Source organism: Zootoca vivipara, chromosome 10 (assembly GCF_963506605.1).
Source record: "Zootoca vivipara chromosome 10, rZooViv1.1, whole genome shotgun sequence".
Taxonomy (NCBI): Eukaryota; Metazoa; Chordata; class Lepidosauria; order Squamata; family Lacertidae; genus Zootoca; species Zootoca vivipara.
In genome coordinates, this window is record NC_083285.1 from 20,444,738 (window position 1) to 21,598,170 (window position 1,153,433).

The 1,153,433-nt window shown below is 42.1% G+C and overlaps 10 protein-coding genes across 17 annotated transcripts; 4 read left to right on the forward strand and 6 right to left on the reverse strand.

Moving 5' to 3' along the window:
* Positions 1 to 7,056: 7,056 nt before the first annotated feature.
* Positions 7,057 to 21,951, forward strand: BMT2 (base methyltransferase of 25S rRNA 2 homolog). The gene is made up of 5 exons (XM_035127556.2): positions 7,057 to 7,321; positions 15,700 to 15,841; positions 16,717 to 16,881; positions 18,005 to 18,119; positions 21,321 to 21,951. The coding sequence occupies exons 1-5, from the start codon at positions 7,171 to 7,173 to the stop codon at positions 21,948 to 21,950; spliced, it is 1,203 nt and encodes a 400-aa protein (XP_034983447.1). The 5' UTR covers positions 7,057 to 7,170; the 3' UTR covers position 21,951.
* Positions 21,952 to 28,442: 6,491 nt separating this feature from the next.
* TMEM168 (transmembrane protein 168) lies at positions 28,443 to 41,904 on the forward strand. The gene is made up of 4 exons (XM_035127553.2): positions 28,443 to 29,580; positions 30,709 to 30,851; positions 32,190 to 32,464; positions 38,293 to 41,904. The coding sequence occupies exons 1-4, from the start codon at positions 28,444 to 28,446 to the stop codon at positions 38,838 to 38,840; spliced, it is 2,103 nt and encodes a 700-aa protein (XP_034983444.1). The 5' UTR covers position 28,443; the 3' UTR covers positions 38,841 to 41,904.
* Positions 41,905 to 51,383: 9,479 nt separating this feature from the next.
* LOC118091113 (uncharacterized) lies at positions 51,384 to 73,506 on the reverse strand. Of its 2 annotated transcripts, XM_060279593.1 has the most exons (11): positions 73,243 to 73,506; positions 70,670 to 70,759; positions 69,918 to 70,025; positions 67,408 to 67,492; positions 65,435 to 65,496; positions 62,825 to 63,007; positions 61,362 to 61,444; positions 58,502 to 58,578; positions 57,018 to 57,155; positions 56,084 to 56,116; positions 51,384 to 53,341 (listed from the first exon to the last, which is right to left on the reverse strand). In XM_060279593.1, exons 1-11 carry the CDS (start codon positions 73,468 to 73,470, stop codon positions 53,277 to 53,279), a joined length of 1,152 nt encoding a protein of 383 aa, XP_060135576.1. In that variant the 5' UTR covers positions 73,471 to 73,506; the 3' UTR covers positions 51,384 to 53,276. The 2 variants fall into 2 exon arrangements, with proteins under 2 accessions (XP_060135576.1, XP_060135577.1); XM_060279594.1 differs by lacking the exon at positions 57,018 to 57,155.
* A 3,224-nt stretch (positions 73,507 to 76,730) lies between these two features.
* LSMEM1 (leucine rich single-pass membrane protein 1) lies at positions 76,731 to 93,712 on the reverse strand. Its single transcript, XM_060279425.1, has 5 exons — positions 91,784 to 93,712; positions 91,580 to 91,602; positions 85,296 to 85,424; positions 80,922 to 81,062; positions 76,731 to 79,877 (listed from the first exon to the last, which is right to left on the reverse strand). Exons 1-5 carry the CDS (start codon positions 91,840 to 91,842, stop codon positions 79,705 to 79,707), a joined length of 525 nt encoding a protein of 174 aa, XP_060135408.1. The 5' UTR covers positions 91,843 to 93,712; the 3' UTR covers positions 76,731 to 79,704.
* Positions 93,713 to 95,482: 1,770 nt separating this feature from the next.
* Positions 95,483 to 107,298, reverse strand: IFRD1 (interferon related developmental regulator 1). Its single transcript, XM_035128039.2, has 12 exons — positions 107,107 to 107,298; positions 105,177 to 105,281; positions 104,375 to 104,456; positions 103,288 to 103,412; positions 102,931 to 103,088; positions 102,057 to 102,107; positions 101,780 to 101,958; positions 101,565 to 101,673; positions 99,518 to 99,652; positions 98,712 to 98,840; positions 98,339 to 98,434; positions 95,483 to 96,245 (listed from the first exon to the last, which is right to left on the reverse strand). The coding sequence occupies exons 1-12, from the start codon at positions 107,153 to 107,155 to the stop codon at positions 96,156 to 96,158; spliced, it is 1,308 nt and encodes a 435-aa protein (XP_034983930.2). The 5' UTR covers positions 107,156 to 107,298; the 3' UTR covers positions 95,483 to 96,155.
* A 38,968-nt stretch (positions 107,299 to 146,266) lies between these two features.
* ZNF277 (zinc finger protein 277) lies at positions 146,267 to 197,974 on the reverse strand. The gene is made up of 12 exons (XM_035128020.2): positions 197,834 to 197,974; positions 181,877 to 182,078; positions 178,068 to 178,156; positions 176,705 to 176,787; positions 174,059 to 174,150; positions 171,191 to 171,301; positions 168,720 to 168,852; positions 164,627 to 164,694; positions 162,084 to 162,180; positions 161,176 to 161,218; positions 158,325 to 158,499; positions 146,267 to 157,068 (listed from the first exon to the last, which is right to left on the reverse strand). The coding sequence occupies exons 1-12, from the start codon at positions 197,874 to 197,876 to the stop codon at positions 156,876 to 156,878; spliced, it is 1,329 nt and encodes a 442-aa protein (XP_034983911.2). The 5' UTR covers positions 197,877 to 197,974; the 3' UTR covers positions 146,267 to 156,875.
* Positions 197,975 to 198,211: 237 nt separating this feature from the next.
* On the forward strand, positions 198,212 to 443,305 carry DOCK4 (dedicator of cytokinesis 4). Of its 2 annotated transcripts, XM_035128338.2 has the most exons (53): positions 198,212 to 198,491; positions 284,782 to 284,865; positions 286,149 to 286,189; positions 287,336 to 287,391; positions 289,454 to 289,550; positions 291,821 to 291,969; positions 295,954 to 296,038; positions 296,561 to 296,712; positions 321,389 to 321,470; positions 322,847 to 322,907; positions 328,198 to 328,330; positions 332,299 to 332,387; positions 344,388 to 344,513; positions 351,364 to 351,488; positions 351,975 to 352,137; positions 354,583 to 354,689; positions 355,971 to 356,127; positions 357,082 to 357,179; positions 357,297 to 357,380; positions 357,472 to 357,572; positions 359,500 to 359,581; positions 362,121 to 362,291; positions 362,906 to 363,098; positions 364,264 to 364,391; positions 364,975 to 365,109; positions 370,835 to 370,933; positions 372,903 to 372,997; positions 376,356 to 376,431; positions 377,681 to 377,781; positions 378,737 to 378,795; positions 382,784 to 382,932; positions 387,927 to 388,012; positions 397,798 to 397,893; positions 404,554 to 404,614; positions 409,549 to 409,642; positions 413,240 to 413,388; positions 415,539 to 415,625; positions 416,756 to 416,860; positions 422,147 to 422,288; positions 423,785 to 423,951; positions 425,965 to 426,051; positions 427,641 to 427,817; positions 428,713 to 428,796; positions 429,913 to 430,032; positions 430,345 to 430,466; positions 431,442 to 431,562; positions 433,771 to 433,852; positions 434,042 to 434,151; positions 435,070 to 435,237; positions 437,451 to 437,523; positions 438,147 to 438,260; positions 439,317 to 439,378; positions 440,569 to 443,305. In XM_035128338.2, exons 1-53 carry the CDS (start codon positions 198,455 to 198,457, stop codon positions 440,992 to 440,994), a joined length of 6,048 nt encoding a protein of 2,015 aa, XP_034984229.2. In that variant the 5' UTR covers positions 198,212 to 198,454; the 3' UTR covers positions 440,995 to 443,305. The 2 variants fall into 2 exon arrangements, with proteins under 2 accessions (XP_034984229.2, XP_034984230.2); XM_035128339.2 differs by lacking the exon at positions 435,070 to 435,237.
* An 8,491-nt stretch (positions 443,306 to 451,796) lies between these two features.
* Positions 451,797 to 914,206, forward strand: IMMP2L (inner mitochondrial membrane peptidase subunit 2). Of its 5 annotated transcripts, none has more exons than XM_035127413.2 (6): positions 451,910 to 452,060; positions 462,242 to 462,379; positions 473,313 to 473,416; positions 738,707 to 738,772; positions 813,394 to 813,496; positions 912,373 to 914,206. In XM_035127413.2, the coding sequence occupies exons 2-6, from the start codon at positions 462,245 to 462,247 to the stop codon at positions 912,490 to 912,492; spliced, it is 528 nt and encodes a 175-aa protein (XP_034983304.1). In that variant the 5' UTR covers positions 451,910 to 452,060; positions 462,242 to 462,244; the 3' UTR covers positions 912,493 to 914,206. The 5 variants fall into 5 exon arrangements, with proteins under 5 accessions (XP_060135578.1, XP_060135579.1, XP_034983304.1 ...); XM_035127412.2 differs by lacking the exon at positions 451,910 to 452,060 and adding an exon at positions 452,216 to 452,291; XM_035127414.2 differs by lacking the exon at positions 451,910 to 452,060 and adding an exon at positions 452,439 to 453,078.
* Positions 600,230 to 646,868, reverse strand: LRRN3 (leucine rich repeat neuronal 3). The gene is made up of 2 exons (XM_035127411.2): positions 646,491 to 646,868; positions 600,230 to 604,176 (listed from the first exon to the last, which is right to left on the reverse strand). Exon 2 carries the CDS (start codon positions 603,822 to 603,824, stop codon positions 601,698 to 601,700), a length of 2,127 nt encoding a protein of 708 aa, XP_034983302.1. The 5' UTR covers positions 603,825 to 604,176; positions 646,491 to 646,868; the 3' UTR covers positions 600,230 to 601,697.
* Positions 914,207 to 1,064,732: 150,526 nt separating the features above from the next.
* LOC132592750 (general transcription factor II-I repeat domain-containing protein 2-like) lies at positions 1,064,733 to 1,067,690 on the reverse strand. Of its 2 annotated transcripts, XM_060279597.1 has the most exons (3): positions 1,067,328 to 1,067,690; positions 1,066,930 to 1,067,033; positions 1,064,733 to 1,066,618 (listed from the first exon to the last, which is right to left on the reverse strand). In XM_060279597.1, the coding sequence occupies exon 3, from the start codon at positions 1,066,610 to 1,066,612 to the stop codon at positions 1,064,798 to 1,064,800; it is 1,815 nt and encodes a 604-aa protein (XP_060135580.1). In that variant the 5' UTR covers positions 1,066,613 to 1,066,618; positions 1,066,930 to 1,067,033; positions 1,067,328 to 1,067,690; the 3' UTR covers positions 1,064,733 to 1,064,797. The 2 variants fall into 2 exon arrangements, with proteins under 2 accessions (XP_060135580.1, XP_060135581.1); XM_060279598.1 differs by lacking the exon at positions 1,067,328 to 1,067,690 and having other exon boundaries at positions 1,066,930 to 1,067,265.
* Between the last annotated feature and the right edge of the window lie 85,743 nt (positions 1,067,691 to 1,153,433).

The window sequence follows — 1,153,433 nt, forward strand, 5'->3', positions numbered from 1 at the left end:
TGAGCAATCCTAGAACCACACAAGTACATAAATGGCCGATAAAGTAACTTGCAAGGATTTCAGAACAGAATGCAAGATTACTACAGATTTCTAGGCACCAAAGTGAAATGAACAGAGTAGTTCAATGAATGAATCAATAATTCAAGACTGCTTCCTCCAGACACTTCCAGTGACATCACTGGAGTGAGTATAGAGTACACAGTTTGAACCAGTGAGGCGACAACAGAATAAGGAATTGCACAGACAACCAATATGGGGAACAAAGGAAGCACCTTCAGCTCCGCAGCCGCGAAACCGTGATGCTAGTTCAACTCTGACAATAGCGTGACCACTTTTCCAGCTTAGCATAAAGAAGGAAGCTTTCTGCAATGAAAGCAGTCTTGCAAACCAAGTGGAAAGCTGCTTGCTTTTTTTAAAAAAAAGACAGCAGCTGTGTTCACTAGTGCTAAGGGGAGAAAAGTGCAAGCCCTTTGGGAGAAAACACATTGAAAATATAATGGCAGAATGATTGTAATGACTATAATCATTATGAACACCATCATTATCCGGTAGGTTAAGGCAGACACAATATTTTAAGAGCAGTCATGAGGTTCTTCACCCATAGCATTAACTTGTTTTTGCCTTGCATTACAGATGGACATTCCAGCAAGTCAAGTGCTGAATCGGCACTCAGCTCTACACCTCAGTGCATCTTCAGAGCTGACTGATAGCTCTCAGCAATCTCCATGTGCTTCACTCTGCCATGCTTTTCCAAACTGCAGATTTCTCTACACACACACCTATCTTAACCACTTCCCTTTCACTGGGATGGCCTGTGGAGGAGAAAATGAATTCTTTCCTATCACATGGCACCCCCAAAACGGCACTTGTGGGTGCTATGATACCTTCAGACACATGCCCCTTGGTGCCCCACAAAGCCCCTGCCCTCCCCTCTTGGTTCTGAGAATCACCAGTTTTTCCTTCTTTGAAGTGGGTATTTTGTGATGCCCACAAAATGTTGGGGGTCCCTGCCATAGCCTCTCCCAAGGATTCCAGATATGATCTCTGTACATTTGCCAGCCATTAAAAAGATAAAGGTAAAGGACCCCGCTATTCTGGGCCATTGGCTAGCAAACTGCTTAACAAAAGAGACGAAAAGTCCAGCAGTCAGAACAATACCTAAGTGTTTTGTTACGTTACAATCTCTCTCTCTCAGTCTGTCTCCTACTCCACCCTAACATTTTTTATATATTCTCTTAACATTTGCTACTTCATACTAAGGCTGCAGTCCTAATCCTACTTACCTGGGAGTAAGCCTCACAAAATATAATGGGACTTAATTCTGAGTAGATATGGGGTTAGGGTTGTGCTGAAAAGAATGTCTTAAAGGTACACAGTTGGGAAAATACAGTATAGATATATGCATAATGTAGTGCTAGTTTATTAAATTAAAAGATGCCTGCTTCTTGGGAGAAAAGCAATGACAAACCTAGACAGCATCTTAAAAAGCAGAGACACCACCTTGCCTACAAAGGTCCGTATAGTTAAAGCTATGGTTTTCCCAGTAGTGATGTATGGAAGTGAGAGCTGGACCATAAAGAAGGCTGATCGACGAAGAATTGATGCTTTTGAATTATGGTGCTGGAGGAGACTCTTGAGAGTCCCATGGACTGCAAGAAGATCAAACCTATCCATTCTGAAGGAAATCAGCCCTGAGCGCTCACTGGAAGGACAGATCGTGAAGCTGAGGCTCCAATACTTTGGCCACCTCATGAGAAGAGAAGAATGCTTGGAAAAGACCCTGATGTTGAGAAAGATGGAGGGCACTAGGAGAAGGGGACGACAGAGGACGAGATGGTTGGACAGTGTTCTCAAAGCTACGAACATGAGTTTGACCAAACTGCGGGAGGCAGTGCAAGACAGGAGTGCCTGGCGTGCTCTGGTCATGGGGTCACGAAGAGTCGGACACGACTAAACGACTAAACAACAAAGTGCTAGTTTGTATTATGCAGGTTCTTTGCATGCTGTTTCGGTAGCCTTTGTTTTCTTGGGTCTTGCCCTGGCTTCAGTAGACACAAATATTCCAATTTTTAAAAATTTATGATATCACCAGCCTCTTTAGATTAGCCCAACTAACATCTCCTCCTCTCTCCTGTCATTTCCTGACATCAGTGTACTGTCCTCAGCACAATGCACATGAACTGACTAGTAAGCAAGATTATAGATAGCAAGTGCTGACAAAATCATGAATCCATGCAAAAGACACAGGCCATTCTGAGTGACATCAAGACAGGAGAGCACTTGGACTGACTGGCTGTTTTGACAACATTTGCTAAAGAAGAAAAGAAAGAAAGAAAGAAAGAAAGAAAGAAAGAAAGAAAGAAAGAAAGAAAGAAAGAAAGAAAGAAAGAAAGAAAGAAAGAAAGAAAGAAACTCATATGCCATCAAAGAGGTTGACACAAAAGAAACAGCTTGAAAATCAGTAATAGCTCATGGCAGACAGGAACTGTAAGAAGAAAGGGAAGGGGGGAAATAGTCAACAAGACACAGGGGTCATTGCTGAGGGCTGGATAAGTCCTGGTAAACACTTAGCAAATGCTTTGATTATTATCCCATGGAGGCAATTCAGAAGCCTACTACACTGGTATATTCATACTGACTGCAGTGGGGGGGCCTTAAACATATACACCCAGAGAATCTAGCTATTGCTGTGAATGACTCAGCAAAAGATTTCAACAGGGAGACTTGGTAAAATAAATGAAAACATGATATGAGTAGGGACACTGTATATAAAATCCTTAAGATCCGTTTGTGAGCATGAAGTGTGAGGAATTAAATATATGAATCCATGTGGATGTGGGTGGGAGGACAACAAAAAGAAACGGCTGGGTGCCTGAATTCAAAACACAGGGCTAGCACACAGAGAGCCCCAGCAGTAGAATATTAAATTCACAAAATAAACAGCACAGTGAAGCATCAGGAATATAGGCTGTTAAACCTTTTTATCCCACTCAGCTGCACACAGCAGCTAACCTCTTTCTACCCTCTCTTGCAATGAGCAGACCACACACTGTTAAGTAAGTTTAAAATGCTTTACTTACAGATTCAAGGTCTCAGTCATGCATTGTTCCATGCAACAGCAAGGAAGCAAAATGCTCTTCAGTAGAAAATACAGCTAGATAGCTTCAGACATGTGCTCAAAGCTCTGAACTAGCTTAGACACATCTATCTTTGTTGGCTACATGACGCAGAGAGAAAGAAAGGAAGGAAGAGGAAGGAAGCTCCACTTCCTCTCTGGAAAAGAGAGGGTGTGACTTAACTGAGCCTGTAATATGGGAATCTTTTAGCATTATTTAATGGTCAGCATACCAGAAAAGGCTCCACATTTCTGTACAGCAGAATGCTGTGGAAGGTACAGAACAGAGACAGGGTGCAGAGAGGATAGGATGGATGGGGGATAATGTAGCAGTAATTACGTCATTCTTTCCTTGAGCCACCTATTCTACCAACTTATGTTTAAGTCATATATGGATGAATATAACAAAGATTAAGGTAAAAGAAAAGAAAAGCTCACATTTTGATTCTGCAGTTTTCTTAGCAGATCGTTTTCAGGTTCACCCCACCATCTAATTATCTGGTTTTCAGCACCAGCCCACCAATTGGGTAAAGGGATTATTTGACACAGGTGTCATGTTTGAGAGGATTGCTGTATAGGGTACCTAGTGGCTTGAGTACAGTGGCTGTACTACATAGGCTACATCAAGAAAGCACATTTCAGGCCTTTCTAGCCTTGCCTTGTTTAACATAATGATAAGGGGAAACAATGCATCAGGCGAGCACAGCAGGAGTAAGTATGAATGCATTTTTTTTACTCACTTTTGGGCCTTCTTTGAGTTTTCCTGTGTGGCTTACAGTAATCAGCCACACAAATTGACATAAATCAGGATTAAAATGTGGAACCTGAATCACAAATGAAAATTGTACTTAAAAGCCTGGGTGCATAAAATGGGTCTTGCTCCATGCTGAAAAAGTAGAAGAGCAGGTTGCGGGTTTGTGGATAGGTGCGGTGCCTGGGGGGGAAAACCCCTAGTCCTTGTCCGCTTGCCTGTTGGTAGGTAAGTCACAAAGGGCCTCTGAAGAGCATGTACCTCATTGTTTAGGGAGGTTTATGTGGGTAGAGGTGCTTTAAATAAGAGGAAAGGATGAGAACCAAAACACATAGGCCCTATATTCAGTTCCTTACTGCTGAACACAGTAGTAAGGAAAAAGCTCACTTAGTGTGGGTGTCTTCTCATCAGTCCACTGTCAGTCAACCTTGCTTTATCTGCCATTAATAGTGTTTTCAACTGGCTGGGGTACATCCTTATTCTATGCACTGTGTTTCACAAGACTGTTTCTGTCTTGCCTTTTATCTTGTTTGTTGTTAGCTGCTTTGGCACCATTGTGTGGAAAGGTGGCTTATTGTTCTTGATAAGACAGAGTTGTTGTTAGTCCTGAACGGGCATCTGTAAGTGCCTAGATGTGATTCCGTTAGCTTCCTTCCTTATCCAGTACAATATACCCTCAAGACAGGCCTGGTTTCGAAGGAGTAACCTGAAGTTTGTCTCCCAGAAACCATCCAAGCATCTTGGATGAATATAATATTTTAACGTCTCCTTGTTCCTGTTGTGCTTAGTACCAGTATATCATTTTAGCATGATGGAGAATATTAAGAAGTACTTGCAGCTCCCTACAGCTTTAAGAACAGATGTTTGAAACATAATTTCTGTGGTGCACCCAGCCTTTGGATTGAATCAAGACAAAGGCTGCAATCCTAGACATGTTCACCGGTAAGTAAGCTCCATTTAACTGAGTGGGACTTGTCTCTGAGTAAATGTGCAGAGGATTGCACTGTTACACAAGGCCCATTTAAAAAAACTTGGAAAAGTTAGTAATGACTTAGGTCTCATTTATTTTACTGGGAACTAAATGCAATTTACAGTGCAATTCTTTGTCTGTTCAGGAGTAACTTGTTGAGTTTAATGGAAATTACTTCCTCGTAAGCATACCTACCCTGTTTCTCCTAAAATAAGACATACCCATAAAATAAGCCATAGCAGAATTTCTAAGCATTTGCGCAATATAAGCCATACCCCGAATATAAGACATAGTTATAGGCGCAGTTCTGGAGGGCCCCAAGGAAGAGGCAAGGCTGGACGCGTAATTAAAAAATAAGACATCCCCTGAAAATAAGCCACTGTGGTTTTTTTCTATAGGAAAAATAAATATAAGACGGTGTCTTATTTTTGGAAAAACACGGTAGGATGGCAGACTTAGTCTGGCTCCCACCTATTTGCTTAAAATTAATAATGCTTGTGTTGCGTTAGACATGCCAAAAGAACATAGGTGAAATCATAGCATTGTGTAGTTGGAAGGCACCCCAAGGATCATCTAGTCCAACCCCCTTGGAATAAGGACTAAAACCAAGAAGTTACCTTTGATAACTTCAAAATATGCAATTGAAAGTGACTCTGCATGCAGATCCTTATATATGCACATATACACAAACGTGTGTGTGTGTGTGTGTGTGTGTGTGTGTGTGCTTCTGTATATGACTGCTTCAGTTAACCAAAACTACCACCAAGAAATAATGACCTTTTAAACTTTTTGTCAGCTCTCCTGACAGAAAAGGGATAATAACCCTAGATAAGTAGAAGGTTGGGGTGGTTGGCACATAGGGTTGAGAACTTTTCAAATAACCACTGCAGCTGCTCCTTTAAGGATATCCTGATGTGCAGACATTAGCAGGCTATAATGTTATGATCTGGCTTCATCTGCTGATGTCTGTACATCAAACTGCTCTTAAAGTCATAGGAGCAGGCCAGCTCTGTTATCTTTCTGATTATCTAACAACTCTTCAAGTTCAGAATAAAATATGAGACTTATTTTATATTTGAACTGTAGTTTCAATTTTTCACTGTGACCCCATATCACAATTCTGTTTATGACATTTTAGTATTGGTTTCCCATCCTATGAGCAACACAGCATTTGTTTTGCAACTTTTTATAAAAAAAAGTCTATGTAGTTTCTCTCATAAAAAAAGCTACATGCTTGGAGTTAAATATGAAATAGTACGGTACTGGCTAAAGATAGACAGGTAGAGGGAATTTGGCACGAGAGGTTGATTTGATGCATACACTGCAATATATGAATAGGAGTTGAACACTTAGTTCTTCCTTGAAAGGCCCACAACCCGCTTCAAAGAGTGCACACAAAACTTAACCCTTTGGTGAAATCAAGACTTTGTAGATCAGTATAAGTTTTAGCAGCTCAGATGAAAACCAACAGCTGCTACTATGCTGCCAAAAGGCCTGGCATCAGAACTTGGGAGCTGTCCTGGGCTCCCCAGCACCTTAAAAGATTTGGAGCTACTACTTTTTGAGTTGCCCCAAGTGCTCTGGACGAATGCCCACATTCAGAGGTTGGCGGGGGTTGAAATGGGCATTTAGGAAATGTGGACAGGTTGAATAATGCTATACACGAGTGCGGAAAGTGGAGGCTCCTTCAAATGATAAAAAAAACTGGCTAATCCGTATAAAATCAAGAGTGAACGAATGTAAAATGAAAACCAAAATTTTGAGCAAAAATTTGAAATTTGAAAACCAAAATTTTGCGCAAAAATATTTTGAGTGGCTGGGGAAACTCAGCCAGATGGACGGGGTGTTGTTGTTGTTGTTGTTGTCGTTGTTGTGTTGGGAGTAGGAGGTAGATCTTCATGTCACTTGGACCGCATGGGTGGTTTATAATCCAGTTCTGAGAACCTGCCTCCCCTTTACGCTTAGGCGTCGTCGTTGGTGCATTTGCTTGCTGCCTATAGCTGCCCGTAGCAGAAGCGCCAGAGGCATTCCAAGGGCTAATGACTACATTTCCCATCAAGCCACGGGGAGCAGGGTGGGGTGGGAGAAAACAACGACCAAGCATCCGGAAACGGCGGCGCTTCCGGCGGCTGCGCCTCAGAAAAAAGAAAGGCGCGAGACTACACTTCCCAACAAGCCACGGGAGACGAGCAGGGCCACGTGACCTTCGCCAGACTTTTAATTCCGCCTGCCTGGCTTGCCGTGAGGCGCAGAAGAGTCCGGCGACGGCCGCCGCCCCCTTTCCGCGGAGGGAGCGAGGCGGAGCGCAGGCGCCCTGTTGCCGCTACCACCGCTATGGAGCCGGAGCTCGGCCCCCCCTCGGGCGCCTCAGCCTCCTTCCCGTGCCCTCCGCCGCCCCGGGAGCAGGAGCGGAAGCTGCAGCAGGAGAAGCTCTCCGGGGTGGTGAAGAGCGTCCACCGGCGGCTGCGCAAGAAGTACCGCGAAGGTAAGGTGGGAGAAGCCCCGCCGGGTCTCTGCCCCTCTTCCCGCGGAGCCACGGGACCGAGCGGAGGAAGCGGGGGGGGGTCCCATCCGCACGGAGGCCCCTCGGTCGCCGGGGAAAGCAAGGCCTTGGCCGAGGCCTGGCGGGGAAGCTGAGCCCGGGCCCCACCCCCTTTCCCCGCCTGCCCTATAGGCCTCTGGCCCCCCGGGCGAGGAGCAGGGCAGGAGGGCGGCTGTGTGGGACTGGGGTCCCGGGCCTGTGAGGGGAGAGGGCGGCCCCCTTGGGGCCTCCTTTCATTCAAGAAACGGTTGTTGTTACCATCTTCATCGTTGTGCCAAAATGGGATCCTTGCTTGCTTTCCACTCCCCCCCCGTCTCCCCCCAACATATCAAGAGTGCAAAGGGGCCACAGGGATGGTGATAAGCGGTTGCCCGCAAAGGTTTAAGAGGGCGTGACACAAAACATACACAGTAGCCTGTATAATTCTGAGTATTATTGGCATGAATCTAGAGTTTCAAGCCTCTTTATTTCAGCTACCTGCTGGGAGCACCGTGGCAGAGATGGGTTTGGGGAGGGGAGGGGAAAGGCCACGAAGCGATGTGTTCTTCTGTGATCATGGTCCCAGGGCTTTGCAGTGTTTCCACAGTCCCCGTTTTGAATGCTGCCATTTTGTTCCAGAATGTTGTGAAGCTGTACAGCATAATGGGTGTTGCCTTTACTTGGGGGGTATTCCAGCTTTGCTGCTCCACATTATTTTCCTGATTTTGCTTGGCAAGTCCAGGAAGCTAATGATGTGATGAGTTTCCCAAGGGAGTTGGGGGAAATGCTACCATATTCTTTTCCTGGCTTTGTGTGCAGTGAAAAGGATGAGGGCCTTTTCTGGACTCCCATGTTTTAAGGCCTATGAGGTATGAAGTTACTTGGCTGCAATTGGAGAGGGACGAATCTGGAATCTTGACTACTGGGAATTTTGAAGCTATCCATTTCGGTATTCCACTTGTTAAACGGACTCTTGCATACATCTGTATTTCTTAGGCATCTCACCTTGCAAGGCTTCTCTATCTCCAGCCTTCATCCTGTTGGTACATTGCATCCTTTAGAAAAACATTCAGTCCAGAATGTATGTTGAGATTGGCAAATATGACAACAGCTAGTTTAACTTTTCGTGGACTTCCACGAAATCATGTCAATAGTAATCCTAGTAACCAGTCCCCCACCCCTCTTCTTGGCAATATGAAAATTCCAGGCAAGGAACAAATACAGACCTCTTCTTCCAGCTCTTGTCATCACTTTGCATGTCACATATCCAATATCTAATATATGAGTTTACTGAGAGAGAAACGAGGCCTAGTGTAAGCTGTTTGCTGAAGTGCACAGAGTGCAATAGAAGTGACATACTCAGGCCCTAGATACAAGGTTTACTGGCCATGGGCCGGATCACTCCCATGGAGATCATCCGTAGGCCGGACTGGCGCAGCATGATGCCAAACGCCGAAAGTTTAACGTGTGCAGAAGCAGTTTTTGGCGTCTGAACATGCACAGACGCAATTTCTGGCGCCACTCGCCGAGTTGCTGCACTGCGCTGGTTTAGCACACCAGGGGGGGGGGACTAGTTGAGCGGGCGGCTCGGTTCAGGGGTGGCTCGTGGGCCAGTAAAACAGTCTTCGTGAGCCGCATCTGGCCCATGGGCCACACGTTGCCGACCCCTGGTTTTTGGGCTCTTATCCAAGGGCAACTGAATAAATCTCATCAAGGGGTCAGCTAAAACAATCTTGCATGCTATCAAATAGGTTTAACAAACTTGCAAAACAAGCTATCTGATAAGGGTATTTGATAACATGCAAGATTGTTTTAGCTCATCCTCTTGAGATTTATTCAGCTGCCCTTTGAAAAGTCTTTACAACTCAAAACTTTGTGTTGTTTCTTGCACACCTTATCTTCTTTCATTGTCTTGTATTCTAATTTGTCTGGCATCTTTTGGGTGACTAGGGATAATATGTGTGGGGTGTTTTTTGTTTGCATTTCGGGGGAATCCGTAACATAATCTGTAAACTGTGGTTAGGCAAACTAGGGCCCGGGAGCCGGAGCTGGCCCAATCGGCTTCTACGGTAAATCCAGCCCGCGGACGGTCCGGGAATCAGCGCGTTTTTACATGAGTAGAATTATTTAAAATGCGTATCTGGGTTATTTGTGGGACCTGCCTGGTGTTTTTACCTGAGTACAATGTGTGCTTCTATTTAAAATGCATCTCTGGGTTATTTGTGGGACATAGGAATTCGTTCATTTTCCCACCAAAAATATAGTCTGGCCTCCCACAAGTTCTGAGGGACAGTGGACCGGCCCCCTGTTGAAAAAGTTTGCTGACCCCTGCTGTAAGCAAACAGGAGCCCTTAATATATGTAGTGTGATTAATGTCTTAAGCACAAGTGTAACCTAACTTGTCAGCTAAAATTCATGCATCTGTTATATGCTTTGTACTATAGCTATATTTATAGCATAAGTTTTCTTATACTAGTAAGATGTTTTAGTTTTAGTAAGATGTATCTGTACCACATCCGTAGAAAAGACATGTTGTATTTGTACTATGGGAAATTCTGCTGAAAGAAAAAGGATTATAAGGCAGCCTTGGTTTTGAGAGATGGCCTTAACCATTCTGCTAGTATTATTATTATTTTGTTTAGATTTATATACCACCCTTCATCTAAAGATCAGAAGGGTTCACAAGATCCCATTGTGTGTGGGATCTAACATAATAATGAAATGGCATCCTGGTGCATTTCGTTACCTCTTTGGTAGATGCAGTCCTGGAATTTTAATGCTGACCCTTAAATAAAAGTCTTGTTTGAATGTGGTACAGATATCCCAAGTCCTCTATACAAGTCAAAGAGGAGGAAATGTAAATTTCATACTGAGTAGCTAGTTTGACTAAAATGTTCATAACCATTTTATGCGATGCAGAACAATTCTGGTAATTAAGCTTTTTGTGTGTCCTCATTCACAACTGAAGGAAGCAAATGTACGTGTAGCTGCACTGTGACCCTTGCCCCCCCTGGGTTGTATCTTCCTGTTGCCCATCTAAAAATTTAGGCAGGGACCTATCTCACTTGCCATGTATAGTGCAATGGTACCATGTATATTGATGCTACACAACAATAATTTTACTTGTTTATTATCATCAGCTATTTAAATACTGTAAGGTATGAGCCATTTCCTTGATGGCAATTACTTCCTCCCAGAGGTTTCAAGATTATCCTGTGGACTTGGCTTGATTACCTTAATAACTGCTGTGCATGAAGGAAATGCCATTCCTGATATGGTAGTTTCTACATATGTTGTGGCATGTTCTTGTCATCGTTCCTTCTAGATTGTCTGTGACCTCTTCTAGCCGAAATCTTGGCACACAAGGAGCAAAGTGGGTGTACGGTAGCATTTCCAGTTAAACCGCTTCACTTGCAGTATTTTGAATGAAATAAATGTACAGTACAGTGGTACCTCAGTTTAAATACACAATTGGTTCTGGGAGTCTGTACTTAACCTGAAGCGTACTTAGCCTGAAGCAAACTTTCCCATTGAAAGTAATGGAAAGTGAATTCATCCATTCCAGACGATCTGCAAAGTACTTAACCTGAAGCGTACTTAACCTGAAACAAACTTTCCCATTGAAAGTAATGGAAAGTGGATTGATCTGTTCCAGACGGATCCGCGGAGTAATCAACCTGAAGCGTACTTAACCCGAAGTATGAGTGTAATTGGTTCTGGAAGTCCGTACTTAACCTGAAGCGTACTTAACCTGAAGCAAACTTTCCCATTGAAAGTAATGGAAGGTGGATTAATCCGTTCCAGACGGGTCCGCGGAGTACTTAAACTGAAAGTACTCAAATTGAGGTGTACTTAAACCGAGGTATGACTGTAATCTTGTGGTATTTCAGGGTTTTCTTGCAGAAGATCAAAGAAAGCAAGTACTTGAAACCAGTCCATTGCTGCTAGTATATCTCTTAAGTATATCCACTCTTCTTTAGAGCTCAAGGATCAGCAATTGCTAATGGGCTCCCATATGCTTCATCATATTTTCTCTTTTATGGTTTTATTTGTAAAATGCCTAATAAAGGTTTGATAAGTGAAGTGCTTCATCATAGAAAACTGGTGGGAGAACCTATATCTAAGAGATTCCATTGTTGCATATGCTGACCGGGCTCGACTCTGCTAGCCTGAGGCAGAACTAAGAAATGGAAATTTTCAGCCCGTAGTTGCTGAAGGTAGGACCTTCTTGTAATGGAAAGATTTAAGGAGTAAAACTACAGATCTGCCTTTAATTTACAGTACTAGTTTGCATAATAGGTGCAAAAAAGCAATAGACAAAGTACATTTACTGTTGCCTCCTTGGAGTAAAAATGCATGCATCAGAAGAAAACAAGCATTTTATATACACATAAAACCCATCAGTTGTCTCCATTTAAGCAAATGGGATGAGTATACAGTATAGTTTTCACAGAGGCTTAAGTTTCAATTTTCCATAGTGTCAGCTGTGTCTTGAAGTTAATAAGCTGGTGTAGGTTTTCCAAAGAATATACTGTGAAGAAGCCATTTTAATGGATGTGCTCCTTCTGTTACTTTGAAAGACGGTAGTAAAAGGAAATGTTGGTGATCCAACTTTGCACCCTAATCCTTAGTATATGTGGCACTTTCTGGCGTTACCGCGATTACATTGGAGTTGTGGCAGTGTTACATGTTTGGTGTTTTCCAGGCATACTGCTGAAAAGTTTTCCCCATCCTAATACAGTAGAAGCATTACCACTGTTGAATCTTGAATGAAGAAACTTTGATTCTTGTAGAAGACTTTCTTTTCTTGAAATGTACAGTGCTTGTAGCCCTGATTTATGGATAAGATACAGTTTTCAAACACAGGCATGAATGAGAACCAATATAGTTGTGCTGGGGTATGCACATTTTAGCATGATTTCGTCACCATTTAGTTTCACTTGCCACACCAGCACTATTCCTCCCCAAGTGCTCTGTTATGAGGACTTGGAGGGTGAGAAGGATCTTTGTATCTTAGTTTAGCCATTGAAACTTATAAATATTCTCACAGCTTTGTCCTTTCTCCAAATGTTGAGAGGTGAAGGGCACCTCCCAAGATTTCTGCATCAGAATTTAGGGAACTTTGTTGTTTAGTCGTGTCCGACGCTTCGTGACCCCATGGACCAGGGCACTCCTGTCTTCTTTAGGGAACTAGGATCTCAGTAATAACTTGTATGGGGAGATGTGATTACTAAATGAGGGGGTGGTTGTCCTCTGTAGTCACTCCTAATGATTGGCTTTATGGACCTTTTAGGTTGACAGCTTACTTAATACGCAAGTTACAAGTTCAACACTTAACAAAACTGAGTTCTGCACAAGTCTTTCTTCAAAGTTTTGCCTTGTTTTATCAGTTCACATCTACATTGAATTGGATGTGCTTCGGCTGTGTAGTAAGGTTGTTATGGACTGTTAATATGTGACCCACATGTAAAACATATTCAGCCAAATATTGAAGTAAAAATAGTTGAACAGTTTTTCCAATACTGTAGTCAAAATTAGTTGAACTGAAATATTTGGTTTGGAGGATATATATGTAATAAGGTGCACAGTTTAATTGGAATGTGAGATCCAAAGCTTTTTAGTTGGAATCTTTTAAGTATATTTAGATGTGACAGTTCAATGGCATACGGTTTCCTTAAGTTATTTATATTGTAGGGGGGGGGGAATGAATGTACAGTACTGTATGCAGGTGGGGGGGAGGGAAAGGAGTATGAGTGTCCAGTCACTGCTTTTGAACTGTGCCACTGTTCTCTACCAATATACAGATGTGAGTCAAGCAATATACATCTGTATATTGGTAGAGAACACCTTGCTGTATTTTTATGAAATGCAATCTATACATATTACAATAAACAAAAATACATGAATACGGTTCCAAGCTACCTAATGTCTTTGCCTGATATCCATTGAACATATACTGTATTTGGGACACCAGATCTGAGCCTAACCTGGTCCCTAGGCTTGCTATGAGGTTTTCCAGTGGGGGTGGGGACTTGATTGGTCAATCTTTCACTTATTCACACAGTATCAGATGCCTCTCCACAGAATGCCCCAACACTCAAAGGTGTCTGCATGCACAGAAGTCTTTGACGCTTTGCATCCTTTCATTATCTTGAAGCTTTTTCCTGACATACTCATTATACTAATGAAAATATGAATAACTTTGTAATTCAAAGCAATCTAAGCTACCTGTCAACTTAGCTCTCCTTTAACCATTATGTCATCCTGATATGTGTACATGATTTATTAACTATATTAAGGTGGGGGCACAGATACAATGGTGGGCCTTCATGCTCCGGCACCAGGGGGCGGAGAGCAGGCGGGGGCGGGGCGCATCCCAGGGGTGTGGGTACCCGTCTTTAGGGGTGGGGTACCCAGCACGGGCGGGGGGCAGCCGCGATGGCACCCCACCGGGATCGTGCTGCCAATGGCGGGGTGCTCCCCCCGCACTCCTATTCCTCTGCCAGCGCACAGATATAAAGGACGAATCGCTGCACAGATTATGAGAGATTTAATCTTACTTCACAGAGATGGGGACATCCGTGTGGCCTTCCAGTTGGTTATAGCTCCTGAGGCATTTGTGTATAACTAGATACATGTGTATTATTTATTTCTATTATTTACTAAATTTGTATAGCACCCCTTCATCCATAGATCTCAGGGTGATCCACAACATAAAAATACGAGATAAAAACACACAAAACAAAAACAAACCAATAGCCAACCCACTCCAGTTCACAGTAATACCATGATGAGATTGCAGCTGCATGCCAATCCCAGGTTGTTTACATGAAGGAAGCTGTAATTTGAAGTATCCAAGTAGTGAATAACAGCTGTTTAAAATAATTATTAGGAAGTTGTACGCAACGTTGCTTCCTAGTCTTTTCTTACGTGTTTCATAAAATATTTTTGAATTCAAATTTTGCTTTTGAAGGAGCATAGTGAGCCAGAGGGTAAAATCTATTAGCACCCATTTTGTTTTCATTTATGGCATGCTGATAATTTTCAGTTATCTACAAAAGAGCTTTTTGGGTGTGTACAAGGAAGTTCATTCCAAGTAGTAGTAGTAGTAGTAACAATAATAATAATTTATAATAATGATAATTAACAATCTGGTAGTAGATTTTTGAGCATTCAGTCTAATTACCTTTTGAATACTTGGCTTACATGAGTATTTTGGCATTGTCTGGATCAACCTTTCAAGTAACCTACCCCGGTGCCCCTGAAGGGTGAACAAAATGATGCTGTACCTACTGTGAGGAACAGGTTAAGGGAGTATGAGCAAAAAACATTGGGTAATAGCTGAGAGTTGGGAAAATAGGCTTTCCCTGCCAATATACTACAGAGTGGTAGCTTTCATTTGGTGCAACACTGAATTAGTTACTGGTTGTGAACTGGACAGAGAGAGCATCAGTCGGTTATTTAGAAGAGATTATACAGCTTTCCAGTGTTTGTTACGTCAGCATAGTTTAGAAGGTTCAGGAAATGGTGGTTAGAGTAAATTCAATCTTGGATGGTAAACAGTTTGTCTTATTAGTAATCTGATATTGTAGTTTGTCTGCTGAGCCAGAAAAACAAGCAAAATTTTCCATTAGGGTAGTGAAGGCCCTTCATGGGACCTGGAAGAGGGGAGGGAAAGGAGGAATGATTTTTATCCCTGGATCTCTTCGCTGCAGCAGAATCAATGTTTGTGTGGCTTCTCCAGCATGAGCTTCAAAGGGAAATAGGATAGCAAAGGAATAGGTTATTGTGCACAGTAAACAAGGGAGAAAACCAGAAGTGTTGTAATCTAGTCATATGAGTAACTTCCTTAACGAAGTCAAACTAAATATGCTAGGTATATATTTTCAACAAAACTGTTTCAAAAACATTGTAGGCAAGGCTCTTGAGCTACTTTTGAAATTATATTTTGCAATGGTGTGGTGATTATAATCCAATTTTCTGTTCTGAATAATGTAGTCCTTTCTGTGTGGGTACTTGGGAGACGGGGCAATATATATCGCTCTTGCTCCTTAGGGCTTTTTCCTTTCCAATTCAACAAACTTTCATGCAATGGGTTTGAGAGAAATATTTCATACCTTTTTTTTCTATATGACTGAAGATCCAAACTGTATTTTTATACCCAAACAGAAAACGAAGCTGCTAGTTGGTTTCTGTTATTTCTGTTTATTAAGTTTCCACAATTAGGTATCTCTCTTCCCCTTCTTGCAATGCTTCCACAATAAGCTGAACTCTGGGTTTTGATGAACAATGAACACTTGTCCATTATTCTCACCCCATCTCTCTTTTTTGTGCGTTTTTAGTGGGGGACTTTGATAAAATCTGGCGTGAACATTGTGAAGATGAAGAAACCCTCTGTGAATACGCGGAGGCAATGAAAAATCTGGCAGATAATCATTGGGCTAAAACCTGTGAAGGAGAGGGTCGCATTGAATGGTGCTGCAGGTAAGTGACCTAATGCAAACTATTGAGAATGTGGTTTTTGGTCATAAACTTGCAGGATTTCTACAGGAGAACAGATTACAAAAATACATTTCCACAGAATACATATATTTCTGTATATAATTGCTTTCAGGGTTCTGTTTTCGTTTTCTTTATATTTGTAACATTCTTTGTATTTAACAAATAATGACTGGAAAATGTGTTCCTATCAAATGTATACAAATGGAGACATTCTTTCCCAACCCCAAGTTTTGATGTTTTCTGCTGCCAAGCTTTGTTTTCAAACCACATGCCTAGTACTAAATCGATGGATTAAGACTGCATCACTAGACAGGTGGAGATTAAAAGGGATCTTAGTTGTTTGTTCCAGTTTTTAGAATAGATTTACCCAGTAATACAGGAATGTGCACACCCACCTGTAGTGTAGAACTGGCAGTTCCTTGGACTCTACCTATGCAGTCACAAATGAAAGCACTTAATTTTCAGAATTAACAGTTTTAGTTGCTTATTCTGGTTGAAATGGGGTGCAGGATACAGCTGAAAGGAAGCCCTGCAGAGATATAAACACCAGCTTGGTGTGGAAAACACTGCTACCGGTAATAAGACAAAAGATTCAGAAGAAGAAAGAAGGAAAGAAATTGTAATTGCTTGTGATCCTGAATAAACTGCATGGTCTTGAACTATATCATATTACTTTAATTAACATTTGGTGCAAACCCATTTGTTTAATTTTATGTGTACGATCACTTCAAATCATTCTACCTAGATAAGGAATAATTCTATTCTGTTCTTTGAAAAATATAGATAAGAAAATGCCTTTAGAAAATGATAATGAAAACTATTTTGAGTTGCCTTTCCCCCTCTTTTCCCCCCTCAAGTGTGTCACGGGAATATTTTCAAAATGGTGGAAAACGAAAAGCACTGGAAAAAGATGAGAAAAGAGCAGTTCTTGCTACTCAAAGTATTCAAACCATGAGTATTCACCCAGCTTCCAAAATAGAAGATTCTTCTGAAAATTCAAATCACAGTTCTATAATGGATGAGTAAGTGTTATCAGAGGGCAGGTGTGGTGGTGGAAGTTCATTTGTGTGTGTTTTGTGAATTTAGCATGCTTGACTAAGTAGGCATTTTAAAGTCCTATTTTACTAAAGGGGGTTATGTATGATCTAATGTTGCTGTTAAGATCAGTGGGACTTTAAAAAGCTTAAAGGTAAAGGACCCCTGACAGTTACGGTAAGTCCAGTCGCGAACGACTCTGGGGTTGCGGTGCTCATCTCACTTTACTGGCCGAGGGAGCTGACGTTTGTCCGCAGACAGCTTCCGGGTCATGTGAGCAGCATGACTAAACTGCTTCTGGCGAACCAGAGCAGCACACGGAAACACCGCTTACCTTTCGCTGGAGCGGTACCTATTTATTTACTAGCACTGCGTGCTTTCGAACTGCTAGGTTGGCAGGAGCTGGGACAGAGCAATGGGAGCTCATCTTGTCGCGGGGATTCGAACCGCCGACCTTCTGATCGGCAAGCCCTAGGCTCTGTGGTTTAACCTACAGCGCCACCTGCGTCCCTTTGGTCTAATCGTGCCAAACAAGAACTGTATTGCCAAACAACACCAGAGGAAGCCTGAAGTGTATTGTCTAAACAATAGAAACTTAATTTATTTTAAAAATTGTCGGAGTTTTGCCATGACTAAAGTTATAAGCAAAGTTCAGTAGAAACAGGAAACCTCTATATTCCCAAGAGACCACAGGTCCTATTTATCTTTCAATAAATGAATTTATTATTATTTTACTTTTTGGGCCCATACGTAGTCTCCTTCCCTCCCCCCCAAAAAAGAAAAAAACCATTTAGAAATGGGTTCAGAACAAGGGCCTCCTTTCCTCTTTCAATAGCTGAAGCACATTGAAGTACAGTTTGGAGGGGACTAGGAAGAGGGTTAGTAATTGCATATGTGGGGAGTTGTGGGTTTATAGAGATAGACAAGGTTTCTTGGGAAATGCCTTGGCTTATTTCCAACCAAGTATGACCAGGACATATCACCATTCACCAGTTATATAACTGCAGCTATATGTTTCCTGTTCTAAAAGATTGCAATGCAAATTCTAAAAGATTCACACATTTTATTTATTTAAAGGTTATTTCACAATTTGAATTCCCTTCCATTTAGATTGCTACATCCTTCAGGAAAGATCAGATTACTTGATGTTGGCAGCTGTTTTAATCCATTTTTGAAGTTTGAAGAATTTTTGACGGTTGGCATTGACATTGTCCCAGCTGTTGAGGTATGAAACATTTGTCAGTACAGATAATCAAGAGTAGATTATTAAATCCTTAACATGCAAAAAATTATTCAGTTGGTTACTAGCAGCGTGCACTTGGCTTGTACCCAGCTAAGCCACACTCAAAGCAGACCCATTGACTGAAGTCCATTGATTTCAGTGGCTCTAATCGTGACTTTAGTCAGATACAGTCATATATGGGTTTGTTTAACCATTCTATCCACAAACCAGTGTGTCATAAAAAGTAAAACTTTTAATGGAACAGTGCAATCCATTAAAGGTAGCAGTTTTGCCATTGGATTTTTCACTAAGAACATGATTTATCCAAAGTTGAGCACTGCCTGAACCCCTTGATTATATGCTGTAAAATTCAGGTAAAATCAGTGGGGGAAATGTCAAAGCATATTTTACTTCCTGAATTGTTTTAAAACCAATGTTTTCTTTGAAAGACAGCTGCCAGGGTGTTCTTCATTTTTGTGTGTATTTATTCATGCATTTAATAATCACTATGAATTTTGCAATATTCCTTTAAATTCCATAGTTCAGTGTTACATCAAAAGTATAATTTCATTCCTTTGTGCTTCAAAATTAGGACTGCAGTGGTTAGACAACTTAATTGAAGAGAGAAAAAAGCACCTCCGATCATCCAACAGATTTCTTGTTAAAAAAAATTTGTAATATTTAGTATTGGTGCAAATGCCTAGAAAAACAGCAGATGGCAAGCACCATCTTATGTCATTTCCACTTTCTCTCTTCCATAGAAGGGAATGTCTCTTATAAAATGATACCCGCTATGGAACAAGTACATTGTCTAAGAACAAACTATGCTGTTTGCTTAATTGGAAAAAAAAAGCTTTACACATATGCCTGTTTAATTTATCAGTTAATTGACATCTGTAACACCCTATACAGGGGGTTGCCCTTGCACAATACAGAAATTGTGATTAGGGCATAATACCGTGTTTCCCACATTTTAAGACACCGTCTTATTGCTTTTTTCCCTCAAAAAACCACAGGGTGGCTTATTTTTGGTGGCATGTCTTATTTTTTTTTACGTTATTACAGTTTTTACAGCACCTTAAGGTCTTCTTGGCCGGGCCAGGCTGCTGGCTCGGGGCACTGCTGGGCACTGCGCGCCATGCTGCTGGGCTGTCTGAGCGCTGCTGGGCGCTTTGAGCAGCTGGGCGCTCCGCGCGCTCCAGCAGCCGTTTCCAGGCGGCGGGACGGCGACGGCGAGGCCGCTGGCTCTGGCGCTGAGCTCCGGGGCTGCTCGGCGCTCCGCGCGCTCCAGCAGCCGTTTCCGGGCGGCGGAGCGGCGGCGGCCGGGTGGAGGCGAGGCCGCTGGCTCTGGCCCTCAGCTCCGGGGCTGCTGGGCGTTCCGCGCGCTCCAGCAGCCATTTCCGGGTGGCGGGGCGGCGGCGGCTGGATGGAGCTGAGGCCGCTTGCTCTGGCGCTCGGCTCCGGGGCTGCTGGGCGCTCCGTGCGCTCCAGCAGCCGTTTCCGGGCGGCGGGACGGCGGCGGCTGGATGGAGCTGAGGCCGCTTGCTCTGGCGCTCGGCTCCGGGGCTGCTGGGCGCTCCGCGCGCTCCAGCAGCTGTTTCCGGGCGGCGGGACGGCGGCGGCCGGATGGAGGCGAGGCCGCTGGCTCTGGCGCTCGGCTCCGGGGCTGCTGGGCGCTCCGCGCGCTCCAGCAGCCATTTCCGGGTGGCGGGGCGGCGGCGGCTGGATGGAGCTGAGGCCGCTTGCTCTGGCGCTCGGCTCCGGGGCTGCTGGGCGCTCCGTGCGCTCCAGCAGCCGTTTCCGGGCGGCGGGACGGCGGCGGCTGGATGGAGCTGAGGCCGCTTGCTCTGGCGCTCGGCTCCGGGGCTGCTGGGCGCTCCGCGCGCTCCAGCAGCTGTTTCCGGGTGGCGGGACGGCGGCGGCCGGATGGAGGCGAGGCCGCTGGCTCTGGCGCTCGGCTCCGGGGCTGCTGGGCGCTCCGCGCGCTCCAGCAGCCGGTTCCGGGCGGTGGAACAGCAGGCCTCCTCGGCCAGGCAGAGGCAGGGCCGCTGGCTCCGGTGCTCCTGGGTGCTCCAAGCTGCTGGGCTAGAAACTAGAAACTGGGCTAGAAGCAACAGAGGCCCGGCCGCTGGCTCAGCTCTCCGCCCGCGCTGCTGCAGGCATGGAGATACACTATGTCTTATTTTCGGGGTATGGCTTATCTTTCGCAAATGCTTAAAATTGCTGCCCTGGCTTACTTTATGACTACGTATTAAAAAGGGGGAAACACGGTACTACTGCTAGAGTGCTGACTGGCACTTTTGGTACGTAGTCTCATGAGACTTCTCTCTTGGAGGATGGGCAGTGGCTGCCTATATGTTACTGGGCCCGATTTAAGGTGCTCTTCTTGACATAGAAAGCCATGAACAACTTGGAAGCAAGGTATCTGGGAGAACACTTCTGCTGATACCAACCTACCTGGGCCTTGAGATCAGTGGAGGAGGTTCTGCTTGTTGTGTCTCCCCTTTTCCCCCCTCCACCCCCTGGTGAGTGTTGCTTAACTGCTGGGTATGCAAGGTAGAGCCTTCTTGGTAATGATAAAACTTATCTTTCTCTAGTGGGGCAGACAGTTACACCGTTGAAACTTCACCAGCTATAATACCTTTTTATTCACCCAGGATGATGGTGGTGGCTAACTGCTGTGATCTGTGGGGTTGTTGTTGTTTTTTTATGCTGTCCACCTCAGTGGGCTTTGTGATGGTTGGCTGCTACAGAATTGTTTGTTATATCTACTTCAATTTCTTAGATTCTGTTTTTGTTCTGGAAAATGCTTTGTGATTCTTTTTCTTGATGAAAAGTGCTCTACAACTGTTTAGATTAAAATACTGAAGCGCAAAAGGTTTATCTGTTCAGGGTGTAGCCATGCTTCAAATGTGTACAGTCATACCTCGGGTTACAGATGCTTCAGGTTGCGTCTTTTCAGGTTGCGTCCCACGCCGAACCCAGAAGTACCCGAATGGGTTACTTCCAGGTTTCTACGTAGAAGCTCTAAATTGCACTTTGCGCATGTGCAGAATCGCAACCCACGTGTGCACAGACGCGGCGCTGCGGGTTGCAAACGTGCCTCCTGCAAGGATCACATTCGCAACCCGAGCATCTACTGTAGTTTTAATGTACCTGACTTGCACCATCCAAGTATATAGCTGCATTTGTTTCTTTCCGCAGAGTGTCTATAAATGTGACTTCTTGAACCTTCAGATTCAGCAGCCTCTTCAGCTTGCACAAGATGCCATAGATGCTTTTTTGAAACAGCTAAAAAATCCTATTGATTCCCTGCCTGGAGAATTGTTCCACATTGTGGTCTTCTCCCTCCTCCTATCTTACTTCCCTTCACCTTATCAACGATGGATATGTTGCAAAAAGGCCCACGAGCTTCTTGTATTAAACGGATTGCTACTTATTATCACTCCTGACTCTTCCCATCAGAATCGCCACGCTATGATGATGAAAAGCTGGAAAATTGCTATAGAATCCTTGGGCTTTAAACGTTTCAAGTACTCAAAATTTTCTCATATGCACCTGATGGCATTTAGGAAGATCTCACTTAAAACAACAAGTGACTTGGTGAGTAGGAACTACCCAGGGATGTTGTACATCCCCCAGGATTTCAATAGTATAGAAGAAGAGGAATTTTCTAATAACTCCTGCTACATCCGATCAGATGCAGAAGATGAACAACTGGCATACAGCTTTGTGGAGCTTCCAGATGCTCCTTATGACTCTGACTCTGGGGAAAGCCAGACCAGCTCTATTCCGTTTTATGAGCTAGAAGATCCTATATTGCTTCTAAGTTAATGTAACAATTAAAATATGCTGTGAAGTTCAAACTCCCTTTACTGTAAAACTAATTTTGCTATACTGACATCTGCTCTGCACATGAAAGCATTTACAAAAAGGAAATTCGAAAGATTTTTGGGAGCCATCACTTTTTTCTACTTATGAATTTTAAATTTTATTCTTGTATTGAAAAGTTGAAGTGCATGTTTTATGCAGAATGGCTCGTGTCCATAGCATAAAAAGGGTTTACTTTAATATTTGTACCGGTAAAATACTCCGGAAAGGTACAATTCCCCTCCACCCTCCAGTGCTGTGAACTGTGATTTTGCAAATATGCTAGTGTTTCTTGGTGTGATATTTTTAAATCTCAAGATATGATTTTTGAGGTTCATGCTAGCATTTCTTAGAGGTTTGCACAGAACGTTAGAGTATGCACTGTTAGTGTTTGACTTGAACAAAAAACGGACCTAGAACAAAGTTTGGGTTGAGTCAATCTTGATAGGGTAAAATGAAAATATCTGCAGATTGGTTTTACTTGTCTTTAATACTGCAATTAGAACATTTCAGCAAGAGATTAGATTCTCATGTCCCTGGTGCTGTTGGAATGATATGTAACACACACATATATAATGGTAGATTTAAAATACGGGATTATTATTATTTTTGTTAACTTGCCAGGTACAATATCCTTGCCATTTTTAAATTACACTAACGTCACCCACACTACAGTTTTTCCTAGTATTTTGTGTTACAAAGTATTTTGCATTGAAGTAGTTCAGTACAAAGCTGCATAATAATCCCTTCCAGAAGTCTCTGATGCATGAAATCAGCAAAGTATTGAATTGAGCCTCATTATAATCCTACATATTTTTATTAATGTAATTTGTTTGTAAGTTTTTCCCGCAGCTATGAATGAAAACAAATAAAGGCACTCTAATGTTTTGGAGGGCTAGATGACTAATCTGCATAATAAATCTTCTTTAAAAAATTCTGAAGTTCGCAAGCTAAGAAACTGGTTTCTTTGGTGGCAGAGAGAAAAATGAAGTATAACTTTTTTCACAAATCTAATCCTGGGTGGAACTGTTTCCTTTTAAGCAAAATCTGTTTTATTAACTGCACCAACATTTTTTAAACTGCACCAGAATTTTTGGACTCCTATAGCTAGCTTCCATATCAGATTAAAGGCATTTGTATTCACATGCCTGAATGTGGCTTCAAGCTGATACAAGTTGAAATATATAAACCAACAGCCAAAAGACCCAATAGTTTCTGTAGTTTCATGAAATGAAAATCAATAAAATATATTTAAAAATAAATAAAATGGCAGTTTTAATAAACGTTGGCCTGGTGTTAAGCAGTCAGCAGCCATTTCAGGAGTGCCACTACACAGCTTGAAAGCGATTTTTGTGTGATTAAAAATGTGTACAAGTTTTACACTCCCACCAAAACGTCGCACTAATGTTTCACAAAACTGACATCTCAACTTGCTTTTTGCATACTGCTAAGAAGTTTTTATACACAACTTGCATACAGTGTGGTGTTGCTTTGTAAACATGTTTTTTTACCTCTTGCATGTAACATTAAAAAAAAACTGAATGTTCAGATTTGACTGCAAGTAACCATAAGAAATTTATGTTTAAAAGAAAACCTGATTAATTGTAAGGTTTCTTCTTACTTTCTGAAAAGGGCAGTGTGATCCCTCTGAAGGCTTTGTGGTACAGCCTCAGGCCCAGATTTGGCCGGCCACTCACTCACTTAATCCCACAGGCAAAAGTAGGGTATGGGGGGCTGCATCTGTGACAACGGGGGGATTGCTCGTCATCCTGCTTGTCATAACTGCTATCTTGCAGAGTGGAGTTGACACTCAAACATCATTCCCCAGTTAGTTTGATTATCCATTGAACAAGAATAGTTGCTGCATAGGCAAGTAGAGGTTTCCTACATCTAATGCTAAATGTTCCTTTTCATTTATTTAAAAGCTTCCTAGGGTGGTTTTTGTGTGTTGGGAGTAGGTAAAGATGCCATGCTGGTGCTACCTTTTCTCTCATTCCAAATATTTACTTCTCAAATGTGCAAGATGTGCAGTTTAATATTAGCAGAAAGTCCCTAGGACTTCCTAAGCATAGGTGCATTTCTGTTAGTGCATGTTAATGTTTTCTCATTCATTCAGATCCTGAAATTCAAGTCATGACGTATGACTTGTGAAATGGTTTAAAACTTTTAATGATAGAAGTTGGCCAGTAATATCTGATGGCTTCGTGAAAGTGTTGTGGATCCTTCAGTAGAGGAATAACTTTATTATTTTCCCAATTGCCCTAATGTGAACAAATCTTTTGGAGCAATTAACTGCTCCCAAGTAATATTTGCAGGCACATTTTATTTTAAACGGACTTGTTACTGGAATCTCACTAGAAATACAGAGAAAGCTGTGTAAATCTGGGGAGTTTTGGGGTTAACAATAATAAAGAAATCCAGGTCAATGCAAGGAAGAATGTGTAGCACAAAAAAATCACATTTGTGTTTTCATTTCATTTAAGTTTTTTTTGTGAACATATTAAAAGAAGGTATGCAAACAGCTTTTGAGTATTGCTTGGTGTGTGCTATATTGCCCAGTTTGCTCTTGGCTACGGTATGTATGAGGACACTACTGCAATGATTAACTGCAAATGATTAACTGCAAAGTATACAGTGTGAGTGTAGCATTTTATCACAAACCATAATAATTGTACTGTATACTTATACCAGATTTTATACATAATCTTCAGAAATGTTTTAGAGGTATTCAGAACTGGGGAAAAGGGCTTACTTCATCAATCCAATAATGCCTTGCTCTGGTCCCACCAATTTATTTTTAATATACCTGATTTAAATAATATTTAAACATCAAATGTAGGAAACTTTATAATTTTTAGTTTATAATTAAAATAACAACATGGATATTACCCATATCAATCAGCGATTAAGGCTTACCCACTTCTAATATATTTTGGTTCATATATAGCAGATAAAAATACTTGGCACTCTTTGTGCATTCATTTATTTCCGAAAAAAGTAGTAGAACATATGAATTCATCACTGACGCTTACCATTGAGTTTGCATTCCTATATACAGTGAATTGTTTAGAATGAAATATTCTGAGAATTGTTTTAACTTGTCACTTTCACAATCTTAATCATTCCTTTTTAAAGGTTGCAATTACTAGCCTGTAACTTGTGCAACTTAAATAGCAACAACATATATCAAACAACAAAGCGACTTCAGGCACCAATTTTACTAAAGCCCTTTGGTCTTTGATGCCCTTTAAGGCCGCTATCACTTTGCAAAGGTATAGAATTAAATAGAGGTGTTCTTTAGATATCTCACCTATTTAAGACAAATACTGTTTGCACCCAATGTAAATTAAAAATAATCCTTTCCAAAATTGGTTGAGTTCTTAAGCATTTATACTGCCTATGCCCAGAATGGCCCATTGTTAGATGGAGCAGAAAACTTGTTCTGGAGGGAGAGCTGTTAAGATAGAATGTGTGCACATGTGATGCATACAATAGCATGCTAACGTTTTGGTCGGCTGGAACATGCCACAGATTATTTCGTTTGGATTGTGTGAGCGGTGGCCTGCTGTCCAGCAGTGTGTGCAGACAAAGTGGCCCAAGGCTCTTGGTACTCATTTAAGTTACATTCAAGCAATATCCACCCTTGGCTTCAAAATGTCTTGGGCCAGCCTGCCACCTATATAGTCTCTAGATCAGGGTTTCCCAGACTCGGGTCTCCAGCCGCTCCCAGACTACAATTCTCATCCCTATCCAGCAGGACCAGTGGTCCTGGATGATGGGAACTGTAGTGCGAAATCGGGTGGAGATCCCAGTTTGGGAAAACGTTTCTCCAGATGAACTGGGGTGTACCTGCCTTAAGGAGCCCTTCTATCCCTTTGACGGCACGACGGCAACCTTCAGAGCTTTGCAGCACCTCAGCAAGTTGGAAGCCACTCTGCCCATGCCCAGAGGCCAACGACGTTACCGAAAGCCCCTTTTTGATCAGGTTGGGTACCGTGCTAGGGGGAGCCACTCCGCCCGCTGCCAGCACAGGACAACGACGCTTCCCTTTGCAGCGGGAGACGCCTGTGAAAAAGCACACACTGCCCCCAATGCAATCTTCTCGAGGGGCTTGTAAGCGACATCTGCTAAAAGGGTCCCATAAAGGCGGGTGGGGAAGCGACGCCGCTCAGCTCAGAAACTGCTGCTGCTCTGGCGCCCGAGATTCCTTCTCCGTCCGCAGCAGCAGCAGCCTGCCTTGCCCGCCCGAACGCCCTCCGGACGCGTCGCCTTTTTGAGCCCTCGCGCTCCCCGTAACCGCGGCAGGCAGGGGAGGAAGCGTCAAAATGGCGGCGGGAGGAGAACTTTTCGGAGTGAGCGCCGGCTGGTGAGTAAGCTGTGAAGGGCCAGCCGGGGAGGGGTGGGGGAGCTTGGGCAAAAGACAAGAGGCTTCGGCCTCCCCTCCCTCTCACTTTGATGGGGTGGGGGTGAGGGGCTCCCCTCAGAAGTGAGCGGCGCCTTTGCCCAGCCTCGGCTACAAGTGGCGGTTGGGCAGGTGGGGGGGGGCGTTCTTCTCTTCCCCCCGGCCGTTTGCTGAAAGGAAGGCGCTCCCCTTGTCTGTCTGTCCAGTCCGGGCCTTGCGATAGTAGGTTTCTCCCCCCCAAGGTCCGCCCCCCAAGCGGTTCCTGAACTAGCGCAGACTTTTGGAAAGAGGCCTGTAGGAAGGGAAGGGAAAGAAAGTTTGGTGAATGGGGAGGGAGGGACTCGCCTTGAGCTAATCAGACGCGCCCAGGTTGCCCTCCATCGCAGCGCACCTGGCTCGACGTCACTTTTTTCTTTTACTCAGGAAGGAAGTTTCCCCCTCTTCTTTTCAAGTTTGAAGCAGGGGCTCTTCTCCCGGTCTTTTAGAACGCAAGAAGCAACAATAGCGAAGCTCCCTCTAGGAAAATTTCAAAAATCGAGCTTTCGAAGTCTTCGGAATTTTTCTCTCAGGTTCCGTGTTCAACGAAGGGAGAGGAATGAGGGGCGGGAAGCGTGTTTGGCATGATATGAAAACTCCAAGGCAGGCATAGGCAAACTTCGGCCCTCCAGATTTTTTGGACTACAATTCCCATAATCCCTGACCACTGGTCCTGTTAGTTATGGGTGATGGGAGTTGTAGGCCAAAACATCTGCAGGACCAAAGTTTGCCTCTGCCCGCCAAGGTGTGCACTTTTAACAGTAAAGGAGGAGTTATGCAGATTTACATTATTTACCTTTAAAATAAATAAATCTGTTGCCCAGTTGAGTTCTGAGTGATCCACGCATTTAAAAATACAAAGGGAAACAAAAGGGGAAATTGATATCTTACCACAAAGGTGAGTCCAGCATCTTCATGATACTGCTTTCACTGCATGCTGAACATGCACCTTTTTGAAGTTAAGAGATATTGTATGGTGAGACCACCTCTTTAGCTGAAAGCATATGGTTGTGTTCAATTTGGAATGGTTTTGCTTATTTTTATTGTGATGGTTTTGTTTGTTTTTATAACAAACAAAAGTATATTGTATATGTTGCACTCAGCATTAAAATTAGGTGTAAAACATTAAAAGTCCATCAGACTGGAAGAGGCTTCAGTTTCTGGCAAAAGACATGTTGGTTCTTTCAGACCAACTTGGCTGTTCAACTTTATATTCCTGTAATGTTTAAAACATGGATTTTTGTAGATTCAGAATCTAAAGTAGGTGCCACTTGTGAGCACATATTTTTGAACAAGATTTACATATGATCTGCATTACTGTTCATGTATCATACCGAAATTAGAATACAGTGGAACCTCGGTTTATGAACACCTCGGTTTACAAATTTTCGGTTTACGAACGCCGCGGACCCATCTGGAACGGATTAATTCACTTTCCATTACTTTCAATGGGAAAGTTCGCTTCAGTTTATGAACACTTCAGTTTATGAACAGACTTTGGGAACCAATTACACCCTTGCTTCGGGTTAAGTACACTTCAGGTTGAGTACTCCGCGGACCCGTCTAGAACGGATTAATCCACTTTCCATTACTTTCAATGGGAAAGTTCGCTTCAGTTTATGAACGCTTCAGTTTAAGTACTCCGCGGACCATCTGGAACAGATTAATCTACTTTCCATTACTTTCAATGGGAAAGTTCGCTTCAGTTTATGAACGCTTCAGTTTATGAACAGACTTCCGGAACCAATTGTGTTCATAAACCGAGGTACCACTGTATTAAGTATTTGAATGCTGATAATAACTATATTAGCATGCCTATTTACTTTATCTGTAAACTTTTTTAAAATGTGTAACTTGAAGTGAATGTGGTTTTTTTCTTTTTCTTTCAGTACATCAGTAATCCCTGGCAGTTATTGATGAAACAACGCTACAGGAGGCTGCTTTTGCTTCGCATTTATTGGAGAAAATTCAAACAGTTATTTCCTGTGAACTGGATGCAGTCACTACGAGTCAGCTTACATGTGTAGATCATTGCGTTACTGTGTTAGCCACTGTCTCTATGCAGCAATGACAAGACTAGACGAGGCAAACCGAGAAGTGAACATGCACTCATCTGTTCGGTATCTGGGCTATTTAGCCAGAATTAATTTATTGGTTGCAATATGTATGGGCCTTTATGTCAGGTGGGAGCAGACAGCAGATGCATTAATACTTGTAATTTTTATCCTGGGACTTTTTGTTCTTGGAATTGCCAGTATACTTTATTACTATTTTTCAATGGAAGCAGCAAGTTTAAGTCTCTCTAATCTTTGGTTTGGATTTTTACTTGGCCTTCTCTGTTTTCTTGATAATAATTCTTTTAAAAATGATGTGAAAGAAGCAGCAACTAAATATTTGCTGCTGTCTTCCATAATCATAAGAATATTGTTTGCTTTCGTGCAGAGGATATGTGGCTGTATTCATCATCGACCTACTTTGCTGACAACAGTTGAATTTCTTGAGCTGGTTGGATTTGCAATTGCCAGCACAACCATGCTGGTCAAAAAATCCATGAGTATTATCTTGCTGGTGGTGGCTTTGGCAATGCTGATTATTGATTTACGGATGAAGTCTTTCCTGGCGATTCCAAATTTGGTAATCTTTGGAGTCCTTTCCTCTTGGTTATTTTTTCCATCCCTACTCATACCAACGAACCCATTCGCCTTGGGATGCTTTTTCAGCTGTCTAATAACGGATCCTCTTCTTGACATTTACTTCAGTGGACTTTCAGTTACAGAACGTTGGAAACCCTATTTGTATCGTGGTAGAGTATGCCGGAGGTTTTCAGTCATTTTTGTTGGCCTTATCGAACTTATTTATTTCATTCTTTCAGCCCTGAAATTAGGCGATTTGGATGTCTGGTATTTTGTGATACCTGGCTTTTCCATTTTTGGAATTTTCTGGATGGTCTGCCACATCATTTTTCTTATAACCCTCTGGGGATTTCATACAAAATTAAATGACTGCCACAAAATATATTATACACACAGGACAGAGAACAACAGCCTTGACAGAGTTATGGCATCGAAAGGAATGCGCCATTTTTGTTTAATTTCAGAGCAACTTGTATTTTTTAGCCTTCTTTCAACAGCAGTTTTGGGTACTGTATGTTGGCAGGTATGTTATAATGGTTTTACATTCTCTTCTGTTGCTCTTAGAATGGGGGGGGGAGGGGATTTTGTATCAAAATTCATGGCATGTAGCAAGTTACTGCATCAAATGTGTAGTAGAATACCCTGAACATACCGGTACCAAACAAGCAACCCAATCAGTTGGGTGGAATATAAATAATACAATTACTATTATTATTATTATTATCATCATTATTATTTTGTTCCACAGTGGCTTATATGAACTGCAAAATGTGGCCAGTTTACAGCAATGGAATGAAGACACCAGATGATGTTACTTATGCTGAACATAAAATAAATGGCAATTTGTATGATAGTTTGGAAGCTAGTTTTATTTTAGAATACATACACAAGAGCCCTTCATTTTTCCATACAGAAATTAATTGCAGCCTTGGTGGGGGAAGCTAATTATGTTCATTCTTAACTATCCCACAATAAGTTTGCAATGCTACCATTTTTTGCTACCATGAATATTTCATTTTAGAACTACTGGAAAGGTGGCATGTAAATTTTCTAATAAGCAACAATAAATTAATATATTTTGCTATTTTCAAGGCTGTTTTCATGTTTCCTCATGCAATCCATTACAGTGGAACCTCGGTTTATGAACACCTCAGTTTACGAATTTTCGGTTTACGAACGCCGCAGACCCATCTGGAACGGATTAATCCACTTTCCATTACTTTCAATGGGAAAGTTCACTTCAGTTTATGAACGCTTCAGTTTAAGTACTCCGCGGACCGTCTGGAACAGATTAATCCACTTTCCATTACTTTCAATGGGAAAGTTCGCTTCAGTTTATGAACGCTTCAGTTGATGAACAGACTTCCGGAACCAATTGTGTTCATAAACCGAGGTACCACTGTATATACTTCTACACAGTAATCTTGTTAGCACTGCAGTTTGTAGTAGCTGTCAAGTTTTCCCTTTTCTCGCAATGAAGCCTATTTAGCATAAGGGAATTTCCCTTAAAATAAGGGAGAACTTGACAGCTATGGTTTGTATACTGAACTATTTACAGTAGGGTTGCTGAGGAAAATCTGTGAATTAGTTTTTTTCATTTATATGTGCTAATTGCTATAATATATATAATGACTGTATCTTTTTATTTTAGAAATTCAATGGAATCTTCATGAGTGTGTTTCTGATTGTCTTGCCACTAGAATCCATGGCTCATGGGCTATTTCATGAACTGGGCAACTGTTTGGGAGGAACATGTGTTGGCTATGCAGTTGTGATTCCTACCAATTTCTGCAGGTATTATGCCTTACAAGTCAACAGTTAATGCAGACATGTTATTAGGTGAAGTTATTAGACCAACTTCAATCTCTCTCTCACCAACTAAATACTAATTTGTTGACTTAGATTTTGATTACCCCCCCCCAGCCGTCTTTTGTCCTAATGGTACTCTGAAAAGTTAAATATATTGACTTAGCTCCTCAGGTACCCTCTGTGAAAAGAAGGGATTTAAATCCACTGGAGGGTCCACTGGTGGAATGAATTTTTACAAGTAACCCCATCATGTTCTGGAAGTTCACCCAACCCTCTAGAGCAAATATTCAGAGTGCATAGGAGCAGATTTCCAGAGGGCATAGGGAAAGCATAGGGTTCCCCATGCTCGCTGGCAGGCGTATCCTGTCAGTATAGTTAGGGGCCAAGCCGCTATGTGTGTGGATGTAATGATTTGTCTGCCTTTCCTCAACATTTGTTAATAAGAAAGTACACTAAACATTATGAGAACAAAGAGAGAGGGTTTTTTATAGGGGAGGAAGAAGAGTAATTGGTGTAACGCATTGGTGTAACGCATTTGTAAGGGAGACAGAAGGATAAAGCTGCATCCATCTGTGTATGCTATGCTGTGCTACCTCATCTTTGTGGAATGGGGGTTGCTGTTGGAGTGAACATGGGGAAGAAGAGCATGGGTAAAGCTCATCATGGTTGTGGAGCACAGAGTGGGTGATCACCTCCCGAACTCTGTTTATAAGACAAGTTAAGCTAGTTATGAATTTACCATACAGATAATTAAATTGGTAGGTAATAGAGGATTATTTTCCACCTAAATGAGAACTGTTTAAGTCAGGCATCCCCAAACTGCGGCCCTCCAGATGTTTTGGCCTACAACTCCCATGATCCCTAGCTAACAGGACCAGTGGTCGGGAAAGATGGGAATTGTAGTCCAAAACATCTGGAGGGCCACAGTTTGGGGATGCCTGGTTTAAGTAGTACAGATCTTCTCAGTGATTTAGAGACCTGTTTTAAGACACTTGTAACTGAACATTCTAAATCTGGCATCCCCAAACTGCGGCCCTCCAGATGTGTTGGCCTACAATTCCCATGATCCCTAGCTAACAGACCAGTGGTCAGGGATAATGGGAATTGTAGTCCAAAACATCTGGGGGGGGGCAAAGTTTGGAGATGCTTGTTCTAAATTAAACTAAGTAAGTCCGCAAAGTGGTGAGGTGGTTCAAAGTTCAGATGTGGGTAGTGAACAACGTAACACAGAAGTAACTTCCATTATTGCAACATAAGGACTACCTCCCTTAATGACAAAAGCTAATTTCTCCTTTTTTCTTCTCTCCCCTCTGCTTCTTCTAGTCCTGATGGCCAACCAACACTGCTTCCACCTGAGCATGTACAAGAGCTAAATTTGAGATCCACTGGCATGCTTAATGCCATCCAAAGGTTCTTTGCATATCATATGATAGAGACTTACGGCTGTGACTATTCAACAAGTGGAATTTCTTTTGACACCCTTCATTCTAAGTTAAAATCTTTTCTTGAACTTCGGACCCCTGACGGACCCAGACATGATACCTATGTGTTATATTATAGTGGCCATTCTCACAGCACTGGAGAATGGGCGCTTGCAGGTATTCTACATTTGAAGCTTTTCATAATCCTGATTTCTTTCTCTTTAAGAACATTTAAGTCTTAAGATTAGATACTTGATATTTATGAAATTAATAATCCATTTGAATCATAAATACTACGAGTAGGTCAAAGGGAGAGGGAGTAGAAAAGGGTTTTAAAATCTCATTTGTGCATTTGATTTTTAAAGTGTTAGAAATTTTCATATGCAGTCTTAACTAATTATTACACCTTTTGAAAAGTTGCTGTGGAAGCTGCATATTCATTCAAAACACCACAATATTTTGAATTTTGAACATATTCGTTTCTTAGAAGAGTTTCCAGACTACAAAACCAGCACAAACAGCTTTGAGTGAGATGTTATTTGCTCTTCTTTCATGTTGTATCATTTCTAGGTTTCCCCCAGTTTTATACTATTCCACCTTTGCAGATGCATTAATAGAAATGGGACTGCAGTAGTATAACTGAAGAATCTAAGCTAGTGCCTGTTATACAATAGTCAAAACTGGAAATTGCAAAGGAGTGCAAGATTATTGCCTCAATTTCAGTTAGTTGTAGCTGACTAAAAGCACTCCATGCTGCTGCTATTATCTGAGGCGGCTTAACACGAAGTCCAGATAAGTTATAATCAAAATGTCAAGAGAAAGTGATAACGGAGGAACAGGAAGAAGTTCCGTGACAGTCATATGCGAAGCTTGTATTTAGGCACTTCACAAAATTTGCATTAAAGAAAAGATGACATAATCAGAAGAAGGAAAGGGGCACTAGTGACAGATTGATTTTGACCAGTTTACTAAGCTCTCACAGTGAAAACCATAGCATACAGTCTATTCCTGCTTTTTGAATACAACCAGAATTCGGAACTGAAGAGTGGCTGATATTGTAAGTGCCATTTTTATCAATCCTTGATGTCCTGTGCTAGGTAGAACATGCAGCCATTAATGGTATATATCCTGCATGATAGGGGAGGTAAGAGGATTTCTGCTCATGTCCAGTTCTTTGGATTTAAGACAGTGTATCGAATCTCCTACGTCTGGAGAAGAGTTGGTGAGAATGAAAATCTAAACATCCAGTTAGTATTCAAATACGAAAAAGATCCTCTGAGGAATAACACTGTGTAGCAGATCAGCATAAACTTGAGGACATCTTTAAGGAAGGTTTAATGTATTGGACTTGTCTAATGATGTTATTTCATTGTTGGAGGCTTGGTAGTTTAACAGTGGTGTGTAAAATAAACTGCTAAGTAGTCATAAATAAACCATGAGCAGCAAAACAGCTTGGAAAGTTGAGTTCACTGACTGAATGCAGAGTCAAGGTTTGGGCAATAAAGCTTTGTCTCTATTACTGGAACTGCTTGCTTAACTGCTACCTCTCCAATGTGCATGTATAATAATATATTCTGTTTAGAATTACAGCACTTGTATGGAGCAAATAGAGAAAGCAGGAAGTGGCTATATTGTGTTAAGAGAAGTATGTGGACAGTTTGTTTTATTTAAAGGTTCTGATCACAGCACATGATTTAGGGGGGGGATGTATGTGCTTTTCAAGTAGTGTTTCCTTACTTAGACCCAGAAACTTTACTGAATAGAATCAGCAGTGCTATTTCAGGATTTTGAAACTATTGGAGAGGCCCCAGAACATCTCTATTTTAGCAATATTACTCGATAGCATGCACAAAGAAAGGGAGATTTGCCATTTATTTTGTTCATTACAAATGAATTACTGGAATCCTTGTTGTTGTTGTTTTTTAAAAAATAATAATATTACCAGTAAATATTTTCTTGGTTTACAAAAGTACATGCATTGTTTCTTAAACGTTGTTTTGTGGTAGCACTTTGTGAATTAATTAATTAAATAAGAAAATTCAACTGGAAGCTGACCATTTTTCTAGACTAGAGTCAGAGTTTTGTTTTGTTTTTCTTCTTTTATCACAGCTCCTAAAAGAACTGATAAAAGCCCTAGAGCAACATCTCTCCTAATTAAAAGTCAGCTGCTCCCATGAGTGGCACTTCTGCTACTTAAGAGTTAGGGTGGCTGCTCCAGTTACTTCTGGTTATATCATGCTGCCCCCTTCATGGATCAATGCCTTGTCGTGGCGAAGGGGCTTGAATAACTCAGAGAAGCTATGAGCTATGCCATGCAGGGCCACCCAAGATGGACAGGTCATAGTGGAGAGTTTTGACTAAACATGATCCACCTGGAGAAGGAACTGGCAAGCCACTCCAGTATCCCTGCCAAGAAAACTCCATGGACAAAGACAACAGGCATATAAAAGTTATGACGCTGGAAGATGAGCCCCTCAGGTCGGAAGGCGTCCAACATGCTACTGAGGAAGAGCGGAGGACAAGTACAAGTAGATTCAGAGCTGATGAAGCGGCTGGGCCAAAGCCGAAAGGACGCTCAGTTGCGGATATGCCTGGAAGCGAAAGGAAAGTCCGATGCTGTAAAGAAAAATATTGCATAGGAACCTGGAATGTAAGAACCATGAGTGGAGGTAAGCTGGATGTGGTCAAAAATGAGATGACAAGAATAAATATAGACATCCTGGGCATCAGTGAACTAAAATGGAAGGGAATGGGCGAATTCAGTTCGGGTGACTATCGTATCTACTACTGTGGGCAAGAATCCCGTAGTAGAAATGGAGTGGCCCTCATAGTCAACAAAAGAGTGGCAAAAGCTGTAATGGGATGCAATCTCAAAAATGACAGAATGATCTCGATACGAATCCAAGGCAGACCTTTTAACATCACAGTAATCCAAGTTTATGCACCAACTACCGGTGCTGAAGAAAGTGAAATTGACCAATTCTATGAAGACCTACAACACCTTCTAGAAATGACACCAAAGAAGGATGTTCTTCTCATTACAGGGGATTGGAATGCTAAAGTAGGGAATCAAGAGATAAAAGGAACAACTGGCAAGTTTGGCCTTGGAGTTCAAAATGAAGCAGGGCAAAGGCTAATAGAGTTCTGTCAAGAGAACAAGCTGGTCATCACAAACACTCTCTTCCAACAACACAAGAGACGACTCTACACATGGATATCACCAAATGGGCAGCATCGAAATCAGATTGATTATATTCTCTGCAGCCAAAGGAGAAGCTCTATACAATCAGCAAAAACAAGACCTGGAGCTGACTGTAACTCAGATCATCAGCTTCTTATAGCAAAATTCCAGCTTAAACTGAAGAAAGTAGGAAAAACCACTGGGCCAGTAAGATACAATCTGAATCAAATCCCTTATGAATACACAGTGGAAGTGAGGAACAGGTTTAAGGATTTAGATTTGGTGGACAGAGTGCCTGAAGAACTATGGATGGAGGCTCGTAACATTATACAGGAGGCAGCAACGAAAACCATCCCAAGGAAAAGGAAATGCAAGAAAGCAAAATGGCTGTCCAACGAGGCCTTACAAATAGCGGAGGAGAGGAGGCAAGCAAAATGCAAGGGAGATAGGGAAAGATACAGGAAACTGAATGCAGATTTCCAAAAAACAGCAAGGAGAGACAAGAGGGTCTTCTTAAATGAGCAATGCAAAGAAATAGAGGAAAACAATAGAATGGGGAAAACCAGAGATCTGTTCAAGAAAATTGGAGATATGAAAGGAACATTTCGTACAAAGATTACCATAATCAAGGACAAAAGTGGTAAGGACCTAACAGAAGCAGAAGACATCAAGAAGAGGTGGCAAGAATACACAGAGGAATTATACCAGAAAGACATGGAGGTTTCGTACACCTCAGGTAGTGTGGTTGCTGACCTTGAGCCAGACATCTTGGAGAGTGAAGTCAAATGGGCCTTAGAAAGCACTGCTAATAACAAGGCCAGTGGAAGTGATGATATTCCAGCTGAACTATTTAAAATTTTAAAAGATGATGCTGTTAAGGTGCTACACCCAATATGCCAGCAAGTTTGGAAAACTCAGCAATGGCCAGAGGATTGGAGAAGATCAGTCTACATCCCAATTCCAAAGAAGGGCAGTGCCAAAGAATGCTCCAACTACCGCACAATTGCGCTCATTTCACACGCTAGTAAGGTTATGCTTAAAATTCTACAAGGCAGGCTTAGGCAGTATGTGGACCGAGAACTCCCAGAAGTGCAAGCTGGATTTCAAAAGGGCAGAGGAACCAGAGACCAAATAGCAAACATGCGCTGGATTATGGAGAAAGCTAGAGAGTTCCAGAAAAACGTCTACTTCTGCTTCATTGACTATGCAAAAGCCTTTGACTGTGTCGACCACAGCAAACTATGGCAAGTTCTTAAAGAAATGGGAGTGCCTAATCACCTCATCTGTCTCCTGAGAAATCTCTATGTGGGACAAGAAGCTACAGTTAGAACTGGATATGGAACAACTGAGTGGTTCAAAATTGGGAAAGGAGTACGACAAGGTTGTATATTGTCTCCCTGCTTATTTAACTTATATGCAGAATTCATCATGCGAAAGGCTGGACTAGATGAATCCCAAGCCGGAATTAAGATTGCCGGAAGAAATATCAACAACCTCAGATATGCAGATGACACAACCTTGATGGCAGAAAGCGAGGAGGAATTAAAGAACCTTTTAATGAGGGTGAAAGAGGAGAGCGCAAATTATGGTCTGAAGCTCAACATCAAAAAAACCAAGATCATGGCCACTGGTCCCATCACCTCCTGGCAAATAGAAGGGGAAGAAATGGAGGCAGTGAGAGATTTTACCTTCTTGGGCTCCTTGATCACTGCAGATGGTGACAGCAGTCACGAAATTAAAAGACGCCTGCTTCTTGGGAGAAAAGCAATGACAAACCTAGACAGCATCATAAAAAGCAGAGACATCACCTTGCCGACAAAGGTCCGTATAGTTAAAGCTATGGTTTTCCCAGTAGTGATGTATGGAAGTGAGAGCTGGACCATAAAGAAGGCTGATCACCGAAGAATTGATGCTTTTGAATTATGGTGCTGGAGGAGACTCTTGAGAGTCCCATGGACTGCTAGAAGATCAAACCTATCCATTCTTAAAGAAATCAGCCCTGAGTGCTCCCTGGAAGGACAGATCGTGAAGCTGAGGCTCCAATACTTTGGCCACCTCATGAGAAGAGAAGAATCCTTGGAAAAGACCCTGATGTTGGGAAAGATTGAGGGCACTAGGAGAAGAGGACGTCAGAGGACAAGATGGTTGGACAGTGTTCTCGAAGCTACCAACATGAGTTTGACCAAACTGCGGGAGGCAGTGGAAGACAGGAGTGCCTGGCGTGCTATGGTCCATGGGGTCACGAAGAGTCGGACACGACTAAACGACTAAACAACAATATCATGCTGCTTCTTTTAGGATCAAAATGGAAATTCCTAGCAAGGGCATGGAAATCTAGTCATGCCGAAGGCATCTTGCTCATTTTAGATGCATGGACTTTTAGTAAAGGGTCACAGTTTTTAGACATTTGCAAGGGATTAAAAAGCTAAGCAGAAGTGAGTTTTTAAGTGGTTCCTGAATGCCTTTACTAAGTTAGTGCCAAAAGCATTAACTTCTCAGCTATGATCAGAATTAACCATAGGTGCAAGGACTGGAGGAATATTTTCAGTTTCTGGTGCCAAACAGGTAATTATTCTTTTAATTATTATTTTTGTCACAGGTGATAGCTTGTGTCCTCTATTCACTAGCATTCACAGCTTCAATCCAACGTTTATGGCACCCTTTTCATATGCATTCAGTCTAGAAATTGATCTGAATATGAGAACATTGTGGAAATTCAATGCGTTCTGCAAGTATTTTACATCCTAACCTGCTGTGTTTGAAGCTAAGTTCCCATGTGAATGCTTCATTTTCAGTAACAATTATATTTCTGGTTTTCCCACAGGTGGTGATGCATTACGGCTCGACACACTTATAGAATGGTGGAGAGAAAAGAATGGCTCTTTTTGTTCACGACTTATTATACTGTTGGACTGTGAGAACTCTCAGCCGTGGGTTAAAGAAGTAAGAAAAGTCAGCGACCAGTATGTTGCAGTTCAAGGAGCAGAACTGGCCAAAGTGGTAGACACAGAAGAGTCAGACCTCCCACACCTTGGTGATTTTACTAGAGAATGGGTTGAATACAACTGCAATCCTGACAACGACATCAGCTGGTTTGAAAAAGGGCGTACCGTGAAAGCCATGTATGGCGTGTCAAAGCGGTGGAGTGACTACACATTGCACTTGCCAAGTGAAAGTGATGTTGCCAAACACTGGATGATATATTTCCCACGCATCACTTACCCACTGATTCATCTGGCAAACTGGTTCTGTGGTCTTAATATCTTTTGGGTTTGCAAAGCTTGCTTTAGGTGTTTGAAAAGATTTAAGATGAATTGGTTTCTTCCCACAGTTTTGGACACAGGACAAGGCTTCAAACTCGTCAGATCTTAATTTAAGAACCAAAGATGATAAGAACTGGGAACTCATAGAACTTGAAAATATGACTGATTTTTAACAGTTTACTGTTTGAAGAAACTTTGCTACTTTTGTAGCTGTATTCCCTTTGCTCACTGTCCCGAGCAACTAAAGTTTTTGGAAAGGGTTTAGAAACCTCATTAGAAAACAAAAAGCAGCAAAAGTGTTAATTGTTACTGAGCTGAATCTGAATTCCATGAAAGTTATGAAACATGACCATGTCCTTGAGAGACAGGTTTGTCTGCACACTTGCACAAATTTATTTAAATTAGCACGGTTTCCATGCTTTTTACTGTTAAATTCCTGATGTGTTCTCAGCACACCACTTGACACTCATATGTAAAAGGAAGTAATTATGATTATATGTTGCTTTGATAAGTTTCAGGCTTCCTGAAATAACAATGAACTGAAATTAAAACAAAGCAAAGAACCATGTCAGGAAACTAGTAGCAGTCCAGGAATGCTTAAGTGAATGTAAGTTTGATAGCTTTTTTATTGGAATTCCATGTACTTAGGAAAGCAGCCTTACAAGATGCATATATGGAAACAACTTTCATTGATGTCAGCAGTATTCTTCAGATGGCAAGGCATAAGGTTGGACCCAAATTTTAGCCATCCACGAGCAGAAAAACTCCTTCCATCGGTGGAAGGCTTTTGATCCAGTTCAGAAGCTGTTCTCTCCAATAGATCATGGTATTACAGATTTAGAATTCCTTCCAATGCTCTGGCACAGGTTTTTGGAGGAAGCAAAGGGCTACAGGAAAAGAGGAAGCTCAGCAAAAATATTCCCCACTTTCTACCAGTGGAACACTCCCTGTGGAACTCCACTTCTGCTGCAATAAGCAGTAGCAAAATCTGGATCCAAGCCATCATGTTTCATCTTGGATACCATAGTTAATATCTTCATCAGAGTATGTAATGGCCTCAATTAAAAATGATACAAAGATAGGTAGGACCTTGAATTCAGTATTGTTGAATTCAACAAAGTTGACGTATCAAACCAGCTTTGTTGTCATATTAATCAGGTGGTAACGATCTCCTGAAATATATTTCTCTCCTCAAACTGAAGCACATTATCTTACTTTTATGTAAGGGAACACAAACGGCTGTTTGTGGAAAAGAATATATGTTCTTGCCTCCTTGAGGCTTCAAAATCTTTTTAAATTGAAAAACTGGAAGGGGTTGAAAAAGGTGCTCATAATGAGAGAGATATTATCAGTACTGTAACTGCCTTTTGAATATTTCCATCTGTTGGATTTTGGCTCATTCTATTCATTTAAACAAAAGCTATCATCCACAAATAGTTTTATCACTTCACTAGAACTGCCAGATCTTAAAACTAAAATCACTGTAAACTAGTATCACACACCCACACGTTTACTTTCAATGCGGAAGTTCAAGTGTCAAGTTTCTCTGTCATTTGTAAAATTATATCAAAACTGCTTCATGAAAGAACGCATACTGAGACACACAATGCCTTGAAAGCACATTTGAAACACATGTTCCACTTCGAAGAATTATAGGCCGCCATAGTTACAATTATAGGCCGCCTCAGAGAGTTACGATTTCAAGCAACCATTAACAAAGTACAGTGCCCAGAATCTTTGAGGGGGGAAATGTGCTTCAAATGTGCTTTAAAGGTATAGCGTATATGCAGCCCAAGGCAAGGATGGTAGTGGGTATGTATAAATGTGACTACACATCCAAATTCTTACATTTACTTTTTTTAAGGAAAGTTTTATTATTTTAGCTACCTGTCAAGCACTGCAAAATAAGTATTCACTATTTAACGCATTAAGAGCAATTCACATATCCCGGCAATTTGCCATAGAACATTTGCTGAAAACAGCCATTTAATATTTCTGTACTAAACAAACCTTTCTCTCACATAGATCATGGTATTACAGATTCCGGAATTTATTGCTGGCAAATTCTTCTCTTGCATAGCCTATCCCCAATGGCAGTAATAACCTGCAGGTACCTATGTTCCTAAGCTAGATGTTTGCACAGAGAGATGATGAAGAGATGTTGGTGAGATCAACTGTAGGTTTGTCCGGCACGAATATCAGGGCCCCCTTCTCCCATGACTATTATACTGGGATGGAAGTATGATCAAAAGTCAGGGAGTGCTGTTTATTCCAAAATGAAATGAAACGTGTGCACAGTTAGCTCAGGGATGTCAGAAATTGAGGCAAAGGAAGACATTGAACAAGTTGAATGATGTTTATTAGACATGTAAACAGGCCCAAATGAATTCAAGGATAATATTCCTACCTTGACAAAGTGTTACTGGGTTTCTCTTTTCAAGTACAGGTTCAACCGAAATGTCATATTTGATTCCAGATTAATAGTTTCCAACAACCTACATCACATTATGCTGAATGGAGTGAATAAACTAGAATGTAAATGATTTACTGACACCCAACATTTTGTGTGATTCTTTTGATATTGTTTGAGAATGACATGGTTCTGTGCAGAGATTAGCTTGGCTCTTTACATTTCATTTTGCCTCCTTTTTATACTTCACATTTCCTAGAATGTGCAAATGTTCATGTCTCCAAATAGTTTTCATCTAATTGAAAAGCAGATAAGTGATCTTGGCAAAAGGAGTAAGCCATTTCCTTTCTCATACAATTGCACTTTCATCTGTTCTAATTTCTTTAGCAATGCTTTGAAACTTTCTCAACATTGAAAATGAAACATTTCTGTTGGATACATTGTGCTTCCTTTGGATTAAAAAATGCTAATCTGACTAACATTGAGCTAAACCAGAGTGTTAAAGGAGTTTATTGGCAGCAAATGGATAACATTACTCTTATTTTTTTCCCATTGATACCACTCAGTTTTTTTTATTGAATTTGTTCTATAAAGGGATCGTTTAAATATATGTGGCTTTTTTGTATGCTCCTTTTAAAATTTTGATTTCTCAAGTTCTACATTCAGTTATCTTTTCAGGTATTCAGTTTCATGGCCTTTTTGTTTGTTTTATTATTTGTTATATTCAAAATAAAAACCACAATAAGATTGACTGAAAGTAACATTCATGAATGACCTGACCTTTATTTTCTACCTGGGAATGAGACAGCTAGACAAAAGACTGGTTTGCACTTACTGCTAAAACCGTGATTTTGCATTACAGGTATGTGCTTGACTGATCCTGCTAGCTAGGGATGATGGGATTTGTAGTCCAAAAACAGCTGGAGACCCAAGTTTAGGAAACCCTGCCTAGTTTATGGTTTGCTAGCATTTAGTTTCACTTTCAATGAATCCTAGTTTGTTTGTAGACTGGTTTAAAATAAGCACAGGCTAATTAAACAAGCAAGCTTTGTTTGAAGTTGGTTTGCTTAGAAATTGACCAGAGTTAAGTTCTAAATCACACAATCCCTGGTTTGTATATGACAAGCCAGGATCCTTTGAAAATGAAACTAAATCCTAGTACACAGGATGGGGGACCCCATGCGAATCTCATTTCAGCAGGTGTAGGTGAAAATGTTGATATACCACCCTTCCTGATTAAATTCCACGGCAACTTACAAAAATGGCAAAACAATATATTCAAATCACAAATGTGGAAATCCACGATAGAAAAAGTATCAAATGAAGGTATCACTAAAATCAGCAGAAGCATACTTAAATCATTAAGTATTTAAGAGATGCCAAAACAGGTTGCTGCCTCTCATACGTGATATTTAGTGCATTAGGCGCTCAGCGCTTCAGACGTCACGCCTTAAGATCTACTGTTCTTTCATATTATTAGCATGTTTTCATAGAAAGAAAACCCATGTGACCAGTTAGAAGTAGTGCTTAAAAGATTGCTTCCATTTATTTCAAGCAACATCTTTAAGCAGAGATAAAGTTATGCATGCAGTCCATAATACAGCTCTGCATCACACACGGCAATGCTGTGGCAGCCATGCATTCAACACTCTTGCTCCAAACCTTAAAGGGGTAGCCATCATTCTGTATGGTTCCCCAACACGGTGTTATACTAGCTGCACCTTGGAGCAAGGACAGTTTGTCAGCTGGGGCCAATTGACCGTAGTCTATGAAAATAATACTATGCTTAAGATCCATCAGCTTAGTTTACTCAAGTTTAGTGAAATAAGCTGCATTTTCTTCCAATAGCATTGTCTTTCCTCTGCAACTGTTTTGATAGCCTAATAATAAAAAAGGACCCTGTATGATTTGTCTTAAGTGGATATTAAGACATGCTGCAGTACTTGGACTACTCAGGTTTGTTTGTTCTTTGTGGAAATAGTAACCTGCTTGCATTACAGCCACAAGATGCAAAGGCTGCTTGAAAGCTTCTGTAATCTGTACAGTATTCCGGTGAAACTATATTGATTGCATGGGGTAAAGGAATCTTTGCTTAGAAGTCTGTAACTATCATTTGATAGTTAATATACTAGTTTTCCAAGACACCTAAAACCTCTGCACCTTCAGTATTCATTCATTAGTTAAAGGTATATTTACATATTTTAAGGGGCAGGGGCTTGTCAGAATTAGGGCAGCTCCATGTGTGCAGGGGTATTTAACCCTTATCTCCACTTGGCAGTCCTGATAAAAATCACCCTATACCCACACTATTGACTTTAGTAGTAGTAGTAGTAACAACAACAGTAAATTTATTATTTATACCCTGCCCATCTTCTTGGGTTTCCCCAGCCACTCTGGGCGGCTCCCAACAAAATATTAAAAACACAATAAAAGATCAAACATTAAAAAGTTCCCTAAACAGGGCTGCTTTCAGGCGTCTTCTAAAAATCTGATTGTCGTTTTCCCTTGACATCTGATGGGAGGGCGTTCCACAAGAAGGCCCTCTGCCTGGTTCCCTGTAGCTTTGCTTCTCGCAGTGAGGGAACCGCCAGAAGGCCCTCGGCGCTGGACCTCAGTGTCCGGGCAGAACGATGGGGGTGGAGACGTTCCTTCAGGTATACTGGGCTGAGGGCCCAGTAATGCCCCTGAGGCAAGAGTGGTGGGACCTTTTCTTTTTTTTTCTTTGTTAAGAGCATTTCCCCCTTGGGGGCTGCATGCCAGGAGTGGGCATGCCAGAGCAGAAAGTGGACAATGCATCCTCTGTGAGGAGTAACAAGTAACCAAAGGGTTAACTGTGTACTGTCCACCTGACCACTGAGGAAGATATCATGTTACAGAATGTACTGGAAGTGTTTCTTTGTGTATCAGTTGGTTTCGTTTTTGCCTGGGAGACGGTCGCAAGATGTCGGCGCTCTCACCAGGAAGTTTGTTGTTTTCTCTGTAAAATAAACTTCAGTAGTTATTAGAACACCTTGGACTCTGTGTGTTCTTAAGAGGCTTTTTATACAACGGCTATACAAGTTTCCGCTGTGTGTGAGAAGAAGAAGACTCTGCTGTATGTTTTACTGCCAGCCCGGGTCTACGGAGCAGAGGCGCTAGAGAAAGCGTGCCGGGCGGTTTTTAGTGGCTCCTAATTGAGTCATAAATAACTCAAAGGAGTCCTATATTCGTCACATCCTCTTCTTTCAGCCACCTTATATTAGCCACCTCCCACATTATATTAGGCCAAGGGCTACATCAGGCCTAGGCAAACTCAGCCCTCCAGATGTTTTGGGATTACAACTCCCATCATCCCTGACCACTGGTCCTGTTAGCTAGGGATGGTGGGAGTTGTAGTACCAAAACATCTGGAGGGCCGAGTTTGCCTATGCCTGGGCTACCTGTTGCTCCCCCCTGCCTTAGTGAAGGGAAGCCTGCTTGCGGCATGTGATTAACTTGTTCTAGTGTTCAACACTCTGCATTTTATGGAGCTCCTCTTACCGGTAGCAGGCATTCATCAGATTGCATTGTTAGCCACTTTTCTTAAATGGGATGCCTCATTCATATTTAAGGTGTTGGGAGACTCTGATCTAAACAGGAAAAAGCAGGTCTGTTGTGCTGTTGCAAGTGCCTCCTTCCATTTGGATGTTATTTAGACATAAATATTGCTCTGTGGTAATACATTTTTGCAGTTAGCACATTTCTATTTAAACATTTGAGGTGAAGAAGTATGGGTATGGTAGGAAATAGTTAATGTAAGCTATTTCTTGTGGCATAGTCCTAAAGCAGCCTGTCATTTCTCAGTGTTTCATATGCACATCCTTTGCATAATGCCTTGTGAAAAGTACCACAGCATAAACAGCATGCTAATGTGCCAAGAAATGTCTTCTGAAAGAATTTAATTGGAAAAATGTTTCTACTAGAAGCAATAAGCCAGCTGTTGATTAGGAACCAAATTCTCTTGGCAACATTAGTGGGATTTTGCAACACAAACTTTATTCAGCCATGATCATATTCACTGCGTGCACAATGAACAGAATTAAACCTGCATATTTGGGATATTATGTTCCCATGAATAGTCCAACATAAACAACTTGGGAAGTTAAATAATTTCAATGAACACATCTTTGTTCAACACATTCAATCATCTTTGACAACCCCCCTCCCCCAAACTGAAAACACTTGAATGCCGTGTGTTGAACAGTCAGTAACAAACAAACAAAAAGTGTGGAGGCTCAAGAGAGAGCCAACTGAAAATGCAATAAATTGTTTTTAAAGTGGAGAGTTTCTGAATTTCAGATGCAAATATTCAGACAAGTGAAACCTGTGGCTACTACAGTTTGCACTCTTAGGACCTATTGTGGGCCAGACCTTTATTTAAAAATTCTAAAGAGATTTAGGTGGGGTTGACTGCCAAATCTAGGTCTGAACAGGGAATATTAGTAGTAAAAGAAGAAAAAATGCTGATCTTGTTTTGAGTATACAAGAACAGGAAGTCAGGTACTGTACTGCAGTGTGTAGCATAGCTGCCAAGTTATCCCTTTTTTTAAGGGAAATTCCCTTATGCTGAATAGGCTTCCTCGCGAGAAAAGAGAAAACTTGGCAGCTATGGTGTGTAGCAGTGTGAGGGGACAAAGAAACCCATTGTGATGCACAAAAACATGCATTTCCCAGGTTTTTAAGTCAAGGATCAGAAAATGTTTCCCTGAATTCACTTGCAGATTGGCTGAAAATGAATATGATGAAATGGCTGGGAGGTGATGAGCAAAGGGCCATTGTTAAAATTCTACTAAGTTACTAGTGTTGTTGACTCATTCAAATCTCTCCTTAGTGTGTTTTTATTCAGCAAACTTAACTCCCTTTCAGTGATGATCCTAACCCTGATCAGTGTCCCCAAATACTGTCACTAGATGATCATTTATCAGACACAAAATAGATCATTCCTAGATTGTGCCTACCATGGTTATACAGTTTTTAAAAAATAAAGTTGTGCAGTGTCATGAAGCGTCTTTTCTTTTAGAAAAATATCCTTATGCTGGAATTGCTATGTGGATAATAAATGGCAGCTCTTTTGAGCAGAATAGCTTCTGCAGAGGCTTATTTTCTGCACCCCTTAAATTTGATGCTGGTAATTTGAAGTGACTGGCTCTCACCCTTGCACCATCTACCGCCTATGCATTTAAACTGCACACATTACTGTTTTGTGTCTGACAACGTACAGAGCATCTTGGCTGTGCACTGAAACGAGGGGGGACGTCTTATAGATCAAGGCTTCTCGGGCAGCCATGTGGCTTGTCATTTGATGCTCAAAATCTAATCTAATATATAAATATTGGCTGAGTGAAGCCCCATAGTTTTATCGGGATGTTTAACTTTTGCTGCAATCAATGGAACTTCCAACTTTAGTTTTGGCTACATCGTGCCCAATAACCGTACTTTAAAATATCGCCATGGGGCTAAATAGGCAATAAATTGATGGATAAGCTACAGGTTGATTTTGATTACCCAGGGTGACCTGGGGCTGTCAAGCCATCCAGCAGGAAGAAAAGGCAGGCATCATAAAGGATAACCCAAGAATACGCCAAGACCTACCCAAATGTGGCTGCAGCTTCCCAGGAGAAGACTGGTGATCCAGACACCATTTGACTCTTCTTTGTGCCTGAAGCCCCACACCCAGCATTGCTGCCTCCACTCCACAGCTGTTGCATGAAGTATTCGACCCTTCATAAGTGGCTTTCCAGTAGTTACAATTTAAGTATTTTTAAAACGCAGTGGTTGAATAATAATAATAATAATAATAATAATAATAATAATAATAATAAATCATTTATACCCCGCCCATCTGGCTGCGTTTCCCCAGCCACTCTGGGCGGCTTCCAACAGAAAAATAAAATACAGTAATCTATTAAACATTAAAAGCCTCCCTGAACATGTCTTCTAAAAATCTGGTAGCTGTTTTTCTCTTTGACATCTGATGGGAGGGCGTTCCAGAGGGCAGGCGCCACTACCGAGAAGGCCCTCTGCCTGGTTCTCCCAACAATGAGGGAACCGCCAGAAAGCCCTCGGCGCTGGACCTCAGTGTCTGGGCAGAACAATGGGGGTGAAGACGCTCCTTTAGGTATACTGGACCAAGGCCATTTTTACATCTACCTGCACATTATGATTACCTGGAACCTGGTGTCAGCAGCACTTCTCTCAGTGCCCACAAGATTTAAATTAACTTCGCAGCACCAGCCTTCAGCAATATGCCATCTTTATTCCCCCCAGAATGCCTCTGGGTGCCGTGTGAAGCAGAGAGGCGTTTTTACGAAATGAACACAGTGGCTGCCTGAAACATCACCTGGTAAGTTGGAGGGGTGATGGAGGACAGCAGGGAGTAGTGGGGTGCTGTGGGGGGTGGGAAGTGTGGTATAAAGGGAGGAGGGCAGGGAAGTGAAAGGAGATGTATGCATGATGGTCTTTTGAGAGAAAAGGCATGCATAGGTGTGTGGCTGGTGACTCACTACTGAATTACTGTACTTCCGTTCTTTAGAATTTCAGGACTTCAACAATTTCAGGAACATCTGCCTTCGAAGAAATCAAGGCAAGGGACATGGCACAGATACAGTGATGGAAGCCCCCCCCCCGGGGGAAATATTCGTGCCAACAATCTCAAAAATGGGTCACAGATTCCCTTGACATGATGCAAAGTAAATGCAGCTAACCGTAATAAAATGTTGCATCAGCAAGGCTGCTTTAAGGAAATGGAAGCATCCCAGCTTCTCCATCCATAATTTAATGCAGCTTCTTCCTATTCTGCTACTAGAAGCACGCATGACGCCATGGCACCTCTAAATCAGTACGACTGGTCTTTTTCAGAATGCCAACCCCAAAGCCCCCGCTGCTATTAAAATGCAGCACAACATACATTTACAGGCCAGTCCTACATATGTCTAGTCAGCAGACAGTCTCCTTGAATTCCAAAAGGCTTGCTTCTGGTAAATAGGGACATATAGGATTGCACTGCTGGTGGGACTGCCTTGCTGGTGCTATCCTGTGACGGGGCCTTTTCAGTGGTTGTCCCTCATCTGTGGTATGCCTTCCCTAATGAGGTGCATGTGTCTCCATCTTTAACTTTCAGGAGGAATTCAAGAATGCACCTGTTTGCCCAGGCATTTGGTGAATGAGGAATAAATTTCCTGGCAACCCTGACATCACAGACTGAAATATGTGGGTTCCATAGTCATTGCTCTTAGAATGTTTTTAACTGTAACTCTTTAATGTGGCTATATCTGCCCCCATCTGCAGGATGTAAATTCAATCAATCAACAACGTTCCTTAAGTTGTTGCAAGTATTTTGCTAAGACCAACTGTGAAGGCCTAATGTCATGAACTGTTGCATTTTGCTTGCATTGAAATGCCTATCTTTCTAGCTTTGTTTAGATGGGCTGTTTGCATGTTATATGGGGTGCATAGTTTCACCTGTCTGTCCATCGGGAGTTATGGGTTTAACCCACTATACCCTGAGGCTCAGATATCATGACAGTAAAATTCCTTTGCATAGGTGATGACACATTCCGTATCTGAGGGCAGAGGAGTTAAAAGTTCCCAGTCACCTTGAACCTGTAACATGAGGAGAGGAGCTTATGATTAACAGGCGAGACCACATCAAGAAGTAGCCATTCTCCCAAGATTCTTTGGGGGAAGCCACACTGTTTAAGGTGCCATGCCACTGCTTTGAACATTTAGTGCAGATGGAGCCTGAGATTGTAGGACCACTAGCCCAACCTTTCTATTATATAAATTAGCTCCAGTAAATAGCTTCAGGTACACCTGAATTAGCCCTTATCAGTGCATGGAAAGGGGATTCATGTATTTAAGCAGCATTGGAAATATTACCTTTACACATCCGCTCATTGACAGCTACAAAACAAAAAGATCAAGGCACACTGTATTTTAAGTACCTGAAGCAGTACATTTCTGCCAGCAGATGGCAAGGAACATACCTACCATATAGAAGCATTTCAGATTCTCAGCTGATACGCATAAGGGCAGATAAAATTCACATTTCAATCCTTTTAATAAATCCCAAGTATTCATACTTCTGCTTTGGTTCTCACCTGACTTCTTGAAACATGTTTTCCCCCATTTTATTGAATTAATCTTCCAAAATGATTTCTAAAATTCACATTATGATACATCTGTTCTGCCACCTAAAAGATAATTTAGTTCCCTGAGTGCGGTAGGGAAAAGAAAATAATGAAATCTTGGTCATTCTTATTAACTTTGCCTTTTGCTTATGAGTCCTTCAGATCCCTGATCAAGATGAACTTGCTGTATTAAGATTGGAGCATGACTACATAAGGGTTCAGCACCAGGAAACAAACTGAATCACGAAGACGCACACTGGCATATATTAGCAGTAAAGCTGAAAGCTATTTACCTTGCACATCACTTTCTACTTTTTCTTTGATAAAATGTTTCCAGTAAACTCTGAGCTGATACTCAAAAGCAACCGCAGGAGGAAGGGGCAGATTATTAAGGGATCCCTTACAAATTAAATTTGGAAGCTATTGTTTATAATGTTGTAGCTCAAAAGGAGCATGTACAAATGCAAGGTGCACATGGACCCACATAAATGATGAGCCAGACAGCAGTATTTGTGCTAAAGATGGACAATAATTATTTTAAATAACAATTAGGATCTAGGAAGGGTAAAGGCATTAATTAATTAATGTGCAGGGTCCTATGAATCTGTTATGGCTTGGTCTCACCCACAAATGCGAGATGACTCTGGCTGTTAATTATTTCAGATTTATTGCTAAAACAACAAACTAGGACGGAGCTCCTCTACTCATCCCCAGAAGATGGAGCTGCCCAGACTGAGCTCCTCCCTCTTCCACAGCACAGAAGCCCCCACCTTCTTTTCCAGTATCTTTCACCTGTGTCTCTGTCTCAGCCTCTTTTGAGATCCTAGGAGATGAGGGAGAGAATGCTTCCTGCATTCCAATGTCACTCTGGCCCTGTCCTTTGTCTCCCCTTTGTTCAGAGCTCAGATTACAGCTGCTCTCCCCCTCCTCTCTGCCTTCCGCTCTTAACTGTTCTCTCTCTCTATGCCTGTTTCTTCTTCTCCTGTCAGCATCTGAGCTTCGCTGACAGAATCTGAAGCATACGAAAATCAAACCCCACCCATAGGTGCTAACTCCCTGGGGCCCTGAGCACCTACAAATTTCAGTGCCAGGGCCATGCACCCTGTGGCACCCATGGCCCCAGCCACCCAGTCGCAGGGCCAGGTTCGCACTCCTGACCACATCTCTATTTTTTGCCCCAGAGTAGTTAACTTTTCATTCCTAGTCCTTCTGGCTTGCACAATAAGTGTGCTAAATGTGTAGAGCTGACAGGGTCCTATATTCTTTGTTCTGCATTACTGGTAAGGTAAAGGTAAAGGGACCCCTGACCATTAGGTCCAGTCGTGACCGACTCTGGGGTTGCGCGCTCATCTCGCATTATTGGCCGAGGGAGCCGGCGTATAGCTTCCAGGTCATGTGGCCAGCATGACAAAGCCGCTTCTGGCAAACCAGAGCAGCACATGGAAACGCCGTTTACCTTCCCGCTGTAGCGGTTCCTATTTATCTACTTGCATTTTGATGTGCTTTCAAACTGCTAGGTTGGCAGGAGCTGGGACCAAGCAACGGGAGCTCACCCCGTCACAGGGATTCGAACTGCCGACCTTCTGATCAGCAAGCCCTAGGCTCAGTGGTTTAACCACAGCGCCACCTGGGTCCCGCATTACAGGTATATTTTCCTTTTACTACCGGTAGGAAGATCCTAAGCTTGGTCTCATACCGTATTTGTTCCTGTGTAAGTGTATGGTATATAAATATTGGTGTGTGTCCAATATTCAGGAACAAACTCTATATTTTCTGAGTGACAGCTCAGAAATCATTAAGTGTCATGCGAACTGCACAGCACAGGTCTCTCTAGATATAGAGGCACGTTTTAGGAGAACTGCGCAAATAGGACATCTTTCTCACTAGTGGATGGATTTAATCCCTTTCACAGTCAGTGAAGCTTTGTAGGCATGCCAGTGCCTGAAAACACTGCTGCACTGGGCCACCTGAGTAGTTTACATTGGCATTAACAACTAAATTATCCCCATTCATGTTCAAATTACCTTTTACAGCCTAATCTTATGTACGTTCACATATAAGTCCTATTGTTGAGACAGGCAAATCTGCAGCTCTTCTACGGAGCAGGCCTGTTTTTTGTTTCCAAATATATTTATTGATTTTATAACACTGAAAAACACATAAAACACAAAGATACAAAAAATCACATAAAGCACAAAAAGAAAAAATACCAAAACAAAATACAAAAAGGAAAAAGAAACCATAATATCCTATCATTGTTGACTTCCTCCTGTCCTTTCTAACTGCGTTCCATTGTATATCATCCTCAGTAATTTCTATATCATACTTCAATCCTCTTATTTTTCTCTTAACAAACATAATTCAATCCTTTTCATATCACCTTAACAAACATTTCATTTCTTATTTAACACTTATATCTACAGGCCTGTTATTGCTTTGGAAGCCTCGCAGATTGTCGCCAATCCAAACGGCTATTGCTTAAACTAGCTTGTTGGCTGAGCGGATCTACAGGAGCATTTATTCCCTGAGATGTCATCGTGAGATGTCAAAAACATTGGTGCTGATCTGTGCTAACTAGAAGACCGTATGAAAGGGATGTCATCCATTCAAGGAACAAGATGTAGTTAAACAGCAAAACAACAATAATTGACCATAATTTCCCAAGCAAGAAAGAAACAAGTCTGCAAACATCAGAAGTCTCAGCCCTGCGTTTCCATGCAATGCTTTACTTCAAATCATGAATAATGGATACCATTCTTTCTGTGTCTCACTGCTTCGCACAACGTAAAAAGATGTGCATTATGCAAATATAATATCTTAAAATGGTCTCCTGTCAAATACATATTGTTTTCTGTTTCTCTTTTTAATGTAATTGACAAAACACTTGATAGTACTGATTATGCCTCCCCTTGTAAACAAGTTATTTTATGGGTATAAGCAGCTGTGTTTATGCCTCTATGAATTTCTGACTTCAATATGAAGTTGTCATTGCACTGTGAAAGAGCACTGCACAAAATCCTAAGCATGCCACACACCAGCTGGCAAATAAATAAAAAAATAAATCCTTTCACTAATAAAGACAGGGAAAATATAGTCAATATTGGTATACTCCAAAGCAGCATCAAAAAGTTTTATTGGTTTTGCTCTTTTAGACTTTATGTACCAAGAGGTTCGTGCGAAATTTATGGCATGATTCAATCACCTTGGCTAAAGCAGGGCAAGGCATATTCACATTAGCAAAATCCAAGAGGTGTATTCAAGACTAGAACTGCACTACTATTTTTGGTAATAAACAGAAAGACCGAGAAACAGTTATTATGCTCATAGGCATAATAACCCAGCCTAGAAAGTTTTCAAGCCTGAAAAAACTTTGTTCCACTTGCTTTCATGTTATGCTATTTAGACAGAATATTGTTTTGAAATTTTTGTTAGATGCCTTTTGGGTGCGTCAAGGGGACAAAAAGTGAGGTGTGTGTGGTACCACTAAGAGTACAGGTATTTCCCTTCCTGTTCAGAATCAATTTTATGCAGAGTGTTCTGAATTGATATAAATGAGTAATGTTATAGCACTGCATAATGTGGTCAATGGGCAAGTTCAAGTCACTCACGCTTATTTTGAAAAGTCTTATGGGCCCTCTCCAGTTATAATATCAAGCTGTGTTTTCTCTTTAGGACTTGAAGATGAATCATGCCTCATCCCCCATAACAGTGTAAATGCACAATGCAAATAGATTTGGGGCCGGCGTAGGTTTTGTCATGCCACCCACAAACAAGTGAGGATCCTGAGAGCCGCACCAAGGAGGTACAATACAAACACACTTAGCATATGCATATATTAAATAAAGCCCTTTACTAAGGAACGGAATACATTTTAAAGAATGCCAGTTTTAAAATATAGCATATTTTAAGCTCCACTGCCAAAAACATCACTTGATACTTTGCCACGTGTACTAGGCCACCATGATCCTGTTGAAAGCTGTTTTCTTCTTCATGCCTCCCAGCCTGTAAATGAACTTGTTCTTTTTGCCACAGTTTTCTTTAAATTTTCACTGCCTAAGGAAGAGGGAGAGGAGGGGTTACTGTATTCAGCATTCTCTCTTCTGTATTTTTGCATTAGTTTAACCATCACCAATTTTCAAATGGACTCCAGCCTAATTTAAATAATATCTCTTATAAACAAAAAGTCATTGTTTAGGGAAAGTAAGACTACAGCAGCGTCCTTAACTAAGAAACTACCGTGGTGAATTGTGCAGCGGAAACATCCAAACCACTCTCAATGATCTGGTTGTTCCCCTATTGTGTGTGTGAGCTACGTAGTCTGATTCACTCCTTGTTTACTAGAAGAGTACTTCACAGTAGCCATGGTGAATCTATCAAGTTTATCTGTTTCTCATTTTTCAATCTCAAGTTCAGTTCTCCTCAACAATTTTGGGTTGCTGTTGTTTTTACAAATCCTCATGAAAATTCATCAGCACTTTAGTGTGAATTTCTTTTTATACAAACATTTGTACGCAGTTTTGCCTAATACACATGCTTTTTCTAAAACACCTTTCCTTACTATAATCCATTTTTGTAGGTTATTTGCACCTATAAGTGTGTTTCAATGCAAACATAACCCTAGTATATGCATTTTCATACAAAGTATCACATTTTATTTCCTTCACAAACTATCATAAGATAAAACATATGGATAAACTGAACACATAAGACTTAAAACAGCTAAGGGATACACATTATTTGGCACTGCAAAATTCAAAAAGGTGCAACTTTTGTAGGAAATGTTTCAGTTTGCATATTGCTTGGGAAAGTGCAAACTATGTAGGTTCACCTTTAAATGCAAACTAAATTGAATTTCTCCCCCATACCTAGATCATGGTAAGTCCAACTTTCAGTTGTCAGTCGATAGGGTTGCAGAATAGAGAGCAAAGGCATTGAAAGGAGCAGTATCTTTGGAACATGGTGGGAGGAAAAAGCTTTGTGGTACTCATTGCAGGATCCATTGCATGATTCTTAAGAAGCAAACTTAATGCTCTTTGAATGTCACATGAAGGTGGAGGGTGGACCTCCTGACTATCCTATGGAAGGTTACTGGCCCAAGGAAGCTGCTCCATGCAGAGAAAGGGCTCCTATACCATTGCTAGGGACGTGGTGAGCCTGGGCATAATAATCTAGGCAATACACTCCGTAGCCCCTCTACTGATCATGCTTCTAGGAAGTCATACTTGTGCACTATAAGAAATACTCCCAGGCAGATTAGGATCCTGGGGCCAATAGTGCATCTAATCTTGACCCAAGGGTGTTCAGCAAACATCAGCCTTGTGTCATTCCTTATCGCTAGGTGAAGGTGGTGTTTATTTAGATCTGTAGCATTTATTTTTCTGCGCTACCATTGCAGGGTGCGACTGCAGCCTCTGTATGGTGGTTGACTTGAGAGTTACCTGTCTCTAAGTATTCCTTCCAAGGAATAATCCAGGCCCAGTAAACTATAGAAAACTAAGATGCCTTATTAATTGAAATGGCCAGGGCCTAAAGAAGCTCAGAAGACAGCAGGGGGTTTCAAGTTTCCAAGAATTGCTAGCCATATGGCACTGCATCTCACAGGTAGTACTCTGGCAAATGGCAGGCATGCTGCATTGGGGGGTGGGGGGTGGGAAGAGATAGTACAGTTGCTTGGCGAAAGGATTCCTGCCATGTGCTGAGGTTGCACTGCATTCCCCACAATGTACAAAGTGCACCATACTCTCAGGTTTCATTTCTGCAGCTTCTGTTTTTAAGGCCTTCAAATGCAACCTTTTTGAGATGGTTTATAGAAAAACAATAATCATGGTAAGAAAAACTAATTACCAGATTTCTGTGTAGCTGACAAATGTGAGTCTTTCTTCACTGAGAACACCAATACAGTAGTCAGGCACAGTAATAAAAAAGGGGGGGCAAATGATATGATTTAGTGGTACCTCGGTTTACAAACACAATTGGTTCCAGAAGTCTGATCTTAACCTGAAGTATACTTAACCTGAAGCGAACTTTCCCATTGAAAGTAATGGAAAGTGGATTAATCCGTTCCAGACGGTCCGTGGAGTACTTAAACTGAAGCGTACTTAACCTGAAGCGAACGTTTCCCATTTAAAGTAATGGAAAGTGGATTAATCCGTTCCAGACGGGTCCACGGAGTACTTAAACTGAAAATACTCAAACCGAGGCGTACTTTAAGCGAGGTATGACTGTATTAGGACAGCATTGTATAAATCCAGTGTAGTCTTCGGAACTCTGCAGACATCATTCTTATTGTGCATTCATGATGATTTCTGCTCGTGCTGCTATCAGGGAAGTCACATGTGATTCTACTTTAAATACTGTTTGCACCTGCAGAGGTTGTGGGCTTTTACACAGCTTCATTTCTAATCAGCTTCCTGCCTGAAATCCTGTAATATTTTATACCACCGGTCTGCAGAAGCCAGTTGATTTATTTTGTGGCAGGATGATTATATTACTACAGACTGATCTAAGAGAAAGGTAGAGTATGGCAGCAGGGGGAACCACACAACTCACAAGCCAATATGGCTTTAAATAAATGTGGCTCCAGCTGCTTGTAACATAGATTCCTGCCAGGGGATAAGATGGATTACATTGCCTATATTATAATATACAAAGCAGATCATGTTTCCAAGTTTTCTTTCTGAAGCTTCTGTTGAAGCTTCCAGGGCTTGATGAGCACTTTAATATTTTGAGAGTGTTTATATAAAAACAATTCTGGTACAAATTCTAACAATATGAAAAAATAAAATAAATGATTACCAGATGCTGATGATAAACTGGAGCGACTCTTCCCTGAGAGCACCAATCCAGTATTCAGGCATAATAATAATAATACAGAAAAGCAAGTGTTAGGATGCATTTAAAAAGCAACTGCACACATAACAGCAAATATTATCAATGTGTTTTATAAATATGCAGTGTAGTATTTGGGTTATTTTGTGACTGTTTAAGGAAATTACTGCGGACTTCTCTTTTCACAGGTTTTAATATAGCATATATTGTTTTCAGGACTTTATTCCTATTCTTCAACTTCCTTGAATCACCCTCACATAGCAGAAGGCCTGTCTATAAGGGTGGAAGGGGGAATGTGGGGGTGTTGCATGCAACACTGTTTCTTGAGCATTGAATCATATGAGTTGGAAGAGATTATGCAGGAGTATGCAGCTGCCCTTACAGGGATCGAACCTGCAGGCTTGGTATTATAAGCACCACGCTCTAAACCAACTGAGCTATTTTCATAGAATCATAGAGTTTTGTTCTGCCACAGTTTATCCTCCATCCAAAACATTGTCCTGCTGCCTGCTGTGATAAAATTATATAATTTACACCGTTCACAAAATTAATAATGTGAATTATGTGGCCATTGCCTTATTCCACCCCATTCATTTTTAGGGGAATGGGTGGGGTGGGGTGGGGTGGGGGAGAAACCTAACCCATTACATATCAATCGTGGACTCAAAGCAACAACAGTGAATAGCAATTGTATTCACTGGACTGATAAGCAAACATCAGCAATTTCTACCCCTGTTTTCATCAAAATACTCAGACATCTCTAGGTACATGCATATGTTTGTGTGTGCAAGATTCAGTCTGTGCAAATGCAAGCACCTTAACAATCACAACTACATTGCCAAGCTTGAAGCAAGAAAGCGTCCTATTATTTCTTATGTTGAAGTATCTATTTAGTTTTTACCAGTAATTCCTGTGACTGATGCCATGCTTTGCCGTGAGTACATCTTTCGCCTTAATAAGGAAATGTTGTCGGAATACACTGTCAGAGAGCCACATTTAAATGGTCTCCTCAGGTTTTGTTCTTTGTTTTTGTTAATGGCTAATTCAAAAACATGAGAAATTATGTTATGCAATATATATATATATATATTATAAGAAAAGGTTTTTCTGAATTAAAGGATTAAAACGAACTGTAAAACAAAAACAGTCACGAAATACTTAGCTAAGGCAGAACAGAAATCAGAATGTAAGTTAAAGTAAACAAGTTTCATAGTACCGTATGTACAGCTTTCACTGCTAGAACAGTAGTCACTTTAAGAATGCTGCTGACTTGAGGAGGCATATTTTTCTACGTAATAAAACCCAATTTAAGGTGCACGTAGCACAGTCGTGTGTCGTATCCAACACTGCTGTTCCACTTCTCCAAAATATTTATTCTTATGCAGTGAAACTTCTCCCTCCTTTCGCCTGCAGTCCCACACCATCCAATTCTGCTGATGAAGGCTGGGGGGACCCTCCAGATCAATTTCAGGGGCATGAGGGGAGACGAGAAGAAGTCCTGTTGCTCAAGTAGAATACTGCTTTCACAGCACCGAAGACAACCTTTAGTCTTTCCAGTAAAAGATGGGGAGCACTCAGGAACAACAAAAGCAAAAACTGGCATGAGGGTTCATCTTTCCCATAAACCGTGCTTAAAAAAAATTCCCCCCTAGGATCTGCTTGAGATGGGTTGAAAATTACTGAGCTCACTGGTGACAAAACGGTGGTGCAGTGGCAGAGCCTGCGACAAAATGGTGGCAGATAAAGGCAGCAGACATCATGTTATGTTGCTATTACTGGATTCTTTGCCACGGTGTTTTCCTTGTGGCAGGGACTTCCATTGCTCAGCTTTCCGTAAATTAAATACAGATGTTTGTTCTAAAATACTGCATTTCAGCCTCCCCATTTTGAGGAGAATTTACTGATCCAGAGGATCTAGGCATGCTTTTAAAAACGTGCGTTTTCCTTCCAACCCTAGCATGACTCTCAAAGTATTTCTACTCATCTCCTGCAATTTCTTCTCCAATCCTATTTTTCTAAGCCTACAGGGGTGTCTCACCTGGTGGCAGCAATAGCCTCCTGGCAGAAGCATCACTGCCACATACAGGGGAGGGGAGGGGAGGGGAAAGGCGGCAGGTGAGGTTGGGGCTTCTTGATGCACCAATGGAGCTACTCTGCTGTCTCCACCAGAGCAGCCATGCAGCCATGGCCTTGCCCTCTCCCTCTTAGTAAAGTAGCAATGGCACTGCTGCCAGGAGGACATAGCTGAAACTCACCCCACTGAGGGAGGTGCTCCTGCAGGCTTCTATAACCAAAGGACATTTTCGAGGAATCCAACTAACTCAAAGGCAAAGCAAAGCGGGCATTTGTAGCATAATCATTTTAAGTACATTTACTGGCTCTTACAGTTGGAGAGGAATCTAGCTCCATCGAACAGGTCTATTTCAGTTACGGTGTGAAAAACATTTAGAGACCAGAGGTATCTACAAATAAATAAAAAAATCATCAGAAGATAAGGAACCTGGTTTTGTTAACATTTATGCATAGTAATATATTTATGAACTATTACCTTCATTTCATGGTTTATTCAACATCACAAAACGTAAGAACAAAGGAAACTGCTTTAGATGTAAGGACAAAGGAAACAGGCCATTGGCCGAGATTACCGGTAATACAGTCTACAATGGCTGAATGAAGCTCTCTGGGGTTTCAAGCATGAGTATAATTCCCTCGGGCTGCAATCCTGTGCCCGATTTACCTGCGAGTAAAGTCCCATTGAACTCCTTCAGACTTACTTCTGAATAGAAATGTCTAAGATCGCTCTGCTAATGTATAATTTTAGAAGCCTTTCTGCCCAGATGTAGTTTTTTTTAAAGTCAATGTATGTCTAGGGTAGGGATGCAGGTGACGTTGTGGTCTAAACCACTGAGCCTTGGGCTTGCCAATCAGGAGGTCTGTGGTTCAAACCCCCGCGACAGGGTGAGCTCCCGATGCTAGGTCCCAGCTCCTGCCAACCTACCGTGTTTCTCCTAAAATAAGACACGTCTTATATTCATTTTTCCTATAAAAAACCACATCGTGGCTTATTTTCGGGGGATGTATTATTTTTTAATTAAGCATGGTACAGCATTGTTACCTTAACTATGGTACGGGGCTTTCTTGCGCCGCCCGCTGAGCCCACTACTGGGTCCCTGGGCTTGACGCGGCATGGCGCGGCTGGGGCTGGGGCTGCTGCCGGCTGCTGCGTCTTCGCGTGTCGCCCGCTGAGCCCACTGCTGGGTCCCGGGGCTTGACGCGGTGCGGCGCGGCGTTGCTGGGGCTGCTGCCGGCTCCTGCCGGCTGCTGCGGCTTCGCGCACCACCCGCTGCCGGGTCCTGGGGCCCGTTCAGTCGGAGCTCGGCGCATCGCTGTGCTGGGGCTCCCGCTGGGCTGGGGCTCGGCGCGGCGCGCGCTGCTGTGTTTGCCAGCTCCCGCTGGGTCGGGTAGGTACCGGTACCCCCAACATGTCTTATTTTGGGGGGATGTCTTATATTTTTTTGCCTTTAAAAGATCGTGCCATGGCTTATTTTAGAGGCACGTCTTATTTTAGGAGAAACACGGTAGCAGTTCGAAAGCATGAAAGAGCAAGTAGATAAATAGGTAGCGCTCCGGTGGGAAGGTTTTTGTGCGCTGCTCTGGTTTCATCAGAAGCGGCTTAGCCATGCTGGCCACATGACCCGGAAAAACTGTCTGCGGACAAACGCCAGCTTCCTCGGCCTGTAAAGCGAGATGAGCAGCGCAACCCCAGAGTCGTCTGCGACTGGACCTAACGGTCAGGGGTCCCTTTATGTCTAGGGTGGATTGATTTAAATAATCAAAAAAGGCATCTGAAATCATTAATCAATTTTTAAAAAGATCTACAGGTAGTTACTTATTTAAATATTTCCTAAAATGAAGTACACGCTAGTTGCTTAAGGTAACCACATTTTTTGATAGCTGGAGTACTAACTGAGCAAACTGCAGCAATCAGTTAATGCCCAGGCATCAAATAGGATTAAAAAGTCAATAAAATAGATTGGAGGATAACAGCTGTGGTGATGTGCCTCACAATTCTTTCTTGAAAACAGCATTTCAAAAGAAGAGGAGGAGAAGGAGGAGGAGGAGGAGGAGGAGGAGGAGGAGGAGGAGGAGGAGGAGGAGGAGGAGGAGGAGGAGGAGTTTGGATTTGAAATCCTGCTTTATCACTACCCCAAGGAGTCTCAAAGTGGCTAACAATCTCATTTCCCTTCCTCCCCACAACAAACACTCTGTGAGGTGAGTGAGGCTGAGAGACTTCAAAGAAGTGTGACTAGCCCAGCAGTTGCATGTGGAGGAGCAGGGACGTGAACCCAGTTCACCAGATTACGAGTCTACTGCTCTTAACCACTACACCACACTGGCTCTCCAGCTCCCCCCAAAAGAGGGCTATTCATTCATTTTTATGAAGGTTATATATAAAAGGTCAGATTTAATTTTCAAACATGCTTTTTTAAAAAAGAAAAAAAAGAATATTATAGCAGATATTTTAAAAATCCAAATTACATGTTAATAAATAATGATGATGATAATGTGTCTGTGTATTATTCATTCCCTAATCAATTGTATATGTTATTTAAGAGTACATTCACCCTGTGCATTTCTGGTAGTGAAGGAATGATTCTGCAGTTGATTCATTCTGACCCAATATCACTGTGGATGCACACACTTAATGCACTTCACATGAGTATGTTGTGAAATCCTGGAATTGTTCTTTGAAAATCAAACTACACATTACACAGAAATAAACATGATGTAAATACACAAACACACACCAATCATCCTTTGTGTATAGCAAGAAAAGCCACTTCAGGAGAGGGCAATTGGGAATCCATTGCTACTTCCTCACTCCAAATTATCTCTCAAGTTATTTGAAAATCCCATGTCAGTGGGGATGAATGCTGCCAGGAAAGGGATTTGGAATGGAGAATGGTTAAATATATCCCAGCAGCACTTCAAGTTACCCATTCCCCAGATGGCTTTTCCTGGTTGTTGTTGTTTTAAATTCCCCTGAAGGAGAAATCCAGCTTCTCAGCGAAGTACAGTGCTGCTGCAACTACAGTGGAAGATACGAACTGAAATGGAATAAGTGCAAAGAGATTACTTCGCTACTTCAAGCCCTTTTCAAAAGCACAGCGTCCCCTCCAATAGTTTGCATTTGCTATCATGCAATTTTATACTGCATGCAGCAGCTGCTTGCGTTCCTACTCACTTATCATAGAATGAAGAAATTTTGGGACTATAAAAATCTTCCACATCAAAGAAATTCCTACTTTCCCAGGAAATATTAGATGCCTATTGGGATACAAAAACAATTAAATAATCTTCAGAGACAGATACCAGTGTGTTCAGAAAAATCAGTACTACTAGACATTGGAATATAAGGGTTGATTAAGAGCACATGTAGGATTTCTAAAAGGTGCAATGCTGTAAATTGACTTATTTATTTAGAATCTGGATAACTCAGAATTTGATACTGGAATAGAGGATCTTGGTTTTTGTTTTCATTGCCAGGGATGAAAATTAGCGGAAAGACTATTTTAGGCTGTGCCTATAGCAGATCACTTGGTCCTTTCTTAGTATTGCAATGCCAGCACTACTAGCCATTCTACAGATAGGCAGTTATGCAAACACAATGGAGGCTTTCCTTCAAGGATGTAACATATAGAGTCATTTAAAAGTGGGGATGTATCTACTGTAGCGCTAGATACAGAGGATAATGCTTTCGTAAAGAATATAAAAATGCTGTTCAAACTGTGTCATCATGGGGAAAACCTTGCATTCAACTTTCCTACGTCATAGAATAACATTGAACTTAAAAAGCATGCAAGTGGGTGGCTGGTGTCACACTTCCTTAAGAATTTCAGAGTTAATCAGAACAGAAACACTAGAAATGTAATCATATCTGTAGATGTCAAGAGATGGCTTCTTTAATGATCGTGTGAAGCACTGAAACCCTGAAAAGAAACATGAGGGGGTTCCAATGCGTAGATTTCACAGCCACTGTCTTATTAATATTACACACAGAGAGAAAAGATTTTCAATATCTGACAAGGAAACAGAACCAGGCTACATAACATTCTATCCACAGTAAATACAGTTTTCACATGATAACCTGAATGTATTAAAATGCTGCTGCTGGCTATAGCCTTTCTAGTCACATAGGTGATTAGCCTGCCATGCCACGGTAATCATACACAATCACAAACAGTGCTTGTTTCTTTACCCTCAATGAGGAGCTGTGTGGTGAAGAACATGAAATTAATAGATATGGAAACAAGAGGTGTGCACCGAGCACGACTCCCACTCAACATTCTGAAAAAAAACAGCCTGAGACAGTAGAAACCAATTTTTGAGTCTCCAATTTGGCTCAGGGTCACAAAACAAATCCCAATTCAGAAAAACAAAGCGTTGCAGCCCTCCAATTCACTATTATAATTATTATTTTAATATGATTACAACTTCCCCAGCTTATTGACAGTAATGAGTGTGAGATCTATAGCTGAATAGCCCCTAGCAAGTAGCTAAAGTCTGTCAAATTACATACTAATAGGTCCAGTGTTTGTTGTTTTGTGCTAGACCTTTTCCAGAATTGGATAAAATCTGGTAGCCCCTTCAGAGGCAATTATGAGGCAAACCAATGAAAACCATAAGTTCCAGGACAATGCCATTTACCTTTTCATGATCTTTATTTTTCTTCGGAGGAGGCAGTTTCCCAAGGGAGTTTAAAATAGCTCCCCTTAAGATCATAGTGCAAATATGAGATGAATTCAGCTTGAAACTAAAGTTCAAATCAGTAAGGGCTCTCATTTTTTCTTTTGCTGAGCTCCATGCAAGAGCTCTGATACAGTACACATCCTAGGAAATAAAAAGTATAGCAGTCAGCATAAACTGAAAAAATGTGTTTTGTCTAAATCACGGCTTAAATCCACAGGTAGCTTTAACTACCAGGTTCAAATCCCCACTCACGGATGGAGCTCACCTTAGGAAAGTCAAGCTCAGTATTGAGTGGCAGCAGCTCTCTAGGTTTTCAGGGGGAATGCCCAGCTCTACCTGGGATTCAACCTGGGATCTTCAGCATATTACTACTGCCCCTCACCAGAAGTCACTACTTTTCAGCTCCTAACTTACTTCAAAGGCTTCCCACAAAGATGAAATGGGTGAAGGAACTGCGTAGATCACAGACAGGCTACAAGGGTAGCATAACTCCAAACTGTACAGTTTGAAACAGCTTACAATAAAACAATGATATACAGTGGTACCTCGGTTTATGAACACAATTGGTTCCGGAAGTCTGTTCATAAACTGAAGCGTTCATAAACTGAAGCGAACTTTCCCATTGAAAGTAATGGAAAGTGGATTAATCCATTCCAGACGGGTCTGCGGAGTACTCAACCTGAAGCGTACTTAACCCGAAGCATGGGTGTAATTGGTTCCGGAAGTCTGTTCATAAACTGAAGCATTCATAAACTGAAGCGAACTTTCCCATTGAAAGTAATGGAAAGTGAATTAATCCGTTCCAGATGGGTCCACAGCGTTCGTAAACCAAAAATTCGTAAACCGAGGTTCCACTGTATATATAAGTTCTACAAACACAAATCACACAATGATTAAGCTATGAAATAAACAGAGAAAACAGCTGAACTAGTCTACTTTAAAGGAACACTTCAATGAAAGTCACAAGAGAACAGCAGCCTTCCACCAGCACCAGGCACAGTAGGAAGACATACTTAGAAAAGATGTTTCCTAGGCATCCCACAGCCATTATGCTTCTCTACACTCCTCACCTCCAAATAGAGAAGGAAACAGAGAAGAACCTCTGCCACTGATTTAAGGTGAAAAGCAGGTCCAATATTTTCGATAGCCACAACCCAACCAACTTAAGAGCTTTAGAGGTTAAAACTAGCACTTTGCAATCAGAAACTAACAGAGAGCCAGTGTAGATGCAAATTGTGGCGAGATCATGACTGAAGCCACACCATTGCATTTTAAACCTTTCTCAAACTGTGGTCTGTGAGCTCCACTCCAGATGACCCACCAAGAATATCAAGACTTGGTCCTGGCATTGGATTGACTTTTTGCAATGATAAGAGGTAGAGAATGCTTTGACAAGGGGCAAATCATCACACAGGGCAAAGAGGCTCCAGTCTTTATTGATTTCTGTAATATGGTGCTGGTGCAGACTGCTACTTTTTCCTTTTAAAAATCACCAGCATCTTGGCCTCAGGTCTATGGCGAAGCCAGCATGGGGGATTATTCATCCATTGTACTAAAAAGGCAAGACTACGGTTATTAAAATATGAATTATGTATGTGTTTTGATTAGTAGAACACCCAAAAATATATTAAGTAGTTCACCAAGAGCCTCAGGAATTTCCAAGTGGTCTGCAGGGTGGGAGAGGAGTTTGGGAACCACAGATTTAGGAAGTATTATTAATCCAGTGTAAGCACTGTACATGTTTTTACATTGTTATACATCTTGCTGTTAGATTTCTGAGAACAGGGCAATTCATGTGGATTAAGGCAACTCCCCGCCAGAATCCTGAAGATAATAAAGGAGTGTTAACTCCTGTGTGCCTCTGTGTGAAAAGAAACAAAAGAAGGTTTAGATTTGACTAAGGACTAAGACAGACAGAGAAACATACACAGAGAAATAGGAGTTTGTAATTCCTTTATAAGCTAACAGCATCAGGAGATTCAGAGCTGCTTCTCTCTGGAGATCAGATGAAGGGTGGTAGATTTGGTTGGCTGATATGAATGTTAAAGATGTACCTTCTCCTATACCCAACCTGTATATCTGTAAATAAACTAAAACATTACAAAACACTGTAAGCATCTAGTGTCCTTCTTCCAAAGGAAACCAAATTCAGCTACTGTACGTGCTGAGCCCTGGAATTTTTCATCACTCAAGAGAAACAGGGAGAGTGCAACAATATGTTTGTGCTCAAGTAACAGCAAGTTCTACTAGATTCATAGACATAGTACTGTATAGCAAATGTTTACCGCATCAGCTTGTGTTTATAAAATCAGTTTTATGGTGCAGCAGTGTAATTTTTATCAAATCATGAAATGGCTTTGTGCAACTGAGGCCTTGGACATGGATGCTTGCTTCAACTCTTCATGAGTCTGCAAAGAAATTCGTGTATTTATTTGGGCTTACCTCTTACTGACAAATCTAGAAAATATGGCACAATTTTCCCGAATAAAAATCTTAAAATTCTACAAGAGTATAAAATGTACATACAGCAAATCCTATAGTTACATGAACCACAGCATTACTACTCACAGGATTCCTGGGGTCTAAATCCACAGCTCTTGTAGCATCACATATTGCTTTTTTGATTTTGCCTAGAAACAGAGCAGAGAGAGTTTCTTCTATGATTATCAACCACCACAAAATATTATATCAACTTGCTGCTTTTCATTAGTGCACATACAGGCTTGGTTTGCACATCACATTAAATTATAATGAAAAACAAACTATGGTTTAGTATGAATGCACTATGTACTTGGGCATGCTGGTGAAAAGTTCTTGCTTCCCTCCTCCTCTGCTCCTGCTAAGCTGCCACATCTGAACCTGGTTCAAGGTTTGTTTCTCTCCAAACAAGCCATAAGCAGTAAGCCAAGAACCAACCTTAGTTACCACTAGTAGTTTGTTTGGAAAGAAATAAACCATGAACCCACAGGGAGGAGCAGAGAGTGAACTTCTTGGCAGCACGCACAAGAATCCTGTACATTTGCATTAAATTATGGTTTGTTTTTAACTACTGTTTAATGTAGCGTGTGAAATGGGCCACAGCCTTACTAGTATAACTCAGCATGAAGGCCAACTGATAACTTTAGCAAGTAACCAATCTTATCACTGCAAACTACATTTTGTTAATAAACCCAAAGACAAGGCTACCTGTAGGGCCAGAAAATGTTGAGTTGCCATTCAACTGGTTGGCACGTAGAGTGGATCCTCGGGTTACGTTACCTTTGGGTAACGTAACTCTCAGGTTGGGAACACGGCAAACCCGGAAGTGTATACTTCCGGGTTTCGCCGCATGTGCATGTGCAGAAGCACTCTGTGCACATGCGCAGAAGCGCTCTATCGCGCTGCGTGTGTGCACGCAGAAGCAGCGCCTCATGTTGCAGACTTTTCAGGGTATGTAAGGACCCCCAGAACGAATTAAGTTCATATCCAGAGGGTCCACTGTAATGCTAAAATCAATGGTTTAGTGCTATGTAAACAAGCTGGAACAAGCCCAAGCAAAACCTTTGTCTCACCTACTCCCCTTCCACTATCATCCTCCTGCAAATTTTAGAGACTCGTCTCAACTATGCTTGGAACACTAAAGGATAGCCTAACAACCATGCAAGTACACGAGGAAGACTGAAGCGAGAAATTCCATGGAGCTGCCTTTTAAAAGCAATGAAGCCAATGCCAAACTATAAAGGACCTTATTTGTAGGGAAATGGAATGAAACAAAGTCATATACAGAGAGTCTTCCAATTAAATAAAAAAGTCAATCTAACTTATCTAGTTACATTCTACCTACTTGCATAGAATCTAGTTTTCAGAGCATGTGCAGAGCTCCCTGTGGAAAAGAAAATCTGAGAGAATCTTTAGACTTTTTAGTTAAATGGTTTCAAAGAGACACAAGGGTGAAAGTGAAGCCTCATTTTAAAGGGAATTCAAGATCTGTAAAATATGGCATCTTAACAGAGCTGGATTGTTTTCGGACTAATTGCAAAACAGGCTTCATCTCTGAAGTAAGTGGTTGAAATAGCCAGGTAGAGGTTTCTTTTAGAGAGAGAGGGTTCCCACCTCCTTAATGATTCTGAACTTACATTACAAAAATATCAGCCGGTTGAGGATTGATTTGAATTGATTCAGTGCACAGGTGTCAAATCCCAGACACACTAGGAACACTGACCATTCACATCAGAATACAGGATGCATCACAGCAAGATACAGAACATGTATGCAACTCTGTGAAGATCTTCAGATGAATATATACAGCCCAGGGGAAGTAGGGGGTCACAGTTGGTGTGATCCCAATCCGCACACTACCTGTTGATAAATTCACCGAATTTAGAAGAACATCTGCCTTTGGCACGTAAGACAGACTCATAACACTGTAGAATCCAAACTCAGATCTTATCACGCTGTTCCATGGTGATGCCAAGGCGGGCAGAATATATTTCAATTTGACTTATTACTTTTCCTACACAAGCATGCTTATTGAGCTTGGCTACAGAAGCAATATGTCTTACCGCATTTTACATATGCATAAGCTCTCCTCGCAAACGCAGGTGTCTGGTAGTAGGAGCCTGTAACGCAGCCAACATGACAGACACGCTGGAGAAAAGAGGATACTCTTGTGAGCTGCAATATTATTATATTTAATACAGCCCTGCAATGTGATCTACACAGCTATGCCACATAAACACTGCCATTGTGAATCTAATGGAACTCTTGAGCCATTCACATTAGCTCCATTGCTCTTTTATTTATTTCAAATTACTGGTCTTATTTACCTCAGCGGGGTTCTATGAGATTACTCCCCAGACTGTTCAGACTCCTACGGGGAAGATTTATGTCATCATTCCAGTGCAGTGTTTCCCATAATTGTACTGAGTTTAAAAAACATTAGAACCCAAGGGGCTAGACAAGGAACTATAACATTAGCAGCATGCCTCATATAAATCAATTTATTCCCTTGCAGAGAAAAAGGAACGAAGACAGAATTTAATGAGATTGTATGGGAACTACAAAGGCACTAACAACACTTATAATAACTTACGTTTAATCTGAAGTATAAATAGATCACAGAAATAAAATTTGAAGGCAAAACAATACACACTCTCCTTTTTCCATACCTAAAAGTGCAATGTTAGATGCAGAAGCATGTCTGAGAGTATGTTAAGTTCAACAGTAGTTACCTAGGTGTTCCGCTTAACGCAATGGGACTTACTCCCAGATAAGTATGAACAGGACTACAGCCTTTGGACAACAAGGGAGTTAAAGGGGTGCTAAAGGAGGAAAATGAGATTGCAGAGAAGCTGAATTAATTCTTTGCATCTGTCTTGACTAAAGAAGATGTACGGCAGATCCCTGAGCAGGTCTGAAGAACTGAGGCAGGTGAAAAAATGAAGTTTTCGGTATCACTGACAAATTCAATATAAACAAATGATCACATCCAGCTGTTATCCATCCAAGAGTTCTTAAAGAACTCACATGTGAAATCGCTGATCTTCTAACAAAATATTTAATTCATTCTGATTACTTCCCTTTGTACCTGAGAACTGGAGGGTGGCCAATGTAGCACCATTTTTATTTTATTTTTAAAAGGATCTTGTGGGGGAACAGCTGCCGTTCATGGTGAAGCTTCCCCCATGACTGCATCTCTAGAAAAGGATTAACTTGTTGAGTTTCCACCATACAGCTGGAAAAGGCACAATAATTCCCCCCCAATGCCACCCCTAAACCAAAGCCTAGGCTGCCATCATGCATCTGACTATTTGGGAACAAGCCCCATTAAACACAAAGAGACCTACTTCTAAGTGGGCATGTATACCATTGTACTGTGAGTTAATTATGAAATGAATTCTTAATGAAAGCCTGGACTTTGGCACAGCAGGAAAGATGCCTATGCTTTTTGCAAAGTTTACACATTTGGCTTTTTGAGGGAAGAGGATTTCTAAACATCCACCCACACTTATTGTGTAATATCTGCAGAAGATAACTTCTAGTGACTACCTGATCTCAGATTAAGATGCATTTTGGTTGCTAGAGGGACAGGGAAGGCAAACTATCATGGCCTGGAAAATAAGACAGAAGCAGGAAAAGGGCACTAAAGGGGAGGAGAAAACAACAAGGATTTCTATTGCCTGGTGCTCACTTATCAATCACAGCTCTCACTTCACTCATTGGCTAGAAACAGGTGGGAGTAGCCAGGATGGCTCATTTCACAGAAATTGCTTAGAAGGGTATCTGCACATTTTGCTGCACAACTTTCTTTCTAGGACAGCTAGACACTTACTTTAAAAAAAGCCAAAAAACTATGGGGCCCCAATAAAGCCCCAATGCCTACATAATGTCTAATCAATGTACTAAATAACATTATCAATACTACTTAAGTGACTACAGCAGTGGTTCTCAAACTTTTTTTTCTCTGCACCATGCTTTCAAAATAAAAATTTGCTCACACAATGGTCTTAAATTGTGTTTTGTTGCATTACAAGTTGTATTCTATGGAATTCAAATCGCAATATGATAAAATATATAATAAATAAAAGAAGCAATAAAGAAAGATACAATTACAATTCATATAGTTTCTAGCATAGCACATTACAATTGCTACAGCAAGCAGATACAATTAAGCAATTTGCCAAGACTCTGAGCAATTTTCGATTTGTCAGCGGGGGAAAAAGTTTGGGAATAACTACGGCATAAAATATCCTAACATTTTGAGAAATTAGTTCTTGCTAAGCGTCGCCAATGCCAAAATACTTATTTAGGTGTTATTTCTCATGTGATATACAGTAATTGTTAAATGTTACCACAACACTACCTTGTTAACCTAATTCCTCCTAATCATGGGGTGAATAGTATACTATTTAAAAATTATGTACATGAACAATGCATCTAAAAATGCATTCCTTTGATTCATTAAACTTCTCTAAATGTAACAATCAAATGAAAACAATATGTTTCTCTCCCTACGATACAGAACCGCTGTACAAATTGTACACATAATACAAATGTTATGGAAGTTCCATACCTTGGGGACATTTGCAGCTTCTATTGCATTAGTAAACGCTTCGAAAGCATCACGGTGCAAATCTAATTTTTGGAGAGCAACTCCTAGATGATAATAGGTTTCAAACACCTAAAATATAAGAACCAGGATAGCACATTACAGTATTTATAATATTTTAGTACTGGTATGATTAAAACAGCACCAGAAGCTCAAAATAACGAGTAATACCCACTATAAGAAGATTTTGTGCTATGAAATAAGAATGCAACCAGGACTATTGGGACTAATAATCAAGCATAACTATTCCCCCAATGTTTAAAAGACAATATAGATTACAGAGGCACACACACCCATTTACACGGGGGTTACATTTCAAGGTGGTGAACGTTTCATGTTGGTGAAATCACATATAATTGAAACCCATTGAAAAAGCCTGCAAACACCATTCTGTTCCACCCCACCCCCACCCGTTCCATACTTTTAGTGATGCTTCAGTGACATCCTTATGACGTTTCCAGGTCACTTCCAGGTTCATCGCAATGCACATACATATACATGGTTGCTCACATATTGGAGCGCATGTAAGCTGGGGGCTGCCTGGATACCGTAAAAACCAAACAACCGCCATAACAGCCATAGGAAGCTTGGGCACCATACTAATTATACAAATATCAATCAAAAACCAACCCATGCTTTGCAGCCAAACCCACAAGTGTGTGCTTAATAGTGTGTGCTTGGTCCTATTTTTGCTTTAAATGCTAAACTGAAATTACCAGCCGTATACAGCTATGACCAGGAACATATTCTGCAGGAAACTTCATTGTGTTCATGCAAGATAGCAGCTTTCTATAGTTTTCAATTGCCTGAAAACAAAATAAAAATACAATAAGGACCTAAAGCTGGGGTGAAAATGTCCAACTTCTTCTGCAAGTAACAAAAATTCTGTTTCAAAAACAAAAAGCAGGTCAGAGCAGTTGCAATTTTTTGTTTACCAAAAAATTGTTGCAAGATTCATACGAATGAAATATAATTGTGTGTATATTTGTGTATATGTATGCATATGTATACACACAACAGTGTGTATTTGTATCCAATATGACTCGTGTATAAAGCACTCATTTAAAAACAGTACTACTGTATTAAGAAAGGAAAGGAAAATCACAATAGGCATTCCATTTCTCTCAAGCTCTGCCACACCACTGTGTCAAAGGAAGAAAACAAATGACTGTAATCCTAGAAGGAATGCAAAAGTTTAGTGTCTCCAAATGGTGTGGTGGTTAGTGTTGAATTAGGACCTGGAGACCAGGGTTCGAATCCCTGCGCAGCCATGAAGCTCACTGGTGGTGACCTTGGGCCAGTCACAATCTCTCAGCCTAACCAACCTCAAAGGGTTGTTGTAGGGGTTAAATGAGATGGGGGAGAAGCATGTACGCTGCTTTGAGCTTGCTGGGAGAGAAAAGTGTGGCACAACTGTGGCAAAACCCGAGCAGGGGGGAAATACCCCCCCCCCCGTCCTAAGGCAGAGAAAAAGAAACCATTTGCCCTTCCCTGGTTAACAGCAGCCTGCCGATTTTCACTTGATAGGAACAACTGCCACCTCTCCTTCTAAACCAGGGGTTCCCAACAAAATTTTCTCGAGGACCCCTCATCGAGCCGCTATTGTGACAAGGACCCCCATTAATTCCTAACCCTAAAATTAAAAAGTGAGAGCCAAATTAAGAGTCTTTTTATATTTTATATTTATATGTTTTTTTACAGTTCTTCCTCTTCATCTGTAGGCCTTTGTCGTTTTAACGAACCACTTTTTAACCAACGGTCCATTTTTAACTACACAAACTGTAGCTTCCGCAAAAAACAACGCTTTGTTTACAAACACTACTGTTTTGCAAAGAGGCAGCGCGCGGCAGGGAGGAGGGAGGGGAATGGAGAAGACAGGGTACCTGCGCAGTAGCGCACAAATGAAGCCGACGCGTGCAAAGCATCTTGGGGAGGTGAGCGTTAGTAGAATGCGCGCGCTGCCTCTTTGCAAAACAGTAGTGTTTGTAAATCGCCACCTAATGGCATACAGCAGAACTACTGCCTCTATCTAATTCTAGTTTTGCGCTAGACTCTGCTCATGCAGGAAGTGGTCAAAACAAAAAATCTGTTATCATACGAAATATATTTAATATATTTTTTATTCTAATAGCATCTTGCGGACCCCTCTGGCATAGCTCGCGGACCCCTGGGGGTCCCCGGACCACCTGTTGGGAACCACTGTTCTAAACTAAGGCTTGTTGGGTGTGTGCCTTTGGTAGCGAGATGCCAAACCAGCTGACCTTCTGAGTGAGGACATCTTCCCTGCTGTGAGAAAGCAGCGAGAAGATTCACCTCTCAGAATAACCCACTTTTCCTTAGGACGTCTGTTTTCATCATTTTAGGATTTAGGAGTTATGCGACCTCTGGGCCATCTGAAGACTTGCCCTCTATAGGGTTTTTTTTTTAAAAAAAATGTTTAACATTTTATTGTTTTTTTGTAAGCTGCCCAGAGTGGCTGGGCAACCCAGTCAGATGGGTGAGGTAAGAAGAAGAAGAAGAAGAAGAAGAAGAAGAAGAAGAAGAAGAAGAAGAAGAAGAAGAAGAAGAAGAAGAAGAAGAAGAAGAAGAAGAAGAAGAAGAAGAAGAAGAAGAAGAAGAAGAAGAAGAAGAAGAAGAAGAAGAAGAAGAAGAAGATTTAAAACAGTTCACAACAGAAATAGGTAAAAACAAAATATGTATTCTTACTTATGCCCTTTTAAAATGTGGGGTGTGGGTTTTTGAGCGGGGGAGCGGGTCATTGGGTTGCTGTTTTTATTTTGGTTATGTATTTTGTGGTTTTATATTTTGATTTTATTCTGCGAGCTACCCTGAGACCTCCGGGTATAGGGCAGTATATACAAAACTCAATAAATAATAATAATAAATAAATGATAAAGATTAGGACGTCCCTATTTAAAATAGAGAAATGACGTGTGGAACCCTACGTCACACACAAACGAATGTGCAGCTCATCCAACATGGAAACGGGTGAAACGTCTTCACGCGGGTCAAGCCAGATGATTAAATCCGAAACATGAATCCCCCCCCCGAAGTTTTCCACAGCCGGATTCGACCATAGCTGCCAAGTTTTCCCTTTTCTCGCGAGGAAGCCTATTCAGCATAAGGGAATTTCCCTTAAAAAAAGGGAGAACTTGGCAGCTATGGATTCGACCCGTGGAGCTCGAAGGATTCACCACGCGCAGCTTTGAGAGGCGCGCCATTACGCGCGCTCTCGCGCAACCCGGGCAGCCGCCCTAGCGAGCCGGGAGGAGGCAGAGGCGCCCGTTACCTCCCGCCAGCGCTTGGCCCGCTCACAGCCTATGGCCGAGTGCAGATACGTGCGCGCTTCCGTCTGGACGCGCCCAACTTTGCAGACGAGCTTGGAGACGGCGGCTTCGAGCTCGGCCTCGTCCTCCGCCCCGGCGCTCTTGGCGAAGGCGGACTTCGTGCCGGTCGAGGGAGGCGCCGGGCTCCCGCCTTGCCTCCGGCCCTGCAGAGAGAGGCGACTTTGCTCCATTGCGGTGGCCGAGGCGCGTGAAACAGGCGAGCCCAGCGCGGCGCGGTCGCCATGGCAGCCTCCCCCCCCCACGCGCTTCGGAGCCGCAGCCATGGAAACGGGCGGGAAAGGGGCCGGAGTAACGCACGGCACCCCAGCCCCCCACTTTCTGTCTGGGGTTCCTGTTTGATTTTTTGGGGGGGCGTTTTGCACCGTCAGAAATGGACAGAACCATATAAAAATCCTCATGGCGTCTCCACCAGACGTTTGCATTCAGTAGGGAGAGTTGGGCCGCTTGGCAGACAATGCAATTTTTTTAAATTAAAACAATGGGGATAGTTTCGCCTTTGCGGCAACGCAGATGGACGTGTTTTGTACGTGGGGAAATCTCCCGTGCAACTCTGCCTGCTTCCGACGTCACTGTTGCCGCCGTCGGGGCAGACGAGTTGGGCACAGCTACGCCTCTGGGAGGGGGAAACGAGCAGACGTAACGCATTAATATTCTTTTAATTTCTGCCGCCCATCTGACTGCGTCTCTTCCAACTTTTCTGTGCCTTACTTCTGAGTAAATGCGCCAAAGGCCACGCTGCTCCGCGGTGGATGATCATTCCATGTACGAATGGCAAAGTTGTCTCTCGAGGACCGCGACTGCAGAGTTACCAATGAAGAGGCCGGAGGAATTCATTTAATTCAAATTATCCTTTTTCTGAAACAATGAGAAACCTTTTAAGTGACGTTTTTGCCTTTGCGTCGCACGGCAGGATTAGGAATAATTCACTCTTGCAATAAGGTACGGTACCACTGTAACTGATTTTAATCGATACATACTAAATTGTTATTCCAACTACAGTACCTTTATTCAGACTGCCCTTCATAATAAAGGTGATTCCCCCCCACCCCATTTCTCTGCTGATGGCAGATTTCCGCCACCTAGTGGATGCTCTCCACTGGAATTCCGTGCAAACACTGGGTTTTCTGCAGACCTGTTCAGCATTCATTCTGATTTATGCAGCGGTTGACTGTTTACATATCACTCTGCAGCCATTGCGCTTTCGCCACTGGGTTTTGAAGCTGTGCATGCACAATATTAGCCACAAGCCACAGCTAGCCTGTAATTTCTGGAGAAATACTGCTGCTAGACAAGTTTCCCCTATAATCAGCCTCTAAATTAATAACTTAAGTCCCATTCACTTAACAAATTGAGGTGCATACATTTGAAACAGGTGTTGTGCATTATATGCAGAAGACAGCTTCAAGAATAGGAGGTTCGGGGGGGAGAGGGTTGCACGGTTAAGAAAACCAAATCCCACCCCTTCTCTGATGTGTACAAAACATGCAGGTGTGACTTGAAACACATCAAAAGAAAGAGATCTGCATTTTAAGGTGCTACTGTGTACATAGCAGTGGTCTGAACGTTAGTTCTCATTTGTTTACCACAGGCATAGGCAAAATCTGGCCCTCCAGATGTTTGGGACTACAATTCCCATCATTCCTAGCTACGGTAACAGGACCAGTGGTCCAGTGGGAATTGTGGTCCCAAACATCTGGAGGGCCAGAGTTTGCCTATGCCTGGTTTACCAGGTGGTATGACAATGAGCATTCATCCTGATTTACTTACGAGGAGTTTACACATCTTCTCAATTCTCATCTGTTCATCCCACATGTTTCAATGGATTTCCCCATCACTTTCCAAACTGCAAAGAGTCCAGTTCGTGGTTTTTTTTGTTTTTGTTTTTTAATTTGTTGCACATAAGTCCCTCCCCTCAAACCTTGACAGTTCAGGCACCCATTCAGTTTTCTGGAGACCAGCTGGTAAATGTCCTCATGTGACTCTGTCCTCATGAATTGCTAATTTTACCCTTCAAAATATATGGCACTGGGAGGCATTTATTTTCTGATTTCTGATTATTTTTTTCATAGATGGATATACTTTGATGCAAAGTATTCCCATGGTGGCTAACTACTTAAAACGTTAAAGTATAAAACAACACATGAGACAAAACAAAAGTAAAATAAGCAGTAGATTTTAAAATTGCAGCTTATATTACTTGCTTACATGCGTTTTAGTAAGAAAAGCAGCATGCATGCTCTTCATTTTGTACAATACAATCCTATGCATGTTCACCCAGAAATAAGTCTGAAGCCAATAGAACTTACTCCCTAGCAAAAGTGCATACAATTGAAGGCTTAAATATGGCTATATTCTGTATCCTATATACTACAGCTCAATAAAAACAATCGAACTGTACAATTAGTTTCAAATACTTAAGGGGCTCCTGGTCTGTTGCTTCTTGAAAAGCAACCATCAACAAACACAACATAACAATTTGGTTTTGAAACAGGATATAGTCCAAAGCTGCTGCTTATTATATGGCAGCTGCTGTTCAAATTTTTTATACACAAGCAAAAGGGGGGGGAACAGTTCCATTGGGCATTGTCAAGCTTCTTTATATGCCTAAAGTAGCTCCTTGGATTCCACCCAATGTTAACATTTATAAACTATGCATCTCAATTAAAAAAAAAATCACATGTGAAAACGTCCAAATGTTTGTGTCCTTGCTTTTAAATAACTCATGACCACCAGGGGTCCTTCTTCCCTTAATAGTGCGCAATACAATATATTCAGCAATATTGCCTCACATTACAGGACAGTTTGCCACCAGAAAATAAGGCTTTGCATAGGGGTTTTGCTTTTGTTTTGCTTTTAACAGAAACTAGATACAGGACATTCACAACCTTCAGACACCAAGTTGACAGCAAAACGCTTACAATGTTATGCATTTTAAAATGGGTGGCCTGTCCCGTTTTGTCACTTGAGACAAAACAAGAAGGTGCTTTCCCTTCCCTGCCACCATCTCTTGCCACCCCCTCATTACGGGGGTCACAGGTCTGTGGCTTCCAGGTTCCTGCAAAAGGTCTGCAAGATTTCGTCAGAAGCTGCAATAGCTTTTCCTTGCTTCTTTGGTGGGTGGCACCCAGGGCGGCGGCAGAGAAGTAAGGAGAAGCAGTGGCAAGATCTCATGAGAACTCTGTGATATCTCGTGATATCTTACCAGATGAGCCGCCACCGCATTTCACTTCTCCGGTGGTGGCAGAGGTGGGCTGAGCGCCCTTGTGGCGCCACCCCATGGAATTCTGCCACCCGAGGCATCTGCCTCAATCTGCCTGATTGGTGGGACGTGCTATGGTCCATTGGCGTGCTATGGTCCATGGGGTCACGAAGAGTCGGACACGACTAAACGACTAAACAACAACAACAACAACCTATCAGTGACCCTGTATTTGCTCAGTCCTGCACCTCAACTTGGCAAGGTATTCATTGACTTTTATTTACAAATTGCTTTTCTGGATCAGATTCTGCCCATGTAAAAGCATGCTGTAGGGAGAGAAGAGAAACATCCAGCTGTCTGGTGAATGTGTTTGGCGTTCTTTGCAACAGTTATACAGTACTGTCTGAACTAACAGCCCTGGAAGCATTGAGATTCTTGCCCACACCCATCAACGCACATAAATATTTTTAGGTTGGGGTCCTGTTGTTTCTTTTATGGCACACTATACTCCAGATTGTAGGTGCTGTTCTCTAGATGGCTATTTTTTTACAGCTGATAGTCAGCTGCTCTTTGTAGAGTTGATTGTTCCATACAGGGTGTACCAGTTGGTTTTTCAGCAGTGGGCACTAACGATCAAATACAATCAATCTCCTGATAGCTGGGTATTGCTCTCCAGCTTTTGAAATGACATACCCATCAGAACTGAGGAAAGGGAGCAAAGAGTATTCTTTCATCACAAGAAAATTAACTCCTGTAGTTCTGCCGCAGAAACCATTTATCCCCACTTGGACAAGGATAGAGAGCTTGTAACAATATGAAAATTCTTACAGTAGGAAATTGGACAAGATGACCTTCGGATTCATTTTGGTTCTTCAGTGCAGTGGTTATGTGATGTAATTTGCTCTCTTTTCGGCATAATCCCAAACTATTATGTGATATAGTTTTCTCTCTTTTCGGCATAATCCCAAACTTCAGCTGATTCAATAGCTGCTATAAATCCTAATGAAAATGTTTTCTACTTTAAGCTTATTAATGGTGCCTTGTCACTTTGCTGGTAAGCTATATTCCTCAGCCTGGATAAAAGTGGAGTGAAGGGTTGCTAAGGAGAGGATACAAGTGGGAAACAAAAGAAACCATAATTATTGATAAATGTTGAATGTGCCTTTCCACTCATCTGCAACATAAATTGACTGCATGGATGTGAGTCTCATTCCTTTGGAACAAGCTCATTGCAATTCAGGACATTAAATCAGTACATCGTGAAGTGCATTGCAAACAGTGGCAAACCAGTCTAGAAGACAGCAAATAGTCAGGAAATGCAATTATATAAATCCATTCCTGAACTGAAAACGCTGGAGCTGGTTCTGATAAGCAAATGTAGTTGTTTACGATTCATCTCTGTATGTGAATCCTTTGTTATAAAGCTCGAACTGGCTGCAGACTGTAAACTGCTTGGATGTTTTTCCTCCCCTTTTGGCAGGAAGCGCTAACTGTAATCATGCCAGAGCTGGACTCTTAGCTAAGCACCTGATTTTTACAACGTTGAGTTGTCACGATTTCAGAAATACAGTACTGTATTTGATTCAGTACCATCTGACAATGACTTTTGCTTTCTTTGGGATTGCATTTTCATAAATCATAGTTATACAAGAGGTGAGCATGGCAGGTACCGTAAACCTCTTAATCCATAGAGATATTCCCATAGTCTATACATGCCTGGTTGTCACTCATTTTGTGTAGTGTTAGTATACCCGTAGTGCAACCTGGGGAGTCCCTGATTGCTGGCATGCAAACATAAAAAGCAAACACACACAAGAAGAACACTTCTGCATTTCTGGAAAATTACCACAAGAGCCATGCACAAAAAGAGTCAATAGTGTCAATGAGGGCCAAGGTACATGTTACAATAAACAAGATTTTTATAAAATAAAAGTGCTTAAAGTCTCCACTTTCATTTTGAAGAAAAAGCAGGCACAGGGCTTCAATCTGGAACATGCTCTGAACCCAGAATGGGGACTGTTATGTATTCAGTGATCTGTGTTCGCCTGAGCTTGAGTCTGGACTAAGGATTCTGAGCTGCTGTGTTCTGATTCGATGCATGATGTCCAATCTCAGAACATTTCAGGATTTGGGCCTCTGCCATTGGCCCCTGAACTCTGAGTCGTGATTTGCAGCTTGGGAGTTTATACAGCCAATCACGTTGGCCCAGGCTTTCAGAAATGTATATAAGCAGTTGCTTTGCCTCTGTTTCCCAGTTATGTAGTTCAATAAAGGTTCTTGCTGTTATCACTGTCTCTTGCCTTGTGGGAACCCACATACACTTCATTGGGATATGCAATTGTTTCCTGCCAAAAGATCCTCACACACTGCTATTTACTCCCAAATGCTGTTTACTACAAGAAGCACATCTAGCATGCAATAACAGCTGGGAGGGACTTTCAAAAGTATCTACCCGGTGCTATGTCTGAGATCAAGCAGCCTTCATTGAACAGATTAATCACTATAGATAGAACTTTCATATCACTAGATGTCATATCAAACAATGCTTTTCAACAGAGACGATTCGCACATTTGGCTGAGAATCTTGAAAGTTTTGAGAAAGCATGTGATGTATACACATGTGTGAAACCAGCCAAACATTTGCACTCATGCAAATGAAGGCTTGCCTTAATTGTATAATAATAATAATAATAATAATAATAATAATAATAATAATAAACCTAAAGTGTGCTTTGCAAAGGAGTAAATCCCATCTACCTTCACTTGCAAATTTTATAACACAAGACAAAGCAGGCACTTTATGATGTGCCACTATAAACATATGCAACCTTAGAGAAAGCAGATGCTAATTTTTATGTTTACAGTGAACAAGAAACAGGAACCACAATACAGGATGTTTCACCATCTGCAAATGTGGGATCTAGATGCATCACCTCAAAATCAGACGTATTTTAACTAAGCTCATCCATATAACTAAGGAATGAACAAGAACCTAGAAACTGCATTGCACCAATGCACCGTAGTTCTAGAAACAAATGCTTAGCAGGCTTTTTAAAGTTCACTCTTAAGAGTTATGGAGCCTACAGAATTATTAATAAAAAGCTTTGTTGCACAGAGGTCAGGAATTAGGTAAGTATACTGAGTGGATTTTATTGCAAAAATGGCACACTCTCCTGTTCCTTCCAGCTGCTCAGAATTCCCTTAGTCAATAGCCTGGATCCCTTGCTTGATTTGTGCTGAAGTTTCCTATACTCCCCATCCATTCTGTCTGATTAAGGTATTGCAAAATCATGTCGTTTAATTCCTTAAGGTCATCAATGCTCTTCTTTTCTACCACTAATTTTCTTGACACTTCATCCATCTTGTCTCCAGTGTGAACTATGGAAGGAAAGGCAATGTTTAAACCAGCACTCAGATTGTCAGATTGAATATGGTTCATAATACAGAAAATTGCATAATCAGGAAATCGCACCCTTCTACTCAGCGGGGTGAAGCAACCTGCTTCCAGCCACAATGAGTTGAGGCATAGATGAAGGCTGAAATTAATATATGAATGGTGAAGCAAGGTTTTAAGAACATTTAAGTTTACAAGACTGCTGCAAAGTTAACTGCTTAAGAGTGGGGGCCAGCAGCAAATATACATTTTTATCATAAAATCATGAGTAATAGTTTTTTTGGCATCCACACAAGCCCTGATGCACCAAACCAAATACTGCGTTCTTCCGCATTTATTTGGTGTTCATCTCTGCCTTCCTGGAGTAACATTTCAGCAGTTCTCCATATTAAATGACTTTTTAAAAAACCCCACAATATTATACATTTTATTATATCATTTGATTTATAATTTCAAAACATTGCCTTTGTATTACCATTTGTGACAATCATAATTCCCAAATTCCTCTCAGTTCCTCCCTTTTCATATGCAGCCCACCTCAAACAAACTTCCAGCCAAAATCACACCAACTGTACACATTTACACGCCCACATACTCCCTTCTCATTCTTTCGCATGCCTATCCTAGGAAAGTGCAAAGGAGAGAGAGAAGGGGTTGGAGAGGAACAGGAGAATCAATTAGCATTTCTAAAACACCATATGAAGGGAGATCGAATTGCATTACCCAAGTCTCTTAATATAAACCACCTGTTCCCTCCCTGCCAGTTGCAAAACAAGGCAATGTTGACTGGATGGTGGGTTTTAGATTTCCATTCACATAAGATCAGCTATTCACACAGCTTTATACTAAAATACTTTTTATTGCCACTGTGAGCATAGTTCATTCATTCATTCCTCTATTCATTTATCCATTGTGCCACATATCAAAGATGAGAGCATGCTACAAAATATACAGAATCTAGGCTATTAAATTCCAGCCTATCCTCCCCTTGCAATCGATATTGTAAGAACTAAGGCATGCTTACTTACCTATTAAGATTATTACAAAAGAAACTAGTGCCAAGCTGACAATTAAAGTAATGATCAATGTGACAAAGAACCAGCTTTGGCATCTCATGCCGTTTTGAATTGTCAAACACCTCTGACTGTGTAAGTTCTCTTCCCAGACTGCTGTAAAACAAAGACAAAATTCTAAGACGAAAACATGCAATGGCCTTTGAGAATAAACATAGCAAGTTGGCTCTGGTTTTAAGAAGACAATAATGGGAAATGCTAATAATTTCTGAACTGGAGCCATGTAAAGTGGTACCTCTGGTTAAGAACTTAATTTGTTCCGGTCCATTCTTAACCTGAAACTGTTCTTAACCTGAGGCACCACTTTAGCTAATGGGGCCTCCCACTGCCGCAGCCGTGTGATTTCTGTTCTCATCCTGAAGCAAAGTTCTTAACCCGAGGTACTATTTCTGGGTTAGCAGAGTCTATAACCTGAAGCGTTTGTAACCTGAAGTGTCTGTAACCCGAGGTACCACTGTATTCCCCTGCTAAGTAATGCACCATCATCATATCATCCAAAAAACTCTTAATAAGCAATAACTCACTTAAAAGGTGACTTAAAACACATCACGTGATTACTCAATAGACTGTTACTTCAGATGTGTCCATGTGTGTGATTGGCCCATGTGGGGAGCCAACCAATCCAAATAACTTTATTGTACTAGCCATTGGCCATGACAAATCTGAATCAAAAATAAATACAAGCAAAAGGGGTGCTAGGCAACAAATAATAGTCTTCTCTATTTAGGTCTCTGTGTCTCCCTTACAGTTCACTGCTAAATTGTCCAGACTCACAGGCTTCTTCAAACTCAGCTCTCCAGATGTTTTTGGCATACAACTCCCATGATCCCTAGCTAGCAGGACCAGTGGTGAGGGATGATGGGAACTGTAGTCTCAAAACATCTGGAGGGCTGAGTTTGAGGAAGCCTGGTCCAGAGCAAATCTGGCCCTGGATTGACTCCAGGTTGGTCACCGGACAGGAAAAGCTATAAAAGGCTGCTTGTTTGGGGTCCTTGCCTGAGTGACAACAATTTCTGACTCTGCTGTTTTCTTGTGCCTTCCTTTGACTCTAACTTCTTGGCTCACTCTTGACTGGACGTGAGGCACAGAGAAAATTGTGATGACATAATAAGTAGCTGACTTTTAACAACCTCCTAGGACAGGTGTGGGGAACCTTTGACCTTCCAGTTGTTAATGAACTACAATTCCCAACAGCCCCAACAAACATGGCTAAGCATGGAAGGAAATCTGGTGGGTCAAAGTTTCCCCACAACTGCCCTGGTTCTTTGCTGCTAGGCATGAACAGAACCATTTTTAAAGTATCTGTCGCAGAAAGCCCTCAGAGAATCAACAGAGAGGACTAGCATAAATCCCTACTTGAAGAGTTGGCTGTACTGTACTTGGACAATTTTTGAGAGCAAACCTAATTTTTCTAACACAAATCTTCCTGCCCGAGCAGAAACCAAAGTTTGCAGACTTTTAATAGTTGTCTCCCGCTTCCGCCCGTTTCCTCCATTTCATAACAAACCTATTATGTGTTAAGTTTATTGAGTTCCATCACAATGGAGGCAGCTTCCCAGTCACAGGAATGAAATGTGGAGTACCCCTAGGGTGGGCTTTCAAACACAGTAAGCTATCTTTAACAAATGTCTTTTGTCCGCTCTGCTTAATGGGCAGTCCTTAGAAAGTGAGCTGGCCAAGAGAATTAGATTAAAGTATTGTAAGCCATCCGTGAGCAAGAAACTCTGCCAAGCTGCTAACAGTGTGGCGCTTCTGTGTTCTTGGCCAAAACAGAAATGTAGCCTTGCTTCTCTACCAAGGCTAAACTGAAGGCACCTATTTCAGAAGCTCATTTAAAATAGTTCCAGGCTTGCTGCATTATATATCGCATATATATATTGAGATGCAACATAAATAAATGACCCCCTGATAACGCATTTTAGCATATAAATATGGCGGGGAGCCAATGTGGTGTAGTGGTTAGCATGCCGGACTAAGACCTGGGAGATCAGGGTTCAAATCAGCCACTAAGCTTCACTGGGTGACCTGGGGCCAATAACCATCTTCTTAGCCTCATAGGGTTGTTGTGAGGATAAAAATGAAGAGGAAGAAAGCAGTGTATGCCACCTTGGACTCCTCGGAGGAAAAGCGGGATATAAATGTAATAAACAAAACAAAATAATGTAGAAGTTTCAGTTTTCATATTTATCTTACAATATACAAAGGCATTGCATTAATTGGGGCATTAAAAAATCTCATAAAATCATTACTTGAAAACATTTTTTTAAAAAAAATAAATCCGAAGGATGTTTGCAATTTAGAAAGCCGATCACAGATTCCTGCGGAAAAACAGCTGGCAGCCATAAAGAGGGCATCTGTCTGAATTTTAGAGCGCAAGAGCACACATCTCCAAGGCTGCATTCCCAAACCGCATGCTGGAGGGCAGCCCACTGAAGTCAAAAGAAGGGAAAGCAGTCCTTTAAAAACTCAAAGCCTGCATTGATCTGCAAACTCTAGTGCTAAGATGAATTCACCGTACTGGAAGCCCATAGTAACCCTTAAGAGCACTGAGTGGCACCACATAATATGGGTTATCAGGACACACACACCCCTCTCTCTCATGTTTTATAATATTGTTATAAGTTTCTGGCTGTGATACCTGTATAATCCTAGCAAATGTTAAAAGCCAATCAAGCCAGGCTAGCTTCCTGGTGAGGTAACAGCCTGGAACAAAAGAAAGGGAATGGGCCATTAAGACAACAAAGGAAAGCGGGCTCCGTGCCAGATGAAAAATGGGTGGGGCCCCTCCTCCAGCTCTTAGAGAGTTAGAAGGACAAAGCCGGTGTTTGGAGGGGAAAGTTGGTTGTGATGCGACCTAGAGGCAAAAGCTGCAGGCTGGCAAAGGGCACCACACTGAGGGACCCAAGACACTTAGAGATAGTCCTGACACGCCTGTCCATTTGATCAGAAACAAACTATTCTGCAGCACACATTTTACTGATAACTTTCAGACAAATTGTATATAGGCACGCTTTCTAAGTCAAGGACAAGCCACAGGATTCTGTATCTGTTCCAGCATCAAAATGTGGAATGTTGCCAAGAGACAATAACTTCCAAAGAACTTTCAGAACACTGCAAGGGAGCTGAGCACAGAGAGCTAAAAATAATATTTGTTACCATGTGTACAGTAGAGACAAATACACATGAGAATAAAATTAGGGTGGAGCAACTGAAAAACGATTATCTGATGTAGTGGGGAATTTATCTGTCTTGTCAAGAGAATATCATGGTCAACAACCCCTGCTGAAGAAATGATGACCCCAGAAAGGATTGCATTTCTTCCTCTTCAAAACAAGGAGAGGGAAGCAGTGGTCCTTCAGATGCGGTTGGTTGGATTTCAGCTCTCATCAGTTCCACCAATGGTGAAATATGAGATCTATCAAATAAATAAATATGTTTTAAATGTATTGATTTGGGAGCAAGCACAGTGGGACTGACTTCTCTAGGAACATGCGTGGGATTATGCTGCACATGCAGCTAATTAATTCAGCGGGGAAATATACGGCAGCTAAAAAGTTCTAGAGAAAGAAAGAGGTACACATTGAAAGCAGCTAATGGATGAAGCACATTCTTCATAGCCTGAAAAGCAGTGAAAAAGTGGGCAATTAACAATTTCTTTAACACCCTCAACATTTTGTTCTATTTATTAAAAAAAAAACCCAAGCCTGTTTTATTTTCAGAGCAACTCAAAGCAGCTTAGTAGAATGCAATCACTACCAGTTCAGTGTTTATTCATAAACCAGTGATATTATCATATAACAGAAAAATCAAAGGAAACAGAAGACAGAGTCTCGGTACCGTTCTTTAACTGTTGTGCGGAACGGATTTTTTTTGGCCACTGCAGTTTTTATTACCCCCTGGAGCACTTTGGCACGACAAATGGCAGCTGCCAAAATTCACTCTTTGGAAGAAAATATATATTACCACTAAGCCTCATCTTCAAAGAAAATAATAGTTTTGCACAGTTGTGTAAATGAACCTATAGTCATATATTTTGAACTTTTATCTTTAAGACGTGCACAGAAGACAGATAGATTTAAGCTACGTCTCTCACACAAACCACCCTGCCAACCTGTTGTGAATGCCAACTTGTTAATTTAACCTTGCAAGGTGCTGACTCAAGTTGGAGTCTACATTGACTACCCATGGTTTAGATGCACAGTTAACATCTGGTCTCTTCTTACTAAACCACCCTGAGAACACATTTATCTAGACAAATAAGCCACGAAACGAGTAGCGTTAATCTGATATCCCGAAAGGTGGTTGACAAATGGTCTGCAGCATACATACCAGCGTGCCGATATCGATCTGCACAAAGATTTTGTTCATTTAGGTTGTTCAAAGAATCAACTGCATAAAGTTTCCTTTCTTTATGAAAGTTTTGCAAGTCACTTTCCACGGAAGAACTCTCCATCACACCTATGAAGAAGAAGAGAGTTTGGACTTGATATCCTGCCTTTCACTCCCATTAAGGAGTCTCAAAGCAGCTAACAATCTCCTTTCCCTTCCTCCCCCACAACAAACACTCTGTGAGGTGAGTGAGGCTGAGAGACTTCAGAGAAGTGTGACTAGCCCAAGGTCACCCAGCAGCTGCATATGGAAGAGCGGGGAAGCGAACCCGGTTCACCAGATTACGAGTCCACCGCTCTTAACCACTACACCATGTTGGCTTCTTTTTTTAATGAAACTTGGCAACATGTCTCTAATCAATATATTTGCTCTTCTAGGCAGCAAACACCTATGATGGCAATCTCCAAATAGGAAGCTGTTGTTGTTGGTGATGATGATATTTAAATCTAACGTAAGGGCGTTTTTATCACTGAGGTTTTCCGTATGACCTTGATGGCTGCTGGTATGGAGTTTAGTACCTCCTCTCCTATGTCACCTGCACAAAGGCTCAGTAAATATGCCCTCAAAAATCCAGAATGCACGAGGCACTGTTTGCTTTTCCTGCTCAGCTCCTGTTTGCATTGACTCAGCTTCTCCTACTTTGAACACACATGCTTACACTTTATTGGTTGCTAAGACCTCCCCCACCACTCTGAACAAAGGAGAGGTGCCAAGAACTACTCTCTGGGAGCCATCATGGTGATTGTGGCTGACACAAGCTCCTTTCCTCCCATTCATGGGGCAGCAAATGGGGAGACATGAAAAGTCTCGCAGGGCCTCATCTGAAGAACGTGGAATGAAGAAGACATGTAACCTTACAGCAGAAACGGAGGAAAATACTGACGGGTGCAAAGTAGCCCTGTAGCCAAGGCACACCATCTCCCTAGACTTGTGTTTTGCCACCGCCTCCCCACCACTGGATTTGTTGTAGTGGTAAAATTAGATTTTTAATATGTTACAGGGGCAATTTAATAATAGGATACTCTGAAAAATTCGGTGAATAAGGCGGGGAAAGTGCACAGGATAAACATCATCTGGAAGAGACAACCCCAAGTCTGGCTCATGCAAGACTTTCCATAAGAATGGATTTTTCATTATCACAACCACCCTATACTTACTTAACTGATCCTGACCACCCCCCTCCAAGCCCCCTCCAAGCCATGACCCTTGACAAGTTTGTATTGTATTGTATTATATTGTATTGTATTGTATTGTATTGTATTGTATTGTATTGTATTGTATTGTATTGTATTGTATTGTATTGTATTGTATTGTATTGTATTGTATTGTTTTATGGGCTAGAATTAAGACTCCACCCCTTGAATTTTCCTTTGTTCTGCTTTCCAGGTTCAGTTTCATTCTTAACGCAGCTGGCGATGAGGAAGCATGTTTGCAGGGCCGTCTTAAGCGGGTCGGGCGCCCTGGCGCCGTGGTGCGCAGATCGCTCTGGCGCCCCCGCCCTGCCCCGTTTCTTCCCGCGGCTGGTGGGCGGGCACAGCGTGGTTTCCGCACGGCTTCGCCGTGCAGCGCCCCCCCTGCCGACCCGGCGCCCCCCAGCCTACCCCTAGAGCCGGCCCTGCATGTTTGTATGCCTGCAGTGAATAGTAAGAGTTTGTTTATTCTGCAGTTATTAAGATGGGTAGAGCAGGACTGGGTGCTTATTGCTAAAGTGTGAGATAAAGAGATAACTGAAAGCAATCTGAAAAAAAACTACGGTACACTGATTTACCCTTTACTCACTTAAAGCACACTCTATACGCACAATCAGAATGGCTATTTTTTCTTCTTTTTCTTGTGTACCCAATGGCAAAGAATAAAAAAACATGGCTGTGTGCACTCTACAGTTAACTGGCTGGTCGCTCAGGCCTAATTTCTGATTTTCCCCAATGTGTGAAGCTCAGTATGAGGCTTTTTCAGAGTTTTTTGGGCAGAAAAATCAATGCAGCAACCAGTTTTAAAGAATCCATTTTCTTTCCACAATTGGTTTCCAGTTTTTTTTTTTAGTTAGTACTTTGTATAACAACCACTTAAAAATGATTTGACTGTCCAACAGGAAGGAAAATCTGAAGGTCAGAAACAAGATTAGATTGAATTTTGGAGAAAACGAACTCCACGCAAGTCTTTAACTTTGCAAACAGCTTAACTATTTTCTTTGTTTTTTTACCTTTCAGAATCACCTTGTATTGTTAACATCCTTTTTTCTTACAAAACAAAAAATATGCCAGTCATTCAATGCCTGGTGCTAAAGCTCTGTTAACCTACACAATGGACTGTGTAAATATGAATTTTACTCTGCATGGAAGAGAAAGAGTGAGGGGAAAGATCATGACCTTTCCCTCCCCCTGGCCTTTCCACATCCTCTCCCACAAGTTAGTAGAGGGGGGAATTGGTTGGGACCATGTGCCTCCCCACCACACACAAAATGCTGCACCTAGAAATGTGGTCATCCCACCCAACAAGGAAATTTGGCTACAGGGCTGCTGCAAAGGAAGTTCTCAAACATTGTGAGAAGTTTCTTGTTTCCAACCTGTTCTGATGCAGTGTGCAAATGTCTGCTCGGCTTCACCTTTTACCCTTTTGGCAAGCTGAATGACATTAAAGATATCTGGCCAACTTTCTTCCCTGTGCCTTGGTTTCTGTGCCACAAGTCTCCCGAGTCATCTTTTCTTCAGTATTGACTGTAAGGGGCCCTTATGCTTTTATCTCAAACTGAAAAATTAGACTGCTTCTTAGCAACGTAGAAGTATTATTCACTTCTGCTGCTGAAGTATATCACTGTACCTCAGTCTACCTAAGTGAGGTGTTGGAGCAGGAGGGAGCAGCTCCACAACTTATTTCCTCGCAGGTTTGGCGGCTGCATCTCCTGGGTCTCTATTTGCCCGTCTTCCGTACGCCAAATAAATAAGCCTTTCTCAGTGGAAACAGAGGAAGAAATAGGTTCCATTGGCAGGGCTAAGGCTTAAACCGTCACTTGTATTTGGAAAAAGTCCAAAATCCAGTAATTATGACCAACCAAAATGTCATACAACAAGCTACTGGGTCCAGAAGAACTCTCCATCAGGCGAGATGTCCTACTTACACTGTTGGAGGCAGTAAGCCTCTGAATGCCAGTTGCTGTGAACAAGGCCAGCCCAAGACATTTGGACCTTTGAGGCAAACCACAAAATGGCAGCCTCCTCCCTGCTAGGGAAGAAGAGGAGAGTAAAGTTCTACATTGGGAACGGGGGGGGGGAAATAAAGATCCACATTGGGATCTGCTGCCCCTCTGGATTCTGCCGCCCAAGGCCTTGTCTCATGGGTGGGCCAACCCTGGCTGTGAATCACAACTGGGGAAAGTGCTTTTGAATTCAGCTCCAGCTTGCTGCCTTCCTATAGGCATCTAGTTGACCACTGTCAGAAGAAAATGTTGGACTAGATGGGCCATTGGAGTGCTCTTGCAGGTTCGTCTTACGAATTTCAAGCAAAGTGGGGAAAAGCTGGCTTGGTATTACAGCCATAATAGGTTGGTTAATTCCCCTCCCCCCTTGTATAATAGTTTTATAGACGTGGCTATGGGGGATGTGGTCATAGGGGCTGTCATGAAAATGTTTGTACATCAGAAAGTTCCACTGTACAACTGGTGTACATTTGAACTGCCATATATAAGCTCTATGGTGGGTAGAACGTCTGTAGGATGGCATAATTTTTCCATGCAGCATGTAGTTCAACTATGGCGCTTGCTCCCACAGGAAGCTGGGATGACCTCAAACGTTAGTTAAAGTTAAAGGGAGCCCTGACCATTAGGTCCAGTCATGACCGACTCTGGGATTGAGGCTCTCATCTCATGTTATTGGCCGAGGGAGCCGGTGTACAACTTCCAGGTCATGTGGCCAGCATGACAAAGCCACTTCTGGCGAACCAGAGCAGCACACGGAAAGCCGTTCACCTTCCCGCTTGGAGCGGTACCTATTTATCTACTTGCACTTTGACATGCTTTCGAACTGCTAGGTTGGCAGGAGCTGGGACCGAGCAACGGGAGCTCACCCCGTCGCAGGGATTTGAACCGCCGACCTTCTGATCGGCAAGCCCTAGGCTCTGTGGTTTAACCCACAGCGCCACCTGTGTCCTCTCGACCTCAAACGTAGATGGCTTTAAATAGAGGGTTAGACAAATTTGTGGAAGACAAAGCTATCAAGGGCTACTGGCCATGACCTCCACTGTCAGAGGCAGCTACCTTTCCACAAGGGCCATATGTTATATTGTTGCCTAAATCCAGCATCGCCTGAGCTCTGTGAGTGTGGCTTTCTCCCAATTGAAGTGCAGAGTGTTTGAAGACCGGGGTATTCGCAGGGAAACCAAAATGCTTATTTACAAAGCTATTGTACTACCAACCTTACTATATGCTTGTGAAACATGGGCCCCTTATAAACACCATCTCCAACTCCTCAAAAGATTCCATCAATGGTGTCTTCGAAAAATTTTACACATCACTTGGGAAGACAGGTGAACTAATATCAGTGTACTGGAAGAAGCAAAGAACACCAGTGTTGAAGCAATGATTCTTCAACATCAACTTCTTTGGACTGGTCATGTTGTGCGGATGCCTGATGATCGTCTTCCAAAGCAACTACTCTATTCCGAACTGAAAAATGGAAAGCGTAATGCTGGTGGTCAACAAAAGAGGTTTAAAGACTGTCTCAAGGCAAATCTTTAAAAATGTAGTATAAACACTGACAACTGGGAAACACTGGCCTGCGAGCACTCCAGTTGGAGAACAGCGTTTATCAAAGGTGTCATGGGCTTTGAAGAAACACGATCTCAGGACGCAAGGGAGAAATGTGCTAAGAGGAAGGCACGCTTGGCAAATCCACACTGTGATTAACTCCTGCCTGGAAACCAATGTCCCCACTGTGGAAGGACGTGTGGATCCAGAATTGGCCTCCACAGTCACTTACGGACCCATTGTTAAAATCGTGTTTATGGAAGACAATCTTACTCGGCTACGAGTGATTGCCAAAGAAGAAGAAGAAGCAGCATCTGAGTATCAGTTTCTGGGAAACTGGGCAGGTGAGTAGAATACTGTTGCACTCATTTCCAGGTATACGGTTGGCCACTGTGAGAACAGGATACTGGGCTAGATGCTGAGCCATTGGCCTGATCTAGCAGGCTCATTTTATGTTATCTCTTACTCATACTTCATCTCTTATGCACAGCATTGCAGTGTTGAAATGAGCTGGTTGGCTGTGTACTAACAGCCAATCCTGAGGCACAAATATGAAAGATGAAATCCCCAAGTGACAGCTGCATCAACTTTCATCACATCTACCTGCACCATTCTGCATGCTTACTTGCTGTCAATCTCTCTTAGAACCGAGCGTCAGGGTAGTATATATTCAAATGCAAGGAAGCTAAGCAAAAAGTTCCCATTAGTAAAGAGATGGAGGAAAAAATACTGAAAAGTGATTAAAAAAATAAGATTTGCAGAACCTTTCTTTCTTTCTGAACTAGTGAGGACTGCAAGGAGAGCTCTGGTTGCAACGAACATGCCCATTCTGATCGAAAATATGTTATATATGCAACACTGAGTTCAGGACAGAGGGATTATTGCTCCCATGGGAAACTGTGACACAGGGAAGGGAGCTATATCAAACACAGCCATATAATGATTCATTATTTCTATTTTTGGTTTCCCTCAACAAAGGACCAGACACGGTGCTTTAACCCAAGTTGCACAGAATTCTAAAGGTTCACCACCAGTATTCATAGCGCTTTTTGAAATCCCTGAGGGAGATGTTTTCTCAGCGTTTCCTGTTAGAGAACCAACAAGCAAGAACGATGGAAGAGTCTTCTAATTAGCTCTGCTCTAGTCAATGTAATTTGTTTTGTCTGACTGGTTTTAAGTATACTTTCAAAAAGCCAGCTGTCCTGCTATGCACTTAAGTCTAATGAAAAATTAAAACCAAGAAGTTGCATGTGATTTGTGTTTTCTTTCCCTTGAGTGTGGCTGGAAGCAGAAGCTAACAGCATGAGCACTCAAAACTCAGCCCTTCTTAACATGGTAACGATAACATTTCGTGCATTTGAGTGAGTTGGTGTCAGTATTGATTTGGTCTTTGACTCATCACTTGTTCTCCCCGCCCCCCGCCCCCCGTTTAATTTATTTAGGATGAAGAGAGAAGTTAGCAGAAAAGGTAACTGTAGTTAACCAAAGATCTGAAAATAAATCCAGCTAACCAAAGAATAAATAACAGTATTAGCAGATTTAAAACCATAAAAGCTGAAGGTTACTTACATCTTCAACCATGTCCAGAATTCTCCAGAGTCTAATTCTAAATCATTTCAGAAGAATTCCGGTATTTCATTCAAGTAGAAAACATACTGTATACCATTCCTCTTGTCCTTTGGAACGCTATTGGAGTGTCTCAACTAAACCCACAAGCTTAGCTCTGAAACACAGTGTGCTTTCCATCTATATTTAGTCTTCATTTGAGCCAAGTTGTCAGGTTTCAAATACTTCGTTAGAAGACAGTATAATTTTTAAACACACTTATAGAGAAAAATATAGACAGGGTAAAGTTTATAACATTCATGAATAGATATGAGCCCACCACGTCAATAAAATATGCTGGCGATGTGCAATGTTGTTCTCTGGTATATAAAAGTTGCAAACATGTATATATTTCACTATCCACTGGAGAGAACTGAACGTCTCAAGAGTTGAAGCTGATACAGCTGGCTTTCCAATCTAGTGGCACCATACCCTCCTGGGTAGACTGAGGCAGGAGCCTCATTGTTAGGGTAGACCAGGCACCCCCAAACTGCGGCCCTCCAGATGTTTTGGCCTACAATTCCCATGATCCCTAGCTAACAGGACCAGTGGTCGGGGATGATGGGAATTGTAGTCCAAAACATCTGGAGGGCTGAAGTTTGGGGATGCCTGGGGTAGACAAAACCCATTCAACTTAGCCAAGGCTTTTAACTGAATTATGGTCCTGCAATCTCTCCACTGGTTTCCTTGTCTGCTGTCACATTGATCTTACCCTAAGTCTTCTTTATTTATTTAGTATCCTAAAATATTTATAGGATGCTTTCCTGAACAAAAAAAAGCAGCTTACATAGAGGGGTTGCTAACCTTTTTGGGCCGGTGGGCAAATTTGCAGACTGCAAAAACTGTGCCTGGTGCCAAACACACACAACTACAAGTGCAGGTCACAACCTATACTATTGACTACAATAGAATGCTTCCTTTAAGTCTAATTTCAGTGGAGGGAGGGGACTGTGCAGATGCCCTCTGGCTTACAACAATTAAAAATATTAAGTATTTTCTTAAATTAAAAGATCAGTATTATTAAAACATAAAACAAACTCACCAAAACAGACTCAGAACTTGAGTAACAATGCTATTACAGCTGCCATCCAGGTTAGCAGGACAAAAATTACTCAGTCTACCAAGTTTGCTCTCTCTCTCTTTTTACTATTTAAAAATAGATATAGCATTACAAAGTTCTGGTTGTTTAATTGACAGATACTCTGGGCACTTTTAATAGGAAAGTGACTCAACTATTTAAAATAAATGGAGTACAGTACCGGCCAGTTGCCAGTAGTCAATTTTCTCAGTGTGTATGCAGATTCGTTTGTTGTCATTTCGTATTCGTATTTACATAGAATTAATATTTGCAGGTAAATAAAATCGCATTGGTTTGTTTTACTTCCAGCAAGGAGGCTCAGGAGCAAGATACCTGAAGTGTCACATATTTTGAGGGCTTGCTCTTGGATGCAGCTGGTAAGGAAAACCTCATTTTAAAGATAAATATATCTTTATGCTGCATTGAGAGAAGTTACCACAGAAAATATGACTGACATTAGGGCAGTTTGTGAGATAAAGGGAGGAAAACCCACCAAGTCAATGAGATAGGGTTTGAAATGTGAAGTGCTGGGAAATGATTTAAGAGTTGAAAAAATGTTTAAAATAACTTTTTCTAAAAAAAAAAACCCAAAGCTTTTCTTTTAGGAATTCTAGGTGCCGAAATCCCAAGGGATCAGAAAAGGCTAATTATGTATGCAACCACATACATTATTGGCCCAGATATGGAAAGAAGATAAAAGTCCCCACCAGAGAAGAATGATGGATTATGCCAAAATGGCTAAAATGACTGGAAGAGTCAGAAATCAGCAAGACCAGAAATTTAATAAGGAATGGGGAACATTTATAATTTATCTTTAAAACCATTGTAAATAACGCTTGCAGTTTAACGGTGACTTTTGGACGTAATGGAGAGGTAAAAGATTTGGATCAGGCATAGGCAAACTTGGCCCTCCAAAGAATCTCCTGGACTTCCCTCCTCCCCTTTGTGGGTCCTGTTGTTAAATCATTTCCTCCTGCATCTTTTATGATAATCCAAATCAGGCACAGGCAAACTCGGCCCTCCAGATGTTTTGGGACTACAACTCCCACCATCCCTAGCTAACAGGACCAGTGGTTGGGGATGATGGGAGTTTTGGTCCCAAAACATCTGGAGGGCCGAGTTTGCCTGTGCCTGATTTGGATTATCATAAAAGATGCAGGAGGAAATGATTTAACAACAGGACCCACAAAGGGGAGGAGGGAAGTCCAGGAGATTCTTTGGAATGTTGTTTTTATGTTTATAGACTGTTGCCTTGGTGATATGATCTTGTGTTGGTTGCAGTAGTCATTGTATCACCACCCTGTTCATTGTTTTATTGATAAGATGGTATGGCAGCCTGACAATCTGATTTAGCCAGTGGAACCAAAGATACGATTGCCTTCTAGCCCACTCCACTGGTTATGTCCAAAATGATCTCCTTTACTCTGCAATTCTTGATCCTTTGGAATAAAGCCAATACCAACTTGTCCATTTCATCCAGTGACCATCTTGGTACATACCGAGCAATGTATTACATTATTAGTATATTTGTCCCCACTTGTTGAGATTGACTTGAACTATGATTGGATAGGGATTGTCACAGCTTCTGAATCCTGTCCATTCAAGCAGTCAATTTGACCAAGTTGCACCTCATCCAGGAAGGAGGAATACAGAATGAAACTGATCTATGGAAGGCACAAGCCAGGGTGGTGGAAATCATCATGCCCTGAAGTCACACTCACCTGTCCTCACTTTCATTTAACATATAACATATAACTGATTCATCAACCATTAGAACATTTTGCTAAGCTTTGGCTTAGGTAGAGCTAGGGTGATGAGAGTTCAAAAAATATTGAGAGCAACATACAGTATTGGCAACCGCTATTCTAGAAGACCATGTGGCATTTCATGAACTTTGGTGTATCACATTGAATTCTCTCCTGGGTAAGGACAGTCCTTCCAGCATTCGTTTAGCTAAGGGAATTAGTTCAATACACTTTGCAGAGTTAACTCGGACACGGGTGGCGCTGTGGGTTAAGCCACAGAGCCTAGGGCTTGGCGATCAGAAGGTCTGTGGTTCGAATCCCCGCGACGTGGTGAGCTCCCATTGCTTGGTCCCAGCTCCTGCCCACCTAGCAGTTCGAAAGCACGTCCAAGTGCAAGTAGATAAATAGGTACTGCTCCGGCGGGAAGGTAAACGGTGTTTCCGTGTGATGCTGTTTCGCCAGAAGCAGCTTAGTTATGCTGGCCACATGACCTGGAAGCTGTATGCCGGCTCCCTCGGCCTATAGAGCGAGATGAGCGCTGCAACCCCAGAGTCGGTCACGACTGGACCTAATGGTCAGTGGTCCCTTTACCTTTCCTCGTTAACTTATAAGGTAGGTGGCAACCAAGAAGAGGGCCTTTTCTGGGTGGCAACTGAACACGAATCTCTACCCAGAACAGTTTGGTTTTCTCCCCCTTTTCCTTTCTGGCAACAAGCAATAATTATTTTTGGCTGAACGTCTGGAGGCGAAAGATTAAGAACATGTAGTTTTCATTTTGTCTGCTGTTTTACTCCTGACATTTACCTGACTTGGGGATTTATAAGCTAATAATATCTAGATATCATCTACACATGTGGATCACCGAAGACAGCAGTGCCAGCACCGTTATTAATATTTACAGAGCAGTCCTACTGATAGCTCACTCAATTTTACAATTAGTGTCAAAAGTGCTACTTCGCTTTAAACAGTTGTAACCCCTTTATTGCCGGTATATAATTTCCACGCAACACTCTTTCACGCAATTTCATTTCAGACAGACGCTTTGTGTAAAACAGCTTTCAGATATAAATAGCTTTTATTATCCAAGTTTCAGTATACGAGGCGTAACATTTCTCGAAAGATTTCATGTGCTACTTCACTGTAAAGGCTGTGAGCCAAGCTAGAGGGGTCCATGGCATGTAGACAGAGGTCACTGCCACCGCCAGGATGTTTCATTTTAAAACACGAGTCTATAAAATAGCTTGTTCAGAGGCACGCTTAACCTTACAGATATTAGAATTTCTCTCCAATCTTATTAGATTGCTAAAAACAATGAAGCTTGAAACAAACCAATCCTCAGCGCCATTTAGCCAAGTGGTGTTAAGAATTATGCCAGATTCATGAGCTATCTTACTCGCCAATAAAGTGCTACAAAAGCCACCTCTCTCCCCCTCATCAGATTACATTCTAATCTACAATACAGAGCCATCTAGGGAGCTAATATACAACATTGTTCTACAGATGGACAAGAAGATACCTAAGAGGTACATAGCTTTTAAAAGTCTCATTTCACTTTGAACAGCACAATTAATCACACTAAACAGGAATTCAATTTAACGGAACGAAGTCGAAGGTCTTCAGAAGAGCTTGCTCTAGAACACTTCGCCCACATCGGCCCTTTTATCACGGCACTTGTTTCGAGCCTTTGTCCGGGCTTTGAATGCTGCAGAGTTGTACAAATGCTATAAAAACACCAGAGAAATGGAATCAATGTTAACATTCCTTCTGACAACGTTTTGGGGTTATGCATTCATTTTGCACAGACACACCCCAGTGTATCTGACAACAGTCAATGTGTAAAAATTAGAAAGATTTGTTAAATCTTGTGCACTGCCAGCTGACCGTTGGATAGTTCTGCATCACCGAGTTCTAAATATTTCAAGTGGTGCTCTTAGCATTAAAGATTAAAATTAAAACCACAATACTTGGTTGACGCAATTGTTGCACAAGATATCGCACGTCTGGAAGAAAATTCTGCAATCCGAATGATTGCTAAGCAACCATGCCAACACAGCTGGGAGTCTCAGATTTATTATAACTGTTTCTGTTTGATTTTCTACCATACAAATGTATCACTAAGAACCTGGTCAGAGAGCTAATCATAACACTGATCATCCTGGTCACCGTGAAAGCCTATATGCATAGCAACTGTTGCCAGCAGCTGCCTTTTCCACCACTCCCTAACAGCACATTATGAAGGCTGCGTACACAAGTTGTGTATCGAGAGAAATGGAATTCTAAGGGAAGGTTTACATACTCTGTGAACGTCTCCGCAAAACGTTCCTCAAGGACATCCCTGGAGAGAAATGGAGTTGCTAAGAGTTCACAGTTCAGAGATGCTCTGCCTGCAAAGGGACACTTATGTGGAGTCAAAGCTGACCACATAAATGAAGTCCCCATGTGAATGTCTATCAACAACTGAAACAACCCCCCCCCCCGTGAGACCCTGCTTGAGGGTTAACCCTTCTCATTCCAGCTTCAATCCCCCACACGGCATTTAGGCTTTTTAAAAGCTGCCATTGGCTCTGAGGCTTTTTAAAACCCTAAATGTTACATCAGGGTAGGGACAAACTGGGAGGAAGCCCTGTGGAGCAGAGGTTCCCCAATCCAAGACAGCATGTATTTTTTGCGGATCCCTCCGCCATGTGCTACTTTTATGATTCTGGGGACGGACTGCTGTTTATTTTTACACCAACCACTTTTTAAAAAGAATTATTTAAACTTATGAACTTCGTAAATTTGGTAAGTTGCAATATAGTGCTTTCCATAGCCATAAGGTTAACTAGAAATGAATTATTTAACACACAATTGGAAGGTGTAGGTTTCAGGTGCGTGGGTGGCTGAAGTGCATGAGCAGAGAGCCCTCAATAATATGGTCTATGTATACTTGGTATCATCTCTTCTCTGCCATCACCCCAGTTCTCCGTTATGCCACCTGTACATCCAAACACAGAAAGCCATTCACAGTTGCTATCTACACCTGTGAAACCACCAGCTTCTCTTACAGACTAGAGCAGGCATCCCCAAACTGTGGCCCTCCAGATGTTTTGGCCTACAACTCCCATGATCCCTAGCTAAGAGGACCAGTGGTCAGGGATGATGGGAATTGTAGTCCAAAACATCTGGAGGGCCGAAGTTTGGGGATGCCTGGACCAGAGGGCTGCAACACCTTCTAAAAGAGCAGGCTGTTGGCCCAAAGAGTCACCAAGGAACAGATCAAGTTCTTTAAAGTTATTTCTATCAACATAAAGTCAAAAAGCAAAGGAGGGTGGCCAGGCTTTTTAGTAGTACAGCACTGCATATTTGGGGAAATTATTTGGGGGGGGGGGACAGCTACTCCAACTCTATCTGTACTGCTTTCCCCTCTTCTTTTCACCTAATTACAATGTCTGCCATGATGGAGAAACCCCAAGCCCAGGATTAGGCAGTGCTGAGCCACATGCTCAAGTTGTGCTACTGAAAGCTCTCGGAAGGTAGAAGAAGACCAAGCAAGACTCAGTTCCAGTTAGATCAGGGTTTCCCAAACTTGGGTCTCCAGTTGGACTACAGTTCCCACCACCCCTGACCACTGGGGTCCTGACAGTTAGGGATGATGGGAGTTGTAGTCCAAAAACAGCTGGAGATTCAAGTCTGGGAAACCCCTGAGTGAGATGCTTTCGTCAGGAGACAAACTGCTGTGTGCCCCAGGGCAAGTGACAAAATCGCAAAGCAGAAACCGCACCAAATTTAAAAACCAAACCAAGTAAATCAGCTTAACAGAATGTGAGTAACTTACCCTTTCAAAACGGGGTACCTTCATGGATTTAAGAGTTGCCTCATCAAGCATCAGTGGCGGGCCGAGTTCAAAGACATTCCGGAGAAGCTCATTGGACTGGATAGAACATTAAGTCATTAGAGTTGAGCAAATGTTGCACCTTCATGTTCAACCATTGCTTGTGACATATCGGCTATCAAGAGCTGCTAAATGTGATTGTAGTACTATTTTTGTTTTCTTTCCATGGCTAAAAATCTAGGAGGGTCCTACTCAAGTAGAGATGAGGTAGCATCATAAAGCAATTTCTGGTTCTCTTACCCCAGTTTGTGTTTTTAAAGTAGTTTAAAAAGCACTAAGTACCACTGCCATTCTATTGAAAGTTTTTTAAGTTTACCTGCAAATGGTATTGCATCCCCGATCCTAAGATTTCCTTGAAAGTATCGTATGTTTGTTTTTTCGCCCAGCAGTCAATGTACATGCGCTCAGGTCCAAATTTGACTGTCTCTGTAGGGAAGTCATGCTCCTGTCAAAATAAACAAGCAGTCATCTTAGGAAAGTGTGGTTTTAAAAATGCAACTTACAGCTCAATGCACCCTAGCTGCCACTGCAAACTAAGATAGTACATTGCTCGACTCTATTGTAAAAATCATGCTAAGTTCATGACTTATTCTCAAGTGGAGGTAGCTGAGCCAGACTCCAATGTATGCCTCCCAAATACTGCTGCAGGCCTTGGATTCTCGATCATTTGCTCTCATTTTAAACATCAGATTAAAATATAACAACTAAAAACATATCCTGCGAAACAATTCTTGGACATAGTTGCTATCTCAATGTACTGGGTTCCCCCCCCCTTTAATGAAAGCAAATCAGGAATTTTTCATGACTCAAGATTCAGCTTTGAGTACTGGTTAGTCCTCTGACAGCAGTTTGCTCTTTAGACAAAGCCAGTATCTCTAGTGAAAGACCTGAAGTTTCAAAAGCACCCTGCCCCAAAATGATATTCACTAAGCAAAAGTGGCCTCCATGGATCCTGTCATTATTACTAAAAACAAGAGATCAGGTACAATATATTCAGCAGGTGTATCTTAGCACTGAGCAACGTCCCTTATACTAAAAAGAACAAGCTTTTCAAAGCACTTGCTTTTCAAAGATGGAAGTCTTAACCAGTAACATTTTATACATTTGCTCATTCTTCTTTACCTCTACAGCTCGCAAGACATCTCTGAAGACAGACCGCTGTTTCCTTTTGTCCACTTTAGCACGGTGCTTGTTCCCATCTGTAGCTAGAGCCTTCAGTTTCTGTGTTAGAAGCTCCATATCTTCATAAAAGAAATCCTAGTCAGATGGGGAGGGGGAATAACGTTATTTGTGGGAGTTGAACTTCTTGAATATTTTGCAAACTTTATTTCACATTTCAGTTAGAATGGCTCAACTGTCATACAAATCTTCATCAAATGGAGAGATCAAGTTTTAACAATACTAAAAGCCAGGCGCTCTGAGAGGTTGCAGAGTAAAATAGCCCTCCCTTTAAGGGCAAAATGTATTCTGAAGTCTACATTTGCTCCTTCTAGCCATCACCCTGAAATTTAGAAGGGGCAGATTATTCTTTGTCCTAACTGGAAACTGTAAATTCACCTGATGATTATTGTGCATGCTTGGTTTTGTTGTTTTAAATTGTTTTGTTGCTACAACCTGCCTTGGGGCATTCTGGTGAAGTGTGAGAAATCAATATATTATTATTATTATTATTATTATTAAGGTAATAAAGTGTCTTAGTGTGATAGATCATATGACTCCACAGTGTTTTAGTTCAGTGTAGCCATCATTTCACTGCTCTGATGTGAGTAGCTTCAAGTAAGTAGATGCTGAAATGGCTCTGCATTTCAGAACTCTGGTTTAACAGGTCTCCACTCTCCATTCATGACTACTAAAACTGAGTCAGCTATTGGTTCCACCTTTTACCTCCCACATTGTTTATATATGTCTTTCAGTAGCAACACTGAATATCTTATGTTTCCTTCTCATCTGACTACACCTGTCTGCCCAAGTTGTTTATCACATGATCCTTTATAATGTCTTCATTGGCTGTTCGTATGAGTGGAAAAATTTATTAGGGATAGCTCAATCATTGAAACAATGAGTAGGCTGAGTGACTGTTTTTGGCATTGTGTAGGAGCCCATGTTAATGAGGTCAAACAGATGCCATTAACCCAAGTCATGTGCAGCAATAAGAGCTTAAAGTTTTGAACGTTCGTTTAGATATTGTACAATGGACTAGCTGTCTTGACTAATCTACAGTTATTCTTTTTTCTACCATCCTAGGTCACCTAGAGTTTTTCTAGCTACCTTACCAAGACAGGTACATAGTTAACTTGAGACTTTTTTCTTCAGTAATGTTAAAGAAAACAGTAAAGATATTAATGAAGCCACTTTAAAATATGATAAAGCAAATTATGGAAGTCTGAAACAATAATGAACCAAGATTGTATCAGTTGCCCATATGCGACCAGGTTCAATTCAAGATTTTGGTATTTAAAGAAACTTGTAGTCATTGTAGGCTGTCTGGCCTCATGCTGTTGCTTTGTTTTTATTAACTGGATTGTTTAAATATATTTTTTTCTCATTGTATTTTTATGTACTGGTGGAAACCACCCTGGAATGATGCATTCCCATACAAATGGTATCTCATGTAAGTTTATGATTATGGAAGTGATGTGTTCTCTCTCCCCCCCCCCTCTCACACACACTGAACTGAAACACTGCGGAGTCACACAATCTATTGCACTCAAGGGACACAGTAAGACATAACACAGAGCATGACTTCAGCTACTCAGAAATTGGATCCTGATTTTTGCAGGTGTTTGATTAGTTGCTACTGAAATATTACATTTGTGCCAGATTCTAATACAATGCTACCTCGGTTTAAGTAAACAATTGGTTCCGGATGTCTGTACTTAACCTGAAGCACACTTAATCTTAAGCGAACTTTCCCATTGAAAGTAATGGAAAGTGGATTAATTCGTTCCAGGCGGGTCCGCAGAGTACTTAAACTGAAAGTACTCAAACTGAAGCGTACCTAAACCGAGGTATGACTGTAAGAACTATGTATGATCAAATGTTATTCATATGCAGAAAGCCATTATTTTTCCATCAGAATACACAAAACGCCCAAGATATAGCATAAAAGCTATTCACAAAAACAGGCTCTCCCCATCTCTTTCGCTGCAGAATCATTCTCTGAACTTACCCCATCTGTTTCTCTTGCTAGTTCAAATAGAAGAGCCAAAGATTCCCCAGCGGCAATCCTCATGTTGACATCGTCACAGGATAACAGGATGGGAAATTTATGCAAATGCCTAGGAAATTTGGGAGCATGTTATTGATCTGCGTTATTGCACACAAAGCCATACTTGATTTAACCTGCACTTCTGGGTATGGTTTCCAAGGGAACATAATACGCACATTTCAAGTTTCTTCTTCACTTCATTCATTGGGCAGATGGTTAACAGAAGCGTCCATGCCAAGAGAGTGCTGATGTGAAGAACCGTATTCTGGGTACTGGAAATGCTATCTGAATTCCTCTCCTTCTGATAGGATTTCGTGAAGATATTTTCCAGGCATTCCATGGTTGTATACAATTCCTAGTTTAAGAAACAGACCAAGACCGTTTAATTCACTGTTTGATCTGGACTGGTTAATTCATTGCTAAATAATACCGTTCATAAAAATGTTTGCTTACTGTGATATCATCAGTGGCAATAAAGCAACAGACTCCTAAGCAGGTGGCACACTAGAAAAAAGAAGCAGAAATTAATGCTTTTAACTTTACTGCTACATTTTGTGCTCACAGACCAACAGACCTAAAATGAGCGAGGCTGTTCTAATTAAAAGTGGTTTAAATCATGTAACATGCTTCTGTCCTTGTCTTCAGACAAGACAACAAAGCATCCTTTAACAGATCAGTCAACCACACACTTTGCAAGTGGTTTCATACAAAAACAAGGATGTTTATAGTTTTGTCACTGTCTTGGCGAGATGTCAATGTTTAAGGAAGCACGTTACAGGAAAACACCACTCCCAGCTCCCTAGTGGTCTCTCCTTCCTGAATGGCTAGCTCTAATACTCCCAAGGGACATTTACCCACCAAACCTTCAAGAAATATTCTGAGTTACAATTGCTGTTTTTAATCGCCATGCACAGGGGTCACCAATGTGGTGCTTGCAAGCAAAATCTACACCCACAGACGCTTCCTTCTCCCTGGCGATATCAAGCTTGAAAGAAACATTTTAGAAGAGGTTGCTTGGTGTGTGGGTGCAGGTCGCAGGTGTGGGTGGGTGGGTGTGCATGGTGCCCACAACTGCCTCTCCATCGTGTGGAAGTTCCCATGGGCCCAAAACGGTTGCCATGCACTGTCGCCAGCAAGCCTACCATGGAGAGTAAGCGTGACACACAGGCATTGCCTGACGGTTCAAGTTATAAGCCTTGATGCCAAGACACCAAATGACCAGGAAAATATTTTAAGGTCCTCAGGCTCCAACACATACATCACTGCAATATGGGATACAAGGCATCCACTTGCACTTCTTCATCCCAAGCACCAACTTTTTACTTACCGCTTGCCTTGCTTGTACACTTGCTGACGCATCACAGAGAATCTTCTTCAGAATCGGCGCAAGGGTCTTATATATTTCCTCACTTTCAATTCCTGACCCCAGCTGCACACAAAGCAGGCAAGCCAGCCCTGCTGCTGCACGCTGCTCATCGGTCTTGCCTAAACACAGAAAGCCAGTCGTGACTTGGTAGAACTAAATGCGAGAGCAATTAAACCTGACAATGACAAACTTAGTTGGTCACTAAGGTGCTACTGGAAGGATTTTTTTTTTTATTTTGTTTCGACTACAGCAGACCAACACGGCTACCTACCTGTAAACAGAATAATGCTATTTTATAGGAAGAGAGATGCACATTACCTTTCTTTATACAGCGTTCGATGCTATCTGTTAGCGTCATTCTCCTTTCCAGGATGAACTCGTACAGTATTTTTGAAGACAGGGCATTTTTAAGACCTTCAAGAGCTGACTGCCTTGTCTTCGCACTATTGGGGAGTTCATGGTAAAATGTCAGTTGAAAGCTCTGTGCTGCAAATTTCAATCTGGTTGTGTTACGCATGCTTTAGATTCCACCTCTACCTCCTTCCCAAAAGGCGGAACAACATTTAAGGCTAAGATTTGCAAAGTCAGTATTTGAAAAACTGCTTATCAGAGCTTCCCATACTGGCACTCAACCTCAGCTGTGGCAGACACCACATTCCCCCAATTTCTCATTCTGCAATCCTTAATGTATCAATGCCAAGGAAACACTGCTCATAAAATGTTTTCTCTTCGCAGCTCTTTTCCTTTTCTAGGCATAGGAACAGACTCTTAATCCAACATCTTTAGGAAGAGAGCATTTGATGAAATGGTAACTGGAGGAAAGTAGATATGGCAGGGAATGAGACTCAAGTTTAAATTGAATAAATTCCCAGTGTCATTAGAGAATGACAAAGTGCTTGCTTGAAGTAGTGGTGAGCTGAGAAATCATGGCAGGCAAGAACATTGAAAAATGATGTTGTGGGTGGAACAAGCTGAAAAAGTCATTTCCCCTATTAACACCTGCTATTCCCAAATTAAGACATGATGAAGATTGACTTATACTTAAAGCAGTAGCTATCCCAAATGTTTAACTCATAGGATTTGCTGCCAAGCTAAGATACAACTGCCTGAACAAATCTAAATTATTATTATTTATTAAATTTCTATACTACCCTTCATCTGAGGATCACAGGGCTGGGTTACAATATTATAAAGCTTCCATGATCTCATGGGAAAGCTCTAGCCCACAATTTGTAAAATCTTTTAAGCCAGCCTTCTAAACCAGGTGTCTTCCAGATGTTGCTAGACTCTTAATTACCCACCAACCCCAGACAGTGCTCAAGGATGACGGGACAGGATCCCAAAACATCCGGAGAACAAACATCCAGATGGCCAATTTAGTTTTTACTTCTCAGACCCCCCATACCTCTTGTCCAACGTAAGGTCAATTAATCCCTTCAGCTTGTACTCCAAGTCTTCTTGTGTTGCTTCCTCATCAACTTCAGGCCCTACACGTATGTGACAAGACAATACGATTACAATTATTAAATCTAGCCGCACAGAATGAGTTTTCAGAGTCTTGTGGAAATTATACATATCTGATTTAACCCCTGTAAGTTCTCCTCCACTTCTGCCTGGCCAGCCAAGCCTTCAGTGGAGGATCTGCTCTGTGTGTTTCTGGTCTGACCCCGTAATAAATCAATTCATTCATTCATACTTGATCTGCTCTGTGTCCCACTGCTGGGCAATAGTGGAGTTGGCAGGTAGATGGGACTGGACCTCCACTGTGGCAGCCAGGTTTAGGAACTGGCCCCATTACTAAAGGTGTTTTGATGCCATTTGTGGAGGGGGAGAATAATTTGGACAAATAACCTCCCTGGAGTTTCTACTTGTATACTCTTTTGGAAAGGGGGCTTTGTGAGTACCCAACGCAACTATTACCATGTAGTAAGCAAAACTTTGCTTCACTCAATGACTGGTCTACTCCAGATAATAATGTGAACGTATAACAAAAATACATTAAATATAAATTCTTTGACTTGCCTTAGTTTCATAAAAGAGCTACAAATTAGACCCCCCGTAAGTTATCTTGAGTGTTAGGTGCTTTTAAATAAAGTAGCATTTCGAAATAAAATATACCACATTCAATCCAAACCAAACTCTTTCCAAATGTAATAAACATTTCATGTCTGCAGTAGTTTCCTAATAAGACACAAAGGTTAACATACCATCCTCAGTGATGCTGGAAGGATCACTGAAGCCACTGCAGTGGCTCATAGTTTCAATTGATGCATCTTCATCACTAAATGACTGCATATTTCTGTGCTGGGCACCTAGGAAAAGCATTTGGAGCAGTCCACATTAACACAGGGTAATATTCTGGAATGTCTACCCTATCAAGACTAATATACTGTCAATTTTCTATTTCTAAACCCTAGAAGTAGGGCTCCACTGCGGACAGAATTATGTGTTGGGGAGGAAGACCAACTGACAGCTATATCTCAAAGACAAATTATTTCAACAAGCCACAGTTCTGTCTTGCTGTATATGGTGGCAGCCTGTTTTAAAACTATTCTGCTATCGCCTATTCTTAACTGCCTGAATTCTTTTAACCTCCCAATATCTGCACATTAAACAAACATTCCTCTGCTGTCAACCATTTGCAACATGCTGCGAGGCAGCATTTCTCTGGCCAAAGAACAGCCTTGTTGGCACAGAAGTAAGCTTTTACTAAAACAAAATGGGAGGCATGCAGTACAACGCACAGCAAGTATACAAATGTGGCAGGAGCAGTTTAAAAACTACCCTATTATGCATGTTGCATTTCTAGATTTCATCCAACTTCATTTGTAGGCCCAAACACAACTATTACTATGGGACACCACTAAAAAACCACTATATATATATAAAGTTATCAAGCCACATCATCAAACTCAGGTAGAATAAACAGAAAGCATCAGAATTCTTAACTGTTGGGGCAGGGGGGTCAAGCAATATCTAGCCAATTTCACTGGGTTAGAACTGCTGTATACTTACCACACAGGCCTTACATGTTAATTTTACCAACAACACATAATTACATCACTGAGGTTGCATAAATGTCTAGTGACTAATCGTCTTCCAAGACGCCTAGTTCTCATCTTTTTCTTTTGAGCAATGAGCAACACCTTGCTGCTTTTATACCTATTAGATGATACCTGTCACAGCCTTGCAGGTATTTTCAGATTACCAGGAGAACCAGAGAGTTTATTTCTGTGTATAATTTAAATGGAACCCAAGATTGAAATATATCACTGCATATCAAACACAGCTAAAAAAATCGATTTGAGCAGCAAGTTGTATTATTATTAATCTGTGCCTTTACAATTTATATTGCATTTTGAATCTTTTCCCACCAAGCACGCAATATGGGTCCGATTGCTCAATCTTTGTGAGCATTTGTTTAGGATAGAGACCTGAAGGAACATAGCCACATAGTTTTATTGCTTCATCACAAATTATAAAGCTGTCCATAGCAAAGGAGACTTGTCCTTCCATTAAAAACCTTTCAGTGTCCACAAATACATTTACAGAAGTTGTCCTCTGCCTCGATTTCATCTTGGCCCAATATACGTGAAGGAGCATCTCATTCAGCCTTCTGGCGGATCCCTCACTGTGAGAAGTGAGGTTACAGGGAACCAAGCAGAAGTTCTTCTCGATAGTGGCACCCTCCCTGTGGATCACCCTCCCATCAGATGTCAAGGAAATAAGCATCTATCTGACTTTTAGATGTCATCTGAAGGTAGCCCTGTATCGGGAAGCTGTTAATGTTTGATATTTTACTATGTTATATGTGCTGGAAACCGCCCAGAGAGGCTGGCGAGAAGAGAAGGGTATAAATAATAAATTTATTAATAATTATTATTATTAGTAGTAAATCTGTCTGTGCTTGGCTACCCAGACCATAAATACATGACCTTTCAAACACATGTATTTGGAGAGGATCCCTAACCTGGCAGAGAGAGAGAGGACCTGAAATACAGGACAATACAGGACAGGTGGCAACCTTAACAGAGAACAAGAAACTCGCTTCCCGACACCAGTGGGCGAAAGCTAAGCAGGGAACTACAGCCCCCAGCACGCCCCGCGGCGGGGGCGCATGCGCGCCGGCTCCCTCACCTGACGTTCCGCGCGGGTTACCCCCTCCCCGCCGCTTGGACTTGGGCATGGCAGCGGCCTTGTCGCGGCGACGGCTACGTGCGCGGCTCCTTCCCGGTGCTCCCTCGCTGGGGTTCTCGTCGGCCTGGCTTTTGTTCTTCCCCCTCGCCCGGGCGGCGCTGACAATCAGCCGATGGAAGAGCAGGAGCGCTTTTTATTATAGAAACGTCTCTGTGAGGCCGGCTTCCCGGACCGAGGCAGCGGATGCGATTGAGGAAAGCAGGCGATAGGCAAAGCTGTAGCAGCGGCAGAAATCCCCGTGGATGCCCGTGAACGGAATCGATACATGTTTCCCCTCTCAGACGCCAAGGAACTAAAGGCGGAGGGCTGACGCTGACGTGGCTTTTATAGGGAACTCGGAGGAGGCGGAGGCGGTGTAGTGACGTTACAGGGGCGTGGTTTCGAAACTACCAATGGCAGCCGCAGGTTTCCGTGACGTACAAGAGAGGAGCCGCGCATTGACCTCTGGGGCGTGTGGTTTTTCCCCCTAAGCGTCCCTTTCTCTCGAAGTTCCGTGGTCGTTTACAAGGGCGGTGCCTCTCGCAGCTGCCGTTTCATTTTTTCCCCTTTCAGACATAAGGGCTCGTTCCAGGCCCCCGTGGCGTGCTGGGAACTGTAGTCTGTACCGTTTCCGAGGCCATTGCGGTACACGGCGGTCTCACGTCGGTCGCCTTGCCTCCGTCGTTGTCCTCAGATAACCTCCTGGTACTTCACTGTTCCAGACAGAAACGGAGGCGAAGGTTATTCGCTTGCACAGCCCTCGGGCGGAGGGTCGGGATGCATGAAATGATATCAGCTCCCCCTTAGCCATGGAAACTAAGCCTAAAGAGCACTTTAAATATATTTTAACACAGTGACAGTGATTTTTATTATTATTGTTATTTTAAGTATATATACTGCCCTATGCCCGCCGCAGGTCACAGGATAAAATCACAATATAAAACCACAAAATACATAATCAAAATAAAAACAAGAACAACCCAATAACTCTCCACAAATAATCAGAGAGGGAAAACAAAATTTAAAACACACATACACAATATTTGTAATAAAACATATAAAGATAAGACTTGAAGAAATCACACCCTAAGTAGACTGGTAGTAATTACATAGTTAAAAAGGTAAGGTAAAGGGGCCCCTGACCATCAGGTCCAATCGTGTCCGACTCTGGGGTTGCGGCGCTCATCTCGTTCTATAGGCCGAGGGAGCCGGCGTTTGTCTGCAGACAGCTTCCGGGTCATGTGGCCAGCATGACAAAGCTGCTTCTGGCGAACCAGAGCAGCACATGGAAACGCTGTTTACCTTCCCGCCGGAGCGGTCCCTATTTATCTACTTGCACTTTGATGTGCTTTCGAACTGCTAGGTTGGCAGGAGCTGGGACCGAGCAACGGGAGCTCACCCCGTTGCAGGGATTCGAACCGCCGACCTTCTGATCAGCAAGCCCTAGACTCTGTGGATTAACCCACAGCGCCACCTGGGTCCCCAATTACATAGTTACCAGCATACATAAAGGTAAAGGTAAAGGGACCCCTGACCATTAGGTCCAGTCGTGACCGACTCTGGGGTTGCGCGCTCATCTCGCATTACTGGCCGAGGGAGCCAGCATATAGCTTTCCAGGTCATGTGGCCAGCATGACAAAGCCGCTTCTGGTGAACCAGAGCAGCACACGGAAACGTCGTTTACCTTCCCGCTGTAGCGGTTCCTACTTATCTACTTGCACTTAGACGTGCTTTCGAAGTGCTAGGTTGGCAGGAGCTGGGACCAAGCAACGGGACCTCACCCTGTCACAGGGATTTGAACCGCCGACCTTCTGATCAGCAAGCCCTAGGCTCAGTGGTTTAACCCACAGCGCCACCTGGTTCCCTACCAGCATAATACTCTCCAACGTTTCTCCAATGAAAATAGGGATATCCTCTTCAATAATAATAATAATAATAATAATAATAATAATAATATAATACAGTCACTCTGGGCGGCTTCCAACATATATAAACATAAAATGAAGCAATAAACTTTTTTTAAAAAAACAAACACCTTATAGACTACTTCCTTCAGATGTCTTTCTAAAGGTTGTATAGTTATCTCCCATGAAAATAGGGATGTCCTAAGGAATAGCGGGGAATTCCAGGATCAAATCAGAAACTGGGACAGCTTCTGTAAATCCAGGACTGTCCCTGGGAAAGAGGGACACTTGGAGGGTCTGCAGAAGACACATACTTTATATATTTGATTTTTCTGATCGTTAGGATTTGGACGTTGATACCCTTACACATGTTTATTCAGAAATAACTTTGTAATCTTATCTCCACTTACCTAGGAGTAAACCCCACTGAATTACTTATGAGTGAACATTAGGATTGCACAGTATGTCCCACTGAGTTTAATAAGAGTTTACTTTCTTTTCTGTTTACCAGATTGGAGTGCAAATTTAAATGAAAATGCCTACAACAAGAAGAGTACAGTGGGGGACATTTTTAGTACAGATTATTTTATTATGGCACAGCTTTTTGTAGGCACCTGTCTACCAAAGTACATAAGAGTTATGCTGAATCAGAGCAAGGGTCTATTTAGTCCAGCCTACATAGATCTGGGAATCTGGAGAGCCTCCCTCCTTGTCCGTCAGACAACTACGGTAGTATTAAAGGGTTACCTGCCTCTGAATACTCAGTCAATTCCTTTGAAGAACCTCAAATTCTAGTGTTGTGAGAGCAGGAGAGAATTTTCTGTCTAATTTATCTAAACCACATACAATACTATAATCTCTACCAAATCCTGCCCCCTGCCCGGTTGCCTTAATTATGGCTGGTTGATATTAAACTAAAACCAACCAACCAAGTCGATTATTTCTGTCCCTTGTAGTTCTTGTAGACTGTAGTTTACAAAAGCGTATGCCAGCATATATTCATTTGTTTCTAACAACTTTTAAAGCAATTTAAATTGTGCAATCTGATGCACAATTACATAGAATAGGATTAAATCCCATTGAACAGAGTGGGACTTAGTTCTGAGTAAAAATGCATAGAATGCATTGTCAATTACTAAATAAAATAATATTACATCACATTTGCCCAGACACTATATAGCACTGAAGGCTTTAGCTGATGGTCAGCAGAGAGTAGTTTTCCCACATGACCTCACTTTCCATTTGTAGTAGTTGTATCCGTGGAAGCTGCTAAAAATAGAATATATTTCTATGTCATAAACAATTTCTCTGGTTACATAGGTTTAGGCTGATTAATAGATACACGTGGTAAGAGGCTGAGATCATTATGACTAATCTGTTGTGTATAATTACTTAGGTCATACATTTCACAATATGATGACAAGAGCTTAGAAACAATTACATGTACAAACTCTCTCTGTGTGTCACTCCCTTCGAAGTCAACTATGAACATTCCTTACATTAGGTTTTTTCCTATGTAATTATTGATCTGAGCTTGATCCAAACTCTGACAACCACCTATGAAATCTGGATACTACTGATATTCAGTTCCAAAAACCAACATCCTGTCGAAATCCATGTTTCCTGGGGAAATTGTCTATCCAAATTGTAAACGGGACCTTGGCTTTCGGATGGAGACAGAACAGTTTTCTTGTTTGATGTTAATATTTCAGCATAGATGGGTGTCCTGTCTATAACCAAGGTACGGTTCACCCCCTTGCTGAACAGCATTACCTTAATCTGTGTATGTATGGCAGTATACTAAATATTTAAACCTTTGGAAGGAATTTCACATCGTCTCTCTTCTATAGCAGCTGGGAGCCAGGACATTGTCCGTACGTATTTAATTAATTAATTAATTAATTATTTATACCCCGCCCATCTGGATGGATTTCCCCAGCCACTCTGGGTGGCTTCCAACTGAATATTAAAAACAGAACAGCATCAAACATTAAAAACTTCCCTAAACAGGGCCGCCTTCAGTTGTCTTCTAAAAGTAAAATAGTTGCTTATTGCCTTGACATCTGCTGGGAGGGCGTTCCACAGGGCGGGTGCCACTACCGTGAAGGCCCTCTGTCTGGTTCCCTGTAACCTCATTTCTCGCAATGAGGGAACTGCCAGAAGGCCCTTGGTGCTGGACCTCAGTGTCCGGGCAGAACGATGGGGGTGGAGACACTCCTTCAGGTATACTGGAGTGAGGCCATTTAGGGCTTTAAAGGTCAGCACCAACACTTTGAATTGTGCTCCACACCTGCCTGCCTCCTGTCCCCCCAAAACAGTACTTCTGTCTTGTCAGGATTCAACCTCAATCTGTTAGCTGCCATCCATCCTCCAACCGCCTCCAGGCATCCACACAGGACCTTCACCGCCTTCACTGGTTCTGATACTGATGAACACCCAGCCCAAACCCCCTGATGATCTCTCCCAGTGGCTTCATATAGATATTAAAAAGCATGGGGGAGAGAACGGAACCCTGAGGCACCCCACAAGTGAGTGCCCAGGGGTCTGAACACTCATCCCCCAACACCACTTTCAGAACACGGCCCAGAAGGAAGGAGCGGAACCACTGTATGACAGTGCCCCCAGCTCCCAGCCCCTCTAGACGGTCCAGAAGGATGTTATAGTTGATGATGTCAAAGGCCGCTGAGAGATCCAGCAGAACTAGGAAACAGCTCTCACCTTTGTCCCTAGCTCACTGGAGGCATATTAGGCATCAGCTTAATATACAGTATATGTCTTCTCAGGGCTATGGTATAGGATCTAACCTTTTAGAAAACATACAGATTCAGGGCTAGTCTGAATTGCAATTGAATTTGCTTCTGTTTGGTTCAGTGCCAAGGCCACAAGTATTTGCCTTCTGCTCCTCAATTTGGATCGCATACAGTGGCCAAAACCAACTACAGTAGCTTGCTCTGAATCAACAACTAGGATGTCTCAAAAGATGCCTTGCTGTGGTTTTTGCTTCATGTTCCCCTTTCAGTTCAGATTTTCACAGCTGCACGAAATATGGAGGTATAAAAGAATCTTTTAAAATCAAATTGTGTGGTGAGCACTGGAAGAACACCTTCTCCTTCTGCCCTTTTAAAGTTATAATAACTAAAAGAATGGAATTTGTTCAGTTAAAGCAGGGACAATGGCCGGAATGAGTGAAAACAATCGGCGTGAAGACAATTGGCAAATATTGGCGTGGGATGAGGCAGAAAACTGCACAGCACAGAAATTCCATCTGATTGAGGGACATGGGTGTGTGTTTGTGCAGTGTTTTATTACACAGCATCAGAGCTTTCTCTTGCTCTAGGTTTTTTTTGGGTGTGGCATTAGAACACCATTGTAGTGACTACTAGGGACTGACTCAGAGCTTTAATTATAGCAGTTGCAGGAAGTTGGACATGAAAGGGGTATTCTAGGCAAGGTGTAGTTCTATTAATCTATGTACAGTCATACCTCGGTTTAAGTACACTTCGGTTTGAGTACAGTAGTTTCAATTTAAGTACTCCGCAGACCTGTCTGGAATGGATTAATCCACTTTCCATTACTTTCAATGGGAAAGTTCACTTCAGGTTAAGTACGCTTCAGGTTAAGTAGACTTCCGGAACCAATTGTTCCAAGGTACCACTGTAATATACTTTCTGGCAGCAGCATTCCACTCCAGAGCTATGGTAAAGATCAAATTCCAAAGCTCTTTTCGTTAGTCACCTGGAGAACTGGCTGTTTGATGTTTGGCTGTGTGCATATTAAGAGACAAGGATTGTCAACTGTTATATACACACATGTTATTTAGAGGATACCCTATGAGAAAAAAGTTACCTAGGCAATTTGCAAAATAAAAACAAAGTTTAAAAAATTCAATAAAAATACAAGATGCAACACAGCATTAAAATAACACCAAACATGATTTTTGAAAATATATCAGTAGAGCTACAATTAAAAGGTACAACATGAATTAAAAGGCTTGGGAAAATGAAAAAAGTATTTACCAGGTGCCAAAAAGCCTTTAATATACGGTAGGTGTAAAGTGGGCCTCTCTTGGGGTACCACCAGTGTTCGAAACTCCCATTGTTGTAGGTGCATTTTGCAACAGGAAATTTCATTCATGCAAGCAGTTTCTGAGCTCTGGGCGCAGTACTGAGCCTAAGATTTCAGATTAAAATTGCACAGTAGAAGGAAAGGAGGGCCCTTTTCTGCCTCCCCACTTTCCAGCCACTCTCTGTAGACTAGAGAAGGCACCGTCATAAGAATATTAGAATGGCAGGCAGGGGAAGTATGGATTTGAGTTCTTTTGCAGTCCTCAGATGAGGACTAGACCATGTGAAAAATGAACATAAGATTTTAGCTGCAGTTCATTCATTTTCACCTTTGTATTCTTGTTATAAAAAAGGCACGCCCAGGCACTCCCATAACCTAGGTTTATGGTGCCATTTAGCTCCTAGCTTTCATATTTCAGTTTCTAGCACTGAGTACCACCACTGAAAAATGACCCTTTCACCACCACGGGGAACTCAAAGAAGATCTCAAGGTCTGGGTAGGTAATCGAGGGAAGAGATTATTGTTCAAGCACTAAGGTCACAAATCATGAAGTGCAATTGGAAGCACTGTGGAATAAATGAATGATAAATTAATGAATCTGTAAAATCAGTACATTTTTAATTCTGTAACTCTAGTAATGCCCTATAGCCAGACCCACAATGATAGTGTTATTTGTGCCTTGGCATGGTCTAGCATTCATATATGTGTACAGACAGCTACATAAAGAAACAGAACTTCTGAACACAACCTAAGGATTTGCATTCTTATGTATCCTTATTTGATACTGTCTTTACTTAACTGTTTGACTGATTTAATTGCTCTATTTTTAAAAATCACTTTGATTTATTTATTTTTAAACAATCTGTAGGAACGTTTATAATATACTTTAGTTCAGGGCCGTCTCAAGCATGTCGGGTGCCCTGGCGCCGTGGTGCGGAGATCGCTCCGGCGCCCCCGCCCCACTCCTTGCCACGGCTGGTGGGCAGCATGGTTTTCGCGCAGCTCTTTCGCATGGCGCCCCCTACCGGGCCAACACCGTGGCGCCCCACGCCACCCAGACTACCCCTAGAGCCGGCCCTGGTTTAGTTGCAGAGTCAAACGTTTCCTTACTGAGGTCTGCACAGCAGCAAAACGGCTTGCTGACTCGTTAGTTTTCCTTAGTTGTCAATCCCTTTTATCCCTCTTTCAAAAACAATACACATGAATCTGTGTTATAATAAAACAAACTAGTTTACTGTCAGATTCATACTTGGGTTACAAAATAAACTATATGTTGCATATTAGTGAGTCTTAACAACTCCTTCATAGCATCTATCAGCAGCAGCAGCTTAACTGTTCAACAGACTAAAACAAACTGACACAGAGATGACAGTTGGTCCTTCTTGGAATGTTGGAGTTGTCTGACACATCCCACACAATCAAGCAGTACATAAATTGCATACAAATAAAAACACGAAGCCCCATTGAACTCAGGGGGTTCAATGTAAATTTGCAGACAAGTAGGCTTTTGAACACTAGATTTTTCTTTATAAATTGGAGACTTGATCAGAGTACATCATAAAAGATATTCAGTATGTGGGGATAGACACCTTCCTTTTAAAGACAGAGGGCACTTCCTTATTTAGATTGCTGCATAAACATATATTTCTAATAGCTTTTGTAAGCAGGTGAAAGCACAATTGACTGAGCAGCATGAGCACAGTTGAATCACCCTGAGTTACAGCAGGCAATTAGCAATTTGTGCCGAACACTAATAGAGGCTCGCACACTGAGCAACATTGAATTCTGGGAGTTGTTAGCTCTGCAATCAGCATTCCAAAACAGTGAGGCATTTATTTATTTATTTAAAGCATTTAAATCCTGTTCCTCAGCAAAAAAAAACGTCTTCCGGAGAAGTTTACAGACCGAACTGACTAACTAGGCTCCCTTGGAGATTCACTGCCAATCAGTGTAGATCAGGGAAGGAGAAACTGTAGCCTTCCAGATGTTGTTGGATGTCTGCACCAGCACACTGTGAGTTCACCTTTAAATAGTTAAGTGTAGCTATTGTTTAAAGTGATATTTAAATCCAGGCCACTGAACCCAGTAATCACGCTATGGGTACAGGAAATGATTCCTATGCTTTTTAGCCTTTTTGCAAGATGAGGAGCATGGTCTGTGTTTTAACCCTGCAGCAACTTTGGGCTCCACCCTGGCTAGGCATGCCAACTCTAGGGGACAGAAGTGTCATCAGCCCCCTCAATATTCCTTAGCAGGGGGCTCGGCCCTCCTCCCCTCATATTGAGGGGAGGGGGGAGGCCGAATCACCAATCTGAGCTCTGCGTAGCATCAAAGGCAGGCTCCTCCTGAGCGCAAGAGAGGAGCAGCCATGGCCATTGAAGCTGCATGGCTCTGGGCAAAGCCTCTTCGAGAGTGTGACATCACAGGTGCACAATGCGCATCACGTGCATGATGTCACATGTGTATCACTGAGCCCCACAAATCTTCGGCCCAAGGCAGCGCCTGTGATTCTGCTTAAACCCTCTGGAGCACGGGTGTCAAACACAAGGCCCGGGGGCCAAATCCGGCCCGCCAGACCTCGTCATGTGGCCCGCCGAGCGCCTCAGCCAGCAGGACCCAGCAGTGGGACCTTGCTGCTGAAGCGCTGCGCCAACAAAGCGCCGACAAACAGCTGGGGCCGGGGAAATGCTTTTTGCCCCTGGGTCCCTTCGCGCTCTTTTCTGGCGCTGAATCAAGGCGGCAACCCCCCCTTCCCTTTCTTTCTTCCTCTCTCTCATTCTTATTCTTTCTTTCCCTCTCCTTCCTTCCTTCTTTATCTCTGTCTTCTCTCCCTCTTTCTTTTTCTTTCCTTCTTTATTCCTTCTTTCCTACTCTTCTTTCTCTCACCTCTTTCCTTCCTCTCTCCCTCCTGCTCCCTCTTTCCTTCCTTCCTTCCTTCCTTCCTTCCTTCCTTCCTTCCTTCCTTCCTTCCTTCCGTCCTTCCGTCCTTCCCAACTTTCTTCCTCTCCCTCATTCTTATTCTTTCTTTCCCTCTACTTCCTTCCTTCTTTCTCCCTTTCCGTCTTCTCTCCCTCTTTCTTTTTCTTTCCTTCTTTATTCTCTTCCTTATTTCCTACTCTTCTTTCTCTCCCCTCTTTCCTTCCTTCCTCCCCTCCCCTCCCCTCCCTCTCCCTCTCCTCAGAAACATAGGATGCTGCTTTATACTTCTGGCCCTTAAACCCTGGAACCAGGAGAGCAGCTTCAGTGAGTCAACCTCAGCCAGTCCCTTTGGTGAAGGGTGGTGGCTCACTGGCAGAACATCTGTCCTGCATGCAGAAGGACCCCAGCATCTCCAGGTACTAGTAGCTCTGCAAAGGTCCTGCATGAAACCCTAGCGAGCCTCCACCACCCAGTGCAGTTACCAAAAATCATTTTTCAATAAATTGTACAATAATTGTGCATTTGAATATCTACTTGCCATTATTCTGACTATGTTTCTGCTTTCAGAGCTAGTTATTACTTACATTATTTCAAAAAACAGTAATAATTGAATGCAGTGTCAATAATTTATGATAATAAAGAGTGGACACATAGTCCTACAGATACAACCGGCCCTTTGAGGGTGACCAAACTGCTGATGCGGCCCCCGATGAATTTGAGTTTGACACCCCTGCTCTGGAGCTTCCTGGGTTCTCATCCCCTGGTTAGGAGGTTTTTCAGTTCATGAGTTAGTTCCTGAAAATCTTTAAGCATTTGATAATGAGTTCAACTGCTGTATGAAGCACTATTCCCTTCAACATTAATGTAGAGGGCAATTTCCACCCTTACCAGGAATAACGACTTTGGGTCATGCTACCATTTCTCTGTTAGTAAATAAGTTCAGGTAAAACTGAGGAACAGCCAAGCAAACTTCTTAAATGTAACTTCAAATGCAGTTAAATTGAGAATCCGCTACTGCATGTGGTGCCATTTGTTGCATGGAAATAGAAAACAAACAAGCACACACATTTTATTATTATATATTCATTTTCTATCTTACATTTCTATCCCAATTTCTCCCCTCATGGAAGCCAAGATGACATACTTGTGGTTCCTGCACCCATCAGTGCTCTAACCAGACCCAGACCTGTTTAGTTTTGGCAAGGTAGTGGCAACCTGTGCCATCCTTTAAACAATATCCCGAAACCAGATATTATTCATTCATTTACCCTGTTTCTCATATTTTAAGACATACCCATAAAATAAGCCATAGCAGGATTTTTAAGCATTCAAGGAATATAAGCCATACCCCGAAAATAAGACATAGTGATAGGCGCAGCAGCAATGCCGGCCGCGGCAGGAGGAGGAGGAAAAAAATAAGACACCCCCTGAAAATAAGCCATAGTGGTTTTTTTTGAGGAAAAAATAAATATAAGACGTGTCTTATAATATGAAAAACACGGTATTTATCTCTATACTGCTTTATATTTTTAAGAAAAATCTCAAAGCGGTTTACAGCATATTAAATCAATAAAACATAAATAAAACAATCTGAAGAAACTCAAATATAGAGCCTACAGTCAAAGCAACATAACAGAAAACTAAAATATTATCTTAAAGATTTCTAAATAAAACATTACAAAGGAGGTCAACTGCAGAATACAGTGGTACCTTGGGTTACAGACGCTTCGGGTTATGCGTCTTCAGGTTGTGTACCGTGGGAAATCCGGAAGTACTGGAAAGGGTCACTTCTGGATTTCGCCGCTTGAGCATGCGCAGAAGCGCCAAATCGCGTCACACGCATGTGCAGAAGCGGCGCTGCAGGATAGGAACACTGCGGGTTGCAGACTTCCCTCTGTCACGGATTACGTCCGCAACCCGAGGTTCCACTGTACTTATTTATCATAGTAGGGCTGGTGAGTGTGGGCCCTGCCCCCTAGGCCAGGTGGAAAGGGCCTTGCAGGGAGCGGCCTACATGCCCCACAGCCGGGCGATGTTCCTCCGGCCTCATGAGGAGCCTCTTCAGTGGGGCAGGTGAGTGTGGGCCTCACCCCCTAGGCCAGGTGGAAAGGGCCTTGCAGGGAGCGGCCTACATGCCCCACAGCCGGGCGATGTTCCTCCGGCCTCATGAGGAGCCTCTTCAGTGGGGCAGGCGAGTGTGGGCCCTGCCCCCTAGGCCAGGTAGAAAGGGCCTTGCAGGGAGCGGCCTTCATGCCCCACAGCCGGGTGATGTTCCTCCGGCCTCATGAGGAGCCTCTTCAGTGGGGCAGGCGAGTGTGGGCCCTGCCCCCTAGGCCAGGTGGAAAGGGCCTTGCAGGGAGCGGCCTACATGCCCCACAGCCGGGCGATTATCACTAGGCCCCTTGCTAAGTTCATATTGAAATGTAGCTGATGGTGTATACCCTCAGCAAGTAGAGTAGTTTAGGTTTTATAGGAACACAGGGCTGTAGCTAGGGGGTGGCAAGGAAGGCCCCCGCTGGGGGCGCAGGCAGGGGGGGCGCAAAATCGGCTTTAAAAATGTCCATAAATATGTTTATAAATAATAATATTGATTATTGCCTTAAAAGAATTGAATGGGTAGTGGGGGTGGGGGTTGAAGAGAGGCAGAAAGAAGAGCTAATTTGTCTGTGGCTAGGGGGCACAATCTGGACGGTTCTGCCAGGGGTGCAAATCACCCAGCTATGGCGCTGCTCAGATGCCCCCTTTTTCTATTTTTTTGTTGGGACAGGTTACAAAGGCAGGAACCGTATGGTTTGACTACTTCCTACAACTTCCTCTCAGCTGACCATCTCCAGAGTGCAATTCTCTTTCTCCAACATTGTCTCCATGGAAGGTAGCAAGTGGGTTTTCTGCATAGTTATCCACAACCGGGATCCTTGGATCTGAAGGGGTTAGGTCACTTAATAATGAAAAAATAATAATACATTGGTCTTCCATTCAAACAAAGCCCAAAGGAAAATTCAGATGACTATGTTTAAAAATGTGTAGGGAGCCTGTGACGATCAATGCTCAACCAGGAAGGGTGAACTGATCACCCTTTTCTTAACCCTGGGTTGTTCTTCCACCTTTCATGTTGACATCATCTGATTCTGATTCTAATATTCTCCTAGCCCCTTCCTCACATTCTGCAGTGTTACCGTAGAAACAGCAAGAAACAACTTTGCATCATCGCTATTCCGTTACCCACTTCTTACCGGACGCTCGATCAGTAAGCAGTGCGAGGAGTGCTCTCAGCTTAGCCTATTTGTGTTATTTCAGCATTCCTATCAACATGGCAGGTAGGAAATTGTGCCATCGTGATGTTCACATGTTCCGCTACATTGTCCCATGAAGCAGACAGAGAAGCCAGCTGAGAAGTTAAAGTTTTATAACTGGGGAATGGATGAAATCATTGGACAACTTACATACAAGTGGATGCTGTGCTACCAAAAGAAAAGGGAGAAAGGGGGATTCCCTTAAAAAGCTACCCCAGTTAGTCAAGGTACCAGTACTCCCCATGGGGATTAGATAAGACATGACTAAGGCCCATTCAATGGCCTTCAATGGGACTTAGTCTTGAATATATCTTTCACGAGATGTCCCAATGGGACACAGGTGGCGCTGTGGGTTAAACCACTGAGCCTAGGGCTTGCCTATCGGAAGGTTGGCGGTTCGAATCCCCACGACGGGGTGAACTCCCGTTGCTTGGTCCCTGCTCCTGCCAACCTAGCAGTTTGAAAGCACATTAAAGTGCAGGTAGATAAATAGGTACCGCTCCGGCAGGAAGGTAAACGGCATTTCCATGCGCTGCTCTGGTTCGCCAGAAGAAGCTTAGTCATGCTGGCCACATGACCCGGAAGCTATACACCGGCTCCCTCAGCCAGTAAAGTGAGATGAGCGCTGCAACCCCAGAGTCTTCTGTGACTGGACCTAATGGTCAGGGGGTCCCTTTACCTTTACCTTTAGATGTGCCAATAAAGTCTGAGGCTCCTTCAAAATCACATATTTATTTTCGGTACTACTGTCAATCTACATTGCATTTTGTAGAATAATGTACATTGCACTTGTCCAAGCAGCTTACAAACCAAGATTTTCCAGGGAGCAACAACACAAAACATCAGTTTGGGAGGAAAAGCAGTAGATAAATAAGCAAATATCCATAAATGATCCACATTGATCCAGAACCAAAAGCAGTTTGGTTAGATTCTGCTCTCACGTGAGTGCCTAAAATAGCAATTGTTCTTTAGATGAATGATGGTCTTTGTTTCTGTTGTAACCCCTAACCTGCCAAATTATAGAAACAGGTAAGCTTAATAGGTGTAAGATTTAGCCAGTGCCTGTGACTTCACTAGGTATCCAGATTAACCCGGTCAAATTTTGGGGGTACTAACCAGGGGAGGGGTGTATCATAGGGCTTGTTGTGACTCAAACTTGTCATAACTTCAGTTACTCTTCTCCTAATGGACGTCTTTTCTATCCTGGCACCTTCAGTTAAGGCCAACTGCCCATCACTCTGTACATCACTTTTGCATCATAACATTCTCTGGCCAGTTAGAATCTTGGAGGTCACTGTGGTGACAGCAGGGAACAGGTTCACATGACCCCAGCTCCAGGGGCTCCCATTATGGATGCTGACTTGAATTAACACTGAGTGCGGGTGCATTTGAGGGCCCCGGGGGGGGGGGTCACCCTCATGTTTTCCCTGAAAAGAAGGGGAATAGCAGAGCATCTTGAAAGACAGAATCTGTTGTGGCAACAGGCAGCAGCAGGGCAGGGCGATTCATCCATGGAAGAGAGAGGGAGAAGATGAGGGAAATATTCTTTCTCAATGGGATCAAAAGCACCTGGATACCAGGGCATTACAGAATAGCAGGAAGATGGTCAAGGCAGCAAAAGAAGGCCAACCATTAGGATCTTCCACAACCCTTTTCAAAGATCCCGTAATTTAGAACCTCCAGCAACAGGAGCTAGGGAAAAGACATCTCTCCTTGCCACTGCGCTGGGACTTTGCAATGGCCACAGCTATGAATCAATTATATAGACCACCTCACCTCCAGCTAGTCCAGATGCAAGCCTCCTGGGCTTGGACCCATCCACTCAGCCTCCTTCCAGGACGGGGTGGGCCTTTATCATCATGGAACCTTAGCTCCCATTCCACTGGAACAGAGGAACCCAACTGTCCAGATTGGGAGCCCTGTCTCTATGCCATCAGCCACAAACAAGGGAATGTTTCTGTTTCTTCCAGCAGGTAGAACCCCAAACTACCCTAGAACCTACTCCAGCCTCTGGGTACTTTCCAGCCTCGCAAGGTCTGTGCTCATCATTCACTTTCTTTCTCATGGGGCTCTGGGTCTTTCTCTATCTCATCAGGGGATTAGCCTAGCATCAGTAGCTATCAAGCCTAGTACCATTTCCACATGGCTCTGCATTGTGGTTATGCGTTAAGTATCTCCTTGTGGAATGAAGTGAGTTCCAATATCTTGATGCTGTTCTCCCAATCGATGGTGCAACCACATTTAGTATACTGTATAGTGCACAGTCCTGGCCTCTCTACCTCAAAACAGGTCTTTGAAACCTGGAAAAGGTGGAGAAAAGTAATCAATGTCCTCTCTCGTACAGGAGTGGTTGCAAACAGAAATGAACAAGATTCAGGCCTCTTTGCAGAGAATATATTTTTATGCATCTCTGGCTGTATCACAGCAGGCAAAATACTATGTACAGAATTGGAACAGTTCTCCAGGGTCTCAGGATTGCAAGTTACTTTTAAGAAAGCAGAGGTAATGTTTTTCACACACCAACCTATCCAACAGACTTTTATAGCAATATTGAAGATTCCAATAGCCAGGAAAAGTTTTAGATATCTGGGGATACGAATTAACCAAAATTTGAACAAGTTTTATCAGTTTAATTATAGTGTGCTTCGGAAAGCTCTAAATAAGGATATAATACATTGGAATAAATTAAGACTCATTCTGGACAAACCAGTTGCAGTTAAAATATAACTATTGTACCTCCATTTCTTTTCTTCCAGACTTGGGTGAACGCGTGAGATGAAGAAAGACCCTGGAACCTATCCCCGAGTGTTTCAGAAAAAGCCAGCCTGCCTGTGGGAAGGAAGATAGGGGAGACCTGGCCATAAAAGGGATAGGCATACCTAACCGCCCCAAAAAAGAACCCCCCATAGAGAAAATTATACAAGGCCAAAAATGAAGCCAAAAGGGTGGAGAAAGGGGGGACCCGAGGGAACAAAATAACCCTTGAGGAAAGGCCTAAAAACACTCCAAAAGCTTATTTTGGCCGGTGCCCCCTCCCTACCCCCTCCCTGCCCGAAGCCATCAGCCCGATTTGGGTGGAGGCTGGCACCCCTCTCCCTGCCCACCCATGTGGATTACCCCAAGCCGTTAGCAGGACCATCTGGCTCGCATCCACATGCGTGGGCAACCACCCTCCCCACCCACTGGAGACCCCTGCCCAACATTGCTGGTAGGGGTCCCACCCTACCTGACCCGCCACATTTGGCCCCCCTCCATATTGCCAGACACCTCCACCCACACCCCATCCAACCCCAGCCCATCAGGGGATTAAATACAATACATATGAAGCCTCCAGAGAATATGAAACATCAAGTCAGGGGATGAGAGGTTCCCTCCATTGACCAAGGTGAGTCTGTGCCCTCTCAGTAAACCTCTCAGCTTTGGCACAGAGGGAAAGGTCTTGTCCAGCCAAAGAGTGTTACCAGTGCAGCAAAGTTGGACGTTATAAGAGATTTTGCCCACAAGCCAACAATGCTAACCCAAAGAATTCAAAGAGGTGGCAAAAAATTATTCCCAAACGCCCGCAAGAGCATCCTCTGAGGGGGAAGGCACCTCAATGACAGACTAATAATTCTTACCAACCAAGAGGGAAGTGGGTGCCTTTGCCGCCTTTCTTCCACCTCCAAAACCTTCTGGCAATGAAATAGGAGAATACTGACAACTAAATAGGAATCCCATCCCCTCAGAACTCCTGTGTCCTGTCTTAACTCTCTCTGCCACTGACCTCATGGGCAAAATACACATGGCCATGTTTTCTACCTTGAGTGAAAGCCATCTAAACCCAAGTAAAACTTGCTAGAGGTAAAGCAGGAGCACCCAGAGATACCTTGGGAATTGGAGGAGGCAGTGCCCCCTTGGTTATGGGGTACCACTCAGTGGCATAGCTAGAGGGGTGTGGGAAGGAGGGGTTGCCCCAGGCAGCTCTGGGCCTGCAGTGCTGGTAGGCACTCGGGGGGATGTGGTGGCTCAAGTGCCCTGCAGGCCCAGTGCTGATTGATAAGGGGGGGGTGAGAAGGTGTTTTGTTTCATTTTTACAGTCCTCCTGATTTTTACTGCATTCTAAAATATTACCAAATGGATATGCCCACCCTGAATCCATGTTCGGTGCCTCCATCATCTGAGAAGGAACAGTCAAGAAACCTAGCCAGAGATGTCTCCCTTTTCTCCATCCCAACACAGCACACATCTTTTGAGGACTGCAGTTTGATCAGTGAGTTGCACAAATCCATATTTCCAGGTGCTGACATCTTAAAAGGGATGGTAGCCAGACCAGTTTGGGGCCTGAAAAGCATATCTCTGGTGACTTGTAGGGCTTGAGCTGTGGTTTGTTGGGGACGAGCTGTGGTTTGGTGGGTAAAACCTTCTTCACCGTTTCCATCGCATCTGCAGAAAACAGCAGCAGGAGACTCTTCCAGGTGGTTCGCAATTTAGCGGAACCACCTGCTCCATCCGGGCCCGGTACGGGCCACATGATCTTCTGCAATGAATTTGCAAAGTTTTTTGCAGATAAAGTCGCTCAGATTCGGGAAGAGGTAGACTCCACCGTGGGAGCAGGGCCGGGGCGGGGGAGTGCTAGAGTCCTGTCTAGTCAAGTTGTGTGGGATCAATTTCAATCTGTTACCTCTGAGGATGTGGACAGGCTGCTTGGACGAGTGAAACCAACCACCTGTCTCCTTGATCCTTGCCCATCCTGGCTTATAAAAGCTAGCCGGGAAGGGCTGGGCGATGGGCTTCGCGGGTTGGTGAATGCTTCTGTCCATGAGGGAGCCTTCCCAGACCCGCTGAAAGAGGCGGTTATTAAACCGCTTCTTAAAAAACCATCTTTAGATCCGGCCAATATGGCCAACTATCGCCCAGTCTCAAATCTTCCATTCTTGGGCAAGGTGATTGAGCGAGTGGTTGCTGAACAACTCCAGGCACGCCTGGAAGAAGCGGACCATTTGGATCCCTTCCAGTCAGGATTCAGACCTCATCATGGGACTGAAACTGCCTTGGTCGCACTGGTTGATGATCTCCGGCGGGCTAGGGACAAAGGTGAGAGCTGTTTCCTTGTTCTGCTGGATCTCTCAGTGGCTTTTGACACCATCGACCATAACATCCTTCTGGACCGTCTAGAGCAGTGGTCCTCAACCCCCGGGCCACGGACCGGTACTGGTCCGTGGATCAATTGGTACCGGGCCGCCCAAGGAACATTTAAATACAATTAAATTAAAATTATTAAATCAAAACAATCTAAATAAAATATAAACAATCAACGTCCCCCCCTCAGCGGGCTGCGGTAAAATTATCAAATGTTGACTGGTCCACGGCGATAAAAAGGTTGGGGAGCACTGGTCTAGAGGGCTTGGGAGCTGGGGGCACTGTCATACAGTGGTTCCGCTCCTTCCTCCTGGGCCGTGTTCAGAAATTGGTGGTGGGGGATGAGTGTTCAGACCCCTGGGCTCTCACTTGTGGGGTGACTCAGGGTTCTGTCCTCTCCCCCATGCTTTTTAACATCTATATGCAGCCGCTGGGAGAGATCATCAGGGGGTTTGGGCTGGGTGTCCATCAGTATGCTGATGATACCCAGCTCTACCTCTCTTTTAAATCAGAACCAGTGAAGGCGGTGAAGGTCCTGTGTGAGTGCTTGGAGGCGGTTGGAGGATGGATGGCGGCTAACAGATTGAGATTGAATCCTGACAAGACAGAAGTACTGTTTGTGGGGGACAGGAGGCGGGCGGGTGTGGAGGACTCCCTGGTACTGAATGGGGTAACTGTGCCCCTGAAAGACCAGGTGCGCAGCCAATTCTGTGTCCAGGGCAGCTGTTTATCAGCTCCATCTGGTACGCAGGCTGAGTCCCTACCTGCCCTCTGACTGTCTCTCCAGAGTGGTGCATGCTCTAGTTATCTCTCACTTGGACTACTTCAATGCGCTCTACGTGGGGCTACCTTTGAAGGTGACCCGGAAACTACAACTAACCCAGAATGCGGCAGCTAGACTGGTGACTGGGAGTGGCCGCCGAGACCACATAACACTGGTCCTGAAAGACCTACATTGGCTCCCAGTAAGTTTCCAAGCACAATTCAAAGTGTTGGTGCTGACTTTTAAAGCCCTAAACGGCCTCGGTCCAGTATACCTGAAAGAGCGTCTCCACCCCCATCGTTCTGCCCGGACACTGAGGTCCAGCGCCGAGGGCCTTCTGGCGGTTCCCTCGCTACGAGAAGCCAAGTTACAGGGAACCAGGCAGAGGGCCTTCTCGGTAGTGGCACCCACCCTGTGGAATGCCCTCCCACTAGAGGTCAAAGAGAACAACAATTACCAGACCTTTAGAAGGCATCTCAAGGCAGCCCTGTTTAGGGAAGCTTTTAATGTTTGATGGATTTCTGTATTTTAGTGTTTTGTTGGAAGCCGCCCAGATGGGCGGGGTATAAATAATAAATTATTATTATTATTATTATTATTATTATTATTATTATTAAACATACTTTTTGCATCCAGAAGGGTTTCCAGGGTCAATCTCCTAGCAGAGCTTGACAGATGCACTTCCAGTTTGTGAAACCCTGGAGACAATTATAGTGGAAACACATTGGTGTCCTGGTTTTGGAAGATCTTTATCTCTCCCTGCCTTGTGGGCAGACTTTGACAGGTCCTGCCCATCTGTCAAAGTTGGCCCGCAGGGGCTTGAGAAGAGAAGAGAAGAGAAGAGAAGAGAAGAGAAGAGAAGAGAAGAGAAGAGAAGAGATGAGAAGAACCAAACAAGCCAGACCTCCCTGCACATCAGCTGATGAATGGCAGGACTTGGTGTGTTTAGTCCTCTTTCTGTAGAGTTTGGCCAGGTCCCACAGGGAACTTTCTCATGGATGCCAAGCAGGAAGGATTGAACTCTTCACCCATCAGCTGAGTCCTGTTCTCCACAGGGCACAGCAGGTGTCAGGTGTGGGGCAAGTGGGCCCGGTTTGGGCAAAATAACCTTGCTGGCCAAACATTTTCCATGCACTGGAGGTTCCCTTGTGTAGGCATTGCTGAGCCAGGCAGGCCCTGCAGATTTCCACCATTGTTTGTTAATCAGGTTAAATGTTAGCAGGGTTATTGTAAATGCAACAGTGTAAAGTATTATAGATGCAGCAGGAGAGGAGAAATATGAAGATGTGGGGACATTAGAATACGCAGTCACAATGGATAAAGAAATAGAACCATAGAAGGGGGAAGGGAAGTCAAGGATTGAATGTATGGTTATATTCAATGAAATGTAAAACACTCTAATGAAAAAGGATAAATACAGTTATAAAAGGGGGGAATTGAAAGGCTTGTATTGTACCCCCCCAAAAAATATCCTGAAGCAATTGATGCCATTTTAGTGAAAATTGAACCGGGAACTGAATAACCTTCCCTTTGAGGATAGGCATTCAGGGTTTCTCGTTGTTAAAGACAATTGTTGCTTCCATTCCTTTCTGAAGGGCTTTTGCAGAAGACCATCCTGGTTGGTTGCATCTAACATACTTAGGAATATATTTTGAGCAGACGTTTGAGTTTTATGTCCCAGTTTGAGGAGAAGGCCGAAAAGATACCTTGTCATCATGTCCTTATAGGTGTTTCCAAGACGGAGTGGTGGCTCTGTGGGTTTTTACCGGGACTGGGACTCTTGCAGGAGAGGTGTTGGAAGCCAACTGACGGAATTCTGGCTGGGAAATGACCATCTTCATCTACTGACTTCCTTGGGTAAATAGCACGCCTTCTTCACTCAGGTCCTCCAGCTCTGACCACAATTTTCTATTTCACCACCATCTCCCAGGTCCTCTCCTTGTGAAGGTGGGAGACCCAAGTGTGGTGTGTGATGGTTAGAGTGTTGTACTAGACCCAGAGAGGCCTGGGTTCAAATCCCATGGTGAGAGAGTGGTGCAAGAGACACCTGATGCACATGTGAGAAGCTTCCTGCCGGATTGTGACTGTGTCTAGGTCTCCTTCCATAGCCACCCTCTGCCCACCTCTAAGGAGGAAGTGGAATCATAGTGCTGGGGAGAAGCAGCAGGCGGCGTGACTCCCCCCAGACTTGGAGAGGATGGTTTTATGTGTGACACCCTTTTAAATACCATTCTAACCTTATTAGTCATAGTGTGTGTGTGTGTGTGTGTGTGTGTGTGTGCTGCTTTGGGATCTGCACCCCAAGGTGTTGCTACAAACCTTTTTTTTTTTTACTGCAAAGGATAATAGACCTTGGGTGACTCTATTGCACCCCCTGGCAATGTCATCAGGAGTGTAACATGGTCCAGCTTCACCCTCCCTCCCTTACAGTTAGCAGTGACTAAAGTAGCCTCTCTGGCCATTATATAGGTGACGCTGTAGCAGAGGAAAAATTAGGTCAACAGTTTCCTTTGTCTTGATGGTGTGTAGCCAGAATCTCTGGCTTTTCCCCTCTGTTGCCTTACAAATTTGGAACAGAGGGATTGGCACATATGTGCAAACTTGGTCTGACTTTGACTGGAGTTTGTTCTCTTCCTCACAGGCGATTCACTTTCTTACCATAACAACATGCCTTTTTCAACCAAGGACAAACAGCCGGAGCCCAAGAACCAGAAATGTGCAGAGGTGTATAAGGAGTCTGGTGGTACAACGACCAACACCTCTACAATGTCAAGGGGATGGGGACCCACACCTCCTTTGCTGATGGGTGAACTGGGAAAGTGGTCAAGAGTACCACAATTCCTACAAGCCCTCAGAAATAAAATTCAGGAGCCTCTCCCTCCCCGACTCAGTGTTTTCATTTTATCTGGAGGCTCCTTATGTATTTCATCCCCTGTTGGGCTGGGGCTGGAGGTTTTACTTCAGAATGCTTTTTTAAGGCCTTTCCTTGAGGGTTATTTTGTTCCCTCAGATGTCTCGGGTGCCCCCTTTCTCTTTTCGGCTTCCTTTTTGGCCCAATCCTGTCCCTGCTGATTGCACTCTTGTTCACCCTGACCTTGCGCCACCCCCTGCCCCTGTGCCACCCCCAATTCAAGATGCACCCTCAGGCAGAACATCCCCATTTCAGACTCACTCATTTGTTTGGTCTCAGCATCCTGAGGACCCTGGGAGCAGAGGGAGGACCACCCAACATGGCTCCTTTGGGTATCCCCTGGACGGGAGGATCTGAGCAGAAGCTTTGCTAATCTGGAGAAAGTGAAAATAAAACAAAACAGACCTCTACTCTGAGGGATGGAGATGAATCAGGACAGGGCAAAGATATCACTGCTTTAGTAGCTTCCTTTTTACCCAAAATGTTTCCCAACAAACCATCCTTTCAGGAAACAAACAGGGCGAAGCAGAATAGATAAGTGCACAGGATCACAGTGTGACCTTATGACCTTTGACAGCTTCACCCTTGTCCTTTTAATTATCCCATTGACTTGAAATGTTTTAAACTGTGATGCCAATAAAGGTATTTGATTTGATTTGATTTGATTTGAATCAGGGCTGTAGCTGGGGTGGGGTGGAGTGAGAAATACCCTCACCATGGGTGCAGGCGAGGGGGAGGAGCACAAAATGGGCAAAAATATGTCCATAAATAAAAATATCCCCATATCAGACTCATATAATAGACCCCATATCATTGCCTCATAAGAAAAGGTTTTAAATAGAGGGTCTTTATATGATTTGGGGGGGGGGATTTGGAGGAGATGCGGAAAGAAGAGCTAATTTGTCCGTGGCTAGGGGGCACAGTCTGGACAGTTCTGCCAGGGACACAATATCACCTAGCTATGGCTACGCGGGAACATGCTGGTTGTCAGGTGATCTGTTGCTTGAACAAAACACGAAGCACTAAAGCCACGCACTGTTCTGACTGGAACGCAACCTTAATCCAAGAGTTAAGCATAAAGATCTTACCTCGCTTTTACTAGTAGCGGCTGCTCGGATGGTCATTGCTCAACAATGGAAATTACATGGTTCAAGAATGTCCAGGATATAGCTCTGTCTGAATGTCTTGCACAACACAGAAGAGCAGTGAGAGGTGAAATGAAGAAATATCAGTTTGAGGAACTGTGGGTTTTTGTTTAACTTTCCCCTCTATATTAATAAGGACTCAAAATTCTTAGACCCTCCCAATAGCTAAATCTCACTTTGGAGAGGCTATATTGGCCCGTACAAAACTGGTAATGACTCTTCTAAGGTCATTGAATCATTTGCTGTGATTGTCTGACTTTGTACTAGAAAGTATTTAATCTGTGCCTGTAACTGGATTCTGTTACGTATGTTTACTCCGAGTTCTAATTTGTTTATTTGAAACAGATTTTGAACTATCGAACCATGGTTGCGTCCAAAATATTTTCCTAGAACTCAAAATGAAATATATTTATCGGATTCCATAAAATTGTCCCAGCACCATGGGCGTAGGCAGGGGGGGCAGGAGGGGGCAGCTGCCCCCCCCTAGAAGCAAAAATAATAATGTATTTTACAGACCATAACCAGTACTTTTCCCCTCCAAAAACTGAAGTGGAAAAGGCTTTGCTTTAGCAAGAGCAGCTAAGTCTCCGCTTGCTGGGGGGGGGGGCACAGCAGTAACAAAAACACATCAAATAAATAAAGCAAAGTGGCTACCAGTAGTTAAGCAGTTAAGACAATGGAGCATATATCCCCAGGCAAGATTTGATAGCTGACCATTTCACCCTATTGTTCTTAAGTGGGACTTGTTAATGAGCATTCAGGAGCATTAAGAGTTCTATTGGCGATTTAATGAGGGTGCAGACTCAGAGGATTCAATTTGACTAAGGTGGCTCTGCAAGGCTAAAAGGAAGTGAATAAGAAAGGGGGGGGCTGTAGCTTTGACAGACACAGTGATGTTTATAAAAAGCATTGGTGTTCCAGTCTGCCCCTCCTCCTGCATCTGTATACTGTAAATCAGGGGTGGCCACCTCCCAAGAGACTCTGATCTACTCAGAGTTTAAAACTGGGGGTGATCTACCCCCTTTTGGGGGGTTCAGGTCAAAGCTGTTGAGTTTTTTTTAAAGGAAGGGAAGCCCTGTTTTTTGGGGTTTAGGTCAAACTTGTTGAGCTTCTTTTAGGAGGGAGGGAGGCCCATTTTTGTTTAGGGCTTCAGGTCATAGGTCAATTTTTTAGAGGGAGGAGGAAAATTTTGGGTGAGCTTTTTTTAGGGGTGCCAGTGACCTACCAGTGATCTACCACAGACATCCAGTGATCTACTGGTAGATCACAATCTACCTGTTGGACGTGCCTGCTGTAAATCAAGCAGAGAGAAAGCTGCTTACAAGGCTCCTGTACATGCAGAGTTCCAGCATCACAGCGTCACCCAGAGGCACCCACAAATATGAGTTATCCCTCTCTCTATTTCTTCCTTCCTTCCCTCCCTCTTCCATCCTTAATAAAATACGGGGGGGGGGCAGATAAGCCCCACATAGAAAGCCCATCAACATGGGGGGATGACTCTTTCAAATACGGTATTTACCAGTAATTGGGGGGGGGGAGAGGCACCTAGGCCTCTAGGAGTTGGCTGCTATGCCTAGGAGTAGGACATTTCAAGAAAGCAGAATGATGCATATGGTATGGTAATATATCAATAGAATCGTAGAATTGTAGTCGGAAGGGACCACAAGGGTCATCTAGTCCAACCCGCTGTAATGCAGGATTTTTTTCCTAAGGTGGGGCTTGAACCATGGTTGAAATATTATGCTGATATGCAGCAACGCCTCGGAGCTGTCGTAGCTGCGGCCATGCCTTGCCCCGCCCTCGCCCGCCCTTCCACCCCCTCTCGCCTGCCCGACCCTCCTGTCCTCTTGCTGCAGAGTTCCAGCATCACAGCGTCATCCAGAGACACCCACAAATATGAGTTATCTCTCTCTTTCTTCCTTCCTTCCCTCCCTCTTCCATCCTTAATAAAATACGGGGGGGCAGATAAGCCCCACATAGAAAGCCCATCAACATGGGGGGATGACTCTTTCAAATACGGTATTTACCAGTAATTGGGAGGGCACCTAGGCCTCTAGGAGTTGGATGCTATGCCTAGGAGTAGGACAATTCAAGAAAGCAGAATGATGCATATGTATGGTAATATATCAATAGAATCATAGAATTGTAGTCGGAAGGGACCACAAGGGTCATCTAGTCCAACCCCCTGCAATGCAGGATTTTTTTCCTAAGGTGGGGCTTGAACCATGGTTGAAATATTATGCTGATATGCAGCAACGCCTCGGAGCCGTCGTGGCTGCGGCCGTGTCTTGCCTCGCCCTCGCCCGCCCTGCCACCCCCTCTCGCCTGCCCGACCCTCCCGTCCTCTCCAGCCAAGCAGGGTAGCCGCCAACGCTACCAGCCCCAGAAGCACAAGGTGGCCGCTGCTGCCACCGCCACGATGTCATCAGGCCCGTTGGTCCTTTAGCCCCGCCCACTTTGTGGCCCCTCCCCTTCTGTGCCTTGGCCCCGCCCCTGAACGACCATGGCTTGCCCCCCCCTAGTTTTGATCCTGGCTACGCCCCTGCCCAGCACTGTGTCAGTTCTTGTCCTCCCTCAGTGTCTGCTTCTGTCAATGTTTGTCCAGTGACAGCAAACCCTTTCCCAGCTCATGCAACCATGAATTGGCCCCCTAGATCACCGCTGCTGATGTGAAAGTGGGGAGCGAAAAGAAGAGAAAGAACACGATTTCAAGAATTAATGTCTCTCACTGCAAGGAATGAGTGCAGATCTTTAGATTTATTAAATGGATTGAAATATGGATTTTATCTGCCATGTGACAATGCCGTGATATGTTTCAGTTGAGAATCTGAAATGCTGCTATATGTGATGTCTATGTTTCTTGCCATCTACTGGCAGAAATGCACTCCTTCGTGCCCTTAAAATATGTGCTACAATATTTTTTCTGTGGCATGGAAACATTTCTAAAGATGTTAGAGTCAAAGCAAAGCAACCAAACCAATTTATATTTTAAGAAGCAATGCAACAAAATAAGATGCTGAATTTCTGCACTGTTGGCTCTAGATTTTACCCGGCTGATGTCTAGAGTTGAGATTTCCATTACCTTTTAAATGCATGCACCCTCTTCCCTTGCACTGATAAGGGCTAAATCAAATGTAACTGCAGCTGTTTACTGGAGCTTATTTATATTACAAAAAAAGCTGGGCTAGTGGTCTCTTCCCAGTTGATTCTCCAAATTCACTGTAAAGCATTAAAATAATCAAATATTATGCTTAGCCAGTGACTTAAAAGCCACTACAGCTCATAAAAGCAGAGATGATGGTGTTCCTGTAGTTTTTGTTTCTGTGCTCATTTGGAAATCAGATGTAGATCTGATAAAATACACCCCACTCCTCTGTAAACTGCAAGAGCATAGTCCCTACTCGGAGCTCAAAGTAGATTCAACAAGCAAACCTGAAGGCTGCCCACCTTACAGGATCCTGTGGAGGCTAGAGTTGTGAAGCTCCGCCCCCCAAAAAACCCAGAAAAATGGGGGGGGTTTCTCATTATTTATTATTCGTTTCTTTTTGTTTTGTTTTGTATTATTTGTTTCCAAAAAAAAAAACCAACCAAAAAAACAACAACCTGGGGAAAGAAACTTGGGAAAATGCGGAAAGCCACTCCCCACATTTTTTTTCCTGATTTCCCCTAGGGCCTTCACATCTCTAGTGTAGGCAGAATGGTCAATACAGCTCAGTCCTCCAGCGTCTTGCTGCTGCCCCCCCCCCCAAAAAACCTGTTGGTTGAGAAGGGCACTTCCTACTGGTAGAGCCCGTAGCACTCAGTTCTGAAAGCTTTATGCTAGTTAATGCTATTGACAAAGACAATTTTGCTATATGCATGTCCCTCGCTATTCCTACCCTGTTGCCAAAGACTAGTCAAGGGAGATTTTCCGTTCAGACTCCCCCTTTTGCCAGATGGCATTTGCTAGACTGATGGAAGGGTACAGCAATTACCTTTTTGCACACCCGAACTGTTCAGAATTGCCACATTCACTGTGTGTTTCTATATTGCCTATTCAGAAGTAAGCCCCGTTGAGTCCAATGGAACTTTTCCCCAGGTTAGTGGGTATATAGGCAGTGATCCTATACCCACTTACCTGGCAGTAAGTCCCACTGAACTCAATTCTATTTGGGTTGCTGCAATTTGAGCACCACCAAGAAGCCACTCTCAGCTCACCATCTTCATCAATAAAATTATATCCTAGCATTACCTTCATCACCAGCAACAGCAACACATGCCTATCTTAGCTTTCCTCCAAGGAGAGGTGGGCATACATGGTTTTTCCTGTTCCCCATTTTGTCCTCACAACCCTATGTAAAGTATGTTTGGCTGTGAGGTTGTGACTGGCCGAACATCAGCCAGTGAGCTTCATGACTGAGTGGGGAATTGAACATTGGCTTCCAGCTACTAGTTCAAGACTCTGATCACTACACCACACCAATGAACAATGGATAGCTCAGTTGGCTAGAGCATAGTGCTGACAACCCCAAGGTTGTAGGTTCTTTTTTAATATCTTTTTATTTATTTTTTAAATATCTTTATTGTCATTGTCCCCTTGCGGGAACAACGAAATTACTCGGTTGCTACATCCACTCCGATAAGGCATTCCGCATAATCCAAAATTACAAAAACCTAATTAAAAACAGTAAATATAATACAAAATAACAAGTAAAATAAGATGACTTCAAAGTCCAGGCTTTCCATTTAAGGCCAAAATTGCTCTAGAGAAGAAACTGTTCCTGAGACGGCTCGTTCTTGCCTGCATAGTTCTATATCTCCGTCCCGATGGCAGGAGCTGAAAGAAATGGTGACCAGGGTGCGTTGGATCTCTTGATATATCTAGTGCTTTTCTATGGCACCTGGTGGTGTAAATTTGTTCTAAGGTGGTGAGTGAGCAGCCAATAATGCTCTCTGCTGTTTTAATAATTCTACACAGCCCTGCTCTGTCCTGGGAAGTACAGCTTCCGTACCACACACATAAGCCATACGTGAGCACGCTCTGTATGGCACAGTGATAGAAGGCAAGCTGCAGCTTTTGTGGAAGATGGTTTTTCCTTACAATTCTCAAAAAATACAGTCTCTGATGCGCCTTCTTCACAAGCCCCCTTGTATTAACACTCCAGGACAGATCCTCCTGTAACTCAATGCCTAGAAATCTAAACGTTGTTACCCTCTCCACACCAATTCCGTCAATCAAAAGTGGCTGGACCTCGTTCTTCTGTCTCCTAAAGTCCACCACAAGCTCCTTAGTTTTCTTTGTATTTATGAGCAAGTTCTTGACTCTGCACCACTCTGTCAGCTGCTCCACCTCATCTCTATACTCAGTTTCACCCTCCTTATCAGAGATGAGCCCGATCACGGTTGTGTCATCTGCAAATTTGACGACCCTATTTCTAGGGTGGGCAGCGACACAATCATACGTATAAAGAGTATAAAGGAGTATAAGCACGCATCCTTGTGGTGTTCCTGTGTTAGTCCTAAGCATGTTAGACATATAAGGGCATGTTAGACATATAAGGTTCTGCCCGGACACTGAGGTCCAGTACCGAGGGCCTTCTGGCGGTTCCCTCGTTGCGAGAAGCCAAGTTGCAGGGAACCAGGCAGAGGGCCTTCTCGGTGGTGGCACCTGCCCTGTGGAATGCCCTCCCATCCCATCAGATGTCAAAGAGAAAAACAGCTACCAGATTTTTAGAAGACATCTGAAGGCAGCCCTGTTTAGGGAGGCTTTTAATGTTTAATAGATTATTTTATTTCATTTTTCTGTTGGAAGCCACCCAGAGTGGCTGGGGAAACCCAGCCAGATGGGCGGGGTATAAATAATAAATTATTATTATTATTATTATTATTAGGCACCTGGAAAGAAATTTTGCCAGATACCGAAGCTATCTAGGCTTCTATTTATGCCAGGCTATTTATGCCAGGAATGCTATCCATCCTTTTCATTGGTCTTAACAAAGTATTTGCAACAACTTTGGGAATTTAGCAGCACAATCCTAAGCATATTTACCAGAAGTAAACCTCATTAAACTCAAGGGGACTAATTGCCTTCTGAGTAGACATATATAGGACTGCACTGTAAATGTATGCAGTGCTGCATTTTAATAGCAACTGAGAAAGGGCTTTGGGGGTTGGAATTCTGAAAACGGCTGTTCATATCGATTTACAGGTGCAGGGGGTTTGTGTCTGGGGTGGTGCATGCTTTTAGTAGTGGAATATGAAGATGCCACATTAAATTATGAATGTAAAAGTTAGGCTTTTGTTTCCACTTCCTTAAAATCAGGCAGACTGGCTGATACGGCGTTTTTATTATGGTTAGCTGCATTTATTTTGCATCATGTCAACATACATCAAGGGAATCGGTGACCCATTTTTTGAAGGGAAGGAGAGACTCTTCATGTTTTCCCAGGGGTCCTCCCTCTCTGCATCTGTGCCACATTGCTTGCCTCGCTTGCCTTGATTTCTTAGAAGGGAGATGCTCCTGAAGCCTTTGAAGTTCTGAAATTCTAAAGGGCTGAAGGAGTTCAGCAGTTCAGCATAACTCATACATCTACGCACAACTTTTTTCTCAAACGACCATCAGCCATAGACACCCTTTCCCTTCCCTTCCCTCTTCATCACCCACCAACTCCTCTCCTCCAGCACCCAACTGCTGCCTGCTGCACTCCCTAAACCATACCCTCTAACATTTCTCTGATGATGATGATTCCCCACCCATCTGACTGGGTCGCCGCAGACACTCTGGGCGGCTTCCAACATATATAAGAACATAATAAAACATTAAACATTTTTTAAAAAACTTCCCTATAGAGGGCTGCCTTCGGATGTCTTCTAAAGGTTGTATAGTACCCATTGCAGAATGAAACAAAGAGGCAGCAAGGCAAAGCTTTTTATTCTGGCAATTAATATACAATAAATGCTGGAAAGCTTTGAGAATGCCGAATGAATTCTCAGGATGAGTTTCTTTTCAGATGATATTCAAGGGGGGAGTAAATAGGTAACTAGTATGAGAGAATAAAGCGTCAACAATACAGTCAACTAAACATAAGTTTCATTTGCATTCAGCCTTCAAAATGTGGTTTCAAAATGCAAAAACAGCAACAGTGATCAGCATAAGCCCCTGCAGGAAAAGACCTAAGTCATATCCTATATACAAAACCCCACACAAGAACGAGCAGTGGACTGCCCTGAGCTGGGCTGCAGTGCATGCATAAGCAAATCAAGTTTGTCTTTAAATTATGGAAGCTGGGGTGGGAGGATGACTGTCATGTTTCATTCACATCCAGGGCAGCAAATGATCATAAGTCAAGTCTTTGCCCTGTTTGCCCCTTGAGTGCAAGACTGAAAACCAGGCATTTGTCACTGAATCCAATGGAGCTTACTCCTAGGTAACTGTGTAAAGACTGCTTTATACCGCAATCCTAAGCATTTTTACTCAGAAGTCCCACTGAGTTCATTAGAACTTGCTTCCTGGTATGTGCCCGATCATTCCCACAGTTTCAGCAGCAGCAGCAACAATCTTGGCACTGAGGAGAGCCTTTCCTGTGGTAACACTCATTGGTCAGTATGCAGATGACACCCAGCTCTACCTCTCTTTTAAATCAGGACCAGTGAAGGCAGTGAATGTCCTGTGTGAGTGTCGGAGGCGGTTGGAGGATGGATGGCAGCTAACAGATTGAGGTTGAATCATGACAAGACAGAAGTACTGTTTTGGGGGGTCAGGCGGGTATGGGGGACTCTCTGGTCCTGAATGGGGTGATGGTGCCCCTGAAGGTCCAAAGCACAGCCTGGGAGTCATTTTGGACTCACAGCTGTCCATGGAGCTGCACGTTAATTCTGTGTCCAGGGCAGCTGTCTATCAGCTCCATCTGGTACGCAGGCTGAGACCCTACCTGCCTGCAGACTGTCTAGCCAGAGTGGTGCATGCTCTGGTTATCTCCCGCTTGGACTACTGCAATGCGCTCTACGTGGGGCTACCTTTGAAGGTGACCCAGAAACTGCTTATTAATCCAGAATGCGGCAGCTAGACTGGTGACTGAGAGTGGCCGCCGGGACCACATAACACTGGTCCTGAGATCCGCATTGGCTCCCAGTATGTTTCCAAGCACATTTCTAAGCAGGGCCGGCTCTAAGGCAAGGCTGGGTGGCGCAATGCACCAGGGCGCCGGCCTGCCAGACAGCTGTGCTGCGAAACGAGCTGGGGGGGGGGGCGCCAGAGGGATATTCGCACCATGGCATCAGGGCGCCAGATACGCTTAAGACGACCCTGTTTCTAAGTGTTGGTGCTGACCTTTAAAGCCCTAAATGGCCTCGGTCCTGTATACCTGAAGGAGCGTCTCCACTCCTATCGTTCAGCCCGGATACTGAGATCTAGCGTTGAGGGCCTTCTGGCAGTTCCCTCATTACGAGAAGTGAGATTACAGGGAACCAGACAGAAGGCCTTCTTGGTAGTGACGCCCGCCCTGTGGAATGCCCTCCCATCAGATGTCAAGGAAATGAGCAGCTATCCTATTTTTAGAAGACATCTGAAGGCAGCCCTGTTTAGGGAAGTTTTTAATATTTAATGCCACATTGTTTTTAACACTGGATTGGGAACCACCCAGAGTGGCTGGGAAAACTCAGCCAGATGGGTGGGGAATTAATAATAATAATAATAATAATAATAATAATAATAATAATTTACCATGTCTGCCTTCCTAACATAAGAGAAAGAGGACCGAAAGGAAATGCAAAGAATCAATAAAAATATTACATTAAAAAACACTTTGTTTTCAAATAATATATTGCCTACTTTTTATGCTCTTTAAAAACAAATGTGCTGAGCTGCATGTGTGCCCACGCATGCAAACAAGCATGGTGTGTGTGTGTGCTGAACTGAGTCTTTGACCTAGGTGAAAGAAAGCCTAGTTTTGCCCCCGAGTTTGTGTGCAAATGTTCAAGGACAGTGGGCTTTCCTACTCTGCCATTCTCCAGGCTGTGCAGCATGGAGTCGTCGCTTATAAAGAGGCAAGCGGTCAAGCAATGCAAGTTCTGCTTAGCCCAAATGGAATGTGTTGAAAGATGGCAACAACAGAGAGAGAGAGAGAGAGAGCATTTGTGGCAACAAGCTCAATGAGGGATAGACACACCTGCTCAAGGCAGACAGAGAGGAGACAGATAGGGCACTGGCGGAGAAAAGAGACCTTTCGGGGCCAGATTCTTGTGAACGGCAATCGGGTGATAACAAGTCAATCGAGTACGTTCATTATGTAAATGGAAAAATCCATCTCGGCAGAAAAAAAGGGCAGCCTTCTGAATAACGGTGATTTTTTTTAAAAAAACAATCCTGATGCAGGAGTCCTGGGTAGATTATGGGGAAAGGCCAGGGGGTGAGCTGAGGTGGGGGAGATAGGGAAGCAACTTCCATAAATGGTTCCTTAACACACAGCTAAGCTTTAATCTCTCTCCTTGATTCCCATTACTGTATTATAATTGTCTTAGAGGCCAAGGCGTGATGAGAAAGCCCTGAGGAGGGTCGATGTTTATCAGGAGGAAATGGCAGGCAGAGGCCTTAAATGCATACAGGACGTTTCAGGTCCAGTGGATCGTCATGAATAATTGAATAACTTCAGGAGCACCAACTTGTTATAATGGTGGCTGCCGTCAGGATGCTTTCATCTAGACGCATTATTCCTTGCGTAACCCACTGGCGCTCTCTCCTAAAGTATTCTAGAAGGAGGATATCCCTACACATATTTTTGTGAGACACCCGAAGCAGGAAGCAGCCACCATTATGGGCAGTTAGCCCATTGTAAGGAAGGGGGATTACTGTGCTGTGGTATAGCTTCTCTGCAAGGCCCTGAAGCATAGGTGCCAATTCTATGGGGCCCTGGTTCCTTTGCTCCCCCTTAAAATATTTAGGGGGGTCACATCCTCCCAATATTTTCTGCAAGTTGGCGTCTCCCTCCCTCACTCCCTTGGGTAGCCACCTCCTCTCCAGCTGGGCACTGCCCTCTTTTCCTGGCTTGCCTTCCTACTTTCGGTGCCATTTCCAAGCATGTCTGAGCCAGGGCACCTGCTGAAGGGAAGCGGGCAGGCAGGCAGCCAGGCAGGAAGGAGAGACAGGTCGGTAGGAGAGGCAAGCAGGAAGCGGTGGGGTTGGAAACGGGTGGCAGACGAGTTGTAGAAACTTATTGCATGTGTATGGGGGGTGGGTGAGAAGAGAGCAGGAAGGGGAGGCCTGCATGTACGGCAGGGGAAGGTGCGTTCCACATAAGTGTGTGTGTGTGTGGGGAAGTATGGGGGGAACACCACCAATATTTTGTTAAAGTTGGCACCTATGCCCTTAAGAATTGGTTAGTAGTAAAAGCTTTCTGGGAGATGATATACAATGAAATGGAAAAAAAACCCCCACACATTTAAAATAACTTTTGTTAAAAAACCAGAAGCTTTTTTTTTGTTAGGAATTACAGGTACTGACATCCCAAAAGACCAGAAAAGACTTTTAATGTATGGAACAGCACGCACCCAGATGCTACTAGCCCAGAGATGGAAAGAAGACAAAGTCCCTACCAGAGAAGAATGGCAAACCAAGCTGATGGACTATGCCAAAATAGCAAAGCTGACTGGATAACTCAGGAACCAAGAGGACAAAAACTTTACAAAAGAATGGGGAAAATTTATAAGTTATTTAAGAGACCACATAATTGAGTTTGGAAGAAGATGCAGTTTTAAATGTTTAAAATGAGACTCCCAGGGAGGGGGTGGGGGGAGGTCCTGGGATTCAGAGGAATCTCTGTATATTGATTTTTTAAAATAATTTTGTATTGTAAAATCAGATAAAAATGATTTCAAAAGAAAAAGAAAAAAAGAATGGGTTGGTAGTGAGGAATCTCTTATTCCCATTTTTCTCGTTCATTTCCTGATTCCCACATTGTTGGTTGCCAACCGCTTTCACCCAGCCTTCTTGAGGTGCAACTTTCCTCGTTCCTGGTGATGTGTCAGGCATTAACTTTCCCCATTTCCCACGAACTTTTCAATAACGTCTTATCAGCTGATAAACCAGCACCAACATTCCGATCTTGGCAGCGTCACATCCATGAAGGTTTCAGCACCTTGGCTGTTCCATTTATTAAGAAGGGGTCTTGTTCCATTTTTTTCATATGCGCCACTCCTAGCACTTCTCAAGCAAGGCATTTCAAATCTTTATTCGATGCATAAACGTTCTCCAGTCGCGGCGTGTTGTGTTGTTTTTAATTTGCACATTAGGCCATTAATATTTAATTGCTATATCCCTCCATTTCAGCACTAAGGAAGTGCAATCGTTTTTCAAGGTAAAGCCTTTTTTCCTCTCCCTAATTTGGTATGTTTTGTCAGAAGGAAGGAAGGAAGGAAGGAAGGAAGGAAAGAAGGAAGGAAGGAAGGAAGGAAGCTGTGTGAGGTATTACATGAGTAGTTTATAATGTAATAGGCCAACAGGGGGCAGTACTACTCTGCTCTCTGCTTCTCTTGAACACTGCATGAACCATTTTCTACTCCACGCTTGTCGCATAGAATGAGAGGCAGAAAATAGTTTGAGGGTGTCCGCTGCTAGAAAAATTTCAGATGACAAGGGGCAAAAGCTTTTGATTTCAATAAGCTCTTTGGCACCTGGTAGCTGCTTGAGTTTTTGCTGGGAGAGAAAAGCAGCATACAAATGGACTGACTGAGGGAACAATAGGCAGAGGGGCTGTTGACTTTCTCCAGGCAGCAGATGGAGGAACAACTAACAGAAGCTGGCTTTGATTGGTGATGGTGAGGGGACTTTGGCGCTGTGGGTTTATCTTTCCTGTGTGCCTCTCGATTTCCCTCGAAGGGTGTACAGTACACGATCCCATCTTTGCATGGTAGGGCAAAAAGTGGATGGAACTGAACCTTTGTACTAATGCAATATTGTGTGTAGTGCTCAGGGCCGGCCCAAGACATGTTGGCACCTGAGGCGAATGACAAAATGGCGTCCGTCCCCCCAAGGAAGAAGGGGTGAGTGAAGATCCACATTGGAAACAGGGGGGCGGGGATAAAGTTATCCCCACTCAGAGAAGTGAGGCGCACATAAGAATGGCATGCAACCACATGATCTCATGTATAGCGAGGAAGCAGGAAGCAGCCTGGGCAGTGGAAAATGTTGCAGTTCTCGAGCATCACTCCTTAGTGAAAGGAGATCTGTTAAGCTACCAGCTGGCCTGGGTTGAGCAGAAGTTCCTAGCGGCCTGTAAAAATATATATGAAAGAGTGAAACTTACTATGACATAAGTTTTAGTGCTAGAAACGTGATGCTATAGTTAGTCTTTAAAGTGCCATCATGACTTGATGTTCTTTTTGCTGCAACAGTGCTATTTTTCTAGAAAAAGAGGTGTCAGAAATCACCATGAACGCCTCCTTTGTTCTCTTATAAGGGCAATGGCGCTCACCTGAGAGGTGCCAGAACTGAGTTCCGGCTGAAAAAAAGCCCTGCTAATACTGTATAGCTTTAGGAATGCCCCAAAATGAAATAATAAATTTCGAGGTTGAGCCTTCTATTTTTATTGCCACTGTTCATTTCACTTGAATTTGTATTTATATATATATATATATTAAAAAGGATGTCTTCTTACTGCCTGGCTTGTTATATGTTGTTTTATGTCGCCATTTGCTCCAGACTGGAAGAAGCAGGGGATATAAAACTATTAAATGAATGAATGGCTACCCCTTTGTCACATGTCATCTGCAAACCAATGGTGCATTTGCTGGCACAAGGTACTACAGGTGCACAAGTATAGCATGGCAGTGGGGAACTAGTTCTGCTGCACACCTAAATCTCCTCCTGGAAACAGTGGGTTGTAAAATGCACAAACCTTCTTTCCGATCGACTAAGCCACTATTTGGTGGTGATAAACCACTGAAGAAACCACTACTGGCTGTAAGAGCAATGTACTGTCATCAGAAACGCTCCACTCAAATCAGCAGAGCGACATCTATCTATTTATCTTAGCTAATAATGCAACCAACTGCTATGTATTAAAATGCTGGCAATGATATGGAGCTGAGCAATTTCCCTGGCTATAATTCAAGGAGTAATCACACTGCATTTTCACCCCTGATGATCAAATCACACACAAGTCAACTGATTTGTCTCTGTGGGTGACTTATAATAGATTGTTTTTCTAAAGCTATCTAATTATTATGAAACGTTTTTATATTTTATACTTGATTGCCTCTGCCAAACCACTTTGGTTTTGTCTGCCTATGCCTGCCTAGTAGGCATATGTTGAACCAGTGGGAATAGGCTGCGTGTAATATTTTTCTTGGAATGGCAAAAGGTGTGTGTAGTGGGGAGTTGTCCACTGTGACACAAAGTGTCACAGAAGATGATGCGAAACTCTGAATACTTAAGTGGATATTTAAGGCCCTCTCTTATTCACCAATGCTTGGATATACAAGACTGAACTAGGATTGATTCCAACATAAGAGGCATTCTGATCAGTCACCTAAGTTCCTAGCAGATATACATGCCAAGATTCGCCTCTCAAGATTTGACACCAATCAGGGATGCCTGAGCTATAGCAATGCTGGCACCCTAGTTCTTCAATGGGGCCCACTGGTGCTGATGCCTGTTCTGAGACCCTGCCTTACCAAGTGGCAGTGGTGGTCAGTCGGCAATGACACGTTTGCCCTAGAGCAGGCATGTCAAACCTGCGGCCCTCCAGATGTTTTGGCCTACAACTCCCATGATCCCTAGCTAGCAGGACCAGTGGTTGGGGACATAGCTGCCAAGTTCTTCCTTTTTTTAAGGGAAATTCCCTTATGCTGAATAGGCTTCCTCGCGAGAAAAGGGAAAACTTGGCAGCTATGGTTGGGGAAGATGGGAATTGTAGTCCAAAACATCTGGAGGGCCGCAGGTTTGACATGCCTGCCCTAGAGCAACACCAGTCCTTTTTGTTGCCACGCTGCACTGGGATTGGCTTAGTGCAGGCACCCCCAAATTGCGGCCCTCCAGATGTTTTGGCCTACAACTCTCATGATCCCTAGCTAACAGGACCAGTGGTCAGGGATGATGGGAATTGTAGTCCAAAACATCTGGAGGGCTGAAATTTGGGGATGCCTGGCTTAGTGTGTTGTGTGAATGAGGCCAGAGACCCATGATCTTGAGCAGGTGCACTTATGGGAAGTGCTTATTGTTTTGCACATCAGTGCCCAGTGCCAAGCCAAGGTGTCCACACCCTTTTCAAATTATACCCACCCCAGCATCGTTTTTGCATTTGATCAGACATCCCGATTCATTTCTTAAAAATAGATAAATATTGTCTCGCTCCCTAGGCTCCCATTGCAGCCAGCAGAGAATTTAATTCAATCTCATGTGTATCAGCCACCTGATGGGGGTTTCGGAGGCTTCTGCAGCACTCTCCAGCTGTGATTCTATTTTATTAAAAAGAAAGGGGGGGAAGGAGAGATTGGGCTCATCTTTACTGGGAAATTAACTTTTAATGGCAGCATGCTTTCCAATTACATCTTGCTTTCCTGTGAGAGCAGGTGATGACATGAGTTATTTCTGATGCTCAGTAAATCGTTAGCAAGTTTGGCCTTCCCACCCAGATGCCTCCATCCTGCACAAGGCACAGTGGGATAACTCCCCAAAGACTGAGCAAGGAGCATCAGTGCTCTGGCTTTGTATACCTTTTCCAGACCTTGAGGCCCAGAACATTCCTTCTAGCAGATGGCAAACTGCAAACACAGCCAAAATACATTGCAAACATCAGCAACAAGGAAGAGACACAGAGAGTATGATTTTCTAACAAAGCACAATGTCAATAATAAGGCAAATTACCAAAAGGCCCTAAATCCTTTCCCTGAGTACGCTTGCCACAATTTCATTTCATTTCGTATAACTTTTTAATTAATTAAGAAAAAATTCAGCAATTGAAAACAATGTAGAAAAGAGGAACTGTTTGAAATTATACAATACAGAAATAATAAATATAGGAAAAAAAATTACAGAAAAGACCATCCAGGCCAGCATTATCAGAGGTCATTATCAGAGGTCACATTCTAGCCAGGCAGAAACACTCGAGGGTGTGAAGCAAGGCTGGTGAGCAGGGCTGGATTCAGGTTTGATGAGGCCCTAAGCTACTGAAGGTAATGGGGCCCTTTATGTCCGGCTGTCCTTTGAAAACAACAAATTGTCGCCGTTTTTTGTGTTGAATATACTGTATGCTATATGGTAATTTACGGACCTAATAGGTATCCAAAGCCATTTGCACATAACAAAATATGTATTTGATCAAAGAAATTGTTGAACTGAAATACAACTAAGAAGAAGTATATTAATAGTGAAATACAATTAAGAAGAGGTATATTAATAGTGAAATAATTATTAAGCTCTAACTTAAAATGATGTAGGTTTTATTTTGTTTGTTTTTTCATCTTATATTGTGGAAATGTACATTCAGGTTTTTCCCCTTTATATTTTTTTGGGGCCCCCAATAGAGTGGGGCCCTAAGCTACAGCTTGTTTAGCTTATACGTAATTCCGGCACTGCTGATGAGGGGTGGGGCTTAGCGGGGAGGGGAGGGGTTGTTCTGTGGGCAAGATAGAGGGGGCTATTTTTTAGGCCAGCCTATCCAGACATGTGGAATCATAGAATTGTCGAGTTGCAAGGGGCCCTGAGGATCATCTAGTCCAACCTCCTGCAATGCAGGAAAATGCAGTTGTGTGAATGCTGACATGTATTTAAATCTGGCTTTTACCCTTTTTTAAAAAAACAACAACAACACCATTTTAAATGGTCATTTTAACTGCTTTTTTGCTGATAATTTTGTTGTTTTATTCTTTTTGCAAACCGCTTTGGGTTTTATTACAATCAAGCAGTGTATAAATCTTGGGAGGTAAATATAAAATAAAATAAAATAAAATAAAATAAAATAAAATAAAATAAATAAATAAATAAATAAATAAATAAATAATACAGTGGTACCTCGGTTTAAGTACACAATTGGTTCCAGAAGTCTGTACTTAACTTGAAGCGTACTTAACCTGAAGCGAACGTTCCCATTGAAAGTAATGGAAAGTGGATTAATCTGTTCCAGACGGGTCCACGGAGTACTTAAACTGAAAGTACTCAAACCGAGGCGTACTTAAACCGAGGTATGACTGTAATGCTTCCTACAACATAGGAGGTAAATCTACCACCCCCTCCTTCCCTGCTGGCCCTGGGAGTGAGTGAACAAGCATTGCTGCATGGTGGCTGTTGCAACAGGACACTTCTGCGTGCTGCTTATATACCCATCTTTCCCCTTCTCATGGTTCTGTTGAATTCAGTCCAGCTAACTGAAAGTAAGCGGGGATAGAATTCATAGCCCCAATTCATCAATGAATCTGGTTGGGGAATCCTCAAAAGCAAGGACTGCAGCTGAAGCTGTCCTGCCATTCTTTCCCCGGGGGGGGGGGGGAGAGAGAGAGAGAGAGAGAGAGAGAGAGAGAGAGAGAGAGAGAGAGAGAGAGAGAGAGAGAGAGAGAGAGAACACAATGTTCAAAGAGAAAACCTTGAAAAGAAGTAAATGGTAAAGCCAGACTTGAAAGGGAAGTGCAAGAGGAAACAAGGAGCTGGCAGGGAGCCTCGTTCCAATAGAAGAGTCTAACAAACAGCTCTCCAGTTTGTTCCTCTTTCCCGGTTGTTTTCCTAAGCAGCTTTCAGGCTCTGGAACAGTGCTCCGAGTGCCGTAACAGGACCTGTTGAAGTGGCCCAGCAATCCACTGGTTGCGTAATTGAAGTTTTTTTCTTTCTTTTTAAATGCGTGCATTTTTATGCTTGGTCTGAGGTATACAGTCTATAATTGTAATGATTGTTAACACAAGTGCAAAAGAAACCTTTTCTACTTACATGAAACTATTGTGCCTCATCCAATTTTAGGTTGTTGATAACACACTACATTCGTGTTTTCTGTGTTTCACTGGTCATTCCCCACCCCCCACCCCCACCCCCAGACCTGGTTTATGGAGATTTCTCCCCCATTAAAAATGCAATTACAGCACCAGTCTGTTCAGTTTGGACATACAAAGCACTATTGGGTAGCTGTGTCTTTTAATTAGAAGCTTCCTTCTTTTGGCTTCTGCCCTAGAATTACTTCTTGTTCAATATGGCATCGGCCAAGCTGGGAAAACAGACTCTTTAATTGTCCCTTCATTATTCAGTTCCTTTTTCCCCACTGTAGGAGAGCGGGGAAAGGCGGGCTTTAATCACTGGTGTCATCTTCTCAATTAATAAGCCTATTGTCTTGAGTTTTCTGAAGTTTAGCTTACTCAGAAAACGATTGGGTTGGAGGAACATGTTCACTCCTCCAGACACTTTTTAATAAATATCCTTTTGCATTGAGCATTCTTAGGTGAACCATCAACAAAGGAGAATGGAGGAGGGAACTTATATATTCAGTTAACTTATTTCCTCCATTGAACGAACTTCTGTTCTTGGGCCATCTGGCTGCAGATGCACCTGTGAGATTAATAACACACCAGCTCTGCCATGTGTACAGTCACTGTTAGCTTAGTAGTTGAGTCTAATTTGATGCCAACTGTGTCTGGGCAAGATGTTAAGAGAGTCATCTGGATGAATAGGTAGGTGGTCTTTGTTATTTACAATTGGATTCAGGCAGTGAGGAAAGTGACAGGACACCGTGACCTGCGCACAGCAGTGTGCCCCATGGCACTCTCATGTGGAAGAGTGAAGTATGCCCTTAAAGGGTATCTTTGTGCACACACACATGTACACAGTACAGCTGCATATACAGGGTGCCAATTCTTTCCCCATAAACAGGAGTGCGGCTTTTCCAAAACAATCAATGAAGCCATGCTCCCCATACTGGTTTTGCCTCTGTCATCAGTCTCCTGTTTTCAGCAGCCAAGAGTAGACCTTGGCTACAGCTCATAGTTAGCGGGTGGGACGCTTAACCATGAGCATGGGCTCTGACAACACACTAGGCCAAACCTTCATTTACCTTAGTGTGGCGTGCAATAAAAAAGACTGGGGAGGAGCTAAGTGGCTGTGTGCTCTTTGCAAGGCCCTATTAAGCCACAACTACCATAGGAGCCAACTCCTAGGGGTCGGGGTCCCTTCAGCCCCACCAATAAAAGATTTGAGGGGCCCCCCATTGATGGACATTACCATTCAAATGGTGCGTGTGCACCGCTTTATGAGATCCATTACACAGAGAGGAGTTTCCCTCTCTCCCTCCCCCAATATTTTGAGTTGGCTCCCCTGACAACTACCATGCCATATGGATCGGCATGGCCAAACTTGGCCCTCCAGCTGTTTTGGGAACAATTCCCATCATCCCTGACCACTGGTCCTGTTAGCTAGGGATGATGGGAGTTGTAGTCCCGAAACAGCTGGAGGGCAAAGTTTAGCCACGCCTGGATTAGCCAAATGTGTATTACTTCATCTACTTAAAATGAGACCCTCCCCTTTCCTATGGTAATGGTGTGCTGCTTCACTTGCTTCAACAGGTGGTAAGTCTGCATGGGATAAGCTCCTGCTCATTCTGCTGAGTGAGGCCCTCAAGTGTCGGCATGGCTGGGCCACCTGCCAAGAGTCCACACCCTAGCATGGGACCTACTGAGAAGAATATTCTGGACTCGCGGCAGTGAGGAGGTAGATTCAATGAGGGAAGGGGCTTTGAAGGATGAGGTGCCCATGGGCCCTGCAAAGCACGGAGCTAACACACTGGCCCAAAGTGCACCACTTCAACTCAACCAGGACCAACCACCATTTTGTTTTCCTCTCCCAGGAGGCAGCGGTAAGACAGCCAGGCCTCACCCCACAGAAAGGACCAATTGCCAGTTGGGCATATAGTTTTCCAGAACCATTTCCTACAGTGGCATTAGTGCCGGGATTGCCTTATTTTCCCTCCTGCTTCCTTCCTTGACCCTTTCCCTTTTGCATCATGTCTATTCATTGTAAGCGATGAATATAAATGAGTGCATTGGCAGAAAGGCTATATATAAATGCAACCAAAAAGCGTCAAAATGCCTACAATTAAATACTCATTAGCTTCTGTGAACTAGGCAGATTTGAAATAATTATTTTAAACAATATGGCCTGTTTTTGCTTTAATATATATATAAAAAACAAATTTACATTTAATTCAGGTGTTAAGATGTTTTTGCTGCAGCAAAAGAGATGCTCATATATGTCTATTACCCAGGCATTGCTGTTTGCATCCAAACCAGAAAGGGGGAGGTGATGAATAGCTGGAACAATTTAGCTCTTGTTGAAATAGGAATGTTCTAATTCCTATTTCAACAGCAATTTTTTTTTATGTTATAGCCATATTTATTCCTCTTCACCTGGGATTTTTACCTGAGGAAAATGGCAAAAAGTCCCATTGATTTCCATGGAAACAAGCTCAGAAACTCTCTATTTATGTAAATGGTCTCTAATGTTCATATTTACTCTTAAGCACAAATATAAAATAGTCCTCTGGTACCAGCTCTTTCATAATCTATTCTCTCCCTCAGCCCTTTGATGATCACCTTTACTTAGCAACAGTGCAATCCTATACATGTTTACTCAGCTCCAGGTAAGTGTGTATAGGATTTCAGCTTCGGGAAGAATGCCTGTCAAAAAGTAGGCAATGCATTAAATATCATCTCTTGGTTCACAACCATTTATAGCTTGCCCCTTGAACAGTTGCACTTAAATTTGGTACTCTTTTAGTTTGCCACTCTTGGAAGCAAAATAGCAGTGCCTGTCAAGGCACCCCTTTTAATTTCTTCTTTCACGTCTGCAGCATTTGACTTAGCCAAAGCATCACCTCCCTCTGTATGGCTTCTTCGAGGGGGTGGCTTCTGTTACGTGTATTAAATGTAGGAAACCTGTGGCACTAAGCCTGTTTTCAAACTAGGTGATTTTCTGTTACTTGTCACAGGTGCCAACAACCATTTTTAAAGAGGAACAAATGTGAACATCTGTGACAAATTGAAGCACTTTTAAAATGTTTATTTCTGCCCGGCTGGCAAAGAGTTAACCCACCTCCAGCCTGACTGGCATAGAACTCTGATGGGGGCGGGACTGTGCCCGGTTTTAAAAAAGGAGGGAGAGTCGGTTTGGTGAGTTAGGAGGGAGAGGGAGGAAGGTGTGGTGTGGTGTTATGTGGTGGCTTGTATGAAGACAGTTAAGAGGCTAGGACAACTTAAAGTTAAATGTTTGACTGAGTTTATTTTGTACAACTGGAACAAAGCTAATTAATAAATGACACGTTAAAGAATCACTTATGTTTTTAACACAATAAAAATTCATCTCTGTTTTTTTTGCCAACAAGAGGTCCGTCTGTATTTTTCCAGCGAGGTACCAGGACTCACAGCCGTGGTGACTCAAGAGAGGGCAAAACTCACCTCAGGCAGGGAGGTAGTGGTTTGTGTCCTGTAGTTACACGGAGGAGGCTTAGAAGGGTAACCTGAGGTGCCAAGAAGTTGCCAGAGTGCATAGGGCAAACTTCTACAGTGGGGAAATCCAACTGAGGGAGACCCTTTACTGGAGGCAAGAGGTTATTCCTGGGGGACAGCCTAGAGTTTCTTAAGGTACCAGGCCACGCAAGCTGGAAGGCTCTCCTTACTTAGAAACCCATTAGGAAAAGGGGTTTATTTTTGAGGCGGCAGGAGAAGAGGGTGGGTGTTTTCCCCTCTGGATTCCTGTGTCGCAGTGATAGTAAGGTAGAGTGGGACCAGGGTCGTCACATCCCCCAAAGGTTGCCTGAAGTTCATTCACCAGGAAATAATGACTTGGTGACAGGCAGTTGCGCTACAATTTCTTTATAACTGCTCAGTAATTACTCACTGGGTTTGTGGAAGTTGCCATCAATTTGTCATGAGCCTCAGGCCACAATGGTACACATATCTGCACAGGCAGACGTAAGTCAGCAGGTCTCTGCACAGCCACAATGATGGAACCAGAGGCATTTTCATGACAAGATTAAGGATTAACCAATGCTTTCCTGGTGTGTGTGTGTGTGTGTGTGTGTGTGTGTCGCAAGCTGCACCAAGAAATCACAAATGTTCACAATGAAGTGTTCAAGTTGACCAAATTGTGTAACGCTCCTTGCTTTGCATAATTCTGATAGCAACCCCCCCCACTCACAGCTCTCTCTCTCTTGCACTCAAGTGAGCTCGTCATGAACACATCAAACTACAGGCAACTCCCAATTTATGCGGGGTTTACATTCCAAGGCACCACGTGTTTAAGTGCAATCACTTAATGGTATTTGAAATACCATTGAAAAAGCCTGCAAACATCCTATTCCACTCTTCTTGCCCTGTCCCTTCTTTGTGACATTTTTGGGTCCTCCCCCAAGGAGTAACAGCATCCTTCCCTACTCAGCAGTAGCAAGACCACGAACCGCTGTGCTCAGTTTCAGGTACCACTATTCAAAAGGGAAATGTTATAAAAAGAATGACAAATGAACACACAATGAAACAATGCTGTGTCCTCCTTGGGGGGAGAAGATGGGCCTATTTAGGTAGCAGGTATCCCCTGCTGCATAAATATGTGTTTTTATGATGCAAATAATAAACCAACTTCAACTGGAAAATAAGCTCAGGTTCTGAAGTGGGACAGCCCATTTGCTAATTCATGGAGGAAAACTGTCCGGCACAATACTAGACCTCTGCCATTATTTTGGGAACACCTTCTAAGAATTAGAGGAGAGCAAAATCTCAAGATGCCTTCATTAGTATGACACACTTTGGGTGGCCTTTACTAATTTCTGTACTGATGTTTCAGCAGAGTATCTTCAATTACAATATTGTAATTGTATTTGAAGAGTCACTCTGAAGGCAGTTGAAACCATGTAGTCTAAATGGATAGTCATGTACTACTGTGTATCTCGTTGCTCTGAATTTCTAGCTCTCATACTTGTTTCTTTTTGCTCAAGGATACTCAGCAATGGTTGATTTGTCAAGATAACTTGTTCCAATTTGTGGCGATCACAGATGACTAATATCTTGTTTTCACACCTGCCCGCTTATATCAACCACATCTCTACATATGAATTCTCACCTTAAGCTTTTGTGTCATCTTTCCTGCTTTAAAGGTCAACGATCCCACCAAAGCTGGGGTCTTTTACTTTTTTCTTTAGAGCTCGTTAGCATGGTTGCAATTTCTTTTCCTTGCAAAACAAACCCAGTGCAGTAAAAAAAGTTGTGTGCTCAGAACTGTCCCTATGCTAATTTATATGGTTAAACTAAAACGGTTTGAGAACTTGTTGACATTTTCCATATAACCATCAATGACACCTTGTGATGACGTTCCTACTTTCTTTATCAGTCATATCATTTCAATTAGGGAAGAGGAACTTGTGGACTTCCAGGTGTTCTCAGACTGACCCCTGGCCATTCTGTTTGGGGTGGATGGGAGTTGCAGTCCAACATCTGGAAAGCTACAGGTAAGCCACCCTGACATAGATTATATAGGCTTCTGATCATGCTTCTTCTGGGGTAATTTGTCTACCTTTGCTCCCCACCCTGCACTCAGCTCTCACCTGTGACTCCTAGAAGCCGTCAGCATGTGACAGCAGCCACACCCTGGGGACAGCTTTGGTTGACTCCCTAAACCAGTTGAGGGTAGCCAATGGGCTCAGGACTGCAATACCTCAAGGGCTGCCTCTTTTCATATGAACCTACCTGCACCCTGAGATCATCTTCTGAGGCCCTCCTTCGTGTGCCTCCTCCTCGAGAGGTCCAGAGGGTGGCAATACGAGAATGGGCCTACTCTGCAGTGGCTCCCCACATGTGGAATGCTCTCCCCCAGGGCATTCATTATACACCTTTAGGCGCCAGGCAAAAACACTCCTTTTTAACCAGGCCTTTGATCTGTTTGACATCCTATACCCTTCTAAAATGTGGCTGATCTGTTTGGTCTGTTTGACATCCTATACCCTTCTAAAATGTGGCTGATCTGTTTGATCTGTTTGACATCCTATACCCTTCTAAAATGTGGGGATGTTATTGGGTTGTTGTTTTTATTCTGATTATATATCTTGTGATCTTTTCTGCGAATTGCCCTGAGGCCTCTGGGTATAAGGCGGTATATAATAATAATAATAATAATAATAATAATAATAATAATAATAATAATAATCCCTTGTTGAGTTAGGGTCTTCCATGCGAAGATGGGCTCAGGTGAATTGAGCAGACAATGCCAATGGACAAAAGGACAGTTTTGATTTTAAAACCCTCCGCAATCACGATGTGACTGCAGCATGGCAACAAGTAACATCTCTGCTCTTGTGTGATGCGTTCACTGAATTTTATTGCATTCATTTCCTTCATGGTGCATTTTTCCCCCCAAAACTCTCTAAGTTTTTCACTATATTATTCTAGTTTTTACTCCCTCCAGCATGCTACTAGATTAGTATCCATAAGCAATAAAATACCATTTTCCAGTACGTCCAAGGAATGGATTTGTCAGCTCTGCCTAGGCAACCTGGCTCCTGCACAAACATGAGATACCATACCTAAGGCAACGGGGGGGACGGGGGACGGACGGACATGCTGTAGCTTTCCAATTCTCATTTTTAAGCTTGATATTGAAGTAATATCTAAGTCCTTTCATGTACAAACAGCTTTCTTGAAAACTAGCTGCATATGGTTCAAACACAAAATGGCAAAGTCACCTTGGGTTTACTACTTCCAGCATCCACACAGAATGATTATATCATTACTTTCTGCTGCCATGTTAAGAACCATTTATTCATTTATAGTACTTATATCCCACTCTAGAGCGCCCAAACGTTCTTACAGCAACTTACTGCTAGGGTGGCCACCTATTAACAAAAATATTTCCACAATTTTTTTAAAAAAGTGTAGCACAGGAACAGATGGTACATGATGATGACAGCATTATTCAGGTGGCAGTTTTTTGCTATTGTGCTTGGTCACCACCTCATAGACAGCAGCTCCTACCAAAGGCAGAGAGGGCTGAGTAGCTGGAACTCATTCAGCCTGTGATAAAGGCAAATCTTCCCTTCCAGCGCTGGACTGAAAGGTAGGTGGCAGTGCTTGTGTTAGTGGTAAAGAAGCAAGTCCTAGCTCCTGCTTCTACCTCCACCAAGCTTCTGTTTATTGGCTTACCTCACCAAAAAGCCTCTCTCTCCCTGCCTGCTTTATGGTGGGATTTTGTAACTACTCAGTGGTAGAACTGTAGCAGAATATCATTTTGCAGATTTCCCAAAATTTGATGTTTGTGGACTCCGCCGTGCATTAAAGGCAATGTCCTCCTCTTTCACGTGGCATGGGATCAACTACACATTTCCCAGTTACAGTATCGTAAAGAATACTAATCTCATGCCTGGCAGATAAAACAGAAGAATAACAATCTAGAAATAATTTCACGGACTGGAGGAGGAAAGAAGTCTGCACCTTGAGTTACCATAATGTACTCAACATGCATAGAAAAAACAACAAAAACCAGTGCCTGTCTCCCTTGGGAGGTGGTGACCTTCCCTTCCTTGGAGGTTTTTTTTGGGGGCAGAAGTTGGATGGCCATCTGTCTTGGATGCTTTAGCTGAGATTGCTGCATTGCAGGGGGTGGACTAGATGGCCCTCGGTGTCCCCTCCCACCCTACAATTCTATGATTCCATGAAACAAAAGATAACGGAGAATGAAAACATTGAAGCATCAAATGCACCAGCTCAGTAACAGACCACTGTTTGCAATTTCACTGGAACATAAGAAAGCTATACCTTATACTAGGGTCAGCCTACTTGTCCATTTTGCAGAGAGCTGTCTACTTTGACTGGCAACAGCTCTCCAGGGTTTCAGGTTCAGATTATTCCCAAAACCTGCTATCTGCTGTTTTAAAAGTATTAAAAAAGAACCCTGGAGATGTCAGGGGCTGAGCATGGAACTTCTGCATGCAAAGGATGTGCTCTGCTGCCACTGAGCTTTGATCCCATCCCCCTGAGTATAGATAGCACTGAAGAGTTGGTGTTTTTTAAAATAATATAAAAAAGTATTGTTCCTTTCTTTGAAGTCTTCGCTTTTCTCTGAAGTTGGCTTCCTCTTTTCCTGCAGTACAGTATATAAAACCATCTCTTGCTGCAAAAGGCATTCACCATTCATTCATTTTGAAGCATTCCTTAATTCTGTCTCATGTTATCTGTGTTCCAGAGAATCCCTCCTAAACCACCCCCAACAAAAACAAAACAAAGACCCTGGCATGTTTCTTTAGTTGTGGACATGCAATGTGGGGGTAGCCATAAATTAATTTGCTTAAGGTTTTGTCTTGCATATTTCTAAGATACAGTTTGTTACAGAGGTTTATCTGTGTGCTTATCCATCCTGTATTTTTAGCTGTTGGTTTGACACAGTAAGACCTTAAAAACAAGTGTAATACCAACAAAATAACACATCAACCAACTAAAAACAAATATACAGCCAAGCAATAATATGAATGCCACAAGAATACAGGAAATCAGAAGCATTCTATTTTTGCCCAATTCAAAATCATATCAAAGCATCAATGTCTTGGCAATGCTTCTCAAAAAGAAGAACAGAAAGGGAACTTTGCAGAGAAGCCTGGAGCTACCACTGAAAAGGCCCTATTCTATGTCTCCGCCCATTGCACCTTAGGCAGCAGAAGAGCATCTCCCCTGCTGGATACCTGAGTATTTGGGTATGTTGCTAGACTCATGGAAGAATTCTGATCCAATTTTTATTTTTACCATTTTTTTAAAATTAAATGAAAATTTTACAGATCCAGAACACCCCATGAGCCTCTCACTAACTCTACAAGAACATCCTCTAACCCGTTTTCTTAAAATTCATAATCTCTGGAGCACAAGATGTGACGGGGCAACATCATTGAATCCATAGGAAGCTTCTGGTCCTGGCTAATTTCTTTGCACTGTCTGCTATGAACAGAAGTGGTTCTCTGTGTTTCTGTTACCTAATCCTTTTAACAAGAGATACCAAAGATAGAACTTTCTGCACACAAACCCTGAACTATTGAGCCAAGTGTTGAAGCCAAGAGTAAATTGAGCAAGACTTAGCTGCTCCTCTACACCAGGTGAAAGTGTGAGTTATACACATATCTAGTCCTAATCCCACTCCAGTCATGAAATCACTGGCTGAATTTGCACAAACCACTCTCTGTTTGCCAAATCTGGCTAGGTGGCGATTGACCTTCCTAGTAGGAATGGAAAAGGTCTTTAAAAATAAACAAGGCAGGGAATTTGGAGCCTTGCAGACTAAAGCTAGGTGGCGTATGTGTTTTACCCAAACGTGGGTATCTTTGCCAATAAGATAAATAAGTTGTGGCAAATCTAGGCCTTTAGGGAATTGGATGAGGTCCACTTGGCTGGCGTCTAAAGCTGCTTGGGCAACAGTAAACTTGCAAACTGTGTTATTTACCCTAAGCAGAACTGTAACAAATGCCAACTCACTCTGCTCCAGTTCTCACTTCTGTAACAAATATTGTCTCCCTCTTCAGTTTGGTCCCCCTCAATGTAAGCTACGTAAGAACCTAAAAAAACCTCCTGGATCAGGCCAGTAGTCAGGTAGCCCAGCATCCTGTTCTCACAGCAGCCAATCAGATACCTAAGGGAAGCACTTGAGTGCAAGACCACTCTCCCCTCCTGCAAATTCCAGCAACTCATATTCAGAAGCACGCTGCCTCCGACAGTGGAGGCAGAACATAGTCAAGAGGGTTAGTTCATGTTCTTAATGTTTCTTAAATTACTGGTCTCTGGCCACCTTTGCCTCCTTCCTTGCTTATTTTCTCCCAACCTTTTCTTTTCAGTTCTAACCTCTACCCAGCCACCATTTCCCAATCCCAACCCCTTGACTTGGAACTCTTCCCAGTGATTTTTTTAGCTTCCTTCCACTCTGGCCTCTCACTGGTCCAGATCAAGTTCTCCTCTCATTGCTACAAGAAGCCTATGCATATATACATGGCTAAGATCAGATTCGTGTTACCGCATCACTGGCCTTTCCTGAATGATGCTGCGTCCAATAAGCAGCAAAGGGAAGAAGCGAAAAGGAAGTAGTTCACATACCACTGTGTTAACCTATGACCTGGCCCTAAGAGCATTCCAGAGTAGAAATTAGCCTCAACATGAATATTTCACTCTATTATCTCCTGTATTCGCTTTAAACAAGAGATTTGATCTGAATGGAGGAAGCTGAAATCCTGTTCTGCTAATCAGACTCTAAACATCACGACCCATATACATAAGGGGCTAGGTTGTCTCCTGTTTACAGCAGTAAAACAGCAGGCATAAAAGTTGCTTGATTGGAGATGTTCCGCTGAAAAAGCATCTATACCAATAAACATGACAGTATGTTTCTACCAGCTAAACTAATTCTGTATCTAGCGCTATAGCTGCAATCCTAAATGGTTTCTGAAAAGCAAGCCTAACTGATTGCAGATCAGCTCAGTAAACGTGCATTGTCTTGTATGTGACTAAAACACAGCCTAAGAACATAGGGTTAGTTTCTAATTTATTTTTTGAGCTTCTCACGCAGAATGGGTCTATTACAGCCTCTGAAGGTTACCAAATCACCTTTTGCTTTGCGAGGAAACTGCGTATTCAGAAAGATGCTTCACTTAATTATCAGGGTTCTCCATTATTTCTCTCCTCACAAAGAAGTTGATTTAACACACTCGTCCGTTTCAGAGCCTCTATGTTAGAAATATCCTCGCTGATGACAGGCACGTCCTCTTTCTGTTTCCCAGCTGACAATTCATCCTCGCTGTCCGAGAGCGTACAGAGAAGGGTATCGTTTTCATAGGTAGGAAAATAATACCTAGAAAGAACAGTGAAGAACAACGTCACACCTTGTCAGTGAAAAGTCCCCTTTACATACATGCTTTTAACTTGTGACATTGGTCCTGCTTCCACACGGCATTACCTTACCGTTTGCATATCCCAGCTGACAAAGCATGCATATGAATATTGCAGCCATCTAGGTGGGTGCCAATCGCATGGGAAAGAGAGGCAATTTGAGACCTCCCACATGAGTGCAATATTTAAACACGTTTCCTAATACTGCTCCCCACACTGCTAGGGAAGCAGCCCCAATATTTGGATGGGCAAGCATACATGCACAGTATGTTTTCTTCCATATAAATCAACACATTTACTTATTAGAAATCTTAGCAGGAGTTTATGGGCTGCTTAAGGTAATAATACTGTAAATTATTTCTAAACACCTTACCTTTCTATTTGATTTATCCCGCTTGGAGTAATGATCTGGTCCCATCCAACTCACTGCACTGTGAGTTCTGTGTGCAGGGCAGGAGTTGGGTCCATTACTCACAGCCGAAGTGAAAATGTAAATTTGTGGTTGAGGGCAGCTCACTTTCAAACTTTATTTATCCATAGCCTGGTAAAAGTCATGCACTCACCAATGGGCATATTGCATTCCTTGTATTATACCACTTAGGTAATATCCATGTTTCAGCCAAGCAAAGCGGACATTGCAGTCTGTTCTATCGCCCTTTTACTCTTAAGCTATGTGGCTATCAGATACTATGCATAACACTTATTAAGTCTTTGGAAAAGACAAAGCAGGCCCATATGGTACAGCAAGGGCAGAGAATGCGGAGTCTACGTCTCATTTACAAGACACTAAACTGGTTCTCATGAAACAGTATGTCAAACTATGACTTAATGAGACTTTGCAGGCTCCAGGAGAGGAGCTCCCAGTCCTCTCCCCAGTACTTTTTACTGATGTGTTGAGCTTAGCCAAGGTTTGGCTTAGAGTGTTTATGGTTAAGCTGTCTCTTCACTAATTACAACCTGTAACCAAGGTTTGCTCTTGGCTACAGATCATGGTTAGTAAGAACTTAACCTCAAGTCTGGGTTCAAAGGACACACTAAGCCAAAGCTTGTTTTTCTCAGGGCAGTAAAAAAGATCTGGGGTGCAGCAAAGTGGCTGTAAGCTCCTTTTGGGGTGTGTGTGTGCACATTCATATGGACTCTGTAAGCTACGGTTTGGCTTATTGTGCCGTGCAAACCAGGTCACTATCATGCACTGGAGAAAAACGAAAACACTCTTACTGTGGCTGATCCCACATGGATCTGGCTGGCAGAAGTGTTATATGTCTGGTCTCTTCCATATGATTTACCAACTCCCTCTTCGGTTGGAATTTCTCCTGGCAACTGTAGCATCGACACTGATGGACCTCTCTTCTGATGAAGTTCAACAATTTCACTTGCTGATAGAAATTCAAACCTAGCAGAGAAAAGTTTTTTTGTTTTTTTTTAAGGTGCAGGGGGAAAGGGGGACTGGAAGACGCAAGCAGTGAAGGTAACCATTTTGGCCCATTTTTTTTTATAAAAAAAATCCAAATTAGGATAATACTTTCATTAAGCCAACCAATAGCTAACAACCTTTTGAGTTCTTTAGAAGTCTTCATTGGGCTAGGTGGTAAACAGAATATTGAGGGGGTTAGTGGGAGCGAGGAGAAAGCATTTTTTTGGCTTATGTTCGACCCATGGAGTATGTGTCTACTTGCAGTCTTAAGATGGAACAGGAAAGGAGGTATCTAAATCTTTTCTGTGGTTTTCCCCAATACTCCAGAGCTGATTTGGGGAGGAAGCACACGTGAGAGGAAGCATAGGCTGCTTTGTTGCACAAGAGTAAATCCTTGCACTAACAGAACAAGAGCAATACATACTGTCCTCAATCTGCTTACTACAGTGATTTTTTTTAGTACCACTACCGTGTTTCTCATATTTTAAGGCATCCCCAAAAAATAAGCCATGACAGGATTTCTAAGGGTTGGTGAAAAATAAGACATACCCCGAAAATAAGCCATGTCGTGTAGCCCCGACCGAGCGAGAGGCGAAGGCGCGGGACCCAGCAGGAGCTCCCTGCCTGCTTCCCCGAGCCGTCGCGCATCGGGGGACAGAGCCGAAGATCGGCGGGCGCTCCTTGCTGGGCTTGACAAGCCCGGCAAACAGCGCCCGCCGATCTTCGGACCTGTGCTGTGTGACAGGCAGGGGTGGGGGGAAGCGGAGATCGTTCTCCGCTCTCCCCCCACCCCCGCCTGTCACCAAAGATCGGCGGGCGCTCCTTGCTGGGCTTGACAAGCCCGGCAAACAGCGCCCGCCGATCTTCGGACCTGTCCTGTGTGACAGGCGGGGGTGGGGGGGGGGAAGCGGAGATCGTTCTCCGCTCTCCCCCCACCCCCGCCTGTCACCAAAGATCGGCGGGCGCTGTTTGCTGGGCTTGACAAGCCCGGCAAACAGCGCCCGCCGATCTTCGGACCTGTCCTGTGTGACAGGCGGGGGTGGGGGGGGAAGCGGAGATCGTTCTCCGCTCTCCCCCCACCCCCGCCTGTCACCGAAGATCGGCGGGCGCTGTTTGCTGGGCTTGACAAGCCCGGCAAACAGCGCCCGCCGATCTTCGGACCTGTCCTGTGTGACAGGCGGGGGTGGGGGGGAAGCGGAGATCGTTCTCCGCTCTCCCCCCACCCCCGCCTGTCACCAAAGATCGGCGGGCGCTCCTAGCTGGGCTTGACAAGCCCGGCAAACAGCGCCCGCCGATCTTCGGACCTGTCCTGTGTGACAGGCGGGGGTGGGGGGGAAGCGGAGATCGTGCTCCACTCTCCCCCCACCCCCGCCTGTCACCAAAGATCAGCGGGCGCTGTTTGCTGGGCTTGACAAGCCCGGCAAACAGCGCCCGCCGACCTGTGCTGTGTGACAGGCGGGGGTGGGGGAGAAGCGGAGATCGTTCTCCGCTCTCCCCCCATCCCCGCCTGTCACCGAAGATCGGCGGGCGCTCCTAGCTGGGCTTGACAAGCCCGGCAAACAGCGCCCGCCGACCTGTGCTGTGTGACAGGCGGGGGTGGGGGAGAAGCGGAGATCGTTCTCCGCTCTCCCCCCATCCCCGCCTGTCACCGAAGATCGGCCGGCGCTGTTTGCTGGGCTTGACAAGCCCGGCAAACAGCGCCCGCCGATCTTCGGACCTGTCCTGTGTGACAGGCGGGGGTGGGGGGGGAAGCGGAGATCGTGCTACGCTCTCCCCCCACCCCCGCCTGTCACCAAAGGTCGGCGGGCGCTGTTTGCTGGGCTTGACAAGCCCGGCAAACAGCGCCCGCCGACCTGTGCTGTGTGACAGGCGGGGGTGGGGGAGAAGCGGAGATCGTTCTCCGCTCTCCCCCCATCCCCGCCTGTCACCGAAGATCGGCGGGCGCTGTTTGCTGGGCTTGACAAGCCCGGCAAACAGCGCCCGCCGACCTGTGCTGTGTGACAGGCGGGGGTGGGGGAGAAGCGGAGATCGTTCTCCGCTCTCCCCCCATCCCCGCCTGTCACCGAAGATCGGCGGGCGCTGTTTGCTGGGCTTGACAAGCCCGGCAAACAGCGCCCGCCGACCTGTGCTGTGTGACAGGCGGGGGTGGGGGAGAAGCGGAGATCGTTCTCCGCTCTCCCCCCATCCCCGCCTGTCACCGAAGATCGGCGGGCGCTCCTAGCTGGGCTTGACAAGCCCGGCAAACAGCGCCCGCCGACCTGTGCTGTGTGACAGGCGGGGGTGGGGGGGAAGCGGAGATCGTTCTCCGCTCTCCGCCCACCCCCGCCTGTCACCGAAGATCGGCGGGCGCTGTTTGCTGGGCTTGACAAGCCCGGCAAACAGCGCCCGCGTGCACTTTATTAAAAAATAAGACATCCCTCAAAAATAAGCCATGTCGTGTTTTTTTGAAGAAAAAATTAATATAAGACATGACTTATAATATGAGAAACACGGTATATATATCTCATGCTACCTTTTTACACTCAGGAAAGGTCAGAACTGCCAAAACTGAAACATTTGGGAGTAACATAGGTTGACTTCTGGTCCTGCACTTCTAAGAAGACACATTTCCAGCAGCGGTAGAGGTCCCCAATACAGTATATGCTTTTTACTCACCATGCTGAGCCTTAATGTTTAGCAGGTCGAATCCATGAGCTTCCTGGAATTTGGGAAGAGCAAAAAGGGCTTCTAATTGTGAATAATTAAAAATATTTCAAATTGAAAACACCTGAAGTTTATAAAAAACAGGCACACCTTAGCAAGTATGCTGTGATTACAGGCTACGGACTACTGCTGTATGATTGCTGAAAATTCTTCACGCTACTATTGTTAGGACGTGACAAGCAGCATCACAGGAAATCAAACTACCGTTCCACCTAGCAGAGGGCTATTTTACTCCGCATGGTATTTGCCAAGCATGCTCCTTGGAATTTGTTAACTGTGAACACCAGGGATTGAAACTCAAGCTTTCAGTACTCAGCGTGCATGTTCTATTAAGAGAGACCTAAGTAGGATATAGGTCTCTCAAGTGGATTATTGAAATGCTAACCTTTACAAGTGGGGCCCTGCAACAAAATGCTGCAGTGTGCCATGCTTCTGTTCAGGGTACAAGTGACTCTAACCCACACCCACCCACCCCACCAGCCAGCCAGTATTCTGTGCCCATTGAGCTTCTTCAGTCCCCACTGGGTTGTTTCTTATTTTCTTCTTCATTTTGGGTTTTATCAGAGATGCCTGGACAAATTGTACCCAGTCCCAGCTGCATTAAAATCTTTTATTTATTTACTACACCTGCCAATAATAACATAGCATGAGTACAAGAAGACTCAAATCAGTATGATGATGGCGATGGTGATTCTAATCTTTCCTTATTATAAATGCCAAGTTTTAAACTCTGCTAAAAGGTGGCCAAAGTATTCCCTCTGCTGAAACTAATACAGAGCAGCCTTCCCCAATATGGTGGTCTTCAGATATTTTGGACTCCAAAGCAAGATCTAATAGAGAAAGTGGAACATGCCTCTTACCTCCATGTGAGCATAGAGCTTTTCTGTAGTGTCGGTTTGCTTTTCACAGAAAAGGCACACTGCACAAACCGGATGTTCTTCCCAGCCGGACCAGTCTCTGCAAAAAAAAAGCAGTGCAAAAAGCCAGCTGAAGTTGTGATTGGCAAAGGTTTTTTTGAAAGATATGGAGATGCTACAGACACGGGACCCAATTCTGCTTCAGCTTATCCAACATGAAAGTAAACGGGAATCAACTTCACAGAATATCGTGCAGCTATGTCAATGCAAAGTAATACCCTTTTCTGCGGAAACCGGAACAGAGTTGAAACGGGACCTAAGCCTATTTCACAAGAGTCTTCACCACCTGCAAGGCAGCCATGATATTCCATTCCCCCACCCCAGTTTTCACCCCATAGCTCTTGACCATTCCATAGTCACTAAGCAAACTCAGTCCTCCTTGGGTGAGTTTTGAGGTGGGTTTTTTTTTTAAGCTTTTCATGTTTTCATGTAAATATTATTTGAACTTCTGCAAACCTTGGGACTCTCTGTTTCTCACTGGCCTTCCTTTGGCTGCATAGCTTTTGGCACTCAGCATCTGACTCTGCTCTAATGGGGAGTTATAGCATAGGCTAGCTATAAGAATGCATGTAATACTGGCAGAAATCAACCCTTTGAACTAAATGAAATGTCCTTTGGAATAATAATAATAATAATAATAATAATAATAATAATAATAATAATAATATATTTATACCCCACCCATCTGGCTGGGTTTTCCCAGCCACTCTGGGTGGCTTCGAACGGCATATTAAAATACAATAATCTATAGGTGAAACCCAGAAAATTAGAATATCGTCGAAAGGTGCATTCATTTCAGTAACACAACTTAAAAGGTGAAACCAATATATGAGATAGATGCATGACATGCAAAGCAAGATATGTCAAACCTTTATTTGTTGTAATTGTTATTTGTCGTTAGGCGGGTCAATTATAAATGGAATGTAATTAATGAAATGTAATAGCATGAAATATAATAGCAATGTTTATTTTTGTATTATTGTAACTACTGTATACTGCGTATAAGACTACTTTTTAACCCAGGAAAATCTTCTCAAAAGTTGGGGGTCGTCTTATACGCCGGGTCGTATTTCTTATACGGCGAGTATATCCCAAACTCTATATTTTAACTGGAAAAGTTGGGGGTCGTCTTATACGCCCAGTCATCTTATACGCCGGAATATACGGTATATGTTTTATTACTGTGGAATTTCCAAAAGAAACCATTTGTAAAAATAAAAAATAAAAAGTTGCATTACTGAAATAAATGCACTTTGACGATATTCTACTTTTCCGAGTTTCACTGTATTAAACATTAAAAGCTTCCCTAAACAGGGCTGCCTTCAGATGTCTTCTAAAACTCTGGTAGTTGTTTTTCTCTTGGACATCTGATGGGAGGGCGTTCCACAGGGCGGGTGCCACTACTGAGAAGGCCTTACCATCTCCACCCAAGGTAACAGAATTTCACAGCCCTTTCACATCAGGCTGTCATGGCCCCCCTTTGCTAATCTGTGGCCGGGCATCTCTTCTATAAATCTAACAAGAACAGGCAACATTCTTTCTCCTAGTTTTGCAGACATGACTAACGCTTATTTTTTGATAAGGCAAATCTCGGTGGTGGCGCCTGCCCTGTGGAACGCCCTCCCATCAGATGTCAAAGAGAAAAACAGCTACCAGATTTTTAGAAGACATCTGAAGGCAGCCCTGTTTGGGGAGGCTTTTAATGTTTAATAGATTATTTTATTTCATTTTTCTGTTGTAAGCCGCCCAGAGTGGCTGGGGAAACCCGGCCAGATGGGCGGGGTATAAATAATAAATTATTATTATTATTATATTGTTATTATTACTTTTAAGGAACAAATGCAAGGTAAAAAAATACTTCAATGCAGGGCGGTTTTCTTCCAGTGCAGTTGGACAATGTCATCTCTATAGTAATAAAAACTATTAGCTAGTGGGCATGCTCCGAAATAACAGCTAGAAAGGGAATTGTATTTTATTCCCATTGGCTCAGTTTCACCTCCTCTTAACCCCCATTTCCTCTCCAACCCCAACCCTAAATTTCTGAGAACTTTAAATGAGGGAATAAAAAACTGCTGCAAAATTTTTGTAGTGCACTGGGGCCTAGCTTTTCTGTGCTATCTCCCCTTTGCTTTGTTTTCTGACTCTCATGGGGGTTATGAGAGAATTGGGTAAATATGGTGGGCTCTGCTTCTTTAGAAGGGTAGTCCATACAGTGTATTGCAATGCCCTAACTGGAAACGACATACATTAAAATGCAAAATTATTTTAAGTGGGGTGGGAATATATAGCATGTTGAACTGTATCTTCTATGGCTCTGCAGCGCCTCGTGGTTGCTATAAAACACTATAAAACACTGGAAATCCAATTCATCAACATTCTCGGCCATACCTACATTGTCCTTGAATGCCACTTTTTTTTACAACATAATGTTGCCAAGCCCGCAGAGCAGATTTCCCACCACTCTAAACTTTAAATACAACTCTTACTCTTCCTGGTTGTCCAACAATTCTCTGTCATCTTCGGACTGAACCTCTTCCCAGGTCTTGCCAAATTCCTGGAGGGGAAAGAAAAATGCACAGAGCAAACATGAATCCATGAGACCTCAGCAAGAGTCAATGCTCCAAGTCTTAGTCTTAGACAGTGGATGCAAATAATTCAAAATGAGGCTACTCAAGGTCATTTACAACTGAAATAAAAACAGCTTAAAACACAGAAAAGAAAGCAATAATTAAAAAACAAACATTAATAGAACTTATGTATGTATCTATATGGGTATATGAGATCTGTTAAAATATACAGATCATCACACCACTCCTCTCCTTAAAAAGTCAGTTCCCAAAACCAGTTGGAATAAGTTTTCACTTGCATGTCTTACATTTTTACATTTCCAGTAAAGCATTTGCTTCCTTGTATTAGCTTTTGCTTCCTTGTTAGAGTTAAGAGATTGTTGTTTTATTATGGAAAAATGTACTATAGGTATTAATTATATTAATTAATTATTGTTAGCCTGCCACAAAAACCTAAACTGGCTGGTTTGGTAGTATAAATTATGTTTATTTTGTTTTTAAAACGGTTATATTTTGTGTAATTTTGCACACCACCTTGAAGGATCAACTGTCCCCCAAGATAAAAAAATTCCTTCAGTAGCACCTTAAAGACCAACTAGGTTTTTATTTTGGTATGAGCTTTCGTGTGCATGCACACTTCTTCAGATACACTACTACCTACCTGTAACTGTCCCCCAAGAGGTAGTGTATATATTAGGTAATACATAAATACAATAAATATTTAACATATATATATATATATATATATATATATATATATATATATATATATATATATCTCATCTTGATGATTTCTAGGGCCAAAACGCAGCCAAATTGACAGAATTATGTCTGTGCCACCTTTAACATTGTTTGAGCACATAGCCTGACACAAAATCTCATATTGGGCTGGATTCTGACTCTTTGTCAAGATGTGACCCTGGGTAAGTTGGAGTGCCACAGATACGACCCACTTTTATTTTATATCATTTTCTGGCAATGCATGTTTTTTCTGGGGGTAGGGAAGACAGAAGGGCTATTATGTTTGAAGGAGCTACAACACTGAAGAGTAAGGGGAAATGTTTAAAATAATAGTAAAGCACCATCTAGCTACTCTAATGCCAAGTGTATTACAGTCATACCTTGGTTTAAGCATGCCTCGGTTCGAGTATTTTCAGTTTAAGTACTCCGCGGACCTAACGGATTAATCCACTTTCCATTACTTTCAATGGGAAAGTTTGCTTCAGGTTAAGTACGCTTCAGTTTAAGTACTCCACGGACCGTCTGGAACGGATTAATCCACTTTCCATAGCTTTCAATGGGAAAGTTTGCTTCAGGTTAAGTACGCTTCAGGTTAAGTACAGACTTCCGGAACCAATTGTGTTTGTAAACCGAGGTACCACTGTATTAGCTAGATGCTTAGATCAGGAGTAGCCTAGAGGCATTTTATTTTAAAGGGCTTTCGCCTTATTCACACAACGTTATAGGTCCTTCAGACACAGTGTTAGCGATTACTACTTCTAGGTATGTTGGCATGTCCTACCCTTATTCCTTATTAAATAATAACACAGAAAAGTCATGGAGACAAGAGATTAAAATGGCGTCTGACAAATCTACGATGATTCTATTGCAATATTTTATAGCAAATGAAAACACACACACAAACACAAAACGACCAGTCCCATAGCTCCATCAAAGCTGCTACACCTTGTCAGGTAAACGGCGCACAGACATACATTTGTTAGAACAGCCTGTAACAAGATGTCATTACAGATTAGGGAATTTGGATCCTGTAATTAATTCAGAGATGCTACTCTCGAGGGTAAACTCTCCAAGTGCGGCAGCCAGATTAATTAACGTTACCGGGATAGTGAGATAACTACCTCACATTAACACCCCTCTCACCACACATCCCCTTCCTAGTACCATGTGCCTTCCCATGAAAGTGGTCATGTCGAGCATATTAGTGGCAAGCTTTTTAATGAAAAGCTCATAAATGGGGGTGGTAAGGGGGTAGTAGAGGAAGAGTTCTCTTCCCTAACCACTTACGGTATAATGGTATCAAGTGGGAACTCGGGTGGCGCTGTGGTCTAAACCACTGAGCCTCTTGGACTTGCTGATCGGAAGGTCAGTGGTTCGAATCCCCGCGATGGGGGGAGCTCCTGTTGCTCTGTCCCAGTTCCTGCCAACCTAGCAGTTTGAAAGCACGCCAGTGCAAGCAGTGCAGCAGAAAAGTAAATAGGGTTTCCGTGCGCTCTGGTTTCTGTCATGGTGTTCTGTTGCACCAAAAGCTGTTAAGTCATGCTGGCCACATGACCCGGAAAGCTGTCTGTGGGCAAACACTGGCTCCCTTGGCCTGAAAGCAAGATGAGCACCGCAACCCCATAGTTGCCTTTGAGTGGACTTAACCATCTAGGGGTCCTTTACCTTTCTTTAGCTTTTTACCTAATGGTATCAAGTGATCCCAAGTTTAGAATAGACAAAAGCTTTAGGCTACATCAGGTTTTAAGTAATTTCCAGCTATACCAAAAGCAACGGGAATTTTACCTCTTCCAACAAGTTCATTGTAGGAGAATTACAGAAGCAAACTGCCCAATGGTTTGGGCTTGCTCTCCACTACTGGAATTAAAAGTTTTTATTAGCAGACCATTTCATTATCTGCATAGGCATACAGGCACTCATGTAGTATAGCAGAAGGGTGAGCCCAAGGGCCAGGCAGTCGCCTCATTCCCCCATGCTCATTTTACCTCTTGTTATGTCATGTGGTTGGTGGGGTTACACAAGCTCCTGTGTCCTGGCATATTGCAAACATACCTAAACTTTGTGAATAGCCCCTCAGACAGGCTTAAAGCAAGCCAGGCCAGTTAAACTTGTAAATTTGTAAACTGCCCTGTGGTCTTCCAATGAATGGCAAAATATAAATCTAATGAACAACAACAACAATAAACTGTGACACAGAAAACTGCTTTAGAGTAACTAGCACACAGGATCTCCTAGCCATAACGCACAAATAATCCCATTAAATGAAATTCTAGAACACCGGCAATACTAGAAAAATTATTACTGCTACGGTATTACAGTAACTCTTGAGTTTTATACAATATTTACTGCCCAATAAAAACACTCTTATAAGGCAATAGCATTACATTTCTGTCTTCTTAGAAAAATCAAACATGGTTTTGAAGAGCTGGTTCATGACCTCCAAATGCTTCAGGGTGTGCAATAATGAACGAGAGAGGCTACACATCTGTCATTTCAATTATATCAGTCCACATTCAGTTAAAGAGAAAGGGAAAGCTTTAATAGTGGCTGGGAAACTGATTCAGCCTTAGTGAAATGCCAGTGAGATACCAGATATCAGAATGTTAGCACTGCAGTATAACACCTCCAATGCCTTGGGACCAAAGAACTTAAACATGCCCATTCACCTTGGCTGAAAGAGGCATTTCCGTTTCTTGGCCACAATGAAATGCTAGTTTTGTCACTTGGTCTTGCAGAACATGGCCAAAGAACAAGCAAGAGCAACAGTTACCTCACCATTCCACATTTTACCAGCTTCTCCGAAAGAATATAATGAAAGACTTGGTCAAAAACCTTACTGAAATCAAGATATACTATACTATGTCTGCAGCATTTCCCTGTCCCACCAAGCTTTTAACTTTATGAGAGAGAGAGAGAAAGAGTGAGAGAGATATTTGTCTGGTATAACTTGTTTTTGAGAAACCCATGCTGGGTTTTAGTAATCACAGCACCCTTTTTCAAGTGCTTATCTGTTTAATTATCTGTTCTAGAACCCTTCCTGGTACCATTGTCAAGCTCCCCAGCCGGCAAAGCAATTGCATCCCATTGATTTAAAACTGGTGAGACTTAAACCTGATTCAGTTTGATGGCATCATTCATACAATTTGCAAATCAGGCTGCAATTTCAGCAATTTTCTTAGAAGGCAGGAAGTCCCAGTGAACTAAAAAAATGAGTTGACACATAGAGGATTGCACTGTCAGTCAAATAAGAGTTGCATATACATCAACTTACCAGATAATTAATGATATAAAACCGGTCGTATTCTCTATTTTTGGCATTGATTCTGCGATGCTGCTTCTTTCTCATGTGATCCTTGAGCGTGTTCTTATCTCGAAAGGTTTTTTCACAGTACAAACACTGCAAGCTAAGATTAAAAACAAACAAATGAAATTACAAACTGGTGCTAGGGACATTACTATAAGGAACCAGCCAGTTACTTCAAATAACTATGATGACAGCAGCTTACTTTGAGAAAGCATGCTTAGATAAATTTAAAGAGAGAAAGACACAGACACAGACACACACACACACTATTCAGGCAGTTTGAGGTTTTTAGGAGCATATGCTGAATTAGAAGACTTAAGGCATGTGTTAACGCTGTTTCAGCAGCTGTTTCAATGTAAACTGCTTCATAATCTTGGAGCACCCTGCAAGAGCTGGCATAGCTCAGTTGGTAGAGCATGAAACTCAATCTCAGGGTCATGGGTTCGAGCCTCACCTTGGACAAAAAATACCTGCATTGCAGAGGGATGGATTAGAAGACCCTTCTAACAACAATTCTACGATTCTATGATTACTTGAAGCCACAATGGGAGTGCACTTTCAAAAAGAGTCACATCACCCTACGTCAGCTGATTGACAGGTAGGTGACCCCACCCATTTTTAAAATTTGTCCCTGGAGGGGGAGAGCAGATATAGAATTGGTTCAACAGAGAAAAAACATTAATCCTTTATGTTAAAGGAACCACCACTGCCAACTGATGTAGTGTAAATATGTAAAATAAAATCATTTTTTGGGGAATTATCTGTGGTTTGGGCTTGTAGAATTTATATGACTGCTGATTTATTGGTATAACTGAGCTCCCCCCCCACATGTTTACCATAACTTTTATATACAATACTGACCCGGCCACGCGTTCCTGTGGTTCTTTCCTGTGGTTCCCCCCCCCTGTCCCGATCCATGACGTATCCTGCCCCTCCTCCATCCACCCCGGCTCATCCCTGTGTTTCGGTAGGATACCCTTTCCTTTGTTGTCCCTGGGGAGTGTTGGCCCCTCCCCCATGTATCTCCATACCTTGGCCCCCACCCTTGGAGAAGGAACTGTTAGGTTCTGGGTTTTATTTCCCAGTATTTACTTTTGTCTGAGCCCTCGGGGAGTGGCCTGGATTGTTGTGTCAAAATTTCAGGACGATCGGTCAAGCGGTTACAGAGAACATAGCGGCCAACAATTTCAAGATTTTTACATTTTTATATATATAGATTTTCTGTATTGTATCCTTGTACAGTATTTGGCACTGGAATAAAGAAGTTCTGCAGCCATGGAGGCAAAGAATATTAAAAAAACATACCACTAAATTTATGCAATAACAAACAAACAAAATATTTCAAAGCATAAACCACTGCAAGCACAACAGGCAGAGCTACTGAGCTTTAGCTGTTGGCATCACTTGGTACTGGATGAAAATGCCCTTCAACACAGAAAACATGGATTGAATATTATTTAAAAGATTGCTTATTGCAATAGTGTTACAGTGTGGAAGAACCTTAGTAAGTCATGCTACATTATATAATGCTGATTGATCAGATTCCCTTATATCTCATTCTGCTGCCTGAGCAAGAATCACAAGGACCCTTTGTGTGGCTGCATGATTCACAGATCAATGTAACTGAACTGAATTGAAGAACATTTTAACATGTTAGTATATTGCATTGGTAAGTAAAAATACTGCCCTCTTTCCAACCATCACACACACACACACACACACACACACACACACACACACATTTCCTGCCTTCAGATGCCCAGATTGGTCAGGTATTGCATTTAGAGACCATCTCCAACTTTTACTGTTACTTCATCCATAGAACTATTAAACAATATTACTTATTCAATTCCCAGGCTCCCTTTTATAAGCTCTTAAAAATCCATTTTCTACCAACTGAGTCAGTTGCTTCTGAATACTCAAGGACCTATACATCAAGCTCTTTTTTCCATAAACACAATTCGGAGATAATCGAGCGGCTCCTTACTATTGATTTAATTCTAAACTTTAAAATAAAAAAATGCAAGAAGCAGGTTGCCATCCTCCCCACCTCCTTTCCAGTAGTGATGTGGATGTACAATGGGTTGTTTTTATTTAGTGAATTTTCTGTGGTACTGTAAGGGGAAATTCAGATTAATGTTAAGGAAAGTATGGTTTGGGCTAAGCATTTTGATGAAGACAAAACCATGTTTGTAAAAAACTGCACTGGTTCCACAATGAACGCATATCTGGAAGCATCCTAAATCGTTGTATAAGTGAAACCACTGCTCTTTCCAACCCTGATATATAAAAGCTATGGGACCTGGGCTCTAAGAGGAATGGTCTCTAGGTGAAGATAATGATGTGAAGAGTCCCCAAAGCAAACAGAGTCCCTCGTGTCCACTAACTTATACAATTATCATATCCAGTCTTTCCATAAACTTGGCTATTTAGCGTACCTGTCTAGTTTCTTCTGTAGAAGTTCCAAAAACTCCTCACAGTGTACAATGTTATCTGGCAGCCCAACATTGAATGCATGATCATTTGCCATGTGATTGAGGAGGTCTGATCTAAAAAAGGAAAAATTCAAGCAGAGCATTAGTTCCTTTAACATACTTTTACGGTAGCTTCAAAACATGGCTTGGTGGGTTGTGGGGGGAAGAAAGAGGCTGGTGCTATGGTTTAAGGAGCATCACTAAAAATAAATGTCCTTTCTCCCCTTTGTTAGTGTGCCTCTTTTCCCTGCAGAGGCCAACATGGAGAGAGGAAGAAAGCCCGAAGAGTCTTTCTGAAGCTGCTCTCTGTACTCGGAACACTTAAAATAGTATAAAACCGCAACTAAGTAACGGCACTGTTTCTTTTTTGCGGCTAGACAAATTATTTCCACTTAACTGAAGAAAATGTGGATTTCACCCCTATAAAACCAACACTGAATAAGTTACAGCACTATGTGCAGCTTTCCCAGCAGCGAAAGCAGTTGTGTGTAACTAAATGGGAAAATTTACATCTCAGATTTATCGCCACCTCACTGCAGCATTTCACAACCTGACCTGCCTGCTTGAAACCAAAAAGAATGGCTAATTTTAACCAATACTCTAATTACTCACCGGGGGCACCATTTGAGTAGATTTCAGTAGAAATGGGAGAATATATTAATGCTTTGCAGAGCCCAGGGGCACCTCTGCAAACTGGATAAACTGAACATGGCTTCCCTCCCAAACTATTCTATTGGCTACAACAAAACGATCCTTTCAGGCCTAATACCAGGGTTGGGAAAGGGATCCTGCAGACACCCAAGAAGGCTTCTATGGGCATGTGCCTGTCGGTCCACCTTGGTGCCTCCTGAATGGTAGCAACTCAAGACAAACCCACACACCTTTTTTAAAAAAGGAAAGAACCTTGGCATGCAAAACAAGTACATAAATCAAATTCATTGTTTAGAACCAGGTAGGTGATAAGAAAGAGCCAATGCAACACTATAAGAGAATATTCCCACCACTAAAAAGTGTGATGGGCTTGGTTTGCACACAGTTAACTATGTTTTAAGGATGAATGTGCAGCGTGCTGGTGCCCAGGGCTAAAACCATGGGCACAAATCTTGGTTACAGATTGTGGTTTATTTTGAGAGAGAAGCCACAAACCCAGGTTCAGACATAATACCAAGTCAAACCATGGGCCATGTGTCCAAGATTTTAGCCCAGTGTACTGCACAACACCTTGACAGTATAGTTAAGCCTAACTGTGGTTTAAAGGGATGTGCAAAGCAGGCCACTGAGATCCACTAATTCATAGATCCAGAAGTGTGCATGCACACGAAAGCTCATACCAAAATAAAAACTTAGTTGGTCTTTAAGGTGCTACTGAAGTAATTTTTTAATAGATCCACTATCCTATATAATAAAGTCCCTGTGTCTCTGCATCCAGTCCCTGTGTCCGTGCTAATGCGCATGTGCCCCACGGACACAGGGACTGGACGAAGAGGCGGGACGTACACACGCGCTCTCTCTCTCCCCCCCCCAACCCTCTGCCTCCCGTTCCCCTGCGGCGGCGGACCAACATGGCGGCATCGGGCTCCGGGGCCGCGGCCCGTGGCGGCAGTGGGAGCCGGACTGGGTTCCCGCCGCTGTGGCCCCGGAGCCCGATGCCGCCATCTTGGTCCGCCTCCTCCTCCTCCTGACAACCCTACCTGGTCCGTGGGAGGAGCGGCGGGGCCGCGGCCTTCCCTCCCTCTCTGCACTCGGCCGCGGGACACGACGGGACAGCGCTTTGTTTAATTGCGTTCCCGGCGGGCCCTGCGGCCGAGCGCAGAAAGGGAGGGAAGGCTGCGGCCCCGTCGCACCTCTAGCGCCCGTTTTCTTAATGGGCTGAATGAGACTAGTTCATACATAACAACTCTGGTCCAACAACCATGATATGTCAGACTGAAAGTGAGCCGCGTGCCCGTGTCAACTAATGACATAGTCAACTAGAATGCCAGTCAACTACAGTCATGCCTCGGTTTAAGTACGCCTCGGTTTGGGTACTTTCAGTTTAAGTACTCCACGGACCTGTCTGGAATGCATTAATCTACTTTCCATTACTTTCAATGGGAAAGTTCGCTTCAGATTAAGTACGCTTCAGTTTAAGTACTCCACGGACCGTCTGGAATGGATTAATCTACTTTCCATTACTTTCAATGGGAAAGTACGCTTCAGGTTAAGTACAGACTTCCGGAACTAATTGTGTACTTAAACCGAGGTACCACTGTAATGACTTTGATTCAGGACAGGCGAAGCAAAGGAATTCTTTACGCTTCTTCTTTTATGGATTTCGCTGTACATGGTGTGATGATGGCCAATGGCTCACAAGGCTTCGAAGGGGGATGAAGTCATGGAACAATAGATCTATCAATAGCCATTAGTCATGATGGCTAAATCCTTGCTCCAAAGCATTGTGCCTTAGCTCAGTGACGGGGAACCTGTGCCTCCCCCAAGTTGCTCATGGACTCCAAAACCCATCAGCCCCAGTCAGCATGGCCAATCATCAGGGATGAGAGAGGCTGTGGCCTTCCAGATGTGGCTGGACTACAAAATCTCCACCACTGCCTTAGCTAGTTGATGGGCATGTGTGAAATGGGATGTTGGACTGTATGGACGCTTTGGTCTTTCCTCCAGCACTTTTCTTACACTGGGCTACCTGTAGGCAACTCTAACATCTTGCCAGCTATAAAATGCTGCTACAGCTCTATCAGTACCAAACCCTTATGGTGACATTTCCATTTCCCCCATTTGCATAGGTTTGGGATGTTCATGAGGATGAAAACACGTAGTCAAACGTTCATCGCTAACCTGTTACCAGTGAACTCTTTATCACAGAACATGCATGCACCGTGAAAGTCGGTGTCATTTCTCTCTCGCTGCTGTTGCTCCAGATTCTCTCTCTGTTGAACAGGGGGGGGGGGGGAACACATGCAATCACATTCGTTTTTGGAAATAGCTTCATTGTAAATTATTCCTAGCAGTTTTCCATTGTCTCTCATTATCAGCTAATGAGCAACACAGGCACTTGATTCATTTGAAAACATGGTTTTCTCGCCGACGATTAGGTTCAAATGTTCACACAGCATGAAGGAAGAATAACAGGCTAAACAGAAAGACCTGAAGGCTGGTCTAATCCAGTGCAGTTCAAATGAAAACTGGAGAAAATGTATTTGCACCTCCCAAAATGAGAATTTGGATGACACAAGGATTGATGGAATCAGGCTGCATAACGAAAATATTTTAGCCTCGATAAATCAATATGATCATCAATGGCTCCTTGATGTATAGGTGCACCCATGTGAATAAAAGGAGCAGGTTTTTTTTACCTTAAATAATATAGGTTTAAGCCTTAAACTAAAGCAAAACAATTTAACATACTGTATATTCCTAACAGGTCTCCTAGAACACTTAATATTTTTTTTTGTATCTATTTCTAGGAATGTTCTCCTCCAATTTAAATAAAAGCTGCATTTTACTGCTGAGTGTTCATAGTGTGAAGCTGCATATTGCTTCAGGCAAGAGAACTGAGTTAAGAGAGTCTAGGTGTATATTTTCCACGAGAGAGCTTGAAGCAAGCAATCATTTATATTTTACACAAGTAACGGAAGACCCAGAGTGAGGAAACTGGAACTTGAAGATACTTAGGTTTCTCCTCACCGCACAGGAGATATAAAGAACTCAAGATTAAAAATGTAGAACTAAAAGCCCTCGACACATTCTACATCACCGGGAGAAAACAGTTGTTTGGTGCCCCAGTGCTATGAAACTGAGCAAGTCAGCTCTTTTTTTAAAAAATAGATCCCTGTTTCTTCACCCTCACACCCCTGTAAGCACCTCGGCAGAGGAACAGGCAGCTTAATTGAGAGCCAGTGTGGTGTAGTGGTTAAGAGCGGTAGACTCGTAATCTGGTGAACCGGGTTCGCGTCCCCGCTCCTCCACATGCAGCTGCTGGGTGACCTTGGGCTAGTCACACTTCTCTGAAGTCTCTCAGCCCCATTCACTTCACAGACTGTTTGTTGTGGGGGAGGAAGGGAAAGGAGAATGTTAGCCGCTTTGAGACTCCTTCGGGTAGTGATAAAGCGGGATATCAAATCCAAACTCTTCTTCTCAATAATAATAATAATAGGCCAGTGACTAAAGATTACATAAGCCGTAATCAGCAACACCTAAAGGGCACTGCATTGGCTACCCCTCTATGGTAAGCTTGAGTTGTTCTGGCAATTGGTTTATTTTTGAGGCAATTAGACAACCTGCTAGAACTACTTTGCAGGTTGAGCTTACCTATGCATGCCTGCTTCTCGGCAGCTGCAAAAAGTGGTGGATTCGGTATGTGTGAAAGAACACCCCCCCATGCAGCTTTCACATCTCCAAAACAACTTAACGAGAAGAAAGTTTCACCGCGGAGGTGCCATTTTAGGGCTTGCTTTATGCAAAATCCACAGCAAGGTTTTAAAGGCCTGCTTTTGAACTGTCACTGAACAGTGCCTCCCCTTCAGCTGTTGAGTCATTAAGCGATAAGATGGCAAGAGCCCTAGAAACTCAAGAGATATATGCATGTGTGAATCAGTTCAAAGCGAGCAAAAAGAGCAGGACCTTTATCTAGCTGCTGCCCCCCCTTTCAAGAGGTTCCTATTTATTTTGCTTCTTCTGATGTTGGAATAGCTCTGCAAATAAGAAGCCATGGCTGATAAACACACTCAGCTGCCTCTGGGAATGCTCAGCTGGTGGATTTCTATAATTCCTTTGTTGAAGGAAGACCAGACATTTATAGATAACAGGGTCACTAAGTAGGGTTGGGCAGTGCTCTGCAGAGATCAGAATCCCAGGTGAAGAATCTTTACTATTGTGGACAAACATATGACATACACTTTGTATTCAAAACCACAGCCTTGGATTCTTTTGAGTCAATTTTCAGCACACCTTTAAACATACCCTCCAACATTTCTCCAATAAAAATAGGGAAGTCCCATTCCATTTATTAATTATTATTATTATTATTATTATTATTATTATTATTATTATTATACCCTGTCCATCTGACTGGGTTGCCCCGGCATTCTGGGCAGCTTCCAACATACATAAAAACATAATAAAACATTAAACATTGAAAAAACTTCCCTATACAGGGTTGTCTACAGATGGCTCCGGGCTCGCGTAACTCCATACCCTCCAACATTGATCCAATGAAAATAGAGACGTCCTAAAAAAAGTGGGACATTCCGGGATCAAATCAGAAACTGGGATGGCTTCTCTAAATCAGGGACTGTCCCTGGAAAATAGGGACACTTCTGCTTTAAAGAAGTATGTCCTACTAAGCTTACTGGAACTGTTAAGTTAACTGTTGAGGATCGACTTCATTATTACTGAAAGAGGAAACCTGGGAATTAAATTAAATCCTCATTTTTTGTGCAGTTCATATCATGCTTCAGGATGGTCACATGCAAACCACCTTACCAGTCTTTGTTGCTGGAGTTTCTCCCTCAGTGTTCTGTCTTCAGGCAAAGCATCACATAAAAGGAAGTAATTGTCTTGTTCCTCTGTTAAAAGATTACAGATCAAATGTCAGGAGAACACTTAGGTCGATACATTGAGCTTTTTAATGTAATACAGGTTTGAGTTATATTAAGTCACTGAGAGAGGGAGAAAGATGCAAGTGGTAATTCTATCCATTTAAGACAAAATGTTCTTTCTAAGGGGTCTGTTCAGAAATTTCCTAGTCATGTTGGCAGTTGTGCTTCAGCCAGAAGCAAATCCATGAATATAAAGCGAAGCCCACCAGGGAATGCCATTAGATTTTACTGGACAAGGATAATCAGTCCCAGGTCTCGTGTCTGGCTGCATTCAAATGTCACAATAAACCATAGTGTAATAAAATCCCTCCCAATTACTACTCCATGAAGAAATCTGAAGGTTTCCATTTCATTTTATTAGCCACAGATTAGCACTACTTTCAATCCTTACCCGTGATCAATATTAGCTATAGTTTGTTAAACAAGCCAGCTTCAGAACCCATGGTTTACTGTCACATCCAAATGCAGCCTCTGCATATTTCATACATTAAGGGAATAACACTGCCTGGTACGGAAAGAATTCTCCAAAAGAAAAGAAAAGAAATCTGCATTCTGACTTTGTACTCAGAACAGGCTGAACTGGTCTTCTCACCCCAATCTTCCAGGCACACAGGTATAGGAACCAGAATCAGTTTAAAATGCCTGAAGCCCTTGTTATGCCTCTTTTTCTTTAGACTCTCCATTTTCTACAGCTGAACTGCATTCTACAACTGCCAAGATTTCTCTCTCCTTCTTTTAAATGAATACCTGATGGTAGGCCAGAAGCAGGGTGCCGAACTGATTGTGTCTCATAGCAGTTATTTAGAGGTTTATAATTTTATTTGACAGTCAGAGCTACTATAGCCACCCTTATAAACCTCTAATCAGTGAAATGGAGCACTTCAGAAACATTATAACTGGTATGGGAGTACCTATAATATTAAGGCAGAGGGCTCCTTCCCTAGCATTCTATCATAATCATCCTTTGTTTGGCCCGAAGTATAGATGATGATGATGTATGCAAGATGTACAAAAATCAACACAGGCATTGCCCACAAGCTTATAGTCCAAGATATAATGCTGGACACTCACTCTTTGTATTTTAAAGTGAATCAAATAATCTGTTGAACTCAAGCTCACAAACAAGAGGGCTTCAGCACCTGATATAGTTCAGCAAAAAGTGTCCCAACAAAATTGGTGGTCCAATGGCAGATTGTGGGGAATTTTGCAAACCAGGCCTGTGCAGGTTACATTAACAACACACTCACCTAAAGTTGCTTCAGAATTTGTTCTTATCACACAACAGAAGTCTGTAATGGGCTGCTCTGAGAATCTTTTCTTCCAGTAAAATGCATATCTTTAAAAAAAAAACAAAGGGGGGGGGAAAGCAAAAATGCAAACAGCTATGTTACAAAACATTTCCCAAACTGTTGTTCGTTTCATTACACTCTTAATATGCAATTCTTGTTGCAGCATTTGGATACCCGAGCCACTCATTGCTACCAGTCTTTTGTAGAGGTCGTTTTTCAAATAAGGCGACATTTCTATTTAGCCAGAACAATCTTCCCAGTACAGATAAGTTGGAAATTGGATATCCATTACCAGGTAATTTAAAATGTTCAGCTTGTATGAAGAAACCAGACACAATGACTAGTGTTTGATTTAAAAAAAATGAAAAACATGGCAAGCTTACGGTGCTGAATAAGCTAACTTTTTATACGGATTTTATTTGCCCTAGATTCTTTTCATCTTATTACTTGGCTTTAAAACCTGATACTTACCAAAACATAAATGGGTGCTTTGTGCATGCTTGGTCATAAGTCTCTAGAAAAATGTATACAGTACTGCATGAATACTGAGACCTGCTTAGTAGTTTAATTATCCAGCTTGACAGTAAAATACATTATTCCATCCAAGCAAATATCAAGAAGCTCAGTGCCCTGGTACCATGTGCTGCCATATGGCATTCCCATGAGAGAAGGAAACTTCTGGATTTGAAAACACTAGAGCCATAATTTGGCAAGAAAAACAAATTGTCCTCGTGGGATGGGATGAATTGCAACATAGGCATAGAAAGCTGACAGAGAACTTGAACACTGCAGTGCCAATAGTCCTACATATTGACCATGTATACTTTTAAAGAAGCAAATAGCCGTTTGTTGGTATCACATTTCCCGGTTTCTTGCATTGGCTTTCAAGTCCCTGTTACACCCTAACAAAAGTTATTGCTTTCAGCTGTTTTCCTTGCTCATCAATCAAGTGTCTTAATGAACCAAAATTGTGTAGCTCAATAGTGGGCACAGGTGTTGAGGGAAGGGTCTAAGAGGCAGGTAGGGACCGGATCTCAAAGAGTTGCTGGCTTCAATTATTTCCAGGTGCAATACAGACACTAATGTTTGCAAGCATAAAAACGTCCATGGAAATAGTTCACTTTACATGATATAAAGTTGTGAGCATTGATCTGCATGTCCGAGGTTCTCTCAGGAGCCAGAAATTGAATAAGAGCTGCCTGGTTCTGCTGCGTAATCACTAAAGACAAAAGTAGCATAAAGATTTCCCTCTGCACTGATGCTGTGTGGCTGAGAATCCATCTGAGAAGCTTCACAAATCCCTTTGCCTCTGATAACTGGTGATGTAGTGAGGCTGTGCTGGTCTTCAAATACCACCAAAGCATTTGGGATTGCAGCTGTGTACTTGCAGAGGTGGTGGTGGAGCAAATATTTTCTTTGCTCATATGCAAGCCTGATCCCGACTTGTTCAGCAAACCATGGCTATAACAAACCATGGCTTAGTGTTCCATCCAAACTACCAATTTTACCTGTGGAGAACATTTTGCAGCTCTGGACTGGATCCTGGATTCTCCACCCATGGGGGACCATTTTGACAGGTGGGACGCATTTTTTTCTCTGTGGTTTGTAGTGTGGTTTGAATTCATGTCACATTGCAAATGAAGGTCCTAACACTGCTTGAAGTCAATGCAGACCAGTGCCAACTTTAAACCCTATTTTCTTCCAATGGAAACTTTATGGTGCATCCAAACTCAGCAGGTTTGAAGTCGCCACTGACAAGCAGTGACAGCAAACCTCATTTGAGAGTCTTCAAAGGCATTCCTGCTTTGCTCACTGGCTGCTGCACCTCTACCCAATGTTGTAAGTGGTCTTGGGGGAATTTGGGACCTGTGCCAAACCTAGTTAGGATCCCAGAGCCCAGAGGCTCCCTAACCTGACCTATATGCTTGTTCATGACACCCAGGTATACCTCTCCACTTCAGAGTTCTCTCCTTCCATCCAATCCTGCATGTCTCTACCTGCTTGTTTGATACTGTTCTCATCACCATCTCAGACTCAACATGTCCAAGATGAAGCTGCTTCTCCCCGCCCCCAAGTCTTTCTTTTGATCCTCCCCAGATTTGCCAACAGCACCACCACTCACACAGACTCCACTTTTTCATCAGTTCTTCTCTCATTTGTTTGCCACATTCAATCAGTTGCCTTATATATACAGTACTGAAGTGTAATGAACCAGGTCATGGCAACTCACCTGGATGTTGATATGTGGACAGCATTTATTTATAGGGGGACAGATGATCACTCGGTTCCACTCACAAGTATCCTACCTTATGCAACGGGGAGTTTATGCATTTTAGTTTTCTTTGACCCATTTTTACAGTGGAAAAATTGATCCCATTCATTTTTGGTGCATATCAGTTGTCTCAAATCTGGCCTACTGATATATGCATGGTAAAAACTGAGTGCAGAAAAGGTATTGATCTTTGCCATCTGAAGCCAGACACACATAGCAGCTTTGCAAATACCAAAGTGGAAAGAAGACAGCAACAAAAAGAACATATGTACAGACTGGAATGTGTGCCATGTGAAATTGCTAAGCAACAGCATTTAATGTTTTGAATAAGGCTTGTCAATTAGATAAAACACGTGCACCTTGCAAAGCACATATTGATGAGGAGAAGGTATATTGGTTTATTTCACATAGGCTGTAGATCAGGGATGGGTAACCTGTGGCCCCAGTCAGTACAGCTATTGGTATAGGAACTTCTAGAACTTTAGTAATTAGAATATGCAAATAGCACTGAGGCCAATGCATTTATAGAAGGGCGTGGTCATCACATGTCAACTGCAACATGTACTGTAATACTTTTTAAGGGAAGGAAGTTCAAGTGAGTTATCAGGATCTAGAGTTTACCATTGAAAGACAACAAAAAGGACATTTCAGCGGTGGATTCACCATGCCTTTCTCACTGCCTGTCTATTTTATTGCATGGGTTTCCTCTTCCATAAAGAAAGTGATCTATACTTGTATGAATCAGTTCATAGAGACGGATAGACAAGTTTTGACAGGCTTACAAGAAACAGCAACTGATCTGCAGAACTTAACATAAAGGGCCGAGCTCCAAAAGAATAAAAGGAAGCAGTTTGGTCAATGCAAAGATCTGCCTCCCTTAAGGTTCTCAACTCTCATTCCAGTCCCCCAAAGGCTGGTGCATCTGTTTATGTGCCATGATCAGGGCTACTTTTGCAGAATGATTTACTCCCAATTTTTGAAGTTTGGGATTCCTTTGCACAGACACATTCACATTCCAGCCTTGTTTCTACAGTCCCTGGGTCAAGCTCTCTCATCCAAGGCTCAGTTTCTTACATTAACGTCTAGCAAAATTGCCTTTTATTTATATACAAAAATGTATCTATCCTGCTTCATCATAAAACATTGATTAAATGATTATTTAATTTCTATACTGCTTAATCTACAGTACTAAACATGTATCTAAATGGTGTACAAAAAAACAGGAGCAACAACAGACTACTTAAACAAAATACACACAGTTGCATTAATACAAAGTTACTAATATATATAAATCAATATAAATTCATTTTCCTTCAGACACACATACCCTTTCAGCCTCCCTTTCACTGTTTTTTGGGGGGAATCTCTCTGTTTTCTTTTGCATAACTGGGAACTTTATCCTATGTTTTGGTTGTCTCAGTATATACCAGTTCTAGTTTTCTGGACATTTTCTATCCTAGGTTGTCTAATCAAATTTTAAGCAAGAACTACATACCTCCGAAAATCTGCTACCAGCCTGACATCTGCAATGACAAGCTTGTGCTCTATAATCATGTGCTTCAGAAGTTGGTTTTGTTCTGATACAGGAGAATATTCTTCACAGAATATACAAGGCACAGATGGAGAACCTTCTACAGCAGAAATGCCACCTGGACTTTCTGGCAGAGAAAGTGGCTCCAAAATGTAGTCTTCGTGGTCTAAAGAGAAATAATAATAATAATAAATTACAAAGACATTATATTAGTCTATCTCAGTGTCAAAAGCAATCTTTTTTTAAAAAAAGTCAACAAACAGACTTGTGTGCACTATATATGATGGAATGAAAAAGAATGGAAATATGTTTCTTTATTAAATTTCTATCCTGCCCTTGCTCCCAAATGAGCCAAGGGTGGCAATGAACTTCCTGTGTGGCTGGTCTTGCATTAAAGACTTCTTGCATATTACTTTCTTACAGTGTTAGGTGCAGAGCGTGGGAGAGAAACCATTTCTGGCCAGCTTGGAGTTTGTAATAAACGTGACATCAGCCCAGGCTGGTATGTAGACCTCATACATGTAAAATTTCCAGTTCACTTCAATGGAGGGTAAATACAGACCTACAGGGCATACCTAACCATGTCCACTCAGAAATAAGTCCTACTAAATCCCATGGGGCTTTGTTGTTGTTGTTTAGTCGTTTAGTCTCCAATCCTCTGGCCACTGCTGAGTTTTCCAAACTTGCTGGCATATTGAGTGTAGCACCTTAACAGCATCATCTTTTAAAATTTTAAATAGTTCAGCTGGAATGTCATCACTTCCACTAGCCTTGTTATTAGCAGTGCTCTCTAGGGGCCATTTGACTTCACTCTCCAGGATGTCTGGCTCAAGGTCAGCAACCACACTACCTGGGGTGTATGAGACATCCATATCTTTTTGGTACTGTATAATTCCTCTGTGTATTCTTGCCACCTCTTCTTGATGTCTCCTGCTTCTGTTAGGTCCTTACCACTTTTGTCCTTTATTATGGTAATCTTTGCACAAAATGTTCCTTTCATATCTCCCACATAAATGGGATTAAGCTTGTAGCCTTACTGCAAAGTGCACACAACTATCTGAAAAGCCAGTCTTCTGCAACATCCTAGTGGCAAGAATCATTTCACAGGAAAAACTTACAGTCTGCTTACCCAATGATCAAATGCTAAACCTTTGGCTACAAGTCAAATGTAAAGTAAGTTCTACATGGACAGTTTCCGCTGCTCCCGTTAGGAACAGCCAGATCAGGAGTTGCATCTTTAATGTCCCCAAAGATTAATGAACAAATTTCAAGATAGGATTTGACCACATACAGTAAAAATACTTCCCTGATTGCAAATGAGTGGCTGCATTCTTGCATGTGCCTTTTATATTGCAGCTGTCCTTTTATATTGGTTATTGACACCTCGCAGAGCACTACAGAAGGGTCACAGCTTAGTAGCAGAGCTCATGCAACACATCATAAATTCAATCTGTGGCAGGGGTTGACAACCTGTTTGGAGATGAGGGCACATCTCATATTTTGCGAGTGTGCTGGAGGCACCAGTCACCAAATGGCTGCCTTGGAAAGGGCATGACATAACACAAAATTAGAGCAACAACCATTTCCGACAACCAGGGGAAGCCAACTATGTCCGGCTGGCCTTGGCTATGGAGATCACACATGCGTGTACGTATACTGATGCTTCTGATGCCTAATAGCAGGGAGCATTTCAGAAAATATATACAAGGCAGCCACACCGTTTTCATTTCACAGAAATCGCTTAGGAACCTGCACATTTTACTCCATAACCTTTCTAGGAGAGCTAGAGGCTTGATTTTTTTTCAAATGGCAGGTCAGTCTGGTGTACCTGCCCAGGAGCCCCACTAGATCAGGGCAACCCCTGACCTATGGCATGTCCAGATAGGGGTGAAAAATAATCTTGCCTAAACTCCCCAAAAGCCACTCTCAGAGAGTGTAGACCAGGCATCCCCAAACTTCGGCCCTCCAGATGTTTTGGACTACAATTCCCATCATCCCTGACCACCGGTCCTGTTAGTTAGGGATCATGGGAGTTGTAGTCCAAAATATCTTGAGGGCCACAGTTTGGGGATGCCTGGTGTAGACAATGCTGAGCTATTTGAACCAAAAGTAAGAGTTGGTATGAGATAACTCCTTATGTTCCACTTTGCCCTGGGATCCCAAAGCAAAATGACCAATGGGAGAATGGGGAAAGGGAGGATATGCATCTTGCAGCACAGATAATGGACCTGAAGCTCTTAGGCTTTCTTGAGGCTCTTGGTCAGAGTTCATGTGGGTTACAAGCACGAGGAAAATGCAGAAAGAGAGAAAGGAATGGCAACAAGGGAGTGTCCCCATTTACCTTTTACTCTGGAATGAGGCCTCCAACAAATTATTCCCCCCTGCCACGCAGCCCTCAACGGAAAAAGGGTCACACACTCCAGTGCAGGGGTCAGCAACTTTTTTCAGCCGTGGGTCGGTCCACAGTCCCTCAGACCATGTTGTGGGCCGGACTTTTTTTTGGGGGGGGGAATGAACGAATTCCTATGCCCCACAAATAACCCAGAGATGCATTTTAAATAAAAGGACACATTCCACTCATGTAAAAACACGCTGATTCCCGGACTGTCCGTGGGCCGGATTGAGAAGGCGATTGGGCCGCATCCGGCCCACGGGCCTGAGGTTGCCTACCCCTGCTCCAGTGCTACAAGGAAATGTGCATACAGTACTTGTAGATAAGGACAGACTAGGCTTCTTCTTCCTGACAAAACTTGGAAGGTACACTTCCTGCATACTTGTCTCACTAGCATAACCTATGAACAGCAGTCTGGAAGCAGGAAAGTTACTTGCAGTTCAAGCCCAACCATGTTCACTCAGAAGCAAGTCCTGCTGAATTTAATAGAACTTACTCCCAGGTAAGTGGAGTTAGGATTAAAAGGGTAAAGGTAAAGCTGATGATAAAATTGACAAGAGCATCGCTGAAGAACTCTCTTTAGTCTTAACGAGGCAAGAGACACTATACCTGCAATCGTCAACGATACTGGAATTTATAGACTTGCGTGTCTGCATGATAACATTTGTGGCACAAGTCTTTAAGAGCAGGGCATATAGATATGGACATTGATGGGCCTGTCAGCTCATTGTGTAGAAATACAACTGTACCCAAACAAAATAAGAACATCTGCTGGAATGTTAAGTGTCTTTCTAATTAAATTCAGCAGTTGAATGAATCAATTCATTAGCAACAAGTCTGGTTTATTATCTCATTAATACAGCTGGCTAATACGAGATTAGTTGAAAAACTTGACAACAATCCCAAAACAAGAAGGGATGCAGCAACAACAAAAACATACAGCCAAGAAAGCAAGGTAGAACAATGAGGTGGGGTTTTCAAACAAAATAAAAATCCTTAAATAATACCTAAAAAGAAAATAGAACAGTATGCCTGCTACATAAATAAAGTTTTAACTAAAGAGACGTTACATAGTATTTATCTTGTGATCTCTGCTGCTTCGAATACTATGCACTAGATATAAAATTGCATGAGATGCAGACACAAGCCTTAAACAAGATATGAAATATTAGCAATTCAGTCTAGGTGATATCTATCATTATATTCTGAGATATCACCCTAAGAAGTTGCAGGACAACACTTTTAGGCACAGCTTTGAATTAGGGTTGCCATCATGAGGTCAGAGTACTTTGTAAATCATTTTCTCTAGTCCAAAGGCTTCATACAACATGAAAAAGAACAAGTACAATTACAGCACTTCTAAGCTACCATATAACTGTGTCTGTTTATATTGTATTTTTGCAATGTAGTGGGCATTACTGGACAGGTTGGGACCAATTAATTTGTGCCAAGGTAGCATGAAATGTCTAAACAGCCATCTGCTGGTCTACATATTGGGGTAAAGCCCAGAAAACCAATATGTGATGTGGCTATGTGCACTGAGTCCAACACAAAGAGGTTTCATAGTCCTTACCCACTGAAAGTGAAGGGGGAAAATTTATGTATTTCAGAGTTACACATGTTATATTCTACATGCATTGACACCTGACATTATGAACAACTCTACCTAATGTGGGCACAGCTCTTACAACCAGGATAGAGAAGATCCTAGTTCCTACAATCAAACTGTTCAGCACCTGGGCAATAGGGCTAGGACAGAAGTAAATTTCACATTTTTTGGTGCAATGTCATGAACTTGGATTTCCTAGGTATGAAAATAGTCTCCTATATCTAAGCTGACCAGCATAAAAGATGCAACCAGCTTTCTGACTAAAAGATGAGGGAAAGCTTATCTGTTGAATAAAATTCATGAACGTTTTGTGAAATGCTTTAGATCTTCCTAATAAACTGAATTAGCATTTTGTTCAAGTTCATGGGAGTCATTTGTCTGTTACTTCACTCATTAACATGCTATTACTGCTGCATGGGAATTAGCCAGAGCAACCATGTGCTCCAAGACAGCACATCTCACAGATCAATCAGCCTCAGTATTCAGCAGTGATCTACTGAATGCAAATTTAATACTTCAAAAAGGCTACTCCGTCCTGCAGCTAAACTGGGTCAATTTTACACAAGCCATGTATCGATCTTCTCAGACCTTCGCTGCTACCCGAATACAAGGCTTCACTGCATAAATGCATCCAACAGTGTAGGAAGAGCAGAAAGTTACCAAAATCTTGTAATCCAAGTTTACTTCAAACAGGTACTGCAGGAATCCAAGCCTGACGGAAATACAACTGGATTTAACTGCAACATTGAAGAGTTTTGTTCAGCGCGGAAGTTTTTAGATGCTGCAGTTTCACCAGCATTAACAAGTGTTGCTATGGGTACCAGAGTGGAGGCGTCGGAATATAAGTGAATGGAAGAAATAGGAAACAGCTGAACAAAAATCTTCAACAGTTGGAGGGGAACAGCCCAAATTGGGCCAGGCTTTTAAAAAGAAGACATCTTTCCTTCTCTTATTAGTGAGTGAGTCCATGTGACTATATAGGTCCTTTCTAAAAGAACAATGGAGTAATATACTACTCCATATAAGATATACTTGCACCCAGGGATCATTCTGGTAGATCTTGAAAACAAGAACATTTTTTTTAAAAAATAATAACTTTCCCAGCAATGGTGCACAGAATGCTATATTTGTTTTAGAAATGCTATTGATTTTATCTGTTTTAATCTGTGTTTTAATGATGATGGTTTTATGTATACCGTAATTGTTTTCTAATTGACTTTTAGCTGTATTTCATCTTTAGTTTTATTTGTATACTGCTGGGAGAGCTCTATGATCAAGCAATTTATAAATCATTTAAAATAAATATGAACATCATGGGGGTAGCATATTATTCCCCGTGTGAACACCCAATATTCATTGCCCTGCAGAAAAATATTGTCTTTGTCTCACTACAGGGAAAATGGACTAGTCCTGTTTTGTCATTAATATCTTCTTCAGCTACATCCTGTTATTAGAAATCCTTCAGTACATGGACTGCAGATGGATTAGAGAGAGTTGTGTCTTAGTTCGCTGGAGGCAGCAGGTTTGGAAATATATGAAGAGTTGCCACAGAGAAAGAGAAAATACCAACAGCCACTGGATAAAACTGGTTTCAAGACCCTGCCCCACGTCATGGTTTCTCAGCTTCACCCCAACAAGGCACTGTCTCAGCTTTAGAACACCAGATGTGAAACACAAAGCGCTAACAAAATAAAAACCAGAGCATACTTTCTAATATAACTGATAAATACAGTCGTACCTAGGATCCCAAACACCATGTGAATCGAACGTTTTGGCTCCCGAATGCTGCAAACCCAGAAGTGAGTGTTCCAGTTGGCAAATGATCTTTGGAACCTGAACGTCTGACGGGGCTTCCGATTGGCTGCAGAGCTTCCTGCTGGGCCTTGGTTTCCGAACGTTTTGGAAGTCGAAAGGACTTCCAGAACGGATTCCGTTCGACTTCCGAGGTACCAGTGTGCTGTGGTACAACACATTCTTCCCACATATATTCCAGGGTTGTTGTTTTTAATTATAAAAGGGGAATGCCTACTTCCGATTCCAACGTACGCACCTCAAGCCATGGGTTGTGAAAGTTTTGAAATAAAGGAATACAGCAACTGCCTTATACAACGGGAAGCTAGTTTAGTACTTTCCACACTCCTCGGCAGCAGTTCTCCAGTGATTTAGACAGGGTCTCTCCCAGCCCTGCCTGGAGATGCCAGCGATGGAAGGCATCTAGTGTACGTGCTCTATCATTGAGCTACAGTGATGTAAATTACCAATCCAGATCAAAACTGCCACAAACTGTTTGGTTAAAAGGCGGGGCCTGCTCCAAAAAATGGCAAGGCTGGGCCTTCACAGATCAGCAGAGGGTGCATCATCTTGACAGCGATATTATTTTTGCTTTCAAGAGGATCTGATGCAGGCCAAGATCATCACTTTGCATACTCCACTTCTTCCAGGTTAGGAGGGCGACTGAGGGTCCTCTGCCAAAGAGCTCCCATCAGTAGCAAGACACCAGAATTTATAAAAGAGGGAAATCTTGTTTTTCCGATACTAAGTGGATGGATACCACCAAAAAACGTTCTATATTCATGTATTCGGACGCTGGTTAAGCTGCAACTGAACCACTAGCTCAAGGAAACATCTGTAGCTCCATCTTTTTTTATTCCCCCCTCCTTTTCCCTTATTCAGTTGATAAAAAGAGGGTGAGACCTGGTTAGAAAATGCTCTTATTTATGGCTTCCAAATCAAAAACTATTTCCCCCCTGGGTAATGGCCAATTCTGGAACAAAAGCTCCTTACAACTCTTTCTAAGTATTCCTTTTTCTAGTTCCGAAAGCTCCCAAGTTATTAGCATCTTACATTTCTTCCTTTCTGGTCACAAAACCATGGTGCCAAACATGGAACACAAACATATCCATGGCCAACAGCACAAACCTAGTACCGGTACCTAAGCTGATTAACCCTGAAAATCATACTATTTTAGTTACAACAACCGTTTGCATTAACAAAGGAGGGTGTTATAGGAGGCCACTTGAGTGTGTTACACACAATATGGATATACATCCCATTATATTATTTACCACATAGGTCTCCTTGAAAACCTCACTTTCTGATTTATCGTAGGTTCTCTCTGGAGGGCAGAGATGGTGCACCAACTCTGTTTCTCAAAGCAAACGTTAAACACAGAATAAGACAGTGTGGTCTTTCTGCACGAGTGGCTGTCTCAATTGAAGCAGCATAGATCCTGTTTAATTCTGTGTCACTGAAGCTTTGAATAAAGCCGACTATTTTATTGGCATGCTATTATGCTTCCTTCATTCCAATCTTGAGTGCCTTTGTTTCATAGTGGCAATTCTAGCAACCTGGCCCTTTAGTTCCAATGCTCACAACAGTAGTTTCTACTTCATTAGGAAACAAGATTGGTAGCGGCTTCAAGTCTTGCATCTCATTCTCAAACTCAGCTCTTTTGGCAAGCTTCAGTAAAATTTTAGAAGCACAAAAGATTTTTTCCCTCCGCTAGTGAAAATATCTCTATGCAATATGTTCCAGGAGATTTTGAAAACAAATGCATCATATATTATCTGAATGAAGCCAGTAAACCTGGGATATCTGTTTCAAAATAAATAAATTCAATATTTGGCTTTGAGCTCATTTCCATTTAAGTTTCACGTGTATTTTTGTATATCACACCCCCTTTATACAGTGCACAACAGACAGAACAACTAATACAGTGGTACCTCGCAAGACGAATGCCCTGCCAGACGAATTTGCCAGACGATCTGATGGTGACTCGCAAGACAATTTTTTTTTGCGAAAAATTCGTCTTGGGAATCGCAGTTTCCCATAGGAATGCATTGAAATTTAATTAATGCGTTCCTATGGGCAAAAAAAAAAAGAAATTTCAATGCATTCCTATAGGAAACTGCGATTCGCAAGACAAATTTTTCGCAAAACAAATTGACTCGCAGAATTAAATTCGTCTTGCGAGGCACCACTGTAGTTTGCCACAGGTCAACCCAGAAATCTGCAACCTTTGGGGCGCACGGGTATATTTGGAAATCTATGAAATTTCCTTGGGTGGGGACAACAAAACACCCATCTCACCAAAATTATAGATTCCTCCCCCCTCTCAGACAAACAAACCTAGAACACCTCACCCAAAACAAAAAAAACATAGGGAGGCAAACCCCTTGCAAAGAAAGAAAGAAAGAAAGAAAGAGAGAGAGAGAGAGAGAGAGAAAGAAAGAAAGAAAGGGAAAAGCCCAACTCTTAATTCCTTCTCCACACTGGGCACCCCAGGATTAAACCAGGGCAATCACTGTTGACTCTATAAATTTTTGGACCTCAATATTGTCAGTTCCATGGAGCAACATCAAAGGAAAAATCTTTCCCTAGACCAGGGGTGTCAAACTCAAATTCATCGGGGGCCGCATCAGCAGTTTGGTCACCCTCAAAGGGCCGGTTGTGTCTGTAGGACTATGTGTCCACTCTTTATTATCATAAATTATTGTCACTGCATTCAATTATTACTGATTTTTGTAATAATGTAAGCTCATTCCCGCCCCCACGCGGATCACATTCCTGCGTCGTGGTGTGTGTGTGGGAGGGGATGTAAACGAGGGAAATTTGAACAAAAGGTGGGGATCGGCGGCTTCCGGGGGGGGGGGGGCTCAACTAAACTTTCGGCAGGAAGGAGAAAGCCACTGCTGGGATTAAAAACCTGCAGGTGGAAAGAGGGCTTCCCTCTCCTGCCCTGCGCACACCCAAACCCCGCTAGGCAGGATGCCACACGCTGCAACCCACCCCATGCTTTGGAGAGGGGCAGGAACATGCGGTGCAGCGCCAACTCCCTGCTTTGCTTTTGCATCCTCCCTCCTCAGCGCCAGAGTCCCTTCCCCTCGCACTGAGGGAGGGCAGCGGATTTCCCGAGGAGGAAGGCGGCGGCAGCCCCAGCGGACATGCATCTTCGCCTCAGAGCTGCTCTTCCCCCCACCCGCGCTGTTGTCGTCTTCGCCGCCGCCTCTCCCTACCGGGACTGCAGGCAGAGGAGGCTTGAAAACCCCCCCCAAAATTTTTCCCCTCCCACCTACTCAAACCGCGAGGCGACTCCATCTGGAGCCCTACATCACGAGGGGCTGAGAGGAGGCGGCGGCAGAGCGGGAAGAGCAGGAACCCGTGCCGCCGCCGCCTCCTCCCTCCCGGCCGCCCCCCGGGGAGCAGCTCCGCTGGAACTGAGAAGCCAAAGGGCGGCTCGGGGGTGGGGGGCAGAGCAAAAGCCAGGCACCCTCCCGAGTGTCTATGAGGAGGAAACGGGGCAAGAGGGAAGAGAAACCCGGCTCCATCAAGAGAGCGACTGTTGTGCTTCGCCTACTTCCCCCTCAGGCTCACTCCGCGTCCCTTTCGCCCGCTCGCTCGCCCACCTCCCGGATGCAGCCGAGGAGAGGAAGGGAAGCGGCGGGCGGCGGCTCCCTAGTGCCGCCTCACTCGCTCTCGGAGACAACAGCATAGCCCGCCAAAAAAAAATCCAGCGCTGCTCCGTCCCGGCACCAACTTTGCCGGCGGCGCCTGTAGGGCTTTCCTACCTCCTCGGCGGGCTTCCTCCTCCTCCTCCTGCATCTCACTTCCCCGTCTGGCCGCTGTGCCACCGCCTCCCTCAGCCTCATTCGAAATTGAAATTCCCTGGCCAAGGCCGTCAGCGCGGCTCCAGCGCCCCGGCCTCCGCCTGCAGCCCCGCCCCCGGTTTTGAACCTCGGCCAATCGCAGGCTCCAGAACTACTCTCAGTGGTTATTGTCGGCGGCGGCGGCTACGCGGGCCACATGACGAGGTCTGGCGGGCCGGATTAGGCCCCCGGGCCTTGTGTTTGACACCCTTGCTAGACTATGTCAGTTCAGACTGCTGCTAGGGGTTTTTGTTTTAATGCTGCAGTGCTTGGGTGTGGCAATAGGGAATTCTGCCTTTCCACCCACCTCTATATGCCCCCCAATCAATTCATCCATCCTCCAGCATTGTGATGTTTGTGTGTGTGATGCTTGTGATGCTCACTTTTATTTTTAAAGAATAGCCTAGGGGCTTTATTTTATGTTCTATCTCTGTGCTGTGGTGCTTATCAACAAGATCAGAGATAAAAGATCTCTCTGGATACCCTTTAGAAAGGATCTCTGAAGAGCAGGGAGAGTTTTATCTCCTGATCCAGAGATGTCCCAGAAGATGTATAAAAACCTTTGAATCAGTTTATAAAATGGGTTTTAGGTTAGCACTCTCCCAAAAGTGATTTGTTCTGCAGTGAGACCACCAGCAGATCTCATCTATACCCCATTTCCTGGCCTTTCCCCAGATAGCCCTAGATAGCCAATGCATTCATATTCTCATATTTCGCAAATGCTTAAATACAGGCAATTTGGCAGGTTATAGTTAAATCTACTTTTCCATTACCAATCTGCCTGGTAAAAAGGGAGTGGGTGAGAGGAAAGAGACATATCTTTGCTTTAAACATGAAAGTTTAATTCATTGCTATTCTAGTAAAAAAAAACCTCCTCAAGGCAATTGTAAAACAATAATAATAATAAAAATTGTTGTATGAGAGTCATTCAGGAATTCCCATAAGCTCCTTGAATGTCACATGTGTTTAGGCAAGCACCCCTTCAGTGCTAGCACTCCCAGTGCGGCTTATAGTAATATTAAAGCAATCAAAATAGAAACAATAATACCAACACTACAATACGAGAGAAAAACAGTAAAAAAACAAAACAACTAACCAGCAGCGAAATTAAAAATCAGCACAAGCCATATTTAAGGGCCAAACCAGATGAGCATTCATGCAATTAGCATTTGTGTAAATGACTTTCTAAAAGCCAAACAGCAGCTCCTGCTCCAGATTGGGACAATAGTTTGTGGGGTGGGGTGTGTGCGACACACACACACACACACACTCTATAGTCTTGCTCCAGATTTTACCTCTCATGCCTGCTATCTACATTGGGGGGGAAATATTTCAGATCATCAGATGCAAGGGGCAGGAAGTCCCTGTGCCTTACCCACAGCAGTCTGGAACAGGGCTCCCCTGCACCTATTTTTTTAAAAGGCCCCAATTCTACAGATATCATCTTGTTTACTACTGCCCTTAAAGAACCTGGGTTGTCTCCTGGGTGCCGAAAAACACTAGATTTTCAGGCAAGCCTTCCGGGAGAGCATTCCGGAAACAGGGCACAACAGCTGAAATGCTGCTTTGTCTAGTGTCACTCGAGGACCCTTCAAAGGCGCTAGAAAAGGCTGTCTGAAGATGACCTCAGTGTGCAAGAAGGTTGATGTAGGAGAAGCACCAGCCAAGGACCAAGCCATATAAGGCATTAAAGGAGCGGTGGGGCATCTTCCACAGCTTGAGGGCTACATTCCTGAATAAGATGAATTCATAAAATCATATGAGTTTAAGGGGCCACAAGGAACATCTAGTCCAACCCCCTGCAATGCAGGTATCTTTCACCCAACGTGGAGCTGGAATCCATAACCCTGAGATTAAGAGTCTCGTGCTCTACCAACTGAGCTCTCTCTCCCTTCTGAGCATCACTTTGCATAGCTGCCAAGTTATCCCTTTTTTTAAGGGATTTTCCCTTATGCTGAATAGGCTTCCTCGCGAGAAAAGGGGAAACTTGGCAGCTATGCAGTTTGCCAGAGCTGAGTCAGAGGTAGGTTAGCAAAACAATAAATCAACTGAGGCCAGTGAAGTTAATTATTTATTCAAGGGAACAAACCACTACTCTGGCCTAGTGGTCTCATCAACTTTCTGGGAGGTCTTGTCCCAATGAAGCAGCTGCGAGGACTTGAAGGTCCCCGCCTTCCTAGTGCCCACTAGGACTCCTCATCTTCAGAGTCTTTCTCAAGCAGCCTCAGGTTGTATCGGCACACAATCGTTTCATTTCTCTGCGTGTTCTAGGAGACCAGGGGGGAGGCAAGCTGGTCGCAGCAGAAGGGGGAGACTTGCCAGCTTCTGCCTCGGAGTCTGAACTGTGCTCTGCCGCAGCCTCTTCCTTCTCACTAAACCCTGTTGCCACTTTTGCCTCTGACACCTCCGCCTCCCGGTCTGCTCCTTCTCCTTCTGACCACTCATGCTCAACCCACTACCAGTTGGCTGGCTCTGAGCTTTCTCCCCCTGGGGATTCCCTGGCTGGTGCCTTCCACCAGTGCTCTGCACCCATCCAGTCCATGACATCTTCTGAGGGCTACATGCCAGTAGTGACAGAACCAGCCACAGAAGTGGACAGCGCAGTGGTTGCAAGTTTTCAAGTTTTACCTTTGCACGTCTCGGTACCTACTCACATATACGCCCCTAATCTCCACCCAGGCAGGCAAATAACATTATCCGAGTTCAGTAACACATTCCAATCAGGTAAAAACATGGTGGGTGTGGAGCAAGCAAATGATAGGGAGCAAGGAGTGGATATGGCCAAGGGAGAATCCAGGGGGACAGACAGTGAGGCCTCAAGTGCTGAATTCGTTCCCTAGGCCTGAGGTTCCCTACCCCTGCTTTAAGGATAGGCATGAGCCCTTTGAATTGTACTCTGAAAGGGATCCTCAGCCAGCGCAGCTGTTTTAGACCCAACAAGATACACTTCCCTAAAATTACCCCTGCTTAAATAATAAGGTTTAATTGTGTTGAAATATACCATACACCATTCCTATATTAAAATTGTAATCCGATAATCTTAACCCAGGAAAAGCATAGGCATACATAGTCTTGTGTTATTTGATGCTAAAAAACACAAGTTTTTTGTTTACACTCTGCCAAGAATCAATATATGAAGCGGACTGCTCGACTTCCCTAGAAAGGGCATTCTGTGCTTGTGGTGCCACCACCTACGTGACCCCAAATCATGTATTGTGGAATGGGATTTATCAAAAAGAAGGGGGAAAATACCACTACAATATGAAATGGTATGTAGTGGGGCAGGGGTTCTCAGGTAATCAGTAGGTATGATCGTTACCTCCAGACTATATTCCTGTTGTATCTGGGGCTATGTATCTTGGTGGCACATGTACACTTTCAATACTACTTCCCTGTAGCAGGGCTTAAGTTTTTTTAAAAATAAAATAAAATGGCACTTCTAACTATGCTACAACAAAGGTGATGTCTTATTATTTGGTAGTTACTTCTAAATTCTAGATAATTGTTAGAAAAGCAGGAGCAGGGACAAACACTAATAATTAATGGGTGTTGTTGTGCAAGTCAAATATAATGGACATAAAACCCAAGTAGAGATGTTTGAAACCCATGTATAAGATATTATATAGGAAATGATTGGGTGCAGGAAGCTTGTTTTCCTCCCCATTTGTTGGATACTAGACGCTCTTGCTTCCAACCATCCATAACACTTAGTACAGTTATCAGATAATAACTTTAAAACGTTTTACTTGTATGATAAAGATGTATTCGTATGATTTTAATTCAGTATAATTAACATCTACTATTTTAAGAAACCCAATTTTGGTAGTGATAATAACTGGAGCTTGGAATTTAATTAGAAAAGCTATTTCAGACATAATCACTTCTGCTTGTAATCATTACCCTTCTAACGGAACTGCACTAAAAGAATGTGCCTAAAACACCTGCTAAGGTTTTTTAGTAGGGAAGATATTGTTTTTACTTCTAAAGACAATTTCGAAAAGTCACAAGCCCGGAAACATCCTAAATTGCAATGTTAGCTGGAAGCACAGCCAAGACCAGATATTCCTAAGGGTCCTTTATGGCAGGGGAACAAGAAGGCTTTGGAATCTGAGAGCTTTCAATGAGTTTACTCCGGCCTTAACACAGCTGATAATACTGCTGAAGTATGAAATGGATCAACACCTGGGCCCCTCTCTTTTGCCAACCTGGCTTTTCCAGTTGTTTTGTACAACTCCCATCAGTCCCGGTCAGTATGTGCTTGACATACACTACACTTATCTTCACAACAAACGATGGTGAGATGCAAGATGTGTATAAGGAGATGGAAAGTATGAAAGAGAATGATAGCTTGCCTGAAGCCACTTAGTGAGTTCATGGCTGAGACAAGGTTTGAACTGATGACTTCCTGTCACCACTAAATCAGCTCTAAGACAAGTTAGGGTTAGAATGTCAAAAGCCACTCAGTGAACTTAATAGCAGAATGGGGATTTGAATCCAGATTTCTCTGATCGAAGGCATGTCACCATCCATTTAATTATCACACTGACTCATTAAACATCAGATGACATTCCACTGGCATAACCACTGGCATAAACAGATAACATAAATATGCTGTAAATTAGAAGTTTCCCCCTCCAAAAAAATATACCGTATAGAGTGGCATAGAAATAATTCAAACAAACCCTTTTTTGTGTTCACCTGTGATAGAACTGAGCTGCTGTAACATAGTGCTGTTGTTTACAAGCAGGTTGTTTTCTTCTGCTTCCCTACCACATTGCCAGATTGATTACAATCAGACACAGGAGCAGGATTCCCCGGAAGCACAGTGGGAAAGGGAAGCAAGATCTAGAGATTACAGTCATACCTCGGTTTAAGTACACCTCGGTTTGAGTATTTTCAGTTTAAGTACTCCGCGGACCTGTCTGGAACGGATTAATCCACTTTCCATTACTTTCAGTGGGAAAGTTCGCTTCAGGTTAAGTATGCTTCAGGTTAAGTATGGACTTCCAGAACCAATTACACTCATACCTTGGGTTAAGTACGCTTCAGTTTAAGTACTCCATGGACCGTCTAGAACGGATTAATCCACTTTCCATTACTTTCAATGGGAAAGTTCGCTTCAGGTTAAGTACGCTTCAGGTTAAGTACAGACTTCCGGAACCAATTGTGTTTGTAAACCGAGGTACCACTGTACTAGGAGAACAAGTGCCCTGAAAAGAAGAGAGATGGGACACAAAAAGGCAAAAACTGCTTTTCAAGGAATGAAAATCAAAGCACACTGAAATGTTGCTCCTCAAGGATCTGTGGGCATACTGAAGTCTTGCAGTTTGTTCCAGTTCTTTCCTTATGACTTTCATTACAGAATGGGATTTCATCTTCCTGAGGCATGGCCTTTTATAAAAATCTGCAGGAATGTGCAACAGTGCATAAGCACTTGGGAGACCAACTGACCATATCAGGAATGCATACTTATGATTCAGTAACACCAAATTTTGTCATCCAGGACAACTTTTACCCATCCTCCTGTACTTCAAGAATCTGAAGCATGTGCCACTGCAAGCTAAACCAATTTCTGACAAAGGTGCCATATGTTTGTAGAAAACACTTGCTCATCCTGGAATTGTTTCCAGCCATTTCCCTTTACTTCAACTCATGCACATACCATTCCAACGTCACATCTTCATTGATTTTAGAAAACAGGCATGTGCCTTTCAAGGATGGAATGCAAGTGCAAGCTAAGTAAAATACACGGCAAAAAGAAATAACATTCATCACCTTTCTGTTTCAACAGCTTGGGCATAGCGTCCCAAAATACACCTGACAGTCCAAGTTTATTCGGAAGACTGATAGCATTCAACAGGGTTTTCTCCCAAGCATTCAGGAAACTGCAGCTTGACAACACAGTCCTTTGCGAACTGACTCCCAAACACTTCACACTCTGATTGGTGGAGCTTACTCCAAGTGCGTGCAGCCTGAATCCCTCTGCAGTGGCAGAGACTAGCCACAGTTCTGATTTACCTGTCTTTATAGGGTTCAGAAATATATTTGGGTGAAAAGCTACCGTATATAGAAAGAGCCCGCTCTCTGTGGCGATCTAGCTTGCCAACAGCTCCATGCTGGGCAAAATATTCCTGCATTGGAGGGGGTTGGACTAGATGACCCTCGTGACCCCTCCAACTCTACGATTCTAATGAACCACGGAAACGGCTCAAGTGTCACGACGGCACACAGCATATGAAGCAGCCACCAGCTGTAACGTGGTCGCCGGAACTCACCGCTCTTCCTCGCCCGCTCCGCCGAGCCTTGGGGAGTTGCCATGGCCACGGTCTGCAGCTGAGAGGATATCGCGCGGCGTGGCTACGCAGGCACGCGGGGGATTCCACCGGGCTGGGCCAATGGGAGAGGACGAAGCGCCCCTCGTCGTCGACGCCGCCGTCGCAAGGGATGTCGGGAGCGCCGGGCCCCGTCTTTTGTTTTGGCCGCGGGCTCTGCCCGAGAATCCACGGCGCGGAACGGGAGGCGTGGCTTTCCGGAAAGACTACACTTCCCATCATGCAGTTGAAAATTCATGGCGGGGCGGGGGGTTGAGAAAGAGGAGAGCGAGAGGGGAAGGCGGGGCAAGGGGGCGGGGCTGGCGGCGGCTGTCCCAGAGCGCGAGCTGCGCTCCGTCAATCAGAACAATGACTTCTCCGCGGTCGCCTGAGGAGCGGAGCTGAGGCGCACACAAGCGAGCGGGAGCGCTGGCCGCCGGGGAAAGGGGGCTCGCCGCTTGGCGGTCGCTGCTGTTGCTGCTTCTGCTGCTTCTGTTGCTCTGAGGCGGAGGGGAGCCGCGGCTGCTGCTGCTCCTGTTCTTGTTTGGCCAAGAGGGACCGAGAGCCGCCTTCACTCTTTGGAGCATGTGGATTCCCACCGAGCACGAGAAATACGGAGTGGGTGAGTGAGGAGAGCTCCCCTCAAGAGACCTCCTTTGGCGCCCTTCGGATTGTCCTCGCTTTGCCCTCCCCGGGTCTTGCTTGCAGCTCCGAAGGGGGCGAGTCGGGAGAGGAGAAGGCGAGGCACCCATCCTTCGCACCCACTGTGCACCCTTTTGCTCCCTCCAACCTTGATCTTGGCAATTCGTGCATCGCTCTGTTTACTTTCCAGTCGGATGCTGCTGTTTGGTGCAAGCGAAGGACCATCATTGCATGAGATCCATTCCCTTCCCGTTCCTCATCCTCAACATATCACACACACAGAGAGACACACCACACAGGGGAAAAAAGTGTCTTTTTGTGGTTTTGAAAATGTGGAGCAAAGGGGGCGGGGAAGGATTGGATATCTATCTTATTATTAAAAAATAATAATTGGCGACCATTGCTGGTAAGAAGAGTAAGTGGCTTCTTTAAAGAGTCTGCATGCAACGCGATATCCAAACAATGTATCCAATTAAGCAAGCAACATCGTTAAAAAACAACAACGGGGGGGGGGGGTTCCTCAGTCTTCTCGGCGTCCTGGATAAAAAAGAAAAAGCAGACTAAGCAGCTCTCGATTGTGCGAAAATGTGTATTTTGGCATAGGATTTAAAGACAGGCTAAAACTGCTGCCATCTTTCGTGTAGATTGCGAGAGGCACCAGTGCGCGACTGAATGTGATGTGGTGTGTGTGTTGGGGTTGGCCGAGGAGTGTTTTTGTTTTAATCTGGATAGTAACCTACTTCCAGTAGTGGTGTTTTTGTTCTCGGGTTTAATGGAGTACAAAAGTGTTTGGATTGCCCAAGGAAACAGACAGGGTGGTGTATTGTCAGTTAGGGAACTTGCGATCCTGTTGGAGGAGGAAAGGCTGCTTCCATCCTCTCTACAAAAGGTGAACAACAAAGGACGTTAGATGTTGACTGATGAATGTGGAATTTCGCATCTTTCCCTTCACCCCGCCTCCCAACAGCGGCATGTAGGTTTTCTTCTGATTTTCCTCTCTCCTTACACACACACACACACACACACACACACACACACACACACACACACACACTCTTGCCTCAGTTGACTATTTAAAGCTGGCATTTTCTCTCTCCTTCCAGTCACTTACACCAGATTCTTCTGATACTACTTGGGGCTATTAATTTCAGCCAGACATATAGAAAGCTTTCCCTTTTAAAAGAAAACAAATGTTAAGCCTGTGATAGTAATTATTTCGTACATTGTGCCTCATTTTAAATTTACTTTCTAAATGATGTGAACATCAAGGATATCTTCCCTGCTATGGGTTTTGGATAGCAGTTGCCAATGGGCGATGGGGTTATTTTGCCCACCTCTGCTTTGGAGATGAGATTGCAGGGTCTCTTCAGCTTCAGACAAAGTGATGAAGAATTGCTTATTGTTTTGTTTCGTAGTTGCTGACTAGTTCGCCCCAATAGCAGCTGCTTTGATTGGCTTTACAGGTGAAGGGCATGGCAAGAATGTTGCTCGCTCTGATCTTGAGGGTATGCCTGCATGCTGAATTGCCGATGTAACGAAAAATGCAGCTGGAATGCAAAAACTTTCTGTATATATGTGTGTGTGAGATCTCTCTGTATTTAACCATTAGCACGGGAGCCAGGACGCATGCCATGCAACTGCTCCATTTGGAAATGATCCCAGATGCTGCTCTCTGACCCAAATGTTAAATTATACAGATCATTGATGGTATTTATTTTCTTGACTTCTTTATGTACCCAGTCACAGCTGGGCTGCTGGATATTGATTAGCCCTCCCATTGATCTTTGAGGGGGAAATACACACACTGAGCTATGCACATGGATTGAAAAGCCACTTTGGTATTTCCTGGAATGGCATGTGGGATATTATTGGTCAAGTATTTCAAGCTATAACATTTGCTTGCTTTTTTTTAAACACTTTGAAAGGGTCCCCCTCAACTGAAACAGACTTTCCATACACAAAGAACAATCTGACTGCTGCAGTTTGTTATTTCATGGGAAGGAACACACACACACACAACCTGAATTCCCAACCTAGAGTTGCTGGACCGTAACATTTTCCTTGAAAGATGTCTCTCCCTAGCGAACCTCATATTGTGCTCTGGTTGTCTGCTTCCTCTCTGTCGAAGTGGAAAAGGTGTGACAGTGTGGCTAAGCTATTATTCTTGTGATCTCAGGGGAAATACAACATGCCCTTTCCTGAAGAGAAAAAAACCAAACCCTTTGAACATGCCCTTTCCTGATCTAAATATTTGGTTCTGTTTCTTGAATTGCTTTCAGCATATGCCACTGTGCTACACGGATACACGTGCTGGCTTATGAATGGCTTCAATGTTGAGTCAGTGATCGCTTTGGTGTATTGCCTGAACATTTGCCAGAAAGAGGCCTTAGGCACCTCTTCATTAGCGCAGTTAGTCACCAGACAGGCGACTGGCTTTGCTTTCACCTTAAAATGAATTGCTGTTGAAGCATAAGAATCCTGAGATGTGGTGTGTGATGGGAAGTAGTTAACTCCCTTATTACATGCAAACATAAGAGCTGTATTTTATAAATATGGGTTCATGATTTTCAGTAGGCTTTTGCTGCCTGCTTGGTGTACAGCCTGATACTCTGCATATTTGCTCAGAGGTAATGTCCTCCTGAGCGCAGACTTCTTCCCAAATACTTTAGTAAGCATTAGACAGCAGCTTCCAAGATGGAGTTCCTCTAGACTTTATGGAATTTAGCTTCATAATAAGAGTGCATATGGCAGCCATGGAGCCTGGCTTAAATATGTGTTTAAGTAAATCTGCCTAGGATTACAGCCCTAATACTATATATATTCATACCGAAGCCCCAGTGTGTTCAATGGGTCTTAATTCCAAAAAAGCACGTATACAGATTCAGCCTTAGGTTGCAATCCTAAACTCATTCACTAGGAGTAAATTCCTTTGAACACACCTATGAGTAAAAATATGATTCCTCTATTACTGTGTATGTAACTATGAGCCCTCCCCCTGCCCAATTTATGACCAATTTGTTTTCAGTCCAGCTTTCTCCCAGGCAAATAAGAATTGTAGTTAAGTTTGTTATTCTACGCACACTTACTTGCAGATGAGCAACGTTGACCATAAACATGCGTTCAGTTTGGCTATTAGTCTGCTAAAGCTCCAAGCTAAAACCATAGCATTTTTTATCCTAACAATTTGACTACAATAATGTACTGAGTCTTTTTAAGGTTCCTGCAGCCCAGTTAGAGCTTACATTCATTCATAATGTGAAGGGATAGAGGATTCTCCCATAATACCCTGTAGTGGAAAGGGCCTGTGCATCCTAAGGAGGACCTAATAGGTGATAACAAACTGAAACAGGGAAGCTTTTAATGTTTAACAGACCATTGTATTTTAATATTTTGTTGGAAGCCACCCAGAGTGGCTGGGGAAACCCGGCCAGATGGGTGGGGTATAAATAATCTATTATTATTATTATTATTATTATTATTATTATTTATTAATTACATCAAACACCATCATTTGAATTTTGCATGTCCAAGGGGGCTAACGCTATAGGGTTGTTGCCCTTTAGAGTATGTATTGAGCTTAATCCTGTCCCCCCATGATTCTGCTCAGTGTGTCTGGTATGGAACTCAGCTCATGAAATATGTCCATACAATTAATCTGGAAGCTGTAATTTTTGTGTGAGATACTTAGTTCTCCTTCAGCTCACACCAATCTCAATTCATTTCTTGAATATATCAGCAAACTGAAAGTTGACATGAGTTCAGAGACTCATTGGTAATTTGACTCTAAACAGGTTCTCCTAAAGTCTACTTATTAATCTAATTTTAACATGGAACATGGCCACTGAACATTTTGTAGAGTTGTTTTGTAAGTCATGGCTTTTAGCTGAACGTCGACTAGCCAAACACCAGGTGAAACAAGTGTGGAATGTGTTCTTCTTGAAATTGACAGTGGAGGCACCTGGTTGTACCTGGGGAAGAATTTGGAGCTGGCCAATGTGAAATCAATGTCATTTAAATTTACTTTCCTCATTGTTTGATTAGTTCAATGGGTTGGTCTCTTTTACCAGAGGTGAGGTAGCTAAGATAATGGCCTGGGGCCTCATTTAATAATTTTGGTTTTGATTTTAAGCATCATAGGCACAGACGATGGGGAAAGCTGGATTTTGTTGTGGAAGCAGAAGGCGAAACCTTGGCTGGCTGGATATAGCCTATGAGCTGTTCAGCCTATGAGCTGTGCATGGCCTTCTCTTAGATTAGAGGATTAAGTTGTTATCTATTAAAAGTGATGAGAGACTCATCTGTCTCTGCTTATTTTGCCAAATGGAAGTGATATCTCCCAAATTCCCTTGCACTTCAGCTGATCCAGAATTTAGCTTCATGTTTTAATGCACTGAAATTTAAATACAGCTGGCCATGTTACTTATTCAGTATAGAAATCCTAGTTATTGAAGAATCTCAAGAAAAAGTACCCATAGCCACAGGTCGGCTGGGTCACTTGTTTTGCTCATTATGGAAGAGGAAAACTATGGGAAAGACAATTGCAAAGGAGAGAACCTTCCCATCATAGGATGTTTACACCTCATTCTTTTTCTAAACAGGCTCTTTTCCTGACTTGTCTGTTTACTCAGACCCTGTCTTTGAAAGTGCAAATTGAGAGACTCTTGATAAATTTTTTGCTGTTGTGCTGTTATTTTCTTGATTTTCGAAGTGTAATCTTTTGCCAGTAGTGATCATTTCTGGTGCTCTCAAAACCTGACAGTTCCATGTTACTTCCTTGGTGGCTTTAAGCAAAACAAAGTACAGTGGTGCCTCAACTTACAAATTTAATCTGTTCCGAAGGCACCTTTGTAAGTCGAAAAATTCGTAAGTTGAAAAACGCCATTGGAAATGCGATTTCCCATAGGAATGCAGTGAAAACAAAAAAATTCGTAAGTCAAAGCAACCCTATCTAAAAATTCGTAAGTCGAAAAATCCCTATCTAAAACCGCCACGGTTTTTTTTCCGGATGTCGAGACATTCGTAAGCGCGCGGCCATTACCCCCACTCATAAGTCGTAATTCGTAAGTTGAGGTACCACTGTTTGCAGTTTTACTTGCAAATACGTACAGTTAAAATCGTCTGACACCAACAAAAATATATAGATATGATGATATGGATAGAAGTTATTCCAATGGCGGGGGAAATTGTTCTGTATCAAACTCTCCATTGGTTCATATTGTCCAGGTTCCCAACTGGGAAGTCATGTAACATGTGTGCAAAGTATTTAAAGTTTTCAATGAAACTTCTAGTGAGATTGTAAAAAAAAAAAAAGGAAGTTATTCCAGTGGAAGGAAGAAGGTTTATACATCTTCTGGTGTTATTGCAATTCAGGTAAAAAGTACCATATAAAAAGTGACTAACATCTTTTCCCTCTGTTGATGGTGAAATCATATACTGAAAATATGCAAGATAGTTTATTTATAGGAAGGAAAGTGCACATGGAACCAAATTTGATATAAAATCTGATCTCCTCAAGAAATTGAGCAGTATTATACGAAGTAATGAAAAAATATGACCCTGACAATATGATAGCATAGCACATGTAACATGAACTGTTCAGTTTTATTACATTATGCAAATGAGTCTTAATATCTGATAAAACCTTTATGATTGGGGGAAGGCAGGCAGCATTGCAATAAGGGCAGTCCTGTGTTTTTAAAATGGATACTCAGGACTTAACAGAAGAGTTAATTTGCAGGGTTTTAACAGGTTGTGTTACACAAAGTCACTATGCATTAAGGTGATCATTATTATAGTGAGCAGTTCTGTTCCTGCCCTCTGCTGCTGTTCATGGCTCAGGAGTGAAAGCACCGTCAGGGGCTCCCATTTTGCTTCTTTCATTTTTTTGTAACAGTTATGCAGCCCATAAGTCAGTTAATTACATCAAATTTGCTTTAGGCTTGGAAGGTTGGCAGATCAAGTAGCATCTATTCCATGTGTGAAGATTTATAAAACCATATAGAACAACCATTTCTTTTCACTAGAACATAGCTTGGAGTCCTCAAATCTCAATGTTGAACAGGAACATACATAATTTAAGTTTTTAATTTAAGAGTCAGAAGTTGAAGCAATGCCCAGGGTAACATTTCAGCATTGAACATTTGCATGCAACATTTTTTTTATTCAGAGAGTTGATGTCATGGACTGACTGGATGCAGAGGAATGGTGGGAGGCACACCTGCTGGGAAACCCCCAAGGCAACCCCCAGGAGAAGAAGACCAGTGCCAGGGGATTGGTGGTGGGATGACAACGAGTGGTCAGAGGGAAGAGGCTGTGCAAGAGAGAAGTCCAGAATCTGAAGCCGAAACAGGAGAGGAGGGAGGCAGAGAGGAGGGTGGCTGGTGAAGAGGCATGGGTGTCTCCCCTTCCTGCTGAGACCAGTTCCCCTCCCCACCCCCGGTCTCCCAGAACCAGAAGCAGTATGAAGAGGGTGGAGCAAATACAGATGCATTTACAAAGTCTCAGATTGCTTGGGAAGGACTCGAGGGATGAGGAAAACTGTGGGGACCTTCAGTTCTCACAGCTATCTCATTGGTGTAATACCAGGAAAAGTTGCTGTGCTCACTAGCCCTGGCCTCCTGCGCCACGTGTTTCTTTGAATAAAGAGTTAACTTCACTAACACTGTGAGTTATTGCTGACCTTCATCTGGCACCCAACCCTGACCGTCACCATGTGGACCTCTGCATTATCAATTGGACAGAATCATTTTCTGTGAGGGGCCATCCGTGTAGTTTATACAGTAATTTAATCCTGAAAATATGCTTCTTTTTCATGTTGTTTTAATTAGCCATCTTATCACAAGAAGCAACTTATCTAGCATCTTTTCCTCCATAAAGCTGGTTCATACATTCATGGGGTGCTACTTGGTGTCTCCTCACTTGGTGACTTGCAGATGAATGCATGAACACCTTCACTGAAAAGCTTGCTCCTTCTCTAGAGTTGATATTGTTAAGCAAGTCAGCAAGGGGACATAACAGAGGGAAGGAAGGAATGGGTGACACAAGGGATGTTGTTGTTGTTTAGTCGTTTAGTCGTGTCCGACTCTTCGTGACCCCATGACCAGAGCACGCCAGGCACTCCTGTCTTGCACTGCCTCCCGCAGTTTGGTCAAACTCATGTTCGTAGCTTCGAGAACACTGTCCAACCATCTCGTCCTCTGTCGTCCCCTTCTCCTAGTGCCCTCAATCTTTCCCAACATCAGGGTCTTTTCCAAGGATTCTTCTCTTCTCATGAGGTGGCCAAAGTATTGGAGCCTCAGCTTCACGATCTGTCCTTCCAGGGAGCACTCAGGGCTGATTTCCTTAAGAATGGATAGGTTTGATCTTCTTGCAGTCCATGGGACTCTCAAGAGTCTCCTCCAGCACCATAATTCACAAGGGATACGTGGAGCTAATAAATGCAGATGCATGCCACAAGGTATCTTATCAACCTTCTGTGAGATTTCACTGAGCCCAAACAGAAACAAAACTCTCACCCAGAGATGATATAGGCTTGTCCGCATGTTACACTGAACACAGGTCTGTACACGTGTACAGGTGTTTGTATGAAAGAGTGTATGCCTGTTTATTTTTACAGTTCAGCTCAGGTGGTGGCCTCTTGGTAGCTCCACCACCCTTGCAAGCATGGGAGATTATGGCCTGGGAGAGGGCTTCCAAAATGTGGCACTTACATTAGACATGTGTCATTTATCTTCATGTCATTTGCTGAAGATTCATTTCTTTACCATGCCCATTGACTATTTAAATTTCTGTGATACCACCTCTACAGTCTGATGTATATCCCTCAGTTAAATTGTTCTGTTGGATTTTAATAGTGTATGCTTATATGGCTATAATCTGCACTGGGACCTTGTGGTGAAGGGCAGAGAAGTGGGGAGGGTCTCCTAAATAAATAAATAAATAAATGAGTGTGTTTCGTACAGAGGCGGTACACTTGTTTAACATTACATATTAACTCTATTGAGCGCACATCTGAACTACTTGTGCACATATATACTCATTGGATTAAATCCCTTACAGGAAGAACTTATTCCCATGTACCATAGTAGCACGATGGCAAGGAGTTGATTGAAATATTCTGCTCTGCTTGTGTGGCAGACAGTTATAGTTGCCTGATTTAAAGTTTGTTCAGTGCACCAACACTAAAACGTTTGCCCTTGGTGGGTGTTGGCATGAAAGACCAAAGAATCTTTAATCACTGAAACAGTTGAGCACACTTTCAATTTACATACGATGTAAAAGCTACAGGGCAGTGTTCTTTTCTCAGTATTTCACTGTCTCATTAGAAAGAGTTTCCTATTGAAGGTATACTGGGTGCATATACCTTCAGTGTAGCAAGAGGATAGAATCCAGGAAACAAAATACCTCAAGGTAGAATGTCAATGTTCCTTTTTTTTAACCTGTCTTTATATTACTCAGTCAGGTATAATTACTGTTTGTTCAGAGTTGCCACTTTAAATTAGCGTGCGTATCCCTGACCTGCTACTATCTTCTTTGTCAACTGTATCACTAGCACAGCACTTCTGTTTGTGGAATGTAGAAATATGTGGTTATGCCATATTCCTTCAGAACTGAATTTGCAAAAGGTGATGAACCAGCGATGAATATAGCACTTATGATAATCTTTCATAGGTGGACCAATGTGGCTTTAGTTTGTTCCCAAAAAGTTGAACAGCCTTTTTCCATATGTAGAAAATGGACACTTGACATTTCAGCATGAACTATATTCCACTTTATTTACTGTACATGCTGTTATTTTCTTCTGGTTTGTGCAGAGGACAGTACAAGCATTAAATCATACTGTATATCCCACCCTTCAAAGCCACTTAGTGGTAGTGTTCCCAGGACATATTATGCAAGGCGATTGTGTGGCGCTTCTCCAAATAGGAAAAACAAACAAACAAACATATAACATCCATGCTTAACTTGTGCCCTGTTGCATGCAGTGTTAGAAACTGAGATGTGAAAGCTAGGAGCTAAAAGGCACCTTAAACCTAGGTTATGGGCGCAACAACAGAATGTCTAGGTGCACTTCTTATAACAAGCATACAAAGTTGATAATGAATGTACTGCTGCTAAAATTCATGTTCATTTTTCACATGGTCTATTCCTTCCCCTGCCCACTACCCTAATATTATTAAGAGGGTCTCTTCTTCAGTCTTCAGATAGTAGCTGGAAGTGGGGAGGCAGTCCTCCTTTCCTTTCACTCTGCAGTTTTAATCTGAAATCTTAGGCGCAATACTTTGCCCACAACTCAGAAACTTCTTGTGCTAATGAAAGTCCCTGTTGCAAAAATGCGCATAGAACAATGGGAGTTTTGAACACTGGTTGCATGCTTACCTAATGCATTGTTTACAATAATGGTCATTTGTTGTATAGAACTTGTGGCCTGGCCACATAAATTCAAAGGTCCTCTTGAAGGGAGAAATCACATATTGATTGTCTCAAACTACTTAGCCCCTCTTCCTAAAACAGCATTCTGTGTCCTGCTCTTGCACAAGTCATGGCTAAAACCGGTCTTTGTTTGACTTCAGAAAGCTATGCCATGCAAACACTCAGTGGGGCCTGAGACAAGTCTGGGTGGTGCATTCCTCTGATGATAATGATGATGATGATATATACCCTGCCCATCTGGCTTACAACATATCTAAGACTTCCCTAAACAGACTGTTTCTAGTTTCCAGGCTGAGTGAGGTAGCTACCAAAGGCAGCAGAAACTGGGGTGTGGGGACGGACGCACACAGTCAAGGTGAGGTGCTGGAGGACAGAGCAGGGTTGGCCTTTATAATAATAATAATTTATTATTTATACCCTGCCCATCTGGCTGGGTTTCCCCAGCCACTCTGGGCAGCTTCCAACAGAAAATTAAAACACAATAATCTATTAAACATTAAAAGCCTCCTCTTTGACATCTGTTGGGAGGGCATTCCACAGGGCAGGCGCCACCACCAAGAAGGCCCTCTGCCTAGTTCTCTGCAACTTGGCATCTCACAACGAGGGAACCGCCAGAAGGCCCTCGGTGCTGGACCTCAGTGTCCGGGCAGAATGATGGAGGTGGAGACGCTCCACCTCCTTTCCCACACTCCACACCACCCAATTGTCCTGCCTTCAAATTCAGTGGAAGCTGCTGTCCAGTCTGCAGTGTAGAAGTAAGATTTAGCTGCTAGTCCAGTCAGCTACTATACTGTATGTGGACCGGGGGTGGAGGAGGGGGCCTCAGGCCGAAAAGTGTCTTGGGCTAGCCATGCCCACACCACTTTTTGTTGGAAGTATTGCAGACTGCCCACAGCAGGAGAAGGAGAGAAACTGAGTCAATGCATTGAGGTGGGGATGGGGAGAACAAGCCATAATATTGTTCTCAAATCTCCCAAACCTGCTTCCCACCCAAGGGAAGGAACTGCCCATGTCCTAATAGTAGTCTGCATGGTGGTGGTTGTTTTTAAAACACTTCACCTTTTAAGTGACTAATTTCAGAAAGTCTAATTGTTGTGTGAGAGCAGAGAAGTGGTTGGAAACACTCCTAAATTGTTTCTTGCGTGGCTTAGTGGATATTTGGATGTAGAAAGCTGGAGATGCAGGGTATCATTGGGAATTATCCCTGTGACACAGCCTATAATTTGCCCTTCTCCCCCCCCCCCCAAACAAACAGATGCAAGAGTCCATCTTTAGTCTTTCACTGTCTTATGGTAGTCAAGAGTTATTTGCAGATGTGTTGGTAAAGATCATGGTCATGACTCACTGTTGCAATGCCCTCCCTCCCTCTTTCTTATTCCTTGACAACACAAAACAATTTCCCCCACCAAACTCAACTCTTTATGGATGGGTTGATATTTGCTTCATAGAAGGCAACTTTTGTTTTCTTACTTGAAAAGAAGGCTGTGTACAACATTGCTGGCTTAAACACACAGCTAGGTTATTCTTGTTCTCAATTTGGATTGAAGTTGGTTTGGGGAAAATGCATCAATATTTCATATGAAATATGGATAGTAGTTAATGTCATGTGTACACTGCTTCCCAAACCAGTATTCGGAGTGCATTGAATGCAGAGTAATTTGGAGTGTTTACACAAAGTCTAAGATATTATCATTGATTAAGACCTGGGGAAATATGACAGTTGTGCTCATAAAATTAGAAGAAAAGGCAAGACCTCTTAAATGAAGCATACTTGTGGCAGTTTGTCTTTGTGAAAGATAAATAATGACAACTAATGCTGTACTGCTGTTCTTACAATTTCAGAATTCTCTTAGGTGACAGTAGTAAACCTAGGTTTCTGGGAGCAAGTTTCATTTACAATAATGGGACTTATTTCCAGTGGAAGCTGGTCCCCTGGGGCGAATGGAATACTGCTCCACCAACCTCAACCTGCCATCACCTGCCTTCCTTTCTACTAACAGCAGCAGGTGACCCTGGCTGTCTGCTTTCTCCTTCTCACTCTGCTGTTGCCTATTGTAAAACTCAGCAGGGAAGAGGTTGGGGACAAAAGTACAATTAGTTGCCCCTGCCTGTCTTTGTGACTCTGACTCTGCTTGCTGTTGATCTCCCTACTTTCTGCCTTGATACTCCCAATGGCCACCAGACCCTGCTGCTTGCTTCTGAGAAAATACACAATCAGATAAGAAAGTTTGATTAGATGGTGGTGGCAAGGGAGAGACCAACTTTTATCCCTGGATAATTTCAAATGTGGCATAGTTAAATGTGAAAGTAATTTTAGTGGTGCAGCAATAAAACTGCTAGCCTATTTGCAAAGCTTAGCAGGGTCCTCGATGGTTCCAGATTGGACAGAATGTTGAGATTCCTGCATTGCAGGGGGTTGGACTAGATAACCCTGGTCCAAAATCATAGAATTGTAGAGTTGGAAGGCACCCCAAAGTTCATCTAGTTCAATCCTCTGCAATGCAGGAATCTCAACACACGGTCCTCCATCCAATTTGAAACCATTCCAGACCCTGCTTTTACTTTGCAAGTGTGCTGGCGGTTTTATTGCTCCACCACTAGCCATTGCCATGCAACTTTCAATCTCTAAAGGGTATCTAATAGAATGCCTTTAATGCATGCTTACTTTAGAGGTGGTCCCAATACATACGGTAGTAGTGCACTATGGTATTGGCTTGGTTACCTCCTCTTGATTTTAAAGTGGCCAGTACTAAGCATGCTTATGAATGAAATTAAGAATGCAGTTGGAGATGTGACTTGGCTTGAAAAAAAGATTACCGATGTTACCGTATGCATTCTGAAATAGAAAACTTCAGGAGAGAAGGTCCATGCAAAACCAACTCAAGGAAACCACGTGTCAGACTGAAGGAGGAGAACGACATTATAGGAAAGATCTTGATATACATTTGATTTAAAATGCTACTGGCAGCACACAGTATTTCTTGCATTCTTTCATTACTGTGAATATGCCAATCCCCAATTTTTTCTTATTGTCATTTTTGCTGTTGCATTTTCGATGTGTAGTCACTTTCTATTGAATTTGTCTAATGAGCCATACCCAGGACGATTGACTGCCATATGAAAGCGCTATTACCTTTCCCATTAATGTAGAGGGAAGTTTCCACTCTTGCCAGCAATAATAACTTTCGGTCATTCTGTTCCCTCTCTATTAGTAAACAAGTTACAGTTAGAAGCGGCATAACAGTCAACTTTTAAAATATTATTTCAAAATGCAATTAAATTGAGAATCCACTATTGCATACATTTGTTGTATGGAAACAGAAATTCAAAATAGTGTCGCTACGATTTGAAAAACAGCCTCCCAAGGAATAAGTCAGGCATCCCCAAACTTCGGCCCTCCAGATGTTTTGGACTACAATTCCCATCTTCCCAACCACTGGTCCTGTTAGCTAGAAATCATGGGAGTTGTAGGCCAAAACATCTGGAGGGCCGCAGTTTGGGGATGCCTGGAATAAGTGATTCTGCCCTCTGTGGTGCAGCTAGGTAACTTCATACCTTTGACTCGACTTAATGACCTTCCAGGGTAGTGGTCTTCAGACGATCACGTGTAGTACTTCTGTCATGCATTGCACAATTTAAATTTATTTTCACTCCACTGTCCCTACCACTGTTCTATGGAGCATGCTTGTTTTCTCCTGCTCTGGAGGGTAGGACCTGAACAAATGGCTTCAAGTTACAAGAAAGGAGATTCCGACTAAACATCAGAAGTAAGAACTGTTCGACAGTGGAACAGACTCTCTTGGAAGGTAGTGGACTCTCCTTCCTTTGAGGTTTATAAGCAGAGGTTGGATGGCCACCTGCCATGGATGCTTAAGTTGAGATTTCTGGATTTCTAGGGGTTGGACTAGACACTTATATGATTCTATATTGTGTGTGAATGCTAAAACTCCTGTTCATATCTGTTTGGAGCCACCTTGGTATCAAAGTTATAAAAATAGAAAGAGAGAGTGGTAACTATCTGCCTTCAACTGCGTACATTAAATGGCAGGTAACAACTGGGTATTTTTTGTGTGGGAAATAAGACTTTCTCATTGGGCTAGAACCATGTTCGACTTTATTTTTGGCTTACCGACCACTTGAGCTTAACAGAGTCCCAAAGTTGTTGTTCAGAGAGCTTTCTGGAAGCTTATAGAGTTGGCAGCCAGCTTTATTTAGAAAACAGAAAAGTGAGAGAGAATGAGAATGTGCCACTAATATTTTAAATAACATAACAAAAGGCCTTTGTAGGCAATGCAATAGAAAATGAGAACTTGTGTTATTTTGGATTGTGTATGGCATCATTATAGCAAAAGCTCACTTTAAAAGTGTGGTGTTGCCTGGGGATCCAGTCTGGGTTGCCTGTTTAATTGCTCATGTGTTTATTTCTCCCTTTCTATTTGTTTTGAAGGCTGATACTGTATGAGTTAACATAGCTGTTAAGTAAGTTAAATAACCACAATACAGCTGTGTATGTTAGAGGAGGTAATAATGGCCTCAGCAATGATTGAATTCAAGCCATTCAGTTGCTGTCCAAACATTCTGGCAGCTTAGCTACTTGACCACCTGCTTATGTTTTTTCTCTTCTGCTTTCAATTGCAGGCACAACCAGGCTTTCTCCCCCCCTTCCCAAAATAGGTTGTTGTGTGTAGAAGTTGCATGTGCCTTCCATTTCCTCAGGAGGTACTTTGGATACAAGCCTGTATATTATTATTTTTTCGTACCATCAATGTCATTGTTCAGTGTTTCTCAAAGGCTGTGACACTCCACAATGGTGTGGCAGGAGAGGATGGCAAGTGTGATGGGAAGTTCCAAGGACAAAGAAACATTTCAGTGTAGTGTAGTATGGTATAGTTGTATAGTGTAGTATTGTATAGGATCAAAATAACTTTTTTTGGATATACAGCCAGAAAGAGTAGTCCCACATCTCTTCAAGAGCATGTTCTTCACTACACATTGTTGTGAACCGGGATTTTCAACTTTGACAAATATGAGCGATCGGAAAAGAGAGGGTTCTTTGTTTTGATGAGGAGATGAGAATTTGTGTAGTGAACCCCTGGCCTACCTGATGGCTAGCCAGTATGTCAAGTCCAAAGTTCAAAGACCAGTGGTCAATCCACGCAAGCAAAGTCCAAAGGTCAGGAAATACAGTCTGGGATCAACCCACATAGGCCAGGTCTGAAGTCCAGCAGTCAGAATACAGTCCAGAGTCAATCCTGAAGCACAGTCTCGTAGAGGTCCAGGAGCATCCAAGCCAAGATCCATCAACATGGGCAGCTGAGCAGGCACAACACTTCAGCTCTGCTGCCCATTTTTTTTACTTTGCCTGCTGATGGCAGCATCTGGGCTTGACAAGGCATGTGACCCCACAAGCCCCACCTGGCCAGCTAGGGAGCTGGGCTGTGGGCCCTTGCCTGCCTCAGCTTCCTAGAGCACCTCCTGCTGCTCCCTACGCCTCAGAGCTCACTGAGTTTGTGGACACAGAGGCCCTTCTGGCTCTGGTGATTGGTCCTGTTGCTCTGAGACAGGTACCTGTAGGCTGTGAAAGTGACTAAGGACTTGGCCTACTGGGGAAGATAAATTCATCAGCCACTGGGTGAGCTAATATCAATGTGCTACACACACACACACACACACACCAGTCACCAAGATCTCAATGGCAAAAATAGTTTTTTAAAAAACTTGTCAGTTTTAATCTTACTTTTCAGGAACCATGTTACAGAGCTTTTAATGGCATTGGAATACAAAATCATACTTGCGATTTAAAATAATACATTGACACAATTTTTAAAAAGAAAGAAAATGTAGGTCTATGTTAATTAAGAATTAATGAAGGAAGTTTGGCGTCAAATTTCTGTTTGCAATGCTTACGACATATCTCTTGTGCTGAGTACAGTTCCATATATTCGTTAAATACCGTCTCTCTGACATGGAGGGTGAAGGAAAACAAGTTAACTGTAAGGAAATCCCTTCAACAATAAGCAGCAGGCACTGGTGTAGAACTAATGCACAATTTTATCAATTGATCTGGCTCACAGGAATTAAAGGTTGCAACTGGCTCTCAGTATATCCTAGGGAAGTCAACAAACTCAGACAGCCAGAAAGATACCCTAATCCTAAGCCTGCTGTCATAATCCTTTGGATATTGAAGGATAGATGAAAATAGATGTGGAATAGTGTCATTCAGTACATTAAAGAACTCTGCTATGGTGAAATGTTTGAAAGATTTCTTGAATACTGAATTGTCAAGTTCAGGAAATCACCCACAAGCTCTCCTACATACATAATTTACCAGACATGTTAATAAACAATAGTCTTTCCTAAACTGCAAATGTTTCATTGAATTACCCAAGTATTTACAGTAATAGCTAAGCAATCAGTTCATATAGTGCTACTTGATGTCTGGCTCTACCAAATAATGTCATACATGACAGTATGGCCAGTGTGTATTGCTGTATGCACAGACTGCATGAGAGAAGTGTTTTCTGTCCTTGTGCACCAAAGGAACTGGAGTAAAAAGTCATATTCAGCATTACCTGTCACTTCTGTTTCCACTTGGTGTACTACCTTATTCACATTGTGTGAATTATTCCCCTTGTGTACCTTATTCAATCTTGCACCTTGCCTTGATTGTATGTGCTATGTCATGCCTCCCTTTTTTATAGATTTTATGGCTCACCAAGAGGCTAAAATTTTGAATTTGGGTCAGATACCTTCTGGATCAGATCTGGCCTCTCTGCCTCAAGGGGAATGACAACCCACAGTCTCCAATATGTGACAGAAATACTGTACTTTTTATTGCCTTGAGGTTCCTGCCGAGACTGTAACAATATTCAATACAGTTCTTTCAAGAAATAAAATAACTATAGAGCTTTTGTAAAGATTACCGAGATAATATATGTCTTATCACTTTGAACATATGTAATGCATTATGGAACCATGCGAAGCCTATTGCGGATAGTTAAAGCATTCATGTCGGTATTCTACGAAAGAGTCTCTGTATGTTTTAGAGGTTGAGGGCATGTTCTAGGCTGGGTGGGGACCTTCTTTTGTCCAAAGGACACCTTCCCTCTGAGAGCTGCATTCCACGAATAGGGAGTGTCATAAGGAAAAAGGGGTGGAGCAACAAATGCGCCTCCATATTTTGCACAATAGGCTATATTCCCACCACATTAATTTTGGAGGTTTCTACCCTGAACAACCTGCCCAGCTGCATCTCTCCATTCACACAAGCAAGAGGCACTGTGACAATTCAAGGACATATGCCAGGCAAAAGTACTTGAAGGATGCTGAGCTGGGCCAGTGATGAGTTGTGGCCTGGGGGAGTTGCGAGGTTGAGACAGAGAGATCTGGAGGATGCCATTCAAGCCCAAGATTCCATACCTCTGTACTAAGCTGTGCTTTCACGATGAGCTTCTCTGTCACCCAACATGAACAGAATGTACATCCTGGAACTTATCCCATATGTCTCAGCAGCTGTATGTGCCCGAAGATCATTGGTAGCAGTGGACCAGTGGATATTTCACTCTTACTGACAAATGCCTGGCAACTTTGCAAGGAAGTCCAGAGTTTCCAGAGCACAGTTGGAAAAACCACAATTTTTGCATGAATAGTTATCCTGCGTTTACGTGTAGTGGCAGTGAATTGTAAACAATGAGGTTAGAAGGAAATGCAATGCAGAAAAGCACTACTTTCAACCCTCCTCCACATGAAATCATGTGTCTATAGCAGGCACCCCCAAACTGCGGCCCTCCAGATGTTTTGGCCTACAACTCCCATGATCCCTAGCTAACAGGACCAGTGGTCAGGGAAGATGGGAACTGTAGTCCAAAACATCTGGAGGGCCGAAGTTTGGGGGTGCCTGGTCTATAGGACTATAATACTGTACTTCATGCATCTGATGGGGTGAACTGAAGTCCACAAAAGTGCAGGCCAGGGTTAGCTGATGTTTTGTTTTTTCAGATGTTACTGCGTTACACCTTCCATCATCCCTGACCATTGGCCACACTGGCTGGGGCAATGGGATGAGGCATGTTGGCTACCCCGGCTTATGCCACAGTACAGGGTTGCCATATTTCAAAAAGTGAAAATCCGGAAAGAAAAGTTGTTGAGCTGTTGTTGTTTTTTAGTTGTTGACTTGTTGAGCTATTTTTAAGGAAATTCGCATCTACACGTCCAACTTGGGTTGCCATGCGTCCGTATTCTTTCCAGAGATTTAAGTGATTTCTGTCTGGTCACTGTTACAGAAGGCTGAATCCCAGCTAAGTCCAGGAAATTCCGGACGTATGGCAACCCTACCATAATACAGTAAATGAGCTATTCAATAAGGTGCCAGAAGACTGTTATTTTTGATCCCAAAGACTAACACAGCTACCCCTTTGGAACCGTCACAATTTTAAGAGTGTGTTATACATGGTTACGTTCTTATTTGCATCCTTCAAAACGCTGGGTGATGTGAGTGTTGTTACTTCCAAGCTATTCATATAAAAACCTCAGCCACTTGCAATCTCTTGAAACTACAGCACATGCACACACAGATACAGGGCAAATATCAGAATGTGGTTCTCCAACTTGCCATCTGAAATGTCCATCGGATGCCCAGGAACTTGGGCAGGTAAACTGCCTTTAAGATGAGAACTTAAAATGCTTGCAGCAACCTCTGTCTCTTAATTGTGGTTCCCACTGAAGGAACACTACAAACTGCCACATCCACCACCTGTACTTCTAGTTATAAGCTGCCAATATCCCATAGATTTCACCTAGCCTTTTATCTGTCTGCTCCAGATTTTTGCAAGTGGGCAGTAGCAGGAACCTTGCGTAAATCATTGCTGCTTGGGCTGGAACTCAAGAAACAGTTTAATCTGCAGTTAATTCAACATTTTGTATCCTATATGAAAATCTGTTTACATATCTTGACTTTCTATTGTTTTGATATTGTTTTATACAATAAACCATGGTTCTTGCTGATTTATTAGAAATTAAACCAGAGACCCTCTGCATATAAAGCATAAACTCTGCTGCCAAGCAATGGCCTCTCCTCTGAAAATATTTTTGTTGTTTTTCTAAACCCCAACAACTTGAGTTACATGATTCCATACCACCTTCCCATATCACATGTCGAATTTGCGGATGGAAGTGTATTGAAAAGTAAAACGTTCTCCAAATTAACGAAACCCACAACTTGACTCTGCCCCATGCCATTGCTTTTAACCAAGCGTGAACCCTTTTGGTGAGGCATGCTTTATATCAAAACTGGCATGTAAATTGACCTTCCTAAACAGTGAATATGTGCTGCTCCATTTTCCAGCTTCTGCAGCATTTGACCTAATGTTGCGGTGCAAGTTTTGTATAGCATCAAAAGCCTGGAGCTTTCTTTTCCACAGGGCATTTTGTTTCAGGTGGTGAATAAATTATAACTTGGAAAGTTTGCTAAAGAAGTCTGCTGCAAAAAGATTGCTTTCATTACAGTTTCTTGAAAAGATACAGGAGTACATTTCGGGGTGAGAATATTATCGCTAATTATCTTCCTCCATCTTGTCAAATATTTCAGGTACAACCAAGGTTAATGTTTTGTGTGCCATTATTTTTGAGCCAATTATTCCTTGGGAAAGAATAGCTCTTGCTTAAGGCTCTGGAAATTTACTTTGCTATGCTGATTTAACTAGGATGTGGAAATGTCACAAAATGAACTATTGATATTGTTTAAGTAGTCCTGATGGAAAAGTCTCCGTTCACAAGCTGTTCTGCCCAGGGGAGTGTAACGTCCATTTATGAATAAATCATTGCACATTGACACCTTTTATTGTGTGCTACTGAATAGCAAATTTTACTGTGGATTTTTTTTAAAAAAAAAGTTGTATCAAGCCATTTTTTGTTTATACCTCTCAAGTTTGCAACTAAACACTAATTTCAAAAAGGTCACTTAATGTACTGATCCCCTGTATATTGAGCCCCAATATCTATATAGAAATTAGTCTGTTAATTAAATTGTTGGCCTTTGGTCAGATATGTTACTAGGGCAAAACACTACACACATATGCATCTCTCAGGTGGTTCTTGCGCCAAATGAAAAAGATCCAGTTTGCTTTCTTTCTGTTAATGAAAGACAGCCTTTTGTGAAGAGTTGTTGCTGTTCAAAACTGCAAGGTGTAAAGTGCTGCTTAGCTAAGAGGCTTTAGGTGGTCCAAAGCATAAAATAGAAACCATTCAGGTGATGCGGAATGAATGAATGGAGTTTAAAGTCAGATCCTCTTATGGCCTTGATCACTGCATATAATTGCATGGGCGTAGGCAGGGGGGCAGGAAAAGCAAAAGGCTGAGGGGCGCAGGCGAGGCAGCCCCAGGCTCCCGCTCTCGGCGCGAAGCTCCAGAGGCGCGCAGGGAGCGTAAGCACGCCTCTGGAGCTTCGCGCCGGGAGCGGGAGCCTGGGGCCACCTCCTCGGAAGACCGGGGAGGCACGGAGGAGGCAGCCACAGGCTCGTGTTCCCCGCGCACCTCTGGGGCTTCGCGCCGGGAGCGGGAGCCTGGGGCCGCCTCCTTGGAAGACTGGGGAGGCGCAGGCAACGTAGCCCTGCCCACATTCCCACTGTGGCCCCTCCCCTCCCCTCCCACCCCTTGCCCCCGCCCCTTGCCCCCCTAATTTTTATCCTGGGTACGCCCCTGTATAATTGGCTGGTTTATGTGAAAAAGTGTGTTTTTCCAACCAACAATCGTTCTTGGGGTGATGGTGGTAGTGCTAAAGATGCATGTTACTTACTTGAGAGGCTTCACTAGAGTTGACATAGTTGAAATTCGGGTGGATCTGATTGCATGCAATCGCAGAGCTTTGAATCAGAAGACCTCAAAGGAAGAGGAGGCTAAATGAGCCATTTGTATATATACCATAGTATAGTGTTCAACTATAGTTCAACTTTTGTCACCCAGTGAGTTTCATGGCTGAGTGATGATTTGAACCTTGGTCTCATAGGACTTAGTCCGGTAATCCAAGTTCTAATCACAGCACCACACCTGTCACGGATTAGATTAGATTAGATTAGATATATGAGTTTCTAACACTGCTCAGTAGAAGAGCAACATGCAGAATGCCCCAAGTTCAATCCCTAGCATCTCCAAGTTGGGCTGGGAGAAAGAACCCTGCCTGGAATCCTGGAGAGCTTCTGCTAGTCAGTGTGAGCCAAACTGATCTAGACTGCCCCAGTGGTCTGACACAGATAAAATGGGGTAGGGGGGGGAAGACAGATTGATGAGGCAAGGTAAGAGATAATTGTGGCACTTAACTGAACGATGACATTTTAAAGCTATATGTAGATGACAGATTTAAGGAGGAAGGCCCTGGAGCAGTGGTGGACCATCTCCTTTGGAAGCAGAAGGTCCCAGGTTCCATCCCTGGCATTTCCAGGTAGGGAACGTCCCCTGGCTGAAACTCTAGACAGCCGATGGCTAATCCGTGTTAACCACATTGTTAAACTGATGGACCAGCCCTCTCTGTGAAGCAGCTTCCTAGATACATATTGATACTTTATTTTAAAAGAATAACTCTATCTTACAGTGTAAGCAATGCCTCTCTTCCTGTCAGCAACATACATACAATGCTGCTGTGATATGTTACGTAGCCCGCGGGGAATGAAGCGCTCAACAAGATGAAGCACGCTCTTTGTCTCCAACACAGGAGCTCTAATACACATCAGCTGTGCTAGAAATCTTCCCTTTGTGGATGTATTCAGCCTGTGCCAATATCCCCGTGAGGTATGAGGGAGCCTTTATCTTTTTTTTTTTTAGCGGTGGGGGGAGGGGAAAATAAATACCAGCCTTTTTGCCTCTCTGCAGATCCATCGCTAGAAAAGCCTTTGTCTTCACCATTAAAATAGAGAAGTTTCCCCCCCCCCCATATGGGGTTTAACGTTGTCACCTTTGAACTTGATTGGTAGATTACAGATAAGGATTGGCATATAATGGTAATTGCCTTCCTCCTTGATCTTTCAGCCTGTATAAAAGGGTGTCTTTTGCAGTGGTGAAATCGTACGTGTAGAAATGCAACACCTTTTAGGTTAGCACGTACTGCTTCTTGAATTAAGTGTAGAATTAATCTTCTGTCTATATACTTAACAGGATATTTATTTTGGCTATTTATATCCTGCCAGCCCACCCCAAAAGCTCAGGAAACTGGGGTTAGGATTATAGTTGAATAGAAACTATCCATTTTAAGCAGAACTATTGGCAAACTTATTATTGCCATACCAGCTTAACCCTGTCTGCCAAAACAAAGAGAGCTGTGCAACTTTTCTATAAGCAGCTCATTTCCAGTAGCTCTGCAGGGAAACATACCCTAATGTTTGAGGGGGAAATGACCAAAGAATTTTTCTCTCAGAGATGTGAAATCAAGGCAGGTGGGGGGAAGAAACCATTTCTCTCCCTCCACTGTGGTCATTTTTTGAGCAGGGGGGTGCTCACACCTCTAGTCTCTCTGCCCCACGCTAGTCAGTAAGGGCTCCCTGAGACTGCTTTGGTTTTACGCTGGGAGTCATTATGGGGACACAGCGAAAGCCACATTTGCATCCCTTGTCCTTCCTGCCAGGGCCGGCTCTAAGGTAAGGCTGGGTGGAGCAGGGCGCCAGGGGGGCGCCGCGCGGCTGTGCCTGCTGCAGCGGCGCTGCGCGCTGTGCCCACCAGACAGCCGTGGTGGGAAATGGGGCATGGGGGGGCGTGGAGCGACCTTTGCACCACGGCGCCCGGGCGCCCGATATGCTTAAGACGGCCCTGCTTCCTGCTCCACCATAGCAGGAAGCAGGTGGAGGTTGTAGGAATACAGGGAGCTGCCTTTTACTGAGTTAGCCCATTGGCCCATCTCTCTCAGTATTGCCCATACTGATTGGCTGCAGCTCTCCAGAAGGAACATTCTTATACCCCACCCTCCCCAGTCAAAACCGGGCTCAGGGCGGCTAACACCAATAAAATTACAATAAAACATAAAAAGCCATTAATTAAAATACAGATTAAAATACAATATTAAAATTTAAAATGCAGCCTCATTTTAAGTAGTCCATAAATCCAAGCCATGAGGAAGGAAAAAGGAAAACAGAGGGGTCAGACTAAGTCCAACCCAAAGGCCAGGCGGAACAGCTCTGTCTTGCAGGCCCTGCGGACAGATGACAAATCCCGCAGGGCCCTGGTCTCCTGTGAAAGAGCGTTCCACCAAGGTGGGGCCAATACTGAAAAGACCCTGGCCCTAGTAGAGGCCAATCTTGCCACCTTATGGCTTGGGATCTCCAGAATATTGTTGTTTGTTGACCTTAAGGTCCTCCGCGGGGCATACCAGGAGAGGCGGTCCCGTAGGTACGAGGGTCCCAAGCCGCATAGGGCTTTAAAGGTCAAAACCAGCACCTTAAACCTGATCCTGTACTCCACCGGGAGACAGTGCAGCTGTGGAGATCGAATCTGAAATAAGGTGCATAGAAATCAGATGCTCTGTTATAGAGGCCCTTCCTCTATAGCAAAGTTTTCTATACTTGGATCTCCAGCTGTTTTTGGACTACAACTCCCATTATCCCTATCTACCAGGACCAGTGGTCAGGGATGATGGGAATTGTAAATAGCTGGAGATCCAAGTTTGGATTGCCCTTGTGGTCTCTTCCAACTCTATGATTCTATTATTCTATTCTATGATTCAAGTTTGGGAAACACTATAGGATGAAGGAGTTGTCAATTCACTTGTGTTTATATGATTAGAACTGCGACAATGTGTGTGTGTGTGTGTGTGTGTGTGTGTGTGGAGTTTTACATTCATTTTGTGAGGTGACAGTCTTTTAATAGAACCATGGTCAAGTGTTTGTTAAACAGTGATATTCTCATTCTTTCTACATCTCCAGTGTTTGTTAAACAGCGATGTTCTCCTTCTCATTCTTTCTCTTTCTCTTATAACGCGTCTGCCCCCCACCCCCAGCTGTTTGTGTGTGATCTGATCTAGGTTTATACAGCTATATCCAGGGAAGATCCTCCTTCAGGTGCATGGCTAGGGGAGGTTAGAAGGATGTTGGGCACAAATAAATGGTCTTGGCTGGTAAGAGGGAGGTGTTTTGCTCTTGGTGACAGTTGTGTGTTTAATGTAATATAGATCTGGCCTTAAGTGAATTTAGAAAATCGCTTCAGTAGCTGATCACAAACCACTGAGGTTTCTGTATAGGTCCGTGTTATATGATATGAATCTCAGTATGTACTTTTTAAAAAAAACATGTTGTAGTTGTGGGTGGGGTTTCATTTTTTGGGTGGGGGTTATTTACCTCTGCTTTCCCCCCTGCTCAAACAAGTCACCAAAATACATAAATAGTGCATATTGTATTCCCAACCACACAATAATTTTACGTATTCAATATTTGCATTCAGTGGGATGCTAATAGAAGTCTGGTTCAACTCTGGGTCTTTATGAAGTTCATATAAGTCCATCTTCCTCTACAGAACTAGTTTCCTCTATAGGGGAAAAAAAATCAGTCGGATTCCAGCTTGAGTTGTTGCCAAGCCTGAGTCCTCCCACTCGTTTTTGTGGTAAAGTGCAATTACCTCACTTTGGAAGCTCAACCTGCAAAAATGCTTCCACCTAAATTGCAGACACTTTCCTGTGTTACTGTCAAGCCATCTGCACAGTTTCCCTTTTGCTTAAATGAATGGATTTACAACACAGCTTGCTTTAGAAGCCAGTGCATGCCAGGCTTAATGGATGGGGTATTGGGGATAGGGTTGACCGTGGGCCAAGTGGTGCCTAGGCGAGGTGTGTCTACAGTACTTTTTCTACCTTAAACTTGATTGCATTCGTAACCCATTTCTCCCAGCGCATGAGCTGAGGCAGATAATGAAGCTAAGCAGGTCTGGGAGACCACTTGGGAACCTCATGTGCTCCATCTTGCATTCCATAATAATAGAAGAAGAGCAGGATATAAATGTCCTAAATATATAACCTTGTTTCTTCCTGATCTCATGATGTTTGAGGGATAAAAAACCAATAAATCACTTATGCCTTTGTTGAATGCTGTAAATTTCCTTAGGAACAATAATAAAAACACAATGCAGTTCAGTTTCAAGGTGACCAGCTTTAGAAATGAATATGAATTGCTTACATGATTTTATTCCACTTATTGAATAGGATAGTTTAGGTAACCCATGAACCTGGCACCTTTGCTAGCTTGTGAGTCAACTTTGGGCTATTGCTTCTAAATTTGGTCTTGATCTTAGTATGTGGAAAGGGGTGTTGCAAATATTTAACAAACCCTATTTTTGTCTGTGAAATGTTGGGTAGTAATTGCATGCAGAGCCGAAACAGCTTCCTGTGGGCACTTTAAAAATGCATAGCACCATAGGTGTGGACCATTGTTCTGGACCCAGTAACCAGCTTCCTTCTCCCTCAAAGAAGCTTGCTACAGAAGAGCAGCGTGCTTCTCTACTTACCCTTGGACATGATCTGCAGGAAACAAAGCCATTAAAATATGTAAATAACTTTAACACAATACTCAGTCTTTAATATCTAGAAAGGCATGAAAGATGGCTATTCGTTTGTTTTTAATGTTGCTTTGGGCTTTGCAGGCACATTACAGTGAGAGTGATGTTTCCTTGTATTGGCATTTAATAACAAAAGTACCCATTCAATGTTTTGCAATAATTAGGTACAGCACATTTCAATTTTGGGATAAACTGCAAAGTAATATAATGGCCCACTTACTTTATTAGTATTTTTTTCTGGAAACTGGTGACACACACAAACAGCAGAACAGCTATGCAATTATGGATCCTAATGTTTTTCAGCCAATTTGGAAATTAATAATGTAATGGAAGGTTTGGAGTGAAATATCTTACTGAGTTCTAAGTAAGAAATGGTGGCTGTTATCTAATGATCCCATGGAGAGGACCTCTGTTAGAGAGACATGCAGACTTCTATTAGTTATTTGCCATAGAAAGGGAGTATCTAATGATCAGACAAAGAATGCAGTACAAGCCAGCCATGGGTAGAAGAGACATTTACTTCATCTCTTTGAGAAACAGGATTCTGATCAGGCCTATTTTAAGGGAGCTCCAGTGTGGCTCATGGCAGCTGGGTCACAAAAAGTACTAATCCATCTTCAGGGCTAGGAAGCTGATGTTGTTAGGACAAGGATGAAGAACCTCAGACCAGACACCAGGTGTGGCTTCTTAAAGCCTCTCTATCTTGCCCTGGGGACTGTCTATTACTTTGCACCCTCCTTCAGCCCAAACACTGAGGTCCATCTCCGAGGGCCTTCTGGCATTTCCCTCATTGCGAGAAGTGAGGTTACAGGGAACCAGACAGAGGGCCTTTTCGGTAGTGGCACCTGCCCTGTGGAACACCCTCCCATCAGATGTCAAGGAAATAAACAACTATTTGACTTTTAGAAGACATCTGAAGGCAGCCCTCTATTGGGAAGTTTTCAATGTGTGATGTTTTACTGTGGTTCTATAGATTGCTGGAAGCCACCCAGTCACATGAGCGGCATATAAGTAATAAATAACAACAACAAGAACAACAACAACAAGAACAACAACAGTAAAGTTATTGAAGTCTTTGCCTGGCTGGGATGTGCTATTGAATTCTGATAATGCCTGGATGGAGGATGGAGTGTGTGAGTGTGTATAGACATTAGCCTTCTGTAGAAAGGTAAAAATTAACATACATTGCTGTCTTCACTTTTGCCTCTGGCCCCACCCTCCACTGGCATGTAGCCCCCAGAAAGCTGGCAAAAACAGAATGCAGCCCTCTGGCTGAAAAAAAGTTCCCCACCTCTTTGGGGGGAGGGGGGAGAGTGACTTTCTAATTGTTGCTACTGTACTTCAGAAGTTTGATTTCCAAGAATGAGTTATGGCTACATTAAGGATCGATCTGATTGTTATCAGAAGGCAATCCCAGTTCTCCATTCTGCCAGACCTTCTGCAGCCATTCATTCATGATTTACAGTGTCGTAAAACTGCAGGAGAGGAGGGAATTCACATAGACAAAAAAGGTATGGCTTTAGGAAAGGACAGAGATTTCCTGAAGGTTCTTTCCCTCACATGTACCTGATTTTTTTCCTCGCTCCTGGCCTGCAAGTGTAGGCATAACCTCACACCCCACTTTATGGCAAAATAGTCACCCATAAATCCATGTGTGAGCTTATAATTTTCCTTGTATTATTCATGTAAAACATCTATAGCCCACCTCTACTGGCTTACATGGCAGCTTACAACAGACAAATTAAAACGAGTTGATCACCAAATATGTTGCCTTGGATCCAAATACCAATTTGCCCAAATTGAAGCTTCTTGGGTTTTCCTTGAGGGAGTACCGTACTTTCAAATTTCCCTTTTGCCCTCTGCAATTGCAGCTTTGGGGGAATTGAGAGTGGGGAACAAAAATTCCTCCTTCCACTAAGATAGATATTTGGACCAAAGCCACTACTATTGCAATTAAACCACGCTAGAATAGAAATAAACCAGCACGAAGAGCAGCCTCTCCAAAAGATGCCACTAACAAATCAAAAAAACAAAACAGTGTACCTTTTAGAACTTACCCCCATAGCAATCCTTTTGTGCTTCAGAAACCTCTGGGTTTGTAACTTCTTCCATTTTCAGATGCGAGTGATATCTCTGTGGAACGTTTGAATTGTGTTCTGGTCAGGGGGAAAAAGCAATGCATTGCTGGTTGATGGATTAACACAAACAGCTGTTAGTATGCGGAGGGGGGGGAACCTTCTACTCTGTCAAACAGCTACGAAAAGCAAGATTTGAACGAAAGCAGCCCCTTGTATGACAGTCGCTACTTGCATCCTCAAGCATATGATGAAAGCAAGTATCTCTTAAATGCTTGTCTAAAACAGACAGCTAACCATTTAGATCACCAAGCAAATGACATGCTGGAATTGGAAGTAGGCTGTTCTCGCCTGCTTACATTTCTGTATTTTTAAACTGCAGCAATCCTTTGAAAACTTTGTACAATCTTAGGTTTGTTGCTAGAAAGTTTGCTGGCCACAATAAATGGTCACAATACTCCAGCCACAGTACCTGATGATAATGGGTAGCTTCCTGTGTTGCTAACATTATAGGAAAGCTTTCATTTGGTAGAGGAAATATGGGTGCTGCTTAAACAAGGATTTCAGCAACTACCTGAAATTCAGGCTTCAAATGGGAGGAATTATTTGTCCTTGTGTTTTTAAGCCTCATGTTGGTAATAAAACTTCTTATGAAAGTTTCACCCGGGCTGCAGGTACCTCTCTCTCTCTCTTTGATTGTTCATTGCTGTTTTAATTAAGGCAACTGTAGTTCACATTAATTACTTTTCAATGATCAGAATTAGGGTCAAATTATGTGTGCTGATTAGATTTACTATAAATGCTGGCAGCAAATGTAGAAAACAGACTGTTAACATTTGCACTACTATAGGAACTGTCAGAATCACCATCTGAATTCTTACAGCAAATTGTCTACAAAACCAAGCCCATATAGTATGAGATTCAAAAATATTAACAACTGTAACTGATTTGTAGCACTCTGCATAGAATTATAGAGTTGGAAATGGGTCACAAGGGTCATGTATTCCAACCCCCTGAATTGCAGAAATCCTTTGCCCAGCGTGGGGCTCGAACCCACAACCCTGAGATTAAGAGTCTCATGGCCTACCGACTGAGCTGGGTTATTACCAAATGGAAGGGTTGCAGCTTAGGTGCTGAGCTAAAGTTTAAGGTTTTGTCCCTGGTAGGGCTGAGAGATGGAACAATGGTCTGATTTGATGTAAGTCAGCTCCCTATGTTCTGAAGTGCCAAAGGACCAGCAGCAGGACCTGCCGCCAAAGGTACCAATCAATCTTCAGGGCTAGGAAGCAACATCTGCTGCACCAACTGGCTCACCCAGATCTGAGCAGCAAGAAAATAGCTTTTAAACACATAGGATTCTAACCTTAGGCAATTCCTGCAATGCTGTGCTGCTTATCTTAATGGAAGATGCCCATCCTATATTTCACTAAGGGGAGCAAGTTTTAAATCTTCTACTGTATTTAATAATAATAATAATAATAATAATAATAATAATAATAATAATAATAATTTCAATCCAGTGTAGAGAAAGGAAGAAAGGCATGAAATATTCAGAATCTTATTAGCCAGGTAGCATAGCTGGTAGCTTTTCTTCACTCTCTAGTATGGGTAAATTCATTACTAGGGACCTGAACTTGAACAAAAGAGCTGAAATTTTGTTTTTAAATAGTAGCACAGGGATATAAAAGCATGTGCTTAATAACAAATAATTGAAGTGTTGCTTTTAAGTCTTTTCAGAGTGTCTCAAAAGTGATAACTAGCAATTACTTTTAATAGCATTTTGTAGTACACACACACACACTTCATGTCTATTGAAACCTAATTAACAGAGGCTTCATGTGATCTTCAAAAGATGTAGTGTTAAGTAGTGCTTTAAACATGTTCAGTTGCTAGCAATCTGCTGTGACTCTTGCACACATGTACATGTAATATTTTTTATGAAGAAATGTGCTTATATTTTATTTCATTCCACATTGCGTCTTGGCTGGTGGTTTAAGAAAAGCATAGTTGTTTGGCAGTTCTGAAATGTTGTTGGTATTTTTACGCAACATAGCTGAGCCAAGCACTTCTTGGCAGAATCAATTACGTGTAACTTGATTTGAGTGACCGAAATAAAGGGTAAGGAAATGTTTCTGGACTACAAATACTGGATGTTGAGTAATCAGAGGAAGCTTTCATAATAAAGAGAAGTTCTGATTTGAAGTTGGCTGGGGGGGTTTTTTGGCCTCAAATTGTGTAAGAATTTCAGCTTGATGATGTGGAATGTGATGATGTCTTTCACTCTTCTGAGAAGAAGAAAAAAATCTGAATAGAAAAAAAAAGGGAGATGGCGTGGATTGGGCTATTTGAGTTTGTGCCCATTTGAGCTATACATTTCACTTTTCCGACATGCCTCATGCGTACCCTCATAAGCATCAGGAGATGTGTTGGCACAGAGTGTGTTGATGCTGCAGGGCAGAGCAGTTTAAATCGCCAAGCTGTCGTGCTGGAGGGGGTTTGGATGAGGTGGAGATGTTCTCCCTCCCAGACCTGCCTGGTTCCTCTGACTCCCAGCTTTGCAGGAGGGAGCTCCTTCATTCAGGAACACTCTTAACATGCCTGCTCAAATGGTAGGTGGGTGACAGCCAATCCTCCAAGGGGGAGGAATTCAGGGGAGAGGCAATCTAATGGATCCTTAGCAGGCCCTGCTGCCATCATGTTACAGCAACAGGCTCATTGTGGGCCAGTCTGGGAGCTGATGCAGTGAAACAGCATCTTTCCCATGTCTTCCCATCTTCCACTCTGGCCTGTGTTGACTATGCTTCCCCACTGCCAGCCCAGGGATTTGGCTTACCCTCTAAATGGGTGGAATGAGCACACATCCATATATCACAAAATAGTGATTAAAACTTTTACCCGAGTCTGTATGTATTTTAAAATTTAACATCAACCCACCAAGTATTAAAAACAAGCACAAACATAAAGTGAGTGCAATCCACAATTAAAACACGTCACCCCAAACAACCCAGGCGGTAAAAGGAGCATCGAAGAACCAAAGAGTAGAGAGGCAGAGCTGACAATACACACATACATAAAGCAACAACAAAAGCAAAGACTTGTTTAAAAAGAAATGTGTTCAAGGGCAGTGGAACATAAATGGAGTGGAACGTAACACAACTTCTTGGGGCAGGGAGTTCCCCTTAAGGGGTGATGCAGCAGAGAAAACCAGGATGGAGCCCAATATATTTTGTTGCCTGAGGCAAAGGCAAGATGATGCTCCACCTGCGCCCTTTGCTGTATGTTCAGTGGACCAGCAGACAGTGTTTGAAGTTTACCAGGCGTATTTTGTACCTGGCGATTGGTCACTTACAACCAAATGAAGATGCACAGGTGCCATCTGGAGATGCATGCCTGGGGAATCCTTGGACCTTGACTGTTTTCACACACTAGTAGCACATTCAGCAGAATTCTATCTGTTCTGGTTTATCTGCACAATCAATATGAATTTCAGGAACCAAATTGTCATATTGAAAAATACGACGTTCTAGCTGTCCAGCCCGAAATGGGCAACTAGGCATTCTGTTTTGGTGACTGTAACTCTGGTTTAAGAAGCCATTCTAACATGGATGGCAGGTGCCCCTTACTACAGCACTGGTGATGGGATAGCATATGGTTGCCATACATCTTGAATTTCCTGGACATATCCGGAATACTTCAGTTGGAAGCAGTGTCCGGGCAAAAATTGAAAAAATGTCTGGGAAAATCAAGACTTCTGGCAACCCATGTCGGCAGTGTTTTTGGCAATTTTTCTTAAAAATAGCTCAAAAACTTCCTCCTCCTCCTCCCTCCAAATTTGCCAAAAAAGTTCAACTTTTCAGTCTGGATTTTCGGTGATTGAAATATGGCAACCCTAGGATAGCATCCTCCATTGCTCCTGGGACAGCAAGCAAGCTTGAGGGTGGCACAGGTCAAGCCACATGGGACACCCAGCTCTGCCCACCATCAAAGGGAAATGGCAGGGCTGCTCAGGTGGGTCCTCAGTTGTGCAGAGGAGTCTGCTTGAGTTCAAGCAAATATGAGTGGAAGCCCCCTGCAGACCTCCCCTATGCAGCACGGGGAATGTTGGGGGACTGAGGGAGGAGTGTGCAATGTGCTGGAAGGATACAAAGCTACACGCAGTGCAAAGTGTATGGAATTTTTATGCAAATTTGTGCCGTCCTTTGTGAGTGGGGTGGTTGGCCAAGTCTGCATGCAGTGCACTGGGTGCAAAAAATCCTGACAGCGGCAACCCTGTGTGTGGTTGCTGCTGGCATCCTTCAGCTTTTATTGGTAGAACTCTGCTTATATGGGAGGGAGAGGCCTGTCGTTCTTTTGGTTGTGACTTCAATTCTGGCACGTAAATACGGCTGCAGGGATGTGGCGAATGCCATCCAGATAGAGAGATATTCCAGCTATATGGCTATTCAGATTAGTGTATAATTTCAGATAATCCGAGATGCACGCACAAGTTGTTCTATGGATCTGTAGTAAGTCTCTCTCTCTCTTTCTGTCTGTCTGTCTGTCTGTCTGTCTCTCTCTCCCTCTCTCTCCCTCTTTCTCTCTGTGTAAAGTGCCGATGACAGTTTCTCCAGTTTGTAAATGTTGGCAATCCCTGCTTTCTCACTGTAGCTTCTGAAACTGAATCAACCGCTCTAGATGAGGTTTTACCAGAACTGGGTAGAAGTATGCTGTGACTTCTCACATTTTGCATTGACAACGTGTCGTTTTCCTGCAAACTGACACTGATTCATGTTTTATTTGCTGGAATGCCAATGTCTGCATTGCAGTGATTGTTCTATGCATTTTAAAATCGCTTTCCTGCAATTCATGAAAATTAATAAGACAAAACAAAACCGAACATTTCTAGCCTCAAGGTTATAAAGCAATTTAAAACCTGAAGTTACTAGTTCTGATCATATAATCTGAGATAGGAGGAGTAGGAGAATTGTGCTTTGTGGAAAATGACATTTGCAACTACCAGTCCCTATTTCCATGCCTCTGTCTATATCCCATAAGTCTCCTGTCCAAATGAGCACCCAACTTCCTTCCTTTTTAAAAAATCAGTTTTATTAAAGGTTTTCAACATATACAATAAAAAACCAAACCAAACAGATTTGATATAAGCAAACAATACAAAGAGAAAAGGAGAAAAACAGCAAGAAAGCATATTACATATATTTATTGCCCTCTATCATTATTCTATCTTAATCTTCAATTCACATACAGTTGTACCTTGGAAGTCGAACAGAATTCCGGAAGTCCGTTTGACTTCCAAAACGTTCGGAAACCAAAGCACGGCTTCTGATTGGCTGCAGGAAGAAGTTCCTGCAGCCAATCGGAAGCTGCAGAAGCCCCGTTGGACGTTCTGGTTCAAAAAGTAGTTCGCAAACTGGAACAGTCACTTTGGCGTTCAGGAGCCAAAACATTTGAGAACAAAGCTGTTTGAAAACCAAGGTACGGCTGTACAGAGATATGAGTCTTCCCAGCTCTCACCTGGGATAGCTTCCACCTTTCTCAGCCTCTAACCCTGAGGAGAAAACACTCTAATCTGTCTCCCACACAGGTCCCTCCTTCTTCTGTCCATCTTCTCTCTTTATATTTATATTTGGTCCCAAATATAAATCATCTTGCTTTATTTAGAATGAAAGATTATACTATTTTCTTTCCGGTGAACTATTTGTTTTTAAGTGATTTCATAGTAGTATGGAATTAAAAATGGAAGTCAACCTGCTCTTGTGCATGCCAAACTAATTAACGAGGCCTTTAACAGGAGATGCTTTGCCGTTATTTTTGGAGAGGAGCCCAGAGAGTTACAACTGTGTTAATGTTATTTTTATATTGTTTCAAATACTTCTCTTGGCAATTGCAATCCCGGTTGCAATCTCAACCAATATACGACATGGCTGACCAGAGGGTTTTTTTAGATGAAGGGATGCATTCTTTTGAAGAAGAAAAAATGATGTGAACCAACCATACTAAGTTATAGATGTGATCTATAGTGTTGTTTCTTTCAAGATTGTTGAAGGTTGATGAGACAGTATGTAGTGTAATTTATTTTGTCTACCTGTAGTCGAGTGTATGTGTGTTTTCCTAAATATTTTTGGTTCTTCCTCCTAAACATATTAATCACTTTAACGACATTGTAGTACAATCCTATGCATATATTTGAAAGTACCGTAATGCCCACTGTATTCAATGAGACTTACTCCCTTGTAAGTTTATCTAGGGCTTGCAATTTTTGGCACAAAAAACAGGTAACGTAGGTTGGATCATTTTAGCAGACCTTGCTAGGCTATTTTCTCCACTGGTTGAGAATGTAACTGTAAGGATACAATAGTAGAAACATATTGAATGGATGACCTTCAGATGCACATAGTCATTCCAGGAAATGAAGGTTTGCCATTGACACCAGCCATTCAGTTTTTGGACATCAAATGAATTTGGTTTCAGGCAACATAGTTTTCTCATCTGATAATAGCAACTATAACTGCAGAAGCTTCCAACAGCTGAACTGTCGCTGATCAGTTTTCCACATCAAGCTGACAGTCATTTACATCTGACCTACTTTGCACCGGTTCTATATGAAGGTGGTGATCAATACTATGCAAAACTATATCACTCTTTATGTTTGTTTGGCTTAATGGGCAACACAGTCACTGTACACAGTAAAAAGGAGATACATGTAAAAATGGAGGGGGCAAGTTGAAAGATTAAGAATGCAATAGGAAGGGTAGGCAAAGGACTGTTAGTAGCTCAATGGCAGTTGAGGACTTGCAAGATCTTTTTTCTCCTCCAATGAGCACATGCTGTGCCAGAATACGGAGATTTATCATGCCAGCGGTCCATTTTGGGTTGTACCCTTCCCCCCCCCCCATAAGTGATGGATGGACACACACATTCTTTGATGAATCCTAACCATGTGTGAGAAGATGCATGAATGAAATGTTAGAAGCCAAGTTATGGAGTCAAAATTGATTGAATCCTGACTAAGTTAGCTGTACTTTGTTGCTGCTGAAATCCATGAGGCCATTTAGTCAGGACTTAAGCCCTACAGGTTTCAATGGGAACCAAGTGCAACAAACTTAGTCTAGATCCAACCCAATAAATCCATACCTCTTGTCTCTGTTATAAGTGCATATAGTATAGTTGTTATAATACAAGTTAATTAACATTCAGACAAAAGCCCAACTCCCAATTTTTCACCTCTTCTTCTTCTTCTTCTTCTTCTTCTTCTTCTTCTTCTTCTTCTTCTTCTTCTTCTTCTTCTTCTGTTATATTGGAAACAGTTCTTTTTCAAACAACTGATTCCTTTTCTCTCTTCTTAAAGGGTTTCTTCCCCGCAACCTCAGTTTTAATCCATTCAAGTTACAAGCATGGACCTAAACCGCATAATCTCATCCATATGCTGATCTGATTCCTTAGTTTACTTCTTGGTCTCCTGAATGTATCTCTTCTTCTCTGCCCCACTTTGAAGTTTAAAAATGCTAAATGCAGTCAAGAGCAGTACAATTTTGAGCGACTACAAGAAAAGAGCAAAGCATTTATATAGATATTTTGCAATTGGTACTCCCTAGACCGGTGGTTCCCTATTTGGGGTCCACATAACACCCCTAGGGGGCCTGTGGTAACATTCACATAACAAATACTACTACAGAGATATCAAAGTAGGGGGTCCATGGCTTGGCTTTTGAAAAACTGGGGGTCCTCAGTACTTAGCTAATTAGGAAAGACAGTTCTAAGCGACTCACTTTTTCTGCTAATCACCCCTGGAATGCCACCCAGGCCGGAATTTTTCCTGACCCCTCCTTACCAAAGGAACCAGAAATGTCCGTGCATTATAGTCGTACCTTGTTTTGCGACTCGGATCTGTTCCGGAGCCCCAGCCACCAGCCAAAAAGGACACAGGTCAAAGAGCACACGTGAAATGCATGCGCAAGCGGCAAACCTGGAAGTAACCCATCCTGGTACTTCTGGGTTTGCCGCGGACGTTTGCTGGAATGGACGCTAGACGAGGCGGACGTTCGCGGAGGTATTGCTGTAGTTGATTGTGCCTACCAGCTGGACCTAAGCTCACTTGTAGTGTTAATACATCACTTCTTCTTTTAATTGCATAATCATTGTTAATTCAGTCACTACAACAGATCGATGACAATGAGCTATGAAGTACATGACTTCTAGTGAGCTGCAAGCACATGGAGTGTACTAGCTTATTCAATTAGCATTTTATTGAAAGGAAGAGGAATCAGTTGGCCTAAAGAATTAATTGCAGACTTGAAGTGTAAATGTGTGTGAAAGAGAATGAGAGGGACCATATAAGGGCAACTTGTTTACAAATGCCTATAAGGCAAGCTCCTGCTCTGGTAGCCTGTGAGCCACAGAAGGCTAGGATGATAGGAAGATGCAGGCGCATATATTGCCAAGAGCACTCTCCAGGCGATTATTTCATTTCATTTACTATTACGTTTATATCCCACCTTTCAAAGGTGCATGCATAGTTCTCCCCCCTCCCCATCTTATCCTCACCACAACCCATAGCTGCCAAGTATCCCGTTTTTCACGGGAAAACCCCGTCCAGACATGCGTAGAAGCGACTTCCGGTGCCGCGCCGCTGTTGATCCCGGATTTTTCAATCCAGGAGTTGGAGGGTATGCCACAACCCTGTGAAGTAGGTTAGACTGAGTAAGAGAGACTACCCTCATGGCTTCATGGCTGCTAAGGGGATTCAAACCCTAGTCTCCCAGGTTTTGGTCCATCACTGCAATTGCTAGACCATAGTGGATCTCGTTTTATATTTATATATACAGGTTGTAATGCAATGCATATCATGCAGGGGGAGTGTGTCCCTGTTAATTCTGCTTGATTGCTCAGTGACTTTTGATATCTTCGACAGGGACATTCTTTGGGGGCTTGCCCACATTTCTCTATGTGCCCAGTGCCCAATGCCTCTAAAACTGTCCAGAGACCCTTCTGTATGTGCCTCTCCACAAGAGATTCTGACGGTGGCAACATGAGAATGAGGCTTTCCAGTGGCTGCTCCTTGCTTGTGGAATGCTCTCTCCAGGGAGGCACACCTGGCACCATCTCCATCTATTCTTAGGCACCAGGCAAAGCATTTCCTTTTTACCTGGGCTTTCGGCCCTTAATTTGAATGTTGGCAGGTACAGTGGTACCTTGGTATTCGAATGGATTGGCTCCCGAAAAAACTGGCTCCCGAACGCAGCAAACCCGGAAGTGGGTGTTCTGGTTTGTGAATGTTTTTCGGAAGCTGAATGTCCAATGCAGCTTCCAATTGAGTGCAGGAAGTTCCTGCAGCCAATCGGAAGCTGCGCCTTGGTTTTCGAAAGGTTTCGGGAGTCGAACGGACTCCCGGAATGGATTAAGTTCGAGAACCAAGGTACCACTGTGTTTGTGGCTTCTTTGAGTGAGACAGTAGGCTTTTAACGGTTGTGTTTGTTATATTTGGTTTTAGTGTTTATACTAATCTTGTTAAGTTGCTTTGGGTCACTTTTGTGAGGAAAGCAACTAAATAATAATGATGGCAATGGCAACAATGCTCTACTTTTAAAAGCCTGATACAAGGCAAGAAAGAGATATATCATTAAAAAAATTAGCGTGTTTAATTTACACCCACCCCATCCCCTCTGATTGTCAGTTTGGCTCATCTTGCTCGGAGAGTAGTTGCTTCTTCTTCAAAGAGTTCTCCGTGCCTCTGTCTTAGAATATCTTACTATGTTGTTGCAGTTTATCCCAGGTGCATCTCAGGAGAAGAGGCTATGATTAATTGTTTTTATGTAGACAACATAAAAGTCTGAAGCACGCTTCACAGGTTTTCGGTTGATGTGATTAAGAGCAAACTGTAATTAGGGCTCCAGCGTCTGGGAGCTTGATCCGAGGCAAGTTAATTTGTAAGTGAATCCTAGGGCGTTCAGCAGGGCTTACTCCCAAGGCAGCCCGTGCAGGATTGCAACCTTAGTCAAATGATCAATTAGGTTAATTGACTGAAAACCCTTTGATCAATTAAAAAGGTGATCTCAATTACTTGAGCAGAGGGTGATGTGAATTTTAAAATAAATTATTTTAATACACCAATGTAAACCAGAAGTGGTAGGCACTATCTTAGGGGTGGTGCTTGAAATTAGCCAGGCGCATGTTGCACCTGGCTGTCAACCACTTGTGACCAGGTGAAGATGCCTGGACGCCAGGACAGTATCTGACATCTCCACCATCTGGCTGGCTGTCCCACAACAGCGTTTGTTTGTTTTTTGCTGCCGTGTTATGGCGTGAGTCAGATCTTAGCTGGAGCTGACAATAGACACAATTTATTTTCAGCTTTGTAAACTTGTAAACTTGTCCCTGGCCAAAAGGGAACGTGCACCTCTTACATATTTTAAAAGGTTTCCTACCCTTGGAGTAAACCATAGCTATGATTGACCACAGTTCAGGGTTTGGATGTAACATTAAACTGTGGTTAACTGCAAATGGAAGCGAAAGCTTCCAATCTCTTTGCTGTCATATTGGAGAGAAGGGTGTATGTGCATGAGGTGTTGCGCATCGATGACCCGTCACCCGTGCTGGAGTAAATAAGACACAAGGGCACGTGATTTAGGTTAATGGGTAAATAAAGGCCACAACTTTATTGGTAAGTGGTACTGGCTTAGGCATTGGACAGGAACTCAACACGTGACTCCACCCTACCGGTGTGGAGACACTTAAAGGTTAACGAACAGTGGGAGGAGCATGTTGATGCAAATACAACTGGAAGCTTCCCCTGATATCACTGGGGGTCGTGCCATGGCCCTAACCGAAGTAGGGCATCGGACGGGATCCATGACCACCGGATCCCCTTAACGGGATACCCCTAGGAGGTAGGTGATGGCCTTAACCTGACCTCTGACACACAACACAGATACATCACATATTGAATAATCCAGTGCCTAACTGCCAATACCAAAAGTTGTGATGAATTGCTATGAGGTAGGCGAAAAAACCAAGAGGCCGGTGCCAATTTGCCAAATGGATAAAAAACTCCTACCACGCCCCTTGGGCAACCAAGGTGACCAACCGAAGTCCACAGCAAGGTCAAAGAAAAGCCAGGCCTAAAGGGAGGGAGAGCGGGTGATCCGATGAGGGCAGGAATGCAAAGAGAAAAATCTCCCACTGCCACAGCCATTTAAACGGAACTGGACTCCGCCCCCCCCCATGAGCCCTGTTGGCTGGCAGAGGGGTATGATGCGGCGGTGGGGAGGGGCTGGTGCAGGGGGCTGACCACGCCCCCTGAAGACGCAGGAGGTGGGCTCCGTGCGCAATCCCTCCCCTCTGGAAGGGTGGAGAGTCCTTGTTAAATCACCTTAGTTTTGTTACTGTTTTGTCTGAATGCCATCACAGTGGTAGAGTTTCTATTGCTTTCAGTTCCACCACATGTTCAGAAAAACATGATGTTTGCCTGCAATGTAATAGACATGAAATTGCTGTGGTTCTAACCATTACAAATTGCTAGTAGGAATCGCTCAGTAAAATAAAGTTACCCTGAACCAGCCTTAAAAGTCATCTCTTTCTTGTTTCCATGGGTATCTGTTAGTCATGAAGGCAAAGGCATGCTTGTTTACATGAAAGCCCATGCTATATAATAAAGTACTGTGAAATACATCTTGCACTGAAAGGTGCTTTAGAGATGATTTTGATGGTGGGAAATGGTCCAAGGCTATCAGTTGCATAAGCTTTTGAACATGAAGATAAGGTACATTTAGCCTAAATGTATAAGAGAGGGAGTCAAATTCATGTTTGGAAATGCTCTTGGGGATTTCATGATCCGAGTGCTATTCTAAATTCAAGTGGTGAGGGAAATGGAAGCTCTGTATTACACTGCTTTTGAACATAATAAAAAAATTATTGTGCTGAATATTCTGCTGTTTATGCTCATGGACAAGGGTGCTGTGTTTTTCTTGGGCCCAGTGTCTTATAATTCCAGCTGCCCCTGACATCCATGGAAGTCAATAAGAGCCCAAAGTGCTTGGCACTTTGGATCTTTTGAGCTTGGAGAAAACTTCTGTGCCATGATGATAATTGAACCATTGGATCAAGAGCTTGGTCCAGTTGTAAAAAGTCACAGCCACCTCCCTCCCCACACCAATAAATGCAAGCTTCATACAGTGGTACCTCGGTTTATGAACACAATTGGTTCCGGAAGTCTGTTCATAAACTGAAGCATTCATAAACTGAAGCGAACTTTCCCATTGAAAGTAATGGAAAGTGGATTAATCTGTTCCAGGCGGTCCGCGGAGTACTTAAACTGAAGCGTTCATAAACTGAAGCGAACTTTCCCATTGAAAGTAATGGAAAGTGGATTAATCCGTTCCAGACGGGTCCACGGCGTTCGTAAACCGAAAATTCGTAAACCGAGGAGTTCATAAACCGAGGTTCCACTGTATATCGAACAACTGCGGTCAAGTAGCTTTCTGAAGCTTCTCAATTTAGCAGTCTGTTTAACATTCACTGCCCGTTCTGTCTCTGAATTTCTCATGCAGACAGAGATGGTTGTGCACCGAGCAAACTGTAGTGAAGCAATGTGATAATGGCAGTAGTTGCTTTAAAGAGTGGTATGGCAGCGTAGCAAGCAAAGTACTTACTCCCTGTCTGTTGCTATGTGGGTGGAATATCTACATGGCTGGGCAATCACTGCTCTTTTTTCTCTCCCCTCCCCCTGCAACACCTCCCCTCTCCCAGACTTGGAAAACATACCTCTATCAGATTGATGTACAGTACATAAAAGCAATATTGTAAACTCTATTCCCTTGTAAGGTTTTTAACAGTCAAGAATAAAGCTTTCTGTGCTACTGCTTTCTACATGACGCAGGGCAAAATTCAGGAAGTCACCGAAACACATTGCATTTGCTATCTCCTTTGCTGCAAAACTCTTTTTGTTCTTGGAAACCTGGAGTTTAGGCATTGAAATCCCCAAGTGCTCCATTAAACCCAGCAAAACAAGTCTTTGATCATTGTCTTTGACCATATTGGGTAAATAATATAAATGAGCAGAGTTTTCTGTGTGTTTGTCTGTAGCTCCACAAGAGCCAGGGGGCTAAGAACCAAGGACAGTAGTGCAGAAGATGCCTTGAGGTCTGTGAGGACTTAAGCACCACCCTCTGAATCTAGGAATCATCACTTTTCTAGCTCTCGGTGTTGTTGAAGGGTAGAAAGGCAAATTTTAAGCAAGAACAGGCATATCCTCTCAATTCCATTTGATAGTCGATATTCCTTGATGCCAGAGTGGTTCTGCGGAACCATACTCCTTCCTGCCCCATTAATATGTCTATCCAAGGTGGAGGTAAGCTTTCAAGAAGCTTTCATCCTGTTCCCCGCCCCCACTCCTCTTTCTTGATTAGGAAAAACTCTGATTGGGATTAGAGCGGGGGAAGAGATTTGGGGCACAACTAGTTTTGTGGTGGATTGTCTCCTGGAAAAGAGACAAAGTGGGATAGGGTTCAGGACAGAACTAAGGTAGGATTAGGTGCTTGAGAGGCAGGGCAGGAAGCTGGAAGGCAAAGTTCGAAACTGGAATTTGGAATGGATGGCTGGGAAAGGCTCACAGAAGAGCTAGTGGGAAGCAAAGAAGCTTAGGACACCACTGAGGATAAGTGATAAAATTCCCTCCCTCTCCCATGTTTGTTTGGGATACTGGCAGTCCGTCTGGGAAAGTGGTGTTGGAGAAGAAAAGCCCCCTTTCAGTTTCATACCTGGCAGCTAGTTTTTAAACTTTCCCAGGGTCTTTAGACAGAGACTGGGATCCTTGCTGTAGGCTGAACACTTCTCTTGCACACTGGGGTGCATGTGATCCAATGCACAGGGGGAGAGAGAGACAGAGAGATTATGGGATTTCCAAATAACCAAATACCCACACAGTGCTATTTTTATAGGAAAAGAGGTGCTGGAATCACCACAAATGCCTCTCTGGTTCTCTTATAATGACATTGGCACCCAAAGGAGAGATGCCGGAATTTAGTTCTGGTGAGTTCTAGTTGAAAAGAAAAGTTCTGTGTGTGTACTAGATATCGTGGTAGCACCTTACCCCATCAAGGGTCAAATGTGAAAAGGAGTATGGGTCCCTGGATGAGTGCTAAAGCATTTGACTGCTTTTGGCTGTGACCTGTTTCCATACTGAAAACAGGACAGTGTTCAGTGCTGCTCATTTTGCTCATCCCCCTATTGACTCATTTTTATACATGTTTGGCTTTTTCATTCAATAAAACCAGGCATTCTCCCTGCCCTTCTTTTTAGACGTAGAATAGACTTTGCCACTTGCATTGAAAACTTGCAGTTGCATGTTTATTAGCAGCAGATAAGGCATAATTATCTACTCATATTCATTTTTTCTGCATAATGGATTTCTAACTCAATAGTGGTGGGATTTTTAAGCATGCAGAATCCTTATAATGAGTTTAACTAAAGCTCAGTATACTAAGATGAGTATGCATACCAGTGTGATAAACGGCCCAAGCCAAACATCTTTAAACCATTTGAAGATGGAGGAACTGAAAATGAAGTCTGCCTCTTCTTGCCTGCCTATTGTTTGAACCCTTTGGCTAGATGCTCTTGAGTAGCCCCACCCATTGCAGAATGGACCCCAGGTCTGCTTAGACTTGTCTTGGATGATCTGGATGATTTCCCCCCTTGTGTCTGATCCTGCAAGGACTATTGGTTCTGCCTTGGATCCTAATAAGGATGCAATGTGTTTTTGGAAACTGAAATACCAAAGGGTAGGAAGAGGCATCTGTGCATTTATTTTATTTTATTTTATTGAAATAATTTTAATTTGATTTTACAAGTAAAAAGTTATCACATTATCAAATACATAACCATATGTAGAGATTTCTCTTAATCCCTTGACTTCCCAACTTTCCCTCCATGGGTCCTGTTGTGAACATTTTCACCTGCATATTATTACCTAATTCATAATTTGTATCTTTCCATATTATCCAATGTATTTGTTACATTAAAGGTAAAGGTAAAGGGACCCCTGACCATTAGGTCCAGTCGTGACCGACTCTGGGGTTGCGCGCTCATCTCGCATTATTGGCCGAGGGAGCCGGCGTATAGCTTCCAGGTCATGTGGCCAGCATGACAAAGCCGCTTCTGGCAAACCAGAGCAGCACACGGAAACGCCGTTTACCTTTCCGCTGTAGCGGTTCCTATTTATCTACTTGCATTTTGACTTGCTTTCGAACTGCTAGGTTGGCAGGAGCTGGGACCGAGCAACGGGAACTCACCCCGTCACAGGGATTCAAACCGCTGACCTTCTGATCAGCAAGCCCTAGGCTTGGTGGTTTCACCCACAGCGCCACCTGGGTCCCATTTGTTACATTACAATTGTTGTTAAAATCCACTTTTAATATTACTGTACATTTTTAAATTGTAAGAATATAGATGCAATGGAGGATTTGCTTGGTGAGGATGGTTTGCAGGGTATGTCTTTGGTTAGTACAGAAGGTCTCTGAAGGGACAACATTGTGGGATTGTTTGCACATTGCCTAGGCCAGATATGGGAGATCTGTAACTCTCCAGCTATTGTTGGATTTCCACACAAAGCAGAGGTAGCTGGTGTTGACCCATAAGGGGGGGACACCCCAAATCTGCATTAGCGCTTTATTAGGCCAGCCAAAATATCACAGAAAAGTGTGCAAGTATTCAAGTTCTCCAAACAATGTCAGGAAATGGGTGTTAGGAACAGCATTTGGGGATGTAGACTCCTTCCCTTTATCAGTGGAACTGTTTGGGTTGATGGAAGCATGTGTTGCCCTTAAGCCATATTAATAGCAGCCACAATACTCGTTTGTTTCTCTTTCACACCTATTGGGAAACCTAATGAGCTACTAAAGTGAATTTAGGATGTTCAGGAATCTCAGTACCCAATTCTATGAGGCTCAGTTCACAGGAGGCCAGAAATGTGCCTTTTCCACTAGCCTGTCTTGGGTTATTTATGTATCTGCCTGGGCTTGACTGGTGAACTGATCATCAGAGAAGACTCCCTCCAGCACAGATAAGCATACAGTGGTCAGTGATGTTTCTTGACTTCAAGTGCAGAGATCACCAGTGCATTACAGACACATTTAATCTAAGCTGACAAAAACAGACTGTGGTTTGCAAAAGACCAGTTCTCGGTGGCATGAATCTTTTCCTTGTGTTTGCACAGATAATGGGGTTCATTCAAAACCAATCATCTCTCCAGTGTTTAGGAGGTCCTTTTATTTCACAGATTATGGCTGTGTTTGTGACACATCAAGAACGAGCATTGTGTTGTCTTCCTTCAGTTAGCAGGAGGGGTAACAATCTATCCAAATGTCCTGCCATATTAGAGTAGCTCAGTTGTTGTTTTTCCTTGCTCAGAGTTATAGACACCAGTAATAGGACTCAGACTTGTTTCCCGGGTTAACTGTAGATTTTGCTTAGCATTTCCCACGAGAAGTATATGTGAGCATCAGCTAAGACAGTGCAACTGTTGGCAGCCTTAGGATCGTGATGGTGCATTATTTTATACTTCATTACCATAAGCAGTATATTTTCCCACCTCCACCCCACAATTTGAGCTAGAAGAATTTGCAGTGAATATGTAGCTTCTATAGTAGCCTTGAAATAAAAACAATCCTAGAAAGGCAGGATTTCTGAAACTTTCCTGACATAAATGGGTTTTTGTGTGGCAATAATGCTGCATGCACAAAGACTTTTTATGAAGAATGAAACCTAATTCCCTATATTATGAAGTTTGCCTGAAATCACATCCTTTATAGCAGAACAAATATGGAGCTTCCTTAGTGGTGTGCACAAGACATTTTTTTAAGATGTATGTTTACTTGGATTTTAACTACAGTGGTACCTCTACTTACAGATGCGATCCATTCCGGGGTGCCGTTTGCACCCCGAAAAGTCTGTAAGTAGAGTGCTGCTTCTGTGCGTGGGCGTGACACAATAGAGTGTTCCTGCACATGCGCAAAGCATGTGTTGCCGCGTTTGCAACACAAAAAGCTGCAACATGAACCTAACGCAACTAGAGGTATGACTGTATTAGCCTTTTTGAACTGCAGGGGCAGTTTAAAGTTGGCAACCATAGCTTTCTACATTGTAGAGAAATGTCTGCTTTGAATTAACATTTGATGACAAGGGTGGGCCTTGGAGCAAGCCCCAAAGAAATCTTCTGCTTCCTTGGCTTGCTTGTTCCCTATACAATTCACTGCTTGCTCACTTTGTGCGTAAAACGTGTGGTGGTTCATGCTGCAATGATGGGTAAGAATCGGGAATGCTTGCAGTGCTCAGAAAGTCACAGGCAAAATGTGTGAGAAAGTGTGTAGCCATAAAAATCCTGCAGATGTTTAGCATGGCACACATTGTCTCCGGATTGTTGCTGACTAAAAATTATGAGTGCCCATAGCAAAGCTAATCTATCTTGGGGCTAATTCAAGTTTTCATTGGCTAGCAAGTGCACAATTAGGCCATATGAGCAATGCAACGTGCAAGGCGAGAATACTGGAGATGAGCAGATGGGGATCACACACCACTTCCCAGCTGAGGGTTGCCAATTTGTGGCATTGTGAGTTCCTTCCTGGTACATTATGCTGCCCATGTGAGCAGACCACTTAGTTTATCCTTTAAATATACACGTCAGTCACTGAACAGCACAATGCCAGTTCACTTCCACAGCCTCTCTCTGCTGTAAGCCAGCTAGTCTCCCAGTGAAGAAAAGCGGGAAAATCTAAATTGTCCTGGACAGCACCTGTGTGGAAATCTAGCTATGCCACAGGGTGCAGTGTGTACAGAATCCTAAAACAGCTATCCGTGGATGAAGGGTGGATCAGTATAGGGTCAACACTCCTTTAGATATGGGCTGTAGGAATCTGATGTGCTGTACAATTCTAAGACAGTATGGTTTCATGTTTATGCAAACCACCTAAAATAACTGGATTTGCATAGCTTCAAATTGTCATATTAACATAAATTTCTGCCAGATCAGCAGATTATTTGAAAGGCAAGCATTATAATTGAATTATTCAGTCTCTCCTTTTGGATCCAAATGGCAACAGTAGGCTAAACTATGTGCACATGCAAAGTTTTGCTTGCTTCCTTATTGAGTGGACATTGCTTTTGTTTTTCCAGAACTTTCCTGAATTAAAATGTGTGCCAGAAACTGGGGAGGGGGAAAGTATGAGCATGTGAACTTCTTACGTTGGCTGTGGGGACATTACTTACTATGCAGAAATCTTGCTCTGGCAGAAGTCTAAGGCACCCCTTGCAGGAGAGTGAAGCAATATCTGATCTAGAGGCAGTGCCATGTGTGTTTCAGCTCAATATCCTCATGAATCTCCTCCCTTGTCTAACTCTGTGCAAAATTCAGGGTTATGAGGGCGATGCAGCCTTCAAATAACTACAGAGTAGCTGGATCACATGTTGTTTATTGCCTGTTGTGAGGGAATGGGTAATGTCTGAATGGACCTTCCTGACTTTAGATAGGGCTTGGGGTTTTCACAAAATCACAGAATTGCAGAGCTGGAAGGGACCTCAAGGATCATCTCGTCTAGCCCTCTGCAATGCAGAAATCTTTCACCCGAAGTGGGGCTCAAACCCACAACCCTGCTCTACCAACTGAGCTAGTTTTGTTTTTCAGCAAAGGCAATGATTGCTGATCACGAGAATATTCCCCTCCCTCAAGTTAATAAGATGGCAAGCAAGTTAAATGCTTTTGTAATGAATTTAACAACAATTCTGTACCTTATTAGCTTCTTCTTATATGTTTACAGCTTGTTTAACTACCGTAGATGGGTCACGTTGGATATGTATTCAGAAAATATCCAAATCTAGGATTTGATCTCATGGGCCTGTATTTGGAGGAGGAAAATAAATCTGTGGTATACGTGCTAGATTCAATTGCCAGAATTCCTCCCTTGAAAGTACAGAAAACCCCAGGCATCCTTTCTACCTTTTCAGAACTCCTTCTGAAGCATTTTGTTTCTTTTCATTCACTGTGTGACTTTCCCGTAACAGTCCCTCTTTTCATCTGCTGCTTCTAGCTGTTGTGGCTGCTGTGTAAAATGGCTTCTGGGAGCTGCTTTGGAGGGTCTTGGCCGGGAACCCAGCTAAATGCGTGAGGAGTTGGTTAGGTTTTGGGTGAACATGCAGAACATTGGCAAATTTGTGAACATCACTTGGGATTCAGGAAGGGTGGCAACAATTCCTCATACAGTTATTGTGAAAAGGAAGGGGCTTGCCAAGAGGTCCAAGTTATGATAGATAACTAAATGAAGGATTGCTACTAAGTTGATCAATTCTCATGGGGTTTTTTTGTGTATGTGTGGTGGTGGTGAGAGATAAATAAACTGTCCTAACTTTATATCTTAACTATGTGAAGGAATATCTTAAGTCAGTAGAGCATACAACCCTACCCTGGGCTAAAGATTCCTGTGTTGCAGGGGGTTGGACTGAACGATCCTTGTGGCCCTTTCCAACTTTACAATTCTATGATTCGCAAGGTTCTCCAAACATAGGGCAACATCTATTCTAACGATTTATGTAGTAAGTTGCTTAATGACACATGTTTGTTTGCTGTGTGAATTAAAAATGAAAATAGTTATGTTCTCACATTGTACCTTGTCAAATCCTTTTAGTTGTATCTTTTGTTCATATTGCAAGTTGAATGGAGAAGGAGGTCTCATTTTTCATTCCTGGCCAGGTGACAGAAACTTTCAATTCCATTCTTTCCTGAAAGGAGACAGAAGAGGAAAAAAAATATGTGTTGTACTCAGGTCTGTGCTTTGCCTTCACAGTGTGCTGACACTTGGTAAAAAATGAATGCAGCTGTACTAAAGTAGCGTCTAAAGGGTACTTGAGGTCATAAAAGAGCCCTGGGCCATATCGTAGCTAGTCATTTGGAGGACAGCAAACATGCTGGATTGTGTTTTACTGATACACAACAGAATTTCAGCCAGGACACTTCCATCACCACCTGAGATAGAGATTGTGAAGCTCTGTGCTAAGGAAGCAAAGTGGAATTCAGGCTGGGTGCAGGGTGGGGTTCAGGCTGGGCACCAAGCAGACTGAGTCAAGCCTGGGTATAGGATGGTTAAAAGCAGAGGACCCCCCAAGTATGAGCTTTCCAAGTCTGAGGATGGCAGTGTCACATCCTCTGCCTTGGGGAGACACTGGTCTTTTGCAGGCTCCTCGGGTAGCAATTCTTGTGGGTTGTGCCCTGCATGCCTTTCCCCCTTTTGCTTTGAACTCTTAACTCCTGGTGCCTGCCAGATTTCTTTTTTTATGCAAGTAATCCAAAGAGTTTTGTTTGAAATACTCAACATGAGAGAGAGGAAAGTTTAGAACCTATGCAAGGTTGTAGAAAGCCTTAAAGTATTTGGCTCCTATTCTGCATTTGGGCTTCCTATAGGCATCTGGAGGAGACTCTTGAGAGTCCCATGGACTGCAAGAAGATCAAACCTATCCATTCTTAAGGAAATCAGCCCTGAGTGCTCCCTGGAAGGACAGATCGTGAAGCTGAGGCTCCAATACTTTGGCCACCTCATGAGAAGAGAAGAATCCTTGGAAAAGACCCTGATGTTGGGAAAGATTGAGGGCACTAGGAGAAGGGGACGTCAGAGGACAAGATGGTTGGACAGTGTTCTCGAAGCTACGAACATGAGTTTGACCAAACTGCGGGAGGCAGTGCAAGACAGGAGTGCCTGGCGTGCTATGGTCCATGGGGTCACGAAGAGTCGGACACGACTAAACGACTAAACAACAACAACATAGGCATCTGTGAAAACAGGGTGTTCAGCTAGGTGGCTCTGAGTCTTCTCCAGCAAGGTTCTTACTTGGGAATTTCCTCATCTCTTCCCAGTTTCCTTTCTGCTTACACTTCTTACCATGTAGTTGCACTTTGCTTGACTATATATCCCTCCTACCTAACCAATGTCGGGCTATCACTCCTCCTGCTTTTCTTCTACAAGATTGCAGAGAGGGAAGAGGAAACATTGGGCTACAAATAGCACGGGAAGGGAACTGAGGAGATTAGCTAAGTTCCAGTGCTGTAAATAGAAAACATTCATTGCATTATGAAGCTTACTATAAATAGCAGGTATGAAAATTTTTGGTAGTATTTATGGGCTTATATTGTGCTTTTCCTTAGGTGGTAGGAGTTAGCATGCATGCAGGAAAACAAAGCATTTGAAATTCTGAGCTGTCAGCTGGTTCTTCTCCTCTTGGGTGGTGATGGTTGTGGGCCTCAGCAGTGCTATCCAAACTATTTCATTTACCGGTATTACATGAGAAGCACCACTAGCTGTGCAGGGGAATTCCAGTTTAAAGCAGACTGTAGAAATCCTCCTCTTTGCATGATGCCTTATGGTCACAACAGTGCTTCACTTGTGCAGAAGAGACTATTTTCAAATTTACGTTTTTGGTGCAGACAAACATTAATCCTTTCCAGAGCAGCATCTATAGAGGTAAAATATCTCTTTAGCACCCTAGCAGTCCTTTGAACTTTGCATCTTACATAAAGCTCAGTAATAGAACAGAGGTCATTCTGAGTGTAAGAATGTCTACCTCCTCCAGAGATGAAGATAGATTTGGAGGCGGAGGAAAGGAAGTTAAAATGAGATATTGAAATAATATTATTCGGATTCTGATGAGGCATTACAGTGCTTGCCTTCTGCATCTGTGAGTGTGACATCACTACTATTAATACTTACCATATGTAGATATATTGGGGAATGCTTCTGTAATCAGGTAAAAAGAGGAGAGGGAGGGAGGAGGAAAGAAAGAAAGGGAAAGAGAAGCTGTCTACATAGGAATGTTTGCTGCAGGGTACACTATTGGAACACTGGTATTTCTAACACAAATTGTATCACGTGCTGCTAGCACTGAAATTAGGGGGGAAAGGCAGGGGACTTTCCCCAAATACCCCCATCTGTGCTATTCAAATAGGGAACTGCTGAGACTAAACACACGTCTGCAGTGTGCAGCACTAGAAACCGGGCTTTCTGTGTTGTAGTTCCAGTCCTCCGAAATCAGTCACCAGCTGGAAATTAGAGAAGTTCCTAGCTTCTCGATATTTAGGTGGTTATTGAAGATACTTTTGTTATTAAAAAGCCCCCCCCCCCAAAGTATGACCTTGTCGTTTTATGGAATATTAATTGTAGAATTGTAGAAATGATTTTGCTGCTTTAAATTTAACGCGCCTGCAACCTATTGTGTGCTACGTTATTTTTTGTCTAATTGGCAACTGCTTCGGTAGCTTCTGGCTCCGGAGCGGTTTATAAACCTGCTCATAAATAGCAAATCATGAGAGACGCACTCTCCCTCCAGTTTAAGAACACAAAAGAGCTCTGCTAGATGAGGCCAAATGCCTTTCTAGTCCAGCACCTAGGAAGCTGGACAGCTCAGTTGGTAGAGCTTGGGACTCTTGCTCTCAGGGTCGTGGGTTCAAGCCCCACGTTGGGTGAAATATTGTTTAATTGCAGGGGATTGGACTGGATGATCCTTGCAGCCCTTTCCAACTCTACTATTCTATGATTCGTAGCCCACAATCAGGATATAATTGCAATGTTAATCTTCCACAGTTGCTTCTCAGAATCACGTTATCTCTGTTCCTCAAGAGAGTGTGGTGCCACACCACCTCTTAACTCCCCAGCCTGCTAAAAATAGCAGTTAAGAAGGCCATCACAAAAGGTGAGAGGACCTGTAATTAAAACACTGGGTATTGCCCTGAAAGGAATTTTAATCTGAACAGCTTCAGACAACCTATTTGTTGAGCATTCGGTCTGATTTTTTTTTTGCAGAGAGACCAGATGACACTGGCTATTTAATTGTTTGTATGGAGGCTATAAGACATTGTACCAAAGCAAGTTTTATCCCACACTTTCCAGTTCATTTTCTTGCCACTTTCCTTATTGCAAAAAGTCCAATCTTTGGAGAAGGTAGATTGGTTGTGCGAAACTTCCCAATCAACCACAGTTGTGCAACCTGAATTTTCTGCTTTGTGATTTTTGTAAATAAACAGCAATGTATCATAGTGAAAGATTTTGTTGTATTCATTACTTGCATTGGCCTTCTTTCTTCCACTATGCTTTCCAACGTTTTTCACTTGCATGACAACATACTGTCTAAAGGTCATGCCTCACTCAGATGAGCTACCCTTTTGCTGATGGGATTTGAGTATGACCCGTGAGAGAACTGCAATCCAACACTCCACTTCTCTACCCTGTGCTGCTTTGTCCAGTGTGTGATAAAACTTGCTGGGGAGAACACATCATCGAATCCTTTATTAATCTAAAATAGGTTCAAGACTGAAGTTTGAGATTTTGACTTGTAGAAAATCAAGTTATCCGATGTGGGTCAAGAGCAGAAAGGTAATGGATGCGTTCAGGTATACTGATGGCTTTGTATGAAGAATAAAAGGCTATTAAACATAGTTAACTTCTTAGAGGGAGGCTTCCTCCCTGTCGCCAGAACTAAACACTGCAGGGGTAATGTCCAGAACAGTTTAGTATGTGGATTGCTGCCATCATGGGAATAGTTTGTATGCCACTTGAGCACCAGGAACATCAGGCGGAGATACTTTACATGATGGTGAGTATGAATGTTGGTAGTCGAGTAGGCCACTGTAAATAATAGAATCACAGAATCATAGAGTTGGAAGGTACCCCCAAGGGTCATCTAGTCCAACCCCCTGCAATGCAGGAATCTCAGCTAAAGCATCCATGACAGATGGCCATCCAACCTCTGCTCAAAAACCTCCGGGGAGGGAGAGCCCACAACCTCCCGAGAGATACCATTCCACTGTCCAAAAGTCCTTACTGTCAGAAAGTTCTTTCTGATGTTTTGTCAGAATCTCATTTATTGAAGCCATTGGTTTGAATCCTAGCCTGTAGTTATGACAAAAAACAACAACACATGGCACGTGAAGACTGAGTTGCGACTGGGCTGAGTTTTAAAGGTTTTTGTGTAGTCCGGCAAGGCCAAAATTGTCAGTTTTTTGAAATCTCAAACTCCCATAACTCAAAAATGGGATGAGATGAAAAATTAAAATCTTAGATTTAAAATTAGTTTTGATCATTCAACAAGCATACAAAATGTTAAGAAAATTGGATGATGTGAGGTAAAAATGTTGGATCGCTTGATATGGAATTACCCAAATGAATAAATGAGCGGGCGACTTAGTTTTAAATTAAACTCTTCTTTCCGTATGTACGGTAGTAATTTTTTTGGGGGTAGTGAAATTAACATGGAAAAGTTCAAATGGGCCTAATTATCATAGGATGAGATGACATTAGTACCTATAGATGAACTGTTTCTATATGGCCAGTATACATACATGCTGGCAATCCAGAAAACTGGAGCCACACTTCTCATTTTAATTGATAAAATAGCAGTACTACAGGTGCAGACGGGAATGGGGTGGGAAGCAGTTAATTTCAGATGAATAGTGCTACAGTTCAGAAAAGGGTGTCTCTGTTCATCCTTAAGTGCCTGAGTAGAATTACCGTAGTTGTCCATGTTTCAGATACCTTGCATGTGCTCTCTCTGTCAGATGAAAACAGAGTTGGCTAGGTAGCTTATTCACAAAAGATTCTGAAAACTAATAAGATCTGGCAGGCAGCCGCTAATTTGCATAGTTTTATTGACACAATATGCATAAAAATTGAATGAATGTTGTGGGCCCAAGGCCATTATTAGGGACGCCGTTCTTGATATTTCCAGTGCAAGACTAAAGGTGGCAGTTGTTAAGATGTTTTGGAAACGGTAATTGAACTGCCTATACACACTCTTTTAGCAGAGCAAATGCTTTCCCAGGTATGTACATGTGAGGGGCAAGGGATATCGCGAAGCCCCTCCCCTCCTGAGTTCCAGCCCAGACCCGAGCGAGGCTGAAAAGAAGGAAAGCTCCAGCTCAAGTGGGGAAACAGGAAGTGGGTTCCAAGGCTCTGGCAGGGAAAGAGAGCCATCGTCCCAGGTGGGACAGGAAGGGGAAAGGAAGGGGGGCAGGCCAGTCCCCCCAACTCCGGAACTTCGCAAAAGGCGTCGGGGGAAGAGGATGGGTCTCCCCAAGTTATTATGCTGGCGCAAAACGCGCCAAAAGCCACTGGGAGGTTCTGATTCAAGCTAAACAGATGGGTCTTTGTAAATAGCACTGCCATTAGCACTGTAAATACTCAGCACCAATAAAACCATAAAATGCAGAGCTGTGTAGAGTCGTTACTCTGAAGTAGCCTTCTCCAGCCACCGTGACAGTACATTTTGCTAAAAGTGAACTTTTAAAAACACACATTAATGTTGCACGAAATTCACATATTGCAGCCTGCCTCCGTATCAGTGGAATTACAGGGGTGTGAAATTCTTAATGTTTTATTCAGTATCATTTTCTTTCTCCTAGGGTTGCCATATTTCCGAAAGTAAAAACCAGGACACCCCCCCCCCCAGGTTGTTGAACTTATTTTTAACCAAGCGCTGCCTTTTGGAAATCCCCCCCGGATGTCAATTCTGACTTTGACATCCCGGTAATGTCCGGGAAAATCCAGACGAATGGCAGTCCTAGTTTCTCCACACGAACCACGTATATCTATCTTCTAGTTCTGGCATGTCTGGCAATGTGACAATTCTGTATTCCCAGTTAAGTCTCGTTTTTTCTTGCACCCATGGTGGACAAAGTTCTGCTCAAACTAAGTGTTCAGAGGAGAGAGAAAAACATAACGAGGGAGGATTTTGCTGGTTGACCTCACAATTATGTAAATGATTCCCTATGGAGGTTTACTGAAGTCTGAGCCTGAGCATCTTCTGCAAAGTAAGAACTGGTTGTTAGATTCAATCTGCTATACAAAAGGTGCTTTAAATTGCTCTAAATGATATGCAACAACTACACATATGCAGCTGCATGCGTGGTGAACTGAGTGTTGTTTTCCCTATTAGCACACCTAATCAACAAAGCAGGCAGGCAGGAATGCAAAAGAAAATGTACTGATGTGCCTAGTGAGGTGCTATGCTTAAAACAAATCATCACGTAATGAGAGCTGCCATATGGAGCAAATTTAAGTGGATATTCCCCCTTCCTCACTTATCATCACAATCCTATATATTATTAGCTTTTTGTTGCAGGTCCCACCTGTAATTCATGTTCATAAACTCCCTCAAAATTCCTCTACACACTCTCAGCAATCTTTAAAACAACCCTGAAAGGTAGGGCACATGGTTTTGTCAATGATGAATGGAGGGCATGAGGCGCGAGAGAGTCACTTACCCAAGGTTACCGAGTAGGTTCACAGCTAATCTGAGAACTGAACCCAACTCATAGCTCATGCATGTAACCATCATGCTAAATCAGGTATCCTAGGTTACTGTCAGTCAGTCTGCCCCTGACTGTACCTTTTTTAGGGACTTGAAAGCAAACCCACACCTCTCTCTCCATGCTTATCATCATTCCAACCAGTGGAAGCAAGCAGAAATGTAGCATCACGGGTATTTTACTTATTGATTCTTTTAAATGTATCTTGTAAGGTATGTTTTCCCTCCCACCTTTTTAGCAAGACTCTCAGTGGCTGAGGATAAAAGTTTGTTGCAAATAAAATGTCAAGCTTTCAGTGAAACAGTGTAGTAAGACATCCTGGCAGGAGGACCAGGTATACACAGTTATCCACATAACACTGGGCTAACATACATTTGGGTTTTATGCACTCCGCCCATCGCTGATTCAGCAAGACGTTTGCAAAGCAAAATGAAGCAAGATCTTCCAGCTTTCATTTCTCCAGTCTTTATTCTCCTTGTGGTTTGAGGAAGTTGTTGATCATTTTTGACGGCTACAGGAAACATGTTCTGTGCACACTTCCTCTTGTTGTACTGGATCATGGGTAGAAAATGCATGCTTGAAAAAAAGAAAAAAAGAAAAAAAGGTGGGTGGGTGGGCGGGAGACTCCAGGAAATGTAACCCAGATAGAGACTGCGAGGAAGAGAGCATAGCCTGTTCTAAGGAAGATAGTGATTACTGTTGGCATAATCTATTCAACCAGTGGCACTTCACATGTTGGCTGCTGTTGGGTTCATGTTGACATTTGTGGGTATTGCCCAAATGGTATGATATGAGGTAGAGCTGTGTCTCAGTGGTAGAATATGTGCTTTGTATGCAGAAGGTTGCAACTTCAATCCCTGGTGTTTCCAGGTAGGGCTGGAGAAAACCCTTCTCTGAAATCCTGGAAAGCCAACCAAGACCAGGGGTTTGAAACCTGCGGCATCTCCAGATGTTGTTGGACTACAAATCCCATCATTCTTCCAAACCGTTAGCTATGAGTGCAGGCAGTGCTGAGCCAGGCTGTCCAATAGTCTCTGTATAAGGTAGCTTTGCACAATCCTATGTCTAGTCTGGCCATATGTTCCGGATTGTAACAACATCCCCACCCCACCCCCTCTGATGGGAAATAAATGTTGGCTGGACATAGGTTGCAGTTTGGATGTGTATTAAACCAGTCACAAAATCTGTTCGGAGGGGGCAGTCCATTTGTGTTGCCTTTAAATGGGGTGGGGGGTGGGGAGAGGAGATGTGACTTGAGCTGAAGTTTGACTTGAATCTGCCTTTGTTCTGTCTGGAAAGGCACCTTCTCATTACCAACCAATCTATTCCCGCATTGGGTGAAAGATTCCTGCCTTGCAGAGGGGTTGCAGGAGGATGAACCTCACGGTCCCTTCCAGTTCTATGATTCTCCGATACGTATCTGTCACATATCTGGGAAACTCAGTCCTCTTTTACCAATTGCTATCAGAGAAGCCATTCTTTGCTTATTGCATACTCTGCTGCATTAGATAAGGGAGGGTGGTTATATCTTCATGGATCCCAAGAAGAATTGGGGGTGGAAGCATTTGCTTCTCCATTCTGATCCAGTAGTGAAACCATCACCAACCTGGTGCTCTCCAGATTCTTTGGGCTGCAGCTGCCATCAGCCCTCAACAGCACATGCAAAAGATAGGCAGAACTATTGTTTTCTGAAACCCTGGGCAGAGATAGTCCGATAGTCCATGGTATGGTAACCTCTAGGCTGGATTACTGCAGTGCATTCTGTGTGGAGCTGCCCTGTTGGGCTTTGTCCAAAAACTCCAGCTGCTGCAGAAGGCAGCAGCTTGCTGATGTGGGTAGATAGCTGACAACATGACACCATTGTTAAAACATCTGCACTGGCTACCCATCTGCTGCCGAGCCAGTTTCAAAGTTCATGATTCTAGTCCGGACTTGTAGCGTGCTCTTCTAACAGAGATTCAGCAGGCGTATTTAGGATTCATTTTTAAAAGTTTGCTGAAAACTTCTCAATGCTGCCAGGCTTACGCAGACAATTATTACTATTTATTTCACCACTTCGTTAGCCAACCTGTGATTTTGGGTTTTATGTGGTTTTCATTGCACATATATATTTGTTGTACACTGTGCTACTTTAAAAAAAAATGGAATTCTAGTGTATAAGTATTTTTTTAAATTAAAGTAAATTTTGGTGCTTGAAATGGATTGGCTGGTAATAACGCCTTCGGGTGCTGTGGTTGGGGATTTCAAAACTTTAAACTTGGGTTGCTTAAGGGTTATTGAACATAAATACTCCTTACAACTACAACTAAAATTATGCACTTTGTATTTTTGAATTTGAATTAAATTATGCTGCATGGTTTCGTGTGTGTGTGTGTGAGAGAGAGAGAGAGAGAGAGAGACAGACAGACAGACAGACAGACAGACAGACAGACAGACAGACAGACAGAAAGGTAGAAAGGTGACAGACCTTTAAAAAATGAATGGCTTAGCTGCATCTGTAAACATTTTTAGCAAATTGATTGACCTCACATTTTCTTTTATCTTGGCAAGTATCTTCTAGATGATAGGAGGAAAATATTTTGGCTTAACAAATCTAAATCACTTTAATACTGATAACCTTAAAAAGGAACTCTTAAGTGTTTTGCTTGGCAGTATCTACTTTACAGTCTTAATTTTACTTCCACCCCCCCTTTTTTATTTCTGTTCTCTGTTTTCTTTTTTTAAAGCTAGATTAGCTGCGTTTTTAAATCAGATATATAGCCTATTGTAATAACACACTTAATGATTCTTTCCAGCATTAGACAGTTCATTCACGTTGGGTGTTTTATTTTTTCAGATGAGTGGAACTTTAAAAAGTCTCTGCCAGTTTGAATGTTTGCCGAGTTATGAGTAACTTGAGGGTTTGTTTTTGTTTCTTGGAAGTGCAGCTTAAAGTCAAGAGACATCCTGTAGCTGTACTTTCAAAGATGCTGATGTTTAGAAATTGCTCTGGTAATTTTATTGGTTTGCAAGTGAGCAGAGAAATCTTTCTCATTATTTCCTACAAAAGAATTTGGGATCCATCTGTTCTACACTTGGTACAACAACTACTTAACTTTGTAGTTTCCAGGAAAGTTATTTATGAAAAGATCAGTTAACACTAAGGCTGTTGCCCAATTAAACATCATTGATTTAATAATGTAGTTAATTGGTTTATTAATTAGTTACATCTGCAAACATCAGGCTCTATTTTAGAATAAATGCAGAGCCTGCCACCTGTAGTTTTTGTATTTGTATTTAAAGTAATCTCTTACCACCCCAATCTGCTGCCTCAGGAACTTGGAGACAATTTAAAATAAATCTGTTAATACAGAGGTAGCCAGTTGGGTGCACTCCAAATGCTGTTGGACTACAACTCCCATCAATCTTGTCTCAGCATTGGCAACAGTCAGGGATGATGGAAATTATAGTCACAACAACTGGAGAGTTGTTTAACTGATTTTCTAAAGACCCCAAATCCTAGAAAATATATCTTTCCAAATCATAGTACATACGACATTTTCAAATTTTTCTATTAGGTTCTGAGACTTACTAGAAACAAATAAACAAATTATATTGAAATCACAAAAAATTGTCTCCTAAAAATGGATAATGTATGCTGGGTATCAGGATGACAATGAGTCACAGTGATAGTTGGGTTTACAAACACACCCCTCCTCTGTTGACGCAGCTTTCTAAATTTTCACTTTAGATTTTAACTACAGTGTAGTGCTTTCTCCAAAACCATGAATTGTGGTTAATCTTAAGTATGACTTGTTGAAGCAAGTCAGCTTCATAACTTCAGTGGTTTGAGCTTGGCTTGTTTCAAAGAAACTATTGTTAAGGTCAACTACAGTTCTGGGGGGGGGGGGGTCAGGGAAAACAACAAGCTGAAGTTAATATAAACGGGAAGTCTAAGCATCCCAACTCCTCTCATGGTCGTGCTAGAGCAGTGATGGCGAACCTATGACACGCGTGTCAGAAGTGACACGCAGAGCCCTCACTGCTGGCACGTGCCCCATCGGCCCATTCACGCTGTTGTTGTTGTCCCCCCCCCCATTTGTTCTCCCTCTCCTCCTACAGCTTGTCTCCACTACAGCTTGTCTCCGCTGTTAAAACCCGGATCCTTTTTTGTTGTTGTTGCTGCTGCTGGTAGCCAGAGATTGGTTTTTTAACCCTTTCTGTGCTGTTTTTCTGGCGCTTTGGAAGACTATGATTGGGTGTAACAGCGTTCATTTTTAACCTGTTCTGTGCTGGGGTTTTTTGGCGCTTTGGCAGACTATGTCGGTGCTGCGTGTTAGTTCCAGCGAAGGTATTATTTGTCATTTATTTCTGTTCTCTTCCCCCCCCCCAAAAGTGCAGCAGCTTTGGGGCATCCCCCCCCCCAAAGCAAAGCAACTTTTGCACCACCCAAAAAAAACCTCCCAAACTTTGGTCAGCAGCTCCCCCAAAAAGCTCAACAACTCTGGGCACTTTGTGATAAAATAAGGGGTTTTTGGTTTGGTTTGGTTAAATAATTAGTTTTTGGTTTATTAAATACAGTTATATATTACAATTATACATTTTTGTTATTTAAACTATAAATACCACAAAATTGTGGTTTTTTTCTCGAAGTGACACACCACCCGAGTTATGCTCGGTTTTTTGGCGAATTTTGACACACCAAACTCAAAAGGTTGCCCATCACTGTGCTAGAGAAAGAGAAGGGAATGGGATTTGTGTGAGCTTGAGGCTGATGTGGTTTGTTCCTGTGATGATAAACCATGGTTTATTGTGATATCTGAATGTAGACCCTGCAGTTGTGAGCTTGGCCATTAAATGGAATCCGACTTGTGTTAGTGAGAAGGCGCTCATTTGCTTTTGTACAGATGGGGTGTACTGTACATGCCCATTTCTCTATTCTTTTGTCCCAATTTCCCAACTATCTAGTTTATGTTAAAACAAATTTTCAAACTCAGTTTTTCAACACCCACCATAGCGTGTTGAATAAGAAGTGAATAAGAGTGAATAAGAAGCTTCAATACAAAAGGCCGGGATCCTGTAACTTGCACACTAAGTGAGAAGATACAGGTGTAGCAACTTTGAAGAAAGAGAGGAAGATGGGAGAAACTCCAAACTTAAGATGGAATGTTGCTTTGCTATGTTATTGTGAAATTGTTTTCGTAGTGTTTGTTTGAAATGCGTATCTGTTTCTTTCTTGTAAGCTGCTTTGAGCGTGATATCTCTCTCTCTCTCTCTCTCTCTCTCTCTCTCTCTCTCTCTCTCTCTTTCTCTCTCTCTCTCTCTCTGTGTGTGTGTGTGTGTAAAATTGGAATACAAATAAAATGAATAAATGAAGCCAAGATTCTAATATTCAGTTACTCTTAAGAAATGGGAGTGGCCTGAAGATTTATAGACTATCTTTCAGTCGTAATGGCTCCTGAGGCAGGTTACAAAAAGCAATTCAGTTATAAAAAGGTTCACTTACTGTGGCTAAATACTAGCAGCAGCAGAATGATAAAAAGATGAACCAAATAAAGTAATCAGCAAAAAATAACTTGCTAACTCCTATTACTGAAGCAAGTGGCTATAGGGGGGAAAGGGGAGGGATTGCCAAGGAACATAGGCTGCCATGAAGAAAGCCCAGCCTGCTAATTCCTGGTTGAGGACAGCCCAGTGCCCACAACTGGAGCCTGTTCTGAGGCAACTGGGGATGAGAGACCCTTACGCAATGTGTGCCTGCCTTTCGCCGTAGAGCCGCCATCTGACTCCAATGATAATTAGGCTCTCTTGGTTCTTAGAGGAGTTTCATGCATGGCCTATTGAAGTCTTATCTCCTCCTGCTCACTCCTAGCAGACATGAGGGCAACTCTACTCTCTGCCGAGGCTATACCACACTGAACGTTTTCCTGCTGCTTAGCAGTCTGAAACCAGCTAATCCAGCACTTTCATTTCCCAGCCTCTGTGTCTTTTGACCTTTTCTCCGCAGGTCTTGCTGCCAGAATTGTCTATCAGGCTGTGCGTGGGAAAGGTGAGCCGAACGCAAAGCATCCTGCTGAATGAAAAGACTGGGAAGGATCGGCGGAGGCTGCCTCACTTCCAGCTGCCATTCTCCCCAGCGTTTTTTTGCTTTCAAAGCTGGGAACAGCAGGCTGTCAAGCAGCCTTCCTCCACATAAATTCCAATATTTGAGAGAAGGAGAGGCAGGCTAGAAAAAGGGGAAAGCAATTTGGCAACATCTGTTTGAAAAGCACGAGCCAGATTCATATTTGTGCTCCTGCGAATGTCATCACCGGCGGAGCAAAACAGAGCAGCAACCTGATGACAGGAGGATAGACAGAACAAGATCTCGCTCCCATGCGACAGATGTGCATCTCGCTGAGCTAAACCAGCCTGTGATGTTCACGGGGTATTTCTGCAATCTGATACATGCAAACCCAAACAGGAGATTTAAAGCCTGAACTGACTTAATAAGGCTGCTACTGTTGCGGGAAGAGAAACAGTTTCTAGAAAAGTGTGTGTGTGTGTGTGTGTGTGTGTGTGTGTTTGTGTGTGTTTTAAAAAATAGACACGTGCTTTCCTCGCTTCTAAAGCCAGTGATAGAATCTAGTAGCTCCTTGGTTGTTGCAAATGAATCACGATGGATAGATTGCATTGTTCTACCACTGTGCGATCCACTTGTTGAAAAGGGCTGCTTCCCTATCTCACCCCCTTAATGAGCTCTGTTACCATGGCAACACCCACTGGCAAACAGGGAGATTACAGTACCACTGTTGTCCGGCCTATAACGTTTCTCTGCTCCTCTTGGCACACTGACCTAGAATATTGTTCTGCATCCTAGCACAGGGTTTCCTTTTAATTTTCTCCTTCTGGTAAACCCCGGAAAGATGCGAGAGTTGATTGCTTAGTGCATTGTGGATAAGAGAAATTCCTTATCATTAGCTTTCAGGCAAGTACTGTATGGTTAACTTCTTTGAAAGGGCACCGTGTTCATGGTTTTTGACTACTGCTTTGTTTCACCAGCCAGTTGTGCACAGGTGTGGCTGTTTTTTGTTCTCTATGGTCAGATTAGGTACTTTTTTCCATTTATGACTTCGTTCAATTATTAATAGCATCAAGCCAGCGTGTTTCTGTTACTTTCCACTTGGCTCTTGTATCTGAGTTAGCTGTGCTGGGAAGTCAGAGGTCAGCTTGCATAAAAACACTCCACACATTAGCGGTCTACTCGTGTGGGCAGTACAAGTGCACAAAGGAAGCTTACGCAAGGTTATCTGTACCCTTCCATAAACAAGGCAATTGCAACTGATTACGCCCCCCCCCCCCGGGACATGAGTGGTGCTGTGGGTTCAACCACAGAGCCTAGGGCTTGCCGATCAGAAGGTCGGTGGTTCGAATCCCCGCGACAGGGTGAGCTCCCGTTGCTCGGTCCCAGCTCCTGCTAACCTAGCAGTTCGAAAGCATGTCAAAGTGCAAGTAGATAAATAGGTACTGTACCACTACAGCGGGAAGGTAAACGACATTTCCGTGTGCTGCACTGGTTCGCCTGAAGCGGCTTTGTCATGCTGGCCACATGACCTGGAAGCTGTACGCCGGCTCCCTCGGCCAATAACGCGAGATCAGTGCCGCAACCCCAGAGCCGGTCACAACTGGACCTAATGGTCAGGGATCCATTTACCTTTTATTCCCCCCCCACACACTCATAGAAGGGTGAATAGGACCTTCTGTGAGTTTTTCGCTTCCTTGTATGCTGCTCATAAGAGCTCAGGAAGCTAGCTTATACTGAGGCAGACAATTGGCCCATCTATCTCAGCCTCTGTCCCCTGAATGACCGTGGATCTCTGTGGTTTCAGGCAGAAATCACCCTCAGGCCTTCTTGGAGATGAACCAGTGACTTTATGAATACAAAGCATGTGGTCAACCACATCCATTGTCTTCAGAGAACCAACCCCCTCTCTGTTTCAGCGTTCCTTGTTTATTTAAGGACTCATTCAGATATCTGGATAAAGAAGCCCAGGTTCGCTTTCTTGTATGGTTCTGCCAAAAATTATTCACTGTCACGGTAGTCTCTGTGTGGCTGTCATAATAGTATGAAAGCCTTCCTCTCTATATCAGCTGCTGCATTTGGTGAAGACGTATCAGGTGTTACGCCAGCCTACGGAAGTAATTTTTGGCAGCTTCCATAGGGCAGATTGTTTAAATCAGCTCTCCAGAGTTCAGTGTAGTGTATGAACAGTCAGGAACGAGTAGATTGATCATTCCCCCATAGATGTTCATCGGGGTGCCAATAAAATATTGGGGTGGTCACATGACACGGCACACACACCCCATTTGAATGGCAATGCCCATCAACTTTTTGGGGGTCCAGCATGCTCAAATATTTTAGGGGGGGACTGAAGGGACTTCGGCCCCTGGGAGACAGCTCCTATGGTGTTCATTATCTTTGTGTTTGAATGTTCTTTGTCTGGGATCAAATAGGAGACTGCAACCCTAGCTTTGGGGAGGGTCACGAAGACCATACTTTGTCAGTTCAGATGTAAGAGCAAATGATTTCAATGTAAGTGGAAGTAACTTGTTAAATTGATGTGCATTGTGGGAGGGAGCACATGAGTGCATCTCATACTAGTTCAGTGTTGTATGTGATTTGTTGTATGTGATGGATTTTCCTGAAGGCAGGCATTAGCTGAAGTTCCTCTTTGTGGTTCTCCTTTTAGACTGACTCTGTCTATTGTGTGATGGATGGCACCTACCTACGTTCTATATTCTGTGTTTTCCCCTTTCCAAAAATATTTAAAATGCAGCTGGCTTTCTGAATTCAGTTATTTTGACCTTGCTTATGATCATTCATAAGTGACAGGCTTGACCTAGATAGGCAACGAAGTTTGCTATCCTTCTGCACAAGAGAGAAACCTGAAGCTTTTCAAAGGTGTAACAACCCACCCACCCCCCGCCTTCTAAAATTAAGCTCTATGAATAAAGAAATACTCCTTACTCTTTGGAAATACTAAATTAAATGCTCTTTAGATATAAGAACTGAAAGCATAATGTGTGTGAACTGACTCAAAAAGAACTGAATAATAGCTAAGAACGTGATATTCTGTGAAGGTGATCTTTTGAGAAGAAAATCCATATGAGAATAAATGTTTCTGTGCTATGTAAAATTCTTTGCTTTTTAATTCACTGAATTTAATAGGGCATAATTTCTACACTTGGAATTAGAAACCATGTGCTATTCTGTACAATGTACTTCTATATTAGCCAAGAGTTGTTGGTGGGAGCCATGGAGCAGCCTTAGGTTTTGCACTGAAGACAGCTACCGGTACTTCGCTGCCAAAATGTCACCTTCCACCTCTATGCAATTTCCACCATCAGAAAGTGCCTGCGAAAATCTCTTCAACAAGTGTAAATAGGGCATGACCTTCAGAGTCAAAAGGACTCCCCATCTTGGAAGCCTCTGGAGTAAGTTTACACTTGTATCTCTTACTTTTGATTCTGTTAATAATAATCTCCCACTTCTAGAGTGTTGGCTTCCTCCTCAAATCGAAGTTTGGGCCAAGTTAGGAGGGGGGAAAATACTAACTTTTCTAGCAAGGTGATTTGCATGACATTAACCATCATTCTTTGCTTACTGTCAAAATTCTTTAAGCTTGCAGTGACCTACTTAAGGGTCTTATGACAAGATTAAAAATGCCAGGGAATTTCATGCAGCAAAGTGTGCTTGCTTTTTAAGCATTCCTTATGTATATTTTTCACTTTTGTTTCTATGGAGATAATGGCCAGAATTTTGCAAGCTTGTGAGTAACTCTTCTAAGCAATTTCCTCTCTCTCTGGGCTCCTCAAAAGAGAAGTTGGTTTTTAGTGGATTTGTGTGTTTTTTCATTTAACATGCTTGCATGAAGAATTTTCAGGAGCAGACTCACTTTGGCTGTAATTCCAGCTTGTCAGCGTTAGTTATAAACACCTATTTTCAGGGGCTAAGTCATTTTTTTTATTAAAGATTTTCTTGAGTTACAAAAATATGTGAAACATCTCTTGTAACATCTTTACAAATCAGTTTCATTTGTTGAGACATTGGGAAGAAAAGGGGGAATACCTATTTGCTTAGACCCACAGCTAGGCAACCTCCCTTTTGTCATGGGCTGTTTCTCTCAAATTCCGGCTAACTCACCAGTGGTGGCACTGTGGGTTAAACCACAGAGCCTAGGGCTTGCCAATCAGTGGGTCGTTGGTTCGAATCCCCGCGACGGGGTGAGCTCCCATTGCTCAGTCCCTGCTCCTGCCAACCTAGCAGTTCGAAAGCACATCAAAAGTGCAAGTAGATAAATAGATACCGCTACAGCAGGAAGGTAAACGGCGTTTCCGTGTGCTGTTCTGGTTCACCAGAAGCGGCTTAGTCATGCTGACCACATGACCTGGAAGCTGTACGCCGGCTCCCTCGGCCAATAATGCGAGATGAGCGCCACAAACCCAGAGTCGGCCACGAATGGACCTAATGGTCAGGGGTCCCTTTACCTTTTACACCAGTGCATTAGGAGCCTTTAGTGGCTTATAAAACTTGTAAATGTTCTTTGCAATTGCAAAATAACAATGGAAATGAAGTGGATCAAGAGTAGTATACCTCTGAGACACATGTTCATGTTCAAGCCTTGACCTCCACTACATGATTAAAATGTAATCATATATTTACATGAGTGTCGATAATATTAAATGGGTAACTAGCATATTCAGTGAGCTAAGCTGTCTTATTTAATCATTAAATAGAAATCTAATTTCATTGAATATGTGTTATCCGTTTAATATTATGGACACTCATATAAATGAAATACATTGTATAGATATTGATTCCCTTTGATAATGGCTGCATTGAATGTAACACTAAATTATGTGTTGTTAACATGTTAATAAGTTTTGGGCTTGTGAGCAATCCCTTCCCCTTCTCTAGCATAATCATAACATGGGGGGTAGGAATTAACTAAGCTAAATTGTCAACTAACACTTAATATATTGCAACCATAACTGGATAAACTGTGGTTAGGGCAGGGGTTCTCAACATGGAGTTCTCCAAATGGTGCTGGATTCCAACTCCCATCAGCCCCAGCCAGCATATCCATTGGGTTTAGGAAAAATGGGAGTTGTAGTGCAACAACAACTAGAAAACCATGCTTTATGAAGTAATCTTTCCCCCCTAAACTAGGGGTAGCTAGCTTTTTGGGGGGCAGAGGGCCACATGAACTATGGGCCTAAACGATGGTTAAGGTTAACGACAATTCTGGGTTCAGACATAATAGTAAAACACAGATAATTACCTTATTGGGCAAGAGCATGTGTGATGATCACAGAACTTGGAGACTCACTATGAAGTATGAAAACGTATCTTTTCATACTTCCTATAACTTTTATTCTCAGGAGATCAGAATGATGCTGTGTCTTGATTTTATTAGGCAAAGATGCTTTGTTTACAAATTGTAGCTATTGTGGTCCTTCTACATAGGACAACTGCAAGAAAACTGGAAAACCATAGACAAATAACCCAAAATGTGACTGGGGAAACTTTTGTATATTGCAGAATGGAGAAAATGTGCAGGATCACTAAACATACTCAGGTAATTTCTGTATTCTGGTTAGACATTGAAGAAGTTGCTTGGTTATTTAACAAACACATGCATAACAACTACTAAGTCAAATGTCTGAGTTGCCCCTTGGTCAAGTTCTCTAGGAGTTTGGTGCTTAAGGCTGGTATCTGTGGCTGTGATTTGGGATTTTAAAAGAACTAGAAATGGAGCAGTTTCAGCAAAGCAAAATACTGCAGGGGTGTGTTTTGTACCTTCAGCTGTCAGAGCTCAACAATAGGGGCTATGTAGTTCAAGTGATGATTTGAGGGTGACTTCGCTTGTCCCCATGTGGATGCTAACACAGCAGCCACGTCCTTTGTATAGCTGAGATTAAATTGATCCAAAGATCTGCAGGAATGCAGCCTAGCATTCAATACCATTTTTTATACCTAATTTGACTAGTCTCCATGTGCCAGATGTTGCATTCTTCCCTTACATAGCTAGTAATCCTACCAAGTTCTAACGGTGGTAAATCTGATCTGCATGAAATCTTGAGATCTCCATAAAGCTTCATGAAATTTGGACAAGCGCTAAGTTTGAAAGAACAGCAGGTTTTAGTTGACAAAGCTGTTGGCTGTTTTTTAAAGCAGTTCTTTGTGACCCACAAAGGATCAGAAGTGTTTTCTAAAATGTAGTAAACTATCGCCTTTCCCTTTCTCTGTTTTCAAGCAGCCCCGTACAACTCAACGTATGGGGATGCTTGGGGTGTCGAATCAGTCAGAGGCAATGCTCTTGGATCATTTTGCCTTTGGCTCATGGGACATGATGCAGATAAATGATGGGTCTTCTCATGTGTTTAAATAGCCTTCCACCCTCTACCTGGCACAACACCAGTGGTAAAACAGCAGGCTTGGTTGGAGCTTTGAAAGGACGGTGGAAAACTCCACCTGTTCTCCTTTGGGGTTCCTAATGCCTGAAAATCCTTCCCATTCAAATTCCACTTCAAAATCCACATTTTCTACAAAAACCACTTACTTAAACTCCCTTTACTTAATCCCTGTGATTGGCCATTAAGTTTAGTGAATGTTGCTCACATTCGTCTGCTAGCTTCCCTTATCTCAAATATCTGGTGACTGCAAGCTCTTTGAGTGCCTCCCCATCACCACCAGCACCACCTTGGGTGTCACAGTGCTGTCAGGCTCCTTCCGCTTCAATCCTCTTCTGATCCTGGGAGACAGTGGAGCATGAGAGGTTGCAGGAGGAGGACGTATGGAAGCCCTTCATTTTACACCAGCCTGACCTATTACCCTACACAGAACCTGCCCATGTTGAAATACACCTTCTCTGCAATTATTTAAAGGTGCAGGAGCTTTATCCACTGTTGCAGATTATTGCCTTGTTTCTCACCGTTGATGGCCAGCTGTTTGCAAGAACCTTCTGAGATGAATCTAAAAGTTTTGGTCTCTGGTGTTGCTGTTCCAACAGGATGTGTGCAGGTGCACCAACGGTGGCATAAGTGACCGAGTTTATACCTGTGTGGCGAATGTGAAAGAATAGCCTATGAATCACTTGTAAATGTGAACATTTTAGAAGAAAGTCCTCCGGGTGCCTGAAGACTCTAGAGGGGAGATGGCCAGTTGAGCTGGCAACATTTCAACTGCAGAATTGGATCTCTCGAGCTGATAGCTGGACCCTTCTTTTTATTTCATTACTACAAGTTTTGCACCAGTGCACAGTGATTGTGCTGGCTTCATTGGCATCACATCAGTGTAAAGGAGAATAATTTGATCTTCTTTGTCTTCTTCCTCCTCCTGCTGTGAGTCTAGAAATGCCATTTCTTCTCTGCTCTCTGTTTTAACTATCATGTCTCTGTTTTTCTGGGAGGGGGGGATCTTTTGGCACCGTTTTCATGCTAGTGCCAATGTCGGTGGTCTTCTAAGTAAGCTAAGAGCCTGTTATCTTGAGTAGAGGTAGAGAGTTCACATAAACAAATATTCAGCTTCTTCACTAGCAGATAAAGAGAAGTCTCTTATTATGGTAAGGACAGAGTTGAAGTGTCAGCAATGCTATTTCCTAGCAGAGAGCTGTATGAGTTGTTTCCTGTGTCTAATGCAGTTGGAACAGAAGGCTGCAGACGTTGCAACGTACATTTGAATAGGATTAGCTGAAATTGGCATACTTGGAGATCTTCTGTACTTTTTCAAATGCAGGTCTAAATGTATGTTGATTTCCCTACTTACTGTACATTCATATAAACATGATGTACATAGCTTAGAAGGTACAGTATGTTTCAGTCCACTGATCTTTGCTTTTCAATACTCCTTCCACCAGCAGTTAACACATATGCCTTAAGAGATTAGGCAGGATTATGCTGGCTATATAATAGCACCTCTCTCTTTGTCTCCGCCACCACAAGCATGGAAGCCACCCAATAAGCACAATTATCACATCTGTTTGTTGGGACTAATGAATTGCAATGGCTGTCCAGAGAATGACAGCAGGCTGACCTTTTGGATAATCCTAATGAAATGGGAAGTGGTTCTTTTCTTCTTCTTAACACTGAAATAGTATGCACACGAAAGCTCATACCAAAATATAAACTTAGTTGGTCTTTAAGGTGCTACTGAAGGAATTTTTTTTATTTTACTGAAATAGTAAATATGGTAAAATATTTGAAATACTGTGTAAAGGTTAATTTTCAACGAGGGATGCTATTCCTCCTTCCTCTTTTTTATTTATTTTGGCGTTGTTCGTGTACGTTCTGCAGTCTCAGTTAGCATTCCCCCCCCCTATGTATTACACCAAATATATTATTTAATTGAGAAAGCAATAGGGGAACCGACAATTTACAGCATCAACTGACCAGTATTGTGCTAGTTAATGGCTCTTGAGAGTATGTCTGCATATTCTCTCCCACTTTTATTTAATGGGGTGAAGTATTTGATCCTATTATTTAAATGATTTCTCTGGGATTGAAGCTGGAAAACCAAAACGAGGGAATTCGGATTACAATTTTGCTGTTGTTTAGGTTCACTTTTTAATGGCGTTGACTGAGGGCCAATACATATGACAATTGTGCTGCACTCCCTATTTGAGCAGATCTCAATACATACCATACATTTAAAAGGCACCCACCACACATTTAAAGATTCATGTGCTCTAAATGTGCATTGAATGCACTTTAAATTTATAGAGTGGGTCTCTCTCTTTGTCTTTTCCCTCTTGTGGTGATTTAGTCATCTGCGTGATTCATCATCAGCCTAGAAAGGCTGCTGCCAGCCTTTCTCAATTGTGATATGTGAACATGAGGAACTGGTTAGTCACCAGCACACTTGAATTATTGCAGGAAAATATAAGATTACATTGTTGCTGCAGGCGTAAGACTGCGTGAAACTCTTGCCGTTCATGCCGGTCTGTGGATCCCAGATACATCGAAGGGCATGTGAGACCTACAGTACACTGGGTGGTCATAGAATCATAGTCATACAACTGTAGAGTTGGAAGGGACCACAAAGATCATTTAGTCCATGGGTAGACAAACTAGGGCCCGGGCGCTGGGGCCGACCCAATCGCCTTCTAAATCCGGCCCGCAGACGGTCCGGGAATCAGCGTGTTTTTACAGGAGTAGAATGTGTCCTTTTATTTAAAATGCACCTCTGGGTTATTTGTGTGGCCTGCCTGGTGTTTTTACATGAGTAGAATGTGTGCTTTTATTTAAAATGCATCTCTGGGTTATTTGTATGGCATAGGAATTCGTTCATTATTTTCCCCGAAATATACGGTAGTCCGGCCCTCCACAAGGTCTGAGGGACAATGGACCGGCCCCCAACTTAAAAAGTTTGTTGACCCCTGTTTTTAGATCAACCCCCTGCAATGAAGGAATTTATCTTGCCCAACGTGGGGCTCAAACCCATGACCCTGAGATTAAGAGTCTCACGCTCTAGCTACTGAGCTATCACAGTGTGCAAGGTTATCCATGCACTTTCTAAATTTTTCTTTCTTACAAAAAGGACTAAAGTATCATTGGGTTGTGCATAACCCAATATATGTGCATAACCCTAGCAATGCATATTAATTGTGTGTGTGCATTCTCACATACACACGTGTGATGTCCTACCATGTAAGTGAGAGATTCCTAGGTGGGGAAATGTGCATTTCGGGTGCATGGTTGTTGTTGTTTTTTTAAAACCACTTTAAATATCATCAGAGGTGTTTTGCACTCCAGTATGGGAGCATGCAGCAGTCAAAACATTTATAAACATATACTTTTTTTAAAAAAAAATGGCATCAAGAAAATTGTGGATCATGGCGCTGTGGGTTAAACCACAGAGTCTAGGGCTTGCTGATCAGAAGGTCAGCGGTTCGAATCCCTGCAACGGGGTGAGCTCCCATTGCTTGGTCCCAGCTCCTGCCCACCTAGCAGTTCGAAAGCACATCAAGGTGCAAGTAGATAAATAGGGACCACTCCGGCGGGAAGGTAAACTGCGTTTCCGTGCGCTGCTCTGGTTCGCCAGAAGCAGCTTTGTCATGCTGGCCACATGACCTGGAAGCTGTCTGCGGACAAACGCCGGCTCCCTCGGCCTATAGAGCGAGATGAGCGCCGCAACCCCAGAGTCGGACACAACTGGACCTGATGGTCAGGGGCCCCTTTACCTTTACCTTATAGTGGTGCTAACTCTTTGTAAAGGCAACATTTGTGGGTTCATAGTGGATGACTCTTTTTTGAAACAAAACAAAACACTGTCCATAAAACTCATATAACAGCCACCCTGTGGAACGCCAGGTTTCAAAGAGAAAAACATCTATCAGACTTTTAGAAGACATCTGAAGGAAGCCCTGTTTAGGGAAGCTTTTAATGTTTAATAGATTATTGTATTTTAATATCTTTCTGGAAGCTGCCCAGAGTGGCTGGGGAAACCCACCCAGATGAGCGGGGTATAAATTAATAATAATAATAATAATAATAATAATAATAATAATAATAAGTGCTGCTTACCTACATAAGGTGTCAGAATTGCCATATGCACAGATGATATCAGCAATCTCTGAAAACTCTCAGTCTTTGTTTTATTGGAGGAGAAATAACTTGATGCATATGGGAGAAAAATGTAGCCACCGTATATTTTAGACAAACTGTTCCTTTGACAATGCTGCAGGGAGAATGGAAATGGGCTTCACTTGAAAAGCTTGCCCTCTTCCTACAAACCAGGGGAAGTTTGGAACTTAAAAATGCAAAGGGCTGGTGTATGTGTTTTCAAAGAGATAAGCCTAAAATAGCTAGCGGTTGAGATTAAAGTGAACAAAATGCAACAACAGGCAAAGCTGGAAAAATATTGTCACTCAGAGGTGTACGAAGTGCTGATTTCTGGCCATTAGTATTCCAGTGAGACATTGCCAAGTCCAAAATGAAACCCTGCCCTTCAAACGGAAGAGATAAGAAAAACAGTCAAGTAAGTTGGATGGCTGTTTCCTTTCCTTTTTTAAAAAAACAGAGGATATAAGGTCATTTGAGCGACAATGTATGATACAAAGTTTTTGTTTTGCCCAAAGTGCGTAATGTATAGTGTTTTCACCCTACCTTACAGGGCTGTTTCTGAGGCACATTTGAGTTCCTTGGATTGAATGGGTAGGATACAAACATAACAAAATGAATATTGTGCTTCTATCTCAAAGCATCATACATGCTCACATACTCTGAGGAATAGTTTACAATGTCTATAGTGGTAAGTTGAATCTTGCGGAGATGGAAAAGGTTCAGAAAAGGGCAACCAAAATGATCAGGGGTTGGAGCAACCCTCATATAGGGACAGGTTACAACACTTGGGGGCTTTTCAGTTGAGAAAAAATTGTAGGAGGGGACGTGATATAGGTATATAAAATGGTGTATCGTGTGAAGAAAGCTGATACAGAAGTTTTTCTCCTTCATAATACTAGAACTCATGAACATTCAGCGAAGCTGAGTGCTGAAACCAAAGAAAGGACTTCTTCACATTGTGCATAGTTAAACCATGCACCCATAAGATATTCATAGACGTTAAGGCCATCCAGGGCTACAATTCATGGAAAAATGTGTTCTCCCTTCCCTGTCAAAGGCTGTACACCAGGGGTGTCAAACTCAAATTCATCGGGGGCCGCATTAGCAGTTTGGTCACCCTCAAAGGGCCGGTTGTATCTGTAGGACGTGGAGTGGACGTGGAGTGTGTTCAAGATAAAGATTGAGAACCGGCTGAGGCGCACCGTTGCCGCCATTTCTCATCCTTATCCCCCCCCCTTGTGAATGAACCCCCTTGAACCCGAAGAAATGGGGCCTGGCACACGCGCACACACACACACCAGCAGCTTTGGGGAAGGGGGAAGAAAGAAAAGGGGTTTCCCTTTTTTACCTTGCATAGGCGGTGAAGGCAGTCTCCATGCCGCTGCCGCTTCCTTCCCGCTCTTGACCACTCAGCGGGAAGGAAGGGGCGGCACCCAGAGGAGCCCGCAGCTTCTGATTGGCTGCAGGAGATTCCTTCCCACTGAGCAGCGGCGGCCTCAGAGGAGGATCGCCTCCCGCATTGTCCTCCTTCCCCAGCCCGGGCCCAGAGACGGCCCTGCAGGCGGCAGCGGGCGGGCTGGCCAGCGCTGCTCAGCGGGAAGGAAGGGGAGGCGCCGACCCTGGCTACACGGGCCACATGACGAGGTCTGGCGGGCCGGATTTGGCCCGCGGGCCTTGTGTTTGACACCCGTGCTGTACACCCTCCAGAGGGCCACAGGATTCCCTCATCCCACACACTAATTCTGATATATGGCCCTATTCGGCATGAGTGCCAAAATGCATGCTTCACGGCTGCATTTTTCTGTTGAAACTTTGGTTTCTTATAAACTTTGTCCTGGTGTGTTTGGCGCAGACTACGTGGAGATGAGACTTCAGATTTATTTGTCATTTTTCTAGTCTGTATAAAGCAGTGTTTCCTCTTTCCAAAATTAGTATGTGTGAATATACAGATTCCCTTAGACAAGGGGAACTTGAAAACAATCTAAATATATCCCTTGAGTGAGTCTTTGCCTTGGAAATGACGCAACACCGAAGACTCCTGCTCTCAAGCTTTTCAGCAGCATCCCAGCATTTAGTTTTGTTCCTCTCCATACTCGTGCAGCTAATCCATCCCCACAGTGGGGAAGGGGGTCAGCAGACTGTTCACACTAGAATTATCTTCTCAGATTTTTTGTGGTAGTTATGTAGATACTTAAAGCAAACAAAGATATTACCCTCCTAGGGATGCAGTGTTAATACAATGTGCAAACTATTGGATAATCTTCTAGGAACAGGTAAAAGGATATTAGCAATGTCCGGCATATGCCTGCTTCTTCTGCTAAAGTTCCGAAAGACTCATTTGGGCAAGCTGTGTAATGAATCCTGCTGTTTTTGATGGAACTGATCCCAGGAAGACTTTCTCATTGATGAGCTTCATCAACATGCCTACAGGCTCCAGAGCCTTCTTGATTGTTGAGGCCTGCAAGGGAAGTTGTTATTATCCCGACTGGTAGAACAAATATAAAACACGACATTTGCCTTTCACAGTCTCAGCGGGACAAAATGCTGAGTTAATCAGCAGCCTTTAAGAGTGAAACTGAAGAGAGGGCCCCCCCCCGCCCGCTTTTTAAACAAAGTACGGTAATATGCCAGCTAGGGTGAGAACTGTGATTAGCAAAATTTCACACTTTGGGAAGCTGAAGCATTGTTGCAGCATGTCTGATGACTCCAACTTGCAGCTATTGCTTTGGGATAGCAATAGATGCTGGAACAGATGTAAAATGAAATTTGGGGCTTAATGCCACTTCACACATTATAATATTCTTACAGCTCATAATTCCTGTCTAGGAATACCTGGTTTTAGGCTGTGTACACATTATTAGCTTTAAACACAGCTACGTAGGTTGTCCTCTCTCTCCCCCCTCCCACCCCACATGTGGATCAAAGCTGTTCTGGGGAAAGATGCATCAAAATGTTGTATTTCATAAGAAATGACAGGATAGATGTGAACTGTGGTTAAGTAATTTGTTGACCGCGTCCCAAAACAGCAGTGGAGGCATGCTGGTTGCAGAGTAAATGGGAGTGTGTGCACGGCCTTAGATGCAGAGTTGGGGTGTGGATAGCTTTGAAGGTAAAAGGACCCCAGGGCGGTTAAGTCCGGTCAAAGGTGACTATGGGGTTGGGGCGCTCATCTCACTTTCAGGCCGAGGGAGCCAGCGTTTCACCACAGACAGCTTTCCAGGTCATGTGGCCAGCATGACTAAACCGCTTCTGGCACAACGGAGCACTGTGATGGAAACCAGAGCGCACGGGAACACCGTTTATCTTCCCGCTGCAGTGGTACCTATTTATTTACTTGCACTGGCGTGCTTTCAAACTGCTAGGTTGGCAGGACTGCTAGGTTGACAGAGCAACGGGAGCTCACTCTGTCGCAGGGATTCAAAACGCCGACCAGATCGGCAAGTCCAAGAGGCTCAGTGGTTTAGACCACAGTGCCACCTGCTTTGAAGGAGACATTATCTGAGAAGAAAAAGAGGTTCTAGAACTAACTGTATCATGATGACTCTGAGTCTAGTTTCTCTGCAGGTTGAGATATCTTTTTTGCACAAATACTGAGGGTAGTTTTTAACACCTTCCTTTGATCAAAGGAAAGGGAGAATGTACAAGTGAGGCAGGTTTTTGTGTGGTGGTGGACCTGGTGACAGCACACTGCATCTTTGAGCAGCTATTGAGGTTCGCAGAGCCCTGACAGGGACCAGTCCTGCACTAACACGCCACCCAACTCTGAGCTAATATTTTAGATATCCCACAATGTCCTGGAAAGATGCCACCTCAGAGGCATTATGGGAAATTTAAATGGAGAGGACCTACCAAAGGCTACCTACTGAGGGGGTTCCCTCAAACCAGAAGCAGTCCTAGCATGTATGTTGGGTATGGAAGCGGTATAAACTAATTACACTCCTGAAACTTGTTAAATGATACATAAACTTTGCAAAAATCATGATGTATCTTCTTACCCCATTTAGGGAAAATGCTGGTTATCAACATGGTGCTATGTCCTTCCCAGGGAAGCCTGCCAAACCTTGGCTTTCCATAACTTCAGCCACCAAACTAGAACTAAACTTATTTTGCCATACATTTGGACTGTACTGTTTTGTGGTGGGTGCTTGCTTGCTTGCTTGCTGTTGGCTTTATAGTGCTTTGGGTTTTTAGTGAGGAAGTCTTATGCTCTATATTTGTAAAGGTGGTGTCTCCCCTTCACAGTAACACCCCGGCACTGTCAGCTTGATATTTACAGTCTTCATTACATATTTACAAGAAACAGCTATAGTTCAGGATTATGCGTCCAAACCCGTTAAGTCAGATTTGGGGAGTGGCTTCCTTCAATTCCTGCGCCAACAAAGTTTCATTTCCCTCCTTGTCTGGTCTGTGCTGATTTGAAAGCCCCCTCCCTTCCAGAGTCTGAGCTCCCTTCCTGGACCTCTGGGCAGTTGAAGGGCTCTGCAGCATCCCTGAGCCCTTCCTCCTTGTGGCTAATCTCTGCCTTCTCTTCTTCTTCTCTCTGTCTCTGGATGGTTGAAGGGCTCCACAGCATCCCCGAGCCCCCGCTCTGCCTCCTCTGTCACTTGCCCCTCTGAATTTTCCCTGAAAATATTTTTGTTTTGATTGTCTTACTGTTGTTTTATTCATTGACCGTTAGCTGCTATGGGTTGCTTTGGCAAGAGAAACCGGATATAAAGTCCGAAAATAAATGTCAGTAACGAAAGCGCCTATTCTCCATTTTTTTCACCTTTCTGCACAGTCTCCCTTTTCTGTTGCTGTCAGTTAGAGGCTAATAGCAAAAACCCACACATAAACAAATTTATTTATTTATTTATTTGGGAAATGAATGTGACCTGTTGCTGATGTATTACTGCCGAGGAATTGGCCCAATTCCTGTGTTCACTGTTTACTTCTCCAGAGAGAATTTCTGCCTCCATTTTCTCATTTACTTTACCAGTGGTTTAGCTTTACAACATGCACCCATTCCAACCATTGTTTAGAGCAGGGTTCAGCATACTGTTTCAGCAGGGGGCCGGTCCACTGTCCCTCAGACCTTTGGGGGGCCGGACTATATTTTGGAAAAATAATAATGAATGAATTCCTATGCCCCACAAATAACCCAGAGATGCATTTTACATAAAAGCACACATTCTACTCATGTGAAAACACGCTGATTCCCGAACCGTCTATGGCTCGGATTTAGAAGACGATTGGGCTGGATCCGGCCCCTGGGCTTTAGTTTGCCTACCCATGGTTTAGAGTTACCAGACTTCCCATCCAAATGAGGTTTAGCTGCCGGTTTGCACAAAATGCATCCTTTGTAGCCCTTCAACACCCCCCACTCATTTGCGTAAGGGTATTCCTTTCAGAGTATGCAGATTTATTGCCTAGCAGTGTCCAGGTGACAAAAACGAACTAGGCTAAGTGATCTGCCGCTTTCCTATTTTTGGAAAAGAAATAAATACATTTTCATTGCTCAGAGATGAAGCAGAGTAGCCGTAAGCTGCAGCCTTCTGAATTTCCATGCCTGGTACTGTTTTATTGACAGTGTTTATCTATCTAGTTATCTATATTATCTATCTATCTATCTATCTATCATCTATCTATCTGCTTATTTGAGCTAGAAGTTTTCATTGCATTTATTATGTCTCTTGGAAAGTTATATTCTGTCAGATTCTTGGCTAATGATCTTGCTGAATTAACGAAATGAAAAGGAATGGGCAGAGAAAATGGGTTTGTCTCAGCTGGGATTGGAGAGGAGGGAAAGAGAGAATGTGCTGCGTCTACCACTGTACTCATCTTGATGGATAGTTAGTGTTGAATGGAGGGTGAAGATCTGTCAGCTTCTCAGGCAAGTAAAAGACACATTTAGAAATAACAACACACAAACACATATACAGTAGATGGATATACCTATATATTTCTGACAGTTGAGGTAACGTTTTTCAGCCTGGGAGTTTTCTAGTGAATAAACTCTTGAGTTTAAAAAAGAAAAGAAAAAAACAGGTGGAGAATTTCTGTTGCTTTTTAAAATGTCCATTTGGAGCCAAATCCTGGAAACCTTTGTCAAAGCTTTAGCACAGAGGCAACTAGCAGGGCTTGTAAACCTGGTTGTATAATGTTTGCTTGTTTGTTCATTATTAAATTCGCATGCTGCTTTTCATCCTTGGAGGCAGGAGCAGAACCACTGAAGCCCAATGCTGCCACCGTTACCCCAACGCCAAACTCCTTCCAGGATACCATGGCCAATGGTATCGAAAATGGCCAAGAGGTCAAGAAGAACAAGCAGATTTGCACTCCCTCAATCTGGTCTCCCAACAAATATCATCAGCCAGGGTGACCAAGGAAGTTTTGGTGCCACGACCAAGCCTGAAACTAGTTGTACCTTGGTAGTTGAATGCCTTAGTTCAACTACTTCAACTAAGTCGAACAAATCAGCTCCTGAACGCCACAAACCCGGAACTGAGTGTTCAGGTTTGCAAACATTTTTTGGAAGCCAAATGTCCGATGCGGCTTCCGCAGCTTCCAATTGGCTGCAGGAGCTCCTGCAGCCAATCAGAAGCCGCACCTTGGTTTTCGAACCATTTCAGGAGTTGAACGGACTCCTGGAATGGATTAAATTCGAGAACCAAGGTACACTGTAATGGATGCAGATTTTCAGGCATGCCTACCTGAATCTGGATTGCCAGCACCCTCTTGAGAACCTTTCTCAGATAGGGGTTATAAAATAATTTTAGTGTAAACTAATTTTTAGTGTGGCCCCAATGTTGCCAATAGCTATAATAAGTGAGTGCTTTTGTGCAGCTCATAATTTGTACTTGAATTACTAAAGAGAGGCTTCCATTGTGTCAGTTTGATAATTGTTCCACCCCATTTTTTTAACCAAAAAACAGTATAATTCCATTATACTGCTTTCCTTGCCCAGTCGTGGATTCTCTGGATAGCCGTGGGCAATTTATTCTATCTTCTTCTCATTTCCTAGTCTGTAAAATGGAATTATTTAATGACCTACCTCACAGAGGTGTTGTGAGGTGGAATGAGAAAGTTGCTTTACAGAATGCTGTACTCTTAAAAGCAAGGTAGGAATCAATAATATAAGATTGTGATTGCCCAGTTATGTCGCAAAAAGCAGACATGATAGGAAATCAATAAGGACTATCCTGATGCTGTAGTATTAAGTGAAATTTAGAGCTGAAATGAATATTGGCAACAGTGTGAAAGTTTGCACAATTTTCATTTTGATGCATCCAGATTTTTGCCTTTTAAAGATTTTGAAATTCTAAATGTAAAATTTGAATTTTCAGTCACAACTTATTATCTTGAAAATCAAATCGTCTCTTTACTACTTTGATTTTTTCAGGTGTCAACCATTGCCCCCCCCCAAACCTAAGTAGCATTGCTTGCCATCCATCTCATACTAAATAATGTTCTATTTCAATGAAGTGCAACGTTTCTATACTTCTTTTTTTAAAGGTTCTCTGGTCAGCGCAGGTCACATATTAAATATTGCCAAAAACAATTAGATTTCAAATGGCAGTATGAAGCATTTGGTCAATATCTGACAGCTGGTCAATGCACAGAAGTCAATTTTAGAAGGGTTTTTTCTTGGGGGGGGGAACAAACTAGTTTGCTTTCAATTACTCTATAAAGGAAATTTGGTGCCTGAAAAAAATAAAGAAATGGGAGTTGTGCTTTTCATGGGTAAAATGTCGAACCAATCCCCACCACCCAAAAGATGCTCAGAAGGAGGTTCCGGTTTCCGCCTGCAGGAATGGCGGACCTGTTTTCCATCTCTCTGACCTTCGTAAGGAATTTGGCGGTTGCTAGGGGAGTAAATGGCAACCCCCTACCCTCTCCGGGGGTTACGGAGAGGGGCCGCTGGCCCGCGATGCCCCCAGACCCACTCCGACTGTTTTTGGAGTGGGGGGAGCTTGGGCTGAGCACTTACGAGGGCCAGGACTCCCGGACGCTAATCTGCATGGCGGGGATTTCCATGGTTAAAGAAGATAATTAGGCTTAAATCTATGGACATACTTCAGAAGGAGGGGAAGAAGCGCTGTTTACTGCTGAGAAATTTATGCTGCTGATGAAGAGGAGTCAAAGATTGTACTGCATCTGGAAGAAGGATTGATGGGGACGGAGCGATAAGGGAAGTGAGTTTTTATTTTTTTTTCTTCATATTGTTGCCTCGTACCTTCCCGGACGCGATGTCCTGGCTTGTTTGGAGTGAAAGAGAAGCAAAAGACTGTGTGAGTTGAACTTTATAACTGTTGTTACTGAGCATATTTTTTAAAGATGTGGAGTTGCCGATGAGAAAAGCCCCCCCCCCTAGTCGGACGGAAGGAGTTCTGGACGCGTTCGGAGGATTTATGAGCTGTGACGCACTTTAAATTGGAGCAGCGACCTGAAGCTAAGTTCAGCTATAGGGCAAGGAGATCCATTAATTTACCAAGAGTTTATGGTTTGATGTTTGGGTCTCCTGCCTGGAAAAGCTGTAAATTCTATAATGATCGTAAATCTTCATGGCTATGAGAGAAAACGAAAGTGATTTGAGCTTTTTAAGATGGCGCTACTTCGAGCTGCTTCGACGCAACAGGGAGCTCCATTAAGAAGATTTATGGGGAGGCTGGACTGATTAACTCACACAGGAGAAAGAACATCTGTGAAACTTTGTTTGATATTTATCTCAGCAGCTGGGAAACAATCGGATGAAAGTGGAAAACATCTATGTGACTGTAAGGGGAAGATCTGGATTATTATGAACTTGGAGGACGATTTGAACTTTAGAAAAAAGACGGCAGTGGACAGTTGCGAGGAATTCCCAATTTCTTGAAGCATGGGAACCCAAATAAAAAATTCTTTAGATGATTTGGCATAACATTCGGTTTGATTGATATATATATGTGTATAATTTGAAATATTGAATGTGATATAATTGGTTTTAATTGGAAAATTAATAAAAATATTTTTTTTTTAAAAAAAGATGCTCAGAAGGCAACATATGTCACGTCAGATTTACATTGCAGTATTGTAATGCACACACAGTGCGATCGTTGTCGTCTTGCTGCAATGAAAGGCAGTTAAACCTTAGAAAGATTATGAATGCTGAGGAAAGCGTCATTAACTTTTATTATATCCAGAAGCTAGCAGGCATTTGAGTCTTCAACTTTGTTCTATTATGAAGGAAGGAAACGTGAGCCCTGTTAACTTGGACATTTGCTATGGGGCTTTCACAATGCATATGAGATTTATCAGCTGGGCTCATGCTGTTTAATGAGAACAGACTTCTGCAGCTATCCTCTTCATTGATAGAATACTATAGCACTCTGTGACAAAGGTATTAGGTGTTAGGCTTATGCTACTTCGCATGGATTTGTTAATTTGCGTGCGTGATGGGGTAGTATTTTCAGGTCGGGCAAGACTTTATTGCTCTCTGTGCGTGCGTGAATATATACTTGAAATAGCACTCACTTTTTCGAAGTGGTATTAAACAGACCTGGGCACCCTGATTGTTCCAGCTGTCTGCTGTATGGTGTGTAATTAAAGGGTCATTCTTTTTTATATTACTCTGAAATAAACTCCATAATTAGATCATTGTGCAAGTGAAGTTTAAGTGCCTCATTTCTCATTGGGGAACAATAAAATAAATCCAATTGCCGTTAATGTTCTCTCGCCCCTCACAAACATACCTCTTAAATAAATTACACTATTGACCAATATTTAGTGGGTTGTTTTTTTTATAAAAAAAATTCTTCGCTCTCCATCTTGTTCTCTCTGCCTACCCACAACCCATTTTAAAATGAGACAGAAATGTTTTCATGTACTGTAATTAAATCTATGGCTGTTTGAGAATAATTCTTTTGGAGATTCATGAGCACTCCTTCATTGTGCCAAGTTGGACAGAACCTTTGCTTGCTTCCTGCTGTTCTACCTATAAGAACGGAGTATATAAATCTGAAATATGAAGCACTTCCATTGTGAACATCATCTATTGTGAGCTGTGTGTAAATGCATGTGGATTTGGTATTTCCATCCAAAGTTGTGTCTCCAGATTAAGTCAGGGTTAAGACAGGCTCATAGGAAACTGTCAGGAACCAGGAGTGCTGCAAGGGAACCCTTCCTTATTGGGTACCAATAAATATAATTAGTATAGCATTTGTAGAAGCCTGTCTTCCCTCCCATAAATCCTGGTGTAATTGGTATTGAGCTAGCCATTATTTGTAGTTGCCATTGAACCTTGCATCGTCTGGCAAGCCGTACCTTTCTCCCAAGCTCACAATTTATGCTCTCACCTCGACAGCTTCTGGAAAGCTTCCCACTGCTTGAAAAGTGCAGTAGAAATCAGGTTATCTAGGATAAGGATCCATGCGGTTCTGGGTGTCTTGTTTGCCAGGAGGCTGGCTGTGCTTGCCTCTGGAGAGCTGCCAACTGGATTTGTGGATATCTGGTCTACTTTCACAGTTGCCTGATGCCACCTTTGCTTTCTGCTATGTACGTCTGCCTTCTTATGAGTAATTCTGCCAGATACATGGGCTTAGCTGTATCGAAACTGACCTTGGCACGAGGCCTCTCTTAGAATTCTATCTGTATTTTGCAGCAAAGCTCATGAATGTGCTGGATCAAATAACGAGACTCTTATTTCATTCCTTGTTCTATCACTCTTGACAGGGTGCCTCTTTCTGCAGGCTTTTGTCGCCTGTGTTTCGGGAAGTTTTGTAGCTTTCTTCCACCCCATTTTTGTGTTAAACCTTTCTGGACCATAGCATTTATCCCCTTTTAACTTAGTGGGTTACATACAATATAAATGGAGTTTAATCTTCTTCCCTTTTTCTCATACATGTTCATGTACCATCAGGAGACCTACGGCTCAATCTTAAGCATGGCCACTCAGAAAGAAGTACCATTGTGTTCAACGGGACTTACTCCCAAGTAAATAGATATAGGATTGCAGCCCATGAGATAATATCAGATAATCTAGAGCAGGCATCCCCAAACTGCGGCCCTCCAGATGTTTTGGCCTACAACTCCCATGATCCCTAGCTAACAGGACCAGTGGTCGGGGAAGATGGGAATTGTAGTCCAAAACATCTGGAGGGCCGAAGTTTGGGGATGCCTGATCTAGAGTAAAACTTGCATCGTCAACAAATACATGGCACTCCATTAAATGTGACAACATGTTGGTCTACTGCATCCCAGTACTAGGGCTGCCGTATGTCCGGATTTTCCCAGACATTACCAGGACTTAAAAGGCGGAATTGAGGTCTGGGAGGAATTTCCGAAAGGTGGTCCTTTGGGGCTTTCCTTCTTGAAATATGGCAACCCTACCCAGTACAGATGTTCAGGATTAGTCTTGACAGATGGACAGGGTCATTCACAGCAGTAGAAGCAAGAATAAAATTGGAAGTATTTTTGAAGCATGCAACAGTGTCCAGCAGTATTTGCAAATCCAAACACTAACAGAAGGTTGGATGGGGAGGGAGAAGGGAAGAATAGTAAGTTTCTCAGCCAGGGGTGACCTCTGCCCACATCTGGCATAATTCCAGCTTGAATCAACATAAAGCTCTGTGTGAGTAGTTTTGATTTATCTGCTTTAAAAACAAAACAAAAACATAAAAACCCAAATCGTCTTCATGTTGTATGAAGCCATAGGGCACTATGGATAGAGATAAAATGGGTTACTTGCTTAGCAACAAGTTGGCTTTTTTATATAAGCAAAGAGAAGAAGTGGATCCCAAAACGTTCAGCGCTTGTTTATATAATAAAAATGTACGGAAGGGTAAATGTAGCTAATTATGTTCCAACTGCTCACTTTCTTAATTTTTTTTATTAAAAAAATCAGACTGCACTCTCAAAGGGAGGGGCAAAGCCCAGAGTTTGTATTTCCTTCTTATTGCACTATTGCAACATTAGAATACATGAAGGAATTTTAGTAATGATAAATTAAATTGATAGCACAATCCTTTACATGTCTATTCAGGAGTGACACCCATTGATTCCTATGGGACTTGTTCTCGGGTAAGCATAAATAGGATTGCAGCTTAAGTTAGCAAACAAGTGCATTTATTTAGTTAGTTAGTTCCCCCCATGCTTCCTCCTGAAAGGTAGCTCAGGGCAGTGAACATAAAATAACACAATTAATCACAACACATTTAAACAATCAATCAAAACCTCTTTCAGATTGCAGCGGTTAATGCCTTTATAGAATTATAGAATTGGAGAGTTGGTAGGGACCACAAGAATCATTTAGTCCAACCCCCTGCGATGCCCAATGTGGGACTCGAATCCATGACCCTGAGATTAGGAGCCTTATGCTCGACCAACTGAGCTATTCAGCAAGAGCAGCTATGCTCCAAAGGCCTGGATAAACATTGTTAACAAATACACATGCATATCTCACGGTCATTACAAAGTTAACAAACTTGCAATCCCCCAAGTGTAAGACCAAAGGAATCTTCTGATCTTCTGGGATGCATTATATCCCAGCCCTGTTTAGGGAAGTCTTTAATGACTGATGTTTTAATGTTGTTTTAATCTTTTGTTGAAAGCCGTCCAGAGTAGCTGGGGAAACCCAGCCAGATGGGCGGGGTAGAAATAATAATAATAATAATAAGTTGTTGTTGTTGTTCTTGTGAGGTTTGTAAGTGTGAACAGGTATTCTGCAACTCAAAAATAATGGGATTTTACTTTGCTGTTTCACTCCTTCTAAAGCAGAAGTGAGGAAGTTGTGGCCCTGGCCTAGTTTCAAAACCCTGTCCATTTCACAAACTCAATCCACTTTACCCTGGTTCCTCACACTTTTCCATCATGCAGTCCTGACAGGTTAACCATGTGGGAATGTGGTCCTGTTCTAGAGGGACATGTGCAGAGCTATGATGAACTGTTTATGTTAGAAGCCTGTGCTGGTATTAACATCTGTCATGTTTGCTGCCACTGAGGACAAACCCCTAAGTGAAAGATACAAATGTCTATTTGGTCATTAATAGTGCCACATGCTTTGACTCCCCTATTTGTTCTGTTCATCAGGAGCATATAAAGTACAGTAAGCCCACAACTTACGCACATCCAGCTTTACATGCTTGGCAAATAAAAATTAAAAAATAAATAAAAAGGGGGCGGGTATCGGGGGGGGGGAATGCGCTGGCAATTGCACCCGCTATGGAACCCAACGTGTTTTGACTTTACGTGATTTTGGCATTAGATGCGATTCCTGGAATGTAACCCCCCACAAAGGTTGCAGGTTTACTATGCTGAATATGACTAGGATAGCTCAGCTGGTAAAGCATTAGACTCTTGAGCTCAAGGTTGTGGGTTCAAGTCCCACAATGGGCAAAAAAAATTCCTGCATTGCAGGGGGTTGGACTAGATGACTCTCAGGGGTCCCTTCCAAATCAACAACCCTACAATTTCTATGAACCAGTTCACCCCACCTGAGTGTATCTAAATTCAGTGGGGTGAGAGAGTGAACCTTGCCCACTCACAGAATATGAGACATGAAATAAGCCTATTTCTACATGTGGACATTCCTCTTCACGAGCTCTGCCAACTGTGAAATAAAAATATAAAATAATGGATTGATCTCATTGGTAGGGCCTATGACTGACTCCAGTGCCCCACGGAATGTAGAATGTAGAATTCTGGGCCTGCTTAGGTTGTTTCTTCTAAGTTTAAGAACACATGAGATTATTCCTCCGGATCTCTTAGCAACTTTACTGTTTCCGTACTATTATCGTGAACAATTAAGTGGACGGAATGCATGGAATGCATACTGAATTCATGCTGAACCCTTGAATCCCTTTGTTTTTCAAATAGTCATAATCATAATAGGCTATTGTGTTGACAGTTCTGTGTTAATAACTGCACAACTATTGGAGTTATGAAGGGTACAAAGGACAATCCCAAATGTTCCTAAAATAGGCCAGTTTCGATTGTAATATTAAATGACTGGGAAGAGATTTATGGAAGGCAAATTTCCCTTCCTCTCTGCTGCCCAGCGTGCTTGTTCTCACATTGTCCAGAACAGCCCTCTGACCCACACTCACGGGAGAAGTTTCTGAATAGGTAACTTCCCTTCTGTAAACTTCCTTCCGTTCACTTACCATAGACCCCAAGCCCCTGTATTTTTCCAGTTTGACACTGAAGAGTGAGTCCTTAAACAAACCTTCCCCTCTGCTACCACCACTGCTGTGGAAATTTGAAATGGTGCCCCTTTTTGTCATGGTTTCATATGCACTGTACGGATTGCCATTATCCATAACGAGACACATAACAACGACAATCGTTTTAATACAGGCAATGCCTAGGAAAGTTTGCTTCCAGCCGTGCTAAGTTTCTGCTGAGACGGTTCTTGCTTCTGCTGAGACTGGATGATTTCCGTCTTTAGAAAGGCTATTTTGTAAAGATAGTTGTTTTGTACTGCTCACAACCGGGAGGCTGAAGAGGAAGTGTCTTCAGGATTACTGTTCAAGGGTGCCATTGACCTTGTGCGCTGCCCTCCTTCCTCCCCTCCTTCCTATTGTGGGACTTAACTCACAAGCAGTGTCTTTGAGAGAGCAGCTGGAACTTTAAAGGCAATTTGTCATGTAGCTGGGACTCGAAAGATCATTGCAGTTCCTTGATTGGGCTGATAAGTAATTCTCCGTGCACATCTGCAATTCCACAGCTGCTTCCTCCTTACTGGAGTCTTGCTTTCTCAGCAAGTCTGATGGATTTCCTTTCATTCTTGTTGCACCCATAGTTTTGTCTGTTGAGCTTCTTAACAGTGATTTCAGTTGTGAGATTATGGAGGAGAGCAAAGGTTTTGGCCCAAATTGAAATTTCTTTACCAGTATTACTATACCCACCAGTTAACAACAAAAAGGATAAATGGATTAACAGTGTCTAACATATTTGTCTTTTCCCTTCTCCACCCACACATTTGGTTTTGCCCACATTTTAGAAAACAAAACGAAAGTGCAGGTAAAGTCCCTTTGAAGCATTCATGTAAAAAGGGGGCCATAGAGATTCCTTTCTTCTCAGAGCATGTACCTGATCTTTTGCAGGGAACTTAAATGCTCTAGCAGTCCCTTTCAGCATTTGTACTCCTCATCTTAGGAATGATCCTGTAAAGTCACTCTCTCCTACTTTTTTTTAGTTTAGCCTTTACAAAGTGCTACCAGTATGAGACTCGTAAGATTGCTACAATCACAGATAAACCCCATGCTAGTCCATTAAAAATAGGGCTGCCATACATCCAGGACTTTCCGGACATATCCCGGATTCGTTCTCCGAAAAAAACATCCAGGAAGATTTTTTCAGAAATTCGTTAAAATGTCCGGGAAAATCTGGGTGCATGGCAGCCCATATTGAAAGTGTGTATGTATGTATGTGTGTATATATATATATATATATATATATATATATATATATATATATATATTGGTGAATTTCCTTTTTTAAAAAGCTCAAAAACTTAGTGTTTGGGGGGAGATTTTGCAAAAGAAAAAAACCCCCAAAAACCTTGACCAAGGAAAGTGGATCAGAATAAAAATTAACACAGAAATTAGCAAGGCTAATTGCAACCATGAGTTTGGTCATCCTAAAATATTGTGGCAATTGAGATCGTTAGTGGGGGTGCAAGGAGAAAAAAAACCCCTTTTCACAAAAAACCTGATTTCTATACCTTTTCTCACCTGAAAACCAGCAAACAAACCCTCAAAAGAGAAATACAAAATAAAACACATTCCTTCTCATATTCAATATGTCTTGTCATTATCTAATTGCTACAGGTTTTATCTAGATTTAAAATAAAAGCACCATTAAGTATCCAAGCACAGTGCTAGATTTTACCATGAATTTGTCTGCATATTTCTGAAGCTCTTTTCACAGTGATATGAAGAGTCTTTTTTTCTTACACTAGAAACTGCTTATGTTTCTGTTACTTATTGTTAAGGGAACTCCTTTTTCTTTTATTGGGTAAAAGTAAGGGGGGGGGAGCTCTTGCCATCTACCCACTAAAACCATAATCTCATATTTTTAGTACCGGTAGATACATCCATGGGTGTAGCTAGGATTTTTGTTAGGGACGGGGCAGACCTTTTGTATGGGGAGGCAGAACCTCAGTTAGCTATGTATTTTTTATTTATTTTTATAGAAGGGGGCAGCTGCCCCTCCCTGCCCCCCTGGCTGTGCCCATGAATACATCTTATATCACTGTGTGTTTTAGAAAAATTAGTTCATTAATGCCCATGCTTTTCGTTACAGTGAAAGCTTAATGGCAAACATGTGGCTTGTTAAATATATATATATGTTTAATTGGAATTTAATATCTCTTTCAGTAATTGCAAGTTTTCGAGGAGCAGTCCCCCATGGCTTATCACTGGAGATTGGAGATACTGTTCAAATACTGGAGAAATGTGATGGTAAGTGTTGACATTAGTACAGGACTGTTTGGTGGGAAGGTTGTCCAAGGTCATTTCACCTCATTACACTGAGGCAGGATCAGTGTGTTTGCTCTAGATAAGTGCCTATTTAATGGGGGGACAAACCAACTTTAATCTTTGATGAGAAAAGGCAACAGAGTTTGGACATGCCTTTGTAACAGGAAATCACTTGCAAAATTAATTGTTTCTAACCTAAAATATATCAGAATTAGTCCAGTCACCCAGATATTGTGGAAAAAGCAACCGCGGTCAGTGGGGAAATAATTATTATATGTACAGTAGGCATTTTCAGTAGCCATGAAAGCAAAATCTAGACACTGAAGTCTGCTCCAAATTATAAACAAGTATATTATAAACAAGTGCATTGTCAGTCACCTTCTGTAGAGGTAAGAAAAATAACACCAAAATCTTTGGGTGAAGCATCTAGTACCACTCATGTGATACTGGATGCTAAAATGTATTATTCAAAAAATGTGTGCTTGTTGGGGGAAAAGGTGTAGCTTTAGAAATGCCACGAGCAGTGCTATTTTTCTAGAAAAAGGATGCTGGACATCACAGTGAACTAGAGCTGCCATATGCCTGGAACTTCCTGGACATAGACGGAATTCAAGCAGCCATAAACAGTGTCTGGGTGAAAAACACTGCAGTCTGGGAAAATCCCATTAAAAACCCATTAAAAAAGCTCGAGAACTTTGCCAAAAGCCGGATTTTCACTTTTTGAAACACTTTTTGAAACCACGAACACTTTCCTTGTTCTCTTATAATGACAATGGCTCCCACCTGAAAAGTGCTGAAACTGAATTCCTGTGAGTTCTGGCTGAATAAAAGCCCTGGCCACAAGACTCTAGAGTTCTTTTCTCTCTTGATTTAATGGGTTAAATTTCTGTCCGTTAGACAAAGAAAATATAAATGCATACCCTCTGCTATGTTTCAGATTCTCCTTTTCATACCAGTGCTGAAAGGATATCTATTTATTTATGTGCTGTTGTTTACAATTCTTTGATTTTTTTTTATGGGTGTTAGTTTGTGCTAGTTAAAAACGTGTGGGGTGTGTGTGTGGAAACTTCAATTGTGAACGTTTTTCTTTCTGCACAAGACCCACCCATTAAAGACTATGAGATTTGCGTCATGTGTCACTGCTGATACAATAGCACGCTATGAATCCATCTGCCACTTTTTATTATTGTAGATGACATATGTCAGAGAGTTTTTCAGATAAAATGTAAGTTTACGTATCTATTATTATTATTATTTTTCTACAGGCTGGTACAGAGGATTTGCCTTAAAAAACCCCAACCTCAAGGTAAAACCACTTTTGTTGCTCACCTGAAATGCATGTAAAATCACGCTGAAATACTCATACGAATTATAAAGCTGCCACACAAAAACCAAGCTATTTGGCATAACCAAGTAGCAGTATCGTTTAAGGCATAAAAAGGTGGCTGTAGCCTGTGGTAGCCTGATGATAGTAGCAGTAGTAGTAGAAGAATGTGTGTGTGTGTGTGTGTGTGTACCCACACCCACACACCCACACCTGTGTATACCTGAAGGAGCATCTCCACCCCCATCGTTCTGCCCAGACACTGAGGTCCAGCTCTGAGGGCCTTCTGGCAGGTCCCTCACTGCGAGAAGTGAGGTTACAGGGAACCAGGCAGAGGGCCTTTTCGGTAGTGGCACCCGCCCTGTGGAACGCCCTACCATCAGATGTCAAGGAAATAAACAACTACCTGACTTTTAGAACACATCTGAAGGCAGCCCTGTTTGGTGAAGTTTTTAATGTTTGATATTTTATCGTGTTTTTATTGTGTTTTTAATATTCTGTTGAGAGCACCCAGATGGGCAGGGTATAAATAAATTATTGTTATTATTATTGTTATTATTATTATTAGGTTTGGAGAACGAGGAGGGAACAAAGGCTCTGAAGGGATAGGATCTGTCTCACATGAAGTAGTTTATCAGGAGGAAGTGGAATTGCAGATAATTAATTCAGCAGCATAGCTACTTACCAGCCACTGTGAGTAGTTTAGGGACACATCCCTGTTCTCACAGTTATTCTCTATTAAACAACCTTCCTAACACACACACACTCTGAAATGGCAGTGAGGGACAACGGTGGCAGATGCGAAGAGATGAGCAATGTTACAGTGATAGCAGGCGCTTCTCAACCACTGCCCCTGATTCGTAAGCGGACCTGTGAATTTTTCTGACACCTCAGTCCTCACTCTTTACCTGAGTTGCCGGGACCCAACGATAATGCTCTCTTGGACCATTTGAATACAGAAAGTTCTACTGCACTGTATTGCCTTCCAACAAGTTTTGCAAGTATAATGCAAACGTCTTCCATAGTATGGACTCAGTTTTTCTCTTCAATAATGCATTCATGCCAGTTTCCTCCCTCTCCCTGTCTTTGGTTGTCTGTGGCACTTATTTAGCTCCTTTTCTCTTCCAGGGTATCTTCCCATCCAGCTATATTCACCTGAAAAATGCCTGTGTTAAGAACAAAGGGTAGGTGGAGATTTTGGGGTTCTGGGATTTTGGCAAAGGCTATAAAGCAGCAGTGGGGAAAGCTGTTGCAAGAATTGTGTTGAAAAGGGATAAATCTTTCAAAGTGAAGCCCATGGCACCTTAAAGGCCTGGTGTAGATGGGTGGGAAATTGGGAGTGCCCTATGTGTTTGCGTAGTAACCGTCCTTTTTAACTACGTTGCAGCATCACCTTTATTTAAACTAGCCATGCAATCAGAGATATGGGTTTGAAAACTGGGTTAGAGTAACTACGATTAGGGAAAAGAGCAGGGCAAGTGTAATTTTGCACCACAGTTACCGTATTTTCCCATGTATAAGATGAGGTTTTTAAAATTATAAAATAATGTTAAAAATGGGGGGTCATCTTATACATGGATAGTGCAGAGGGGGGACAGGCAATTGGTTGCAGCCATGAGCAGGAGATTGTCAGTGGTGATTGGGTGGGTGATTGGTGGCTGTGGCAAGGGCTGCTGTTGATTGGCTGCCGCTGTGGCAATTGGGCAACCGATTGGTAGTTTTGGCGACGCGTGCGATTGGCAGTGTCAGTCAGGCGGCTGAGCGATTTTCGCCAGTCCCCCCCCCCCAGCTTAAGAACTCTTGGCAATCCCCCCCTTTTCTTTATTTGAAGTTCCAGAAATAGTGGGCGTCTTATACACAGGGGCGTGTTATACACGGGAAAATGCGGTAGTTTCCAAAATGAAAGGAAGGCAGAATTTCACATGAATGATGCAAAGGAGTCTGCAACCTGTTGAGGCACTGTTGGTCTCTTAACCATGATTAGGAGTCATGGTTTAATGATTAATCTTTAAACTGTTACGGGACGACTCTTTTATTTCCTTGCACCAGATGTAATGGAGCTTATTTTGGAGTGCAAATATTATTGGTGGTTAACAATATCAGTCACTGAGAGACTCCAGGTGTCATTTTGACTGTGCATTCATATGATTTGTGCTCGTGATGGTATCATAGCTGCCAAGTTATCCCTTTTTTAAAGGGATTTTCCCTTATGCTGAATAGGCTTCCTCGCGAGAAAAGGGAAAACTTGGCAGCTATGGATGGTATCGGTGTGGTTCTGCATAATCTTCTGTTTTTGGTCCTGCAAAAATGTTCAGGCCAGATATACTGTTTCGTTTCCAATCAGTGCATATCCCATGTCTTCCTACTGAAATCCGATAGTGTTTCTAACCACAAATGTTATGGTTATTTATTTATTTTGACAACTTAAATACCAATTATATTTAAGCACAACTGTAAGCGGTTTGCAACATAGATTAAAACGTTTAAATAATGAGCAAATGTAAAAAAAAAAAATTCCACAAAACGCAACCAACAACTAAATACAACAACTTCTTTACTATCCACAACAAACATGACACATAAAAACCAGCTACAAAATAGCACAGGAAATTCATAGGAAACATAGTAAAGTATTATCTAAGCACCAGAAAGTAACATATTACAAATGCCAAGACTGAACACTATAAATTCCACCCTTTTAGGTAACATGGTTGATGTGGTTTTAGACCTACTTTAGTTGCAATATACTGCAACAGTATCCCTCTAGATGTCAATAAGACAATAACACTGGGGAACCATCACAGAACAACTAATAAAGTAGAATTATGTGTGGATGGTCCAGAATCAATCAATCATTAAAGCACTATTAATACATCAGTGACCCAATCCAGAATACACCTGCAAAAAACAAAACCATTCTGGAAGAATAACAATAATTAAAAATTCTTAGCAGATCCTGCATACTGGAAAGACTCTTGGTTATGATATGTTTCCACACTGTGGTGTTGACCAAGCAGAATGCTTGATGGTCCATTGCAATGATACTTTGCTGCAGAATTATCACAGTTCAGTTTGTTAGAGTCAGTTTCTCGGTCTCCATTAATGTTCAAAAGTTCCTGGGAATTATAAGCGGAAGGAAACTGCATCCAGATTTGATCATCCCAACCTGGTTTTGTGATCTTAAACTGCTTAGTAAAAGTAATGCCATTTTAATGCTGGATATTGTATTTCTTTTGATGGCAACAGGCAGTTTGAAATGGTTGTTCCCACAGAAGATTCGGTTATCACAGAGATGACGTCAACTTTAAGAGACTGGGGAACGATGTGGAAACAACTTTATGTGGTAAATGCACCATGTGCCTATTCTGGAAACAATTTTAGGGATAATGCGTATTTTTCTAAAGCAATAAAGTAGTTTTATTTTATTTTTTCCAAAAAACAAATCTAAGTATTTTTAAAAATGGTATACCAGTTATTTCATAAAGAATGTTAAAAGTCCTGTGTGTCGTCAGTGAGGTCAGCTTTGACAATGTTGGGGTGGGACAGGGAAAGAGGGTACCTGGATGAAGTTCTCTGATTTCCCCCAAGCTGATGATTGCTGCTGCCAGGCAAAGTGTGGAGATAATCTGTTGGGTTCTCCATTCATAGTCATAGTTCAGCAACCGGAATTGTAAACATAATACTAGTGTGAGAATTTAGCTGTGGGTACCATGCAAATCACACCCTTTTATGTACATAATGCTTCTTCCATAAGGAGACTTTTGCATGACAGCTGCTTTCTTGCATATAGCCCAATGCTTGTTCCATAAGGTGGCCTAACTGTGTATAAGTTGCCTCCGTACAAATTGCCCTCGTGGTTTAAAGCAGACACACACACACTCACCCAAAATTGAACATGGAAATGTCTGTTTCAGCTGAATATGTAGGTAGCTAAATTTTCAGCTGAATATGTAGGTAGCTAAATGTAGGATTAATTTTAGAAGTGAAGGTGAAGACTAGATAACAAAATGTTAGAAGTAAACCTGATCTTTTTTTTTAAGTATCTTGCATGTTTGCACTTTGAATTGAGATAAAGCAGATGTTTTTTTACAAAGAAAGAAACCTGCTTTGATGCACAAAAGTAGCAGAAAGACTGACCTTGACAATAACAGCCTTAAACAGTACTTGCACAAAGCTAATCTAACAGATTTAAAGTGAAATCCAATGTACTACCAACATTAAAATGACACAGTGCCATGGATGACTTTAAAATATTCATTCCAATCCATATGAGAGTCCTTAGACTATAATCCTTCTGTTCAGTAAAGTTTGTTGGAATGACTAAAGACCGTTTCAGACATTTGCCTTGCTTCCTGATAACAGCCAATAAGCAGCTGAAGGTATGGGATCATTGTGTGTCCTCACTGTACATAGAAAAATACCACAGGGTGTAGTGCAGAGAATGGGAACCATCCAATTTTCATCATCCTTATTCATGCTATAAATGGTAGAAGGAGGGTAGTAAGCGGGCAACTGGCACTTTGGGGTCAAGTGCCTTTCTCTCCATGATGGTAGACATAAATGTGGACACGACCAAGCCAAGCCATTGCTGAGACAGGAGTGCGAACATGCTGGGAATGTGGGCTTGGAGCCACAGCAACCATCCAACAGCTTGACCTCAACCCCCCCCCCCAATAACAAAACTTTTATATGTCAAGATAAGGAGGCAAATTGGGAGTACGGAGGAGTTTGTGGGGTAGGGATCAATCCTATTACAAGACTATACTTTTACGCAGTTACAGATCAAGATATACTTCTTCTTTGGCGATCACTCGTAGCCGAGTAAGATTGTCTTCCATAAACACGATTTTAACAAGTGTATGTTAAACACAGTAAGTGACTGTGGAGGCCAATTCTGGATCCACACGTCCTTTCACAGTGGGGACATTGATTTCCAGGCGAGAGTTGATCACGGTGTGGATTTGCTAAGCGTGCCTTCCTCTTAGCATGTTTCTCCCTTGCATCTTGAGATCGAGCTTCTTCAAAGCCCATGACACCTTTGGTAAAGGCTGTTGTCAGTGTTTATACTACATTTTAAAGATTTGCCTTGAGACAGTCTTTAAACCTCTTTTGTTGACCACCAGCATTACGCTTTCCATTTTTAAGTTCGGAATAGAGTAGTTGCTTTGGAAGACGATCATCAGGCATCCGCATAACATGACCAATCCAACGAAGTTGATGTTGAAGAATCATTGCTTCAACACTGGTGATCTTTGCTTCTTCCAGTACACTGATATTAGTTCGCCTGTCTTCCCAAGACCTTGGACCCCGAAGGCCGCAAACCCGGAAGTGAGTGTTCCGGTTTGCAAACGTTCTTTGGAAGCCAAACGTCCGACAGGGTTTCCGATTGGCTGCAGGAGCTTCCTGCAGCCAATCAGAAGCTGTGCTTTGGTTTCCGAACGTTTTGGAAGTTGAACAGACTTCTAGAATGGATTCCGTTTGACTTCCAAGGTATGACTGTATATATACGTTTCTGCAAACCGAAGAACAGAATACCCTAGAGAAGCAAAGGTGTTCTTTGTTTTATTTCTCTGTACCAAAGCCTAAGAATTTGGTTATATATATATTTGACAGAGAAATGAAGGGGATCTCTTTCACCGACTATGGCATATAATGAATGAAATCCTAGACCTACGACGGCAGGTACTCGTCGGCCATCTCACCCATGATAGGATGAAGGACGTCAAACGGCACATCACTGCTCGCTTGGACTGGGGCAATGAGTGAGTAAGAGATGATATATAAAACCAATTGCGTTTTCCTCCATTCATTGCATTTATTTATTACAAGGCAATTAAAAGAAAGCAACATGAAGAGCAGGCAGCTTTTACACAGGAAGATTTAAAGAGGAGGGGGGGGGGTCCATCACCATGACTGATGCTCGTGAAAAATGTATGTCCTTTTAGCTACCTTGGGAAAAGAAACGGTCAGTCTCCGGGAAGCCTCTTGTTTAAGTGAAAGGCGTGTCTGCACACAAGAGAAAATCTCTCATCCTGCCCTCTCCCACCTGCAGCTTTATGCCTTTCATCTCATCTCCACCCCTGACAACAGTGGCTTTTCTGCCGTGGAAAACAGAAGATGGGAAACAGTCACCCTTGACTGGAACTTCACTCAAGGGTTTTTCTTTCTTTTTTGCTTCTGCTTGTTGTCCACAGTTTTGTTTATTTTTTCCAGCAATTTATACACTGCTTATTTACAGCCTTCTAAGTGGTGTACACACAACCTAACAATACAATACAATGATGATGATGATGATAATAATAATAATAATAATAAACAGTTAAACAATAAAATCAATGTTCAGTTAAAATACCTGCTGAAATAAAAGCCTTAAGTATGAAGTGCTGCCTGCTCACCTTGCTGTCATAATCCATCCAGTGCTATAGTAATCTCTGTACTGACTCTCACGTCACTGGGGAGTGCAAATATTCCATGCAACGGAGGAGAATTCCATAAGGCTTTCCCACCATTTGGTACCCACCCAGGAGGTTTTGAAAGACCTTCACAACCATCTCTGTATGTGTATTTACACACATCCCCTAGCAGCACGCAATGCCAGCAAGTGCTGGCAAGAGACACCAGTTCCCCTGGATTAATGTATGACGGGGCCTCCATAGTGGTGGTGCCCTCAAGCATTATTGTGCATTTACATTTGCAATATTAATTATTAAAGTGCAACAGAAGCTCCTGTTTCTCTTCTTCTACTGCTGACTCCAGCCCCCCCCCCAAATACCATCAAAATCAGCTCTGAAGGGTTAGATGGGCCTCTGGAGCAGATTTGGGAGGGTTTGTATGGGAGGAGATTAAACAGATCTCATTAATGCTCCTCCTTGACTGTGATGGCAAAACAGCGGAGTGTCTTGCGCCAGAATTCAGTTTCATTTGGCCATGGGCACAGCCAGATTGCTTCCTACCGTGTTTCTCATATTATAAGACACGTCTTATATTTATTTTTTCCTCAAAAAAACACACTATGGCTTATTTTCAAGGGATGTCTTATTTTTTTCCTCCTCCTCCTGCCGCGGCCAGCATTGCTGCTGCTCCTATCACTATGTCTTATTTTCGGGGTATGGCTTATATTCCTTGAATGCTTAAAAATCCTGCTATGGCTTATTTTATGGGGGTGCCTTAAAATATGAGAAACAGGGTATCTGTCCGGACAATCTCAATTTATAAATGGCAAAATAAAAATTCCACAAAGGCAGAAGGAATTCAGAAAACCTTTTGCCTTTTGCTCTCATCTGAATATTTGCTTGCAGACATACAGAAAAATCAACATGCCGTGTTAAATTTTTTATAGCAAACAAGCCTTTATGTTTCTGTGCTTGCTAAACCCGTGCCATATCAAAGCCTTTCACTTCGCTTTTACTAAATGCATAATACCGTCACCTATTTCGGAAATGAAAAATTCATACAGTTATGTGTTGACGCTGAATGTGATCTGAATGTTGCCAGGTAAGACTCCCACTGATCTTGACAGCACCTTGCAGGGTTTGAAAAAACTAACCAGCTCATCTCTATTCTAGACAGGATGCTGTAGGAAAAAATAAACACAGTGGGCTTCTCTCATCTCAAAATTATTTGGGACAATGGCAACACAGGCTGAAAGTACCCAGGCAGTTGCATTAAAGTTCAGGATTATGTTCTTGCAGGGAACTGATAGGACTAAAGTTTCTTAGACTAAAGTTTGATATTTTACTGTGTTTGATGTTTTAATTTGTTGGAAGCTGCCCAGAGTGGCTGGGGCAACCCAGTCAAATGGGAGGCATCCAGGTATATGATGATAATGATGACTATTAGAGGTGCCAATTATTGGGAACCTGTTTTGTGCTTTCTTTGCAAATGAATGGGTGCTTAAGCTGTAAAACAACTGTAAAAACAACTGGCTCATCCATTCTAAAAATTCAACAAAAAATAAAATTTAAAAAAACCAAACATACCCCTGGCTGGACCCGTTGTTTCTATGCCATTGTTGTAAGCGCATCTGTATTATCTCCCTCCTGTGTTGTCATCTATGAGAATTGCTTTACTAGGGTTTGTTGCCTTTGTCTGAGCACATAACACATAAGGGGCTTGCATTAGAATCGATCATGTACTGCAATGCATATCAACCTAGAGAGCAGGCAGAGAGTGAATAGAATATGGAATAGAATATGGGTGGCAGTAGAGAATATGTGGTCGTATTTCACAGGGGCTGAGACTGGTGCAGAGAATGGAGATAAATCCAGGTAATAAACCATGCATAGGGATGCTCCTATATGAAAGCAGAAAGTTTTGCGCAGATTTTGCCTCTTTCTAGAAGCGGTTTGCTCGCCAGTTGTTTTAGAGGCAAGGCGGCAGGCATCTGTACATGTTCCTGGGAGAGCTTTAATCTTCTAAATTAAAGGAGCTGCTTGTACAATTTGCAAATCAAAGATACTTAAGTGTTTCTGATGCATCACAAGATTAAGCAGGTGAGTTATTCAGATTTATGCCATCTGCTACCTGATTATTTCTTTCTCGGCATTTGTTGTACCAGTTGCAGAATGGAGCCTGGATAAAATAGCACATACAGGGGATTTGCAGCCTCCTTTCTCAGTGCAGCCCCTTAGACACCCTCCTGAATTGGGCCCCTCTAGGAACCTGTTCATGGAGGGCTGTAGCTGGGGAGTGATCCCCGGTGTACTGGAAGACAGAGATCTCCCCTCATGCAATAAGCACATTGTATCCAAGTTTTGGAAACAAGAGCACGGGCAGAAAAAAAGATACAGGGCAAACAGGGACTGCCTATATCCTGCAGGGTTGCAAACAGCTGATAAAGCTTTGAATCGGAATCCCACACCAAAAGCTAAAAAATGTTTCCAAAATGTATATTGTTATCATTTCCGCCCTGGCAATCATGACCTGATACCCTCCTCCCGTTACATCTTGTGCTACTTTCTTATAATAGAAGGATGGACTTGCTAAGTTGGAAGGGATCCAGAGGGTCATCTAGTTCAACCCCCTGTAATGCAGGGATTTCAACTATTTAACATCTAATGTCATTATTTGTTATCTAATGTTTTTGTTTTGACATTTGCAAACCAGTATTTTACACCCAAAATAAGTGTGCTAGATTAGAAAACAATTAAGTGTACAACTGCATGCGAATACTTTGAACATTAGGATGGGGTATTGTTTAGAGTGTTGGGGTTTTTTTTGCTGGGGCAATATTTAGTTTTGAATATGCATTTATTATCTGACTTAACGTTGCTGTATTTTGTTGTCAGACTTGGTCATTAGTTCTCAGCAAGTTGTTTAACTCTGTTGAATATTTGTTACTATGAGATGTTTTGTTAGTGCATCACTTCTACGACTACTTAAATTGTCTTAGGTCTTGTTACGGTTGCAGAATTATGTGAAACATTTTGATGTCGTGAACCACCTTGATCATGGTTTCCTGTGGGAAATCAGCATGCAAATAAATGGTGCTGGCCAACCATTAAAAGCTCTATATAAATGGGAGTAATAATAATTGTTTCTGATAATATTGCACTGGATGCATGTTTTGCAATCATGTGGAACAAAGTGCTTATCATTCATTCATTCATTCCATTTCACTTCATTTATGTACCACCTGTCTCTTTTGCAGCTGTCAATGGATAAAGAGAATAAGAGATCCTAACTATGCTTTTAGGAGGATCTAGCCAATGTCCTTTACCAACCAGACTTTCCATATTCCCTTGCAGACAACTAGGACTTGACTTGGTACCAAGAAAAGAATATGCTATGGTGGATCCAGAGGAGATCAGTATTACAGAGCTGTATAGACTGGTAAGTAAATTTCCACTTTCCTTCAGTTCTTTGAGCTTGCAATCCTATACACCAGGGATGGGGGCCAAATAGCTTCCTTAACTGACCCTCTGGAATGTTCCAACCCTACGCCCATTTCCCCAGGCCAGACCACTTTTCAGTCCTGCTTCACACCCTCCATGAGTGTTTTTGCCTGGTTGGGAGTTTTCCAACCAACTCTGATAATGCATACTTTATTGTAATGTGTTCATTGGAGTAAGGATGGGATATAAAGTAAAAAGGGAGTGAATAAACTGAACCTCACTATTTACTAGATGCAGTGATTGGCGAATAAGCTCAGCCAAAAACGTTTCGATCTCTTTCCAGTATTACCTAATGAAAAATCAGATGCGCATCACTGATGGCTGAGGTTAAAAATAAGATCTGGTGGAGAAAATTATGTTTCAGGCAACAGAACATAGCCTTATTTTCAGCATTAGTCTATGGTATGCTGAATTTTATAAAATACAAAATGGTAACCTGACTGTTGATGGCCATATGTAGATGGAGCACCGTCATCGCAAGAAAGACACGCCCGTCCCAGCAAGCAGCCACCACCTCTTCGTTCAGATGAAGAGTTTGATGTGTTCCAACTTGGGAGAAGAACTAGAGGTCATCTTCTCACTCTTTGATAGCAAAGAGAACCGACCAATCAGGTAGTTTCATTGAAGAAAGCAAGAATGTTCCTTCATGCATTCTTGTCTTCATTTGGAGAACAAAGAATTTTTGCCTTGCATGTGTTGACTCTTGGGTCTTAGGGAACCCATAAATGTAATCCCAAATTTGTATTTTAATTGTTGTTGTCTAACTTTCTGAATTGGTGTCTGAGCCACTGAATCCAGTTGGTATGTGAATATAGGTGGCTACTTTTTTTCCTTACTGGAAACGACCAGTGATGGATACATGGGGTGATCAACACATGGGTGCTCAGCTCCAAATATTAATGTGGTTCTATTTCATCTTATTTATTTAGATATTTCTGGATCACCATTTGCCATTGTTGCCTCTGGCTACTGTTGATTTGCCATCTAGTTTTCCTTTGCTGCTGCTACTTCTCCTCCCTTAATCAGTTGCATATAATTGATCCCAACAAAGTTGGGAGTTGCATGACAAGTAAGGTGTCTTTGTGATGTTGTGCAGCTCAATTAGGCTGCATAAATGTCACTACGGGCAAATGAGTGACAGCAATGATTCCAGATTAGTCATCAAGGTGATTGCGACAGGTGAACAGCTCAAAGTGAACAGGATGACATAACACATGCTAAATACCCATCAGATTTGGCCCTGATGTCACAGAGAGTTCAGTGTTGGGTTAGAGCAAGTTTGTGATAAATTGTTGTCAAGGCAAGCGGTTTTTCAGTGCTGCTGATTTTCATGAATTGCTTTCAGCACAGCCCTGCTCTGTTTCATTGAAAACAATTGGATGTCCTTCTGAAAACATTGTTAGGATTAGCCTTTATTTAGCCACATCTGAATCCACCTGCTACCAGACATCATTGGAAGAGCGGCAGCGCGATCCCGGCAGGGTGCCATCGCGGCTGCCCCCCCGCTGGTGCCCTGCCCCCAGAACGTGCCCCACCCTACCTGTTCTCCACCCCCTGGTGCCGGAGCATGAAGCTCCGCCACTGGCAGACATATCTAATCACTCAGTGATACAAAGGTTTGTGTTGATGGGGGCTGATAAATTCATTGCAAGGTGTTTGCTTTCTTATGTACGGCAAGTGCTGCTTAGTTTTATTTAAAACTTACCTTTACATTAATACATCAAAATTTGCTAGATCAGAATTCCTGGAAATAGCAAAATTAAAAAATTCCTTCCAGTAGCACCTTAGGGACCAACTAAGTTTGCCATTGGTATGAGCTTTCGTGTGCATGCACACTTCTTCAGATACACAAAAGCTCATACCAATGACAAACTTAGCTGGTCTCTAAGGTGCTACTGGAAGGAATTTTTTAATTTTGTTTCGACCACGGCAGACCAACATGGCTACCTACCTGTAACTAGAACCTGGAATAGCTAGCTAACTGAAGTGACTGTTTTCCAGACACTATAAAAACCTGTGAAAATGGCTCTTTCCTTCCTGCCAAGCTATACTTTTCAAAGGTGAAAATATGTAACACCATTAAATGTGATGAAGAGAGAAGAAAAGAGACCACATTATATGACACAGAGGTTATTTTCATAGTGCATGGCAGCCTATGCTGGCTGGGACTGTTGTGCAAAGCTACTGAGGGACACCAGGTTGGGGAAAGCTCGTGTTGGGAAATCCATAATTCCTGCCAAGCTCTGCTTCCTCTGCATTAAAAGCCATTAGTGGAATTTACGCTGCATTACAGCCACTACCTGCTGAGATTCTCCCCCCCAACCCACCCCCAGATTTGTTTATAATGGATATGTGCTTGTGTGATTTTTGGAAGTAAGACAGAGCCTTTGAGTTGTAAATAAATAAATCACTGGCTGTCTGAAGACAGAATGTCCATTATTAACATATTAGACTAAGCCTCCGTCTCTTATCCATTGTTGCACTCAAAACTACTCAGGGCTTAGAACCACGAGGTCTATAAAATAGAATCAAAACCGCAGGCATGCTGCCCTAATCCGTTCTTTGTCAAAGCAATGGCAGTAAGCTTGTTCAGCTTTCTTGTTAACAACAAACTTTGCCGCTGTATCTTGCTCACTAATCATCCTCCAAACTATTGTAAGGGAATATATTTTACAATTTTTTTGGAAAAAAAATTCAGCTTCGTTATATATATATATATATATATATATATATATATATATATATATATATAAGTCACGGAATATTTGTAGGAACAAAGCCTAGGCTCCAAAAAGCTGCATGGCTGCTCCCAGTTGGATTGTTGATTATTTTCCTTTGAACAGCAGGCTCCAAGACCATAGCGCAAACTGCTTTTGAAACTCCCCTAAGCTTCAAAAGGGATTTGCTATGCAGCAGGGAGGATGCCATTTGAGAAATACAAGACATTTGCTTGGGCATGTGGAACTATTTGTGCTTTTGTTTTGAATTGTGCTCCTCTCACACACAATTTCCCTGATACATTTTTTTAACTTCTTAAAAGTGCACCCCAAATTCTGATTTACCCAACATCTTAGTTTGGTCTGGTTTTTGGAGATCTTTCAGAGTGGCTACCTGCAGCAGGGCTATGAGCTGAACCAGATGAGTTGATGTGTGCCACTGGCAATAATAATAATAATAATAATAATAATAATAATAATAATAATTTCCTGTGGAATGGTTCTGAGAATTATCTCTTTAAGAATCAGTACTTCAGACTTCACTCCTATGCCTACCCACTTCACTGGGCTGGTTGACAAATTGTGCCATCCTTGGCCTGGATATTTGAGGATACTGTGGTCTATTGTGATTAATACTTCTTAACACAAAAAGTATAAGGAGGCTGTTGAAATTTTAGCCCTCTGTTTTTAATTTTAAAAAAACTAACCTTGCTGGTAAGCGTTTTCTTTCTTTGGATAATTTGTTCTTTCAACAATCTGGAAATGCTTTATTGCATAGGCAAACTGAGGCCCGGGGCCCGGATCCGGCCCAATCACCTTCTAAATCCGGCCCGCAGGCGGTCTGGGAACCAGTGTGTTTTTACATGAGTAGAATGTGTCCTTTTATTTAAAATGCATCTCTGGGTTATTTGTGGGGCCTGTGGTGTTTTTACATGAGTACTATATAATGAGTGCTTTTATTTAAAATGCATCTCTGGGTTATTTGTGGGGCATAGGAATTGGTTCATTTTTTCCCTTCAAAATATAGTCCAGCCCCCCACAAGGTCTGAAGGACAGTGGGCCGGCCCCCTGCTGAAAAAGTTTGCTGACCCCTGCTTTATCGTTTTGAGAATTGAGGGAGGAAGCATGCAAAATTTTATTTTTTTATAAAAAGGAAAACAAACTTCACTAATATTGAAAGGAAAAGGTGGCTTAATATATGGTTTCCAAAAGAGACACGAAGCCGTCTAGCCCCAGGCTGTAGTGAAAACCTGTAATTTCATCAGACTGTATTGTGGTATGCATGGAGACACTTAGCAGCTGGGTCCCTCTGACTGCAGAAAAAGAAAGCAGAGAGAGACAGATTGTGATTCATGTGAGAACAGCAAATGGGGCTGTTGCCTTCTCCTGTTTAAAGATGCAGGCATATATCACACAGACACAATTTATGGTTTAGTCTTTGACCTACAAAAGAGGGAATGAAATACTTTCTTCTACCACTGGCACAAGTGTAATGGAGCAAATGAAACGCCTCAGCCAGGCCAGTATGTGCCAGGGAGCGGACGGAAAGCAAATCATGTGTGCAAAGAGCCAGCAAGGATGTATTGCCACGTGGGAGCCTCCCCTTATTTCTTTTTCTTTTTGCTGAAGTCACACTGTATTTACAAAATATTCAGAGAACCCTCGATTAAAGGGGGCAGTTCAAACTTTTGGCAATATTTCCTTTATTTGAGGAAGCTTGAGTACACATTGTAGATTCTTTCATTTTAAATTCTCAGGCATAAATGCTGACTGTATTAGAAGGCATTTGTGCCTATTCTCAAGTTTGATGGTGCCAGGGGCGGGGAAAGATAGCTCAAAGTGATATACTCAGTAAAGAAAAGTTTCTGAAGTTAGGAAATGTGTGTACCAAAATATTAGAAGAGAGGATTTTATGTATCACTTTGTATCACTGAGGTCCAGCGCCGAGGGCCTTCTGGCGGTTCCCTCCCTGCGAGAAGCAAAGCTACAGGGAACCAGGCAGAGGGCCTTCTCGGAAGTGGCACCCGCCCTGTGGAACACCCTCCCATCGGAGGTCAGAGAGATAAACAACTACCTGACATTTAGAAAATACATAAAGGCAGCCTTGTTTAGGGAAGTTTTTAATCTGTGATATTTGATGTATTTTAATGTTTGTTGGAAGCCGCCCAGAGTAGCAGGGGAAGCCCAGCCAGATGAGCGGGGTATAAATAAATTATTATTATTATTATTATTATTATTATTATTATTATTATTATTATACAGTGGTACCTTGGTTGTTGAACGGCTTGGCTCCCGAACAAATCAGCTCCTGAACCCCACAAACCCGAAAGTGAGTGTTCCACTTTGCAAACTTTTTTCGGAAGCTGAACATCCGATGCAGCTTCCAGTTGAGTGCAGGAAGCTCCTGCAGCTAATCAGAAGCTGTGCCTTGGTTTTCGGATGGTTCCGGGAGTTGAACGGACTCCCGGAACGAATTAAGTTCAACAGCCAAGGCACCACTATACCTGCTTCTTCTTAAAGCAACATAGAAAATGGGCCTGGAGAGATGGAGCAAGCTTGTTTTCTCCTGCTATGGAGGCTAGGACCCAAACCAATGGGTTCAAGTTACAAGAAAGGAGATTCCACGTAACACCAGAAAGAGCTTTCTGACAGCAAGAGCTGTTCAACAGACTCCCATGAGAGGTGGTGGACTCTCCTTCCTTGGAGGTTTTTAAGCATAGGTTGGCTGGCCATCTGTCATGTATGAGCTAGCTGAGATTCCTGCTTTGCGGTGGTTGGATCTGATAACCCTCAGGGTCCCTTCGAACCCTACAATTCTATGATTCTGTGTGTCTTAGGTTGGATGATTGTTTGCACTACAGCAGGAGCAGAGAGCCTGTGACCCTCCCAGTGTTGCTAGACTACAACTCCCATCAATGCTGACCATTTGCCACATGGACAGGGACTGATGGGAGGGGGAACCCAACAACATCTGAAGGATCTGAGGTTCTCCACCTGGGAGTACACATAGATGCTGCAGAAATATCATGCGGTGTAGATGGTAGCATGAATTTTGTGGTAATAGGTAGGCATTTGCCCTCAAAACACTCCTGCCATGAGGGTAGAAAGGCAGCTGCATAGGCAATTCATGAAGATGGACAATGGACCATGGACCAGTTTGGGCTGAACACTTTCTGCACGACAACCGCAAAGTAGTCCCACTCAGTACTGATGGGGGCACTGCCACTTATGCAAACCGATGCCTGCTAATTATTAAAATAAATGTCTACCTCCTTTGGTGTTAATATTCTTACTAAAGTCATTTAGCATTTAATGTAACTGCAGTGGTAATTACAATGTAGGTTTATGTGGAACATAACAGTTGCTAATTAATGAGGCTTTTTTTTACAAGAAAGAAATATTATGCTAATCTTAATAACTACTGCCAAGTCTTTATGCTCCTTAAATCTTGAACACTGCAATCATTTGTAGTGTACAAGTGAGGACCGCGAGACCACGGCTGTTTTCAAAGTCCTATTGATCATAGTGGGAAGAGAGCTAACCATGTGTTGTATGTTGCAGCTGAAATGAATGTGACCCAAATGAACTAGGACTGAATCATGTCCTAAGACAGAGATAGTTCTGCTCATTAGTTCAAATCACACATGAAGATCCAAAGGATATTACACTCTTTTAAGAATAATGGATTCTTCAGATTATCCCATTGCAGTCTGAAGGATGCAGCAATGCTTCTGTTTTTCTGTTACAGAGAGTGCTGGTTTAATTGAAATGTACATAGTTCATACCCCGCAAGTGTCCCAGAAAAACTGGGATATATTGTTTTTTATTGTGAGAGAACAGTGGTCATTTTTGGTTGTTGTGATCTCGCAGGATTTCATGATGCAACGCCCCACCCCACCCCTTTTCAGTGCCACAATTTTGTACAGTGCCATGCCCAGAAAAGATAGCACCCTGGATTTTGGCTTCAAAGTCTTGAAGGATATGCATACTGTAGTCATAAATACATACAGCCCATTGCGCTTCTGGTGGAAATTAAAAAACCTTCTGTTGTTTTAAATGTGCACCTGCAATGGTGTAGGCAAATTATGTGGTCTATGGATTTTTGTGACATTTAGTTCCAACATTTATTGGAATAGACATCTACTATAAAATCCTGTGTAGTTTTGAAATACACATATTTTCCTCAGGTAATGTAGATGTTGCCTTTAATAAATTGCCAATATATAAAACATAATCTGACACCAGAACCTATTTTACCATCTGCAATACATTGAGGTAGTTTGACCCCAGCCTTGCTTGAGGGCCCAATTACTGCGTTTCTCAGATAAGACTGATTCTTTAATCAAACCTGCATTGATTTTTTTTATCAGATCTTCAACAAATCCTGCTTATCTCTGTGCATTTTCAGAAACCCCACAAGAGGCAAAGTCAAGATTACATGGCCATGGAAAAGAATAAAAGTCATTTACTGTGGCATGACTTGGATTTAAAATTATGATTTATTATCTACAATGCATTTTTTTAGCATTGCAAGTAGTACAGTCTTTGTATACTATCAGCCTTTGCTTCTATTTCAGTTGTATACGGAGTAGAGTTGTATGGGGAGCAGAGACACACAATAAGAAAATGATGTATTCGGGGTCAATTTCTGACTGTGGTTGAGATGGAAATGGAAATTAGATTTTTTGGATGCAAATATTATTGACTAGTAGAGCTTTCATGTTAAAGCATTAAGAATAACATATACTGTAATTCTTGTCCAATTTTATTTTATTTTATTCTTTGGTAGATTTACAAAAGAAAAAGAAAATAACAACAGCACACCAATAAAGAAATTCTTAGAAAGAGGCAGGATTAGATGCAGACACACAAAAAAGACTCCTTGCACTTGGTGGTTGGTGCCTGATGAGCCTGCCAGTTGGCTGAGTTCAGTTGCAGCAAGTGGAAGCCAGAGGAGAGAAAACTGGCATAAGAATATAAATCTAGAAGCAATAACTCAGTGATGAGACCTAGGATTTTAGCTAGTAAATGAATCTGCATAGGTTGGGGTTTCCCCACCCCTCTTCCCATTGTTAATGCATTCAATGCAACAACTAGCAACCCATTAAACTATAAAGGCCTGACTTAAAAGGCTCGATGTTAGCCATTGCTTCTGGAAATTTGCTGTAGTATGGGCAAGGGGTTTCTTGCCTTTTCAAGCAAAATTTTGCTCCCAAGTACTAAAAAATAATTTATGTAATTTCTCCCAAGTAACATGAATAACTAGCTTGGAAATTCCTGGGCACTGACTGTGAAAGATGCTGCCGTGATAAGATTTTCTGCTCTATGTGTATATTCCAGGTCTGTGTCAATATGATATGAGAGTCCTATTACAGCTGACTGACTGTTCCCGGCTCCTTCAATGTCAGGTTAATCTGCTGCTCTCTGTCAACGTAAACACTGTTTCTTTCATATTTCACCTTGCCCACAAATGCACACAGATATATCATCCATATGGACACAGAACAAGATTTATTATGGCTGCATCAATACATTTTCTTCTGTCTCAAAGAACCAACTTTGTTGTTTTAATATCTGTCTCTTAATACCTTTTTCGAGCTCTTGCCACTTAAAATTGAAACTTGCTTTTTCTTCTCCTAGCTTTGTTCTTTTGTTTTGTTTTAGATTAAGCTATTCTGATGCTAACCCCCCTGTTCATAGCAGGTGAACCCCATGGGCTGAGGTATGTCAGGAAGCAGAGTCAAGGGTAGGTCAGCAATGAAAATTACAGTGTCAGTGAAGATAACTCTTTTTTTCAAAGAAGTTAAAACAAGTGCAGGCCTAGTAACCCCAACAGCTCTTCCTAGTAGGTCTTGCTCCAATGTCAAACAGTTCTTACTGCCAGAAAGTTTTTCCTTAAGTTTAGTCAGAATCTTCTTTCTTGAAACTTGGGGCCGAAGCCCAGAGCCTCGCAGTTTGGCCCCCACCCCCACTTGACCACTCAGGGAATGGCAGGTGTGGTCATCTGGCTGACATGGACCTGCTGGTTACCACAGCAACCATTCTTATTTTTAAATACGTTTTATAGTTGGAGGAGGACTGGCCCGGTGTGTGCCTGGCCACAGATGCTGATTTTATTATTATTTACTTTAAAGTACCTTACATTTTTGGAATAACAAAATGGTGCTCATTCCCAGACAAACATGTTTATAGTCAGGACAGCGGAAACCAACCTGTTTTCCCTCTGTGTCCGTGATGATGCTATAATTGATGTGAGTTGAAAGTTGAAAGTGTTTCTTTCATGCTTTTGTTGTTGTTGTTTTGCTCTAATATAGCAGGAATGTAATAGCATTTGTAAAAGCATGAAATGGTGGAGGGCAGGGAGAGAAAGAGAAATGCTAAAAGTTTGTCTCACGGTGGAAATAAGATCTCCATAAGAGCATTAATTCCAGGGTCTAAAATTACCTATCTGCACCACAAGAGGCATCCAGTTTATTCAGCACTGCTTTGAATGGAGGAGGAACAAGGAATTCCCACAGGCTGCTTAATGTTGTTTCAGTAGGCCCAAGCCCAATTGCCTGATGGCTTGGAGATCCGGGCAGGGTACTATTCCTTCAAGGAAGCAGTTCCCCAGCAAAAGTGGCACATGGGGTAAAAATGGGTCTTGGCTGAAAAATGCCAACTCCTTTCCTTGCATACTTTTCTACTCCACTTGGTAGGTAATGTTTTCTGAACTTCTGTAGGCAAACCTTTGGTGAGATACCCACACATGCATTCAGCATGATTGGTAAATAGGTTTAGAGCTGTAAATATGCTCAGAAAAACATATTTACCGGTAAGGGGGGGGGGGGAAGAAAGGCAAGTAGTTTCTTGAGCAGCAAGCTCAGTCTCACAGAATGTGTTGCTGGGGAAATGGCACTCTTTGCCGCGGTGGTAAAGAAACGGCGATCAATTTCGAAGGTGGCATTTTCTCAGCCTCAGCTCTGAAGTTTAGTTTACAGTGGAACCTCGGTTTATGAACACCTCGGTTTATGAATTTTTGGTTTATGAACGCCGCGGACCCATCTGGAACGGATTAATTCATTTTCCATTACTTTCAATGGGAAAGTTCGCTTCAGTTTATGAACGCTTCAGTTTATGAACAGACTTCCGGAACCAATTACACCCATGCTTCAGTTTATGAACGCTTCAGTTTAAGTACTCCGCGGACCCGTCTGGAACGGATTAATCCACTTTCCATTACTTTCAATGGGAAAGTTCGCTTCAGTTTATGAACACTTCAGTTTATGAACAGACTTCCGGAACCAATTCTGTTCATAAACCGAGGTACCACTGTATTAAATTTATTAATTGCTTCCCACAAGCAGTGTAAGCCCTGAAGTGATTCACAGAAATGAAGTAAAATACAGAGAATGTAATGTGTAATATGCTGCAGTCTTCCTGATTGGCCCGTGCCTAGGATTTTTTGTTTTGTTTTGTTTTTCAAATCCCTGACATTGCAGTGAGTCGCACAATTAGTGTAATGTATAGTTAGGCCACTACATGTCCTCTGCACATATAAGAGTCGTGCTGGATCAGACCAGTCTGTTCCATCATCCTGTTCTTATAGCGGCCACTCTCCATACTTGCGATTTGCAGTCCCGGAATGAGAGGGAGGGTGTGATCTTGCTATATATACATAAAGGTTTTGGGGGCCCAGAGGCACGTTGGGAATCTGAAAAAGTGTCATGAGCACAATAAAATACACGTTTCACAGAAGAAAAACTGCTGATGTTTAGGAGCTCTCCGTTTCTGAAAGAAAACACAGGGAAAATATATGCACCCCCCAAAAACGAACAATTAAAAACAGATGAAAAAAGCCCCAGACAGTACCGCACAATCCCAACACCTCAGTTAACAATCCCCACCCAAGTAACTCAAGGGGCAGTGTGCTTTGTAAGCATTGTGTGTATGTGATCGCTGTGGTGTCTACAATCACCGTATTGGGAACCCTGGATTTAAAGCAGTGTTTCCCAAAGTGGGTGATACCATCCCCTGGAGGTGGGTGATTCAGGGGTGTGGTAGTAACCTTGGGTGCAATTGAGGGGCATTGAATAAAAATAAGGGGGCAGTGGAAGTATAAAGAAGGAAGAGAAGAAAATTTTGATAAACTGCTTGCTTCATCTGTTGTGTAATGGCACTTAACCGCCAGGTTGGCTGCTCTTGTGGGATGGTGACAAACCTCCCCTGGATCCAGTGGTTGTGCTGGAGGTGAAGGGTTTCCTCCGGTTTAAAAAGGTAAAGGGACCCCTGACCATTAGGTCCAGTCGTGACCGACTCTGGGGTTGCGCGCTCATCTTGCATTATTGGCCGAGGGAGCCGCTGTACAGCTTCCAGGTCATGGGGCCAGCATGACAAAGCCGCTTCTGGCAAACCAGAGCAGCACATGGAAACACCGTTTACCTTCCCGCTGTAGCGGTTCCTATTTATCTACTTGCATTTTGACGTGCTTTCGAACTGCTAGGTTGGCAGGAGCTGGGACCAAGCAACGGGAGCTCACCCCGTCACAGGGATTCAAACCGCCAACCTTCTGATCAGCAAGCCCTAGGCTCAGTGGTTTAACCACAGCGCCACCTGGGTCCCTCAGCGCCACCTGGGTCCTCTGGTTTAGGTGAACCCTTTTCAGTTTCACCCAGGCCCAGGAAGTGGATTGCAGCTTGCCTGCCTATTTGGCCAATGGCAGGCAGGCTGCAGTGCTGGCCCCACCCCTGGGACAGTGCGGTCTGAGTTCACTCAGGTCATACTAGATTTCCGGGGATGGAGGGCAGTGCTGAGTAATGGGTTTTTTTTCCTCTTGAGAAAGGGGTGGTAGGCCAATTAAGTTTTGGAACCTTTGATCAAAGGTGGGCATGATGAACAAGCACGGATACATCTTTAAACGTCTGTGCACATGAAATCTTGCTCAGTCAGGGTTCCCATAGACATATACACAACTTAAAGATAGCTATCTGTTTGTTATTCATACTTCACATGTTTGCTGTGTAAAATGTTTAGGTGCCATCCATCAGGCCCTCTTGCCCGAGACGTAGCTGCATATGTCAGGGCTCAGCTTAATTAAACTGATTGGGGAAACTTGTTTGGAAGCTTCTGTTTTGTTTTACTAACTGCAGGTAAGCTATTTCTGGCAGCTCCTCTTGGTAGTTGTCAGCATCTGTAGTGTAAGCAGACATGATTTATAGAGCGTGAAAGAGGAGCTAGGTGGATATGCGATATTCTTTGTCTCAGCTGCTTAGTCAAAAACCTCCTGGTACTTCCTGTCTTTTCTCTCCAAACCACAAAATTGTATTCTGGTGCTTTTGTTGAACAAAAAGGGCTCATTCGTTTGGCTTTTTTTAAAATATATTTTTATTGAATAAATTTTACAAAACCAATCATCAACCAATTTAGCCAATTACATTTCTTTTTGCCTCTGAAACTTCTTGAGTTGTTATTTGGATGTTTAAAATCCCTGCTTGTTCCTCTTTTGTTTTTGGCAGATTGCTAGTTTTTATGTATTCTTCTATTTTAAAATTCTTTTCCTTTCCTTTCTTGTACAATTCTGAAAAGTATTTCACAAATGCTTCTCTTATTTCCTTCACCTTATCTGTAGTTTTTCCATTTATGTTAATTTTGTTTATAAAATTCCTTTGTTCACTTTTTTTTTCCAATTGCCACGCTAGCAGTTTTCCTGTTTTATTAGCATGTTCAAAATATTTCTCCTTCATTCTTTTTTATTTTCCAGCTAATTTCTTCATTAACTATCATGGAACATTGGATTTGTAATGTTCTAATTGCCTGTTTTACTACGGTAACTCTTTGTTTGCCTTTTTTTATACAGTGGTACCTCATGTTGCGTACGGGATCCATTCCGGAGCCCCGTACGCAACATGAGCAGTACGCAACATGAAGCGCCACATCTGCGTATGTGCATGGCACGATTCTGTGCTTCTGCGCATGATGTCATTCGTTGCGTCTGCGCATGCGCGAACTGCCGAACCCAGAAGTAACCCGTTCTGGTACTTCCGGGTTCGGCGCGTATGTATCCCGTGTTGTACGCAACCCGCAGCATTCGTAACAAGAGGTACAACTGTAATTCCTTCTCCTTTCCCATAATTTCATCTAAAATTTCTTTTTCCCTTTCAATTTTCTTTTGATTGAATTTTGTTGTATAAACAGTCCCCTCATCACCGCCTTACTTGCATCCCAGACCGCCTGTAATTTAATCTGGTCCTGGATGTTTATTTCAAAATAATCACCCATGGTCTTCCACTCATGGGTATAATACATGGACTCGCAGCTTGATTATTACCAAGAGGGGTACAAAACTGCATTAAGAATTGAGTTGTGTGATGGATCTGCAGTTTATTGGGTCTGCTGCATGCCAGCCTAGAAGGACCATGCCCATGACCTATTTACTGTTTATAGGACTGAATCCACCCCCTTTAACTTCTTTTCAAGCAAATGAATTGGCATAGTACGTATCAAAACCAGTCAAAATACCGTAAGATTTTCTTTGTTGGCTAAGAACAAAAGCCCATCTGGTCTATCAGTCAGTGTTCTGTAGTAGCCAATCAGAGGTCTATGGAAAGATCTGACAGGTAATTAGGAAGGTAACTAAAACCCAAGCATCTGAAAATCACTTATTTTTATCATGTGCTGAAATCCCAAGATACATTGTCAAAGGCTTTTTCAGCATCTATAAACATCATTGCCCCCTTCATGGATCAATGCCTTGTCTTGAATAACTCAGAGAAGCTATGAGCTATGCCATGCAGGGCCACCCAAGATGGACAGGTCATAGTGGAGAGTTTTGACTAAACGTGATCCACCTGGAGAAGGAACTGGCAAGCCACTCCAGTATCCCTGCCAAGAAAACTCCATGGACAAAGACAACAGGCATATAAAAGTTATGACGCTGGAAGATGAGCCCCTCAGGTCGGAAGGCGTCCAACATGCTACTGAGGAAGAGCGGAGGACAAGTACAAGTAGATTCAGAGCTGATGAAGCGGCTGGGCCAAAGCCGAAAGGACGCTCAGTTGCGGATATGCCTGGAAGCGAAAGGAAAGTCCGATGCTGTAAAGAAAAATATTGCATAGGAACCTGGAATGTAAGAACCATGAGTGGAGGTAAGCTGGATGTGGTCAAAAATGAGATGACAAGAATAAATATCGACATCCTGGGCATCAGTGAACTAAAATGGAAGGGAATGGGCGAATTCAGTTCGGGTGACTATCATATCTACTACTGTGGGCAAGAATCCCGTAGTAGAAATGGAGTGGCCCTCATAGTCAACAAAAGAGTGGCAAAAGCTGTAATGGGATGCAATCTCAAAAATGACAGAATGATCTCGATACGAATCCAAGGCAGACCTTTTAACATCACAGTAATCCAAGTTTATGCACCAACTACCGGTGCTGAAGAAAGTGAAATTGACCAATTCTATGAAGACCTACAACACCTTCTAGAAATGACACCAAAGAAGGATGTTCTTCTCATTACAGGGGATTGGAATGCTAAAGTAGGGAATCAAGAGATAAAAGGAACAACTGGAAAGTTTGGCCTTGGAGTTCAAAATGAAGCAGGGCAAAGGCTAATAGAGTTCTGTCAAGAGAACAAGCTGGTCATCACAAACACTCTCTTCCAACAACACAAGAGAAGACTCTACACATGGATATCACCAAATGGGCAGCATCGAAATCAGATTGATTATATTCTCTGCAGCCAAAGATGGAGAAGCTCTATACAGTCAGCAAAAACAAGACCTGGAGCTGACTGTAACTCAGATCATCAGCTTCTTATAGCAAAATTCCAGCTTAAACTGAAGAAAGTAGGAAAAACCACTGGGCCAGTAAGATACAATCTGGATCAAATCCCTTATGAATACACAGTGGAAGTGAGGAACAGGTTTAAGGATTTAGATTTGGTGGACAGAGTGCCTGAAGAACTATGGATGGAGGCTCGTAACATTATACAGGAGGCAGCAACGAAAACCATCCCAAGGAAAAGGAAATGCAAGAAAGCAAAATGGCTATCCAACGAGGCCTTACAAATAGCGGAGGAGAGGAGGCAAGCAAAATGCAAGGGAGATAGGGAAAGATACAGGAAACTGAATGCAGATTTCCAAAAAACAGCAAGGAGAGACAAGAGGGTCTTCTTAAATGAGCAATGCAAAGAAATAGAGGAAAACAATAGAATGGGGAAAACCAGAGATCTGTTCAAGAAAATTGGAGATATGAAAGGAGCATTTCGTACAAAGATTACCATAATCAAGGACAAAAGTGGTAAGGACCTAACAGAAGCAGAAGACATCAAGAAGAGGTGGCAAGAATACACAGAGGAATTATACCAGAAAGATATGGAGGTCTCGTACACCCCAGGTAGTGTGGTTGCTGACCTTGAGCCAGACATCTTGGAGAGTGAAGTCAAATGGGCCTTAGAAAGCACTGCTAATAACAAGGCCAGTGGAAGTGATGATATTCCAGCTGAACTATTTAAAATCTTAAAAGATGATGCTGTTAAGGTGCTACACCCAATATGCCAGCAAGTTTGGAAAACTCAGCAATGGCCAGAGGATTGGAGAAGATCAGTCTACATCCCAATTCCAAAGAAGGGCAGTGCCAAAGAATGCTCCAACTACCGCACAATTGCGCTCATTTCACACGCTAGCAAGGTTATGCTTAAAATTCTACAAGGCAGGCTTAGGCAGTATGTGGATCGAGAACTCCCAGGAGTGCAAGCTGGATTTCGAAAGGGCAGAGGAACCAGAGACCAAATAGCAAACATGCGCTGGATTATGGAGAAAGCTAGAGAGTTCCAGAAAAACGTCTACTTCTGCTTCATTGACTATGCAAAAGCCTTTGACTGTGTCGACCACAGCAAACTATGGCAAGTTCTTAAAGAAATGGGAGTGCCTGATCACCTCATCTGTCTCCTGAGAAATCTCTATGTGGGACAAGAAGCTACAGTTAGAACTGGATATGGAACAACTGATTGGTTCAAAATTGGGAAAGGAGTACGACAAGGTTGTATATTGTCTCCCTGCTTATTTAACTTATATGCAGAATTCATCATGCGAAAGGCTGGACTAGATGAATCCCAAGCCGGAATTAAGATTGCCGGAAGAAATATCAACAACCTCAGATATGCAGATGACACAACCTTGATGGCAGAAAGTGAGGAGGAATTAAAGAACCTTTTAATGAGGGTGAAAGAGGAGAGCGCAAAATATGGTCTGAAGCTCAACATCAAAAAAACCAAGATCATGGCCACTGGTCCCATCACCTCCTGGCAAATAGAAGGGGAAGAAATGGAGGCAGTGAGAGATTTTACTTTCTTGGGCTCCTTGATCACTGCAGATGGTGACAGCAGTCACGAAATTAAAAGACGCCTGCTTCTTGGGAGAAAAGCAATGACAAACCTAGACAGCATCTTAAAAAGCAGAGACATCACTTTGCCGACAAAGGTCCGTATAGTTAAAGCTATGGTTTTCCCAGTAGTGATATATGGAAGTGAGAGCTGGACCATAAAGAAGGCTGATCGCCGAAGAATTGATGCTTTTGAATTATGGTGCTGGAGGAGACTCTTGAGAGTCCCATGGACTGCTAGAAGATCAAACCTATCCATTCTTAAGGAAATCAGCCCTGAGTGCTCCCTGGAAGGACAGATCGTGAAGCTGAGGCTCCAATACTTTGGCCACCTCATGAGAAGAGAAGAATCCTTGGAAAAGACCTTGATGCTGGGAAAGATGGAGGGCACAAGGAGAAGGGGACGACAGAGGACAAGATGGTTGGACAGTGTTCTCAAAGCTACGAACATGAGTTTGACCAAACTGCGGGAGGCAGTGCAAGACAGGAGTGCCTGGCGTGCTATGGTCCATGGGGTCACGAAGAGTCGGACACGACTAAACGACTAAACAACAACAACAAACATCATTGCACCACATAAAATATGCTCTGGTGTGTCTGTGCTGCTCCCTGATACAAATTGTTCCTATTCAGTCTAATACACATTAATATTTCTATTGTCATTCAATCTGTACATTCCTCTTTAAAGTCAGAGAAAGTCACAATTAAAGCAATAAATTACAGAAGTTAGTCATGCAGTGCATGAAAAAAAATGTTTTCTTCTGTGTGTTGTGAACCTATTGAAATGTCATTTGATGACCCTGAGATCTACTGCTTTGAGATGGAAAATATTTTTTTCCTTTGTCCTACCTCCAGACTGTTAATTTTATGAGCTTTTATAAAGCTATGCTCCATCTTCATGACCCATAAATGTAATCTTTCTGTGGTTGAGCAACCCAAACTGCACTTCGTACTAAAAACTTAGGTACATTGGATGTGCTACTTGGATTTGTAAATGAAGTTTGGATGGATATTTGTAATAGAGAGAGAGAGAGAATAAAAATGGCAATGGGATTAATTCATTCTGGTTTTCCAGAATATAATTACTGAATTGTTGCCGGGACTGTAGGAGCTTAATTACAAATTGAAAAATAAATTGCATAAACCTGCTCACAGCAGGTTTTGTTATAAAGAGTGAATGAGGTCGAACATGATAGGGCTGGTTAGATGAAGAATTAGAGCTTCTTAAAGATGCTTCTCCGTGATACTATCCTGCAGAGCTATGTTACTCAGACAACATAGCCACACATGGATGCGGGATTGCATGGGTCTCTTGGTTCCGTGGGATTTTACTTTTGTTTTGAAACAGAGTTTAAAAATACAGGCAACAATACACACATACACGCACCAATGTGAGATTATGAAGGTTTTAGCACTGCAGCACTAGTGAACAGAGAGCTATAAATAATGCTTTGCAGTATTTTAGTATTTTTTACTCTCAATTATGTTTGCTTAGCCTGGCTGTGGGTGGTTTAGAGGAAAAGAAACCATGCTTGCTTCCAGCAACCATATTTGCAAGTGAGAAATTTCATCAGGAAAGGGTTGATATGAGAATCTTACTGCACTGAATTGTGTATTTCCTCCCTCCACAATGCACACACACTTGTTGAAGTGGCGGCTAGTGGAAACGTTTCCTGTTGCATTTTGTTGCTGTATAGATTTTCTGTACTGCTGATGCTATTCTTAAAATTATATTGTAACATTAGGCTTTATTAGGCTTCTGTAATTTTATTGCCTCCCCGAATTGTACTGTTGGTTTTTAATGTTGCATCGTGCTTCGGCTGCCTTCAGGCAGAGAGGCTGTCAATTAAATGCCTTAAATGAAAAAAAGAAGCAGCAGAAGGGGAAAAAGAGGTATTGGAAGCAAAGCAAAGATGTTACTAAATTAGACATGGACTCTGTTCAGAGGTCAAAACATCCTTGGGTAGCATAGGAGCCAACTCCTAGGGTCTGTGGGGGCTTTGGCTCCCACAATAAAATATTTGAGGGGCTGAGTCCCCACAAAGTTGATAAGCATTCCCATTAAAATGGTGCATGTGCACTGCATCATGTGATTGATTATGTGGGGCAGGGCTTACCTGGGTCCCCACAATATTTTATTCAAGTTGGCACCCCTGTTGGGTAGCCTTGTCTTCATGTTGCATCTTTGAAACATAACATGGTATCAAGAATAAACTGGAGCATAGTTGCTCACACACACGTGCACCAAAAGACACAGCTCAGAACTGGTGAAGGCTAACAGAAGCATGCATGCTTACTCTTTCTCCATGCCCACCTGGAGGGTTGAATCTCTGATCAGGCTGTGGCCACAAAGATGATCAAGTGCACTTCTGTTGTTTTCTCCTACCTTAGAACCATGAACAGGTGCTGGGTGCATGAAAGCTTGCCTCTGCTACTGGATATGGTTATCATCATCATCATCATCAACAACAAGAAGAATAATTTTAATATTTATATACCACCCATCTGCTTGGGTTGCCCCAGCCACGCTGGGCAGCTTCCAAGAAATACAAAAGCATAATAAAAACTTGCTGATACAGGGCTGCCTTCAGATGTCTTCTAAAGGTTGTGTAGTTACACATTTGCTGTGTAGGAAACACTGATGAAATGCTGGTGTTTCCCTTGGCAGTTGTAATGTATGGAGCTGCCTTCAGCAGCTACAAGTTGGCATGGAAGTCATGTTATTTCTGGAGCTGATTCTACTTCTGCGGCTTATCACAACCCCCTTAAGCTGTTCTGTTATCCAGCCATAACTCTCTCCTCAGCATTCTTTTCATCCTCTGTGTCTTGTAATTGGTGTTAATTTGGTGATGTAATCAAGGTTCACATTTGTACTTTAGCAACCCAGCGGGTCAGGGAGCAAGGCAGAACCAGTGATAAAAGACTCAAGGTTGTAACTGAAACAAATCAATCATTTTTGATAGACAGTGCTTTTCAGAGAACAATATTCATACAGAGTATTATTACGGTAGCTTTCAAAAAAAGAAAAGCAATGTAAGGGGGGGGAGATGTACTGTAGCAATGAAGTGCTTAGATAATAATGTGCAAGATTAGCAACAATCAGTCGGAGTTTAGTATTGCTTGCTCCTATCCTAACCAAAGATTTGGCCTCTCTGCAATCCACCTAATTATCAAACATAATTTCTAAGTTTTGCACTATATACTAATTTGTACGTTTTCTAACACATCTGGCTCATTTATTTGTATCCCACCTTTCCATAGTAAACCATGCTCAAGGCGGCTCACAGCAATAACAAAATGTAGCAATATGAGCAGGCATCCCCAAACTGCGGCCCTCTAGATGTTTTGGCCTACAACTCCCATGATCCTTAGCTAACAGGACCAGTGGTCAGGGATGATGGGAATTGTAGTCCAAAACATCTGGAGGGCCAAAGTTTGGGGATGCCTGAATATGAGTCATGAACAATAGAGCAATGAAAATATCTCATATTAATTAATATAGCATATAATTAAACAATCCACTGGTACAGTAATTTGTAATAAGGTCTAACAATAAACACGCCATGTCACCATAGCTGCCAAGTTATCCCGTTTTTTAAGGGATTTCCCCTTATGCTGAATAGGCTTCCTCGCGAGAAAAGGGAAAACTTGCCAGCTATGCATGTCACTCAGATAGAAGCAAAAGTAATGCATATCCACAACTAAAACTTGATGCCAGCATCAAACCTCCCCCTTCCCCGAGCGAGTAGGTGGAGTCTGCCCTTTCAAGCCAGGTGACCAAACAAGACACACATACCCTAAAATTTTGCAATAAATGGTTGCCGAGCCAGAGCAGTAGGCCACAGAAATTGTGTCCTCAGCTGGGTGAGAGTGCAAGAAGGCAGAAGAGAGCAATGAAAGGCGCCTCTGAATGAACATCCTTTATTCACCAGCATTTCCCCTCCTTTACAGCCCTTTCATTTCTTACATTCTCTGTTGAGATACAGAAGGCACTCCCTATCCACAGGTGTACCAATTCCTAGAGGCCGAGCCCCCTCAATACATGCATGACATCTCACGCATGACATTGCATGGCGTCACATATGGGCCTTGTCAATCCTCTTAAGAAGATGGCACCTCTGCCTATCCATACTTTGTTGAAATAAATGAAGATATTTTTGTTTTGACAGACTTTCCTGGCTGAATGAAAATATATTAGCCCCAGCATTGGTACTGTTTTCAAACCTGTCTTTAGGTGTCTGTTTTCAGAAGCATTTGAAAAGTAATTCCAGCCTTTTTTGTGTGTTTGTAAATCACCTTGAGAAGAAAGTAAAAAGCGACCCATAAATAAATAATAAAAATTCTATTTTCTCTGATGTTGTTATGGTTCCACAGTTGCTAAGATGCCGTTGTCATTGTCATTAGCATCTTCACACATACGATGTTTACTTTAACCCCATCAGGTTCTCAGCCCCCCAAGATGCCAGTTTCTCACATAACTACTGTTTCTGTGATCCAGCAACAGTTCCAAGCAGCTTGCCCCAAAAGACTTGTCTTTTTCCAGTATTGTCATCCATTTCAGCCCATCATCACTGCTCTCACATTTGCTGAAATTGGCTAAAATTGATGGTTCCTTAGGCCTAGGAAGGACAAGCTTAACAGTTGGTTTTGGTTTTCTCTTTAAAATGCGTGGCAAAAAAATCTCAAAACATGTTGTTTAGACAGGAGGTGCCAAGTAGATGCATCATTATTGCTTTTGCTGAGGAATAAAAGGACAGATTGTGAAGTGAGAGAGAGAAAGAGGGAAAGAGTGCTGTGCTGTCTTGCTGCTAAAACTTTAACTTTGACATGTTTTGGCCATGAACTATGAATGTTGACTTAAAGGAAATAAAAGCCAGTAAGGGATGCCATACCTATCCCACCCATCTGGTTAGTAAAGGAAACAGTGTTTGAATCATAGAATCATAAAATAGTAGTACTGGAAAGGACCACAAAGTTCATTTAGTCCAACCCCCTGCAATGCAGGAATCATTTTGCCCAAAGTTGGGCTTGAACACACACCCTGAGATTAAAAGTCTACTGACTGAGCTATCCATCTAGCTTGCTTTCTTGCTTGCTTTCTCTCTTTGTCCAACGTTCACAAAAATTGCCACAAGATCCTAGGGCTTCTTCTCCACGTGACAGGATTTCAGGCGGAGTCATTCCTAGCCTAAATTAGAGATGCCAAAGATTGAACACTGGACCACTGCTGTGTGTTCCACCACAGAGCTACACCCCTCAAAAGTTATCTGTTTGTTGTACATAATCGACTATCCCGTGTGCAGTTTCTGCTGCTGAACTGCACCACTTCAGCCTGCAAGTGAGGAATGAAATGTTCAGAAATTTCCCTTGTATAAAATGTTTCCGCACACATGCCAAAATCAGCATGGCAAGGAGATACTGTATGTTCTTGTATATCCTTCTCCCTTCCTAGTGTGCTAGTTTTTGTTTGCAAGTCATGCAGAGTCGTTTCCTCTTTTGCCCCAACAGGCCAGGGCATTCAAAAGTTGGATTTCCCACAGGCAGTCTGAAGTGGTGCAGTTCAATAACAGATAAATCACATTCTCTGTCTCTAAACTTTCTTACATTTGTGGAACTGGGAGTACATAATAATATGGGAGGTGTTCTTAGTTACTCTCCCTTTCCCACAAGTTGTGAAACTCCAGTTTAGTGGTTAAGCATACTTCTGTAGCATTCTAAGCCCTTTCTTTTCCTGATATTTGCCCAAATAGTTGAGTTTCTCATTCCACCTGTACATTGATTTGGAAGACAACTTGGAGAAAGAGAGAGAGAAGGAGTAATACTCCCTGGAAGGTGAGAGAGATGAACATGGATTTGGTGACAATAATAAGCTAGAAGTTTGTGACGGGAGATGCAACTTACTACAGTTTTCAACAAGTTTTTTTTCTTTTAAACACACTTTAAAGCAAGCTTGCTAAGTAGGTGGTAGACAATCAGCTAAATATATATTTAAGTGCATGTTTTTAATTTCAACTTGCAGAGGCCTGGGTTTTGTCAGTTGAGGGGGGTTACTGGTGACAGTCTAGAAATGTGTGAGCTGAGATATTTTTAGGAGTACTGTGGCTGATCAGAGTAGGGCTTGCATTTGAGAACGTTCAATTAATTTTACAACGCACACATGTAAATTCATAGAAACACATTCCGAAGTAGAGCGCATCATAGGCATTCACAATAACTGTTCTTGATTTTGGTGACAGAGTTGGACAGATGAACATAAAAAGGAAAGCACATCAGGCAAATATCCTAAAAAGTGGTGTTATTCTAGCCATCAGTTTTTAATCCAGGAGTGTGATTAATGCTAGCATGTCTCTCAGGGTTTACTGGTCACTATCTTTTCAGCATCTCACCCTGCAGAGCCACAAGCTAGATGGAAAATTTGCTTGTTATGTATGGATCCTCAAAGGCAATATTTACATAATCTTATTTGTTCAAAGTCCCGTTTCAAAGTGCTAGTTTTTACACTAGGCCTATTTCCTTGTACCAACTCCAAAGGAGGCCCAGAGGATCAGCGCCGTCTTAAGCGCCCTCGGCGCCATGGTGCGCCGGATCCCTCAAGCGCCCTCCCGCCCCGTTCCGGCGCCCTCCCACCCCGTTTCCCAGCGCAGCGCGGGTGCAGCAGGCGCTGCTGCGCGGCAGGCGGGCGGGCAAACGCAGCTGCGCGGCGGACCGGTCGGCCAGCGGGTTGGCGCAGCTCGCGGCGCCCTCCTGGCGGGCCGGCGCCATGGTGCCCTGTGCCACCCAGCCTGCACGTAGGGCCGGCTCTGCAGAGGATAGTAGTGACAGAACGGGCCCTCTATGGAATGCTTTCCTGTGGGAAGCCCACCAGACACCAACATGGTTGTTGTTTCTGTGTGAAGTGGCATTGCAGTAATTCCTGATTAGCGTTTATGCGAGGTGTGGGTGTGTTACTAAACTGTGTTCCCCAACAATCAGTATTTAGTGCCTTTCCTTCTGGGCCACCAGCATGTGACTGTGGATTCATGCTTTGGAGACTGAGCTCTTCCATGGTACCACCTTGGCTGCAGTGCCAACCTTGCCACCTGACAGAGTGAGATCACCCCAAGGTCCAGTCTCTCTATACCAGAGATGATTACCAGGCACCCTTGGGCAGCTGCCTGGACTCCAGCAGAGGTGGCCAATGTCTTTGGTGCCCCCATTTCATTCTTCCCTAGTGATCTGAGCAGCAACAGGGAGCTGAATCTAGCTACCGTTTTAATGCTGGTGTTGTAGCATAGTTTTGAGGAATCATGTGCTGTTTGCCCTCTCGAACCTGGAACCAGTTCTGACTCCTGGCCCTCAGACTGAGCAACATTTTCCCCATTAGAGAATCCTGCCAATCTAAGATCCTGTTCTTCTATTCCTCCCACATTCTTGCTAAAGGAATTTGGCCTGCATGCCCTGGACTAGGCGTCCTGCTTCTGATCTTTGCCTGCTGCTTAGAGAAGTTGACCCTTGCTTTTCCTGGACAGTGTTTTTCACCTCTTGGCCCCTTCAGACTGATGGTCACCTCCCCCCAAACTTGGAAACCCAACTGCTTGGGGCCTGATTTCCTGCCAGACACTGACAGTTGCCCCCTCGGCAATAGGAGAATTAAGCTGCATCCGTTTCAGCGCGCACACACACACACACACACACACACACACACAATACACAATATATACTATTAGTACTTCTATTGTGCTTGCATAGATGTTCTGGTTGCTATTTTCGTCGTTGCATATGGAAGACAGCATATGTGTGGCAGTCGCTCAGCCTTGGCAGAAGCCAAGGAAACAGCTGAGAAAGCTATAGTTAAAAAGGAATGTACGGAGTGATCTCTTATGTATGATGGGATTTGATGGTAAGATGATTGGAAGGTACAGCAAGTGAAAAAGAAAAGCCTTGTGTGGGGAGCCTGCTTTTTCTCGGTCTTAATTATTTGATCCTACTGACATTTGTTTTCTGTGGTAGTGGCTAAAATTAGATGTCGGTTTCTTAAAATTGATGCTGTTTATGGCAAAGGTGATGAACAACTGCTGGGCCACGCTAATGCGATGCAGTCTTGTGTGTGGATTGTCTCTGTTCATTTTGTTTTACAAAGTAAACTGGGGCAAGCTTCAAGCTAAAGCAGAAGAAAGGGACATCGCTCATTTCCCCCCCTTTAAAAATTGTATGTGGGTGTGTGTCTGTGTGTGCCCCCCGCCTCAACTGTTTTCGCCCTTCAAGGAAAACCTAAGGAACCTCATATCTTTTCCTATGCAGGATGTGAAGCAGATGGGGGCTTTTTTAAAGCTGAAAACAGGATGAGGGGAGGTGATTAAAACTCTCCTTCCTCACACCACTCTTGTGTGGGCTTGGCCCTGCCATGAGGCAGTGAAGCAATTGCCTCAGGTTGACATATATTGCCTCAGGTTGGCATATTGGGGGGTGAGCAGCTGCAGCCTCCCTGGCCATTCTTCCAGAGCTCCCTGATCGATCCCTTTTGTGGGAGATTGGGAACCTGTCCTACAACCACTAACCTAGCTTGCTGCCATCAGGTACAGAGAAGGATGCTAACCAATGCTGAAGTAAAATTTTGTTCCAGTACATGGAATGGTGAAAAGGGGGGATCTCCATCCTTACATGTTCCTCAGGTCGCCATTTTTTTTGGGACAGTCCCCTGCTCTTTAATTTGTAGCACCCACAGCTTCATTTTGTAAGATGTAATTTCACAGAACATCACAGGTGTTTTGGCCCTAGAATGACGTTAATGCCCCCCTCCTCTCACGCACACTATTTTGGATGAACCGTAATGTTTTTCTTACAAACTTTGTGATTATGCCCCTTCTGATTGACCTAATATCCTATATGCGCTCATAACTTCTGAAACATTAGCTCTGATGTGTTTCCCATTTGCTAATTTAATTAAAGATCTTTAAAGTGTCTTTAAAGATCACATCTGGCTTCGATTTAAAGTCAGCATTTCTTGAAACCATTGCACCATTCCCATGGAATTCTAGATTTTCACTTCAAATAAGCTTTCTTCTGCCACACAGCAAGAAGGTTTAACTTCTTTGCAGTGTCAGCTGTGAATATTGGAAACGTGTGCTGTGGAAACAGTGTCAAAAACATGTTTACTCAGATGTGTTAGATGTATTTTCTCCTTGATTTTAATATTGCCCATTATATTACATTGCTTCTTTTCTTTTGCAGTGAGAGATTTTTCTTAAAATTGAATCGGAATGGTTTGCCAAAATGTCCAGAGAAGCCAGAAAGACATTGTTCTCTTTTTGTGGTGAGTGGGTGTTTATTTTTGTCTGCATTTGGTAATTGCAAAAATAAATAAATCAAGACTTGGTTAACGGGGTTGCCTGCTTGCTGGTAGTCCAGTTGTAGAAATAAAAAGCACACTACAAAGCACAAAAGAGTGGGCATAGCTGTGCAGACTTACCATTCATTTTGTCCAGTACCCTTCCATTGGGTACCAGCAACTGTGCCAAATAGGTATGACAGCCACCTTGATAACTTGAATGTGTGTTTCTTTTCTGTATCTTACTTGTCAAATCAAATAAATCTCTTGCAACCCAGGGCTACACAAGTTCAATGGGGCTTCCTTTCTAGAAAGTAGACTTGAAACCACATTTTAAGAAGTAAACCTCATTTGATTTCTGCAGAACTTGAGAGCCAGTCCAATTTAACAGAGAGGGTTAGGGAACTGGGTTATATTGATTGCAAGATGAATATACTCATTCCAGATTTGTCGGGCAGTCCTTTACTGACTTCCGCTTACCCCATCACCAATGGCATTCCCTGTCTTCAAGGAAGTAGAACTTCACATGTTACAGCCCTTTCGATATTTCACGATACGGTTGCCATCTTGGAATACTGTGTCCAGTTCTGAGTGCCACAATTTAGGAAGTGTATTGACAAGTTGGAATGTGTGCAGAGGAGGACCACCAAGTTGATCAAGGGTCTGAAAGCCAAACCTTATGAGTAACGGTTGAGGGAGCTGGGTATCTTTAGCCTGAAAAAGAGGAGACAGAGAGGAGATACGATAGCCATCTTCAAATACCCAAAGGGCTGTGACATGGAGAATGGAGCAAGCTTATTTTCTCCTGCTCCGAAGACTAGGACCCAAACCAATGGATTCAAGTTGCAAGAAAGGAGAATCCGGTTAAACATCAGGAGGAACTTCCTGACAGCAAGAGCTGTTCCCACATGAGGTGGTGCACTCTCTTTCCTTTTTCAAGCAGAGGTGGGGTAGCCATCTGCTATGTGTGATCTTGTTGAAATTTCTGCATTGCTGTGGGTTGGACAAGATAACCCTCGCGGTCCCTACCAATTCTACAATTCTATGATAATGCATATCTGATGGATGGGACACACACTAGTTTCAAAATTCTGCATGGTACTAGCCGCAGTACAGCAATGTTTTGATATAAGTACAATATATGCCATTGATGCTTTTAGGTTTCAGTCCGAAACACACACTTGTTCCAGTAGACACAATGGGACTTATTTCTGAGCAAACATTTCTGTGAGTCAATCAAATATATTGAAGCTATCACCTCCTTGTTTCTTTATCTCCTAGACACAAGTAAACTTAGGAAAAAATATACAGTAATAACACAACAAAAATTAATAATTGTAGCCTGTTCTGATTCTCTACAGGACTTGGGAAGCAGTGAGCTCAGGAAAGACATCTACATCACTGTGCACATTATACGGATTGGTATGTACACTTGATTTCCCCAAAACCTTTACGTAAGAAGATGTTAGATAATGTGATAATTTTAGGCCACGTGTTTTCACTGTGCAATGATGGTTATCCTTACTGTCACTGCTGCTGGGCCACCACTTAGCACTTGGGATGCCTTACATTGAAATATTAATAATACTTTCAGAAAGGGTTCTTCTCATGTAGTAATGCTCAACTGTGGTTTAGGGCCATGATTCTTTAACATTATAAGAATGAGCTGCAATGAACCTTGCATATGACTGTTCCCTTCCTCACCTCTCCTCCACAGTAAAGAGATAAGAAGCTTCCACTTTCGTTTTATAGATCACCCTTAGTTTAATATGTCTTACAAGCAGTGCTTTTTTCTGGGGGGGGGGAATGCAGGAGTACACATAGCCCTAAACATTTTGTGAATCTAAGTTTGGCCTCATTGAGGGGCAGTATTTCAATATGAGTAGGAAAATGAGAGTACCCCTGAACATTTTTTAGGGGGGGGGAAGCACTGCATACAAGCCTTAGCATGTGCTTAAGTTTCAACTAACTTCAACTAACTATGGTTAGTTGAAACACAATGAACTACAATTTGAAGTTGTTTTGTTTCTACTAACCCTAGTTAGGATTTACCACAGTTAGTTGGGGCTGGAAAAACCAGTGTTAGCATTATGTGTGAGCTAGCCCAGAAACCATCTCCAAGCTACTTTAGGTCTGATCTAGATAAGCATTTTGTGGTAAAATTGAGCGTAGAGAGAGAAATTGATATATTTATTTTAGATATTTCTACAGTGGCTTTTGGTTTTAAAAGCTCTTTAAAAGCAAAATAGCACAATAAATGTAACAAACAAACAAAAAATCATCAGAAAAATGCTACATATCTGGAAGTGATGGATCCACAAGATAAATTATTTATCTAGACTAGGTTTTGGAAGTAGGAGGAGGGATAAGACACACTGATCGAACTTAACAATGGATCTCATGAAATTCCTTGGGAAATGGCCACCAAGGAGCCAGCTTTATTTGGTCTTCTGCCCACACAAAATCGTTTTCCTATGCTTCACAGATAATTTTCCTTAAGGAAAAAGGCACATTACACCATTTGCCAACTGTAATGTGTGGGAAATGTGCACATTTACAGTGGTACTTCGGGTTACAAACACTCCGGGTTACAGACTCTGCTAACCCGGAAGTAGTACCTTGGGTTAAGAACTTTACCTCAGGATGAGAACAGAAATTGTGCGGCGGCAGCACGGGAGGCCCCATTAGCTAAAGTGGTACCTCAAGTTAAGAACGGTTTCAGGTTAAGAACGGACCTCCAGAACGAATTAAGTTCGTAACCAGAGGTACCACTGTATTTTGTCTCACACATATGTAGGAAATAATTTTGTGTATGCTCGCCCTAGGAGTTCTGTGACTGAACTTACCAGTATGACATATTTTTTGCTGCCTGATACCTGGACCTTGTTTTTATTATTTTTTATTTTAAAAGCACTGGGCCATAGTATGTGATGATTTTTAAATAGCTGCCAACAGACACTGGTGAAATTCTGAGAGAGAGAGAAAAAGAGAGAGAGAGAGAGAGAGAAAAGGAGGAGGAGAAAAATGGAATCAGGCTTATTAACAGGCATGGGGAGTCTGGATCTCTCAACTCCTCCTATGCCAGCTATTGTTACCTTTCTTGTGCCTTCCTTGGTTCTTGAAATTGCCTTCCCCTCCCCCCCTGGTAACACCAGTTTGTCTTGCATATGTGGGTGTGTGCATGAATAAGAACATTTATTTCCTTCCTAGAACAGTTTATCATATGGTTAACATTATTCTAGACAAATCTGATTTAAGCCAAATACAATGTTAAGGTAGTGTAGAAGAGAAGAGTGGTTAATCTCCTTATTTAAAGAAGCTGTCATATGGATTTCACTGAGTTAACTCCAGTAATCTTCACTTATCATCCACAGTGGCTTCCTCCTCCTCCTCCTCCTCCTCCTCCTCCTCCTCCTCCTCCTCCTCCTCCTCCTCCTCCTCCCAATTTGGCATTTTATGCCTTCCATTTTGAAATACTGAATGTATCTTTATCTATTATTGACTGTGGTTGAGCATACTATAGCTGGGGCAATGCATATGTCAAAAATTGCCTGACTTTGGTGAACGATACTACTGTATTAGAGTTCCGTTATTGAACCTTGCAGATGTCATGCAATAAGGTAAATGTAAAGGGACCCCTGACCATTAGGTCCAGTCATGACCGACTCTGGGGTTGCGCGCTCATCTCGCATTATTGGCCGAGGGAGCCAGCGTATAGCTTCCAGGTCATGTGGCCAGCATGACAAAGCCGCTTCTGGCAAACCAGAGCAGCACATGGAAACGCCGTTTACCTTCCCGCTGTAGCGGTACCTATTTATCTACTTGCATTTTGATGTGCTTTCGAACTGCTAGGTTGGCAGGAGCTGGGACCAAGCAACAGCAGCTCACCCCGTCACAGGGATTCGAACCGCCAACCTTCTGATCAGCAAGCCCTAGGCTCTGTGGTTAATAAGACAGGTGCAAATACTCCAACAGGAACCCCAACTCACCAATGTGTTTCTAGCTGCTGTTATTTGTGCCACTTCTGTTCCAGTTGCATGCCCCTTCCTATACTGCTGAACTTGTGTCTACATATGTAGAAACATTAGAGAACTAGTGTGGAATAGAGGTTAGAGTGCTCAACTTCAGTCAAGGAGAAGCTGAAATGCCCATTCAGCCACAAAGCTTGCTGGGTGTCCTCTCTCTCTCTCTCTCTGCCTAATACACCTAATATAGAGTTGTTGGGAGGATAAAGGAGGGGATTATGTATGCCACCCTTTGAAAAAATGCTAGGATAAAAATAAATGTTGAATGATTAGATAGAGAATAATGAAAAAAGAGAGAGAGTCCTGGCTTCAACTCGAGGAACACTAGTGGCAGCAGTGGCAATATTTTGAATTGCCAGTAGAATAAATTCAGAGAGCCACCTTCCCAATCACAAGCTCAATTCACCATAGGTAAATTGCTGTGGAAACTCATCTGGATCCTGATATTTTGAATGCTTCAGGTTGGAGTATGATTGGGCTCCAACATTCATCAAACAACATGAATCAAATATTTAGTCTATTGAACCAGTATAAGCCAATGATTGAACCACTTACTATTCCCCCCGAAAAAACAGACTATCATGGATGCTCCGCTAGGAGAGGGCTTCAGGAAGTAAACTTGTAGAACAAAATAACCTGTTCGAATCCAAAATAACCTAGGGCAAATATCATGCATCAGCCAAGGAGCTAAGGGCTGTTCGGTTGCTTATGCGATCTGTTATTAGCCAACTTGAGAATGATTTGATCAAAAGCAGGATATAAATCTAAACAAACACACATATTTAAGATTTTAGAAATGCTGCCTATGAATGTTAAACTAAAGACTTAGTATTCTCCTCACTGCATTTTCTGTTTAAGCTGCATCTGTTCAGCCACTGATGGCTTCTGATCTTGCAAAGCCTAGAATAGACTGCTGTGTGTTTTTCATTTTACCGCAGTCAGGCCCCAGTGCAGGTTTTTAAGGGCAGGCAGCACAGCTTATTCTAACACAAAGAAGAAGTGACAGGCAGAAGAAGCAAGCAACTGTGTAGATTGTTGGGAATAATGTGCCTTTTGTCACCACATAAATTAAACATATAGCTCATGTGGATTTATGAGAGAGTGGGAGAGAGAGAGCAATCACACAAACTGTTGAAAATTTGTCAAAACAGTAGTAATCCAGATTGAAGTGCAACTTTTGTGAACACGTGGTTGAAAGTCAGTATTTGTCTCCATATGCTCTTTAACAATTGAATAGTTTTTGCTTAAACCTTCATTTGTAGTCCTGGTAATCTTTTGTTTGCCCCCTTTCTTCTTTTTATCATCATTGTCTTCCACATTCTCATGTTCCAGCTGGGGCAGAAACTTGCAGGTGCCAAGTAGGCTTCAGAAAGTCAGCTAGGCTGGTAGCGAGAACATGCAACAATAGGTAATAAGTTTAGATTCTGGCTAGCCAGGTTGAAGTAGGAAGTGGCAGCAGTGTAGCACTCTCTGTGATAAACTGTCCAGCACCATGGCTAGCTCCATGTCTGCCAGAAACTTTGCTCTGATGAAGCCCAACTCCTAGAATGAGTCAAACTATTCCTTGCCCTATGTAGCGCAGCTATGCCTCTTATTTTTCTTAGATTAAGTACAGCCGCCAGGAGAGCCCAGTTACCAGAATCACAGCATGTAGATGGTGAAAGTCTATCCCTTATCCCGCTCTCTGTGAGCTCCCTTAATATCACCACCCTCACATGACTATGATATAGCGAAAAAGTTGGTGCTAGTTGGGACTCACCCTCTCCCAGCCTTGTTATTTGGTTGGTCATGGCTAGGGGAAGAAAGAGATACATTTTGCTTCTCCGCACACTGTGATTCAAATAAAAATTGTCCCTACCCCTGCAGCTGGAGCTATTTTAACAAAACAAAACCCAAAGACATAGCTGTTTTGGGCTATGCATTAAGCATAACATTTAGTTAAACTGTCAGATGATCCTTACTAGGCTTGAAGTCCAAAGGAAGGTGCATTGACACCATAGGAGATAGGTGAGATATCTGAGCCAAACTGGGCATCCAAGTTTTGAACCTCTGGCATGGATTCCTTTACTTGGATGCCATTATGAGACAATTCTTTGGGGACTGCATTGTGAGTGCTTCTTGAATAAGACAAATGGAACTTAGAGTGCTCTGCCAACCTATGGTTTAATGACAGCAGTTTGAATATTTACCACCCTTTCAATGCAGTTGGTATTTTGGGGTGGGAAGGTTTGCCCAGCTGTAATCCAATAATGTTATTAAATTAAATAACATTAATATTAAATATTATGAGGTAGTGGGAATTATGGTAATTAAATAGACTAAGAGATATGGCAAGGAAAAGAGTATATACAAAGGAAAGCGTATCGTAAATAACAGGAAGTGTTTTTTTATTTTATTTTCCATAGTGTTGCTTTCTCCCTTTTCTCCCTTTTTCTTTTCTTTCTGCCCTTTTAAGCTCATGATATTCGAAACTTTTTTTGTTTGTTTGTGTAAAATGTTCTTTATGATTTGAAATTTTTAATGTCTATTTTTGGTTGAATATGTATGTTTTATAAAGTTAAATAAAGTTGTTAAAAAATAAATAAATTAACTGCTGATGTTGGCAGGTATATCCTCCTTCTCATGTGCACGCCTGGAAAGATGCTATTTTGTGGCTCATGCGTCTTGTTTTATGTTTTGTTTGACAGGCCGAATGGGAGCTGGTGAAAAGAAAAATGCTTGCAATGTACAGTACCGACGACCTTTTGGCTGTGCAGTCCTCAGCATAGCGGATCTGTTGGCAGGAGACACAAAAGATGATCTTATTCTGAAAGTATACATGTAAGGAAATGTAAATATGAAGTACATTAAAATAGTCCATGGGAAGAAATTGTGAGGTCAAATTTTGTAATAGAAATTTAATCTGATGTTTTCTCTCCAAAAAGGGTTTGACTTCAAGTTATATGTGCAGATCCACGTTTCATTGTACATTCAGATCAAGCCATTATAGCCTATTGCGCACAGTTATCATATAACCCTAGGTATGATACATTATCTGAGTCTTAATATCAGTCAGTTATTAATGGCTATTTTCAGCCTCAACTCCATTCTCTGACCTGATCAAGAAATCTAGCACACAGTCTATTGCAGCTAATACAATAAAGACTTCTGTGAAAATTTAAAGAACAATAACATCATGCAAAGGAGGATGTTGCCTATGAAAAGTTGCTCTCTGAGTAAAGGTGTGGATTTAAAAGATGACACAACAATCTTTTTTGCAGCAGCAGCACTTTTTGATTCATAGAATTGTAGAATTGGAAGAGCCATCTGCGACATAATAAGTCCCCACCTTACGCCTTTTGTTTTCAAACCTCTCAAATTATAAAAAGAACTAATAGGGATTTCTGAGGTAACACTAAACCTCTCTACTCTTCCCTATAGCCTTATTGTAACCCCACTATCCCTTGTGGGTTTTACAAATAAAATGAGAGTACTTTTCCAGCCCCAAACACTATTCTTCATACTGCTTCTGCTAACCGTTTATAAGTCGAAACATCAAAAAAAGAATATCCTTGACTGAGCGTATGTTCCTACACATCACTTGAAGGGCTCTCCCAATATTTTGCCCACCTGTATTGGTAGTTGACTACTTTAGTTGCTACTATATTATAATATATTTTCAAGCAAACTAACAGGATACTTAGTTGCCATGAGAATTTGATCAGGTCTAACAAGACGCACATCCAGAGTAAGAAAGCAGACCAGAACCATACTATGCGGGTTGTTGACCTCTACTACACTCCAGTCCTTGATTAGCCATTCTCTGGGCAGGTTGTTGCTAGCATTTAACCATGGAACAAGGCTCCACAGAAACACCTACCTGATGTTTGCATGCCACTTGCTACAGCTTCACATTTCACACAACTTTCTAAGCTGCTCAGTATCTGCTCTTATCTTGCTTCTTCTTCACTGACCAACAGATTATTTTCCAGCAATTTTGGACTAGCAGTTTCAACCATAAAGCAACATTATATTTTGATGCAGTGGTGACTAATTTACACACAGTCTGTCAAGGCTGGTGGCTGCAAGAAGCCAGACATTTTAACAGAGATAGTACCGGTAGCTCAGCAGCAGGGCACACAGGCTGCATGAAGAGGATCCAAGATTTAATCTTTGCTTGTCCAGCAACAGCCAGAAACGTCCCTTGGAAACTCTGGAAAGCCCATGGCCAATGCAGCAAACAGCACTGAGCAAGATGTACCAATGGGCCCTTCCAATATGCCTCCATGTCTTTATGTCCATAACATGCATATGCATTTTTCGAAAGTTACAATACAGCTTTGTCCACTTCTATAATATCACAGAATGATCACTCCAATCCCATTGGAGCTGTTTAGTAAATAAAGTGTAAGTTGTAGTTTTGACCCTGTGGTATTATTTAGTTTCTTGGAAGCAGTGAAAAGTATATTTCACTCTCCTCTGACTTTGGACTTGAAAGTGTGAAATAATATTTTGGGAAATAATATGAGGGCACAGACTGTGATGTTATCAGCTGTACTCACTGGGGACTTCTGCTACTTTCAGGGTTAGTACTTGGATTATGAATCGCCTCAGTGTCTCAAGGTCAATCTTTCACTGGACTCTTTCCCCCCATATTATAGCTGCTGGAAGCAATGGTTTTGAGAGCAATTTAGTGTGATGGAGCAATGGCAGAATAGCTTTTATTTTACTTTAATTTTCTGACAGTTCAGCTGAAAGTGTTCTCTGCTGGATTCCTCAGCAGTAGGGAGGTTGACTTGCCAATTTTGTTCTCCTTTGAGAATGGGACTGTTTATGTGTATGTTTTTAAAATGTGTTCTTTTCTTTATAGCAGGACAACACATAAAAAAAGGATCCTGGCTTCCTTTAAATAACAAATGCATCTTAAAATAATTGCTGAATTATGGGATTTGAGCATTTTGTTTCTGCTACTGCTATTGAAAATTGGTACTCATGGCTCCCTCTTTAGTGGCTTCCCATTTTGAGTGAGCCCACTTCAAATAAATTGTGTTGTGGTATAATTTTCTTTGCCCTTTAGTTCCAAACAATCTATACACAGTGGCCAGTCTCAACTATCTGTAAGTCATCTTGGGGGAAAGCCAGCTTGGGTGGTTTACCCCCTAGATGACTTGAGTAAGAGGCTCACAGTTTAGAGCTCATGATCTCTAACTGCTCAGCAGGTATTCCTAAGGTGCCATTATCTGTGCATTAGAATGTGGTATATAATTATCCATAGTGGTCCAGTGGTGGGCACTGTTGCTCATTAAAACGATGGGCACCCAGTCACCACAGGTCATGCTGTTTCATGCTACTGTTGGTAAGCCTATTGGGGTGTGCACTGACTGATGTTGGGGAGCTACTAATGTTGGAAAGAACCCATCAGATGGTACTTGGCTGGGGTGATGGTGTCAAACCTGGAGCTATCCCTAGATGCGTTACTTAGAGTTCTGTGTATATAGCACTCATTTCGAGCAATTCTTAGAAAGCTCCAGATACTGTCTAGATGTACCCCAGCTAAGGAAGGCACATATCTGATAGTTAAGACTTTACTGACCAAAAAGAAGCACTTACAGCAACTCCCAGATCCCCGATGTCAGGGACTGGCTGGACGAAGAGGAGTGGTGGGAGGCACCAGCCGGGAAACCCCCAAGGGAAACCCCAGAGGAAGAAGGCTCAGAGCCAGGGTATTGTGGTGGGACACTGAGGAGAGATTGGGAGGAGGGGGAGCTGGATTCTGATGGGGCAACAGGGTTTGGTGAGCAGGGAGAGCCTGTGACAGGCAGCAGTTCAGGCTCTGAGGCTGAAGCAGAGGAGGCTGCTGCAGACTCCAAGGACTCTCCCTCGCCTCCTGGTCTCCAAGAATGTGCAGAGTAATGAGAAGAGCAAACCAGAGCTGCACAGATGTATTTTGAGATGGCTTGGGAAGCATCCTTTTTTTAAGGAGAAGCCTTAGAAAGGGTGGAAGTCAGGGACCGTCAGTCCTGGCAACTGCTCTATAGGGGCAAGACCTGCTAGGAAGGGTTGCTAAGTTGTATGAATAAAAAAAAAACCCAATAACTTCACTGACAATTGACCTGCATCTGACTCCAGCCCCCCCCCCCCCACTTCCAGCCACTAGACAGCTGTCCCTGACAGCACTCTGTGGGTCAGTTGCAGCAACAGTGAGACCCTGCCCCCTGCCATAGCTGCCAAGTTATCCCTTTTTTACAGGGATTTTCCCTTATGCTGAATAGGCTTCCTCGCGAGAAAAGGGGAAACTTGGCAGCTATGCCCCCTGCTGGCTTCTATACCTTCCCTTGATTTGTTGCACACTCGCAACCTGAGACTTCTCCTGCATGGAGCTTGCTACTACTCTCCCTGCCTTAAGCCCCTCCTGGTTCTGGGAGACAGCGGGGCAGGGGAAGGTGGGTAGATTACTGATCTGCCTGTTGCCAGAACAGCCTTTCCTTCCGCCATATCCTGAGTGCCTTCCTCCTTCTCAGACAGCCCTGGCTGACCCTCCTTCCCCTACCTTAGCTCTAGACTTGTGGGCTGTGCCACACCCCATACATTGCTGGTCCCCTCTCCTGGGTCACTCCCCTGATCCCCTGCCTCCCTGCCCTCAATGCTCTTCAGAGCCCATAACAGATACGCATCGAAGTTGTTTCATTTCACAGTTGGTAGCGTTGGATGAGAGATACAACCCTGTCTTGGGAGATAGACCCTCTGAATTCGTTAACTAGGGAAAACATGTCTCCTATTGGAATTTTAAAACACTACTCCTTTTACAGGTGTAACACAGAGAGTGACTGGTTCCAGATCCATGAGAACATCATCAAGAAGCTCAACGCTCGTTACAACCTTACAGGATCTAATGCTGGTAAGTCATCTAGCTGATTTTCTTCTGCAAAATTTGAAGAGTCAGTATGGTGTAGCAGGTAGTATTTTAGCTTTCCACACAGCACAAAATCTGGTATCAATTCCTGCTTAACTTCTAAGCTTTCTGGATAGCCTTTTGGTCCATTCCTGAGTCCCATGATGTTTTATTGACCCCCCCCCCAAATAAATAAATAAATATGGATGGCCTTGCCATCTTAGGCTGGTCACCATCTTTCAGCAGACGCTGCCCATACATTAGCAAACAATTTTGGTTTTGCAACCATGAGGTCTGAAAATTTGCTTTTGATTTTAAAAACTGAAGACAGAGCTTTTCATAGCCCTCCATACAATTTCTGCCAGCGAGTATATAAGGTATATAAGTAGTCGTGCTAATTTAAATGCAACTAATCACAAAGAAACAGTTTAAGAAAAGAGACTCAACTAGCACCATCAATCTTATGCAATTTTGGATGTGTGTTTTCAGCATTGCCCCAGAGCATTAGCGGTCTTATCTCTGCACATGACATTCTGATGGGCTTTGTGATGACGGTGATTTGCTGCAGAGCACATTTTAATGTAAGGTGAATTTGCCATTTTAAATTCATGATGCAGCGGAACCCTGGCGACATGGGAGATTTGAAAGAGTTAATGTAATGGGAAAGTCAGCATGCTGCAGTCTTAATTAAAAAGTAGTAGGGTCATGGTGTGTGCACTGCATTTAAACTTTAGTGCGTTATATTGCCCTGGCCTAAAAGAGTACTTATTAGTCTTAATAATCCAAAAGTTATAGAGGCTGTTGTTGCATATGTTTGGCCAAGATATGTGCATTTTTTCATGCTGCTGACCTGCACATGAGTAAGCCAAGTTCAGTGAATGAGGTTTACATACTTTTACAGATACATTTAGAGATGCAGTTATTACACTAAGAAACCATGCATGTGTGTGTATTCTCCCATGAGATAAAGGAGGCTTAATTTAAGCCAGAATGTTGTCTTATCCTGGTTTATGTAGTAGCTGTAATGTTAATGAATTACAAGCTTTAATTCCACACCCAAGTGATCAATTTGGGGCTTTTTGCTAGAAATTTGAAGCGTGTGAAGGTCTGTTGTTGTTGTTGTTGTTTTAAAAAAATCATTTTGAAAAATGCTGCACCAGAGATCCACGGACAACTAATTTACAACTTATATCCCTCCTGCAAACTTCAATGAGCACATGATACAGCCCAGTGGAATTTCTGAACCAGTTTTCATTTAATTATTCCATTATGATAGTGTTTGTTATTATTAATTAATTAAATTTGTATACCACCCTTTATTCAAATATTACAACATAAAAATACAAAATGAAAATGCAGAATACATAATAAAACAAAAGCAAAAGCAAAACAAACCAATAAACCACAGAGACATTTAAAAGGTCTTAGAATGTTAATTTGCCAGACGCCTGGTTGAAGAGAAATGTTTTTGCCTGGCGCCTTAAGATAGGTAATGAAGGCGCCAGGCGAACTTCCCTGGGGAGAGCATTCCAGAAATGGAGCCACTGCAGAAAAGGCCCATTCCTGTATTGCCACCTTTCCAGGGCCGTCTTAAGCGGGTCGGGCGCCCTGGCGCTGTGGTCCGCGGATCGCTCTGACGTCCCCGCCCCGCCCCGTTTCTTCCCACGGCTGGTGGGCGGGCACAGCGCGGTTTCCGCGCAGTTTCGCCGTGTAGCGCCCCCCTGCCGACCCAGCGCCCTGGCGCCCCGTGCCACCCAGCCTACCCCTACAGCCGGCCCTGCACCTTCCAGGGGAGGCAACGAAGAAGGACCTCAGATGATGATTGCAGGGTCCTGGTTGGTTCATGGTCCTTGAGGTATTGTGATCCTGCACTGTTTATTCTGCCTTTCTTCCATGAGGGACCACAACTTTCCAGGGCTCCCAGGCAATCTTCCACCTAGCTCCAGAAGCTGCATATTTTCAGCATGAATTGCCTCCAAATGATGCCTCAGAGACAGCATTAATGTCAGAGTCCTAAATACATTTACTGGCAGTGTAAACCCCAACACAGCACGTCTTAATTCCAAGCAGATGTGTATAAGATTGTCCTGTAGGTAACATATTAGTCCATTTCCATACTGGTGTTTGTTCTTGTAGGGTGACAATATCTAAATCTTACAGACACCGTTTCTCAATTCTCTGTGTGTATGTGCATTGAGACCTTTCATTTTATTGAACAGACTTTCTCTGAACCTGTATGGTATTAAATACATAAAGGTAAAAGTAAAGGACCCCTGACAGATAAGTCCAGTCATGAACGACTCTGGGGTTGTGACGCTCATCTCGCTTTACAGGCCGAGGGAGCCGCCGTTTGTCTGCTCTGCAGACAGTTTTTCCAGGTCATGTGGCCAGCATGACCAAACTGCTTCTGGCGCAATGGAACACCAAAACCAGAGCAGCGCACAGAAACGCCGTTTACCTTCCTGCCGGAGCAGTACCTACTTACACTTTTTGGCATGCTTTAGAACTGCTAGGTTGGCAGGAGCTGGGACCGAGCAACGGGAGCTGACCCTGTCCCAAGAGGCTCAGTGGTTTAAACCACAGTGCCACTCACGTCCCTATTATATACATACCCTCACTCAAATAGTAAAAATGTGGCTACAACGTGAGCTCACAATCTGCAGCTGAGGTCTGCTGGTTGATTGTCAGCTCTTTATAGTAAATGATGTGGAAATTGCATTATAGAACTTTTGGTGCAAGGCGAAGCTGCACCATATCATCTAGAAAATGTTCTGTTCTGGTCTCTTTCCAGTGCTGTTTTTCTAGGGGAAAAAGAGGTGCTGAAATTCACCATGAACACCTCTCTTGAGGTCTTAACATGGCAATGGTGCCCACCAGCAATGGTGCCAGAACCCACCTAAGAGGAGTTATGGCTGACAAAAATCCCTGCCTCTTTCTATAGAATACATTTGTCACCATATTGATAATGCGCTTCTTCCTGCTCACATCAAGGAGGAAAGGAACTTATTTACTGCAACCTTCTTGAATTTGGCTCTCTTCCAAGTGTTTTGGACTGTAGTTCCCATTGATAAGAAGAGCCCCACTGGATCTGGGCAAAGGCCCATCTAGTCCAGCATACTATTCTCAAAGACGATTTGCCAGTTGGCTGGGCCTGAGGGCATCTGCAGTCCAAAACATGTAGCGGGCACCAAGTTAGGAAACGCTGACTTGTTAGGTCTCTGATTCAGCTTGCTCTCGAATATGCCTCTGTTTAGTTCAGAAATATACCAACAGCACTTGAAGAGTTGTGTTTTATACCCACTCTCCCTGGCACCCATACGTTAGAGTGCTTTTGTATAATTGCTTTTGCACTCTTGTGACAGGATATTAATCTGCCATTTTAATCCTTCATTACACTTCTGAGGGAAGGAGATTATGTACATTAGATTTTGATGTGTTTAAACATCAATTGTCACTGAAGGCTGCTGTTAGAAAGAAATTCAAGGCAGGAATGATGCTGAGATCTTTGTGATTCAACTTAAATACACACAGCATGGAAGCATTTCACTTTGTTCTCAATAAAAGGAAAGCCAGGGCAAATGAACTTTGGAGATTTTTTTGCTTGGTAATTATTGCTCAATTAGCTTTAATTATTACTTGACAGTAGAGGAGAAGTATTTTGAGATTTTTGATTAAAATAAAATAAAATAAAAGCTATGCACATATATCTGGTTCCTGGATGATTTTTTTTTTAGATTATTCTTTTAAAGATTTAGAAACATGGGGCCCTTAACCCCAACAAAAATGGTGATTCTATGAATAACACTATTTCTTAAGGGGTAGGAGATAGCAAAGCAAATGAAACAATAGGCATAATTTCATTGGCCATTTGCACCTTCAGTCAGTGGCTTGATTTCAACATAACACTTAACTATGATTTAGTGTTACTCATGCACTCTCCCTTCCTTGTCCTTTTTTGATGCAACCACGAGGAAGAGATAAGAAGTTTTCATTTCTGTTTTCAACTAAGTTCAGTTGCCATTATGTAAACAGTGGTATATCAAGCCAGGATCAGAAACTGTTTGTCTGGATTTGCACATAAGGACAAGCCATGGTTACCTGAAATTGGAATTCCCATGCAATGTTCATGTTTTGAAATTAATGGTCAGCTAAGGCGCACGAGTATTGACTAGAAATCAAGATACTGGAAATAATACATTTTGCTTCTCACAGCATGAGAGGGAGAGCACACTCTGATCTCCAAGATGAGCGACGCTTTGCCTCCCGGTTTATTTTGACAGCATTCAGACACAATGATAGACTGTAGCTTAGCATTACGGGAACAAGTTTGAGCTTGTTGTGAGTTTTCAGCTCCGTTCTCTTCTGACCAGAAAGTTTTGCTTACAGTGTATATATCTTCATGACTCAAATCTCAGGAAGCCATGCGCGAAAAGATGATTTTAAATACAATCATGACTTCTAAGCCAATATAATTATTGAGGTGAGCACTGACTCATGATGAGGAGTAAGTAGTTAGTCATAGCAGATGGTGATAGGACACAGCATGGTTTCCATGAGTTGGTTTTGACCTCTCACGTTTGACAAGCACTGCTTGGGGGGATTTAGGATAACTGAAAGACAAACTTCTCTGTTGTGTTGGAAACGTTTTATGGGGCCATTCTGGCAGGCTCATCTGGTTCCTTGCCCATCTTATGCACATTTAGCCGAAGCCTCAAATTTTGGAGCACAGTTACAAGAGAGGGGACAATCTGCCATCCATAATATAAAAGCCAGCTCCCAACTCCAGTGTGGCTAAGGAACAGAAACGACGGCTGGACCTTGCAGAAGAAAGGGCAAACCTATGGCGACGGAACTTGCTCCATTTCCTAAGACACCCATTGAAGTCTCTAGTACCTAGTACGGTAATTAGACTGCAGTTTGGGACACAGCTGCTGCTGGATGGTGGTGGTTGCCAGGCCCTTCCTCAGATCATGTGCTTCTAACAAGCAAGTTTAGCCCCTGATCCTTGAGCAGGGGTGGGGAACCTCATGACCAGGGAACCAGATGTGGCCCTCCACAGGCCTTTCAACTCAGCCTTCAGAACTCTCCCCAGACCATGCCTCTTACTGGTCCTGCTTTTTGCCCCAGGTGCTTTTGCTGGGCTGGAGTGTGTGCTTGTGCAATTCTTGCTTTTCTGGATTGAAGACAGAGGGGTGTGGGGGTGTAAACTAGCTTATAGATAGGTAAAATTTACTTTCATTGCTCCTCCCACTTTCGCCTCTGGTCCTGCCCACTGCTGACATGTAGCCTACTGACAATATTGCCTAGAAGGGTTCCCAGTTTTAACCCTTCCCTCCTTCCTAAATACATAAACACCTATCACTCATGCCTGAAGGTAAAAGTAGCAAGATGTCATGTTATCTTTTTCTCCCTTCCACACCTTCCATTCCTTGACTTTTCCTGCATCTTATGAGTGTGTCACTCTTCTAATTATGCATGAAGATGTGAATTTATCTTTGGTTCCTTGCTCTTTGGCCCATTATGAACTTAATGCCATGATTTTCTGTAGAATATAGCAAAGCTAAGGCATCCCCCCCCCAATTGTACATTGTAAGCTCCTCAAGGCAAGGACTTGACTTGTTACTCTGTAAAGCACCATGATGGCATTATATTATGAAATACCCGGTAATAAGAAGGAGAAGGAGAAGGAGAAGGAGAAGGAGAAGGAGAAGGAGAAGGAGAAGGAGAAGGAGAAGGAGAAGGAGAAGAAGAAGAAGAAGAAGAAGAAGAAGAAGAAGAAGAAGAAGAAGAAGAAGAAGAAGAAGATGGAGGTAAAATCTGCCCCCTCCCTGCAACCTGACATTGCATAGCTCTGCTTTGCCCAAAGGAGCCCCATTTAGTGGTGCTGGAGTGGACAACATGGTTATCTTCATCTGTTGGTGTGCTCCAACTCCCACCAACCCTGACCAACATGATTGAAGTTCATGAATAATGGACATTGTAGTCCAGCGATGTCTAGAGGGCACCACGTTGACTGCCCCTGTAAAGTGGTAATACATTTGTAGGCACATAGGTGTCTGATATCCATGCAATGTCTTCACACCCATTCTGAATATTGTAACGATGAGCACGAGTCTTGCTGCACACAAATTGCGCCGGTTCTTCTTGATCCGCACAGCTCATTTATCGGTCAGAAAATTTCCACACTTCCACCCTCATTATTTTCACTGACTGCTATGCAATGTATTGTATTTCCCCTCTCATTACTTGCACTGGCTATAATAATCTAACACAGCCAAATGTTCGAGCTGCTATGTGTTCAGCTGGATGCTCAAGCCATGATTATCTTCCTACGCCAGCTTATACTTTGTTTACATTTTAATGCTATTAAATTCTGCTAGATTGGAAAGGTGTTTCGTTATATTGTTATAGTAATCTAAACAAGAAGATAATGTTCTATTGACTAAGCTCACTTTGAACGCCCTTGCAGCAATGGCTTAAGGTAATTGACAGCTACAGTTTTATTAAAAAATTATGTTGTAATAGGACATTCAGTAGCTGCCTTGTACCAATAAACTATTGTTAGCATCTCAGGCTATCATTCATCCTGTTTCAGTGGTACCTGAATTGTGCAACTTCAAAAAAAGTAGTTCTATTATGAAGCATAAAGACTTCACGTAAAATTTGCTTGTAGAAAGCCTGGAAGGCAGTTGTAACCCTAGTTAAACTTGACACCTTTTCAGATTTCTGTGCTATACCGTGTCCTTGGCACAATATATACAGTATATATAAAATGGCTTCTCAACAATGGAGCAAACCTTGCATGAAAGTGAGTACTGGTCTCCTGTGGCTTCAGTATATTTAAAAGGTACTATAATACAGTGCCTGTCTGGTCCCAGTGGTCTTGGCATTTGCTCAGGCTTATTAACACTTTATGTTCAAATGAGCTGGCCCACACTTTCGTTTAGTAGGCTCGCAAACATGGGTCACTTCTGACTCTTTGCACTCCAAGGAATAGCAGGTTGCATCAGTATTCAGGAAAGCTTTTTCGCCAACTGGAAAGAGGGTTGCAATGCTTTTTATCAGGACCCAAATTGAGATGCTGGTACTTAACCTTTTAAAGTTGTAAATGACTTGGGACCTCAACACCTGAACAAGTAGGTGCCTATTTCCACATACGCTCCAACATTTCTCCAAAGAAAATAGGGACACCCTAAAGGTAAAGATACCTCTGACCGTTAGGTCCAGTCGCGGATGAATCTGGGGTTGCATGCTCATCTCACTTTACTGGCCGAGGGAGCCGGCGTTTGTCCGCAGACAGTTTCCGGGTCATGTGGCCAGCATGACCAAGCTGCTTCTGGTGAAACCAGAGCAGTGCACAGAAACGCTGTTTACCTTCCCGCCGGAGTGGTACCTATTTATCTACTTGTACTTTGATGTGCTTTCGAACTGCTAGGTGGGTAGGATCTGGGACCAAACAACGGGAGCTCACCCCGTCTCGGGGATTCGAACCGCCGACCTTCTGAACGGCAAGCCCTAGGCTCTGTGGTTTAGACCACAGCGCCACCCACGAGGGACACCCTAAATAAATAATAATAATAATAATAATAATAATAATAATATACCCCACCTATCTGACTGGGTTGTCACTCTGGGCGGCTTCCAACACATATAAAAACATAACAAAACATTAAGCATTTAAAAACATACCAATCTAGCCTGTGTTTTGAGATCTCCTACTGAATATTCTTCTTCAGTTGCCTACTTTTTTGGAGATACAATACTGATGCCCTGGGTTTGGAACATCATGTGATAGAAGCATGGTTAGTTGTGGCAGGACTCAGACTCTCTTCCTACTTGCAGTCATTGAATACTGGGAAAGATCCCTCTTATACTCAGCTGCATGTATGTACTGAGAGTACTGTGTGTTTGCAGGTGAGGGTGAGGACTGCAATCCACATGCACCTATGCAATGTAAATTGAAAGTGGTATTTGAGCAAGTGAAAAGGGCCTTAGTCTAAGATGCTTGACAGCTTCAAGTCCTGGGTTAAAAGCTGCTTTTGTGGTTGATATTTTCCTGCTTCCTGGGTGAAATACAATTCTCCAAAGGAAGTCTGAGGCAGATGAAAGAAGAGGTTGGAGAAATCTTTAAATGCTAATTAGATTTAAGGTCTTGAACTTTAAAGTGTTTAGGAAGAATAACAAGATTACACGGCACCAGGCAGTGCAGAATATCTTATTATTTTTAGCAGACTTCTTCTTTGAAGTAATTGTAGTCTGTAGCAAATGTGTCCTTGTCTCTTAGAAGGCAATAAAAATAAATCACCCAATTTAATAAACGTCTTAAGCAAAGTTATTTGTTAAACAGTAAAAAATAATATGGCCAGTGATTAAAAAGTCCCCCTTATATAGTTGTGTTCACATGTGCATTTACACACACACATCTGGAATGAGTTGAGAATCGAGTGATCACATCTCTAATGTTAGAGCATGTCATCTGTGGTCCCTTTTATCATGGGCAAAATACCCATGAAAATCACAATAGAAGGTATGGGGATAATGTTTCTGGACCAATAGACAGAAAAAGGTGTAGCCATGCTGAATATGTTTTGGAAAAATTGAGACTGTATAATAGGCATGGGGAGCCTCAGACCTGGAGGCCAAATGCAGTTCTCCAGGAGTCTGTCTGATGACTGGGACTTTCCTCAGGCCACACAATGCCCTCAGCCACAACAATCACCAGGCCACTACTGCATTTAGGTTTCGTATTCTGGTATTTGGAGGTGAACTACAGTACTGCTTGTGCAAACTAGTTTCTCCTGTACAGACACTACTGCAGACTACAGGAAGGGAGAGAGGCATCTGGAACATGCAAGTGGGAGGGAGTGGATGAACCCAACAGCTGAGCCATGCTTTTGTTGCTACAAATGAAGCAAGCCAATGTCTCTTTGGATTTTGCGTGCAGCATGCCAACTTCGCCTATAATATGGTTACCAGGTTTTTTAAATGAATCTGGGGACACTTTTTTTTGGAAGCTAGCAACAGGGAGTCAGTAGTGGGGATGGTGGGGCTTCCGGTCCAGCGCCAGCGCCGATCGGCAGGGTCTTTGTCTCGCTCCGAGACAGCCCGTCTTTGCTAGAGGAGGGAGGGCAGCGAGAGCAACGCTGCATCCCATAGAACCCCGGGTCGGGCGTCCTGGGGGCAAAACTGCTCGGCAGAGCCCAAAACCGGACTCCCCAACCGTCCGGCTGCCCTAGTAAGAGCGCCGGAGTGAGAAGGGTCGAAGTCGCGGGGGCCATTTTGAGCACCATCGTCGCTCTAGCGGGGAGAAGCTCCGAGCCGGAGGCGGAGAGCGCTGGATTCTTCCAAAAGAAAGAATTAGAAATTAAGACTGTAAGTAGTTCTCAAATTGGATTTTGAATATTAATCTGGACTAATTTGGATTTGGGAGAGAGGGAAATAAAACGGAAGCCACCCCCTCCCACCGGTAGTTAAGGAACAGTAAAATAAATACCCGAAGCCACGAACTGAATGTTTAAAAGGTTTCCTCAAAAGACATAAAAGGTTCTCCCCTGGATGCAGGGTAAAAGGGGAGAAGGACGATTCTCTGCAGAATGATGAAAAAGAAAGAGGAAAACCTTTTGTTTCCCCGGGAGCCGGCAGCCCAGACAACCCAGCGAGCTGACGAGGATTTATAAATGAGTTTTACTTCATTCAGACTCTCAAGAAGCTAAGAGTATATGCTTTGAAATGTTTGAATTGTGAAATGTTGGTTTGGATCTTTGTGAATCTGGAATTGGAAAATGTAACTACTTTGCTGAGACTGGGAAAATAAGCAGTGACCATTTTCCACCCCACACGATAAGCAGTGACCTTGACAAGACGGAACTATGTCAACAAAAAGCTACTCGCCTGAGTTCCAGCGGATTGTTTTGACAGCCATGTGGGAACTAAAAATAGGACTATGCCGAGATGAGATCCAACAGCAGGAACTAAAGCAGCAATTTCAGATGGTGATTGCTGAATATGATTTTTCAGATGATGAGGATATTGAAATGGAAATGGAGGAGGAAGATAGCGACAATGATAGCGATAGCAATTTGGATGATCTGGTCAATGAGGCGGACTCTGACGTGGAGCATGAAGAGAACAACGATGAGGACTGGGACAATACAACACAAAATGAAGCACACCACAAGGAAAAAGTTGATATTGCCTTACAAAAAGAGAAGAGGAGTACCCCTCCTTTGAGGAGGGAACGACAGGAACCAATGGAATTACAGATTTCCCACAAGGAGAAGGACATGAATAACTTAAGAAGGGGAGAAATTCAGGGGGGCCCTATGGATATCTGGAGGATAAAACATTGGAAAAAGGGGGTGGGATGAAGGAAAAATGGGAGTGTAATTATTAGGACGGATTATCAAGAGCAAATTAGGATTGTTGATTACGGAATTTGCTGGGTTGGGGGGAGGTAGTCGGAATCTGGGGAAGAAAGGTTATATTGGGATTTTTTAGAGTGTAAGAGTTAATTATGGGAAAAGTTAAAATAAAAGAAGTTTAGGGATTTAAAATTTTAAGAAGTCTATTGAGGGGGGAAAAATTAGGCAAGGGAAGAAAAATTGGATAATGAATTATAAGGATTAAGAGATTTAGTGAAAATGGTATTAGCTAAGTTTAAAATTTTTATGAAGAGGAAAAGTAAGTTGTTTATAGATATGGAAACTGATAAAGAGGATAGTAAAGGGAAGAAAACTGGGAAAGGGGGGAGGTAGGGGAAGCCCACAAAATATGGTTTATCAATGTAAATTTGAAAAAGATTGTTTTTATTATTGTCTTTTGTCTTTTGTCTTTTTTATTATTCTTTTTTTTTAAATCTCTTTTTTTCCCTCTTTTTTCTTTTAGTGTAGCTTTTTTCTTTTTGGATTGCTGGGTGGTTGTCTCTCTGCTTTCTGCTCCTGGAGCTCTCTGGTGGCAGGGGGGGACTCTGGGGGGGGTGGGGGAGGGGGGGACATAAACTCATCTACAAAATGGAACATCTTCAACTGCCTGCCTGCATGGGATACTCCTGTGGCAGGGGAGGACCCATGGGAGGGGGGGTGGAAAGAAGGTGGAAAATTTATCTATGAAAGTGTTTCTTTTATATATGTTTCTTTTTGTAATCTGTAAAATCAATAAAAATTATATTAAAAAAAAGTAGTGGGGATGGTGAGGCAAAAGATCCTGGGCCCAAGCACACATGCATATTGTATAATGGTGCAAAGCCCTTCTTTCGCACCCTGTGAAACATAAATGCGCAGAGTTTTTAAAAAAACGGGTAACGGCCACCCGCCCATAACGCCCTAGCCTCCCCCGATCAGTTAAAACAAAGGGGGAAGGGGGCAAGAGATCTGTACCGCCGGACGTCCCCAGTTCCCTTTCAGCAGCGGCAGTGGTAGTCAGCAGAGTTGGTGCCCGCGAGTTTGCCTCCCAAAAGTCCCCATATGATGTGTGTTGCGCACAACACATCATATGGGGACTTCTGGCAAGGAAAAATGGCAGGCGCCATGGCAGCAAGCAGCTCCTGAAGCCAGCCAGAGCCAACTGTGCTACCAAGCTGGCTCCGGGCTGCTGAGGCTGCCACTGCCACGTTTCCCGGGGACAGATTTGCAAATCTGGGGACATTCCGGGGATGGAATTTGTCCGGGGACAGATTTGCAAATCCAGGGACTGTCCCCGGGAACCGGGGACGTCTGGTAACCCTAGCTTATAATCTTTAACTGTGAAGCCCTTATTTCTGAATGGTGCCAATTTTTTTTATGGAACCTGATGATCTCTGAAGTCAGTTTGCATGGGAAAACAGATTTCCAATCTCTAGAACACTTTATGGTCCCCAAGAATTGGTCACCCTCAGTCTATAGAGTACCTGTTATTGGCCCTATGAATTTACGTGCTGCTTGTCTAGATTCTTTTGACAGATGGCCCCTGGTGCTCCTCTGGAAAAGTGAAGAGTGACTGATTCTTGACTGTTTCCTTTTCCTTTTATAGGTCTAGCTGTCTCTCTGCAGCTGCTACACGGAGACATTGAACAAATCAGGAGGGACTACACATCTATGTTTACCCATGGAGTATCGATAACAAGAAAGCTGGGCTTTTCCAATATTATCATGCCAGGTGGGTTAAAGAATCAAGATAAGAAAAACCCTATCCTAAAGTGGGAATTAAGGTTCGAGGTGGTTGAAAAGACACTTGTCAGCTGGATCAGAAAGCAGATAGATAGCTAGTGCAGCAAATTGTACAGCAGACTATATATGTTCCTATCAACCCGACTTCTGCAAAGAGGTGGGCGATAGCATTTTATACCAGCTGGTTCTTCTGAATTACCTCCAAGGGCCGCTATAGCTAAAGGGCATTGCAGCAGCTACTCCATGAGGTTACAAATGATGATAATGGAAAGTTACTTCTTTTTCCTTGGTGATTTTTTGTAATGCTTAGATTTTGCATCTTCCATGATTAAGCATGCTCACATGGAAATAAATCACACCGAAAGCAGTAGGATCTAATTCCAAGTACAGTAAATCTTTGTACTTCTGGTCCAAGCCTTTGCAAAAGTGCTGTGACTAAAGACATGATTAACTGTCTCTGTGATGGAATTTCTGAATGACTGGTAAATTATACCATGGCAAAAAGGTTTGTGTGTCTCTCTGTGTGTTTTAGGGCAAGAAAACAGACATTGGGGAAGAACAGTTTAGACTTGAGCATGTCCAGGTAGACATGATTGACAATGGAATGAGGAAAGCAGGAGTAAAGTTAGGATGATAGGAAGTGGAGAGGTTCGGGCATCAAAGCAGTTTGATTTAGGTGCTTAGGCAGCAGCTGGCTTGCTTAGACAGGAGTGTGTAGCAAGAATTTCTGGGAGCTTTAGCTCTGAGAATCAAATGGAGGGTAGCTATAAATCATCCAGTTCCAGATGCAGCAAGTATTGGCAGAGAACCACAAGTTCCTGTTGTTAGATGTTTGGGACTATTGCACAATTAATTGTTGAAAGCTAATCTCAGAGCTTTTAAACAGATAATTCTCATTTTTGCTTGGTCTGCATTTTTGCCTGGTGTACAGAAGCCAGGAAGAACCCATTTTGGATACTACATAGGTCCTTCCTCCCTTTTATTTCCTGTTCAGCTTTATGTTGATTGTGGGGGTGAAAGGCTAATCTTCTGCCACGTCCTGATTCTATCCAGAATACCATGCAGATTATTTGAAGAATCTTCTCCCCAAAGTCCATCATAAATAACTGCTTGAAGTTCAGCAGTATCCACTAGCACTCCAGCTTTCTTTACCTTTTTTTGTGTTGTTGTAGTTTGGTAATTTGAGGAAATGTCATCAAGCACCCTGGAAGCTGGTGTAACTGATGCTAATGAGTAACAGCTTTTACCGAGCACCAGGCATCCCTATTAGCTCTATTCCATCCTTTGCTAGCAGTGCATGATATAGCGGCTCTCCGCTGTGCGTTGTCACATTTTCCTCTGGCTGCTATAAATAATTTTTCTTCTTTTGACTTCCCATTGTGAGGCACAGTGATATTCTGTGCCACTATGAAAATGCACATTACAGCCGAGCAGTGTGTGGCCAGCTGCTGGTAGACTTCAGCAGCTATGTAAAAACTGCGCTACTGTAGCTGTGATGGACTTTGCTTAAAAATATAGATTTTGACATCAGCTTAGTAATTGGCTCCATTCTTTTGTGAGCCTACTGAACCACTTTTGTGAAGATACGGCACATGCTGTAAAGGATATATATATATTTATTTGAAAAGTCCGTATAGTTAAAGCTATGGTTTTCACAGTAGTGATGTATGGAAATGAGAGCTGGACCATAAAGAAGGCTGATCGCTGAAGAATTGATGCTTTTGAATTATGGTGCTGGAGGAGACTCTTAAGAGTCCCATGGACTGCAAGAAGATCAAACCTATTCATTCTTAAGGAAATCAGCCCTGAGTGCTCACTGGAAGGACAGATCCTGAAGCTCAGGCTCCAATACTTTGGCCACCTTATGTGCAGAGAAGACTCCCTGGAAAAGACCCTGATGTTGGGAAAGATGGAGGGCACAAGGAGAAGGGGATGACAGAGGACGATATGGTTGGACAGTGTTCTCGAAGCCACCAACACGAGTCTGACCAAACTGCGAGAGGCAGTGGAAGACAGGAGTGCCTGGCGTGCTCTGGTCCATGGGGTCACAAAGAGTCGGACACAACTAAACAACTAAACAACAACAAAAATCGTACCTTAATAATAATGAATTTTTGTTTTGCTAATTGTAGCCAGACACTATGGAAAATGAAAAGCATAAGGTTATCCTTCAGTGTAGGATAGACTTTGTTCCATGAATAACACACAGCTTTAATCAGATGGGATGGGCAACCCAAGGGACACAGTGGTTGGGGGGGGGTCACAAGCTACTTTAAATGAATTCAAATCTCCAGGGCCTGGTGAGCTGCACCCAATAGTACTAAAGAAGTTTGCCAATGTAATTTCAGAACCTTTGTCTATAATCTTTGAGAAGTGGAGAAAGGAAAACCCAGATAACTACCGACTGGTCAGCTTGATGTTGATACCAAGAAAGGTCCTAGAACAAATAATTAAATGGTCCATATCTGAGCACTTAGAAAAGGATGTTGTGATTACTAAGACCCAGCATGAGTTTCTCAAAAATAAGTCATGCCAGACAAATCTCATTTTTTAAATGAAGTTACAAACTTGGTGGATCAGGGGAATGCTGTGGACATAGTGTATCTTGATTTCAGTGAGGCTTTTAACAAAGTCCCCCATGATATTCTTGCCAGAGAAGCTGGTAAAATGTGAGCCTGACAAAGTAGCTGTCAGATGAATTTGTAGCTGCTTAACCTGGCTTACATGTGGCCTGGTAGTACATGTGAAAAGGATCTATGAGTACAGTGTGATGCAGCAGCAAAAAAAACTCTGACCCTATTCTAGCCTGCATCAACAGAAGTATTGTGTCCTGATCAAGAGAAGTCATAGTACTGCTCTATTCTGTCTTGGTCAGACCACACCTGGAGTACTGTGTCCAATTCTTGGCACCACAATTTAAGAAGGATATTGAGAAGCTGGAATGTGTAGTGGAGGGTGAAAGATATGATCAAGAATCTGGAAACCAAGCCTGATGAGGAATGGTTGGGTATGTTTAGCCTGGAAAAGAGGAGACTGAGAGGAGATATGATAGTCATCTTCAAATGTTGCTTTGATGTCTTGCTTGTGTGCTTCCCATCGGCATTTGGTTGTTCACTGTGGGAAACAAGTACTGGACTAAGTAGAACTTTGATCTGATCCAAAAGAGCTCTTACATTCTTAAACAGGACTATTATTCCTATATATCATGTGCATATATATTGTTTGTTGGGAAGAGGAAGAAGTGTGAAAGACTCAGCCATAGGCTGAGAATATTGTGTTGAAATCATTCTACTGTATTATGTTGAAATCACAAATCATCTGATTCTGTATGACACTTGAAAGTGTCTCAGATATCAAGCAATTAAACCTTAAAGCTTCAGATGTCAGTATTTCCCAATCATTTTCCAGCTCTATTTAGACCCATCCTAGACCCCATTGTTATAGTGGGGGGAAGCCCCCAGAAAATCCTCTTCTCCCTCAACAGCAGTAAATATTATTTTCTGCTTAGGGGCCTTTGTAATTAATCAACACTACAGAGCTCAGATGCTGGGTGTGAGCACCATCTACAGGGAAGTATTTTCATCAGATAAAAGTCTCCTTGAGGAATTAGGTTGTGTTATTTGAATCTGTTTCTGTCCTCTCTGTACTCACTGACTCTACTCTAAATCAAGAAGACAAAAAGAAGGTGTTGGATTTGTACAACTGGAATGCAGTTACAGTATTTGTTTTAAAGGGTTTACCATTATGAAATTACGGAATGCAAGAGCTGTGCCTTAGATTTTTAACTGTGTTAAGAATTTAATTTCCTGCTCTTTCAGATATTTGCTGTGCATTTGTCTTCTGTTTGTTCCCTGTGACTTAATGAGTGTACCTGTACAAATGGGGTTCGGGGAGTACTGTCTCACATTAATTTTTATTGTTGTTACACTATTCCAGTATTTATATACCGCTTTTGAACAAAATAATGTTTCTGAAACAGTTTAACCTGTTTTTTTGGGGGGGGGTTTAATGAAAATATAGAACAATTCAGGTTTTCTCCCCAAAAGGTTTTATATGTCTCAAAAGGAGCATAAATTAACCTCTTGAGGAAGAGAACATTCCACAACTTCACAGCAAGAAAAGCTAACAGAAATGCTACTCCAGAAGGGAAGGTCCCTGGAGCAGAACTGCAAAAACCTGGCAGGCTTATATGGGATAAGAGCCTTGGCTCCCGAACAAATTGGCTCCTGAACGCTGCAAACCTGGAAGCCGAACATCCGATGTGGCTTCCGATTGAGTGCAGGAAGCTCCTGCAGCCAATCGGAAGCCACACCTTGGTTTTTGAATGGTTCCAAGAGTTAAATGCAACGGAATAAGTTCGACAACCAAGGTACCACTTTACCTGTCTGATGACAAACATACAAACATTCAGCATAGGGGGCAGCCACAGATCTAATCTGTAAAGCATTATGTGTTTCAAAAAGTAACAGCAGGCACCTGTAACCTCGCCCTGCAAGGCACCTTCCTGCTACCCAGCAATAAAATTCAGCTTTCTTTCTCCTTAGTTGCTTACACTGAAAACTGCCGTATTTTCTCTTCTGCGACACATACAACAGGCAGTACAGTGGTACCTCTACTTACGAATGACTCTACTTACGAATGTTCCTACTTACGAATGGAGCTCCGTCCGCCATCTTGGATGCGGTTTAGATAGGATTTTTTCTACTTACGAATTTTTAGATAGGGTTGCTTCTACTTACGATTTTTTTCTCCCAATGCATTCCTATGGGATTCGACTTACAAATTTTTTCGACTTACAAATGTGCGTTCAGAACACATTAAATTCGTAAGTAGAGGTACCACTGTACCCTGTCTCAGCCGCTTCCCTGCCAGGCAGGTTTGCCACAAATTTCAGTAACAAGTACCCACCAGCCTTCGAGGTCATTATGCAAGCAATCAAGCTGTGCAGAAGCCCCAAGAGAGTCATCTCTTCGCTTGACGCAACCCAATATTATTCCCATAATAGTAATGTTCTTCCATTCTTGCAGTCAGGAACTTCTTGCTGATTGCAAAGTCTATAAAATTCAATTGGAAACTCCCCCCCCCTTACCAGACCAGAGTCCTTTGTCGCAAAGTTTTTCTGATTGTGTTAGCTATTGAAAAATAAGTTTAAAGCAATACAGTTAAGTAAATAGGGCTTGAACTATAACCATCCATAAAACTGTTATGAGCTGTGGGGAATGTAGCCTGTATTTCAGATGCCTCTCTCTTTCAGCTTTTTCAAGCCTTTTTCAAGTCGTCTGTGTCTGCTCTTATTAGGTATTCTATTGGGAACTCCTCCATTATATATCTACACTTGCTAATTGCCAAATGGCTTTTCTTGAATTGAGATTTGGGCTTTGTATTGGTATATGCATCTCTGGGCAAATGCATGCATGCTTTGTTTAAGATCTAGTATGACTATAACAGATTTACACGGGGAATGGATTATGAGGTTATTTCCAGCTTGAATGAGTCTTGATTGTTTTGTGTCTTTAAGCATAGTATTCCCAGTCACTTTAATATTATCTGCAGCATTAATTAAAATGCTTCCGGCTGTGGAATGATGATTCTCCCCCTTAAAATAATACATACAAAATTAGCAACCAGCTTCTAAGATACATACTGCTCTTGCCCTTTGTTCTGTTATAGAGTAATTATTGAAACACAGTTCGCTGCATAGTAGAATTTATTTTGTTCGCAGTGCCTGCCGTAATATATTTTTATGTGTTTAATAGGATTGTAACCTGGTTAAAGAAAAGTTACTGGAAAGCACATCAGCTGCTTGCATTCTCGTTCCTTCCACACTCCATCATACAAACTGCTGCATGCAGAAATAGTTGGCTTAACTAATACCTTCAGCTCCCCTCACCCATCTTTCCTCCTTTTCTTTTCTTTTTAAGATGGTGGGGGTGGGGGCTTTTTTCACCCCAAGGACCAGGTCAAGAACTGGCTCACCATCCACAAGCCATTTAGGGCAGATGGGTAGTGCTATCAGCTAGTAGGCATTGGCAGTGGGAACCTTTGAAGTTGTCCATTTGCAAAGGGCATTTGCAAATGAATGTTTCACCTTTGCGGACCAGCAAAGCTCCCTGCAAAGGAACAATATTGCTTTGCAGGAACGGTTTGATTTCAAAGCGCATCTGCAAATGGACAGCTTCCCGGGGCTCCCTGATGGACACCATCAGCAAACCCCTCTTGGCAAGGAACAATTGGGAGTGCACCTCCCACCCCCTCACTTCCAGGAGAGATGCCATCTGTATGTTCAGCTGATGTCGAAAAGAGCTCTGTGTGCATACAGACGGATGTGTGTAGTTCAGAGGGACCCTGAATGAGCCAAAGGCCTCCCTCACTTATATTGGTATTCGTAGTTTTCTCCCTGCACCAATGGAGTCCTATTGCTGCAAGAGTGTTGTTACACCAGCATGGTTTTGCCAGCTTAATGTTGTGTCTCAGCAGTACAAGGGGTTTAGGATGAGCCTCACCCTGTCCAGTGGGCATGTTCCTGAGAGGGGATCATGGTCTGATTATACGATTCTTTCAGAACGGATCCCATCTCATTATTACTATTCTCTCTCTCTCTCTCTCTCTCTCTCTCTCTCTCTCTCTCTCTCTCTCTCTCTCACACACACACACACACACACACACACACACACACACACAGTGTGATTACAGAGTAAATTTTATCTAGCACTCCTTCCTCCTGGGCTTATTACCCAATTTATTATTATTTTATTTTGCTATTTAAAGTGAAGATCAAGGCTGTGTTGTTTCTGCTTGGGTTAATCTTCAACTGTTTCTCCCCCCCCCCTCTCCTGCAGGTGAAATGAGGAATGACTTATATATCACAATAGAAAGAGGAGAGTTTGAGAAGGGAGGAAAAAGTGTGGCTAGGAATGTAGAAGTGACAATGTACATTGTGGACTGTGGTGGTCAAATCTTAAAGGTATTTTTCTTCTGCAAGCTTTCTCCTTAACCTTTCCTATTGTTTATTTTATTCTAAGTGGTAACCTTCTCAGTCAATGACAACCCCTAGATTTTATAACAATGTACAGTCCAGCTATCCAATAGAGAGAAATATGTACACTAGGTATTCATGGGGTCATAATCACAGCAATCAAGCACATAAATTGCAACTTCTAGTTAGGCCTGCACAGCTTGTGTGACCAAGCTAAACACAGCCCATGAATTATACCATGGCCTGCTGGACCTTCATAACCTTGCTTCTTTTGCAGTCCCAGGCAAGCCAAAAAATAAATAAATTAGGGAACCTTATTGAGCCTTTGCTTGAGAAGGTCAACTTGCTTGAGAAGGTCAATGAAGGGTTGGCAATGTTTCGTAGATGCTTTTGACGTCTTTTTTTTTCCAGAGTCCTTGTTAATTTTGGCTCTAAAGTAATGCCTTTAACCTGCTTTCTTTCTCTCTTCATCAGGATTTTATCTCTTTTGGCTCTGGAGAGCCACCAGCCACTGAATTTCACTCCTTTGTGCTTTACCACAACAACAGTCCCAGGTGGGCTGAGCTGCTGAAACTTCCTATTCCTGTGGATAAATTCAGGGGAGCTCATCTTCGCTTTGAATTCCGACACTGTTCCAGTAAGACCTATTCATAAGTTGTAGCGCTTTGGAGTTGCACTAGGCAGTCTCGGAGCTTTTCAAATGCTTTTCGTGCACACTGACTTAAGACAGATTTTCTACTCTTTGCAGCTTACTGGGAGAGGGAATCGCATTCGAAAACCAGCTATCCACTGGCATTAACAGCTTTGCCTTAACACTATCCTGCAGAAAGGGATGGGTTTTCTTCCATAACTATAGAGTTTATGAAACTCTTTACCAGGCTGCAGGTATTTGCAGCTGTAAAGGTTTTCCTCAATATCGGTGTCATTATTACTTGCCTTTCTGATAGTATTTGTTTTACCTAAACACTTTTCACCCCTACGAGGGTCAAATGCAAATGACAATTCTCTCAAACACAGTTCAGAAAAAAACCTGAAATGCTATAAGATAAAAGCTTCCTGCCTGCACAGACTGCTAGGGGAAATAATTGGAAGGTTCTAGAACAGGGGTGTGTTCCTCCAGATGTTGTTTAACTCCCATATTCCCCACAGGCTCCCCCAGCTTTGTTCTAAAGCAGGGGTTCCCCAGCTGTGGTCTGCAGACCACCATTGGTCCACAAGCTTTATTCAGGTGGTCCATGGCATGTCTATAAAAATACAATTAAAAATCATACAGCACCTAGCACAGCACATTACAAGCAGAAATATCATTATGTGGTCCACCACGACTTCCAGCAATTTTCAAGTGGTCTGTGTGGGGAAAAGTTTGGGAACCACTGTTCTAGAGATTTGCAAGGGTTGTGGGCTCAAATAATAGAATTATTAGGGAAGTGACATGTTTATTCCTTGAGGTAAAACAAGAGCACAGAAATAGGAGTAAGTAGGTGATTTTTTTCTAGAACATTTTGCCTTTTTTCTTTTCTTCAAAGCAATGTAAGGTGATATTGAAGGAGAGCTACAATTTACAGTTTTAGAAGTCTTTGCCTTCTCTTCTTCAGATATCGTACATTAGTATGTGTGATGAACAAAGTGGTCTGAGAATACAGCTTGTTTCTCCTTATCTCTTGCATTCTTGACTGTTGTCAAAGATCTCTGCAGGTATTAGCTAGGATCATTCAACTCTTTGAGTGACCTCAAGATCTGACTTTAGATTAGTCTCTAGTTTGGCTAGGTCTATATAGATGTCTTTCATCAACTTTTATTTAAAAAACATCACAAATAGTGATGTAAGTACGGAGTATTGCTTTTTGTTCCTAGCAAGCTGGCACTTTTAAGCACGTTTACTTGAAAGTAAGTTGTTTTGAATTTGAATGCATTTTAAATATATCCAGAATCAGGGTAAGTATTTTCAAAATAGTTGGTATAATTCCGTAATTTGGATGAGTCAAGGATTGTGCTCAGTAAAGAAAGATGAATTTGAATGGCATGTTATTAATTACTTTAGACCCGATGCTACAAGGAAGTAGCTGCCAACAGCGTTTTTGGGAATGATTCCTAACATGGCCATGAACTATTTCCTGCATAGATTTATGCCATCATGTTGGTCTAGTTCACACATCATGAAAAGCTATAGTTCGTCTTCAGCCATGGCTTAATTGTGAATGTAGCTCTCCCTGCTGCGTGGGTCCCTCTCCATCTTACAACCACCCACCCACCCACACCCTGTGCCTGTACAACTCAAACAAGCCATTGTATGGTATCACACCATCCCAACCTGGATCATGGTTTGTTTTAAAGAAACTAACCATCAGCACTAAGCCAGAAATCAAGTTCTTGGTTTATTTCTGGCTTAACACTCACATAGTTTCGGTGTGGACAACATGGCAAGCCATACTGTGGATTGTTTGAGCTGCCCAGGCACCATGCATGCTGGGAGAAAAGCTGCCTGGGGGAGCTACGCAGCAGGGGCAAGGCACATGTAAGACTGAGACAAAGTGGCTTATCACAACATGGAGATGAGGCCATTGTAAATCTCCTCCTTCACACTCCCATGCTCCTGGTAGCCTTTGTTGATCTCAGTTTTAATTGAAACATGTCCAAAAGTGTCCTGTCACATTGCTTTCTGTGTGAGTTGTGACTGTTTGCTGGATTGTGTCCTATAAGTAGTTTTGTAGGTTATGGATTCCTCACTATGGCAGAGGGCCTTCTCTGTAGTGGCACCCACCCTGTGGAGTGCCCTCCTATCAGATGTCAAGGAGATGACCTTTAGAAGACACCTGAAGGTGTCTTCCTTGTATAGAGAAGCTTTATAATGTTAAATGTTTTATTATGTTTTTATATATTGGAAGCCACCCAGAGTGGCTGGGGAAACCCAGTCAGATGAGCGGGGTGCAAATAAATTATTATTATTATTATTAATTTCATTTCCGACTTCTGGTTGTGGATGAGTGCCAAGTTATATATGCAACTCTGCTTTCGCTGAATCTATGCATTCTCATTTCCAGCCTGGAATATGGTGGATTTTTAATTTATATATGTGTTTCAGCAAAAGAAAAGGGGGAGAAGAAGTTGTTTGGTTTTTCTTTCGTCCCTCTGATGCAGGAAAATGGAAGGACACTGCCAGATGGCACTCACGAGCTCATTGTGCACAAGGTAATTTCCACTGGAAAGCAAAGAGAAATGTGATTTATTCAAGAGAAACACTCCAAATGCCTAGGGCTCCCCTTAGATTTAGGCAGATTGAATCATCTGCCAAAAGAATGCTAGGCTTGTCATTTTGCAAAATACCCTCTCATTTTATCCTTTCAAGCTTATGTTATTGGCTCTTTAAATCTTGTTATGCATTTCAATGCAGTACCTCGTACTGTGAATAATTTCCTTATTGGATACTGCTCCTGTTTTGCTAACGTGTTGCATCTAGGATGGCCAAAGTTTCTCTCTCTCTCTCTCTCTCTCTCTCACACACACACACACACACACCCCTTTATCCACACTGAAATTTCTGTGTATTTGCACGCACGAAAAAGTTCCCTGTGTATCTTCTCCCTGATAACACCGCTTGTGCTTAGCAACAGTGTGTGTGTGTGTTTCCCAGTTGGTAAGAGCGATGAAAGTTGTATGATTTTAGGCAGCTGATATGGGGTAGAGCTGAGGACACCAAGGGCTTCTCCCTCTTGTCCTGCTGTTTTTCCTCTGGGAAAACCACTCTTTTACGTTCAATCGGAGCAAACAGCAATTGGGTTTGTTCTGATTTAGAGCTAAAGAGCGGGTTTTCCCATGGGAAAGGATCGCAGCAAGGGAGAAACCACTCAGACCCATGCTTTCTAGGCAGCGAAAGTGTGTATGAGCCCCAATATGAGATAATGTAAGGCCAGAGAGAAGAAGATAGCAGTAATCAAGATGAAAGCTTACCAAGGTGTGGACTACAGGGGGCAGACAAGAAGGACCACTTGCTTGTAACTGGAAGTGAATATGGGAGACAAAGAGAAAACTCAAAGAAAATCCATCCTTTTAATAGGATGGATGGTGGTATTAGCAGATAATTAGAGACATTAGGCAGAGGGTGAAGTGAGAAGAAAGGTGCCCTATGTCTTCAGTTTATTCACTGTGAACAAAGCATTTGAGTAGAAATATCAGAGGGGCACTTTAGAGATGTGGAGTTGGGATGGAGAGAGAGATAGCAGAACTGGGTACTGAAAGTGTGTGGTATTGAAAGACACAGGATGTAATGAAATCACCTTGGGACAGCGTTTAGAGAGAATATTCTAGAGGGTTAAGAAAAGACCATGAAGGAAACCCATTGGGGAGAGGTAATTAGCACATTATGCCATTCTTCAAAGAAAAACAGTTTTATGTGACAGCTTTGTGCTACATTTTTATCTCATTTTTTATATAGCAAGTTGAAATGCAAACTTGACTTAATTGTTCCCCCAGTGTGAAGAAAATGTAAGCCTTCAGGATTCTAGTCGCTACCTCAAATTCCCCTTTTCAAAGGGGCATCTCCTTTCAAATAACCACCAAGCAGTAAAAACCACTAAGGAATCATTCTGGATAACATCTTTCCTGTGTTCGACTAAGCTTACACAGAACGGTAAAGTAACATGTTGGTTCTTAAAACAGTGTAACAGGCAGTTAATGTAACAGGTGAGGTTCTTGAAATCGGGATATGCTTTTAACATGTCGTTTTAATCTTTGCAAGATAGACACAAATGATATTGAATAAAACATTGGTTTTATCAACACACTAATAAAGGAACTTGTGGGACTATTTGAGAGCAAAGCAAAAGCTGACATAGGCTGCATGTAGTGAACAACTTTTTTAAACAACAGCAGCAGCAGCAGCAGCACACCTGGAATCAAAAAGTACTGTTAGATTTGCCTATTAATTGTTCTCTTGCTTTTTAAAAGCAATATCCTTATAATGCACATTAATTAAATGCATTAACAACTTGTTTTAGGGATAGGTAAACATCCTGGTGGGGAACAGGACAGTCACGGCTTTGGTGTGGTTATCTGTTAGGGCTAGTAATCTTGTCTGTGCATTAAGGTAGCACACCAACAGATCTACTGAAATACAGTAAGCCCACAATTTACATACATTTAACATGTGCGTGTTAATCTTTAAAGGCTTGGCAAATAAAAATAATAAATAAATAGGGGGGGGGAAGGACATCTAGGAAAAAGACTTAAGCAATCCCAGTCTCTTTTGCACCCAATGTGTTATGCGTATATGCAATTTTGGCTATGGGCATGATTACCCGAACGTAACCTCCGCATAAGTTGCAGACGTACATGGAATTTTTATTTAAAAGACAAAAGTTTGCCAGTGTGGTCATATATATGTGTGATCTATTCATAAGTATGTTTCATTAGGTTCGGTGGGATTTAGCTGATGATAAGTGCTGTTGACATCAATGACACTTTGACACACCTAACTTTTGCTGGATTGTGTCTGTTGTCTTTTCTCTCCCCTCCTCCCACATCATGTAGATAAATCACACATTTGTTGCATCTCTAGCTGTTGCTCTGTGTCTTTACTTTGTAGGAGACATGCTTGACCTTCTTAAGTGGCGAGCCCACCCAGAAAAAATTGCCAGCTGCCTCTCAAAATTGAAAGAAATTGATGGGTCAGAAATAGTAAAGGTAAAGACTCTTTTCACTGTTTGTTTTGCATTTGTAGAGAAATGTAATTTCTCCAGCAGGTTATATAATAAATAACATTCATTAAATATGTATTTCTTAAATTTCTCTTTCATCAAGTTTCTCCAAGATACACTGGACACTTTATTTGGAATTTTAGATGAAAATTCTCAAAAGTACGGCTCCCAAGTATTTGATTGTTTGGTAAGGTATATTTTATTATTCCCTACGGTCTTATTTTAATTTTGGAAGCTGACTTCCAAACACTAATAAACACCAGTGTTGTTATTCTTAGGTTCACATAATTAATTTGCTGCAGGACAGCAAGTTTCACCATTTTAAGCCAGTTATGGACACCTACATTGAAAGTCACTTTGCAGGAGCACTTGCATACAGGTAAAAGTATATACACCCACCCCATTTCTGTGATTGTGATCTGTTTTATCAGTTTACAATTTACAATTTTTAATTGTTGTAAGCTGCCATGGGACCTGCTGGTGAAGGACAGGCAGTATGTGTAACAGTAGCACAACTAACATCTAATTGACTGAAGGTAAATTAAATTAACTGATCTAAATAAAAGGGCAGTAGATCAAAATAAAAGTTCAATGAGCTGATAAATTGATTGAGAATATATACATTATATATATATATAGAGAGAGAGAGAGAGAGAGAGACTATCAGCTTGAAATCAGTTCAGTTCTACTATCTCTATTGCCACTAAATGGTTTTCTGCCTTTTGCCATAATGCTGTGTAATGATATGTGACCTTTAAAACAAACCCTAACCTTGTCCTGACACCTAGAAATACTTAATTGTAAAATGTAAGAGGAAATATTTAACTTTAAAATGTACCGTAATTGTAAAACAACCAGGAGTGGATTCTGATTTGTGGTGCGTTTTAAAACCAGTTTGCTGGTTTGGATGTTGTGGTGGTGAAACTGGCTTAACAAATCCCGGGCATCTTCACTGAAGTTGGGTGCTCAAGGACAAGAGGAGGAAAGACAAGGAGGAAGTGCAAAGATACATGGTTCATTCTGTTCCCTGGTTACAGGAAGGGAGGGTGTGAGTAGAACAGAATTTGTCCAATCAGTTTCCAGGTGGCAAATACATTTCCGGTCTCAAGTTAAGAGGCCCCAATGGGAGGATTTCCCATGGCTAGACAGTGGTATTCGTGAATGCCTTTTGGGGCAGTCCTAAGTGTGCACCTCTTGGTTAACCAGATCAAGGCTATTGCAAAAAGAAACAATTAGCAGATCAAAGGAGACAGTTGAAGGAATGCCTTCCTATTGTTCTGGGTGGGAGATACATATCTCCGTTAGACAGATACATCCTGCTTCTCTGTTGCCTTGGGGCTACACATAAATTTACCACTTAACATACACACAGTGGATACGAAGCTTAGATTGGAGTCTTATGTAAAAGGAGAACTAGTGCATTAAACTTTACAGCCCTTGATCAAAATCGGCTCCCAAGGAAGAGATATTTATATCTAAGGACACACTTTTTGTCGCAGAGTGTAAATATAACCATAGGCTTTCTGGATAGTTGCCAGTATTTCATTTGTTAAATTTCCCTTGCTAGGAATGTTTACAAATTTTCATAGCTAGCCAAACACATTGACCATAGGGACATAAGACCCTATCTTGCAATGAGTCAGATCGTTGGCTCATCTAGTTCGGTGTTGTCTACACTTAGAACAATCTTGCCTTTGCTGACTGCAGGAGGTCTTCAGGATTTCAGCCAGGAGTCTTTCCCAGCCGTATCAGGAGATGCCAGGAATAGAATCTGGGACATTCTGCATGCAATATGTATTCTCTTTCACTGACATAGAGTCCTGCATCTAAAGCAAGGTTTAGTCCTGCATCTAAAGCAAGTCCTGCCTGATCTAAAGCAAGGTTTCCAAAACTTGGGTCCCTAGCTAGCAGGACCAGTGGTTAGGGATGATGGGAATGGTAGTCCAAAAACAACTGGAGACTCAAGTTTGGGAAACTCTGCTCTCAAGACACTCCTGTGAAATGAAATTGTAAACAACAAAATCACAATTTTTTCTAAGTATCCAAAAATATAATGGGATCTTCTTTTGTATTTGCTCTTTAGTGGCAATACTTTGAGATTTCAAGCTAAGCTTGCCACCTAATTCTCATTTACCTGGGACATGGTGCCACTGTATTGAATGAAATTTAGTTTAGAGTAGATGCCTTTAGGACTGCACTATAAATTACTTACATTATTTTGATCTGTTTTAGACGTCGTGTAATCCAGTGTGTTATTTAAGTCTTTCACACTTCAGCCTGGAAATAAATTTTGTGTTATACTCTAGAGACCTCATAAAGGTGTTGAAGTGGCATGTTGATCGGATAACAGAAGTGGAAAGGCAAACACACAACCAAGAAGTATTAAAGGTAACACAGTTTGGCAGGGGAGTGTGTAATCTTGCTTGTATCTCTTTATATCAACATGAATTTATGCCAGCTGAAGTTACTGAGACTTGGAACTAAGAAAGTCTGCTTGTGCAAGGGCACTTTCCCACTTTTCCTTTTAGTGGTAGGCTCCATACATCCTCTAAATTTGTCTTTGAAGCATCAGATTCCCTCTGGAGTAACTTTTAGGAGAGGATGCAGCTGGCAGAAGGATAATGGGACCCATCCTGCTGCGAGTGTGTGCATGGAAATGCTTTGTGCGTTGGTTGGGTGGTGGTGGTTTGAAGTCAAAAGGCTGGTGTGCACATATTACTAAGCCATGGGTGAGCACTATGTGGACAGTCATTAATAACTAACCATGGCCAGTTAAACAAGCTAGCTTCATAATCCATGGTTTGAAGTTCTTTGGTTTCACAACTAAGTATTGTTTGCTGTAAACCAAGATTCCTGGTTTGTGCATAATGCTAAACCGAGATTCTACGAAACGGAAATGAAACCTGACAGAAGTCCTCCTCTTGACTGTACAGAGCAGAGTAGGCAGGCAAGTGGAGTGGATAAGCCCAACCCTTTGCTTGAGCCCATTGAAGCTCATTCGCATAGCGACAAACAATGGTTTATTGCTCTTAACATGTAAAACTAAGTACATACTCAGCTCACTCACAGAATGACTCAACCCTTTTTGGAAACCTGACATGTAGAAAGTAATAGGTAATATTGTCAGGGGACCACCAGGGGTCAGCAGGGAGCCCAGATGTTGCTGCCTCAGAGCATCGCCTGGAAGGTGGTGCCGAGGCTCTCACAGAGGAGGAGAGCTCTGGGGATGCTGACAGATCACAGCAGCAGTGGGGAAGGTTGGAAGTCATACCTGCCAAGTTCCTCTCTGAAAAATAAGGGACCGGACCGAAATTAGCATACCGGAAGTAGCGCGACGGCCATTTTGGAACTGGGTGGAGCATGCTCAGAAGTGACTTTTGATGCTGCTGTGCCCAGTTCCAAAATGGCTGCCACACCAGAAGTCGCATGGCGGCCATTTTGGAACTGGGCAGAGCAGCATCAAAAGTCGCTTCTGAGCATGCTCCGCCCAGTTCCAAAATGGCCGTCGTGCCAGTATAAACCGGGTAAACCAAAAAAATCCATTTTTTCGGCTGGGGACAGCCGGAAAAACGGGGGTTTCCCGGGGAAAACGAGAGACTTGGCAGCTATGTTGGAAGTGTTGGACCTGAGAACTGTAGAGGGAGAAGTGTTAGCTACCAGAGAACCTGCCAAACAGTTTAGTAGTTCGGGGGGGGGAGGCAATGTCCCTGCCCCTTCACCCCAGGAGCGCAGGGGGGACAAGCGTCAGGAGCAAAAGCGGAAACTGAGGGCTCCCAGGTTCTTTTGTTAGCACCAATCTAGACGGGCTCCACTTCCGGATTTTGATTCGGACTAGACAGTCATGAACTTTTTAGCTCTGTCATGTACATATGTATATACTAAAACTCTGTAAAAACCAGCTATGGAGTTTGAAGCCTCTTACTTGTGAGAAGCCAACAAGCGCCCTTACAGATATTCACGCGAATTTTTGTCCATTTGTATTTGTTTGTTTCCATGTTAATAATGCAAGCCAATTTATGGAGTTTTAGACTTAGCTAAAACCTGTGTCAGATGACCTTCAATGACTGATATACCCAAAACATGTAGCCCTCATGATTCCATCAGTGATGCAATATAATAGGAATAGAACAAGAAGAAGCTACTAAAGTCCCATAGATGTATCGATAAGAGCATAAACCAGAGCTTGATGGTGTCAATTAATTGTAGGACATAAATTTTAAAATACATGAGCAAATTGCCTAACTTTTTGTATTTGAAAACCGAAAGTAAACAATTTTGTCATTATTTCAAGGGATTTGCATTTACTTTCCTGGTGAAAAGATTGTGAATAAAAGAAAATTGCTTAATAGCTTATAGACACAAACTGTTCAGCTCAGAGGATTTTTCTAAAGGTTTCATTATGATAAAGAGATCATATAATAAGTACAAATAACATTATAAAACACTCCAGTAAAAATTTGCTCTGATGATTTAAAAAGTTTTCGGTTTTATTTATTTTTTTCAAATTACTTCATACTAGAAACAAAAAAATTAGTCACATAATGTGAAAGTACAGAACAAATTGGGCATTTGTGGGTCATTGCCTATAAGCAATTATCGGAGAAAATTCTTCATGACCATGATCCGGGGCCATAATGAAGCAGATTTTTGTCCAATAAATAATCATTCACTGAAATAACATGAGATTCTGTTCAGTGATGTGGGTGTGGGGGCTGACCCCTGGTTCCCCTCAGCTTGCTATTCCTTTTTCATATTAGTTTTTCTTCTGACTGCAAAGAGTTCTATTCCTGGTATAAACAATTCCATTGCCTTGTTTATTATTTGTTTAAACACCGACCATTCAAATGTCTCTGAAACCAAGTATTTATTTATTAATTATTAAGAACCAACAATGTAGTCTTGTATATTTCTCGTTCGACATTTGTAGGCACAAGAATATATATTTAAGTATATCATCCAGTCTCGGAAGCTGTTCTCTCTTGCTACTGGAGGGCAAAACGAGGAGGAATTCTGCTGCTGTATTCAAGAGCTTTTGATGTCTGTGCGCTTCTTCCTTTCCCAAGAAACCAAAGGGGCTAGTTCTTTATCCCAAGCCCAAGTAAGTTAACAAGTTGTTGCACCACACTGTTGCCGCTGTTTCAAGCTGCCTGGTCACAGATACGGGGGGAAAGCAGCCTTGTTCCTGATGCGACCAATTTGCTGTTTCTTGCTGCTATGACTTATAATGTGCTTCATTTTGTTACTGACATGTTGATAGCAGAAGTTGGGTTCAGACATCTGGCTGCACATTTCCCCCCTATAGCAAGCTTTTGGCCCAAGCTAGCAGAGCTATGAGATCATTTTGTTCCACACTCACTTCCAAGAATATTGTCAGTCTACCTGATTGTATTTTCTGCAAGTAGCTATGGATCTTTTAAGTACTGTTCCCCTTATTCATCTTCACCATAGCCCCATTTGCTTTCTGGTCTTCAGTTTAGAACTTCAGTTACTTAACGATAATGCAATTTGCAATATCACTCATTTTAGAAAAATAAAATAAAAGCACCACCCTCCAACCCCAAACTGAGTTCTTCTGGCAAAGGAGATGTTTTACGAAAGTTTTAACAATAGTTTAAAGTCAGATCCCATCCTCATACTCAAATTTCCCACCTGTCCCAATTTCTTTAATCTCAGGTTCATAGTGTATTTTGATTTCTCCCCTCTTTTCACTAGGCGGTCTTTCTTGTCTCCTTCCCTGCTGTGTACGCAGAGCTGCTGAAGCTATTTGAAGTGAGAGAGGTTGCAAATTTGGTGCGTGATACTCTAGGAAGCTTACCAACCATCACAAATGCAGATGAATCCCTTCAAGCTGTGAAACTCCAGTGCATTGGAAAAACAGTAGAGAGCCAACTGTACATGAACCCAGGTAGGATGGCAAGTAGTTGAAGCGGCCTCTTGCCTTTGCTGATTATCTGACTCTTGGCCTGACTGGAAAAAAGCCCTGTTTATAGGTCACTTGGTCCCATGGCCAATGTAATGTCCATTGGAGATCTTTCAAGTATTGAAAACACTATTTAATTCCTGTAATTGTTTTTTTTGGGGGGGGGCGTCTATCCCCATTTCTGCACTGTCCCTTTTCTGTCCTCCCCCACCCTCCATTCCCCTCAGTCCCAAGTGGAGGAGAATCCCTTTCCCACCCCTGCCCTGCTTTAAATAAAACTTAAAAATGCTTTCAGTTGTCTAAAGTATGCTGGTCTGGAAAAATAAAGCATGAAGTCCTGCGGTAAAGCCGAGACTCGCTGTGATCTGAAGTGTAATTAAACTCCCCTGTCTCAGGGGGTGAAAATGAACTCTTTACAATATTGCAACGTTATTTGCTATTGAGTGCGGAAAAATAGCATGGTAAGGGAAGAATTCGTAGGCTGTACAAACAGATTGTTCAAACTTCTAAGACAAAAAAAGCTTTCTGTGGTGAATAGCTTTCTGTTCTAAAGCCAGATTTACCTGCTAATCAGATTTGTATAACACCGAGGGGGGTTTTGTGTTTTCTTCTGCAGAAGTGGAGACAAGTAGTGCCATTGGGTATAGCATTCAATTTTCTGTGGCATAGCACCAGGTTGGCTCTGCAATGTAGCAGAGTTCATTTATGACTCCTGACTCTTCATTAGCTTAGACTAGATATATTATCCCCTCCTCCCAATTCAGATGTTCATAAATCTTCCTTTGGAGATACTGGCAATTGTGATGAAGCCTGATAAAGCTGAGAGAGTAAGCCCAATCTTCAAGCACAGTAGTTGGGTGTTTTTTTTTTTTTTTAAAAAAAAATGCAACACATTGGGGATGTTTTCATCCAGAAAATGTGAGCTATAGAAGGAGAGGCTGTAGGTCTTTACATAGGAAATGCTTCTTCTCGTGGGAACACTTTTAATCAAGTAATTCTGTATGTGGAAAGTGAAGTACTATAATGTGATGTTCTGCATAGTCCCATCCATTGAAAGGACAGGATGGTGAAATTGCTAAAGGATAGGAATGGAGTGGAGCTGGGATGCCACAAAAGAAGAGTGTTGACTAGTTTTCTTCTTTCCTTCCAGAGTCTCGATATATTCTACTACCGGTTGTTTTGCATCACCTCTATGTACATCTGCAGGAACAAAAGGATCTGATCACGTGTGCACACATCCTAAGCAACATCTTTTGCCTCATAAAGAAAAATAGTTCTGTAAGTAGGAGCTACATCATATGGAATTGACTTCTAACAGGAAAGGAAAAAATCAGTTGTCTGGGGGGGAAGTGAAATGATATTTGTTTAATGAATATGCCACATTGTTCTGCATGTAGTTATGATTTCTCTTGGCCATACATTTGTAAGAAGCAGTAGAAAAATTGTATTGAATTAGAGCTCAGTTAAGATTGTGTTTGATCTAGGTGAATATTGGCTTTAAAATCTTTTTTAGCTCCCCTTTTCCCCCAACCTGGTGCCATTCAGATGATGCTGGACTCCAGCCCCCATCGGCCCGAGTCAGCATGGCTGATGTTCAGACGTGATAGAAGTTTTACTTCTTTTTACTATTTCTTGTTTATTTGCTTCAGAATAGTAAGCATATCAAAGTTGGTACTTCTGCTGTCTTGGGTAAAGTATAATACAGAATGAAATATAAACCCAGAATGAAACGACAAGTCTCTCCCTTGCATAATACAAATTTAGTTTGTTAACATTTGGCTGAGAAAATAATGTATCTGCTTTTCATTAATACTGACCTAAATAGTCCATTTCTTCTTCTTTCTTTTTAAACAAACTAAAGGAAAAGTCAGTTTTGGAAGAAATAGATGTAATTGTGAACAGCCTGCTAGATGTGCTGCTCAGAACCATCTTGGAGATCACAAGCCGCCCTCAAACAGCAGGGTCCGCGACGAGGCTTCAGTTTCAAGATGTTACTGTAAGTGTTGCAGTAGAAATAACTGGATTGAATATTTGATTTATGGCTTCCCCTAATTTGTCTCAGTGTATAAAAATGGTAAGAAAAGGCTTCCAGCCCCTGTGTGTTGGGCTCATGTGTGCTTCAAAGAGAAAATGGCCATCCACTTGCACAAAGGCTTCCCATTGAATTTTAATATTGAGGAATTTGATTGGTCATGTACACCGCCACGACATCTTTTGAAATGAGTTGGAGGTTTAGAAATATTCTAACAAATAAATAATAAAATAAAATGTGAATTCCCCCTTCTCTCCCTCATCCAGCTTTAAAAATTCTTATGGCTGGCCTCAGTCCTTGTGGCTGGCCCAAAAACTAGCCCATGTTCCCTCTGTAGGATTTGCTAAACACGCGCGAGTTGGTCCTACAATGAGCATTTGAAGATCAGGTCTAGTGCGTAACATTATGAACATAAAGAGAGCCTGCTGGATTAGACAAAGGGTTCATCTAGTCTATATCCAAATACCTCCTAGAAACATATATAGAAAACATGCAAGAAACATCCCTCCTGCATTGCTTGTTCCCTGGATCTGGTACTTGGTAGCATATTTACATAAGTTTGCTATAGTAGCCTTTTGATAGACTTGTGCTTTATGAAATTGCCCAATCCTATTTTGAAAACCAACTAAGTCAGTGGCTATCATCTCATCTTGTGGCAGTTAATTCCGCAAGTTAATTCTGTGCTGTGTGAAGAAGTACTTTATTTCACTTGTGCTCAGTCCACTGTTCCATCGGTCGAAACAGGGAACTTTTTGTTCTGATCTAGTGTTGCGAAAGAAAGCACAAGTGAAATACTTCTCTTGAGTATGAGTGCCAAATCAGAAAATTCATGGTAGATGCACATCAAAAAAGCAGCACCCCAAGTGGCAAGCAGGAACGTGGGAGAGGCTGCTCAACTTTCCCACTTCTTGCTGTTATCCTGTTCCAATTGCCCCCGCCCCATCCAGAGCGGAAAAGATATGGAGCCTTACATTTTTCCTATGAAGAGAGAAAAGCAGGGTGATTAGTCAGGGCAATAGCCAATGGTGGGCCAATAGTGGAAGGGGAACGGGATTAAGCAGTCCCTTCCTCTGCTGTTTGTTTTGAAACTGGAAGCTTTCCTCACCTGCTTTTCTATTATTATTTTTAAAAAAGGAGATACACCTCTCTCCTATCTGGGTCACTTGTAAGTAAAAGACAACAACAGCCCATGTCCTATTTTGTTCAATGATATGGAGAGGTTAATGTGAGTTAGGCTGTTCAAATCCTATTTCTCAGAGAACAACACAAAAGCCACGTAAGTGAAATAATGTCAGGTTGTGCTCTGCTTTTGTCAAAATGGGAGGTATCTTACACAGTGGGAGGCACGGAAGAACTCTTAAAAGAGCAGCTGACCTATTTTTGTTCATATAGTAAAGGTTTCAGGGAAATATTTAGCACACCCATTCTTTGACATGGGGCCTTATTAGTCATGGAGCCTTGAAAAAATATTCCTGATAGAAAAAGGTTTCTAGCAATATATTCTAAATGCTACTTTGTTCTGAGTGAAATCATTTAGAGGTAATCTAATAAAAAATGTGAGAACTTTATTTTTCACTCCTCTCTATTGCCCCCCCCCAAATTGAAGTACTGTTGACAAAGTTAATATGTGACTTTCTTGCTATTGTTTATTAAATCTATATACCGCCCTTCATCCAAATACTTTAGGGCAGTTCACAACATAAGAATACAAAATGAGAGCACAAAACACATTATAAAATAAGAACAAAAACAAACCATTAAGCCCTGTCCCACAAACACAGTTAAAAGGCTGTAGAATGTTAGAATGCCAAAGATATGTAATGAAGGCACCAGGCAAGCCTCCCTGGGGAGAGCATTCCACAAACAGGGAGCCACCACAGGAAAGGCTCGTTCTCATGTTGCCACCCTCCAGGCCTCTTGTGGAGGGGGCACATGCAGAAGGGCCTCATGATGATCACAGGGTCCTTGTTGGTTCATATGGGAGACATGGCCCTTGAGGTATTGTGGTCCTGCGGCACTTAAAGCTTTATAGGTCAAAACCGGCACTTTGAATTGGGCCTGGAAACTAACTGACAGCCAGGCCAGGATCGGTGTAATATGCTCAAACCCAGTGAGTAGCAATGCCATACTTCCAGATTTTCCCAGACATTACCGGGATTTCAAAAGCGGAATTGACCGGGGGGGGGGAGTGGTGCCTTTGTCCTGGATCCTAGGCAAGTCAATAAAAAAAAATCGTGGGTTTTTTTTTGGCTCATCAACTTTCAGGGTATCCTGGTTTTTACTTTTTTAAATATGGCAGTGCTACCAGTTAGCATCCTGGCTTCTGAATTCTGCACTAACTGAAGTTTCTGAACCGTCTTCAGAGGCAGCCCCACATATAACATGTTGCAGTAACCTAGAGGCTATCAGAGCATTGACAACAGTAGTTAGGCTGTCCAGGCTTAGCTGGGCCACCAGCCTAAGCTGATGGAAGGCATTCTGCACCACTGAGGCCACCTGAGCCTCAAGCAACAGCAAAGGAGCCTGAAGGACCCCCAAGCTATATATGTTCTCCTTCAGAAAGAGAGTGCCCTCTTCAAGGGCAGGCAACCTCCATCCACCCAGTTTAGGGAAATAGCAACTAACAGTGTTTCAGTCTTATCTGGGCTGAGTTTCAGCTTGCTGGCTCTCATCCAGTCCATTACCAAGGCAAGACACTGGTCCAGCACTTGCACTACCACACCTGGCAGATGTTAGCAACAAGCTGTAGTTCTGGCAGGATGTACTGATAAGATTTCAGGATTCTTTACATTTTAGTTTTGAAAAGTCCCCCCCCCCATATTGTTGAAGGCTTGCTGAATATAAGTCCATTGACTTTTATTTAATAATTCGCATACGCAAATGTTGCTAAATAAGGCTTGTGGGATAAGTATAGCCTTAAGTTTGAGCAAGTGTTATTTTAATAGGTTTCCTTTGGAGAAAGAGGTGGCTTCCCTTTCCCCAAAGCTGTATGAAAGTATTTTTTCACACATTCTCAAAGAATAGGTTCTTGGGGGCCTTGCACCATATCGTGTAAGCCGTTGTGTGGGGAAGTTTCAAGTGCCACATCAAGCACTTAATTTTTAAGTGACTCACCGCACAGCATAAGGCAATTATATACTGTTATGTAGCAAGTTCATGCAGAACTGTACTTGCTTACGGCAACCTACTGAGCCAAATGCTCTTGAGATATTTGCGAAGAAAGACACCACCCAGTTTGAGTGTAGGTGGCAGGTTTGGTCCCCATGTGTTGTCAGGAACCCATTCTATGCTTATCAAAATGATAAATGAGCACATTTTATGACATGTAGGTGGACTTGCACGGAAATACCAGGCTCAGCTTTCCATCCCAAATTCAGAAGCTGGAGTTGCCTTGCTATAGAAACAAGCTTAAGGAAAAATGGCATTTCCATCAACCTTGACTGCAGTGTGTTTCATTAGTTCTGTGTGTCAAGGCCTTAAAGGAGTGCTCATGGTGACTTATAGCAAGCATAGGCAAACTCGGCCCTTTAGATGTTTTGGGACTACAACTCCCATCATCCCTGACCACTGGTCCTGTTAGCAAGGGATGATGGGAGTTGTGGTCCCAAAACATCTGGAGGGCCGAGTTTGCCTATGCCTTACTTATAGGGTAAACCTGTGCATGTTTACACACAAGTAAGTCCCACTATGTTCAATAGTGCTTACTCCCTGGCTGAGTATGTGTAGGACTGAAGTGCTGAAACATGTACTAAATGCAGTCTTGTCACCGAGACAAGACAAGCAAAGGGCAAATAACGCTGTGATTTCTTCCTACACGAGCTGATCTGGAATAGAAGACATGCCCATTTATGTTGTATACTGTATATGCTTAGTTGCTTCATTGGTTTTCAAGCCAAAAGATAACTAATTTGCATGTATACAGATAGAATGGAAAGAGATCTATTATCAGAGAAATAGCTTAATTCACTTAGACCAGATTTTTAACCGTATCAACTTCTTCTTCCTTCCCCATGGTGTGAGACTTGCTTCCATTTCCACATTGGTACTGGTATAGACTTCGTGGTAGCATTGTTTTGAAAGGCCGCAAATGTATAAGATATTTGCTCAACATGGAAATTGTGTTAAACAAACATAAAAAAGTAAACAGACCCCTGACCATTAAGTCCAGTCTTGAACAACTCTGGGATTGCGGCGCTCATCTCGTTTTACTGACCGAGGGAGCCGGCGATTTGTCTGCAGACAGCTTCCGGGTCATGTGGCCAGCATGACTAAGCCGCTTCTGGCAAACCAGAGCAGCGCATGGAAACGCCGTTTACCTTCCCGCTGTAGCGGTCCCTATTTATCTACTTGCACTTTGACGTGCTTTCGAACTGCTAGGTTGGCAGGAACAGGGACTTAACAACGGGACCTCACCCTGTAGCGGGGATTCAAACCGCCGACCTTCTGATCAGCAAGCCCTAGGCTCGGTGGTTTAGACCACAGCGCCACCCGCGTCCCTAACAAACATAAGCCATCCTTACTTTTGGAGTATTAACAGCAAATCCATGTTGACTGGTGGCAAAATCTATACATTATTCAAAATTCATAGTATTCAGCTCCATTTCTTTAATTCTTTACAGGTGCAGGGGCTCCACAGAATATGTGGAGGGGAGGTTTATCCTCTTGTTCTCCAGTCGTGATTTGGGCAGAAATCCATATCCACCAAATGGGAGCTTTTTATTAAGCCTTATAGCCATGCAGAATGGGGTGGGGTGGGGAGTGTTTCTTTCTGGATCGTTGCTAGGAAGGGAGGGATGAAATATCTGATGGAAATATATCTCCTCACCCCACTGCTAATTAAAGAAAGAAACCAGTGATAAAGTTGCATGTAATGCCTTGAGCGTAATGTGGCCCTCAGAAGTAAGTGCCAAAGTGCTCCCTTGGACTTCTTCTCTAATAAGTGAGTTCTGTACTGCAGGCTCAGGAAATGTGATTCAGTTGTTAAACACTGAGGAAAGAACTGCAGTGTTGGGTTTAAGATAAATCTTTGCAAAGGAGCTTTCTTTGTTGAATGCTGTTCCCAGGGAGGTTCGGCTGGCGCCTTCATTATACCCCTTTAGGCGCCAGGCAAAAAACATTCCTCTTTAACCAGGCCTTTGGCTGATTGACATCCAGTGCTCTTTTAAAATGTGTTGGGGGATTAGTGGGTTGTTCTTGTTCTTATTATGTATTTTGTGTTTTTATATTGTGGCTTTATGTTGTGAACTGCCCTAAACTAAGGCCTGCAGGTATACAAACTTAATAAATGATGATGATGATAATACTGCTTGTCCTCATACCTCCATAATCAATAGAAAACACATACAGTGGTACCTCTACTTACGAATTTAATGCGTTCCGAACACACATTTGTAAGTCAAAAAAAATTGTAAGTCGAATCCCATAGGAATGCATTGGGAGAAAAAATTCGTAAGTCGAAGCAACCCTATCTAAAAATTCGTAAGTAGAAAAAATCCTATCTAAACCGCATCCAAGATGGCGGACGGAGCTCCATTTGTAAGTAGAAACATTCGTAAGTAGAGTTATTTGTAAGTAGAGGTACCACTGTACTTTTAACAACAACAACAACAACAACAACAACAACAACAACAACAACAACAGTCTTTACTTTGTAATGCCTTTCCTTTCCTTTTAAAACCATTTCTTACAGGGAGAGTTTGTTTCATGTCTTTTGTCATTATTGCGCCAAATGACTGACAGACATTACCAGCAGCTCCTTGATAGATTCAAGACGAGGGACGAGCTGAGGGTAAGTAGCAAGGCTTGTGCTTCAGCATCTACAAATGTTCTCATCAACTTCTCCCCCTTCCAGTCTGTTCATTGTCCTGTTTGTCATTGTCCTGTACATTGTCCTGTTTTACTTATGTGACCATTGATATGCACTTGCGAGACGCAATCCAAAGCCAGTTGAATGAGCTCACTGATCCCAGTGGGAATAGAGCATGACCTGACTTTCTTAGGTTATTGTTTTAGGGTTAGTGGTGACTTGCTAATGTAAGGTTTCTCATGCATATGGATCAGTGTGATAAAGTGGATTGTCTGCCGAGCTTAGTTGTTGAAGATTTGGGTTCAAATCCTTGCTTTGCGACAAAAACACTCTGGGGATGATATAACAGTTTGCTGTTCTCCTCAGAATAGGTCCTGAGTTAGTCATGCCCATTAATTTCAGTGGGTCAATTTTGGGGTATGTGCACAGGGCAGGATGCGGGGTGGAAACCCTATTGAGGAAGCAGAAGTGCTGCTGCCAGGGCTGGTTAGGCAAATTCCACTCAATGTTATTAAAAATATTCCAAGAACAGTTTAAAACCATCACATTCTCTCAGCTAATGATTTCAGAGTTGCCAGGAACAGCATCTTTTAGCCATCAAATTCCTGGGTAAACAGGAATGTTTTTACATTCCTCCTGCAGTCAGTAATGAGGGAGACAGATGCATCTTACCAGAGCCAGCTGTGTACTATTGAAAATGCATGAATTCGTGTATATATAGAACCCAAGAACAACATGTCATGCGCTAAAAGCCTGGAAGTGCACATGGGTGGATATTATCGGAGCAGCTTCGAGCACAACTGCTACAGACTTCACCCCACCAGACCTAGAACACAGATCATTATGTCCATTATGAAGCTGTGATTTTATTACAGGCTATAATAATATTGACTTGCTGCCTCCAGGAATCAGGCTGTTTCAGTTGTTGTCATTGTGCTAGTTTGGGAGTTTCAGGCAGGGAAATTGATGTTCATGCAATAGATATACATCTCTTTGCCAGTCCATTTCTCCTCCAAAAGAACCTATCCCTAGGATACTAGATCCAGTCCAGCAGAAGACACACAGCAAAGTCTGAAGACTCACAGCTAGGGTGACACACTTCTGCACATCTTGACAGCTTCATCCCTCTTTGCAGGTTGAAGACTAGCATTAGGGTTACATCATAACAGAGCAGGAAATAGTATTGTTCATCATTAATTGTCTAAGGGATTCCTGTGACCCTCATAGAATTGTAGAGTTGAAAGGGACCACAAGAGTCATCTAGGCCGACACCCTGCAGTCTTTTGCCCAACGTGGGGCTTGACCCCACGACCCTGAGATTAAGAGTCTCATGCTGTACCAACTGAGCTATCTAGTCCCTCCTGTAGGCATTCCAGGTAGCAGTCCAAATTGCTACGGCCCCACTAGCTGACTGTGCACTTCAGCTGCTGCAGGCTATCGGAATAATTTTATTTCTCAGTAACAGAATGTGGATGATAAACATCTGAATGATACACATCCAGTTTTCAATTATGTGAGTCCCCCACCAGCAGCCAAATCCGGTAGAAATTGTTTTCACATGCAGTCTACACAGTTTATTGGTGAAAAGTAAAGCTGAAGTTTGCAAATTTCAAGAATCACATGTGTTATTATTTTGAAGGTTGAAAATGTCTGCGTGGTATAAAGATTAACTTTACATTTTATTTGTATCACAGGAGTAATGCATTATTCAGCAGCCTTTGACAATACAATCTCCTGTCTGCATCTCACTTAAAAGCACATCATTAAATCGTTTCATAATCCTTGTGAAGTTTTTTTGGAGAAAAAATAAGTGGCTGCTTTTACCCTCCCATAACCTATTAGAATCTTGTTTCCTTCTTAATTGCAAGTTTTGTAATGTCAAATGCTAAAACGATTCACTGCACATTTCCTTCTCTTACCTATGGAATATTTCCCCTCTTCTCTGCTCTAGGATTTCTTATTACAGATATTTACAGTCTTTCGAATATTAATACGGCCAGAGATGTTTCCAAAGGACTGGACAGTGATGCGTTTAGTTGCTAACAAGTAAGACTGCTTAAATATAATGGTAACAATAGAACTGGTGTTAATGGGAATAGAACTGGAAACAATACTAATAATTTAAGAACCAGTTCTGTGGCCCCTGGGAGGTCATCTCAGCGGCCAGAGAATATTGCAAAGCTCCCTCTTCACAAGCAGAGAAGGAGGTCCATCCCCAGAGACGCCTTTGTTTTGGCTCTGGGAATATCAACAGCCATCTGACCTTGAGCATGTTCAGGAGAGACTCTGAATCTGTAGAATTTAAATTCCTCCAATTCCTCCAACACACTAATGGCATGAATGGGAAAATATATAACCCACCCCAGTTCTCCCCTTCCCCCTTTCACCAACCCCCTTTCCCCCTGCCAATGCAGGACCCGTAAGGCTCTCGATTTTGTGGTTCTTTTGCCAAGGATTCTCCTTCCCTCCAGCCACATTAGGTTGCTCTGCCTGCTTGCAAACTGCATGTCTCCTGGCAGCGCATTGCAGACGAAAGACCTAAGTAATCTTTTAAGCATTTATGTGTGCACATTTGGATGGATACAAGATAAAGTTGACGACTGCAAAGTCTTACTATGCTGCTGTCTGCTAAAATAAAATGTAACAACTAGTTTTCCAGGAACACGTATGTCCTTCTATTCTTACTATTGTTCCTGTAGAAATAGGATCATTAATTTTCAGTGGCATAGGGACAAATGGTTATGAATTTAAGCTGAATGTTGGTTCTTCAAATGTTTTGGTTCCTAATGAGAAATTAAACTTTTTTTAGCCCTGTAGTTTTTCTAAGCGTATCCTTTGAATTGCTGTTTTGAGAGGCAAGTTTGTGGTGAGGAGAAGTGGCAGAGTTTCCTTCTCTCTTCAGCCAGAAAGCTTTTATGAAGGATGAGCATTATCTTGAGCTGCGGTGGGGAATGTGGTCTGATAGGGGTCTCTACTGGTCCAGTTTGTTGTTTCCTTTATAGTCTGCCGTTTCTGGTGATAGTTACCACTCAGACTTGATCCTTAACCAATGACCCTCAGGTCTGGGTTAATATTAACCACTTCTGGCTCGATCCTAACAAGCCATTAAGGTGTATAGTTCATAAGTAGTATGGAATGCCTATGGTTTTCACATTAAATAGGTCAAAGAAACGAGTATGTGTCTTAGATAGAGCAGTGGTGAAATGAAATCAAACAGGAAGACTCTGGAGAAAGGAAAGCAATTCAAAAATTGACAAACACAAAGAACAGTGAAATCTTTCCTTATTTTCTTCCGGCAGCTTACAGCTTTTGTCCCACAAAAGACTCTTGAGGCACATGGTGTGTGTGTGTGTGTGTGTGTGTGTGTGTGTATTTGCCCAGGAGTTCATTGCTAATCATGGTACTCTTTTACTGTTTGGTGTAATTTAAATTGAAAAGGAGAAAAGATGGCCATGTTGGCGGCTGTGAAGCCAGAGAACTACTGATGATTTCAAGTCAGGAACATATTGCATGCCAACAAATAGAATTCTAACATCAATGACTAGGTTGGCAAAGCGAAGTAAGCATAAGGATGATTGCAAAGAACTGGCAGCATTTGATGCAAGTTAAATCCTTCATCAGCTGAAGAGGCCCAGAATGCACAGAGAACCGTATTTAAACACACGGTACTGGAAAAACATCAATAGCCTCATTTGAAAACTTAGTCCTTGTTACTAAGCATAAAACAAGTAATCGTATGAGGTCTTTGTACCTTTTTGCGTATAATCTTACTTATTTAGAAGTAAATTATGTAGGATGCAGCCCTGTGCACAATGACACGCATGAAAGTTCTGCTAGTTTTCATGGCATTGGGTGAGTTGGAGCTTGGAGTGAGGCCTCTTAAGTGTGACAGATTCTCAGCTATGGTACACCAGCTGAGCACTGGATCGGCTAGAACGTTGTCTGCAAGACAAAAACTGCATTATTCACAACATGTTTAAACAGGATGTTTGAGTTTGTCAAGTACATTACAAACTTGGATGTTATGCATTCCTTTAAATAGGGATGGTGCAGTGTTTCTTTTTTCTAAAAAAATTTTTTTTAAGGGGTACTCTCATTTTCCTACTCATATTGAAATACTGCCCCTCCATAAGGCTAAACTTAGATTCACATAATGTTTAGGGGTAGAAAAAAGCACTGGGGTTGAGAAAACATCCAAATAAGTAATATAACTTTAGTTGCCTAACAGAATCTAGGATTTCAAAAGATAAATTATTTTATACTTACAACAACTCTGTAAGACTGATTAGGCATAGGTATGCAACTGCACTTTACTCAGAGTGGAGCCATTTAAATCAATTAACCTATCTTAGTAACGTTCATTCATTTCATTGGGTCTCCTCTGAACAAAACTTATTTGAATATCACTCAGTGAGCTTCAGGCTTCCGTGGAGATTTGAACCTGGGTTCCCCTGGTCCTCAGCCCAATACACTGACCACATTACCACATTGGCTCTCGATGATTAGTTGAATAAAATTGTGGCCAATGGTGGTTTTCACTGGTGTTTTGAAGGATGGAAGGATGTAGTCTGCATAGTTTATGGAAACTTTATTAATCCTTTTGATGGCCTATGAGCAAACAAAATGTATGGTCTTAGGGAAAGTGTTCGGGGTTTTTTTGGTTGGGAGGTTGGTTTTGTTTTTTTTAGTAGTTTCTGGATCTTAAAATCTCTGGAATAAACCAATGGGACTTTTGTTTGTCTTGTGTATTCAAAACATGAATATCCCACAGAATGTTAATAGTCTTGCTTAGGGCTGAGGGAAGAGGCAATAAGTCAGGAGGTGATTGGTGGAGAAAGGAGTCAGTCAGAAATAGATTTAAAACACTGTATCAGTAATGGAATATATTTGTGATGAGATTGGTGTCTTTTCATACATACAAAGCTCTCAGCTTTGCCAGCTATACTTCAGCCCTGATGACATTGATTGTACTTGGCAAATCTGAGCTAAGGATGATGGTTCTATATTAAAACCTACAAGTAATTAGTCCTAGATACATAAATTTTAGAAATGGACATCTCAACTTTTAGGAAAAGAAATTGGTTGTGCCAGAACAAATAAACAAAGCTAGTAATACACAAAAGTATATTAATAGCTTTTCCCCATTGCTTTCCTTCATAAATTCTGTGAGTTGAAGAGATGCATTAATCAGAATATTTCATATCTCACATCAACATAACTAGATGCAAAATACATATTCCAGTAGCTTATAGACTCCTATTTCACAAGTTATTAAGATTTTATTGTGCATCATTTATCTTATAGTCTGCAGTTGGTTTTGTTGCCTTAATAAAAGAAAATAGATCATATATATAATTTAGTCAGTATCATTACTAAAATATGTAATGTTTTCTTCTTTTTCTAGTGTTATTATTACAACAGTATTATATCTTTCGGATGCTCTTCGTAAAAACTTCTTAAATGAAAGCTTTGATTACAAGGTAAGCTAGCGATTGGCTTCCGTAATAACGATCTTTTCCTCCTAAATGTCTGTTGGTATCTTCCATTCCCCCCTGTTGTCACACTGGGCTTCCAGTGCAATGAGCTCTCCTAAATTTTATTCCCTTCCTGTAGTCTCTGGGTAAGCAATAGTACTGCCGCAGATTTAGGCTATCAATGAGTAGGGGATCGCAATCCTGTGCTGAAAGTCTTCAAGAATATGACTTTTGTAGGACTTCTATTTTAGTTCATTTGGAAGTTTTAGAATGATATGCATTTTATGTTATCGAGCTGTCTGTACCTTTTGTTAGTTATTCTAGTTTTTAAAAGAGTTTTTTAGTTTTGTTCGTGGTGGTATGTGTTGGATTTACTGAGCTGCTGGTATGTTAAAATGTGTTTCATTTGGAACCATTGATCTTAACAAACATTTTCCTTGCCAGCATCCCCCTGTCCTCAGCTTACACTAACATTTTATTTATTTATTTATATTTTTTAAAAATATGTCCCACTTACTTTTTAAATTTTTTTTTAAAAAAGCACTCATGGCAGCATACATCCCAAATCATGGTCACCATAGTGTTGCTCAGCTAGGGTTACCATATGTCCTCTTTTTCATTGGTAGAGTTGTCAAAGCGATCTATAGTTAAAAGTAGAAGTCGGCAAATGTGTCCTATTTTTTGCTCTTCAAAATATAGCAACCCTAGCTGTACTATCTCTAAATAGGAGGGAAACAACCACACTTCGTGTTTGTGGCCACCGAGACCATATAACACCGGTCCCGAAAGACCTACATTGGCTCCCAATACATTTCCAAGCACAATTCAAAGTATTGGTGATGACCTTTAAAGTCTTAAACGGCCTCGGCCCAGTATACCTGAAGGAGCGTCTGCACCTCCATTGTTCATCCTGGACACTGAGGTCCAGCTCCAACGGTCTTCTGGCAGTTCCCGCAATGTGAGAAGTGAAGTTACAGGGGACTAGGAAGAGGACCTTCTCTGTAGTGGTGCCCTCCTTGTGGAATGCCCTCCCATCAGATGTCAAGGAAATAAACAACTATCTGACTTTTAGAAGACATCTGAAGGCAGCCCTGTTTAGGGAAGTTTTTAATGTTTGATGTTTTATTGTGTTTTTAATATTATGTTGGGAGCTGCCCGGAATGGCTGGGGAAACCCAGCCAGATGGGCAGGATATGAATAATAAACTATTATTATTATTATTATTATTATTATTATTATTATTATTTACTTCCAGATATGGGATTCCTACTTTTACCTGGCTGTCATTTTTATAAACCAGTTATGCCTGCAGTTAGAGATGTTTACCCCATCCAAGAAGAAAAAGGTGTTAGAAAAGTAAGTATCACTATCACTATTGAACTAGAGGGCATCTAATATTTATGTTACTCTTTATTATGCAAAGTAAGGTAGTGGTCTTTGGGGGAAACTATCCTGTGATGTAACTTTTTTTTTAATAAAGAAAAACCCATCTTGCTGGATTTAAGATGCTTAAAAAAACACACAGACAGGGCAATGGTCACAATGGGCAATTCTTAACAGCTTATTTATTGCTGACATAACTTAGAATGCTTTCATATGCTTGAATGACCTTTGCCAGGAAAAGAAAAGGAATACTTTGGGTATTCTGTATGAACCATCCAAGCTCTTGGATTAAATCTGTTGGTCCACCCTGTTAAAGCAAGGAATGGGGCCAATGCGCAGAAGAACTACACATCAGGAATCAAAGAAAGAAGTTGTGCCTGTGAGAATAGCTATATGCATAGCTCAAATTTTTCCTCACTGTTTTGTTGCAGTGATCCCCACTGCTGAAGACACATGCTGTTTTTTAAACTGAAGCCCTCATTGCCTCTTTAGCAGTAGGAACTGTTATGGCAAGCAGGGAGAAGGAAGACATCAGTTATGACTGCTGTTTTCTTCCACATAAGCACACCCCTTGGAATTCCTGCTATCATGTCTGTGTAACCTTGTGAGAACTCTATATTAAATTGCAGCCTGATAGCTGGTCCACACTCTGAAAATAATTCCAATAAAAAACATCTAAAAGCAGTTTCAGTTAAAAACATCCCCAAAGCAATTACAGTTAAAAATATTATTCTATCCAATGATCATGAGGTTGACAGGAGCAGTATTCTTCAGGCACATATTCTACAAGTACTCAAATTCCAGGAGCAAAATGCACAGAAGTTGCCCTTATTGCAAACATGCAAAAAAGAAAAGAAAAAAAAGAGTGGTTTATGATACAGTGAAATGATCTGCCAAATAATCTTTCGTTTTTAAAAATATATCACAGATACGGCGATATGCGGGTGACAATGGGATGTGAAATCTTCAGCATGTGGCAAAATTTAGGTAAGTTTCTTGGTATTTCTTAAGATCCATATCCATATATATGTATAAAAACTAAAAACTGGAGTTGCTTTACTTAGAAAACTGTGCAAAAGTGTGACATACAGAATGTAAGCCTTACCAAATGAAGATTCAGAAGTGAAACAGATCTTATGTGTGGATCCTGAAAGCTTGCACTTGCTTCCATATCCTTAAATTTGGAGCAATACTTTTTAATACACTGTTTTGAAGGATTGTGGTAATCCAGTGACCACTAACATATGGTGAATGCTGTTCTGTGGATCACACCTTGAAGTTGATCATTCTAATCAATATATTGCTTACCAACCATCACTCCTCCTCCTCCTCCGCTCTAGACTACAAAGTCACAAGCAATGTTAGTTCCAAACACCCAAATAGCCGGATGGAGTTAGGAACTGCAGTGAGAGGCTTCCTCTGTCAGTTGCCACTCTCACTCCCTGCAAGATTGTACCATCCCAGCTCTTCTAAGAAACACATGGGTGGAAATCAAAGCTGGAGAAGGAGGAGGAATTCTATGATTCTGTGCAATTCTATGATTCTGAGATACTCCAAAGAGGCCAGTCGGCAACAGTGTGATTAGACCACCCCCCCTTCTAACACTGACAAGGAGTTTAAGCATCTCCAGCTTTGCCAAAAGATGTGGAAGATGGTTGGTTCAGAAACCTTGCTTGCAAGATGCTGAAGTCTAAAGATGCAAATGGTAATAATGAGACAATAAAATCCTGTTTGTTACAAGGCTAATTGACTTGGTGCAGCTGACAGTTTAAGAGACTAATATGCTGTAGCATTGGATAAGAATCTCTAGACTAAATAATTTATTGCAGAATAATTTCTCTCTCCCCTAAGTACTGGTATGAGAGACTGCTTACCGCGTAACAACAAGCCGGTTACCTAGATGACTTAATTGGAGTCAATAAAAGGCTACTAATCTCTAACTAATTGCCCCACTGATTAACCATCAAATTGATTAACTGATTCAGGGGGCAATCCTATGGCAAGATGTGCTGGGATGTGGGCACAGCTGGCATTAAGCTGCAAACTCTGGCTCAGCCAAATATACGCTGGCATAACTTGCCTATCCTGGCTCAGCCAGGACCAAAACTGGCCGGGTCAAGGCCGCTGGAAGTCCCCCCAAAAAGCGGTGTGCTGAGGTGTGTGTGCTGGGCCCAGAGAGCAGGGACTTAGGCTCAATTCCAAACTTGTTCAGCTGGGAACCCAGCATAGAGCAGTGTTTTAAAGGCTTGCTTTCTCTCTGCCAGGCTTAAGCAGAGCAGCAGCAACTCCTTTGATGAACAGGGTTTGGATCTGGCATAACTTTATGCAAGCGTAATTTACACTGGCTTGCTTCACACCAGCTTCTCAAGCGTAGGATTGCTTCCTACGCGATTATCTGCTCACTGTTCTTTAATAGCAACAAGGACACCTTTTTTTGAGGATATTCTGTTGTCCCATCTAAATGATTCATCTCAGTTCTGTTGATATTTGGTTAATGCACTTTGGTTACATGCTAAAGAAGCTAACCTTTAATGACTAATATTTAGCAAGGTCATTAATGAAGGACCACCTTATTTAACTCATTAATGAATTGCCTCATTTTGGATAAGGTTAATTTACCCTAACACTGAATGAATTACAATTTATTGTTGAATGAATTACAATATCAATGAATTAATGATTGTTCTAGCTAGTTGTCTTTTAGTATTTTAATTTTGGATTAAGATACACATTTTTCTGAACCTTATGAAAGGGATTAATTATTAGCTTATTCCATGTCACTACAAAATGATTTTTTTTCACTTGAATTTGATTATGAATGATAAATAGCCTTTGATTAAGGCTTATGAATTTGATTAGAAATTTTGGTAAGCAACTTATAATTAAGTAGCAAAAGGAGAAAACTGAGTGTTGGATACTTCACCTCAGTTGACTTTTTAGGATTCTTATTCTTATTGTTAAATTTATTAAGGTCCCAGAGTGAGTGACAACATTAAAACGCAACATTACAACACAATATTAAAAAAACAGTTTACAGCAACTTACCATTACAGAAATAAGTACACCTGAAGTGTCAAAAGCAGGGCAAAGAGGAGAGTCTTTGGAATTCTCCGGAAACTGTATAATGAAGGTGCCAGATACACCTCTAGGTAGGAGACGACCTGGTGCTAAGACCATTTACCTGGGAATAAGCACCGTTTTAAAGTTGTAAGACTGATGAGCTTATGTAAATAAATACGCACCTGTACTCCAGCTGCAAAATGTTTTTTAGAACAAGAAGAGAGGAGGCTGTGTCACCTGTGCTGGCCCTTGCTGGCTTGGGGGGCTTTGGCTGCCCCCCCCCAATTATCTGCTGCTCCCTGGGTTGGATTTCTGAGTCACTGTCTTTCAGCTCCAAGGTCCAGCCCTAGCTCTTATCACAGGATCCTTAGGAATGCCATCGTTTTTATTTGTGTGTTCATTATACATTGTTTGTCGTGGCATATAGTATTATATTATATTCTACTGGAACTGCCAGCGTTGTTTGGAATATAGAGAACCTCTTGTAACCTTCCCCCACCTAAAAAAAGAAGAGGTCATGTATTGATCTTCTGTATTTTGAAAACACATACATTATAGAGAACTGGAAAATACTCCCACGAGCGAATTTGCTGTCAAGTTTTGTAACGGAAAATAACAAGACTCTGAAGGGTGCCAAACCAATTATATGTGAATATAATGTGAAGGGTTATATTAAAGAAACACAATGCGTGTTGTGCGCCACAACCCATGCCTGGGTCTCTCTATCTGTTGGTGCTATTAGCAGGGATTACTTCATCTGTTTGCTGCCATATCCATGCAGATTAGAAAACATTGCTAATCTGATGTGTAATACTAGTTTGTTACCAGAGAGAACATTATGTTACTTTAGCCAACGTATTTAGGTAACTTCTTCATGGACCATCGGGCAGTTCTCAAATTAATAAAACTTCTTTAATTCTAATTAAAAAACACACACTCTTAATGGCCCTTAAGTTGTTTTGTTTTTGTTTGTAAAGGGATTCCCCCCCACCCCGAAGAAAAGCTAAGTTCCAGCTTCCTTTTCTACAGGTGAAAATTGCACTTCCATTGTTGTGCTACAAAATGGAGGGTGGGTGCACTTTTTGCCTCTACCTGGTGTTGCATATACAGTACATTCAGGTGGGTATTCACACTTGCAGCAGTCTCTGAAGGTTCAGGTACAAGAATGCCAGAGCAGTTTGTACCTCCAACACAAAAATGGCCTTTTAGAAAACATGTTCTATATGCAATCTTCGCTTGTAGTCCTGTTCGATCATTGTTTTGGGAGGATTTTTAAATTTTATTTCGTAGTCCCATTTGATTCATGGTGCATTCCAGTTAACAAGTTAGTCTGCGTGAATTGGTTTGGTGGAGACCTATTTCTTAGGAAAACACTTCAAGAAGGCCTAGCTGTTTTTCTCCACATCCCTGTCTCAAAATCTCTGTGAGACATGAGCAGTCTCATCCATGTGTACGATTAGGCCTATCTTTATCTTGCCCTTGGTTTCTTTCTCTTATATCTATTCATAAAACAATCCATGCTGAAAATGTTATTGGACAAAATGTACAGTGGTACCTCGTGTTACAAACACCTTGGGTTACAAACACTTCGGGTTACAGACTCCGCTAACCCGGAAGTAGTACCTCAGGTTAAGATAAGAACTTTACTTCAGGATGAGAACAGAAATTGTACGACGGTGGTGCGGCGGCAGTGGTGGAAGGCCCTATTAGCTAAAGTGGTACGTCAGGTTAAGAACGGTTTCAGGTTAAGAACGGACCTTCAGAACAAATTAAGTTCATAACCAGAGGTACCACTGTACTGTAGATCTTTATGACATCACATGACTCAATTCATCTTGCAGTTACAGCATTTCTGTTTTGCAGTACTTCATCCCTGAATGTAGTTCAAGTCAATCTGGCTTCGTTTTCGTTTTAGGGGAACACAAAGTCCACTTCATCCCAGCACTGATTGGCCCGTTCTTAGAAGTGACACTGATACCTCAACCGGATCTTCGAAATGTAATGATTCCTATTTTCCATGACATGATGGACTGGGAGCAAAGGCGCAGTGGCAACTTTAAACAGGTATTATTATTTTTTATTTGGGTCAACTGGTTAAGAGAAGAGAAATAATTCCCCGACCTCAATGAGTAGCCCTCACGCTATGCTATATACATTTGGATCCTGGTTTGCTTTAACTAACTCCAGTTGGAACAAACCCATTTCCTGACTTCATATATAAGGGGGTTTATTCCAAAGTGAAAACAGACATCACCCTCTCTCTCTCTTCGTGTGTGAAGAAGGGATGTTGTCAGAGATTGGACTCAAGGGGATGAGACGGAAGAGGAATCACCCACCCCCATCCCCGTTCTCCTGACCCTGCAGGAGAAGAGGAATGCAGCATTGATTATTTGAGGGGTTTGAGGAAGGTCACAGCTCAGAGATAGACGAACAGAAGAGTTGGGAAGTGTTAGAAGAAGGGCAGGGGGACACAGAGGCAGAGCAACCGGCTGACGCATTGTCACTGGGAAGTATTTCTGACCCCACTTCTCCCAGAACTTGGCGTTCGTTAAGAGTGCAGGAACAAAGGACTCGGAGACAATTGGCCATGAGTGGTCAACCTAAGGGGAGATGCTGTTGCTAGGAAGGAATGGGGAGGAGCCCAGTTGGAGGAACGCCATTGTCAGGGCTTAATGTGTTCTTTTCTCTCTCACTATTATGAATGAATATACTCATTAAAAAGGACTCTTGCTGCAACTGGGGGAGGAATAGTTTTCCTGAAGCCTTGACAGATGTTGAACCTCTGACCTTCCAGATATTGCTGAGCTGCAACTCCCATTAGCCCCAGCCAGCATGGCCACTGGTCAAGGATGGTGGGAATTGTAGTAGACCAACACAGGGGCAAGGTTAGGTGACCACCTTGGGCCGCAGGATCCACAAGGCAGCAGATCCAGCCTTCAAAGAATGCATTGCCTGTTGGCACTGCCGTGGAGCCAGTAACAACTGCGGTGCACTCCTCAGGGGCCAGATCTGGCACCTCCTTGACAGAACCCCTCTAGGGGTGAGGGGGAGACCACCAGAATGCCAGCTATTCACCAAGATGCCGCTGGCCAATGCCACCTCCACAGCGGCCTCTCATTGAACAGGAGGCGCTGCGGCTTTCCTCCCACATATAGGGAGGAAATTGTGGGGGCTGCCCTCTGGGGTCTCTGGAGGTCTGCACCACTCAGTGCTATTGAGAGCCCCCATAATGGTCTTTTGATTCCCACTTCCACTATCAGGCAGGATTGATTTGACTCCTCCCTTTGTAGATCTTCAGCTCCACCCCTTCTCAATATATTTTTTCTTATTCCCTCCCTGTTCATGATGTAGATCTTCATTTACCCCTTCTTCCTTGGTGGGGGGAGGCACTGTTTTGTGATTTGCCTCAGGTGTCAAAATGTCTTGGGCCAGTTCAGACTGGAGGTTCAGAACTTTCCCCATCCCCAGCATGGTTTTGATTACCATCTGCTCTAGGCCTGTGTAATCAGACAAACTCCTATTGTTTGATTAAGTCTATAGGCCATCCGTGTAATCTTCTTCTTCTTCTTTGGCCTGGTAAGATTGTCTTCCATAAACACGGTTTTAACAATGAGTCCATAAGTGACTGTGGAGGCCAATTCTGGATCCACATGTCCTCCCACAGTGGGGACATTGGTTTCCTGGAGGGAGTTGATCACGTTGTGGATTTGCCAAGTGTGCCTTCCTCTTAGCACATTTCTCCCTTGCGTCCTGAGTTTGAGTGTCTTCAAAGCCCAGGATAAGGCTGTGCTGCAAGGCTGTTCTGCAATTGGAGCACTCGCAGGCCAGTGTTTCCCAATTGTTGGTGTTTATACTACATTTTTTAAAAATTTGCCTTGAGACAAACTTTAAACCTCTTTTGTTGACCACCAGCATTACGCTTTCCATTTTTAAGTTCGGAATAGAATAGTTGCTTTGGAAGACGATAATCAGGCATCCGCACAACATGCTGTGAGGATATCCTGTCTCTAACCATAGCTTATACTTGTGGTATATGGGTTTATAGGGCACCTTTGAAGTAACCCTCATCCTGTGCTTTTTGCAAAGCTACTAGTGACTGAGAATCTTGGTGGCAAGATGTGGATGAGGCTGCAGTCCCTGGCTATCTTACTTTCAAGAGGTGCTCATATGTCTATTCCTATTGTTTGTTTGTTTAAAAATTTATGTACTGCTACTTCAGGAAAAAAATCATAGTTATTTACAGCAAAAGTACATAAAGCCATACAATAAAATACGACAAAAATCAACTCATCGAAAGTTAAACTCAGACATCAACTATTCTGGAAAGATGTGTTGTTCTTAATTACCTGCATAGCCCTGGTGGAACAGAAATGTTTCCATCAGGCATTTAAAATTTGGCACAGAATGCACCTAATAAAACTCTATTATCAGAATATTTCACAGGACAAGGCTGAGGACACTAAAGACTTGAGTAGAATCTACACACATATATTAAAAAAGCTGTGAAAATGTTTTTTAAAAAAAGTTTTTGAAAAACACGTTGAATTTTCATAGCTCACTGTCGCCATCTAGTGTCACATTTGTATATTGCACGTTACAACAGATTTAAAGTTACAAGTAGGTAGCCGTGTTGGTCTGGGTCGAAGTAAAATAAAAAAAATTCTTCAGTAGCACCTTAAAGACCAACTAAGTTTTTATTTTGGTATGAGCTTTCGTGTGCATGCACAAAGAAGTGTGCATGCACACGAAAGCTCATACCAAAATAAAAACTTAGTTGGTCTTTAAGGTGCTACTGAAGGAATTTTTTTATCAGATTTAAAGTGTTTTATTTGCAGCTGTGTAGCTGAGTCCTTGGTTTCTTATTGTTGTCAAATGAGCCTTGCCAACTTGAGGAATGACCAGCGATGCTCCTGCAGATGATCTCAGTGATTGAGCTAGGATATAAGGGTTCAGGTGATCCCCAAGGTTGACCCTGGGCCTAAGGTGTTCAGGTCTTTGTAAATTAATATGATAACTTTGAACATGGCTTGGTAAATGGATAGGAAACTTTCTTGTGGGGATATTGGATGACTGCAGGTGTGGGAGGTGCCGCTGTATCCAAAGGCAGTTGGCAAGTGCTGCTATCACAGGTGCACATGAGTGTTGAAGGGAAAATGGTTGGAAAACCAAAAATGCCTTGCTGCCAAGATATGATGGATTGGACAGGGCAAAGAGAAAGGGTATTTGGTTTGCTAAAAACAAGTAGCAGAGGATCAAATAGCAGCGGAAATAACTGCATTTTGAGGAGGAATTTGAAGGTGAAGGTTGCTTCGTAAATGGAGAAGTTGCGAGCATAGAGGGAAATGGTACCTAGAACAAGGTTGGCGTGATAAAAGGGAGCAGGACAGGTAGCAAATGAATGTTTAAATAGAGCAGCAATGGCAAGAAAGCGGATGAAAGCAGTGCATTGCATTTGGTGGGTAGGATTTTAGATTTGATCATCAGAAACTTGAGTCAAACCATTCATCCATCTAGTTCCTTTTAAAATGAACTTCAGTGAATGGGATGGCTGGCTGGTGCCACTCACTGCAGGTGATAACAGTAGGTGCCTGTGGCGTGTAGTCACGTTCTAGGCAGCAGTTGAAATCCTAAGGCAGTATCACTGCAGTAGGAGAAAAAACTTGAAAGAAAATGTCTGGCCTCCTATGCAATGGATAAGTAACGGCTGCATTTTCATTGCTTGAAATAACGATTGTGCGAATAGCTCCTGTTACGGGAAGTGCTTGTGCTATGGACCGAACGGGGGCGGGGGGGACGGACTATAGTAGTGAATGCAAGGTTCTATCTACTGTGATTTCTCACTAACGTGCCTCAGTATTCACGCTTCCCAAAACTTGACCCTTGTGACTTCTTTTCAAGCCGTGTCACAATCCAGTTCCTTTTTTCCCTACTTAAACAGTCTTAAAGATGCCAAGTACTAGATGTGCCATCTGCTCTTGCAGTTTGTATCCTGCTCCTCGATGTATCTTCAGACCATTTCTCTCTGTTCCCTTTCCTGCTGCTTCAAATGAAGCAAAGCCACAGCGTCTGAATTTGGGAAGTGAAGTGGCAAAATAACTGGAGAGGAGTTTGCACAGATATCTTTCGGGGGGGGGCGGCGGCGGCGAGGAGATTAAGGAATGAAAGTGGAATGCAGTGAATGCAATATAAGCAGGCTATGATAAACTGTCAGTTACTCTATCAGGGATAACAGTTTTCATATAAACAGGGTACAAGCATTCTTACTTATCTGTGCATTATTCATTATCGCGAAAGACACTAGCTATTATTCATTCCTTAATAATTCTACAGCAAGCCTTTTCTCTGGGTTTTTTGTTCACTAATTGCCTTTATTACTGTACGGGAGGCAATTTACAGATGCAATATTAACTGCACCTTGCTACATTTTCTTGATAACAAACACAGCCGTGTGTGTATTTAAGCAATGGTCCTTAGCTACCAAACTCATATTCCCCTAACTGCTCTTGTTTGCTGGGTTGAAAATTAAGAGCATCTTTCACTCCTCCAAGCAACATTGGAGGCAGGGTAGGTTTCCGTACCAGTAGATTTCTGTTTCTCACCCAGTGCTGAAAGAGGCAGGCGGGTTGTGATCCTGTTAATCTAGGGATTTAGAGAAGGGGGTGGGGGAGAAAAAAAGAGAGAGGCTTTTTTTGCTGAGATACATATAGTTGTCTTTCATTTGCAGCCTGGGGTGGAATTTCGAGATGGGGAGTTAAGTTGTCTGCTGCATTTGTTTGGCTCCATAAATAGCTGCCTTAGCAGCAGCACATGCCTGTAGTTTAAAGTCATGTTGCTCCACTTAAATTGCTGCATATGTGCCATACATGAGAAGGCTCCTGTGAGATAATTTCAGCTCTACAAAGAATGGGAACAGTGTAGGAATCTTACTTAAATGTTTAATTCTTCATATGAGGACAGTTGCGCAGGAAAAGCCCTTTGTGGAAAACAAAAACCTTTTAAATAGTTTAGCCAACAATGTATATACCCTCATTTTACATGCAGACATATGTCCCTTGCAGGTGGAAGCAAAACTGATTGACAAATTGGATAGCTTGATGTCAGAAGGCAAAGGTGACGAAACATACCGAGAGCTCTTCAATAGTATGTGAGTAATAAATGTCCAAACTCTACGGATTGTTTTGTGACGGAGTGCAACTGCAGATGCGGCTCCAGTACTGAAGGGAATGCTTTGTCTTATTGGAATCTCTTTAATTTACCTAAATGAGAGAACAAGTCTTGTCCTTGTGTCTAATTACTAAGATTGTGGGGTTTTCTGTTCGTTTTGAGAGCAAATTCTTTTCTCATTCATTTAATTGTTAAAACTGGAAGAGCTAGAAATGCTGACTATGAGCTCAAACAATATGTAGTATTTTGAAAAACAACACGTTGGAAACTATATTGGTTTCTATTCTGTCTCTGTCTCTCTTTTGCTAAATTTTCTCACATAAAAACCCTATATTAAAAGTAAATAAGTTTCCCACAGTGAATAAATATTATACTGTTATAATGTGCAATGCGGTGCTAAAATTTTTAATATTTAGTGTAAAATGTGAAGTAAATTTTTTATTTTTCTAGAGAACATGCATTGAGCTAATATAGTTTTTAATTCTATGTATAAATTAAAGAAGATGGGGCACAAACCAATTAGATTGGCATTTTTAAGCAGCATTGATTTCAGTGGAAGTGATAAGCGAATACTTGCATATTTGCCACTGAAATCATTGGCATGAAAGTGGCACAAATTTAAATGGATTATTCCCATATTTTTTGTATTTTCAAAAATAATGGTTTCATAATTCCCATCTTTTCATTTGAAATGAGTCAATGATACAATTAGAATCATGGACAGCTATGTCTTGCATCTTTTACCCACAAAATATTAGTCGGGGGGGGGGATAAAGTACTTTGAGAAAGCTTATGATGTAAAACAGAAAATTTAGCACATTTTGATGCAGCAGGTATGAAGCTTAATTTTTCATCCTGTCTCCATTTCACCAAAAACCTGTCAATTGCTACTTACCATGACTTCCAATAGTTCAAGAAAGTATGATAGAACAAACAGATGTTTTGACTCTAAATGCCAAATAGACAAGAGAGGGTTAGAAACATAGCTAATTGGATGTAATAGCTGCCATCCAAATATCTTTATAGACAGACTATTGACTGCCAAGGCAGAAATCAGCTCCGCTAATTGGGCCCTTCTCCAATGTAGGCAGAACTATTACCTTACATGCCTTGAGAATGAGGGACAGCAACTCAATTTTTGTCTCTGCACAAAAACCGTGAAATATTTAAATATCAAGATAGCTTTCAAGTCCCCAAAGATTGAACAACATCTATTATAAAAGTATCTTCTCCCCCTATCCTTTCTGATTGATTGCGAAACCACTTACAAAGAAAGAAGGATCACTTTTCCTCCTGGAACATACATCATCCCCTTTAAAGTGAATTGGCACAATGAGAACACCCGTGGCTGCTCTCTGCCTTGGTCTAGATTCTAGCTTATAGAAAGTTTACTCGTGGTTCAAATGCAATCTAGCACAACGCCCTGCCTATGTTCAAAAAGAATATTCAGCTCAGTGTGTGCCCTCACCGGTTCTATTTGAAGTTCTGAAGAGCATTGTTGATAAGCTGCAAATTGTATTTTAAGTGTGTGTTATATGAGAGTGAGAAGCAAATCAAACAGCCATACACATTTCACCTCTGTAGTATATGCAAGTAGGGTACTTTGGAATGGGAACTTACTGTGTGTCAAACCCCATTGCTAGTGTTGATATATGAGAGGATTGGTTAATGTCTGATGAGCTTGACAATTCCAATAATAATAATAATAATAATAATAATAATAATAATAATAATAATAATAATTCGCTCATCTGGCAGGGTTGCCCAAGCCACTCTGGGCATCTTCCAACAGAATATTTTTTTAAAAAAACATTTTAAACTTCCCTAAGCAGGGCTGCCTTCAGATGTCTTCTAAAAGTCAGATAGTTGCTTATCTCCTCGACATCTGTTCTACCAAGAAGGGCTCTGCCTGGTTCCCTGTAACCTCACTTCTCACAGGGAGGGAACCACCAGAAGGTCCTCGGAGCTGGACCTCAGTATCTGGGCTGACCGAAGGGGGTAGAGACGCTCCTTCAGGTATACGGGGCTGAGACCATTTAGGGCTTTAAAAGTCAGCATCAACAATTTGAATTGTGCTCGGAAACATATGAGTGTTTGCAAGCATCTGAAACTGAGACCGAAGTTGTAATATCGTTGACAAAAGGGAATTTAAGAAAAAGTCCAGGTGTCTGTGTTATGCTTTGTGTTCAAAATCATTTCATTCACCCATTATTTAAACAAAGTATTTCCATCGTGTTCCATTGGGAACCAGTGCTTGAAATTAAAGCTTCCACCCCACTTGTTTGAAAGGGGAAATCTCATTGAATGCAGTGTGTGGTATTCAACTAAGTTTTTACTCAGAGTAGAAACCACCCTTAGGGATTTGCTTCCATGTCATTATACATCAGGCATGTCCAACAGGTAGATCATGATCTACTAATAGATCACTGGACATCTGTGGTAGATCACTGGCTCCCCCCAAAGAAGCTCAGCAACTTCGGCTCCCCTAAAAAAAGCTCTACATCTTTGCCCTGAAGCCCCCAAAACAGGGCTTTCCTTCCTAAAAAAAAAGCTCAACTTTGACCTGAACCCCCTAAAACATGGATGGCTTTCCTTCCTAAAAAAAAAGCTCAACAACCTCGACCTGAACCCCCCCAAAGGGGGGTAGATCACTGCCAGTTTTTAACTCTGTGAGTAGATCGCAGTCTCTTGGAAGTTGGCCACCCCTGCTATACATGAATTGGGCTGTAAGCTGAGGTAATACTGGAAGCATGTACACTTTAGTTAAAGCTTCACAAAGTTTTAGGGCAGGTTTCCTCAACCTCGGCCCTCCAGATGTTTTGGACCTACAACTCCTATGATCCCTAGCTAGCAGGACCAGTGGTCAGGGGTGATGGGAATTGTAGTCTCAAAACATCTGGAGGGTTGAGGTTGAGGAAGCCTATTCTAGGGTAATCTTTGACTGGTTTTCACTTTTTAAAGCTTGGATCAACAGATTTAAAAAGTAGTTTCTAGTGATCCCCTTGTAAAGAGGGCACAGATAGACTTTATTATGATAATGCATTTTTTATTTTTAACTGAACTTGCCCTGCAGTTCTTGAATTATGGAACAAATCATAAAGCACATTAAAATAAATACATCCCTAGGACAATTCTGTTTAAAACATTAAGGTATTTATTGATTTCAGAAACAAATCACTCATGTCACCTTCATTTTTTAAAAAATAAAATTGTTTGGAGACCAGTGCTACTTAAAACTCGGTTATAATGAAATATCCTATCAAATTGTAGCTGTCAGTCTTCCGGCTGGTTTCAATTGGGGAGCTCTGAAAAGTCACAGATATGGCTGACTTGGAACTAAGAGGTGTACTAAAAATGGAAGAGAGAATGGTTTATGGCTCTGACTCTCCAGTTATTCTGTCTTGCTTCACTCTATCATGAAATCATGAAAATTTCAAAGCAATAATGCCCTAAGTTTTTGTTTTGTTTTTAAATCAAGTTAGAAGAACACGGCTCTTTTGAAGCATAGACTTTAACAGTTAACTTATTCCCATCAGAAACCTTTTTATGATTGAAGCATTTGTTATTTATTTCATTTATTTTTTGAGTATTGCGCCTTTATTTTCACATATAAAGCATGAAAAGTCAAGCTCTGTAGAAATTTCTACAACCTTGAAAACTGACTGGTTAAGATTTATATACAGTAAACTCTTTCCTCACCAAAATGTCTTCACTTATTAAAAGCAGAAAAGCAAGAGGCACATGACACCAAGTTCAAATGTCATAATAATTTGGTGTGCAAAATAGAAGCAAAATACCTGCTCTCAAGAGAGACTTCCGACATTTGTAAGTTCCTTTATAACAGAACACCCCAAAGAATCTTTACGGATGAACTTCCTGAACTAAATAGCTGACTGGATGCATGCTAGTTACAGTAGTTTTGGGTGCACTTTCTTTTTATATGAAGAAAAAGACAGAGATATAAAATCCGAAAAAATGGAGATTAGATGATGTTGTGGTACTTTTATTTTATTTTATTAGAGAATCACTCCTGGAAATTTGTAGCAATTTCATTAATTTTAAATCAGTCAGTGTGTTTCTCACCTTTTATTAGGCATTCCTGTGGTATTGTCTTAATACGATACTTTTTGTATGCATAGATACCAATCTTCAACATTATGATGCAATGTCTGATTCACATTAAATGAAAATTGTTGAATAAGTTGTTCATTATACAGTGGTACCTTGGTTTGCATACGTCTTGGTTTGCATACATCAAACCCAGAAGTGTGTGTCCCAGTCTACAACCTTTTTTTGGATTACAACCAATTTTTTTTGGATTACGAACAAAAATTTTTTTGAGGCCCCCATTGGTGAAAAGTCGCCTTGGGTTACAACCTGTTTTGGTTTACAAACGGACCTCCGGAATGAATTATGGTTGTAAACCCAAGTACCACTGTACTTGTAACATCTCAAGCATAGCTGTTATGGTGATAAACCACAAGAGTGACGTTTTTGATAGACAATTTTAGCCCAGGCGCTCTTATGACAATCTCAGGCATAGCAAATTTCATAGATAATTTTTCTAATATCAATGGTTTCACAGGACCTTTATAACACCTCTCCATCCTGCACACAGTGGTGTCGTTGCTTGAGGTGACACTTTTCCATGTGGCCCAGAGTCTTGCAGAAAAATGGAACTTTAGATCTAAGTAGCAGAATAATTGCAAAGTGTATTATTATTATTATTATTATTATTATTATTATTATTATTATTATTATTAAAATTTGTATACTGCCCTTCATCCACAGATCACAGGGTGGATCGCAACATAGAAATACAAAACAAGAACACCAAATACATAATAAAACAAACAAACCAATAACCCACCTATCATGAACACATAGAATGTTAATCAGCCAAAGGCCTGGTGGTAGAGAAATGTTGGCTAATCCATATCACTTTCTGAGAGATTATAGCAGCTCTCATTTTGAGATGTTTCCTCACCTCCAGCAAGTGTTTTTGAGAGGCTCTTTTGTCAGGAATGTTTGCTTTGTGCATTATCTTTGAAAGGTCAGCAAGGCAAGCGGTAAACCTGCAGAATCTCTAATCTGTCCCAATTGCCCAGTGCCAGGAACTCACACTCAAGGAAAGAGAGAGAGAATCTGCATAGACCACAGCAATTTACCCTCCCCAACTCTCAATTGGGTCCTGAATTCTGCACGCAGTACCTGAGTGCCATGGGCACAGCTGGGTGAGACCAACTCCACCATGTTCCACCACCCAGGCCTCAGGGTTACAGAGTGATTCATAATCAAATCATGGATGAGGGAGGTCTTACTCACAGCCAACTTGGCATTCAGCAACAGTAGCCATTGTTGCTTGTTAAGATTTAGCATAGATATCCCACAAACGGTCCATAAGCAAACACATTTCCTATTATTATTACTATTATGCACCCACTACAGCTGACATGGTTCCTGTCGCCTCAATCATAGAATCGTAGAATCTTAGAGTTGGAAGGGACCCCAAGGGTCATCTAGTCCAACCCCCTTCAGTGCAGGAATCTCAGCTAAAGCATCCACAACAGATGGCCATCCAACCACTACAATACAGGATATGGCACGAGGAACCGAACCACTCTTGTTTTTTCAAACTATATCTTATTTATTTAATTTTTATAAATCTGCTGGCAATCTAGCTGCAGATTAAAGAAGCACCACTCTGGGTGTTTGGAAAGCAAACAGACCTCTGGAGAAGGAACAAAGGAAGATGGAATAAAAGATTACAGTAAAGCATGCAGAAGAGTTTCAGGAGAGAACACCAGCTTAGCTGAAATACCCTTCTTCTTACCTCCTATCTAGATATTGCCCGAGGAAGCTGAGGCTTGTTTTTGAGAGGCTCTCTAGTCAGGAATGTTTGCTTTGTGCATTATCTTTGAAAGGTCTGCGATGCAAGGGGTTTGCACGAATTCTTGGTGGGTGGGAGGGAGGGAGGCAGGACCTACCCACATAATATGCTGGATACAAAAAATATAAACTGAAAGTAAGCCTGTATTTAAATTGGCTAATCCATATCACTTCTGAGAGATTATACTAGCTCTCATTTTGAGATGTTTCCTTACCTTCAGCAAGTCTTTGATATTTGGCAGGGGAGAAACCTCCAGGCGAGAGAACATTTTCCTTCGGCACAATTTCCTAATCCCCCTCAGCACTTCTACATGAATCCAGTTGGTTTTCCTGAATACGTTGAAATAGATGAAGCCCAACCTTTCGGTACCCTAATTTATGTCACTCAAGGCTATTTCAGGCTTTGTGCAGATGTGTTTCCTGGAGGTCTCCAGGCGAACCCTGTTCTGTCTCGAGGGGAAACATATGCCTCTAAACCCACAGGGATGTATGGCAGGAAGCTGGCATTGGCTCCAGCTTTCCAGGACATGGGCATCTCCCTCAAATGCTATGGAGTTGACTTTATGGCATACAGGAGTGGAACTGGCCATCACTTGATTATGGGATCAATAGCTATGTGTACGCAAGCTGAAGTGTGACCTAAAAATTATTTGGACTGTAACAAGATGAACAATGTTTTCCTTTCCACAGTGAGACATGTCGGAGCAGTATAGTTCAAGGTGTTGCATAGGATGTGCATGTGTGACTATTAGGTTGGCCATACTTTACAGGGAATAGTTCTCTATCTGTAAAGCTGCCAGAGGTATGTCCTCTATTTGAAAGGCTATCCGGGTCAAGTACAGTTCAAGTACAGTTTTGGACTACTGCAATAAGCTCTACGTGGGGCTACCTTTGAAGGTGATTTGGAAACTGCAACTAATCCAGAATATGGCAGTTAGACTGGTGACTGGGAGTGGCCACCGAGACCATATAACACTGGTCCTGAAAGACCTACATTGGCTTCCAGTACGTTTCCGAGCACTATTCAAAGTACCGGTGCTGACCTTTAAAGCCCTAAATGGCCTCGGCCCAGTATACCTGAAGGAGCATCTCCACCCCCATCTTTCAGCCCAGACACTGAGGTCCAGCTCCAAGGGCCTTCTGGTGGTTCCCTCACTGCGAGAAGTGAGGTTACAGGGAACCCAGGCAGAGGGCCTCGCATCAGATGTCAAGGAAATAAACAACCACCTGACTTTTAGAAGACATCTGAAGGAAGCCCTGCTTAGGGAAGTTTTTAATGTTTGATGTTTTATTGTGTTTTTAATATTCTGTTGGGAGCCACCCAGAGTGGCTGGGGAACCCCAGCCAGATGGGAGGGGTATAAATAATAAGTTATTATTATTATAGGCAACTGGGTAGTGTGTGTCTCATACAAAATGTGAAGGAACATAAACTTTTTTCCTCCCATCCAAGGAATACACTTCTATGCTTAGCTTTCTGTTAGCTGCAGGAAGTGGAATGATAAACTTACAGCTCAGCAGTCAAATACCTCATACACCTCCTTAGCATACTATTCTGAATTCTCCCTAAAGGACAACTTTGCCCTGTATATTTCTAGCAATTGGGCCTTTAGTGCTGTAGCTCCAGCCCTCTAGAATGAATTCCCAGCTGAAATTAGACAGGCACCTAACTACATAGTATTTAGGTGGCTATTGGATATATTTATCTTCAATAATGTATTTATTAGTTTTAGCATTCAGTCACAGCAGTAAAAGCAAAATAAAAATAAGAGCAACAGAGAGAATCAAGGTTACGGAGCTACAAAGAATAAGCCACAGAGGCATCAAAGTCCAGACCAGATTATTTCCATATCTAATGACATTTATTATTATTATTATTATTATTATTATTATTATTATTATTCAGGAAGGCTTTCCTTGAGGGGAAATTGGGCTTGGTGTTTTATCCTGCTTTTATATTGTACACTACTTCAACCATTATGCAGTTTATAAATCTGTTAAATAATTACTCATTGCGGGTCTTGGGACCAGACTTTTGAGAAATGCTAGACTGGTCCAAGCTGCCAATTGCTGACATTGTAGAGTCATTAAGCACAAAGGGTAGCCCATCATAGCTTTGGGTTATCCAAAGGCTATTTAATAGCCCTTGGGTATGTGGCAGTTGTGGGGAGCATGTCTGAAAAGTTTGCACATGGTAGCTCCCAACCCATGATGAGCCAGTCATTGCCAGAGAATTAGCATTTTTCAACGGGTGGTGGAAGTCAAATTCTACACTTGGGAGTATGTACAACTGGCTTTCCATATGCTGGTGGATGTCTCCACTGTGCACTCAGATGGTTGTGTGAATAGCTCTTAGGTATGTTTGGTTCTCCTTTCCCTAAGTTTCTGGTGTTGGTTGTAGTGCTTTGACCTAAGTAACATAAATGGGCACTTCAGTGCTGTTGCTTTTCAATGGCTTAACCACCCCCATGCCTGTTTCCCTTTCTAACACGAGTACGACAATGGAGTTTCTCACCTTCCCCCAACGTGTCCAACATCCCACTTTTACAAAATACATACTGGTACTACCAGTAACTATACAGATCCTCAGGATTCAGTCAAAGGCAGGGGAACTGGAATGGGGGAGCAACTAGTTTCACACACACAGAGAGAGAGAGAGAGAGAGAGAGAGAGAGAGAGAGAGAGAGAGAGAGCAGGAGAGGGAGGGAGAGGTCTACAAATCTACAAATGCCTAAAACACCTTAAAAAACCTAGAATCCTTGTTTATGATTTGTGGGAGGGGGACTCGTCCCTGGAGGATACCTGTGCTATTAACATCAAAACATTTCAAAGCTTCTCCCAAGGGACTTCAGCAAAAGGCATAGTTGTGATGGGGTCTTGAGCGCTTGTGGAATCACCTTTGGGCAGCTCTAGGATTCTAGGGCTCAGCCTTGGAATGTGAGAGGCAATCCTGAAGGACAAAGTCTCTGTGAGCATATGCCATGTGCCCTTCTGAGGCTTGCATGCATCTAGACTTGGGAAAAGGACTTCCGGAACAACCCCCAGCCCCTCTCATTTTTAGAAACGAAGCAAATGCTAGCCATTGCTCATTGGTATTATTGCCAGTGGTTCTATTTCTGTATTTTCTTATTATTGCTGGGCTCAGAACCTTTCAATTCTAACTGACCTGGTGCATTTGGCTAACATTTGCCACCAAGAAGCTATCAATTATTTAACAGTTAAATGAATGAGATTGAAATGCATAAATAACACCAAGCGAAAGGAAAGTGTTTGGGTTAAAAAAGAAAAAAAAATCCTCCTCAGGAAAAGGCTTTTCCTGTGGCAGTTACAATGCAGTAAATTGTGTGGGTGCAGAACTACTGTCGACTAAAGTACGGAGGGGGAAAAATCCTACATTGAGAAGATTTGAAATCTCATCGAAAGGGAAGCAGTGAGATGGGAAATGCTCTCTTCTAGGTAACAAAATCTTCAGTTTCTTTTCTTGATGTTGAAATACAGGTCTAATGAATAGCACAAAGGGGTGAGCATGCAATAAATCCCGAATCTTCTGTGTGTAAAGGTTGTGAGATGTCTAGATATATTTGGAAAATAGGATGCTCTCTCTGTGTGTGTTGTCTTGAAGTTGGCTAACCTAAAAAAAATTCAATTTGCCTTGTCAATGCTTCCTGGAGTAGAATTCCACTCTTTGGTCCTTATCCCAGGTAAGAGAATATTTGCAATTGTGCTTTGTTTGAAGGAAATAATAAAAATAATAATAAAATCTGTGAATGAGCAGATACTGCTAAGGCATTTTTGGGTACCTTTGAGTATAAATTGGTTGTTATGGAGACCGGTAAAAATAAATGCTGATATTTTGCCCTGGGTTCATTCCTTCCAGCTTGCTGAAGAAAATTGAACGCGAAACATGGAGAGAAAGTGGCGTTTCATTAATCGCCACTGTAACCCGTCTTATGGAGAGACTGCTGGACTACAGGTGAGCAATTGCTGCATGATTTATAGCAAGAAATATGCCATGGTCTGAAAGTCTGGTGCCAGCATTCCTTCGAGAAAATTATCAGTAGCTAGAATATGAAAGCACACATACAATATCAGATACCAAGTTTTCGGGAGTTCATAATTCAATGCAGGGTACAAGAGGGTAAGCCACATGTTTGATTTCCTCCCCCACCCCACCCCACCCACACAAAATTATCCTTGCCTGTTGAAAGCTTATGTGCCAGGAAGAAGAGATCTCACCACTTTCCTGACACAATAGTTTTCTATGTAAAAGGTTCTCCCACCAAAAAATAAATAAATCACAGAACATTAGTAGAATGCCATGGTTCTGCATATGTAGATCAGCTCTAAGAATGACTCTTATGCTAGTGCAAATCAGCCATAATGTTGCACTAATGTGCACCGCAGCTGTGCACTAGGTCTGATGGCATATTTCCATCAGGCATATTGCCAGTGTCAGGTTGGGTCTTAATGCACATCTTACTGCACATTAATGTACAGGATGCATTGCAACCCCTTCCTCACTTTTGACATCTGTAGGAGCTGTGGCAACAGACACAGCCAAGAATTGAGGACGAATTGTCTTAGGTTCTGCACATTTGGCATAGAGAGAGGCCATCTGTGGCCTGAAAACGTGATGGCAACTAGACAGAGCAGACGAAAGATGTAGGAGGCAGGTAGCGCTAGTCTAAATTTTTCATGTAAGCCATGGATAACTTGAATCCAAAGAAAAGAAGAGTCCACATCTGTCCAGCTTTTCCTTTGGTGATACCAGTCTTGCAGGTACAGTAGTCTGTTTAGTTTGATAGCAGTTCCAGGCATTGGTTGAGTGGTGAATATCATATTGCAGCTCACCTTTGCTTTGCATTTCTTCTTTCTATAGTTGTAATCTTTGCTGTGGCCCTGTGCAGCACATCCTTGTTGCAGATTGAGGGGTGGGGTGGGCAGGAATCAGGCTTGCTTAAGGCCCCCTCAAGGGTATATGACAGAGGCAAGAATCAAATCGCTACCCTGCACAATAACTCCTTTCTACTGCGGGGACCGAGCACAGAACCATATTTGTTGTCCTTGCTTTCAATTTCATAAGATAACCAGGTTATTAAGGATTTACAGTGTAGATACAGAAAGATGCTTGGGTATATATGGTGGGATTTATATTATTATTAAACAAACAAAGCTAGTGCATGTATATGATGCTTTACAGAAGAGGAGAGGATCAGTTCTTACCACTTAGGTCTTCCAGTTGACAAGGGGTTGAACAAACTCTTGCCCATGGACAATCTTCCATTCTTGGGCAAGGTGATTGAGCGAGTGGTTGCTGAACAACTCCAGACACGTCTGGAAGAAGGGGACCATTTGGATCCCTTCCAGTCGGGATTCAGGCCTCATCATGGGACTGAAACTGCCCTGGTCGCACTGGTTGATGATCTCCGGCGGGCTAGGGACAAAGGTGAGAGCTGTTTCCTAGTCCTGCTGGATCTCTCAGCGGCTTTTGACACCATTGACCATAACATCCTTCTGGACCATCTAGAGGGGTTGGGAGCTGGGGGCACTGTTATACAGTGGTTCCGTTCCTTCCTCCTGGGCCGTGTTCAGAAAGTGGGGGGGGGATGAGTGTTCAGACCCCTGGGCTCTCACTTGTGGGGTGCCTCAGGGTTCTGTCCTCTCCCCCTACATGCAGCCGCTGGGAGAGATCATCAGGGGGTTTGGGCTGGGTGTTCATCAGTATGCGGATGATACCCAGCTCTACCTCTCTTTCAAATCAGAACCAGTGAAGGCAGTGAAGGTCCTGTGCGATTGCCTGGAGGCGGTTGGAGGATGGATGGCAGCTAACAGATTGAGGTTGAATCCTGACAAGACAGAAGTACTGTTCGTGGGGGACAGGAGGTGGGCAGGTGTGGAGGATTCCCTGGTTCTGAATGGAGTAACTGTGCCCCTGAAGGACCAGGTGCGCAGCCTGGGAGTCATTTTGGACTCACAGCTGTCCATGGAGGCGCAGGTCAATTCTGTGTCCAGGGCAGCTGTTTATCAGCCCCATCTGGTACGCAGGCTGAGACCCTACCTGTCTGCAGACTGTCTAGCCAGAGTGGTGCATGCTCTAGTTATCTCTTGCTTGGACTACTGCAATGTGGGGCTACCTTTGAAGGTGACCCGGAAACTGCAACTAATCCAGAATGCGACAGCTAGACTGCTGACTAGGAGCGGCCACTGAGACCACATAACACTGGTCTTGAAAGACCTACATTGGCTCCCAGTACGTTTCCGAGCACAATTCAAAGTGTTGGTGCTGACCTTTAAAGCCCTAAATGGCCTTGGTCCAGTATACCTGGAGGAGCGTCTCCACCCCCATCGTTCTGCCCGGACACTGAGGTCCAGTGCCGAGGGCCTTCTGGTGGTTCCCTTGCTGCGAGAAGCCAAGTTACAGGGAACCAGGCAGAGGGCCTTCTCGGCAGTGGCACCCGCCCTGTGGAACACCCTCCCACCAGATGTCAAAGAGAAAAACAACTACCAGACTTTTAGAAGACATCTGAAGGCAGCCCTGTTCAGGGAGGCTTTTAATGTTTAATAGATTACTGTGTGTTATTTTTCTGTTGGAAGCCACCCAGAGTGGCTGGGGAAACCCAGCCAGAAGGGTGGGGTATAAATAAAAATTATTATAAATTTTTTATTATTGTTTAGTATCATAGCTCCACTAGCTTGGACAAAAAGAAAGATGATTTAGGATGGAAGCTGCAGTGTATCCTTCTAGGGCAGGGTTTCCCAAACTTGGGTCTCCAGCTGTTTTGGGGCTACAACTCCCATCATCCTTAGCTAGCAGGGCCAGTGTTCAGGGATGATAGGAATTGTAGTACAAAAGCAGTTGGAAACCCAAGTTTAGAAAACCCTGTTGTGGGGCATGGGTGGGGAATCTTTTCTCAGCCCAATGGCTGAATTCTTGTTTCAGCAACCTTACAGATGGCATGTGCCAGTGGTGGCCAGAGTCAGAAGCAAAAAGTATGCGGAGCAACAAATGATGAATTTACTTTTGTACAGTAGGTTAGACAAGCGGATTGGCAAGGCAGCTACAGCAATGGCTGAGATAATGTCATGCTAAAGACCAAGACCAAGATGAAGGTCTACTGGGCTTGTGTGTTGAGCACACTGCTTTATGAAACTTGCACTGGGCAGGAGCAACACCTCATTGCCTTCCGTATGTTCAGGGTCAGGAAGATTTTGGGTATCACATGGCAGGACAGTGTCTCAACAAAGATGTGCTCTTCAAAGCCTACATTCTCAACATGTTTACACTTCTGTCTCAGCGACATCAACGCTGGCTTGGTCATGTACACAGAGTGTAAGATGGCAGGATCCCCAAGGCTGTGCTTTACAGGGAGCTGGCTTCAGGCACCGAACCTATCAGCTGACCAACTGCGTTATAAAGATGTCTGCAGACATGACATGAAGGATGGCAACATTAGCACCACAGTGTAGGAATCCCTTGCAGATGATCACAGTGCTTGGAGACAGAGTGCCATGCATCCACATCAGTGATCAGAGGAGAAATGACTGCTGCGAGGAGTGCAGAGAGAAGAAACACCATAGTGTATCTGTAACAGTGAAACCAGACGCTTTCGTCTTCCCCCGGCTGCAATGAAACATGTCTCTACCATATTGGTCTCTACAACCACAGCAGGTGCTGAAACTCTCCAAGGGTTTGACCCCTATGGTGCACTCTTCTATTGTTTCTCAAGACAGATGAATGGCAACAACAACAGCAGCAACAACAACAACCACAAACACACACACACCCCTCATTGTCTTTTACCCTGGAATGCAAGAAACAAAGAGTTCCAGGACACATTCCAGCCAGCCAAAGCACTCATGAAAAGTGTGATTCATGGTCAGTGAGGGTTATGGCCTGTATAAAGGCAAAAAGGTAAAGGATCCCTGGGCGGTTAAGTCCAGTCAAAGGCGACTATGGGGTTGTGGCGCTCATCTTGCTTTCAGGCCGAGGGAGCAGGTGTTTGTCCACAGACAGCTTTCTGGGTCATGTGGCCAGCATGACTAAACTGCTTCTGAGGCAACGGGACACCACGACGGAAACCAGAGCGCACGGAAACGCCATTTACCACATGGGCCAGCATGACTAAACTGCTTCTGAGGCAACGGGACACCACGACGGAAACCAGAGCGCACGGAAACGCCACAATGGTGCCTGTTTATCTACTTGCACTGTTTGCTTTCGAACTGCTAGGTTGGCAAGAGCTAGGGCAGAGCAATGGGAGCCCACTCCATCGCGGGGATTCGAACCACCAACCTTCCAGTCGGCAAGCCCTAGAGGCTCAGTGGTTTAGACCACAGCACCACCCACGTCCTGTGGAAATGCATTGTGGCTAGGGAAGCATGTGTATTGGAAAAGATCCCAAGAGAGGCATGGAGAGCTGCATTTATCCCCTAAACTTGAGGTTCCCCACCTCTGCTCCACAGCAACCAATTGGCATCCCCCTGTTTCATTCAGTTCTGGACTCCTGCAGTTCTACCAGAGGAACTGCAGGAGCCCAGCTCCATCCTTTTAATTCCTTTGCTCTATTCATTGGCTATGGAGGAGCAGCCTGGAATGCTGGGAGTGCAAACACTGCCCTGGGTCACTGAGTCATCTCCTCACACTGATTGTGGAGCAGCCCAGGCTCGAAACCTGAATCTCTCGGCTGGCCAGAGCCATTGGACTCAAATAGGGAATGACTCCAAAGAATGCTCCAACTACCGCACAATTGCGCTCATTTCACACGCTAGCAAGGTTATGCTTAAAATTCTACAAGGCAGGCTTAGGCAGTATGTGGACCGAGAACTCCCAGAAGTGCAAGCTGGATTTCGAAGGGGCAGAGGAACCAGAGACCAAATAGCAAACATGCGCTGGATTATGGAGAAAGCTAGAGAGTTCCAGAAAAACGTCTACTTCTGCTTCATTGACTATGCAAAAGCCTTTGACTGTGTCGACCACAGCAAACTATGGCAAGTTCTTAAAGAAATGGGAGTGCCTGATCACCTCACCTGTCTCCTGAGAAATCTCTATGTGGGACAAGAAGCTACAGTTAGAACTGGATATGGAACAACTGATTGGTTCAAAATTGGGAAAGGAGTACGACAAGGTTGTATATTGTCTCCCTGCTTATTTAACTTATATGCAGAATTCATCATGCGAAAGGCTGGACTAGATGAATCCCAAGCCGGAATTAAGATTGCCGGAAGAAATATCAACAACCTCAGATATGCAGATGACACAACCTTGATGGCAGAAAGTGAGGAGGAATTAAAGAACCTTTTAATGAGGGTGAAAGAGGAGAGCGCAAAATATGGTCTGAAGCTCAACATCAAAAAAACCAAGATCATGGCCACTGGTCCCATCACCTCCTGGCAAATGGAAGGGGAAGAAATGGAGGCAGTGAGAGATTTTACTTTCTTGGGCTCCTTGATCACTGCAGATGGTGACAGCAGTCACGAAATTAAAAGACGCCTGCTTCTTGGGAGAAAAGCAATGACAAACCTAGACAGCATCTTAAAAAGCAGAGACATCACCTTGCCGACAAAGGTCCGTATAGTTAAAGCTATGGTTTTCCCAGTAGTGATGTATGGAAGTGAGAGCTGGACCATAAAGAAGGCTGATCTCCGAAGAATTGATGCTTTTGAATTATGGTGCTGGAGGAGACTCTTGAGAGTCCCATGGACTGCAAGAAGATCAAACCTATCCATTCTTAAGGAAATCAGCCCTGAGTGCTCCCTGGAAGGACAGATCGTGAAGCTGAGGCTCCAATACTTTGGCCACCTCATGAGAAGAGAAGAATCTTTGGAAAAGACCTTGATGTTGGGAAAGATGGAGGGCACTAGGAGAAGGGGACGACAGAGGATGAGATGGTTGGACAGTGTTCTTGAAGCTACGAACATGAGTTTGACCAAACTGCGGGAGGCAGTGGAAGACAGGAGTGCCTGGCGTGCTATGGTCCATGGGGTCACGAAGAGTCGGACACGACTAAACGACTAAACAACAACAACAGGGAATGACTCCAGGACTTCTTCTGCCAATAACTGAATTCATTTACTTTTCACATTTAGATTAGTCTCACCTGGTTGTAGTGGGAGGCTCTCAGAGGCACTCTCAAGTTTACTGCTCCACGTGCTTTAGAGCTCAAATCTGGCACTGAAAACAATTTTGGAGTGAAACCTGCAGGTTCTGGGGTTGAACACACTGGAGCTTTGGCTCACATTGATACACATACCTGCAATTGTTTGTTCTCTGTGGGTCATTGGCCCTTGATAGGGGAAAAAAACTGTCCCACGCCTGATCTATACAACAGAAGAAGGGCAGATAATCAAGGCAGAAACAGACAAGGGATGGATGTGGAATTTTTGCAGTTATTGCATTTACAGTTTAAGGTTGATTTACCCTGAACTATGCTTTGGCCCTTGGAGATCTTCTCTTGCATTAGGCTTCATAATGAGAGTACCACCTGTCATACATTCTTGAATCAAATAGTGTATTTGAGTCAGTTAATAACAGAATTTATTTTGGATACATCGTTTTATGTAACATGCATAATTAATTCTTCTTCACATGATTTGGTCTCTTTTTTTAAAACAATATTTTTTTTAATCCCTCCAGGGACTGCATGAAAATGGGTGAAGTGGATGGCAAAAAGATTGGCTGTACTGTCAGCTTGCTGGTGCGTATCTCTTTCTTTTGGGAGATCTTAACTATGCCACTTTAAGGATCTGAATGTTTAGATAAGGAGCGTGTTTTTAATAGCTTACTTTCCAAACTGGGATTTAAAAGCACGCTTTCCACTGCATAATTAATGAATTCAAAACCTATTATAGAATCATAAAGTATTCATGTTGCATTTGAATATATATTGATAAGCCTGCAAAAATACAGTCGTCCTGCCTGGTTTGGGTAGTGGGTGGGTGTCTCTAATTATATGAGCTGGCAGGTGGGAAAGAAGCCGAAGAAGTGGGATTCTTCTGAGCACATTTGCTACTTTGCTGGCAGTGAGAAAAGGAAGCAGGGATACTTCTTCCAACATCCTTGCTTCTTCTTATACAGGACAGAAACCTTTCTGGTTTTTACAATTGATAGGGAATTGCGTAACTTTTCCCAACTACAGGTGAAATAATATTTTTCAAAGGGTGATTTTCTCTCTGAGAAATGTGTGATAGAGTGGGATATATCCCCTCCTTTTTTAAAAAAACTTTCTGCATGATTTAGGGGAAGTATATTATTTCAAGTTTAGTTGGGTGATTATTTTATTTGTATGGATGTAATTGTAAGATTTTTGCCCAACCATTAATCCCTTAGGACCACAGAGTGGCTTATGATAATCAAGCACATTTGCATCCTAGCCTTCCTCAGAGGGCACCAGGTCAGAGGATATGGTTGCTGTCTCCTCTGTTAATATTTTTGTCTCACCAAAAGCAGCCAATAAAAGCGGGGGCTAAAAGATATAAAAACATTTTTCTACTTAATGCAGAATTCTGCCGACCCTTGTAATCTGCTCAGGGGCGGAAGAAGCGGTTGTGGTGGGGCTGGACCTCCCTGGGTGTCTTCACTGAGGGGGTGACATTTGGTGCGCCGCCCGCCTGCAACTCCCAAGCCTACCCTGAGCCGTCGGGAGAAGGGGGGGGAGCTGCACAGCTTTGCCAGGGGCATTCCCCCCTTCTCCCTTCGTTTTGGCAGCTGGGGGAGGCTTGGGAGTCACGGGTGGGTGGTGCGCTGAATGTCCGCCATCGGCAGCTCACTCCACTCCCAGCTGCATGGCGCTCGCATCGCTCGGTGCACCCGAATGGCTATCCAGATTCCAGCGCCTGGGAGGGTATCCTCTGTGCCCCCCCCTCGGGAGTGTACTCGCCCTGGTCAGTGCAGGAATATGCTCCGCCACTGAATCTGCTACTGCCTTGGAACTATGCAGGGAAGGAAGCTTACAACAATTAAAAATAATAATGCCATAAAATATTATTTAAAACACCACAATAAAATACATTGAATACAAGGCATTAAAATGCATTGAAAATAAAAAAGGCAGAAACCACAGAAATAAAATGGCATTTACAGCAGATACTTAGCAGGCAAAAGCCTGCCTGTGTAACAATATTTTTACCAATCAGCACAGAGCAAGAGACGAGACCCTTTGTGCTTCGTTAAAGTCAAGCCTTCCACAATACTGGGTGCACCCCTGGAAAGGTGCTATCTCTCCTTGCATATACACTTACCTGAGTAAACTCAATAAGGCTTACTTCTGAGTAGACATGTGTGATTGCTCCTCCATTAATTAATTTATTTCCTCAAACTTACACACTGCTTGGCTGTAAAACAACAACAACAACAACAACAACAACAACAACAACCTTAAAGCGGTTTACAAAAAGATGAAGCAATAAAATCAAAAATTCAAAAATTAATTCACAAATTAAAATACTAAAAGAGATTCAAATTGCCTAAAATTTCTGAGCACAGTTAATATAACAAATGTCAGCAAAACCATATCAGCCCGTACCAGGTGCACATTTCAACCTGCTAAAAGCTCCATGAAAATGGGCTGCATACCATTTGTCCACCAATGGTGGACCAGTAAACTTTGGAGCTGAGTGGGGATTTTTTTTGTCTGAGGTTCCAAATCCAGACCTACCACTGCTGCTTTACCAGTTGCGGAAATAGATGGTGGCCCCTTCCAATCTCCAAGTCATTATTTGAATCCTAATGCCCACAGAAATACATATCTTTCATCCAAAAGGAATTTCTTTGCCATGAGTATAGGAGCTGGAGTAAAGGAACTCAGTGAAGACTGTTATTGAGAAGCCCAAACTTTTGCTTTTTATATGAAGAGCCAAATAGGCTCTCAACCATTTTCTTAACAGCAAGAGCTTGTCAGGTTTAGAAAAAAATGTCACCTTGGTGACACTTTAATTGCAAGTTGTTGTTTCTTTTTTATTTATCCATGGGCTCAGGCTGCTCTATTCCTTTCATCTCTCTGCCTCGAAACCATCAATGTGGACTATACTTTACCATTCACAATACTTAATGAAAATGTCTCCAAATGCCTCAGATTAGATTCCCCTGATGTGCATGTAGGCATGGCTTTACAATCCAGCAACTTCCTTTTGAATACACCTGTGGTGAGGAGCTGAGGCTCCAATACTTTGGCCACATCATGATAAGAGAAGACTCCCTGGAAAAGACCCTGATTTTGGGAAGGATTGAGGACACAAGGGGAAGGGGACGACAGAGGACAAGGTGGTTGGACAGTGTTCTCGAAGCTACCAACATGAGTCTGACCAAACTGTGGGAGGCAGTGGAAGACAGGAGTGCCTGGTGTGCTCTGGTCCATGGGGTCACGAACGGTCGGACATGACTAAACAACTAAACAACAACAACAACATTGCACTTCACCAGAGTCCTTGACCTCTGTAGTTCTGCTTCACTCAAACATAGTGCTGCGTAGCTTCTTCCCACCAATGCTGCTTTCGATGCTTTGCATTGCTGTTTGTGTCTGACGTAGATCCTATGTGAAGGGAAATTTCTGTTAATATCACCAGATGGAGTGATAAGTCATTGATCTTTCAAAGCATTCTGTTTTGGGAGGAAGGATGAAAGAATCTGTATTTTGAATGACTACAGAGACAAGCAGCATTTAAATAACTAGGGTGGCCATATGCAAATTGCCAAAAAGGAGGAAATGTATCATTGCAAAAGAGGACACACATTTGCATGAAATTTGCAAATGCCTATTTATAGAAAAGTCTTCAAATAGAGAACTAGCAGCACACGTGGCCACTCTATTCAATACATTTTTAGTGTTCGGTAATTTAAAGACCCACACTTTGAATGTATTTTTACATCCCCCCTTCCCTTTCCTCTAGGCAAGGTGGTCCATGAAGAGTTTGCTATGGGAATTTCATATGTTATGATTTTGCCCAGACTAGCGCTATTGACTACCATGTCTAAAAAGAAAACAACTGCATTCTCTGTAATGGGATTGGACTAAATGAGTTGAGGTGCTGTGCTTTGATTCTTGCAGAGTTAGAACTAGCTGTGTCTAACATGTACCAACTCTGAGAAAATATGCTTGTTTTATCTGCGAAGGCTGGTTCATACATGCAAGCCTTTGATCCAGTTTGTACATCACATTAAACCACAGCTAAAAACAAACTCTGGCTTGTTTTCTGATTGTGTTGACAGGAGCAGGGGAGAAGTGGAATACCTTTTTAGCAATGTGCACCAGCACCCTGTACATTTACATTAAAAGATTGGTACAGTTTATTTGCCTACTGTAGAGGAATATTCATGTAAAAGCAAACTCACTGTACAAAATCTGAAAAACCCTTGACCCTATTTGAACAAATCCCTATGCTAGAAGTGGATATACCTGGTGTGGGAGTGTATCCTTTCCACAACACAGACAAGGCACATTTGCCTATTTTTATTTTTTCCAAATGTTCTTGTCTGGATATTACAGTTAGGTATAAATTCCAATATAGTGTGTCCCACTTGGGACAACTATGTGATTTGAGCCTACGATGTACAGTATGCTGCTTTCAGCCTCAAGGAACCATTATTTTTTTAATCCTTGAAAATCCAGTGTGTTCAAAGGTAGTACAAACTCATTCAAACCAGACCCATACAGATTTCGCATTCCAACTTACCTGAGACTCAGATACCGTTTTAAACTATTTGTATTCAAAATGGCAGCATCTCCAGATTAGGTGTTTAATATTGTTTCCCTGAACACCTCTTTTCTTGAGGGGTATCTGATTATTAAAATGCATGCACATTTGTTAAATGCAAAAAACCATAGAAATACATTTATTTTAAAATGTATACTCCATCAACCTAGCTTCATTGATTTCTCACAGTGACTAAGAACATAATATAAAGAGTAGTAGAAGAAGAAAAAAAGCAAGTATCAGTTTGAAATTCGCAGATAATTTTTTTAAAATGTAAGGCCCCATGTGAAATATTTTGTCACAGATTAGGAATAGGTGAATCATGATGTTTTTCCATTTTCAGATTGGAGCACTAGTGATGACTATCTTTATCTTTCTCAGTCTCTTTATTTACAACATTATACTAATATCAGTGTGTAATGAGGTACCAATTGGCAGTTATTCTGGCATTGTATGTAGTAAAAAGCACCAGGGATATGTATAGCAAATGTCCCACACTATGGATAACAGAAGCTAGATTTTACCCAGTGCACAGAGGTAAACAAACCCATGGAAAATAATTACCTATAAGAATCGATGTAGATTTCTGAAAACATACATTTTGCAGCATCATTGCACCCCATTCCCAACTCCTTACTTACGTTTTAATTCATTTTGTTACCAATATCACACATTTTCCTCTCTTTTTTTTTTTTACATTTGCCTCCCTTTTTAAAGTAACACCTTTTTTTGTTTTAAAAGACTAAAATGACTGCTTGAGATTCATCACAACATTTCACAAAAACGGTTTTTTCTTGATTGCAAAGCTTTTCTGGTATCTGATAAGGAATGGTTTTCGAGAGAGAGAGAGAAAGATCAGGCATAGGTTAAAAGGCATAGATAAATGTTGCTACCTTGTCTTTTTATAACTATCTTGCATTGCAATGTGTTTTTATTCCAGAATTTTTACAAGACAGAATTGAATAAGGAGGAGATGTATATTCGATATATACATAAACTGTATGATCTGCACCTTAAAGCGCAAAACTTTACAGGTAAATAACTCACCAAATAATCTGGGTATAAAATATGTTTTGAGACATGGAAGCAGATTAGTGGAATAAATAGGTGCAGGAATTCCTCCTGTGTCTCAAGCTGGCATCTATATTTTCTGGAAAAAGCTGGATATAGCAAGGTAGAGTCGTGTACGCCTACATGGGAACTGATCTTATCTTCTCAGATACTCCTTAAAGTTGGTGGTATCTCCAAGCCACCAATTGAAATGGCTATTTAGATTTCAATCCCTAGTTTGGATGCAAAATATGGTTTGGATGCAGAGGTAATAGCAGGAGCAAGCCCCCAGAATATTATGCTTGAGGCAGAGCAACAGATTGTGCCTGCTCTTCCTGCATCCAAGTTGAGGTACTTTGTATACAAGGTCAGTTAACTTGTGGGGCAGGGGGATTCCCACAAGCTACCCTCCCTGGCAGTAAAAAAAAATACAATATTAAATAGCCCAACAATTCTCTGCCCTTTTATGATATCCAAAGCCAGCTGCCTAGGGTGTCCTCCTCAATGGTTGGGCCTGCCTTGAGTAAGAACAACCTTTGGTTTGCTCAAACAAGGGACAAAGGAGGACCAAACAGGAGGGAACTTTTGGCACCTTCCAGCTGTAGTGTGAAGTACTGAGAATCTTGCATCTGACCACCTAAGGCACCAACCTGTAACATAAAAAGCTAACAGGACCATTAAGGCATGTGTAATAGGAGCCTCTCTGTAGGTGAGACATGTAGTCACTTGTATCTGTACTGCAGCAGGTCCTCACTTGGAAAGTGAGTAACTTCTTCCTGGCAGACTTAGCTGCCAGGTCTTCCTTTGTTTTAAATAAAAAATGGAAATGGAGTAGAAATGATCCCACTTCAGAAGTGGCTTCGTTTATCAGCATCCCTAGATATTGAGAACGTGCTCCCTGGAATCAAAGTGATTTACTTTTACCATTAAGCGTACCATCCCGGTCTGTTTCTAAGCACAATTCAAAGTGTTGGTGCTGACCTTTAAAGCCCTAAACGGCCTCAGTCCTGTATACTTGGAGGAGCGTCTCCACCCCCATTGTTTTGCCCGGACACTGAGGTCCAGCACCGAGGGCCTTCTGGCGGTTCCCTCACTGTGAGAAGTGAGGTTAAAGGGAACCAGGCAGAGGGCCTTCTAGGTAGTGGCGCCCACCCTGTGGAACACCCTCCCAGTAGATGTCAAGGCAATAAGCAACTGTTTTACTTTTAAAAGACAACTGAAGGCGGCCCTGTTTAGGGAACTTTTTAATGTTTGATGCTGTATTGCTTTTCATATTCGATTGGAAGCCACCCAGAGTGGCTGGGGAAATCTAACCAGATGGGCGGGGTATAAATAATAACGTCTTCTTCTTCTTCTTCTTCTTCTTCTTCTTCTTCTTCTTCTTCTTCTTCTTCTTCTTCTTCTTCTTCTTCTTCTAGATTATTAGTGATCTTTGTTGGAGAGAAATGATATAATTGGAATCCATAGATGCTGCTAGTTTTGCATGATTGTATCTGTGGCCAGTGTTACGTGCCAATATTTCTTGGCAAAACCCACTCCTTTTTAATGTCAAGTTTAAATCTTCCCTCGAACAGCTGGCAGCCAATGCTGCTCCTGGGTGACAATTGCAAATTGGGTTGCTAAGCATCGTGGATGTGTTTTCAAGAGACTATGTCTGCAGCTGATGCTTAAACAGCGGCAGTGCTTGACACATTTAACCTAGACTGTGCTGGTGTACTCCCTTCTGAGAACTGATATTTATCTATTTGCATTCTTTATTTCTTATAAACTTTCTGACCTTCTACCAAGAAAACATTGCTTTTCACAGCATGATTTCCACCGGTTAGGTTTCCTTAGGATTTATTTTCCTGTGGGGGGATTTGTATAATTTTCAGTTGTTTCTTTAGTATGAGTAATATTCAAAACAGAAATCTGGTGGGTTGAGAAATCTGCTGATCTGGATATCAGTGTATAGCCTGCAGTCCCCCTGAAGAGTCAGATTGAGTATATACAAGTATATACTCCAGACTGTTGGGTATCAGGGGCAGTTGTGTCTTTTGTTTCCCCCCCCCCAGTGGTGGCTTCTTATCTGTTGAACTCTATCTCCCTGGAAACCCCTGTAGCTACAGCATTATTGGTTTGTTTAAAAACAAACTCCTATGACATTTTTATTTCAACCTGTATTTTACAGGTAAAACCTGCTATGAATTAATTGGTACTACTGATTTTTAATGGGTGAAATGTGTTTTCAATTGAATGATTTTATTTACTATTGTTATCATTCTAAATTTTTGAATATTGCCATGAAAGAGAAATCGTGCTCTGAAAGATAGTTTAACTTGCTTGTTAAAAAGGTAAAGGGGCCCCTGACCATTAGGTCCAGTCGTGACCGACTCTGGGGTTGCGCGCTCATCTCACATTATTGGCCGAGGGAGCCGGCGTATAGCTTCCAGGTCATGTGGCCAGCATGACAAAGCCACTTCTGGCAAACCAGAGCAGCACATGGAAACGCCGTTTACCTTCCCGCTGTAGCGGTTCCTATTTATCTACTTGCATTTTGACGTGCTTTCGAACTGCTAGGTTGGCAGGAGCTGGAACCGAGCAACGGGAGCTCACCCCGTCACAGGGATTCGAACCGCCGACCTTCTGATCAGCAAGCCCTAGGCTCAGTGGTTTAACCACAGCGCCATCTGGGTCCCTTGTTACATCATAGCAAATGAGGGGCTTGCAGATTTCTTTTTTTCATTTTTAGTATGTTATGCCAGAGTCTGTATGGGAGATTGCTGTGGCATCTCTTCATTGCCCATGCATGTGTATGTCTCTGTATCTATATATATAGCCCTAAATACAAAATAGTTAATTAATTGGTACCGTTGAATTTATCAATATTATTCTCCGGAGGTTCCAAGATAAGGCAGCCTCGAATGATCAAGTATCTCTCTGATAACAGGGCAGCACGGTTGTCAAGAAAATGACACCACGTGGAAAGTCCACATGGAACCACATATAATTAAGGGTACCTAGCTGTTGGAGGGCTCTCTGAGAAATGCAAACTGGTGGTAGCTCCTGGCTACCTGCCCAGACATTCCAGGTGTTTTGGCCTCTCATTAAGAAGAACCTACTGATTAACATGGACAATGTGTTAAAAGCTTGCAAGATCAACGTCTCTGCAAACGGTATCCCACAATACCTTCATGTGGGCAGAACAGCAGCTGGTATCTTTGAAAGTGGCCCATAGGAAATGCAACTGTGGACTTGTTCAGTCCAGCAGTCAGTGAGCAAGATGGAGGGAAAGCTTTATCCAGATCTATTCTAGTGAATCTGCAGCAGATTTGAGGACACCCACCCACACCCCGCCAGTTGATCTGTGTGCCTCAAAGGTGAATCAGGCACCTTGGTTCTATTTATACTTCCGTTGTCCACCAGCCCTTTGCATGGATGCTCTAAGCAGGCTGACCCATGAAACTGTTACATATATTTCCTCCAGTGTGTCTGTTTTCCAGGCAAGAGCTGAAATTATCAGTTCTGCTTGCCTGTGCCATTCGTCATGAAAATATGTGCCCACTAGGATTTTCTTCCTGTTTACTTCTAACACCCAACAGAGGCTGCATACACGCTCTTGCTGTATGACGAGCTGTTGGAATGGTCGGAACGGCCGCTGAGAGAGTTTCTGAACTATCCCATGCAGACCGAGTGGCAGCGCAAAGAATACCTTCATCTCACTATCATCCAGAACTTTGACCGGGGGAAAGTAAGTGGGTTTCGTCACCACATTTTGGTGGTGGTGTTTTCTGTTTGTTTTCTTATTGAACCAAACTGATTCTTAATCAAACTGGTTTGCAGTTGATATATTTTTCACTGTTGATATATAATATATAGCACTTTTCTATACAAAGTGAGTTGTCCTTTTTTAAAAAAATTCTCATATGAAATCTGAGGTTGGAAATTGCTATGCCTCTTAAATGCCTTTTCTGCAGTTATTTAAGCAGGGGCCAGTAGTTTCATCCTGCACTAAGAAGGCTGCCTTGAACAAGGGATTGGGCTAGTTGACATCCACCATCCTTAACAGTGTTACGGTTCTACGAGAATTAATCAATTCTATAGAACATTTCAGTGCACACCTAGTTTTTAATCTCATTCAAGTGATGCAACCATATGCTTAAACCGACTTTTAAAAAATATTTATATTTTATTGAAGTGATTTCAATTAAAAGAAATAAATTGATATAGAAAAAAGAAGGAAAGGTGAGGGGAAGAAAACAACAACAAAGATACATATATTGGTGTGTGTGTGTGTGTGTGTGTGTGTGTGTGTGTGTGTGTGTGTGTGTGTGTGTATGCATATATATATATATATATATGCAAAAATGCAATATATGACGTTCCCATACATTTTTCTATAAATTGGTATAGTGTTATTATCCTAATACCTATGCAAATGTTAACAGCTTACTACATTTTGTATAAAGTCCATACAGTGGTATCTCGGTTTAAGAACAGCCCTGTTTACGAACTATTTGGTTTACGAACTCCACAAAAATGGAAGTTGTGTCCCGGTTTGCAAAATTTACCTCGGTCTAAGAATGAAATCCGAATGATGGAAAGGCATCGGTGGCAGGAGGCCTCATTGGGGAAAGCACGCCTCAGTTTAAGAATGGTTTCGATTTAAGAATGGACTTCCGGAACGGATTTAGTTCATAAACCGAGGTACCACTGTATACATATATTATCATATTTATCCAAGCAGAGTCTGCGCCTGTAAGCAGTCCATTCATAGCTTGCTTAAACCAACTGTTTGTACATTAGCAAGCATCTCAGCCAGTTTGCCTAGCTGAAAACTGGTGGGTTTTCCCCCTCCTATTCTAGGCTGATACAGGTTTAAACTTTGCGTATTCCCAATGGCATGGGTAGATTTTTGAATATATATTTGATTTAATGATCATATTTTGATTGGACATTTACTTTTTGTTGTGTCCTTTTCAAAGGAGAGCAATGCTGCTGGTTTCAAATGGCCATGGAGCCTTGGGGAGTCTGTTTCTTGATGAGCACACCCCATGTGCTATCAAGATGGTTACTAGCCACGATGGCTGTGCTCTGCCTCCACAGTTGGAGGCCGTAATACTTCTGAATGCCAGTTGCTGGAATCCACAGGAGGGGCGAAGGCTCTTGCACTTTTCCATAGGCATCTGACTGGCCACTGTGAGAGCATGATGCTCAACTTGATTGGCCATGGTTTGTTTGGAGAGAAGTGGTTTGTTTGGAGAGAAGCCTTGGTTCACACATTGCTCTGGCTTCTTTCCTTCCCGGCACAGCAGCCAGGAGTAGGGTAGGAGGAAAGCAGTTTTGTGAGTTAAACCATAGTCTATTTTAAGCTATGGTTTAATGTAGTGTGTGAACCATGCCATTGGCTGAATAGTAATTAATGTACTCACAGTTTTCTTCCACAACTAGCATTGGCAGTAATTGCGGAACTCAAGTTTAACAGACCTAGATTTTAAGAACCCTAAAAAGTTCCTATTTGAATAATAGTGCTGTGGAATTGAAACCAAAAGAGAACCTTAACCCCCCAGCACCCAAAAAAGTTCCTATTCTAGGAATGGTGCTGTGGAATTGATTCTTGACAGCTGCTGTCATGTGATTTGGGTTTATTTTGTACGACAAGTGCTCTCAGTACCTGTGAGTGCAGTTCGCCAATCCCAAAAAGGAAGAGGCTTTATAATACCATATTGTCAGTTCTCATAAGCAGCTGTTTTCTGCCTGTTGGTTAATGTTCTCTGAAAGCGCTGGTTAATGCTAGATTGTACTGCCAACTGGGACACTTGAAACTCTGTTTGAAACAACTAAAAAGCATTTAAGATCCTTCTCTTTGCCGAACATTCCTTTTTTCTTGCTTGTCTACAGTGCTGGGAGAATGGCATTATCTTATGCAGGAAGATCGCTGAGCAGTATGAAACCTATTACGACTACAGAAACCTCAGCAAGATGCGGGTAATGGAGATAGATGTATTTGGCCATTAAGAATCAGTATAAAACTGGCTTTTGTTTAGTCAGCAAGGCAGCAATTTAATTTTCCCCACTGAAACTTTCATGCTGAAACTATGATGCTCATGTTTTGTTTTGTTTTGACTTAATCTTTTTTTTACAACAGGTTCTTACAACCTAGCAATCCCTGTTCTAGAGGGCTATAGCTAGAAAGAGCGAATAAATGGAAAAGCTACATTTGTTATTCTAACATACATGTTTGCTTGGGTCAGATTGTTGCAAAAAGGGAAAGCAAAGACACTCACACTTCTATGTTATTTTAAAGCATAGTTCAAATGCTCTGTTATTTTTGTGAATTGCAGTGTATGCAATTGCAGTGTAGTCCCTGTATTATATTGAGACTGCAATCCTATATCCACTCACCTGCAGGCTTCTGAACTCAATGGGACTTATTTCGCCATAGACTTAGAATAGTACTACTAACCATTTATATACATTAATAAACTTCATCTGGGAAGCCAAACAATAGTCGCTATGCTAGTTGTGTATAAATAACATGTGGCAATGCATTTCTTTTCCCATTTCTACTAAAATCAACATTTTCAACAGCAGATTGATCAACAGACCTATTCCATATCACGCAGGGTAGGGGATTAAAATGCTACTGGCCATGCCCAAACTCTTAACTAACTTACTTAAAATCCTGGCAAAAAAACACATGAATCAGGCCAATTCAAGCCAAGACACATTGTGCCAGGTTGAGGCAGGATTGTACTTTGCATTTGCCAAGCATCATCAACTTCAATACTTTTCCTACTCTAATTTCGTTTTTAAACCACAGTACAATTCTGCCTTCCACATTGATTATATTTAGACTGATGAATCTCTGAACACTAAACCATGATCGTTAAGTAACACTTCTGTTAATTCTACAAACACTGTGCTACCCCTCATGTTCAATTTGTCCTCCTGTCAATATAATTCCAATTGTATATTGACCAAAGCAGATAAGCACAAGTTGAAAGATACATTCAAGTATCTTTATGTGGGCTGAGGAACTCTCATTTACCTTGGTTGCATTTTAGCTGTTGATATTGCTTATCTGATTTGTTTATTTTCAATCTGATCTTACTCAGGTGATGGAAGCTTCTTTGTATGATAAAATTATGGATCAACAACGTTTGGAGCCAGAGTTTTTCCGAGTTGGATTCTATGGGAAGAAGTTTCCCTTTTTCTTACGAGTGAGTATATAATGTATCTACTTATGTTGCACTAAGGCCTTAATTCATGACTGAGCTAGCTCAAAACCTTTTGCCGTCTGAAGCAGAGCACTAAATAATGCTCTTTCCCCCAGCTATAAGGTCACACACACACACCCCAGCTATAAGGCCATCGTGCTTCACCATGCAGACATAAATTCCTGATTTCATCAATACCACTGCGGCCCTCCAGATGTTTTGGCCTACAACTCCCATGATCCCTAGCTAACAGGACCAGTGGTCGGGGAAGATGGGAATTGTAGTCCAAAAGATCTGGAGGGCTGAAGTTTGGGGATGCCTGTTATAGAGAGTCAGACCATTGATCCACCTACCTCAGTACAGTATTGCCAATGGTGACTGGCAGTAGCTCTCCGAATGCTACCTGGAGATGCTGGGGACTGAATCTGGGACCTTTTGCATGCAAAACAGATGCTCTAGCACTGAGCTAAAGCCCTTCCCCAAAACATATAGGAATCAGGCTTACAGCATCTCAGACTATCTAGGAGCTTAAAGGTGTGTGACAGGGTCAACTGTGATTCATGAAGCCTCCCCATTTTAAATGAATAGGAGAGGAATACTCCCCTGTGGTCATTCAGGTCATTGGCATGAACTTCAAGATCAAAGAAGTTCCAATAACCTTTAGTTTCATTGAGGCTATGCCTTCCCTCCATTTTTCCCCTCTTTGATTCTGATATATAGCTTTAATGAGGGAAAAGTGAGCATGCAATCGCCATCCCACCTACCTACTTTATGCAGGCTGCTCTCTCAGTTCTCTCACCATATCACATATGAAAGTTGGGGGTCCCCACATTGCTGGGTGAGTGCAATGGAATATACAGACAGACACCCACCCACACACTTACTAAAAGTAACATGACACATCATATTCTCTTAGGTGTTGTCTTAGAAGTAATTTGATTTTGTTGCAGTGTTTGCCTTCTGTAGTTCCATTAGTCAGTTCATAAACAGCAACAGAGGTATTAAATAATTTGAGTTACTTGGGACGGTAAGTCAGTTAAAAGCTCAAATGTGACAAAAGAAGCATAATCCTGCATCCAGATTGCTAATGGGGCCCAGATGGTTGGAAATCATAACACTGGTTCTAGCAAGACTGCACTGCCTTTCAGTACATGACTGGGCACAATTGGATGTTCTGGGTTTGTCCTATGAAACCTTCCACGGCTCAAGGCCTCAGTACTTTCCAGAATGTCTCTCTCCAGATGAACCTGCCTTTACCCTCGGGCCATCATCAGAGGCCCTCCTCTCAGTGGCCCCTGCGGCAAAAGTGCAGAGGGTGGTGACAGGAGAGAGGAACTTGTCAGTAGTGGTCCACCAGCTGTGAACTGCTCTCTCCAGGGTAGCCTGTCTGATGCAAACATGGTCATCTTTTTGGTCCTGTGCCAAGACTTTGCTTTACCCCCTGGCATTTGGTGGTTGATGCTTTTTCTGCTGCTGAAATTTCATTGTTATTCTTTAGCTGGTTGTTTTAATGGTGGAGCATAGTGTAAGTAGGCTAGAAACTGGAGATTTTAATGCTTGGGTATTCATGCACATTTGTGTCTTATTGTACGTGTTTTCCTATGATTCCATTTTATTGATGTAAGTTGCCTTGAGACCCTTGAGGTATATGGGGCAATGAACTAACGAAAGAAGAAGAATAGTGATAAAGAGGAACAATAGTAATAATCTTGCAGAGTGATTATGTCTGCAGCAATTTACAGGGTCCCTCAAACACAGACTTTTAGATCAATGCCAATTTCTGAATCCTTTTGTAAGCCATTCCAGGAATACAAGGTTTACTCGAGGTGTGGTATTTTTATCTCCTTCAAGGAATCTTTTCGGCTCCCATAGCAACGTGAAGTGGTTCGATTGTAAATAATAAGAATTCTACATGGTCCATGCTCCTATAGTTGTCAAGTTGGTAATTGTTTGTGTCTGGTTGTTTTCAAGATAATTGTATCATCAAATCCTGGAGAACCACCATAAAGATGTATGGGGAGAAACCCAGTGAATTGCTTTGCTACGAGATTATATATATATATATATATATATATATATATATATATATATATGGAAGTGCCAAAGGCATATATTATTTACAACACACTGAACGTAGGGAAATTAAATATAGAATTAGTGAGGTTCTTGTGCAAGTGGAGCATTACTGATCTGAGATACAGGGAACTGGAGTGGAAAGAGATCTTTTAGTATCAGTAGCACAGCTATTGAGCCATTCATGAGCCTTCCAAATCCTGGCACCAGCGGTGGCTGCTGATCTGGGACAATGGCTAGAAAGGCATTAGAAAACGCTGTCACCAGCGAGTGGCAACTGAAGGAAAAGACTCTTAACAGCAGAGTCATAGGTCCATGGTAGAAGCAAGGGGATTGCTGAATTTTGTACTCCAGATGCACAGCCACTGACTACCTAGGAAAACCCATTGTGGACTTAGCACCATGTAGATATGCCCATCTCCTGCCTTTGGTGCCTCCACTGCTGCCCCATATGTTTTGTCTTTAAAGACATGGGAAGCTTCCCCCCATAACTTCAGATCACTGCTCAGTAGTGGTGATCTCTTCCTATCCTTAAAACCCAATGCACTGTCTTACTGCCAAGGAGATGAGTAACTATATTGAAGGGAGAGATTTGCCAATTGTGTTATTGAGCTAAATCTGATCATATAGTTTGCATTGTATAATTCTGATTGTATGGCTTAGCCCCCCATAGCCCTAAAATGCTTCTTAAAATGCTTTCCTTTTTTCCTCGGCGTCTGTGCACCAAAGTGGGCCAAAGTGTAATAAAAACATTCAAGAGCAAGACAGAATGCCCTGCTAAGCTATCAAGGCCGGATGACTGTCTTGTCTGATGCTAGCAGTCTGACGCAAAGAGCAGGCAAGATAGATAGGAATTCAAGCCCCCACTCGAGGCCGGGTGAGGATGCTACCGGCACAGGACCGGACACGGATCTTCCTTATATGTACTTGTGACCCCCTTGTGTGCGCACATTTACAGAGGAGGGGGAAAGGAGCCCAAGAAGTGTATAAGAAGCTTTGCAAATTTGTGTTTCTTTACTCTTGTTGTGAGCTGATCACCAAGGGTCTCTTAAATTTAAGAATTAACTTCTTTCTCTGGATTCAACCCTCGGTGTCTTGTTGACTGTCTCTGTCCCTGCCTGGGCGCAACTTAAGGACCCTTATCAGCTAATAAGGCTACACTATAAACTTTAGAACTTTAGAGTAACTTTAGAAGACATCTGAAGGCAGCCTGGTATAGGGAAGCTTTTTAATGCTTCGTGTCTTATTAGGTTTTTATATATGTGGATAATACCCAGCTCTACCTCTCTTTCAAATCAGAACCAGTGAAGGCGGTGAAGGTCCTGTGTGAGTGTCGGAGGTGGTTGGAGGATGGATGGCGGCTAACAGATTGAGGTTGAATCCTGACAAGACAGAAGTACTGTTTGTGGGGGACAGGAGATGGACAGGTGTGGAGGACTCCCTGGTCCTGAATGGGGTATCCCTGAAGGACCAGGTGCACAGCCTGGGAGTCATTTTGGACTCACAGCTGTCCATGGAGGTGCAGGTCAATTCTGTGTCCAGGGCAGCTGTTTATCAGCTCCATCTGGTATGCAGGCTGAGACGCTACCTGCCCGCAGACTGTCTCACCAGAGTGGTGCATGCTCTAGTTATCTCTTGCTTGGACTACTGCAATGTGGGGCTACCTTTGAAGGTGACCCGGAAACTGCAACTAATCCAGAATGCGGCAGCTAGACTGCTGACTGGGAGCGGCTGCCGAGACCACATAACACTGGTCTTGAAAGACCTACATTGGCTCCCAGTACATTTCCGAGCACAATTCAAAGTGTTGGTGCTGACCTTTAAAGCCCTAAATGGCCTTGGTCCAGTATACCTGAAGGAGCGTCTCCACCCCCATTGTTCTGCCCGGACACTGAGGTCCAGTACCAAGGGCCCTCTGGTGGTTCCCTTGCTGTGAGAAGCCAACTTACAGGGAACCAGGCAGAGGGCCTTCTCGGTAGTGTCACCCGCCCTGTAGAACGCCCTCCCACCAGATGTCAAAAAGAAAAACAACTACCAGACTTTTAGAAGACATCTGAAGGCAGCCCTGTTTAGGGAAGCTTTTAATGTTTGATAGATTATTGTATTTTAGTACCGTATTATGTTGGAAGCCGCCCAGAATGGCTGGTGCAACCCAGTCACATGGGCGGAGTAAAAATAAATAATTGCTGTTGTTGTTGTTTACTTTGTGCAGTTTGTTAGGGGCTTCTTTTGCACTTTGAGTAAAGGCCATGATAAAGAAAAATAAAATACATTTCCCATAAGGGATATACGGCTGGTCTGGCTTGCCTTTATAGTTAGAAACATGAACAGCAATCTACAGTGAAAACTAGATAAAATATCCATAGTGCTCTAAGAGGTTATTTTTAGTCTTGAAGCTAACCCAGATGCATTCCTACGGCTCTTTCTCCAGGGGTTTGCAATACCTACAAAACAGAGTTTCTTTGTTTTGCTTCATTTTGATGGTAAAGAGATGGAAAACAATTGAAAAGAGGAAAAGCAAGTTAGGCTTGGGAGGAGTTTGAAAATCTTGAGATTTTCTCTTGAGAAATAAGCTGCAAATGCACTGAGATCATTCAAAGAGCAATAGTCCCTTTAGGAATATATGGAGCTGCCGTATACCGAGTCAGCCCATTGGTCAGAATTGACTATACTGACTGGAAGCAGCTGTCCAGGATTTCAGACATGGAACATGCCCTGCCCTACCTGGAGATGCTGGGGGTTGAATCCTGGGACGTTCTGCATGCAAAACAGATGCTCTTCCAGTGAGTTACATCCCTTCCCCAGTTCTACAGCACCGCTGGATATTTTCATCTTTATAGATTGTTGCCGGTTCTAATGCTTCCTTTTCCAAATTATGTGTTTGGAAATAAGATCACTCTCTTCTTAAAATCATCTTTATTTTTAAGAACTGTTCTGTTATGCAATGATCACGAAGAATATCACATTGTACAAAAGGTGTGATTACATGTAATCACTAAAACTATACACAGCCTGACAAAAACGGAATGGAAGAATGGGAATTACAAAGCTTCTTGACTATGACACAGTGAAAAGGCTTCCAGTGTTTTTTATTTCTAATTTGGAGTGTGGGGGAAGAAAACACCTTTGTGAATTACTGTATCTTACTGGCTAATGGTAGCCTCTTTTTTGTTGTTGCTGTTTTCATGTAACTCACTTTGCTTTTATTCCTCCCAGAACAAAGAATTTGTTTGCCGAGGGCATGACTATGAGCGTTTGGAGGCTTTTCAACAGCGGATGCTGAACGAGTTCCCACATGCCATTGCTATGCAACATGCCAATCAGCCCGATGAAACCATCTTTCAAGCAGAAGCACAGTGTATCCACTCGGTCGACAGTACAGTATGCCTGCCTTAATGCACACAGTTTCACCTGTAGCATGATTGAAATGAATGAAATTCCTCCAAAAGCCCACTTCAGCCGTGCCAGTGCAAAGGGTGTCTTTTTCTTCTTTTTCTGACAAAAGTATGGAAACAATGAAATAACATATACTAGTAGTAAGATCAGCTAAGTTCATTATTAGCATGCATGCTCCCCGCCCCCATGGGTGTAATCAAAGGAAAACCACTGTTAGCACTGGTGAAGCTGAAATGAACATTTTTCTTTTAGTTATGATGACCATGTTGCCAAGACAGAGCAAGACAGAGAAATGAGAGAGAGGTATTTAGGAGAGCAAAACTAAGGGGGCAGCCCTCCCATGGCCCGATGGGACTAAACATGCTCAGTGGCTGCATAATTATTGTCGCGGCTACTCCCAAGTAAAGACGCTCCAGTCCGCTCTGTCTTTAAGGGTTTTATTGTGCATACTATTTACAGTGCAGAGATAACAGAAAACATGACCTCTTAGTTACTCGCAGAATCCTGCAATGGCGCCCTTCTGCTCCTGGGCCAGCATAATAGCTTGGGCACCTCGAAACGCCGCCCTCTAAACCTGCGTTTGGGTGCGTGCCTCAGTTCGGGCGCTGGAAGCGGCTGTGCTCCTTCTTTCACTTGTTGGCTAGGGCAGTGCAGGGGCTCTGATACCTCGCTGAGCCTTTCCTCCTCCATTCCGCTCCACTCCTCATTCCCCCCACCTGACCCGCTGCTACCGCTCTTGCTGGGCGAAGTGCTGGTCAGGATGACGGGGGGAGGCTCCCTGTAGGGAGTCCCCCTGACAATTATATTTTGGGGAAGGGGAATTTACCGTAATAGCATATCCTGAAAGAAGCTGTGGCAGGTTGACTAAGACGCTGGATAGAAGTACTCCACATGGCACCATTTTGTTGTCCCAGTTGTGGTGTTATATTTAAAAATCCATGGTGCCACTGTTTGTGGACCCTAACTAAGCTAGAATACTCACAGCTATGAATATCTGTTATTTTATTATGTTGCTTGTGCACTAGACTGCAAAGAATCATGGGATTCCTTTAATTCTTTATTAACAGGAAGTCACACTTGATTCCACAGATATCATTACCCATTTCATGAATCTGGTTGGGGTTTTAAACAAAAACCATGGGAACTATATTTCCTGTGCTTCCTGGTGACCACAAAACACTAGGGCTCATTGCAAACGTTTCTGTTGTGAGCATTCACCACTGTCATTAGGCAAATTTTGGACTGAAAAGAGGCTGGAAAGTGGGTGAGGGCTTGTGGTGGAAGCTTCTGATATCATAATAAGGGCTCAATGTTTATATTTTGTTTTCAAATGGCAAACACGTATCATTTGTACGGACCTTCATTTGTACAATAGAGTCCTTCCTTCTAGTGAAAAGGGTCATCTGTTTAGCTTTGCTGGTTGGAAAGTTGGCTTTGACCTTAACACCTTACACATAGACCTGCAAATCTATGCCGTGACACCAATTCCAGAAAGCCAGGAAGTGCTGCAAAGAGAAGGCATTCCAGATAACATCAAAAGTTTTTATAAAGTGAATCACATCTGGCGATTCCGATATGATAGGCCGTTCCACAAAGGGACCAAAGACAAGGACAATGAATTCAAGGTATGATGTTTCCCCAGTTCTGATTGATTTTATGCATTTTATGCACCTTTCTGGAATGAGGAGTTGGCCCCAATTCATATGACATTTAATTGCCCACGTACTTCCACAGTACATACGACAGATATGAGGCTAAACAAATATCAGAAAGATTGGTTTGTATTATGCAGCAATTGTCACCAGATAATTAATCCTGCTGTTCTGGAAGGCAGTTAGGTTTGGAGATTTATGTCTAATTGACATAGCTGCAAAAGAGAGAATAGCCTATTTAGAAACTCTGGAAAAAGTTTCAAAATATTTGGCAGGGATTCCTTGTATTTCAAGTTTATCAAAACTGTTAGTTTATTGGAAAATGTACAACCATTGATTTCATCTTTGTCTGGCTGGGGTTCCATTCGGTTTATTTCCTCCTCCTGCTCTTTCCTCTTTTTCTTTCTTTTCATTTTGGTCTGTGGATTTCTGGTTGTTATTATTATCCAATTTTCCCTGAAATTTGATGTTCCCTTTGGCAGGATGGCTTGGCGATTAGGAGAGAAGCAGTGGGGGGGACGGGACGAGGGTGACTCACAGGTTGATTGTGGATGAAAGGAGAATTTATAGTTGTAGGCTTTTTTGAAGTTAGTGTTTATGGACATCTTGCATGTGGCTTTTAAAAAACCCAGAATTGCCTTTTGAAATGCCCTCTATGTGTGTGTGTATGTGTTCAAATTCAAAGCCTCCTTGGTGTACAGAACTAATTTCCCCTCCTGAATCCTATCTAGTGTGAGATTTTTCACTCATAAAGATAAGCTTCCCATTATATTTATTGGTTTGCATCCACTACTGATGTGAAGCCAAGAATAACTTTCTATAAACTGCTTTGAGGGTTCTTTTTTGTTTACTGTTTACAGCTAAACAAAAATTTTATGAAATAAATAAATGCAGGCCAGATAACATTGGCTGAATATTTTCTCTCCCTACACATTTCTGGGGTGTGTGTGTGTGGTGGAACTATTATCAATTTATTTTTGCATTTATATTCTAACTTTACTCCAAGGAGCTTGAGGTGGTGTATATGGCTGCCCACTTCATCTCCATGTCAATCCTATGAGGAAGGTTAGGCTGAGAACTGGTGACTGGCCTAAGATTCCCCCAGTCAGCTTCATGGCCAAATGAGGATTTTGACTCCTGACCAATTTCCATGGCTGAGAGGGGATTTAACCCCTGTTTTCCCAGGCTCTAGTTCAATGCTCTTCACATTCTCCTCCTCTTAGTATAAGAAGCAAGAGCCTTGTTTTATACCCCTTTCCAATACCATGTCTCAGCATAGCTCCTGTCACCATATTTGCCTAGATAAACTTGAAAAGAGCCATGCACATTCTTCCGTTTGTCTTATGGTTGGACCTAAATTGTAGAGGGTGTTCGTTTCTCTACGTATGTCGGCTGACCTGTGGATGGGAAACTAATATGCTGTGAAGTGGCAACAAATTCAGTAAAAGGAGACCCACCCCTGAATGGGATTAATGCTGCTAATGGAAGCAGTCTGATTAATAAGAGAAAAACCCAATCCCCTGGCTAGCGGTGACAGAATTTAATGGAGCCACTGATTTACCCGCAGCCTTTGCTATTCATGCTGCACAGGTAGAAAGGAAGGGCCAAGGGGAAAATGCTACGCCACCTCCCAGGCTGGGTGCAATAGAGAGGTCTGAATCCGGCCCACTGCCATCATGTGCTGTGGTAGCAGATCAAGATCCAGCAGATCCTGTGCTGGCCCCTCTCTGTACTTCCCCAACCCATTTTGGGGGTGGGGTGGGAGGTGGGGGGGTTCTGCTGGCTGTTTCTGGAAGGGGAACCATCCGTGGTGTCTTTTGCCCAAAACTTGGGCCGCCACTTTGGAGTGCCGCTTGTGGATGGCAGCAGAGACCAGCAGATTTCGCTCCAGGCTGGGTAGAGTAGCACCTGTGCTCCACCCGCATCCACTCCAGAAAGCGGGTAAGGAATTTGGGCTGCTGTGTAATTAACGTTCCTTTGTTTCAGAGTTTGTGGGTGGAGAGAACCACACTGATCTTGGTGCAGAGCTTGCCTGGGATTTCACGTTGGTTTGAAGTGGAGAAACGTGAAGTAGTGAGTATGGATTGAATTTGCCCTCGCCACGCTCTTAAGTCATTTTGGGTACTGACCATAGTGATAGATGTATCAGTCTGTAGCCCCTCCTTTTGTATGTGTTACTTCTGTCCGGTTTCTATATTCGTATGTGATTTATTTATTATTTCAAAAATAAGTTACTTTCATCGGTATTCCTCACAGGATAAGTATTTAGATGCGTATTTTATATCAATGCAAATGCATTTTATCTAAAGGAAAATGTGCGTTAGGCACATCTGTGAGCAAATAATTATGTGACAAACATTCAAAGAGGAAAATCTGAAGAACAAGTACCATATTTTTCTGTGTATAAGACGCCCCCTATTTTTGGGGACTCAAATTTAAGAAAATGGGGGGAGGGAAGCCTCAGAGTTGTTGAGCTTTTTGGGGGGAGATTGCACAGGGTTGTTGAGCTTTTTTGGGGGTTCCCCCCAAAAAAATCGCTCACCTGCACGCGGTGCTAAATCCGCTTCTCTGTCCCCTTGCCGGCAGAAACTGAAAACGCCCACCCAATTGCCGCAACATCAGCCAATCAACACCAGCCCTTGATGCAGCATCCAATACCACGCCCAATAGCTGCTGACAGCCATGGCAGCAACCAATCAAATGTCCACCCTATGCACTATCCATGTATAAGATGACCTCCACTTTTTAGCAGAATTTTTAAAGAAAAAAAGTCTTCTACACAGAAAAGTACATTACTTTCCAGTGTGTGTATTAGTCCACTCAGTACAAATTATATTGGTTTATTTGCTGGCCAAATAAAATTATCCCTCCTATCTAGTTGACCACTCCCCTCTGGCACTGTTGTAAATTAAATTAGTTAGATAATAGCAAATAGCAAATGAAATGGTATGGTATGCGGTGTGTGTGGAGTGAACGAACTCAGTACAGAAATTATTTCTTTTCTTCCATTTATATTCCACTCCTCTTCAGCTATCAAACCCAAGATGACATAAATGTCATTCCCATCTAAGCACTGACCAGATCTGCTTAATTTCAGCAAAATAGTGGTCATATCTGCCTTGGGTACACAATGCTCTGGGACCATATCCTGGGAACTGCTAAAACTGGATAGAAGCTCATCCCATGAAAAAGACAGAGAGAGGGAGAAATAAAGAGATTGTTATATAATCATTTCTGAATGTGAATAAAAATTAACCAAGTGCATTTAACATAAATGTAAATATAGAAATCTTATAGCTATAGTCATTGCATATAAAGATTTAGTTCTAAACCACTATGACAAAGACATGGCATGTATAGTTATGACATCCCTTCCATGCCGCTTTTAGTTGAGGTGCAGGGCTAAATAAATAACACTATATAGTAGCTTTAACACCTCTTGTAAGTTTGGTCACAGTTTCCACCCGACACTCTACATATCCTCAAGCTTTCCAGAACATCACTTGGAAGTGGGGTGGTGCTTAATTTCTCTTCAGCCAGAATAGTACATCTTGCTCTTGCCTACAGCATCAGAGATGAGGTTGTCAAAGCTGTTGGCAGTTGCAAAGGAGCTGCTAAGTCCGTGTCAAATAAGCAGATGCATTGCTGTTGATGGTTTTCAGGTGGAAATGAGCCCCCTGGAGAATGCTATTGAAGTGTTGGAAAATAAAAACCAACAACTGAGGACACTGATCAGTCAGTGTCAGACTCGACAGATGCAGAACATCAACCCCCTCACAATGTGTTTGAATGGGGTCATTGATGCAGCGGTGAATGGTGGAGTCACCAGGTACCAAGAGGTATGTCATTCTTACCTAAAGTGCTGGGGGTTAAGGTGCATTCTTATTTAAAGCCCCTCTGCTCCACCTTACTTAGCTATATAATAATATTTAACTTAATCCTATCTGTCACACTAATTGAGACTGTTTAGAAATCTGATTGACTCTTTAGGCTGAGATAGCATTTATCACCTTTTTATCCAGCCCTTCTTCCCAGATACAATCCCAGTACTTGGGGACTGTATCTAGGTCAGACATCCCCAAACTTCGGCCCTCCAGACTACAATTCCCATCATCCCTGACCACTGGTCCTGTTAGCTAGGGATCATGGGAGTTTTAGACCAAAACATCTGGAGGGCCGCAGTTTGGGGAAGCCTGATTTAGGTAAACAGTCATACTCAGAGAAGTCCCATTGAAATAAATAGATACATCAGGACCATTAATTTCAATGTGCCTACTCTAAGTAAAACTCAGTTGGATGCAACCCATATGACAGTTACCAGCAATTTATTAAAACCACAAAACCTTGTGCCATAATAAATGTGTTCAATTTTAAAGGGCTGCAGGACCTTTCCTTGGTTTTGCAGACGTGCTGATTAACACGGAATGGAAACTGACACATTTTATTAAGGCAGTGTTCATCAGAGAACCTTGGTTTAAGGTGACAGGCAGCTGCTCATGCACCGTTAGATGTAAAAACGAGTGAGTCACAACACGGTAACAATAATACCTTGCAAACATGTATTACCGTGGAAATGAACTGACCGTGAACTGGTGTTGCTCTTTTGAGCCAAAATGCAGTTTAAGGAGATGGCAGGCTGCTGTCAGGAGGACTGGGTTTGGATGGAAACTCTTGTAAACACAATGTACTTTGAACTAACATGTAGACCCTGTGCTACAATTGTATTTTTCTCAGGCATTCTTTGTGAAGGAATATATCTTGAACCACCCAGAGGATGGAGAGAAGATCGCATGCTTGAGGGAACTTATGCTTGAGCAGGTAAAGGGGAACCCACCCAAGCAAGCCATGTGCTGTCTGTTGAAATTGACATGCACCCAGGAAAAAGCACAACAAGGCAACATTCTGCTTTTCAGAGGGCTCTGGGATTTGTAGAACTGATGTTCAGATGGCAATGCTAAGGGCGAGTGAGCAAGCTAAGTGTTGTTAACATCATCCCTCTGATCTTTTAAAACTGCTATTTCTCTTGTTTTCGGCAGAGCAGCCTAAACTGAAGAGTGGGTGACAGGCAGAACTTTGCCACATGACTGTCTGCATATTTTTTAATAATATGCTGCTTGAAATGTACTGTAGGAAGGATTCCATCTGGCTTAAAGCAGGGAATGAAGGGGATCAGAAACAAGGGTGGTTTTAAAAAAATATCTTAAGATTACTTTGCGGTATTAATTCTTAGTCTCCTTAAAACTGGAGATGAATTATGCAGTCTAGCAGCTATGTCTTTTGCAGTTCACTGCCCTTTAAATGTCCATATTTCCAGCGGGATTTAATTTCTTGGAATAGCTTTTGAAATGTATGCCGTATGCTTACAGCAGGCTCCAGGATCCCACAAGGATTGCTCTCTGCGTAGTGGCAAAGATCTATGCATGCAGAACTATGTTCTTCCATATCCAACAGCGAGCTGGTTTGGGCATAAGCCATAGTTTATTGTGATGGGAGCAAGTCACAGTGACTTTCTCCAGTGTAGTCATGAGAAGGAAACAGGAGTTTTTGCTTCTCTTTTTGATTAAGTACACTTTGGGATTTTATCTGAATCCAGCAATGGGTTATGAAGCTGACTTGTTTCAACATACCATAGTTAAAATTAGTCATCGTTTATGGTGGTTAATCAAACTATGCTTCATTTAAAAAATGGAAGCGGAAGCTTCCAATTTCTTCATAGCTATAAGGATGGAGAAATGAGGAGGGAGAGCTCACTGTGGTTCACTCAAGTCGCCATAAATAATATCATGGCATCTGAACTTCCTCAGCTTCATAGTTGCCTGAATGTTAGCTAATTGTTCATAGTAGCAATTTTGGAGTTACATGGTTTGAAATTGCTGTCATAGCAAAGAAACGTATGAAGACAAATAATAATCATTCTTCCTTTGTTGTGTGAAGGCCCAGATTCTGGAATTTGGCTTAGCTGTGCATGAGAAGTTTGTCCCTCAAGATATGAGACCTTTACATAAAAAACTAGTGGATCAGTTCTTTGTGATGAAATCAAGTTTGGGAATACAGGTATGTGTGATTCATGATGAAAGGCCCTTAGGTTGTACATAGTCAGTATATTTATTAAGCAACAGACAGTGACATCTTCTGGTTGTAGGATTATATTGCATCACCGTAATTTATATCTTCCTGTTACAAGGGAAAATGCATATTGTGGGAGGGCATTAAAAAAGAAAATTCTAGTTTCCTTAGTTCATAGTATTAATTCTTTTTTACAAGATACTTGCCATATATAAAAGTTGTCTTCAAAACAGCAAAGTATACTCTTTTAAAAAAAATTTCTCCTGGTCCCTAATATTTTAAATTTAAATGTATACTTAGGAATTTGCTGCATGCATCCAGGCCAGTCCAATTCACTTTCCGAACGGAAGCCCCCGCATCTCTAGAAATTCAATCCCTGTTTCTATGAGTCCAGAGGGTGCCAGAGTGATTCCCAGACGCAGGTACGTGGAAAAAGTGAAGTTCCGTGTTTCCAATATTTGTACAAGGGGACCAATTCTCACAAAAGTTGGACAATCCTGAAATAGATAAAAAAATAATAACACCAGCTGCCAAGGGAGGTTATAGTGATTCCTTCATTTAAAGGTATTCATAAAAATAAAGTTGGGCAGGCATTTGTGATGGAGGGCAGAATGCTTGAAGTAAGGGAGAAACTGTTTTAGGGCACAAATTGGATAATCCCATTAGTCTTACAGTTTTGCAACACTCTAGGACAGGGTTTCTGGCTGTTTTTGGACTACAACCCTCATTATCCTTAGCTGGCAGGACCAGTGGTCAGGGGTGATGGCAGTTGTAGTCTAAAAACAGCTGGAGACCCAAGTTTGGGAAACCCTGCTCTACGATACGGATGGGGAACCTGAAGGCTTCTCAGGTCCTCTTGGAGTCCACCAGGCTCAGGCCCAGCCAGGATTGCCAGTGGCTAGAGATTATGGGAACTGTAGTCCAACAACACCTGGAGGCCTGTAGGTTCCCTCCTTTCTCTGCTATAGGGTGAGCTGCTGTTATTGCCCCACAACATTCTCATGGTCAGTTGTGGGTTTTTTGTGGTTTTGTGTTTTTTAAAAACCACCCTAAAGAATATGTGAATCCACATTAAAATCTAATACTGACATGCGGAAAAGCAGTCTTGAGTGCTGACACATTGGCCGAGTACACACCGTACATTTAAAGCACATGGCTTCCCTCAAAGAATCATGCGAGTTGCAGTTCACCCCTCACAGAGCTGCAATTCCTAGCACCTTTAACAAACTACAGTTTCCAGGATTTTTTGGGGGGAGGTAAGATGGCTTAGTTGTATGGTGTGTGTGTGTGTGTGTGTGTGTGTGTGTGTGTGTGTGTGTGTGTGTGTGTGTGTACACTATATGACAAACTGATAAAGGATCAGAGTGGATGAAAACTTGTTTTCTTCTTTGTAACAGCCCCTTAAGTTACCCAGCGGTCAACAGATACTCTTCCTCATCATTGTCCTCTCAAGCCTCTGCAGAGGTCAGCAATATAACTGGACAGTCTGAAAGCTCCGATGAAGTTTTCAACATGCAGGTACAAAATGCTCCCTTCATCTAAAACTGGATCAGTTTATATCTTTCTGAGGACCTTTCTAGTTTGGGGAGGTTGGGGGTACTATTTTGAAGCGGTACGGAGGGAAACAAATTGGATGTGTTAGAAGTACAAATAAAAAAAATGAAATAAATCTTGCAGCATCTTCAGCTGAGGATGCTGCAAGATTTATTTCATTATTTTTATTTGTACTTCTAACACATCCAATTTGATCAGCTCAGGATTAGAAATAAAACTTGAAACGATCAATCCCCATTCCAATATTATTTATTTATTTAAAATACCCTTTTTATTTTATAATCCTGACAAACAAAGACTAATCATTCAGTAAGTGCTGGGAGGGAAAGCTCTAGCTCTGCCTTTGGCAAATCTCCAGAGAAAAGCTGTTCTTCACTTAATGGTGAAGCCCACAAGGTTCAGTCTCCAACTGCCCTTTGTCAGGCAGACTCCATATTCAAGAAGAGGATCTTAAATATATTAGCATCAAGGTTTTGTCTTACTGTACTCTCTCCATTGGGGATGGGGTGAGTGGGTGATAAGCCATGCTGCTCCATGACAACAAACTGCACAGCCGTTTAAAATATTGTCACACAGAGCGCCAGGTCTCTTTGTAGATTATTTACCCTCATATTCCACTTTTAAGAGGAGATATTCTTACAGGTTTCCTATCAGACTTCTGTGATTATGCTGAGGCAATACCTGGACAGTGTCTTGGAGCAGACAAAGGAGTGTTGAGAGCTCAGGATAGTCTAGTGATGTATTTCAACAGGATCTGTTTTTTTAAGCCATTAGTTCTTGATACAGATAAATGTATTAAGATACATGCAAAGCTGCCACATACAAGATCCATTACTTCAACATCCCTTCCCAAAACACAGTGATTTGAGAACCTTGGCTAACGATTCCTTCAAAATAGATCAGTCACAAAAGAGGTTTCCCTCTCTCCACCCTGGCGTTTTTCTTGTATGGTAAATATAGGGAGAGACATTTCAGTTTTTAGAGGCATGCTGTCCACCATTTTTTTTAAATAAATAAATAAATCTGACTCTCCAAAGTGCTTCAGAGGTCCCCACTTTGGTTCAGGGATCTCTCCCTCACTTGGGCAATCCTCAAATCTGTCTGAAGTAACCCCGTTTCAGTTCATGATTCAGAGTCCATACACAACTTTTGCACACCCCTAGTTTATGGACCCTGTAACCTAGTAGCATTTTGGTGTGCCAGCTGCATTTTTCTGGATATCTGATGTGGAAGTAGTGAACCTTCGGGTGTTTGAGTGTTGAAGCTGTGCATCACTTGTACTCAACCTGTGTACAGTATTTGGTAAATAAATTCAAATTTTTAACTAGGCCACGAGTCTCCAGTGAACTCCTTCCAAAGTAAACTAAACCCGGGTAAGGGCTGTACCCCTTGGAGAAGTGGGATGGACATAACAAAACAAAGGGATCATAGAGTTGGAAAGGACCCCGAGGGTCATCAGTTTAGCAACCAGAAATAATTTTCTATGCATAACATTCAAAAACACATTTTTAGTATTTTATTGTGGCCCAATTTGCTAGTTTTATTTAGGGTAGCAAGTGCAAGATGAGAATATTTTTTTCTGTAAATAAAATATTCTTTAAAGGTTGAGTACATTTGTTAATGTTTCTGATTGTTTGCTGCCTTTCCATGTTCCTTCCTATCACACAAAAAAGGCCCACTGTTAATCCTGACACACAAAGTTACTAGGTTTACTGTATGGTTTGTAAAGGCAATAAACGGAGCAAAAAGATGAGGTTACGGTTTTGGGGTGAGAAGTGAATTTCAGCTGCAACCACGTACATTTGGGTACATCCCTTTGAAATCTTCTCAGTAAACATGCGCAGAATTGCACACCCAATCATATATTTGCTCCAATTTATCTTTTGTTAAATAAGTCAAGCCTTGGATCCTGTATGTTGAGCCTCTCCATAGTCTACCACAGTGTTTCTCAACCAGTGTGCCTCCAGATGTTTTGGGACTACAACTCCCATCATTCCTGACCACTGGTCTTGCTAGCTAGGGATGATGGGAGTTGTAGTCCCAAAACATCTGGAGGCACACTGGTTGAGAAACACTGGTCTACCATACCATGAATCAGAGCATGTTGTTGTTCACCTGTTTATCATCATGTCACATGAGGACATTGAGATTTTGTGGCTCTTGTATTTCCAGCCAAGTCCATCTACCTCAAGCCTGAGTTCCACTCATTCAGCTTCACCTAATGTGACCAGCTCTGCTCCATCCAGTGCCAGAGGTTAGTGCTTCATTTCCTAAAGTTCCTTCCAGAAGCTTTCTGTGCACTACTAAATGATTTTAATGCAACCCATTTCTCGATCACACCATTTTGCAGTTCTGCAGTGCGAGGCAAGCCACTGTAGAGTCTCTGTCCAAACTGAAGGTCAGGAGAACTGTACTGATTCTGCAGGTTTTTCTTTTGTTCCAGGCTCGCCTCTGTTGTCTGACAAGCTTAAACATTCCAGAGAAAATTCTTGTTTGTCTCCAAGGGAGAGGCCTTGTAGTGCCATTTACCCAAATCCTGCTGAGTCTTCACAGGTAGGCATTGCTAAGGATGACTTGACAGGGCAGCCCTCTCTCAAGTGGGATTCTGCGGGGCAGAAATGGTATTGACCTACCTACCGAATTCAAACAGGTTACTTTTTGTGCATGTAAAAGATACAGTAGATCTTTTGAGCATTGTTGATCTTCCTCATCAGATGATAATGCTTAGATGTTTACTTTTAGGGTAAGTAATAATTCAGCTCCTAAATTTCTTAGCTTGATCCATTATGGCAGTTTCTTGAAGAATAGCAGAGAAGTGTTGTGAATGAAGAAAGCCCATGATTTTTGTTTTTGCTTTCTCCTTTAGTGTCACTGTTTTATTATTTGAAGCAGGGCAGACTCCTTTTCATACGAAGTTCTTGTAACATGAGGTCAAAGTACCTACCATTTTCCATTTACATGATGCTATTTAAAATTGACAGCCATTCTTTTTAACGATCACATTTACCCTTGGCATATTTCTTGAAACTTCTGTAGACCATTCCATCCCCACACCATGCTATTAACAATGTAGTTCTCATGCTGAGACTTGGAGGAACCTTGGAGCAGGTTCCCTGTGATTTGTGGAGTTTCTGCTCTGTTGGTAGAACATTATTGCCATTTCAAAGGATCTTCAGAAACGAATGTCCCTTGGGTCTTTGTAATTCATTTTCTCCGATAGGAAGCTCTTGCTTAATAGTTCCTCTGCCATTCTATAACGTGATCTCCTCTAGTCTTGTTATGACTTGCTGGTTGCCATTGTAGCTGACATTTGCTCAGCGACAGCAAACATTATTTTTGAATCAGCCTAAACTTTTCTATCATCCGCTGGAGCAGCCAGGGCAGGAAATGGGCCCCCGGAGGAATGTTCTTATGTTAAAGTGGCTTTTGGTACATGCCACAAAGAAAGAACTGTACCATTTTTGCTCCCAGCCTGCAAACCCTTGCTTTGCCAAGTGGAATGAGGCCTCTATTCCGCGCTGCATCCGAGATTCACCAAAGGAGCCTGAGGAGCACATAGGCCCAGTATCTGCTCACCCAGAGGCTTACCTGACAGGGAAGTCTCACAATCTGTCAACAACCTCAGTAGCCCCCGACAGGGTAAGTAGAAAAAAAATACCTATTTCTCATGCAAACATTATGGAGAACGACTCAAGCAGTTCCTTTTCTCTGTCACCTCTTTAAACTAAATCAAAGAGGAGAAGGATATTTTCTTGTGGTGGCCCTGTGCTATAGAACATCACCATAGCAGGGAACTCTGGGCTATCACTAGAGAGTTGGATATGGGGTGGGAGAAATGGCATACTGCTTTGTCACAGTTCACCAAGTCATTATTGGAGGCAATAGCAGTTCCCCTGTAGCCTCACATTCAGAAATACTACCCACATAATACCTACCCACATAAGAGAAAGCACTGGATATTGAGATCCAGGTGGTCATTTGCCTCAGGGGAATAAAAACAGACCTGGAAGTTTCAGTAATTCATTTCAGACCATAGAAACCTCACTAAGGGCACTTGAAAGCGGTGGCCAGACTTGGACGACAGGTCTTTCATTCTAGCTTTCTTCATGTTTAGGGTGGCTGATCAGGAATCTGCCCATTTGTATGGTTCCTTTCCATGCTGCTTGCCTTTTTCTGTACTTTCCTATGTCACAACACCAGGACAAGATCATTATTTGGTAACGACGTGCCTCGTTTTTGTAAGGGGTGAATTTAGTAAATATGGGACACAATGGTGGTACAACATGGGCTTTAGTCAAACTATTTCCATATTTTACCACCGCCACTCAGATTTCCCCATTTTTAACAAATTCACAAGCTGGCCTGTTAGACCGAGTTACCGTCACATTTGGGCGGTCTGATCGTTTCCTGTTCTGAGAATGTGGCTGTTGGCTGCGCTGTCACAACCTGTCATGCTTATTCTCCATCTTCTAATTGACGTGTCTGCATGTCGATGTTTCTAGTGATAAAGCTTTACATCCTCTTAATGTCTGCTCTAGCTTCATTGTAGTTGCCACACCTTTTCCCCTTTTCTTTCTTCGCAAGTACCCCACAATTCCCTGTTCTCATTAATGTATTGTTTGCCTTGGGTATCTGGCAGTTCTTGTCTTATTAGTTTGCTTCCACTACTTTATCAGTGACTTTGGTTCCTTGGCTGGTCCCTGTATACTCTCCTACAGAAAAGATCTGAAGTTCTTGCAAATGTTGCCTTTGCTAACCTTGATTTTGACACGTTTGCTTAACCAGTATTTAAGCTCTTGCGATGTAAATTGGAAATTACTAGTAGTTTAGCATTCACATCCAATGACCTTATGGGTGCTTTCTTCCTTTTCACTAGCTCTTTCAGGACCTACTAATGTTATTTCTATATAAACATCTAAATCTACTTTATAGTCTTCAATTTAAGTGCATACCTTCACTCAAACTTCATTTGTACATCTTTGCCTCACTTCCTATATATAATAAGTAATTGCCCTTGGAGGGAGATGTGGGAACTGCCTTGGGATTTTTTTTTATAGGTACCATTGACTAAATGATGCTACTTTATATTCTAGAAGAAACTCTGTTTTGTTGCCTTCCCAAACTTGGTCTAAATGGTTTGTCTGATGATTGTATCTGCATTATTATTAAACCATCATTTTCAAAGGAGATTGTAAAATTCATCCAGTTGACTTTTGCTAACAAGTTCTTAATGACATATAGTAATTATTATATAATATATTCTTTACTAACTGTCCTTAAGAAAATCCCAGTATCATTGGGTGGTTAGAAAAATGGTGTATTACACATGAGTCAAGTGTGGTTGTATGAATAGGATTTGCCCAGATTATATCAGATATATATTTTATTAAGTAGAGGCAGGACCCCCCCCCCAAAAAAAATAAGGAAGCTCTTTTCATATTTTTTAAGATCTCAAGAGTTTCTGCAGTTGAATTTGAATGTTATCTGAAGCATTTTAGCTTCCACTGGTTTTTAAAAAGCAAGCCTCGGGAATGCCTTATTTTGTAACTGTTCAATGCATAGGCTTTCTGCAGATTAATTATTCCTCGTTTTTCAATACATAAAGAACTGACCTTTGTTTTTCTACATGGTATTTAAATTAAATTACCTCTGTTTTTTGACTTCTATAGCTATCGTCTTAGGACTCATAATTAAAGAAAATCCATATCAAGCCATATCAACCATGCTTTAGTCTGGGTTTTTATTTAAGATAATTTCCCCCAAATTTAATTTTATATTTGCAAACATATCTGAAAATTGATTTCTAAAGGTTTAATAAAAACGCTGTCATTAAAATGTTGTGATTTTTTTAGAGAATTTTGTTCAATCACATTGGAGATGGTGCTTTGCCCCGAAGTGATCCTAATTTGTCTGGTCCTGAGAAAGGTAAGCATTTTATTTATTTTGCTGTTCATATCTCACCTTTCTATAAAATATCTGTGGTGGCTCTCACAAGAAAAAAGTAAAGCAAAGCACAATAATCAAAAGTTGTTAAGCAGAAATAATATATAATGTAGTGTTATAATATAATATAAGATATATAATGGGTGGCACCCCATTTAGTCATATTCATAGGAGACCCATTGAAGTAACGGACTCACTGTAACTTAGTCATGATTATAAGCTAATGAATTGATTTTTATTGATTTAGTAAGTATGATTTATTCAGGTACTACTTAATAGATATATACACAATTGTAATCAATTTTGCATTCAGTACTATATGTATATTGCTGTTAAATACCACAGTGGTGTTCAGTAAGACGAAATAGTGAGTCTAAATAAAATGTGAAACAATGGCTTCCTCAGTAGATTCAGACAGAAGAGAGGCCGAAACCTCTGTCCTTGAAGGATAACCCTTAACCTGGAGGCTACAGAGACTAGTTAAGTAAATTCACTCTAGGGTCTTTAATCAAGAATTTGTAGCCATCTTTTAAAAACTGGCTTCTATGTAGTTTAACTTTTGACAGCTTAGAATACCAGTGCTCATTTTTGTCATCTTTATCCAGCTGTAAACAGCACTCCCAGCAGCTGGAGCTTGGACAGCGGGAAGGAAGCCAGGAACATGTCAGAGAGTGCAAAGCTTATGTCTCCTCCTGTGCCCCCACGCCCCACGCAAACTGGTATGTGGATACATCACAACTGTTCTTTTCTAGTACCAGGCAAGGGAATGGTCTGCCACAGGCTGAATTCAGCTCAGGTTTCGTCTGAGAAACCGGGATGGGTAGGTCCAGGAGCCACATGGCTAGGAGACCCGCCATGAGAAGAGAGCAATAGATGGCTTGAAGAGGGACAAGGCAAGCAGACTGGGAAGAGGTTATTTTTCAAGGACCTGGAAGGGACTAGGAAGGTGGGAAACAGGCAGCGGGGCACAGGGATGTTGCCAGAGGGCCTGCAGGATAGTTTTTTTGGTTTTGCAATGGGTCCCATATTTCTTGCTGCTGCCTGCTCTTTTTCAACTACCTGTTTGTTCACACACACACACACACACACACACACACACACACACACACACACACAATTGTGTTGCTTATGTTGTGTTGCTATTGGAGATAGCCTGGTGCCTCCAGTCTGGAGAGAGATATTTTGAGGGGTCCCAGAGCAATGGTCCTCAGCGCAGCTGGAGAGGGGGAAATAAGAGGAAGTGTTTTCCTCCCTTCTTAGAGGGCTTTTGCAGATAAGAGAAGTCTCTAGGTTGAAAAGTTCTATCAGTGCTCTGTCTGGAGCTGAAAAGCTGAAAAGCAAGAACTGTGGGTTGCTGATTTTTATGGTAATGGAGGCGGGGGGCGGGGCGAGATCCTTTCATTGTGGAGTTGCTTCCATGGGGGTCTGAGGACAAAGCCTAGGTTTGTTTTTAAAGGAAAGTAAATGATGAATGTGGACTATTATGACTGGTCATCATAATGTTATTATCAAGCAACACTTATGCATAAATAAATACATACTATATCATTCTGTCAGTAAGATAAAAGCTGCTATAGAAAGGGAAAAAATAGCAAAAAATGAGGAAAATAAGGAAGTAAAAAACACCACCCCCACAAACGCTGTCATAATTCACCAAATTTTTATCTTAGTGTCCATGCATGTGTGTAAGCTTTGATATAATGTCTATTTGAAGCTTCATTATTATTCTCATTACAACTGAATTCTCAAATCGGTTAAATTCTCCCTTTTTTTAGCGGCATCACCTCGACACCTAACCTCAGTTTCCCCTTCTCCTGCTGGAAGATCTCCAATGAAGGTAGTGGCTAAATGGAATTTGAACTATTTTGTGTTTCTTCTTGTTTACAATACGATGCTTTTCTTTTCACCTTCAACACATATTCTGACATGCATATTGCCTTTAGAATCTTAATGTTTTGAATACCCTGCACCTGTGGGATGTGGGTGGAGCTGTAGTCTAAACCACAGAGCCTAGGGCTTGCCGGTCAGAAGGTCGGCGGTTTGAATCCTGGCGACGGGGTGAGCTCCTATTGCTCAGTCCCTGCTCCTGCCAACCTACCAGTTCGAAAGGACATCAAAGTGGAAGTAGATAAATAGGAACCGCCACAGCGGGAAGGTAAATGGCGTTTCCGTGCACTGCTCTGGTTCGCCAGAAGCAGCTTTGTCATGCTGGCCACATGTCCTGGATCAGCGCCGCAACTCCAGAGTCGTCCGTGACTGGACTTAACAGTCGGGATCCCTTTACCATATCATAAAAGCTTAGCCCTTGAAACCAGCACATTCGTGTTTCCTTTTTATTAAAACAGCTTAGAGAGGTTAGGTTATGAGGCAATAAATAAATAAAATAAGCATATAGTTTATTTATTGATATGAATAAAAAGACAGTACCAGTGTCTGTAGCAGCAAGTTGCTCCTATGCTTTCAGAAGACAGCGGCCATAAGCTGGAGTGAACATAGAACAACTTGTGTGTTTTTATTTTATACCCAATGCCTACAAATACGGTTACTTCTCTTGAAAGATTTATGCAGTGGTAATTGCTATAGAGAATTGCTTCTCCTATCTTGTATTGCCACTGCCTGTTTCTGAGATCTGAAAATTCTGGGAAGCAGATTCAGCATTACAGTCTAGAGATTTGTCAGGAAACTACTCATTTCTGGCATTAGAGGGCACAGTGCTACCATTCATTCTAGAGGCTTTTATAGTATTGCTAGTGAATGCGCATGTAGTGATAAGCAATAGCTCTCTTCAGCTTCTGGTTTTGAAGGTGCAAAATGAGAAAACTACACTGCGTTTCTGGTAGCTGCAGAATTTCAGTGCGCCGTATCACAAGGAACCCAGACCTTGTGGCGAAGGAAAAATTATCCATAATTTGGCATGTTTTCTTCAGAGAAATACTTTCCTCCTCCTCCTCCTCCTCCTCCTCCTCCACCCTCTCTCTCTTTTGGGTGGCAGTGGTGGGGGGACTAATTCCTTTTCTTTTTACCCAGGGTTCAATACAATCGTTTACTCCATCTCCTGTGGACTACCATTCCTCGGGACTCATTTCCAACTCCCCAGTCTTGTCTGGAAGTTACAGCAGTGGCATCTCCTCCCTCAGTCGATGTAGCACGTCTGAGACATCCGGCTTTGAAACTCAAGTCATGGAGCACCCAGTACCTATTTCTAACTGCAACATGTCCGAAGAGCCCGTGAGAAAAGAGAGCAAGACTCCACCACCTTACAGCGTTTATGAGCGGACACTGAGGCGCCCTGTCCCGCTACCTCACAGTCTTTCCATCCCCATCCCCACGGATCCGCCAGCTCTGCCACCCAAACCCCTGCTGGTCCGACCAAACAATCTGGAAAACAGTAGCAAGAGAACTGAACAGGTCCCTCGGCCCAGGCCTCTTCCGCGGAAAGTGTCTCAGTTATAACTTTTTAAAGAGAGGGTCATTTTTTTTTGTAATGACTTAAGTGGGAAAAACACACACACACATCTAACAAAGGCACTTTAATATTTTTCACAAATATTCTTTTCCAGTCGTTTTCTTTTTTCTTTTTTCTTTTTTTTAACTGCTTAATATTATGTTGCATATTTTTGGCAGATGAAAAGTACTAACCTAGAATGTCAGATAATTGCAAGAAAGAGGATTGAAATGATTTCGTTAATATTAGGTACAGCAGACATGAATGCATACCAGTTTGAATCTGAAGCTAATTCCCCCCCCCCAAAAAAAAATACTTTAAGCAAAACTATAATTCCCCTCCACAACTTCCTTTAACATAATTCCCTGTACTTCTTAGAGCATGCAGAATAATATGATTTAAACTTAATATATAAAACCAGGGCATGTTCCTGTAACAAGATAGTTTCATTTCTACTTTTTGTGAACATTTTGGAGACTGTTCCCTTACCATTTTTGAACCTGTTTATTAATACATGTACATGAACAAAAGTGATTATGGGTCAAGTGCTTATAATTGCATTGCAAAATCATGAGGATATTGTTGTTGCTGAGTTCATGAAACAAAACACTTTGTTTGGGGTTACTTACTTTCTTTTCGCACATTTCCACATTTTATAAAGCGTATGTATATACATTTTCATACTTTTTTGAAAAATGACATTTTCAGCACTTTGGCAATGATCTGTCAACATGGCCTACATTTTCCAATTTACTTCATAATTCCATTTAGCTGCTGTTAAAAAATTCCCATGGACAGCTGGTTGTAGAATTTTCACCTACACATTAAAAATTGTGTGTTTTCAGAGGAGGGAAGTAACTTTGAGGTGTTCTAGTATCTCAGATGACTGTGTCCTTTTCATTGTGATCTGAAATGGCCATTGTCAGCACTGTAAAATTAGTAAATGCAAAGAATGGAAAACAACTGGGTACAAAAAGTGTTCCTGAAAAATAATTGCAGCGGGCATTAACTGTGGGTGAAACATCAGAATTATAAATCAGGATTCAGGCTTTAATAGTGATTTTTTTTCTTTTTTCTTTCTTTCTCCTAATCAACCATCTTGCCCATTTGGCAGCCTTTAAGCCTCCAGACTGCATACTGCACCGTACATTGCAAAGGTGTGCCATTTAAAATCACCGCAGTATCTCTACCCAAGTGCAACTTGCAAAATTGCCTTTGGAAATCTGTCCTGACAAGCAAAGGACGCTGCTCAGAGTGGAGACACTTTGTGCAAGGTCTACACTCCCCAAAAGCACGGCACATTCCAATCTCCCCAAATGAAAGAGCTGGGCCTCCTTTCTGTTCAGTTGCTGTACATTCCACTCCCAAAACATGAGGGAGCCTCAGGAGGGTGAGGAACTGTGGTCTGAAAAAAGGAAAACGGACCCCTCAGTGAGTAAAATAGAAACACTTGTCTGCAAATAGACATTCCCGATCGCAGCCCAAGTCCCTGCAGAACATTCTGTGTTGAAGTGCCCTTACTCTTGGCGGATGACGTTCTAGGTGGCATTTCACTTGAAAGCTCCTGTAGATCCGTTCGAAATTTCGTACTCAGTTCTAGGACCACAGATTAAATCACCTTGTATAAGCAATTTTTCTATCTCTTCTCCACTCCCCATCCCATTTATGTACTATTTGCAACATCTGTTTGACAACCGACACGTATGATCTGTATTTTTCAGTCATACCGTTCAAAAGTTATCTCCCTGTTTTGTTGGGAAGTGTGTGTGTGTGTGTATGTTGATTTAACAGTTTGCTTTGTTGATAGCTTAACTCTGCAACATGGTGACCACTTTTTATATTCCCTCAACGAAACCTTCAGCAGGTATATGCTGTTAATGGTAGCTATAGAGGTTTTCTATAATAAATGTCCGAGTATTTTTGTACATAACTGGTTAATTTTAATAAGGAGTACAACTATGTGAAAAAGAAAAAACCAGACAGTTGTGTATGCAGTAAGATTGTTATAATTATGCCAAATACTTTATGTAAGGGTGGGGCACGGGGAAAAATATTTGTACATATGTGCTTTTAACAATAATTCTGCCATATTGACTCTACAACTTTGAATGTCAGAAAAATATATTAATATATGTTGAAAAATCTATGTTTAGCAAAAGTGTTTATAACTGGAAAAGGAGCATATGAATTTTAGCTTTGTACGTTGCTGATTTTGAAGTCCTGAGATTTCTTGAACTAGCTCTCGCTTATCATAACATTTTCATGTCCGCATAACCAGAATTTTGAAGCTGTTAGCTTACATATTTATGCTGTTGTTTTTTTTAAAGGAAAAGGTATTGTAATTTAAATAAAGTGTCACAAACTGGATAACAGACCTACTTTTATCCCTCTCCAACCTTATACATAGAGCTGAATCAGTGTGTTGCCTGGTCCTTCAGCATAGTCTCAATCAGTGTTATTTGCTCCTCAAGTCCGTTTTTAAAACATATTTGGCAGTAAGCAAAATTTTTACTCATGTGCACGTATTACTGACGTATGCTTGACAGCAAAACTTTTAATGTAGTTTCTGTTTACAGATGGTTATACTGGTTGCTGAAGAACCGTAAATACACAATAAAATTGATTGATCTTTATTGTACAATTTTTTTCCTGCTGAGTGCTGAGTTTGTAAATCAGTTCGCCATGGAATTAAAGTTTCATTCCTGTATTTGATCTAACTTCATTTCTGGTTTTAAAGGAGAGAGAAAATGAACAAATCTCTTTGCTGATCATTGTCTCCTTTGTCTGCCCTGCCACTGCCGACTCAACTTTATAATAGCTTTCACACATTTGCCAGGAGCTTTTAAAGAATATAATTTGATTGGCCATTAAATGCATAGTTGCTCTAGGGAACCAAAGATCTTTGTCCTAGCAGGTGTGTTTCATCGCTAGAATGCAGGCGACAGCATATCCCGCAACAGCATGTCTTTTTTATAGCAGGGAGGCATGTGCAAAAATGTCAGTATGAAAAGCAGGGGTGTTGTGGTGGGTTTCTGGTAGCAAAGTGCAGGAACTCATCATGACAGCTCTCACAGCCAGGTTCTCAAGGACAGCCCTAAAGCACCGGCAGCTTTTCGGATATTACTGGGGAGACAGACCAGTTGTGTCTCTGATTAGTCGCATGGCATGACTGCAAGAATCCTCTGCATAGTTAAACGGATAAGCTCCATTGAACTCAGTGGTGCTTTTACTACATAGGTTAATTTTGCAAAACGCGTGGAGCATTAACTATTAATTTCCATCTGTGTTTGCAGCCATTTGTAATGCAGCCCTTAGCTTTAGTTACTTTTTCTCATTTTTTAATGTGAACACTCTTGCAAAAGGAGCATTTTTCATTTAAACTAACACGAAGTATAGTCCCCATCAAGAAAAGAATGATTCAGCTTCCACTAATTATTTTTTTCCAAATCTCTGCCTTCCTCTGTGCTAATATGTCACAAACAATAGTAATACTTGAAAGACTTGTTATTGTCAAATTCAGTTGCCAGAGCAAGGGGAAGCTTTATCAATTATCCTTCTCTTTTAGCAGATAGTATCACTCCTGCTCTGTGATTCGTGCACTCTATTCTTCTTGCACAACACCACTGATGAATGGTATATAGATAGTGCTCTTGCTAATGCTGGCAAGAAGCGACAGAATTCTTCTCACATCATTTTTGTACCTTTTTTGACATTTTTGTTAAGATTTTCAAGAAGTGACTATATAGTAAACAACACCTATGTTTAACCAAGTGTCTAAAATCTGGCGAATGCTGTTACAACACATAGGACTCAGCTATACAGGTCAATTATAATGTTAAAGTGCGTTATAAAAATGTGACACTGGGGGACACTGTACTGCAGACCATGGAAATATGCATTAATAGCTACAGTATATAATTTTTTTCTTAGCGTTCTTTAAATCTGTGTAGATCCAACCCTAATGAGTGTTGCACATCAAATGTACAGGTGAAACTCGGAAAATTACAATATCGTTGAAAAGTGCATTTATTTCAGTAATGCAACTTAAAAGGTGAAACCAATATATGAGATAGATGCATGACATGCAAAGCAAGATATGTCAAGCCTTTTTTGTTGTAATTATTTGTCATTAGGCGGGTCAATTATAAATGGAATGTAATTAATGAAATGTAATAGCGATGTTTATTTTTGTATTATTGTAACTATTAGTTTTATTACTGCGGAATTTCCAAAATAAAGCATTTGTAAAAATTAAAATAAAATAATAAGTTGCATTACTGAAATAAATGCACTTTTCAAAGATATTCTAAATTTCCGAGTTTCACCTGTAGGTCTACAGTTTCACTTATAAAGGGGTTGAAGGTGATCCTTTTAAAAAACAAACAAACCAACAACTAGAAATATTAAAGGCAGCCTGCTCCTAATTTCCCTAACTTGTTCAGTTCACTACAGACCAAGCATTTTATAGTTAACAGCTTTTTAGGTGGCAAAGAAGTGTTTGAACATATTGAGTTTTGTTGTTGTTTTTTAACAAATTAAAGCTTTTGTGTTTCTGGGAAACAGTGCGGTGTCTTGCAGATTTATGTGTGCATGAGGACTTTGAAATCCATGCTGCCATGTGAGCATTTTGTAAATTTTGCTTGATTTTACCACCTCCTCTGGTTTCCCCTTATTTAGTTCCTCACAGACTGTTTACCTCTTCACCTGTGGAACACACACACACACACACACACACAAAAGGCAGAAAGGAGAGCACCTTTCATTAACCAAATAAATGAACAAACCAACTACAGAAGCCCTGCTCATATACGGCCAGTAGCAGTGGTGCAGCTAGGTAATTTTGAACTCTGGACTTAATGGTCTTGATGGGGGCTCTACGGTAGATGATCATAGAATTGTAGTGTTGGAGAGGGACCTGAGGATCATCTAGTCCAACCCCCTATGATGCAGGAATATGCAGTTGCCCCATATGGGGATCAAACTTAAAACGCTCTAACCAACTGCGCTATCCAGGCATGCTTCAGATGTAAGCACAGACAGAGGAGGCTGGCCCATTGGGGCACAGCCCTCCCACTGAAAATATCAGGCAATTAAAAAACAATCCTCAAAATGTCCATGCCACCACACTCTTTCCTGCCCTGTCCACTCTCCCCACCCCTTTTTATACTGCCTTGAATTTACAGATTCAATAGTGTCAGTCTGTCCTCTGGCCATCAGCTCTCGGACACAGCTTTACTTCTGTGTTAGGACCAGTTGAGCAGTGCAAAGCCCCCAAGCCAAAAGAGTCGGTGACTGATTGAGCAGCTGGTAGGTAAAGTCTTGTCTCCTTCTGTTGTTATGAGGCCTGTCCAGCACAGCTGCCACAACAGATGCTGGGGCATAAAAAACAGCCCTGTGGGGTAACACAGGCCTATCAGAATCAATGCATTGGTTCTGAGCATGTTCAGAGAAGCAACGGGAAGTGTTTCCTACTCTGAGAAGCTTTTTCGTTTGTTTGGTTAAGTTGGTGACCTTGCTGGACAGAGAAAGAGAAAACAAGCAAGCAAGCAACAGCAAAGCTCTTTCTGTAATAAATACCTATTTTTTAAAAACTTCATCATTTTGCTTAAAAAGAGAGAAAGAAATGGGAAATTGGGAGGAGAGGGAATGGAAGTGTTGCAACCAACTCTTTAGTAACCATTTCACTCATTAAAAGTTGCACCAGCTGCTTGGTTGGGCAAGGCCAATAAGGCAGATTTGAGCCATGTGTATTATTTCCAGAAAAGGTGTGTGGAACAAGCCCTTCCCCTAAAAGAGGATACAGCTTGAATGGAGGAAAACGCTGTAGCTGCTGTTCTGACTATGCTCTAAAATGAAAAGTTTGGCTGCTGTGACATTGAAGACATCCTAAGTTTTCACCTCATTAGGTATAACTGACATCACCTGGATTCTTGTTTGTATAGCTGCGACAACAGACTGAAAGACTGAAGTACTGAAGCAAGCTATTATTCAGACTCTCTTTTTTTAAGTGTGTTTTGAAATATATTATGTATGCAACACCACCCTCAGATTGAAAGGCTTGTATTTGAACGGTGTGTGGTGCATTCCTTACACATGCAGCTTCACAAACTATCTGGTGACTTTCAAGCATTTTTAGAGACTATCCGTGGAATGTATTAGAATATTTAGGCTTTCATTTCATTTCATATTGTTAAACGTCAACAACAACAATTAAATACCAGCCGGTTTGACTATGAGTATGCTAACTGCTATAACATCTGGAATAGTCAAATAATGAGGGGTTTTTAATATAAAAAAACAAATTAGAAGATAAATAACTGTAACTGTTAATGACTTCTGTGATACAGTTCGTGAACTATGGAAGTTTCTGTTGTCGACTTAACTATGGATTTACTATTAGGATTGGCACCAATAGTGTGCTTTTCATGTGTTCTGTTTATCCGAAAATGATTTGGGCGGGGGTGGGGTGAGGAATGATGCTATTTCGCTGCACTCTGCTGATACTGATACTGCCATGCCTCTTACTAAAAAGCAGGGTCTGAATATATATTGCATGCCCAAAGTCATGTAATCGAAGGATGCCTGCAATAGAATGCTTTGTGAACATGGCATCATAGAATACTTTCCAAGACTTTGCTTTTTAGGGGAGGGAAGACGTCTCCCTTGGAAGCCGAACACCTTGGCACTCGAACGTTTTGGCTTCTGAACTCCGCAAACCCGGAAGCGAGTGTTCCAGTTTGTGAACGTTCTTTTGGAATCCAGACATCCGGCGCAGCTTCCGATTGGCTGCAGGAGCTTCATACCACCGAGCACCACTCCATACAGAGGCCACAACATTCTGCTCTCCATTTTGATCACCCTTTTTTATTCACAATTTTTTAAACCAAACAGGACTCCAGCCAACGCTGCCAGCACTTCTATCCAAAGGTTAACAGGTAGCAGGCGTGGGGGCTGTTAATTTTTAACTTCAAGACTCCTATGCAATTTTCCAATATAGGTTGCAGGATGAGGGGGACAAAGAAAGCTATTAGTAGCAGATTCTGAAGATCATTCTGAGAACTGCATGACTTCCTTTGCAGAGAGAGCCAATATCACTCGAAAACATCTATAGTACAGTCAAACTTCCTTGGCTTTGTTGTTGAGGCCATTGATTTTGTAAACCACAACGCCTGACTGCAACACCACTCTCCCCTCTTGAGGTTGAGGTATCTAGAGACTAGTATTCAGAAGCATGCTGTCTCCAATCGTAGAGGTGGAACATAGCCAGTGCTCCCCCCCCCCTAGAAAAGTAGGAGCCGATACTCACCATGAAGCTGTTACATTAAGTGTCACGCTTTTTAACCAAAAAAAGAGAGGTGCTGGTACTCACCACAAAGTTGCTACAGTAAGTGCCACATATTTAAATTACAACAAAAAAGGTGCTGGTTCTGCGTGCCCTTGAGTATTTCGGGGGGGGGGGGGAAGCACTGAACATAGTCATCAGGGTCATAGCTGCCAAGTTATCCCTTATTTTAAGGGATTTTCCCTTATGCTGAATAGGCTTCCTCGCGAGAAAAGGGAAAACTTGGCAGCTATGATCAGGGTGAGTAGCCACTGTGCAGGGAATTTGTCCAAGTTCGTGACTTCCACTGCCTCATGTGGGAGCAAATGCCAAACACTGCCATTTACCTGGTCGTAAATAGATCTGAACTCTCCAAAAGCCCGTAATTAAGCAAACCCTCTGCATTTCCAAATGAAGCCCTATAGCCCAGAGTAAGCAAAGCAAGACAATCCCTTCCTTAGCCCCTTTTAGTCATGCTAGTAGCTCTGCTGCGTTCCTGGTTGTTGACTTTGAAATAATTATATTTGTTCCCTCAGTGCTGTTTGCTCGGAGAAATGTTTTGATTAACCAGCATTGTGTTATTGTGCTGAAAAGGAATTGTTTTATTTATGAATGCAGATAATAATGGTCCTGCATATGCTTCTGCTGCTTAGAGAGATGGTGGCGGAGGCAGAAGAAGAGAAACGGTTGCTATCGTCCTCCCCCATGGTGTGCCTGCTTTTAGGACAAATGTCCACCCAGGAAATTTTGCAGGAGTCTAATCACACTGGTGCTCTATAATTAGACAGCTTAATTGTTTTTGGATGGTTTGAGAAATGCTTTGGTTCGTCCTTTCAGAATCTCACCTAGACGCTTATTACTGTGCTTATACATCCCAATGTACCTCTTACTAATTTTCCCTGTTTGCCTCTTTCCAAACAAAGCAACCTTTTACATTTGCATTCATAAAACCACTGTACCTCCCCTGTTCTGTTTTCCTGCTGGCAATTCTAGCCCTGCTTCTATATCCCCGTTTTAACTCCAGTAATCTCTGAAATCATACCTATGCTCCTCTGACTTAATGCAGTGGGCAAACAGGTGCTCTTCATTTCCAAGTGGGGGGGGGAGCTTAACTTTTTGTAATACCCAATTTTCCCAGGCCACATTCCATTAAGTTAAGACGCTGGAATAATCAGTATAAAAACTCTGCTGCTAAACATATTGAAGCACAATGAAATGTTTCAGGCCACTTTTGAAAAGCAGATCACTGTATTTGCATATTTAACTACAGAAGACTGGAAATAAAAGAGTCTATATGGTTTTACACAACAATAGCAACTTATTTCTTATTTTTAACTGGCCTTGAGAGGGGATCTAAATGGGCAGTGAGACCCACTTGAGAGTGCAAAACCCTAGTTGTTTAGAAACCATGAATTTGAAGCACTGACCTCCCCGCAATAATCTTGGGAACCATAGTTTACCCTTCACAGAGCAACAGTTCCCACCACCCTTAAAAAACTACTGTTCCTAGGATTGTTTTTTTCAATATATGGTTTGCATGTAGCACAAGCGATTGACATTATGTGCCGGCGGTTCAAATACCCGCGACGGGGTGAGCTCCCGTTGCTCTGTCTCAGCTCCTGAAATAAACAGTAAATTGCAAGAACTCGGGCCAGGAAGAAGATGAATTTCAAGTAAGTCTTCAAAAGGTTTTATTTATGTAATGATAAGATGAATTCAAATAGGAATCAATTCCAGTATGATAATGAGGCAAATAAAAATAAATTCCAGTGAAAAAATCCCAGGACGAGGCCCTGTTTCGCCAATTCTTCATCAGCAATGTTTTAATGGTCAGAGTGTACCAAGTATGTTTGCCTCAATTATGTTTGCGACGGGGTGAGCTGCCAACCTCGCAGTTCAAAATCACGTCAAAGTGCAAGTAGATAAATAGGTACCGCTCCAGCGGGAAGGTAAACAGCGTTGCCGTGTGTTGCTCTGGTTCGCCAGAAGTGGCTTTGTCATGCTGGCCACATGACCTGGAAGCTGTACGCCGGCTCCCTCGGCCAATAACGCGAGATGAGCGCTGCAACCCCAGAGTCGGTCACGACTAGACCTAATGGTCAGGGGTCCCTTTACCTTTATTCTTGAATACTTGTTGGGGTAAAGGTCTGAAGAGCAGAGTCTGCCCTCCTCAGGCTCCCTATATGATTGAGAACTCTGAGAACATGCATAGGGGAAGCTTCCATCTTTAGAATACTTTTCCTTCCCATTCCACCCATGACCATTCTCAACTGCTAAATTTTGAGAGATTAGGAGGTGACGTTTTGCATAATACAATAACATGGCTCTGGCAGCATTGCCACGGTGACAGATGTGTTTCACAGAAAAGCAAGCTGCACATATTTTTTCTTCTTCTAACGTAAGCTGAGAAGTGGTACCAAATGTTCAACTGACAGAATGGTCAGAGGCTATTCAATTTAGGCAATATTTGTAAAAAGTGGTGTCCTGCATTTTAGCGCCTTTTATCTTTTTATTATGATGCCCTGGATGCTTGGTTTGAATGAGATCGGAAGAATTAAAAATGACCTCACAAATCACTTCTTAATCTGGTGAAGTAAGCAGAGGGTGAAAAACATGCTGTCATTTTGGTAAGTTGTAGGGACAAAAAAAAAGTAAATAAAGGAAAATAAATCACTGGTCGGTTCACACTTCATCAGCTGCCTAACAACTTGTAGCCAGTTAATTATACACCCTTAAAATACATGTATAAGGGGAAATGATTCAGAACTCTTTTAATGGGATGCAGGATAAATACGGTACATTCCTTCTAAGCATGTAACCCTTCGTGTGCTTTTGTAAAATAGGTTCTCATGACAATGGAATGGAACAAAAAACAATTGCGTGCATTCAAAAAATGCAGTAAATAGTTAACGGTACTGTAGGACATAGAGGAGCTGGAGCAAGGTGCTGGCTACAAGGATAAGTCAGGAATCCCTAATAAATACATTAGGACTGAGTGGCCCCTAGCCAAGCTCTTGTCCCCTGAGCCTTGGTCTTCTCCATCTGTAAGGTGGGCGCCATTATATCGGTCTACCTAACAGGGCTGTGGTGGAGTGTTGTCAGGAGAGGCAAGGTCTGCCACCATTTTACATCATGTTCCCAGCCAAACTCCTTGGCTCTAATCTAGAATCTAGATCATTTTCTTATTGCCTTAAATCCTAGGCGAGGCCAATGCTGTTTTAAATATTGTTTTTTAAACATTGGGACCCACCCTGGGACCTTATGGCGAAGTGGAGGTAGCAAGAAGTTAATGATAAATAATAATGGCTGAGTTCCATGCCCGCGCTTGTCTGGAGTGGCTCAGCGTGTACACAGTGGCTTTGAAAATGTGTATGGGATCGCAGCCTTATTAATGTTACCAAATTAAATTTGTATAGCGCCCTTCATCAGATTGTGTTTGTGTGAGTGCTTATTGTCACACCTCGAATTATAGCAACCAGATGAAACACCTGCTGTGCCTTTTAGGGGCTTCCTTAATGCTGCACAGCAGACGCCCATTTCCCACTACGAAGCGCTTTTCTGACTGACGAGAGAGAGGAGCTTCCGCCTATTTTGACGCGGCGCTGGCGCGGGCCATCAACACAACCTGGCGCCCACGGTGAAGCGGGACCGAGAGAGCGTCCCTGTACCAACGCTTCGCTCTCATTCGCCGCCCAGGAGGGCTAGCGAACCAACCCGAGTAGCTGGCCACGCTCTTGCCAGGAGGCTGCTGAGGTAAAGTAGCGGGGAGAGTGGGAGCGCGTGCTCTTCTTAAACCAGGTCGCGAGGCTCCTCCCCTCCGTTCGGCGAGAAGGAGGGACCGCGCGCGCGCCCTCAAACACCCACTTACGTATCCACCCCTCCTTCGCAACTCTCTCTTCCCTGCCGAAAGAGCGCACGCGCGGCTCGCCTCCTTCCCCCCCTCTCTCCGCCCCCTTGGCGTGGTGGCGTCAGCGCCGATAAGCGGTGAGTCGGGGCGGCGCAGTCGCGAGCGGCGTTTCTGTGTTGGAGAGAAACGGGAAGAAGGCGCTGGAGTTGCGGGGAGCTCTACGGGGGCCGGCGGGGCTCAGGCAGCTGAAGGCGTTTGGAAATGTGGTGGGGAGGGGCGCGAAACAGTTTCGAGTTTTCGCCGTGAAGGGAGAGAGAGAGAGAGAGCCAATTGAGGGTGGGATTATTATTGTTATTAATTTTGCGAGGGTGCTCCAGTTAGCCCCTTGTGGCGAAGTGCAGTTCCGCGGGGGCAGCCTTAAGACCTGCTGGAGCCCCCGCCCTAGGGCAGGTCGACCGCGGGGCTGTGCCTCTGAGGGGAGATTTCCTCGGTCGGAGGAGGGGAGAAACTGGGAGGACGCGACCGGTCAAAAAGGCTCTTCCTCCGGTCAGCGGAGTGAGGAGGAAAGTCTCGGGGGGGGGGGCTGCCGAGGAAGGGAGACTATGTCCTGCTTGTGGCGCTTGCTTGCCTTCATTCTGTCAAGTGGGGGGGGGGCGCTAGTCCTCATCTGGCCAAGGGTGGTTGAGGGGAACGCCGGGCTTGCAAGCAGCTGCTGCAAAGAACAGCTCCCTCCCCCCCCCCGCCTCGCCTCGAAAGGCGGCTGTGTCTGCTGTCAGGGGGAGTGCAGCAGCTTCCCTTGCCCTGAGGTAAATCAGGGAGTGAAGGGAGCTGCGGTGGATGACCCTAGTCAAGTGTTCGAAGTAAAAGGTCTACACCACTATGGCCATAATAAGCCTGTGTGCACTTGGAAGTGAACATGCATAGGTAGGTTTGACTGCGTTGCCTCCAGATCATCGGTTTAAAAATCCACCCACATGTCGCAAAGCAGCTTCTCATTCTAGGAAGGGACTTCTCGTTCTGCAGCTGGCTTGAGGGATGAAATTCCTTAGCCGGTGCACCCCCCCTTCCCCAGATATTTCACCTATATCGCTTACTTAGGACTAGTTACAGGTAGGTGGCCGTGTTGGTCTGCCATAGTCGAAACAAAATAAAAAAAATCCTTCCAGTAGCACCTTAGAGAGCAGCTAAGTTTGTCATTGGTGCGAGCTTTCGTCTGCATGCACACTTCTTCAGATACACACCCAAGTCCAGAAACACTTCTTTCTTGGTCACCTGTATGTATGAGTTCATTTGTCTTTGCTGCTCAAATGACAATAAGCACCAGAGGACCAGGAAGGAACCATTTCCTCTTAAAGAGGGGTTATATAGAGCAAACGTTTTCAGCAGGGGGCCGGTCCACTATCCCTCAGACCTTGTGGGGGGCCGGACTATATTTTTTGGGGGAAAGTGAACGAATTCCTATGACCCACAAATAACCCAGAGATGCATTTTAAATAAAAGCACACATTCTACTCATGTAAAAACACGCTGATTCCCATACTGACCGCGGGCTGGATTTAGAAGGCGATTGGGCCGGATTTGGCCCCCTGGCCTTAGTTTGCCTACCCATGATATAGAGACATAAACTGAAGATGTGTAAAGTGGAGAGCTTTTATGACCAAAACCATATTCTTCAGGAACTTTTGAGGTTCACATGTACGACTTTCTGAAACTACCCCAAGTGTAATTGTTTAATATTGGAAATTGGTGTTGGCATAGAAGAAAATAACTTGCATCACATCATCCCACATGTGCTGTTACTTAGGTTAACCCACCTGACTGGTGCAAGAAATGGGGATAATAAAATCATAGAATTGTAGAGTTGGAAAGGACAACAAGGATCATCTAGTCCAACCCCCTGCAATGCAGGGATCTTTTTGCCCAACGTGGGGCTTGAACCCACATCCCTGCTTGTGAATCTTTTCCCAGATAAGAAAAAGTTTTGCCAGTTAAACTTTCCTATGGAGAGTGTTGTCAAAGCCACCAGAGCAAGGTTAGGTACAGCAAAACAATAAGAAGAAACACTGTTACTATTTAAGTAGGCAATATTACACACTTGCATTCAATGTTACTTAATCTAAAATATTTGCCACTTCTTGGTGCATAGTCATTACCTCTGATTAAAATCACCACATACCATAAGCATGCATTAAAAGGACAGTAAACCCATTTATCCCCAAATCTTTGACAACCCTTAATTGTAGTATTGAAAAGGTATTAAAGATAACAGATCTAAGCAACACTTGAGTTCGTCTTCCATATGTAAAATTAATTGTCATGTTTCTACCCCTAATGGCCACAATTTCAGCAGCTAGATACCGGTAGTCTTAAATTCCATCATGGTCAAAAAGTTGTGGCATTTCTTCAAGATGAACTTAATTTCTGCAACCATTATTCTACTGATAGTGTTTAGATTTGGAGCCCTATTTGCAAAAATATTTCTATTTTATAGTGAAAAGGTAAATTCTCCGCACATTGTTTACATTTCCTTTACTTTGGGCTATAGATGTGTTTGTTTTATTTATGATATTTACATTTTGTGTGTGTGTGTGTGTTTTAAAACAAAATGTAGCATACTTCACAAAAGTATGCAGTTCAGCTGGACTTTAGTAGGAAACACTAATTTTAGCAGGCTGCATAAGGAATAGTTGAGCACAATAGTTGATGAATAGTTGGTGATAGCAACTTGGTGTAAGTAGGAAGCAACAGTTGAAGGCTAGGGTAGCTTTGCAAATAACCAAAAAAATACTTCCTGAGTCAAAAAGCAACTAGATGGGAGTCGTCCAATTCTCCAAATGCTGTTGCACTTCCAGTTTCCATAAGTTCTAGCCAGCATGTGACCAGTTGTAAAAGTTGAAAAGTGTTGTAGTCCAACATCTGGTCCTGCCTTAGCGAGTGAGAATGGAACTTTGGGAACCTAAAAAGGAGCAAGCAACTGGTAATCTAAAACAGGTTCATAAGTGGTAGTATGGCCCTTATGCTTTTAAATGTAAAACAACATCAACAACCCATATTTTGAGTGAGAGGCCTTAATTTCTGGACTGCATATTTAATTCTATCAAATTTTATCAAATTAACTTTTCGTTTAACAAAAAACCAAAACTTGCATCCTTGGTTGTCAAATGTGCCAGTGTTTCAGGAAAGCAGCTGTGGGAAGCAGAAGCAAACATAGCACCCGCTGATCACATACACATCCCTTAGTCCTGCATTATGATGTATCCCTTAGTACTGAGTTACAATCCCACTAAAATGGTCCTGATTCAGGCTAGATGCTTTACTTCAAAGCTGATGTCTGCTTCTGATTCATACACTTTCTGGGAAACCCAGCCAGATAGGCGTGGTATAAATAATAAATTATTCCTCCTCCTCCTCCTCCTCCTCCTCCTCCTCCTCCTCCTCCTCCTCCTCCTCCTCCTCCTCCTCTTCCTCCTTCTTTCCCCTTTTGCACAACATAAATTAACTGCTCATTTTTAAAAAGCGTATGACTGCAGAAATGGAGTGATGCCACAGAAAGGAAGATCTTGAAACAGATTCACAACCATGATTGTCTAGCAGTCCAATCCTATCCATGCCTGCTTTGAGGTTACTCCTGTTGAACTCAATAAGGCTTATTCCCCAGTAAAATAGCAACGTAACGCAGCTTATTTTGTAGAAAGCAAATATGATGCTGTACTTTTTTTGAGAACTGCATCATGAAGTTGTTAATTATTTAATACTGTACAGTATTAGGAGAAATCATTTTGGGTACTGTGTAGCTAAATGAAGGGTACCATGTTATTGCTGTAAGCTTTTGGAAGTGGATGCCACCATTTGATCAAACAAAAATCTACATATATTTACTTCTTACAGTTGAGTTGAGACAGACTTCATATTGTAAATTATCTCTGCAAAATATCTAATTATACTGCTGAATAATACTTATTCAAGCAAGATGAACTTGATTTTATAGAATGTGGAGGTCAGTAACTCAGTATACTTTTTGACTCCAGAGTGTAAACCTAAGTTTTTGGAGAAAAAAATTACTAAGATCTGGAGATTTGGGAAATGTAAACATAATTCAATCCTATTAAGGATGAGTCACTGAATTCTTTATTGCTGGTTTTTGATGGGGTGGTTCTTTATAGAAGTTCTCTACACTATAGTTCTAGAATTAATATGTGCCATATCAGTGCAACACCAAAGGATTCCTCAAATAGGTTTTCACTGTCTGGATTTAATTCAAGTTGTAATAATACACCAAAGGATCAGGCTAGGATGCTTTGAGGTTACTCTGAGAACACTGAGGGCATTTTGTGCACTTCAAAGCACTGTAGCACAGGCTCAAACACATGTGCCTCGAAGAAAAGGAATAGTAATAAAATCAGAAACAGAAAAAAACCAATTTTCCTCATGCTGTTACAAAAAAGCCTCACACAATAAAATTAAACTGAGTGACAGAACAGTCCATCTACTAGGACTTTGTAGTGAGCCATTGGATGTCACTTTGTAATGCTGATAGTTAGAGCTGAGATTTCTAACAAGACCAAAAGGAGGGGAAACCCATAAATGTGAAGTTCTGTTTGACAAAGAACCTTATATAGGCCAGGGACCCAGTGGTGCAGCTGGATAATTTAAGACCCTGGACTTAATAGCCTTACAGTGGCAAGGACTTTAGACAGCTATATGTACTACTTCAGCTGTGAAGCACACAAGCGACATTTTTTCCACCCCCACTGGCATTCCATGCTTAACAACAGCTTCTGCATATCTGATAATGTTAGTGCAAACAAAAAACAGTCTGCCAACCCTGAATAATATTAATACTTTGAGGATGTGCTTTACTCATTTTAATCTCACTTAAATCAGCACCAGTTACAGGTAGGTAGCCGTGTTGGTCTGACGTAGTCGAAACAAAATAAAAAAAATCCTTCCAGTAGCACCTTAGAGACCAGCTAAGTTTGTCATTGGTATGAGCTTTCATGTGCATGCACACTTCTTCAGATACAGATGTATCTGTATTCTTCAGATATATCGGAAGAAGTGTGCATGCACATGAAAGCTCATACCAATGACAAACTTAGTTGGTCTCTAAGGTGCTACTGGAAGGAATTTTGTTGTTGTTGTTAATTCAGCACCATTATAACAGCAGAAATAAAATGAACTTTACCAATATTCCAAACAAGTTTAGCATTTGAGTAGTTGCACACATAGCAAGTTTTAACTTAACCGTCATTTGGAACATTATGTGTGGACCAGGACAATAGCTTAAGGAACTTGACACTGGATTGTGGCCACTGAGCATTAATTTGGAGACATCCCTGTCTACATCTGAATTTGTAAAAGGGTTTCCTTAGAAACAAATGCCTTCACTGTCATGCTCAGTACAGTCATGCCTTGGTTTAAGTATGCCTCGGTTTGAGTATTTTCAGTTTAATTACTCAGTGGACCTGTCTGGAACGGATTAATCCACTTTCCATTACTTTCAATGGGAAAGTTCACTTCAGGTTAAGTACGCTTCAGTTTAAGTACTCCACGGATCGTCTGGAACGGATTAATCCACTTTCCATTACTTTCAATGGGAAAGTTCGCTTCAGGTTAAGTACGCTTCAGGTTAAGTACAGACTCCCGGAACCAATTGTGTTTGTAAACCGAGGTACCACTGTTTATGAGTATCCAATAGAATCATGTGTTTGCTTCTGTTTCTTAAAGAACCTTACATGTATGCCACAATGTTGGGAAAAGCTACAACATTCAACTGATAAACATAATTCAAGAATTTGTTGTGTTAATGCACAATAAATGGTATTAGTAGAACACACTGACATTGTCTAAAGCTTTCCCTTAGAATTTATTAGCAATTTGACATAATTTCTTGAACTGTACGCTTTATGTTTGGTAAAGGAGCCCTGACCATTAGGTGCATTCGTGACCAACTCTGGGGTTGCGGCGCTCATCTCACATTATTGGCTTCCAGGCCATGTGGTACAGCTTCCAGGCCATGTGGCCAGCATGACAAAGCCGCTTTTGGCGAACCAGAGCAGCACATGGAAACGCCGTTTACCTTCCTGCTGGAGCGGTTCCTATTTATCTACTTGCACTTTGACGTGCTTTTGAATTGCTAGGTTGGCAGGAGCTGGGACCGAGCAACAGGAGCTCACCCCATCGCAGGGATTCGAACCGCCGACCTTCTGATCGGCAAGCCCTAGGCTCTGTGGTTTAACCCACAGTGCCACCTGTGTCCCCATACGCTTTATGCTATTTTTGCAAATTCTCTCTGAAGCTGAATTGATGGGACAAATCTGGATGATCTTAAACTAGGAAACTTGTCCAGTTGATGACTCAGTAGAACATGCTTCTTCTGACAATTTTACAAAGCAATTGGAATACTTAACCCATTTCCAGTGATAAGATAATATGAACATGGTTGCAAACTGCTTTGTTTGAAATAAGCTGCTGCTTGCCATTGCCTCTTGCCTCTCCTTATGCCTATCAGGGGTCATCTCCCCACCCCACCCCAATTTGCTTTGAGGAAGGTTGCTGTGATTTTACTGCTGTTTATCTTGTAATACGTCAGTGGGTAATTTTTAAGTGCTTAGACTTGCAAATTTGTGAGTTGAGGCTTTCGGTGTATTACTTGATGAGTTTTGGCAGGCGGCTTGACAAACTGCGTCTTCTAATGTGCAAACGAGTGTAGGAAATAAAAATAAACATTTAAATGTAGAGAGGAATCTAAATAGCATCTCTGCTCCATATGTTGTAGTACCTGCTGGAGACCCATTATAGTCCCTGGACTTTTTGTACACTAACACTTCAGTCCAGATAGCGCTGTGCTCCATCTGCTGTAATCTCTAAGATGCACAGTATGGGCTTCCTTGGATTTTGACCTGTTATTTGCTGGTTCTTTTGATCTTTGCTAGGCAGGCAATTTGCCATTCTCATTCCTCACCCTTTGTTGTTGCTGCTGTAAACTACAGGACAGTGCAATTGCTTTATTTTTATTGTTTATATCTAAGGCAAATACAAATGTGTGAGCCCTAATGGTACATACAAGTAAAAGGGCATAGACCTTTTGTTGTTTTCTGTTTCTAGCTTTTCTTGCTGTATGATCTTCGCATAGTATGACTTTTTTTAAGGCAACATGGGTGGATATCAGTCTAAGAGTATAGGTTGCTGCAGAAAATTGTTCCCAATCGCAACTCCCCCCCCCAAATAGCTATTCTAAGGAGTGAACACCTGGCTTTGGTCACTGGCTCATCATTTAGGTTGGAACCCTGTTGACATAAAGCCTAAAATGACTTGCGGGGCTCTGGAGTTGCATAATTTCTCTTTCAATAACTTTGAGAAGTGAAGGTTTGAAATTAAAAAGATCAAAGAAGGCGCTTGATATTTGAATGCTTCCAAGTATTTCAGTATGCTAATATTTCAGTTTTTCATATTTTCAGTTTTGTTACCTGGATTTGAGTGGTGATGTTAAACACAGCATTTCCTTGTTTCCATCTTGTTAAGTTCAGTGTTTTTGCTTTTTAAAAAAACCCCTGGCTCCACTCAATGATCTAGTGCTTCAGAAGCATTTTCTTCTGTTCAATTTTGCATGTTAAGCAGCATATTTGTCTATTTGCACAGCAAATATTCTTTTCCATTGCAGAACAACAGAGATTACAAAACATACAGCTAATAATTCATCTGAAAGTATCTGCTATTAGACAATTGTGTAGTATTTTTTTCTGGGTAAATGGCTGCTTCATTCGTTCACAGTTGTGGTGTATTTTTCCCCCCCACAGTATAGGGGACCAGTGGCAGAGACCTGATGATGGTGTAGTATTTGCAGTAGGTGGGATGGATTGGCAGAAGGCAGATGGACATTATCATAATGCACACTCAGTGTGTATTTTCCTTTTCTTGGTTGGATGGGATTGAATCTTGGTTTAAAGATGTACAGCCATGACTGATGTGCTTACTTCTTACCTGCAGGCAAGCATTCTCACATTGCAGAATAGTGTTGTTTTACTTGCATTGCAAATGCTGTATCCCCAACTTCTGCAGACCACATTTCTGAGTCTTCCTGGACAGCTTCACACATGCAACCTAGAGCCTGGATAGCTCAGTTGGTTAGAGTGTGGTGCTGATCACGCCAAGGCTGCAGGTTCGATCCCCGTATGGGGCAGCTGCATATTCCTGCATTGCAGAGGGTTGTACTATATGATCCTCAGGGTCCCTTCCCACTCTACAGTTCTATGATTCCATGTAATCAAGTGATGATTGCCAAATATAAGACTAAGCTGTTGGGTTTTCATTGGGTAGTAGTTCATTTATCTACTATTGGATATTTACATTTATATCTCACATCTTCCTCCAAAGGAGCCATGGGAAGCAAACATGTCAATACTAAAAATATAATCTTGTAAAAGGTAAAAAACAACCTTCTAAAAAACATTCTAAAAACTCCTAAAAGCTATCACATACGTTCAAATTAATATTTTCACTGTTGCCAGGGACAGAATTTTCATTCATCAAATGCCTGTGTAAAAAAAATATCTGTAGAATTCTCCTAAAATTTAATAGTGATGGAGACTGACATACCTTTCTAGGGACGCAGATGGGAGGCCACTACTGAGAAGGCCCTTCCATCGGTGACTGCTAACTAGACATATTCCTGTGATGGAACTGCCAACAGCCCCTCTCCTACAAGTTTATCTCTAACTCCAGATGGGCAGATTTATATTCCATTATTCTAAGTTCCCAAATGAAAATAACCAAGATAACATTAATAAACAAATATAAATAATAGTTTAAAAACTGGTTGCCCATAGTCAAGCCTTTCTCAACCTTGGTTCCCCAGATGTTGCTGGACTACACCTCCCATCTTCCCTAGCTAGCAGGACCCAAGGTTAAGAAAGGCTGCAGTAGGCCAACCTTTTCCTCTGTGTGATGCTTTTTCCTGGGAAGAATGAGAAAGAAAGGGCAATAACACACATTACCTTTGCCTATTGGCTATGCTGCCTAAGACTGATGAGCTATTTCTGATTGTAATTCAGCAATATCTGGAGAGCAGCATGTTGACTGTTCCTGTTTTAAGAGTATATGAAAAACAGGCAGCCATGCAACAACAACAACAACAACAACACATATAAAAACATCACAAAACATCAAACATTAAAAGCTTTCAGATACAGGGCTGCCTTCAGATGTCTACTAAAAGTTGTGTAGTTCTTTATCTCCTTGACATCTGATGGGAGGGTGTTCCACAGGGAGAGCGCCACTGCCAAGAAAGCCCTCTGCCTGGTTCCCTGTAACCTCACTTCTCACAGTGAGGGAACTGCCATAAGGCCCTTATGCCATAAGGGAACAAATAAGGCCCTTGGAGCTGGACCTCAGGCTGAAAGATGGGGGTGGAGACGCTCCTCCAGGTATACAGGGCCGAGGCCATTTAGGGCTTTAAAGGTTAGCACCAGCACTTTGAATTGTGCTCGGAAACATACTGGGAACCAGTGTAGGTCTTTCAGGACTGGTGTTACATGGTCTCAGTGGCTGCTCCCTGTCACCAGACTAGCTGCCGCATTCTGGATTAGTTGTAGTTTTTGAGTCACCTTCAAAGTAGCTCCACACAGTATTCCAAGCAGGTGATTACCAGGGCATGTACAACTCTGGTGAGATAGTGCACAGGCAGGTAGGGTCTCAGCCAGCGTACAAGATGGAGCTGGTAGACATCTGTCTGGACACAGAATAATTGGGAATAGGTTATTACGGTAAACTCTCCAGAAACCTTCATCAGGTTAAATATTATGAAAAGCAGGGAGTGAGAGGATGAGGAAACACCCCTCCCATGCAAAGTTTATGATGAATGTTGAAGCCATATGATCTCCTCTTGTGGCCCAAAATATTGGAGATTACAGACTGATTGGGCTATGCCTAGGATTCTGGGACAAAACAACAACAAAGGCAATCCCTGTTTGCTTTTTGTTGACAAATTGTATATCATTACAACTAATGTTTTGCTTTAATGCTGTTGAAATGACTTTGTTCCAAATTCTTACTTTTACAGTGTCTCTGCTTTTCTTCCATCTTTCAGATTATGGCACAGACCCAAGGCTTTGGGCGAAGGTACATGAAAGCCTTTTTGAAAGGCTTTTTTGTTGCTGTTCCTGTGACTGTGACTTTCCTTGACAGAGTGGCTTGCATAGCAAGAGTGGAAGGAGCTTCAATGCAGGTAACAATGCAGCTGCTTTTTGCCCAGTTAATTTTCACCTGCGCAGAGGCCTCAATTATAAATTGACAATCCAGTTTCAAAAGCAGGAGAAAAGTGCAATTTTCAGCATTTTATGTAAAAGGCCTTTTCATTACAGAGAGGGCAGTTTCCACTGTATTTGGCCAGTCAGGAGTTTCTTGTGTTTGGGGAGTGCAGAACTTAGCAGGGGTTTCTCCCTGTCCCCTTTTTTTTGAGACCTATACATCTATTACTTTGAGAGGCTTAAGAAATTTAAAGTATTCTATCTGGCTAATTTAGAATTAAGAGAAGTATTAACGGTTCTGTCAATCATACCTAGGTAGAATGTGGTGTCAGCAGGAGAGTTGATAAATAGATGGCATAGGCATGCGCTGCAGCAGAAGTTGCATTGGGGAAAATGCTATGTTTGAATTGAATTGTATTTTTTTTAAATAGCCTAAGATGGATCTTGGATTTTTAAAAATAATTTTGCTTTGAAAACCAACTTTTCAAAGAGAGATGTTTCCATCACCACCTTCTTTCCTTTTGAGGGGGAAGGAGGAGAGTTTCTTCTAGAAACCTGATTCCTCCTTCTTTAATTTTTTGAAGTCCTTTATTTCATTTACACACATGGCTTGTTTTATTTGTTTCACATCATGATTTGGAACAACCACCAGCCTCTTCCTCTTGCTTTTTCACAGGTATAATAATCCTCTCTGCTTGTACTTTTTAAACTACAAGTTGTGTAACTATACTCATTGAGGAAGATGTGCAAAAAAGGATTTATGCACTTTTTTCCACAGCGGGTGGTGCTGTAGTCTAAACCACTGAGCCTTGGGCTTGCTGATTGGAAGGTCGGCGGTTCGAATCCTTGCGCCGGGGTGAACTTCCCTTGTTTGGTCCCAGCTCCTGCCAACCTAGCAGTTCGAAAGCACGTCAAAGTGCAAGTAGATAAATACAGCGGGAAGGTAAACAGCATTTTGGTGCACTGCTCTGGTTCGCCAGAAGCGGCTTAGTCATGCTGGCCACATGACCTGGAAACATTGGCTTCCTCGGCCAGTAAAGCAAGATGTGCGCCGCAACCCCAGAGTTGTTCATGACTGGACTGAACTGTCAGGGGGTCCTTTACCTTTTTTTATCCTCTTGACATAATCATTCATAATCAAACATAATCAAACAAAAATTGTTACATAAGCATAGAATTTTATTTTTGTGGTTGGACTGTTCAGGTGTATATCTTAATTTCAATATTAAAATGCTGTTGTTGTTTAGTTGTTTAGTTGTGTCCGACTCTTCTTGGCCCCATAGATCAGAGCATGCCAGGCACTCCTGTCTTCCACTGCCTCTCGCAGTTTGGTCAGACCCATGTTGGTGGCTTCGAAAACGCTGTCCAACCATCTCGTCCTCTGTCGTCCCCTTCTCCTTGTGCCCTCCATCTTTCCCAACATCAGGGTCTTTTCCAGGGAGTCTTCTTTTCTCATGAGGTGGCCAAACTATTGGAGCCTCAGCTTCAGGATCCATCCTTCCAGGGAGCACTCAGGGCTGATTTCCTTCAGAATGGATAGGTTTGATCTTCTTGCAGTCCATGGGACTCTCAAGAGTCTCCTCCAGCACCATAATTCAAAAGCATCAATTCTTTGGCGATCAGCCTTCTTTATGGTCCAGCTCTCACTTCCATACATCACTACTGGGAAAACCATAGCTTTAACCATACGGACCTTTGTCAGCAAGGTGATGTCTCTGCTTTTTAAGATGCTGTCTAGGTTTGTCATTGCTTTTCTCCCAAGAAGGAGGCGTCTTTTAATTTCGTGACTGCTGTCACCATCTGCATTGGTCATGGAACCTGAGGAAGTAAAATCTCTCACTGCTGTAAGTTTCTCAGTGCTGTAAGTTTCCTTTATTTTAACTAATGTGAATGTAATTGTGTCTGATTTTAGTTGAGGCTTCCTTATTTGAAGGCAGCCCTGTTTAGGGAAGTTTTTAATGTGTGACATTTTAATGTATTTTAATCTTTGTTGGAAGCTGCCCAGAGTGGCTGGGGAAATCCAGCCAGATGGGTGGGGTACAAATAATAAATTATTGTTATTGTTAATGTTAATTAGTATTATTATAGCGTCAGAACCTCAGGGGAGAATGCTCATTTCCTGATTATGAGACTTCTCTAGTTAAGGTAATCTTATGGTGATGGAGGGTGTGATGATGATAAGGACCAGGACTGGAGTGCCCATGCTTTTAGTCCAGCTGGGTGCAGATCTTGAAGGTTTTGTCACTGATGGCCTTTTTGAGAGGAATGTTTCTGCCTGTCCCAAATGTCCCTATACACCAGTTTTAAGTGGTGCTACGGTGAGAAATGTGCTTTGTTTCTGGATCAGCACAATTGGAGACTGAATGATCCAGCTCATATGTGACACAAAACCAAACCATGATTTCACATGAATGAGCAGGTGTGCTGGTTTCTGAACAGGAGATTATGGCTGGTGTGCTCATTCCCAGGTCCTGCAGCTGCTATGCTCTTCAGAACTAAGCTATGGTTTGACTTAATGTTACATCTGAACCTGAGTTAGGGTTAGCACCACTCCATGCATTGCAATCAAGGTTTGTTCTTGAGTTTGAAGTTTTCTGGGTGAGTGGAACTGCATAGTCACTAGGAATGCATGGCACAGCTTTTGGTGGTCTGCATCTTTTCAGACCAAATGTGATTGATCTCATGTCCAAATGCTCCTCCAAAATTTGCATATATCCATGCAGGTGACAGGTTAGCATGTCAGGGAGAAACCTAAACTAGAACCCTTCTTCCCAGTACAGGTGTACTTATGTAAACTGAAGTTAGTGCGAACTGTACAATATGTGAACTTTGAACCTGCAGTGTTACCTATGGAGTAAAATGAAAAAGAAGTTATGGGATTGAATTGATAAGGATATATTCAACATCCAACTGACAGCACTTCTGTAGGTACATGTTTTCTTTCTCTTGTTTTGCGTGAGGAAGGAAAACATGACAAATCATCTTCTTTTTCTTTATCTCACACTCCAGAGAGTGAATTATGTTGAATGTGTTTGAAAGCTATAGGATGTGATGGAAAGTGAAGTTTAGTCAGCATGACGCCTTTCACTCATCAATAACACACTTGCATCAGATATATGATTGTCTTGACTCTAAGCTTTCACCGTGCAATCCACAACGATTGGATTTGTAATAGACCTTTTAGACTCCTAGCTGGTTTTGTGCACTCATTATCCTATCTCATGCTGTGATTGAAATTAAAAGTTCTTTCAAAAAAGGAAGGAAATATGGCTTACTCTTCTCTTTTCAAATTTCTTTTTTTGTTTTTGTATTCTGAAGTCGGGTAAATGTAGTGCAGCCCTGCAATTATGGGATAATGCTGCTGTGTTAAAATAACAAACAATTTATTCCAAATCAATTAAAATACATATCATTGTTCATTTTGTGCTGATTTTGCAATTGTTCAGTGCCAGAAGCCACATAGTTAAACTTTTAAACCTGAGTGCAATTTACCTTATCGTGATCTCAGTTTTACATGAACTAGTATCTGATTAATGCACACCTTATTGTATCACGGTTGGATCATAATTTTCTAACCAGATTAATTTCTCAAATTATTACTGTTCTCTTGGAGCTAAGCCTTGATGCGCTCACCCAAAAAGTTATTAACATATTTCAATATTAGCATATTTACTTAATGACTTGAGCATATGTGAGACAGAATGCAGCTGGTGGGATAATTTATGGTAGTTGTTTGTTGCTATGGATTTTGTATCTTCTTTTTGTAAAGTTTGCGGGCTGGATCAGGGTTTCATGGAAATGAAACTTCATTGTTTGTTCCATTAATTTTTATGAGTAAGTGCAAACACCACAGTACTCTTAATGTACACTGGGAGTGGAAAGTCAGACGTCATTGCACATGCTGGGACATGCAGGAAGTACTAGCAGTGACAGAGCATTATTTATAAGTAGGGGTGCCAACTTGAATAAAATATTGGGGGCAAGTATGCCCCACTCCACATAACACGGCACACACACACCATTTGAACAGCAGTGCCCATCAACTTTGGGGGAGTCCTCTCAAATATTTTATGAGGGTGGCGACAAAGGGACTTCATCCCCTAGGAGTTGGCTCCTATGTTCATGAGTTTCAGAAGCCAAAGTTAATGTGTCTTCCCAATCAGAGACCCTTTGAATACTTGAGAGGTTTAGTTATGTTGGCTTGAGGTCACAAAACTGAAAAGTGGACCTGTCATTTGACAGGATTTTTCAACTGGTCAGTTAAGAACAAAGGAAGATAGGATGACCTAGTCCTACCTAACGTATATTATGAATATACTTAAGTTCATTTATCCTGTGAATGTCTATTGCCAACCGCAGTTATGCAGTAAAACACAATAAGCTTTACCTACTTATCAAAAATGAAAATTCAGCTTTCTATTTATAAGTATGAGGCCTATTGTGAAACACAACAAGGCACGTGAAATGAATGTGTGTGGTGGTTTCTCTGACAGCGGAACAATTCAAATGCGTGGCTTCCATTCTGAGTAATTTGAATGATTTTGCTCTCAGTATATTCCCTTTTAAAATAGCTTTTATTTTCAAAGGCCAGTACAAGTCTCATTCAGTCTCTGTTTTGCTCTGAGAATGAGGAATGATACAAATTACTGCTTGATTAATAAAGCAGTTTTGTGGGAAAAACCTAATTGGTAGGTAGGTGTGGAATAATAGTGAAACGTTGCAATTAACTGAGTGAGAACTGCATAACTATCCATCAGTTATGGATGATTTTCTTTTGCATAACAACATAATAAATAAATACCGAATTGGAGTATAAAAAGTCTGGCCAGAATTCCTCCAAATCTTGAATTTCAGCCTTGAAATGTATTGTTATCAGTCATCAGACATATCGGCCTGTCTTGGATCACTTCAGAGACTTTTAACAGTTTGTAGTCTGATATAAAGCCAACTTCTGTAGCAATGAAAACTGTCAGAAGGAGTACAGTGGTACCCCGCAAGACGAATGCCCTGCAAGATGAATTTTTTGCAAGACGAATTGACTCGTGGAACAAATTAAATTTGTCTCGCGAGGCATCACTGTAGTGAGAATTCTTCCCTCTAATTGACAGCTGCTTATGCTGATATGCTTCTAAAGTTTTCTGGAGGTTGGTAGAAAGCTATGTCTTATTCCAACCCCCAACTCAGACTGTTGTATAAAGAGAACCCTGTTACATGTTCCTTGAGGTTTGGACATGACTTGCGTTTTCTGTGGGGTACAGTGAGTATTATATTCTGCATCTTAAAGGACTTCACCCCCTGGGGAAGTTTAACTTTCCAACAGCGACCCAGATTATGATCCGTCCATTAGGACAAGTACAGGTGTTTCCCTTTCCCTGGGGGAGCCCCTGCTATCCTTTAATTACAAAAACGGGAGTATATCTCCAGTTTTGGGACTGTTCCCCCCCACATTGTCACACTTGCCTGTGAGTCCATTCTAAATCTTTCAGTAACACAAAAATATATTTAGACCTGTGATATTATGCTATGCATTTATCCTTAAGTTCATGTTATTGGAAGTTGCTTTGGGGACATGGGGCATTCCCAGCCCTGCCTTAAGGCACCAGGAATTGAATTTTGGACCTTCACAGAACAAGAGCATGTGGTCCTCCCCTGAGCTAAGGTTCTCCCCCATAGTATTGGTTTACGTAGGCATGGAAAGTCAAAAGCTTAAAGAGTAAACATTTTCATAAATCTGGCTTGAAGATTGGGTGGCTGTTTTATTTCATCATATGTTGAGTGTGAAAAAAAGGGGATCAAAGGGGACAGCTTACCACTGTCAATCAGGCAGGCAGATCCATATCGGGGGAACTCTGAAAATGCACAAAATAGCAGTACATTAGTTAGTAGGGCTGAGCTGAAATGTCCCCTTTTAACAGTTGGTGAAATTTAAGGATAAGCATTTTAGTGGGGAGGTGAATTGGGAGGGGGGCTATAGCAGTGGCGCTTCTCTCTCCTTCCAGCGGCATCACTAGCTTTCTGGCTGCCTGGGGCGGCAAACCCAAAGGCACCCCGCTGGGGGGCAGGGCATCTGTCGCGCATCATGACGCACGCATCGCCATGGCAAACCCCGCAAGCAAGCCACGGAGTGAGGCAGTCTCCCTCACATCGGGGCTTAAGTCCTCGATGGCGGCGGCCGCAGCCATCAAAAGTGTTCAGCCCCGTCCAGCCTGCTGCCCCCCGCCCAGCCTGCTGCCCGGGGCAGTACGCCCCCACCACCCCCATCTTAATACGCTACTGTCTCCTTCTCCCTGTTACAAAAAAAAAGCCCTTGGAATTATGCTATGTCACAATGCAGTCTTGTTCCAGAAGAAATGGGGGGCAGGAGATGGCAGCCACCAGCTTTAACATCTGGGGAAACTGGAAGCAAAATACACAGTTTGATCTCAGTTGGTTACAGCCGCAGGAATTGATTCAACTCAGTTTTTTATCAAGCTATAAGGAGAACACAATAACTTTGGTACATATTTGACAGAGACTCCTTTCTATTGAAAGACACAATTAAGAGTCTTGTGGCTTGTTAAAAACACATTTATTATATGTGGTTAGAAATCCTAACTGGGAAGCTGGAGCTTTTCATTTGAGCTATGTAGGTAGGAAACATGAGAAAGAAAGTCCTTTGTGTTGTATTGAACAAAGTAATTGTGCTTGTGGAATGACTTAGACTTGGGCAACAAAGCCTCCCCTCCATAGCTGCCAAGTTATCCCTTTTTTTCAGGGAAATTCCATTATGCTGAATAGGCTTCCTCGCGAGAAAAGGGAAAACTTGGCCGCTATGCTCCCCTCACACATTCCTGCTCCTCCCTCTAATATGATCTGGGTTTCTCTACAACCCTCCAGAGCAGATTTGGATGGAGTATGGCAAGAGGAGAGATGGGGAGTTCTATTGCATGAACAGAGGTAATTCAAGGGGTACAGTTACTCCATTGATACAACCCTTTGCTTTCTCTGTTTTTTTAATTTTTTAAAAAACCTGTTAATCATACACAAGATCAGCAGCATCAGAAGAAGAAGAAGCCACTACTGCAAGTGAAGAGCATAATTAAATGTGGTTTAGATTTTATGGCCTATAGCTGCTGAAATGAAAGAGAATATGAATAAACATCACTATTGACAAAATTGCATGTTACGCCTGATTACTTAATTACTCTCAGTGTGTATCGTTACATGGGAGCCATTAAAAAAAAGCCATTGTGGTACACTGGTAGTGTCTTATTAAATCAGTAAGTAATCTACTGAATATTGAAATGTTTGGTTCACTGGGTAGATCATCTCTCCCTGTATCTAGTTACAGGTAGGTAGCCGTGTTGGTCTGAGTCGAAGCAAAATAAAAAAATTCCTTCAGTAGCACCTTAAAGACCAACTAAGTTTATATTTTGGTATGAGCTTTCGTGTGCATGCACACTTCTCCCTGTATCATTCACTTGTTCCAATGATGGATGCTGCATATTAATTTGGCTACATTCCTTTTTTTATAATCTGTACAACTGATTTAGGTCTATGTATTTTATCAGACAACACCACTTGCACATCTTCTCCCTGCCCACAATCTGATCAGTTCTCCATCAAGATTTGAGATATGGAGCTGGTGCATGACCAGATGTGGTTTTTTTGGAAGGAGGGTGGTGACAGGGCCACATGATAGCTATGCTGATCTCCACTAATGCAAACTATCAGCTGTCTTAGGAAAGAGTCTTAGAAAAGAGCTCTATGGCAGGAACAACCCAGGCCTCTTGCAATGGACATTCTCACCTGTTCTGCTCCCAGATCTAATAGAGGGGGAAATTTTTCCATATGGAGAGCTTGCTCTCCTAGACAGCTAGAATCTGTGTAGACAGAATTATGAAATTGTGAACTTATAAGAATTTATACGTATAGGAACCAAGCATTTTTAAAATTCTGCCTCTATCCAGGGCACCTGATCTCATCTTAGTCATCAATTCCAGCCTGGAAAAGTACATGAATGAGGAAATGGGGGGGGGGTGACTCTTGCAGCATCAACTCTCTGTACTCCCCCCCCCACTTCCTCATCTCTACATTGCTGACCTCAGTCTGAAAAAGTGGACAGAGGGCCGCTGGGGAGCAGAAATGGATTTAGGGTAGCACAACTGTTTCCGCTGCACTGGGCACCAAGCCTAGGAGGCATTGCATGGCGTCACAACGGTGGCATTCTGAATTGAACAGAACAAGGTGAGAGACCTTGGGGGGGGGAGAGAGCTTAATTTTGGGCTTGCACACCACTGCTGAAATTTGAAAGACCAAAGTTTACCCCTGCTGGGGAAGAAACCCTGACAGACACAGGTAGCCCACAGATTGCCCAGTTATGTGTTAGTGGGTGCTACTTTTAAATCTTCTGGAATAACTCCTAATAGGTCTAATTGACAGCAGGGAATTCTATTTTGTGGGGACCTTAGATGAAACAAATGTGCCCCTTTTCTGTTGTTCGGTGTCAGACCTTGTGGACCCTTCTGTAATGTGTCCTCATTGGGTCTCATGCACTTCATGTCTTTACACACAAACCAAGCATTTTTTAAAACCCTGCCTCTGAAATTTTTGGAGATGGCTGTTTCTGTTGAGGAGGTGGGCCCTTCACCATATTGGACTCCTAACAAATACCTGACAATAACCTCTACTGCTACTTATTTCCTGCAGGCAGAGGGCCTTCTCGGTAGTGGCACCCACCCTGTGGAATGCCCTCCCACTAGAGGTCAAAGAGAACAATTACCAGACCTTTAGAAGGCATCTCAAGGCAGCCCTGTTTAGGGAAGCTTTTAATGTTTGATGGATTTCTGTATTTTAGAATTTCTGTTTTTTTGGAAGCCGCCCAGAGTGGCTGGGGGAACCCGGCCAGATGGGCGGGGTATAAATAATAAATTATTATTATTATTATTATTAAAGTTATGGAGAAAAATATCCCAGTTTGCTTCGTAGGAAGATATTTTTGTTTCTGTTTTTGAAACTCATTAATGAGCAGCAAAGTGGAATACACTTTCAGTATAGAAATGTTATTTGTTGGACTGGGAACACTTCCTTCAGATTAGGAACAGTATTTTTTAATCTCATGGTTTCCTGTATTCATTTGTTGTGTCTTATTTTTGTCATTGTCAGGGGAAAATGAAACCGCTCTTTCATTTCTTAACAAGTCATAAATCATTTGTACTATGGGGGTATTCACTATTTTCATACTGATGAGTTGTTTATGTAAGCACATAGTCTCCCCCCCTCCCCTGCATTTTGCTATGGAAGCTCACCTTCTTGCAATTGGCTTTGTGTTAGTCGTAGATCAACAGAACCGTATAGAACATTTGACACCCTTTCATATAATGGGTGTTTCAACAGCCTTTCCATTATCAATGTACTTCTTCTTTGGTGATCACTCGTAGCTGAGTAAGATTGTCTTCCATAAACACAATTTTAACAATGGGCCCGTAAGTGACTGTGGAGGCCAATTCTGGATCCACACGTCCTTCCACAGTGGGGACATTGGTTTCCAGGTGGGAGTTAATCACGGTGTGGATTTGCCAAGCGTGCCTTCCTCTTAGCACATTTCTCCCTTATGTCCTGAGATCGAGTTTCTTCAAAGCCCATGACACCTTTGGTAAAGGCTGTTCTCCAACTGGAGCGCTCGCAGGCCAGTGTTTCCCAGTTGTCAGTGTTTATACTACATTTTTAAAGATTTGTCTTGAGACAGTCTTTAAACCTCTTTTGTTGACCACCAGCATTACGCTTTCCATTTTTAAGTTCGGAATAGAGTAGTTGCTTTGGAAGACAATCATCAGGCATCCACACAACATGACCAGTCCAACGAAGTTGGTGTTGAAGAATCATTGCTTCAACAGTGGTGATATTTGCTTCTTCCAGTACACTGATAATAGTTCGCCTGTCTTCCCAAGTGATGTGTAAAAATTTTCGGAGACACCGTTGATGGAATCTTTTGAGGAGTTGGAGATGGCGTTTATAAGTGGTCCATGTTTCACAAGCATATAGTAAGGTTGGTAGTACAATAGCTTTGTAAACAAGCACTTTGGTTTCCCTGCTAATGTCCCGGTCCTCAAACAGTCTGCACTTCAATCGGGAGAAAGCCGCACTCGCAGAGCTCAGGCAATGCTGGATTTCAGCATCAATGTTGGCCCTTGTGGAAAGGTAACTGCCTATGTATGAGAAGTGGTCAACATTTTCCAACGTTACACCACTGAATTGGATTTGTGGCGCTGCAGAGGGGTTATTTTGTACTTGTTAGTGCAGCACTTTGGTTTTTTGGATGTTGAGTGATAGGCCAAGCTTTTTGCAAGCTTCTGCAAAGATATTTAGGATGGTTTGGAGGTCATCCTCTGAGCGTGTGCACACTATGTTGTCATTAGCATACTGAAGCTCTATGGCGGAAGTTACATATATCAATATACATCTCATTGCGTATTCTATTCTCTATACTTGATTTCACTTTGGTGAGCAGTAACATTCCCCGTGACCTTAAGGGTGAATTTTGTGATATTGAGAGATGTATCTGTGGCACAGAAGTTACTTCTCACCCTCCTTACTGGCAGTTCTCCCTGTGAAGCAACAAAACTCTCTTTTGTAGCTTGAGCTTATAGAGCAGCTTGGTGGGGTTGAAATAGAGTGGTAGGTTAGGAAATTCCATTTTAAAGGAATGACAAGCAGATGCATGTATAAGTTTCCTAACTGGGTTGCATCAGTAGCTCAGATGTTCTTTAAAATAAATAAACATTATCTTAAAATGCAGTCTGAGATGATGGGGGTGGTGGTGGTCCTCCTTATAGATAATATATTCCATGGACTATACATATTAATATTAGTTGATTGAATTTTGCTTTTCATACTCTCATCTCTCTCTATCTCTTTTTATCTTCTTCTCAGCCTTCTTTGAATCCTGGAGGAAGACAGGAATCTGATGTAGTTCTTTTAAACCACTGGAGTATTAGAAATTATGAAGTGCAACGTGGAGACATAGTTTCACTGGTGTAAGTAACTAAAATAAATTTCAATATATCTGTGTTTTTCTTTGGTCCATTAATGTTCTTCAGAGGTTTTCATGTGAAATGCTGTTACGCAGTTATGGCTGCAGAAAAGAACACAGCAGATTTGTTGCATGAGTAACAAATTCAGTTATTACTGTTGAATTCCAGATCTTCAAAGCGTTTATCATCATGCATTTGAAAGCGCAATGCCAGTATATGTGGCAATACATACTTGTGAATAAGAAATGCAAATGTAAGCAGCCTGCAGTGATGCAGCATTAATAATGATAATTATATGAATAATAATAAGACCACAGTGAAAGATGGTAGAAAAATATGTGGAATTGGTTGGGTTAAAGATTTAGATATGTTGCCTTCTAAGCAGATTCCTCTTAGTGTGGAACACAATACTTGATCTGCTTTGATGTAGATGTTGGCATTGATCCATTTCAGGAAGAAGTATGATGTGGAAGTCGGACCAAAATTGGTCATTCCTGAAACATTCCTGAATCAGTTGTTGACTGACTCATGGAGTGAGTAGCCATTAGGTGGCACTGTTTCTCTGTTCAATGCTTCCCTGCCATTTAGATGATGTAAACTGTGGTCCTCTTAATGCAATGTAGAAATGGAATGTCGAATTGTGCAGAACAGACACAATGACATTAAGCGAATTGATGCTACATGCTCTAATGACAAAATTTATTTTTTAGCTTTATAATCAATGCATGCTATGAGAGTTGTCTTTGGTTTTCCCCTGCTGAAAGTTGTCCACTGGTTGTTGGGAAAGGTTTATTTTTTATGTATACTGTTAGAAATTCTCATGAGTGCACAAGTAGCATTTATTGGTGGTTTCTGTATTAGCAGCTTGCTGTTGCATTTTGCAATAATGCTATTATGACTTTTTTGTGCTGATCTTTCAGCGGTAATGTTGTGAAGCTCATTCTTATTTATGTGCTTATTATATGCATAGTTGCTGCTTATGTCTGATAAGGCTCCAAAAACAGGATGCAACAAACCCACTCATAAGTAAGATTAATGTACAGATATCCATTTTCAACGACCTTGTGTTGGAGGAACTGTAATTACTTTGTGGAGGAGCAAGAAAACAAAGCACTCAGGCACAAGCACTGTTGAGGGAAAATCTGCCATCTTTGGCCTTGGTTGCCTCCTTTGACCTTCCATGTCCTTCACTGGCTACTTTGGACTTCCACGTGCTACAGAGGGTAAAGCTTTCTCCCTCCCCCTAAAAAACAACATTCAGGATTGCACGGCCAAAGTTGTCCTAGTTTTTCTTGGTTCTTTCTCCTCCTAATGTCAAGAGAAACCTCACCAGTAATGTGTATGGGAAAGGGGTAACCTTCCTTGAAAGGTTCACGGGCCCCTTGGCTCTGTAAGGGTCCGGCTTCATTTGGCAGCCTCAGACAGTTGAGGAGAAGTAGGAGGAAGGTGAAATGGTGGTGGTTGAAGACTGGTACCCAGGGATGGAGAACTGCAGTTCCTCCCCTTCTGACTCCAGGTTGCACAGAGGGGGAAGCTGATCTGCTGGTTCTCCCTGATGCAGTGCCCACATAGCTCAGAGCCTCATTTTGGAGGGAGAAGACTGCAACCAGATGGCGGGGGAAGCTGAGCAGGAGACAGAGGTGGCTGAGCTGGAGTCAGGGGGCAAGGGAGCCTTGCAAGTGAACTTGTCATACCTTGTTGTTAAAATCTAGGCAGGAGAGCCATGCTTATGGATGAGACATCTTCATTGCTTCTGTTCAGTTCTGAATCTCATGCCTTGGCTTTGGAATAATGACTAATGGAGCCTTGGTGTGCTGCTGAGCCTGTGCTGTTAATTGCCTGAATAAATCTCTCTTTCTTATGCACAAGTAAGAGCCTCTGCATGCTAAGGTGCATGGTAAGATTCTATACACTACCGTGTTTCCCAAACACTTGGTTTCAAAGGATAATTGTGGTCATGGTGGAAGTGATGCCCTAGTTGTACATCAATCAAAGGTTACAATAAAGACTATAACATTATATGAACCCTTCTGAATAAATGGAATTTTGGAAACCTGAATCTGATAATAGTTTGTTTTTATGGGATATCATTACTTAATGTTATATTTCAATAATCTTCTCCCTGCCACCTCCTCCCGAAAGATTATGATCTGCTGAGAAGTTCAACAATGTGTTGTGAATTCTTTGCGTATCTTTTTTTCCTAACTGTTATGCCCCATTTCCTGCCATTAAAAGTGGCACCTGTAGTTGTGTACAAGCACAATAAAATAATATTAAAAAATTCCTTCAGTAGCACCTTAAAGACCAACTAAGTTTTTATTTTGGTATGAGCTTTCGTGTGCATGCACACGAAAGCTCATACCAAAATAAAAACTTAGTTGGTCTTTAAGGTGCTACTGAAGGAATTTTTTTATTTTACTTCGACCCAGACCAACACGGCTACCTACCTGTAAATAAAATAATAATAGAACACAATTGAAGCAAAAACCCAGAAACAATGTAAATTAATAACTAGCACAGTCAGATTAAAATTCTATGCAGAGAAAATCAAATGGATGCAGCTTTTTGGTAGTCATAAATACTAGGCAGTGAAATGTTATTGATGGTTTGAAATAAAGCATGCAGTGTCAGTACATCCATAAATAATAGCCTCTTTAGTAAATTATTAGCTGAAAATGTTGGTGTTAAATCTGCTGCATCTGATCATTATTGTTTTTGAAATACAACTGACTGTTATCAGCAGCTGCTATTTCCAAAGACGTACAGCGCTTACTGATTGGAATTGTTGTGGTGGAATTATCCTGAATTTAACTTCCCCACCCCTCACCTGATTCTATACTACCACACTACCTAGGCACACCTTATTTTAGTTTAGGTTTGTTTGTACCTCAGGGATGGCAAACATTAATCTTTGGCTTTCAGCATACTGTAGACAAAATGAAGACATAGTAGAATTAATTAAACTGAGGGGGAAAATAATAATTTAAGAACATTGTCAAAATTGCAAGGGAACTTTGAGGAGGTATCCCAGCATAGTGTGACATGGTGGTATATTAAAAAAACCACAGTTCTGTAATGCAACAGGTATTGTAGTGTAGAAGGAATGTTTGAAATTGAGAAAGAAGCACTAGCATTATAACCAGTAAAACTAATGCAATAAATCTCATGTTTGAATGCAACCTAGGTGCCATTAAGCAAGCTTGGGTAATAAAGAACTTTTAATGGCTCAGACCAAATAGAAATAGATTATTCATTCTAAATGTTTTCTGAATGCTTTAAAGGATGTATTTGCAACACAAAATTACAAAGAAATTTTGTTTCCCTTGATATTTTCTAGTGTCTCATAGTTTGAGCCTCTTGCAACTCAACTGGTACTCAAACCAAATGTTCTCTAAAATCATTCTAGTTAATATCCATTGATAATCTTATTCATTCTGATAGTCTCAAGTAATGTCTGTTGTAATTATGCAGCACTGTCCACATCATCTAAGGTTTGTGATTAGAGTAAGTGAATCCTAAGAGCATTAAATACATCAGTAAACCTTTGGAGTGCTCTTCTGATCTATGATAAGCAGCTTTCCCAAACTAAGGAATAGAAAGGCATAGGAGACCAAAAAAGAAAAGAAAAGTTAAGAGATTTGTAGCTTGAAAGAGAACAATTTAAAAATTTAAAAACATAAATTAAGCAAATCTAAACACCCACCCTAATCCTCTCTCTCAAGAGTTTTCCAGTATTTTCTCTGCAATTGCTTTCTTCTGTGTTAAAATGATGCATATGGCTCTTTAGGAATTCTTAAAGTTGCATCAAGACGGGAAATCACCAGCATAAACATCCCATTTAGTATAGAAAAGCACAGCTGTTACTATATTTTAATTGGAATCCTTGGTGCTGCCTGACTACCAAGCGAGACACAGATTCCCCTTTACAGATACATGCATTGGCATGGTTACAATGGCTTCGCCAGCCGAATAACATGTAAGGATTTGCAACCATGCAGTTCTTCTGAATGGCCTCTTCCTGAAACCAATGAGCAGATGGCAAAACAGTTACGATACAGAAAGCAACTGTCACTCCCCTGCTGCATCCATTCTTTTCTCTTTCTCTCATAATACTAGAACTCAGGTCATCCAATTAAACTGATTGACAGAATATTCAGGACAGACAAAATGAAGTACCTCACACCATCATATAAACAATTTGCTGCCACAAGATGATGCGACGGCTACTAACACAGATGGCTTTAGAATGGGGTTTAGCAAATCCATAGATGAAACATCTGTATCAATACAGTTATATGCAACCTCCAGGCTCAGAGTTAGTATGTCCTTAAGTACCAGTTGATGGGAGGAACAATTCCCAAAATCTTGCCCTCTTGCCTCCTTGTGGCCTTCTAGAAGCATCTTTCACCACTGTGGGGAACAGGATTTTGTCTGATCCAACATCATCCCCAGATGTTCACATATTACTTATTTACATGATGGATTTCAAAACTGTCTTTCAGGATAAATTGTCCTCTGAAGGCAGTTTATGATGGTCCAAAATAAATGTAATAATTTGCACAAAAACAATGAGAAGAGCAAACAAACAAATAAAGCAATTAATCAGCAAATAAAACAACTTTAAAATTGCAATGGCAGTGGTGGATATAACATGTATGAATATATAGAACTGTAAATCATACAAGCCAACATGAATGAAAAGGTTTTTAGGGCCCTCACCCTTTGAGAATATTCTAGAGATGCAGGGCCATCACAGAAAAGGTAGTTGCTAGCCTAGCAGCCCCTACAGGTGGACCAGGAAGCAGAATCTCAAATGCTGAAATTGAGACCTTGGTGGTTCATTCAAGTTCAGGTAGTTTTTCAGGTAGTCTGGTCTTAGACCATTTAGAGTTTTACAAGTTAATGCCAGCACGTCAAATTGGACTTGGAAACAAATAGGCAGCCAGAGAAACTGGTGCAGAATCGGTGCTTTGTGATCAGGGCTGGGTGATATATTGTTCTAAGCCGGTTTGAAGTCCATATTGTGATATTTGTTTCATAATTTTTGACCTGGAAATATATCACGAATAAGGATGTGTATTTGTGTGTGTGTTATACAAAAATCACAATGCAGGAAAAAAAAAACATGAAGCCAGCCAATAGCTCTACATGGCTCCATCCTTATTTCAGACATTGTAATACAGTATATCAGTATATCACTCGGCTATGAGTGATCACCAAAGAAGAAGAATATCACAGTGTTTATCTGGTGATATCTGGTGATGTTGAAAACCAGATATTGCCCAGCCCCACTGCTCGCCTCTACATAGTTCCATCTTTATTTCAGACATTGTGGTATATTGGTATATCACTATGCTTTGCCCAGCCCTAAATGTGATCAGAATGCCTAGCTTCTACAGATGTTCTTGCTGCCACGTTTTGCAAGAATGGAAGCTTCCAAGCCATTTTTAAGGTAGACACACATAGAATCTATTAGGGTCATGTTTTTTTGGGTTTTCTTAAGTTAAGGGTTGGGTTTTTTGTCTTAATTTTGTCCTGTATAGCAAACATTTCATCACACACACACACACACAGTTGTAAGGATGCAGAATTGGGGTCCTAATTTCACATTAAAGAGTTTAGCAGCAATGCCAAGCCTTTTGAACTTGGAGGTTGTGTGGATTAATGCAAATGTGGTCCCCCCCTTTTGTTTTTTAAAGCCAGCCTTTAGTTGTCAATATCCTCTAGCAGGGAAGAACACTGTAGGAGTGCATGATCATGCATTTAAATACATTTCCACAGCATCTCGGCTGTAAGGTCATATCCAACAGCAAGTTAAAAATAGACTGTGTTGAGTGTAAAGGGGAAGTTAAGCAGACACAAACAATGCAGCAGGCCTTCTGGGTATACAGGATGCCATTATCCTTTGCTTGCTGGTATTTTATTTTCTCTCTTTGCAGTAGAGGCCACATTTCCCTTGCTACAGCTGTTATAGAGCTTGTTACAGCATAGATACTGTTTCTAATTTTATTGGTTTTCTCTAAGCAACACATGCGACATGACACAAGTAATATGTTTCCAGTGTATTGTTTTTGAAAGGCATGGCTTTGAAAAATGTGCACAGTGTATCACTGCAAGTTTACAAAGAGTACTAAACCACACAACTGAAGTCTGGGAGTTATGCACAGTTTGGCCAAATATTTATTCGACAACCAAAATCCCTTCTTATCCAGACAATATTGGGCTAGATGGTCTTCTTAAAGGTAAAGGTAAAGGGACCCCTGACTGTTAGGTCCAGTCGCGAATGACTCTGGGGTTGCGGCGCTCATCTCACTTTACTGGCCGAGGGAGCCGGCTTACAGCTTCCTGGACATGTGTCCAGCATGACTAAGCCGCTTCTGGCGAACCAGAGCAGTGCACGGAAATGTTGTTTACCTTCCTGTCGGAGCAGTACCTATTTATCTACTTGCACTTTGACATGCTTTCGAACTGCTAGGTGGCAGGAGCAGGGACGAAGCTGTCAACCTTCTGACCGGCAAGCCCTAGGCTCTGTGGTTTAGACCACAGCGCCACCCGCATCCCCTGATGGTCTTCTTAGGTGTAATATAACTTTTAATGTTCTTACATTGCTTTTTTGCTTTATTTCCCACATTCTGCCCATGTTGGATGTTGAAGGACAGTGTAAGAATACATATCTTGAAGATCAGGCAGTTTTGATATAGAGGACTACCTTTTTTTTCAAAGGTCTAGTGTCTGCTGTCTGCTTTCCATCTCCCTTTCATTTTCTGCTTAGACTTCTGTTTGGGATAAAGCAATGTTAAGTTTACAGTAGCATTAACAGTAACATTAACAATGTTAAGTTTCCCTTTAGAAAGACTTTGCATGCCAGCAAGCTGCTTAGATGCATAAATTTATAAGATTGGAACTGGGGTGTTTTAACCAGTGGCACATATTGTGTGTTCGTATCACATAATAATGAACTTAATTAATGACCCTTTCTTTAACCCTTTCAGCTATTCTCCACCAGGTGTTTCTTGGCATCTTGATTGAAACAGCTTGTATTGTGTTGAGAAAATGTTTCAAATTTAATTTGTATCTAAGCTTTTCACCTTGAACTTACCTTTAATGTAGGCATAATGCATAATGTACTATTACACTATTATACAGAGGTAACGAACACCAAGGGCATTCGCCACTCAGGGAAAAATATGTTTTGAAAATGGTGATAGAATCAATATGTAAAACTTTATGAATTGATGGAAATTGTATCTGTTCTTTCTGGTTTGGTGACAACATGGCTATGTGGACTCAGACTCTCTATGCAGAAATATATGTGAAAGCTTAAGAAGGGCAAGATTTGCTTTGCTTTCAAAGTGAGGTCTCTGTTCACTGAGTTGTGAATTTCATGGGTGTTTTTATTATTATATTTATATCTCACTCTTGCTCCCAGGTGCTCAGCATGTAGTTTCCCCATTTTGCATTCTTTCCTCACAACAACCCTGTGAAGTAGGTTAAATTGAGATATGTTGATTGGCCCAAGCTCACCCAGTGAGCTTCATGGCTGAGTGGGGATCTGGTCTTCTAACCACTATATCTCACTGGGTCAAACTTGCGTATTCATTAGTTAGTTTCCAGCACTCACAGCACACAGTTCTAATACTTAGGAATCCTAGATGATGACCATTTCATACAGTGTAGATTGCTTGCAATGGCATGAATAATAATAATAATGATAATAATAATAATAATAATAATAATAATAATAATAATAATAATAATGTATTCATATGCCGCCCATCTGACTGGATTGCCCCAGCCACTCTGGGTGGCTTCCAACAAATTAAACACATTAAGCACAGTTAAACCTCAAACATTAAAGAACTTCTCTATACAGGGTTGCCTTCAGATGTCTTCTGAAAGTCAAATAGTTGTTTGTTTCCTTGACATCTGATGGGAGGGCGTTCCACAGGGTGGGTGCGACTACCAAGAAGGCCCTCTGCCTGGTTCCCTGTAATATTCACTATAGGAATCAATGTGAAACTCATGTACAGATTAGAGCATTTGATGACAGATACACACATTCCTCTTCATGTATTTGAGAGTAGGGAAGGACCTCTGCAGTTCAAAAATAAAATAAAAAATAAGTCCACAATTTGTTGTTGTTGTTGTTGTTTAGTCGTTTAGTCGTGTCCGACTCTTCGTGACCCCATGGACCAGAGCACGCCAGGCACTCCTGTCTTGCACTGCCTCCCGCAGTTTGGTCAAACTCATGTTCGTAGCTTCGAGAACACTGTCCAACCATCTTGTCCTCTGTCGTCCCCTTCTCCTAGTGCCCTCAATCTTTCCCAACATCAGGGTCTTTTCCAAGGATTCTTCTCTTCTCATGAGGTGGCCAAAGTATTGGAGCCTCAGCTTCACGATCTGTCCTTCCAGGGAGCACTCAGGGCTGATTTCCTTAAGAATGGATAGGTTTGATCTTCTTGCAGTCCATGGGACTCTCAAGAGTCTCCTCCAGCACCATAATTCAAAAGCATCAATTCTTCGGCGATCAGCCTTCTTTATGGTCCAACTCTCACTTCCATACATCACTACTGGGAAAACCATAGCTTTAACTATACGGACCTTTGTCGGCAAGGTGATGTCTCTGCTTTTTAAGATGCTGTCTAGGTTTGTCATTGCTTTTCTCCCAAGAAGCAGGCGTCTTTTAATTTCGTGACTGCTGTCACCATCTGCAGTGATCAAGGAGCCCAAGAAAGTAAAATCTCTCACTGCCTCCATTTCTTCCCCTTCTATTTGCCAGGAGGTGATGGGACCAGTGGCCATGATCTTGGGTTTTTTTGATGTTGAGCTTCAGACCATATTTTGCGCTCTCCTCTTTCACCCTCATTAAAAGGTTCTTTAATTCCTCCTCGCTTTCTGCCATCAAGGTTGTGTCATCTGCATATCTGAGGTTGTTGATATTTCTTCCAGCAATCTTAATTCCGGCTTGGGATTCATCTAGTCCAGCCTTTCGCATGATGAATTCTGCATATAAGTTAAATAAGCAGGGAGACAATATACAACCTTGTCGTACTCCTTTCCCAATTTTGAACCAATCAGTTGTTCCATATCCAGTTCTAACTGTAGCTTCTTGTCCCACATAGAGATTTCTCAGGAGACAGATGAGGTGATCAGGCACTCCCATTTCTTTAAGAACTTGCCATAGTTTGCTGTGGTCGACACAGTCAAAGGCTTTTGCATAGTCAATGAAGCAGAAGTAGACGTTTTTCTGGAACTCTCTAGCTTTCTCCATAATCCAGCGCATGTTTGCTATTTGGTCTCTGGTTCCTCTGCCCTTTCGAAATCCAGCTTGCACTTCTGGGAGTTCTCGGTCCACATACTGCCTAAGCCTGCCTTGTAGAATTTTAAGCATAACCTTGCTAGCGTGTGAAATGAGCGCAATTGTGCGGTAGTTGCAGCATTCTTTGGCACTGCCCTTCTTTGGAATTGGGATGTAGACTGATCTTCTCCAATCCTCTGGCCATTGCTGAGTTTTCCAAACTTGCTGGCATATTGGGTGTAGCACCTTAACAGCATCATCTTTTAAAATTTTAAACAGTTCAGCTGGAATATCATCACTTCCACTGGCCTTGTTATTAGCAATGCTTTCTAAGGCCCATTTGACTTCACTCTCCAAGATGTCTGGCTCAAGGTCAGCAACCACACTACCTGAGGTGTACGAGACCTCCATATCTTTCTGGTATAATTCCACAATTACAATATACAAAGTTGATGTTTACATGGGTTTTGTGTTAATTCTTCTATGGAAGTGGTCTGTCCTTTTTTGCTACATGAAAAGCTCAATTATATGCAAAGATGCACATGTTGAAAAACATTCTGTGCTACTTATCAGCTCTCATTTTCTTTCAATGACACCATTTAGATTTAAATGCATTTGGTGTGTAAGCAGAATTTATATGCTTGGCTTAAGTATAACTCATTGAAGGGTTCCTAAATGGTACATCCTGCAATTTAATATTTATGATTCTCATAATATTGCTAAGCTGGCCTAAGGGAGTCTTGTTACCAAGCTAAAAGATATGAGGTCAGCTGCAACTGACTGTAACAGTATTTAAGCAATTAAGCCATTTGTGGAAGAATGAATTCTGCAAACAAACATCCTGTACAACAAACTATCCATTCATTGTTTCTCTCATGGCAAAGAGAATAATCCTGTGATTAAAATATTACATTAATTACATACATATGACTTGGAATTATTAATATATTGTTTAAACTAGAAAACAGATGACACAAAATTTCAGCTGTACATAAACAATGTTCAGAGAATTAATTGTTTTCTAACGAAGGCCACCTGAAGTTAATCATTCACTGCTTGAAGCAGATTACTCTGCTTATTTTTCCAAGTTCGTTGAACAAAAAGAAAAAAACTATTGCTTTTTGTTTGTATCTTAATCTATAGGTGAGACTTATTGTTCATATTCTAATGTACTTTAGCTTTATCAAAGCTTATGGAAGGAATTAAGGATCAATAAAGAGTTTCTGTAGACTGAGGTTCTTAACTGTTGTTCTCTGACACCATCACCAGATAAAGACAGAGTACGGGGAAATAAAGGACTAGGCACACAGAGATTGCTAATCCTGATTTATTTCATTTATAAAAATATATAAATACAGTATAGTAAAATCATAAAAAATAAAAAGAAGCTTAAGCGAAAGAGTTAAAACAAACATCAGTAGATCGGGGGTGGGGGCTGTACTCTTAATTGCCCACATAGGCCTGGCAGAATAGAAAAGGCATTTAAAAGTTGGTGCAGAAGGTGCCCTCTGAAACTCTGTTGGCAGGGTGCCCTACAGGACTGGGCCGGTTTCTAGAAAGATTTGGTTTTTTGTTGTTGACAAACAAGCCTAACCAACTTGGGCAACTTGCAAATAATTAGCAGAGTAGAGAAAAACAGTCAAAAAGCAAGGAGCAGCAGCAGGAGGATCCAGTGATTGACAGTGTGTCCCCTGCACCCCAAATTTGGATAGCAATTTCCATAGGGGTAACCATGTTAGCCTGTTGCAGAAAAAACAGCAGTCCTTGTAGCATAGTCTTCTTCAGCCTTGGGTCCCCACCAGCTTTGCAGTGGTTTCAGTCCTACCTGGCTGGTCACTTCCAGAGGGTAATGCTTAGGGAATGCTTTTCAACCCCGTGAAACCTTCAGTGTGGGGTTTGTCAGGGTTCGGTTTTATCTTCCATGCTGTTTAACAGCTACATGAAACCACTGAGTGGGGTCATCCAGAGATTTGGAGTACATTGTGAGCAATATGTTGAAGACACAAAGGTCTACTTCTCCTTGACACCTGCAAGAGTGGCAGTGGATATGTTGGACCATTGTCTTGCCTCGGTAATGGACTGGATGAGAGCCAACAAACTGAAGTTCAGTCCAGACAAGACTGAGACACTGTTAGTGGGTGGTTTTTTAGACGGCATGGGTGGGAGGTTGTGTCTCTGAAGTAGCAGGGATGTAGTTTGGGGATCCTTCTGTATCCATTGCTGTCACTTGAGTCTGGCCTTGGTGGCATGGAATGCCATCCTTCCACTTCATCTGGTGGCACAACTGCACCTCATCTGGACAGAGATAGCCTGTATTCTGTCGTCTATGCTCCACGTTAGATCACTGCAATGCATTATATGAGGGGCTGCCTCTGAAGATAGATTGGAAACTTAAGCTAGTGCAGAATTCTATGGCCAGATTGCTCACTGGGGCAAGCCTGATGGCACTGGCTGCCAAATAGTTTCTGACCTATAAAGCCTTAAACAGCTCAGGACCACAATACCTCAAGGACTGCCTCTCACCATATGAACCGACATGGAACCTGTTATCATCCTCTGAGGCCTTTCTTCATGTACCTCCTCCACAGGAGCTCCAGAGGGTGGCAGCATGAGAATGGGCTCTTTCTGTGGTGGCTCCTCACTTGTGGAATGCTCTCCCCAGGGAGGCACGCCTGGCACCTTTGTTAGCTTTGGCTAATGGCCTTTTGAACTTTGTCTGGGGTTGTTGTTTTTGTTTGTTATTATGGCGTGTATATTCGTGTTTTTATATTGTAAAACCCCTAGTGATATTCGGATGAAGGGTGGTATAGAACTTTAATAAATTCCCATCATCTCCTGCATAGGGATGATAAGAGTTTCATCACCAGCTATTGTTGGACTATAATGTTGGAAAAAGTAACATCGATTATGTTGTAAGCTTCTGTGGACATCAGCTGAAGTGAACTCCACATAGAGTTCTGCGATAATGAATTGTTGGCCTTAAAATCTCTTTGATATTTTCCCCCTACTGCAATCTGGGCCTTGGGAGGTGTCTGATGAAGTCAATTCCTGACACTTCTTCTGCCTTGTCCGATAAATCATTTAGCGGAAGGGATGTTCAGATCACCTCCCAGATGTATCTGTATTTTTTTTTAAAAGCAGTGATAATAATTCTGTTTGTACGAAATGTATTGTAGTAGAATGGAAAGAGAGTCGGTAATTATATGCACAGCAACTCAGCAGCATTTTCAGTTCACAAGTTTTGCTAATACAGCAAGAGATAAACCACCGAGGGAAATTTGAAGTTGAAAGGGCTCTTCATCTCACCATTTATAAAAGGCCTCCTGGAGCACTGTTCTAGAAATTTCTTTTCAATGACCATTTATATTGTAGTGCAGTACTTCCCTTGTGTACTGGGTACCAAGCTCAACAGGGCAGCACTTGGCTGCAGCCCTTGGGGTGCTACATCTTATCCCGAAGATAGTTGCACTCAAAATATGAAAGCTAGTAGTAGGCATGATGCATTTAGTAGACTTACCGTATATACTCGAGTATAAGCTGACTTTTTCAGCACATTTTTTGTGCTGAAAAAGCCCCCAATGGCTTATACTTGAGTGAGGCGGGTAGCAGCGGAGGGACGAGTGGCAAGAAAGGAGCCCTTTTTTGCCACTGGTCCCACTGCTGCTGCTGCTGCCTGCCTCCCACAAGGGCAGGCACAGGAGCGCGATTGGGAGAGGTGCTGCGCTGCACCTCTCCCAACCACAGCTCCTATCCCTGCTCTTGCGAGCGGCAGAGGCGGCAGCAGAGGGATGAATGGCAAGAAAGGAGCCCTTTTTCTGGCGGGAAGTCAACAGAACTAGAAGAAGACTGTGATAAAGTGCAATAGATACTGACAATTTTTTGATGTTTATTTGTTATGGATAACTTTGAGTTTATGTTATTATTTTTTTCTTTTTAAAGTTCAATAAAGCAATTTTAAAAAAAAGAAGAAGAAGAAAGGAGCCCTTTTTCGCCGCTGGTCCTGCCCCTGCTGCTGGCCTCTCGCAAGGGCAGGCACAGGAGTCACATTTGGGAGAGGTGCTCTTGCGAGTGGCAGAGGCGGCGGCAGAGGGACGAGTGGTGAGAAAGGAGCCTTTGCTTTGCATTGTACCACACAAATGTATTGGGGCTTTTACTATCATATGACAAAAATGATGAAAAGAAAATTACAATATAAAGTTTAAAGGACCATAAAAAGGCCTTGAGAATGAACACCTGCAAAATCTTATGTGAGAGTTTGCACAAATGGAATAAGTTTTTTTGGATTTTAGGGTCACAACACTCTTCTGCTTGGTCACATACAGCCTTTATATGAGTACAATCTGTTTTCCATTAGTGAATACCTTTCTATCCATCCCAAACTCTTCCGTAAGCTCCATCAAATGAGTTCTTCATGCCACAGAGCAAGCTAGCAAGAGCCCTTATTTTGTGTAGATATCAAAAAATATGATCAGGTGAGTGCTCAGAGCAACATTTGGTTCCTCAAGCTTGGCTTTACCTTGGTGTGGCTTGAACGTATTTGACAGTATAGTGGATGTTTATGAGCCTTGAAAAAAGCTCCCATGGGAACTTCTCATCAGTTTATGAGCCAAATCTGAACTGGCATAAATTTGAAGTTTCCCTGAAATCACCGAGGCTATGCTAAATTACTCTAGCTGATGACCTTCCCCTCAAAGTTCTCAATTCATTCTGCTGTGTAGCCTTGCTTTTTGCAGAGCATGTTACATTTCATGTAACAGTTTACTGAAATGGAAAATGTCACACACCTGTCTTTTCAGGGAATGAAAATATAGTCATTGGTGACTGTGTTGCAGAACATTCAGCATTAAACTCAGAGGAGCTCTGATCCAGAAAAATGGAAGGGGAGATCTGCATACATGGCTTCTGTTGTCATTTTCAAAATAGCAGTACTGTTTTGTGCTTCATCTCTACCTTCTGCTACTGTTCATGACAATTATGTCCTGATTATGAATATATGAGTATGAATATATATTATCCCTTGAGGGGGGTGAGAAACATTTTCTAGATAGAGGGCTTCATTCCTGTCTGGGCAGCTTTCTGGGGCCACAAGCCAGTAATGAGCAAAACCAGAGGCAAAAAGTGCTTGAACCAACAGGTGGAAAAAATGGGGGCCGTAGGCTAGTTTTTGTACTCACACATGTGCTTTCTATGCTCAACAGAAGCATCTGAGAGGAATTAGCAGAATTCAAGTGTGCATTCCAGTCAAGAAAACCATACACAAGGAGGGTAGGAAGTAGGTGTGGTGAGGGGTGTCACCTGAAGAGAATCACAAAGGCCACATAGGGAGACCTAGATCACCACATTCGGCCTCTGGTTCTAAGGTGCCCCACTTGTGCCTTACTGAATCACACTCATCATTTTCATATCTACACCTGGTTTAGTTCAGCATAATGTACCTTCCTTCTTGTGATTACTAGGAGGTCGCACTGCTGGCGACCGCACACACATCCTTGGACATCCATGCCCTGGCACAAATGTATGCACTAAATATATAAGAAATAACATGGAACCTACAAAGTGTGGAGATGTGTGCCTGGCATATATTATAGCAGCACTGGTCATCCAAATGGATTTTGGGTGAAAGCTATGTTGGGATTCTAAGGTGAGATACCCATGCAGCAGAAGTTGCCCCCAGTTTCAGTCACCACACAGGGGCAACTGAAGGTCCAAAATAATTTACTGCTGCAGAAGATCAGGCTTCAGTAATACAGTTCGTAGGCTTTGCAGATAAAGATACAGGTATATCCAAGTAGAAGGTATTTCTGTTGCTGCAGCAATCCAGACTGTAACACAAACTGCGGCTCACTGACTAACTACAGAGCCGATATGCATTGATCACTTATATTCAGTTTGAGCAGGCAAAGGGGCAAGTGGGAATGTATGGGGCGAGCTCTGCCCCTTTGAAGATGCTGTTCATGCTGGGAGCAGTTCCCAGCTAATGTGTGATCAGGGTTCATTCCATCCCTGTGTTGGAAGTGTTATGTGCAAGTAAGGCAGTCCCTTCAGAATAATGTTAGTTGCATGTTGACTGGGGAATTTATCTGGTTCATACAGCATCATTGAGGGGCCTTCACTTCCCCACTTCCCCTTTACTCATTCAGACTGAATGACTGAAGAGGGCTTAATCACAGCGTCTTTCATGTGTTTGCTGCAGAAGGAATTAAGTCTGTTTTGTGCTTCTTGAAAATATGCTAGCATAGGCGTACATCTTCTGGTATGCTTTTTCTTGTGCCAATATAACATACCAGTTAAGAGTTGGAAGGTGGATGTGTGAGAGAGAGAGCTTATTAATTCCATCAAAGTTGAGATTTTCGCTGCAATCTGTGCAACATCTTGTTTAACAAGCCACATCTTTCCAAACTCTCCTTTCATTTATTCATTGCAGATGTTTTCTAAATTTTAATATAGGTAATTTCATATTGGTATGGATTCAAAGAACTGTGAGTGGAAGTGGGTGGATGGGAATGTATTGGCTGTGTTCTATGAATAGTAGCACAAGCTGGTTGAACACCTTTTCAGCTGGTGTGCCAAAGTATTGGGGTTTTCATTACCTTTTGAGGAACGCTAAACAAAGGAAGAGCCAGACCATAGATATAAACTGAAAGGGGCTATAAAAGTTTTGCAAAAGAGCATGTACAGTGTGTTAAGTAAGAACTCTCATAAACAAAAGAGTTTGGGGTCACTGTTCTCATGCCTTACTCTTCTGATAGGTCAGAAACAGACTTTCCACAAAAGCAAAAAAAAAAAAGAGTCTTGCTGGATCAGGCCAAATGTCCATCTAGTCCAACATCCTGTTCCCTTAAATGCAACAGTACTTTCCCCACTTGTGATTGCCAGCATCTGGGGCAGGTAGAACATAGTCATCATGGTTGGTAACGGTCAATAGCCTTATCTGTCATGAGTAGATGTGCCTCTTTGCTAGCAGAAGGGCACCTATGGACCCAAGCCTATGTTTAGAATAAAGTAAACATGACTTGGGAGAATTATGGCCTCCCCAGTGTAGCAAAATTGTTTGACATGTGCTTACGGAATAGTGAAGCCAACTGTGGGAAGAATGCTAGCATCATAGTCAAGACAAGAGCCACCAGGGAATATAAAACAGCAGTATGGTTTCAGGACAGACACTTGGGACTGATCTTTCCAAGATGGGAAATAACTAGATTTGATTGAAAGAAAGAAAAACGTAGGAACAAATATTGGAGGCTAGTATCTGATTCCCAGTCCTGCCAACCGTCACATGAAATTACTAACAGCAGTAAGCCCAGGTTTCTATTTTAGAGGCTTGTGGCTCCGAGCCACTTAGCTTCATTCAAATGGGTCCCAGTAACAATAGTACCAAGGAAACAATGTACTAATTGGTTCGATGGGATTTTTCTCCTTTGTGCCATGCCAACTCTAGGGATGAGGCAACTTAAAACTGATATTCCACTGTGCCCATGCACTAGTACTATATTTCCATTTTCCTCTTTAAATCTTCCTGCAGAATTTTAGATATTTAAAGACATCCTGAAAATTATTTTTGGCTGTAATTTTCTGGCACTTCCAAGTAAGTAGGTAAGTGACTTCTCACCTTTATGCTCTTGGAATCCAGATTGCACCCAGAAAAAAATGTGTGATAGTTTTCTTTAAAAAATCATATGAAGTTCTTGCTAAGGGAACTTTTTGTTTGGTGTTCATGATACCTGGCAGCTAATAGTTTGTTTCTTCTTATTTAAGGTGCATATCCCCTACTAATAATTATACAGTTTAGACCTTCAACGGTGATTTTCAGGTTTTTCCACTCATTGATAATGGGGGAGCAGGATCAATGACAGGCAGGGCTTCGGCAAGAGTGGTTTAGTGTTGCCATATGTCTTTCAACTGTCATTGTAAATGACCAGTTTAATGAGAAATGCTTGTACTCTACATGTGTGATTTTTGCCTGTCTTGCATATACTGTAGTTCTTGTATTCAGATTATGGGATTTTGTGTGCCTTAGTAGTGGCATTAATCAACCATCTTAGAGGTAGGAATCCTAACAGTGAGTAGTCCCTAAAGACAGGATGGTGACAGAAAGAAACTTCAAAATATAAAATTAGTAGATATTACCACGCAAAGTGAGAGCATTGAACACACAAAAGAGAACACAGCATATTATGTAGCAAAACTGAGACTTCTTCATGGTTTCATTGTAAACATGACAAAATGTATAGCTGGTGTTTATGGGTATTTATGGAGAGTACTGATTTATGAGAAGGCTGATTTAAAGCAATCGTATACACATGGGATCGAGCCCCACATTGGGTGAAAGACTCCTGAATTGCAGGGGGTTGTTCTAGAGATGGCCCTTGTGGTCCCTTCCAACTTACAATTCTATGATTCTATGTCTTATCTGAAGTAATCCCCATTGAGTTCAATGGTACATACTCCCAGGTAAGTATGGATAGAATTGCAGACTTAATTCAATTAGCTGCTTGTCAAAAGAGAGAATTTTAAGGAAACCATAGGGTGCACTTATGGTATGTTTTGAAGTTGCACTATAGATTCTGCTTAAGGGATAGCACAAGTAGGTTTTACTTAAAAAAGAGCCCAGAGGATCAGAATGAGTGTTATTGAATAAGTGTTATTTCCTTGGCAATAGCATTGCCAGCATTTCTCTTGAGTGAGCATTAAGGAAAGTATAGTAGGGAGCTCTGAAATATGCGCTGTGTGAAATTACTATGAAGCTGCTTTTTTTTTTAGTGGCCTCTGTGTGTGGGCTGAGTTATGAGCTCTTCAGTGCCAGGAGCTGACTAGAAGAGTCTTATCAAACCATTTAGGGAACAGGCTGATTGTTGGGCTGGATCTGCCTAGAAAAAAGAATTTGACCTTGCTTACATTTGTGGCATAATATTGAACTTGTTATTACCACATGTTTTTGCATGGTGAAGTACCACTATTTTTCTATATAATACCTGAAGGAAGATAGAAGTCAAGCAGCAAAAAACACTTAAGTTTAAACACATTGAGCATAGTGAGGTGGTTGATAATGAAATATGGTCCTGTGGAGTGGTCATATAAGAATGGAAAATTTGAAACCAGAAAGGACAAGTGATGAGAGAAAGTTTAATGGTTTTATGCAGTGACTGATGGTATAACTTTAGGGAGGTGTCAAAGTTATGCAAGGCCGGTGTTCCATTAAGCTTGGTAATTGCTTTTAATGACAGTGCTATGTGCGGAACTTAAAACTCCTTGACAGATATTTTCCTTGGCATTGCAGTCAGATCAGCAAAAAGAGGCCATTACTTTACAGAAAAGCACACACTTTACCTTTTTACGTTATGGTGAGACTACAAATTGAAAGTCAGGTTTGCAATATGTTAAATGTCTGAACAAGTAGCTCACTGTTGAAATGAATACCGGTAGTTGCAAAATACTGGCTAAGTGGAAAGCTCAAACTCAGTAACTAAAACTTTTAAAATAGACACTGGTGTTCCTTATGGATCGGCAAGCAATTTAGTATGTACATAGGATATGTATCTGTTGTAATTTAATGGTGCGGCCAGAGGACATTCTTCTGATATTGAGATGAAGAGAGTATTAGAATTTGGAAATTAAAGGACACAATACATTAATCAAGGAAAAATTTGGGCTAAGCAGTGTTTTGACAAGGATATGTCTCCTTGGGAAGGGTTTTTCATTGCTGTTAATATATCTCCCCCCCCCCACAGGTACTGTGGAGCATTTGCATTGTGAATCAGCCTCTCCTTTTTTATTTTCAATACATTTGTAAATCAGTGTGTATGTAACCTGTTACAAGCCCTTGAGAGTGTGACCTGAAGTGTGTCTTCTAAATAAAATACAAATGAAGCCAAAACATTAGTCAGAATTCTAGCACAGACATTATTTCTCTGTTATGAATTTCCTGACTTGGTTTCTTCCCCATAAAACAGGGGAAGAACAGCACCATCCAATCTATTGTGCTGCTTAGATACGATTCCCCCTCCTACTGCTAGCATTATTTTATTCAAATTATATTCTATAGAGAATTGTGGGAAATGATGGGTTGTAGTTTGAACAGTTGTTTTCAATATCTGTTGAAATTGCCTTCTGTGCTGTTCTCAACCATATGTCCCAATATAGGATGTTGGTATCAGAAAGTGAACCATTCATCTTTTGAGTGTGACTTTTTGGCATATTGGTTAGACTACAGATGGCATCAAGCTGTCCTTAATAACAGCGTCGAAAGATCCCTGAAAGTTGTCAGAAGCTCTGGAGGTTAATTTTTGTAGAATCGATTGTTTTTGGGAGTCACCGACCATTGGGTAAAAATAAATGCTACACAATGAAATGCCTTAACACTGTTAACTACAGTAATAATACCATGGCATAGTTGCAAAGACAAACCTTCATTTAACACTACCTTTTACAATAAGTATATTTTGTATTCCTGGTCTCTTCAGAAGCTACTTGAAACACCAATGAAACCACACTTTTATTTTTGGATAATATAACTGAATACAGCTCATGGAGGTAACACACAGGAAGAGATCTTATAACCTGTTGACAAACTTAGCAGAAAGACACTGGTACTGGATAGCAGTCACCCCAATATTTACTCAGAACGTACCGTATTTTTCATGTATGAGTCGCCCCTTACTTTTGGGGATCCAAATTTAGAAAACGGGCACATGCACTATCTGTGCATAAGACGCCCCAGGATTTTAAACCTTATTTTAAAGTAAAAAGAAATCTAGTCTTATACACGGAAAAGTATGATAATTGTGAACGTTTAGGTGTATAACAGAACAATGCTACTTGTAATTAAAATTTGCCTTCATAATAGTTAACAAATGCCCCATAAATCTTGGGTTAGGAGACAGAAAATTTAAGGCACACATTTCTGGCCAATTGGAGCCCAATTTTGTGTATCCCCCCAAAGAAAACATATTAGTAGCTATTTTTACTCAGACTAACTTTGAAAGCTTATAGTTCTCTTATGTGTGTCTGGCACTTGTTTCGTTTCTTAGGTTTAATATTTCATGCAGCATGAAGAAAACAGTGACCAAAAATATGGTAAGATCTGGTCAAATGCACAGGGGACTGTTCCTTTCAGGTAACATTACAGTGATGGATCTGTGGAGTAAATTGAACCCTGTTGTTTCTTTCAGAAAAAAAGAAAGCAAAATAAGTGATCCCCCCTTTTATAAAAGGGTATAATGCAATAGGATGCTTTTACTTTCCACTGGTTGTACAGAATGATTATATAGTGAATAGAAAAGGCACTTCCATTCAAACTCAAGTTTTAATTTTTCAAAAATATAGATGGGGCATGGAGTGAGCAACTGTGTTTTAGGCCAGGCATGGCCAAACTTCATGATAATGCAAAGCTTTTTTAAAAAAATTGGAATGATTTTTTTTTAATTTAAAAAAAGAATAAGTAGACACCGTTGTAATACTGCATGCTGACTTATGAGAGTCACCTGGTTATATGTTATAAAGGAGAAGTGTTTGATGTGCTCAGTTATATAGATCTGCAAACTTTTAGCTGTGGGCTGATATCAATATTGAGCAATAAATCTACTGTTGACAAATTGCTTTCTAGGCAGACATCTTAGACTGATCGAATTAAGGGCAGGAATTGATTTCTAAAGTTAGAATCAAGATGCACTGATGTGAGATACAGTGTGTACAAAACAATAAATAAATTATAAAGCTGGGATTTGGAAAAAAATAATAATTCCTATTTACGCTTCATCTTCAAAGGTGCATAGGTCATCTGCAGTGCAGCTTGAATAATGATTAATAGGTAGATATGGAGGGGAGGGATGCAGCTGTTAAAAGTTTCAGCATAGCAGCCATTATGACATCATTCATTGGTTTTTTCCTAAACAGCATCTCATCCAAACTCCCAAACTAGTAGCCTGTGTTTTCAGGGGAAATACTGCCCCTTTTAGCCCAGACTGAACCATTTCTAGAATGGCTATTTTATTGACTATGAGCACCTGTCTCTTGCTTTATCAATGAAGGATGTAATTTATACACAGTTACATGGGAATAAGAGTCATTGAGCTCAATGGGGCTTACTGATTATTAGACATTTACAGTATAGGATTGCACTATTGACATGCTTCCAAGTAAACATGCACAGCTTTGCTTTATAAATGTTACCACCCTACTTTGTGTAACTTCTGTTCAGGATCTACTGACCCCTAATGAAATACAATTTTATTTGGGTGCATTTAAACACACACACACACACACACACACACACACACACACACACACACACACCAGGCAGTACTATTATTGATATGGAATTTCCCTCCCCCTCTCAATTTGCAATCGCTGCAAGCTGAAGACCATTTCCTGTTTGGTAACCAAAATCAAATTAGAGGATAGGAAAATAGTTTCAATGAGAGATATGGTTACATGCCCAGTACATTATGTTATGTAGACAAACAAAGTACAATTTAGACTGAATTATAGGAAGGTTGCTCACTTAGTTCTATATTGATTTTATTTAATTTTTGCTAAGGAGAAAAAGCATTTACAAAGGTATTACTTTACTACCCTTTCAGGCAATTGAAAGGGCAACAATCTGTATTCATAAAGGGATGATGTGCATCAGAGTGAACCCAAAAAAAAATCCAGAGTGAATTTAAACAGTAGCTAGCCACAAATGATGATTTCTCCCCAAATGTGTGCCACTTTGTTCTGTAAGTTTGTTCTGCGTCTCAGAACTCATGTACAGATTAAATAATAAATGTAGTGATGAGCAGGATTATCTTCAGTTTGGGACACTGCAAACTGGTGTGTTTCCCAGGGGCAGCCCCACCATTTAGTGTAAGGTGGTTGATATTGGGTGTCATATTGTATTTTTATTGCTGGGGAGGAGCTTCTGGTATTTTTTCCTTCAGGGGCCAAAATAACTTGACCAGCCTTGGATCCTGTGTGGGGAAGAAGTGGGGCAAGGATGACAATGTTCTTCCCTGCCTCAGGCAGCAAAATAGCTTGAGCCAGTCCAGATGTTGTCCTAAGGGAAGGTTTAGTCCCTTAGTTTAAAATGTTTAGTTTAATGCACTTAGTTTGCAAAGTAATATACTTTAATACACTTTATGAAAAGCAGCAAATACAATATAGTGCTTGATGCACTATTGGCTGTGATTCTATAATTTTCTTCAGGTTTTGTTCTAATTCACTAGTCCCCATTTCATTACATCTCACATACTCAACAATAAATTTTAACATAAGTGAAATTGAGCATTTTAATGTTCTTGATGTTGGCATTGCCCAGACACTTCTTATAATTGAAGTAAGAGCTGATCTTAGGATAAAACAAAGGTTTGGGTCATAATTTCACCCAAAGAGCTAGCTTCACACATAAAGGTAAAGGGGCCCCTGACCATCAAGGTCCAGTTGTGTCCGACTCTGGGGTTGCGGCGCTCATCTCGCTCTATAGGCCGAGGGAGCCGGCATTTGTCTGCAAACAGCTTCCGGGTCATGTGGCCAGCATGACAAAGCTGCTTCTGGCAAACCAGAGCAGCACACGGAAACGCCGTTTACCTTCCCGCCGGAGCGGTCCCTATTTATCTACTTGCACTTTGATGTGCTTTCGAACTGCTAGGTGGGCAGGAGCTGGGACCGAGCAACGGGAGCTCACCCCGTTGCAGGGATTCGAACCGCCGACCTTCTGATCAGCAAGCCCTAGACTCTGTGGTTTAACCCACAGCGCCACCTGGGTCCCTTCACACATAGCAGTAAGCAAAGCTATGTGTGGGTTCACTGAGCAAAGCTGCTGCATTGCTGTGACCATGGTGTGTCACTCCTGCAAAGGTTTATTATTGGGTTTACAGTTTGTGGTTTGTCTTGAGGTGACAATCCATGAGCCCACGTCCTGATGGTATGTTATGCCAAACCATGGTGTAGTCCATGGTCATGTGGCAGCAGGTGGACCAGGGGAGGAGCGCAACAGCCACAGTCTCCATAGTGTGCAAGCTAGTGCAGTGTTTTGTTCACAAGCGTGTGATAATCTTTGTTGAAAATGCAGTAGTTTCTACTTGTCAAACACCACAGATACTTGATAGCTGTTCTGGAATTACAAATTGGGTTTTTATAGGCTCCTAATGCTCATTTGTGAATGTGTTTCTCCGTCTTGCCCTACAAATATCCAGTGTGCATAGAACAATGCAAATGATGTTTTCCATAGGCTTGGGATCATGAGGTTCACAGACAGGTTGGAGATACCAGCACTGAATTGTAGGCGTGGAGTTCCTGCTGCTGGAAGGTGAAGTGCTGAATGTTTATTCCCTCTGTATTGTGATTTAATTTCTTATTTCAAACAATTCAAATGCCACTATAGCTGTATGTGGAGTATGTGGCACATAACCATGTGAAATTTTTGCCTGGTGTATTTGGCATTTCACTGTCCTTTTTTAGCACCTGAGTGACAATACTGGTATTTGTTTTCCTAGTTGGGACATTAGTCTTTGTACAGTATCTTTCACTGAGTTCTGTACCTGACATTTCCCGAATGTCATTAGACTTGGTGGAATGTTTAAACCAGAGGGAGGGAGGGTGGGATAATTGAATGTTAAGCCCTTTCAAAATGGGTATTTCTATCCCCAAAGACCTTCTTAAAGTGAATAAAAGAGTAGTTGCAGTTGCCAATTTTCTACTTGGTGACTAAATATAAGCTGCGCAAGCAGAAGTAAGACCCAGTAAACCTGGCTTGCAAAAAAAAGAGTGTAAAATTGCTACAAGCTTTAAATTCCTCATCGGGTCAGGAAGGCAGCTGTTTGAGCATATATTATCTAGAGGGCTTTCTTCCTCCTGGTTCTTGAATTTTAACTATGCCAAGAGCTGCTCTGTTTCTTGATATCATTCGCCACCATCCTTCTTCATGTGTTGTAGGCAGCCCCTCAGCATAAGATACTTATCAAGCCAGCGGAAACTGCTTAAGCTATTCTTTTGTTTGCTTTTATAAAGCATAGGAGCTCCAAATGAATCCTGAAGTTCCTGGGCTGCCTGCTTGCAAGCACTGTGCATAAGAAACTCTTATTATTGTAGGTCACTGAATTCATTTTTAAAATGCCAATTGACATCATTCCTTTAGGGAATTGTTAGTTGCAGCCTCATACCGGAGTCTAGCAGAAATGTGGAAAGGTGTTTTTTGTTTTGAAAGGATCTGAGTTCAGTGTGTAGAAGAAGTTCAGGTGGCACCTTTCCAGCATTTCAATTTACCTAAATGGACATAGCTGGTTTACTAGAGATTTCCACTGTGGCTTTCTTGTTTTAACATGCTTTGGGAAATTGGCACCATTTCTCCTAGCCTTGGCACAGAGCTTGATGACTCTAGTTGATACTTAGCTCCTGCTTTAGCAGAAATTGATACTGTAGCAGCAATAATGGCAACAGCTGCTTAGTTGAAAATGAAAATAGGAATACTAAATGCATGAAGAGAAATGACCAAAGACAAGCGATCTAGAGCCATTTGTGGAAAAGAGTGATTTCTGATTGGGAAGCCCCAGCCAACTTGTTACTCATTATATCCTCCTGACATGTTGCGTACATTTTAATATCTGTCAGGTAGTCAAGTACACTGCATTCTTAACATCATTAAGCAATACGATTTGCTTTTCACTTCATTACAGGGGAGCCCAGTTATACTGCTGCTCAAGTTAAAAATCTGGCAACTGCTTATTCCAGAGATTTAAAATAGCTACTTAAAAAACAAACCAACAAACCCTGAAGTCTCAGAACTTCAGAATCCACTTTTCAGCCTTGTCAAAAGCTTCATTTGTGTCTGGCATTCAACCATTTCAAATAATTCTTACCCTCTGCCCTCTTCTCTAAATTAGAAAATATGATGTGAGATAGAGGCTGTATATTTCATTTGCCGCTGAATGAAATGACAGGATAGTGTATCTGGATAAATGTTAATGAACAGGACTAATGTTAGAAAACCCTGCATATTATGACTATCACCTAATTCTCTTTCTGTATGACATCCAAGGAGCTTAACATTCCAGTTGATCAAGATGAATGTGAACCCTCCCCCACTCCCCAATTCTGGATTTAACCCACATACTTATTACAAATAACTGGAGAATTCTTTGGAAAACAAATGATCATATCTGATATAATATCTTATTTTATTTACCCTTCCTTTTCATGCTATGAGAAGATCACATTTATCTTCTGGAGTGTTAAGCTGTTTGAAGGCTTTTTCATGTGTTATAATGTTCTTCCTTGGCATGGATCCAGCTTGACCATCCTAAGGTTTACTGATTGAATGCCAGCTCTGACCATGTGGCATTTAAACATATTTTAATGTCCATTGGTACCATACTTCTACTTTGCTGAATATTCAAGAGAGCACTTATTTCAGTAGCTACAGGGAGCCAGCACTTGTAGTTGTTAATAGTAGCTAGTAGCTAGTAGATTAGAATGTTAACATGGGCTTTCAAAAGCCACTTTGAACCCTGCTTAGCATGTGAGCATCTGTCAAGATGTAATGCTAAATCAGCAGTAGCCTTCCAGAGGTAGTTGGACCAAATCTCATCATCCTTGGCCAACATGAACAATAGTAGCATATACAGTATTGGCTACCTATGATAGGAATTAGAACTGGTAGGCTGGTTCCTGATTTTCAGCCCATGGTTTCGTAGAGACCCAGTGTTATACCGTATATGTACTGAGCCTATGATCAACTCTCACGCTTTCACCTATGGCACTGAAGACTACAAACCATCTACTCAGATAGTATGCCAGAGACAAAGCTGAACAAAAAAACTCACTGCGATTTTTTTGAGAATAAAAAGTCTTCTTTCACATTTTGATATATTTTCTTTGAAAGTGTGTACTTGTTTCAGATGCCAATGAAATGGATCACTAAAATAGTACAATATGTTGTTTGGAATCTAGCTAGTTCCACATTTCAGGAGGTTTTGAGTTTGTGTTTCTCAAACAGCAGTTTCCCAAGCCTTGTGGAAAGACACTTTTGAAACCCAGGAGACTTTTAAAACTAGTTGGTGTTATGGCATAATTGTCTTCTGTGTGCATATTTACACACACACACATGCATATATACAAAACATAATATTTTCAGGTGTTGCCTTGTTGTCTTGAAAACGTTTGCAACTCCAAAACTACTAAATAATATTCTCATGCAAGAGATGTGAGAGCTGTTGAGTAGCCCTAGTCAGATGAAGACAAATTTTGCATTTCATATCCCTGCAGATCACCTCCTTGTTTATTTATTTCAAACTCTTCCCTTCCCTTTAATATGGAACTCAAAATGGATGGGCCCCTGTTAACCTTTCTGAAAATAATGATCTGACTGAGATCATGCTTGGCATATTCCAGCTCAGTAGGCATATTCTTTGGGAAAATTATAAGCAAATGGCAAGGATGGATTATGTCCCAAGAAGCAGTCCCTATAAGACATTTGTATGCATAGTTATGGCTGAAATGCAATTACATAAGTAAACAGTTTGGTTTCTCCAGTTCTCGCTATCATATCAGAAACAGGTTTTAGCCATACATAATTCATCTCCTCATTCCACTACATTCCACTACATAAGAGAATGAGAATTTAGGAGCACAAAACTGACTTGTAAGGAGGATTTATTAGGAAGCTCTGACTCACAATTATCTGGGAGAAGATAGTTTTGGCAAGTTAGTTTTTCTCCTGGAGGTCAGTGCTTTCTTTCCATCATTCTAAATTTATTGATAACAAAGTATATAGTTTCAAATGGCTTGCCAGGGACAAACCAGATGCCTGAATTCCGGACTGGTTTATGGCTAATTTAAAAAGGCTAATTCTTTCCCCCCTCAAACTTACAAGTGTGAATATATTTATTGTCAAAGCAGTCAATAGTTTGACAAGCTAAGTAAGTCCAGGAAAACCTAATTGGGCATTTTCCATTCCACATAGCATTAGTGCTTATTTTTAAGAGAGTCCTGGGAGTAGCTGTTAGTAAAGGTATTGATTACTACTCTGCTGTTAATAGTTGGTTGAGTAGGAGGCTAGCACTTCATAGAAGCTAAACCAAAATTTAAAGAGGTGGAAATGTTATTTTCACACATTTCTGAGAGACGTGCTATGCTGTATTCTCTCTGTGTGTATACAATTGTTTTTTTCTAAAGAGCTCACAGAAACCAAGGCTCGTGATCTTCTGTGTGTTGCTAATTCAAATGAAGAGTGCACATGAAATGTCTAGGGATTTACTCTGTATGAAATGCCTACAGAGATTTGCATCATAGTTCTGTCTAAAATAGTGTACAGTATCCACAATAATATACAGTAACTAATAATATGCATTTTTTTAAAAAAAAAACCAACAACAACTTTCCAGATATATTTGGTGCTTGGTCCCTCAGCTTTGGTATTAAAAGAAAAAAGTTTTATAATGCATCTGACTTACATCCCCCCATTTAGTTTGTTGAGTGCTAAAATATTTGTGTTTTTGCCTCTTGGTTTTTCTGAATGCTTAGGCTCAAAGATCTCATTGCAGTATATCAACAAAAGTAATAGATTGTGCCATAGAGCCTGTGATCCCACTATAGAAAGCAACCCCTATAAGAAAATAAATATTTTTAAGGGTGTGTAGTGTGCGAATCTATATATAGCTGAGATGCTACTAGTGGTAGCTTCATGGAAAATAAATACTTTCTTAAAGCAAACACTGCAGTGCTCATGCATAAACATAAATTCTGCATTAAAACCGATGATCTAATTTGAAGTATTGGGATGGCATGGTTTCATTATTACAATACAAACCTACGGTTTTGCATTGATGACACAATGCATGGTCTAGAATGCATACAGTTTGTCAGTATAAGCAAATATGCAAATATGAACAGCAGTTATATGCTCTCCAGTACTCATGTGCTCTGTGTCCTTTCTGGGGTTTAGCAGTTTGGGTTCAGCTTTCATACCAAAAAAAGCTCCACTTTAGATGGCTACTGCATTACGTTTATGAATATGGTAGTCCAGATACATTTGAATGCACTTCTTCTGCAAGGGTGTGTGTATAGAATCAGTATTGTAACCTCAAACATGGAGATATATGCAGCGCGGGGGTGCAAAGATCCACCCGGAGCCCCCCCAACCCTAGTTGTCCAGTCCCAGGTGCACAGGAGGGTGGAGCTAGCTGGCCGCTTCAGCGTCTCGCTAGCTCGGTCGCCCCTGAACTCGTGGTGCAGTGCCGCCTGCAGCAGAAGAGCCTGCCGCGGCGCTCCAACCAACGGGCGGGCTCTTCCCTAGACTCAACTCTCGGGCCCTGGACTCTCGGCCTGGCACCCCTGAGAGTCTGGTGCCTGGGTGCCCCACATTCCTAGCGCCTATGGGTAAGACAGCCCTGCATGGAGATTCAGGACTCCATTGGCTGTCTTAGGAAGAATAAATTTGTCCAATATTTATGCATGTTTGTATCTATGAATAAGTTAATAAGAACAGTGGGTTGATGCTAAACACATTTATTAAATATCTGGAGATCAAGGGAAATTTAGTGTGTGTTTTTTTTAAAAAAAGTCGTAGTCATGTAAGGGCAGAAAGTGTTTGTAGTTGGACAAAAGTTGTAATAATTGTAAAATGAACACAGTGGATCTCAATATTAAAGGAATAGAATTTTAGGTGCATAAGTGTAGTGGAATGGCCTATGAAACGCTCTGAGAATAATCGTGTTAACCTGTCCCTGACATTGTAATGAGTGAGCTGCAGACTTCCTGTGCACAGGTCTACAGCTTTTAGAGCAAGACTTGAAGTGTGCGTACGGAAGAAGGTCATGTACAATCCATTAGCAAACTTCTTCTCTCCTCAATTTTTTAAAATATAGTCTGCTTTGTCAAAATGAAGCCAGAGCAGTGGTTGAATATTGCTGATCAAAAGCTGGAATTCTGTTGACTTTTGAGATTTTTTTAAAAAAACATGCCAGCATAGCATTATGTGTTATTTCAAATTTTGATCTGGTTGTTTGTATCTTCTTTTCACATATTTCTTAGCTCTCAGGATTGTAGGTTTTTGCATTCCCAGTAATGTTGGGCATTTGCACAAGCAGTTGAGCTGTCTATATCCACTCATAGCAGCAGTTATTGGGATGTCCATGATCAGAAATAACAGGTGGAGGTGATGTAAAGATTATTACAGTCAATGTTATTTGAGGTGGGGAAGAAATCAAAACCAAAATGGGGTTGCTAATGCTTGAGATATTCTGGACATATGCAAATCATTTATTTATCTTTAAAAATCTGATAGTGCTGTAGCAAAATAAACATCAGGGCTGAAGGAAAAACTCCAGCAGCATTGAGGAATAAGAAAAGGGTGTTTATTGCTAGCAATAAAGGCTCAGTGGGATCTCTCTTCAAAAGTTGAGCAAGCCCAAAAGGGTGGGGCCTGCTAATATACATAGCGGTTATCTGTTAAAGCAATATATATGCACAAACTTCCTCCAATCTAAAGTTACAACACAATACTAATTATACCATGTATAGTTTTTCCTTCATTACCTATTCATTGAGTAAGCAAACAAAGAACTCTCTCTCTAAGCCAGGCATGTCAAACCTGCGGCCCTCCAGATGTTTTGGCCTACAACTCCCATGATCCCTAGCTAGCAGGACCAGTGGTTGGGGAAGATGGGAATTGTAGTCCAAAACATCTGGAGCCCCCCCCCCCGCACGTAGGCAGGTCTCCTTTCATATGTAGATGTGCTTACAACCTTAGGAGTAAAGCTGCTCCTAGCACAAGATAAGGCAAAGAAACAATAGACACAAGGCCTCTAGCCTGGCTAGTTAGCTGAGCTTATACAGTCTCTATGTACATCAGTGCAAGAAGCTGCAATGTAATTGTCATAATACAGACTATTATATAAATATAATAGTTGGCTCAGATACCCAAAACTAGTTGAAAGTAGGGCACTAACTGGGGTAGGAACATTGGAGGGAAATGTGAAGAGTAGTTCAGTTTTTCATAACATATTGCACATAAATGCCTATTTATGCAGGCATTTCCTAAGAATTTGCAGAGAATAAGAGCAGAGTATTATGTGAGAAATAATAGTGTGGACTAAATAAGCACCATATGAAAATCTTGCTGTGTGTGTTTAAAAAAGAGAGTGATTATTTGAGAAACTGAATCCCTGATGAATCACAACCTGCAGGGAAATGAGCAGAGCAACCTGGTTTCCTGAGTTAAGCACATCCATTGAGTTTTTATCATATCGTTTTAAGATGGCAGGGTTATATTAGTTGAGTTTGTTATGTCTGTGCACCTCATAGTATATTGAAGAACAAATGATTTTCATTTACCGTGTCACTTTCACTAGGAAAATTGGCTTTTGAGTCAGGCAGAAAAATGGCGTGCAAATGCAGATAATCAGTAATACAAAATGCCCCAAGTGTTGGCCTTAAGGGCTCAATAAGGAAGACTGGAGGGTTTGAGGTTGATGCACATGTCATGATTTATAACAGGGTCTCTGTTCACTGAGCTCACCAAGTGGCATTTGATGTTTCAAGGGGGAGGTTATGCAGTGCAAAATGTGCACCCAAAAGTGTGTTGCTTTTCTTTGACAGTCCCTTGAAAATAATACTGTCAGGTTCTGTAGAAATAAAAAGAAGCAGTCATATTCCAATATGACGGGATGGTTCCTAGCTTTTGAACAGATTTAGCCAAATTTTAATTGGAATATAGGGTATCAATTGTGATTAGCTGTAATAGCTAGGAATGGTGTTGCCAGTGCTCTTCTGGTTAGCAGTTGCAGGGGAAGAACCAAGATAGGATGGCCGTCTTCATCACACCTTGTTTTATAAACTTCCTAGGGGTGTTTGGCAGACTACTCTGGAACTTTGGTCTAAACAGTTTCTCAAATTTGGGTCTCCAGCTGTTTTTGGACTACAGTTCCCATCATCCTTGGCCACTGGTCCTGCTAGCTAGGGATGATGGGAGTTGTAGTCCCAAAACAGCTGGAGACCCAAGTTTGGGAAACCCTGGTCACAGCAAGACAGCTCTCATGTTGGTTAGTCCATAAAGCACATACAAACTAGGATTAGTTCAAACAAGACTGGTTCAGAGCATGGTTTTTGATAACGGTTTGTTAGCAAAAGTCAGGAAACCTCCCCCACCCCCACCAAGGGACACATCCCCCCAGGTGAAGTCTGTAAGGGCAGAGCTAGTGGTGGGCAGAGATGGGGAGGTGGCACATTCTATTTTCTCTCTCTTTTTCTTTCTGTCACTCCCTTTTTGCCACTTAGAAGAAATTATGCCAAAAACTGCAGGTTTCTCACACCTGGGTTAAAATTACTGGGATTTTCCACATACAAACATAACAGGAGACTCTTGGTTAGTTTAAAAGCAGAAGTAGAGCCCCCCATTCTCTGTATGACCACACTAGAGAAAAGAGGGGAGGCTGGATTGCATGAAAGGTTAGTTACAACTCTCTCATTAATTCCAGTAGAACTGACATGTGACAAGTTATGCAGGTGAGTTAGTGGGCTGGCAGAGGCAGGGTTGAGCTGCCTGCCTATCTTCTAAGCCCAGCAGAGAAACCAGATTGGCTTTCAGAAGAGGAATGTCCCTTCCTCCATGGTCAGTATAGAAATACAGCGGATCTGTTCCCCCACCTGCTGTTAACTTTTCTGGGCTTGTTTGCAAGACTGGATAAACTTGTTGTGGGCCCATCCCATTATGCGTTCTCCCCTGCTACTGCACAGGGGTGAGCCATTGTCTGAACCTGAAACATTAAATGGTGCCCTCAGTCTTTACTCACAAGCGAACTTGCCAACTGACTATCAAGGAAACTCTGAAGCAATTTGATCAAGAAGGTTGTACTTTGTATTTCTTAAGAACAGGGTCTATGCTTCATGAAAATGTGGGGCTTGAGGACAACAACAGTCTGGTTAGAACACACGTAGGTGAGGCACACAGTGACTCAGTTTGGATGTAATGCTGGCCATAAATCATGATCAGCGAAGTGAGCTTCTCCCTTTTAAGAAACAAAGGACAGAGTGGCTGGCTCAGGGTTACACATCAACAAGCTTTTGTGGTCAGTTTCTCTCAGAACCTTGGTTTTCTCATTGTGATTTATCTGGCAAGAAGCAAACCATGAATGTTGCTTCACATGTAAAGCTAAGTGAGTTGGCCAATTTTTGTTTTGCCACTATGCTAAGGGAGGAGCAAAACAGGGCCTGCTTCAGCTGCCTGCACCAGCACAGTTTGCATACAGGTTAATTTCCCCTAAAATGTGAATGAAACGATTGTGGAACATTACTTTTCAGTATAAAATCCCCCCCCCCAATTAGATTAAGACCTAGTTCAAGAACTAGTAAATGGGCACGTAAATAAAGTTGATGTTCTTGGGTCTCACTTCAGCGTAATCATTTTGAATATACTGTACAGACTTGCATGCCAATGAATATATTGTGAAATAACTGGATAGTTCATGGGGGGGATTGTTTTCCCTCTCCCTGTTTGCATTTGACACTTGGGTAATATTTGACAGATGGCATCTTCCGTTGCCTGCTTCTCATTGAATTTAGAAAATGGCTGAATGTATATTCCTTAAAAAGTTGTCACTTGCAAAAGCTTGTTTGCTTGAAGCAGCAGAAAGAAATGACAAACAAATCAAAATGTGTAGCATATGAGAGGCTATTAGATGTGTGGCTGGACAATCTCTGGCAAATAAAAAATAAAAAATGTAGACAAGTCTTTTAATTAGCCAAAAACATTTTTCCATTGAGCATGCAGAACACGTTCATCCCCTTGACGGCACCTTCATTAGAATGTTTTTCACACCCTGATATATCATGCTGTGAACCTGACACACAGCTTTGATAACACTTAATTTTGAGACAACTATTTCACCATTTTATTTGTGAGAACTGCGATTGCTGGCACTTTTGGTCTCTGTTTCGCAGTGACTGTCAAATGGTGGCAAAGAGCTTGATTTCCTATCAGGTATGTGAGATATTCATGCAATATGCCAGTGGGGCATTAGACACCCACAGTCTTATCGGCTTAACCTCACAGGACAGTTGCGAAGATAAAGGGCAGGGGTTCCTAAGAGTAGTATACAAATTTAAGAAAGAGATACAAAAATAAGGAAAAAGCTCCTGGAAAAAACAGTTTCTTTGGATTAAGTTGCAGTATTGATGAGCTGCTCAGTTCTGATCTTTTGCGTTTGGAGGGTCTCTCTGCAACTTCCCCCTCTAATATGCATATTTTTACACACAGTGTGCGGTGTTAGCACAGCAATTGCTATTTCCTATCACTTTGCTATGATGCTGCTGGTATTATGACTTTGCTTTTAATTTTCCAGAATTCCTACAACTATTCATTGTTGGGATCCAATTTATCATGCCATCTACAGAAATGCATTTCTGACCATAGCTGAAAATGTTCAGCTTGTCAAGTACTCAAACAGCCATGCTTATTACCACTAAAAGATGAGTTCTGGCTGTCTCTGACACTAGCTATTTTACACTCTCACCAGGGAAAATAGATTCCAAAGAACTGTTATGAATATATTACACAGTAAAGTGCACCAATAATAATGATGCACAATAAGAAAGAAAACCATGCAAAATATATGTCAAAGCCTCAATGAAGTTTCATGTATGTTGCATATATTTGTGCTGCAATAGTTTTTAAATGAAAGTCTTGTGCTGTGTTTAAGATTTTGAGGTTATAAACAAGAAGTGCAAATACATTTTTGTGTGCTTGAATCATGGAATGCTAGCTTATTCTATTTAATGACCAAGCAATGTACAATCAGATGCCAGTTAACACATAACATTGTAGCTAGGATATTAGTAACGTGCCTGTTTCTTGAAAATGTTAATATATTGGAGATGACAGATAATGATGCATTTACAGTATCTGCAAAACTATATGGTTTATAATATTTCAAAGCCGAAATGAATAAAAATAAAATTCTACACAACGAAATCATTGGAATGCAACCAACAAACTGCAGAAATTTGACATTGGGCAAATCAGTCCTGGCTTCAGCAAAGCAATTCAGATTGGAACATTTTACATAAAATAATGGTTGGGCTTAAATCTCAGCCAATTGCAGGAGGAGGAAAATCCAGAATTTGGATGTAGTCTTCAATAATGCCTCTTCATATTTCTTCAGTAGAAAGCTTGGGGAACAACAGATTGCTCCTGGCTGACCTTGTAATTGCCATGGAATAGCGGGAAGTATGAGAAATGCTGCAAAATTTTGTTTATAGAAACATGATAGCCCCCAATTGTATTCACGCTCCCCACTGTCAACATTTAAAAGTTGATTAGCCTGTGTGTGGACCCAGACCCATACAGTGTCTCCATAGATTATTTATTGATTTTTATATTAAAATTATTTACATCTTAAGTGTCCTCACTGTGAGTGGGGTCATTATTATGGAAAACAGAGATTGGGGGGTATAATTTATGTGTTCTACAGTTGCCGCCATAATTTCACTATCTGTTTGGAATGAATAGTTTTCATACTCATTTAATGTAAATCACCAAAACATATTTATGTGAATGTGATATTTGGATTGTATTCAAGTTAAGGATTTCTTATGTTATTAAATTTATATTTGAAAAAAATATATTTGTAATTGCCTATTTATATATTGAAATACAAGATTTTTTTTTGTGTGTGTGTGTGTGTGTGTGTGTGTGATATGGTGTTTTAATGATGTGTTGTTTGATTCCCCACTTCTGTAATGGTGTACATTTCTAGTTAGTATTTGTTGTTTGTGTAGCAGATTTGGCTGTTAAGTGGCAGAAAATTCAATAGCAGCTTTAGTATGATGGAAAACGAGTAGTTTTATAGGGGTAGTAATGGTATCTGTCACATGCAGGTGAAATAAAGCATTATGAGCAGGGTTGTTGAAAATAAGCATAAAAATCTATTCAGTAGATGAAATATTCATGCTGACTGTTCCAGGTTGGAAGCATGGTCAGTTTCAAATGACTGTGTTTCCCTCTGCATTACTCTTGAAGGTAAAGCCAGGCTACAGCTGTTTAGAATTATGTGAAGCCTGTTTTATTGGCTAAATTTATACTGAGTAAAAATTACAATTTGTGTCTTACATGAGACTTACTGTTCCATTTGCAAGGAGTGTATTCTAGCAACTAGAATGTTAAATCCAGGTGGAGACTCTTAACAAGTCTGTTCAGTTCAGACTTATTTCACTGCCTGCAGAATGGTGACTTGCCACACATAGAACTACTGATAAGAGAATGATTGTGGTGTGTTTTGCAAAATTATTAAGGGAAATTGTAATTGTAATTTTGGAAGTATTTAGGTAAAATAAACAGGGTTACAGACGCATCTTCAAGAAGATATTTCGTTTTAGACCAGAGCTTTCCAAACTTTTCAGGTTGGTTACACTTTTTAGACATGCATCATTTCATGACATAGTAATTCAGTTTTACAAGGAAACAGGAGGTAAAACTAACCCCTTTCTAGCCCAGGGAGGAGCGTGGGGAGTGTACACATGACCCACACACTGCAGCTGGCACACTAACATGTTGCGACACACACCGTGAAAGCTCTGTTTTAGGCAGTCATTCACTGCCTAAAATTTTAGTTTATGTAGTGTATTATAATACTTAATTTCAAAGCAAATCAGTCGGCCTGCTCTGAGCATGATATCACTCTTCATCTCCACAGAGATCTTTCTCTCTATTCTAAGTAAAGGTTCCCTTTTAAACTGATTCATTTTTTTAAAAGGTATGACAGCATCTGTTGATGGCTCTTCTTTTTCTCTGACAAAGTACCTTTGGTCTCCCCACCCTCACCCTCCACTCCTGGCTAGCACTTTAGTTTCCTGGCTACCTTAATTCCAGATATTGCAGATTTACAGTTTGACATTGCGCTCTCAGCAGCAGCCATCATTTCCTATTAAGACAATGCATGTCTCCCAGGATATAATATGTTTCCCCCAAATGCTGGTGCTCTTTGGCTTGATACTTAAAAAGGAGGAGCAGGAGAATATTGCCATATTCCCTTTCTAGCCCAGGGAGGAGCGTGGGGAGTGTACACATGACCCACACACTGCAGCTGGCACACTAACATGTTGCGACACACACCGTGAAAGCTCTGTTTTAGGCAGTCATTCACTGCCTAAAATTTTAGTTTATGTAGTGTATTATAATACTTAATTTCAAAGCAAATCAGTCGGCCTGCTCTGAGCATGATATCACTCTTCATCTCCACAGAGATCTTTCTCTCTATTCTAAGTAAAGGTTCCCTTTTAAACTGATTCATTTTTTAAAAAGGTATGACAGCATCTGTTGATGGCTCTTCTTTTTCTCTGACAAAGTACCTTTGGTCTCCCCACCCCCACCCTCCACTCCTGGCTAGCACTTTAGTTTCCTGGCTACCTTAATTCCAGATATTGCAGATTTACAGTTTGACATTGCGCTCTCAGCAGCAGCCATCATTTCCTATTAAGACAATGCATGTCTCCCAGGATATAATATGTTTTCCCCAAATGCTGGTGCTCTTTGGCTTGATACTTAAAAAGGAGGAGCAGGAGAATATTGCCATGCTAATAAAGAGGTTGCCTGACACCGGCCAGGAACATAGTTTATAATTATCTGCTTTTAGTTGCAGCTGGTCATGGTTGCCCATATTTCCTCTTGGAACATTTCACTATCAAATCAAATGCATTTCATGGCTGTATGTATTTGATGCTCTGTCTTGTATTTATTTGTTGCACTGTGTAGAAATACGATTTCTGTTGGGGTAGAAATGAGACTAACCTTTAGTAGCAAATGTTTCTACTCCTTGTGTGTAGAGGCACTCATGCATTAAACCCAGCCTTGCCATTGAACTTCATAATGAGCACAGACATGGGTCTTCATTTTTAATGCAACAACAGTGAACAACCTGTGTAGCGTCTGAAATAATAAGGTAGGCCACAGATTTCCCCTCCCCTGCCTTCAGTTTAGAAGTAAGAAAACAGGAAATTTGTTCTTAACAGCAGCTATGGAGATGTGATCCTATGGAATGTTATACCCTTTAACACTGCAATATTATACACATATACAATCTTATACACAAAGGGTCTTATTTAGTAGCAGTAAGACCCTTTGACCTCGTTGGGATTTGCTCGTTGGGTGCCAACTTGAATAAAATATTGGGGACAGCAGGTAAGCCTGCCCTGAATATCAATCACAAGACGCACCATTTGAATGGCAATGCCTATCAATCTTTTTTGGGGGGGCTCTGTAATATTTTTATTGGGGGACTGAAGGGACCTTGGCCCCTAGGAATTTGCTGCTCCTCAATTTCCTGAGGAGTGCTCAAAGTAGCCAACAATGACAGGATTCTGGATAAGGTCCTATTTCAAAGAACTTTAGATGGTTACTGGGGCGGGGGGGGGGGCAGGGATGACTCCCATGAGGAACTGAGAAGCACAAGGGATCTTTTGGGGTAGCAATTGGTATATACATTTTGAAAATTAAATGCACAAAAGATTGACCTACGTATGTAAAATGAGGTGGCTGTAAATTTAAAGCAAAGTCTAAGGGTTGTATCCAAATTTCATCCTGCAATGGGTCCCATTGAAATTATTTATGTCCATTAATTTACATCGATTCTGTGTAGAACTAAAGTTAGTGACAATCCCTAAGTGTCATGTCTCTTGACTTGGTGCCCCCTGCATTAAAAGTGAATTATTATTTTTTGGGCAGCCTTTGCTGCTTCTGAAGAGTGGTAAAAAAAATGTGGTAGAAGAGTTTTCTTTAAACGACTCTTAAGCTGCAGTAGAGTGACAGGCAGAACATTAACCATGACAATGACATAAATAGTATGCTTACTTTTTTTTTTTATTTCTACAGAGATCTGTTCATTCAAGATTATTCAGAGTGGAACTTGTAGCCTTAAGGGGAAACAAAATTGTATTGTTCATGTCAGTTGAAAGTTCTTTTAGAGATTTAATTACTGTATTGATAGAAGCAGTTATAAAATTACACAAATAAAAAGTCCAGCAACAGAAAGATTTAAGCAGTAAATGTGGATTACTATGTAGCAGCAATACAACATGTAGAGAAAAACAGGTTAATTCAGTTGATGCTCTTCCAAATCCTGAAAGAACCAGCTAACATCTCAGCTGAACACATTTAGGATTGTAAATGTCTCAGTTAACTATGGTTAAAGCTACACAAATTAAGTGAAAGGGAGAAGAATTTTAATTCTAAACTTTAAGTCTAAACAGGATATTACTTGAGTGTGGATCACTGTTGTCTTACTATCCCTTTCCTGGAGAGGTCACAACTGGCGCAACAGCCTAAGTTAGCTGAAAGCAGTCCAGTGCCACTGTGGACACCTGTGCTTCAAGTAGGGATGGACAAATCAATCATCTTTGGTTTCCACCAGTTTCTTGTTTTCCCAATATTAAATTCATTTCACCCCATTAGTTTACAAATATATTTAGAAAGCCTTCATGGACATTTATATGCCTTTTCATGCACAGTTCTCCAAATAGACACCTTCCCCTAATATAGATATATTTTGCCGCATTGCAAAATTTGGAGCTGTGCACATATGGAAGGATAGTTGTGTTTCAGTTCGGAAAGTGCAAATTAGGTTGAGGCATATCAAAATGTGAACTGAACAAACCCTCCATCCCTATCCTAAAGCGATAAACCTTGATCAAAGACTGCTCCCAAACTTTGAACCTCATCTTTCAGAGGGGGTACAAAACAGATTGAATTATCTGTCTGCAGTGCCTCTGTTTAATCAGGACTGAATTTATGCGGACTATGGGACCTCATAACACAAGGACCATTGGTCTGAACATTTGGGAGAACAGTTGTTCTCCCAAAGCTCCTCTCTGAATCTAATCACGTAGATAGGAGCAGAACCACACTATATCATAGTTCCTCATCTTCCAGGAGGACATTATGGTTGATTTATCAAAAACTGAAGTTCCAAGAGAATCAACAGGGCTCTACCCCCACCTTGCCAAGAAAAGATAATCCTTATATTGAAATAAAGCAGTAGAAAACTCCAGTATGATATATGTTCTATAGTAAGTATAGGAAAACTGTCATGTTAATATCCATTTGTTGGAATGAAACTTGTGTTGAAGTAGTTATAACATCATTTTATTTGATTTGACAGGCTAATCATACTCTAGTTTGTTAATAAATCAAATAGTATATCCTGATGGTTAAAGTCATTCCTTTTTTGAAATGTGATGGGTCTCTGAAATTTAAAGCAGCATGCAATGGATATTAGATGCAGCACTGACAAAATTTAGAAGCACCTGTCACTCTTTGAGCTCTAAAAATGAGAAGCTGAACGTCTAACACAATACTGAAGGAATTAAAGAATGGCAAGGCCTTGCTGGTGCACTTATTCACTACAGTCTTGTACACCTTAATCCTGTATGACTAGCAGTCACTCACTTATATAGTCTTCCGGAGCCTATCTGAATTTACAAGTGCCAGGAAAGATTAAGATTTATTTGGAAGGATTGTGGAAGAAAAGAACATTACTTCAATCATGTCTGACAGGGTGCAAGTTGGAAAATTCTGAAGTGTTTTGCAAATTCAGTGATGTGATATGTTTATGGACACATATCAAGTAATGTAGCCAGTAATGTAAATAAACAACTTATTAACTTAATTTTAAATTAAATCAACTATATTTCTGAAGCTGAAGTGCTGCTTGAATTATGGGGAGAAAGTCTGGGACCTTAATTAAATTCAAAGGTCTGCCCTTGCCTCATTCCAACTTGTGGTTTCTCCAGGGCCGTCTTAAGCGTATCTGGCACCCTGGCGCCGTGGTGCGACGGATCCCTCTGGCGCCCCCCGCCCCGTTTCCCAACGTGGCAGGCACAGCTGTGCAGCACCCCCCTGGCGACCCAGTGCCCTGGCCCCCTGCGCCACCCAGCCTGGCCGTAGGGCCGGTCCTGGGTTTCCCCATGGTCTTCTAAAACAGTAACTAAGGAAGGCGCCATTAAGGTGGTCTTGTCTGATCACCTCTTATTAGAAGAGCTGTGTGTTGAAGCCACAGCCAGTATATTGTGTCCTCCCTCAAAGAGGGCACATGTTGCGGTGAGACCTGGCAACCAAACCCTTGTGTTGTGGGTGGGTACAATTGGATAGCCACATCACCCGAATGGTAGGTCCCTTGATGCTGGGTTCGATCTGACCAATGGGCACAAGCCAAAATGGATCAAGGGACCTATATATGCCAATGCACGTGACCCCGAGCTTCCTCTCTTGGTCAGTGCATTGGAACACCGGCCCACCTCTCCCTATATTCAGGGCTTGAACGCTTGACCTTGCTATGCCGTTGTCTGTCATCTGTCGTTGGGACGGGCATGGCAGGAATTTCCCCCACTTGGCTGATTGGCTGGTGCCATTTGGGTTTTGCCTGCTGCGTAGCAAATCATCACAACTTGTAAGGTTGTGGGCAGGCTCTGGTTCAGGTGATAGGGATGGGGGAACGCTCTCACCATCCTTATGCGAAGGGGTATTCCATTAAAGCAGGGGTCCCCAGACTTACCGTGCGGCGGGCCGGTGCCCGCCGCGCCGACCGTGCGGCGGGCCGGAGGGCGGGGGAATGCGCGCCCGTGCGCATGCGCACACGCACACGGGCGGGGAAAAAATCGCCGAAAATTGCTTGTGCGCATGCGTATGGGCCTCCCCCGACCCGGAAGTGCACCAGAAATGACCTCTTCCGGGTCGGGAGAGGCCCATACGCATGCACACAAAGGATTTTCGGCGATTTTTTGCCTATTTTTTAGATCGTCGCTGCGCCGCTCGCCGTGAGAGCGGGCGGCGGCAGCGGGCGGCGGGGGTCGTCGCGGGCCGGATTGGAAGGCCGATTGGGCCGCATCCGGCTCGGGGGCCGTAGTTTGGGGACCCCTGCATTAAAGTAATCCAGAGACTCAATGGTTTGGTCAACCCTGCGAGGGGTTGTGTCTGTGCCTGAGTCCAGGGGGACATCTGGGTGGTGGACATAGCAGGTCCCTGGCTTTCCGCCATTCCAGGTGTTCACCCTATGCTGACCGGTATGATGGAGCTCTGGGTCAGCGCTACCTGCCACGGTGCAGGGAGCTAGTCGAACCAGAGCCTATGCAACCACTCACTTGCTGTAATCAATAAAGTTGTGGCCTAAATTCTGCCAAAAACCAAAACTAAAATTTGAGTCTTGTCTGAATTTATTTAAGGGGGAGGTTTAAAGGTCTGAACACGCAAAACCAAACAATGCTTACACAGTGGCAACAAGAAGCCAGTAAATAATGTAACAGAGATATAATATAGGGAGGAAGCAACTAGCATGTTTGGTTTGGGGACTTGAAACTCATACTGCATAAAACTACATACAAAATACAGTATAATATTGTCAACGCCTAAATGCAATCCTTGTGGGTCTGTGTGAAGACGGAGTTTATTTTGGGTTGAAATGTGTACTGGTGACATTTGTCCACTTCCCAATACCAAATCACATGGGTTTTTGACTGCTTTCCGGTGCTAAGATGCTCCTCGAATAAACTGGGTGCATTTTTTCCTTGAAGAAAATATACACAAAGAGAATTTAATATACAAAGGGAGGTTTTTCCCCCCCTATGAGAGATAATATTATTCCCCTTTATTCTGCGTAATATGTAGATGACTTTAGATGATGAAGTTGTGATGGAAAATTGATATGACTCTTCAACACAAAAAAATTATTTGTCCCCGTATGGACATATTAACACTATTATTTCAGCTGCGTGCTATAAATTTTCATTTCCAGGGAAATTGATCCTATTTCTCTGATAGATTCAAAATTCACATAATTTTCTTTCACAATGTAATAAATCCCAATACAACAAATCAGAATTTGCTAGATTATGTGATGCCTTGAAGAACTTTTGGCAAAACTGAAGTTGTGCTATGTTAAAATATCAGCCTTTGCCAACTCTGGTAGAATACATATGGATAGTGTTAGAAACTCAGATATATATGCTACGCATGAAATGGTTCCTTAAGCCAGGGCTACAGTCGCCAAAACGGAATGTCTAGTTGCCAATTTGGGGTCGGGCAACTTGAAAGTCATATTTTTCGGTACAACTTTTTGTTCCTGAAATTTGCTCTGATTGTGCAGATAAAATATCACAGATAGGATTCTACAGGATTTGTTGCAAGTGTGTGAAAACAGTCGAGATCCAAGGATCCCCATGCATGCACCTCCAGATGGTGGAGATGTCAGGTGTCATCCTGACACCCAGACATCTTTGCTTGGTCACAAGTGGCTGGTAGCCAGGTGTGAAATGCAGATGGGGTTAAAGTCGAAAACATTTGGAGCATACCAGGTTGACAGAGGCTACTAAATCAGTATCAAACTTTATTTCAGTCACAGACCAGCATTATATATTATGCTGATGTAGTCTACTACTTTTGGTCATTAAGAAATAATGTCCTGGAAACCCCAGAAGGCTACCTAATATTATCTGTAACACAGAGCATAATCAGACAGCCGTTTATTGCAGAGCAGCAGACCACGGAATATGCCTCTGGTGCCCAGCTATAAAATGAACTTTTTACATGTTTAAAATGTGTTCCAGTCTTTACGTCTCCCTAAATGAAGTGAAGCCAAAAGATTTTGTTGTAACTATAGGCCTGTCAGCACTTCCTTTGTACACATAAAATTAATTATGTTATCCATAAAATCCTATCAGCCATGGGAAGGAAATAATTAAATCCCAAAATGATTATTAATTTAAATAACTATTGTGATTGCCTATCAGATATGCAGCTATCTGATTTTTGAGTTGACTGATGTTGATGGGTTGACAGGAATGAAAGACTATCTTACGCCATGTAAGAATTGTTTATGGATGGATACAAACAGTAATAGGAGAAGTGTGGAGCTAATCACTGAATAACATGGTTATTGCTACAGGGAATTCTGAAGTGGTATTTATTTTTTAGCTTCTGTGTAAAGCGATGAGTATTTTATCTTACCATGTTGTAAGCCAGGCATAGGCAAACTCAGCCCTCCAGATGTTTTGGGAATATAACTCCAATCATCCCTAGCTGACAGGACCAGTGGTCAGGGATGATGGGAATTGTAGTCCCAAAACATCTGGAGGGCCGAGTTTGCCTATGCCTGTTGTAAGCATTATGACAGATATTTGACTAAGTCATGTTCTGAGTACACTTAGTCCATTCACTTTAGTGTGTCTACTCTGAGCATGACTTAGTTGGATACCACCTTATATTCCGTTTCCAACATTTGATGCATGTTTTGTTTCTAATGCAAGGTCAATCAATGGTCTCTTCTGGAATAGTGTTTAAGTCATTCTTGTGCATTAGTTTCAAACATGTATGCTGATTAATTCAAATAGCCTCCTAAACCAGTACCTTTGTACGTTACATAATCATTTCCAATAATGTTTATTAACACATCACAGACTTGTGTTAATCATATTTGTTAGGCCTATTCTTGTTATAAAATACATGGAGGTTCTTTCCAATAAATATTGGTGGGCTGTGTTACGGGATGTGTAGCACTGGACATCATGTACACAACACCATATATTTATTTAAAACTATCCCTCCTTTCTACCTGGCTGCAGACCCCCAAGGTGGCTGACAATAAGGGAAAATTAATACAGTTAATGAGTTCTAAAACTCTGGGAGAAAATGTTTCAAGATGCCCCCTCTCCTGGTGTTAGATGCCCGTTCCTCTTCCTCCTCCTCCTCCTGCTGCTGCTGCAAACCTGCTGATTTTCAGATGTTTCACTGTGAGCACTTTGGAAGGTGGGAAGAACAGCTTCCCAAAGTGTATAACCTAGCAACCACTCCCTGGGGCATATTGACCTCAACCAGGCAGCTGGAACAATCTACAACTTTGGCCTCTTCCCAGTAGTGGAGTATTGATAAGGGCTCATGGTGCACAATGTTGGAAAACTACCCCTCCCCAGAACTGCTAAAAATGTGACTGTTCTGCAGTCCGTACTCTGTTGCCCACTTCTCTTTGGGCTTAAATGTATGTCTATTCACATGCAATGCCATTTTACATTTTTGAGGGTGGTTTGACATACCAGCATGACAGTTGGATGGGGTAGTATGATGATAGGACAAGTAACATGGAAAATATTAAGAAAATTAGGGGTACAGTACGGGCGTGCTGATAAATGGATTAAATAATGATTCATGAACAAAAGTAGAGCGAGAAACACAAATGCTGAAATAAAAGCATGCAGTTGCACGGATGTGAATAGTACTAAGCAACATGATTCTTGAATAGTTCATAATTATGAGCAGTAGGAAAGGTAGCAGCCCACTAGCCATGATCTCATATCACAATGAACACTCCACTTGAGGCTTAAAGAATTAGAAGGAAAGGGTTTTTTGAACAGAATTATGTGACAGAGCATGCTATAAAATCATAAGCTTTGAAAACAGTTTTTTTAAAAAAATATCTCAGATTGGAGAGGGGAGAGACTCTTCTAACATTTAAAACCTGTTGCTATTTCCTTTTGCCCTTAACCCAAGAAAATAGTAGCACACACTGAGAACTGTTTTTCAAGCTTGTTTCTAAGGCCAGTGAAAGTTCAAGCCGTCAGAGAGGATTTAGAGAAAGGTCACCTAGTTTTCCTTAACTAGCATGAGTAGGATGTCCTGCCCTGCATTTGATTTTATAAAATACCCTTTATAGCTGTGTGGTCTGTGTACAGACATACTTGAGGTATGACTGTCTTGGGCATCCCTGTCATGCATAAAGCAGCCTACCCCCCTTTATTTGCACATTTTCATATTCCATAACCCTGACATTTATTTATATTTTTTTAATGCTGCAGATGAAAAATATGCATATGGTCTCAGAAATGGTGCCAAAACAACACCAGGCAAATTGAAGAAGAAACAACCAGTGGTAGCTTCAAAACAAATCTGGGTACAAAAATGATGTGCATATTTGGATAACATAAAATTTCACTGAGCTCATTGAAAACTAGGTTATTTTTACGAACAGTGTAGAAGCAAGCAAATATAATATGTGCATTATGTTGTTTCTATAAATGCACATGTAATTAAACTGTTATGTGATTTCCTAAAGTTAATGACATGACTTGGAGAGATGCCTGAGCTGATGGAAATGGTATAGAATAATGTGCAAAGTAATTTGATTAATAATTGATCTGAGATTAATAATTCAGATGAGATTAATTTGCATAAAATGATGCATTAATATGCAAGAGGCTAGCATTCAAGTGTAAGAAATGAGAGAGGGATTTCACACAGTCGAAATTGTTGGTCAGACATTTTGTTGTTCCTTTCACTATCCAGAAACACTGCTTACTCTTAAAAAAGACAAGAATAGTTATCTGTTGATCTCTTTTAAAGTTTAGTTTAGCTATACCAGCTAACTTGAGAAAATAACTTTCCAGTGTTTGGTTTGCACTTCCTAGTGAAACGGTCATTTATGACTTTGCCTACCAACCCTTTTCCCATTAATTGTCTGTTTTGAGAACTGCCTATCCATCTCACAAACATGCCTTGAGGTGTGTGTCATGGTGCACCTTTGTGCACTTGGCTTCGCTTACCCTTAGGCACCAATTCTTCAAGTTAAATCATAGTGCATGTTATGACCATCTGGAATGGAAGCAGTAGAGGGAGAGCCAAACAGAGCTGGTCTCTCAGCACAGCTGAGAACATGTGGACAGTGTTACAAGAATGAGAAGAGACAGGAGGAAGGCAGTAACTGCTCATTTAGCAGAACCCAACCAAAGGTCATTTTAAAAAAGCTGTGTACATCCAAGTATTTATGAAGTTTAAAGTCCCACCTCCCTGAAATAGTCATGGCTGCAACAACTCTCAGTTTTTCATAGCTTTAAATGTACACTTTACTTTTGGGAAGAAAGAAAAGGAAAAAAAATACTAAGTGTAGGACAAATGATAACACTCACAGAGGTTTTTTTTTAAAGGCTTTGATTGTCATTGCTTGGAAGGAAATGCAGGATAATGGAGTAGCCGGTTATTCTGTGTATGGCCTGAACTTCAAGGGCTGGTCAATCCTGGAGACAGAAAACTGGTCTTGACGTACTGTTGCTCTGACCAAACTTTGACATTCTTATTTTAATATCTGCACCATCCCAAAGTGCTGTTGTTAGTTGCTGCTCGTTAGTCTTAATGATTTCACAAACTGTCTCAGCCATTCAAGATCATTTTGCCAAAAAGCACCTACATAATATATACTAAAACAGAATCTGGACAGTATCCTCTTCTGCCCTACATATGCATAATTCTGTCTTCGTTAAAGTACGCTGCAGAAATTGTCATTGATTTCACCTTAGTCATAATGTCACAGACTATGCACATAAAGTTTAAGGAGCCAGAAAGTATTATATGGCAATCATGTTTTATCCCTGTATAATTGTATTTTAATGAATTGCTTTCTACTCCAAATTATTTTCTTTTGCTTGATTTACTTGACAGCATGTACAGAATAGCAGACTGAATTTGACATATGATATAGGATCTGACTACTGTGGAATTCTGAAAAATCTCTTAACATTATAATTAATTAATCAAAAGAAGTATGCTTTTTTCTACCACGTTGAGGTTTTTTTTCCTCAAGCAGTATATAAATTCTACAGAATAAAAAAGTTCGCCTAATAGACTTTTTAAAAAGTATATATTTTATTGGCTTTTTGTTTTTCCTTAATAAAATCAATTAGTAAAAGTAATAAAATACATAGCTGCAGTGGATCATAGTAATTTGTTGTGCAGTATCATGCAGTTAAAGTTACTGCAATTAGAACACAAACTAAATTGGGGAAGGAGGGAGAAAAACGGGTAGAATAGATTCTGACAACGTTCACACAAACTATTCCAAGTACAGATTCCAAACGTATGAGTGTTTGTTCTTTTTGTGATACACTTTGTTACATATTTTGTATTTTCATATTGTAATTTTAATGTTGTAAACTACCCTATGATCTTCAGACGAAGGGTGGTATATGAATCAAATGAATGAACATAGCTTGTTCATATGTTTCAAAGGTAGATAAGTCTACTGTTGTGACACCAGCTCTTTGACCAACAAGCTTTATGTGCTTCACTTTTTTCTTTTAATTAAAAAGGGGTAGACATCCAGAGGGGAAAAAACCAAACATTTGGCAACCCCAGCTGCCATTGCACTCAGTGTGTTTTGACTGTATGCAATTTTGGCTTTTTGGACTATCCCTAGAAGGTAAGCCCCATGTGAGTTGAGGCTCTCCTGTACTGCCATTCTTCTGAAGGGGGCAGGCTGAACTGATCCTTGCAACAGGGAAAAGAGCAGAAAGTCCCCATCCAGGCTTGCTATAGTCAGCCCCTGGTCATTCGACTCTTCCATAGCACAATTCCCCCCCCCCTTTACAGGGGTCCCACAACAAAGCTTCTCGTGGGAGTAGAAGTAAAGATAATATTTAACAGCCAGCCTTTCCCGAAACATCCTTGGTGACTGTAACTGATAGCAGAGAAACATAAAAAGACCCTAGAAGAGGCCCATGGCATAGGTTTTGCAGGCACGTGGTTTTGCCAGTGTGAGGTGCTTGCCAAGAGGTAAGCTTTGTGATAACCCTCCAGATTTGACCCTGCGAAATCACCTTTGTCAGTAGGCACTTTGCATTTTTATTTTGAGGCAGGAATGTGGAGGGGAAGTGCCCCAAGGGAATTTGTAGAATAAGGAATTAATATGTTGGAGTTACTTAATGTGTCGTGCAGATACCCTGCGGCTTGTGCATGTGAGCAGCCACCATGGGACTTTGGGGGGCCCTTTCATCAATAAATATTGAGGGGCTATGACCCCACCCCAACTTGGCACCTATGGTGTGGGTCACCCCTCAGGACAAAGATGAATCTGGGTAGTGCATTAATTTTTTTCACATTAACCTGGCCCCACAGTCTCAGGGGTAAATCTGCCTGCACTGCAAATAAAAGAGCTTAATTAAAACTCAACTAAAAACCCATGAGTTTTGACCAAACTGTAGGAGGCAGTGGAAGATAGGAGTGCCTGGCGTGCTCTGGTCCATGGGGTCACGAAGAGTTGGACATGACTAAACGACTAAACAACAACAACAACAAAAACCAACCACATCCTGTTTTTCTGGTATTTCACATCATGAAGCTCTGCCTATGACACCGGAAGGCCATGCCCTATAAATCTCAGGCTTTATGATATGGAAGACCTGATAGTCTTAAATAGAAACAACTAATGCATGTAATAAAAAAGTTCCCAGTATGGGGGAAAAAACACATTGCTTTATACTATTGAAGTTTTGTTTTACCATTGTACAGCCTCTAGTCATTGCTGACCTAGCCAGCAGCTAGAGGTGAATGTTGTCGTGTTCTTCAGAAGGAACAGTAAATCAACATGTTTTACATCTTGTTTTGAAACTATAAATCTGATCTCTTATCATTTTGGGGGAATATATATAGTTATGGGAATACTTCAAGCCTGCTTTTGCTTCGAGCATGGAAGAGAGGGCAAGAAGAAGGGCTATGCGACCAGACAGGACATTAGTCCTCCCACCAAGAGAAGAGGCAGACTGGTGGAAACAGCACCTGATGTCATGATCAGTAGAAGGAGCAGGAGGAGGAAGGGCTGGCAAGTAGTGAAGGTGCTGAGCCTGCCAATAAATACTGGTTAGGATTCTGCATGTGCTACTTGCCTCTGAATACCAGTTGTTGGGAATCATGAGTGAGAAACTGCTGTTGGGTTCATGGTCTTCTTGGAGGCATCTGGTTGGCCATATGAGAAAGAAGACGCTGGACTAGATAAATCTTTGGTCTGATTCTGCAGGAGTCTTATGTTATTATGAGGTATGGTAAGCCTGCACCCACGTCACCTGCTGTAGTTCAGGTAGTACAAATTCCAGCCGGATATGGATGTCAGGAGGAAGAGAAAGGTGTCAGTCTCTATAATCTTGTCACACCAGACGTTCAGCATGATTTCTCCTTTTTTTTTTTTTAAAAAAAAGCAATCTCATCTGTCAATAAGCATAACTGGCATCATCCTGTAAGTAAGTGCGTGGCATAGGCTGAAGAAAATCAATTGAGCACCTAGGGCTTATGAATCGGTGAGGAATTTGTCGGAATGCGCTCCTGGGGGGACGGCAGACCCCCAGTACCTCTGAGTGTATCCGGGAAGGCACGTCTCTGGAATGGAATTCCCCTTCACTCCAGAGTGCCTCTCTGCGACACTCCTCCTTGGAAAAGTGCACACAGTTCTTCTGGCATCTCGCAGCAAGAAGAAAGAAACATCCGTAGGTCTAATCTACGTTTTATTTACAATATATACAGAGGATCCATAAGCACGTCTGTGTTCTCCAGCTTCAGCAAAACTAGACCTCAAACATACACTGCAGAAGTGAAAGTACAATCCAATAATATTCTCAGACGGAAGAGATAAGACAGTCTTCCGTTCCCACACTCTTCTCAGACAACTCATGTGATTCACACCAATCACACTACCCTGCATCGGGTACACAACATCATAACAGAATTAGCCCCAACACCCAGTAAACAAATGGCATGGCCAGCTTAGACACTGTTGAGAGGTGGAGACACAATCTCAACTCCCTATTTGTCTGCTCTTGGTATTGTCAAAGATGCCCTACCAACTGGGGGCTCTGTGAATCTGGTCTGTAGTAGTAAGGAAATATGAACTTTTGCTAATAATACAGCATGCTAATATCTAGATTAGAGTATATATTAAGAGCTAATTTAGGGCATCAACCCTCCTGGTACAAGCACAAGCACTCCACACATGGAAAGAATTTTACGTGACTCACTGGTGGCTTCCAGCTTTCAAAATATTCCGTCCAAAAGTCCAAAAATAACTGGCTATTCCATTATCCAGCATTTACTTCCAAGCAATGACAACCCAACTCTGAATTTTTACCTCTGTGAGTTTTCTTGCATTCTGAAAATGGTACATGTTGCACATACATTCATTTATGTATCCATTTTTGGGATTTAGTTATGCCTGTTTTATGGACTCCCAAATCCTTTTGAATTAAGCAAGGCAAAACTAAATGTTCAGAAACGGCCTTTGTGACTTCAAGGTAGTGTCTTGTTTGTTTTTGCCTTAAGAGAGAAAGATGACCTTTCCTTGTTTGCCCATGTTTTGGCTGAGCTGTATGTAATAAATAATAAAATTGCACAGGAAAGGTGTCAGGAACATGACCACAGAACGCATGCCCTCAATCTGTTTTCTCCCAGGTAATCTGCTTGTTCGATTGCTAACAGACAGGTAGGGTGTGGGGGGGGGGGAGGTGATTTACCACGATGTCAAAAGCAAGGTATCAGTGAAGGTCATTGCCAGGAATTTTGCTTGGTCAGTGATCCAGGGGAATCAATCTTGAGGAAAGGGCAACCAGGCAAATTGAGACGAGAAAAGGTAAGGCACAAGGTGAATCTGTGGCTGTTGTTTTACGGTACTACCTAACAATGAGAATCTGAGAGTTGTGAATGCATCAGTAAAGTAGGGTTCTTACCAATGTAGTCAAAGCCTGATGTTCAGGTTAGGGGAAGGGCCATGGTTTAGTAAGAGAGCATAAGGTCTTGTGCAAATGTTTTGCAATTCTATCCCTTACATCTTCAGGTAGGGCTGGGAAACTTTCCTACAGGAAAGTTTCCTATCAGACAATTCTGATATCCTGGATAACTGCTTCCAGTCAATGTGGAGAATAATGAATTAGATGGACCAATTATATAACATGTATAAGGAAGTTCCTAAATCTGCAAATCCCACAAAGTGCATAATTGACAGTTTTTGTCCAGATTTCAATAATCTAGCTGCCAGCAATAGCTTGGTGAAATCGTCGCTGGGGAAGAACTATCCTTCTTCTTAACACTGGAATCTGAAACAGCACTAAATTAATCTTACGGTAGCAGAATTGGCTTTTCAAGCACACACACACACACACACACACACACACACACTAATATGAATTTTTTTTCTTGGGCTATTCGCCTTCTATCAACTCTCCCATAGTCCTCATTTTAGAGCTCCTCAATTGTCTGGCCTTGAGATGTCTGGTAATCTTTTTAAGCACTATCTTTCCAAAATCACATAAGTAAGGGATTTTTTTAAAGGGTGAAATGCCAAGCAGGCATAATCAAGCAGACATTATAATAGAAGAGGTAGCATACACAAGCTAAGAAGAGGCAAATTGGTTCACTTGGAACGAAGGATAATATTTCAGGCCTAATTGAATAAAGGTGGAAGAGTGTTTGGAAAGGAAACATCATATTTTATTCTAGTGAAGACAACGAAAAGTAAAATGGAATATAAAATGTGTAGAAAAATCCAGATACATAAGGATTTGTTTCAAACAATACAAATTTTCCCTATTCAAGCGGTTCTGGCTCTTGCCATGCTTATCTGGGAAAAAGCAAACAAACAGAATATTTACCTATGTTTTATGGACAGATGACCATAGTATTTCATTTAAATGCAGTGTAGTTTAGACCCTGAATAATACAAACTTTTTCATAAACAGAATACAAAGCAGGAAAAGGTACTATCATCAAAAGTGCAATAGAATAGGAAAACGTAATCTAAATGTATGCTACAGTAACTAATATTTTGCTAATGAAGTATAAAAAGAAATCAGCTGAAATTAAGTATAAGATCAAAACTTGAATCCAAAAATGTTATTATGTAATCATGAATTTGACAGTAAAAATCTATTTAGTCTGCATCATATGCTGGTATGTGAGGTTCACTAGACTCATTCTCCTATATGATGCGTCTAGCCTCTTGTACACATTCAATATGGGAATGCATTTTCAAGGAAGAATCAACTTGTTTTCATTGTAAAAATAAACCATTGTTTTAAAAAAGCCATTAGATTTAAAAAGCACTAAACATATTCAGAACTATCCTGTAAAATACTTCTCTGGATTCCTGATTCACCTTGAATTACAGTAATTCATTAAAAAATAAATAAACTGATTTTTTATTATTATCAAAAGGACACCGACACTTCTGTTTTAAGTTTACTGTATTATTGTCAGTTTATTGAACAGTTTGTTGTACTCTTTTCCCTTGAGAGTGGTCTGAACAGATGGGAAGCTGAGCATCACAGCAGTACCTAAAATATGAATTGCAGTTTGAAAGTCTTATTCTAGGACAAAAAATACTGCTATATAAATATGACACATAATAAAGAAATTGCATGCAGGTCTTGGAAATGAGTTTGCAAACGGAAAATAAATGTTTTCAACAGCTGTTTGAACTCATACCTCCACAGTGGAAAGCGGCTTAATTTGCATAATAATCTCTAAAGCAAAAATATTATGTTCCTTGCTGATCGAAGGAAAAAAGTTATGTTTCAATGCCAATTACTGTTTACCTCATTTTTTAATTACTATTTGGTATCTAATGAAAGAGAGTAAAACACTTGGTGTGGGAGGGAAGCTGGGGACAGCTTAGTCATTGCCTCCAGGTATTAAAAAGCATTTTTATGCTGAAGAAACTAAAGTAGCCTTCTTTTGTTTCTTTAAAAATATGTTTACATTTTTATCTGTCTTTGTTAAAGTGTTATTGCTAACCATTCAATATACAAATGCTTTCATATTGTAGAATTATCCATTCTGTCACTTTGACGTGCGCTCCCACAAACTTTAAACAGGAGTTAGGCTTCTGGAACCATTATTTGACAGTTTCCTCTAAAAGAACATAATTGCAGGTAGTAATTTACTTCAAAACAGGATAACAAAGCACATAGATAGCACATTTTCCCCACTCCTTTCACAAGAAACAAGTTTATCTTCCTTAGTTCTACAGAGAATCCCTAAAACCAATCGTTTTAGCAGTCTACTTCCAATATATGCTGGATTTACAGGGGGAAATTACCTTTAGAAGTCTTTCTACCCACCTGGGCACCAAATAATTGAAGGAGCTTCTCTTATTTATTTATATTCATTTAGAGCATCTGTACATTGTACATTCAGCTAAAAACGCTCTCAGAGTGGCTTACATATAGTCAAAACAAGATAGTCTAACTCTAATACACACAAGGGAAAAAGGACAAGGATCGGAGATGAAACTCAGGTATTGATTCAATGATTCTATAGAACAGGGAATATACAGATCAAAATAGAGCATTTGGGTTGACTTTAAAAATAATTTTACCACTACACCTTTAAGAACATCTTTGGATAAAATCAAAGGCTTCTCTAATCCAGCATCTGTTTTCCCACAGTGTCTGATGCCTATGGACAACTGCTCTCTCCTGCTGTTGTTCATCAGTTTCCATATTGAGAAGCATGCCATCTTTGATGTAGCCTGTAGCCAGATAGGCACTGAGAGTCATATCCTCCATGAATTTGTCCTTTTAACAAAACATACAAATCAAGAGACATCACAATAATCTGCTTTTCTCTCCCGCCCCCCCCCCAAAACACAGCAGCTTTCTTGTTTCTTGATTACAAGGGGAAGAGGGGAAACTATCATGTGTGGTTGTCTTATCATGGAATACACACAAGCCACTCCTAATGCTTCATTGTAACCTGAAAGCAATAGGAACACTTGTGTAGTTGCCCTTTACCTTGGCTCAATTGTTATAAACCTAGCTGCAGTTTTTAGCTCCACCATCGGAGCCCCAAGGTGGGAGGTAGTGCTGCTTCTTTCTCAACTTTATCCTGAAAACTAGCCAGTTTTCAACCAATTACTAACGGGATTTGGCCAGATAATGATGGAATACTGGCCCACAGGGCCGTCTTAAGTATATCTAGCGCCCTGGCACCGTGGTGCGATGGATCCCTCCGTTGCCCCCCCCCGCCCCGTTTCCCAGCATGGCAGGCAGGCAGGCGCAGCTGCGCGGCGGGCAGGCGCTGCCCAAGCGTGGTGCCCCCCCTGGCGGCCAGGCACCCTGACGCCCTGCACCACTCAGCCTGGCCGTAGGGCCGGTCCTGCTGTCCCAGCAGCTAGGCTGCAAGAATCAATCTGTTTCTGAGGTAGGATGGGACTACTCCATTTGATTAACAAAACTGTGTATTACACTAGATCAGGCATCCCCAAACTTCGGCCCTCCAGATTTTTTGGACTACAAGTCCCACCATCCCTGACCACTGGTCCTGTTAGCTAGGGATCATGGGAGTTGTAGGCCAAAACACCTGGAGGGCTGCAGTTTGGGGATGCTTGCACTAGATCATAAAAAGCAGGGTAAAATGGAAAATTGCTTGGGAATTTTAGATAGTAGATGGAATTCAAATGTCTGGCAGTTTGTCAGATTCATTAAGATACATGAAAAGCCCTAAGGTGGCAGCAACTAGGTGGCAATGTCTTGGTGTGCAGTAGAGGTGTTTCCCCCCTTCTGTACACTGGAATCCATTAGTTTAATGCCATTGCTCCTCAAATACTATTGCTGTCTGTAAACTTTATTTTCAGTGCAGAATTTCACACTTGTCAGATTCATGGCCTGTGTGATATTGGTGGCTGCATCAAATGATGTCAACACTTTCTTGAAATAGCCTATGTTTTGCATACTATTTTACTGCCTCCACCAACTATTTTGTGAAGGAGAAAGTCATCCATGAAGCTCTGAATTTTTGTGTTAAGTTTAGGCAATAGGTTAAACATACTAATTGTGCATATGTCTGTCCGTCTATCTATAGAGGTATGTGCATGCAGTGCTATGTTTCTAGAAAAGGAGGTGCCAGAACTCACCATGAATGCCTCCCTTGTTCTCTTATAATGGCAAAGGCACCCAACTGAGAGGTGACAGAACTGAGTTCCAGTGAGTTCCGGCAGGAAAAAACCCTGTGTACGTATATGTAAATGGGTGTATGTTTCCACTAGTCTATCCGTAGTTGATACAAGCACTGCCTATTTGCTATTGAACAGGATTCTGGATAATTTCCCTATTACAAACTTTCCCTCTATATTTTAAGAGCTCAATTCATCAGTCTAATGACACAAGTGATCAGACTGAGATTATCTGAGAGCCATACCAAGCTTGCATCCTGTTGTGTGGTAAGCAAAGTAGCTGAACCAACACAATGAGGGACATCAGTATTGCCAAGTTTGGAATGGTCTAATACTTTGTTAGGGTGCTCTAGCACAGAAATGAAACGAGATTATGTTTGGCATGATCATAGCTGCCAAGTTTTCCCTTTTCTCGCGAGGAAGCCTATTCAGCATAAGGGAAAATCCCTTTAAAAAAAGGGATAACTTGGCAGCTATGGGCATGATCAAGACTAGGAATGCTAATCAAGTTTTGATCATCTCTTTTCATTATCACTGAGTCCTCATGTCAGTGCAAGTCTGTGCAGGTGACATGTGATGATACTACGGTAATCATGTTTTGAAATGACTGGTGGCAAAACAGGATGGGGCCTTGGCACAATATATGCCCCCTTTACCATGTCTGTTTGTAGCAGGCAGGTAGGCAATAGTATCTCCAGAAAGTTGTTTTGCATTGTTTTTTTATAAATAGATATAAGTGCCAGAAAGAAATGTACATAGAGAATTGGGTGAACATAATATGATTATGAAGCCTGAGTTCCATACATATTGATTGATTGGTTCTCGTGAGGCATCCTAAAGCAATTTACACAGAACATTTGCATATATAAACAGCTCAAACATTTGCATAAATAAAAACAGCTAAAACATTTGCCTATAGACAATTACAAACCAATTTATATATAAACAATTTAAAACCACAATACACATATCAAAGGAATTCAAATCCAATACAGATACCAGCTGGGGGAAGTCTTCACTTACAAGGCTTGTTGAAAGAGGATCATCTTGAACTGGCACAGGAAAAGGTGCCTGTCTGATACATAATAGGAAAAAAATTCAAATTGTAGATGCTTATATTTAAGTGCCAACTCCAACATCAGGCCTCCTGGCAAGATATTTTCTGCCGGATGCTGTCTCCTGCAGAATGCAGTGACTACCTTCTATGTGTCCAAGTTCCAAACCATATAGGGCTTTGTATACCAGCCAATCAGCATCCAGTATAGATGTACATAACATATTTCTGATCTGAGAGTTTTAGTTGTGTAATGGTGCATGCACATAAAACCCAGCCAGATGGGCAGGGGATTAATAATAAATTTATTATTACTACTAGGATTTCCTACCTATGACCAATTGTTTTTGAGGTAACCTTGCCATCACGGCTTATCTGTCACCATATGAATTGATAGTTCTACGGGTTCCTTTTAGGTATTGGCTAGAGTCGTACCAGTGTAGGAATAATATTCAGTAGCATGTTTGATGCAGAGATCTAAATAGAGACTATTATTTGTGGCACGGCATCCCTTTTGCTTGTATTTATTTTTGGTTCAGATTTCTCTTGGCCAATGGCTAGTACAATAAAGTTATTTGGATTGGATTGGATGTTTACATGTAGACTTTTTTCCATGTAAACTTTTTAATACAGTATTGGTATCAAAATATCTGGTTGAGGTAAAATAATAGCTATTTGTGCTATATGCACAATATATTATAGCTTTTGCCTCCTGTTACCTTAATTTTGTGGTTTTCCCCTTTGTGATCATTATAGTCATTAGTAGGGATTATTCTTTAGAACTGCAAAGGTGAAGGCAACACATTTTGGAAACAACATGTTGTTGTTGTTGTTGTTTTAAAAAGCTTCCTTTCCCCTTTTTCTCTTTCTCATATCAACAAATGCCTTAACTAATCTAGTGTGAAACAGATGTTTTCTCTAGCCTCAAGTGGGCTATAGAATGAAAGAGAAATCATCCCTCTTAAAAATAAAGACATTCAAAGTTTCAAACTGCTGTATAACCCTACTTTTTCTTTCCATTATCTCTGAGTTAGAAGAACAGCTATTTCTGCTCCAGATAGCCCTGGATGACAGATGGCTACTTGGAGCAATTGTTATCAACTGATGTTAGTTTAATGCTACTAGGGATTGTCTAGGTGTTCCAAATTTAAGAATTATTACGGCATGTTTAACTTGCCAGGGACTTATTAGAGAAGTATTACTTAATGATCCTTTGGTACTTTGGACAAAGTTGATCTAGAAACATTTCCAGGAGATATAAAAAGCAGGTGCCATAATAAGAATAATTGCAATTATTTATTGACCACTAGTTGTTATGTAACTGCAAAATGTTTTGTATTGCACATATTCAGATCACACATATGTATGAAATATGTAAAATGACTTTGATAATGCTCTGATTAATCAAGAATATTGTTTTGATACTAATTGTAGGAGAACAGGTTTTATTCCACCTTTCAGACTACTGAACATTATGCCGTTCATTTCATTTTTCAGTTATATAGTATTACCATTTAGTATACAAAATATATACTACGACTAATAGTACTGTATATACTAATATACTAGTATCTTAATATAGCTTATTGCTTTTATTGCTTTTTGTGCTTTACATGGTTGTGTCATGCCACAGATAGAAATATAAGCCAGTTAATATGCAAGAGTATCGGATAACCAGCAAACTTGTTCCATGGTTGACATCTGCTTCAGATTCTGCTCTGCATAGCTGCCAAGTTCTCCCTTTTTTTAAGGGAAATTCCCTTATGCTGAATAGGCTTCCTCGCAAGAAAAAGGAAAACTTGGCAGCTATGCTGCTCTGTGAATCTGAAAAGGTGAAGGTGACACCATACTACCTCATTATGTTTTTCCATCCTGCCGAGTGATTCCATACCCTGCAGTAGTTCTTCCATTTCTAGAGACTAGCTACAGTTTTTGAATGTGACAAACAACATATATATTTAGTTCCTGGAAACCTTACATCAGATTTCACTGTTACACTTGAATCAACTACACAAGGAATGCATTCTGGTGACATGAGTAATGACTTTGCCTAGGCAGCCCTATATTTTAGGCGATCTTGGATATAACTAAATCTGGATTGCAGCAGTAAAAAAAACCATAAGCAATAAACAAGAGGCCACACGCGCGCGCGCGCACACACACACACACACGGATCAGAGGTACTTAGGATGGGGGCATAGATCTAGTAGGCTACTGGCATAAAAGAAATTACTACTTGTTTCAGATAAGATGCTATTGGCAAGGATTACCTATTCATTTGTGTGGTTCTTCTACTGCTAATGTATTGTTTTTGGAGGCTTGTTTTTAAAGGAAAGAAAATGTACTACGGACTGGGTGGTATGCTTTCTGTGAAATAGAATCTGGTGCGTGGAGCAAATCTGGTTAACTGTGTCTGTAACTTTCTAATTCTAGAAAATATTGTACTCTCCCCATGTACTAAGAAGAATGGTGAAGGGATTTAGGAAGTGCTTCTGAGAAGGTTCAGGGTCTGCATAGCTTTGAAATTGTGTTGTTCCAGAGCACCCCCAACCCTGAACCAAAAAGCCTGTTAATAGCAAAGAGAAGTACTCTACAGTACTCTTCTTCTTCTTCTTCTTCTTCTTCTTCTTCTTCTTCTTCTTCTTCTTCTTCTTCTTCTTCTTCTTCTTCTTCTTCTCCTTCTTCTTCTTGGAAAACCCTATGGTTGTTTGTTCTGATTCAGCACTAAATCATGGGTTTACCACCCTGTGTCCCAAACACATCATTTCACCTAGAGTCTAATCTTCCCTCAGTAGAATTATGGATCTGGTGCAGGACACTTAACTATTGCCTTCACCTAAACTCACATCCCCCTGGTCTAATATCCCTAGTGCTGCAAGATTATCACAAGAGTGCCTGGACTAAAATTATCTATCAAAAACTTCACTCTTGTGGCTTATCACCACAGCTACTCACTTTGGGTTTTAGTAAAGCAAACAGTCTAATTTGTCACCGCCTAAATGATATCGAACGTCAGAAAAACTTGGCCACAATAAGGAAAATTTCCCCATGGTATGACTATTTTCCACCTTCCCATTTTAACGCTCTGGCACCCTATCTGCATTATCTAGCAATTCTAAAATATAGACACAATTTTACTCTCACAAGATTGAATGTCTTGCCCTTGGCTGTACTTGAGGGATGATTCCAACAGATTCCACATGAAAAATCAGAATCCACAACAACAACAACAACAACAACAACAACAATTTATTTATACCCCGCCCATCTAGCTGGGTTTCCCCAGCCACTCTGGGCGGCTTCCAACAGAAAAATAAAATACAATAGTCTATTTGACTACTGATTCAAAACCCTAAAATGTATTTTATATAATTGACTTTTTATTTCTATTCTTTGTATATCGTATTGTTGTTTTATTACTATGGCCAATGGCTGGCGCAAATGGGTTTTCCTGGGAGAAGGCAGTGGGCAAACAGAATTGTGGATGAGCCCCTATCTCTCATATTCTGTGCTCTCTTCCTTATACTAGCCTGGCACTGGCTTCTATTTGTCAAACTTCTTCTGTTCCCCTCTTGGTTCCTCATCATCTCCATTCCCATTGGCAAACTCAGGTTTTGCTTCCAGTGAGCATAGTTACAATTTATATACATTTATTTAATAAGTTGAAGTTCTTGGCTTCCATGGTATCAGAACAGCTTACCCAATGGTTAGTGTAGACTCGGGGATTGATCTACTAACAGTCAGTTTATATGCCTCATGTTTTTCAAATTCCTATGGTTTTTTATTTTTTACAAATTGGCAAGGTTTCTCTGCATGTTCCGTAGTTTCATTTGATCTCTCATATTTTTATAGCCATGATAAATGCTTTTAAAACAGCCCATATGAATTGGAAGCAGAACTAGGAAATTGGATGACCATAATCCATACATATGTATTTGCCCTAGGGATACTTTGAAGAAGTTGACTTCTGTGAATTTTGATGTGAACTGATCTGTACCTCCCAGACTAATGTGCGGATTAGAACATAATTATCCTTTGGATTTCACATGCGCCTAAATTCCGCCATTCACTACTCAGCTCAAAAAAATGTACCCAAATCAGTTATACACTTTGTTTTTCTTGCTGTTACTGAGTAGAAAGGTCTCAGGAAGCAGATTTTTTTTTAAAGTATGGGAAGTGGAGAGGGGCCTATGTGAATGTATTTAATTAGGCTTGGGAAACATCATGTTTTAAGATTAGAATATCACTGCAAGAGAGAGTTGTGCATCTTTGGTGCTATTAAGGGACTTGTGTCACATATGCATGCAGCAGACCTTAGAATGTTTTACTGCTTGATGGGGAAACATTGGTGTCCTTTTATATCTGTGCATTGTTAGTGCTTCAAACTCCTATATTTTTAGCCTTTCAATTAGGACCCTGTAAAAGCTTTTCTATTCCTACTTTGTGGGTCTTTATGGATTTATCTATTTGCTTGAAAACTGTTCTTTGAATTAAGGTTTGCAAAACTGGATTGTTCCAAAAACAAACACAGCAGTGTGTTTGAACATCCTGTCCTTTGCTCTCTGTGAATTAACTGTGTTGATGATTTATTTCTGTTTGTTAATTGCTATATAACAGCTATTTTAATTTGGAATGCTTGTTAGTAACAGTTCAATGGTTCTCTGAGGGACACTAGATAACCTTTTGTGTCTTTCTTGGGAATTAGTAAATGCTCCTCGGAGATCTTTATTATTTTAGAATAAATAAGCCTACCATAAATACCAGGAGAGGCTAGGGATTTGGACAAAATGTTTCTGCTGTACTTTTCAACCTGAATTAACAGTAATAAAGCCTCTATTTATTCAATACGTGTGACTAATTACAAAGTTATTTATAATACATATAATATGTATAGTACTACACAGTGGTGGTTATCAAGCATTGGAGCTGGTGGGGCAGTGGGCAAGGCAACTAATGGAAGGCAGCTAGCCAGGAGTCATTGGAGGCAGAGTCAACTTTTTCTTGTTTTCTCCCCCTTCCTCCCTTGCAAAGATACTGTGGTCTGCAGCTGGGCCAATGAGTTGTGTAGCTTGAGAGTTTCAATGTAACATGTTTATACAATATAATAAGTTATTATGTCTTCCTAGCTGTTGATTCAAAGGATTTTTTGACCGTTGATATAACTTTTTCATTTACTACTTCTTTTTCAAAATCGCAGATAAAACTCTGGCAGAATAGATGCACCAAGAAATTTTTTTTGAACTATTACAAACATCTTGGATTGTGTGCTAGTCTGTGACCTTCATATTAAAATACATTTCATGTCATGTTGTTGAATGTCAAAATACCTCACATGATGTAACCCAAAGAGCGATTAAAAGCAGTTAATATCAAAGGTCCAGCAGTAGGTTTATTCATAGATTTCTGTTTCATTTACATATTATTTTTTACTAGAGGATCCTCTTGTAAAGCATAATGATGAATACTATGCAGGAAATCTTAGCTGAACAGGAAAAGAAAACAAATCTAGAAAGATTGTGTCAATACAAAACTTGATGAAAACATAATCAGCTGAAAGCTGATTTGATCCTGCAATCCCTTGAAGGAATGCAGGTATTCTTTACATAAAAAGAGAAGAATTTCTAAGGGTAGTTATGTACTGAGTAGTAACTATGTGGCGCCCAAGGATTTCTCTTAAGTTGCAGCAAGTGAACAATAATTATCTTTTATTTTATGCTGTCTCACACAAACATGGTTTGTTGTACAAAACCACATTCTTGGTAATACCTGAAACAGGCCATGTCCTCGTTTTTTCTGCTTCTCTTCTATGCCAGACAGTTACGTTTTAATTAGTGTACTAGGATATCAAACAAAGCTTTTGGAACCTCTAGTCAAAGGACGCTGTGACAGTAATGAAGGCATGGTGAAAAAGGACTTCAGATGGGTTTTTTGTTGTTGAAAAGATAGAAAGCAGCCTGTGTCAGTAGGAGTGGTACTGCTTGGTTCAGTTAAATCCATTCAGTTCACCTGTCACTAGGAAGCAACCTTATACAAAGTCTGTTTCTCCCACTATTTTCCCTACTGTTGTCTACCCTTGACCCAGCAGATCTCCAGAGTTTCAAACAAAGGTATCAACATTGCTTGCAACCAGATTCTTTTTTAAAATATTAGGGAAATTAATATCCAGCAAAATGCAAACAGGTTAGGGATAAGTAATGTTTTAAACTTGTAATGTATGGCAGAAATATAACTCTGTTCTCATCCCAGGACATAATTTAACGTTAAAGTGCCTGGAATATCTCATTTTATGCCTTGATTGAAACTTCTGCTATGACATTATAACACCACTAACCACCACCACCTTCTGCCACAATCATGCCCTCCCATTTTGGAGGGAAGGAGTTCATTCTGCCTTGAACAAGACTTCTGTACTATTTCCACATGTATATTGTACTAATCTAGGATAAAAGCATAGACTTTTAACAAGGGTGAATGCATGCTCTTGTGCATGTTAAAAAGAATAGCCATTAATAACGTTGAACTCTAAATCACATTTAAGCTCAAATCTCAAGCTCGTTTTAGATAGGTCAGACAGCTGTGACTATAATGCAGCATAATGATTGGGATGCGCAATGCCTTCTTGATTGGCTGTGATGGCTCTAAAAACATTTGCCCATCCAATCAGAGCATCTCAAAATATTTTAAATTTCTTCTGGAATGTTGGTTGCTCTATCTTCTGCCCAGGCACAAACTTTGCAAACCTGGATGAGATAGTGTGAGAATATAGCCCCTAAGCCATATAACAATGCAGGAATCTCCTTTCTGTTCAGACATGCTTGCTACAGTATCGTGATACTATGGAATGCAGCGTGAAATGCTGGCTAATGAAGCATTGCTAATAATAAGGCAATATGGTAGATAAGATTTGATAAATTGCTCTTTCTAGCAGCACTACAGCTCCACTTCCAAATAACTGCCTCATCCAATCATTTCTCTAAGCAAGTTTCCAGATTGGTGGATAAATGAAGTGTTATGTCTCTTCTCCCTTCTGTTTTCTTTTATACTCTGAGCTGGTCCTGTGAAAGGGAGATTCATTTATTGTTTAGTTGAAATGGAATGACTGCAATCCTACAAACAAATTGGGCCTCGGTTAGGTGTGCTTTGTCATAAATAATCACAGAGGAGATTGGATTTCTCTCCTTGCCAATGTACTTCAGCTGTACATTAAGCTCACAGCACATAGAAGGGACTGAATCATTGCTCACTTGAATGATCACTGAACAACTCACACCTGTCCTTGTTTTGCTGTGCTGTTACCATCTCTATTTCCCTAAAGCATATTCAGCAGAACTTTATAGCAAAAGAAACTACCCTTCCATTTTTCTAGGTTTCTTCCTTGACTCCAGTCATTTCCCCCCTTCATATAAAATTCAATGATGCATGACTCTCTGAGCATTATTCTTCAGAATTGGGGTGGGAGGGGTATCATTGCATAGACTAGTCCATAGCAGTTTCATGGTCAGGTCAACAGATAACCATATTTTATGTACAGTATTAGGTCACCTGGAAATGTGGAAGCATATATTTCCATTTGTGTTATAAGTCTTGCAAGCAGCTATGTCTTCCTTTAAAAAAGCTTGTTTTTAGTTTTGCTCTTTTTCAGATACAAACAGACTTTTATAGTCTTCAGTTCTATAGCCTTACTCACATGCATGGTGGTAGCATGAGGTGTCCAGCCAGGAAGCTTGATGTTCACCTAGTACAAGCCCTTGTGTTCTTTGTTTGTTTCAGTCATGATATAAATAAACCTAGCCATAAAGGGTTGGCTGGAGAAAGGTAACAGAGGACCACAAGGTTATACTGTATAGTGTGTATTCCACTGCTAAGCCCTATCAGCTCACACTGCTAGAAAATGGGGGAGATGATTTTTGTCTCCCCACTTCCCTTTAACCAGTTGACACAAATGTGAGGCTGGCATACTTTATTAGACCCTTCTGGATGTGTGTCAGAATAACCCACCAGTTCTGGCACGCATCCAGAAAGATCAAATCAAGCTTTGGATTTCAGTGGATCTAAGGCCTCTCCCAGGATGCCTCTGTAACACCCTGTTTTCAGCCTTCTTTCTCACAGAAAACTGCTGGTGGTACAGTGATGGTGGTAGAGCTTTCCCCTGCCATACCAGGGAGGCCTTCTTCAATGAACTTTCCTCTCTGCAGCCCCTAGCTGTCCTCTAGCTGCCTATGATTGTTCCTTAAATTAGTTGACCTTAAGTCCTATTGATTTAAATAGGATCTAAATTCAACTAAGATGTGTAACTATGACAGCTGTCACAAGTCATCGCAACTCTTGGTGAGAATACACCATAGAAACACCACGTGGTTTCTCTAAAGATAAATTCAGCAGGTTTCCCCAACCCCCACCCCTTAAAAATGTTAAATGTGAAAAGGCCACAGTGGAACCTTTCTAAATCTATGCTGTTTTGTGAAAGAGAAATTATGTTTAGTGTTTTGCCAGTGAATTTCATAATGAGTAAGGTCGAAGGGTGTACAGCATATTTAATTTCAGATGGTGACTAACACACACTGTATACAGCCTAGCCACACTTGGAGCTTCCGGACAAGGTGAGGAAATTTTCATTAGACCAGAGTGGACTGTCCTGGAGGTGAACCTCTGGAGGAACGTGACACAAAAAAAGCAGGACTGCCAGAAGCCATGCTGTGTCTCTGGAGCGTCAAAATTGGAAAACGAACAGTGCTTCCAGACCTCAGAACACACCGTTGGTCTGTGAGCACTCAGAAAAGGATGCAGTGATGACTAAGGTCCAGCATGGGTTTCTTAAAATCAAGTCAAGACAAATCTCATTTCTATTTTTGATAGACTAGGGGAATGCTTTGAATATAGCGTATCTTTGATTTCAGCAAGGCTTTTAACAAAGTCCCATATGATATTCTTGCAGAGAAGATGGTAAAATGTGGGCTGGATGAGTGAACTCTTAGGTGGATTTGTAGCTGCTTGACTGACCAAAGACTGCTCACTAATGGTTCCTTATCATCCTGAGGTGCCACAGGATTTTGTGTTCGACTCATTGTTTTTCAATATCTTTATGAATGATTTGGATGAAGGAATTGAGGAATGCTCATCCAATATGCAGTTGACACGAAACTGAGTGGAGTAGCCAATGCCACAGAAGCCAGAATCAGGATTCAAGATCACATGGACAGATTGGCAAACTGCATTGCAGGGATTGGAATAGATTGGATGGGATCCCTTCCAACTCTACAGTTCTATGATTCTATGAATATACAGGAGAGAGTGATATAATACCAGCTGGTATTGTTAATACAAGCTAATAATATTCTTGCTAGCTTCCTAAAAATTAACTATGCAGCACCGAGAAAATAAACGACTGCCTAATTTAAAAAAGAACAATGAGTTATCTGCCTCATGTTTGATGTATAACAAAGTTGGGGTGCTTATATTTTACAGTATAGCCCTTACCCGGGCATGGAAATCCTGATCAGATAACCAAAGTGAAATCATAGATTCATAAAATTGTAGAATTGGAAGGGACGACGAGGGTCATCCATTCCAATCCCCTGCAATGCAGGAATATTTTGCCCAGTGTGGGGCTCAAACACACCACCTTGATATTAAGAGTTCATGTTCTATCAACTGAGCTATCCCTGTCTTCTCCAGTTGCCCACACCTTTCAGAGGTTAGGTGAGTGGTGACCTGAGAAGAGGCCTTCTCAGTTTTGAGTCTGAGAATCTCACTCTGGCTAAGCACTTGTTTATATTGAAATAAATATTATGGATCATATAATGTCTTAAGAGTTCTGATTTCAAGAAGGGTATTCTTATTCCTGTCTCTTTATTCCTCTAAGGCTAGATGGAGGAGTAAAGACAACTGAGACATGTTTTAAGGAAAACCTAACAAAGCAGCAGAATTTAGACTTACAGAATAAATGAGAAATTACCCTGATGGCCTCTCATGATGAGATGGCATTGACAGCAATAGTGAGAAAGCAAGAGGGTTTGAGAGGGATGTTTATTTTGGAGAGTGTTGTATTCAAGAGGACAAAGAGCTATTTAAGTTGAATTTTCCCCGAGAGAGAGTCTGTGATTTCAGCTTGTCAGGAATTGACAAGTAGATTTGTAAGTCATCATCACAGAGATGATAGCTGAATCTATTACACTGACTGTGATTTTCCCAAAATAGAGTATAAAAATGAACAAAACTTTTATACGTCACTGTTGTCTCAAAACCATTATCTTTTTGACAGTTGGCCCTTTCCTAATATGTTTCTTGGCTAAAAGTTGCATCTAAATAGCTGTGCAATTGGAGTGAATTCAAGCCACTTAATTCATTCACCTAGTTCCTATCCCCTCCAACTTTTGGATGTTCATATTTAGAATTTTGATAAACACACACACACGAGTTAAACAACTTCAGATGATTTGGGGTAAAATATCTGAATCCACTGAAAGTCCCCTGACCACATTGTCAGTACAGTACAGTCATACCTTGGTTTAAGTACGCCTCGGTTTGAGTATTTTCAGTTTAAGTACTCCATGGACCTGTCTGGAACGGATTCATCCACTTTCCATTACTTTCAATTGGAAAATTCGCTTCAGGTTAAGTACGCTTCAGGTTAAGTACGGACTTCCGGAACCAATTGTGTTTGTAAACCGAGGTACCACTGTATTAAACTGGCTCCTACATAGTAATAAACTCAAAATGATTTTTTCCCTGATGTCTCATTTGAAGATATATTAATTTATTTCAGATATTTCTAAGTTGTCTTTCAAGACTATATTCTTTTTCCAAGGTGGCTAAATTTAGCAAAAAACCTACAGATTTATTAAAAACAAACATCAAAGCTTACAATTAAAATAACAACATAGCTTACAGCTCTAACCTAACAATAGCAGATAGTTTTTAAAATGTCCAAAACTATAAAAATTGAACATAGCACCAAAGAGTTAGATTCATATTTTATATGAATAACACTGTTTATCTGCTCTTCATTCAAAACAATTCCAATGAAGGAAACAATAAAACATATTCTGTAAATTGTTACAATAATAAATACCTTAGAAACTTCTACTTAAGTTGTAAAAGTAAGGATAAACAGTCATTCTTTAAGGTAAAATACAATATAACCACACAAGATGAAAAACTACCATATGGAAGTTATACCACAGGGACATGTCAATAAAAATTGATCAGTTGAGACATTTTCCTAAAGGTGCAATACTCAACACAAATTCTAAGAGGCACTGACAATTTTTATTCAGTGAAGTATTCTGGGTTGGTTTGTTTTTCTTGTAGTGTTAAGTTATAGAGAAAATTGTTTTAATATGACATTAGAATATCTAAAATATGTAATGCAGAAGAGGGCAAATGTTGGAATTGTCAAGAAGCCAAAAGTGACTTTTTCTATCGCTGTGAAGTTGTAGGAAAGCAAGTAATTCCTGGAAAGCTAATGAGATGTTTCATTCAGATAGCTTCATATCGTGTTGCTGAGTCACTAAGAACCAGTGCTGTTTTTCTAGAAGAAGTGTCAGAACTCACCATTCTCTTAGAATGGTGCTCACCTGAGAGGTACCAGAACTAACAAAAAATAAAAAAAATTCTTCCACTAGCACCTTAGAGACCAACTAAGTTTGTCATTGGTATGAGCTTTCGTGTGCATGCACACTTCTTCAGATGCACTGAAACAGAAGTCACCAGACCCTTATGTATAGTCAGAAGGTGGGGAGGGGTATTATTCAGAAGGGTGGTGGGAATGGGTGATTGGCTGATAGGAGTGGTAAACCTGTTGATGACTGTTAATGACTGCAATTGGTCTTGCAGGAAAAAGCAAGGGGTGAGATGGCTAAAGAAAGCTTTATCATGTATAATGAGATAAGAATCTTATCTTATTCTTATCTCATTATACATGATAAAGCTTTCTTTAGCCATCTCACCCCTTGCTTTTTCCTGCAAGACCAATTGCAGTTCCTTCTGCATTGGGGGCAAGTGTTGGGTGATCTGCGGGTGAAGCTGCCCACCCCCCCCACCCCGGCCATGGGAGGGTTGGGAGGATCATTACTCCCATATAACCCTCAAAATATTCCATGTGAAACGGCTCTGATGTAATGAGCAGCCTCCACCATGGCAAGCCAAACCAAAAATCTAAACTGATTGCTTTTTCAATCTTCTTGTTTAAGTAGCACTTGATCCAAGCCTAGGAACCAAGGCTAGCACACCCATGAGGCACCTTGAGGCAATAATCTCAGGTGGCAAGTCTGGGAGCAGCTGGGAAGGGCAGCAGAACTGGGCCCTGAGGCATGTGCCACTTCCTGCCTCCTGCACTTATTGCCCACTGCCATCTCCTCTGATGCCCTGCCGCCAGCTCCTCCAATGCTTCCCACCACATCCTGCTCCTCAATTGCGCCCACCTCCATGAAGAGGAGGCAGTGATAGGTGGCATCAGTGATAGGTGGCATCAGTGGGGGCCACCATTTCCTGTTTTTCCTCAAGTGGCAAAATGTCCTGGGCCAGCCCTGCTAGGAACCAGTTAGACAATAGGATGTATAGCTCTCAGCAGACTTTCCTGAACTTGGTTTTGTATAATCACCAAATCTGTATCTATTCTAGATCAACATCTGCACCGACTTGATGCAATATCATGCTCCCCCCGCCCTTTGGCTATTGCATAATACTGTTGATGCAAGCATACCCTTGCCTTTGCCTTGTGTGGAACTTACCATTATACTGCAGATGCATGCAGCACTAACGATGACCATTGCACTTCATCCAGCAGCAGATAAATACCATATTTTTCTGTGTATAAGACAATGTTTTTTGCTTTAAAATGTAAGTCAACAATTGGGGGTCATCTTATAAATGGACAGTTTACTTTCCCACTGCTGCCGTGAAGAAGCCGCTGGAACCAGTGTGCACACTTTTGAGAACAATTACCGGCTGACTGCTCGGGGATTCCCCCCCCCCATTTTTAAGCAAATGAAAAGGTTTGAGCACGTGTTTGGGGTGATTGGAGTTGCAGTTTGCCTTCTCGGTTTGCAAAAAGAAAAAGAAAAAAGTTCAACAACTTTGAGGGTGATGGCCCCCCAAAACCTCAGCAGTCCAATTGTCCGGATTTCCACTTCTAAGTATATGCCAATGCTAAAAATATTAATTTCTTAATTTGGGGTTAAAAAATAGGGGTCATTTTATACATGGGGGTGTCTTATACACAGAAAAATATGGTACTTTCTTTAGTCTCTGCATAGAAAATATATCCCTTTTCCAACTTGCAGCGACAACCTACATATGCTACACTTGCGTAAATATTATTACCACTTTGCCATACCACCTTCACTTTTTGCTGAGAAAATGACTGAAATGAACAGGAGGAAACTTAATGTTTTCCATCCAGCACAAGAATGTCCCCCCCCCCCCAGATGCATCCCTAGTCATTGACCAATGACCAGGGAAGATGGGAGTTGTACTGAAGGGCTACAGATTTTCTGCCCCTGCTGCAGTATGTGGCAGTGGTTATGATTTTTATTCCTCTTTGCTTACTACAAAAAACAAATGCTAAAGGCAAAGCAATGTGTGCTGCTTCCATATTAATAAGGGATTTCTTGAACTCTCAGCATCACATTGTGGGCTTGCTAAACTGAATAGTAGATGCTGAGAATAAGTGGGTTTGAATGTATTTGACTATGATGAAGGTATTTTAACTTGCAGCTAAATGGGCATGAATAAATAATTGTGACCACAATATTCTATTTAATGCTGCTCCCAGAGAGGGCAAATGAGCTCTGTTTCTTTAACGGTGTGCTCTTTCCCCACTGAATAACTGCGCCTTGCCATCAATTTTAAATTTTCTATCTTCAGGGAATCGTTCCCACATTAATTTATGTGCCAAAGCACACTGCATATTGTAGAACATTCTGAGGGCGGAGAAGTATTTTGGAGAGTGCTTTCAGGTCACAAGAGGCTTCTTGGGTCTTGCCATAGCTCTATGTTATTAGAATGCCCTTCTGCTTGGTAAGGAACATCAGATAAGCTTGCAAGCAATCCCAGTGTTACACTATAGGGAAGGAAAATAGTTTATTTCTGTGACCATCCTTAATAGCAAAGGAGTTTATAAGTCTCCAAGGCTCATCTCACTATTTGCTCATACAGTGGTAGCCACTGTGGGGTCCTTCCTTCCTACAGGTGTTGCTGTACTGCAACTCTCATTATCTCCAACTATTGGCCATGCTTTAGAGCAGGCTTCCTCAACCTACAATTCCCATCACCCCTGACCACTGGTCCTGCTAGTTAGGGATCATGGGAGTTGTAGGCCAAAAACATCTGGAGGACTGAGGTTGAGGAAACCTGCTTTAGAGGCTGATAACCAACTAGATCTACTGTCAGGGACTGGACACTGAGAAGTGGTGGCTGGATTCTGATGAGTGGGCACTGGCAGAAGAGGGGTTAGAGACTGGCTTGGAAGAAGGGATCAGTCAGTGAACTGGGGGAACCTGTAACAGCTGGGAGACAATGTGTCAGAGGCAGGGGAAGCTGCAGGATTGGAGACTGGTATAGAGTCAGAGGCTTCCGCATCTCCTCCTCCCCCTCCTCCTCCCCCTCCCCCTCCTCCTCCTCCTCCTCCTCCTCCTCCTCCTCCTCCTCCTCCACTGTCTTCTTGGACCACAAGAGGATTGAAGCAGGAGGAGGAGCAGAAGGTTACACACAGGCAGAGCCTGTGCCTGCTTGTGTGCAGCTTGTATAGGGGAGAGACATAAGTCAAGGTTGGGTGGGGGGCTCACTGCCTCATTGGGTGCACACCTAGAAGTAGCTGAGAGATGTAGGGCTGGTGGATTGCCATTTCCTAACTGTGATTTGCCTTAGTTGCAAGATATTTTTCTCATTGCAGTTTGGTTTTCAAAGGTCTATTATTATTCAGTGAATGAAATTTCAGCATGAATCAGTATCCTTGTATTGTGGTGATTTTACACTAAGTATGTTGCTTTGTCATTCATCGTCTGTCTTCCCCATGACTATTCTTTCAAATACATTCTTTTAAAAGCATTTCATTTTCGTGTTACTATGGAAACAAGACACCATATTGCAATCTGAGCATATGTCTCCATGTCAAGATGAGGGATGTTGGGTGTGACAGGATGATTATGAATTCAGACTCTCCAGTTTGCTCCTGGTCCACAACCCTAGATGTAGCAAAGAATAGTGTCTGAGGAAACAGAGAAAAGCCAAATCCTTTCATTAATGTCAATTGCAATCAAGTGTTTATAACTTGGGATATATTCTGCTGGTGCTTGAGTTTTGGGAAGCATCTGCAGTGTGGTTCCTTTCCATGCCTTTTTGTTAATGTGAAGATTTTGGATTTTGGATTTAATTGGTGTAACAATGCATAGAATTCATGATAAATGTAATGTGTGTCCATGTTTTTGCCACCTTGTAGCCAAAATGCGAATTCATTTTTAAATAATTATACTTAACACTTCTACAACACTTACAGGTGTTTGAAGTTAAATAAGTTATTAGATTGTTTTATTATTATTAATAATAATAATTTTATTTATACCCCGCCCTTCCCAGTCAAGACCGGGCTCAGGGTGGCTAACAACAAAAATATCAAAACAAGCATAAAAGAAACAATTCAATTAAAATACAGATTAAATACAATGTTAAAATTCAATTTTAATATTAGGAATCTACAAGTGGAACCTCATTTAAATATCTGTAGGATAAAACCTTAGGGGAGGGTAACACCGGGGTCAGACTGAGTCATTGTTTTATTGCTTATGTTTGCTTCCCCGAGCGCCTTTGGGAAGAAAGGTGGAATATCAATTTGATAAATAAAGATAAAATAAACAAACTGCTTCACATGCATTATCTATTTGTGATCCTTACAACAACCCTGAATTGTAAGCCTGTTTCATCTGCCATATTGAATGTGAGGGCAAGAGTGGCTTGTTTAAAGTCTCCTCTTGAGTTCAAGGAAGGGACTTGAGACTTTGTGATTCATAGTTCAGTCTCCTAGCCACTCTGCTAGATCTGAGTGTGCTCTCTTTCCCTACTGAGTGATCTGTGTTAGGCCGACACCTTTGTAAACAGAGGACCAGCAAAACTTTACATTGGTGGCATAGCCCCTGTGTACTCTAGAAGCTGAATTCTGTAATCATTGTGAAAGCATGAATTAACCTTCCCTTCACATCTATTTTTAAATAAGTGTGTGTGTTTACTAGTGGGGTGCTAAATGGCTTTCTATTTACTTCTGACCCATATCTCTGCCTTTTAAAAGAGTTCTTCCATACCCTGCAACATTTTTTCTGATGAAAATAGGGACATGGTATTCCAGACCCTCCAACATTTCTCCAGTGAAAATAGATAAGTCCAGTGCTATTTTTCTAGAAAAGGAGGTGGAACTCATCATGAATGCCTCCCCTTTTCTCTTATAAGGGCGATGGCACCCACCAGAGAGGTGCCAGAACTGAGTTCTGGGGAGTTCAGGCTCAAAAAAAGCCCACCGCATGGCCTATTCCATACCCTCCAACATTTCTCTGATGAAAATAGGGATGTCCTAAAGAAAAGCAGGGCAATCTGGGATCAAATCAGAAACCAGTACGGCCTCTGTAAATCTGGGACTGTCCCTGGAAAATAGCAACACTTGGAGCATCTGTTATTCCTAACTTTTACCAATAAATGCGAACTGTGAAACTTCACATGGAAGTTAATGGTTCAAGAAGGAGAACTACCATGATTTAAATGAGAACGGATGGAGCCTAAGCATGCTCTCTTGATCGCCACACCCTCTGCTGGCATAGTTTGTGATACGTACTGGCACTTGTCAGCTGCAGTAAGAAGACAACTCCTTGCTTAGGGGTGTAGATCTGTGCACTCAGGGGACCACATGAATCATCTGTGAGGCACCTGTTCACCTCTGTGGCCACAGTAGCCTTCCCCTCCACTTTACCCTTTAGAGTATCTAGGATTGCCTGCCCAGCTGCCTAGAGACACTAATGGAATGGTGTTGTGTTATGAACAGAGCATATTAGATAGATGAAAGTGGTGTGATTTCCGAACAAGTGTTTTTCAAGCAAGCTTGATTTTCTAAATAGAGAGGAGAGATTTGTGTCTTAGTAATGTAATATGTTAGAATGATGGGAAGATTTCTTTATTTTCTGAGCGGACTTTCTTTTATTAAACTGAGGGATAGACAGCAATATTTTTCTCAGAGCCCCATGCTGAATATTTGTAAGTAAACGAGTCCGTTCTGACATTAATACCATTCTTGAATTTACTTAGTGGTATAAAACCATTCTTCTGTTTATGGATATAAAGCTAAATTATATCAACGGTGGCACATTTATGTTGTGTAAATAATTTTCTCGTGTTCAGTGATGTGCATTCTTTAATGCAATATGGATTTGTGCCTGGATTCTAGAATGAGTCACCATCCAATAATGTTCAGATTTCTGAAAATGGGGGACTGCGATGTATTGAGCATCTGACAACGTGCAAGGAATGAGACGTCTTAATTTCTTCTAAAATTTAGATTTATCTCTCATTTCTCAAGTTAGAGCAGGCACCAATGCGTATAAAACCTGGGGGGGGGGGGAACGACACACCGCATGTACTGTTTTAAGCAAAATCTCCTTACCTATGGCCCCTATAGAGCAGTTGGAGGAGCCACTTTGCTTATATATATTTTTGTGGAGTTATTTTCATTTTCATTCCCATTCTTTTATTGATTTAAGAATTTAAGAAGTAAGCTTGAAGCTTGAAGGCAAATACACTAATCAGATCACTGTAAATTGTAACAGATGGGCAACTTTCATAAGAGATCAAACAAAAAGCTCTCATGTTGCTTCTGGAGAAGTTTCAGGCCCTGGGAAACCTCCAGAGGAAGAGCTTTCCAAAAATTATGAAGCAATATGTCCCTGGCCTTAGCCAGTGTGTTTGTATCACCGTACACATTTGTGACACTGCTGTGCCTGGGAACGTACTATGGCCCTTTGCAGTTCCTTTGCGCTTATTGCTCAGGTGGAACCTGATGAGGACTGCCAGGCCAGCATGTGTGATTCTTCCAAGGGCCTGTTCAATTTACAGGACCATGAGCTAATCTGGATTCTGTCCAACCTAGGATCAGAAGTTGGTAAGGATGCTTCAGTCATTCCTATAAGGCTCCATTTGTCCTAATGCCTGTTTGAGATGGTGCACTGAAAATTGTACATTTGCCTGAAAAAGGAATTCTAAGCCAACCCCAAGCCCTTGTTTTGGACTTACAGAACTAAAAGATAAGGGCTGCTTTGTATGAGGCGCTTGAGATTGTTTGATGTCTCATACCAGCTACAAAAGAATACACACACATATACATATCTCACAACTTTTTCTTTCAAAATACATGTTTATGGCAACAAAGAAAGGTTTAGAACCAGGGGTTCTTTCAGCTGGAACTCATGGGAACTCAGTTCCGGCACTTCTCAGGTGGGTGCCATTGCCATTGTAAGAGAACAAAGGAAGCGTTCAATGTGAGTTCCAGCACCTCTTTTTCTAGAAGAATATCACTGTTTTAGAACCATCCTTGTGCGTATGTGACCTTGCCCCTCTCAGCTGATAAAAACTATCAGGGAGGGGATAGCTGGCTGGGACAGGGACCTGATCAATGCCTCCTGCACCCCTATATGGATAGCCTAATTTCTGTTGTCTGTGCTCCAGTAACCTCTAGGTTAGATTACTGCAGCATGTTATACATAGGGCTGCCTCAGTCTGTGGCTCAGAACAACTTCAAGGCCCCTGTGCTCATCTTATAGTTCTTCATCTGCATATTGTAGACATGGATCAGAAGGCTCCTTCAAATAGAGGACCATCCTTTGTAAAGTTGGATGCACGGGTCAGGCACTCTAGCAAGAAACAACCCTGCAAAGACTTACGCTGACTCTGAAGAACTTAATCCTGACTCTGTGCTTTTCCTAATTAGATCATATTGGCATGGAGTTGCAATACTGTTTCTTGTCCTGCAGTTCCTTTAATTGGAGAGCATACTTCCAGAATAGTGCTTCGTGTTGGTGTTTTGAGTTCCTTTTACATTAAAGGTTTATACATGTTTACTCTGTCCCTGCTTATGCAGAAGGAAGCCCCTGCTTCCAGGATCCTGTGAACCATAGAATAATAGAATTGTGCAGTTGGAAGGATCATCTACTCCAACCCCCTGCAGTGCAGGACTATGCAGCTGTCCCATACAGAAATCGAACCTGCAACCCTGGTGTTATCAGCACGTTCTAACCAACTGGGCTGTTCAGCTGCATCATTTTAGGTTTTTGGTGGACAAAACTGCTCTTAGTTTTCAATTACAGTAGTGTATATAAAAACAATTACTGGTAAACATAGTTTTCCCCCCTGCATTGCCAGTATTATATAAATGTATATGCGAGGTTTGTTCTGCCAGTAATACACGAATTTCCAGGACACACAGGACAATTCTATATCTATTTACTGCTCCAAGAAATAATTCCTGATATAACACATTCAGTTGCCAGATATTGTGCTGCTATGATTGACATGTGTCGGAGGATGCGAAGTGCCACACAACAGGTCTAAAACTGAAGGTTACATCTACCAATTTTATATTCTACTTCATTTATGTACCTTTTTCAAAAAATAAATTCTCCTGGTCTATTGTTATTAAGAGAATGAGTATGCCCTATTGCCTATTTAGCATGCTCTACTTATGTATGTAGGTGCTTAGGCTTATGAGCCTAAGAAAGATTTTACTTAACTACAGTATATTATATTTTAGTTGGTTGGAAAAAAATATTTCAGAACTCTTTGCATGCTTGGTCTGCATTAATCCACCCACCCACCACACCCTTTAGCAATGGCACAATTTTAGAAAAACTCTCTTTAACCAAGAGCTGTAATTATAAAAGAACCATGGTTTTAAACTAAAATGAAATAAGACCTTTTACTGTACCAAATGCTCTTTATACATTTCCATTTATGCTAATGTTAGTAGCAGTGAAATCAGTTTTAATCTTTTTATTGAACTTTATTATTTAAGCTGAGATAAGCAAACAATGAAGCATAATGGAATCCTTATTAAAGAAGAAACACGATCAAATCTAGAGATTAAAGAAATATCTGCATCTTGCAGAGACTTGCAGGAACTAGATTTTATAATGCCAAGTTTTCTTTTTGTGCATGTATTCTTTTCTTTTCATGTATTGCAGTGGAAGAGAGCAATATCTTCTTTTCCCCCCAGCACTTCTTTAATAGAGAATTTCATTGTAATGATTCTCAGGAAATCATTTCTGAATTGTAAATGCTGTGCAGTTATGGGTTAAACGAAGTGCTCTATAGTCCATTAAATGACATTGCTTTAAACAATCAAATTGGTGTACTTCAAGGTATGAATGGAAGATTGTATTGGTAGTGATTTGTTCAAGATATATAATTTGACTGGTATGACACACAAATGCCTGCTCTGGGACACAGTATGGCTTTAACAACTGGGACACATCTGTGACCATCTGTGTACTTGATAGCTGCCTCCCTTCCAACTGTACTGTGCATTCTCAAAAACATTGTGGTGGTTCTTAGGTTCTTATTCATTTAATATCCTTTTTTTTTGGTAAACCTATAAAAATAGCATCCCAGCCTTTAGAAGTCATGTGCGTATTTTTAGCAGTTATGGATAATTATAGAGGTAGGTGAAGAATTCACAATGAATAATGCATTATGTGAATTTAGCTCTTTTTGTTTGTAAATTATTCATAAATCATTAATGTTTTTTGAAAAAAAATGTATTATTCATAGTTCTTCAGCTGTACTAAGAACTGCAGTGCTAACTACATTAGGAACCCCTATTAGTCTTTCTTATCTGGATTGCCTGAGTTTTGTGATTTCACCCTGACCTCTTCTTTGTAGCCTTCTAGCAATATTGTGGGGTGGACCTCAATAACTCTTGCTGTGATGATGTTGATATTTGTAGCCCACTTGGATAATGTCTGTATTACACTTCTTATTGAAATGTAATATCTTAATATCTTGAAAAATTCAGTGTTAGGGATCAGCAATCCAAACAGATTTTCCAGCAGATTTAAAACAAATATGATGATATATTGAGAACAAAGGTTAGGGACCAAATCCAGTTACCCTGATTGTATTCAGAGTTGGATGTACAAAATAATGAGTGAATATACCAAGGCATGAAAAACTATAGCCAGACTGTCTCTGTGCAGAAGAAGCTGGAGTACCAGCTTTATTTGCTGAAGAGTAATACCACGTGCCATTTGGGCATTCAAAGAAATGTTCCCCATCACATTCATTCATTCATTCATTCATTCTATACAGCCCTATACCCGAAGGTCTCAGGGCGGTTCACATAAAATATCAAATACATAAAATCAAAACTAAAACAACAACCCAATACCCCCCCCCCCCGAAAAAGAGCCAGCATTTAAAAAAGTGTATAGGATGCAAATCAAGTCAGGCAAAGGCCTGGTTAAAAAGGAACGTTTTTGCCTGGCACCTAAAGGTGTATAGTGAAGGCACCAGGTGAACTTCCCTTTGGAGAGCATTCCATAGGTGGTGAGCCACTGCAGAGAAGGCCTGTTCTCGTGTTGCCACCCTCCTGACCTCTCGAGGATGAGGCACATGAAGAAGGGCCTCAGAAGATGATCTCAGGGTCCGGGTAGGTTCATATGGGAAGAGGTGGTCCTTGAGGTATTGTGGTCCTAAGCTGTTTAAGGCTTTATAGGTCAAAACCAGCACTTTGAATTGGGTCCAGAAACTAATCAGTAGCCAGTGCAGTTGGATCAGGATTGGTGTAATATGCTCAAACCGTCTTGCTCTGGTGAGCAACCTGGCCACTGAATTTTGCACCAGCTGAAGTTTCTGAACCGTCTTCAAAGGCAGCCCTACGTATAACACATTGCAGTAATCTAACCTTGAGGTTACCAGAGCATAGACAACAGCAGTTAGCCTATCCCTGTCCAGATAGGAGCGTAGCTGGGCTACCACCCGAAGCTGATGGAAGGCACTCTGGGCCGCTGAGGTGACCTGAGCCTTAAGCGACAGCAAAGGATCCAGGAGTACCCCCAAGCTACGAACCTGCTCCTTCAGGGGCAGCGTAACCCCATCCATAGCAGGCGACCTCCCAGCCATCGGGCACACACTAACAGTGCCTCAGTCTTAACTGGACTGAGCTTCAGTTTGTTGGTTCTCATCCAGTCCATTACTGAGGCAAGACCCTGGTCCAGCACTTCCACTGCCTCACATGCAGATGTAAAGGAGAAAGAGAGCTGAGTGTCATCAGCATACTGCTGGCAACATACACCAAACATCCGGATAACACCTCCCAGGTTTCATGTAGATGTTAAACAACATGGGGGATAGAATTGAGCCCTGCAGAACCCACATTGGAGGTTCCACAGGGCTGAAAAGCACTCCCCCAAGTAAACATCCAAGTAGGACTGGAACCACCTACCGGTAGTTCGGAGAGTCGCTCCAGAAGGATACCATGGTCGATGGTATCGGAAGTCACTGAGAGGTCGAGAAGAATTAACTGGGATATGTTTCCCTTGTCTCTCTTTCGTCAGAGGTACAGGGCAACCAAGGCCGTTTCTGTGCCAAAACCACATGACTATGAACCTAATCATACAGGAATGCAGTCTCATCCAGGAAAAGCCAAGCTTCACCCCCAAATGCTGATGAACCACTTGCATAATCAGGATTGAACTTCAGTTTATGGGTCCTTTTCCAGTCACTAACTGACCCTAAGCACCAGTGTACCACCTCTAGAGCTTCACCTGAATTTGAGGGGAAAGATCCTGCTGTTACCAGGATGCTGCTGCTGCTGCAGAGCAACACCCAGGATGACCTGACTCAGTAGCTTTGTATAAATGTTGAATAGCGTATGTTACGCAGTAGAGCCCTGTGGGACACCATAGCACAGTTGCCATGTGGCAGAACAACAGTCTCAGCACCATTGTATCAAAACAGCTGTCTGGCTGGGAGTGGACTGACTAGTGAACACCAGCACCACTTTCCCTTCTGTGCTGCAAAGGACAGCAATCTGCCGCCACACTAGTAGAGACCAGGACCAAAGATCCTTGCAAGCTGTTACGGACAAACTGCACCAGGGGATGGAAAATGGAAGGAAGGCCCACATGGTGAGAATGCCCAATCCACCTTAACCTCCACCTTTCTGCAGAACAGAAGGGTCAGAGCAGTCCTAAATTGGCCAGGTTTGCTTCCACATGATTGCCCCAGATGACCTCATGACTATCCGCCCTTTTAGAAATTCCTATCAGAGTCTCCTTCACGTAAGAGGGCATGGGGCAAATTGATCTCCACTAGTGGCAGAAATGCCATTGTGTGTTCCTCATTCAGGGCAATGCTATTGATAATAACCAATAGTCTTTTGCGTTGACTTTTTCAATGAAATCCATACAATTGCCATTGGAGAGTTGGTTTGTTGCTTGTTCCACATTTAGTAACAGGATACTCAAGCCTTTGCTAGAAACAGACTTAAATCAGTGACATCATCTTACAACAGATACTCTGCCCATGGGCTACAGCTGTTGAATTTCTCCAAACAGAGGGGGATTTATTTCCAGGAGAGATGGAAATGCACTCAATATACCTTTATGCTATAGTCCAATGTCAGGCAATCTGTAATATTTTCTTTTACAACTGTTCTTGAAATTTCAACCTTAAATCTGAGGCAAGTTTGGCGGATTAGCTATAATAGTTCTAGAATATACTATGCCAACTGAACACAGCTTTAAAAGCAATAAACTATTGTTGAAGATAAAATGCAATGTTTTGTATGGTGCTTTTAAAGTATTGAATGGATTCACTAGTCCTTTGTGGGTATTTTCTTTTGCACTACTCACTTGGAACGTACACCTTTTGTTTCTGCCGAGACAAGTGAAATGTACATCTCTGATATTCAGGATTTTGGCCAGGAGTTGAATGCAGCAGATTTTTATACACCACCTTGCCCTTGACCCCTTTAAGGAGGCCCAAATGATAGTAGAATCCATCAAGAGAACATTAGTGATGGTTGCCGTTGTCAACATGTCGTGAGCTGCTGATAAAAATAGCTCTATCATTCAGAATAGTCTTGATGAAGGGAATAAATTGCACATTTTTAGTCACTCATGGAGGAGGATAATATTTTGGGTGTAAAGCCAAACTTATATTTAATGATTTTGTCCTGGTAAATATAATGTACCAATGATCAACCAGAATGTGCTTTTTCCTTTTTAATTAAGAGCCACTAAATAGGAATGGAAACGCTGAACAGAGATAGCAAAATTTACAAAATCAATCAAGAGCATGCCTCATTCCTCTTCTGTTTAATGCACATATAATTTAGAAGAAAATATCATCCATATGACGAACTGAAAAAATACTTTAGTAGACCTACTTCTCTGTAATTTCATTTGCTACTACTACTTTGCATTCTGCCTAGCATTGAAGCTGAAGGCACTTTCTTTGGAGTAGGAAAGTACATTCCTTATGTCTGCTAGTCATCTCCAGCTGGACTTAACCCTGTGAATCTTGTGCCCATTCTTGACTCTACTGACCATGGTTGGTTGGTGGAAAACAGAGCATGATCCATGGTTTGAAGATTAACAGTATTCTGGGGAGTGCGGTTTGCTTCCTCTGCATGTTAACTGGTAAGAGCAAAGAGGCTCTGATGGATGTGTTCATGGAAAACAACTGACTATAGTTTATTGCGACATGCAAAGGAACACAATATGTATCATATTGTTAGCTACAATGACAACTAAATGGTGTATGTAAGACAAAATATGCCATGAAAACTCTATAAGCATGTATGCCACAGGTTTCTATTGCTTATGTAGGGAATACGCATACATCTAATACCGCTATGTGGTGACATTTAGATAGGTAAAGGTAAAGGCACCCCTGACCATTAGGTCCAGTCGTGACCGACTCTGGGGTTGTGGCGCTCATCTCGCATTATTGGCCGAGGGAGCCGGCGTACAGCTTCCGGGTCATGTGGCCAGCATGACAAAGCTGCTTCTGGCGAACCAGAGCAACACACGGAAATGCCGTTTACCTTCCCACTGTGGCGGTACCTATTTATCTACTTCCACTTTGACGTACTTTTGAACTCCTAGGTTGGCAGGAGCTGGGACCGAGCAATGGGAGCTCACCCCGTTGCGGGGATTCGAACCGCCGACCTTCTGATTGGCAAGCCCTAGGCTCTGTGGTGTAACTCACAGCACCACCTGCATCCTGACATTTAGATATGAGTGCATTAAATTATTCTGCATATCTCAGCCTCCATTTTTGACATAATTAAGACATGCCAATATAGGCCCCTACATCGCTTGTGATATTTTTTTCTTAGAGAAGAGAGTTCACAACTTTTATTACGGGTCTGTTTATATACCTGGAATAAAAATAATCTAATAAAAACAACAACACATAGAAAGTTTATACAACAATTCTGAGCCTTGAAAGTTATTATGGGATGCTAGTACCTATATTTCATTTTATATATATGAGATCTTTTCCTCATTTATGTTTTTATTAGGTTTTGTATATATATAAAAATGCATTCACAAAATGAACAGTAAGCAATAACATACAACAAGTGTAACTTAAACCACTCGACCTTGTGCCTGTAGTATTATTTCTGTTTGTTTCAAAATGTTCCCTACATAAGTTGATGCATATTCTTTGTTTCTACCTGATTTAAACTATGATACAAAAATCTGTTGTTTAAATGAAATTATTTGAAACTCTGCTGGATGTTTCAAGAAATATCTTAGGTTCAGGGCCAATTCTCTCTCTCTCTCTCTCTCTCTCTCTCTCTCTCTCTCTCTCTCTCTCTCTCTCTCACACACACACACACACACACACACACACACACACACACACACAGTTGTAGCATTGGTGGTGGTGGTGGTGGTTGTTTCCCCATCTTTCCTATGTAGAGGATTTTACAGTAACCACCTTTTGTCATAATTGCAGAAAAGGTTCTAGGTCTCACTGGACTGTCTGGTCTGCATTTATTCTCTTCAACACTGTGGCCCTTATGAAAGGGCATGGAGTAAAAGTATATCATAAAAACTATCCATCTATCATCTGTCTATCTATCTATTTATCTATCATCATCTGCTAAATATTATGAATGTGTTAACTGACTCAGTCATAGAAAATAATGCTAGGGCATACCATATAGCTTCTTGCAAAGCAAATATCACCACCAGGTTGGTACTGGGGAATATCTTTCTGGCAACTGCATTTGTGGATAAACACAAATATAAAAGACTCCAACCAGTCCCTGGGTTTCCAGAGAAAAGGATGGACCTTTACTTTAAGTTGGGAAGGAAAGACAGATTACCGGTACGGTATGTTCCTTCTTCCAAAATCTTAGGCATAAGTAATGGGAGACTTGGGGAAAATGTTTTCATTCTAGCCCAGGGGGTCAGCAAACTTTTTCAGCAGGGGGCCGGTGAACTGTCCCTCAGACCTTGTGGAGGGCCGGACTATATTTTTTTTTGGGGGGGGGGAATGAACGAATTCTTATGCCCCACAAATAACCCAGAGATGCATTTTAAATAAAAGGACACATTCTACTCATGTAAAAACACCAGGCAGGCCCCACAAATAACCCAGAGATGCATTTTAAATAAAAGGACACATTCTACTCATGTAAAAACATGCTGATTCCCGGCATAGCTGCCAAGTTATCCCTTTTTTACAAGGATTTTCCCTTATGCTGAATAGGCTTCCTCGCGAGAAAAGGGAAAACTTGGCAGCTATGATTCCCGGACCGTCTGCGGGCCGGATTGAGAAAGCGATTGGGCCGCATCCGGCCCCCGGGCCTTAGTTTGGGAACCCCTGTTCTAGCCTGTCAGACACTGTCAGGTTTAGCTTGTGAGCAGCCCAGAACTGAGGCCTGGTTCGAACCAATGTCAGTATCAAGGGGATGAAAGACAGAAGCCAAATGATTGTCGAGTAGTCAGGAACTCTAGCCCTGCTCACCATAAATTTGAGGTCAGCTTAAATATGTATGATTGAAGCTACCTGGAAGGATAGCTGATTTGAAAGATAGATAAGCTAAAGATTATAAAGGGCCACTGCTTCTAATTGCTTGAAAATATAAAGCATTTTAGTAACTGTGATTTCACTTTAAGTGAAAGCTTATTAGCCATTAATGGAATTGGAAACCATAAAGGGCACTAGTTTCAGTTTATCATGTTATTCATGCCACAGTTGTATTTGATTCAACATGATTGCTTCTATTAATAATTATTTTTAATTGGGGTGCTAAGTGGTAATACTCTAATCCATTTCTAGCTATGTTTTGAAAAGCTATTAGTGTTTGACCAGCTGCACCGGAATATGAATGGGGATGTACATTCAAATAAACACCTCTGTTGAAAACAAAACTGTGCCAATAGATGGCATCTATGCTAAAGCAGGCATTCCATTGTCATTTAGATCAGCATTTTACATACACACCCACAGTTCCTGGTGCAGCAAGGGATACCTGTTTGAAAGAAGACAGGTAGAAACTGAGGTTAAAATGCATCTAATGCAATCCTATGCAGGTCTACTGACATAAGGTTATAGGATAGGGTGGAAGTCCTAGTGTGCTTGGCAATGTGCCTAACATGCAGACTGTCATGTGACAAAGGTATTTGAGAGCAGAAGCAGTAAAGGGGTCTAGAAATGTTGTGAAATGCTGAAAAGCTGCAGAATCATTTAGCATGCTGAATCACTGTGACTCATCTTGAGGATGACACATTCTCTGTATAAGTATTGTATGTGCTTGCAGGCAGGCTCAGCGTCTGTGTGTGGTGGAGCCTGTGCTCTGTGAAGCCTGTGCTCAGCGGAGACTCAGTAACTCTGTGTATGTTCTGAAGCTAGTTTAATCTTCTGTTCACTATGTTGTTATTTGCAAACAAGTTTCCTTTAACTCAGTAAAGCTTTGATTCTTTTACTAAAGAAGTCTCTGCATTATTAATTTACGCTGCGCATCACAGACATACTTACACATGCACCTTGGAGGAATACACCAGCAGACAGTGCTTTTTTCTGGGGGGAACGCAGGGGTGCACATACCTATAAACATTTTGTGAATCTTTGTACTTTTGTCCACTTACTGTATTTATTTTTGCCCGATTTGAACTATAAAATGGTGATTTTCTTGAGTCAAAATGAGAGTACCCCTAAACATTTTTTAAGAAAAAAAAGCATTGCCAAATGGCTCAGTCTAGGAATAGGTGGGATGTGGGTGGCACAGGAGAAGAGACAGGTTTTTTAAAGACCTAATCAAGCAGAAGTTATAGAAATGATATGAAACAGAGTTCTAAGTGCAAGAAAAAAGCAGGAGAAGAGGGGCATATAGTATAAAGAATCGAATAAAGTAGCACAGTTGAGTAAGATGGGGAAAAGCGCATCCCCCTCTCTTTACAGGATGTATGCACACTTTACAGCTGTTAATTAAGGAGAGAGGGGAACTGCCAATTGCAAAAAATAATTGTTCTGCACATCATTTTTTTGTTTTTATTTAGTATTTTTAATTAAATACATAAAATGTATAGACAATAAGATTTATGTATAGACACTATCTTGCAATTTGATACCATTTCTTAATTACATTTCTTAATTAAATTGCTACTCCAGGTAACTCAGTATCAGTAAGATAACTTTGACACAAGAGCTACGGATTTGTTCACCTGCACCTTACCAATAAGATACGGGTGATAGCTCTGCATTTTTTTTAAGGTGGAGCTATACCTATTTAGCTGCAGGTAATCAATTCTGTTTAAGCTTAGATCAGTTACATTAAGAAATCTTTCAGATTGCTGTGGGTTTTTTATTATTAAAATGTGGTCTATAGATATTTAAATAAAAAAATAATGCTAATCTTTAACTCCTCTGCAGGAGTCTGAATGTTTACATGGTTTTGCTAGGTCAAGGAAAATCATGCCATTGCATTATATTCAAATGAAGACCGAGCTATCATGTGATAATTGCAATAATAATGCAAATTAATATTGTACATCCTGCTGTAGTGCAATTTAGTGTATAATATAAATGTTCCATAAACATTTAGATCTATTAAACAATGGTTGGGGCTGGGAACAGAATCAACAATTTGGAACTTAACAATTTCTTATCCTAGAGTGTACTGTTAGGGAATTTTAAAGAACCTAGTATGTGCTCTCCTGAGAGATCTGAATAGCAGGAATCCAGGTTTATTAACATCTGAATGCATTACCTAACATGATGTGACCACAGATAACTATTATGAGATTATGAGCTCAGTAACAATAATGTTGAATGAATTGGACTAGAACAGATTTTAATATTCCGTTCTCCCTGTAATGTTCTAAATTCTCATTCTGTATATCTCTGTGAGAGGAACTTCATTCCTTTATTAAAACCTCAATATCTGCATTTGTATTTGTAATGCTGGAAACACAAAATTGAAACTTGTATGCTTGTGAGGGATATAAAGTCACATTTTAATAGAGGAGGTAAATTGCTCCTTCCAAGATTCAATAAACTGGAAGAGCATTCATTATAAATGTAATAAAAACTTATGAGTCCCATTTTATTAAAATTACTACCCCAAGTTCCTGATAGGGAGTGGGATTTCTTAGGGGAGAAGGTAGTGGCACTTTATGTATAGTAATGTGACTTATGTCTAATATGAAGTCCACAGAAGTGAGACTGGTGATTTTAACATCATTCCTTAAGGACCCTTCTAGAGTTAAAACTATCCACTGAGCTTCCTAATCATTGTTTATTGGTAAGGTAGAGAACTGGATTATTTCCTACTTCTTGAATGGTGTACCACAGGGTTTGGAGAAAAACCTAGGGGTTCCTCAGAAGCCTTTCAAACATTTCTCAGTGGACTGGTTCGAACATGACTTTGTTTTACAAGAATTAGCCTAGGTGATCCTAATGGTTGTGCATTTCCTTCCTTCAGTGTGGTTGAATGGAGGCATTAAGGAGCTTTCCCTTCCAGGTTTTGTGAACCACAGTTTGTCATGTCATCTGAACTGGATAAGATGCAGCTATTATTAACTATGGTTTGCTGAGTGTAAGTCACTCACTCACTGAGAGTCAGTGTGATAAAAGGTTTGAGGTTTGAAAGGTTTGAGCAGCCTTTCCCAACCTTGGGTTTCCAGATATTGTTAGACTTCAACTCCCATCATCCCTGGCCATCCATGGTGACTGCAGTTAATGGGAGTCGTTGTCCAACACCATCTGGGGATGCAAAGTTGGCAAAGGCTGGGTTAGAGATGAGAATAGGACCTGGAAGGCTGGGGTTCAAATTGCCACCCAGCCATGAAACTCACCAAGTAACCCTGGCCCACTCACCGTCTTGCAATGGAGAACTATGCACACCACCTTAAGCTCCCTGGACAAAAGGTGGGGTATTAATGTAATAATAAAAATAATTAATGCCAAATTTAAACCATAGTTTAAGAGAGACACTGGCTTGTTTCAACTACCCATAGTTAACATTAGCCATAATTTAGGATTCAGATGTAATGATAATCTGTGATTAATCTAAAACGGAAGTGGAAGCTTCCAGTTTCCTCCATGTGGCTATGCCAGAGGAGGAGAGAGGGAAGATTGCAATTGCAATGCTAAACCATAGCATTGTGTGCAAACCTGCCTATGAGAAAATTGCTGACAATCCCCCCCCCCAAAAAGACCACTTGTCAATCACTACCAATCTGTTGCTGTAGCATGTAGGCACACAACATTGTCTACTGTGTTCTTTTAGATCATACTGTCAGTTTACAGGAAGGGTTAAGAGAGTTGGGCAAGTTCCCACGTGAAATCAGTTCATAGTTTAGTATACAGTATGCCCTGGAATCGTATTCAGTGCACTAGTATTCTGAGGCAAGTGTCATGGGGTACAAGTCAATATTGAGAAGGTTGTCTATCAAACTGAAATGATATATAGGGTCAGTGCTATTTTTCTTTTAAAAAGAGAGAGAGGTACCAGAAGTCAGCAAGCACACTTCCTTTGTTCTCTTAGCAATAGCACCCATCTGAGTTCAGGTGAGTTCCACCTGGGGAAAAAGCCCAGTATAGAGTTATGTTGTAGATTTTCTGCAACTTGTGTTCCATACAATAAAATATACTACAATAAAACGTATTGCACAGCATCTTTGAAGGAAGAAGCATAGTTTTGATCCTTTTAGGACTCTCTATTTTCATTCATTTGCTGCCTGTGTATCACTAATTTTATTGCTGACCTTTAGGCAATTAGTATGATTTTGTTTATCAATCTTAGAACAATGTAAGGTTGTTGAATCTACTTACGAGAAAAGACCTTTTGCTTGATGGTTGTCTCCTCCCTTATGAAGTAGTACTGGATGCTATGGAAGGTATAAGACCAAGAAATGTCTCAGTAGCTTCAGGTAAGCTGCTATTTTTTTGTTGCTTTAGGAAGTATGATCACCTTAGAGACCCCTTTTGAGTTATTAATAGACCCAAGTAGTGGAAAAGAATTAATGAATAAATTTTATCTCCTATTTTCTAATCTAATGTCTAAACGTTGGAGTTTTTATGAGAAATAGGATAAGGAAGAAATTCTAGCAATAGAATGGCCTTTCATCTAGAGAAATGTGACTACCAGACTAATATCTGTCAATGGTAAAAGAGTATTTTTTTAAATGAAAGATTATATTGCAGTGTTGTTTTAAATAAGTTGTGAAGGAGTTTGATTAGCAGAGAGTAGTAAATTTTCTTTAGAAAGTATAGTGTGGCAAGTAGTATGTCTGGATATGGACTATTGCTGTTGTGTCTAAATTCTTATATTTTTAAATAGACTTATTGTGATTTGCAAAATATGAAGTTTATTGGGAAACGGGCCTTTTATGTTTTGAAATAACACTTTTTAAAATTGGTGTTCTTTTTTGGGGTGAGGGGTGTCCTTATTTGTAAATACATATATTAAAGGTAAAGGTAAAGGGACACCTGACCATTAAGTCCAGTCGCGGATGACTCTGGGGTTGCGGCACTCATATCGCTTTACTGGCCGAGGGAGCCAACGTACAGCTTCCAGGTCATGTGGCCAGCATGACTAAGCCGCTTCTGGCGAACCAGAGCAGCACACAGAAACGCTGTTTACCTTCCCGCTGGAGCAGTACCTATTTATCTATTTGCACTTTGACGTGCTTTCGAACTGCTAGGTTGGCAGGAGCAGGGACCGAGCAACAGGAGCTCACCCCATCGTGGGGATTCGAACAGCTGACCTTCTTATCGGCAAGCCCTATGCTCTGTGGTTTAGACCACAGCGCCACCTGTGTGCCTAAATACATATATTAATCCACAATAATTTACAGACGTCTTGTATTTGCTTTTCCTCGCATTTCTTTGTGTTGGTCTTAGTTTTATACTTGGCAAGTGAAAACTGTCAAGAGAAATAAATGCCGGCATCAAATCAAAGCCTGTGAAATCTGCTGTCTAATCAAATCACACCTGGCATCAATCAAATCGGCTCCAAGAGTAGCACACTCTAGTTCAACAAAGGACAGCAGAAGTGTGGATGGTGATGTGTTGCATTACAGCTGATTAGAAAGGAACAGCAAAGAGAAACCAGCTAACTTCAAGATGCATGTACTCTTTCCCTGTCTTCCTCTCATCAAAACTAGGTTTTGTTTTGCTAGGAGGTAAAGAGAGTTGTGACGCTTCTGAAGTTTTCCATTTACTCTATCTATATTTAAAGCTCCTACAACCTTGCAGACTGTATCACCTTCAGAATTCACATGTGGAACCACTTGTCTGAAGTGGACCTAAGTACAAGTTCCCTTGCTATGTAGGTTTTCTATATGTGTGTTTTTATCACAAAATTTTGAACAATAATCAATTCAAAATGACCCAGGTAGTGCAAAACGTTTGCCTGATGAGCAAATTCCAGTTAATATGTGTTAGAAAATGCTGCTGTATGGGAAAGGGGAAATAGAGCTAATATTCAGAACTCCATTTTTTTGTGTTTATATGTGATGTGGTAAATTCATTGCAATAATATTTCCCAAGTCACTTTTGCTTGGTGAATTATTATTTTTTTAAACATGCCTCTGTATGGTGACAGCTGGTATTTACCATGGCAGGAAAACTAATAGGTTCCAAGACTGTATGAACCCCAACTGCAAATTCAATTACATAAGGAAATGATTTGCTTGTTGGGTGTTAGTTAGGGTTGCCATGTTTCATCAATGTTCTCATTATCATTTAGGTTCCTGGGTCATGCAAAATATTATCTAGTGCCATACCCAAAATACTCTAGAGAGTGGATCCAAATAAGCTCTCTTATCTAGTATTATTATCACAATTCACATTCTATGCAGTGTTAAAACCGAGAAATTGGCTCTGCTCTCCCATGTATTTACCGTATATGCAAATATTCAAAACAGAAAAAAACACTTGACATTTCTTCTTCTTCTTCTTCTTCTTCTTCTTCTTCTTCTTCTTCTTCTTCTTCTTCTTCTTTTGGTTCTTCCTTACAAGACTTTTAATTTCCCTCCATTTAATGTATTTCCCACCTTTCTTTCTTTTGAACCCCAAACCAGTGTACAAATATTTCTCAGGTGATCACCCCTATGTACACTGACCAGATATAGCAAGGTGGTGTCTTCAGACCATATCCTGGAACCAAGATCCTTACCTTACATGTGACACAGCAACAGCTATTGGGGCAGTGGATGATGATGATGATGATGATGATGGACAATGAATAATATATGAGACAGTGGCAGGTATGAACCTACCTTTAAGCAGGTTTCAGGTTCATTGACACCCTGTATCATAGACTCATCCTGTTCATGTGCACAGGTCTATGAAATTATGATGGATGTTCATGACATAGTAAATTCCATTGTAACCGATGAGTTCTTTATTTAAAATGCTTGTAACTTTCTCTGGGCAGGACTAATTGCTTTCAGATGATTTCTAGTTTATCTATTATGTATTATGTATTATGATATTCCATGTTCTAAAACCTACCGGGTTATATCCAACAGTTGCATGAACAGAAGGTAATTCATTCAACCATTGGCTACAACCTATTACTTTTATAGCAGTGTTAATTAATAAACTTATAAATAAATAGGCTCATAAAAAGCCTAAATACAATGATATCCGTCCAACAATAGACATTTGTCCAATAATGAATACACAATTCAGTAACACACTACAGTGAACCAGGACAAGCTACTTAATGTTTTCTTGAAGGATAAGACCTAGATATAAATTGAGAGGAAATAAGGCATTAGAACCAGTGTAATACATATACTTTTAAAATGTTTGTGAAATATATGCAGGAAAGATACAGATCAATTGATGTGGGGTTGAGGTGTGCAACAAATAATAGATAGTGAGGAATAGAACTGAAATAACCTATAGCATTCTTTATGAATGAACACCATTAGTACAAATAGCAGATAAATGGTGTGTGTAGGTGATTGTAAGGGATGCGGGTGGCGCTGTGGGTTAAACCACTGAGCCTAGGGCTTGCCAATCAGAAGGTCGGCGGTTCAAATCCCCGCAATGGGGTGAGCTCCCGTTGCTCGGTCCCTGCTCCTGCCAACCTAGCAGTTCGAAAGCACGTCAAAGTGCAAGTAGATAAATAGGTACCGCTCTGGCGGGAAGGTAAATGGCATTTGTGTGTGCTGCTCTGGTTCGCCAGATGCGGCCTTGTCATACTGGTCACATGACCTGGAAGCTGTACGCCAGCTACCTCATCCAATAGAGTGAAATGAATGCCGCAATCCCAGAGTCGGTCACGACTGGACCTAATGGTCAGGGGTCCCTTTACCTTTACCTATGTAGGTGATTAAAAAAAAACCAAACTGCACATCTATGTTACTTTACATTAGAAGCAGAAACCTGGCTGGAAGAGAAGGAGATTGCAGAGAAGCTGATTCTCTCACTGAAAATTCCTAAAGCAAGTACAGTAGTCATGAAATAAGGCGACGTGCCCTGTTATGGATCAGTAACTGATTCAACATAAAATAGTAAAAAGTGTAACAAGTGGGGTCTTCTAAGGATATGTATTGAGATCACTGCTTTTTAACTTGTTCATGAATAACCTGTTATAGGTAGGAAGCTTTGGAATGCACTATATCCAAATACTGTACAGGGCTGGATTAAGACCTGGATTAATCTTTTAAGCATTGAAAAGATCATGGTGCGGAGCCTGTCAAAAAAAAAACAACCCATAAAATTAAAATTAAAATAAGAAATGAAGCAAAACATAGATTTATTGCAACACATGACAGGATCTAATTTTCTTCCATTATTGCAATCTATGTTAGTAGACATCACCTTGCCGACAAAGGTCCGTAAAGTTAAAGCTATGGTTTTCCCAGTAGTGATGTATGGAAGTGAGAGCTGGACCATAAAGAAGGCTGATCGCCGAAGAATTGATGCTTTTGAATTATGGTGCTGGAGGAGACTCTTGAGAGTCCCATGGACTGCAAGAAGGTCAAACCTATCCATTCTTAAGGAAATCAGCCCTGAGTGCTCACTGGAAGGACAGATCGTGAAGCTGAGGCTCCAATACTTTGGCCACCTCATGAGAAGAGAAGAATCATTGGAAAAGACCCTGATGTTGGGAAAGATTGAGGGCACTAGGAGAAGGGGACGACAGAGGACGAGCTGGTTGGAAAGTGTTCTCGAAGCTACGAACATGAGTTTGACCAAACTGAGGGAGGCAGTGCAAGACAGGAGTGCCTGGCGTGCTATGGTCCATGGGGTCACGAAGAGTCGGACATGACTAAACGACTAAACAACAACAAATGTTAGTAGAACATCCCTGGTTCAGATGGGGATGAGTAATAAAAAGAAAACAGAAAAATGGGGGGCAGTAAGAAAGTCTATCAAAGTTCTGATTTCCCCCATCATGACTATTTGGGTGCTTTTTATATATAAAAAAACCCCAACAACTATCAAATGACTTAAAAATAAATAAAAAATACTCATTTATTGTGTGTCCCTGCTTTGCTGATGCCCTAAGCATATGCTTAGTCTGCATGTTGGGTAGTCCAGCCCTGTATATACATTTAAAGAGATGGTTTTTAGTCCCTTATTTGTTATCTGCTCAGTATTTCGATCATGTTGTTCCTTTCGTTTTTGATGATGCATTCTATAGTGGACCCAAATGGATCTCTCTTTCTTTCTTTTTTACAGAGTATTTTTGAAAGATTGAGCATTTTCATGTGATGACTGGGGGCTTGAAAAGTCCCTGTGTAGCAGGGGGGAAAAACTAGTAAAAATCTGTACTTAGGGAACAGGGAGTGGGCAAGGGAGTTAGGAAAAGTGCTTCTCGAAATGTTTCTTTCTTTTTTTTTTAACTATTTTTTTTCATCATTGCTTCACACCTTCCTCTGGAACATCACAAGCAGATAGTTTTCAAGGGCCTGTCTGTCATCAAGGCAGATCCCTCATCAAAATGATTGTTTGTAGATTTCTTACGTACAGTGTCTGGCGGAAATGCAGTTTTGCAGGCTTGTTCTCCTGTCACAACATAAGAACTGAAGGTGAAGTCTTGTCACTAGGTGAAACCTAGCAGCCTGCTAGCATCATACTCCTTATAATCAGTGCTTTTTTCTGGTGGTTTATGAAATAGTAAGTAGTATATTGTAAACCACCCTGAGGCCTGCGGGTATAGGGCGGTGTGTCTGTGTGCGCGCGCACACACACACACGTGTTTTCTTTAAATAAATAAAATGTCGATAGCACCATGCTAGTTGTTCTTACTGCCTCTAAAATCCTTACAGCACATTCACTGAATATAATTTTGGCATAGAGGAGCTGCTTTTTCTGTTAAGCAAAGGTTTCCTGGCTCACAGGATCCTGCCTTGCAGATGTTTGGCACCTCTTGAAGAAGGAATAATATAATGTGCAACTAGGCATAAATTATTTACTGCTTGAGGCCTCTTTTTTCTATTTTCTTAAAATGCATGGAATGTTAAAATAAACCATATTTTTGCAGGGGTTTTTTTATATAAAAAATTAAAAATAGTATCTAATTGGTGGCAACAAATTACAGAGAAGCTCTGGAGATGGTTTTGAAAAAGCAAATCACCCACACACCCACACCCCTACCCTGGAATTGAATGACATGCCAAATAACAAAATGTTGTTGTTGTTTTATTTTAAAAAATAAGAGTACATTTAATGTTATAATTGAATTCATTACTTTTCAAACTACATTGGGGTCTTTTTCAACAAAATAATAAAATAGTTACTGTGCTATTTTGTCCCCGCCCCCTGCCCTTTATCCAGTTTTCATTCTACCGTATGGGGGAAGTTTCATTAAGTTAACATGTAACTGGTTTTAGAGAGTTGTGACTTTTGAAATTCCTTTGTATCCAAAGTATTACAAAGCACCAAGAGCTCCATCATTCTGTCTCTGTGCCTAAGGAAAGCAGGTGGGGTTGCCTTTTCCAGATAAGGGACTCCCAGTAGGGGGTGACTTGTTTGCAGGCCTCTCCAATCCTCGCACTGGCATTGAGGTGCTCCCATGTTACTAAATCCAAGAAGGTGTTGACTTATCCGAATAGCTCACTCGTGACTTCACTACGACTTGTGGTGTCCTCAAAAGTCCCCTCTGAAGTTTTTTGGCTTAGAAAAGTTGTTTAAAATTGCAGAGCTGTTGAGAATATGACTAAGAGGCCACCTTAAACCTCATCTTCGCTGCCCCTCCTTGGGCCATCTCTGACAGCAAGCTTATGCAATGCCTTCCAGAGAGCCTTGATTATTTTTCACACTATTTCTTGCAGCGCTTCAGATCCTTGCTTTCCTATTAATCAATGTTATCCCTTTGGCTAGAAGGCGCATAGCGTAAGTAGTTTAGTGACTCAGACCTGTCTGTCACTTCTTCCAGAAAAATAACTTTGCAGTATTCCACATTAGATTCCTCCCACCCCCCACCCCCGTGGCACCCCAATTGCTGAAATAGGAGCAAATGCCAAGATGTATATTTCCTACTGCAGTATCCTGGTGATGCATTTCCAGTTAGTTCAAAATCTGAATGAAGACAACAGCTTGTCTGCTAATAAAACATTGTATTTAAACTGTTCGTTCAGGATCAAAATGAGACAACATGGGATTATTATTATTATTATTATTATTATTATTATTATTTGAACTGGTCCACATTTCCCTGTTCCCAGCATCAGCCATTTTTATTCTGGTGGGTGCTATTTTCACTTTTCGAGCCCACCTCAAAAAAAGCAAAAGCTGAGACATAGTGGTCATAATATGAAAAACACAACCCTGGGGTAGTACTTGGATACCTCTAAAATATTGCTACCACTTGGTAGAGATTGGGGGCTGCTGGTGGTGGTACACAACCTTTGTGATAATTTGTTGTGGGAGTATGGGCAGTACCACATCCCGTCAGTGCAATGGGATTTCCGCTCACTCCTACCCCTGTGCATACCTCACAGCAGTAGGTTCAAGGACTTCAACAGGAATACAGCGGTACCTTGGTTCTCAAACGCCTTGCTTCTCAAACAACTTGGAACCCAAACACTGCAAACCCGGAAGTGTGTGTTCTGGTTTGCGAACTTTTTTCAAAAGCCGAACGTGCTCCGTTTTGCGTGTTACGCTGAGGTCTGTCTGTTTTTGTGGCTTTCTGTTTTGTTTTTGTGACTGTGTGGAACCCAGTTCAGCTACTGATTGATTGATTGTGTGACTATAGTACATTTTTTTAAATTATTATTGTTATTATTATTGTTATTATTATTATTTAATTAATTGACATCCAAGGATATCACACACAATCTTAAATACACATACAAAGAAAAGGTAAAACTAATAATAATAATAATAATAATAATGGCCTTAAATAATTATACTGTTAAATATTGATTTAAACTTTTACATATACATGCTCTTTTCTTATACTTTCTAACTGAACAAACATAAACCAAAGTAAAATCCAATAAACTAAACTACTGTATGTCAAAATAGACTTCCCGTCATTTCCCAATGTAAGTTACATTTACAACATTGAATGTACTTATACTTCTTACCTAACTCTTAATATATTTTCTAATACTTTCTTATATCGTACCATTTTTCCTTATTTAATAATGTTTAATTTACACAAGGGTCATTCAAACACTGCCATAGAAGTTATATCATTATTATATTTTTGTAGGTATTTCTTGAACATATCCCATTTTTGCGTGAATGATTGTTTTATATTTCCCCTTAATCTATTTGTCAATTGAGCCATTTCTGCATAGGCTAGTAATTTATTCTGCCATTCCCTTACTGTTGGTACTTTTCCCCCTTTCCAGTTCCACTGCAGTACATTGTTTAGTGCTTTCAGAACCAAGGTACCGCTGTAAAAGCACAGGAAAGAATGGTAGTAAGAATCAAATTACTTCTGGACAGTTAATTCTGCAGAAATTCCTCCCACAGATTGTGAGGCAAAACCAAACATGCTAACCACAATAACAACCATCTTAGGGGTTACGCCTAATACTACAGTCATACCTCGGTTTGAGAATGCTCTGGTTTGAGTACTTTCGGTTTAAGTACTCCATGGACCCGGAAGTGTTTACTTCTGGGTTCTGCGGTGCGCGCATGCGCAGAAGCGAGCTGCACGGTCTGTGCATGTGCAGAAGAGGCACTCGGATTAAGTACTTTTTGGGGAGCGAATGGCACCCCAGAACCAATTGAGTACTTAAACCAAGATACCACTGTATATATAAAGCATAAAAATGGCAGTGGCAGTACCATTCCTGAAAAGCTTATGAAAATAGAACTGTGTGTACCTTTGTAACAAAAGAAAATTTAGAAACTGTAATTAACAAAGCGTCCTATGTGTGGAATTTGTGTATCTTTTGTAGAAATAGATAAATAGCCCTTTCCCCTAAGTCACTAGAGCCTGAAAAATAGCCTGTACTTGGAAAATTTTGAGAAAGATAATACTCAGCAAGATTCCTATAAAAATCAACAAGGATATAACAGCCAGTGCCAAGCAGCTTACAGATCAGCACTCATAGCTACTGGCCAAATATTTAATTTAGCATGAAAATGGTGTGAAATTGTGTTTCAGAACATAAAATCTACAGGAAAATACAGTGTTATTGTTTGTTCTGACACTGAAAATTGGCCACTTTCTGTAATTTCACATAACAGTGAGATATTAAGAATTATCCATTGACATATCAACAAAGCCTGACAAGAAATGGTGTTGTAAAAATTATTTCCAATCACAGATGTATAGCAGTTGTCACCCAAAAGCAAATAAATGATAGCAATTAATTTCTGGGCAAGCAATTGGAAAAACTACAACCTTTAATCTCAGTGGATAATTATTCCAGTGCCTTTCAGGGCAGCTCAAAACTCACTCTTGGCATTAAGTTTTTAGAATGTTACAGGCAAAACCCCTGATTCTTTGTGGGCCACTGAGCTGTGGTGCACGTATGGAATTGCTCTGTCTGCAAAGGCATTTCTATTCGTTCTAGTGAATGGATCAACTCTGCATTTAGGAGGAGATCTTTGCAAGTAATTGCAATTTTACATTGTGGTAGAGTTTGCTCATGCAGACTATGCTAACTTTGGAGTACTCACAGAGCTCTGGATCAAGAGCTCTGTAAAATGTACTTTTCTTTTCTTTCCATCGGGAGAGATGTGCGTGTTTGGTAATGTGTGATAACCACGAAATGGAAGATGGAATCAGATAAGATGGAGGTGCTGTAGGTGGGTAGTTCCTGTGCCTAGGAGTTTGTGGAATTGCCTATCCTGGGTGCAGTTGCACTCCCTCTAAAGCAGTCATGGCCAAATTTGGCCCTCCAGATGTTTTGGGACTACAACTCCCATCATCCCTAGCTAACAGGACCAGTGGTCAGGGATGATGGGAATTGTAGTCCCAAAACATCTGGAGGGCAAAGTTTGGTCATGCCTGCAAATGAACAGATATGTAGTTCTGGGTTGCTTCTTGAAACACTGTTGTCACTAGAGACCTAAATAGCCGCAGTGGCTAGGAGTCTCTTTGCAAAGCTTCAGATGGCACATCAACTGCAGCCATTTCTCAACAAGCATAGCTTGTGCACGGTTACCCATGCTCCAGTAAGTTCCAAATTAAATGATTGCAATGCACTCCGTGTTGTCCAGAAACTGTCCAGAAATTGGTGCAAAAGAGGCAGCTATGGTGTTTATGGGGCAGTGGAGGAGTGGTGGCCCAAGATTTGTTAGTTGATCCCCTACAGTTGGGTTGATATGGAAGTGACAAATAATTTTTATTGTGTCTTAGAGTTATCAAGCCCATGGGCTTTTCGTGTGTGTTCAGTATATAAGGTGCATATTTGTTTGTTTGTTTGTTCATCCAAGGAAGGAATGCACATTAAATATATCTATATATTAGAAACAATTTTGTGGATTTGCCTTTCTGAAGCTGGGATTGCCAGGTCCATGGTGCCTCCCTGTGTCTGTGCCCAGTGCTAAATACAAAATGATGTTTATGGCACATTGAGAACAGTATGTGTTTGTTTGTTTGTTTGTTTGTTTGTTTGTTTGTTTGTTATAGCCAAAGCCATTGCAAAAGGTAATACATAAAATAGAATAAAAATGGAATAAAATTACATTATACCTTAATAAAAAGTTATTCAACAGTTGCACTGGTGGAAATTAGAGACATTCCTGTGTTTGTGCTTCTAAGGCTGTTTGTCTAAGTGGGTTTTTTAAATATGAAGGTTCCTATACAATACAAAATAGTATGAGGATGTCAAATTTATATTTAATAAAGGTTAGCTCTTATTATTTAAAAATGGCAGGCTTTCTTTGTGCCTTTGTTGCCAGCCTACATATAGTCAGCTTCTAGCATATAATAAACGTCAAATGTTCACCTATTGATTTGCAGCTCCATGTCATAAGACCTCAAATAATGCAGCACAACCAAAAATAGTATGACAAATTCAATCTCAAAAAGAGCCACTCTGCAGGATTTCTTCCACTTTCAAAGATTTCACCAACAGCCTTGATCCCAGACTCATTATAAATGCTATTTTGATGAATGAATCCCATGACATTTGTAAGAGGAGATATATAAGCAAAGACCATTAATTATAATTCAGACATTGTGTGTGTGGGGGGGAGGGTTGTATTGGAGAATCTTTAGGGTCACATGGATTGCCCTGAAGTCGGTGGGAGGGTTCCATTGAATTCAGTAGTTTTGTCTCCAGCTGTTTGTCTTCATGCTTATTCTTGGACTTGAATTTTCTTAATCTAAGTATCTATTCATCTGAGTATGAAAGCATTAAACAGCTCTGTTTTGGAGCCTTAATACTTACAGCAGATTTACTTATCATTAGGTTTGGATAGGCAAGGATACTTCTTCATTCAAAAACAGAAAAGCTTCCTGTTTAGCGTACAATGCAGTTTTTTTTAATGGTTGTAACCTGGGCGTCTACTGTTTTGTGACTCCCTTTTTTTTAAAGAGTGGAACACTGGTGAAAAAGAAACACTCTATAGTCTATATCTTAGTTGGTAGAGTTGGTGCTGTGGTTAAACCACTGAGCCTAGGGCTTGCTGATCAGAAGGTCGGCAGTTCGAATCCCTGTGATGGGGTGAGCTCCTGTTGCTTGGTCCCAGCTCCTGCCAACCTAGCAGTTTGAAAGCACGTCAAAGTGCAAGTAGATAAATAGGAACCGCTACAGCGGGAAGGTAAACGGCGTTTCCATGTGCTGCTCTGGTTTGCCAGAAGCGGCTTTGTCATGCTGGCCACATGACCTGGAAGCTATACGCCGGCTCCCTCGGCCAATAATGCGAGATGAGCGCGCAACCCCAGAGTCGGTCACGACTGGACCTAATGGTCAGGGGTCCCTTTACCTTTACCTTTAGAGTTGGTATACTCTTAATCTCAGGGCCATGGGTTCAAGCCGCACTTTGGGTAAAAGATTCCTGCATTGCAGGAGGTTGGACTAGATGGCCCTCGTGGTCCCCTCCAACTTAACAATTCTCTGATATCACATATCATATATGCACATGTGTTTGATATGGGGAGGAATAGGGGAGTCAGGGTTCCAAGGAAGACTTCTGTGGGCACATGTGAATCTATAGCCACCGTGTTGATGACCCTTGCCATAGACCTTCAAGGAGGTGAATAAATGGATGAGGATCAGTGCAGAGTATTGGATATGCTCAGGTCTAGATTGCCCAGTATGTGTCTCGACAAATGAAACTGATCTGTAGAAAATGTAGCTTAAAAATATATTTTAAATAAATAAATAAGATTGTCCAATATGTTTAAGGAGCAGAAAGAGTAGAAAGGTAAGAAAGATGGAAGAAGGAATTGGGCAAGGAGCAACAGGAAAGGACAAGAACAATAAAGCTGTGTGGTTAACATCTGGCCTAGCATCTTGCCTTTACCAGAGACAAATGACAAAAGTAAATCCGATTGTGTTCAGGATTTCACCCTTAATCTCACAGGCATTCAGACATGGTTCAGTGTTATGAGGAAACTAGGGTGATACTGTCGTGCTATGGTCCATGGGGTCACGAAGAGTCGGACACGACTAAACGACTAAACAACAACAAAGGGTGATACTTGGTTTAAACTAATTTTTTAAATATTCAGTCACTAAATGCATGTACATAAAGGAAAAACTAGGCTGAGAACCTCTGTGTGACTTAGGTGATTGCTCTTACATATTAATAGCATCCATGGAGGGTCTCATTAATGCTCACAGCATGGGAAATTCCTGCAGATGTCTAAAAATATCCACGCTGAGGGGGATGCTGCTTTGTATTTTGAACCTGATTGCTTAGAAAGGAAAGCCTTTTTCAAGACACAGAAAATCCCACATAAAAATGAAGTTGGATTGACAGTATATAACATATACTAATCCTTTGCAAAGTGTATTCATGAATCTGCTAGCTGTTTTGGACTTTTTCTGAGTGTTTATCCTGTATAATAGCATTATAATAGTATTTTCCATGAAAATATGGTGTTTGTGTTTGTTTGTTTTTTTAAAAAAAGAAGGTATTATATTATAAATGTGTGTTAATTATATTTTAATGGGACGGCAGTCAAGGTAGTCCTACTGTTTATAGTTGAGAACAATCCTCCTGCTCTGGGGGTTATAACAATCCTGGTAGCCAGTGGGGCCACCTTCGATCTACACAGGAAGAAACTTGCTTCCTTTTGAGAAATTGTCTTGATGCAACCTAAAGATATGTAGAGAGCTCCAATGTCAATTTGATGTAGGATATTAAAGTTAGGGATCCAGAAGTCTCACCTTTAAAAATCAGACTACATCAATCTTGTTGTGTTGCATCCTCAAGGGCAATTGTGTGCCATCATTTCAACTCATTTAAATATAACTCCAGTTTGCTTTTTTTTTATTACAAGGGTTTGGAAAGGCAGAAAGTATTTTTAAAAAGTTAATTGCAAACTGGAATGTTGAAAATCGTTGGCTTCGCTTCCTGTTTTTTCTTTTCATTCATGGGTTCCCCCTTCCATAAAAAAGATAAAGGACCCCTGGACAGTTAAGTCCAGTCAAATGGGGTGCGGCACTCATCTTGCTTCAGGCCAAGGGAGCTGGTGTTTGTCCACAGACAGCTTTCCGGATCATGTGGCCACCATGACTAAACTGCTTCTGGCGCATTGGCGCAATGGAACACTGTGACAGAAGCCAGAGTGCACCATTTACCTTCCAGCTGCAGCGGTACCTATTTATCTACTTTCACTGGTGTGCTTTTAAACTGCTAGGTTGGCAGGAGCTGGGACAGAGCAACGGGAGCTCACCCCATCACATGGATTCGAACCACTGACCTTCTGATCAGCAAGCCCAATAGGCTCAGTGGTTTAGACCACAGCACCACCTGCTTCCCTGTACTTCCCCAATGAGTGGTTGATAAATGAATTAAAGAACCATAAAGGTAGTGTTAGTACAGTGGTCATGGAGAGAGGAAAGAGGATTTCTTTTCCGGTTGACTAGTTATTGTATTATATTCCTCAAGCATTTTTTCCTAGTGATATTCAAATTGGTGAGGATTCATAAGTTCCATGTTAGGGCTGAGGAATTTAAATGATGGCTCACAATCTTCATTTCAGTTGCAACAAGTTTTGTAGTCTAACTGAAGAAAAGAATGTCAAATAATAAAGAGCTTAACAATGAACAAATTACTTTGGGAAGTAATGAGATATTTGCAATATAAATGGAGGCCTGGGCACATTGTAAGTCTTATTAAAGTCTTCTTAGGACTGATTCTGTTCCACCTAAGTTCTCAAACACATGAGAGGAGAATCAGGAGCTCTTTGCATGCTTACCGTATACAGTATACACATACACATACATACACATATGTGTATGTATAACATAAGTTAAATATCTTGTTAAATATTTACAGTAGGCCTACAGACCCGTTTTAATGCCCTCCCCTCAGCTTTATTAGTCGGTAGATACAACAAGACTCCGATTGACCAAAGGCTATGCCCCTGTGATGACAATGAGATCGAATCCATCGGGCATGTCCTTTTATATTGCCAATTATACCGTGATACGAGGAAAGAGCTGATCGAACCGCTCCTAGTGAAACAGCCCGGCCGGTCAGAGGAAGCCTACGCCAGACACCTTTTAGCTGACAAAGACATACAAACTACCAGGATTGTAGCAAAATTTTGCTACATAGCGACAAGAATAAGACACACAGTCATAACAGCAAACACCAGTGATAGATAACCTAGTTGATCTATCGTAGGATTATCACAGGAGCATCAACAGGTGGCTGAGATTCATATATTAAACTTTTATAAAAATTTAAAATATGTAACATTTTAACTGCAATTTTACTATGTAGATACCCATTCTGTGAACTGAACTGAACTGTATAATACTCTCGCTGGTCTTTGACTGTATTAAAGATTTATTATTATAACATAATTTAAATATCTTGTTAAATATTTACAGTAGGCCTACAGAAAATGCCTAATGAAGATTAGCTTTGAACTGAATAACTGAAGTGACTGGTGACTGGGAGCGGCCGCTGAGACCACATATCTTGAAGATATATATTGGCTCCCGGTACGTTTCTGAGCACAGTTCAAAGTGTTGGTGCTGACCTTTAAAGCCCTAAATGGCCTTGGTCCAGTATACCTGAAGGAGCGTCTCCACCCCCATCGTTCTGCCCGGACACTGAGGTCCAGTACCGAGGGCCTTCTGGCGGTTCCCTCGTTGCGAGAAGCCAAGTTACAGGGAACCAGGTAGAGGGCCTTCTCGGTAGTGGCGCCCGCCCTGTGGAATGCCCTCCCATCAGATGCCAAAGAGAAAAACAGCTACCAGATTTTTAGAAGACATCTGAAGGCAGCCCTGTTTAGGGAGGCTTTTAATGTTTAATAGATTAATTTATTTCATTTTTCTGTTCGAAGCCGCCCAGAGTGGCGTCCAGCCAGATGGACGGGGTATAAATAATAAATTATTATTATTATTATTATTATTATTATTATTATTATTATTATTCCTTTATATATATATATATATATATATATATATATATATATATATATATATATATATATATGTGTGTGTGTGTGTGTGTGTGTGTGTGTGTGTGTGTGTGTGTGTGTGTGTATATATATATATAGAGAGAGAGAGAGAGAGAGAGAGCCTTTTCTGGATACATAGATACGTTGTTTGTAACATCTGCTGTCAGCAACAATGACTCCTTAACAGGAAATGTTTTAATGTGCAATTTATCCATTTATTTTATTAAATGGTATTTATAATCATTATGAAAATGTATGATTGCTTAACAAAGCAAAAAACATGACATTTACTAGATTTTAGAACATGTACAGGCATCATATTAATTCAGTACAAATCTGTAATGCTTGGTTTTTTCAAGTGTCTACGTACATTAGTTAAAACATGATGCAAACCACCAGTAAGGAAATGCTTTGTTAGCTTTCTTATTAGAGGCTCAACCTTTTTTTTTTAATGTTTACCATCTAATTGAAGCCCCTTTCACCTGTTGTCCACATACCACTTCTCTGAGTAGAACCCCTTTCATGAGGATAACATGTGAATGGAGTTACAGAATGCCTTGCACGTCCATAGAAAAAAGAGAGATTCTGACCCACATGCTGTAGTCTGCTGAACTGCAAGAATGAAGAGCAAGACACACTGCTGTCCCCCTCCCTATTGCAGGACTTGCTCTCTTGACGGCAGATTCCCATGGCACATAGCAAAGCTTTGGATAACTTCACAGGTATCCTCCAAAAGAGCCCTGGGAGCCATTGTCAGCGTACTGACTGCATGCAAGGTGCCTAAATGTAACATTAGTGGGAAAGGCTGATGTCTGTCTGGTAGTGGATAAAGGTAAAGGTAAAGGGACCCCTGACCGTTAGGTCCAGTCGCGGATGACTCTGGGGTTGCGGTGCTCATCTCGCTTTACTGGCCGAGGGAGCCGGCGTACAGCTTCCAGGTCATGTGGCCAGCATGACTAAGCCGCTTCTGGTGAACCAGAACAGCACGGAAACACCATTTACCTTCCCGCCAGAGCGGTACCTATTTATCTACTTTCACTTGATGTGCTTTTGAACTGCTAGGTTGGCAGGAGCAGGGACCGAGCAATGGGAGCTCACCCCGTCGTGGGGATTCGAACCACCGACCTTCTGATCGGCAAGCCCTAGGCTCTGTGGTTTAACCCACAGCGCCACCCACATCCCTGGTAGTGGATTTTAACAAGTTGTTATGTGGATATTTTTGAGCTAGTTGTTTAGTTTAGCAGAATAAGACAAGTAAAGATCTTTGTCCCAATAAAGACTTGTTGCGCAATATGCACTGGGTAATCTTTAGTCAACTGATACTTTCTAGTATGGGCAGGAGGAACCTGTGGCCCTTGAAATGGATTTAATGTGGCCCTTTTAAGGATTTGCTGGCTGGGGCTGATGGGAGTTGGAGTCCAGTGGCATTGTTGTTGTTGTTGTTGTTGTTAATTAAATTTGTATACTGCCCTGCGGTTTAGCAGGACATGGGTGGCACTGTGGTCTAAACCACTGAGCCTCTTGGGCTTGCTGATCGTAAGGTTGGTAGTTCGAATCCATGTGATGGGTTGAGCTCCAATTGCTTTGTTCCAGCTCCTGCCAACCTAGCAATTTTAAAGCATACCAGTGCAAGTAAGTAAGTAAGTAAGTAAGTAAATAAATAAATAGGTACTGCTGTGGCAGGAAGGTAAACAGTGTTTACATGCACTCTGGCACTTCTCACAATGTTCCGTGCACTGGAAGCTGTTTAGTCATGCTGACCACATGACATAGGAAAGCTGTCTGTGGACAAACACCAGCTCCCTTGGCCTGAAAGCAGAGATGAGTGCTGTACCCCGTAGTCAAATTTGACTGGACCTAACTGTCCAGGGTCCTTTTCCTTTACCGTTACCTTACAACATAAAACATCTGGATGTTCCCCATCCCTGTTCTAGCACAACCTGCCATCGTCTCCTCTTTCATTTCTTTGCTACTGCCTATTCCTGCTTCCCCCTTCCCATTATGTGCCTAAGTGTCCTCTCTTGAATCCCAACTTCTGTATTTCTTATCTTCTCACATTTTCTATCTGAAATTAAATAAATCTTCGCATGACAAGTATACATACAGACAAGTCTTTACATCTCGAAATGCTTCGTTTGTTATTTAATGGAAGGCAAACTCCTAGTCATCGTGAGATTTCACACTCATCCTTGGTAATCTGTCTTTAGCATCCACCCATGAAATAAGTTTTCACACCTGGCATCCTGTTAAACTCCCCTTGCTGAAATCAGGTTGAGCTGCAATCAAGGGTGGGGGTGGGTGGAATGAAAACATATTCATTCCTTTTTTAATTCAGAAATATTTAAGGCCAAGTTGTATTTACACATTTTGTCCTATAACCATTTAATTCACTATGCATAGAATTCTGCTATGGCAGGTAACAACTATTTTTAACGCAGAAAGGTTGATGAACAAAAAGTGCCCAAGTGATGTCTTCTTATTAGTTTGAGCATGTTTTCTTTCAAAGCTGGTAATTTCTCTGTGTTCTTGTATGCCAAATTGTGTTTGGAATAGAGCCCCTCTGAAAAGAGAGCTTGAAAACCCACCATTATCTGTCCATTCCACTGCTTGGCTTGTAGCTCCAGGCTGCTTACTCATGTGAAAGCAAGCACATTTTACATTTAAAAGCACTTTAGCTCTTGGTTGGATAAAGTTTCTCTTGCAACCGGCAAAGTCAGAACAACCTCAAGGCCCTGCAAAAAAAAAGTGTGTTTCCTGTACTTTGGTACATAAAGAATGGAATATGTCAGTCAGTCAAAAGAGTTTTCTAAATAAATACAAATATTTTTGAAAACAAAATGATTTCCCTTCTACCTTTTTTTAATTACGGGTAGGTAGCCGTGTTGGTCTGAGTCGAAGCAAAATAAAAAAATTCCTTCAGTAGCACCTTAAAGACCAACTAAGTTTATATTTTGGTATGAGCTTTCGTGTGCATGCACACTTCTTCAGATATCTGAAGGTATCTGAAGAAGTGTGCATGCACACGAAAGCTCATACCAAAATATAAACTTAGTTGGTCTTTAAGGTGCTACTGAAGGAATTTTTTTATTTACCTTTTTTTTAACAATGACATTTCCAGTCTGGGCATTTTAGACTCCTGAATTACAGTTAGTATTTTCTAGCAACTTGCAATAAAAATATACATTTTAAGCATTTCATAGCTCGTTATTTTCTGCCAGGGCTGTTAACTCTTGTATATATAAAGGCACAGTTTACACATAGATGTTATGGTCTGTTTCATTAGGAAACAAATGGTTTGTCAATGTAGCTGCCATATTTTAAGCCCAGTGAAGTCTAATCTGCTTTCCAGTAACTGTGCTTGGGTTTCCCCCATTTCTTTGCCACAGATTGACCATTGACCATTATTGAGATCTTATGTGGGCTTTGCTGCTGATATATGGTTCTATAATGATTATTGCTCCTTGACTGAGACAGCATGGGTTCCTGTGGATCAGCGACCACCCCTAGGGATTTCCTGGCTATTATGGTTGGTGTTCCTGTTGAAGCCCTAGTTGCGCCCTGGAATGGAGTGATAAATTAGGTGGTTGACACAAACAAGCACTCCCAAGTGCCATCTTTTGCTGTACAGAGCTATGTCTGCTTGATATGCATCTGATCCTAGGGTCATGAAGTAAGTGGGAAGACAACTAGAGCCCAAGTGGAAAAAGCTCATGATGAGTCTGATTGGACAGAAGTGAGAACCCATTATGCAGGCTACTCTGTGGCAGTGATGGAGGTGAAGAAACAGTTCACCAGTGCCACCATTGCATCCTCTCAATGTCATCCAGTGAAGCTTTTCTAGGTGGTGAAATCTGACCTTGTGAAATCTGACCAAGGGGGAGATGTAGTAGAAGTTTCAAAACTCTTTGAGTATATAATATCCTGTATCTGGCATGATGCTGACTCCACAGTTAATGCAGAGTCATTAGTGGTAGTGTCTGGAGTGCTACGTATATGGTCTGCTTTTGTTGAATGGCATTCAGTTACTGGAGTTTGAACTTGTGCACAAGGTGCTTAGTTGAGTCTGACCACTTGCATATTCAATTCTTCCTCTCGTTAGCTTATTAAATCCAGCAGGGAGGAGAAGTCTATCTGGGTTGTAAATGCCTTACTGGGAGAAGGAGCAGCTCCAGCTTATTTAAAAGAAACCATCATTCAGCTATTCCTGAAGAAATCTATTGTGGAGCCCGTCATTGTTAACAATTCTAGTGGCTAACAATCCATTCCTGGATAAGGTGATTTAAAGAGTGGTATAGTTGGCCAACTCTATTCTGTCGGAGGTGGAACTAATTATCTAGTTCCATTTCAGAAAGTTTTTAGACCTGGTTTTGTCACACAAAGTGTCTTGGTTTATTTGTGGACTGGTCCTTATTGAGGAAAAAAACAACCCAAGCTGATTGCAACTCTGTTGATTCTTTCAACTCCTTAAAAGCTTTTGATGTCATCAACCATGGAATCCATCTGGATGGGCTGCCTGAGTTAGGTATAGGAAGTACCACTTGATGGTGATTCCATTCCTAATTTGACAGTTGTTTCCAGAAAGTGCTGCTTGGAGAATTCCTTAGCAGTCACATTTTGGGGTTCAAGAGGGTTCTATTTAACAATTAAAGGAAACCAGGTATTTTGTCTGAGGTGTCACCAGAATGTGGAGGACACTCTGTTTCTCATACACAGGTGCGGCTGTGACTGTCCTGAACTAGCACTTTGGCACAGTGATGGATTGGATGATGGTGAACAAACTGAGATACAATCCGTATAAAGCCGAGATACTGCTGGTAGGGGGTTCAGCCTGTTCTTTTTTTAAAAAAATATTTTTTTATTTGATTTTCAAGAATATAAACATACAACAAAATCAATTCTGAGTCCAAATATCGAGATTACACTGAATCTCCTGACTTCCCCCCATCCCTTCCATGGGTCCTATTGATCCTATTTTCAACTGCATACCTATACTTCACCAATTATTATCTTTCTAAGTTATCCATGCATTCTGTTACAAGTGTGTTTAAAATCCTGCCAATGTTTTAACCTGCTTAAAATAATCGTGTATATCCATTATAAACTTTTCTCATTCTTTTTTAAAGTTTTTGTCTTCTTGGTTCCTGAGTTTCCCAGTTAATTTTGCCATTTCGGCATAGTCCATCAACAATGTTTGCCATTCTTCTCTTGTCAGTGTTGTCTCTTATTTCCATCTCTGGGCTAGTAATGTCCATTCAGCCTATTCTTGATGGGGTCACACCCTTCCTAAAGGATCAGGTTCACAGTTTGGAGGTGCTCATTAATCCAGTCTTGCCAGCTGTGATCTTGCTTGGCTAGAGACAGCTTGACCATAGTTACCTATGTCCTAGTATTTACACTATTGCAATGTGTTATAAGTGGGGCTGCCTTTAAAAATGACAGAAATTACAGTTAATCCAGGACAGAATCCAAATACTATTTGTTGGAATCAGATAGCTTTACTATATTATGTTTGCACCTTGTCAGATGCACTGGCTTCCAGTACCCATCAGGGCCCAATGGTTTGGAGCCAGGTTCACTAAAAGACCAACTTCTCATTTATGTATCAACGTGAACCCAAATGCCTTCTTCAGAGGCTCTTCTTAGAGTACCCCTTGCTGAATGAACTGAGGTGGGTAACTCCCTAAGGAGTAACATGATTCATGGCTTGAGGGCACATATAATATAATATATTATAATGCTCTTACATGCCTCTCTTCTTCCATTGGCTTTACCCATTCTGGCAGTATATTTTCAATACCAAAGTTCAAGCCTGTCATTCAGAAATGTGTGTATTCTACTTTCCTCTCTGAAACCACTGGAACATATTACATCCATATCTACTTGAATGGGATTTTCCATTTGTAGTGGAATGTGAAAGCATATAAGTGCCTATTCACAGCCAGAAGTTCACAGGCAAGTTTATATTTCTAAAGTTGTGTGTGCTGCTTTGCATTCAGTACTGTCTTTACCAAGGTAACTGAAACATAGAAAACCTCTATAATGTTACTACTTGGTTATATACTATCTGACCCATACAGGGTTGTATCTGACTAAGTCATACACAGAGAAGACCTACTAAAATCATGACAGTCATTTCCATAGATTTCAGTGTGCCATTCTGAATTCCAGTTAGCTGACTATAACCCAGTATATACAAATAGTTGCTTCCCCCCCCCTTTAGCAGTTTAAGTGAATGTTAATGATACCGTACAACAAATATTTCTTCTCACGTGAAGAGTGAGAACTTACTTGTACAGGACATCAACTCTTACTTGAATATTTGCTGTCTTTTAGTGATTATTGGTCTTTCCATTTTGTTAATTAAAATCAGTTATATTTGTGTGTGTGTGTGGTTAAAACCTTTTAGCATTAGGAAATAACTGTAAAGTTCACTGTAGCACAGACTTCGGATTTCTACAAAGGTCATTACTTACATGTTATTGATTAGGTGAGTGTGTTTAATCACTTGCCATTAGGAGGTTACTGTGTCACCTAAATCCTATTGATTCAAATTGCGCCAGTAAGGCACTAGCAATATATCTTATTGTCTGTTGCGTCTTTCAGTAGCTTTGTGCAAAATTATACTCTTTAGCTGGAAGACGATCTAGATTAAAAGGTTTTTTTTATTTTTGCATCACTAGAAATGACAATGGAAAAGGAAAATGGATGATGGAACAATATGAATTAAGTTTCTGAGCGCCACAACTTGGTTAAACATTAAGTGTTTTACAGCCTGGGAGTTACTATTATGATTCAGTCATTTAGGTTGTTCGCATAAAGAGATTTCACTTATTCTTTTATTGGCACTGGACTTCATTAAAATACCATGGTATCTCACCATAAAAAAATGGAATGAATGACCATATTGGCTGTAGACCAGAAGTTTTAAATGGGGCCATTATTCAGCTTTGTTACACATCAGATGGGGAGGCATGAAAGGTATTGGCTGAAACACAATGTCACATGTTATCTATCTACCATAGCTGCCAAGTTTTCCCTTTTCTCGCGAGGAAGCCTATTCAGCATAAGGGAATTTCCCTTAAAAAAAGGGAGAACTTGGCAGCTATGCTATCTACCTATAGCAATGTGTCCATCGCAACTCACAATATGTTAGCAGTCATTTTGTTTAAGTTTGGTTTCCAATTAAAAACTTGTCATTAGGCTAGTAGATATTTTATTTATATATTATTAATAATCCAGATTTCTTGCCCTCCCTTCCCTATATGGTCCCATGGCAGGTTAAAACTATATAAGATTGCAATATTAAAATCAGAACGATTTAAAATAAGAAAAGGGTGTATCTCAAATGCACACCCACACCCACAGACCACACACATATATATCAGGTGTCAAAGGTCAGGGTAGAGTAATAGAATAATAGAGTCGTAGAGTTGGAAGGGACCCAAGGGTCCTCTAGTTCAACCCCCTGCAATGTAAGAATCTAAACTAAAGCATCTATGGCAGGTGGCCATCCAACTTCTGCTTAAGAACCTCCAAGGAAGGAGAGTCTACCACCTTCTGTGGAAGACTGTTCCACTGGTGAGCAGCTCTTATGTCAGAACAATTTTCCTGATGTTTAGTTGGAATCTCCTTTCTTGTAACTTGAAACTATTGATTTGAGTCCTACCCTCCAGAGCAGAACAAAATACAGGCTTGCTTCCTCTTCCATGTGACAGCCCTTGAGATATTTAAAGATGGCTGTCAATAGCTCCTCTCAGTCCCCTCTTTTCCTGGCCAAACATACCTACCGGTAGGTATGTCTATAGCAGACAACAAAAGCTTATACGGTGAAGGTGCCCAGTTTATGGGTGGAAAGTGCCATAGTTTAAGGGCTGCAACAGAACATACCTTCTCCTGGGCTACTGCTATTCAAACCTCTGAAGTCATTCTTTTTTTTTAAAATGAATAGACTGCATGTGCTTTTTCCAAGAAATGATGCAAAGAAACTAGCAGTGAAAGAGCAAGCCCACAGCTCCCCACCACCTGGCCATGACTAGTTGCTATTTTCCACACAGGTTGTTTGATCACTTAATGTCATCAAAGCCGTTTTTGAAGCTCTGGGTTTGGTACCATAGAGTAAGCCCAAAGTATGGGAGATTGCACCCAGGAAGAGACGGTAGAGAGAGCAGTTGTGTATGCCTGCTTTGCTTCCTTCCCCTATGTGATTTCATAGCCTGGGTGCTGTGAATGAACGCAAAACCCACCCAGGCAAAATGGTAAAGCCAGAGATTGTAATGATAGTGGATATCAATAATTCTGTCTCTTCTGAAGAGCATATGAAAAGTTGGAGCTGGCTTTACTTTGAAGCCGCTAGCAAGCTTGCTTTCTTCTCTAGTGATGTGCGGGTTTAAAATTCACTGACCTACCCTCAACTTTCAAAGCTGGCTCTTTTCCAAGGCTCCTGTTTACAGCGGCTGCAGGACTCTTTGCTTAGCAACATATTTAATGGGGCCACGGGGAATTTGGACTGCCATCTAAATGAGTTTAGAATGCCAAAGAGGAGGATCAGGAGTTCAGGTGGAAGAGAAATGAAAAGAAACACTTAAAATACTGGGTCATTTCAAGTAACCACCTCCTTCCTTCTGCCCTTCATAAGGAAGCAGTTTTATATGTGCTTTTAAAGTCCCCACTGAAAAGCAATAGCATTCAGGGGTTTCAAGTATTTTTAAAATGCAGCAGAATTGTAAAAGTTTCTTTGTCAAGTGTGTGTTTCTTCTTTCATCCCAGTTGTCTGCGATGGAACTACTGCAGGGAAGTGAAAGGAGTTTAGTACTTTGGTGCTGTGAAGAAAACAAAGGGGCTGGGGGATGCATATTAGGTAACAAAACGAAACAGGATATTCTATTGACTGTGGATTATTATTATTTTTGCACTTGCCTGTTTTCAGTCACACATTGATTAAACAGGGAAGAAAGTTTGTGGGGTTTTTTTTAATACCGAAGAGTAAATAATAAAATTACTTCCATTTGCATTGCTGCTTCTTAATATTCCGGATGCACATAAAAGCCTGTATGTGACCCGATTTTGTGAACCTCTGCAGTGGTTGATGCTTTGCTTGGGTGTCCAAGATCTTTTCCATATTATTGGTTGACAATTGATGGTAGTCCTGTTTACCTCTCCACATGTTTATGCTGTGTGTATAGGGGAGAACGGGACCACGGCTGCCGGCCCACACATCTGTTAAGGGGAGCCCATTTCACCACGAATATTGATTGCTGCAATCTCTCACACAGCTATGTTGATTTAGTGTGGCTTTACCCACGCATAATTCCAAACTGGAGAAAACACTGCCTGTAATCATATTGTGCATGTAAGCACCACACTGATGATTAAAGAATCAGATCACCAGACTAATGTTGTGCTGTAATAAACTGGCAAAGTGGTTGTTGCATCTGTAGATTAGCTTTTGCTAAAAATGGCATTCTGATTACTTGGAGGTATGTCTCAAGTGACTCTCTGAGCCAGATTTTTAATTAGCTCAGTTTCTAATGTGGATGTTCTTTTCTTCCTGCATAGTTTTAATCGTCTAGACTAAAATTTTGCGCTGTACCACAAATGCCAGAGAGGAAGCAATGTTTGGTGACCCAATTCACATTAAAAACCACACTGATTTTGTAACAATATTAGTTAACCTGTGTTACACAGATAAAATATATGTATATAGTTGGTCTTTGGAGTCCAGTTTCATTACAGTGTTTATTTTGAGGCATATGAGTATTTACGTATATTTATCACTTGTAACAGTGCAATCTTTACTCAGAATCAAGCCCCATTGTATTCAGTGAGTCTTGCTCCCAGATAAGTGTGCATAGTATAGAAACTCTCTTTGTGCTGTGAAGTTCTTATGTACACCAAAACCCCGCTTAGTTCATGCTGCTTATGCGGCATTGTATTGCTAAGTGTATCTCAAGGTATTCACAGCATGATAGTTTAGATAGTTTACAGATCTGGTGTTGCATCCCATGCACAGATGTAGTTTATTCATGATTGCGGTCGCTCTCCAGTTGACAGATAGATCAAGCCTTACGCAACCATTCCTTCTGAATTCCTCTCCTGCAGTCTTCCCGTAGTTGTAATGTGGCCTATCATTTGTATGGGAAACAGAAACCCCAGTCTGCACATTCAAAGTCAAGCACCAGCTCAAAGCCAAATAGAAGTGAACTGGAATTAGCAAAGCTAGCTGCAGCTGCGGAAACAGAAAGGTGCATTGGAGATAGAAAATTCTGATCCAGGAGGCCATAATATAGAGAAGTTAAATCTCTGCTCTTTAGCTTCTACCTCAGCTCACATTTCCTATCCCTCTTCTCCAGCTGTTGGCATTCTCTTCAGGTGTGAGTGAAGGGACACATCTTTGTAGGAGGCCTGGATTTGGAAGTGATCCAGAGCTGACACATCTCAATTTTTTGGTCTTCAGCAAAAGCTCTTCTCTTCAATCTCAGGAAGCCTTTCCTGCTTCTCTTGCCTAACAGCAATGACCACTGCTACTTATATAGAAGGTTACATGCATGTCCATGTGCAAAGTTATGCTTCATTCCCCATTGTGGCTTGCCTCTGATTAGACATGTATAGGCTAATCCTCCCCACAAAAAATACACCAGTTTACAAAATCTATATTTCTGCATGTGCTACAGTCAAATTAAGAAGGATACTATCAGTAGATGGCATTAACTTTTATGCAAATAACACTTCATTGTCTTACATTTCTCATGTCTTTCTCAATTAAAGCAGCAAAGGTAGGGAATATGATCTCTCCCAACCCTTTTGATTATTGAATAGACATAATGAGAAAAAATGGCTTAAGAAAAAGAGAAAGAAATGCTGTCCAGTTGTTGATTTGATTTGGGTCAATTTGTTGGGAAAGGCAGGGGGGAAATTAAATTGGTTCTGTCTCCATAGCCTTTCACATAATTTTTAGTGCAGTGGGAGGAATTATTTTCTTTGTTTTGTTCTGCATAAATCTGAAATAATTTTCTCATTAATGTAACTTCAGCAATGAACCCTCTTGCTGTGTTTGGTGAACTCTAAACAATAGTCCATCTTGTTGTTGATGGAACGTACTTTGGTTGAATGTATTTAAAACATAGACCAAACCAAAGCAGCAGGCATATACCGTAAATGATAATGGTTATGGAAATAGCCTTTTACTTACAATTGAAAATTTTATTTGTACAGATTCAGATTCTTTATATGTAGAAATGCACCTTTTGCAGTTTTGTGCAGCCTTGCTTTATTTTCAGGCAGAATTGGGTGTTTGAATAGTGTGAAATGAGTGATGGAATGCTTTTTGTTTTTGTTGTTTTTACTGAGGAAACATGACATACAGTTATCTAGGGAAGCATATCATAAAAACATATGGATCAGGCCAATGGCCCATCTGATTCAGCTTCCTTTTCTCATAGTGGCCAACCAGATGCCTATAGGAAGCCTGCAAGCAGGACCTGAGTGCAACAGCGCCTGAGCATAATAGCACTCCCCCCTCGCTCCCAGTAAACTCTAATCAGAAGCATACTTTCTTTTACAGTGGATGTACAACACAGCCATCTTGACTAGTAGACTGTGCATAATTGCATGCATGCGATGCTGGGACTTTAAATGCTATGGTGGTACCACAGCGTGAAGCCATGCAATAATTAATAAGAACATCAGATTTGGGGATCCATTCAGGACTGTCACTCTTGTCTGCTTGATGTTCTTGATGTTCCACATGTGGCTTGCACCTTGCCTTCAGGTCTTTCCATCCATTGCTGTCTCTTTTAGATACTGGCTTCTTGTCTGATTCTGATGTTAATGAATCCCTGTTCCCAAGTACTTGATGGGTATTTCTGAAAATGAAGCTAGTTCAGTGAAACAATACACTCCTGAAATGGTTGCTTATTTCCCTGTCAGACCTCTGAACACTCCTATAATTTTTTTGGCCACTTCTGAGAGATAAGCAATTTGTTCTGTAGCCACATGCATTTGCTCGTATGCACATGCATTTGCTCGTGTGTGTGTGTGTGTGTACGCGTGCACGCGCGCGCGCGCACACACACACACACAGAGAGAGAGAGAACACTGTGTTGTCTGCAATTTTTTGAATGTTTCAAACTGCATTGCCAGGAAGTATTCTCCTAGGACTCTTTTTTTTAACCCAAATAAATCAATTCTGTATAGGTATTCTTGTAAAAAAAGACCTTTCGGGTTGTTTTAGATGTGTTGCTTTGAAGAACTGTGCAACCTACCTGCACTTTTAAAACAAATATGTCAACATGTTGTGGTTCTCTTGGCACAAAGGTTTTTCCAATCTGTTCTCTGAGTTACAAAACCTTGCTGAAAACATTTTTTTCTACTTTCCCTAAGCCAATTATCAGAATTTTGTATAGTGTTCAATTTGCAAATGGCCACATCCTAGGCAGTGATTCATACATTAAATAAATACTCAGTAGCACCTCAGGGAGTAACTTCAAGATGTGTATCTGAAGAAGTGTGCATGCACACGAAAGCTCATACCAATGACAAACTTAGTTGGTCTCTAAGGTGCTGCTGGAAGGAATTCTTTTTATTTTGTTTCAAGATGTGTGTGTGAGTGTCTAGTCACTGGGAGAGGCTTCTGAAGTTGCACTGAGATGCTGGTGGAGGTTCTGTTTTGACCTTCTATGTAACATTCAACAGGATGGAGTCATGCTTCTCCCCTGTAGTGATGATGTGTGGACAGCACACATGCCTGCAACTTGTGTTTTCCCTTGATTTAGATGTGCAGGTTCCTCCTTTAAATATGCCAGACACTCAGTCCATGTACCAGCAATTATCTGTCTGGAGATGTGACAGGCTAGAAGCACAGCTTGGTGGACTGCATTCAGCAGTGAGATGGTCCAGAATAAGCACTGCAGATTTGACTGGGTTGATCTGATTCTCCAGGACCTGGAGGATGCTGGGTTGTGCTAGCTGAATCCAGTGGGGCCTGAGGGTGAATTACACAGGAACCATATACTTATACAGAATAAAAACACACCTTGCAATAAGTGCCATTAAAAAAAATGAAAATGAGACTTGTGCATGGGGAATTATTTCGCTGCCAAGCAAAAGATTGTGTGGTCTGTAATGTCCTGGCGTTGTGAAAGAGCACAGTTCTATTTCTGTTGTACAGTTTGATTAATCCCATAGGAGACTGATTGTTACTTCAGTGGCTGCTAGAAATGGTTCTTTAATTCCCAAACATATTTGCTTGACTTCCAGCTATGCAGCTCAGGCTAAAAAGCATAGTCAAGGGTTATTTTCTTATACATTTAAAGACCTTAGTGATACATATTCAACTAGATTATGTGGGTCTATGGGGCAGTCACCCAAATGAAATCTACTTCTGTCGGGTCCCCCACTCCCACCCTATTTTTGGACTGTTCTTCCATCACTGTTTGTATTTAGGAGTTTTCAGATTCCCATAAGAATGAAAGAGCCCAGAATTTGGAGCCCAGCATGATTTGATTATGGTGAATGTGAGTCAGTAGCTACTTTAGTGGGAGGCAGATGGGGCTGTTTTCCACTCTCATAAGCTGTAACATTAAAAGGGACATCAGCTAATTTCGTCTCTGGAAGAGGCCATCTGGACTCTTTTCAGCTGTACTCATGCTCTTAGGTAGTTCTTTTTTCATTCATTTTACTTAACATATTAGATTTTCTTTCCTGGTGTGGTGGGTTTTATTGTTTGCTAACCTTAAAAAGCAGACACGCTTTGAGAGCTAATGTGGCATAGTGGCCAAAGAGACAAAGCTGCAAATCTGGGAATACCCAGTTCAAGTTGCCTTTGCCATGAATTTCCAATATGGACGTAATAATGCAGCCTTAACTTACAGAGTTGCTGCAAGCGTGGTGAACCCTCAATTTGGGGACCTAATCCTGCCCCCAAGCAATCTCCCCCCACTTCTGATTTGGGTGCTAGTGGTAAAATGAAAAAAAAAAGCCCACCAGGGGAAAAAGATGCAAAATGGATGTTGCTCAAGCCACACACCCTGAATGCTGCACTCCAAGAAGACCCGTAGTTAGAAAAAGGCACTGATGCTACCCATTTCCATTAACAACTCTGGATTGAGGAGTATTCCAAGCTAGGTACCTGATGAATTGCAGAACCTTCCTTTATGCTCTATGGCCTGGAAAAGCAAGCATCAGGGTACTTTCTCAAGCTAGAAGCAGGCAAATGAGTGTTACATTTAGAGCCTTTAGATAATTCTGTCAGTCCCTTCTTGTTTTCTGCCTCAGCTTCCCTTTCTTGACACCCTCCTTCTCCACATTCCTTGCATTTTTGAAAGCCTCCTTCTCAACCTCAGTTCAAGATTCAGTTCCATTTGCATTTTCTTCCATTCCACTTGAAAATGCCACATCCCAGGCTGGATTTGCCAAGTTTTGAGCTTCATCACCTACTGCTACTGTATATGTGGCTTGAGGTCATTGTGTGGCAGCTAAATCAGATGTTTCCTTGGCAGTGTGACAAAAAGTAATTGATTAATTCTAGAATGGAGAAGACCATTTCTTTACCTTCCATGTCTTCCTTGTCTACCAGCAGTCTCCTTGTGCTTGTCACAGTCTCCAGGTGTTCTCTTCCTATTGGTTCTATGATACCAGCACCAATATATATTATAAGTTAGACTTTGGCTCTAACTTAAGATATAAAAGGTAAAGGTAAAGGGACCCCTGACCATTAGGTCCAGTCGTGACCGACTCTGGGGTTGCGCACTCATCTCGCATTATTGGCCGAGGGAGCCTGCGTATAGCTTCCAGGTCATGTGGCCAGCATGACAAAGCCGCTTCTGGCAAACCAGAGCAGCACATGGAAACGCCGTTTACCTTCCCGCTATAGCGGTTCCTATTTATCTACTTGTATTTTGATGTGCTTTCGAACTGCTAGGTTGGTAGGAGCTGGGACCAAGCAACGGGAGCTCACCCCGTCACAGGGATTCGAACCGCCGACCTTCTGATCAGCAAGCCCTAGGCTCAGTGGTTTATAACTTAAGATATAGAGGACCATAAAGCAGATGGTTGCCTCCTGGGGGTTTAGCTAGAAGGGCACTTTTGCTGCAAAGCCCTATCTCATGGCATATCTGTCTAGTAGTAAAGTACTAGAAAGGCTGGGGTTTCTGTGACATTTGGTATATTAAGTGCTTATTAGTACAGATCATGTATGGTTCACTTGCAAATCAAGGGCTCGGGAGGACTTTTAATGGAAACAGCGAGCAATCCAATCAATTTGAAAGGCTCTAATTGGTCTTTATATTTGTAGATAGTTCTGTAGAGCAAAAGCTTACACTTCCTAGGTTTTTCTCATAGCATTTACAAAGCAAGTTGTCAAAGTTTGGAAAGGGCCTTTTTGGTGTATTTTGTACTCTTCTTTCTTGAAATCAGCAGTCATATGAAGCAGAAAATTGTTGTGTGTGCTTCAGCCACATTATAAATACTTAACTGCAGTATTGCTTGGACCTACAGCTTTTTATTGCCATTTTAAAGTTTTGTTGCATTTTTATTTTATTTTATTGTTTTGTCTTATTGTACAGTAAACCACTTTGAGGTTTATTTGGGTTTTTTTACAGTCAAGCTTTTTTATAATTATGATCAAGATAATTAAACAGTCGGTGTGGGTTTCTCAAAAACAAGTCATACCAAACAAATCTTGTTTCATTTTTTTGATAAGAGTTATAAGCCTGGTGGATCAGGAGAATACTGTTAACATAGCATATCTTGATTTCAATAAGGCTTTTGACAAAATCCTCCATGATCTTGCAGAGAATCTGTTAAAATGTGGTCTGGGTGAGGTTACTATTAGATGGATTTGTAGCTTTTTAACCAAATCCAAAGAGCACTCACTAATGGCTCCTCATCATTCTGGAAAAAAGTGACAAGTGGGGTGCCACAGGGTTCTGTCGTGGGCCCATTGTTCAACGTCTTTATAAATGACTTGGATGAAGAAATTGAGGAGATGTTCATCACATTTGCAGATGGCACCAAACTAGGAGTTGCTAATACTGTAGAAGACAGAATCAGGATTCAAGATGACCTAATCAGAGCCACACAGCCTACCATGCACACTCTGAGCTAGCCCGCTATCCTCTGGTGTGGTGGGAGTACTATATCCTTTTGTCAGTGTTGAAATGATTCAGCAGCTGTCAGTCTGGTCAGCTTCTGTTCATGGAAGCAGAAGAGTGCCATATTGCCCTTTGCCTCAGGCAGCAAAATGTCTTGGGCCAACCCTGGCATTGGCAGGCAACTTTTCACACTCTGAAGTTGACTCATTGTAGCCAAAGTACAATGAAGTACAATGAACATTGGGGGTAGGGGGCTTGGTTAAACATACAGCATTAACTTTGGAGAGTATACATCAAACCAAACTGAGCGTTATAACTTGGAATGTCTCCAAACTGACAACTTCTGGCTAGAAAGAGACAGAGCAAGCCTGTTTGGCAGGAAACTGTGGGGTTTGAGAAGAGCAAAATACTAGGAGCTCAATAGCTGCTGTGCAGTTGGTTGGCATCAGTGGAAGTAATTATGTAATTAATGGAAGTTGTTAATTGTGTTGCTGGCTATCCAAATTGTATGATTTGTCAGTAAATTCATTTTACAATAAAAGAGATGAATGGATGTTGAGAAAGAAAAGATAGGGAACATAAGAGATGCTATATTATCCTGTGAACCTTGTTAGAAGTGCAAGATAACATTTGTTTCCTTTCTCAGTCTGGTTGCTTATCCTAATCCTGTGGCAGGTAGAGTTGTAAAATGAGCTGGTGAGCACCCTTAGGAACTTTTCGAGATGAGGGATGTTTTTGGAGGCCTGCCCCTCTAGCTTGTGACCTGTAAGGCTAGACATGGAATGCCTTTGGGACTGCCTGATCTCACCCACCAGGAATTGTGGGGCCCTCATCTAAGACTTGGGTCAGGAAGTGTCCATATTCATCTTAAGAGTGAGGCTTATGTAATGGACTATGATCAAACCATGTGAGGTGGCTCACCCAGGTTTGGTTGGGTCCTGGTTGCTCCCACATGATGCTTATCCTCTGCTGAGATCTGTATTGAGTAAAACGTGGTCCTAATTCAATCCCACATACTCCTGTCTTGCCTCTTATTTACCTATTCCAGGGCAAGATAGCACCTGTATGTATCATTTTTCAGGGGGGGGGGAAGAGACCTTGATCTTGTTCTGCCTACTATGTGGTTGCTTATTCTTGTTATCTTCTGTGCCTGCCTGTCAGTGGTAAAACAGAGATAAAGAAATATACCTGGGATGATCCGTAATGAGACCCTCCATAATGAGCAATGTATGGTGAATACGATGGAATTGTTGGAGGGTGTGTGAAACCTCTTAATAGTCTTACCCAGCTGCAGTTCTTTATCTCTCTTTCAGTACTGACAGACAGGCATACAAGACAGCAAGCAAGGAGATAGCAGGTAGGACCAGATCAAGCTATTTATTTACATAAGAAGGGCACAGGTGTTATCTTGCTGTTCCATAAGGGCACCTAGGATATGTCAGCTTCCGTGTTTAAATGGTGAATAAAATGTCCATACTGCACTGTCATCATCATTCCTTCTCCATTTTCATCCCTCAGAAAATATGTGTTGATCTTACCATTTTAAGATGAAAAGGCTGATAGCCAGTGTTGTCTAAGACCTTTTTGTGTTTTTTTTATAAAAAATTCTTACCTTTCTCTTCTTTTTGCAAGATAGCTCTTTAAGTAACCATGATACAAGTATTTAGATTGTAGTGCTGTGTCATAGCTTACCTGTATAAGCAGTTAGTGCACTGAACTACTAGAACAGCCTTCTCTAACCTGGCCATTGGATATGCTTGTTTGGGGCTGATGAGGGTTGTACTCCAACTCTCCGCAAGTTAGTACATAGGAGAAGAGGGAAAGCTGATGGATGTGCATATGTATACATATATTGTTCCTTTTCATACTAGTTAGCCGACTTATGAAATATGAATGGGGTTGAAGCAGTGGGTGGGGAAGCCACTGTATGGGATAATAAAATGTTGACAGTGAATACATAGGATGATCATAGAATCATACAGCTGAAGGGAGCACCACCTGCAATACAGGAATCTTTTGCCCAATGTGCGGCTCAAACCCACAACTCTGAGATTAAGAGTCCCATGCTCTACCAGCTGAGCTATACAGATGTTCTGTTACAACTTGCCTCAAGTATAAAGAGTAGTACTGTATGTAAAATTGTAAATGTTTAGGTAGTCTGCCCTGAGTCCAAATGTGTGAGAGAATGCTCCCCATATATCTAGGCAGTGGTACAGGTAGACCAGGTGGTCCTAACTGACCACCCAGAGAGCAGCTGATGGGGGGATACCAGCAAACAGGCCCTGCCGGAGCATGCCATAGCCTGTTGGGACCAATGTAGGTTAACACAGCTTGCTTGCTTTCAAAAGCATTTTATAGTCAGAGGAAAGCTAATCAGGCATTCACATGTTCATAGATGCTTTTTATTTTTACTTTTAAAACACAGTGGGTGGGTTTCAATGCTGGTGCTACTCAGAGTAGTCCAATTGATGTTTATGGGCATGACTAACTTAGGTGCTGTCTAGACAGCATCTTAAAAAGCAGAGATATCACCTTGCCAACAAAGGTCTGTATAGTTAAAGCTATGGTTTTCCCAGTAGTGATGTATGGAAGTGAGAGCTGGACCATAAAGAAGGCTGATTGCTGAATAATTGATGCTTTTGAATTATGGTGCTGGAGGAGACTCTTGAGAGTCCCATGGACTGCAAGAAGATCAAACCTATCCATTCTGAAAGAGATCAGCCCTGAGTGCTCATTGGAAGGACAGATCGTGAAGCTGAGGCTCCAATACTTTGGCCACCTCATGAGAAGAGAAGAATCCTTGGAAAAGACCCTGATGTTGGGAAAGATTGAGGACACAAGGAGAAGGGGACGACAGAGGACGAGATGGTTGGACAGTGTTCTCAAAGCTACTAACATGAGTTTAACCAAACTGTGGGTGGCAGTGGAAGACAGGAGTGCCTGGTGTGCTCTGGTCCATGGGGTCACGAAGAGTCGGACACAACTAAACGACTAAGCACCCACAACTTAGGTGCATTAATTGTAATGAGTCTCTTCTGAGTAGGACTTGTTGAAATACAACCCAATTACCCTTTTCAACAACACGGTAGTGCTCTTTCCAAGTAAATGTGTTTAACTTCAGGGCAGCCAAAGCAAACCCCATTTTATTCCAGTAGTTATGATGGTGCTGTGATTAAAGTGAGTTTAAAATGTGGAACTGCACGTGCTCACAGTATTTATTTATTTTCCAATCAGGTTTGGCAAACTTTTTGTGTGTGGAGGTGGTGGTTTGTTTTACTGTAAAGTGTCAGGGCTGTAGAAGCAGTCGTAAAGCATGTAAGGCAACATCAGGAAGAGTTATATTAAGTGAGTGCTTCACAGCTGAAGTATTTCACATGGCAGTCTAAAGTGTCCCATCCTACCATTAAGTATAAGATCTAATATTCCCTAGTTCCACAACTCTTTGGGCTTTGGGTGAAAAGCAGAAATATGGTGACAGGAAGAGAGAGTCACTTAAGCATCTGTGTATTGTAACATCCAGAAGCCACCCACATTTGGATTTGTAGGTATATACAACGTATTTTTTATTTGAATAATGACAGTAATTATAAGCCACTAAGGAGGGGATCGTCTACATTCTGTTTCTGTGTTTGGAATGAAATCCTGACATGCACAGTTATTAGACATCTATCTAGCTTGTGTTACTTCCCCTAATTTTAATTCAACCTTTTGCAAGTGGCACATTTAGGAATGATTTTTAAATGATGTTAAAATGTGGGAGAGTAAATGGGATTGCAGCTATGGTGTACAAAAGTATGGCATAATTAATATGTGATTCTTAAGCATTTTATAAAACAGGACTCTCTCTCCCAGAAGGAAAACCTACACTGTATATTCTAAATTTATCAGAAACAGAATTTTCTCATATCAGTTCAGTTCACTATTTTTAATAAAATCTTTATGGATACACAATAGCCGTTATCCATTTAAAACAATCAAGAAAAAGTGTGAGAGAGAATGTATTTATTTATGAGATTCATTTAGCTCTGCAACATAGATTTTGTGTAAGCAGAAACATTTTAATATTATATGGTTATATGTCAATAAAGGTGTTGAATTGAATTGAATGTTATATGGATCCTTACCCAAGTTAACCTAAGAACATCCATGGAAGGAAATTTTCTTATTCCTTTTCCCCAGCTGCAATCAACTATGCTCCCCAAAGGCCTGTTTTGAGGGGCCCTTCAGAATAATATGGGCACAAGGGGGTGCTGGGGAGGGATGGAAAACTTTCCACCAGCCAAACCTAGTGTTGAGTGACTTATGCTCATGCTACACCCCCATGTTCCACCCCACATTGTCCAGGAGGGCCTCCAGTCATCCAGAAAGACTTTTGGTGGGAATCCAGATGAAGTGAATGGGAAACTTTCATTCTGTGAACTTCCTTAACTTATTGCAAGAGCCATGTTACCATCATACTTGTAAGAGGCAAAGGTATGAAACCGTGTGATGCATGGAACAAATTGTCCCTAATTCTTGATAGAGGGATACTATTTCCAAATCACAAAAACTTGTATGAATGTTAAAAAGAGGGCCTTCTTAGAAGTGGCGCCCACCCTGTGGAACACCCTCCCATCAGATGTCAAGGAAATAACAAAACCCCACCTATTTAGTCCTCAACATTTCCCATGTTTTGCTTGGAGGATCTGCATGGGGCTTCTACTCGTGTTCACCTGAATGTGAGCAGAGCCTTTTACACAGTTAGAGAGCCTGATGAAGTAAGGTCCTTGACTACAAAAGGTGTTCTACGTGCATTCACGTGAACATGGGTAAAAAGCTCCCTTAAGACCTATCCCACTAAACGGGGAACGTTGTATGACTGAAGAGGTAGGGTCGTGCACATGGGGATGTTGAGGGGAGGAATTCCACATGCCCCCTTCCCCAATCCAGCTCTGCATTTTCAGGCAAGTACCTGGACACACATATAAAAGTTTGAATCTTTCAAGAAAAAACTTATCAGTTATGTGGAAGATAGCATTTTAGATCATTTGAGTAAATTATTCTGCTTTAAGGAAGACTCTGGGTGGAATTCTGCATTATAGTAAATTACACAAGGAAGCATAGGCACTGACTCCAGGGGGCTGAGGCTCTTTTTTAAAAAAGGGGGCTGCCCCCCTATTGTTGAGGCCAAAAATGGATACGGGCGTGGAATGTTGTCAGGATGTTGTGTGACGTTGCACATGCACTGTCAGGATGTCACATCAGGCCCCCTCAATGTTCTTTGGAAGATGGCACCTCTGCATCTAAGATGCATAAGAACTGCTGATTTCATCCAAGAAATAAGTTCTTATTGGCATACAGTGGTATCTTGGGATAAGAACTTAATACGTTCTGGAGGTCCATTCTTAGCCTGAAACTGTTCTTAACCTGAAGTACCACTTCAGCTAATGGGGCCTCCTGCTGTCGCCGTGCCGCCGGAGCACGATTTCTGTTCTCATCCTGAAGCAAAGTTCTTAACCTGAGGTACTATTTCTGGGTTAGCGGAGTCTGTAACCTGAAGTGTCTGTAACCCGAGGTACCACTGTACTTATGGCAAAGTGCTCTTTGCGTGTGGCTATTTTTTGCCATTGATCTCAGCTGCGTTCTTTGAAACAAATGTAATTCTAACCCCTGAGCTATATCAGTAACTGGTTTTAAATGTACTTTGTCTCATAAGACAAACATACAAGATACATGAACAAGTTCTTGCTGACCTATACAGTGCTGACTTTATAATAGGTCATATTTCAAGTACTGTGTGCTTGATAAATAGCCTGCCTCTAAGAGCTCTGTCCTCGGTGCTGAAATCTTTCGTGATGTATGGGCACGTCTGGCTGATAAATTTTAATGTCGGCATGTGTGTGATAGCGATTCATCAGGTTTGTAAAGAGTGTGTTCAGTGAAACATACTGAATTCATAAAGATACATATTTTGGATATTATAGAATTACCACTGAGACCCATACACATCCCATTTTGGCCTTTAAAGCTTCTGTGGAAATCTCTTGCAGCTTGCAAGAATGACTAAAAATGACCCATAAAGAATTTGTCACAATTTAAGATGAGCTTTTAGTAATTAATAACTTGCTTTCCAGGGGGATTAGTTGTTGTTGTGACAGCCAGTGGCAAACCGTACACAGCAGTCTCTGGATAGAAAGAGGACATATAAACAATAAGAAAGCACTGTGATTTGTATAGATCACATTCTTGGTCAATGTCTTATCCAGCATAATTAAAAGTCTAAACAGGATTTTTGGGTTGTGGAAAAATTGCCCACTTCCTAAATAGATTTTTGAAATTTAAAATGTTGAGTAAAAGTAAATTTTCAGCCTCTTAAGAAATTTGAGTTACTTAATTTTGGGCTTTGGGGCAAATTTTAGTTTTTAGTGTCCTGTCTTCAAATTATATTTTGACTCTGAAATTTCACATCTTCACATCCTAATTTGAATGAATCGTCAATCTCAAAGAGTAGGTCCTGCTTTGGAAGAATTCTTTCAATAATTCCCTTACTTTGGTTATAAATTTCTCATCATTCCATAAGGTTATTTTGGGCAAGCAATGCCTACCTGCCCTACATCTGAGGCCATACAGGTAAGTGCAAAGCTTAGTCAAAGCTTTCTTGAGCAGTTTCCAAAACACCTGAAAGCCATTTGGTTGATAGGCACCTTTGAAGCACTAAGCAGACTTACTCCCATTTGCATCAGCTGATGTGAAAGATGGGAGCACCTTACTTTAGCAGTGATGTGTTGCTTGCTAGCCCCTACTTTGAGACTCCAAAGCACCAAATCCTTGATGTCATTTATGAAGATAGGTGATTGACAGATGGCCAACCTCTCAATTTTGACCTGCAAGGCACATTTTGATAAGAATCTGGCCCATTGAGCCAAAAGGCTCCCCTCCACCAATGTAAAGCCTTGCTGAGACAGAAGGCCAGAATTGGGGACCAGTTTTTTTTTTATAACATGTCCCCTGTCTTTCTGCCATGATGAAAGATAAAAGGTAAAGGTAAAGGGACCCCTGACCATTAGGTCCAGTCGTGACCGACTCTGGGGTTGCACGCTCATCTCGTATTATTGGCCGAGGGAGCCGGCATATAGCTTCCAGGTCATGTGGCCAGCATGACAAAGCCACTTCTGGCAAACCAGAGCAGCACATGGAAATGCTGTTTACCTTCCCGCTGTAGCGGTTCCGATTTATCTACTTGCATTTTGACGTGCTTTCGAACTGCTAGGTTGGCAGGAGCTGGGACCAAGCAACGGGAGCTCACCCCGTCACAGGGATTCGAACCGCTGACCTTCTGATCAGCAAGCCCTAGGCTCAGAGGTTTAACCACAGTGCCACCTGGGTCCCTATGATGAAAGATAAGGGAGTGTATATTGGGGTCCCAGGTACTTTCCAGGCACTGACCATACTCAGAGCTATTTAAACTTCAGCAAGAGTATAGCATCATATTGTCATCAGACCAATATGCTGCTGACACCCAAACCACCTTCAGCCTTCTTGACTGAGTTGTCTGCTGATGATTCGGGAAATCTATGAGGCAGCATTGCATACTTTTAACCTATAGAGTCTCTCTTTCTGCTCTTGAATCTCAGCGACGTACCTTCTTCTAAGGACAAAACTGCTGGCATTCTACTCATCTCTATACCTTCCTGTTCAATGCCAGCTCAAGAACATTTTTTTCTGCATAACCCAAATGGTGCCCTCATCTTGTTGCACCATTCAGAAGTCAATTCCTGCCTTCATTTATCCATGTCTCCCTTATGGTGCCACCTGAAGCAGGCCACTTCACCCTGCTGTTTGTGCAGAGCTGGCCCTGTTATGTTCCCTGAATATTGGCTATTTCTGCCTTGCTTCTTCCCAGTTCTTGATATTCTTGTGAATTCTTTAGGAATTTGTTGGACATCAGATCTGACATGAACAGGCTAACAGGCTACACAATCCAGTTATTATCATTGTAACCATGTAACTTATTTCCAACTCCGGTGGTGTATATTTCCCTCAAAATTAGGGGAGACTTTAAATCACAAATCTATACTTTTGTGACTGACTCTTATTTTGGTGGTGATGGTTATTTTGGTTGCATCTGACCTGCTTTCATTTTTACAGCTCTTTATTTTTGTTGTTATTGATGATTTAATCTCTATTGTATTATTATTATTATTATTATTATTATTATTATTATTATTATTATTATTATTGGTCCTGAACACTGCAAACACATGATGAGAAAAGCAAATAAATATTTTCAATATACCAAGCTTTGACAGATACACAAATGTGAATACTCAGCCAGGCTGAGTTAGCTAGAATTCTTCACTTGATTTGAATGGAGTCGGGGTTAATCACAGAATCTAATCTGGTTGGTTTCTTTGAGACATGCATTTTGAAGGCATGATACATCTAGAGAAAAGATTCATTGATAACAATAGTTACTTCCTGAATGGTTTGCAAGAAAACCCTGATGGATCACACCAAAGTCCCATCAAAATCCAGTTTCCCATTGTGACCAACCAGCTCCCTCTGGGAATACAGGTCACAACATTCTTTTAATTTTTAATCCAAATACTCTTTCAGCGGTGTGGCCTAATTAAGTAAATGCAGATGTTCACACAGCTCATTTTGTTTCAGTTTTCTACTCAATAATAGCTAGTCTGTAAAATAGGAATGATTATGGTAATGGCTTGTATGAAAATGGATCCATGGCTTTGGGACATATAATAGTTTTAAAATATAGAGAAATGATTATAGTACTGTGATTTTGACTGGAAACTGCTGAGCGCTTCGTAGATTACAAATTAAATACTGCTCCAATAAGATTTTTTTGTTCCTTTGTTTTGTTCTTTTTAAAAACAAAACACAACACAACATAGTGGAAATTGGCCCTGGTGTTCAGCCAGTGAAACACCTTTCCTAAACATTTATGTGAATACTTCAGAAAGGGTTTTATTGTGTCCTTTATTGCAACTACACAGCCTGAAATATATTTGATGCAAGCGGTCCTGCAAGTTTGTGTGTATTTACTGGATATTAAAATGTTGGTGTTGCACAGCATGTTCCAGTCAATCCCCAAAAGAGCTTACTTAGAAAGAAAGAAGTCCAAAATATTTTGATTGTTCTCAAAAATGTATTTTTTTCCTCATAAAAAAAGTTTCACATACTCACTGGTTCTACTCTACAGAATTTGTCCAATTCATCACACCACGGGTCAATTCTAGTTCACTGCAAAAACTCGTGGCTAATGTGTGTCATATAACACAGGAGGAGGGTATTACTCAATTCCACTATTTCTACATTTAATAAAAAAAAACAAATACATAAAATTTTCTCCTCTACTTGCACTGTATAGACAGCATTGAGTGCCTCTTAGATTGTAAGAAGTCACACTATAAAGTCCTAGAAAACAATTTGGTTGGCACAGAATTCTTCGAAGACAGGTGTTTGTTTTTTAAAAAATACCACACCGGCAAATATTTGTATTTGTAACTATCACCATCTGCTAAGTCCAAGGTTTTGATTTTTGTAGAGGGATACTTTTTTTTGCTTTTTTATTGAGCACAATTATTTAGTCTTGTGCACCCCAGTTTAGCACACTAGTACAGTAACATTGGTATCTCATGACATATTAGCTGGAACGCCTATGACTGTTGCTTGGACTTCGAGCGCTGTGCTTTTCTCTTTGTTAGTATCCCAAAGACTGATTAGAGGAGGGTAAAGCTCACTGAAGGAAAAGGATTGTTTCTTCAGGTAATTCCTGAAGTAGCTGTGTCCTGCATCACAGTTCATTTCATGAGAGATGCAGCTGAAGAGAGAAACCACACAAAAGAATCCCAAAAGTATAGCAAGACAGACAAACAGTGTAGTGATGTTGCTCTTCTCATAATTTGCCATTGCCGGATCCAACCCTTTTGTTGCAATGTTGACGCACTGTTTTGCATTCTGTAACTGGACAGTGGGGATGTCCATACAAATTGTATATTCCGTGGACGGGGTTAGATGTGTAAAATTATAGATTTTTATATGGGATGGAATTCGAGTGCTTCGAGAAGCCAGAGTATTTCCATCTTTTGGGAAGGCAGTCCATCTAATGGCAGATCTCACTATTTTGGATGTTGCTTCCCAGGACAGAAGTACAGAATTAGATCGCACATCTTCAACCTTAATAGACAAAGATTTATGGTTATCCTGGGGAAAAGAACCATCCACATTAATCATAATGGATTTTAAATCTGCACCGACCAAATTAGTGGCTATGCATGTGTATAAGCCACTTTCTTTTTGTGTTATATCACTGATATCTAGCGTTCCTTCTGAATGTACATAATATTTAAGAGAAACAGTGTTGGGCAAAAGTTTATGTCCTGATGGAGTTATCCAGTACACTTCAGGCTCTGGTTCTGCTGTTGCTCTGCAATGTAAAGAAATGTAGCTGCCTGTTTCTATATTTATGCTGGAGGGAAAACTTTCTGGGGCTATCAGTGGAAGGCAGATTTCCATCATTTCTCTAAAATGAACCTTCCTCACATTCTGGCCCTGAAATTCAGGAGGATCTACACAAAATAATGATTCCGGCTCCATGAACCTAATGCTAGTTTTATTCATATTAATCCATCGGATGACGCAGTCACACCGGATTGGGTTGCTGTGTATGCTGATTTCCTTGAGATTAGGCAAAGATTCAATTGTACTACGGTACAGGGCACTGAGTGCATTACTGTTGAGCATGAGTGATTCCAGTCGGGGAAGTCGATAGAATGCATTTGGGTGTATGTATGACAGTCGGGGGTTATTCGTCGCTTCTATTTTTCTCAAGTCTGGCAAATTGTCGACTGCCAGGTTATCAATAGATATCAGTTCAGGCATGTTATTAATTCCCAATTCTTTGAGGTGTATCATATTGCTAAAATCTCCTCTTCGTATTCTGTTAATGGGGTTCTTGTTTAAATCTAAAAATTTAAGGTTAGTAGCCTTTTGAAGAGCAGTGTGGGGCACTTTTACTAATCTGTTGTCATAGAAAGAGATGCTTTCTAAATTGTCAAGGCCAGCCAAGGCATTATCTGGTATTTCTGTGAGATTTATGCCTGCTAAAACCAGGCTCCGCAGATTGATAAGGGGCTTAAAGTTCATATCTTCGATTCTGATAATTGGGTTTTCTCCAATCATAAGAATCTCCAGATTAGGAATAGCTTCAAACCACTTACTGTTGATCACTTGCAGACTATTGGAATTGAGATGAAGTCTAAGAAGATTATAAAGACCTGTGAAGGCTCCTGGTGCAATTGTGGAAAGCAGGTTGTGATTAATGTAGAGCTCTTGGAGATTGTTCAGCCCAGTGAGACATTTGTCTGGCAACTCTGTAAGTTTGTTTTCTTCCAGATACACTGAAAGAAGTTGGGGTATCTTCCGAAGTTCAATATTGGCCACTGATGATAAACTGTTCTGAGACAAATCCAAACCAGTAAGGTTTACTGGGAAGTCTGCTGGGTATTCAATTTTTTTAATGTTGTTTGCCTGTAGAAGTAGAACCTGTGTGTCAGCAGGCAACTGGGTTGGGAAAGTTGAGAGACCTACATCATTGCAGTCTACTGTAGAAGCTTCCATGTATATGGATCTTGGAGTGAACCACGATCTTATATCACATGTACATGACTGTGGGCAGTCTGCTTTTTTATCTACAGCTTGAACTAGCACAGTGATAGTTAGGCCAAGTAAAAGGTGAATTTTGAATGGCATGTCCTTCATTTTAGCTCACTGTTCCAGAAAAGTAATTGGCCCTTAAGGAGTGGACAATTACAGTTTTTTAAGTTCAATAGGAGTTGGTCATTTGAGAAGACAAACACTTGCATTTGTCAAATGACGCATGCTGCAGAAGCATAACAACCCTCTCTTTCTTGGAAATATGTGGCTCCTTTGCAGTCACTTTGTCCAGTTAAGAGAGGCATATTTGGGGAACAATAAATATTGAGTTGTATTTGAAAAATGTGGTCCACCCAGGAGGTCATCAGAAAAACAGAACAATCATATAGTAGTGTTGAGTTTAGATTCCATGATGTCTTCCTTGTTGTTGTTGTTGTTGTTGTTGAAGAAAAGAGACCTTCAATATAAAGAGAGAAAAAACTATTAGTACTTGCTGCTATTAAACAATATAAGCAGAAATATTTTTAGGTAACAACATATTGCGTTGCTTACTGCAGGTGATATTTAGACAACCTGGCAGAGAGATCCTAAAAATCTTTATTGTTAAAAATGCTGGCATCTGGACACAAAATACTAATGTATTAGGGGTGTGTGTGTGTGTGTGTGAGAGAGAGAGAGAGAGAGAGAGAGAGAGAGAGAGTCACTAAGTATTCAAAAATTTAAGCATTTGCATGTTGATACAATTAGCACAGCAATATGTCTAATAGTACATATGTCTGCTTGAAGGTAAGCCACATTAAGTTCAATGGAACTTACATATAGGACTGCAGCTTTCAATTTACAGCTGAACTTCAATCCACTTTGTGTGAATGTAAATGAACAAGTTCTTCTATCTGCGCTGGTTCTGCCCTCTCCTCCCACTGGTGATGTGGAACCTACCAAACAAAGTTTGGTTCATGTGTCACCATCATCTGTAGTGAGATCGACATCTACTAATGTGTGTACATTTTTGAGATCGTGACCAATATGTTTGCGAGTATGAATGCAACCAGAATTCAAATCACTGTACAACTTTACATGTGATTAAACATAATAGCAACTCAGTTATTTCCAGAAAGCTGGCAGGGTTGGTCTGTTACAGCAATATCGTCAGCAAGTCTTGAGGCACATTGCTTGGCACACAATATTTTAAATAAACAAACAAAATGGTAAGCAATACATGACCGACAGATCAAGTTGCACTCTACCTTGCGCTGTTTTCCTTTTGTTTCCTGCAGTAATAATTCACACTGGTAGCTTTGTTTGCAAACTTGTATGACAGGGCCAATGGTTCATTGACATTGATAAATGTATTTTTAGATGTTGCTAGTAAAAGATAGTAAACACTGCATCCCTGGCAAGGATGTCTTCCAAGATGTAAAGCATAGAATAGTCTGAACTAACATCTGATTTGGCTCCTTACTTCCCTTCATTTGTTGGCATTGAATGCTAATCTCCAAGACTGACTTGCAACTTTTAGACAACTAGTGACAAACGTTATCTGAAATAAACACTGCTGGTATCAGCAGGAGAGGCATAATACATTTCTCAGAGCCATCTATATTTCCCTTTTAAAAACATATTCTATATTCTGTTTTCATCTGTTTAGTGCCACATAATTGTATTTTGCTCTTTTCTGTTCTTTTATGACACACTTGTACATACATGTGTGTGCATGCTACATACATAAACAGTGGAGATATCCTTAGCCATTTTTATTAGGTATGTGTGTGTTTCTACAGACACAGACAGACAGACAGACAGACAGACAGACAGACACACACACACACACACACACACAGAGTACTCCATGGTACTGAAGGTAGTTAAATAAATGACTTCAGTAATCCCTGCAACAATCCGTTAAAGTAGGTCACAATTATCCCTGTACAGCACTGGGGCTGAGGCTGTGCGATAATGGCTTGCTTAAGGCCATGTAGTGCCTGAGACAAGTTTTGGACCAGGGATGCTTTGAGCCACAACTTAATAAGGAGTTTAACAAGAAAGATCCTTAGACCAACATCTTCCAGCTTCTTGCTCCATTGATCTCTCTGACTTCAGTGGGACTACTTTGGAGCGAGCAATTTGACGATTATAGTCAAATGGCTTGGGGGCTTTGCATCCCAGTTCTGCCACTTTCTAGCTAAACAGGGATTTCAGAAACAGTTTTGAAACTGCTCTGAGCATTGAGGAGGCAAATGACAAATTATTGGCACTATCCTTTAAGCATCCGCAGTAGACTTTCCAAAGCATATTTCTATTGTCGGTTGTTCTCTTCCACTTGAAATGCTGCAGAAACCTTCAAAAGGGGTTTGATTTGCCAAGGTGTTGGTGCCATGGCCAATGGCTGCACTGCAATTTGTTTAGCTGTTATGAAGCTATTGTCCTACCCTTCTTCCAAGATGCTCAGGGCAGCAGATATGATCCTCCCCAATGATTAATCCTCAAAGTAACCTACTGGGGTACGTTGGGCTGAAATATACTGGCTGGCTGAAGGTTCACTGAGCTTCATGACTCAGCAGCAATTTGAACCCTGCTGTAATGCCTCCAAGCTTGTAGTATTGGGTGATATCAAGTGGTGTTGGTCCACTTGCACAATGAACTTCTGCTTGTGCATCGGGGCTTCCTCTCCCTGCTACAACCCCTACACACACACACACACACACCTACACACACACACACACACACACACACCTCCCCCCTTTGTATGTAGGTGTAAAGCTTTCGAACTTGCAGTGTCTTAATGTGTATAAATAAAATCAACAGACAATGTGTGAGCTAAACATGTCAGTGAAACATTATATTGTTTTGAGGTTTTCTAATGCATTTTTTGTGGCAAGGGGCCAATATATATGCAATGCAAAGTAGCACTGGTACAGAATAACATAATCAAAATATAATCTGTTCCATGAAATTAGATACTCTTCAGGCTTGCAGAGAAAAGAACATTTGCACAAATGGTTAGTTAATAAAACTCTGGCATTAGCTTCACAAGCTGAATTACCTAACGCCTTGCTGTCCCAATTGTTGGATGTGCTGCTGCTGACAAAAGACTTAAAAATGGGCCTCTTTTCTGTATTAAAGATTTGGTGGGGGAAAATTTTCTTGGACGCCAGTGCAGTAGTTTAGAAGAATTATAAATACAGAGTTAGCACTACAGAAAGATCTTAGGCAAAGGCAAGACTTCTTCTATTAGGGTCAGTGTTACCTTTCAAGATTATCCTTGCTAATGCCTTCAGGTAAACTTCATTATTGGTTCTATCAGATTTGATCTAAAGAAAAGAAAGTTACTGAGCAATGAACTCAAGTAACCTTGTTATTTTACAGTAGGACTGGATACTCTCTTAGTATTGGCTTATTTGTAACATTGCAGAGCATCAGTTTACAATATCTTGTCCAAAGTAAGGGATGAGCTTAGAAGGGGAGAGAAAATTGTGGTGTTAGGAAAGTGAGAATCCTTGGTGATTAAATTGCTTCATATCCATTGGAGAACAGGAAATTTCCATTTGGAGCTAGTTGCAGGCAGAATCACATACCATATGTAGTCAGATGTGGAATTATGTGTATAAATAAAATTATATGAAGTGGTTTGACAAAGTGCTTTGAATATTTGTAGAATTACTTGCCATGAATATACCTAATTCTCAGTCTAAACTAGTGTCCATCACAACATTTTATGCATTGTTCATTTTGTAATAATAATAATAATAATAATAATAATAATAATAATAATTTATTATTTATACCCCGCCCATCTGGCCGGGTTCCCCCAGCCAGAATAATTGTAAAGAATAATTCCTTGAAGGCACTGCAATAAATTTCATAGGTGGCCCTCAGTTCCATTATTAATAAGAATCAAGATTCTGGTGTTTAAATATGTGTTATTTTTGTCTGAAATAACAAGCAGAATAACAAGCAGCCTCATGCTTTGCATATATACTTGAAACAATATTGAAATGATTATTTAGCCATTGTTTGAAGTGTTGGTAATGGAAAAGGACTTTTTGGAGATCATTTTGGCATTGCACATATCTACTTCTCTCCTTTCTTTGTTGTGGGAACAAAAGATCCACAAAGTCTTCCAAAAAATCCACAAAGACCAAGTTTTTTGTCTGAACCAGGTTACTATGGTAACAAGCCAGGTTATTAGGGCAACTTCAAACCATGGTTTAGTATCCTTCTTTATTTCAAAGCTTTTAACCTTAGTTTTCTGGTTCAAGCAAAATGGGAAACAGTGGTTAATGGAGGAACTTCATGGTTTGTTTACTTGTGCTTATGAAGAGAGGAACAAAGAAGTTGTGATTTTGGCCAAAAAGATTTGCTGTCAGTGTGTCTTCTCACTTGACCTGAAAACACTTTAAAGGAAATGCTAGTGACGTGTATGTCCAAGACCAGGCGCTCTACTATGGATCTAATGGTGATTCAGAACTAGCATTTTCTAAATACAAAACTTCTTGGCACCAGAGAGTAGACTATGCAACAACTTCCTATCTAGCTACAACCTAAACTGGAGATATAACATTTTGTCTGCGATACTAAGAAATAAATGCACAGTTGTCACAAATGTAACAATATTAGCACATTCTTGCCCCATTCTGTGTGAAATGAAATGCAGAAAGGAGAACCCTGCTTACCCCTCCACCCCCTTGACACATGTGTGATTATTTTGTAACATGAAACATATAGTGCACTTAAGCGAGAGACCCCAACAGCATTTCATTGCTGAAGATAAAACTTGGCTGAATTTAAATTTATATTTTGCATTTAATTTTGCGGTGTGTGTGTGTGCACACGCAGCAAATTTCATTCTTCTTTCCAAGGTACAAATGCCAGAATGAAATTTTGATAGTGTGAGTGCTTCATGTATTAATGAGTGAGACATCTTACACACATCTCCTAATGCTCAGTAAAAGTGTTGAGTTTATATACCGAAGGAACATATATGTCTTAGTGTCGACTGCAAACTTTCTTGTTAAAAGCTAATATGCCTCTGGCAAAAGAGCTCTGTGCTTCTGCTACCTGCCAGCTGCAACTGGCATGCTGAGAAATGATCAAGCTGCTCATTTCCTTCCTGTTTGGCATTTAAGACATTTCTAGCTTAATATACAGCGTTATTCAGTATACAGATGACTTTATACTAAAGTAGATGGATTGTACTACTCTATTAACTTTACAAACACAAAGAGCACATAAGCACAAACTCTTCCAGGGTTTAATTTCTTTATCATCCTGAAGCAGCGAATTGGGGAGCCTTGTGGGGGGTTAGGACTGCTTTCCTCGCAGGGATAATCTGTTAGAGGACACATGCTGGCATTTGTGCTGGACCAGTGACAAAATCAGGCACAGCCAGAGCTCTTTCTCCTTTTCTGCCACCTCTTCTCTCTTGCATCCCCCCCCCAGTCGTACTCCTTTCCCCATTTTTCTCTTTGACACCCACATGAAATTAGGCTGAGGGCCGCAAGTTGCTCACTCCTGCTCTAGCATGACCAAGAAATTGAACTCAAATCCAGAAGTTGAGCCCTGGATTGGGTCTTAATAGCTTGGTCTTATTTCATGTCTATGTGACAAAGTTAATGGGTTGCAGTCTGGGTCACAGTTCAGTTAGGGTAAAAGTTTCCCTTTGCCACAAGCACTAAGGTCACCATTATTTAGGGCAAAGGATGGGTTTTGCATTGCAAATTATGTGTCTTCCCCTGCCTCCGTTCCCATCCCAACGATATCTGGCTTCAGTACTACTTAAACATTAAAGAACAAACTCACTAGATCTCTTTATGCGCCATATATCTTAAGAAAACAAAAGCTTGCTAGAATTAGGCACTTAATATGTTTGTATTTCTGCAAGAGCTGGAAACTGTTTTATTAGCAGCTGTTCAAGGTTGTATTCTGTAAAGGCCAACTGCAGAGATATTTGCTTGTTATATCAAGCTTTTGTTAGGATCTAAGCAAAACTAATACAAAATGAATAAAGGCACATGAAAAGTAAAGCAGGTCATGTCAGAAACATATTGGTTATCAAAAAACAGACATTAAATCCAGGGCCGTCTTGAGCAGGTCGGGCGCCCTGGCGCTGAGGTCGCTCCAGCGCCCCCGCCCTCGCAGCACGTAGTATATCTTCCGTGCGGCTTTGCCGTGCAGCGCCCCCCCAGCCCGGCGCCCTGGCGCCCCGCGCCACCGGGACTGCACCTAGAGCCGGGCCAGATTAAATCTTACTTTCCTCACAGCTGTTTTCCTCCATGAACTGAGTACAGTATCTTTGTTGGAAGGTGTACAGTCTGATTATATGTAAATATATTGGGATTGAAGGGCCATTGGGTTTATTGGGACTCAATTCTATTAATCAGGGAGAAATTCAGCTCACATTTTAAGGCAAACCTACCTAATTCACACTACATGAACCAATACAGGAACTGAAACACAGCTATCCTTTGAAATTTTCACTTCTCTGAATTTTGCAGTGCCAGTCTCCCAACAACAAAATGTGCACATAAAGGTGCATATTAATAGATAGTAAATATTGCAGGTGCATGGTTTCTGTTTATTAACACCATGATATATCATGGTTATGGTCTAAACTCTGGAAGCCTTGTATTAGCCTATTTAGGCTTGAGTGCCATTGTATCTCAGCTTTACTTCAATTGTTAGTACAGTGGGAACCCACTTACTGGGCATTGCTCTTTTTGAAAGATCAGCAAGGTAAAAAAAAAAAAGTACTCTGATAAATGGTAGGAAGTAGTAGCTTGATAGAACACAGCACAAGCCATGCTGAGATGGAAAAACCAAGAGTTTGCACCAGTGGTTCTTCAGACTATTCTGCCTTAAACATCTAGTATAACTATGTTATTTTTCTCAACTTCAGTATCAATATGTTGCTTTTTGTAAGCATCATTAAAAATAATTTGCAGCCGTAATATTACCATGTTGAAATGCATCCTTTGTTAACTATGACAGCAACATTGGCTGCTTAAAAAACAAAACAAACAAAGAAACCCAGATATGTTCCTGACTCTCGAACAGTGTGACCCTTTGCAGACTAATTATCTCTCTTGTAGACAATGATTGGTATGCCTTAATTAGGCATGTGCCTCTTGCTGTCACTGATGACTCATGCCTTGGTTCTCAAGGGATGTGTGGATCTCTTATTTGAGCTGGAATGGATAAAAAGAGGACATTGTTTTTAATCTTTGGAGCTAAGAACCAGTTAGATTGGGCAGAAAGGAATGCAATCGTAAGGCACTAGAAAACTCTTCCCACCCACCCCGTTTAGTGTCAGAAAGCTTTATTTAAAAAACGTTGCAGTCTGAATGTAACATCCCCTGCTGCTAATGAGAAAAGCAGTTCATCTCACATTGGCCCATTTAGAGGTAGTGAGGAGTCCCAAAACACAGCTGTATTTACACAGCCACCTCTCAAAGAAAACTCAGCTAAAAAAAGGCATTCCGTAATTTATGCTACTTAAGCTTTTCTGTAAGAATTGTCATAGGTTATTATCAAATAAAAAAAGGGAAGAAGGGTGTTGATTACCTGCCTGGACTAGAGAGAGAAATCTGAAGGAAAACAACAACCAGTATTGGGAATGAAGAGCAAAACCAAATATTCAATCACATTAGTTTAGTAAATCTATTCTGTTCTGGACTGATGATGTGTAGTTTTCCCAGTACATTTAAATCATAGTTAGCATCCTTATAATGTGAGACGGTGATTCTGATCTGCAGATAACTCAGAAAAACAAGGAGGTTATTTATGCCAATAAATCCTGAGAAAGCACTATATGTGAACCTTTTGAAACAGCCTGAGTTTACAGCGCATGATTTGTCTGGGGACAAACCAAGACAAACCTAGAACCCAAGGTTTGGATGACATGCTAAGCTAAAACACATCTTAGCTCACAACAGAAGTTGGTGGGAGGCATATAGTCTTCAAAATCTCCTCTGTAGTAACTCTCACACTTATACATGTTCACTAAGTCATAGATAGGCTTAGGATTACGTGCAACCCATCTCTATGTGAGTGAGGCAAGCGCATAAGAACAAAAATGAGGGGAAGAGTATCATGAATGCTGACACTATCAGATTAAAGGGGTTTAATAGTAGTAAATTAGTATTTTGATACAGCAGCCTAGACACAAATTTTATTATTTGTAGGAAGGAGCAAAATATTATGGGCAAGTAACACGGCAGTTCAGGTTTTCCATCCTTAATTGCAGTATAGGAGGTCTTCTGTATGAACAGCTTCTTTTTTGTTATCAGTGCTTCTCTTTCTTTGAATCAGCTGTTCTCTTTCATTAAATTCCCTTGAGACAGAGAGAAGGCTTCATCCCAGCTCAAGACAGTGCCAATAACCCCCTAGTATCCCTTTCCTGCCAAGCATCGTCTTAGCATTTATTTAATGTGCTCCTCCCTCAAGGGAAGCGCCACCCTCAAGTTCACCCTTTTGGTCTGGACATTGGACAGTCTCACTCACAGCTTTATCATATATTATGAGTTTGTTTGTTTTTACGTTGATAATCTCACTGTAGGAAAACTGTAATGCATGAAAGAAAAGAAACGGTAGCACTAGGAAAAGAGGATTGATGGCCTCACTTTTTCTTGCTTTCCCACACATTCATTATAATCTTTCTGCTCCCGAGAGCCTCTCTGCGTCAAATGAGGTGGAAGCATTTTGAACTGTGTCACTTCAGATTGCAGGCATAGGGTTGTATTTTTGAATGCTTCTCTCTGTCCAAAAACTCTACATAATCTGGTAGAGAAGGCTACCTTAAACCCCTTTCTGAAGCATATACTGTATTGTAGGAATGTTATGGTGTGGGGTTTGCATTTTGGGGAAATATATACTATCCATAATTATTCTGTCTCTAACGCCTCATTCTGAATATTGTGCATATCACTTCTGAAATTGCTGTATTTACATTTCCAGAGGGTCTCTCATATATTTATGGAGAGAAGAACTGGCACTGAGGTTCGAGGTCAATTAAACAAACTGGATTGAGCCTTGTACAGTGGGATGGGGTCATGATTTTACCTGTATAAAGTAAAAGTAATTGGGTTGTATCTTTTACCGGTACTCCTTTCCCTTGACTTTGCTTGTACTTGAAACAGTTTACAGTAAGAGAATAATTACTGAATACTTCACTTTTTGAGCCAGTATCACAATCCTAATTCCCCCCCCATCAGCTCTCTGGGCTAGATATTGCCTGAGGGAAAGCCAAAGGCTTAAAATGTTTTGTATGGAACTAAGACAGGATAAACTCTCAGTCTTTGGGCCGTTAGAGGCAAACAATCTGAAAAGTTCTTATGTCACAAGAAGCCTATTATACCTAAGGACATTTGAGACTTTCCTTCTTCTAAAAATAGGTTAGGGAGTACTATAGGGATTTTTAGTTCTTAGATTTGTTTTTTTGTTTTGTTTTTTTAAAGAATATAACCATACTCTGTTCTGTACACTGTTTTATATATTAACTGCCTGGTCCTAACTGGATGCTTGTTTTCAGGGGGTGATGCTCTTCAGCCCCAGTGTGGTTCAATTTTATCTCCTATGCTGTTTAACAGCTACTAGGCAGAGGACCTTCTTGGTAGCGGCTCCCGTCCTGTGGAACGCCCTCCCATCAGATTTCAAAGGAATAAGCAACTATCTGACATTTAGAAGACATCTGAAGGCAGCCCTGTTTAGGGAAGTTTTTTAATGACTGATGTTTTAATGTATTTTAATCTCCTGTTGGAAACCGCCCAGAGTGGCTGGGGAAACCCAGTCAGATGGGCGGGGTATAATTAATAAATTATTATTATTATTATTATTATTATTATTATTATTATTATTATTATTGTTAAAATAGTAATGTTTGTGTTACTAATAGATGTTAGTGAATTCCCTATATTCTGCTCAAACCCTTTAATTTTTTTCTCAGGCTTTCCACCCAGTTTGAATAAGCACAACATTTTAAAACCTGTTATGCTCCATCTAGATGGGGCAGAATATGTTCTCAGAGATTTTATTACATTCAATACCAATTTTTTAGTTTATTTTTTTTTTGTAAAGGTCTAGTAAAAGTAAGTTTGAAATGGGGAAAAGAATTGAAGATCTAAAAGGTAGCACATAGTGGCTGCAGTAAACAGCAAAACATTGAACCATCAATAGTACAATATTTGATGGTTAAATCCTGTAGCACAGTAGTACCATGAAGAAATGTTGTAAGCAAACCCACAATAGTTTTATGGGTGGGGGGAGCCAAGTGCATTTTAAGTCTGGCTACTATGACACCTCTATGAAGACCTACAACACCTTCTAGAAATGACACCAAAGACTTTGGCCACCTCATGAGAAGAGAAGAATCCTTGGAAAAGACCCTGATGTTGGGAAAGATTGAGGGCACTAGGAGAAGGGGACGACAGAGGACAAGATGGTTGGACAGTGTTCTCGAAGCTATGAACACGAGTTTGACCAAACTGCGGGAGGCAGTGCAAGACAGGAGTGCCTGGCGTGCTCTGGTCCATGGGGTCACGAAGAGTTGGACACGACTAAACGACTAAACAACAACAACTATGACACCAGTGAGGCTTAATGAATATTTTAGATTTGTAAAATTATTGTGAACCTACAGCTGTTTTCCATGAGACAGGGAGATGGTAAATATTTATTATAGAACTATATTAATTGATCAACAACGCCTTGTTTAGCAGAAGATTTCAGAGCAATTACATCAACTTAGAGAATATATGTGGTGGTGCTAACAGGATAATAAAAACATAACCAAATACATTCAAATAAAAACCTTCTTAATGGGAGGTATGATATAAAAGCATCAGTGACCACAGTTGCAGATTCCAGGGAAGCCTTGCTGCAAACAGCTATAGATTTAACAGATGTTTGTGCCATCTGCACAGATGTCAGGGGATGTAGGCACAACATCAGGGTGCGACGTCTCTGCACAATCCCACTCCTTGCTCTCATGTTTTTCCTACATAGGAGCAAAGTGCACCTGAGTCATTCCAGAGACACAGAACAGGGTTTCCCAAACATGGGTCTCCAGCTGTTGTTGGAATACAATTCTCCTCATCCACGACCACTGTTTCTGCTAGCTAGGGATAATGGGATTTGTAGTCCAAAAGCAGCTGGAGACCCAAGTTCGGGAAAACCTGTTCTAGAGGTATGTTTCTCACAGCTCTAAGAATTTATATGATAAATGTGTCCAAACGGCTACCATTTTTTTTTAAAAAAAAAACCTGCCTGAACTGTGGTAGTAACCATGCATCTTCCATCAATAACTTTTGATTTCTAAGCCACCAGTATCTTTTCCTACTTTTTAGAAATAAAGTCTTGTAATTTTGCCTTTGATAATTTCAGCTAACAGTTGTTACACATTTTTTTTTGGCTCCGTTTCACCCTGTGTTTGTCATCAAGCCAGTCTGATTTACCTTCATATTTTTTTAGATGGTGGTATTTCAGATGCTGGAAGTGTGTGTGTGTGTGTGTGTGTGTGTGTGTGTGTGTGTGCACGCGCTAAGGGTTATTTATCTCTTAATTATAGATTCCCCTGGTGAAGAACCATCTGTGACTCAAAATGCATTGGGTTATTTGAACAGAATTGCCTGCTTTTGTTGATCTTTGAATAGATCTGTTACTGCAGCCACTCTTTAACAATATTGCTTGAAGAGGTAATAGAAGAGATATGTACAGTAGCAATTTTAGAGTGTGTTGCCATTGTGCCAGAGGTAGCAAAGAATCCAGTGGGAGATATGCAGGGCTGCTCTCACCCATTCATTCATTTCATTCATCTCAGTTAATCATTTGCCTGAATAGCATGTATATGATTGCTCTCATTTAAAGTGCTATTTATATTGGCAGCATTCTTAATGTTTGGCTGGCTTCAGATCCCATATACTTAGTTGTTGTTTTCCTATCAGCAGTAATGTATGTTTTGTGTATGGAATATACAGTGATTCAGAAATAGTCCTGAATTGAATAACTTCATGTATAGAGTAACATTATAGCTATGATTCTAAAGTGTTCCACGCCTATGAAGGACATGCCTGTTCAATTGATTCAGTGCAGAAGATTGTTCCTCTCTTGATTTTTTTTCCTGATGAAAAGGGATTCTACATAGAGTTGATAGAGTACAGTGCTGAATCTGAATTCCACTGATGTCAAGTTCTGGAAGTTTCAAGTAAATATCTGAATTAAGAAATAACCCTTTGATATGCATGAATGGTTTCTGTGGACTAATCTATACTGGTTATAACATTATAAATGTGTTATAAAAATGTGACACCAGGGTGTGCTATACAGCAGTCAATTGAAAATTGCATTGATAGCTATAAAACGTTTTCTTTCCTAGCGTTGCTTTTTTAAAAAGAAAGATAGTGTAGATCCAGTCTGTATGTAATGTAGGATATCACTGTCAGTCAATGTAGACTATACTGGTGTATAATATGGAACCAGGATAAGGCAGCTTCCTGTGTTTTTCCCTAATATTTTCACACCACATAATTCATTCTTGATTTATATGTTACAGTGAATGTCCAAAATCTGGTGATAGTTGCAGAATCAGAACCAGAAGAATCTTTATTTGCATCAGCCGCTAGCCATAACAATAAAATAAAATAAAATAAAATGAAGATAGAGGTAAAAACGTAACTATACAAAATACATTCTGGGGGTTTATATCAATAATCAAATAACAGTTCTTATTCTATTTTAATTTTAATTTTTTGCAGTTTTTGTTGTCACCTGATTAGGTGATTGCTGTATTTTGACACTTAGCCATGGACATTCACAGTTAATTAATGCCTGACTGAAAAAAGGGAAAATATAATGTAATAGATCTATGGTGCTAAATGTTTAGGTTTGGTAAATATTAGGATTTAATTAGAACTTGTGAGTTATAAGACAGTCTCAGTGTGTATTAGAAGGGTGTGTGTAATGTAACAGGTTTGAGGTGTTTAATTAGCATTCATGTGTAAAGACTGTGTATCAGACCTTGCCAATGTAACCAAGATCCATGTGTATTGGCATATGTGTGTGGACCTACTTCTGAGCATCAAGAATTAGCATGTGAATAGTTAATTAAGCTAGGTAAACTTCCTAAGTGTGCACCAGCCTTTAATCCTAGTCAGTCAACAATTGCTTTCTATTCTGTTGGAAGCCACCCAGAGTGGCTCGGGCAACCCTGTCAGATGTGTGTACGAGTAATAAATCATCATCATCATCATCATCATCATCATCATCATCATCATTAAAAGCTTCAAAGAACTGGGTATTAGAATGCAAATGAATAAAGGCCGCTTTTAGGAACAGCAGAGATGGTACTAAGAAGCAGAGAAGGAACTGTGCTTGTATGTGCTCTGGAGACCAAGGTACGCTACAGAGCAAAATAAAGGGGGTGTTGCCATAGGCTAAGCTCAAGCGTTTTGAGGTGTGTGCACTAGTATCCATTGTGCCTAACTTCTCCCAAAGAAACACAGATCTTGGTGGTGGGCAAAAACACCTGGAATCTCATGCACCGCTGTGCAGAGATTGAGGTGGCTTGGACCAGCATAAGTTATTTTTAGACATGCACAAAGCTTGTTCCACACAGCATGCAAGCTGCAACACATGCAGGAGAATCAGCAAGGTATAGTGGTTAGACCAGCATTTCCCCAACTTGGGTCTCCAGCTGCTTTTGGACTACAATTCCCATCATCCCTGACCACTGGTCCTATTAGCTAAGGATGATGGGAGTTGTAGTCCAAAAGCAGCTGGAGACCCAAGTTGGGGAAATGCTAGGTTAGACAGGTGGGCTAAGACAAAGGAGACTCAGACTCAAATCCCTGCCTAGTGATGAAACTCTCTGGATGACTTAGCCCAGTCAAGCTCTCTCAGTCTAACCTATTTCATAGGGTTGTTGTGAGGGTGAAATTTATTTGGGGGGGGGAGTTATGTATGCTGTCATGATCTCCTTGGAAGAAAGGTGGGATATAAATGCAGTAAATAGCTTAATTAAATATATTACAAAAATTATCATATATCTTCCATTGGTTTCCTCAGAAACAGTTTCTACAGATGATTAAGTACCATTTGTGCAAGATCTCCAATGAATCTAGTTTGGAAATCTGCTTATCCAGATACAATCCCAAACTATTATCTACTGGGCATCTTTGCTTATCCGTTCCATGGCCTTGTCTCTGTGGTGTGTTTAGAAACAGTTTGGCAAGCTGATATTCTTTTGGGACAACAAATCCCCCATATGTATATGGTAGATTCGCAGTCTTAGAAATAATATGCACAGACACCAGTAGATGCAGGTTAAAACAAAAACAAGACAAATGCAGAAGAGAAAATAACTATGATTATCGATTTTTAGAGTTTGTTATTTGGGTTATTCCAGTCACTGTATCAACAAAGACTTGCTGAAAAGAAAGTTAAGTGTTCTTAGTCTTGCCAAGACCCTTCTAAATCTTTGGGGAAACAACCATAAAAGATGCATTTATTTTATAATTACTAAAATAATTTTGAAAGATTTCTTGGTCTAGAAGGGATAATACAATGGATTCACAGTGGAGCAATAAGCATAAATTAGTGTTTTTACATTTACTTAAGACATCTGTATACTTGCAAAGGCAGTTTTGGGACACTAGAACTGACAAGTGATAATTGGCAAAGTGGATATTAATCATTAGAATGCTTTTGATAAAAGCTTGGAAATTGAGGTTCTGGTCTCTACAGTGTTTTATATTAGCTGGAGTGGGGTTTTTTTTGCATGATCATAAATTAGCAGCTTGTAGAGATATAGTCATATCTAATTACATGGAAAAATGATTTGTATTTATTTTTAATTATAGCTTTTGCTCAGCTGAGCACTTCATTAATAACATTGCATATTTAGTTTATTCTTTGTACATGATTGGCAAAACAAATGATATTTCCATACCTGAAGCTTTCATCTTGGCATGATTATTTAAACACAGTGGACACTTGGGCTGCGGATGTGGTCCGTGCGGGAGGCATGTTCGCAACCCACATCTGCGCACACACGGGTCACGATTTGGTGATTCTGCACATGCACAAAGCGCGATTTAGCACTTCTGCACATGCGTGTGCCCCGGGACCTGGAAGTAACCTGTTCTGGTATTTCCGTGTTCGGCGTTGAGCGCAACCCGAAAGACACAACCTTAAGCAGCTGTTCCCCGAGGTATGACTGTATACCTAAACTGTTCAATATCTCTAATCCACAGGACAAAACTGTTTTTTGTTTTGTTCACAGCTAAGATAGATCACCATTTTGTTCACACTGTACTTTATGCAGTATATAAATGGTGTTGTTTGAAAGCACATAGTAAAACACAGCTGCAAGTAAAGTAATTGGCTGAGGTCCTAAGATACCTATTTACTCTGGTTTTCAGACATGTGTATTGTCCTTCAAATATTATTTGATGGACATGGTTAACCTACTAAGGGAATGGAAGCACCTGTCCCTTACTCTAGCATTGAGAGTTGATCTCATTTTCCTGAAAGCAGGTGCATTGCAAAACAAAACCTACTTTTCTTTTAAGATTTCCCACCTCTCCATCCCTGGAAGAACCATTGGTAGTAGTAATGATACACCCGATAAAATACAGAACACAGTTTGACAGATTATAGTACCGTAGGAGAGGTGAGCTTGGGGGGTGGGGCAACCCTCTGCTGTCAGGAATAAATATTGGCAGAAGTCCCCCCACCCTTTTCTCACATACTTGACACATGCAGGTAGACACACGCATGCACACAATTCTCCTACTCAGCTGCCCCATGCAAGTGAACAGAGGAATAAATGTTGTTGTTTTTTGCCTCCTATCCACTCATCAAATGCTCAGTATGATGACCAGGGATGGGGCAAATCACATCCCCACCAACGCTGTGGCTGACTCCCCAATTTTTTGCTGCTGTTTCTATAAACAATGTAGGTTCACAGGAGGAAACAAATGTACATGTTTGTGGGGTTTGATCAAGCCTCTCTGAGCTGTGAGTTAGCCATCCCTGGATTACAGTATTAAAGATGGTGTACAAGGCTAGCCAAAGACACTTTGCTGCCTAAGACAGAGCAGCAAATAGTACTCTCCAACTTCCTGGACATGACACCCCTGCCATTTCAGGATTCTGCTTCCTTTTATTGGCCCACATTCATCTCATGGCTACTTTCTGGAAATGGCCCTGGAAGTAGCATCGGAATCACTGAAGTACAGGGCCCCCAACTGCCCTGCTGTAAAAACCTCCCGAGGGAGACCGTTCCACTGTTGAACAACCCTACAATATCCATTTGGTTTTCTGTATGTACTTTAAAAACCAACATGTTTCATAACTTTGCCTAGAAATGAAATAATTAGCCCTGGTCTGTTAACCAGATTGCCATAGATTTAGCTGTTAAATACATGCAGTTGGTGCTCAACTCTAGGAACATATGTAGCTTTACATACTTATTGTGCCGATGGATACACTGGGTTGCTAATTAGTGTAGTATTGCAGACTTAAAGAGACTTGTATGTGCCTGGTAGGACTTTTTCTTTGATGAGCAGACCACTAAACCATATCGCATCTCACTTTAGAAACTTCAGAAGTAGTTTGTCATAAAAACACACGTCTAAAACTCCCCCTTGACTCTACAAAACTAGTATTACAGTTGTGGTTTTTTATTTAAACAAAACCAATTTCCTGAGTAAAAAAAATCACTGCTATTACTATTAAAGCAATTCTACAGTTAGTGTGTCCAAAATGCATAAGAATACCTTCCCATTAATCAACTTTCTAGAACCAGTGCCCGGGCTGCCCCTTGATGCACAGTTACTCATCACCACTCATGGTGGTGAGCATTATTTTTAATGCATTTCATTTATTAAACGTGTTTATACGCATTGCTACAAATTTTACATGAGCAACACATTTCATTGAATAAGTTTAAAAACATCTGGAGTATCATAGTACAACTATATTCCAAACTACTCTACATAAATTAATGGGTTAAATCTCTCCCTCTCCCTCTCTCTCTCTCTCTCTCAGCAGAAATTTCTTCCAGAAACACAATGATACCTTCTTTCACTCTGTGTGTGTCTCACAATCACTTTGGCTGTAGGCCTTCTTTGCCATTCACCAATAGGTACCCCCCCATCCATGTGAAAAGGCAGATAATTATTTGTTACTGGAATTCTTGACAACATCATTTTGCAGAAATAATGATGGGGGGAAGATAAATAAGGATTGGAATAATTCATTATTACTTGTTGATTCTTGTACGCCAAATTGCCTCTTTCAAACATTTGTATCTTCAATGTGCTGTGATGGAACTAATGGGAATAGCGACACTGCCAGCATTGTTACATCTAGGGAAGAATAGATTGTGTGGGCGATAGCTACCAGAAGTTAAATGAATCAGTTTGCAGTTAAGTCAGCACTTAGAATCTAATCAAGGTCTTAACCAGCAAAGGCTTGAATGGGGTATCTGCAAGCTTATCCCACTCCACACTGCAGAGGTAAAAGAACAATCACCACTCACTCTGTTCTGTATCTTTAGTCCATTCTGCTTCTATACAGCTGGTTGCACCTGAATACTGAATACTGATAGCTGTTTCCTACACTGCATAGTCACAAAACTTAGGTTTGCCCTCTAGCCTATGCCTAGTGCAGACTTCCTGTTTGTTCCCAGGAGCCTTTAGTGGTTAATCTGGATTGGAGTCTTCAATAGGACAAGTTCTATTATTTAATTAATCTATTTATGAATCACATTCCACATGAGTCTCAAGGTGATTCAGAAACAGACCATGAACCCAAGCTACAAAGAACAACTGGTGATATCACAATAGTGATATCACAATAGTGATATTTTTACCCGGCTTAAAAAGCTTTCTGAAACAGAACTGTGTCCGGCTGTTTCTGGCAAGTACAAATAGCAGGTTCCTGTGTCATATCTCAACAGAAATGTTGTTCTATAGAACCGGGGCAGCCACACTGAAAGTCCTGCTCCAAGTTTCTGTGGAATGGACTTTGGGAACTTTAAGGAGAAACTGTCCTGCAGAGTGCAGTGACCTACTGGGTATATAAGGGATAAAGCAGTCTCTCAAGTAATCTGGTTCTGAGGCTTTTAGGAACTTGATCTTGGCCTGGGAGCAGACTGGCAGTCAATATACCAGGTGGTAGTTTACCCCCACAAGTATTTGTATTTGCAGTAGCAGGGCATACATTTCAAAAATATATAATAAAATAAATGCCCAAATGAATCTTGAACTTGGTGATCCAGTGGTCAGATAAGTTAAATGTCAATTGAGATGCACGATGGGGTTTGTGATCTACTCCCCTTCAATTCATACAAAAGTCTGCATGGATTTATTCATTCCACATTCCCATTATACCTATTTAAGTGAACAAATCGGTCCATTCCCTCCCCCCTCCTCTCCTGCAAATTGCAAAAGTAACATGATGGAGCTTTATGCCACGAAGGCTCTTTGATGTGCAGAGAACAGTGTTTCAGAGACAAATCTTTGGGAAGTTTCATTATAGCTATCAAATTATGCCTCACCGGTTTTTAAATAACAAGTCTATGCCTGTGACATTTAATCAGAGCTAAAATGGCATTTATAGAAACTCATAATCAGGATTATTATTTTACTACTTCCACCAATTAAAATGGTTTTTTGTGTTTTTTGGTCCCTTGAAAGACCATAAATACAAAGTCCTTGTTATTCTTGCATGTAGTTTTCACTTACCTTTGAAACAATCCTATCTTAAAAATATTTGTTTGAGAACATTAATTATAAAATGCCGTTTAAATGTTATATGCAATACAAAGTAATTTTCCGGGTTTCCTTTTAGTAAAGGGGAATAAAAGTTTGAGACTACAGCAAACATTTACAATAAAAGGTATTTTCAACCAAAAATAAGCTTCGTCTTGACTTTTACTACTGTTAACTGTTTTATTAGATAATGGTTTCAGAATTAGAGAGAGAATATCTAATGATCTGATCCTGCAACCTGCTGTGCCAGCACCTAAAGGCAGACGATGAGGCATAGGAACTGCTCTGTTTATGTCTGAAAATGTGCTACAATTTTGCCACTGCAACAACAGCCTTCTGCCATTTCTGCCAGCTGATCAGAACTAATATAGAGGCTAATGATGGGTTACTCCAATAATTGTATTTCTGTGAATGAATGTGGAGAGAATTTTCTGAGTTGGATCTACATAATAAAACATAACAGATGACCTATTTCTGCTTACTGTCCACCAAATCCCTTCCAATAGTATTTGCTTTCTTGAACTGCCCTAGTGTCACCTTAACTTGTCTACCATTAATGAATCTTATCTGCTAATCTTTGCTTTCTCCCCTTGTCAACACTGATTTACAGCCTTTGGTGCAGGGAATGTATCATTCCTAAATTGTGAAGTCCTTAATGTGCCATTGATCTTTTCACAGAATGTGAACACCGTCCAAAGCTCCATGGAGCTAAGGGTCCACGTGGAGATCCATGCAGTCTTACAAGCTGGTCTTCTATTTTGTTGAGCATCCCATAGCATAGAAAAAAATATGGGAGTAGCTCAGTAGCAGAGCACATGGTTTCCATGCAAAACAGCCCAGGCCCAACCCAGGGGAAAGTATTGTATATACCTCTGGGAAAGACTTCTGCCTGAAACCCTGGAACACTGCTGGTCAGTGACAGAAGTACTGAGTTGGATGAATCAATGGTCTGCCTCTCTTTCCTATGTTCTTCTGTAATGAGGAGTCTGGTTCTCAAGAGTATGTGTACATGTATCTAGCAGAATTGCCTGGATGGTAGGTTCTGGAGGAAGAACACAGCAGTCTCCTGCAGGCAGAATCTGTTGTTCTGCTTTGATTCTTTATGCTTTGCCCATTCAGAATCAGCATGTGACTTTTTCAAGGCATGGCGATAGACATTATCAGTTGAGCTAATGTCTGTACCACAAGCTGCTGAGTTGCAGGAACTGGTACAAACCTATACTTTATGAGTGATCATATAGCATTTAAAATACCTTAAAACATTCTTAATTCTAAAATTTTAAAAAATATATGGGTGCATATTTCATTTTCTTAATATCTTCCAAATGCATTTTTAAATATTTGATTTAGCAGTGATACAATGCATTTTAACTAGTTGGATACGTAAAGAACAAAAGGATGCTTTAAGTGCAATTTGTGAAATCGACAAATGATATACTAGCTTACCTTTGGTTATATTTTATTAGGATTCACATCCACGGTAATTGTTTTCCTTCCTCATACACTAAGTAGTAGTTTGAATAAATATATAGTGTATTAGAAATGCCATTAAGCAAATGATTCTTCATGGAATAGTTGAATGAAAGAATGAAATGAATTCTTTTCTAAACACAGCACAAATTTCCCCAATTATTCTTGAACTGATTGTTCTGTATTCTAGCCCAGGGGAGTACAAAAATGCTATTTGTATGGGCTGCACTCTTATTTCTTCAGTCTGATTGAATTAAATACCAGAATAATAATTTAATCGTCTACTTCTGAAGGTGTTCCACTATGACAATGCAATGTTTATATCTAAAACAGTGCTTCTCTCTTCTGGCTTGGTGTTTACAGGGTTTGTGGCTGATGCTGATGCTGATGCTAATGCATGCTTTGATTATTAAGTTTTCAGTGTCTGTCATTTGTTTCGGAAACAATCTATCCTTGCATATTGTCATGAGATATAGCTCATCAATTGAATGGCCATGTCTGTCTTTACAAGAAACATGAGATGAGTCAAGAAAATAGAGGTAGCTGGTTGCTGTGAGTGTTCCTGCTCAAGTGAGTATGCAAATTGGTGCTGCTATTTTTGACATGGATGTTTTTCTGTCTAAATGTCCACCAATGGTGTTTTGTCAGAGATGGTGCTTCCATGTTGTTATGTTGGCAGGAGCAGTGAGAAGCTGCCAGATTTCACTGCTTCTCAGCCCTTGTCCTTTTCCAAGAGTATCCAGAAGGCAACAGAAGCTTGTCCATCTGTTCACACCTCACTCTTACACATAGCTGCCAAGTTATCCCTTTTTTTAAGGTATTTTCCATTATGCTGAATAGGCTTCCTCGCGAGAAAAGGGAAAACTTGGCAGCTATGCTCTTACAGTAGGGGAAGGGGGAATCTGATCTTTACAGCTCAAATTTCAGAGCTGTGCACAGAACAGAAGCATGACAGATGACAAAGAAGGGAACACAGTGAGACCAAAGATGGATAGATATGCCAGATGGGAACTTGGAAAAGAAGACATCGTGGCACTTAGATGAATAAAAAAGGAGACAATCCAAAATCTCCTTCCGTTCTTGAAGAGGTGTAGTGATCATGATCAGACCAAAGCCCCAAAGTTTGGATACATGCAGGAAGAGGAAGAAATGGTATGTCCTGTAGTATTTTCAAGAAGGAAGAAAGCTATTATTCTATAAGCAAAACTACTTTTCTGCATGGAAGTTTACAGCAAGCTCAACCCAAAGTTACAATGTTTGACTTGGAAAGTTCTTTAATCTCACATATGAAGAAATTAGGTGTGATTGCGCAGTGGAGAGGGAAAGGTCATTTACTTTTCTTTTATGTTTTCATAATACAGTACCAAAAACAGGCTCTGGAACCTTGGTGATTCCTTTCTCAGATTGTCCTGGGAGTATTTATATTCTACTAAAGGGACTCTTCTGCTAGTACACTCTTCAGAAACTGTTGATTCCTAGACTAAGTGGACATAACGTGGTAGGATAAAATCTGTTCTATAGGATGATAATATGCTTCAGAGTGTTTGGGGAGTCACTTTCATGTATCGGTCTAGAACTAGAACCAGCCCAAGTTTTAATTATCTAAGTCCCTTCCAGAGTCCAGTATTAGGCATCATACCCTGAATCTCTCATAACTTGCATCATCTGGAGCTCTTTATTCTTTTGACTGCTTGTTGAGCTTATGCAGACTCCTTTTCCTTCTTCATTCAATTAATAGTTATAGTCAGTGTTCATGTATTTAACATTTGGAACCTGGGTGTCCAGGTCACAGACTAAGGTCTCAGGCATGTTTGCATCCTGATACTTTTTTGAAAAGGTAACTGCACATTATCCACAAAATGTGCCTAATTGACACATTTTGCATGCATTCAATTCTGAAGGCATCTATGTGTCTGTTAAAGAACGACTTCCACTAAAGAAAAATATTTGAACTTTAGAGAAAAACTGTGTTTGACCCACAGCAGGGTATCAAAGAGCTTAAGTGGGTCATCACAAACTTTCGCTAATTTTAAAAGTGCTCAAGTGTGACAAATTTAGTCTGGATCCAATCTATAATATTGAGGAGGAGGAGGAGGTGTGGCTATGGACTTGCAGAGTTCAGTATAAATGCAGTCCACAAAGCTCCTACATGTATACAGAAGAACTTGCCTTTTTGTAGACTGCTCTAGGTTTCAGCCATATAGGCAAAAGTATCCTAGTCCAATATTCCAATTTAAGCCAGGATCCTGATCCTCACATATAAATGCTTATATCACACAACCTACCTATATTTGCTTGATATAACCATATTTTTCATTAATTTGCCAGGATTATAGCCTACCATTATATGCATACTAGGAAATTGTGGTTAATAGTTAATCGTGGTTAACTGTAGCTTCCAAACAATCCAGAATATGAAGCCATGATTTGATGTTGGCCTGAGTGGAAGGCAATAATCATAGTTCCAAATTCACTTCTAACAGGAATCTATGGTTAACTGTGGCTTTCTGGTTTGTGGAAAAGGTGCAAGGAACTTGTGCATATCTTGGCTTCTTAAGCCAGGATTTGATTGTGTGAACCAGGTCACTTTCTTTTCCCTGGTGCTGCTTCCTATTTTGGCCTCAAATGTGGAACAGGGCATGTGGGAATTCTCCCATCTGGCTGTGCCCTACAGCATCTTATGTTCATTTTGTGTTGTGTAAGACTGTTGTATTAGTTTATGAAAGGAACCAGGACTGAGTTGATGTAAGATAGAAGGGTGAATGTAGGAACACTGAATGAACTTACTCCAGTGAAAAAACCTGTGGAACCATGCTAGAACATTTTGTTGGGGACAGTCTGCTGGATCATGGGCGTATCCAAGACATTTCTCTCTCCAGTCTATATAGGAAGTGCAATTAACACACAGAGAGGTATTAACATTTATTCAAAATGAATGAAATATATTTTACTTGAATGAATGCCTGTCTTGGTTGGTGTTTCCAAGAAGAAGAAAAATCATGGCTCAAACTGGGATCTATGCTGTCACTTTTCATTATTGTAATTACTATACAGTAGAGGAGTTTCATTTTTAAAATTGTTTTTACTTAATCTTTATTTCTTGTCTGCATGCTGTCCCTCGCTGAGTAAAAGAAAAAACGTCTTTAACATATTATTATGGAGTGGTATGTTTCTGTGGGAAGTACTTAATGCTCATATACAAATGAAAGCCAGTTAAAGACAAAAGATGAGAAGACGCCAAGATAGGTTTCGTTACAAAGGATTTCGTTTTCTTTCTGTTTCCACCATACCTCTTTAACAGTCATAAAGGTAAAGGGACCACCGACCACTAGGTCCAGTCGTGGACGACTCTGGGGTTGCGGCGCTCATCTCGCTCTATAGGCCGAGGGAGCCGGCATTTGTCCGCAGACAGCTTCCGGGTCATGTGGCCAGCATGACTAAGCTTCTTCTGGTGAAACCAGAGCAGCGTACGGAAACGCCGTTTACCTTCCTGCCGGAGCGGTACCTATTTATCTACTTGTACGTTGACGTGCTTTCGGACTGCTAGGTAACTCCAGGTTTTGTAGTGCCCTGTCTTTTTCAGTGATGTTCCCTGCCTTTCTCTCTGGGCCCAATCCAAACAACTACCTAGAGGGAGAGTGCCCAGCATTTGAAGGATTCTGCTGTTTCTCCTCACTCTTGTCCACCAGGGCCACATTTAGGTCTGATGAGGCCCTAAGCCACTGAAGGTAATGGGGCCCTTTATATGCCCAGCTGTCCTTTGTCAACAACAATTGTTGCTGTTTTTTGTGTTGAATATATGCTATATGGTAATTTATGGACTTAATAGGTATCTAAAGCCATTTGCACATAACAAAATATGTATTTTATCAAAGTAATTGTTGAACTGAAATACAATTAAGAAGAAGTATATTAAGAGTGAAATTTTTGGAGGGGCCCAAGAGAGTGGGGCTCTAAGCTATACCTTGTTTAGCTTTTATGTGAACCCAGCACTGCTCTTGTCACTGCCCAGAGGGGGAAGGTAAACAGGCAAAGACAGTAGAGAGACTCCTTTATGGCTGACAGCCTTGACAGGTACCCTCTGACATGGGGCCTGAATCCAAAGCCGAGATTAGTCACAGCAGTTTGTTAAGGGAAAGATAGGAGTGTGAGGACTGATGATCTGGTGCTCCTTGCACACAAATAGCTCAAGGAAGTGCTGCTGCCTAGAGGCATGAAATGGTGGTGGGTGGTGATGGTGAACAGAAAGAAACTGCCGCAATTAAGACCTTTGTCTCATGCTGAGTACCCAGCAGGCCATGGGTGAACAAGGAGAATCCACCACAGTTGGGACTCCTGGGCTAGACCATAAAATTTCCCCTCACTACTTTTGGACCCTTTTGCCCACTTACCAGAGGGAAAATAGAAACCAAAAAAGACAAAGACAAAAGTACAAGTAAAAAGCAAGAGTGGATAATATCAATTTGTTACAATACCCCTTCCACTAAAAGGTTATTTAATTGGTACAGCCAAATCCCACCTACCACAAAAAGCAGACCATATATTACACAAAGCAATTCACCAATAAAATAAGATCAAAAGATGGGCAAAATCCACACAAATACACCATACAAAAGTATACTTCTCTCAGCAGTTCCTTTCTTTTCTCAGACAATGGCGGCGAATGAGAGATAGTCTGAAGTTTCTAATAGTAATCCAATTGTAATCCAAGATGTTGATAATCCAATATGTTTTAGTATGTTATAATCCAAATGCCAAATTGAAAATTTCTAGAGATATGCTTCCAAAGGCGTCAGAGAATGTTGAAGAGTTACTTACTGGCAGATAATGTGCAATAAAATCCCTGGTCTTCAGTAAGCACTTTTAATCCAACCCAACTCCAGATGTTCCAGGTTCTCTTCCCTTCCTGGGAGATTCCTCCCCCAAAATAGGTAGAGAATTGTCCTGCTGGCTTTGATTTGTGCCTCCAAGTTCCAGGGTTTAAAGTTTTAATTCCTGTATTTCCAAGCCTCTCTTTAAACAGGAGTTTTTTTGCTTCTCTGCCAGATATCACTCAGTCTGTCAGATTGTATCTCTGTCCAGCTGTCAGCTTGTATCTCAAAGTTGCTCTATTGAAGAGCAACCAGACATAATTGTATCCAATATGTATCCAAAAGAAGGGAAATCTCTTGTATTTCAAAATTGCTAAATAGTCTCCCATTAGCTGGTACTACTGTGCTCTGCTCCCATTCACAAAAAGTCCCCTTGCAGAGCCTGTCTACAGAAAATGGAAGCTGACTTCCTTTTTTGCTTCCGTTTTGCCAAATCAATTAATTTAAGTCCAATTTCTTCTTTAAAGCTTTATTTGGTCTTTACCTCTAATTGGAAAATCTGCTGCTTACGGCGACGGCATGTGGCTTCAGCTGCAGGGTACGGTGAAGCCGTGAGCAGACTCAAGCCTCTTCCCCTTCCACCCTCACAGAAATGGCTATGAGAAGATCGAGGTAGTGGCGAATTCTCCAATGCTCCACTGGGCCCTTAGACCCCCACTTGCCCGTGGGGTTTTTTCGGGGGGCACCTAACCCTGGCGCACACCCCTGGGAGCCCTAACAGCCCGAACCGTGTCGTCTCTTAAGCGGACGACATGGAGCGCACTGCCATTGCCTTCACAGCGAACCGGAAGTCCCTACATACAGAGAAGTCCCTACGAACCGGAAGTGGCTTACAAGATCAAGAAGGAAAATGGAAATTAAAAGATTATGAAGAAATCAAAGACCATTTTCAGAGTTGGTTGCATTACAGACAATTATATGAGATGTTTAAGGAGGATTTTTAAAAGGGTTTAACTATACAACCTCCAGATTTCAAAAGGAGGTTATAGAAGAAGTGAAACTACTGAAGAAAGCATACAGTATTCTGCTAGAATGGGAAATGAAAGACGAGGACGTCAAATCAGTTATGGTCAAATGGGCGCAAGATATAGGACACAACATACAATTTGACGTTTGGGAAAAACTGTGGAAGGTAGATTTGAAATTTACAGATTGTTCTCTTTTGAGGAAAATTACATGAAAATGATGTACATTAATGATGTATATACATTAATGATGTATATTAGACCAGTAAAAATGGCAAAAATGTATAAAACCGGGTCAAACATATGTTTGAAATGTAAAGAAAAAGAAGGTACTTTATATCATATGTGGTGGGAATGTAGAGAAGGCAAAAAAAAATGGGAAATGATACATAATGAATTGAAAAAAGATGTTCAAAATGACATTTGTAAAAAAAAAAAGAAAAGAAAAAAGAAAAGAAAAACCAGAAGCATTTTTGTTAGGGATTCTAGGACAATACCTGCTAAGGAAAATAAAGAACTTATTTATGTATGCTACAACAGCAGCAAAAGTCTTGTTAACACAAAGATGGAAGAATGAGGAAATCCCAACGAAAGAACAATGGCCAGAAAAACTGATAAGCTGTGCGGAGTTGGCAAAGATGACATATAAACTACGTGGGAAGGACAACCGTGATGTCAAAGAAGAATGGGAACTTTTTACAAATTACTTAAAAAGATAACAAAAGGATTTCGACTCCTTGGCAGGTTTTGAATAAACATCTACAATTTATTAGTAGAACATATGATAGATAAGGTAATGATTTTATACAATTTTATAATATGCAGAAAACAATATGTACAAACAAATCAGAGAGGGGAGCTGAGGGAAGTCCTTAGAGGGTGGAAGAGGAAGGGAGGGGAGGGGGAAAGGGGGGGAAATTGTAATTGGCTGTGTTATTGGTAATTTGTATTGTTTAAAAATGCTTTTTCTTCAGTAAAAAATATTTTTTTAAAAAAGAAAGAAAGAAAATGCAATAGGAAAAAAGAAGAAGATAATGATAATCTGGATGAATCTCCATATTGGTAGTAACTCCAGTTGAGAAACCTACTTGGCACAAAGATTCCATTTCAGTTGGCAGGATTCTCTACCAGATCCACCCATCCTAAAGCCCATTGCAGCCTTGGGACACATTGCCTTGCAAAGCAGCATCAATTCATTGAGTGCTTTAGCAAAAAGCACAAATTTAGCAAATAGAGAAGCAGAGGCCAGCATAGTGATGAGCCAGCAAAGTGAATGCCTTTGCAGTACGGAGTCCCCCTGTTCTAATATCATAATGAAAAGAAGTTCTAAGATCTGCCCTTTCTAAGATCTTGCCAGCCTACTCGGAATTAGCAGGACAGGCATTAGCAACCCTACAATAATTTCTCTTACTTTATGAAAGAGCACTGTGGAAGTAACATCCCTATTTTACCTTCCCTCAGGCTCCTTTGCATCATCACTTAGCAATAGTCACAGATAGGGTCATCACCACTCCCTTTCTTTCCCTACCTACAAATATTAGCCAGGGCAGCAAAAAGGGACGCAGCAGTGGTAGAGGCTGTCCTTGGCAGAAATGGACACAAATACTGTCTGTTTCCCACAAGGGACATGAGGTCCCAGCCCTTGGTCAAAGTACCTGTGGTACTGCCATTGCTGCCTTACCTTTTTCTTCCTTGGGAAATATTTGTGGGCTGATCAGGAAAAGAGTTGATGGTAGCAGAGGTAGCAGCAGCTACTTCAAGTGAGTGTTTTGCACACCCTCTCGTTAAGTGTGCTGAAAGGATGGAGCCCCTTTCAAGGCAAATGGAAAGGATTTGTGTGCATTTCCATTATAGCAGATGGAACAGAGCTTTGGGGGTGTCCAACCAGTCAAATAATAATAATAATAATAATAATAATAATAATAATAATAATAATAATAATATAACAATAATAATTTATACCCCAGCCCCTCTGGGCAGCTTCCAACAAAATATTAATATATAACAGTCTGTCAAACATTAAAAGCTTCCCTAAACAGGGCTGCCTTCATATGTCTTCTAAAAGTCTGGTAGTTGTTTTTCTCTTTGACACCTGCTGGGAGGGCGTTTCATAGGGCAGGTGCCATTACTGAGAAGGTCCTCTGCCTGGTTCCCTGTAACTTGACTTCTCGCAGCGAGGGAACCACCAGAAGGCCCTCGGCGCTGGACCTCAGTGTCTGGGCAGAACGATGGGGGTGGAAACGCTCCTTCAGGTATACTGGGCCCGAGGTAGATCACTGACTTTATAGTTTCTTTATAGTGGGAGTAGATCACTGTCTCTTGGAAGTTGGATGCGCCTGTACTATAAGGACTACTTAGGATGAAAGCTTGCAGTAAAACATGAACCCAGAGCCTGAGAGAAGTCAGCCTTTGTAGGATCAGAAAAATTATTGCCAAAGAAAGGCACACAGAATAGCTAGGTAGTCTAGCAAATTAGCCATTTGAACAAAGGTAGATTAAATCAGATCATTTGGTGAAGGCTTTATACTATCACAATTCAGTTTCTATTCTACCGTATGAAAGTTCTACCAATACAGATAGTGTGTTCCTGGTTTCCTATGTACAGTAGTTATTATGAAATATGTGTTTAATTCCTCATGATTTATTCCCATGGCTAGCAGGTTATTAAATATTAAGGAAGCTAGCTCTCCTTCATTGAGAGGAATACTCCCCCCTAACAGTAGGTTCTTCCATTTGCTGACTTTTTGCACATTTATTTTCTCACAAGAGTGGATGGATACTTAGTACAGCCCCCCTTAATCAACACCCAGTTATCCAGAAACTGATTACCAGATGATTGCTCAAATCCTGTAGAGCTTTGCATCTTGGAGTGCCATTTCCTGGTGATTTGAAGAAATCCTGTTTTTGTTTTACAAGAGAATTGGAGGGGCATTTGAGGACAGAGTAGTTGTGGGTTGAGTAGAGATTAAAGTACAGACTCAGGCCAGGTCTCTGCTTCAGAATTTTGTTTCAGTTCCAAGTTTAGTTCCATTGCATAAAAGATCATCATGCCTTTGCGCCAATCTCCCAGCTTTGTCTTTACAAAAGATTGGTTGAAGCAGGAATGACAAAAGAGAATGGAACCAATCCCTTTCCTGTGTTCAAACAGCTGAGTCCTCTAACCAGGGCCGTCTTAATCATATCAGGCACCCTGGCGCTGTGGTGCGAAGATCCCTCCGGCTCCCCCCGCCCCGTTTCCCAACGCCCGCCGCGTGGCTGCCACAGGCACCCCAGTGCGGCGCCCCCCTGTCGGCCCTGGGCCCCCCAGCCTTGCCGTAGGGCCGGCCCTGCCTCTAGCAGGACAAAACTACTGCTGCAGATCTTAATTTTCACAGAATCACAGACTTGTAGAGATGGAGGGTCTTCTAGCCTAGCACCCTGCAATGCAATAATAATATACAGGGCTCAAACCCCCAACACGGAGAAGAGTCTTCAACTGGGCCTTGCTAGTCCTGGAGTCATACTGTGCTTCAGAGCCCACATTTATTACCCCCCAAGCCATAGCTGCCAAGTTTTCCCTTTTCTCGCGAGGAAGCCTATTCAGCATAAGGGAATTTCCCTTAAAAAAAGGGATAACTTGGCAGCTATGCCCCAAGCAGACATCTACAGCTTTGTGGTGGCACCAAAAATGTACTTTGAGTTGCGAATTATGATCATAGCAGAATAGTCATGCAACAATGATTGTCTAGATCTAGTCAACAAACATAATTTCTATGCTGAACTGATTTTGTGAGCAACACCACAGAAGGAACGAGATTTTATCCATATGTGAGATCATATTGACCCATGCTTTACCCATTAAAGTACCAAACATATGTTCACCTGAGTGTGATGCTGTGGCATTTCCAGTGAGCATGGCTTTCTAATTCCTTGCCCACAGCATGGCTGCATTAAAATATTGACTTTATACTAACCCGGGTGCAGGTCAGATATGAACAGCTTCCTTGAACTTAACTTATGGAGAAGAATATGAGCAGGTGAAAATTCCCAAGTAAAGAAAAACATAGAGGAAAAGCCCATATGAACTATTCCTTTGTACCTGCCACTTTTCTGTATGGGATGAGGTAGAATTTTCTGATATTGCTCATTTTAAAACCAGGGGTAGGGAACTGAACTCCCTGTTATGTTCTGCAGGGTTGTGAGCCTGTAAGAATAAGAGAGTATCATTTAAAACCCGGAATGGGGAACCTGTGACCCTGTTGGACTATAATTCCCATAATTCCTGACAGTTACCTGGGCTGGTAGGGACAGATGGGAGTTAAAATCCAATAATATTTTGTTCTGCCTTACTGTATGCTATTGATGTTGATTTCTTCATTTACATTTTATTGTTATCCACTCTGGAATTGTCATCTCCCATAGATATTTTCAACCTTTTCAGTCCCCTGGACCCACATTTAACCCAAACATGCATTTAGGGGCACATTTCTTAAACTTTTACTCTATAGTTGCATGGTGGTAGTGCTCCTGTTGTGACACACCTTGGATCAGGCTAGGATTCAAATAGCCCAATGATCTATGATTCAGAGTGGGGTAGAATTTTTTAAAAAATAAAATAAATGGATGACCACAGGTTTTCCATCCCTAAAGATTTCTGTTTCTAAAGACTTCAGAATAAAGTGCTTCAAAATGAGAAATGTCCCTGTGGTTTCTGTGGTGTTAGTGAAGGATCATGAGCTTTCAAGGCCAACTCAGGATAGAAAATAAAAAGGTGACACAAAAAATGTACGATAGAACAGAACCACTGGATCAACCAGCTCTTCACAATCCTGGGACAGGCTATCTGAAATCCAAGGGATTAAAAACCTTCAAATAAATACTTTGTGGTCTCCCTAGGCAGCTGATTCCAATGTTTCCTTCCTTCCTTCCAAGTTCATTACTAGGAAACACTCGTGAAATCCACCCCCCCCCACCACCACCACCTTCAGGGACTCTATTTGTTTCCACTTTTTGTCATCCCACAACCCCCATGGGTTCATATCCACTGTGTTAGTTTGGTTGATGGATAGCTATTGGGTAAACCACAGCTCTGAAGCAGTCCTTATGCTTCGATCCAGCAAACTGAAATTGGGTCAAGCCAAAGTGATGAGCTTCCCAGCAAGAAATGTGATATAAAGACCAATAAGGGAATGAAAAGAAGACCCTGTTGCATGCAGTAGAATCAAAGGGAGTGATACCATTGCTAACTGAAGGTGGTGTTGAATCAAATGACAGCAGTTCCCAGGGCACTCTGAAAATTAGGTAGGGTGCTTTTGATGTGCTGCTGAGAATTGCATCTCAATTATTTTGTTGTTGCATTTGTTTGCAGTATAAAAATTCCCCAATAACCAAGTTTTTCCACAGAACCGTATCAAAAGAGAAATCAATGCAATAAATAAAAACAGGGATATATATTGTTAAGGATTCCAGACTGAGATGTTCCCATAATAGAAAGCATCTACAAATCCTGTTCCATTGTGAGAGTGGAATGCCACCCCAGATCTCCTTCCCATCTTATTCTACATATTGATCCATCAAATTTTTATCCCAATCTTTTCCTAAGGAGCACATTGTGATATACAGGGCTTCCCCCAATTACATCCTCAAAGCAACCCTGCTAAATAGGGTACGGCAGAGAGTGTGTGCCTGGTCAAAGCTGCTCCAGGCAGTTTCACATTTCAATGGCTATCTGAACTTGGGTGTCCAAAGACTCTAACCCAGGCATCCCCAAACTTCGGCCCTCCAGATGTTTTGGACTACAATTCCCATCTTCCCCAGCCACTGGTCCAGTTAGCTAGGGATCATGGAAGTTGTAGGCCAAAACATCTGGAGGGCCACAGTTTGGGAATCCCTGCTCTAACCATTTTATCATGTTGACTCTCATACCATGATATACCATGATATAATATTGCATTTTAGAATGTGATTTTTGAACATCTTTATATTAGTTCAGTCACTCTGCCTTCCTATTTGCAGGTGTAAAATCGTTAGAGTAAGACAGAAAAATAATTATTATTATAGACATGGTTCCTGATTCCTGAATGTACCTTTTAATCAATGAGCAGATGAAGTAGGGGAAGCGGGCCCCTGCTTCTTATGCCAAAATGTGAGTACTGTTTAAAACAGTCATTTTAAAATATGTGCATGCTAGGCTGAAAAAAAAATATAGTACAGTACTTTCTGTGACATATTTGCCTGAGGAGAGTTTTACATAGTATTCTAAAGTCTTATGTATAGGACTTGAATCTTTTTGCCCCCAGTTAACTTGGCTATGGAGAAGAGGCAAGGCTTTAAGAACATCAATAAAGCTTTAGAAGGCTTCAGAAATTGTTCTAGTTTTCTCGTGGACAGGAACTGGGACTTTAGATCTTCCCTTCTATAGATCAAGTGGTTTATCTTTGCCAGATCCCAGAAGGCGACTGCTACAATTGCCTTCCTGTCTTTATAGAACCTATGAGACAAAATGATTTTTGTCCCAAACTCCTGCACTGTGCAGCTCAGTACTTAGGCACACTTTCCTTGGAGTAAACTCCATGGAACACAATAGGACTTGCTTCTGAGTAAACACCGACTGAATTATGTTTGATGTATTGGATATTGGGCTAGCTTATGTACAATTGATGCGGGTGGCGCTGTGGGTTAAACCACAGAGCCTAGAGCTTGCTGATCAGAAGGTCGGTGGTTCAAATCCCCCCGACGGGGTGAGCTCCCATTGCTCGGTCCCAGCTCCTGCCAACCTAGCAGTTCGAAAGCATGTCAAAGTGCAAGTAGATAAATAGGAACTGCTACAGCGGGAAGGTAAATGGCGTTTCCGTGTGCTGCTCTGGTTCACCAGAAGCGGCTTAGTCATGCTGGCCACATGACCTGGAAGCTGTACGACGGCTCCCTCGGCCAATAACGCAAGATTAGCACAGCAGCCCCAGAGTCGTCCATGACTGGACCTAATGCTCAGGGGTCCCTTTACCTTTACCTTTTATGTACAATTACCATGGTAGAATGAACTCTACCTGCCTACTTGCCTCCCTCCCTCATACCTTTGTATCCAGGTAAACAGTTGGACCTTTACCTTTACCTTTAAACATCCTATTAGACTGGAATGTCTAACCTTTAAAAGTCTAATCAGAGAGCTGAAATCATTTCTCTTAATTTGTTTGCATTTTTAAATGAGGGATGCTGAGGTCTGAGCCTGCCATAGAATTATGTCCTTTGTCCTAGTACCCCATACCATTAATATCTTACAAATGTGAGCTGGCTACGATGTTTCTGTGGAGCCAAAACACTCTGCATGTGCTCCAGTGACCTCTGTTTTCACAATTGCCTCAAGTACTCCAGGACTTGGCTTTTAGTGTTTAAAACAAGCTCCAGAGCTAAGCCCTAGTGGTTCAGCTCAATACCTGAAGGCAGATATAGGCTGCAGTCATCAGCATGCCTGTTTCAATGCCAATTTGATTGAAATAAGTGGGACTAACTGTTTGTTCAGGATCACCATGTAGCAATGTACCCTAAGTGTAGCAAAATGATTGTTTACATTGTACGAACATTTGTCACCACAGTAATTGAATCACTTCTCCTTTCTTCTTCTTTCCTTCTCTTCTCTCTTCTGCATCTTAACAATGAATCCTGCCTGGTTCTCAAGGTCCAGGATAGTGGCTCCATAAGCCAGTGGTTAATTTTTCAAGCAGTCCTGGAGGGTTGGCAGCTTCCCAGTTTTATTTATTATTGAAAAACTATGCTCTTCTTCATAATGAATTCCACCTAAGCTTGGCATTCAAGATAGCAGCCGACTCTAAGGTCAGATACAGCCCAAGCACTATGTCAGGCCAAGCCCCTTGGTTTGTGGCTTTATGGGAATTTTTGACATATTGCCAACCTATCCTACTCCCAGTTGCTGTAATGAAGGGTTGATCTGTGTGCTTCCATACCTTGTTCCTACTCAAGACTAGATTAGACGGTGGGTCAGTAGGATGAAGATACAAATGACTGCTAGAACCCTCTTAATCGTCTGGCTGTTCTCTGCACAAAACAAATTGTGCCGATAGGACAATGCTTGGGGGTGTTAGGCTGGTGGTGGGGCAGGGCGAAGGAAAAGTCATTGTTGAGAAATTGCCTGAGCTTTGCAGAAACCATAAACCCACAAACAGTGCTTTTCCTGAGTTGATCCTGCATGCACCAGAGGGCTTACTAACAGTACTTGCCTCCTTAATTTTTTTAAATAAAATCCTGCATTTTGTGTCTTTGACTACAAAGTCCGAGTAAGACTTTGTAGTCCGAGTAAGACTTTGTAGTCCGAGGGAGAGTGCTTATTTTTCTGTTACATTGTTGTTGTATGCCCTCCAACATTTCTCCGATGAAAATAGGGATGTCCTATTCCATTATTATTACTGTAACTATAACTATAACTGTAACTAAACTATAACTAATATACCCTACCCATCTGACTGGGTTGCCCTAACAACTCTGGACAGTTTTTAACATAAAACATAATATATAAAAGCATAATAAAACATTAAACATTAAATACTTTCATATTTAGGGCTGCCTTCAGATGGTTCAGGGATCGGATAACTCCATACCCTCTAACATTTCTCTGATGAAAATAGGGATGTCCTAAGGAAAAGTGGGACATTCCAGGCTCAAATCAGAAACTGGAGTGGCTTCTGTAAATCTGGGACTATCCCTCTAAAATAGGGACACCTGGAGGGTCTGTTGTTGTTGGAGAGATGAGGTTACATATTTTTCTGTAGCATGTTCTCCTTCCCTCCACCTTCATGGCACATTTTCTTCTAGAAAGGAACTGTCAGGGGGAAGCTGCTTTATTTAGGATCCTTAGGTTGTGGGTAGATGAGAATTAACTGTGGTGAATCAGGTAATGCCACCTGCAAGCACTAGACTGGATCCATCTAGTTAAGAAGAAAATCTCTTAGAGATTTGACATGTCAGATATCTGCTATTAGCCACACACATCTCTGACACGTTCAGAAATTATCCTTGTGAAATACTGATGCTTGGCAGAATGCATGACCTCCGACTGTTGGCGCTGTCAGCAAATGTCTGTTTAGAATGAAATATTTTAAACTAACTTTGGGGTTGACTTTTCACCAGGCCCTGGGGAAGTGGCACGCTCTTTTAAGGTTTATGCCATTACAATTGTCACATGTTAATTGCTAAGGGGATGTGACATATTATCTTTATGCTGATTTGTGGAAGGATTCCGTGCTTGACTTGTAGACGATTCACATTGTATTCCAATGTATGTTTCCTCAGCAGTAAGTTCTGCTGTGTTCAGTTGGACTTAGTCCCACATAACTGTGCACACACTTTCCTTGGGTATACTTCTGGAGAAACATGCATAGGATTATGATGAGTGGCTGCAGCTAGGAACATGCCACTGCCACTAGGAACATGTCCTTGGGAGTTATCCTCATTGAACTCACTGGGATTTACATTCTCACTTATGCGTTAGTAAGCATGCATAGGATCAGGCTGCATGCGTAGCAATTTGCTGTACATTCTTTGCTTGCACTTGGCTATTGCAAAGACCTACATGCGAACTGAGCTTGTCCTGCAGAAAGGCATCCAACTCAAGGCAGAACATGAAATTTTAAAACCAAGGATGTTAATAAATATAGAGATTTTACAGCGGAGAACACTGTGTTCTGTATATAGCAGAAACAAAATATAATTAAAAAATCTGTACTTTCTACAAATTGAGGTTTGCTGGAGGCAATCAGTTTTAGCCAACCTCTGTTTAGGGTTGAAGCAATTACTAGGTCTATGCTTATCTGGGGGAAACATTTTAACTTGTTGTTTTGCCCTTTCCTCCACCCTTTCTAGGTGGTGTTGGTGGGGCACAGCCTCTCTTAGTCCTTGGCATTGATTCAAATACTCCCCTGCTGCCTTCTTGCATGGGGAGCACAAGGGGATTATTTCTGCTTTCTTTCCTTTGACACTTCCTACACTGTTGTAGCTTTCAATTCTAAGTGGAGTAGTGAAGCAATTCCCAGTGGATATTTTTGGTAGTTGTTCATATGTAAGTTACATGCTGCGAGTCTCTAATTTATTCAGCAAGCCGTTGCAAAAATTGCCAGGCCCCTAGATACAGCACTGTGCAAACAGTCATTTTTTCCCCCTTAATGCAGGTAGCCAGATATCCAGGGAATTCTTGCTACGGTTGAACTTAACCTTTTTTCCCTCTTACAAAATGTTTTCTAGATTATAATGCATTTTCTTGCACAGCAGTTATTCACATGACAATAGCCTCCTGGTAAAGACTCCTGGGATAATGCAAGTAAATAGTAGGCATTTTGAAAAGCTCCCCCCCACCCCCACCCTCTTTAGCATTTTGTTCAACTATTGCAGTGTTTAAATAGAGATTTTTTAGCAGCAAGGGATACTGGTAAGTGGTTTCTTTTTCGCTTAACATGATTGTAACAGATTCACAGATATGTTATTCTGAGCTGTTACCCAGCTTGATATAAATACTGTGGAGATTTTTTTTTTTTAAGTCAGCAGGCTTTTACCAGAATAGAAGTTGGCTTATACCTTTTCTGTGAACAGCAACAGTTGCTCATAATGTCGCTGTTTTACTTTAATGCTGATTTTCTTGGATTGCATCTTTTGTTTCCACAAATACAGACAGACACGATTTGGTAAAGAAGCATGTAGGTTAGGAAGTCATGGACCCAGATCAGATGTTCTGTGCTCCCATGTGGGGCTTGCAACTTGGCAGGGATTGTGGGGAAGCACTGATTGTATGAGTGGTGGTTTCCATGTGTGTCCACCATGATTTACACAGCTGTATCTCATGCCCTCCCTTTTTCGATGCTGCTGTGAGGCACATACTATGGTAGCACTTGACAGACCCTATGTTGAGGTGCACATTCATAAATTGCCACCTACAGTCTATTCCTGCCAAGTCAATGACCTGTTGAAGCGATCAAAGCAATTCCATGGAGGCCACTAAACTTCTAAACTGAGCCTTTAAGCCCTTGTGATTTTCAAACATTATAACTTGATGGTTGTTCTATCAAATGTTAAATCTTTCAAGGCGGTCACCCCTGCCATTTTCATTCTAATTAATTCAGGTTGCTCAAACTACCCCAGCATTTCACATCACTATATAGAAGGTATATACTCTTATACCAGATTGTGTTGCTTGATGAGGTGGAGTGCCCTGACTGGCACTCTTGGTTGTCACAGTATTCTTCAACCTTGGGTTCCCAGGTGCTGTTAGCCTGTAACTTCCACCATTCCTGACCAGTGGCTACGCTGGCCGGGGATGATGTGAGTTGTAGTCTACCAACAACTGGGGACCCAAGGCTCTGACCTATAAGAAGCACATATATGCCATCAGCTGGTGTGTATGCTCTGGTAACCTCTAGATTAGATTACTGCAATATGTTATACATGGGGCTGTCTCTGAAGAAACTTCTGCAGATTTTGGTGGGCAGGATGCTCACTGAGGCAAGACAGTTTGAGCATATGACACCAATCCTGGCCCAACTGCATTGGCTGCCAAATTGTTTCTGGGCCCAATTCAAAATGCTGGTTTCAACCCATAAAGCCTTAAACAGTTCAGGACCACAATACCTCAAGGAGCACCTATGCCCATACAAACTGACCTGGATCTGAAATCATCATCCGAGGTCCTTCTTAGAGTGCGTTCTCCTAAAGAGGTCTTGAGGGTGGCAACACAACACGAGAATGGGCCTTTTCTGTGGTGGCTCTTGGCTTGCGGAATGCTCTCCTCAGGTAGGCTCACCTGGTGCCTTCATTATACTGTATATCCTTAGGTGGCAGGTAAAAACTTTTCTCTATAACCAGGCCTTTGGCTAATTAAATAAAATCTATGGCCTTTTAAACTGGTGTGTGTATTGTTTTTGTTCATTATTACTGTATTCAGTTTGTGTTTTTATCTTGTAAACCACCATGTGATCTTCAGATGACGAGTGGTGCAACATTTTAATAAACAATAACAATAATATGCATAACAACTGGGCATGGTGTACAGTCACTACACCTTCTGGAGAATGTGCACATAACCTGTCCATATAGAGTAGTGTTTCCCAAACTCTGGTATCCAAAGCTGCTTTTGGACTACAATTCCCATCATCCCTGACCACTGGTCCTACTGGTTAGGGATGATGGGAGTTGTATTCCAATGACAGCTGGAGACCCAAGTTTGGAAAACCCTGACATAGGCTTCTAGGTGGGCCACAGTTGGTTATCATGCATGTGTCTGATCCAGGCAAGCACATGAAGCTGCCATTAGCAGTTGCCTGCCAAGGCTCCTGTGCCAGTTGGGGGACTGCTGCCAATCCCACTCAGGTGTGTCCACTCTTGTAAGGAAGAAGAGATAGGGGTCACCCGGAGGAAGGGGTCCCACCAAGAACACTTTGCCCAAGGGCCTTCTGAAACCTAGAACCAACATTGTGTGGTAGTATGTACCACAGAGTATGGAAAGAAGCACCTCTGTGAAATGGAGAAAGGGACACTGCAAATGTAAAGATGTGCAAAAATAGGATTATAGTGTCCATGTTTGTAGGGAAAGGATGTCAAAGCATTCATATTCTAGTTAGCTAAGGTTTCAAGGAGGTTGCTACTAGACACAGATGGAGCTTTGTTTATCTTATTTTGTAACTGGCAGAGTGGTTGCTGATTGTGTGCCAACCGGAACAGGCCTAGAAATTCTCTCCAGTGAATGAGAAAACTATTCTAGATCACTCCAATATGGCACTGGTTAAGGTCTGATGAGACTTGGTAGATAACTCTGGTTTGTACTACACCATGACAGATCATGTTTCTATGCTCTCACTATCTAGTGTAACACAGAAAGGAGGAGCAAAATCATCCATCTGTTGACTAATGCATCAGCTGCAGACAAAGAATGGCATAAATGATGTTTTCTCATTGACCAAACCAGGCACCCCCAAACTTCAGCCCTCCAGATGTTTTGGACTACAATTCCCATCTTCCCCAACCACTGGTCCTGTTAGCTAGGGATCATGGGAGTTGTAGGCCAAAACATCTGGAGGGCCGCAGTTTGGGGATGCCTGGACCAAACCTTACAAAAAGCAGTACTGATCTCTAATCAGTATAAACATATCACATTACTTTTTCAAATTGCACAAGCCAGCATTTCCTCTTTTCAAGATGAATTTGACCTTGCTATTATTGAACTTTTCTGTGTTACTATGATTTCTCCTTAGGTAGGGTGATTGTATTCTGTATTACCTTGAGTTAGTTCTGGTTTTCATTAAGTTGTTGTATTAGATTAATATTATTGTTCCAACATATTTAAAAGTCTCTTACAAGCTCTCCCTTTTTGAACAAAACACTTCATAAATTGTGCCACTATTTTTCTTGTCACGTTTTAGAAGTTTGGTTTGCAAACAATCTGCTTCTGACAGTGGGATAGAAAGTTTTTGATCTATTTTTCATCACCAGAAGTTGCCATTAAATGAAGAATCCCCAAAATTGCTGCTTAACTTACCTAAACTGTATTTTTTAATGATGCCGGAAGGGAAACCATAGGGTTAATCAGTTGCCACTTTCTGGATAATATTGCTTTTGCTTTTTTAAAACACAAGCTTGTCTTATTTTCTTCTCCCACAAGAGTTAGCACTAAAGTTAGCTATTGAATGAGCTTGTATGTGCATACTCTGTTCCAAAAGTTGCAGTGGCCTTTCTGGCTGTGGCAACAGATGTTTACTACTATGTATTAGTCAGGAGCTGGTTGGGGGAAAAGCATGTGGGGCTGTAATTGACTGTAATTCAAGTCCAAAGATTGGGTTACGTCCATATGCCTGATGAAAAATGAGTGATTTGCTGGCATGAACCAGTAGCACTCCCTCTTTTCCTCCTTGCAGGAGTGGTATTCATGAACACAGCATTTTGACAAGCTCACCTCAGTTAACAGCTCCAGCATGAATTCCATACATATCTCACAATGGACTTCATCATCTTTTTAATCTTTTCAATAGAGAATTTTGGCGTGGTTATCGGTACACTGGTATCATATCAGCTTCATCTAGGAGAGGTATTAATGAGTACTTACCTACCTAGTCTGTTTGTGTAGGCTGCAATTTAATAAACAGATACCTCTCGAAACCACATGTACCTAGTTGTTCCAAATGTTCTGATACCACTACCAAGTCTTGGGGGTGTGTATGTTAAAACTCACAGGCTTGCAGGCAAGTAGTTGTCCTTTTACATTATATATTATCCCATTATTCCAGCAGGGTTTGCAGCATGTTCTTCAAAAGACAGGATCACCTGTAACATTGGTATATAGCCATGGCTAAAACTACCTTGATCGTTCTTTGGACATGCATGAGTGTGACTCCTTGCTCTTTTTTGCAGGGGTGATATTCACGAACATGGCATTTTGACAAGCTCTACGGCATATTACCACAGCATTTGCCTATTTCTACACCACTGATATGTGGAACAAGGTAGCCTAGACGTAAAGTGACCCAAGGTAGCTTGGAATGTTATTGACTACATAACAAGGAGCCACAAAAGTCCTGAGTACCTATCGGGTGTGTGCATTCAACCCCCACTCCCCTTGACCCTGCTTTCATTCAAGCGGTGCACTAAATACATCACCAAAGATGCAGTATGATTTATTTCATTACTGCAGTGTAACATATTTGCATGAGCTGAAAGCAGGAGGGTTGCAGCTCTCCTTGAAAGAGAGAAAATGTGCTCGCCAAGGTAGATTTCATGCAATGGTTGTTTGCTTCTGGGTGATGAATCAGGCTCAAGGGTTCTTTTAAAAAGAAAACACACATGCACGCACGCATGCATGCACACACACACACACACACACACACACAACCAAACAAACAAGCCGGTGGATTTTATGCAGCTTCTGAAGAATGACAGGCAAGCTTGCCAGTAACAGGAGCAGATGCATTACCACCTTTCCTAGCCTGAAAAGGAAAAGGAACGCTCCCTTAAAACTCATTCATTATCTGAGGGAAAATCAAATGTGGTGGCATATTGCCGGGGCTGCTTTATTGCCATCATTTAGAAAGGTCAACTGAATTAATCGACTTCTCGCCAAACATACTGTTAAGCTCCCCACTTCCTGACATATTTATGAGAAAGTGGCAGGTAGGGAGAAGATGACTTGTCGTTTCTGCTGGGTTTCTCCCCCCCCCCCTCCCTTCAATTTTACAGTGCAGAACCAAGATTAACTTTCGGATTGGAGTTGTCCAGGAAAATAGCTGCTTTGGCACCGGGAAGGGGGATGGGGGGGGTGAGAAGAAGTTCCCTCTGGTGTTTTACATGGGGAGGAGAGGAGGGATCCATTTGATGAGATGTGTGGCTCCTTGGTTGGTTTAAAAACATGTGTCCACAAACTGTATAAGGTCTATAACGAATACATTTTTAAAAACTATTTTTATCATATTATTCAACTGCTGTCCTTTGCTATTTCTCTTTCCCTCATTGTGAAGTGATACCTCTTAACAGAGATATTAATGGGAACCTTTTAAAATAAATAAATAAATAAATAAATAAATAATAATTTCTGCTGTTGTACTTATGTTGTATGTAAGTGTATTATGTTAAGGGATGTAGCAAGCATTTGTTTACAATAGATATATTAATCTCTCCTTCTCTCTCTGTTATACATAAATAGACACACACACACACACACACACACACACACACACACACACACACACAAGCCTGACAAGCCAGTTTCCATTACTGTACAGTACCTACTTTATAGGTAGGTTGTCTTCTGCCTTTATTCTCAAGCAGACCATTTTGCTGATTCCAAAGGGCAATGCTGGTCAAAACGGGGCAGAATTAGTAGAAACCAAGGTTCTCCCTCCCCACCCCCTTTAAAAGCAAACACTTCTAAGCTTCTCTGTGGGGGGTGGGAACAGCACAGGGCATATGATAAAGGGTCAGAACTCACAGTGTTCTCCAATGAAAAATGCACTTGCTGGCATTGTGTTGTGATCCTTTGAATGACCACAGAAGCTTAGACCTCTTCTGGTTAATGCTGTCCTTTTTACCTTGCATATGTCAGTTCCAGCTGCAACAGACATTCCCTACTGGCCTTTCTGACTGTCAGGCTGTGTGTGTGTGTGTGTGTGTGTGTGTGTGTGTGTGTGTGTGTGTGTGTGTGTCTATAAGTCATTTGCCACAGTCCTTAAAATGTAGTCTGGCAGAAATTCAATAACTGTTTGTGATATTCTCATTCAGCCTTCTTGCTCGGTGGCTTTTAGCTCCCAATGTGACATATAGTGGCATTTTGCTGTAATCCAGCTATTGGAAGCAGGTTAAAAAGGCAGCCCGGCGTCTCATGTAATTGGCTCCCAAACACAGAGAAAGTGTGCTGCCTTATTTTTTGCACTGAAAACCCCGAGAATCAGATTATACAAACACATTGCTTTTTTGTTTTTGTTTTAGCTGAGTAAAACACCCATCTGAGTGAGTGCCCTGCAAAAAATAAATAAAAATGTTTTAGATTAATGAGGATTGGAGGTGGTGAGAAGCTCGGAGCACACAGGGGCTCCTTTGTATTTCTCTCTGAAAGAGTAAAATGTGGAGGAGGGAGGGGAAGAAAGTCTATAAAGGGTTTCAACTAAAGCGGAGAAGAAATGCATAAATAGTAAGCAGCATAAAAAAAACCCCACAACTTCCGATAAACAAGGCACTTACCTTGCAAAAAGAGTAGTTTCAGTCCTGGACGCCTCCTGCATATTTGAATCCGTTAGCTCAGGTGAGCACATACCGCTGGTGTGATGCTAAGGAGACGGGTCTGGGCACGCAGAGATGGGGCAGGCGATGGTTGTCTCTATAGATCCTGTAATAGGAGGGAAATCTCCGTGCAGCAGGCTCAGATCCTTTTACTTTGAGCAGAGAGCTCTGTGTCGCTGGCTGTCGGAAGCTCACAATCCAATGCAGGAGGGGGAGGAGGAGAGAGAGGAGGGGAGAAAAGAGAGATGCTCGCTAGCTTTTCTTCCTCCTCCTCCTCGTTTCCATGGTGGTTACTGGTGCATCGTTCACCCGATCAGTTGTCACACTGACATGGTGCTGCCTGCTCAGCGGTCATTAATAACTGAATACCCTCCACTCCCCAGAGAGCAGCCAATAGCCGGAGAGTGCCAAGACGTAGCGCTCGCAGCTGCTGGGGTCTGGTTGGTGGAGGCAACCTGTCTGTTAGATGACATTGCTGCTTAGGGTACAAATAAGCGGGGGGGGGGGAGACCCATTCTCCGCTTCTCGGCATTCTTTTCCCAGACACTAAAGGAAGAGGCATGATTGGATGTGCTGGGCTGTATTTAATGGGTTTAGGGCAAGGACTGAGACAGTATTCAAAGAGAATGACCCAAACTAGGTAAATCCCTTCTCAGGCTATGCCAGCTCATTAGTAAAGGAAAAAAGCATTTCTCTTTTTCTCTCTTTTTGCAGAGTTGTGATCTACTGTATTGCAGCTTCCATATGTTCTACCCCCCTTTTTAATACCTAGGTTTTTGCATCATACTGACTGGCAGCCAAATCCATCTTTGCTCATTTCCAAACATGGAGTCACTAAGCAAGCAACCAGAGAATCGGCAGAATTAGTAAGCAGATAGGTACCCACAGAGTTTTTGTTTCTCCTCGTTATGTGTACAGTTCATTGGATAGATGCAAATCAGCTGGGGGGGGTTGTGCGGTTTTTCTTCTTCTTTAGTTTGTTTCATGCTTTTTCTCAATTTCTAGGCAAAGTAACCTATCAGAAACGTACTCTGAAAATTTGCAGAAATTTAGGACGGTCTCTAAAATATATTCTTAGTTCAAAGTACAAATCTGCATTGGGTTACTTCTAAAAAATAGTCGGATTGCAAAATATTGCTTGCAAGTTCCCCAAGAAGGACTATAAAGCAAGTGAAGTTTTGGTAATCAACAGGTCAAATCTGAGAAAGGGTTGGATTTACTGTACACATTCACGGATATAGCCCAGCTTTTGGGAGGCCACCCTCTAGTGGAATAAAATAAAACTTCTTATCTGTTTTCCTCAGCATGTTTTGGACAGTCATATGTAATAACAACATCAGGAGTTTTCAGTGACTGCAAGCAATGGCCTTTTAATAGTGAATGAAATTAATAGTAGAATACTGTAAGCTTCTTCTTGTTTTTGCATGTAACAAACACACATTTAAATAAAAAAAAGCTGCTGCTTCAGTAAGATGGCATACTTCCAGTGCTGTATTGTTATACAGTTTTACTAGCACTGCAGGGTGTTACATTCTGACTTCATTGAAAATTTTTAAAGGTGGATAGTCAAATGTTTCCCAGCTCAAACTGGTGGTTTTGAACTATTAAAATATTATCTAAGATCATTATCTAAGTGCTCACATCTCTTGTATTGCCTTTCTAAATCATTAGGATTAAATATAAGCAATCATGTGTTGCTTTCTGAATTATGTCCTTCATTTCCCCCCCTAAAAGAAAAGAACCCTGTTTAACAGGATAATTCAGAGAAAGCTGTCTTATACCAAGTTAGACTATTGGCTCATCTCTGTCAGTATTGGCTACACTGGGGTTTCCCAAACTTGGGTCTCCAGCTGTTTTTGGACTACAACTCCCATCATCCCTGAGCAAGTGGGGGTGTGGCTGGTGCATGTCCCAGGGATGGCACATGTCCCGCGGGGGCGTTGCGTACGTCCCGCGGGGCATGACATGCCGCCTACAGGGCATGGTGCGCTTCTGTGGGGGCGTGGCACCTGGTGCGGTGGGGGGTGCGCGACATGTGTCCGGGGGAGCTGCCACAATGGTATCCCCCTCCCCGATGGTGCTGGGGGTGGTGCGCTCCCCCTGCCCCGGCTCCCTCCGCCAGTGTCCCCAACCACTGCTTCTGGTAGCTATGGATGTTGGGAGTTGTAATCCAAAAGCTGCTGAAGAAACCCTGGATTACTCTGATTGGCTGAGGCCTTCCAGAGTTTCAGACAGGAGTCTTTCCAACCTCTATCTGGAGAGTAGAGTGGTACCACTGAGCTTTCTATGGGGCTTCCCTTAATTCTGAGCTTGTTTACTCAAAGTAAACATGTAAAAGTAAAAAAAAAAAAGTGAACAAAAAAGTGAACTGCAACTTATTACCAAGCTTAAAACCATGGAGAGACCAGGTCTGAATAAAGACATTGGATTCTTATCTCATTATACATGATAAAGCTATCTTTAGCCATCTCACCCCTTGCTTTTTCCTGTAAGACCAATTGCAGTCGTTAGGGTTAGAAGCGGCGCACGCGGTTTGCGCATGCACAAAGCGCGAAAATAACAAAAATCACGCTTTGCGCATGCGCAAAATGGCGGTTTGGCTTACGAACTTTTCGGGTTACAAACTGCGACCCGGAACGGATCGCGTTCGTAACCCAAGGTACTACTGTATATATAAGCATCTGGTGACTTCTGTTTCAGTGTATCTGAAGAAGTGTGCATGCACATGAAAGTTCATATCAATGACAAACTTAGTTGGTCTCTAAGGTGCTGCTGGAAGGAATTTTTTTTATTTACTCAAAAGTAAGTTCCACTGTGTTCCATGGAGCTTGCTCTACAAGTATAGGTTTGCAGTCTTAAGAGTTTTTTAAAGCAGGCATTTGAAAATCATATTGACATTCATTCTGATATAGTGTTTCACTGCCAGGGGTTGTCTCCATGGTGAACACTGAAATTCCCTCTGCTTACTTACGGTAGGTTTTTCAACACACTTGAATGAAGGATATAGCTTTGCATGCTCAAAGCGAGTTGAAGTAAATGGGGAAGCAAACAGGCAGGAATTGTGTGTGTTCAACAGAAGATGCTGGGCTGGGCCTCAGAAGAGCCTTTCTTGCATTTACTAGATCACACAAACTTTACACCAGTACATACTAGTATCCTAAGTTAGATATACCATAGTATGCAATATTTTGGGTGGGAGTGTGGGGAGATTGGGAGAGGAATTTCAGGTTGTGCACTTATTAAGTAACTACATAAGTGGTTCATTTTGGTTGATTGCTCTGGACTGTATAATTGGAGGTGTAACTAATCAAACCAATTCAAGTACACTTTCATAAGGGGAATAAGGTGCTGTAATGTAACATATTTCAAAGTACTTGCTTGATGAATTACAGGTATATGCTACAACAATTCTAAGCAATATTTAAATAATATACTTTATTCATAGCAGATAAATGTTTTAATTTTCAGTTGGATTATTTTTCAAGGATGCTTTAACAATGTCCCATAATGCTAGCAAAGCAAAATCATTTTTATATCTGAGACAATTATGATGATTAAGCTTCACTAGAGGTTCTTTTCCTGTTGATTTCACTATGATGATTTGTAGTTTTGAAATAGCAGGTATTCTATTAAACTGGAGAGAGAGAGAGAGAGAGAGAGAGAGAGAGAGAGATGTAGGTGAGGTCTTCTGGAGGTTTGGTCATCATCAAAAGTGAAGCAATGGAAGAGCTAATTCCATGTGATGTTATGGATTATGACATTCATAATCTTTGAAATTGACTGTATTTAGAAATGAAATACATTGAAATGAAATGCCTTGGAACTCCTGTGGTTCTTATCTAGTCTCTTGGAAAGATATAAACAGGAAACATAAACAGATACATTTGTTTCACTAATAAATGTGAGTGCCACAGCTTCTCATAAGTGAAGGAACGTTATAATGATTCACATTTCAGTACTGCCCATCCTCCAAGAGCTTCAGAGCAGCATCCCATAGGGCTATGAACATCTCTGAGGTTTTGTCTACAATCAAGCAGTATATAAATTTTGTTAAATAAATAAGTCTTGCATGGCAAATGGAAACGTGTGAAAAGATGAGGAGAGACATTAGGCCAAAGGGCAAAAATCCCTCTGAGTTCTTGGATCCCAGTCACCATTCTACAACATCATGATTCCAGCAAAGCTGTTTGGGTCCAGACAAAATCAAACTGGAAATGTATGTCCATCTGGCTTGCAAATTCAAAGGTTCAAGAAGGGATGGAGCAATGGTAAAAATGATGGGTACTGCTGGTGGATTGGAGGGAACCTCACATTTCCAAAGCAAATACATCAGCATGAACAAAGAAGTCCCAGAAGCAAAGTTTCTGTGAATCTGTGGGTTAAACCACAGAGCCTGGGGCTTACCGATCAGAAGGTCAGTGGTTCGAATCCCCACGATGGGGTGAGCTCCTGTTGCTCGGTCCCAGCTCCTGCCAACCTAGCAGTTCAAGCACGTCACAGTGCAAGTAGATAAATAGGTACCATTACAGCAGGAAGGTAAACGGCGTTTCTGTGTGCTGCGCTGGTTCGCCAGAAATGGCTTAGTCATGCTGGCCACATGACCTGGAAGCTGTATGCCGGCTCCCTCGGCCAATAATGCGAGATGAGTGCCGCAACCCCAGAGTCGGTCACGACTGGACCTAATGGTCAGGGGTCTCTTTACCTTTAACCAAAAATTGAAGGTGAGCTGGTGTGGTGTAGTGGTTAGAGTCCAAATGTGTGCTTGCATCCACACTATCTCAGATTCATCTCATCCATAAAACAATATTAGGGTCTCTTATCAATCAAGGTTTGGCAGCTTGAGCACAGAACTGATCAGGGACCAATTGCTGATGCCTCTACCATAGAGAAGTTCCAAAACACTTGACTAATAATTAATATTGATGGGTCATCAGTTGTCATTATGTTTGAAAAAGATATTAACTTGCCTCTTTTTCAAGGAAATCATTGTAAGCAAGACTGCTTACCATCAACAACAGCATTAGCCCTGTCCTAGATGCTTGGACATGACCAGTGAGTTAATAGTTTCATTGTTGTCATTTTGAATGGTATATATCTATACTATAGCACAAACTGCTTTGGACAGCAATCCCAGTTTCAAAAGTTTGGCAGGTTATTTGGTATTGATTTACTTACTTGTTTTTCTAAAAGGTCATGTGGCACTTTGGCTTTTTGAGCTGTTGGAAAAAGTTAAATTGAAATATGCTGAAGAGAAATTGCTGGAAGTAGGTTTGGGTGGGGAACGTGTGACCTTCCAGATGTTTTTTTGGACTCCAGCTCCCATCAGCCTGACCCAGGAATGATGGGAGTTGGAGTACAACAACATCTAGAGGGATGCAGATTGCCTGTCCCTGAAGTAGTTTGTCAAGAGGATTCAAAGTTCATAAGTGGCAGGAACAAGCAGCACAAGAACAAGTGGGCAAATGTCTTCAGCAAGGTTTTGCATATGGTTATGATGATTACTCAATTGCGCTCAAGTTAGAATTCTTGCCAAAGAGCATGCAAAGTCTCTCTTAAAAGGAAACTAAAGATTGAGGTGATTCCTGACAGACAGAAGCTAGGATAAATCTGTTGGAGAGGAATAAAACATACAGTATTGCAAATGCTAAAGCCTTCCCAGCTTCAAAAGTAGAAAACAAATCCTCTGGAACTGATGTAAAAACACAAAGAGTCTCTTCACTAGTTATTACGTTTTTTTATTATAGGAATATAAGAACGCTCATTTACTTTCCTTAAGAGGAACACACACACACACACACACACACACACACACACACACACACACACACCTTGATTTCTTTTTAAAAGCATGTTAGTTTTCTTTTTCTCACAACCTGGCAGCAGTGCCATTCCATTGGCTGCAGAGAGAGACCAGAAACTCCTTACCTCGAACCATTATCTTTCCAGCTGGGTGTTATAAGAACTTTATTATAAAGACTACTGCTGGAGTTAGTTTGTTTATCCCTCCTCTCATTTCCTTTTCCTTTTGTTCTGTGGCTTTTAGACTTCTGCCTGAAGGGCAGGAACTGTCTCATTACTTCTATTTGGAAACCACTCTGGGATCTCTTTTTGGCTGAAGAGCAGAGTCACATCAAGCATATTCACACATTTAAAATACTACCTATGAATTTTAGTATATTATGTGGCTTACAGCACAATCCTATCCATATCCACTTAGGAGGTACTTGCAGTCTTTGTATGTGTGTGTTTTAAATTTCCTGATTGCTAAATATATTTCAAGATGGTAAATCCCCAACAACATTTCTACATTTAATGCAAATTTGTCTTCCATTGTGTTTATAGTCAGCAATTCAAGTGCAAAGGCTTCACTAAATTTATTTGATATTGGCTAGTGCTAAAACCCTTAATGGTGAAATAGGAAGCTTGAAGGAAAGAAAAATGGGAAAATAAAGCTAGCTGCACTACAGTGAAGTAAAAATGTCTAATAAAGTAAAAGCTTTTTTTTACTGTTTTCCTCAAGGGATACAATATGTATATGAAATAAAGTTGGAAGGCATCATAATTATTTAGATACATAATAGAAAGGCTGTAAAAATGCTTAGTACAAATACCATAGCTGCCAAGTTCTCCCTTTTTTTAAGGGAAATTCCCTTATGCTGAATAGGCCTCCTCGCGAGAAAAGGGAAAACTTGGCAGCTATGACAAATACTGAAATGCACAATTTGTCCCTTGTTTACAATGGTATGTGCAAAGGAAAGGAATGGGAAGCTAGACCTTTCTTCAGACCAGGAATGAAGTCCTAGAAATAATCATAGGGTGGCACATGCAGAAATTTTATTTTTATTTTTATCAGCATTCTCAGTAAAGAGATAAATGAAAACATAACCCTGTTTGTGTTCCTTAAACTTTCCAGGCATTTGATTTCCTAAAATATAACAGCAGGACTCAAAAGTGACAACAGGTGAAACAGCGAAACATGCTTACTGGTATTATATATAGCCTTCTCTTTACTAATCACTATGGTAACCTCAGTCAGCTTGTTAGTTCTGTTAATTTGGGGAAGGTATAGGTACATTGAGATTAAGCAGAATAGTAGATTTGTAGAGTTGGAAGGGTCCCTGGGGGTCATCTAGTCCAACCCCCTGCAATACAGGAATCTTTTTGCCCAATGTGGGGCTCAAACCCACAACCCTGAGATTAAGAGTCACATGCTCTACCATCAAAGCTATTTGTTTCCAAAGTATTTCTTAAATTCTAATATAACCCTGGATATATATTCAGACCAGTCAGTTGGAATGATTTCAGAGAGACGGGCTTCTCTTTCCCTGCCAGGAAGAGAATGAGAATATCTGTGATGAGTTCAGCAGTCATGTGCAAAGATCTTCCCTTATTCACAGAAATTTTATTTATGTGCTCAAGGCAGTGTACTTGACTGTTGTTGTTTAGTCATTTAGTCGTGTCCGACTCTTCGTGACCCCATGGACCAGAGCACGGCAGGCACTCCTGTCTTCCACTGCCTCCCGCAGTTTGGTCAAACTCATGTTCGTAGCTTCGAGAACACTGTCCAACCATCTCGTCCTCTGTCGTCCCTTTCTCCTAGTGCCCTCCATCTTTCCCAACATCAAGGTCTTTTCCAGGGAGTCTTCTCTTCTCATGACGTGGCCAAAGTGTTGGAGCCTCAGCTTCAGGATCTGTCCTTCCAGTGTGCACTCAGGGCTGATTTCCTTCAGAATGGATATCCTCCTCCATTTTACCCCCACAATGTGGTTAACCACACAGCTACCTACAAAAACATATGCCTGAGGAACACTGTTATGACTAAAGAGGAATGAGCAAGCACTGCTACTTGGGAGTAAACTCTACTCCCAGCAGGTAGGTGAGTGACGAATTTGCCAACTGCATTTTTAGGTAAACAGCAGCCCTCCCTACCAGCTTTTGGGGAACCATGCTTTGCTACTGGTACTACAGTAATGCTGCTGCTGTCATTAGAGCATGATGAAGAGTCATAGCTCAGGGACAGGGTATCTGCCTTGCATGCAGAAGGTTGCCAGTTCAATCCCAGGCATCTGTATCCTTTATAGGGCTGGGTTTGTTCCATGTGAAACACTGGCAGTCAAGTACTGAACTAGATTGACCGATAGCCTAATGCAGAACAAGGCAGCCCCATATATTCCTAGCATATTTCCCATTACTTTGTGTAATGAGGTTCAGGAGAAGGCTGAACCTTGCTATAAAGTTTGAAGCTGCTTATGTGGACATAAACCAGTGCATACTTCTTTAGTTTGAAAGACTGAAAGGTTTTACATGAAAAACTTTTATTCGCCAGAATGAATAGAAATACTATATCAAAACTCTATCCTGTACGTTTCCGAGCACAATAATTCAAAGTGTTGGTGCTGACCTTTAAAGCCCCAAACGGCCTCGGTCCTATATACCTGAAGGAGCTTCTCCACCCCCATTGTTCAGCCCAGACACTGAGATCCAGCGCCGAGGGCCTTCTGGCAGTTCCCTCACTGCGAGAAGCAAAGCTACAGGGAACCAGGCAGAGGGCCTTCTCGGTAGTGGCACCCATCCTGTGGAACACCCTTCCATTGGAGGTCAAGGAGATAAACAACTACCTGACATTTAGAAAACACCTAAAGGCAGCCCTGGTTAGGGAAGTTTTTAATCTGTGGTATTTTAATGTATTTTGGTATTTGTTGGAAGCCGCCCAGAGTGGCGGGGGAAACCCAGCCAGATGGGCGGGGTATAAATAAATAAATAAAATAATAATAATAATAATAATAATGTCCCTCGCCTCCCCTCCAAAAGAAAGTTGACACTTAAACTTTAAGCAAACAGAAAAAAGATTAACATCTCCCCACCTCATTTTTTTAAACTAACCATATTATAGAACTTTCCATTTTTCCTTAGTCTTTTATAAGGTAGTTCTATAAATGTGTGACAGTCCTATTTATAGGATATTTAATTTAAAAAGCCAGTAAAGCTGAATATTATTGCAATGTACATCATTGGCAAAAAAAAAAAGAGCAAAGCCCAAGCTGCTTTTAGTTTATATTGAGTATTACCTTACTGTACCCTTATGCTGTTTGTGTTTTTTAAATCAAGGCTATGTCTTAAAAGCACAAATTACTTTTTATCCATATGCTGCAAATGCTTCTTTGCTTTTACTCCATAACTTGGAGAATGTACATACTTGGAGAATGAAGCACTGGAAGAAACTGGTTTTAGTCATATTGGTTGAGAGTTCTGGATTTTAATGAAGGTGGGGCCGTCTGGAGTGCTTCTGTTTAGGCTTCCAGCTTCTCCGCTCCATTCTGTGCTTCTTCCTCATCTCTCCCTTTCAATTGTCAACCAGCATTCTGCAGCCACCGAGAAGGCTTGCTCCTCATTTAACTGTTCTGGGCTTGTTTTGGCAGGGATTCAGTGGTCTCAACCACTGAGCCTCTTGGGCTTGCCGATCGAAAGGTCGGCAATTCGAATCTGTGTGACAGGGTGAGCTCCTGTTGCTCTGTCCCAGCTTCTGCCAACCTAACAGTTTGAAAGTACACCAGTACATGTAGACAAATATGTACTGCTGTGGCGGGAAGGTAAACAGCGTTTCTGTGCACTCTGGCACGCATCACCGTGTCCCGTTGCACCAGAAGCAGTTTAGTCATGCTTGTCGGAATGCGCTGGGGGGGGGGGGACGGCAGACCCCCAGTACCTCTGAGTGAATCTGGGAAGGCTTTTACCCTTCATTCCAGAGTGCCTCTCTGTGACACTCCTCCTTGGAAAAGTGCACACAGTTTTTCTGGCATCTCACAGCAAAAAGAAAGAAACACCCGTACTACGTTTTATTTACAGTATATACAGAGGATCCATAAGCACGTCTGTGTTCTCCAGCTCTGGCAGAACAAGACCTAAATCATACACTGCAGAATTGAAAGTACAGTCCAATAACAGTCTCAGACGGAAGAGATAAGACAGTCTTCCATTCCCACACTCTTCTCAGACATCTCATGTGATTCACACCAATCACACTCCCCTGCATCGGGTACACCAAATCCTAACAATGCTGACCACATGACCCTGAAAGCTGTCTGTGGACAAACGCCAGCTCCCTCGGCCTGAAAAGCGAGATGAGCACCGCATCCCATAGTCGTCTTTGACTGGACTCAACAATCCAGGGGTCCTTTACTTTTTTACCTTTACCTCTCCTTTTGGTTCCCACGTCTTTTTGTTTAGTGGGGCAGTTATGAGTATCCATTTCCATCTACCTTATTTTATTTTATTTTTCCATTGATTCCTATGAACAGCTTCATGCAGTACTCTTGTATGTTAGTGGCATGCTTTTGTCTGTATAAACTTGAGGCAGTATGAGTGTATAGACAGATGCCCTTGACCAGGGGTCCCCAGACTACGGCCTGGGGGCCGGATGCGGCCCAATTGGCCTGCCAATCCGGCCCGCGACGGCGCCCGCCGCCCGCTCTTATGGCGCGCAGCGCGGCAGCGCTCTTCCGGGTCGGGAAAAAAGTGCCGAAAATCCTTTGTGCGCATGCGTATGGGCCTCTCCCGACCCGGAAGAGGTCATTTCCGGTGCACTTCCGGGTCAGGGGAGGCCCATACGCATGCGCACAACGGATTTTTGGTGCTTTTTCCACCCTGGAAGCGCGCCGCCGTGCCAGTATGCGCACGGGCGCGCACTCCCCCGCCGGCCGGCCCGCACAGGCGCGCGCTCCCCCGTCCTCCGGCCCGCCGCGCGATCGGCGCGGTGGGAACCGGCCCAAACGCTGGTAAGTCTGGGGACCCCTGCCCTTGACTATCAAATTTGAGACACAGCATCATAGGCGTAGCCAGGGAGGTTCAGGGGTGTGCAGCTGCCCCCTCCTAAATCAAGTAAATAAATAAAAAATACTTCACCAACTTGACCAGTTGCATTTGAAATAACTCACTTCTCTCTCCCCCCCCCCCAACATAATGCCTGCTCCACTCTAAAATAAATCTTGGGTACACCCATGCATAGCATATTATTTGGTTACAGTGATGTTCACATTCACTATGAAAGATCAACAGCAGAAAGAAGGAATAAATGGCAGGATTTGCTCTGCTACTTGTGAATGAAATTCTAGCACATTTCGTACAAAGCTCAGCTTTTGGCAAAGATAAGCTTTGGTTATAATTAGGTGCATAATTTACCAGCATGTACAGTATACACATTTTAGACACTGCAGCTGTAATCATGAAGGTATTTAAACTTACTGTGGACTGAAATCCCAAAGTGCTGCAAAACAACACATTAAACATCACATAAATAGAAACCTCAGTGATTTGACTTTCCCAACCTAGTTAATCATTTGCTTTTCCCTAGGCTGAATGCTGTGATGGGGGTGGCATATGGCTGGTATAAGTTACTAGATTTGTTCTATTTTAGGAACGGAAGCAAGTAGTAAAAATGTGTCCCTTTTCCACCCTGAGCCGATATACCAAAATATTTAGAACTTTAGTACTTAGCACTGTGTGGTTTTTTTTTTCCTTTTGAGAGTGGGGGCAGGGGGAAAGAGAGAAGTAAAAGACAACATAATAGCTGCCTTTAAATATTTGAAGGGCGGTCACATAGATGACAGAGCAAATTTCTGATATGACAAAACATTAGGAAGTATTTCTGATGCAAGCTGTTCAATAGGGGAACTGGCTATCTGAGAATGTGATGGACTTCCTTAAAGTTTTTATGGTTTTTTTAATTCAAACAAACAAACGAACAACATCAAGCTAAAATTAATAATAAGAAGTTATAAAAGGAGGAAGAATAAAATTACAAAATAATAAAATAATCATGATAATCAGCCCTATGCTTTTAACTGGTAATAAGGCTTAATAAGAAGATTTTTAAGTTTCCACAATGGTTGCATTCATTTCAGAGCAATTGCTGCCTTTTTGGATCAATGTCCATCCCCTTCCAAGTGTTGGAAAGAGTTGGAAAGACATATTATTTCATTATAAGTATAGCCTAATTCAGCTATCAGTCAGAGTTCCTGACTCTGTGGGGGTAGCCCTATGCATGTACATGTTTGCATGCATAAACCTCCTTCAGACGGAAGCCAGTCATGTGCCAGCCAAGGGCATGGGCAGCATTACATTGGCATTTAGGCGGTATGGCCATTCCATGTGGATCACCCCTTCACGTATCCATTCTTACCCACTCTTACCCAAGAATGTATGAATATGGCTTTTCTTTTGTGGACCAGGTTGGAATCATAACAAATCACACCAGTTATCTAGACTTGGAAGATCTACACGCTCAGTGTCTGTAAGTCAGTGGCTAAGTGGTCGGGAACACATTAGCAGTTTTCACATAGGAATCAGTGGAAATCATTGACTCGTTATGTGAATGCTCCCCCAACAAACAGTTCCCTGATAACCCATTGTGTTTCAGATAGTGAGACTTGTGTATGCAAGTTTAGCATATTATTTGCATTTTAGAAAAAAAAAATAGCCCACCTTTCAGGGTGCACTGTCCTCAGAAGGCAACTCGAAAACAGCTTTCCCTAATCTGGTACCCTCCATCTCTCATCATCCCTGACCATTGGCCATGCTGGCTGGGGCTAATGGGAGCTTTAGTCCACATCACCTGGAGGGCTCCAGGTTAGGAAAAGCTGCTCCAAAACAGCAGCTTTCCGTATATTTAATTATGTACATACTACGACATGCACATCACATACATATGAGGGGTGTTCTACAATAAGCAGACATTACTGTCGATGTGATTGATATAATTGTCTGAAATTCGCCGTGATGAAAGAGAAGAAAGCCACATCTCTGTTGAGAAAGCAGTACACAATGGCATCAAGTAGTCTAGTCTCTGTCGATAAAATGTAAACAAGACCCTCAAAGGTGCAAAGAAACCACTTCAGGTGTCCTGTACTCACTTTGTTTATTCACAATTGTGCGGTTGCTACTTGAGAGACAATGACAAATTTCAGTTGCCTCTCCTGAGTGCAGCAGTCTTTTCAATGCTCATGGTTCCAAAGAGCTGTTTGTATGGACTAGGAGCCGCATTTACACCCAGATGTTGGGGAGATAGGCAGCAAGCTGCTGTCTTTGTTTTCCTGTTGCTTCAGCAGTACAACAGGACCAGCCTTTCGGTATCAGCTGGGTACCCTGTAGGTGCATGGACTTCAGCCATGTCCATCGATGCTGATTGCCTGAGGCTAACTGACTCTTGCTGCTTACTTTCAGGTAAGGTTATCAGAAGACTAAATTTAGAGCTGTGAATGGGATCCAAAATCTGCATTTGTCATTGTCTTGGTCCATGAATCCATAGGCATGTAATACCTAGAGACTTACAGACATTGTTGAACATTCTGGGTTCATTTGGGAAACATCTTTTGTCTCTGCCAGGGCAAAAGTGAAAGTTGTCTTGACGGGGTGTGTGATAAGCATTTTGTCTAGCTGTGAATGGACAATCCCCCTCAGCCATGCCCCCCAACAAACCAGAAATTAATTTCTGATCACAGACTAAGATTGTGCAATATCATAATCATGGGTTTACTTTGCTTTCTATAATGCCATAGTTTATACAGTGCCGTTGATATTACAATTAAGTATTAAGACCACTCTGTTTGTGACAATTCAAAACAAAAGATTGATGCTGAACTTGGGTGACAGTAATTTCTGGTAATGGCCAAAACGGGCTTACATTTCATTTGCATTCAAGCATATTTGCTTACATCTGAAAGCCGATTTAGCTTCAGGCTTGTACATATCTGATACACCAAACGGAGCAATAAATCTTTAAAATATATAAATGTTTACAGTAGCAACACAACTTGCAAATAGAATTTTTAATGTGTGTTTTTAATTTGCTCTTTTTATTTGAAAACCATAAATAGTGCAAATTGTCTTTGAGTCAAATGATATCATCCATTTAGAAGAAGATAGATTATATATTTCAACGAAACAGCAGTATCTTCTGCTGGGGAAGAAAGAAAAAGATTTATGCATCTGTGTAGTTTCTGCAGAATTACTATGTTTAGTAAAAGTCAGTTCACTTTAGGAACAGGAGAGATGAGCTGGGGTTTTTTGGAGCAGTTTGGCTTCACCAATGATTTTGTTTGGGTCCTGCCAAACTAAGGGCTGTTAAATGTATTATAATCCTGTAAGTGGTGGACTTTGGCAGCTCAAATTTCAGTGATGCCCTGTGAGATGCCAAAATCCTGCACCCCCTACCTCTTGCCTTTCATTGGACTTCATAGTTGCAACGCCTGCTGTGGCACCCTAGAAGCTCTGCGCCTGGTGTGACCTTACCAGTCGTGCTCCCCCAAATAATAATAATAATAATAATAATAATAATAATAATAATAATAATAATTTTTATTCCACCCATCTGACAGGTTACCCCAGCCAGTCTGGGCAGCTCCCTGCAAAAAAATGTAAAAAACCCTTAAACACCAGATCCACTTGTGATCTTGTGTGTTTCAGAACTGCAACACAATTGGACTGAAAATTGGTACCCAGTCATAGCTTAATGGGTTAATGGGTTACTGCACTTGCTTGGAACAGGTATCTCTATTCACATTAGCAAACAAAGGGTAGAGTGGGGGAATAACTCAAGCGCTAGGGGAACTTTCCCCCAATGAAAGCCTGGCTCTGTTTGCCGAGAACTTGCAGGTCAATTAGCCAGGTTAGAGCTGGCCTAGAAACGAGCATGTTTTCCAAAATACACACAGTGCATCAGGATAGTGAAGTTACCTTGTAAAGTAGCCTGGGGAGCAACAGCGAAAATGAGTTTTATTAAGAAAGTAAAACACAATGACAACTTGAGCATTAATGTGAAGCATGCCCCATAGATGGAAGGGTAAAGATGGAATGACAACTGTGTCAAGCCAAAGAGGCGGTGTGGTGCTACTTTGGCATTGGGAGGGGGCAAGGATAGAGCTGGTGGGGTGGAATGGGGTGGTAGAACCAGAAGCAGAGAGAGATGTGCCCTCCTTTCCTTATATTCTGTATGAAGCTGAATAAGGTAGAGTGGGGAACCTTAGCATTAGGCTAAATCCAAAAGGTAAGAGAAGAGACTTTCCTGGCCGTGGGATCGCCATATTAGGCAGAGTCTACTGGAACTGTGAGTCCCCCAAAAGTTGTGCTCTCAGTCTCAGGTTACATTTCCCTTAGCAAGTTTCAGTTCATTGGGCCTTTTAAATAAATGCTAAGTGTTTTATCTTGTGAACTGCCCTGAGATCTTAGGATGAAGAGCAGTATATAAATCATCATCATCATCATTTAAGTTTTATTTCTCTTTCAGTTATACCCTTGGTGCAGAAAAGTGGATAATTGTTTTTTGCTTCTGCATGGGAGCGGCCTATTGGCAAACCCTTTGCAGTAGTGATGCAACCCTGTTGTTGAAGACTGTAGGAAAATATTGAAGGAAAGTGCCAACTACCGTAGCTGGTTAAGCACATTCAACTAAAACTTTTCTCATATTTCAATATTGTTTTCTTTTTCTTTCCCCCCTTATCTCCATTTTACAGGAGTCTGGGTAAACTGGTGATATAGGATGCAAAGTTTTGGGTATTGCTTCATTGAGGTTTTCAACAAATTGCTAAAATTGCTGCTGGCTAATCGCATGTAACCAAGGCAGAATGCTTCTCTCGCACTGATGTTTGCATCTCACAAGCTGTCAGTGATACCAAGTTCCCTCAGCCTCACTGGTATAAACACACAGTTTTAAGTGCCTGTGCTTCTTTAATTTTCTGCTGCCACCAATTTACTCAGAATGCTTTGAAAGCCTTCTGGCAGCATCCATAGTAGTCTTAGGCACGAGATGGGCACCAACACTAGAGACAGGATGAACTTTAAACTAAGATTACTGGGTTATTATAGGGCTGAACGAGGGAATACTCACATATTGGGGTATTAAAGTGTTTGTTCACTGTTTCTGAAGACCCAAGAGACACTGCTGCTGACACCAGCCTCTTAAGTGGCTTTTGCCTCAGGCCAGATCCCCATAAACTCTGCCTTAGCTAGCTATTCCCACAACTCAGTCCAGCCACAGTGGACAATCTGCCTCTGAACACCAAAGTCCTTCTGGTTGAACTTCCAGCTGCTTGTACAGTTTAGCCCAATTGTGTGACCCTCCTCTGGCAAGACAGGGTGCGACGAAAGACCCTTGCTTCCGTCTTATTTATTCTGCCTCTCACTTAATACAAGAACTAACAGGGATTATCTGGGGTAAACCGAGCCTCCCCTTATTGTTCCCTTTAGTCTATCCTGTTATTCCCTCATGCGCTCAAGGGTTTTATTCTTTTTCTTCTCCTTTTATACAAAAGAGAGTCCTCTTCCAGCGCAAACGTGGCCAGGTACCTTTTTAAATTCCAGGGCTATATCTGAGACTATCCCTTGTGTCCACAGTATAGGGAGTTCTGCCTCTAGAAATCCCTTTCTGTAAAAGCTTGCCTCTCCCCTGAGGTAACTTTATGACACCCTGGGTCTGTCTGCCTGGCTCGCCCTCTTGGTGCACCTCAAAGATACAAACTACCCATTCCCCTCTCGAAGGAAGTGTTGTCTTTTTAATGGATGTTCTCCTGAATGAGTTTTCATGTACCTTGGCTGGAAAAATAACACAGATGATTTTCTAATTGGCACTTTAACACTGGAAATTTTATTGCTCAAGAACGTAATGGTTGCTTTAAGGTTTCCTTCGTACAAGCTTAGTTTCAACAGTCATAACTTTGTTACTTGTGTACTAGATAACCTATTGACTACCTAGCCTAAACCTACTCTCCTAGACCTTCTTTTCAACCACCCTCACACTCCCGCTCCCCAGCACCCTCTCAACTGACAAAATGGCTGTCCCTTCTCTTTAAACATTCAACCATTCCCCTCCCCTCATGGAATGTCCAGTCAGTCGACATGGAGTCTGAGTTAACCCTTGATGGGTCGGGTTGATAAGGCTATACCCAAAAGCGTAAAAATGTCACAAAGGGCAACCTCTCAGATGAACTCAGCCACTAGCTACAGCACCTTATTCTGATAATCACCAAACAAGTATTACGGGCCTCTTCAGACCTAACATTCCTACATTGCAGGGGGTTGGACTAGATGAGCCTGTGTGTTTTATTCTAGGACACCCAAAGTGCAATCCTTGGAAGAGGGTAGAATTGAAGTCAGGCTTTATTTATGTGAATACCGTTAACACTCTGCAGGCTGTAGTCTTTGTGACTTGCTTGGCGTCCTAATGAAAACATATCTATCAGGTCGCATAGCTCTTGGGGATTGTGGGTGGATCAATTCATCTAGATCAGTGAAGACAGTGAGTACCATCTGTTGATATTGCGAGAGATCACACCACTTTCTTGTTAATCAATTCTGCAATAAATTCCATTGATGTGAATGGTTGCTCTGACCATCATCATAGTTCCTCATGTTGCAGAAACGGGCACATGCATCTAAGAACTTGATTGGGGCATGCTTCCCATGGTTCCCAGACATATGCAAATGGTACTTTTTATGACCCCCGTCATTTACATATCACTGTGAGAAACACTGTTGTAGTACAGTAATCATAAGTGCTACCCTGTGTTGTGGGTGGGTCATCATGCTCCTTAAAATGTGGAGAGGGGGAGAGATCATGACTGATTAAAAAAAAGATATGCATCTTAGCTGAAAACGCCCATAACTTGGCTCAAATATTTATAGGAGGAAACTAGACATATCTGTACTATAAACATAAAGAAAAAGTAGAAATACTTAAAAGTGTTAAATGTGGCGCTGGAGGGATACAATTAAAAGTAATGAATGGGAGGTTGGTTTGGCTGAAACAAAGCACAATATCAGGAGGGGGAAAAAATATTTCTGAGAATGGGTTGCATTAAACTGTGAAGTAATCTCCCCAGGCGAGTAGTAAAAGCCACATGGCTTAGCACATTAAATAAGTCACTAACAAAACTCTAGGAATTTCAACATAAGGTATGAGGTTGCTAACAAGAAGATCAGCTACATTACATGCTCAACCCATTTTTCTTCCCAGTAAAAGTTGTGGCACTGTTTTAAGCTGGTTATATATATATTGAGGCGGTCTTCCCCCCTTTTATGATATTAGAAAAGAGTAAGGTTTGATTTCATATTGCCAGCCTGAGCTCCTCTGGCAGATGAGAGCAGGAATAGTCTTTTCCAGAGACTCCCCAGTTTTTCCTCTTACCTTGACAAAGGAAGTCAGATCACTCTTTCTCATGTGTTCCTTTCATCTGGGCTTCTTGTTTCTTTTCTTCTTCTTACCCTGGACCCACCTTCACCTCCTCCTGCCTTCCGCTCCTTGGAATCCTACCTTCCAAAAACAAAACACAAACCTTTTTTTTTTTTAAAAAAAAATCCTCTTTTCCTTTCCATCATCTGATGGACTCTTCAGAAAAGGGGAAAGAAGTTTCAGCTTTTCTGCTTCATGGAGGTAATGGTTCACTCTCTTGTGACTCCACACTTCATGACAATGTTAGGGAAGTAGGCACTTCCTTTTTGAAAAGTGATGGTTTGAACTTGGCGAGTAGGTAACAGCTGACTAGGGAGCCGCCTACTTCCAATCCTATTCTTACTTTTCTACTTCCACAGATCATCTTGTTAATTATCTGCCACTTTCATGGTAGGCTGCTCTACTTTGTTTGGCCGGATAATTCAATTCAATCTTTTCCCTTTCATTATTTTCTAGTCTGGGAGGCTCCCAACTGTGCCATCTTTTTTTATAATACAGGAGTAAAGAGGCACATTAAGTTGGAAGACAGCAGGACAGCAGGGACAATGCAACTCAACTGCCCTACATTACATATCTGCTAACTCCATTGATTAGAACACAGGTCACAGCTAACAATCCACAGAGAGTATTTTACAGTGTTTTCTTACAGAATGCAACCCTTAATTGACTGCTTTATGAAAAGGATATGGATGCTTTTGAAACAAAATTGAAAGAAATTTTATTTCATTGTTGAAAGCACATGTAGGGTGCATGTGGCTTGCTCTGTTTTGTTTATGTTCTTCTTCAGATACTTTCATTTTCATGTTATCTATTCAAAGTAAAAATAAAAAAGCACAAAAAGCTGGATGCATATGTTTAAATACTGGAAGCCTGAGCTAGGATCCAAACAGTAGCTTAGGCTCATGCAAGTGTCCTGAACTATCTGGTGTCAATTTGACAATTTCCTAATGCCATGTCACAAACTTCTTGAGAGTCTTTCTAGGGGTGTGAGTGTGTGGGTGCAGTTTAAAATGATAATAATAACAATGAAAAACTATTTCTGAAATGCATGAAGGTAAAGGACCCCTGACATTTAAGTCCAGTCACAAACGACTGGGGTTGCGGCGCTCATCTTGCTTTACTGGCCGAGGGAGCCAACATTTGTCTGCAGACAGTTTTTCCGGGTCATGTGGACAGCTTGACTAAGCCGCTTCTGGAGCAACGGAACACTGAAATCAGAGCAGTGCATGGAAACGCTGTTTACCTTCCTGCTGGAGCAATACCAATTTATCTACGGTACTTGCCCTTTGATGTGCTTTCGAACTGCTAGGTTGTCAGGAGCAGGGACCAAGCAACGGGAGCTCACTCTGTCACGGGGATTCGAACCACTGACCTTCTGATCGGCAAGCCCTAAACCACAGCGCCACCCACACATAAGGATGCATAAATGCATAAGGAGCCCCAATAAATACAAGATATTCCCCACTTCAGAAATATCAATCTTCAACTTGTAGAGAATGATCAGAACAGTAACAGGAGGTAGAGCTGCTACACACACACACACACACACACACACACACACACACACACACAAACACACACCTCACCCCTTTGCTGTTTATTAATCAGGAACATGCAATGAGGGCTTTTTGTCCTGGTAAATAAATAAGGCAGCAAATAATAGCATGTCTAATTATAGCCCCAAATTGTACTTGTTTCTGCTGCAGGAGAAATCCAGGGCTCAAAATTAAATTATATCTCCTGACTGCTTGCTCACAGGTAACAACAGTGTTCAGATGAAATTGGTATGGCCAACACACCAACACTTTAGTCACATGCGCTGATTTTAACAGAAAGTGTTTTATATGCATTCATTCAATCCAGGTTAATGCATTTCAAATGTGTTTATATGAATCTTTGCTTTTAAAACATCCTCTTGTAAATCATTCATGCAAAACTTTGCATTCTGTTGTGCGCTCGATAGATCTACATTTCTGTTAGGAATTCTAAACAGATGATTGTGCCTGCAAATCCAGCAAGCATCCAAAACAAAAATACATATGTGGCGGCTACAGCCAGCCACTTGAATATGACAGAATTTAATTTGTATTGGATATGTGCAACTTTTGCCTCTCTGTGCACAGAGTATTTTGCTGAACAAAATAAAAGGGAGGGATATAATCAGCTCTTAACTGTGAGTTTATGAGATAGCATAGTTAATACCGTGTTTCCCCTTTTTTAATACGTAGTCAGAAAGTAAGCCATGGCAGGGTTTTTAACCATTTGAGAGCTATAAGACATACCCCGAAAATAAGCCATACTTCCGCACCAGCTAGCAGGACCCAGCATGCCGGCCGCGACAGGAGGAGGAAGCCTGCCGGGTCGGGTCAGTGCCCGGAAGCGGCGGTGGCTGCTTTAGTGCCAATAAAGCGTGCAGCAGTGCCGCACGGAGCACCAGCCAGCAGGACCCAGCTCCTGCAATGCCGGCCGCGGCAGGAGGAGGAAGCCTGCGGGGTCGGGTGGGTGCCCAGAAGCGGTGGCGGCTGCAGCGCTGACAAAGCGTGAAGCAGCGCCGCACGAAGCACCAAGGGCACGAGCGGCAGGAGGAAAGAGAGAGAGGCTCGTTACTTGCGGCACTTTAAGAGAAGCAGCCAGAACCGATCTCCATATTCCGAGCCTCCCTTTTGCGCGTGCGGGCATGTTAAAGCCCCGATCACTTCACTCCCCACTTCTTCCTCACCATCCCTCCCTTTCACGCATTGCCTTGACCCCGCAGCCCCCCTCCCTGGCCATCTTCCCCTAAGTGCAGCGCTGCTTCGTGAGCGCTGCAGCCGCACGCTCTCTGTGTGTGCTGCAGCCGCACGCTCTCTGTGTGTGCGCGTGTCTCTTTCTTTCTCTCCCTGTGCGTCCGTCTCTGTGTGTGTGTGTGTGTGTGTGTGTGTGTGCGCGCGCGTCTCTCTCTCTCCCCCCCCCGTGCGTCTCTCTGTGTGTGTGTTTGTGCGCGTCTCTTTCTTTCTCTCCCCGTGCATCCGTCTCTCTCTGTGTGTGTGTTTGTGCGCGTCTCTTTCTTTCTCTCCCCGTGCATCCGTCTCTCTCTGTGTGTGTGTTTGTGCGCGTCTCTTTCTTTCTCTCCCCGTGCATCCGTCTCTCTGTGTGTGTGTGTTTGTGCGCGTCTCTTTCTTTCTCTCCCCCGTGCGTCCGTCTCTCTCTGTGTGTGTGTTTGTGCGCGTCTCTTTCTTTCTCTCCCCGTGCATCCGTCTCTCTCTCTGTGTGTGTTTGTGCGCGTCTCTTTCTTTCTCTCCCCGTGCATCCGTCTCTCTCTGTGTGTGTGTTTGTGCGCGTCTCTTTCTTTCTCTCCCCCGTGCGTCCGTCTCTCTCTGTGTGTGTGTGCGCGCGTCTCTTTCTCTCTCTCCCCCGTGCGTCTCTGTGTGTGTGTGTGTGTGTGTGTGCGCGCGTCTCTTTCTTTCTCTCCCTGTGCGTGTCTCTCTCTCAGTGTGTGTGTGTGTTTGCGCGCGCGCGTGCGTCTCCCCCCCCCACAGAGAAAAGGTTCCGCTTCGGCTCGTCATTCAGCCGCGCGCGCGCGCCAGGGGCATGGGCCCAAGCCTCGTCCCCCTCGCGCTTCCCTCACAAGCATCTCAGAGCGGGACGGGTCACGGCCTCCCTCCTCATTCCTCGGCCGGCGTGAGAGAGCCCGGGGAGCAGAAGGATCCCAGGTTTAACCCCCAGGTACCCCCAAGTTTGAAATTCTGGAGAGCTGCTGCCAGCCTGGTTGACAGCAAAACCTGGATAGCACAGTAGGCTAGAGTGTGGTGTTTATAATGTGCGCGGAAGAGAGCACCGAGTGTCCTGAGCCAGTGGGACCCAGTTGTACCAGCACTTAAAAAAAAAGACACCCCCTGAAAATAAGCCACCGTATGTTTTTTTGAGGAAAAAAAGTTATAAGACGGTGTCTTAAAAAAGGGGAAACACGGTATATTCCAGAATAATATGTTAAAACATGGATAGAATATATAATTTATCTTCAAAGGTATCACCCACCAGCACCTCTAGATCACCATCAGATGACGATGATAAGCATTTGTATAGCACATTTCAAGCATCCAAAGTGATTCACGTATCTCAGTAATCCTTAAAAAGCCTTGCAGGTTATGGCATTATTATTACCACCAAGTTGCAGGTGGTTGCTTGAAGCTGAGAGAATAGTATCTTGCTGTGATAACCCTCTCTTTGCATTCATTTCTCTCCTGATCTCGACACCCACTTAGTCACTTGGGCATCAATTGTTAAGCAACCCAGCATTGTACATGCATGTGTGAACAAAGCTATTAGCATCTGTGTAAATATTCTACACTGGTTTTTCCCATATTGTTGTTGTTGTTTAGTCATTTAGTCATGTCTGACTCTTCGTGACCCCATGGACCAGAGCACGCCAGGCACTCCTGTCTTCCACTGTCTCCCGTAGTTTTTTTTTTTTATGTTAATATTTTATTAATTTTCCAACAAAAGGTTAACAAGATTTTGAAACAATAAGAAAAAAGACAAATACAAAAATAGAAAATAGAAAAATAGAAAAAAGAAACAAAAAACAAAAACATATATACCATTACCTCTTATCTTCATCACAGTGTAAATTGGGACCTCCTTGGGTTCCCATCCCATCCCTGTGGTTCTTATTCACATTTCTAAATAGCAAATTCTACCTTCAAATAATCACCTTTTATAATATATCTCTTATTTTCCTGTTCTAGATAACTTCTTCCACTATTCCACAGTTTTATTTACCACTTAATTTCTATTCTAAAATATTACTTTAGCATACTTTTTAAAATACAATTTAAAATCTTTCCACTCCTCTTCAATCGCTTGTTCTCCCTGGTTGCGGATTCGTCCGGTCATCTCCGCCAGTTCCATAAATTCCATCATCTTCACCTGCCATTCGTCGATCGTTGGTAATGTTTGCTGCTTCCAATATTTAGCAATCAAAAGTCTCGCTGCTGTAGTGGCATACATAAAAAAAGATACCTTCTTCTTAGGGATCTCCTTTCCTACAATGCCCACTAGGAATGCCTCTGGTTTCTTAACAAATGTGTTTTTCCACACTTTCTTAAGTTCATTATAAATCTTGTTCCAGAAGTCATTCACTAGTGGACATGTCCACCACATGTGGTAAAATGAACCTATTTCTTTCATACATTTCCAACATTTGTTATCATGGTTGTGGTATATCTTTGCTAACTTTACTGGTGTAAGATACCATCTGTACATCATCTTCATCTTTGGTCAAATTTAGTAGCTTCGAGAACACCGCCCAACCATCTCGTCCTCTGTCTTCCCCTTCTCCTTGTGTCCACAATCTTTCCCAACATCAGGGTCTTTTCCAGGGAGTCTTCTCTTCTCATGAGGTAGCCAGAGTACTGGAGCCTCAGCTTCAGGATATGTCCTTCCAGTGAGCACTCAGGGCTGATTTCCTTAAGTGTAGATAGGTTTGATCTTCTTGCAGTTCGTGGGTCTCTGTTTATTCCCAGAGGCCCATACCTTCCCTTTCTTTAAAGTATTTCTACTACTATTATTACTACTTCCAATACCATTGACATGATATCCTTTTGGAAAGGGTGTCTTGAATTGGGAGTCAGAATTATGTAGTAGGAGTAAACACAAAATGGACATGCACTGGTATATTCTTGCTCTGCAAAATATGTGAGAACAAAGTGCAGCTTCATTGTAAATCAACATACCGTAGTTCTCTCCTGCAGTGTTGTACTTCACAGTAAAACAAACAAACTGTCAAAGACTCAAGCATGGCGGCAGAACTGCCGTGACTGGTCATTGCATATATGGTGGGCGAGAGAAAATTACTTGTAGGTGATAGGGCAGGCATCCCCAAACTGCGGCCCTCCAGATGTTTTGGCCTACAACTCCCCTGATCCCTAGCTAACAGGACCAGTGGTCGGGGAAGATGGGAACTGTAGTCCAAAACATCTGGAGGGCCAAAGTTTGGGGATGCCTGTGTTAGGGTGTGGGTCTGATCAGGATTGCAGTGCAGTTGGGGGGAGGCAGCTTCATGCCATTTTCCTAGTGAAAAAAATTGTTGCCCTCAAATTATACAGCTTGTTACCAAGGTTATAGGTCTGTCAATCTCTCACCCCAATTGGAATTAACAGAGAAGGAACAGCATTGCTTCATAGCAGGGGTAGCCATAGCTAACATGGAGCCCTCAAGATGTTGTTGGACCAGTTCCAATCAGCTTCAAGCAGTGTGGCTAGGAAGCAAGGATGATGGAGCTATACCCTCCAACATTTCTCCAATGTAAATAGGGGTGCCCTGTTTAATAACAACAGCAGCAGCAGCAGCAACAATAATAATTGCCCCAACCTAACTGGGAGGCTTCCAACATGTATAAAAACATAATGAAACATTAAACATTAGACATTAAACAAACTTTCCTATACAGGGCTGCCTTCTGATGTCTTCAAAAGGTTGTATACTTACTTATCTCCTTGGCTTGGGGGGTCGCATAACTCCATACCCTCCTACATTTCTCTGATGAAAATAGGGATGTCCTAAGGAAAAGTGGAACATTCCAGGATCAAATCAGAAACCAGGACAGCTTTTGTATATTCAGGACTGTCTCTGGAAAATAGGGACACTTGGAGGGTCTGTGGAGCTGGAGTACAGCACCTGGTGGACACTTCTAATGTTGACTAGCCCTGCTAGTCAACCTTTCCACCAAGCCCAGTTTAAAGCTGTGCTTTCAGCCCACTACTGTAATGTGCCAATTTCTTCCTGAGAACTGCAATGGGGAGAAAGGGGAGGGCTAGTAGACCACAAAAGAAGTTTTTGTGGGCCTGATCTGGGCCATGTGTTACTAGGTGGTATTATACGCTTTATTTATATAGCAAACAAAAATTGCATTTACTTCTTATTGTACAGAAAAGCGACATAGTGTGCTTCACCAGATTTTTGATCTGCAGACAGCTTCTGAGGTGATCAGTTCCAGTGGACTGTGCTGGTGAACCTCTCATCTTCCTCTTCTGTACACAAGGAAGAGGCTTTGTTTGTTAAAGAAGATCCTAAGATAAGGAAGTTTACAGAAGGGATGTTTCCTCTCCCCTGCAGCCATCACAGCTACTGAAAACCTTCTTTGTAGAAACAGTTTCCTTTTTTTCAGAGGATTCAAATCCTGCGCTAGGTTTGCACATGTGCTTGCCTTGCCAGAGATACTATACTGCAGTATCTGCGGTGATAGAAGTGGCAAAGCAAAGTGCGGGGGGAAGCATTTAGCAATCTAATTGCACTTACACTGATGTATATATTTATACACACACAATACTGAATAATTTAAACAGTTTTTAAATCTTAAGAGATGAAAATACCTGAACTGTTTCTTACACCTTGGGAGAGAAGAAATCAGGGTTTGTTTATGCTGTAAATGTTATTTCACACTTCAGTCAGTTACCTTGCTGTGTAATAAAATACCCTGAAATTAAAATGACCCTTCTTCACAAAATATTACTGTAGAATTCATTTACTATCAAGCTACCTTGGTTTCATCTTATTCCTACTGGAACAGAAAATGATGTCCGACTAATGCATCTGGAGTGGGTTTTTAAGCTGTTGAAAGCACTGTTGTGAAATAAATGGCTTCTGCTTTTGGCCTCAATTACATCTCAAGATCCCCTAGTTCTGCATTCTAACCTGCAGTCCATATACCCTACATTTCCATTTGTTAATGATGATGTTTAGCATTTGTGTGTGTGTTGTACAAGCTGCTCTATAGAGATTTGTTTCATGTGTAATAGGTGAGATTAAAGCACTATTTAAAAAACGAAAATGCAAAAACAGAAATCCACTTATTTTTGAATATTCAGGTCTAACCAAAAATATTATATTTCATATGTTATATATATATATATATATATATATATATATATATATATAGAGAGAGAGAGAGAGAGAGAGAGAGAGAGAGAGAGAGAGAGAGAGAGAGAGAGAGAGAGAGAGAGAGAGAGAGAGAAGAAAAGAAATCAGCACACAACTGGATAGGAAAGCTTAATTGTATACTTAAGGTTTATCTTAAACCTTATAATATGTGGCCTTATCTGCATAATACATATTAAGCAGTATCATAGGTCTTTAAACTGTAATGGCTTTCATGAAAGAGTCTTGGGAACTGTAGTTTGTTAAGGGTGCGGAGACTGTTTAGGAAACCCCTATTTACGGTACCTAATAGAGCTATAATTCTCAGAGTGGTTTAACAGTAAATCTCTGGAAGTTAAATGGGTTAATTCTTCATGAGTCAGTAGAGATGACTCATTCCCCACAATGCACCTGCAGGCAACTTGTGACTCTCTTACCTGTGTTACTGGGCAGATTTGGCTAGTACCGGTAACTTTGCATATAAAAGGGCTCAGATTACAGCATACTGTGTGGGTCATGGTAGGAGATTGCATGAGTTGTTGAAGGCTATGTGCTGGAACTGGATTTGAGTGAAGACTTTTTGAATAAATTGTCTGGGGAAGAAATTGGGAACTTGCTGCACTTCAGAACTCAGAAAACTCTGTCAGTAGCAAGACTTTGAAAGCAACTGAACTTAGAACTTGGCTGTGGACTTTAACTCAGCAAGGACTTTGAAGCAAAGAACCCTCTCTGGGCTCATAGATAGAAGACTACTTGTAACATCTGTAAATAGTGTTTGTATGTGTAGTGGTGTATGTTGGTGTTGGCCTACTAAAGACAACTCTGCTAAACAGCTATGTTCTGCGGTGAGCTTAACTGCTTGATTACGCTTCTGCGGTGCATATACCGGTACCCAACACCTGTAACAAGGTTGATCTTAGAAATGCAGTTAAATGCTTTGCTCAGTGCTTCTCTTTGATATCAAAGTTTCCAAAGATGCACAATATGTGCTATTTTCAAAAGTTTTTCATCTCTCATTCTGCTACATGTTTATATGTGTCTGTATGTTTTCTAACAACAGTGGTGTGACAGATGTACCTTGTGTGAGCCTCCTAGTGATGGGAAAAGTAAGGAGTTAAAAGCTAGAATGTGACAGTTTAACTATCAAGATAGGACTTGACTGTCTGTGAGAACTCAAATAGGGCTTGTCTCTCAGTGAGCTACAGCTTGAAAAATGCCAAGACAGGGATCAGCTTTAGAACCTGGTTAGTCCAAGCAACTCATGCCATTAGCTCAGGGCCGTCTTAAACGCCCCTGCTGCTGTGGTGCGCCGGATCTCTCCGGCGCCCTCCCGCCCCGTTTCCCAGCGCGGTGGGCGGGTGGGCGCAGCGGCGGGCGGGTGGGCAGGCACAGCGCGATCTCTCTGGCGCCCTCCCGCCCCGTTTCCCAGCGCGGTGGGCGCCGCGCGGCTCCCACAGGTGCAGCTGCACGGTGGACCGGCGGATCGGCCGGCCAGCGGGCAGGCGCAGCTCGCGGCGCCTTTCTGGCGGGCCGGCGGCATGGTGCCCTGCGCCACCGGGGGTCTACCTAGAGCCGGGCCTGCATTAGCTCTTTGAAGGGTCCATCAGTCAGCCTGCAATAACTTGTAAATGTTGCTTATTTTAGTACTTTAAAATTTCAAACTGTCTTACGTGCCTTGGCAGAAAAAGGTGGTATACAAATGCATCTAATAATTAAATAAATGATAACGTGTCTTTGGGGCAGAATTTCCCTGGCGTCGCTTATGAAAGTGCTCTTGAAGTTCAGAAAACCTTATCTCAACTCCACTGACATCTGAATATCTCAATGACATTTGGAGTCGAGCAGAACAAATATAGCGCTCTATTATTCTTATCTGACTTCATCTAACACTAACAGCTTGATGCTATGCTCGTTTGCTCTGGGTCCCACTCTGAAGAAAGTTGCACTTCAAATAAGTGTGGATAGAACTGTAGTCCAAAGGCCAATTCAAGTCTTAAGGCTCTAATAAGAATGTCAGTGAAAAGTGTTCTAGTAAGTTGGAACCAAATTAATATTACAACCCTGAAAAGATTTTCTCAAAAGTAAGTCCTATTGCATTCAATGGCTTTCACTTGCCTGACTCATCTCTGCCTTTTGACCTCCCTCTTCTGCCTCGCCTGCTTCAGCTTCTCCTCTGATTATTGATTATTCTCTGTCACAGGCTCTCCCCACTCACTGAGCCCTGTGACACCTTCCACTTCCCGGTCTTCTTCCTCTAGTCACTCATTGTTGTCCCACCACCACTCCCCAGGGTCTGAGCCTTCTTCCCTTGGTGGTTCCCCAGCTGGTTCCTCCCACCATTCCTCTGTGTCCAACCAGTCCATGACACTGAAGTACTATGATGTAAAATGTGTTTAGAAGGAAACTGTCACTTGTCAATGGCACCCGCTCAACTTTGCAACTGTGTTTTTCTTTACATGTGTGAGAGGAAACACTACAAAAGCTATATAATGTAAGAGTTTACGTAAATGTTGTGTTGAGGGGGAGAAAAGTGATATGTTTGGATTCATAAAATGTAATCTATCATCATTAAGCTACTTACACCAAAGGAGTATAATTGAAGTAAGTGAATTATTCAACAACAAGCTTGATGGCTGTTATCTTAAATTACAACCCCACGTTTTAGCAGCATCACTGATGGTGGCAGGATTACTCTAGAGCAGGACTAAAAAGCATTAGAATACTTTAATTTCTCATTTTTTAGCTATAAGGTAATACAAGTAAATTCTGCAATTTCCAAAGAACTCTTTTAAATATCCATATTTTTTTTTGGCTATCTATTTGATGTTTGTGGGTCACTTCCAAATATGCTTTGTGTTTAGATTTGCAAAATTTGAAAAGCCACAATGCAATCAGTTCCAGATAGGTGGGATTAGTGCTATCCATGCATCTCCCTCCCGCCAGCACCCACACAATAAAGTAAAGATGCCATCCTGTACCCACCCACCCCCACTCGATTTAATCTGGATTTATATTTTTCAGGGAAATCTGATAAGTTAAAATGTTGCCAGTGATCCATTTGAAAATTAGCCCCCATCTGGAAGCAGCCTTGAGGTCTTCGCTGATTCTCTTAGTGTGCTGAGGTTCATTGGTTGTGATCTTAAGTTGGAGAATATCCTGATTGAATGAACACATGTGTTGTTATAATGACACGATCTGCCATTAACTGAATAACTATACTTGGGTGCTTGCCAATAAAAAACAAACAAACAAAAGCCCTGCAGTTATTTTTGACACTTGTATATAGCTACTGTTTGAATACAAGTGTAGCATCCTTCTCAAGTGTGCTAGCAGGCCTCCCTTCTTTTCTAATCTTCAAGGTATGTGTGGTACTTGGAGAGCCTTTCCAAATCACACTTTTGTTTCAAAATCAGCAGGTACTTCTTCAAATACTCTCCATGCCTGTATTGAAGCAAAGCCAACTGAAGTTTTAAGAACTGTGTTGTGGAAGTTAATACAATCCTTTTGAAAGAACCTTGTGCAAGACAACAAAAGTGAACTGCTATGCTCAGCTGGTATGGAATAGTTAGAAAAGCCTGTGCACCTCACGTAAACGAGGACTGACCTTTTCCCCCCATGGTGCTTTGCTTGCTCAGCCACACCAAAGTAGCATAAGTATAACATAGCTGCCAAGTACCCCGTTTTCCCCGGGAAACCCCAGTTTTTTCTTACCTTTTCCCGGTGGTCCCCCGTATCACGTCATCTCCCGTTATTCTCCCTTATATTCTCTTACCGGTGGCCTTTTTTCTGATTTGCCCATCTATGGCACCGAAAATGGCTGGCGCCGGCTTCGAAAGTCGTGTCTACGCATGCGTAGACGCGACTTCCGGTGTCAGCGCCGGCCATTTCCGGACATGCGTAGACGTGACTCCCAAAGCCGGTGGCGGCCATTTTTGGTGCCCATAGATGGGCAAAGCGTCACACGGCTGCCGGTCCCGGATTCTGCAGTCCGGGACTTGGCAGGTATGAAGTATAAGTTTAGGCAAGTTATAGTGGTACAATATGCAAACTTAGGGAATTAGGGAACTCGGCACCTATGGCTAACCAGATGTTACTGGACTCCAACTCCCATTATCTCTGACCTGGTGCTTACTGGGGTTGATGGGAGTTGGGGTCCAACATAGAATAATAGAATTGTAAAGTTGGAAGTGACCCTGAGGATCAATCTAGTCCAGGCCTCTGCAATGCAGGAATATGCAGCTGTCCCATACAGGGATTGAACCTACAACCTTGATGTTATCATCATCTGGATGGCCATCCTTCATAGGGTGGTTGATCTCCGTGGCTGTTACTGCCAGTGATCACGAGTAATGGGAGGTGCTTGGTGGAATAAGTAGTGTAGAGAGGCTTTTAAAATGCCAACATTTCTGTAAAACAAATATACATTTTATGAAGTTGATACCAGCCTGAAGGCCAAACTGGCCTGAAGATCAAATGAGCCACATAGCAGATGCATGGAAGGGTCTCCCAATTGATTTATTCCTAAATGGAAAGCTGGCATAGAAGGCTGCAGACAGAAGAAGGAGATACTTTGGCAGGTCCATAGTGGAAGAGCCTTTGATTTGTAAATTAAAGGTCTCAGGTTTAATCCATGGCATGTCCAGGAAACGTCTGGGACGAACCTGTCAGAAACCCTGGACAGTCAGTGCTATCCATGCTGAGCTAGATATACCAGTGATCTGACTCAATTTAAGGCAGCTTCTCTTATTTTCCTATGAATTCTTTCCCATTCAAAATTGCTTTCCCTAAGCTAATTTTCCACCTGGGATAGGTGGGTGGAGAGATCTATCTTTTTCTCCAGCAGGAAAAGGAGAAGCCGGGGCAGCAACTTCGAATAGAAAAGGATCAAGAGGGGAAAATATTAATTAGGCTATTCCTTCCTGTCTGCCTGCTGTTCTTCTGCTTCTGATCACTGCCTCACACAGCTGCTTTTTGTTTCTAGAAATACCTGTTGTGTAAGGCCTCAGGTGGCCCTGAATCTTCAGCTGTAGTGTATGTTATACACTATCACTAAGCATGCACACAAGCTCAAGGGCTTAATAGGGGCTTCAGTAACTTGGAGGCTGGGACCCTGGGAAAGAGAGCAACTGTTTGGTAGTTCTGTTTTGATTCATTTGTGATCTTCCAGTTTTGCCTTATGGCTGGTGAACAGTGAAGAAGAAGAAGAAGAAGAAGAAGAAGAAGAAGAAGAAGAAGAAGAAGAAGAAGAAGAAGAAGAAGAAGAGGAGTAGTTTGGATTTGATATCCCGCTTTATCACTACCCTAAGGAGTCTCAAAGTGGCTTTCAAATCTCCTTTCCCCTCCTCCCCCACAACAGACACCCTGTGAGGTGGGTGGGGCTGAGAGACTTCAGAGAAGTGTGACTAGCCCAAGGTCACCCAGCAGCTGCATGTGGAGGAGTGGAGACACGGACCTGCTTCCCCAGATTACGAGTCTACCGCTGTTAACCACTACACCACACTGGCTCTCACACCACACTGGCTCTCGAGGCATGGTGTGTGTGCATGCTCCAGGCAACCGGAACAGAAAGGAGCAAAGAGTGGGTGTTTAGGGACAGGTCACGCCCCAAGTATTTAAATGAGATCAGGATGGAAGGGATAGACCAAACCTCAACTCAATGCAGGATGCAACTGCAGTATCCCTGATCTGTGACTTTTCAGCCTCTACTTAACTGCATCCTGCAAGTTGGAGCCCACTACTTCCTAACACAATTTATTTCACTGACAAATGGGTCTCATAAACCATTAAAGGTAAAGGGACCCCTGACCATTAGGTCCAGTCGTGACCGACTCAGGGGTTGCAGCGCTCATCTCGCATTATTGGCTGAGGGAGCCGGCGTACAGCTTCCAGGTCATGTGGCCAGCATGACAAAGCCGCTTCTGGCAAATCAGAGCAGCGCACGGAAACACCGTTTACCTTCCCGCTGTAGCAGTACCTATTTATCTACTTGCACTTTGACGTGCTTTCGAACTGCTAGGTTGGCAGGAGTGGGACCAAGCAATGGGAGCTCACCCCGTTGCGGGGATTTGAACTGCTGACCTTCTGATCGGCAAGCCCTAGGCTCTGTGGTTTAACCCACAGCGCCAACCGCGTCCCCCATAAACCATTAGGTGAGGTCAATAACTGATAGTTTGTTTTGATGGTATGTTTCTGGATTTCAACTATTTGATGTAAACACCAATACCAGTCGTTGAATTTGTTGTCCCCCACCAAGGGCCTTATTTCTCGCTCACACTGGGAGTCCTATTCCCTTTGTTTTCCCTGTGCAGTTAAGCAAGATATCTACTGTGCACACAGGTAGATGACTGGGTGTTGTACTGATGAACTGTTGTAGCTACTAGGCGGTGACCTTGAAGTGAAGGCCTCAATATCATTCTCTGGAGAGAGGCACGTCCTCTCAAGATTGCATTTATCCTGTCTCTACAAATTAAGCAATTTGCTCATTGCCACAGTTGTTTCATGAGAGAATAATCATCTTCCTGTGGGGATATGATGAAACAGTTTTCTGTTTTCACTCGCTTACCTTTATTCTTTTCTGCTGCTGCCAGCAAGAAAAGAAAATGACAAAGTGCTCATTTCTTTTGCAAAGGGGGAGCTAGCATAACAACATCATAAACACAGTAGAAATAACATTTGAAATGATAGTCATAGTTGTTTTGAATAGAAACACTAAATGGTTCCAGGGTAGAACAAATGATTCTTCATGAACTCTTCACACAGTCTAATTCTGTGGGAAGGTTACATGATAAAATCAGTGGCATCCAGAAAATAGTTGCAAATTGCTAAAATGATGGGATAACTTGCTTGGCATTTATGCTAAATGATGTTGTTTTTTAATTTGTTTATAATAACCACCAGGGTGACTTTAATTAACAAAACCAGTGTAGTGTTCAGACATTACCTTGAATCAGGTTATGATTTGCTGTGTTGTTTTCCGATCTGGAATCTGTTCTACATACTACAATGTACACATAGAATGTTTAGGTACCTGCAGCTTCTCATCTGGGAAGGGCTTTCTCATGCATTTATGTGCAGAAATGTGAACCAATCTACAGACGAATGTCATTGCATACAGACTGACTCTGTCTACTGAAGTGAATCATGGCCCCATGTGAACATCAGTGTAAATGTGGATTCCATGATTTGAAATCGGATGTTCATTGTATGTGTTGCCTGAGGTCAATTCACATTTTGAGTATTGCTGAAAACAACCATGCACCTGTTAGTATGTTTTTCCCCAGGCAAAGAGGCAGAATGGGAAGGGAATCCCCTGTCAAAATATAGGGAGCAAAATGCTTTTCAGTTTTACCATTGTGATTCAAGACCACCATACACTATAATGTATTTAGTAGCTGGTAATTTCTGCTGAAGTGGAGAAAGAATTTCCCCCCAAGAGAAATTCATTAAAAGAATACAATGAGGGCTGCAACTTCCAAACTGACCTTTTGATTTGCATGAGGAAGCTCTTAGCTGAAACTGTTTTTCAGTTGCTGGTGCCTGGGGGTGGGGGGAATACAAGCTGTGTCAGAACTGCGAGAAAACCTCTGCTTTTAAAAACACTCAAAACTTCTTTTTCAAGGTGATGTCTTGAAGAGACTGTCTCTTATTTCAGATTGCAGACATGCGCCTTTTGTTCCTGTTCAGTTCACACTGTCTTTTCCATGGCAACGTACTGAGATATCAGGGGAGGAGGGAACAAAGAAAAAGTAAGGATTTTCAGGGTTTCTTAAAGAAAGAGAGGGGGGGGGGAAGGGGTTAGATTGATGAAATAGTATACTATTATCTAGAGGATGGAACTTGATCCCCACTCCTCAAAATATAAAAGAAGGCATCCAGAGACTTGCCATAAAATGTTGGCTAAATGATCCATCTGGTAAAACATTTCATCAAAAACAAGTTAGTCCACATTTCATAATTATGGTTTTGGTCAGTGAGACAATGATTGTGTGTTACAAGGTGAGCTGTTGGATTTTACAGAAGGTCTGAGAAGAAGAATCCCTGACAGATAGCTATCCAACCTCTGCTTGAAAACCTCTAACGAAGGAAAGTCCACCAGAGAGTTATGAAGTAGTCCATTCCACTGTTGAATAGCTCCTACTACCAGAAAGCTATTCCTTATCTCCTTTCTTGTAATTTGATGGATTCATTTGGGTTCTGCCCTCTGCAGCAGCAGAAAACAAGCCTGTTCCATCATCCATATGACAACCCTTCAGCTATTTGAAGGTGGTTATTATATGACATTTAGCCTCTTCTCCAGGCTAAATGTACTCCATCCCTCAAAGGTTGCTCATAAGGCCATGTTTCTAGACCCTTTATCATCTTGGTCACCCTCCTCTGTACATAGCCCAGCTTATCAATTTCATTCTTAACGGTAGTGCCCAGAACTGGACACAGTACACTAGGTGGGGGCTGAGCATGGCAGAATAGAGTGGCACTATTGCTTCCCTAGCTCTGGACACTATACTTTGTTGAGGCACACTAGAACTGCATTAGAGCTTCTTTGCTTTGTCCATGACACTGTTGACTCATGTTAAACTTGTGATTTACTAAACCATTAGATCTTTTTCACATGTACTGCTGTCGTCTTCCATTTTGTAGATGTGCATCTGATTATCCCTGCCTATGTGTAGAACCTGACATTTGTCACTATTGAAATTCATTTTGTTAGTTGTGGCCCACTTTGCCAATCTGCTAAAGCCACCTTGAATCCTGATTCTATCTTCTGTGGTATTAGCTACCTTTCCCGGTTTGGTGTTACCTGCAAATTTGTTGAGCATCCACTCTATTACTTCATTTACAAGTCATTTATAAAGATGTAGAACAACACTGGAATGAGAACATCACTTTTTGGCACCCCATTTGTCAGTTTCCCTCAAGATGAAAAGCAGGGGCGTCTTAAGCGGGTCGGGCGCCCTGGCGGGTCGGGCGCCCAGATCGCTCCGGCGCCCCTGCCCTGCCCCGTTTCTTCCTGCGACTGGTGGGCGGGCGCAGCACGCAGCTTGGTTTCCGTGCAGCTTCGCCGTGCAGCACCCCCCTGCCGACCTGGCACCCCGCGCCACCCAGCCTACCCCTAGAACCGGCCCTGATGACAAGGAACCATTGGTGAACATTATTTGGGTCAGTCAACCAAACACAAATCCACCCAACAGTAACATTGTCTAGCCCACATTTTACCAGCTTCTCTGCATGAATACCATCTGGTCTTTGTCAAAGTCTTAGTGAAACCAAGTTACATTGTACTATTATTCCAGGTGGGAAATAAAGATATGTTTGGACAATCATTCCAGCAGGGAGTGAGAGCTGGGGCTGAGCACTGCTCCTTTGCACCTCCCTTCCTCCTCCTGCAAACTAGCATCTTTTTTTTTTTTTTTTTAAATATTTTTATTAATTTTCCAATTAAAACCAATTATATCACATTCAATATTTCAAATTATACACATATATATATCAATCAGACCGAATGTTATGCCAAATCATCTAAAGAATTTTTTATTTGGGTTCCCATGCTTCAAGAAATTGGGAATTCCTCGCAACTGTCCACTGCCGTCTTTTTTCTAAAGTTCAAATCGTCCTTCAAGTTCATAATAATCCAGATCTTCCCCTTACAGTCACATAGATGTTTTCCACTTTCACGATTGTTTCCCAGCTGCTGATATAAATATCAAACAAAGTCTCACAGATGTTCTTTCTCCTGTGTGAGTTAATCAGTCCAGCCTCCCCATAAATCTTCTTAATGGAGCTCCTGTTGCGTTGAAGCAATTCGAAGTAGCGCCATCTTAAAAAGCTCAAATCACTTTCGCTTTTCTCTCATAGCCATGAAGATTTACGATCATTATAGAATTTACAGCTTTTCCAGGCAGGAGACCCAAACATCAAACCATAGACTCTTGGTAAATTAATGGATCTCCTTGCCCTATAGCTGAACTTAGCTTCAGGTCGCTGCTCCAATTTAAAGTGCGTCACAGCTCATAAATCCTCCGAACGCATTCAGAACTCCTTCCGTCCGACTAGGGGGGGGCTTTTCTCATCAGCAACTCCACATCTTTAAAAAAATATGCTCAGTAACAACAGTTATAAGGTTCAACTCACACAGTCTTTTGCTTCTCTTTCACTCCAAACAAGCCAGGACATCGCGTCCGGGAAGGTACGAGGCAACAATATGAAGAAAAAAAAATAAAATAAAAACTCACTCCCCTTATCGCTCCGTCCCCATCAATCCTTCTTCCAGATGCAGTACAATCTTTGACTCCTCTCACTCGGCAGCATAAATTTCTCAGCAGTAAACAGCGCTTCTTTCCCTCCTTCTGAAGTATGTCCATAGATTTAAGCCTAATTATCTTCTTTAACCATGGAAATCCCCGCCATGCAGATTAGCGTCCGGGAGTCCTGGCCCTTGTAAGTGCTCAGCCCAAGCTCCCCCCACTCCAAAAACAGTCGGAGTGGGTCTGGGGGCATCGCGGGCCAGCGGCCCCTCTCCGTAACCCCCGGAGAGGGTAGGGGGTTGCCATTTACTCCCCTAGCAACCGCCAAATTCCTTACAAAGGTCAGAGAGATGGAAAACAGGTCCGCCATTCCTGCAGGCGGAAACCGGAACCCTGCAAACTAGCATCTTTGTACTGAAGCTGATGCATGTCAGGAAGAGGGTGAAGTGAGGGATCCGTGCTCAGACCCAACATTTGTTCCTAGCTTTGTGAAGCATGGTTTACAAAACCTTGAACTGATTGTCTACGCCAGGAAAATTTCAGAACGTCTGTTCTATGTTAAATTCTAGATTAATTCCAGAACAAAGGGTAGTTGCTTTGGGCATACAACATTGCTATTATCATTTGGAATCTCCTGAGTAAATATAGACTTCATTCACAAAATATTGGAATAGTGGCAGGCTTGGATTCAAATCTGACTGCTGTCTTGTCTCTTAAAAATTGCTAGGCTGCTGCAGCTTCCCAGCTTAGCACACCCTCTTTTATCAGTGTGGCAACCCACAGAACATGGACTGGTGGTTGAAATCAAAGAATCTAATTTGTGTGAAATCTAATTTGTATAATTATCTGACAGAGGAAATCTGCACTTGAAATAATTTCCAACAATTGGTTTGCTGTTTTTGTCTTCTGTCAATTCATGGCAATATTAGCAAATTAAGGAATGACAGCAAAGCTGCTATGTTTACAACTATTGTAATTCTAGGAATAATAGCCCCATTACAGCTGGGAAAGTAGTCTCCTAATGCTGTACATAGTGCTTTTGCAACATAATAATAAGCAGTCATTTGTTTCCAATCATTAATAAAGATACTCTTGTTTCTTAGGATTTTCTGGTGTATTTGCACTGAAAAAAGCTTATTGGCATTGACTGAGGAATGAAGTATGATTGGGTAATGAATAAAACAAGCAGTGAGATGGCATCTGAACCCTCTGGGCCAAATAACATGTAATGTGGGAGAGCCAAAATCAGATATTCTCATATCTTTATTTTAGTAGCTTCCTTTTGCATTATATCCCCCTCATCTTAATGGACATACACACCAGTTGCTGATAGCCTTGCTTGGGAGAAAGACAAATTTTGGCTGTGGGAAGTAGAGACTGTCCAACACATGTGATTGACTTGTAATGTAAAAAAAAAAATACTTGGAGAACAAATCTTTGAATGAATCGATAAGATCTTGCATCAGAATGTGTCACCCGAAGCCAAATTATTCATGTTGAACATTTTCAAAGATTATTTGGAAAAGATGCTGTACAAAGATTTCATTTTTTTAAAAAAAATGGTTGGTGTGAGCTTACTTGCTCAGCATGCATCCTAGCTTCTGGTAATTTCTACAACAAACTTCTTTATTAGTTCCAGATATAAGAAGGACAAACTCCTGAAGAACTACATTGTGCATTTGTAGAGAGAGCACACTGCTGTAGCTCCAAGGTCTGCCCATAGCTGGAAAAACTAACCTTGACAGCTCTTTTAAGCTCCCCACACAATGTATATCAGGGATGTTCTGAATCCAAAACAGAGGTGCCTGCAGAATTTTGACCTTACCTGAGGTGAAGTGGGATCTGTACAAGGCTGCACAAGAGATGCCTGAATTGGACCATGTAAACTCAGCTAGCCAGAAATTTAAAAGCTGCACATGAACATCTACAAAAATTGAAACTATAAGCTTACCAAGCAAGATAAAGGAAATGGAAAGACGTCCAAAATGAACTTTAAAAGTGCCTAGCACAAAAGTCCCTGGACCTGTGTGCCTGTAATTTGACAAGTTTCTTACTCAGCTGCACCTCTCTTTTGCCTAGAATTTTCAGAACAAACCCCACAAAATGCTCAGAATATTCCTAGGTTATTCCTTTTCACCCACCCCAAAACACTAATGTCTGCCTTACAGGAAAACCCCTGCAGCTATCCTTCTGAAAGGGAACAGATCTCCTCAGATGGGTTTCCTTAGCCCATGATACATGGAACTGTAGAAAGAGAGCATACCTTCATAGTGCCTTCATAATGTGTGCAGTAGTCCTTATCCATCCTTAGAGAACTTGTTCAGTACACAAAAATAAATAGAGAAAATAAATTATAATTTGCAAGGCATTATATTCATGTTAAGCTATTGCTATAAGCATGGATGGGAAACCTTTGGCCATTCAGAGGTCATTGGAGTCGCATCAACCCACAAGGATGACTAATTGTAGTCTAACAACATCTGGAAGGCAGCAGGAATCGTATCTCTGCATTATAGTTTGAAGTATGATTACTCTGTTCCCTTTCAGTTTCTGGTTTTGTTCTTCATGATCTTGTATTCACTTGACTTTTTAGCCTTGGTGCTCTGCAAGCTCATTAGCACATTTCAGGGGAGACAGTGCTTTGGTTCCAGACTTGGAGTTGACTGGGGCACTCTTCTTTCCTTAACACCTCCCAAAGTCTGAAGGATTCGCTAAACAAAAGACTAAGACCCAAGTGGACTAATTAGGAACAAAGTTTATGAAGTCAAAACCAATGCTCTGTGCCAGCTGGTTTATTGCATTCTCGCAGATACAAAGTAATTCCAGCACATGCCTACATGAGTTAACATACGCATTAGCTATGAGTCGTGGGCCTGAGCTCTTTTAACATCCCCACCCAGCCACCCAAACGGCCCCAAGCTGGCTTTGGAATTCTGAATTTCATGCAACTGTCAGTAACTTGGACCTGTATAAAGGGATGGTTCAGGAAGATCCTTAAAGCACCTTAACTTCCCTTTAAGTAATTAGGGAGACTGAAGAGAAACTTCATTTCCATCCTCTTGTACCACAAAAACAAGCACAGATGAACAATATGAGTAAGCAGGGCTCTGTCTTTATTCACAGTATTTGGACTTCTTGTGGGAAGATGAGTAGAGAATATTCATTACTTCTGTACTCACTAGAATCATAACACTAGTTACAGGTAGGTAGCCGTGTTGGTCTGAGTCGAAACAAAATAAAAAAATTCCTTCAGTAGCACCTTAAAGACCAACTAAGTTTTTATTTTGGTATGAGCTTTTGTGTGCATGCACACTTCATCAGATACACTAAAACAGAAGTCACTATACATAAGGGTCTGGTGACTTCTGTTTCAGTGTATCTGATGAAGTGTGCATGCACACGAAAGCTCATACCAAAATAAAAACTTAGTTGGTCTTTAAGGTGCTACTGAAGGAATTTTTTTATTTAGAATCATAACAGTCTCAGTTTATACTTTTTACAATATTTGTCTCAGTTTACGTTGCATAACCAAAATTAGCTTCCCTACAACCACATATCCCCATCATATCTTGATTACTTTGACAATGGCAAGGATCGGCCCTGCTATTAGTCAGAGTGGGCGATTGCCTTAGGCGGCTGGTTTGGGGTGTCATGAAAGAGCAGCAGATTGTTGGTTATGTAATTTATTGTTCCATTTTTACTGTGAAGATGTGGGAGAAGTGCTTTGTGTCTTTTCTGCCTCAGGTGTCAGAATAACTTGACCACTTTTGACCACCAGCTACGTGCGTTGACATGTGCGGTGGGTGGAAGGGCAACATTACCTACCCACTTCTGTGAGCAAAGTGTCTTTGTGCTGGCTTGATAATGGTTGTGTGTCACACATTCACATATGGAATTGATATCCACAAGAATGTACTGTTTTCTGTGAATGCAGAGATAATATTGAGTGTTGCATCTGTAAAAAAGTGAATGTGCAAACCATTCTTCTGATAGAGCTTCCATTCTATTGCTTCTCTCAGCCCATCTAAACTACTTTTGGATTTGGTTAAATACCATAAGTATTCATAGGTGGAGGTGCTTTTTTGGGGTGGGGGCTCCTTCTTCTCCTGCTTATTTATATTGCTCGGTTTTATATTTTTGTAAACTGCTTGACATTTTTGTAATGGTCTCCAATGTCTGCAGAAGTAACTCAGACCATCCTGCTTCCTGGAAGCCAACCACTTAACAGTAGAGCTATGCTGATCTGAAAGTTACCAAGGGGTTCCTGTTGGAAACACTGCCTTTGGAAAGAAGGGCACAGTGCTTGGATGTGGAGGTGAGCTGGGACTTCTTCAGAATGCTTGGGCAAAGGATGTGAAAACTTTGAAACAGGGGTTTGGACCAAATAAACCAGTTTGTGTTGTGCACCATGACTTTTGAATGGCAAGGCCTAGACCAGGAGTGGGGAACCTGTGGTCCTCTAGGTGTTGCTGAATTGCACTTCCCATCCCTCCAGCAAGAATTGCCAGTGGCCAGGGATGATAGGAGTTGTAGTTCAGAAACATTCAGAAGGCCAAAGGTTCCCCACACCTGGGGCATACAGTTCCATCACCTGGATGCTTTGTTCTTTGAACTCTTTGATAATTGTCATTGATTACCTGTGATAGTTTGTTTCCCGTGTTTTCTAACATCCTGAACTTTAACTTCGTTCTGCTTTAACTTTGATCTTGCCTTCAAGTGAACCCTGCTTTTGCATGATAGTTTACCCAGTACCATAGGCCTTTATCCAAATCAAACTCATTTCCAGTATTTGATAATACCTGTTTATGATGTAGATGCCTCTGTTTCCTATTAAGTGCAGATTAAAAGTAGGTCTTAAAAAAAAAGTGGTTAAGCTTTAAGCAAATATCTAGCCATTTATTATATTGGATCTTTGATGTAGAATTAGCTTTTTAAAAAAGAAACCCACCAGTCTCCCCCACCCCAAATACTTTTAATAGTGATTTTCTTTCTGACTTCGATTTATTAGATGCATGTTTTTTGTAATTAAACTGTTTTTTGTTTTACGTTAACTGGGTTTCACCTAATCCTCCTTTGTAGTGAACTACCAAGGCAATGTTTTAAGGTGCTGTCTGTTCTGGAATATCCTAGCTATTTATATGTAAATAGGCAAGCTTTCTGTAATTGGCCCAAGAATACTCTGCTAGCAGCCCAATAATCTAATCTAAATGGCACCATTTTTGCCTTCCTTATCCATTCATAATGGCATTTGAGGGTAAACAATTTGATCCTCCTGTCAACATTACTTTGCTTTACAATAATCGAAAAAGAAGGAAACTTTGTTTTAGGGATTAAATCCAGTTTCCCCAGCACCCCTCTCTCCAGCATGCTCTGAGAAAAAACAAGAGCACAACACCTGGATAGGGAACAAAAAGCCACAATTAGCTTTTAAATGCAAGGGGAAGAATGTAAATTGCTTGATTCTTGAACAGGGAGGTGAAAAATAGGAAGTAGTTGACAAGAGGATTGAATCTAATTGGGAGCTGTGCTTTTGCATGTCTTTGGCTCTGGAGATCAGGAGTATCATACTATACAGGAGTAATAGGAACGGGTTTCATATTCAGTAAATGTTTCCCTTTCCCTTTTGTGAACAAGGTGGGCCTAATTAAACATGAGACTTGACACTCTTTTTGAATCACACTGTTAGAATTCTATGAATATGTTGTATGTAGAGCTCATCAGCCTTTTGATTTGAATGTAGATCTTCTTCAACTGTTGCATGCATTTTATCACAATTATCTAAAGCTCTTGGAACTCTAGGCCAATCAGCTCGGAGAGAAGGTGTATTTTTAAAGATGAGTTCTAAAGTTGTTTTTATCAAAGGACATGCAAAGCAATAGCTAATATGCAAGGAAGTAAGAAATTGACTATTTACTCATCCTGCAGATGACTTTCCTAAGGGTTTATAAGACTAGGTACGTAAATCCTAACATATATCCGCCGTAGAGACCTGATCCATGGACATATATGACTTTGTGTCTACTCTAGTAGTCACAGGGCTGATCATGCCACACATATATATACATACCAAGAATCACCAGGAGCACTTGGGGCAGGGAGGGCCAATCTACAACATGCAGAAAGCATAAGACTCTGAGACCTTAAATCAGGGGTGCAGAACCATTATCAGACTGAGGTCCACATTCCTTTCTGGAAAACCTTTTGAGGGCTCTATACCAGTGGTGGGAGGGGCCAGAGGAAAAAAAATGGATAGGGCAAGAAATGTAAATGATTCCTTTGTATGGTAGGCTACATACACACCTGTGTGTCTTCCATCCAGACAAGCAAGAGGCACTAGATGTGTTCCCGCCAAGCAGAAACATTTGGGAGAATCCTGGGGAGAATTCCCAGTGCCAGATAGAGAGGCCTGCAGGGTTGAATTCAACTTGGAGCTGATGTTGCCCTAGATGTTCCCTGTGTGGTACATCAAGGATTGTAAAGGTAAAGATAAAGGTAAAGGACCCCTGGATGGTTAAGTCCAGTCAAAGGCGACTATGGGGTTGCAGCACTCATCTCGCTTTCAGGCTGAGGGAGCCAGTGTTTGTCCACAGACAGCTTTCCGAGTCATGTGGCCAACATGACAAACCACTTCCAGCACAATGGGACACCGTGACGGAAACGAGCGCACGGAAACGCCGTTTACCTTCCTGCCACAGTAGTACCTATTTATCTACTTGCAGTGGCTTGTTTTCGAACTGCTAGGTTGGCAGGAGCTGGGACAGAGCAACGGGAGCTCACCCCATCGCGGGGATTTGAACCACCAACCTTCTGATTGGCAAGCCCAAGAGGCTCAGTGGTTTAGACCACAGCGCCACCCATGTCAAGGGTTGTATGGCAGCCCTGGCAGTGCCCATCTAGAAAATGAGTTGTAGGGGCAAGATACCTAAATACAAAATATATCAGCCTTGCATTAAGTACAAAGCCATGACTGCAAAATATAGTATACATTTCTTTATTCAGAAGCAGGGTCTCAAGGAAATCTACTGAATGCTGTGCCCATATTTCCTTCACATAAGCATGTGTACATTTGTAAAGGAGCTGCTCAGACCAAAATTGCAGATATAAACTGAAGCTGTGTGTTTATGTTAAACAGGACTTCAATCCTGCACACACTTATTCAGGAGCAAGACTCATTTAATTCAGTGGGACTGAATGATACATCCATAGGATTGGGCTGCATATGTTTTATACTGGAAATCAAGGAAATAGTGCTTGCTCTCAGTATGCTTTCTGAAGTAAATGAGATCTCATACTGTGCCTATTGGTTTTGCGAGTCCATAAGAAAATGGGTATACATATACACTCGGCCTCTTATTAACATTTATGTTTCTAAATGATGTATGCTTGATCACTGCCTGGAGCAAGCAACCCGCACTCTGCAGTTATGCTAAACTGTATTTTAGGAGAAATACGGAGAGGTATGAATAATAATACTAGGCTGAGGACAGAATCTATCAGGGATTTCTATATTTTTATTTTTTTGCTTTGTTTAGTTTCCTTAATATGTTTCTACCTCTTCTGTGCATCCGGCCGCACATTATTTTAAAAGATGCAAAACAACTCATTCTGCGTCTGCGGCGTGTGATGAAAATTTCATGAGTTCTGTAAAGTTAGTGAATGTTTATGGTGTCTGGACAGTAATGATGAATGAAGTATTCATGAAGAACCACTGTTGTTTTTTAAGCGGAATTTTCATATTCCACTGATGAGTCGCAACAGTTTCAACACAGAGGTTTGACGGATTGCATCACAGCCGTCTGTCATGAAGCTGTGATCCTGTGAGCAAGTATCACTGGGTGGGGCTCCTCAGGCAGGTGGCAACAATTAGCCCCCAAAGTAGGAGCATGTGATGGGGCTGGCTGGTTGCCAGCACCCCCCAGCTCCTATAAATCTTTGAGTTAACCTGCTGGGGGAGGGGAAGAACATACTGTGTTTTAGATTTGCTCTTTGATGTTGGTGCCAGATAAGAAGCCAATAACGCTTGTTAACCCATTTGGTGCCAGCATGTGATTGCTCAAGGTGATGATCCAGCAAGTGAGGATTGGTTAGTAGCTTGGAGGGAGGACTGGGGAAAGCGACCCCCTCCTTGACACCATCATCCGGAGATGTTGTGCAAATGAAAACCTTGTGGTTTGCTTGAGGACAAATGCCTCCACATATTGCAGCATGCATTTAAAAGAGAGGGTATTTGTTGCATCCTCTTTGGAGATGTGGTTGGCTGGTGTCTACCTTCTACTCCCTTTTGGAAGCCATGGGAATGATAATTGCCCCATATCCACTCTCAAAGACTGCTTATTAATGCAAACAGTCTTGCAGATAATGTTGTCATCTAAACTGTTAGCATGAAGAAGGAACTCCATTTAAGGAAATAAATATTCAGCCCCAGCTCCATTATTTTCTCTTATTTCCTCAATATCATCAGCTTTAGCGTCAGGGCCATGTGAATGGAAAGAAGGAAGATGTGTTTTCTTAAGCCAGGCTACTTAGCATACTGTTATTCATGCAGCGTTGTAACAGGAATGGACTTCAGGGTGTATAGGGCCCTAGTTTATCTTTTATTTTAAAAGGACAACAACAAAAAAGGAACTCTGAAAAAGGCATCTACAATTGTCTCCTGTTCAAGGACTTTCTGTAGTAGTTGTACTGCAATGCATAGTTTCCTATTTGAATCATTGGGGTTTTAGGCCTTTTTGTTATGCTGAGAGGAGATTTATGTGTACTTGTTACCAGAACATCATGCTTTCATTGCAATTACCCTTTAGTTTGCACAGCATATGTAGCCATTATATACACTTGAGCTAGTTTTGATATAGCCGGAAAGAGAGGTTGTAACAATATGGTGGAAGGAATGCAATCACACTGATATGAGCATGTTCAGAACTGGGGAAATGATGCAGGTTTCATTTTGACTCCCTATTTTAATGCTGTTTGTCATTATAGATAAGATCCTTTATCTAGCATGTCAGAATTGCTTTCCATTTTATTACAGCAGAATAATAGTACAAGATCACTTTACACTGCTGAAACAAATTGGCTTAACAGTTTTTGATGGCTCTATCAGAGCCATAAATACAATGCCAGACTTGGTGGTTTCAGACCCCCTTTAAATTACCAAAATGAAATACCTGAAGAGCAGCCCCGCAACAAAGTCAAAGAAGTCCTGTGGCAATTTGGAACTGCATTTTGAGCATGATTTGGTAGGGAAGAACATCCTTCATCTGGGGTGCAGAGAGTGAAGATGCTGGCTTGAAGGTGGGGTAACTGTTTTACAGTGAAAGTATAAAATAAATGAATAAATGCTCACATCTTAGAACCATTCCCATTTTATAGAAACAAAATAGAGAATTGGATATAATTGGACTTGATAAATAAGTCCATAGTATATGTAGAATTACGTACCCCACAAGTGTCATGGAAAAACCAGGACATCCCGTTTTCCCCCTTGAGAGCACAGCTGCCAATTTGGGTGCTGGGATCTCATGTGATTTCACACCGAAATCTTGCCCCCCAAAATATTCGGTCTTCTACACAACTGTTATGATATTTGTTTCCAATCTGGCAATGCTAATTATGGGGAGGGATACCGTATGTATGTATGTATGTATGTATGTATGTATGTATGTATGTATGCATGTATGTATACATGCATAAAGGATTGGGCAGGTTTGTAACCTTTATTGATTCAGTATAGTTTTATGAACAGATTAAAAATTGCTATCTGATTAATGGGTTGAATTGACAGCAAACACAAACTGAGTCTTTGTTCTCTCAAGGCTTTGGGCTAAATAAGCAACACACTTATGTAAGCCTTTTGCTTAAAAAAGAGACAAAGAAATCCAGATGGTGAATTTTACTTCCAGACTTCGTTTTTCAGCATGGAAAAAAATGAAGACTTCTAACCAAAGAGATATGCAGCAGACAGTTTCCAATCAAGTCCACTTTGGGTTTGCTAGTTTGTTTTCCTTATTTTAATTGCAAATAAACACTTTGAAAGGGGCTGTGATAGCTGAATAGTTTCTTCCAGCAGCTAAGCTGCTTACTTTGTTTAGACAATGTTAGTGGAAAACTGAAAACTCATGGCATATGAGGATGCATCCCTTAGGATGAAAGCAGAGCTTCGAAGGCCGTAGGAAGGATTCAGGAGATGAATTTCATTCCTATCATCTGTAATCTACCATTAAGAAGAATGAGAGCGGGCAGATACTTTGATGTCCTTCTATGGAGCCAAAACATACAGAGAGATTTTGATTTCTGCCATGAATTTGGTCACATAGGTCTTTAAATTACTTCTGCATTACACATTTATCTAATGTATGGTTCAATTCTCCCAAGTTAGAGTCAGTCTTTGCTTTGTATTATTCCTAATTTTAGTTCATGAACCATGGTTGCTTAGACTTTAAACGGCCCTTTCTTACCTGCCAGTAAATGAATCATGATAAAGGGTAGCCTCTGCCAGACAACATTTAAGAGATTTATTTGTGGGGAAGGGAAATTGCATATGTCGAGATACAATGAATTTTGTTGGGGGTTAAATAGCAAAAAAAGGAGCCTGAAAGAGGGTTTGAACAAAAGTTATAGCCTAATTTCTGTTCTTCTCTTGCTTTATTTTTCTTATCTTCATACTCCCCCTCCCCCCATTTTCCTTAGCTGTCATCGTATAATGTGGACATAATTATTTCTCAGACTTAAACTGAATCATTTTTATATGACCCAGGAGACCCAGCAACATGTTTTTGTTACTGAGTTAATTCGTTTCACTCCTATTATCCATACTCATTCTCTTCATGGTACCTCATGAAAAGCACAGGCTATTTGGAAGTAATTTATTTGTAAAAAGAGAGAGGATGATTTGCTAGGTCAAGACACATAGATTAGTACAGTGGAGTGTTTCTCTTCCCTCCAAAGCAAAACTGCATCCCAATTTTAGGTACTAGATCTAAAAAATGTGAGCCTAGCTTACATTATACAGTCGTACCTCGGGTTACAGACGCTTCAGGTTGCGTCTTTTCAGCTTGCGTTCCGCGCCGAACCCAGAAGTACCCGAACGGGTTACCTCCGGGTTTCTGTGCGCGTGCATGCACAGAAACACTAAATCACGCTTTGCGCATGAGCACCGAATCACAACCCGCGCGTGCACAGACGCGGGTTGCGGACGTGCCTCCCACACGGATTGCGTTCACAACCCAAGCATCCACTGTATTAGTAACGTATCAAGAGAGTTGAGGCTAGGCACTGCTCCCTCCTTGCAATTCTCAGATTTGCCCAAGTTGTGTTTTGCCCTAGGACCCTCAACTACAGTACATGTCTGGGTGTCAGAAACATTGCCTCCACTTGGCTAAATTTGGCATTGAAAGTACTTAAATGAGCAATTCCTTCATACAGCCCTTCCAATGTCCTATTATCCCCCCCCCTAAGCCTGATAGCTACAACATGTCCTTTTTAGTGCTCATAGACAAAATAAATAAAACCTTGTTATGCGAATACTGACATATTTCTCCCCGCTTAAACAGTATAGTTTGTGCATAACTGAATTGCAACATGTCTATTATCAAGTGCATTTCTTTATAATTTGACATTTAGACATCATTGCAATACCTCTTTTCACTACAGAAATGATTTCGTATTTGGTGATTTATTGATCTCCCATCTCACAAGAAACCATCAACCCACCAATGGAGTACACTTCATTACTAGTGTCAGGCCCATAACTCAACGTGGGACCATTCTTTTGCCTGCAGGAACCCTCTAGTTAATGCATTAATGATGGGCATTCACTCATCATAACTCATTTCCCTAGCTGCTAGTATTTTCTCTGGCTTCAGGACCACATTATTATGATATCTACTGATATCACCTAATCCGAACATACTGTACACTGAAAAATTTTGCTCTCCACATATGTTGGCAGATGATGAGATGACAGAACCTTAGAAACTGCTCCCGCCCCCCACTTTTTACATAAAACATTTTTTTACCTTAATTATTTGGGCTTATTCAGGCCTGGCATGTGGCCTCATCAGAGAATGTAGTTAAGATGTTTTTGCTGTTCAGAGAGGCTGCCTCTCCAGAGGATTGAGGGGGCCCGTGCATGATGCCACGGTCCTCTGAACATTGAGGGAGACTGGCCTCTTTTAAAATAAAAAATAAAAAATGGAGTGCCCACAGTGCCTCGGCGCCCAGGAGCCACCCTTGTTGGTATCCTGTCTATATAAATACAAAACCATATTTATTTGCATACTTGTATACTTCTTCATCACTTCAGCCACTAAGATAGTCCAGGCTTGTGTGTACTCGCTGGGCTTGTGAAGGGAAACTAAAAATCATTGGAGACTGTTTGCAGCCTGAGGGGTGCCGAAACAGTGGAGGACTTTAGCATGGAACACATTAATCTGTGTACACATTGATCCTACACCCAGACTCCCCACCCAAGACAAGGATTACTCCCCCTGATTAACCTACCCACCCCTTTCCATCTCTCCCACCTAAAGAATGCTCCAGCAAGGTCTATTCTCCTGTGTCTCATTCATTCTCTTCTGCAGTTCTTCTCCTGCATACATCCACTTCACATCCTCCCCATGGCAATTGTCAATTTTTTGTTGAAGTTGCATGTATAGGTTCCTCCAGCCCTGCCCCACAACCATGACAGACACTTCCTTTTTATGTTGTTGTCATCATTGGCTGATCTCACTTGCTGTGCTATGCTGATGGTGTGTGTGTGTGTGTGTGTGTGTGTGTGTGTGATGTGAAAATACCCACCCATTGGAGCATATGTCACAATTTACACCAACAAAAAGGAGCTTGGTTATTCATCACTGCTTCATTGTTATAACTCCAATTTGCAAAACGAAACAAAGTAAAGTAAGCTGACATTTCAATAACTGTTCAATGGGCCGTGGATTTTACTGGTCTTTGTTTTCAGCCCACTTTGATCAAACCTAAATCTGACAAGCATAAAAACAAATTAGATCCTTGACTGGCAACAGTTGCCCATTAAACATGAAGCAATGGATAACAGTTTTATCATAATAGCTGTCACCATTATATCCAGCAATTGCCTTATTATTTCAACGGTTTTTGTAATTACAGTGCCCAACAATGGGATTTAGAGCATGCACCTTCAATGTACTGTTTTCTTTCTCTCACAATAAGTAGTGTGAAGCCCTGGTGATTATTTTAACATAGGCAGTGTGTGTGGGAGATATTTTGTTGTGTTCCCTACCAATATGGGCCAAAGAAGATATGGTCGAACTTCCTGAAGTGAAAGCTTTTACCACATGGGGCTGGGCTGGTGGGGGGGGGGGCAGAAGAGGTCAAAAGAAGGAGAAGATACAAAGGAGCTTCCTGAAGGCGAAAGAAATTTAGATTTTATTGCTTTTATCAATGTAATCAGATTATTCCCAGCCGAGTAGAGAGTCCCGGTGACTCACGCGCCCAGCGGCTGCTCCGTTTTGCGGATCCCCCGCTGCCCGAGAGCTCAGTAGAGCGATCGAGAGCCAGCAGGGTGGAACCGCGGGAACCATTTTGGGCTACATCTTACCTCCAAGAAGCAAAGCTCCGAGTCCTGACCCGGCAAGCGGCGGATTCTTCCAAAGAAAATGAAAGATTTCCATAAAGTAAGTGAAATTCTTATTCGGACTTCAAAAATACCAATTGGAAAAATAGGTGAGATTTTAAAGAAGCGTAAGTTGATCTCTTCCTAATGGCAAATCGGGAGGCGCTTTAAATATACTCAAGCCGAAAGAGAAAAAAGTTTCTGGGACTGTGGACCCGAGAGAAAGAAAGACTTTTCCAACCCTTCTCAGCTCCCGAGTCTGGCACCCCTTGAGGTACAGCATTGTTAAGGGGAAGAGTGCTTTGACAGCTGTCAAAAGCTGTCAAACTGCTAAAAGACTGGAAGGATTTATTGCACTGCTGTGAACGGTAAAATTTGGTTGAAAATGAGGTAGAACTATTCAAATTGGAATTAGGATTGGATTTGTGATGGAGTTTAAGACAAAGGAGAAGACCAGCCAAGATGGAGCCGATCGTTTAACAGGAAGGAATTTTCCAGCACCCTTTGCTCCCTATCTCCTGTTTGTTTGCGGTTAAGAGAACTATGAAAACGAAGTATTCTCGAGCCTTCCAGGAGGCTGTGCTGAACTATCTACAAACATGGGAGGATATTTACAAGGAACGGCAACATCCTAATTTATCATCAGTAGAGGCTGAAGTCCAAGTTCAGGATTTAGAGGACAATTTGGAATTTGAGACTTTTGATTTTGAGACTGTGTGTGAGGAGAAACAACCTGATGAGAATGTAGAAGGTGACTTGGACTACAAAAAATATGTTTTGGATGAAGCAAAGCATGGATTTCAAAAGGAAGAAAAGCAGGAAAATGAGAAGCAATGGGAAATGAAGATCAATGGAAATGAAGACCCTGGAGGGGCCAAAATGTGGAGTGATGTTATTGAGTGAGGGGAAAGACAGGGGCAGGGGGGAACAAAGGCCTGGAGACGGAACTGGGAAAGAACTGGTGTGGGGTGAAAATTTTAGTTAAAAGGTTTTTTTTGGCTTTTGAACGACAGTTTTCGAAATCTTGGCTTGCTAAAGGAAATGCTGATCCAATTGGGGGAAAAGACATAGGGAGAGGGGAAGGAGAGTGTGTTAAAGTATATGGTTAAGATACAGATTAGAGATATGATAGTATTAAAAAACTGTGTTTTCAGGAGGGAGTCAGAAGAATGGCTGAGGAAAGAATTTTTAGTTTAATATTAATATCTGTGAGTTTAGATAGGTGTCTGGGTAGAGAGCTGCCTGTCCTCCTCTCTTTGCTCAGAGACACCCAGTGGCAGGGGGTGCTCGGAGGGGAGGGGAGGGGGTGGAAGGAAACCCAGACACAAAAATGGAACCTTTGAAGTGCTGTGCCCTGCGGGTTCCCCTTGTGGCGGGAGGGGACCTGTGGGAGGGCAGCATGAAAAAGGAGGAGGATTAAGTCAATATTATAAGAATAAGATTTTGAATTGGAACAGAAAACTCGCCATAATTAATTAGAGAAGTTAGGAAAACCAGGAGGAAGAGTATCGAGGAAGTCACAATTATAATGTTAAGAAAATTAGATCTGGGAATTTATATCTTCTTTTTATTTTTGATGTGTTGTGCGTATTTGTTTAAGTATGCTTATGAAAGAGCTGGGGGGAAACCAATCCTCAGAGCTCCTCCATCCCTGTCCTTTCAATGGCAGGGAGGGGATGTGGGGGGAGGAGGGAAGGGGGAGGCCAAACCCAACTTATAATGGACCCCTTTGATTCTCAATGCCCACGGGTACTACTGGTGGCAGAAGTGGACTGGTGGGTGGAGGGAAAATGAAGGGACAGTGCCATATTGTATGTTTTGTTTGTCTTGTTTGTATAAAACTAATAAAAATTATTATTAAAAAAATGGATTGGAGCCTTGGTCTTCTTTCTGTGGTGACTGTGGTGTACATTTAAAGTATGTGGCTTCCCCCAAATAATTTTGGGAACAGTAATTTGTAAAGGATGTTGGGAATTATAGATCTGTGGAGGGTGAAATCTAGCGCCCAAGATTCGTCGAGGAAAGCCATGACAGTTAAAGTGCTTTAAATTTGCTTTAGATATATGGTATGGTTGATGTGACCCACATCAAGGTGGTCCTGTACTCCACACAGGTAGAGGGATGGAAGTAGATCCCTAGGCTAAGGAAAATCTGGGATGTGTTTTCCCCCCCTTTGCTAGGACATAGGTGCAAAAGTCACCCACCCGCTTCTTTCAACACTACACATACACCCTCTATCCTGCTGTACAGCAATAAATGAGATATTCTGACAGTTGCAACAGCCCTAGTGTTTGAGAAGTATTAATATTTATGGCAGTTTTATAAGCTTGTTACTCCACTGTTTCAGGAAGATCGGCCAATTTACATTATTAGAATTGGCAGTGGGAATCTTTTGGGTTTTTTTAATGCTGTTAAAAATAAGTGAAGCAACATGCTCTATTTTTATTTTAAAAAAGATATCAAAGGTTACAATGAGAAATTATTCATAGTATATCTATTTAAGATGCTTTAGCTTGAAAACTAAAATTGTACAGTTTAAGATGTTAAAACACATGGGTGGCTTTTACACCTCTTAGACTCCACCTGTAGTCAGACGGCTGAACACAACAGGCCATATTATAGAGTTACAAAAATATGGTACATTTGTCATCTCTCACACATATTCTGATCATTGGGGTCCAAATTATAAGTAGGCAAGCAGTAGTTTCAAAATCCTACCCAGTGCTTTCCCCCCAAGAAATATAGGTGCCAGAACTCACCATGAAGTTATAAGTGAACAAGGGAAGCCTTAATGGTGAGTTCTGGCATCTCTTTTTTAAAATAGAAAAACAGCACTGTCACCAGGTGACTCAGGGCACTCCTGAACAGATGGCGGTTTGGCAACCGCCATGTTCACCGCCCACAGAGTTCACACTGTTGTGTCGCAAGTGACTAAGTGTGCAAGGGCTCTCATTGCCCCTTATAGGTAGGGACATGCCAAAGAGAGGATTGCCTGGATGTTCATTATGGAGCTTAGTGTCTCATATGTTGTCGTCTCACCTTTGCGGGATGACATTTATCTTTCGGAGTCCTTGCAGAATTGAATCTCTGCTGATTTTAATAGCAGGACGGGAATAACAAGATAACCAGGGAGTAGTTCCTTCACTCACTCGGGTGGGGTGGTGGGGGTGGTTCAGCCCAGTATAATAATATGAGGAACATTATCTAGCCTTTTCTCAGTGCCCACAGAACTGTCAGAGAGCAGTTCCCATGCTTGGATTGGCTGGCGTCTTCCCAGCCCATCCTGCCTTGGCTGAAAGAACTTCTGCGGTGGTGGGGCCAATCGTGTTGCTATCACCTTTGGCTGTTCAGGGCATGCTTTGCCCTGCAAGCTTCTTGGGGCTCGTTGCATCGCCAGCTCTTTCTCTCCAAGCTCCTCCTGCTGCTGCCTCTCTCTGTCACTTGCTTTCTGTCCTCAACCTCGGTGGCGACATCAGGTAAGGCTTAGGGACGAAAGTCTAGAGCCCCACTCAAAAGAATGAGCAGTAGCTCCAGCACCACCAATGCAGCAGGCTTCAAGTGTCACATGTTACCATCTAAAGAGACCACCCAGAGCCTGGCTGGACCACGACCCAGTTTGAAAGAGGAAGGGTGTTTTAATGCACCAGTATTAGACAGTCCAGGCTATTTTCCAGCCCTCGTTCCAGAAGCTCTAGCTTCGCATTATGCTTTCTTTGCAGGATGCCACAGCCCTTGTGGGTCACCGAAATGGCTGTGCCACTGCAGCAAAAAACATAATGTGGAGGAGACTGTAGCGGCTGGAATGACCCCCCCCCCCAAAAAAGGCTGTGCCTCTCTGTAGCAGAAACATGATGCGAAGCAAGCTGCAGGCTATATACGGTAGCTTTTAGAACAATGGTCTTCAGTGACTAATCTTGATTGACAGCTGCGGTGAAGAGGCAGCATCAGGGGAGGCAATCCATTTCTCAAGGCTGATGAGCATCAGATGCTGGGAGGCCAGAGCTTGGTTCAGTGATGGAACTGGCAAGCATCTGGCTGTACCACTCTCCAAGTACATGTAGGCCTCAAACCTTAGATAACTACACTGGGTGAGTGCTGGACTCCCAGTTAGGCTTAGGCCCTTTCATTCCATATATTTAGTCAGAGTTAATGATACTAAGTGACAGCTTGGCATGGTCTCCGTATTATTTTTATATAATGATGATTTGGTGTTTTTTTTTTCCAAAGTATGGTTTTGCCAGGTTGAGAGATTAGAAAATAGCTATATTAGAGAGGGCTGCTAAGACCTGCTGTCAATGGATTCAGTCCCATGCCATGTTGCAGAAGCATTATTAGATCAGTTCTGATGAACACAAAGGTTTCTCCCATTTGTAGTTTAAGCTTGGCCCGCTGCCTGATTACAACACTGCCTGCTATGCTGAAGACATGTTCATATGCACAATCCTAATCTTTACTCTTTCTTTTGCCACTGACTTCTGGGAAATGCTAGGAACATTTCTCCAGGGAGTCTGCCAGCATGCTGAGATAGTTAAAACTGTATCTGTCCAATTAGAGCTCAATTGAAAATAAGCCGGTGGCTACTTGGTTTAATAGTGGGGGATACGCAGACACAGAAATTTTATTTCTTAATTTACTATGCAAATGAGAAAATACATTTGAAGTAAAGAATGTTGCCTCGAAGCAGTGTGGTGGAGCACACACAAAGCTCTGGGCTTGTATATAATTTGTGCTCAGTGCCAGCTGCATTGCATGACAAAACCTTCGGATTTTCCGTTGCCTTCCGGCTGCTTTGTTTGTTCAAAACCTATTTTACATTGTAGATTTATTTATGGAAATCATTTTCACCCACTGTCCTATTGATAAACCCTTACCCTTAACAATCATTTAGTTCCCACAGCCATGCATTCCTTAAACAGAGTTTTGTATCACATTTGCTGCAGAAGCAAGATGGCATAAGGAGGCTTAATACATTTATTTATGTTTCTTCCCCGAGGGCTTGAAATGTGTTCTAATTTTATTATTGCAATAGATGTGTAAGGTAGGCTGCTATGAGACGTAGTGAGTCCCTAAGTCCTGCCCAACTGATGCCCTTTTGGACTACAACCCCAATAATTGTAACTCACTAGGTCTGGAGGGCACCAGATATTCTAAAATGAGTTTGGCACCTAGCAGAGGTTTCAGCTTGGATCTTCCACATACAAACCCAGCACTCAACAGTTATAATAATTTGAGCAGCAATTAGCCAGCAATGTCCTGCACTCTGCCAGTATATTTTTGCCCCGCTCCTCTTTCACTCCTTGGAAGGGAGCATGTTAAAAAAATAAGTGTTGGCTTGCTTCTGCCTTCTGAAATCCAGCACAAGTGTCAAACATCCTTTGAAGCTTATGTCTACATTTCCAAAGATTTGGGGAATTAGATTTGTCCACAATCTTTATGCACCCAGGGCATCAGCCCTGGCTGGCCACTGTCCCATAGTTGACTAAGCTGGCTATAGTGTGAGACTATTGTCACTTATGCAAATGGCAGATTTCCTGCTGTTACTACTGAAGTACTCTTTAGAAAAAGCTACTCATTTTTCCCCCATGGACCTTCCCAAAACTTCAGATGTTTATTATAGTGCTAAGCCAGGATGGTGGGCTGATGCCATGATGTGTGCTTTCTGAGCCACACAGAAAGTAAAGAGCCTTGTGGCTTCTTAATGCCTAATACATTTATTCTGCTATATGCTCTCCTGAACTAAAATCCACCGTCAGATGCATGAAGCCTTATCCTCAATAGCAAGTATAAATTTACCTGGGGCTTTCTTGGGCGGGGAGGGGAGTATATAAACAGTGAGGTCAGAGGGAAATGAGAACTAGAAAGGAATGATGTGATAATTATGTAATTAACTATAGTCGTTTGCAACAAACAGCTGTGCTGGTAACACAAACCTACTGGCATGGTAAGTCAATTAACACATGTAGCGTGATTTAAAAAATCCATGGTGTGATTCAATCCATAAGCAATAGCTGAATATTCTTATGTATTGTAATTCAGAAGATCCACATTGCAGGCTCCCTCTGTAATTCTTCTGTTTCAGTATTGACACCTTAAGGCCAGTTACAGAGTGTCCTCCTTTTGGTTTTTAAATATTGACATTACTGAAGTCGGATTTGCACCCATTTATTCTTTTGCATGGAGATTGGCCTGCTGATGTTGTGGCTGGCATTGTTAGCTCCTTGTAATCGCCAGAGTTGGCATCTGGTATGCCACAGGGGCTGGCCCCCATCTCTGTTGTATCTGCTGTTGTGGCTTGGGAGTAGCTGTTTCAGGTCAGGGAGGGGGGCTGCCTTTAAGTAAGCATAAGCCTGATATCCAAGCATAGCTGCCAAGTTATCCCTTTTTTAAAGGGATTTTCCCTTATGCTGAATAGGCTTCCTCGCGAGAAAAGGGAAAACTTGGCAGCTATGTATCCAAGGCCAGGATAAATCTGTAAATCATTACAAATCAAGCTGTAAGGGAAGTTCAACCAAGTGGCCAAGCTATCCTTGTCCAGGAAAGGGTGCAGTTGACACATGAGTTGGAGCTGGTTGTGGAGGCCATCTAGATCTGTACTTATATTTGTAACTGGAATGCGTGAATGTTGATATGTCTTGTATAAAGTTGTAGAACCAAATAGACCTTTTAAAACTGCATGGTGAGGGCTTGTTTCAGGATTCAATACAATGAAAATATTACTGCATCATTACAACATTTGTAATCTTTGAGTTATTTAAATATGAAAAACCTACTTATTTTTCACATCACCTTTCAGGCAAAAAGAATCACCTGGACTGCCCGTGGGATTAATTGTTGCTATTGTTTCATAGCTTTGTTGTAGCTTTTTCCTGCTATCTGACTTCATTGCCTGCTTAGTCATTGTTTATGTACGTGGTTATGTAGATGTTCACTAGTCTGAAGAAAGCTGTGATATTTCAGGGCATTTTCACACCTGATTGAGCACAATAATGTGAGGTATAAAAAACATGTAAGTTGGAAAGTTATGCGCCAATAGCTTTTAATTATATCAAGGCTCTCAGCTGCCCCATGCAGACTTTTGAAATCCATTAAGCATTTGCCTTGTTGTGAGCAATGGAATAAGATGTCAGTACAGATAACAGGTGTTGGTTTTAAGTAAAAGTTTCCATGCCTGGGTAGACTCATTATCTACTTAAATCCATTTGCATTCCAGCGACTATTCTTGAGATGTAGACAATGGTTTAAGCTGCTGATACATGTAATTGTAATATTGATGGTTTGTTTTCCAACATCCATCAAATGAATATCAGTGCTATTATTTCAGATTAAAGGAAATGCTCATTTGTCATAGAAAGGCATTGAGCAAGTGCAGTAAAAAAGCAATAAGGACAAGGAATGCTCAGTGGACACAGAGCTCTAGAACATTTATTGAAACAACCCCCAAAGTGAACATTTATCCATCGTATACAAACTATGCATTATTAACTGATGAGGTATGCATGTTTAGTGCTTTGCCATAGTATACCAGTAAATACTCAAACTTCAATATACTGTATACTGTATTAGCAGGATTTCCCGGTATACCACAAATAAAGAAAGAAGCTTTTAGTAAACATGTGGTAGCACTGAAGGATATACTTCACTGTTAAACGCATAGATTGTGCCTTTAGGGACTTGTGCTGCAATCCTAGCCATGTCCACTCAGAAGGAAATTCTATTGAATTCAATGGGACTTGGACCTAGGTGAATTGAGTTAGGGTTTCAGACTAAGCCTGCAATCCTAACAGTTTTCTAGGAGTAAGAAGCTATTAGATACAATGGGACTTGCTTCCATTGACACATACATAGAATTGTAGACTTATCTGAGATGAATTTATTTAAAAGCATTTCTTGACCGCTAATATTTTTTTTTAAAGAAACGAATTCTAAGCACAGGTAAAAACAAAAAATCAGAAATAACAGAATCCAACCTTATGGACCAAGGAAAACCAGAGCAAAAAGACATATGTCTGAAGTAACTAACAGATGATGCTTCAAATATTGCAGCGGCAATGGTATTCCACAATGCAGGGCAATGGCATAAAATCAGAGGTCAGCCAACTTTTTCAGCAGGGGGCCGGTCCACTGTCTCTCAGACCTTGTGGGGAGCCGGACTAGATTTTGAAAACAACAACAACAACAAATTCCTATGTCACACAAATAACCCAAGAGATGCATTTTAAATAAAAGCAAACATTCTACTCATGTAAAAACACCAGGCTGGCCCCACAAATCACCCAGGGATGCATTTTAAATAAAAGGACACATTCTACTCATGTAAAAACAAGCTGATTCCACGACTGTCTATGGGCCGGATTTAGAAGGTGATTGGGCTGGATCTGGCCCCCGGGGCCTTAGTTTGCCTACCCATGGCATAAAATTCTCATTTTCAGGTCACTGCCCTGTTGGCTGTGAATGCTTTTCTGTACTGGCATTCTAATTCAACCTCCCTTGAATCTGGAAAGAATATAGCCCTGTTCAGCTGGCTCACCCTTCATGTACAGATCATGCGAGTGGAAAAGCCTGGGTGCACTTGCAGAACACACCCCCTTTATTGAGTTCCTCTCAATCCACCAGGCCATCCTCCACACATTCAAGTGATAATGACTGAACCAGGGACCCTGCTCTACCAACATAGGTTTACCATATGATTTAGAACACTGAGCATGCAGGGTTCTAAATCACATGGAAAACCTGCTTCATGAGTAGAGCAGGTTCCTTGCTTCAGAAGTTACCCTTCCAGTGCACAAAAGGCAACTCAGCTGAGTGACAAGAGCATAGGGTGTGATGTCAATAAGCACATCCCTGCTCATCCATTCACACCATTCTAACTGCATGGTGCGGGGATAGATACCTGAACAGGGTGGATACCTGAACGGGGTTTATTTTCTTGAAGAAACTAGAAATTATTTCCATCATCATCAGCATCAAACCTTTTATTGGCACCACATACAAACATCCATAACAAATCAATACAGAATTACGACCTCCCCAGTGGCACAAAACATTAGCCAAAAGAAAAGTGGCAAAGCAGTCGATCATGTAGGTCTCCAGGGAGATCAGACATCTGCAATGTGTTTTGACAACAGAAAACCAAATAGAGATATTTAGCGACTAACTTGGTGAGCTCCTGATCATTCCCCAGTAATAGAAAATGTATGACCTCCAACTCTGGTTTCCATTTGAGGATGCAGAGTTGGTCTAGGAATTGCTGGTCGAGATCACCATATAGTTTACATTTAAGAACCATATGTGTAAGGGTTTCCACCAGGTGGTCTACACATGGGCAAATTCTTTCTCCTTCCACCATGCCCAAGAACCTTCCCCAAAGGAGGTTTGATGGATTTGAGTTGAACCTGGCCAGCGAAAATGCCCTTCTTTCTTGGGGGTTAAGCAAAGACGCAATATAATTGTGGTTAATTTCATGTGCCCAAGAAAGTTGAAAGTGAAGAGGGGAACACGTTTTCTCTGCTGGCGTTCAATATCCCACAACCTGTACCTGTTTTTTATTATAGCCTTGGCAGATGGTAGGGACATCGATCGCAATAGTTCCACTGCCACCCCAAGTTGCTGTACCTTTATGTTAAACTGTTGTAGCCCTGGGGAAGGAAAGGGGTCTAACAAAACTTTGCTGAGGAGAGGATCTTTATCTGTTCTAAGGCAGATGTTTAGCCAGCATAGAAGAAATCTCACCCAGGCAACAGTCTCTACCTTGTGTTGACCTCCCTCTAGAAAAAATATTTCCATTTTGAACATGTCTGTTTTGCCTAAGAATCTTGTTACTTTCAATCGGTGTTTGTGTAGACTGTAGAAGTGGAAAAAAAACCCTGATGTGTTGTGTCAAAATATTTTATGAATACTGTCACTTTCTCCGTCTGATCAGGGACCTCCTCATATGTGCACGAACAAATATTTAATGAAAATAATGTCATAAAGAGCATATGCTTGAGAATACATTTCAAGATATGTCCACTCCCATATCATTTCTTAGACAATTCTGTCAAAAGTGGTTTACTCACTGTAAGCTAGCAGGTCTTAAAAAGCCGGAGTTTCTAAAGGATTGTGGCTAAGTGTATTGCATTAGTTTTTACACAGCATAGCAGCTGACACCTAGTATAATGAAAGAGAACATGTAAAAGTTTCAAACAAAATAAATTAGTTTGATTTACCCTGTTTCTCATATTTTAAGGCATCCCCATAAAATAAGCCATAGCAGGATTTTTAAGCATTCAAGGAATATAAGCCATACCCCGAAAATAAGACATAGTGATAGGAGCAGCAGCAATGCTGGCCGCGGCAGGAGGAGGAGGAAAAAAATAAGACATCCCTTGAAAATAAGCCATAGTGTGTTTTTTTGAGGAAAAAATAAATATAAGACGTGTCTTATAATATGAGAAACACGGTATTTTGTTTAGTCCTTTCCTTCTTGTTCCATTTTTCTGCACAGTATCACTTTCAGCTCTGTATTGAAGTAATAAAGATAATAGTACATACTATTTCATTTAGTTATGTAAGAGCTCAGTATTTTTAACCTGAGTCATAGATTACAAGGCAAAATGGAACCTTACAACTGTCAATCAGTGTAGTGATTGACCCAGTCTTCAAGTTTAACGATGCAAAATATTGTACATGGAAGGATCAGAATGAAGTTTGGTTGTGGCTTATATAAAGACAACTGGAAATGCTGAGTATAGTTCTGTCTCTAAATCAGAATTTACCCTGTCAGATTTTCAGTCCCCCCACAATTAGATAATATTTCTTTTCCAGATAGTCATCTTAATGTGAATTTAAGTGCCACACCCCTATGTTTTTCTATGGTTACCTGACACCAAAATGTTATGAAAGCAATTCCTCTTCATTTTTGTCATTAGCTCTGTATTCCACTGAACTGCCATTATGGTAGGAGGCCAGTGGTTCTAGTTGATGTTTCAATTTCAGACTACAAGTTCACCTCCATGAATTTTGATTTATGCAGTCATTAGGCACTGTTAAAATCCTGTCAGTTACAACTTGCCAAAAAAGAGAGAGGCTAATTTTATCATTCAGTTCATATACATGGTATTTCTCTGTCATATAAATTGACATTCTAACTTGAATTAATGCCAGCTAGAATACTGTAAAGTTCAAGTTTGTAAAGGAAACAAGGCCAACCCCACTCTTAGACAGATGCTGAGAGCAGGAGGGCATGGCAGCAGCACCCCTTCCCCAGCTATTTCCATCCTCCTCAGCTGGTACCAGTGATGCCTGCTTGTTACTAGGCTAGACTTGCTTAGTGACCTTCTCTCTATGTCATTGGCTGGGCCTCTGACCAAGTTAGAGAGCAGAGCAGCCAGCTCAGGACATGCAATTCAGCAGCCATGTGTGCCTCTGTTCACAAGACCCCTGCCTGTGCCATCATTGCTGGCTGATACATTGGTTTGGATGGGCAGTGAACAGGTAGAGCAGTGGGTGAATAGTAGTGAAGTATTCACAGGCAGACCCCATTGTGGAATGCGAGTTGCCCTATACTTCCTAAGCTAACCTTCTGCCCTGACATGTGGTGGAGGACGTTGACCTGTTACCCTTGTTGGAATAAGATTTAACTCTCAGTCTGGTCAGTTTCTGTACATGGAATGTCCATTGCCTCAGGCAGCAAAAAATATTCCTCTAAAGGAAATCACTGTGTTTCCAGTGGATAGGGGGTTATATGATGGGTTAATTTTCATGTTCAGTTGGCTTAATTGTGCAGGGGCTCTTTGATTGTCCAGATTAAGATTGAGTGATGACAATCATTTTAAATGGACTGCCTCATTGGGATGCCTACCTGCAGTAGCAAATGTTTACATCAAGGGCATGAAAGCATACCATGAATATCCCCTCTGACCTGATCAGAGTATTTCTTGCACTAAATATGGATGGCGATGATGGTTGAATTCATTACTCGCTTCTCACTGATGGGTCCCAGGGCAGGTTACAACAATTTGAAATTCAGAATTAAAAACAGTTAAAGCAGGTTACACTCATGGGAATAGTGTGAGCCTTGAAAACACATGTCTCAGGTATCAAACGCCATAGTTTGGCGCATGTCTTCCAGATGTGGGTGACACATATCTGACCATTGACCATGCTGGCTGGAGCTAATGGAAATTGTAGTCCAAAACATTTAGAGGGTGCCATGTTGCCTCCCTGTTCATATGTTTCTTAAATTAAGAAGCAATAATTTCACCTGGTACAGTCTCAGTTGCTGATAAAAAAAAGAGCCAGACTTCTAGCAAATCCCCTGAGTTTGGGACAAAGAGAAAGACAGAGCCTTATTTGATCAGGCATTGGGCAGGGAGGGCCTTCGGAATGATTCCTTATTCTGTTTCGGTGTGTTTGTCTATATAGTGCACTATGCAGTGATTAAAGCAAATTTGGGGAACCTCCAGCCCAGGGGTTGAATGGCTTCACATCTCTCTATCTCACCCGGTTCTTTCCTCTTGCCATGCTCATCCTCAATCTACACTGTCTCCCCAGGTCACACCTCTCATCAGCCTTGCTTTTCTCCTTCCTTTTGCCTAGATGGAATGTGCCTTTTGCTTATCTGGAGTGGGCAGCAGTAGAATCGCAGAATCATAGAGTTGTAGAGTTGGAAGGGACCCCAATGGTCATCTATTCCAACCCCCTGCAATGCAGGAATCTCAGCTAAAGCATCCATGAGAGATGGCCATCCAACCTCTGCTTAAAAGCCTCCAAGGAAGGAGAGTCCACAACCTCCCGAGGGAGATGGTTCCAAATGTCAGACAGCTCTTACTGCCAGAAGGTTTTTCCTGGTGTTTAGTCAGAATCTCCTTTCTTGAAATGTGAAGCCATTGGTTCGAGTCCTACCCTCCAGAGCAGGAGAAAACAAGCATGCTCTCTCTTCCACGTGACAGCCCTTCAGATATTTGAAGATGGCTATCATATATCTTATCAATCTCCTTTTTCCAGGCTAAACATACCCAGCTCCTTCAACTGTTCCTGATAAGGCTTGGTTTCCAGGCCCTTGATTACCTTGGTTGCCCTCCTTTGTACATAGCAACCTCTGACTTGTATGTGCTTGGAATGTAACCTGCTATATAGATGTAAGAATCACTTCCATCGCTATGTCCTTCTGCTGCTCACCCTACCCACTTTTGCCTCTTTCCCACCCATCTTTGGCATGGAAGGTCACCTATGAGGAAATGTGAACCCGAGGCTGGAAGAGGCTCCCACCCTGCAGACAAAGGGGTCTTCTAGTTCATAGGATTTTCCTCCACCACTTGTGTATATGGCTTCTTGCCAGTGGGTATGCTTATGGAACACCTGACTACTCCAGTGGAAAGGTATCGGGGATCATCAGCAAAGTCTGTACAACCAATTTTCAACAGGGGTGTGTTCTTGGGGCAGGGGGACACAATAAAAGCCAAAGCTCCATGTAATCCAGCATTCTGGTTCTCTGGATAGCTCATGGTGCTGATAATGCCAAGGTTGCAGGTTTGATCCCCATAAGGGTCAGCTGAATATTCCTTCACTACAGAGGGTTGGACTAGATGATCCTCAGGGTGCCTTCCAACTCTACAATTCTATGATTCTACGACTGTGGCTGACAAGAGACCTCAGAAAACCTGAGGGCAGCTGGTATTCAGTGGCATACTGCCCTCCTGAGTTTGTCTCATCATCCTTTAATCCATTCTGTTTGTGGCCATCACCACATCTTGTGACACAGTGAAAGATATTTCAACTAACAGAATGAACCATAAAAAAATAGAGTCATGGGAACGACCCAAAATTGGAGGTCTTTTAAGTGCAGCTCTAGATACATCACAGGCCTTGCAGATGTTAAAATGTCTCATTATTCTTTATCCATATAAATTTAATCCATTGACTGCCCTAAACACATACAGCAAATCCAGGCAGTAGCAAAATGTGATTTATATGAAGAGAAATCAAGCCATACAGACTCTTGTTAACAAGAAATGCGTGAAAACAAAAAAAAATCTTGCTGGATATTGACTCAATAGGAATCTATTTAATCTGATAATGTGTTTTAAATGACAGACAGAATGAAATTTGGGGGAGTTTGAAAGCAATGGCCATCATATGTAATAATCTTTCACACATTTTATCTATCCTTTGTAAGACAAGAAGCCCTAAACTGTAGCATTGCTGGAGGCTACAAGACCTGTCATTTGGAAAGAGTGTGGATGCTGCAGGTTGGGTACCCTGCCGTTTAATGGGTTTTAGATATCAAATTTCAGGTATTATAGCAGAAGCAGAAATAAGTAAATATTACATTAGAGAAATGTGATTTTCACTGTTTAAGGTAATGAGTATCTCATTCAAGGAGTCTCTATATACGGTACACAATCTACTTTTTATAGGCTGCTTTAAGGGATGAGAACAGCTCCCTTAAATAAGTCTAAATTGCAGGAGCTGCAGATGGAGAGCAAAATAACAAAGGTTACGGTATCCTTATATTACAATACACATAAAGGTTCAGCATGTGCTTTTCAGTGTCACAAGATGTTGTGATGGCTTTAAAAGAGAATGAAGCAGGGAAGTGCCGGTATATTGGAATTCTGAGGTGAGATACCTATGTAGTGGGAGTTTCCCCCAATTTCGGGCATCATTAGAGGCAGCTTAAGGTCCAAAATAGTTTACTGCTGTGGAAGATTTGGCTTCAGTAATCAAGTTCCAGGGGTGTGTGTGCGTGTGCGCACACACACACACAGTTTGTAGGCTTTAGACTTTGGCAGATATATGCATACAAGTAGAAAGTATTTATGTTGCTCCAACTTCAAGGCGTAACACAGACTCCGACTCACAGACCCCAAATGGCTTCACTGACTGACCCCACACACAACACACAACACAAGACCCCAGACCCTAATGAGCTGACATGCCTTAATCACTTACATACCAGTAGATGTCACTGGGTTGTTACCATAGCAACTGGCTTGGCTGACCATGTACCTATTGGCTTATCTCCGACCATGGAGTGATTAAGCTCATGAAGGAAATTCGCCCCTTCCACGATGTCCAGTTCCTCCAATAGAATATTCTTCTAACTTATCCCAGAAGCACAAGGATTCATAGCAGTGCAAAATGATGCTCCTCTTTTGCTCCCCTGTACACACCCTGTGACCTTCCCAAATCTGCACCGGAATATTGGGGGAAACCCTAGAACAGATTTAGGGGCTGCAGAAGTGTGGGTGGGTGTTAAGTTCTGTTGCGCAGGCAGAAATCCTTGTGGTTGCAGAATTACTTATTTAGCTGCATGTTGAGCATGACATATTATGTTGATGATTGTGATGAACATTATTGGAGAGGAGCTGGTCCATCATGATTAAATGCTCTTCCTGAATTTTTCCTTCTGTGCAAGTTCCTCCTTCCTTTTCCCTTTTCAGTGGTGTTGCTTATTTCTTATGACCTGCCCCTTCCTCTCATGTGAGCCCAGGGTGGCTAACTACAACAAGAAACAGTGTCAGCTCACTGAAGCAGAACTTCATGTCTGCAGCAGTATTAACCAGGCTTAGCTCTAACCAAGGTGTCTAGTTTCCAACCCATAGTCAAAGCAAACCCTGGTTAGGGTTGGTGCAGATATTACCTCAATTCCACCATGCAGGGAAGAATTCGCTCAGGAGAGGGGTAGAGGAAGGATGAAGGAGCATGGGGTCTCAACCATGGTTAAAATACTGGCTGAGTAACACAGGAACCACAAATCTAGCCTTTGAGCTCTCCTGGATCCCCCCACCCTTTGTGTTCCCTTTGGAAACTCAACTCTACTTATCTCGTGACAGGCTGCCTGGTTTCCTAATTAATATTTCAGTATTTTGGAAATGACAAATGCTAATGTACGGCAATAGGAGTTCAGTGTATAAAAGCCTTTGCTTACAAAGATTTATTGATCTCTTGCTAAATGTTGTGCCTTCCACAATATCTGACTCACAACAAGGGTCGGGGTGAGTTCAGAGGCATGATATTTAATCTATGTTCTAATCAGGTGCCAGAAGTGCAAGAAAGTCTCGGGATTATTTTAAAACTTAATACAGGCTGGCTTGCATTCCTTTCCCCACCTTTCTAGAGATGGCTAATGCCTGTCTCTTTATCTTCTCATTACTCTGCTTCATGGTTTATTAACCTCTTCCTAATGCTGACAATTGCAAGGGATGCTCTTTGAATTTGGAGACAGGAGATAATTTTGTGAAGACTCATTTAACTTTAAAGGGGATGAGAGCAAATCTTTCAGACTTTACTAGCTTCCTTTAAGGGGAGCCGGGCGGGGGGAATTGATCCCTGCTTCTTGTACTCATGTTTTAGCTAATATACAATGCAAATCTCTATTCAAGGTGTTTTGATTTCGTCCCCACCTTCCACTGCAAGGTCTTCAAGAATAAATCAGTGTCAAATAAAATTCATTAAAAATGATGCAATTGAAACACCCACATGACAGTAACAGAACCACCACCAGCAAAATAGACAGGGAACAAATAATGTAAAATATAATGGGTTATATCTGGTGATAGTTCTTCAGTTTACAGAAAGTTCTTTGTATCCAGCAGAGACTTCTATGAGCAGGAGGGCGGGGTGGATTTTTGCTTTTTCCTCTTTCCTTAGGGGTCTTCTGTGCTAGAAATCTGTTTCAAAGGATGAGGGATCCATCCATGGGCTGAAGGAGAAAGAGGAAGACATTTCCCTTCAGACTGTGGCTGAAAGGCAGCATTGGAGACAACCCAAAGCTATTATTAGCCAGCAGCTTGAGATAATCAATTGGTTTTAACCCAACAGTTAAATAATATGTGGACTGGCAACAAATAAGTGCCTTGTGGTATCCCGTAATCAGGGCGATACCATAAAAAGGTTCTTTCCTATTTCTTTCCAGCAGCAACTTTTGAAGCAGGGCTCAGATGATGACCTCAGTGAACAGCAGGCTCCTAGGAGATTAGACGATCACACATATCTAGATGACTGTTCTCTAAATATGCCTTATCAGAATGTGTTGCCCTTTTATGCATTACCATTTTGCAGATTAATCTGAGAATAAAGTCTCTGAGTGTCAAGTTATTAGCTTGGATGTAAATTATTGTATATCTGTTAATTAAGTAATGATGCACTGACTGTTCCATATGTCTGCAAAATAACCAAGCATTTAGGGAGAACAATAAGGTTGGGTTAAAGCTCAAGTAACTACAAGCTGTTTATAATTGTTTTGCATATTGTATTTCTTTTCTGATGCAATGAATATTCACCAAGGGAATTGTGATTGTGAATGCAGTGTTTTGGAGCTGGATGCAAGCCAAATTATTTTAACTCCAGGGACGGAATACATGGGACGCACAAGGACAACTTGCATAGATTCACTGTGAAGTTGGCAATCCAAATACCGGTAGATGTTAGAAGCAACATTATGCCTTGGTATATCCTTAATACCTGCATCAAAGTTTGATACATACAGATAAATGCTTGAGTGAATTCATTAACATTATCTAATAAACTGCTACATGTTACGAATCATTGGCAGCATTAAGAAATCGCAGTTAATGAATGCATAATAGGACAATATGTTTATTTAATATTGAGCATTTTGCTTAGTATATTTGTTTCTTACCTGAAAAACGTTGTGATGGGTTACTGATAATGATTAAGCATCTATTCTCTGGCAAGCTAAAATTGGATGGTAATGTGTTCTACCAGGGAATCCAAGATGTCATTTGAGGAGCTAGAATAAATGACCAAAACTTGCATTTTATTTATATTTATTTATTAAATTTGTATACCTCCTTCATCCGAAGATCACAGAGTAGTTCACGACATATGAATACAAAAGGAAAACACAAAATGCATAACAAACAAAAATAAACCAATAACCTCCCCAAACACATTTAAAAGACCATAGATTGTTTAATCAGCCCAAGGCCTTGTTATAGAGCATGTGTAGGCAAACTAAGGCCTGGGGGCTGGATCCGGCCCAATTGCATTCTAAATCCGGCCCACAGACGGTCCGGGAATCAGCATGTTTTTACATGAGTAGAATGTGCCCTTTTATTTAAAATGCATCTCTGGGTTATTTGTGGGGCATAGCAATTCGTTCATTATTTTTTTCAAAATCTAGTCCAGCCCCCCACAAGGTCTGAGAGACAGTGGACCGGCCCCCTGCTGAAAAAGTTTGCTTACCCCTGTTATAGAGAGCATTCCACAAATTGGGGCAGCACCACGGAAAAAGCCTGTTCTTGTGTTGCCACCTTCTGGACCTCTCATGGAGGGGGCACACAAAGAAGGGCCTCAAATGATGGTTTCATGCATCTTGGGTCTGTTAATAGGGGCATAAGCAGAGAATGCCACCCATCAAATTGTTAAGTCACATTATCTTTCCAAACAATGGTTCAAACCCGCCCCACCTTCATGGTAATATGAAGGCTGCCATGAATACTTTGAATTTAGTTGCATGAATTTGATTTGAGAAAGATCCTCAAAAAACCCAATGGCAAGTTGCGGTTGCTGATAAAGGCAATTATCCGATGAGACAATGAACCCTAAAACATGGCTTATGTAACAAAGGTGTGAAGAATGATTACTTTTCTTCATAAAGCTTTATTGAAACTTTTCCATAATATCATACAATCATATCCTAGAGAATCATCATTTTCATTGGGTAGGGGATGAAGTAAACATCAGATCTCACAGTGGAGGAAAGCTTTCTTTGATAGTGCAAATGTAAAAATGGTTGGCGGAGAATGGAACTGAGGTCCCTTCAATACAACCTGTTTATTTGTTTGCACAGTTTGTAGGGAGGTGAGAAGACATTGGTTGTTTATTGAGCATTCACTCTGATTTTGTTGCAGGGAGGTGAGGTGATGTTGCTATGCAGTTGTTATTCCACAGGTGTGTTTCCCAGTCACTTTCCTTATCACAAAGAGGCTGATTTGGGGAAGGGGAGTGGTTTTGTTGCAAAAGAGCGCCAATTCAACTTAAACAGTGCAAAATGAATTTGCTGTTGTATGAATCTGACCTGCAATAGCAACGGCTTGGAAGCACTTTGAGATGCTTTTTTGGTACCTGTATCAAATAGTGTAGAGCAGTCACTGAGGCATGATCACTTGGTTAAAGACCCGGACTGTTTTTCATTAAGAATTCACAGATATCCAAATGTATTCATCACCACCACCCCCATTTTTCATGTGTTGTTCAAATGATTTGGCCTGAACGGCTGAATGAATCTCATGCATCTTCAACAAAAATATAAGGTTTTCTTTTTGTTGTTTCATGAGAAATGTAATAGTATTTCATTGTTCCAAACATGTCATTGTAGTCGTCTAGTGCCTCTTGTCAGATATAAGCAAGCTATTCGTTTGTGCATCTGAAAAAGGGTTTGTAAATAAATCATTGTATATTCTGAATATAACATCAGATCTGCTTATCTTTATTCTTCAAAGATCATTTTCTAGGATAACCAAGATTTGCATGGATACTGTGACTGCATTCCACCCCCGCCCCGCCCCCGTTTCTTCAGCTGACACTTGGCTATGGAGGCAACACACAGCTCTGCCTCCCCCCCCCAATTATCTCAAATGGCCAATGAATCAATAGTTAATTTATAGGTAAAAAAGGGAGAAAACGGTTCATTTTCTGAGAGTTCAATCACTGTGTGTGTTCATTATGGCCTTTTAAATGTGTTGGTGGGAAGGGGGGTATTGGTTGGTTTTTGTTTTATTATGTATTTTGTGTTCTCATTTTTGTATTTTTATGTTGTGAACCGTCCTGTGATCTTCGGATGAAAGGCATTATGCAAATTTAATTAACAACAACAACAACAACATATTGGTTCACCTCCTGCTGTTTCCATATGTTGGAGAACAATGAAGTGTGGGACTTGTGGAGGCTTTTAATGTGTTTTAGAACCCTGGAAAATCAGGTTTCCAAAACTTGCAGGGAATGTCCATGAGTGGAAGAGTCTCTTCACTTCAGAAGTTTGTGCACCACCCATTTGTGCAAGATGGCAGTACTTCTATGGGCAGCAGGATAGAACTAATGTCCTCTGCCTTTGATGCATATTTACTGAAGACATTATGGAACATAATGAAGAGGGCTAACATTTCTTCAGTATCTGGTTTTGTTATGTACATGAAGGAATCTGAATTGCATGTTTTTACAGTCATACCTCATGTTGCGTCCCCTTCAGCTTATGTGCTTTCGTGTTGCATCCCCACAGCAACCCGGAAGTACCGGAACGGGTTACTTCCAGGTTTCGCCACTCGCGCATGCACAGAAGCGCTAAATTGAGCCATACGTGTGCGCAGACGTGGCACTTTGGCTTGTGTCAGTTCTGTGTTATGGACGGGCTCTGGAACGGATCCTGCCCGTAACACGAGGTTCCACTGTACAATGCCTGCTTTCATGCACCCTGTGATTTATTTGTTTTATACTGAAACAGTAACTTATATTATGTTATACTAATGCCAGTACTTAGAGCCAAGAAAGTTGCCTGGCTTGTTTAGCAATGGAATCCTCCATTAGATTTCCACCCTTGCTAGACCTCAGGAATTAGAAGGGACTCGGGCATCATGAATGCTAAACCCCACATACCCACAACAATAGATTCATCATTTGCTGTACTGTGTTGGTAATAGAAATGTAGAAGTTGTGTTCAATTCCTCAGAAAATAAAAAGGATATAAATGGAGGGTGTCCTTTTAGATAATGAAATCCATGCAACGTGTTGTGAAACAGCCAATATGGGATCCAGATAATGGTATTCTCCTTATCTAATGGGAACATGGATTCCCATTCATTAAATACATTTAAGAACCCATTCCTTTTGAAAGTTTTCAAAACCCAGCCATCGGATGCCCTGATTCTCCAGCTGGACTGGATTTAAACTGATGACCTGGATAACATGCTCTAATTACAATACAGTAGTAGCATTTGGTATTTGTTTCAGGCTATTTTCTTTCGGACTATTGACCTTCATTTCATGTTGCATCCTTGCCTTCAGCTTGAGACCTGTTAACACCCGAGAAGGCAAATTACTTTATGGTAGACCACGTCATAACGAAAGGGACCGTTCCGTAAATGATTCAGTGTTACCTTGTTAAAACACAGGAGCTGCGCAGAGTACAAATTAGCAAATCCTCCAAGGTTTTGAAATGGGAGGCTTAATTTTGTTGCAGGTGTTTTAGTGCTCACAGAGCTGATGTATACATTAATCCCCACAGGAATTTAAGAAACAGCTTTGAAGGGATCTTGTGGAGTCTTTTTCTCCCCATTTAATTGGAGACAGCATAAAATGTGCCAAATTAGGTCTTTTAACTCTTCCCTTTTATGTCTAATTCCTTGTACCTTTTCCACGGAGGAAAAGGGCGGAAGCTGAAAGAAAACATTTATTATTCCAGACTGAGAACACATTTGTCTCAACTAACCAAACTATGGAGGTAGCAGGTGTTGTCTTGCTGTAGAGGTTGTCTCCCAGGGAATATGGAGGTACCGAAAGTGGAGTGATTTGTGACAGTGCCAGATGCGCACAGAAAGAACTCTCATCCCACATGAATGACTGGGGGGAGCTTTCTCTATACTTGCTTCAAGAAATACAGGGGACCTTGCTTGAGAACAGTAAATTCTCCTCGCAGCCTGGTGAAAATGACGCTGAACACATGGCACGAAGCATTCTTAGGCCAAATGGATAGTGACTTGGAGAAAAGAGACGTACCTTAGAGACTGGTGATTATATTCCCTCCCTCATAGTTATAATTGCATATTTGTATTTGTGAAAAACCTCCTCATGCTGAACAGGCCAATCTACCTGCTGTTTTGTTTTTGTTGTTATCATTATTATTTTCATTCGTTCCAACAGCTTGTTGGCTGTCATCTTGCTAATTGTTGCATCGGATCTTAGCCCAAAAGAACGTCTAATGCTTACCAAACTGGGGTGACCATGTTGTCAGGCCACATAAACATGCACTGAAAAGCATTTTAAAAGGCCAAGCAAATTAGATTTTAACTTGGTGCCCAAACCCAGGGGCAATGTTGAAACCTCTCATGTTTGTAAGGGTACAGCATTCTGCAAACAGATGAAGATTTATGTAGACATGCTGGCCACATGACCTGGAAGCTATACGCTGGCTCCCTCGGCCAATAATGCAAGATGAGCGCGCAACCCCAGAGTCGGTCACGACTGGACCTAATGGTCAGGGGTCCCTTTACCTTTACCTTTATAATAATAATAATCCAGAAAGAAGAAACCATCAAGCATTTAAACTTTTAAATGATGCTTTGCATTAACTAAAACAGTCAGATAATTTTCTCATACTTCTACTCAAAAGGACTCATTTTTTGGCTCCGTTGCCACTTGGAGCATTAAAAGGGTGTAATGTAAATTATGGTAGTTCTTTCAATATTGATGATTCATTTCAAAGATGTTTCCAAAAACTGCCAGTAGAGAGGAAACCAGAATTATGAAGTCAGTATCTCGAAACATTCCTGCACACGTCGTATACTTGCTGTGCATGTAAATCATATGGACTGGGTAGAACTGGATTACTTAAGGGAGGAGTACAGGAGAAAAGGTCAGAGCTCTCTAAACAGAAAATATGAAAAATCTCTTCTGCGGTTCACTCCCACCAGTATTTTCTCATACTCCTGAGAAATGGAAAATCACTCCTTTTCTTCTTTGTTGTCTTCTTTTAGTAAAAGAAAGCTGCAGTTCTACCTGTGAAGTTTTTCATTCATTTCTCTTGGGTATGCATTTTTAGGTTTTTAAAAAGCCATAATTCTAGCATGCCAAAGGCAACATTGTCCTGAAAACCTTGGCCAGCTTCCTCTTTGCAAACCTCTTATTGATATTGTGTGTTCCAAAAGCCCATCACATATACCTGCTGTCAACATGTTTCACAATATCTGTCAGAATGTCCCAGCCATGAAAGTGGAGTTGTGTAATCATGCTCAATTTTTTTTAAAGTTAAATAAACTTGCCAAAGGAAATGTGTTAATCACTGTCTGCCTGCCTGTCTGCCTCTCTGTTTCATAAATTTTCAAACTTCTAGAAAACTTCTAATGAACAAAAATTTGGACGTTTTACAAACACTGCTTTAAAAACATCATTTTTCATGTTGGTCATCTTTATGAGCGTCTGATAGAACATTGAAAATATAAATAATATATCAGTGCTTCCAGAAGTCAGTTTCTACTGAAATTCTCTCTGTAGTATGTGGTTCCCTTGCCACCTTTCCAAGGTTTCTTGAATCTCTCAAATCTTGCATTTATAAAGGAAAGAATGGTTATGAAGAATAAGTAAATATTCGCCACCATTTGCAATATGGTATTCGTACTGATGTCTATATTAATGCCTTCATTTTCTGTATTTTGGAAATCTTTTTCTCTTGAAGAAGGCTATAATCTGTAAACATGTTGAGATTTGCTGGTTTGGTTGATTAAAAATAAATAAATCTTATATGCATCTTTGGGGATTTTTGTTCTGAAATGCATATGCTTTTATTAAGAGTCCTACCCAGCCAGTCATCATATTTTGCAGAATATTGCATTCTACTGCCTGCCCTTGCTGATTTCTCTTCCCTGACAGTCCATGTCATTGAACATGTTCAGTTTCCATTAGGCTGTTGGTTTTTTGAACCCTACCACCACCTTTAAAATTTTCCCCCTAAATTTCTTTTATACTTTTGCAAACCATGTGATTTCCCTAAGCACAATGATACCTCCCTCTTGTTCATAGAAGTTGCCATTTTATCCACATAAAGACCCCCACTAAAATAATGAAGGCTGGATATTAAAGAGAGGATAGATTGAAATGCTCAAAAGCTACGGTATATAGAAAAAATTTTTTAAAAAAATAAACCTTGCAAATCGGGCCTGCACAACTTGCAACACATCAACCCTGGGTCGTAGCCAACGTAAGTTTTACTTGGAGCAGATCCACTTAAACCAATGGACCAATGTTGTCCATGATTCTTGATTTTAACAGGTTATTCTGAGTTAGACTCACATTTTATTTAATCCCATGTACTGCATTCTGCCAGATGCTTGATAGCTTCTTATTTATCAAAACCTCTTCCAACAGAAAGTTTCATTGTAACAAGGTTTAGTTATACCAGTTTTATAGTTTTGTCTCTCTCTGTGTGTAATCAGCTCTGTGTTGGCTTTCTGGTAGGAGCAAGTTGTTGCATCATCAGCTCATGCACATGACTGTTGGAGCTGGGCCTCCAGAAAAGTCCAAAAACAGAGTCAACCGAATATTGGATGCACTTCTGATGGGACCCTTTCAGGGATAGAGAATTCACTCTTCTTGGGGAACTTTATGAGGCCCATACTTTTTGAACATTTAGATGCTAACTGAAAAGTAAGTCTTTCCAGCGAGCGTTTGGTTTATGAGATTTCACCATTTGCTTGGTAGCCTTGGTAACTGCTTGGTAACTGGTGTAACTAAACCTTGTTGTTTTAACCTGCTGTTCTGCAGTTGTTGGGTTTTTTTTGTTATCTTGTCAACTCTTTGCCTTTATTATGATTGTTTTTATAGCTTTTTATGTTTTGCAATCTAGTAGGCCACTTTGTGGGGTAAAAATGAATCTAATCAAAGAGCTGAGTGATTGCACAGGTTTACATTTAGTCACATTTACTTCAAAATAATTTTGCAGCCAAACAAATAAGCTCCTAGTAAATCACAAGAGAGTTTTAGGGTCTTCTGCCACTCTCACAACCCGAGAGGTTGCTAAAAGCCTGTGCAGGTACATTGTAGACTAAATATAGACATGAGGGTTACACAACATTGTGTATATATGGTAAAATATAACAGTCATCAGACAACAATTTGACATGTTGTCAAATTCTGTATCGACATTGTGGCTTAAATATGTACCCCATTCTCCGTGAAACCAAAGTTGGTTCCATCCCAAATCATTCACCTTCATGTTTGATATTTTAATGCTACCATTTCCCAAGTCATTTCCTTCCCATCATACTTGATGTCTCCAGATCAATAAAAATTAGATGAGGATGTCAAATTCTTTACACAATTGAGCTTTTAGTTTCTTGCCCCGTCAATGTGTATTTATAATGGTGGCTCTTTCATAAGCCTAAACCTTCTTTATTCACGTTTGCTGGTCTTCTCCATTTCCCCCTCTCCCAGAGTCCATACATTATCATCTTGGTACAATGGGCACATATTTGCAGCTTGGTTGTTCATTCAATAAAAAGTGCCTTTGTTAAGGCTGCAAACCTAATTTAAGTCTTGCCAAAGACAGCTGTTAGGAAAGGATGCCTCAGTCTTTAATGGTTTATGTGGCTGCTTGTAGCCTTTGATCGGGAAATATGTGAGGCATTTACAACAGAAAACCCTTTGCTGTTTCACAGTCAAGAAATCAAAGGGTGATTTAAATTCTATGAGGACCTGTCCATCAGCAGATCCTGGACTCACCTACATTAGCCATGTTACAATGTGTGATAAACATGTGACACCAGAGGGTGCTATAGAGCCCAAAACGTTGTCCAAGCGATTTTACATAGTTTATTTTCTTTTGTTATAACAATTTAATTTATGAGTTATTTATTGCGATTTCCCCCCTGTGTGTAGATACAGCCTGTTTCCTACTGCTAAAGTTTAGCTCCAAAGCATGGTCTGTCAGACATATGATAGAGGGGGCAGGGCCTTGCTGTCCCTGCTCCTTGCTTGAGGGTAGTGCCTTAATAGAATTAATGTGATTTAAGGATTGTCTTTATTACCAATCTTCTTTTAGCCAACTAAATCCAGTTCTTTAAAGTTATACACTCACACATACATACATACCTAACATGATGTTCCAAACAGACAAAGGACCTTTTTCACTTGTCTCAGGTATCTATGGAATGGTTTATAAAATCCAGTAGTTTTAAAAGGTGGATTAAAAAAATCTATGGAGATGGTTTTAAAACAGCAGACTGATACACAAAGGAAGGATTCCCCCATCCACCCACCCCCAAAAAACTGTGTGCAGTTTTGATGTTGGTACAGGATCAGGAGTAAAAAGACTGTTTTGATCACTGGAACACTTAAATTTCCCGTCATTTACAATGATGTATACATTGGGGAATTATTTAAAAAGATAATTAGATGTGTGTCCACATACTCATCTAGTGCTAGTGAATTAGTTTAGCAGACTATTCTATGAAAAGTTCAGATGACATAGTTTCCAACAGAGTCTGACGTGGAGGCAAACGTCAAGGTGATCAAAGTGTGATGCCCTTTTAGGACTAGGTGGAAGTGAGGTCAAACAACCTGCTGAAAACGGCAAGTAATTAATTGAGTCTCACTGTTAACAGTGAAAAGGTCAAATACACATAACTGTAGCAATTAGACAGCTTGCATTCTTAAACAGCCAGCCATTTAACTTCAAAGTGATTAGACTAGAAGCCTAGGAACTAATTAAAGTGAGATTTTAATTCAGAAGAGTTTGCAAGATATTTCAAGTACTTTCAGGCTTTCTTATTTGACTAGTCACATTGCTCTGCCACCCACCAGTTAGTTTTATTGCACTGAAGCATTTTAATTAGTACCTTCAATTTGACTTTATATCTTGAGTCATTTCCACAAAAACCTGGAAATGGTATTGCTCACTGTACTTTCACTAGATTTCTTGCGCGTGCACACACACACACATCACAAAAAGCTCCATATGTAGGCCTGCTTTCTACCAAAAACAACTAGAAAGTAGCAAAATACAAATTAGGTGGGTTGACTTTACACACACACACACACACACACACACACACACACACACACACACGTTCAAATTCTACTTTAAGAAATTGGCTCATGCCAAAGTTACAACTGAAAAAGGAAAAGAAAAGAGGACTGAAGATAGAAAGTAAATGATAATTATGGAACAGTAGAAAGCAGGCCTTGATTGAACTTTAATTATAATTCCTGAACTGGCAATTTAACAGTTTTTAGCAGGCTTTGTGAAAAGTTCTTCCACGAAAATGTCCATAGATTTGCTGAGTAAAAAAGGTCAGGCTTGGGAGTCTTTCCCTGGTCGCTCCCAATGGCAGTATTGCCCAAATTGTTGAATATCCCTCCAGTGCCAGTTGCTGGGGAACATGAGAATGCTATTTTATTCATGTTCTGCTTCCAACTTCTGCTGTTTCTCCAGCTGTGGCCTTATTGAGAGAAGGGCCGCTCTCATCTCTGGTTCTGGTTATAGCCCAGCTGGATTTTGATAATGTACTTTACATGGGGCTGCCATTAAGGCAGTTTTGAAGCTTCAATTGGTGCAAAATGTGGCAGAAAGAACATTTGTATCAGCTGAGAATTCAGCTCTCCAAACATCCAGGTAGCCCGGCGTTTCTGGAGTACCCTCAACAGGGAGATACAAAGGTTCCCTTGTGGGTTTTTAGAAGAAAGAGCTTTAAAACCTTTTTTATTCCATTCTTCTTCTGGATGATTTTATGGCACTATGTCTTAATAATGATTTTGTCTATGGCTGATTAGGTAGATAGATAGATAGATAGATAGATAGATAGATAGATAGATAGATAGATAGTTTTAACAGCCAGCAGTGTTATTATATCATTAGATTGTTTTGTAGGTTGTCTTGAGGATGGTGAGCACTCTAAAAGACAGGATACAAACACTCTACTAAATAGTAAAATGTAATGCTGTTTGCTGTGTTTTTATAGCGTACAGTGTTACAGTACAAGATAGCAGCAAAATGCAAGAAAAAAATGCCCGGAAGGCAATTAATCCTTCATACAATTTTGTGACAGGGAAGAGAGAAATGTCTGCAGGTTCCTTGCACCAGATAATACTTAATTTGCACAATTAAGCAACTATGTAAATAGGGAAGACAAGGCAGATTTTTTGAAGAAAAAAACCCCCAAAGAATGCTCCTGAGTGTCATGGGGCACTTTTCATCCTGTGGCTTTCAATGCAAACACACCTATATGGATTTTATTCATACAGGGGCGAGTCAGGTATCCACCAGTGAAGCCATGACCAGGAATATCCATCCCCCAATAACCCAGCACTGAGCAACGAAGCTCGAATGTTTCTGTTTCCATCAATTACGGCTGCTGTGAATGGTGACTCTGCTTATTTTGCACACATTTAATCTGCAACATAATTTTCACAGACCATTGGTGGTTTTTTTGCCTTTACTTGTGACCCCATCTGGAAGAAAGAGGCAGGGAGATGGATGAGTTAGAGCCGCATTGAAAGGAGGTCTGCAGAACTTTAAACTTTGTGGAAACTACAGCTGGGCTAGGAGCCAGTTATCACCATCCCCCCCTGTCACAGTGGCTGGATCAGGCTACTTCAGAGTAACGACGCTACGCAGCTCTGCATTTTATTCTTTTATTGGTGCTGCGTATTTACAGTGAGGAATTCATTGCTATTTACATAGAGTGATGTTGTCAGTCGCTTTCAGAACCTCCGAATGACTTTTGGCGCGTCTTTCCCCAACACAAAAGCTTTGGAAGCCCCATCCTCTTTCCCCTCCTCTTCCTGCGTAATTCTGGAGTTGGGGGGATGGGTCTCCCCTCCTTCTTGGCCCCTTCCTGTTCCACCTGGGACCCTGGCTCCGCTACCTTGCCTGAGCCTCGGACCCGACTTCCTGCTTCCCCGCTGGAATCGGAGCTTCCTCTGCTTTCCCCTGTGCTCGGGGCTGGGCTTGAACTCAGGAGGGGAGGGACTTCGCGATATCCCCTGTCCCTCACATCCACCCCCCTTCCAAGCTCCCCTTCTCCCCTCCCCAGGTCCCCCCCAGGTGTCGGTGACGACTGGAAGCCTAAGAACTCAGTGCTTTCCGAGCCCGTTGGTGTGAACACCTCCCCCCAGTCCTGCGAGCCCCCCCCTTCCGCCTGGGAGGACTGGAATCCCAAAAATTCCGTGGCGTCCGAGCTGGTGGGGTTAAAAATGTGCTGCCAATCTGCTTCTGCCTCTGACTGTGTGGATCTCGGTGACACCCATATCTCGTCTCCCGAATCCTCAAACTCCGCTTCCCAGCGCCATGGTGAGCTGCTCTCCCTTGCCTCCTCCTCCTCCCCCTCCCTTTCCATGTGCCAGGGCTTGGGTCTGTGGGGATAGAGGGCGTGAAATTCTTCCACCAAGAATTCCTCCTGTATCTGAGTGGCTGGGACCCATTCATTCTGGGACGGTGGAGCATCCTCCCATGCCATGAGGTACTCCAGGCCCCCCACCCCTCTCCGTGAATCAAGGATGGCCGTGGCCTCATTGAGTTGCTCCCTGCCTCCCCTCTCCCCCCCTCCCTCGGGGGTTTGTTCGCTGTCTCGGAGCCTGCTGCTTTCCCTGTACGGCGACAGCAGTGATCTATGAAACACTGGATGCACCCTCATGTCCTCTGGCAGTGCCAGCCTGTATGCCACCGGGTTGACCTGTTGCGTGACTGTGAAGGGGCCCAACCTTCTGGGTGCCAGCTTTTTGCACCTCCCTCTGGTGGGAAGGCCCTCCGAGGACAACCAAACCTTGTCCCCCACCCTGATGACCTCCCCTTGTCGCCTGTGGCGATCCGCCCCCTTTTTGTACGCTTCCTTGGCCCTCTCCAAGTGTTCTCTGAGCTGCTGGTGCACCGTCTCCAGTTCCTCTGCCCAATCCTCAGCCTGTGGGCCCTCCTCCTCCTCCTCCCCCTCCCTCTCTGGGAAAGATCTGAGGTCGCGCCCGTAATTGGCCTTAAAGGGCGACACCCCTGTGGAGACGTGCACTGCATTGTTGTAGGCAAATTCTGCCAGTGGCAGGCGATCCACCCAGTCCGTTTGCCGCTGGCTGACGTAGCATCTCAGGTACTGCTGCAGAATGGCGTTGACCCTCTCCGCCTGTCCATTGGTCTGCGGGTGTCTAGCCGTCGACAAGCTGACCTCCACCTGCAGGAGGTTCATGAGCCGCCGCCAGAACCTGGAAACAAATTGGCGGCCACGATCCGAAATAACCCTTAAAGGTAATCCATGCAGTCTGAATACGTGATCAACAAACAGTTTGGCTGTCTCTTCTGCAGAGACCGCCCTGGCACACGGTATAAAGTGGCACATTTTGGACATGAGGTCCACCACCACCAACACTGCGGTCTTGCCCCTGGAAGAAGGCAGATCTGTGATGAAGTCCATGGACACCACTTCCCACGGCCTGTGTGGTGTGGCTAAGGGCTCCAGCAATCCTGCTGGCGCTGCTCTGACCACCTTTGCCCTCTGGCAGGTGTCACAGCCCCGTACATAGTCTCGAACATCTTCCCTCACCCCTGGCCACCAGAAGTGTCTCATGACTAGGTGAGCGGTTTTGTCCCTTCCAAAATGACCCGCCGTTGGGTTGTCGTGCATCTGCTTGAGGACCGTACGTCTAAGCTGGGTGGTGGGCAGGTACAGTGCACCCTTGTAGAAAAGCAGCCCCCTGCGTTCTGCAAAGTCCTTTGCCTGCTCCCTCCCCCCTCTCAGTTCTCTGAAGATGCGGTTGGCAAATTCATCCGCTGCCGTCAGTGCTGTGAGTTCTGCCTCGCTCACCACTGCTGCTCCGCAGGACCATGCTGACGGGGGGAAAATGTGCCTGGGTGCTGGTGGCGCCTCCTCCTCCATGTACTCTGGCTTGCGGGAGAGGGCATCCGCCCTGACATTCTGCTCCCCCGGGATGTAGTGGATGGAGAAGTTAAAGTTCGAGAAGAACTCTGCCCACCGTATCTGCCGCTGGTTGAGCACCCTGGCCGTTCTCCAGAACTCCAGGTTCTTGTGGTCCGTGCACACCTGGATGGGGTGCTTGGCGCCCACCAGGAAGTGTCTCCAGTGCCGGAACGCAGCGTGGATCGCAAGAAGTTCCCTGTCAAACACTGTGTAGTTTCTCTCTGGCTGGGTCAGCTTCCTGGAGAAGAAGGCACAGGGTCTCCACTCCCTGTTGGCGTCCAGTTGCAGCAAAATTGCGCCCACAGCTTTTTCCGAAGCATCTGTCTCAATGCGTAGGGGCGCATCCTGCACCACGTGGAACAGGTTCTGGTCTGAGGCGAACACCCTCTTGAGGCTTTCGAATGCTGCTTGCGCCTCTGGTGTCCACCTGAACTTCTGCTTGCCTCTCAGGCAGTCCGTGATGGGAGCCGTAACGCGGGAGAAGTTCTTGATGAACTTCCTGTAGAAGTTGGCGAAGCCCAGTAGGCGTTGGGCGTCTTTGCGCGTCCTGGGGCTGTGCCAGTCCAGGATGGCCTGCACCTTGTCCTTGTCCATCGCCAGCCCCTTGTCTGACAGCTTGTAGCCCAGGAAGTCCACCTCTTTGGTGTGAAACTTGCACTTCTCCAGCTTCACATACAGGTGGTTGTCCTTCAGGCGTTGCAACACCTCCCTGACATCCTTCACATGCTGCACAGGGTCATCGGAGTAGATAAGGATGTCATCCAGGAATACCAGGCATTTCCTGAAGAGTAGGGACCCCAGGACGTGGTGCATGAAGGCCTGGAAGCATGCTGAGCCCCCTTGCAACCCGAAGGGCATCACCAAATATTCAAAAGAGCCCAGAGGCGTGAACATCGTGGTTTTCCATTCATCGCCTTCCCGGATCCTGATCAAGTTGTACGCCCCCCTCAGGTCTAGCTTGGTGAAAATCTTGCCCCTGCGTGCCGCTGTCAGGAGATCGTCCACTCTGGGCATGGGGAAAGCCACTGGCTCTGTCACCGAATTCAGCCGTCTAAAATCCACCACAAGACGGCGCTGTTGCGTGTCTTTCTTGTCCACCCAGAAGACCGGGCTGCCCCCAGCTGCCTTGCTTTCTCTGATGAACCCCCGCTTGAGGTTTTTGTCGATGAAAGCGCGCAGATCCTCCAGTTCCTGATCTGACATGGCGTACAGCTTGGCTGGGGGTATCGTTGCCCCTGGCACCAGGTTGATCTGGCAGTCAAAAGGCCTGTGTGGGGGTAGGTGGTCGGACTCCGCTTCGCTGAAGACCTCCTGCAGGTCCCAGTACGGCTTGGGTATCGCCTCACCCCCTTTGACGTGCATGGTGGCCACCGTGGCTATCGGAGGCCCCTCCCCAGGTTGGTGCTGCATGCAATGCTCCAGACAAAAGTCCGACCCAAACGTGATGCATCTCTGGTGCCAACTTATGGAGGGGTCGTGGCGCGCCAGCCAGCTCATGCCCAAGACGATGGGGGGGTCTGAGATGGTCGTGACGTTGAAAGCCAGTGTCTCTGAGTGCCTTCCCACTGTCATCCTCATGGGGGGGGTTTGATGAGTGATGGCCCCTCCCAGCAGCTCTCGGCCGTCAATGGTTGCCACGTGCAGAGGAAAATCCAGCTGCAGAAGCTGGATCTGGTGCGCTTCTGCAAAGTCCCTCGAGAAGAAGTTCGCTGAGGCACCACTGTCAATTAAGGCAAGGACGGTCAGGGGATAGCCATTTGGGAGCGTTAGCGTGACTTCTAGAACCACTCCTGCTCTGGGAGGGGTGGGCTGGCTCTGCTCCTCTCTGTGCGGGTGGGTGGGCTGGGGCTGTTCTCTGCTGACTGTGCCTGGCTGCCGCCCCTTGTCTCCTGCAGCCAGGCTTTCCCGTTTCCCTGCTGTGGTGCTGCGTCAGTGGGGGAAGGCACCACCGTTCCCGCCTTTCCTTGCCACTCCCTGCGATGTGGGCAGTCTCTGACGAGATGCTGGGGGGAGTTGCAGAGAAAGCAGTTCCCTCCCCTTCCCTCCTTGCGTCTTGGCGCCGCTGGGGTTTGAAAAGCCCGCGCGCGCGCGCTATCAATCTGCATGGGTTCCTGGTCCTGGCTGGCTCCAGGCGTGGCTTGGAAGGGCTGTTGGGGGAGTGGCTTCTCCTGCGACCGTGGGAACCAAGCCCGCTTTGCGCGCGTTGCTTGCTTGTCGTTCCACCGGGATTCCTGTCTCACCCCCACCGCCAGAGCCGCTTTGCTCAGCTGATCCATACTACTGGGCTTTGGACCTCTCGAGAGCTCATCCTTCACCTCCTCACTCAAACCCAAGTAGAACGCTGCTTGCATTGGAGCCGATTCCAGTTCCCACCCCAGTCTGTGCACCAGCATGGTGAATTTCGCCCAATATGCGCGGACTGTCATATTTCCTTGGCGCAAATTATGCAGTTCCTCCTTAGTCTGGTCCATATGACTATCTGACGAATACATCGTTTTCAAACCTTCTAGAAAGAGTTTGACATTTTTCATGCAAGGATTCTTTGTTGCGATTAACGGTCTTAGCCACTCCCTGGCTGCCCCGGTCAGGTGCTCCACAATAAACGCTACCCTGTGCTCATCGTCAGGGAAGTCATCATGGTGCAGCTCAAGAGCATACACAATCTCAGTCTCAAATCCATGATATTCCCTCGGGTCTCCATTGAACTTGCTTACTAGGGTCCCGGCTCTCCTTCCTGGCAGCACTTGGACTGGGGGTGCCCCTCCCGCCTTGTTTTTCTCTGCATCCAGTTTGTTTTGGAGGTCTACCGCCACCGCCCTTAATTGCTGCTCTCTTTCCTGGAGCGCTCTCACCTGTTCCGCAAGTTGTACCCGGTCGTCCTGGAGTTTCTTGGTTTCTTCTTTAGCTGCCCTTAATTCTCCCTGCGCCTCCAACGTCAGCTGCTGCAGGTCCTGTTGGGCTTTCTCCGCGATCTGCCGCCATTTCTCCGCCTCTGATGCACTCATCCCGGCAACTCCAAAGTAGCCCAAAAAAAAGATTCGGAGGTTGCTGTCACAGTGGCTGGATCAGGCTACTTCAGAGTAACGACGCTACGCAGCTCTGCATTTTATTCTTTTATTGGTGCTGCGTATTTACAGTGAGGAATTCATTGCTATTTACATAGAGTGATGTTGTCAGTCGCTTTCAGAACCTCCGAATGACTTTTGGCGCGTCTTTCCCCAACACAAAAGCTTTGGAAGCCCCATCCTCTTTCCCCTCCTCTTCCTGCGTAATTCTGGAGTTGGGGGGATGGGTCTCCCCTCCTTCTTGGCCCCTTCCTGTTCCACCTGGGACCCTGGCTCCGCTACCTTGCCTGAGCCTCGGACCCGACTTCCTGCTTCCCCGCTGGAATCGGAGCTTCCTCTGCTTTCCCCTGTGCTCGGGGCTGGGCTTGAACTCAGGAGGGGAGGGACTTCGCGATATCCCCTGTCCCTCACACCCCCCAACTGTTAATCCAGATGGTCAAGCTAACCCTCCCCATGTTGCTTGCAGTGTTACCTGCCTGATTTTCACATGCCACACCTTTAGATGTAGAGCGAGTCACATCAAACTTACTACCTGCCCGCTCTGCCCAGGTCCCATGGCTGTAGGTGTTTGAGCTGACTAAGCATCAAAAAAAGTTCTGTTCCCAGCCCCATAGCTCTAAGGAGCCTTTTGGAATCACCTATTTCCATAACATGCTTCCCAGTTCTTATAATTTTTGCACTGCTCCGCCACCTATCAGACACAATTTAAGCCACTTCTCCTGATCATTCCCAAAGTAAAAACACCAATATTCCTTGGCAGAAAGAGCTCGACTTGGACCCTAAGAGACTGGAACAGTGCTGGGGATATGAAAGTTAGGAGCTAAAGAGCACCTGCAACCTGGGTTATGGGCGCAACAATGGAATGTCTAGGCGTGTTTTTTTATAACAAGAATGCAAAACTGAAAATGAATGAACTGTAGCTAAGATATTATGTTTATTTTTCACATGATCTAGTCCTTCCCCTGCCCACTCCCCTAATATTCTTAAAGAGGGTCTCTTCTCCAGTCTTCAGAGAGTAGCTGGAAGTGGGGAGGCAGAAAAAGGTCCTCCTTTCCTTCCACTCTTCCGTTTTAATCTGAAAATTTAGGTGCAGTACTGCGCCCAGAGCTCAGAAACTGCTCACACTAATGAAATTCCCTGACGCAAAATGCTCCTAGAACAATGGGAGTTTTGAGCACTGGACAGGTTTTACCTGTAACAATACTGTAGTGGATGGGGCAGTATCAGCTTCCATAAAGGTGTCTACAGCCCGTCTATTCAGAGCACACACAACATGCATGTGCACAGGAACTACTGCAAACCCAAGCTGCAGAATCTGACCTCATTCTTTAACCCTCCACCTGCTGTCTTATAAAAATAGTATACACCTCCCAACTGAGGGGAACACTTGGAGCATCTTATGAAGTAGGCACTAGTCTGGGGGTACAGAATCTGTCCCACAGTTGCTCCAAAACCCATCAGCCTCAGCAAGCATGGCCATTGGCTAGAGATTATTGGAATAATCAGCAGCTCCTCAAGGGCCACAAGTTATCTGCCCCTTCTCTAGTCCATGAAAGCCACAGATGTGTGAGTCTTTGGTCTGCCTCTGGCCTCTTTCTAACATGACCACCCCTTGGAAAACTGAAAAAAACTACCGGTAGCTTGCAAGAGTGAATGAATAAAGCAGTTTAAAAGCACTGGTGCTGATCCTGATCTTTTCCTCAGAACAATTAGGAAATGCTTCAAGGAGAATGATTAGTCTTTGAGTATTTCGCCTTTGTTGAGTTCTTTAGGAGACGAGTCCTTATGACATGGATTTCTACCACACTCCCCCACCCCCACACACCAGGTCTTTGGTGAAGCCTACCTGCACAACTAGAACATAAATATATTGACGATAATCACTGTTGTCATGAACTGCCTATGGGGTTCTTATGTCCCAGTTTGTGTAAGCAGGGCAACTCATTTCTTCAGATTGCTGAAACTAAGATCACACAGTGGAGTCACATGCTGTAGTCTGAAACTAGTGAAAAAGATGCACCTTGCTGCTGCTTCTCTTTTCATTTCTTCTCTGATATGAAACAGCTTTGAAAAAGAGCCTTCCTCTCTTGAAGATATGAGAGCTGTATAGGGAACGCAGTTGCTTACCCAAGGCGCAGTGGGTTAGTTAGCACACCAAAGACACTGAGGAGCTACAGGAAATCAGTTCAAGGAGAAATTTGAGAGGTTATTGCAGTCAATGAACCACCGTCTATAAGCGCCTCTGCCATATAGGCTGCGTAGGCTTGTTCTGCTTGGTATTTTTCTTGGTTGTGTCCTGCTTTCAACTTGGAATCATCAGATGCAAGGGAAAAACACAAACACAATTGCCATTATAGCTCTCCTGGCACACGATGTCCTGGCAAAGTATGCTAGACAGAGATTCAATTGCATTTCAGTTTAATTCAAGCAGTTGCACTTTGTGGTTGGTGTTGTATTATATTGAATCAATTCAGAACCTTATTTCATTTGTCCAGTTGTTCAGGGTGGTACTCTAATGTCTGGATTTTATCTGCCTCAGGTATGTTTACATTGAGGATGTCCTTTGCTCCTTAAAAAACCCCACACAAATCAGTTTAGTGTTTTGTCTTGTAAACTTCTTGAGAGGGGAAAGTCTGCTAAGCTTCAGAACTTCTCATTATGGAGAGAAATAGTTGTTTGTGACAAAAATAGTTTGCCTAGTGTTGTGAAATACCCCAATTAAAACATTATTTTTAGCACTGGAAATGCTGCACTCATCAAGCCTCACTGAAGCTTCTGCTCAACCAGTTGGCATAATTCCCCTCTCAATTAAGTGAAATTCTACATTTCTGAGATGTATATGAGAAGTGTTGGGGATTTCCCCCATATGGTTCACTGCATCTGTGCTCATTAAGACTGAAGTCCATTTCTTAACACAGAGTCTAGAGGGAATCTTAAAGCATCTGAAGAATTTCAGTTGCTACAAGTCTCTGCCATCATTGATAGCATATTTGTTTACTCCACAGAATATTTGTTTAATCTGGCTTTTTTTGGGGAAAAAAATTAGGGTATATATTAGAGAACTAAATTTTCAAAGAAAATAATTATATGTTCTGGTCCAAACATGCAGTGGTTCAGTTCAGACATAACCATGGGTTGGTTCTCCATGAATGAGCCATGTACTCTTTATGCTCACTCTTTTCCCTCTCCCTTCTCTCTTCATGTGTTCTGATTTCCTGAATGCTTTTATTGGGTTAACTGAAAATGCACATACATAAAATAGCATGTAATAACAACTGAAAGTTTTCTCCCAGGTCCCTAGAAGCTAGCTAGCCAGTCAGAATGATCTTGTAATGCAGGGGTGGGAAATTGGTGACCTCACAGGTGTTATTGGACTGTTATCTCCCATGAGAATTGTAGTCCAACAACATCTTGATGGCCACACATTCCTCATCCATGCTTCCAAAATATGCTAACCATCTCTGTAGACTGGAAGCAGAACAGCTTGGGTGCAGTCTATGTATGATGCTTTGCAATGCTTACGTTCAAATTGTTGAGGACTTTGTGTCAGGTCTTGAAGATCATGACAGATGATAGAATGGGATGAGATGTTCTCTTGGGCATATTAGCCTCATCTATTTTTATATTGCATTGAATGATTCTTGATAATGAGCAATAGGATCAGATTGCCTTTCTCTGTTCCCTGCTCATACCCATGAACTCTATGTGCCCTTTGAAACAGAATCCACTTTTACGATGTAGACATAATCTAGACTGACTCATGATGGAAGAGAAATCAGATTTCTTTGCTCTTTAGGTAGTAAAGTACTAATGTATGTTGAAAAATATAATTGCATTTGCTTCACTGTTGTATCTGACTTTCATATCTGACTGTTATCCGGGAGTTCTGGGCTACTCTCTCTTTTATTAGAACAGAAGACTTCATGCCCAGCAGGAAATTGGCTCATTTAGTATTAGGAGATATTTCATAAATCCCTTGTGAGAGTTAAAATGAAGCAACTACCTTCTCTTGCTTAGCAGGGATCTATAGCTAGACCTCCATGGGCACCTGTATGGGGAAAACTCTAACGAGATCTCTTTTCCAGCCTCCTGAGCTCAGATTGCATTAAGCAGCTATTTGAAAGCAGATAGTTAAAAAAATAAAATAAAAACTTAACTAATGAGAAAAGGAAAGAGAGAATCAAAAAGTGGAAAAGTGGCACTGCTATAAAAGTGTAATGATTAATAAAATGTTAATGAGCTTTTGGGGAACCGTTATCTGCAGTGGAGATGAGCGCTGCCCATTCAGTATACTTAAGCAAACTTCAGCTCTTCAATCGCTGCTTGGGGCCAGTTTTAGCATATTCTCTCCAATTTCATCTCTGTGTAATCCAGTACCCTGAGTAGAATGTGTACAGTATGTGTCAAATGTGGATATATACACCTTGTGAGTTCCCAATCAAGCTATTATTGCTCGACCCCACTCCAAATTCATGTCAGCAGCTTGGACACCACCACCGAATCTCAGCTGCAGGATTATTTGCACAGTCATAAGGTTGGTCAGGTACTGGAAAGATTATCATTATTAAAGTGAATGGATTGGAGGAGGAGGAGGTGGCTGCAAAGAAACATCTAGCAGTCCAACCCTGCAAAGCTGGTGTTGTAATAAGAGGCGCCATGCAGATAACAGGGTACAAAGTTGCTGCAGCTGATTCATCATGATTGTCTCAGAATTCAGAGGTGCGGAAGTTGTGATGCTTTATTCTTGTTGGAAAAAAGAAAGAAAGAACAATTGGCAGTGTTATTTATTGGATTTTGTTATTTATTTAATTTACACCCCACTCTTGCTCCTGAAGGGACGCAGGTGGCACTGTGGTCTAAACCAGTGGTCCTCAACCTTGGGCCTCCATATGTTTTGAGACTACAATTCCCATCATCCCTGACCACTGGTCCTGCTAGCTAGGGATCATGGGAGCTGTAGGCCATAAACATCTGGAGGCCCAAGGTTGAGGACCACTGGTCTAAACCACTGAGCCTATGGCTTGCCGATCAGAAGGTCGGCGGTTCGAATCCCCGCGACGGGGTGAGCTCCCGTTGCTTGGTCCCCGCTCCTGCCCACCTAGCAGTTCAAAAGCACAGCAAAGTGCAAGTAGATAAATAGGTACTGCTCCGGCGGGAAGGTAAACGGTGTTTCTGTGTGCTGCTCTGGTTCGCCAGAAGCGGCTTAGTCATGCTGGCCACATGACCTGGACGCTGTATGCCGGCTCCCTCAGTCAGTAAAGCAAGATGAGTGCTGCAACCCCAGAGTCGTCCGTGACTGGACCTAACGGTCAGGGGTCCCTCTACTTTTACCTTGCTCCTGAAGGAGCCCAGGGCAGCAAGTTCAGGGACAGAGCCAATTATTGATTACTATTAGTTGTTGTTTTTAAATCTGTGCATCAGTTGCACAGATTAAGCATAACTCACACCTAGAAGGCATGTACTGGGAGGTTCCCATTTTCAACTCATTCATTTGGCAGACTAGAATGTACCAGGATCATAGCAGATGGCATAATCTTAAAGGGTGAATGTTAGAAGAAATCTGGTACCAGACCCTCCTAGAAGAAATTCTGGTACCCAGAAACACAAAACGATATTCTGGTTTGAAGCACTGAAAGCCATTAATGACTGTGGTGAATATTCAGTGTCTTCTTTTGAATATTCAGTGTCTTCTTTTGAAGTCAGTTTCATAGGTGGATAAATATATGTCATTATTAGCAGAAAAGTAATCACTTTCTTGAGAATGTTCTTCCATCAGATTGAGAATGAGGGTTCTTCAAGGTCATTGTGATTATTGCTGAATTGGGGTAAATTGAACTATGAGGTCAGTAGCAACATTAAGATACGTATACACTAATGAAATGAAAGTTGTTTGGAGGGGGCAACTCCGAATAACCTTTAAAACAAAGTGTAAAACTATGGAGGAATTTTTGAAAGTGTACACTTAAAATTTGATGACTGTCTTCATTAGCACAAATGAACTATACATAATGTAGCTTAAAAGCAATTTTGCTAAAAGAGTATAATTTCCAGTAAGATGAAGTGAATAAAATAAATCTGATTTCTTCCTTTTCCTTTATGGCAATATCTGTGCCTGTTGGTAAAGCAACCCATCTTATAGGTGGAAATGGTGGCTGCTGACTCCTGGCAGTGGTGGAAAATTGCACACCCAACCCCCAATTTAACACACACCCAAGTTTCAGCTTTCTTTCACTTACCCTCTACCCTGAAATGTGAGAGCTCCATTCTCATATAAAATGATAGAATTGTAGAGTTGGAAGGGACCCAAGGGCCATCTAGTGATGTAGGGTTGCCATATTTCCTCTTTTTCCAGGACACGTCCTCTTTTTCATGGTTAGAGTCATAGTGATCTATAGTCAAAAGTAGAAGTCAGCAAATGTGCTCTTCAGAACATGGCAACCCCCTGCAATGCAGGAATCCCAGCTAACCTTTCATTCAACTCCACTGTAGGGAAAGACATGTAAACGGTGGGGTCAGGTGGCCATGAAATTAAAAAAAGAAAAGAAAAATCTGTGATAATTTTATGCAGTGTATGCTGGGTAACCCACCAGAGCTGTAATAAGGAAGAACACAATCCATCTGCCTTTGCTGTGTTAAGTAACACCTGCAGTGGGGCAAGACACCATTGTTGTGATTCAAGCCTAAACAAATAGAATCAAACTTCTTGTCAACTTATTATTGGGCAGTTTTATGTTGGTTGCTCATATAAACATTATTTAGTACTGTGTTGGTTAATTCATGAACTTCTTTCACTGTGTGTTAGGAAACTGAATTTTTAGGATAGCCTGGCCACAGAGCGGTTTACTCTTATCAAGATTACTGTAAATGGCTTGAGACTCAAGTATCTGATGGAACACCTTTCATTTTCTTCAGTTGACCAGGCCCTGTGATCTGCAGTGAAGGTCCTTATTGTCTACCTGGTGGGGATGGCTTGCTGCGTAGTGGTGTGAGATAAGGCCTTCCTTAGTGGTGTAGAATTCTCCCCACCCGGAGGCACGGGTGTTTCCTATGAGGATTCTGTTGCCAAGCCAAAACCCATTTCTACATCCTGACCTTCAAACAATTTGTTTAGGTAGTTCCAGATCCTGAATTATGGGGTGTTTTATATTTGCTGTTGTATTTTGTCTGCATTTCATAGAATAGTAGAATTGTAGAGCTGGAAGGGATCCTGAGGCTCATCTAGAGATCATATATGACAGGTGGCCTTGCAAGCTCTGCTTAAAAACCTCCAAGCAATGAGAGACTCTACCACCTCTCAAGGGAGTTTGTTCTACTGTGGAAAAGCTCCTACTGTCAGAAAGTTCTTCCTGTTCTTTATCTGGAATTTCCTCTCTTGTAATATCTGTTCTGTGGTTTTCAATTATTGTTGTATATCCCTCTGAGCTGCCTTGAGATCCTTCTGGATCAGGCATCCCCAAACTGCGGCCCTCCAGATGTTTTGGCCTACAACTCCCATGATCCCTAGCTAACAGGACCAGTGGTTGGGGATGATGGGAATTGTAGTCCAAAACATCTGGAGGGCCGAAGTTTGGGGATGCCTGTTCTGGATGAAGGACAATTTTGAAATTGAACAAATGCAAGCCAAACAAATGCAAATCACAATCAGAAGTGCATTTAAAGGCTCCCTGTTCCTTTAAGTCTGCTTCTGGGTATGTAGGGTGGGTGGATATGGTTTGTGGAAAATGGGCTTGCAGGCTAAATTAAGACCCCTGCTGGACCTCATGTGGCCTACTGGGCAGAGGATCCCCACTGCTGAGTGGGAAAGTAAACACTGGTAAAGCTTGTAATTTGGACTAGCTTGGGTCTTCTAGTTTGAATCTAGGAATGTACTACAAACCACACCTGAGGTGATACTGTTTTCTCCCTATTACTGCTTGTTGAATAGCTAGTAAAGCAAGTTGCTGTGTGAGCACAGCATTACTGCTTTATCTTTTCTCACTGTCAGTTCTGTGTTGATATATACATAAAGATGTATAACTGCTGTCGCCGCCATATCATAGCTGGCCATTTTTATATGGTGTTCCTTCCAGATTGTATGATATTGTCTCAGTAAAAATAATATTTTACATAGGGGAGGATTATGTATGCCAGATGATTTAATTTTTATTTCATTTTCAGTTCATTTTCTGAAATAAATGACCAGCACGAATGTTTATCATGCTGTAACACTGGCATTTAATGGTGAATCCTTCTTTGAATAAATGCATCCATTTTCAATCTATACTGATCACCACTGAATATTCTGTGCATTTATTTTACACCAGCACGAGGGTAAATGACCCTGGCCCATTCATCTATTTTTCTGGCAGTGGTTTTCAACCACAGTGGTCTGAAATGTGAGCAACAGAAGTGACTTCACTTCAGCAAGAGGACGATGACGGATGCACATCAGGCAGAATAGCAAATCATCTGATGACTTAAGCAACCCTCATTTCAAAGCTGATTTTCTTTTCATTTCCTTAAAACAATGAGAACTTTGCTGATTGAATCACCTTTCCCCTCTTTTTGCAGGTCTCCAAGAAACCCAGAGCAGAAGATCATTAAACGAGTGATTGCTCTTGAAGGGGACATTATAAAGTAAGTATGGTATGCCATTGTCTCTGACTCCCTATAAGAATATAATACATTTTCAGTGGAATTTGAGGTGGTAACCCAGGAAACTATGATATCCTGTCATTTTGGGGCTCTATTAACAGGGGTGTCAATGCTATATCTTTTTTTTTAATGAGCCACCTCTTTCGGCACCCATTAAAGACTTCAGCTTTTCATAAAGCATTTTAAGTAGATATATTTTCCCAGTGACTGCATTGGATTTTAATTGGCTATATATATGGAATTGTTTGTATATATGAAACTGTGTTTAAACATTTATGCTTTTACTCTGAATTCACTTTGAGATATTATGTGGGAAGTTACTCATAAATGGAATCAAACAAATAAATAGTCCCAAAACCGCTGGAGTTGTACCCAGTTGTAGAAGGTTGACTTATAGCAGGCATGCAGTAAACCGGTGCAGTGCGGTACGGGGACTCGCCGAGCGGCGCCGGAAATCGTGTCTACACAGCCGCAGAAGCGATTTCTGGTGCTGCGGACATTTTGGAAATGGGCAGCCAGCACCAGAAATTGCTTCTGCACAGCTGCAGACATGCGCAGAAGCGATTTCTGGTGCTGCGCTGCCCATTTCCAAAATGTCCGCAGCTCCAGAAATCTCTTCTGTGCAGCCGCGGACATGCGCAGAAGCCATTTCCGGTGTTCCGGACATGGGCAGTGCGGCAGCAGAAATCGCTTCTGCGCCTGTGCAGCCCATGTCCAGCCCATGGATGATAGTCCGTGGGAATCCTCTGGCTCACAGACAGAAAATGTTGCCAACGCCTGACTTAGAGAATGAATCATTAACAAAGTTGTCATTGATGCTATAAATCCGTGCATTTTGCAATAATTCAGTTCTAAAAATTAATAAGTTCATGTACAATGCAATTCTTCTTGAATTGATTCAATGCTGTTTGGGTTTTGGTTATTAACTGATACATTCATGGACCCCAACAGTACTGAAAAGTATGCTAAGGAAGAGATTTAACAACTTGTATGCATGTTTGTAGCTTCAAATTATTGCATGTATTGGATTTCGGAGATCTTTAATCCGGTAAACATTTGTCATTACAATGTGATGGGGAACATGAATGGTTTTAATTAACAGCTAGTGTCTGCAGTTGGCCACCTCTGCAGTGAAACTTAGGTGGGAATGGAATTGTCCATGACTCAGGATGTTTCAAGCACGTCATAGCACATAGTGTTGGCTGCTGATGTGACTAAGGGCAGCTAACCACAATCACCAATAGAGTCTCCTGACGTTTTTATGGCTTTGTTTACAGTATTTACAACAGGTCATTAGCACGTAATAATCACCTATCAGAGCCACTCAGTTCAGATCTCTGCTGAGGCCTGCGCTTGCCCCTTCAGCAACCCATAAAACGATGAAGTCTTTCGCCTCGTCTTTCAGCCCTCCTCTTTTCCGCATGTCTCTTATTTGAAAGTAGCTTTATCAGTTGTATGTTGAAAGCACATGGCATTTTTTTTAAAAAAACAGACTTTTAATATCACTAAAAAAAATCAGGTTAGTTTGCTTTTTCATATTTGCTGAGTACTACAGATAAAGTAAATAACCACATCAAGAAAGTCATTAGTTTCAAATGAAATGTGTCTAGTAATTTTATGGTTTATGTATCAGTTATGATGATGATTTTAGGCCACATGTTAAGGGTGAGTTGGCAGAATCATTTTCTGCCATTTTAATGAGAAATTGGGGGCAATAGGTTCTAAAGCTTAGAAATGGTTCAATGGACTGGCATGAAACTTGACAGTGCAGGAGAAGTAGGTTTGAGGATGGTCCATACCAAATTGGCGGTAGGAAGGATTATTTTGAACAAGTTAAATGTTTGACGAGAGACTTCCACAAGTTGACAGGAGCTGTGTTTCTACCATAGAGCTTTGCTTGAGCAGCTTTGGGGAACAGATTTCTCCATTTGTACCGCATATTCTGGGAAATATTAAGGGGAACAAATAATATGTGCCATTGTTCATGTGTTGTGTAAAAAAAAGCCATTTTTGTGGTCAGTCACTTTCGAATTCATTAGGGCAGTGGTTTTCAACCAGTGTGCTGTGGCACCCTGGGGTGTCTTGAAAGATGGTCAGGGGTGTTGCAGGCAACACTGCCCTCCGTCCCTCTTTCCTCCACTCCCTCCTCTGATACCCTCTCACGTCTCTGCCTCCCAAAGGCTTTGCACAGCTGTTTGTTGCAGCAGCCTTGGCTACATGCTCCCCAGGCAAATTGTGTCTCCGGAGCTGGCCAGGGGGTGCTTCCCATGACCCTGTGGGGCAGTGTGAGGAGGAACCTCACTTTGGGGTAGGGGGGAAGCACAGAGACCAGGGGTGGCAGCTGTGGCTGCCCAGAGGACTCCCAAGGATAGGGGAGAGGAGAGGAGGCTGAGGGAACACCCCACAAGGGAGGTTGTTCAAAAAGGGGTGAGGGGCTGCCAGCTCGGCAAGCAAGGGGTGACATAACTGGGCTCCTGAGCCCCACAGAGGTGCCACACAAAGAATGTTGTTGGTGAAGGGAGCTCTGGACCCCAAAAGGTTGAAAACCTCTGCATTAAGGTGAGACACCTGGACATGCTTGGTAGGGACCGTGAGAGAATGTCAACTGCAGCAAGGAAGAGGATGAGTGGAATGTTGAGCATCAGGCAAAGAGGGCTGGTTGGGAAATGGCACTTCATAGTTAGAGTGATGGTTTGAGGAACATAAAATGGCACCATCAGTAAAAATGCTAAGGGAGAGGGCAGGAAAACCTAAATTGCAGTGTGCTTTGTCAGCACTGAACACTGACAGACAGTTGGGGGTGGGCAAGAATGGAAAACTATGAGGGAAGGTAATAGAATGGATTGTTCTGAACAAGAACACTTGGACTACAATGTTTGGTTTCAGATCCCAGATTTTCCCCAAGCTGCAGCTTCTGTTACATGGTGACCCAGGTGCACACTTGTGGGTGTTCTGATGCACACACATTTCTTTGCAGACAGGGAGCGTCCCAGTTTTATGTATTAGTCAGAGACTGTTTTGGGTGCTTCTATACTGGGCATATTATAATTGCCCAATCAAGTGTAAACGAAAATAAAATCATATACATACCAGCTCGAATCTAGACCTGGCAATCTCAGTGAAGCTGGTTGGGTGGTGCCTTTTAGATCACAGCAGGGGTGTGGCTTCACATCACACAGTTCCCCCCTGAGCAGGTGGTCTAATCAATTCTCCCTTAGGAACTTTTTTTGAACAAGCAGAAACGAATGTTCAGCCAGATGCAGGGCAAAATGAGTAGCATTGCAATCAAGTTTCCCTATATACAGCAATTGTCGCAGTGAGGGAAAAAAACAAAAAACGTAAAACCTAATTTGCTTTGCACAGTACTTTGGCTAGGAAATCATTAAAGAAATGATACGAATGCAATCTGCTTAACTGATAGTTCTTGGGGGGGGGGGCTTAAAATGTCAATTCTGTATAATGTATTAAAAGTAAATGTTGGTACAAGAAAACCTATTGAATCAGTAGAAATTAAATATAGTTGAAGCCCATTTATTCCACATGTGCAACTGAAAGCACAATAATCTATAGTACTGTATCACAAATGCCTGAGTCATGATATGTATGGTGGCAGAACAAAAAAAGTATTATTCTTAAGTGTGAATATGGAGTTTTATTAGCACAGCTTGTTTTTAAACATGTAAGTAGTCTGCTTTAAACAAATGTATTCATTATTCAGATAAGATCTGTATCCTGCCCACCCTTCCAAGGAAGTCAGGCTGGAATTTTAGCCTTACAGAAATCCTGGTTGGTGGCTCACATGTTTCTAGAACAAAATATAGTTGATCCCACACCTAAGGTTTGTGCACACCTAGAGTAATTGTGTTAGTTTGAGAGATTCATGTGATTCTGAAGTCTTTTGTGGCAAGTATGCATTCAACACATATACTTTGTTCATTTGAAATAACAACTGTTTCTAGGTATCCATTATAAAATAACAATTAAAACAAGTTTCTGAATGGTTCACGTTAAAGCAAGACTAATGAGCCTTTTTTGACATTCATCCATATTGTTGTTATGAGGTTAAACAGGAATGAAAATTACTGTTTTCTTTTCCATTGTTACAAAACTATTGTTGACACTTGGTATTGACAAAATAAATTATGCGATGAAGCCGCAATAGATTTTGTACAGGATAGGTAGCTAGTCATTATACAGGTGAAACTTGGAAAAATAGAATATCATCAAAAAGTGCATTTATTTCAGTAATGCAACTTAAAAGGTGAAACCAATATATGAGATAGATGCATGACATGCAAAGCAAGATATGTCAAGCCTTTATTTGTTGTAATTGTAATTATTTGTCGTTAGGCGGGTCAATTATGAATGGAATGTAATTAATGAAATGTAATAGCAATGTTTATTTTTGTATTATTGTAACTATTAGTTTTATTACTGTGGAATTTGAACATTTGTAAGATTTTATATTCAACGTAATGGTTGGTTCTTTATAGAAAAGTTTTGCATGGTTACTTTTCTTTTCTAAGCCATGGAGATAGGGCAGGCTACTAATACAAAGTGAAACAAGAAATGTTGATGTTCAGTTTTGTCCTAAGCAGCATTTCTGGTGAGTAGGTTTCAATTTTGCATATAGTGAAAAATAAATTACTGCTAAATCTTTCCTTATAACACGAAGGGCAAGTGATACATGCTGAAACAGATTTTAATGGAAGTTTCTATAATTGAAAACCAAAGCGCAGTGACCTACTATTAGAGGCTAATAAGTGATAGGATTTTTCAAAGGATGGAATATATTGGCGAATGAGGCAATCAATGTACAGATTAGACATAGGTGTATGCTAAAAGAAAAGGTGACCTTTTGTGAATTTTAGAAAATAGCTTTGCCGTGTGAGGGAGTTAATCAGAATTTCATCACTTACGAAACCATCTTTACAGGTCAGAAGGAAAATACCAGCAAAACTCCAGAAGTGGAATGGAACTTGTAATGAGATTGGGCAGAAAGGGGGATCTTAATTTTGGGATCTTATGTTCCACACCTTCAACATGCTGCCAATGTAATATTGAGATGGGACAAGCATGTAAAAGGGGGTGGGATTTAGGATCTGAAGTGATAAAAATCATTCTAGTGTTTCTAAACCTTCCACAGTTGTTAAAACTTTAATTAAACAGGTTTACAAGGAAAGGAAGAGAGACTAAGTTCATAAACGAGACAGCTATGCTTTGTAAGTGAAGAAGAAAGCTAATTAAAGCGAGCATAGCAGCGTAATATTAATTTTTAAAAGCACTTCTAGCATATTTGTAGTAAATCTTGCCATGGCTACTACATATTTCCTAATGAGTTATTCTACAATTTTAACTTCAGCATATTTGCTGCCAAGTTTCCCCAGCTAGGTAAGAAAATTGTATCCTTAGGCATTATGCTAATATTTATTTCAGCACAATTAACTCTTTGAGCCCTTTGACTAAAGGGAAAGCACAATGCTAAGATGTGGAAATATGTTTGAGTAATAGAATTCACCAGCTTCTGATAAGAGGGGAATTGGAGGGTACCGCACTGTTCTCTATAGTTTGATGTTTTAGTGTCAGGTACAAGGCTATGAGCCAAACTATGTTTTAAACTTAATGTGTAGCATTCAGTTATGTCTCTGTTGTTGTTATTTTTTATTTTTTATTTCCTTTTAATTGCAGGTACAAGAGGGGCCAATTTGTATCAGGATCACATTGCCTGGAGAGGGAAGATTTGCCTCTTCTCTTCCTGGTTGCCATAGGAATAAATATTCCTGCCTCCCACATGGTGCCAATTGGAACGTTCTTATTTACTCACTCCTGTAAATAAGGGGGGGCTGTTATTAGGGGTGGGTGGGTTTGTAGCTGGTGAGAGAAGGGATAATCCTCCCCTCTCTGCACATTGTGATCTTTGTATAATCTCTGTTTGCCCAAGCAGAAATGCAAAGCAATTTCCCCTAGTTATGTAGCCTCTGCAGATTCTCTCAGCATAATTCCAGCAGCTTGTTTCTGACAGAGAAAAAAGAAGAAGGAAACGAACCAATTACAAGCAGAAAAGTAGATACCGAGTCTCAGAAGTGCATGTTTGAGGCTTCTATCTCTGTTTTCCTCCTTTATTTCTAACAGAGACCATCTTTTGAATTGACACAAATTGGGCTCTGCCCACTAAGCCACTTGCATGCTGAGACTTAACTTCCCTTCCTCACAGTGAGGATTTCACAGTTTCCCTTACACACACACACACACACACACACACACACACACACACACACACACCTACCTTATGGTGAGTCATTTTGCAGCTGAAAAACAAAGCTCTGATGGAACATTTGCTGTTCCCTTTGGTAAGGAACATGTTAAAGAGGCATTTGCCTGAGCCTCTGCAGGAGAAACACACAGAAGGTGCTGAAAGAGAGCCTGCGATGGAATTAAGAGTCATGTTGTAGGCTTGGGTGCCATGCTAGCTCTCCCCAGTGCTTTTTTCTAGGAAAAGAGGTGCCGGAACTCACCATGAATGCCTCCCTTGTTCTTTTATGATGGCAATGGCGCCCAGTTGAGAGTTCCAACTGAGTTCCGGCTGGAAAACAACAACAACCTGCAAATGGGGCTCTCTGCTCCATATTACTCAGTTTAGAGCTAGGAACACAAGGAAGATCCCTGCTACCGTGTTTCCCCGAAAATAAGACACTGTCTTATATATTTTTTTCCTCAAGAAGACAAACTATGGCTTATTTTCAGGGGATGTGATGTCTTATTTTTTATTACGCGTCCAGCCTCGCCTCTTCCTTGGCGCCCTCCAGAACTGCGCCTATCACTATGTCTTATTTTCAGGGTATGGCTTATATTGCGCAAATGCTTAGAAATCCTGCTATGGCTTATTTTATGGGTTTGTGTTATTTTCAGGGAAACAGGGTAGGTCAGATCTAAGGTTCAGCATTATGTTTCCCACAGTCCCAAGGCAGACACATATGAGAAGCCCACAAGCAAGACACGGAGTCAAGAGTTCTCTTCTCTTGTTTCTCCCCAGCAACTCTTCTTCAGAGGCCTATCCTCCTCTGAAACCTTGAAGTTGCATGTAACCATCACAATTAGTAGCCATTGCTAGACTTTTCCCTTAAGTTTAAGAATGCAGAACAAAATTAAGTTCTTGCTTTGCTGTTCAGAATGTGGACTTGTTCCAGTGGCTTTTTTTTTGTAATCTCCTTATCCAGCAAAGCCAGTATCATTTGAAAGAAGTAAAACCTGTCCTGGCACTATAGACTTTGAAGTAAGTGGCAAATATCAAGCATCTGTAAGTTTCTTTGGACTGAAAGGGCAACATTTGTAAAGTCAATTTTCTGTTTCTCGAGGAGGCGCAGCTTTTGAATTTAAGGAAGTACAAATGTTGAGAGTTCAGAAGAAGGAGGTTTGCACCAAAATCAAAGACTCCATCACAACCTGGAGAGACTTTGCAGTTTACAGTGATTAATGTGGGGTGTGCTTCTGTTAAATAGATGTTGAGTGAACAGTGCCCCTCTTTAGAGCCATTTACTTAAATCATTAGGTGAAGGCAAGGACTCATGACTCTTTGTGTGGTAAATGGTTCTAAATATTACAGTCAAGGCCAGAATTACTCATCATGCAGAAGTTATTTTTAGTATAGTCCTGTGGTGAAGGAATGTGTGCACAGCAGTTTCCCCCCAAAGTCATTACCTTACTTTTTAAATGTTAACTTAAAATGTATTGTGTTTTCTGTGCTTTTAATTTTTTTTAACAATGCTAAACTGAAAATTTCCCCTGCCCTCCATCCAACCACCATCAGTTAGTGAGAAAAGAATTTGCATTTGAATATTATCAAAGGGGAGGGAGATATTTTTGGTGAAATCCTCATGGGTTGGGTGCAGGATCTGCATCATGCATTGACTGACCTTTGAGGCATCTGAGGGGTATTTGTGAGCGTTCTCTATTTCCTTCCACAAGTCACCTCTGCAGTGGCCTTTACCCTGCAGCCTTCTTGGGTGTCCATGCCTCAATTAAACACCAGGGGAAGACATCATAAGGTGACTCCTTCCATGGGACATTTTCAGATCAGGAAATCTGAGTTTACTGGAAAGGAAAATGTGCATATTACACTCAGCCACCTCTGCACCCACCAAAATTCTAATGAAGTTCTCAAGCACCCTGAGATGGAGGCACAAAAATGGAAGCTTCTTTTGTAGGGGAAGAAAACGTCTTGAAAAACTGAAGGACAGATTTCAGTGCAGCGCTGATCTTTACTGCATTTGATTCTGGCGCAGCGCTATATTTTTACTGTATTGTTTCTCTGCAATACAAAATAGATGCTCTGTGGATAACCTGAGACTAGTAATCAGTAGCCATACAATTAAATAATAATAATTTGCATTGATAGAGGTTTATATTTGAATGGAATGGAACAAGAAATTGATCTTTCTTTGCATCCTACTTGTTTCTGTCTTTGTGTGATAAAGCATTGCTTACCAGACTGGGGACCAATTGTGCAGTTAGACAAACAAAGCATGACAATGTCTGTTATAAGAGACCATAGATTTGTTATAAAGAATGCAACAGGAATGATAGCCATAGCTGAATCACTGTTCATTTAATTACACAGAAGGTAACTATGTCACACATTTTACAGCAGTTGACATTTTAAGTACATCCTATAAAGCACATATTGAGTCTATAAAACATGTTTAAATACCCTTACCTCAATCCAGCGGCTCTTGTGCAAACATAGGCCACTGTCAGAAAATGTTCAATGCCCATGAAGCATTTCTTGCTCCTGCAATATTTCTGTATGCAAATCAGAACAATGAACAATTCTGGAACATGGCCATTGCTTCCAGTCTCAAGAAAACTGCAGGACTTCTTTATGCATCCCATACATTTCTTCCCCTTTTCTCCCTCAAGAAAACTGCAGGACTTCTTTATGCATCCCATACATTTCTTCCCCTTTTCTCCCTTTTTTCTTCTCTGCTCTATATCTCAAGCTGCCTTTGAAACGGCATGAGAAAGAACCTGTATAATAGTTTGTGTTGTGCTAAAGGGACTTGCTGGATTGCACTCGCTGTCTTTCATTGTGAGGACAATTACAGCAGTGGCTGTGAACTACTGCTGAATTTAGGCTCTCTTTTTAGATTAAACAAAATGCAGATTGCGAAGCAGGCTTGTTTCAGAGCAAAGGGAAAGCAAATGTAGTTGATGTGACATTCTCAAGTACCTAGAGCTCTTTATCTGACAGGTTGGCAATATTTCAAATTTATAAGCAAATTTGAACAATGTATTTATTTATTTGCATTTTAGGATTGCTACGTTTGGGAATCATAATACTGTTCCTAGCAAGCTGAAAATAGGATTTGTGTCCCTTGTTTGAATTAAATGTTTTCACTTACCCTGAAAATGACTTTTTTCCCCTGCTGAAATTATGTTTGGAAGTCATCTCAAATATAACATAGCCTCTGCTCAAATAGTAAGAGTTATCAGTGAAGAAAACCTTAGATTCACCCTGACACTATTCCTTATGATTGAATTTATTGCTAATGATGTGGTCCCCCAAACAGCTTGCTTCCCCCTAATTTGTGCTTCTGCCATTATGATAAACAATTAGACATGCATGTATGTATTTGCTTTAGTTTGTCTATTCCAAGCATCATCTGGGATGGAGTTCCATAAATGGGGTGCCACCACAAAGAAGCCCATCCTAACCTCTGCTGATCGTAATGTGTAGAGTAATTGGTAACGGGGAAGACCAACCCACAGAACCTCCTTTTTGTTAGCATTCATCTCCAGTTTATTGACCATCATCCAGTCCATTGCTGGCTTCAGACACTGATTCAGCACTTGCACAGCCTATCCTTATTCAGGTGGAATGGAGAGATAAAGATGGGAGTCATCTGTAGGTTGATGGCACCACAACCTAAGACTCCAAATGACCTCCAGTTGTTTCCTATATGTCTTAAATAGCATTAACATTGAACATGTTAATTTTGGTGTAATTAAATCCAACAGCTCTCCTTTTTTATAGGAATTAGCACAGCTGCGTTCATTCCAATAAAGCCAAACCAATTTTTATTCCCAAAAGATTCCTAGTAATCAGTAGCCCTCCTTGGGTGTCTACTGCCAGACATGTGAAGGGGCCCGCGGAAACACACAGGCTAGCTCTGCCTCTTTGATAACGCAATGGGCACCAGCAGTGCTCCTGAGACAACACATAATTGGCTGAGTCTGAAAGGAGCATTATTCACTGCACAAAAAGTTTCCAATGTTAGGATGAGAATCCTGCCAATAAGCATTCTTGTCCTCATGTTGAAAATGCTTTGTGTGATTAAGGTGGCCCCTTCAGACCTTACCAAATGCATGTCCATTTAAAACTGTTTCCAATGCATGCAGCATCATTCAGGAGGCAGAACTAAATCAAAACAATCTCAGATCCTTTTGCGTGTTTGGTAGGAAATGTCTGAAGAGGACTCAGGTTATCATGTCAACAGTTGACATTGTCACATAGGATAGCAGAGATTTGTGGAATAAACTCTAGTACTCTTCTCCATTTGAAACTTGCCCCTAGCAAATATAATAAGGCTCTCTATGCAACAGAAAGAAAGTTTCAATTAATTTCAATTTACTTTAAGATAAGATGCAATGACTGCTTCAGTTAGTGATCTGCATTGATGGAATGCATTGGCTAATAATGACGATTAAGCCAGTAATTATGTTGTAGCTGGCCCAAAATCACATTTCTTTTTCATAACACACTCTTCTTTTCCATCTAGTGCTTTTTATTAGCCTTGATCAGCTCGGGTCTTCCAAGTTCACAGCAAACCCCTGTTCATCAGTGTTTGTGATACCTACAGAGCCCCATTCTCTAAACAAAAGTCTTGTGTGCCAGTAGTTTCTGGCATGACTATTTAAAAGTCAAGATATATTATATCAGTCACCACCTTTGTGATTTCGGAGGGCTAAAAAAATGGAGCATGGCTATGAAGAGCTCTAGGGAGCACCACAAGCCCAGTAGATAGGAATCATTTGCACATTTCCTAATATGGAAACGAATGGATAACAATCCCTGAACAGCTTTGTTCTCACCTCATTTGCGTTGGTGAGGTATTACAGCCCATTGCTCAGTGCCAAGCACCTTGAGCATAATTCCCATGCCTTTCATAACTTTGCATTTCGCTGCCACCTCTACTGAAGCTTTTGTCCATGGAGGCTAAAATGCAGAGAGATTCCCTAGAAGCTGAAGCAGATAGAAGTGTGTAAAACTTTGGGGTCCCCCCCACCCCTGTCAGTGAGCATGTTACAATGCAGTTGTTCCTTAGATATGAACTGTTAAAATACCCATATCACAATTCGTTTGGTAATAATGAAAGTCCTAAGTAATTAGGAAAACAAGTAGATCATTTTGTAGTGATAAGAAAGTACAAGAATGCTGTATCTTGAGTTGTATCAGCTTCACAGTGCAGAATTATTCATATGTAAATGTATCAAAGCACTTAACATTTCAATTACAAGTGAAGATAGTAATGATTTTTGACATCTTATAATTAGCTTTAAATATCAAATAAGAATCCACTCATGAGAGAGAGGCTGGATTTTTTTTTCCTTTCTTTGTCCCTTGGGGTAAATACCCTGACATTTTTCTTGTCTGCAGGTGTAATCAAAATGAGAGGAGCTCAAATTAGTCCCAGATTGCCTTTTCTTACCTGTAGAAGACAGGAGCTGTCCCCCCCCTCACTTACCACAAACTTATTCTTGCATTATATCCTTCTGGACACTAACAGCCCTACAGGATATGTTGGAATCTGATGTGTATACCTTTCCACAAAAAACATGAATAACAGTGGTGTAAGCCCATGGTCATCCTTGAAGCAGTGATTGACGTCAGGGCCGACCCTATCGTTAGGCGAAATGAGGCAGCAGATGCTGGGACAGTGGTGGCCAGCAGCATCAACCTCCATGGCTGTTCCTCTTAAGGCCCCTGGTCGTTCCCCTCTCTTGGAGGACTATGGTTTGTATACTACATGGTATGTCCTTGCTTGCTGCTTCAGATGGAGGACACCAGTTAGAGGGCAGGAGGGCCATGGCCCCAGATGCAAAATTCGGAGGGGGAGCAATGAGGCATCCCCATGCAGACGCCGGCTTTTGTGGGGCTCCCCACCGTGGCAAAGGCAGCAGAGCTGCCTGCTCGGGGGGTTCCTGCTGCAGCTGCCCTGATGAGCCCCGTTCCTGGCTCCCCATCCTTCCTGCCCACTGCAAGGAGCCTCTGGGCCCCAGAGCCAGGCCTTGCCTTGCCGCTGTGTCACTGGGAGAGGCTGACAACTTCAAAGGCTCCATGCAGGTCAGTGGAGGGCTCTGCCCACCTTCATTGCACTCCTGAGGGCACATTCTGGAGGCCGTGCTGCCCTTCCTTCTCCAGGCTGAGCTGGGCTGTGCAGAGGCCAGCCCCCTCGGTAAATGGCCACCCAGCTCAGCACATCGTGCTCCCTGGATGGTGGTGGGAGCAGCCCAGACCTACGATGAGTGGGCACAGATGGAGGGAGGTGGGCAAGGGTGAATCCAAGTTTATGTGTAGTGAGGAATGACTTAGGAAAACAATCCATTTATACCCAGGGGCTGCTCCGCACACAACAGGAGCCCTATAATGCAACATTATTATAATGAGAAAAGTAGCAAGAGCTTGCTTTTTTTGATCATTTTTCTAATTGCATGCTACAATGAACTGAATTTATTGTAGAGTAAAATCAAAGAAGAATTACAAACTGACTGGTCTGGCATGTTTGAGTCAGAAATATTTAGATTAAGCTGCTACAGTTTCAAATACAGTTACAATCAGCCGTGTGCTACTTTTTATCAATTTGTTAATGAATAGTTTGTCTCTAATGATGAGTGGATCATTGTCATAAGCCAAATTTAATACAAAGTTGCTGAATACTTGAAGGATTTTTAAAAGGTATTCTTGTTGAGGTTTATTATTTAAAGTTTGCTACAGATCATTCTGATAAATTCCTGGCTCTTTCAAATATCACCCCAGAGTCTGTTTTTGAGGGTTCATTGGTAGCTCCCGGACATATAAACTAGCTGAAGCAGACTTGGGCCATGTTTTTATTTTTAAATATTTTTTATACAGTCAATGAATCATTGTATTGTCTTGCCAGGAAAGTGCATTTGTATGATTTCTAGGGCAGTTTGGCCTTGAGTGATTCTAATTTAGATTTACGATGACTTTCGTTTAAAAAGAAATAAAGAAGGCAGCCTCATTTCACTTTCATGTTTTATTTGGGCATTCTCCCTATAATTGTTACAGGCCTTTCTGGTTGAATCTCCACACATATATATATAAAAAAAACGCTGTGAAAATGCTTTTTAAAAAAACGTTTTGAAAAATACATTGAATTCGGCATAGCTCACTGTAGCCATGTACAGTAGTGTCACGTTTGTATATTGCACTTTACAACACATTTAAAACGTTTTAAATGCAGATGTATACCTGAGTCCCTCTGTTCCATCCAGATCCATAGTTTGACAGCTGCAGATAGAGGAGGAGGGAGAAGGAGCAGAGGCAGTGCTGGAAGGCTGGCACTCAGGTGTGGAGGGTGTAGGTCCTCCCCTGGTGACTATAGATGGCTGGAGGAGGAAGTGGCTCTGCCAGCTCTCCATTGCCCCTTCTGTCAAGTGTAGAGCCTCATGGGGAAGAGAAGGACTGCCAGACAGGGTGGCTGACTAGGAGAACTTGGAGCTGGAGGCAGGATATAGTTCCATCTGCCCCACCACTCCATTTGCTGCTGCCCTCTTCCCATTATTCACGGGTTTCAGCAAGGAGATCCTGACTTGGAAGAAGACAGAGTTCTCTGCTGTGTCTGAAGTAAGGATTTCAGCAAGGCCTTTGACAAGGTGCCCCATGATATTCTTGTAAAGAAGCTGGTAAAATGTGGGCTAGACAATGCTCCCATTCAGTGGATTTGTAACAGGCTGACTGACCGAACCCAAAGGGTGCTCATCAATGGCTCCTCTGCATCATGGAGAGAAGTGACTAGTGGGGTGCCACAGAGTTCTGTCTTGGGCCCAGTCTTATTCAACATCTTTATCAATGACTTGGATGATGGGCTTGAGGGCATCCTGAGCAAGTTTGCAGATGACACCAAATTGGGAGGGGTGGCTAATACCCCAGAGGACAGGATCACACTTCAAAATGACCTTAACAGATTAGACAACTGGGCCAAAGCAAACAAGATGAATTTTAACAAGGAGAAATGTAAAGTACTACACTTGGGCAAAATGAAAAATGAAAGGCACAAATACAGGATGGGTGATACCTGGCTTGAGAGCAGTATACGTGAAAATGATCTAGGAGTCTTAGTAGACCACAAACTTGACATGAGTCAACAGTGTGATGCAGCAGCTAAAAAAAAGCCAATGCAATTCTGGGCTGCATCAATAGGAGTATAGCATCTAGATCAAGGGAATTAATAGCACCACTGTATGGTAGTACCACTCTGGTCAGACCTCACCTGGAATACTGTGTCCAGTTCTGGGCACCACAGTTCAAGGAGGATACTGACGAGCTGGAACGTGTCCAGAGGAGGGCAACCAAAATGGTCCAAGGCCTGGAAACAATGTCTTATGAGAAACGGCTTAGGGAGCTGGGTATGTTTAGCCTGGAGAAGAGAAGGTTAAGGGGTGATATGATAGCCATGTTCAAATATATAAAAGGATGTCATATAGAAGAGGGTGGAAGGTTGTTTTCTGCTGCTCCAGAGAAGCGGACACGGAGCAATGGATTCAAGCTACAAGAAAGAAGATCCCACCTAAACATTAGGAAGAACGCTTTGATGGTGTTTCCTGCTTGGCAGGGGCTGGACTGGATTGCCCTTGTGGTCTCGTCCAACTCTATGATTCTATGATTCTAGGGAGTTCTGGCATTGTGCCAGTTAACAAGACAGGATAATAAGCCAGGATCACTCACCACCGAAGCTACCACCATGGCAGGAGGAAAGCAGTGGGGTGAGGCAGGTGCATGACTATGGTGGTCATCTAAAGCTTCATAAAGCAAGACTTCTAGGAAACCATGGATGTTCCGAGACAGCCAATATGTAAAATGCATTCTGAACACTTAACTGAAAAACACGTGACTATGTGCGAACATATCCAGGAATATGAATGTATACGCTTCATATCTTGACTTAATAGTCTGATACTACATTTCATTTCAATGTGAATGTTGTCCAACTGATTGCTTCTTAAAAATACAAAGCGAGGAATGCCTCATTCAACCCATTTTGTTAATTACAAACTTCTTTTCTTCTTCTTTTTGCTAACGTGGCTACTTATAGCAAGCAACTAGTCATGTTAAGCTTTATTTATATGGAGGGGCTTAGTGAATTAAGGCAGGTGGGAGGAGTGATATTTATGGCAATGAATTTGAATTATTTTCATTATATGGTTGTATAAACCTGCGCTCTCATGGATGGTGGTGCTGCACCAATTTTTGTTTTAAAGAATGTTTTGAACTGTTCAGGTCACAAAAAGAGATTAAACAAGGCAACAGATTAGCTTTTCCCCTATTCATTTCTGCTGTGTCCATGTTGTCACAAATGAAGAGGTGAGGTAAGAAAACAGCTGAGAACTCATTCAAACTCCTGGTGTACTTTAGCTTACTTTACTTTTGTACTTCCTACAAAACCATTCCAACCCTAGATCCATCCTTGCTATGCACAACGCTTGGGCAATTCTTTTTTACTTAAGCAGGTCCATGTAACTACCCAGACATGAATTACTAGAAGGTATATAATCTGTGAATATATACAAGTGGATAAGCAGCCTTCAGGTCTTGTTTTGGCTTTTTGCTCTGAGCACAAAGGAAGCTGAGAATTCGGATCACTTGAAGGAAATAATAATAATCCCTGCAGATTTAGGAGGATAAGCAGGTGCTTTTGGATAGGTCTTAAGGTGGCCAAAGGTATATTTCCTGAAACAACATTTGTCGTCTTGAACAATTAACCTGGAGTGGTTTCTTAGTTAAATGCTCCATTTTATCATTACACACATAATATTCCCCTTGATTTTTAGAACCAGATCCATTCTTTGGTAATGTACTTTTGGGGAAATGAATAATAAGGCACTACAACTGAGTGCTTTTAAGTAAATTGTAATTAATTGCATGTGCAAATGCATCGACGAGGCTTGGCTTTGCAATTAGATAACTAATTGCATTGAAAATGGCATTGCATGCTTAAATAGATTTTGGGGGCTTCCAGCCCATCCAGTTCATTCTTGCATGACATTTAAGTGTGTGATTGGTGCTTTGCTGTTTGTTATCGCTTGCCAAATGTTAAAAAACAAATGCATGGCCAATTAAGCATATAGTTTATGTTTGAAACCCTTGCGTTGCTGATAAATTTAAAGAGGGCTTTGCCAGTTCTGTAAAAACATCAACAACCAAGAAAAAACAACAACCCTCCAGTCTAATGTCATAGAAACTAGTGTAAGTAGATTCTCACAATGGTATCGTGATCAATAGTTTCCCTGTCCTTCTCTTCACTATACCTGACATCCCGTTTGGTAGCACTGCTTTGTTCTTGTATGATATAACGTAAAGGCTTCTTCTCTAGTAGAGGTTTGACACCAGCAATTAAATTCGGCATGACAAATCTGTGTTGTTGTGGTAACTCTTCTACAAATGATATGCTTGAGATATATATTGCTCATCTCTGCGTTTATTCTTTGTCTGCTCTTGCAGCAGTGTCTTAGTCTCTGATTTATTGGATAGTGGTTTACAGTAGCATCACCTTGACCTGCACTTACAGCTCTTTTTTTATTATCAATCCTTGAAATACAAATGGTTCCTAGAGGTGAACAAAGCATGTGTTTCCGTGAGTATTATTTCCTGCCCTCCAATGGCACTGTTTGTTTTTTTGTTTGTTCTCAGCATTTGTTGTCTACTTTCCCCCCAGTGATCTTCAAGGTGGTGAACAAATATACACAAATTATGACTGGAAATCAAAATAATCAAGATAACACCACACCAAAACAGCATAGGTGTTGAATGTTAAACTTGAAACTGAGAGGCAGCAACCAGGATGCGGTTCCTAAAAGAAAAACTAAACTAAAATGCAAAGCACACATCCTTTGGTGTCATGTTCCAGGATCTCAGTGGCAACGCGGAAAAAGCCCTGCCCTTCATTGTCCACTGAGGGCTCATCTAGACTTCCAATTCTCCTGCCGCTTCCCTCTGGAAAAGCCCGATATTTACTGCAAAATTGGACCAAATGTCAGTGGGTTGATGGTTGCTCTGATTCAGTGCTATAGAGAGGGTTTTTCTAGGGAAACTGGTGCAGCAAACAGAGAAGTGCTCATCCCTGTCCTTTGAAAGCATGGGACAAGTGGAAAATGGGTAGGATCCATGCTTTCTAAGCATGGGACCAGGGCCAGATTTAGGTTTGATGAGGCCCTAAGCTACTGAAGGTAATGGGGCCCTTTATATGTCCAGCTGTCCTTTGTCAACAACAAATTGTCACTGTTTTTTGTGTTGAATATATGCTGTTGCTGTTTAGTCATTTAGTCGTGTCCGACTCTTCGTGACCCCATGGACCATAGCACGCCAGGCACTCCTGTCTTCCACTGCCTCCCGTAGTTTGGTCAAACTCATGTTCGTAGCTTCGAGAACACTGTCCAACCATCTTGTCCTCTGACGTCCCCTTCTCCTAGTGCCCTCAATCTTTCCCAACATCAGGGTCTTTTCCAAGGATTCTTCTCTTCTCATGAGGTGGCCAAAGTATTGGAGCCTCAGCTTCACGATCTGTCCTTCCAGGGAGCACTCAGGGCTGATTTCCTTAAGAATGGATAGGTTTGATCTTCTAGCAGTCCATGGGACTCTCAAGAGTCTCCTCCAGCACCATAATTCAAAAGCATCAATTCTTCGGCGATCAGCCTTCTTTATGGTCCAGCTCTCACTTCCATACATCACTACTGGGAAAACCATAGCTTTAACTATACGGACCTTTGTCGGCAAGGTGATGTCTCTGCTTTTTAAGATGCTGTCTAGGTTTGTCATTGCTTTTCTCCCAAGAAGCAGGCGTCTTTTAATTTCGTGACTGCTGTCACCATCTGCAGTGATCAAGGAGCCCAAGAAAGTAAAATCTCTCACTGCTGAATATATGCTATATGGTAATTTGTGGACCTAATAGGTATCTAAAGCCATTTGCACATGTTGCCATTCAAGCAGTCCATGCAGAATGTAGGCGCCCTCTATATAGAAATGAGCAAACCAGTGATATTTTTAGGGAGCAGGCAAGCAGGCGGGGCCCATTACTTACATCATAGGAGCCTACACAACACAAAACACTGTTGTTGTATGTAGTTGTATGTTTTATTTTATTTGGTTTTTAACTTATATTTTGGAAATGTACAGCCAGGTTTATCCCTTTTTTGGGGGGGTCCCCAAGAGAGTGGGGCCCTAAGCTATAGCTTGTTTGGCTTATATGTAAATCTGGCACTGCATGGGACAAGCAGAAGCCTGGACGAACCCTCAGTTAGTAGGTGTGGGGAAGCTGGCCAAGAGCTTCTGGAAAAGATGGTGGAACAAGGGTGCACATGCAAAGGAAGATGCCCCCTTTTTGTCCATACAAGAGAATCCAGAAAACCACTAATTGGGAGGGGGGATTTACATGACTGTTCACCTGAGGACATGGGGTGGGGAGTATGCAATGGATGATCTCCTTCTCACTCCCCATTCAAGACAAGAGAAGATTAAAGGATAAAAAGAGATACCAGCACTTAATGGCTACTGTCTTGGAGGCGTGAGGACGGGGACTGAGACTTGTTCACCAGCAGGTATAATAATTCTTATAAAACGAGACAGGCTCATTTCTAATCAGTCTACCGTGTTTCTCATATTATAAGACACGTCTTATATTTATTTTTTCCTCAAAAAAACACACTATGGCTTATTTTCAAGGGATGTCTTATTTTTTTCCTCCTCCTGCCGCGGCCGGCGTTGCTGCTGCGCCTATCACTATGTTTTATTTTCGGGGTATGACTTATATTCCCTGAATGCTTAAAAATCCTGCTATGGCTTATTTTATGGGTATGTCTTAAAATATGAGAAACAGGGTATTTGGTTGAAAATAAATGGTAGGGAGGAGAAAGACCATTAAGCAATGGGGCCCATCTCTTCAAGAGGGAACAGTTGCCGAAAACATTCCTCTTTTGGCTGATGTTTCTCTTATATTCTGTAGCACATTCAGCCTATGCAGCACTTTACCGGACTGAATTGTTTTTGCTGAAAGCTTGCTACATTTTTTTTTCTTTTTTTAAGTTTAATTAGGAAGCTGATCCTTTGATCAGTTTCCAGAATAATATCCATTTGCTTCCCTTTTGCTTTCTTAAGCAGTTACAATTAGAGCACATTACCGTTGATAAAATTGCTTGCAATCTCCGGCACGAAGCCAGAAAACATACCCCCATGGGGCTACTCATGAGTAAATGGTTCAGAATTATAGCTTTAATAGCTATTTGTAAAAGTGGTTTGATTTAGAATGCTAGCATCCTCTTTGTAAAGCGAATCCTCAAAACAAGACAATCTAAAATGTCACTGTTGGATTGGATTCGGAAAAGTGTGAGCAGCAATTTGCTCCTGCAACACAGCTTTACCATTTTCCCCTCCAAAGAAACTGAATAGATCTCCTCCCAACTTCAAAAAGCTGTTTCTGAGGGTCAGGGGAATGGCATATGGAACTGCAGGAGGAGACAAGAATTGGAAGAAATTTGGGTGGAGGCAGTTTTGGTAAGTGAAAGTGTCTTCCAATCATTCAAGAGATCCTTTGATCCCAAACATTGTAATTTTGGTTGCTTTTCCCAGTTCTGACATGCTGGATTATTATAATTAATGCTACATACTAAGTAGTTGCTTTGGGATGCCTTTGAGTGAAACATACATTATCTTGCAGACCTCAAAGCTATCCTGCAAATTCCAACATTTCCTGTTAAGTAGTCTTTTGTTGAGAATACTGGAGGATGCTTATACTTTAAGGCAGTTGACATATTGAGAAGTGATAATAACAAATAATAACTGAAAATGTTGGTGGATCTGTTTATGCACTTGCAGTGGGGTTTTTCTTTCTTTCTTTCTTTTTGCTAAACATAGTTTCTAGGTCATGCTGCATCCACTTTAGTCATTACATGTGAAGCTTGCAAGAATTCTATGTTCTTACCCCACCAACAGTAGGTTCCCCCAGAAAATCTATCTGCATACTTTTCATTTTTGCTGGTACCATCTTCAATATTATTTAAAGTTCACTTCCTTTAGAAGTCTGTGATCTTTTCTATGCACCTTTTCGCCTGTCAGCCTGGTACATGATGGGATTTGCAATTAAGGCCCGGTAAACAAGCCAGCATTCTCAGGATTCTTACATTATGCTAGGTAGTACTGAATATTGCTAGAGGGTCCCACAAGTTGGAAATGGCCATGGAAAAGTCCCTCTCACACATCCTGCCAATCTTAGCACCCACCCATGTTGAGAGGCAGAGAAGGGCCTCCCCATCTGATCTCAGAGTGCAGGCAGAATGATATGGGTGGAGGTGGTCCTTGATCGAAGTCATCACTGCAGAAGTTGTATGCAGCTACAATAATGGCATTGTGCAAATACTGGCACATATTTACGGTTTTGTAATGCAGGGGTGCTTGGAGTTTTCAACACACACTCTTCCGCACTTCACAAAAACATTCGCCACTCATTTCCACTTTGCATTTGCATTGTGTGTCGACTCAATTCATTTAAGGATGCTTCTCCATCACTTCACTTGTGCAAGATGGCTACATGTTCGTATGCCTCATCAATTCATTTTCATCCGTATTTCACCAGTTGGTGTTCTGTTTGAATAGAAGCACTCATTTCAAAGGACTTGTATTGTTCCCTTCTTCATCTAATTTATAAAATCTGGATTGTGAGTAAGAATGACTAGTCTGTCACTTGAGTAGTGCAGTGTTGCTGCATGTTGATATGTCTCCTTGAAATCATTCCCATCAACACTTTGCAAGAGGATAGGCTGTGCAAAAAGAAGCGTTTTTTAAATGCTTATTAGACTCCTAAAAATCCACGCGCAGGTAACTGCCAGAGCTGCAGGTTCCATTGATTGAATGAGGCCCTGACTAACAAAAGCTTTTTTTTAATGTATTCTCAGTTGATACTGCAGCGCAGAACAAGGCACATGGCAACAGAACAGTTTAAAAACAGAACAAATTAGAATTACTGTATACTACTGCAAGAATGACTGCAGAGGACAAAGAAGAGATTTCGGGTCTTTTATGCTTCTTCCATTTCATCACTATCATTCAGCAGCTTGTCTTTTATGCTACAGTGATTTTTACTTCAGTGTTTTGGACATATGTAGCGAGGGGAAGGGGGGGGCAGCTTTGGTTCTCCCTGGTTTATAATCTGTGTTTGTATGCATTTTGCTCTGTCTTCTTTCTTTTATTTTCAGGATATGAGTCACATTGATTAAATGGATGTAAAAGTTATGTGAAACTGAGTGCGTGAAAAAGTGTGTGTGTGTGTGTGTGTGTGTGTGTGTGTGAGAGAGAGAGAGAGAGAGAGAGAGAGAGAGAGAGAGAGAGGGGAGGGGGCAGTAAATAGTCCCACCTCTCATTTTTAGAACATTTACAAATTGTATTTTTTTCATATTCATATTTATTGTTTTTCCATATACAAAACAAAACATCCAAAGGAAGGTATCACAAAAAATCGAAAAATATTTAAACAAGTCTGTACACATATTTGTCTTAATAATACATTCCAATATATACAAATGTTCTGCCGAACCTGACTTCCTTCCTTCCTCTCCTTGGTTTTCCATTTTCTTCTCAACTTTTATGCGCTTTCTTCCTTTTATCCCTGTCTTTTCTCTCAAGTATTATTTTTTGAGACATGGCTTTCTGTCTTTTATGTTGCAGTTTTCATGTTAATCCTACTAGTGTTTTCACATTTTTACAATGTTCCTTTAAGTAATCTACGAATTTGTTCCATTCCTTTTGGAACCTCTGATCTTTTTGTTCCCTTATTCTTCCCATCAACCTTGCCAATTCTGAATATTCCGTCAGTTTAACCCTCCACTCATCTACTGTTGGAATTTCTGTTGTTTTCCACCGTTGGGCTAGTACCATTCTGGCAGCAGTGGTGGCGCACATGAATAACCTTTGACCATTTTTCTTAATTTCACTTCCCATCAGCCCCAACAGAAAGGCCTCTGTTTTTTTCGGGAAGGTATATTTTAACATTCTTTTTGAGCCAGCCTGCAGGACATGGTGCCACCACACTGTGTCCTCCATGGCTGCAGGGGGGTAGTGGCACAGGTCCCTATGCGTCCAGTCACAGCAGCAAACCATTCCCATACTACTACTGTATTCATAATACTTAATTAATCCAGTAATGATTTGCTGCCCTTTCATGACACCCCAGATCTGCTGCCTGAGGCAGCTGCCACACACTGCCAAAGGTAGGCCTGGCCCAAATATATATATTCCCATTGTTTGCATCCATTCTTGTAAATAAAGTGCATTCTAATTTGAGGTAGGGCTTTATCGGTGGGAAATTTCTATGGGTCTCAGCATATGCCCCCACTCCATTCAACGCAAAGTTATGTCACAGCTGAGAACGCAGTGTGATTTACAGCTTCTGGCTTTTTGCTACTTCTGCTGTTATCTTTTCTTTGTCTAATAAGACACTTTGGTATAGAAAACTCCAAAGCTTGCCTGGACACGATGAAACAGAGCACACAAACACCACCTTCAGACTATTACTTAGGGATTATATCTCTTCACAATTGCACGAACCATCAGTTAATTTGGCAATACTATCTTTGCATAGCGGCTGAACATTGTCTCTAATGAAAGTATTAACATTGCCACTCCACAATTTTAAGGTTTTCCTCCAGTAACTGTAACTACATTTTAAGTTCCACAGTTCTTGCGTTTAATAACTCCATCTCTCTTTCTTTTATTCTTTTTTCACCATCTCTTGCTTTTTTTGTATATTGCCAGTATTCAGTGTACTACTTGAGTTAAACCCTGTTCATAGGTGACTTTAGTACTTCCATTTACAAAATTTGCTGCTTGAGAGCCACCTTCCAATTATCCATTTCAGTTCTTGCTGGAAAGGATAAGCATGTTTGCAAGGGGAAAGTCACATAAAAGTCACTAAAATGTAATGAATTGTCCTCTAAAGAACCTAAATTGGTTTGGGCTTCATCATGGTATCTCTCCTGGTTCACCAGCTTAGTATTCATGGTAACCACTGATCCTTGAAGGTTACTGAGTCTGTCCTAGATTTTATGGGTATTCAGACTAATCTACTCAAGTATCTCTCAGTTTGCAAGTGTGTTGACTCTTACCAAATGGTTTTTACAATTGGATGCAAACTTTGAGTCATCAAACCCAAAAGAGTCACTGTTCATTTCTGCCAGCTACAAAACCCAAAAGAGTCACTGTTCATTTCTGCCAGCTACAAATTACTTGCCCGATAAAATGATCCTGTAATGCTTTTGAAGATACTCAGGATCACAGCCTGGAGAAAATAACTTTTCAAAGTGCATTGTGTACTGATGATTCCTCATGTTGTTGTTTAGTCATTTAGTCTTGTCCAACTCTTTGTGACCCCATGGACCAGAGCATTCCAGGCACTCCTGTCTTCCACTGTCTCCCGCAGTTTGGTCAGACTCATGTTGGTAGCTTCGAGAACACTGTCCAACCATCTCGTGCTCTGTCGTCCCCTTCTCCTTGTGCCCTCAATCTTTGCCAACATCAGGGTCTTTTCCAGGGAGTCTTCTCTTCTCATGAGGTGGCCAAAGTATTGGAGCCTCAGCTTCAGGATCTGTCCTTCAGGATCCCTCATGGGCTCCTGCTATTAGACAAGAGCAAGAGCAAGAGGGCACCACAAGAGGCCATTGTACAATAGACATCATGTTGGGACCTCAAGGAAGAAGCTGAACTCAGAAGTGTGATCCCTAAGTTTATGATTTTATAGATTGGAACCAAACCTTTGAATTGAGCCTGGAACAATATATGAATGTGGATAGTCAGGTTGAGATGGTGTGTGAAATTTTCCTACCATGTTTGTTTAAATCAGGGGTAGTCAACCTTTTTATACCTACTGCCCACTAATGCATCTTTCTTGATGGTAAAATTTCCTTACCACATATTTTACAAGTAGTTCTGTGCACAACCATGCATCGTGCAAGATTTTATATATAAACATATGTTAGAATGGATTTCCAACTACCATATATTCCGGCGTTTAAGACGACTGGGCATATAAGACGGCCCCCAACTTTTCCACTTAAAATATAGAGTTTGGGATATACCTGCCGTATAAGAAATATGACCCGGCGTATCAGACGACCCCCGACTTTTGAGGAGATTTTCCTGGGTTAAAAAGTAGTCTTATACGCAGGAATAACAGTATTTTGGCAGAAACCCTCCCCCATTGCCCTCATGTTGCATCCACTGCGGGTTACGTTCTTTCAGGATGTGAACGCGGCAGACCCAGAAGTGTTTACTTCCGGGTTTCGCCACGCACGCATGCGCAGATGTGTTCTGTGCACTTTCACGCATACACAAAAGCTCTGCTTGGGTTGCAGACTTTTCAGGGTGGGAGTGGCACCCCGGAATGGATTGGGTCCGCAACCCGAAGAACCACTGTATAACGACTGAATAAATGAGAACCTGAGAGAATATAAACAGACAGATTATTCTATTTCCACTAGCCTCCCTTCTTCTTTCAAGACTGTGTCCTCTTTCTTTTCCCACAAAACTAACTTTCCAATATCAATATCACAGGGGGGGGGAATTATACACAAGGGGAAATTGCAGTAAAGAACCATGTTTGAGGATTCTGTTTAGAGGGAGGGGAGGGAAGGTCACTTGGCATATGGAATGGTGGGAGGGGGAGCCGATGGGAAAATGGAATGAAAGTTGACAAGTGGGGATTTAGTCAGGTGACAGTTGGGAATGAGAAAAGAGCAGGGGAGATTCGCTTGGTTGGAGTGACTAGTTCTGATTGCATTCATCCCAGGCTTCAGCATGTTGTGAATTCATTTTCATTGTTCCTCAAATAAGCCCTTGTCTGTTGCTAACCTCGGGGAATTGTCGCTGAAATCCACATGTAACACGTTTAAACACCAACACCAATACCAAAAATCTACATAGCACTGTTGGCACAGAATATATGCCAGGATGAGTTGAGTTTGAAATAGATGTATCTCTGGCTGACCCAGCTGAGCCAGGCCCTCATTTCAGACATATGCCAGCATTAGTCCTCTGTCCTGGCTGCATCAGGGCATTTTGGTAGGGGGCTGGGGTGGGGAAAAGTTACCGGGATTTCCCAGACAAAGGGTGGTGTAAGTCAAACTGTTTTTAAGGCTTGTTGCCTCTCTTCCAGACTCATTCCCTCTCAGCCAGCAGTATCCCTGCTCCTGAATAGAGTTTGGTTTAGGGGTGAATACACCAGGATCATCTCTCCTGGCAGAAGTTATGCTGGATTGCTCTGCCTGAGACTATGGCACTGGTCCTTGAGCTTTTAAGATACATTGGTAATGTAGTTTGGGCTTCTGGGTCTTATGAAGACTCTGGAGGCTGTGAGAAACTGTGTATTATCATCCATCTTGGTACTTTGATTGGCCAGGCTTTCAGGCAGAATGAAGGCCTAGAGAGAGACCTTATTGCTACTTCTTGAAAGTTGGTTTTGGAGAGAAGGAAGGTTGTGGAATGGCTGCACTTATTTATGAGCCAAGCCAAGTGTGCCCCCCCCCAACCCAGATAGATTTCTCGTTTAGATTATTAAAGCCATCTCCTGTTGGATCTCATCTAGTTGGTCCTAGGAGTACACATACCAGGAAATGGGAGAGAACTAGCTATGCATCATTCCAAGTAACTGTTACATGAAAATAGAATAAACTTGTGGAGTATATCTAGCTCATTGATTGTTTTTATCTGGCACATCCTGTTGTGTATTGAGTCAAGGATTTTATATCTGTATTATTATTGTCTGTATTTGCATTAGGATAAAGTAACTGCCTTTTGGTTCCAGAGGGTACAGCTACTATTGGTTCATTTAAGCTGCTGTATTTGGATCCTCTGTCTTATTGGTTCCCTCCAAAAGGCAGCACTGTGATTGCCTGATATTGTTCCCTCCAAAATGTATCCCTTCCTAGCCAGTCCCCTGTCCCTATAAATGTAGCCTTCCTGCCCTCACAGTCAGTCTTGTTCACTTTAATAAAGAGCTGTTACTAGAGAACTGTCTCCAGCATGTTTTGTCAAGAGAGCTGAAATCACAAACCCCACGTCACAACAACTGGCGACGAAGGTGGGATCCGGAATGCTGAGGAGCGGTTAAACACAACCCTGCCTCAGAGTCCGGATTGCAGCTGAGAACAAGACTCACTGGCCAGCTGAGAAGACGACCCTGCCCGCTAGGACAATGGAGAGTCCAAGGGTATTGGAGCCCTTCCAGCCATCAGAGCCCCACACCTGGGAAGACTACGTCGAACGCTTCGAGTTCTTTGCAGTGGCTCAAGGGATCACCGATGCCAGCAAAAGAAGGGCCACATTCCTGAGCTACTGTGGGCCCGAGACCTTCAAGCTGGCCAAGGCATTACTTGCTCCAGCGAAGCTGAGTGAGACATCTCTCAAAGATATTCTTGCCTGCCTAACAAGCCACTTGGCGCCTACTGAGACCAAGATGGCCCGGCGGATGGAGTTCCATAAGAGGCAGCAGCATGCTGGGGAGTCTGTATCCGCATTTCTGGCTGAACTCCGGAAGCTCGCTCAGCACTGCGGCTTCCAAAATCTGGAAGAGACTCTCCTGGATCGGTTTATTGGTGGTCTGAGCAGCAAGAAAGCCAGAAGACGCATCGTGGCTAAAGAAGAGGTTACCCTTGCTTCAGCCTTGAAGGAGGCCACCGCCACGGAGAATTATGAAAGAGAGGAGCTTGATGCCAGTCGCAAGGCCACTAAGCCACAGATAGAAGTTGCACATGCCATGGACGAGCTAGAGGCTACTCCGAGCCAGAGCCCAGTCCGTGGGGTTGAGTTGGTGCGTCAGGCCTGCACAGTGCACAAAGATCGCCGAGGCAGTTGCCCAGGTTGTGGCGGAAACCATGAGCGGAAGAGTTGTCGTTTCAGGGATGCTATGTGCCGGACGTGCGGAAAGACGGGTCACATCGCCAGGGTCTGTAGATCGGCGGCGTCGGGAGCGACAGGAGCACCTAGACTGGAGCATCGCAGACTGCCCACAGCACCTCATTTTCTAAAGGACTGCCACTACGTAACGGAGATCAACGGGAGGGCCGTGCAGTTTCCAGTGCAAGGCAAGGCACACGTCAAGGTGAAGATTGAGGGTCAGCAGTGCGACATGGAGGTGGACTCCGGATCTGCATTCACCATCGTGTCGGACCAGACTGCGAAGACATTCTTCCCCAGGGGTAAGTTGCCCCCTCTGGAGCCCTTCCCGGCAACCTTGCAGTCGTACTCAGCAGGCCGCATCCATGTTATGGGAATGTGTGCCGTGAGAGTACAGTTCCGGGACAAACAGGCTGTACTCAAACTGGTGATTGCAAAGGGCAGTCGCCCCAGTCTCCTGGGCACTGACTGGTTCCCCGCCCTGGGACTGAGTATCTCAGGGCTTAATTCAATCCAAACCTGCCCTGAGATGAGCGAGGCATTATGCAAGGAATTTGCTGATCTCTTTAATGGAAAACTGGGTTGTTATAAAGGGCCCCCAGTTGACTTTGAGTTGGACCCCGGGGTGGCCCCAATCCGACTCAAACCAAGGCGAGTGCCATTTGCACTGCAACCCAAGATCGAGGCAGAGCTGGATAAATTGGTCAAGCAGGGAGTTCTCTCACCCGTGGACTCTGCTAAGTGGGAGACTCCAATCGTCACGCCCCTTAAAGCAAATGGGGAAGTCAGGATATGTGCAGATTACAAATGTACTATCAATAAGGCACTCAGGGGAAACTCATACCCCATTCCAGTCGTATCACATCTGTTGGCTAAACTGGCTGGGGGCAAGGTGTTCGCCAAAATTGACCTGGCACAAGCTTACCAACAGCTGCCAGTAACCCCACAATCAGCGGAAGCACAGACTATTGTCACACATAAAGGGGCGTTCAGAGTTAACAGATTACAGTTCGGAGTTTGTGTGGCCCCAGGGATTTTTCAAGGGCTCATGGAACGCCTGTTAAGGGGTCTGCCGGGGGTCTTGCCATTTTTTGATGACGTTTTGATTGCTGGAAAAGACCCACAGGAACTGGTTGCGCGTGTCCGTGCAGTGTTGCTCAAGTTCAAGGAGGTGGGGTTGCAACTGAAAAAAGAAAAATGCAGTTTTGGGGTGCCAACTGTGGATTTCTTGGGGTTTAAAATTGATGCATCAGGCATCCACCCCACAGATGCTAAGATTAAGGCCATCATCGAGGCACCACGACCACAGAACAAGACGGAGTTGCAGTCATTCCTGGGACTTATTAACTTTTATCATTCATTCTTACCCCAGAAAGCTTCGGTAGCTGAACCATTACATAGACTTTTGCAGAAAAAGACTGTGTGGCGATGGGGGCGGGAGCAGCAGAAGGCTTTTGACTCCTTGCGAGAAATGCTGAGTAGCAGGAGCGTCCTTGCTCATTATGATGAGTCGAAGCCGCTGGTCCTGGCATGTGATGCCTCTCAATACGGCCTGGGGGCTGTGCTGAGTCATAGGGAACCGGATGGGTCAGAAAAGCCCATCTCTTTCTATTCCCGTACGTTGTCACCCACGGAGCGCAACTATGCTCAAATTGATAAAGAGGCACTAGCAATTGTGTCAGGAATCAAAAAGTTCTATGATTATTTGTACGGTCGCCATTTCTCCATTGAAACAGACCACAAACCACTGTTAGGGTTGTTCAACCCAAACAAACAAACGCCACAAATTCTCTCCCCCAGAATGTTGCGTTGGTCAATATTCCTGAATGGGTTCCAGTACACCTTGACCCATGTGCCGGGGAAACAGTTGTGCCACGCTGATGCGCTGAGTCGATTGCCCCTTCCTGGCGGGAGCAATGAGGATCCTGCTCCGGCGGAGCACATTATGATGCTAGAAACACTTCCGGGGGCTCCTGTAACAGCTACTGATATAGCTGAGAAAACGAGGAAAGATGCTGTTCTCTCCCGTGTGCTCACTTGGGTGGGGAGGGGGTGGCCAGGTGGTCCGCATGAAGAAAAATTCAGGCCTTATGCGACAAGGCAGCACGAATTGTCCATGCATAAGGGTTGTCTCCTATGGGGAGATAGGGTGATCATCCCAGCACCACTGAGAAACAGGGTTCTTGAGACGCTTCACATGGGACACCCAGGAATGGTCAGGATGAAGTCGCTAGCCCGATGTTATGTGTGGTGGCCTGGAATGGACCAGAACATAGAACAATGGGTACGAACATGCAAGGCATGCCAAGAGGTGCGGCCAGAAGTGGCCAGAGCACCAGTCCACTGGTGGGAGCAGTCCAGGACTCCTTGGAGCCGGCTGCACATAGATTTTGCTGGGCCATTCCAAGGGAAGGTCTTTTTGGTTATCGTTGATGCATATTCCAAATGGTTAGAAGTGGCGATGGTCCCTAGCATGGCATCAGCTGCCGTAATCAAGGTGTTGAGGCAGCTGTTTGCAACCCACGGGTTACCTGAGACCATTGTATCAGATAATGGGGCAGCTTTTGTATCCCAAGAATTCAGGGCATTCTTGGCTGATAACTTCATAAGAGGGGTCACATCCGCGCCCTTTCACCCATCCTCCAATGGGCAGGCTGAGCGCATGGTACGAACAGCCAAAGAATCCATTGCGCGCTTAATGGAGGGTAACTGGTCGGCTCGCATTGCACGAATGTTATTTTTGCAGCATGCGACGCCGTGTACTGCGACGGGCAAGTCGCCAGCCGAGCTGCTCTTAGGTAGAAGACTGGTAACGGTGCTGGATTATGTCCACCCAGATAAAATGCCAAACCGTAATTCAAGAGCAACCCCCCCAGGCTGAGACTGACACAACAAGGTATCTCGCCCCTGAAGATCTGGTCTGGGTGAGGAACTATTCACGAGGTCCGCGGTGGGTGGCCGGTGTGATCACCCGGGCTAGTGGACCTGTGTCCTATTATGTGACCTTGGAAAATGGGCAAGTTTGGAAGAGACATATAGATCAGCTGAGGCGCCGGGCGCTCAGCAGGGAGGAGTCAGATAATTCATCCCTGGCTAATGACGCACAGCTGCAAGACCAGAGTGAAGATGGCCCAGAGGTGCAGTCACCAGGGGCTTCAGCAAATGAACCAGGGTCTGCTAGTCCTCAGGATGACGAGGTACAGGTAGGGGACCCTGAGATGTCTGGGACTCCATCTGTTCCTGACGAAACCCCTATAGCAGCCCCTCCACCACAGGTAACACCCAATCCAGAACCTGCAACACCTGTTGTCAGGAGATCAGGTAGAAGTTGTAGGACCCCACAGTACCTGAGGGATTACGTCTGCTGTGCTCACTAGGGGGGGAGGGGTGTTGTGTATTGAGTCAAAGGATTTTATATCTGTATTATTATTGTCTGTATTTGCATTAGGATAAAGTAACTGCCTTTTGGTTCCAGAGGGTACAGCTACTATTGGTTCATTTAAGCTGCTGTATTTGGATCCTCTGTCTTATTGGTTCCCTCCAAAAGGCAGCACTGTGATTGCCTGATATTGTTCCCTCCAAAATGTATCCCTTCCTAGCCAGTCCCCTGTCCCTATAAATGTAGCCTTCCTGCCCTCACAGTCAGTCTTGTTCACTTTAATAAAGAGCTGTTACTAGAGAACTGTCTCCAGCATGTTTTGTCAAGAGAGCTGAAATCACAAACCCCACGTCACAACACATCCTATCATGGTTATTATATGGCATAACTGAAACTAATAAAGCTTGAAGCTGATCCATCTTCATAGGATCTTTAATCAGATTTTAATAATAATTAATATATTGTTCCTTCACATTGGAGCAGTTATTTAAATAAAGATTTATGGCATTATAAAATGATACAAGCTAGACGAAGTATTGTTAGGCAGCAACAAATGCCACAGCTCTATTTTAAAAAAGCTGTTGAAAATGTTGGACTTGGCAGCCATATTCTGGTGTCACAAGGCATATTAGCGGTAATGAAAAGCTAGGCTCCCTTTATTCAGTTTGCTAAATGATCCACAGGAGCTGCTTTTCATCTTGTAAATTATAAAACAATTTTTGTTGGTTAGGAATTCTAATAATGGTCCTAATTTGGATCTCTTTGTCTGCATTTTCTGGACTCCTGCCAAAATGTGTTTTTTGCTGTTCTTTCAGTTTTGTTCAGAGCTGGAATAGTGCTGCTCACGTTTCTCTTCAATGGTACACCAACAATGCTTTGGGTAAAGTTTTCTATAGTTACAATATCTCTCTTGTGACTTTAAAGTTATTTCTCCCCCACATTTGTAAAACTTCAGAAAGAAAAAGATGTTTATAAAATATATTGACTTAAACCTAATAATGCAGTACTTGCTCAGATTAACAGGTGTGTGCAGAAAAGAACATGATAAACATCTCAACTATCTCCTAGACCTAGAGCCATCTCCACCTCCTCCCCAAAGCTGGGAAAGTGCTAACTACGCTTTGGGAAGCAGACTGAAGGACTCAAGAGATCTGTCAGAGCCCTCACGCCTCCTTCCCAAAGCCTGGCTTCCATTTAACTGGCTTTGAAAAGGCAATGCAAGGCTGGGGGGTGGGACACATGTTGCATAGGATCGTCAAAAAAGGCACAGAATGCCACATGTTGGACCACCCTGGCATAGATACTTAACACAGGTGGTGCTGTGGTGTAAACCAGCATTTCTCAACCGCTGTTCCGCGGCACACTAGTGTGCCGCGAGACGCTGGCTGGTGTGCCGCGACGTGCGGCGACGAGAAGGGCGATTTGCATTGTCACGTGCCTGGCAGCCACCAATAGGCAGCGCTGACCCGCCAGAAAGCAATATTTCTCCTCCTCTTTCCCAAAGCTCAGTGCAAACGAGCCTGGCGGCCGCCAATACATAACACTAACCCGCCAGAAAGCAATATTTCTCCTCCTCTTTCCCAAAGCTCAGTGCAAACGAGCCTGGCAGCCGCCAATTAACAACGCTAACCCGCCGGAAAGCAATATTTGGCAAGTGTTTCTTACAGTCATAATTATAATATAGGGCGGCACAGAGTTAATTTTTTAAACTTTTTTAATGGTGGTGTGCCTCGTGATTTTTTTCACGGAACAAGTGTGCCGTGGCCCAAAAAAGGTTGAGAAACACTGGTCTAAACCACCAAGCCTCTTGGGCTTGCTGATTGGAAGGTCAGCAGTTCAAATCTGCATGATGGGGTGAGCTCCCATTGCTCTGTCCCAGCTCCTGCCAACCTAGCAGGTTGAAAGTATGCCAGTGCAAGTAGATAAATAGGTATCGCTGCAGCGGGAAAAGAAACAGTGTTTCTGTGCGCTCTGGCTTCCGTCATGGTGTTCTGTTGCACCAGAAGCTGTTTAGTCATGCTGGCCACATGACCCAGAAAGCTGTCTGTGGACAAATGCCGGCTCCCTCGGCATGAAAAGCGAGATGAGTGCCGCAACCCCAACCTTTGAATGGGCTTAACTGTCCAGGGATCCTTTACCTTTTTTTTTAAAAAAAAATTAAGATACTTAATCGATTGTAAGTGTACTGCAACCTCTCTCTTATGTAGAATCCTCAATTTCAGCTCCTTCCTTATTTGCACAAAACACTTCACACTCCCGCTGCACAACACAGAAAGCAATTTCTACATTGATGCTTATCTGATCTGTACAATAAAAAAATTCCTTCAGTAGCACCTTAAAGACCAACTAAGTTTTTATTTTGGTATGAGCTTTCGTGTGCATGCACACTTCTTCAGATACAGTGAAATAGAAGTCCATTTCATGCGGCTCAATGTGGTGCCTTACATAGTTCCATCGACTTCTATTTCACTGTATCTGAAGAAGTGTGCATGCACACGAAAGCTCATACCAAAATAAAAACTTAGTTGGTCTTTAAGGTGCTACTGAAGGAATTTTTTTATTTTACTTCGACCCAGACCAACACGGCTACCTACCTGTAACCTGATCTGTACAAGAAGCATGTTACATCCTTCAGTTGTGTTTGCATGAGATGGTTTAATGGTACCTAAAATACTTCACACTGTAGCACTGGAACAGTTGCTGTCTTACCTTCTTTTGCTGTTAATCTAGTCCCTTCCCCCTTTATGTTTAATAGATTACTGTGCTTTATTTTTCTGTGGGAAGCCGCCCAGTGTGGCTGGGGAAACCAGTACAATAAAATAATTTATTATTATTATTATTATTATTATTATTATACATTTTGCATTATATACTAGTTACAAATACACCAAATAAATGGGCTCTGTGCAGAGGTGACCAGGAATGTCTGTTCCTTTTAATTATTATTATTATTATTATTATTATTATTATTATTATTATTTGTAGTCCAAATGTTAAAAAGAAGCCCATCCATGCACTCCAGCAGATGGAGAAAAACAGTACATTCTATAAAAATATGTTAATAGATCATTATATTTAACAAATTATGTACATAAGTAATAAAATTTAGAATTACAGTTCCCATGGCAACTATAACTTTGGCTCAATTCACGTGTCTATTAACCTTTAATACCATAAAAATTATCTAAGAAATGTGCTAGGGGACTGTTTTTCCTATAAAAGCAGTAGTGCTTTTTAATAAAGCGAAAACAAGTACCGCGGTGATACTATGCCTAACTGAGAAGTAAGACCAATTGAGTTCAATGGGATTTACTGTCAGGTATATATTATAGCGTTATAGATTAATGGACACTTACCTAGGGATAAAGTGTGTTAAACATAGTAGAATTTACTTCTGGTTAAACATGGATAAGGTTGTGCTGTTAATGTTTTTAGATATACCTAGCTCTTTGTCATCTAACCAGTGATGCCGGGATGCAAAATCCTTTCTTGTTATGACTGTTTGGACTATTTGCATCATCCTACTGGCTTTTATTAGATGTATGTGTATGTTGCATATCTAAATATTTCCATCTTCTAATGTTTCTGTTCTGCTTTTCTGGAAGTAATGAGGCAAGTCCCTCATTGAGAAGTGTGCATGTATGTAAAAGGCAGACAGATTGGACAGCACAAGTGAAGTCTGATCTGCAGGGATTTGTTTCCTAGTTCCTTAAATTGCATTCTCAAAGCTGTTGTCACCCAGATGTTGCTGTGAACTGAATGCTTGCAGAAGACAACTAGGAGTAGCCCAAGGTACCTGTTAAAACCAAGATATGCAAATCACAATTATATTTGAAACAAAAAAAAATCCTTCCAGTAGCACCTTAGAGACCAACTAAGTTTGTTATTGATATGAGCTTTCGTGTGCATGCACACTTCTTCAGTTACCAATTATATTTGTCTGACTACCTGCCTTTCGTCTGAATACAAATGTTATCCGTATCTCAGTGCTTATTGCAATTGTTTACCTTTACTGTTGATATGTCTGTATAATATTACTGTATAATGCAGGTGCTGCCAGTCAGTGACAACTACAGATTATACAACTACTGTACAGTTATAACAGATCACAGTTCAGTATTCCCTGCACCCCTCCCATATCCTACTCTTGGTGGTCTCATTTTCTCTCCCTTTGCTGTCATTCTCAACTTCTGTCTTCTCTTTGGCTGCTGCAATACTGTGGAATGCTAATGCAAAAAACCCCACAATGGAACCTCAGATCATTTCCTCATCCCAACTCATACACACATTTTAAATGTATCATTCGTATATCGGTCATTCATCGGAGTTTAGGATTTCAAATACTGCCAGGAGCCTCCATTTCTGAGAAAGCTAAAAAACAAGAACCTGGCCTTCTTTTCTGAGCCACCAGGCAGCAGATCATTTAAGAAACTGCACTGTTTGTAGCACAGCACATGCAGTAAATCATGTGTACCGGAAAATATAAAAGCAAATGTTAGAGAGCCCTGTAATGACAGCAGCACTTTTTAAGAGAGGTGCTCCTTCAGTGAAACGTTTGTACTGCAGGGGTGGGGAGGGGGGGATATAAACATGCCCCAAATAAACTTGTAGTCTGGGCAATCCATCACACCTGTGCAAGGAGTGCTGCAGTAAAGTTGGACAAATTATTATAGGCATCTCCCAGCCCCTGGGCCCTATCTAGAAACCATTGTTAATCCAATCCATTGCGGGAGGAGAGCTGAGGCCATGCTCCAGCCTCCGCCTCATCTTGAGAATGTAGTGAGTCAAGCAGCACCATTTAGGTGCAGTTGGTAAAAGGGGCCAAACTAAGGGAGGAAGAAGATGGACTTGGGACTATAAGGGAGTAAAAGGAGATACGGTCGGTTCCTGCAAACATCAGCAAGCATGGGAGCAGGGGAAATGTTCCCTTCAGTGACCAAAAGAGCCGTGTCCCACTGATTCCAGGCCCAGTTTCTTCATGTAACATTGGTCACTTCAGGTAACATTATGGGTTTCGTGTGTGTGTGTGTGTGTGTGTGTGTGTGTGTGTGTGAGAGAGAGAGAGAGAGAGAGAGAGAATTCAAATGTGGAGGATTTATTGGCTGTGGTATGACTGTACTAATGGTACGACTAGGGCCAGTCTCTTTGTCAGCCGAGGCGCATCCTGAATCAACAGTGGGGGGTTTCTGGACTCCAGCATTTGACTGTATGCTCTGTGCTGATGCTGGGCCTGCTTACATGTAAAACAACAGATCGGAGACATTAAAAGGGTAACATACTACCAGGAAAATATTTTTTACTATGCTAGTTCTTGTGGCATACAAATGCAAACTAGAACTGGAGCCATCCAGATCAGCAGACAGAATGCTCACAATTGTATCTGAATTTTCTCCTTTTTAGAGGAAGTACGTAGTAAATACTCACACAAGCCCTACACTACTTTTTACTCAGTTGAATGCTTTAATCGAGATTTAAACCTAGAATAACAAAAATGAACACTAGATAAGTTTGTCTAAAAAGGGGAAAGGAAATTTCTTGCGCACATCAGTCAAAATGCTTTCATTACCACCATAAAATGAACATAGCAAATTAAATGTAAGGCGTATATATAGTCCCTGAATGAATGTCAGAAGTTGGGAAGCTCTCATTTGAAAAATTAATAGAAAGCATGTGATGAGTCATTAACAGTGGCTGTAAGGGAGGGCAATTTAATTTCTAGTGAAAGCATTTTCCGCAAAGCATGTGGAAGGAAGTAAAAACTTCCAACACATGACATATGAAGGACCAAAGCACAGTGGTAGAGCATCTGCTTTAGCAGGGAGAAACTCCTGACTGATATTCTGGACTTCAGCTACGGCTGGAGGGCCATCAAGTCCCCATCTGTGTTCTGAACTGTCTAAGCCAGTGGCGGCCTTCACGTCTCATGGCAACAAATGTTGTGGATTAAGTTTGAAGTGTTGGGTGTCCTTTCTCACGGTGCCTTGGATCTGCTACTAATCAATTCCATTGGGTGGCCAGAAGCTCTAGCGCTGTAAGGAAGTGAAACAATTCTATCCACCTTCTCTATCCCATGCCCAATTTTGTTATTTTCACTAATATAGCTGTGGGCCTTGTGACTTCCAACGCACAGCTCTTTTTACAGTTTTTATGCTTCTTAAGAGAGCTGTACATTTCCTGTTTCAACGAGAACAGAAACCAGGAGCTAGGAGTTAATGGAAGGTCCAGCATAAACTCTCACTGCAATTTGCTGTGTAAAGCTAAAGAGTGTGTTGCTATGGAAATAGCCTCTAAAACAGCACCTAAGTTCCTTCTGCCAATGGTGTGATGCTGGTTAGTCTTAATCATTGTATTCCTGGTAGCCATTTTTAGGGCACTGGCCTCTTTATCCCCCTAGTCGAGTTGCTGCATGATTTTTGATCCTGTAAGAACCTACTGCAACCTCATATGAGTCCCATTCTCGCAAGTTACATTGCTCGCTTGCTTAGATGAGCACTCGTGACCACTTATTTACACAGAAGTGCCAGCTTCAGTAATGCAGCTTTCCTAAACAGGGGACCCTTCATGAGTTTTGGACTACAGCTCTTTTTGGTCCCATACAGCATGGCCAGTGGTAAAGGGTGATGTCCAAAATATATGGGGTGCACCAGGTTGGGTAGGGTTGCACTAATGTCTCCAGCAACTCAAGAGTTCATGAAGTTTCCATGCTGCTCCACCTTTCTTGTGATTTGGTTAGCTCAATTACTTTGATTAGTCAAGGCCACTTAACACATAGGTTTAAGCACAGCTTGCTGAAGCGAGGTGTGAAGACAGTTTAATTTGCTCTTTATATCATGATACTTACCTCAGATAAAAGTCTCTGAAATGATTTTTAATATTAGTATCATTAGCACCATTTTCACATTTACAAAACCATCTGTTAGAAACCTGGCGGGACAACAAATTGAAGCACAACCTAGAAGATGGAGGTATTAATGAGCATAAGAGCAAAAGATGAGTGAACATGCACATCTAGTCCAGCATCCTGTTTTCAACAGTGGCCAGATCCCCTTGTGAAGCTTCTAGAAAACCCACAAGGTGGATATAACAGCACAATCCAGTTCTCACTGTTATTCCCCAGTGACTGGTTTCCAGATGTCTGCTATCTCTGGTCCTGGAAGTAGTATATGTAACTATCATGACCAGCAGCCATTGGCAGCCTTGCCCATGAATTTGTCTGATCACCTCTTAAAGCCCTCCCATTTGGTGACCATCATCACATCTTCTGGTTGCAAATACCATAGTTTAACTATGTGCTGCGCAGAAAACCTTTCACTATTCAGCCTTGTGGGATGAACCCGGGTTCTATTATTATGAGAGAAAAGAGAAACTATCTGCACCAGGCCCGCCATCTTTCTTTTAAACAAGAAACAACCAAATGTAAACTTTTCATCACAGGGCAGTTGCTCCAGACCCCTAATCAATTCGGTTGCCATTTTCTGTATCTTTTGCTGCTCTACAATACCCTTTCTGAGAGCCAGTGAACTGAACTGTGCACAAAATAAAAAAATTCCTTCCAGCAGCACCTTAGAGACCAACTAAGTTTGTCATTGGTATGAGCTTTCGTGTGCATGCACACTTCTTCAGATACCATGGTATTTTTTTATTTTGTTTCGACTACGTCAGACCAACACAGCTACCTACCTGTAACTTGAACTGTGCACAGTATTTCAAGTCACAACATTTATGCAGCCCCGTGGAGTTGTACAAAGAAATTATGATATTGGCAGTTTTGTTTTAGACCCTGTTCTAAATGAGGCCTAACGTGGACTTTGCCTTTTCACAGCTGCCTCACACTGTGTTAATTTTCATTAAGCTTTCTTTGATCCTAGTACAGTATTCCTTTTCTGGTTTGTCACTGGGAAATACTGGAGTGCAGGAAAGGGTCGTGGGGGCTCACTGAGAGAGTCATTAGCTCAGCGATAAGAGCATCTGCTTTGCATCCAAAAGATTCCCGGTTCAACTCTCGGCATCTCCAGGGCTGGGCTGAGGGAGAGAGGGATCCCTCCAGTATCCATGAGAGTCCTATCGAGCTAGAGGAACCTACGGTCTGACTCGGTGTAAGGAACCTTTCTATGCTCCTGTGTAACCAGATGACGGGAACATTAGTTGGTATTATGGGCTCCTGATCCATTACGGAGCATAATTGTTTCCACCTTGTGGTCCCAGGGAGACTGTTGAATCTCTGAACTAATACCTGGAGGCATCTCTGGGATGAAATAAAATTCAAGCAAGCCAGAGGTATAGTGGGCTGAGAGATCACCAGTTATAGAAGTGCTCCTAGGTTTGCTGTTGGTTGTGAAAGCCCAGGTAGCATGAACTGCTGGAAATTCCATTTACCATTTATCAGTTTTGCTCAGGGATAGGCAAACTCGGCCCTCCAGATGTTTTGGGACTACAACTCCCATCATCCCTCGCTAACAGGAACAGTGGTCAGGGATGATGGGAATTGTAGTCTCAAAACATCTGGAGGGCCAAGTTTGCCTATGCCTGGTTTTGCTGGTATCCCAACTGCAGGAGAAGTCTGACCTTGCCTTATTAATTCATACCCTGGTCATGTCCATATTGGAATAATAATAATAATAATAAAGCAGCAGCAGCAGCAACAGCAGCAACGACAACCATTTATTTGTGCCCCTCCCATCTTACTGGGTTGCCCCAGCCATTCTGGGGCACACTGGAATGTGCTACATTCTTATTATTTGCAATGTGCTACTTTATTATATGGGCTACATTATTGACTATTTATTGTTCACCCATTGTGGGTTTTTGAATTGCACACTGCCCAGAAAATGGATGAGAATATTTATTTATTTATTTATTTATTTATTTATTTATTTTAATGCCAACTTAGTGTACCCTCTCACCCCCACATCCACCTCGTTACAAAGCAGTCTCTAAAAAAAGAGCAAGACTGACTGGACCTACTACCAGGGTTTTTTGTTCTGCTTTGCGGGTATTTTTTGTTTTGCAGAAATACCATTCCTGTTTGTCTGAATTTGTATTACAGTAGAGCTTGAGGGAAAGGGAAGAAAGACTGAGTTGACAGGCTGATGCTGTTTTATCTCTTTGTGCCAACCTCTCCTCCTTCTTGACACCACCAAAAAGTGTATGGGGGGGTCATTTCTGCTTTCCTCCTTTTTCAGAGGCTCAGGTATAAGAGATTCTGGGGAACTTACTTTTACTTTATTTATTTATTTATTCCCAGTATTCTTTATTCATTTATTTAATAACTTTCTACCTTGCCTTTTGCCTTTACAATGAAACTTACAATAAAAACGTTAAAAACAACTGACAAAAAAGCATATTTAAAAAGCATCAGGTAAAGTCAATACAGGGAGCTAGAAAAATAAAAGTAAGACAAGGCTTGGTAGGATTTTTATTTTTTTTAAGTGTCATGCTTCTGTTTGAAGCAGAGATGGCAAACTGGAGACCCTGCACTCCACCACCACCCCTTTATCCCTGGTAGGTAGGGAGCAATCCAAACCCAAGAACCACCCGGTTTAGCAGAGTTTGGAGTACAAACTCCCTCATTTTGGCTCAGCCAGAAACCCACCAGCATAAGCCATTAAGCCAGAGCTCAGCCAAAACATTGGGTGATTGACATGTCAAGGTTTGGAACACCTCCACTGACCCCTGCATAGTGCTGTTAACCATAGTGCTGTTAACCATAGTGCTGTTAACCAGTGCTTTTTTTTCCTGAAAGAAAGGTGGGGGAACTCACCACCTGCAGTGGCTATATGTAAGATGTGGTTAATAAACTCAAGCAGACAATGATCTGGTTAGAATGGGCACAACTTTCTTGATTACAGATATAGGTGGATTTTTGGCTCAGGCATTGGGTGTATATCCGTTCCAGGCCCTCCCCGGCACCAGTATATATAAAAAAGAGAATTATTTAATTTAAAAAAGTTCAGAGAACTCATCCCCCCCCAGTTCCTCCTTAAGAAACACACACCCTGCTGTTAACACAGTAAAGGAATGACTGCAGAGAGAAGCACAGATGAGTTTTGCAGGGATGCGATTCCACAATTGTGGAGCCACTTCTGGTTGTGCCCTGTCCCTGGGCCACACTTAGTAGTAGTGTGCCTGAGATCAGGGCTTCTGACGCCGACCTTAGACCTGCTACTAGATCATATCATATGTAGTCTCAATTAGACATTTTAAATACGTAAATGGAAAAGTGCTCCCTTTGTTCAGTAGAATTTCCCTCCAGCAATGGCACGAAATAAAAAGCTCAGTGTGAACACTGCCACGATGCTCTCACAAAAGTCAATAGGGAGTGTGCTATTGATCTTAATGAAAGCAGGATTGGGTCCTCTGCATGTATTAGAAAGGTGAGGCGAAATCGTCTTCAAAGCAATGCTTCCAAAGTTTCCTTTGTGGATTAATGTCAGAAGAACACTTGGTTGATATACTAACATTAAACTATAAAACCATGCTGATAGAGCGAGAAGTCATCCGGCTTAATGAGCGATCAATTCACTCAATACTGAGAGGTTATGGGTTGCAGAGGTGGTATTTAGGAAGATAATGCCTTCTTCCCCTTTGTAGCTGATAAAACTGGTTTCTTTAAATATCTCCATTTTGATGTGTTTTACTGCTTTGCAGAGTTTTTGTTAATAATTTTATATATATATATATATATATATATATATATATATATATATATATATATATATATATAATTTGACTTTAGGGGAAGTGAGGGAGGAGGTAAAAGAAAGTGATGTTAATGCTGGGTCTCAGAACAAAGTTCAGCTTCACGAAGAGTTTGTCTTTTTAAAATGAAAAGAGAGACAGACAGAGGCTAAGTTACTCCTTAATAATGATCAGTATTGGATTGTGCCCAAATGATTTCTTTCAAGATGTTTCTTCTTGAAGGTGGAACAGAGTAGCTAATAGTAGTTAAGTCTAAAAAGTGTAAAAACCCTCCTAGGTTAAGCAGCATTTCTGACTGCGAAGTGTTCCGTATTTCTCGTAAGTTCCCAGGTCAGAAGTGCACAAATTCAAAGGATGTTCAGCAAATATAGGTCTGATTTGACAGGATAAAGGTCAGGAGGAGAGAAAAAGAAGATTCACGAGTCCTTATAGTTACTACTGCTAGTGGGATGATTTTGACAGAAAATTATAGGAGAGGATTTAAGTGAAGAATTTTGTAACAAGCACTCCAAAGGTGTTCATATGTGCTCTTTTGCTGCACTGTCAATGGATTTCTGTTTTTAACCTTTGCCAAGGAACAGCGTGCATCTTTAGGGTGGGTTTTCTTTTTTAAAAAGGACTACTGTGAAAGTGAATTTTGACTAGTCTTCCGGGGGAAGGGGGGGGGAGATCCAGATTTTATCACCTGAAGGCCATTGAATAAAATAAGTTCTTGCTTATCCTCTGGGTCTTACTAGGCAGAAGGGCAACTCTCTCCCTGTAAACATAACAGCCAAATTTTCAGTACCTGTAAAATGGCTACTGTTTCCAGCACTGTTACCATCTATATGTAAAGAAATGATGCAAAACTCTATGGACTTACAAAGAGGGAGCCTTCCTGCACAATAAGCAGTTCGAAAGCACACCAGTGCAAGTAGATAAATAGGTACCGCTGCGGTGGGAATGTAAACAGCATTTCCGTGCGCTCTGGTTTCCGCCATGGTGTCCTGTTGTGCCAGAAGTGGTTTAAGCATGCTGGCCACACAACCTGGAAAGCTGTCTGTGGACAAACGCCGGCTCCCAAGGCCTGAAAGCGAAATGAGTGCCACATCCCCATAGTCACCTTTGGCTGGACTTAACCGTCCAGGGGTCCTTACCTTTTACCTAGATTACTACAGCTGCTATATATAGATTAGATAGATAGATAGATTAGATAGATAGATGATAGATATAGCTCATGGGAACTATGAGCTATATTATATTGTGGCATTATATTGTGGCACAAAGTTTTGTGGGCCCACTGTGTTAGATGCATCTTATGATGCTACCTTCTTCTGCGGTAGCACAGTTGTGGATGGCCATCTGCCATGGATGCTTTAGCTGAGATCCCTGCATTGCAGGAGGGTTGGGCTAGATGACCCTTGGGACCCTTCCAACTCGGCAGTTCTAGGATTCTAGGATTCCTCCTCACTGTGAGGGGCTGCTGCTGCTGCTGAGCTAAGCTTGTTCTCGCCTTCAAAGCACATGTTCACTGGACATGAAGGGTCAGAGTGAGATGGCACCCCCAAGCCTTTGTGCAGTCAATGGAAGTTATGAAATGGGTTTGTAGGCCTGTAGCTGCAACCTGGGTTCCTGATTCTGTGGAAGAGGATCTGCTCAGATAGGCTCTTTCACTGGATATGCAGAGATCAGGGCAGGACTTGCCAGTAGGAAACTCTTCACCTTCCACTTAATCAGTTGCACAGGTTGAAGGTGAACCCAGAGCTACTGTTTACCTGAAACGTGGATTGATGCTCTGAGTACAGGTAAACAGTACTTTTAATGGTTATTTTGAATTGTTTTTATGGTTTTTCAAGCTTTACCGTATTTATACCATTGTGTACTGCCTCAATATTGTGTATGTGCCAGCAATAGAGGAATGTGTTTGTAACTGAATAGATGAAATAATTTTGCCCAAAAAAAGCATTTCTTGAAGCTGTACGGTGTGGCTAATTTAGTCACAGCGGCAATGTCCCTGGCCTGCATCTGGGGACCTCTTGGAGACCTTTACAAATGGATTCTTGTAGGAAACTGGAATATAACACACACAAACACACACACAATAGCAAACCTAAGGTCTTCAGTGCTTGGGTACAGTGGTACTCCTTGTAAGCCCTAAGGAACAGCAAGAAAGAGGAGGCTTTCTGTATCCACTTCTGTCCTCTTCAGTTTATGTTTCAATCCGGATTATAGAATGTGAGGGAGGAAATCTGAACGTGTGTATATTTGCAGCTGCTCCAAATGTTTCGACAGTTGGCTGGAAATTGGAACCAGATGATCTCCCTGTTCTTTGCCTCAGACGAAGTGTCAGGCTCGACAATACCAACATTTCATTAAAGACTTTAATTAGAACCGTAAAGAAATCATGGAACTAAGCACCTGTGACGTTCTTTATCTAGAAATGTCTACAGATGTTTCTTGCCAAAAACTAACATACAAAGAAGCTGAAATCATCCATAGTCTTTTCTGCTTCAGTTAAAACCTGAGTGTTCTAGACTACTTGGAAGACTTTTCTGCTGTGTAAACAATGTGCTCTTTCCCTTAAAATGCAGTTAAATGTCCGTTTTCTCTTTCCTGTCATCCATATTTTACCTACATCCCAAGTAAAAAATTGTGAACAATTTGAATAGATTATTAATGCAGGGATACATTGTTGTATAAATTGTTTTTTGTTGTAATATATTTTTATTGAACAAATTTAACAAAACCAATTATCAATCAATATAACCAATAGCATTCCCCCTCCCCTCCCCCTTCCCCCCTCTAAATCTTTATTATGGTCTTTATTATGGTCTGTTCAAGGCCACACCTGCGTTTCTTAGTTCTACCCAGAAGTGAAAGTATTTTCCCACTCCCGAGCTGAACCGTGAAATCTTTCCTTTACACTCCCCCCCCCCCCGCAATTCTTACAGAAGTAAAAAGGAGGGGAGAAAGTAAAAAGACAAAAATAAAAATAAAGGAAAGAATAGATGATATCAATCTGTTTCAGTACCCCTTTCACCGAAATATTAATTAGTTAGCACAACCAATTCATACTTGTCGAAAATAACAAGCCAAATATCAGACAGGACAGTTCAGACATAGAATACAGCCAAGCAAAACCAGCACAAGCACTCAATACAGAATTATATACTTCTCTTCAGCAGTTCCTTTCCTTTTCAAGAAGGTGGTGATGCATAGAAGATAGCCAACTTTTTAATTGTAATCCAATATGTTATAATCCAGTTCTTTAACTTTGTAAACCAATACAATTATTGTATTTTCATATTTCTGTTGGAAGCCGCCCAGAGTGGCTGGGGAAACCCAGCCAGATGGGTGGGGTATAAATAATAAATTATTATTATTATTATTATTATTATTATTATTATTATTATTTATTATATTATAGTCCAAATCTTCAGTTTTTAAACTTTGAAATATATGCTTCCAAAGATGTCAGAAAGTATTAGGAAATTACCTTGCTGGCAGGTAGTGTTGCAATAAAGTTCCCTGGTCTTCAGTAAGTACTTATGATCCAATCAAACTCCAGCTATTCCAGGTTCTCTTTTCTTTCTGGAGAATTTCTCCCCCAATATAGATAGAGTGTTCTCCTGCTTAGCTTCAGTTTTGTGCCTCCAGGTTCCTGGGTTTGAAGTTTTAAAGCCTATGTTTCCAAGAATCGCTCATGCAAAGGTCTTTTCTTTCTACTCTGCCGAAGTATCAATCTGTCAACTTGTATCTCCACCAACTCTCAACTTGTATCCCTGAGTTACCATATTGAAGAGCAACCTGACACAACTGTAACCAATATGTATCCAAAAGAAAAGAGAGTCTCTTGAAACTCAAAGTTGCTTAAAAGTCTCCCTTAGCTGCTGCTACTGTGCTCTGCTCCCATTCACAAAAGATTCCCCTGCAGAGCCTGTCCACAGAAATCGGAAGCTGACTTCCTTTTTGGCTTCCGTTTTGCCAAATCAAATAATTTAAACCTAATTCTTCTTTCAGATTTTATTTGGCATATTTACCTCCAATTGGAAAATCCACTGCTTTCGGTGACAGCATGTGGCTTCGGCTGTAGGGTGCAATGGAGCCATGAGCGGACTCAAGCTTCTTCCCTTCCCCCCTCGCAAAAGCAGTGATGGGGAGACTGAGGTTGGGGCAAGTTCTCAACGCTCTGATGGACCCCTGTAGTCTCCACTTGCCCGTGGTTTTGGGGGGGGGGGGCTAGCCCTGGTGCTCACCCTCGGAGCCCTGACAGCCTGGACCGTGTCGTCTTTTATTCAGATGACACAGAGCTTGCCGCCATTCCCTCCGCAGCAGACCAGAAGTCCTCTGTTACCGGTATTTAAAATTGTTAATGTTTCTTAAAATTTAAATTTCCCAGACGTATACATTTTTGGCTCTGTTTTTAAACAGTAATTCCTTATTTAACTAGCAAACAGGGGCATATTATTTCCATTCATATTTGTTACTGGTATTTCATGATGTTCTTAAAAAGTGTTCTCTTACAGCATGATCCTATGCATATCTACATAAAAATAAATCTCATTGAGCGGGCATCATGTAAACATATGCAGGATTGCAGACAGAAAGATGCATAACAGTATATGTAGTAGGTCTTCATATCAATAGATCTTGCAAAACATCTTTCAGAGTTTTAGTATGCACCATGCAAACCTTTTAGTATGCGCCATGTATGTTTGCTCGCTGTTCAGCATGAAAGTAATGGTCCTTTATCACTGTGATGACATGGAGTGTGATCTTGCTTAATTAAAATCTATGGAACTTTTGCTATTGACTTCAATAGAATCAAAACTGCATCTGTGGAGATCAATGCCCCAGCTTCCTGACACTTCCAGTTCTTAATTCTCAAATTATAAATGTATAAAATGCTGCTTTATTATTTGTCCTCTTCCCATTGGCACTGATCATACCATAGTTTCTGGAGAACAGAAGGCAAATACTCCCCCAAGGATGTTGTGCTAGACCAGTGTTTCTCAACCTTTTTTGGGCCACGGCACACTTGTTCCGTGAAAAAAATCACGAGGCACACCACCATTAAAAAAGTTAAAAAAGTTAACTCTGTGCCGCCCTATATTATAATTATGACTGTAAGAAACACTTGCCAAATATTGCTTTCCGGCAGGTTAGTGTTGCGTATTGGTGGCCGCCAGGCTCGTTTGCACTGAGCTTTGGGAAAGAGGAGGAGAAATATTGCTTTCCGGTGGGTCAGTGCTGTTTATTGGCAGCCGCCAGGCACGTGACAATGCAAATCGCCCTTCTCGTCGCCGCACCTCACGGCACACCAGCCAGCGTCTCGCGGCACACTAGTGTGCTGCGGAACAGTGGTTGAGAAACGCTGTGCTAGACTGTGGTAGTTGTTATATCAGATAAAGAAGCACTGTCATGAACTGGCAGGACAATGGGGAGGAGGAAGAGAATCCCAGCAAGGGGTGTAGCTGGGACTGGGACACACCAGGGCAAGCTGGGGATGGGGGAGGAGAGGTGGGTGTAGGAAGTTGGGGTGGAGGATGAAGAGGGGATGGGGACCTATCACCAGAGCCAGAGGGACCCCTGTCTCCATGAACATGGCAGACTCTGAGTCATAGGGTGAAGCTGGCCAGGTAGGTCTCGCTACCTCAGGGAGGAGGTGTGTGATTCCTGAGCTGGCTCAGAACAGGTGAGGGTCACCTGCCTCGTCAAGCCCAGATGCTGCAATTAGCAAGCAAAGTACAAAAGGGGAGCAGAGTTGAGGTGCTGTGGTTGCTCAACTGCTCATGTTGCTGGACCTCAGCTTGATGTATCCAAGGATACGCCAGTATCTCTGTGGGGCAGTGCTTTGATTTTGGACATATTAATTGATCCTGGACTGGGGACTTGACATGCTGACTTGCTGCCAGGTAGGCCAAGGGGTTCAGGACAAGCACCCTTTTTGATATGTAAGCCAGGATCCTTCTCATATGGCCATGGCCCAATTGAAGATAATTGTACTGCAAACTATATCAAGGTGGCTTCTTAATTATTTCTTACATTGCCCTCAAATTTAAAACCTACGTATCCACATACTGTTGTTCTCTCAATTCTGAGTTGTATTAGGAGAAAAATGTAGCAGTTCAAGTGAAAGACCAAGATGAGAGCCAAGGATCTGAGAGTGGCAATCTGCTGGAAAAAAACTTTAGTGAGATTGTTGTGGAAGCAATAATGTATTCATTTCAAGTTTGTGTGGGAAAACTAATCAATGTGTTTGGTCATAATGTGACATTATGTGCATGGGTGTTTGAGTGCATTGGTGGCTATGTGTTTGGTGCATAGTGAGTGACGCCCAGTGAGGTGGAATAGATTTATCTATGCTCCATTGTCTCAGCACAGCCATAGAAAGGGCCCCATTTGCTGTGCCCACCTTCCAAGCATCAGGCAGAAAATTGACACAAAGCAGAACTCAAGGGCAGGTGAAGCAGTGGGGCAGCTTTTTCACACAGAGATCCACATTCCTTTTGTCTCAGCCTTCTAGAGATCACATGCCAATGGAGCAGATGAATGAGACAAACATTAAATGTGCCTTTGTGCAGTAGGCTGGTTTCTACACCCAATCACACCACCCAGTCTTCCATCCAGACAAGCAAGAAGCACAATCAGAGTTCCACGACACATTCCAGTCATGGGTGACACATTCCAGTCAGGCAAAATTTCCTGGGATGCAGAACTGAGCCAGTGAGTGGTGTGGCCTGAGGAGACTTTCAGGGCCAAACAGAGAGTCCTGGAATGCCTGAGATATCCCCTACCCCTGATATGTTCTGGTTCTGGATGGTTTGATCTGTCTTGTGTCCCTTAGTGGAACAGCAGAATACATACATAAATTTGGGTGATGTAGCAATATTTCCTAAAGTTTGTTATTGAGGTTTGGCTGCCTTCATATCCTTGAGTTAATATATAAAATATAATATTTTATATATAAATAAATATTTATATATATATATATATATATATATATATATATATATATATATGAGAGCAGTAATACAAAATGTGAAAACTTAAAACTATTGCATAACTGAAAAACACAACACACATTTTATAAAGCTGCAGAGAACATAATTCTGTTAGACCATCATAAATATCACATATGGAAGGTCAACTGGGGGAGGGGAATCTGGGCCTTCTGAAATGCCTGCACATGCAGTAATTTGACATAATGGAAAATAATTTTGTAGCCATGGGACCACCATGGGACCCCCTCATCATGGCTACCAACCTTACCCATCTAGGAGGTGGGCTGCCTTGTGGCACATTATAGTTTGAATTACATACATCCAGCTATGGTAGACTGGTGAGTGGGTGGGACACACCATCCTGCACGGGTTCGAACTGTCTTTTTGGTCCCTTCCAGTTTCGGTTTATTATGTGTGGGGGTTTTGGTTTGGAGTTTTTCAGTTCGCCTATGCTTTTGCAGTGCAGTTCGTAATATATAATTAACACCCGTAGGTTACAAACTCCCGCACATTATGACCACAATCCAATGAAGCTGGGTTCATGCATGTTGAAGCTTCTGTTGTACTGTTGCCTACCCATACAATAAAATGGCACAGGCGTTAGGAAATCTGCAGTGGTTAGCTGCCTGAGAGATAGCAATTATACAGGATTCTTCTACTCTCAGTAGTGAAGGACAATAATAAAATCAGCATGCTAATCGCGGGTGTGAATTGATAATGAAGTGATATGATCATGGAGCTTTCTCACAATATAGCAAGCAGAACACATTTCATAATTTTAACTTGCAAGATGCGCTATTGTCAACTGAGTATTAAAGGTTTAGAAGTGAAAGAATAAGCACAATAGAGAAATATGCTTTTTTGTTACCATCTACTTTTTTCTTCCTTACTGGATCTGCCAGCACATTAGCCTTTTAAATGGGTTGAATCTAAAATAGGAACTGCTGCTCTTCCTTCTATTGAAAATTACAGTTCTCTTGTTTTCCTTTAAATGGCAAATTAAAACCTTGGGCTTGTCTACGGCATTCTTTCTTCTCGCTGAGGACTGTTTCAAACAAAGGCAGCCTTATGGGCAGCTTCCTGGTGCTTATACCCAAGCAGGGCCGGCCCAAGACTTTTGGGCACCTGAGACAAAGCACAAAATGGTTTTCCCCCACTGGCCAGGCAAGAAGAGGTGAATGAAGATCAGGAAAGGGGGGGGGGGAATAAAGATCTGCCTCAGGAACAAGAGTGGGGGGAGACAAGCATCACCCCCTATTCATTGAGAGGCTGTTGTAGGGGTGATATGGGTGGGGGGGGGCTGCAGAGGAGATGGCAGATGTGGTCTCCAAGGAGCATACTGAAGCTGTTGTTGTCACTGCATTAGCAGCAGCTGGCAATACATTCCTTGGAGGCCAGATCTGCTGCCCCTGTGATTCCTGCCACCCGAGGCACCCACCCACCTTGCCTCATGGGTGTGCCTGTGAATATCTTCTTTATCCTGAGTAAACTGTTTTGTATGATTGGCTCTTTGGACTGATGAAGCATGTAGCGAAACCTGTAATATATCCGGAAAACAGCTCTTCTTTTGCCCACCTGTGTTATTCCCATCAGGATGGTGGCTTTGATTCGCCTTCCCATGATTGATCCATGTACATGGCTTTGTGTTTCCAACTCAAGACCCTTTGAAAAAGATTCCATCTAGTTTATCTTTGATAAGCAGCTCTGATCATTTTTCATATTCTCCTTTGAGCTACCCTCACCGTTGTGACAGTACAGGGTTGCCGTTCCATGTTTGGACTCACACTACTTGTTGAACGGTTCGTTAATCCAGTCTATATAACGTTTACTGTGCATGTAATTTGTTTAGATATGGGATGTGGGTGGCGCTGTGGGTTAAACCACAGAAACTAGGGCTTGCCAATCAGAAGGTCAGCGGTTCAAATCCCCACGATGGGGTGAGCTCCCGTTGCTCGGTCCCAGCTCCTGCCAACCTAGCAGTTCGAAAGCATGTCAAAGTGCAAGAAGATAAATAGGTACCACTCCAGCGGGAAGATAAACGGCATTTCCGTGTGCTGCTCTGGTTCGCCAGAAGTGGCTTTGTCATGCTGGCCACATGACCTGGAAGCTGTACACTGGCTCCCTTGGCCAATAATGCGAGATGAGCGCTGCAACCCCACAGTCGGTCACGACTGGACCTAATGGTCAGGGGTCCCTTTCCTTTACCTTTAATTTGTTTAGATATAGTTGTACTTTTATTCATTCCATGTTCACAGTATTTCCAGGTCTAGACTTGCACATGGCACCTTAGTATGTTTGTTGTTTGAATGGTTACTAGCCTATCTCTACTCCAACTATTATTCCAGGAAATTTGGTTTTATATTGACTAGCCAGTTTGTGTTGTTGTTGTTGTTGTTGTTGTTGTTGTTGTTGTTGTTGTTGTTGTTGTTGTTGTTGTTGTTGTTGTTTTGTTGTGCCAGCCCTGTACCAAAGACATAAAAGGCAGTGGGCCATCATTCGTCTGACACGTTGATGCATCTCTGTATGCAGTAAACGTTCTATAATACAAGAGCTCGTAACATGAGTGGTCCTTTACCTTTACCTTAATCTAGTGGTTCCCAACAGGTGGTCCGCGGACCCCCAGGGGTCCGCGAGCTATGCCAGAGGGGTCCGCAAGATGCTATTAGAATAAAAAATATATTAAATATATTTCGTATAACAGATTTTTTTGTTTTGGCCGCTTCCTGCATGAGCAGAGTCTAGCGCAAAACTAGAATTAGATAGAGGCAGTAGTTCTGCTGTATGCCGTTAGGTGGCGCTTTACAAACACTACTGTTTTGCAAAGAGGCAGCGTGCGCATTCTACTAACGCTCACCTCCCCAAGATGCTTTGCACGCGTCGGCTTCATTTGTGCGCTGCTGCGCAGGTACCCTGTCTTCTCCATTCCCCTCCCTCCTCCCTGGCGCTCGCTGCCTCTTTGCAAAACAGTAGTGTTTGTAAACAAAGCGTTGTTTTTCGCGGAAGCTACAGTTCGTGTAGTTAAAAATGGACCGTTGGTTAAAAAGTGGTTCGTTAAAACGACAAAGGCCTACAGATGAAGAGGAAGAACTGTAAAAAACGTATAAATATAAAATATAAAAAAGACTCTTAATTTGGCTCTCACTTTTTAATTTTAGGATTAGGAATTAATGGGGGTCCTTGTCACAATAGTGGCTCGATGAGGGGTCCTCGAGAAAATTTTGTTGGGAACCCCTGCCTTAATCTAATCTAGAGGTTTCCAGAGCATAGACAACAATAGTTTGGGTATCCTTGTCCTAAGGTTGAGGAAAGGTGGAAAGAGTTACAGAGTGCAACAGAAAAAATAAACAGAAAATTATAACCTATAGAGGAGGCAATATAATGAAAGTCTTCTCTCCGACTTGGGGTGATTCTTATTTCGAACAACAACTCCTAGACTTCTAATGAGTACAAAATAACCTGTGCTGACTTTCAGCTAAATTGCCCCAGGCTTCATGAGCTCAGTTTAATCTACAATATTATTTTCATTTAGGAATACTTGCACAGATATTGGTATGTACAGCGGGGTGGGGAGGTCAAAATCTGCGCAAATCCAATGCCTGTATCTATACATTTGATCATTAAAACTACTAGGGCAATGATAAAAAGGCTAAGTTTTAAAAAAGTTATCTACAAAAGGTATCACCTCTCGGAAGCACCCTTGGAAGATCAAATAGATCTGTGGATGTAGCAGAAAGTAAATGGTGCGAGGAGGAGACAATGAAAAACCACACCAAAAATAAAATAAAATAGGAATTGTACAAAGGGATGAGGACCAGGAGATGTAAGATGCGTGAGGATAAAAAAAGAGAGTGAGACAGAAAAATATCACGAATGGTTTAAAAAACTGGGTGTCCTACGTTTGAATAGTCTTGAAATGTGAATCCTCTTCACAATGCTTTCTGTGCTTGTTTCTGAAGAAAAATGGCAGTCAAATATAACTAGGAACATGGGATCAGGAATCACAGATCTGAAGCTGATTTTATGCCTCCCACCCAAATTCCTGAAAAAAAATCCATGGTGAAAAGTCTTTCCCTTTTGTCCATAGGGCGGGGGCCGCCCATACCACAAACCAAACTTAATCAGAAGGGAATTATTTACCTATTTCTTTATTTCATAAAATGTACACATCACTTGTGTCAGAGATGCAGATGCGGCTACTCTAGAGTAACGACTCCTCACAGCATTGTCCTTTTAGGCTTTTATTAAGTGCTGATTATTTACAGTGCTCAGAGCGATCTATATACATGTTGTCAGTCAGGTGTAAGTACCTCCGAATGGAGGTTGGCGTGTTTTCTTCCAGCAAAGAAGTTTGGGAAGACCTAATCTCCTCCCACGACGCTTCTTGCGTAATTCCGGGGTCGGCGGGATCGGCCTTCCCCCCTTGCTCCCCCCTTCCTGTCCCACCTTGTGCATGGGCTCCGCTACCTTGCCGGAGCCTTGGTCACCACTTCCTGAGTCTCCGCTTGAGGCGGAACTCTCTCTGCTTTCCCCAGCGCTTGGCGATGAGCTGGTACTTAAGATGGGAGGGACCTCACGGTATCCCCTGTCCCTCACAACTTGATTGTAAAAAAAAAATCTCAAAGCACTTTACAAAGAAAAGAAAACAATAAAATCATTACTAAAACAGTTGCACACTATTTAAAACATGAAAAAAGCAGCAAGAAACAGGAGCAAGGTCACCCCTTCCCCTTGTCCCACTCTCTTCAAAAGGTCATCCATCAAGGCAACCAACACCAGCTCAGCCCAATGTCCAGGACTGAACCCAGTTTGGAGTGAATCTAAATATTTGTCATCCAATGATGCTTGCAGCTGCCACATTATAATCCTCTCCACCATCTGCAACTGGTTGATATTTCCAGTCTAAGGGGACCAGGGCTGATTTCTGTAGGAACGGCCATGCCACTGTTTCTTTCAAGGCAGCAGGGATCATCCCCTCACACAATGAAGCATTGTTATTATCATCATTATTCATTCCATTTATATACCTCCCTTTATCCAAAGATCACAGGGCAGTGTACAACAGCAAATACATAGTTTACACAGCGTAATAACAGAAGAGAAGAAGAAGAGTTTGGATTTGATATCCCACTTTATCACTACCCTAAGGAGACTCAAAGCCACTAACCATCTCCTTTTCCCTTCCTCCCCCACAACAAACACTCTGTGAGGTGAGTGGGGCTAAGAGACATCAAAGAAGTGTGACTAGCCCAAGGTCACCCAGCAGCTGCATGTGGAGGAGCGGGGAATCGAACCTGGTTCACCAGATTACGAGTCCACCGCTCTTAACCACTACACCACACTGGCTCTCATAGCACACAGCATATTAATAATAATAATAAAAATCATAATAACAGTCCCCCTCCCACATTTAACAGGGCATAGAGTGTTTAATGGCTGAAGGCCTGGGTAAAGAGGAACGTTTTTGTCTGTTGCCTGAAGACATGTAATGATGTTGCCAGGTGAGCCTCTCTGGGCAGAAAAGCCACCACAGAAAAGGCCTGTTCTTGTGTTGCCACCCTCTGGACGTCTCATGCAGGGGGCACACAAAGAAGGGCCTCAGATGATGATCTCAGCGTCCGGGTTGGCTCGTATAGGTCCTTGCAGTATTGTGATCCTGAGCCATGTAAGACTTTACAACACCAGCACTTTGAATTGTGCCCAGTGCAGTCGGGCCTAATTGGCAGCCAGTGCAGTCGGGCCAGGATTGCACCTGGGATTTTCCTCCCGCAAGGCAGATGCTCTGCCAACTGAGCTGCGGCCTTACCCCTAAGACACCCTTAAGACCTGTTCCTTTAAGCTTCAACCTGCCCCAGAGCACATACAAATTGGTGTCACAGGTAGTTTTTAAGAGCAACCTGGTGCGCGGCAGAGGGGGTTAACTACGCTCTGGGCCCAACCAGTCAGCCCCACACTGCCAGATCTAATAAGCTGTTAGCCCTGTGGCCCCGTGCATTGCCAGCGTTTAATCACATTGCAAATTAAAAATTATCATAAATACCAGTGGGAAGAATAACATGTAATTCAAATGTGCATTTGTGACATTGTGGCGGGTCCTCCTTTACTTGGTTCTCAAAAGTTCGGCTGCTGTGCCTTTTGCTGGAGTAAATTAGATGATTTGTCTCACTTCACATTCCCCTGTGAATGTGTTGACATATTTCTCACCTTGGTTCACCTCCTTATGAACAAGTCATCTTCGACCTCCATATTCTTCATATCATTCCTTTTTCACTGATATGAATGCAGCCGGTAGAACACCAGCTTCCATTTTTTTGAAGAACGATTCAAAGAGTATTTGAGAAATTGCAGGTTTCTTTTGCAAATGAAACTTCCCGAGAGGTTGCTAGCTTGACCTTTCCCCCCTCCCTCCCCAACCCTTGGATCATTTAGCCACTATTAGTAAATAAAGCAAATATTGGCACAAAGATTTATCCCTTTCGATCCATGCTATTGACGAAGCAGCTTTCAGAGAAAGGTCTTTAACATTTCTGGAACATGATAATCTGACCGATATTTTATGAGAAAAACAAAAGTAATGATTTTATAGAAGGCCAAGTAATTCTCTTAAATATGGCTTTAATCAATGGCAGACAGGAATTAGGGATGAATGCTATTAAGCCTGAGGCCATCCTAATTTGAGACAATGGAATTATCAAAGGAAGGGTGGTTAAAATTAAAAGGATTCAAATATCTACATTTGATGGTGCCTGCACTGAGATATGAACTTGTACCAAGCTTCTTTGATGAAGAATTCTCTGTAGCAAAACCGCTGGGGCAACTTTGTGTTTTCCAAGGGCTTCCTTTGTTAGTTTGATTTAATAAAGTTAGATAGATACCTGTTGCTGTCTATTCCTCTGTTATCTGGTCTTTTTTATTTTAACACTTTGGATCTCCCCCACCTCTGTTTTTGGGATAGAGGGAGTGATATCATCCTGCTGGCTAGGCTCACTGAAACTTCCATGCATTCAGCAGGAGACGATGTCTTCATAGGTGCAATTGTATACAAACAGGCTATGAAAGTGCCAACAGAAATAATACCTTCTGTAGGGCTGTCAGTTGTGGAAAGAGAGCCCACCTCCATTCAGCCTTTGCATACATAGGCTTGGTTCAGATTTTCTACTGACTGCTTGGAGACTGGGCCCATAAACATTCCTGGTACATCTCTCTCTCTCTCTCTCTCTCACACACACACACACACCCTCTTTCTCTTTCACACACATTTCATGGTATCCTTTCCTCTTCCCCATCGGGAGCAAAGCCATTATTGCTGGCATCCCTTTCCTTTTACTGACTACCTCCTACCTTTTCACTCCTGGGCCCAAACAAGTGTTTTTCTTCTTATGCAAATAAGCAGGCACTGCGGTCTTTTTCTGAATCTGCACTGCAGCAGGGGTAAGGAACAGAAGCCTCCTCCCTCTTAAAGGTAAAGGTAAAGGGACCCCTAACTGTTAAGTCCAGTTGAGGACGAATCTGGGGTTGCGAAGCTCATCTCGCTCTATAGGCAGAGGGAGCCGGTGTTTGTCCGCAAACAGTTTCCGGGTCATGACTAAGCCACTTCTGGCGAACCAGGGCAGCGCATGGAAATGCCGTTTACCTTCCTGCCGGAGCGGTACCTATTTATCTACTTGTACTTGACATGCCTTTGAACTGCTAGGTGGGCAGGAGCTGGGACTGAACAACGGGAGCTCTCCCCACCGCAGGGATTCAAACTGCTGACCTTCTGATTGGCAAGCCCTAGGCTTTGTGGTTTAGACCACAGCACCACCCGTGTCCCTCCCTCCTACCAAGGTCCAAATCCCAATAGGGCCCATGTAGCTGCTATATACTTTGCAAAATGACCACGACAACATGCATATGATTGGTGTGTCAGACCCTCCAAATGTCCCTCTTTTCCAGGGACAGTCCCGGATTTACAGAAGCTGTCCTGGTTTCTGATTTGATTTTGGAATGCCCCACTTTTCCTTAGTACGTCCCTATTTTTATCTGAGGAATGTTGGAGGGTATGGAGTTATGTGACTCCTGAGCCAAGGAGATAAGGAACTATACAACCTTTAGAAGACATCTTCCCTGTACAGTGGTACCTCGGTTTATGAACACAATTGGTTCTGGAAGTCTGTTCATAAACTGAAGCGAACTTTCCCATTGAAAGTAATGGAAAGTGGATTAATCTGTTCCAGACGGTCCACGGAGTACTTAAACTGAAGCGTTCATAAACTGAAGTGAACTTTCCCATTGAAAGTAATGGAAAGTGGATTAATCCGTTCCAGACGGGTCCACAGAGTACTCAACCTGAAGCGTACGTAACCCGAAGTATGAGTGTAATTGGTTCCGGAAGTCTGTTCATAAACTGAAGCGTTCATAAACTGAAGCGAACTTTCCCATTGAAAGTAATGGAAAGTGAATTAATCCGTTCCAGATGGGTCCGCGGCCTTTGTAAACCGAAAATTCGTAAACCGAGGTGTTCATAAACCGAGGTTCCATTGTATAGGGAAGTCCCCCCCCCAATGTTTAATTTTTTATAATGTTTTTAGATATGTTGGAAGCTGCCCAGAGTGGCTGGGGCAACCCAATCAGATGGGCAGGGTATAAATGTTGTTGTTGTTGTTGTTGTTAGTAGTAGTAGTAGTAGTAGTAGTAGTAGTATTGAATTGGATGTCCCTATTTCCATCAGAGAAATGGTCGTTTCCTCTACTTTGGCCCTTATATCTTGTTTATGTTTCATCAGCATGGAGGAGGGCAACAGGAATGTTTCACTTGCTGTCTTGGCATTCTAGCTAAGCCACCCTGTTTTCATCCACATCTGAGTTCCTTATAGTAACAACTGACATTTCTAAGTGTGTTGGAAGTGGTTGGAGCATGCATTTGCTGCATTCTGAGCCATTTGTTTTTACCAGCTTCTTCACACTTAGATTGGCTGTCTGTTTTAACTCAAATATTCTCCCACTCATGTAGTTTTTGTAGAGGGATGGTGACGCTCAGGCCAGGCGGGAGGCAGATGCCTGCAGACTCTCCAGGCCACACCCCATCCAGGACACTGCCCTCACCAGACCTGACTTGCACCATCCTCGAGTGTTTTTGCCCAGCTGGAATGTGTCTTTGGATTCCGGTTACAATATTTCTTGCATGAAAGGTAAATAGGGGAATGTGTGGGTCCATGAAGGAACTAGTCTCCTATACAAAGTCAACATTCTAATTTATTGCTCTGCCTGCCATAGGCATGTGGCCCCCCCAGAAAACTGCCCTGAAGGGAATGTGGCCCTTACCCTGAAAAACAGCTCACTATTCCTGCCATTGTATTAAACAGGAAATCAGGAAAAGGAATAATAAAATGGAAATGGATTTGCTTGTCTCTGTGCTTGCGCAGAAAGAAAAATGAACAACTTGAGCTGTAATAGGGACTTGGCTGAGATTCTTGCACACCTGCTTACTCTGATTACACTATTGTCATCCCAATATGTCTCAACACAAGTATGGGAAAAGGCATATACAACCTCTGGGGTTTTGAGATTATGAATTTGACTAATTGTACATACTGTTTCCTATTAGTAAAACTGCTATCATATAAGATGCTTGTAATTATCATTTATTGCTCTATTTGGCTTCTAATTCAGCTGTTAGCTGATTATTATCCTAGTAAATTGAAATACTGCCAAGCTGATATTAGATTTCCAGGGATGAAGTGGTTTTGTGGTCTGGACAGCTCGGCTGAGATATGGATCTGTCTCACACATATGTTGGGATCATGTTTGTGTATAACCAACTGCATAGATTGCTGCTCAGCTAGGCCCTCCATGGATTGTGTTCTGTGTGTGTTGAACCTGAGAGCGCACGATGCATCCATCTTGCTAAAGCTGAGCCGTATCTGGTCAATGGCTGAATGAGAGATGGCTTGGGAACCTCATGTCCATTGCCTTGAGTTCCATGACTGAAGAAAGGTGTGAGATAAATCCACTGTAACAAGAAAATGAGCATGATGTCCAACTCATTGACATTCTAGGCGCAGACATGCTGGAGGGAGCAGAACAAGACCCAGGTGTGGTAAAAGTGGGGTATATATATATTAAATGAAAAATGAGCTGGTGGGATACCAGTTCCTTTCCCATGTAAACTGTGCTCACATAGTGTTCTGAGGTGGCCTTTTTATTCATGGTCCATCTAGTTCAGTATTGTCTATTATATACTGACTGGCAGCAGCTCTCTTGAAGATAGTGCAAGATATCAGAGGCGCTAATTGACTCCCTGGGTAAGCAAAGCTGTTATAATGATTGATTGCTTACTTAGCACTTACTGACATAAACTTGACAACCTAGGAAATACCCAGATAGACAAAAGCAGTAACAATCATGATTGTAAACATACATTGGGAATTCTTGTTCAGCGGCAATTCCTGGGTGGTGGTAATGCTGGTTGTTCTATTCCATATTTACGCGTGCACACAAGTCTTTCAAGAGCAGTGCTGGATTAAACCCTGTGGAGGCCCCTAGACAGTCAAAATTTTGGGGACCCCCTTGTGTGTGTGCTCTTATGGGATAACATTGAACTAAGAAAGCTTGATTGTAATATTTTCGTTCATGATCAAAGCAGTATTACTTTGATCCGTTGTGGAGCAGCTAAAAGGTGTGGCTGCCTCTTTAGTAATCTGGCACTGTCCAAGAGTTACAGAAAACATAGGGGATGACATCAACATTGCGTATTATTTTGCAGTTCTTCCTCTCCACAAAAGGAAAAGCTTTAAAATGCAGGTACAGGTCATGGAGACTTAGTGGAGGAGGAAAACAGCAGGCGATGATCCTAGCCATTACAACCAAAGTGGTTTGACCAAAGACCCTATGCGGCAAGTTCAAGGGAGCAGAGTGCCAGGAGGCTCTAGATGGATTCAGTGCATTGATATGGTCATGGCCTGAGATGTGTCTGCAGAAAGGCAGACAAAGCCATGAAGATAAGACTCATGAAAAGCTTTCAAATGGGTTTCGCAAAAGGTCTTTGGGCAAAGTGTGCTTTATGAATTCTGTTGGTCCCTCTTTTTATTTTCCTTCTCACCCATTCATGTGCAATTGTTAAAAGCAACAATAATTTGCCCAGGATGGAGGGGTGGGATAAGACCCTCCCCCTCTCCATTTAATTTTATTATTTATTTCTGTCTGATCTCAACTAAGAATGAGTAAGTTCCAAAGAACTGGTCCCACAATGCTGAATGCAGAGCTCTTGGTGGATGTGATCTGTGTGTCCGAGCCACACAGTGATCACACAGTGATCAGGCAGTCATTGTAATATCCTGGACCCAAGTTGTTAAGAGCCCTGGTAGTATATGGGCAGTCAGTGAACTCTCTGCTCTGGCAGGAGCTTACATGAGCTTGTCTGTGCGAGTAACTGCTGATAGGGTTTTATTATGACTGAAAACAAGAGTTACAGAAAATAGGTGATGAGTCCATGGTATAAATACAAGGTGTCATTATATAAAATATTTATAAAGAGGATTTTGGAAAGGATCCTTATTGGAAACGTCCTTCTTGGTAATTGCACACGCCCTTTGGAATGCCCTTCCACCAGATGTCAAGGAAATAAACAACTTTGACTTTAGAACACTTTTAGCACCCCTGTATAGAGGTTTTAACGTTTGATGTCTTATTGTGTATTAATTTGTTGGAAGCTGCCCAGAGTGGCTGGGACAGCCCAGTTGGATGGGCGTCATAAAAGTGATTATTTATTTATTTTATTGAAATCAGCATGGGATGGAGTTAAAGATCTATTCTGATACACATACTGAGGACACAGTCCCAAATAGTCTTCATTTTGTTATCCTGTTTGATATTACAGAAAATACAAATAGACTAAATAGCATCTAAAGACATCAAAAAAGAATGCGAACAGCTTTTAAGCAGCAGGAGCATTATTGAAATAAAAGACGCTACCCTCAGTGAATCAGTCTGAGAATTTATGATGTTGCACCTGCATCTCTAAAGTGTCACAACACATTATTTCATTATAAGTGGCTTTAAGTTGCCCTGGGCGAGATAAAGTGGCTGGCAACTTCAATAAATAATAAATTTGGGCATACACCCTATTGTTTCCAGCAGTGGTTGTATTTCAGATTATAGGTGAATAGCCTAATGTGTGAAAGCTACTTGAGCTGTTGCAGCTGTAAAATGGTTTACTCAACCAGACCTGAAGTGACATCCTATCTTGGCACTTCTATTCAGCAAACAGGACAGAGCTGGACAGACATGTCCAATTTTGGTAGGCAGAATTGTCCAAGAGCAAAAACAGAAAGACATGTGGATGTTCCTCTTGCTTTGTACTGAAAGTTCCCTATGTCCACACAATCCTGGAAGTGTTGCTGAATGGTACCTTGTCCGGAGCCCCCTTTAAAAGAAAAGTTTCAGTGGAGAGGAGAAAGATGTACAGTCAGAAACATAGAGTGGGTGGTTGTGCCATCTAGGCACACAATGCTATGCAACAGGAATTGGGAACCTGCGGCCTCCAGATATTGTTGGATTTCCACCATCCATCAGCTCCAGCCAGCATAGGTATAATGGGAGATAGAGATGGTGGGAGTTGTAGTCCAGTAGCATCTAGAAAGCCACAGGTTCCCCTTACTTGCTTTACAAAGTGACAGAGGAGAGATCCTTACCCAAGAGATTTATCTAAAAATGGACAATAAGGGAGACATTGCAGGAATAAGCGGGAAATGGATGTCCCCCACCTTTCCTCCAAAGAGATCAAAGTGGTGTGTTTGGTTGTCCTCTGTACCCTCCCATTTTATTGTCATGTCAGCCCTGGGAGGTAGGTTAGGCCGTGGTACCGATAGTGTGATTGGTCCCAAGTCACCAAGTGAGCTTCATGGCTGAGTGGAGGTTTGAACTCTTGTCTCCCAGGTCCCAGTCACACACTCTAACCACTATACTACACTGACAGTTATAGTAGAATGTTGGGAGTAGCAGGCTGTTGTATCCATTGTACAGAGTGATTGTGGCAACGTTTATAGAGTCTAGACTCTTAATCAAGTCACAGGAACAGATGTTGTGGTTTAAAGCTGCACTTCAACCCAGGGCCGTCTCAAGCATGTTGGGCGCCCTGGCGCAGTGGTGCGGAGATCGCTCTGGCGCCCCTGCCCCATTTCTTGCCGCAGCTGGTGGGCAGGCGTTGCATGCAGCATGGCTTCCGTGTGGCTCTGCTGGCCCGGCGCCCTGGCGCCCTGCGCCACCCAGCCTACCCCTAGAGCCAGCCCTGCTCCAACCTTTGCTTTCCAGTACAGTGGTACCTTGGGTTACAAACACCTCGGGTTACAAACACTTTAGGTTACAGACTCTGCTAACCTGGAAATAGTACCTCGGGTTAAGAACTTTGCCCCAGGATGAGAACAGAAATCACGTGCTGGTGGCGTGGCGGCAGGGCAGCGGGAGGCCCCATTAGCTAAAGTGGTACCTCAGGTTAAGAACAGTTTCAGGTTAAGAACGGACCTTCAGAACGAATTAAATTCATAACCAGATGTACCACTGTATTGGCCATCTCTCTATGGTGCACGGCACTGTTGAATTTGGCCATTCATCTTGCTGTAGTTTGTAAACAGGCTTACTAAAACATTTTTGTGTTTTTTTTAAAGAAATGTAGGGATATAACATTAATAAGTGCTTAGGTATTGGCAGCTCTCACTTTTGCTGAAACAGTGTGTTCAGTTCTGTGAAAATTAAATTCTTAAATAGGTGGTCACATTCGTTTTAAGGCAGGAAATTGCTTGGTCTTCTGTTTACCCTTCATCTCTTGTTTTTCCTATCTGTCTAATCCAGAGTGTTTTTGCAGTTTTGAATCCCTTCATCACCAAAGGTGTACCTCTGCCAATATGCAATCAGACACAATCTGCTGCTTTGATGATCAGCATCCAAATTCATACAGGCAGTCTGTAGTGATTAAATGGTGCATAGTACTGTGCAAAGGTTTCCTGCATTTGGGCAACACACACACACACACACCCTTGGATGTGGTCAAAACATCTGTGTATCAAAGAAGCCCGGGAGACTTTTCTAGTTCCCCCCTTATTTTCCCTTTGATAACTTCATCTAGGTAAGCAAAGCAGATGTTTTATGTTAAAAGGTGACTTTTGAAAACTCTGTACTAATGCTTGTGTTGACTCCCAGAAACACAGTTAATATGAAGTTGCCTTTATAATAATGTAAATAAGACAGTTAACTAGTATCTTGTCCCATAGTGGTCAATTCTTGCAGGTGTTTCTGGTAGCTTTCAATTCTATAATAAATAATTTTATTAACTGTGCAAAACATATTTTGTTTCAAACCTTCTGTGTATCAGTTTAAATGCATGCCCCTAAGAGGTGTATTTACAGGGTGAGGGCTGCTTCGTTAGTTGTTGACTGGCTGCTCCATAGATGTGGTGAATGGCTTGGCTGCAATATTTTCATTGTGAGAGGAGCGTACCTACTCCTTCCCCCTCCTGCAGGGCACAGTCCACCCTCTTTCTGCAAAGCATGAATGGAGAACCTAATGCTCTCCAGATGATGCTGGACTCCAACTCCCATAATCCCTAGAAACTACCGGTAGATATGCTGGTTGGGGCTGATGAAAGAGTTGGAGTCCAACAGCATTTGGAGAGCCACAGGGTCTTCATTCCTGCCATGCCGGGGCTTTGATCTCATTATAGGGTTTAGGAAAACTTTGTATGGAGTATTCATATTTTTAACCCTCCGAAGACAATTTATTAATGTTAGAATTGGCATTCAGGATCAAGTTGTCTGGTTAGGTGATGGAGGGAAATAGAGAAAAATAAGGAGGAAATGGCAGAAGCGTTGGAAGATGCCAACTCATAAGCAAACTGAGGTCAACAGATCTATCTGTGTATTCAGTTGTGTGTATTTACAAAGTCCTCTAATCACTGATTTAGGTTTTGTGGCGGAACATTTTACTCTCTGCTATTAAGTGCTAGGTGTAAAAATGGAATCATTTACATTCATTTGTCTTCCAGATGGCATCTAAAGGTACTGGGACACCTGAGGTTTCCTGGCTGCCCCCACCCCCAAGGTCAAGTCAAGATTAATCATATCTCATTCATTATATTTGATCCTGGTTACTCTTGTTGGTGCTCACAGCTGGTCCTAAAAATGGAGTTTTCTCTTCTTTTGTGGCCAGATGGTTAGAGTACCAGACAGATCTAATTTCTACATGTCAAGAGTGAAATTATCCCCTAGCAGAGGATAAGCATAAGTGCATCTGTTAACTTTTAAATCATCTGAGACATAAAAGCATTAAACTGGGCATAGATATCCATCTTTGAATTGTAGTCTTTTTCCAATGAGTTGCTTTAAGGAAATTGCTTCTCAAAATGTTCAGCACTCTTCAAAATGACAGAGTAACGCAGCTCTATTGATCCCCCAAAATTCTTTTTAAAATATAAGTCATTTGTGTTAGCAAAGGTTACAGATGATCAAACTGTCTTGAGGCAATCTTTAATAATTCATCTTGAAAAAGTTAAGCAGAAAGTTTGTGTTTACTTTACTAAAAAAAAGTTTGTTCTATGCTGATATGGTTTGGTGCAGATGAAATCCTAGCTTCCTGAAAACCATGGTTTGCAAATCTGGAGCCATTCTTATGGATGCTCATTCCCTTTCCCTCCCGAGTTCACTGTTGAGATCCTATTCCCCCCATTGATTCTGTGGTCTGTGAATGCTTATTTACATGTGGATATAAATTTAAATGTGAAAAAACGGCCTGAATTTCTTTTGCTTTTTTCCTGAGCCATGACCATAGAGCAGGCATCCCCAAACTGGGGCCCTCCAGATGTTTTGGCCTACAACTCACATGATCCCTAGCCATAGCTGCCAAATACCTGGGAAACCCCCGTTTTTACTTACCTTTTCCCGGTTGTCCCCCGTATCACTTTGTCTCCCGTTTTTCTCCGTTATTTTCTCCTGCCGGCAGCCATTTTTTTCCTTTCTGATTTGCCCTTCTATGGGCACAAAAAATGGCCGCCGGCGGCTTCAAAAGTCGCATCTACGCATGTCCGGAAGTGCGTAGACACGACTTCCGGTGTCAGCAGACACCGGAAGTTGTGTTGATGCACTTCCGGTCATGCGTAGAAGCAACTTTTGAAGCCGCCGGCGGCCATTTTTTGTGCCCATAGAAGGGCAAAGCGACACCGGAAGTTACTTCGACGCAACTTCCGGTGTCACACAGCTGCCGGTCCCGGATTCTGCAGTCCGGGACTTGGAAGGTAAGTCCCTAGCTAATAGGAGCAGTGGTCAGGGATGTTGGGAATTGTAGTCCAAAACATCTGGAGGGCCGAAGTTTGGGGATGCCTGTCATAGAGCAATCTGGTTAGTATAAGTCATAGATAGTGTCAGTATGCATATTAGACTAATGCAGGCATCCCCAAACTGCGGCCCTCCAGATGTTTTGGCCTACAACTCCCATGATCCCTAGCTAACAGGACTAGTGGTCAGGGATGATGGGAATTGTGGTCCAAAACATCTGGAGGGCCGAAGTTTGGGGATGCCTGGTCTAATGCTTATGGGTCCTGCTGGATTGATTGGTTTGAATGGAAGAATAATGGCCAGATGTTGGAGTTTTAAACTTTTCCTGGTCCAAAAAGTGAAATCCTCTTACTTATAAATCTACCTTTGTGTAGTGATGCATATTGAGCAACACTCCCATTATAGATCACTCATGTTATCCCTACTTCCAACTTTTAAAAGTTGTTTCTTCTGACTTTAGTCTTCTCCATATGTTACTCTGAACACAGTTGAAAACTGTCTCTATGCATATTTGCATATGTATTGATTTGGACATCTCATTGATTGTGTACACAGGTACACAGCCTGGATACCAATTGAACATTACATGTAACTACTAGCTCAACTATTTGTGTATACTTTCTGAATGTTACATGTGAACACCAATGTAGTCTTTGTTCTGGCCAGTGCTTCACTCAGTGTTGTTTCCTAAACAATGCCAGTAAAAATTAACTGCCCAAGAGCTCCCCTTCCACTGACAGATGAAAGCAAAACACAGAAAACAGCTGAGAATCAAATACCTTTCAAGCAGACCATGCTAGACTTTAGATTCTAACTATTAGCTGCTCAGTTTTAGCTTCCTAATTAGCTACTTTCTTAGGCAACTAAGCAGATATTGCCCCATTTCATACTTGCAAAACAGAATACAGTCATACCTTGGGTTAAGTACGCTTCAGGTTGAAAACTTTCAGGTTAAGTACTCTGCAGACCCGGAAGTGTTTACTTCTGGTTTCCGCCATGTGCGCATGCGCAGAAGCACACATGCTATCGCTGCTCAGGTTAAGTACTTTCCAGGGTGCGAATGCCACCCTGGAACCAATTAAGTACTTAACCCGAGGTACCACTGTAAATGTTATTTGTTTCCATCTACAATACTGTTTTATTTATTTTATAGTGCAGTACATTGATTATTGCCTTCATTTTATGGATCAATGGTATCGTTAGACAGTAAAATTCATGTTAAATTGCTGTTTTGGGGGGTGTTTTTCATTGTCTGGAACGGATTCATCCACTTTCCATTACTTTCAGTGGAAAGTTCGCTTCAGGTTAAGTACAGTACGCTTCAGGTTAAGTATGGACTTCCGGAATCATTTAAGTACTTAACCTGAGGTACCACTGTAATGTTCATTTTAAGAGCACTAGCTTGACTGCTTATTATCCTAACATCCTAGCATTATGATGAATCTAAAAAGTATATATCAACCCATTAGAATTACAATTGTATTAATTTATTTTAAAGAAATATATATCCTGCCTTGTCTAATAATCCAAGCCACCTTGGTTCTGGCATGTCAATGTTATGTATTTGAAGGGAGAAGTCCGTTCGCCCCCTTATCTGGCGGCTGGTTTTGTTGGGGGGGGGGCGGACCTCCCTGGTAAACCAGCCTATCGCAGGCCAGATCATCTTCCCAGCCTGCGGGGCCTTTTGTCCTCTGAGGGCCTTGATACGCAAAGGCATTCAGATGTTACTCCCCATCAGTGGGTTCACCACATGAGTTTTTTGGGTGGTGGAATACACTGACTCAGCCCTGAATAAACACATGTGTTAAAAATATCTGGTGTTAATTTGAGTTCTTTCATTAGGGCAAAAAACTAGGTAGCTACTTGCTTGTGCTGAGAGCAACGGTTTTGACAATGCTGGGTGATTTTTTTGAGGCTGTTCTTCAAAACGATCTTGCCATGTTAATAGGGCACAAGGGTGGGGTTGGGCACAGTTTCTGACCCCAGAGTGTTTTGGACCATATGTCGCTCCTGAGAAGTATTTTCTCTCTCTTATTATTAGGCACAAAAACACCCACAACACATGCTTTTTAAAAGCATGTTTATTTTCCAATTTAATATTGAACCTATCAAGGGTAGTCCTTTTACCCATGCTGCGAATCTTCTCTGGACTGATGTAAATTGGTGCCCCTGCTGTTTAACTCGCACTAACACATTAGTGTCTTAAGACTGTCCTGGTAGGTTTCCGGCTACATCATGAGTCAATGGCGGCTGTTCTATATAGCCCTCTGTGGGCTGCAAGGAAATTCAGGCAGTGGAAAGGGAGGATAAATCATCTTGATACTCCTCAGTGGGGTCTGGGGAGTTCACTGCACCCCACAGTGCTGCGCAACCCCATGTCTGCTGACTTGAAAGGCAGAGTAGGAGTGACCCAGGAGTGTGCCCCTGCCATGGACAAGCCTCCATTACCGGCATGATTTGTGGATGGTTCCTTCTTAATCTGGACAGTTGGCTTTAATCAAGAGGCACTCCTGGACTAACATATGCTAATGGGCTGCAATCAATCAGCTGCCAATCAGGGTGTGGCATTCTGAAGGTATTTGAATGTTCTTTTCTGAAGCTTGAGAATTCTTACAATAGCCAAGAAAGGAAGGGGGATGACAAGGAGCTTTGTGCTTCCTTATGGTTTCCTTTTTCTTGTCCTCCCCTGCACAATGAAAGAGATGTGTGTAGTCGTTGATTCGTTACTCTGTCGAAAAAGAGAGGAGAGGCTTTTGATTTATGCTCAATAAGGAATTTAATAAGGTTTTGCTATGCCCCTCCTCGATCAAGGCTGAATGGATTTTATCTACGACCATTTCTGGACTAGGGTGTTGTTAGAGGAATGCAGTGGGAGGGGGGGGGGAGAATGAACTGCAGCTGAACAGATGCGGGAAAGAGGCTGAATTTGAGAAAAGATCTTGCTCTTAACTGTGTGCCGAGAAAGAACTCCAGAGGGGAATTTAATGGCGGAAGCCTGGAAGTGCACCCTGTGAGTTATTTATGGCTGCAGGTTGTATGCTAGTCTGTAAACCAGGCATCCCCAAACTTGGCCCTCCAGATGTTTTGGGACTACAACTCCCATCATCCCTAGCTAACAGGGCCAGTGGTCAGGGATGATGAGAATTGTAGTCCCAAAACATCTGGAGGGCCGAGTTTGGGGGTGCCTGCTGTAAACAGTGGAAGGAATGGAATGTGACCTTGGACCATCCAGATAAACACTGCAAACAAGTGAACAATGGAAGATAGTAATGAACTCTCTAAGCACACCAGTTCTAGAACAAAAATGGTTATGAAGGACTACACACATGAACTTAATTTTATATTTATAAGATGGAAAAGAGGCACTGTTTGTAAGGAGAAAAACAGTCAGTTGGAAGAATGGTTTAACGGAAAGTAAAGGATGACAACTGGACACTAGATAATAAATGATGCGGCTACAGGAGGAAATGACAGACATATGTTTGCAACAGGAGTGAGAAACCTGATTTTAAGAAATTGTATTAAATTAAAGTAATTCAGTTTGATTTGTAATTTGGAAAAATAATGAAAAATAACGGTATATTTAAAAAGTGTCCTGCTATTCTCATAAATCCATCTGCATTTATCCCCCCCTCTTTAAGCTGCAATCCTATTCATAATTTTTATCTTAAGAGTAAGCCACATTAAGTAGGATAATATTTTAATGTTTTTCTTGCAACTTTAGGAAAAGTGTTACTTATTTAGAGAAGGCAACACAACAATTTATTTGCAAAATGTGAAGGCTGAACAAGATGTGGTAAACAAGCCTTGTCTTAATATGGGGAATGGTGCAAATACTACTGCTAAGTTCAAGGCTGAGTTTTATTTCATGAGAGAGCACATTTTTTATTCCTAATTTACCATTTTGTAGCCTCAATGGCTTTCACCCCCCTGCCCCAATCATTATTTGTATGGCATTGACACTGCAAATGGAATTGCACTTTACTCTGAATAGAGGGATATGATATCCAAAGTGCCTAATGCTACTCCTACTTATGAAGAGCAGGAAAAGTTCTCTGGAGGAAAAATGCTTTGATGTTGCACCTTTTCTGGCTGATGATTCTATTGCATAACTTTGTGATCCTGCTTTCTGTGATTGTATGAAAAGAAAAATGAGTAATAGTTTTATTTCATTGTTAATCTCTGATTCATGCCATTTTAACAGGCATAAATTCTTCTTCATTTCAAATCACCCTAAGTGATGAATACCGGTAGTTCTGAACGTGATTTCTAGAAATGTCTGTACTTTGTGAGTTTGAAAATTGGTGGTAGACCTTCAGTAATCGCACATTTTTTTTGTGCATTTACAATTTTAACCCTCTCCCAATTTGTACTATTTTACCCAGGTTTCTTTATTCCAAATGCTTGCTAATAAATATTTCATAAACTTTGAAGATGAGTTTTTCTCTCAAAACCTAAGCAAACATTTAAGCTTGAAAGTGCAGTGGGGAAAAAGGAAGAGAATTGGGGAGAGATTTAAAGGCTTATTTTATCTGCTCTGTTAATGAGAATGTCCTTGAATCCTTCTACTTTTATTTTTGATCTTTTCAAGAAGTGATTTCATGTTGTTCTTAGACAGCAGTGCCAAACGAAACCACGTCTTAGCAACAAATAATGTGCAGGCTCTTAGGAAGGAGCTTCCACCAGCTTTGATCCTTCTTGATTATTTTAGTTCAGCGCAGTGCAGCTGCTAAACCAACCTTCCAGTTGTGGTTAGGTTTAAGTACATGCTCAGGTTCAGACGGGTTCAAATGTTGGCTTAGCTGCTGCACTGCACTGCACTGCACCAAGCTAAAAGGACCAGGAACGAGCAAAGCTTGGAGGCAGCAGATTTACTAGTCTAGTAAGCCACAATTTGGCTTACCATGATATGCAAACCAGGTCACTGTTTTCCTTTCTGAATAAGACCCAGGGCTTCTTTTAATGTCAAATGTTGGTTAGTCAGCTTTGCTCTCCCTTTTGAAAGGAAGCAGATATGCCTTGTTTTCTTGTTTTCTTTGTATTTCTGAATTGCTGACTTTCAGCTGTATTTTATCCCTTTAAACTTGTAAACTGCCCATAAGCCCTAGTTGACGGAGCCATATATATAAATGCACCAAAGGAACAAGCAGTTGATTGATATCTATTGCGGGAGATGCCATGCTGCTGTTAATACACAAATGAGTGGCGCACAGAGGACACTTTCATCTTCATTTTGCTCTTTCAAGTAAAACCAGAAGCATTCTTCACAACAATAATTAAAGGCAAGCGGCAATCATTAAGTAAATGCAGCTTTCTTAAGTCTGCAGCTCAGTTTGCATGCCCAAGTGATTTATTGATTTTGTTGGAAAGTAATCCAATACAAAATTTACTCTGTGTTTTTTTTAAAAAAAACTCAACAAAATTAAATAATGGATGATCCAATTTGCTCTAACATGAGTTTACAACTGTAGCTTGCTATTAATGTAACTAAGTGCACAATAAAATAAACTTTTAATTTTATTTTGAATTTTGTATCTCCTTGCTAAATAGGATTTGTATTGAATTTGTCTTTTTTTAAAAAAAGAAAATAATCTTGGTGCACATGCACAGGTCAGATGAAACTTTCAGATATCATTGTACTTCATGGACTCCCTAATGGGCTAATCGTTTCATGAAAGAAGCAGGAAAGCACAGTGTGGCACTCGCAACTCCTCGAAAGCACTGCAGCCATTTAAGTGCTTTATTGATGTTTTTCTGTTAAGCCATTCTTATTGGTGAATTGTTGATGTATTAAAATATCAGCCAGATATAAAGAACAGTAAGATAGACATTGCTACGTACAATGCAACTCAAAGAAATATGAAATATATTTCTCATTAATTTAAAATCAAAATATAGAAGGAATATGTTAAATATGTGTTCTGTACAGTGCTACGCTAGTGTGCTTTCCCTGAGAAGTTAAGGTAGTGGTAGTTGCTGTAGCCTTCTAAGCAATACCGCCCATCCCTGCTTGCAGCTTGCCCCTTCATAATCTTACCAGGGCAATTCCAGAAGCCGGCGGGGGTGTTCACTCCAGTGTCCAAGGGAAGTGGGTGCAAGCAGCACCCACCATCTTTATAGCCCCTCAGTGTATAATCCAGAGGCAGTTGGCAGTAATTGAGGTGGTGGTGGCAGCTGCAGGTGGCTTCATTCAGCATTTCTCCGAGTGCCAAGGTGAAATAGCTAATCCAAGTAATAGCTGGTTCAAATTAGAGTTAAATGACCCAGTGGCTCTCCTTTGGCTATGGACCCCAGCATGTATCAGGCCAAGACATAGGTGCCATATGGGTCTGACCTAGGTAAGGCAACACAGGGTGCTTTGGGAAATATGCTTGGCATGACATTGGTATGGCATCAAATGCTTTTTCATGATATCTGAGACTCTACTAGCAAATTTTAAGGAATAAACCCATGTCTTGTCCTTCAGGATTTGCACACCTAGTCCCTTTTACTCTCCATGACTTCTAGAGGGCTAGTCATGGTGCTGCAACTGAAGAGTAAGAGTAAGCTTAGTACTTTATATGTTTACTCTTGTCATAGAAATTGCATTCATTCAGTTTTATAAATAGAGAGTATAATTGAAAACCATTTTTTTAAATTTCTTTTTCCATTTCCCCCAAACAACTAATTCTTCTTCTTCTTCTTCTTCTTCTTCTTCTTCTTCTTCTTCTTCTTCTTCTTCTTCTTCTTCTTCTTCTTCTTCTTCTTCTTCTTCTTCTTCTTCTTCTAGCTACAAACAAATCAGGACAAATATCTCCTAGCATAATCTGGCTGTGCTTATAAAGGAGAACACAGTTTTAATACTGTCTGTGCACTTGAGTGCATGTATGGTCACACAACATGAACATACTTTATAGGATGAAACAGGGGCAAAGGAAAAACCCCATGTTAAAAATATACAGTAATTTAACATAAATGAACATTCCCATTTCAGAATATTGAACCATTATCCTTGACAAAAGGGAAGAGAATATTTTGGAAGATGGCATGGCTAGTTGGCTTGGATATTGAACAGGAGTGCTCTGCACTGCAACATTGTGCAGCAGATCCCACTTCTGTTACTGAATGTAAAACACGTAAGGAGACATCGTTTGTGCACTTCCTTTCAAGTCCCTGTGAATTACAGATTAATTTGCACTTTGTGGGGAATAAACGTAAAGTCTTCGGATCAATGAATTCCCACCTTCTCTCGTAGATTAGAATGTATGTGAGGACAGTGGCAGAGGAAAAGGCCTAGCTTTAAATACTGGAGTGACTGCGCAGAACAAGAAAATCCTAGTTAAAGGCTTTGAGTAATATATTTGCTTTGATCATGCTAATGACCATTTTATAACTTGTACAATGCCTAATGTGACACACTGGAAACAAGGGAAGCTTCTTTGCTCTGAGACTGAATATTTCATGACAAAAAATGGTCTCGCATAGCATTTTTTAAAACTGATATTGAAAAAGAAAAGGACAACGGCTTGAAGGCATTCAACTCCCCACCATCACCCAGTTTCCTCTGAGAATTCTTAACAGAATAATAATAAAAAACATATGTTATTGTGTTTATTATGTTTTGATAACTACAACCTGTATAGCTTCAGGGGACTTTAGCAATGTGTCACATTTATAAATAGGAATGTATCACGGGTAGAATTCCGAACTTACACAATTTCTTTGATGATAGCTGAGGCTTAATGGAGTTCTGTGTGTCATTAAAAATGATAGCAGTGATAGCAGGTCTTGATTCAGACATCTTGGCCTCTAGTACCTGATGGTCCTACTGGTCTGCCACCCAATTGTTTCAGCTTTCACTGATATGTGGCTCTTCACAGGGCCTTTTTTCAGCCGGAACTCGCCGGAACGCAGTTCCTGCACCTCTCAGGTGGGCGCCATTGCCATTATAAGAGAACAAGGGAAGCGTTCACAATGAGTTCTGGTGCCTCTTTTTCTAGAAAAATAGCACTGGCTCGTCACACATTCCACAAGCTGTATTCTAGTGTCTACTCCTGACATAAAAGGACACATTCTAGTCATGTAAAAACATGCTGAGTCCCGGACCATCTGTGGGCCGGATTTAGAAGGCGATTGGACCAGATCCAGCCCCAGGGCTTTAGTTTGCCTACCCACGATCTAGTCCAGGCATCCCCAAGCTTCGCCCCTCCAGATGTTTCGGACTACAATTCCCATCTTCCCCGACCACTGGTCCTGTTAGCTAGGGATCATGGGAGTTGTAGGCCAAAACATCTGGAGGGCCGCAGTTTGGGGATGCCTGATCTAGTCCTTCCCCTGCCCGCCCCCTACTATCCTTAAGAGCAGGGGACCCCAAACTAAGGCCGGGAGCCGAATGCGGCCCAATCACCTTCTAAATCCGGCCCCCGGAAGATCCGGGAATCAGCATGTTTTTACATGAGTAGAATGTGTCCTTTTATTTAAAAGCATCTCTGGCTTATTTGTGGGGCCTGTCTGGTGTTTTTACATGAGTAGAATGTGTCCTTTTATTTAAAATGCATCTCTGGGTTATTTGTGGGGCATAGGAATTCGTTCATATTTTTTCCCCAAAAATATAGTCTGGCCCCCCACAAGGTCTGAGGGACAGTGGACCGGCCCCATGCTGAAAAAGTTTGCTGACCCCTGCTTAAGAGGGTCTCTTTCCCAGTCATCAGAGAGTAGCTGGAAGTGGGGAGGCAGAAAAAGGTGTTCCTTTCCTTCCACTCTGCAGTTTTAATCTAAAATTTTAGACGCAGTCCTGCATCCAGAGCTCAGAAACTGCTTACGCTTAAGGAAATTCCCTGTCGCAAAATGCGCCTAGAACAATGGGAGTTTCGAGTACTAATTAAAACCACCAGTTAATATGATATATGGACATTATCCAAAGTTCTGTGTGCCATTATCCATACAGGGTCACACTGTTTGTGTAGTGGAAATTCCCTGCCTATGACGTCAGGTGCTCAGAGCAGCTGCATTTGACTAACCCCCAGGGAATTGGGGTTAATGTAGTCCCCGCCCTCTCCACCCCCATCTGCAGTATGCTACAGGGTGTGTAATGGAGAATCATGATAAAAATAATATCATTTCAGGAACAAAATTTATGTGTCTCGGGTGATTATCATGGTTTTGAATTTGTCTCATTGACACATTAGTCCCTGCAGCACTAGAATGCTTCCTGATATGGTGTGAGGGCTTGGGTTCAGAACAAGCTCACAGCAGAATGTCACCTCTTGAACTACTTGTGTAACTTGCTCTCTCCTAACAAGTTTTCCCCAGAAATATCTCGCTTTGCCTTTGAGATTACTACTGAAACCCAGAAGTAAACACAAATAGAATACTGGCCTGGAGCTCAAGGCTGCTTCTTGCAGTCTGCAGATGGACTCTGGAAATGTTCTGCTCTTATCTGTGCACAGAGACATTGTGGGGGCTATTTCACCAAATTTCTCTAGGGAGGGGAGAAATTGCTTCAACAGTTTCTCAGGGATGAGGCTCATTATTACCCGTGGGAGAAGAACAACTCCTTCCTTCGTCGCTTTCAGTTTTTTGTTGGTGGGGACGCGAAGGGCAGCAGCAGCAGCAAATGTCTTGCCAGTTTATCTGCCATTTTGCACCCTTCATAATCCTCCATAATGCATTATGGGGCACATATTGTAGCTGCCGGGGGTATATTTGGATAAAATCCAAGGTGAGAGGCAGAAAAAAATCTCAGAAATTTCCTCTGAGAAATCTTAGTTCAGCTCTATCTGGAGCAAATATTCAGTAATGAAAAAAAGAATTGCACTCCTAGAGCCCCACATTTCAGGCTTTAACCCTACATGCACTTTTTAGTGAGGGAATCCCACCAAACACAGTAGGACTTCTCACTAAGCATGCAGTTCCAAAAAGTTGCCAGGGTTATATGCATGAACCAGCATGGGGTGGGGCCAGAACTAATCTGTATGCTTTAATTTCTATTTTGTTTTATTGTGAAAAGCAATCAGTATTGGTCGTTTACTTTGGGGGTTGAAATATTTGTTTTGTTTTGTTTTATACCACTAACTGTGCGATTACATTTCTCTTTAGAACCATAGGCTACAAAAAGAAATACGTAAAGGTTCCCCATGGCCACATGTGGGTAGAGGGTGATCATCGTGGACATAGCTTTGACAGCAATGCTTTTGGTCCGGTAAGTCACAACCATTTTCTCCATGTTTATTTTTTACCACATAATATGCAGTAAAAAAAAACTTGTGGGGATTCAGTCCCTGAAAGTTTATTTTAAAAGACAAAGTTCTGCAGGCCAGTTTGTCTCATCATGCTGTTCCAGGATGCGGGGAGAACTTTGACATGTGTGGTTGGTTTAAGAACACTTAAAGCAGGGATAGGAATGGTTGCAGCTCACATAATCCCTGACCATTGACTATGTTGGCTGGGGATAATGGTAGCTGGAGTTCATCAACATCTGGAGGACCACAGATTCCCTGTCCTTGCCTTAGATCAGGGGTGTCAAACTCAAATTCATCGGGGGCCGCATCAGCAGTTTGGTCACCCTCAAAGGGCCGGTTGTATCTGTAGGACTATGTGTCCACTCTTTATTATCATAAATTATTGTCACTTCATTCAATTATTACTGTTTTTTTTGTAATAATGTAAGTAATAACTAGCTCTGAAAGCAGAAACATAGTCAGAATAATGGCAAGTAGATATTCAAATGTACAATTATTGTACAATTTATTGAAAAATGATTTTTGGTAACTGCACTGGGTGGTGGAGGCTTGCTAGGGTTTCATGCAGGAGCTTTGCAGAGCTACTGGTACCTGGAGATGTTGGGGTCCTTCTGCATGCAGGACAGATGTTCTGCCAGTGAGCCACCACCCTTCACCAAAGGGACTGGCTGAGGTTGACTCACTGGAGCTGCTCTCCTGGTTCCAGGGTTTAAGGGCCAGAAGTATAAAGCAGCATCCTATGTTTCTGAGGAGAGGGAGAGGGAGGGGAGGGAGGGAGGGAGGGAGGGAGGGGGGAGGAAGAAAAGAGGGAGTGGGAGGGAGAGAGGAAGGAAGGAAGGAAAGAGGGGAGAGAAAGAAGAGTAGGAAATAAGGAAGGGAATAAAGAAGGAAAGAAAAAGAAAGAGGGAGAGAAGACAGAAAGGGAGAAAGAAGGAAGGAAGTAGAGAGGGAAAGAAAGAATAAGAATGAGGGAGAGGAAGAAAGATGGGAAGGACGGAAGGAAGGACGGAAGGACGGAAGGAAGGAAGGAAGGAAGGAAGGAAGAAAGAAAGAAAGAAAGAAAAGAGGGAGTGGGAGGGAGAGAGGAAGGAAGGAAAGAGGGGAGAGAAAGAAGAGTAGGAAAGAAGGAAGGAAATAAAGAAGGAAAGAAAAAGAAAGAGGGAGAGAAGACAGAAAGGGAGAAAGAAGGAAGGAAGTAGAGAGGGAAAGAAAGAATAAGAATGAGGGAGAGGAAGAAAGATGGGAAGGACGGAAGGACGGACGGACGGAAGGAAGGAAGGAAGGAAGGAAGGAAGGAAGGAAGGAAAGAGGGGAGAGAAAGAAGAGTAGGAAAGAAGGAAGGGAATAAAGAAGGAAAGAAAAAGAAAGAGGGAGAGAAGACAGAAAGGGAGAAAGAAGGAAGGAAGTAGAGAGGGAAAGAAAGAATAAGAATGAGGGAGAGGAAGAAAGATGGGAAGGACGGATGGATGGAAGGAAGGAAGGAAGGAAGGAAGGAAGGAAAGAGGGAGTGGGAGGGAGAGAGGAAGGAAGGAAAGAGGGGAGAGAAAGAAGAATAGGAAAGAAGGAAGGGAATAAAGAAGGAAAGAAAAAGAAAGAGGGAGAGAAGACGGAAAGGGAGAAAGAAGGAAGGAAGTAGAGAGGGAAAGAAAGAATAAGAATGAGGGAAAGGAAGAAAGATGGGAAGGACGGAAGGGAGAAAGGAAGGAAGGAAGAAAGAAAGAAAAGAGGGAGCGAGGAAGGAAAGAGGGAAGAGAAAGAAGAGTAGGAAAGAAGGAAGGGAATAAAGAAGGAAAGAAAAAGAAAGAGGGAGAGAAGACGGAAAGGGAGAAAGAAGGAAGGAAGTAGAGAGGGAAAGAAAGAATAAGAATGAGGGAAAGGAAGAAAGATGGGAAGGACGGAAGGGAGAAAGGAAGGAAGGAAGAAAGGAAGGAAGGAAGAAAAGAGGGAGCAGGAGGGAGAAAGGAAGGAAAGAGGGGAGAGAAAGAAGAGTAGGAAAGAAGGAAGGGAATAAAGAAGGAAAGAAAAAGAAAGAGGGAGAGAAGACGGAAAGGGAGAAAGAAGGAAGGAAGTAGAGAGGGAAAGAAAGAATAAGAACGAGAGAGAGGAAGGAAAAAGGGAAGGGGGGGTCGCCACCTTGGTTCAGCACAAGAAAAGAGCGCGAAGGGACCCAGGGGCAAAAAGCATTTCCCGTGCAGCGTGAGGCAGCGGGTGTCCGTTTTAGGAGACGTGCGTAAAGCCTCAGAGTTGCACGTTCATGAGGCTGAGCCGCTGCTAAGCTCACGTTCATGAGGCTGAGCCGCGGCAGGAGAAGGAGGAGGTGGAGGTGAGGCAAGAGGAGGAGGATGCTTGCCGGGTCGGTGCCCAGCAGCGCCGTACGGAGAGTCCTGAGCCTCTGGGACGCAGCAGTGCTCTGTAGCACTTTGAATCCTCCTCCTCCACGCGCCGCTGCTGGGTGCTTTGTCTGTGCTTCTTCTTCAGCAGCAGCAGCAGCAGCTGTTTCCAGGCGCCGAGCCGTGGCAGGAGGAGGAGGATTCAAAGTGCTACAGAGCACTGCTGCGTCGCAGAGGCTCGGGACTCTCCGTGCGGCGCTGCTGGGCGCTGACCTGGCAAGCTGCCTCCTCCTTCTCCTGCTGTGGCTCGGGGCACTCCACGCAGCGCTGCTCCGGCCGCCTTTCTACCCCCCCCCCTCAGGCCCCAGCTGTTTGTCGGCGCTTTGTCGGCTAGGTCCCGCTGGCTGGGGCGCTCGGCGGGCCACATGACGAGGTCTGGCGGGCCGGATTTGGCCCCCAGGCCTTGTGTTTGACACCCGTGCCTTAGATTAACTTATTCCTACACTGGTATATCAGAACAGGTCCTCAGGGGATACTTTTTAACAGCAGAAAATTCTTATCACTCTGAAATAATTGATGCTGTAGGAGTTTTCTGGCTTTGAGTACTATTACTGTGCCTTGATATTTATTTAGTGCCAATGGTGTGCTAGGAGCCAAGTAGGACACAGAAAAGCCCAAATCTTTGTATAGTATACATTAGGAAGACTTGCCTGGGACAGAGATGAGGGGCTGACAATGACAAGTGAGATGGGAATATTGAAAGGCTGCGGAGCAGAGGCTGTGTGATCCCCCTAAGATAGTCTGGGAAGTCCTTTGAAGAGAAGTGGACCTTGCAGAGGGCAACTTATAGGGAGGCAACTATACTCTGTAATGGCTGTTTCGACACAGCGATCACTTGATTTTGTGATTCTGGAAGGGAGGTAGCCAGGTGAGCAGAGATGAGAAGAATGATCAGACAAATGGAGATGACAGAAGCCATAGATGAGTCTTTGTGGGGGAAAGCTATGATAAGATTTGATCTTCAGAATAAAAGGGGCGAATAAAGAATGTAAGCAGAAAGTCCAAAAGCATTCAGCGTGCAAACTGTGTCTAGATTCTCACGGACAACAACAGCACCAGTCTATTTTGATACGTGTGTTGTAGCTGGGAGCAGATTGTTGGAATTGGTGATGGGTTTCCAGCATAAGTAAACAAGATGATATGCTTAAGATGTCTTTGGGTGGAGATTGGGATCATGGCAGAAGGGGCTAAATATGGAGGTGGGGGCAATTCAGAGACAGAACAAACTGAAGGCATTCCAGTCACTATGGGACACAAGCAATTACAGAAAACAGTGAGTCTGGCATAAAGTAGTTAGTTGCTTGCTAGAGTGACATTGGAAATGACACTGTACAGCAGGATGCATCCGTCTCATTAATGCTGCTTTAGGTGACATTTTGATACCCTGGTGTATACCACCCCCTGTTTCACTGCATAAATGAATGAATGCCGTCAATGCATGCCATGAATTGATGGAAATGTCCTTGAGCACTCCAATTTGTAGATCAAGGTTCTGAAAGTGTACACCCCTGCTCTTTGTGAAGCCTACTTCCCCACATTGTAATTCTTTCCTTTTTCCATAAGTGTGGAACGGACAAGCAAAAGGAAAAGGGCATTGTGGTGGCAGAAGTGAATCCTGTCTCCTATTTTTGTTATAACAAAGGTCACTCAAGTGCAAAAAGTTATCTATGTCAAAACTCTGATTTGGGGTATTAATGCATTTCCCCATGAACAACATGTATAAATACTATCTTTGGAAGATGGGTTGCATTTAAGGCCATCATCTACTGACCTTCACGCTCTGCTGTCATTTTTTAGCCAAAGAGCTTCCATAATGTAGATAAAGCAAGACATGGTTAAACTTGTAGATGAGCATAATGAGCTTCATGGGACACAGATTGAAATGGTTAAAAAAGGAAGCAAGCACACACACACACACACACACACACACACACACACACACACAATGTTCTTTCCCCACTCATTCAGGATATAGCCTTAAGAGAGGGACTGCAGGCTGGAACAATAAGGCAATTGCACTGGGATCATTCAGAACTACTGTGCCATATTGGGAAATGTAAAATAACTTAAGATCAAATAATTAGGTTTCTTCCTGTATTTGTCTGATAGTATAGTTTACATTTTTGGAATGTAAAAATGAAGTTTCCTGGTATTAAGACTGCGTGTGCATTCTAAACAATGTGTGGGGCATATGCTAAAGTCCCCATTTATACCTTTAAAAAACCTACTTAAAAAGTATTCAATACTGTAATGTTTGGGATTAATTACTATAGGATCAGAATTAAAAAAATATTTTCAAGAATCATGATGGATATTTGAATTCTTTGAAACAAAAGTGGAGTACCTATTGTAATGTTTTACAATGGGAAGATACAGGTGTGAGGGCCCAGAAAAGAAAAATCAGAGGAAATAACACACCTATGTCCTTTCCCCTTCACCCCCTTGGTCTTCACATCTCAATGAAAGGAATGCAAGTCAGACTCTAGCCAGTACTGCCCACCCCCCTTTACCTATTTCTTTTTCTAGATAGGTGGATGATAGAATGTTGTGGTTGTTTAAAAAACAAACAAACCAGGATTCAGAATGCTGCAATAGAAAGTCTGATGCACTAAAAACAGGAACGTCTGAAAAATATAACTGGGCAGCTACAAATATAACTGTTAATTACTTTGCAGCGCGTAAGACTGAATTAAGAAAAGCAGGCTTATTGTATTTTATTATTCAGAGAATAGCTGTGTTCTGTGCACTGTAATGCTGTTACTTTGATATTGCCTGGTTTAATCTAGATTTTTAAACAAGCTGTAGAATCTATTTATAATGACTTAAAAACACAAAACCACAAAACCACCCTGTGCTGAACTGAAGCCAATAACCATTAAAAGAACTTATGGCTCCCCATTCCTTTTCTTAAAAGTGGAACATTATATGTCGAGTGATTTTGCTTCCATTTGTATGGTACTTTTCTTTAAATTAACCCATGCTTCTAGCAGGTTTTAGGAAACAATATTACAGTGTAGTTTAACTGGAAAACTGATAAAACACACTTTTACTGAGGTTTTTGTAGGTTTGCTTTTGCCATTATGTATTTTGAATAGTTTCACAAGCTATGCCACAGGGTTTGCCATATGTGCATCAAGAACAAGCCTTGGATGCACTATGAGTCCTGGTTTCCATCACATGCTAAGCCAGTGATGGACAACCTTTTGAGCTTGGTGTGTCTAAATTCGCCCAAAAACTGAGCATAACTTGGGTGGTGTGTCAATTCGAGAGAAAAACCATAATTTTGAGATATTTATAGTTTAAATAACAAATATGTATAATTGTTTCCCCTTTTTTTAAAAAAGGAAAAAGTTTTTGTTATTTTGTTTTTTTAAAAAAATATATTTAAAAAAGGGGAAAAAATAAGGCAAAACCCAGAGGTCTTTCCCAGTGGGACTCTGGGCTCAGGCCTTCCTCCAACGGGTCTGCTGCTGGGGAGGTGGGCTTGGGTTGGGCCTGGGCCTGTGCCTCCTCGTGGCCATCTTCAGCCCACCTCTCCCCTCACTTGGCTATGCTTGTGCAGCGGCATGGCAACAGGGAAGCGGTTTCAGCTTACTTGGATGTCTCTTCTCTCTTCCCGGGATGGCGGCGAGGTGGCAGTGGTGGCAGCTCCCCGGTTGCTGCACTTTTGGCCCCCAGTGTCTGGGCAGTGGCGGTGATGGTTTCGGTGGCTCGGGAGCCCGTCCGGCAGCTCCTGCAGCATTGGTCACTTTCAGGAGCTCCACGGCTCTGTGCCGACCACCATCTTGCCTCGCCAGAAGTCCACAAGGCCCCCAGAGATGCATTGCCTGCGGCATTCCGCCGCTGGCCAGAAGTGAGGTCTCGGCATGCGGCTGCGTGTCACCAAAAATGGCTATGCGTGTCAGTGCTGACACACATGTCATAGGTTCGCCATCACTGTGCTAAGCCAAACCTTGGCTTAGCTTAGCATAGCAGCCAAAAGGACTGAAGTGACTGCAAACTTCTCTCCCAGAGCATGCACTGAACCCAGGCTTAAGCTTAGCGTATTGTGCAAACCATGTCACTGAATGGATGCAGAAAGTGTTTATAATAGGTATCACTTTAGATGTGGGTGTTAAGTGTTAGAATTGCAGTATCACGCGGTAGGTGGAAATATGGCAACACTAGGAAATCCAGACTGGAGCATACCCAATGAATGGCTTTTCAGCCTTTCTTTGAAGACATTCAGTGGTGCAAAGCCCAGAACCACGTCAGGTAATTCATTCATTTGTCAAACTGGCCTAAACATCAAGACGTTTCTCCTGGTACGCAATCAAAATCTACCTTGCTGTAACTTTAGCTCATTGGATCTGGTTGTGTCCTCTGTGGCAGCAAAGAACCAGTCTTTGCTCTCCCCAGTGTCATAATCCTTCATGTATTTGGAGAAAATTACAATGTCCCCTGCCTCCCATACATTTCTTCTCCAGGATAAACAGGGCTGGCTCTAAGGTAAGGCTGGGTGGTGCAGGGCGCCAGGCTGCCAGGGGGCCGCCGGGCCCCCAGGGGGGCCGCCGCACGCTGCGCCCACCAGACAGCCGCGGTGGGAAATGGGGCGGGGGGGGGGGGCGCCGGAGCGATCTTTGCACCAGGGCGCCCGGCCGCCCAATATGTTTAGGACAGCCCTGAGGATAAACATACTTAGTTCCTCCAAACTTTCCGCATAAGAGTTGTTTTCCAAACTGTGGATGATCTTCATTGCCCTCTTCTGAACCCCCTTTTTGTAATATACAGACTCTATGGCCTTCTTAAAACATAGCCTCCAGAGGTGGACACAGTACTTTAGATGAAGTCAAATATGAGGTCTCATAGAGAAAATTCACCTCTTTAGTTATCACTATTGCACACTTTATACATTCTCCAAGCACAGAGTCCACAGGTGCTTTATGAAAGTTGACCCGAAACTCAAATTTCACTGACATCGTTGTCTGTAGTTTTGTTTGCTATGTTATTGTGGAATTGCTCTCAGACAGTCAAATTACCAGTGCAGTCTCCAAACTATTTGCACTGGTGTACTGAGACTATATTGGTTCTGTTGAAGTAGGTCAAAGTAAACCTTCTTAATCTGTTTTATGAACTGCACTCTGTGGAAATAATAAAATTCATTAAAAAAAACCTTTGGATTTTTTAAAATGAATTCTACATTTTGGAATTGATTTTTCTGTTTTATAGGTTTTTCACATAACTTAAATTTGCAAAAGAAAAGAAAAGTCTAACGTTCACAAGGAATTTGAGGCCAAGCCTGTTTAAAGGGGCCTCATGTATGTGTACTTAGCACCGTCTTTCTATATGAATTCCTCCTGCCCCTTTTTGTGCTGAGAATAGTATCTGCAGTGTGGTGCTTTATTTATGCATCAGGGTTCTGAATTCCATAGGTAACCTCCGTAGAGAAGACTCCTTGCTACCAACATTACTCTCAATGTGATAGTAGTGGCAATGGATGGAACAGGATGAAAAATTCAACTTTGAAAGTGGGGCTATCTGTGTAGCCCTGGCTGAATCCTTTCAATAGCCTTGCCCTCTACGTGCAACTAATGTGTGAAGAGGACCCTATTCTGTTACATGTTCTATACATAATCTATCTGAAGGTATGTGGCTATCTTAGCTGAAGTTGGCAATGTAAACAATGTTTCGTGTGGTTACATTGCCACTAGTAAAGTTGCTCACTAAAATACTGTGCTTGAGCACACGAACTAATGTGCCATAAGGGCATTTAAATAATGGAGAATCTTCCCTCATGGAGGAATAGTGGTTTGCCCTGGCAAGTGGTTTACTGCAAGGCTATGAAAGTTGGCCAACCTGGTGAGCCAGGTAGGCTAGCTGTATATGTATGAACTTCAACCAGGGGTGAAACTAGGCGTTAGTCAAAGACCCAGTTTGGCAGCCTCCCTCCGGCGCTACAGCGCCACCCAGGGTGCAGCACCCCCCTACCAGCCCGGCGCCCCATGCCACCCAGCCTACCCCTAGAGCCGGCCCTGGCTAGCCCCACTGTGGCTATGGATCTGCTTCAACCATGTGTCTTTTTTCAGATCTGGTTGTCAAGCAGTGTTGTTATGCAAGTTTTTTTTTATTAAAAAAAAAGTTTCATGGGGAATGAATTGGCTCCTATGCTACTTTGACAATTTTTGGGACCGTAACTTAAATCACACACACACTCTCACACACAGTTAAAATATAATGTGAAACCATGGATTTGTGTTATAAGATCATTTGTGATTATCCTCACTTTCGCTTGTTTTTGCTCCCCTTTCCTCCTCTTTTGCGTTTAAACCATCCATGACAGCCAAACTCACAAAACTGTTATTTGCTGAAACTATACCTAGTGAGAACAATATGTTTTTGAAGCCATGCTTCTTCTCAGAGCATAGTTTATTGAGTTTGGACATTACAATAAAATATATGTATTTTAAAATAAGAAGCTTGCCTGGTGTATGAAAGACAAAGATAGAGCTAGCTCAAGGCTCACCACATATGGTTTTTGAAGCAGGAAGACATGGATTCCTGAGTCAAGAGTGAAAATTATTGACAATCAAAACTTCACACAACTTGTCTGAATGGACAGAAAGGAGATTTCCCAAGCAGGTTATCAGTAGAATCACTAAAAGAAATGATTAATCCATTAAGGATGTCTGTTCCTTCTGCCCAACCAAAATAGGTTAGGGCTTGGGAAATTTTGCAGCCATCCAGGAGAGGGGTGAGGCATGTGTGTGGGGTAGGGGGTAGGGTGCAAATTAATTACAATGCTGCCCGGGGTTCAAATCCAAATTATTCAAGGTGCATTAACACCCTGAAACTACAATTCTGTACATCACCTGCCCTCTGGCCCAATGCTTTGTTGTTTAGAAGATGGGCATGGATTTCCTAACAGCCACAGAAATAAAGGCTACAAAACAAAAGAGAGATAAAAACTAATAATGAAGAGAACAGAAATCTGACTGGTATTGAGAAAAGAATATGAGCAATTCTAGCCAAGAGATCATCAGCCCCTTTGACTAACCTTTCTGGCATGTCTCTGACCTCTTCCAGAAAAGGCTTAAGGGGAACCAAGGGGTTGTTGAAGGGAAAGAATTACTGATTATGTTTCTTCACAGATCTTGGAAGCTATAACATACAGTAATGGGGAATGTAAATATCCTTGATACGTTGTCTTGTTGTGGAAATTTGAGAGCTTTTTATCCCACTGCACTCTAATGCTAAGCAGAAAATATAAATCCCTCTTCATCTTAGCCACAACTACATTTCAGATTGGATTCAGTGTTACTTAAGCAGAATACAGCTGGAAAACAGTAATAGAGTAAAAAAAAAGTGTGCATAATTTGATTTAAATTTAAAAAGGACTGGTGGGCATGTTAAAATTAAATAGTGGAAACAAAACTAAAATGAAATCTTGCTTTCAGGCAAAACTCATGGAAAAGAGATTTAGTGAAAAAGGATCGCATCCTGAGTTGTAGAATATGGATGGAATCCATTTATGCCCTTCCGTTTCTGGAATGGCCTTTGATCCAGTGGGTTGAAATCTGTTTCGGTTGGTAGGGGGATCCTTCAGAACAGCGTAGAGGATGGTGCGGAATGGGCTGGAGGCTGCTATGGGTTGGAGAAACCAGCCAACCTCATCCCTGTTCTGCTTTCATAAACGTACAAATAAAGTTTATTAGTCATATTCACCTTGTTTGCACACATCAACTGTTATGTTTCCGATCTTTGTCACTTATGGGCAGCTTATCAGTGAACTCACACACCCCGGCACAATCTGAAAATAGAAAGCTGCCTTCTATGGAGTCATATATTATTTATTTGGAATATATAAAGGTTCCTTATATGGAGTCGGGGAATTGCTCCATCCAGTGTAGGGCTCTTTGCTTTTTGGAGCTTTCCAGGTTCAAAGACAATCCCCACCTCTACCTTCCCTGCATCTAAGGTTATCTTTAGGGATTCCAGGCCTGGGATCTTCTGATTGCCAAGCAATGTGCGATGGACAGTGCTCTAAAACTATCACACAACAGGGGAAGTCTCTTATCGAGAAGGCACGATCAGTTGTGCATGTCGATTCAGAATCTCCTTCCCTTGCATCTTAATTGGGCCATGGAGGAAAACTGTTGACATACCATCACCACTGGCCAGTCAAAGCAACAGAGGAAGTTGTGTGCCTGCTTTTATTTATTTTAAACATTTCAAAAAGCTCCTGGAGCTGCTTGCATAGAAATCAATAAAAACAAGACAGTCCTTGCCCACAGGCTTAGAATTTAGAAGACCTGATATGAAGGTGGCGTGGGGGAAGGATAAGAAGTAAAGAAGAAAATGAGTCAACTCAGGCACCAGTTCGTAAAGTTTACATAGTAGTTCTTGTCATCGGAAGCAACTTTCTTTTGCCTACATTTTACTTAGAAGAGAGGAAGGCTTGTATGATTTATTGTGTGGAAATCTCAGAGCTGAGGTAATTTTGCATCTAGCCCAATCAAATCATGCAAGAAGGAGCTAGCTGGAGAGATAAAATTTGCTCCCTAAATGGGAGGATACGTGAAACGCACAGGCAGTGTTTTTCCACGCAGCTTGTAGCTTTTGAAGAACGCACAGTCTCAAAGCTGCACAGAATGGATATGTACACGGCAAACAAATCCACGAGGAGTAAACAAAAGAGATTGAGAATGTATCAAGCACTAGAGAGCTTATTGTAATGGTCATCACTGATCATAGCGTGCAGAACACAATGTGAATGTGCATTGCAGGCTGAATGCATTCACTTATTTGAAGGGTTTAGCGCAGAGCAGACTCATTAAGAAGTGTGTGAAATTGCTGGAGCGCCTAAATGGTTAGCTCTGCTTATAGATTTCCTGCTCTGCCCCGACTGTGATCCCAAAAGGTACGAAGCAAATCTTGCAGGATTAAGCACGAGCTGTTCAGAAGCGAAAAAGGCTGTTCCAGGTGGCAGTGGCAGGACCTGGGAGAACTGACAGAGAAGGCGCACATATCGATCTGAGCTATCGTAACCAAAGCAGGGCCTTATGAATAGAAGAGCCCTGCCATTCAAGTGAAGTCGCAAGGGATTTAAAGGAATGGCGCTCTGCTATTTCTGGATGGCCACTGACAGTGTCCACTGCCTTCTCCATTGGGGACTCTTAGGAGAGCTAACAGCCCTTGGTGGCAAGTGGACTGATTCACACTCTTCACCAGAAAAGTCGGAACTGTTATTTCCAGTTTCTGAGGCTAATAACTAGGGCTGTGCACCAGATTTGTCTGAGGCTTCACACAAATCAGGCATATTTGTGGGGATTTGGATGAGCCAGGGTCATACACCTACAGTATGAGGGACGCAGATGGCGCTGTGGTCTAAACCACTGAGCCTCTTGGGCTTGCCAATCAGAAGTTTGGTGGTTTGAATCCCTGCAATGGTGTGAGCTCCCATTGCTCTGTCCCAGCTCCTGCCAACCTAGCAGTTCGAAAGCACGGCTGTGCAAGTAGATAAATAGGTACCACTGTGGCGGGAAGGTAAATGGCATTTCCATGCACTCTGGTTTCCGTTGTGGTGTCCCGTTGCGCCAGAAGCAGTTTAGTCATGCTGGCCACATGACCCAGAAAGCGGTCTGTGGACAAACGCTGGCTCCCTTGGCCTGAAAGCGAGATGAGTGCCGCAACCCCATAGTTGCCATTGACTTGACTTAACCGTCCAGGGGTACTTTACCTTTACCTTTTACCTTGCATACAGACTGCTGTGAGTTGGGTTGGACTGGCCCAGAATGATCCACAGCTGCCAGTGGGGTGCAGCAACAGGCAGCAATAGAGGCAGGGTGAGAAAAGGACACAAAAAAACTGCCTGACCTTCAGCGGTGAGATAGTAGGCCCAACACCACGGCTCTCCTTCCTGCCTGCCACCCTGCCTCAACTGCTGTTGAGCAGAGGCATCATTGCTGTGGAGTATGGGTACTCCTTTGCATAGTGCTGTCAACCTCTTGACCTTTCAAAAACTCTGTTTTAACTGTATGTTAAAATAAAGGTTTAAAACTCAGGAGCAGATAATAATTTTTTTAAATGCACAAATACATTTGAATAGTGGAGTTTTGATGGGTGGTGTCACAGAATAACTTTTGTAGGTAACAGAGGGTGGTAAAGGCAGGTGGATCATTTTTCCTACTTCTCAGATTGGCTTGGAAAAATCATCTTGCCAGATCATTTCTGGTGCTAACTTTGAAAAACTCGCCAATTTCTACTAATTAGAGGCAATGTCCTAACTGATAACCTCTCTCATTCAAGCAGTTTTTATTCTTGGAATGCTACATAAAGTCTTTTTTGACATTGGCCTTTGGTCCTTCTAACTCTCATAAAAAACTTTTTTGCTACATCTTTGACACACTTATATCATATTATTTTATTACCGCAGATTCTCAAGTTAACCTTTCTTAAGCATCAGCAATTCAGCTGCATTTTGCAAAGCTAAAGGATACATCATGTTGAAACACTTTCTCAGAGCTCTATCTAATAACACTATGTGTGAGATGATCTTTTCCGTCCTTAATTTATGAAAATGCATGCTATCTTCCTGCTGTTTTCTGCAAAAGAATATACCGGTACATGCAAAACCTTAAAAGTTATGTCAGCAGCACATTAATTCAATTCAAAATGGTTAGGTCACTGCTAGGAATAGGAGATAAATTTGATTCTGTTTGCATTTAAAGGCAGATCCAACTACTGTAATTCACACTTTTCAAAATGATACACAGACTGAAACACATTCTCCAAAAGTATTTTTTCTGAATTTTGCAATGCAGTTCTTCAGCCAAGTTATGTCTAGAAAAATGCATATAATAAGGTAAAGTGTATATAAAAATGCATATGTTCATGGGAAATTACATACAAAATGCATTATAATATGGAAAGTTTAAATATTAAGGAAACTATGTTTTATCAAAAGTGTGAATATCAGCCAAAATTACATAAACAGTGATGTACTGTTCCCATGGATGTTGTGCCACAGACAAATAAAATTGCTTATAATAATGATGTGCATACCAAAAGAAATTCCACCCAAAATGCTGATGAATTTTCATGAGTACATAAAAAATAAAATAAAGCAACTGACTTGAAAATGTAGCAAATTGAATTTAAGATTGGAAAATGAGAAATTGAGAGAACTGTTGATGCCTGGGTACATGGAGAGAGACCTTGCTGGGCTTATTGCACCAACTAAAGAACACCAGGCAGGAGCATTCTCCCCCACAAGCAACCCTTGGGATGATTCATCACTCTTCTTTCCCCAAGCACTTCTGCAACACATATCCAAAGCATGCATGTGCATGCAATACAAAAGCAGAGTCCAAGCAGAAGCTAGGCACTGGGGGTATGGATTTCTAAGCTACTTTATTATGTACAAAACGGAACAAAGGAAATCATGGCTCCTCTCTCCTTCTTCATCTCCGAGAGAGAAGAAAAGCAAAAGTACAACATAACGGAACAGTGTAACTGAACTTCTGTCCTCATGACTCCAACAGTATGGAATGTCAACACAGACATGTGATGAAAACAATCACACATCCTGCAATGGATGGAATGAAATCCCAACAAGAACCAGCATTGATAGATCTGCCCCTCCTTGGTTGTGTCTTTCTGATCTGGAAATTCTGGTGTTGTCAGAAAACAAATTATTCAAATTAACCCATCTTGCTTTTCTTCCAAGCTAACTCACATTCAATGGTTGAGTTCTTTTTACAAAAATCCAGGTGGTCTTCTATAGAATATGGGTTAATCAATATATTTAGCCTCATCTTTTTTAAATAATAATAATAATAATAGTACTACTTCTATAGTGGTTATGGGTACTCAGCTTTATGGTGTTATAGCTCTCTGTAAGGTTCTGCTTTTCCCAATCCAAATGACTCTGAGCAATTTCATTCTAGCAGCTTCGAAAATATTTCAGAGCATGTCCCTATTAATCTCTTTTTCTCTAGGCTATGCACATGTTTTCAGGTTTTCCATATCTATTTTGCCTCCCTGAACCATTGTTATGCCTAAATGTGTGATACCATGGCTAGCTAGTATAATTTAAATACCAAAGAACACGTGTCTGCTTTATAGAACACTCTGTTGTTGGTCCCCCCCCTCACCCACACACATGGCTACACAAGAAATAATATTATTTTAGAGGTGTGGAATTTGCCAAGAAAGATTTGCAATGCTGGTATTGTTACACAAAACATGCTTTCAATGGTGCCAACTGCTCTATGCATTTAGTAACTTAAGGAAGTGTGCATCACAATTTCAGCAGTATTTAATATGGCATTCTCTTGCTTCCTGCTCATCGCTGTTGAATAACTGCATCGTAATCAGGTTCTAACTCTAGGGAAAGCTGAGGGCCAAACACCTTTTTGTAATTTTGAATCTTCCCTGTTCACTGATAAGATGGGGCTAATATACAGTTCATTCTTTATATCCAAAGAGGTGTGCACATGGGAAATTGAAGCCTTCCCTTAACTTAGTGTTGCCATATTTCACAATGTGAAAATCCAGACAAAAAGCTGTTTAAGTTTGTGAGTTTTTTTAAAGGAAATTCACACACACACACACACACACACACACACACACACACACACAAAGCCCACTTCTGATATGGCTTGCCATTCAGCTGGGTTTTCATGGACATTTTCACCTATTTTCTGAAATTCCACCCAGATGCTATTTCCAACAGACAAATCCTGGATATATCTGGAAAATTCCAAACATATGGCAGCCCCATTAACACCCCATGCTCATTTGCTTCAGTCACTTTTCTCCCAGTCTACACCACTTCCATGGTCAGAGCAAGGGTAGGAAAAAAGAACCTTATACTTTGGACTCAGCCCTTTCTCACCAGTGTTTGTTTCTAATCCGTTTCTGAGCCCAATTCAAGATGCTGCTTCTGATCTATAGAGATCTACATAGCTCGGGACTTCAGAATCTAATTGAATGCTTTTTCCTGTACAGAAGATGTTGTACTCAAATTTCCATAAGCCCCAGCCAGCATGATCAGCAGTTCAGCAATATTTGGATGGAACCATGTTGTCTAACACTGGCTTAAGGTTATCTACTAAAGTCCTTCACTACATGCCCGTCTGTAGCTCAGTGGTTCATCATGAGAGGGCCTTTTTGGTGGTGGTCTCCCAGCTAGGAATGTTCTCCCTAGGGAAGTCTGTCTGGTTGCCTGCATTGTTGTCTCCTCAGTACAAGGCTAAGTCTAGCATTTTTGTTTCAATTTTGTTTCAATTTGTTATATACAAATGTTATACAAGTTTAAGTTTCCAGTTACTATTCAAGTTTAACAAACGCAAACAAAGGAAAATAGTTGACTTCCCTCAAATATATTCCTCCAAAAACGAGTGCTGTGGAATTGGCCTTGGGGGTCCACAAGAACTGGAGACAGTGAGTTGCACCCAGCTAAATTATACTCCATGTAGGCTGATTGAAATTAATAAACCTAGATTAGTTTTGTCTGCTAATTTCAGTAGGTCTACAGCAGGCATCCCCAAACTTCGGCCCTCCAGATGTTTTGGACTACAATTCCCATCATCCCTGACCACTGGTCCTGTTAGCTAGGGATCATGGGAGTTGTAGGCCAAAACATCTGGAGGGCCGCAGTTTGGGGATGTCTGGTCTACAGGACTAGCTTTGGATACAACTACGGTTGCCAGACTCAATAGAGGACAGGACTTCTGTGCCTTTAATTGCCCTGCTCTCTTTTGAGTCTGGAAACATTAAAGAAAAACCAGCAGACCCTTTGTTTAATTTCTAGACAAAGGGTCTGCTGGTTTCTCTTTAAGGTTTCCAGACTCAAAAGAGAGCAGGGCAATTAAAGGCACAGAAGTCCTATCCTCTATTGAGTCTGGCAACCCTAGATACAACCCCAAGCGTCCAAAAAATAATTATGGTGTATTTCTCTTGTGGACAGCTGGGTGAAAAGCTTGGGATATCATGTATGCAGACAAAGACCTTGGATAAGACATGGGAAGCAAAAGCTATCTGTCATTAATGTTGCACAATCTGGTTATTCTGTGAAGGATTTAAATTAGTCCCCAGAAATCTGACACCATTTCATTTTAAAGACATAATTGAAGGGTTCGGTATTCCCACCCTCTTAAAACAAAAATGAAAAACTCCTCTGAGAAGCATCTCTGTTTTTGTAAGAAACTTTGATAGTGGAAGTCCCCTGTGAGTCCATTTTAAAATACAGTATACGCATTTAAAAGTAGATTGAGACCTTCTCTAGAGAATCAAGTAGAGTGTATTTTAAAGTGAAATTCCGTTCCAGAGAAGAGTAAACTTCATCTATATTTTGATTCCCAGGATGAAAGAATCTGTCTCCGATATCTTCAGTTACTTGCAGACAGAAGTAAATTTTCTTGGATTTACACTTCTTCTTTTTTGCTCCAAAGGTGTTGCATTGCCATCTTCTAAAAAAAATTCTCTTGCAAAATTACTAAAATGTGGCTTCCTTTTCATGTAGATTTTTGTCTACACTGACTTATGCTGTAGTTAATGCCATAGTAGAGCTATTTGTCACGAGAGTATGAGGTTTTCAAGAGTGCAAAGATGCTATTAAGCAAAGAAGAAAATGCTGAGTACTAAAGGACAGCAGTTAGCAAGGAGAAACAGAAGGTTCAATTTCGCCATTCAAAGGCAATGAAACAACAGCTAAGAGAATCGTAGTTCAATTACATATGATTTAACCCACATTGCTGATGATTAGTCAGACTAATGATATGAACTTGGCTCGGATAAAATTCCATTGTGGGAAGTTTTGTTCTATAATTGACCAGCTCACAGGCTGAATTAATTACCTGCACAATACAATAGGATCTTAGAATGGTAAGTTTAGGACCTAAAACTTTCATGACAATGTATCACGAATATCAATTTTGAGTGTTTGACTCAATGTTCTTACATACTGTATTTCATTTAAATGAACATGGAGATCATATTACAGAGATCAGGGGAATTCTTCTGATATCAGTGCTTAGTCTGATTTAGTTTTAACTTTTAAAACATTTTACCCTCATATCTACAGTTATTGTAGAAAACCCAGAAGTATTTGTTTTATCATTAAGTGAATGTAATATCCATCAATGAGCAAGCAAAACAAATGCTAATTTTGCATTTATTTGACAACTGCTACTTCGGTGCAATCAAATCCTGTGTCTGAAATAATCTATCAGTATAGATTCAATTTATTGGCTGCCATAATAAATTCTGCAAGGGTTCATTAAAAAAATACATTGGACCATTCCTTCCAGTGTTTCAGACCTGGGAGTGGTGCTGAAATGGACTCAAATGTAAAATGCTAGGCAAAATAGAATGACCCAAGGTATTTTGTAATAGAGCCTTACAGAATATACTGTACCAGTTGTGTTCTAGTTTCATACAGTTCTGGAAGGTATTGCAAATGATTATTGTTTTAACTGGTAAAAACAACTCATCATATATAGACGAACACCCAGTTCTTTTCAGAAATGTTGCAGATTCTTGACGCCAGGCTCTAAATGCAACATTTGGCACAAACTGTGCCACAACAGACCATACAGTAATCTACTGAACATTTATTTATTCTTTTCATGTATTAGCCTCTGATTAAAAAAATACAGTAATAATATAAAACACACCAAATTGAACAGTTAACAATAAAGTCAACAAAATTTACCCAACAACAATTTGGCAAAACAGTATGACCCAGCATAAAATCATATCACTTCATTGGTCATAAATGAATCAAGAGAAAACAGACTTCCTTAAATTACCTCACAAATTAGGTCTAGGACCAAATAAAATCCTGTTTCTGTTTCACAAATCTAATTTAAAGGCTGGTATTTCAAGTTCTATTATAGCTTCTTGACAGAAACAAAACACTGTAATAAATATAAATATGTACAGAACGATATTGATGGAGTCGAGCTTTCACTAAAATGCAGAAAACGAGCTAAATAAGTAAATCACAGATAAAATGTTTGTGTGTAGGGGAATTATGTCCCTGACATTTATAGTACAGCATAGTGTTTTATTTTACAGCCACTGACCTCACAGCAGAGCACCTTCAATGGACTCTAGAAGTTGTTAGGGGAAAATCAGGCAGTGATGTGGCAGCAGGCGTTCTGGCCTGTACTAGGAGAAAAATTGGAGGGTTGCAAACCAGCTAACCCAACCCCTCCTTGTTTGGCCCTCACCTCTGTCACCAGGTGGCTTTATATCCTACCTACTTCCACAAGCAGCTATTTAACCTCTAGAATATATTTTACAGGCTTAGCTAACTCTTTGATGGGGTAGTGTGTGAAGGCAATTAAATGGGAGAGGAATAACAAGGTCTCAAAGATAAGCCAAAGCAAATTTAGTTTTTACTAAAGGGTTTTGTTTTTGGGTAAGGCAGCAATTTAAACCATTTTTATGAGTGTGTTTTTAAGAAGAAAAAAACCTTAAGTTTGAACAGTTTGAAGATCAAATTAAAGCAATCCTGGAAAATAGCTAAACTTAGTTTCTCTATTCAAGTTAATAGTCTATTATACGTATGGGAAATTGATTCATCTACCTGTTCTTGAGCATTTGGATGCCTGCTGATATAACATTGCTGAATTTGGAGTGATGGTTCCTGGGGTGGAGGAGCCAGTTTCTTCTCCGTCTGGACACCATTTTGAATTAAGAAGACAGGCTGAGGCATTCTAAATTGCATCAACTCAGAAGCCTTGCGAGATATCATTGACCAATTTAGTGTGGCGCTTCCCAGGATCAAAGTGTGGGTTTGGGCTTGTTTGGATACTTTCGGACACCCCTTTGAGTCCAAATAGTGGACCATACTATTATACACAGCACCTGTTTGGATGCCTCTGAAGATATAGCTGCCCAATTGGGGGTGATGGTTCAAGAGAATGGGTTTGATGACATTTTGAATGAAGGTGACAGGCCAACAAGGGCTTTCAAACAGCCCTGTACTACACTTGGATTGCATGTTCCTGTTCCCAGCAGGGTAACATGCATGTGCAGTCAATCTGAGCAGAATTGAACCCTCCACTCACCAGCTGGTGAGCGGAGGGTGGGTGTGCCTGCTAGCTGGAGGGGCCTGCTTCACCAGTGTGTAAGTCATGGTCTATATCAGGCATCCCCAAACTTCGGCCCTCCAGATGTTTTGGACTACAATTCCCATCATCCCTGACCACTGGTCCTGTTTAGCTAGGGATCATGGGAGTTGTAGGCCAAAACATCTGGAGGCCGGCAGTTTGGGGTGCCTGGTCTATATGCTATGGAAGCAGATCACAGGAGGATATAAAACAGAATGGCTGAGAGCCCCGAGGTCCTAGTGTGGGAAGAGGAGACCTGATCTCAGGACTTCAGGGGAGGAAAGATAAAAAGAACCTGTTATCACCCCCATATTGTGCCAGTGCTGGGGGTTGGTCTCTTAATGCCGCATACAGCCCCACAGAGATGGCATTAGCTGATGCAAGAGTCAGCTGTGGAGGGGCAAGTGAAGTGGGTCTGAGTCAGGCAGCCACATCTCACAATATAGCGGGTATGATGGTCATTGAGTGGGGAAATATGGCATTGTTGTTGGCAATGGGAACAGCTGGGTCTGAACCGTACCAGGCTGAGATGGTGGGGGCAGAGATGTTGCAGGGGAGCAGTAGAACGGGGAGACCACAATCAACCACACACTGAAGCCTCTTCTACTGACTACAACATAATGCTTCATTCAAGCCTAATTTCGGGGAGGTGGCACGTGCTGTGGGCACAGGTGCTGCAGTGGGTGCCAGACTGGGGAGTCAGAGCAATGAGAGAGAGAGAGAGAGAGAGAGAGAGAGAGAGAGAGAGACCAATGGCAGCTTCCTTGCCCTGCCAATTTTGTTTTATATAAGCCACTGGAAATCCCCTGCTGCTCCTTGCAAGGAAAAGCTGGGGTGCTTTACTGCTAGTCAAACTAATTGCTTATCTTCAGTCCTCCACTAAATTTGCCTTGCTAAGAAACATTCTGAGCCCGTGATTGAACAAATAAGAAATGCTCTGTCAATTATGTAGGGTAATTTTGACTGGCTTAGCCCAATTTAAGAATAATTGACACATATTGTGTGTATTATGTTTTAGTTCTCTTCTGAAGTATGAAGAAATTGTGTAATAATGGAAGTGGCTATACTTTTCTGGCCTGATTGCTTAGGCTATGTCAAGATGCCTCCCTTTCTTCTGGTGCTGCGTTTCAGCCTAAACAGGAGGTGTCCCAAGTTGCCCAGGCAACTGGTTGGGCAACTCTTTCTGTGTCTTTTCAGTTTAGCACAGTGCTGAAAGACAATAAAGTTCATGCAGCAGAGGGCAGTGGTTCTGGCAGGCGGCAGATGAACTTTGCCTGTCTTCTTCACAGCCCCCTGTAGGGTTACTGAGGAAGCAGAGGGGTCTGAGTAACAAGGCTGCAAAGTTAACTTGTTTGCCCATTTTGGTTCAGCCCCTTGATGCAACTCGTGAAGTTTCCCAGGTGAGGAGTCACACGGTTTTCACAAGGCACCCTAAGAATTAACACATCCATTATGGCATCAGAGGGGAAATGAAATGCAGAAAGAAAAGAAACTGATAATTACATGATTAACAGTGGCACTTTCTTAAGTTGCTATTGCGTTTTCCCTGAAGTGAAATGTCAAGGCAAATTTGAGCATCATCTTTTTAGGTGAAATGTCTGATAGGTTTTTAGGGAAGCAAAGAAAGTTTCAAGAAAACTAGTAAAATGTTCTTTTGTGTGTGCATACATTCCTAGTTAGCCATTGCAGGGCTTGCTTGTTTCTATTAGCAAAGAACCTAAACCTGATTGGTGAATATGAGTTTTAATTGCTTTAGAAGATGGGTAAGGGAGCCCAAAGGTAATGGGTAGCTATCTGAAGAAGTGTGCATGCACACGAAAGCTCATACCTATGACAAACTTAGTTGGTCTCTAAGGTGCTACTGGAAGGATTTTTTTTTATTGTGTATTTAACACACCGTCCTGGCTGCTACCCCTTTAATTGTTTCTCTATGGAAAGGGGTTGGACAGCAGCCCCATTTTCCACCTAGCTTCCCTGCTGATTAGCTTGCTAATTCTGGATTACACTTAAAACTAGAACTGCAGTCAGCTGCTCCCCTCTGTGTGTGCAAGATGTGCATGGCAGCAACCACAAGTGGAAGGAATGGTCTCACACACAAAAGGGTCTGAAAGTGAAAATGAAGGATGCCTGCCGAATCTTGAGTGTTCCACCCTATGGGTGCAGGGGTGGAGGAAGGGGGGCAGTGGGGGGCGTTCCGCCCTGGGTGTCAACACTGAGGGGGGGTGACATTTGACACGCTGCCCGCCCATGACTCCCAAGCCTACCCTGAGCCGTCGGGAGAAGGGGTGGAGCTGAAGCCTTCCCCCCCTTCCCCTTTCATTTTCACAGTTTGGGGGAGGCTTGGGAGTGGCGTGTATGCGGCATGCTGTTGCCCCCCCCCCACTCCCGGGCTGCTTCCTTTGAGCTGTTAAAAGAAAGAGGGAAGGGAGGAAGGCTGCTAGCAAAGTGGCATGGCTCCCTCCCTCCCTCCCTGCCCAGGAAGCAGCCTGCCATGGGTGGCTCGCCCCATGGGATGCTCACCACAGGCTGCACCCCCCCCTTGGATTCTTGCCCCGCCCCCTGGGACACTTGCCATGGGATGTCCCATGGCCCCGCCCCCAGATAGCTCCGCCTCTGCATGGGTGACTTCTTGTTGAGGCTAGCCAAGCCTCTGTAACACAGGGAACAACAATCTGGATGATCTCAGGGATCAGGCTGGGTGTATGCAAATATGCTTATGCAAACTTTATGAAAGTCACTCTCCTCTTTTCTTTTTTCTATTTTTAGTGCTCTAAATCCTATTTTCCAGTGGAAAATAGGACTCTGAACCCTGTGGGCTAACTACAGTGTCCATGCCCTTGCCCACCTCAGTCATGTCCCTTTCTACTACAATATGTCTTGCAGAGCTGCAGGCTGCCCAGCCCAAGTAAGAGAAAAGGGATGAGAATATACTCCTCTCCTACCTTCCATTCTCTTGCCACCTGAAATGAAAACAACAACAATGCCTTCTGCTGTTGACCTTTAGCACTCTGGTTTTTTGGGGAGCACAGTTTCAAACTCCAGAATATACAACTGATCATAAGTATTATCACTTATTTTGTATTCTGTTGAGGTCAGTGCTAGAAATCCTTTTGACTTTGATGACCACTGGAGAGTGCTCCAGTAAACAAACAAACTGAGCCCTGCATGTGCAGGAGCTTCTTGTTCTACGCAGTGTCATACACTTTGGGAAATATTCAAGTGAACACAGAGAGCTCCCCTCTTGCAGAAGAAAATAAGATTCCCTGGCGTGCCTCAGATGATGGCTTGTGCCTGTTATGGTGGTTTGACTTTTCAATTAATATTTTATTTTTCTTACCCAAATGCTTTTAAAATCAGTGCAAAATCCTGCCTTTTCTTTCCTTTTTTTAAAAAAAGGTGTGTCTATAACCTTGCTATAGGTAAACCAAAGCTGCAAAACAGTAAATTAATACTCTTGGAAATCATGAGTAATCAGGGGGCAACTAATCCAACTATATGAAATGCAACATTAGGCTTCTGGTAATAACAGTTTTCTTTCAAAATCTGACTGTGTAATCTTTAGAGACTCCTTCAGTGTAAATAGACTATTTTGTTTTCAAAAGGTCTGTCTGTCAGCATTACCAAGTGCATTGTAACTTATCTGCAAGCAATGTGGTTTCTAATTTTTTTTTATCTGCCAGCATTCAAACCTGAATATTATACAGAAGGCTTATATAAAGCCCAAATGTATTGCTGATCATTGTGTGCAATCTAGTCTCAGTTGGAGCCTCATTTATACTGAATGTCTTGATTTAAAGTAAACTGTGTGCATACTCGTGGTTGCTTTTCTTTCGGCATCTGAGAAATCTCAGATGCCTTTGAAAGGGCTCCCTCACGTGACACGTCTCTTGAAAAGCATTTCATCTGCCAGACACAGCAGCCATTGTTAGCTTACAGGAAAAGAAACTATAGGTTTCTGTTTATATAGAAGGTGAGGAAAAGAATTTGTTTTTGTAGGGTACCTTCCATAATTCAAGGTATTTTGAAGACCCTTAAAATTCTAGTAGACTCCAAAGGTTGTGTTAAAGTGTATTAGAAAAGAAACTGCAGCAGCTATTGAATAGAAACTCACAATAACAGCTCGAAAGCAAAAAAGCAGACATGGCCATTGGAAAGCAGTTCACGGTGGAATGCTAGGGTGAATTAATGAAATCTATTGTTTTATTTAAAGTACGGGGGTTACCCTGTTCTCCTTCTGAAAAATGCTTTCAGGGTAACATTCAACAATCAGTAATTATGGCAGCTGCTGCCCTGAGACGGACAGTCTACAATCCACGACACAAAAGGAAAAGGTATTGGCAAGGAGGAGGAAGAAAGCAAACTCTGGTACTGCTTCTTAGGTACTAAGTTCTTATAAATATTCTTTCTAGTAGAAAGAGGCAAGGCAAGCTCTCTACAGCTGCTCCCTGTCTGGCTGATGGATGGACCCAGCCAGGCTGGTCTCTGTCTTGTCATGATGTTTTTACTGGGAGGCAGGGGGAGGAGCTTCCAAGAAATGGCCAGGTGGCCCTCCTTCAGGACTATGGATGAAGAACCCAGTTTCCAGACTGCAAGAAGCCATCACTGCCATGGCACCAATTGTTTCTCCATCTGACCTATTGTTTGACAGACCTAGTCCAAAGCCAGCAGATAATATGTTGCATGAGTGCTGAGATTGTGTCCATGGTTTTCATCCTTTTATCAAAAGTCAGTGTCCAATACTGGGGATGTGTGATGGTTTGCAGAAGGGTCTCTTGCTGTCCACCTTCCCTTGTTTTTTCACAGCATGACTGCTTTGCACTGCTGTGCAATATGTCGTGCCATCCTGTTTTTTTTCTTTTCCTGTGCATCATTTGCCTAGATCAGTTCACAATTCTTGCAGGTTGCCTTAGGCTGTACTCAATATAATATCCTGGCAGAGCAGCATGTAGCTCAACCTAAACACTTGCTCTTCAATACATAAACTATTTCACAGCTTCTGCTTTTGCAAATCAATCCGCTTTAGCATTTGTTTTTTTAAAAATGATACAAAAATGAAACAAAAACTCAGCAAAAGTATTTACCTGTGTTGGATGTTCATAGCAGCTACATTTAGTCACTTGGGATATGTTTGGTGTAAAATGCTGCTTGCAGTTAAATATGCATATTTGCTTACATCCTTCCTAACCAAACAAAGGAGTGAGTCTTGACTGATGAACTCAAATGGATTTACTTCTAAGAAAGCATATTTAGGGTGTTTATGTAATTTTATTTGATTTTACAACTGCCATACATTATGTAAGGCCTACTTTGATTCTGTTCTCTTGCAAAGCTGAACTTAAAACATAATTTGCACCAGTTTGTGAGCCAAAACACAGCCAACGTTCCAAATTCACACTTGCTCGAATTTCCAAGTGCAGTTTGCCAGCCAAATAATGTGTACAAAAATCAGTCTGCTATGGTAGTGTGCATAAAATTCATAGATTAGTGAAATGACACCCAAAAAAATTAACAGCATACATTATTTTAGTGAAAGGTGCATTATATCAGGGGAAGCTGCCGTGCAGAAATGTGTATAGAAAACATGCATATTAGCAGAAATTCAAACTGAAACGCTGATGAATTTTTTAAAAATAAAGTAAATCACAACCTGATATGGAAATGTGGAGACCCAAACTTAAATTTGGAAAAATGAGAAAAGGAGAGGAATTGAAATGGTTGTATTCTCCCATTCCTAAGCTACACACACCTGAGTACAGTATTCCAGGTGGTTTGGTGGGGATTTTTTTTTTTTACATGCAGACTTTCTGACACCACTATTATAGAGCTGTGCACTCTACCAGCAGTGCAAAATTGCTTTGCTGTTTATGCTACATATTACCATTACAGTAATTTTGCCTCCCTGCAGCTGCTTAAGGTCTTCTGTGAACCTCTTAGGTGGGCAGTTCTCCCCCCTCTCGATGAACGAAATATATATGCTGGGACTCCTCTGCACTTCTTGTTCAGTAAATGACTTTCCCTCTGCCCATTTAAATTTTTACTCAAAGGACATGTCTCCTGCTGGATCTTTCAGTAATATTTCTCTAGGCACAACAGGAATAAAAGAGAGCAGATAGGGAAGCAAACAAAATCAAACAGTAGGAGATCTGACCTTTTGCAGCACCTATTATGTATATTTTATGGATGCGGTTCTGTTGTGTGTTCAATTTTGTTAGAACTGCACTACTGATACATAATTTATACTGGCCACCCTGGGGGCAGCGACTGCATCATCGCCTATACTTCACAGAGAACATACTTTGGGCACTGTATCTTTCGAAAGTCTGGATTGTTTTGTTCTATGTCCTCAATGACTCTAAACTTCTTTTCCTAAATCTGCTGAAATTCACCCCCAAATTCCATCACTACACCACTAGAGACATCCTAGAGCTCCCAAGAACATAGGAAGTTGCCACTCTAGGCACCCTGCACCAGCTCAGATGTTCCTTTTCCATGGCTAGAGGAAGAGGAAGAAGCCACCGCTATAGCTGTACATTGGTACCTTGGTTCTCGAACATCTCCACTGGCGAATGTTTTGGAACCCAACCGCTGAAAATGCGGAAGTAAATGTTTTTGTTTTTGAATGTGCCTTGGAAGTCAAACGGCTTCTGCTGTGTGTTTTTCAATTTCTCAATTGAATTTGCAGACAGCCCTTTGTGCCTCAGTTTTCGAATGTTTCGGAACTCGAATGGATTACGTTTGATAACCAAGGTACGACTGTTTCAGTATGAAATGCTAGTGGTGTCGGGAGGCATTCCACTGAATGAGTAGAATGAGGAACAAGGTCGATAAGCTACATTTATGGAGATAGGGAAGGCAAACGTGGATTAGAGGAAGGAGGGGATGGATGTTCCTTTTCCCACAAGACTTACTCCATCCATTTTGGTCCATTTTGGTTGTAGCCAGTGATTTTATTTAAGATTCTGGTTGTGAAGGAACTTCGCCTCATCCCTAGATGATATGTGGATAGGGCATAACCACAGTTTTTACAGCAGTGTACCAGGTAAAGATTAAGCAGGTGTCCCCATGTAAAAATTAAGAGGGCCCAGGGCAGACCTTTACATGCTTACCTATAGTGTACCTGAAAACAATGTGATCTCTGTGGGTCTGCCTTTAAATAGTGTCTGGATACTTAAACTGAGGTGTTGGCTTGAATCCAGCCTAAGGGAACATGTGAATCCCATGTTACAACAACTGCACTGATTAAAATCCTAACCAGCTTAATTTGTCTCCTCGCTACTGGATGACCAGTTGCTAAAGACTTCCCTCTTCAACCAGTCCCCACCCTGATGATTGAATTAGTTGTTGACACTGATGCCGCCCCTTGTCTTTAAATCTAATTGTTAGAGTGTTGGATTATGACCCAAAAACATAGCTGCCAAGTTTTCACTTTTCTCGCGAGGAAGCCTATTCAGCATAAGGGAAAATCCCTGTAAAAAAGGGATAACTTGGCAGCTATGCCCAAAAAACCAAGGTTTGAATCCCCACGCACTGGGTGGCCTTAAGCCAGTCAGTGTCCCTCAGCCTAACTCCTCTCACAGAGTTGTTGTGAGAATAAAACAGATGTGGAGAGCCACATCTTCGAGGAAAAGGGGTGATAAATAAAGAAAACAAAATTATGATAATGAGATATTCTTTTTAAATATGTTGCGAGCTGCCTTGAGCACTGAAAAAAACTGAAGGATAGAGAAGCTCATAATAATGTTAATAGAAATGTTAATAATAATTATAATTGGCTTCAGTGAGAACTGAGAACCATCAACATTGTCTCCATCTGTTGACTTTCGCGTGAGCCAAAGGATGGGAAAAGACTTATTTAACTCCTACTTCCCAGTGTAAACCAGCAACAGAAGCTTCTTCATATTTATATGAGCAAAATTTGGGTTATTTCTTTCTGTGGGGTGGGGAGCACCTTGTACAGTATATACTGATCAGCATAAGCCGGAAGGGGTTAAATGAGTCTGTTTCTGCTGACATGTCTTTGGATACCAAGTTAGTTAAAAAACAACAACCCTGCCCTCTGGCTCTATAAAATAGGTTGTTTTATGGCATTGTCAATAGACTTAAGGGAAATTGTGGCCTAAGCATTCAGAGTTAAGTGACATGAAATCCAATTCCTTTGTGTTAAATGAACACTCAGGATAGAGTTCGCTGGGTGTTATATCAAATAAATCTTTTAACACTTTGTCATGCCAGCAGCATTGGTGCAGTATTCAGAAATAGGTTTTATTTAATTTGATTTTTTTTGGGGGGGGGGGAAGTTAACTAATAGACATAAGGAGTACAGACTTTTTATCCTAAAAACAGAATACATAATGTAGTTTTGTGTTCCATGTTGATTAAACGGAAAGTATAACATACATTAATATTTTAATTTGTGCTGTTTAGTGATTTTCATTAGTCATTTCAACTGCATTGTTTTTTCCTCCTGAAGTTGTGCTTGTTCAGAGTTGAATTAAACTTCAATTCAAAGCATACTGACATGGAATGCTTTTGTATTTTCACTGATATCAAAGAAAAAATAGACTGTTAATTCCAGGGGGTAGCTATGACAGCCTTGTGTACGAAAGGCAATCGAAGAATATTGTGGCAGTTTAAAGCTAACCGGTTTATTATGGCATAAACTTTTGCAGACTCAAGTTGAGTTTGCCAAATACACCTGATGAAGTGGGCTTCACTCTTCAAAACCTTACACCATAATAGAGACTATCAAAGGTGTCATCTTAGACTGATATTGTGAGCCCCAAAGTCTAGTGATTAATATATTACTTCACTTTCTTTGAAATGGCCATGTATCCATTTTCCGGGTGTGCGGTGGTTGAGACCCCTCACACATGTTTGGCTGAGCGTTTGGGAATTTCCCTGGCTGGGTGGACTGCCAAAAAGACAGATTTAAATGGGCCAATCAGAGGCCCCTGCTACTGGGCAGTGCCTTGCTGGCTGGCTATTGGCTGTTCCCATGCCTGGCCAACCAGCGTACAAGCCAGCTACACCTGATTCCTTCAGCACAGACAGCAGAAGAGCAAAGCACAAAGAGCACTGTAGGAAGAAAGAATAAAAGCTGAAGGCAGAAGTTTATTCGCTATTATATTAAGCCTGGTATCCTTAACCTTTCACTAGAAATGCACTGGATGGACCTTTTACCTCAGAACTCTCAGCTCATTTTAATCAATATCAGTCAACATGGTTAGGTATTTGTTCATTTGCTTTTCACGTGCTTTATTCCCATCTCTGGAGGACCAAAAAAAAGATGTTCAAAAGAACTGAAGAGGAAAGAACTTTGGTTAAACTGGAAATTATTATTGCTTATTAACATGACAACATGGACACTAACAGATTTTTTTTGCAGCTTCAAAGCGGTTATATTGAGGGTCACAGGCTAGGAATGCATACCTGACCTTATATGAAGTATTTTGTTTTGAACTTTAATTTAAAGCTTTGTTTAAGACATGTAGATGACACAAACTGAACTTTAGACAGTCTGTCGCTTAGCAGTGATTAGATGAGCAAGGCATTTCTCAAATGGGAGGTTATTGCTGATGTGTGTTTAAAGCGGTAAATATTGTTTAAAGTTATTGTTGTTTATTAAAATAATGGCCAGGCAAAATTAACAATATCTAATACAGCAACGTGGGTGGCACTGTGAAGGGACGCAGGTGGCGCTGTGGTCTAAACCACTGAGCCTAGGGCTTGCCGATCGGAAGGTCGGCAGTTCAAATCCCCGCGACGGGGTGAACTCCCGTTGTTCAGTCCCAACTCCTGCCCTCTAGCAGTTCAAAAGCACGTCAAAGTGCAAGTAGATAAATAGGTACTGCTCTGGCGGGAAGGTAAACGGCGTTTCCGTGCGCTGCTCTGGTTCACCAGAAGCAGCTTAGTCATGCTGGCCACACGACCCAGAAGCTGTCTGCGGACAAACACCGGCTCCCTCAGCCAGTAAAGTGAGATGAGCATCGCAACCCCAGAATCGTCCATGACTGAACCTAATGGTCAGGGGTACCTTTACCTTTACCTTGCACACAATATGAATGCCCTTCATCCATCTGCCACTTTTGAATAACCAATATTCCATTATATCTAATTATACCTAATTATAGCTACCTCTCATATTTTCATTATCCACAACAAATTATCTTCTGTGTAACTGTTAAAAGTGAGCTATCATTTCTATATTGTCTGACATGACTTGTTTCTTTATATATCCAAACAAGATAACCACTGGATCTGCTAGCAGTTTATAACCTGCTATTATCTCAATTTAATTCAAAATATTTATCCAGAAAACCCCTTTATTTTAGGGCATGATCAAAATATTTGAATCGTATCAGCATTTGATACTCAACCTTTCCAAAGTTTATCATTCACTCCTAGGTATATTTGATTCACCCTGGCTAGTGTTGAGTACCAATGGAAAATAAATTCATATTTAAAAAAACCCAAATATTTAAGCTTGGTACTTTGTTAAACATGGGACATTTTGCCACACCCAATTCCAGAGATCAGATGAAATCTCATGATTCAGATCTTTTCCATTGGAAAAATATATAAAATAAGGGCATAAATATTAGATGGAAATGGTACGGTGTTAAGTTATCCTATCGGGATCTCCCTGACCTTGTGTCAGGTAAGCTTCTCCGCTTTTTGGAGAGCTCAGAGATATTAGTAACCTTTTCAAATACAGTCATGTTTATTACCAATACAACTATATGTTCTATGCCCTCATCTTGTTACTATGTAAATAATGTTTTTGCAATATATAAGCTTCTATAAAGACCCTTCCACAAGTCTTATACCTTAAACATTTTTTTTCTGTGCAAAACCTATTAGCGCCCAGGTACATTTCCTTTTGGGCGATCTTGTATTGCCTAATTAGCTGGTAACCAAGTATTCTCTAAATCTTGTGGATATGAAACTCTCCTAAGAGGGGTGGAAAAGTGACAGTATGCTGTTGAAAACTCCTGTGGCTGGTCGCTGGATTAATATTGCTGATACTCTTTATAATTCTGTTTCTAAAACAGTGTCCATTAAAAAGGGACACCTCAGCCTTTACCTTCAAATCTCTTCCCAATTAATGTCTTTTCCATCCTTTCCACTTCCATGTCTCCCTGAATAGCCTGGGCCCAGGGTCCTTTAAGGACACCCCCAAAGAAGTTTATTCTCTGACTTTTTGCCTTCTTTTCTCTTCCCACCCTCTTTTGTTCTGAGATAGCCTGTTTGGTTTGCAAAGGTGAGGATGAGTATAAAAACCTTTGTAAAGTAACACAGCCATGCTGTTGTTGTTTCTTTAACACGCAGTTACGAATGTGCTAGACACTGAAGACCTATAGAGAACAAGGTGTCACTGATGTTTCCCCAACAAGGCTCACAGCCTGATTTAGGATATGAGTAAGTGCAAGAGAAGGAAACGAAATTGCCTATAATAAGCCAGGCTGATTTGCAATTTATATTTTCCCAGAGTAGAGTCAAATTTTATGTACTCCACATGGAGGTCATGGGAGATGTGAGTTTGTCTGATTTTACTTTGCACAGCTGCCACAAGCCCAGCTGTGACCAGGACACCCAGGTCTGGGGCTACAGTGTTACCAGCAAAGACACCGCCCCGGGTTTCTGGTGCTGAGCCTGATGCTGGTGATGAGGGCCATAGCTGCCAAGTCTCCTGTATTCCTTGGGAAACCCCCGTATTTCCAGCCATTTCCCGCTGGCAGCCCGGATTTTAACCCCCCCCCCTGTAAATCCCCCGGATTCTTACCGGCCTGGGGAGGCTCCTCCTGCACATGTCTGGAGTCTCTGGACATGCGCAGAAGCTATTTCTGGTGCTGCGGCCATTTTGGAAATGGGCAGAGCATGCGTAGAAGCAACTTCCGGTGCTGCTCTGCCCAGTTCCAAAATGGCCGCAGCGCGACTTCCGGTGCCGATCCCGGATTTTTCAATCTGGGAGTTGGCACCTATGATGAGGGCACCACTGAACCAGAGACTGGCAGCAGGGAACCATTAAACCAGTGTCCATGGAACGAGAGACAGAACCTTGATGAAGCCCTTCCCAAGGAACCAGGTGGCTGCTGTGCTATCTTGCTAGTTCAGTGGTACAAAGACGCACTACGGAGGACAGGAAAATTTCATGTCTTCAGGCCAGTCATTTGGCATTTCAGTTGACTCCAGATCTTCCAAAGCCAAGCACAGGAGAAGTCTACTGGCTTAATTTCATTTCCAATCCTTGTTGGAACAAGTTGACCACTAGGAGCTCTCCTTGGTGCAATGACCAACCTGCCTTGATCTGCAGGCCCAGAACAGGAAAACAGTAGGGCGTAACAATCGTGCTAGTGTTTTTCATGCATTCATTAGCCCAGTTGTGTAGAGTATTACTAGGTATCTCTGAATGTCCCTGGATGCAGGTGGGCCTGATGTGAAGAAATTTTCTAGGAGCCCTGTTACAGTAAGTAGGCCCCTATCAAGAACTGCTGTGGCTCAAAGTGGGGGCCTTCAGATCTACGGGTTGTAACGTCTGTCTAGGCAGTGAATGCCCTTGGGTCCTGGACTGGCCTTCACCCACCAGACTGGCCACTGGAACTTCCTGAACAAGGAGGGTCTGTAGGAGGGCATCCTGTTGTAGCTAATGTATGAGCAGCAAGATGTTCCTAAGTTTGGAGACATTACTGTGTTTCCTTTGGGTGCCTTTTAGTCGTGGTTCATCCTTTGTTAATGACTTCTGATTTTGTCCTTTAGCCATTCCCCATTCATCTCTAGCCTTCACATAGGAAAGAAACATTCCTGTCCTGTCAGTGCCTCCCAGTGTTTCGTTTGTTTAAACCAGTGGTTCCCAACCTTTTCTTCGCCATGCCCCACCTAAGCATCTCTAAAATCCTGATGCCCCCCTGTGACATATAATTCTTGTTATTCAAAGTCTGTTTCCAATTTTTAATCAGTTTCTTTTCCTAATCATTACAAATATTTAGTAACAAAAGAGTCTTGAGGGAAAAAAAAAACACCTTCGCAGCTATCAGGTTGTTCTGTAAATCATAATTAAGGTTGAGCCCTGTACAGTCATACCTCATTTTAAGTACGCTTCGGTTTGAGTACTTTCAGTTTAAGTACTCCACAGACCTGTCTGGAACGGATTAATCGACTTTCCATTACTTTCAGTGGGAAAGTTCGCTTCAGGTTAAGTATGCTTCAGGTTAAGTACGGACTTCCAGAACCAATTACACTCATACTTCGGCTTAAGTACGCTTCAGGTTGAGTACTCTGTGAACCCGTCTGGAATGGATTAATCCACTTTCCATTACTTTCAATGGGAAAGCTCGCTTCAGGTTAAGTACACTTCAGGTTAAGTACAGACTTCTGGAACCAATTGTGTACTTAAACCGAGGTACCACTTTACTCACTTCCCCAGGAGTAACCCCTGTTGTGTTAAATGGGACTTACTTCTGAAAAGGATTGTGCTATCAATCTTATAACCATTAGACGAGGTAGACAAGTTTCTTGACATTGAGTCAAGAGTCTAGAAAAACAGGCATTCATATATTAACAATTAATCCCTCTTCCCAGGAAACTCTGGGAATTGGAAGTCTGCGAGGAGAACAAGGGTCTCCTAACAACTCTCAGCACCCTTAACAAATTCAGCTCCCAGGATTATTTGGGCAAAGCCGTGACTGTTTAAACAATGCAGCTTTAAATGTATAGAGCAGAGAGAAACCCACACCGGGGAGTAGACACACCTTCACTCTAGTCTATTGCACTTGCACATATCTGTAGATGAATCTAAGACAACCTGCTGTGCCCGTCCTCTCTTTTTCATGTAATGCAACTCCTGAGAGATATTTTGAACTGTTGATAACCTATTTTTGAATGCTTATGTTTTTCTAGCAATAAATTTAATGAGAGCAAAGGTCCTTCTGGCTGGAAGACAAACTATTGCAGAGTAAATGGTGACAATGTACAGGGAGTGGAGTGGAACCTTTATTTATTTATTTAAAACATTTACAGGTCACTTTTTAAGGTCCGGCCCTCTCAAGGCTTCCAACATATAATTCACAAGTAGTATTGAACAATCCATTTCAAATCAACTCAGCAACTTTGTAAATGGGTCCAGCTTATTTTTCCCTTTGCCTTGGAATTGGGTTTGCTTTACACCAACGGATACACCTTTCTATTCTTGTTTCCCCTCAACAACTTTTAGCATTTTCATTGGAAGGGATGTGTGGAGAAAAGAAAATGAAAGCTGCAAATGAAAGCAGACTGATTAGACCATGTACAGCTGTTTTTATTCTGTGTTTTCCTAATTTGGTTGCATTTCAAACCAAAGAGTCTAAAGACACACATACACCTACCTAAAGTGCAGAGTGTCTTAAAACTCCAGCTGTTTTGTTGATTTTCTTCTTTGTTTCTGTTTAGCATGTGGCAAAATGGTGCACAGATAACCATCTGTACTGCAGCTGCTGCCAGGGGGATTAACTTCTATTTGCCTTTTGAACAAGGGAGTTTGTCTCTCTGGGCATTTCCATCTCCTTCTCTCCATATGTTTATGGCAGGCATCCCCAAACTCAGCCCTCCAGATGTTTTGGGACTACAACTCCCATCATCCCTATCTAACAGGACCAGTGGTCAGGGATGATGGGAGTTGTAGTCCCAAAACATCTGGAGGGCCGAGTTTGGGGGTGCCTGGTTTATGGCATGTATTGAGGTTTAAAGAATTCTATAAGGTGAGAAGATGAAAAACACTGGAATTTGCTTAAGGCAAAGACAAGCCTATCCAGAATTTGAACAATCATCTGTCCAATCTTCCCACACTTTTGCTTCTGTACCTTGAAATGGCAGATTGCAAAGTGAGTTTCATTACATTATTGCCTTTTTTTACATCATTGTTTCATTGTGATTTGGGGTCAAAATATAATGAAACATAACTTTAATAGGAAGGGAAATTTGTATAACCAATTTTGTCCAAGCAAGAGCTCACAACCAAATTCTAAAGAATTTGTCTAACGGCGTTTCCGTGTGCTGCTGTGGTTCGCCAGAAGCGGCTTTGTCATGCTGGTCACATGACCTGGAAGCTGTACGCCGGCTCCCTCAGCCAATAACGCAAGATGAGCGCTGCAACCCCAGAGTCGGTCACAACTGGACCTAATGGTCAGGGGTCCCTTTACCTTTACCTTTACAATGTCTTTTATGTGATTGTCACTTTGGGACAATCTTCCATACGTGAAGAGTGATTACAAATAAACATGGTGGGATGTATTAGTTCAAAACAGGATAGCTCAGTTGGTAGAGCATGAGAATCTTAATCTCAGGGTTGTAGATTCAAGCCCCATGTTGGGCAAAAAACTCCTGTATTGCAGCAAGCTGTACTAGATGATCCTTGCCTCCGAACCGTCTTCAGAGGCAGCCCCACATATAACACATTGCAGCAATCCAACCTAGAGGTTACTAGACACAGAAGTTAGGGTATCCCTGTCCAAATAGCTGGGCCACCAGCCAAAGTTGTCAGAAAGCACTCTGCACCACCGAAGCCACTTGGGCCTCAAGTGACAATAATGGATTCAAGACCATTCCCAAGCTATGTACATGCTCCTTAAGAGGGAGTGTAACCCCCTCAAGAGCTTAAGATGAAGTTTCTACTTTGCAGTATAATTGAATATGCTGTTTTACCAAGACCTGAAATAGTGATTGCTCCTGTCTCTTAAGGAAAGAAGGGTGTATTCCTGACAAGTCATTTTCAAAGGCTATACAAATTAAAAGTCTTCTAGGACAGTGATTTTCTTATGGGACTAATTTGGAATAAATGTATGAGTTTGCTACTCATAATCCAAATGCTAACTACATTTTTGTTTTTAAGAATACTACAAATGTGTATATATGATTCTACATTTCAAAATGACCTTTTGCTGTTGAATCACATTTGTTGCAATGACTCTCTTCTCCTTTCCTCATGAGTATAAATTGATTAGAGGGTGTGTAATTACAAGCAAGGAAGGCCGGTGTTTACAAGTCTCAATCTCTGGCCCTTGTTTTACCTCACTGTGAAGGTTAAATGCTGGCAACACAATCTGAATGCTAATATCTTAATTTCATGTTCAAAATCTGATGCAGTTTTTGATTCCTTAGAGTAACTGTATTCAACAGTGTCTGCAGTCATACTGGGAACTGAACTGAACAAAAAATGTCATGGCAGAGGGGTGTGGAAATGCACATGAAAGCTTTTTTTGGTTCCAGGCACACAAAACTATAAGGAAGAGGAAGCCTATAAGGAAGTGTGGAAATGTGTTGGAAAGGAAATCACCTATAGGGTCTGGGAAATCCACCCTGGGCTTTGGAAAGATGCCCTGCTTTATATGCTTCAGGCAAGAGAGGTCTCTAATAATTGTAGTGTTTTATTCAGTAAATCCCTTTGAAATCAACAAAAGCTATCTGAAGTTTGTTTATTTTATTTTTTAGTTATCCGTTAGGTATTCCAAGCCTGCCAAATGATCTAGACCAGAAGGAAGGCAAGAGGCCTCCAAAATGCAGCAAGGGTGGGAGCTTTGTTGTTGTTGTTGTATAGTTGTTTAGTTGTGTCCGACTCTTCGTGACTCCATGGACCAGAGAACGCCAGGCACTGCAGTCTTCCACTGCCTCCCGCAGTTGTCAGACTCATGTTAGTAGCTTCGAGAACACTGTCCAACCATCTCGTCCTCTGTTGTCCCCTTCTCCTTGTACCCTCAATTTTTCCCAACATCAGGGTCTTTTCTAGGGAGTCTTCTCTTCTCATGAGGTGGCCAAAGTACTGGAGCCTCAGCTTCAGGATCTGCCCTTCCAGTGAGCACTCAGGGCTGATTTCCTTCAGAATGGATAGGTTTGATCGTCTTGCAGTCCATGGGACTCTCAAGAGTCTCCTCCAGCACCATAATTCAAAAGCATCAATTCTTCAGTGATCAACCTCCTTTATGGTCCAGCTCTCACTTCCATACATTATGTATTATGTAGCTGCCCCCACTTGTATCTTAATTCAGACTTCATTAGTGCAGTGTGGCATGTGGACATGCAGAATTACCATCTGTTCCAAAAGCTAATATACGAACCATTCCCATATTACTACTCGGGGGTGCTTTGTTTTGTGCTCTTGTCTCCTGTGTGTATTTCTCCCCACTCTCTGTCTTCAGCAGCCTTGACTTGATCCACACGATGCATTAAAAATATGTCCAACATTTCTGCAGTAATCTCTTTTAAGCCCTTGTTCTGAGCTATGATATAGGCATATCTGAGATCTAGCATATCTACAAGCCTTCAAAAAACTCCCCTTGGGAAAAGAACAGGGGTGCCTATTTCAGAGTTTATTGAATATTTGATATGATCTGTCTCGTGTTTATGGGAACAAAAGGTCAAAAATCTAATTTACAAAGTTTTCAGCTATTATGTGAGTGACTGTTTTAGAATTATGTACGTAAACATCAAGAAGACGGGTTTTTGTGACCTTTATAACAAAGGACAAATTCTTCTTTTGTGCAAGGTGGTGGAGCTCTGAAATTTGCATCTGGCTCAGTTCTTACAGCTTTGCAACTCTCCTACCCTCATTGGTTTTACAGTGCAAGTCTCCTCATTTGACAATGTGAGCTTATTTACCACTTACTAAACATGGGAAACAGTTGTAAGGACTGGTGTCATGCGATGTTCCTAATTGCTGACTTAAACTTCCTTCTGTGCCCAGTGTGAAATAGCTGTTTCTCAGAAACCCTGGAAGACTCAGCCTCAGCGGAACTATTCAGGAGTGAATAAAGCTGAAACTTAATTATGATGGTGACATCTTTGTCAGCACTTTAAAATAAATGCCAGTAGTCTGAAGAGGCACTGACAGTGCCATGAAGACAATGGCACTTAAAAGTCCTTGGTTTTCTCTTTCCTGGCATACACTTTCTCTGTATCCGTGGTTAAGTGCAGTATAGCCTCAGCCTAGTAATTTGGAGAGTCTTCCAAAAGTGTTGATTAATTGCAGAGAAGTTGTCAAAGGAGACCATTTGTGAACAATGTTTTAAACTCTCTTATATAAAGTGGGCATATGGGCTACAGCTCCCATCATTTGAGGGCCAATGTGGTGTAGTGGTTAGAGCAGGCATCCCCAAACTTCGGCCCTCCAGATGTTTTAGACTGCAATTCCCATCATCCCTGACCAATAGTCCTCTTAGCTGGGGATCATGGGAGCTGTAGGCCAAAACATCTGGAGGGCCGCAGTTTGGGGATGCCTGGGTTAGAGTGTCAGACCTTGGAGACCAGGGTTCAAATGCTGGTTTGGCTGTGAAGCTCACTGGGTGACCTTGTTGGCAGAGTAGCTAAATTGCAGCTGGGAAGCCAAATCATGTGCAATGCTGACTTGAAATTAAAACAGCGTCCAAACAATTGTTAAAATATTCAAAAGCTTTTATTTGCAGAACACATAGCGCAAGAAGAATATGTGCAGAATATTTACATTTACATTCACATGCTTATCCAAGCATGGGCTTAATTTTTCTTAGTTGAAGATTACAGATTCTTCCTAAAGCATTCAAGCAAACTGTGTCTTTTTCTCTTTCCAGTACTTGTACACAGCCTTCTGTACATTACCCAGCTAGACCATGCAGTTCCTTCTGAGAGGTTTCCACTTTCTCATTCCAGCAGATTTTTCCTTACTGCTTCTTTGGGAGAACATCAACTTCTATACTTCTTTCCTCTACCGTGTTTCTCATATTATAAGACATGTCTTATATTTATTTTTTCCCTCAAAAAACACACTATGGCTTATTTTCAAGGGGTGTCTTATTTTTTTCCTCCTCCTCCTGCCGCGGCCCACATTGCTGCTGCGCCTATCACTATGTCTTATTTTTGGGGTATGGCTTATATTCCTTGAATGCTTAAAATCCTGCTATGGCTTATTTTATGGGTATGTCTTAAAATATGAGAAACAGGGTATTGCGTTTAGAGAGAGTGTTATCTAACATTGTCTCTTCGGTGTTCACGGAGAAGCAATCGTTACAGTCAAGTCACTCAAACACAAAACAAAATGGACAATGTAATAAGATACATCCCATGTGACCAAAGTTAACCTATCACGCAACAGTTACTGGGGAACATTCCAGAATTAAACACACAGTAATGCATTTAAGTGTTTCCAATTTCAGTAAATTAAGTCGCTATACTTAACAGACCTCAGCCTAACCTATCTCAAATAATTGTTGTAGGGATAAAGTGAGGAAGGGGAGACCCATGTACACCCTTGGTGGAAAATGTGGGAAATAAATAAAAATGAAATAAATAAAATCATTCTCTCTGATGGAAGGGTGGGTGGGGCGAATGGGAGGTGGAGTCCCACAATATCAGGAGGGCAACATCACTGACGTGTATATATGTGCTTCACCCTCCTTTGCTTCCCAGGATGAAAAAATTCTGGTCCTTTTTCTCTGGAGAGGAAGAGGTGCAAGCTGGATGTTCCCTCGACTCTCTAAGTAATAAGAACAACTCATATCCTCAAAATTTAATCTCTTCTCAAGCTTGGAAGGAAAATTAATGGCAGCATACAGTGGTACCTTGGTTCTCAAACTTAATGTGTTCCGGAAGTCTGCTCCAAAACCAAAGCGTTCGACAACCAAGGTGCAATTTCCCATAGAAAGTAATGTAAAATGGATTAATCTGTTCCAGCCTTTTAAAAATAACCCCCAAAACAGCAGTTTAACATGAATTTTACTATCTAACGAGACCATTGATCCATAAAATGAAAGCAATAAACAATGTACTGCAGTCACACAATCAATCAACCCAGTAGCTGAACTGGGTTCCACACAGTCACAAAAACAAAAACAAGAGAGCTGCAAAAACAGAAATGCAAAATAAATAGCAAAAACAGGCAGACCTCAGACACTCAAAACGGAAGCGCAGCACTCAAAACGGAGCATGTTCGGCTTCCGAAAAAGGTTCGCAAACCAGAACACTTACTTCTGGGTTTCCAGTGTTTGGGTTCCAAGTTGTTTGAGGACCAAGGCGTTTGAGAACCAAAGTACTGTACCACTGTACTCAATAGTTGGAGATATGAGCTGGGGTTTTTTTCCCCTAGGCCATTGGCCTGATCTAGCAGGCTGTTTTTCTGTTCTTATGAATTCTTGTGTTCTGCACTTCAGGGTGAACTATGTGAATGGAGAAACGTATATGTGCTCATGCAGCCTGGAGAAACTTACATGTTCAACTGAAAGTGCAATAGCTTCCCCTTTCACTGTTGGCCCAACACACAAAGAACTGGGATCAAAGGCACTGACTCCTAGGAGCTGAACCCATTTGAGCCCCACCAATATTTGTTGGAGGGGGCAGCTGGGCCCCCTCAATATTTGTCCAAGTGTCACACCGTTGTGCAATCCAGAGGTGCAGTGGCTCCCCTCTTCCTCTGGTGTGTGTTGCAATTACACAGAGCATTGGCTTCAGTGACACGAAGCAAGATCAGCTTGGTTGAGCGGAAAGTTTCAGAAAAGGCACTGCAAGCTTTAGAAAAAGCCTTTTTTTTGTTTAGTAAATGTGTCTGACAGTGTAAGCTTGTTCTGGAGTTTAACAGCTAATTAGGCTCATATTGCATGAACTAATCCATTACTACTTTCTATGAGATATATGAAAAACCAATTTTGCTTAGCTATGAACAAGTGGCTTGTATGTAACAAGTGCAACATACCAGAATAGCATGTTGGCAAGATTTATCTGCACAGAACATCAGGTGGAACAGAAATTAAAAGGAAAATTGATCTTAAATGTCAATAGCTAGAGAGTACAGCAAACTCCTGTGAAAACTGTACAAAACTGTTCAGCTGTCCAAACTTGACCTTTTAAACCTTACCACGCTGTTTCCACACTCAAATTTGGATAGAAGTCTGTGCAGATCTTTGCATATAATAGAGCAGATGTTTCTGGTCCTTCTGTCTGTAGCTTTTAAGTTTCTGTTGCAGTAGGAACTGACACAAAAGGAAATGGAATTGAAAAACATGATGACAGAGGCATGCTGACATAAGCGAAGAGTTATTTATGAATAAAATATATTCAATATATTTTCACGTAACCCAAGGTTTGATGTTGTTTTGCTAATAAAATATATTAGCAAACGTTGAATATCTTATATCCAGTATGTTTTATCAGAAGAGTTAAGCATGCCAACCAAAATATTTTTTCTAGTTCATTGTCTTTTATCATGTATTTTAGAATTTCTGTTTTGTTGGAAGCCGCCCAGAGTGGCTGGGGGAACCCGGCCAGATGGGCGGGGTATAAATAATAAATTATTATTATTATTATTATTATTATTATTATTATTATTATCATCATATACACTACCAAATATCCTTAAGGTTTTAATTTGACTCTTATGATCCAGTACATGTTTATTTGAAAGTATGTCCTGTTAAATGCTTACCAAATGCATGCATGAAGCGCTGTGTGTGTGTGTGTGTGTGTGTGTGTGTGTGTGTGTGTGTGCGTGCATTATATAGCCTTAAGACAACCATTTTAATACATATATAATTCATTTGAATTTAAGTTATGGCAATATTTGGTTTGTTTAGCACAGTGAAGGACAGGCTGTGAATAAAATGTTGTTATTGATGGTATTCAGCTTGAGAGTTGCAAGCTCCAGAATACGTTTTAGCATGGGTTGACTGTATATGCTAATCTAATGCTGAGCAAAACTCTGCAAGTTTGTAAAGTTAACACACACACACACTTTTCTAAACTGCTTATTTTCTTTATTTCTGACAAACCCATTTCACATAGCTGGGTTGTGATTTTCTTAATGCCTTGAGTATTTTTCAGTCTCTACAGGTATGGCATTTTAAATACAGAACTTCCATCACTAAATGATATTCTTCACTCAACTTGACTACAAAATTAAACTGTGGACCTAGAAAGCTTATGCTAAGGAGTATAATCCTTCCCTGTCAGTAGCTGCTTTCACAAAGTCACCAGGTCTTAAAAAATAAGATTAAATGTATACCACCCTTGGCTTAAAAATATAAAAATGGAGGGCTCCCGGAACATATATACTGTACTGGCATGCTGTAGGTGAAGCAGCTGTGTGATTTGTAGGTCTGGCCCACTGATACAAAAGTTGAAATCTGCACAGAGAACTTGTAGAGAAAATCCCTTCCATTATTTTCGCTGCTATTAAAGTTAATATCTTCCTTGAAAGAATAATGTATTTCTTTGCTTCAAATGCCACTATACTCCAAATGAGGTGATAAAATGGAAGCACCTGGCTCCTTGATAGATGCTTGTAAGAATAATGATGTAACAGCAGCTCCCGTCATGCTGTTGGTCCGAGTTTCCATGGAGAAACCAAAGCCATGCTGGAAAGTACACTGTTGCGGGAATAACTCTGCTTTAAAGAGGCACCTTAGCTATTGGAGCTGGAGCCAACCTATGCAACTAGTTTGGTAGCTATGCTTCAGACTTCACCTACTAAGTGTTTCAGTCAATAGACAATGTATTGCTGAGGCAGGGCCATGGCTTGCTGACAGAGCATCTTTTCATGCAGAAGGTCCCTGGTTCAATATCCAAAGGATTACCACAGGCTGCAGCACAGCTAGGAGGGCCTGAATATTTTAGTGAATGGGCCCAGCCTGTATGGAAGAAAGCATTGCCTCAAGTAACCTGCCGTTTATTGGAGAATGAGGCCATGAAATTTAGAGACTGCTTTTATACCCTCCAGTATTTCTCAGTTTGAAAATATAGACTCCCCCTCCAACATATCTTAGGAACGTCCTAAGAAAAAGTGGGACATTCCGGGATCAAATCAGAAACCAGGACAGTTTCTGTAAATCCTGGACTGTCCCTAGAAAATAGGGACACTTGGAGAGTCTGGAATCCTATCGTAAACACCTGTAAGGGAAGGGAGTGTCAACAAGGCTGGTTAATCATTTTAATGCTCTAACATTGTTCAGTGTGCCTGTGCTTGATAAAAAACAACAACTATCAAACTTGCCTCCAGTTATTCCTCTAATAATCTGAATAAATTAGCTTTAACACATTTATTGTATAGGAAAGAAGTAAAGCTCAGCTGTAAACAGCAAGCCACAGTGCGGCTTCACTTTCAGCCCTGAAGTGTGAAAATTAGAAGGTGCTGCAGTTGCAACGCCGCCGATAAAATTATGTATGGCAAGTGACTGCAGAACATTTAATACCAGGGATGATTAATTGCCTTTATTTCTTAATATCAGCGTGACATTCTATCCACTTACTCTGTTATTTCACACAAGCTGCATCCAAATGGCCAGGATCCCAAGGGCAAAGGCAAGGGGAGGACCCGCCGGGAGCGTCTTCTGCCGAAGATCTTTCAAAACGAATGGGACTTCTGTGAGGGTCCCAACATGGCGATGCCGTTTCAGATAGGTAGCGCCCATTATTTAGCGTGAGAAAAACTGAGTTCAGTTCTTGGATTGCATGCCATTTCAGACATGTGATTTCAAACACAGGCAGATTTTACTAGAAGAGAATTATTTGAGTATGTCATATTTTTTCCTTCACAGGCTGTCAGCCCAAAACTGCTGTAAAGGGGGGGGGGAAGAGATGCATTTCTTGTTTGATAGGAATTGGGGAAAGAGACAGCAAATTAAGAACTGCAGAGGAAGAGAAAAGAAAGCAAACTATAGGGAGCTCGGGAATACCAATGTTACAGCATCCTAACTGTTTCAGTTTGTGTGCGTCTGGGCATGTTTCTTATTCTCAGTCCTAATATTTTTTGGTTGCTCTCATCATTCATCTGTTGCATGGCATTCATCATGTTCTCCTCAGGAATAAGAGTCTTTCAATTGCTGCAAAGCAATCTTTCTAGAAGTTGGGTAATATATTGCACGTTATATGTGCCGGTAGAGGGCTGTGTGTAAGAAACGAATGTGAGCAGTTTTAGATATTTCCTGAAGTGGCTATACATCTTTTGCTTGACACAAACCAGGATCTGAGCAACAGGATTAAAGATCACACACCTCTGACCTGAAATAATAGGCTATCAGCAACAACTTTCCTATTTCCTCAGACTTAATGCTGTCATCTCGCGTCCATTTTCATTTTCTACCCCTTTCTGCTATTTTTTATGTGTGTTGCTACTGTAGTTGATCTATGGCTGATATGCCAGGGGTAGAATGGATTGTCAGTGGTTGTTAGGAGAGAACTATTGCCTCTCTCACACATTTTTCCCCCTCTCTCTCAAGCAATGCTGCAACTGTAGTTTAATAACACTGGTTTTTCTTTCTACAAAACCCTGATTAATCCCAGTATCACAAATATCCTGCAAGTTAGTTTGGATAAATATACTCGGGGCACTTTTAAATACTATTGATTGCAATGATTCAGGTAGCCATGTTGGTCTGATACAGTTGAAATAAATAATTTTTTTTAAAATAAAAAAAATTCCAGTAGCACCTTAGAGACAAACTAAGTTTGTTCTGGGTACTATATAAGCTTTTGTGTGCATGCACACTTCTTCAGATACACTGAAACAGAAGTCACCAGACCCTTATATATAGTGGGAGGGTGGGGTGGGGTTTTTCTCAGAAGGGTCGTAGGAGATGGGAGATTGACTCAATGGGAATGGTAAACCCGTTGATGACTTTTAACGACTGCAATTAGTCCTACAGGAAAAAGCAAGGGATCATATGCAGATGACAAAAAATAGCTTTAGCATATATAATGAGACAAGAATCCAATACAGTATCTCTATTCAGACCAGGTCTCTCCATAGTTTTCAGTTTAGTAATAAGTTGTAATTCAGCAACTTCTCTTTCAAGTCTATTTCTGAAATTCTTTTGTAATAAGACAGCTGCTTTGAGATCCTATTGAATGTCCTGGAAGACTGAAGTGTTCTCTCAGGACATTTAATACAGCATCTCAAAGCAGCTGTCTTATTACAAAATTATTATGACCATTCTGAGAAAAAACCCACCCTACCCTCCCACTATATATAAGGGTCTGGTGACTTCTGTTTCAGTGTATCTGAAGAAGTGTGCATTCACACAAAAGCTGACACCCAGAACAAACTTAGTTGGTCTCTAAGGTGCTACTGGACAATTTATTTATTTATTTACATTTCAATGGGAGAGATTTCAACAGGTGCTTAACTCACTCCCTTTTTGGGATAGATTGGGTTCCTATGGTTCCTCTGTGCCCATTATATTGAAATCAGCTGGATAATCTTGTATCTGTTTGACAGTCTTAATATAGCAAACTATATCTTCAAGAAGTGTGTTTTCTATTAATTGGAACCTTTCTTAAAATATTGCTCTAACCATCAGGATGAAAATTAGCAGTAATGAATACATAAAAATTGATATATTAATTTTCTGCTGTGAGGGTTTGTTACTCAGTTCTATTAGGTTTTGTAAAAATATTATTCTAGAATATTTTTCTAGGATGCTAAAGTGTGCATATTAGGGAAGGGAAATGGACAAACTCTTCAAATGTGCTGGTAAAATGCAATTTCAAAGAGACGTTTTTGGTTTCTTCTGTCTTTGAAAATAAATGTCTGACGAAGCCTTGGTTATATATATTTTTAATTTATGAATTGCTTTCTGTGAGGCATCCTGAAGGGGTGTGTGTTTTGGGCCTGTAATTCTGCTCTTTTTCTTTATATAAAAAATCCTAAATAAATACATATTTAAGTATTATGTATTTTCTTCCGAAATACATTTAAAATGTGTGTGTTTTTACCTATTTCTACTGCCTCATCACAACATTTGTAAAGTGCAGCGTTCAGTGAATAGTGATGCTCTCACCTGCACATTAGCTGATGAAGTATAGATCTGGCTGTTTTATATACATCAAATTTTCAAACATCCTTTGTGAAAAATATGAGTGAGCCAACAATATGAAAGAAAGGGGAAAGCTTTCTCAGAAAGCACTATTCTTTCAGGGGTTGGGGTGGGACAAGGAGTTCATGAGACCATTAAAAATGTCCTTGCTTTTCCTCTCTTGCTTTCTTCAACGCATTCAAGATTTTCATGCTGACTTCTGGGCTTCTTTCTGTCTGTACGTGGAAACCTCATCACACATCATCAGCACAAAGTGGAGCATTGTGCCTATTTTTACTAACAAACACCCCCATAATATTTGAGCAGTAATAACAGAGTACTGGGTTGTAAATGGAAGTGTATGAAAAATGGATGGGATGCCCTACTTCACACGTATGCCTCTCTGCAGGGTGGTGAGCACCCTGCAGAGGCATAAAGGGGCAAAAGTGTGTGCATAGTGGTGTCCTTCCTTGGCTCCCATCCCATTGACATGCCTTTTTGACATTCTCCCAGTAGCACGGGAGCTGCTTGCTCACAGCTAAGTGGCTCCTGTGTGGCTGGGAGAAAGTCTGAAGAGCGCATTAGTTCAGTGAGAACCCAGTTACCTATTCTGGTATCTCGAGATAGTGTGACCAAAACTGTGCTCAGCAAGCACCAAAGGGGGCGAATGCTAGAACCATCAGCTTTATTTAGATTCACTTTCCGGATATTTCATTTCCTGCTGCTTCTGGATGAACTCTTCACCACAGCTCCCTTTGGTGTTGTAATTCTTTGTGCCAATGTGCATAGCTTTTCGCTGAAAGACGCTTAATCTAATTTACCTTTTTTGTTGTACTTTCACCCACTAGGGAAAGATTCATTTTGATGGCTTCAGAATCTGCTTTGGCTTTTACACTTCCTAAATACACTGATGTCATCTACAAACATGTTATCTCATTGCTCAGTCCTCCAGGACATTTTTGTTTTGTTTTGAAGGAAAGCACTGGTGCTGCATCAGATCCTTGGGATGACCTCATTACTTCCATCCATTTTAGATTTTAATTTATTCCTGTTCTTTATTCATACTGCTCCATAAGGCTTGCCATCTTACCCAAAGGGTGGTGTTTATTTAGGAGACTTTGGCAACCTATTTGATTGTTGGACTTTTTCAGTGTTGGAATATAGAATATTTTATTTATTTGCCATTATTGTTGAATCCCAGCTTTCTTCTCAAATGAGGTAATATCTACTGAATATCTATATACATGCTTGTTGACACTCTGAAGAAAACTTTATTTGCAGTACCCATGGCTGGTTCATCTTCAGCGAGAATTGTTCTTCAGTGTGTTTAATAATTCTACCTTCAGTGGGGCTTTCTACTAATTTATCTAGGACAGAAATGAGGTTGAAGACCTGTAACATCTGATGTCCACAGTGGATACCTTTTATAAATTGGTGTTTTGTTGGTTCCTTTTTGAGTATTTTGGTAAAGAGACAGATTTTAATAATAAGTTGCATATTTGTGTTTAAAAAACAAGCAACTCCACATTCTAAATTCTTTAAGGATTTTCAGATGAACATCATCTGGCCCTGGAGACTTTTTTTTTACAATTTCAGAATTAGCTTCTTTAATTTAGGTCCTCAAATGTTATTCCCAAAAATAATGATTCAGATGTGGGTATCTCTCTAATACAAGGGATGCGGGTGGCGCTGTGGTCTAAACCACAGAGCCTAGGGCTTCCCGATCAGAAAGTTGGTGGTTCGAATCCCCGCGACGGGGTGAACTCCCGTTGCTCAGTCCCAGCTCCTGCCCTCCTAGCAGTTTGAAAGCATGTCAAAGTGCAAATAGATAAATAGGTACCACTCCGGCGGGAAGGTAAATGGCTTTTCCATGCGCTGCTCTGGTTCGCCAGAAGCGGCTTAGTCATGCTGGCCACATGACCCGGAAGCTGTACACCGACTCCCTCGGGCAGTATAGCGAGATGAGCGCCGCAACCCCAGATTCGTCCACGACTGGATCTAACAGTCAGGAGTCCCTTTACCTTTACCTATCTCTCTAATATCTTAGACAATTAAGACCAGTGTTAAAAAATAATAATTCTCCCTAGTGGCTTCATGGATCCTGTTAGATGTCAATTTTTATAGCCCAGATGTATTGTATACTTAGCCACAATTTTGACATCCCCCCATATTGCTTGCAAAACCCCAAGTGTTTCTGGAATATTCCCTATTGACTTAATTTTACAAACTAAATCTCTCCCCCCCCCCCCAAAAAAAGTCTTCAATTGCCATGCTGCTGGAGGCTTGAACAGAAAAAAATAGTATTGGTGCTCTTTTCTCCGTCTGATGAAAACTGCTTGTGCCCAAGATTGTTTTTATTTTCTATCTACTTCCTACACCATCACATTGCACAGATTAATTCCATGCCATCAAATGATATGAATCTCAAAGCTGCACTGCTGGGATGTGTTGTTCTGGAGGCCACACATTTCAAAACATTTGCAAATGTTTCCAAAGCTTGATGATCACTACACAAAGAGATTCTTATTTGCATGTTGCATCATGCTATGTACATGAGTAAGCACCTAGGGAAAACCAGAAGACTAACAGTGCAGTCTAGTAAAATAAAAAAAATTCCTTCAGTAGCACCTTAAAGACCAACTAAGTTTATATTTTGGTATGAGCTTTCTTGTGCATGCACACTTCTTCAGATACACTCAGTGTATCTGAAGAAGTGTGCATGCACACGAAAGCTCATACCAAAATATAAACTTAGTTGGTCTTTAAGGTGCTACTGAAGGAATTTTTTTATTTTGCTTCGACTCAGACCAACACGGCTACCTACCTGTAACTAGTGCAGTCTAGTGATAGTTACTTAGAATTAAGCCCCATTAAGTTCAATGGGGCTTACTTCCAAAACTGAACTGTGCATCACTTAAAGAGAATGCATAGGATGTGTTGCCAGGAAAATTTATTTTGGGTGAGTTTGTGTGGATCATTGGATCCAACTCCTAGTGGGTCCCAATAAAATATTTGATGGGGCTGGGCCCCTCAAAGTTGATGGGCATTGATATTCAAATGGTGTGTGTGCACCACATCATGTGACTTATTGTGCAGGGTGGGGCTTACTTGCCCTCCTCCAATATTTTATTTAAGTTTGCACCCCTGGTGTGCATAAAATTAGCAATGCAAATTAGTGGGTACTAAAAAACCCCTATAACTATCACAGTTTAGCACAGAAGTTAATTTCTGCATGATCAGTGGAGCACCGTTTCACGTGCCATTCCTCATAAAGGGAACACACTGCTTCTCAAAAGATTTGCAAGCTCCCCCCCCCTCCTCAAATCATCTACTCCATATGATGGTCTTTTAATGTGTTGCTTGTCACAAATTATCAAAAGCAAAGGAGTCTCTGTTCAGAGTGACAAAACTAAAGCTCAGACTGACAGGTTAGGTCCAAGAGTAAAGCAAAATTGTTATTTCCAGCCTCCTGCTCTCTCTCACACAGACTTCTTCCCAGCAAACCCATATTCATAAACTGTCCCAGGATGACATTTCCTCTCACACGCACCTGGGAAGCCTGACACATCCTTTGTAATTCCACAGAAGCTGGGATCCACACAAAGTCACTTCTCTTCAGAGAGGGGCGGGGTTGTGCACGGGGGCGTGTTTAGGCCCCCATGTCACAGGGAGTCCTGGTGCACATCACGACTGCACCCAGCCAATCCGGCTGGCTGGGGGCATAGCTTGTCCCATTTAAACGGTCGCACGTCCAGGAGATCTCCCTCTCTGCTCCCAGCTTCCATGGATCTCCTACCCTCTTGCCTTTTTCCCCTCTGGCATTCTTCACCTTGACCTTGCTATGGACTTTGGTTGGTTGCCTGTCGAAGGGGCCTGGTAGGAATTTTCCCACTTGGCAGATTGGCACCAGCCACTTGGTTTTCTCCTACCTTGTAGCAAATCATCACAACTTTGTAAGGTTTTGCGGTTAGGCACTGGAAAACCTTGGTTTAGGGGAGGGGAGGTTGTGGCCATCACCTACCCCTCCCCTTTAAGGGTATTCTGTTAAAGGAATCCGGGGGGGGGTCATGGTTCCTGTCTGAAGCCCGGGTGGAGGCTAGGGCCATGACACAACCTTTCCGGTGACCCTGGAGGAGCTCCGAGTTGATGTACATCAGCAGGGCTCCCCCTACAGGTGGTTTACCCTTGTGAGACTTTCTGCATGGTGGGCAGGAGTCAAATATAGTCGGTTCGGGTCCAATGCCAAAAGCCAATACCACTCACATTCTGTAACCAATGAAAGTTGAGGCCTTTTTTGCTCATTAAACTAAAATACCGGTGTCTACTTGTTTTATTTCATCAATGAGGGGTTGTGGGGCCTTGACGCACAGCTGTGTATGTAAATAAAGTGAGGAGAAGCTCACAGGTCAGTATTTAAAATGTGTGCTGCGCTTTGAGGTCTTCTTGAGAAGGCGATGCTGGTCACTGTGTGGCGACTCAGTGCCATGTAGCTGGCATCCCATATCACACAGCAGCCAATGCAAAAGTGATTGGGCAGGGGGTAGGATGGGAGAAGAGTCCTATATTTAATGCAGCATATGACAGCAGCGAGGAGGCAACACGAAACTAAGGGCACTCTTGCCCAACAATGTGCTTTCCCATCCTATGCTGTGGATAGGGTTGTCATTTTAGCGTGATGGTGGAATGCCTGATTAAAAAGAAGCATTGAAGTTAATTCCCAACATGTCCTATGGCAGCTTTTTCATTTCACTCAGAGGTGGGAGCAGGTGGTGTCATTTAGAATTAAATACATCATGTCTCTGTTGGCAGGAAAATAGCAGTCTGTGATGAAATGCCCCTACAATGAATCTCATTAATTGTTTGCCAATTTGTGGTGATTTTATTGGTATTTGCATATTGTAATTCAAGTACAATGAGGGTGTTGTATAGTTGAATTCTGCTCAGCACCAAGCTTAGCTAAAAGCAATAAAAGTCCTGAGTGGTTGCAGAGGAAGAAAAAGAGAGAGAGAGCGCTGATTTCAATAGTGCAGATCCGTCTCCTACATCTGTTTACTAAAATATTGAATCGGTATTTTCAATTTCATAGACTTGCCACTCAAGAGACAGCTATATGGGGCGGTGTTGATTAATAATGTTTGCGCAGTCTGAACTATTAGCATCTGTGCATGATAAAAATGTGCAAGTCTCATCTCATTCTTTTATTACTCTGGTTGTAGAACAGAAATGCTTACAAGTTTCTGGCTCATTTTCAGTTCATTTGCATCGTGTGCCCGCACAGTGCACAAAGTTGTGGTACTGAGCTGATGATGTTGTGCCACAGAGAGTGAAAAAGCCCAGGCACCCACGGGGAGCTGTCATTTGCGATGGAAATGAAGTAGCACTTGTTTAGTTATTTGCTTCGGTGAGATAATATGATGCAAATATAGAACTGCTTGTTTCCAGGACACCTTAAAGACCACCTGAGTCCTTTCTACTCCAGTTCAATCAGTGAGATCATCCAAAGGAGTGTTGTTAGTAGTTCGTCTTGTTTTGCAAGCTCAGTTAGCCTCATATAAGGCCTCATACCACTATAAACAGTCATGGTTTTCACCAAAGTATCTTGGGAACTGTAGTTTAGTAAGGGTGCAGAGTCTGCGGACAGGTGTTAGGAGACGTATTCCCCTCACAGAGCTTCAGATCTCAGGGTGATTTTACTAAGAGAACTCTGTTGTGAGGGCAATAGGGAGTGTCCTAACAATTCTCGGCACCCTTAACAAACTATAGTTCCCAGGATGCTTTGGGGAAAAAGCATGACTGTCTAAAGTGTCATACACAGGTCTACCCAGACATGTGATCTTATCATGTATACTTGCTTTAAAACTGCTTATTATATTTATATTTTGATAAATCTTATGTCACTTTGTTTTTTAATATTTTATTTCATTGGTATTTTTAAATGAATGTTATATGTAAACAGCTTAGATGTTTTTTGTTGATCAAGTGGTATATAAATCTTGTCAGATAAATAACTTAAAGTAGGCTAAAATTGTAGACAATTTAAATAACGAAAGCTGAACCCAGTAGGAGTGCAGCCTTATTGCTGTAACCGGGTTCTGTGTTGCGCTCAGTAAGGAATGACAGGAAGCAGTCAATGAAGACTCCGAGGTTTCTCTTTAAAGGAGAAAGGCTTTATTTGCATGCAAAGGCACTTGGTGAGCAAGTCACAAAGCAAGTGCAACAAAATGGTTTTCAAACTCAGTTCTTATACCTTTTTCTGACTATGTTTGTCTAAAACATAGACGCAAAGGGTCTAAAACATGGACGCAAAGGCAAGGGTCAGAAACCTAGACGCAAAGGGTCTAAAACATAAACATGTGTTTAGGGGACCTTGGTGATCTGCGCATCCTCCCCCCCCCCCATCATCTATGTGTGTCGTCAATTACTGTCGAACTCATATCTCTGGCTGGCTCCGGTGCCCTTGGGTAAGTTCCGTGTCTCCGGCGCTGATGCATCATTCCCTCTGATAAGAGGATCATGCTAGGAATGTTTTCATTTTACATTGCCAGGAATGTTTTCATTTTACAAGGCTGCTCTGTCTTCCTGTTGACGCAGGGTGCAAGGGGTGCTAGAGACAATTTGGACTGTGAGCCAAGCCCTGCTTTGGGGTTCCTAGGTCAACTTTTACTTGGTTCCCTCTCTGAGCTTGTACAGGTACAAGTATAATACAGGGATATATTCAATATGCAGCAATAGTAAGCTGTATTCAATTCAAATGGCCATCATCACCCCCTTCAGGAGAAATAAGATAAAATCAGCTCCTCAAAGCAGTCTGTGGCTGTCATAATCCTGAAAATGATGGCACTTAAGTCTAGATCCCCCATGTGAGAACTCTCCAGCCACAAGTTCAGTATCATATTGACACATTAATGTGGGGACTCCAACATGGTGAAGTAGCCTACAGAGATGCACTCAGAAGCATTAAGTCTAAAGCCTGGGATAGCTCAGTCTAAAGAATATGAGACTCTTAACCTCAGGATTGTGTGTTCGAGTCCCTTATTGGGCAGAAGCTTCCTGCATTGCAGGGACTAGATCAGGCATGGCCAAACTTGGCCCTCCAGCTGTTTTGGGACTACAAATCCCATCATCCCTAGCTAACAGGATCAGTGGTCTGGGATGATGGGAATTGTAGTCCCAAAACAGATAGAGAGCCAAGTTTGGTCATGGCTGGACTAGATGACCCTTGTGGTCCCTTCCAACTCTACAATTCTATGATTCCATGAAAATCACCCAAATTATCAGCTTTGCCACATCTCTCCCATACTTCTCTAGTTACGAATTATTTCTTTCCATTTAGATTTGCTCATTGTTTCTTCTAGAACCGGGGTGGCCAACTTCCAAGAGACTGTGATCTACTCACAGAGTTTAAAACTGGCAGTGATCTACCCCCTTTTGGGGGTTCAGGTCAAAGTTGTTGAGCATTTTTTAGGAAGGAAAGCCGTGTTTTTTTTGGGGGGGGCATTCACGTAAAAGTTGTTGAACTTCTTTAGGGAAGAGGAAAGCGACGTTGAGCTTTTTTTTTTTAGGAAGGAAACCCTGTTTTGGGTGGTTCAGGTCATTTTAGGGGCGCAGGGCAAAGATGTTGAGCTTTTTTTAGGGGAGCCAAAGTTTTTTAGCTTCTTTGGGGGAGAGCCCACTGATCTCCCGGTGATCTACCACAGACGTCCAGTGATCTACTGGTAGATCACTATCTACCTGTTGGACATGCCTGTTCTAGAACATGAGGCACTTTTACAGAAACAGGATGCTAGGTTGCACAGCTTTCATAGACTCATAGAACTGTAGAGTTGGAAGGGATCATGAGGGTCATCTAGCAGGAATCTCAACGTGCGGTTTCCCATCCAGTTTGAAACCATACCAGACCCTGCTTAGCTTTGTATATGTGTTAGCTGTTTTATTGCTGCACCATGCTGGGTTTCTGACTTACCGTACTTATTGCCTGGAATAAATTGCCTGGAATAAATTTCCCATTGCTTAGTCCTCAAGGCAAACCTTCCCTTCTTGAACAACACAGCTTGGTTCATTTATCTGAGTCAACGCACACCTTTTCCAGGTACTTTCTCTTTCCTTGTAGCATACTGTGGTCAGCACAGTTTGGGTCAATTTGTATAGGACTAGTCGCTAATGCATGAGTAATGGCTTCCCACCCGCATCATTCTGCCCGGACACTGAGCTCCAGTGCTGAGGGCCTTATTGGTAGTGGTGCCTGCCCTGTGGAATGCCCTCCCATCAGATGTCAAAGAAAACAACTACCTGACTTTTAGAGGACACCTGAAGGCAGCCCTGTTTAGGAAAGCTTTTAATATTTGATGAATTATTGTATTTTAATATTTTGCTGGAAGCTGCCCAGAGTGGCTAGCCAGATGGGCAGGATATAAATAATATATTATTATTATTATTATTATTATTATTATTATTATTATTATTATTATTATTATCACCTTCACCTACTGTGGATTTTTATTTCCTTTTGGTTCCTTCCAACTTTGATTTATTTATTTTTTACCATTGTTCCACTTTATTAAACTTTTCACATTATCAAAGCGAGCTCTTGTTTATTTTTTAAAAATAAATAAAGTAATTAATTAGTTTCTAAACAAGCCACATACGTGATCCGCACCTTAAATATTGTACAAGGCAATGGCAGCTAACAAACAGTTCATCTGACATTTTCTTTTGAAGAAGGATTAGCTACACTTGCAGCTTTGCAAATAACTGTCTATCACATTCTCATCTATGGGCATCTGTTGCTTCTCTAACCATCTTGCATGCGAGAAAAACAACTTCTCTTTCTCTCATCTCCCCACCCACCCACCCCAACCTGTCTGCATTTCATGTCAAAAGTATGTATCCGCACCGAAAGAGAATCACTGACCCTGATATAACAGGGCTTCATTACTTTTGTATGATTTTAATGCTGGTGTACACTATAACTGTAATGTTATCATAATTACTTTGTTGGTCTTAGGTTACGATTCATTTTTATTCACAGTAAATGGCTGGGATCTAATTTCACTTACAAGGTGCTTCTCAGGCAATTAATGTTGGACTTTTTTTTTTTTTTTTTTTTTAAAGCAATCTACTCACTTCATTTTTGCTTACCTGCTATAGTTTAAGCATATTGAACAGCCAGCCTGCTTTTAAACAAGCATTTCTCCCAAAGAAATCATTTGGGAAATCTGTTTAATAACGGTCACATTAACAAAAGAATGTTGCCATCAGTTTTGCCAGGTTCCAGACCAGAAGAGCAATGCCATAGATGTTAGGACCTTCTTTCATACTTTCTAAAATCCTTTGGAGGCCTTAAATATATTTTAGAATATATATATATATATATATATATATATATATATATATATTCTAAAAGTAGAAATTTCTTTGATCCCCACCCATGCTGTGCTGAACATGAAAATAATAACAAAACAGAAAATAATAAAAAGCACAATTTTGGGGGCAGGTTTGGGCCACACGTGAAATCTGAAATAGCAACTCTGTCACTTTTCTGACTCTGAATTCTCACTTACCTTTTTTTTTTAAATTGCTACCTAGCTTTGTATTTAGATCAGTGTAATACAGGCACCCTCCCACTTACGGGTCTTGTTACACACACAGCGCCGAGAAATAAATAAATAAAATCATTTCAGGAAACGGTGGGAAGAGCCCTTGTGGCTCATGGGAAGACTCTCCCCAGAGCCCAAAAAGGATGTCAGTGAGGCTGGAGGAAGCCCCGAAGTGACCTGAGGCACAGTGGGGCTTTGTTTTGGCTGCTCAGCCTCCCCACATAACAGCTGCCATGCTCGGTTGTGCAGCAGGAGCTGCCACTTTCCCATGCATCCTCCAGTTGAAGAGAGTTGTGTGGAAAGAGAGCTGGAGAGCAGGGGAGAATAGGCATTTAGAGCCTTTTTAGAGGGCTCTCCCCATTCTACACGATTTGACTTACACACACAGGGCCCCGGAATGTAACCTCCATGTGAATGGGGGACGGGGGCGCCTGTACATTAGAGTCTGCATATGAGTCAAGGCAAGCTTCCTCGCCTGTGGTCAGACTCAGCAATGATTTCTTAAACAGCGTCCGTGCAGTAGTTTGAATAAGAAATGCAATTGAGTAGTGAATGGTAGAGATATCAAAATGGTGCTGGGTAGTCCTGAGCACAAAAATGTTTGTGGTTCTTTTTTAGCTTATGTGTTAAAAAAGAAGAAGACCCCCCCCCCAAAAAACAACAACAACAACAGTTGTGATAACACAAAATAATTGAATAAGCAAATTAGTTCCTCCTGAGGCAGAAAGACTTGGTTTAAGGTTCTTTAAAATGGTCTTGTATTTATCACATCAAACCATTCTAGTTTAGTTGAGGCAGAACCACAGCTGGTGCTATTAGGAAATAGGATATGGAATTGGTTCTAAGAGGTAAAGCCTGTTACATGCCCTTTCATATCTACAGGTTGGCCTAGACCAGGCACCCCCAAACTCGGCCCTCCAGATGTTTGGGACTACAACTCCCATCATCCCTAGCTAATAAGACCCAGTGGTCAGGAATGATGGGAATTGTAGTCCCAAAACATCTGGAGGGCCGAGTTTGGGGGTGCCTGGCCTAGACATCTGCTCTGAAGCATAGCTGTCAAGTTCTCCCCTTTTTTTAAAGGGAAATTCCCTTATGCTGAATAGGTTTCCTCAGGAGAAAAGGGAAAACTTGACAGCTATGCTCTGAAGAAGCCTATGCACAAGCAGCCGTTCACATGTTGGCATATTCTGGTCAAACATCCATGCAAATGTATAGATGTCAAAAGGTATGCCCAACACTGTGTTGTTGTTGTTGTTGTTGTTGTTGTTGTTGTTGTTGTTGTTGTTGTTGTTGTTGTTGCTGCTGCTGCTGCTGCTGTTGTGTGTAGCTAGTAGGATGCCCTGTTCCTTCTTCATGACACACAAATGGAGGCAGCTACTGTTGATGGTGGAAGTTGAGCCTTTCGATTTCTAAGTGTGTTCTGGTGCTTTCTTGTTGATAAAACCCCCGCACACTGCTTGATATCAGCTCCAAGTTTATTCGCCCCATTTTGGTTATGAAGAAGGCAGCGATGAGAGAGATAAAATGCTGTCTTTTATTAAATGACCTACTTTCTTCCCACATGTTGGAAGGAGTCATTGTTTTACCGAGTGATGAAATTTCAGTAATTCTGGGATGTGTTCTGTGACACAGTTATTCAGAGTTTTGCATGCTTACGTTTGCTCACGACATTGAGCTTAAACCTGCCAAAGAATGTGCTGGATTGTGGCACCTGTGTCTAATAATAATAATAAAAAACAAATGGATGCTGGCTATTGGAAATCCATTTTAATAGGAAGTCTGCTTTGGTCCAGTTCCCTGAACTCCTCCCAACCCCAATTGATGACTGCTCATCTGTGCTTCACAGTTGTTAGGTGCTCCCTTCCAGCTGGAAGACCGAACATTCACCAAAATCTCACTGCCCAGCACATCAGATAGGTCCCCAGAGTATGCTTGAAATCAAGGGATTGACTATCTGCTTATGCGACCATGGAATGCATTTAATATTTTATCTTTTGCCCTATTCTGCTTCAAGTTAAGTCAAGTGTGAAACAACAATAAGCAATAATAGTTACTTTCCTCATCCGATCTACTCATTGGGTTTCTTTTTTAATGCTATGTTTAAATTTAACTGCATGTCTTCAAGTTACTACGTACGGAGAACCACATCATTACAAAATGATAACTAGAGGTGTTTAGCAAATGGAATTTTCACCCTTCAGGGAATTTTGATAAATTAAATCTGGTTCCCATTTTTAATCTGATAGATAACCTGTCAGAGAAGCTGCATTGGTTACATTATGTACCCATTGTTAAATACCAGGTGTGGCATTGTACAGCTGACATTCGTAGGGATTGCTGTGAAAGCAAACCTTTGAATGAGGACTCTTGAAAGAGGTGACTTTCCCACGGAAGGATTAGTTGTTATTTCCAGAGATATCTGCTGGATTCAGAGATATCAGAGGTTATTGTTCACTAGATAAATAGGACTTTGGTCTCTAAGGGCCACTTCAGATGCAAACAGATTACCTACACAGAGATGACTTTTGTGTAGGAAAACAAATATAATCTTAAGTTTAGGAAAGCAAATATAAGTTGTGAAAGTTGCAAGTGTATTCAAAGCCTTCGTTTGCAAACAAACTTATTCCTGGTCCTTTTTAACTTTGGGTGTGGGTGGGGGGTTTCCACAATTTGAACAATTATAAATATGCCAACTGGGATGGATATGTTCTATGTAACTTAAATATGTTCTATGTCAGGTTCACTGGCACTCAGTCATAGATTTGTTTTGCCCTTGTTTTTTGCATGGAAGGGACCCTGAGGATCATACGCCCTGCAGCACAGGAATATGTAACTGTCCCATACAGGGATCAAACCTGCAACCCTGGCATTATCATAAAAATCACAGCAATTTGCAAGAGTCTGATGTGACAAAAGCTAAATTTGATATTCAGGTCTGCAGTTCTAGAGCCAGGTACCTGATAACAAGTCCCATTGAACTCAGTAGAGCTTACTCTAAGTAGACATGCATGGTGATACAGTGTTGTTAAAATAACATGAGTTCTTTTCCACTTTGTGTAGCAATTTTATTACACATTACTATTCAGTGTTAGTTTTAATTTCATAAAACAAATGTTCCTGAAAAAAAAGGATGTCATCATGTGAGGTGATTTAAGAAAAAAGTGCATTTATTTACCTATCAGCACCTTTCAAACAGGCTGTTTCCTTGAGTTAGCACAGGAAAGTCGAGGCAACAGAGGTGTTAACAAATAGATATAAGTAACATTGTAGTATGGGCTGGAGGGCAAGGAAAGGCTTTTTGATGGGCATAGCAGCACACAGGGGAGTGCAGGGTTAACCCCCTCACTGCCCAGATGTAAACCCCATCAAATGCCCCTTGCCTGACAATTAGGCTTGAAAACAGCCTTCCTGGCTGAGAATGCCCCATGGGCCATATCCTGTTTACAAGCTGGTGATTCCCCACACCAAATTTATATTTACCACAATGGAAAGATTAGGTTATAATCAAATGCAACAATACCTGAAATTATATACATTATATAATTAAACATTTGCTCACCCCCCCTCTCTCTCTACACACACACACACACACACACACACACATGCACACAGCGCTGCAGCAAGTAACTCATTTCTACCATTACTAACAGGATTCCTTGTCAGAGTCAATGGTCACATCACTGCACAAATCACAAACATCCTATTAGGAAAAAGAGAGAGCTTATCTTAGCATGTGACAGATGAGCTTATATCGAGGGCTATATGACAGCTGCCAGATGAGCCAGTAATTGTGCTGCTGGAGAGGTTCAAATAAAAACATGCTAAGTGTGTGTGCGACGGCAAAGAATATTGACAAACCTTCTGCAGAATTAAAATTGTGTTTGCATGTGCACACTTGTTTATAAAGCACATTTCCTTTATAATATTGAAATCTTAAGCCAAACTGCATATTTAAAAACTGAGAATGTAGAATCAGGAAGAATAGGCTTAAATTGGCTTTGTCAAAATTATGCACTTGCATATGCCCTAGACAACTAACAGTATATACAATGAGGGCTTTTAATGTTCCTCAATGTTCTTCCTCCCCAGGGCAAGGTTTGATATTGTTGCATATCATGTTTAAGTTTATGATTCAAAGGTGCAAGTACAAAGTGTCCAAAATGATTGATTAAAACAATGCCTATGCACATCACTCGCCCTTTCTCTGATTCTCTCTCATACACTAGGAAAAATAAATTCAGAAGTAAGAGGGGAAAGAGTTTTTACTGAGAAATGTGCTGTGGTTGGCTTGACAGTTTTTCGCTATCGGATTCTACCAGAGGGTGTGTTTACTCAGCTTTGTCCATATTTTAATATGTAGTCCTGGAATGATAAGAAAGATACTATGGCTGGAGAGTTTATGCTTAAAAGGAGGGGGAGTATAGAAAATGCAGACTACGATAGCAATATTAAGGAGAAACTATATATTATGAGAAGTGAGGCTGTTGCTGAAAACTGAATCCCAGTTAGGGATGGAGGAGAAATCTGCAGAACTCAGATTCCAGAGCCAATTTACCTGATCCAATCTGGGCAGATCATGACCCAAATCAGATCATGTGTTCATTTTAGAATCTGCAGTCCTGCAGATCTCAAAGCTGGTTCATGGGCTCTAGTGCTGCCAGCCTCTGTCTGCTTGACAAGTTTCGTTTTCCTATTCAAAAGCTCCTGAAGAAATATTGCAGACACTCAGAGCCTGTGGTGGCTAGGAAGGCAAGTATTCTTGCCACCACATTTCAGTTGAATAGAGCAAGTTGTGGGACAACATGACCTCATGTTGTTCCATTTCTCTCAGAGGGAGTGATGCAGCCAAAAAACATGGCTGCCCCTAAGTGTTTACATGGTGGGTTTGAGTTCTGGCACATTCTTTTGAGCAATTGAAGAAGATTATTGTGTGTAATGAAGTCTGCATGTGTGTGTGAGAGAGAGAGAGGAGTAAGAGAAGGAGACACAGTGAGGGTGGGCTTTATATTTGTCCTGTTGGAAGTCATGTCCAATTGAGGGTGCTTGGGGAATTTGATGTCTGTGAACTGCAATATGAACAGGGCCGGCTCTAGGTAGACCCCCAGTCGCGCGGTGCATCAGGGCGCCGGGCCGGTAGGCAGGGCGCTGCGTGGCAAAGCTGTGCGGAAACCATGCTGCGCCCTGCGAGGGCAGGGGCGCCGGAGCGATCTCCGCCCCTCAGCGCCAGGGCACGCGACCTGCTCGAGACTGCCCTGAATATGAACTGACCTCATTCACATCTCCTGGACTAACATGCAGATTGGAATGTGGCCTGCAGTCACATGGCAACTTATTCCGTCTCCCTGATGTTTCCCTAAGGTTAATTCCCTAATTTCCACATTATATTTGAGCTTTTGTGTGGTGTAAAAGCCACTTCCAGAAATCTATCAGAATCTAGTGGAAGTTTAGCACTTGTTTTCATATTAATTGGTTCAAAACAAACAAACAAACAAACAATATTTGTTTGCACCCAATTAACCCAGAATATCACAGAAGTGAATGTGTGGAAAGGGTGGGGGCAGAGGTGCCAGCTTGCGATGGCAATGTCATGTGTGTGACATTGGGAGGAGCCGGGGGTGGAGCCAAACATGACGGCTGCATGGCTACAATGTCTGGCGGCTCCTCCTCCAGCTCCTATTGGTGCCAGCACAGTTGGGAGGCTGCTTTGACCCTCCTTCCCCTCTGCAGCAGAAGGAGAAGGCGCCTCCACGCTTTCTGAATATTGCTGGGCCTTGACCCCAAAAATATAGGAGGGCAGAAGGGCTTGGCCTCTGGAGCTGGTGCCTGAGTGGGGGAGTAGCGATGTTGTCCAGAGACGTTTGTTGTTGTGTCGCACCACACCCAATGTTGTGAATGAAATTTAGTGCAACGTGCCGGCATATCAGTCACAAAGCCACAGCTCCATAACACAACAGGTGCTTCAGTGTGAGAGGGACATTAGAAAACGTGACAGAAGCATAGGCATTATAATGAGGAAAACTAAAGCAACATTTCCCATGTCTGAATGCACTGAATACCCACCCAGTTTCACCCCTTTCCTACGTTTTGATGCAGTTCTTGGCTCAAAAAAGATTTAAATACATAAATGTGCATATCCCAAATGAGTCTGGAAACAGGATGGAACCGATCCATGTTCGAAAGTGGCTTGGATTGGAATAATCTGATTGTCCCCCTGTGATAAGATTCAGCAGGTGGTTTATAATGAGCCATAGTGCAAATATGTTTCTCCTTTAGATAAATATTTGGAACATCTTCTGTTAGTGTTTGCTGTGTCTCTTCCAGAGGCTGCTTCCTGCTTCATTTGCTGATATTTTGCTGTCTCCAGAGAGGCTCCTTTAGGCCCACAAGGCACTTGTCACTTAAGATGAAAGTTCTGCTGGCTGGTGAAGGAGGTGGGTGCAGAGCCAGCCACTGAATCTTTGGCACATGGGCAGAGCCAGACAGATCTTTGTTTGCTTGCATCTCTGTGCAATATTAGAACTAGCAAGAAGGGAAGGGGAGTGAATTTTTCTGGATCAGATGTTATACAGATTCAGGGAGGAGTCGGGTTTAAGAGTCATCATTTTGTGTGTCTTCAGTGTATCTACTAGCCAGTGTATCTACTAGCCAGTTCCTTAGTAGCTCAAGAATTATAACAAATAGTAATTAAGTTGCTGCCTTGAAGACCTTTTTAGGATTGAATGTGTGGTGTGCAAAACTGTTACATTTCTTTCTCTCCAAAACAGGAAGCATAATTTGTTTAGTTTAAAGCATTTCTTTTTCTTTTCCCCAATTGGTGATCAGGCATTGAAATCCAAATCTTGTGTTTCTGTTTTATAATCTGTTACCATGGTGATATTAACATACACATAGGGTGATAGTTTTGTTGTATGCAATCAAGCTGGATAAAAATGTTGATTAAAATGGATACACAGAATCTCTTCATAAGGAATAAAGGATAAGCAAATATGGAAGGTAATTGAGTATGGTTTGATTTGAAGTTTGTTGGAGATTAGCTTGATCATATAAATTGTTCCTTAAATTTTCTTGCTTTAAGATTTCATTGTGTGCACATTACTTGGGTTCGAAATGTCTGTATTTCCCTTTAAGAAGTCTTAATCAAAAAGAATCTTAATCAATGTCTCTAACTAATGGTTCAGTCCAGAGGCTTGCTGCTTCAAGAAATAAATGTGAGAAATGGTAGAAGCTTAGCAGCTAAGCTGTAATTAAGGTTGTATTAGCATTTTTGTTAGAGAACTCCATTATAAATATTCCCTGTTGACTTAAATTGGGTGTGCAGAGTGCCAGGGTTGAAATTATTTTGTTTATTGATTTATGTACATACCCACACACTACTAAATTGCTCGATACTTACTCCTCCAACGTGGCAGGTAGACTTATGTGGTATCCAGCTTCAATGCCCTTGAGCACCTATCAGTCAGTTCAGCACCATTGGTCATCCTCTTTCAGAAGTTGCCAGATAAATTATTATGAACTAGATCACAACTTTAAGAACACACACACATGAATGGAAGGGGGGGAGAGAGATAGGATAATAGAAATGAATAATACCTTTAACCCATAATAATAATAATAATAATAATAATAATAATAATAATAATAATAATTCCCCTATTACTTCTGAATTTATACCCCGCCCATCTGGCTGGGTTTCCCCAGCCACTCTGGGCGGCAACTAACAGATATTAAAATACAATAATCTATTAAACATTAAAAGTTTCCCTAAACAGGGCTGCCTTCAGATGTCTTCTAAAAGTCTGGTAGTTGTTTTTCTCTTTGACACCTGGTGAGAGGGCGTTCCACAGGGCGGGTGCCACAACCGAGAAGGCCCTCTGCCTGGTTTCATGTAAGGGAACTTCCAGAAGGCCTTCAGCACTGGACCTCAGTGTCCAGGTAGAATGATGGGGGTGGAGACGCTCCTTCAGGTATATTGGACCGAGGCCGTTTAGGGCTTTAAAGCCTTGAATTGTGCTTGAAAATGTACTGGGAGCCAATGTAGGTCTTTCATAATTCCACCAAGCCATTCATAATACACAAAAAGGACTCTTCGATCACCTACATGTGAAAAGAGGGCTGGAACCATGTTTGCTGACCTCTGTGCATCCTTTGGCTCCTTCCGTGATGTCCGCAGTAGAATATTGCAGGGGAGATAACCTATGCATGCCCTATGGATGCAGGCTCTTTGCCTGACGAGGAATCCTGAGTTGTGGCTTCACAACTGAGTGTGGAGCTTGTGAGCAAACATGTGTGTGAACATAGGCTCTCCTTCCTTATGTTAGCTTGAGTGTGCAAATGTAGAGGAATAGACTGTACCATGCACTGGCAGGTGCAATCCTGTTCCCCTCTTGATCTCTGCATATTCCTGCATTGCAGAGAGTTGGACAAGATGATTCTCAGATTCCCTTCCAACTCCTCAATTCTATGATTCCATGATTCTTATTATCATAGATATGACTGTTGCATATATTTATTTTCCTATCTGCAGATGATGGCATTCTAATTTCACAGACAGAGTTATATCTTTAGTGTTTACTAACTGGCTTGCTGGTTATTTTGTGGGAAGGAGGGATACTTAACTATTCAAAATTGAAAGATATGGCATTCTCTAAGAAGAACTTTTGATGTTATTGGATCACGAAGAATCAAATATTTTTTTGAGCATGGGTTTTATATGCATGTCAGCTGCAAAACCGAGGGCAGTGGAGTCCTTAAGCCATTCCTAATTTGTCTCTAGCCAAGGTGTGAACACCTATGTATGGTGTACAGACACCCCCACCTTGTCAATGTCCTCAGGTGTGAACACAAACCAAAACAAATCTGAGGCTAATGAAGCTGTGAACAGCTAGTGGGGATAGAGATATGAAACTCACCAGAGGGGAAACCACTGTGCACTGTGATATTATGAACACACACTAAAACTGTCTGATTGCATGTGAGTGCCTAGTTTCCCCCCCCCCCCAGTACCAGAGCAAGTAGTTGGTAAGGCTGGCCCCTTCTAGGGGTGTAGACCCAGGGTGGTGGTGCAAAAATCACCCCAGAAATGACAAACTCCAGGCAGGACTTAGTAGATGCAACTCTCTTGGTTGTGTGTGGCAACCTCCTTCTCCTCCTCCTCCCCACATGGGGCTTCAGTGACAGCGTATCTCAGCCACTCAGCACCACCCCAACACTGGGGGAAGGAAGCCACTGCCACCTATGGGAGCCCAGCCTGGGCTGTGCAAGCTTTTGCTGGGGTTGTCCCAGCCAGCTGTCAGATTCCTGGCTTGATGCAGAGAAGCAGTGAAGGTTGAGGAGAGGAGCGCACCCCTTGGGCCACTATGGTCATAGCAGGGGCAGCTGCAGGGCCTGTGTGAGGTGGCAAGCGGGCAGGGCAGTGCCACTGTGCGTGGCTGTGCTTCAGCAGGGACAGGTAGTATTAAAGAGGGCTGTGTGAGAGAGGGAGGGAGGAGAAAAGGGGAAACATAAGGACAGTCAACTTTCACAGAAGAAACATAGCAAGTATTGACCTCCCAATCTCAAAATTTATATTGGCATACAGATGAAACTCTGGAAGTTTCAATACAATAAAATCATTCAGCAAAATCCAACAACTAAAATACTGTACTGTTGTATAACATTGACCAATCCTCATTGTGTGTTGCAGAAACCTGGCTACTATCTCCATAGTTCTGGCATATACCAAGGCTGTTTTAGGGTAGTCCTGAGCCGGGAGTGTGGGCCTCTTCAGCATTCCTCCATAATGTGTGGTGGCAGGGCTTTTTTCCAGCCAGAACTCACAGGATCCCCTTACAGGGATTGAACCTGCAATCTTGGCATTATCAGCGCCATGCTCTAACCAACTGTGCTCCTAATAATTACCAGTAATTAAAAAAACATTGTTGGCATAGTTTCTGCTCTAAAACATGTCAATAAGTACTTTTTGCACGTTATAATTCATAAATGTTTTTGCTTCCTTGCTGTGTACGGCAATTAGTGTAGGACAAGAAGATACTTTAAAATATGGCTAGTTCCTTGAGTGAAAATTCCCATAGTTGAGCTTTTCCTGTGACTTTCTAGATTTCAAGGGCTGTGAGCAACCTATGTCACATTAAATTGCATAAGCGTGACCTACATGCCCTGGGCTTGTCATTGCAAAGTGGTTGAGTGGGTTCAGAGTTTTTCAAGGGATAAATTAAAAAACACTTCATGGTGAGAGCGAGAGAGAGAGAGACTTGACATTTACATGGGAAATGTGACATAGGTAGACGAATGCTCTGTTGGATCAATTTTACTGTACTGCATTTGCAAGCAAACAATTACTGCATGGAGCATTTTGATTTTTCAAATGAAATGTTTGCTGGTGTTGTTCATTATTTTCCTTACCAGCTGCAACTGTTCCTGGGCCAGTGGGGTCTTGGCCACAGTAGTTCATGCACTGGTTACTTCTAGACTGCTGTGTGCTCTATGTGGGCCCGATTCAGAAGCTGTAGTTAGTACAGAATGCTGCAGTATGATTGCTAACAAGATTGAGATCAGTGGTGCCAACTTGAATAAAATATTGGGGAGAGGCATTTAAGCCCCACTCTGCATAATTGATCAAAAGATGTCTGTCTGTCTGTCTGTCTGTCTGTCTGTCTGTCTGTCTTTCTCTCTCTCTCTCTCTCTCTCTCTCTCTCTCTCTCTCTCTCTCTCTCTCTCTCTCACACACACACACACACACACACACACACACCATTTGAATGGCAATGCCCATGAACTTTTTTTTGGGGGGGGGGGGCTCAGATATTTTATTGTGAGGGTCGAAGGGACCTCTGCCCCTAGGAATTGGCTCCTATGAGTGAGATCCTCTCAATGTATAGCACTGTGTTCAGAGACCTGCACTGATTGCTAATATGCAACTGGGCCAAGTTCCAGGTGTTACTATTAATGTAGACCTTAACAACTTGGTACCAGTTTACTTGAGAGACTGCCTTACCCCAAATATGCCCACTTTGATCTGCCAAACTGGCACTACTACAGGTGCCACACAATACTCATTCTGCCTTTGTAAGAAATTGATATTTTAGTGTGATAGCACTTGCACTTTTGAACTCGCTCCTTTTTGACATCAGGCAGGTACCTTCAGTGCACTCTTTTCAGTACAAAATGAAAATAAAATAGAAAAGTTCCTTCCAGTAGCACCTTAGAGACCTACTAAGTTTGTCATTGGTGTGAGCTTTCGTGTGCAAGCACACTCTCAGTACAGTGAAACATTTTAGTTCAGAGAAGCCTACTCAGATATGTAGAATGTTTATGTGTGTTTGGATCTGTTTTTAGCTTATTACTAATTTTAACCATTGTTTGAATGTTTCAAATGGTTGGGTTTTTTTACCCTTTTTTCCTGATGATTTTATTGTTTTAATCTTTTTGTAAATTGGGGTTTTTTTGTTTACAGTCAAACAGTTTATAAATTTTATGAAATAAAAATTAAGATTAATGTTTTTAAATTGAAGTCCCCCCCCCAGTACTAAAAAAAAAGCCATCATGTAATATGTAGTGGGCATGTCACAAAGTAAACACTTGCTTATCAGACTGTGAAAACCATAAAAGAGCATAATATGGTAAAGACAGAGCCCAGCATTCTCCTTTACCAATTGCCTAGTGATTGCTTTGCTTTGCATAGCATTACTTCTGTTTTTAGTTTAGTTGTTTGTTGTGATCCAAGCTGTGGTTCTAGTGAATGTCCTGGAAAAGAGAGAGAGAGAGAGAGAGAGAGAGAGAGAGAGAGAGAGAGAGAGAGAGAGAACAGAAGAATTATCAAATGATGGCAGTAGATACAGTGAATGCCCTCAATTCCTTTGAGATAATCCAGTTTGCAAAAGCATATGTTCTGCAAACTGAGCCCACTGCCTCAGGGAACAGTACATATAATCCAAGTCTGTCAGCAGTTCGCTAACACGCTGGGAAGAATATCAATAAGTATATAGAGGAGCCAAAGTTCTCACTCTCCTTTAATACCGAGTCTTCAACTCCATTCATTATACCACAGTAGGTTCCTCAGGTTCTGTATTTTGACAAGACAAGTATTACTGCGACAACGTGATGGATGGCAGCTTAATATTACAATGCATTTGGGATCTATGGAATATTGTTAAGCATCTTGTTCTACGCCAAACATCCAATGTTTCCATCCCCTGTTTCAAAGTGGTCTTTCATTGGATATGCAGGCAGGCCACTTTTCTTTGGCGTGTCTGCCAGTTTCTCCATAATGCATGCCCTCCAACATTTCTCCTATGAAAATAGGGACCTATTATTATTACTAATAATACTATTTTATTTGTACCCTAAACCATCTGACTGGGTTGCCCTAGCCCAGAGGTAGTCAACCTAAGGCCCGGGGCCCAGATGCGGCCCAGTCACCTTCTCAATCCAGCCCGTGGACGGTCCAGGAATCAGCATGTTTTTATATGAGTAGAATGTGTCCTTTTATTTAAAATTCATCTCTGGGTTATTTGTGGGGCATAGGAATTCGTTCACCCCCCCCCAAAAAAATATAGTCCGGCCCACCACATGGTCTGAGGGATGGTGGACTGGCTCACAGCTTAAAAAGGTTGCTGACCCCTGCCCTAGCCACTCTGGGTGGCTTCCAACATTTATAAAAACATAATGAAACATGTAACATTTAAAAAAACTTCCCTATACAGGGCTGCCTTCGGGTGTCTTCTAAATGTTGTCAATCTCCTTGACTCAGGAGTCACATAACTCCATAACCCACCACATTTCTCGGATTATAATAGGGACATCCTAAGGAAAAGCAGGACATTGTGGGATCAAATCAGAAACCAGAAGGGCTTCTTTATATCCGGGACTGTCCCTGGAAAATAGGAACACTCACAGGGGCTGATAAAGGAGGCAGGTATGAGCAGAGCAGGTTCCAGAACATTTTCATTTGGTGACTTTATAGAGTCCTTAATAATAATAATAATAATAATCATCTTTATTATTAATTTCAAACATAAGTTTGGTGTGCTGTGTCCATTTATTTATTACACAATTCTGGGCAGACACATGACTAAAGTTGCAATCCTTGGTCCACTTACCTGGGACTAAGGCCCACTGAATCCAGGAGGAATTACTTCTAAATAGACATGGTTTGCATTGTAAGTTGGGGTTTGTGGCTGCTTCCTCAGATAAGGAAGTTGTGTTGTGAACCTGCCTTTAGAGACATCTCTCACAGGAGCACGGGGACCTTGATCACCTCAGCTGATATCTACTCAAATTCTATTTTTTTCTCCTTGAATCCAATTATACTGTTGACCATCAGTATACATTCCTGCCAGAGAGTTTGACAGATTCACTGTGTACGGTTTGAGATAATGTTTTCTTTTATTTGCTTCCACACAGGCTGTGTTAATTTAATTGGGTGACCTCTAGCAATAGATGTATTCAGCTGTTGCATTTCGCTAAATGTTTTATGATACTGTATGCTATAATAGTCTCCTTTACTCATTGTTCAAAACTGGGTGAAGCCCAGCTAAGTCATACTCAGAGTAGACTCACTGAAATTAATGGTCATTTGAGCCCATTTATTTTATTGGGTCTACTCTGAATATGACTTAACATTGGATATCCATCCTTAATACCCTAGCTGCTTCTTATAGGAAAGACTGTTTGGCTTCTCTTGTCACCTCTGTTGAATCTGCTATGACTGCACAATTAACATTTGACATTCAACTGGTGTCAAATTACACATCATTTGATGCTCTCTGTCTTTGCATGATGGTGGCAAGAAATAAAACACTAGCATAAACAGCAATCATCTTCCACGGTTGCAGCAGAATAACAAAAATTCTGTTCAACAATAAGGTGGACATTTTCTTAGAGGAGAGGCAGTTTGCACATGGTTCCACTACTTTAGAGCAGGTCCAATGTTTGACTGATGGTAGCTAACAGGTATATGGACATATTTTATCTTGGATTTAACTCTATCTGCTTTGAAATACAGACGTCAAGGATGTTTGGACTGTAGCCACTAAATTAGTAAGACCCAGTTCCAAACCCAGTGTTATGAAACATTAATCCCCTTTCACTTGCCCACACTGAATGCACCTTCTATTTTGTTGCCTATTTTTATGGCATAACTAATACTCTTCATTGTCGTAATTTCCCCCTAAATAATTTTGCCAGCTCTCTAGAACGTTTCTTGACATTGCATGATAAATAAAACCAGGCTGATAGAGAGAAAAAAGTTGGACATGTTTCTGAAGCAACACAGTTTGCAGCCCAAGATGATAAGTGTGAATATTTTTCTTCCTTCTTCAAACTGCCTTTCTGGTTTCAGTCTGCACCACAACACCACTTTCCCGAATTTTAGGTTGCTTCTTTGTGTCAACTGTAAAAGCTCTTGGTGGCTTTCCGCTGCTACAGTGATTGCACTTGATAAATTACTGATTATTCAGCACAGCACAATCATGGTTGACTTTCTTGAAGGATTTACTCTGCAGCTATGGAGAGTAGAAGCACTTCATTTTAAAAGGGAAGAGTCATTCTCAGTATCTTTATAGGCATCTTTGTTCACTACTGACTTAATTTTTTAGTTGATTTTCCACTTTGGCTACACTCTATGGAACACTCAACATAACTCCATAATGTTTCCCAATCATTTGAAGTGGCTTGGGGGGGGGGGAATCAATGGGTTGCAACTGGGGATTTTTTTTTAAAAAAAATCTCAATATGAATGTTGCTATTTGAGTCTCAGTCATTTGTGTGTGTGTGTGTGTGTGTGTGTGTGTGTGTGTGTGTTTTAAATACAGACTTATTAAAGGTAAAGGGACCCCTGACCATTAGGTCCAGTAGTGACCGACTCTGGGGTTGCGGCGCTCATCTCACGTTATTGGCCGAGGGAGCCGGCGTACAGCTTCCAGGTCATGTGGCCAGCATGACAAAGCCGCTTCTGGAGAACCAGAGCAGCACACGGAAATGCCGTTTACCTTCCTGCTGTATTTATCTACTTGCACTTTGAGGTGCTTTCAAACTGCTAGGTTGGCAGGAACTGGGACTGAGCAACAGTAGCTCACCCTGTCGCAGGGATTCGAACCGCCGACTTTCTGATCAGCAAGCCCTAGGCTCTGTGGTTTAACCCATAGCGCCACCTGCGTCCCCACCCACAGACTTATTACTTAATAGAAAATTCTGGGAAGATAGATGGCATGGGAAAATGTCTCCATTACATGTGTGTGTCCCATTTTATTCAGCAAATAGTTAGGACTGGAAGACGAGATATGATGGGCTGATATCATCTTCTTTCTAAAGCTTCAGTTCTTTATGGATGGACAGCATCAATGTTGTCTGTGCTTTGTAACCACAGAAGTGTATTCAGAAACACAAGGGCATTTCTCACATGAAGTATGGTGAAAGGGGTTGTGGTTGTGTTTAGCCCTACCCCCAAAGTTACACAGCTCCTTCCACCCAGCGTTTTTTTTACCTAGAAAAATAGGTGCCAGTACTCACCATAAAGTTGTTACAGTAAGTGCCACACTTTTTAACAACAAAAAAGAAGTGCTGGTACTGCATAACCTTGAGTACCCCCTGGAAAAAAGCACTGCTCCCCCCCCCATATTGCGGCATAACTTCGGAAGTGGGATCCTGTTCTGCAGATGGAGACGCCTGTATAATTTAGGGCCCTGGGTAATCAGGGCTGTAATCATGCATAGATTCGCCATAAGTAGAACAGTTTCCCCACTTCAGAGGTGGCTGGCAATGGTAGAGCTTGCCATGTGATTATGTTTCACTCCTTCAGTTCAGTAACGTCTGAAGAGAGTTCCCATCTGCGTTGTACATATCCTTGTGTATATTTTGGCGGGGATTTCTTCGTTATGAAAGAAAGAGAAAAGAACAAACCCTCTGCTGTTATTTTAAATAATGGTGAGTCCCCTCCTGATGAAAAGTAATAGATTTTTCTCAGCTCCTCAACATTATTGCAATATTTGGGGGTTGTCTCCCCCACATCCCAAATTGAGGGGAAAGTATGGGCCGAATACCTAAGCCCAACTTTAAAATAATCACCACTGGAATTCACAACTCTCTCCAGCCAGGTTCCCACCATGGGAGTTGGCTGCACAGGTGTGTTTCAGGCTGGAAGTCTCCAGTTGGGTTCACAAACGTTCCTCGACACAGCCGTGTCAGGCACCACATTTAAGAAGAAATTCTTCACCTGACGGCTGGCATGATTGGGACTGTTACCCAGAACAATGTGGCTGCTGTTCCCACGTGGACAGATATTTGTAAGGGTATCTTGGCAGGGTCACAGACTTGATCCTGCTGTGGCAAACATCATGCCAACAGCTTTCCATCTGATAGTATGCCTTCCTGTTGGACAGAACTTGCATCTGCTAGCTTTTAGGAACAAGTAATGTCTAAGGGTTTATGCATGCAGAGAAAAAGGACAATAAAGGGTTAATTTCAGTGTGCTGCTTAATTTGGGTAGGTTTTGTCCTGCACCTGCAGCTAGTTAAGCAGGTGAGAATGACTCAGCACAATCTACAGTAAAAATGCTGTTGTGTTCAAGGCAAATTTGTTCTTGGCCCCTGCCTTTGGCCAGAGCCTAGTTTGTATCCTGTAAGGAGACTCTACGCTGCTGGAAAGACCATACCAACAACTGTATGTAACTGAAATGGCATTATATTGCCAGTAAAGAAACCAACTCTTCCTAGAACTTGATTGGTGTTTCTCTGTTCTTTTGGCACACGCTGCTGACATTAGGATGGGCATCCTGTCCTTTAGGGAACAGGTTTGTTCCTTTCTTGCCCAAAGTGGCTGACCCAGAGAAGTTGAGAGGGACACAGCAGTATGTGATGAGACCTTTGGTGACATGGTAGAGCAATGTTTCTCAACCATTGGTCATACAATTAACTGGCTTTCTGTGAAGTAGCATTTGTAAGAAAGCACTTCAGCACATGCTTGGAGAAACCTTTGCCCAACCCATGGGGAACTGCAGAAGCAGTAGCTTCCCCACTGAAGCTCTAGAAGATTCTATAGATGTTCCACACAGCTCTGTGGCTGCACAGTTGGACTACTTAAAGAACCGGTAAGCAACTTGTCTTTCTGCTCCCATACCTGGCTCCTTGAAAATCTTACTGGCACCTAAGTTTGGTACAAATCATACACCCCTACTATTTAGTCTGAGGCCTTGTGAATTTTCATCCTCCTCACTGTGGGAAAAGTTCCTCGGCTGTCTGTCAGGAATGGGGTTTTTAATGATGGTGTGGAACTTTATAGCAACAATGGAGTATGTCTTACATTGGCCGGTGTGGAGCTGCCACTAAACTGGTTGGTTGTATAGGAGCCAGCTCCTGGGGGCTGTGGGGGCTTCGGACCCCACAATAAAATATTTGAGGGGGCTGGGTCCCCCTCAAAGTTCATGGGCATTCCCATTCGAATGGTGTGTGTGCACTGTGTCATGTGGTTGATTATGCAGGGCGGGGCTTAACTGGGCACAATATTTTATTCAAGTTGGCACCCCTGGTTGCTTGTGATTGTAGAGATAATTATGAGGTGCTTATGTGATAATAGGGTGCTGCATACAGATATGGTATGTCTATATGCCATCTATTATAGATTCCAGCAGTAGACCAAATTTCGCAAATGACCGGTAGGCAAAGTGTTTGTTTTCTTGGCATCTGTTTGCACAAACAATTTGAAGGAGGCTACAGAGTATATTAATGAGACATACCTTCTACCATGAGTGATGGATAAAAGACCAGAGATATTTTGTTCCATGGATTGATTGCTCTCTCCCCATGCAGCTCACATACTCCCATACTTCTAAGGGGTTGTATATATCATTGTAATCCAAGGTAAACTTTATTTCAATGAAATAAATCTTTTGTAATGTATTATATATGATGTCCTGGAGTACAAAGAAGTTTTCTGTGTTTTGTGTGTGTGTGTTATCAGAACTGATTTTTCTTATTCCTTAGGTTGAACTTTTTACTTTTAATTTCTTTAGCCTGTTTTTTCATCTCATTTCTTAAAGGCTTCTTAATCTTGCATTGCTGTTGAATATCTTTAAGATTTAAGGATGGAGGACTAGACTAAGAAGAAATAGAATTTTTAAAAAACCAAAAAGAAAAGAAGAAACAAACACTGTTTTTTGGTCTCAGTTTAATTTTTATTCAGTGTTAGGAATTTATATCCCACTGTCTATGTAAAAACATTTCCACGGTCATATTCATCTCATATTCCTTTCTAACTTTTATGCTGTAAAGAAATGTATTTTATTATAGTCAAAAGACAAGTTTTAAATATTTTAACATGCAACTAATTTACAAATGATCTGGTGGGTTTCTATAAATAGCAGAATTTTAATGGTATGATTAATCAGCCTCAAAATAATTAAGTGCACGCTCTTTATGAAAAGATCAATTATGGCAATAAAATCTGGGTAGTGCATTCCTTTTGAAGATGTAAACTACTTAATCTGGCTACTTCTTCCACAAGTGGTGGATGTATTATAGAGCATGTAATTTTGTAAAATGATTGTCCAGGCAACATCATTCTTTACTAATTTTAATGGACTAATGGATCTGGATTATCTGGCTTGTCATTTCAATTTTATATCAGATTTCGACCCTGGAAATAAACATGAGAAGTACTAAATGCTCTAGCTTTTGCTCATCATTGAAAATGGGCAGAGATACATTTGAAAGAAGAAGGACTAGTAGATTTTTAAGATACTCTTTTATTAGCTAATTTGATGGCATTCCATAGTGCTTCAAAGGTATTCAGACTTCATAATGAAATAGGGAGCCTGGTGACTGTTTCATAAAGCACTCTGTCATTGGTGTGACCAATTTGAATGCTTCAACACAATATGGAAGGTAATATTCTACTTACTGTAAATTTATTTCATCTTACAGAATGTATGTTATAAGGAATGTATGTTTTAACTTTTGTATATTTTGATTCTTACATCAAATATGCATATACAGCTGCTTACATGGTTGGAAATGAGAACTATTATAACAATGGCTATTTGGCTTTTCCCATTATAGCCATTTCAGTGTCAGTTGCATCTTATGCTACCTTCTTGTTTATGTTTATGGTTTTCTTAAATTCTTACTTCCTGTTTTTCCAAAGTGGCATACAATTATGTTCTAACAATTATTGTGGGGAAGGCATAGAAACAGTATTCACAGAACCATAAGCTGGAACGGACCCTGAGGATCATTTAGTCAAGGCATGGCCAAATCTGGCTCTCCAGATGTTTTGGGACTACAATTCCCATCATCCCTGACCACTGGTCCTGTTAGCTAGGGATGATGGGAGTTGTAGTCCTAGCAACAGCTGGAGGGCCAAGTTGGGCCATGCCTGATTTAGTCCAATCCAAATATGCAGCTGTCCCATATGGGAATGAGGCCTGCAACCATGTTGTGATTGGCACCATGCTCTAACCAGCTGAGTGATGCTTCAGGACTGCCTAATATGAACACCCTTATCATCATTCAGTGACGATATCTGATTGTTTGTCACAAGGACCATAAGTACAGCTGTTCTTGATTACAGTGTATTATAGCATCTTCAAACAAAGTCCATGCAGAGCGTAGGAAGTGACCAGGCATGTCTGACAGAAACGATTCCATTCTTTTGGCAGTTTACTTTTTTCTTTTATATTCAGTACTTGCTATGTGTGGCAGTTACGGTATGTGAGATTTAAACCATTTTATGCCAAAATGTCCTCAGCTCGGTGTTTTTCTTGAGAACGTGGGACATTAAATGCATGTGTGTATTTGCAACCAACATAAGATGAATGCAATTTGTACTTGAGATGAATGAACTAACGTGAGAGGAATATAATAAATAAATAAAATACTTGGGTATCTATAAGCGGAGCACAAAGTTTCCTGTGAGAAGTTGCCTTTATTACAGTGGGCTTTGTTAATTCCACTTTAATCAAGCAGCAAAGCCTATTCTTTTGGGGTCAATTTCTTTGTTAATGTTCAGTTTAATCTGCTGAGGGACATTCCCCTTTTCACTCATCTCTGGCCTTACAGTTTCTCCATTCAAGCCCAGGTATTACAGCTGATTTTCTTTAATACCTTGGCTTGAGCACATTCTACATTTAGATCGCCATAATAATGGCTTGGTTCTCATTTATGCCATTTATTTCTTAATCCATAATTTTCAGTGCCTGCAGCAGTTCGCCAACTTGAGTCCTATTACTTTTTGTGACCTAATTATCTCCAGCCTAGCCAATTAGTGATGAAGAATATGAAAAAGAGAAATATGCCTATGTACCGAGTATATAAGTGGAACAGAATTGAAGTATAAAACATAATTGTGTGTGCTGGCCAGTCCATTTTAAGATTAAACAGAAAAAAAAAGACCAGTGCTGTTGTTTGGCAAGTTGCCAGTCGTCCCCCATCCCCCTGTTGCTCTCAATTTACAATCAAGTGAGACAGGTATAACTGTAGGCCAGGATGGGGAATGGGATCTGGCTGGTGGACTGGATCCTGACTTTCACATACCCCTGTGGGCCATTTTGACCAGTGGGTCGGGTTACCCACCTGCCAAGCACCTGATGCTATCATGGGGTCAACTCCTCCAGCTTCAACGGCAATCCCTGTGGAGCCTGCTGTAAGGGCCAATCTTCTGCTCAGTGAAATAAGATGTGGCATCCTAGAGATGTGGTTATTCTCTACAATGATGGGCTTCTGGGCTAAGTCAAAACTCATTTGTTCACCCAACCTTTTTGTGGTATTGATTGGGGTCTACAAGGTTCTGGAATTTGAGGAGCATAATATCTTCCGCTGTATTTTTATCGATATTTGCTGCTACTTTTGTGCTAATGCAGGGGTGGGAAACGGCTTCTCATCCTGAGGGCTACTTTGGAAGGTATGTCAGGTGACCCAACTTCAACGAAACATATTTCCTTTCTTCCTTTGCAGCCCAGCTTCAGTTCAGATGGGCTACAAAGGAAGATCCCCATTGAAAGTGGGGCTTTCAGTCAGGTGTGACTTGAATGAAATGGCCTCGTGGGCCAAATTCAGAATTATGCTGGTCTTGATTTGGCCTGTGAGCTGGAGATTTTCAATTGTTGTTCTATTTGAACTTATATTTTTGTCTGTATTTTATCAATGTGTTTGTAAACTGCCCTGGAATCTATTCAAATGAAGGGTAGTCTAGAATTGCATGAAATCCTTTTTAAAAAACATACGTAGAACATATTGAGATCCAATCATGGAGAAATTATAGAAAGTAATCTTCGGAGGACAGGTTTCTTTAAATGTACAAGACAAGTCATTCCTTCAACTAGGCATTTATTTCTGGAAAAAGTCTTAATTCTTAAGTGGCTGCATTGCTAAGAAGTTTTCATTACCATCTATTGGTTTATTAACCATGTTATAAAACATATCTTTATAACTCCCCATGTGCATAGTAAAATGGAGGCATTGAACTGAAAATCATATAATTAAATAGAATATTTTCTCCGTTTGAAAATATTACCTTCTACTACCTCACATAACATACCCCAAAGATGCCTATATTTTTATGTACAGAAGTAGTACATCATTTCATTATGTAATGATTATTTCCTAATGAAATAATTTCTTTATGAAATTACATCATTTCATTATGTAATTATGCTACAGAATTGTAACTTAATTACCATTATGTGGTAATGGCAGATATCACAAATTAGATAATGGGATAGATGAACCATTGGTCTAATCAACTATGGCAGGCTTTATGTCTGGAGCTCGAATATCCCCAGGAGAGTTTGCATTAGCACATGTAAATTGATCAAGTTTGTGTGACTTTAACTAGGACTACTTAGCGAGGATTGGCATAAACTCTTGCTTCAAACAATTTCCCCATTGCAAAGATTCATTTGGTAGATATGTCTTATCATGATCCAATGGTAGGCAGACGTGGTGAATGGCACTACTGTTAAATTAAAGGTAAACATATTTCAGGTGCTATAGATCTCTTTGCATAGGTGGTTGTTGTTTTTAATTGCATCACTAAAAGTCCTGCCCCCCCCAATCCTTTTGGCAAAGAAGCTTTATGTTCACATATAAAAATGCTGGCAACCACACTCCCAAATGCTGGGGGGAGGGATGCTCTGGGAACGTGAATGTGGGTTTTCCCTTTAATTTATTCACTCTCATTGGCCGTCATACCCTGCCAAAAGTTGCTACAATAGTATCTTGCTCTTCATCTCTGCAAAGGAGACCGTGTAGACTCTCTTGTCCCCCAGCCATAGTTGGATTGGATGGGCACCATTATTCATTTCATTTTGTTACCTTTGTATCTTGCCTTTCTTCCATCCTGAAATCCAAGCTATAATCCATGTCATTCCCCGGTGGTCACCCAACCAGGCAAAGTGGTGCCTCATGTACCTTCAGACCATTAGTAAATATTCAACCACGCATAGGGATTTGTAAAGAACTCTAGATTTAATTCAAAAGCAGTCTTAAGGAGCAGCAATTTTAACCTTTCTCCATTCTCTAAATGGACAGTGTTCTGTAGGTCTATAAACAAATGTTATAGGCACTAAGCCTCTGACATTTCATTTCAGTTTAGTTACCTTTCTGTTAACAAGCAAAACACCAGCCAGCCGCAACTGAAAGAAAAGAAAACAACCTTCCACACATTTATTAGTTTCTGTATAATAACTTGAAAATAAAAATAAAATGTGCTTGTTTTTACAGTGCTTGATGAAATGCGTAGCACACTGCTTTATGAATTCTCCAGCTTAATAGCTCCTTCTTCTTGCCTACAGCAGAATTAATGTGAAATGTAGCCTTCTAACTTCCAGGCGCTAAGAAAATATGTTAGTGATGTTTATTAGGGGGAAAAATGCCCTTTATTTTTTTTCTAGTACTAAGTCTGGAGCTAACAATTACATTTAAACATTAATGCAGCAATTTTGCTCAGAGCCATGAATTTTAGTGACATTCATGCATACATAGCTGGGCGCGCATAACTAGTTTGAACATTGCAGCACAAGGACGAGGCCTAAGGGGAGGAGATGGTTGTAAGTTTGTAAAATTTAAAAGTAATGAAATTAATATGCATAACTGTATGATTCGAGAAATGTTTATTGGTAAAAAGGAAAACTCTCCTATGCTCTCCTATACCATGGACTGTTTTTCATCCTTTAATTAGCACTTTTTGTTTAGGAAGGCAAGCGAACATTTAAAAAAGAAACAGCCTGAAAAGCTGCCTTATGGGAACTACCACAAGAGTACAAAAATTGGGCTGCAGTGATCACACTTAACCCAGACAACAAGGAGACATAGTGCTCAGGATTCACAATTCAGGAGCGGGGCAAAAAGTTAAGAACTGGATGGCAGTGACCCAGCTGTCCCAACGAGTGTCACCCATTCCTCTTGCTAAGCTTTTAAAGACAAGGCATGTGGTACTTTCACTCATAAGACTCTATCACCCAGTGGGAATGTCGGCATTGCAAGCAAGCGCTCTGTTGGAGCAGGTGGGCCTGCTGACACCTGGAAAAGTACTGCCTGGTACTAGACGACAGCACTACACCCTCCTGCTCAGGCTACTGCTGCTTCATCTTCATCTCTCCCCCCCCCCCCGGCTGCTCCAAGTCCTGCTCAACTTCCACTGAGACTGCCAGCACCATCACCACAATAAGGTCAAAGGGGAGAGCGGCATCCTGGCTCCTCCTCCTAAGTCAGAGAGGAAACAGGAAGCCCCCTCCCCTCTAACCTTGGTTTCCTCAGTTCAGCCCCTGCCCCCTCTTTTCTTCTTCCTCTCCCACATCGTGCCAACCCCAGCCCTATCCCAACATCAACTGACATGAGAGTTATTATTAGAGTCAAAGTTATAAAAAGTGACCTGCCACTTCTCTGCTCTCAGTTGTTGTCCTCTGATGGTGGTAAAGAGAGTTGATGGAGTACCCACATTATTTGTGTGTAGCGTAGCATGCAGTTTGACATTAAGTTCATGTATTTAACCTTTGCTTTCCCCACAATACTAGATTTATGATTTAATACAGCTTTCCTTTTGATTTGATCATTGATTTGATTTGATCATTGATTTGATCAGCTTCTGAAATAATATCATTTCCTCTTTTCTTTCATAGCGGCTACAAAGCTGTTCTTTTTTGTTCATGTTTTGTTCATATTTTCTCCCCCTTTTCAAAAATAAGATCGTGTTCAAGTGGAGAAGTAACAGACACTGAAAACTCCACACAAATAGATAACAAGAATAAAAAGGACACATTCCTTCTTCCCCTTAGACACTTCCTGATTTCTTCATGCTATCACTTCAGTTTTAAAATGTGCAGAAAATGCTGTTTAGTTCAACTAACCTATGCATCTAGAATGAGAAATAATCTGAAAAGTTAATGGATGTTGGCAGGTCCTTAAAAGTGAAGACGTGTTACAACAAAATAATAAGTGATGTAGTGTGATTCTGACTTAAACAAGAATACATGACAACCAGATTTTGTCATGTCCTCATGTGCGGCAGCGAGAGAAGTACAATGCAAAGAAAACTGTGTTATAGTAACACTATGTTCCATTTTTGTCACAGATGTCCATCCTAGCTTTAGATTGATAGTTGTAAGCATATTATACCCATATCTTTCTCTCTTGCAATGCACAGTTCCCCTAATGTCAGCTCAGTGCAAGTTGCTTCGAGCACCTGGGAGGAAGCCTTGTTTTCTATCTGTCTCACTAAAAAGATAGACCAGAGGAATAGCTAGTAGAGGCTGTAATACAAATCATCATGCTTCTTCCCTGGAGTCTCAAAAGTTCCCTTTGGGGTACACTGCTTAGACTGCCACTATTTCCGAGAGTTGAATTTAGGTTGGGCAATTATAGCTGAATTAATTAATGCAAAGTAAATGAGTGGCCTCAACATGCAGGATTAAGTTTTGTGATGTTGTTATTGAGACAGCAGGCATTGCACCCCCTCTTAACATTTTGTTTGCCATTGCAGAACATTTTATAATAAAGCCATGGCATTTTTCTGAATAAAGTTGTGGCCTTTTTTTTTATCCCATTAACCTAAAATACTGGTGTCAAGTGTCTTTATTCCAGCAATGGGGTAGGGTTCAGGGCCTTACCATGCAATAAAGCCATGGCATTTTTCTGGAGACTATGTATGTAGGAGGTTGTTTTATACTGAGTCAGAACATTGCTCCATCTAGTTCAGTATTGTCTTCATTGATTGGCAGTGGCTCTCCAGGGCAGTTGGGCAGGAAGTTGCATCAGCCCAACTTGAAAATTTCAGGGATTGAATTTGGGACCTGCTGCATACAAAACTGATGCTTAAATACAGCGCTACAACCCTATCCCTAAAATACAGTTCTGTGGTGCAAATCTATCCATGTTTAATCAGAAGTAAGTCCTGCTGTGTTAAGTGGAATTTAGTTCCTGGTGTGTTTGTATACAACCTAAAATCACACACACACACACACACACACACACACACACACACACACACACACATATAGGCTATGTCCAATATTATTTCTTTAGCCTTAAGTGGAGCAATTACCCTTTTCTTCCCTGTACTGAGATTTTTCTCATATTTGTTGTTCTGACATATGGCACACTGCTCAGCCCCTCTTCCAGTACCTTTCTGGTATCAGTGATGAGGTGGACTGAGCTCTGTTGCTGACCTATGTAGTTTTCTTCAGCAAAGGATTTTCAAATTTCATGTCTAGCTTTAGCAAATGTGTTGTTTAGAGTGACCCTGCTTTATTATATATGGCTTCCTCAGGGAGCTCCGCTTCACTGTTTGCAGATTCCCCTTACTCTCAGTATTGTCATATCATACAGCGGTATTTAATGAATTTCATTTGGAAACAGATTCTACTCAAGTCCAAGGTCACTGTGATTTTTTTTTTTAAAAAAAAAACCATAACCTTGCCTTGCTAATCCACCCGGGGATGTTATGTTATTTATGCCACAATGAAAAAGAATAATAAAATAAATACTTTTGCAGGAGAAAATAAAAATACTAGCTGCAGCTGGGATATGCCCAGCTTTTGGCTATGTGGTCTGCCTAGTCCCTTATCAGCATCAAATGGAAACTGTCTCATTAAATGTGGGTACACAGTCTTGGGGCCTTTTCAGTGGTGGATATACACAGTATATGCAGAATAACCCAGGGAGGCTCCAAGGGTATCTGAATTCCTGGATACATGAGAGGGATACATCTTTGAAACAAGACCAAACAATGAATTGCCATTGTTGAATTCTAGTATTTGAGTTGGTTTCCATGCTTCAATTCTCCTGCTCCCCAATTAAAATCAGTGGAGGCTGGTCCATTGGGGGGGGGGAGTGCCACCAACTCAGAACCTGTGAAGACCTTCAATGGCACCCCTGAACATAGATTCCAGGCACTGAGCTTTCTCTTTTCCAGGGCCATCTTAAGCTCATCGGGTGCCCTGGTGCAGGGCACTCTTACCTTCCCTGGAGGTGCTCGCGCTGGAAGGCCTTGGGGCTTCCCAGAGCCCTCCCGCCAGCAGCGGAGGCCAGATGGGCGCGCCATGGAGCCAGCAGGAAGAGCTTCCCTGGCACAGAGTTAGGGCCTGGTGCGCTGGGCAGCGGGGGGAGCCTCATGGCGGCCCCTGCACCTCACAGTGGGGCTGCGTTGTGCCAGAGGCCGCCCGACGGCTTCTCATGGCCCTATCTGTCTCCCGTGGGGCCGGAGATGCTGGATTGAGTGGGGGAAGGGGGCGCCGCTGCTCCGTGCGACCTTCCTCATTTCTCCCAGTGGGCCGGGGTGCCTGGGTGGGCCCGGGCTGTGCCAGGGCCCTCCCGGCCATCTCCCATGACTCCGGCGCTTGCTGGGTCCACGCGGCCTCCCCCCTTCCGTGGTGGGCCACAGGTCCCGGGTGGGTCCGGGCAGTGCCAGGAGGTCTTCCGGACGTTTTCTTGCACCAACAGGGCACTGCATTCCTTCCCACCAACAGGGCGCTGCATTTCATTGGTAGAGCTGCTGCCATGTGGCGTCGCCTCTACCAATGAAACGCAGCGCCGGGGTGAGGGATTACCCCGGCGCTGCAGAGTGGAACAGGGTCCTAGCGCCCCTGTTCCCTGCTCTCCCCTGAGCAGCGCGGCTGGCAGGTGTGCAAGACTCAGAGGAGGGAAAAGGGAGGCCACCGCGCAGCTCCTCCACTTGCTGGGGCACTCCTGAGCGCCACGGCGCCACTAGAGCCAATAGGCGAGCCGGCCCTGCTCTTTTCTTAAAGCGAGCCTCTAACCCTTCTAGGAAGAATTATTATTATTATTTTATTAGGAAACAAATGCTTCTGCTCCTGCATGCTTCTGTAAAAATAATCCCTTCCTCTAGTGGATACGATAAATGTTACTCCAGACTACTATCAGGCTAATATGAAAAATTAAGTCCCTATCTCCTTCTACTCCACCCAAATCAGGGGGTCTCAGGTCCAGGCATGCAGTACCCTGCAGCAAGTTCAAGAGCTTCACAGGAATAGTTAGCCCAGCAGCCAGAAACATTTTGGCATTTTTGATGGGGGGGATGGCTTTGTTTCAGACTATGAAATGATGTAAATGACATATACTGGTAATCTGTCTGGTGCTTCCTTGCCCCTTAACAGCCACAGATGATGTGGGTTCTGTCACTGCTGTATTCCATAAATTAAAAAGCAACAACACGTAATTCCAGGTCCAAACCCTCCAGCAGCTTGAACTTTTGCGCAAAGGCTAACCACGCTGCAGCACTCGGAAATAGTTAAAAGTTGGAATTTCAAATTATACTGATGATGTACATATGCACACAGTTAAAACTTCAGAAATGCAAACTCTCCACATAAACTAGTGACATTTGTACATCTCTCTCTCTCTCTCTCCTTAAGGCTTTCATGTTTCTGTGATAAGATTTGGCAGGTTGTAGTACTGCTAGTGTTATAGCCACTGGAAATAATAGCCCTCATCAGAAACAAATGTGACACCCCAGTGAAGCCTTCCCCTGAGCTTATCTTAGAGACCATTAAGTCACTTTCATACATGTGTCCTTTGTATTTTATGGCTAGTGCTGGAATGTGCTGACTTAGTTCAAGAGATACATTTTAAATCTACTATAAATCCTGTTTAATTTATTTTTCAAAGTAAAACTACATTTAAAAAGAAGTTAAAGAAGTAGAGATTTCTGTAACCTATGTCTTACAGCAGGACAAAAAAAGGGAGATACCGGTAGTGATAATGCTATTAAATATTCTTTGTAATGGGTCATATCTGCATGACTGAACCACAGACTCAGACTCACAGTGTCACTTAGTGCTTGATTTCCTCCATCTTCCCCAGTTCTTAGCGTTATCCTTGTGACGCTTCTTTATTTAACTCATCCAACCTCATGACACAGAGATCAGGCAACCGTTCTGTGGTGTGGCACTGTAGGTGGTTTCACCTCAACCAGAGTGATTAAAAAACAACAACAGATTTTCATGGTGATTTTTACCAATCTGGAAAGATATTGATCCAGGACAGATGTTGACCCTGGTTGTAACTGCTTGCTCCTGATGTTAGTATATAAAACCATTACTAGAAATTGAGCTGGTAATGTAACAAATGATGCTGAATTTTCTATTCATTCATTTATACCTCCTACTCACAAAAAAATATCAATATATTGTACAGCAGTGTTTCTCAATGTTGGGTTCCCAGCTGTTGTTGGACCTGCATCCCCCATCACTCTTGACTACTGGTCTTGCTAGCTAGGGGTGGTGGGAATTGTAGTCCAGCAACAGCTGGAGACCCAAGGTTGAGAAACACTGTTGTACAGCATAAAATCCTATAAAATAATACAAAATCACAGAAATGAATGGTTCATCTAAAATGACCTTTCTCAACATTGGGTCCTCAGATGTTGGAATACAACTCCTATAATCCCTGGCTAGAAAGCCTGTGGCCAGAGATGATGGGAGTTGTAGTTCAACAACAACTAGGACTCTAAGACTGAAAAAGGCTGATCTAAAAGGAAATTTTATAACTTGAACTCTTGACTTGAAATTCAGCTCTCAAGTCAAGGAAAATGGAGGACATTTTGTCATCAGCATAGGAAGAAATCTGTCACAGTAGGCAGAAGATAAATATATAAATTTTAATTTAACGAGCTGTTCACTATAGATGTGATGTTAGAAGAGAATATTTTTTCCACTGTTACAACCGCCTCAGTCAATTACAGAAGCTAAAATCACATAACAAAAACTGATGGCAGGAAACTCTGAAAGCAATTACATCAATGGCCAAACAATGGTCATTTGCTGTTCTACATTTCACTCGGGCTGCAAAGCATCTGTCAAAACCTGTGAGTACTTTGGAATCCAGTCATTTTCCTAAGTCTCCAGGGGAAGATGTCAACATCTGACTCACCAGTCCACCAGTGACAGAGTTATGGGGCTTAGTGGTTTCAGAAGCTAATGCTCCAACCATTGCAACTGCGTCTTCATAACTCATTAACAGTCCATGCAGACATAAATGCATTGTGACACATTACTTAAGATACAGCCATTTTAGAGCTTGAATTCCAGTGAATTCATGCAAGGGACAAAAAGACTGAAAAAGTTAAGAATGCTGCAAACTCTGAAACAGAGTTTCACATATCAGTGTTGTAAACTGTGGCTCTGATCTAATAGCCAATTAACTGGGAGTAAGGCATTTTGAGCTCAGCATGGCTTTTTTCTGGGTAGACTCGTCTGTATATACATATTTTGCACATATTTATAATAATAAATAATAAAATGAAGCAAAAGGTAAGACTGTTCCACTTGCTTACCATGTTGCCCAACGCCTTGATTATGGATGCAGAGTCCAGAATGGGAAGAGGTTTCCCATCCACCTTTTTGACGAAAGAGACAATTAACAATCTGCAATGAGAAATCTTCAAATGGTTTCCTAACATTAACTTCTCACAGCTGTGGAGGAGACTTGCAAGTGAATATATCCATGGAATATTTCCAGGCTAGCAGGGATTTGCTGTAAGTTAGTTAACCTTAGTTACACGGAGACCTTTTGAGAAGGCAGGCAGGCAGGCAGGCAGAGAGAGAGAGAGAGAGAGAGAGAGAGAGAGAGAGAGAGAGAGAGAGAGAACTTAATTAACCACTGCATGTCTTTTAGTAATCTGCCTGTGGTAATTCAAAGAGTTCATTGATCTGGAACAGAGGTCAGCTCGTAGGAATGAGTGTGCTGGACTTCTCTGCTGGTGCATTTGATCAAATTATTAGCACTCACAGTGAAGCCCTTTGTAAAGACATGGGATGTGGGGAGATAATTCGTAAAGTCCCCCATTTTTTTCTGTCCGTATAGTATGTGCTGTATTTTAGTGCATATGCTTGATGACAGATTTTTAAAAAGTAATGTATTTGGAATCACACACAGTAATGTGTGTGTTTATGTGTGGGGGTGCACACAAAAATCTTCCCCCAACCCATGCAAAAGCCACCCTTTTAATTCATACCACATTTGAAATTACCTTCCAGTAGTGTAGTATCCTATTTCCATCAACGGTCAGGCAGATATCTCCAAGAAGCCCATGTCAGGCCTGACAGCCCTCATTCATGCCCCCACCCCCACCTGCCCACTCTTTGTTCTGCTGATTTTGGAGACATTGCTAGAGTGGCTAGGGTATGGCGTAACAATGGCATGTAGTGAGCATCTTGAAACATCCCTTCATCTCAACAACTTCATGATGTCCTTAGTTTTACAAAATGAATTTCCCATTGTCGTTTTGCTTGCAAATCCTGCCTTGTATATGAATAGGGTGAACCTGTGACCTGGATTTAGGAACTAAAGTATTACCCATCACAAAAGAATGTCCAGACTGCCCAGGTAATGCAATCAGTGACCATTACCAGGTACCCTGGTAGCCAGGATTTCTGCTGTAGACCGCCTCCTTCTGTGATGTATGCATGATGTTTTAGGGGAGTGGTCTTGGGCTACAGGGTGGGCAATTTCAAAAGTCTATATAAGGGCTTGGGCACCATTGTTCAGGGTTCTCCTCCCTCCTGCGTGTGGTGAGAGGGGACCCTGTTTGAACAGTTCTTGGAATAAAGTTCAGGCTTACTAGCTGCTTTGCTTCTCAATTTACTTTGGTTGGCCTCTGTTATTTCTCCTACCCATAGGGAACCCACTTAAGGACTCTACAGGGGCTCTGGAATACCCCATAAGGGAAAGGGAGCAGTTTTTCTTATAAAAGTTTGAATACCTGCACAGAGGGGTGTGGGTGTGGGTGCGGTTTGCCCCGGGTGTCATCACTGTGGGGGGGGGCGGGGTTGACAAAATTAGTTTTTTAAAATATATACTGTATATATATTGGGCTCACAAAACTTTTTAGGAGTGACGTGGTGGTTTAGGTGCCTGCAGGTTCCACGCTGCCTGAAACGGCAGTGTGGGACTTTTGCCTGCCTCCTGCCTCTCTCTCAGCCGCCCTACAGCTGAGGGGGCAGCGGCCGAGAGGCTCCAAGCATCGGAGGGGCTCACCCCGCCCCCATGGGCAGATTGCCCTGCCCCCACGGGTGGATCACCATGCCCCCATCCGCAGGACATACCCCCACACCAGCCACCCTAGCAGCTAGCTATGCCACTGATTCCTATTTAACTCCATTCTACAAGAGCAGCTGCTGCTTCTTTGAATGCCTCCTTGTTAGAAATAATAATGATAATTAATTAATTAATTAATTTATAATAATAATTTATCATTCATACCCCGCCCATCTGGCTGGGTTTCCCCAGCCACTCTGGGCGGCTTCCAACTGAATATTAAAAACAGTACAGTATCAAACATTAAAACTTCCCTAAATAGGGCCGCCTTCAGTTGTCTTCTAAATGTAAAATAGTTGTTTATTGCCTTGACATCTGCTGGGAGGGCGTTCCACAGGGTGGGTGCCACTACCGAGAAGGCCCTGGGCATCCCTGAGCATGTTCACCAGGCACTATAAGGTTTTTCTTCTTTGCTTCTTTTGGTTGAAGGGTCTTGCAGCAGCCTCTTCCGTAGTAATCACTTGTTGCAGTTGTGATTCACCCTTGTTGGGTGAGCTTTCGTAAGTCCCACCCGTCCCAGTGATGCTACACTAACAATCAGAATAGTACCTTTGTAAAGGGTGGATTTGCTTGTCCACTGTAGAATCACTGGGGCCACACCTTTACACGGTCTGCAACACCTCTTATCACCTCTGTTTGCCAGGTTGGTTTTAAGTTCATTGTAGGAAATAGGTTAACACTAATCTGACTTTCAGTTGTAGACTGTTTGTGCTTGGCAAGGATGAAAAGTGAAAGGGGGGCAGCCTGTTTCCTGCAAAAGTTACTTCTGCCTTTATTCAAGTAAGCCCAACCCAGTGATACTACACTGGACAAGTAAATCTACCCTTCAGTTAAGTACATACAATGGTGCCCTTTATCCTCAAGACAACCCTGTGAGGTAGGTTAAGCTGAGAGATAGCGACTAGCCCAAGGTCACCCAATTTGTTTCAAGTATGAATTTGGGCTTTGGGTTCCCCTGTCCTGGTCTGACAGTATGCTATGCTGATACTTAATGATCCTACATCCCAAATGCAGCCACATCCCACATTTACCCCACTGTTTGCTACTGGCTGCCAGGATAGCTTGAGTGAGAAACAAATCTGCCAGTAGGAATAGCCTGGTAAAGAAAACTGTCAATAAGGCAAAGCTAATACGAATACAGCCTGGAAATAAAAGGATAATGGACCTTCCTGAGCCTTATTCACCTTCCTGGGCCTTAGTCCTGTCACTAGAAGGTGGTCAGTTTAAAATCATACCTAAAAATACTGAAACCTGGGGTTATTTTATCCCTCCACAGATCCTTGGAGGGAGGCTGAAGTGTGCCTGCAGTGATACTTAATGCCTGATTTCCAGTGTAATCAGAAATGGGAGGCTCTGATTCAGTGATTGTCTCTAATTGACAATCTCTGCAAAAGTACATTATGTAACACTTTTTCTGCTCTATAATCTGCATACTCCTAACACCAATGCAAGCAGGCTTTCAAGCACAAAATTAAGGACTTGCTCACAAAAGTAACACTATGTAATTGATGGAAGGAACCTTAGGTTTGTTCTATAATTGGAGATGCTACTCTAATACTAATGAAACATCAGGCTCTTTTTAAGATACAAGTATCTGTGCTGCAAAAAATCTCTAGACTGCCGTGCGATAGGCAAGAGCTCAGATATTCTGCACTGAATACCTTCGTATCCGTGACCTCAACCTCAATTTCTGGAAACAGAAAATGTATAAATTAGGTAGGGTGTCTGTTTTTGTTTTTTGGTCTGTATCATTTGTGCCATTTAAGGGCTTTGTCTCAGAATTTGGAAAGGAGAATAGAAAACTGAAATGTAAGAATAGAGAAAAAGAAAGGTCCTCAAGGTCAGAGAGAGATGGAATGTGATTCGTGGTGCTAGTCAATGACCTGTTTCACTTAGCTCTGGCTTGTTTGTACCACAGGGGTCACTTTGGTCTGTCTCCCTTGCATTTGATGAGAATTTCTGTTTAAAAAGTGCCTTCAGTGAAGAATTGACTCAAAATATATCTGGCCTGGAAGCAATTTTATTTCAAGCAATTACAATGTTTTGCACCCCTGACCAGTGGCTTTTTCCCAGACCTTCAGTTCTGGCAAGTGCTTCATGGGGGCCAGGCCTGTTGGTAGGCATTGCTCCCTGGTATGCTGTTTTCTAGAATAAGGAGCCAACTTTTCTGCTTGTCTGTGTCTTGAGTTCTGACCTGCATCTGAACCCTGACACTAGGGTTGCCATATTTCAACAAGTGGAAATCTGGACATGAAAGTTGTTGAGCTTAGCCCAAAGTTGGTGAGCTTTTTGCAAAAAAATAATAATAATTTTTTTGGAGTTATTTTTAAGGAATTTCCCAGAGATTTCTGTGAATTTCGCCCAGACACTGTTTATGAAAGCCGAATCCCGGATGTATGGCAACCCTAGAGAACACCATACTTTAAAGCTGTGTTATATCTCTTTATATAGTCATGATTTCAGTGTCTGACTTTGGCCTCTAAAATTCAGCAGTGCCCTTTCTGCCTCTTGAACTCCATTCTACATCATTGTTGTGCAGCGCAGTACCCAGTGTAGCCACACAGGTCACACGGGCCTAAAAGTGCCTCTGATGGCTTTTCCCAAAGAATCCTGAGAATTGTAGTTTTTAAGGGTTCAGGGAGTTGTCTGGAGACCCCTCACAGAGCAACAGTTCCCTCCACCCTTTACCAGTAATAGTTCCAAGAATTCTTTGGGGGGGGGGAGCCATGGCTGTTTAGAGTGCTATATCAGTGACTTCTCAGGGCACCTTTTCTCTGGCAGTTTCCCAGGTCTGTCTTCTTCTCTCTCTTCCTGGCAGTAGGCAGTACTCAATTATGGGGGGGGGGAGGAGCAATGCTTTAGTTAAACTTTCCAATGAGATTACGAGGTCAACAGATGTGCAAAAGCTCTCTTATTTTCAGTACATCCAAGCCAGAGACGCTATCTAGCTGCTAACAAGGGAATCTGAACCTTTAAGCAACATTCGGAATCTGAGACGTTGCACTCAATTATTCTGAGAAGATAGCAAAATGATTATACATCTTTTAACAGCAGCCAGAATGGTAATTACTCATAAATGGAAACAGAAGGACCCTCCAACCCTGAGAGAGTGGTTGGCAACTGTCTGGGAGGCAGTGTATATGCTGCAACTCAGAAATATTTTCAGAACTAGAGAAGACAGATAAGAGAATAGAAGCTTCTTTGTAAAATGCTCAATCTTTCTTATGTATTCAAACAGTACATTGCAGGATAAAACGATACTGTTTAAGTGTATTTGGTAAATTGTGAAGCTTCTCATATATTTGGAAGTTTTGTTTTTTGTTTGTTTGTTTTTTCACCCCCAGCAGCCCCCATTGACCAGATGGAGTTTTGGAACATAAGATCAAACAGTATTTATTGATTTTGTGAACTTGTGTTAAACATTTGTATATTCTAGTGTGGCTTGTGAGTTCAAATGTTCCGTGTTTTCAGAATAATAGTAATAATAACATTTGCTTTTTGGTTTTGTCAGAAAAGCTATGAAATTCTACAAGATTTCTTATTGCTAAATTGCTTTTTCAGGATATGAAAAAAGATTCTTGCACTGGTCATCCATATCCTGTAGGTAACATGATATGGATGAAGTTGGGAGGGTTGAAACCACATAATTTCCCTAAGCCTTCAAGACCCTAGCATAAGTGATGATGTCATCACTTTGTACCAGCACAGAGCAGCCTAATAAGAACCTATAGTCCAGATTAAATTTCTGGATATTCTGGAAATTAATCCATTTACTCTGAGTTATATCTGGACCAGATTGTATGTTGGATGGGTGGAGGCTATCCATCATACAGAACACACCCATTCTGGCATTGTGTTTACGTTGATCTTAATTATGCAGCAGTGTATTTTTACACTGGGCTGAATTTCCATTAACTTTTATGAAACAAAAGAAAAGAAATCCCCTAGTTTAATAATTCCATTGCCTTTTGGATGCTTTTCATGTAGTTCAGCTCCCAGAAAGTATAAAGTGGGGTGAGTATCTGTGAACCTCCAGATCTTGCTGGACTAAGAACAAAAGAGCCTGCTGGATCAGACCAATGTCCTATCTAGTCCAGCATCATATTCTCACAGATGCCTACAGGAACCCTGAAGGCAGGACCTGACACACAACAGCATTCTCCCCACTTATGATTCTAAGTAACTGGCATTGAGAGGTGTACTGCCCCAGACAGTGGAGATAGAACACTGACATCATTGCTGGCAGCCACTGATAGACTACAACTCCCAGCATCCCTACAATTGACCATACTAGCTGGGGCTGGTGGGAGTTAGAGTGCACCAGCGCCTGAAATGTCACAGGTTCTTCAACCCTGGTGGAATCTGCACACATATAAAAAACACTGTGAAGAATTTTTTTAAAGAATTGTTTTTAAAAAATTAAGATTTTTTTTAAAAAAGTCTTTTAAAAAAATACATTGAAATTTGCATAACTCACTATTGCCATCTACTTTCATATTAGTATACTGCACTTTACAACACATTTAAAACGTTTTATTTGCAGCTGTGTAGCTGAGTCCCCTGTCTTCACAAAACAGTTGCATTCATTTCCAACTGCGACATATCCTGGAACATGGCCGAGTCACAGTGAAAGACACAGCTTCATAAAAGACAGGAAGTGGGCTTCTTATATATGTCACAGTAGTGCACCAAACAGGAAGTGTAACAGGAAATACTTTGACTCCTCTTTAACACACACACACACACACAAATTAGATCATATTTTCAACTTCATTAACAGGGCAATATGAGGAGGCTTATTTTAGATGGAGCATAAAATTCATTGCATTTGCATAGTGTCACAAAATATGAATCATTTGGGATTTTAGGAATGCGCACTAGTGAAAATGTTTAGGTTCAGAAGGTTTATCGAATTGAAATATGAAAGCAGCCCATCTTGAAATCTGCCATACCAATTTAAGTGTAACATTTCATGGGAACTGGTGTATAAATCCAGCAACAGAAGTGATCTGGTATCAATAGTGTCCATTGTTAACTAACCAAATTATATTCAAGTAATTCAGCACCTGTTTAATCAAGCTACAAAATATTAAATTAGATACAGGCCACTTCAACTCCAGTGATTTGATTATGTAGAAGAGAGAGAGAGAGAGGAGAGAAATTGGTGCATACACATGATTCCTGGGAAATTAAATCATGAGCATTAGCTAGAGATATTCCTTGGGGGTGGTTGGTGTTTATTTGCATAAAATTCTAAACTTCCTGCTTTTTAAAAAAGAAATCCTTCTTAACGGGAAATAGATTAATTCTGAAGAGCTTCAGAGTGATGAAAAAATACAGCCTTGAGTAAATGTAGTCATTTTATGAGAAAATTGTCCTCGCATGCTTAGACTGTTTTAAAGAAATTGCACACAGCTGCCAGGGACCTCTGATCTAAAAGCATATGTAAAAGCTTATGCTTTTAAAACATGACCTCTTAATTGGGGTGCGCAATGTCTGCACTCCAGCCTTCAAGTTAGTTCAGGTATATTAACATCCATAAGAAATCCTGAAACATATAAATACTTACGTTATTTGTGACCCTTTAAAAATGGTATTTCATATTCTAATTGAAAGGATTTTGCCTCTTTCTTATTAGGAACTTTTTGTCATGTTATTTTTCTTTCTTTTAGAGTTTAGCTGAATTGATAGAGATTGTGTTGGCTCCAAGTTTGAGGGGGCTCCTGGGCACAATGGCTTCGGGTGGACCGTACTCCTTTGTTTGTGACTTGAGGACCCGCCACCCGCATAGAGTTAAATAAAACACAAAGACACATTATTTTAGGTTAGTGGGCAAAATAAGGCCACAACTTTATTGGTTACAGTATGTGAGTGGTATTGGCTTAGGCCAGTGTTTCTCAACCAGTGTGCCTCCAGATGTTTTGGGACTACAACTCCCATCATTCCTGACCACTGGTCTTGCTAGCTAGGGATGATGGGAGTTGTAGTCCCAAAACATCTGGCGGCACACTGGTTGAGAAACACTGGCTTAGGCATTGGATAAAAGAATCACTTCGTAACACCACCCCACTCAGTGGGGGGGGTCATTTGAGGGTTAACAATCAGTGGGAGGAGCTTGTTGGTGCAAATACAACTGAAAGCTTCCCCTGACGTCACCGGGGGTCGTGGCATGGCCCTAGCCACCAGCAAGGCATCGGACAGGATCCACGACTGCCGGATTCCTTTAACGGAATACCCAAAAAGAGGAGGGGTAGGTGATGGCCACACCCTATCCTCCAACACAGTACACATATTCCAGTGCCTAAACGCCAATGCCAGAAAGTTGTGATGAATTGCTACAAAGTAGGTGAAAAAAACACACAAACCAAGAGGCTGGTGCCAGTTTGCCAAATGGATAAAAAATTCCTACCAGCCCCCCTGGGCAACCAACCGAAGTCCATAGCAAGGTCAAAAGCAAAGAAAGATGACCTAAAGGGAGGGAGGGAGGGAGATCCGATGTGAGCAGGAAGCCGACTGGGGACCGAGCGCTGCTGCAGCTGCTTAAATGCAGCTAACTCTGCCCACCAGCCAGCCCCATTGGCTAGCTGAAGGGCTTGGCACGGCAGCAGAGGTAAGCTGAGGCAGGGGGCCGAATATGCCCCCCCCCTGCGGACGCGGGAAACAGCTCCCGCTCACAACCCCTCCCCTCTGTGAGGAGGAGAGGTCTTGTGGGCCTGGCAGGCTTACCTGTTGGTGCAGGTTGCAGCAGGACTTTGAGCAACACTGGGTGTTTGGGTCCAGCTGGCATTTAAACCTCTAGTGCCCCAGAGTTGATACTACAGTAAGGATTAGCAAATATGTCAGTTTCATTTTTTTCTAGTTCTCATTTTTCCAATCTTAAGTTCAGTTTTAAGTCCCCATGGAAATTCATCAACTTTTTAGTGTGTGTGAACAGTGGGACTGGATTTTTTTTTAAAAAGGATGGCTCAGGGTAGGTGTCAGTGTTGGGCCTCCCCAAAGTTCAGGGGCCTAAGCAACTGCTCAGGGATGTCTGATGTTGCATCCAAACCCATAAGGGAAAGTTAAGAGTTCTAGAGAACAATTTGAATGCACTTTCTGGCCTTTTTTATTTTTTTACTGCAGCAGAATATTTTTATGCACACAAAGATGTGTGTAAAATTCTGCTGCAGTGGTAGTAACAATGGTGATACGGGATACACCTGATGGTTACCTCAGGCTGTCATAAAAAGTTGTAGGAACTCAATCCAAATCCTCCATCTAACCCAGGCATCCCCAAACTTCGGCCCTCCAGATGTTTTGGACTACAATTCCCATCTTCCCTGACCACTGGTCCTGTTAGCTAGGGATCATGGGAGTTGTAGGCCAAATCATCTGGAGGGCTGCAGTTTGGGGATGCCTGATCTAACCCTTTTCCAAACCCTCAGGATACATGCTTACATGCTGCCTAATTACCACCATGGGAAACCTCAGGTTAAAGGGTAGAATATAAATGTTTTTATTCTATCTACATTTTCAAGGTATTCCAAGAACTAGCCTTCACATTTTCTGTTCAGCTGAGCAATCAGAAGCAGTGATTGAAGGACCACCTCCTGTCTCAATCATGAATAATTCTTTAGAACAAAATTGTTTTGCTGGTCCTCCAGATTTTCAGGAATACTGCCTAGGCCCTGGATTGGGTCCAGCAGCAGCAGCCAGACAGGTGCTTTCCTCACTATCTCCTTTTCCCAAACTAACTTGTATGTGGCAGTGGAAAGGGATTATGGCACAGTAGTTAATACCCAAACATAACTATGCCACCTATTCCGGTCGAAGTGTTGGCTGGCTTTATGTTGTGAGCAGTGCAGAGCTATTGCTTATTGGTGTTGCCTGCCAAAAGGCTGGCCAGTTTCTAATTCATTTGGTGCCTGGTCAGTTGGTCAGAAGATGTCATGGCTGGATTCAGAGGAGTGGTAGGAGGCACCACCTGAAGAACCCCCAAGGTTCAGAGCCAGGGGCTTAGTGGTGGGGTGACAATGAGTGGCCACAGGAAGAAGACTGGGAGGACGAGGTGTCAGAAGCTGAAGAGGCAACAGGTTTAAGTGAGCAGGAAGGGGCTAGGGCAGAGAGCAGTCCAAAATCAGGCAGGAGAGTGGGGGGCAGGACACAGAGATGATGCAGGCTGCTGAAGAATCCAGGAAGTCTCCCCCTCTTGCTGTGACCAACTCCCCCCCCCACCCCGTCTCCCAGAACATGCAGAGAAATTGAGAGGGTGGAGCAAAGAGACACAAGACGACAGAGCCTTAGAAAGTGGTGGGAAGGTGGGGACCTTCAGTCCTCGCAATTGTGTCATTGGGGCAAGACGTACTGGGAAGAGTTGTTGTGATCACTAGGCCTGCACTGTTTTGGTTTCTTTAAGAGTTCACTGACACTGCTGTTGTTTTTTATTGCTGACCTACTCCTGACTCCGACTCATGACGGAAGACCAGACGAAAACCTATTAATAAACCTAGTTCTTTGTTTGAAGAGAGAGAGAGGGGGGGGGGAGAGATTGTAGCTCTGGGAATTGAAAACACAGGTTCTCATTACATATGTAATAGTGTACTGACACTTCCCTGCCCCCCAGTTCAGTGATTATGAGGCTTTAACCAGGAAAGAAACATGATATTTCAGCAGTGTTATGTGTGATCTCATGGTGGTGCATAGGAAGCTGCCTTGTGCTGAATCAGGTCATCTAGCTCTGTATTGCCTGCAGTGACGTCAGAGTTCCCAACAGGGTTTTCTCCCAGCTGTATCTGAAACTGACAGGGATTGAACCTGGGACCCTCTACCTTCTTCTCCATTGTGTTGTGTGATGCATACAGAATTATTATTATTATTATTATTATTATTATTATTATTTTATTTATTTATTTTATTATTTATTATACCCCAGCCACTCTGGGTGGCTTTCAGCAGAATAAAAAAACATAATAAAACGTCAAATATTAAAAACTTCCTGATACAGTTCCCCTATTGGATACCATTTTGATCACAATCCATCCAGAGGGTGATGGGCGAGTGCGTAATCCTTGCAGTGCCTAGTGTGCAGCTTGGTGTGCAAAACATGGTTCCACCTCCACGAACGGAAAACCTGCTGGCAGTTTGAGTTTGCTTTGGCAGGCCTCTTTTGTTCAGCGTTTGGAAGCAGTTCTAGTTCGTGGCCATTGTATTTATGAGCTACTTAGCCTTCGTGGAGGCAGGCGATGCCCCAGTGCACTGTGAATTCTTGAAATCTATAAAAAATAAAACCCATTTGCGAAGAATCACACTTCAGGTAGTTAGTGAAGTCTTGCTAAACCCAATATTTAGACTGTCATTTAGAAGCTAAATATAGGATCAGTTAGAACTGGAAGTTTCTTAGGCAAGGCATGTGGTGCCAAGCTAAAGTATTCCCAGGCAAAGCTGCCCAGAGAGTGCCATGTAACAGGCACATGCAAAAAGGATAGAATCATAAGGATAAAATACTTTCATCTCCCACATAATTTGATTGGAATGAGTTCTGACTATGGCATAATAGGCTATGTAACATATGCATCCCCTGTGGGAAATGAAGAGAAAATTTGCCAATAATAGTCCTCTCACCAGCAAATGGTGCAGCATTAGCGTTTAACTTTTCTATGTCAGAAAAGAAGAAGTGATGGGAAGGTTATGGACGAGAACTCTTAATATTTCTCAGGTTTCGTTTGCTTTATGAAGAGGACACCTTTGGGTTTGCTGTCCTGGGCATTCCAGTACACTCCTGGAAGCCACTTAGACCAGATCATGTACCCAATGCCCCCACAACCACTAGTTCCACTTCCTCTATTTGTTGAATGTCAAGTTCTGAAGGGAGGTTCTAACCGTGTTCACATGGCTGTGATTAGATGCCTCCCAGCAATTGGAAACCCAGTGACACTGGGGCACAGGCAAGATATTAGTGGTGGGGTTTGTATGCATGTTTCATGTTCACCCAAACACTTGGATAGTGGACCCCCCACTTTCAGACACAAAGCAGGAAGAGAAGGGAAGAGGGTGTTTTCAGTTGCAGTGATGCCTTCATGATGTCTCCTCCTCAGAGAAGCAGACCAGATGCCCACTTTGTCATTTTTTGTGGTGGCATTCAAATATGTTTTTATCCTCCCATTTTTTAAAATCACTCTTTATGTTCTTTTAAAACACTGATAGTTTAAATGTGTTGGTCGCCGCTTGACTTTTTAAATACATTTTTGTGCTTGGGGAATAGTTTCGTTTTTGTTTATTGGGCATTATTGATTTTGTTTTGTTTTGCTGTGTGCCACACAGGCATTCTAAGCCCTTGAGATCAGGGGTGGGGAATCTTTTCCAGCCCATGGGCTATATTCCTTCCTGAGAAATCTTTGCATCTCAGTCGTGGGCGGGGCCAGAGAGAAGTGGGCAGAGCAAGGGGTGTGACTCTTTTTTAAATTAAAAAAAAAACATGACTGGCATTCCACATTCCACACACACCTCAATGTAGGCAAGCAAAAGCAGGGGTGGCCTATCCTGTTTTGCCACCTGAGGCAAAATGGGACTGTGCTTTTCCCTCCCCTACCTGCCATGACCCCCACCCCTCATGCCTGCAATCGCAATAATGCCCCTTGGACAAACTCAGCAAGAGCCAGAGTGCTCCACAAAGTGTTGCCATGTGTCTTCTCAGTCCTGGGGGTAAGGAAGAAGAGTGGCAATGCCACAGCTTTGCCCCTCGCATTTTGGTGGTGGCAGTAGTAGGGCAATCAAGGCTCTTGCTCTTCTAATGCTTGAGGCGGGTGGTTCACACTGCCTCATTGGTGAACCAGCTCTGAGCAGGAGGCATTATCACAGCCAGGCAGAGCACATTCCAGCTAGGCAAAAACACTTGGTGGGTGTGGCCTGGGAAGAGATGGGGTGGCTTAGGGGAAGGGTTTAGCCTTGGGCCTCTGGAGAGCTGTGTTGCTGACTCATGCAAGCCCAGTCTGAATCTCCTGAATATTTAAAGTAGAGTTTAAATTTTCCCTTGATGGATTCATATTTTCTAGAGAATAGAACTGCTGAATATTCTTCCATTGCAACTGAGTCAAGCTGCCTTTTGTTTCCTTTTTAAACTAATGAAATGGGAAAGTTTGTTGTAGTGGACTTGCTAGTTTAGTGCGTATTGACCTCAAGCACAGTGCAAAGGGAGGATGTAGAATGAGATAGTGGCTTACCTGTGGGAAGGAAGAAAGGCTTCCATAGAAAGTTTTCAGAAGCACTGGACTTTGCATTTACAATTGTGGAATAGATGTAAACCAACCAAGTTGACACCTATCAATATTTTGACAATGTGAGTCATTATGTATTGGAAACAATGCATTGTTCACAAAGGCTACTGTTTTTAATTAATCAATAGTATTTTATTTTCCATTTGTTTGTTTGTTTATCCATCTATCTATATAATTGAAGAACCAAAGCCTAATATGAAAGTGACTCAGAAACTTACAGTGAGTTCAAGCTGGTAGTTAAAATGTCAAATAACATTGGATGTCCTGTTTATATTTTTTAAAAAATAGGAGCAAACTCTTGAATACATTGAAGTAAGAAATGTTGGTTGCTTCTTCATACTGAATATGCTTAATTACTCTTTTCACCATGTTCTGCCACAGCATTGTTATTTAGTAGGACTTAAATACAATTTAATTGCTAAAACCTGTAAACAGGTTACACAAAATATACATTAAAATTGCTGATAAAATCAGATAGATATAAGATAAGATAAGATATACACGTCACATTTCTGCTGCATGTTGTCCCTAGTTAGCTAACAAGTGATGCAAGCATATCGAAAGCTATGCTTGGGGGCAGCTGCACTAGGAGCAGATGAAGCTGCCTCTGGCGTGTCTTTCAAGAAAATTGAAGGACAGGCTTTGGCACAGCAGGAGGTTCTGCCTTTTGCTGCAGGTACAGAGATCGTGATCCTCCCCCATAAGAAACCATCACAAAAGCTGCTTGCACAGTTGAACAAAGTGAGACAGCCTTTATGTTCAGCAGTTCCATATGTAGTCTGCAGGGCACCGAGGGCTCTGTCTTCAACGAGTCTTTAGAAGGAACTGTTGCAAGTTGTAACCTTTTATGATTCTTTATTTAAGTTGTCAATTTTTATATGGGACAAGCTGTTAAAATTTTATATAGTTTGGTTTTTTATTCCCATTTCACTTTCTTTAGCATCATCACAATTCCCCAGCATCAGTCCTATTTTAGAAGTGCCTCTGCATTTTAGACGGAAGGCTTGCCCAAAATGAATTCACCACATAAGGGGGAGGTTTAATCCCAGCTACAAATCCAGTCCTCTTTCTCAGTTGGTATAACTTGCTCGACACGTTTATGAAGTGCCGTAAGCCCTTCTCTCCCTAAGCTATATCTTCTTGCATATTATTACACCTGTGTTTTGATTGCCTTTTCCAGGTCTCTCTTGGACTTCTACATGCTCGCGCAACCCATATACTCTGGCCTCCAGGGCGCTGGCAGAAGTTGCAGCCCAAGCTTCCTCTGGAACGCCAGCTTCTCCAGGATGAGGAGGAATGACCGTTTCACATCTGGTGGGAAACAAGTTATTAACTCTTGAATTAACTGTAGGAAAGGGGCAAGAACAGCCAATAACAGAACCGCCAAATGTGCATATATATGTGCATGTCTGTAAATCCAAACAGATTAAATTTAATCACATGAAATGGTGTATCCTTTGTTCTGAAGCAATTGTGTCTTGATTTGAAATTTCAGCTTACTGTCAGCTGTACGGCGCTTGAAATGTTTCATCTGTCCCAGTACCACTGTAGATGTGAAATATGTCACACACACCCAATTCCATATTTTATTTTCCAGGAGATTTGATTTTTTTTGGTGGGGGTGGGGGCATGGTGCCAGATCTTAAAATGAATATGGATTGTGAAAACATGAAGTCAATCATATAGTTCATTGTTACTGCCAAGACAGAATAAATCATTTTAACATTTTGGATTGCAGAAGAGTTGTTTGTATTGAATGAATAGCATTTCTAGTCCCAAAAAGCCTGTTATACAATCTGTCATAAAAATAAATAAAACAAAATGCATTTTTCATGAAATGCTTTTCCTTCTTTGTGTGTTATTGATTTCATGATTAAATTGAACATGCTTTTGTTTAGCATTAATGTTTCATATAAATACTTCCGATATATCCAGTTGCTGATAGAATAAATACATTCTAAATTGAAATGCATTGCAACCATACTGTAACAGTCACTTTAATCAGCAGTTAAGTATAATCACAATTGATAATAATTGCTCCATTTCTCTGAGAGTGTATGAAGAAATTTAATTCTATAAATACTTTTTCTGCTACATATAGTGAAACTTTACACTACAATATTATAAATGAAGGAGGATTAAATGATTTTCATTCACAGCTAACATTTACTATTAGACATCATTTCTGTATTTGATTTATGTAAAATCATCATTATTTCTGCAGATATATTTGCCTAACTGAAAAGTAGCATGGCATGTTTGGAACTTTTGCAGTGCAACCCTGCACATGTCTTCTCACAAGTTAGCCCAACAGAGTTCAATGAGATTTACTCGCAGGTAAGGGAATGTAAGTTTGCAACCTTATTCTCAAAAGGTATGGTTGAATCCAGGCTTGGATTGATTTCATTGGCTCTACTCTTGAGTATGACTATGTTTGGATCCAAACATATGTGAGTTGTATCCAATGTTGCTCATACTCTGAGTATTGAAATTCGTAGCCATGACAAACTTAAGTATATTAATTCCAGTGGGTTTACCCTGAGTAAGACTTAGTTGATACAACCCTATGTAAATTAGGTAAAGTTAGCATTTTTCAAATTATTAGTATGCATATTTACATGCTGACGTCTGACAGCACCCTTAAAGTGTGGACCAGTTTATTATTTTTCACTGAGGTTCAGATTACATCTTCTTTATTTAGTTAGATTATTGCTGCCTCACCATTCTCTTGCAGCTGTAATTCTCAGGGTGGCTTGCAAAAATTAAAATGACCAAAGAAATGCAGGAATCAATGAAACATTAAAACTACTATTCAGTGTGATGACTTTTTTGGTACTGTTTTAGGCCATTTCTCTTTTAGAGGATTGCTGAACACCTCTCTCTTTATTCATGACATATTGTTCATTGATTTGGGACAACTGTTCAGAGTACTGTTGCTTTAGTCAGGACACTTTAGCTGTGAATACTCCGCTTTTTCTGTGCTGAGTCTACAGTTGTTTCTGTTACCAAGTTGTCCTGGCAGGGATCACGTTGATCTGAAATTTGTGTAGATTGAACTGATAATGATCAATTTATTTAAAATCTACTTCAGTAGCTATTGGTCCTTCAAGTGCTAATAGAGTTTTTGAAGCATCTGAATGCATGTACAACATATTTTCTTGTAGTATTCAAAAGCTGCACACATAGTTACATCATACATGTACATGATGTAAAACTCATCATGACCATTGTGTGATTTAAAACTCCTAATTGAAGAGTCTGTCAATGTACAGCACCTATGAAACAGTTTTCCTTTGACTATCTAAGCTGAATACATGGAATGATGACTTTAACACTGAGAACCCAAACTTGCTGCCATTGAAATCCCGTGCAAAATACTGTGGGTTTGAAACTGACTTTGGTCAATACAGTTCATTTGTTTTGTGGTTAGCTCCTAGGGTCATCCAAGAAAAGCAGCCATATTTGGGTCACCGAGGGCACGATTGAATAAGTGCTTTTAAGTTTTAGTCCTTCACTACCCTTTTCATACAAAGATCCTCAGAATTCATTCTTAAATATCTGACCCAACCCTGAACTCCTAGCTGTGCTATTAACAAAACATTCTTTGGAGCCTGTGCTACAGCTATGTACCATTATATTGAAAGGAATCATACAGAGGAGCAGAAGGGCATAAAAAGAGTGACCAGTCAATGACACTCACTCTAGCCAGCATTCAGGATTTACCTTTTAAATGGCATTTCATCCTCTGGCCATTCAACCAAGGCTTTCCTGTTACATCCCTCTTTTCTGTACTATGGATGTAAAGGTGGATGTAAAAAGATTTCCATGGTCTCAGTCTTTATGCTACCACAGGCAGCAGTCGAACCAACACTAGGAAAACAATAGTCCTAGGAGACCATCATTTCTAACGTACCGGATTTTCCCAGCATACGTAATCTATAATGCTGGTAAGACTCGCTGAAGTTAGCAGCAAGTTATAACCAACTAGTGGAATTCAGCCCGTTTAAAAACGGGCGCTAGAGCGCGTGTCTCGGCAGAAGCCGGGGCCGCGGCGCCACCTCCTCGGCCAGGACACCATGGGCGCCGCTAGGAAAAGGAGAGGTGTCGGGGCTCAGGTAGCCAAGGGGCGGAAAGGAGGCGGCGGTGGGTGGATCCTCCTCTTCCAGCAGCCAGCCAGAGGCTATGGCGATGCCCGTGAGGAGCCGCGAGGGGCGGCCGGAGCTGCCAGGAGATGGGAGGAGGGGGTCCCACCATTGTCGCGCTCCTGCTGCTGCTGCTGGAGGAGGAGGAGGAGGAGGAGGAGGAAGGAAGGAGCCCGGAGTTCGAGGCGGCCTCCCCGGTGGCCCCCTCGGCTCGACGCCCGCCGCCTCAGCCCGGGCCGCCCTCCTCAGCCCGCCTCCTCCTCAGCTGCACATGGCAGCGGTGACTCTGCCGCTTTCCCGGTGTCTCTGCCGCTTCCCCGGTGTCTCCGGCCCGAGTCCTGGCGCTGCTGCCTGGCCCGAAGGAGCCTCCGCCGGGGCGAAGGCAAGAGAGGCGCTGAGTTGCGGCTCTCTTTCCCCGGCGCCGCTTCCTGCCTTTGCCCCCGGCCCGAGAGGCGGCAGTTCCTGGCGGCTGCTTGCCGTCATGTCCCACCAGACCGGCATCCAAGGTACTGAGCCCCTTGGTCTGCTGGTCGTAGGGGGGGGAAGGGGGCTAAAGCAGCCTCCTCCTCCTCCTCGCTCTTTAGCGCAAGCACACTGAGGCGCTTGTCCGGCCGGGAGCGGCAGTTGGCAGAGGGGTGGGGGGGGAGAGCATGTGCGTGTGTGTGTGCGTCGTCTCTGCTGTCCAATCCCTGTGTCCCTGGGGCCCATGCGCAGTACCCCAGGGACACACGGGACAACTGGACGCAGGGACAACTTGGACATTATTATATAGGATACAATCAATAGATATATTAAAAGGTAAAGGAACCCCTGGCCATTAGGTCTAGTTGTGACCGACTCTGGGGTTGTGGTGCTCATCTCACGTTATTGGCCGAGGGAGCCGGCGTACAGCTTCCTGGACATGTGTCCAGCATGACACAGCCGCTTCTGGCGAACCAGAGCAGCGCACGGAAACGCCGTTTACCTTCCCGCTGTAGCGGTACCTATTTATCAACTTGCACTTTGACGTGCTTTCGAACTGCTAGGTTGGCAGGAGCTGGGACCAAGAGACAATGGTCGTCTTGGGAGGTGAAGTCAAACCGCTGTGTTAGCAGCACCCAAGTGACTTCCTTGGGATGCAAGCCTGGGCAGTTTGTATGAAGTTACTGGGTTGCCTAGGCAACAAGACCCCCACCACCCCACATCCTTGCTGATGTGGTCCAAAGGAAAGCAGAGCAATACATTTGGCACCAGCTTGGCTGCTGGAGTTACCAGGAGGAGTCGTACAAGGTGCCACCCAACTGTTAGGGATTTGTTTGTAGGGTTTACTCCTTAGCCGCTTTCTCCACAAGGCAGTGGAGGTTTAGGATAAGAGTTTTCCTTCTCCTAGATGGGCTACCTTCCCAGGTGGACGAGCTCCATCTGCCCCCCACTTCTCTTTACTGCTTGTGCAGAAACTGCCTTCTTGACCATTGAACCCATGATTGATCTTGTCTGCTCAACCTGTCAGAGCCTATCTTTGCACCTATATGACTCAGCAAGGGTTTGAGATCCATTTGCTACCCTCGCGTGGTTTAGCAGACCATTTGACACTGTTCCTGGGTATGGCCGCTGAAACATGCTGACAGGTGGGAGCTGAGTGCAGAGTGGGGACCAAAGATGGACCCCAGAAGGAGCATTATGTGTTTCCCACCAGAGGTACAACCCCTCCCCTAACACCCCACACACCCCAAAATGTAATAGGAAGAGCAGTATGCTTATTTCATGTCATTCGATTCCTCATTCTGGGCTGTTACTTTCACAGTAACTCCAAATGACTGCAAGGCCTTTGCAAACATTCCTCTCTCATTCCTGAAGTGCACTGCTAGAAACATGATCCATGTAAGCAAACACAAGTTTGCTTACTGGTATGCTGCAGAGGCCTCTACTGTTCTGTTAACATGCTGGAAGCAATACATAATTTTTTCCCTGTTGGATTGTTTCACTGTTATTAAGTAGCACAGAGGCTTTCAACTCTTCTCGGCCCATCAGCCCATTCGCAAACCAAAGAAACATTCTTGGGAATTACAAAGATGCTACAACTCTTCCCATCTCGATTGTGTAACACACAATCATTGTGCCACAGGCTTGGGAGAAGAGCCTTCTGTTGGCTAAAAAAAAAATGCTTCTTAAATGCTTAAATTATGATTTAAATTTCAGCTGGAGGGATGGGACACTGCGGGCAGGTGGGAAGGCTTCTTCAGGCATGGTTACTCATGATCTAGAACAGGAATCCCCAAACTGTGGCCCTCCAGATGTTTTGGCCTACAACTCCCATGATCCCTAGCTAACAGGACCAGTGGTCAGGGATGATGGGAATTGTAGTCCAAAACATCTGGAGGGCTGAAGTTTGGGGATGCCTGATCTAGAACATTGCCAACCCTATCCTAAACTGTGACAGGATTCATATGGTCACCCAATCATTGGTCCTAACAATATAGCATATTGGATCCATACTCAGTACCTTGCCAGCAAATTCAAACCATAGGTTGGTTCAAACCTACTCTTTTTTAAACAGGGATTTATTTATTTTTATGAGAAAACTCAAAACAGGACATTTATGTTCTGTGCTGCTCATACTGCTTTCTTGAAAACATGCATATGGCTTGTTTTTTTTATTTCACATTTTCTACATCTACTTCCTCTAACAGAAGGACCCCAGGGAAAACACACAACCAGAAATGGCCCAAGCACTGAGCAGAACAAAAAGGAAAAGGCGTGTGTGTGATATAGTTGTTAACTAAATAATTTTAAATGCCATGTTTCAATGCAGAAATCAAAAGCTATGTGCATGGCTTTCTTTGGTTATAAAGTAAACGAAGAGATGTCAATCAAAGTGCTGTAGGTGCCAGCACAAAATGGCTGCCATAAGCAGTAAAAAATGGCTTTATTTATGCATGTTTTATGGCAAGTTCAGAGGGTTTTGTTTGTTTCTGAAAAAAAGTATAATAAACATTTGAGGAAAAAATACATGCCCTGGCATAATTTACTTTAATGCTTCTGTATAAGCCTGCAGTTATGTGTGTTGCTGGAAGCAGTTAGTAGATTTGAGGTCACAGCATAGATGCTAGAAAATGAAGGGTTCCCTTCATTTAGTGGGTGGTAACTGAGCTAGTACATGGAAAAGACGTAAAATGAAGGAAATCTGAAAATGATACCGTCCTGATCCACAAGACAGTCAGAAGGATAGAAGCTTCAATAGCTGCTTGTAAATTATTCGTAATTGGCACCCTGAAGGCTGTTTGTGACTAACGATAAATAAAAAAATTATAGTGTAAACATTCCATATATGATTTCTTTTCAGCTGCAGCTCCACACAATTTCAGGCGTGTATATAAAGGTGTCCACCTCGTGTTTGCCTTCTCTATAGTCCATATAGCAGTTAGGCAGGCATTCTTTCAAGTCTCACCACAGAGTTTAAGAAGTCGTGTCATGCACAGCGGGCCCCAATTGCCCATATTTGTGTTTCCATGTGTAATATGCATGGTTCTGGCAACAGTGGGAGGGAGTTTGCTTAAGTAGATCAGGCTGTGAAATTCTGAGGGAGGACCCTTAGTATCTTAGTCACTCCCGGTTTGTCCAAGTCCACCACAATATTATGTGCCTTCTTCTTGTATACAGAAAATTCAAGTTTCTCCCCGTAACAGGCTTTATTAATCTGGCGCCCTTCAGATGTTTTGGACCATAACTCCTATCTCACAGGGACTGATCGGAATTACAGCCCCACACATGGAGAGGGCAATAGGTTGGGGAAGGCTGTTCTAGAAGATCCTCTGTTAGATATGCACTTCAAAGTAGGCACTGCTGACACATAAAGTGTTATAGAGCAACCGGAATGTTCCTTCCAGCATGTGTTGCTCCCGCAGAACAGCTTTATGCACACAAATATGTGTGCAATATTCTGCTGCAGCGATGATAACAAAGGTGATATAGGATGGTGCCCTCACGCTATAGGTTGGTGTAAAAAGTTGTAGAAACACAACTCAAATTTTCTATTTTCTAAACGCTCATGCTCTATTCTGTGGGAACCTGCATGATAAAGGGTGGGTGATAAATGTAATGCATAAATATTCATGTTTTGATATACTTTTGAAGAGTATTTCTATCCAAGCATTGAAATGTAATCATCAGGCCATTGGTATAAAGGTGATACCGTATTCCTGCTCAGATTATTTCCTCCTGGAATGTTGATAGTTAGCCATGATTGTAAGACAGCCTCACTGTTTTGTTTTCACTTGCTCTCAATCTTCTAGAAGATATTTATAAATGCAGCTCTCTTTTTTTACATTAGATTTTCTTAATGAACAAAGACTGAGGGTAGGTTCCCAGGGTAATGCTGTGGCAAATGGGGCTAATATAATCACATGCTTATTAACAAATAATTAACCAGAGCAAGGGCTTGGTAACCAGAGTTGATTACATGGCTTCTGTGTTACAGTCTCTTATGATGTCCATGTCTTAAAAATAATGATGATACAAGGATATCTGTTGTCAGGGCTTTTTCCCCAGCCAGAACTCGCCTGAACTCAGTTCCAGCACCTCTCAGGTAGATGCCATTGCAATTCTAAGAGAATGGAGGAGTTGTTAACAGTGAGTTCCGGTGCCTCTCCTTCTAGAAAAATAGCACTGCCTGTTGTTGTTGTTGTTGTTTTTAAATTAAATCCCTCAATATAAATGTGTTTCTTTCCATGATCAGCAGAGGCCTTTCTTAGCATTCTGTTGCCAGGAGATGCTGGTTATATGGTGACATGCAAAAGGGACTTGGGTAGTGGCTCCCACTAGTAGAATACCCCCTTCTCAGAGGTACATTCAGCGTCAATTCTGTTTCTCATTTTCACACCAGGTATTCGCAGAACATTAGATATTAGCATGTCAATTTTAACTATGAGAAATATGAAACCCTTTTATTTTAAGTATTTGTGTTTTATCTGTGGGCATTTTGCCTACTCATGTTGCTGTTGTAATGGCTTGTTGTTCTATTTGTATCTTTTAATTATAATATTTGATGTCATTACCCCGAGATCAGTAACAGTGAAGTAGTAGGGTACTCAGTAAACAAATAAAGCATTTTTGCCCCTTTCTTCAGCCAAAAATAGTACCCCCAAGCAGCACACAAAGCTCAGAAATAAGATAGTTCCTCATTTAATTTTTTTAACGATAAGCAACTAGGAATCATTTTCTTCCTCGTCCTAGCAGAGCTCTGTGAACCTGCCCCATGGAGCAAGCAGTTTGAGTTCTCTCTCTCTCTCTTTCTCTGCTCGAATCACAAGGGCCATAAGAAAAACAAATGCCAGATGTTTTTGCCCAATCCCAGCTCTCTTGGCATCCGATAACCCTTTTACAAGTTCCTTCACAATGCTTGCTGGGAAACAAAGTCGAAATGCAGAAAAGAAGGCCCCCTCAAATATTTTATTGGGAGGAGGGTGAAGGAACCTGGGCAACTAGGACTTGGCGCCTATGATAGCCAGATAGCACTGAAAGTTGCCTTGTTGTTGGCAGTTCAGCTGAACTAAAGAATGGAAGGTTGACCTTAGTTATCAACATACATACATAATACGGTTCTATTATTCATGAATTCTTCCCCATGAGACTGCAGCTGTTACAGCGTGGGCTGATCTGCTTCCAGGTGGGAGTTAATCTCCAGGAGGATATTATACCCATGTTTTAGAATTCGTATTCCAGTGAACTTCCTAGCAATATTACAAGCATTCGTTTTAACCTTACAAAGCCAAACCTTTACAACCACCTTTGCAGTTTCGATACCGTACTGTTAGAAACAGCCTTCTGGACTTTTGCTCTTGCGTCATTTCTGGCTGTGGAAGTACATAGAGAATGGTGGTGGTGCAGGTGGATTCATGTGAGATCACAGGCAGATTCACTCCAGACTGTTAAAGCACAGATTGTTTATTTTTTTCAGTCCCATAATTGAAATTGGGACTGTTTCAAGCTGAGTGGAGAGAGTGTTTTTACATAGAATTGCTACATTTCCTTAAGGGTCTTTGCAGATGAGTGTTTCTTGAGGGATGGGTGAGCCTTCATTTATGCATTTTTTTCACAGGCAGCACTGGCACCCAAACATCAACCCACATCCCCCCATTTAACATAGTTACCTTTTCCGCTGGCAACCACTTTACAATTAAGCCCCCCTCCAGAAGCACCCTAAATCACGTTTGATGTTTAAATACATGCAGCATTCCATTATTATGTAATTTGTATTTTCATGAATGTTTAAAGGGGCCTTCTTGCATAGTTAAAAGTGCCCCTTTGAGTTAATTCCACGCCTGTGAAAATTCCTTTTAAAAAATCACAGTAAAGAGCTATAAAACTCTAGCTTCTTACAGAAAGGATTATGCAAAACTTTGATGTGAAGCGGAGGGGGGGGGAATTGAGGATTTTGTGAAGTCTTTTGCTTGGATTTTCTGTGTCTTAGTTTATTACTGGTTATTTTATTTATTCCTTTTGCATATCTCTGAAACGACTCTAAACCTTTGCAACAAAGAAAGGGAGAGATACAATTTTTTTAAAAAAAAATCAAGCCAAAATTTCATCCAGAAGACAACAGCTCATTCAGACCAAAGAACAAGATCCGATATTTAACCTTCAGCTCTCTTCAAAAGTCAATGACTATTAAGGGTTCAGTACATCACTTGCATGAAATCCTGGAAATATGACTCAGGTGGTCTTCCATTATGAAATTAGAAATTATTTGCTGCAACGGGGGTGGGGGTGGGGAGTCATATCAGCAGAAGTGGAAAGTCAGGGGGGGGGAGCTCTGACACTACAACCTTGACTTCATAGCCGCAAGAGTGCTATATGATTGTATTGTACTGACACCCAGGCGTAGATGTGAAATTACCAAGCATATGCTGTGGTATATACTTTCTTTAAAAAAAAAACAACTCTGGGAAATGTGAAATACGTTACACCATTTAGCCCTCTGCAAAATGTTGGAAGGTGGCCAAGAAACTCATCAGTATAAAACATTAACAAAGCACCAAATGATTCCTTAGAAATGAGCCATACTATCTGTTGCAATGTCATAGACAATGTGGCTGCAAACCAGAGCCCTCCCCACCATACAAACCCACCTGGTTTTTATGGTGATCCCACTGCTGGCTAAAGCTCCGTAACACAGAAGCACCTTAGAGACCAACTATGTTTTGTCATTGGTATGAGCTTTCGTGTGCATGCACACTTCTTCAGATACCTGTAACAAGAGCAACAGCAACACACCTTGCCAGCGTCGCCGAGTACTGCATGCTCTTTGCAGCTTCACAATGTCATCGCCCATCCTTTGCATCAGAATGATAGTTATAAGGCCCTGTGTCTCAGAACCGAAAGCTGTTATAGCCCACTGAAGAGACTGGTCTTAAAAACCAGTCTGGAAACAAAAACACACAAAAAAATGAGCAGCTTTTTAAATCAATAAGCTCTCAATCAACCCAATCCACAGTTCTCTTAAAGTGAAGCCCGTTGATTGAAGACAATTCAGCCCCATCAAAGTCAATGGAAATCTTCACGTTTCATTTGTACTGGCTTTCCTAAGCTGCAGCTCGGGAGGTGGGGGGAGTTTGAGGCAAGTTTTCACTTTCCAGTTTTTAGGAATGCCTTAAACTTTATATAGGTAGTCATTGGTATTTCCTTTTGGAGTAATTACTTTTTTCAGAGGATGGTTAAAAATATATATTTCGTGTGCATTTGTACGTTTAAATATAGATAAAGATAAACATAAGTGTTTTTTTTAAAAGGTGCAACAAATTGTGGGAATTAGACTCTAGTTCCCATTTGCAGTGTATGCAGAAGACAGCCCTAGGCCATTTGACCCTTATTAGTTCTCTTTCTCCCTCCTGTAAGTGTTCTTATTTTCCAGGGACAGTCCTGGATTTACAGAAACCGTCTCAGTTTCTGATCTGATCCCAGTGTCCTGCTTTTCCTTAGAATGTCCCTATTTTCATTAGAGAAATGTTGGAGGATATGGAAAATAAAAAAATTCCTTCAGTAGCACCTTAAAGACCAACTAAGTTTTTATTTTGGTATGAGCTTTCGTGTGCATGCACACTTCTTCAGGATATGGAGGATATGGAGTTATGCGACCCCTGAAACAAGGTCTCAGGGACATACAACCTTTGTAAGACATCGTTTTTTAATGTGAAATGTTTTATTATGTTTTTATATTTGTTGGAAGCTGCCCAGAGTGGCTGTGGCAACCCAGTCAGATGGGCTGGGTATTAATGATGGTGATGATGGAATAGGACGTCCTTATTTTCATCGGAGAAATGTTGGAGGGTATGTATAAAAACTATGCAAGACACTTTCTTTTAAAGTTTAAAGAACATAGAACATTTACTTAGTGTACTTGAACTTTCAGGTTAAAATATACAATGCAGGCGGATGTTTCTTAAATTGCTTATAAGTCTTGCATAGATTAAACTGTTACAGACTAACTAACTCTGAGGCAGACAGCAGCACAACACAACATACCAGCTGCTCTAGCTGTTAACTTAAGCTGCCATAACTGTACCAACTGCCATAACTGCCTCAGGTATACAACGTCACAGCTCTTGCAATGAACCCTCTAAGCATGCATTTTGGATGCTAACACCCCACACAAATTGCATAAGGAAGGAGAACTGTTCTTTGCCCCGGATCACTTCTTTAAAAAGCCATGCCACGCTTCACCATTTAGAGAAACAAGTAGATCATTTTTTTCCCTTTCATTCACTGGATCAGCTGCATTATTTTGTGCAATTTGTGTTATTTCCCTTGAGCACACACTGGAACATGGAAAGGCACTTCCATGTTCCATCACTACCATGAGGCAGAGGGAGAAATGATCTCAGGTGGCAACTGCAGTGGTTAGAGCTGTGTAGTCTGCCCGGTGCTGCCTAAGCTAACTTGTTGTGCTCAGGTGCAGTGGAGGCTGAAGCGCCCAAGTAAGATTCAGTTGCCAGGGCTGGTTGGGGTTTGGCATGGAATGAGGAGGAACTGCCGTCTTCCCATCTCAGGAGGAAGAAAAGGTCTTGAGCCAGCCCTGTGGACCTGGTGGTGGTAATCTTTGAATTGTATTTACCATTCTTCTGGGGCTCACAATGTCCAGAGTACTTGCTTTTCCTGCTGGCATTCAGTCTTGGAAAACATAGGAACATCACAGAAACAAGGGGTCATCAACTGTAACACACACACACACACACACACACACACACACACACACACACACACGCCAGCAACAATCCAAGTGGAAAGCCCCCAAGAGTGCCCATGTGCATGGGAAATAGATAATCTGTGACTATTCATAGACTATTCGCCACTGGTGAATAAAAATAACAATTTCAGAAAACAATTCCAGAAAAATAACAATTTTCTTGTTGAGAGTGGGGCCCCTTACTGCAACATGGGATGAGCAAATCTGTCAATGTTGGTTTCTCACTTTTTCAAATGTAAAGTTCAGTTCACCACATTTCTGCATTTAAATAAAAATTCCTCGCCAAAATTTGTCTGTATTTTAGAGCACAGTTCTAATATGCACAGTTTTGCAAGCCCTTTCCCCTAATATAATGCACCTTTGCGAGCTTTTAAAAACAAAACATATGCTTTTCTTAATATATGACTTTTGACAGGGAACTTCATTGCAGTTCATACATTGCTTTGGAAATTAGTTGGGTTCGTATTAAAATGCAAACTAATTGCTATCTCTAACAGAGGACGGGCAGCTCCACTTTCCATTTCTGTGCCAGGAAACCACCACTGCCATCCTTGCCACTTAGGAAAGAAAGTGCAAACTTCACTAGTTAGATCCATTTCTTGATGTTATCCAAAACCCCAGAGCACACTTGCTAAAAATAAGGTTTTCATGTGAAAGGAAAATACACCAGGTTCTGAAGCTAAAGGGAATGAAAAACTTAAGGCATCCACTCACCATCTGCTGGTTCATTCTTGCAACCTTTTTATCGTGCTCATAGGAATCACCGAGCATTCCTTTGGACCTTTTGGCATGAGCAAATTATGCTTCTGCTTTTGACAATTAGCTTGCGTTCTTTTAATTTCTCATTTCAGGCAGGAGATAATTTTTCTTATTGAAATTTTCTGTATATTAATTTGAAGGTTCAACCGATCACTTGTAAGAAAACCAATCTTTACTTTTCACATAATTTTTTAAAATTAGGCTGGATGTGTTCTGCCCTTGAATGTATCAATCATTGTTCCATGCTCTCAAATAATCTGAAAAGGCAGACAGGCTCTGTACCTGTGATTGCCAGTTGCTAGGAATCACAAATGAGGAGAATGTCTAGAGGCGGTTGGAGAATGGATGGCGGCTAATGGATTGAGGTTGAATCTTGGCAAGACAGAAGTACTGTTCTTGGGGAACAGGGGGCTTGCTGGTGTGGAGGACTCCCTGGTCCTGAATGGGGTAACTATGCCCCTGATGGACCAGGTGCACAGCCTGGGGAGTAATTTTGGACTCACAGCTGTCCATGGAGGCACAGGTTAATTCTGTGTCCAGGGTGGCTGTCTACCAGGTCCATCTGGTATGCAGGCTGAGACTCTACCTGCCCACGGACTGTCTCGCCAGAGTGGTGCATGCTCTAGTTATCTCCCACTTGGACTACTGCAATGTGCTATATGTGGGGCTACCTTTGAAGGTGACTCAGAAATTGCAATTAATCCAGAATGAGGCAACTAGACTGGGGACTGGGAGTGGCTGCCGGGACCATATAACACCGGTCCTGAGAGACCTGAATTGGCTCGCAGTATGTTTCTGAGCACAATTCAAAGTGTTGGTGCTGACCTTTAAAACCCTAAACGGCCTCGGTCCTGTATACTTGAAGGAGCATCTCCACCCCCATCTTTCAGCTCAGACACTGAGGTCCAGCTCTGAGGGCCTTCTGGCAGTTCCCTCCCTGTGAGAAGTGAGGTCACAGGGAACCAGGCAGAGGGTCTTCTCAGTAGTGGCGCCCACCCTGTGGAACACCCTCCCATCAGGCAATAAGCAACTATCCTACTTTTAAAAGACATCTGAAGGCAGCCCTGCTTAGGGAAGTTTTTAATGTTTAATGCTGTACCATGTTTTTAATATTTGATTGGGTGCCGCCCAGAGTGGCTGGGGAAACCCAGCCAAATGGGTGGGGTATACATGGGTGTACCCAGGATCAAAACTTGGGGGGGGGCACGCCAGCCACGCCCCCACCCCCAGCCACCCGATTGGCTGGCTGGCAATGACATGGCCAGGATCCCCCAGAGGGAAAGGGGCCGTTTTCCAGCCATTGCTGTTCAGTGAAATCCTACTTCAGGCAGCTAAATCTCAGGATGCAGTTCATCCCCCATACTTTATAGAAATATTTCAGGAGGGGAAAAATTATTGAGGAAGTTGCTGCTTAATTTGTCTCAGGAACCTTTCCTTATGCTTCCCGTTTTTTCTCTCTGCATCACTTAAGATTCAGTTACCAGTTCGATTTGGTTAATAATGTTTACTGTTCCACTGAACTGCTTTTGGAAGGGCAGCACTGATGTTAAAAGCAAATAATGAGGTACAAAGAAGCAGGATTTGGAGAAAAGAACTAATCGTTTTCTTTGCCTGAGACACGCTCACCCTACGTGTATTCATCACCTTTGCTCCTTCTATTGTGAGAGGATTCTGGTTGTTTATGTTGCTGTCCATGCTTATGTGATGGGATGAGAAATCAGATTGGAGGTTAATGTTCTCCAGCTTGCCTTGTCTATGAGGGCAATAGTGTTTTACTTTTGAGGGGCAGAGGTAAAGATGTTAGAAGCCTCTCTGCTTGTATAAGATTTCTCTGGCAGTGCTGATTGGAACTTGGGTAAGGCAAAGGAAGCTCATCTCTCCGGAGCTGTTCATTCCCATTGTGGTTCATGGTGTAGGGAATATTCACTCTTAGGGGTGCAAGTCAATACATGGCCATCTCCTCAAGGCTTCTCAAAACTATTGCTTCCTTATGGCAGCTACTACATACAGGAAGTTGCTTAGCATGCATTGCCATGTGACCGGTCATAGAATTGCCTCCCTGACACCATCTAATTTTTTATTTCATTTTATGGTGGCTTGAAAGAATTTATTTTGTGGGAGCCACCTCTAGAATGTTCTGTTTTGGTTGACTTATCCTTGCAATTGTTTTGCTAGTTTCCATAACTGTATGATTTTATTATTGCATTGATTTTTAATATTGTAACCCACCCAGAAACCTTATGGTGAAGGGCAGGTAAGAAACTGCATCAACAAATTAGCTATAAAGTATGGATGAAGCTATAAAGTATGGATGGAAAAGACCCTGATGTTGGGAAAGATTGAGGGCACTAGGAGAAGGGGACGACAGAGGACAAGATGGTTGGACAGTGTTCTCGAAGCTACGAACATGAGTTTGACCAAACTGCGGGAGGCAGTGCGAGACAGGAGTGCCTGGCGTGCTATGGTCCATGGGGTCACGAAGAGTCGGACACGACTAAACGACTAAACAACAACAATGGATGAAGCAGCCACCAAGTGAAGTGAATTTCAAGCTATTGTGGCTCAAGGTAGCCATGCTGGTCTAGCAGAACAAGTGTCATAGATTTCACAGAACAGTGTTTAAGATACTGGAGGCAAACTTTCAAGTTCCATTGAGTTGTTCCTTCTTTCACATCGAGTCCTTCCAACTTCAAGCGTACAACTTGTTGCCAAGCCATGTTGATGCATACTTAGCTGAGTCTCCTCCAGCCATAGCAGATAGCAGGATGAATAGCATAGGCTGTAGCAGAAGTGAAACTGTAGCAAAACAGAAACGTTGTTGATTGTGACAAACACAGCGTGGGATGGAAATCATTGCCTCTTTACACTGGAACCTCGGGTTGCGGACATAATCCATGATGGAGACACATCCGCAACCTGCAGCTTTTGTAACCTGCAGCACACGTCTGCACACACGCTTGATGCGATTTGGCGCTTGTGCGCATGTGCGCGCGGCAAAACCCAGAAGTAACCCTTTCCAGTACTTTTGGCTTTCCCACGCTCTGCAACCTGAAAACACGTAACCTGAAGCGTTTGTAACCCGAGGTACCACTGTATACCCCTAGTCCCAGGTTAGCCAGTGCTGAAGCTCATGTTGAGTCATGGTGATGGGATAAAGGCCACCATGTGTTGTAAGAAGAACTGAAACATTTTGTGTGAATTCCAAATTTGACGAAATGTTAGTTTTTCTTTTTTTCGCATTTTTTTTTTTACTTTCCCCATTTCCCCTGTTAAAATTAGATTTTATTTATTTGTGTGTTTTATATTAAAAAAAAGCTTGGGGAGGAAAGACCCTAAAGTGATAATGTTAATTTACAAAAGGAAATATTTGTATACTCCTCAGTTAAGCAGCATTCAAAAATCCAATTAAGCAAATAAACATTTATTTTTAATTTTGGTAACAGGTGTGAATGAGAAACATTTAATTGAAGATCTATCTTGCCCCCCACCTGCAATTATTTCAACTTTTTCTGGGAAGTTCATGTTAGTAAAAGAAATGTGAGACGAGAGCAATTTTGCTGAATACATTTATTCTGAAGGAGAATTTAAAGGAGCATGGACTAGTTATCAATTTCAGTTGTTGTTGGTTTCCATTTACTGTTGGTACTCAGGTTCAGCAAAATGATATGAGGTTTTAAATGCTAGCGCCTCTCTCTCTCTCTCTCTCTCTCTCTCTCTCTCTCTCTCTCTCTCTCTCTCTCTCTCTCTCTCTCTCTCTCTCTCTCTTTGTGTTTTTAATATTCGATTGGGAGCCACCCAGAGTGGCTGGGGAAACCCAACCAGATGGGCAGGGTACAAATAAATTATTATTATTATTATTACAACACATACACACACACTCCTAGTCTATATATCATGCTAGTGGGTTCACCAATACTGTATGACATCAGAGCTCTGTAGAGTCAGGTGATCTTGAGAGCCAATAGGGTTCCTCTTGGTGCTCTGTAAAAGAACTTGATTTGACTTGGATTTATAATGTGGGCAACATTGTTCATGAGAAAAGCTACTCGCCAGATTATTGTCTTATTTGCCTCAGACCCAGCTTGGTCCTGATAATATTTAACATGACACATAATTTTGATTTCCTGGGATCTAGGCATTCTGCCGTGTTCCTTACTCAGATGGCAAAGTTATTGCAATTAAAATCTAAGCAAACGGAAATGTTGACTTGCGCAGAGCAAAGCAGCATATAGAGTCAAAATCTTTAATTATAGGATGAAAGGTTTAAAATGGCAGCTAATTGTGAAAGCCCACGTTCAGCACTTTCCCTGCTCCATCTCCTTGAAGAGCAGCCCATTAACTAAATTGGCTATATACTGGACAGCCGATGAGCAGTGTTTGTTTACAGTGGTTTGCCCCCAAGCTTTTGAAAAGGTTCAAAATGCTTCTTTCCCCTGCATTTCTTCCTCCACGCATGAACGGGGACTATATGAATGGAGCTAATTAGCTAGCAGGGGAAAATCTACACTATAACATTGCAATCAAAGTTGATGGGGCTCATCGAAGGCTTAGCATATTACAAGGACTGCCAGTGCTCAAACAGGAATTATATAATTCCCTTAATTGATGTAGATTGTTAATATTCTGTTTAGACAGTAGCAGGCTGCAATAGAAAGTGAATGGGATTGGCTTTTTTTCTTGGCAAGAAGGAAGCATAATGGTTATACTGCATGCAAAGAAATTCCCATTTATATCTCACCCCCGACTTTCTTTTAGCAGGATAGGCCTAAACAGTATCACTTAGTAAGTAATTTTATTATACATGCTTAGCAAGTCAATTTTCCACTCTCGGAGAATGTATAATAAATAAATAAAAATTGCCTCAGATGTTCTTCTACTTATGTTCCTTTTAAGTTCCACTTAGAGGATATTCTGTCCTCTAGGGAGTTATATAATGATGGAATTTCCTCAGATTTGGCTGCGGTTTTGCATTGCTAAATAGTAAATGCTGCTGTTGTGCTCCTGGTCTGCTTTTGGGCTTTCCAGGTGGATCTGGTTGGTCAGTGTGGGAAACAGGACATTGACCTAGAGAGCACAGCAAGGCTCTTTGTAATGTTTTCTAAATGCTGTAGCATTCCTCATTATTCATAGACTAGAAGGGAGCTGGGCAGTGGGTGTATGAAATTAAATTCTCCATCCCATCATCACCCACTTGCTTCTAGGGATGAGGGAGAAATACAATTCAGTTAGCATTTAAAGGTGAACTTACACAATTGGCACTTTTGAAAACAAAACAAAAGACAACCATCGTTCAAAATTCACACTTTCCTGAATTTTGCAATGCAGTTCTTCAGCATTGGATATGCTAGGGTGTTGTCTAGGTCTGGGTATAGTTTTGTCCAGTTCTTGGATCTGTTAATCATCTTTCCTATCCAGGACTCAACTTTTGGGGCTGGTGTCTGCATTCTTTAGGTCTCTTTCCTGTGGTGTTCCTTTTCTTTAGTTTCTCTGCCTTCTGGGATTTCCCCCTCAGTTGTTTGTCATCCTTAGTGTGAATTTCTAACCCCAGTCAAACTGATACCTTTCCCCTTATCCCACAAAAGCTGGGCTACAACTGAACACTCAATGACACCATACCGGTGCCAAAAATCAGTATCAGATGTACCATCAGTCTTGTGCTACAATATGAATTTTCTCCATAGAAGCTCAAAGCAGAAATTGACAACTCTTAAGTGATAGCAATTGCAGCTGCAGCTAGAGAAAACTTTTCAGAAACTCCTTAGTTTATGAACAGTCCAGAGTAGAGACATGCACGTCATCTTGGTAAGCATTGTCCATCTTTATCAAAATAATGTTTATTTATTCTCACTATTTCTATAGATGTTTTATGCAAGCAGGACACCCAAATCTACCTTTAAATTGGCTGTGGCAAAATAATCTGGCAATTTAGAGCTGTGCCTCCCCAAGAGGCTTGCTAAATGTAACAAAACCCTTTCAATTTTAGAGGAAGGCACTTACTGGTCCAGTAGTCAATGCTTTGGGGAGCAAGTGATTTAGAGATTGATGTTATCGAAGGGGACTGAGTAGTATAGAATCTGAAGTCATGTTTATTATATTTATTTGATGGATCAAATGCTTGTACTGTTTGCAAACCCTTAATCATTTATTTGAAGCTAGCAGCACGCTTAGTTATTTCATGGGGTTGCTTTAGTTGTCACTATTTCCAAGAAACTAATTATTTGTGCACTCTAAGAAGACAAGCAGAAACAGAAAGCCTAAGCAGCAGTGTGGTGGAATTTAATGTTACATATGAGTAGTCAATCTTTCTGGTTTCTTATATTCTCTAAAAAACGACATTTGTAATGATTCGTGCATTTGTAATGTATGCGAGTTTGTGTGCTTAATTTGATTTTGTCTGTTGTTTATTCTGATTACCTTTTATTCTCATTTGAATGTGTTTTTTCCTTCCTTTATTTAAAAGAAAAAGGAAGAAGTGTCTAAATCAGGTATCCCCAAACTGCGGCCCTCCAGATGTGTGGGCCTACAAGTCCCATGATCCCTAGCTAACAGGACCAGTTGTCGAGGAAGATGGGAATTGTAGTCCAAAACATCTGGAGGGCCGAAGTTTGGGGATGCCTGGTCTAAATTCATCATGAACATTCAGAGACCTCTAGTCCAGAAATTCCTTAATAGTGTTTCTATGGCCACAATACTGTGTTTATTGACCTGGGGATGAGTCCCACTGTCACATTTCTGCATCAACATGCCGAAGACCTGCCTATGAGCCCCACTGATGTTTGCAGCACAATCCCGTGCTTGTTCACTCAGAAGTAAGTTCTATCAAATTCAGTTGGGCTTATTCCCATGTTAGTGTTTTAGGATTGCACTCTTAAGTACACCACACTTTCTCTGGTTGCCATCTTATAACTCCATTTTTAACCAGTGGTTGTGTACACTAAGTTAGGAAACCTCTGATACAGGGGCCAAATGTAGCCCCTGGGCCATACAACCTTCCCAGTCATGCTCTCCTTGAATGCTTTGCCTGACTGCAATGTGTCCTTGAAGTATGATAATGCCTCTTGCATGCCTGGATAGGAAGTAATGAGAGGTGTGTGAGTTTGTGTAGACCCTAGCTTACTTTACAAAGTTAAAAGTTCTATTCATTATTGCTGCATCCACTTTTGCCTCTAGCTCTGACCACTATTACCATGAAGTACCTGGGAGATTGCCCAGAAGGGAGCATGATCCTCAGACTGAAGCAGGCCCCCGATTTCTGGTGTATGCCAGACAGTTAAATAATATATCTTTACTCATGTGAATGATGTGTACGTGCAACTTTATTGGACACCATCCAGTCCCATGTTATATGAGCCGAGTTGTGTCAGTTTGGATAATAGGATTGAGCAGGGCTCTTGACTTCACTGAACTCTTATCAGAAATGATGTGGGGAGGCTATAAGCCTATGGGACAGGATCTCGGACGATAACTGGATAAAGCCATTTGGAAAATGTAGATGTTATTAAAAATTAATGGTACTCTGGGGGAGGGGAGAGCAGTTTTGAGAAACTCGCTTAGGCGGTCTGGTAATTTATTCTAGAAATCGACCTTGACTCTAATGGAATTATGGCAGCAATTGGAAGTTTGCAAATTATTGCCGGAAAATAAAAAAGGTTACAGAAAACATATGCAAATTGCACCACAGAGAAGTAACAATAAATACTGTTTGCTTTGATCTGCCTGTGACCTGTCATAGTCCAAAATAGTATATGAGTCTTTCAGAATTATAATAATAGGAATGTCATTCTTCAGCTTTCCATTTGATTTCTACTAGAAAAGCAGATTGTGATGTTTTATGCACAATTAGAAATGTGCAGAAGAAGGATGGTAATATTAGGATGACATCATCTAATCAGATTTCAGGGTACCTACCAGGAAAGAGGATGTCTTTTACCTTATGCATGACAAATGCTTGCATTTTCCTGATGATTTTGTTTTGAATCCACAATCCAATTAAGCCTGAGTAACTGGATTTAAATGTTATGCTGGTTCGGTGCCATTAAAGTGCTTTGGATCTGATTGAGCTGGATTGTCAACTGAGATTTTACATCGCCATTGCATAGATACCTCTTTGCAGATATTTATCACAGAAAGCTTCTCAGCTGAGTAGGTTCCTGCATCTCTTGGCGGTAGATTGGATGCCACTTCATTCTGAATGCAGGGGCTTTAAACACAGCCAGTTGCAATGTAGGTCAAATTCTCCCACAGTGCAACCAGTCCTTGAAAGAGGAAGGCAGTAGCTCAGTTCTCCACATTCTCATTTATTCAGTTTGAACCACTGGACTGAGAAGCCACTTTTCCTATTGTGCTCAGCTACCATGATTGTTTTGCTGAGTGTTTTCTTCCACTTCTCTTGTTGCGGCCTCATCCTTCCTCGCTTTACAGCCACAAAAGCTGATGGGACACCAGAGCAAGCTGATCACTCACTAACTTGCAAATCCTTTGTTTGTTTTGATGTTGGAGATCCTATTGCTGCACAAAAACAGGGTTCACTTATGTCTCAGCAATGGTGGTCAAAGGAACAAGAGCCACCAGTTGCTATTCAGGGAAGAACGTAATCTAAACCGGGCCTGAACACGATATAAATGCCCACTTATAGCACACCACCTTTGTTCTGGGCTTGAATAGATCTCCTTCCTCTAATTCCCCACTCCAATCTCCTTTCCTCGGATGTCTTGTCTTTGTCCTTTGTAAAGACATTTGCAAGGCCTCTCTTTCTCTCTTTTTATTCATGTGAGTCACTTCAGATAATCAGAAGACTCTTTATTTGTATCAGCCACTAGCCATAGCAATAAAATAAAATAAAATGTACCAAAGATAGAGGTAAAAACTTAACTATACAGAATACTTATTGGAAGTTTACATCAATAATCAAATAATAGATCTTATTCTAATGGCCTCTGCTATTTATTTATTTTTTGCAGTTTTTGCTGTCACCTGATTATCTTCATCTGCTAAAACAGTGATGGCCAAACTTGGCCCTCCAGCTGTTTTGGGCCTACAACTCCCATGATCCCTAGCTAACAGGACCATTGGTCAGGGGTGATGGGAACTGCAGTCCCAAAACAGCTGGAGGGCCAAGTCTGGCCATCACTGTGCTAGAGGAAAAGACACAGTAGCAATGTGCAGCCTGGCATGGACAGTAGTAGAGGGGTAATAACCTCACTCCTCAAATCTTTATAAAGATGAGCTGCTGACTCAATGCTGCCATCTCCATATGGACACAACCATTTTTCCAGCGGAATTTTTTGAAATCGATCCTCAATAACTACCTGAACAACAGGATAAAAATTAAGATTTGATGGTCTGATCCTCAAACATAAGAGCACAAGAAGAGCCCAGCTGTTTTCACAGTGGCCAACCAAATGTCTATAGGAAATCCACAAAAAACACCTGAGAGCAATAGCACTCCCCCTACCTGCGATTCTCAGAAACTGGTATTCAGAGGTCTACTGCCCCCTAATGGAGGTGCAACATAACCATTAATAGCATTTCCTTTATGAATTCTGTAGGTCAGAATATGCTAACATATACCACAAAGGCTCCAAAGGGTGAGCGATGAAAATGAGAATGGGAACAGTAGAGGATTTTATCTTTTGAGGGATTTTTAGGCAGCCCATAAAAGACTGCCCATCAAAAACTGAATACTAAATTTCAAGTTATGAATGTAAATAGGCTTCTTGGATCAGGGAGATTTTCAAGGAAATGATCCCCCAAATTCCACTGTCCACATAGCAGGTAAATAATTTTTGAGAGTTGATTTGCATCTGCCATTGAAAGAGATACCAGAAATAATTCACTGAGCCAATTCACTTCAAATTACACAAAGTGGGCCTCCTCCCCCAATTTCATTTTCAGAACAGCTCCATCCACTAATGTGTCATAATGTTTGGTGTAATAAATTCTGAGGAGAAAGAAGGAATGGACTTTGAGCTCCTGAGTGTTTCAGGCAGACTCAGGAAAAACTGAAAGGTCACCGATTGAAGTTAAATACGACGCTGAGCTTTGTGTTTCACGCACACTGTTGAAATAGGAAATATGAGTTGAAGAGGGATTTTATGTGTGTAGCTTAAGGAGGAGTTATTAAATGTGGGGTAAAAGGGGGGGGTTAAGGGTTTAAGAGTTATAAACAGATTCTTTAGATTTTGACCTCTTTTAAAACAAATGAATTAAAAGTAGCCAACAGCCTCAAGATGAATAGAGCTAGGAATTGATATGATGTTTAAGGAATCTACACCTAAATTTCTGTTCTTTGCTACTTGGATCATCCTGCATTACATGTGAAAGTTCATATTGTAGATATTAAGGCAGCATTCAGAGCTGCTTTGCATTGGTGCTGTTAAGTTATTTTAGACTCTTAGCTTAAGGGCCTTACTGTTTTCCTCACTTCCCTCTAGGTGGTAATGTATCTTTCCCCACTTATTTCAAATGCAAAACATTCATGTCATTCCTTCCCATACCAGGGGTTGACTTTCACATATCCTCCAACATGTGCAGGCACAAACTTGAGACATGTGTCTTCCAGGGTGTGCTCCCAGCGAGTCACATGGCCCATGTGAGTTCGCAGGGCCCCCCCCCAGCACTTTTTGGGGGGTGAGATCACTTGAGATCATGGCACCCAAAATGGCTTCCTTGTTCTCATGCATAAAAAAAAGGGGGGAGAGATGTTCTGGTTTTCCCAGGACAGTTGCAGGGTATGCTTTCGCTCTGGACTTTTCCTATGTTAAGTGGGGTTTTCTCCCTACTGGAATACCTTGTGGGAGAAATCTTTTGAATTTATTAATATTAATAGATATTTATATCCTACCTCTCCTCTTCATGGTGCTCAAAGAAGTTCTCGAAGAAAAGCTTGGACAGTAAAAAAATGGAAGTCATATAAGAAGGGAACTGAGTATAAGGAGTGTACACTATTGAATTTACAAGGATTTTTTTTTTAAAAAAAATCCATCTTTATAGACATATTAAGAAGTTATTGGCTTTCTGGGAAAAGCAGTTCTGTAAGTTTTAAGACTCCTGCTTCTTAATTTCTAACACTACATGTGCACAGTAATTTTATTGGCCTGAAATTGTTGGAGTTGCTTACGACCATAGTTTTTACACATGCTTCTCTTGCTCATAAATCCAAAGATCCTATATTGAAGATTAAATATTAAGGAACAAGGCAGTGTAAATATCTAAATGTAGCGGGAAGTGAACTACAATGCAATTGGGTTGGGGTGTGGTGCTAATTCTCACAAACCTTTTTAGATCTCAAGGTGTGGAGGTACCATAGTACTGTGTTTCTCCTACAATAAGCCATACCCCGAAAATAAGCAGTACCCCGAAAATAAGCCATAGTGATAGGCAGTTTAACCTTGTAGGTTAAACTGTACCATACTTAATAAAAAAATAAGACACCCCCTGAAAATAAGACACCGTGTTTTTTTTGGGGGGGGAAATAAATATAAGACGGTGTCTAATTTTTGGAGAAACACAGTATTTGCTGGATGGATTTCCATTCTAGACATACATTCTAGCAAATGTTGGCAATTTCTGCTCTCATTTCTATCGAAATTCTCCAGCATCCCTGCTTAGCAACTTTTTTCCAGCAAACTCACCTGGGCAGTTGAGTGTCATGGTTACGCGTGTGCCTGGCATCTATCTCTGTGCTTCTTTGGAGAATTTCATTCTCACATTTTTGAGAACAATAATCAGAACAAGATATGACGGTGCACTTTAGAAATCTGGGTTTGGAACCAAAACAACTAAATCTGAGGAGCTGTAATGGGGTTAATTATAAAGTGCAAACTGCATCAGCTTTAATGGCTGGGAGGAAAAAACCTGCTTCAGAGCTCTGCATAGCTAGTGTAGATGAGATGCCATGATGGAGCCTTTCTTAAGTGGTAGAAAAATGTTCAAGTGCCCTACAAAATCATTATGCTCTGAAGTGTTCCCTGGGGTCCTAAAGAAAGGGAGAAAGCTGAAAAATACATAAGAATCTTTTGAAAGGTGAATTATTTCTCTCCATTTATATTAGAAAAATGACCATTGTGCTTTAAATTATTACAGCCCCACTTTCTGATTTCAGTTGAATGCCACAGAAATTCAGAAGCACAATCATATTACGGCTGAGAATAAATTGTTCGATATAACCTGGTGGGAAGGAAATTGTCTTACATCTTCCAGGGGTCATAAGAGTTTCCTCAGTGTCGGCATGAAGCCTACTGCAAGGCATAACAGATAATTGAAAATGTTGCATTTGTTAAGTCTACTCATGTGAAAGTTAAAAGGAGTGGAATGAAATTCAGGTTAACTTATAATATTAATGCAGCGACATCACATAGAATATGTCCAACACTTTAATTTTTAATGATACCGTAAGTTATGCTTACATTTTATATTAATCAGGTTTTCTCTTCTGTTCAGGAGAATGAAATCCAGAAGCTCAGCATACACATGAAAAAGTCCCATGTTAAAAAAAGTACTTTATTCCATAGAACAGGGATGGGAGTTGTAGTCCAACAAAAATGGAGGAGCCAATGGTCAGGAATGATGGGAGTTGTTTTTGATCTCTTTTTATATTTGTTTTATGGTTCTCCTTTGTAGGCTATCTTGAAAATCTAGATTAATAAAATTCTTTGTTGTTGTTTTTTAAAAAGGAATGTTGGGAGTTGTAAAGTTGTAATCTAGCAACAACTGGAGAGCCACAGGTCCCCCATCTTAGTGCACCTAAACTTTGGAACTCCCTGCCTGTAGACACTAGGCAGACATATTTGCTGTATTCTTTTCGGCGTAAAACGTTTTCATTTGGGCAAGTCTGTAAGACATGTAGAAGTTGCATGTGCTTTATCACTTTTTAACTACTGTTGACTTTAAAAAATTGAATGTTTTTAAATACTTGTTTTAAATTTCTTTTTATGCAGAATTTATCTTTTCCATTTTCTGTAGGTGTAAACCACTTACAGTTTGTTTTCTATACAAGTGGTATATAATTTTTTGGTGAATAGTAATATAATGGGAGTTGTACTCCAACATCCAAAGGGGGATAAGTTCATAGCTGCCAAGTTTTCCCTTTTCTCGCGAGGAAGCCTATTCAGCATAAGGGAAAATCCCTTTAAAAAAGGGATAACTTGGCAGCTATGGATAAGTTCCTCACTCCTCCTCAAAGTGTGGGAGTGTCAAAATGGTGGACATGCTCACTGTAGATCCGAACTACCGTACTTCATGTTCAATTCTGCATGTTCGCAACGTGCCAATCTGGTCATGTGAACTGGTCCTGTGTGGGCCATACCTTCTGAAAAAGCGATATGAAGCATTGAAAAGTTCAATCGCTTTTGAAAGCTCAAGGCCATGATCAAAATGTATGTTGTATTCTGAATTACTTGTGGCGTTAGATTTGATACCATTCTTGTTCACCGTAGTAGGTTGCACAAACTCAAAGGCGAAGGAGCCACACACAATTGTAGGTGTTAGGCTCAAAATTATTTTTAAGCATTTGGTGTTGGAAGTAACTGTTCTAGAAGAAATACAGCCTGCCAAGCAATTTACCTGTCATAATGCACTCTGAGCTGAATGTAAACTAATGAGAAGCACTGAAACTGGGAATAATTAAATCTGTCAGCTGTACCTCAAGCTACAGAAGTGAAAGGGTACCACTCTGTCCTATATAAAGCAAGTGCACTGTAGTTTTTAATGTACTCCCTCCAGATAGATTTGGTCAATTAAACAGAAGAAATGAGCAAGATAATAAAGGTTTCACAAATTCAGCTCTTTCCCTGGCTTCTGAGTGTCTGGTCTATTCTCTTGGTACAATAGCTAAATGAGTATGTTCAATCTATCCCGACACCTTTGCAATTTTGGGGGGAAGCTGCTGCAGAAAGGCAGATGTGGCAGCCTGCTATATATGTGAGACCATGGTGTACTTGGTTCTCTGGTGGACTGAGCTGGTTGTGGTGGAAGTGCTGCTCATAGTGCTAAGCAGCTGAACCTCGCTACACAGTGCTCCAGAGTGCTGCTTGGTTGACAGCATGATGGGAAATGAAAAGGGCATCTAGATCCAGAGCTCTGGATCCAGGGTCAGTGCCTATCATTAGGCAGACTGAGAGAGTCATCTCAGGAGGGAGATGCTGGTGGGAGGAAGGATGAGAAAAGTGTTAGAGGACAGAGTGTCAGGCTTCAGGGCATTGTCTCTCCCCCCCTTTGGCAGTAGATAAGCAGAACAAAGGAACAGGAGTCTCCTTAGCAGTTCTAAACTTTAATGATCACAGTGAGAGAACAAAGAATCTGTTTCTTAGGAATGGCGGTGCTCCCAATTAAGGGTCTCACCCACTTCCTCCCTAGTCACCCCGTCACTACCGCATCTTGTAACCTGATCTCGCAACCACTGTGCTTTCTGTGCTGCCATCTTATCTGCTCTTCTTGACCTTGGGCTGAGTGGATGAATACTTTCCAGAGACAGTGAATCTGTTAGCTCTCCCCCTCTCCCTGTGCTTCTTCCCCATCCAGTATTTCCCAGCTTCTGCCTTCTGAACTCCTGTATGTCCCTCTGCAAACCACTGTTCCAAATCTATACTGTCCTCCTGCTCCTGGGAAGATTCAGGATCCTGATCAGGAGCAGGGGGAGGGGGAGGCTCCCACCATTCCATTCAATGCAGTTCTCCTCAGCACAGTCCCTGACACAGAGCTGGGTGTGTGCCATGTGGCTTGTACTGCACTCCCTACACTACCCTACTCACTTAGGTGCAGTGGAAGGGGGGCTGTACCCTCAGCAGTGTCAAAATAAGATTCCACTGCCAATCTGGTCATCTTCTGTCTATGGAATGAGTGACACCATTCCGTCCTTTGCTTCAGGCAAACCTTGCAAGTGTTAAGTTGGAAACGGGACCCTGCCTCCATAGTAGAAACCCACACAAGTCAAATGGTCTTTGCCATTGTTGAGTTTCTCTTAAAAATGTTTCATTTTTGACATATTAACCTCAGATTGTGGGGTAAGGAGTTACAGCTTCAGGAATCTGCTTTTTAGTTTTGCCATCGCCAACAGTGTGACCTTTAGCATAAGGAAATTTATGTTAAAAGAGAGCTGGACTAAAAGGCATGAAGTCATCCGATAAATTGCAGATGAACCAATATTAATGCTGATGAAAACAGGATGTAGAAGTTGGGATGGTGAAAAAATATTGCCATGGGACACATTAGGCAGTTGCTTCTCAGAAGTAATAGATAAAAGAATATATTATTGATGTCTCAGTGTAACAAGAGATTTTGAAAAAAAGAAAAAGAACAGTGGGAACAGCCACAGTGAGTGGTGCTGAACAGAAGATGTCATGTTGCAAGAGAAAGAAAAACAGCTATGATTTGGGGGGATAATCACTCCTTAGGTTTTCAAATTATTACTCTGACAGGGAGAAAGAATTAAAAGATGATGGTTCTCGGCAAACATCCAATATGTCAGTGTTTGACCTTGAAATTTCAGATTTGTATTGTTTTCCTGCAGGGAAAGGGCTTTGATTTCTAACCATTTGGCATATCAAAAAACAAATATGTATCTGGCAACAGCGGTAGAGAAGAGGAAGAACTTGCTGTTTATCTGTAGCTGTCCTTGAAGGTTGACTTGAACCAGTGTCTCGGTGTTTTATTGTGCAGGTAGAAATAAAACTGGTTGGAAAAATTAGTGTGACATAAAGACAGGAGCCCTAGCACAACATAAAGCATGTATAAAGGTCCTGAAGAAGGTTCACGTGCAAATTTGTATCTGTTTGCAGATGGACAAGCTCCATTTGATTTTTTTCCCACCCACAAAGAACCACTAGATTGGGGTGATAGCTCTAGGGCAGGCATGTCAAACCTGCAGCCCTCCAGATGTTTTGGACTACAATTCCCATCTTCCCCAACTACTGGTCCTGCTAGCTAGGGATCATGGGAGTTGTAGGCCAAAACATCTGGAGGGCCGCAGGTTTGACATGCCTGCTCTAGGGTGTGATACAAAGTTTGCAAGATAGTCATGTGTGCTGCCGAGTGTTTTGCTGGTCCTCTGCAATTTCAGTTTCATTTTAAACCTCTTGAAATCACAGTAGGCTGATGCAGACGAACATATAAATATATACAGAGGTGGAATGGATCTTGGAACTCATCTAGTCTTTAATCTCCTCCACTCAATTCAGGAGGCAACTATAGCATCCTTGCTATTCAGCCTCTGCTTCAAAGTCTCCACTGAAGCAGAGCCCAACAGACTTTTACCATTGAGCAACTCAGAAGCCAATCCACCACCTTTATTACTGTTTTTTAAAAAACACAACTATGTCTGGGGATAGTGAATACCACCTAAATGCAAAATATGTACTAAGAAGTTTGTATTTTGTTCATCATCTGGTTAACTATAGCAATTCATAGCAATCAACAGAAGATACATAGAATGCTGAAGAATGACCCCTTTGAGAAGTAAACAAGGAGGCTATAAATAGCTGGTGTTAATCATAGCACAAGATTTGCAATAAAAGTACATGTGCCACTGAAAGCACAGCATGGGCAGAAGCTATCAACAAATGGCACTTCCCTGAAACAATAATCTATTGCAGCTGATAGAAGCACATTTAGCCATGCTAGGGTAAAAGCTTTGTGATTTTTAGGAATTTAAGAAGTTTAGCTGAAGTAAGGAAAGTGGAGGGTGCATCTCTCTGTCCCTATTCTTAAACTGTGTGGATGAGGGCAGGTGAGCAAGCAGGGACAACCAAAAAAAGACAAACAACAGGACCCAGGAGGGTGTGGGATTTGTTTTGCAGGTGTCCAGTGATACAACCCCAGCCATTGCCCTTGGGGTTATTGAATATGGATTTCAGGGACAACCCCAGGCAGGGAGAAAACAAAGCAAAAGAATGTAACTCAATCATCCTAGCAAAAATGCCAATCTGTGGTTTTCCCCAACTCTGTCTCTCAAATCACATTGATTGTAACAGATTATTATTATTATTATTATTATTATTATTATTATTATTTATTAAAATTCTCTTGAAGCTCCTTTCAGCACAATATTTTCAGAAAATATTTAATTCTTTAAAAGAAAACTGCTGTCACTTGTCAAGCACAAACATGTCTACCCTTTTGTTGCATTTGTTTTATGAAACTTCTTGCACAGGAAGGTAAAAGGTTTTCACAGGGCGGGGGGGGGGGAATATTGGCTGTTCCACTGAGGTAGGAAGTTGTTTTTTTCTGTAGCTGGTCATTGGTCTTCCATTCCTGGGTTATTCTTGTCTGAAATAAGCAATTTTTATTAAAAAGGAAATAGATATTTTTAGCTGGCCAGATGCCATACCAAAAGTAATTTTAATATACACCTTTCTTCTGAGAAGTGAGTTTCTTAAATAACATCTATTTGCTTTCTGAGAGGATGCTAACAGTGTCATGCAGCACACTCCATTAGCATGGAAATGGATTTTTTTTCCTTGTCTGTAATTTACTTTCTTCTACTGTATTATATTATAGCTGCTGCTCTCAAGAAGGGACTGAAAAAAAATCACAGTGTACTCTAAAAGTGCGTGGGATTCCAATTGTTTTATATTGTAAATAATTCTAATACATTTGACAGCCTAATTGCAACATATACTGTAGTTCTTTAAACATCTTCAGATTTTGAGAGAGATTTAACACATCAGTCCACAAATGTGTAAGATTAGGAAGTGTGTGTGTGTGCATGCATTATTCATGGTTTAATTTGAATAATGTAGATAGGTAATGAATTAACATTCAAAGAAGATCAGTGATGTGAAAACACCACATGAACGTGGGAATTCTTGGATTCAGCCATTTATAACAGAAAAAGGCTATGAAAACTCTGCATTATTTGGGTGGTACCTGTGAAACAACCCCATTGAGCAGCAATATTTTTTTCTGTGGCAAAGTTCAAATTTCAACCACTCAAAGTATGTGAAGATTGTAATGGAGCAATTTTTTTTTTGCACCACCCTTTGAACGTTTTAAAATTTCAGATGCATTTCCTACAACAGAATATTCTCGCCTAGAATTATTATTGCTACATCCTCTAAAATATTTGACTTGTGAGTACTAAAACATATTATAAATATCTCAGAGGTATAGCCTGGCAGGTAACTGTGGACGAGTAGCTATGTTTTCTAAGTAAAAGACGTGCCTGGATTATGTTTGTAATATTGTGCAATGTCCAAAACAATATGCAACCATATATTAATTTGGATTTAATATGCATAGTTTTTATTGTTTTAGTTATTTATGTATATATTTTCACATTCTTCATCATATTTTTGAAATTTGTACTCTTAATTTCAGGCATCCCACTGACAAAATGGAGCTCCATAATTTACAAAGCAATCCAAATGGCAGGTGGGGGCGGGATTCACCTTTTCTAGTGCCTTTCCTATTTCCTTCCTTCCTTCCAGTAGAAAGAGGAAAACATATCTGCTCCATATGTTTCTCTCAGTTTTGTAGGTAACATTGAGGAACTGAGAACATGATAGTTTATTTGGATCCATGTCTTCTCGCAATCTCCCCCCCCCCAATCTTTTAACCTTCCTTGGAGCCCAAATGCTGAATAAAGGAAGGGTTGGGATATTCCTGCAACAGCAGGTACTACTGTGAACCCCATGATCCCAACTGGTTCAGAACTAGGATAACAGTTGTTGTCAAAAGAGGATGCTGTCAGCAGGGACCAGGCTGAGAGCAAGGGTGGGCTCCCTGCTTTGTTGCCTTTAGAGCTAGGGAAGGGGAGGCAGTGGGGGAACAACAGTTGGAGGAGTAGGAGTTGGTGAGGGTGAACTGTTGCCAAGAACTCAGTGTCACCTCCACCACTGGTAGCAGACCTACACCTCCATTCAGAAAAGCATGCACCTCTCAAAACACCAGTCTTATTGGGAGAGAGTCTTGTGAGCGAGCACATAATGGTGGCAGGAGAGGTGTGATCTTCTTCATAGCTTGAATCTAGTCTCAGACCCCTGATGTCTAATCCGTACCTGTATACTTGAATTGTTGAAAGCCCTGAATAAAGCTTCCTCAATGGATGGGAGCCAGGGCAGTGTGCAGCTCACAAACTCAGATCTACCCCCTGTAAGGATGGAATTCTCTCTTCACCCTTGGAGAGGGTCCAACATGCCCTATGAACCTTGGGAAGTGGTCTCATGGACCATAGATATGCTGCCTTGATGATTTTGTGAGAGGCATTGATTTTTTCTTTTCTTTTCAAAGTGCCAAAATTATGCTTTGGTTTTGTACCAACTTGATAGCCAATTAGGGCATCCATTGTGGTTTGAACATTATTCAGCAGTTCTGCCAGTGTGTGACACTTGGTTTCTGTCATGGGTCTGAGGGCAATGGCATCTGATACCCAAAGCCTTTCATATTCTAGTAGATAAAACCTCCATCTGGCCATCCCTGCTCTGTTTGAAGTGATTAGCCAATAAGGGCAAAGATCCAACATGCAGCTGGTTGGCCAAATGGATGCAAGCAGCTTGCCCACATCCTCAGACCTCAACAACTGAAACTCCTTTAACAATATTTGACCTGACTGTGCCCTGAGTGCCTTCATTAACTGAACTGCATTAGAGATGACAACAAGTAATGAGGGGAAACTAGGATTAAACAAAGGAGAATGGCTAGAATAAAAGCAAACATCATCAAGAAAAGACAGCACAATAACAACTTCCTCTAGGAATGCAAAGAAGGAAAGCAGAGAGCAAAACAGCTAACCCAGTCCCTCCTCCTTTAGTCTTTGCTGCTGCAACTGAGTAGCTAGCTTTATTCTAGTGCTGTCTCCACTGAACAACCCTTTAACCTCTAGGATGTATTTCCTGTGCTAGCCAACATTCTGTGTTGGGTAATGTGGTAATGCAATTAGGTGTAAGATTAATATCAGGGCCTCAAACAAGACAAAGCAAATCGAGCAAAATCAACAATTTAGACAGCTATTGAAGTATGAGATGATTTATGCAGAATTAGGTATACACATGTTGGAATATTGGGCATGGACTAGCACTATAAAATACTGTCTGCGTTGCCATGTTCATTCCCAACCTTTGAGTCTGATTTCCGATTTACTTAAGGACTCCTATAAATCCAGATGGCTCCAACTCATACACAGCAAAATTAGATCCATTGGTGTTCATTTGGAATTATTGTATAATTCTAGTGAGCAATATATTGCAATATCTAAATTAGATTAAGGGATATGGAAAAACAAAACATTGAGTCAGCTGTAAATAAACTCTGCTCCCTCAAGTTCTATGGTTTGAATGCAACCAATAACAGGATCACTCATATCTCAAAGTTAATAATTCCAGCCCGACGCAGGGCATTTATGTTAGCCCGATTAAATGTTTTCCCCATAGCTTTTGTTAAGGGTAGGTATTTAAACATCCCTAGAAATGATAGACATTGTGGATGTTATTTGAATGTGCTGGCAATATATAACATATTCTTTTCTATAACTGCACTGGTGGCTGCCCTGGTAAGTTTCTGTCAATAGTATCTCTCACAGTCGTGAATGGCATGGTTTAGCGGGAAGACACTCCAATGAAAATTTCTGTTACTATATGTCTTATACGGCAGTTTCTTTGTATATATTTTAATTTTTTTGTATATGGATGTTTTCAGATGGTCTGTATCTGTAATCAGGGCCGTCTTAAGCATACCTGGCGCCCTGGCGCAGTGGTGCGACGGATCCTTCCGGCGCCCCCGCCCTGTTTCCCAGAGCGGCCTGAAGCCGCTGAACAGCTGAGAGGCGCGCCTGGGGCAGCCTCCGCCGCGCCTCTCAGCGGGCGCAGTGGCGCCCCTGGTGGCCTGGTGCCCTGGTGCCCCGTGCCACCGGACCCGGGCCTAGAGACGGCCCTGTCTGTAATGCCTAATAAAGGTTTGGAGAAAGAAAGAAAAAAGACACATCTAGCTAAGTTTGGTTTCTACTGTTTCCCTGCTGAAGTCAATATTTAGCAAATAAGTAGGACCCTGTCTCTTCCGTTTAGCTTTTGGAATCTGAAACTGCTGCAAATTTCTTTGCCATGGCCTTTTTCCTGCCGATTTCAGCTTTGCCCATCAGTACTCTATCTCTGTTGGCCAGCTTTACTTATGCATTATTTCCATTTATCCCAACATTTAGACCAGTCAGAAGGGCAGTAGACTTCTGTTTGAGTTTCTCCTTGCCATATTTTATTTTGTTCAACCCCACTTGTAGATGTAATTTTCCCTTATGGGTCTGTTTCCTGGGCTGGAATGTTGACTGGTGATGAAAAGCTTCCAAATAAAAGCAGCCATTTTACAATTGGATTCTCTTTAGATCCCACTGAAATGGACAGTGTCTATGGGTGCTGTCATGATAAACTCTTATGCCCCAATATCGACTATTATACTGACTGAATAATTTACCTAGCAATAATCAGGAAGAATGTCTATCCATCCCAGAGCAGAGGCCTTTATAGTTCCATAACGGCCAACAGCTGATTACTTTATTTGTAGGCTATAAAAACTTTCTGTTCCTAGCACATGTTCACGGCACAAACACACTCAAGAGATGGTGCCTGGGGCAATGTCTCTAGCTCTGTATGCGACTACAGTGAAGAAAATGATCTCTCTCCCTAAGACCTTGTAAGGCTGTCAAGGTCAGCAAAACTTTTGGGTTATATGCTGCTCTAAACCAATTGCTGAATAAGTTACAAACAATTCCTCCCCGTACATATTGGTGGGTTTTTGATTGTGCTTCCTCTGCTTTTTGTGGCACAGAGACATTACTCACATTTTCAATCTGTTTACCTTGGAGCATCTTCACTTAACATTAAAATTAACATAAAAGGAAGTGAGGGGGGGGAACCCCAGCCCAGAATGTAAGTGTTAGCTGAAAGCTTTGCAACATTTGTAAAGATTGTCTTAATTTCATTCACTGACAAGAGTTAGAATCATTATTTTATATGAGTGCCTTTTTGGTTTGGTTTTGCTAAAACATAAAAGCATATATAAGCCTATACATTGATTGAGCAGGGTTGTTTTTCCACCATCCCTCTGAGCATATGAACCTGCTGGATCAGGCAAATGGCCCATTTAGACCAGCATCCTGTTCTGATAGCAGCCAACTAAATGACTGTGGGATACCTGCAAACAGGACATGAGCACAAGCCCACTCTCCCTTTCTACAGTTCCCAACAACTTTGCATCTATTACGCTGCTTATAGCTATACCCATGGGGGAACAGTTTGCAGTAAATAATAGACAAATTGGTCCTGCGGCCTCTTGCAGGCACGTAGCAAAGGAGGGGCATAGGGGGGGGGCTGCCCCTAGCTCCAGTCTGGTGGGGGCAGCACACGGGGGCAGCGCCCCAGCCCTAGCCCCTGGCCCACCCCTCACCACCTCCGCCTGATCAGGAAGAAGCAGAGTGCGCTACGGAGTGGGTTGTCAGGCTGCGGCAGAGAGCGCCGGCTGAGCAGAGCAGCAGCGGCAACCCGGATGGACTGCGCATGTGCAGACATGCGCAGTTCGTCCTGGCGCACGCGTTGTGCGTTGTGACGTCACGATGCATGCGTCATGATGCATGTGTGCTGTGGAGCAACGCCCTGCCCCCCGGGGGTGCCGCCCTGGGAAGCCAAGCAGCACCATTCGCCCCTGGCCCCTTGGCTTAAACCCTGTGGCAAAAGCAGCACCAGAAGAAGCAATGGGCACGACTCTACTGGTGGAGGAATGGGAGGGCGGAGGGAGCGGACCACCCCCGGCACCACTATTCCGGTATGGTGCCATTGTGGCGCCCCCCCCGGACATGCACCATGCACCCCCCTGCGCGCTGGGTGCCACGCCCTCGCCGGTGGCACGCCATGTCCCCAGAACACGTGCCCTCGCGGGCGGTGTACCACGCCCCCCCAGGCGTGTGTCACGCCCCACCTGCTCTCCGCCCCCGGCAGCGGAGCATGCAGCTTCATCACTACATGACTCTTAACTTTATTCAGTGAGCTGCATTCCAGCCATGTAAAAAAACAAAGGGTTTTGGTATATACTTTAAACATACATATGTATGAAGTGGGTTGTCTCACTATAAGCTACCTGGCTGACACTTTTTATGAAGGGTGTTTGAAAGCCTCTCATTTGTCAGTTTGCATTTCTTAGTACAGAAAGTATTGATCTGATGTGTAGAGATCTTTCCTATTCTTCTTAATTCAAGAAGGTTCTTGAATCTTCTCTGTGGGAAGGAAACAAGCAGAAGGTTTGTGATGTTTGGGTTATTCCTTCAGAGAAGCTGAGTACAGAAGCTGGCTTAAACTGGTTCTCTTATCTCTTCCAATTGAGGTCATGTTGACTATAAATATAGGCCAGAAGGAGCCTGGGTTTCACTTTCACTTTCTATATCTTTTCCTTCTGTAGTGTTGTGTTCTGTACATACAGTAGTATGCTTAGTGTTAAGGTTTAGTCTAATTATAAGTTATTGTAAGTTTAAGTTAAGTCTGCTGCAACTGGATTTCTTATGGACTGTGCCAATCCTGAATGTATTGGATTTGTGACCATTATGCTCATTCGCCTTCAGTAGCAGTAAAGCTCTGCTGGGTGAAATACAATTGCCTCTGGTCTATCTTTTGGGGAATCCTCCAACATGTTTAAGTTTTCACTCTGTTAACTATATGCTGGAATCTGCTCTGGATCAATATTGAGTTGAATTTCAATGACATCAGTTTGGTTGAGTATTTCAGTGCATTTGACAAAATGAAATTTTGCCATTGCTACCAAAGGTTATGCCTTATGTGTGTTCATACAATTCTACTGTTGTTGGTTTTTTTTTTTTAAAAAAAAATAAACTGTCCATATGTTTTGACCCGTTGGATTTGAAACTGAATGTACATAATCTTGCTTCTTTACATGAATCTGTAGAGTAAGGCTCTCCAATGTTTTTTACTGACAAATGTGCAGGCCTCTTTGGATGTTGGTTGGGGAAGATGCTCACCTATTAATTTCCAGTGTTGCCGGTCTCGCTATGATAAGATTTTTTTTAAAGAGATAACCACCAAAGGTTGCTTTGCCAAAGATTAAACTCTTCTGATGCTCTCTTCCCCCCAAAAGATTAATGTCCTGATGAGTTTTGAAAGGTCTGCTTCACAGGATTAAGGAAAAAGCAGCAATGTGCACAGTTTTGTATGTGAATGTCAGCTGCTGAAGCTCTTGTCAATGAAAGATTGGGCGAGAACCAAGAATCAGAAGAAATCTAACTCTAAATGTGAATGTCTTCAAATCTGAGTAGATCCCTGCTAGATTATATTCATCATTTTGTAAGATGTATATTTTAACACCTTTTCTTAGCACAGTTAGTGTGCTCTTATAATTTATTTGTTTTATTTGTTGTTTTTTAAGGCTGCCTTTCCAAAGCAATGCCTTTTCAAGGCAACTTAAAGATCACTTAAAACCATAAAATCAGAATTCCAAATGACCATGCTATATGCAGACAATATAAAATGATAAATTCTAAGCATCACAGCATTCCAAAGCAGACCAGCTCAAAGAACCTAAAATTAACACTAGCTGGTATAGTTAAAGCAAGATCAGAGTTCTAGCACCTGAACCTGATGATCACAATTATCCCCCCCCCAATTATATTTTATTAAGTTTCAACATTTTTAACATACACAGTCTTAACACAATTTTGTCTTTTCTCTTATTCTTGTTGACTTCCCACCCCTTTTCCCATTGTTGTTTTTCCATCCTTCTGCTTCACCCTATCTTCTATTGATCAAATCATAACCACAATGTAATAATCTAATAATTTATGTTGCTCATAGCTCAAATCCTGCTCACAAGTTCACTGGTGATCACATTTCCTTGTGTGTGTACATGCCTGTGTGTATGCTCGCTTTATGGAGTTAGATTGAGATAGGGTCAAAAACCTTGGATTAATTTACTAGTTGAGTTTGGGCCTGTCAGTGTTTCTTAGCCTAGCCCTAACAGGGTTGTTGTGAGAATACCATATTGGCCCAAATATAAGCCGCACTCGCAAATAAGCAGCACCTTTAAAATTCTTTGGGGGGGGGGGGAGAGAATACCTGAATTTAAGCCGCTCCCTTAAAATTCCGCAGGCACTCACACCTGTTCCGTTTTACCATATGTCTGCTTCAGCAGCGATATTGTAAAAGCCAATTTTTGTAAGGTCGTGAATTTAAGCTGCACTTTTACTTTTCACGGTCGGAATTTGGAGGGGGGGAGTGCGGCTTATATTTGGGCAAGTATGGTAATTGGGCAAATGAATGGTAATTGGGCAAATAAAGGGACCCCTGACCATTAGGTCCAGTCGTGACCGACTCTGGGGTTGCGCGATCATCTCGCATTATTGGCCGAGGGAGCCGGCGTATAGCTTCCAGGTCATGTGGCCAGCATGACAAAGCCGCTTCTGGCAAACCAGAGCAGCACATGGAAACACTGTTTACCTTCCCGCTGTAGCGGTTCCTATTTATCTACTTGCATTTTGACGTGCTTTCGAACTGCTAGGTTGGCAGGAGCTGGGACCGAGCAACGGGAGCTCACCCCGTCACAGGGATTCGACCTTCTGATCAGCAAGCCCTAGGCTCAGTGGTTTAACCACAGCGCCACCTGGGTCCCTATCCATATGCTATTCCTTGAAAGCAAAGTGAGAGAAAAATGTAACCACTACTACTACTAGTAGTAGTTATATTACTAGCAGCAATTTTCTTGTGCTAATATTTGCTTGGGTCTGCTTTCTAGAGGCAGGATAATATGAGAAAGACTGGGACTCATCACATTGTGGTCAGGCTCGCAGAGGACCTTCAGTGTACCATACCCTTTTCCCAAAACTATTTCTGTCCCACATACAGCGTGGACAATGTGACAAGTTGCCTTAGTCATTGCCAACTACGGCATATGGTTTATAGTGTTGGATTAGTATGGGCAGCTGTTCCTGGGAACTCTGAGTAGTACAAGGGGAGTGCCCTGGATCTATTTTAGAAGGTAAACACATATGTTTTGAGACATTACGTAGGCGAATAAGCAAAATAGCAGTACAAGATAATCTTAGCTTGTTAGATATTTCCATTCTCGTTGGAGGTTGAGAGGCAGTGGGTAGATAAGAGGCAACTATGACTCACACTCTGTGTGTGATAGTTGCAACCATTGTGGAGGCCGGCAGACACAGATCTGGATATGGCAATGTGCTATGTTTACTATACGTTTCAATATTTCATAGAAAATACTCTAACTGTGCGATCTGAAGGCAAGGAGGGAATAGGGGAGTCCGGTGGTGAATAAACTATCTGATCCATAGCCCTCCTTGGCTTTCACCAGCAGAGTGAAAATGGGCTTGTGCTGCATCTGTTTGAGATAGTCGTGGACCACCATGGTCAAGCTAGGTAACTCAGCAATGTCACAGGCTCTGGACAATCCTTTCAGATTCCTGCCACAATCATAAGTATGGTTTGATGGGAGCAAGGGGAAGGGATGTTTTCTGTTTATGAAATGCAGGATTAGGGTTGGGGAGGATTCCAATTTCCTCCACTTTTTGGAGTGAACATTCCCATTTTCTTCCTCTTGGAGGAGGAATGTTGATCTGCAGATTAAGTCAATTGATCAACTGAACTGCATGTGAGCTTTTAAGATGGTTGGAGGGCTGGCTCGTTCTTCCTTGTGATAGCCAGCCCACAAGGGATTCGGGCCTAGGTGGACATGAGTGGACAATCATTATCACCAGGACATTTCTAACATGAAGTTTGCTTTTCTGTAAGTGCCCCCCCCCTTATGGTATAGCAGAAGCCTTGTTATGCTTGCATGAATTTGCAAGACTACTCTGGTAATAGAGATAAGAATCTACCAGCTTAGCAAAATACAGTGAATGTGACCTTGAGGGTCTGGAAAATATGGGTCTGGAAAGTACTCAGGTACTGTAACCACAGAGCATAACAGGAAGCTAGGTGGCCTTGCTACAGTCATATATGAAACTGCTAATACAAGCAGGGAACAAACACGAGAGCCCCCACAAGTGGGGAGAAGACCAATTAGAGCTTAGCATGCTTTGTCCATGCAGAACTCTAGCCAATTCAGAAGCTCATAGAGATTGAGCACGAGCCCAGGTACATCTGCAAAACGTGTAAGTACCTGCTTACCCCAATGCTCTAGGGCACAGGCTTTGTGATCGTATTCACCCTGTGTCTTGACTGATCCATCTCTCAATAAACTAAATACCCTTTCCAGCCACTAGCTCCTCAATTGGCTTTAACAGAGGAGGCAGTGCCGGAGACCCGTTTTTGGTGTGTGTGTGTGTGTGTTACATTTGCATAGAAAACAAGATGGCTGCCCACATGTACAATTCTCCAGGAAGGGACTGCACATTGTGATGTACAGTCACTTCCTCGCAACATTTTAAAATGGATTCTTTTAACGTGCAGCCACAAAACTGTTCTTAGCAGCAGAAATTATTTTTGTAAAGATAAAGGAAGAGAGAGGCAGCCCTTAGACCACCTTGTTACTACTTCCTTCTTCGTCAACTCTACTTTTTTTTAAAGGATTCCCCCCTCGCCCCCCCATTAATCTGCTCATAAATGGGATAGAATGGAGCTTCAGAATTAAATGAAATCGGCATGGGGCTGAACTATGACACCCCATTATGAACCTCTGTATCCCATTATGGACATCCATACCTGGGATATGGGACTAAATGCCCTTGGAGATACATGTAGCCCATTTGTTACTAGTTTTCCACTGCCCCTTTAACATTTCTTCCAACAGTCTTAGACCTGATACTTGTGTGATTTTTGCCACTAGACTGTATAAGGTGTTGCTGTTGTTGGTTTTTTTTTTTAAAAAACTTACTCATTTATTTAGTTACATTTTCAAACAGAATTACAGAATTGTAGAGTTGGAAGGGACCCCGAGCGTCACCTAGTCCATCCCCTTCGGATGCAGAAATCTTATAGTTCTATTTTATTTTAAAGTCGTCATCTTAGCTGCCTTGAGTGCTTCGTTTTGGAGTAGAAATCCCGCCATTAAGAAATGTGGACTTTCCCTAGGGAATGTAATATGTAGTTTGTGTCGGTGTCACAACATGGAGTTTCAGAGAGGGGGAAATGACATTTTGGCACTGTTTGACTCTGTTTGGATTTCTGCGAGAATTAGACCCCCCCCCCAATACGCAATTTCCTCCTCCTTTGAAAAACTGATTCATTAATTCAATAGAAAGCATTAATCGTTTTGGAACGCTTAGCTGGTTGGCACTGTGCAAAAGGCTTATGATTCAGATGATGCATTCTTTTCCTTTCAGTAGTTTAGGAGGAACAGTCATATTCATTATGGGGGTATGGGTTGAAAATAACACCTCTAGAAGACGTCCTTAATTAATAAAGATCTCCCAGCATGGTGTTAAATTATTCATCTCACTTTTTTGAATTCTAAAAGTCATTCCAACTGGGATAATACTAGGAAATGTGCTTACCACTAAAATGTGGCACTGCAGTTAAAATGCACAGTTATAATTGATCGCGTCTTACTATTAGTATAAGCTTTCCAGTTTGCAACTCCGCATTTCACCACTGTGTGATTAAATCCAACACACACACACGCAGAGCAAGAAAATATAACAGTACAAAATGCTACAGAAGAAAGAGAGAGAAATATATGGTGGGGGGAGGGAAACAAGCCCACATCTGCAACACACACACACACACACGTTTCCCTGAAAGAAAACATCACTTTTCATCTGCCTGTATCACAGTTCTAATATTCCACTCTGGTGTTTTTTTGAAGTTGGAAAGCATTTCATGCAGAGATGGTTTACTGTAGTTTTAGACTACCAGCCGATCAATGTTCTGATAACTTTTGTTCTAATTTTGATTACTTCTGCTACACTCTATGGCATTTTGTATGAATTAATCTCACCAGAGTATTCTATAGACGGTTGTCAAGCTTTAGTAAAGTGCCACTTTTCTTGCACTCTTGGCATCAACGTTGCGGGGGTGGGATGTGGCCCTTCATTTCAGCTTTTTTTTTTTAAGAATTTTGACAATGGCTATCACTGCCATTTTTCATCCAGCTGCACAATCCAGTTTCGGCTGCTGTGCTGTTTTCTCAAGTGATGTGAAGAATGCATTTTTGTCTCCAGTTATTTATTTTATTGAACTTCCCAAGATGAAATATACAGCAGAAAGCCATTCTTTTCTGAGTGATTACACCAAGGAATGATATTTACTGGTACAGAAATGGTGAGTGGATAACAACAACAACAACAACAACAACAACAACAACAACAACAACAGCTTATTATTTATACCCTGCCCATCTGATGGAAGTGAGTTCCCTGGCAAGGCTTATATGGTGGCAGAAGAAGCAGGAATCAGGGCTTTGACTGACACCAGGCTGCGAGCCACCATTTTACATTTTCAGTGCCCCACCGTACTGCCACATGAGAAATTTAAATGGTGGCTTCTAGACCCAGGCAGCTGGTACTGATCAGATGATTCCAAGCAGATGTCAGCAGTGGGCCTTCCTATCAGGGCCAGCACACCCATGAGGAAACGTGAGGCAACTGCCTCGGTTGGCAGGATCCAGAGGGGCAGCAGATCCCCACCTCCAAGGGATGAATTGACCGCTGCTGCTGCCACCATGATGGCGACTGCTGCAGCACATTCTGTGGAGGCCAGATCTGCCACCTCCTTGGCAGTCCCCTAAAACGCTGCCTCTACAGCGGCCTCTTGTTAAATATGAGGCACTGATCTCCTCCTATCCCTAGGGAGGAAATGGCAAAGGTCATTTCTCTCTGGAGTCTCTCCTGAAATCTGCACCCACCTGACATGAAGTTTAATTGATTCCCCCACTTGTTCCTGATGTAGATCTTTATTCCCTCCTTCTTTCTTATGTAGCTCTTCACTAATCCCTGGTGGGAGGAAAGCCACTTTGTGGTTTTCCCAGTTGCTAAAATGTCTTGGGCTGGCCCCGCTTTCTGTCAGGTCAGCTGGGGGCAGGAACAATCCACAGACATAATGCAGGAACGAATCCAGCCCGTCTCTCCCATCAGCGTTCAGCGTGTAGTTCTAGAGAGTTCCGACAGCCCTTTCCCGATGATTTTTTTATCACTCATGTCTTGGAGACACTGAGCACATATTCAGAGTCCAGCAGAGATAAAACGCAGACGGAGCCAGGCTGAGGTTGTGTACTAAAAGCTACTTTATTAAGTGTAAGGCAGAACAAAAGGAAAACATGTCTCTTCTTGCTGAGAAAAGTCTGAAGGGGGGGGGGGGACAGGACCCGGAAACAGAATACAGCAGACATCTACTCCTGTGATTCCAACAATCTTTGCTGGAATGCATAACACAGGCATGTGACCTGCACAGTGAAAGGAGTAGAAAGCTAAAACTTTCTAGGCCTTGGTATTATTCTTATAGCCATCATTCTTATCATCATGTATTGTTGTTGTTGTTATTACCTACCCTTCACCTGCAGGTTCCTGGGCAGATTTTATCAATTTAAAATTCAGCGTGAAAAACAGTTAAAACAAATCATGGCCATAGGAAGAGGATGTGTCCCAAAACACACACATATCAGTTGTCAAAGTGTTGTAGTACTTAATGTAGCCATCTGTGGTGTTCACGCAGAGCCCCCGGTCATTCCACAGACTATTGACCCTGTGCCACCACATTTATTCTCTTCCACTGCCACCAACCAGGTTTACCCGGTAATATATTCAGACTCAGTCAGGTTGTAACGTATTAACAAAGATTCCAGTTTATTGTGAACACAAACAAGTTTTAAATACTTTGAAACGCTGTAATCTGATTCACTCTCTCTGTCTCACCTCTGTCTCTAACCCACTCTGACTCCTATGCCTCCCACCCACAAGAAACCAACCAACCAACCAAACTATCTCTCTATTTCCAACTGTCTTCCCAACTGTCTATACCTCTGGCTAAGCCTTTTAAAAGCAGGTAGGCCCCACCCCTGGGCTTTTCTATTGGTCTACCTATTAACCCTTTCTCTCTCCCCTGTACAGACATTTCCAAAAGAATGGGCAAACGCCACACCATCTTGCTTAAATTTAGCCATGCAACTCTGGGTCTGGTCAGTCCTTGGATAGGAAAATTTGTCACAGGAAAACATTGTGTGCCATGAGGTATGTGGTTGAACATTTGAAGGAAGGTGTACATAACTTTCAGGAAATGTTTCGGGTTTTTGGTGGTGTCTATACATAATTCATTCAAATTTGTTCAACTTAGTTTGCATGATTCTCTGGGCCTCTTGTTTATAAACAGCTGCATGTATTGCATCAAGAAAATATACGACCATATATTTAATAACGTGCTGGAACAACTTATTAAACAAGTATTCAAATTGCTTCATAAGTTTAATTTCCCCTAAATCTCCCTTGGGATCAATTTCTTCTTCTCTATAAAAATGATGTGTTCTTCCCTTCCCATTTCACAGTAGCATAAAGCTTAATTAAACTCCCAACCACATTTTTAGCAAAGCTGGAATGTACGGTAAGTTTAATGATTAAATTATGAACGATATAAACAAAGGTGATAGTGTAATACGAAGAGAGAGTACTGTGAAGTACAGTTTTTCAGGAGTTGTAAAAATAATATGTCTTCGGATGAAGATCTAAACTGGCCTTCATTTGCTTCCACTAGGATAAAGAAAGATTTCAGAGGTCTGAGCGCTACTCCAGGAACATTTTAAGCAGCTGAAAGTAATATCGGTTCACTAATTATAGCAATAAAGAAATATAGCCTAACTACATCTCAGAATGTTACAAATGTTAACCTTCTGTATCAGACAGATGTAGGCAGTATTCCAATATGCTCTGCATGCATAATGCAGAATTATTTGCAGGCACTGAAGATAATCTTAAATGATGCTATGGGCGCAACTAATTTTAGAATGATGGTATCTCTGGTCAATGTGCATGACTTTCAAATCGGAAAGGGTTATTTAATTATTTATTTTAATGTCCTGCATTGGAAGATAATTATCATCTTGAAAACAAGCCTTTGCAATTATATGCACAAAAAGCTGTGTGTGTGTGTGTGTGTGTGTGTGTGTGTGTGTGTGTGTGTGTTGCTGGGAAGCAGGACAACCATGTAGCCTTATATCTCCATAATCTGTGAAGGCCCTTCATGCATAAATCATATCAAATGATATGCGGTACCAGGACATCTTCAGTGGTAAGGGCATGCAATATGGATTTAGCAGCAGGTTGAGAAATGTGCCCAAACTAACCTTTGCAGTACCAGGGCAACTGAGTGAATTGGAGCTGTCAAACACTGAAGAAACTGACGTGGCACGCAGCAGTATTACGGCCAATAAGGATGTAAAATTGACAAATGACCTGACAAACAATGGGAATATGTAGGGAGGGAATTTAAATACTAAGTAAGGAGCTGGTGGGGGACTGGCAAGTCGTGCTGATACATTTAGATTGTTCAAGATGCAAGCACACAGGGATTGCGTATCGAAGCCCTTGATCCGAGTCTCCACCACCACTAGTCTAAATTAGGTACATTAAAAACGGTGATGATAAGAGATTTGCAGATTTGTCTGGAGGAGCAGGAGGATAAATTCCTATAGAACCAATGTTAGGGTCTAGGGTTTGCTTGAGCTGGAGGAAGGGGTACCCAATGGACTTTGCCCTCCAATGGCTCAAAGTTTTGGGTCTAGCAGTGGAAATTTATCCACACAAGAACACATACCCTGTTTCTCCAAAAATAAGACATACCCATAAAATAAGCCATAGCAGGATTTCTAAGCATTTGCGCAATATAAGCCATACCCCGAAAATAAGACATAGTGATAGGCGCAGTTCTGGAGGGCACCAAGGAAGAGGCGAGGCTGGACGCGTAATAAATAATAAGACATCCCCTGAAAATAAGCCACTGTGGGGTTTTTTTTTTTAAAGGACAAATAAATATAAGACGGTCTCTTATTTTCAGGGAAACACAGTATTTCAAGCCCCAGGCCTGAGATCAAAGTAGCAGGCTAGCATAAGACCTCATCATTCACTTTGATAGGTATAGGGTGAAGTGTATATTGGGCACTTGGGAATATTTGTGCTTTACAGTGTAGACATGTGCAAGGATGTGTGCCTAGGGCACAGATCACAGAGGGGTGCAATACTGACCTTTGATGGGCAGTTTTTATACAGATTATTTTTTGTTATATCTTATACATTTTACTTTTATGTTTTGAAGAAATTTATCATTTTTGAATTAATTCATACACTAGAATTGTTTTGTATGTATATATGAGATACATAGGCCATAGAGTTTACTGGACACACACACACAGAGAGAGAGAGAGAGAGACAGGATTCTTCCTGAAATACCTTTGCACACAGAAAGCAATTGAAGAACAAGAATAGGACTATATTCTTGTTGAAACTAGTACTGAGGGAGATGGATGTTGTGCTGCTGCTGCTATTGCTGCTACAAATGATGTAAACATTACAATTTGAAGGTATTGCCAGAAACTTGCCAAGGAAAAGGGGGATGTTGAGAAAAGTAAGAGCACCGCAAAGTCTGCAAAAGAAGATGGTATTGTGCCTGACTTGAATTGCAGTGACAATGCTAACTGGCCTAACTATTGCAGTGATAATTTGCAACAGTTTGTAATATAACATGAACCACAGGAGGTTTTATCACATGATTTCCCAAAGACTGAAAAAACAGAGGATGTTCTCCTGCACACTACAAAAGGAGACTAGCAATTGGTGAAGAAGGGTATCATTAATGGTTGATGTATTCAACCTCAAAAGGTGTGTGTGTGTGTGTTTTGCTGTAGGTTGTTTAAAATAAAATAAAATAAAATAAAATAAAATCCTTCATCAACCCTACATGAAACAGGTTCAAAAGATCCAAAGAACATTGAAAAATTCAGTCTTCACATAAGAGGAATACTGACCATTTAGAAAACTATCAGACCTGGAGACAACTTGAATTGCACTTATCTAAAGGGAAAGCAATGGGTGATGTTAACCGGCAGAAAATTAGGCAAGAAGAAAAATATTGGCGACATCTTGGAATGCTTGATTGCTTGGGTCAGAGTTCTTGGCATGCAAAACTTGGCATTCTGTGGTACAACAGAACGTTGTATAGTGCTAGCAATGGAAATGTTTTGAAGTTTGTAGAATATCTAGCCCTTTTTGAAACTATCATGAATGAATATTTGCACAAAGTTAATAAAGATGGCTACCTAGGAAAAGAGATCCAAAATGAGCTTACCCAGCTTATAGCAGGTGCTATAAAGCAGGAATATTTAGTACATGCAATCTCTTTTGTTATTTATATTTTATTGAAGTGATTTCAATTAAAATAAATAAAGTGATACAGAAAAAAGAAGGAAAAGTAAGGGGGAAAGAACAATGAATATACATATTAAAAATTATATATATATTGCAAAAATGCAGTATACAATATTCCCATACATTCTTATATAAATTGGTATAGTGTTATTATCCTAATACTTATGTAAATATTAATAGCCTATGCCGCAACCCCAGAGTCAGTCACGACTGGACCTAATGGCCAGGGGTCCCTTTACCTTTACATTTTGTATATAGTCTTTCCAAATATTATCATCTTTATCCAAGCAAAGTCTGCGCCTGTAAGCAGTCCGTTCATGACACACAGTGGTAATTATTTAAGCAGAGTTCTTCATTTAAATAAAAGCTTTATTAAGTTTAAAATAAAATTCTTCATAAAATAGTAAACAGTTACAGAACACAGACTCAGCTCTATACTGGCACACACTCTGAGACAAAGATAAACATGACTGTTCAGTTAAGTCACACAGCCTGGAACTGGAAGTTAAGCCTAGAATGACAGTTGAGGCAGTTACAGTTATGACAGTTGGGATTCTAGCCTGCTTTGCTCTTCCTGCCATAGCTGCCAAGTCTCCCGTATTCCCTGGGAAACCCCCGTTTTTCCAGCCGTTCCCAGCTGAAAAAATGGATTTTTTTGTTTCCCCCTGGTTTACTTACTGGCCATGGGAGGCTCCTTCTGCGCATGTCTGGAGTCTCTGGACATGCGCAGAAACGCACGTGGCCAATTTGGAACTGGGCGGAGCATGCTCAGAAGCGACTTTTGATGCTGCTCCGCCCAGTTCCAAAATGGCGGCAGCGCTACTTCCGGTCTGCAGATCCCTTATTTTTTCGGCAGGAACTTGGCAGGTATGGTTCCTGCTCTCATGCATCTTTGTTACATGACAGTTCATAGGTGATGGATCGTCAATCCATTGATTAAAGGGTATCATATCTTTATTTTTCCAATTCATCAATATCCGTCTCTTGGCCACCATTAGGGCATGCAAACTCAGCAAAATACTGCTCAATTATTTTGGACTGCACACCTGACATTAATCATATTGAACATATGACAATGATTGTATGTTGATTTGGCTTCTGGTATGATATATACAGTATATAAAGGTAAAGGTAAAGGGACCCCTGACCATTAAGTCCAGTCGTGACCGACTCTGGGGTTGCGCGCTCATCTCGCATTATTGGCCGAGGGAGCCGGCATATAGCTTCCAGGTCATGTGACCAGCATGACAAAGCCGCTTCTGGCAAACCAGAGCAGCACATGGAAATGCCGTTTACCTTCCCACTGTAGCGGTTCCTATTTATCTACTTGCATTTTGACGTGCTTTCGAACTGCTAGGTTGGCAGGAGCTGGGACCAAGCAACAGGAGCTCACCCCGTCACAGGGATTCGAACCGCCAACCTTCTGGTCAAGCACGCCCTAGGCTCAGTGGTTTAACCACAGTGCCACCTGGGTCCCTACAGTATATATATATATATATATATATATATACACACACACACACACACACACACACACACACACACACACAGTATACGGGGGGGGTCTAATTAAGATGTACTTAAGGCTTGCAAGAATTAGGAAAAATCATTGATGCACAATGGAAACAAAGATATCAATGATGAAGATCTGGGCTGTGAACTTTTATCAATGGCTTAGAAACTTCCAAATTCAGAAGGAGTACTTATCTTCATCCTACAACAAAATGTCCTGGATAATGTGTCTAATGTTTCTGTTGCTCTAAGGCAGGCATCCCCAAACTGCGGCCCTCCAGATGTTTTGGCCTACAACTCCCATGATCCCTAGCTAACAGGACCAGTGGTCGGGGAAGATGGGAATTGTACTCCAAAACATCTGGAGGGCCAAAGTTTGGGGATGCCTGCTCTAAGGCTCCTTCTCACACTTTCTGTGGCAAGTGGTCAATACAGCAACTCAAAAGTCAAAATTATAACAGCTTACATGCTCTCAACAATGGCGCAGCAGAAAAGAGACTAGTTGGCCTGGCAACTATTTATCAGCTAAACATGTCCAAGGATCAGCATCACTTGACCTGAAGGAACTGGTGGCAAAACCAGCAAAGGAAACAGCATGCGAAGATTCCGATGAGATTTTGATGTGCCTGAAATTGAAACATTTAAGAGACTTAAATTTTAACACCCCAATTTGCAAGATTATGCAAGATGATTTGTGTGCTGAAACCTTTTCTTTTGCATTTGAGAGAGATGATCAAAGACAGCTGTATTACTTATTAGTGTAATTAAAAATAAATTTAACAGTTTCAAGTGTTGTGCTTTTATTTTATTTTTTTCTGTTTTGAAAATTGAAGTTACCAATTTGAGGGTGTGTGTGTGTGTGTGCGCGCGCGCACACGCACACACACAAGAAGTTAGCCTTGCCTAGGGTGCAAGATAGCCTGGCACCTGCACTGCACATATGCTGAGACCCAGTTTAAGAAAATTGCTGCAGAACTGAGGCAAGCGAACACAATTTCCCCTCTGTGACCAGCGTGACCAAGCTTCAGGGGAGAGCAGCTGGTGCTGACAGTGGCCAAGAGAGGATCCGCAGTGACAGCCTGAAAGACAGAACCTTAAGCGGGTGGTGCTCTGTTTTATTCTTAGTTGGGTCATTTATATAATATAGGATTAAGAGAGGATATTGCTATTGTTTGCCTTTGAAACTTACGTGCTATTTGCCTCTGCGTGAGTCCTTTGTTGGGAATCCCAGAGACCCCAAATGAAGAACTGTGAATACAAAAAGAAGCGCAATAAAAGCGTCTGAAAGCTTACAAAGTTTGTAACATTTGGGATTATTTAATTTAATTTATTATATTTGTATACTGCCCTTCATCCAAAGATCTCAGAATAAAAAGACACAATAAAAACAAGCACCAAGAAGAAACAAAGCCGTTCCCGTTTCTTGGGGTTACAGCTCATTCACGGTGTTCTTCTCGTGGTTCTCTTGCTCAGGGAGGGCATGTAGCTTCAAGGAGGAAGAGGATCCAATTACTGTCAGTGGGTCCCCTCCTGAGGCATAGGCCATAGCAGATGTCAGCCCTAGACATTTCCATCTCTTAAGTTAGTATTGATATAGCTGCCCTAATGACAAGGAGGGGCTTGGCAGCCTGGGTCTAGGCAGGTGAAAGTGAGAAGGGAGTTGTTGATGACCTAATTAGAATCAAAATTACAAGCTCCATTAGCAACTTTTGGGAAGTGGAAATATACCTCTGGCTTGTGAGTACATTAGTCGTATCCGTCTTGCAATACAAAATTGCCCAATATTTCTCTGCCTGTGTTAATTTGCATTTTTGAAGTTGCCCTCCAATTTATTTATTTTTTAAAGTTTAGGGTTCTTTCTTTTTCATATGACTTTGACATTTATTCTTGGCAAGGTACATAGTGTTGTGTCTGCCATTTTTCTTTTAGAATTTCTACAATGGAGGAACAAGAAGCAGTTGAAAATGACCTGACCTTTTGGTAAAATACTCGCAGCTCCTTTGTGCTCTCATAAACGGACCTTCAGGGTAAAGCAGAAATTCTAAGGCCCATTTGTGGAAGAAACAGTGTGATATCCTTCTTTAAAAAATATTCTACATTATGCAAATGTTCACATTGAGCAGAGTGACAGCAGGTCAATTTACATGTAAAGCTATTAATCAGTGGCTTTATATTCTGCACAACATGTAAAGATTGGTAATCAAAGCTGGGTTGGCAGCACATATTCAAATGAACTAGCGTCCTTTCCCTGCCTTCTCCCTGTCACATTTTATGAAATCATTGTACCTCTGCTATGTTCAGAGAATTGTGCTTGTTTTCATGACACATCACATGATGTAAACGTAATGTGCAGTGGCAAATGATCTTAGAGTGAAACTGGCAGGACACTGAGGAAGGGGAAGAGGATCCCAGCGGTGGTGTAGCCACAATTTGTACACACCAGGAAAAGCTGGAGAGGGGGAGAAGGAAGGTTGGGGACTTAGGAGGCACTCAAGGGACATCAGAGGACAATGGAGGGGCAACTACCAGGTCACATTACCAGAACCAGAAGTGTCTCCATTTCCATGAAAACAGCAGGCTCTGAGGCATCAAGGACAGGGGAAAGTGCCCTTTAACAGGCTGGGGCTGGCAAGAGAGCACAGCACAGCTTACTAGTTGATCAGGTGAACATCGTGAGACCTTGTTAGGTCTGGGAGTAGGGTGTGGCCACTCAGCTTGATTAAGCTCAGGGCAGGTGAAGATCACATGATTTGTTAAGTGGAGAGACACAGCTTCTCAGCTGGAGCAAGCTCAGTTGTATCAAGTACATTTGCAAAGCAGGGGAAAGGGAAGCAAGGCAGTGTCTGCTGAACTTCTACCGTTGATGGACAATGGCTTGGCCGCTTTGGGAACGCCAGTGGTCTGTGATTTTGGGACTGACACTCGGATTCCAACCTTGGATTTTCTGCAGACGTGGGAACCTGGCCTTACAGTTGGATTCTGAACCTTTCTCATTGCATTGGACCTGAAACTGGACTCTTCTCTAGCACTGCCCTTGGGACTGTGCATTATCAGGACTTGCCTCTGAGTATGTTGGGGTTTAGGGCAGACGCTCAAATCAAGTTATACAATTGCATTTAGACCTCCTCCTGCCTACCTGCTACTACCAAAAGCAAGCAGACACTTTGCTTTCGTGGCCAATGCTTTTGAGCTCCCCAACCTTCTGATGAGTTCTAGACATGCCCCTCGATCAAAAATCAAGTCAGCTTCTCATTATGGATATTATATGTACATAAAGGATGGCATCTCTAATGGTAGGTATGGCTATATATATATAACTTTATTGTTCAGTATAGTGTATTATATGTTTTTAAAAATCAAGAGGGCTTCTTTTTCAACCATAAAAGGTAAAGGTAACCATAAAAGGTAAAGGGACCCCTGACCATTAGGTCCAGTCGTGACCGACTCTGGGGTTGCGCGCTCATCTCGCATTATTGGCCGAGGGAGCCAGCGTATAGCTTCCAGGTCATGTGGCCAGCATGACAAGGCCGCTTCTGGCAAACCAGAGCAGCACGTGGAAACGCCGTTTACCTTCCCGCTGTAGCGGTTCCTATTTATCTACTTGCATTTTGACGTGCTTTCGAACTGCTAGGTTGGCAGGAGCTGGGACCGAGCAACGGGAGCTCACCCCGTCACAGGGTTTCGAACCGCCGACCTTCTGATCAGCAAGCCCTAGGCTCAGTGGTTTAACCACAGCGCCACCTGGGTCCCATAAAACCATAAAATCATAAAAGGGTTGTTATTAAATGAGACTTCCTTCCTCCCTTCATGACCTCTTCTGCTTCATATGCAAGCCTATTTTACAAGCAGTATATAAAATGTAGTTCTCCGTCTTAAACCTATAAAGGCAATTTAATGTAAAAAAAAATCAATATATGTACTCTTACTCACCCTTTTTATTAGCTTCTTATTGCTACATATACCTGAAGCTGCCAATGAGAGCACTGGGGCACTCTGGGTACAGAAATCATAGGTGGCAGCGCTCCTTCCTGTCTCCTGTGATTCCAATATCCTCCATGGTGGCAGGTAACATTGTCCAAAGGGCTCCTGTGGCAACCTTGCCAGTGGCTGATGAAATGGGAAGGTGCTCTTGCAAAAGATGCACCAGCTCAGCTGTGTGGAGAAGATAATGGCTCCCTTCTACCATACATCATCTGCTTCTGAGAACTGAGTGAAGGCAGCCCTATATCCCAAATTTCTTAATGCTTGATGTTTCACTATGTTTTTATATCTGCTGTAAGCTGCCCAGAGTGGCTGGGGAAACCCAGCCAGATGGGCAGGGTTAGGGTATAAAGGGTATAAAGATGATGATGACGATGATGATGATGATGATGATGATGATGATGCGCAGCCCAGTTCTCTGCCCCCCTTTTGAGTAGTCACAGCAGTGCAGATCCACCGTCTTCCATAGTTCGGCAGTGGCAGAATAAGAAAGGCGCAGTAAGGGCAGGTGGCACTGCAGATGAAGAGGCTGGAGGGGGTAGAGACAGATGAAAGAGGAAATGCTCTTCTTGTCCAGGCAGGGAGGGAAGTTCACATGGAACTCATGCTGCAGCCACAGTCTAGACCGGCTCCAATGTGCCAGATCAGCGTTGTGTAGGAATGAGGCAGCAGGGTGCCAGTTGAATCATGTCTCTGGTGCATGTGTTTGTGTGAGAGAGTGGGTGCATTAGCACCATACGTTTAAAGCACATGCAGTTTGTTAAGGGTGCTAGGAACTGGAGCTCTGTTAGTGGTAAACTGTAGTTCCCAGGATTGGTGGAAGACATGTGCTTTGAGTGAATGACTTGTGTGCAGAGGGGCTGCATTGAGACTCATTTTATTTCTATACCTTGTGTGTCATGTTAGCGATAGTGCTGAGCCAATGTGATCACTCACTGCCTGGGTCATTTCTGGTCTTTTGTGTGACCATGAAGATGCATGAACACAACTCAGCGACTCTCTGTTTTGTGCCAGAGCAAAGGGGAAATACACAATGCATTCCTTTTAGACTCAATATGGCCTTTAGCAATGGTAGGATCATGCTGAAGGTGACCATTTTTTTAAAAAAAGATGTGTAATAGTAGATGTATACAAAGTCCCTCAGGTTTCGTGGGAATTAAGAATACAAAGGACGTTATTCATAACATCCCTTTTTCTAAATAAGAACGTGTGCTCACTAACTGCAGCTTCAGCTGCTCTTAAAAGAAAAATCTGCCGATAGAGCAAAAGGGCAAAAGGGTGACATCTGGCATAGCAGACGTTTGAAGACAATTTTGGCATAAAGCCTGCATTAAACAGAGGAAGCAAGTGGGGGAGGATATCTTGACATAAAATGGAAAAGAACACTATGCAATCCTGACTTCTAATCTCGAACAATTGCAAAGCTGTCAAAATGGTTTTAAAGGGGGTGGTGTTTTCAGGGGAACCATAGCCTGGCCTTTAAATAACCTGCCTTGAGTTTTAGCAATTTCTTCTCCAGCATTCTTGTAGAAGTGCTCTGCAGCTATTTCCTGAAAAGGCAACATGCCTTTTTTTTTAATTTTAGGGGTGTGATGATGGGAATTTGCCTTATATCAGGTCAGACCACCAGATGTCTATGGAAGGGGCACTCTAGAGGAGCCTTTACTGTCCTGAAACCTTTCCGATGTTATGGACTACAACTCCCATTAGCCCCAGCTAGGGCTGATGGGAGTTGTAGTCCAAAATATTTGGAGGGCTCCAGGTTAGTGAAGACCAGGCATCCCCAAACTGTGGCCCTCCAGATGTTTTGGCCTACAACTCCGATGATCCCTAGCTAACAGGACTAGCGGGTTGGGGAAGATGGGAATTGTAGTCCAAAACATCTGGAGTGCCGAAGTTTGGGGATGCCTGGTGAAGACTGTTCTAGGGTCTTGGGTGGAGGTCCTTCCCATCAGCTGCTACCTGAACTATTTAGTGGGAGATACCAGGGTTTTCAAGCCTAGGACCCTCTGCATGTATAGCATTTGCTCCAGCATTAAGCTACCATCACTTCTTTACATAGTGGCTACTACACATGTAACTTTGATAACATTTTGTAACAGGATCCGTTTTTCTGTTGAAAACATCCCCACAACCCCCTGCCTCACCTTTGTGCTCCTTTATCCTCATTGTGACCCCAAACTGTGTGTTGTGGGGGGGGGAGCAGTTAGAAATTAGCACAGGCCAACAGTGAACTGTTGATACACATTAAGGTAAATTCAGAATTAATGACTCCTAAATCCATATTCACCACTTGGATTACAGAGTTGTAAAAAGATAGTTCTATGAGTTGTGAAATTTCATTTTGATAATTGCCTGAAATCTAATCTACCGTAGTCGTAGACCTATACCTGGGCCATTGCAAGTGCTTGTCCTGTACTGTTAGAGCTGCTGTAGCCAATAAAAATAAATCTGTGAGGTATTGTATTGCCTAAACTAAACGGTGATTTTGCTGTAGTTTGAAGCCATTTATGTGCCATTCATGCACAGCAGGAAAAATGAAGTGTGTGTTTGAGATTATTGTACCGGCATAGGAGAAAACTCCTAGGGGCCAAGGTCCCTTTGGACCCCCCTAAAAGATTTGAGGGAACTGGGGCTCCCAAGGTTGATGGCCATTGCCCTTGAAATGGTGTTTGTACACTGTGTCTTGTGATCAACTATGCAGCACATGGCCTACCTACCTCCCCCAATATTTTATTTAAGTTGGCACCCTAGAACTGGAGTTTCTCCACCAAGTATTTTAAAAATAATAATAATTACTTGTGAGGAGCTTTCTGGGGAGGAGCTTTCGCCTACCATTTCTAAACATGATACAGGTCTTTCATTAGGATCATCTTTAGTAGGTGTACAAGGAGGGTTCATGGGAACAAAGGAAACAGACTGTGGTAGAATTTTGTGGAAGGTATTTTACAACTTTCTGATATACTATCCTGTCAGAAGAGTACTTTCTTGCTAGACCTTCTTCCTTCACTCAGCCCTTGGATGATGTGAGACATCATGAAGATGTATTTTCCCATTTTCTTGGTTACGAGTTACATTTCATGAAATGGTAAGAGAAATGGTTCAGAATGGACTGTTTCAATGAAGTATCAAAGTGCACCATTAGTTTGGGGGAACAGTGAAAGTGAAATTTATCCTCCATGAGAGTTAATTACATTTAGAAGCCTCATCTTTTAAGCTTCCTGTAGACAACTGCCCAGCAACCAACTGTGGCACAAAATTTAGACATGATTCATCCCCTCTGAAATGAACATAAAGGACTACTGCTGTGACTTGTCAGTAAGCTATCATCTGATCTTTTTAAAAATCATATCAGTGGCCTTCCTAAGAAAAATACACAAAATAGCCTGCCTAATGTTTGTAACTGAGCCACCATTGGAAAACAGGGGCACAATGCAGCCACAGCCAAAACATTCACGGTTGATTTCAACAGGAGTGGACTTAGGGCTGTCATATGTCTAGACATTACTGGGATTTCAAAGGCGGAATTGATGTGTAGGGGAGGTGGACACTTTCAGGGTGTCCTGCTTTTCCTTTTTGAAATATGGCAACCCTAGCTAAGTTTGATTCCTCCTTCCAATAAGTCTCGTCCCACACCCAATAAGTGCAGGGTCCCTTTGGCTGCCAGTGCTGGGGCCCATTGATTGCAGCAAAATACTGGGCAAAGTTTTGCCCAATAGGTTGCCTGTGTGATGGGCTCGTGGGAAAAAGCTCCCCTGCAAGTCCTTGCAAAGGGGAGGGGAAAGCCTATTTAAGGCTGCTTCCCCTGGAGCTAACGGCCATTTCTCCTTGAGAGCTTCCCACCCACTTACTTAGTTTAGACCAGGCATCCCCAAACTTCGGCCCTCCAGATGTTTTGGACTACAATTCCCATCTTCCCTGACCACTGGTCCTGTTAGCTAGGGATCATGGGAATTGTAGGCCAAAACATCTGGAGGGCCGCAGTTTGGGGATGCCTGGTTTAGACCCTCCACTGAGCAATTTGGGGTTGCTGGTTGACAGGGCCTGAAATGATTGTTTTTCTCTCTCAACCTGATGGGCTTACACCACAGCAAGGTTCACTGGCCAATTCCCATGGAATGGGTCCAGGGCAGTCCAAACCTAGCAGACCCATTCCATCCACATGGGGTTGTAGAATTATGAACTGATCCTGGCCCCAAGCCCATGCTAAATATTAACCTGCCTCCTACTGTCAACAAAGATTTGGCCTGATTTTTATCCCATCAGCATTCTACAGTCTGGTCAGGTGCTGCTCTCATGGGTCACAAAATGCCCCCTGCCTGGACAATACAACATACTGCGGAAAGTGGAGCATATTTATTTTGTGACGTTTACATCCTATCGGAGTTATGCAGGAAGGTCCAGAAGGTAACCCTCTTGGGGGAACTAGTCTAGGCTCAGGTTGATGAGTGTTTGTGTGTGAAAGAGTTTTTATAGTCCTGGTGGAAGTGTGAGGTGCCTCCTGTCTATGAGGTCAGACTATTAAGATGCCCACCAATGTATCACAGGGAGTGAAGAAGCTTCTGGGTGACAAGTTAGCTGTTGTTTTCAATGGCCATCTAGAACAGTGTTTCTCAACCAGTGTGCCTCCAGATGTTTTGGGACTACAACTCCCATCATTCCTGACCACTGGTCTTGCTAGCTAGGGATGATGGGAGTTGTAGTCCCAAAACATCTGGAGGCACACTGGTTGAGAAACACTGATCTAGAAGATGTAGCATCATCTAGGGTGATGAATGCACCTGCTGTTTGCAGTGCTACATCTTTTAGAACTCAAGATAACTCCACCGAGGTCTAAGAACATTTTCTGCCATGTAGACTAGTTAGTCAAGGTTGAACACAGTGCACACTCCCTATATCCCATAGGCGGTAGCTTTATATATCCAGGAATTCACCAGTTTTCTTGGTTCTTTAAAAAATATTTTATTTATTTTATTTTGAAATTAGAGTTATTTGTAAGGAATTGTTTGATAGGATTTGAAGACATAACGAGCAAAGTGCTGGCAGTGAAACAGGAATCCTTCACTTAAAATGCAGGATTCTGCAGAAAGAAATGTCAAACCAGCATTAGAAAGATGAAATTATTGGAAAAGAACCAGTTTTCTTTTGATCCTGCCACTGTGATTTTCAAGGAACTGAAGATATACATGTAAATATAAAATACATCAATATGAAATCAGAATACAGGTAATAAGAGTCATCAAGAAGGTATTTAAGCATTAAGACCGTCCTGAATATTCAGCCTGTTCTATTTTCTGGTAAACCATATAAAGCATAAATGTTTTCTACAACAACAACAACCCCACGTAGATAGTGAGAATATTCACCTTTTTAAATCCTGTCCAGAAATATAATTTCTACTCTGTGCTGCTGTTTCTGCACTATCCCCGCTTCTTCTTGGTAACTGGCTGCATGCATCCAAAGCAAATTGAGAAAGTGAGGAAGAGAGGGCAATATAAATCAATAGGTGCACATTTTCAAAGACATCACAGAGATATCATCAAAAGAGAGCAGTGCTACTTGACACCACTGAAGATTTCTTGAGTAGTGAGCAGTTTGGGCTTATCCCAAATAACTAATGATATACAATTGTTACAGAAATAATCAGAAAAGAATATTAAATAAAAGTAGATCTTAAACAAAGTAAATGTCAATATCACTGTGGGTGGGGTTTCATCTTCATTGAAATATGGCCCTGGACCACAGCTTTGGGTGTGGACAGAAGGATTTATGGAATGGGTCTACCAATGATCTGCTATTTTTCATTTAGTTCCAGGGGTATTGTGGTGGAGGTAAGGAGATTATTTTGCATGATCTTGGGGCATGTGGGGAAGGAAGGTATACTCTTTACATTATTAAAGTTTCCAGCCCAGTGAAGAATAGGTAAAGAAACTGGAATAGCTAAAAAAACTGGATCAGAGATCTTTGGAATGTGAGAGCTAGCTGCACTCGATCTCCTACTTCACTCTATTACTCCTCTGATCCAATGAGGAAAGAGGATGTCATTTTGAGAGCAGAGGATGTAGACCCCCATCTGTTAGAATGAAGAATGTAGAAAAGAGCAGCTTGTTCTCTAGAGTGGAATGAATTTTGGAAGCCATTCTGGCTCCTATGATTCACTGTGAATTTTTTTATCCCTTATGAAAACTTCACAGTCTATTCAAATGCTGGTTGTTGTAATGGTTTTGTCCATCCCCAGTCCTGGGAGCTAGGATTCTAGGATTGTCCCCAGGATTCTAGGGGACAATGGACACTTCCAAGCATGCTCAGGGACATACATGATTCTTGCCTCTATGTCTTGGAATTTGGAGATTTAGCCTCTGCTGTTGCTAGTGCTTCTTGGTTCCATCCCCCCCCCTTTCTCTTTGGAAGGAAAGTTTGTGCCATTCTTATATAACTGAACCCAGAATCCTGCAGGCACAAATAGATTTCCAACCAATATTTTTTGTGGCTCTTTAAAGACATTAATGATGCTTAGGGTGTGGAGAGCAATTCATTGCAAGCAACTTACAGTGCCAGTGCCACATTTTTAAATACTTGCTTTTTAGAAAAGCAGGATTAGAAATATAATGATGACTACATAATCATGACAAACATTGCATAGCAATAGCCATTTTACACTGGCTTCAGATTCTGTCAAGACTGCACTATTCAGTCATTCAGATTTTCTTGCTGCTTTGCACTGTTGCACTGGACTCTGTCTCCTGTGCAGTAAAGCTTTTCATCATTCTCAGAAACATCTCGCATGAGGCCACAGCTGGAAATAGATGCCAGACAAAATGGACAATTAGTTAGCACTCAAGGGGCAATATTTTTTTCCCCAACCGCAGACCATATTTTCAGCCATAGAGACAAAATAATCTTTCTTTGGTTGGTAAAAAACATCACATGTTTTCAAAACCAGACATCATCACTGACAAGTTCCATGGGGAAAATGGAGTTGGTACAAAGAATCTACAAGGTACATCTTCCGAATGGAGACAGAAAAGGAATCCCTGGGAAAGAGATAAGAGATCAACATTTTGTTTCAGACTATCCCAGGCTCCTAGTTGCTTTTAGGAAAGAGAATTATGAAGTAACTGCACCTAGTGTTGGATGAGGTTCTGTGTCTTGGCTGGTTTATACTAGTGGCTAACTGGCTGAGCAAGAAAATATTCGGATCCAGTCTCACCTCAGCCAGATATTCAGCAGGCAGGCATGTGAAAGAATTGGTCCTCATTTTATAGGCATTTGAACAAAGGCATACAAGCACAGCCTAACTCAGGGGTGGGGAATCTTTGGCTAAATGTGGCCTAGCTACTCTCTTTTCCCTGTAAGCTTTTTGCTACCTGTGTGTACTACCCCACACTTTGCGATCAGGAATGAGGGATTTTTCACTGAAACAAGAGAGGTTTGTTAGTTTTGTTTTTTACCCTTTCAATAAATAACTGCTCATGTCTGCAAACAATTGTCTCTTGGCCATAGCCTCCAGAGGCAAATAGTGGGATATTAACAATTGGCTCCATTCTAGGAGAGCTGTTTCAATTACTGAATCCTCTTAAATGTGATGTACATGTGCTATTATTGGCCCATAGAAACCCCAAACCCTGCAGTGGAAGATTAGATCTCTTATAGCAATAACATTTTCCTTAAAGAGGTGGACATGATAGCTCATCTACATAAGCCCTTGTAAGCTTAGATGTTAGTTTAATAAAGGCACATGAAAATTAAGGCATGTGCATTTTCTGTATCCATGGATTATTCGATGGCCTATGAATTGCTTCTAAACTGCATTTAATGCGAAGCAAACTATGAAGTCTAGAAAAGCGTGAACACCACTGTGACATGGATAGTTTACTCAAGAGATGACCTTTGCTGACCAAGAATTACTTCTAAATGTGACAGTAGGTGTCTTCCACCACTTAGGCTTGATGTTGATCAAAGTCCTAATGGAAGACAAACAAGGTAAATAACCCAGTTGGGTTGTTGACGGTGAACATAAACACTTGATTATGGGAAGTGCTAGCGAAAATGTCATTGTATCACTAGGTACACAGAGACACACATAGACTGTTGAGTTAGCTGTGCTCTATAATAAAGGTAAAGGGACCCCTGACCATTAGGTCCAGTCGTGACCGACTCTGGGGTTGCGCGCTCATCTCGCATTATTGGCCAAGGGAGCCGGTGTATAGCTTCCAGGTCATGTGGCTAGCATGACAAAGCCATTTCTGGCAAACCAGAGCAGCACATGGAAATGCCGTTTACCTTCCCGCTGTAGCGGTTCCTATTTATCTACTTGCATTTTGACGTGCTTTCGAACTGCTAGGTTGGCAGGAGCTGGGACCAAGCAACGGGAGCTCACCCCATCACAGGGATTCGAACCGCTGACCTTCTGATCAGCAAGCCCTAGGCTCAGTGGTTTAACCACAGCACCACCTATAATAGAGGTGTGTTAATCATAGTGATGAAAGCGTCAATGAAAAAAATATTTCCTTGCCAGTTTGAAGGGTACTTTAAGCAGCAACTTATGTTGCTTCTAGATAGAAAGGAAATTAATCCATACGAAGAAATTCTTCTCCATATACTGCAAAAGTACTTTAACCTTGGTGCAGTGATAACACTAGTTAATTTCATGACTGGATGTAGGATGTTGCCGTTATTCTAAACTTTACTGCCATCATAAAAGGAATTAATTGAATTATCATATAGCAGTACTGGCAGTGGTAAAATACTGGTAGCACATTCTCTATTTAACCTCAAGTTAATATCGAGGTGTAATAGGCTTATGTGGACCTCTATATTTACATAAAGATGCTCATAAAGTTGCTTTTGGGCACTTAGTTGAGAATAGCCACTATATAAGCCTCAAAGGCTGGATCCAGGCTAGCAGAGCAGTGCTATTGTGTCAGGGGAAGGATAATCAAGATGGAAATACAGATTTCTGCCTGGCATACCAGGTTCACCAGCTACAGTCATTCATAGTCAGAGATAGCTTGGCCACAGTTATCCATGCTTGGATTTCTTCCCAGCTGAGTAACTGTAATGTGCCCTATGGGGGTTTGCCCTTGAACAGTTCAGAAGTTGCAGCTAGTGCAGAATACAGCTGCCAGAGTTTTGATTATTTCAGCTAGTCAGAGCCATGCAAGGTTGGTTATGAAGAGTCTGTACTGGTTGCCTAGATGCTACCAAGTCCAAATTGATGTTATGATGCTGACATATAAACCCTGGATGACTTGGAACCGAAGGAGAAGCTCTCCCTCTGTTGTCCTGTCAGGACATCAAGATATCATATGGAGACCTTTATTGGTATTCCACCTCCAAGCATAGCCCATTGTTTGATGATTCAAGCTAGGGCCTTCTTGACTGTGATATCCCAAATGTGGGGTGTCCTCCCCTTTGAGATACAGCAGGCACTGGCATTGTTCAACTTTTGGTGCCAGTTAAGGATCTACTTCTTCCTTCGGGCTTCTGGTGGGAAGGTGGGCTGATACAACAAGGCCATTTGTCTTTATACTCAGAAGAAGTAAATGGAGTTAGTCTATGGAAAGATTTCAACAATGTTTTAACGTTGCATTGGTTTATTTGGTTCAATTATGTTGTGTGTATGTATCTTTATTATGTAAACTGGGATCACATGGCAATCAAGGTGGTATAAAAATAAATCAATTAGTGTATTAATAACAAAGAAAGTGAAAGGATACCTATGCAGGAAATGTTGTACATGAGCTCAAGAATCCTACATGACTGGGGAGATTTTGTGTGTGCAGGTGTATGTATATAATCACCCCTTTCAGATGTGGCACTAAACATGCAGAGATCAGGTGGTGGGGCAGGTTGCTGGGACAGAACCAATGTTAGGCATGCATTCAGTGCACATATTATTGTGCATGAGAGAGTGAATCACTTTATAATGAGGGTGAATTAAATGGCACCTGGATGATCTGAAAGATGGCAGGCAAGTTTGCACAATTAGCAATGCCATACAAATGTGAGCACCATAGAGCATTGATGCATGAACTGCATTGTTGCAAATGGTTGAAAAAAAGAAAAGAAAAAAGAAATATTTTGCAGCAGTAGAGAAAATCCAATCTATGCAGAAGGCCTATCGTATATTACTCAGATACCTGGGTGATTCAGGCAACTCATTTCCAAGTAAATGTGGCCAGGGCCGAGGGTAAGAGCTGTATAGCCGTTAATCCTTCATTCGTTGTAAAATGTGGACTCTTGTTCTTTTTCAATGGACGGTGTGCTTTAAAAACACTGTGGTATTTTAAAAGTTGCTCTTCGTTTTTCATTTAAAAATACGGTGTAGGTAGAAAAGGTTTGTCCTTTTTGCTTATGCAGAGTAAAGATTGTGGATGTGTCACTGAAGATAAATGAACAACATTGTGGTTACAGAGGCCTCAATGGCAGAATCTCTTTTAGCTCTTAATAGTGCCCCCTGTTGAGCTACTGGTGAAGCAAATGGGAGTACTCACTTTTATTTATCTATTTAACAAAATGTATGTACTGCCTGATTGTAAGAAAACCTCTAAGCAGTTTACAAAAATATAAAGTGAAATATTGTATTTCTCATTAAAAAACACCAAAACCAGGTACTTAAAAACATTCAAAAGATTATTAAACTCAACAGTTGCTAAAGGAGAGAGAAAGGGATGTAATTTCTATATGTCTGGATAGGGCTGCCCAAAGAAAAACCTTTTAAGCACTCCCTGAAAGAAATACAGCAAAGGCAGCTGTCTGTTGTCAATAGGCAGAGAGTTCCAAAGTTTAGGTGCTGTCACACTTTGGAATGATGGCACATTCTGATAGTAGTGGATGTGTTCTTTGTCAGCTTTGCCAACATAGAAAGAAATATTGAAAGGGACTCTGTTTCTGAATGGACAACTCATTAATGCCACTAAGAATCTGAGTTTGCAGACTGTATGGATTGACTTACTCCCCAAACCTTTCCCATGTGTTATATGGACATATGTGGGCACCAGTAAAGTCCCGACACAAGTAGTCTTAAAAAGACTGGATGTGGTGTATGAGCTCACGTATCCCTCAAATAAATTATCTCACACCAAGGTGAATTGTATTAGGATAATCGGAAACCTCTGAACTGGTTCTTAAAGATAATTTTGAATCTGTTTCTGGGTCTCTTTTAATGTTTCTACCTGTCACGGCTCCAGACTTGGACTGTGATGACATGGAAGATGGAAAAGGCTGGGAACAGGAACCACAACCAAATAATCCTGGAAATACCTACCTTTCAAGAGATTCTGGTAGGAGAGGAGATCCCAGAACCAGCTCTCTTGCTGTCTGCTTTCAGCCAGGGAGGAAGCCTTCTCCTCTTCCTGGAATTATCCATTATGGAAAAAGACAGGCTGCTACTATTACTCTACACCCAGGAGTAACAGAAGGCTGCCTAGCCTCACCTCAGAGTGAGGGGTGAGGGCAGAGCTTTAATTTGCTCTTCTGAGACTGAGCTGACCAGGGTCCTGATCTCATAACCATGGCCAAAACTTGCTAGAACCCTGTGGGTTTGCAGCTTGCAATGGAATACCCCAACCCATTGTCATGACAACCATTTATGCCTGGTTTCCTTTCCAGCAAGGTATTGCTGGTGTAATATTTATGGCAGTTACTTTTATTTAACTGCGAGCATGTCATTTTATGTTAAGGAAGCAGCGTTGCCTCCAAATATCATCTTCAATTATTGATGAAGCAGCGGTGGTATGTAGCACACTTTTTCTTGAGTTTTAGATAAACTCTCCTGTCAAAGGCATCAAGATAGGAGGAATCAATGTGCACTGTCATTTTGACAGGGCATACTTTCCTATTACTGCATTTATGCATCTGCTGGGGGGAGGGGAGAAAAACATCAGATTCTCGTGCTGATAACAGCAAAGGTACAAGAAGGTGTGAGTGACTGGCAGGGGGAGAGATGTTTGCATTTGCATTGTAGGGCACATTGACAGAGTCTTTGTAAATTTAGCCCAACCACTTGCTGAACAATGCCTGCTGCTTCCCATTCAAGTGATTTAATTTATTACACCCACCATAATTCTATATTTGCTTATTATGGTGTAAGTCTTCTACCTTTCACTCCTGGCACCTTATATATATATTCACAGAATGCCTAAGCACAGAAAAGGTAACAATGACTCAATTAGATGCTTCTAGCCCAGTAGTGTAAACCTCCTTCAAAGCTTGCCTTCATTAGCTAGAACAGATATGGATCTACCCAGTTTGCGTTATAACACCTATGACTTTCATTCCTTTTTGTTGTTACTTGTTTGCAATATGCATTTTTCATGAGAAGGAAGGGAACTATTTAATGGTTACTCTTCACCCCCTACCTTTTCCTGGGTTTTCCTGGCAACTCAAGGCTAAACTACATGGGATGTTCTAAATGTGTTTTTGCATCAAATGCAAATTGCATTGACTGCCGTGTGTGTGTGTGTGTGTGTGTGTGTGTGTGATATAACTAATGGGATCACTGTAGGCATGGAAGGGGAAATGTAACCCTTTTCTCCCCTGCTTCAGTCTTGAGGAAAACCTCTTACAGCAAATAACAGAAGAGTAATTTTCCATAGTGCCACGTCATTTACTTATACAGTGGAACCTTGGTTCTCGAACACCTTGGTACTCGAACATTTCGGCTCCTGAATGCTGAAAACCTAGAAGTAAGTGTTCTGGTTTTTGAACTTTTTTGGAAGCCGAATGTCAGCTATTGTTTCCAGGACGTCTGCACCAATCGGAAGCTGTGCCTTAGTTTTTGAACATTTTGGAAGTCGAACGGACTTCCAGAATGTATTACATTCAAGAACCAAGGTACCACTGTATATTTAAAATGCACTGTCTAATATGGGGGGGGTAGCAAAAAGGGTGGTTTACATAAAGCAATAAAAATACAAACAATAGCAAAATAAAAAAAATCCTTCAGTAGCACCTTAAAGACCAACTACCGTGTTTCTCCTAAAATAAGACACGTCTTATATTTATTTTTCCTCCAAAAAAACACACCACGGCTTATTTTCAGGGGATGTCTTATTTTTTATTAAGTATTTTTTATTAACCAGGCATTTTGTAAAGTAGGCAAGGCAAGAAAAGAAAGTAGGGTACCGTACCGGTAGTGTTTTGAAACTGGGCTTTGGGACTCGGCACGGTGCGCTGCACACTGTGGCTCTTGCCGTCGGGGCTTGGCGCTGCGCACGCTGCGGCTGTTGCCGGCTCCCGCTCAGTTGGGGCTCGGCTCTGTGATCGCTGGGCCTCTTGCCAGCTCCCCTCGGTCGGGACTCGGTTCCGCGAGCGCTGCACCGCTTGCCGGCTTTTGCTCAGTCGGGGCGGGCTGTTGCTGGCTCTCACCGGGTCCTGGGTCTCACCGGCTCTCACCTCGGGGAGGCGCGCTGTTCAGGCTCCCGCTGGGTCGGAGCTCGGCGAGCGCTGCGCCTTTTGCCGGCTCCCGCTTAGTAGGGGCTCGGCGCGGCGCGCTGTTGCCGGCTCCCGCTCAGTCAGGGCTCGGTGCGGTGTGTGCTGCGCCTCTCACCGGGTCCTGCTGTGTCGGGGGTCGGCGTAGCGCGCTGTTGCAGGCTCCTGCTGAGTCGGGGGTCGGCGAGCGCTGCGCCTCTTGCGGCCTCCCACTGGGTCGGAGATTCCTGCGGCTCGTGCTTCTCCTCTCGCCGCGGCGGCGTCCCGCTGTGTTGGGGCTTCCTGCCGTCGGAGCTCGGTGAGCGCTGCGCCTTTTGCCAGCTCCCGATCAGTAGGGGCTCGGCACGGCGCACTGTTGCTGGCTCCCGCTCAGTCAGGGCTCGGTGCGGCGTGTGCTGCGCCTCTCACCGGGTCCTGCTGTGTCAGGGGTCGGCGTAGCGCGCTGTTGCAGGCTCCTGCTGAGTCGGGGCTCGGAGAGCGCTGCACCTCTTCCCTGCTCCCACTCAATCGGGGCTTCGTGCGGCTCGCGCTACAGCTCTCGCCAGGTCCCGCTGGGTCGGGGATCGGCACGACGCGCTGTTGTCGGCTCTCTCGGGTCGGCCCTCGTGGGGTCCTGCTTGGTCGGGGCTTGGCGCGCTGTACTGCCGGGACCTGCGGCTCTCGCAGGGTCCTGCTGCAGCTCTTGCCGGCTCCTGGTCAGTCGTGACTCCACGTGGGACACGCTGCTGGGCGATTTGGCGGGGCAGCAACATCCGTTTCCGGGCGCCGACAGGAAACTTCCTTTTCCTTTTCCTCTTCCTCGGCGCCATCCAGACCTGCTTCCCCCCCCGGCTTATTTTTGGGGTATGTCTTATATTTATTCTACCCTTGAAAAGCCTGCCATGGCTTATTTTTGAGGCCCGTCTTATTTTAGGAGAAACACGGTAAGTTTATATTTTGGTATGAGCTTTCGTGTGCATGCACACTTCTTCAGATACATCTTGTATCTGAAGAAGTGTGCATGCACACGAAAGCTCATACCAAAATATAAACTTAGTTGGTCTTTAAGGTGCTACTGAAGGAATTTTTTTATTTTGCTTCGACTCAGACCAACACGGCTACCTACCTGTAACTAGAACAAACAATAGCGTTTAATAAAATTTCCTAAAAACTAGAAAAAACACAGCTGTATATCACAAGTAAAACAGGAGTGTTCACACTAACAGCAAAAAGAAGGCCCAGATTTCATGACCGCCTCGGGTCAACATACACATTTCAAAGAGATGTTCAAAAGTCATTACTGTCTCTGGCTCATGAATTACCAGAGAGTAGGTGCTAGCATCATATTAGGGCATGAAAGGGTTAAGTTCTCCCTTCACACCTGCTCTAATAACAATGACTATTTCACACCCCAGTTGATATGATGTGTGTTCAATAAATCAGGGTGGGGAAGTTGTGGCCTTCCAGATGTTGTCAGACTTCATCTCCCATTTCCCCTCTGGCCAATTTGCCCAATGGTAAGCAATGATGGAAGCTGCAGTCCAGAAACATCTGGAAGGTCACAGGTTTCCTACTGCTGTACTAAAAGGATGGGATTGGTAAAATGTACTTATTGCTAATTTAAATGAACAATTTGCAGGGATTCCCCCCCCCAAAAAAAACCCCTGTTTGACCTTGGAACCTGACTGCCCACAGAGTGCTCACTTCTCTCTGGGTTAATAGCAACATATGTTCCTTCCTGAACTCCCCTATAACCTTAACACTGATAATTGTTATGCATTTTACTTCACTTGATCCATAATAGAATCCTCCCCAGAGGAAGCCTTTATTTACCTGTTAACTAAGGGACTAAGCTAATGGAAAAGTAATGCTGGAGCAGGGACTGGAAACAGAATAGGGGATATGGGCGCACACATTAGAACCTCTCCTGTAATGTCTCTCCCTCCTTATATTCCACCCACAACCCTTCTGCTTTTAATACTTGACTGACATGCTCCTCCTTGCGATCAGGAACCCTGCATTTTGCTTTGATTTAATATTTCTACACCATTTTGCCAAAAGTGAAGTTGAGCTCAAAGCAGCTTGCACCAGCAGCAAAGCATCAACAAATAAAAACAACACTTCCCTAAACAAAAGACATACCTTGGTTTTCGATCGCAATCCATTCTGGAAGTCTGTTTGACTTCTAAAATGTTTGAAAACCAAGGCGTGCCTTCTGATTGGCTGCAGGAGCTTCCTGCACTCAAGCGGAAGCCATGTTGGATGTTTGGCTTCCGACAAACGTTAGAAAACTGGAATACTTACTTCCGGGTTTTTGCCATTCAGGAGCAAAAACGTACAAGTACCAAAGTGTTCAAGAGCCAAGGTACGATGGTACACAAAAAGTACAATGAAAGAATTGAAACAATATCAAGTACAAAAATCACAAAATGCCCATCAATCACACTGGATATATGTTAGAACCTCCCATTAATCCTGAGCCATGAAACAGCAAATCTACTTTAACCCAACACATGTCTAGCTCTCATCGTGGGGGTGGTATATGCTCCCCTCCTGTCTCTCAACTTGGATGGGGGTTGGATTCCACCAACAGCCTGGGAGAGAAAGCACTGCTATCAGAGTTATCATGTTTCCTGGTCATGCAAAAGCTTTGAAGTACATTCTCTGGAAGTCCCCTTCAGGCCTTCATTGCTTATGTCAGAAGGTCAGGGTCCACAGGGCAGTGGCACATGTTTGGACATGGGAGTGAGGCCAGCATGTGTGGCCTCCTTGTGCTTACATTCCATGTTCTGGGATAATGCCCAAACAGGGCTTCAGAAGCCAAATGAGGAGCCTGAAGCAGCCAAGCCTCCAGGACCCCAGGCTGCAGAGGAAAACTACACCTTCCCTGGTGATACTGAAATTACCCGATTTACTGCTAAAAATAATATTCAGTTTACTGCTAGAAACTGTTATATAGGAAATGTAAATCTGCTCCTTTTTTGTTCACAGGTTGTTTGCTTCTCCTAAAACCCTGACAATTTCTCATCCATCTTCTCCCAGCTATAAGTAAAAGTGTTGACATATCCTTACTTTTTCGTAATCCCGTTGATTAACGATGGTGCCACCTATGTTTTATGAGGATTAATCTCAGTCTTACATTTTCCGTCTCATCCTCAAATACCCCTGATTTCCCCCCCATTACACTTGTCCTCCACACTAGTTGCTTGCAATCATCCTCCTGGAACACATTACATGTAGCTTCTGAAAATGCATCTTTAAAAATGTAATATCTGATGGCTCATGTCTTTCACACCAGCAGTAATCAAAAATCGCACCGTGGCTCCATGAATTCTACATAAAATAATTCATGCTATGTTTTCAGAACAGTTCCCTGCCAACAGCCCATGACGTGCATTAATATCATTAATACATTAATACACAGGCATATTTTTTTACAGCCATCTACAATGAATTATATTGCCAGAGGACATTACTCAGAAATGGTCACCTGCATAAAATAAAGCACACCTCTGATTTTGCACTTGCTAAGGCACTTACTCTTCTAAAACATTAAATAGCTATAAGGGAATGAAATAATCTAATACAGATGGGCACATTACGAATGATATTGCAGCAGGCTTCATATAGCACGTTTATAGGAGACACACACACAGTACAAGGACATGAGAGCACACAATTTATCTTTATGCATAAAACCTCCTGGGAGCAGCATTCTAAATAAAGAAACATGATTCTGTCTGTGTTTCCTGCCACCGCCCTGAAAGGGAAATCGGTATATGTAACATATCCAGAAGTCTTGTAAACACGACACAGTCTACCTAGAATTCAGGCCTTTTATATCCCACTGGTGTCAACGGTAGGCTAGATATAAGCATGCACTTCATTTCCCCCATTGAATTCTATGGGACTCAAAAGTGAATGGTTGCCTTGGGGAGGTGTAATGGTGCTGGGTTGTTTTCTCACGAGTAACGTGCTCCAAATTCCGTAACTGGTTTTTACGGAGTTTTATTATATACATATGTACAAGACAGAACACAAATGTCCATGACTGTTCAGTTCGAGTCAGAATCCGGAAGTGCTGCTCATCAGCTCCGCCTCCAGCATAACAACCGTGGCGCCCTCAGTCTCCTCCTCTCCTCTCTATGCTTCCCCCCATGTTGCTGAGGGGATGGGGTGGGTGCAGCCCCCTCCCCTCCTGAACCGTTCAACTGTTGAGCAGGTACTTTAGCCACTGGCACATCCCCTTCTACAGCGCTCTGGTCCAACCCTCTGGACCTTCCCTGTTGGCTTCTTGCACCCTCAGCATCCCCAAGAGCCCCTACCCCCCGGGGAGGACTGAAAACCCAGAAAATCCGTCTCGTCCTCTTCCGTGGGTGCGAAAACCTCTCTGAAATTCCAATATGCATGCTTGGGTTTATGGGGAAACAGCTCGTGAAACTCCTCTATAAGATACTCCTCCGTTACCTGTTCTGCTGGAATCCATGAGTTTTCCGACTCTGGAGCCCCCCCCCCCCAAGCCACCAAATACTGCAACTGGTCCCCCTGCCACCTGGAGTCAAGAATCTCTGTTACTTCATTCAGAAATTCCCCCTCCTCCATTGTGGGTAACTGGGCAGTTGTCTCTTCTGCTCCTTGGTACCTATGGGGTTCATGATACAGGGACAGCAAGGACCTGTGAAAAACGGGGTGTGTTCTCATGGTATCAGGCAACTTGAGACTGTAAGCTACTGGATTTACCTTCTCTTGCACTTCAAAGGGCCCCAGCTGTCGCCGTTCCAGTTTCTTACATCTGCCCCTTTGGGGAAGACCCTGGGAAGACAGCCACACCTTGTCCCCGACCCGGATCTCCACCCCCTCCCTCCTGTGCGCATCTGCACCCCTCTTGTAGGCTTCCTTCACCCAGTCCAAGTTGTCCTTCAGCATCTGATGCAGCGCCACCATCTCCTGCACAAAGTCCTCCGCTGCTGGTACGGATAGCTCCTCCCCCTCCCTCCCTGGGAAGGCTCTGGGGTGCAGTCCATAGTTGACCATGAAAGGTGACACCCCTGTGGAGGCATGTACCACATTGTTGTAGGCAAACTCTGCCAGCGCTAGCTTTTCCACCCAGTCAATTTGCCGCTGATTTACACAACACCTCAGGTACTGCTGCAGAGTGGAATTAACCCTCTCCACCTGCCCGTTTGTTTGGGGGTGCCTGGCCGTGGAGAAACTTACTTCCATGTGCAAAAGTTCCATCAATTTGCGCCAGAAACGGGAAGCAAACTGACTTCCTCTATCACTAATAATACGTGAAGGAATTCCATGCAGTCCAGAAACGTGCTCTACAAACAGTTTGTCCGTCTCTTCTGCTGAGACTGCCCTAGGGCATGCCACAAAGTGACTCATTTTTGTGAGCAGGTCCACCACTACGAACACCGACGTTTTCCCCTTGGACGTTGGCAGGTCTGTAATAAAAACAATGGACACTACCTCCCAGGGCCTATTTGGGGTTTGCAGGGGCTCCAGCAGCCCAGCCGATGCTGCCCTCTGTCCCTTTGCTCTTTGACACACCCCACACCCTCTCACATATTCCTGTACAACCTCTTTTACCCTGGGCCACCAAACTCCCTGGTGAACAGATGCATGGTCTTATGCCTACCAAAGTGACCAGCAGCAGGGTTATCATGTACTTACCTGAGGACCTCTGCCCTTAACTCCTCTCCAGGGACATACAACACTCCCCTGTAATACAACAAACCCCCCTTCTCCTCAAAACCCCTGTGTGCTTCCTCCCCCTTCTGCAAAGCTGCCAGTTTCTTGCTTGCAAAAGGGTCTGCTTGGGTTATGTCAGCCTTTCCCTCCCAGGAAAAATGCTACGGCAAGGAGGGGAGACCAGCCTGGCTGCAGCCATCAGCTAGAGAATGAGTAGCTGGCTGCAATGACTTTCTCCTGTCTTTCCCAGAAAGAATTCTGTGCCAGCCATCAGTTGTCCTGGGTCTAAACAGGTCCCAGTGAGGGGAAGGACACATTGGCCTCTGCTACCAATCAGAGGAACAAGGCATGTTTTGGTATTGTTTTAATGTGCTGTCAGCCACAAGGCATTCATTAGACCCGGACAACAAAACATAAATCTTCAAAATAATAGATACGGTAAATAGTGCTTAACTGACTCACAGCACAGCCCTAAACATGTCTGCTCAGTGCTCCTGTTGAATTTAATGGAACTTACTTCCAGATAAGGACTGCAGCCTAGATTTTGTCCATTACACCTCAACATATCATTTAGAGAGAAATCTTTGCTTTACATCCTAACTCATAAAGGATTCTGTGAGACTCAAATACTTGGTCAAAACATTGTAAATCATCATTTTTTATTTTTTCCTTTAATGGTGCAATGAATCTTCATGGTTTTTTTAAAAATCTGTTATTTTAGTACCCATGACATTACCATTTTAATTTCATTATCAACTTGCATTTCAAATCTGTTGTGTTTTGATGTAGTTCTATCTACCTAGATTTTCTCATCACTTCCATCTATTCCCCCCCTTTATTGACCTGATTATTCTCATTTTGTCCCCTCACCACATTCCTTTTTCAACTTGAATTATTATGTCCAGTGTGACTTTCTCAATGTACTGGATAAGAAGCAGACTTTAAGCACATCTAGAAGAAAAAGAAACCGCTTAATGATTCTACAATTAGTGTTCCAGACGATCTCTTCCAAGGTGATAACTGAAATCCCATCAGATCAATGTTCTTACAATACTTTAGTCCTCTCGAAAGGGCAGTAATATTACCTGGTCTACCTCCCAATCCTTCTGGAACAAAGTAATAGCATTTAATGTTAGGGAAAAGGAGAGACTGGCCAAGTTTATTTAATAAGCTGAAGTGCTATTTTGTGCTCTTTTATTCCCTAAAATAATGTTCATCTTACTTTAGTTTGGACATAATCAGTTAAGCAAATCTCCAATGCTGAATTCTACAGTTGTAAGAAAGTTCAGATGTTCCAATGTGCCCTAAAGGTCCCATTGATTTCAGTAGGTTCTTCCAATATATGTTTTGCTTATATTAAACTGGCATTAGGCTGTCTTGAGAGACAATGGAGTACGCCTCTGGAGGTGAAGTCAAACTGCTGTGTTTGCAGCACTGAAGTGACCACCTCGTGGTGCAAGCCTGGGCAGTGTGTATGGAGGTCCTGGGCTGCCCAGATGACAAAACCGCCCTCTTAGCCTCGCTGATGTGGTCCAAAGGAATGCACAAGCTTGGCTGCAGGAGTTACCAGAAGGAGGTGTCCAAGACAGCTTCCAACTGCCTTAGGGACTCCAGATTTGTGTAGAGTTTACTCCTCAGCCTTTTCTTCTCCCGAAGATATCACGGCAGCAGAGTTTTAGGATCAGAGTTCTCCTGGATGGAGCCTAACTTCCCTCTACAGCACATGAAGAAACTGCCTTCTTGACTGTTGGGCTCACTATTGGTCTCATCCACTCAATATGCCAGAGCCTTTCTTTGCATGCAGGGGAAGTTCCTAACTCACTGAGGGGTTGAGACCCATTGGCTACCCTCACCTGGTTTAGCCAGCCATTTGAAGCCTTTTCTGGGGGTGTAGTCACTGTTGCCTGGGGACAGCTTCTAGGAGCCGCAGGTGAGAGCTGAGTGCTAGGTAGGGACCAAAGGTGGACAAAGTACTCCAGAAGGAGCATGACGTGTCCCCCACCAGTGGTACTACCCCTCCTCTACCATCTCATACACCCTGATGTTTAATAATGGTGCTGGGAATGTTATGCTTTGTCTCATCATGCCAAAAATGAGTTGAGAGATGGGCGGGGTTGGAGAGGAACAAAAGAAAGCTGAAACAAATGTTCAAACATGGTAGGCCAACTAAAGATCAGCCCTGCATCCTCTACCTGCAGTTTGTCAAGATGGTAGGAACAGATAGCTGGAGAGAAGGTTCTCCCTATCTTGCTGAGTTATGTCCACTTTTATTTGATTCGTCCACTGTCTGAAGGCTGGGTGGTCCCTGCTGTCCAATACAGTGGGCAGGGAGACCTTGGAGAGGGGGGGGCACTGACAGCAACCTGCCCAAGGTCCTCCAAAGCCTATTGTCATCAGTGACCCCACAGGGAAAAGCATCCATAGGGAGACATTAGAAGAAACATTATAGCTTCAATTCACTGGCTACAATATACATTTTCGTATGTGCAGTACCTGCCATGCCCCTGTTCACGGGGTGAAGAGACAGAAATGTTGCACGGTGCAGCAGTGCTTGGGTTTTTTTCATACACAGTTTATATATATATATTTATATGATTCTCAGCCTATACAATATTAATGTGACAGCTGACATCATGAGAAGATGATGTGTTGTTTGGAAATGGCACCCTAGTTAGCCTATTCCACATATTTTGAGTAATACAGGTGTGCTTTTATTTCCTTGACTGTAGGAGGGTTTATTTTGGCAGCAGCTCTCTGTCAATACTTCAGTGTAATTGTTTGTTAGCTGAGATGTTTTGAAGGTACGTAACATGTAGAGTATGTCCTCTTGGGAACAGCCATCCAGGATGTGCCTGCCAGAATCAGTGGTGGAACTTTTTCATATAGCGGGGATGTTTTCTTTCTTTCTTCTTGACTGACAGGCTGTCATTTGCCATCTTGTTAGCATTGCAAACAAGTGAGATGGCGTCTTTCTCCAACATCTGCTTAAGCCAACATCTGAGAACAGAAAGTGAGTTGTGTTACACGCTTCTCATTTCCATTCTTATGCTCCCGCCATCTTGATGAGGATTGAATGATGACTGCTAAAGTCTTGAAAGGAAAACACACTGGATATGTCATCTCTGCAATGTTTAATTCCTCTAGGATCTTTCAGGTTCATGAAGTTCAAGTGTGCGCTCAAAGTTCTTTAAACTCCCCCCCCCCAATTCAATTAGACAAATAGGACCTGCAACAAAACGTTGCAATGAGCCAGCCATGGCCTCTTCCAAAAATCTCCTCTGTGGGGAGTCTGGGGGAGGGAGAGAGAGGAAATTGCTCCAGTATACTCCCTTTCAAAGGTACACACACACACACACACACACACACACACACACACACTCCTTTCTCCTCAATTGTTCAATTTGCCTACAGTACTGTTGGCATTTGCCAGCTGAATTCACTGTTAGCAGGATGGTTTGAATTAGGGCTGCATTGCTTCATTATGCTGTAACACCAAGGGGAGCGCTGTCTTTTGTAATGGAGAACGTTCCATAATGCATATTTTAAAAACATCAGTCAATGTGCCCAGTTTGTTAATTGATTCCAACCCTGCTACTTATCATTCCAACAAGTTCTGTGTAAAAAGAACAGGACCTTTTGTGTTTACAAAATATTTTAAAATGCCATTGCAGAGTTAAATTTGTCTCTCCTCTGCAAGCAAAGCTTAACTTAATAATCTTAGGCTTATTACTGCTTTGTGGGGCTGTTTACCTAAGAGTTACTAATAAGTGTGTGTTGAAGTTAGGGGGGAGTCATGACTCAATCCCTGGCATGTTAACAAGATGACAAATGACAGTATGTCAGGGAAAAAGAAAGAAAGAAAGCATGGTTCGATCCCTAATATCCCTGGGTGGGCCTGTGAAGTAACCTTCCCAGATGGACCAATGGTTGACAGCTTCCTATATACTTAAATGTAACAAAGGTTAGGTGTGCTAAAGACCATTGATTTTACCTTTTAAGCAAGCTTAACTCTGCAGTGGATTTAGGCTATAATAACTACTATAGCCACTTACAGCTGCCTGTCAGTTCTCAGAGGCCAGGACAGCCATTCAAGTTCAACTGGGTGACAGAGTAACATTCATAGAAAACTCCAGCTCTCTCTATAAATACATTTTGTACGAAATGAATATCAGAAAGTTTTTCCTACGGCATTAAGGATTCCAATGAGAATATAAAGGACATATGAATGAGAAGATATACTGGCTTAAAAAAAAGTGATCCTTTCTCTCCACCTAAACAACACCAAAGGCCTATACCATTGGATGTTTTTTATTTACCTTGTGGTCATCACTTTCAGCTGTGACTCACATTTTGCAAACACATTCAAAAATACTTTTGCCACCATTCTCTCAAATCTATAGGCTAGGGGAAGATGAAAATTAAACAAGAGGATTAGGTGGCAGAAGTGAGATGGTGGGGTCTGCTTGCTCTTCACAAGTAGCTAAGGAACAATTTAAGAGGTGCTGTAATTGGATTAAAAGACTTGCAATTTTATCTCACTTTCGGCAGCTCCCTTTAGGATACAAACTTTCAAGTACGTTTGCAGGAACTTAATTGTTCTCCAGAGTTCACATCTGTGTTACGGCAGCTTTACATTTAAAGTGTTTGGCATGCTCCCTCTAGACTAGAGATTTAAAATATTATGTATTACCCCCACTGCCATTTGAACAGATTGAAAATCTTTAGAACACCTTTGTTTGTTCTCACTTCCTAATTAATACTTTCTACTCCAGTTTGAGAATCTCAACAGCATTCATTTTTGTAACATTAAATGGATATTTTAAAATATCCAGCTGTGTGCCCTAGTTATTTACTTGCTGTGTGAGCAGAAGTTGCCCTTGTCCAGGGCTAGTATTATACTCATTCTGCTCAAAGGAGCACAGCAAACATGTCTAACATAGAAGGGACTAAGTGTCTGTTTCATAACCAGCTTAGCACAGTAGTAGCAGTGTGCCAGGTGTGTTGGGAAAGCTCATGAAAAAGGTAAGTATGGACTACAACTCTCATCAGTCCCAGCCAGCATGCCCAATCAACAGGGATGATGGGAGTTGTAAGACAGCAACATCTGGATGCCACCTGGTTGGGAAATGCTGATGTAGCCAAGGAGAACCCACATTGTACCTCAGCTTGAGCTGTTGCATTCAGATCCTGGTTGTAGGCTTCCCATAGGCATCTAGTTGGCCACGGTCAGTACAGAATGTTGCTGTGCTTTCGGCTGCTCTATCAAGCCTCTTCTTATGTTCTTATGAGCAGACAATATAGCCAGTGCTGATTTGCTTTTTGTCCTCATCCTAGATAATTCAGAACGAACCTGAGAGGGTCCGGAACTGAGTTCCGGCTGAAAAAAAGGCCTACTTAATTCTAATTAATGCATGAAGGGGTTAAGGCCATAGAGTAAGCTGTTCTACCTGTTAGCTCACCTGGGGGAGGGGGACTAGGTCATCAAGACTTTGTTCCCTTCCAGTCTACCTGGTGAACACAGTGTGTGAAGAGGTGAAGATGGTTGCTCCAGTTTTGCTGCATGGTTCTCACAAGCCATTTTTATTTTCCTATGCCAATAACTGAAGAACCTTTTAACCACCTTTTGACTAAGTTTTATTGCCTGTGTCACTTTTCTGGCTGCTGCTTGGGAAAGCACATGAACCTGACCTCTGAAGAGCTTGTAAGTAAACCATTTTTAACTTTCCAAACATGTGGTCTTTTTTTATGCTAGGGGAAGTGGGAAACTTTGGAAGTAACTTGGAAGGGCATGTTTTAAAGGCCTAACAGCCTATGTTTCCATGCTTTGTGTTGCTGCATTTGTTGGAATTTTAAATCTCTGCTAGCGTTCTCTCACCAAACAGTACTTGTCCCAAACCTGGATCTAGGCATCCAGGAATTCTCCTTTTATACACCTCAATAAAATTCATTTGAACTGCCTAGCAGGGGCAGATTTTACCATTTAAAAAACAAAGATTTTCATGTTGAATCAAAACATTTCATTTATTTCCAAACTATTCTGTCCTGATTCATGCCCGTTCTTGCCTTCCTGGAATCTTCATTTAATTGATACATTAAAAAGTTATACACTCGCTGTCGTATCAAGTCCTTTGTCTGTCATCCTCTTAAGAACTGCAGCCTAATTCCCAGTTTAAGTCTCGGTTCTTCTGAATATAGAGATTTAAGCTTAATTTTATTCCTTCATTCTTGTCCTAGTTTTAGTTTCACTATTTACCCAGATTTCTGAAAGAAAAGAATATAGATTGGCTGGGCAAAGGCAGCAGTGGTGCAAAAAGAATTCAAGCAGCCCTCTCAAATCCCCTTCAATATTCTCTGTTCCTGGTCAACAGGCCATTGATCTCCTTTTCTGAGCCATTGGTATGTGTGTGTAAATGTCAGTGAGTTATATACAACACCTTCGTTTCTTTTGTTCCAGATGTCTCATTAACATATTATTTTCTGCTGATTCCCACTCACCCGGGGCTCCATGGGAGCAGTGTTTGCCCTACAGCCCAGCCAGGGCCCAGTCTCAAGGCCACAACCTCCCATGCGGCCATGGGAGGGGGGGGGACATCTGACACCTCCCCCTTCCAGCTGTGGCTGGATGACAGAAAGGAGGCCTATCACAAGGGCAACTCCAGACACAAGGGAAGGGGCAGATTGTGCCTGTCACCTACCAGTCCTTAAGAGGGAGACCTTGTGGAGATTGCCCTATTTAGAGGCCTTTGTTGGATTCAGAATGCTAGACTGGTGACTGGGAGTGGCTGCCAAGACCATATAACACTGGTCCTGAAAGACCTTCATTGGCTCCCAGAACGTTTCCGAGCACTATTCAAAGTGTTGGTGCTGACCTCTAAAGCCCTAAACCAGGCATCCCCAAACTTTGGCCCTCCAGATGTTTTGGACTACAATTCCCATCTTCCCCGACCACTGGTCCTGTTAGCTAGGGATCATGGGAGTTGTAGGCCAAAACATCTGGAGGGCCGCAGTTTGGGGATGCTTGCCCTAAACAGCCTTGGCCCAGTATACCTGAAGGAGCGTCTCTACCCCCATCGTTCAGCCCGGACACTGAGGTCCAGCTCCGAGGACCTTCTGGCAGTTCCCTCACTGTGACAAATGAGGTTACAGGGAACCAGGCAAAGGGCCTTCTAGGTGGTGGTGCCCTGTGGAACGCCCTCCCATCAGATGTCAAGGAAATAAACAACAATCTGACTTTTAAAAGACATCTGAAGGAAGCCCTGCTTAGGGAAGTTTTTAATATTTGATGTTTTATTGTGTTTTTAATATTTTGTTGGGAGCCGCCCAGAGTGGCTGGGGAAACCCAGTCAGGTGGGCAGGCTATTATTATTATTATTATTATTATTATTATTATTATTATTATTCACCACCTGCCCACCCAAGCTGGAAGGGACCTGCCCAAGACAATCAGGCATGCTGGTACGAGGACCTTGCTATGGTTTTTCAGCAACCATATTCAGGGCCAGGGAGGATTTTTTCCCTGCAGACAAATTGGCTAGCTTGCAGGTTTTCACCTACCTAATAGCAGCAGTCACAACATTGGCAGATAAAACATTGGGTTGGGTGCTTAGCTGATTGGGTACCCCATTAAAGGGTTCCAGGAAAGGTGTCTTTTGTCCAGAAGCCCACAATGGGGCCAATGGACCGTAACACCTTTTCCAATGGCAGCCCAACTGAGGTCAACGTGCCAGGTCCATGTCAGGTACCAGCTCTGGGTCAACTCCACCATAGTTATCAACCAGAAGGTGGTTTGCTTGATACTGAATTTATACCAAGTGCTTTGCTCAAAACGTACTTAATCAGTAAAGTTGTGGTCTATTTCAATCCAATACCAATCTCCTGTTTATTTCTCTGTTTCCTGGCCCTTACTGGGAGCAGCTGGCAAAATTTCTTTGTCAAATGCAAGAACCCATTTTCAAGTTCTTGATCTATCTGCTGCCTTTGATCCCTGTGCTGTATAACCCACTTTTTAAAGCTTGTTATCTGATCAAACTGTCACCAGTTTCGCTAATAAATTGAGTTGTGTTTCCAAGTGATTCCCCCAGCAGTCTTGGATGGGTGTTGCAACAAGGTCCCATACACAGACAGACTTTGAATTTGTGGTCAACAAATTAGTCTATAGTAAGGTGACTATGGGGTTTGCGGCGCTCATCTCGCTTTCAGGAGCTGGCGTTTTTCCACAGACAGCTTTCCAGGTCATGTTGCCAGCATAACTAAGCCACTTCTGTCACAACGGAACACCATGACAGAAACCAGAGCGCACGGAAACACTGTTTACCTGTTTACCGCAGCGGTACCTATATATCTACTTGCAGTGGTGTGCTTTCAAACTGCTAGGTTGGCAGGAGCTGGGACTAAGCAACGGGAGCTCACTCCGTTGATGGGATTCAAACTGCCGACCTTCCGATCGGCAAGCCCTAGGCTCTGTGGTTTAGACCACAGCGCCACCCGCCTCCCTTGTAAATCTATAGAGACCCAACAGATCACTTTCTGAAACCTTTGTTCACACAAGTAAGCGGGTACACCCCATCAGAAATGGTTCAGTTTCTTTTGAGTGACAGTAATAGCTTTGTAACACAGAGGTTGGCCCTCTATGCACTGGCTGAAAAACAACAGCACCCACAATTAGCAAAAACGAGTTAGATAAAATCACTATAAATTGTTGCAGTGATTCGGGAGCTTTAATCTGAAATCAAGATTGATTTGAGTTTGTTGGTGTCTCTGGTAACTTCTCTCTCCTAAATTTATGAACTAACCCAGGCATCCCCAAACTTCGGCCCTCCAGATGTTTTGGACTACAATTCCCATCATCCCTGAGCACTGGGATCATGGGAGTTGTAGGCCAAAACATCTGGAGGGCCGCAGTTTGGGGATGCCTGAACTAACCTGTATCCTCTTCCCAATTGATTGCAGATTGTAAACTGGGATTACTTCTGCATTTTGCACAGCAATTAACCCACTGTTTGCACCGAAGAAATGCTAAATGCTATTAATAGCATCCTTTGCACAAATTATAATGCTGTGCCAGTGCTCAAAGGCAATATACAGTACCTGTCATTAACAAATGCCCTGATGGGAAAAAATGAGAACATTATCACCATTGCTAAGGACATTCTTATGTACAGAGACTGGAGTAGACGGGTTCTTGGCTTGATAAGGGAAGGTCATGACACTTGGCTATTGAAATAGAAAAGCTCATGCAAACCATCAGTACTTCACAAGTTTGTAGGTAGCTGTTTTGGGAAACTTGCATGAATCATTTAAATCTGCCACTCTGCATTTATTTCAAAAATGGCAAATACATCCCAATCAATGGCTATAATTTTGTTTCTTTTATAAAGTTTTCAAGCTTGCAGTTAAGATATTTCTAAGCTAAGGGGTAGCTTTGTACATTTAATCATTAGATTCACATTTATTCTGCTCCTTATATATTCATTAACATTTCTATAATAAAGAAAATAACTTCCCCCTTAAAGACTGTGCTATAAAGCTTTAATTTTCACAGTTAATATGGATGTTTTTCTGCCAATTTCCATGGCATTTTATTTCTTTCCATCCATCTGGCAAGTAGTCAGCATACAACTGATCCTTCTATACAAATTCCAAAATCTCCTTTTCTTTATGCTGCTCTCCATGGCTAGCAATCACAGGGAAGGATTATTATTTGAATTAATTCCGTAGAAAATGTCATCATAATGTTATGGAAGATTTCCCTCTGCCATCTATCTGGTTCAGAGAAAAATCTGTGCATTTTATTTTTCTTTAAGATAAAAACCTTTAAAAAAATTAGTAGAGCAAGGTTGTGGCTAAGAGTATTATCAGAAACTCTTTAAAAAGCCATGCAGGATAAACAGGATCAACCTATGAACTGGACTAATAAAAATGAAGAGAAAAATAGCACAAAATTTGACATTGTGCGCATGAGGACTAATAGCAAATCATGTTATTGCTGACTGGGAATGAAAGAGGGAGGTGAGTTCCTCTAGAACAGGAGAACGTTTTGCAATAACCAGGTGAGGGTAGCCAATGGGTCTCAAACTCTCAGTGAGTTAGGGACTTCCTCTGCATGTGAAGAAAGGCTCTGGCATATTGAGTGGAGGAGGAGGAGGAAGAAGAAGAAGAAGAAGAAGAAGAAGAAGAAGAAGAAGAAGAAGAGGAGGAGGAGGAGGAGTAGTTTGGATTTGATATCCTGCTTTATCACTACCCGAAGGAGTCTCAAAGCGGCTAACAATCTCCTTTCCCCTCCTCCCCCACAACAGACACCCTGTGAGGTGTGGGTGGCTGAGAGATGTCAAAGAAGTGTGACTAGCCCAAGGTCACCCAGCGGCTACATGTGGAGGAGCGGAGACGTGAACCCGGTTCCCCAGATTAGGAGTCTACCGCTCTTAACCGCTATACCACACTGGCTCACTGAGCCCAACAGTCAAGAAGGCAGTTTCTGCATGTGCTGTAGAGGGAAGTTAGGGGCAGTTGGGGCTCACCACCCTGGGAGATAGCCCATCTAGGAGAAGGAGGAGAAAAAAACATTTCCGCTGTCTTGTGGCTATACTCAGTGCTTTTTTTTTTTCTTCAGGGGGAAAAATGGGTTCTGCCACTGCGTACCATTGAGTACCGCCAGAAAAAAAGCACTGCCATTACTTATGGTGCATGTTATTGTCAGGATGTTCCCTTGGTCCTTACTTATGGTGCATGTTATTGTCAGATGTCTCTTGCCCGGCTGGCATGTTCTCTCCCTCCTGGGCAACTGTTCGGGAGCTTCAAAAGCATTCCTCAGCCCAAACATCACAGCGACTGATGCCAACTGACATCAGCACACGCCTCTGTGGGTATGGCAACTAGTTTTCAAGGTTTTTACTGTCACTCCCACCCACAGAAGCAATTCTGTGCCAGCAACATAACTCGCTCCCTAGCAGAAATATGTACCAGAGGCCTTACTTAATGAGTTCTGCATTTGAGGGGCTGAGGAGCAACCCCCCCCCCCCGTGCTAACATTAAGTGCATGGGCTTGAGGGAATAGTCACTCCATGACAAGATAGACACAAAATGTGGGGAAACTAGTCTGTGACCAGATCATAGAATTATAGAATTTTAGAGTTGGAAGGGACCCTGAGTCAGCTAGGTGCCAACTACAACCTGGCCAAACTCTCTCTTCTACCATAACTGCTAAAAAGTTGCAGGTGTCCTTATGACCACCTTCTCTTTCCCTAGGCTTCCCCCACATGAATGAAAACAGACCAAGTGTCACATGAAGTTAAGGCCAAGGGCTGCATTTGGCCCTCAGGCTTCTGCTTTCCCCACCCCTTCTCTATTGTTCACCCTCTATTCATTATGACTTCCCTTCTCTACTTGTCCATTGGTTCTCTTACATCTATCCAGCACACTACTACAATGACAAGCTTAGTTGGTCTCTAAGGTGCTGCTGGAAGGAATTTTTTATTTATTTTGTTTCTACTATGCCAGACCAACACAGCTACCTACCTGTAACTAGAACTACCAAAATCATTCACCTTATCAGACTTTTGTGATAAGGCAAGTGATGGGGTAGGCAAGTGTAGGCTAGCGCAACAATATACCACCTCCCTCAAAATGAATGCTCCATAAATAGGCAACGCCATGCCCCCCACCCAAATCTCCCCACAAGTTTGTTGCAAACAAATTGGGAGGAATGCCCAAGAAACAGGTTGTCTGGAAACTACCTGAGTTAGTATTAGCAGGACGGTTCACAGCATCCAGACCGTCATATGAAAAGAAAAAAAACAGTGTAGAGGATGGCCAGTTTTGAGGATGTCAATATACACAGGCTGGCTGTGAGTTGACAGATCTGATATTCAATCTGCACATCTGATAGGTTGCAGGGGGAAATTGGATGGAGTCCCTCCCCCTCTCTAGGGAGTTAACATGGTCTGAATACAGTGAAAGGGTGTGCATGGCAGAGATTGAAGCCAAGAAGCTAAAAAGCCCAAGCGCCAAGCCGTATTTATAACCAAACTTGTGCTTTAACCTTTCTATAATGTGTGGCAATTTATTGGGGGGGGGGGAGCCTTCTGGGTATTGTATCCAGTAAATAGGTTTCCTAGGGAGGTAGGCTGTGGCAAGAGGAAAGATTATTTTTCTCTTATGATACATCTTCGCAAGGAGAAGTAGCATTTCGGTACTTAAGAGTTCACGGAGCATTTCTGAAAGCATTTCTGGTGGTGAAAATCACATTTTGCAGAAAAGCAGCGTACAGCAATTCTGATGACATTGACTGATCTGTTATGGGTTACTGCGAGGTAGCCGGGGGGGGGGGATGTGTCAGCTATCCCTACTGTTGTTTCATTAATATTGATTCCCATGCTGCTATTTACAGTATTTATAGCTTAAAACATAAATTTCCTATGCAAAGTGTCAGAATCGCTTAAATGTGTTCTGGCGGTTGATTGATGTGCTTATAAATTTCATTTAAATACATCTGTATGTGAAGAGACATCCAGGTATATCCTTTCCAGTTGTTGCAATATGATAGTATCATCATTCCTTAAATGACTTTTATTACAAGACTGTAAGTGGTCTGTTAAGTTTTTGGCTCAAGGGCAAAATAACCCGAAGATCAGCATAATTTAATCATCAAAGTAAGCTAATGGAAAGTTAAACTTGATGTACAAGACAGTTCAATTCTCCCCCATTTCATCCAGTCTATGCCTATAGATTTTTTTTTCTAAAATGGGTTAATTTTATATATTGAAATGTCAACCCAGACATAAATGCCTTTATGCATTTTTATAACCTTCTTATCTTGTGGGTTGGAAACTATTCTTATTTCTTCTTTATCTGCTTTGTAAATTAGAATTTTATTGGCCTGGCAAATAATTTCTGGGGTGTAAAATTCAGGCATGGCATGCATATATTTGATCTCATTATAAGATCTCTGACAAAAAAGATCTCCTTGCTGTACAAAACTATTTGTAGAAATAATACTGGATAATGTGCCTTTGTAGAATATGCCCCATGAAAAACTCTAGAAAAACTGGCAAAGCCAAGAGATAGTTAAGCCTGTCAATAGACACTGCTGCACACATTATATCACATGCAATACTCTTTGAATTCTTTGGGTTATTAATATTAACCTCGTTAATATATTAGCCTCGTTTTTTGATAATTTGTGTATTGTATCAATGAACATTGCTGGTGCTATTTGGCTGTGTTAACATGCTTCTGCCTGTTTGGGCTATTTTGCCTGAACAGGTATCTCTAAACTCAAATTTTAGGTTTAGGCAGAAGTAAGTGGCAAGTGAGTCAATCCTCAAAACAATTTAACAGACTGGCTTTCAGGACTGTTGCGGTGATGACTGAGAAACCTATATGACTCCTTTGAAGCATTTGTGGTGGGAAAGCAATTGCTTATCTAAAGAACTTTTTATATTCTGTGTGCGCACCAATTACCTTCTTTTAAAACTCCTCTGTTAAGTTTTATAAAGTTTCAACATTTTTAACATATACAATCAAAACAATTTAGTCTTTTCTCTTATTTTTGTCAACTTCCCACCCTGTTTTCCATAGAGTTGTTGTTTCTCCCCTTCTATCTATCTTCTGTCTATTAAATCATAACCACAATATTATAATCTAATTATTATTTCTGTTGCTCGTAGATCAAATCCTGCTCGTGAGTTCATCATACTAAATAGTCCGAAAAAGGCATCCATTCTTCCATCACTCACTCATTGTGAGATTTTCTTAGTTTTGCTGTAGTCGTTTATCCATTCTTCTTTGGTGAGAACTTCTTCTTCCTTCCATTTTCTTCTTCCTTCCATTTTTTTTAAAAAACGCCTTCTGTACACATTCCAGTACATAAATTTTGATGAAGACTTGGCAACATTTTAACAGCCAAACTGTTTTCCAGTCCTCTTCAGTGTTGTTTTGACTAGATTGTCCCTATGTCATTTTACACCATGGGACTAAAGGCACTGTTTTCAACCAATGGAAAACCTTCTGGTGGTCACATGCCAGAGGTGAGTGGGGCCTGAGGCACAGCAATGGATGTGACACCTCTCTTTATGCGTTAGGACACAACCCAGCCATGTAAAAACCAAAGGTTTCTATACGCACGCCTCCTCACACCATGCATTTAAAGTCATTTTCACACCACTTTAACAGTCATGGAGAAAGCCAGGTCATTAAGAATGCCGTGACCTGTTGCTCTGTGAGGTTAGGAAACTATAGTTCCCAGTATTCCCCAGTACTCTTGAACTGGCACCATAAAGAGTCAGTCCAACCATGCATAAGCACCCAAGGGGGTGAGTGAAAGTTGCAGGGTCAGTAAAATGTGTAACCTGAGGGGAGAGAGTTTTGTCCAGGGAGAGAATAGGGCCTGTGAACAGTATTGAGTCCTGAAGGAAAAGGCATGAAGGGGTGCAGCTTACTCCCTGCCCGGGGGTTCTCCACTCTTATTTTAAACTCTGGTTAAAACTCTCCTGGGACTTCGGGAAAAAATGCTTCAGTTTCACTGGATCCAGCCCCTCTGTTTTCATGATGATTAATGAGATTCTTTTACCTTGTTAATCACTACTAAAAGCCTTAAAACTTTGTTTTTCTCCAGTTTGGAAATCTTGTAAGGAGGTGAACACTCAAGGGAATTAATGCTATGACAAGGTGCTTAGTTATAATAATTTTGTGGTAGGAAAATAAGACCTGCAAATTTGCTCCAGAGGGGATTGCCTGACTGGTTTTTAATTTTCACTTTGTCTCAGATAGCCTCGAATTTCACACATCCATGGGCCATCACTTAGATGCTTATTTTTCACTTTCCTCCCCATTTCTCCTCCGGAACAGTGTAAAAATAAGTTGCACAATGGACACAAAATGCCCGAGTGACGCTGCTGTCACACCGTTCCTGGTTCTCAGAACTTAGCACAGTTTTCTCCAACCTGGTGCCTAACAGGTGTTTTTGACTATAATTCCCATGAGCCTCAGCCAGCATGGCCAATGGTCTAGTACAGTGATGACCAAACTTGGCCCTCTAGCTTTTTTGGAACTACAATTCCCATCATCCCTGACCACTGGTCCTATTAGCTAGGGATGGTGGGAGTTGTAGTCCCAAAACTTCTGGAAGGCCCTAGTATGGAGAAGGCTGGTCTATATATGGTGTAATATTGTGAAACAGGGTGGGTGGGTGTGGGATTGCTCTAAAGCAGGTGTGAGGAACCTTTGGTCCTACAGATGTTGCTGAGATATATTATCCCAGGTTGCTAGGGCTCATGGGAGTTGTAGTTCAGCAGCATGTGGAGGACAAATGGTTCCTCACCCCCACTCTAAGGGTTCTGTCATTCAACATACTTGTCTGCATGGGATCATTTGGTGAGTTAGTGAGAAGCTACATGCCATAGTGCTTTTCAACCCTTTCATCATTTAGGGCTTATCTTCACTTTTGCTTGATCCATATTTTGATCTTATTGGGTACCAATTATTTTCCCCGAGCCTCTTGTTGTTCTGCAGCTGTGCTTTGTGAAAATCCAACCGTATCTGCTGAACTGAAGCTTGATGAAGCAAAATCTCTCTTCAGATTTTCCCTGCATACGGTAAGATCTGATTCAGCGGGTAGGACTGGATTTTCACAAAGCACAGCCACAGAACCACGAGGAAAGCTCTTGGACCTCGGAGAATTAATTGGTACACAATATGATCAAAATATGAGTTGAGTGAAAATACGGATGGGTCCTTTGTTCCTGTCCTTCAGGAGTACATATCTGTTTGCCAAGGCTTCAAACTGGGTTATTAACGAAAAGTTTCATTTCTACAAAGTTACAAAACATTTTCTCATATTCTCATTTTCTTGATCCTATTCTTCTGGAATTTATTTTGTGCATGCACACACAGTTCTGGGTTTTTAATAACAGCAGCAGCAGAAGCAATCACATGTAACAGTGCCCCCCAGCAAATACTAGCATTGCTCGTATGTGTGCCGGCTGTAGTTCTAAGGTGTTTGCATTTATGTATACCAGGGATGGAGAACTTTTTTTCCAGCCTGAAAGGTATATGCCCATAGTGCATCCAGATGCAAAAGTGGGTGGATCAACAGATGTTAATTTTAATTTTGTGCAGTAGGGTTCTTTTCACACCCACACAACCTTCTCTGACTTCTATCCATGTAAGCAAGAAACATTATGAGAGTTCAGTGGCACATTCTTGTCAAGCAAAAATCAACACAGAAACACTCAAGGAGGATGTAAATAAAATAAACGTAAGGTGGGTGAGGGGTTTGGCCTTTTGAGAGTCCCAAGGACCAGACAGAGACTTGGGTGACAGAGACATTCAGCCCCCAAGGTTCCCCATCCCTGACCTATGTCATCCATAAATCTAAAATAGGATGGCTAATGGGGGTTGGGATGATGGGAATTGTAGGCTAGCAACACATGCAGGGCACAAATTCTCCAGCCCTGGCATAGAAGATATGCACATATGCTATAGCTGAAAGTAGAAACAGGATCACACGACTTCAGAAAGAGAGCATATACATCCACCTGAAAATATATAATGTGCAAATGAAACAGAATCGGAGCAGTTGCAAGGAGAGTTACCATGGGAATAAAAGTCTGATGTAATTAATCTGAGGACAAATGGTGCATGTGAATGCACTGATAACTTGCAATGAATTTGACTGCAAGTGTCACATTGAAATCCCTCTCTAAATAGAAAAAAATTGGTATCTTTAACTTTAAGCCTAAATTGGAGTCCCATAACTTTTAAAATAAACCTTTCACTAGCTTGACCCCAATTTAACATGGGACCCCAAAGCCCTGATTATCATACATATCAATACATTCTGATGCCATTTGCTTTGGTGATGAACAAGGAAGTGAAACTTAATGAAAGACTCTAGGGTATAAACTTGGCGCAGGGGTGGGGACATTTTGGGCCTCTGGCTGTTGCTAAATTACAACTCCCACCATTACTAACCATTGGTCTTGCTGGCTAGGGCTGATGGGACTTGGAGTCCAGCAATACTTGGAAGACCACAGGCTCCCCAAATGCCCAATTCTTTATTTTCTTGATTCCTTTCATTTCTGAGAGGTTGAAATCTGTGCCTCAAACCAGGTCATGCAAAAATGCATGAGAGTTCGATGCAATTTTTGCTCAGAAATCTGCTTTGTTCTCAGGAAGTCTGACCTGGGTAACCTACGACAAAGCCTGGGCATGCAAGGTGTTATGGCTGTTTTACTTACATTCCTTCAGAAAGGCACCTATGCCTGAAGGAAAATGTAAGTAGGTTTTTAATAGCCTGAACTTACCACATTTGTCTTATGCAGCAACAACAGCTACAATAAAAAAAGGATGGCATGATCATTAAAGTGTAAACAAACATTTAGCAAAACAAAAACCTGGGGTTGCTGAAAGCAAATGTTTCCTCAGTTTTCAGAGTGGGTGGGTGGGTTAGGGAATTGGTGTCATCTGCAATTTTTGGCCATGATGCCAGTGATGCAGGGCAGTAGAAAAATTGTAAGAAGGCTGGGTCCTCTCTGCACTCCCTCCCCGACAATTCAAGCACTGTGATGATGTACTGCCATGTAAGCCACATTGCTACAAAAAAAGGAAGTCCAAGTGGCTTATTTAAAGATGTCCTAGGTTATTGGCTTGTGGTAGCTTGCTACATTGTTCTGCAGAATAAAGATCAAAATGACAGGCTACCCAAAAAGGCCTATCATTTGGCTCTTGGCATCCTTTAATTACTTCTGCATAGGCCTTGTCAGAAATGGTTTCAGACCATTTCAGACCATAGGCTAGAGGAATTTTGATGTCATGCAAAAGCGACATTTTCAGACCTTTCATCCTGGCCCTACCTTGCGCAACACTAATCATCTGAGTAGGTCAGGGTAAGCCTTGCTATATTTTATGTTTCTTGCTGAAGGCCTCGTGAAGCTTTCTCTTCAACGCAGGTTTGCCCTGTGGATTCCTACTTACTATCTGTGTGAGAGAAATGCAGCAATTGTTGTCTTTCTGACTATATGAGCCTCTGCTTTATTTATCTTTCCCTTCCCATTTGTAGATCATCTACAGCAGTGGTGTCCAAACTCTTTTCAAAGAGGAAAGAGGGGCAGATTTGATGAAGTGAAGGGCCCTGAGGGCTGACCAAAGTTGTTGACCTTTTGTTAGGATTGAAGTTGTTGGTTGAAGTTTTTTTTTAGGATTTTACACCAGGAAATAAACTGCCAAAGGGGCCGGATTAGACCCCCGAATTGGACATGCCTGATCTGCAGCAACTAGGATAATTAGAGCCCTGTTCAGGAAATAAAAAAGCCCTCCGCGCATTTGCTGAATGTGAGACGAGGAGCAGATCTGACTTCCCATAGACACATGTAGGCTCCCCATTCTGACCTTCACTTAAACATGGAAGTTGGGGGGCAGAGCTTGCAGGGATGTGGGTGTGGTGGCCGACAGGTGTGGCCTGCTTTGGTGAAGGCATGGAGGAGGCTTCTGAAGAGGGCGGAGATTTGGATTAGAATTCTGTTGGCTTTTGAAGACACATCTGTTTACACTGACATTCCCCGCTGGATCAGGCCAGGGGCCTATCTAGTCCAGCATGGGAAGTCTGCAAGCAGAACCTCGGCATTACATTACTCTCCCCTCCTGCGATTTCCAGCAACTGGGATTAAAAAGCACCAGTTCACTGCATTTTAGGAAACAGGAAATACGTTTGGAACTACCCTGAAATGGGAGCGTTGTTTCAGCTACTTTTTAGAAACTTTCCTCCCCATACTGATGCAGGCAGACTCCTGCTCTTCCTGGATCCTGTCAATTAGACACAGGAGACGAGAGGAGAGAGTCCAACGTTTTTATTGGTTTGCACAAAGCAAATTGATTCAGCAGGGTAATTCCCAAGCTGAACACTGGGGGTTGTCCACAGGGACTTTTTATAGGGTTTACACACAAAGAATAGATACAGAATCCAATTAGAAGCCCCCAAACATCTGCAGAGTGTTGTTTGGCAAAAGCCCATTGGATACAATTTTGCTGCAGGGCCTACACCTGCACCCTAACATGCTAACTTTACGAGGGCCTCTTTTGGTTGCTTGCTGCTTTTTAGAAAATGCTGACAATGCCTAATCCATTAAAGTTCTGCATCTTGCCTATACCATACCTGCCAAGTCCTGGACTGCAGAATCCGGGACCGGCAGCCGCGTGACACCGGAAGTTGCGTAGACGCTTTGCCCATCTATGGGCACAAAAAATGGCCAGTGCCGGCAACGGAGGTCGCGTCTACGCACTTCAGGACATGCGAAGACGCGACTTTCGGCGCCGGCCATTTTCGGTGCCCATGGATGGGCAAAGCAGGAAAAAAAATGGCTGCCGGCAGGAGAATATAAGGGAGAATAACAGGAGACGAAGTGATACGGGGGACCGCCGGGAAACGGTATGAAAAAACGGGGGTTTCCCAGGGAAAACGGGGTACTTGGCAGCTATGGCCTACTTGCAACATTAAAGGGAGAGGGGCCTCATAAAGGGTTTTGTCCTTGGTTTGGCCAGCATAGCTAGTTTTCTCCCTACTTCACTCCCAACGGCTGTTGTATCTTAACTTTGGTGTCTCCAGCAACTGAGCAGCAACTGAGCTGTTTGTATCTTTTGTGAGCAAAGGGGTTTCAAACAGAACCCCAGTGTAAAGGGGGCTCTAACAGACCGCCCCACTCCCCAGTGCCTCACTACTGCTCACTTTGAAAATTTAAAATATGGCAATGAAGGTCAACCAAAACAGTTTGAAGGAGTTTTGGGTTGTTAGTCAATCTTATTATTTGAATATGTAATAGGATTTGTGGATAAAAGCAATTATTATTGTTAGCAGTTAAAATACATTGATTAGCTGCAACTCGAGTGATGAAGTTGGAACTCCTTTTCGTGAAGTAATTGCCATTCAGCTACTATATGAATAGTAACGTATCTGTGGCTTAACTACCGCACAGCAGCGGAAAATAAATGAGCTTTCCCTTCTTCAAATACACTGGATCTGTTGAACTGTTGTGTGTTCTGCTATGCTATTACTAGACTAAAAATGCAAAGATTTTCCAGATTCTATTGGCTGTAAAACAGTAGATAACCTTTCAAGAAGTGTTGCTCACTTATGCAACCCTTATGCATCACTTAGTTAATTCCACTGCTTTAAACCATGGAATTACCTCTAGTGTAAAATCCCATTTCCTTTCTCATTTTAATTGAGGGAAGCAGAGGAGCTCCAGAGTTTGTCTCTGCTTTGAGAGCAATCCCTCAGCCTTTCAGTCTTATGGGGTTAGCTGTACTGTCAGATAAATCTGACTCGCACCTGCTGCGTTGAAAAAGAAGTCATTTAAGTAGCTCACACTGGACTTGTTTCTCCGGGCCTGTGCTCTGATTGAAATGCCTGCTATCTCATTCATGACATTTAAAAATGTGAAGCTTGCCCAGAATGTCAGCTTCTGCTCTAGCAAAGCAGCCACATGTTGTTTTCCATTTTAATTGTTTTAGATGTAGGGAAATGCCTACACACAAGGAGTTGGGATGCTTGTGAAATTCTTCCCACCTCCTCGGATTTTGAGGTTTGAAATTATCTGAGCTTGCTTCCAGGATGGCACACATCTACTAGTCACCTGCCATTCTTCTGTGTTTCAAGGGCCACAAATTGCTGTTAGAACACATGCTTTTTTGTGCAAAACATCCCAGCTTCAATCCCCAGCATCTCCTGGTAGGACTGGGGAAGACTCCAGTCAGTTTTGACAAAACACTCCAGTCAGTTTTGACAAAACTGTGCCAGATGGACCAGCGGTCCTACTTGGGTGGAATCTACACACATATAAAAATGCTGTGAAAATGCTTTTTTTAAAAAACATTTTGGAAAATATATTGAATGTTGCATAGCTCACTGTCGCCATCTAGCGACACATTTGTATATTGCACTTTACAACACGTTTAAAACTTTCTATTTGCAGCTGTGTAGACGAGTCCTTGGTGTGAGGCAGTTTCTGATGTTTGTACGACCACAAACCGCAATACATGCACAGCTGGCCTCAGTTTTCAGCCCGCCTTTTGTTTTCCTTACAAGATAGCAATGCGCAGTAGCACATGTGCACATTGATGCTATTAAACTTTCTTATTCTTGAAAAAAGATGTAATTGTCTGAATATTTTCAGGTCAGATTCTTATTGAGTGTGTAGCTTAGCACATATTTACAATTAGGAGGCCTAACACATCATTCTGTTTATTTATTCTTTTTAATTAAATCTCTATATTGCCCTTCATCTGAGGATCATAGGATAACAGAAGGCGTTCATAGAAGGCATTTTGTAATGATAACATTTTTGATAGTAGAAATAACTTGTATCTTAAGGACAGACCCTTTGCATCTGTCCAATTTCTGTTTTTATTTCTTCTGGCCTTATTTTTTATTTTTGGGGTGAATTTTTGATCTGCAATTGGAAGCATGGTTAATAAATATAGAAAAGAACTATCTAAGCTCTGACTATTAAACACAGGCAAATTTTCCAGTGTTGCAGCAAGATGAAATACAAGCCTTCAAAAACTTTTTCTTCTTTTATTAAGTCACAGCTACAGTAGGATGTGATTGTTGTTGGATGTAAGATGCTGATAAGAACATACTTTATTTTAAAATAAATAATCATACACCATTGACAAAGAGTCCCCCCTCCCCAACTCAGCAAGTAATTACACACATTAGGATCAATGTCTAAAAATCAGCTGCCAAAAGCAGTGACCTGAAAGAACTCCTCATTGCTAGAATAATAGAGACTTAAACAAAGAACAGCACAATTTAGTTATGAAGTGGAAGAAAAGAGTAAATTGCATTTTAATTTGTATCTGTGCTTTTGAATAGCTTTGCCTGGAAGAATTTTTGAAGCTCTCTGCGAAATAGTCATTCAATCACTTATCAATTTTCCTTCTCTGTGCATGGCAAGCAATCAGATCCACTGAGACCATTTCAGGCTGCCAAAGAAAAATAATATTTGATGAACAAAACAACAACAACAACCCCTGCAATGCTGCACAAATAAACTCTGAAAATAATTATCTTGTACTAGGGAGGAGGGGAACATATTAAGGACTCAAGTGGAAAGAGCAGCCGCTCATGAAAAGGTACAGCACTGAAGCTACCACAGCTAAGGAGAAACTAAGTACCCTGTCAGTACAAACTCTGGACTAAATATTCTTATGGGTGTGTGTGTGTGTGTGTGTGTGTGTGTGTGTATTAATATGTTACCTTGTTTACTTCTAAACTTGGTAAACCAGTATTGGTATGTTTGAGCCCTCCCATTTGTTCCACTAAGGGGGGCCCTGGACATCTGATCCAAAACCCCATCTTGGCAGCACTCTTGGCCCTTACTGATCGGTGATGCAGCAGCAAAGGTAGAAGGTCAGCATAGGCCATCACTATACTGATGGATAGATGCTGATTTGCCAGGCATGCCCAATAAAGGCTTGGCCCACAGATGCCTAGCAACCTTACAGGCATGCCTGACCATTCAGCAGCATGCCTGGCCAGTCAGCTGACCCAGATGCCCCCCCCCTCTGTATGCCACTGCCTTGCAGCCGCCAGCCAACCCAAGTGGCCAGAGCCCAGTTTGCCTACGGGGCCTGGTCCTACGTGTCAAATTTCCCAACGTGCCACTGAGCAGAATCACTTGGAATTCGACATTGGTTTTATACTTTTTTATATACTTACAAACTTAGCAATTAAGCAGTACATTAATTATTTAATAATAAGAGAGCATCAAATTAAGAATCGGCTGCTTTTTTTACACATTATTACTTTATACTTTTCTTTTTTATTGTTTTTCTTAAAGATTTTCTTGAATTACAAAAGTACAGGCAAGTGTATCTGTTTTCCATTCATAGAATCTTTTCTACAGATCAGTTGTATTTGATGTGAGACGCAAACATTTACAGGCAGTATAAGGTTGGCGAAGAAGAGAAGTAGGGAGAGAACAGTGGGGGTAGTATATTTTCATTCTTGTGCAAGGTTTTTTGTGTCAGCTTCAACATGGGTAGGTTCTCTTTCTATTCATTTATTAGTTTTCGTTGGTGGTAAGAGAAATTGCCCAGTGCATTGTAGGTTGGCTTTAGTTGGCTGCAGTGAGGTTTTTTTTTTGGGGGGGGGGTGTTGCGTCAAGTTAGCCATATTGATTTGTATGCTGTCGGTGGGCTCTTGTTGTTGTCTTGTTTGGCTGTGTACGTAACGAAGGGGAGCCACACCGGGGTGAAGGCATCCTCTTTTGTTTGTCCGCGTGTTAGTTTCAATTATGACTCTGAAATGTTTTATTTCTCCTGCTGTGCTTGATAGGATTTAAGTGTGGGGAGAAGACAAAACAACCCAAGGGGTACTTGCGAGATTCATGCAGCAATATGCTGCTCATTTTGTACAAAACAGCCTGAAATAATAGTGGAGACTGAAATGTCATGTCTCTAGTGCACCTGGACTTGTAGAGTGAGCAAGCTCTAATATGTCAAATGACTGAAGGAAATAAATATCTCTAGCATATTAGCGCAGAAAAATTTATCACAAGGATTTCCTTATTATGGCATCAAGATAAATATGTATTGGCATGCGATACAAAAATAGAGACCGTAATATGGTATCTATATAAATAAGCAATAGCATTACCTGAAATACAATATCTTTGATTTAAAGGCTCTTTCCCCTCGCAGCAGAGGAAGAGTGTATTATTAAAAGACTCTAAAGCTATGGGAAGCATAGGGATTAGACTGAGCTTCCAAGCAACATGCATGTAAATGAGACTTCCACTCGTGTTCTAGTGGCCCAAAGGTCAGAGCAGACAGGGACTGAGAAGTAAAAATGCCACAAATCTCAAAGGTCTTGGCAGCTGCTAGTTTATATGCTCGGTTTATCAACATGACATGGGGTCAATTTATGTATGCAAATCTGGAAAAGTAAGCTATTCAGAATAGCTCCTCTTTAGCAGACCTTGTAAGTCCGGCTAAAGGTTACGCAGGGAATTTTTGAATAGCACTCGTCTACAGCTCTTCTCCAGCCCCTGAAATGGATTTAATGAGTGGAAAAATTCTGAGCCTGTGCAGGGTGGGGAAAACGTTAGGGGGCAAGTGAAAGGAGTCAAGTCAAATCAAATCAAATACTTCATTGCGGCCATAGGCCCATATTTAGATGTCAACACAAAATACTATACATCATACAGCAAAATAAAATAGAACAAAACAAAATAAAATGAATTAAGTCCATTCATGTAAATCCTATCCCTATAAATATTATAAATTACAATTACAAGGTAAGAACAACATAGGAAAGGAGTCATGTAAGGACTTTGCAGAAACATCACAGGGCCTCCCTGTGAAAGCGGGAATTGGGGATACAGGTACCGGTTCAGGAACCACACAAACTTAGCTCCTTCCCCGTTGTAAGCCATTTGCAAACTTAAATAGGGTGGCCCCCCCTGTTATTCTCTCTCTTGGAACCTTCACAAAAGGATGAGTATCAGGAAAGTTTAGCCTAGTTGTTGGGTAGAAGGAAAGCAAATAAGATCTAGAGGTGTTTCTTCACAAGGTGAAATACTTTTCCTGACTCAGCAAAAGATCTCTATGCAACAAGGAGGGTTTCTTGAGGAGTGGTTTCTTGAGGAGTGGTTGGACCCAGGTGGCGCTGTGGTTAAACCACTGAGCCTAGGGCTTGCTGATCAGAAGGTCAGCGGTTCGAATCCCTGTGACGGGGTGAGCTCCCGTTGCTTGGTCCCAGCTCCTGCCAACCTAGCAGTTCGAAAGCACGTCAAAATGCAAGTAGATAAATAGGAACCGCTACAGCGGGAAGGTAAACGGCGTTTCCATGTGCTGCTCTGGTTTGCCAGAAGCAGCTTTGTCATGCTGGCCACATGACCTGGAAGCTATACGCCGGCTCCCTCGGCCAATAATGTGAGATGAGTGCGCATCCCCAGAGTCGGTCACGACTGGACCTAATGGTCAGGGGTCCCTTTACCTTTTACCTTTACCACTGCCTCTTTCAAGCAGGCAAGGACAACCCCCTTTCACAAGGAGGCATTAATCACCTTCCTGGCCCAGCCCATTTTATCCTCTTCCCCATTTTATTCTCACAATAACCCTATGAGGTACATTATACTAAGAGGTCACCCAGTGAGTTTCATGACTGAGAGGGGGGTATTTGAACCCTGGTCTCCCAGGTCCTAGTCCAACACACTGACAACTACACCATATTGGCTCTTACATTGGCTATCAGTCCTTGCTCAAAACAGGGCTTGTTGTAAGTGCTCAACAGTCTGAAAGCTTTCCAGTTTTTCAAATGTTAAAAATATGGCAATAATAAATGTGAAACCATCATGAGCATTGAAAAGTAGTAGGAGACTTTTGCAGCTTCTAAACACTCTACAGACCAAGAAAGAAATACTGTTTACCAAGTGTTTCTGTTGTAAATTAATTCCCATCAGCTGGGGGGGGGGAGTTGGATCTAGAGGTGGCAGTAAATAGTATACAGTTGTCTATAAACCTCAAGGTGGTTATTTATTGAATGCTACAAAATTATACACCAAGGAGTAAATTTTCAGAGCAGGTGTGAGACTATACAGCTGAATCCCCATTCATTCCGCTTTGAAAACTTACAAGCGATTACCCACATTTATAATAAAACCGATTTCTTTATGACTCTGCCTAACCTATATTTAACATCCATGGTTCTTGGGAGGATATCGAAGACCGTTTCAGTACAATATAGGCAGATACTTGGTGTACACAAAAATACATATCTGTAAATATACAACTGAAGAGGTGTTGCTGTTTACAATGAATCTGAGAATCCTTAAAGTTGTGAAGGAATTCACACACCTCTCCATCATATTGAGGGTAATGGCTGCTCTTGCAAATAACCCATTTTCTAACCGCCAGGTAGAAACAGTGTGTGAAGGGGAGACTCCCATGCCCCTCCATTTTGAGTAGGATATTCTCACATGTAACTTGGTATCTCTCATATCTGTGGTCCACTTCCAGTGGGAGCTGGTCTTTGCTTCCTGGATCTCCTCTATGCCTTTCTTATGTGCTTTTGCCCAGCTGGCACGTATCCTTGAACTGAAACAATGCCTCCTGCTTGCCTGAATGATGTGTGGGTGTGGGGTAGAGCTCACAGAAAAGTTTGCAAACCCCTAGAAAGAGAAGACATTATCAATACTAATGCTGAAACATGGGCAGCGGAGGGGAACTGAGATGATCAGGGGTCTGGAAACTGAGACTTATGAGGAAAGGTTGAGAGAGGTGGGGTATGTCTAGCCTGGAAAAGAGGAGACTGATAGCCATCTTCAAATATCTAAAGGGCTGTCACATGGAAGATGGAGCAAGTTTGTTTTCGCCTGCTCCAGAGGGTAGAATGCAAACCAATTGATAAAAGTTTCTGAGTAAATGTTCTGTCAGTAAGACAGTGGACTCTCCTTCACTGGAGGTTATTAAGCAGAGGTTGCGTTGGATGGTCATCTGTCATGGATGCTGTAGTTGAGATTCCTACATTGCAAGGATTTGGACAAGATGGCCCTCAGGGTCCCTTTCAACTCTACAATTCTATGATTTTATTATTCTAATTTAAATTTTCTATTGACTTCATGGGAGTAAGAGTAGGATCTGGTTGACTAATCCAGGGTGCTGCGGAGTCTGAATAATGGATTATCAGAAAGGTTGGTGGTGTGCTACCTGAAAAAGTGCCATGTTAACAGTTCCATTCATCCCAGTCCATACATCATATATTGTTGGAGGAGCTTTGATGCCTAACAACAGGTTCCTTGTCAATTCCAATGAAGGAAACAGCTTTGGGCGTGCAGTGGAAGGAACTGGAAGATGCACATTTGAGAGTTCATGGGATTCTAAATCATGGTGCCAGTCTATAAGTAAACTGGCATGGCATCTGTGTCTTCACCTTTTAAGGAAAAATTTCAAGAAACATATTCGTTGGTTTAATGGACCTGTTCAACAATTCAATGGTGTTCAGAGCTAGTTGAGTAGGTTGATTATATTACCTACTTTATATTTTACATAGTAAAATATATGCAGCAATAGCAAGCAAAACAAGAAAGCATTTAGACACTTTACAATTTCAGTGACCCAAGGTTCACTAAGAATATGGTCTTAATGAGCTGACCATTTTAATTCAGAATAGCTATTTATCAGCTCTGAAAGTGATACTAGCATTGTGCTTTGCATTAAATCAAATAAGTGATGCTTAAAGTAGGTCTCCTGGGCATGAAAACTATCCTGCAGCTGCATCCAGCAACTCCCCCATCTGGCATTATAGTTGGTGAACCTGTTATTACTACTTCCAAAGGTATCATAAAATGTGCAACTGTACACACGCAGATGCCAGAGAGAATTTTGATGGTGGTAAACAAATACTATACTATCTGCCAGCTATTGGGCAGCAAAACATCAGGCATCATTATCTTTCAGCATTGGAGTCTGAGCATTAGACTAAACATGTGAAACGTTTTAAACCATCATGTTTTAAGGTGCAAACTACCAACATATTTATCTAATATTTTTCTTCTTCTAAACTCCTCAAATTAAGGTACTTTAAAAAATAAACAAATTCTTATACATGGTTGACAATCAGGTATAGCAGCAAAACAATCCCAAGATCAAACACCAAAAACCTTCTAGATGCCTAATGCTACAATTCTACTCCTTATTCCATTTTATCCTCTTCTCTTTCATTGTTGTGATTATGTGTCCTGCATTTGCTCAGAACAGTTTCGCCTGCTCAACTCTCTCTTCACTTGTTAGCTCTCTCTTTATTTTCCTGTATTCTTCTGTCTTACTCCCTGCCCTCATCCAGTATAGAAGCCCTTGTACAGAGAAATTCTTAAACCTGAAACTTTTCAAATTAAGAAAGAAGAATCTCCTTGGTGATGTCTACATTTCTTGATGAGTACTGTACTAGTTATACAAAAAGGTATGTCCACATTCAAAAAACTTTCTTCCACATTTTCCCAGTCACTCCATGGCAAGTGGTGTTTGTTCATTTTTTTACTTCTTCTTTACTCTTACATTCTACTTTTTGATTTTTGTATTTGGTAAATGAACGTTGTCTCTTTGGGGTTAGAACGTCATTGCATTTGTCAGTGTTAAACACAGTGCAAGTGCTTTTGTTGTACATTATTCATAGGAATACAAATAAATGAGTGGTGAGTGCTTTCAGAAATTACCGCGTCCTTGTTTGTTACTGGCAGTTTCTTGAACGTGTGAGGCATGTGGGATCAGCAGTGCAAGTTGAATCACCTCATGCTACTTTTATATCTGTCAGAGAGAGAAAGAGAGGGAATGAATCTATATTTATAAATCAACATATGCAACTTTTCTGTAAGTTTGTGCCATGAGTATTACCTGTATGCTGACTCTTTTAAGGATTTAGCAAAACCTCTGACCCAATTAACAAACTTTAATTGCCCTCAAATAATCCTAATCTGGCTCAGCAATGAAAATGGAGACAGCTTCGAAGATCTCTTACGTTTGTAGTCTCACTCCTAAAAGAATTACTGAGCAGACCTGAGTCTTCCAAGTCCCTCCTTGTGTCACCAGGCTGCCTAGTTCTAAGTTAAGAGCGAGAGGCAAACCTCTGCATCTCCCCCTTGCTCAGAGTATTTTAAAGTTCTCATACTGACTTCCTTTGCAACAGGTGATTTCTTTTCACCCATCCTTCGCAGGAATGGTCAACCAGGGGAAAATATCGGCACAGCACTAATTTAGAGGGTCATCTCTCGCGGTGTCAGTAGATCTCCCGCCCTCTGGTAGTTAATTGGTGATCAGTCACCAAATGATTTTCAAATTATTCCTGAACACCGTGTCCCCTAGTAGATGTCGGGTTGCTTTGTCAATTGACAGTAAAGAATGATGGCCATTTGCATAAGCAAGTGGACTCCCAGCCTAGTCCCACTTCGACATTCAGAGTCTTTCCACAGGCAGCTGGCTTCACTCCCTTATCTTAATTGAAAAACCTCAGAGTGAAGTTTGTAAATCGTAGCAATAGCCATAGCATCACCAGTGATGTTTTTACACCAACATATTATAGTGATCCGTCCGTTGAGCAGCTGGGAGTCTTTTTTTTTTTACCCGACTGGTGCTGTTAAGTGGTTGAGAAGCACAGCTGATCAATTTTCTGGTACCATCTGGGATTCTTTGTATTGGTACTTCCTTTGCCACACTTTGTAGCTTTTGCATTGCAAAATTATGGGCTTCTGTGGTCTGGAATGAACTTAAAGCCATGTTTCAGTAGTATTTCTTAGTATTGTTTGCTTCCTCCCCCCTCTCTTTCTCATCATCCCAGAAACACTTGATAACCTTTCTGAGAAGAAGCTGCTGCATTTGTGCCAGCACAGTAAATAGACTTGGCAAGCCCTTTGGCAATAATTGATCATATCCAAACAGTAATTGAATTCTGTTTGCTGTAGACATGAAAGAGGCTCATGCCATGCAGTCGCTGCTGTGATAGTTGGCTCCCAAGTCATCCTATTTGTTTCACTGCTCTGGTTCTTCACTTCTCCTAATAGGAAGGGTTTTGTTGTTGTTATTGTTTCAGCCAAGGTGTTGCTGCTACCCTCTTAACAATTTGGCTTACAACGCTTCAATATCACCAATATTTTTTGCCCGGTAGATACATGCACCAAGTAAAAGGACAGATACTTGCTATGAATACTTCCCGAGGGACCTCCAAAATCATCAACTCTCCTGGTCACTGTTGGAAGAGATGCACATTGTTTCCTTGCATTTCTGTATTTGAATGGCAGCACCAGAAGAGCATGTGTTGTGCATGTTCAGTTTCTGCATCTGAGTAATGGCATCACATGAACATGTGCACAAACATTAGCATCTTTTCAGAGGAGAAGGAAAATGCATTTCTACAGATGGATTCACTACATATTTTAGCATTTGTGTTACAATCCTTTCCCAGACCCACTGATGTTATGTTATCAGTTCAACTGATGAAAGAACTCTAATTCCTTGCACTGTATCTTTGTTCTCTCTTATCATGCAACTTCCACCTGTGGGGCCAACAGGAAAGGGGATGGGTGTCTGTTTCTGTGGCTTTATATGAAATGCCAGAGATGGGGAGATTAAGCTGGGGGGGGGGGGTTGGCAGACTGGATCTAGCTAGTGGGCCACAATTTAGTCACCCCAATGTAGATCATTCAGAATTGTGACCCCATATCTGAGATTCTACATTTTATTTTTTAACTTCAAAACTCCACTTCATGGCCTAGCTAGGGCTGCTATACCTCTAGGATTTCCAGGACATTACCAGGATTTCAATGGTGAAAGTGACATCCAGGGGAATTTTTAGAAGGCGGTGGTTTGCCCTGGATCTTTGGCAAGTAAACCAAGAAATCATGACTTTGGGGGTGTCTGGATTTAATGGTATAATAGTCTCATTGAAGCCACTGGGTCAACACAATGAAACTAGAAAGAGGAATAACCTACCCTAAACTAATTTTCTTCATGTGAATTTAATGAATGAAAGAAACTTCTCATTAAATGTTTGTTAGGAATATGTTTGGGATCATAACTCTAATTGGCTTGAATCCATATACTCTGGTTCAATCGGACTGTCAATCAACCTTGGATAGTTAATTTTAGATACACGATTCAAGTGAACAGAAATAGCTCTCTTTTTCTCCATCCCTCCCGTCAATCTCCCTCAAATATTTACATGTTAAAATGAAGAGTTAAAGAGCATTTAATTAAAAGTCAAAACTACTGAATACTTAAAACCAAAGCAAAAAAAAGGTCAAGTTTTGGAAGACATCGTTGCGATGATTCGTTTTCACTAACTGGCTTCGTCCTTAGAAATAAAAGGCCAAAAGGGCAGTTGTTAGGGAACAAAATAGTGGGCATATTTTAGAACTTGTCACACACTAACCTATCATTCCTTTGGAGGGAAATGACCTAGTTATGCCTGAAAATGAGATCATTTTTAATCCTACAGGCAAATTAAAGAGTTTTATATTCCCCCTCCTGCTCCCCTCCTTATTATCGAGGGCCTTCAAGGAGCCCAAACTGTGGGTGAAAATGAGCATGACCTATTAAGGGACCAATCCATCGTTCCTTTCTTGACCAGGAAACCTTTAGGAGACACAGAAATGCTGAAAACTTTATTCTCTTAACATGCCATAGAAGGAAAATGCTGTGAAGCACAGCGGGGGAAATGTGTGTGCCCTGAGCCCTTCAACTATTGGGCTAGAACATGTCTTGGCAGGCTCTGAAGCAAGAGGAACAGGGGGGAATGCAGGAGGAACTGAATGGTGGCACTTGAGTTGGAGGAGGGGGGCTCTCCCCTTTCCACCTCAACTTTTGGCTCTTAGGAATAGGGACCAGGAATGCCAGCTCCCCCTCCCCCCTGGCAACTTTCCTGTGGAGCAGGCAGCCTCAGTAGAGAAAGGAAAGAAGAAGGGAGGGAAGGGGAGAGAGAGAGAGAGCATTGCAATATATTGCTTCTAGAATATTTGACAAACAGGCTTGGGCACAGCAAGTGGTAGCTGTCAGGAGACTTAGGTTCAAATCCTGCTCAGCCTCTCTGTGCAACTTACTGCATTCGGTAAAAAAGAGGTGCTTTATGATTACAGCTGCCACCAACATTCCTCCTAAAGCAACATTTGACATTAATTCCTCCTCGAGCACAATATCTAGAAAATTTTGAGAGGAGCCAAAACAATTTTTATGAGAGTGGATAAATTTCAAAGAAGGGACTCTGCAAACCTTAAGTCTAGAGTAACTGCTGAATTCACTTGAAGCAAAAATCAAAGCAAATCTCCACAATTAAATTGGAATGGGGTTTATTTTTCCCCAGCTGCAGTGAATATTAACCTGGAAGACTCTTGATATTTTTTTTTGCAATGGACGATTCAAATCCCCAATGAGAACATTCCCTCAAAAATGAGGGGAACCCATTTTCAACTGCTTACAGAAATAATTTCAATTCCAGAATAGATGTTGACCTATTTTGTTGTTGTTTTAAAACACACCCCCCCCCGAGATATGTATATTAAAAAAAAACTCTATTCAAAGGAGTGAAACCAAGGATATTGGATGCTATAAAGAACCTAATCTCAGTTATGTACCTTCTGCATCTATAGGAGCTTGTGCTCTTTATCTGAACTGAGAATATAGGCAAGAGAACAAATAGTAGTTTAACTGATCATAGAAATCTAGCCATACTGCTAAATATTTCCCTTTCTCTGCTACTGACACAAAAATATATCAGCCTGAAAATTCTTAACTCATTATAAAGCAGACTGATCATTCATAGGTGAAAACTAATCTCTGTGTCTCACTATCTTAATTTGTAATGTGCGGATAACACCACTTAATTACCTGCTTCATAGGATCTGGCTAATTAATTAATATAAAAAAGCACTATGAGTATGAAGCAATAGAGTGCTAAGAGTTAGCAAACCTGGTTTTCTTTTTTAAGTCTGATATATCTGTGACTTTTTCATGTTTCAGGGAGCAGGACCCTTCAAACGCTCTCTTTAAGAAATTCAACAAAGGCTGAATGTTCTATCTTATTAATGATTAATATTTAAAATTCTTCATTCTGAAGGATCTGTCTATTTCCACTCACCTCCACAAAGTTCTTACTTAAAGTATCTTCTCCAGTTGAATTTCCAGCTGATATGGTATCTGAAAGGGGAGAGGGAGCAGAAATTTCATGCCCATAGTACAGAGTCATAATCATTGTTTCATAGGAATCAGATGGAGCTGCAGGTATAATAGTGGGCAGAATGACTTGGACTGGGTTCAAATTCCAGATCATCTATGAAATTCACTGGGAGCCTTTGAGCCAATTACTGCCTCCCAAACTAACCTTCCACTCACAGTTACTGTTTTTGTTGCTTTATTTCTTTATATAGGTTAAGAATACAACTCCAAATGAACTTTTGGGTGAGATACATACATGAGCCATACAGGAAATTTTATTGCGTTTTGGGGAAAAACCCATAGAGTTCCTATTTATGGAGAAAATAATCTCTCTCTCTCTTTCTTTTAAAATGGCAAGTATACCAGCACATTGCTATTCCTAGTGCCTCTGTTTTGGGGTTTTTAAAATAAATGATGATGGATAAATGATGGTGTTCATGATGAATTTAAACTGTGCTCCTTCTTGGTTTTATTGAGCCTGAGTCCCACCCAATGAAAAACGTTGACATATATGTTCCTTAGAAGCTACTAAGAATATGTACACTTTAGTGGCTTAAAATAAGGCAAGGTTGTTCCCTAGGCTGTGTTTCAAGGTGTGTGTGCACCTGCCCTACATACCAATGGGGGTAGGTATTCACCTGATGCACATTGCCTGCTTGGTTTTCCCATGCCTGCGAGTTTCCTGGATTTGTATTAATTGAATCTGTCATCTGTGTATGTTCTGTAACACATGTGCAATGGCTGTCTCGAATGTACGCATCTCAGCTTAACTGCAAAGTGAATGTGGCTTGCATTTTCAAATTGGATGGAAGCTGGTTTAAGGAAAAACACACCAGTATTTCTTAAGAAACCAAGGGATAGATATGGATTAAAGCCAATGCCTTGTGTGCATGACTTCAAGCACCAGCAATGGGGATGCACTGGAGCCAGAGTGAACAGCAATGTGTACACAGCCACAGTCTTTGATTTGAAAGGGAATGTTCTGATGCTGTCTCACAGATCCCAGAGTTGTCACCAAAAACCCACATCCAATCAACGTTGTTTTCTTTCATACTAAACATTAGCCAGCTTGCCAGCGTTTCTCAGATTTCACAAATTCATTCGTCTTCTTAAAACTTGCAAATAAATAGCGCGGAATATTACACAATGCAAAAGAGCATCTGATCTTGAATTGTCTTTTGAGTCTGTTCTATAATCTCTGAACTGATCTTCATCCCTTTAGAAGATTAGAGAATACAAATCTATCAGTCTGAGAGCAGATTAGGAAGAGATTATAAAGATGGACATTTGAAGCATGAATCATTTGCACTTTTGAATCGCTGGCTGCAATCCAATGGTGCATGAGATGAGGGCAAGAGACACTGGGGCTGCCACTCTTTAAAGGGAATCAGAAATAATATCAGTCAAACTCTTGGGCAGAAAACTGAAGTTTGGGAAGATGTACTAAACACATCTGGCTGCTTGAATACTTGGTTTGTGAGATACCATCTTTCATCAAAAGGCCACATGAACACAGTCCAAGCTGTGTATGCAATCTCATACTTCCACTGACATGTGTAACTTTTATTCTAGCTGTAAGGAGGCCTGATTCTGCATGCATTTGGCCGCAAACTAGATCTGGGCCCTGTGAACTGGTTCACTTTGTGCATTCCCCCCAAAGCCTCCAGGAACATAGCGGTTGTGGCAGGCACAATCCATTCATTTATGCTTTAGACCAGGGGTAGGCAACCTAAGGCCCGTGGGCCGTATGTGGCCCAATCACCTTCTCAATCCGGCCCACGGATGGTCCGGGAATCAGTGTGTTTTTACATGAACAGAATGTGTCCTTTTATTTAAAATGCATCTCTGGGTTATTTGTGGGGCGTAGGAATTTGTTCATTCCCCCCCCCCAAAAAATCCTGCCCACCACATGGTCTGAGGGACAGTGGACCGGCCCACAGCTGAAAAAGGTTGCTGATTGTCACGGCTAAAAATTGGCTGCTGTTTCTTTAATGCTAAAAGAACTAAGTCAGCATGAGTCAGCAGCCTACAATGATTCATGCAACCTCTCACCTAACTGTATTGTACCTGTATATATAGAGTGGTCAATGTTAGTGGGTTTTGCCGGGGTTGGTTGGTTAGAGAAAGCTGGTGGTGTTGATGTCTGTACAGTTAGTCATTTTGCAGTTAAAGACTTTTAAGAGTAAAAGCAGAAAATTCTCTGCAAGGACACTCTTTTCGTGGAGTCTTTTGTGCTTTAGACACAGGAGGCACAGGAATAACAGTGATATGCATTCCTGAATCCCTGCATTTTACATAAAATCAGAATTGATTATAAGCAGACAGCAAAGAGATCTAGTGATGCTAAAAGGAGCAGATTTTGAAACAAAAAAAGAGGAGGCCTTATTTTTAAACATTTGGACTCGATATTGAATTGTCCTTCAAACTGCCGCAATATAATCCTCGAATTTGTTTGCTGCATCTGTCAATGTGTATTGTATTGACTAATTTACTTTTATGGGGTTTTTATTTTAGATAGTCCATCTGTTTCTAGGAAAAAATATTGTCTCGTTAACTGCAGTTCAGCTTTTGCATGGGAGGGCATTGAGGCACTTGCTGATTGGAGCAGGTGCACATATCTCCTGCACTGGCTATAGGACACTCCTTCAGTACAGGGGCCAAATCAGCTCTCCCACAGAAAGTAATGAACTGGCAACCCTAATGAGCCCATTAGTGTCATTAGAGAGAAATGTCACGAGCATCCGAGGAAGAGTATGCATGGTGGATTGAAGGTGGTGAATGGCCATAGAAATAGGTGGGGGGAAGTAATACAAGAGGAATGTGCATAGCTGCCAAGTTCTCCCTTTTTTTAAAGGGAAATTCCCTTATGCTGAATAGGCTTCCTCGTGAGAAAAGGGAAAACTTGGCAGCTATGGGAATGTGCGTCTACAAAGCAATTTTGAAGAGGTGCAAGAGAGCAGAGAAGCCATGTTCTTGTAGTCACTGGTCAACATTGGTTCTACCAAAGCTTAGCACCAGCTATCATTGAGCTGATTTCTGGCTGAGAAGGCCTTCTGCATCAGGCATGGGAGAGAAATTTGATTCCACTTAATTTGCACTTTTCAAAGTAATCGTAGAACTGAAATACAATCCACACTCCTCTGAATTTTATAACGGAGTTTTCTGGGCTGGCTATAGGGTGGTGAGTTTGAACTTTGGCACTCAGCCTGCAGTTAGCCATTGGGTCACCCTCGAGGCTACTGTTTGTTTCAGATTGGGATTTGCTCCTGCTCTAATAGTGTTTCCCTCTGGGCATCTTTAATGGGTTCTATCTTAAATAATGTGACCCTAGCTCAACACAGCCTCTATTTCTGTATCTTTATTTGGTCATCAAATTGCAAACGGCATACAAACATGTATGTTTGGAGAATCAGGTAGGTAGCTGTGTTGGTCTGACACAGTTGAAATAATTTTTTTCCCTTTTTTTAAAAAAAAATTAAAAAATAGTCTAGTAGCACCTTAGAGACCAACTAAGTTTGTTTTAGGTATGAGCTTTTGTGTGCATGCACACTACTGTTTGGAGAAATTAGCAATAAAAACACTGGTGAATTTTCACAAGGACTTCTTTATAAATCACAAACTGATGTGGAAATGCTGAGAATTCAATTTAATACTGGGAAACAAATGAGCAACTGAGAGAAACCCAAAGTGACAGAGTTGCCCAGGTAGAAGGCTGAGCTCGTTCTAGAGAAGAAAGAAAAACCAGCAAGATCCAATAAAGGAGAACAGGCATTCTAGTGTTAAAGTTTGGCAGTAATCATGACCAACATAGAATAGTCAGAGGATGAGAAAGTGGCAGAACAATTTGATGGAATGGCACAATGTTCTCAGAGCAGGCCATTAGGAAGAAATTCAAGTAAAGGCCAGAAATGAGACATGGCTGTGATGGAAGTGGAAGAGTGCCATAATGAAATCAGAAAGATCCCCAGAGTGCAAGTATTTGTGAACAATTTTTCATTTTCTTGAAAGAAGTAAAAACCTTTAGAACAGTTGGGTACAGGAGGAGTACTCTGTGAAGTGTTGCAAATCACAACCTGTGTTGTTTATTATACGCACATACTTACCCTAAGATCCCAAGGTGGGTTACAATATTTACGAATGCACTTAAAACGGATTACAATAAAACCAATAGGGCGGGTCCAATCAGGTGTCAAAGCTCAGGGCAAAGAGGTGCATCTTCAGCCTATGACAAAACAACAATAACAATGCAATGAAGTTGCTAGGCGAACATCTTAAGGATGGGATTGTTGTTGTTTAGTCGTTTAGTTGTGTCCGACTCTCCGTGACCCCATGGACCATAGCACGCCAGACACTCCTGTCTTCCACTGCCTCCCGCAGTTTGGTCAAACTCATGTTCGTAGCTTCGAGAACACTGTTCAACCATCTCGTCCTCTGTCGTCCCCTTCTCCTAGTGCCCTCAATCTTTCCCAACTTCAGGGTCTTTTCCAAGGATTCTTCTCTTCTCATGAGGTGGCCAAAGTATTGGAGCCTCAGCTTCACGATCTGTCCTTCCAGTGAGCACTCGGGGCTGATTTCCTTCAGAATGGAGAGGTTTGATCTTCTTGCAGTCCATGGGACTCTCAAGAGTCTCCTCCAGCACCATAATTCAAAAGCATCAATTCTTCGGCGATCAGCCTTCTTTATGATCCAGCTCTCACTTCCATACATCACTACTGGGAAAACCATAGCTTTAACTATACGGACCTTTGTAGGATGGGATACCCAGCCAGTAATCTGCCTGCAGCATTTTACACCAGCTGATGTTTCCGAGTCATGTTCAAGGGCAGCCACATGTAAATCATGTTGCAACAATCTGGTCTGAAAGTTGCCACAAGCTGGAGTACAATGACCAAGTCATCTCTGTCCCAAACAGGCCACAGCAGGTAAACCAGCATTAGCTGGAAATAGGCACTCCAAAACATCAATGGCCAGTTTTATTAAAAGAAAAATATCTGGCCTGTGCCACTTTTTAAATAGAACCTCTTATTATCAGATCATCTTCAAATGAAACCCATTCAGTTAGAATACATGTAGGTGAGCCATGGGCTACATGAGGCCTGCTGTGAGTGCTCAAGTCACGTCTTTGCTGCTGAATTTAGCCCCTTTCAGCTGCCAAGGTTTGCTGTCTGAGGATCTGTGTTGTATTTGCTTTGCAATGAGTTTGTTTCTTGATGAATAGAGCGCCCCACTATCCTCTCCAGCACATGAACACTAGTGGGATGTTTGGCCCCTCAGGGGCCAAAAGGGTGCCCATCTCTGAGTTAGGCTATTAACTTCCAATTATATTATATATACTTCTAAAATATCTGCTTTAAAGCAGAATTCAGAAATTACTTCGGGAGCTCCACCTGAGGTATGAAGAATTCCAGAGAAAGTCAAAAGACAGCCAATAAAATTTCTAGCAAAATTTATCAGGAGGTTCATTTCTACACATCATTAAGATCATCTTATTTCACCTAAAGCAAAACACACACCCCCACCCCCCAAAAAAAACCAAAGCAAATTGGGGTACTGGTCCTTAGAGCAGCGTTTCTCAACCGCTGTTCCGCGGCACACTAGTGTGCCGCGAGACGCTGGCTGGTGTGCCACGACGTGCGGCGACGAGAAGGGCGATTTGCATTGTCACGTGCCTGGCGGCCGCCAATACACGGCGCTCACCCGCCGGAAAGGAAGCCGGCCGGGTCACGACGCGGGGCGAGCGCAGCTCTCAACAGCCACCACCACGGGAGGGTGGTTTTAGACAAACTTAAAGAAGCTGGCTGGATGAGCTCAACCTGAAACTTGCTGAGCAAAGGATTGTGCTGGCAGAGAAATCAGCGGCTTGTGAAGCCTTATTACAGGAGATTGCAACCAACACAGCAATTGGCAAGTGTTTCTTACAGTCATAATTATATAGTCAATATAGGGCGGCACAGAGTTAAATTTTTTAACTTTTTTAATGGTGGTGTGCCTCGTGATTTTTTTCATGGAACAAATGTGCCTTGGCCCAAAAAAGGTTGAGAAACACTGCCTTAGAGTACACATCTGAATCATTCTAAGGAAACAAAAAGTTCTGATATAACTAGTCAAATGTCTCAATAGTTGCACACATCCTTGCCTAATATTAAAGGCTGTGAGAAAAACAACAGTCAAACACACACACCAATTCCTTTTAAAGCATATTATTGTGATTTCCACAACTAAGAGGCTATTTCTTGGGGAATATTTACTGATGCGAGCAAGGTACAAATTAATGAAATGCTGTGAATAAGGGCCTCTTAATATTGCTTCTATTGAAATATTTCTGCAAGTGGCAGATGGAAACACCCTGTAGACTGCAGTCCTAGAAGTCTTATAGGACTTAATTATGCTGCCTTGTGAAAATGAAACTTGACTAAGTTTTGTTGTTTCTTTTCATTGCAGTATGTCACAGGCTGCCCTTCAAGAGGAGACTTCTGTTCCCTGGATGTACGGTAACTTTTATTCCCCTTTTTTTTTTGAGATGAATATATCCAGTGAATTCATTACTTAAAAAGGCACTTTTGCAGTTCTAGGTTAAAATGTTTTCGAGTGCTCATTTGTGTCATCTTGTTGATCACAGACCAGCCAACATTAGGTGTTAAATGTTGTATGAGCTAAACTGCACTTAGTGTTAAATGTATGACTTAAACTTTGCATGTCTGTTGATGTTATTAAATGGCAAAATTCGCAGCCATTCTATTCAACTGCAAATTGAGTTCAGGATTTGGGACCTCATGAGGAGGAGGGTTAACCTCTCAGGCTGCAACCCTAAACTATGACTACTCAGAAATAAGTCTCATTGAATTAAGGGGGGGCATATTCCCAGGTAAATGGAGTGAGTACTGCAATCTTGCTTTTGTACCCTGGTCCCAATGAAAACCACCACCCTGGCTAATTGGCACAAGGACAATACCGTTGGCACCAATGGTAGCTTCTTAGGAAGTAAGGGTGTTGGGACCACGTCCTCAGGGCCACAGTATGGGAAGAAAGAATACACTTGCTCCTTTCATGCTGTGGTCCTGATCAGCCTTCACACCAGCTGCTATTTGCTGTTTCAAAATAGAGCCCTCTATTCTCTACAATATAAGGATGCTTTGGGCAGGTGGACAGAGCAGTATACCTTTGTCCAGGTAATAGATGGATGCTGCTCCCATCTCCATGACACAAACCACTGGTTGCACATTTGTGGATGAAGCCAAGCTGCTAGTCTGAGATACTCCGGAGGAGTTAAATTACATTCCTTAGGGTGCCCGTGCTAGAGTAATTTTCCACGAGGCAGGAAGCCTTCTCCAAAAGCAAGTGATTTAAATATTGCAGCCAAAATGTTTTTAGAATTGTGTTTTCAGTCTTTCTGCACACATTTTTTTTCTTTGGGAGGGTGGGTGTGAAGAAATATTCAACGCTTTTCTTTTCACAACCCTACCTGGAATAACATGACGAAACATGGCCAGGGAAGAAGGGATGAGTGAAGCTCTACATTGAGAATAAGGTGGGGAATCAAAACAACCTTACCCAATGGTTGGCATGAGAATCAAAGGCTGCCATGGGGGGGGGGGAAGGGGCCAGCCTTGAAACATGTTGGGTGGGTGCAGTCCTTAGGGCAGCCCCTGAGATTTCCTTCCTAGGAGTGGAAGGAGAGCAGCAGTATTTCCTACTTGCTGAGGGACTACTGGCAAACAAGAAGTGCTGTTGATGGTCTCTGCAAATAGTCTTCCTATTTGCCATGAGGCTGCTGCAGAGGCAGTGTTGGGCGGGGGGCTGCCCAGGAAGCGGATGATCCAGCATCTAAGGAACACACTGTAGCCATCACTGACATGCATTCCTTAGAGGTTCAATCTGTTGTCCCTGTGGATCCTGCAACCTGAGGTGGTCGTCTCAACATGCCTCGTGGGTGGGCTGGCTCTGCCTATATTTGAGTGACATAATTTCAGAAAAAGAGCAGGCAGGGTGGCACATAGGGCATTGCCCTGCTACTGAAGTGGTGCACCGAGGGCCGCTCTGTTACACCAAAATGTTGCAGTTGAATTTCTCATACAAACTCTCCACAAGAAGAAATCTATAGACTTGCAACAAAATTAAATATGAAGATATAGCAGACAGGTTTTCTATAAGAAGAGCTCCTTGGGAAGGCTGGCTTATTAAGGATGAGAGAAATACTTTGCATCTCAACATGTGAAAAAGAATAGCTTATGGGATGCATGGTGGAATTAATGATTTGTTGTGAAGCCATAAAGTATTTATGTGTATATGAGGTGTGTGTGTATATATACATATCTATATTTATCTACAGTACACCTATATATTATTTCTCAAGTTGGGTGAACACTCTCTCCCTTCTCTCTCTCTCTCTCTATATATATATATATGTATGTATGTATAATTTTAATAAATTATTATAACTGTTTCATGGGGAAAAGCCAAGAGAAGCCCTGCAAATTCAGGCTTCCTTTCCATTAGAATTATTTAATCAACTCAGACATCATCCTACCATACTCTTGGAAAAGAAAAAAAGTTACTTAGCAATTCTAAAGAAGCAGCAAAATAATTCACTCTTGCTCAGTCCTTCAGCAAAAGTAGATTAGAAAGCCAGGTCAGGCTTCCGCCTCTCCTTACTCCACTGAGACAAATCCATTAACTTAACAGAAACAAGGGCAGGTTGCCAGCAGTAGGTATTTAAGAAAGACGAGCCTTAAAGGTAAAGGTATTGAAAGTATGGAGAGCAAACAGCAGTGTGTGTGGTTAGTGGCAGCTCTGTATAGTCATCCCTACTTTATAGTACCATCCATTCTACTTTTACTGTATTGTTACCATCTTCCTATCAATGGATGACCTTCTGCATCTGGTTGTTCATACGTTCTTTCCCTTAGTTCACCAGGATTTTCCTGAAAGGTTTTGAGGATTTGTGGCACACACAGAAGATACTCAACGTCCATTATCTTCAGGGAGAACCCATGTGAATTAATTATTATAATAATTTTATTATTTATACCCCACCCATCTGGCTGGGTTTTCCCAGCCAGTTGGATATTGCTAGGGTGCAGTTATGCCTGCATGAAGAGGAGTATATTTTACCACTTCAGCCTCTGCCATTACCTTCATTTGTGCAGACACTCAGCAATATCAAACATAATGGCTGTAAGCCAGCAGACTCTGAGGGTATTGGCTCTGAATTTCTGCTTAAAGAACTGCAAAGATCCATGTTCACAAGGGCAAATAGAACTCTTTGTGTTGACAGTACAGCTCTATCTCTTGTATCATTTCTGCTGGCCAGCTCACTTATATATATCTTTTGAGCTGCTTCCTTTGCCATGCACATTGTTGTGGTTAAAAAAAAAACAAGCCTTACTAGGCTTCACCTAGATTTACACCAATGCTTTGGCTCAGGAACCAGAGAAATTGGATATTGTTTTTGTGGTGGAGTTTTCTTGGGCTTTCCTGGCTCAGCTGGGGCTCAACATAAGACCCTTCCCTTAGCTGAACCAATGATATGACTGTATAAGTTTCTCTTCTTCGCTTAGCCAGGACTCTGTGGTCTCAGTTGGGCTCAGCCAATGGAAGCTAGTATAACTTATACAGGTATACGTCCCCCCAAAAGGGCATTTTGGGGTGGAACTGATGGGCCACTGGGAGTGTGTCATGTTCCAGTGAAGGAACAATTGAGAGACCACTTTAAATTCCTGGTTGTTGCTTTGAAGCCCCGTTCATACCCACCTTCCAGCTGACATCGTGAGCCAAGTGGGGAGGCCTGGTGGGTCATGTTTGGCCCACAAACAGCAGGTTCCCCATCCTGGACCTCTGAGGACCACCTAACTTGAAAGCTGGAGCCTGATGGATAACAAGCAGATGGTGATGCTTTGTTGACCTGGCAAAGCCAAAAGACGAGGCACCTAGTATCCAGAGGTTTCAGTCTGCCTGCCTGTTAAAGAGGATGCAATTATAGGCACCCCTATTCACTTGTACACCTGAAAAGGCTTTGGAGGCCTGAATTGCACACAGTTTCACCACCCTCCCTTACAACTGAGAGCAAAATTCATAAAAATGCAACATGATTTTGTAAAAATGCCTATAAAAAGCCAGATCTTTCACTCATGACAGATAGCAGAATAGCAACCGCAGCACAGCTCTAAGAGCCCATTTATAATCTTCAAAAGTAAATGTAATTAAGTTTATTGTTCTCTTTGACTCATATTCTGAATTTGTGGTTTGTGTTCCGATACAAAAGTTTCCAGTTGCTTCTTTGAAGTCGAATCTACGTGAAAGATGTGCTTTATGAGCACAAGTTTTGAAAGACTGAGAGATAACTGCACTATCTTTCTGCCCAATATACATCCTTGTAATAACTTCAGCAAAACATGATGAGAGCTTAAAGAGCTTATTTCTTTACCTGTTTATTATGAGGATTATTTATTTCTTTAAGGAACCACAGAGCCACAGCTCTGCTAAGGCTAAAGTGTGATTTCTTATCTCTGGTTGTATTTGCTGGGCTGATTTAGGAAGTAGAACCTACCTTATTAATTTCATTGTAACGAAAGACTTTCTTTTAAACCCTTGCAGAAATACAGAGAGAGGATGTAGCTATAAGGAAAGGCTAACTCACCTAATCAAGATAACAGATAAAAAAGTGTAGAGTTATTGAATTCCACAGTATAAAAAATACTATTCTGTGTGAAGACAGAGTTATAGCTTCCCTCACCCACTATAGACCAGCACCCTAAGTACAGAAATATCAGAAATTACAGGGCAGCAGTATTGCCAATTGCACTGTAATTTATCATTAAGACATTTATCATTAAGACATTCATAAATTTGTTCCTTTGACAGTCAAGTGCTTGTACAGTGGTACCTCGGGTTAAGAACTTAATTCGTTCTGGAGGTTCCGTTCTTAACCTGAAACTGTTCTTAACCTGAGGTACCACTTTAGCTAATGGGGCCTCCCGCTGCCGCCACGCGATTTCTGTTCTCATCCTGAAGCAAAGTTCTTAACCCAAGGTACTATTTCTGGGTTAGCGGAGTCTGTAACCTGAAGCGTCTGTAACCTGAAGCATCTGTAACCCAAGGTACCACTGTAGTTGAAAACTAGGTGATGATCAGGGCCAGGCAGGCCCAGCGCAAGACATTTTGGCACCTGAGGTGAACCACAAAATGGCCCCCATCTCCCCCACCAGGGAAGAAGGTGTGAGTGAAGATCAACATCAGGATCAAGGGGATAATAAAGATCTACAGTGGGGACTGATATCCTTGCGGATTCTGCTGCCCGAGGCAGTCACCTCACCTTGTCTTATGGGTGGGCTGGTCCTGGGCCCAGTTAATTCAGTGTGCATTTCTTTTAAAATCTAGGTGCTTTTAAGCAAACCAGCAGTTCCTGGTTTCTCATGGAGAGATAGATTTGGAAGGGGGGGGCTATGGATGCCATTTTAATCAGTTGGCGGCAGCATGAATATCTCCAAAGTGTCATTGGATTGCCACCTGAGCAAAAACCCTGAGAGAGAGAGAAATGAAAAAAGCATATGAAAAGTATTTGGCCATCGTAGCTTCTTCAATCTAGAGAATAAGGCAGAATAGATATTTTGCATGCCTGGATTACATTATCATCAGAACTAGCAACCAATCAGGTTTGTTTTACATCTAAATACAGAACCCCTTTGAGTTAGAGAGGCAGAATCTCCTCCAACATGGCTACAGTTATTTTTTGGCTCAGAGTACATCTATGGCTCAGACAACTTGATCTTGATACATCAATATTTATGATAGAAAGAGAACTGGAAAGTTCCCTAGACATAGCTGCCAAGTCTCCAGTTTTCCCCGGGAAATCCCCATTTTTCCAGCTGTTCCTAGCTGAAAAAACAGATTTTTTGTTTTTCCCCCGGTTTATTCTGGCTCGGCGGCCATTTTGGAACCGGGCGGAGCATGCTCAGAAGCGACTTTTAGTGCTGCTTTGCCCAGTTCCAAAATGGCTGCAGTGCGACTGCTGGCGCGGCAGCCATTTTGGAACTGGGCAAAGCAGCATCAAAAGTCACTTCTGAGCATGCTCCGCCCAGTTCCAAAATGGCGGCAGCGCTACTTCCGGTCTGCTATTTCCGCCCGGTCCCTTATTTCTCTGACAGCAACTTGGCAGGTATGTACCTAGACCATTTGAATCAAGTGCACAGCCTGATCAAATTCACTGCACCGTTTAGTACAAAGCAGCTACATTACCTGGACGTAACAGCAGGAAATGGAAGCGATGCACATTTTGTAGCTAATATGTACTGAAAAAGAGGCAGATGGAAATAATATTCTTCGTGCAAAAGGTTTTCCCCATCTTCATGATAAGAGGGTTCTGACTGCCATACATTTGGTTTATAAAAAATACATACAGTACAATCAAATCAAATGATAGGGGATGCAAAAATAAAAGGTTGAGTGATGCTGACAGGTTAATAATGAGAATCTAAAGACAGAGAGCAAATCATGGAAATGGTGATTAAATGATGAGTAAAACTGCATACATCTCTGCTAGAGGCACCTGTTGGTTCAAAGTAGGAAGATGAATGGATATACTGCAGAATGTGACACAGACACACACAGACACACACAGTACTATCCACACATTAGAGCTGTGAAATGTGTGAATCTTAGTAAACCCTTACCTTGCTGTTGGAGCCTTGGAATAAATCTGAAATAAACCAGTGGGTGTTCTCAAGGTCAAACACCACATATGACTGGTTTATAATTTCAATCTGATATTTGCACACACACACACACACACACACACACACACACAGGGTCTCTCCGCAGTCCTGAGTCAAAACTTTTTTTAAAAAAACAAATGGATTGCATAGAGCTGGACAGTAGGTCTCTGGATTCTTGGTTATGTGTAATGGTTATTTTATCATTGTAAGAAGAGGCTCACTAGAATCCCGGGCCCTGTTTAAGTAGAGTATACTGTGATGGCATCCATAGCCATAGCACTTTCCCTCCTTTTCAGGAGCACATATGTATTATACCCTAATCATGTGGGTTTACGATTTGATTGGCACAAGCCCCGCCCCCTCTGATGTGAACAGTGATGGAAGAAAACTCTGGGAATTGCAAATGCAACAGATTCAGGCAGAAATGCCAAGTGCTGTAAGGCCCTTACGATGGTCTCCAGAGAACAAATGCCCAATGTTAATCAACTGTTTTCTTATCTTGCTAGAAATGCTCAAAGAGTGTTTCATTTCATATTTGCATGTAATCCCGATTTCTGTGTAATCCCGAGGAACCTTTTAAAGGCAAAACCAACCACAAGAAATCCTGTCATGATTGCACTAACAATAAGGGGTGAAATACAGTAACTTGCTTTATTGCTTTCTGTTGTTATTTTTCTGAGGTTTCTCTGTTTGTGGGACCACACACACACATACACACACACACACACACAGGACTAAGAGTAATTTTAGCTAGATCACTGCTGCTCAGATCATTCATAGTTTATATAGCTGTATTTTAAAGTGCCACACTTGGTTAAGACAACTGTGTGGTTGTATGAAGGAGTTAGAAAGAGAAGGAGCCATGCAAAATAAAAAATACAATTACAGTGGTACCTTGGTCCTCGAACTTAATCCATTCTGAGAGTCAGTTCGACTCCCGAAACCCTTTGAAAACCAAGGCGCGACTTCCGATTGGCTGCAGGAGCTTCCTGCAGTCAAGCGGAAGCCGCATCAGATGTTTAGCTTCCCAAAAACGTTTGAAAACTGGAAGACTTACTTCCAGGTTTGCAGCGTTCAGGAGCTGATTTGTTCGACAGCTAAGCCATTCTAAAACCAAGTTATGACTGTATATATGCAGATGCACCTTGATTTTTGGAAAGCATACTGCAGGAGGAAACAGTTTTTGTATCAGATCAAGCAGCTTAAAAGGACCCCATGCATGCAAAAGGTCATTCTGCAAGGGATAGAGGCATCTATTCTGCACCCTTCACATTCCCGCCCCCATTTCAGTAAATTGTCATGCTGGCAGGTGATGTTGATCAGCATTTTTAGGGGAAGGGGTGGTGGTGAACTGAGGGTGCCAGCGGACCTGCTTAGCACATGAGAAATGGGTGGCATATCCGATTCAGTTCCCATTTAGATGCAAACTTCACGCTTTCTAAAACAGACATCCCCAAACTTCGGCCCTCCAGATGTTTTGGACTACAATTCCCATCTTCCCTGACCACTGGTCCTGTTAGCTAGGGATCATGGGAGTTGTAGGCCAAAACATCTGGAGGGCCGCAGTTTGGGGATGGCTGTTCTAAAACAATATGTGGACCAAAGCATCCTTTGAAATTCACACAATGGCTCATGTTCATAGAAATAAGAGGGGGAAGTAATACAAGATGGAAAATGTTTTCACAAAGCAATCTTGAAGAGGTACAAGGGGGAAAAGAAGACAAGCTCTTGTAGTCACTGGTCAACTTTAATTCTACAGATACTGGGGACCTACAACATGCTACATGCAATAACCACAGGACTAGCATTCACAATATATATTTGCTGCGCCTGAGGTGGTCAGCCGCAAGCCCTGAGCACCTTAGCATTACAGAAGGGGTGAGGAAAATCACGCTCAAAGTGTGGCCTCCAGGACTTTCTGTCTGGCCCTCAGGACTCTGCCCAGACCCTGCCCTCCTGGGCCACACCCTTCACTGCCCGCATTCTGTGCTCTCCAGTTGGTTTTACCTGGTTTGAATTTCTCCGCGATCTGTGCTATCTCTTGCTTACTTCAACGGAGAGTGGCATGTTTCTGGCCACACCTGCTTTTGGCCACACCCACCACCGGTATTTGCCCCCCTCAGAAAGACGGCCATGGGGGAATGTGGCCCCAAGAGCTGAGAACGTTTCCTCACATTGCATCCCAGAGTTCAGCAGTAGAGTGGCAGGTTTTGGAAGTGTGGGAGAGGAGTGGAAGTTTTGGTTGAACCTAATGGCCACTGAGTCGACCAAGGGCTTGTGTCTTCATAGTTCCCTCATGTGTCCAGGCTTCTATGGCAACATGGTAGTTTCTCCTGCACAAGTTTTGCCCTTCCTGTCTTTGTGCTACTCTCCCTTTTGAAAACCAAAAGGGAACACCGCCTCCTCCCCCCTTATGTGTAGGTAGGTGTGTATGGGGCCACCCACTGTGTAATTAGAAGGAATGAATTTCCTAGGGTAGGGAAATACCTCACAGAGATATAAATTGTTTTTCTAAGTAGAAATGGAATATTCCATGAAAAGTTTTCATGACCGGCAATTTTTTAAAAAAATAATAATCTTGAAGTCTGTATTACTTTACTTTTTCATTCAGTGCATTCTGGTGGTGCTAACTAATCTAATAAATAAATAAATAATAACACTATAAAAATCATGCTGGCGATATTTTCTGCATGATCTGCAATTCTGTAAAAACAGAGAGCAATTGTTTTGAAGTTTTGTGGCTATCAGGGGAAATGATTATACCTCGGGGATTTTGCATATGTAACACATATTTGGTTAAATATTCCACCATCCCTAAGCTACCTAGCCATCCGCTAAAAAAAGTTCATTTTCTGTGGACAGAGGCTTCTTTTGTAACCAAAGGGTGCACACAATGTGCCCTTGGCTTAATTTCAGGCTGGGGGCAAGAGGGGGAAATGGGGAGGAAAAGAAAGAGAGGAGGAGGAATTCCAGAAGGAAGTGTGTCATCATAAGTACTATGTGGAACTACGTTTGATTTATGTCAGGTGTACACTCTCCAGATTCTGTTGAACCACAACTCCCATTGACCATGCTTGCTGGGGCTGATGGGAGTTATAGCTCAGCAATATCTTGAGGGTCAAAGGTTCCCTGCTCCTGATCTATTCCATAATCCTGCTAGTCAAGTGCCTTGAAACTGTCACCTATTATTTTGGGGCTTCTGTGTTGTGTGACAGACCCATTCCCCTACTGAATTGTTTTGTGTGTGTGTGTGTGTGTGTTTGCAATGTTATGGAATTTTCTGAAAGGTAGTTCAAAAGTGGAATTAGGCTTGTTTCCATAGAAACAATGGTTGCACAGCTATATCATGAGTGAAAACAAAAGCAAAAAATAAAATAAAAGTGTTTGGACAAATGTTCCCTAAAAATAATATATATATTCAGTCACTTCACACACACCCATCATAGTGCAACTTCTAGATAATAAACCTTTTTCATAATTGACTGGTTTTGATTAGAATCTTAAAGGTCAATGCCATAAACACACTTAAAGAGTGTTTTGAATAATTAACCCCTGCCTATTACGTGACTGTTGCTGAAAATCTTTCTTCAGTTTTTTTTTTGGTGTTTTTTTAAGACATTCGCCTGTATATTTGTTTAGTTTGGCTAACTATTACAGAGGCAAATACACTAAAACACAATGCCACCACTTAATCTTCATTTAAAGCTTTTTTTTATAATATTTTTTTATTAAAGTTTTCCAAAATACAAAAAGAAAAAAGCACATAAGAAAAGACAAAACACAACAGTAATAACACTACAAAAAAGAATAAAAACACAAAATCAAATTGCTTGTTCCTTAATCCCTTCACATTGTCTATAGGGACCCCCTCGGGTTTCCTTTTTTTTAATAATAATTTTTATTAAAGATTTTCCATTTAGACATTTATCACAAAGTGATATTCATAGTCAATTAATCAAGGAACAAAGACTCAAAAAAGAGCAAAGGCACAAAAAAGGAAAAAAACGAAAAAGAATAAAAAACAGCAAACAACAAAAAAAGAGAAAAAAGAAAAAAATTAATAAAATAAAAAAACACCCACAAAAACAAAGCGCACAAATATTCAATCTTATCTAATATTCCTTAAACATAACGTCAACTTCCCCGTCCCTCCCTTACTGAGTTCATTTTAAACCCAACTTCTGCAGTTTTCCCAATTTGCATATTTCTGATCTAAACAATTACATAATTAATTAATATCCTCTCCTACTTACTTTCTATAAAAGGAAAAAAGAAAGAAAAGAGAAATAAGAAATATACTCCATCTGTAAAAAAAACCCTTAGCCTCTAATTTCTCTAAAAAATATTCCCAATTAATTATCCATAAAGATATCACCTTTAATTTAATTCACCCTATTTTTTAACACCCCCCTCCTTCCCCTGATTGGCAATTCCCTGCAAACATTGACCAGTTTTCGTACCAATTCGTTGTCATACCAATTAATCCATCCCCTATTTAAAATTTCTTTTAATATTCACCCCACTCCATCTCTTGCCCACTCCATGCCTCCCCCCTCTCCCCCTTCTCTTTCTGCTGTTCCAATCTCTGTCTCCAACTCCCTTTCCCAACATTCTTCTTCTTGTCTCCCCCAAATCTACTCTTGTACCCCGTCTCTGTCTGGATGACCTTGATCAGGTTCCGGTCTCCCTCTCCCACTGAGAGACCAGCGTCCTGAGTCTTTTCTTGAGCTGGAGTCTTCTGTGTAGAATCAATGTCCTTTACAACTTCTCCCACAAGTTGCTCGGGTTCTGTGGTTTGCGGCTCATCTTCCTTCTCATCTTGTAATTCTAAAGTATCCTTTGGGAGAAACAATTGTACCTTTTCTTTGAGACTTTGTGTCAGTCTATTATATTCCTGTACGTCCTTGCCCAGTTCTTGAACTAAATCTAGCAGTTGTTGCATACAGTTATTGTCCAGTTGGAGACTCATTGTTTTGTCTATCAAATTCCTTTGTGTTCTCAAATTTCACTAGAGGGCAGGCATTTTTAGTTCTAAAGAAAAAAAACGATGCAATATTAACGTCAATCCTTTTATTTAATATTTTGCCCTTTGATCTATAATCCAACTTTTCTTTTTCCTCCTGTTATTTCCACTGCTAATTTAGAAATTTAAGAGTTCTTTTGGTAAACTGCTTTGTCGGTGACGACACAATGGCGGCTGGTCTTTGTTCCCAGGCTCCTGCCCCCAGGCTTCGGAGGGCTCGTTCCAGATAAAACAAGTCTTTTGCAGAGATCCACAAACTCCAAGCGCCTTCCCTTGGCTCTGCCCCACAGGGAAGGGGTTCAAACTTACTTTTTTTAAAAAGAGTTTTAATGTCCCGATCCAGCAACTGGCTGCGGGTTCTGTCACTGCTTCTATTTTCTCGGTGGGGGAGGGAACGACCTCCGTTTCCTTTTTAAATTCCCTCTCCCCGGACCAGATCCTTGTTCCAATTTATTGTTCCAATAATAGATTTACTTACAAGTCCTTCATTTGGAGGTATTTAGCGCTCAGTTTGCTGCCAGCGCGGGGCTTTGCGTCCCAAAGGTAGCGATCTCCCAAGGCTCCATCCCGCTCAGCCTGCTCTCGGCGCGCCTCAAAAAGGTGCTTTCCGGGCAGCGAACGGGACTCTGCGGGGCTCAGCTGGGTTCTCTGCACCCAGAAAGCTCAATCCGGGGGTTCTCTGGGGGGTCGCGGTGCCCTCGCGACTTCCCCCCTCCTTTGGGTCGCTGGGGTCCTCGGAGAGCCGAGGAATTCCCCGCCGACGGCTAATGGCACCAAACCGGAAGTCCTCGGGTTTCCCTCCCTGTGGTCCTTTGATAAATTTATAATTAGCAAATTCTATATCATTTTAATCACCTTGTGTATCTTATTTTTTAACTATCATCTCACATCTTATTAATTTCCACAGTTTATTTACCACTTAATTTCTATTGTAATATATTACTTTAGCATGTTTTTTAAGATATAATTTAAATTCTTTCCATTCTTCTTCCATCGCTTCTTCTCCCTGGTTGCGGATTCTTCCGGTCATCTCAGCCAGTTCCATAAACTCCATCATCTTCATCTGCCAGTCGTCGATCGTTGGTAATGTTTGTAGTTTCCAGTTCTTAGCAATCAAAAGTCTCGCTGCCGTTGTAGCATACATAAAAAAAGACACATTTTTCTTTGGAATCTCTTTCCCTACAATGCCCACTAGGAATGCTTCTGGTTTTTTAACAAATGTGTTTTTCAACACTTTCTTAAGTTCATTATAAATCTTATTCCAGAAATCACTTACTAGTGGACACATCCACCACATGTGGTAAAAGGATCCTACTTCTTTCTTACATCTCCAACATTTATTATCTTGATTGTGGTATATCTTTGCCAATTTTACTGGTGTGAGGTACCATCTATACATCATCTTCATTAAATTTTCTTGTAATAAGCTACACGCAGTAAACTTTATATTCACATTCCACAATTTCTCCCATTCCTCAATCATAATATTATGACCCACATCCTTTGCCCACAAAATCATAACATTCTTTGTTTGTTCATCTTTTGCAACAATTTGTACATTCTGGAAAGTATTTTCATCTTAGGTTCTAACATTTAAAGCTGACATATAGGTCTGATGTCTGGAGATGAGGACACTGAATCTGACTGGCATATCCTGGACTGAATAAAAATCTTCTCATTTCTTAAAAGTTTTCTTCTGTTCCAAAGAGGCTTTCATTTACCAGCCTCATAGGCAACTTTTGAACTCCTTTTGGACTCTGGGTGTGTGTTGCACGGTGAGGGTGATGTATACATTTGTTTTGCTTTCCAGTAAATATTTTTCAAGCACTCTCTGCAGCCTCCCTGACTGCCCACGCTTCCTGATGGAAGGAGTTACCTCATGCTATCTTCCTCTGGAATTTAGTTGAAACATAGTAAGCACCCAGGAAGGCTGCAGAGTGCAGACTACTGGTGAGGCAATTTGTAGAATTTAAAAAGTCACCTCGAAAGTAAGGCAAGTGGAGCAAAGGTTCTGCACTCCAACCCTGAGAACGTTCATCTCCCCTTGGACCATTTTTAAAATGAAATTTCTGTTCTCATAGACAGAAATAGTTAAAGAAAAAAGAATAGTTAAATAGTTAAAGAAAAAAGAAATGGGAGAAATTTTCAGCATAGCTCTTGTACTAATGCTGCTTCTGTCTGTGGACTCAACGTTTCAATTACCAAGTTGGATCCTAAATTCTCAAGCATGTGGATGCACAGGACTCAGGACTCAAGCATTTGGGAATTTGGGAGCTGAGGGATGTTTAAAAGCCAATGGTTGCTGTTACATATCTTCTTCTTTGGCAATCCCTCGTAGCCGAGTAAGATTGTATAAACACGGTTTTAACAATGAGTCCATAAGTGATTGTGGAGGCCAATTCTGGATCCACACGTCCTTCCACAGTGGGGACATTGGTTTCCAGGTGGGAGTTGATCACAGTGTGGATTTGCCAAGCGTGCCTTCCTCTTAGCACGTTTCTCCCTTGCGTCCTGAGTTCAAGTGTCTTCAAAGCCCATCACACCTTTGAGAAAAGCTGTTCTCCAACTGGAGCGCTCACAGGCCAGTGTTTCCCAGTTGTCTGTGTTTATACTACATTTTTTTTTAGATTTGCCTTGAGACAGTCTTTAAACCTCTTTTGCTGACCACCAGCATTACGCTTTCCATTTTAAAGTTCGGAATAGGGTAGTTGTTTTGGAAGACGATAATCAGGCATCCGCACAACATGACTATTCCAATGAAGTTGATGTTGAAGAATCATTGCTTCAACACTGGTGATCTTTGCTTCTTCCAGTACACTGATATTAGTTCGCCTCTCTTCCCAAGTGATGTGTTAAAATTTCTGAAGACACCATTGATGGAATCTTTCAAGGAGTTGGAGATGGCGTTCATAAGTGGTCTGTGTTTCACAAGCATATACTAAGGTTGGTAGTGCAATAGCTTTGTAAACAAGCATTTTGGTTTTCCTGCGAATGTTTAAAAGCCAATGCTTGCTGTTACATATAGCAACACTATGGGTGGAGGCTTTTGACAGCCTGTATGGCAGCGTCAGGGCTTCTGCTTGAACAGACATTCGAGAAGCAGCAGTTGAGGAGTTTAGAACTGTGGCAAATTATTTATACCTATGTCTTTTGTTGAGAATGATATGAGCCAGCTGAAGTGTTCCTGGTAAACACAAGTCTTTCTCAGAAGCATGTTGTTGTTGTTGTTTAGTCGTTTAGTCGTGTCCGACTCTTCGTGACCCCATGGACCATAGCACGCCAGGCACTCCTGTCTTGCACTGCCTCCCGTAGTTTGGTCAAACTCATGTTCGTAGCTTCGAGAACACTGTCCAACCATCTTGTCCTCTGTCGTCCCCTTCTCCTAGTGCCCTCAATCTTTCCCAACATCAGGGTCTTTTCCAAGGATTCTTCTCTTCTCATGAGGTGGCCAAAGTATTGGAGCCTCAGCTTCACGATCTGTCCTTCCAGGGAGCACTCAGGGCTGATTTCCTTAAGAATTGATAGGTTTGATCTTCTTGCAGTCCATGGGACTCTCAAGAGTCTCCTCCAGCACCATAATTCAAAAGCATCAATTCTTCGGCGATCAGCCTTCTTGATGGTCCAGCTCTCACTTCCATACATCACTACTGGGAAAACCATAGCTTTAACTATACAGACCTTCGTCGGCAAGGTGATGTCTCTGCTTTTTAAGATGCTGTCTAGGTTTGTCATTGTTTTTCTCCCAAGAAGCAGGCGTCTTTTAATTTCGTGACTGCTGTCACCATCTGCAGTGATCAAGGAACCCAAGAAAGTAAAATCTCTCACTGCCTCCATTTCTTCCCCTTCTATTTGCCAGGAGGTGATGGGACCAGTGGCCATGATCTTGGTTTTTTTGATGTTGAGCTTCAGACCATATTTTGCGCTCTCCTCTTTCACCCTCATTAAAAGGTTCTTTAATTCCTCCTCGCTTTCTGCCATCAAGGTTGTGTCATCTGCATATCTGAGGTTGTTGATATTTCTTCCGGCAATCTTAATTCCTGCTTGGGATTCATCTAGTCCAGCCTTTCGCATGATGAATTCTGCATATAAGTTAAATAAGCAGGGAGACAATATACAACCTTGTCGTACTCCTTTCCCAATTTTGAACCAATCAGTTGTTCCATATCCAGTTCTAACTGTAGCTTCTTGTCCCACATAGAGATTTCTCAGGAGACAGATGAGGTGATCAGGCACTCCCATTTCTTTAAGAACTTGCCATAGTTTGCTGTGGTCGACATAGTCAAAGGCTTTTGCATAGTCAATGAAGCAGAAGTAGACGTTTTTCTGGAACTCTCTAGCTTTCTCCATAATCCAGCGCATGTTTGCTATTTGGTCTCTGGTTCCTCTGCCCTTTCGAAATCCAGCTTGCACTTCTGGGAGTTCTCGGTCCACATACTGCCTAAGCCTGCCTTGTAGAATTTTAAGCATAACCTTGCTAGCGTGTGAAATGAGCGCAATTGTGCGGTAGTTGGAGCATTCTTTGGCACTACCCTTCTTTGGAATTGGGACGTAGACTGATCTTCTCCAATCCTCTGGCCATTGCTGAGTTTTCCAAACTTGCTGGCATATTGGGTGTAGCACCTTAACAGCATCATCTTTTAAAATTTTAAATAGTTCAGCTGGAATATCATCACTTCCACTGGCTTTGTTATTAGCAGTGCTTTCTAAGGCCCATTTGACTTCACTCTCCAAGATGTCTGGCTCAAGGTCAGCAACCACACTACCTGGGGTGTACGAGACCTCCATATCATTCTGGTATAATTCCTCTGCGTATTCTTGCCACCTCTTCTTGATGTCTTCTGCTTCTGTTAGGTCCTTACCACTTTTGTCCTTGATTATGGTAATCTTTGTACGAAATGTTCCTTTCATATCTCCAATTTTCTTGAACAGATCTCTGGTTTTCCCCATTCTATTGTTTTCCTCTATTTCTTTGCATTGCTCATTTAAGAAGACCCTCTTATCTCTCCTTGCTGTTTTTTGGAAATCTGCATTCAGTTTCCTGTATCTTTCCCTATCTCCCTTGCATTTTGCTTGCCTCCTCTCCTCCGCTATTCGTAAGGCCTCGTTGGACAGCCATTTTGCCTTCTTGCATTTCCTTTTCCTTGGGATGGTTTTCGTTGCTGCCTCCTGTATAATGTTACGAGCCTCCATCCATAGTTCTTCAGGCACTCTGTCCACCAAATCTAAATCCTTAAACCTGTTCCTCACTTCCACTGTGTATTCATAAGGGATTTGATTCAGATTGTATCTTACTGGCCCAGTGGTTTTTCCTACTTTCTTCAGTTTAAGCTGGAATTTTGCTATAAGAAGCTGATGATCTGAGTTACAGTCAGCTCCAGGTCTTGTTTTTGCTGATTGTATAGAGCTTCTCCATCTTTGGCTGCAGAGAATATAATCAATCTGATTTCGATGCTGCCCATTTGGTGATATCCATGTGTAGAGTCGTCTCTTGTGTTGTTGGAAGAGAGTGTTTGTGATGACCAGCTTGTTCTCTTGACAGAACTCTATTAGCCTTTGCCCTGCTTCATTTTGAACTCCAAGGCCAAACTTGCCAGTTGTTCCTTTTATCTCTTGATTCCCTACTTTAGCATTCCAATCCCCTGTAATGAGAAGAACATCCTTCTTTGGTGTCATTTCTAGAAGGTGTTGTAGGTCTTCATAGAATTGGTCAATTTCACTTTCTTCAGCACCGGTAGTTGGTGCATAAACTTGGATTACTGTGATGTTAAAAGGTCTGCCTTGGATTCGTATCGAGATCATTCTGTCATTTTTGAGATTGCATCCCATTACAGCTTTTGCCACTCTTTTGTTGACTATGAGGGCCACTCCATTTCTTCTACAGGATTCTTGCCCACAGTAGTAGATATGATAGTAACCCGAACTGAATTCACCCATTCCCTTCCATTTTAGTTCACTGATGCCCAGGATGTCGATATTTATTCTTGTCATCTCATTTTTGACCACATCCAGCTTACCTCTATTCATGGTTCTTACATTCCAGGTTCCTATGCAATATTTTTCTTTACAGCATCGGACTTTCCTTTCGCTTCCAGGCATATCCACAACTGAGCGTCCTTTCGGCTTTGGCCCAGCCGCTTCATCAGCTCTGAATCTACTTGTACTTGTCCTCCGCTCTTCCTCAGTAGCATATTGGACGCCTTCCGACCTGAGGGGCCCATCTTCCAGCGTCATAACTTTTATATGCCTGTTGTCTTTGTCCATGGAGTTTTCTTGGCAGGGATACTGGAGTGGCTTGCCAGTTCCTTCTCCAGGTGGATCACGTTTAGTCAAAACTCTCCACTATGACCTGTCCATCTTGGGTGGCCCTGCATGGCATAGCTCATAGCTTCTCTGAGTTATTCAAGCCCCTTCGCCACGACAAGGCATTGATCCATGAAGGGGTCTCAGAAGCATACACATGTATAAACACCTCTTCCATTATATTTTTTAGACACAGGGTGATGTGGAGGAACTCCTTGGGCTTTAAAGACATACCGTATTTTTCGCTCCATTAGACACACTTTCTCTCTCCTAAAAACGAAGGGGGAATGCCTGTGCGTCTTATGGAGCAAAGGCACTGGACGACAGCAGGATCCCTCAAGTGGAGGAATGCCTCTGCCGCCAGAGCCATGGCTCCCAGTGGCGGTGGAGGGAGGAGCAGCCCAAAATCGGGCTGCTCCGTTCTCCGCCACCGGCAGCGGGAGAGGGGCTGGAGTGGGGCGAGCAGCCCGCTTTCGGGCTGCTCCTCCCTCTCCCGCCCCTTTGCCACTGTCGGCGGCTGCGGCGGAGGGAGGAGTAGCCCACTTTCGAAAATGAAAATGAAATTGTAACAGCCCTGGAATGAATTTTCAAAAGCGGGCTGCTCCTCCCTCTGCCGCAGCCGCAGACAACCTCTCCCAACCTCTCCCAATAGTTTAGTACATTTGATTCAGAATATTTTTTTTCTTGTTTTCCTCTAAAAACTAAGTGTGTCTTACGGTCAGGTGCATCTTATAGAGCAAAAAATTCCATTTTGACAGTTCAGCTGCTCCCAAGCCAGCAAGTCAGCTTTCTTTTTTACCCTGTGAAAACAAAGATTTGAGCACCCGTAAAATCTCCCTTGTATATATTGTTAAGATGGTGAAGAACATGACAAATACGGCTTGTTGTTTTTAACAATATGCCTTGCCCTGTTTAAAAATGTGAAAGCCTGTCTGGATTCCCCCCTGCTCCCCCCAGCAATGACACACATTTGGTAAACACAGATAACATAGTAGTCAGAAACAATTTTGAGCAAAGAATCAATATTTTCCCACTTGGACTGACTTCAAGTGATGGCAATAATAACAACTTCCTGTAGAGGTCAACCTTTTTTGCTCACTGTACATATTTTTTATGCCTTCAAACAAAATCCTGTATTTAGTGGAGATGTTGGAAGTTTACTGCTAGATAAAGGTTAAGGTACTCCTGACCATAAGGTTCAGTCGCGGACGGCTCTGGGGTTGCGGCACTCATCTCGCTTTACTGGCCAAGGGAGTTGGCGTTTGTCCACAGCCAACATGACTAAGATGCTTCTGGCGAACCAGAGCAGCACACGGAAACGCCATTTACCTTCCCGCCAGAGCGATACCTATTTATCTACTTGCGCTTTGACGTGCTTTCGAACTGCTAGGTGGGCAGGAGTTGGCACCGAGCAACGGGAGCTCACACCGCCGCGGGGATTCGAACCGCTGACCTTCTGATCGGCATGCCCTAACTCTGTGGTTTAGACCACAGCACCACTTGCGTCCCTACTGCTGGATAGAGCAACACAAAAGGACTGAAAAGAATAATGAGACTTTCTATAATAGTGGCACTTCATTAATTTCAGCGGGTTTAATCTGATAGAATTTAGTTTGAAATAGCTTCATATTTCATGGAAAGGCAGCTGCGGGTTGCATCTAACTAAATGGTCCTAAGTTAACCGTATCCTTTAATTTTAATGGATCTGCTCTGAGCATGACTAACATTCAATGGAAGCCTGTGGTTTGCATTGTATGAAATAAAGGGTGCGTTCAGGAAGGAGTCAGAATGTTGAGACCTGCTCTCTGGAATTAACTAGAACTTAGGATACAGTTTTGAGTGGAGTGTACAAGTGTTTATGTCTGCCACTTACTGAATGAGTAAGTGTCTATTTGCCTCTACTATGCTCTCCTAGTATGTTTGCAAATAAATAAAATACTACAAGGACACTACACACCTCCTCCAAAGAAAAGTGAAATTAGTAGTTTGCCCAGGGATGCCTCATCACTTAGAAGTAGGGATAGGTTGGGACAGACTCTCGTTCACTTTGTCTACATTTTGAGAGCACACACAGAATTTCCAAGGTGCCTCAAAAAATTCTGCCCTATCACCTGCCCCATCATAATGATTTCCATCTTGCCTCAAAAGGTATGTATTTGGATTAATGGCATTTATGTGGGAACACTGAGAAAAGAATAGATCATATGGCCAACGTAGAAGAAAATGATAGACTTTATCCCCATTTCAGACACTTCTCATGGAGAGCGCTATCAAGTGTTGGGAACAAGAGTACTTTTGAGTATATTATGCTGGGTTGCAGCAGAGAGTGAGAGAAAGAAGTACACTGAATAGCAGAAGACACATTCAGCACTTTAAAATATTCACCTGAATCTTGAGCTGAGGCAAATCAACAGTGCTGTATTCACAAAAAAGCAGAAGCATTTCAGAGACACAATCTGAATTTAGTCAATGGGCACTTCTTCTAAACTCCTATTGATACGTGGAGTTTCACTAGTAGAAGCAGTTATTAAATGGATTAAATTGGATTCACAAAAGTGCAAAGAAGAAGAAGTTTTCATTAGATCCTGGAACATGACAATTTAATCAATGACCTTGGTTTATTAAAGTTACTTCCCTCCCCCACCCCACCCTGAAAAATGAAGTTGTTATGTTTATAGTTGCGTTGTTCATGCCTGGATTTAAATGGGTTTTTAAAAGTGGGGGGGGAGGAGAGGGAGAGAGAGAGAGATGTGGGGATTCAATAGTATGATTAATTCAAAGAGAATCCATTTGCTTTTCTTTCTTTCTTTCTTTCTGGCTTATACTGTGAATGAGCCATTGCTCAATCGACTATGATATTCTCAAGTTTAAAAGGATAACTTTGCACTTCGGCATTGAAAAGGAATAGGCAGTGACAACAGCGGTGAAGAAAAGGATGAAAGCACACAGGGAGGCAGGCTCATTGTGTACTGCCCAAACAGGCCTGGGATCTAATACTTTTTGTTGGGGGGGGGGTTAGGGGTAAAGTGCTAAAGAATATGGTGGTGATTCAGCTGCAGGCAGTTTTTAGAAGAAACTGATTATCTGGACTCGTTTCCATCTGGGTTCAGGCCTCAGTTGGCCACAACATCAGCCCCGGTCATCCTGACAGGTTACTTCCTTTGACAGAGGCACAGGAAAAATGCAACCCTGTTGCTACAGTTGGCCTCTTGATACCTTTCTCAGTGGCCTTTGATACGTTGACCATGGCATCCTCCTGGACCATATTTATGGCTTGGGAGTTGGTGGCACTGTTTTACAGTGGTTCTGCTCCTCCATGCTTGACTTGTCCCTGAGAACAGCAATGGGGGGGGGGGCACATGTGTACATCTTGGCAGCTTAACTGTGGCACGCTTTATATGAAGCCACCGGGAGCAGTCATCAGGAAGTTTGGGGTACAGTGCAGGGGTGGCCCCATTTATGGGCAAAATGGGGCATAGCCCTGCCAAGATTCTGAACCCTCCCAAACCAACAAAAGCCACAGACCAGCCTTCCTCCAGTCACTCACAATCGTATTAATACATTTTCAGTTACTGAGAGGCTTTCTCGATGCTTCTGTCCAACTGCTCTGCTGAGCCAATCAGAAAAATCACTAGCAGCAGATTTCCCCTACCCACAGGTCCAAAGAGGATAACTTCACCACAAAATTCAGGGAACTATGAGTTTTGAAGGATGTCAGATCCACAGCATACATTTAAAGCCCATCCAATGCACATTTAAAACATATGTCTCCCCTGCCCCAAGAATAATGGGAAAGAATAATGTTAAGGGTCCTGGGAATTGTAGCTCTCTGAGGAGGAAACTACAGTTCCCAACAATCTCTGGAGGAAGCCATGTGCTTTAAAGGTGCACTGGCTATGGCACAGATCTGTCCTCAGTTTCCATCTTGTTTCAGGAAGTGTGGATTAGCTAGATGTTTTAATTGTTTCATCACTTGTGGGTTTGCCACCCTGGGCTCCTTTGAGAGGAAGGGTAGGATCTAGATGAAGAATAATAGTAATAATAAATGGCATTTGAATGTGAACTGAATGGAATTTCTTCCCCATCCTTATTCCCAGCCCTACCCGTAGATGTCAGGGGTTGAACCGTGAACTGTTTGCATGCGAAACATGCATTTGTAGAAGGACCTGGTGTGTTTCATCTCCTGCCCATCAGGATCCTTGTTACTAGGCCTAGACAGTCTGGTGTATGATACTTAGGCATGCCAACCACATGGACCAAGAAGCGCAGAAAAGAGAAATTAACTCATAATTTATCTTAATTTTTTTTACATACATATTACAGGATATGTTGTACATAAGAGAGTGACGGACAACACAGATTCAACTTATAGACTGAATAATTATCAATTTCAGTGGCAACTCTGTGCACTCTTAAAGTTTATTTGTTGACTTCTGGCTTGACGAAACACTTTTTGCTGGCACATGTTTTTCCTTCTCAGTGCGTAAGGTCAGGAGACGGATAAAAGGCATCCTAGTGTGATTGCCACCATGACTATGACTTTAAACAATTGAGATAGGTGTCTAACGCTATAACAGCGGGTGTGATCAGGTAGGCAGCTGAGCAGAGCTAGAGGGTAGGGGAGCTTGCCTCTTGACTGCTGGTTGAATGGAATTTGCCACTCACCTCAGGCAAGTGACAAAATGCATGGCTGCATTACGCTGAAAGATCACATAACCCAGAAGTGCTTGTTAAACTGGTGTCACTGTGTTGCCACAAAAGCAAATTTGGACAAGCAGACAACAACTGGCAGGTGGTTTATATCTGTCAACATGCTGAACAAATTCTGTCCGTAGAGTGCACCTTAGACTTTAGAAATTGGTAACCCCCTTTTTTCTTTTAATCAAGGTTGTGATCAGAACGAATTGAAAATGGTGCCTAATAAACAGACAATATTTGAAAGGAGATTGTGTTCAGTAGGGCAAAGGATCCAAGCAAATCTCACCAAGCCAAACGGCCGGTTCTGCATATGGTGGGCCGATAAACAATTTCTGAGCCACTCAGCACAGCTGCCCCTGAAATCTGCCAAGGAGCCAGATGCCATTTTTGGATAGCTTGCTGCAAATCCTCTGACGGTGAATCATAGGATTCTGACCTGAGCCATATTAAAGATGACATGGAGATTAAGGAGCCCTTGCTGACCATAAATTTGGAATGAGTCAATGCAAAAGTTGTGTCGATACTTAAAAGAAACCGAATCCCATCATTACTCAATAGGCACACATTCCCAATAGATGTGTTGCCTGACATGAACGTGGATGGGGGGGGGGGGATCACAAGTCAGACAACATGGTCAAGCTTTAACAGCATGTTTGAAAACTTTATCTGCACAACTGGTCATATTGAGATTCCCTTTGAAATGTGCTCCTGGCATTTCCAAAGGCATCATGACTTTGTAATGGGCAACTAATTGCCTCGCTTGGGGAAGTTTTTGGCCTCGCTGCTCCATCCCACAAGTAGAAAAGGAATCCAAAGCTTAAGTAGGCTTACAGATTTTTTTATCCCAAATTAGTTTTCAGATCATTGTGCAGACACAGATGCAGCTTTTACAATGCAAAGCCCCCTCTATGGATGTTCCAGCTGACTGTCTAGATATATATTTAATGCTCAGCAGTTAATGTATTTACAGCTCCCACAATTTGCTATAACCATTCTAACTTTGCCACAAACATCCTTCTTTTAATTCTGGGTTCAGTGAAAAGATACTCAGGACTGTTGAGATCAATCCTGTTTCTACTATTGGTGCATCAGCTGGAATAACTAGATTGGCACGTGATAATTGGCAGTCAAAATTCAAGTTGCTAACTAAAATTTTTGATTTGCTGTTTTGATTTTATTTTCTCTTCCGCTTTTGCTGTGGCTTTTCCTGCAGCAACACGAACAAATGAAAGACCAGCTTCTTTAAATTGAATAGTTTTTCATCAGTAGGATAGCATGTGTCCCCAGCTGTAGAGAAAACATACCTGCAGCTGCATATGGTTCCTTTGCATTCTGGTCACAGGTTGTAATGTAGAAATCTGGTGAGAAAATAAGGCCGTCCATTGCCAGATTACTGCTCCTTTCTGCCCAACACTGAAGGGGCTCTGGTTGGGGCAGACTGGTGTCTTCCACCAGATGTATTGGGTGCATGTGCAGATGAATACATTGGCTGGGAGTGGACCTTGGCGATGGTCTATTTTAGCGAGCAACACCCCAGCAATTGTTCCTAACATATGAAATACCTATTTTCTGGATGCATACCAAAGCCCATCACGATATCTTCCAGGGGCGGTGTCAGAAACAAGGATGATGATGATGATGATGATGATGATGATGATGATGATGATGATGGCAATGACCCACCCTTCACCATAACGTCCCAAGTGTACATCTAAAAAAAGTAGTACAGTGCAATGAAACAAGTAAAGCAATCCCATCAAAAATATTAACACCATACAATAAATACATATCGAAATGGTTGGTGTATAGCAGGATACTAACAACAATAGTCCAACTGGCAAAGACCACACATAGTTAGACACACATAGTCCAACTAGCAAAGACCAAGGAGTAATGGTGCATCTTCAATGACCCCTTAAAGATGTAAAGAGATGGTGCCTCTAGAGGAGATTCTGGGGGCCATTACAGATAAGACCATTTAGCAGGCCATCACCCCCAAAGAGATGGTGGCATAAGAAGAGGCTCTCTTGCTGGTTATAACATCCTGACTGGCACATAGGTGAAGTGGCATTCTTGCAAGCATTTGGAGCCCAAGTCATTTAGGGTTTTATTGTTTTTATCATCATGGGGGGGGGGGTCAGGAATAAGCTGTAAGGTGGAGTTTTAATATCTGTAAGGTATTTGATTTTATGCTAGGTAAATATCTATGCAAAATTTAATTATTTTCGAATCTTATCTTTCCAAGATTTCAGACTAGGCCAAGCTACAAATCTGATAGTGAGATAGACAGTTACTCTCACTCACTCTTGCCAGAAAGAGAAAGAGCCAGCAAATTCTCTGGCTTATAAGTATACATTCTTATTCTTGAAAGTATTCTTCTTTCATCTGTTTGACTGCACATGGCTGTGGACTCTGCTTCAGAGACGAGAGTTGGCAGACAAGTTTTTTATTGTTTGCGGAGCTCATTGCACTGCGAGGAAAATCAATGAGCTTGAAGGCAGGCGCCTTTTGTTTAAAAGGGATGGAGATTAATAGATATTCATACAGCACATCAGAAAACAGGAAGGAGCTGTAGGTAAAGTCATCCGTGTTTTTCTTTATCTGATGGCTTTTCTCTTTGCAAGTTCTCGTTACAAGCTGTGGATGAATTCATTTTGAAGAAACTGCATATTCTGGCTAGGTGCTGGTGTGACAGTGTTATAGAAGGACGTATGAGCGGTTGAAAAAAAAGAGGGAGCTGTTTGAGTTCACAGCATGCCGTTTCAGATATCAAAGGACTCATCAATAGTAATTGTATATTCTTATTTTCCCCAAAGACACACCAAGGACACACTCAAAGTTTTCATTAATTTCAGAAAACAGCATGCCGCAATTCTTCCCAGTTCATAACGGCATTTCTGTAGCAGGTAGCAATTCCAACATTGCTGTTTGCCCAGTATTCTTTCAAAGTGCCATATGTTAATGCCCAAAATGAGATTACCACCAACGAGGGTTTGATTCCCTGAGCAGGCACAGAACCAGACCAAGGAATACCACTAGGAGGGAGCAAATTGCCAAAGGAAAAGTGGGGAATACTTGGATGTCTCAGCATTTCTGCCCTAGGTCTCAGAGTCAAAATATTTCTATCAACGGCAAACCTCTCTGTCAGAAATGGAAGAAAGTAAGGCAGTTGTGGGAAGGGCTTTTTTTCAGCCGAAACTCAGTTCTGGCACCTCTCAGGTGGGCGCCCCCCCCCAGTTTTCAATGATATACAACTCCCATCAGCCACACCAAATATGACCAATAGCCAGAGATGATGGGAGTTATAGTTCAGCAATATTTGGAGAGCCACAAGTTCCTCACACCTGAATTAGAGGAATGGAGTGATTTCAAGTGGAGCAAAATAAAAGCTGACCCTTCTGTCCAGACATTCCTATCCCAAACTGTTTCCTCTCCTCCACTGAAAACATCAAATTTGCTTCCATTCCTGGAACCTCACTGAAACAAATATGGCTTTGAAAGTTTTTAAACACCCATCTCATGCTTATCCCTAATGAACTTTGAATCACTCATATTAGAGGTGTGCCACATACAGAAACAAAATACTTTCTTGGGACTGATCATTCCCCATGAAAGATGGGAACACTGGGTGACTTTTGTGGGGTTTAAATATTTGAAGAATTCTCAGATGGATCTTCTCTTTAAAGACAAAGTAGATTCAGGATATTCTCTTTTAAAAATCAGAAATGCTATCTGGCTGCTCTAGGATAGAACGGTCCTTGGCATAACTGTGATCCATGATAGAGCAATACCATTCTGCCCCTGATTTCTGCTTGCATAGTGTTGGCTGTAACCATATATGTCCTTGTAAGCCATGGATGGCGAAGCTCTAGCCCTCCATATGGGCTTCAGTTCCCATTGGCCACAATCACATGGCCAGGATGAGGAGAGTTGCAGCCCAACAACAGGTGATGGGAGGGCCATAGGCTCAGCATCCCTGTCCAAAGCCATTCTGGATTGTTTTGGGAAATAGCCATTCATACTGTGATGGAGTTTGGACTAACCAGTGAAGAGATCTTGGGAGCCTGGTAGGTAGGTCAATGAAATGTCAGTTCAGAAGCAGTGAAAGAAGCAAAGAAGCAGAGAGGGAGTGAAAATAATCAATCAGTATTGTATTGTTATATAAACCATGGCGCAGTCACATTCCATCTTAGGATAGTCTGTACCCACTCTAGAGGGTGGAGGTGTCATCAGCCCCCTCAATATTTCTTAGCATGGGGCTCAGCCCCCCCAATATTGAGGGGGTGGAGGAGGCCGAGCCCCCGAGTCAAGCGCAATGCAGCATGGCATCAAAGGCAGGTTCCTCCTGAGCACGAGAGAGGAGGAGTTGCGGCCACTGAAGCTGCACAGCCTTGAGCAAGGCCTTCTCCCAATGGCGTGTCTCCTCCTGGTGGCGCATGCACATCATGGTGTTTTCTGCCTATCCTGTGCTGGATTGTAAAGAAGGGATGTTCATAAGCTGACCATATCATTTGTTCTTTTTCTAAAATGTATGATGGTTTAATATTAGAATGATTAATGTCACAGTGGATATGCTAGTTACAAAATAACAAAACTCAAAGCGTTCATTAACGATTATTATTGGGACCCCGGTGGCGCTGTGGTTAAACCACTGAGCCTAGGGCTTGCTGATCAGAAGGTCAGCGGTTCGAATCCCTGTGACGGGGTGAGCTCCCGTTGCTCGGTCCCAGCTCCTGCCAACCTAGCAGTTCGAAAGCACGTCAAAATGCAAGTAGATGAATAGGAACCGCTACAGCGGGAAGGTAAACGGCGTTTCCATGTGCTGCTCTGGTTTGCCAGAAGCGGCTTTGTCATGCTGGCCACATGACCTGGAAGCTATACGCCGGCTCCCTCGGCCAATAATGCGAGATGAGTGCGCAACCCCAGAGTCGGTCACGACTGGACCTAATGGTCAGGGGTCCCTTTACCTTTACCTTTATCTGGGTAGGACGTTATGGGTGTGGTGGCAGTCAGAGAAGTGGGAAAAATGGAAAACATTGCATTTGATATGAACAAACAAACAAGTTAATGGAGTTACAAAATTTCCCCAAATGGAGCCAGTGCTTTTTCAGAAAGAGGTACAAAAAACAAAGTATCTTTGGTAAATAGGCGTGGAAATGAACAGAATTTAGCTCTTCACAGCAGCAATTATGAGATTGAAGAAAAGAAATGAAGCAGACAATGCATAAATGAAATTTACATAAACTGCATTTCTCGGCAGGACAAGGAGTAATTATATTACTTTAAAATACGTAGAGTCATTCCTGAACTGGTATTTCACAGTTGACTTTAATTGTCATTGTAATTTTGTAATGAATCCTAATGATATTATAGTCACAATATCAGCATGCCTTGCAAATCAGAGTGTGAAAACAATTTGCTTTATCTTACATTGTTTTGTATGTATTCTTCCCCACAAACCAATAGACTAATTAGACTGGTAGGAGCATTCCAGGGAAGCAGAAAGAAAGAAAGCAGGAGTTATTTGCACTTATTTCACCCATGCTTCCAAGCCTCATTGGAAGTGAGAATCTAAAGGACCTACTCCAATAGGACCTTGTCCACACAGTAAGAACTTCTACTGGTGTCCTACTCCCTGTGTTTCCACATTCAGGCAGAGACTAAGACAGATAGACCCTTCTTCTTTGAGCCAAACAGACAGGGCAACAACCTTCCTAGCTGCAATTCTTAACATTTCACTGTCAGTTAAAACCTTTTCTTATTTGCCAATGCCTGAATACTTTGGGGATTCGGTTGATTTTATGAAGTTGCCATTCACACAACATACTAAGCCAAACCTTGGTTTAGTGGGCTTGCTTTCTGGCCAGCTGCCCAAAAAGCAAGAGTTGGCCTTTCCCGAACCCCAGAATTGTACACCTTAGATAAAAAAAAGGAGAGGTTTATGCTGGGCTCTGTCTCTGGAAGGACCCAACTCTGCTCTTGTCTCAATGCTGCACAGGGGCTGTGCAGGTGCCAGAATTTTTGATTTCAAGAACTGGCATGCCAAGAATGTATTGCTGTATCACCAGGAAAATATTATCTTTTGCTTGTGAGCATAGGAGTGGAGACTGTGATATGCAATGCACCTCTCTTCAAGCTCACCCTGCAAACTAATTGGGCTTTTTCAGTGTTCCTATTTACCAAACACTTGGAAAATATCATTGCGGTGGAGAAGGATCAGAGAGATTGTGAAAATAGAAGGCAACTCCTGGGGGCCAAGAGGGCTTTGCCCCCCCTCCCCCAATAAAAGACTTGAGAGCCCCAAGCCCCCCAAAGTTTGGATGGCATTGCCATTCAAATGGTTGTGTTCACCAGGTCATGTGATCGATTATGCAGGGTGGGGCTTTCCTGGCTCCTTCTCCCCAATATTTTATTCACGTTGGCACCCCTGCTGGTGAATGTGCATGTGCCTAATCTCAACTTGATCCTGTCAGTCAAGATGAACAAACTCACTTGATTATGACCTGGCTATGAGGTTCTTTTTAGCTAAATACTAATGAAACTGGTAGATCAGCTGGCTGTTTTTTGTTTTGTTTTTTAAAGAACAAAACACGTACATATACCGATTTGAATTATAATGAATGAGCATTACAAGGAAATGTGCGTCTCTTGTTAGGACATTTACTCAATTCAAGAAGTCATAATGGTTTGGCGTCCTTCAAGAGTCTTTTGATTTTGTCTTTTCATAGCACCACACTCTGTGATGATGAGGCATCCTGCATAATAACCAAGGGAGAGACACACAAAGAGATAAAGTTGCTTTTTCCAAGAAACAGCCTGTGATTTTTGATCTGGAAAGATGTTCAAGATACTGCCACTGAGATTATGATGCCATCTAATTATTATGATGAGACATGGGTGGCGCTGTGGTCTAAACCACAGTGCCTCTTGGGCTTGCCGATCAGAAGGTTGGTGGTTCAAATCCCCACGATGGGGTGAACTCCCATTGCTCGGTCCCAGCTCCTCCCACCTAGCAGTTCGAAAGCATGTCAAAGTGCAAGTAGATAAATAAGTACCGCTCGAGTGGGAAGGTAAACGGTGTTTCCGTGTTCACCAGAAGCGGCTTAGTCATGCTGGCCACATGACCCGGAAGCTGTATGCCGGCTCCCTTGGCCAGTAAAGCGAGATGAGCACCGCAACCCCAGAGTCATCCGTGACTGGACCTAATGGTCAGGGGTACCTTTACCTTTAATAATAGTACAAGTAAATTATTATTTATTCACTTGAGCTTACATCAGGAACACAAACAATGAAACTTGTGTAATTGCTCCAAGTATACTATTAATTACTTATTTCTTTTGTATCTTTTTATCTGGAGAGCTGCATTCCGTCCTTAAAAAAAGAAAGAAAAAAATAATATGATTGACAGATGTATTTAATGCTGTCAGGAAGACAGATTAGTGTTAAGGTATTTGTAGCTTCTCTGTGTTTTGATTCATATCATCTTGAGAAATATTCTTTCTGCCGGCAATAACAGCACTCAAAGAAGCAGCCTCATGCCATTAAAGTTTTATTAGGACATAGGTGCTGGAGAAACTCTTGTTTCATCTTTATATTCAAGATTTAACATATTTCGCTCGCAGACTTTGGGGTTCTGCTTTTTTTGATAGAAATATCAATGTCATTGCGTTTCCCCCCAAAACTCAAAAACACTTTGTAGAAAATGGAATAATAATAATAATAATATAATAATAATAATAATAATAATAATAATAATAATATCATCAATAATTTAAAAATGCAGTGTTGAATGGGTGGGAAAGAGCTCATCAAATGTAAAATCTCAGAAATGTAAGTCTCTTGGGCCCTCTTCTGGCATTCTAACTAATCCACATGTAAGAGGTGGCTATAGGGACAAGTATGATAGACACCATGTGTGACCTTCCAGAAGTACGCTTCTGCTTCTGCTTGCATAGGCTCCTAGTGTGGGAGTGAACTACAGTTTTCCAGAGTTCTCCATAGGGATGATGAAGATGATAATTTTATGTCACCCATCTGACTGGGTTGCCCCAGCCACTTTAGGTGGCTTCCAAGAAATGAAAAACATTAAGCTCACAGTAAAACATCAAGCGTTAAAAACTTCCCTATACAGGGCTGCCTTCAGATGTCTTCTAAAAGTCAGATAGTTGTTTTTCTCTTTGACATCTGATGGGAGGGCGTTCCACAGGGCGGGCGCCACTGCTGAGAAGGCCCTCTGCCTGGTTCCCTATAACCTCACTTCAAGTTCTCGCAATGACGGAACTGTTAGAAGGCCCTCGGAGCTAGGTCTCAGTGCACTGGTGTAGGGATAGCGGGGCAGAGGGGCTCCCCACACTGGGTGTCATGCCTAAGGTGGGGTTACAAAATCACCCCCCGGGCGGATCGCCGATGCACCAATCTGCTCTGGGAGTGATTTTGTCACCTCCCCATGGATCACCAACACAATGGGGTGGGAGCAAGTCAGGGGGGCCGATTTTGTCACCTCCCCATGGATCCGCTGGGGGGGGGGACAATCTGCTCGGGGGTTGTCACCTCCCCGTGGATCGCTGATGCAGTGATTCACTTGGGGGGGGGCAATATTGTCACCTCCCTGGGCGGATTGTTGACACGATGATCAGCTCAGGGGGCTATTTTGTCACCTCCCCGGGCAGATCGCCGATGCGATGATCCACTCGGGGTGTGTGTGTGTAACCTCCCAGGGCAGATCGCTGACACGACGATCCTCACAGAGGGCGGATGGGCCTGTCCCCTGGGAGGATTGCCCTGCCCTTGTGTACACTGCTCTGGGTGCGTGACCGCCCAGCTCTGCCACTGTCTCAGTGTCCCGGCTGAACAATAGGGGTCGAGACTGGAGTACAGGAGCCTCCATGACTATAAGAGGTGATATGCATCATACAGCCATAATGATTAGCAGCCATTGATAGCCTTGCCCTCTGTTGCTGTGTCTAATCCTCTTCTAAAGCCATCCAACAACAACAAGGAGGAGGAGGAGCAAGATTGGAAGGCCACCTGCATACGGGTGGGCCTCATCATAGATAGAACTCAGTTGGTAGAGCATGTGACTCCTAATCTCTGGGTCGTGGGTTCAAGCCCCATGTTGGGCAAGAGATTCCTTCATTGCAGGGGGTTGGACAAGATGACCCTCGTGGTCCCTTCTAGCTCTACAGTTCTATGATTCTATGTGCCCCATGATGCTGACCCTAGACCCCTGACCCCAGTCCAGTGTCCACTTTCCCCAGCTTGGAAAGCTCTCCTATTACTTCAGCAGTGAAGCAGCACAGATTAAAAGTTCATATAGGTGTTTGAGGCCCCATCCCTTCCTGGCTTCCAAATAATCTTAAAAGCTGGGCATTTTAGCCACAGCTCTGAAATGCCTTGCTGGCTTGCCATCTCCTATGTCCTTGTGGTCCTGGGGGAGATATAGTGGGTTTGTGGGGTGGAGTGGGGAGGTCTGAGGGCTGACAAGGAACCCAGGCAGCTGATGTAGGGCAGAGATATTCTGGTCCATTGGCTCTTGAAGGTCACTAGTAATGTGGAAGTTTGCAAGAGGGTCCTGATCCTCTTTCTCTTTCTGAGACCTCACATTCAAGATCTGGCAGGGCCTGAATTCTGACAACCTGTTAGCATTACAAAATATATTGCACTCCAGTCATGTGAAGAATTCCAAAATAAACATATCAAGTTTCATACATTGTATCTCTACCCCAAGCAGACACACTTACTTTTTTTTGCAAGCTTTGTTATTAGCAAACAGCCATGCCCTTTAAATAAATTGAAGAGAAATGCAATATTCGTTTTCAGGTGCTAGGAAATGCCACCCCCACCCCAACAGATGCGTGGCCCTTGCCATGTGGCTGATAATACTGGCTCTGAATTTCAGTTCTGCAAGCATCACAAAAGATAGCTATACTTTCATGCAGGCAATAGGCATTTCAAAATTAATATCACAAAAGTCAGGTAGCGTATCTTTGGCACAGGCAGATGTGGTTCAAATTTGCCACAAGTTTTTGTTACTTGCAACAGCCGTGCCCTTTTCACGTACAGATGAGAAATTTCATGTGTGTTTTCAGGTAGCAGGAATTAATTGCAATTTTGGATGCTTGGTCATACAGAATAAAGGTGGCGTGCAGAGCTATCTGGCAGGAGTGTTTGGTACACTGATTTAGTAGAAAATGAACTGTCAAGGCACACTGGGCACATATTTCAGCTTTTTGAGCTAGACTGATTGCAAAGCCTTTTAGCATTAATTCCAAATAGAGACCTCTCATGCAGATTCCAATAGAAAATATATATTTACTGTGAGAGGAGATTGAAGAATCGAGCGTGAATAAAGCAGGATGAATGACTCCATGTTACAGTTTGCAGGAAAAGTGGGTATAAGAAATGGCCCCAATCCATGTCAGAGTTAGGTGCCCTTAGGTTGAAACGCTAAGCTCTATGGACATAAGACTGATTGTGCTCAGTAGGACTTTGCTTTAAATATGCCTAGAATCGCAACATATGGCTAGAATGGTGAACACCAACACACTTATCTGGGCATAGCTCTTGTAGAACTCAGTGTGACACTACACACTAGAATTTGAGCTGTGTCTAATTAGGACTGTATACATAACTATACATTTAAAACACATTTGAAGCACATTTCCCCCTCAAAGAATTATGGGCACTGTAGTGTAAACCCTCACTGAGTTAAAGCTCTGCAGAGTGGTGGGGAAAGGGATGGGTTGATAAATGTTGGAATTTATTATTTGTTGTTTAAGGTGAAAAAATTAATTAACATTTTAAGAGTTACAGTTATCCCGATACCCTTAACAAACGACAGTAGCCATGATTTTTTGAGCAGAAAAAATGTATCTCGAGTGTGCTTCAAAGGTATGCAGCCCAAATTATGAGTAAATCTGCATAAGGTTTCATCTGCTACGCTTCTGAATTGTTTTTAATTAAAGACTTTAGCTATATGAAATGAGAAAGTTGGGTTTTATATACAGTATAGAACTTTAGGATATTGATCTGTGCCCAAATTTTTCATTTAAAGTAGTGGTCAGAGCAATGGCTAAAAATGGGAAATAGTTGAGAGCAGCGATACTTATCAACGAAGCTTTCTGTATAAATATATAATGATTACATAATGTATTGCATTTAGTTGGTGTGGGAAGAACACAAAAGTATCCTTTTATTTTCTTGAATAAAATTCTGCTTGTCATTCTTGTGGGGTGGGTGTGTTTTTAAAAAAGAATATTATGTGACTGGCAATGTGGAGCTCTCCAGGTGCATAGAAGGCAGTGCTTTTTCCCCGGGGGTATGCAGAGATATGCATACCCCTAAACATTTTGTGAATCTTTGTACTTTTGTCCATTTACTGTATTTATTTATTTTCCTGATTTTAACTATAAAATGGTGATTTTCTTGAGTCAAAATGAGAGTTCCCCTAAATCAGGGGTCGGCAACCTAAGGCCCATGGGCCACAAGTGGCCCACGGGGGTCGTTTAACCGACCCCTAGCCACCCCCGAACTGAGCCGCCTGCTCGGCGAGTCCTCGCATGCTGCGCTAAACTGGCACAGCACGGCACAGGGACTCACTTCCGTGGCGCCGGAAATCGCACCTGTGCATGCACAGACGCTGAAGATTGCGTCTGCACAGACGCAGATGCCGTAAATCGCATATGCGCAGACGCAGACACCAGAAATCACAGGCGCTCATGCAGTGAGCAATCCGGCCCATGGAAGGATCTCTGCTGGAGTGAACCGGCCCAGGCGAGGTAAACCTTGCCGACCCTTGCCCTCAACATTTTTTAAGGGAAGAAAGCACTAATAGAGGGCATATAACTTGACATAGATTTTAATTAAATATTGAAGCCCCTCCCATCACAAAGATTGACTCAGTTGCAGTAGGAGTGCGTGAGCGGGGAGGACTGCCCTGTTCTCACCAGGGAGCAGGGAGGAGGCAGGCTGAGGTTGGTGGGGGCAGCTCCGCAGGTGCATGTGCTCCTGGGGGGTTCCTGCCACCACCAGCCCCATACCTTGCCACCAGCTTGCCCCATCTTGTCAAGCACAGCATCACTCTGCTGCGTCACCCCTTCAAATACAGCTGCCCCTCCCATTGACTTCCGTGAATTAAACACTCCTGAAGCAGTGTGGTATAGTTCACCATTTCCCTCCATGAGATTTTGTGTTACTCTAATTAGTTTTCTAATGAATTAGCATGACTTAAGAACTACTTCACCCGTGTAGACGTGTGCCAATGGTACTCTAGTGTCTTTTATATATACAAGATGTTTCTTTTGCACATTTTAAGATCTCTGGATTTTTAAAAAAAGACCCTTGAACAAAGCACCTAGTTCCACTTTTAATTCTGAGTATAAAAGACGTTAAATTCTCTTTTCTTGAGTTCTTCAGAGAGTTAACCTCACACTTTAAAGGTATTGTTCTTGGATCAACCGTTAGATCTGAATAGTGCCAGTTTCTAGTTCAACTTTATAATTTCCTGGGATATGAATAACCAAGCAGTCGATTTGTACTGCAGATTGGCAAGTTATCTCCCTTAGGAATGAATGTTAGCTTTTTGTGATTGTGCTTAAAATTCAGGAGTGAGGCAAACTCCATGTCAGAATCAAAATATTCAAGATCCTTTTCAACTTTTTTGATTCAAAGTATCTTTGTGCATGGTTAGAGATCAGATTGCGAGGATTTTACCACATCAGTTTCCAAACCAGAACAAAACTTTGGAGCCTTTAGAAGATGGAACAGAAGTACTGTTTGAAGATTTGTTTTTTCCTTTCTTTTTGAAATTTCTATTTGTCATCTTCAGCACAAGACTGAAATATCCTTTATTTTTTCATGTTTATGTTCAGAGTTTTCTTCTTCACATTTCAGGATTTAATTTATTCTCTTATTTACTTCACAAATACCCTGCTCTTTCTCCAAAACTTGCTGATGCTTGCCTATCTAGCTAGCCAACAGGACTTGCTATTATATTATTGTAAAGATATCTGTAGTATAATTCTGTTAAATATTGCCTCTTCTGGGGACTGAGTCTTTAGGGTGGAACTTCCTGTGCAACTCTGTCAAGGATTGTCAGTTTTATGGGTGTAGAAATCGCTAGAACATTCTGGAATCTTCCTGAACTTTCTCAACAACTTAACTTGTATAGTTCCATGAATCTGTGACTCAAGGTCACTGCTTGGAGGCAGGGTGATAGATTCCCTTCCACTGAGCAGTTCTTCATAACTTCTTGCTTTCTGTGTGCGTTTTAAACTATGTTTTTGTCTATGCTTTTTGAGCAAAGTTCAAGCCTTACTTGGGAGCCAGTAAGTTTCTGTACCCTTTTGAACTTTTACTAAAGAATTTTGCTGCCCCTGTGTGTATGTTTCCTTTTGAACTCTGCCCATGTCCTGGAGTTTCTAAGGTATGGAGTCAGGGAATGAATGGATTTTGCACCAGTCCTGACACTCTCCACCCACAGAGGTTCAAAAGGAAACACCTCTTCTTATTTCAGTTGTCTTCTGAAAACTGCACTGTTTAGAGCGGCCTTCACAATATGCATTTTTTAAAAACCAACCAATATTGTCAGGCATGGAGAATCCTCTCCTCCCCCAGTAGGATCAAAGGCAAGAAGAACAAGCAAGTTCGTATTGATGGTTTTTATTCAGTCTTCTGGGTGCCAGACAAAAGAATCCACATCTCCACACAAGGGAGACGTTGCCTACTCTGAGTCCCCCCTCTTCCATCCCCAACAACATGCTGAGTCCCAAGTCCCAGGAGTCACATGCCTCTGCATTCTCTGTTTTGGAATGCGAAGTGAGACAAGCCCTTGGAGAAGGAGGCTCCCCCAGACTCTCCAAGGAGTAATTACAAGGCTGTAATTCAACCCAGTTTCCTCCTCTTGAAACTGGTGGAGACAAAGGGGAGAGTCTTCCCCCTCCCCCTCCACTTCCGAGAGGAGCCGAGTCCAGTCAGTCAAGTCCCTGACAAATATCAACTGATGTTTTGTTGATGTTTTAAAATATATATTTTTATAGACTGAATTTTTTGTAAGCCATGTATTAAATTAGCTTAATGCACTGAAACTAGGTATGTCACAGAGACATGAATAGCTGCTTATCGCAAAACATTTCCTCCTATGCCTTCAAAAAAATTGCCTTCTCCAAATTTTGCGATGAAGTTCTCCAACCCCAAGAGTGTGAACAAAAATACCTATATTAGGAGAAAGTGTGCATACAAAATTTGTACGAGGATTAGTTACAACGGCCCATGAAAAATCCATTTCTAAATAAGGAAATGCCTTGCAAAATGTGCATATTGGGCAAATTCGCATGGAAATATATGTATAGTAGGAGAAATAGCACACTGAAATTCCAACAAATGTCTATGTATACTTCTCTTTGAAAACAATCTGTAAGGAAATGTGGTTAGAAAAATGCATAAACTGAGAGAAACCAAAAGTGACAGATTTGTCAATCCCTAAAGAGCCAGTGTAGTGTAGTGGTTAAGAGCAGTTGACTCGTAATCTGGTGAACCGGGTTCGTGTCTCCGCTCCTCCACATGCAGCTGCTGGGTGAGCTTGCGCTAGTCACACTTCTCTGAAGTCTCTTAGCCTCACTCACCACACACTTTGTTTGTTGTGGGGGAGGAAGGGAAAGGAGATTGTTAGCTGCTTTGAGACTCCTTCAGGTAGTGATAAAGTGGGATATCAAATCCAAACACCACCACCACCACCACCTCCTCCTCCTCCTCCTCTTCATGAGATGCAGAATGCGAGCACCCAGGCCAACTCCAAAAGGTGGCATGGGTTGAGTATATATTGGGGCCACAATGGCTGTGCTGCCATTGTCTTTTCAACATTGGGCACCCAGAGAGGTCAGAGGTAGCATGGGAAAATGTTCGATTTGCATGCTCCATCTCTGACAGTGCCAATTGGGTATGTATTTCCTTGTCGTCATCTTAGAATGCCTTGCCCAGACTTCCATGCTCAGGTATGGAAAACTCTAAAAATAACCAAAAGGTAAGAGCACATGTGCCTATGTACTTGCTAGATTGGCCTCTACTAGAGCCAGGGCCTTTTCAGTACTGGCCCCAACCTGGTGGAACGCTCTTTCCCAGGAGACCAGGGCCCTGCGGGATTTGTCATCTTTCCGCAGGGCCTGCAAGACAGAGCTGTTCCGCCTGGCCTTTGGGTTAGACTCAGCATGACCCCTATGTTTCCTCCCTCATGGCTTGGACTTATGGACTACTTGAAATGAGGCTGCATTTTAAATTTTAATACTGTATTTTAATCTGTATTTTAATTAATTGTTTTTATGTTTTATTGTGATTTTGTTGGTGTCAGCCGCCCTGAGCCCGGTTTTTGACTGGGGAGGGCGGGGTATAAATAAAAATTTATTATTATTATTATTATTGTTGTTGTTGTTGTTGTTGTTTAGTCGTTTAGTCGTGTCCGACTCTTCGTGACCCCATGGACCATAGCACGCCAGGCACTCCTGTCTTGCACTGCCTCCCGCAGTTTGGTCAAACTCATGTTCGTAGCTTCGAGAACACTGTCCAACCATCTTGTCCTCTGACGTCCCCTTCTCCTAGTGCCCTCAATCTTTCCCAACATCAGGGTCTTTTCCAAGGATTCTTCTCTTCTCATGAGGTGGCCAAAGTATTGGAGCCTCAGCTTCACGATCTGTCCTTCCAGGGAGCACTCAGGGCTGATTTCCTTCAGAATGGATAGGTTTGATCTTCTTGCAGTCCATGGGACTCTCAAGAGTCTCCTCCAGCACCATAATTAAAAAGCATCAATTCTTCGGCGATCAGCCTTCTTTATGGTCCAGCTCTCACTTCCATACATCACTACTGGGAAAACCATAGCTTTAACTATACGGACCTTTATCGGCAAGGTGATGTCTCTGCTTTTTAAGATGCTGTCTAGGTTTGTCATTGCTTTTCTCCCAAGAAGCAGGCGTCTTTTAATTTCGTGACTGCTGTCACCATCTGCAGTGATCAAGGAGCCCAAGAAGGTAAAATCTCTCACTGCCTCCATTTCTTCCCCTTCTATTTGCCAGGTGGTGATGGGACCAGTGGCCATGATCTTGGTTTTTTTGATGTTGAGCTTCAGACCATATTTTGCGCTCTCCTCTTTCACCCTCATTAAAAGGTTCTTTAATTCCTCCTTGCTTTCTGCCATCAAGGTTGTGTCATCTGCATATCTGAGGTTGTTGATATTTCTTCCGGCAATCTTAATTCCGGCTTGGGATTCATCTAGTCCAGCCTTTCACATGATGAATTCTGCATATAAGTTAAATAAGCAGGGAGACAATATACAACCTTGTTGTACTCCTTTCCCAATTTTGAACCACTCAGTTGTTCCATATCCAGTTCTAACTGTAGCTTCTTGTCCCACATAGAGATTTCTCAGGAGACAGATGAGGTGATCAGGCACTCCCATTTCTTTAAGAACTTGCCATAGTTTGCTGTGGTCGACACAGTCAAAGGCTTTTGCATAGTCAATGAAGCAGAAGTAGACGTTTTTCTGGAACTCTCTAGCTTTCTCCATAATCCAGCGCATGTTTGCTATTTGGTCTCTGGTTCCTCTGCCCTTTCGAAATCCAGCTTGCACTTCTGGGAGTTCTCGGTCCACATACTGCCTAAGCCTGCCTTGTAGAATTTTAAGCATAACCTTGCTAGCGTGTGAAATGAGCGCAATTGTGCGGTAGTTGGAGCATTCTTTGGCACTGCCCTTCTTTGGAATTGGGATGTAGACTGATCTTCTCCAATCCTCTGGCCATTGCTGAGTTTTCCAAACTTGCTGGCATATTGGGTGTAGCACCTTAACAGCATCATCTTTTAAAATTTTAAATAGTTCAGCTGGAATATCATCACTTCCACTGGCCTTGTTATTAGCAGTGCTTTCTAAGGCCCATTTGACTTCACTCTCCAAGATGTCTGGCTCAAGGTCAGCAACCACACTACCTGGGGTGTACGAAACCTCCATGTCTTTCTGGTATAATTCCTCTGTGTATTCTTGCCACCTCTTCTTGAGGTCTTCTGCTTCTGTTAGGTCCTTACCACTTTTGTCCTTGATTATGGTAATCTTTGTACGAAATGTTCCTTTCATATCTCCAATTTTCTTGAACAGATCTCTGGTTTTCCCCATTCTATTGTTTTCCTCTATTTCTTTGCATTGCTCATTTAAGAAGACCCTCTTGTCTCTCCTTGCTGTTTTTTGGAAATCTGCATTCAGTTTCCTGTATCTTTCCCTATCCCCCTTGCATTTTGCTTGCCTCCTCTCCTCCGCTATTTGTAAGGCCTCGTTGGACAGCCATTTTGCTTTCTTGCATTTCCTTTTCCTTGGGATGGTTTTCGTTGCTGCCTCCTGTATAATGTTACGAGCCTCCATCCATAGTTCTTCAGGCACTCTGTCCACCAAATCTAAATCCTTAAACCTGTTCCTCACTTCCACTGTGTATTCATAAGGGATTTGATTCAGATTGTATCTTACTGGCCCAGTGGTTTTTCCTACTTTCTTCAGTTTAAGCTGGAATTTTGCTATAAGAAGCTGATGATCTGAGTTACAGTCAGCTCCAGGTCTTGTTTTTGCTGATTGTATAGAGCTTCTCCATCTTTGGCTGCAGAGAATATAATCAATCTGATTTTGATGCTGCCCATTTGGTGATATCCATGTGTAGAGTCGTCTCTTGTGTTGTTGGAAGAGAGTGTTTGTGATGACCAGCTTGTTCTCTTGACAGAACTCTATTAGCCTTTGCCCTGCTTCATTTTGAACTCCAAGGCCAAACTTGCCAGTTGTTCCTTTTATCTCTTGATTCCCTACTTTAGCATTCCAGTCCCCTGTAATGAGAAGAACATCCTTCTTTGGTGTCATTTCTAGAAGGTGTTGTAGGTCTTCATAGAATTGGTCAATTTCACTTTCTTCAGCTCCGGTAGTTGGTGCATAAACTTGGATTACTGTGATGTTAAAAGGTCTGCCTTGGATTCGTATCGAGATCATTCTGTCATTTTTGAGATTGCATCCCATTACAGCTTTTGCCACTCTTTTGTTGACTATGAGGGCCACTCCATTTCTACTACAGGATTCTTGCCCACAGTAGTAGATATGATAGTCACCCGAACTGAATTCGCCCATTCCCTTCCATTTTAGTTCACTGATGCCTAGGATGTCGATATTTATTCTTGTCATCTCATTTTTGACCACATCCAGCTTACCTCCATTCATGGTTCTTACATTCCAGGTTCCTATGCAATATTTTTCTTTACAGCATCGGACTTTCCTTTCGCTTCCAGGCATATCCGCAACTGAGCGTCCTTTCGGCTTTGGCCCAGCTGCTTCATCAGCTCTGAATCTACTTGTACTTGTCCTCCGCTCTTCCTCAGTAGCATGTTGGACGCCTTCCGACCTGAGGGGCTCATCTTCCAGCGTCATAACTTTTATATGCCTGTTGTCTTTGTCCATGGAGTTTTCTTGGCAGGGATACTGGAGTGGCTTGCCAGTTCCTTCTCCAGGTGGATCACGTTTAGTCAAAACTCTCCACTATGACCTGTCCATCTTGGGTGGCCCTGCATGGCATAGCTCATAGCTTCTCTGAGTTATTCAAGCCCCTTCGCCACGACAAGGCATTGATCCATGAAGGGGTTATTATTATTATTAAGGCTCAAACCCTCAACTCCTTGGATGCCCTTGAGCAAATTACTCTCTTTCAGTGTTCAGTATATGAATACTGCTTGATGTCTGAATGATTTTTATTTTTTTGAAGTTGTTCCTGAAACAGCAAACAAAAATTCACAGTTCTTGGGGGAGTTTTCAAAGCTACTTCAGTTAACATTGTCTGAAAAGGAATGTCTCAAAAATAACTCGAGTCTGGCGCAGGAAAGCAGACAGTTGATAGTAACAGCCCGTCGTCTAAAAGCAGGGGTCCCCAAACTTTTTCAGCCGGGGGCCGGTCCACCGCCCTCAGACCCTTCGCTGGGCCGGACTATATTTTTTGGGGGTGGGGGGGAGCCGAAATCCTATGCACATTGAACATATTGCATTTGGTGCACAAAAAACAGAAAAACAATACAATATTTAAATTTAAAATAATGATTTTAATCAACACAAAATAATATTTTAAATAAAACAACACCATACAATATTTAAATTAAAGAATGATTGTAATCAACAAAAACTTCAATGGGAAGAATGGGAAGAATGGGCCTGCTTTTGGCTGATGAGATGGTCTATATCTGGTTCCATATTGGTCACTGCTAGTCTTAGCAAGTGATGTAAGTGTTCATCTGTCAGTCTTGATCTCGTGGGAGATTTCAGATGTTTCATCCTAGAGAAAGTTTGCTCGCAGACATATGTGCTGCCAAAGACCGTTGCAAATCTGAGTGCATGGTTTCTGATGTTTGGATATGTCTCTGAGGGGAGAGATGCGTAGAAATCTGCAAGGCTGCTTGTCTTGAATGCGTCTTTCAAAGCATCACAAGTTTGCAGTTCAATCAATTCCATTTGGTGAATGGGATCTGCAGTGTCAATGTCCACACAAAAAGGGTTTCGGAAAAGATGTATGTCCTTTTCATGGATGTGAAGCTCCTTAAATCTTGTTTGGAACTCCTTTTGCAGACTCTCCACTAAATCCACACATGCTTCTTTTGGGAATGGAACTGTTGGATTTCCCAATGACCGGTTTTGAGTTGTGGGGAGATGAAAAAAGTTTTTCTCCTTCACATGTCTAACAATTAAGTCTAATTTCCCTTGGAACGCTTTCACATGTGCAAACATTTCACCAATGAGCTTCCCCTTTCCTTGCAATTGAATATTGAAACTGTTCAGTAGCTCGGTTATGTCAGTCAGAAAGGCAAGCAGCCATTTCCATTCGTCATCTTGGAGCTCTGGCACTTCTCTGTCTTTCATCAGCATAAAATCATAAACTTGAGGAAGTAATTCGTAGAAACGTTTTAAAACTCTTCCTCGACTCAGCCAACGGACCTCTGTGTGGTATGGTAGATCTTCATGCTCAACATTTAACTCTGACAGAAATTCTTGAAACTGCCTGTGGTTAAGTGCATGAGCTCTAATGAAGTTCACACAGGACACCACAGTTTTCATGACTGCGTCCAACTTCAGCGATCTTTTGCAACACAGCACTTGTTGGTGGATAAGGCAGTGTATTGCTATTGGATGTGGCTGATTGTGTCTGTCCATCTCTTGGTTGATGCGTGCAACCACTCCTCTTGTACGCCCCACCATGCTAGGAGCACCATCTGTTGTGATACTGGCAAGTTTAGCCCAGTCCAACTTCAAATCATGGATAGTTTGCTGAACTTTTGCAAAGATATCCTCTCCAGTCGTTGTTCCCTTGATGCTTTGCAGTGCAGCAAGCTCTTCTGTGAATTCAAACTTTTCATTTGTTCCACGGATGAAAATTAGGAGTTGCGCAGAATCACGGATATCTGTGCTTTCGTCCAGTGCCAGCGAGAAGTAACGAAGCTTTTCTGAGGAATTTTGCAAAAGTTCATGCAAATTTCCCCCCATTTCTTCAATCCTACGAGTCACTGTGCTTCCAGAAAGACTCAATGTGGAAAACAATTCAGTCTTCTCCGGACACATCTCTTTGGAGGCTGTAAGAATACATTCTTTAACAAATTCTCCCTCTACAAAGGGTTTTCCATTGCGGGCTATAAGCCTGGAAATCTGAAAACTTGCTCGCAAAGACGAAATGTTCTCCTGCTTCCGCTTCACAAACACATTTTGTTGAGCTGTCAAGGCAGTTTTCAGTCTCGCTATTTCATCTTTTCTTAATTGTCCTGTCAAAGAAGAATATCTATCCTTGTGGTGAGTATTGTAGTGTCGTTGGATATTGAATTGCTTGAAGACAGACACCGTGTCGTGGCAAATAAGACAAACGCCTCTTTCTTTGTATTGGGTGAAAAAGTAGTCGTATGTCCACTGTTCGTTGAAAACTCTGCACTCGGAGTCCACTTTTCTTTTACGTGACATGATTTCCTATGGATGGAAAATTGGTGTCAGTAAAATACCAATAAACTTAGAAGAGCAAGAAAAATGATAATGGCAACAACTGATTATTTGCCATCACCCTAACTATTTTATAACCATTCAGGGCTGTCTTAAGAGAAAGCAAAGCAGCGAATAAAATAAAATATATGTGTATTCTAGGCCCGTCTCTGAAAACTAACTATGCATTGCTAAACTAACACATTATTTCCACTCTGTACTGAGTTAATCCCTGTGCATGAAAATGTGCATAAAAATGTGCACTGGATATGGCCAAGGGCCATTCCACTGTGCTTGCTTACCTGGTGCCTTGGCGTTTCTCTCTGGGTGGGCAGCAGAGAGAGAGAGAGTCTCCTCTTTTTAAAAGGTGGAAGGACTGATGGGACGAAGAAGCTGGGGGTGAGGCCTGTGGGAAAGAGAGAAAACAGCTAAGCAGGAAAGAAAGGGGAACATTAGTCAATTCTGAAGATCTCAGATTTCAAGGCTGCAACTTTAAGTTCATTTCTCAATAAGAAATTTCTTCTCAATTCAGGGGGACATACTTATGAAAAAATATACATTTGGCAAAGCAGAAAGTGGTTTGTACAAGAGAGAACAGCTCTACAGGGCTTGGCCCTTCTAGAACCAAACAAGTGACTTTTAACATGAAGAAAGCGAGAAAATACACAAAGCATCTTTTGACAGATGCGCCTACCCGTACCCAAAAGCTTCGCACTGCCGGAATCTCAGAAGAAGGAACTCCTGTTCCAAACCTGGGCTGGAACTCCCAAAGGAAGCCTGGAAACAAGCAATGGGAGAAAACTGGTTAGAGATGAGGTGGCATGGGGTAATTAATAACAGTTGTCTGCTGTGTCTGTGCTTGATGGGTGGTAACAATGCTAAGGCTTGCTTCATGCATGTATCCATTCATGTTGGTGCTGGCCACAACTCAGGCATGTGGAGGAGCTCCCCACGGAAAAACCACAGATGTGGCTTGAGTATATGTAAGCCAAGTCTAATGCAACACCCTCCCCCTGCCACACTTGAAAGGAAAGGGAAATGGTGTGCTCAAAGAGGGCTGGTGAGGAGGACATCAGGGGAAGGTTCGTGGGTCGGTGGTGGTTAGAGAACATACATTGCATTTCCATGCAGAACTGGGAGAGGCCTCCCCCTGAAACCCTGAAGAGCTGGGCTGACAAAACTGGGCTAGATAAATAGTCTGATTCAGCATAAAGAAGCTTCTGTGCAACTTGCAGGAAATTGAGAACCTTGTTCATAAAGTGGCAAGTCAAGAGTTGCAAAGAAGCATCTTTTCACTAACTCCCTTTGAGGGTATATATGTGGCAAAGCAACAAAGCTCTAACAAACTTAAGTAACGTGGTACCGGCTCTGAGCGAGGCATGTGCAAAGTGCCTTTTCCTCGCCAATGAGATGAACCCTCGAAAAGATCACTCGCCCCTCTGGTTCGGTTTGGAGAGCTTGCGCTCAGTTTGGGACGGCCAGGTGGGCAAGCCAGCGAGGCTTTGCTTGCCGGCGAGCTTGAGACTCACCCAGCGCCTTTAATTGTAGAATTTGGCCAGGTGGCGACGGAGGGGGCCATTAAGGGGACCGCGGCAATGGCGGCGGAGGAGGGAGCCACCAGGGCGGCTGCGGAGGGGGCCATTAAGGTGGCCGCGGCAATGGCGGCGGCGGAGGGGGCCACCAGGGCGGCGGCGGCAATGGCGGCGGCCAGGCGGCGGCGGGGGCCATTAAGGGGGCCGCGGCAATGGCGGCTGCGGAGGGAGCCACCAGGGCGGCTGCGGAGGGGGCCATTAAGGTGGCCGCGGCAATGGCGGCGGCGGCAATGGCGACGGCGGCCAGGCGGCGGAGGGGGCCATTAAGGGGGCCGCGGCAATGGCGGCGGAGGAGGGAGCCACCAGGGCGGCTGCGGAGGGGGCCATTAAGGTGGCCGCGGCAATGGCGGCGGCGGAGGGGGCCACCAGGGCGGCGGCGGCAATGGCGGCGGCGGCGGCAATGGCGGCGGCGGCCAGGCGGCGGCAGGGGCCATTAAGGGGGCCGCGGCAATGGCGGCGGAGGAGGGAGCCACCAGGGCGGCTGCGGAGGGGGCCATTAAGGTGGCCGCGGCGGAGGGGGCCACCAGGGCGGCGGCGGCAATGGCGACGGCGGCCAGGCGGCGGAGGGGGCCATTAAGGGGGCCGCGGCAATGGCGGCGGAGGAGGGAGCCACCAGGGCGGCTGCGGAGGGGGCCATTAAGGTGGCCGCGGCAATGGCGGCGGCGGAGGGGGCCACCAGGGCGGCGGCGGCAATGGCGACGGCGGCCAGGCGGCGGAGGGGGCCATTAAGGGAGCCGCGGCAATGGCGGCAGAGGAGGGAGCCACCAGGGCGGCTGCGGAGGGGGCCATTAAGGTGGCCGCGGCAATGGCGGCGGAGGAGGGAGCCACCAGGGCGGCTGCGGAGGGGGCCATTAGGGCGGTGGCCAGGCGGCCCAGGCCAACTCCTCTTCAAGCGGCAGGTCGGGCCAGCCCAGCTCCGGCGGCGGGAGCGGCAGCGCGGCTAAGCAGAAACACAGAAACATACACACACACACACACACACACACACACACACACAAACCACGTACCTTTCAGCAGGGGCTGCTTGCGGCGGAGGGTGGAACGGCAGCAAAGAAAGGGGTTTCTCCGGCTGGCTCTGCTCTGGCTAGAAGCGGCTGCTGAAAATGGCGATCGGCCAGCTTTGCACAGCCCCTTTCCTCCTGTGCACGTGCAGCTGCTGCCCACCCATTGGCTGAAGCACTCCGACTTTTTGATTGGCTGCTGCTGGCCAACCACGATGAAGGAGAGGGGGGAAATGGCGACGAAGGAGGAAAATTGCTCTCGGCTTGGCTCTCGGCTTGAAAAATTTTTTTTTAAGTGCGGGATGGCCATGCTGATCCCCAGACCTTTCGCGGGCCGGATTGGAAGGCCAATTGGGCCGCATCCGGCCCGCGGGCCGTAGTCTGGGGACCCCTGTCTAAAAGCTTCCCTTTCTGAACAAATGCTCCCCAAAATGGCTGTATGAATAAATAAACAAACAAAATCTAAGTAGGAGACCTTGCAGGCATCAGTATGCTTTAGGTCCAAGTGAATCATTTCTTCTTTGGCAGCCAAGAAGAAACAAAGAGGAAAGTGTATCCTAAGGCTCCACACTAAAAGCTCTTAAAGACACCAGTTTGATCAGGATCCGAAGGCATTAAATGAAGGAATATCTTAGGGCACCATTTTGATGCAAATCTGGGGGCTTGCAATTCACTAAAAAGTGAGATTAAAAATATCAGAAGAGAGGATTTCTTTTACCAGTGCTGTTTTTCTAGAAAAAGAGGTGCTGGAACTTACCATGAATGCATCCCTTGTTCTCTTAGAATGGCAATGGCACCCACCTGAGAGGTGTGGGGACTGTGTCTGGCTGAAAAAAAAGCCCTGGCTTTAACACTGATTAATCTACCCATTTTAAGGCTTTTATAGTCTGTCTATTTCAGCACTGTAAAGTTCAGGAGATTAAATCAAAGCAATTGGCTGGATACACCAGAGATGGAAATTAGAGGACCCTACAGAATAAACTGTGTGTGTGTTGTAGTCAACTAACTTTTACCCATAGTAGACCCATTGAAATCAATGACCAGCCTAATGATTAATTTTGATCCATTAATTCCAGTGGGTCTGAGTAACAGCTGAATACGACCCTATATCAATAAATCAGGTGTGGGGAAATTTTGGCCCTTCAGATGTTGCTGAACTACAGTGCCCATCATCCTTGACCATTGGCCATACTTGTTGGGGGTGATGGGAGTTTTAGTTCAGCACCATCTGGAGGACCAAGGTTCCCAACACCTGCAATAAGTGATTTAATATGTTAATGGGGTAGTCCCACCACCACACTCTTTCAATTCTGATGCATTATTCAATAATAAAAGTCCTTAGCTTCTTCTATTTACACCATCATTATGATTTAGATAATGGGTTGCCAAGGTGGTACCCTCCAGATGGACTACAACTCCCACAATCCTGAATGTTCACTGTTCAGGGATGATGGGAGTTGTAGTTCACCTGAAACTAAAGGAATGGATAATCTAAAGTATGCTTTGGTGATTAAAATTGACTAACACTTCTTTCTCTGAATGCATTTCAATAGGAACATTCTAATAATCATATGTCACGGATGAAGGAACCTGAAATATTACTGTGCTCACTGATATGGATTAGAATTACCACTGTGCCTTATAATTTTTCTTTAGAAAAAAGCCACCTTTCTGCCATTCTCTTTCTGGGAGTGCCGCTGTCAGATATGGGCTGCAACTGCTAAATCTTTCCTCGTATATAATACCCAAAGCCTTTATTTTACATCCTTCATCCTGATGTCTAGTCCATTGCTACTCTGTTCTATACCTTTCTTTTCTTTTTAAAAAGAGTAATCTAGTTTTTATTTAATTTTAAAGAATGCTTTATGGGAGCGGTCACCGGAAAGTCTAGAAATGTCATCTGCATTCTGATGTGCCTTATATGCACATGTGGATCTAGTTTCTGTCCCAGGACTGTGTCAGGAGGACTAAGGACCATTTTGCAAAAGGGTTTGATATATTACTAATAAAGGATACTCAGTCTTATGCATCTTTCCAAGTCAGCTCAGTCCTAATTTTAACAATAGGTCACATTCGACTATTCTAGAGACTATGCTTTTCAGGTGTGCCAAGTGTAGGGGGCCCACATGTCTCTGGTCCCTTCCTTGTTGGAAAGGGCCTGTCCCTCTCAATGCACCTGTGTCTCTTGCATCCAACTGGCTCCTCCAGAGCACTCGGCCTTCTCCAAACAATGCAACATCGTGGCACGTAACAAGTGTGACATCACACACATGCAACCGGTGATGCTTGTGTGATGTTGCGTGCACACAGTGTGTGCCGGCCCCCCAATCTTGGGGGCAACCTGGCACCTCTGGTGCTTTTATGGTTTTTATAGAAGTTCTTTTAGAGTACTTAACTGTAGTTGAGCTTCTTGTGGTTGTTTTTTTTTACAGAGCCACTAAGACCCTGGACCTCACATTACTCTGGACTTATTCCTCAGTGAATTTCTGTGCACCTTTTTACATCTGTTCTGGATGGTTTGACAGCTTTATACCTTGTCCTTTAACTACCTTACAAACAACAACCCAAGAACAACTTCAGCCTGCTTTACTACTTGATGTCCTGATTATTTCTTAATGGTTGGCTTTATTGATTGTGAGTTTAGTGCAGCAGAGCTTCACGTGCTTCTGTGCCAGTAACCCAGAACTATATCATGCTTAGTTTTGCCCCATGTTCATCAGCGGATTGCCAAGTCCTTGCAACATTAGTCTCCCAGAAGTCAGCTCATTCGCATACTTGTGTTTCCCTACAAAATAATATGTGGCAAAGCCTGTAAAAATGAACAGCCAGTGTATAATTTAAAGGACTGTAAAACTTTGATTTAAGTGGAAGGGTTTTAAGCATTAAGCAGTTCCTCATCTGTTGGCAGGGAGGTTTTTTAAAGCTTTAAAGCCACAGGAATCATAAATAAGCAAAGATCCTTGAAAAGTTCTAGGGTATTGATTTTTTTTTTAACCAACTAAGGAAATTCTTCTGCACCTCATGCACTTGACAGACATTTAAAGCACCATGTAGGGTGATGGGATATATAAGGCCCATACAGTTTTGAGCAGTGGTAAATTTCTCCTTCTGCACTCTTGATGAGATTCAGGAGCAGGTGTGTGCGTGTGGCGGAGCAAGACTTAACAAAACAAAGGAAAAATTAAAGCGTAATGATGCATTGTTCAAATGATCTGTTGATTATTCAAAGTTACCCACCTCCATTGATTGGGCAACTGTTTATTTATTTATTTATTGGAAGGTAAATAATATATGTCTTAATAAAAGTCATGAGTGACAATTGCAGTTTTGAAAGACACATTGATTCACCCTTTTCTCACATGCAGAAGGCAATGCGTCAAAGAGCAAGTCACACTGTTCAAGCTGGCTGAGTGCCAGGCCTAATGAGAAGGGAGAGAGCGCGTCGGGTGAGGGAGGGAGCAAGCTGAGCCCGGCCCGCCGCCCGGCGAAATTTGCTTGCCATGCAGCAGCGGCTAGCTTGTGCTTGCTCTCTCACTCTGCCGCTGCCGGCTCGCACTTTCCTTCCCCCCTCCTTCCAGTAGCACCTTAAAGACCAACTAAGTTTGTCATAGGTATGAGCTTTCGTGTGCATGCACACTTCTTCAGATACACTGAAACAGAAGTCACCAGACCCTTATGTATAGTCAGAGGGTGGGGTGGGGTATTACTCAGAAGGGTGGTGGGAATGGGTGATTGGCTGATAGGAGTGGTAAACCTGTTGACGACTGTTAATGACTGTTAATGACTGCAGTTGGTCTTGCAGGAAAAAGCAAGGGGTGAGATGGCTAAAGAAAGCGTGATCATGTATAATGAGATAAGAATCCAATGTCTTTATTCAGACCAGGTCTCTCCATGGTTTTAAGCTTGGTAATGAGTTGCAATTCAGCAACTTCTCTTTCCAGTCTGTTTCTGAAATTTTTCTGTAATAAGACAGCTACTTTGAGATCTTGTATAGAATGTCCTGGGAGATTAAAGTGTTCTCCTAGTGGTTTCTCTGTCTTGTGATTCCTGATGTCAGATTTATGTCCATTTATCCTTTGGCATAGGGTTTGGCCTGTTTGTCCAATATAGAGAGCTGAAGGGCACTGCTGGCATTTGATGGCATACACAATGTTAGAAGATGAGCAATTAAATAGTCCTGAGATGGTACGTTTGATGTTGTTGGGGCCAGTAATGATGTTGTCTGGGTGTATGTGGCAGCAAAGTTGGCATCTGGGTTTATTGCAGGCTCTGGTACCAGTGTCCATGTTAAGTCTGATGGTGGTATTATTGTGGGTGAGGAGTTGTTTAAGATTGGGTAGCTGTCTGTAGGCATTGAAAGGTCTTCCTCCTAGAGCTTGAGAAAGAGAACTGTCATTGTCTAGGAGAGGTTGTAGATCTCTGATTATGTGCCGTACTACTAGTTTCAGTATTCCTCAATTTTCTGTGGGTTAAATAGAGTGGGTTAAAACAAAATTTCACTGCATTTGGGGTTTTCAAGGTTGCATATTGCTAAGAAAAATCCCAAGGCTCAGAGGCAAATCGAAAGCTTTGAAAGTTTTCTCTTATGCTAGGTTGGGTGACGGTGTCTACTAAATTTATTGATCCCTTGGATGATGAGTGCAAGCATAACTCATTGCTGTTGGAAAGATGAGTTACTCAGCCTGGACTTATAAGTACCCTCTGGCACTGACAGTAATGTACATTAGTGTTAGCTCTCCTGTGAGACAAGGGGACCAAGCAAAAACGCTAAAGCAGGCGGCTTAGCCTCATTATTCCTTCTCTTCACTGACCTTCAGTAGCACATGAAAGGTTTTGCCATGATGCAAGCAATAGCCGACACACAGCACAGTTCTATACCTGCCTATTCAGTTGTGAGTCCCATGGAGTTCAATGGGGCTTACTCTCAGGGAAGTAGGCATAGGACTGCAGCCTAAATGTGCAATGCCAGTGCAAGGATTGCAGCTACAATGTTCGGTGCACTGATATCAGAACCATGTTCTGAATATGGGAACAAGAGGAAAGAAACTTTGATTACCACCCACCCAAATCCAGCTACATACCAACCTCCGTATTTAAAGAGTCCTGTCTCAGTCACAGAGCTTTGGGGCATGATCTACACAGAAAAATTACAATGGGAAGGAAAATACAAGAGTTTTATATTAATCACCCACGCTGGCTTCCCTAACCCATCAATTCCCTTTCTTCTGACACACAGCTCAGCTCTTCTTTTCCATATAATTACATGCAGGGTGTATATTTATCCCAGTGTGATGCAAGAGTCTTATCACTATCCAACCTGCCTTGGCACGGCTTCTAGGCACTCAGTGGCATCTACAACCTGTGTTGAAATGGCTCACACTGCCTACCAGCTCTGCCGCAGCTGTCAAGGGATGGCCCATGACCAATGCTCTGGTATATTATTTATACCCATTGGCAGACTTCCGCAAGTGCACAGATACCATTCAGAACTCCCCTCCAAATGGGCAGAAATATGGGCTGTCATTCTCCAAGGAGGAATCTTTATCCTCTCAGGTCATTTGCCGACAATATTTATTTTGATGGAAACCATGAGTACTGTTCTGAACAGCAGCAATCGCCTCTTATATAGTGACAATTTATCACACCCAAACACTTTACACCTTATTAAGGAATCAGTCTGCAAAACAATTGTCTGTGAAATATGGAAATACTTTTAGTAATTTATTAGTTTGTTTGGCGTTCCAACCCCTTAGGGGATGGGGAGTTGGAGTAATAAATGCAATTGAACTAAATAAGGGTTGTATCTGAATAAAGAGGTGAACCGATGCAAGAGATTTGTTTGTTGACATATACTTCTGTCTAAAAATCAATAAGGAAGTATAAAATATTCCTGTGGAGTACTGCCTGGGACTTGGAATGCATTTTAAAAGGCTACGTGCAGGTGGTGTCCCGTTCTTCTGCAGTGAGATCTGCAAGACCCTGAATATGGAATCTGTGCAAATTGGGTGGCTTGTGGCTCAAACCCAGATACTGTTGTGCCAGGGTCACAAGGGAAGGTCACAAATATGATCAGTAGAGAGATTGACATGCCTTCAGGGAAGGGGTGTAACTGAGTGGGGGAGCATCTTGTTGAAGGTCACAGGTTCAATCCCAGGCAACTCCAGGTAGAGATGGGAATGTCCCCAGTCTGAAACCCTGGGGAGCCATTGTCAGTCAAAGTAGAGTGAGCCAGGAGCACCAACAGTTTGACTTGCTATAAGGGAACTTCATATGTTCCCATCTTCTCAGTGTAGGTTGATGGTACTGTACTAGCAACCCCTTGTCGGGCAGTTACACATGGGACTTGCAAAGTGGTTATGTAGCTGTCAGGATGCTGTGAGCGGCTCCCTGCTGGTTGCCCAGGAAAGTATAATGACAAGGGATAGTTTCTTACAGTCCTTTCTTATTTCAGACTTTTACAGAGAGAGGCTGTAGAATCCTGAGTGAATCTCCATCCCCCTTCTCTCTCACTTCATTCTCATCATCTCCTCTATGGGTGCCGCTAAGTGCCCTCTGTCTTCTAGCTCTTTGCTCTCCTACTTTTAAGACTCGCCGAGTTCCGGGAGATGGAGGGTCTGGAATGCTCTCTAATGACAACGTGTCAGCGAGGTGTTGCTCTGGCTCTCCCATTATATCCCAACTTTCCCCCTCATCTGCTTCTGAGCAACCTCCCTCAAACCCCTGTTGTACGGTAAATCTATACTGTCGTCTCTTCCTCCTCCTCCTCCTCCTCCTCCTCCTCCTCCTCCTCCTCCTCCTCCTCCCCTCCTCCTCCTCCTCCCTGGAAGAGTCACGATGGGGAAACAGTCTCTACCTTTCCTCCTCTTCTGCCCGGTACCTGACAGTGGCAGAGAAGCAGACAGAGGACACACAGTCGTGGGCAAAGGCATAGGCATAGAAAAGACTCATATGATAACTTGATGGCTTGTCTTTGGGGCTCCTGGACTTGTTTCTTCTGTAGCTCCTTTGACAGCCACAGGCATGGTGCCCTGTATTGCTTGTCCATTAGCCACCCCCCGCTTACTGACTAAGGATTTTGGCTTTAGACCTTTGTGTGTGGTATGGTGCTGTGCTGGAGACTCTGCAGAACTTGGTCTTGGCATCATTTCATAAGAACATGATCTCATGGTGGAAGAAGCAGCAAGCCCAAGTGGCTGCTGTATGAGCAACATAATAATAATAATAATAATAATAATAATAATAATAATAATACATTATTTATACCCTGCCCATCTGGCTGGGTTTCACCAACCACTCTGGGTGGCTTCCAACAAAATATTAAAATACAATCTTGCGTCAAACATTAAAATCTTCCCTAAACAGGGCTGCCTTCAGATGTCTTCTGAAGGGCAAACACCTCTAGGATCCTAAAAAATTATTTAAACTCAGGTCCTTCTTGTGGACACCCCAGAAGAGGCATATGGGAGAACAGGGTGATGGCCTTGATGGGCCACTGTCCTAATCTATCAGGCTGGTTACAGATCTTATACTGAGCATAGAGTTGCCAATGTTTTCTCTCACTTTAACATTTGATGTTTCTATGCACTCTTCCATGTGTTTATTTATATTTTGTTGACTTTTTCAAAATGTGCTGACATGATTTGTAATAGTTTGTTTTCCATTGCCATGTTATATTTTGATATTTGGGTGTCTATCGGTTCACTCTCATAACAGCATTTCAATAAACTTAACATAAAGATAAACAAATGCTGTCTTACTTTACACTGACAAAATAAAATGACCTGAATACTTTCTTCGGAATTCATGCTAATAGCCCAGATGATAGAGTGCTCTTTCCTTTGTACAAAAAAAAAAAGCTTTTAGGAAGAAGAAATATCGACTTGCAAATGTTAAAACAAAAAAATAATAAGTGACAAAGAGAGAAATAGGCATGAATGGAAACACATTATGCTCTCCATAAGCTCACCTCATCTAAGTGCTTTGCTCTACCTTTTATTTATATTATTGGTTCCACTGAAACTCAGGATTCGGCTCCTCTCCAGAGGTTTAAGCAGCTCATAGTGTTGATGGGGAAACAATGTTGTGTGCCAGGTTATGGGATTCATTTTCTCAGGATTTTGGATTGTCATCTACACATCTGTGGTCTTTGCATAGCTTCCAGGCATTTCTCAACTGGGTCATCTAACTTCCTGGGAACACAGTTTGTCTTTGCAAAGCTCGTTTTCACGTTTTCTTCATATTTACTTAGACAGTTCTACAAAAATTGCAACCTGCCACAGATATTGAATTTCACTTGGCCTAAGAGAAACTTGTTACACGCAGGAACCTGATATGTGAATTGAGGAAGCCAAAGGAAAGACTGGTAGTGTCAAAATAGCTATATGTGTTAGTACACCTTAAATTATACTAATGCAATGCAGTTCAGTGTTCAAGATTGGATAAAGCTCAAAGTTGACTAGGGTTCTTTTCAAAAGTTTAACACCCCACCTTTCCTCCAAAATCTTGAGGTGGCATACATGTTTTTCCCTTCCTGTTTTTATCCTGACAACCACCATGTGAGGTAGGTTAGGCTGAGAGAGAATGACTGGCCTAAGCTCAGCCAGAGAGCTTCATAACTGAGTACCGATTTGAACCCTGGTCTTCCAGGTCCTAGGCTGACATTACAGTCATACCTCGGTTTAAGTACGCCTTGGTTTGAGTATTTTCAGTTTAAGTACTCCGCGGACCCGTCTGGAACTGATTAATCCACTTTCCATTACTTTCAATGGGAAAGTTCACTTCAGGTTAAGTAAAGACTTCCGGAACCAATTGTGTTTGTAAACCGAGGCAGCAAGATGTGGGAAAAATTAGTTGGGGGAGAAGTGGGCAGGTGAGCAGCCTTAGGCATCTTCAGAGGTTATGGGCACTTCAAGAAGCCAGCTGCTCTAACACTTAGTCTGGATATGGAATGTCTTTGAAACAAATCCTAGTTGTGGGGGGCTGGGAGGGGATGGTGGGGCCCAGGAAATGGGGATATGACTAGTTTGGGCAGGATTTGACTCACCACAGGTAGGTAATGGAGATTCCTGCACTGTTTATTCCCCCTTCAGATCTGTTGCTGTTGTTGCTAATTTGATTTCTTATACAGTCAAACCTCGGCTCCCGAACACCTCCATTTTGGAATGTTTCGGCTCCTGAATGTCAAAAATTCAGAAGTAAATGCTCCGGTTTTCGAACGTTTTTTGGAAGCTGAACATCCAACGCTGCTTCCCCTTGAGTGCAGAAGGCTCCTGCAGCCAATCAGAAAATGCGCCTCGGTTGCTGAACATTTCAGAAACCAAATGGGCCTCCAGAATGGATTTTATTCGACAACCGAGGTTTGACCAAGGAGGGGGCTGGCTGGGGCTGATGGGAGTTGAAATTCAACAACATCTGGAGGATCAAAGGTTCTTCTCATTAATAAATGTTTCCCAAGTTCAACTCATTTCATGCACCTCTTTATTGGATGCATAAAGCTGCAATAAGCTGTGTTCTACTTTAGTATAGAAATGCAGCTTTGTCCTGGAAATATAGGCAGGGGGGAGGAATTCAAAAATGTGAATGGTACAAAGTTTCTTTTTTGAAAGCAGAGTTGATGTTACTTTAATTGCTTTAATGCTTAGAAGCAAACCCCCAAAGTTTTATTCTTCAAGAGAATATTTGAGCTGAGGACTGGAGGTGAAAGGTTTATTCTCAGTATCCCTTCCAATGTTCTACTCCAGAGAAATACTGTCTCAGGTGCTGCCTAGTTTAGAAATGTTTTACTCTAAATTCTATTTGAGAAAGACCCTTTCCTTTTTTAAAAAAAATACCCATGAGAATATATACACAGCTGCTTCTGCTTCACATTCTTGACAAGTCTTCCCATGGAAAATATGGCAGGGAAAATGTCGAAATAAAATGACTGTGATATTTATGAAATTGACCTCCTTTGGAAAATAGGATTTAGATTTATTTTATCTTGTTTCTTTGGTTACTGAAGGTATTGTACTAAAACCAGGACTAAGCACTCCTTTCTTAAGTGATGTGGCATGCAGGCTTGCAATAGTATTTTATGGTTCAAATACCACCAGTTTCTGACCCCATTCTAATTTAGGTGGTAACCTGTGTCTGAGCTGTTACACTAAGTACCGCAGGTCGTGGCTCTCATATAACCTTTATTCAGGAGAAGCCCTCTAATTAGAAGCTGTATGCCAGGGGTAACTGTTAGCCTAGTCTTCAACTTAACAAGCTATTTCTGCTTGTTCGGCTTTTGTTTTGCATTTAGAAGTATTCAATCATGTGAACCCATGCAAATCTTTGCTACCTCGGCAAGAACTAGTCAACTTCCCTGCACCACGAGCTGTGTGTGTGCTACAGCAGTGGTGCTAACATCTGTTTAACACAATAGCAATTATCACAACCACAGATAATTGTAAGACCCACCGAAATGGATGCCTCCCACCCCGAATGATAGTATAAGCTCAGTGAGCTCAATGAGTATCAAATTTTAGTGTTGCTTAAAGCAGAATCTTTTACTGCTTTTGAAAGCTGTGGCAGCCATGTTGTGTTACGCCACATACACTCAGCAGCCATTTGGGGGCTGGTGCCCATAGCACTTTCTCAAACTCCCCATGTGCCCATTGGCCCCACTAGAGCAACCCCTGCCCTAGTGATCTAAGCCCCAAGGAGAATTCAACTGTCATCCAAAGTATACATTCAGTCTTATCCCAGGTGAGTCTTGCTCCAGAGTTTTCCCCACAAGCCCAACTCAGTGAAAAGAAAGTTGAGCTCCATGGCATGCACTTAGGCCAGAGTTAGATGTGACACGGGATGTCTGACTGATATAAGTCGTCCCATGTCTCTTTCTGTTAAGGACAGGACCCAACAGTACCGCAGAGGAGTTTTTCTTGATCCCACAAACAGCCACCAATGAAATGGAGCAGCGTGGGGGAAAACATGCTGCAAAGTGATGCTATGTCATGCATCTTAAATTACTAGACTACCGAGGGACAATAGACACAGAATTCTGGGCAGCAGCCACACGCTTTCTCCCATCTTGTCTACTTCTAGCTTCCGCCCAAGTTATTTTTGAAAGACAATGGTGTGTGTGGGGGGGGGGGACCCAGCCCTTTGTCTGTACAAGAGTGAAAGGCATAGCCATGGCCCAAGATGACGCCTATTGGATGAGACACCAGGAGGCCACCATTATATCACTGGCCCAATGATGGAGTGTCCCAAGCCTGAGATGTTCCTTAGCTGAAAAGCCCTGAGCACCAGGAGGCAAAATGTTCATGGACTTTGATTTTCTTTGTGAACCAGAACTTCCTTGAAGTTTTTTATGGCTTGTGCCACAGTAATTAAACAGAATCAGATGGGCATATGGGTAGTTTCAGGATTAAAGAGTCTCTGAAAAGTAGGAAGGAAAAGCAAAGAGGGGAGAAACCTGGCTGATTCTCATCCCCAAGCCTTAAGATTTTGGCTCTGCTGTAGTCATAAATTTTATTTATCTCAGTACCTAAATATCAAGTGAGCTTAGAGGGTGAATTAAAAAGATCCTTACAACTGAATTACTGGATGTTTTAAAATACAAACAAACAAAATCTCTTTTCCCAAAGTGATTCTGTCAGATCTTTGGCATGGCTGTGATAAATATCTTAGTGCTGGAAGCTTGACTGAATGGTAAATTAGAAGACTGCTTCCTCTTGCCAAATGTGACTGGAAGCTTGCAGTCTACAATTAAAATCTATTTATTTTTCTTGATGTCAATACAGTAGGTGCCAGAGATCCAGAGCATAATTCAGAGACCTGGCACCATCATGTAGCCATCTACCCATGTTCCCCCTTACATCTTCCTTTAAAAAAAAAGCATTACAATCTGATTAGCCACTGCACTTGTTATTTCCTCTCAATGCTTTGGGAGCAGTAACCAGTATTGCTTGATTTACGGCATTAATTCAGAGTAAATGAGTTTGTAGGCTGGGAACTCTTAGTTACTAATGTCATCAGGTTAACACAGAAGACAACAAAGCTTTCGTGCATTTTCCTTGCTTTTTTTTTTGCTTCTACTATTGTCCATATGGTTTCCATGCGGGTTATTCTTTCCAGGGGACAGAAGGGCTGAGTCGCAATGGCTGAGATGGAAGATTGCTTACCACGTTCTCAAATAGCAGGGGGCTCAAGCCCCGTGACACAATGAGCTCCCTTCTAAATTAAAAACAGTGTTTAGGTATTTTAATAGCATTAGATCTCAGACTGATTAGCAATACAGTAAAAGGAAATGAGACCACTAGGGTGGCAAACTAATTACTGCATGAGCAGCAGTGGCTTGAGAAGGTTTGCCAAGATAACCCTCAAGGTCATGAGCAGTTAATAAACAAATTACGGAAAAGCCCTTGAAATGACCATAAACTGAAAGCCATTCAATATTTTGGAAATGCGCTGTGAGGATTATGTGTTGCGAGTAAGCATGTCTGTAGAGCAAAGCCATCTCTCAGCCATTCCAGTGTGGAGATTATGTTAATGAAAAACTCTTGAGTAGTTTGAGGGATTCTATCCCAGCATTCTCTTGTGCAGCTATTTAATTTCAATAGAGGCTGGGCCATAGCTGCCAAGTTTTCCCTTTTCTCACGAGGAAGCCTATTCAGCATAAGGGAATTTCCCTTTAAAAAAAGGGATAACTTGGCAGCTATGGGCTGGGCAGGAGAACTTCCCAGTGGGTTGTGAAAGAATTAGGGCTTCTTGTTTTGCTTTTGGACCAAATCAGAGCCTCACTTCGGAAAAAACTTAAGTTCCACATCTGCCCAATCAAAACCTGTATCTTGGGTCAGAGCTGAATGCAATTGCTTTCTAAATTGTTAAAGCCTTCCAAATTTCAGGCAAATGGGTACCAAGGTTTTATTCTCGGTGCCTTTAAACTTTTGAGTTTTCAAAATGGGGAACTGCCTTTTTATTTAGTGGCAGAATTGCAGTCATGGTAGTCCATTTGGATGGGATAAATGCTGCCAGATTTCTGAAGGAAAGGCCCAGGATGTTGTCTGAAAGCACAGGACACCATTACCTCCCTGAAATTTGGCAGGTCTAATTCTGGTCAGTGCATAGACCGGTGACTGCCTGGGAACCAGGCATACACCACTGTGGGTTCCGAGGCAAAAGACAGGTGGGATATAAATAAAATGAAATAAAACGAATGAACGAGTGTTTTCCAGCAAGAGCAACCTTTACTGTTTGGGAGGGTTAAAAAGAATTCAGCTACACACACAAGTGTTAGGCAACTTGAAAGTTAAATTGGGCAGGGGAGGGGGCAGAACTAAAGAGGTTTCTCTTGCCTTTGTGGTTTTGTGAGTACTGTGTACAAAAAAAAGGCATAGGTTATAGAGATGCCTGTAGGCAAGCCTTCCTTTATGTAGAACATCAGGTTTATATAGACATTTTGTTAAATAAACAGAAACATGGCGTAAGCTTACATATTGCCTTTTCCATTATACAGCCATACCTCAACATCCGAACGCTTCGACTTCCGAAGGTTTCGACTTCCGAAGTTGACAACCCCCGGAAGCCCTTTAGTTGCGCACGCCCGACACGCACATTCTGCACATGTGCAGAAGTGCGAAATCGCGCTTCGTGCATGTGCCGTAGCAGCACTTCAACATCTGAAAACCTCGACTTACGAAGATGGCCATGGAACGGATCATCTTCGTAAGTCGAGGTACCACTGTACTTATTTTTCAGGCAGTTGTAAGTTCTGGAAGAAATCTGTTTACCATGTGGTTGAGCAGCACACATGCCCACACACCACCTGATTTCATGAACTGTGCAGTAAGATAACAGGTTGTACCATGTGGTAAATAGCTATTTTTAAAATATAAGTACTGTATTTCCTTCTCATAGAGAGCAAGATCATCTGCTCTTTCTGACACATTTTTTCAAAGATTTGTGGTTGCACCTCCTGAAAGTACACATATGTTTTTTTTTGGGGGGGGGGACCTCATCTTTGTTTGAACAAGACCAATACTTTTCCAGGGGGCTGACTCTTCAAATTAACCACAAAGCCTAACTTTATGTCAGTACTGAATTCAAACACAGATAAACAGCAAGCATGCATATTATTCTGTTTTATATTTCTATGCTGTAAGCATTTGCTCTTTGAAGTTATTCCTTCTATTTGTAAAAATTATGATAAAACATTGCACTAAATATAATTTTAGGCTCAGTTATGAATCTCTCAGAAACAAGATAAAAGCCTCAAGCATGCATTCATGGATTGTTAAAAACTGGCATGAGCATCCATGGCCCTATACCAGAGAAGGTTAGGTACATTACCAAGCATAATAGTGAGTGCAAGTACAGGACTGACAGAGGTGGGTGGTGCTTTCCAATTTCCCATTTGTAACTGATTTGCTGATAGAATATTCATTAAGTGTATATCCAGTGAATAATTTCAGTTGATACTTCTTTAAAACATATTGGCTTCAAAGCTAATCAGCTTCTAAAACGGCCATACTCCCAGTTATATCATTTGGACCATGATGGAGCCTAAAAGTTTCACTGAAATCTATTTTCCTTCAAACCTTGACTGGGTATTTGGATCTGCCCAGTTAAAAGCAACACGGGCCTGCAGGGCGCCAGTGCAGAATGGGGCTTGGGCACTGGGATTCTGGTGTACCCTGTCCTGCCCCCTCCCCCAGCGCATGCCTCACTCCACCCCCGCGGGCAACATGGGAGCCCACCTTGTGGAACGCCATCCCATCAGATGGGTGGGGTATAATGATGATGATGATGATGATGATGATGATGATGATGTCAGTTTGGGGCAAACCTGTAATCGTTACATTTAAGCCAAAAAAACAGTCTGTTCGTTTTGCCTGATAGAATATTACGCAGTCTATATTTAGAATCCTCACCTCCAAAACAACTGCTGGCGTTCCCTTTCCAACCCCTTCCCCTTCCTCTTTGATTTTGCCATGTACTACCGGTAAATGCCTTGTACTAAATGCTATGTACTAAATAGCACAATGGAATGCTTCTCCAAGAACTAGTGCACTGTGTTAAATTGGCACATTGATTTTAAGAGCATTTATCCACGATCAAAACAATTGCTTGAGTGTAATTATTTTGTGTGGTCGTCCCCTCCGCCCCCGACAAATTGTTTAAGCTAGCACAATGCAAAGTTGAAATTTCCACTCCTTTTAATATTAAACTTGCTCAATATTGCCGAGACTTTCTTTCCATGTTTGATCTATAAACATATGAAGAGAAAATGAACTTCATAAATCACTGGCGACAGGTTCATGAAAGTCCTGCTCTTTTTAAACTGAACAATAAATGAATATAGTGAAAAATCCAAAAGGGAGTTTGGTAATAAGAGTACATTATTCTTCTGACCTCCTGATGACCTCTTCTATTGTTTCGTAAATTTTAATGACTATCCAGTTGCCTCTTTTGTCATTCGGCAGTCGGGGTAATCAATTAAACCACTGTGGGCAACCATTTGTCTCACAGGTGTTTACTTGCTTTTGGTGCGTGATTCGTTTCCAGGGCCATTAATTCATGGGGAGCCAAACACGCTGAGAAATACCCATTCTTTTCCAAGGCAAGGAGGCATCTATATTTCATAACCTCCCTTTGCAGAAATCCCCTATTGTTCTCATGTAGATTCACAGGTGGTAAAGGTGGAAGGAGCATTATGATTATTTAGTACAGTCTGCTTGCATGAGAAAGGGGGCTGATTTTCACATTTTAAGCTGCAATGCAAAGTCCTCCCTTCTGAGCTCAGCAGAATTCTTCCCTTTGGCCTTGATGGGAACAGAATACCTTCTCAAAGGCTAGAGGACAAAAATCACCACATTTATCAATGGGCATTCAGTCTTTTTCTCAATAGTTGTCACCCCTTGGAAATTCTTGCCAGGCTTAACTTGTTCAGCAAGAAGAATGTAGAATTAGTTATTATAAAGGTCTTTCACTCCCTAGAGGCAAAATGATTACAGTTCTCTCTTTTCCTGCATCCTATTATCTTGGAGATTTTCCTGACTGATGGTTATAAGAATAGTCTTATAATTATTACCGTACAAAGCTTTCTAAATGCTTCAGTTAGCAGTACCAAAAAGTAGGCAGGCATTCTAGTGCCTATTACTGCCATTTTGAGGGCCTGTTAAAATGCCCACCTCATGTGGAGCTGCCATGTTTCAATTTTGAATGTGCATAAAAGGCAAGATTAAGTTTGGGGCCTCCTTCAGCATTTTGTAAAACACTTGATTTGGTTCAGATTGTTTTAGATACTATTCACTTAGAACTAAATGGGGACCTCACTTTAGTAAAAGAAACACAATCCTGTCATTCCAGTCCATCACACCATTATAGAAAATAAGCTCGTGTGCTAGAGCAAGAGCCCTATTATATTTGCATGTTCAGACCTTTAAACCCCCCCTTAAATAAATTCACACAAGACTCAAATTTTGGTTTGGTTTTTGGCAGAATTTAGGCCACAACTTTATTGCTTACAGCAAGTGAATGGTTGCATAGGCTCTGGTTTGACAAGCTCCATGCACCGTGGCAGGTAGCGCTGACCCAAGGCTCTATCATAGGTCAGCCAAGGGTGAACACCTGGAATGGCAGAAAGCTGGGGACATGCTATGTCCACCACCCAGATGTCCCCCTGGACTCAGGAACGGTCACAACCCCTCACAGGGTTGACCAAACCATTGAGTCCCTGGATTCCTTTAATGGAATACCCCTTTGCATAGGGATGGCGAGAGCATTCCCCCATCCCTATCACCTGAACCAGAGCCTATCCGCAACCTTACAAGTTGTGATGATTTGCTACGCGGCAGGCGAAACCCAAATGGCACCAGCCAATCAGCGAAGTGGGGGAAATTCCTGCTGTGCCCCTGTCCCAATGACAGACGACACACAACAGCATAGCAAGGTCAAGCGCGCAAGCCCTAACTATAGGGAGAGGTGGGCCGGTGTTCCGATGCACTGACCAAGAGAGAAATTTCAGGGTCACGTGCATTGGCATATATAGGTCCCTTGATCCATTTGGCTAGTGTCTCATTGGTCAGATTAAACCCAGCAGCAAGGGACCTACCAATTGGGTGTTGTGGCTATCCAATTGTACCCACCCACAACACAGGGTTTGGTTGCCAGGTCTCACCGCAACACGTGCCCTCTTTGAGGGAGGACACAATGAACAAAAACACATGTATGATAAGTTAAATGAATGGTCAGTGGCCTGTTGTTATAGCAATCTATGTTGTCAAAGTTAGGGGGATATTTATTTATATAATAATTATTTATCTTTGACATTTCATCTGAAGGGCAGCCCTGTTTAGGGATGCTTTTAATGTTTAATCAATACTTTTAATGTTTAATCAATTATTTTATTTCATTTTTCTGTTGGAAGCCGCCCAGAGTGGCTGGGGAAACCCAGCCAGATGGGCGGGGTATAAATAATAAATTATTATTATTATATTATTATTATTTCTCCCATGCTTTTGATTGGGCTGCGTCCAGGCTCATTCCATCCATCCACAGGTGGAAGGAATTTAGCTGACTGTGAGGAAAAGGCACCTCTGGCCAATTCTTCCTTCCTCTTGAAGTCCCAAGTGCCACCTCTCACACTGTTTCTGAAGGGTCTCCCACACTCTTTAATGTGGGAGGTGGCACGGGAGGCTGTGGCGAGAGGGGATGACTTTCCAAAGTTGCGTCCTCCCACCAGCAGAAGCTGAAGGGATGCTGAAGGGATGTTGAAGGGATGCTGCTATCAGTGGCAGTGATGTTGGAGCCAACTCACAGATCCTCCCACTTATTTTTCATTCAAGAACTAAGCAAATCCAGGCCTGCTTAACTTCAGTATGGTTGCTATAGCATGCTGTGGGAGCTAAATGCTTAGCTGTAATACACCAGAGTCCAAGAGGTTGTTTGGTACTTAAAGCCATCTATGACTCAGCCTCTATTGGCTTATTCAATGAATAGTGTATTAATGGTCCAAGAAACTTTACACTCTTGAAAAATAACATTAGCTGTATGGGGCTCAGAGGGGGGAGCTCGCCATTTATTCATGTTATTATGCAAATTGAGCTTTAATGTCATTTTCCTGATTTACTGACTTCTCAAGCATTATACCAGCTCAAATTGTTGCAGGTGGAGAATTATATTTACATGTAGAATAGCAACATTCATTTCATAATACTCTATTATAATTTGCAAGCTATTACACAATTGGACATTTTGACACAAAAAACAACAACTCCCTACTCGTATTCTTTTGTTTGTGATTTACTTTAGTTTTTCATTAACTTTACCACTTTCCACGACCAGTCAACATTTCACTCCCACTCCCCAAGTCCTCCCTCTGTGAATCAATGCCAGAATGTGTGCTTGAAAGCAGTCCAGTAGTTATTTCTGTAGAAATAAATTATACACCGCTATTCTGGTACTTACGCCCAGTTTCAGGGCATAATTTGGTATGTTCTGAATCTATGGAACTCATGTTGTTAAGAATAAACAGGACAATAGAAATGGTTGTCTGCAAGCCATTTCCTCCTCATGCAAATGGTTCTAAAAAAACTAATTGGCCTGATTAAAATCAGGTGGTTTTGCCTACTGATATTGTTACAAAAGTTGGGTGCCACCCACATTCTCTGCCAAGCTGCAGCAAGATTCTGGGGGGTCCAGGCACTCCCCTAGGGGCTGTGGTGATTTGGAGAACTGAGACACAACAGAGGATGCCATAGTTTTAATAAATATAGTTTAGTCACATATTTACACCTTCAGTCTGCATGAAGGGAGTCCAGATCAACCGCATGGTCATTTCAAGAGGAGCTTGTACCCCACAGCACTGCAGCCCTGGAGTCAAAGGTACCTCTCCCAGCTAGCCTTCAGCCAGCCTGCCCAATATGGATCCCAGTCTTTGTTCTCTCCCTCCTTCTTCCCAGCACACCTTGCTAAAGACTCTCCTTTCCTGTCACACCCAGTTACCCTGGCAACCTTCTGCCTGCCCAGGCCCAAGATTCCTCTCAAATGGGCCATCAACACCTTTTGACATGTTAATGCCTCTATCCCAGGTGGCTTGGAAAGGAAGCTTAGCCTGTATTTTCCCACTAGCCTACAAGATTCCCTTTGGTCCTCAAAAATCCTTCCATTTATTAAAGTCTAGGGTTTGGGGGGGTCGCCCCACAAATCTATAACAATGTCAATGAAAAAGGCATCTCTCTGCAATTAAAGGCAGTGCAAGCGGAGTGTCCCTTACAGTGAAAATAAACGGGAACCCACTGTTAGGAAAGCTCCACCTGTGCAAGGGAGCCTGCCAGACTCCTTCAGAGATAAGGAGTTGGGAAATCTGTGCAATGCACTCAGAGCTCCAGTCTTACCATTTACAGCCATACCTTGTTTTGCGAATGGGATCTGTTCCAGAGCCCCGGACGCTAGATGAAAGGGACGCATGACAAAGCGCCACTCTGTGCACGCATGTGGAGCGGTTTGCGCTTCTGCTCATGCGAGAGCGGCAAACCCAGAAGTAACCTGTTCCGGTACTTCTGGGTTTGCCATGGACATTCGACGAAGTGGACGCTTGATGAGGCAGACTCAAAACAAGGTACCACTGTACTGCAAAGGAGGCTTGGTGAATCCTTTATTCCTAAAACAGGGAGTTCAGCAGAACATCTCATTATAATGCTTTCACAACCCATGCACCGCCTTCCCTTTACAGTCCCTCCAACCTGTCTATACTTCTGGTTTGTCCACACTTTTTCTTGTCCTGTGCTTTCTTAGGCATGGGTATGAGAGGGTTTTGGGTTGTTGGCACCACTGCTTTCTCCGGGAAACCCTCTGTTTACCACTGAATCAGAGCAAACATCGGTTGGGCGTTCTGTGGATTGATGTTTGTTCTGATTCAGCAGTAAACAGCAGGTTTTCCCTGGGAAAGTGCCTAGAAAACATGGGACAAGCGACATTGTGGATGAACCCTCTGTGTTCTTATCATCCTGACCAGCCACTGGCTTAAGGACCCAAACAATTTTTCCTCCTGGCACCCTTTGCCTCACAGCTTGCTTCTCTGCTGGAGAATATGCTCTGCCCCTTACGCACCACAAGTGGACATGGGAGCATCCTAGATGACCCCAGTTGTGTGACATTTTACTTCTGGTCTGCCTGTGTTTACACCTGGTTGCTCCGAGGATGCCAGAGACCTAGCGCTGGCAGCAGATCTCTGGTCTATAGATTATAAATGCTACAATTACAGTTTAATCCACAATCTCCGCTCTGTGCTATGTGATATAAAGCCTCTGTGCTATGTGCTATAAAGCCTCACTTGTCTCCTTATATGTTCCACAGCCATTGCAAAAAAAAAATAAAAAAAAATGGGGCAAGCAACCAGGAAGGATGATGTGAATGATGGTAAATGTTGCAGTTTCATTGCTTGCAATATCTTCTCTGTTACTGGCATTTAAAGAGAACAGCATCATACTCAAATGAGTGCTTGATTAATTGTTCATGTGTAGCGAAACTGAGCTGGATAAAATACAGAAGGAAAAACTTTTTTTTAAAAAAAAAAGAAGGATGCTGTTTTATTAAAAGCTCCAAATCTGTCATTTTGCTGTGTAAGTAAACAATCTACAAACAGGAAGCCATTATAAATAGTTACAATAAATTTGATTCGGAGAAAAAAAATTGCAAAGCATGTTACGTGTCTAGGCTAATGCCTCCTCTTCCATTGCTTCCCCTCTCTTTGTCTTTTGATAATTTGCTGAAAACATTGCAGCCTACATCTAAATGGACTAATCCAGGCATCCCCAAACTGCGGCCCTCCAGATGTTTTGGCCTACAACTCCCATGATCCCTAGCTAGCAGGACTAGTGGTGAGGGAAGATGGGAATTGTAGTCCAAAACATCTGGAGGGCCGAAGTTTGGGGGATGCCTGGACTAATCCATGCAAATTTAAAATGTGATTCAGTATAAGCCTAATAAGATGTAAGTTGAGTTCACCTTGACTTACTCATAGGTTTGCAGTCTTAGGCTATTATTGATGCATCTTGCAGAAATGAAAAGCACACTTTTCAAGGGATAACTGCTCAGGTCATCTTGTGCTCTTATTATCCACCCAATTTTATGTCTTTTTTACATGACCCAGAAGCCCTAAGCATATACTGCTCATGCCTATTGACATCATAGAGTCATAGAACTCTAGAGCTGGAAAGGACCCCAAGGATCATCTATGAGCAAGGGGTGGAACTGCACTGATTAGCCACACCCCTGATGTTGTCTAGATATGCATGTAAACCATGAATCTCTGTAGGGAGGGCACCTTTCCACATACAGATGTATGTGCACAAGATCCGGAACTCTAAATGATTAGTGTTCCAGATTCCATGGAATTTGTTGTTGTTGTTTAGTCGTGTCCGACTCTTCGTGACCCTATGGACCAGAGCTCGCCAGGCACTCCTGTCTTACACTGCTTCCCACAGTTCGGTCAAACCCATGTTAGTAGCTTCGAGAACACTATCCAACCATCTCATCCTCTGTGGTCCCCTTCTCCTTGTGCACTCAATCTTTCCCAAAATCAGGGTCTTTACCAGGGAGTCTTCTCTTGTCATGAGGTGGCCAAAGTATTGGAGCCTCAAGCTTCAGGATCTGTCCTTCCAGTGAGCACTCTGATTTCCTTCAGAATGGATAGGTTTGATCTTCTTGCAGTCCATGGGATACTTCAAGTGTATATCTATATGTATGAAGGCTCCCTCCCTACAGGTATTCACAATCTACGTGCAGATGTCAGGGAAGAGTCTAGAGAGAATGTGCAGTGTTGGTGGTGGGGCTATTCATCACAACACATTGTTTGCTCCTGTGCTGATGTATGTGAGATATATTAGCACCCATATAAGGCTGTAGTTTGTGCCCAGTTTTTTTTTGGGGGGGGGGAATTGAATTTCCATTTACTTTGCATTTGAAACATCTCACTACTCCACTGTTTTCCCCTCTAGCCATCCCACTAACCATCCACCTCCTTTAGTAGCCTGGCGCTTAGCTCCTAAATAGTTCAGGTTTTACATCATCATTCAACAAGGAAATTGGGAAGCTAAGGAGAAGTGCAACCTCATCAGCCAGCCCTCAATTTGAAACCCACCATTCTCTCTGTTAGAACACACTTGATTCTCATTTCTCCTACTGTTCCCCTCCCCCTATATAGGAAGCACGACTGTGTGTCCACTGTCTCATTCTTTAGCCAAATGCACAAGGACCGAATGCGTATCTCTCAGACACTTGTTCTCAGGTTATTCAGAACATGTGTTGGCAGTATTATATTTCTTATAATGAAAAGGCAGAAGGATTTGGCTCACTTGAGTAAGCCTATTCCCTAGCAGTTCATTTATCAGTAACTTCACAGCTGCTTTATAGCTTATTTATTAAAATAAAAATTAAGAAGAGAAATCTGTTGATGTCAGATTTATTCGGAATGAGAAGACATGCCACCTGACATATCTGGGTAATTAGAGAGAGGGGCTTTAACAGAAGGCTGGGGTTGGGCTATGATGTTGCTTCATCTCATTTTATCACTTTTCAGCTATGGCCAATGTTGTCAGCGATTTTCCAGCATAGATGATGACACAGGGGTGTTGAAACAGCTCCTCCTTTTCTAGCAGCCCCTGTGTTACAAGGGTCATGCAGTTTCCCCCATTTTCCTCATTGGGATGTCATCTCTTGTCAGGGACTGGGCAGAGGAAGAATGGTGGAGACTGCCCACCTGTGGAGGGTGGTCACAACTCAGAGGCAGATGAGGGGGAAAGCTGGGAAATAATGGGAGAGGAGGAGGAGGAAGAGGAAGAGGAAGAGGAAGCATCAGGAGGGCAACAGCTGATGGACACAGTGTCTTTAGAAAGCATTCCAGATCCTCCCTCTCCCAGAATCCAGCAAACCTTGAAAGTAGGAGAACAAAGGGCTCGGAAGCAAAGGGCCCTTGGCGCCACACGAATGAGGAAGTGGGTGAAAAAGGGGGTGGAGAGTCACTTGGGACAATGCCATTATTCCAAGAGGCTGCGTTCCAAGCCTCCCTTTGTAAATATTGAATAAAAAGCAGGTGGTAATAACTTTTCCTGGTCTTATACGTTCCTGGCAACCTGCTAGGAGAGTTGCTTCCTCTGCTGCCTGATGTTTACTGTCAAAGAATCCATTGGATGACTTGCAACAGAGGCATAGACATCCAGAGCCTGCGTTGCCAGTTGATAGTTGGCCAGTGGCCTTTCCAAACTATGCACACCTGTGCTTTCTCTCCCCCTTTCTTCCCATTCCCAAGAGTCCTTCATATAAAATGTTGCAATCTTCTTAATCAGGATAGCACAAATTGCAAGGGCCTTGTGTTTTATGTCTGCCTCAAGCATTGGGGCATGTTAACATCAGTGCTGAAAGTCTATAACCTGTGTAAAAGTAGGAAGGCGAAGTGCTGGCATCTCCCTTGATAGCCTTCCGACACGTCTGAGGCAGTGCGAGAGGGTTGCCATTAAAGTGCCTCAAAAGTATTAGCGTGTATGTCAACAGTTATCTGCCTATGAATCCCTGGCACTGAAGTGATAGTGCCAGGTGGTTGCAACCTGAGGTGGAACACTCTAAAGGGCACTGGTGTGAAAACACCCTGAAACAGTCAGGTTCATTTTCTCACTGTCGAGACGACACCTACTCCAATGCCTCCGAGAGACCACAAATGAAATGTTACGTGACCTGTGCCAATTGGAGAGAGAGCAGCAAAATGAAATTCAGCCAGGACAAATGTGTAAAGTGTAGCACATGAGGAAACACTCTCCCCTCCCTCAAATATCTAGGGAATCTAATGTAATGCTTGCAGGAGATTCCTATCTTCATGGACTTTGCAATTTGATGCAATGTTTTCGTGTGAATTCTTTCAGCAGGTTGAAAAAGGATGCATGGCATAATTCACACATGTAAGTCACACATTCATGTCCATTGCTCAATAGTGTATTCATCAGATTATGGAAAATATAGTGACACTGGCAGAAAGGTAGCTATCTCCTCACAATTGGAGGGAAAATTCTCTTTGGGATGCCCAACAGCAAAGATACACGCATGGAATATTCTCCCTCCCTCCCTCCCTCTCTCTCTCCCTCATGGTGGGGAGTAAGAGCTATGGACCCACTCACAGTGCCCCTCACCCCACTATAGCAATGGTAGGTGGAGCAAATTCCACAAGTTGTCTTGGCCACAACTTGATTGATTACAGATGTAGGTAGGGTTTGGCCCAGGTATTGGGTGTATATCGATTATTTGAGCAGGGTTGTGCCTGGGATATGGGCCATGTCAAGACGCAGGTCAACTGAGGTGGCCCCAAACCCAGCCACTGCTGGAAGCTCTGTGGCATGTCTGCCTCATGCTTGGTTTCTTGTATAAGAAATGGAAGGAAGGGGAAATCATGAAGGCCACACATGAGTAGACAACAGTTGTAGGCAGGCCAGGTGGTCCCAAACTCAGAATAAGCTTGGGCTTGCAAGAGAGGTATAATAATAATAATAATAATAATAATAATAATAATAATAATAATAATACTGGTTTATTTGGCTATGTTCAAAGCCCCAGCAGCATGGCCAGTGGTCAAGGATGATGGCAGTTGTAGTCCAACATCATCTGGTGTACTTGATAGAAAGCCACAGACTGAGAAATATGGCAACTCTAGACTTTGTCATATCTGCATGCAATTTTAAACTTACATATTTTAAAAGATACTTGCTGTAGCTGAAATGTAGTGGTGTTTTTTGTTTGTTTTTAAAATGCTAGTGCAAAGGAAGCTGTGAGTCACCATATCCACTTTTTGTCTTGTACACAGTCACCCTGGAATTGTTAGCACCAGTATCTCTTGGTTAGCACCATACCAGGTTGCAACTTGATGATCTGTGATGTGCCTATCAGCCATCTAGTGATGATTTGATAGAAATCTTGTCAGTTATGCAGGAACCATATTCCATTTTTTTTAAAAAAAATCTATTCAGCTGCTTCGATTAATTATGCTTGCAGAAGGCAAAAACTGTCACTGGCAAGTGCCTTATCTGTGATATTTTGACTGATTTGAGAATTGAGCGATAATTGTTTTTGTAATGATTTTCTTCTCTTAGAATTATGGGGAAAGCATTAATCACCAGCAGGGTCTCAGACTAAAGAAACAGAATGTGATCCATTTCTCTGCTCAATGCAACTAAATTAAGCAAATAAATTAACGTGCAGAAATGACTGACTGGAAGGGTTTTTTGTTTTTTTTTAAGTGGTCAAATATATTTTCTAACGTGAAACAACTGTACATGCCCACATTGAATGTGTGGAGCTAACGTTACATATTAATTTTGCATTTAGCCCATATGCTAGAGCAGTAGGCTCCAAACTTTTCCAACCCATGACCCACTTTTAACCCCAACATGCATTTAGACCAGGCATCCCCAAACTTCGGCCCTCCAGATGTTTTGGACAACAATTCCCATCTTCCCCAACCACTGGTCCTGTTAGCTAGGGATCATGGGAGTTGTATGCCAAAACATCTGGAGGGCCGCAGTTTGGGGATGCCTGATTTAGACTCTCATTGCTTAATTTTTAAACATATATTTGTAAGATAGTTGTGAGGCTGTTGCCATACACCTTAGCTAGGTAGCAGATTCATCATCTCCAGTTGAAGACTAATGTGTTGCTGGAACCCCAAGTTCTATGTCAACTCAAGTTCTACATCAATTTGTATAAGTCGATTACAGCAAAGCTTATGGCATAATAAATATGCTTGCCTCTAAGCGCCAAAAGAGTCTTTATTTTTGACTACAGGAAGACATTCTAATTCATAATCATAATCAGTGAGTGAGCTGGGTTCAGGTGGTCCTGATCTGAGAAAGTCAGGTGCCCGATCTGAGAAAGATGTGTGAATTCTGAAAGAGGGAAAATATGGAATAAACACCTAAAAATGCTTTTTCTTTTTCTTTTAAGATTCCAGATTCAGAAGGAAATGGCCCACTATAACTGTGAGAAAGAGTAATGCATTCTTTAAACGATCACAATTAGGTTTCAAATTTTTCAGAGCAGTTATAATAAAATTGCTACTAGAATTTATTCACATTTATAAATAAAGAAACTTCAAAGATTAATTTGTGTAAGGCTCATATAACCCTAAGTATTCCTTCCATCAATGAACTGAAAAAAGAAAAATGAAAAGCAGAGCAAAAACTGCTTATGGGTTTTATAGTGGAAAATTGTAGTAAAACACTCTTTAGTTATTGGTTACTTAGTAGTCTTTATAAGATTTTCAAACATTGACATAAGTGCATGTTGAAACATAATAATTACAATTATATATCAGTTTTTAATACCTTTAATTCTAAAGGCTAGAAAAAATCAATGGAAGTATAATACTGAAAGCTTTAATGGAATAATAATAATTGGATTACTTTTTTTAAAAGATTATGTAACTTTCTGTTTTTTAATCATTGCCCCCGCTTTTTTTGTTTGCTTGCTACAAGGCTTAATGAAAGCCAAATTCATTTAGGCTACATAACATAGAAGGAAATTACATTCAACCAGTCGGAGGGAGGGAATCCTTTTAGTATGTTGCTGCTTTTCTGTATATTTTGTGTTTGGGGTGACAAAGGGGAGGAAGAGCTCTTTCATGACTGACAGAAGTAGCTTCCAATCAGAGGGAATTGTTTTACCAGGGCTCTCCCACAAATCACAGTGAATTGGGGAAATGGTGTCTCTGAAATTTTGTACACATCACTTGGGAATACAGGCGAACTAATACCAGTGTACTGGAAGAAGCAAAGTTCACCAGTGTTGAAGCAGTGATTCTTCAACATCAACTTCGCTGGACTGGTCATGTTGTGTGGATGCCTGATGATCGTCTTCCAAAGCAACTACTCTATTCCGAACTTAAAAACGGAAAGCGTAATGCTGGTGGTCAACAAAAGAGGCTTAAAGACTGTCTCAAGGCAAATCTTAAACAAAATGTTGTATAAACACTGACAAGTGGGAAACACTGGCCTGCGAGCGCTTCAATAGGAGAACAGACTTTACCGAAGGCGTCATGGGCTTTGAAGACAGTTGAACTCAGGATGCAAGGGAGAAACATGCTAAGAGGAAGGCACGTTTGGCAAATCCACACCATGATCAACTCCGGCCCAGGAACCAATGTCCCCACTGTGAAAGTACGTGTGGATCCAGAATCTGCCTCCACAGTCACTTACAGACTCATTATTAAAACCGTGTTTATGGAAGACAATTTTACTCGCTATGATTGATCGCCAAAGAAGAAGAAGACTACCTTGTTCTTGGTCTGTACTGTTTGCTATCTCTGCTAGTGGTGCTTACTTTGAAATTTGAGTCTTTCAGTTTATTCTGCCCTGTGCCACATGCCCACACATGCATTCCTGTCATTTCAGCTTAACGCTTAGTTTCCGTGACTCTTGGTGCCATTTGGGCCTGAAGTTTTTGTTTTTCATTGCTCATGACTCCCTAGCGGCCCATAGGCCACAGGCGGAATCCAGCAAGCTGCAGGAAGTGACCCATCACCCAATCTGATCGAGATCTTTAGATGATCCGCATATGCCTGAGATCAGGATCTGAGATCTGTGCTTAGCACAGAGATTGGGAATCAGGGGCAGCCCATCCCTGAGGCAAAACAGAAAGGTGCCAACTCCCCACTGCCAAAGCCTTGCTTACTGGGGTCACATGGCTGTGGCTGGGTTCCTATGACAATTTGCTGAAGCCCAGAAAATACAGCCACTTCTCCTCACTTTTCCAGTGGCAGTGGTGTAGCAGTGGGAGCAGGTGGGGCACCTCCACTACCATGGAAGAAGCACAGAGGAGTTGTGGAAAAGGAAGCCATAAAGAAACAGTATGAGTGGGGGACAGCAAAGGAGGAGGAGGAGGCAGTGGTGGGTGACGTGTGACATCCTGCTTGGGGCCAGATCTATTGCCCCTCCCAGCTGCCCCCCAGCCTGCCACCTGAGGCAACTGCTTCACCATGCCTCATGTGTGGGCCGGCCCTGGTGGAAGGAGTTGCATAATTAATAGCATCATTTAAGTGATTCTGGATTCTGACTAGCTGCTGCTTGTTTTCTTCCTAGAATGTGTTAATTCTCTGGGAGCATACAGTCATTGGTAGGTGTTTCACTAATGACACAAATCCTTGCAGCTAATACAAAGCAAATTGTTGCATTTATAGCTAGACCAAACTTTAGTCTTCTAATTAGCACACACGCCATTAATGTGAAGAATTTGCAAAGATATAATGCAAACACCACAATTTATTTCACCCAGATTCTAAATCACTATAGTGCAATTTCAATAGTACAAATGCAGCTGAGCTAATATTCTATTTTGCCTTTATTCCTCAGTATTATTAATGGGGAGGGGAAAATACTTGGGGTGTGTGTGTGTGCGCGCCTGTTGCATAGCAGCCTACTTCACATTGAGGAAAATAATTTCCTGTTGCTGTAATGGCTCACCCAAAAGGAAACTCCCCACTGTGCCTATTACTTCTCAACAAAGTTTTACATGTGCTTTTTAAAGTAATTTATACAATTTATAGGCATTGTTATTTCACATTTGTTATTGTCCTGTTATGATAAATCAGTAGTCTCTAAGGTGCCACAGCACTGTTTGACTTTTTATTGCAAATAACATCAGTAATGTCACCTAGGCTAGTAAACAAATGTTCTATTTGGATGACACCCCTCCATAGCTGCCAAGTTATCCCTTTTTTAAAGGGAAATTCCCTTATGCTTAATAGGCTTCCTCGCGAGAAAAGGGAAAACTTGGCAGCTATGCACCCCTCCCCCCCCATTTACAATGAAATCTCTCCCTTGTAATGTGCATGTATTGAAATGCTAGATTATTCCTTCATATGTGTCTAGGGATGCTATGAACATTTACAGTAGTCAACATTTGAGAATGAAAAAGCTTTCTGGAATATTTAGTTTACAATGAGAATGCCCCCCCATACACACACATACATCCATACCTGTAAACTGCTTCATCTGCCACCAAGCAGATTTACTGTCATTTTCCTGTATAACATTTTGGTAAGGGGAAAATTCATCATGCTAGAGCTTGCATGGTCACCAGTAAGCAGCAACATGAACTTCAGCATGGCAGTAGCTGGAGCAGTGAGCAAGCAAAGCAGAAAGGATGGCAGTGCAAGTGGGCAGAGCAAGCAAGTAGGCAGGCAGGCAGGTGGATGTCCCAGGTGAGCCTTCCCATGCTCTCTTGGCTGGGGATGGTCAATTGAAGTGTAGAGGGTGGAGGTTGGCAATGGGGTGGGGAATTGGTGGGGTTAGTAGCCCCTGATTATTCAAATGTGTTCATGGGTTACACCAAGGCCCCTAGACAACTAACAAGATTTATGAATAAATTCACAATGCAAAGTTGATGTTTTTTTATTTAAAAAATCCAATTCCTCTATTAATCAAAACTAGATATAAAAGAAAATTCCCCACCCCAATAAGCAACATGGTTTTACATCAGCTGCAGGAAGTTAACCGTAAAGTCCCAAGACTGGGCTGTTGATAAAAGCTAATAAAATTTACTGGTCAGAAAGGACAAAAATATAGGAAGTTGGGATGAGCATAGTATGCTGATTTTTCACTGAGGGTTTAATTGGAAATCTTTCTTTCATTTCCGTTCAGATTGCCCACTCCTAACCTGAATGATGTCCATATGACTCTCATTGAATAATGCTGGGGACATTGTGTTTTGTGTCCAACTTCCATTCCATCAGACGCCTGCAGATTAGGCAGCTGAGGCTGTTCCCCTTGCTTTAGGTAGGATATGAGTTCAGTCATAAGGACCAGACACCCAAATTGTCCTCCATGATTTTCCATGTGCTGAACGCTCTGCCTGGATCCAACAGAACTCATTCCTCTTTGGTAAAATATTCAGCCACCTCTCAGAAGGTCAACAGACCCTGATCTGAGTGTACACAACTAAGCATACAGCAACTTTCCCCACTTCTCCAGTGAGGTGGCGCCTCCATTGCCCTCCTAAATGATCTACATGGACAGAATCTTCTTATCCAGTGAAGTCTTCTCTGCCTAAGGGTACTCACCGGTCATTTTGCACAATATTCCCTTCACATGTTCTTCCTGCTTCTTGTCTTTTCTCTGGCTCAGAAGGAAGTCTTCTGCCAGGAAAACCAACCACACACTGGTCTCTTGCTCACTTACTCTAGCCTAGCTTTTCATTTCTGGAAACAGTGTGGTCAGGAACTGCTCCAAGATCTCCAGCTCAAGGATCTAAGTCTTCATGTGCTTTTTGCCACTGATGGCAAATCTTGTGGGTTCTGCTGCAAAATATCCGGGGCCACTGGTCTCCTGGTAGAGGAACTCCTGAAGGATTGTCACTACACAATCCTGAAGGATTGTCACTGCACAATGACAGTGTCTAAGCTAGTTGTTCCCCTATTCTTCTTTTCTGAAACACTCCACAATTTTCCATTTCATTGACCTCAGAGCTAACTTCCTGCCTAAGGCCTATAGCTGTGGAATTAAAATCTTTGAAGGGTCAGGACACTGGTCTTGGGTCTATAGCTCCTCAGGGTAGGTGTAATCAGTTAGACACGTTTCTCTTGTGGGAGTGAATATGTAGTGAAAGCCACCAACATCTGGAGAATTGCACTGGAAAGAGCAATCTTACCCTTATAGAGGCAGTTTAGCTCAAGGACAGGATTGCAAAGTTAATTTGTTCCTCACTTCTGAAATAGTTAGATTTTGCTAACCAGGAACACGCACACAAGCACGCACACAATGCAAAACTTTCAGATAACATGAACATTTCATTATAACCAAAATGTTATTCAGATTCTGAATGTCAGACATTTAAGTAACATTTCCGTGCATGTTATTTATTGGTTCAGGGATGGAGAAATGGGTGGCTATAAATGGCACTACATCTACCTCCAATGTCCCTGGCTGCTGGAGGTTATACATGTTAAATGACAGCTTGAGAGATGAGAATGAGGGGCCAAGCTTTAAGGCTCTCTAGAGCTTAAACCTGCATCTGTCTGACATTTTCACTCTGTATGTGTGCGTATATGCAGTCATCACCTAGAAAGCTCTGTGATAAGACAAATTAAAAATGAACGGAGTTCTGTAAAGTAGCCATAGTTCCCATAAGTATTCAAATCATTTTTAAAAAACATGAAAACCAAAATGGGGGAAGAGTTTTGCATGGGAATGTAAGAAGAGCTGGATCATGCCATGGTTCCATCAAGCCCAAAATCTTGTTCATAGTGGCCAATAAGATACCTATGGGAAGCTCACAAGCAGAAACCAAGTGCAATAGCACACTTCCCTCCAGTGATTCCCAGCACCTGCTATTCAGACGCAGTAGCCTTTTGACAGTGGAGGCAGAACATAAGGCTATCAGTGAGAACTATTCATGGTAGCCATGTTCTACCTCCACTGCAGAACATAAGACTCTCCTCCACAAATTTGTCTAATTCTCCTTTAAATCCATCTAAGTTTGTGGCCACCTCGAGCTCTTCTGGGAGCAAATTTAGCTTTGTGACAGCATGCTTTGCATGCAGGTTTAATTCCTGGCACCTCCAGGTAGAGGTGAGAAGGTCCCTGATTGAAAGGAGAACTGGACACTTAACAGCCTTCTCATCTGTGAGCAGAGAAACTGGGAAACTCTTTTACCAGATTTCTATAGAGGGAGGAGAAATGGTCAAATGTCTTCTCAGAGATGGGGATCACCATTAGCAGTGGCAGAAGCACAGCTTATTTATTTTCCCTCCAAAGGTGGTCTCCTCCTCCTCCTCTTTTGTATCAGGCATGTTGGGAAAGCCAGCCACCTCTTTGCTTCCTCCACTATGCTCCAAACCTAGTTTCATTTTATGGCATGGCAGGGGCAAAATGTTGGCCATTACAAAAATGTATTTTGAGCTAATAATTCAGAAGAGAGAGAAAAGATTTTTTAAAAAATAATAATTATTATTATTATTGAGTTTTCAGTTTTTTACATTTCAAAATACACAGTTTACAAACTTTAAAATACCCAGTGACTTCCCTTCTTTTCCTTCCCTGGTTCATGTTACATATCATACATTCCTGCATATTTTACTGTAACCATTCAAATCATTTCCCCACTTTTACATCAATCAAATATTGTTTACTCTATTGGATTTATCTTAATAATTGCCAGCGTTTTCAGCTGTTTACAATTATTTTCCATATATGTATTCAATATATATTTTCCTCTCTTCTTTAAATATACATTCTTCTTGCTCTCCTATTCTGTATGTTAAGCCTGCACGTTCTGCACATTCTAACATCTTAAATTGCCAATCCTCTTTACATGGGACCTTGCTTATTTTCCATTTTGGGACTAAAAGAACACGGGCCGCTGTTGCTACATACATAAATGAACTTTTCTGGCACCTGGGGTTTTCTTTCTGGGTTATTCCCAACAAAAGGGACTCTGGGTTTTTGGTGGAAGGTAAATGTAAACTTTTTTTCAATTCATTATAAATCATTTCCCAATATTCTTTTACCTTTCTACATGTCCACCACATAGGAGAAAAGGTTCCTCCCATTTCCAAAACGTATCTGATTCTGTTTATACACCTTAGGCAACCTACTCACAGTTAAATACCATTTATGAATCATTTTCAAATAGTTCTCTTTCAGAGAATAACACGTGGTAAATTTCAAATCACTCAGGGAAATTTCCCAAACTCAGGGGGGAAATGAGAAATTTTTAATCCACACTATCTGAAACCCTGGCTTCTGCCTGCCAGTGTAGAGTTGGTGGACCAAAGATGTGGCTTGGTAAAATCCAGCTGATGCTCTATATTTGTTCATTCCTGTATCACATATTTTATTAACTACCAATATACGAGGCAGAGATTCTACCTGATGCCAAAGGCCAAATATCCGGGAGTGTGTTAAATGATCCTGACATAATCATACATCCATATAGCAAACTGTACCTAAGCACTGTTCTCATGCGCCAAAACTGTTATTGTACACTCTCTCTCCCTCTCATTTTTGCAACTCTCCTAATAAGAAATTGCATAATGGTGGAAAGATTGAGCAGACTTAGTTGCTGTGCTTCTTAATCACGTCTAATCCCCCAGAATTATTTCACATAATGCAGGAAACAGAACCGCTCCCAAGCTCCTCCATGATTTTGTAGAGAAGTTGATACATCCCAAAGAGAAGCATGCTATGATGCAAGTAATATTTTGAAAAGCAATATTAGCAGAGTCCTACTGGAGCTATGCTGTTCTTCATAAACCCCAATGAGAGCTGATGCAATATATTTGGATAATTCCTGAATCGCATATTTTAATAACAGCTATTTAGAAACTACTAAATTTATTCTGTTCTTACTTCTTGCCTTGTTTAGTTGAATTCTAAATACATCAGTGGCCAGTAAATAAAACCAGGGTAGTACTAATAATTGGGGGATGTGTTAATAATGAGCAGGGCCAGGCCACAACATTTTGCTGTCTGAACCAAAAGGGAAAATGTCACCCACCCCGTTATGTATACAAAAACCAACCAGACTGGCAATCAAAATTCAACTCCAATTTGGTGGTAGGACAGCATCCTGTAGCACACCTGAGTCGCTTAGGTGAATGCAGGACAGGTTACATAGCTCTGTCATTAAATGACCCACAAACACATTTGCCACCTGGGGCAGGAGCCTCACGGTCTGTTTTCCTTGGTCAGGAAGATGGGGATTTGGTAAGACTTGTTGCTTCAGCAGCAAAGGAGCTCATGCTGGGAGCTAATATAGGTGCTCCACCCTTCCTGGCTCTCACCCATGCCTGCATCCAGGCAGGTGCTTCCATACAATTCCCCTGTTCCAAGTACACTTCAGCAGCAGTTCTGGAGCTCATGTCTGTTTGTCTATCTCTTCTCTTCTTAAGGCCCTGAGGGAGATAGGAGAGGAGACTGATCACTGGTCCAGGCAGCTGGTGTGGAGCACATCCAGATATCTGGAGCAGGGATATCTGGGTCTATTGACTCTTCAGTGTGATTGGCAGTGTGGAGATCTGCTGGATCTGATCCCCTTGTTCCTGCCCATTAGACCTCAGGACTAGGCAGGGCTGAACCCTGACCAGGGGCATCACAAGTGGGGGTGGTCTGCCCTGGGTGTCATGCCTAAGGGGGGTGGCAAAATCCCCCCGGGCGGATCGGCATTGCGGCGCTCGCACTCCCCAGCAGGCGTATTTTTGCGATCGGCGCCATGAAAATCTGCTCGCCAATCATGCAAATACGCCTGGTGATTGGAGCTTGCACACCCCCCCCCAGCGGGCGCTCCCCCAGTGCCACATGAGGATTGCAGCAGCGGCAGTCCTGTGGGTGGGTCACTCTGCCCCCTGGGCAGGCCGCTCCACCCCTTCCGCACCGGGTACCAGAGGAGCTAGCTACGCCCCTGACCCTGACATTCACTCTGTCAACTACATCTCCATCTTCTGCATGTCTCCCCACCCCACACACATTTAAGTTAAGCAGGTGGTGAACAGAGAGAGGACCTTAGCACAGAATAAATATTATTACATAGCTGTAATAAAGTTAAATGCCATGTCTGCTCTCTACCCACCACCCCAAGAGGACTAGTGCAATTAAGTGAAACTCCTTTTCAGAAGCAAGTAAATTCAAAACACATTATTCTTGGAGAACAGGTGATGTCACTGCAGGCAAATGTTGTCCCATCTTCAAAATGTGGGGGAAATGGAAACCCAGATAACTACCAACTGGTCAGCTTGACATTGATACAAGGCAAGGCCCTAGAAAAGATAATTAAACAGTTGGTCTGGGAGCACTTAGAAAAGGATGCTGTGATTACTAAGATCCGGCATGGATTTCTCAAGTCATGCCAGACAAATCTCATTTCTTTGTTGTTGTTAGAGTTGTAAGCTTGGTGGATCAGGGGAATGCTGTGGACATAGTGTATCTTGATTTCAGTAAGGCTTCCATAACTTGGCTTCAAGTTACAAGAAATGAAATTCTGACTAAACATCAGGAAAAACATTTGGGAAGTCAGAGCTGCTTGACAGTGGAATGGACTCTCTTGGAAGGTGGTTGACTGGAGGTTTTTAAGCAGATGTTGGATGGCCATCTGCCATGGAAGCTTTAGTTGAGATTCCTGCGTTGCATCGGGTTGAATCAGATGACCCTCAGGGTCCCTTCCAACTGTACCATTCTATGATCTATGATGTCAAGAGATTTTAAAAGATATGAAGAAGTTACTGAAATGCTGAGCATTTCATTATTCCATCCATGTTATTTTTTTCTTTTTCCAGTTTATGCAATGTATTCAATGGAATAGCAATTTCATTTGTATTCACCTTGTGCCAGCTGAGTAGATTGGCAAGAGGATGCAGAAATAACTAACAGGTAAATCACTCAAAAACGTCACCTGTGCTGAAAAAATTGGGAGAAGAAGAAGCACTGAGGACACAGAAGAAGAAAAATATTGTTGTTGATAGACTACCCCATCATATTGATATATGCCTTATGAACCAGAGAATGCTTACGCGTCTCTCATTAAACATTGACTTACAGAAATAACCCAAGAACTTTGATTATGATCTGTGCTCATTATCACCATCATTATTGCATCCTGCTACACAGTATAAGGAAAGATGGCAAGTTCCCTCTAGGAAGAACTTCGGATGCCATGACAGCTAGTGTGGGTTCCAGCATACATGAAAATAAAAATGGCAATCATTATCATCATCATCATCATCATCATCATCATCACCATCATTTCATTTATTGATCACTTCCAATGAAGTATCAATGATCACTACTCCAAGAGAAAATCAGGCACATTTGCAGGTGGATTATGGAAATATTAAACTCATTTTGCAACATACAACACAGCTTGCAACCGTGTTGGATACAGGACTTCTAGCAAATGCAAAGGACACAGAATATCACCAGCTCACAACATTTCTGTTAACAGTAATATTTCACAAGAATTCTGCAGCACTAAACATTTTTCTCTTTCTTTTAGACTTTCTTGGGAAGAGCTAGTCACGAGTAGGGATGGATAAATAGAAGGCTATAAACGGCACTAAATCTACATCCAATATCGCTGGCTGCTGGAGGTTATGCATGTTAAACAACAGCTTGAGAGGTGAAAATAATGGGCTGCATTTGAAGGGTCTGCAGAGCTTAAACTTGCATCTGTCTGACATTTTCACTTTGTAGGTGTGTGTGAAGTCATCACTTCAGTGAGAAGACAAATTGGAAATGAATGAAATTCTATTAAAATAACCCCTACTCCTTCTACATTATGTTCCATAAGTATCCACACCATAAAAAAGGAACCATAGCCATGAGACGGGTTTTTTGTTCAGTAGCTTACCACATGCTATGCATTGAGTTGGTCCCATATTCAATCCACCGTAAAAGACATACTGTGATGCATGCTTAGGCCATACAGATACTGTACTTGTGAAAACAACTTTAAACTGGATATGACATATGCCTGATATTCCCAAATGGTGTAAGCCAGGGGTCAGCAAACATTTTCAGTAGACGGCCGGTCCACTGTCCCTCAGACCTTGTGGGGGCCAGACGATTTTTTTTGGGGGGTGAATGATGCAAGAGCACCACGAGCTCCGGTGGCTGCTCACTAGTGTCTTGCGTGCGGCAGGGGCTGGCAGTGGTGGGACGATGAGCGGCGCACGAAAGGGCTCTGGAGAGGGGCTGCTTAAAATGGCAGCTGCTCAAGTGCTGCTGCTGCTGCTGCTGGCACCAACAAAGCCCAGCCCCCTTTCTCCTCTAGGCAGGGCAGGGAGAAGCCAGAAGGAGGGAGGGAGGGAGGAGGAGGCGGCACCGCCGCTGTGTGAGGGAGAGGGAAATAATGTGTGCACTGGCGATCCACTTGGCGATTCCCGGACCGTCCACAGGCCGGATCCAAAAGGCAATTGGGCCTGATCCGGTCCGTGGACCTTAGTTTGCCTACCCACGGTATAAGCCAATGGCACTATATCTCAAACCTCCTTTTTACCTTTTTTTTTTGTTCAATATGTTAAATATTTTGATGCAGCCTTTTATACACAGTGAAAAGTAGGACCGAATCCAACGTTGCAGTGCAGATTTTCGCAGAAATTCCACAGATTTTTCCTGTGCAACCCCAAAAACATCTCTAGAAAGGCAACAATCTGGAGCAATGTTGAGGGTGGGGATATAGGAGAAAAAAGAGGAAGGGCAAGTTCTCTGGTGCAAGAGAAAGTACATTGCACAGGCAGAATGACAGTGCTGGATACAACCCATAATTATTAACACCAAGCAATAATCAATAGGTAAAGAAGGGTGGACAATTATTGCATTTGTACATGCTTTAACTACTAGGTCTTTTGACAGCATTTCAACTGTTCTGTAAATCCGAAATGTTAAGCAGTTGGGCATCTTTGCTTGGAATGCAGAAATACATGACCACTGCAGACATGGTTTGCAAAAATACATTGACTCTTTGAACTAGAGACTCTGAAGGCATGCAGTTTGCGCTTAGGGATATAAGAAGACATTGTTTTCTGTTGCAGCCTGTATTTGTCATATGCAGCACAGTTTCCTCTGGACTTGAGGTTGCATTTTGCTCAAAACTATACCATTTGTCTAATCAGTTACGGATCATTTACAGATTGAAAGCAACAACCACAGGGAATACTGCAGGAGATTTCCGGAAATGGGACAAATAAGTGAACCTCAGCAATTTCTGCTCCCATTTCTGTCAGAATTCTTTGACATCCCTAGTTGTGATGTGACCTTTACATGAAGAACATTCAAAACGGATTTGCCCTCGCAACTTCGTCTTCACCAGAGATAGGAGCCAACTCCAGGCACCCACAAAGTCAATGAGAAAAGCCGGCAGGCCGCTGCGGCACTGCTTACAAGAGAGAAGCAGTTCAGCTCCGCCCTCTGCAGCCAGCCAGCGAGACACCCTTTTCGGGGGGGGGGGGTCTTGGACACGGAGGCAGAATCTCTCTGCCTCCGAGTGTGAGCCCCTCCATGCGGCAAAGGGTGCCTCACTGGCTGCAAAGAGAAGGAAGAGGAGCTGCCGCTGGACTCGCTGCAAGTTGGACATGCAGCGTCACACACACACATCCCTGCACATAGTCCAGGCAACAGGCACCCATAATCCCGAGGACGAGATGCCCCCAGAAAATGATGCCTAGTACCCTGTATCTGTACAGATAGTTAGTGAATATAAATTGTGATTTAGTGCAGTTTGTAACTTGTAAGCTAAATACTTTTGCCACAGTGAACAGTGAGACGAATAATGTGCTTTTGGGCAAAAGACAAACTCCTGAAGAAACTGTAGTGCTTGCGATGAATACAAAGTACAACAGGAAATGGTGCCACCGTACAGCCCTAATCGGAACAGATTCAAAGTAGTTGCCTTCAGATTCTTCTGTTCAAAGATTTATTTATTTTAAAAAAGGGAAATAGTGACTTATAATGTTTAAAGTCCAAAACTGCATTGAAATAGCATGTCTTATTTCTTGTTAATGTTAGTCATACCAATGTTCCTGTAAAAATTTCTATATGCTCCATAACTGTTTTGTACTTCATCCCAAAGCAAAGAAAAAAGCAAATTAATTTTTGTGGGAATTATTTTCATGTTCAAGACTTTCTTTAGTTATATCTATTGCACTCCTGTATTTTTGTCATCATATATTTGAGGCGTTGACAACTCAAATTACTACCACCCCCCTAAAGAACACCCATTTCTGCCTCATTGTTAGTAGTATCTCTGATGTCTGAAATATTTGTTTATTTTCTAATGACACCCTTTCCCCATTTTAATTCATGTGCCTTTAGAGATTGCCCTTGCAAACATATATTGGAATAACTTTAACTGCAAAGAGCAGTGATAGGTTGGGGCTAGGAAGATAAACCTTTCTTTTAAAAAAAAAATGCAGAAAAACTTGAGAAAACTACCTTCACATTAATTCAGTGTTGCTGACAAGAAAATCTCTGAAACAGGGAATTTTGATGTGGCTAATGCATTCATTTGGTGTTAAGGAATAATTTGCAACTAAGCATCTTAAAAGAAGCTGCTTACTGATTCCGATAAGCACCTTTATTGCAAATGAGTTCTGTTAATTGCCAACAGCTCTTCAAGTAAGAACTTTTCTGCATGGTTTGGTGAAGACAAATATTGAATATAGATAATGGGTGACCCAAATTCCGATTTATACCATGATCATTAGCACCCAGGCAACTTTAAGCTAATAGGATTGACGTCTCATACCCCAGATGTAGTACCTTACTAGATTTATCTGTTTAAATCTGGAGTTGAATGTGGGGGCAAGTAGAGATGGATACAGATTTAGAATTGTATACAGCACTGTCAAGAGGAAAGTAGTGTGTGCTTTATACTAGAGTTTAATGCACATATTCTCAAGGGAAATTTTGCGTGTTCAGACCCAGAGACCTCCCCTCTAAAGAAATACACACTTGACTCAAATTTTAGTTTGGCTTTTGGCAGAATTTAGGCCACAACTTTATTGATTACAGAAGGTGAGTGGTTGCATAGGCTCTGGTTTAACTAGTTCCCTGCATCCTTGCAGGTAGCGCTGACCCAGGGCACCAGCATAGGTCAGCCAAGGGTGAACACCTGGATAGGCGGAAAGCCGGGAACAAACTATGTCCACCACCCAGATGTCCCCCTGGACTCAGGCACGGGCACAACCCCCTCTCATGTGAGTCCCTGGATTCCTTTAATGGAATACCCTTCACATAGGGATGGTGAGAGTGTTCTCCTATCCCTATCACCTGAACCAGAGCCTATCCTCAACCTTACAAGTTGTGGCGATTTGTTACGCGGCAGGCGAAACCCAAATGGCAACAGCCAATCAGCCAAGTGGGGAAAATTCCTGCCGTGCCCCTGTCCCAACGACAGACGGCACACGACGGCATAGCAAGGTCAAGCACACAAGCCCTGAAAGTAGGGAGAGGTGGGCGGGTGTTCCGAATGCACGAGCCAAAAGAGGAAGCTCTGGTCACGTGCATGGGTATATATAGGTCCCTCAGTCCATTTGGACTGCGCCCCATTGGCCAGATTGAACCCAACATTGAGGGACCTACCAATCGGGTGTTGTGACTGATCAATCTTACCCACCCACAACAAAGGAGGTCGGTCTCACCGCAACACATGCCCCCTTTTAGGGAGGACACAATTTAAAATAGTTTTGATGTAAGCCCACTACACCTTTAATAGCCCCCTGCCCTTCTCTAATGGTGTCATTAAGTTGGCCCCCGTTGAGGGTCATGGGAACTGCTAAGAGTCCAGACAGTCAGTGACATATTTTTATTTGTTTACACGCATGTGAAAGTGAAAGAAAAGTGGAAAATGGGATACGAAACACCTCAAATCATCACACTCGGCTGATAATAACTGGATATATTGCAAAAGTAATACAAATGACGCTTGCTTAAAAATTAGCTATTCATATGTGGGAACTTATCTGACTTCTGCCATGCTTGAGCTCCACTCTGTATGAGAGTTATTGGAATGCGGAGTATCTCATAAAAGTATCTATTCAGAATGTTCTCTTCTCAGAAACCTATTTTCTGTTGCATAACATTTCCCCCCACATATTTTATTAATACCCACCTATCTATAATGAAGATAAAGAGAGGGCTGGTTGTGCTTAAAGGGGCACTTCACTCTTTTGAAACTCCTTTTTAGGCAACCCATACTGATGCTGTTGCTACAGACAGCATAACTATTCCTATGCATTACTTTCTTTGTGACGGTTTAGTGAGAATGTAGAGCATCCAGATTGCAGGAAGGCAGACGGCATGTATTTCAGCTGACATGTGTGCTGGGGAGAGACAGTAAGGTTGGATATGCTCATTATTGAGATTTGAATAACTGTACCGTAGCTGGAAGGTATTTTTTTTATTTAAAAAGTATGTTCTTTTGATTTTGAATTCAACAGCCACTCCTCACCTGCCACCCCTCCCCCATTGAACACCTGACAGCCACCTCCTCCCTTCCGGCCAAGAACGTACAATAGCTGCCTCCCACTGTTGCTAATTCTATATTATTAACTGCTATATCTCTGTGCTGGTTGTTAGTCTTTTAGTGTTGTTCTGAAAGGGGTGCTTTTAAACATTTTTTTCCCAGGTGATATCCAATGGCAGCCCTACTCAGAGCAGACCTGTTGAAATCACTGGACATAAGCAGTCTGGATATCAGCCATGTTGGTTTTGGGATTCATCTTTTATATTTGCCGTCAACCCTTTTGCGATGCATGGTTTTCACCATGATTAATAACAAAATCCAGTGGGAATGTGTACACAGAGGGCAGCTGCCAAGTTCACAGTCCTCTTTGCCAAATGGCAACTGTTGACCCTATGTCCCTATGTCCGCCACTATCTAGTGCATGGAGAAGAACATGGGGAAGCAAAGGGTTGTAGCAACTGCTTTGTGGGCAGAAGGTCTTAGGCTCAACCCTCAACATCTCCAGTTAGGGCTGGGACTGGGAGTGTTCCCTCCCTGAAATTCTCAAGAGCCATTGCCGGGTCAGTGTAGGCCAGGCATCCCCAAACTTCGGCCCTCCAGATGTTTTGGACTACAATTCCCATCATCCCTGACCACTGGACCTGTTAGATAGGGATCATGGGAGTTGTAGGCCAAAACATCTGGAGGGCTGCAGTTTGGGGGTGCCTGGTGTAGGCAATACGAGACAACTCAGTATGACAGCTTCCTGTGTTCTCTCTTGAGTGGCTGCAGTTGCTTATTGCACAGGCTGGGTAGAAAACGATAAAACAGCTTTGGGTTTTCTTTTTCTTTTTTAAACCAAGCAGAGCTGCTTTAAGATTCGGTAGCTACCCATAAGCCTTCATAGATCACTGGCAAACTGAAGGAAACTGCACCATTTTGGGGGCTTGTTTATTTGTTTTCTCGCCTTTCTTCAGAAGGCACTGATGGGGGGAAAATCTATTCAAATAAATTCTCATATCCCACTGATCTCTTATTTTGCTCTTGTTTGTTTTGTTCCCATGTCATCCTTCCTAGACTAAAAAAAGAGGGGTGTGGCTAGGGTTGTGTCACCTCCTCTAGACAGAAAAGGTTCACTTATTAATAACATTAATTATAAAATATACTTCATAGGATAATTATTGTTCACATTAAATTCTTGCCAGACTTTTTTGTGTCTCATTCCATTTCTGTTTGGAATGGAAGTACCATCAGATGTATCAAATACAGAATCTAACATTTTCAGATCATATTTTAAACCAATTTTAAAAGTGTGTAAGCTGTCAACTAAATTTGAGGTGCCTACAGATTAATTTACACTGTAGTAGATGTTGGGACAAATGGCAAGAAGGTGTCCTTGGTAACTTTTTTATCTTATTTTAGCAAAGCTAGATGGAAATGTAGCAGCTGCTTATAGTGCTTATCTAGCCTTGTAGAGCCGAAAACCTTTAAATAAAATCCACAATGGTCAGCAGGAAATCCACTCTGTATCACAGCCCTCCAAAGGAGAAAGATTTAATAGCTATGATTTTTGTAAAGCATGATGTTGATGGGAGAAGAGTGAGAATCCTCACCCTATATTCTTAAGTGCACCCCCCCCCCCACTTTATAGACTTTTCTTTATAGGAACACTTGAACTAAATTCATCAATGCTTAATACATAAGTTTAGCAAATAGAAGCCAACCTGTGTGAAACTGAGCCATAAATCTGAGCTAAAATCTGAATCTTTGCAATTTGACTATTTGCCTTTAAAACCCCTGTGTGCTTTCCTAGTTCGGATTTTAATCCAAACCAGGAAAGAAAACTTTTTTTCAGGAAAAGTACTTCTACTTCCTACTGGCACCTACCAATCCACCTGGCTTCCACTGCTATGGACACAAGGGAAAGTGGCTCCTTTCTTTTCCCTTTTTGTATTTGAAGTACCTGCTCCATGAGGCCAGTGACCCACCTAAGTCCAGCATCTTGTTCTCATAGTGATCAACAAGAAACCCATGGGAAGCTCACAAGCAGTATCCCAAGCACGAAAGCATCCTCATCTCCTGTGGTTTCCAGTAACTGTTATTCAGATGCATACAGCCTCCAACAGTGGAGACGGAGTAGAGCCATCATGGCTAGAATCCACTGATAGCCTTATCTTCCATGATTAGACAAATCCTCTTAAAAAGCCATCCAAGTTGGAGGCCATCACTGCCTCCTTTGGAAGAGACCCTTGTAGTTTAACTATGTGGCTACAGAATCCACAGACTGAGCATTGCATGTTGGGATGAATCTCACACGGTGGTCTTGTCATCTGAAGCTTCCATTGCATGATCCACCATCAGGGTAGAGGAGTAAGATGCTTGGTTAGCCTTTGTGGCGAAGAAGACTAACCAAAGGAATATATCTAGCTCTCACCTATCCTTACCATCTCCATCCCTCAACTGAACTCCTTTGCCTGAAAGTCCTGAAGGGTCTTAAAGGAGCTGCAGGACAGGCAGCTCTTCAACCAGTTAGGCTTTTGGGGGGCATAGACACGTGATAGAGGCTCTCCTCTGGTCTCACAGAGTACAGTATTACAATTAATACAAAAGAAGAAAATCCATTCGTACTATGTGAAATGCTTTGTATTGCCCTTTTCAAGGGTGTGTGGGTGTGCGATGGTGTTTGGTTTAAAGAATAAACGTCGTCCTCCAGGCCAATTGTGACATCCCTCAGAGTTATGCCAATTCTACACTTCAATATGTTTTTCTTTTCCTTTGGTCTCCTTTGTTAGTGCACCTAGCAACATGACCTGCATTTTAAAAGTTGCATCTGTTTTATTGAGATTTGAGGCAGATGCCCAGTAAGGCTTCCTACTTAAGAGAGACTGGTTTTTATAGATAACTAAAAAGGAAGAATTGTTGCTAGCCGAGTGTGTGTGTGTGTGTGTTTATAAATGCTTTAAATATATTCAACTTGTAATGGATCCAAATTTCATAGTCTTACCTTAGAAGTGCTTTTAAAAAAATCTTTCATAGCTAGACCTGGCGGTGTTTTACATTGCTCTTCAAAAGAGCTGCTGTGCCTGGCAACCCTCATGTTCATTAATTCCATTAATACAATGGCTTGTGTTGAATGGCCTTTCGTCTAGTGCGCATCTTTCATGCAGTGGGGTGCCAAGGGACCAAGAGCTCAGATTCCAGAGTGCCAAACAGGGAGCACTGAGCAAGAATTAAATGGCAATAGAGCCCTCCAAATGTTTCTTTTTTTAAAAAAAAATCAATCACATTTCAAGCAGCAGTGTCTGTGTTAAACAGTAGCAGCTGTGACTATGGGAAAAATGAAGCATCTAAAGTGTACAGTCGTACCTTGGATCCCAGGTGCCTTGCGAGTTGAACATTTTGGCTCCTGAACGCCGCAAACCTGGAAGTGAGTGTTTCGGTTTGTGAACGTTCTTTGGAACCCGAACATCCGATGTGCCTCCCATGACTTCCGATTGGCTGCAGGAGCCTCCTCATCCTCAGGCGCGGTGCTAGGGCTTTTTGCGCCCTAAGCAAAACACTTTCTGGCACCCCCCGGGCACATGCATCATAATGCATGTGTCATGACGCGCGCACGCCGCTGATGCCCCTGCATCCCCTTCATTGGTGGGAGGAGCGCAGGCCAAGGGGGGAGCTCGGCGCCCTCCCTCCTGTGGAGAGGATGCTTTGAGCTCCTCAGCGGTGGCGCTCTCCTCTGAACAGCTGAAAGGCGGGCGAGGCGGCCCCAGGCTCACGCTCCCCCTGCGCGCCTCCGGAGCTTCGCACCCGGAGCGTGAGCTTGGGGCCGCCTCGCCACGCCTCTCAGCTGTTCAGTTGAGGTGGCACCAGGATGCCGCTCCCTGCGCAAAGCTCCGGAGGTGCGCGGGGATCGCTGGGAGTGCGAGCCTGGGGACGGGGCTGCCTCCTCCCACTCTCTGCTCTGCTGGCTGACGGGCCCCGCTCGCCCTTCTGCCACTGCCGCTTCTCTGCCGCTCCCTGCGCACCTCTGGAACTTCTCGCCGGGAGCGCGAGCCTAGGGCCGCCTTGCCCGCCTTTCAGCTGTTCAGAGGTGGCGGCCCCAGGCCCGCGCTCCCCCTGCGCCTCCGGATAGCGGCCTGAGGCAGCACCAGCGGGCGGCGGTGGGCGGCCTGGTCAGCGCCCCCTCCATTTTGGCGCCCTAGGCCGTGGCCTAGTTCGCCTTAATGGAAGCGCCGGGGCTGCTCATCCTCTGAGGCTGGGATGCAGTGGCTGAATGAAGCAAGCCAGAGCCAAAACTTTCTTAGGGGCATACATGTGACTTGGATCTTGTTTTCATAAAAAAACAACAGGAAGTGACACTTATTGACTGGGGGTGCTGGAAGAGAGTGGGAGGCACAGATCTAAGAAAAGTGTTGGAGGGATGCACGGGTGGGAACTCTTAGTAACACACTGGAATGCTGTGCTGAAAGGAAGCTCCTTGCAAAATCAAGACTCTCTGTGGCACTGTGAGAAGCCATGATGGCTAGAGGGTTTGGGGGAGATTCCTGGGATTTGGGGGGCAATTGCACAGTATGTAGTGTACAGAAGTATAATTTGTATTTGCATTTGTTCCTTTGCCCATGGTAGTGACTTTACCGTGTCGACAAGGATAAAGAGAATTGGACAAGAGTTGCATTGTCAACATAAGCAAAAACATCTTCCCCTTTTCTTCCCAATGTCTCAACAAATGAAACTGATTTGTAAAAATGTTATGAGAGACATTGCACATATCTTTGTAAACCAAGAAAACCTTTAATAAAAAATTTAAAAAGGAAAAAAAGAAGTGAAGCTAAAAAAAGTTGTCCATAAAATAAATAGATGCCAAATTAGTATTTATATTTTTAACGTAACATGGGTTAAAAACAAAACAAAATGGGAACTAGCTTCCTCATTAAGGATAACTGTTATTCCATTTCAACCATCCATTATTTCATGCACCACGAGAGCAGCACTTCCTGAAACATAGCGAGCTTAATTCAAGAGCTTGTGAATGTCACCATTTAAGGGCACTGTACAAGTTAAAGATGGATATATGATAGATGAGCTAATGGAAATGTGTTTTATTGCCTGTCAAATAGGTCAGAAAAGATCTTAAAATGTCTTCCTTGCCCATTTTCAGGCATCTGCCGTTAACTTGGATTTCGCAAGGCGTTAGATCCCTTTTAAATGCACGATTGCTCCCTTAACCTCTTGTTCCTACTACTGTTCTATTCATTTCACTCTATGGACCACAATGCCATATTCACTTTTGCTCATAAAGGCAAAGGATGGTTTTTTGGGTGGTGGGGTGCCCTCTACCAAGTGGTCCAAGTGGTGGAGGCAAGCTTTAAATATCTTGCAACTGAATTAATACTTGGCAAGTAAGGAGAAGAACTTTTATGAGCTTGGTTTAAGAGCTTCATTTTTTTTTCTTTTATAAATCTCTCTGTGTGTGTCCTGATTCTTAGATAAGAGAAACACTTATCTGCAGAAGGCAGCTGGACTGAGAAAGTAATACATTTTAGTAAAATGAAGTCTATGAGTTCAAAGTACAAGAATGTAAATCATGGAATGCTCAGACATCCTAGCCATGCAACTGACTCAGTGTCATTGGACAAGTCTCACTGTCTTAGACCAACATCTGTCACAAGGTTGCTGTGTGGATACAGTGGAAGTCTGGAAGTTATGAAATGGCCTGAACTCCTTGGAAGAATGGCAAAATGAAAACATATTTTTTAAAAGAAAAGAAAACTTCTGCAATGATAGTGTAGATAGATTGCAGACAGTAGGTGACACTGGACTTGTGTAGTTGTATCTGGGTGGAAACAGGTGTTTCCTGATCCTGTTCTATTCTTGATAAAGAGAGAAAATAAAGTTATTGCCTAGTTCCCAACTGGCGTGTTCTCTAAGTCTTCCATAACATCAGTGCGCAAATATTTCATGTGATTTTGGGAACTTGTTTGTTGAAGAGGTTAAATTTCATAGCAATGGAACAAATCTCAATGTTATAAGGAACATTCTTATGTGTGTGATTTGAGCGGACCATTAGCACACCTTGAACATAGAGATGCTCTCACAACTCTATAATTAGAAAGAAACTCATTTATATAATTTAATGTTGGCATTAAGTGGTGCTTCATTACTCTCCACAACTTTTTTGTGTCATACTTGAATAGAGACTTCACACATTGCCATAATTCTTCCCTCCTGCCTGTCTGGAGTTCCTCTAAGCTGGTGGATAAACGGAGGGAAATGGAGATTTTTCTCACTGGATGCAAAGTTTAACAGCAGGTTTCTTCGCTATCCCAAATCAGATTGAGAAGAGGGCCTGCCATGGCTCAATTGTAAAGCACATGCTTTCCATACAAAAGATGAAATTCCAGATATCTCTGATTAAAAGGATTCTGGGTATCAGAGCCGTAAAAGGCATTCTGCCTAAGACTTGAAGGGCTACTGCCCATTGAAGCAGAGGCCACTGGGTGAAATGGACCAAATGCAAGGCAGCTTCCCATGTTCTTCTCCCCTACTAATTATTTAAATGGTAAAAAAAACCAGCCTGAAATAAAAACAACCGGTTGTCATTGTTATTATCATCTTTCGTCAGTAGACATTTTAGGTACCTGCGGCATCCATATTGATTCTAGCAGCTTAAAATGTAGAAGTGGAGTCTAATAAGCTCCCGAGTCTTGTTCGCCAATGTCTCTGAATGCCAGTTGCTGGGAATCACAAGTGGAGAGAGTTTAGGGTTGCCAGGCTCAATAGAGGACAGGAGGACTTCTGTGCCTTTAATTGCCCTGCTCTCTCTTGAGTCTGGAAACCTTAAAGAGAAACCAGCAGACCCTTTGTTTAATTTCCCAAGCAAAGGGTCTGCTGGTTTCTCTTTAAGGTTTCCAGACTCAAAAGAGAGCAGGGCAATTAAAGGCACAGAAGTCCTGTCCTCTATTGAGTCCGGCAACCCTTTGCAGGCTTTTCCTGGGCATCTGGTTGGCCACTGTGAGAACAGAATGCTGGACTAGATGGGTCCTTGATTGATCCAGCAGTGCTCTTCTTAGGCTGCATAAGCTCCTCCCCTTGTTGATTTAGAATAGCTTAGACAGTAGAGCATGAGACTCCTAATCTCTTGTGGGTTCAAGCCCCACCTTGGGCAAAAGATAGGAATCTTGCAGGGGATTGGACTAGATAATCCTTGTGGTCCCTTTCAACTCTACAATTCTATTACTCCAAGTACAATAATTTGTAGTTGATGTCATTTTTTTTATTGCATTTAGTGATCACAGCTATTGTTTTAATCTTGCATTTATAAAATTATTACCATCTTGTTACCTGACAAAGGGGTATGTTCTGGGAGCACATGTTTATGTGATGAGATCTGTGTCTGGTGATACGTCATGAAATGAATTTTAAATATTTATTTTTTAAAAAATAATAATAATCAACACCTGTGCATAGAATCAGTTGTGTACCTGATCCATTAAAATATTGAACAATATTCTGTGACAATATTCCACTTGATAAATGTGGTGATTTTCTGTTCATGTGATTCCTATAAATTTAGTGAGAAGTCAGTGGAACTATGGATCAGGTTACACGACAGCAAAAATATTAGGGCATTTAATTTGGAGACATGACCTGACTGTGATAATTTAACCTCAGAAACAATAGCCATAGCCCACCCAGCCTAATGTTTTTTTTGCTTCTGCAAGACATGGGTCAACAAATCCAAACTGCTCTTTTTATGCTTCTAAATAAGACAAGAATCTTGAAACTGTCAGTGCAACTTCAGGTTTATCAGGGAAACAGTAACAATTTAGTAAGATTAAGAATTCTTAGTCATACAAACCTTGTGCACAGCGGGGGGAAATGTGTCTTCGTAATTCACTAGCTTGATTATAGCCTGCCTTGTTTATTTCACCTCTTTGTTGGAGACTTAGTAAGGGCTCTGACTAATTTATTCCAAGGCTTGTCATTGTGTAAGCTTGTCTAAATTCATAAACATGGAGCAGGCGAGGCTTCCTCTTCCCTGATTTCTTATATCTTTAAGGATGCTCCATTCTGTTCCCCCACTCTGCAGCCAGTCCAGGACTGCTTATCCTCATTATCCTTAGGGTTCTGCCCCAAAACGTGGCATTTCCTCCCTCTTGCACATGGATGGTACACAGGATTTGTATAGTTCAGTCATGTATCTCTAAATGTATGTTTTCCAGTACATTTCCAAGCACACTTCAGTGTTGGTGCTGACCTTTAAAGCCCTAACCGGCTTTGGCTCTGTATACCTGAAGGAGCGTCTCCACACCCTGTGACATACGAAAGGGGGGGGAAGGAGGTGGTCCACCCCAGGTGCCACCCTGGGGGGGGGTGACAAGATGGGCCGCTGCCTCCCCTCAGCTGTGGAGCAGCGAAGGGCGCACAAACAGTCAGTATGGGCACCGCTCGCGGCATCCGTATGGACTGCCACTTGTACGGCATTTGTATGGGCCGATGCACGTGCGCAGTCCGATTGGGGGTGCCATGCCTGCACAGATCGGGGCGTACCACCCCGGGTGATGGAGAGAGTTCCTCTGCCACTGTGCACACCCATCGTCCAGCCTGGACACTGAGATCCAACTCTGGGGGCCTTCTGTTGGTTCCTTCATTGTGAGAAGTGAGGTTACAGGGAACCAGACAGAGGGCCTTTTCGGTAGTTATGCCTGCTCTGTGGTACACCCTCCCAGCAGATGTCAAACAGATTAGCAACTATGTGTCTTGCCAACTGGGGTGTAAGTCAGGAACACAACCAGGGCTACCCAACACCGACGTTCTCCAGGTATGAAAGTTGCAGAAGCTGGAAACTCCTCCCCTCCTTTCCTAATTTAAGCATTTCTCTCTCTGCATTCTTTCAGCATCATTCAGCTTTTCTTACCTGCTCTTTCCGTTTTCCAGCTCTCCTTTCTCGCTCTGAGAAAGGGGTGGGGTGGGGTAGAAGGGGCCAAAAGAGGACTGCCGTGCGACGTGGAAGATGTAGTCTCTGCTCTCTCCCGATCAGGGTCTGTGCCCACAGTGTGCCTCTCCCCTTCGCCCCCCCCCACTGTCTGACTCTAAGACTTCCTAATGGTTCCCTCTGTGCATTGCTCCCACCAGTCTGAGTCAAGCTCAAAATCTCCCTCCTCTCCAGTGTCACTCTCTGGTGCTTCCGCGGCAACTGGTAGCCACCACTCCTCCTCTATTCAGGGAAGTTTTTAGTGTTTGATGTTGTGTTTTTACTATTTTTTGTTGGGAGCTGTCAGATGGGCAGCAAGCAAGCAAACAAACAAATAGTTTCCAGTATGGTTAGGGTGCTTCCAGATGGGGGATTGATACTATAGATGGATCATTGAGATGTCAAAAATGGTTGTTGGCAGCAGTTTTTTTTAAAAATATATTATTATTTTTAAAAACTATTTTTATTGGAAAGGGTAAATGCAGATTAAATAGGGAACCAAATCAAATTCATTACGGTCATAGACCAGCATACATAGGGTGGGGAACAATCATTTAAAATCTGTAAAACGTTTTGGAAAGCTAAATTATTAAAACAGAAGGTATATGTAAAAGACTATAAGAATCTAAAAGAGGATAAAAGAATCTAAAAGAAGGGTTAGGAGCATTAAACGGATGTGGAAGAGCATAAATGGTTGGTATATAAAAGGCTATGAATATCAATTTACAGAGCACTCTGATATGAGTGTTCATTAAATCTAGTTTGTGGCACAGGTCATCATCCGATGAATTTTGAACACTGCTATGCAGAACCTGTATGTTGCAGCAGGGTTGGTATCTGAAAGCAGCAGGGAGGTATAGAATTGTCCTGTGCGCCCTGGGTACTTATGGAGTAGTGGGGAGATAAGGCTAATATGAATGTCTCTATAATATAGGAACTGGAGAAGCACATGCACTATTGCTGACTAAATAGGGAAAATCACAGGCTGGCATTTTGATGTGAATGACATGTGTTGAAAAAACCTTGCATGGATGAGAAACATAAATTCCACTGTTGAATTGAAGTTCTTTGGGGGTTGTTTAGAATGTAATGTTGCCCTTGGGTTGCGAAAGGGTCTCTCTTCAACTCCACAGCTAGTCTCGTATGGAATTGATGCCCTGCAACAACAACAACAAAAAGGCTTCAAGATTTAGCCTTTCAACACAAACCTCCTTCTGTGGCCTGAGTCACAGCAACAGCACTTCACTGTGTCTTCTCTGAAGTGTTTTGTTTTGATGCCCTGCCTACTTCTACTCAGCCTTCTTCTCTCAATTAGATTCCCATCTGAGCATCTTCTTCCTATTGTGTTCTCTTTTTGGAGGATGACATTTGGTACCCTTAGCAGATAAGCATTACTAGAGAAGCTGATCCCACAGAAAAAATGAAATCCTGAAGCATAATATTTTGCAATAAAAAGAAAAGAATTCTAAACATATAAAAATTTTGGTCTAATAAAAATAATCTTCTCGTTTGTATTAGACCACCTATTCTTTCATATGGTTAGAAGTGGTTTTCGCCCCCTGAACTGCGCAATGTTCTGCTTCAGAATGTGGTCTGAAAATTACCATGTTAAATGCTCAAGCCAGGATCACCAAGCTCATACAAAAAAAACCCAGCAATGTATTGCAGCCATGGACTTTTTGTGCCTCTTTTGCTCCAGCTAATTTGGATATTTCTCAGTGCATTGTAATGGAAAAACACAGCACAACAACAACATCACTCACAGTCGTTGAAATCCACATGGCATAATGTTAGCTAACAAACTTCCTTTGGTCCAATAAGCATAAGCAACACAGTGTTAATGAAGTGTATGAAAGGCAAATATACAATAAGCAAGGTTTGTAGGCTTCTTTTCAGCTTAATTCATCATATTAATTTTCAATCTGACAAAAGCAGCTTCCAAACATATATATTAGACAAGGAAATGAACTTCTAATTTTGTTATCCTGAACTACAGTAAGGTTAACAGAATTACATTAAACCTTTTTACCACTGAAAGCAAGTGTGATATCTTTTTATGTTGTAATTTAGCAGATTTAGCACCAAAAGCATTCAACCAGTTTTGTGCTTCACACAGTTATTTTAGCATCCACTATGTCAGGATCCATGGAAAGCAAGCTCCCTCTTTGTTTTGCACATATGCACAAAATGCTCTTGTAAAAATGAATGCTTGGTTATCAAGTTCATCAAGTACAACTCTGGTATATGGAATAAGAGTATACTGTACACTAAATATCTCAACGCAACACATACTATAACTCAGAATAATGTGAGCTTAAAGAATATACAGTCTCAGATCAATCTTGAAGAGATATGTACAATCTTATGCATTCAATGTCCCTGGGTTCAAGAGTGCAGATTCTCTGTGTTAAATCTTATAGTTGAGAAACTGTGTATGGGAAGGACTCCGACAATGAGACAGCCAGGTAAAATCTTTGTTTCGTCATCCTTCTTCAGGTCAGTTCAAGTACACTGATGAATAGGCAACTTAATGCTCAACAATTAGGTCAGCTCCTGCCTTGCGTGGAAACATAGATGTCTCAAGGGACATTGAAACCGAATGGAAATAAAGGATTCTCAACTGTCCATGAAAGATTCCAAGACTGTAACTTGGATCACAATTGGCATTCACCTTATGAAGAGTGCAAACATATACGAATGTACTCAGAAGAATGTCTCACTGAATTCAATGTGTTTGCTCCTTGTAAGTGTGTTGCACATTTACATCCTACACTTAAAGCACTTTAACAGTCATGGCTCTCCTCCAAAGAATTCTGGGAGCTATAGTTAAGGGTGATGAGAGTTGATAGGAAACCCCTATTCCCCTCCTATGCCTATCACCTGCCCCCCCCAATACTTTATTTCTTGGCACCTCTGCCTCCCAGAGCTACAATTCCCAGCATGGTTTTAGAAGAAATCCTTCTTCACAGGGAACCCTGGGAAACATAGTTCTGTAAGGGGAACACAGGTGTCCTAACAACTCTCAACACCCTTGACAAACTACAACTCCCAGAATCAGCAAAATGGAGCTCCCCAGAGTGGCTGGGGCAACCCAGTCAGATGGATTGTGTACAAGTATAATATTATTATGCATGGTGCCACTCAATTTGATCCACTTTCTGGACTTCAGTCATGAATGCCTCTTATCTTTCCTGAAAAAATGTGAGGAATAATGGATATTTGAGTGCGAGATTTGGGGTTGCAATAAAGTTGTTCCTATGGCTGCTAAAATTCCTATTATAGCTGTCTGAATGTTGGAAGTTGTTAATCAGCTGAATACTGCTGGGTCAGCGACATTAGGTAATAAAAGGGCAGGATGAGTACAGCCATAAGATTAGAACTAATAAAATCAGCTGCGTACAATTTACGAACAATAGCTGAGGCTAGCTGTAATTGGTTTGTCATTTGTTATCGCTTCAAAATAAAATACATTCTTATTAGAAGACTCACTATTACAAGGCAGTTTCATCTGCCACACCTTGATTCATTGCATTGCTGGATTCTTTTAAAAGCACAAACTTTTCCTGTAGAGGAATGCGGCAAATATATTGATAGGGTAAATGTACCACATGGATCATTTTTGCACCAACACGGATTTCATTCACTAATCTTTCTGGGGTGCATGTACAATATTTGCAGCTGACTAAAATGCATCTCATTGTACGAGTCTGGACAGGTGCCTTAATAAAGAATACTGAAAGTACAACCTTGAAACATTATCTGGAAAAAGACAGGGGAGAAGCTACAGAATTCTCAGCCCTTTCCTGTTATTGCTGGCTGGGTAAAATAGATTTGTTCTTGCAGGCCTATCTTGAATAGGCGAGTCTTCCTGCTGCTTGAAGCATCTGTAAATTGAGGGGTTCCATTTGTGGAGTTTCCTTTCTGCTGGCGCAGTTCCCTCCCAGAGGCCAAAACAGGACTTTTGCTGCAACCCAGGGCTACAGCAATTATAGTATGATTCCTAATAACAGGGCTAGCCCAAGACATTTTGGTACCTGGTGCAAACTGCAAAATTGTGTCCCCTCCCCTCCCACCAGGAAAGAAGCACACACCCTCCAACATTTCACCAATGAAAATAGGGACATCCTATTCAACAACAACAACAACAACAACAACAACTTTTTATTATTTATACTCTGCCCATCTGACTGCATTGCCCCAGCCACTTTGGGCAGCTTCCAACATATATAAAAACATAATAAAACATGAAAAACTCTCCTATACAGGGCTGCAGATATCTCCTAAAGGTTGTATAGTTACTTATCTCCTTGGCTCAGGGATAGTGTTGCCAGACTCAATAGTGGACAGGACTTCTGTGCCTTTAATTGCCCTGCTCTCTTTTGAGTCTGGAAACCTTAAAGAGAAACCAGCAGACCCTTTGTTTAATTTCCAAGCAAAGGGTCTGCTGGTTTCTCTTTCAGGTTTCCAGACTCAAAAGAGAGCAGGGCAATTAAAGGCACAGAAGTCCTGTCCTCTATTGAGTTTGGCAACCCTACTCAGGGTTTGCATCATTCCATACCCTCCAACTGCTAGGTTAGCAGGAGCTGGGACAGAGCAATGAGAGCTCACCCCGCCACGGGGATTTGAACCGCCAACTTTATTGAAGCATACTTAGAAATGCATCTCTTTATAATGCTTGTGGTTTATAGTGTGATCAGTACAATTTCTGTTTATTTCATGTACAATTTTAAAATAGAAGCTGGCACTTTCAAGTAAAATTAGCTTGGTGATTATATTTTTCTTTACTATTTCTTTCTGCATGCACGGAATCTGAATTGTTGATCCATAAAATGGTGAAATGTTCCCATTACATAAAGTTCCTGCAGAAAATACAAAACTAATTCAAAATGCAGCTTGAAACTAACGGTGCCCAAGTCTCCCCCCAATAGTTAAATACACAAACACAGAGACACACTCTTTTTTATTTTCACCATTTTTAGTTTTGGTTTTAAATATTATTCATGGGAAATCAGGGGCTTTATATGGTCAATAATTTTCCCCTCAAATCTTAGGGCTCCCAGATGGCTTGCAGGTTCAAAGCCAGCATTTTGCTTTATGTCTTCTTGTTCATTTGGATTTTTATACCAACATTCCCATAGGCCCAAGCCAGTTTCCAGCATGCATAAAAGTAGATGTGCATTCTCAAAAACAGTGCCATAAAACCTCAAGATACAATATCCATAACACTTCCAATGCTAAATAAAAGGTTATCGGAATAAACCCTCACCCCAAAATAAGCATATTCATGCTTTAACATAGCCACTTAAAAAAAAGAAATTTGAGACCCCAAAGTCTGCCACTTCACTGAAGTCTGATAAATATCTATTGGCCTGGTTTGCCTACCCCTAAATAGGAATGCTGGAAGCTGTCTTCTATTCCACTAAGTCAGACCATTACCTATTCTCAGTCTACTTTACCCAGTGAGGATGCAGGTGGAGCTGTGGTCTAAAGCCGATCAGAAGGTCGGTGGTTCAAATCCTCACAACGGGGTGAGCTCCAGTTGCTTTGTCCCAGCTCCTGCCAGCCTAGCAGTTTGAAAGCACACCAGTGCAAGTAGATAAATAGGTTCCGCTGCGACGGGAAGGTAAACAGCGTTTCCGTGTGCTCTGGTTTCCTTCACGGTGTCCCGTTGCACCAGAAGCGGTTTAGTCATACTGGTCACATGACCCGGAAAGCTGTCTGTGACCGTCCAGGGGTCCTTGACCTCTACCTTACTTTACTCAGTGACTCTCCAGAGGTTCAGACAGGGGACATGTCCAGCTCTACTTGGCAATGCTGAGGATGGAACCAAAGGCCTTTTGCATTCAAAGCAGATGCGTTGCCCTTCCCCTATTTTTGTCCCTGCCAGATGCTAATCCATTGAATCAAATACATTTCAGCAGTCATATATGGCCGTTTTCCAATGGCCAACGCCAACCCTTTACTGTTGTTGCTGCTGCTCAAAACATGTGGCAGCTCCTAATACAAAGTAATAGGAAGGTTGCTTAGGAAGTGACATGCTGTAGATTTCAAAAAAATTGTTCAAAGCTTTTTTTAATCACTGCCCATCTGAGACTTTTACTGCTTCCTTGCTATTACACAAAGGAATATACAAGACAGTCTAAATTAGTGGGTATGGTATATTAGATGAAGGAAAACAGGGGCACACATAAGTCCATTTTAAAGTAAAGAATATGACTCTGCAGCCTATTAGATGTGTACCATAAGCATACACTTCCTATTCATGATCATTATAGTGTGTGATCATTCTAATGAAAGAATTGGGTTGTTGTTTTTTTACAGGAACCAACCTATAAATTGGTTAATGTGGCTTGTGCTAGATTTGTTCAGAATTACCAGTTCTGAGCATTTTCTCCAGGCAAAGTTAATTGTACCTTAATGCAAGAGTTAAAAATGTGTGTGTTCATTTCAAATTATGTAAGTAATCTTAAACCACACAGTAGCTTTTATGGGGAATCAGTTTTTAATTATGCTAGATAAATGACTGCAATACTTCCTTGTTAAGAATTTCATTTTCTCAGATGGAAATCAAATTATATGTAAGGAACAATTTGTGATAAAAAGGAGCCCCTCAGCTTGCTAACATAAAATTTAGGTTCTTTGAATGTTTCTAATAACTGTTCTATATGGGAATTGTTATTCACAGAAATAACATATCTTTTTATGGCATGTTATGGCATTTAAAATAGAACCAAGTTAATATATAAACCTTTATCTCAAACATTTATTATTTCAATAGAAAATGCTGTAGTCAAGGCAATATGTTTCGCCCACAAATGTGATGCCCTTCCAGTTTATTGTAGACAATTAGGAACACAGGAAGGTATCTTATGCTAAGGGGCTATGCACACCTCCATTTGCCCCACTGCTTTCCCCTGGGGAAAACCCACAGCTTAGCGCTGAATTGGAACAAATGTCAATTGGGTTTTCTGCAGATTGCTATTTGTTTTGATTTACTGCCACTCTGGACAGCTCCCAGCAAAATATTAAAAACACACTACAGCATCAACCAATAAAATCTTCCTTGAAGAGGGCTGCCTTCATATGTGTTCTTAAAGTCAAATAGTTGTCCATCTGTTTGACATCTGATGGGAGGGCATTCCACAGGGCGGGTGCCTACTACCGTGAAGGCCCTCTCCTTGGTTCCCTGTAGTTTCACATCTCACAGTGAGGGAACCACCAGAAGGCCCTCAGAGCTGGACCTCAGTGTCTGGGCTGAACGATGGAGGTGGAGATTCTCTTTCAGGTATACAGGTCTGAGGCTGTTTAGGGCTTTAAAGATCACCAGAACTCTGCCCCTCTCATGCTTCCCACAGAACATCCAGAGTTTGGGTTGAAAGAGAGAGTGCCCATGGCAAGAGGGCATTGGTCTTCAGTTACATCATTCCTAGAACCATACTTCTTTCGGCCCTAAGGTGGCCCTCAACCAGGGTCACCTTAATGGCGCCGTGGTGCAGGGATCCCTCGGGCGCCCCCACCCCACCCTTTGCACTGCCGTGTTCCCTTCCTGAGCGCTGTGTGCGCCTTCCTCGCCTGCACCCGGATCAAGCCAGGAAAAGTTTCTCTCACCCTACAACTCCGGCTCTGCCATCCCTCCCAGGATACTTTTGCCCGTTGGCGGCCACTGCGCTTTGCCAGGCAGGGAAGGTGGGTGAGGCCCCAGAAGGGGCAGGCTCGGCTGGGCCGGCTGAGGGTGGGGGGAGCCCTTCGCTTCCAAACAACCCCGCCACCTTCTCCTGCTGCCTCGGCCATGGCTTGTCATCTCTTGCCGCCATTGCTCCTCCACCTCAGCAGGCACCCTTGGCCGGGTCCAGCTGCCTTCTCCATCCAACGCGGCGGATATGCTTAAGACAGCCCTGGTCCTTCTAAAACGTCAGCTGTCTGGCGCAGCAGCACCCCTGGTGGCCAGGCACCCTGGTGCATTGCGCCACCCAGCCCAGGCCTAAAGACGGCCCTGCCCTCAACTCTTTGTTTTCTTGTCCCCTTGTTGTGTCTCATTACATACAGATGCAAGCAAAATATTCCTGTTGAAGAAAAGGCATCTGGTGGGGGGATGGAGTTTTCAGCAGTAAAATGGCTAAGTAGGAAAGGGGTTAAGGAGGTTCATGTACATCTGCTCTTTGTTCTTAGCAATATCTTCTCCACAAAACGGTTTTCTTTTCTTTTTTTTTAAAAAAGTTGAATGTTACCAAACAAATGTGTGCAACATCCACTTTGGTCTTGAGAATGAGGCCTTGAGATGATGAGGATATTCACTGTATGATGCTAAGTAGCTGCTAAGAAACATTATACACTCCCCACTTTGCGTAACAGCTAAAGTGAAGGAACTGAAAATTGCGCTCAATGTTTAGAAATATCATCTGAGCTGGCTTTTACCAAGAGGTTCAAAGCTAGAATGAAAGGTGGGGAGACTAGCTAGATGTTTGTGTGGTCCTAACTTTGAAAGTTATGACATTGCAGAGTAAATGACACGCCATGGAGTCTTTGAATGTGACAATATGGAAATCAGGTTTGTTCATTTAATATTGATTCTGAAAAGTATGTTCCAAGTGACTAAATAGAGATGAATACAGGCTCTTTATTCCCTCATGAGATGTCTCACTCGCACTTTATTAAAGCTTTATCAATTTCCACCACTGCCCACAACCAGAATAAACAATGCTACCTTGTTAGGCAGCATTACTGATCTTTTATCGCTGTCAGATGGCTGCGAGAATTTTTATGTAACAGCGCCATTTCCATGTTAGGTACTTCCATTACACAGCACATATCCTAATGCATACAGTAACTATCTTTTTTTAAAAACAACAACAACTTTATTTCAATTCTTTAAAAAAGTTACATAAAACTATAAACAAATAACTGGTACAAAATAAACACAAAATACAAAATAAACTATATCAATATAATCAAAATTAAACATCAAGCTTATCTAATAACTGAAATTCGAAAAAAAGAAAAAAGATAAAAATTACTTCCTGTTGTTTGAATACCGCTTTCCTTTATATAATTTCTTTTATCTCACTTTACTTCAATTATTGTTTATACCTAATCTCCAATTCCCCTCTATATCTTTCAATCTAAGCAAATCACCAAATCTACATTTAATCCTTCTTTTTTCAAAAAGTCCTCCACATACTTCCATTCTTTTTTACAAATTTGTCTGGGGGTATTCCGAATTGCTGCTGTCATTTTTGAGAGATTCATAAACTCTACTAACTTTTCCTGCCATTCTAAAATAGTTGGGATTTTCTCCCCTTTCCAATGTTGTCCAATCAGGAGTCTTGCTGCCGCGAATGCGTAGAGGAGGATGTTTTTTCTGTCTTCTGGGATGTTCTCTGGTACCATGCTTAATAAAAAATACTCTGGTTTTTTGTCAAAAGTTATTTTTAGCATCTTTTTTAACTTTTCGTAAACCAAATTCCAAAATTCCCTAATTTTCTTGCACTGCCACCAACAATGATAGTAATTTCCTATTTTTTCATGGCACTTCCAGCATTTGTTCGAGCTTGTTTTATAAATTTTCGCAATTTTCTCTGGAGTGAGGTGCCATCTATACATTAATTTTAGCATATTTTCTTTTATCCCTGCACAGGCCGTAAATCTCCATCCCTTTTTCCATAGTTTCTCCCATTGGTTGCTATAAATGGGCCTCCCAATGTCTTGAGCCCATTTAATCATGGTTGCTTTAACTATTTCATCTTTCATCTCCCATTCTAGCAAATAATTGTATAATTTTGCCAATGGTTTTTCATTATTTTCTATCAAAATTTCTTGCAATTTAGATTTCCCCTCTTTAAACCCAATTTTCTTATGTTTTTGGAATAGGCTCTGTATTTGGCAATAATGCAGCCAGCTTGTGCAATGCTCCTTCATTTGCTGATATGTTTTTAATTTTAATTGTCCATTCTCTTTTATTAATAATTCCTGGTAGGTTGCCCACTTTTCTTCTGTATTTTTACTAAATAATGATGTCATCTCTGTGGGGGAAACCCACCACGGAATTTTAAAGTCTAATATATCTCTGTTTTCCCTCCAAATCTTCAATAGTGGCTTTTTAATGACATGGTCCCTAAACTCTCTATGACCTCCTTCTTTCTCTTCCATCAAATAAGCATGCCACCCTTGGTTGTTTCTAAATCCTTCTACATTTAATAATTCCTTATTTTCTAATCTCATCCATTCTTTAATCCAGCATATACCAGCCGCAGTATGGTACAGCTTAAAATCTGGTACTCCCCAGCCTCCTCTTTCTTTGATGTCGGTTAGCAGTCTAAATTGAATTCTTGCTTTTTTTTCCTCCCCATATAAATTTACTCAGATCCTTCCTCCAATTATCGAATATCTCTCTTTTCTCTATAATTGGGATCATTTGGAATAAAAAAAATCATCCTAGGTAATACTGACATTTTAATCGCTGCTATCCTCGCAGAAAGGGTTAATTTTAACTTACTCCACCTCTCTAAATCTTGCTTGATTTCCCTCCATTTCTTTCTATAATTATTCTCAAATAAATTCAAATTATTGGCTGTTATTTCTATTCCCAAATATTTTACTTTTTTCACAATTTCCCATCCTACTTTCTTTCCTAATTCTTCCTCTTCTTTTTTCCTCATGTTTTTTGTAATTATCTTTGTTTTCCTTGCATTTATCTTAAAGCCAGATATTTCTCCGTATTTCCGTAGATTCTCTTCTAGATTCTTAATGTTTTCTGTGGGATCCTCTAGCATGATGATAACATCATCGGCAAAGGCCATACATTTATAATTAATTTTCCCTACTTTCACCCCTTTGATTCCTCCATCTTCTTCTATTCCTTTTAGCATAAACTCAATTGATAATATGAATAAAAGGGGTGAAAGCGGGCATCCTTGTCGCGTGCCCCTTGTTATTTCAATCTCTTCTATCACTTCCCCGTTTATTATCAATTTGCCTTTCTGCTTCCCATATATCGCCCGGATGCCTTTTAGAAAGTTCCCTTCGACTCCGATATTTTCTAAAGCCCTCATCATATATTTCCAGTTAACGTTGTCGAATGCTTTCTCAGCATCTAGGAAAATAAAAGCTACACTCTGTCCAGGGTTCCAATCTAGATACTCTATCAGGTCCAATAAAATCCTCACATTATTATTCATTCTCCTTTGGGGTAAAAATCCCTGTTGGTTCTTGCCGATTATTCTATTTAATATATCTTTAATCCTATTTGCCAGGACCCCTGCGAAAATTTTATAGTCCACGTTCAAAAGGGATATGGGTCTAAAATTTTCTACTTGGTCGTTTTGCTTGTCGCCTTTGGGGATGAGTGTTATGTAAGCCTCTTGCCAGCTTTGGGGGAATATTTCTTTTTCTAATATCTCATTTATCAATTTCACATAGATACCTCCTAATTGCTCTTTGAATATTCTATAATGCTGGTTAGTGAGGCCATCTGTTCCTGGGGATTTCCCTGGTCTAAGCTTCTCTATTACGTTATACACTTCTTGCAATGTTACCGGCCTGTTTAATTTGTCTCTCTCTTCTTCTTTTATTTGGCTTAATTTACAATTTCTAAAATGGGCTTCTAATTTCTTCTCACTTATTTCCTCTCCTTTGTATAAATTTTTGTAATATTTAATAAAACATTTATGAATATCCTCTTTCTTTGTCCAATATTTCCCATCCATTTTTATGCTTGCAATTATCCTCTCACTCTCTCTTTTCTTTAGCTGCCATGCCAAGAGCTTTCCAACTTTCCCTCCCATTTCGAAAGTTCTTTGTTTTGACCATCTAATTTTCCTTTCTAATTCTTCTCCCATTAATGTTGATAATTCATTCTGTAAAATTTTAATTTCAGATACTATCCTTTGGTCTTGTGGGCTCTTAATTAATTCTTTTTCTTTGTTTTCTATTTTCCCTTTTATTATATTCAAATTATGTTCCTTTTCTTTTCTAATTTTACTTTTTTGTTGGATATAGATACCTCGTAAATAAGCTTTGCTCGTTTCCCATATTGTTTCTATTCCCACATTCCCCGTTTGATTTATTTCAAAAAATTCCTCTATTAGTTTTCTCATTTTTATTACAAATTTTTCATCATTTAAAATTCTTTCATCCAATCTCCACCTATTGCTCTTTTTATCATTACCTTTCAACTTCAACATAATTGGGTTATGGTCCGTCAGGGACTTCGCCATTATTTCACATTTTATCAATTTTGTCATTAATTTATTTGTAATCCACATGATATCAATTCTTGTTGCCGATTTTTGAGCTCCGGAATAATATGTATATTTCCTATACCTCGGGTTCTTTAATCTCCAGGAATCTTTCAAATCTAATTCTACTATTATCCTAAAGAAAATCTCTGGCAATCTCCCTTTATATTTTTTCCCTTTATTTGACTTATCTAAATCCGGCCTTATCACCCCGTTGAAATCCCCAGTCAGTATAATTTCTTCTTCATCTACATGTTGTTCTATTTGATCTTTTAACCTTTTGAAGAAATCTGTTTTTCCTCCATTCGGCGCATATATATTTATCACAATAATATTAGCATCTGGTAAACACAATTTTGTTGCGACCACTCTCCCCTCTTTATCCTGAAATAGTTTTTCAGTTTTTATCTTTGCATTGACGTATATGACTACACCTTTCTTCTTTTTCTGGTTGGAGGAGATAAATTCATTACCTAGTTTTTTATTTATTAAGACTCTCTCATGTTTCTTAGAAACATGAGTCTCTTGTAGACAGACCACGTCCCATATTCCCTTTTTTAATACATGTTCAATCTTATTTCTTTCAATTTTATTATTCAAACCATTAACATTCCATGAAATCACATTAAGATTCATAATTTTATTTATCCGAGAAAAGAAAAGGGGGAAAAAAGGATTTATCAATTCTTTAATTGTATTAAAATATAATTTCTAATTTCAGAATTTAGAAAATTCAGAGGAGGAATTTGTTGTAATTATTATAGTTTCCCTTTCCCTAAGACAGATCTAAGCAAATTAGATGGGTATGCAAAAGTTATATCAATATTCAATTAAGTTGTTTTTCCAATTATTCTTCCAGCTGACCTTCTTCTTCGCTAATCTCCCCTCCTTCTCCCAGCAGCTCTTTCTTGTTTCTTTTAGTGAATCTCTCTGCTTCTTCCGCCGATTTTATTGTTTTCTTTCTTTCTCTAAAGTTGAAGGTAATCCCCTCCGGGAACTCCCAAACATGCCACATGCCTTTTTTCCTCAGGATATCCGTCAGGACTTTGTATTTCTGTCTTTTCATTCTAATCCTTTTGGGAAGTTCCTTAAAAATGTCCACAGTTTTCCCTTCTATTATGAGGTTTCTTTGTTTTTTCATTTGTAATATTTTGTCTTTTAACAGCGTTGAGCTTAGGAAAACCATGCAGTCACCTAGCATCTTAGCATTTTTCTTTCTGTCTATTTTTATTCTATAAATTCTATCAATGTCCATCCATAAATCGTCTTCTTTTACTTTTAGCCATAAGGCTAGTTCTTTCACAATCCTCTCATCTATTGGTTCATTTGGTATCTCCGGTACTCCCCTCAGGCAGAGAGTCAGGGCATTCTGTTTGAGTTCAATCATTGCGATCTGGTCAGCTAGTTCTTCTTGTAGTTTTTTTATTCCTTGTCTCTCCTCTTCTTCTGCCTTTTGTATCCTTTGAAATTCTTTGTTTTCAGTCCTCATCTTCTTTATTGATTCCTCTTGTTTGTTTAACTTTACATTGACTTCTTTGACCGCCTTATCCAGCTCTTTGTTCTTTCCACTCAATTCCGCAATCTGTCCCAACATGTCCGCTATCATTTTAGAATTGTGTTCTATCTTTGCATCCATGGATATGATCTTTTCATCCATAGAATCTAATTTCTCATTTATGGATTTATTCATCTCGGTTATTAATTCCTTGATGTCTGCCAACGCTTCATTTTCAGGAGTTATTGAGTGTCTTCTCTCCTTTCCTGTTGTGTTTGCTGTGACTCCTTGTTGTCCTTTTCTTCCTGCCATATTTCCTCTATTACTTTTCAAAGTTCGAAATTTCTACTTTTATTTAACTTTTCAAAGTTCAAAATTTCTGCTTTTATTCAATTTCTAACTTATTCAAATGTCCCACTTATACCTGGGATTTCTCCTTCCTTCCTTGGGAGTTCCCTTTAATGTTCTTCAAAAGGTCTTTTTCTTTTTTTTTTTAGTTGCTTAATGCTTGTTTTTCCTCAATCTTCCTCTAGGTGTCACTCCTCCTTTCTTAGCTGTCTCTCTCTCACTCTCTTTCCTCCCCTCTTTGATGGCAGCTTCCTTGAAGAAGGCGGAAGTGGTTCTGCAAATCAGCTCTAAGTAGGTCAAGCCTCCATTTTCTTCCCCCCCTTCGATATTTCACCGCCTCTTAATGGTAAGGAGTTGGGACTTTAACTTTGCGCGTCTCCCGCTTGTCCTCTCTTTATTCTCCTTTGAGTCTTTTGGCGTCTGGTTCCCCCTACCGCCTCCACCCTCGGGTGCCAGCTGACGTAGGGGATGCTCCCTGGCGCTTTGAAGTTTTATTTAAAGTCTCTCTTTGGCGCTTCAAAAGGTGAGATGCTCCCCCCTTTCCAAGACTTTAAGTAAAATATATATAAAGGGTTTATTTAGCAAGTTCTCACCGCGGTATTCAAAACACACCTCCGACTTTCCTGTACGCTGCGTCTTAGCTGTTGTTGCTGCTTTCGCTTTGTTTCGCTGTTATTATCGTCAGCCGGTTTTCCCTTTTGTTCTATCTTTAGTCGGAGGGGTTCTTGGTGCTTGCCAGTCGGTGTTTTCGGGGCGTTAGATCACCAGCCCTGCGTGTCTTTTTTGCGCTCGGCTTTCCTCCGTAATCTCCACCTCCTAAAGGGGTGCCGATCCGGAGCTCGCCTCCCTGCGCCGCTTTTCTTCTTATCCAGCAGGAGCCCCGTGCTCCGCTGTTCTTTGGGGGGGTTTCTAAACGCCCACTGCCCCCCTTTAAAGGCTGGTGTCTTTCGGAGGCCTCCAGGCAATGCGAGGCTCCGACGTGCACACCTTCTCCCTGGCGCACCTAGACCGGACTGCATACAGTAACTATCTTTTCATATGTCACACTTACTTTAATTTAACACAATTTCTTAAAAATCAGGTTTCTTGCTCCTGTTGCAAACATATGTCTATTACTTCCTCTTCATTCTTCATTCTTCTTTCATCTCTTCTTTAATTCTCCTTTTGATGTCAGTCCATTCTCGCAGATGACCTTTATTCTTTCCTTACATACAGAACCTTTGTTGTTTCTCATAAATACAAATACAAATTCCATTTCACTTGTGTAGTCCTTCATAAACATTGTTCTCAGACTTGGTGTGCTGGGAGACTTAATTGCTACCTTTCACCAACTTGCATGCAGGCTGCGGCTATGAATAACTCCCAGATAACATGTCCACTCTCCACTATTAAAATTCCACGTTGGGGTTCTTCCTCATGAATGCAACTTCTTGCCAGATTTAATTTGCAACCATTTTCGTCTTTGCTCCCTTACACTCCTGGTCCAGTCCAAAGATAATTTTAAATAAAGTCCATTCAACCTCAGTCGAGGGGGGAAGGCATAACAAAATATTGTTAAATTCTTTGTTGAGCATAAATCAGAACCCTCCCTCTCTTTTCCCCAGTGCCAGACTGAGTATCGTTGTTACAACCACACACATCTTTCATTTCACAGGGGAGAACAAGAAAAAGAAAAGAGCATATGAAAGCACAAAGCATAAAACATATTGTCCTCCACCTTCCTTCCCAGCTGTTGTAAGCGTTTTCAAGCTTCATAAAAATCATTCAAATATCTTCAAAGATCCAAACCCAGTCCTTTCAGCAGCTGATTGATTGCATCCCGTTATCATATGCTGTTTCAGGAGCACCTGATGATTAAAATTAGTGAGGAACCAATCACAAATCATGCCAGAGACAGAAGTTCATCCATGGCAGGGATGAACACTTCCCAGGTCGGCCCCATTCTGCCTTTCAAGTTGGCAGATACGAGCTTAAGCAGCACAGCGGGATACAGTGAACTCCCCAGAACCCACTGAGAAGCATTGCCAGGAATTTTACCTCATAAATCCTGGCTTTCCCCTGCCTGAACATCCCCACTGCCTTAAATCGTGACGTCAGCCGGAAAACCAGGCCCCGGTGTTTTTCTTACAACAGCACCCTCATGGGTGCCTCCTTTCATGCCCCCACCTCTGCCAGAAAAGCAGCACACGTATAGGTGATTTCCTGCTGATTTCCTGCTAGATCTTGCAAGATCTCGTAAAGTCTTGCAAGATGTCAAAAGATCTCATGAGATTGGGGTGAGATCTTGCAAGCTCTTTCAGAGAGTCGGCGCCAAAGCAAGCACTGCAGTGCTGGTATAGCAGCCCCTCCAAGTGTCCCTATTTTCCAGGAATGTCCATGATTTAGAGAAGCTGTCCTGGTTTCTGATTTGATTCTGGAATGTCCTGTTTTTCCATAGGATGTTCCTATTTTCATTTTCATTGGAGAAATGTTGGAGAATATGCTAGGATGTCCCTATTTTCATTGGAAAAATGTTTGAGAGTATGCATTTGGTACCAAATGCCTGAACAGGCTTATGTTGCCAGGGCAAGGCTATGCAGGCTCTCTTTCATTTTCAGTATTTACATCAAGGCACATAAAATAATGTTATATTTTGGTCCCACTATTTCAATGTGAATGTTATCATTGTTTAGGAGCTCTTTTCTCCTTTCCAAGGTTTGTAAACCAGCACCATCTTCATATAGATATGGGAGGAAATGCCATCAGCTCCCTTCATTGGAAAATATTTTCAGAAAAAAATGAGAAACCTTGAATGTTGTGTTGGAGAAAAACAACACAAATTGTCTTCTGAATGTCATCTTTTTTGCAAAGCAGCCATACAAAACCTCTTGCTTTCTATGTCTGGTGAATAAAATCATTTAATCTCATCTTGCTGTTTTCAGTAGAGTAGGCCCGAGATGGCTTTTTCTGGTAATTAAATACTGTCACTTTATTTTATTTCTCCAGATGGGCTTTGGCAGGAGTTTAAGACTTCCCATTTGAAGATTAAAGGTCTCTGTTTCTTAAGGAGTTACTGTTTATTTGTCCTTTTAATCACAAATCTCCCTTAAGTCTTCCTACAGTGACAGCAATTTCATAATCCTTTATGATATGTCAGGTAATATTCATAAATGAGATTTCAGTTTCAAATGACTCACATTTCCTTTTCCTTTTCGAAAGCAACATGCCAAACCATGATTTGCTTTAGACTTGAGGAAACCTCAGTTTGCATGCTTCCCTCTTTCTTCCTCCCCACACATTGTCCCAAATCCCTCTTCCTTAACTAACCATAGTTTTCTGCAGGGGCGTAGGAAGATAGGGGCAGTGGGGGCGGGGCGCCCTGGGTGGCGCGATCCCAGGGGCGTCATCGCGGCTGTCCGCCCCCCCAAACGCCCGCCCGTCCCCAAAACACATGCCCTGCCCCTGCTTACGGTGTGCCCCACCCCACCAAACGCACACCCCACCCCCAAAATGCGTGCCACGTCCCTGGGGGCAGCACGCCTGCTCTCCGCCCCCAGTGGCGGAGCATGAAGCTCTGCCGCTGGTTATCTGTTACGTCTGAGCTGGGCAAATGGTGGTTTGTGCAAACCATATTTTGGCTGCAAAATGGTACTGAATACTATGATCAAATCAGTGCCAGATTTATGTATAGGCTAAGTAGGCTGAAGCCTAGGGCCTCTAAATCTAAGGGGCCTCGCCAGCCCGCCCGCTCCCCAGCAGGCAACCTCCTCTCTTCCGGAATTGCAAACCCAATACTTCATGTGAGGGCAGGACAACTTGGACTTCTAAATCTAGGGGGCCTCGCCAGTCTGCCCGCTCCCCGGTACCACAGTCTCCCCTCTCCCAAAATTGCAAACCCAAGACTTCATGCAAGGGCAGGGCAACTCAGGCCCAGCAACTATGAGACTCAGGGCTAGTCAGTGGGGCCCAATTTGAAGCAGTGGGGTGCAACTTGATTTTTTTTTGTGTGTAGGGCCCCAGTTCAAAGTCAAAGCCTGCAAAATCTTATAAACAAAATCCATCTAGATTGCCTTGGTGGCGGGGGGCTCCTTAGGAGCGGCACACTGGGCCCAATTTGCCCAAATAGCTCCAGTTGCATATTCCCCAAATTTACATAATTTGGAAGTGTGGTCTCAATAGTCACTCTATACCAGGCATCCCCAAACTTCGGCCCTCCAGATGTTTTGGACTACAATTCCCATCTTGCCAGACCACTGCTCCTGTTAGCTAGGGATCATGGGAGTTGTAGGCCAAAACATCTGGAGGGCTGCAGTTTGGGGGTGCCTGCTCTATACCAATTTCTATGTAATAGGAAGCACTTTTCTGGGTCTGGTAACACAGCAGATCTCCCACATTCTGGGGAAAAACTATCACTCAGAGAGAAAGTTTCATCTTCCGGCACCCAAGTGAACAGAGTGAGATTTACCTTTGAGTAAACATGAATAGGATTGCCTAGTAAATAGCAAGATTTAAATATTTTGTCTTATGGGTGTCACATGACAAAATCTTGGCAGTTGTTCCATTAAAAAAAAAGGGTGAATGGAATACTTGCACTGGTAAGCACTTAAAAACCCAACATGCATTAAAAACTGATGCAGCATCATTGAAGAATATTCTCTTCCGTCCTCTGCAATATTATGTGCAGCTCCTTTGCAACCAGAATTGCAACCAGCACCATGTGCAGGCACATCATTTCAAACAAGCCTGTAGGAAAAACTGAAAATGTCTGTGCAAGACCAGTTGAAAGTAAAGCTATCAGTTTGCTGCAGTAATGGGGTTTATTTCAACTGTATGGTTTTATGGTTTGCCTGAAGCATTGTTTTAGGACTGGCTTTATTGCTGTGTGAATAAGCCAGTTGCAAATGGCTTTGGGTTCCTGTTGGATGAAGGCTGAGGTTCAAATGTGTTTGAAAATGCTGTTTTGAACATAAAAACACATCTCACCTCCCCCCGCCTCCCACTCCCCAGCAATGTGATTATGGTTCAGAGCAAGGTCAGATCACAACCTTTTGGCACCTGAGGTGAACCACAAAATGGCACCTCTGTCCCCACCAGGGAAGAAGGCATGAGTGAGGATCTACATCAGGAACAAAGATCTACATCGAGATCTTCTGCCCTTGTGGATTCTGCTGCCTGAGACAGTCACCTTACCTTGTCTCATGGGTGGGCTGGCTCTGGGTCAGAGTGACTCGTCAAAGGCACTACTGTTAGTTCTCTGTGAATATCTTCTCTCTCATTCACCATCAAGGAATTCTCCTTCTTTATTTGTATGCTTACTTCTAGGGAACAACCATAATAAGTATACTATCTATTGGGAAGTCATAGATAGATAGATAGATAGATAGATAGATAGATAGATAGATAGATATAGATATAGATATAGATATAGATATAGATATAGATATAGATAGATAGATAGATAGATAGATAGATATGAATATGAATAGCAATTTGCAGAAGGGACCATAATCTTAAACTATGTAGCATGAAATTGTCACTGTAAGACTCACATTGAATCCTAATACATGTTTATTTTGGCACAGTACAGGATGTAAATGAGTTGTTCTATAACACACACACACACACACACACACACACACACACACACACATGTTTCAAGAGTTTGACAGCATTTCCCCACATTATGTCATTGGTTCAGAAGAAATAGCAATCAAACATACTCATCATTAAACAGACCAAAAAAGACTCAATCTCACAGGCATTATATGACTTTAATATTCACTCTCACTTAATGATCATGCACTTTATGGATGATAACTTCGTGTTTCTCAATTTCCCCCCACCCCTGGCTAGCATCTGTTTTGGGTTATAATTATACAATTAATGAATAACTCCAGGTACAAGGACACCTTGTCCGATTTTGCTTATGTCTATATTTTTCAAATTCAGGTTTGGGAACTTGCTATCTTTATAACATGCAGGAAAAAAATGGCTCCAGTTGTGCAATTAACTCTGCTATCAGTAATGGGACAAGCTGGTGCGCCAGCAACATCTGTGGTCCATAATTTTCAGTGAAGCAACAAAAGTTCAGACGTTACATTGCATGGTTTTAAATTGTACATTATACTGAGCAGCAAAAAGAAAGTAACTTGGTGAAAATAAAGCTAAAGGATTTGTATAAGCATTTCCGAAGACAGCATATTTCAACATATTTGTCCCAATGTTTGTTTCCATATAGATATAAGAACTGATATACACAAGTCTGGTTTGTTGCCTTGGCTGTCAAGTAAAAGCAACCAGAGTTAAATCAAACCCATTATCTTTTTATGCAGTATGGCAACCATTTATTTCATTTGTGTAGGGGCGCCAACTTTAATAAAATATTGGGAGGGGGCAGGTAACCCCTCCCTGCATAATCGCTCATATAATGTGGTGCATGCACACCATTTGAATGGCAATGCCTTTCAACTGGGGAGACTGTCTCCCTCAAATATTTTATTGCAGGAGCGGAAGACCGCTTGGCCCCTAGGAGTTGTGTCAGGAAGATCAAATGAGGCCACCTCAACTAAAACTCATGGAAACATATGGCAATAAGTACAGGATTAAGGACTCAAGTTACTATTGTCTCTCTTTTTCATAGTTCTGAGTAGATGTGAGGTTGTCTATTGCATTTTTTTCAACAGAATGAACATTTTTAAAGAAAAGAATTACACTCACATATGTTACACTTATGATATGTGTCATTTTCTCATGATGTCTTTCTTTGTATGCAACATGTATCACTTGTGGGTGGCCTGCTTTCAGGAATTCTTTGATGGGCAAACTCTCCTCCTTGCCAAATCAGTGCAACAGTCACACTAAAGTCATGTGGGACATACCTTGGGAACAACTGATTTGCCTGGCCATGCATGTGTTGGTTTTTTTTTGCATGAGGGTCAATGTGGCTAATCTCATGGAGGCAATGCAGACCACTTTTCTCAATAGTTTCAGTCAAAATACAGACCGGAAGGAAGGAAATCTGCCCCAGCAGAGTGGGCTGCATTTGTAACAGGCAGACATTATGAGAGGACTGGGGAACATTTTTAAGACTGAGAGCTGCATTGCATTCTGGAATCCACATGCCAGTGGTTTGGGGGCTCAGAAGCAAAAGTGGGTAGAGGGGAAAAACAAAACCTTAATTTTATCTTGGTAGAAGAGCCTAGTTTTAACACTTGCTTTTACCCAATTCTTTGTCTTCAGGGGCATCTTAAGGTTATCTGGAGCCATGGTGCAGGGATCCCTCAGGTGCCCCCACCCCCACGTTTCCCTCCGGGCGGACAGCACCTCTCCCTTGTCCCTCTGCAGCCCACCTTGCTCCCCCCCCACGCCGCCATGGCGCGCCTTCTGCTTCATGCCCGCCGCCTCGCGCTCCGCCGTGCAAGGCCAGGCATGGCAGGCGCCGGAGGGGGCGGTCCGACGGGCGGGGACGCTCCCAGCTGTGATCTGCCTCTGCCTGCTCAGGTGAAGCGGCTGCGCGGCGCTGCCGTCCAGGGAGCCCTGGCTGCTGCACCGACGGGAGGCTCACAGCCGGTTACCCTGCAACAGCGCCCGCAGCCCGAGAAGAGGCAGGCGAGGATGGCGCTGCCGGCGGGGCTTGAGGCAGCTCCTCCGGCAGGGAGGAGGCTCCTGGCGCAGTGCGGCATGGCAGAGGCACCCTCCAGCGCCCTCCAGAACTCGCCGCCGTGGTGCCTTGTGCCAGTAGCCTCTATGGCTAAGACGCCCCTGTTTGTCTTCCATTCAGACGAGCAAAAATAATTATCAGAATTCAAGGACATAACACAGTCAGAAAAAACACTGGAGGGTAAGGAGCAGGCCTGGGCCTGAGGAGAGGGTGTGGCATCAGTACAGCCCCAAAGGCCCAATTCAGAGGCTAGAAGAGTGATATTTGCACACACACACACCGGGCCTAAGGTTTGCCACCCTTGCACCATGGGAGCAGAAGTCTTGACTTCTGTTTCACTTCTAAATGTGCTTCTCCCAGCAGTTTTTTTAAAACCCACAGCTGACAGGATTCTTTTTAAACCACATATCACACAATATTTGTCTAGCACAAACAACACATGTGGCAACATTGCACCTCACTTCCCACACCAGCACTTAACAATGTGATCAGTTAGCATTTAGACCTGACCTTCATTGTTATCGTTGCAGCAGCATCCCAGTTGATTCCATTGCATTCGGTGTAGGTGTCCTTTCATTTTTCTGCTAATCTGCAGAGTATACACTTTGATGGCAACCCTACATGTTGCGGCTTCTCCAAAGGCACAATTTAAAATGTGCCAGTAGCATGGAATATGGGCAGCAATAATGAATACAATGGGTGAAAGGGGGGGGGTTACTGTTGCCACAACATTTCTTGGCAAGTTCCAAGTTTCAGACAACTTCTCTGCTCCTTTGATACCACATCCCAAAACACATGGTGGCAGAGGTGGCAACTTGAATAAAATATTGTGGGGGCCCAGGTAAGCCCCACCCCACGTAATCAATCACATGATACAGTGCACACACCCCATTTGAATGGGAAAGCCCATCAACTTTGCGGGACCCCAGCCTCTTCTAATATTTTATTGTGGGGGCCGAGGCCTCCATGGCCCCTTAGAGTTGGCGCCTATGCATGCTGGTATAACATTGATAGGAGTGGCAGAAATCTCATGCCTGCCATAGTGTAGACTAATATAACAATCCAATCCTACAACTTAGTGTGTGGTGGAAATGGCAGTCCCTGAGCTGGGCTGAGGCCACAAAGTGACACCCCACAGGGGCTTTCCGTGCCCCTAAGAGAGCATTAGGCTTTTCAAATGTAAACCACCCTGAATGGCATCATGTAAAAAGTGCAATTTCAAGCGGACCCAGGCCTGCACTGCCTTCTGTGGAACGAACAAAGTTACTTTACATCCAGCTCACCATATCTGCTTCATGACAGGCATGCTCTGAGCAATTGCTTTCTCTGTTCCCAGAACTGACACTTGCATAATGCCTCTAGTGGGAAGTTGTAGGATCTTTGAGACCTCAGCCATATATATCAGAGCCAGGGTACCTTTTATAGAACTGTTTTATATTTGTTTCTGAAACTTCCAAACAAAATTCAGAATGAGATGGGCTGTTGGATCCAATGGTTATTCTTCATCTATTTATTTATTTTTTAATAAAAGAAATCACTGATGTATCTTTAATGTCAATGTACATCCTATTATTCTGCCAGCAGCTACCTTCACAAAGGTGGACCGTTTCTCTGTTCTATGGTGGCTTTTAAAGCAAGCTGATCTATTTTTCACCCTCAATATTATGATCACTGAATGGCCATTCAATGCCTTTCTCCCTACCTACCTCTGAAATCTGAATTTCCATTGGAAAGATGATAAACGATGAACTAAAGCGTGTGTGTGTGTGTGTGTGTGTGTGTGTGTATCCTGTATAATGATTTGAAAATACAATGAATACCTAGCTACAAGTAGTTTGATTTAGGCTTTGGATGTTGAATGATATCATCAGGCTACTTTTAAAGTGGAGCTCCCAGAGGTATATAAAAAAAGTACAGATTAAAGTTAGTTGTATTTGGAAAGGGGGCGGGGAGGATGAAAGACCAACCTCATGCCTGACTGTGATAAGAACAGGAAGTCTTCATTTGAATAGAAGTGTTAAATGACCGTATTGTGTGCTGTTCCTGATCTCCGATGAACTCATTGTGCTTATGAAAATAAAGATAAATGGTTATGATCCCCTTTGTTATACTTTGAAGGGAGCCATCAAGGATCATCCTTCATGAGTTTTGGTAGTTTTAAAGTTCATAATCACTTGATAACTGTGAACTAGGAAAAGCACTAGGAAATGATCGCCATCTTAACAATAATTAAGTGTAGGGGGAAAGTTTATTTGAAGCTTACCTTCATTACGATCTGTCCCTTCCTTAATTCAGTGACTTTTAAATAACATTAAAGTGTTGGCTTTTTTAACAGAAGAATAACACAGCTAGCTATCAACTGATAAACCATAATGCAGAGTAACGTATAGCTGAATGTTTTAGGTTGAGAACAAAATGTGAGTATAAGCGCTAAGCTATAATACTGTAAATCTCTGTGGGAGGGTGCAGAGTGGAGATGCAGCCAATGGTCCCCTAGGGATTGCTGTGACATCGGCATCCACTATCAAGTAGAGCTGCAGGAGCTTAGGAAAACCTGCCTGGTGAGCAAAAGCTCTTTAATAAAATCACATACACCAAGCTATTAACTAAAAAGAGCCTAATTAAAGCTTCACGCTGCTCATCTTAAATATATCCAGCTGTTTCATATGTTACAGTATGTCAAAGTGGAACATAAGCATATTTAAAAAATGAGAGGGTATAACATTTTTTTGTTCAGTTTGTACCTTAAACCACCCATTCCCTCCAAAAGAGAATATCTCACCCCCCACCCCACTTGGCAAGTGTGCTGCAAATCACAGCACATATACAGATATATTAATTTTGTAAAACCAAAAGCACGTTTCATTTTTTAAAAAATATATATAAATTCTGCTTCTTTTTGAGCTCCCTAACTATCCCCCTGTTGGGACGATCAGGCTATACCAGATGAAAGATAGTTGACTTGATAATTCCCTCCCCCCCCCCTCATACTGGTGAACTCAAGAAAATGGATTCAAATCCAGCTATGAAAGCCCATTAAGACAGAAATGTTGCCCATTGCTCAACCCACCTCTTAAACTGGATTGTAGAGTGATCTGTGAGGGAGCAGTAAGCATCCTACATATCAGTTAATATGGATTGTTTACTCTCCTTAACAACTTTTCGCTGTACCATCAATGTACCTGGGCTTTCAGTGAAAAAGCTGGCTCCAAGAGCACCCACAAGCTGTGAACCTGCTTTTTGGGGGCTGCAACCCTCTCCAGAGGGTTGAACCCTAATTCTCTGGACCAACGATAATCTACTAGAGAAGCATACCCTCCAGTGTGGAGAGAAACATACCCTCCAGTGTGAGAGTCAGTGTGGTGTAGTGGTTAAGAGCAGTAGACTCGTAATCTGGGGAACCGGGTTCATGTCTCTGCTCCTCCACATGCAGCTACTAGGTGACCTTGGGCTAGTCACACTTCTCTGAAGTCTCTCAGCCCTACTGACCTCACAGAGTGTTTGTTGGGGGGGGGGAGGAAGGGAAAGGAGAATGTTAGCCGCTTTGAGACTCCTTCGGGTACTGATAAAGCGGGATATCAAATCCAAACTCTCCTTCTCCTTCTCCAACATTCTCTCTGATGAAAATAGAGACATTCTAGTCTTCTTCTTCTTCTTCTTCTTCTTCTTCTTCTTCTTCTTCTTCTTCTTCTTCTTCTTCTTCTTCTTCTCCTTCTCCTTCTCCTTCTCCTCCTCCTCCTCCTCCTCCTCCTCCTCCTCCTTCTTCTTCTTCTTCTTCTTCTTCTTCTTCTTCTTCTTCTTCTTCTTCTTCTTCTTCTTCTTCTTCTTCTTCTTCTTCCTATGTTTATTTATACCCCATCCATCTGACTGGGTTGCCCACCACCCTGGGTGTCTTCCAACTTATATAAAAAACATAATAAAACATTTAACATTAGAAAACTTTCCTAAACAGGGCTGCCTTCAGAGGTCTTCTAAAGGTTTTATAGTTACTTATCTCCTTAGCTCAGGGGTCGCATAACTCCATACCCTCCAACATTCCTCCAATGAAAATGTCCTAAGGAAAAGTAGGACATTCCAGGATCACATCAGAAACTGGGGTGGCTTCTGTAAATCTGGGACTGTCCCTGGCAAAGGTCTGCGGATGTGAGAGACATTTTTTTTTCAGTTCACATTTAAAGGCAACCTAATTCATACTTTCTGAAACAATACACATACTGAAAAACAGTCATCTTCCAAGATGTACACTTCTCCAGATTTTGCACTGCAGCTCTCTAGCCAAATAATGGATACCAAAATGTGACTATTAAGTATGTATAAAAATGAATTTATTAATGAAAATAGCATACAAAAATGCATGTATCAGGAAACATTTGCACTGAAATACCGATTAATTTCCATGAGGTGTTAAAAACCAATATTGAAATGTGGAACTGACCAGCTCACAGCTTTGTTTCTTGAAGACACATTCCCAGCAGATAAAAGGTTCGGGAACTGTGCATCTCAAATGGTAATGGTCTCACAATGCTGTAATTTTAATATTCTAATATTTTAATATACATGAAAGTCAGAATGCCATCATTACAAAATATTAAATTTAATGTGCCCCGTTTTAGGTATTCTTTCATTTATTTTCTGTAGTTCCAAGGTTAGTAGAGGTCTTGGCATCTCCAAGCCACAAAGAGATACAGTTGTACTGCTAAATTGGTTTTATTGTCCTCTTTCACAATACATTTGCATCTTTAAAAAGCACATAATTAGCTAAGGGATTTCATGTCTTCACTTTTAGGCAGAACAAGAAAGAATAGGTTTTAGGGCAGAATTAATTCTACTGCATTCAGAATAAAGTGCAGGCTATATGCATTAGCATGTTAAGGGGAATCACTGTTTTTGTGTACTGAAAACAACAACGCTGTACAATTTAATCCTGAATAATTATTAGAGGTTTATGAGCCTTCATCATTGTCCAGCTTTTTATTTCTAATCTATATGAATCACCTGCCATCTCTACTTATCAGACCATTAGGAGAGATTTATACAGATTATGTGGTGATTTATTGTGAGTCTGTTAAAATCTCTGCATGCCACTAGTGCCTTCATTTTAGGCACTGATTTGCCCCGAGTTAAATAATTTATCACAAGAAACAAAACAGAGATTGACAAACTGGGAACCTTAAAGTGAGTAAATTAATCTAAGAGAGATTTCGTAATTTTTCCATGTACTCACATCTGCAGTGAGAAAATAATACTGTTGCACACTGCCCCAATCTCTGAGTGCTGCAAGATACCAGTGGTTTCAGGTGCTTAAAAAGTGTTAGCTGCCTGAAACTGATCTCTTCCTGGACCAGGCTGGACTGCCGGAATCAGAGCACCCCTGCTGAGCATGTGCCAAGAGCTAACTTAAGGAAGAAAAGGGGGAAACAGTAGTTGCCACACTTTATGTTGGTAAATATGAACAATCTGGATTCCCAACACAAGGAATGACAATAGCGTGAGTTACTTGCTGGTGAGACAAAACCTCCTGAGTTTCATGCTATCCTGTTGTGAAGTAAGCTTTATGCTTTAAACACTGCATCCCTTCACTTCCACTTTGTGGAAGGCAAGCCTGTCAAGACATTAAAAACTAATTCAGTCTGTGGAGTGTCTTGCTGCATTGGAGTCCATGCATTTTACTGATGACTCATAATTGTTGTATCATTCAGATTGGATTATTGAATTCCCCCCCCCCCCGACTTGCTCCTTCCAACATACACAAGTGTCAGGCTTCAGTGAATCGGCTTCTTCCCACATGGCAGTAAATAAGAAGATCAAATGAAAGGAACGTCTTACCAGTTAGATTATTTAATAATCACAGTGAGAGAGAAAAGAACATGTCTCCCTAGAAATGGCAGTGCTCCCAATTAAGGTTGGCTCCCCCCGTTCCTATTACTCTACATCACTCCTATGTCTTGTAATCTGAGTTTGTACCCTCTGCGCTTTCTGTTTTATCACCTTCTGAGTTCTCTGTGTCTTTAGGGAAGGAAGGTGAATGCTGTCCGGAGACTGTGAATCTGTTAAGTCTCTCTCTTCTAGTGTTTCTTCTGCTAGCTGTTCCCCATCCAGTATTTCCCAGCTTCTGCCTTCTGAACTATGCCTCTCTGCAAACCACTGTTCCAAATCTATACTGTCCTCCTGCTCTTGGGAATATTCAGATCAGGAGGAGGGGGGTGGCTCTCACCATTCTTCCTCAGTGCAGCCCTCTTCAGCACGGTCCCTGACAACAAGTGAATACGTGACGAGTGTGAGAGGAAAGAGGTTAGGTATTCTTACCTATACAGCTGGCTTTGCTTAATTGCGTGCCTTGAAATACACGTGGTTGTATTCAGCATCTGCATAATTTTTCATTTTAATTAAATCACTTTCAAATAGTCCAAAGCAGACGCAAAAGGAGGTGACCTGGATATCTGGTTGGGTTAGATCCGTTGTGGTGAACAATTTGTGCTGCATTCAAAAGTACCTTATTTAATCCTACAGGATAAAAAGGAAAGAAAAAAGCATCAACTGCAAGCACACCATCTCCAGGACACAATAACTCTGCTTGAATGCAAAGGTTTCTGAAATCTCTGCATTTATATTGAATAATTTCCCTCCTCTCTTCAATCATTATTTTTTTCCTATCATTTCAGTCATATATTTACATGGACAAGGAACAGCAAATTTTATACATTCAGCATCACTATCTGTGGTGAAAATCTTTTTAAAATCCCAAGAACGGTCAGGTCTCTGTAAATATAGGCAGTGCTATTTTTCTAGAAAAAGAGGTGCTGGAACTCTCAATGAACACCTCCCTCATTCTCTTAGAATAGCAATGGCACCCAGCTTTGAGGTGCTGGAACTGAGTCTTGGCAAGTTTCAGCTGAAAAAAGCCCTGAATATAGAAGCCTGGGCATAGTCTTGCTGTCTTTTTATCAATTTTGTAAGAAATTAAGACCAGATTGACAACATATGAATGAATGAATGAATCTTTATTTGCGTCAGCCATTGCCCATAGCAATAAAATAACTGTACGCAGCAAATGTCTGGCAGAATGGGGACCTGCCTAAGCTAGATGGCTTCCAAGCACAATTTATTCGATCCTTGCTTCAGGTGCCCAATTGTGTGCGAAATTCCATACTCCTGCTAGAAACGGGTGAATGCCCAATTTCAACAAAGGCATGGTGGGCTGCACTAAAACATTGGCTCAAGATTGTAGTATTTGAACTTGGGGAGGGACTGTATAAATACCTGAACAATGAGGAATACATCAGCCAATGGCAGAAAACCATGGTGAGAAAAGCCACTGCTTTAGGTCTGTCACCCACCCAACTCTATTGCCTGGGATATGAAGGTGCCCTAAAGACCTTAAAGCAAAGACTTTGGGATAATTCACACAGTGATCTACGACATCAATCACTTGCGATCTGCAGTCCATTGGCAGTAGGAGTACAATATGGGCATGTCTTTAAGCCAGCAGCCTATATTCAAAACTTGACAGTGCCAAACTACCGAAGGCTGTTCACAAAAGCAAGACTGAATGTTTTCCCCTCTGCAGTGCTGGAGGGCAGGATGAGAGGAGTACCCTACCAGGAAAGACTGTGCTCGTGCACCCATGATGTAGATTCTATAAAACACATTGTGCTGCACTGTGGGAAGTTTGAGCAAGCTAGGGCTGAAGTGATTTCACCCCTGCTAGCCTTGCTCCCAGGAAAATCAGAGGATTTCTATATCAGGTTCCTATTGGAAGACCGGTCAAATGCCAGAACACTAGCAGTGGCAAAGTTTTTATCGGTGGTCACAAGAACTAATGTTTCCTATTCCGAATTTGAGTAAGATGTCTGAGTGGTTTGAGGGTGGGGTGTCCCAGCTGTGTATCGCTTGGTAACGAATTGATGGGTCTATGGACCGTAATAAAGATTGTTTTAAAATAACAATACTGTACAATATACAAAGAATAGAAATAAAAAGTCAGTTATATAAAATACAATTTAGGGTTTTGAATCCATAGTCAAATAGTGGATCTTATTCTAATTCATAGCTGTCAAGTTTTCCATTTTCTCGCGAGGAAGCCTATTCAGCATAAAGGAATTTCCCTTAAAAAAAAGGGAGAACCTGACAGCTATGTTCTAATTGCCCCAGCTAAAAAAACCTTGCACAGTGACAACTTATGTTTAAAATACAATGGCTTCCTCCAAAGAATTCTAGGAGCTGAAGTCTGTTAAAAGGGTTGAGCCGGGGTGACCTGTCCTGTTTCACTCCCTGAGGTAAAATAGGAAGGTGCCGCCCCACTGCCGAATCCCCCTCCCCCAAGACGCCCTACCTGGGTTGCAAGGCAGTGATGGGTTCCAGCAAGATCTCGTGAGATCTCGCAGAGCTCTTGTGAGATGTCATGGAACACACTACATCATCAGAAATTTCCATAAGATCTCACTGGAAGCACCTGAACTTCTCCAGCGTAGACAGAGGCAGTGGGGTGCCCATGGAGGCGCTGGCTCTTGGTCTTCGGCCACCTGAGGCAACTGCCTCAGCCTGCCTCATGGGCCTGGTACTGAGAGTTGTTAGGAGACCCATTTTCCCCTCCCAGAGCTATGATTTCCAAAGTGGTTCAACAATCAATCCCTCTTTAAGGGGGTCTCTGGGAACTGTAGCCCTGTGAGAGGAATAGGGGTGTCCTAAGAACAGTCAGCACCTTTAACAAACTACCACTCCCACAATTCTTTGGGTGAAACCTGAGTGCTCAAAGTGGTATCATAGTAATTCAAATATTTAGTGTGAATGTGGTCTATATTTCACTTTTTTATAGGCACCGTCAAATGTCATTTGAATGGATGCAGTTGGGATTTCCTCTTTTTCTCTGCCTTTGCGCCCTCCCCATATCTGCTCTGGAATGCCTCCGCTAGAGCAGATTTTGGAGGGGGGAAGATGCAAGGGAAGAGAGAAAGGAAAAGTCTTACTGAACCAATGCAAGTCCATTCTGGATCTCATCCCATGTGATTTTAAAACAACATCCTAGCTATTGTTGATGACTGGTCGTTCACAAACTTGAACTGAAGCTGGGCTTTAAACTCTGGAGGAATGAATATTTTTAGAAACATTTCTGTGTGTTCCTCGAAACCTTCTGTGTCATTCACTCTTGTTCCACTTTGGTGAATTTATTATTTTATTGAAGATTTAGAACTGATGCACGTGCATAGAAAAATAGTGGCACACAATCCTCCTGGACCTCAATATGCAATTGTGGAGATTATTGATACACATTGGGTGGCCGCCTGTCATGAATGCTTTAGCTGAGATTCCTGCATTGCAGGGGGTTGGACTAGATGACCCTTGGGTACCTTCCAACTATACGATTCTATGATTCTATTAAAATAGCCATGCATTTTACTGCAGTCATCTCCCTGGCTTGCTTGGTTTGTGATTGCAGGGACTTTTCCACATCTAAATATGTGGACTTTTAAGCATTTAAATATGTGATATTTTCCCTGAATTCTGAAGTGGTACGTTCTAGTGAGCCCTGTATCATGTTCTTTCCAGTCGTTTCTTTCTGTATTTTAGAACAGCAGGTTCAAATATGGAATTTTGTCTACATGCATTTTGCCGGGAGATGGCTGGTCTTAATACTGCTGGCAGGAAACGGTCTAGCTCATCTGAAGAGACGATATATGTTTCATGTCTTGAATATCAAAAAACATGCAAGAAGCAATATCAGACAGGGAATTCACTGCAGAGCTGCTGCTTATTTTAAAGAGTAGTAACAAAAATCTTGATGCTTATAATTCTCACTCAAGTCGTAAACCGCATCTATGTGTCTTGGGATATACTACAGTTAAATGAATACAATAAAAGAAACCATGTATCTATGGGACATTTACATAAGCTGACAATGTGGCTCTCACAGTGAAGTATTTATTTATTTATTTATTCCATTCCTATTCCGCCCTTCATCTGAGGATCACAGAGTGCTTTACAATATAAAAACATACACAACATAGTAACAATCAAGTCAGCGCTACCACCTCCCACACCTGTCTGGGATTGGGCACAATGTAGTTAAAGAAAACGCTGTCGGGGAATCCATTTGGGATCGAAGCTTCATGTTTGCATGAATTAGGTTAACAGCAGTAGCTGTAATAGAATAAGGAAAACTCTGATCCTAAACCTTCTCTGCCTTGAGGCTATGATCATTCATGAGAAAGGCTTCGGAAGTGAACCTCGAAGAAAAATCCAAACCCGCTGCCTTGCTGGAAAATCTTCTGGAGAAGAAAAGGCTATGGAGTAAACTCTACACAAATCTAGAGTGGAGTCCCTAAGATGGTTGGATGGCGCCTTGTGTGCCTCCTTCCGGCAACTCCCACAGTCAAGCCGGTGCCAAACGTATTGCTCTGCTCTCCTTTGGACCATATCTGTGAGGCTTTAACATGAGAAGAGATTTGCTGCTATCAGACCAAAGGCCCATCTAAGTCTAGAAGCCTCTTCCTCACATCTGCCTGCCCAGATGCCTCTAGGAAGAACACAAGCAAGACATGAAGGGCCATGGTTCAGTTGTGTTGTTGTTGTTGTTGTTGTTGTTGTTGTTTAGTCGTTTAGTTGTGTCCGATTCCTCGTGACCCCATGGACCAGAGCACGCCAGGCACTCCTGCCTTCCACTGCCTCCAGCAGTTTGGTCAGACTCATGTTGGTAGTTTTGAGAACACTGTCCAACCATCTCATCCTCTGTTGTCCCCTTTTCCTAGTGCCCTCAATCTTTCCCAACATCTTTTCCAGGGAGTCTTCTCTTCTCATGAGGTGGCCAAAGTATTGGAGCCTGAGTTTCAGGATCTGTCCTTCCAGTGAGCACTCAGGGCTGATTTCCTTCAGAATGGATAGGTTTTATCTTCTTGCAGTCCATGGGACACTCAAGAGTCTCCTCCAGCACTGTAATTCAAAAGCATCAATTATTTGGCGATCAGCCTTCTTTATGGTCCAGCTCTCACTTCCATACATCACTACTGGGAAAACCATAGCTTTAACTACAGTATATGGACCTTTGTCGGCAAGATGATGTCTCTGCTTTTTAAGATGCTGTCTAGGTTTGTCATTGCTTTTCTCCCAAGAAGCAGGTGTCTTTTAATTTCCTGACTGCTGTCACCATCTGCAGTGATTATGGAACCCAAGAAAGTAAAATCTCTCACTGCCTCCATTTCTTCCCCTTCTGTTTGCAAGGAGGTGACGGGACCAGTGGCCATGATTTTAGTTTTTTTGATGTTGAGCTTCAGACCATAGTTTGCGCTCTCCTCTTTCACCCTCATTAAAAGGTTCTTTAATTCCTCCTCACTTTCTGCCATCAAGGTTGTGTCATCAGCATATCTGAGGTTGTTGATATTTCTTCCAGCAATCTTAATTCTGGCTTGAGATTCATCCAGTCCAGCCTTTCGCATGATGAATTCTGCATATAAATTAAATAAGCAGGGAGACAATATACAGCCTTGTTGCACTCCTTTCCCAATTTTGAACCTATCAGTTGTTACATATCCAGTACTAACTGAAGCCTCTTGTCCCACATAGAGATTTCTCAGGAGACAGATGAGGTGATCAGGCACTCCCATTTCTTTAAGAACTTGCCATAGTTTGCTGTGGTAGACACAGTCAAAGGCTTCTGCATAGTCAATGAAGCAGAAGTGGTTCAATGGTTCAGTTGTAGAGCATCTGAAATTTAATCCCTGGCATCTTTAGATGGGACTGGAAATGTCCCCAGTCTGAAAGCCTAGAGAACCACCGGGTGTAAGTATAAACAATGCAGAGCTAGATGGACCAATGGCTTTATTTAGTATAAAGATATTTCTATCTGAGCAATCATTGTCTCATGTTACTCCCCCCAATGGATATTCAGTGGCATCCTGCCAGTGAATATTGAAGGTCTATTTAGCCATCATGAATTTCTCTAATAATCTTTGAAAACCACGTGTGCCATTGCATTTATTTTACATTTACTTGCACTGAACAGCATTTGACTTTCACCCAGTTTTAGAGAGAGCTGCTCTTTGAAATCTTTGCAGTTTTCTTAAGCCAGGGGTCGGCAAAGTTTACCTCCCCTGGGCCAGTTCACTCCCGTGGAGATCGCTCCATGGGCTGGATGACGTCTGCGCAGACACAATTTCCGGCGTCTGCGCAGACACGATTTTTGGTGCTGCAGAGGCGAGTCCCCACTCCGTGCTGCACTGGTGTAGTGCAGTGCACAGGGACTCGCTAAGCGGGTGGCTCATGGGCCGTTTAAATGACCCCCGTGGGCCATTTGTGGCCCATGGGCCACAGGTTGCCGACCCCTGGCTTAAGCTTTCACCACTGTAAATAATTTGTGTCTCATCCGCGAACTTAGCCACCTGGTTTCAGCTCATTTATGAACACATTCCTTATTTGTTATTACCATTACCGTATTTACTCAAATCTAATGCTCACCTTTTTTGGCCAAATGACATTGTGAAATTTAAGGTGCACATTAGATTCAATGGCACATTCACATTCACCAGCAAATACTTTTTTGGTTTCAAGGTTCTGAAAATTAAGGTGCGCATTAGATTTGGTGGCACATTGGACTTGA

Coding starts and splice junctions, on each gene's coding strand:
- BMT2 (XM_035127556.2), top strand. CDS start 7,171: ATGGAGCCGGAGCTCGGCCCCCCCTCGGGCGCCTCAGCCTCCTTCCCG. Junction 15,842..16,716: donor CGCATTGAATGGTGCTGCAG/GTAAGTGACCTA, acceptor TCCCCCCTCAAG/TGTGTCACGGGAATATTTTC. Junction 18,120..21,320: donor ACATTGTCCCAGCTGTTGAG/GTATGAAACATT, acceptor TTCTTTCCGCAG/AGTGTCTATAAATGTGACTT.
- TMEM168 (XM_035127553.2), top strand. CDS start 28,444: ATGTGTAGATCATTGCGTTACTGTGTTAGCCACTGTCTCTATGCAGCA. Junction 29,581..30,708: donor TGGGTACTGTATGTTGGCAG/GTATGTTATAAT, acceptor TTTTTATTTTAG/AAATTCAATGGAATCTTCAT. Junction 32,465..38,292: donor TGGAGAATGGGCGCTTGCAG/GTATTCTACATT, acceptor GTTTTCCCACAG/GTGGTGATGCATTACGGCTC.
- LOC118091113 (XM_060279593.1), bottom strand. CDS start 73,470: ATGGAGCAAAGTCGCCTCTCTCTGCAGGGCCGGAGGCAAGGCGGGAGC. Junction 58,579..61,361: donor ATTTCTTCATTCTATGATAA/GTGAGTAGGAAC, acceptor ATTTATTTGTAG/ATACCTCTGGTCTCTAAATG. Junction 53,342..56,083: donor CAGTTTATCATCAGCATCTG/GTAATCATTTAT, acceptor CCTCTTCCTTAG/GCAGTGAAAATTTAAAGAAA.
- LSMEM1 (XM_060279425.1), bottom strand. CDS start 91,842: ATGGAAAGCACACTGTGTTTCAGAGCTAAGCTTGTGGGTTTAGTTGAG. Junction 85,425..91,579: donor GATTTATTTTCAGATCTTTG/GTTAACTACAGT, acceptor TCTTCTTCATAG/GTGTGATGGAGAGTTCTTCC. Junction 81,063..85,295: donor AGATCGATATCGGCACGCTG/GTATGTATGCTG, acceptor TTTGTTTTACAG/CAGTCTGGGAAGAGAACTTA.
- IFRD1 (XM_035128039.2), bottom strand. CDS start 107,155: ATGCCCAAGTCCAAGCGGCGGGGAGGGGGTAACCCGCGCGGAACGTCA. Junction 104,457..105,176: donor TTCCAGCATCACTGAGGATG/GTATGTTAACCT, acceptor ACATACGTGTAG/GGCCTGAAGTTGATGAGGAA. Junction 101,959..102,056: donor TTGCCACTGATGATATCACA/GTAAGCAAACAT, acceptor TTCTTAAACTAG/GAATTGTATACAACCATGGA.
- ZNF277 (XM_035128020.2), bottom strand. CDS start 197,876: ATGGCAACTCCCCAAGGCTCGGCGGAGCGGGCGAGGAAGAGCG. Junction 178,157..181,876: donor CTGGTAGCAGATTTTCGGAG/GTATGTAGTTCT, acceptor TTTTTTTTAAAG/ATATGCATTTTACTGGAAGA. Junction 162,181..164,626: donor TTGTTGGACAACCAGGAAGA/GTAAGAGTTGTA, acceptor TTTTTTTTGCAG/AGACTGGTCCGGCTGGGAAG.
- DOCK4 (XM_035128338.2), top strand. CDS start 198,455: ATGTGGATTCCCACCGAGCACGAGAAATACGGAGTGG. Junction 322,908..328,197: donor TGTGCACATTATACGGATTG/GTATGTACACTT, acceptor TTTGTTTGACAG/GCCGAATGGGAGCTGGTGAA. Junction 434,152..435,069: donor ATCCTGCTGAGTCTTCACAG/GTAGGCATTGCT, acceptor TTTTGCTCCCAG/CCTGCAAACCCTTGCTTTGC.
- IMMP2L (XM_035127413.2), top strand. CDS start 462,245: ATGGCACAGACCCAAGGCTTTGGGCGAAGGTACATGAAAGCCTTTTTG. Junction 462,380..473,312: donor TGGAAGGAGCTTCAATGCAG/GTAACAATGCAG, acceptor TCTTCTTCTCAG/CCTTCTTTGAATCCTGGAGG. Junction 738,773..813,393: donor CTTGAAGGGGACATTATAAA/GTAAGTATGGTA, acceptor ATTTCTCTTTAG/AACCATAGGCTACAAAAAGA.
- LRRN3 (XM_035127411.2), bottom strand. CDS start 603,824: ATGAAGGACATGCCATTCAAAATTCACCTTTTACTTGGCCTAACTATC.
- LOC132592750 (XM_060279597.1), bottom strand. CDS start 1,066,612: ATGTCACGTAAAAGAAAAGTGGACTCCGAGTGCAGAGTTTTCAACGAA.